The 1,123,192-nt window shown below is 39.3% G+C and overlaps 23 protein-coding genes and 2 long non-coding RNA genes across 62 annotated transcripts; 15 read left to right on the top strand and 10 right to left on the bottom strand.

The window, feature by feature from the left end:
• The first annotated feature begins 64,608 nt into the window (after positions 1-64,608).
• On the top strand, positions 64,609-74,209 carry LOC105198991 (far upstream element-binding protein 1). 3 transcript variants are annotated; one of them, XM_039446130.1, is made up of 14 exons: positions 64,609-64,692; positions 65,166-65,244; positions 65,363-65,542; positions 65,888-66,017; positions 67,101-67,376; positions 67,484-67,679; positions 67,802-68,008; positions 68,149-68,332; positions 68,531-68,688; positions 68,768-68,876; positions 68,957-69,118; positions 69,214-69,422; positions 69,496-69,785; positions 74,107-74,209. In XM_039446130.1, exons 1-13 carry the CDS (start codon positions 64,609-64,611, stop codon positions 69,757-69,759), a joined length of 2,238 nt encoding a protein of 745 aa, XP_039302064.1. In that variant the 3' UTR covers positions 69,760-69,785; positions 74,107-74,209. The 3 variants fall into 3 exon arrangements, with proteins under 3 accessions (XP_039302064.1, XP_025988830.1, XP_011164170.2); XM_026133045.2 differs by lacking the exon at positions 74,107-74,209 and adding an exon at positions 71,282-71,554; XM_011165868.3 differs by lacking the exon at positions 74,107-74,209 and adding an exon at positions 70,461-71,240.
• Positions 74,210-74,465: 256 nt separating this feature from the next.
• Positions 74,466-78,037, bottom strand: LOC105205605 (GMP reductase 1). Its single transcript, XM_026133046.2, has 6 exons — positions 77,572-78,037; positions 76,204-76,323; positions 75,663-75,920; positions 75,330-75,518; positions 75,025-75,227; positions 74,466-74,924 (listed from the first exon to the last, which is right to left on the bottom strand). The coding sequence occupies exons 1-6, from the start codon at positions 77,656-77,658 to the stop codon at positions 74,729-74,731; spliced, it is 1,053 nt and encodes a 350-aa protein (XP_025988831.1). The 5' UTR covers positions 77,659-78,037; the 3' UTR covers positions 74,466-74,728.
• Positions 78,038-80,860: 2,823 nt separating this feature from the next.
• On the bottom strand, positions 80,861-84,376 carry LOC105194070 (FK506-binding protein 59). Of its 2 annotated transcripts, none has more exons than XM_011158798.3 (6): positions 84,117-84,376; positions 83,553-83,891; positions 82,839-82,959; positions 82,522-82,769; positions 81,941-82,450; positions 80,861-81,615 (listed from the first exon to the last, which is right to left on the bottom strand). In XM_011158798.3, exons 2-6 carry the CDS (start codon positions 83,886-83,888, stop codon positions 81,613-81,615), a joined length of 1,218 nt encoding a protein of 405 aa, XP_011157100.1. In that variant the 5' UTR covers positions 83,889-83,891; positions 84,117-84,376; the 3' UTR covers positions 80,861-81,612. The 2 variants fall into 2 exon arrangements, with proteins under 2 accessions (XP_011157100.1, XP_011157101.1); XM_011158799.3 differs by having other exon boundaries at positions 80,861-81,604; positions 84,117-84,375.
• A 1,336-nt stretch (positions 84,377-85,712) lies between these two features.
• On the top strand, positions 85,713-91,234 carry LOC105198992. The gene is made up of 4 exons (XM_011165869.3): positions 85,713-86,403; positions 86,485-86,643; positions 87,078-87,170; positions 87,352-91,234. The coding sequence occupies exons 1-4, from the start codon at positions 86,266-86,268 to the stop codon at positions 90,076-90,078; spliced, it is 3,117 nt and encodes a 1,038-aa protein (XP_011164171.1). The 5' UTR covers positions 85,713-86,265; the 3' UTR covers positions 90,079-91,234.
• A 427-nt stretch (positions 91,235-91,661) lies between these two features.
• Positions 91,662-150,606, bottom strand: LOC105198993 (protein kinase C and casein kinase substrate in neurons protein 2). Of its 6 annotated transcripts, none has more exons than XM_039446131.1 (10): positions 150,274-150,606; positions 101,747-102,138; positions 100,941-101,129; positions 99,197-99,277; positions 97,506-97,732; positions 97,072-97,192; positions 95,752-95,862; positions 93,791-93,951; positions 93,526-93,686; positions 91,662-93,205 (listed from the first exon to the last, which is right to left on the bottom strand). In XM_039446131.1, the coding sequence occupies exons 2-10, from the start codon at positions 102,107-102,109 to the stop codon at positions 93,093-93,095; spliced, it is 1,527 nt and encodes a 508-aa protein (XP_039302065.1). In that variant the 5' UTR covers positions 102,110-102,138; positions 150,274-150,606; the 3' UTR covers positions 91,662-93,092. The 6 variants fall into 6 exon arrangements, with proteins under 6 accessions (XP_039302065.1, XP_011164172.1, XP_039302066.1 ...); XM_011165870.3 differs by lacking the exon at positions 99,197-99,277 and adding an exon at positions 99,870-99,887 and having other exon boundaries at positions 150,274-150,605; XM_039446132.1 differs by lacking the exon at positions 150,274-150,606 and adding an exon at positions 119,833-120,084.
• An 846-nt stretch (positions 150,607-151,452) lies between these two features.
• LOC105198994 (RING finger protein 121) lies at positions 151,453-157,833 on the top strand. Of its 3 annotated transcripts, none has more exons than XM_011165874.3 (8): positions 151,453-151,616; positions 151,876-151,910; positions 152,002-152,143; positions 152,225-152,379; positions 152,451-152,679; positions 152,750-152,985; positions 153,072-153,188; positions 155,688-157,833. In XM_011165874.3, exons 1-8 carry the CDS (start codon positions 151,581-151,583, stop codon positions 155,734-155,736), a joined length of 999 nt encoding a protein of 332 aa, XP_011164176.1. In that variant the 5' UTR covers positions 151,453-151,580; the 3' UTR covers positions 155,737-157,833. The 3 variants fall into 3 exon arrangements, with proteins under 3 accessions (XP_011164176.1, XP_011164177.1, XP_039301922.1); XM_039445988.1 differs by lacking the exon at positions 151,453-151,616 and adding an exon at positions 151,679-151,817; XM_011165875.3 differs by lacking the exon at positions 155,688-157,833 and having other exon boundaries at positions 151,454-151,616; positions 153,072-155,178.
• A 927-nt stretch (positions 157,834-158,760) lies between these two features.
• LOC105198996 (teneurin-m) lies at positions 158,761-694,273 on the bottom strand. 15 transcript variants are annotated; one of them, XM_039445978.1, is made up of 20 exons: positions 693,321-694,273; positions 655,391-655,445; positions 535,757-535,841; positions 441,277-441,585; positions 187,887-188,069; positions 182,767-182,851; positions 180,758-180,921; positions 179,690-179,845; positions 177,194-177,517; positions 176,130-176,419; positions 175,708-175,954; positions 174,588-174,962; positions 173,586-173,921; positions 173,048-173,255; positions 171,385-171,411; positions 169,528-169,744; positions 168,582-169,417; positions 166,166-168,474; positions 165,222-165,975; positions 158,761-164,769 (listed from the first exon to the last, which is right to left on the bottom strand). In XM_039445978.1, the coding sequence occupies exons 3-20, from the start codon at positions 535,770-535,772 to the stop codon at positions 163,281-163,283; spliced, it is 8,325 nt and encodes a 2,774-aa protein (XP_039301912.1). In that variant the 5' UTR covers positions 535,773-535,841; positions 655,391-655,445; positions 693,321-694,273; the 3' UTR covers positions 158,761-163,280. The 15 variants fall into 15 exon arrangements, with proteins under 15 accessions (XP_039301912.1, XP_039301911.1, XP_039301914.1 ...); XM_039445977.1 differs by lacking the exon at positions 655,391-655,445; XM_039445980.1 differs by lacking the exons at positions 655,391-655,445; positions 693,321-694,273 and adding an exon at positions 670,101-670,626.
• On the bottom strand, positions 274,785-279,133 carry LOC120356962. Its single transcript, XM_039445989.1, has 2 exons — positions 276,816-279,133; positions 274,785-276,064 (listed from the first exon to the last, which is right to left on the bottom strand). Exons 1-2 carry the CDS (start codon positions 277,172-277,174, stop codon positions 276,061-276,063), a joined length of 363 nt encoding a protein of 120 aa, XP_039301923.1. The 5' UTR covers positions 277,175-279,133; the 3' UTR covers positions 274,785-276,060.
• Positions 386,294-584,196, top strand: LOC105198997 (sialin). Of its 3 annotated transcripts, XM_011165877.3 has the most exons (8): positions 386,294-386,423; positions 425,347-425,381; positions 579,024-579,294; positions 579,786-580,068; positions 580,714-581,299; positions 581,542-581,674; positions 582,802-583,043; positions 583,465-584,196. In XM_011165877.3, the coding sequence occupies exons 3-8, from the start codon at positions 579,288-579,290 to the stop codon at positions 583,654-583,656; spliced, it is 1,443 nt and encodes a 480-aa protein (XP_011164179.2). In that variant the 5' UTR covers positions 386,294-386,423; positions 425,347-425,381; positions 579,024-579,287; the 3' UTR covers positions 583,657-584,196. The 3 variants fall into 3 exon arrangements, with proteins under 3 accessions (XP_011164179.2, XP_011164180.2, XP_011164181.2); XM_011165878.3 differs by lacking the exons at positions 386,294-386,423; positions 425,347-425,381 and adding an exon at positions 577,382-578,381; XM_011165879.3 differs by lacking the exons at positions 386,294-386,423; positions 425,347-425,381 and adding an exon at positions 577,382-577,541.
• A 56,280-nt stretch (positions 694,274-750,553) lies between the features above and the next one.
• LOC105198998 (hypothetical protein) lies at positions 750,554-751,060 on the bottom strand. Its single transcript, XM_011165881.3, has 2 exons — positions 750,927-751,060; positions 750,554-750,853 (listed from the first exon to the last, which is right to left on the bottom strand). The coding sequence occupies exons 1-2, from the start codon at positions 750,987-750,989 to the stop codon at positions 750,668-750,670; spliced, it is 249 nt and encodes an 82-aa protein (XP_011164183.2). The 5' UTR covers positions 750,990-751,060; the 3' UTR covers positions 750,554-750,667.
• A 12,263-nt stretch (positions 751,061-763,323) lies between these two features.
• LOC120356983 lies at positions 763,324-790,251 on the top strand. Its single transcript, XR_005574189.1, has 3 exons — positions 763,324-763,403; positions 789,793-789,859; positions 790,133-790,251. It is a non-coding gene; the product is annotated as an uncharacterized LOC120356983 (long non-coding RNA).
• A 68,913-nt stretch (positions 790,252-859,164) lies between these two features.
• On the bottom strand, positions 859,165-866,545 carry LOC105198999. Its single transcript, XM_011165882.3, has 13 exons — positions 865,129-866,545; positions 864,565-864,753; positions 864,086-864,321; positions 863,583-863,794; positions 863,434-863,510; positions 863,121-863,317; positions 862,880-863,040; positions 862,613-862,781; positions 862,356-862,549; positions 862,154-862,283; positions 861,907-862,096; positions 861,680-861,822; positions 859,165-861,393 (listed from the first exon to the last, which is right to left on the bottom strand). The coding sequence occupies exons 1-13, from the start codon at positions 866,543-866,545 to the stop codon at positions 859,393-859,395; spliced, it is 5,316 nt and encodes a 1,771-aa protein (XP_011164184.2). The 3' UTR covers positions 859,165-859,392.
• Positions 866,546-871,480: 4,935 nt separating this feature from the next.
• Positions 871,481-876,793, top strand: LOC105199000 (probable cytochrome P450 6a13). Its single transcript, XM_011165883.3, has 6 exons — positions 871,481-871,891; positions 873,525-873,928; positions 874,046-874,622; positions 874,703-874,918; positions 875,063-875,314; positions 876,508-876,793. Exons 1-6 carry the CDS (start codon positions 871,870-871,872, stop codon positions 876,669-876,671), a joined length of 1,635 nt encoding a protein of 544 aa, XP_011164185.1. The 5' UTR covers positions 871,481-871,869; the 3' UTR covers positions 876,672-876,793.
• A 1,491-nt stretch (positions 876,794-878,284) lies between these two features.
• LOC105199002 (phosphatidylinositol 4-phosphate 3-kinase C2 domain-containing subunit beta) lies at positions 878,285-892,019 on the top strand. Of its 4 annotated transcripts, none has more exons than XM_026133063.2 (26): positions 878,285-879,308; positions 879,440-879,681; positions 879,839-880,048; positions 880,320-880,554; positions 880,682-880,726; positions 880,913-881,165; positions 881,309-881,529; positions 881,599-881,704; positions 881,779-881,940; positions 882,025-882,254; positions 882,330-882,429; positions 882,529-882,948; positions 883,035-883,236; positions 883,313-883,486; positions 883,623-883,889; positions 883,960-884,148; positions 884,228-884,459; positions 884,644-884,790; positions 884,863-885,111; positions 885,197-885,633; positions 885,757-885,913; positions 886,971-887,206; positions 887,342-887,542; positions 889,712-889,908; positions 890,392-890,642; positions 890,755-892,019. In XM_026133063.2, exons 2-26 carry the CDS (start codon positions 879,440-879,442, stop codon positions 890,926-890,928), a joined length of 5,337 nt encoding a protein of 1,778 aa, XP_025988848.1. In that variant the 5' UTR covers positions 878,285-879,308; the 3' UTR covers positions 890,929-892,019. The 4 variants fall into 4 exon arrangements, with proteins under 4 accessions (XP_025988848.1, XP_025988849.1, XP_025988850.1 ...); XM_026133064.2 differs by having other exon boundaries at positions 878,286-879,308; positions 884,228-884,453; XM_026133065.2 differs by lacking the exon at positions 880,682-880,726 and having other exon boundaries at positions 878,287-879,308.
• LOC105199001 lies at positions 887,402-889,335 on the bottom strand. 2 transcript variants are annotated; one of them, XM_011165884.3, is made up of 2 exons: positions 889,098-889,335; positions 887,402-888,722 (listed from the first exon to the last, which is right to left on the bottom strand). In XM_011165884.3, exon 2 carries the CDS (start codon positions 888,693-888,695, stop codon positions 888,246-888,248), a length of 450 nt encoding a protein of 149 aa, XP_011164186.1. In that variant the 5' UTR covers positions 888,696-888,722; positions 889,098-889,335; the 3' UTR covers positions 887,402-888,245. The 2 variants fall into 2 exon arrangements, with proteins under 2 accessions (XP_011164186.1, XP_039315230.1); XM_039459296.1 differs by lacking the exon at positions 889,098-889,335 and adding an exon at positions 888,894-888,942.
• Positions 892,020-902,425: 10,406 nt separating the features above from the next.
• Positions 902,426-918,286, top strand: LOC105199003 (homeotic protein antennapedia). Its single transcript, XM_011165888.2, has 3 exons — positions 902,426-904,297; positions 915,159-915,304; positions 915,398-918,286. Exons 1-3 carry the CDS (start codon positions 902,920-902,922, stop codon positions 915,779-915,781), a joined length of 1,908 nt encoding a protein of 635 aa, XP_011164190.1. The 5' UTR covers positions 902,426-902,919; the 3' UTR covers positions 915,782-918,286.
• Positions 918,287-926,921: 8,635 nt separating this feature from the next.
• On the top strand, positions 926,922-935,259 carry LOC105205050 (serine protease gd). 5 transcript variants are annotated; one of them, XM_039459657.1, is made up of 10 exons: positions 926,922-927,673; positions 927,778-927,838; positions 929,211-929,438; positions 929,820-929,985; positions 930,326-930,757; positions 931,471-931,838; positions 932,301-932,571; positions 933,690-934,010; positions 934,124-934,497; positions 934,891-935,259. In XM_039459657.1, the coding sequence occupies exons 1-10, from the start codon at positions 927,618-927,620 to the stop codon at positions 935,158-935,160; spliced, it is 2,547 nt and encodes an 848-aa protein (XP_039315591.1). In that variant the 5' UTR covers positions 926,922-927,617; the 3' UTR covers positions 935,161-935,259. The 5 variants fall into 5 exon arrangements, with proteins under 5 accessions (XP_039315591.1, XP_039315590.1, XP_039315593.1 ...); XM_039459656.1 differs by having other exon boundaries at positions 926,923-927,673; positions 930,314-930,757; XM_039459659.1 differs by having other exon boundaries at positions 926,924-927,626; positions 930,314-930,757.
• Positions 935,260-935,791: 532 nt separating this feature from the next.
• Positions 935,792-937,922, top strand: LOC105205091. Its single transcript, XM_039459664.1, has 2 exons — positions 935,792-936,274; positions 936,831-937,922. Exon 2 carries the CDS (start codon positions 936,846-936,848, stop codon positions 937,668-937,670), a length of 825 nt encoding a protein of 274 aa, XP_039315598.1. The 5' UTR covers positions 935,792-936,274; positions 936,831-936,845; the 3' UTR covers positions 937,671-937,922.
• A 3,695-nt stretch (positions 937,923-941,617) lies between these two features.
• On the top strand, positions 941,618-947,780 carry LOC105206537 (proclotting enzyme). 3 transcript variants are annotated; one of them, XM_039459661.1, is made up of 7 exons: positions 941,618-942,058; positions 942,472-942,532; positions 943,897-944,127; positions 944,513-944,678; positions 944,987-945,682; positions 946,398-946,768; positions 947,239-947,780. In XM_039459661.1, exons 3-7 carry the CDS (start codon positions 943,918-943,920, stop codon positions 947,518-947,520), a joined length of 1,725 nt encoding a protein of 574 aa, XP_039315595.1. In that variant the 5' UTR covers positions 941,618-942,058; positions 942,472-942,532; positions 943,897-943,917; the 3' UTR covers positions 947,521-947,780. The 3 variants fall into 3 exon arrangements, with proteins under 3 accessions (XP_039315595.1, XP_039315597.1, XP_039315596.1); XM_039459662.1 differs by lacking the exon at positions 941,618-942,058 and adding an exon at positions 942,076-942,314; XM_039459663.1 differs by lacking the exon at positions 942,472-942,532.
• A 1,297-nt stretch (positions 947,781-949,077) lies between these two features.
• Positions 949,078-956,067, top strand: LOC105199004 (limulus clotting factor C). 2 transcript variants are annotated; one of them, XM_039459667.1, is made up of 7 exons: positions 949,078-949,286; positions 950,887-950,947; positions 952,320-952,550; positions 952,931-953,096; positions 953,350-954,009; positions 954,727-955,094; positions 955,556-956,067. In XM_039459667.1, exons 3-7 carry the CDS (start codon positions 952,341-952,343, stop codon positions 955,835-955,837), a joined length of 1,686 nt encoding a protein of 561 aa, XP_039315601.1. In that variant the 5' UTR covers positions 949,078-949,286; positions 950,887-950,947; positions 952,320-952,340; the 3' UTR covers positions 955,838-956,067. The 2 variants fall into 2 exon arrangements, with proteins under 2 accessions (XP_039315601.1, XP_039315599.1); XM_039459665.1 differs by lacking the exon at positions 950,887-950,947.
• Positions 956,068-957,249: 1,182 nt separating this feature from the next.
• LOC105201562 (serine protease gd) lies at positions 957,250-962,354 on the top strand. Its single transcript, XM_039459669.1, has 6 exons — positions 957,250-957,925; positions 959,067-959,285; positions 959,803-959,965; positions 960,314-960,634; positions 960,748-961,133; positions 961,527-962,354. Exons 2-6 carry the CDS (start codon positions 959,079-959,081, stop codon positions 961,794-961,796), a joined length of 1,347 nt encoding a protein of 448 aa, XP_039315603.1. The 5' UTR covers positions 957,250-957,925; positions 959,067-959,078; the 3' UTR covers positions 961,797-962,354.
• Positions 962,355-962,442: 88 nt separating this feature from the next.
• Positions 962,443-967,891, top strand: LOC105205081. Its single transcript, XM_039459668.1, has 2 exons — positions 962,443-962,907; positions 963,464-967,891. Exons 1-2 carry the CDS (start codon positions 962,725-962,727, stop codon positions 965,099-965,101), a joined length of 1,821 nt encoding a protein of 606 aa, XP_039315602.1. The 5' UTR covers positions 962,443-962,724; the 3' UTR covers positions 965,102-967,891.
• Positions 967,892-977,317: 9,426 nt separating this feature from the next.
• Positions 977,318-978,284, top strand: LOC105199127 (serine protease gd). Its single transcript, XM_039445766.1, has 2 exons — positions 977,318-977,856; positions 977,894-978,284. The coding sequence occupies exons 1-2, from the start codon at positions 977,611-977,613 to the stop codon at positions 978,191-978,193; spliced, it is 546 nt and encodes a 181-aa protein (XP_039301700.1). The 5' UTR covers positions 977,318-977,610; the 3' UTR covers positions 978,194-978,284.
• Positions 978,285-980,600: 2,316 nt separating this feature from the next.
• On the bottom strand, positions 980,601-1,116,739 carry LOC105199128. The gene is made up of 20 exons (XM_039445767.1): positions 1,110,767-1,116,739; positions 1,040,008-1,040,213; positions 1,030,106-1,030,348; positions 1,023,726-1,024,616; positions 1,020,220-1,020,300; positions 1,005,885-1,006,215; positions 992,740-992,963; positions 991,299-992,418; positions 990,168-990,641; positions 989,008-989,654; positions 986,842-986,909; positions 986,520-986,725; positions 986,161-986,345; positions 983,422-985,874; positions 982,806-983,250; positions 982,472-982,656; positions 982,152-982,393; positions 981,503-981,772; positions 981,140-981,344; positions 980,601-980,959 (listed from the first exon to the last, which is right to left on the bottom strand). Exons 1-20 carry the CDS (start codon positions 1,110,905-1,110,907, stop codon positions 980,892-980,894), a joined length of 8,685 nt encoding a protein of 2,894 aa, XP_039301701.1. The 5' UTR covers positions 1,110,908-1,116,739; the 3' UTR covers positions 980,601-980,891.
• LOC113003497 lies at positions 995,878-1,005,878 on the bottom strand. Its single transcript, XR_003268519.2, has 2 exons — positions 996,466-1,005,878; positions 995,878-996,392 (listed from the first exon to the last, which is right to left on the bottom strand). It is a non-coding gene; the product is annotated as an uncharacterized LOC113003497 (long non-coding RNA).
• Positions 1,116,740-1,123,192: the final 6,453 nt, after the last annotated feature.

Consider the following 1,123,192-nt stretch of genomic DNA (forward strand, 5'->3'; position numbering starts at 1 on the left):
TTGAGTAATATTTTTTTTGCGATTTTCTCCAACATTTCTGTGTTCTGACAGCCCCCAGAAGAGTTCTAACTTTTATAATGATGGATCGAATCGCTAAAGTGAAAAACGAAAGACTTATATCAGTCAAAGTTCGAAATTTTTAAGTAATATTTTTTTTGCGAATTTCTCCAATATTTCTGTGTTTTGATAGACACCAGAAGAGTTCTAACTTTTATCATAATGGATCGAATCGCTAAAGTGAAAATTGAAAGACTTATATCAGTCAAAGTTCGAAATTTTGAGTAAAATTTTTTTTGTGAATTTCTCTTTTCGAAAATCGAAAGACTTATATCAGTCAAAGTTCGAAATTTTTGTGTAAAATTTTTTTTGCCAGTTTCTCCAATATTTCTGTGTTCTGATAGCCCCCAGAAGATTTCTCACTTTTATCATGCTGGATCGAATCGCTAAAGTGAAAAACGAAAGAGTTATATCAGTCAAAGTATGAAATTTTTGAGTAAAATTTTTTTGCGGTTTTCTCTAATATCTCTGTGTTCTGATAGCCCCGAGAAAAGTTCTACCTTTTATCATGATGGATCGAATTGCTAAAGTAAAAAACGAAAGACATATACGAGTCAAAGTTCGAAATCTTTGAGTAAAATTTTTTTTGTGTATTTCTCTTTTCGAAAATCGAAAGACTTATATCAGTCAAAGTTCGAAATTTTTGTGTAAAATTTTTTTTGCCAGTTTCTCCAATATTTCTGTGTTCTGATAGCCCTCAGAGGAATTCTAACTTTTATCATGATGGATCGAATCGCTAAAGTGAAAAACGAAAGACTTATATCAGTCAAAGTTCGAAATTTTTGAGTAAAATTTTTTTGTCAATTTCTCTAATATTTCTGTGTTCTGATGGCCCCCAGAAGAGTTCTAACTTTTATCATGATGGATCGAATCGCTAAAGTGAAAAACGAAAGACTTATATCAGTCAAAGTTCGAAATTTTTGAGTAAAATTTTTTTTGTGTATTTCTTTTTTCGAAAATCGAAAGACTTATATCAGTCAAAGTTCGAAATTTTTGTGCAAAATTTTTTTGCCATATTCTACAATATGTCTGTGTTCTGATAGCCCCCAGAAAAGTTCCAATTTTTTTCAAGATTTATTGAATCGCTAAAGTGAAAAACGAAAGACTTATATCAGTCAAAGTTCGAAATCCTTGAGTAAAATTTTTTTTGCGAATTTCTCCAATATTTCTGTGTTCTAATAGTCCCCAAAAGAGTTCTAACTTTTATCATGATGGATCGAATCTTTAAAGTGAAAAACGAAAGACTTATATAAGTCAAAGTTCGAAATTTTTGAGTAAAATTTTTTTTGCCATCTTCTCTAATATTTCTGTGTTTTGATAGCCCCCAGAAAAGTTCTAACTTTTCTCACGATTGATCGAATCGCTAAAGTGAAACACAAAAGTCTTATATCAGTCAAGGTTCGGAATTATTGAATAAAATTTTTTTTGTGAATTTCTCCAATATCTCTGTGTTCTGACAGCCCCCAGAAGAGTTCTAACTTTTATAATGATGGATCGAATCGCTAAAGTGAAAAACGAAAGGCTTATATCAGTCAAAGTTCGAAATTTTTAAGTAATATTTTTTTGCGAATTTCTCCAATATTTCTGTGTTTTGATAGACCCCTGAAGAGTTCTAACTTTTATCATAATGGATCGAATCGCTAAAGTGAAAATCGAAAGACTTATATCAGTCAAAGTTCGAAAATGTGAGTAAAACTTTTTGTGAATTTCTTTTTTCGAAAATCGAAAGGCTTATATCAGTCAAAGTTCGAAATTCTTGAGTAAAATTTTTTCTGCCAGTTTCTCCAATATTTCTGTGTTCTGATAGCCCCCAGAAGATTTCTAACTTTTATCATGCTGGATCGAATCGCTAAAGTGAAAAACAAAATTCTTATATCAGTCAAAGTTCGAAATTTTTGAATAAAATTTTTATTGCCAATTTCTCCAATATTTCTGTGTTCTGGTAGCCACCAGTAGAGTTCTAACTTTTATCATGATGGATCGAATTGCTAAAGTAAAAAACGAAAGACATATACCAGTCAAAGTTCGAAATCTTTGAGTAAAATTTTTTTTGTGTATTTCTCTTTTCGAAAATCGAAAGACTTATATCAGTCAAAGTTCGAAATTTTTGAGTAAAATTTTGTTTGCCAATTTCTCCAATATTTTTGGGTTCTGATAGCCCGTGGCTGGCTGGCCATCGTCGCCGACCCCTACAGGATCCCCGAGAACAGCCCCAATTGGATTGGGGATCCCACGGGGAGGGTGGCGATGGCCAGCCATAACGTGCCGAGCGCTCCGCCGATGATCCCGATATCGGCTGGAGAGGGCTTCGTCATGGTCGAGTACGGACCTATCGACGTCATGGGATGTTACTTCCCCTCTAGATTGAAGATGGGGGAGTACGAGGCGGCCCTAGATGCCATGGGGAGCGAGATCATAGCTCGCTCTCCTAGGCCGGTCGTCGTGGGGGGAGACCTCAATGCCCACGCTGTGGTTTGGGGCTCCCCTCGCACAGACCTTAGGGGCCGCCTCGCCCTAGAATTTGCGGCGGTGCTCGGCCTGGTCCTCCTAAACAGGGGCCGGGTCAGCACCTACGTGGGGGCCGGGGGGGAGTCCATTGTTGATATAACGTGGGCTTCTCCCAACGCCCTTAATAGGGTTAAAGGATGGCAAGTGGAGACCGGCTCCTTAGGAGAACTGTCGGACCATAGACTTATCTCCATGGAGCTGGTCTCCCCCCTCCCCCCCACGGAGGTGCGTGAGTTACGCCGCCGCAAACGTGATGGACGTCGATGGGTCTTGAAAAAACTCGACCTCGAAGCCCTCGAGGTCAGCCTCCTGGCATCCACTTGGCCAGAAGTAGGAGGAGCTGACCTCGAGGCCGAGGAGGAGGCGGAGCGCTTATGCGAGGTGATGTCGCGAGCTTGCGACGCCTCCATGCCCCGCAGCAGACCGATGGCGCGCCGCGCCGCCTACTGGTGGTCCGCGAAGCTCGCAGAACTCAGGCGAGCTACCGTGGCCGCCAGGCGGGCGCACACGCGCGCCAAGCGGCGAGGCATGGAGGAGGAGCTGACAAATACCACGGCGGTCCTCAGGGATGCCAGAAAGGCCCTGAGGACTGCCATAGCCCGGGCGAAGGCCGTGACCTGGGAGGATATGCTCTCCGAGCTGGATCGCGACCCATGGGGCAGGCCTTACCAAATAGCGCTGAAAAGGCTCCGCCCATGGGCGCCTCCAGTCTCGGAGACGCTGGACCCCCAGTTCCTCGGTAGGGTGGTGAACACATTGTTCCCCACCCGGGGGAGGGACATCCCGGACAAGTCCGGCCCTCCCCCAGGATGGTCCGAGGAACTGGAGGTGTCCAGGCACGAAATGGTCGCGGCCTTCGCCCGCATTCAGGGTTGGAAGGCGAAGGCGCCCGGGCCGGACGGCATTTATGCCAAGGTCTGGGCCCGGGCGTCACCGTACGTCGGGGAGGCGCTTCGTGCTACATACACGAAGTGCCTCCGTGAAGGAACTTTCCCCAGGATGTGGAAGAGGGCCCGGCTTGTCCTCCTTAGAAAGGAGGGCAAACCCGCGGAGAGTCCCTCCGCGTACAGGCCCCTCTGTATGCTGGATGATATCCCTGGATATCGCCAACGCCTTTAATAGTCTACCATGGGGCGAGGTTGTGGCGGCGCTGTGCGAACACTTTCGCCTGCCGCCCTACCTCGCCGCCATCGTTCGGGACTATTTCCGGGACAGGGTGCTGGAGTTCCGCGATAAATCCGGACTCCAGCAGCGGAGGGACCTGTCGTGTGGCGTTCCGCAGGGGTCCGTGTTGGGCCCCCTGCTGTGGAACGCCACATATGACAAAGTGCTCCGCGCGGCTCTCCCCCCGGCTGTCATGTCGTCGGCTATGCCGACGACACGTTCATAGTTGCTGGGGGGACCTCTTGGGAAAGAGCGGTTGCCACGGGCAACTGGGCTGTGGCCTGTGTCATTGGTGCCATTAAAGGCTTGGGCCTGAGGGTGGCCCCGGAGAAGTCGGAAGCCATCTTCTTTCACGATGGCTCCTCCGGGGTACCGCCCCAGGCCTTCGTCCTGGTGGACAACACCCGCGTTCAGGTGGGTGCAACCCTTAAGTACCTAGGGTTGCACCTGGACGGTCGCTGGGCCTTTACTAGTCACTTTGACAAGCTGGCCCAGCGGTTGGACAAGAGGGTTGACGCCCTAAACGGGTTAATGCCCAACCTCCGGGGTCCGAAGGTGGGTGCTAGACGCGCGTACGCCCTCGCGGTCATGTCCGGGGTTCTGTATGGAGCCCCGGTATGGTTCCGCGAGGCGCTGGCCAGCCGCCGCATCAAGAAGGTTCTGCACGATGTGCAGCGGCGGCTGGCGCGTAGGATAACGCGCGCGTTTAGCACCGCTCCCAACGCGGCAATTATGGCCCTGGCGGGGCTCCCCTCGGCGGAGTACACGGCCGACGCCCAGGCATGGAGTTATGCCAGGGCGAAGGCCGTCCGCCTCAAGGGGGGAGTGGTAACCCCCAGGGTCGCCGCGTTGCTGAGCGAGAGGGCCCGTCGGCGGGTGATGAGAGCGTGGAAGAGAAATCTCATCGAAAACCCGCCGGCGGCCGGATCTCGGATCCTGGAGGCCGTCCTACCGCACCTGGACGAATGGGTGGGCCGCCCGTTTGGCGGCCTGTCCTACAGGACGACACAAGTGCTCACCGGGCATGGTTGCTTCGGTGAGTACCTGTGCAGGATTAAGAAGGAACCAACGACACGGTGCCATCACTGTGGTGCCGCCCGGGACTCCGCATAGCACACGCTGGTAGACTGCCCAGCGTGGGAAGAGCTGCGCGGAGTCCTGAGGGCGGAAATAGGTAATGACTAGGGTTGGCGATTATCCGTTTATCCGGATATTCGGATATCCGAGATAGAGATAGATCCGAGATTAAATATCTGATTGAAGCGGATATCCGGATCTTTCGGATCCAAATTTGAAGCCGTTCGGATCCAAACCATTAAATTGTTTGTTATTCAGATGATTCTTATAGAAAAAAGATCTCATTATAAAGATAAATTTTTATTTCTTGACATAGAACGAAAACATAATATATAGAACAAAAACATAATATATAGAAGTTTTATAATAATAACTTCATAACTTAATAATATTGTTTTAATTGGTCAATTAAACAAGTTAATTAAACAGATTCCGATTTTGGAACAGAAAGACAAGAACATCGACATTGGCAGGATCAAGGCAACATCTTTTTATAGTTACAGTGTTTCCACACGTGGAAAACACCCTTTCAGATCCAGCTGATGATGCGGGTATGCTGAGATATTCAAGCTTGTCTGCGGAAGCCGTGCAATATTGCCATACCCAACTTCTCTTCTTTGACATAGTACACTTCTCAAACACTGTTAAGTAGATTTTCGTTTTCTAAATGCCAATAACGCTGCCAGACAATGATAATTCAAAGCCGCGTGTTAGCGAGCTCAACCTTCGAACGGCGAGTGTGAGTGTCAACATAAACAGACACTGGCAATGTCAAGCTGGTACTTTTCGTTCTCTTTGTAACACAATTTTCAAATCCGGATCCGGATTTTTATACCAATTGTAAACTTTTTAGATAAGATGAAAAAAAATAATCCGGATTGATTCGGATATCCGGATCTTCATATTCTATCCGAAATATTCGGATATAGAATCCGGATAATATCACTATCCGGATACTCGGATATCCGGATATCCATAGATTCGGATGAAATCGTCAACCCTAGTAATGACCTCTCCCTGCCGGCCATCATTAGCCAAATGGTCGGCAGGGAGAGTGCCTGGAAAGCGGTCTCCTCCTTCTGCGAAAAAGTAATGCTGCAGAAGGAGGAGGCCGAGAAGGTGAGAGAGAGGCGGCCGGGGGGACGAATGCCACCAGGCAACGCAAATAGTGGCAGGGACGGCAGGGACGAGGACCATGACCCAACTTGGCTCCCGCCCCGGCCGCCCAGACGAAGAAGAACTGCCCCCCGTCCTCCGGGCTCTAGTGGCCCTGCTGTACGGAGGCGGAGGGGCAGAAGAGCCGTCGCGGTTGCCTCCACCCTCCCCACTATCGCGGAGGAGAGGGAGGATGAAAACCGCTGCAGCAATGCAGAGAGGGGGCAACCCTCCTCTCCAGCGGCTGTCGGCCCCGCTTTCGGGACGCGCAGACGCGGGAGGAGGGTTTTCCGCAACAGTGAGCCCGGCGAGGCAGACCCGACCTGATGGTCCGGGGGGAGCGATAAATGCGTGACACAATGCGCCACCGCTTCCCCACAGTGTATCGCCGGGGTGGTGGAAGAAGGAGTAACCCCCTCTCCACCACATAGTAGAAGGTGCCCGCGCCTCCTCAAGAGGAGCGATGGGACCCGGGAAATTCGGCGGGGGCCGAATCACCGGGCTTTGCCCCAGCAACACCATGGGGAAGAGGCGGGGGAGGGCTGGTGTTCCTCTCCCCCAACCTGAGGCCGGCTTGGACTCACGGCCCTGCCGGAGGATCCTCAACAGGGTACCACTGGCGTGCTGAATCGGCCTCGGCCGAATTGGTCCGGGGGCTCCGGAAGTATGCTGCACGCATTCCCGGAGCCCCCCAGTCAAGGACCAAAGTTGGACACCCGGAGGGGTTTTAGTGGGTATGCCCCCACCGTCACGTTGACGGCGGGGGAGAGCCCCACATAACCGCCAGGCTTCCCCCGGGGCCTGGGGTATGCGGTAACGCATTTCCCCTCCGTGAACAAAAAAAAAAAAAAAGGATCTGATAGCCCCCAGAAGAGTTCAAACTTTTATCATGATGGATCGAATCGCTAAAGTAAAAAACGAAAGACATATACCAGTCAAAGTTCGAAATCTTTGAGTAAAATTTTTTTTGTGTAATTCTCTTTTCGAAAACCGAAAGACTTATATCAGACAAAGATCGAAAATTTTTGGTAAAATTTTTTTTGCCAGTTTCTCCAATATTTCTGTGTTCTGATAGCCCCCCAGAAGATTTCTAACTTTTATCATGCTGGATCGAATCGCTAAAGTAAAAAACGAAAGAGTTATATCAGTCAAAGTATGAAATGTTTGAGTAAAATTTTTTTTGCGATTTTCTCCAATATCTCTGTGATCTGATAGCCCCCAGAAAAGTTCTAACTCTTATCATGATTGATCGAATCGCTAAAGTGAAAAACAAAATTCTTATATCAGTCAAAGTTCGAAATTTTTGAGTAAAATTTTTATTGCCAATTTCTCCAATATTTCTGTGTTCTGGTAGCCATCAGAAGAGTTCTAACTTTTATCATGATGGATCGAATTGCTAAAGTAAAAAACGAAAGACATATACCAGTCAAAGTTCGAAATCTTTAAGTAAAATTTTTTTTGTGTATTTCTCTTTTCGAAAATCGAAAGACTTATGTCAGTCAAAGTTCGAAATTTTTGAATAAAATTTTTTTTGACAGTTTCTCCAATATTTCTGTGTTCTAATAGCCCCCAGAGGAATTCTACCTTTTATCATGATGGATCGAATCGATAAAGTGAAAAACGAAAGACTTATATCTGTCAAAGTTTGAAATTTTTGAGTAAAATTTTTTTTGCCAATTTCTCCAATATTTCTGGGTTCTGATTGCCCCCAGAAGAGTTCAAACTTTTATCATGATAGATCGAATCGCTAAAGTAAAAAACGAAAAACATATACCAGTCAAAGTTCGAAATTTTTGAGTGAAATTTTTTTTGGCAATTTCTCTAATATTTCTGTGTTCTGATAGAAACCAGAAGAGTTCTAACTTTTATCATGATGGATCGAATCGCTAAAGTAAATAACGAAAAGCTAATATCAGTCAAAGTTCGAAATTTTTGAGTAAAATTTTTTGCCAATTTCTCCAATATTTCTGTGTTCTGATAGCCCCCAGAAGAGTTCTAACTTTTATCATAATGGATCGTATCGCAAAAGTGAAAACCGAAAGACTTATATCAGTCAAAGTTCGACATTTTGAGTAAAATTTTTTTTGTGAATTTCTCTTATCGAAAATCGAAAGATTTATATCAGTCAAAGTTCCAAATTTTTTCGTAAAACTTTTTGCGAATTATCCAATATCTCTGTGTTCTGATAGCCCCCAGAAGAGTTCTAACTTTTATCATAATGGATAGAATCGCTAAAGAAAAAATCGAAAGACTTATATCAGTCAAAGTTAGAAATTTTTTAATAAAATTTTTTTTGCCAATTTCTCCAATATTTCTGTGTTCTGATAGCCCCCAGAAGAGTTCAAACTTTTATCATAATGGATCGAATCGCTAAAGTAAAAGACGAAAAAATTATATAAATCAAAGTTCGAAATGTTTTAGTAAAATTGGTTTTTTTCCGAATTTCTTCAATATCTCTGTGTCCTGATAGCCCTAAAAAGAGATATGACTTTTATCATGATGTATCGAATCGCTGAACTGAAAAAGGAAAGACTTATATCAGGAAAACTTCGAAATTTTTGAGAAAAATTTTTTTTGCTAATTTCTCCAATACCTCTGCGTTCTGATAGCCCCGAGAAGAGTTCTAACTTTTATCATAATGGATCGAATCGCTAAAGTAAAAGCCGAAAGAGTTATATAAATCAAAGTTCGAAATGTTTTAGTAAAATTGGTTTTTTTGCGAATTTCTCCAATATCTCTGTGTTCTGATAGCCCCGAGAAGAGTTCTAACTTTTATCATAATGGATCGAATCGCTAAAGTGAAAGACGAAAGAGTTATATCAGTCAAAGTTCGAAATTTTTGAGTAAAATTCTTTGTGCGAATTTTTCCAATATCTCTGTTTTCTGATAGCCCCGAGAAGAGTTCTAACTTTTATCATAATGGATCGAATCGCTAAAGTGAAAGACGTAAGTGTTATATCAGTCAAAGTTCGAAATGTTTTAGTAAAATTGGTTTTTTTCCGAATTTCTTCAATATCTCTGTGTCCTGATAGCACTACGAAGAGATATAACTTTTATCATGATGTATCGAATCGTTGAACTGAAAAAGGAAAGGCTTATATCAGGCAAATTTCGAAATTTTTGAGTAAAATTTTTTTTGCGATATTCTCCAATATCTCTGTGTTCTGATAGCCCCGAGATGAGTTCTAACTTATATCATAATCGATAGTATCGCTAAAGTGAAAGACGAAAGAGTTATATAAGTCAAAGTTCGAAAATTTTGAGGAAAACTTTTTTTGCGAATTTCTCCAATATCTCTGTGTCCTGATAGCCCTAAGAAGATATATAACTTTTATCATGATGTATCGAATCGCTGAACTGAAAAAGGAAAGACTTAAATCAGGCAAACTTTGAAATTTTTGAGTAAAATTTTTTTTGTTAATTTCTCCAATATCTGTGTCTTATTATAGCCCCGAGAAGAGTTCTAACTTTATCATAATGGATAGATTCGATAATGTGAAAGACGAAAGAGTTATTTCAGTCAAAATTCGAAAATTTTGAGGAAAATTTTTTTTGCGAATTTCTCCAATATCACTGTGTTCTGACAGCCCCGAGAAAAGTTCTAACTTTTATCATAATGGATCGAATTGCTAAAGTAAAAGACGAAAGAGATATATCAGTCAAAGTTCGAAATTTTTGAGTAAAATTGGTTTTTTTCCGAATTTCTTCAATATCTCTGTGTCCTGATAGCACTAAGAAGATATATAACTTTTATCATGATGTATCGAATCGCTGAACTGAAAAAGGAAAGACTTAAATCAGGCAAACTTTGAAATTTTTGAGTAAAATTTTTTTTGCGAATTTCTCCAATATCTCTGTGTTCTGATAGCCAGGAGAAGAGTCCTAACTTTTATCATAATGGATCGAATCGCTAAAGTGAAAGACGTAAGTATTATATCAGTCAAAGTTCGAAATTTTTGAATAAAATAGGTTTTTTTCCGAATTTCATCAATATCTCTGTGTCCTGATAGCCTTAAGAAGAGATATAACCTTTATCATGATGTATCGAATCACTGATCTGAAAAAGGAAAGCCTTATATCAAGCAAATTTCGAAATTTTTGAGAAAAATTTTTTTTGCGAATTTCTCCAATCTCTCTGTGTTCTGATAACCCCGAGAAGAGTTCTAACTTTTATCATAATGGATCGAATCTCCAAAGTGAGAGACGAAAGAGTTATATCAGTCAAAGTTCGAAAATTTTGAGGAAAACTTTTTTTGCGAATTTCTCCAATATCTCTGTCTTCTGATAGCTCCGAGAAGAGTTCTAACTTTTATCATAATGGATCGAATCGCTAAAGTGAAAGACGAAAGAATTATATCAGTCAAAGTTCGAAATTCTTTAGTAAAATTGTTTTTTTTCCGAATTTCTTCAATATCTCTGTGTTCTGATAGCCCTAAGAAGAGATATAACTTTTACCATGATGTATCGAATCGCTGAACTGAAAAAGGGAAGACTTATATCAGGCAAATTTCGTAATTTTTGAGAAAAATTTTTTTTGCGAATTTCTCCAATATCTCTGTGTTCTGATAGCCAGGAGAAGAGTCCTAACTTTTATCATAATGGATCGAATCGCTAAAGTGAAAGACGTAAGTATTATATCAGTCAAAGTATGAAATTTTTGAATAAAATAGGTTTTTTTCCGAATTTCTTCAATATCTCTGTGTCCTGATAGCCTTAAGAAGAGATATAACTTTTATCATGATGTATCGAATCGCTGAACTGAAAAAGGAAAGACTTATATCAGGCAAATTTCAAAATTTTTGAGAAAGATTTTTTTTGCGAATTTCTCCAATATCTCTGTGTTCTGATAGCCCCGAGAAGAGTTCTAACTTTTATCATAATGGATCGAATCTCTAAAGTGAGAGACGAAAGAGTTATATCAGTCAAAGTTCGAAAATTTTGAGGAAAATTTTTTTTGCGAATTTTTCTAATATCTCTGTCTTCTGATAGTTCCGAGAAGAGTTCTAACTTTTATCATAATGGATCGAATGGCTAAAGTGAAAGACGAAAGAATTATATCAGTCAAAGTTCGAAATTTTTTAGTAAAATTGTTTTTTTTCAGAATTTCTTCAATATCTCTGTGTTCTGATAGCCCTAAGAAGAGATGTAACTTTTATCATGATGTATCGAATCGCTGAACTGAAATATGAAAGACTTATGTCAGGTAAATTTCGAAATCTTTGAGTAAAATTTTTTTTGTTAATTTCTCCAATATCTGTGTGTTATGATAGCCCAGAGAAGTGTTCTAACTTTATCATAATGGATAGATTCGCTAAAGTGAAAGACGTAAGTGTTATATCAGTCAAAGTTCGAAATTTTTGAATAAAATTGGTTTTTTTCCGTATTTCTTCAATATCTCTGTGTCCTGATAGCCCTAAGAAGAGATATAACTTTTATCATGATGTATCGAATCACTGAACTGAAAAAGGAAAGACTTATATCAGGCAAATTTCGAAATTTTTGAGAAAAATTTTTTTTGCGAATTTCTCAAATCTCTCTGTGTTCTGATAGCCCCGAGAAGAGTTCTAACTTTTATCATAATGGATCGAATCTCTAAAGTGAGAGTCGAAAGAGTTATATCAGTCAAAGTTCGAAAATTTTGAGGAAAATTTTTTTTGCGAATTTCTCCAAATCTCTGTCTTCTGATAGCTCCGAGAAGAGTTCTAACATTTATCATAATGGATCGAATCGCTAAAGTGAAAGACGAAAGAATTATATCAGTCAAAGTTCGAAATTTCTTAGTAAAATTGTTTTTTTTCCGAATTTCTTCAATATCTCTGTGTTCTGATAGCCCTAAGAAGAGATATAACTTTTATCATGATGTATCGAATCGCTGAACTGAAAAAGGGAAGACTTATATCCGGGAAACTTCGCATTTTTGAGTAAAATTTTTTTTGCGAATTTCTCCAATATCTCTGTGTTCTGATAGCCAGGAGAAGAGTCCTAAATTTTATCATAATGGATCGAATCGCTAAAGTGAAAGACGTAAGTGTTATATCAGTCAAAGTTCGAAATTTTTGATTAAAATTGGTTTTTTTCCGAATTTCTTCAATATCTCTGTGTCCTGATAGCCCTAAGAAGAGGTATAACTTTTATCATGATGTATCGAATCGCTGAACTGAAAAAGGAAAGACTTATATCAGGCAAATTTCGAAATTTTTGAGAAAAATTTTTTTTGCGAATTTCTCCAATCTCTCTGTGTTCTGATAACCCCGAGAAGAGTTCTAACTTTTATCATAATGGATCGAATCTCCAAAGTGAGAGACGAAAGAGTTATATCAGTCAAAGTTCGAAAATTTTGAGGAAAACTTTTTTTGCGAATTTCTCCAATATCTCTGTCTTCTGATAGCTCCGAGAAGAGTTCTAACTTTTATCATAATGGATCGAATCGCTAAAGTGAAAGACGAAAGAATTATATCAGTCAAAGTTCGAAATTTTTTAGTAAAATTGTTTTTTTTCCAAATTTCTTCAATATCTCTGTGTTCTGATAGCCCTAAGAAGAGATGTAACTTTTACCATGATGTATCGAATCGCTGAACTGAAAAAGGGAAGACTTATATCAGGCAAATTTCGTAATTTTTGAGTAAAATTTTTTTTGCGAATTTCTCCAATATCTCTGTGTTCTGATAGCCAGGAGAAGAGTCCTAAATTTTATCATAATGGTTCGAATCGCTAAAGTGAAAGACGTAAGTGTTATATCAGTCAAAGTTCGAAATTTTTGAATAAAATTGGTTTTTTTCCGAATTTCTTCAATATCTCTGTGTCCTGATAGCCCTAAGAAGAGATATAACTTTTATCATGATGTATCGAATCACTGAACTGAAAAAGGAAAGACTTATATCAGGCAAATTTCGAAATTTTTGAGAAAAATTTTTTTTGCGAATTTCTCCAATATCTCTGTGTTCTGATAGCCAGGAGAAGAGTCCTAACTTTTATCATAATGGATCGAATCGCTAAAGTGAAAGACGTAAGTATTATATCAGTCAAAGTATGAAATTTTTGAATAAAATAGGTTTTTTTCCGAATTTCTTCAATATCTCTGTGTCCTGATAGCCTTAAGAAGAGATATAACTTTTATCATGATGTATCGAATCGCTGAACTGAAAAAGGAAAGACTTATATCAGGCAAATTTCAAAATTTTTGAGAAAGATTTTTTTTGCGAATTTCTCCAATATCTCTGTGTTCTGATAGCCCCGAGAAGAGTTCTAACTTTTATCATAATGGATCGAATCTCTAAAGTGAGAGACGAAAGAGTTATATCAGTCAAAGTTCGAAAATTTTGAGGAAAATTTTTTTTGCGAATTTTTCTAATATCTCTGTCTTCTGATAGGTCCGAGAAGAGTTCTAACTTTTATCATAATGGATCGAATGGCTAAAGTGAAAGACGAAAGAATTATATCAGTCAAAGTTCGAAATTTTTTAGTAAAATTGTTTTTTTTCCGAATTTCTTCAATATCTCTGTGTTCTGATAGCCCTAAGAAGAGATGTAACTTTTATCATGATGTATCGAATCGCTGAACTGAAATATGAAAGACTTATGTCAGGTAAATTTCGAAATTTTTGAGTAAAATTTTTTTTGTTAATTTCTCCAATATCTGTGTGTTATGATAGCCCAGAGAAGTGTTCTAACTTTATCATAATGGATAGATTCGCTAAAGTGAAAGACGTAAGTGTTATATCAGTCAAAGTTCGAAATTTTTGAATAAAATTGGTTTTTTTCCGTATTTCTTCAATATCTCTGTGTCCTGATAGCCCTAAGAAGAGATATAACTTTTATCATGATGTATCGAATCACTGAACTGAAAAAGGAAAGACTTATATCAGGCAAATTTCGAAATTTTTGAGAAAAATTTTTTTTGCGAATTTCTCAAATCTCTCTGTGTTCTGATAGCCCCGAGAAGAGTTCTAACTTTTATCATAATGGATCGAATCTCTAAAGTGAGAGTCGAAAGATTTATATCAGTCAAAGTTCGAAAATTTTGAGGAAAATTTTTTTTGCGAATTTCTCCAAATCTCTGTCTTCTGATAGCTCCGAGAAGAGTTCTAACATTTATCATAATGGATCGAATCGCTAAAGTGAAAGACGAAAGAATTATATCAGTCAAAGTTCGAAATTTCTTAGTAAAATTGTTTTTTTTCCGAATTTCTTCAATATCTCTGTGTTCTGATAGCCCTAAGAAGAGATATAACTTTTATCATGATGTATCGAATCGCTGAACTGAAAAAGGGAAGACTTATATCCGGGAAATTTCGAAATTTTTGAGTAAAATTTTTTTTGCGAATTTCTCCAATATCTCTGTGTTCTGATAACCCCGAGAAGAGTTCTAACTTTTATCATAATGGATCGAATCTCCAAAGTGAGAGACGAAAGAGTTATATCAGTCAAAGTTCGAAAATTTTGAGGAAAACTTTTTTTGCGAATTTCTCCAATATCTCTGTCTTCTGATAGCTCCGAGAAGAGTTCTAACTTTTATCATAATGGATCGAATCGCTAAAGTGAAAGACGAAAGAATTATATCAGTCAAAGTTCGAAATTTTTTAGTAAAATTGTTTTTTTTCCAAATTTCTTCAATATCTCTGTGTTCTGATAGCCCTAAGAAGAGATGTAACTTTTACCATGATGTATCGAATCGCTGAACTGAAAAAGGGAAGACTTATATCAGGCAAATTTCGAAATTTTTAGTAAAATTTTTTTTGCGAATTTCTCCAATATCTCTGTGTTCTGATAGCCAGGAGAAGAGTCCTAACTTTTATCATAATGGATCGAATCGCTAAAGTGAAAGACGAAAGAATTATATCAGTCAAAGTTCGAAATTTTTTTGTAAAATTGTTTTTTTTCCGAATTTCTTCAATATCTCTGTGTTCTGATAGCCCTAAGAAGAGATATAACTTTTATCATGATGTATCGAATCGCTGAACTAAAATATGAAAGACATATATCAGGCAAATTTCGAAATTTTTGAGTAAAATTTTTTTTGTTAATTTCTCCAATATCTGTGTGTTATGATAGCCCCGAGAAGATTTATAACTTTTATCATAATGTATAGATTCGCTAAAGTGAAAGACGGAAGAGTTATTTCAGTCAAAGTTCTAAAATTTTGAGGAAAATTTTTTTTGCGAATTTCTCCAATATCTCTGTCTTCTGATAGCTCCGAGAAGAGTTCTAACTTTTATCATAATGGATCGAATCGCTAAAGTGAAAGACGAAAGAATTATATCAGTCAAAGTTCGAAATTCTTTAGTAAAATTGTTTTTTTTCCGAATTTCTTCAATATCTCTGTGTTCTGATAGCCCTAAGAAGAGATATAACTTTTATCATGATGTATCGAATCGCTGAACTGAAAAAGGGAAGACTTATATCAGGCAAATTTCGAAATTTTTAGTAAAATTTTTTTTGCGAATTTCTCCAATATCTCTGTGTTCTGATAGCCAGGAGAAGAGTCCTAACTTTTATCATAATGGATCGAATCGCTAAAGTGAAAGACGTAAGTGTTATATCAGTCAAATTTCGAAATTTTTGAATAAAATTGGTTTTTTTCCGAATTTCTTCAATATCTCTTTGTCCTGATAGCCCTAAGAAGAGATATAACTTTTATCATGATGTTTCGCATCACTGAACTGAAAAAGGAAAGACTTATATCAGGCAAATTTCGAAATTTTTGAGAAAAATTTTTTTTGCGAATTTCTCCAATATCTCTGTGTTCTGATAGCCAGGAGAAGAGTCCTAACTTTTATCATAATGGATCGAATCGCTAAAGTGAAAGACGTAAGTATTATATCAGTCAAAGTTCGAAATTCTTTAGTAAAATTGTTTTTTTTCCGAATTTCTTCAATATCTCTGTGTTCTGATAGCCCTAAGAAGAGATATAACTTTTATCATGATGTATCGAATCGCTGAACTGAAAAAGGAAGACTTATATCAGGCAAATTTCGAAATTTTTGAGAAAAATTTTTTTTGCGAATTTCTCCAATCTCTCTGTGTTCTGATAACCCCGAGAAGAGTTCTAACTTTTATCATAATGGATCGAATCTCCAAAGTGAGAGACGAAAGAGTTATATCAGTCAAAGTTCGAAAATTTTGAGGAAAACTTTTTTTGCGAATTTCTCCAATATCTCTGTCTTCTGATAGCTCCGAGAAGAGTTCTAACTTTTATCATAATGGATCGTATCGCTAAAGTGAAAGACGAAAGAATTATATCAGTCAAAGTTCGAAATTCTTTAGTAAAATTGTTTTTTTTCCGAATTTCTTCAATATCTCTGTGTTCTGATAGCCTTAAGAAGAGATATAACTTTTATCATGTTGTACCGAATCACTGATCTGAAAAAGGAAAGCCTTATATCAGGCAAATTTCGAAATTTTTGAGAAAAATTTTTTTTGCGAATTTCTCCAATCTCTCTGTGTTCTGATAACCCCGAGAAGAGTTCTAACTTTTATTATAATGGATCGAATCTCCAAAGTGAGAGACGAAAGAGTTATATCAGTCAAAGTTCGATAATTTTGAGGATAACTTTTTTTGCGAATTTCTCCAATATCTCTGTCTTCTGATAGCTCCGAGAAGAGTTCTAACTTTTATCATAATGGATCGAATCGCTAAAGTGAAAGACGAAAGAATTATATCAGTCAAAGTTCGAAATTTTTTAGTAAAATTGTTTTTTTTCCAAATTTCTTCAATATATCTGTGTTCTGATAGCCCTAAGAAGAGATGTAACTTTTACCATGATGTATCGAATCGCTGAACTGAAAAAGGGAAGACTTATATCAGGCAAATTTCGAAATTTTTGAGTAAAATTTTTTTTGCGAATTTCTCCAATATCTCTGTGTTCTGATAGCCAGGAGAAGAGTCCTAAATTTTATCATAATGGTTCGAATCGCTAAAGTGAAAGACGTAAGTGTTATATCAGTCAAAGTTCGAAAGTTTTGAATAAAATTGGTTTTTTTCCGAATTTCTTCAATATCTCTGTGTCCTGATAGCCCTAAGAAGAGATATAACTTTTATCATGATGTATCGAATCACTGAACTGAAAAAGTAAAGACTTATATCAGGCAAATTTCGAAATTTTTGAGAAAAATTTTTTTTGCGAATTTCTCCAAACTCTCTGTGTTCTGATAACCCCGAGAAGAGTTCTAACTTTTATCATAATGGATCGAATCTCTAAAGTGAGAGACGAAAGAGTTATACCAGTCAAAGTTCGAAAATTTTGAGGAAAACTTTTTGCGAATTTCTCCAATATCTCTGTCTTCTGATAGCTCCGAGAAGTGTTCTAACTTTTATCATAATGGATCGAATCGCTAAAGTGAAAGACGTAAGTGTTATATCAGTCAAATTTCGAAATTTTTGAATAAAATTGGTTTTTTTCCGAATTTCTTCAATATCTCTTTGTCCTGATAGCCCTAAGAAGAGATATAACTTTTATCATGATGTTTCGCATCACTGAACTGAAAAAGGAAAGACTTATATCAGGCAAATTTCGAAATTTTTGAGAAAAATTTTTTTTGCGAATTTCTCCAAATCTCTGTGTTCTGATAGCCAGGAGAAGAGTCCTAACTTTTATCATAATGGATCGAATCGCTAAAGTGAAAGACGTAAGTATTATATCAGTCAAAGTTCGAAATTCTTTAGTAAAATTGTTTTTTTTCCGAATTTCTTCAATATCTCTGTGTTCTGATAGCCCTAAGAAGAGATATAACTTTTATCATGATGTATCGAATCGCTGAACTGAAAAAGGGAAGACTTATATCAGGCAAATTTCGAAATTTTTGAGAAAAATTTTTTTTGCGAATTTCTCCAATCTATCTGTGTTCTGATAACCCCGAGAAGAGTTCTAACTTTTATCATAATGGATCGAATCTCCAAAGTGAGAGACGAAAGAGTTATATCAGTCAAAGTTCGAAAATTTTGAGGAAAACTTTTTTTGCGAATTTCTCCAATATCTCTGTCTTCTGATAGCTCCGAGAAGAGTTCTAACTTTTATCATAATGGATCGTATCGCTAAAGTGAAAGACGAAAGAATTATATCAGTCAAAGTTCGAAATTCTTTAGTAAAATTGTTTTTTTTCCGAATTTCTTCAATATCTCTGTGTTCTGATAGCCTTAAGAAGAGATATAACTTTTATCATGTTGTACCGAATCACTGATCTGAAAAAGGAAAGCCTTATATCAGGCAAATTTCGAAATTTTTGAGAAAAATTTTTTTTGCGAATTTCTCCAATCTCTCTGTGTTCTGATAACCCCGAGAAGAGTTCTAACTTTTATTATAATGGATCGAATCTCCAAAGTGAGAGACGAAAGAGTTATATCAGTCAAAGTTCGATAATTTTGAGGATAACTTTTTTTGCGAATTTCTCCAATATCTCTGTCTTCTGATAGCTCCGAGAAGAGTTCTAACTTTTATCATAATGGATCGAATCGCTAAAGTGAAAGACGAAAGAATTATATCAGTCAAAGTTCGAAATTTTTTAGTAAAATTGTTTTTTTTCCAAATTTCTTCAATATATCTGTGTTCTGATAGCCCTAAGAAGAGATGTAACTTTTACCATGATGTATCGAATCGCTGAACTGAAAAAGGGAAGACTTATATCAGGCAAATTTCGAAATTTTTGAGTAAAATTTTTTTTGCGAATTTCTCCAATATCTCTGTGTTCTGATAGCCAGGAGAAGAGTCCTAAATTTTATCATAATGGTTCGAATCGCTAAAGTGAAAGACGTAAGTGTTATATCAGTCAAAGTTCGAAAGTTTTGAATAAAATTGGTTTTTTTCCGAATTTCTTCAATATCTCTGTGTCCTGATAGCCTTAAGAAGAGATATAACTTTTATCATGATGTATCGAATCACTGAACTGAAAAAGTAAAGACTTATATCAGGCAAATTTCGAAATTTTTGAGAAAAATTTTTTTTGCGAATTTCTCCAAACTCTCTGTGTTCTGATAACCCCGAGAAGAGTTCTAACTTTTATCATAATGGATCGAATCTCTAAAGTGAGAGACGAAAGAGTTATATCAAAGTTCGAAAATTTTGAGGAAAACTTTTTGCGAATTTCTCCAATATCTCTGTCTTCTGATAGCTCCGAGAAGTGTTCTAACTTTTATCATAATGGATCGAATCGCTAAAGTGAAAGACGAAAGAATTATATCAGTCAAAGTTCGAAATTTTTTAGTAAAATTGTTTATTTTCCAAATTTCTTCAATATCTCTGTGTTCTGATAGCCCTAAGAAGAGATGTAACTTTTACCATGATGTATCGAATCGCTGAACTGAAAAAGGGAAGACTTATATCAGGCAAATTTCGTAATTTTTGAGTAAAATTTTTTTTGCGAATTTCTCAAATATCTCTGTGTTCTGATAGCCAGGAGAAGAGTCCTAAATTTTATCATAATGGTTCGAATCGTTAAAGTGAAAGACGTAAGTGTTATATCAGTCAAAGTTCGAAATTTTTGAATAAAATTGGTTTTTTTCCGAATTTCTTCAATATCTCTGTGTCCTGATAGCCCTAAGAAGAGATATAACTTTTATCATGATGTATCGAATCACTGAACTGAAAAAGGAAAGACTTATATCAGGCAAATTTCGAAATTTTTGAGAAAAATTTTTTTTGCGAATTTCTCCAAACTCTCTGTGTTCTGATAACCCCGAGAAGAGTTCTAACTTTTATCATAATGGATCGAATCTCTAAAGTGAGAGACGAAAGAGTTATACCAGTCAAAGTTCGAAAATTTTGAGGAAAACTTTTTGCGAATTTCTCCAATATCTCTGTCTTCTGATAGCTCCGAGAAGAGTTCTAACTTTTATCATAATGGATCGAATCGCTAAAGTGAAAGACGAAAGAATTATATCAGTCAAAGTTCGAAATTCTTTAGTAAAATTGTTTTTTTTCCGAATTTCTTCAACATCTCTGTGTTCTGATAGCCCTAAGAAGAGATATAACTTTTATCATGATGTATCGAATCGCTGAACTGAAAAAGGGAAGACTTATATCAGGCCAATTTCGAAATTTTTAGTAAAATTTTTTTTGCGAATTTCTCCAATATCTCTGTGTTCTGATAGCCAGGAGAAGAGTCCTAACTTTTATCATAATGGATCGAATCGCTAAAGTGAAAGACGTAAGTGTTATATCAGTCAAATTTCGAAATTTTTGAATAAAATTGGTTTTTTTCCGAATTTCTTCAATATCTCTGTGTCCTGATAGCCCTAAGAAGAGATATAACTTTTATCATGATGTATCGCATCACTGAACTGAAAAAGGAAAGACTTATATCAGGCAAATTTCGAAATTTTTGAGAAAAATTTTTTTTGCGAATTTCTCCAATATCTCTGTGTTCTGATAGCCAGGAGAAGAGTCCTAACTTTTATCATAATGGATCGAATCGCTAAAGTGAAAGACGTAAGTATTATATCAGTCAAAGTATGAAATTTTTGAATAAAATAGGTTTTTTTCCGAATTTCTTCAATATCTCTGTGTCCTGATAGCCTTAAGAAGAGATATAACTTTTATCATGATGTATCGAATCGCTGAACTGAAAAAGGAAAGACTTATATCAGGCAAATTTCAAAATTTTTGAGAAAGATTTTTTTTGCGAATTTCTCCAATATCTCTGTGTTCTGATAGCCCCGAGAAGAGTTCTAACTTTTATCATAATGGATCGAATCTCTAAAGTGAGAGACGAAAGAGTTATATCAGTCAAAGTTCGAAAATTTTGAGGAAAATTTTTTTTGCGAATTTTTCTAATATCTCTGTCTTCTGATAGCTCCGAGAAGAGTTCTAACTTTTATCAAAATGGATCGAATGGCTAAAGTGAAAGACGAAAGAATTATATCAGTCAAAGTTCGAAATTTTTTAGTAAAATTGTTTTTTTTCCGAATTTCTTCAATATCTCTGTGTTCTGATAGCCCTAAGAAGAGATGTAACTTTTATCATGATGTATCGAATCGCTGAACTGAAATATGAAAGACTTATGTCAGGTAAACTTCGAAATTTTTGAGTAAAATTTTTTTTGTTAATTTCTCCAATATCTGTGTGTTATGATAGCCCAGAGAAGTGTTCTAACTTTATCATAATGGATAGATTCGCTAAAGTGAAAGACGTAAGTGTTATATCAGTCAAAGTTCGAAATTTTTGAATAAAATTGGTTTTTTTCCGTATTTCTTCAATATCTCTGTGTCCTGATAGCCCTAAGAAGAGATATAACTTTTATCATGATGTATCGAATCACTGAACTGAAAAAGGAAAGACTTATATCAGGCAAATTTCGAAATTTTTGAGAAAAATTTTTTTTGCGAATTTCTCAAATCTCTCTGTGTTCTGATAGCCCCGAGAAGAGTTCTAACTTTTATCATAATGGATCGAATCTCTAAAGTGAGAGTCGAAAGAGTTATATCAGTCAAAGTTCGAAAATTTTGAGGAAAATTTTTTTTGCGAATTTCTCCAAATCTCTGTCTTCTGATAGCTCCGAGAAGAGTTCTAACATTTATCATAATGGATCGAATCGCTAAAGTGAAAGACGAAAGAATTATATCAGTCAAAGTTCGAAATTTCTTAGTAAAATTGTTTTTTTTCCGAATTTCTTCAATATCTCTGTGTTCTGATAGCCCTAAGAAGAGATATAACTTTTATCATGATGTATCGAATCGCTGAACTGAAAAAGGGAAGACTTATATCCGGGAAATTTCGAAATTTTTGAGTAAAATTTTTTTTGCGAATTTCTCCAATATCTCTGTGTTCTGATAGCCAGGAGAAGAGTCCTAAATTTTATCATAATGGATCGAATCGCTAAAGTGAAAGACGTAAGTGTTATATCAGTCAAAGTTCGAAATTTTTGATTAAAATTGGTTTTTTTCCGAATTTCTTCAATATCTCTGTTTCCTGATACCCCTAAGAAGAGGTATAACTTTTATCATGATGTATCGAATCGCTGAACTGAAAAAGGAAAGACTTATATCAGGCAAATTTCGAAATTTTTGAGAAAAATTTTTTTTGCGAATTTCTCCAATCTCTCTGTGTTCTGATAACCCCGAGAAGAGTTCTAACTTTTATCATAATGGATCGAATCTCCAAAGTGAGAGACGGAAGAGCTATATCAGTCAAAGTTCGAAAATTTTGAGGAAAACTTTTTTTGCGAATTTCTCCAATATCTCTGTCTTCTGATAGCTCCGAGAAGAGTTCTAACTTTTATCATAATGGATCGAATCGCTAAAGTGAAAGACGAAAGAATTATATCAGTCAAAGTTCGAAATTTTTTAGTAAAATTGTTTTTTTTCCAAATTTCTTCAATATCTCTGTGTTCTGATAGCCCTAAGAAGAGATGTAACTTTTACCATGATGTATCGAATCGCTGAACTGAAAAAGGGAAGACTTATATCAGGCAAATTTCGTAATTTTTGAATAAAATTTTTTTTGCGAATTTCTCCAATATCTCTGTGTTCTGATAGCCAGGAGAAGAGTCCTAAATTTTATCATAATTGTTCGAATCGCTAAAGTGAAAGACGTAAGTGTTATATCAGTAAAAGTTCGAAATTTTTGAATAAAATTGGTTTTTTTCCGAATTTCTTCAATATCTCTGTGTCCTGATAGCCCTAAGAAGAGATATAACTTTTATCATGATGTATCGAATCACTGAACTGAAAAAGGAAAGACTTATATCAGGCAAATTTCGAAATTTTTGAGAAAAATTTTTTTTGCGAATTTCTCCAATATCTCTGTGTTCTGATAGCCCCGAGAAGAGTTCTAACTTTTATCATAATGGATCGAATCTCTAAAGTGAGAGAAGAAAGAGTTATACCAGTCAAAGTTCGAAAATTTTGAGGAAAACTTTTTGCGAATTTCTCCAATATCTCTGTCTTCTGATAGCTCCGAGAAGAGTTCTAACTTTTATCATAATGGATCGAATCGCTAAAGTGAAAGACGAAAGAATTATATCAGTCAAAGTTCGAAATTCTTTAGTAAAATTGTTTTTTTTCCGAATTTCTTCAACATCTCTGTGTTCTGATAGCCCTAAGAAGAGATATAACTTTTATCATGATGTATCGAATCGCTGAACTGAAAAAGGGAAGACTTATATCAGGCCAATTTCGAAATTTTTAGTAAAATTTTTTTTGCGAATTTCTCCAATATCTCTGTGTTCTGATAGCCAGGAGAAGAGTCCTAACTTTTATCATAATGGATCGAATCGCTAAAGTGAAAGACGTAAGTATTATATCAGTCAAAGTATGAAATTTTTGTTTAAAATAGGTTTTTTCCGAATTTCTTCAATATCTCTGTGTCCTGATAGCCTTAAGAAGAGATATAACTTTTATCATGATATATCGAATCGCTGAACTGAAAAAGGAAAGACTTATATCAGGCAAATTTCAAAATTTTTGAGAAAGATTTTTTTTGCAAATTTCTCCAATATCTCTGTGTTCTGATAGCCCCGAGAAGAGTTCTAACTTTTATCATAATGGATCGAATCTCTAAAGTGAGAGTCGAAAGAGTTATATCAGTCAAAGTTCGAAAATTTTGAGGAAAATTTTTTTTGCGAATTTCTCCAAATCTCTGTCTTCTGATAGCTCCGAGAAGAGTTCTAACATTTATCATAATGGATCGAATCGCTAAAGTGAAAGACGAAAGAATTATATCAGTCAAAGTTCGAAATTTCTTAGTAAAATTGTTTTTTTTCCGAATTTCTTCAATATCTCTGTGTTCTGATAGCCCTAAGAAGAGATATAAATTTTATCATGATGTATCGAATCGCTGAACTGAAAAAGGGAAGACTTATATCAGGCAAATTTCGAAATTTTTGAATAAAATTTTTTTTGCGAATTTCTCCAATATCTCTGTGTTTTGATAGCCAGGAGAAGAGTCCTAACTTTTATCATAATGGATCGAATCGCTAAAGTGAAAGACGTAAGTGTTATATCAGTCAAATTTCGAAATTTTTGAATAAAATTGGTTTTTTTCCGAATTTCTTCAATATCTCTGTGTCCTGATAGCCCTAAGAAGAGATATAACTTTTATCATGATGTTTCGCATCACTGAACTGAAAAAGGAAAGACTTATATCAGGCAAATTTCGAAATTTTTGAGAAAAATTTTTTTTGCGAATTTCTCCAATATCTCTGTGTTCTGATAGCCAGGAGAAGAGTCCTAACTTTTATCATAATGGATCGAATCGCTAAAGTGAAAGACGTAAGTATTATATCAGTCAAAGTTCGAAATTTTTGAATAAAATAGGTTTTTTTCCGAATTTCTTCAATATCTCTGTGTTCTGTTAGCCCTAAGAAGAGATATAACTTTTATCATGATGTATCGAATCGCTGAACTGAAAAAGGGAAGACTTATATCAGGCAAATTTCGAAATTTTTGAGTAAAATTTTTTTTGTGAATTTCTCCAATATCTCTGTGTTCTGATAGCCAGGAGAAGAGTCCTAACTTTTATCATAATGGATCGAATCGCTAAAGTGAAAGACGTAAGTGTTATATCAGTCAAAGTCCGAAATTTTTGAATAAAATTGGTTTTTTTCCGAATTCCTTCAATACCTCTGTGTCCTGACAGCCCTAAGAAGAGATATAACTTTTATCATGATGTATCGAATCGCTGAACTGAAATATGAAAGACTTATATCAGGCAAATTTCGAAATTGTTGAGTAAAATTTTTTTTGTTAATTTCTCCAAAATCTGTGTGTTATGATAGCCCCGAGAAGAGTTCTAACTTTTATCATAATGGATAAATTCGCTTAAGTGAAAGACGAAAGAGTTATTTCAGACAAAGTTCGAAAATTTTGAGGAAAATTTTTTTTGCGAATTTCTCCAATATCTCTGTGTTCTGATAGCCCCGACAAAAGTTCTAAATTTATCATAATGGATCGAATTGCTAAAGTAAAATACGAAAGAGATATATCAGTCAAAGTTCGAAATTTTTGAGTAAAATTGGCTTTTTTCCGAACTTCTTTATTATCTCTGTGTCCTGATAGCCCTAAGAAGAGACATAACTTTCATCGTGATGTATCGAATCGCTGAACTGAAAAAGAAAAGACTTATATTTGGCAAATTTCAAAATTTTTGAGTAAAATTTTTTTTGCTAATTTCTCCTATATCTGTGTGTTATGATAGCCCCGAGAAGAGTTCTAACGCTTATCATAATGGATAGATTCGCTAAAGTGGAAGACGAAAGAGTTATATCAGTCAAAGTTCGAAAATTTTGAGGATAATTTTTTTTGCGAATTTCTCCAATATCTCTGTGTTCTGATAGCCCCGAGAAGAATTCTAACTTTTATCATAATGGATCGAATCGCTAAAGTGAAAGACGAAAGTGTTATATCAGTCAAAGTTCGAAATTTTTGAGTAAAATTTTTTGTGTGAATTTTTCCAATATCTCTGTTTTCTGATAGCCCCGAGAAGAGTTCTAACTTTTATCATAATGGATCGAATCGCTAAAGTAAAAGACGAAAGATTTATATCAGTCAAAGTTCGAAATGTTTTAGTAAAATTGGTTTTTTTCCGAATTTCTTCAATATCTCTGTGTCCTGATAGCCCTAAGAAGAGAAATAACTTTTATCATGATGTATCGAATCGCTGAACTGAAAAAGGGAAGACTTATATCAGGCAAATTTCGAAATTTTTAGTAAAATTTTTTTTGCGAATTTCTCCAATATCTCTGTGTTCTGATAGCCAGGAGAAGAGTCCTAACTTTTATCATAATGGATCGAATCGCTAAAGTGAAAGACGAAAGAATTATATCAGTCAAAGTTCGAAATTCTTTAGTAAAATTGTTTTTTTTCCGAATTTCTTCAATATATCTGTGTTCTGATAGCCCTAAGAAGAGATGTAACTTTTACCATGATGTATCGAATCGCTGAACTGAAAAAGGGAAGACTTATATCAGGCAAATTTCGAAATTTTTGAGAAAAATTTTTTTTGCGAATTTCTCCAATCTATCTGTGTTCTGATAACCCCGAGAAGAGTTCTAACTTTTATCATAATGGATCGAATCTCCAAAGTGAGAGACGAAAGAGTTATATCAGTCAAAGTTCGAAAATTTTGAGGAAAACTTTTTTTGCGAATTTCTCCAATATCTCTGTCTTCTGATAGCTCCGAGAAGAGTTCTAACTTTTATCATAATGGATCGTATCGCTAAAGTGAAAGACGAAAGAATTATATCAGTCAAAGTTCGAAATTCTTTAGTAAAATTGTTTTTTTTCCGAATTTCTTCAATATCTCTGTGTTCTGATAGCCTTAAGAAGAGATATAACTTTTATCATGTTGTACCGAATCACTGATCTGAAAAAGGAAAGCCTTATATCAGGCAAATTTCGAAATTTTTGAGAAAAATTTTTTTTGCGAATTTCTCCAATCTCTCTGTGTTCTGATAACCCCGAGAAGAGTTCTAACTTTTATTATAATGGATCGAATCTCCAAAGTGAGAGACGAAAGAGTTATATCAGTCAAAGTTCGATAATTTTGAGGATAACTTTTTTTGCGAATTTCTCCAATATCTCTGTCTTCTGATAGCTCCGAGAAGAGTTCTAACTTTTATCATAATGGATCGAATCGCTAAAGTGAAAGACGAAAGAATTATATCAGTCAAAGTTCGAAATTTTTTAGTAAAATTGTTTTTTTTCCAAATTTCTTCAATATATCTGTGTTCTGATAGCCCTAAGAAGAGATGTAACTTTTACCATGATGTATCGAATCGCTGAACTGAAAAAGGGAAGACTTATATCAGGCAAATTTCGAAATTTTTGAGTAAAATTTTTTTTGCGAATTTCTCCAATATCTCTGTGTTCTGATAGCCAGGAGAAGAGTCCTAAATTTTATCATAATGGTTCGAATCGCTAAAGTGAAAGACGTAAGTGTTATATCAGTCAAAGTTCGAAAGTTTTGAATAAAATTGGTTTTTTTCCGAATTTCTTCAATATCTCTGTGTCCTGATAGCCCTAAGAAGAGATATAACTTTTATCATGATGTATCGAATCACTGAACTGAAAAAGTAAATACTTATATCAGGCAAATTTCGAAATTTTTGAGAAAAATTTTTTTTGCGAATTTCTCCAAACTCTCTGTGTTCTGATAACCCCGAGAAGAGTTCTAACTTTTATCATAATGGATCGAATCTCTAAAGTGAGAGACGAAAGAGTTATACCAGTCAAAGTTCGAAAATTTTGAGGAAAACTTTTTGCGAATTTCTCCAATATCTCTGTCTTCTGATAGCTCCGAGAAGAGTTCTAACTTTTATCATAATGGATCGAATCGCTAAAGTGAAAGACGAAAGTATTATATCAGTCAAAGTTCGAAATTCTTTAGTAAAATTGTTTTTTTTCCGAATTTCTTCAATATCTCTGTGTTCTGATAGCCCTAAGAAGAGATATAACTTTTATCATGATGTATCGAATCGCTGAACTGAAAAAGGGAAGACTTATATCCGGGAAATTTCGAAATTTTTGAGTAAAATTTTTTTTGCGAATTTCTCCAATATCTCTGTGTTCTGATAGCCAGGAGAAGAGTCCTAAATTTTATCATAATGGATCGAATCGCTAAAGTGAAAGACGTAAGTGTTATATCAGTCAAATTTCGAAATTTTTGAATAAAATTGGTTTTTTTCCGAATTTCTTCAATATCTCTTTGTCCTGATAGCCCTAAGAAGAGATATAACTTTTATCATGATGTTTCGCATCACTGAACTGAAAAAGGAAAGACTTATATCAGGCAAATTTCGAAATTTTTGAGAAAAATTTTTTTGCGAATTTCTCCAATATCTCTGTATTCTGATAGCCAGGAGAAGAGTCCTAACTTTTATCATAATGGATCGAATCGCTAAAGTGAAAGACGTAAGTATTATATCAGTCAAAGTTCGAAATTCTTTAGTAAAATTGTTTTTTTTCCGAATTTCTTCAATATCTCTGTGTTCTGATAGCCCTAAGAAGAGATATAACTTTTATCATGATGTATCGAATCGCTGAACTGAAAAAGGGAAGACTTATATCAGGCAAATTTCGAAATTTTTGAGAAAAATTTTTTTTGCGAATTTCTCCAATCTATCTGTGTTCTGATAACCCCGAGAAGAGTTCTAACTTTTATCATAATGGATCGAATCTCCAAAGTGAGAGACGAAAGAGTTATATCAGTCAAAGTTCGAAAATTTTGAGGATAACTTTTTTTGCGAATTTCTCCAATATCTCTGTCTTCTGATAGCTCCGAGAAGAGTTCTAACTTTTATCATAATGGATCGAATCGCTAAAGTGAAAGACGAAAGAGTTATATCAGTCAAAGTTCGAAATTTTTTAGTAAAATTGTTTTTTTTCCAAATTTCTTCAATATATCTGTGTTCTGATAGCCCTAAGAAGAGATGTAACTTTTACCATGATGTATCGAATCGCTGAACTGAAAAAGGAAAGACTTATATCAGGCAAATTTCGAAATTTTTAGAAAAATTTTTTTTGCGAATTTCTCCAATATCTCTGTGTTCTGATAGCCAGGAGAAGAGTCCTAACTTTTATCATAATGGATCGAATCGCTAAAGTGAAAGACGTAAGTATTATATCAGTCAAAGTATGAAATTTTTGAATAAAATAGGTTTTTTTCCGAATTTCTTCAATATCTCTGTGTCCTGATAGCCTTAAGAAGAGATATAACTTTTATCATGATGTATCGAATCGCTGAACTGAAAAAGGGAAGACTTATATCAGGCAAATTTCGAAATTGTTAGTAAAATTTTTTTTGCGAATTTCTCCAATATCTCTGTGTTTTGATAGCCAGGAGAAGAGTCCTAACTTTTATCATAATGGATCGAATCGGTAAAGTGAAAGACGTAAGTGTTATATCAGTCAAATTTCGAAATTTTTGAATAAAATTGGTTTTTTTCCGAATTTCTTCAATATCTCTGTGTCCTGATAGCCCTAAGAAGAGATATAACTTTTATCATGATGTTTCGCATCACTGAACTGAAAAAGGAAAGACTTATATCAGGCAAATTTCGAAATTTTTGAGAAAAATTTTTTTTGCGAATTTCTCCAATATCTCTGTGTTCTGATAGCCAGGAGAAGAGTCCTAACTTTTATCATAATGGATCGAATCGCTAAAGTGAAAGACGTAAGTATTATATCAGTCAAAGTTCGAAATTTTTGAATAAAATAGGTTTTTTTCCGAATTTCTTCAATATCTCTGTGTCCTGATAGCCTTAAGAAGAGATATAACTTTTATCATGTTGTACCGAATCACTGATCTGAAAAAGGAAAGCCTTATATCAGGCAAATTTCGAAATTTTTGAGAAAAATTTTTTTTGCGAATTTCTCCAATCTCTCTGTGTTCTGATAACCCCGAGAAGAGTTCTAACTTTTATTATAATGGATCGAGTCTCCAAAGTGAGAGACGAAAGAGTTATATCAGTCAAAGTTCGAAAATTTTGAGGAAAACTTTTTTTGCGAATTTCTCCAATACCTCTGTCTTCTGATAGCTCCGAGAAGAGTTCTAACTTTTATCATAATGGATCGAATCGCTAAAGTGAAAGACGAAAGAATTATATCAGTCAAAGTTCGAAATTTTTTAGTAAAATTGTTTTTTTTCCAAATTTCATCAATATCTCTGTGTTCTGATAGCCCTAAGAGGAGATGTAACTTTTATCATGATGTATCGAATCGCTGAACTGAAATATGAAAGACTTATATCAGGTAAATTTCGAAATTTTTGAGTAAAATTTTTTTTGTTAATTTCTCCAATATCTGTGTGTTATGATAGCCCAGAGAAGAGTTCTAACTTTATCATAATGGATAGATTCGCTAAAGTGAAAGGCGAAAGAGTTATATAAGTCAAAGTTCGAAAATTTTGAGGAAAACTTTTTTTGCGAATTTCTCCAATATCTCTGTGTTCTGATAGCCCCGAGAAGAGTTCTAACTTTTATCATATTGGATCGAATCGCTAAAGTAAAAGACGAAATATTTATATCAGTCAAAGCTCGAAATGTTTTAGTAAAATTGGTTTCTTTGCGTATTTTTCCAATATCTCTGTGTTCTGATAGCCCATAGAAGAGATCTAACTTTTATCATGATGTATCGAATCGCTGAACTGAAAGAGGGAAGACTTATATCAGGCAAATTTCGAAATTTTTGAATAAAATTTTTTTGCGAATTTCTCCAATATCTCTGTGTTTTGATAGCCAGGAGAAGAGTCCTAACTTTTATCATAAAGGATCGAATCGCTAAAGTGAAAGACGTAAGTATTATATCAGTCAAATTTCGAAATTTTTGAATAAAATTGGTTTTTTTCCGAATTTCTTCAATATCTCTGTGTCCTGATAGCCCTAAGAAGAGATATAACTTTTATCATGATGTTTCGCATCAGTGAACTGAAAAAGGAAAGACTTATATCAGGCAAATTTCGAAATTTTTAGTAAAATTTTTTTTGCGAATTTCTCCAATATCTCTGTGTTCTGATAGCCAGGAGAAGAGTCCTAACTTTTATCATAATGGATCGAATCGCTAAAGTGAAAGACGTAAGTATTATATCAGTCAAAGTTCGAAATTTTTGAATAAAATAGGTTTTTTTCCGAATTTCTTCAATATCTCTGTGTCCTGATAGCCTTAAGAAGAGATATAACTTTTATCATGTACCGAATCACTGATCTGAAAAAGGAAAGCCTTATATCAGGCAAATTTCGAAATTTTTGAGAAAAATTTTTTTTGCGAATTTCTCCAATATGTCTGTGTTCTGATAACCCCGAGAAGAGTTCTAACTTTTATCATAATGGATCGAATCTCCAAAGTGAGAGACGAAAGAGTTATATCACTCAAAGTTCGAAAATTTTGAGGAAAACTTTTTTTGCGAATTTCTCCTATATCTCTGTCTTCTGATAGCTCCGAGAAGAGTTCTAACTTTTATCATAATGGATCGAATCGCTAAAGTGAAAGACGAAAGAATTATATCAGTCAAAGTTCGAAATTCTTTAGTAAAATTGTTTTTTTTCCGAATTTCTTCAATATCTCTGTGTTCTGATAGCCCTAAGAAGAGATATAACTTTTATCATGATGTATCGAATCGCTGAACTGAAAAAGGGAAGACTTATATCAGGCAAATTTCGAAATTTTTGAGTAAAATTTTTTTTGCGAATTTCTCCAATATCTCTGTGTTCTGATAGCCAGGAGAAGAGTCCTAACTTTTATCATAATGGATCGAATCGCTAAAGTGAAAGACGTAAGTGTTATATCAGTCAAATTTCGAAATTTTTGAATAAAATTGGTTTTTTTCCGAATTTCTTCAATATCTCTGTGTCCTGATAGCCCTAAGAAGAGATATAACTTTTATCATGATGTATCGAATCGCTGAACTGAAAAAGGGAAGACTTATATCAGGCAAACTTCGAAATTTTTAGTAAAATTTTTTTTGCGAATTTCTCCAATATCTCTGTGTTCTGATAGCCAGGAGAAGAGTCCTAACTTTTATCATAATGGATCGAATCGCTAAAGTGAAAGACGTAAGTGTTATATCAGTCAAATTTCGAAATTTTTGAATAAAATTGGTTTTTTTCCGAATTTCTTCAATATCTCTTTGTCCTGATAGCCCTAAGAAGAGATATAACTTTTATCATGATGTTTCGCATCACTGAACTGAAAAAGGAAAGACTTATATCAGGCAAATTTCGAAATTTTTGAGAAAAATTTTTTTGCGAATTTCTCCAATATCTCTGTATTCTGATAGCCAGGAGAAGAGTCCTAACTTTTATCATAATGGATCGAATCGCTAAAGTGAAAGACGTAAGTATTATATCAGTCAAAGTTCGAAATTCTTTAGTAAAATTGTTTTTTTTCCGAATTTCTTCAATATCTCTGTGTTCTGATAGCCCTAAGAAGAGATATAACTTTTATCATGATGTATCGAATCGCTGAACTGAAAAAGGGAAGACTTATATCAGGCAAATTTCGAAATTTTTGAGAAAAAGTTTTTTTGCGAATTTCTCCAATCTATCTGTGTTCTGATAACCCCGAGAAGAGTTCTAACTTTTATCATAATGGATCGAATCTCCAAAGTGAGAGACGAAAGAGTTATATCAGTCAAAGTTCGAAAATTTTGAGGAAAACTTTTTTTGCGAATTTCTCCAATATCTCTGTCTTCTGATAGCTCCGAGAAGAGTTCTAACTTTTATCATAATGGATCGTATCGCTAAAGTGAAAGACGAAAGTATTATATCAGTCAAAGTTCGAAATTCTTTAGTAAAATTGTTTTTTTTCCGAATTTCTTCAATATCTCTGTGTTCTGATAGCCTTAAGAAGAGATATAACTTTTATCATGTTGTACCGAATCACTGATCTGAAAAAGGAAAGCCTTATATCAGGCAAATTTCGAAATTTTTGAGAAAAATTTTTTTTGCGAATTTCTCCAATCTCTCTGTGTTCTGATAACCCCGAGAAGAGTTCTAACTTTTATTATAATGGATCGAATCTCCAAAGTGAGAGACGAAAGAGTTATATCAGTCAAAGTTCGAAAATTTTGAGGATAACTTTTTTTGCGAATTTCTCCAATATCTCTGTCTTCTGATAGCTCCGAGAAGAGTTCTAACTTTTATCATAATGGATCGAATCGCTAAAGTGAAAGACGAAAGAGTTATATCAGTCAAAGTTCGAAATTTTTTAGTAAAATTGTTTTTTTTCCAAATTTCTTCAATATATCTGTGTTCTGATAGCCCTAAGAAGAGATGTAACTTTTACCATGATGTATCGAATCGCTGAACTGAAAAAGGAAAGACTTATATCAGGCAAATATCGAAATTTTTAGAAAAATTTTTTTTGCGAATTTCTCCAATATCTCTGTGTTCTGATAGCCAGGAGAAGAGTCCTAACTTTTATCATAATGGATCGAATCGCTAAAGTGAAAGACGTAAGTATTATATCAGTCAAAGTATGAAATTTTTGAATAAAATAGGTTTTTTTCCGAATTTCTTCAATATCTCTGTGTCCTGATAGCCTTAAGAAGAGATATAACTTTTATCATGATGTATCGAATCGCTGAACTGAAAAAGGGAAGACTTATATCAGGCAAATTTCGAAATTGTTAGTAAAATTTTTTTTGCGAATTTCTCCAATATCTCTGTGTTTTGATAGCCAGGAGAAGAGTCCTAACTTTTATCATAATGGATCGAATCGCTAAAGTGAAAGACGTAAGTGTTATATCAGTCAAATTTCGAAATTTTTGAATAAAATTGGTTTTTTTCCGAATTTCTTCAATATCTCTGTGTCCTGATAGCCCTAAGAAGAGATATAACTTTTATCATGATGTATCAAATCACTGAACTGAAAAAGGAAAGACTTATATCAGGCAAATTTCGAAATTTTTGAGAAAAATTTTTTTTGCGAATTTCTCCAATATCTCTGTGTTCTGATAGCCAGGAGAAGAGTCCTAACTTTTATCATAATGGATTGAATCGCTAAAGTGAAAGACGTAAGTATTATATCAGTCAAAGTATGAAATTTTTGAATAAAATAGGTTTTTTTCCGAATTTCTTCAATATCTCTGTGTCCTGATAGCCTTAAGAAGAGATATAACTTTTATCATGATGTATCGAATCGCTGAACTGAAAAAGGAAAGACTTATATCAGGCAAATTTCAAAATTTTTGAGAAAGATTTTTTTTGCGAATTTCTCCAATATCTCTGTGTTCTGATAGCCCCGAGAAGAGTTCTAACTTTTATCATAATGGATCGAATCTCTAAAGTGAGAGTCGAAAGAGTTATATCAGTCAAAGTTCGAAAATTTTGAGGAAAATTTTTTTTGCGAATTTCTCCAAATCTCTGTCTTCTGATAGCTCCGAGAAGAGTTCTAACATTTATCATAAGGGATCGAATCGCTAAAGTGAAAGACGAAAGAATTATATCAGTCAAAGTTCGAAATTTCTTAGTAAAATTGTTTTTTTTCCGAATTTCTTCAATATCTCTGTGTTCTGATAGCCCTAAGAAGAGATATAACTTTTATCATGATGTATCGAATCGCTGAACTGAAAAAGGGAAAGACTTATATCCGGGAAATTTCGAAATTTTTGAGTAAAATTTTTTTTGCGAATTTCTCCAATATCTCTGTGTTCTGATAGCCAGGAGAAGAGTCCTAACTTTTATCATAATGGATCGAATCGCTAAAGTGAAAGACGTAAGTATTATATCAGTCAAAGTTCGAAATTTTTGTATAAAATAGGTTTTTTTCCGAATTTCTTCAATATCTCTGTGTCCTGATAGCCTTAAGAAGAGATATAACTTTTATCATGTTGTACCGAATCACTGATCTGAAAAAGGAAAGCCTTATATCAGGCAAATTTCGAAATTTTTGAGAAAAATTTTTTTTGCGAATTTCTCCAATCTCTCTGTGTTCTGATAACCCCGAGAAGAGTTCTAACTTTTATTATAATGGATCGAGTCTCCAAAGTGAGAGACGAAAGAGTTATATCAGTCAAAGTTCGAAAATTTTGAGGAAAACTTTTTTTGCGAATTTCTCCAATATCTCTGTCTTCTGATAGCTCCGAGAAGAGTTCTAACTTTTATCATAATGGATCGAATCGCTAAAGTGAAAGACGAAAGAATTATATCAGTCAAAGTTCGAAATTTTTTAGTAAAATTGTTTTTTTTCCAAATTTCTTCAATATCTCTGTGTTCTGATAGCCCTAAGAAGAGATGTAACTTTTACCATGATGTATCGAATCGCTGAACTGAAAAAGGAAAGACTTATATCAGGCAAATTTCGAAATTTTTAGAAAAATTTTTTTTGCGAATTTCTCCAATATCTCTGTGTTCTGATAGCCAGGAGAAGAGTCCTAACTTTTATCATAATGGATCGAATCGCTAAAGTGAAAGACGTAAGTATTATATCAGTCAAAGTATGAAATTTTTGAATAAAATAGGTTTTTTTCCGAATTTCTTCAATATCTCTGTGTCCTGATAGCCTTAAGAAGAGATATAACTTTTATCATGATGTATCGAATCGCTGAACTGAAAAAGGGAAGACTTATATCAGGCAAATTTCGAAATTGTTAGTAAAATTTTTTTTGCGAATTTCTCCAATATCTCTGTGTTTTGATAGCCAGGAGAAGAGTCCTAACTTTTATCATAATGGATCGAATCGCTAAAGTGAAAGACGTAAGTGTTATATCAGTCAAATTTCGAAATTTTTGAATAAAATTGGTTTTTTTCCGAATTTCTTCAATATCTCTGTGTCCTGATAGCCCTAAGAAGAGATATAACTTTTATCATGATGTTTCGCATCACTGAACTGAAAAAGGAAAGACTTATATCAGGCAAATTTCGAAATTTTTGAGAAAAATTTTTTTTGCGAATTTCTCCAATATCTCTGTGTTCTGATAGCCAGGAGAAGAGTCCTAACTTTTATCATAATGTATCGAATCGCTAAAGTGAAAGACGTAAGTATTATATCAGTCAAAGTTCGAAATTTTTGAATAAAATAGGTTTTTTTCCGAATTTCTTCAATATCTCTGTGTCCTGATAGCCTTAAGAAGAGATATAACTTTTATCATGTTGTACCGAATCACTGATCTGAAAAAGGAAAGCCTTATATCAGGCAAATTTCGAAATTTTTGAGAAAAATTTTTTTTGCGAATTTCTCCAATCTCTCTGTGTTCTGATAACCCCGAGAAGAGTTCTAACTTTTATTATAATGGATCGAGTCTCCAAAGTGAGAGACGAGAGTTATATCAGTCAAAGTTCGAAAATTTTGAGGAAAATTTTTTTTGCGAATTTCTCCAATATCTCTGTCTTCTGATAGCTCCGAGAAGAGTTCTAACTTTTATCATAATGGATCGAATCGCTAAAGTGAAAGACGAAAGAATTATATCAGTCAAAGTTCGAAATTTTTTAGTAAAATTGTTTTTTTCCAAATTTCTTCAATATCTCTGTGTTCTGATAGCCCTAAGAAGAGATGTAACTTTTACCATGATGTATCGAATCGCTGAACTGAAAAAGGGAAGACTTATATCCGGGAAATTTCGAAATTTTTGAGTAAAATTTTTTTTGCGAATTTCTCCAATATCTCTGTGTTCTGATAGCCAGGAGAAGAGTCCTAACTTTTATCATAATGGATCGAATCGCTAAAGTGAAAGACGTAAGTGTTATATCAGTCAAAGTTCGAAATTTTTGAATAAAATTGGTTTTTTTCCGAATTTCTTCAATATCTCTGTGTCCTGATAGCCCTAAGAAGAGATATAACTTTTATCATGATGTATCGAATCGCTGAACTGAAAAAGGGAAGACTTATATCCGGGAAATTTCGAAATTTTTGAGTAAAATTTTTTTTGTTAATTTCTCCAATATCTGTGTGTTATGATAGCCCAGAGAAGAGGTCTAACTTTATCATAATGGATAGATTCGCTAAAGTGAAAGGCGAAAGAGTTATATAAGTCAAAGTTCAAAAATTTTGAGGAAAACTTTTTTTGCGAATTTCTCCAATATCTCTGTGTTCTGATAGCCCCGAGAAGAGTTCTAACTTTTATCATATTGGATCGAATCGCTAAAGTAAAAGACGAAAGATTTATATCAGTCAAAGTTCGAAATGTTTTAGTAAAATTGGTTTCTTTGCGTATTTTTCCAATATCTCTGTGTTCTGATAGCCCATAGAAGAGATCTAACTTTTATCATGATGTATCGAATCGCTGAACTGAAAAAGGAAAGACTTATATCAGGCAAATTTCGAAATTTTTGAGAAAAATTTTTTTTGCGAATTTCTCCAATATCTCTGTGTTCTGATAGCCAGGAGAAGAGTCCTAAATTTTATCATAATGGTTCGAATCGCTAAAGTGAAAGACGTAAGTATTATATCAGTCAAAGTTCGAAATTTTTGAATAAAATAGGTTTTTTTCCGAATTTCTTCAATATCTCTGTGTTCTGATAGCCCTAAGAAGAGATATAACTTTTATCATGATGTATCGAATTGCTGAACTGAAAAAGGGAAGACTTATATCAGGCAAATTTCGAAATTTTTGAGTATAATTTTTTTTGTGAATTTCTCCAATATCTCTGTGTTCTGATAGCCAGGAGAAGAGTCCTAACTTTTATCATAATGGATCGAATCGCTAAAGTGAAAGACGTAAGTGTTATATCAGTCAAAGTCCGAAATTTTTGAATAAAATTGGTTTTTTTCCGAATTCCTTCAATACCTCTGTGTCCTGACAGCCCTAAGAAGAGATATAACTTTTATCATGATGTATCGAATCGCTGAACTGAAATATGAAAGACTTATATCAGGCAAATTTCGAAATTGTTGAGTAAAATTTTTTTTGTTAATTTCTCCAAAATCTGTGTGTTATGATAGCCCCGAGAAGAGTTCTAACTTTTATCATAATGGATAAATTCGCTAAAGTGAAAGACGAAAGAGTTATTTCAGACAAAGTTCGAAAATTTTGAGGAAAATTTTTTTTGCGAATTTCTCCAATATCTCTGTGTTCTGATAGCCCCGACAAAAGTTCTAAATTTATCATAATGGATCGAATTGCTAAAGTAAAATACGAAAGAGATATATCAGTCAAAGTTCGAAATTTTTGAGTAAAATTGGCTTTTTTCCGAATTTCTTTATTATCTCTGTGTCCTGATAGCCCTAAGAAGAGACATAACTTTCATCATGATGTATCGAATCGCTGAACTGAAAAAGAAAAGACTTATAATTGGCAAATTTCAAAATTTTTGAGTAAAATTTTTTTTGCTAATTTCTCCTATATCTGTGTGTTATGATAGCCCCGAGAAGAGTTCTAACGCTTATCATAATGGATAGATTCGCTAAAGTGGAAGACGAAAGAGTTATATCAGTCAAAGTTCGAAAATTTTGAGGATAATTTTTTTTGCGAATTTCTCCAATATCTCTGTGTTCTGATAGCCCCGAGAAGAGTTCTAACTTTTATCATAATGGATCGAATCGCTAAAGTGAAAGACGAAAGTGTTATATCAGTCAAAGTTCGAAATTTTTGAGTAAAATTTTTTGTGTGAATTTTTCCAATATCTCTGTTTTTTGATAGCCCCGAGAAGAGTTCTAACTTTTATCATAATGGACCGAATCGCTAAAGTAAAAGACGAAAGATTTATATCAGTCAAAGTTCGAAATGTTTTAGTAAAATTGGTTTTTTTCCGAATTTCTTCAATATCTCTGTGTCCTGATAGCCCTAAGAAGAGAAATAACTTTTATCATGATGTATCGAATCGCTGAACTGAAAAAGGGAAGACTTATATCAGGCAAATTTCGAAATTTTTGAGTAAAATTTTTTTTGCGAATTTCTCCAATATCTCTGTGTTCTGATAGCCAGGAGAAGAGTCCTAACTTTTATCATAATGGATCGAATCGCTAAAGTGAAAGACGAAAGAATTATATCAGTCAAAGTTCGAAATTTTTTTGTAAAATTGTTTTTTTTCCGAATTTCTTCAATATCTCTGTGTTCTGATAGCCCTAAGAAGAGATATAACTTTTATCATGATGTATCGAATCGCTGAACTGAAAAAGGGAAGACTTATATCAGGCAAATTTCGAAATTTTTGAGTAAAATTTTTTTTGTGAATTTCTCCAATATCTCTGTGTTCTGATAGCCAGGAGAAGAGTCCTAACTTTTATCATAATGGATCGAATCGCTAAAGTGAAAGACGTAAGTGTTATATCAGTCAAAGTCCGAAATTTTTGAATAAAATTGGTTTTTTTCCGAATTCCTTCAATACCTCTGTGTCCTGACAGCCCTAAGAAGAGATATAACTTTTATCATGATGTATCGAATCGCTGAACTGAAATATGAAAGACTTATATCAGGCAAATTTCGAAATTGTTGAGTAAAATTTTTTTTGTTAATTTCTCCAAAATCTGTGTGTTATGATAGCCCCGAGAAGAGTTCTAACTTTTATCATATTGGATAAATTCGCTAAAGTGAAAGACGAAAGAGTTATTTCAGACAAAGTTCGAAAATTTTGAGGAAAATTTTTTTTGCGAATTTCTCCAATATCTCTGTGTTCTGATAGCCCCGACAAAAGTTCTAAATTTATCATAATGGATCGAATTGCTAAAGTAAAATACGAAAGAGATATATCAGTCAAAGTTCGAAATTTTTGAGTAAAATTGGCTTTTTTCCGAATTTCTTTATTATCTCTGTGTCCTGATAGCCCTAAGAAGAGACATAACTTTCATCATGATGTATCGAATCGCTGAACTGAAAAAGAAAAGACTTATAATTGCCAAATTTCAAAATTTTTGAGTAAAATTTTTTTTGCTAATTTCTCCTATATCTGTGTGTTATGATAGCCCCGAGAAGAGTTCTAACGCTTATCATAATGGATAGATTCGCTAAAGTGGAAGACGAAAGAGTTATATCAGTCAAAGTTCGAAAATTTTGAGGATAATTTTTTTTGCGAATTTCTCCAATATCTCTGTGTTCTGATAGCCCCGAGAAGAGTTCTAACTTTTATCATAATGGATCGAATCGCTAAAGTGAAAGACGAAAGTGTTATATCAGTCAAAGTTCGAAATTTTTGAGTAAAATTTTTTGTGTGAATTTTTCCAATATCTCTGTTTTCTGATAGCCCCGAGAAGAGTTCTAACCTTTATCATAATGGACCGAATCGCTAAAGTAAAAGACGAAAGATTTATATCAGTCAAAGTTCGAAATGTTTTAGTAAAATTGGTTTTTTTCCGAATTTCTTCAATATCTCTGTGTCCTGATAGCCCTAAGAAGAGAAATAACTTTTATCATGATGTATCGAATCGCTGAACTGAAAAAGGGAAGACTTATATCAGGCAAATTTCGAAATTTTTAGTAAAATTTTTTTTGCGAATTTCTCCAATATCTCTGTGTTCTGATAGCCAGGAGAAGAGTCCTAACTTTTATCATAATGGATCGAATCGCTAAAGTGAAAGACGAAAGAATTATATCAGTCAAAGTTCGAAATTTTTTTGTAAAATTGTTTTTTTTCCGAATTTCTTCAATATCTCTGTGTTCTGATAGCCCTAAGAAGAGATATAACTTTTATCATGATGTATCGAATCACTGAACTGAAAAAGGGAAGACTTATATCAGGTAAATTTCGAAATTTTTGAGTAAAATTTTTTTTGTTAATTTCTCCAATATCTGTGTGTTATGATAGCCCCGAGAAGATTTATAACTTTTATCATAATGTATAGATTCGCTAAAGTGAAAGACGAAAGAGTTATTTCAGTCAAAGTTCTAAAATTTTGAGGAAAACTTTTTGCGAATTTCTCCAATATCTCTGTCTTCTGATACCTCCGAGAAGAGTTCTAACTTTTATCATAATGGATCGAATCGCTAAAGTGAAAGACGAAAGAATTATATCAGTCAAAGTTCGAAATTCTTTAGTAAAATTGTTTTTTTTCCGAATTTCTTCAATATCTCTGTGTTCTGATAGCCCTAAGAAGAGATATAACTTTTATCATGATGTATCGAATCGCTGAACTGAAAAAGGGAAGACTTAAATCAGGCAAATTTTGAAATTTTTGAGTAAAATTTTTTTTGCGAATTTCTCCAATATCTCTGTGTTCTGATAGCCAGGAGAAGAGTCCTAACTTTTATCATAATGGATCGAATCGCTAAAGTGAAAGACGTAAGTGTTATATCAGTCAAATTTCGAAATTTTTGAATAAAATTGGTTTTTTTCCGAATTTCTTCAATATCTCTTTGTCCTGATAGCCCTAAGAAGAGATATAACTTTTATCATGATGTTTCGCATCACTGAACTGAAAAAGGAAAGACTTACATCAGGCAAATTTCGAAATTTTTGAGAAAAATTTTTTTTGCGAATTTCTCCAATATCTCTGTATTCTGATAGCCAGGAGAAGAGTCCTAACTTTTATCATAATGGATCGAATCGCTAAAGTGAAAGACGTAAGTATTATATCAGTCAAAGTTCGAAATTCTTTAGTAAAATTGTTTTTTTTCCGAATTTCTTCAATATCTCTGTGTTCTGATAGCCCTAAGAAGAGATATAACTTTTATCATGATGTATCGAATCGCTGAACTGAAAAAGGGAAGACTTATATCAGGCAAATTTCGAAATTTTTGAGAAAAATTTTTTTTGCGAATTTCTCCAATCTATCTGTGTTCTGATAACCCCGAGAAGAGTTCTAACTTTTATCATAATGGATCGAATCTCCAAAGTGAGAGACGAAAGAGTTATATCAGTCAAAGTTCGAAAATTTTGAGGAAAACTTTTTTTGCGAATTTCTCCAATATCTCTGTCTTCTGATAGCTCCGAGAAGAGTTCTAACTTTTATCATAATGGATCGTATCGCTAAAGTGAAAGACGAAAGAATTATATCAGTCAAAGTTCGAAATTCTTTAGTAAAATTGTTTTTTTTCCGAATTTCTTCAATATCTCTGTGTTCTGATAGCCTTAAGAAGAGATATAACTTTTATCATGTTGTACCGAATCACTGATCTGAAAAAGGAAAGCCTTATATCAGGCAAATTTCCAAATTTTTGAGAAAAATTTTTTTTGCGAATTTCTCCAATCTCTCTGTGTTCTGATAACCCCGAGAAGAGTTCTAACTTTTATTATAATGGATCGAATCTCCAAAGTGAGAGACGAAAGAGTTATATCAGTCAAAGTTCGATAATTTTGAGGATAACTTTTTTTGCGAATTTCTCCAATATCTCTGTCTTCTGATAGCTCCGAGAAGAGTTCTAACTTTTATCATAATGGATCGAATCGCTAAAGTGAAAGACGAAAGAATTATATCAGTCAAAGTTCGAAATTTTTTAGTAAAATTGTTTTTTTTCCAAATTTCTTCAATATATCTGTGTTCTGATAGCCCTAAGAAGAGATGTAACTTTTACCATGATGTATCGAATCGCTGAACTGAAAAAGGGAAGACTTATATCAGGCAAATTTCGAAATTTTTGAGTAAAATTTTTTTTGCGAATTTCTCCAATATCTCTGTGTTCTGATAGCCAGGAGAAGAGTCCTAAATTTTATCATAATGGTTCGAATCGCTAAAGTGAAAGACGTAAGTGTTATATCAGTCAAAGTTCGAAAGTTTTGAATAAAATTGGTTTTTTTCCGAATTTCTTCAATATCTCTGTGTCCTGATAGCCCTAAGAAGAGATATAACTTTTATCATGATGTATCGAATCACTGAACTGAAAAAGTAAATACTTATATCAGGCAAATTTCGAAATTTTTGAGAAAAATTTTTTTTGCGAATTTCTCCAAACTCTCTGTGTTCTGATAACCCCGAGAAGAGTTCTAACTTTTATCATAATGGATCGAATCTCTAAAGTGAGAGACGAAAGAGTTATACCAGTCAAAGTTCGAAAATTTTGAGGAAAACTTTTTGCGAATTTCTCCAATATCTCTGTCTTCTGATAGCTCCGAGAAGAGTTCTAACTTTTATCATAATGGATCGAATCGCTAAAGTGAAAGACGAAAGTATTATATCAGTCAAAGTTCGAAATTCTTTAGTAAAATTGTTTTTTTTCCGAATTTCTTCAATATCTCTGTGTTCTGATAGCCCTAAGAAGAGATATAACTTTTATCATGATGTATCGAATCGCTGAACTGAAAAAGGGAAGACTTATATCCGGGAAATTTCGAAATTTTTGAGTAAAATTTTTTTTGCGAATTTCTCCAATATCTCTGTGTTCTGATAGCCAGGAGAAGAGTCCTAAATTTTATCATAATGGATCGAATCGCTAAAGTGAAAGACGTAAGTGTTATATCAGTCAAAGTTCGAAATATTTGATTAAAATTGGTTTTTTTCCGAATTTCTTCAATATCTCTGTGTCCTGATAGCCCTAAGAAGATGTATAACTTTTATCATGATGTATCGAATCGCTGAACTGAAAAAGGAAAGACTTATATCAGGCAAATTTCAAAATTTTTGAGAAAGATTTTTTTTGCGAATTTCTCCAATATCTCTGTGTTCTGATAGCCCCGAGAAGAGTTCTAACTTTTATCATAATGGATCGAATCTCTAAAGTGAGAGACGAAAGAGTTATATCAGTCAAAGTTCGAAAATTTTGAGGAAAATTTTTTTTGCGAATTTTTCTAATATCTCTGTCTTCTGATAGCTCCGAGAAGAGTTCTAACTTTTATCATAATGGATCGAATGGCTAAAGTGAAAGACGAAAGAATTATATCAGTCAAAGTTCGAAATTTTTTAGTAAAATTGTTTTTTTTCCGAATTTCTTCAATATCTCTGTGTTCTGATAGCCCTAAGAAGAGATGTAACTTTTATCATGATGTATCGAATCGCTGAACTGAAATATGAATGACTTATATCAGGTAAATTTCGAAATTTTTGAGTAAAATTTTTTTTGTTAATTTCTCCAATATCTGTGTGTTATGATAGCCCAGAGAAGAGTTCTAACTTTATCATAATGGATAGATTCGCTAAAGTGAAAGGCGAAAGAGTTATATAAGTCAAAGTTCGAAAATTTTGAGGAAAACTTTTTTTGCGAATTTCTCCACTATCTCTGTGTTCTGATAGCCCCGAGAAGAGTTCTAACTTTTATCATATTGGATCGAATCGCTAAAGTAAAAGACGAAAGATTTATATCAGTCAAAGCTCGAAATGTTTTAGTAAAATTGGTTTCTTTGCGTATTTTTCCAATATCTCTGTGTTCTGATAGCCCATAGAAGAGATCTAACTTTTATCATGATGTATCGAATCGCTGAACTGAAAAAGGGAAGACTTATATCAGGCAAATTTCGAAATTTTTGAATAAAATTTTTTTGCGAATTTCTCCAATATCTCTGTGTTTTGATAGCCAGGAGAAGAGTCCTAACTTTTATCATAATGGATCGAATCGCTAAAGTGAAAGACGTAAGTATTATATCAGTCAAATTTCGTAATTTTTGAATAAAATTGGTTTTTTTCCGAATTTCTTCAATATCTCTGTGTCCTGATAGCCCTAAGAAGAGATATAACTTTTATCATGATGTTTCGCATCAGTGAACTGAAAAAGGAAAGACTTATATCAGGCAAATTTCGAAATTTTTGAGAAAAATTTTTTTTGCGAATTTCTCCAATATCTCTGTGTTCTGATAGCCAGGAGAAGAGTCCTAACTTTTATCATAATGGATCGAATCGCTAAAGTGAAAGACGTAAGTGTTATATCAGTCAAAGTTCGAAATTTTTGATTAAAATTGGTTTTTTTCCGAATTTCTTCAATATCTCTGTGTCCTGATAGCCCTAAGAAGAGGTATAACTTTTATCATGATGTATCGAATCGCTGAACTGAAAAAGGAAAGACTTATATCAGGCAAATTTCAAAATTTTTGAGAAAGATTTTTTTTGCGAATTTCTCCAATATCTCTGTGTTCTGATAGCCCCGAGAAGAGTTCTAACTTTTATCATAATGGATCGAATCTCTAAAGTGAGAGACGAAAGAGTTATATCAGTCAAAGTTCGAAAATTTTGAGGAAAATTTTTTTTGCGAATTTTTCTAATATCTCTGTCTTCTGATAGCTCCGAGAAGAGTTCTAACTTTTATCATAATGAATCGAATGTCTAAAGTGAAAGACGAAAGAATTATATCAGTCAAAGTTCGAAATTTTTTAGTAAAATTGTTTTTTTTCCGAATTTCTTCAATATCTCTGTGTTCTGATAGCCCTAAGAAGAGATGTAACTTTTATCATGATGTATCGAATCGCTGAACTGAAATATGAATGACTTATATCAGGTAAATTTCGAAATTTTTGAGTAAAATTTTTTTTGTTAATATCTCCAATATCTGTGTGTTATGATAGCCCAGAGAAGAGTTCTAACTTTATCATAATGGATAGATTCGCTAAAGTGAAAGGCGAAAGAGTTATATAAGTCAAAGTTCGAAAATTTTGAGGAAAACTTTTTTTGCGAATTTCTCCAATATCTCTGTGTTCTGATAGCCCCGAGAAGAGTTCTAACTTTTATCATATTGGATCGAATCGCTAAAGTAAAAGACGAAAGATTTATATCAGTCAAAGCTCGAAATGTTTTAGTAAAATTGGTTTCTTTGCGTATTTTTCCAATATCTCTGTGTTCTGATAGCCCATAGAAGAGATCTAACTTTTATCGTGATGTATCGAATCGCTGAACTGAAAAAGGGAAGACTTATATCAGGCAAATTTCGAAATTTTTGAATAAAATTTTTTTGCGAATTTCTCCAATATCTCTGTGTATTGATAGCCAGGAGAAGAGTCCTAACTTTTATCATAATGGATCGAATCGCTAAAGTGAAAGACGTAAGTATTATATCAGTCAAATTTCGAAATTTTTGAATAAAATTGGTTTTTTTCCGAATTTCTTCAATATCTCTGTGTCCTGATAGCCCTAAGAAGAGATATAACTTTTATCATGATGTTTCGCATCAGTGAACTGAAAAAGGAAAGACTTATATCAGGCAAATTTCGAAATTTTTGAGAAAAATTTTTTTTGCGAATTTCTCCAATATCTCTGTGTTCTGATAGCCAGGAGAAGAGTCCTAACTTTTATCATAATGGATCGAATCGCTAAAGTGAAAGACGTAAGTATTATATCAGTCAAAGTTCGAAATTTTTGAATAAAATAGGTTTTTTTCCGAATTTCTTCAATATCTCTGTGTCCTGATAGCCTTAAGAAGAGATATAACTTTTATCATGTACCGAATCACTGATCTGAAAAAGGAAAGCCTTATATCAGGCAAATTTCGAAATTTTTGAGAAAAATTTTTTTTGCGAATTTCTCCAATATCTCTGTGTTCTGATAACCCCGAGAAGAGTTCTAACTTTTATCATAATGTATCGAATCTCCAAAGTGAGAGACGAAAGAGTTATATCAGTCAAAGTTCGAAAATTTTGAGGAAAACTTTTTTTGCGAATTTCTCCAATATCTCTGTCTTCTGATAGCTCCGAGAAGAGTTCTAACTTTTATCATAATGGATCGAATCGCTAAAGTGAAAGACGTAAGTGTTATATCAGTCAAATTTCGAAATTTTTGAATAAAATTGGTTTTTTTCCGAATTTCTTCAATATCTCTTTGTCCTGATAGCCCTAAGAAGAGATATAACTTTTATCATGATGTTTCGCATCACTGAACTGAAAAAGGAAAGACTTATATCAGGCAAATTTCGAAATTTTTGAGAAAAATTTTTTTGCGAATTTCTCCAATATCTCTGTATTCTGATAGCCAGGAGAAGAGTCCTAACTTTTATCATAATGGATCGAATCGCTAAAGTGAAAGACGTAAGTATTATATCAGTCAAAGTTCGAAATTCTATAGTAAAATTGTTTTTTTTCCGAATTTCTTCAATATCTCTGTGTTCTGATAGCCCTAAGAAGAGATATAACTTTTATCATGATGTATCGAATCGCTGAACTGAAAAAGGGAAGACTTATATCAGGCAAATTTCGAAATTTTTGAGAAAAATTTTTTTTGCGAATTTCTCCAATATATCTGTGTTCTGATAACCCCGAGAAGAGTTCTAACTTTTATCATAATGGATCGAATCTCCAAAGTGAGAGACGAAAGAGTTATATCAGTCAAAGTTCGAAAATTTTGAGGAAAACTTTTTTTGCGAATTTCTCCAATATCTCTGTCTTCTGATAGCTCCGAGAAGAGTTCTAACTTTTATCATAATGGATCGAATCGCTAAAGTGAAAGACGAAAGAATTATATCAGTCAAAGTTCGAAATTCTTTAGTAAAATTGTTTTTTTTCCGAATTTCTTCAATATCTCTGTGTTCTGATAGCCTTAAGAAGAGATATAACTTTTATCATGTTGTACCGAATCACTGATCTGAAAAAGGAAAGCCTTATATCAGGCAAATTTCGAAATTTTTGAGAAAAATTTTTTTTGCGAATTTCTCCAATCTCTCTGTGTTCTGATAACCCCGAGAAGAGTTCTAACTTTTATTATAATGGATCGAATCTCCAAAGTGAGAGACGAAAGAGTTATATCAGTCAAAGTTCGAAAATTTTGAGGAAAACTTTTTTTGCGAATTTCTCCAATATCTCTGTCTTCTGATAGCTCCGAGAAGAGTTCTAACTTTTATCATAATGGATCGAATCGCTAAAGTGAAAGACGAAAGAGTTATATCAGTCAAAGTTCGAAATTTTTTAGTAAAATTGTTTTTTTTCCAAATTTCTTCAATATATCTGTGTTCTGATAGCCCTAAGAAGAGATGTAACTTTTACCATGATGTATCGAATCGCTGAACTGAAAAAGGAAAGACTTATATCAGGCAAATTTCGAAATTTTTAGAAAAATTTTTTTTGCGAATTTCTCCAATATCTCTGTGTTCTGATAGCCAGGAGAAGAGTCCTAACTTTTATCATAATGGATCGAATCGCTAAAGTGAAAGACGTAAGTATTATATCAGTCAAAGTATGAAATTTTTGAATAAAATAGGTTTTTTTCCGAATTTCTTCAATATCTCTGTGTCCTGATAGCCTTAAGAAGAGATATAACTTTTATCATGATGTATCGAATCGCTGAACTGAAAAAGGGAAGACTTATATCAGGCAAATTTCGAAATTGTTAGTAAAATTTTTTTTGCGAATTTCTCCAATATCTCTGTGTTTTGATAGCCAGGAGAAGAGTCCTAACTTTTATCATAATGGATCGAATCGCTAAAGTGAAAGACGTAAGTGTTATATCAGTCAAATTTCGAAATTTTTGAATAAAATTGGTTTTTTTCCGAATTTCTTCAATATCTCTGTGTCCTGATAGCCCTAAGAAGAGATATAACTTTTATCATGATGTTTCGCATCACTGAACTGAAAAAGGAAAGACTTATATCAGGCAAATTTCGAAATATTTGAGAAAATTTTTTTTTGCGAATTTCTCCAATATCTCTGTGTTCTGACAGCCAGGAAAAGAGTCCTAACTTTTATCATAATGGATCGAATCGCTAAAGTGAAAGACGTAAGTATTATATCAGTCAAAGTTCGAAATTTTTGAATAAAATAGGTTTTTTTCCGAATTTCTTCAATATCTCTGTGTCCTGATAGCCTTAAGAAGAGATATAACTTTTATCATGATGTACCGAATCACTGATCTGAAAAAGGAAAGCCTTATATCAGGCAAATTTCGAAATTTTTGAGAAAAATTTTTTTTGCGAATTTCTCCAATCTCTCTGTGTTCTGATAACCCCGAGAAGAGTTCTAACTTTTATTATAATGGATCGAGTCTCCAAAGTGAGAGACGAAAGAGTTATATCAGTCAAAGTTCGAAAATTTTGAGGAAAACTTTTTTTGCGAATTTCTCCAATATCTCTGTCTTCTGATAGCTCCGAGAAGAGTTCTAACTTTTATCATAATGGATCGAATCGCTAAAGTGAAAGACGAAAGAATTATATCAGTCAAAGTTCGAAATTTTTTAGTAAAATTGTTTTTTTTCCAAATTTCTTCAATATCTCTGTGTTCTGATAGCCCTAAGAAGAGATGTAACTTTTACCATGATGTATCGAATCGCTGAACTGAAAAAGGGAAGACTTATATCAGGCAAATTTCGAAATTTTTGAGTAAAATTTTTTTTGCGAATTTCTCCAATATCTCTGTGTTCTGATAGCCAGGAGAAGAGTCCTAACTTTTATCATAATGGATCGAATCGCTAAAGTGAAAGACGTAAGTGTTATATCAGTCAAATTTCGAAATTTTTGAATAAAATTGGTTTTTTTCCGAATTTCTTCAATATCTCTGTGTCCTGATAGCCCTAAGAAGAGATATAACTTTTATCATGATGTATCGCATCACTGAACTGAAAAAGGAAAGACTTATATCAGGCAAATTTCGAAATTTTTGAGAAAAATTTTTTTTGCGAATTTCTCCAATATCTCTGTGTTCTGATAGCCAGGAGAAGAGTCCTAACTTTTATCATAATGGATTGAATCGCTAAAGTGAAAGACGTAAGTATTATATCAGTCAAAGTATGAAATTTTTGAATAAAATAGGTTTTTTTCCGAATTTCTTCAATATCTCTGTGTCCTGATAGCCTTAAGAAGAGATATAACTTTTATCATGATGTATCGAATCGCTGAACTGAAAAAGGAAAGACTTATATCAGGCAAATTTCAAAATTTTTGAGAAAGATTTTTTTTGCAAATTTCTCCAATATCTCTGTGTTCTGATAGCCCCGAGAAGAGTTCTAACTTTTATCATAATGGATCGAATCTCTAAAGTGAGAGACGAAAGAGTTATATCAGTCAAAGTTCGAAAATTTTGAGGAAAATTTTTTTTGCGAATTTCTCCAAATCTCTGTCTTCTGATAGCTCCGAGAAGAGTTCTAACATTTATCATAATGGATCGAATCGCTAAAGTGAAAGACGAAAGAATTATATCAGTCAAAGTTCGAAATTTCTTAGTAAAATTGTTTTTTTTCCGAATTTCTTCAATATCTCTGTGTTCTGATAGCCCTAAGAAGAGATATAACTTTTATCATGATGTATCGAATCGCTGAACTGAAAAAGGGAAGACTTATATCCGGGAAATTTCGAAATTTTTGAGTAAAATTTTTTTTGCGAATTTCTCCAATATCTCTGTGTTCTGATAGCCAGGAGAAGAGTCCTAAATTTTATCATAATGGTTCGAATCGCTAAAGTGAAAGACGTAAGTGTTATATCAGTCAAAGTTCGAAATTTTTGAATAAAATTGGTTTTTTTCCGAATTTCTTCAATATCTCTGTGTCCTGATAGCCCTAAGAAAAGATATAACTTTTATCATGATGTATCGAATCACTGAACTGAAAAAGGAAAGACTTATATCAGGCAAATTTCGAAATTTTTGAGAAAAATTTTTTTTGCGAATTTCTCAAATCTCTCTGAGTTCTGATAGCCCCGAGAAGAGTTCTAACTTTTATCATAATGGATCGAATCTCTAAAGTGAGAGTCGAAAGAGTTATATCAGTCAAAGTTCGAAAATTTTGAGGAAAATTTTTTTTGCGAATTTCTCCAAATCTCTGTCTTCTGATAGCTCCGAGAAGAGTTCTAACATTTATCATAATGGATCGAATCGCTAAAGTGAAAGACGAAAGAATTATATCAGTCAAAGTTCGAAATTTCTTAGTAAAATTGTTTTTTTTCCGAATTTCTTCAATATCTCTGTGTTCTGATAGCCCTAAGAAGAGATATAACTTTTATCATGATGTATCGAATCGCTGAACTGAAAAAGGGAAGACTTATATCCGGGAAATTTCGAAATTTTTGAGTAAAATTTTTTTTGCGAATTTTTCCAATATCTGTGTGTTATGATAGCCCAGAGAAGAGTTCTAACTTTATCATAATGGATAAATTCGCTAAAGTGAAAGTCGAAAGAGTTATATAAGTCAAAGTTCGAAAATTTTGAGGAAAACTTTTTTTGCGAATTTCTCCAATATCTCTGTGTTCTGATAGCCCCGAGAAGAGTTCTAACTTTTATCATATTGGATCGAATCGCTAAAGTAAAAGACGAAAGATTTATATCAGTCAAAGTTCGAAATGTTTTAGTAAAATTGGTTTCTTTGCGTATTTTTCCAATATCTCTGTGTTCTGATAGCCCATAGAAGAGATCTAACTTTTATCATGATGTATCGAATCGCTGAACTGAAAAAGGGAAGACTTATATCAGGCAAATATCGAAATTTTTGAATAAAATTTTTTTTGCGAATTTCTCCAATATCTCTGTGTTTTGATAGCCAGGAGAAGAGTCCTAACTTTTATCATAATGGATCGAATCGCTAAAGTGAAAGACGTAAGTGTTATATCAGTCAAATTTCGAAATTTTTGAATAAAATTGGTTTTTTTCCGAATTTCTTCAATATCTCTGTGTCCTGATAGCCCTAAGAAGAGATATAACTTTTATCATGATGTTTCGCATCACTGAACTGAAAAAGGAAAGACTTATATCAGGCAAATTTCGAAATTTTTGAGAAAAATTTTTTTTGCGAATTTCTCCAATATCTCTGTGTTCTGATAGCCAGGAGAAGAGTCCTAACTTTTATCATAATGGATCGAATCGCTAAAGTGAAAGACGTAAGTATTATATCAGTCAAAGTTCGAAATTTTTGAATAAAATAGGTTTTTTTCCGAATTTCTTCAATATCTCTGTGTTCTGATAGCCCTAAGAAGAGATATAACTTTTATCATGATGTATCGAATCGCTGAACTGAAAAAGGGAAGAATTATATCAGGCAAATTTCGAAATTTTTGATTAAAATTTTTTTTGTGAATTTCTCCAATATCTCTGTGTTCTGATAGCCAGGAGAAGAGTCCTAACTTTTATCATAATGGATCGAATCGCTAAAGTGAAAGACGTAAGTGTTATATCAGTCAAAGTCCGAAATTTTTGAATAAAATAGGTTTTTTTCCGAATTTCTTCAATATCTCTGTGTCCTGATAGCCTTAAGAAGAGATATAACATTTATCATGATGTATCGAATCACTGATCTGAAAAAGGAAAGACTTACATCAGGCAAATTTCGAAATTTTTGAGAAAAATTTTTTTTGCGAATTTCTCCAATCTCTCTGTTTTCTGATAGCACCGAGAAGAGTTCTAACTTTTATCATAATGGATCGAATCGCTAAAGTAAAAGACGTAAGTGTTATATCAGTCAAAGTACGAAATTCTTGAATAAAATTGGTTTTTTTCCGAATTCCTTCAATACCTCTGTGTCCTGACAGCCCTAAGAAGAGATATAACTTTTATCATGATGTATCGAATCGCTGAACTGAAATATGAAAGACTTATATCAGGCAAATTTCGAAATTGTTGAGTAAAATTTTTTTTGTTAATTTCTCCAAAATCTGTGTGTTATGATAGCCCCGAGAAGAGTTCTAACGCTTATCATAATGGATAGATTCGCTAAAGTGGAAGACGAAAGAGTTATATCAGTCAAAGTTCGAAAATTTTGAGGATAATTTTTTTTGCGAATTTCTCCAATATCTCTGTGTTCTGATAGCCCCGAGAAGAGTTCTAACTTTTATCATAATGGATCGAATCGCTAAAGTGAAAGACGAAAGTGTTATATCAGTCAAAGTTCGAAATTTTTGAGTAAAATTTTTTGTGTGAATTTTTCCAATATCTCTGTTTTCTGATAGCCCCGAGAAGAGTTCTAACTTTTATCATAATGGATCGAATCGCTAAAGTAAAATACGAAAGGGTTATATAAATAAAAGTTCGAAATGTTTTAGTAAAATTGGTTTTTTTGCGAATTTCTCCAATATCTCTGTGTTCTGATAGCCCACAGAAGATATATAACTTTTATCATAATGTATCGAATCGCTGAACTGAAAAAGGAAAGACTTATACCAGGCAAATTTCGAAATTTTTGAGAAAAATTTTTTTTGCGAATTTCTCCAGTATCTGTGTGTTCTGATAGCCCCGAGAAGAGTTCTAACTTTTATCATAATGGATCGAATCTCTAAAGTGAGAGACGAAAGGGTTATATCAGGCAAAGTTCGAAAATTTTGAGGAAAATTTTTTTTGCGAATTTCTCCAATATCTCTGTCTTCTGATAGCTCCGAGAAGAGTTCTAACTTTTATCATAATGGATCGAATCGCTAAAGTGAAAGACGAAAGTGTTATATCCGTCAAAGATCGAAATCTTTTAGTAAAATTTTTTGTGTTAATTTTTCCAATATCTCTGATTTCTGATAGCCCCGAGAAGAGTTCTAACTTTTATCATAATGGATCGAATTGCTAAAGTAAAAGACGAAAGATTTATATCAGTCAAAGTTCGAAATGTTTTAGTAAAATTGGTTTTTTTCCAAATTTCTTCAATATCTCTGTGTCCTGATAACCCTAAGAAGAGAAATATCTTTTATCATGATGTATCGAATCGCTGAACTGAAAAAGGAAAGACTTATATTAGGCAAATTTCGAAATTTTTGAGTAAAATTTTTTTTGCGAATTTCTCCAATATCTCTGTGTTCTGATAGCCAGGAGAAGAGTTCTAACTTTTATCATAATGGATCGAATCGCTAAAGTGAAAGACGTAAGTGTTATATCAGTCAAAGTTCGATATTTTTGAATAAAATTGGTTTTTTTCCGAATTTCTTCAATATCGCTGTGTCCTGATAGCCCTAAGAAGAGATATAACTTTTATCATGATGTATCGAATCGCTGAACTGAAAAAGGAAAGACTTATATCAGGCAAATTTCGAAATTTTTGAGAAAAATTTTTTTTGCGAATTTCTCCAATATCTCTGTGTTCTGATAGCCCCGAGAAGAGTTATAACTTTTATCATAATGGATCTAATCGCTGAACTGAAATAGGAAATACTTATATCAGGCAAATTTCGAAATTTTTTAGTAAAATTTTTTTTGCTAATTTCTCCAATATCTCTGTGTTCTGATAGCCTCCAGAAGAGTTCTAACTTTTATCATGATGTATCGAATCGCTAAAGTGATAATCGAAAGACTTATATCAGTCAAAGTTCGAAATTTTGAGTAAAATTTTTTTTGTGCATTTCTTTTTTCGAAAATTCAAAGGCTTATATCAGAAAAAGTTCGAAATTCTTGAGTAAAACTTTTTTTGCCAGTTTCTCCAACATTTCTGTGTTCTGATAGCCCCCAGAAGAGTTCTAACTTTTATCACGACTGATCGAATCGCTAATGTGAAAAACGAAAGTCTTATATCAGTCAAAGTTCGAAATTTTTGAGTAAAATTTTTTTTGCCAGTTTCTCCAATATTTCTGTGTTCTGATAGCCCCCAGAAGAATTCTGACTTTTGTCATGATGGATCGAATCGCTAAAGTGAAAAACGAAACAGTTATATCAGTCAAAGTTCGAAAATTTTGAGGAAAATTGTTTTAGCCAATTTCTCCAATATCTCTGTGTTCTGATAGCCCACAGAAGAGATATAACTTTTATCATGATGTATCGAATCGCTGAACTGAAATAGGAAATACTTATATCAGGCAAATTTCGAAATTTTTGAGTAAAATTTTTTTTGCTCATTTCTCCAATATCTGCGTGTTCTGATAGTCCCGAGAAGTGTTCTAACTTTTATCATAATGGATAGAATCGCTAATGTGAAAGACGAAAGAGTTATATCAGTCAAAGTCCAAAACTTTTTAGTAAAATTGGTTTTTTTGCGAATTTCTCCAATATCTCTGTGTTCTGATAGCCCGGAGAAGAGTTCTAACTTTTATCATAATGGATCGAATCGCTAAAGTGAAAGACAAAAGAGTTATATGAGTCAAAGTTCGAAAATTTTGAGGAAAATTTTTTTTGCGAATTTCTCCAATATCTCTGTCTTCTGATAGCTCCGAGAAGAGTTCTAACTTTTATAATGATGAATCGAATCGCTAAAGTGAAAAACGAAAGACTTATATCAGTTAAAGTTCGAAATTTTTAAGTAATATTTTTTTTGCGATTTTCTCCAATATCTCTGTGTTCTGATAGCCCCCAGAAGAGTTCTAACTTTTATCATGATGGATCGAATAGTTAAAGTGAAAAACGAAAGACTTATATCAGTCAAAGTTCATAATATTTGAGTAAAATTTTTTTGCGAATTTCTCCAATATCTCTGTGTTCTGATAGCCTCCAGAAGAGTTCTAACTTTTATCATGATGTATCGAATCGCTAAAGTGAAAATCGAAAGACTTATATCAGTCAAAGTTCGAAATTTTGAGTAAAATTTTTTTTGTGCATTTCTCTTTTCGAAAATTGAAAGGCTTATATCAGAAAAAGTTCGAAATTCTTGAGTAAAACTTTTTTTGCCAGTTTCTCCAATATTTCTGTGTTCTGATAGCCCCCAGAAGAGTTCTAACTTTTATCACGACTGATCGAATCGCTAAAGTGAAAAACGAAAGTCTTATATCAGTCAAAGTTCGAAATTTTTGAGTAAAATTTTTTTTGCCAGTTTCTCCAATATTTCTGTGTTCTGATAGCCCCCAGAGGAATTCTAACTTTTATCATAATGGATCGAATCGCTAAAGTGAAAAAAGAAAGACTTATATCAGTCAAAGTTCGGATTTTGAGTAAAATTTTTTTTGTGAATTTCTCTTTTCGAAAATCGAAAGACTTATATCAGTCAAAGTTCGAAATTTTGAGTAAAATTTTTTTTACCAGTTTTTCCAATATTTCTGTGTTCTGATAGCCCCCTGAAGAATTCTGACTTTTGTCATGATGGATCGAATCGCTAAAGTGAAAAACGAAACAGTTATATCAGTCAAAATTTGAAATTTTTGAGTAAAATTTTTTTTGCGATTTTCTCCAATATTTCTGTGTTCTGATAGCCCCCAGAAGATTTCTAACTTTTATCATGATGGATCGTATCGCTAAAATGAAAGACGAAAGACATATCAGTCAAAGTTCGAAATTTTTAAGTAAAATTTTTTTGCTAATTTCTCCAATATCTCTGTGTTCTGATAGCCTCCAGAATAGTTCTAACTTTTATCATGATGGATCGAATCGCTAAAGTAAAAAACAAAAGGTTTACATCAGTCTAAGTTCGAAATTTTGAGTAAAATTTTTTTTGTCAATTTCTTCAATATTTTTGGGTTCTGATAGCCCACCGAAAAGTTCTAACTTTTATCATAATGGCTCTGTTTGGTTTAAGTGTTTGTAGATGGCGATGATAAGTAGTTCTTTGTTAGTTCGTGAGACCTTCTAGCGTACTGTTGTATCTCTATGCACTGTGTGTACTGTCGTTCTTCATCTTCTTTGTCTAATTGTAAGCGTGATAAATAAAAATTTTATACGGTCAAGTGCATAGCATGTAATATTCTTTTAATTACTAAGTTGAAATATTTTTACTTTAGTTTGCGAGAAATGTATTACTTGTATTGTTGTTGCAGGCGCTAGGCCATTGAGTGTACATTGAGTATAATTTTAATAAAAGTTCTAGTTGCATTTCTATCTCAATTGGTCCGATTCAACATTCCCTGATTTTTGCATGGTTCCCTGCACATCAATTGTATCTCACAATAACGACATATGGCGATGATTGCGATGATGGTGTGGGATTGTGAGAATTGATATCTGCTCCCAGACGTATCCACGTACGTCGTATGCGTGCGGTAGGTCGTTCGTGGTAATGAGAAACACAGCTTGGATACAAGAGATGATTTATTCAAGTCGAGTACGACTGATCAGTTCGGGCGCCGAGAACGAAGTGAATCGCAACGTGCTGCTCGCAGGCAGCCAACTTCGTATCGTATGCTTGCTTGTCACTGCAGCGCTAGAGGAAAGCAGTGGTGCCAGTCCCCACATACTCCCCCCCGAGTGACAATGAGTACATTGGCATGATATTACAAAGCAAACGTGACCTTTTTACGCGTGTAGGTTTTTAATCCTGGGCGTTCGCAGCTGGGCGTGACGTGCGCTTGACCGCTGTTTAACATGAGATCGTCGCGTATAAAGTATGCTGGTTTTATATTTTCTACAGATATGCTGCGTTTAATGCCGTTGACGTCGATGTCGAAAACACGGTCGGACACTCGTTCGATGACTCGATGGGGACCAGTGTAAGGACGTTTGAGAGATTTTCTGGTGCCCCCTACGCGAAGAAATACGTGAGAACAAGAGTGTAAGTCTTTAAAATAAAATGCGCGTTTTTTGTGCTTGTGTTCTATAGGTGCTGGCTTAATCTTACGCATGACCTCCCTGAATTCCTCGACGAACGCATGAGGATTCGGGGTGAGGTCGTCTGGAATTACAAATTCGCCTGGAATGCGCAGGGTTGTTCCATAGACGAATTCCGCGGGTGATGCGCCGGTATCGAGACGGACGTGGTTGCGTAAACCTAATGGTACTGTTGAGATTACTTGTGTCCATTCTTTGTCGGCGTGACACATTATTGCGGCTTTAAAGCTCCTATGCCAGCGTTCGACCATGCCGTTCGCGGCGGGATGATACGCTGTTGTACGGATGCGCTGGCAGCCGATAAGCTGAAGAAGCGCTGTAAAGAGCTGAGATTCAAATTGACTGCCCTGGTCAATCGTTAATGTTTTGGGTGCACCGTAATTAGCGATTCAGTGATCGTAAAATGCTCGCACAACTGTGGCGGCTTCAATATTTTTAAGCGGAATTGCAACTGGCCAACGCGAAAATCGATCTATTAAAGTTAGACAGTATTTAAAACCGTTCGATTCGGGCAAGGGCCCTATTATGTCTAGATGTACGTGCTCGAATCGGCCATCCGGCGCTACAAATTTTTCCGGAATAGTTTGAACGTGTCTCGAAATTTTTGATTGTTGGCAGTCGATGCAATTTTTGCACCATTTTGCGATGTCGCGATGCATGTTAGGCCACACATAGCGCTGGCGTATAACGCGATCCGTGACTTTAGGACCTGAGTGCGCTGAGTCGTGAAACATGTGGAAAACGCGATTGCGTAATGATGCTGGAATGTAAGGCCGGATGGCTTCTCCGGTCATTTCGCAGTACAACGTAGTGTGTGCGGGACCCCACTGAATTTTTTTTAAGGCGAGTGGATAGTCCGGAGTGTCGCGGATCGATCGCAATTGGTCGTCGCGTTCTTGTTGCTCGGCGAGCTCGTTTAACTCGATTTCTACGGGCAAACGAATCGTTTCGACGCGGGAAAGCGAATCGGCGACCACGTTGTCGTTACCGGAAAGGTATTCGATGCATGTGGTGAACTGCGAAATGTAAGACAGTTGCCTCTGTTGACGCGGTGAAGCTTTTTCGGAACGCTGCAGAAACGCGTAGATAAGAGGTTTATGATCTGTTATGACTTTAAAGTCACGACCTTCTAAGAGGTGCCGAAAATATTTGATCGCTTCGAAAATAGCTGTAAGCTCGCGATCATACGCACTGTATTTGAGTTGCGCTGGAGAGAATTTGCGTGAGAAAAACGAGAGTGGTTTCCAAGCGTTGTCGAGCTGTTGCTCGACAACGGCTCCCATGGCAAAATCGGAAGCGTCGCTGATTAAACGCGTTGGTGCAGCGTCCGCCGGGTGTGAAAGTATCACTGCGTTGGCCAGGCTTGTTTTGCATTTTACGAATGCTTCTTTAGCATCGGTCGTCCACTCAATTTTTCTTTTGTCATTCTTGCGAGAATCGCGGAGATATTCGTTAAGCGGAGCTTGGTCGCTGGCGGCGTTGGGCAGAAGTCGGTGGTAAAAATTAATGAGACCGAGAAAGCGACGCAACTCTACAATCGTCCGCGGTTTGGGAAAGTCGAGAACGACTTGAACTTTAGAGGGAGACGGTTTACATCCCTCGTTGTTTATAATGAAGCCGAGAAATTCGATTTCATGTTTGCCGAACTCGCATTTCTCGACGTTGAGTCGAAGATTGTATTCTTTCAAACGCTGCATAACAATGCGCAGGTGTTTTTCATGCTCTTCGAGGGAGGAGGACGCTATTAGAATGTCGTCAATGAATGCGAAGACGAATTCCAGATTGCCGAGCGCACGGAAGATATGGCGTTGGAACGTCTGACTGGCATTTCTAAGGCCGTAGGTCATGTATTTGAATTCAAAAAGCCCGAACGGCGTGATGACCGCCGTTTTAGGAATATCCTCCGGCGCGACCGGAATCTGGTTGTACGCCTGGTGAAGGTCAAGTTTAGAGAACACGGTTCTACCCTGTAGGTTGGAGGAGCAATCGTGCAAATGCGGCACGGGAAACCTATCTGGCACGGTTACCGCGTTGAGGCGTCTATAGTCCCCGCAGATTCTCCACGTTCCGTCTTTTTTTTTTATCATGTGAATGGGGCTTGCCCACGGGCTGTCAGACGGTCTACAGATTCCGCGTTCTGTTAATTTTTGAAAGTCAGCTTTTGCTGCTTTTAATTTATCCGAGCTTAATCTGCGTGGACGTTCGGCTACCGGCTGGCCTTTTGTTAGGATATGATGTTGCACGTCGCAGTTAATAGCCGTATGCGATTGCTCGAGGCCGGTAACTTCTGGAAAGTCCGCTAAGATGCGCGCGAATTTGGTGCCTGGACAGACTGTACCGATTGCTACTGACGGTGTTACCTTCACGATGCCTGCGGTGAACACGTGATTTTGTGAATCGATGAGTTTACGACCTTTGAGGTCGGGCAGAAGGCCGTAGTGCTTAATCAGGTCGGCCCCTATAATAGGGTACGGTACCGATGCTACACAAAAGTTCCACGTGAGTGGAGCCCGAGATGCAGAGTGCGAAACGACTCTCCGTATGTGTTTATTTGTGTGTTGTTTGCCGCGTACAACTTGAAGTCGTTGGGTATCTTATTAGAGGCGTTAGTCACCGGAAGTAATGAAATTTCTGTCAATTAAAAATAGTTCTCCCGTGACGCGATCACGAATATGGAGGCGTACTGACGAGGGATCTGTTAAGTTTGCCTCCGAAATAACAGACCCGTTTATTCCCCCTTACTGTCTGAATCGGACTTGTTTTTGGGCCATGAACACGGAAGTTTTTCGGTTCCCTTGCACGATCGCGCCTGGTCCCCGAACGTACGATGCGGCCAACAGACCCTGGAATTTCTACTGCTGGATCGTTTGCGATTTTTGTTCGGTCTTTCTTTGCTTCGCGATCTGCTCGATCGTTTAAGTTGCGCGGTGAGGGCTGCGAGATCGGCGGAGAGACGGTCGACCTTGTTTTCCAAGTCCGACGATCGCGGTTCCTTGGTGGACGCGGCCGCGCATTGTACGGACTCGCTTGACGTTTCAGCAATTTTGTCTGCCATTTTCGCTAATTTGTCAAGCTCCGCGCAGTCCGAGATGGCAAGGATTCCCCGTACGTAAGGAGTGAGATGTTCTAAAAAAATTGTTTTAATAACGGTGTCGTCGCAACGTTTGTCCGCGTTGAGATTACGTAACCTTCCTAAAATTTGCGAGGGCTTTCCAGAAGTTAGCACCTGACCCTTAATTAATTGGCGCAGCTGAGTTTCGGCCGATGCCGAGAAACTCTCGATAATGCGCTGTTTGAGCTTAGTGTAGGGCTCGTTTGCGTCTGGTTCTGATATGAGGTCTCTACATGCCACGATCGCTTCGGCGTCTAACGACATTATCACATGATGGGCTTTCGTTTTTTGATCCGTGATACGCGCCGTTTCGAAGGTTGCCTCAACTTGGATAAACCAGATAACCGGATCTTTGATTAGAAACGGTGGGATTTTAGGGATTCTATACGAGTCGATTCGCGAAACGCCCGCACCCGATAGGCCTTGCATCTGCTGAACCGTGTTTTGCATCTGCCGTAATTGCTCCTGCAATTCTTCTACTGTGGGGGGAGGCATTGTTATAAAAACGCGTTACGCTATTTATACTCTGCGGCGCTTGCTGAGACAAAAACGAGTTGAACGCGTTGCGTTGTTTGAACTGCGTGGTGCGCGATGTGTTTCACTGTTGCGATGCGTGCACAAACTCGCGCGATTGTTTCCAAAATGGCGTCCGCTATTATGCGTACTGGCGCGAGAATGCTGGATTACAAATGGCGGTAGATGCGCGACGCGCTTGGCAAAGAACGAAGGGCTTACAAACGGTTGATGCGTGTTACAAATGGTACCTCAAACACAGATTTGATTAAGGTGGTCTCTGCTGTTGCTGACTGCGATGCCTTGGCTGTGCTGCAGGCGAAACTGCGAATCTACGTGATGCCTAGTAGCTGATGTTCCGGCTGAGCTTTAGGCGAAGCTGCGAAGTTGCATGACGTCTCGTAGCTGATGTCCCGGGCTAGCTGGTTGCTGCCTTTGCTGCCGTGCTGCGTTGTATCTCTCGCGCTCTTTACGGCGACGCCCTGAGTGCGTGGGGCCCTTTGGCGACGATGAAGCCGGTCGTATGTGTCCGGTGTGAAGATACCTTGTCGCGCTCGTATTTTGGGCGATGGTGCTTTCTTTGACTTGCACCCTTGACAATGCTAAACTGTCGGCTTTTCCCGATGCGTCTTAGTTCGAAGGCAATGGCTGTTGTGGCTGCGCTTCGCACTACGTGTGTATTCTTTTAGATTACTCACACGTGGTTGTGCGTTGATCGGCCGAGGGCCAAAATTCTGCTGTTTCTCAGATCGAGAGCACGAGGGTCACCAATGTGGGATTGTGAGAGTTGATATCTGCTCCCAGACGTATCCACGTACGTCGTATGCGTGCGGTAGGTCGTTCGTGGTAATGAGAAACACAGCTTGGATACAAGAGATGATTTATTCAAGTCGAGTACGACTGATCAGTTCGGGCGCCGAGAACGAAGTGAATCGCAACGTGCTGCTCGCAGGCAGCCAACTTCGTATCGTATGCTTGCTTGTCACTGCAGCGCTAGAGGAAAGCAGTGGTGCCAGTCCCCACAATGCTGATGATGGCGATGATGGAGATGATGGCGATTATGGCGATGATGGCGATGATGGCGATGATGGCGATGATCTCGATGATGATGGCGATGATAGCAATGATGATGACGATGATGGCGATGATAACGATGATGGCGATGATGGCGATGATGGCGACGATGGCGATGATGGCGATGATGGCGATGATGATGGCGATGATGGCGATGATGGCGATAATGGTGATGATGGCGATGATGATGGCGATGATGGCGATGATGACGATGATAGCGATGATGGCGATAATGGCGACAATGGCGATGATGGCGATGATGGCGATGATGGCGACCCAGAAAACATTTTGCGGGTAAACGTCCAGCAAATCACGCGCAAAAGGAATTCCTACAACGCAAGCAAAACCTTATCCAACTGCGTCGTCATAGCGCTAGCAAAACACTGGCACACTTTGTACGCAATTTCAATAAGCGATATGCACGCAAAATGCTAGCACACTTTGCGCGCAATCTCAATAAACGATATGCACGCAAAACGCTAGCACACTTTGCGCGCGATCTCAATAAGCTATATTCTGCTGAAAATGTGCTATTAAAACCGATTTAAAAAAAGTTAATCTGAATCGATCGGGATTCCTGCACCAAAAATACGGTATTAAGACCGATTGAAAAATAGGATCCAAACCCAGATAGATTTATTAAAACAGAATACATTAATGTAAACGTAATAAATGTTTAGTTTACAAAAAAAAATATTTTTTGAATTCTTTTCGTTAAAAAAAATTTAAAAAAAGATAAAATTTGAATTAAATATTTAATTTATGTACAAGATTAAATAACAATACAAATTGTTATTTACATGTAAAAATATAAAATTTTATGTGGAACAGCGTTTCACATACACGCCATGTTTGAAAAGAATGAGAGCTGATATTCGTCTCAAGGTTACAAAAAGCAGCTCCTAAGAGTGTCATTAAAGTATGAGCTGACAAGTTGGCGACGGTGGCGCCTAGATATAACGCCTGTGGCCGCACTCAACTCACGAGAAAATCTCCTGCGACGTGGCCGCCTAGCGGTGGCGTTAGCACTCACTTGTTAAACTCATTTCAATCTGAAATTACAGAATTTCAACTTGCTGGCAAAACTCACGCAAATCGCGTACACAGTTTACATGCATAAGACGCGCAAACTTTGCGCGCAAAAAATGTTATCTGGGGAGCAAACGACTAGCAATATGTTAGCCATCTGCATGTAATTTGCCAGTACATGGGACAATACATGAGCTAGCCACTTGTAAGCAATATACACGATGTAACACGTTCTACGAACAAAACGCATGCAAATCTGTTACAAAGTTCGCATGCACATCGCGCGCAAAACTTGCCAGCAAAAAATGTTATCTGGGTTGCCATCATTGCCATTTTTTTGATAATATTTCCATCATTGCGTTCATTTCATTATGCGATTCTATTTCCATATTGCCATTCCATTGCCATCATTAACATCGAGAACATTGTCATAATTACCATCATTTCCACCATTGCCGTCATTGCCGTCAGGCTATATATATTGTCATTGTCATCATTTCCATTATTGCCATTCCATTAACATCATTGCATTCATTCCAATATTTCCATCCCATTGCCATCCCATTTCCATCATTTCCACAATTGCTATCGATTAATATCGAGAAGAATTTGATTAAAATCCGTTACTTTACTGATTAACACTTTAATACTTTATATCGTATATTATTATATAATTCTTTATTAATTTTTTTTTGTAAAGTTTTGATTAATCTTTACGTGATATTTCGTAAAAACTGTTGAAAGGTTGTATTAAAATCAGATCAATAATCTTCACGTTTGTAAGTTAGAGAATAAAAATAATACTCAAGTATCCATATATTTCATTGATTTTTATTACATTATTATTATTATTATTATTATTATTATTATTATTATTTATTGTGCCATATTAATCGCGCGTATTGTCATTTGTAAATCATGCGTATGCATGTATATGCCATTGTAACATAATAAAAAAAGAGTGGGCGCTTTCTAGTCTCTCTACGTCCCTGCGCAGAAAACGTCCGAAATCCTCTTTCTGAATTTTACGGCCTAAACGTAGCACGGAAAACGTGATGGGTCGAGAGGGGAGTGAAGAGGAGGGTATCCGTAGAGATAACATCGCCGCTTGCTCCATGTCTATCACCGCGATGCTTTCTCTCTCTAACTGAAGGCCTAAACAATTAAAGGACAATCACGTTAAAAGAGAAAGAGAGAAAGAGTGAGAGAGAGAGAGAGAGTTGCGTCAAGATTTAAAAAAATTAAAAAAGCTAATTTTTTTAAAAGCATAATTTGAAGACATTTAAATAATAAAGAATTATGTAAAAATAAAAAGATGGTATATTTATTTGTGGAAAGACATTTATTTCTTCTTCATCATATGATGCGATGTTAATTACAATTATTTTTTAAGTACTGCGTAAAATGAATGTTTCTTTATTAAAGAACCAAATTCTCTCTGTTACTATTAAACATCTTTTTTAAGTAAAAATATAATTGTGCAAAATATGGGCATAAACGTATTGATATGTATTAATATCAATGTTAATGTAAATAATTCAGACTATAATAAATAAAAAATTACGCGAAAGTAGACGTAATTAATCATTTGTGCACATTCTCGACCCCTGTTCTGGATGCAACATACGCGATACGCGTCAGATTTTATTTGCAGCAAAATGGATGTTAGCACGGACAACAACCTACATCCATTTCTCGAGAGACGGATGTGGGTTGTTGTCCGTGCTAACATCCACACTGTTTTTAACGGCGGGTTGCAAAATGGATGTGACACGTAGTTCCCATTCTGACCAGAATAGATGTGCGTCACTAGTGTACGGGAGTTTCGAAGCGTAAAGGGCCTCGCACATGAAATGCATAACATAACATAAGCACAACATAAAACCGACGGACCAATGAAAATGTTATGTAAATCAATATGGCGACTTTATGCTGAATGCTCATTGGCCCATCGGTCTTATGTTGTGCTTATGTTATGTTATGCATTTCATGTGCGAGGCCCTTTATAGGAAAAAGGCCGCCGTGGCCGCTCTCAGGTTCCTCTCTGCTAGCATCGTATACAGAAGGCCTAATTGACGACGAATTGCAACGAGCAGCAACGAGGGCGTGAGTGCCGCGAGTTTCCGCACTGAAACGATCACACACTCAACGGCGGACGCTTGCGCTGTGCCGTTTCCCTGTGAAAGTACGGTTCTTTCACTCGCCGAGTCTGTCGTGGTCTGCTGCAAACTTTTCCCTTCCTCACGAACGGCGTCGCACGTCTTCGTAAAGAGTGTCGTTCTCACATCTACGAACTGCTTCCGTTCCGTCAGATCATCGTTCGGCGAGGCGAATACCCGGAATACCAGTGATCTAGCCAGCAGCAGTCGCAGCACGCAGCAACGTAATCAAGTTTCTCGACCCGTCTCGACAACTTCATGAACCAATATGAGTGACTACTCAGCGGTCGCTCCGCCTCAGAACTTCAGCCAGAGCACCGCGTTCGCGGCGGCTCTTCAACGCGCCAAGCAGGTAAAATCGCGGCATCACGGTGTACATGACGATGACGACGACGACGATCGGCGCCGAGCGGCGTCTCCCGCGAGCGTTATGTCTTTCGTAGCGCGACTCGCGGTTGTTCCGACGCGGTCGTGAAGTATCTCTCGAATCGTTCCATCTTACGCGGCGCGGTGAACCAATTTGGGAAAATATCTGCGGTATGCAAGCCTCTCGCAAAAGCCAGCCTAATGCGCACTTGTAAATTTTTTAACGCAGCAGGAGCACAGAGATGGTTTATAATTTTGTTCAATTTTCTCACTTTATTCTATAGGAACAATCAGTTTGGCCTACTTCAATATAAATATTTGTACAGTATTTTAAATATTATATAAATATAATATTTGTGTAATACAATATTTTAGTAAAATATTTATAGTAACTTGTATAACAATTCTTTAAAAAGTAAAATATTTTCTTAAGTTTATATTTACGATTAATCCTTCCAGATTGCTGCAAAGATAAATCCAGGTGGTTCACAAAATAATCAAGATGCAAAATTAAAACGTCCTCTTGAAGACAGTTCAGGTATAATGTACATGGTTAAAACACATACATCAGTTTCTTTTCTATTTCATTAACAGGTGACAATTTACTTTTTCAATTACATTTTGTATTAACATTATGTTGCATTTTGTGTTTTTAGAACCAGAAGCAAAGAAAATGGCATCGTTAGTAGCAGATCCTTTGATAGGCATTCGTGGAGGACCCGCTGGCAATTCTCTTGGAGATTCAGGTGGTCAAGGATCTAGACCGCAAGTTTCTTCCAATTTAGGTGGTATATGCAATGAAGATATCAGAGTTCCTGATAAAATGGTTGGGTTAAGTAAGTAAAATTGTAGAAGAAATTGGCATTCTCTATATAAATATTCTGCAATACATTGCATTACAGCCTGCTGTAACAATTTAAGAACTCACTGCATTACAATATCCTCAGTTGATTATTTACTAATGTGTGCAAATAATGTAACCATATAAAATTGATAGTTTAAGTTATTGCCTTAACATTAATCTACAAAATGTATTGTGTTTAAGAATGTAAATATTGTTTTTGTTATATTAATTGGTTCTTATATACTTGTAATTAAGATACAATAGTAGGAGCATTAGATATATATAATTATATTTAAAATGTACAACTACAATTTAAGTAATAATAATATATTTGCAGTAATTGGCAGAGGTGGAGAACAGATAACAAGATTACAAAGCGAAACAGGATGTAAGATTCAAATGGCACCAGAAAGCGGTGGGCTGCCTGAGCGTGTTTGTACGCTAACTGGTTCACGAGAAGCTGTCAAGTAACTTGTTTTCCCTTCTTATTTCGTTAATTTTAACTATTTTGTATGCAATGCAATACTACGATTTTATGTTTTCACAGTGAATGATAAGAATTTATTTTTGTCAACCTTGAATGCAATCACTTTATCTTATTGAAATGGGATATAATTATCGATTCAAGTTCTGCATTTATAGACTGGGTTGCGAAAAATACTTCTCTGTCAAAATCAGTTATATAAATTAGCCAAGCAAATCTGCTATCCTCCTTAAATTTGTATAGGGACGTTTTTCACTTTCTAATTTATTTAAGTGCAAATGTTTTCACCACACTCCCATCTTGTCACTTCCCGATATAATTGAAAAATCATTTCACATCAATTACAATGTTATGATAATGTATAAATATTGCACCTTTATGATCCTATTTATTGGAAAATGTGATTGGGATACGATTGATTCTAATAATAGCTTGTATGTCAGTATATTTTATATATGTTACAATTTTCATCCTAACATGCATTTCACAAATGTAGGATATATGCTTTTGCATATTGAAATTATGAAATGTTTTACAGAATTATTTAGCTCCTGGATGCCAATAGCGGGTTCAAACTTGACTCTTTTTCTATAAGCTTCAGAATTTCTGGCCATTGAAAATTGATTAATGAGTTGACCTTTTGATTTAATAATTTTGTCTTTACTAATAGTTTTTTGCTTTTAATAGGGTATGGAGAGAGAGGGAGAAGGAAGGAAGGAGGATAGGATATGCATGGGGACGTGTTAATCACAACATGAAGAAAATTTTATTTATTTAAAACTCTGCTTATGATTAAACCTATATATGGCATTTTTATATCTATATATGGCATTTTGATACACAAAATCTTTGAAACCTTTTACTATACCTTTGGGAGATATCGATTATTAGAAAAGAGAAATATATTACAAATGTGATATATATATAATTTTGATCCGCAATAGATATTAGTGCATATTTATGTGTTGCAAACAAACTTTGTTGTTGTATATTGATTAAATCTTTTGACACATGTAAAACAGTTTAGTTGAAAAGATATTGTACATTTGTATTTTATGTGTTTCAGTCGAGCAAAGGAGCTTGTGTTATCAATAGTCAATCAAAGAAGCAGAAGTGAAGGAATCGGTGATATGAATATGAGTAGTGGTGGTGGTGGTGGTGGTGGTGGTAGTGGTGGAATGATGGGACATCCCGGATTTGTTGAGATAATGATTCCAGGTCCTAAAGTTGGTCTGATAATCGGCAAAGGAGGAGAAACCATAAAGCAACTGCAAGAGAAGTCTGGAGCTAAAATGGTTGTTATTCAGGAAGGGCCATCTCAAGAACAAGAAAAGCCTTTAAGGTGAGATAAGTAATCTTTTTCTAGATATAAGAATAATTATCCCTCTTAATCTCATCTCTCAAGGCCATATGGCATAATTATTTAAAGTTTATATTTGCCTTCTGTAGAATAACAGGAGATCCTCAAAAAGTTGAATACGCGAAACAATTAGTTTATGAATTAATAGCTGAAAAAGAAATGCAAATGTTTCATAGAGGAGGAAGAGGAGGAGGAGGAGGAGGAGGAGGTACTGATAGAACAGGAGGAAATTATTCCAATGATAGTGGTTTCAATCATGGTCCTGCAAATAGTGATGGAGTAGAGGTTAATTATCTTTATTATACCACAAGCGAATATAACTAAAAATGTTGATTAGTTTAAAATTTAAGTGTACAGAAAAAGAGAGAAATTTTTATCTTTAAAATTTATAAAATTATTTAACTTAGGTACTTGTTCCAAGAGCCGCAGTTGGTGTTGTTATTGGTAAAGGTGGAGATATGATAAAAAAGATACAAGCTGAAAGTGGAGCTAAAGTTCAATTTCAACAAGGAAGAGAAGATGGCCCTGGCGATAGAAAATGTTTACTATCAGGGAAGCATCAAGCTGTTGAACAGGCTCGTCAACGAATTCAGGAACTGATTGATAGTGTCATGGTGCACATTTTAATTTACATTTATGGATTTATTAGAGTGCATATATGTCTACGAGTTATATGTAGACATATATACATAGCAACATATAATCGATATTTGTTTTTTATAATGGAAAATATTGGTTTTTTTTTTATTTTTAGAGGAGAGATGATGGTAGAAATAATATGGGAGGCAGAGGTGGCCCGAGAGGTAATGGTTTTGGCAATAATCGTAATCCAAATGAGTATGGAAGTTGGGATAGACGACAAGGCGGTCCTATGCAAGATAAAATTGAAACGACTTTTACTGTTCCTTCTTCCAAATGCGGCATTATAATTGGCAAAGGTTTTATTCATTATATTTATTATATGCGTTAATTGTACAAAAATCTGTATTTTATTAAAGCCTTCAATCTTATTAATTACAATTTTAATAATTTTTTAAATCTTTTAAAAATCTTAATTTCATTCTGGATTATGCAATGTAATAAGTATGTAATAATTCTTTTCTTTATGTTATTGTGTAGTAACATTTTTATTTTAGGTGGTGAGACTATCAAACAAATCAATCAACAGACAGGTGCTCACTGTGAATTAGATAGAAAGAATCAAAGTAATGAGAATGAAAAGATTTTCATTATTCGAGGAAATCCTGAACAAGTTGAGCATGCAAAAAGAATATTCAGCGAAAAGCTGGGCATGGTATATTTAGTTTTTCTTTTATGTGATCATCTTTGTATAAGACATTTTTTCGATAATATTTTTCATTTATCATTTAAAGGGTCCAGCTGGTTCCTCATATGCTGGAACACAAGGAGCGGTTGGTTACAATCCAAATTGGAATACAGGGTATCAAGCATGGCCAAATCAACCACAATCCAACGACGGAAGTATGTATGGTTTTATGATTCCTTATAGAATGCCAGAAGGTAAGTTTCATGTCCGTTATGCGATACATTTACTCTTGCAGGCAATGCTAATCAAGCTCCTGTACAAGTCAATCCACAGACTGGTCAGCCAGACTATAGCGCTCAATGGGCAGAGTATTATCGTTCACTAGGCATGCACAGAGAAGCAGATATGATTGAACAACAAGCGAAACAAGGAAAGCAAGATCCTAATCAACAAGGAGGTAAAACTTTACAGTTTTCTATGAAAATCTGGAAAGAAAATCTTTCCAATATGTAACATAATTTTCGGATTATTCTATAAAACAAATTATTTCAGGTAATTCACAAAATCAGTCTAATCCAGCAACATCAGGTTCTGCTGGGCCAAATCAACAGCAGCAACAACAGACGCAGCAGCAACAGCAAGCAGGCGCTGCGCAAAATGGTGGTCAAGCCGATTATAGCGTGCAATGGGCAGAATATTACAGAAGCATCGGTAAAATAAAAGAGGCAGAGGCAATAGAAGCTCAAATGAAAGCGGGCAAGGTATTCCTCTTGAAATGAAATGCTTAATATTGTTGTCTTATTATATTTTAACAACGTGTGTAATATTATACAGCTCGGAATGCAAGGGCAAAACCAAATGGCTCAGCAACAAATGCAGACTCTTCAAGGACAATCGGCTGGTCCACCAGGTACCACGCCTAATGCGTTCCCTCAAGCTTATGGAAGCTATCCGACGATGAACGCTGGCTCCGCGCCAGCTGGTTATTATGCAGCAAATGCTGGATCTAATTCTCAACCACAGACGGGACAGCAAAACCCTTCTTTCCCAACAGGGTATCAGAATTACCCTTACTCACAGTCCACCACCGAGAATTAAACTTCCATTTGAGAGAAAGGCAAGCTGTAAGTAAATCTTAATATAATGTATTATGAATTAAGCAGATAGAAAATTGTATGAAGTATTGTACAAAATTTAACCACGTATTAGATCAAATTAATTACTAAAATAAATTTATAAATCTTTTTTTGACAATTCATAGTTATATTCAAAAGCTTTAATTTCAGTAGACAAAAATCCAGTAATTTTTATCTTTTTAATAGTATTAGCAATGAGATGTTAATGATATGAAGTTCATATGATTTTCTTAATGCTACAGTTGTTATATTAAGCTAATATGAATTTGAGTATTATGTATTGATAAAATCTATAAAGTCAACATTAAGAGAAGTAATCGTATACATATATATAATTTTATTTATATATTGTCTATTTAATTTAAAATTTTTGACTATTTAATAATTTATTTGCTTTTGTAAGGTATTTGATGCTCATTTTTATATTGGTTTAATATTTCGACATACTATAAATCAATGGTGTAAGAAGAAGGAAATGTTATCTATTGATAATCATTGAACCTCTTTCAGGTAATTTGAATTAAACTTTGCAAAACGTAAAATTTATGATAATTTCACAGTTCATGTGATTAATTTGAATAACTATATATTTTACACCTTTGAAATAAAATCTGTTTCTTGTATATGGATCATCTTTTTACCATAATTATTTGTTTATTTCAGATAGTTTTCAGATAGCTTTCCATCAGGATGCGGTTAATACCTGCTATATCTCCATATAACTTTTATCATAAATAGTTGACTGCTTCATAATCTTCATATATCTTTGAGAATGTCATGAGAATCGATTATATTCTGTTTATACTATAAAACGTCTTGTGTTTTTTTTTATATATATACACACATATACATATACTATAGGATATATATATATATATATATATATCCATCGTTCTAAGTTTAAGTTAACAAAAAATATCGAGCAAGAGAACGAAATTTGATTGAAATTAATATAACATAGTATCAATATGATGTCTGTGTTCTACTTATACTATTGTATGTATTTTTGTTCCATAACATGTATTATTGTAATATAAGTTGAAGCTGGCAGGTGAAGCAGCGGGTCAGAAAGTGGAACGAGGGATCGACATCTGTACCATTTTATTGCCATCCTCTCTCTTTTTATCTCTCTTTTTCTCTCTCATCAAACTTGTTAAACTATATCCTTATAAATGCATTGTTATGAACGATATACTAGTATATTTATCATATTAGATTATTACATATTACTTGATAAGACACTTATTTACTTGAAACACTCGTGTTTTATTATAACTATAAAACTCTGACTATTACGAAATGCTATAATTGATACAGCTGCCATGTGTTTTCATTATCCATGAAAGTTCTTCTACTATGTATACGAAAGATGCATAATATGATATTTATATATGCATATGCCCTATTGTCCTGACTTGTGTTAAATACAATGTTACTTTGGTTTTTCTTTTGCTTTCTCGTGAAAATACCAATACTATTTTTAGATATTTGGAGCAGCCAATTAGAGGTTTGACCCATCCTACAATATGTCATGGAGCATCTACAGTTTAAAATATTTCATTCAGCATTAATCTACATGTACACAAAGGAATCAGGACCTGCGAACTGGAGATTAGTCGGACGAGATGTTTTATAATTCACAATGTGGAATATATGATTTACTAACGATATTCTAAATATTGCTTACTCAGTATTACATGTGCTTTTATACAATATACATAACAAAGTATATTGGCTTGTTTCCGAATAATTAAGTATCAAAAGACTTAACTAGTTATATGTAAAATATTTCAAATTTTTGTATGTCTTTATTATGTGTTTTCAATTAATTTACATAAATTGATACTAGTATCGAAAGTGTTTTTAATTATAAATTTTTTGGTAAAGTTTTTGACTTCAAAAAGCAAAAATGTATTGGATATAATTCTTTTCGAATAATCTTTATTTTTCATATTATAAATGAGAGATAAACTTTAGATTTTAATAAAATTGATTTGCCATTAATGGCAATGATCAATCTTACACTAATTTTAATTATGAAAACTTTATTTTATTATACAGGGTGTCCCAAAAGTTCGGCAACGGTCAAATATCTTGAAAACTAAGCATTTTAGAAAAAAGTGTTTAGATAAAAGTTGTAGGGTTTTAAAAGATCTATTTACTGATCTTATCAGTTTGACTTTGGATGGCGTCGCCAAGGTCAGATTAAAATCACAATAACTTTTTTAAATTGAAACATCCTATTTTTGATTCCAGAATCTGGTAGCTGGTGTCAAGACCTTTCCAAAACACTATAAAAAAGTTTATTTTCATTGAGTACTTTCCGAGTTGTGAGGCTTGAAAGCTACTGTAACTTTCAAGCGTCACAACTCGGAAAGTACTTAACAAAAATAAACTTTTTTGTAGTGTTTTGGAAAAGTCTCGAAATAAGCTACAAGAATATGTAATAAAAGATACAATATTAGAGTATCGGTAGTTCCCTAATTAAAGGGTATCGGTACTTCCCTAACATTCTATATTTTTTATTGCATTTTCTTGTAGTCGATTTTGAGAGCTTTTCAAAACACTATAAATAAGTTTATTTTCGTTAAGGACTTTCCGAGTTATGACGCTTAAAAGTTACAGTACACCGTAGCTTTCAAGTCTTACAACTTTGAAAGTACTCAACGAAAATAAACTTTCTTATAGTGTTTTGGAAAGGTCTTGACATCAGTTACTAGATTCTGGAATCAAAAATAGGATGTTTCATTTAAAAAAGTTATTGTGATTTCAATCTGACCTTGGCGACGCCATCCAAGGTCAAAGTGATAAGATCAGTGAATAGATCTTTTGAAACCCTAAAACTTTTGTCTGAAACATTTTTTCCTAAAGTCCTTAGTTTTTGAGATATTTAACCGTTGCCGAACTTTTGTAACACCCTGTATATATGTATATCAATGTGCTTCCGTATTGATGCAACTATTACATGTTATGAGGCTACCATTTTTTTAATTTGTTTTTAACATTTCTTGTTTGTAGTATGTAACTTTTAAATCATGCCGTATAAAATAATACTCAACTACTAAATAAGAAAGGATGAAATTTGAAATATACAACTCTTTAATATCAATAATCTTTCAAAATATATATTGTATTTACAAAAAATAAAAGTATCTATAAACTTATGCTCGTTCTTCGATGAAAAAGTTAATAGAAATATTTTGTTACAGTAATTTTATTCTGTTACGATTGAAAACTAGGTAGGAATTACAAATTATTATGTATTACTATATTCTCAAGTCACACTTAATATAAATATTTAAAATTACAAAGCGTTGGAAGCCAATTACATCTTTAATTACAGTTTAATTGTAACATTAGAAAGTTACTCATTTTTTAAAATATCAAATTAATATTATATTTGTACAATTATATTATCAAGAAATTAATTTCTAAAGGATATTTTTAAAAATAATAAGAAAATTGGTTAAAAAGTAATAAAATTTATGTTTCGATCTGTTACTTATATATTTGATGTAACATAGAAAATATGTATTTAGACATGTAATAATTTTTTGTTAGTATTTATATATTATTTTCCACATATGAATATTTATTATTAATAAAACATTCATGTTTTTATTTGGTATATTCTGTGGCGTTATTTCGAATATATTTCTAATTTAATTAAAAGCTATTTTTAATGTTTGAGAGATATCTTGAATAAGATATCGAACAACAAAATATGTAATAATTACATGTTTTTTTATTTACATTTATTTCATTATATATGCATATATTCTTTTAGAATTTTAGACACAAATTTTCATTAATGTCTTGAAATTTTTTCATAATATAGAAATTTTTTGTTATAAGTTAAACATTATTTCATAATATTTTAAATATTACTTCGCATAGTTTAATTATTAAGCAAAATTAAAATGATAAACTATTGAGTAAAATGTAATAAAATATGTATTATAAGTAAAATAGGAATTTTATAGATGCATCATATCATATTTAATTATACGAAGGATTATTTATATAATTTCAAACGTTTCAACAAAATTTATTGTAATTATAATATGAAAATATTCATATGGAGATTTTCGATTTCATGTATTGACACTGATGGCAAGTATCTTAATCAATTATATTGTCAAACTTCTAGCATCGACATTTACAATTACTGTATATTACATTTTTGTTCTATTATAATAACACAATATTTTCTCTTTCTTTTTGTGTATACTCTTCTTTATTATTTAAAATTTTTTGTTATATTTTATACTTTATGCACATAATTAATCAACATTGGCGAATGTTTCAGGGACAGGCGCAACAGAAAACTTTCCAGTTTCTCTGATCAAGAGAAGCAAATATATAAAAAAACGTTTGAATGATTTTCTTATAAATAAAATTGTTGTAAAATACATGCATATTTTTTTATAATAAAAGAAACAACGAAATGTTAGTACTATCTATTCGTTGTTTAAGTACGAAACATAATTAGAGGACAATTAAAACGCCTCGATTTGTTATGGGATAATATAGAAAATATATATATTTAGACATGTAACAATTTTTTTTGTTAATATTTATATATTATTTTCCACGCATTACTTGTTATGGGATAGATTGTTGTTTAACTACTCATAAGAGGGCATCTTTAATGATACAAAACATCGCTTAATGTAACGAAATTTTTTATTTATGTATGAAGAACGTTTGTATAACGTTCTTTCATTTCTGAGCATAAGAATTAATTCACAATACTTAGACGTCATCACATGATATAGTGATAAATATTTTACAAGACGCATTTTCACTTTTCACCCCATATATAAATATTATTTGCCAGCAAATAATACATGATCAACAAATTATTGGCGTTAAAACTTTTTTTAGCCTTATTAAGCCTTTTACTAAGAATCACAATTTAATTGTAAACTTTACATTTCTGGGGGCGGTCCGTACATGGGATTCAATTGTTGCGTACAGCGTATAAAAGTCGCTCGTCGTGGCAGTTCGCGCAAACGTTCGGCTCCTGTGTAAGTACATGCAGATCTTAGGCCGCCCAGGATATCCAGCACAGTGTTTTCGACCAAACCTTTATAAGGCACGTCAATAGTCTTTCCTTCCGAGGATCTACGTATCAAAATAAATGTGAACAATTCTCCATTTAATTATCTTAATTATCTTAACACACACTTGGTGTGTAGCATTACAACATTTATTATAGTCCTACCTGTAGTCTGCAACACCACCAGTATGCTTCTTCATGGCCGTGCTGGAGGACATCCCGTAAAAAAGTTTGAACTTCTTTCCGTTTTTTTCTATAATTTCGCCGCCACATTCATCGTGGCCCGCGAATATTCCACCTGCCATGACAAAATCCGCTCCGGCACCGAATGCTTTTGCTAGATCTCCAGGGCAAGTACACCCGCCATCCTGAACAATGAATATCAATACATAAGCGAAAGAGCAAGATTATATGGCTTCAACTGTTACATTCGTGCCAATGTTGTGATAGAGAGTATAATAAATATTTACGGCGATAATGTGTCCCTTTAAACCGTGCGCTGCATCCGCACATTCAATTACGGCGCTCAATTGTGGATAACCGACTCCGGTTTTCATTCGTGTCGTACATACGGAACCTGGACCAATTCCTACTTTAATTATATCCGCCCCTGAGAGTATCAATTCCTCCACCATTTCTCCTGTCACAACATTTCCTGCCTGTAGTGGCAGCAATTAATCTTTATGTTTAAATACGAGATCATAACACATTATAGCGTTTAAAATGATCTCTCTGATTACAAATCCCCGCTCGAGCATATTTCTGTCTTAAGTACACATAGCAACATGTTCAATTATACTTACAATTATAGTGTGATTCGGATATCGCGCTCTTACTTTTCTCACATATTCCACAAAATGTTGCGAGTATCCGTTCGCAACGTCTAAGCATATAAATGACAATTCCGGCACAACTTCCAAAATGCTTGAGAGTCGCTCGAAATTTTCGTTTCCTGTCCCCGCGCTGGCCGCTACATTCTTTGCGCAGTCGGGATTTAACGCAATAAAGTCTTTCCATTCCTCTGCGGTATAATATTTATGAACCGCAGTAAAAAGACCATGCTAAAAAAAGAATGTGCACAATAAGCAAGATGATGCATTATATCGGAACGATTTTATTTATATAAATCTTGTGAATATGTAAATAATACAGATTTTTAATTTATATTTATGTGTGTGTGTGTGTGTGTGTGTGTGTGTGTGTGTGTGTGTGTGTGTGTGTGTGTGTGTACATACACACACACACATACACAAGAGAAAAGAAAGAAGACTATTACAAAATCTAGCATGAAAGAACAATTTTTTAACTCATTTCAAGAAATAGATTGTTAAATTATATCATTACCTTTGATAAAGCCTTCGCCATTTCAAACGTTCCGATTGTGTCCATGTTAGAAGCCATGACAGGAATTCCTCTGTATGTTTGTTTAGAATTGCGAAATGTAATTTCTCTGAAGAGGTCTACCTGAAATGCGAACCATAGAGGATGTAAATATTATTTCTATAAGAAATATTAATGGGCACATATCACGCATATTTAATACATTTTAATACATACAATTTAATATTATTTAAATACTATTATATTTTATATACAATATATGTATTAAATATATTTTATTATGTATGTGTGTGTATGTATATACATATATATACCCTAATTAAAATTTTCTCAAAATTTTTATAAAAATTGGAACACTTTTCAGAAATATTGAGAAAGTTTGAAATCCTTCCATAGAATTTTTTCATAGAATATATGCAAATTTTGAATTATTCTGAGATTTCTAAATATTTAAGATAATTATAAATATTTGAAATTTTAGAAATGATACAGATTTTCTCAACATTTCTGAAAAGTATTTCTAATCGTATGAAAAATTTAATATATTTGCACATGTTATATTAAATTAAATCTTTTAATTTTAGTTATATAAAATTATAAATAAAATTAGATAGTTATATATAATTTCAATTTAATATTACATTTTATGTAACATTTAAAATCTGTAAAATTTTCTATAAGTTATAAAATTATACAGAACTTCTGAAAAATTGTATGAAAAATTATGAGAAAAATGTTCATCATAGTATATATATAACATCATAATAAATAAAACATAAAATAAAATGTAATAATAAATTAAAATTATATAATTTCATATATATAATTTTAAATAAATAAAATTAAACGCTTTTATAAAGTATAAAAACAATAATTTTCGTTAATTTTTCATTTAACTTATGTTAATTTTCTTATAAAAGTGTGTAGGTAGGATATAGAATTGTTTCTCTCTGATGTAAGTCGGAATCAACCGAAAGGAAGTAGCGTGTTCATGAGAATTAAATCAATAAGGAAAGTTCTGTGCCTGAGGAACCATAAATTCGGGGCTTCAACCAGCAATCGCGCGAACGTTCTGCAGGGTGCGTGCGTTATCGAGCCGGCGACAGATCATAATTTATACACGCATGTACGCACACGCGTGCCACCGTCACGAATTCGAACGATCGAATTTAAAATCAAGCGTATTCGTTCCTGAGTACGCTCGTGAAATACATGTACGACCCGTATTATTGCACGATGAATAAGGTTGCGGTTTTTTTCCTTTTTGTACTCTCTCTCTCTCTTTCTTTCTCTTTCGCCGGAGGTATGCATGCAATTGCTGATGCGGCATTCAGATTTACATATCAATTACATAAAGACAGTGACACTCACGTCTGCTCGGCTGTTCAGTGTGCTCCGCTTCGGACGCAGCAGTACGTCCTTAAAGTCCAGCTTTATGTCATTTATTATGTTCGGCATCACGGACAGCGACAAGTGGATCACCCCCGGTGACTGTACGTGGCTGTACGATCTAGCAAGACGACTATCTCTCTGTCCGACTCCGCTCGTTCCGCTTTATGCACTGAGAACGCTGCGCTGCAGTAGAAAATCCGTGACCGCGGACGTTCTTGTACTGGGCCTGGTACACCCAGGCATGGTACATTTGACACGCCGCTCGAGGGAGGGAGGGAGCAAGAAAGAGAGCTATTTTCGTCCCCCTCGCTCTCTGTCTCCCCTTATCGAACCAGGGCGGTGCAGTCAGGAGGCGCTTCGAGAATCGCGATAACTCGTTGCTTTCTCGAAGCGCGTTCGAAGTACTAAGAAAATAAATATTAATGCGGAGATGCAGACGTGGTCGTCGTCGTCGTCGTCGTCGTTGCGCGAAACAGCCAAAATTTATTGGAAATCACGAGCGATTCTGACAAAATAATTCTCCACGAAGGAATGTCGCTGCGCTCCGAAACGCGCGACAACGCTTCGAACGTTAATCACGCGCAACCGTTCCGAGTCATAAGTCAATTTTTATATTTAAGACCGTCTCAAGTCCAGTCTGAAGATGTCGTAAATCAATCCCAAGAATTATGTCAGCATTTTTTTTACTCTAACACTGCTTGGAAATAAAAAGCGGATTGCGAACACTGAACCATACTCTGACAACACACAATATTTATGACAAATATTTATTACTATTACTTTTTTATACATTATATAAATATTTTATAGATATTTTAGATACACAAATCCTATAAACGCTACAATATTATTTAATATTAAATAATATTCCTGAAATATTAATTAATATTAATAAAAAGTGGTTATATGTCTATTTTCTGATAATATATGAATATTATGAGAAGTAAATATTATTTATTTCAATACTTTAAATTATTGAGAATATTATAACTTTTAAATGTAATTACAAAGTTTATGAATATTTTATGCATAAATCACATTAATTTTTGATCAAAATAATATTCGTAGAATATTTTCATGATATTCGGATATTGAAATAAAATACCACAAATACGATATAAAAATGGATATATGTATAACAATAATACAATATTACCATAATATTAAAAATATTGAATATTTTCGGAATATTATTTTAATTTGTAATATTCTAGGAATATTGTAGCATTTATATAAGAAAAAACAGAAATCATAAAATCTTTATTCAAAATGTTATTAAATATTGACTACGTATTTTCTATAACATTTATGGTAAGTAAAAAAAAGTTAATATTTATAGTAATATTTTCTACATTTTGTATATTTTTACGTGATATTTATGATAAATCTTTATGATATCTGTTTAATCTAAGATCATAAAAATGTTTATGAAATATTTATAAAATGTTCAAATAATTATAAATATTATAAAATTTTTATAAATCGTGTGCTGTCTGGGTACTAATCACCGTTTACGATTACGATTTCTATTAAGTTATTTCTTTGCAAAAATAGCGATATAGCAGCAAAGCCAATGCTGAATCCAGACTTTTATCACTCTGGATGAACGCCAGTCCTGATGGTCGGCGCATTGCGCAAAATCACGACCTCGACGATGGCTCAGAGTATCGTAAAGCCGTCCCTGCGGATGTAAACGTGTGCGTACATGTATTAATGCTGTAGATAACATATCAGACGACATGTCTAGTCAATTGAGGAAGCTGACGTTTTCGAGTCAAATGTTTACTCACACATATTTCGAAGTATGATTGATATAACATTTTTATATTTGCACTGAAAAAAATTTGTCAAAAAATTAAAATATTTAGTCAGATACTAAATATTGAATTGGTACGATTGATTGTCGATTAACAAACTTCAATGGTTGACATGAATAAACTACATATTTTTTGTGCAACTAAATAATCGTTGAATCAATCCAATGTTTAGATGATCATATCGAACTAAATGTTTTAGTTTTTCAACAAATTTTTTTCTCAGTGTACAGCTCCAGCGAATTTTATACACTGTTTAATGATTAAAAAATGTATTGCAAATTTGAATTGTAAATATATTTACTTATATCTAGAATAAGACTGAGATTCCAGATATTAACTAAATTAAAGAAGCAACAAGGGCTTGGGAATTGATGCGGTATTAAAGACGCAAATTATCACAAGAAAAAAACTTCAATGATTACAATATCAATTACACAATGTTATCAAACATTCAAATTTGAATCTTTAACTGTTGAAGGTGACTTAAACTAAACTGATGAAGCTGAAATGTTCGATAATGCTATGTAAAATTGATATTGTAATCAAAAAAGTTTTTTTTTTATAATTTGCGTTTTTTAGTACAGCGTTGATTTTCAACATCCTTGCTGGTTTTTTAATTTTAATAAATATATATTATCTTTTGATGTAATTGAGATATTTTTTTATACCTATAACAAATTATTTAAAATTCTCCATGAATCAACGATATATTTTTGTGATTATCGCACAAAATTCATACCTGACCCGTGCCATTATTATAATATATTTATTTAATAATTAAAATCTATTAAAATATTCATAATCACAGACGATTTCACTTGCAATCACCAGTTAATTTTCTATCAGTCAAAATTGATTTAAACTGAAGCAACTTGCTTATACTTATAAATATAAAAATCTTAAATGTGAACTGTAGCAAAGTACAATATCGTATTTAAAGAATTACATTAATCTTAAAAAAAAAATTTTAGCCGCGTATTTTAATATGGCACATTATATAAAAGAAAAAAAATAGAAATGTTTTATCTTGTCGTATGTAAAGAAATTATGTTGATTTGAAATATGAAAAAATCAATTCGCGTGATAGAAATACTATTACTTATATTCTACATAAGTTTATCACATATAAAATATATGATACACATAACAGATAAATTTATGTATAATCAATTTATTTATTGAGAAAAATTCATTTTCGAAAATGGGCAAGATTAAAGATTGTGATGTGATTATCTATAATTCTAATGGAATGACAATTGAGTTTTCGATCTTCTTACATTTAAATCTGCAATGTTCTCTAACATGTATATAATTCATAAATCAGTGCAGATGACATAAGAAAGAAATGTCGCTGATAAGCTATTTTTATACAATTGTGACCTGTGGATGTAATCAATTTTATCGTATCTTTTATATTGATATACAAGTATTTCTTTTTTAACTTTTATGCGCATTCATTCACGGAAATTGTATATGAACATAGTAAAAATTCCTATCCTTTTTTTAGCTCTACAATGTACATAGTAATAATAGATGTACTAGAGTTACATAATGGCACTATATTATTAATGGAATGGTATAGCTTGAAATGTAACAACTTTGTAATTGTCATGCGTAATTACAGAAGTCGGAAATTGATGTGAGATTGGGACAATCGCTGAAGTATGCGCAACGTAGCAATTGAAATAAAAAGAAGTATTCCATTAATAAAACTGTGGTAAGAACTCAACAAACTGCATTTATCTCTTCAAAATTGAAAAAACAAGTATATAAAGAAATTTTTATAATTAATGTACAATGAGTGCATTAAGTATATAAAACTTTCATTTGTTAACTTATATGAATTCTAGATGCTAAAATTAAACATTTGATGTTTCAATATTTATAACATGCAATTTTAATTTTTGTAAAAGATAGCAATGTAGCATATTTAGAAGGCACTGAAAATAAAGACCGACGAGACCTCAGTTTGTTGGCAGTTACACGTGGCAGTGTAACAAAAGAAAGAGATAGAGAAGGACAACTGTTTACATATTTTTGAATTCACCAGAACCATTAGCGTTGAGCATGAGTATGTTAGGATTTTCCTTTTCAAAGGCAGTCGCGTCTCTACCTCCGGGTCTCTCCTCTTGTCCCCATTCTCCTAGAGTTCCGTGCATCACGTCTGGTTGTTCCTTCAGTTTTTGCTCCTCCTTCTGTGAGATTACTAACGGTTTATGGTCAAACACAAACACATTGATAAGTTTTCAAGATTTATTTAATTTAAATTAAGCAGCCTTTATGTCGTTCATAATATTTAATATAACAAATGCAGAGTCTACAGACGTATCTGCCAATATTAAAATGGATAATAATAAATATCAAAAAATGTATTGATTGGACAGTGTAGAAATAATTTCCTTAGTTTTAAATAGGTAAATATTTATAATGAACTTCACCAACATTAATTGATACGAAAAATCCCGGCACATGAAAAAGATCAATGTAGATCGATTAAAATCGGTTATTCAACATTATTGTTTTTCACAAACCTGTTTATCTTCCTGCGCAAACTTATCGAACATGTTCGCGTAAAGTTTCTTCTCTTTAGCTAATTGCTTTTTAATAAGAGCATTACAGATTAAAATTTGTTTAGACGCGGCCGTATTTTTTGGCCATGCTTTTAGAACCTCTTGGAAATCATTGATGGCGATCTCGGGCGATGAGAGTCCGAGATTCGCCTGCCCTCTTCGGAATAGAGCCTTCTCGTTCTGTGGATCCAGCTCTAAAGCCTTGGTACACTCGTCTCTGGCCAAAAGGTTCTCATTAGTTTTCAAATAACATAGAGCAAGATTTAAGTGAGCTGCTATTACGAGACTATCTTTCTCCTTCTTGAGATCATCCTCGAAACCTGAGTCAGCGTTTAAGTACTTGAAAATTTTCTGATACGCTTTAATGGCTAAATTGAGTTTATCGGTCAAGAAGTACTTCGTTCCTTTATCTTTCTGCATCTTTGCTTGTTCTATCTTTTCCGACGGTTTCATCGACCATACACTTGTCTCCTGTAAGAAATAATATTCAGTAATTAAGAAAGTTACAAAAACATTTTCTCAAATAACCTTCAAGCAATTACCTTCTCAAAGTTCTGTAATTCTACTTCATATTCCACATCCGCATTTGGCGGAATATTGTATTGCGGATTTCCTTGGTCCTTAAATGCATATTTGCTTTTAATTAATAATCTAGACTTTTCGCCCTTTAAAAAGCGTCGCAATGCTATTTCTACACCTTCTACAATTCCTGCAACTTCTCCTTCTCCAAGGACAAATTCCACATCTCTATCCTCAAATACTTGATCATTGTACTTTCCAACCAAGTGTACTAAGAACAGAGTTTGTTAGATAAAGAATATATATTTCATGCTTAAAACAGCCAGATTGTGATACTAACTTTTCACATTGCTATCCTCCTCTGGGTTAACATAACTCTGGCCAGGAACAATTTGGAATCTCTCGATGCTTTTATCATTACCTGGGCTTAGATCTTCTCCACACCAATCAAGTAATTCAATCTAGAAAAAGATATATATGAATATTATTAAATGTTATATATAATATTATAGATTTTTAAATTGTTGTCTGTTCAAGATCTAGAGGCGCGGTCGCAATTCGCGCCTATGCAAAGCCTAAAGCCTAATAAGTTATTACATCTACATGGATTATTTAAGTATTGTTCACATTATGTTTTCACGAATTTTTACATGTAAAATATAAACAATGCTCAATCTTGAATGAAACTGATAAAATATGAAGGAAAATAAAAATCAATTTTCATTTTGTCTTCATATTCTTTTAATTGATTGTTTTGAAAGACTGTTAATATTGTTCATTCATATACAATCATAGTGATGTAAGAATTTGCACGTCTGTTCTCTATGCCAAAGATACAGATTTAAATCTTTTCAAAACATATTAGATTTTTAATTGATCACCTCTCGAAGGCAAACCACTGAGAATATCTTTGTCAAAATAATCATGGAACATGCATCAGTCACGAAAGGCCGAGTTGAGAGAAATACTCTAGTAATAATTAATATTTTATGTAAAGCCTTCAAGACTGAAGAGATCCAGGCGATAATCGAGAACATCAATGAGTTATACTCACTTCAAATTTCAACGTAGCATCAGCTGGGATCAACGGTGCACTGCCGTTGCTGCCATAGGCATATTCGGGGGCGCATGTCAGCATAGCAATTTCACCCTTCTTCATGCTGGCAACGCCAATGTCCCATCCCTTGATGACACTGCCATTTCCAAGATTAAATTTGAATGGCTTATCCCTATCTCTGCTAGAGTCGAACTTTGTGCCATCCAGCAAGGTGCCGGTGTAGTGGACTTTTACCTTGCAACCGTTCGTAGGAGTCGAGTCTCCCGTTCCTTCCTTGATGATCTCTTTCAACACGCCGCGGTCCTGTGCGGGAGATAAATCTATCTCGGCCATTCTCTGTGAGCAAAAGGAAGGATTAATTAAATCGAAGTTTTTCCCGCCGCGATGATACGCGTGACGACGATCCAATCGAGTCTGACGAGCCTTCTACATCGAACCTTCTCGATCAAAAATGTTAATGAGCAAATGCTAATAACTCGGAGGAAATGACTCCGCAAGATGTGCCACTCGTTTGCGATTGAATTATGTGTGAAAGTGTTAAAATTGAACAAGGATACGTACGATTTGCGAAAAGGAGAGACGTTCGGACACACGTTGTAATGGACAGAAGAATTTCGCACCAACTCAGCTGCACGCGTGCCGGCTGATTCGAAATAACTGTGTAAGTATATATTGTGTGGCTGGGTTTCCTCCGTAATCGTGCACCGGCGCAAATCGATTTCATGGAATTTGCTAGAAAATTCGGCGCCGTATTCTCGACGGTCGATATTCTTGAACACATTTCCGGATTGCACGTTTGGATGGCAATCGGCAGAAGCATAGAAGATTTCTACATTACCGATTCTACACAGAGTTTACGTCCGAAAAACGTTCTACACATTTCCTAAAATCTTTAAGGGAATGCTAAAATTTTCTTTTTTTACCTACTGAATGTTAATTTTTTATGCATGCCGTTTCTTCTACAAATTGCGTTTACTCTGCATTTACTTGTAAATAATTTTCCAATTTTTTTTTCGTTTTCCTTATAAAATTGTTACGTCCGTTATACATTACTGACTACACTTTAATTGTGGAGAAGGATTTTTAAATCTATAAATGCAATTTATAGGCTGTGTTCCGTTTTTACTGGCAGTACTGAAAATTTATAGTTCACGTCACATATACTATACATTTTCAGTACTGGCAGTTAATATCGGAACACAGCCATAGAAGAAACGGCATGCGCAAAATTAACTCAGTCGGTAAAAAAAGGACTATTTTAGCATCACCTTAAGTTCTTGATTGTGATTGGCTGATTGGCTTACTGCCTTAAGTTTTATTACTTGACTTTTTTGTGTACACATGGGCTTTAGGTTGCGTTCCGAAATTCACTGCAAGTCCTGAAAACCCACAATTCATGTTACATACACTAGAGAATGGCACTAATGAAGATAGATTTTCGGTACTGCGAATAATAGAATGCACCTTATTTAGTATATTAATAATTATTGATATAATAAATAACGTCGATTACTATATTACCGACATGCCTCGGAGAAAAGTTTAAAATTATCTGTATTACCAACTTCGTTCATTGCTAGCTTGAGCCTCTTTTTCTAACTTCGATTAATTTAATCGGCGAATCAAATTTATGAATTGCCAACTGTACAATGTAAAAACTGATCATCCTTAACTTAATTTTTTAATAATTTAAAATAAAAAATTATTAATTACTAATTCAGTCATATTTTACATAATTATGCAGTTATAATTTATTTAAAATTATAATTTGCAAAAAATGGACAGGGGAAATAAAATAATACAATAAATTTTTTTTAAGTTTTGCAGTTGGCAGTTGTTTTCAATAAGCCGATCAATGTAATAAGAGATAATGAAACTGGCGATATTTGTCTTATTGTTTATTTAAAAGAAATTCTTTTTTTTAGCAATATTTACTTATTTATTGTCGATGAATTTGGTTTCTCCTCATTTATCGATCCACAGTATTTTATGTCAGCAATTAAATCAGATCGATCAGCAACGATAAAAAAACAGAGTTAAATCACGCATTTTAACCAGTTGTATTGTAATTGATATTGATTGATACGTATACTTAATTTTCTATACCGCCGTTATCGCATTCCCCAATTATTTGCGCAATAATCGACGTGGGAGCTATTCCGGTGGCTCGTCCTCGAACGACCTCGCGTCCCTCGCGATATTCGCGAGCGAGTGGATCAGTGGACTCGTCTTGAATGCGGGCTGGGCCAATCAAACCCCTACTTCGTGATGGCGTCTCGTGACATCCGCCAATCACCGTGGAGGTTTTATCCGACGCCAGCGCGAATTCGCGTGATTACGTACTTCGGGTGCGCCATATTTTTGTTCCGCGCGCTTTGCTGTGCTTTTCGGCGGATCAGTTATGGCGGATGTATTTTTCTCCCGCGGCGAATGAGTTTTGTTGGATCGAGATTGACGAAAGTGACGAGCGGAGTTCCATTGAATGGATACAGCGGCGTTGCCAGGAAGTTGCCGGGAATCATCGGAACTAGGATCGTCTGTTCCACTCAACAGTCCATACCCGGGTCGAGTGAAGGATTGAAAGGTTATTGATGGTAAAGCGTAGCGGCTCGCCGCGGGAAAACAGCCAACGCGTCTCGGACTACTGTTAAGCGAGCTCGCTCGTTAACCCCGGGTCGGTCAGTCATCACGACTGTCCACCGTCAACGCGATGTCGGACAAACACGAGTTGCCGAACATGGCCGATCGCTGCCGGATTTGCCTGATCGACCACGGTTGTATGACCAGTCTACGTAGCGAGCGTCTGGAGGGCAAGCTCAAGGACCTGACCAAATGTACATGCATCGACGTAAGTTCTTTCCTCATATCTCTCGGTAGCTGTCCGTCAAATCGCATTGTCGAATGAACACTTCATCTTTGTCTGCTACAGATCAAGTACGAGGAGAATTTACCTGGAGTCGTGTGTCACGTATGCCTTTACAAGCTGGATATGTGGAGCGAATTCAAGAAACGATTTGTACGGTCCAACAAGATTCTCTTGGAACAGTTAGAGATGTCAGAAGTGTCTGACAACACCATAAGCAGTCTCGTAAATACTTTTTTGCTTTGTTTACTTTTATATCACTTCAATGTAACATTTTCTTTTTTTTTTTGAGGGGGGGAGTTTGGTATTAATATTTCTATATCAATTGTTAAATATTTATCAGTTCTATAAACTATATGCTGATACAGATTGTTGGACTTGAAATGGAATTATAAACTGAAGCTAGAAATAAACACATAGTATCATTATTAAATTGATGATCAATTTAATAACAAATATTATTTCTAGTTTCAGTTTACATTTCAAATTCAGCAATCTACAATATATTAGGATGCAGTGTCGAATTGGGAAATATATTCAATAATTGATATAGAATATTATCAAGCACTAAGACCCATTCTGATTGAAAGATGTCACTTTTCATTCCTTATGTTATTCACTTGTCGTTCTGATATTCAACATATTCATTTTTATTTCAGGTTAAGGATTCTTCCAGGAATGAAAATTGTATGACGAAGGAGGTAGAAAAGAAACGTAAAAGTGGTGAAGATAACATTTCTGATATTGAGAAGGTATATCTTTATATAAATATAATCTGATAACTATTTTGTGTTTTATAAAATTTGTTTAATGTTACTCTTGTTCTTTTTTTTGTTATAATTTATATTATTGATAATTTTACAAGGTTTTTAAGTTGGTATATCTAGGAGTCGCATATGATAATCAAAAAATAATTTGACTATTTTATTTCAGAAAAAATCAAGGTTAGAAGGGTCTTCAGAAGTTACGAATACAACAGACCAAATGATGTTAGACGTAATAAGTCTATCGTCGGATAATAATGAATGTACATTAAATACATCTACACCAAAGAAGAATGCAAAAAATATTGAGGAATATGCAAATAATAAAACGTACTCTGTCCCAATGAGGGCTAGATTGTTACCCGCAAGACGCGGTAGAAATATTGAACGGAGGAAAGCTTCTACAAGACGTTGGGTAGAGAGAAAGAAAGCACTTATAGCAGCAACAGGGGAGAACTTATCCGATACGGATTCCATAGCTTCCGACGACGTGCAATTATCGCCCGTGCAGAAGGCTCGTGCAAAGAACAATGCGGACAAGGAGACGGAGAAGCAGAAGAAAATTTCAAGAGTGCTAAAAAATTTAGAAACTAATCTCGCGGAAAAGTATATCGCGTTTCGTGACAAAGACACGGATTCTGAAACGCGTAGAACGAGATCGATCAGCAAGGAATCTTATTCAAGTACTTCGCAATTGAGCAACAAGAATTTGTTATTGAATCAAGTTGGTAAGAAAAATGTTGCTAAAAGAACTGGATTCTCTCTAACCAGTTCGATGAAAAAGGAAAAGTCTTTATTAATGAATGGCGCAGGGAAATCCAAGATACAAGATGAAACTTTTATGCCTCACTCAGTGAAATCCGAGCTAATAGTCGGTGACACCACGTATGCTGTAACGTCAACCTTGATTCTCGTGGACCCATCAAATACTAACGAAGGATTTAATAATTTAACGAAGGAGCCTTTTAAGAACTTTAGCGCTGACGAGAGCAATCAGGAGAAGAACACCGATATCATCGACGCAGTTCAGCTGCGTAGAATAAATCCTGTGACACCTAATGCAAACAATAAGCCTAACGGCAAGTTTGTCGAAAGATGTTTGAATATTGAGGTAGAGGGTAGTGAATTGGATGTTTTGAAACGCGTACAATCTGAATTGGCGAATTTCGTCGAGAGGGAGATGAAGCACAAGTTATTTAAGGGCGATGGCACGAAAATCGACAAAATGGATAGCATCAAATCGAATAGCGTTACCTACCTGCATCAAAAACTCGACCAGAAGTTGAAAGATATAGTAGAAATAGCTATAAAGAAAAATATCGAAGCTTCTGTGGGGAATAACGCAGGCGGTCAGAGATCCATAAGGTTTTCGCCAACGTCAGTGAAATCTGCTATGAAATCACTTAAATATCAACCAAAGGTCTTGATAAAACGTTTGGACATAGCAAAAGAGAGTAAGCATTATAACATTAATAACGCTAGCATATTGACTAGGCCAAAGCGCAAACTCGCCGGACCGTACAGCGTGATCACTCGTCACAAACGTCACAGTGTACCTCCAGCAAGGTTTGGCGATTTCAACACCACCCTATTGGACTCTGATGCTAATTCGTCAGATGAAGATAAGATTCAGAAGACGCCCAAAGTGACCAATTCGAAAGCACCCAATTCAACGACGAGACAGTCAACGAATCTTACTAGCAAACCGTCGGAAAAGAAACAAGACGAACAGAAGGCTAATTGTGAAGAGGCTAACAAAATTGAGGATGCTATAATTGAAAATCACATATGTGGGGTATGCGGACGTACGTTCCATTCTCGCAGGGATGTCGAGGTGCACGTTCGCATTCACAAAGTATCGAACACCGCCCTCACGCAGGTGCAACAAAATGTGCAACAAAATGTGCAACAAAATGAGAACACGATCACGCCGCCGAAGACTCGACAGAGCAAACAGAAGATGATGCGCTGCAAGAGATGTCACGAAATAGTCGAGGCGTGTCTTGTGAAGACACACGTGTGCAAAACACCTCTTCACAAGTGTTACGTTTGCGACTCCATGTTCCGCACGAAAAATCTTCTTGCGAAACACTTGGAGAGCCATGATAATTCCGAATTCAACATAATAAACGCAATCGGGAACAAATTTAATAATGCAGGCGCAAAGGTGAAAGTTCAATCGCAGAAGAATCAAGCCCAGGAGATTGAAACTGTAACAAAAACCCAATTTGTAACAAAAACTGCGACAAAAACTCCAAGCGAGAAGAATGACATCCAGTCCGATAAGATAACTAGTACGGGTGTAAAGCTAGATAACGCTGAAAATACTGTAAAAAAGCCTAAGGAAACATACACTTGTTTTGTGTGTGATAAAATTTTCACTGATGAGGAGATACTGAAGGATCACTTACAAAAGCACTGTGACGATCTGAGCGAAGGGGAACAAAGTAATAATAAGGAACAGTACCAATGTGCCATTTGCGGCAAGACTCTGGAATCGGATCAAGCGTTAGAAGAGCACGTCGGCAAACACCTGTTCGACGATGAGGATGACAATCCTAATCTAATCAGCATAGACCAGAGCAATGAGAACAACAATAAGTCAAAGGAAACTGAGACATATCTATGTGGCCAATGTTCAGAGTCGTTTAAGTCAGAAATGTTGCTAGAAATGCACATGCAAGAACACGAGGAAGAAATTGCAATAGCAGAATGGGAGAAACAAGGGATGAAGAACTATCAGTATCAATGTATGCTTTGCGAAGAATTGTTCAATTCGGAAGAGGAACTGGCGCAACATGTGGAGATACATAACACAAATGCGCATGTATGTCAGCTGTGTGACAAACCATTTTGTACACTAGAGGATCTACAAGAACACGTCGCGACTCATTGATGTTATATTAATATTCAACATTTTATGGACACTAATAGGTATTACGAAATATCTTTGGAATGATTATGACAAGCAAATAATCTATTTTAAGTTTGTTGTCATGATTGCTATGAAATCTGTCCAGTAACAACTGGTTATAGAAATAGAATAAGTAGATATATAAATTATCTATATGAAATGTAGAGGTAATTTATATATCCGCTGCTATACATTTTAAGTAAAATTTGTCAAGTTTAGTTCTTCCTTATTTACGTGCATAAATGATTATATATAGAAATTAATTTATAAAACAATACGCGCGCTGCTTATACGTGCGTTTGTAATTAAATTTAAAAATTTTTTAATAAATAAATTACATTTATTATGACAAATAACGTCAAAAAAATTCCATTTTATTTTAATTCAAAATATCACTAAGATCAGATTATAAGTTCTTTTATTTAAAAGCTTTTTGGACATAAGTTTTCAAGATTATGTTTTAGACTGTGTGTAATCTATATCTGTATAAGTTAGAATACATATGTTATATCTTCTAAACTATATATTCTGAAAATATATATTTTTCATTGTATGTTTTCTTACGAATGTAAGAAAAAAAGAGGAGAGGGAAAACATACGAAGAAAACAATTTTTATGCCTATCACTTATTACTTTATCGATGCTTAATAAATACATGATGTTGAGCTTTTGTTAATGTGAATACATATTGTAAATATATAGCATGGAATGTAAGTTGCCTAAGTTGTCAAATTTATACGAAATTAATATCTCAATGGGAATAAAATTCTCAAATATAAATACGATAATAAATTCTAACTGTATATGCAGAATGAATTTTTTTCATAAACTAGGGCTTTTCTCTTGGAAAATATCGTTCGCGTGAATGAAGAAAATCATTCGGTTTTTTTCTTTAAAAAACTTTTCAAAACACTTTATAAGTATTATGTGGATGAGGAAAAAAAATATTTTTAATAAATATCCATTTAACATATGTTTGTACAACCGTGTAATACTGTATACTTGATATCTTATCGAAACTCTGTTAAATATATGACTTAATGCATAAATAAGGGAATGTTACAATATTTACTATTAAGAAGATACTAGACTTCTCTAATGTCTATGTAGTTAGCAATAAATATGCATAAGAATCCAAGATAAACTTCTATTAAGTATAAATATTTTTATTAAAATATTTTAAAAAAATTATTTAAAGAAATGACCTTTAAATTTTACTCGATACAGTATAAAAATCTATTAATTTTCAATTATTTTGTAATATGTTATACGTTTTAGAATTTTTATGCTATTTAGAATTCAAGCACAAGTAATTTCATTTTCATCTTTAACAATTATTCTGTATTCTCAATTTAGTCTATAACAAAACATTAATATCGTAAATACAATACGATAAATTGATAAAATATGTTATGTAGAAGTCATTTATTAAATACATAATAAATTTTATACACAAGCTACAAAATTTATATATACTTAACAACTTTATGGAGCTGTGAACACACTTTAAGGTAATTTGAAGGATTAATTAAATAAATGATTGTAAAAAAATCAGTCAGACTGAATTTATAATTTTACTATATATTCTATATGATATTTACATAAATACTGTGTACATAGACACAATGTATTCGTAACGAATACTTTGTTTCTTTTCAATATCTATATCAATAATCATAAATCGAACCTCCTTATGACTTTGCAGCTAACATTAGATAACTCAGAGATTTTTTTACGAAAAAAATTCCTTGAAAATAAACATGTTAGCTACATATTAATGTTTTTTTTTTTTACACAATTCATACCAACTCTAAAATTTCATACACTTGGTTTCAGGCAAAATTCATTTCGTTCAATACATGTGTGGTATATTTGGTATTATAAGATATTATACTAATTAAAAAATAACGATTATAATACGAGATATCTTTATTTTTTTCGATTATAATGAATTCCGAAATATATGAGGATCTTTTGAAACAAAAATAAGCAATCAAATAGAAAAATTTTTTTTCAAAAACGATTCTCTTATATCGGATTTATATCAAAACAAGTTTATATATGTATGTATATATATATATATATATATATGTATATACTCGGATGAAAATATACTTTAGATGAAATATACTTTAGATTTTTCTTCTACATTATTCTACAACATATTGATAATTCATATTTTTCATCAAATTATTATCTCGACTATAAGATTTAATTAACAAATGGAACGATTATTGATTTCTGGGTCCCGAATTTCTTTTTATATTAAATTTATGACAATTTAAAGACGTGCTGTTTGACATACTTCAAATATATTGTAATACTTTAAATTTTTGTTAAATGACAATAGTTTCACGTATTTCTAGATTCTTACATCTATTATGTACAATGACACCATTTATATAGACATTAGTTTTTAATAGAGTACTTTTTCTTTCAATAACAATAAATTAAATAGAACTCTCGTCGTGTCTCAACCAAAAGATTCTTTTTTGTTACAACAATGAGTCGTAAAACATACAATATTTCAATATTCTAAACTCGCTATACGCACGGCATGCACGTGTAATCCATGTTTACCTATAGAGACTAACTAGTCAAGGATTTTTAACTAACCTAGCTATCTAAAAACAAATTTTCATTCTGAGTGAGTGGTGTATCTTCGTGTGGAGAAACCGTTCGTTTAAATCCCGCTAGTCGCGGAGGAAAGATCTCAAAATGGAACCGCCACTTCTCATTTATACAATTCAGTAAATGCAGACGATCAGTTTGCGCTTTTCCTAAATGTGTCAGATTTCAGAAACTATGTTTTAACTCGGGCCTTCGTTCAGATTCATTCGTCAACAAGCCACGTTCTCCTACAGAGCGCCGTGAAACTGACGCAGCCGCGAATCTCGCACAAACAAACAGCGAGAAAAACGAAACGCAATTTTGTTTTTTGCGGAGATTACACGTTTAAGTAACTAACTTGTGGATTTGGCTTTGCATTAGTTAATCTATGGCGACACCAAGCCTACATAATTCGCCGGATAGAGGCCTACTTTGCCGTCCTTCCTTCCTTTACACCATCCTTGTTCGTCTTCGTCTTCCAGTTTCTCGAATACGTCTCCTAAAAAATCCAATATTATTTCAAATATATAACCAAATTAATATTATTCGACTATCATCGAAAGTCACTTAATTTATATCAGTTGTATAAGTTATGACTTTGAATAATTATGGCTCCTTTATTAAACATAAGTAATTAGTAAAATCATCCAAGATTGAACCGTAAATTTTGTAAAGACCTAGTAAATGCCAACGGTAACACAACATCAATATTATAATTTCTTACTCAACAATATAAATGTAATATAATACATATTAAGGTGGAAATTATAATATCGGTATTTTGTTAATGTTAGTGTTGATATTTACTGGGTTTCATACCTTGCTTGAAACTGAGCTCGTCCGCTTCGGCTCCCTCGTAATCGTACAAGGCTCGCACGGGAACACCGGGTTCCCCATTGTCGACCAACGGTTCACCACCGTCCTCGTCCCATTCCTCCTCTTCGAACGGGTTTGACTCTTGTTTGGCGTTGGTGCCGTTACTGCAATCGCGCGTTTTATTTTAATAATACATATTTAAAAAATTCGCGTCAGTAAGAATATCAGTTTATCTTTCGCGCGCTACGAGAACCTTGAAACAACTTACGTGATAGTCGGAGTCCTGCTGACGTTGTCGGTCTCGTTTTTCTCCGGGGACTGCTTGTTGGAGCTTATGGTGTCCGTTTTGCTATCTCCGTGATTTCCGTCCACTGATATCACTCGGCCGGCGGATTTAGATTTTGATTTATTATTAACCGGTGGAAGTTCCTGTTTGAATGGGAAGGAAGAAACACATCTTAGTATGTACGTTTCGAGGAAATCTGTGCGAGTGCGTACCGAATGCACCAAATTTCTGATTGATGAAAACGGCATGCGTGCAACCAAATGTATGACGCTGTGAATCGCGCACGCCTGCGAGTATTTTGCGCTTCAAATGAGCATGCCGACGATGCATGTGCGATTTCGTTAAAGCCGGTCTATCTTCTCAATAATCTTGCGTGCGCCAAGAAGATTCATTATATCTCGAGGCTTTACATTAGACCGCGATAAGGCACGACAATGCAGCAAGAAGTCTATGTACTTTTATGGGGAAGATAGCATCCAAATTCCCATTGCGAGATTAAATGTACCAATTAAAACAAAAAATGCATATTTACAAAGCACAATCTGGTTCGAGATTATACGTCTTTAAATAAACAATCGTGACAATGGATGCGTGATCTCATTCGATGAGCAGATTAATTATGAATAGTTACAGCAATGCCATTTTAATTCAGTATCGCCGATATCATTATTGTTATTGTGTTATTGACGAGATACATTCTGAATGGGATGTACTTGTGCGCGATAATAATTTAGCTGTCGGCTATGTACAAATAATTTTATGCTGTAGTACCATGCAAGAAATTAACATACAGAATCACCGGCAACCGTCGCGTTTCCTTCGGAACTTGTTTCTCCCTTGTAAAAATTCTTTCAAACGCTACGTCTAGGTAGATATCTTTAATATGCACATTAAATAATCACCTTGACTACTACACGTTAAAGTAAAAAGTATGTTAAAATATCATTTACGATGCTTAAAAAGTTTCCAACTGGAAGGAAAGTATGACGACTTTGGCGCAATCTGCTGTTATTCTTTCATCCGTGAAATTAATTCCGTATTAGTTTCGTCATTTGGTTTTCCAAAACGAGACTATCGTCGTAATTTTTAAAACGTGAACATGCAGATGTTGCATGTGATTTTTTTAAACACAGTCGGTTGCAGGCATATGTGACTTAAGTTACATTTAACGATTTATACACGTATATCTCTTAATAATAATTATATATAATTATCCATACCGTATACCATGAGCAGGGTAACAAGCGTCTCTTGCAAGAAACCGACCTACAAACTTTTGAGGCTCGGAGAGCTTTTTTAAGCTTGGCTTTAAATCTAGCAAAGAACAATTTGTAAACCGTAACCATTTTCATATCGGAAAACGATATTGTTATTTGTCTCCGTACAATTTTTCTTTCGTGTATGACATCGTTAACTTATTCAACCAAAATATCAGATATATCAGACAAAAAAATAAAACATGATTTTTCTCCGATTGATCTAATTTTGCAATCTTTCATTTTTTGCTACGATACCTCTCGAGCTTTTTTATCGCGTTATCTCTCCAGTTTGTAAATTCGTTTCTGCTGTACCTGCCGCAAGAGGCTGTCCGTGTTCACCTTTAGGCACAGATCCGTGCGATTACGTGCGAGCGCAAGAGCGGAGCGGATTACGGTTAATTCGGTTAAGAGCTAGAAGCTGAGAAAGGAAACCCATTCTGGATGACCTCGCGGTCCAGCTGGGGAGACATCCGTTAAAAGCTGTCGCGTGCCAGCCTAACCGGTGCCGGCGATCTTTCTCTTTCTATCCCATTCTCTCGATCGATCGATCCGATCGATACGGAACCGGCTCATCGGCATGGGCATAGTAGGAGAGCGGGTGGGTCTTGGATGCGCGAATTGTGTTGAAAACAGTTAAGTGAGATTGGCGCGTTGTGTGCGTGTAACGTGTAAACAAAACTTTACATGCAGATCCTCGCCGACTGGGCGTTGATTGATGAGAGTGATGGAGCCTGCCGGGAGCGCTTCCTTCAACTTCGAGCCCTTCGTGATCTCGCGGAACTCCTCTGTGTAGTCCTGCATAATAGCAACGTCCCAAAACAATCACATGCAAGCATTCCGGAAAATTGTCAGGGGTTCTTTCTTTCTCTCTCTCTCTCTCTCTCTCGCTCTCTCTCTCTCTCTCTCTCTTGTTCTACACTTTTTTTCTCAAATATTAAGAGTACGATGTAGCATGATATGGGAGAACTTTCGATATTATCTAACAATAAGTACTCTTGAAAGAAGAGATCAGGTGAGAGAGAGGCGGTGGTGTTGGGGTGCTACTCTCGCAACGAATTTAACCCTTAATAGTGTGTAACAATGTTCCGTGGGAACGTAACATCATTTGGACGAGCGACAACAGTATAATTGCGTAAAGAACAACATTCTTTTTTGCGGAAAATTTTTTATAAATACCTTGTTCGTTAAAGGAGAACTCTCAATAAAGGGGATCGGCAACGCTTGGAACCCGTAATCAGTATAAGGGAACGAACGATGAATTCACGTTATGTACAACGAAATTTATCGCTAATGAATTTTAATGTTGTTCTATTTTGGAAAAAAATTTTTAAAAAGTATCGAAAATATCGCGCTTCCGAACGATATGAGAGATTACGGGTTAAAAAAAAGCTTGAAAAACTAAAGAAGGCAAAACATTGTTGTTAAGCAGGGTATTTTTTTCAAAGGCGAATGTACAGAGGAAAGCGTAATTCTTATTTTAATATAACAACTGCGGAAAAGATTGTCGACAACAGCGACGAGTGTGAGGGTTAAAAACGCTGATTAAGAGTATTCCCGGGGTTTTTTTTCTAAAGCTTTTACTCGTTATTTTAGCGCGACAACAAGGTGTAAAATAATTCCCGATATCATTCTTGTGAGAATCAATATTTTATTACTCGAATTTGGACGTAATTTATTTTTCAATGAAGCTTTATTTCCTCTCCAGGTATCTCTGTATCTTTTATATCTTTTTAATATTCTCGAGAAATCAGTGAATATCATTGTATTCTGTCGAATCAAATGCTGGGAATAAAAAGTGTATTTGAGGCGCACAGAACGTTCAACAAGTAATGGTAAAATTATTGTAAAAAAAAGGGGGGGCAGCTATAGAGAGTAATATTCAGTCCACGCTACAGCTAATTGTTGTCTAACAACAGATCTTCAACCACGAGCAGGGCTTTTACATGCGACAGTAGAGCTTTTTCTAGAGCTTTTCTTTTTTAGCGAGAAGCGTAAGCGACTTACTTCGAACTGCGGCCAATTCATAGCCATATTGACGCCGTGGTTATTAGACCACCATTTGAGGTCTTTTTCGTGGTCGGCGTTATTTATCGTGTGATAGAATTCCTCGTATATTTGTGGAAGCCTGAAAACAGTAACGTCCCAATCTGTAGTAACGGTCAGTAATGACATGTGAAAGTTTCATATTCATCAAACGTGAAATAAGCAGTGACGCGACTTCCATTTCAGTTTTATTTGAATTTTGATTGTCAAGGCAAAATTGAGGGAGAATTATTGAACGATGAAAGCGAAAGACTCTAATCAATGTTGATTATGATGGACAACGGTGTCGCGTCCGTATCGATTTTTGCAGACAATACAGAGAACATCCTCTGAATTTGCGGTTACGCAACATTGCACAATACGGTTAGAGGCGACAATGATAATAGGGGACTTACACTGGGTCCTGCGATACGTTCAGACACTTGTGAATACCGAAGAGAACCTCTTTGAAGAACTGTAGTCGCTGCGCCTCCATCTCCTGGCACTTCTCGAACACCTGCGTCATGTCCTCCATGTACTTTGGATTGTACTGATTGATTTCTTGAAGGGCCGCCTCGTACTTCTCCTTCGCCTTTAGCACCTCCTCCTTCGTTTTTTGCACTCGGTCCTGCATTTTCTTTACCTGTCGAAAGAGACGAGAAAATACTTAGAGACCTCGCAAGAAGCGTTCCTCTTTAATTTCAGATTGAAGGTAAAGGCTTCGGTCGCGGCACTGACGAGATGCAGTCTAAGAGTTTTACATCTTTGAAGAAGAAAAATTGATATACAAATTGGAGTCACTTTATGTAATTCTCTAGATGTATAGTAATTTATCGCTTCGTTAGTTCGCGAAACCTTCAGATCGAAGCAATAATTTAATAGGCCTAATTCTTTATCTTCAACCTCGTCTAGCCCATCGCCAAAAAGCTGAAGACGCTTTTTAGCGATGTTAAGCCATGTGTGGATGCCACATTGAGAAAGGGGACAAGAAGGATATGACAATTTCCGTACGTCAAAATGTGCGAAGAGATATATAATCTGGCAACTCTTGCTCTACGACAAAAACTACGTACTGTTTAATCTACTTAAATGTACCTACTTCGCCATGCAACTACACGTAAATAACATACAGAATAATGGCCATTATATATCTTAATAACGATACAGCTTGCATATCTAAGATATCTTTTCAAATTGAAATTGGAATCTGTTGCTATCTACATGGCTAAATAAAAACATTCGTCTTAAGTGCAGTGTAAAATTTTTGCCGCGAGCATTCGAAATTTTTGCGAAAAGTTAAAGAATTGCTTTAAAATTTCGGATCCTTACTGGAATTTAAAACGACTTAAAATCATGTAATCTCGCTTGCTTTACATAATTCCGTAATTACAGCGCTGGCTGTCCGATCGCACCGCGATGAAGGCAAGGAGGTTGAGGCTGATCGAGCGAAATTTATGTCATTATTTCGATTTTACAGGAAAGAAAAACGTCGTAACGCGTGCTGCACGAGCGTCGTGTGCCGCGAGCGCTCTAAAAATTTTGCGCAAAGAGATTTACGTATACCGGCTCATGAATTATCCATATTCCACGCACGTGCGTCGCATTTCTCGTCCCGGCTCCGTTCTTCGCTAAATTACGGTAATACGCGTCGAAGTGTGGGTTCTTGTAATTACGAGTAAGGCTTAATCAATCAAGCGACGGTACAGAAATTATATACCCGTTGTCAGTCATATTTTCTCTACGTAGCAACCTTTTAAATATATACAGGCATACGCCGAATAATTATTATTAAGCAGCAGTACGTCCGATGTATAAGCCAGGCGCGTTGCGTCTAAGACAAGGGATGGATCGACATCAGGAGTTGACAAGATGTACGTACACGGAGAGAGAAGATCTCAAAAAGACAAAGAGCATTTCGCTGGCTGTGTCTTTTCGCTCCGATTTCGATCCATTCGACTGATCAACTCGAGCAGATACTTCTATTGTGCAAAAAGACTCAAGTTTTGCTTACCAGCAGAGCCTTCTGTGTTAAGAAAGACAACAAAGAAAAAGAGAAAAAAATTACATAAATAGAGAAACATGCGGCATGCAATATTATCATACATACAAACTGAACGTCGCCTATTTTATTATTCCTAAGGTTTTTTGGTATTCTGAGGCTCCATGCACCACATCCACAATCTGTCATCTAGAAACGTCGTTAGCCGTCTTTCAGAGATGTCCGTCTCCGACATTCAGATCATTATTGTGCCGATTATTGAGCCGCGTGCTCGATAAGCTTTGCCAATAGTCGCGATATATACGCTGTCTCAGAATTACCGAGATATATGAATACTTTGTTAGAATTTCCTTCCTATCCTAGACTCTGATCGCAATCTTTCTCTCTCTCTCTCTCTCTAACGGCAATTAGAACAATGTACAGCGAAGGTAGCGAAACTCAGGTGGAAAGCAGTAATACAGTTTTTCTTACGCGTCACAGGCTCACGTTTCCGTCACTCTTGGGTATCATTCGTATAATTACTATCGTACAAGAAGCGGAATAAACGTACGATGTGCACGTTCGGCTTGTATCCGCGATCGTTACAAAGTATCCTTTCCGTTCCGAATAAGAGAGACACGTGGGGAGGGCAAGAAACAACACATACGTGCAGGAGGAAACTTCGCGTCCAGAAGCGTACGAGAGTCGCGTATCGTTAGCTTACCGCGAAACGTCAAGCAAGAAGAGAGTAGCGACGCATGCAAGAATTCTTAAGAATAAAATGTAATAGAATGTAACGTACGTCAGGGCCTCGGGCCGTCTGCAAATAATATTCACTAGAGAATAACTGTATCATGTATAGAACTGCGCTTAAGATCGAAATACATAATTAATGTACATACTCGTACAATATGCGTTAATACGTACGTTGCGCGCGTTTTTAATCCGATCGTTGCTTCGAAAAAGAGTACCGATAGAAAGGATCCGGTCGGGTTCGAGTTACCTAATTCGCGGATTTTAACTGCGTGAAATATATGCGGCGCAGTTAATTAAAGTATTAATGTACAAGGTGCACGTTCGCCAGTTATGAGTTATGAGACATCCGTAGAACAGTAGTTTAACTTGTCACCATCAATTGTGCCATTTTACGAACGTTATGTATGTTCTCGCTTTAAAAAAGAAGTGCTGAATTTTAACAGATTAAAATATTTTAGTTGCCGCTGCAATTGCTTTTTAAACATTTAAAAATATTTTAAGCGGTGTTCGGACTTGAAACATTAGAAGATTAGAATTTTAAAGTTGTTAAAAATTTCAAACTTTAAAGGTTTTAGTGCTTTAAATTTAAATATCATTTAAAACTAAAACATTTTTACTAAAAAAATAGAGACAGAAATAAAATATTTTAATATCTCAATTTATATAATTTTATATTTTATATTTTCATTTGAATCCAATCCGGTGTTATAAATAATGTATAGAAATATATGTATAACGTTACTTAGAAATAATATTTTTTACATGTTTACGTATCACGGAAGTATTATTAGCGCGCATTAAAAATGTATTGAGACAAAAATACGTAGCAGCACTTGTGCGATGAAATAAATCCATATATAAATATTTAAACACTGTCTTTGAATTTCACTTAAAAAAACGCTATTTTGTTCCAATGCAGTATTACTTCGTTAAAAAGAAATCCACGTGATTCACGCAATTCGTGACGCGGCTCAATCGCAATTCGCCAGTCTTTCAAAAGTGCATGTGATGAGTAAGTGATTTCTATGGTAATATACGTGATAGGTTGCGTCGATCGTTTAATAACAAGTGACAAGTGATGTAACGCGCGATACAATGGAAACGTAACGACACTCACCTGATCCGGCGAAAGAGAACTATCCGCCGAGGCGTTCCTCTCCATGTTCGTCGCGGTCCGCTCGGTCTTACAGCTGTTGTGATACTCCGACTTCGCCTTCTCGACCTTCTGCAGAAGTTTCGCCCATGGTTTCTGTGCCTTCTTAAACGAGTCCTCCATTTCCTTGCGCTCCTTCAGGGTCATCATCGACTGCAATCACGGAACCAAACCCGTGCGACATCAGCCACTATTACAGAAACTTATGTAAAGTAAATCATTAACCGACAGAAAGACGACGGAAAACTACTTTAATGTGTATACAGCGACTGATAATATAGAATAAATAAATATTGAAATACGGTTATATCTCGTGCGGAATTTTAACAATAATTTTTATAATGTTTTAACATTCCGCAACTTTATTCGCTTTTGCAACTCCGCGCCGATTACTGTTTAATCCTGAAAGTTTTTGTGCACAGTTTTATGCCAAAGCTGAATATGTAATATTGCATTGTTGAATTAATTTAATATTACTAATGCTGACGAACATTTTATAAACTTATAAGGAATTTTTTGAAAATGAATTATTTGAAAATGAGAAAGCTAAACTTTATTCGGAATTTCAAATTAATCAAAAATAAATTAGAATCGATTGAAATTTATTGCGTCGTTTATTATCTTGTCATTCGAAAGTGCGTCAAGAGAAATGGGGACAGTCTAGCTGATCTTGTCGTCCTCTCTTCCACGAGAAAAATAGAAATTTCGTGATTTCGACTTCCATTTTAAAGGACCCATCGATCTGGCTCGACGTAATATCACCCTTTTACCTTGTGATACGTATCCTTCTGCCACGTCTTGACTTGCTGAACTATGTCGTTGCAGAGGTTCTCTTTGACCCTGAGATGAAGATCGCAGAGCCTGTCGGACTCTACTAGGACGCCCTTCCACGCCGCCTCGGTTGTGCCATACTCGGGTCCCTTCTCGATCTTGTCGTTCCAATTCTTAGACCAGTTTTTGAGCGCCTTGGCGTAGTTCTTCTCTATCTCCGCCCGTTCCTGGACTAGGGCTATCAGACTGTCGCAGAGCTTGTGACCGTCCTCGATCCTTCTCGTCGTTCGCTTGTAGTTACCCGGCTCCCAGAAGGAGTCCGATGTTGCTATCAGCATGTTGTCGTCGCTGTGATGTGACATCTTAGCCTAAGTCGAGAAATCCCTTTCACCTGGAAATAAAAGGCGAGCGGTTAGAGAGATGGCAGTGTTATTCGGTGAATGGAGGAAATTATCGTGCGTCATACAAAGTTTTATACTGACATAAAAGGCACTCGATTTAGATTCTTTTTTATATATCACTGTGTACACCAATAGCTTTCGAATTCACATACAAGATAAAAAACAATCTTGCCTCTCACAAATTACCGTTTTACTGGCCATTATTGTTGCCGAGTGGAACTGTCATTAGGCCAAACACTATTATACAGAGTTCATTTCATGAAGAATATAATAGAGACTTAATAAGAGAAAGACAAAGTCTTTAGAGAGAAAAGTTATTCAAAGATAAATACATAATTAATAAACCATAAAAAAATCCATTTAGGAGACTTTTGTTACGTTATTATTGGTCGCGCATAGTATTACTTAAGATATTTGATACTGAAAAATTTATTATTACAACATTCAAAGATTATTTTAAGATTTTGAGGTTTACAGAAATCTTCGTGATTGTTTAAATTTACATTTTTGCTAAATAATATAATGCTCGCGTGTCTTTCTCAATCTGTTTTATATTCTGAGAAGTTGCAAATTCCCTGGATTATCGCCGAGGAATTCACGAGCTGCAAACGGACGTGTGTAGCCGTCCCTATGCAGGAATGTTGAATATTTGCTGGAGCGAGCATAGTAGTTATTGGATTACGCCTCGATTTGGATCATCGATTGGCCCAATTTACGAAGCCATCACGAATCTACTTCGACGACATTCGTATGCGCTGACACGCCGCAATGTTTACGTTGCCTTGCAAATTTTTGATCTACGCACGTGTAGGAATAACTCTAAGACATCGGCTTCGCACAAGGTTTACTAGCTTTTTCACTCGATAAAACTTTATTCATATCTAATCTCTCACTTTTAATTAAAATAATTCAATTAAATAAGGAACTGAACCAAGAATTAAATGTTTGTCTATTTTCTTTTTGTTTTTCAAAGAAGGGTCCCGTCGAATAAAACTGGCGTTGAGAAGATATTCTCCTGGAATCGCCTCAAGTCTCCTGCGAGGCAAGAGCGCGATTTTATTGCAAGGCGGCACGTAACACAGCCGAGAGAATGAAAATCGCGTCTGTGCGATGCTGCGCGTGCGGCGATTCTCGATTGGGTCAAGCGGACTAACAATTAGGTGCAACGGCTCGGCGAGGCTCGTTCGTATGTAAATGCAGTGCATCTAGCATGCATGCGCCAGGTCTAGTCATCAACGGTTACGGAATTGCTTGATGGAGTTTTACGGCTAACAACATCGGCGTTGCTCGTTGTATTCCAACAGCGTAAATTAAAAGGCATGAAAACTGTTTAATTTCAGAGAAGTCGCATTTTACTCTCTCTGCTCCAATTGCCCAATAGATAACAGAAAGCTTTTTTATACTTTGGAACAAAAAATTTAGATCCTTTTAGTTTTTTATTTCGTGCAAATTTGACTAAATATTGGGACGGGCTCAGATTCAATAACGTGCAAGTGAAACGAGCCGAACAATTTTGTTATCGAATGTTCAACTATTACAGATCTTATAGCCGAGTATTAAAATTCACAAGTGCTCTTTGTTAAAAAAAACATACGAACAATGCGACGTATGGGATCGCGTGGAAATGAATTGCAAAGAAAGCAAGTGGCTGCGTTTAATAAAACGAGACAATGGTCGTTCGTGAATATATGGGAGTGTACTCGTGGACCGTGCGTTAAGAAACGTCCTTGCTTGAAAACCGAAGTCCCCGGTGAAAGTCGACGAGAATGAAATCTAGGGACGCCGAGATCCGCCGTTCCGTAGATTGTGAGATACCTCTTTGTGGAGAGAAAAAAAAATTGTAGATCCGTTGTTTCCTCGGTTGTTGAGCTCGTCTTCCCGTGCTGCGCTCGACGAGAGCGCGAGGGAAACAAACGAGCGTCGATATCGTTGCATAAATCAGTAAAGACGCGTTAAATATGTAATTACTATCTGAATTGGAAGATCGTACGAGTATTGATTTCACGACGAAAGTTAATTGTATAATTATGAGAAAGGGAGAGAGAAATGCAGACAAACTTTCTTACACATTCTTATTCGCACTATCACATTCTTTGATTAATAATCACAAATCTGCATTTGTCACACTGAGCGAAAAATCACTAAAAATTTATTCGAATATTAATAAGATATTTACTAAATGTAAATTTATATTTATTTAATACAAGACCCATTAATTTAATTTAAGCATTATTTTTTTTCTTACAGAGTAAATATTTATGTACCGTAAGTAAATATTTCATTAATATTATTCGAATAAATATTTATTAAAGTTTAGGACTTTTTTTTCTAAATATATAAATACAGAAATCTCTGTCCACTAAAAATCTAGCTTACAATTTATTGTATTTCTTAGCTAACTCTGTAGCTAGTTGCTTGACTAAACGATTTAAATTATTACGCATTAAATATAATAAACCGTCGCTTCTTGAAAATCATCGACTCTGCAGCGATTTGATTTATTAGATGTTCGCGTTGAAATTCGCGGAATTGTACATACTGCGCAAGAGATAGCGAACGAAGGTTTAGCGGTTCTGTCTAATTTGCATAGGTTTTAATGCAAATGCTTATGGGAGTGATATATTCTTGAATAACTCCGCAATATGCATGTAGAATCATACGCTTACCTATATCTTAAAACATACAAGATGTATCAGATAACGTTCATTTCCCCTCAACGAATATTACAGTCTTAAACAAAAGACTGTGTAATCTTCAAATTGATAATTTGCCACGAGATTCATAATTAACAATTAAAAATTAAAAATCTTAACATTGAAAATCCTAAACAACGTTTCTACATATAAAAGATTATTTCTTCTCTTCTCGAAATTGAGATCTTCGATTTCTTTCTGCATTTATTATAGTAAAATTATGCAACGAGGCACTTTTTTTAAATATTTTAGTGCGTAGTATTTTGACATAAAGGTCAATATAGAGCCTACATAATTTGGAAGCTGTAAGGATTAAGTGGACTACCTCGGTAGGGAGGAAGAGGAAGAAATCACGAGAAGGTGACGAAGGAGAATGAGGAGGCGTGGGCTGAGGAATGCCGCCAGGCCAGCCCAGGGAACGACCGATCAGCTCGGTAGATCGAGAAGAAGGTCGCATGAAGGCTCCGAGATGAAGTCCGATTTTCGGCGCCAGTGTCGGGGGACAGGTGGAGCAAGGAATTGTTGTTTGCTTTCCAGCAGCTCGCGCATATGAAACGCGCTGTGCGTTTCCTCGGCGATCGAGCCCTTTCCTTCGCCTCGCACTCGATTGGAATGGGCACGGTCGCTCTGGAATCGTGGAATGTTGCTCCGCTAGCCGGATCGCTCGCGATCTCCAAGGCGCCGTTGAGCGTGAACGATTAATCGATTACGCTCTTCTTCGTGCAAAACCGCAGGATTTGTCGACGAATCGTGGGGGAACTCGAGGAGGGTATCGCGCGTGTGTTAGTACAAGACATGATTGACGAGCCCTGGTTCAGGTAATGAGTTTTTTATTAGCGACTAAAATATGTAAAGATATGCTGAATAATTGGATGTTGGACTTAACGAGATTAGAGACTTCTGAAATAGTATAATCAGAAATTTATAATCCGTGAGGAAAGATGTATACACTGCAAGTTTGTGCTCCTACGTTAGACTGTGGCGTATATTGATTTGTTTGTTGTATTTTATGTATCGAGTATTATTATAAATTAAATTTCTTGAATTTAATTAGATTAAATCGCTTATTTTAGAAATAGTTTAGGGATTAATTAGTTAAATTCTTGCAATTGAGTCGTCGCAATGCGAATAAAGAGCATACTTGTTAAATAAGGTCATCTTCAGGCTTTGAAAAAAAGAAAAAGATAACAACTGGAGCTGAATTACGCGCTTGACATTGAGGCAACGTGTATGCGGTTGACATTTCAAAAGCGTGTCGTAATGTTGGAAAATGCCGCGTATGCAAATACCGTAAAATGTCGCTCATATTTTCGTGGCTAGTAAGGTCGGGTCATCGTAATCCCGATTAACTCTATTAAGAGTTGTTTTTTTTTTATTTTTGTACATCAATAAAAATGGAATCACGCGAAACTATACGGATTATTAATAATTCCAATTCATGCAATCGCATCATTCCGATGTGCAAGTTTGTTATTGAGAGAAAAATGTTTCTCATCAAAAAGTCCGTTTATCTAAATTAAATATTTCCCAAAATATCTCGAACGTTTTTATTTATAAAAATAAATTTGAATTTTTAGCTAAAATATCAAAAAATTTTATTGGATGCAGGATGTTAGGCCATTAAAATAATTATATTGGACTCTCAAATTGAACCGCTAAAATATCCAAACTTTTTGCAGCATTTCTCATCATGATGAACATCCGTCACAATTATTTTGATGATCCAATACAATTATTTTCAGATCGGCATCCAGCTAAATATTTAGATACACTTCAACAAAATTGTTCTTTCGGATAATTCTTCAGCATATAAGATCAGCATCGTGTAATTTTATTTAGAATTCTTCGTATCTATGCTTGTACTGAGTTCGACAATTTTCCGATTTGTTAACGATAATTATGAATTAATAAGAATTGTTGTTGGTTATTAGTGATAGAATGACTTTGCCAATAATCTGACTTCGCGCTGATGACGTGTACAAGAGAAAAGCACGGACAGAGTATCATACGCTGAATCATTATTATCGCGCCTTCGTTTTGTTATGTCACTATTATCGCCTATAAGGGTGTCTGGTGCAACGTACGTTATAATATCTTTCCGAGTATCTCTTCCCGAGCGTGCACACGTGTTGCCCTCGTTGAAAGTTGCGTCGCTTTCACGTACACACCAGCACAAGGCTGCGAAATTCCACGTGTATCATACAATGTTCGGAAAACTCGCAAAGTGCAATTTTTTCCCTCCCGTTACCTTTATCACATTTTAAACTCCACTTTTTGATTTTTTTCAATTAAAGGAAATTGCAGATGGTAAAATGAACGCGAGAGAGAGAGAGAAAATGGTGCGAAAAGCCACCACTTTTTACGTAGCGCAACGTGCATAATTGCACGTGTAATAATTAATAAAATGTATAAAATTATAAAGAAAATACTCGAACAAAATTATTAAAATCAAAAATATTAAAAATTACATTAAGAAATATTTTATTCTCTGCTCCGAAAGCACACGTTATCATCGCTAGAATTGCGTTCGTGTAAATTTTAAATTACATTTCCGTTACATGTTCCTCTTTTTGTTGCAAGCAAAAGTAAAAAAGTACGCGTGAAACGTTGTTAAGTGCTTACACAAAAATTACTGATCGAATGACTTCTATGAAAAAATCGCGTCGCACGTTCCGGCAAACGTATTGTACATATCTCACGCGGCCGTCGCGTTTTTAAAACGCTCCGGTTGCAGATGACAACGCGTATTCATCTCCGTTCTGGATGAAGTGTCAGCGAGTGTCTGGTGACCGAGAGCGCGCGGAAAGAAGCGTCGATAAGATAAAGGGCGTGTCGTAAATAAACGTGACTAACCGCAATCGCTCGCGTGCAGTGACGAGAGGAGACAAGAGTGAAAACGCTCCTCCGCGACGCGGCCTCTAAAATAGCACGCGATGGCGCACGACGTACGCGGTTCCGCATAGAATTATTTATACTCCCTCCGTGATTTATCGCAGATACGTAAATAACAACGGCATCCATATATAGGTAACATCAATGAACGATCACGCCCGCGGCAGCCCGACGGTCGTCGAACGTGATTCGAACACGACCGCCGTGTTATCCGCGGCGAAAGCGTTATTGTAATAATCGCGTTTATCCCGAGGATTCGGATTATTTGCGGATATACGGTTTCATTAATTAAATTTTCAGCCGTGCCAGTTCGGAAGTGGGACGAGATGTAATTTCGTTACGATAGTTTTAATTAATGTTGCATCTTGGGTACAGGCGCGTTCATTATGCAATATTTCGCCGGCCACTTTATAACTGCTATACAAAATGCAATGATGTTACTTTGTGACGGTCGACGATTGTATTAAGCGTGCGCTAAAATAAAGCCGCTTCGATTCAATGTTAATATGTAGGCGCGCAAGAATAATGTACGTGTTACGTAAGAATTTTCAGTTACACGGGTGCATACTCGTATATATATGTTAACACGTGCTCTCGCATTAGTCGCATACCTGCGAAATTGGAGATAACGTTGAACAGTGATTGCTGCCGCTTATCGCAAATCTCCTCGATTTTGATTACTCGAAAACTCTTGAGTTTAGCCAAAACAGTTTCGCATATCTTTTATTTGTGTTCCATTCAATGACGATTTTCCATATCGGTCAAATATTAATAGCGAATAAGAAATTCGTCGCGATTATTGATGCAAAGTTCCCGATTCGGATATTTCCGGATTAAACATTAAAATCTCCATGTGTATAACCAATCGCAATTTATCGATTACTATTGATCCGACGTAATAATAGGATATGTCGGCATGGTTTTATATATAATCGCTACGGTCGCAGTTGTAATGACAATGATATTCTTGCGCCACGTACGAGAGTCAGATCATCGATGCATCCGGACGAATGATACGTTCCCTCGTGTAGTCACGCTTGAGTCATCGCGTTGCGATTGCTGTTTGAGAGTTTCCTTAATGACGGGTGACCACGGGCTTTCGAAATCTCATCGACAACGCAACGCCCGTATGTTGAAAAATGTTACAGAAAATATCTCTCGATACTTAGTTAATTCGCCCACGCGAAATCCGATTTTATTCTACAGAATATTATTTTATTTATAGAAGGTAAAAACGTTTTTAAATTCCTATGAACAATCGAGGGGTAACGTTTAATGTTTCATTTTCTGATTTGTTATTGCTTACATGCTCTTTCTTTTACACTAATTTAAACGATAACGCGAGAGTGATTCCATAAAAAACTCGCTATAATTATCACTTAATAATGATAATTATTAATAATTATTGCATGTAATGTTATATGAGATTAATTTGTAAGTAGATAATTACAAAGAGCATGAATAAAAAGTACGTAAAGGGATATCGACAAAATTGCAACTCTAAAAAATAAATCGGAACAGAATGTGAACTAGGTGGATGCAAATAAAATTTTAATAAGGATATACATATAAACTTTACTCGAATAGACCTTTTTTATCGATTCAATTGTCCATATATTCTTATTTAACTCCTGCTTACGTACGTGTGTATCGTTAGACTGCATGTCGAGAGGACAGAAATCTCAAGATGGAAATTCATGCCACGGCACACTTCGAGGATAATGCCGAAGAAATGGCAGCCAAGGAAATACAGATGGTCTTAAAAGCAACGTCGCACCATGTTAGACAAGAAAAACGTCTTTTACGGTAGGAGAAGAACATGGATAGGGTATTTATACATACACGAAGTTTTTTTTTCTGGAATAAGGTTTTATATCGTTCTTGCTAGGTGAATCTGATCGGCTTATTTTTATCGAACGTGGCGTTTGCCTTTTTATTACAACTGTGTCACCTTATCAAACTCGTAAATAATTATATAAAATTTCTTCGATAGATTTTATTAATTTTTTCGAAAGATGACGTTTGTTATTCATTTCTGCGTCGAGAATAATTTCTACACTAGAAATGTTAAATCACATATTGTTATGAAGAAAATTTACGATCGAGATTGTCACTCGCTCAACATAAAGGTTACTTTCACACGTTTGAAACGAATATTTTTCGCTTTCACATTCGAAGACTCGCATCTTGTTTTGAATAGGAACGTCGGCTCCAACGGCTTGCAAGCTGCTAGAAACGCGGCCTTTTTTTCGCGAGCTCCTGAACTGGTTTTTAGCGCAAAGCCTCCAACTGGTTCTTTGAGATTGGCTGGCTCTGTTTGGTACGCTTTGAAAAGACAGACGAGTGCGTCAAGAAATGAAGCTTCGCGAGGCATTTTCGATACGTGCAGTTGCAAAGTACACACGTCTACGGTCTGCACACGTCTGCGTCTCTTTTTCTATAGCCACCGACGATGTCTTTGGACGTCGTCGGTCAACAGTCGCGAATGAAGTGATGAAGATATTACGCGTTTCTTTAGTCTGTTCCATAAAGTCTCGTTTTTGCGGCATAAAATGAAACGGGCCAGCCTGTCGATTCGTCTGGACATCCTCCAAAGTATTTGGACGCTTGCGTGATCAAATCATAAACTTGCGATTACTGTCTCATAACTAGTCATTTGTCTAGGAATAGCACTACGTGGTGAGTTAGTTACGAACGGACAGGTGCTGTTAGAAAGTCATTATTTTCACGTTGAACGTCGCGAATGAAGATATTTCATGTTTTTTACCTGGTCCGGCAGACTTGTTCGACGCGTCCGCATCGATTAGTTTCCCTCTTAAGCGACAGTCACGAAATGCAACGTTTGCGTAATCAAATCATCATAAAACGGTGGAATATTGGCTCGTTCTTATTTACCGGCTCCACTAAAATTAGAGCTATAGAGTGTGAATACTGTGCTATTACCGTGACGATGAAGTAATCCGTGTTTTTAAGGCACTCGAAAACGTCAAGCGGAACGTTCATTCATATATCCCCGTGGTATATTTCGTTTATTTTTAGTTCTGGCGATCTAGCAAACGTTCACATTTGAATAATTATTACTTCGGCATACTCAATTCCGTTATATTGTAACAGAAGTCAATTAAATAATTCCAATCGGGAGTTTCTTTTTTCTTTTTCAGATTGCACAGTTTTAAAACTTTATTTTTGCTCTAACTGCGAAAGACAAGCTGTTACGTTCGATTAGCCATTATAACCAGACGGCGGATTAAACAGTTTTGTTACAGCGATGCGCGCCCAATATTACGTTTTCCAATAATCGAAACCATCGCGCGACGCACCATGCGGAGATAATGATCCGCCCCGTGACGCGATTTCAGGATGATGGAGGACGCCTGTATCCGACAGAGAATCATGTGTCGACGACAGGCTGCCGTTCGCAACGACGACAGCTTGGCCAGTGATACTTAACTGGCCGACACAGTTACTGTTTACGATTACGTCCGCAAATTTATGTCTAAAATCTGGGTTAGTACAAGCGCTGTTAGCGGCAACCGATTATGTGGCAAGTAATCTTGTGTTGCCAATGTGCACACGAAAATAAATTCATTTTGAAAGACAAGGTAATGCAACACCTTAAGAACATTTCTCAAAACATTAAGAAATTTATGAAAAATTTACAGATTGTTTTATATTGAATTTAAAGATGGTAGAAAAAAATTTAGCAATTTTCTATCTGGATAAAAAGTTGTTTCAGTAAGAAGAAGACATGCGCTCTAATGAAAATATAATAATAAAATAAGAAATGATGAAAGGGATCTGAATTTTTAAATTCAAGTATTTTAAATATTCAAGATGATTTATGTAAAGTTTCGTTGTGATGCAGAGATGAATTTTGTAAGATAAACAAAATTAATTATTTAATTACAAAATAACTAAACAGATAATCACAATAAAACTTTGTATAAATCATCTTGAATATTTAAAGTACATATACAAAAAATTAAGATTTTTCCAATGTTGTAAAAAATAATTGAATTTTTAATAACACAAACAGAGCAGGTAAATCATAAAATATTATTAAATAAAAATAAAATCTTATTCACACAATTTTCACATGTATATATAATAGTTTATTTGAAGCGTTACCATATTTCTAAATTTTATTTACTTTGCAGAAACTGTAAATTCGATACATCCTTAACTGTACATGAGACTTATCACATTTGTCGTACGACAAATTTTTCAAGCGCTGATTCGCTACAGGATGAAAAATCTAGAGACCCGAGAACATTTCTATTGTGCAGCCAATCAACACGCTTGAAAAATTCGTTGTACGATAAATGTGTGTATGTAATAGTACCCTTAAATTGCAATATAGATCTTTATTAAAACGTAACATTCTGTTTTTATTTAATCGATATATTATCGACAGATGTATCGACAACGTCCGTATAGCGATGGACACGAAAGTCCTTAAGTCGCGCACGCTATTTTAATTTTGAACCAGAAAGTCAAGTTTCAAATGTAGGTCATACCTCGTTCCGATATTTTGTCGTTGTGTTAACAGAAATGGCGGGACGTTATTTCGCGCTTCGGCAGAAGTAAATTGGTGCAAGTGTCACAAACAGTTTCTTCCGCGCTACATCATCGTCGATACGATGTTTTCCCACGTTCGCATTAATTTTTCTGCAAAAATCTCCCTTATTTGCATACTGTTCGGACCTTTGCTAATGATTAATTAAAAAACAGCGCATTCGTGTTCTACATCTGTCATGTCCTTATCATATTTTTCATTGTTTTCATTCGTACGAGATACGTACATGCCATAATAAAATAATGCATGACTGACAGACTTCTCTGCTCGTAGATATTTCACGCTTCTTTTCGCGAAGCGTTGTTACGGCGCATTATTCTATTTGGACTATATACCTGCAATCGATCGTCGACACAAGAGAAGATTAAAAATTTTACTGGCGAGTTGCCAATGCTCGGAAAGGCCGAATATTATTCACACGGGGTGTAATGGGGCTCTCTCTCTCCCATGCGTCCGATGATAATTTTTTATAATTGGAATGCGAGCCGTAGCGGCCGACGAAGTTGCGGTCGGCTCGGAAATAAATGGACGGGCTGCGCATTCTCTCGGAGCGTACGTAAAGAGTACGTAAGAGTGGTTGTACGAAGGAAGCGTTGAATAGATACAAACGCGCGCGATGCATTTTCAAGCGCGCACTCTCTCTTATTGTGCACTACACCGCGATTGTGTATGTACGGGTCAAGGCGTCGCCTTGTCTGAAAAATGGTTTCTCGATAGTTTGCTCGAGAGTTTAAATCTCCCCCCGTCCCTTGTTGATAAAATCGGATTTATTCTTCTGATTAATTTGTTTCGCGTACAATACATTTAATAATAATAACAATAACAGCAATAATAATTCTATCCATTTTTCTTAAGACTGTATCGGACATGCGGCCACTGCAAAGTAAATAAAGTTATATTTTTTATAATTTATGTGCTCTATTTGTTATTAAATATTAAATTGTTTTTTACAACAGTGAGAAATATCTCAATTTTTTGTGTGTATATGTTAGGTAAGTACTTTAAGTATTCAAGATGATATGTATAAAGTTTTATTGTGATTGTTTGTTTAGTTATTTTGTAAATAAATAAATTTCATTTTGTAGAACTGATCTCTGCATCGCAATAAAACTTTACATAAATCATCTTGAATATTTAAAGTACTTAAATAAAAAATTGCAAACTTTTTTCATTATTAATATTTTCATGAGAGCACGTGTTTACTTCTTATTAAAACAACTTTTTATCCAGATAAAAAAATCTTAATAAAATATTCAGATTTTGTTCAAAACTTATTTTATTAATTAATCTCGTATAATCGCGGAAGGATCGGTTCGCAGTTGTTCGCGGTAATAAATCTATCAAATTGTCATTTCTAATCGCCAGTCGGATACATAGCGCATCTGTGAGATTTGTACACGGCGATGAGATCTTGATTGATTAATCCCGGACCGTTTACGGCGATATACGTACGCCGTAATGAAAAAGCGTCAACCTCACACTTTGGCCGAATTTTCCGCGTATTTATCAGCATTCTTCGATTATAAATTTTCTCGTAAAGGATTGGGCACCCGCACTTTACTGTTATCAGACCCGGCAACTATTCCGGCCGGTTTAACAAGATGTACCGGTCGTGCAACACCGCAGGATTGCTGTTATACCCGGCAAACAAACGTGGTACGTTACAGCTGTCAAAGAGAATGTAACAACGGATAAATTATGGATAAATTACGGCGCTTATTATGGACAGGTTATGGACAAAGCAGGGCCATGTCAGTAACCTCCACGTCCTCATCGGAGTTCAATTCCGCACGCCTCGATAGGCTTGCACAGCTGAAGGTTACACGAACACGCTACCGCTCATCGACCGTTACGTAAAATATAAATGATCGATTTCCACTGACGCGGACATCGACGACTTACAATGTGCTTTTTGTCGTATTTAACTGCGTTATGTATTGTGTACTTGTGTAATCGTTTCCGTGTAAAGGTAGCCCGTTTTTCAGAATTTTTACGTAATAAAATTTGGACGAATTTAATTAAGGTAGCGATTAGGGTAGCAACTTCATAATTTTTTGATACATGAAAATTAACGATAAGCTTTCTTATTTCGATCAGAACCGATCCGAGTCATAAAGCTAAATTTCTCTGACGTTATTCAAATTTCTCAAGTAAAACTCCAGAAATTTATAGCGGATCGAGAACCGGATTTCGTGTTTATAAGGTATATAATCTCTATATGAATTATTAGAGAATCTTTATCGACGAGAATTATGCATGTAAACAGCCAAATTAGAAGTAGCTCATATTTTAGGCTTACGCAGCCTATATATGTGCCTGCAGCATACCCCAAGGATACCGTGAAGAATCTGGGCAATCCTTATAATCGTTATACCATGCTTCACACTTTAACGAGCGTCAGAAACGGTCGGTCTTCTATTAGATAAGAAGTTGGAGGTGCTCTCCTCGGTTGTTGGAGTACAGAAATTCATGCGGGATGATCCCGAAGGTGCAATTAGACGGAGCTGCTCCCATTTGGCCTTGAAGCAAAGCTTGTTAAATCCACCTGTACGATCCTTTAAAGACTGCTTCGGGCAGATTATTCATCTCGTGAGATGAAAGCCTCGAAATCTGGGATCGACTTTGCAACACCGAGATTCAAACGTTTATTGGAAGTATAGCAAAACAATTTTCAGGCGACAACGCGCTCTTCGTCCCTGGAAACCTGGCAACTTCGATTGAAGATTCGCAAATCAATTGGCATACAAAATCATACAAAATGATAAATAGAAAAAATTTTAGGAATTTTCAAATAATTTTAATTTAATATTATTTTTTGTTTGTTAACAAAGAGCAGTTTTTAAAGAGCTATATAAATATAATTAGATAATAAAAAATATAATTTATTCAGCGCTTTTATAAATTAAAAATGATTTTTGAGATATCCAAATAATTAATGTTATAATACTTATTTAGCAAAGCGTAAATTTTAACAAGATATTTAGATTTATCCATCCTACTAATTTTAATATCAATTATCTCGCTTTGTATACTCACATATCAAAAGAATTATATGGTTAAGATTGTAGGAGTTTACGTTAGATTATATTGTATTTACAGACTATAACCTGGGCTACATAGTTTAGCTTACTCCTACTTCGACAGAGAACATCAAATAAGAGCGGTGGTGCGTGTATTTGCGTAGAAAATGGCAGGAAGATGCGGCACAGTTGCATGACTCCTTTCAGTTTGAGAAATCGATTTTACGGACACAAAAGACACTCTTGCGAAGAAGGAACTTCGTTATCGATTGGATGGAACCACCTACTTTCTCTTGTACCTCGCTCGGCATACTACAATCCCCGCTGCCATATGACACGATCAAGAAGCTATCGCATCAGCATTTTTTCCCAGGATTTAAGCATAATGCACGCCATAGATTCGTGCTTTATCTGACCCTCGTGCGAAAGATTCCGCAAGAGTTATCACGCTACCATCGAGTCACCATGAAGTTCGGTTGGTGGAGTTATACTCGTGACAGCAGAATTTTAAATGCATTCTGCTGCGTCGTAGCTCGATTAACAATTCGATACGATTGCCCATATATGTGACAAGAAGGGGGTACCGTTCGCGATGCGTATCAATCTCAATTGAACCCCTTAATTTACCATTTGAATTATTAGGTATATTTAACAGGGGACAAGTTTTACGCAGCGTGAAATAATCCCACCCTCCACCACTGTCTCCTCCCGTCCGCTGTTAAATGTTTCATATTTTTCTTCACACGGTACTGCGCAGAATGTCGAGAACGAAAGACGGGGAAACGGATGAGAGCGGCAAACGGGGTGACGGAGAAAAGGGTTTTGAAATATGTGGAGCGTAAAGAGGCCGACAAATTTCAACGTCTCTTCCCAATCGTCGTGACAGGCTGATAGTCGGCCGTCGCTACCAAATCATATCACTCGGATAACTCGCCGATTATGAGATACGTTTTTATCTCTGTCAAAGAAAAGGAGGAACCGGGAAGTCAAAAATATTTTCACGGCGTACGCTTGTACTGAATTGCGAGAATCCAAAATCCACGTTCGGTCACGATAATATAATCCTAATACCTAATACTCTCGTCTGGGATAAGAAAATAACGCGGTGCGTTGTGTATTAATTTTATCTAACGTTGAAATTTCTTGCTCGAAATGCTAATGAGCGAGGGTCTCGCCTCGATAAGGAAGAGCGGGGTTACGCCGCGCGAGTTTAATGAGAATTAGTATAATAATTGCGCATAATGAAAGTATATAATTAAATTATTTCGTTGTTACGATTTTCCCGTTGCCGGCAACTAAGGAAAGAGATCCTCGTTAAACGCTCCCGTGCGTGGACGTTGTTGATTATGCTTCCCCATGCGATAAGCGTATTCGGACCCTCGCGCTAATGGAATTCCACGAGCTGTGATCGAATTAGTTTCTGGACGAGGCGAGTCCAAGGTTAATAATGACCAAGTACAGGATGTAATGTGACATCGATTAAGTCGCGCGACCCAATTTACGCTAAAAATACCTGCTCGGCAGGTAAATACTGCGAATGGCGAAACACGTCGTGGGCGAAAATGTATACGTAGAAGAAAATTTTTGTAATTAACAAACACGCAGCGATTATGTAAAAGTCAAGCGATACTGATACGTGACACACATAATGGAAATTTTACTTTCAATATAAAGTTTTACATAACCTTTGTATTAAAATTAGGAGCTTGAGAAGGATTAATTTAAATTTATCTAATTATTTTAATGCGCAGATTTGAGTGAACGCAGGTTTCTTCGATCGACGGTCTTTTAGGAGACGAGATGCGGTTAGGAAAAGTTTCTACCTGCGAGTACAAAGGGCAGAGATTTAGGTTCCGAAGTAGTGCCGATTATACGCGCAAGCATAAGCAGGTTGTGTGGCAGGTATCCGCGAAGGGATTCCGCCCGGGAGAGAGAAAAGGGCGAGGTCTTTCGAGCGTGAGTACGCGTGAACGCGCGCACCGAAGCGCGTCGTTAACACACTCGTTCGCACGAGGAAGAACACGGTCCAGCAACTTTTTGTGTATTACGCTGTGTTTTAAAGATTTTGCTGTAAAACTTCGGGGAAAGGAGAGAAAAAAAGAAACGAAATGAGGTAATTCCCCTCGAGGATTTCACGCTTCTCAAAATACGCTAATTAGGAGATGCTTTCATCGTGCGCATAAAGACGCAAAATGGAAATACGTGCGATTCTGTTCATTATACTGACTTCTGGTTCTGATATCTACAAAGTATTTTGAATGACTCTTAGCTCACATTCGTGTGTGCTGTAAATTTTTTATAATCAATCTTGAGTACACGGGTGGGCAGTATTTGGAATATATGTATTTAAATATTTTGTATTTCATACTTATATACATTTTTTAAGAATGTTTTGTATTTTGAATTTTATTTGTAAATTGAATAAAAAATCTACAAACTGCCAATCAATCTTTCAACGAGGAAAAAGATAGTTTTTTTTTTATCTTGAACAATAGTGTGATTAATCAATATGAATCCTCTGCTATAAACTGCAACTGACATCATTTTTCAATGGCAAAAACAATAGCATAGCAAGTTTAGATAACTATTTCAGATGTAAAAAAAGCAATCACTCGCGCTACAGCACATTTTTGTGTTCGTCCAGTGGAGAAATTATTTTTATTTGCTACGTTTATCGGCTCTCCAGCGCGCAGTTCTCTCGTAAATACATTTTTTTGACACATTAATGTTTTTAAAAAGCAATAATAAATACACTAAATTAAATAACTCCTAATATACATGTTATAATATATAATTTCTAAATTCAATTTTAAAATTAAAATAAAATTTTCCGCAAGAAAAATAAAAAATATATAAAAAGATTAATAATATTAGATAATTAAAAATAAAATTGGAAAATAGTATTTGTCAAGTATTATTATATATTTTGTATTTAAATACTTGTTTTAAAGGTATTTTGCACCTTGTATTTAAATACATATTTCGAAAGCATTTTGTATTTAAATTCAACTTTTAATGTATTTTGCCCATCCCTGCTTATGTATAATAAAAGAATGTCTCGATATAGAATTTCGTTCTAAGTCGAGGACTTTTTTAAACTTTATTTCCACAATTTTTAAATTAAATACCTTTGCTGAAGTATATTAATGTTTGCTTGCAAATTCAATTATGTAAAATATATAATCATTTTTTACACATTTGCATTTTTTACGCGTTAAATTAATTTTATGCGTATAATTTTTGTACGTTGTACATACCAAAGTGCGTACAAAAATTATACGTATACAAATGTGTGAAAAGTAATTACATGATTTTACATACAAAAGTACACACTTTGATTTGCAGTGTTATCTCTAGCGTTTGGATGTCGTCGTAAGAGGTTTATCCACTCTCGCAGAAATCCGATACCTTTATTTGACAATTTTTCTTCGACGCTAAACATTTTGGGTGAGCAATAAAAATTTGATTAACGCGCTTTCGCGAACAAGATCGAAACGTATAAAATCGTCGAGTGCGCGTTATGAAAACAGATCCGCACACATCGCGCGAGAGCGACGCACACAGGTTTACAGGATGTCGCTCGCAGCGAAGCGTGTCCGTGACTGACTCGCACTGATAGATGCGTGCAAGGGAACTCCATGTTTAGAGTTTCTTAAGGTCAGCCGATCTAACGTTCGCGTACATCACTCCGGAATACTTTTATCTACAAGCTAATGCGGTGTATGAGGTGTACGATCTTGGGGAATCAAGCGTGTCGCGTGGACTTGATGATGATGGTAGGTACTTCTGGAACATCAGAACTATCACGTCGAACATAGCGCACGAACGATCAAGAGCGATCAGACGATGTATAGCGAGTTTCCCATCGTTATTCGAGGAGCGGCCTGGATAAGCGACGCGAGTAGCTACCTCGCAGCGACCTTGCGGGAGCGTTCTTCAGCGATGCACTTAGCGCCGGGGCCTCTCGAAGCTACGGCACGCGCTAACGAGCAGCACGTAGCAGCTAGCGCGTCACCTCCTCAACCGACTGCGCCAAGTTATACAGCGTTATATAGCGCCCATAATTTTCTCGTCCGTATCGAGCGTCGGGTGAGCCTCGAATTTCTTAAAACTTCGCGCTGCTTTGGAACTGGTCTTGAACGTAAGCCTCGATCGAGCTACGAGCGAGAGAAGCGCGGTGATCTGTGTAGTTCAGACCAATTACCAATTATCGATAGTTCTGAAGTTTAACGTTTCGGGATCTTCCTCGTCGAGGCCCCGCGGGAGATAAACGCGGCCGAGTCTCGAGATCCCAGTCCCCGAAACGGATGCGGGATTCGAACGCCGTCATTTCCGCCCGGATCGACCGGGCGGATGCCGCGTCGATCCGGGATTAGAATCGGAAGCGCGCACGCGAAAATGGACCTTCCTCCCGGTCTTTCTCTCGGGTTTCACGTATAGTATAACAAGCCGACGGAGAGTGGAACGGAATCCGAGATCGGCGACGCAGAGACTTCCTCCTACCTTGACGACGCATGATTGGACGTCGGATGGAATGCTTATTCCCAATTTTACTGGCACTCGCGACGATCGGTCACAGTCTTACACGCCACAGCGGAGCGACAAGCGGAAAAGCGACTGAGAGGAAAACCCGGCTGTTCGCGCGCGGCGCACGTTCCCGGATACAAGGTTTATAAATAAACGCGGCTCCGCGCTACGACGTCGGACGTCGTTGTTGCGATCCACGCGACACGACGGTCGGACATGGACTGACGTTTCGAAGACTCGCGAGTCGCGCCCTCCGTATAGCTCTCTCTCGTGTAGAGCGATGAATGATCGTGTGAGAAAGAATACCTGTTATTACACGACACGCTGAAGTAACAGGCTGACGAGAGATTCTCCGTTAACCCTCCCGACCGACAGGAAGGGATATAATCGAATTACTTCTTCCACCGTAATTTTATATCTCGGACAGATTCTTCTCACCGTCATCTCGTGTATTTTTACAATTTATTCGAGCATGAAAAGTTTAACTTTGCTCCGTTATTTTATTTTATATATACTATAATTATTACATTCCGTATTACGTGTAATTTTATTCTCAGAAAAATGGAAAATTAAGAATTTTTGACAAATAAATCATTGAAGAATTAGCGAGTGCTATTTAAATAGCGGATGGTACACTGATTAAGTAGCTCGCGTTTGAATTTGAAGGAAAAACAATATTGAAACAATTATAAGCAATGTAATTATGTGAAGTAAATACACCCGAGATGCTAATTATTAAAGGTGTGTAACAAAAATGCATGGACCTATTTAAATAGTTAGCGCAAACGCAATAATTAGCTCGTCATTATTGTATATAGATAAATTAAATTATGTTATGGTAAAATAAACGTTATTATAAACGTATTGCAAGTATACATGTTAAAAATTTAAAATAACGATTTTTATAACATAATAAATCGTAAAGCAATAAAAGTAATATCTCCAGCATAAACTTTGGAAAAAAAAGTTATTTTATTTTTGTCACCCACAAGCTCATCACTAATCGATTCCAATCGAAGTCAGTCTGAAGTCAATCAGCTATTTATATTAATGACTTCGTTTCGTCTCCGTAAACTGATAGGAATGACAAATCAATGCGCCTTCTCGGATACGAAAACGGCTGCTGTCGAAGGCCACAAGTGAAACGAAGATCGGGCTTACGTAAGAATTCACTCGTCGCAAAAGCTTATTTACATATAGTGCTAATTATGCCTCCGTTCAAGTGTGCGATTATTGAAGGTGCATATACGTGTATACACACAAATACATATATACGCATAGAATTGCTGGTCAAGGCTGTTAGTATTGGAAGCTGCTTCATGCTCAAAGATAGCTGATAGAAAATATTCCAAGTCTCGTTTAATTATCCAACCTGTTTTTAAACTTCACCGCAGGCACTAGAAAGCGACGATAGCAAGTTTTTCTTCTGTCTCTTTTAGTTATTCGATTATAAATATTTAAATAGCAACTGTGGCACACTTAGAATATTTCAAATTATATAAACTTTAACACGCTGTAACGTTTAGTGTATTAATTCTCACGTTACGACGTTACTTTCAGAGGCAGAGGGGAGTGGGGAGATGTGACAATAACGTTCCCAGATACATATAAAAAGAAAGAGCGAAAGGGACAGAAGAGGATAATGAACCCGGCCGATTAATGGAGGTAACAAGCACAGCACGGTAATATCGCTTAATTGTACATTCCAATTAATGTTTTTGTGCGAATCTTGTCGTACTTGTTGTAAAACTACTGGCATTCATCAGACTGTAACCAAGGTCAGTACTCACGCGTATTATCTAACGGTAATTTGAATCTGCGACACGCTGAGGAATGCGATGAAAACGAAAGTGAACATTTCTAACGCTTCAAGTTCGAACTTTTCTTCTTGCAATCTCTTTCTTCGTACTTACATTTTACCAAAACTTTTATTTAATCTCGCTGTTTCAAATAGTTTCAGACTTTGTGCAAATCTTTCCATATTTATTCGTTTTTTTTCTAACAAAATAAAACGTAAATTATCATAAACAATAAATATGTCGATTTTTTACGTTTTCCAGAGAAAGAAAAAATTATTTACATCACAGATAAATATTTCCGTTGAACATGTACGTTTTATCCCGCGTATTTTGCTAATTGTTTCGTAAATGCTTTTAATACCCGCATATGTATCTTTAATTCACAAAATATATTTCGTTCGCTAATGAATGTTTTAAACAACGGATTTATTTCACATTTTCTTTTAGATAGAAATCTCATGCATTCTATTTTATCCTTTTAAATAATTTACCCGACTGTGCTACGCATAAAAGAATATCTTTATTGCGTATCTTAATTAAGAATGTCGTAATTACGTGTGCATATATTACTGTATAGTGTATAGCTATATTTTTTGAAACCAAGTATGCTTCCTATTGCAAATAATTAAAAACTTGAATTTTCATTTCAATATGTTTCTTTTTATTCCTTTCACATTTTTTACACAAAAAAAAGTTATATGCTTCTATTCCTACAACAATGATCCCAGAAATAATTATTTCCTCGCACAAAAATTGTCTATAATATTGTAATAAAATTATTATTAACAGCTAAAAAATTGAAATAGATTTTCTCTTGTAATAGTTTGTTATAATATCGTCGTTGAGAATAATTGCTCCTGATTAATTTTGTTCTATTCATAAATAGTTTTCTAACGTTAAGCTGAGAAATTTCTTGTAGTTTATGTTCATGCCCATGCTTAGCTACACAGAAAGAACGGGTTTGCTAAAATATCTAAAAATTTATAGTTCGATACAGATCTAGAAATAATTTTGTTAGATCATCAAAATAATCATGTTAGACTCTCAAATTGCTGAAATGTCAAAATTTTTTGCAGCATTGCTCAAACATCCATCACAATTATTTTGATGATCCAATAAAATTATTTTCAGATTTGTATCCAGTCAAATATAACATTTATATATTTTAACAGAACCGTTCTTTTCGCGTACATAAAATTTCTATTATAGGTTATATATAAATATAAAAGCTACTGTCTAAAATCTTTGGAGTGGAATCTCACTCTAAAAGTGTGAAAATCCTCCCAGTCTTGATAAAGAGTAGCAGAATCAAACTTTTAGAGTGGAATTCCACTCTTTTAGATGAAATTTCACTCCAAAAAATTTAGAGAGTATAGAATTCTCTTAGAGAATATTTGTCATCACATTCTATCCGTGTTTATGGTCTACAGATTCGCGAGAATTGGCAAACAAGCGCGTTTAGAAGGCGTGTTTCTTGTCTCTATTAATTAAACTATCGATCGGACGGGCATAAAAAGATTGGCTTCCTTGTAGAGCAGAGCATGATGGGTCGAGAAGCCATATTTGTGTCCGATCCTATTATAAATCCACCGATGATTGTTGTATGCGGAAATGCGTTAGAACGAATTCATAACGTCAATGAAAATAACACAAAATATGGGCGAAGCTTAATCGAAAGTCTATCGCGATCGATACACCTTCTGACGAATCTCGCGATTATCGCGCTGCCTCTTGAATTTTATACGCAAAGCGTATTATAATACCACGGAATGCAGATAACCTTGATGAAAGTTTAATTGTTCGACGAGAATCACTTTGACGACGTTGAATCAATTTCTTCAAGATCAAATATCATATCTTTTTATGAGGGACCAACCAAATTCGGAATACCAACCGTGAGGTTTTTACAAAAGAGCAACGGCGGTAATTAATATTTGCTCCGCTTGTGACGTTAATGATGTATTATTCATCCTGGGCTTTATTATTTCACGGAAATGCCATAACGCTATACTGATTGGCTATTCAGGAACTTTAGAACGTCGCGCACCACCTCCTCTTAACTCAAGTGTCCCGTAATGCTCATACGGATAATGCATGCAAACTCAGTCTGATCGGCTTAATGAGGATGTACCCCGGTCTGAATGGCAAGTGCAAATTACGGGCGCGTGGTCTCGGGGCAAATACCTATATTAAAAGCTACAACTATGTGTTGCTTCCACTTGGCCACGTGGAAGCAACATTACCGTATTTCCGTACGTAAGACGCGTAAATTTGCACGCTGTAAACTTGCTGATATAATTCGCCTGTCAGCACTATCATATTACCCTTCGCAAATCCACTGTAACATGTTTCTCACCGTATCATATTTTTCCTGTTTATTTTATAAAATATCTTCTCAATATAACTCTCTCTCTCTCTCTTCCGTCTTCTTTGTGTTAAAATAAAAGAAAAAATTTTATTAATCTCTCGAAAAATTCGCTATTAGATACAGGATAAAAAGAAAGCACTACCTATTACCGTGCAATAATCGAGTCTATTGAAAACGCGAAAATCTCTCTCTCAATTTTCTATATCGGCGCAGTGGCAGTTTCTCTGAACCTGACCCGAATAGAATTGTTAACGCGCCATCAGATACGATTGACACATCATCGGAGAATAAGACAAGCTGTAACGTCAACGAGAGCGCAGTCCTCTCCAGCGGTCGCGTACAACCGGGAGTTTCATTTTAGAAATTACGGGCGCTCCGCTCGACGTTCCGGCGTTTTTCCTCTCCTGCTCGCTCGGTTTTCCGTTTCTCGTGTACAGCGCCACGCCGCACGCGCGTTGCACAATTAATTGCAATCAGCGTAGCGTTTCTCGTTACTCTCCCGACGCTCGTCCGGGAAGAACTCGGCGGGTATAATAGTGTTTCTCGCGGTGAGGTGGAACTCGAAGAACTCAAGTCCTCCTCGTTCTCCAAGTCCAGCGTCGTATTTATAGCCTCGCGAAGGCACGAGAAGTTGGAAGAAACTCTTGCTATACAGTAATTCGGGAAGGCTATAAATAAATTCACCGGATCGTTAAATACGTCCTTCGGCGCAAACGTGTCCGAAAATAATAAAGATTAGGATATATTATGTACAAAGATAAAAATGCCGGTATGTGACGACAAACGATACATGTCGGCATTGAAAGCATATGGCGATTCGCTTTGTATTATAATGTCAAGTACAAAGCGAACAGTCAATGAAATTATTAAACGAGCACATGAGATCGAGGTAAAAGATATTAATTGTAAGCGACGTATTTCTCGCATTTGTCACGGAGGAGATTAGCAAACATGCCAATACTATCGCGCGCGAAGAATTGTGCCAAGGGTTCTTAAAACATAAAGATAACTTGGATGTGGCACTGATAAACGCTATCCGTCTCTCCGAGTCTTTCAGGTAAAACCGCTAAATTTTGCGGAAATAACTTGTGAATGAATAAATGCAACGTATTAATTACGCGCGTGTAATTAACCTCTGCGTACGGCGCGTACATTCCGTTAAAAGGAATATAGAATTCTAATCTATTACTTCACTTTTTGAATGCAGTTGAACGCGGACGAATTTGTCTCTTCGGATTTCGTGAATCATGAATTTATTTCGCGGCGGTTGCAGTTGTGTTACACTCTTCATTGCGATTACTGTACTTAGTTACATGCGCGAATCTGTTTCTCTCAGAGTGCTTACTCACGTTGCAACAAAAGCAATTTATGAGAGATCGCATAACACGGACGCTAAATGAGTTGTCCGGTCGGAATTACGTACAAAGTTTCTGTGCGACTCTGAATGAGAACTGCGAAACGCCAAGAATTCAATTCGTCGGACGTTCTCGCAGGTAATTAAATAATCGTTATTACCAGATGAAAGAGAAGATTCTCGCAGAAATTTAAACATCTTTTTGCGTCTATAGATTTACCGGAAATCAAATTTATTTTCGCGACGACGACGATGACGACGATGACGACGACGACGACCGGTTGAAATCATTTTAATTAACGTGAAATTTTCTACACATGCGTGCAAACAGGCTTTGCGTAACTCTGCTGGAGTATCATAAAACGAATCGTTAAATCGCCTTAATAGCGACGAATCACTATCGGCCTTGAAGATATCTATCGTCGTGCAATACAATGTGTCTGATTGTGGAGACATTTGCAGTGAGGTCGTTCGATCGACAACAGTCAGTCAAGACACAATGAAGGTCTTCACGGAGGGCACACAGACGTCTCTCTTTCTCTCTCTCATCGTAACGGGAAGTCGCTCGAATTCGCTTCGTGGGAACTGAAGAAAGAGAGTCATTATTTGTTTCGCGTAAACCGGATAGCATCGGAGTCTAGAAAACGGTGCAATTACATAAGGCGGTTTTAGATTTTTCGTTTGCGAAACCAGGATGCTGGAGATAGCTTTGGATTTTCCATAATGTAGAGCACCGGCTACGTGGCGGACAAGCAAGTTACGGCGGCGAACTGCGCCGATCGTATTTCCGTAAAACACAGAAGATAAAATTATCGCTTTGCGCGCAAAAATTTTCTATCGCTTTCTTGTAGCAAGACGCGTTGTCGATTTTACGAGTTTCTAAAGCAATTAATTTTCTCTATCGTAAACAGGATACTCGAATGTCTTACGATCTGCGGTGTTTTACAAACAGATAATCTTATAATTTATAATGAATCGTGATTGATTACGAAAATTAGGACTTACGGTCTCATATTTTATTCTTTCGTGGAAAGAGGTACTCGACTTCTCTAGTGGCCTGCTGTGCGGTGATAAGAAAACTTTAACGCCAAGTAACTCTACACACACGTAGAATATGTGGTTATGAGTCATCAGCGAATTATGCAAAAGACGTCGTGTCATTCGCCGGCTATCCGCGTATAATAATAATAGTACTCGCGATAAGGCCAATGCTGAGCGTGTAAAGACACAAATATTGATGATTGGGCTGTGCATGGCAAACTGATAAATTATCGTCGTACCCCTCTTACGCAAGTCCACGTACAAATATTGATCTAGTTCTTATGTACAGAAATAAAAGAAGTGCGTAGAATTCTCGATCCGCTGGTATATTTTAAAAAAGCCCTTTCACGCGAAGATCTCAAACAAAAGCGGTCACGTAGGAAATGTAATTCCAGAGGGAAAATAACAGACCGATATACGTATTACGTTATTACACACACGGATTGATGTGGACTTGTACGTACAGGTGGCGTTTGAGACCAGGTCGTTCATCGTCATTGAAGAACTCATCGATTACGAAAACTAGATTTAGATACCTAAATACGTAGAGACGGTGATATCTAGGCCCGACGGTTGCCAAGTGTGATCGCACAATAGACAGTGCTCGACGTAATCGATGGTTAGAGTGTTCCGGTTGTTGGCCACGAATAATTCTTCGGTACAAAGACCACGAGGACGGTTTTGGAGGCTGATGCACCAATGAGTTGGATGCGGGCATAAGAAATTCTTGTTTATCACGAACATGAGTACTTTGGAGTTGAGAATTTGTAGCTGCAGATATTTCAGAAGTAGGAAGTGTGTATCACAATATTTTTTAAGTCTTATCTTACGGTAAAACCGATATGATTATTCTTCACCTACGGGATAAAAATCTGCGATAATCTATTTATGTAGACAGAGATAAGTGTATAACGTGACTCACAGCAGAAATATACTATAAGTTACACTAATACATATACACGGAAAGAACGATTTTGTTGAAGTATCTAAATATTTTGCTGAATACAGATCTAAAAATAATTTTATTCGATCATCAGAATAATTGTGACTGATGTTCAAGCTTGACGATCAATGCTGCAAAAAATTTCGACATTCCAGCAATGCAGTTTGAGAGTCCAACATAATTATTTTGATAACCTAATAAAATTATTTTCAGATCTGTATCCGACTGAATTTTTAAATACTTAAAAAATTCAGAAAACCTTTCCGTGCAAAAATTTTTAATTTTTAAAAATTATTCATTTCCATAAATATATTCTTCCATTTATAAAAGTACAGAACGTAACAACTCTCTCACGGAAATGCAAATAGGGATCTAGATAAATTGCAGTTACACAATGCACCAAGGAACAAAGTCACAGCGGCCCGGTCGCGTAATTTCCCTTTAAACAAAAGCAAATACAAAAGACTTTGATCCCTCTTTTGATGATGCAAAGAAAAGTATTGATTATCAAAGTCCGACTGTGCGTTGTCGGTAAAAGGATCAAGTCGTTGAGAGCGTGACGCCAACGTCGTCTGGCGTCTTAATTGTATTAATAAACGGTTCAGACGAAGCCGTTTGATACCCGTTGGGCCAGAGTCAACTCGCGCATTATCTCCATCACGTCTCGCACGAGATCCCTTTGAAGGAGCAACCGAGTATTGCGAGCTCGCCCGGCTTCACCCACGATTTTTCTCCGACCGACATTCTACCGAGAATAGCAGCGGGCATCGCACGACGACACAACGGCTTTTCTCGGTTCAGTTGATGACGTAAGTAACAACGTACATCACTTCAACGTTTTTATGTCGTTGTGTCTCACGCCGCACGTCTTTTCTCGTAATTTACACTAACAGACGGGTCCAATTAATTTTCTTAATGCATAAATTTTATTGATTTTTAATAAATACAATATTTATTTAATAAATTAATATCGATCAAAAATACTTAATAAAAACTGCATTTCACGATCGAATAATAATCGGCGCGTGTGTGGTTCAAAAATGTGAGGGCGGAATATAAAGAAATTCACAAAAATTATTATAATTTAGACTATTTTATAATTAGGAGAGCTCGCTCGATAATTAAAAATATACAATTTATTTTTGTTACCAGATATTACAATGCCGTCGCGTAATAAATTTATTACATGAAGATAAAAATATAACGTAATCTATACATACAAATTTCGTAAGTTGATCGAAACGTAATTAGGGAATTAAGCTCCATCGAGACTGTCTGCGAGGCACTTTGACCCCATTATGTCACGTTCAGAAGAGAGAAGTGGATCATCGATTTGAGATTGGAATCCCAAAATTGAGGTCGACTTTGGCCGATACCTCTGCAGTTGATAGTTATGCTACCTGCATTGATCACCTGCGCCGCGATGGATATTTCCAACTGCGATATTAATGGCTGGATATTATCTGCGATCGGAGATTATCAACGTGCAGTTAAATATACGATAAGAGATACTAGAAATGCGCGGAATGTTAATCTGTCTCATAAAATAACAGATGTAAAAAATTTTGCCATTTTTGCACGTTATAATTAATTTTGCTCATACAAATTAATCGTACGATTAAGTGGCTAGAGTGTGGTATGTGTGACACGTGTTCCTTTACGGGATATGGATCGTTTGGATTCTAGGGAACGTGGAGAAAGCGGCCGTACGTTGCACCGAGGCAACAGATGCATTATTTTAGCGCTGCACCTAATCGACGACGGGTTTGCGCGAGGTGAGTTAAAACGATGGTCTCGATAAGTAGAATAAACGCGCGTACGGGAGCCGACAGCCTAGCGGGGGGCCCTGTACAGTTAGTAGCAAAGTGTAAGAGCGACGCAATTTTGACTGCGAGGCGCGTCATTCGTCGCGTTATAACTCATTAACTTTAATGATCCGCACGATTTGTTCCCTCTTAGCATCGTTTCACTTCCAAGGTCTGGCATTTGGGGCGCGAAAGCACATACGCGATAGAAACATACGGAGGACATGCTACGCATTGTCAACGCACCACCTGTCGCGACGAACGAGCACCTGATTGATTTACGCTTAATCGATATAAAAGCGAATCTATCTACGTCAGGAGACATGTATAAGATTGCCTAACCTAACGTGTATCAAATCAATTTTTCAGCTCCGTTACGTCGGCAAATCATTCATTTTCTATTCCGTACTGACAACAAAGATAGAAATAAAAGATTGATAATTGTGCGTATTACATAAGTGTACGTCTACCCCTTGAAATGTTTCTATCTTTTTTTTCACACTACGATAGAGTAAAAACAATTGTAGATAAAATTGTAAATAAAACATTTCAAGAAGCTGAGTCTCTTCAATTTATAATCTCAGTTTTATCGCAACTTGTAGTCGTGAGCACGGAGATTCTTTTTGCAGCGATAATACTAATGTTTCTGTTCTGAAATCAACGCAGTATATGTAGATCAAGGTTTCTTGTATTAGCCGTCTTTCAAAGTGTAATCATGAAAGATTCCGATAAACAAAAAAATAAACGTCCGTCAAGTTTTCCGTGACGGGAATGGACTTTATTATTATTCGGACAGAGAATTCCCATATTCCTAACAGAACTCTATTCTCATGGGTGATAAATCGCGAAAGTAGTCGGGGACTTTTAGGTATACAGACATGTCGGGCAAACAGATAAATCTTGTCAGAGTCGTCCTTTCTTTTTCTGTCATCCGAGATTATATTTTCAAGGTGGGAAAAAATATAGCGTCGCTGTGAATAACTGAGCGATTACGATATTCTTAAGCGCAACGAAAATATTTTTTTTTTGTATTTTATTCTACAATTTGTCTTTGTTCTTTATTATATATATATATATATATATATATATATATATATATATATAGATTTTACTTTTTTAATTTCTTCCGACTTATCGGAAATTGTCAATGCCACATAACTCTCGTGATGCAATGTCAAAAATTAAAAATCAATTAATCACGATTTCGAAAAACATTTTATCCAATTTTAAATTTACGGTATGTTTATGCAAAATATATGAATGCTATAATTCATCAATTTCAAGGTTTACATTCAATTAAACCTCGAGTCCAAAATTTTTATTTTGTAAGAATAAAATCAATATTTTATAGTTATTTTAATTCCTTTTCTTTCTTTTAACCCTCTGTACGATCAACTTTTACAAAAAGAGGACAAAATATTCTGATGCCTTCCCATAATTAGCTTTTTATGTCAAATAACACGGTCGCCATTAAAAACCTGTCAGTGTACGTACCGGGTTATGGACAGGACTAACGGTAAGAAAAAGAGAGATGACCCGGCAGAAAAAGAAAGTGCAAGAGCCATTTCTCTTACACGGGGACGTTACCGCGGATACGTGCAGATTTCTCGACGAAAGCAAGAGAGTGCACCTACTCTAAAGTGTAACGCGCGACGTCGATGGAAACTTAATCTGTAATCGAACCGATCATCGTTGATGCTCGCTATGAATACCAGGGAGCTCGGCTGAGGTGATAGCCATTTCAGATCGCTCAATAAAATCTAAATTGATGCACTAAAACCTGCAATTTTGCAAGACAATTTGTAAAAGTCTGAAAGACTTCTTATTACATTATGCTAAATACATATGTTAGAAATCTTTTTTACAAATATTCATAAAGTAAAAAAGATTTAATTATATTCCATTGAACGTATTACTACTGTGTAAATTATATTTTTAAAATTCATATTCAGCAAATTAATTTTGTTCGTTCCAATTCATTAATTTCAAAAAACACTTCTTCATTATGATAAAGATCATTATATTCAAATGCGAATACTTTTCCTGTAGCTCATTCCGATTTATTTTCCAATCTTACTAAACCGTCTTTAAAAATTTAAATATTTTTATTTTTATAAAACAAAACCCCAGTTTAAAAAAAGAGTTTGTCTTAAAATCGATTTCCATCAGCAATAAACGCGCTCATAAAAAAAGATTGACCCGTTAGAGAAAGCCCGCGGTATACTTAATTGCTAATTTCCAGTCGATTTAATCCAAATCGACGACTTAACACACATTCGTGGCTGGCGCGATGATCGCGTTAATTATTCCTCGCAGACCTATTCTGGCTGATTGCACCATTTACATCGATTGAGATAATGCACAATGCAAAATGTATGAGTAAAGTTTCTAATCCTTGGAGAGAAGCGAATATTTTATATTTTAGATCTACGATTATACAAGCTTCTTTTTTTATAGTAACTTTATCGTTTTTCGCTTTTTCAAAACTCTTGAATCTGAGATCAACGCGAATGGACATCTGTTTATACAAGTCAACGAGAGCTCAACGGTATTGGAAAGAACATGAAGGACCACTTACTCTCTCGAAAACACAATTTTGTATTGATCCGGCAAAACGACTAGGAAAAAAAGTCGCGAGAGCGAGAAAGGAAGGAAACAAAACTGTAAATTTGACGAATCTTTTTCTGTGCACCTGCAGAGAAATCATTCACGGACGAAAGTTTCGATTTAAAGCGGGTCGCGCGACGAGTTCGCTTTCGAGAGAGTCCACGGTAAAAATCGTGCGCGAGAAGAGATATATGCACCCGATGCGTGCGTATATCGCATGGCCGCTCGTCATTATGCACGCGACGTTCATCAATATCTTCTGTCAGCGTTAGCAATCATTCAATGACTCAGGCGTGTGCGAGACACGCCGCGCATTCTGACTTCGATGGCGAAACGCACGATTATCGGAGACGCGTGCACCGAGGAATCGTCTCGGTTTTCTCAAACGACTTGAACACAAGCATCTGAAGTGATTTTAATGAAAGAAGTTATCAATATATTTACGCTTTGAAGGCGATACTTTCCCCTATCGAACGTTGTTCTGTTGTTCCTTCATGTAATATCTATATTAGATAACTTGGTGATAAACAGTGAAAACGTGATTCGTGATTTCCACTTTCTTGTCTCGAACATGCTTTCTCTGGATCTTTAGCATGCGAATGATGTGTGATTTTAGAGGAGAGGATTTTGTTTAAACGTACACTATAAATTCAATATTCGTTTTGTAAATATATGTTACAAGTAAATAAATGCTATATAATTTTCAACAAGAGAAAGTAGTGTACGCATGAAAATTCCATGTTTCAGATACTTTGTCTCTTGTCAACGACGGTGTAGATCTCAACTGAATCAGAAAACGAATTCTCAACAAACCGATAAATTTTCTAACTACGTATAACGACGTAGAAAAATGTATGAAACATTTGGATTTTCTTTTTCTTAATAAAAACTAGACGTTTGAGGAAGCAGGAAGTAAGAAGATATCTAGCTGAGGACGTTGCCCGATAGAAAAGCGCATAAGATATCAGAAATAGATCATCTCGTCATGTGTACTCGAACGTCACAGACGTGATCAGAAAATCGATTGACCCGTGCACGGTTGATATTTATAGGAAGTGAGTTCCTCACTCCGCGTTCTACTTGCTGAAACACTTGATCGCCGTCTTCCTGTACTATTGGGAAGACAGAAGTAACAGAAGCAGAATGTTAGTAATGTTTGGAAATGCTTCCGTTGTTTTATTGATTTGCGTGACGCTGTTACTAAGAATAACATTTCATTATAACACTTGATCGCGATCTACTTTCTCAGAAAGTCACCACGTTAAAAATCACGCGAGAATTCTATCGATAACAGGCTTTCAGACGAAATATACCTCATAATTTCCTTAGTTAGAATTTGCTGATTTATAAAGTAAAAAAACTCTCTGACTTAAGGAGAGAAACTTTAATACCGCAATCATTGATAGTCCTCATTAAGATATCATTAATGAAAGGCGGTCGAATATAAAGCGAAATTCGAAAAGTGTCCAACATTGATACTATACACAATCACTTTAAACAGGACTGTAATAAGGTACTTCATTATAACATCAATAATAGTATATGATTTTATCGCTTATCTAATCTCAAACATGAAAAAATTCATGCATAATACGGGAGAAACTGGATTTCTCGTCTGGTTCCGTTTGTACATATAAATGTGAACGCATATAAATGTGAACACCACGCGCGTGTTTCTAATTTTGCCCCCAATTATCGTATACCTTATAACGATTATAAATTTTTAAGAAATTAAATTGGTAATTCAGTTTTTATTAGCGACAATCTTGATAAAACTACTGTTTAATGCTCAACGTTAAACTCTCGAGCAATCTTGTCAAATCAAATTTCCATGTAAAATTAAATTAAATAAAAAATGGAACTTTTTTTAAAATATATTTGCAATTTAATCTACTTTTCAATTAACTCGCAAAAAGACACGACTTTACATTACTCATAAATAAAAATTAGGTTTGCCAAGAAAAATTTTGCAAGATTTATACAGACAGAGTGGAATGGTCGAGGTATCACGTGTATCACCGATCCAAGTTTAGTTGTATGTGTATAAAAAGTTCTACAAAAAGAAATATATTCTCAAACAAGAAAACTAGAATAGGTGGAATTAAATAGAGTGGGCCACTCCGAGGGCGGTTGATTGTTACGTATTCACCTGCTACCTTGTGCCCTATAAAAGTCTAAAGCGGCGCTTGATATCGATTTCTTTCCCAAGGTTGTCCCTTGAAATATCTCCTTGAAAAAGGAGCACTCGCTAACATCTGGATAAGAAAACGCATTTCTCGACCGCGTCGTGTCTAAAAGTATTCAGTTGAGTTGTCTGGCAAGAAATTTGTACTTCACGTAATGTTACTCACGATAAAATTTTCAAAAACTTAGTGCAAAACTGGTCTGAGCACCGAATTGAGATTATTAAGTTACTTTTTTGTGAATCGTATGAACCTTTCGTGCATAGAAAAAAATTAATGTCGAGTAAACAATTCATTGTTTCATACATAAGCAAGAATATGAAACCTTCTTGAAAGAATTTATAATTTTAAACAGACATAAATTTGCTAAATTTCGTTTCTATATGTAAGGGAATTACGTCTGTTTAAAAATTATCAAATTCTTTCAAGATTTTATATTCTTAATTATGAAACACTGAATTATTGATTTAATGGTTATTTTGTTCTGTGTAATTTCAAATTTTGTGACGTCAAGATTAAATAAAGATTCCTCTTTAATTTATTAAATTAATATTAATTAAATATAAATTAATTAAATATAAAAAAATGACAAAAAAAATAATACTGAACATCGTCATTATTCCTACAAAAAATGTTTTACTATAATGTTTTCATTGTATTTCTCCCATTCATCGCAACCGGTTGTTGGATCTTCAGGTAGATCCTCGTATGCGGTAAAAGGTCAGATGATACATTTTGGTACTTGCGATTGTTGCCGAGACGTCTTATTTTCTCAGTGTTTCTCAGTTCCGAAATAGTGAAAGTCATGTTCTCGAGACTTTAGGGCGTGATATTGAGCGTTGAAATTGTAGCGCCGTCAAAGGATACACCTTGTATTGATAATAATGGACGAGTATCTACGTAATAGTTACAATCTAGGTCGTCTGAATCACGATAACATTATGCCGCGCGAAACTGTATGGATGACGCAAAGGTCGACCGCAAGTAGTTGTGCAAGAAAGGACTAAAGCTCATATAAAAAAAAGGATAGAAAAAAGAAAGAAAAGAAAAGAAAAATAAAAAATCAAATTCTCCATGAAAGCTACGTCAGAGAAGCACAGAGAAATTCTTCTACGGTGTACCTTTCGTAATGTATAAATGCCATTGAGAAGAGGATACGGGGTCTTCTTTATTAAAAGACCTGCACGGTACATTGCTCAACGAGAAGAACTGGATGCGGTGAAAAGTAATTGACGAATGTAGGTCGCCGAGAAGAAACGATGATGTGCATATGTATATCCGCAAAATGCGCGGACAATTTAATCTTATATAGGGTGCTTCGGAGACGATTCGAATTACAGGGAGATACGCTGCGCAGGACATTTCCTATCATAAGTCAATTATCGTCACGGGCAAGAAAATGCGGTTAAATGCATTCCTCTAGGTGGGAAAAATGTGAAAAATTGTAATTACCCGTGAAACGGTGTCTTTACAGATAATTACGGAGAAATTACCGCGCGCGCATCGCAATTCTGTCTGTCCGGTACAAAAGGACGTGTGAATGTGCGTGTATATGTGCGTAAAAAAAATTTGCTAATTTTTTGTCAGATTATACGTCTCATGCTTTCCACGTTAAATAAAAGTCGCACGTCAGCAAGGATGTATTTTATAGCGACAACTTTTCTTTTTTTTTTCACGCTTTCAATGTAAATAGAGTCTCATGGCGCGTCAACGTCATTCGATCACGTCCTCCGTGAGTCATTGACTCGGATCAATCCTCCGAGAGGATGAACGAACGTTCGCTCGAGGAAGGTCATGCATGGAAATAGGGCAGCTATTAATTGGGCTTTGCGAAGAGGGCGGCGAGGAAACGTGACTAGCAAGCTCCGGAGAATTGGGGACAAGTTCAATGGGAGCGCCTAAGTGAATTGTAGGAAAAGTGCCGAAGGCGCTCGCGAAGGTCAAAGGTGAGCGCGAGAACCCGTTAAGCTAAGCCCGAAAGCCTTATCCCCGCGAAATCTTCCTAGTTGTTTTGTACGGTGAAGATCGGTCAGGGATAATTTTATCCTCGTACATCGCGCAATTTATTTTTTCTGACTCTGTCAAAAGAACTAGTTGAATCTGTCCAAAAGAAAACCTATGCAAAAGAAACTGCTTCTCCATCGGCAAAATGATGAGAACTGAGCGTCAGACAATAGCGGAAGTGAATTTTCTCTCATCGGTAACGGTATCGCTAATGTAGAATTGAAAAAAATCAACCCTTTCTTGAAAGAGTTGAATGAAAAAAAATTTCTGTCTACTCAGATTAATGCAATAACATTGCTATATAAAAAATTGAGAGAATATCTGACGCGCAAAATAGCACGCTAATTATGTGTACATTAGAAAATTTGTTTTATCGGAAATACTGCGGTATTTACTTATCGCAATCGAATCTTCTTACGAATCTTATCGATTTGTCTGACGTGACTCTCTTTTTCTCTCGCGAGATAGCTGATGAAAATATTATTTACTTGCCATTTAAAGAGATTTATGTAGCTGTAAGTAGACACTCGTATAAAAGACCGCAAATTGAGATCCTTTTACGGAACCAATGCTCACTTCAATCGAGCGTCCTCTTCCTTACGGTACCTTCTCTCCGTCTAACCGCGGGACATGCTCCCATTCATTTCAGACTCCGCGCTTCGTTGCACTCGATGGATCTTCCATCTACTTTTGCATACAGTTACATATTACTTGATTCCCTTGAGGATTTCCGCCTTGAGGTTTGATGAAAATTACGTAATTATCACCGTATTACTATATCATTATTGCCCAGTCAATAAAATGGTCTTTATTGATAAGACTGTGAAAAAGTGCAACAGATAAACGAGTACGTTATTAAGCCACGAAAAAATCAATTGTTATCCATGTTTTACGTTTTCAGGGTCCATCATTTATTAGAGTTACATGTATCAGCATGGTTATCAAAATTTAATTAGGGCGTCCGTCGAGCGAATTTGCAAAGCTAACGAGAAATTCCATTATTGTTAAAGGAAGAACATTCTCTGCAACCAAGAGAGTAAATCTCGAGAGATTGAATTAAAATTGCAGGTAGTGTGTCTGTAAAGCCGGAGACATCGAATACCGCGACCGCTTACAAAGTGCATACACTTAAAAAAAAAATAATCTTGCCAAGTACAGTCAGAATTTTTGACTGTAAAAAATTAAGATAAATAAATGATTAGCAAAAAGTTTGATAATAGCTACCAAATGATGAGTGAAATAATGCCAATTAAATATTTGGTTAATAAAGTTAAAAATAATTAAACTTTTCTAAATATTTAATAATCTTTATTTACAAAATATTAAAAAAATTATTTTTGATTATAACCAAATATTATATTTAATTGGCATTATTTCATTTGATAGATATTACCAAACTGTTTTTTTCAGCGATAAATAAATCTACATCAACAAAAAATATTTTTTTAATGTGTGTGCACGTCTTTACAGACATGGATATATTTTAAAGAGAAAATATCTTTTTTTAAAATTTAAATTCTCACACGGGCAATTATCTAAATTCCGATTGTATGCTTAGAAAATAAATAAAAAATTAAATCGATACGCTTTAAAGCAAAAACAATAACGCAACAGCGTTAGAAGCATTAATCCGTGATTAACGATCGGAAAGCCGCGGGTAAAAAGAAAGGCAATCGAACATTATTGATCTTATCTGGTGGCACGAAGACTGACTTGCCTTAGCCCCGTACTTTCGTGTATCGTGAAGGAGCCCGGCGGCACGCAAAAGCGGAAATGACGAATAACGTTTATGCGTCACGTCCGAAGGTTGCAACGTAAAAGTGTGAGCCAAGGAATCCTTTCACTCGGCCTGCGCGATGTAACTTCTTATGTTCGTTACGACGGTGGTTTCGCGCTAACACGTGCCGCGGTTTCATCCGCGAGAATCTCCTTGCGTGCATTTCTCTCTAACGATTCCGATTCATACCTCAAGTCTCGAACGACTCTGACGTCGCGTTTCGCGCGTATCAATGATCACTGATCGCGAGTTTTCGAGATTAGACGATTCGCAGTTGTTATTGTCACCTCGGATTTATCGCAGCTTATCGAATGCCTCAAAAATGTTATTCCAAATTGGGTATCGGTTCGCGCACGCACCTTAATTAGGTGCAAATGATAAGAGAGCAATCAATGTGATTAAAGTGAAGTGTGTGTGTAGACGTGTGTGAAACGTCTTAAATGATACAGAAACAGAAATTTTTCTGAGTCATAATTGACATTTCGATACATAATCTTATATCCAGTTTTAAATTCAATATTTTACGATCAATTTTCACTTCACGTTGGTTCAGAGTTCAACGCAATAATAGATAATAAGCATTGTGAGAGTTTTCATAGTCCAATTGCAATTTACAGTGCGCAATTTGGAAATTAATTAATGGCTTTGCAAATATATGCTACGCTAGAACAGTCTCCGTGTTATCATGATTATGACAGTTTAATGTACGATTAGCTTGCAATAATGTTTCAGGGACTTTCTATCCGCATGTTGCGGTAGAGCATCTCCGAGACGTGCAATTAGACGAACAATATGATATTTGTAGGAACCTTTATATAATTTGAGTGTGCAACGTTATTGGAGGAAGAAGTATTACGAAATAGTGTTATTGAGCAAAGACGAGCAGGATAATACGATATAAATTCGAAACCGCGAATTGAATATACAACAAATTAAATAAATGGGCCAAGATGGTCATAGCAAGATCTTGGTACTGAAATATATGGTTCAATTCATATCGAACTGCGCACCGAAATAATAGCGTGTTATATACTGCAATACGTATCACAATAAGTATTACACTGATGCGATTTTTACATTCCTGTAACATGAATCGCGTAACGTAATAATTAATTTCAAAGTGTCTTGTCCCCGCGCGCTGAGGCAGCACACGCGCTTTGAAGAGAGAGTGTAATGAATTAGCAGAAGCGACCGGTAGAGAAAATCGAATAGCTATCGCTTGCCGTTCCATTCCATTCGGATAACCCACTTTCGACCACCGTTGCAGACCTCGGGGCATGCACGCGGGCATCTCCTAAACGTTGTGTCATCGTTAAGCCTCTGGCTACCGCGTTTTACACGCGTTCGCGCGATATTTCCCGCATCGGATTAACAGTTGTATAACAGTCACGCAAAATCCTCACTACAAACAATGCAGAATATATTCCGTGCGAGGAAGACAATACTTCGCGCACCGACATACCATAAGAAAGAATCATTTTCCACGCGTTTGAGATTTCTCGAAATTTAGATACTCTAAACGCTTGTATTATACGCGCCTACACGTTGTAGAGTATCGCCCACCCAATGTAAATGAGGATACATTAGCAATATCATTGCATTCCTATTTATCAAAACATCGCGATCGAGTGCCCCGCAAGTTATTGAACGAGGACGTGACCGGGATGATAGGTTGATGATTCGCGCGTGGGTGCGAGGGTATCCCTCCGCTTTGCGCATTGGTGACCGAAGAAGAGAACGATAACGGACGCGGCGAGGAGAGAGAAACGGAATCAGGGAACGGGGTGCCAAGGCATCGGAAAATTGCGGCACCGTTGGAGGCGGCAGTTAACCGGCCACTCACTCACTGGATGCTGCATGTAGCCTCGTCACGGACTACTACACATCGTCTACCACCTGCAAACCCGCCCGGTTTTATTTGCATTCGAGGACAACCCGTTCCGAAAACCGCGTTCGACGAACAATCCAACAAAGGACGTCGAAATCATTGTTCGACTTTTGTAATATTTTACTTCATTATGTAACATTACATTAAAAAAAAAAAAAGACGAGCGCAATGTAAAAATTTTTTTAAGTTTTTAAATCTAGTTGGTGTTGTTGCAATTAATAGCAAAATATAAAAATTTCATAATAGAATATCCTAGTACGTTTTTATTACGTTTTAATATCTGCGTAAAATTTTAAATCAATAATTCACTCATTGATTTCAAAGTTACTTAATTTTTTGTGTATTCTCGGTTCTATATAATATCGCGAAATAGTATTATCAATTAAATCAAAATTTTTACAGGCACTAATAAAACTGTAAGAAATATTCGTGCAAAAAATTCATTTCGATCCACTTACTTTGAAAGTTATTTATTTAAAACTGCAGTAAAATATATAAGTAATTTTCACTGCAAAACTAATTATAAATCAAATTTTTCATCGTTTTTTTCCTCGTAGATGATTTCAGGGCTAAAACTCGGATATCTGCGGCCAAACCTTTTTGTTGTTAATTGAGAAAAAAGAGAATGAACCTAGAGAAGCCACAGTCTTCAAATTTTGACAACTTTTAGCTCGTATTGTATAGCCAAAGCATCCTTAACGACAGAGTCGTTTTTTCGTCGCGTGATCATCTCACGAGAGACTTCAAGGGTCCCGCCGCTCGATATACCCTCAACGATCATTACACAAATTATCTGGGTTATCGGACTCGTTACTGCTACCGCTATCTCTCGGCGTCATTATACGCGGCGTTATCTGATTACAAAGAGACATATACACGTGGCTAATTCGCGCCCGGGGAAAGGCGCGACGCGCCGGCGATAAATCTTCATCGGTTTCGTTGCGCAACACACCTCGGTGGTCTCGCTGTCTTGCTGAAAGGAAAAATGGGTTACCGGTAATTGTGTACAGTACGTGGGAAGGAAGTTGGTGCGGTGTTGCTACGTGGCACGGTTGGGGTACGGTCATTTCGCCAATGTGGCATCTCGGCCAGCTAGAGAAGAAGCGTTCGATCTGCGACACAGCGTGGCATTGGCAGCCAACGGTGGACATCCAGCAGCCTTCGCGAAGCTGTTAATCGGCAAAACGCGTTTCCGCATTCCTGCCGTCGCGATCGCGTCCCATTACGGGTTTCATTAAGCGTGTGCGACGTTTATCGTTCGAGAACGAGACGGGCAATACTCCACTTTTCTCGCAGGCGATACGGTGGCCGGAGGATATTGCCAATCACCCTCGGAATGATTTCTTAATCTCTCGCGTCGCCAGGAAATAATTATTTTGCTTGTGCACGCAAGTTGCGTCACAATTTATCACTGCTTCCTGCTCTCTCGAACGATTGAAATTGCATTCGACTGATCTTTCCTTAATCTTTACCGCTTTAAGACGAGATCTCTAATGATCCCTCTGAGATTGATCGCGGTCAAGTACCTTCATTAGATCGTTGAGCGCGCAGTGAAAATATGAAATACCGTGACGTATGTATTAGCTACGCTGAATTCGTTCGTAATAATTCTATGAATTTGCGAGCCGCGTGTGAACGGAACGACGACGGCGGACAAATGTTATCCGGCGATGACTGCGTGACACGCGGGAAAAATTTACGAGCGAATTTTTCCGCGTGATTTCACTTTACGTATCGCGTTACGTACAGCGATACGATGAACGGCGGCGCGACACGACGAAGTCGCGTTATACGTTGCGAGACTGATTTTTCAGCGCGTCATCGATCATCGAGATGAAAACCGCGCGATCGAGAAACAGGATGGAGGTACAACAAGCGAATTGCAGCTTCGAACACCAAAATTCCATTTGCCCAAGTCTCCAAACAAACACAGCGAGAAATGTTTAAACACGAGTTATAAATGTCAATCGATAGGAAAATTTTGCAAATTTAATCTCTGTCCCGCTTGTTTTCCACAATTTCCCTCTGTAAATTCCAACAGTTCGATATTTTGGTAATTAAATTTCAAATTACATACAAAGTTTTGTTATAACAAGTCAAAACGTGATTGAAGCACAATTTATGCAAGTCAGCGTGTAAAATAAGTCAATAATGAATTATTTAATTCAAGTGTAATAATTATAAATAAATTTAACTATCAATTTACAAAGCAAAATATAATAATGATGGACGTTTTCGGACTCACTGGTCCTTTTTCAATATCTATGCTCAACAAATTCAAATTACATCTGTAAAGTTACAATTAAAGTTTTATATTCATTAATTTACATAGATGACTTACGTCTCCCATAAAGATCTATATATTACAAAAACCTAATTTATTCTAAATATTAGAGGAAATAGAATATCACATCTTTACATTTTAAGAGAGCAATGACTCCTAATTTCCTTTTTTTATAGAATTTATATTTGAATGTGACAGCTCATCGCCGTCAAGAAGATTGTTGACAACTTTGAAACTGTAATTGAGCAAGCGCATCGATCATAATTACAAAGCTTTTGTATACTCGTGACATTTATTATATTATTAATTAAATAAGATAATTTAATTTTAATTTGTTCAACATAAACATTAGCATAAACGTCCATCAATAATCGTATGTATTTTACTTTGTAAATTGAGAGCTAAGTATATTTATAATTATCATACCTAAATTAAGTTGCTCATTGTTGACCCATCTTACATATTGATTTGCATTTGTTAAAACAATTAACGTCTGGATTGGAGTAAATTTCCGTTATCTCTCTCATCCTTCATACTTAATTCGCGAAGTAACTTTTCGCTCGATCACTCGTGAAACCGAAGATTAATGATAACTCCAACATTACGCACTTATAATCGAGCCGACGAGGTCTTTGCTTTGGAAACAAGACAGATGGAAAGAAAGAGGCCTGAGCCGTACCACACGCACGCACGAGTTGTCCAAGCCCGTGGATTACGCGTAAAGAAACGGATTACGTAGTTTACTAGGTGCAACGATGTTGTTTATACCTTGACAGCCGGTCACTCCATTCACTGCCGCGCTCCACATAACGTCCCCACGCAGCAGCGCAGTCCTTTTCGTGATTTAATGCGTGTTACAGCGACGTGGGCAGGTGCAACGCTGATGCAGGGAGAAAAGGGGAGACAGAGAAAAAGACAGAGAAGAGAGAGAGAGAGATGCATGGCCAAGCTGAGAAATACCGCGTCGTCAGTCAACGGAATTTGCAATCGCCTGCGATTTTTCTCTCGTTCGCATGCCTTTGACGCCTCTCGAGCCCGCCACGCCGCTCGCGCGTTACTCTTCATTCCCGTTACGGTATTTACAGGAAGTGCCGTCCGTCGCGGAATGCACGCATCACTGGAAAGCTTTGTGGCGTCCCTCCTCTCGTCCGGCGTTATACGAGCGCATCGCGTAGCGTGCATTCGTAATGGCGAAAGTTATCTCCTCCACAGGTGGATCTCGCCGGACATGAACGATAAAACGAGCTTCTCGCGGTAGCGTTTGAGAGAGGAGGCACGCGGGAGAGGAAACGGCAATATTTAAAAGATTTAAACTTCGTAATGTACATCTCGTTAAACGTGCACTCGAAAAAAATGGTCTTGCAAATACAGCTACAATTTTTTGGCTATAAAAATTTAAGGTAAATAAATGTTATCAATATTGTGATATCGCATATGTTTGATACTCATCCGACCTGAATAACAGTGACCTGTTTGAGAAATTTAGAAAAAAATTTTTCTGTGGGCCAATCTCGCTTGTTATAAAATTTGACTGTATAATTGGCAATGAGACCTAAATTTTCTAAAACCGCTTAAAATGTTGTTGCTATAAATTCTGTATGTGATAAGTAATATTTTAAAAAATAGCGATAAAATTTTGTTGACGCCTAGAAATCTACCTACATTAACAAAATATTTAAAATGATACTACACTGGCTAGGAACAAAGCAGTGTACCTCACTGCACACAATTAATTATTACGCAAGTATTTCTCGTGTGACACATTTATTAATTGATCATTTAGAAAAAAATATTTTAAAGTTAACGCTATTAAAAATTAGAGAAGATTCTTTATTTTTGTAACTTAGAGAAAGCCTTACCAATTTTATTTTCTATCATATTTGTAATAAATGATAGAATTATTTTTCAGCCTCTATTTAAATGTTTAATTATCACATCAAAAAAACATCAACCTTTAAAATTTCATTTTATTTAAAACTCTCATCAGAATTTAAAGTGCAGGGCTTTAAACCGCGGGTTGATTAAATATTTCAAGATCGATACTTTCGCGAGCAATTTTGCAAAAGTTTAGGAATTAATTTTGCTCCAGCAATTCTGTTCCGTCTATTTCAAAGTACGATGTACACGCTTCGATATGTAACACATAATCCTCAGCGTTATGACAACGCAGATTCGTGTTGACAGAACGTTTGCGAGATTTTGCGCCAGTTTTGCAAGAGCTTATCATACTCCACAATTCCGAGTTAGACTCAGAGGGGGATTTAGCCTTCTTTTCGCGGTGATAAACACCGTACCGTTCTTTCCATCGAACAATCGCCATCCTTGGCCTTAGCCTTCCAGTCAATTCGCTGACGATATGTACCTCACGGAACATCATGCAATTACGTGAGGCGTTAGTGATTACAGAGCCCGACGTCGTTCAGCCAATAAAACAACGTCGGAACGTCGCGTCGCCGCGACCTTTTTAATCATGCGTTTATACGGCGCGGTGGTTGTACATTCGGTATGTTAACGCGGGAGTATTTTAGTACGAAACTTCTCTCTCCGATTAGGAAAATCATACGTTCCCAAGTAATAATTCCGCATCGACATTGTAACGGTATAACATCGTCGCTGAGTTACAACTCTGTAACGAAAGTAGCTGGGAATTATTATGCACGTTATCGTGATCGCATGATGTCTGCAATCTGCAGTTTCATTATCAGCTCGCTTGATAATGAACGTAACGAATAAATTATCATATCTTTCGACTGTCATACAAGAAGCGTTTTTATTGTGTCACGATTTCGGCGATGCAAACGTCTTACGGCGTTGTAGGAGTGGTGACTTTCATACGAGTCATTTTTAATCCTCGTGTTCGCGTCAATAAAGCCATTGGATTCCAGTCATATAGTCGCCGAGGTTTTAAATTCCGGAGAATATATCACAAAGCAAACATCATTCCGTTTCAGATTAGATTTCGCTCGACCGTTTACCGTTTGATAAAAAAAAAAGAGAAAAAAATACTCGATGAAAACAACTAACGAGTCTTGATTCGAGTGTAATCGTCCGATAATGTGAAAATCATATGTTCAAACAGAATCTCCTCTGTTTTAAACGCTACGTTTCTCGATGAGCGAATCTCAAATAAAGCATCTATTAAAAGTGAAAAACAACTTTTTTTTTACTATCCGTTCGTATTTATGACTATTCTTTTACTTTCAACATGTAAAGTTTTTACGATCACGTTTTTCTGGAAATTACGCTTCATATTTTATTTTCTTTATTTTTACGTATTTATACGTTAAGAGAAAAGATATGTTTGGTATTTGTGACTAGAATTGCATGGTAAAATAATTATAGTTAAAAGTGCTATTTTTATAGTTAATAATAATAGCCCTGTGTTTACAGTATCACTTACAAAAAAAATTTCCTATAAATTGCGATAATTACAAATATTAATATAGTGAAATGTCAAGATATGGTAAAAGTAAAATAAATATATTTATCAATATTTTTAAGCTCATATCTATAAATAATGAATAATATAAGGCCGAGAACGAGCTATTCTTTGGTTTTTCGAATTACAATTGATTTTAATCTTAACAACCAAGATACAGTTAGCAGGCTAACTGTATCCTGGTTGTTAAGATTAAAATCAATTGTAATTCGAAAAACCAAAGAATAGCTCGGCCTTATATTAAATATATTTATGTAGTAAATGCAATAATAATTATGATAAATATAACTAATTTTTAAACATTTGCTTATTTACCTAGTAACAATAATAGTCATAAATTGCATAGCTAAAAAAACTATAAATATATAATTGGTACTAACGATGACAATGAATTATAGTTAAATTATGATAATCGTAACCATTTTTTTCTTTCCGTACTATATAATTTATCTCTATTCTTTTAACTCATATTTAGTAATTCACATTATTTACTTTTTGCAGTGCTTTTCATTTCAGAACGCAACAATAAAAAAAAGTTTGACAATAATAATCAAATTTTAATGAAATAATTTCAATTAAATGTTTGATTGATATAACCAAATATTTAGTAATTATTTTTAGAGTAAGCTCCAAATATAATAATAATAACCAGTTGGTTGCTGAGAAAAAAGGTCAAAGTATTAGTAAGAAAATTTTTCGTCGATATTTATTAGCTATAAAACATGACATTTTCTTCGATATGTTTATTAGTTATAAAAACATTTGATTGTGATAATGAAATATACATTTCTGTAAAACGTATCTAATTTCTGTTATATCTCACTGTTTTTATTAATTAATTTATTTTCTATAGGAATAAAATTTCATATTCAAATAAACATTCACTTCAATAAATAATTTCACGAAATAATTTTATGTATCACAAATAAATCACAAATAAATTTTGAAATTTCTTCTTCACAGTGAAAACGGTTACCAAACGATTACTAAATATTACATTTAACTTGACTGAATAATTTAATTGAAACTATTTCATCAAAGATTGATTATTATCTAGGTTTAATTATTGCTAAACTCTTATTTCAGTGTACGTTTGATAAACTCCATATTTTTCATAGATGATTTGATGAAAAATTTTTAATAAACATTTTAAGAAAAAAAAACTGCTATTTAATAGTCTATCTTTGGAATCACCTGTATTATCCATCGTTAAAAATTTCGAACGTGCCAGAGCGAGAAATCCTCGGGCGAGGCACGCGCGGCGCTTAGACGCGTCGCCCATGGCGGAAGCGAATCTCTCACACGCGCGCACACACCACGTGTGGAACTCACACGCGGATGCTGACGAAGGAATGCGATATTCGAGCGAAGGGAACGCGAACGCGCCACTGCACGGGTGAGAGTACGGAAAACCTGGAGGTCTGCCAATTTGTGCGACGTCCAAACGTGCCTTTGCTCCTTCAGGGTTCCCTGACTTCACGTTCGTTTCGCGTGCGTGCGCGCGCCACAGCGAAGCAGCGCTATCTAAATCCCCGAGGAATACAAATCGTATTAATCACGATGCGCTGGGAAAGCATGACGGGGCAAATCAGGAATCTTCGGCGCGACAATCGAAAAACTGGCAATTATCTCGGAAAAACTTTGAACGAAATTATTCTTTCGATACCACGCCACCCGCCTCGCAAACCGAGAGAATTCTCGAGCTTAAGATTGTTCATATTCATAACTCGCATTTAGCGCGTGTTTTATCGCATGTGCAGATCGCGCGCGACGTTATCTGCGTCTGAGAATCGAACGGCCGCAATTAACGTTAAATGCACGATGCGATTAAGGGGCCTAAATTTTCTTGCCTCGCGGTACACAAACCGTCGCCGACGATAATTCTCGGCTATTAACGCGAACGAGATCAGCGAGGAGGACAAGAGGCGGAATTGTAATTAATCAGGCGCAATGCCGATAAATTGGCACGATCAATAAATCTCGTGCGACGCATTTTATATATTTATATGTGTGTGTGTGTGTGTGTGTGTGTGTGTGTGCGTGCGTGCGCGTGTGTGCGTGTGTGTGTGTACATATTTATATAAAAAAAAAATATATATAATATATTTGTGTATATTTGTGTGTATATGTATACATGTAAAATATTTATAAATACATAAAAATATATACATTGAGAAAAAATATAAAAAAAAAAGAAAATGCATGGACAATCGTATATAAATATGGTTTATTAAAAATAATTTTAATAAACCATGTATTTGCATGCAACTTGGAACGCATTTTCACTTTTTTTTAGTATATTTTTCTCAATGTATTCTTATGTATTTATATGTATTTTATTTTATACAGGGGATATAAATAAATGTCAATTATTCTACGTATTCGCATCGAAGATATTTAAAAAAGTTTCATGTAAACATGGGTCTAGAAACGCTCACAGCGAATTTGATTGGGTTGCACTAGTGCGCACTGGTGCACATTAAAACCGCTATACATTAATCTTACCCAAGTGTAAAAGTGACATATCACATATCACTTTATGTTGATTTGTGCACGACTTTAATGTTCACCAGTGCGCACTAGGGCATCCAATCGAATTCGCTATTAATTTTTGAGAAAGGAAGGACTTTCATTGTGAAACAGTGGAATATCTTGAAAACGGAGCAATTGATTTTATGTCGAAAAGTATGCCAGAATAAAGTACAAATATCTCGTGAACTATTGACTTTCCGACAGCAGTACTTTATTATTTTCATCCGCAAAACAACTAGAATTATATTGCATATTATGTAACTCCATTAAAATAAAATGAAACCTTAATGTAACTTTGAGAACTCGATTCTTTTAAAAATTGATTTTATCATTATTTATCTCCTTTCAAATTATAAGGTAGTTGAATCGAATAAAGCATGTCTAATTTATTTTATTTTTTATAAACTTTAGGTATGGACATACTGAAATAATCTAAGTAAAAATAAAATGTTTATTTCAATTCAACTCACAAAAATAAAAATATCTTCCATATAGAACATTTGCAAATAAACAACAAATTTTTTAACTTTCACATTGGACCTTATTAAATGCTTGTGTTTTTAATAAGATACGAATCAAAAATAAATTGGAATTAAGAAAGGAACTAAATATTATTTTTAAAATTACTTTTAAAATGATTAATAATCACAAAAATAAAATCTCTTGAGATTTAATTTACTGTTAAATTATCTTTGACTGTGTAATCAATTTTTTAACTTTTAAAAATTTTTTATTTGATTATGAGTGCAATTTTCACTTCTTAAAAATTAGCAGCATTGAAAATCGTTAGCCTCTGTTGTAAGTCACACATAATAAACAAATGACCATAACGATAAACGTATAAGTAGATTTTATTAAACAAGAGAATATTATTTATATAAAAAAGTATACTTGTTAAAAAAAATCGATGTTTATTTCTATAGTTAGGAAGTTGAATATTATAATATAATGTAATAAACCATATATAATAAACTTTGCAATAAATTTTTATAAAAACCGTTCATTTATCCACTTCGTCACAAGTTTTTGTTGTACTAAATAAACGTGCTGCTGCCAGTTTTTATTTCCCAGCCCCTCTTTACCTACTTCCTGCGGCACACCTTTTAATTATATATTCTAGATAAAAGCATGTTTTTAAGTAGTAAATTTAACAGCGAATCTTATTTAGTGCTCGACATTATTTGGCTCCAGTACCTAACAATTTTCGTCTGCAACATTTTTTGTCAACTGTTTTAGTTTTATTGCAATATATGAAACTGTTTCACAATAACATTTCTCCTATCTCAACAGCTAAATGTTTTTAAACGAACGTTTATATGAACTTTCTCTTAACGTTTGGTAGATGGGAATATTTGACACTTGTTCACTCACATCCTCTATAATTATATATATTGCACCGCGTATCCTCTCGGAACGGAGCGCAACGGATCGCAGATAAACGCGATCTCTTCGATTCGATATTGGGTTCAGGGATCGAACGGCTGGCCGCGAAACTATTGACCTTCTCCGCGGCGTTTTCCGCATTCCGCTTCGCATCCTCAGGGTCAGTAATCGCGGCGGGTGTCGCGACAAAATTTTTACCACCGGCTCACGGGAATTTGCTAAACTGTATGTGGGGCGCCGTTAAAGGAAAAAAAAAAAAAAAAACGAGGGAAAGAGGCTTCTCTTCGCGACGAATCTACTCGACGCTTCCGACCGCGACGAAATCCAAGTCCACGGCTCTTATCTCAACACGAAAAAGCAGATAAACTCGATGCATCGCCGTAGACGAGTAGAAAGGCTGACCGGTAACTGACCTCTAATCACTGCTCAAGACGGTCGCGCGAGGTCCTTGAAAGCGAGGCGAAAAGGAGCGAGCGCGGACTGGTTTAAAGCATTACACAGCAGCATAACGTAATCACGATAGCGGCTAATTGCCATTTGTAGAACGCGGTGTCGTGAGAAATGTCCGACTGTTCCAGGCGGCTCCGTGCTCCGAAACACAACGGCCGCTTTTACGGAAATCGACATCACGCCCATTCCGGCAGACGTCACTCGCCTAGCTAGGAAGGAAAATAAGGAGACTCGCGATTCCTTGCAAGCGGGCAAGAGCAAAACCATGTTAACATCTCGGATTCACGTGCGATTCACGCGAGCAGTTGCTCTAGCACACTCTCGATCTGTTTTTGCAACTCGGCGCGGGAACGAACGGTGGTCTTTGCTCCTCCCCTCCCCCACGGACAAAAACAATTTTTTGCCTGTCAAAGGCGTGAGATCTACGACGAAGTGACGGCCCGGTCGGAGGGGGGGAAGGGGGGATAGGTTATCCGGAATTTCGCAAATCCGCGCAACTCCGCGGCGCGTCGCGGTTCGTGGCCCGCGAGAGACAGAAGACAACATTCTGGGTTACTCACCGAAAGCAATTCCTCGGCACGACGGCGACCGATCGGGGAAGAAGGGGAGGGCCGCCGACTGGTTCGCTGGTGGGTATATCCTTCCTTCGTGGAATCCGGCGAAAACTAACCCCGCGGTCGAGGTGCACCGCGTATCCCACGTGTGCGAAACGCAATCAGGCACACCGACACTGTTTTGACACACGCGCGAGGAACACGCGAACGCCGCGCCGACCCGCTGACACGTACGATCGCACGCGATTTCACGGCAATGGAATTTTGTCACGTCGCGCGTTTTCTCAGCGAACGGTACCGCAGACGCTCATGTTGCTGCACCACGGACGGTGAATTACCATTCCAGCTCTTCCCTCTCCGCGGGTCCTCGCGGCGCTGGGCGTGGCTTAAGCGCCGTAAAGATCCGAGCGCCAACGGTCAAACACGAGGCGCGCTCATTGGCCGAAGGCGCTGGCCAATCGCGCGCTTGTACTCGACACCGCAAGCGCGCGCGATTTGAATCCATTGCGCGATCATTGAAACATTGCTTGTTTCCTTTAAATCAAATACGTGCGGTTTATGAAAAAAATAGACATTCTAAGTGTAAAAATTCTTTGCGATAATAAACAATTTAAGAAATAATGGCACATAAATAAAAATAAGATGGGATTAATTTTACCGACTGTCAGTAATTTATCAGCATCGTATGTGTAATTGTAAATAATATTTTTGATATTTCGCAAACCGTAAAAAAAACTTTGAATAACCAAAAATCAAAGTATCAAAAAAATAAAATTAATGAATAGTTAGTACACTTATTAAATTATCAAAAATTTCTAGTAGTAAAAGTTTAAAATTCCGAGTCGCAAATATCTAATAAACTCCTAAATACAAAATGTCAAAATATAATCGGATAAAAAATGACTTGAAATTAATATTCCAAAAACTCTAACTTAGAGAGAATTTTGCAAAAATTTGAATTTACAGAGATAGATAAAATATCAGAAAATTAATATAATAATAAAATATTATGGAACATCTCAACAAGTATGATTTGGAAAAATTTTGAAATTCTATATTCAAGGATTTAAACTGTCAAAAATCGGTGGAGAATAATATCAAAAGTGTATCAGATGATATATGATTAGATAAGAGGCCGTAATAACTGTCATTTTAAAAAAGTCTGCATGATAATGCAGATAACACAAATGCCGGTCCTTCGACGAATGTGCGGCACTGCTAACAGTATTCTGGGATGTGTTTGCAACGCGGTGACCTTATGTCATTTTATTAACACATATTTCTCCGTGCGTTAATGCGATACGACGTTCACGATGGATGTACAGCATATGCATCAAATGCCGAATAAAGTACGTCTCATAACTACGGATTTTTATATCGCTCGACGATATAAAAATAGTACGCGTCATCAAAACATAACCTCTCTATTAATGTCACGTCGCTCATGTATAGTTGTACTGATTTGCAGCAGTTTACGGATAATAGTTTCACTTTAAATATGCTCGTTGTTAACGCTTATACAAATATGTTTCATTGCGACAAATTTTTTGGTATTATTTCACATTGTACACGTGACTTATTCTTTAACTTTATGTTTTTCATTTTTAGAGCGAGGCAGATATGACTCCAGAAGAAAAATGGAGGCAAGTTACAAATCTATTGTTATTCTATAATAAAGAGCTTTTTTCATTGTTTTATTTGTGTTAAACTAATTATTATTGAATTAATTTTTAGAGTGCAGCATATAAAGATGCACGAAAAGCATCGAGGTCACGAATCTATGCACGCAGAGATGCTGATTATATTGTTAGTAACGTTAACAGTAGCACAGATTGTACTAATCGAATGGAAGAAGAGGCACTTTAAGTCGTACCAGGTGAAAGAAAAAATTTGCTTTCTTTTATATTTAATATAAATATTAAAGGAATTATATATTAATAGAATATTTCTTTTGCAGCTTGTAACACTAGTAGCCATGTGGATTATTCCATTTGGAATTAGCTTGAAAAATCACTGGTGGAGATTTATATTTTTATGGCTTTTATGCTCATGTATAACAGGTTTAGTAGTAAGAAAAGCCATTCAGAGACCAATAGAAGGCACTACGCCTAGGTAATGCCTGAATAATTATTGACGATGCATCAGTAGTAATCATAAAATAATGAGAGAATTTATTTTTGCAGATTAGTGTACAAATGGTTTTATTTTATTTATAAACTTAGCTATGCGCTGGGTATAATTGGACATATGCTAGCTATATTTACGTTTCTTGGTATAAATATTATATTAAATATTAAGCCTGAAGTTTGGATTGATTGCGGTTTCTTATTCCTATTTTATGGTCTTTACTTTGGAGTATTAGGAAGAGATGTTGCTGAGATATGTGCCGACAAAATGGCGTCGCATATTGGGGTATGTATTATAATACACATTAAATATTGCATTGTTCATTATGATTTTATAACGTTTAAGTAATTTTCAGTATTATACTCCGGATAGTATTCCGACCAGGGTTTTGGAGCCAAATGTTTGTGCAGTATGCGGAAATAAACTTCTAGTTTCCGAGCACGAGAAAGGCGTGATCGAAAATACGTACAAGCTTACTTGCGAACATGTTTTTCACGAATTTTGCATTAGGGGATGGTGCATTGTGGGAAAAAAACAAACCTGCCCTTATTGCAAAGAAAAAGTTGACTTAACGAAAATGTTCTGCAATCCGTATCCTTTTTATAACGTGACACGAAAGATTACTAATGATGATTTTATACTGATATGTCTATTAAATGCCTTAATGAACAATACAGTTGGCAACGGCCGCACATTTTATTTGGCCAATTGCTGGATTGGTTAAGGTGGCTGGTTGCTTGGCAACCATTAATTTTATTTCTAGCTCAAGGTATCTATTGGACTCTGGGCCTTGAGTAAGTAATAATGTTGGTGAAAACCGACTGCTCTCATACATGCATCATTGTTGTTATTGCAACGCTAAAGAGAATGATTAATTTAGTCATCCGATCAATATTGTGTTTGTATTTTTGTATATGCTGTTATTATTTTTGTTATACATAAAAAAAGGTATTTTATTAGATAGAAAATATAATGCCAGTGAAACTAATAATCCTACTCGTGTCTAAATATTAAGAATTAACATTACACTTTATAATTCTGAAAGATATATATTTGTCTTCATGAATATAAAGTTAGAAGAAACCTCGCAACAAGGTATTCCATATTTTTTCCGTACAAACTTTAATAATATAATAAATTTAATATTACATTGATGCAGAGTTTGTATTGCGGATGATGCTTTAAAATGCTGTTTTTGTCAAAGGCTAATTTAAATGAAAAACTGTGCCTATACATTTTATATTTTTGCTATAACTTTTTAATAAACGTTCTGAGATTCATGTTCATATTTTCTGCTTATTTTAGTTCATAAGATATGTCTGTTAAAGTTTATACGGAAGAACGTAAGGCAACCTGTATATACATTTCTACAATCAAAGAAATGGAATAGAAAAATTCGGTAAATAGGAAATTATATAAAATTAAACATTTTTGTAATAAAAAAAACATTGAGGCTCAATGAATGTATGAACTAAATGTGATATAATAAATATATATTTGAAAAAGTTGACTACGTATTAAACAAATCACTGAGAATGATTTAATCATGTAAAAAGCGATTAGATATGTAACAATATTTTTCCGACTAAAGATTCTTTGTACATATATTAAAAACAACGGTTGTACGAATAATGTTCTGCGAAAGACATGAGGAGGATTAAATCATTGTACCATTATCTTCTATATTATTTTACATTTAAACTAATCCATTATAACATTTTTAACAATTATCAGATATAGTGATATATTAAATTTCTATTCATTTGTTATTTATACTTTTTGTAAATGTGTTCTAACTTCCTACTAATAACGAACATAATACATTCCATCATTCCTAAACCCATGATGGGTGCTGCTTCCAATGTTTGCTTTATTGGAAAATTTCAAAAAAGAAGAATGCATGTATATACATTTCTTATATCTTATGATTGTTGTTCATAAAGTGTTCACATTACAATAATTTATATAAAAAAATAATATTAGACTACGTCAAATTGTTAATATGCGATTGAATATGTTAATATGCGACAATTTGATGTAGTCTAATATATTATATTAGACTACATCAAATTGTATATATTTTAAGTTTTAATAACATTCTCTGATTAATAATCTTTCGCATTTTGTGAGATGCAAAACGGAAAAATATTCTTGACGACATATAAATCATAATAATTAGAGAAATATTCATTTATTACTTGCTATAGAAATACTATTTTTTTGTTGATATAAATAACAATAGTGCCAGTAAATTTAATTGTACAAGCATTCTTAAAAAATTCACGTGTCCATTAATTTGTGTTTTCTATAGTAAAATCTTTACGTGTGATAACATTTGTCTCATAAAAAAAACGTCACAAGTTTCGCATCATTAAAAAGGTAGAAATCAAACTGTTATAATACATGTAAATTAATTGTACTATAGTTGCACTTAACTCTGTTGCTAGTCGCTCTAATTATTGAGATATGTTTCTATAAAATGTAATATTAATTATTGTTTATAATACTTTCTTTAAGATCGGTTTAAAAGAGAAGAGTATTTGATATATGTTACATTCTCAGATCTCGATAACTGTGACTTTTGGTTCTGTTTCTTTTAACTAAACAACTATGAAATTTATTAGCATATTCAACTATGACAAGTGAATGAGAACGTAACATGTATCTCTTCTATCTTGTTTTTCTATACAGAAAATAGTGTGTAACATAACCAATTATTTGTAAAGAATAAAGTCACTGTGAAGAACACGTCTTTTGCAATAAAATTATATACAAAACAATATACTTAGCTGTGGTATTCAATTCCTCTGTATTGCGTTTTTGTTGGTCCAGTAGTTTTCGTGGAAGAAAAACATTCGCTCTTAAAATAAAATAAAAATCTACAATATATGTAACAGTTCAAATTGAAATAATATAGAACGTACATTACTTTTTAGCTTAAATCAATGTTTGACCATTGTTAATTTTCCTCCGGCTAAAAATAGTTTATAAAAAGTTTTTAGAAAATTAGCGATTCTAACAATTACTTGTAATAAATTAAAGATATTTTGAGATTTATCTTTAGATAAGAAGAAAAGATGTTTTTCCACAAATTGAAATATTAATATTGACGAAGTAAGATAAATATTAAAAAGAAGCCACGCTGTTTAGTCATGGCAGAGTTAATGTGTATCTTTGTTTCTTGTAAGCAATGTAGCAATTTTCCCTGAGCACAATCAATATAGCTTATAGCTTACACATAAGAGTTTTAAGTAAAACCTGCGATTATCTTTTACTTTTTATAATTTTTACAGAGTAACAGATACGAAGGAAGATCAGCACGAAAAAACATTGTCAATATAACGGCTGATTAACGACGCACGCTCTATTGTTATAGTTTCTCTGCTAGTACCGACAGATAAGTTCCTATTTGTGTATTCGAAGTCTTTTGCTAAAAGGTAGCAGATCTGAGAAAGAATGATCTCGTTAGACGTGTATGAAGTCCAAGATAGCTGTGTATGTGTATGCGTGTAGGCACAGAGTAACAAAGAGAGAGAGAGAGAGAGAGAGAGAAGAGAGAGAGAGAGAGAGACATAGAGAAATAATGATAACAACTTGCCAGTGATGTTACTAAAAGACTTTAATTAACTTTCTCGTTATTATCGATAGAAAAACAACTTTCATCACATCACGTTATCCATAGGTACTTGTCAGACCACGTCGGACCCGTCGTGAGACTATATATATAATTCGTATTTATATTTATATACATATATATTTGTCTATAAACCTAAAGTCTTTCACGAACATTTTTATGGGATGGGATTACGAAGACGAGGCGCGCAAGAGGATGACGCGGGGAAAGTAAGGTGAGACGAAGTAACAGAGGCCAGGGGATGAGAACACTTAACGACGAATACCCTTCAACGGATCCGATGAACAGAGGAATTAACGTTAACTCGAGACGTAGTCTTTGGCTTGTTGGATGGTTCAGACGCCACGATACGACGGGATCGTCGGGATGGGTTCAGGGGCAGACATTCACAAACACGGGGAAATTTTATAGATATATTTATTGAGTACTTAGCGTGTAAGAGTATAGAATATATGTTACCTTATTGTTAAATATCATTACATGGTAAATATATTTACATATATGTATATATATAAATGCTTGCACATCTATATATATACGTATATATCTCGTGATGTAGATCTTTAAAATAAACCTTGCGCGGGGCACGCGCGCGCGCGCGTTTATACGTGTGTGTGTGTGTGTGTGTGTGTTCAAGATATTTACATAATGATCGCAATTAATATGTACAAGTTCACGAAAAAACGGAAAGTAAATTACAGACGAACGGGCGAGCGTTGCGTATCGACCGTGCCGGTGATCGTCGATTCGCCGGTTCGAGTCCCTTGCGAGGATTCCGGAGTTGTTCTCGGGACCCGAGCCGCGTTCACCGTCACGCCAATATGCCAAGAATAGATGCCAGTAAAATTTCTATCTCCTCAGTGTATAAATTGACCGTCGTCTTTATATGAAAGTATAAAGGTCGCTACGGTGTGATGATTTTTTTTCCTCTTTCCTTTTGCGGGCACGGGTGTACGAAACTACCATCGCTACGGATAATTGTAGGTACCCTAATTAACAACATCAATGTCGCGTACGATTGTGGCTTTTCCCTTTTTTTTACTTAGCAGCTCTCTTTTCTTTATCTCGCCGCCCGCGAGCGATTACGGAAGCCCTGCGCGACGCTTCGAATACGGCAAAGATACGATTAAAAAAAATCGAGCACGAGGTTCGTCGAAGATCCAGAATAAAAATTGCAACGCGTAGTCACTGCACCAGTCACTGTACAACAGCCAGTAAATGACTGTTTAAAAAAAAATATTAAAATAAGATTTTAAAATAATAAATTAATATTTTTTTTATTTAATTTTTATTCAAAGATTAAAATATTTTTTTTAATGTAATTATATTATTTTATTCGTTGACTAGTTTAATTTCTTATTAATTGGTACAGTGACAATATAAGGCTCTCAAGACACTTCTTTGGAAACCCCGAGGAAGCTTATGTCACAATTTGGAATTAATAAAGCGTGGTATCGTGATCTTAAATATAAAAAATCCAAACTAGAAACAAAAGAAGAAAAAGACGAAAAAAATAAGGTTCATCGCGGCAGTCAGTAAACCTTGAACCAGACGCATCACGATATCCGAAATGTCGCGAGGACTCCGTGACGTATCGGTCGCGGGGCCGCGAGAAGCGCTCCGTCGTCAACGGAACGATATATCATTCATTTTCAGTCGTATTATATATGTACAAAACGAAATATCACGCGACCGCCGCAATTTCCCGGTGGCGTATAGAAAGAAGCGCTGACGAGCGCGTTCGATGAACAATGTCTCTCGCGCGACTCGCCTGTATACATTATTTATATATATATATATATATATATATAAAAGAAAAAGCGCACGACTTCCTTCATTTTCCCTCGCAGTAACTACCGTTATAACGCAACTTGCATATATATATATATAAATTTATATATATATATCTTTCTCTCACACGCTCGCACGCTCTCTCTTTTAGCATCTCACGCATCCTTTCTCACGCTCTCCTCACTTTTGACATATTATCGTCGTCCCTCGTTCTACCGCCGGACTTTCAACGGTGTCCAAAGACATACACGATAGCTACGAAGTATTGCTTTTTTTTTCGCGTGTCGATCGCGCTTGCCGATCGCGATCCGGCGTAACAATAATAAATTTTGCACCCTCCTGCGACGAGCCACGCCGGGGAATTCCCGCGCCCCGATTCTTCCTCTCCACGACTCTTCGATTCCGCAATGTCGCTCACGAGGTATTTGGGATTCGCATTTCGGATATAAACATGTATTTCACGGGTATTTCGAGAAAATCTCCCCGCGTAAATTCGGAGATTTTCTTGGATCCGTTTGGAAACATTTGGGGAATCGAAAAGAGCAAACTCGCGCTTTTAGCGGACTCCACGTGTGGGCTTTTATTTGCCCCTTACAAAATTATGTTTTACGTTGGACTTATTGAACTTGAAATCGATGCTTCAATTATTCTCTTTAAAATCGCACCTTTCTTACGGAATACAATAATAGTGCGTCCGATTATTTTATGTGAATTCGGCCGAATAAATTGTTGCCAGGACACACGTCCGCTTCTCGCGCGAATAAAAGCGCCGAGGGAGAGAAAGCGATGAGGGAGCGCGGAGCCTCGCTTACCCGCGGCTCTTGCGTTCGAGGGAAACATGCGCTAAGCGTAAAGTTAACTCGAGTACAGGACTTCCTCTTTTTCCTAAACATATCGTATCGTTTTCTGTTTCTTTTTCTCTCTCCCGTTTTTTTTTTTACGTATCGTTTTTTTGCAAGTAGACGAGCACACATAGAAAATCGCTCGCAGCGTCCACCCAGCCGCCACGGGCCGGGAAATCGCTGCCGCATGCTGAGCGCCTCTACAAACTACAATAATGCGCGCGTGTCGAATAACGATGTGTCAATGTGAACAACTCAGTAACAAGCGCTACGGGATCGCGGTCCCCTCGGTGCTCGTCACAGCCGAGGAGATCGTCGAGAACGCAATATCGAAGGGACACGCCGTTACCCAAGGTGACGCTCGGGAACATCGTCGGAGAGGCGACCTCGTTCAATTACTTTAAAGATACATCCGCTTTAAATCGTCAATCGGCGACGACGCGCAAGAAATTTCGGAATTTTTCAGTTTTCTTCACGGTGAAAATAAATCGCTTCTTTTCTCTCGCGCGGGTTAACATACAGAAAATCCTGGAGATGATATTAAAGACATTAAAACGCGCTCTCGAACAATGTTCTCCGTCGTAGTTCAGCTTGGGTCGCGCGTTTGTGTGTCGGATTGGATGAAACTGAACCCTTTTTAGTTACCGAGATGACCAAAAAAAAGAAAAGATTATGATTTCTATCGCCGTATTCTTACAATCCCGAGCAAGTGACTTTCGTCTCTCGAATGTTAGCTCAACGTCTCGGTGCGTGAGGTGACAATGAAAATCGCTCGCTCGAGATTAGAGTAATGTTAAGGAGAACCGCTCCGAGAAGCAATTTAACTACGGTTGGGAGGACTTAATGTAGGCGAGGCTGTGTATTTAAAGCTGGGTCCCGAGGCTTTGATGGCTGAGCAATTTTCCGCGTCAAAGCTACTGAATTCTCGACCTTACTCTATTTATACGGAGGAAAATAAAATTTTGCCTCTGCGCCGAGACGGTTTGACATATGGAATGAATCACAGATCGATATGCCTCGTCCAGCCTCGGGCTCCCCTCCGAAAAAGGCATAAAACAATCTATCGAATTCAAGATACTTAGACGGTACGTATTTGCGAAATAACAAGAATCCTAGCGGCGTGTCTTTTAGTCATTTTTACAATATATGAAACATATATGATTTCTATATCGATTTCTATCTGTGTTTCTTCATGAAGGTGATGCGAGAGAGATATGACTGACAACCCAGAAATCTCGTAACTTTGATCTGGAAAAATGTTGTGTTGCGGTACTAAAAATATGACGGTCGTGTATGAAAACACCGAGTGTCGTAAATTAACGAGGCCCCGTCGCTAAAATCCCTTGCGATTTCGTGGTAGAAAAATTGTTCGTGATGCGAGGACGTGAAGACTACTTTCGCGGGACAGTGGCGCGTTGTCGGCTATACACAACGGATATGTACAGCGATGTTACTTGTAAAGGTTCACTAGCACACTTCCTTAAATCGTTCGCTAAACCTCACGTTTAACTCGTCAACTAATGCGTACATTTGTAGTTATGATTATGTATTTTTATTATTTTTTTCCCTTTTAATTATATATATCGCCTACTCGGAACACAACGTGGTGGAGCTGCGTGGGCTCGCACGTTGGCTCACCACCGTGTACCCCTATATGTATTTATATATTATGCATTATATCCGTTTTTTTGCATTCTTTACTTTCTATTTAGTCGGTTACTTCATTCGACCCAAACCACAGACTTCTACACTTTTTACTTTTTTTTTCCTTATTTACCCAATATTGATAAACACCGACGAGTTCAGCTATATCAGTTACAGAGAGGAGGGGCTAAGGTTGTGCCCTGTAAAAGATAGATGAATTAAGATGAATCGAAAGAATTTATTTCGATGAAATGCCCGATGTTTGAAGCTACGGAGATTGGTTTTAAAATTGCGTTATAAAAAATCGGATGTTCTTTTTGTGGAAAAAAGAAAAGAAAGTACTGATGCGTGGAATTTAATTCTGTATAAGGGACAATTTCAAGTTTCAACGTTTCACGAAAATTTCTAATATTTTTCTTCCTGATGTGTGTGTGGGAATCGAAATATATATTAAAAGATATAGAAAAGAATTCAATCATCGCAAAACCAATCCCCTATATTTTAAGGATTAGGAATTTATAACTTGAAACGAATCTCTCTGCATACATCGATTCTTCGTTAATCCAACTATTTTTTGACGGGATGCTCTCTTCGACGGAGCACGGGGGAAGGGGGGGTGAGGTTCTTTTTCACAGGGCGATCCCACATGCACACGGTTACATAGGACTTCTTCGACGACACAATTCAAAAAATAATTTTTCATTTTTAGTAGAAAGATAGGCGGGGCATTTTCCGTATAATGGTAATATTATCGTTTTCTCCGTTATTATTACTCTATTTGTTATTCCTATTACTTATCGTATATTATTATTTTTTTATTATATTATTATTTTCTTCTGGACATTATTACTTCGACGCATCCCGTTACGACTGTCGCTCGTCTCGTCACGTCATGTCATGTCACTTTTTACGTGACGATATCACGCCACAGCAGTTCTTACACGTTTACGTGATACCGACACTATTTACACATGTCTACGTTGTCTACGACAAATCGGTAGATTCGCTTATACTTCAGGCAACCACGATCAAAATGTATCAAGTTTGAAATTTATCTAAGCTCAAATGAAACAATTGAATTGATAAATGGTGACAATATAGCAATTCTAACGATAAAATTGATGTCACTTTGTTCGATTACTTTTTCTGATCAAATTGTTTCAATACTTATTACTTTTTAAAACCTTTCATATTTAATTTTGATTTAAATTAAACTATTATTTAAGTTGAACCTTATTTTATTATTGAAAAATCAATGTCATTCCAGTCACCTGATATCTTAAAAAACTCCACAAACTTAAAAGAGATTATATTTTGAAAATAAATTCTGCGTTTTTATGGACTTGATAGATTTCGATTCCAGATGCAGCATTTATACTTGACTCATTCAATTGCGCGTTTGCACGTGCCAGCAGAATCAATGAGATAACGTTGCCTATCATGCTACGCATCCGACAATCCGATTTGAAGCGATAGTGTATTTGTGTGTTTGTGTGTTAATCCTGTGCGTAGGCCTGAATCGAGATTTAACGTGAACCATATGTTTCGTGTCGCATTTTCTCCCGTTATAGAATCTCTCATGTTATTTATTTATTTTTACCAAAAAATCGCGACGCGTCCGATATAACTTTGCGACTCACTTCTTGCGTTCGCGCATATCACGGGGGCACAAGTTCCTGTACCTTCACGCGTGTATATGTGTGTACGTGTCATGCTCCTTCTTTGTATACATATAAAAAAGCGGTATCGACAGTTCCACTTGAGTTTACGATCGTTCTCGCGCGTTACGATATTTTATCTACATTTACCATTAAGATCGAGTAGCTATATTTACAATTGCTTGTTTCGCATCTAGTACACCAATTTGCGCCTTGTTAAAAATATCTGCTGTATATCTGCTCTTCTTTGTCTCTTTCTCTCTCTCTCTCTCTCTCTCAATCTCTCTTTCTCTCTTTCTTTCTCTCTCTCATTCTCTCTCTCTCTTTCTCGCTTTTCCTACGACGTCTCGCGACGCGATCTACGGCGACATCCACGGACAGTTTGTTTAGACGTATCCACCCTTGAGCAGATACGTACCAATCGGAGATGCGAGGTGAGAATATCCCGAATAAAATGTCAAATAACTGAACGTTCAAAAAACGTTAGCTTTTATATTTTTCTTTTTGTATTGAAAATTATCATCTCGTCCTGCATCTTCCGATTTCGACGCGACGACCTCGAGATACCTCGTTCCCGCGTGCGTGCCTATGTGTGTCTTGTAGACCCTGTTGAATGACATCGGCTCGAATATTCAACCGACGATCCGAAAAAGTCCAAGACACATTCCATACTCCCACCTACCCTCCTTTTTGCGAAAACACTACCGGATTTCGTCGCGGACGGCACTTTGAAAGTTCACGCACGCACCTTCATCCCTATCATACCTCCACGCGTCGATTTTCATCATTCCTCTCTCTCTCCTTCCCTCTCCCTCATCTTTCTGTCTTTCTGTCTTCTCTATAAACTAATCACCATGTGTAACAAGCTTTATATTCTTCATTTCGTAAATAATGCGACTAGCTTAATTTTGACACTTCGCGATCCATTTCCACACCCGCCTTCTTTGCACGCACGATTGATCGATCTAGGAATCTAGGACAGATCGCGATCGCGTGGACGCGCTTATGGCACATCGACGGGGTAGATTGCACCGGATACGGAACGCATCCGTGGTCGCTCGTGGTAGATCATCGCGTCTCGACGACGAGCGCGGCGGGAAGGAGAGGCCGAGAGGAGGGTCGAGGAGAGAAAGGGAGCGACATCGCCGACCGCTCGCGTAAATGGCAGTTTAAACGCAAGTTCGCGGCACGCAGCGGCAGGATTTTCCATCAACGCGCTGCTCCATTTCTCTCCCGTTCCATCGTACTCGCTTCTCAGATTCACGCGCGAATCAAGTCCCAAGCGATACTTTGAACTCGCGTCGTGGTGTCCTCGAATCACGAGTCGTGCCTGTGTGTCCTGTTGCGCCTGTTGCCGCTCTTCCGCCTCTTCCTCTTGGTGTCGCGAGTGAACGCGACGTTACCGGGATCGTCGGCGAGCTGGGGATACCTGTGCACGCTATGGATGTCGACGCCCTCGTAACCGTCGACCGTACCGCGACTGATGAGTTCGTCCTTTTCTTCCTTCGACCAGTCGCCTCTACCTTGGAAACCGGCCATCACCAATTGCTTCTCGATCTCCCAGGCTCTCTCGACGGCACGCTTATGCGCGTGCTTTAGAATACGATGCCGCTCTTGCTCGGGATCGGCTCCATATTTGATCACCACGGCTGCGTCTGGATTGTGCAGCCTCAGCTCCTTCCACGTACCCGCGCCGTGCTCCGTTGTCTCGTGTGTAGACACGTTGAACATACTGCCGAGCCGATGGAGCTCCTCCATGTCGTCGCGAATCTTCAGCGCGTTATCCTTGACGAAATAGAAGACATCTTGATCATGAACGCTAAAGTGCAACGGCAAGAAGTACGAGTTGTTAAAGACGGACGTCACCACATCCTGCACCACGCTGTTCACCCCGTCCACTACGCTCACTAGAGCTCGACCACCGACGCGCGACACCAGAATACCCTCGCCAAAGACCGCCCGACGATGTGCCACTCGCGGCAGCAAATTCCGTGTCTTCGGTTCCAACTTTAACAATGGTTTAGGAACGAAACCCAAGTCAGAGAACTTCTCTTGCACGCGATTCACGATGCACTGTAGACCGGACATCACACCAAAGTCCGGAGTCAATTGCGGGGATGTGACAGTTGCGCTCGGCTGGTACACCATTTGCTTCGTGTATTCGGAGCCAAGCATCATCGAGATGTCGTAACCGTAGAGTTTTAGCCAACTTCCCAAATCTGTCATGTACTCGACATTTTGCTTAAAGTTGATCGGATCGTTATTGCGGAAGCGATAAATAAAAATGTCTGTCGGTGTGGTGAGTTCGTTGGCCATCTGCTCCCAAGCTGGCGTCATCCATTGACCGACAGTCGGATCGTAGAGCCTCTTGTTTAGATAGATCAACTTGGTATTGGGATCGAAGAGACCTCCATGGAAATCGATGGGCAGATAAAAGTCCGGATTGGTATCCTTAATGATCTTGCCGAAGGGAGTACGCCGCATCTCTTTGATGAGATTGCCATTGGTATCGAAGAGAGCGAGAGGTGAGCCGTTTTGATCTGTCGCAACGTAGAAGCGTTGTTCTGATGTCTCTACGGTCATCAGGAAATCTCTTGAATCATAGAGGAATCGGAACGTCTTGGATGATTTCGGGAAGTGCACATGCGTTATTAAATCCGGAGTCTTTGGATTCGCATAGAAGAACTGAGTGATGTTCTCTCGATCGTCGTTCATGGACACCAGTCGACCACGGTCGTCATAGAAGTACCAGATTTGGAATTTCTTGTGTTCCGAAGCGTGAATCAGCTGGCCGCGCGAGTTGTATCTGAAGAAAAAAAAAAAAATGTCGTACAGTATATATTTATTAAAACATTTTTCAATATTTTACACAAGTATTTCAGCAAAATATGCTCAAAAACGGATAGATTTTCATATGTAATATTACATCTTAATTTTGTTATTTTAATTTCTAATAAAAAAATTTAAGAGCTGTGTTTTCAAGATCAAAGTAACGACGCGTAGTTTGAAGAATCAGAAAATGTATATAAAATTACAAAAGAAATTATTATTTAAACATTAAGATGCTATGACCATCGACAACTTTTTTCGTTTTTATTTTAATTTATTTTATTTTTTTTTTAGTTGTTATATAACAATCTTATCCCAATCGTTGTTAAAAAAAATTTTATTATATTTTATTTGAAATATTAAAAAAAAAACAAATCTTAATTTTATACTTTTAAATTAATTAAATATAAAAAAATAGAAAACACATACCTGTATTTGTGTTCTCCGCGAATTACGACGAAACCGCGTCCATCGTACGAATTAAACTCAACGTCACCGTACTGAACAACTCGATCTCCGCTGTCGTAGCCCAAAGCAATCTTCTCGTTATGTTCCGTCACGCCGATCACATTACCATTTTCGTCGTATGCGTACTGCCAATTGTTCTCCGTGTCCGCTACCTCGAGCACATGACCATCCGCGTTATACGTGATTTTCTCCATCCTAGACCACTCCTTCTTCTCCATCGATTCCTTTCCAATCGTGAGTTTTCTCATCTTGATGCGATTGCGATTGTCATATTCGAGTTCCATACGGAACACATCAAACGATCTGATATTCATTAGCACTGTTTTGACGCGTCCATGCTCGTCATAGTCAGTAACTGTAAAGAATTGTTTGCTGCTGTCTTGCATGACTGATCTGTTGAAGAGATTTCTATATATCCTGAGATCACCGACGCCTTCCAGTACCCCGAGATTTTGGTTGTACTTAAGACGAAGTTGAGGTAGCTGTTTGCCATTGATGTCGACTTCGATGCCAGATATGCGCGCGTTACCATCGTACTGATAACGGTAATGAGCGTTATCCATGCCACTCTTGCTGCCAAACTTGATCTTCTCGTCCTTCACGATACCGGCGTGATACTTGTATTCAATACGCATCTCGAAGTTCGGTTCGTTAATATCGATGCTGCGTACCAAACTGGTTGTTTCTTGATAAGTGTAATGTATCGAAGAGAGTCCTAAGAAAAGAGATTCGTGATTTACAATTGTGCTTCTAATATTTTTACGATGTTTTACAAATTAAACGTAAACAAAAAATATTTTCTTTTAACTATATACGACACCTAATAAAATTGAATTGAAAAATAAACGGATAAAATAAACATTATTTTAACACAACAAAACTGTATAAGAAAAACTATTACTTACCAGCAAGAGTGGTTTCGAGTTTTCCAGCATGATCGTAGACGTAAGCAACCTTTCCGCTTTGATGAGGATATACCTTAGCGAGAATTTGTCCGTCGTCGTTGTAAAGAATTTCATAAGGATGTCTGTTCATCGGTGAATAATATTGATACTTATAAAATCCAAGAGAAGTTTGAAGAGAGAATGTATGGATGTGTCCCCTTGGTGTGGTCAACGACTGTAATGCTCCCGTTTCGTCATATTGAAGAAGATAATCGCTTCCACGTGGCGTAGTGACTTTCAACGGTAGGATACTGAACATATCCTTGAAAGCGTACACCATCGATGTGCCGTCACTGTATTTGATTTCGTATAACCGACCGGATCTGTCAAAGCCATAGGTTTCGCTAATGTCACCCCATGTCCAGCTTGTCAGTCTGCTGAATCGATCATATTCCAACTCGACGCCGGCGAAGATACCGTTTCTGGGTCCCCACTTGACTGGCCTAGCTGTTCTGTCATACGTGACGTTCAACAGTTCTACTCGATCGTCCATGAACACTGCCACAGTATTCGTTTCTCTATCATATTCAAGAGAAAACAGGATCTCCCCATTGACACGGAGTTTCCTACCGACTTGAGCGATCGCCTTCGTATTGCCACGATTTTTATTGCCTTGGACTTTTCGGAGGAAGTATCGCCATTCGAAGCGATTAGCCAAATCGCCAGCGATCTCCGTTCTCTGTTTAGCTGGTACGGGATAACTCTCGCCCAGCAAAGGTTCGATCTCTGCTAGTATCGAATATGGCATCGAATCGGTGTTTATAGTATGAGCCCATGGTGTCACTCTTCCGACTGAACCATCTGCGAGGACTGTTGTCCTTTGTTCGGCTTCACCAATTTTCGTGACAACGGATGATCCTTTAATTAGCATCGAGATGGGTTTCCTGTTGTTCTGTCCAACTTTCACTACGGCACCTTTCAGACTGAGATCGAACGTTAAGCTGATTACTTTGCCTGTAGGAGTCACCGCGCTAGTCAGTCTACCAAACTCATCATAATTATAGACGTAGCTACGTCCGGTACTGTCAAGCTTCGTCTTCAGTAAACCTGTAGGTCCATGATAGTCGAAGGTGACGTTGTAATCGTCAGGTGTGCTCAACTCATGCAGCATCTTCATCCTAGACATTCTCAGTCTGCATTTTTGTCCCTTCGTGTTCTCAATAGAATTTACCTGACTGCTATAATCTCTGAGCAAGAAGACCTTGTTGCCAGCTGCATCCGTCACTGTGCTGAGCTTACCGTTGCTGGTGTTGACATTGTAAGTAAAAAGATACACGGTCTCGCCGGTCAGAATGTTCTTCGTGGCAATATGTTGACCAAATCGGTTGAACACGTAGATCTCCTGTGTGTCGGGCGCATAGATCTCGTATTCTCGTGCGCCGCTCGCATCGGGAATGCTTGCTGTTACCGAGCGGATTCGGTAATTGGCCTGATCGCCGATGTGTACCACTCCATCGGGGGAAACTGCCACCGCGGATATGGTGTTGAATTTAGAGGTGGACGCCAAATAGTGATCGGCTTCGAAGCAGTCGCAGCCGCGTTCCAGGCAGTTGCACTTGGATTCGGCGCCGGCATAGGGTGATATCTTGCCATCGGTGCCGATTACGCGAACGCGGTTAATCCTCTGCGAATCGCTCTCGGCGATATAGAGATCGCCCGATGGACCGAAAGCGATACTCTGCGGCATCACGAGGGTGGCGTGAGTTGCGAGTTCCGTGTCGAACGAAGCTGATGGGGAAGCGCAGTGAAGTGGACGACCAGCGACGACTTTGACGCGACCGTCCGGCGCCAGCTGAAGAACCATGTGATCATCAATCATGTGCAGCGAGTTGTCCAAAGGATTGATCGCCAATTCGGTTGGCCAACGAAGATGGACTTCCTCGACGTTCAATGTGCCTTCGCAGGGTATCGGCTTCCAATGAGATTTGTGCATATGATTGCCGATCACAGTGGTAATGATGCCATCTCTATCGACCATTCGGATGTTCGTGCCGTCAGCGAAGTACAAGACATTGTCTGCCGAAACGGCGACTCCCTTGGGATAAGCGAGTTTAGCGTCTCGCGCGAGAGCGCCGTCACCGCAGTGAGCTTCGTCGCCAGGAAGACAACGTTCCCCGGAGCCAACTACCGTCTCCCAGTTATGATCGGGATCCGTATAGTCATTGGTATCGCGAACACGGATGATCTGATGGGATTCTGGATCCGATATGTAGAGAATGCCGTCCAGAGGACTCAGAGCGATGTGATAACGATATGATACCCTGGTTGCGCTAAAAGAAAATTAAAATAAAATTTTAAAGTTAAATTTATTTAAAATAAAATTTTAAAAGAAGGAGATCAAAAATGATCACTTAATAAAATAGCATTAGCTACGTACTTTAATCTGACCACAGTTCTAACTGTTCCATCGACGAGGATCTTCCTGACTAGATTAAAATCACCAACAAAAATGGAGCCGTCTGCGGCAGTGGCAAGAGCGACGGGCGCTAAGAGACGTTGTTTCGAAGCTTGTCCGTCGCAGTCGTAACAATCCAGCGGTCTTTGATGACCGTCTCCCATTGTAGTGAGGATGACTCTTGGCTTGTGCTTCAGATAAATGTTCGAGCCATCGCCTTTTTGCAAAATACCTTCGTGGAAGTTATACCTGTGATGAATATCCAGATTCCAACCTCCGACCTCCGAAATGGACATGTCGTGACCGCTCAGTTTTGTCGTCTGCACGTCCCAAATGATGTCCTTGCAGTCGCTGTATTCGTATCCGACCTTTACCATGGCGGTCGTCACCCCATAGACGCGTTGACGATAAACGTTCAGGCGGTTCCAGGCGTAAGTGAACTTGATCACGGGATCGGCCTCGAAGATTTTCTCAAAGAGTATACCCTCGATCGTGATTCTCAAGTGTATCAGATTCAATGTCGGCGGGATGACTTCAGGGGTCAACTGCAGTTGTATGGTGGAAAGATAACCGGCCGCACGGGAACTGTGATACACTAGATTCAAGCCTGTTCCGGGTATTTGTAAGCTCTCCTGTATGACTTGTGACTCTGCTAAAATGGCACTCTTGTCCGGACAGGCACCCTGGAAACCGTGTTTCCAGGTCGCCAAAACGACCGGCTTCATAAGATCATAATCGTGAGCCGCGCATGCATGCGGAACATGTATGGGTGGCTTCTCCTCGGCAGTGCTCATAATGATCTTATCGATGATTACGACCTGAAGTGAAACAAATAATACCTCCATTATCTTGTTTTTAATCGTAAAATAAATATTAGAAGTCTCCTGGGACACGCGATAAATTTATTATATGAGAAATTCAGGCTCACCTCGTTCCAAGGCACGAAGACGATATGACTCTGCGGCTTGAAGGGTGACCTGCCGAATTGCAAAGTTACAGCACCGCCGCCGTTTACCAGAAGATCAAACCAACCGTCGTCTCGCGTGAGGGTAAAGCCTTCCAGTGGCGTACTGGTGCTGACCCGCACTCCCATCAATCCCGTGCCGAGGTGTGTGACAACGCGACCACGTATGACGGCCGATCGGCTGTTAGACAACGACCGTATTAATCGCAAGAAACTCGCGAGCAAGTAGATAGTCTAAGATCATATCTTTGTGTGCTTCGTCGTACACTACCAACAAAGCAATCGCTATTCTCTAGACTAATCTCAATCTACTACGTTTTACTGTCTTTCACACTTCTTGAATATCTCCTGTTTGGAGAAAGTACCGACGAGAAGATACTGCCACTTGATAACACTTAATGAGAGGTCTCAATGCATTTAATTTTTAAGAAAAGCTGACTTCTTTGATAGATAAATTACACGTGTGTCTTTTGCTTTTGCAGTTTCATAAGAATAATAATAGTGATAAACACAAAATCTGTATTGTTAATAAAAAATTAAGAATATCTTCTTTTTAATTATCTATTGTATTATAATGTAAATTTTATCTATTAAAATAAGGGGATAATAAAGTAAAGGGTGTACAAGATCTTGGGTGTCTTGCTTCAGGTCCAAGTGCTTCAAGAATAGATCTTTAAGATTGATCAAGAGTTCGATATCTGTGACGAGGAAAATCGCTATAATTAAACGCTAAGTGCGTTCTTCATGGACGTTTAAAAAGACAGGAGCAATCAAGGGTGAATTTACATTGAAGGGTAATGTGCGTCCATTTACTCGTATATATGTGACAGAATCCTTTCGCCGGTTAATAATTTTCTCGATATCGGGCGTTAATCGCCAATCGTGTATGCAGACACGTTAAATATTCAACGCGATGTACTTTTGTCAATTTTACTTCTCAGTGCTAAAGAGGAACTATTCTTGGACTGTCCGCTGCACAAATAACGGTGATCGATGAATTTCTCTCTTTTATTTTTCATTTTGACGTTTCGAACGATTTTCTCGGATCTCTCTGTCAGATTGCAGTTGCCTGTAGTTTATTGAACAAGCAATACAGTGTACGACAGTCGAACCTTCAACAATCGTGCCTCTTTGGCACTGGAGCATAATGGTCGAGGACAAGTCACTACTTATATAAGTACAGTCAATATATATATATATATATATTATATACATACACGAATAACACAAAGTTGGAAGCTCAACGTAAAAGGCACGAAACACAACGTAGGAATCAAAAGGTAACTGAACCATGCAACACGAGAATGTGTTCAACAATAACGGAGGACGAAGTGCGAGCTCGAACGATCGTGGAATGTGTTCCAACTGTCAAGATAGACATTCTTGGATCGTGTATTACATGAACCGTATGTCTCTTTGATTTTCCGTAGTATCCTGTCGTTTTCAAGTAGAGTGAAAGAACGTAGGTATCATCGGTATTAGTGAAAGTAATGACAGTAATTCTTCGGCGATATCCAAGTTCTTTCATCATCCTGGAAACGATTGGTACCCTGAATGCGAAGTGCAGAAATACATGATCCAAGGAGACCTGCTGAGATTCAATCAAATCGTGAGAGGTCAGACTTCTCAAGCGCAGTCGAACGCACACACGCACGACTCGTCGTGATCGGGATGCAGGATGTATTTATGTACAGATACGTGAAAGATACCAAATGCACGAAAATATTATCAAACAGCAGCAGGTTCTTTCATTACTGCTACGGATCTTATTACGGATCCTCGTTCATTTAGTCGAGCTTTATCGACGTCTGGTTTTCTTACCTTGTGTTGAAGTGATTCCAGAACATACTGACCGGGCAGCACGGATAAAACAGAGCCGAGTTAAAATGATGCGATTAAAGGTGAAAACAGGAAGAGGAGGACGTAGGACCGGGGATGCGGATTGGGTGAGAAAGAGAAAGAGGGAGAGAGAGAAAGAAAAAAAAGTATCAAAGGATTTTCAGAGGCAAGGATAAAAATATAGAAGAGTCTGAGGAAAACTTTCCGCTTTTACGAAGAATTTCGATACGTCGCGTCTCCGGATTACTAGAATTTGCCGGTCCCTTCCAATGGACCTGACGCGTCGGGGAGAAAAAACTGTCCGGTTATTGTATCCCCTACCCACCCCCTTAGCCAGCATGATGAGCGAAAAGCTCGAGGCTTAAACATGGACTCACACATTCACGCAAGCTCCACTCGGACGGACATGAGAAAGAGAGAAAGAGAAAGTATCGAAAGAACGGGGGTTGGATTGATATACCGATAGATAGATGATAGTAAGGGATTGTGATGAAGATCGGGGTATAGACAAAGAAAGAGAATGAAAGAGAGAAAGAGAAAGAGAAATAGATTAATGGAGACGAGGGCCAAAGAGGAAGGGGCCGAAGGTTTTAGTGCAGGGCACACGCTCGCGCACACGTACGTACAAAACATATGTAGAAAACTGTTGGGATGTGATTTCACACGGGTCACAACAACGCAGATATAATATATTGAAATCTATGTATATGCATCCTCGTGTCTGTACTGTCGGTAATACATGTGTACTGAGAGAGAGATGTACAGGGGTATGCGTGTATCTTGTAATATGCGCGCGGAGGCAGCTAAAGATTACCGGGTCCCAGCAAGAGAGAAAGAGAGAGAAAGCTGGGACCCCATTCTCTGTGTGTGCGCGCTTCTTCCCGCTTAGTTAAAAATAGAGATCGATCGGCTTTGCCCGACTAATCTTTCAACCGATTCGGTTCCCGGCTCGAGTCAAAGGGACCGTATATTCGTATTATTAATAACCTTTAGTCGTCCCGTCGAGCATGCAACTTTCTCGACCTTCGCGATCCACGCTTTTACACGGGCCCTCCCCCCTCCCTCCCCATGCACTTCCTTTGCCATACGGATCCTTTGCCTAATTTGAAATAGATGTGACCTTAATAACGATGCCGAGGCACCAATAGTTTCCAAGCAGCAAGCTATTGGAAATCATGGAAATCTCTTTTAGAAGCTTTAAGAAACAAATTAAGCAACGAAATCTTATTTCTTCGCGCGCAAGAATGCTTTTAGTGAATTTTACGTCAATCAGAATTTTTATTTGAGATTTAATCATCATGAAAAAAATTCTTGAAAAATACCGTTCAACAATATTTATGTTGAGAAACAATTTATTTCGTATTATTTAAGAAATCCATATGTAAAAGAAAGCGTCAGCGTATAACATCAGTGATTAATGAGTTTCTATTTAATGCTGCCATTCTCTCGTTATCGCGCATGTATTAAGATTCCTATTTTATTTTTTTTATATTCAGAGACACGCAGACTGTAGACGCAACATCGACATCGGGACGGACAATTTTCGCTAACGATTTTAACGCGTTGACGACGAGGACCATGACGACGACATTGGTCGCAAGGACAAGAGGGGAAAGTCTCGTTCAACGATCGACGGCAAACTTACCTCTCGTTGAAGGTCTCCTGACGAGCGTAGTTCTGCAGACTGCCCTCGTCGATTAGGAACTTCATTCTCTCAAAGAAGGATGCGGTGATGGCAGGCGGTTGTTTCCGTAGTAATATATCGATTGGTTTAGGAGCTGAAACGCACAGCTGGCTGGTACGGCATATGTGATTGGAGCAACACTCCGGATCGGCGCAATCAATGAGACCATCTAAAAGACATATCATCTTCTTGAAGTCGCAAAGAAAACAATATACTTGTTGTTGAGCTTCGAGCAGGCGTTGCTTCATTTTGAACAAAAATAATCTAATAATTAATACTTTGAACAAATACAATTGTATCTCAAATTTCAATTTGCATATCCTTTAGTTTACTTTGTCTATTGTTTAACTTTGAAATTAAACCGATTATATCCACGAGATATTGTGCATAATATGCAAATAATAAAGTTTTCTTTTTCATATTAAATTAACATATTAAATAATATTTCCATATTAAATTAACAAAAAAGATAAAATATTGTTTAAACGCCGTGCTGTACCTTTATCGTTGTCTCGCCCGTCGTTGCAAGTCTGTTCTAGCAGCACGCTGCAATCCTTGCCATCCCAGCCGTTATAACACTGACATTCCCACTGTGCATCGCTCGACACCCTGCACTGTCCATGACCGGAACAGGAATTTGGACAGCCCTCCATCGTACAGTGTTTTCCGTTCCATCCGGTGACGCATAGACACGTGCCATTCTTGCATTGTCCGTGCTCGTTGCAACGGGGATCGCATTGCTTCAGATTGCACAGCTCGCCGGACCAACCTGGCAAGCAGTCGCAGGCGTTGTCCACGCAGTGCCCGTGAGGGCCGCAATCAAGATCGCATAGTTCTGAAACACGAGCGAAGCGAGAGACTTGAAAACGGTTGCTCGGAACGCTTACGAATACGGAAATGTAGTTAGTCTCTAAAAGCGGACACTCCAGAAGCAAAGCGATGATCGTCCGACAAGTAAAATGAAGTTATGAGAAGAGAGGGGATCTAGAAAAGTGGACAGTTAATGGCGCGAGAGAGTCTCGTAAAATTTACTTCGTAAGTTCCACCACCGTCCAGAAACCTGGAAACATAGGAATCGTCAGTTCGTCGAAAGTACGAACGTACGATCGATACTTTTGTTCCGATTTCATATCGCGATTATTTCGCTGATTTTAAATGTCGACATAGACATCCTTGTCAATAACGTAAATATCGGACATACCTGTAATCTTTAAAATGCATTTATAAGCACATGACAAATGTCAAATGCCAAAATAAATCGTTCAAAATATCTTCAAAGATATTTATCATAAAAGGAAAAAAATTAATAAAATTTTTAGAATACTGTAGAACAAAGCTAGCATTAATTCTAAAAAAAAATTTTTTTTATTTTTAATTACTATAAAACTAATTTTCTGTTTTTTATCATTTTTGAAAAAAAAAATGATATATTCACGAGCGAGTTATTTTTTGCTCGATAATTTCTTGAAATATAGTTGTGATTGTTCATCCATCCACTCACCTTTCGAGCAATCATCACCGGACCACATGGGTTCGCAGAGGCAAGTCTGGGTCTCCAGATCGAAGTTTCCATGGCCGCTACAGTCCGGCAAACACTGCAGTGCCTCTTTATCCATTTGACTGCAATCGGCTCCTTTCCAACCCTTTTTACAGATGCACGTACCCTCGGCGCAGAAACCGTGGCCCGAGCAAGTCGGATGCGGACAGTCGACCTCTTCACAATACTTTCCCTTGTAGCCCCGTACACAGTTGCACTTGCCGTTGGTACAATGACCGTGGCCGTTGCAGTCGGGCACTTCGCACTCGTCGTGTCGCAAGGAGCACTCCTTGCCCTTCCAGCCGGGATTGCATTGGCACTCACCGTTTATGTACTCGCCTGAATCGGAACGACGAAATTATTTGTCGATGAAACGCGAAGGAAGAAGTATTTACGCGTGCGAGACTTGTAAAATTGATTTCAGATGGGAACGATTAAAGCTCGACGCGATTATCATTGTAACTAACCGACATTAAAAATATTAATATTTTAATTGCTCCAGAAATTGCGAAAATAAATTGCTGTGCACTCTTAAAAATTAAGTTACTATATTTTATTTACATCAAATAAATATTCATTTCGCAAGTACACTAGGAGGAAAACTGGTGTACCAAGCCCCAGGAAATTAACATGTATCGCGAGTATTTGCAAAAGTGCAATACTGAAACGAGTGAAACGTAATCGGCTTTGATTTCTATTTAAAAGAAATCAATAAACGAAGCCGCGCGGACTTGGTTTTTTTAATCGGTTAAAAAACCTACCAATCGTTATTTCTTTCTATTTCAATAGGATTTTAATCAAACCCGTAACCAATAACCGATTTTTGAAGTTTATTAAAATTCCAATACGGATTTCAATTTAATGTTATTTTAACCAAACGGTTGAATCCTATTATCGCAGATTTCTCAATATTTCTATAGCGATAATTTCATGTAACAATATATATGCATACGTATGTATAATATAACATATACAAAGGTGGTAAATGGGAATTATTGTAAAACCGACATTTGCACAATTAAAACAAATAAGAGCCGATTATCAATTAACTTTTGACCGAAATATTTTTTTATTACAAGCTCACCTCTTTGACTGCAGAGAACGGGGCAAACGCTCTCGCTGCAGTCTTCGCCACCGAAACCAGGATTGCACTGACAATGACCTAGAAGACACTCGCCCTTGCCGCTACAACCGTTCGGACAATTATGCGTCATATCCTCGGCGATCACGGCGATGAATGAAACTTCGTGAGGATCTCCGTCGTCGTTATAAAGCGAAAGGAACCAATGTCCCGGTTCCATGTACTGGGTCACCTCTTTCTTCATCGAAGGCTGTGAAAACAATTGAAAATTGAAATTAAATTAAACCGTTACTGCTTGAATCAATCGCATATTTGTCGTCGCTACATATAGGGGAGAATAAAAAAAAGAAAAAAAATGATCTCCACTCGAGATTATTGACATGTTACGCAAGAAAGAGAAATAAAAATGGGTTAGCGGCACATACAATAACACTAACATGGGACGCCCTGGTGGTCCGAGCCTTGAAACCGCTGAGAACTTCCAGTAGATCGTACTGCGTGTGCGTGGGCAGCGCGTTCCTTCTCGCGTACACGCCGATGCTCGCGCCACGCGGGATGCTATAGTCGAAGCGAACGTAGGCGGCCTCCGATTGATAAAACTGCATGTTCCAGTAGCCGTACGGCGATATTTCCTTGCTGAGCTTCTGCCCTAAACCGACCTGAGCGAAGGTCGTTCCGTCAGGCGGGAAGGAACTCGCAGGAAAGGTTCGCCCACCTATGGACACGAGTCGCGGTTAGTAACGATGCGCGACTTAACAAGTTTCCGAGTTTCCGTTGGATAATGTAAATCGAGATCGTTATTAGTAATTTTAGTATAATTAATTGCGTTATGCATCTACCAAAAAATAACTGTCTATATTGCAACTTGTACCGAACAGCTGATTTTAACAGAAAAACACCAATATTGGCATTAAATTACACAGCATCGAGATTACATTATCCGACAGATTACACGTGAGAATTCACTCTTGGAAGTAAAATGTTCTCGGGTCTAGGCATGGATGCTTATGCACATCGATATCTTGTGAGCGTTATTCTTCTTCATTTTATTTTTAAATCAATGGCTTACTGTTTTATTTTAGTATCAGTTATTTCGCAATTAATGGGACTGTGGTAACTGAATTATTTTTCTATTGAAAAGAATACACACTCTTGCGCCAGTTACAAATGCCAACTAAATAATCAGAACACTCCGTGCAGGAATTGATTAAGAGTAATTCTTAGTAATGACTTAAAACTGTGTCACCGTTATGTTATAATATATGCAAATTACACTACCCACTACCACAAAACACATTACAATGACTACAACAGTACAAGCAAATCAACTCGCGTTTAACTACTGTTCACGAGTGAAACGACAAGCAAAGAAGTTGAGCATCGGCATCAGCAAAGACGGAATGGAAGTGGAAAGTATCGGAAGAGAATAAGAGAAGTGATTCTCAGGAAGAAAAGATCAAACAGAGAAAGAAAGAAAACGGGGCCTCACCTTCGAGAATCAATATAATAGGCTCTGGAGGTAGCGGAGTGCTACCGGAACAAGAGCACATATCAGTGCTTACTTCCGGTTCGTAAGTCGATGCGGAGGTCACGTTGATTGATCCGCCACTCTCCACGGTGTCGTCTGTCGACGAAGAATAATAGTCTTCAGTGGTGGAGGTTGCGTCAGGTTGCCTTATCGAATCTTTCGCGAATAATTCGAATTCTTCGTCCTTTTTATCCGTTTGTTTTTCCTCTGGCTCCTCGGGGAAATTCTCGGCTAATAGAGTGGAGTTAACGTTCTCAAGCTCCTGCTCGAGATCATCGTCGATTTCTGAAAAGTTGTCCCACTCGTCAGAGGATGAGCCCATACAAGGGCAGGAGCACTCGCACTCGCCGCCGGCCCAGATCGGCGCCGGTGGCGAGGCAGGTGGCTGCGGCGGTGGCGGTAATCGCGTATCGACCACGTCAATCGACTCATCGTCGTTAGCAGGGATTCTTTTCATGCTTGCTGCAGACGGCTCCGATAGTCGCTCAGCCGTGCGCACCTGCGCCTGATCGACGTTAATCTCGGATGAATGGCTAATCGCGCCGCTTTCCGTCGGCACCGATACCGACAGGACGTACAGCGGCCTCGAGGAAACGACGGATGAGTCCTCGGTGGCGATCGTTACATTTATGAGCACTCGATGCGATGACGAGAATGAAGAAGATGAAGGCGGCGGCTGCGAATGACTGTCGCGGTAAACGGGCACTTCTACGATTTGCACCCGTTGGGTCATCGGAAGGTCGGATCGAGAAGGGAACTTGGGTGATGTGTCGCCCGATGAATCATGCAACGTTTCATGCAAGGTGTTCTTTGAAGGAGAGTTATAATTGGTATTGATCGATGGGGGATTTTCAGATTCGTCAGCATCGGTAGACGCCTCGTGGAACTGTTCTTTGAACTTGTTAAGAAATTCCTTGTCGTTCTTTTCTTCTCTCACGATAACCCGTAAATTGTCTTTTTTCCGTTCGTTTCGGAAAGCGGCGTCCAACTTTACGTCGTTGTCAAAACTCATGGACTCGGATGACTCAATGGGACGTTCCGCTTTCGCGGTTTCGCTAGGTTGCTCCTTGTGCTGAAGATTGACGATCTCCACCTCGTCCTGCCCGTAACTGTAAATCGACTCAGGATAATCTCGTTGCAGTTCCTCGGACTGTTCGGAAATTTTAGCCAAATTGGACGCGGCCTCAGATTCGAAGGACGCATATTCTCTGGAGAGCTCCTGCGTTTCTTTCACGATGTCAAACGTCTGGGATTGTACCGATTCCGCGGTCACATTTATCGTCTCCCTCGTATTTATCGTAACCTTGACTACATCTTCCACAGGTTTGTCAACGTTGTCATCCATTTTCGGCGGAGTATTCACCATCGTTTCATTAGCTATACTAGACGAAATGCCAGGCAAAACTATACTAGCATCTACTTCTTCCTGCTCCATTTCTACGGGAACGAGCTCTTCTCTTGAATCAGAATTACTTACGTTCGATCGTTGATCCTTCGTTAATTCGTTCGAGCGTATCTCTGTTACAGTCGTCGGTTCTACGGTACTATAGTCTATATTATCGCTGTAATCGACGGGGAAAACGTTACTACCATTTTCCGTAGTTGCGCCGACTGCTTGGCTGTAGTCGGTGCTATCTGCGCCAAGTTTCGTGGACTTTGCGCCGGATGCAGACATCGTAGTCCCGATGCCGTTGCTGCTTTCGGCAATGTCCGAACTTTCGGACGTGCCGGCGTTATCGGTATCGCGGTCGAAATCCGCGGCGTCATCGCGGCTGAGTTTCGCTATCGAAGCTTTCGAGGCAACGTGCGCCTCTCGATGCAACGTCTCGGCGACGACGATGTTGTCCGGAGCCGGGGACTTGGAGGTGAACTTCGCGGAAGTGCTTTGCGGCGATCGCGAGGTCGCGCTGGACGTCTCGTTACGGGGCGATTGGCGAATGGAAACTGACGCGAGAGAATTGCCAGAGCCGACAGAGACAGAGGATGAAGAGGCGAGATGGTCGACAGCGACAGTGGTATGAGTCGAACGATCGTGCGAGTAGTTAGTAGCGGTAGAAGATACATTCACGACAAGCTGTACCGCCTGCGAGGGAGCCGTTGATCCCGGTGACTCCGACTCCGACGGCGGCGGCGGCGGCTGCGGCGCGTCCACGGCGTCCTCGGCAGCTTCGGTCGAGCGGCCGATGATACCTCTCACCGAACTTTGACCGTCCACATGCTCCGGATCATGCACAACCTTACCAGAAGACTCCTCCTCATGCAATGGGACTGACCGCTGCCCGGACCCCGAGGTTTCCGCCTCGGCGACAACGATCGAGGTCAAGGACAGCTCCTCGGGATCACGAGAGAGTGGTGGCGCGACAGTTTGGTGCAACGCATGCTCGTTAAATGTGTCTCTACGCTTGCGACTGTATACGACATCATCTAGCAACATGCTATCCAACATGAAAACATTACCTCCTCCTGTCTGCCGCGTCTTGCCGCTCGTTTGCGACGTCGACGTAGACGGCGTGGAGGTCTTGTTCGTTTCGCTCGACGGCGGCTTGGCGTTCTCACCCACCACGACCGAGCATGCCTTCGTCCCTTGGTACGACCAGTTCACTAAATTCGAAGCTTAATAAGGGATCAATTAAAATTGGACGTGGTGTTAGTTTATTAATCCTGCTATCATGTTCAAATTTGTTATACGATCGTGTCGTTTTAGAAACAATAAAAAAAATTATTAAATTTTATATTTTTAACAGTGTATTAGTAAGAAAATAAAATACATTTACGGTCAAATAGACCTGAACAAAACAGCAGGATTAAAGATTACACTACGTTATTTTTAACGTTATTTTGTATCACTTTAAAAATTTTACAGGCAACATAAAAATCTAAAAATTATCTAATGATAGATCAAAACCCGTTTATAATTTTTTTTTTTTTTAGAAATGTCTTTCAAACATTCATTAAGGATGTATAGAACATTTCTCAAAACATTAAGAAAACTATAAAAAAATTACAGATTGCATTGCATTTGAAAGAAGTAGAAAAAAAATTTGAACTTTTTTATTTAAGTACTTTAAATATTCAAGAAAATTTATGTAAAGTTTCATTGCGATGCAGAGATCAGTTCTGTAAAATAAACAAAATTTATTTATTTATTTACAAAATAACTAAACAATCACAATAAAACTTTGATTAAATCATACGTAAAATACTTATAAAAAAATGGACATTTTCTTATTGTAAAAAATAATTTAATTTTTAATAGAGTTTTTAACAAAGCAAGTAAAAACGTATCGTTAAATAATATAATCTTATTCACACAATTTTCATATGTACGTAGTTTATTCAAAATATTAATATTAAACATACTTCCAAATTTTATCTACTTTGCAGGGAGTATATGTCTAATACATCCTTACGAAGAACGCGTTTAACAAAGATATTAAATTTCTACTTAAAATTAGTAATGTAATGTAAAATATAATTTCTTAGAGCAAAGAAAAATTACTCGGAATGTAATAAGCGAATAATTACCTGCCATGTAGGCTAATGCCGCGGTCAAGCAGAGCGAGAGCATAATTGCTACTATAGCAATTAGTTTCCAGCTGCACCAATCGATTCCCTTGCGGAAATGACAGCGGATGCTTTGTCTCCTCATCGGGATCATCGACGGGGCGTGCCCGTAAGGTAAAGGTACTCTGAAAATCAATGAAGGTCGATTTGTAGCAGCCGCATGTGTATATATTCCTACCTACGCCGGTAGCAGACCCGCCTAACACGTGCATTATCTCTCTTCGCTCATTAGCGGTCAGAGATTAATCTTTATCCCGCCGTTTTATCCGAAAAGTTAGATAGCCGTCCGTACCACTAAATCCCTTCTCCCTCAAACCCCCTCCCTGTGCCGTTACACGCTGTTGCATAATTTCTCGATGCGCCGCCGTTGTAATTAGAGAAACACCGCCGAGGAATTCGGCACCTCGGTACAATTTTCAGGCACGTTCGACCGAACTCTCGGAGTTTCGTGTGTAGTGTGGAGTTTCATCTTTCTCTCTCTCTTTGCTCCCTTCCTTCTCTCGCTCTCCCTCGTGACGTTCGAGAAACTCGTAATGTATTCTCGCTCGTTACATACCCCCGTGGAAAAGCAGCAGCCCTCGAGTGTGTTTGTACTGAACGTTGCCGCCGCCGCCGCCGCCGTTGCCGCCGCCGCGCTTTCCAAGTAACTCACAAATGTCTAACCAAAATATTTAAACGCAACCGTCGGATTCTGAAGCGCGAGCGGGAAAGCGCGTTTGCTTTCGCTGCACCGCGTGATAATGAAAAAAACGAGAACCAAGCGGCGTCTACCAAGCGTCCTCTCTCCCGCTGTTGATTCTACGCGGATTGGACGCGCATTTTTTTTCTATCGCGCAAACCAAATAAAAGCGGACGATTTGGAGTTTCCCCGAGTGAAACTTCCGGTCTCTGAATTCTCCATTTTGCAGCCCGATGTCGAAATGTTTAACCGAATGTTTGACTTATTCGTTACAAAGTTCCAATATTGAAATATTCTACGTTTCTGGACGTTAAACTCTTCAGCTTTATCACATTTACATATTTAGGATATTCCGCGTTGTTTTGATTTTTAATAAAGATAAGTGAAATATTAATTTTGTGCTGATAGAACGGAATACGAAATCGCGTCGTTTCTCGTGTTTCACGCTTCCGTAAGATATCAAAGAATGTACAAATTAATTCACCGAAACAACCAACAAACAAAAAAGAAAGAAAGAAATTTGTATTGCGCGCTCGAACGCAAAGGCGTTCGAGAATTAGCACTGGCTATTATCAAATTAGTTTTCTCATTTCATATTACTTCAATATCGTTCTATTCAATCTCTTAAAAATGACTCGCTCAACTTTGGAGCCGCGCGTTAATGCCATTTAGCAAATTTGCATACCGTAAAAGCGGAGAAACTCGAATCTCCCGTTCGCTCCCAGGGTAGCGCGTTATCAAATCCCGTTCTCCTCTCTCGCTCCCGCGGCCAAAAGAAGTTCGTTTACCGGCTTCGTAAACACGACGTGAATCTCCGTAGTAGCAGCCGTTTTTTGCAAGCTTCGGTGGCGCGTTCCGCGCCGTAGATCTGCGGCGAATGGTTTCTCTCGCAAAGAATCGCCGCCGCAGAACCGACGATTTTCCACGGGCGGGGCGTCACGAGCGCAGAAGCGAGGTGGCAATGCTTCCTTACGGCAATCCACGGTCAAACATTGACTCATTGTGCCGCGCGAGTCGACTTGAATGGATGATTCATGAGGATCTTTCGAGTGGCACGAAGAAAGAAGCGGAGCAGTCAGAAGTCGACCGCGCGCGGCTCCGTGCCTGCGTTTCTCTACCTTCGATCGTGCGTTTTCGGTTTCCGGAACACGAGTTTTCTTGGCGCTCTCTCTCTCTCTCCTCTCTCTCCCTCTCTCGTACTATACTACGGCGGTCCAATTCATCCACCCGGGGACACCTCCGCCGCACGGAGCAGAGGTAGAAAGAAGTATTGTGCGGTAAACGGTCTTACCTGTCCATGTTGTTCTGCAGCTCCACCTTTATTGGACTGTTCCCCGTGGACTGATTCTTGTTGTTGTATTCATTCTTCGGTATCTCTGCAAAAGAGAAGAGAAACGGAGGATGAAGACAGTTTGTTACATTCGCGTCTGACAGATCGGCGAAATTTCTCGTGGGAAACAACGTAGGCGCCCCCCCCTCCCTCCCGCCATCAAGTTTTTCCACCGTCCAAAATGTAAATGCAATTCAGCGCGATGTAGTTTACATTTTACGTAATGCATACGAAATCGTATTATACAGGAAGCGTCATAATATACGTGGAAAATTGGCAGTAAGATAGCTTTTTCGACGAGCCCCCGTTGCGCTTTGCGGTGCAACGAGCATTATTACTCAATTTTTAAAGTTGCGCGTTTCGCAGATTAAGCCGCTCTCTATCAAGTTAACTGATTTACCGATGTAAATGATATCGTTAGAGCCGCTAATAGACAGCACGTATTACGTACTGACGTGGGATCTCTGTCGAGATTTGACGGGGTTAAAAATGCCCGACGTCGATCCGTCGTCGGGATAATCAACGCCCCTCGCTTACGTTTATACCCTCTCACGCCGGGCATTTCCGATTACGCGCGGAACGTATAATTAGGAGCGGCTCGAGCGCGGAGGCTGGCTGGCTGGCTGGCTGGCTGGCTGGCGGGCGAGCCAAGCTACCCGGCCGTTAAATAATTACGACAGTGTCGATTCTTCATTTTCAACGCGCGAGGCGCTTTTCCCGGTGAACGACCAGACGCGATTCTTTGTGATGCCAGACGCGAACGTCTTACCACCTCGCGCGGTTTCCACACGAAGGAGGCGGCACGGCGCGACGCGGCGCGGCGGAGACGGTCGCCGGGCTCCTGTTGAATCGATAAGTATATGATTCATCGCGGTTTCGGCTTGAATTTCAAGCAACCGACGTGCCATGACCCGCGCTAAGGGAAGCCTGCGTGTACGATGTTCTCAAGTATTGTCGGAAAACCACCGAGCACAGGGAGGGGTCTTGTAAAGGCAACGAGAAATCATAAAAAAGGGTCTCTGTTCACAAAAAAAAGGAGAGGAACTAATTTGGTAGTATAATACATCGTGTGGTTTTCCTTTTCGTCATCTTTCAGGAGTCTCTCCGGAAGTTACGATCTCGGAAACGAAAACAGTACATCCTCCTATATACGCGATTCCGCATATTCGATGAACGCGATGACAGTACAGATGATTAGTGGTGGATATTGGTGATCTGAGGGATCACACTCTCGCAACAATATGCACGAGGGGAATTAACGCGTTAATCTTCGACCGAGGAGACCTCAAATACACAAGTTTCGGGGCATGGAATAGCGGAATAACACGAATTCTATTACGTCTCTCGCAATACCCTACTGAAATATTCGGGTCAGTGTTATTAGCTGCGATAAAATAGCACGTCCGCAAAATGCGCAGTTCTACATCAGTTTCCGGCTGCAAAATTAGAAAAATGTGCAACATTCATGGTCGGCGGAAAATATCGTGGAAAAAGAAACCAGAATTGCATATTCAAATCTGGATATAATAACTAATAAAATAGAAATAAGCGCGCTGAAGTGTATTTACATTTGAAACAAGCTGTGAATTAATTTTGGAAGTTTAACTCGAGTTTCTCTCTCTCTCTCTCTCTCTCTCTCTCTCTCTCTCTCTCTGCGCCTCTCCGCATGTCGAAATACGGTCGCGCGTGGTAACGCGGTGCGCATTTAAAACGCAGTGCTCTAGCGTTTTGAATATTAATGAGCCACTTTACACGTTTACGCGCGCAAGCGGCATTCGAGTTCGAGCTTTGTTGTTCTTGACACTTAGCCCGTCTCTCGAGCCCGCTTTACCAAAACCCTTTTTTGGGACACGCTCGAATATGAAGAGCGGGCGAGGCAGAGCTTCGTTGCTTCAACGCCCTTTGTCTTCTTACGGGGAAAGAGGAGCTCGCCCAAACTCTAACATTCCGCGCACCTTTAGGCGTACACCTCTTGGTGAACGGTAAAACGCGGGCGTGGGAAGAGAAGAGGGCCCGGCCGAAGCTGCTGACCCCACCACCGCTAATTGCAGGTGTTGGGGCTCCGGCCCCGAAATCCGGTGATTATGCCATTTAGGCAGATATCGGTGATTACGGTGATTTCGGGGGGGATACTCTCCGCGCTCTGCCCGGAGGGTGTCTTTTTCGTTTTCTTTATTTTCCTCCGGGGTGCTTAGGCACACGAGACGGCGACCCCCGTCGCCCGGAATCGAATTAAAGGGGAATATCTGCTAATCGGCGGTTCGCCGGTGAGAATTCATTCTAATTGGCGACCTGCCAGGTGATTTACCGCTGATGATGCGCTCGCGAGAGGTATCCTCACGCGAAGAACAGCTTTGACGGAGAGTTGAACGTGAGTACGCATCGAATTGGTGCCGCCTTGGTCGTGTCAAATCATTTTGAGGGACCGGAATTTGGTGCCATAATATTGAACTATAAATCTTTGTCAAGAGTAGTAAGTTGAACCTTTCTCCAACAACACGAAAAATATACGAAAAAAGCTTAGCAAAAATAAACAAAAATATCTAATGCTCGAGAGTATTCGTGATAAAAAAATATTCGTGATAAAAAAATTTTGCAAAAAAATTCAATATTTTATTTAATTTTAGTTTTAGTTCAATTTATTTCAAAAATTAAAATGTTTCGTTTTTAAAGTGTTTTTGTTTTTTTTTTACGTACCGCTGCAGTCGTAAATTTTTCAATACAGAAGTGATCGATTTATTAAGTGTGCACAAATATAAGTATTGTCCAGATAATGTAATCCTTTCAGCACATAAAAACGTTTCTCAATTTAAACGTCAATCACGCAACTCATAACTGTAACAGGCACAAATGGAATTAGACTCGAGGTAGGGTATAGACCCGAGCGGAAAAACGAGAGCAAATTCGCCTACTGTGTGAGCAAGGTGATTTCTAGGAAAGAAGGCTCCGACTATGGACTTAACATTATGCAGACGGCCATAAGCGTCAAACGGTGTCATAACCGAGCAGTCAATAAGACGAAGGATAGTAAGAATCATAAATCACTCGTTCGAGCTATCCCATGGATTTTAAGAGAGCCTTTGAAGCGATTCACGTTTGCTTTAGAAAAACATCAGGGTGCACAGAGATGCATCGGAGGAAAAGTCAACCTCGGCGTTCGACCGTGGAATTTGAAAAATCTTTACGACAAGCCGAACAAGAGAAAGGAGCGTGTCACTGGGTGCCCGGGTATTTGTGCCGGACACTTCCCGACTGCCGAGTTGCCGAGTGGACCGGGGGAGACTTTATACGTAGAAAAGCTTAGGTTTCGCCGTTGTTTTCTCTGTAGTCGATACCACGCGTCGGTAGAGTGCCTCGGAAAAATGTCGCCGCAAGGCGCCCTTTTCTTTCCACGAGTGTGCTTCGGTGGTATGGCAAAGGACAAGTGAAACCGTCAAGGTTTCGTCCTTCGTTCACCGCATAGGGCTCGGGTCTCTCCTATTGTTTCTCGTACGGAAATCGCTCATTTATCTTTATACGATTTCTAAAAAAAGTCAAATTTAAACCATAAAATCGTTAACGGATATAATTGAATCCAACGACTCATGACGTTACAATTCCAACCTCTTTCTTCTATGTTTTTTTACTTTTCCTCAAATAATTACTACTGTGTACTACTGCTGGATAGTTTTGTAACATCTCTTTTTTATCCCGTCGAAAAGTTACAATCGCTATACAGTGTTATTTCATGTTACGATCCTTTTAAATTAGATTTGTAATTAATTTGCCTATGCGGGAGTAAGTTTGAAGAACTCGCGAAAGACTAAGTTGGCAAACCGGCTCGTACCAATTCGCTCTCTGCAAGCCAATCCGCGACGACTAAATTTTGAGAATCGTTCGGTTTGTTACAGTCAAGTTAGTCTCGAGGCTACTCCAACAAGTCCCGACTTTTATTTCGAACTTTTATTTCACGAGAGGCCGCGTTTTCTCACGCGAGGCATCACCGACGTTATCAACGTGCCTTGCTTTCCCAAGATAAATCGAAGGGATACCTCCGGAATCCTTCGGCAAACAGACAAAGATACGAAAAGTTCGTAAAAAAAAAGAAAAAATTTCGGATAACGTAACCGTAGTTCTTTCAGCCGGATCTTTAAAAAGTCTGAAGACGATAAGATGAGCCAAGCACGGAAGAGAGTCTGAAAATTATCGACACCTCACCCTTCGGTCGACCCCCTCATTGGTTACCACTGATTACGATGTATACCCTCGTCAAAGATGTCACCCGCCGTCGTCCTTTGCTAAGCCTTCTTTCGGCGGGCGCAAACATCAGCGACATTATCGAGGGGGGACACTCCACCATCGGCGGGATGCCACAACAGGATATACTTGCTCTCACGAAGACGCGCTTCTCTCCCCAACAAATATTTATTCGTATTTGATGTATGTATTTTCGTTTCTTAATCGCGTGACACTATTAAAAGCGTTGGAGTTTCATATTTGTGTCTGTGAGGAGATAAATCGATGCTTTAGAGAGATACGAGAGAATGAGGACGGCTACGGAAATAGTCTCTTTCATTTCGTGACGCGACTACCTGACCAGAGGTGTGTGTGTGTGTGTGTGTGTGTGTGCGTGCGTGAGAAAGAGAGAGAGAACATTTTCTCGGGTCAATATTCTTTAATTAAGGTAATGGCGATTGCAGATCTTTTAAAAGATGGAAGGGAAAATATACGGAGCAATATCAAAACTGTCGTCTATGGATGCTTTGACCAACTTTGTGCAGCTGATAATTTTCTTAACGAGGATACAAAGACCTCGATAATTCGAGATCGATAAGAGCCATTCAGAATAAGAAAAGTTCCAACAATTAATTTTTTAATGATATTACAATTTTATTATCTAAACTTAAAACTTTCAAAATTATAAAAATTCTTTATTGTTATTGAAATTTTCGTTTCGTGCAGAACGAATCGATTTCAGATCGGTCAAGGTACTCGTAGACGGAGAAAAAGGGGAAAATCGTTTCCCACAGTATTTATATGACTGCTCACTCATTCCTTCTCACTACTAAATCAGACTTAACGATCCTCGCCTGCGAACTCACTTGGTATATTGTAGAAGTTACCGGATGGGGTGCGTACGAGACAGGATGGCTCGAGATCAGGATCGCGTTCGTGATCGCTCGCTGCGTGACTTCCTGGCAGTCTTCCGTTGAGCCGGCTCATTGCGGGGTTACGGGGTGGCACATCAGGTGGGCCCCGTGGTGCCGAACTGTCCAACAAACACCCTGCAACAATAAAGAAAAGACATACTTAGTTTCGAGAAATTGGATACCCTTTAACTTATTTCTTAATTGCGTAGTATTCTACAATAGAGTTATAAATTTCCTAAGGGAAAAAAATGTTAAAAAGAAATCCTTTAAAAAAAAACCCCTTTGCCCGTGAAATTTTCTCTTTTGAAAAGGCAGGCTGCTTCTGCATTGTACGTCGTCCTTGGACACTGACGTAATAAAAATAAAGTCAACCCTTGTAACTGTTACAAAAGAGAAGATTGCAGCAGTCGAAAAGAAGTTATTTGCAGTCTAAGCGTCTAGTGGAAATACGACCTCTTTTTCGAGGCAAAAATTGGCCGTCTTGGAATAAAGTTGGTTCTGATGGTTAGTAAGAAAAGCGACGGCGGCGGCGACACGATGGCGTGAGAGGATTCGCCTAGAATCTAGGGCGGCTGGCGGTCCCGCTTATAATGCTCGCACTAAGTAATCCAGGGCAGGTGGTGGCCTCCCGACCCTGGATTTCATCTGGCGAAGGGTTGAGCCGATCTCACGATTAGGCACGGTTCACACGTGACGCGCCATCATCGCGACCATTGGGGGTGGACGGATGCGACATGGAATATCGCTAACCCTATCCGCGAGCGATCTGGGATTTTTTAAAGCCTAGATTTTTTTTTAATTCAAAGCCGGCAAAAGTTCGCTTTCGGGCGTTGACGCAAACGCGAGGCAGCGGCACGGATTTGCGCGAGTGTCCCGGCTTAAGGTGATCGTTGGGAGCTATACTAAAAATGAAAAGCTGCCTGATGCGATTCGTTGATTCGCGCGAAGTGAAAGACCGTCGCATCATTTATTTCGACATGTTCTACGAAAGAACGTTAGCAGATTATTGTTAGACGCTTACTGCAATATTCAGCGAGCTTTATGCACACCGTGGTAAACGCAAGCAGTTGGAAAGTTAAATTTCGGTCAGATAGTTTCTGCAGTGCCGTATGTACTCGTGTTTGCGTTAGAGAAATTTGCTTGTTTACCTCGTTCCAATATATTTGTGCAATATTTCTCTAAAATATCACTCGATGTTATCCTTACTTCTCGTAATATAATTACAAGAACAAATTAAATCATCGTCTAATTTTCAATTTATGTAGATGACGTGTAATTATGCCAGTCGATCGCTGAATCATTTCAAGAAATTCGTATTCGCGCATTATATCGAAAAGTCCAAAGGAATCCGGTACGGGAATATCGGTAAGAAATTCGAGCCGCTTCTTCTGCATCGAGTGCCAGCCAATGAGGCGGATTCATTCGTACTCTTTTTCTGGCGGTCGTAACGAACGTCGTCTGATATCCTATTGGACGATAAAGGGCGCAACAGGAGGCGGCGCGAGCGGAGGAAGACAGGGAGAAGGCAGCGAAGGGAGCCGGGTGAGCGAAAGATGAAGGAAGAGGATGCGAGAGGAGAGTGAAGGAAAAAAAAGAAGGAAAAAGTTTTATCCCGTGCGACGACAAAAGACTTTCTCAATCTCGTCTAATCGCGTGCTCGTCTCCCCTTCATCCTTCCTTCCACCCGTTCACCGTAGCTTCCAACTTCGATTCGTGCTTCGCTTACGCGACCCTCTCCTCTTTTCTCCCTTTCCCTTCCACCATCGCCCGACTTGGTTCAACCAAGAGCACTCGACCCTTTTACGACCAAACTTTCCCAGTTTCGACATTTCGCTCTCGGTTCCCTTCTTCCCTCCCTCTGCCCTCCCTATGAGGAAAGCACCATTTGGCATTACTACCAATGTGCATCGGTCCATCGACGAAGGTAGAGACGCGTAAACTAGTATAACGTCTCAAGGGCACGGTGCGCCTCTTTCAGAAGTCAGAAGCCACCTCGGGTAAAATATCCCTTTTGGATTTCGCTCAGGTTTCGCTGATAGATGATATTAACGAATGACATGTACGAACATTAGCTGCGATTACATTGTATAATTGGCAAACAAATTAATATATCGGCGTAATTAATAATAATCATATATTAATAATATTAATAATCCCAAATGTTAAATTCTTTTATTGTACCCTCCTTCCCCCGGATCCGTATCCGGCGCGATCAAATATGAATCCTTATATTAACATTTCCCAACAGAGGCTATTAAATTTTAATTAATGCAACAGTAGTGCTCAAACCGTAGAATTAGCGTGTACGATATTAAATCTGTATATATATATATATATATATATATATATATATATATATATATGTATACGCATAAATCCACATGTAAAAAATGTTTTCAATCAAAATGATTATCTTGGTCTTGTTGCGGAACGTAAAAAGGGATGAGAGGAGGAGGGGGAGGGGGGGACGTCAAGAGCCACGGTAATTTTTGCTAATAGAAATTTCAGCGAAGCGGAGGCGGTACAATCGACTCAGCGACTTCTCAACCATTTCTATTATACCTGCAACTTGTTAACCTCAGAATCCGTTCGTTACGTACGAAATGTTCGCGCAACTCGAGAGCTCGAGCGCTCGACAGAAGCCGCGCCGGTCTATTCATCCTTGCCGGAGTCATCGAGGCAGAAGAGTCTGTGGCACGTCGTTATTCTTGCTAATAGATCGGCGGGAGTAGGTATTGTCCTGACACAGTTACTTGAAGGATCTCACTCCGTCGTCGTCATCGTCGTCGTCGTCGTCGTCGTCGCTCCTTTTCCCGCCGTTCCAACAGCTCGAGCGCACGAGAAGGAGCGAGGATTTCGTTGTCGTCGCTCGAGGAGAATAAATAAAAACAGATCGAGAAGGACCAGGAGAGAAAGTTCGAGCATCTCGACAAAAGGGCACGGGATCTTGCATGCCGCTATCCGGTATCCAGGATGAGCATCGCGCGACAAAGGATGCGCACGCGGGCAGGACGAAGCGAAGCAGCGAATCGTGAATCGAATTATGCTCGGCTGGTTTGCGCGCGACTGAATCCACATTCGTGAAGGGACCTATGGGCGGAGGGGCACGAAAGGAACACGTCGTCACAGAGGATCCCGGATTGAATGAGTCCTGACCTCGAGGATCCGATGCCGCACACCCGGCCAACGTAATGGATGCGCGCCCATTGAGAGTGCACGTCAAAACGCGTAACATAATATCGGGGCCCTTACGCGCAAGAGCCCATGCCTAATGGAATTTATTAGAGAAGGTACTTCCTTTTTTCGAGATTCTCAGGTACGGAATCCCCAACGGGTCGAACGATCGTCGCGTGGAATCAAGAGGTTCTTCAGATCGTCAGATTGTCTTCGGATCACTGGAGGTGTTCTTTCGACATGGAAAGCTAACTGGGACGACCGTATAAGGAAAGAGAAGTTAAATCTTGAGAGCAATTGATTGTCGTTCACGTTGCGTTATGTGCAATCTGAGAGGTCCCGTCAAATGCCTCCTTACAGCCTCTTCAATCGAAATCACCAAAAATCTTTAAGCAACAAATTTATCAAATTTCGTTAATAATAAAATTATTTCTCCGGGATTTTTTGCGTGCATTAATTTGATAATAGAAACTGTGTATACTTTTGAATATAATTTTGACGGCAAAACATCGTTACTTTAATTAAGCATTAGTCATATGCGAGGATTAATAACAATTTCATAATTATACAAATATAAGATTTAAAGAAAGAATATACTAAATTAAATGACTCGCGGGGCATTGTGGTTTTAAATTATGAAATTCTGTTTCTGATAAAATATACACAAGCCACGCTATTTTTGGTCAAAAAAAGTATGACTCGTGTAAAATCATTCTGGAATAAAATGCCGTATAAAGTAACATCGTAGCAATATCCACGGAGATTTAGGAGGGGAAAGGTGAACAAACGATTCGGGAGGCTGGTCACGTATCAAAGAGCAGAGTGGACGAATTTTTGGGGTGCAGAGCGAAGAAAATGAACAAGGGTTAGTCTCGTGTCTGGATTAGCTTTCGGAGTGGAACGAATTAATACTATATCGCGCGCTGGATAATGCTGCGCATATTTCCACGTGCCAGCGGCAGTCGCGTGAGAAGCTTCGCGTATGGTAGTATCGTTTTATAAATCCACCGCAAGGAACTAAATCAAAAAATTGCCTTCTCTCTCTCTCTCTCTCTCTCTCTCTCTCTCTTGAGATAAAAGCTTCACTGTATTTAAGTTTTACTTCTCTCAATTTTAGTTAAGTTTCTAATTCATTTCTTTATTTCTGTTAAATTTAACTTCTGCCAATTTTAGTTTAGTTTTGTAATTTTAGTTTAGTTTTGGGTTTTTTTTAAATTTCTTTTCTTCACTTTCTCTTATCGTCTCACAATTGTATCATTCATTAATAACTTATCTTGTATTTTTAAACTGTAGATATTTTTAGAGAGCAGTGCCTGAGAATGTAAATAAAAGCACAGTTAGTCAATTAGTCTCTCTTGCATAGTTTATATAGTAACGACTTTTCAATAATTATATTAAATGTATGCGTGGGCATGTGGCAAGGATTTTCAGAAAATGTATCTCGAAGTTATGGGAATAACAAATTTACCTCCTTCGAGATGAAAGTTTACAAAACAACACTTGTGCTTCCTTAAATAAATAAACAGCTTCGCCGCTTTTTAAGATCGTGGAAAGGTACATAGCACGAATAATTAACGGCGGCTATTTTCAAATATCGGTAAACCAGTCAAACACTACGGAGACGCAAATAGCTCTGGTAAGTTCAAAATGAACTGCTGTCCTACTCACCAATTTAACAAACCGAAATGACATTGTTTAAGCCAATAATAAGATAATCAAATTTCTGCGGTATCTAAAAATAATCGGCACGCCCTGTATTTATTCTCGAGCGGGCGGATTCCTGACAGATCGCTTGAATTATGTCGGATCATAACGTACGCTCAGAAGAAGAAAGATGGATAGAGACAGCGCGGAGGGAGGAGGAGGAGCAGGAAGAGAAGGAAAAGGAGAAAATCTTATAAAAATATTATCGAACGAATATACGCTATTTTAGTTCTTCTATCAGCCGCATCACACAGAACGTAGGATATATCGGAAGGATCCTCCAGGCTTCTCGGTTCCTGGCGAATCCTAAAGCGGTTGAGTTATCTCGAGTTTACGTACGTACACCCCGCTGCTGCCGCCGACGCCGACGCCGCCGACGCCGACGCCACCGCCGCCGCCTCTTCGTGCTATCCCCAGAACTTATGGAAGCCATGCCAGAATTTGTGGAACAACCACTTTACTCTGGGAATCACTACGTCGCTGTAGTATCGGGTAGCGTTCGCAATTTATCGCAATATCCGAAAGTTTTCGCAGAAATTTTCCGCTGCGCGTTGCATCTTCCGCTCGCGCCCGCGCCTGCGTCCGTATCAATTTACCATAATTTAATTACGATAAAACGCTTAAATACACGCGCAATTAGTCTCATTAAGGATGTTGGGCGAAATGAAATATCGCGTTTCTGCGTAACCGAAGATCTTCCGCGTGGATCCCTCAGTCCATTGCTTCTCAAGATCCCGAACTATCGCGATTGGTGATATCATCGATCATATCGTATTATATCATTATATCACGTCATTATGTGAACGTATAGCACATGTATTATTCGAAAACATATTTCATCTCTTTTTACCCGTTCCTTACAAATACAAATTTATAAGAGGGAAATTTAATTCCCAGAGTAAAATGTATCCATCTGTATTCCAATTACGAAAGGATACCTCGTACCATCGTTACTTCGATAATCGCGACCGGTTGCTGACGGTGCACCAATAATCGTTACTAATCCTCGCGTTTTCATTCCTCAGAAGCGAATCGAGTCCTCTTGTTTTATCAGTGGGTCGGACGTGGCGCGCGCGACGTCGTCGCATTACGTCTCGTTAGGAGATTTTCGCCGTCGAGTGACCCGAGAGAGCGAAGGGAAAGCCTTCTCGAGAACCCTCTCTCTCCCTCTCACTTCCTTCTGGCATCAGAGGAAAATCTTGAAAAATGAAGGGGCGGGCCGGCCCGTTTCTCTCCGGGAGGGGAACGGAGCGCTGGTAGGGCGAAACAGTTTTAATTGGAAGTCGGAGGAGACGCGGTGCAGAGGGAGAGACACGATGTAGACGGGAGGAGGGTCGGAAGGTGCGGAGGGGAACGGACGGAGGGCCGATAGCGGCGGTTCTTTACCCTCGCGCTCGTTCTACGCCCTATGTGAACCCCGTCCCTCACCCTCGTGTTACATACATTTTCGCGCGTACGTGGGTACATGCACGTCCGGACAGGGCCGGCTGGCGATTCGATGGAGCTTAGGGGAAGATATCAAATATATCACTTTTTAATATCTCTTTTTTTATCAAGCTACGGTATTACATGCTAAAAATCAAATGTAGAGATATACCTTTATCGTCATGTAGTTTTGTGCGTTGTACGCAGTCTTTTTATCATTTATTGTAATCATCTTCGATGTTGTAATCGATCTTTATTGTAATAAATATTTTAATCTTTACATCTCAAACATTTTAGCTGTTTATTGACCTTACCTTCTATCTTTCCGTTTTGCTTGTGCATATCGCGAGCTAGTAAATATTCTTGTTCATTTCTTAAGTTCAATTCCCTTGTTAATTTAATTTACCGTAATTGCGCGTATCCTTTTCTTATTACTGTAACTGATGTAAGACGGAAACTTTCGGAGGTCTATTATTGCGGTGGAACTAACTTTCGCACCGGCCCTGCTTTCGGACGAGCTTGCGCGCGCGCGCGCACGTCCATGTAAGTTTGAATGCACTAACATCTGTACCACGAAGTCGAGCATCGCATCTCTCTCGGTGGCCTTAAACCACGCGGAATGGCGTGGCGGCGGCGGCGGCGGCGGTGCCGCCGCTCGTTTTTCCTATGGACAAAGTGGAAACTCCACGAGGAGGAGCGATCCGCCGAGAGAAGAAGGGGAGGAGGAAAAAAGGAAAGGAAAAAAAAGACTTAATTCGTTTCCCATTAGAATTTACGTGGCTCGAAAATAAAAAGGGAGCGGGCTAGACCGAGCGAAGTCGGAGAGCAGCGAGAATTCGTGGAACGCTCTCTCCGCCGCCCAGCTCGACCATTGGATTTTTCACGGCACGCCGGTGTCCTGGAAAATCGAAATTAGCTTTTCCACGGCGGCCAAGTCCGCGGGAGTTAACAGGGACGGAAGTCGAAATAAATGGTAGCTGATAAAGAGAGAGAGAGAGAGATAGGGAGAAAATGCGCGATCGCGCGGCCTTCTCCCGCGATCTCTCTCTCTCTCTCTCTTTGAAATCTCGTCGGCGCGTTTCCGAAGAAATTCGCGATGAAAACTCGCCTACGGACCACGAGACGCGATTCTACAAAGAGCGTGAACTAATAACGTTCCTGCACTTGCGTCGCGTACGTGTTTACGGCGCACTAAATTAGGAAAACTGAAATCAGGAAAGCTCGTTAGTGGCGCAGCACGGCTGCAAAACTGTGCACCGATAGAATTATATCTATTTTAATCCTGTATGTGAATTCAAAGAGTTAATACGTTTTCTCATCGGAGCGTGATAACTACGTCCGGCATCCGCCAAGTCTGAAACGTATATAATTCACCCTAAATATACCGTCGTATTTAAGCTGAAGCTTTAGATGATACATGGTCCGGAAAATTTCTCTATGTCGGCCTAGAGAGCTATTACGCACGTACGTGCAAGGGCGGCTGCATTAAGCACAATATATATCTGAGAGGATCTCCTTCCGCGAAAGTACGCTGAAAACTTTTCACGTTCGGCGAAAATAAGGGGCTCCGGCCTCGGGTGAGAAAATGGGGCGGCTTAATTCGTTTCCCATTAGAATTTATGTGGCGTGCACGCGCCGCTGGTAGTGGAAAAGCCGCGAGTGTGTGGGCTAGTCTCTCTAGTCTAGTTTCTCTTTCTACTTTTCTTTCTTTTTTTCTCTCTCTCTCTCTCTCTTTCTCTGTCTTTACGACCAGGAAGTCCGGCATGTCTAGTATGTTCGAGTGGACCTCCGGGAAGCATCTCGATACGACACCCTCAGCGATCCTTTCCTTCGAAAGGAGAGACTAAGCCGAGCGTGGAAAGACGAGGCATTTTCCAGACGGGAAACGGCGCGGCGCAGCGGTTCGAAAATCAAAGCGTCTGATCGTGTGAATTCGAGCGGATGCTCGACCCTTAACTCTCTATCTTTCGCTTTCATGTGAAAGCTCGCAGGATATCCCTGACATCATGCATAAAAATTGTTATTAGTCAAATAGCGCAAATCTTATTTCTTTTCGCTTTTTCTTTCAAGTCGGAATGAATAATGCTCAAGTAATAATTTTTTTTCTTTGCATTAGAAATGCATTTTGCACGCAGCGTAGACTTTGCATACGATACAGTCTACAATTCTTCAGGTTTGACGAAAAAACTTTTGATCAAACCTGTTTCCAATTCTTTTAACGACGTTTTGGTTATGCAATACGAGTTAAAAGTTATTGAAATTTAAAAATTGAAGGCTTCCTAGGTTTATTTTTTTCTAATCAATGTCACAAAAATTTTGATTGCAAATGTTCGAGTTTTAAGCCTGAAACCAATTGTCAAAAAAATAAAAACAACCAAAAACTTGATTTATAATGATTTTTGCATTAAAAATGACGATATTTTAATTGCAGCTTTAAAAAATGAGTAAGTAGATATAAATAAATTTTTACACAAATATTTATTAAAAATTTATTAGTATATAATGTAAAAATTTTGATATAATTTCTGATGCTACTTACTCATCAAATTTGCAAATAAATACTACAAAATGCGATTTCATGCAAATCAGGAGTAAATAAAAAGTTAAATAATCTTTAAATCAATAAGAGAATTGTGCTTAAATTTTATATAGATACTCAAATGTAATAGAATAATTTATAAAATTTTTCTACTTTTAACGTTTTGAAATATGACACATACATCCTCAATTATATTGCAAAATATATAACTGTAGCAAAAAAATAAAAATACTATTATTCTGATCACACATTAAATCACGGATATTAACTTGGCTCTGTTTGAACTTATTTCAAGATACGTGCATACGCTCAATAATTTACGCTGCCAATCTTAATAACATCTCTTAATTATATACTAATATTATAAGTTAATAAAGAACGTATATAATAACCTATATTTATTTTTAACGATAATATCTTTTTCTCTTCGATTCGTTACGATTCACACGAAAGTTCTGTCTCGTGGAAAGAATATCGATTGAGAACATCGATCGGGCATAAAGTGCTCGCGAGCAAAGTGCAGGATGTCAGGAATTGCAGCCGATATAATTGGTACCCTGTTTTCGGCGGACTGCATCAGCGAACCGAAACACGCGGAAAACGCGCTGTGTGTGTTCACGCGAGCGGTTCCCGCGTGCAGATCGTGCAACGAACGACCGGTTTTATGCGTCCCCTAACACGCCAATTAAGGAGGCGCACGTGAGTTGGAACTCGGAATTTTTCGCACACATGACTGTTTCCAGTCCAAAGCATTTCTCGTTATAAATACTACGATCAAAATTACAAACGCATCGAACAGCCAACTAAAACAATTTCAAACACACCCTGCTTCTCTCATGTCAGTAATGTCCACGGTTAGAAATCGGCCGCTATTAGTAATTTATACCTAAAGCAATCGAAGTCTCGTTCATACGCACGTCTACGTTTATCGTTGCAGTTAATCACGCTCGAGAATGATAAGTGTTTTCGGCCGAATCGCAACGGTTTGCAATCCCGAAGTCCCGAAGCATCGCGGACGGCAACGGGGTTGCTTGTAAAATTGCTGCAATTTGGCACCGAAGAAACGCATCGGACCGAAACACCGCCAACACCACGAGTAACCCTGTAAGCCGTTCTCATCGGCAAACTTTTGCGGTCGAGAGTCGGCAAGCTTGTAACTCGCCCACGTGTTCGCTTCACCGGCCATTATCGCCGATCGATGATCGTGCCCGCTGACGATATCCCGTGGGCGAGAGCTCTCTTTCTCTCTCTCGAACGTGGATGTCATAATATCCGCGCGCCGAGCATCGTGCGAAACATCGCGGTTTCGATAGCAAGTCTCGTACGATCGCGCTTTACGCGCGCCAGTTACACGCCAGTTACACGGACACGTCGCGAATAAATTGCCCCGCGGGGCCCGCAGAATCTCACTGATCTAGGACGCGTGGGTGGTTACGGGCCCGCAATTGTTGGCGAATAGTCGCGTCGGTGCCCCCTCGATCGCCGAGCGAGTCGCATTATTGTTTCACCAAGTGAGCGGTCGGCTCGGGACGACGGCTAAGTATCATCGATACCGCCGCTCGATCCCCGTCCCAAGAGAATTGCCGCATCAACCGGTAATGCGAGAGCTATGTCGCGGATATACCGATACTCCAGGATTTCTCTGCGCTTTTATTTGCACAGATCAGTACAGTAAGAATAAGTAATATAGATGTTTGTGTCAAATTTATTTTAAATAATAATACGTAACAAAAAAAAAACAAGGGAAATGTGAGTCAGCGCGGAAATTATTGCGCAAACATTATAATCAATAAATAAACTTTATTATAATGTGTCGTAATTCAGAGTTGTAATAAGCAAACTTGGATCGTATCGTTTAATAAATGATGATAATTGCACTGGACGCGTTTCAACTCATTTTCGAGTTATCTTCGACGGTAATAAATCTGTCATACTTGAAATTTACCTATTTCAAATTGTCTAGGCTGATTTGTATCAATGAGATAAAATGTATGTCATCTTATATCTGAACGAATTGCGAACAAGCGCAAACGGAAAAATAATGAGACGTAGAATAGCTGGTGAATGTAACCATTTCTCATTGCTGTTAACAATGTTTCATAGAGCTTAAAGGAATTTGTCAAAGATAACATATGCACGTAACAAATATTAAAATGAGATATATAACGTTAAAGACATAACTTGCTTGTATAAAAAATTTTGTATAATAGTTTCATCAAGAGAAGTATGTTATGCAATAATTTTTATTGTATAACAATATCTTTAAACCAAAAATTAGAATCTTTTAATTATCATTATTATTATCAAAATAACTATATTGCACTCTTCAGATAATTATAATATTAAAATAAAAATATAATATTTTGTTGAAATTTAAGTTGTCAAATTCTTAAAAAAAAGTTAATTATATATAAGCGATAATATAATTTCTTGCTTAAACATGAAACAATAATTGTTAAATAAAATATATTAGTTTTAATTTGATATTTTGTTTTCTTTTTGTAATACCAATGATATTTCTATACTTTATTACTTTTAAGGTACTTAAAATCGTTAAGGTCCATTGCGGAAGTAATAATCTTTTCTCTCGTTCATTAACTTTGTGATAATATCGGGCATTGAGCACTAACTGCGAGCGGAAGACGCGAAATTAATTAGTACGAACAGCCATAGCTATAAACGTATCTCGACAGCACCCCCTTAGGCATTCCACACTATCGTTTAATCAGCGGAATGAATAACGTATAGGTACGATTCCTGATAGTTACGCCGGGTTTTGCGTAATCCGGCGACACTCGCGGATCGGCTCTCGGTGGAAATAAGTCGTTCAGCTGAATGCAGTGCGCGCACGCACTTATATCGTTGCGGTTATTTATGAACCGGTCATTTAATGGAGCCCCGACATATAATATTTTACGTTTACCGCAATAGTGCCGGCCGTAAAGTGCTGCTAACGATTACCCATGTATCTCGCGCAGATCGACGAGCGTAGCCCGTGTTACGTTCCCCGGCTCTTTACGACAGGGGCGACACGGGCAATTGGAGATCTACGATCTGTACACGGGTTAACAGGTCTTACCTGAGAGAGAAACGCAGTGAGGGGAGAAGAAGCGAGGATTAATTAGTAACGAACGCACGGGCGTAAACCGATCGTCGCGCTTTCCCGACGTCGCCTTCCGACGTCGGTATTCGTTAATCGGCGCAATTAACAGTCGATGGAAATCTTACGATGGCAATCGTTCCGGTTCGATCGGTCTTGACCGGCATGCACCTATCGGACCCCTACGATCTACTCTCTACGATCCCATACGATCTACGGCTATCTCGCGCGCGGTTCTCTCTCCGCGGTGATATAGGATCCCGGAGAACGCGGTCCGACTATTAATTACAGGCTGCGGAGGAGGCGAAGTCGTTAGTACACCTACGTAAAGAAAGGAGTGATTTAGGACGCGCCGATTCCTCTCTCTCTCTCTCTCCTCTAACACCACTGCCGCCTCTTCCACCTAAAACCCCTCTTCCTCTCCTGGAAACTTTCGAATCCGGATTTCTCGGTGAACCTAATGAATAGGAGCACGTTCATAGGAGGCGCCGATAGATCGATAGATTTCGCTAGAATAATCCGGGATATCTGCCAACGACATCCGCAACGATATCTGTTATGTCCACAGCACCGAATCTCTAATTCTAGTCCAAATTGCCTTACGGAATTGAAGCCTCTCCCCCTTTGAAATTGAATAAAGAAATCCCCCCCCCCACCGTTCGTTCCTTCTGGCATTCCTAGATAAGCGTACGAAAGTACAAGATAAATTAACAAGTAAAATTCACAAGTGCTGTTATTATCAGATTTGAATGAAATTTTAAGTAAAGGATATAAATTTTGCACGCGACAGTATTAATCATTCGTGTTACGTAAATCTGTTTAGCAATCTTTGGAGCTAACCCATTTTCTCAAAGGAGCAGAAGGCATCGTAAAATGTTTATCGGCTTCCCGGCATTTCATGCGGGAGAGGCTCGAGATCGGCGGCGATAACTGTGCGCATCGTGCATCGTACGGCGAAATTTATTGCTGGCGTACGCACGACGTTTGTACTACCCCCTTATGATTTTCCCGATCCCACGTCGCCATTCCTCTACCGTAATCGCGCGAAAGGAAATGATTTCTTTAGAGAAATACGCCGGCACGGCTCTCTCGGGTCGGTTAAGGCACGGGGCCGAAATAAATCCGCAAAGCCGAGGTTAAAATCGATGCCGTGCGGCCGTTTGGCGAGGATAGAGCGAAGAGAGGCAGAGAGAGAGAGAGAGAGAGAGAGAGAGAGAGAGAGAGGTTGCCGCCAGAGGAGGAAGAGGAAGAAGGGAGGAAGGAAGGAAGAGCAGCGAGGGTAGTAAGGGGGTATAGGAGCGAGGAGGGAACAGGAAGGGTAGGAGATTCGAGACGGGTGGCGGGCGACGTGGGCGAGGAGGAGATCCTGCGTTTGGCAGCTCGTGGATATTGGAAGGAGGCCCGCCGCGACGAGAGGAGGTCGTAGAAGACGATCCTAGGGGTCGTTCGTCCTCCCCCCGAAGCAGCCTTCCGCTCCTTATGCTACTGAGATTCCGCCGCTCCCAAACTTTTGCTCGGGCAATCACATTTTCTGAACCAGCTCGCGAGCGAACGTATAACCGATATATACCCGTGGCAACCGTGCGCTATTAATAAGAGCTACGATTTTGTTAAATTGGCAGAGAGAGAGAGAGAGAGAGAGAGAGAGAGAGAGAGAGAGAGAGAGAGAGGAACGACGATTCTTCGACGTAACATTATATTTGGAAAGTTTCAGCAAGCCACATTTTTTTCACCTTAGTTTTTCAAATAATTTATCTGATAATTTTTTGCACCGGAAAAAACAATTTTGTTGAAGTATCCAAATATTTAACTGCTGGATACAAATCTGAAAATAATTTTATTGGATCATCAAAATAATTGTGACAGATATTCAAGTTGATGAGCAATGCTGCTAAAAAATTTGACATATTCTAACAATTCAGTTTGAAAGTTCAACATAATTATTTTGACGGTCTAACAAAATTTTTAGATACTTTGACAAAACCGTTCTTTCCGTGAATTTGATAATTCATTATGTACGTTTTTAATATATTTTCATAAATATATTAAAAACGTACATAATGAATTATCAATATATCATTCTACAATTAAAACAAGTCCAGTGTAAAAACACAACAAACAATGAAAGCAATTAATTCTAATTAATATAAATTTGTATTCATATTTTTAAACTTTATGATAGAAAGAATTTTTTTACACGGAAAGAACAATTTTACTGCAGCATTAAAAAATTTAGCTAGATACAGACTGGAAAATAATTTTATGTTGGGTCATCAAAATAATTATATAGAACGCTCAAGCATCATAATGTTGCTGCAAACAGCTTTGACATTCCAGGAACCAAGTTAAATACCCTGTACAATCTTGTCTAATGATTCAACATAATTATTTTCAGATCTGTGTTACAGCAAAATTGTTCTTTTCGTAAGATAGAGAATACAAGATTTTCTGTCTCGCGAAATGGCCAGGGCACCTATGGACCAATGGTATACCAATTTCACGACCAAAAGTGTCGAGCTCGTCTCGTACCAAGGAAACCACTAAATTAGTTGCCCAGTGGCCGAGGCACTCTAGGAATACCAAAGTTGCAAGTTTGCGATGCAGGATAGCTTCATGGGGTGCAAGATTGCTCAATTTCGAGTGCGGCATCCGCCGAGGCGTATGTATTAAAGTTTGGCCGGGCACGGTACGATGCGTTTTACGGTTTGGTCGAAATGACTTCCTCGACTACTCGAGGAAAATGGCAGCTTCGTCGATACCGTGGAACAAGATGCGGGATAAGCAAACAAACTCGATACGACACGTTAAGAGAGAGAAAGACAGAGGCACACAAATATAGAAAATACAATATATTGTGTACATTACATAAAATGCTTGTAAAATCTGTTCCTATTCCCTATATTTCAGAAACGGTTCAGAATTATGAAAAATCGCGAAATACACGTTCGATCCCTTCAAGGAACTTTTTTCAACCCCCCAAAAAATCTCTGAAAATAATCAAGCATGTATTTTGCGATTTTTCATACTTTTACACCATTTTCGAAATATATAGAAGACAGAATTTATAAATACTCTGTTCACGGAAAATAAATTGGTATAATCAAATCAACAATTCATTGTTTCATATATAAGCAAGAAATTTTGTTTCTTAATGTAAGTAAATTAAGCCTGTTTAAGAGTTTAATAAATTCTTTCAAGAAGACTTTATATTCTTGCTTATATCTACATGAAACAATTGTTGATTTGATACTAATTGTTTTTTGTGTATGTATGTATATAAATGTAAAATCGCGCATAAATATGATATAACGAACTGCACGTGGGAAATTTAATGTTGTAAATAGTTGCTGTCTATTACTGTGATGTATACTTTGTAAAATAACGCATAACCTGCGGAATGGAATGCTAAATTATATTTTTTCCCGAAATAGATAGGATGGCTCGTATGAATTCCGCGAAGTTTTTCATTTTCATAAATTGAGAAAATAGATATCAGCTCAGCTCGTATAAATTCCATGAAGTTTTCCATTTTCATAAATTGGGATTTTCCAGTGGCGGTTGGCGGCATATTTCTAAGCGTGAAACAGAACAAGTTTCATTGACGATACAATGCCAACGAGGTTTTCCGTAATTGTTGTCATTAGCTCAATAAACGTGCAATTGTGCAATATTAGTGCCGAGCAACAAATCAATTACTATTATTCCATTAAAATGCTAAATGTTCAGTAAAAACTTCGCACCAGTGAGTGCTGTATTTGAAACGTATTCTCAGGCCACGATTGCCATGGATGCGAGAGACGCGAGCACGATTCCATCAATCCGTGGAGCATATTGCCCGATATATCCGATTCTTCCAAGTCCAGTAAAACGGCGTCAACCACGATCATACGATGAAAAGTTCAAGTTCGCGTGTCGCGCGGTGGGACGAAGCCGCAAGATTGCTCAATCTCGCAATCCGCAGCGGGGTCGCATCAAAGTTTGCGGTCGTCTTACTCGATGGAAACGTTGGAGGCGAGACAGAGAAAGAGGAGGGTCTCGCTCTTTTTCGTCCATCGGACCGATAATGATGCAATCCGGGCGGCGAAATCGAACCTATCGATCCGAGAGAACTGTAATTGCTCGTCGGCCATGCTCTCTCGCTTTTCCATTGGGATCCTTAAATCTTACGCGTGTGAGGGGTGAGAGAGAGAGAGAGAGAGAGAGAGAGAGGTACGCCTTTATCCCGCGTGAACTTCGGTATAGCAATTAGATTGCGTGGTTGCGAACTGGACCGTCTCGGAGCGACGTAGTAGACGAGCAACCGATAACCACGCACGTGCCTTTAACGAGGAATCGAAGCCGCCGCCGCTGCTGCCGTTGCCGTTGGCGTTGACGAGAGAGCTCGCCGTGGCGTCGCCTCTTGGATCGTTTCTTCCCTTCGCCTCCGTGGGGGGAACCCCGTGTGCACCACCTTATACCACCGCGCGCGCTTGTTATTACGAGACGTTAATCTCGACGGAGCAGCCTGCCGCGTAATTCAAGAAGGCCGGCCCCGTCATATAGGTATTTTAGCGCTCGAGGCGGTAATAGGCGCGCGCTCGCTCTGGGAAGGTTATTACAAAGGCTCCCTTTCTATCTTCCTCTCCCTTCCCCCCCCCTCTCTCTCTCTCTCTTTTGCTCTCGTACGTCGGTAATTCTGGACATCGTGTTCAACGACTTAATACACGTCGGAAGATCAGCGCGATTATAATATAATATTACGGCTAGATGCGTGAAGAATCCCGCCGTTAACGGAGAGTTTATTACACGTGCGTCCTGCGCGGGCGCACAGAGAGCGCAGAGTGTCCGCATTTTCGAGAGAATTGTTATTAATTTATTTGTTTTGGATGTACACTCCATCTGCATAGCCGTTAAAAGCGCAGATGGATTTGTATTGAAAGCACGCTTACGGGGACTCACTGTTTCTGCGATTTCAAAGCGACAATAACGCACGCGAATGGCGTTCTCTAAATTTTTTAAATTGCTTAAAATTTTCTAAGTTACTCCACCATATCAAACTATTAAACAAATATACACAGATATGTAATTTAATTTTAATTTTTCTCTTTTGTACGTGCGTGTGTGTGTTCTGCAAAAAATCAAAATAAAATTAATAATGTCATCCTGATATATTACGTGGCACTTCGATTAAATTATTTAAATCAATTCTGCTTTAGACCGCGATAATATTCTATATATTTCTTGTAAGAATACCCAAAGAAAAAATATGTTGATAAAATCGTTTCTTTAATTTGATTTTTTAAGTTGAAAAAACCTTTAAGGAAAATAAAAATTTATTTCATTTAAAGAAATGACGTTATTAGCCTTCTTTAAACTAAATTACATGCAATAGAACAAAATGTGCAACTTTACAAGAGTTCTCATAAATATTCTAATAAAATGATTTGCAATTCCCAAAATTGGATTCAAAGACAAAAGCAGAGATATATTTTGACAGTACAATTTCTGTACAAAGTTAATTCAGAAATATAATGACTCCTATAAGAATTTTTTAATTCGCTTCGAACAGACATAATGTCTACTTGAATCTACCAGATTTCTAATTAATGCAGATTTTTTTTAGTGTAGTCTAAATCAAATAAGTAATCAAGTTTGTCTAGCAATCTCAATCAGAATGCAAGTAATCAAATTTGGCTGGTTAATTGAATAAGAATTATCGCGTACCAAAATGTCGGGTTATATAAATATTTCAAATTAATTCAATCACTTTTTTTCTTTCATTGTATAAAAATTCAATTAAACGACCAAAATGTATATACCGACATTTTTTTTAACTACTACAAAATAATCGCGCAAATTACGCACATTCCGCGTGTGCCAGGTACATCATGACGCACACAATACTCTCGCCCTTCGCTCGAAATCACGCGCGCGTTAATCAGCGCCGTGCCTCCCTTCGAACGATCGCTAACTCATCGCGGTTTGTTTTATTTCCGTCGGCGGCGTTACGAAAGTTCGCGACGGTGGTGTACATCGCGGAATCCGCGCGGTGCACCGGAAACCGGAAGCGACGCGAGCCCGTGGGGGTTGTCGGCGCCCCTGCCCTTGTCGGCCGCGTTCCGAGGGATCGTTACGGTGCATTCAGAGGGACGCAGCGCAGACTGGTACACCCGGGAAGGGACCCGGCAGCCGCCTCGAAACTTGAAAATAGTTAAAGTGAATAACTTTAATGTGTGCGCCGCGCGCGCAGGGCGAATCGGTCACGTTCGTAGGGCGCGGAGCAACAGCTATGGGTATATGGCGGACCGCGGCGATTTAACGTGCAAATCGCGTGGCACGGAGGGCCGGTCCGCCCGAAATTAATTAATTCCCCCTGTGACAACGTTACGCTCGTTCTCGTCGAAAATCGTCGCAGTTTTTTTTTTATGTGTCCTCCCTTTCCTCTCTCCGCTCTCGCCCGGTTAAAAACGGTTTGACGAATTTGCGCTTTTATAATGCCGCGGCATACTTTCGCGAGGAGATTAGCATTCAGAACAGAAACGATGTAAGTAAAAGAATTAAGCGCACAAAGTTGAAAAAGATTACGCTTTTTTATCAAGAGCGTCTCGCCCGCTTGAAAATCTGTCAGGTTTTTTCTCTCTCAATAAAATGTGACAATGAACACGACACGTGTTCCACTTCAATCTTCAAATTATTTATGAAATTTAATTCGTTTTCATAACTGAAGGAATTATATGATTTTCGCAAAATTATGCTCTGTTATTTACCGCAATTGTAACAGCGAAGAATTATTTTACATTTTCTTGAGAAGGAGATACCGGAGACTTAAGTTTTATTAATTTTCTGAAACGGTTCGATACGCAAGTTAAACGTGTTTTCGACAAGGCGAGACGTTTTCGACTTGGTGTTTTCGGCGTCGCGCTTGCACCTGGCGGGATCGATCAACTCTCGAGATCGGACGAAATGCAGCGTGGCGGCGCACGACGAAGGTCGTTCAATGCAAGATTTTTGTCACAGCGCGGCGCCTCATCCGATCACTCTGCTCAGGCGTTAACTAAACCCGTTCCACATAATAATTATCGGCGATCGCAGCAGCTGCGCGCCGTGAGTGCCAGCCGCAGCTTCGACGATAGCAAGGACGACGATGACCGCGGTTACGACTACGACTACTGCTACTACCACCACTACCACTGCGACGAGGACAACGATGGTGGCGCATTCGGCCACCATACGACGTCTTATTATGTAAATTTAATGACGCAGCCGATGCGATGTTCGTACTCTCTCACGGATGCGCCGCGCCGGTGGGCGGCGAGTTCGTGCCACGGTACCTTAAGGTTTCCACCGGGGAACACCTGATAAACCGCGCGACATTTGGAAATGTCAGAGTGATAAATACGGTTCCTGCGTGGTGGTAATGCAACCCGTTTCCCTCTCTCTCTCTCTCTCTCTCTCTCGCCAGCCCCTCGTCACGTATGTCTCTCCGCGCACCGCGCGTTGTCGTTCTTCCCGCAGCTTTTCCCTAAGCTCCCTCCCCTCAACCCTCGTGCTCTCTCACAGTGAAAGTGTTGCGCCCGCGGGCGATCGATTCGCGCCGGGGATGGAGTTTTTATCGCGGCTCGAACGCTATCGCGAAGTCGGAACGAGTTCGCGGTGAATCTTCGCGAAATGGCAGCTTTCCATCGCGAAAAATAGAGACGCCACAATCAGAGCCCGACCGATCCGCCACTTTCAGTCAACTAAACTTTCATTCGCGCAAATATGCATGGAAATTAATGACATTCACGTTTTGACCCCGTTACTGACACTGGAAAACGTTTTTATTGTTTTTTAGAGATTCCTGTATTTCTGTATTTCAGAAGACAGAACATTTATCTTGTGCAAGATGAGACGTTTAAAGCGATTTACAAACTATTATCCCTGAAACTACGTACTGCGGCAAAAAAAATCCAAAGTAAAATTGTCTGGTTTGAAAGAGGACAAATAATCTCAAAATCAATTTTTCAAAAATTGATTTTTTAAAATCGTATAAAAGTCATTGTCACATTTTTTTAAATGGAATATTTATATAAATTTTCTACATAATATGATTCCTCTAATTGTATTTGCATATAAATGTATTAAGGTACAGTTATTGAAAAACCAGTAGTTTATATACGAGATATTTTATACTTTGTTTTGATATGTATTCCGACATAAAATATAAAATATTGTATTTCGTAAACTATTATTTTTTTATTAATTCTACCTTAATGCTGTTATGCATGAAATAATAAGATATTAATTGGTGCAAAAAATATATAATTGTTTGAAACGTAGAATTATTGAGTTGGAACAAATGTTCGTACACACGCGTGGCTGAATAAAAATATACAAATATTTAAACACTGTCTTTAAATTTCAAAGAGCTTCTGTTCTAACTTAATAATTTGTAACGGACCTTTAAATGTCCCATCCTGTAATAAATCCTGCATAAATCACTGCTTTTGGGATTACGAAAAGCAGTATAAAAAAAAAGTATTAAGTCGCGCATTGATGAATAATTGTATCGCTTGTCTCGGTAATTTAAAAATAGTCATTTATTATAATTATTATTAACGGTGTCACACCAATCTCAGCCACCCAGGAAATATATCATCTGTCACTTTGAACGGTCTCTGATTCGAAAAGAGAGTCTCGGAAGGAAGATTATTTTGCACGTGGAGAAATTCGAAGTATCGAGTGACGGGACGGCAGCAAGAAGCGATGCCGTAGCGCCCCGTTTTTCAGCAACGATAATTATGTCCGTTTTTCCGTTCGCTTCGTCGGAAAATCTTAATGGAAATGTCGTGCTTGCGTAATAGAGTTTAAAACGGAATTTCACTCGACGGCTGCATCGTGCTTCGGCAAAATGAAACAAGTTCCTGCTCCCGACAACGTATGGTATCTGGAATTTTCCCACGTCCTAAGACGCAACGTTCTATACAATATAATATCAGAAAAATCTGATTAGTTAGGCGAAAATGTTTTAGCACGCGTAAATGCGACGTCAAGGTAAATTTCCTTTCTATATTCGGAAGTATGTATTTGGAACGTGAAATTACGCACAATTTGAAAAACAAGCGCGTTAATAATCAAGAAATAAATAAATAAATAAATATTGAAATTACCATGAACGTTCCCGTGATTCATCGCCGATCGATCCCTTTTCGCATCGTGCCGCGAGCACGTCACGATGACAAGTGAATCCGGTTACACGATACCGCGTAAGATACTGTCCATGTTTTCCTCTTTCCATTAAAACGCGCGGGACTTTCGTCGTCGAATAGTTAAGAGGCGCATAATGGAAAATTTCATTTACATACGCTATAAGCAGTTTAGCACGCGAAAAAATTTCACCGAGTCACGCCTTGGATACGTCGACTTGACAAATAGGACCCGCGTGATAATGCAGTCGCGTGACACCCCCTCCGTTCCATCTCTGCGGGGGGATGTTTTCGTCTTGCTGCTTTTTTTCCATCGTCGCGGGGAAGCGTTGCCTCGGGACAATCGATTCGCGCCGAAAATAGAAGCTCTTTCACGAGAGGCAGGAGCAGCAATTGGATCGCGTGGCTCGAGGATTCTTAATTATTTGCCGGGAACCGAGGCACTATCCAGCGCTTAAAGGGTACGGGCTAGTTTCCCTCGTGAAAAAACGTCGCAAGTTCCCATTCTCATAAGATTCGAGCTATTTGCTTCTGCGTCAAACAATGTAATGCGTAATTTGGAATGGTACGGGACCGTCGTGGCATAAATAAAAATAAACGTCAATTTTAATAAAAATATTAGTCACTGTGTTTTTCCTATGGAGAAACCGAGTTATCGGGAACACCACTCTATCAACGCCACTCCGTTTCGCATTGTTAAATATTTAACTACACTCCGATTCTCTTTGATTGATTGGCTATATTCTCCCGTATATTCATGGAAGAGCTGCCTTTCATTTTTAAATTTCGCACAGAACAGAAGCGATATCGTCGTTACACGCGTCAGGATCACCCGTATTTGATGCTACAGAGTCTAACGGGAAGCAAACCAGTGACTAGACATTTGTATAGCAGCACACACTTCTACAATATCAAAATAGCGCCGATAACACACAATGTTCCATTATTGAATTATCAATAATTTTCATCGTAATCCAAAATAACTTTTGCAGTTTACACGATGCGTAATACACGATCGGTAATGTGACGGGCGTGCGTGTGAGATGCAAAAAGAAAAATTAATGCAATTAACTGCACGATATTACGATGAAAATTAGCATGCGATTAAGCGATGCCTAGGTTCTCGCCAACGCTTCAACCTTCTGGGCGTCTCTGGACGGAGAAGATTCCCCAACGCTTCGCTCAAGCCGGTTTTGAGGGCCGTGGTAAAGAACGCGTCGGATCGCGCGATCGAGACGCGAACGATAGAAAATCACGTTCGTTCCGCGGCGGGCGCGCGCGAGCTGGTTTCCCGGTGGCCGCGCGCACCGTGGAGGAACACCAGGGAAAGAAATGCCACCCACCTCGACCACCGCCGTAGCAGTACGTGTACTCGTTGTAATCCATGGACGGCCTCCTGAGTAATCCCTCGCCCGGCACTAGATCCAGCAACGCGGTGGGGTCGCACATGGAGGAGAACGTTCGCCTCTCTTTGTCATCGACGTGAACGAAACGGAGACGTGGGCGACGATACACGATCTCGTCGCGATTTACGCTGCGCGTCGAGGGCGCCGACTAAACGATCGGCGACGGCGCGATCACATACGTGCACGTCGTCTGGGTCTCGGAGTTAGCTCCGGGAGGAAGAGAGAGAGAGAGAGAGAGAAAGAGAGAGAGGGAGAGGTGTATATATTCGCCTTCGTATAAACGATCCTTCCGGTTTGGACTTCAAAGGGGAGAGACCCGCGACGTCGATGGATGGCGCGCGCCCGCGTGTACGACAAAGCGCGCGAAACCCCACAGTATCCCAAATTAAACCTCGCCGCGGGCGCACGTAGTCGTTGAAATACGACGAGGCGAGAGAGCAAGCGCGAAAACCTTCGGCACCTGTCTCCCCGTTTGCACTGTGCTACGCGCGAGGGTAGTGAGGGTAGTAGTAGGAAAGAAATGTGCTCGCTCTTGGATTCGCACCGAAGAAACCCTGTCGTTTGTCGTTGCGGATCGCGGCGGCCACCTCGGGCATCCTTTCTCTGGGGTTTCCTCTCTTGCAGAACGCACGATCGGCACCGCATTCATTCACTGCACTTAGCGTCGCACGAAATTTGCACACCGGCACTCCCCGTGATCCACTTTTGATCTTTTGTGTAATTCTCAACTGTCACCGACGTAACATCGTTTCGCATTGCGTGCCTCTCTCGAAACGTGCCCTTCGCGCCCGAGAAGACTGGGTGCGCAAGCCAATCAGAGCCGCTCGTCTAATGCGCAATCCATTGAGTATTCACGTTTGTCACTTTGTTATGCGTCACGAGTAACTGCGGGCAGCTATGTGGTTCTCTTTCTTGTCATGACGGAGATTAATAATAATCCGTTTGGTGACTTGCGCGGGACAGACCGTGACCAATTGAAAGCAGAGCACAGCGTGGGACTAGTCGGGCTGCTCCGAAAATTACGGAGCAAGATCCTTCCGCCGTAGGTGACGAGGGTCGGGGCCAATTCGTTTCGCCGCGGGTTTTTTTTTCTCGATCGGTCGATAAACGACCACCGACGATCCTTCTCCCATCGACGATGTCCAGCAGCGTCGGGGAGGCACACTCGCGGAAACCGGAAGTCTCTCGGTCACGTCACTTCGCCGAAAGAGAAACCCGGTCGATCGACGTCCTGTCGTGCAGACGGGTGTCAGCGGAGACGCGGATTACGAAAATGTGTTCCGAGAAAATTTCAGACGACCGCGGTGCGGTTGTCGATGGTTGGTACACGCGACCGGTTCACGCGATCCTCGGCAATTTCCCTTTTATGGCCGCGCGATCTATCATCTGACCGCGCGAGGTCCGATGAGTAATTCAACGTCCGGGTCACCGTTTCGTTTTCACTCGATCGGATCGCGATTGGCACACGTCGACCTTGCCAGAAGACCCACGCGACGCGACGCGCGATCTCCGTGGACCGTTCGAGACCTGTGGCCACACGCTCCTTTGGAAGAACCGCACGCTTGCGCGGTCGGTGACAGACTGAGGCTAGAGGGGCAGCCGATGACTCCCGACACCGTGGAGAACGGCGGATGCCAAGTAGTGGGGAAGGTAAGAGAGTGGGGATTCTTCGGCAGGGAGATCCTTTGGCGGCGGGGAGGTTTGCGTAAGGGGCATTTTGGAGCAAGGGTGGAGGAGGTTTGGGATGAGACGAGGCTGGTGGGGCGAAGGGATCCGTCCGAGGGAAGGGAAGAGCGAGGGGAGAGGGAAAAGGACAACAGCCGGTCTTCGACGATCACAGCACCCACTACTCCACTGATGCTGCAGCGGATCCCGTCTCGGGGAAAGAAGACCCGTTCTCTTTCACGCGCCGCCATCCGCCTGGCGTGGCTCTTCTTCGAGTTCTCGCACCTCATCTTCCTGCTATCTCCGGCGGCCAGGAGCGGACGTCCCACGTAAAAACTAATGAAACTGATGTCCCGCATTTTCGAAAAATCCCGTGAAACGATATCTCGTTGGGAGTTCTTTGGGATAAACATTGACAAAGGCAAGCTGTGTCGACATTTAAATATCTATCGATTCTGTCTATTTCTTTTCTAGCGGAAAACGCTCGTACTTCTTCTTTTGTAATTCTCTAATTGTATAGCAGAAGACATGGAATCAGTTAAGTTCTCCATCACTTTTCGCTTAATATTTCAGTGGCTTTCCTCAGAAAAATAAAATTGCCAGTTTTGTTACAGTTACGTGTATCAAATTATACGTATCGTAAGGGCATATTTTTTTTCAATGCTTGCTCCTGCTGTCCCATTGAATCTCACAGAGTTATCAGTTTCGTGCTCCGAGGCGGCACCATCCGTTCCTGGACCCGTTCGTTTTATTTGAGCGACCGGTTTCGGACGGCTGATGAACGATTAAAGTGTATCGCGAATATTAAACGTAGAAAGGGAAAGGGCGGATGGGCGCGGGATAACGAGGTGTATATGCACCTTTCGTACTCTCGATCTTCGCCCACGATCTTCGATTATTATTGGTTCGGTGTGGGAGCGGACGCGCGGCAGACACTGAAGGAGTCGATTAGCGTGGGCACGATTTTGCAGATTGGAAATCGAAGAATCTCTCCGATGTTATTCGCGCGTGCAAACCATTGAAATGCAACAGGGCAGAAAAGGTGATTACAAGGACGGTAATCACGGCTATTGAGATAATATGTCATCTCTCAAGAATGCGCGTTATGGGCGTAGCTCTCGTATAATGACAGATGTAAGTAGAATGTAAAGACCCACGAATGCAGAGTCACATTCCCGAAGTTGTTGAGTTCTTTCTTTAATAAGAAACCGAGCAAGCTAATGTAGACTATTTTATATCTAACCGTAAAGATTAGCAATTAGGGGAATTATATCGCATTGTTATTCATTAAGAAATTATGTAATAAAAATTATTCGTGATAGTCGCATTTATCATTAAAAAACTTAAAAATATTAAAAATTCGTGTTGTTAGGAAATAACAAATAATTAATATTATTATTGAATAATTTTAGAACAAAATTTCTCTTGCGGGATAACTTTGCGGCGCGATTACGTGTTTGCAATACACGAGAATTTTAATCATTTTTTTTAACTAAACACACACACGCGCGCGCGCACACAGTATTGAAAAACGAGATAAAATAACACATGCCACAAATAATCGTATATTGTTATTGTTCCTACGTTCCTACAATGCAAGATATAAAATATCGTGCATTATTAATCATTGATTTCGCGTGTGGCTTCTGCCATAATTTCGAAAAAGCGCAAAAAATCTTTATTATATTTGTTTTAATAAATCGGTTGCAAAAGCGCTTCATCGTTAACAAACTTTGTGCAATAGAGTCATTCGTTTATACAATTGCCTAAACACTTTTTAATCACTTTTAATTTCTGACCGTTACCTATCCTAAGCACAATGCATGCAAATGACGATCCTATGCGCAACGCGAGACGAATGCAACAGGATGCATTGCGCGCTTTGCGTCTCGCTGTGAATTTATAGAAGAATAAAAAGTTAAATGAAGCTTTTCCTTGAATGTAATCTTGTGTAGCATGTGAGAGAGTAGAAAGTTTTTCTGTTATCCATATAAAACTCGTTTTTCTTTAAATTTCAACAGTTATAACAATTTTACAGATATAATTTATATAAAATATAAACAGATATAAAAGTTTTATATTCAATTTTTTCTGCAAGTAAAAAATTACAACTTGCATACGCGCATATGTGTGTGTGTGTGTGTGTGGGAGAATTTACATAAATCTTAAGATCGTGAGATTCTTGCGCAATGACTAATTTGTCGAGAGACACTATTTATCGGGATAACAGGTTCTCACATAGCAGATAGCGGATTAATTGCAATTGCGTTGGCGTTTGCGATTGCGATTGCCGCAAAAAATGGGCAAGAAATTCGTTTAGTGTCAATAGTGAAATCTTATCAGCATTCGTGCGAGTGTCCCCCTTTCATTTTTCCGAGATCCATGTTTTTCCTTATTAATATCACACGTGCGTTCTCTTCGTCGCGACTAACACCTCATTCGTTCGCGCAATTTTTATTCCGCGGCGAGTTAACGCCCGAGAGTGCGAGTTTAACCAGTCAATGGATGACGTAATGAGACTTAAATGGACCGGAGAACGTGAATGCTCGCGAACGGGAAAGTATTGGCGCGCCGAGAGAAATCGACGGGTGATATTGCGTCGTTCGTGGAAACAGGCAAGAGGTAGATAGAACAGAATAGCATCCCCGTAACGGTGGCGTCGTGCCATCTCGCGTTCAAATGTTTGCCAAGAGGAGGTCCGTGAGATCATCGACGACGTCGCGACGGCGATTGCATAGTCGAAGACCGGCTGCTGCCGGTCGTCCGATTGTCGGCGGCCGGATATCGGATTCGACGATTCGTCTATTATGCGAAGTCCACCGCTTCGGATCTATCATGTGCGTCGGGTTATTTTTATTTTAAATTATTTGCAATACTGCTTCTCCTAGCGACCCGATCGAAAATTTTCTGGATAAGTTTCGTCAGTACCTCTTAGAAGCGCTTTTAACTGACCAATTTTTGAGAAATCAAATGGATGGATAAATGGAGCAATGATAAAACGAAGGCTAGAATTTAAACCGAGGAATTATGCTCGCAATATATAATTCTTTATTTGTTGGTGACTTGTTCAGTAAACGAGCAATTTCTTCGCGCGTAATATATCGTTTAGTTAGTGGAAAACTGCACAACAATAGAAAGTGTGAAAAAAAGGAGAAAAAAAGAAGAAGAAAGTAGACGTATTTTTTTAATATATATATAATGGAAATTTCTATAATATTTATATAATTATACGCGCGCAAAGCATGTTGAAAACTTGAACAATAGCCATAGATTTTAACAGCAGCTTTATGCCAAGAGAAAAAGAGAGAGAGAGAGAAAGAGGAAGAGAGGATAAATTAAACTGCATTATCTAAATTCCCCCGGAGCATCCATTTAAATTCTCACAGCGCGGAATTGTTTTTCGCAGGAGATTTCATACAGCTGGGTTGTTATAAAAAATTCATTTAGCGGTCTACACGTCTAGCGCAGGGAATCCGCTCGCTCCTTTCGCTCCTTCACGTGACTGGTCTGAATAATGCGCGCGCTTTGGAGTTTCCGGGTTTCGGCTATCGTTTTACCAGGTTACCCGGATATTCTCTCGGGTTCGCTCGAAACAGGGCGAGCGTGACCCAATAGGTAGACGCTTACCGCTGTTTTTCTGCCGGTCCAAGAGAACCGGGGCTTTCTCATCGCCGACTGTGCGCTGCACGTTACACCGCCGCGCCGTCGTCTCCATCGCGCTTTATCCGGTCGGACAGTTTCGCGCGCTACGGTCCGACGTGCGATTAAGTTGTACCTATCGTGAAACGAGAGTGGCTGGAACGAGAGAGCGGTAGATAAAAACCTTTCCCCTCTCGTCCGTCGCTTCGCGCTTTAACGGAGCCGAGATAATAAAGAAGCCGAGTCGCGCGCTATAAATTATGATGTTTCGAAGAAGGCTACTTGACTGCGCCACCGTTTTGCTCGTTGAATCATTAAAATGGAGCGCGCTCGACGTCCTCTCTTAATTTGCGTACCACTCGTGTGAAGCTTGCAATTGTTCTATAATTAGATATGAATGATAACAGTATACTGTCTTAATAAACTCGCCTCTCTATCTATTTCATTTTCGTTGAATATTGTATCTGTATATGTGTACAAAATACTTTTTCTACGTAACAAATACAAATGTCTAAAGAAAAAAAATAGTTGGTAATTGTGTTTATTGCAAGCATGAGCCACGCAAATGTATGTGCGTGTGTTTGTACAGAGATTTTTCATTCAAAGGTGAACGATAATCGCAAAAGATCGATTTTTTAACGTGGAAGATCTATAGCTCCATTTCATTCAGACGACCCAATTCTACTCTCTCCTCGTTACTTTACTCCACTGCGATATTGAAATCCTAGAAAAGCTTTCGGCCGTAAATGGCACCCGACATTCGCGGAAGATGGGGCTTTTCGTGATCCGAGTGTCGGGAGTGCTGCAGCGACCTTGTTTGCGGTTGAGAGAAACGAAAATGGTCCATGATACTTTCCGCTACGCGCAATAAAACGATCTGATTCCATATGCATCGAAAGCATTGTTGAAATATCTCTATTGTACTTAAAAAAAAGTACAAATGGTATTAAATATGCAGAGTAACACGAAGAATCACATTATTATCTCTTTGAGATAAAACTGCAATATTTTAAAAAATATGAAATGCAAAAGATTACTAAAATACGTTGAAGATAACTTAATAAAAAAGTTCTAAAATGTGATCTTCCTCTCAGATTACTTATTATAAAATATTTATAAAATATTTAATCCATATTTCAGAACCTTTATTTTTGCAGCATCGAGAGAATAAACGGTGATTAAAAAAAGTGAAATGTGAATCATCCGAATGAAAAAAACCGAGCTTACAGGTCATCGCGTTAAAAGATCGATCTTTCTTCAATCATCGTTCATTTTTGAACGAATAACCTTGAGCGTATACTTGTAATACGCTTGCGTTCCTGTAATAACACCCAATTATATCGCACCGTGAGAAACGGTTGATGCGAATGCAGCGATATCGATACTGATGTTTTCAACAGTCTCATACTTTGACATCGCCTCTTTGTCTCGGTAGAGAGAGAGAGAGAGAGAGAGAGAGAGAGAGAGAGTGTGTGTGTGTGTGTGTGTGTGTGTGTGCACTCCCTCAGGACAGCGACGGCGTACGTTTGAGTAACCCGACACTCTTCGGAAACCCACGTAGCGTCCGTAAACTTTCAAGGTGGACGAGGATGAAAGCGAGAGATCGGTTCGCGCGGATGCGGGCGGTACACGGCGCGGCATCGCCGTCACGATGCGTTCGACGTAAATCGACTTTTTATATTCGCGCGGGGTGCCTGAAATCGCCGCGGTTGCCGCCGCGTCGAAGCGACCGCTCGTTAGAAAAAAGGGTAATCCCCGTATCTTACGGACTTTATGTCTCTATATCTCGATGGCAACCCGCCCTACGGACGACTGCGCTTAATCCTCTTAATCCACTATCGGCTGTAAAATAGCGGGGCAGGCCAATAAAAGTGCGAGCGCGTCGAAGCTGCGCGGGAGGTCCGTGTGCGACGACGAGTGTATGGTTCTCTCCGTGCGAGCGAGCGAGCGAGGGGAGGACAGTCGGCGGGACGCGAAGAAAGGGAGAGATCGGGGGGGCATCCCTCACGGCCGCGGCATCTGCATACAAGGATGATGGCTTCGTAAATTACGGCGCTCATGGCGATGGCTCTTCGCTTCGCGCACGCTGCACTCCGACGCACGTCGCTCTCGGTCACGACCGGAGCTGGCTGCCACGAAAACTTCCTCCTCTTCATCCTTCTCCTCGCGTGTGTAGCTCATCGCGCGCCGGTGTACCGCGGATAAACACGCATACACGCCGGTCTCGAGTTCCGTGTAAGGACAGGTCGCTTTACGGCCGCGCGGCGGAGATAACGAGTATGTAACGCCATAACTCCGTACGGCAGTCTTTACACGTCAGGTGTGCGATGCGCATCGCATTTTTCGGCTCGATAATGCGGCCCTCGCAATCATTTGCATTCAAACGTGGACGCGATTTTCATACGAGACATGTGGCGGTTGAAGAACGGACAAAGCTGAGAGGTAAACTAATGTAGATAACATTAGAGGGATGCGTCAGATCCTTCTGAAGACTCGATCAATTCAAGGATAATGGAACGTTAATCTTTTTTCTCTAAGATTTGAATACAATCGCTTAAGAAGAATCGTGACCAAAATGTACCTTCGGAACAGGCGCAAATTACTGCGATCGCCAAAGTTGCGAAAGTTTCGTGATAACGGCATTTCCAATCATTCATCCGAATACGAAAATATAGGTAGTTTCCATAATCTTTCCAAGTTCCGTGCTCTTTATTTCCTCAAACTTTGCATATCGCGCGGCACCTTGACGCACTCGCGGCAGACTAAGTCATGGGCGAGAACTTCCCCAAACGACCACCGGAACTTCGCTCGCACGTCGCCGCCGTGCTTCATCGTTGTTACTTTTGGTTAAACATGCGTTTGTCGCGTTTCCCGTACGAAGAACGGAATAAGTTGCAGTGCCCGCAGCGCGGAATTTACACGAGGCGGCATAGGAGGGGCAGATTTTATGGATGGCAGAGCGAAGTCCCGTGTTTGGCATAAAATTAGCGTTAGTTAGAAACTTCAAACGATCGCGCTAATGTTTGCAATACAGCGACTGCGTTTGGTCAAGCGACAATCTAACGAGTAGAAATTCCTAATTTAGTAATTAATTCTTATTTCTTTTTCTAACCATTAAATTTATCGAATTAAAATTATAGCTTCAAAGATTTCAATTAAAATGTTTTTAAGTTATATTGTAGATAAAATAGCATATATAGAAAAATGAAATGGAATTTGCTGTAACCGATATCCTTTATTATTTTCGAACTGATAAGGTGGATTGGTGACGCGTAGTGGAAACGTGGTACTACATGAAACGGTTCAGTTTGGACATCTGGCACGACGAGATGAATCTAAAGATTACCTTGTCCATCAGCCTACTGGACCCTCCGCTACTTGCAACTTGCAGAGTCACGTTGGACCTGTTCACTGAAATCTTCCTCCCCCTTCCCCCCTCGCGCGGGATGTATGGTAGCGAGAACGTGTTTGTTCGATGACATGTGTAAAAATTATAAATTGATGCGTGGGAGCTTTCACCGGACGAAAGGCAAGAAGAGAAAATGCGCGAAGCATACGGCAGAGTTAAATAAATGATCCTTCCCGGCGTCGTTAAAATTTCTGCATGATTGAATATTATGAATTAAGCGGGGTCTAAATGGCAAATCGAAAAGGCGCGGAAGGTAGGGTATTTATCGAGCATAAATGGAGTTACATTTAGCCGGCGTTTGCATCCGAGTGTTGGCGAGAATTATTAAATCTCACTCTTGGGATGAATCTTTTAAAAATGCATTAGCTTATTTCCATTACAATTCACTTTTGGAACTGTATTATCAATCGCGGGAGAGAGAAACACGTTTCGAACTCTTTACCATAAAGGACCTCGCGCCGCCGCCGCGCCACCTTCTCTCGCATAATGCGAAAAAAAATGTTGCACGCGAGGGCAGATCTGATTTTTCTTTTTGGAGGAGCATGCGCCGTTCCACGAAACTTTTGGGACCGGCCATTGGCATCGTGCCATTCCGCATGAAACAGGAGGCGCGTATACGTGGCACCGGAGCGAGAGGAAGACGAGAAGAAAATGAGAATGAGAAGAAAGAAAGGAACACCGAAAGGAACTATTGACCGCACCGGGATGAAAGGGTGTCCCACCCTTTTTCGAAATCCGAGTGGCGCGTCGCCCAACGTGTGTTCGTGCTCCTATCGTATCCCATATCTCCTCGAGAGCAACAGTTACTACCACTATTGCGATCGCCGCGGGCCCGATCACCACGAGCACGTACGGTTCACACGGAGACGACGGAGGTGCAGCGCGCAAGGTACTTTCGTGCACAAACGTAGTTGGCTTTGGCGAGAGAGCCCGCCTGCCATCTGCCCGATACGCAATCCGCCTTAGCCTCTCTCTCTCATCCCCCTTTCTTTTCCCTTTTTTATCTTTTTTTTTTTACGTAATCCCGGTCGTTTTCCAATCTTGGACGAGCGACTCACAACGGGCCTTCGTCCCCGCCTTTCTCTGTTGGGGAGTTACACAGCCGTGGTGTATTCATTCAGCAGGTCGTACCGGGCGCGCCGAAAAATCAAATTCGAAATTCCGGGGTTTCGACCTTCACCCCCTTCGCGCGAATCTGCCATGGGATGTGTCAACTCGGACAACTGAGTGTTTCGATTCGACGCGGAGTTTTGTACTTCTGTATTTGCCCCGCGGGCTTTCAATCGCCGGAAAACCCTTTTTTTCTATGTGAATTCATAAAGCTATATGGACCCGATTCAATACCGGCTGCTGAATGTTTGCAAACCTCTTCGTTTGGTCGAAGCACTAAATATAGGCGCACAAAATATTGTCTCTTTACTCTAATAATACTTAAAAATACATAACATTAAAACGAATGTTCGTTCATTAAATTAAAATTGAAATGTATATTAATTTAATAGAAATATAGATTGACACTTACTAAATTATTTCTTTGGTAAATCGATATTCCTCGAATTTCGTTAATTCAGTTATATATTTATAATGGAATAATATTTAAGAGTAAGTCTGGATAATTCAATTATTAATACACGAAAAGAAGAAAAAAGTTTTCAAAAATAATTTTACTTTTCTAAATATTTTTTCAATATTGCTAAATTTGATAATACTTGCTAAATATTCAGAAAAGTAAAATTATATTAACCAAATATTTAATTGACATTATTTCACTCAACATTTAATAGCTGTCACCAAACTTTCTTTTCAACAATTTTTAAAAGTACTTTCCTTTGTAAAATAAGACGAATATTTGTCGATAAACTGAAATCATCGTTTAAATTTGCTCTTTGAAAAGTATGTGCGCTAATTAAAGCTCCTTAATTCCCTGAGACCCCTTTCCCATCTTAGCACAACGCGTTCTCAATTCCAAGATCTCGAAAAACTAAGTTTCTGCGGGAAATTTTCCGTAGATCGTAATCTACTTGCGATATCTGCGACTACTATTTTAACCGAGAGTAATACAGTGTCGAGTTAGCAGTCACAGTGGGAATACCCGCTTCCTTAATGCACTTCCTGTCCTTACGACAGACTAAAGATCTTATCAAATAGGTTCGGGGCCGTATCTCACGCTTGCTTCCCCTCGTGCTTCGTGGCCCTTACTCGCGAGACCTTCGGGCTAGTTCCGGCCATCCCTCCGCGATACTCGTGGGGGGTATCCTTGGGAGGTAGAGAAATGGGGGAGAAGTTCTTGCTAAGGTTTCCTGCGGGCACCTTCGACCGCTCGCAAGCGGGGTGCATATCCGATTGTTGAAGTCGCGGCGCGATCGATGATAACGCGTCCGAGCTAACTTTAACCCTCGTCCAAGTAAAGCAGAAATTGGTCGATGGTCGCCCTAGTGACGTCACACATACATTTCTTACGCGATTTCCCAAGTGATCTAGATAATAAAAATTTGATACCGTTTTATTTTTTCACTTTTTACTCGGTTGCTTCTTGAACGTACGTTATATTTCTTGACAAATATGTGTGCAATGGAGTAATAATAGACTCCTTCGATTTATAAATAAGCCAATCATATGGATGTAACGTGACATTTGGTAACGGTAATCAATAGTACTTTTCCTAACTTTATAAATAAGAATGTAATAAGCACTAAATTGGAAGTTTCATTGGCAAATCATACGTCACCGCACCGTTTTAGAACGTAATAACGCAAACGGTATTTCGTTTTTAATTTATGCATCAGCTGACGTTATGCAAAAAACATAGATTCTCTAAGAGTAAAGATAGTTATAAGAATATCTAGACTGGAATTCACTAAATTTGGCTAATGACGTCTGAATCGAACGTCTTTCGAACAGTAACGTCACACGACCAACGTCATTGTCGAGATCATTTGAACTTTTCGTCGGAAATGGATGTTAGTTGTGCTCACTTTTGAATTATAACGGGAAGAAATTGGGCGGTATCTCTTTTTGCGAATGACGCAAGCGCAATATTAAAATAACGCTGATATTAAAATAATAAATTTAATGTCAAATGTAGCGCGTGAAATACATCGGTGACGTATAATCCCTTTTACACGTATTATAAAATTAAAATTATTATTTTCAAAGAAAGAGAAGTATTCGGTATCGAGAATCGTTATTTTACAACGGGCGGCAAATAGAGGGAGCCTCCCAAAGCGCGGCGGTCCTTGATATTCTCGATCTGACAAGTGCTCCGAGCGTACGCCGTACTAATGATAAGTAACGAGCGCCTCGGAACAAAGGATTGGAATAAATTTTCGGCGGTCGACATTGCGCGGGAGGAGCCGCTTATTTTCTGGCGTTTACGGTTGCCGATGCTAATCTCGGAGGCCCTACGGGAGACCTTCGAGTGCCGGCTTCTTCATAGGCTCGCCATCTGACACCGGTGCCTCTTCAGGAAGGAATCTGGTCTGCGTTTCGGACTGAATTATGCTAATACTCCCCTCCCCCCTCTTGCCTCGACATCCGTGATTCACGTCGCCCTCTTTGCTGCCACGCGAATTCAAAGGGAGGAGAAAGTGGTGTTTCCCGTGACGTTTCGCTAGAAATCTACTTAGCCCCCGCAACTCTTACTTTAAAAGCAAATTTTGCAATAGTGCAAATTAAATATTAATGTAATGTACGCGAATCTAATTTTAAGTCATGTAAGGATCGTCCCAAATTCTTGCGTTCTGTATACCGAAATTCTTTTACATATTTGCTTACCAATAATGCAGCACCGACAATTACTTTAAATGTAAATAACTGAAAACAGCGTTCTCTTCGTTATTAATTCAAAGATTGCAAATGGAAAATTTTTTCCTTGAATAAAATGTCAAGATAATTTTACTAACTTTTCTCTGATCACAATTGTAACAGCTATAACTTTGAAATAACGTAAACATATAAAACGATTCGATCATACAATAGAAATTTTTCGAGCATAAGGAAGACTTCGCGCACCGTATAGTTTAACTTAACAATTTACTTTTACAAAGCGTACAATATTGCCTTTTAGGTGCTTGCGTGGCCATCAAGAAAAGAATGCGGCGAGCAGCAGTGGTCGGCGGGTGTAACTGCAAATAGCGTGTTCCGCGTTTCGTATAATGTATCGGATGCGTAGGCACGCACGAAAAAGCCAAACGTGTGTGACTCCGAGTCGAGACGAATAGTATTGACATTTGGGGCCCACCTTCCTCCTCCTTTTTCTCCCAATTCCGCACGTGAGCCATGTGTCTTTTCTTTACGTTACGTCATCTGCAGGCGAGAAAAGTGAATGCACTCTGCACGCGCTCGCGTTCTCACAGTATACCACAATGGCTCTTATAAACCATATAGAAAAAAGACAGCGTGAATGTAATACAGTTTCTTTGTATCTAGTTTTTATCCCACCGCAATAAATACTTTTATTTTTAATCTCCAAATACGTTCACTGACGTTTCGTGATATTTAAAAAATCATGAAGGCTGACCTTGAAGGACTAGCGTATTATTAGATTGTTAAAAAAAAGCTTTGAGAAAAAATAAATTTACCCATTTATGACATATTTGTACATTATAGTAGAAATTCAGTCGTAATTCAAGAATCGAAATATTATGTATTTAACATTCTCATTAGCGTTGCTTTATCATTTTGAGAAAGAGAAAGAGTGAGAGAGAAAAAGGAGAGTAGGGGAAGAGAATTCGATGTATCACTGTTTCAATGGAGACGCTTTCCATTATTAAAAGTCCACCCTTAAAGCGTTTTAATACATGACTAAATTACTTATTATTCAAAGACGCAATTAAATTGCGGATTTACATATCTATTACGGCGCGGGTCGTCGAGATTGCCCTACTTGCGTCTATACATAAATGCAGGAACATGATGGATGACACGAAATAAAGTGCGGAGTCGCCCTCAAGACAGAAGTAATTCAATTTTGCTCGGTACTGGGCAGTTAATTTCCATATTAACGCGGTTAAACGGGGTTTGACGCGATGGTTTGACGTTAGAAAGATATCGTTAGAACGAAAAAAAATTTGTATCGATTTATCACGATCACACTGCAAATCCAAGTGCGTCAAATGTGTAGTTACTTGTCACGCATTTGCGTATTATTAAATTAAATTTTTGCATTTTTTTATACGCTTTAGACGTATAATATAATATTAATACATATCTAAGCGTGTAAAAAATACAAACTTTACACGTCTAAATTTAATTTAAAAAAAATACAAAAGCGTAAAAAGTGACTACACGTTTCACGTACACATATGGATTTGCAATGCACTCGTCGGACTTCTTACGAGCGAGTGGAAAAGAGCGGAAGTTGCGCGTATATAAAGCAGTAAGCAGCTTCTTCTATCGATTTCCGCTTTCAATCTGCGGACAATGCATCAATAAGGGCCGCGAGCAAAGATAACTTGGCGGAACTTCGCATGCTGGCCCGTTCAATCTTCTCTCCGAACTGTGCGATATCAGCACCGATAATACGCGCACAAATGCAACCACTCAACATGTACTCGTATGTGTACACACACACACACACACACACACACACACACACACACACACACACACACACACACACACACACACACACACACACACACACACACACACACACACACACACACACCACGCACACGCGCGCAAATAAACCTGCCTCGCAATCGAGCTCTTTAAATATACAGACGCAGAATGCACCCAATTTAGCGAATGGAATCCTCGCGTAATAAGAAGTCACCGGTCACAAAAGCCAAAGTACTCTTTCTCCGCGAGACGATATCGCTCCGATTTCGATGGCGGCCACTTATTGAAAGCGAAATTCGTCAACTATCGGAGATTTTCATTAATCACAAAAGGTCGGCGGTCCATGAGTTCCGACCGGAGTAAAGGGCCGCCTTATCCACGATCCAATCTCCATTAGGCCGACTGTTGCCACGATTTTCGCGAACCGTCCGACATTCGGTAGCGGCGGTCGATCGAGCGGCATGAAAGAACTGCAGAAAGAACGCGAGCGGGGGGTACAACATTAATGTGTTCGTTGACATTGTGTTTATCCCGGCGTGTACACTGCCGGGAAGCTGGGGGGGAAGACGAGATGAAGGGCGAGAGAGAGAGAGATGAAGCAGCACCGGCTTCACAGGGATAATTGAAACGGGCAGCCGTTCTGAACGCCAAAAATAAAATAAAACAAAATGTATTTTGTACTAATATAAATAACTTTCCGGTCATTGTTCTTCTGAGTTGATTTCTAACTTACGGTAGCCATTTATATATAATTAATCATAATTGTTAGTAACTTGCATTAATAAACTATAGAGTTCCAAAAAAAGTTTAGAATTAACTATTTATCCTGAATTCAGAAAGATGTTTCTCTCTCTCTCTCTTTTAAATAACGTTGACAAAATGACATGTTTGTGGTGTGATGTAAATTTATGAATTTTCTAAATTTTTTATTCCAAAAAAACAACGTACTGTATCTTCGACGTTATTAGGGAGCCAAAATTTATACCAAAATAAGCATACAAAATGAAATTTTAGGTGCAACTGAACCGAGAACAAACGCTGACACGGGACAGTCGAGGAAGGGGAAACAAACGCAGGTCCTGGTCCGGTGAACGCAAGAAGGGGGACAACGTCCCTCTCCCATGGATGATGGATGTCGGGGCCTTTCAAGTCCGTGGCGTACGGCCCCCTCCCGTCCTGTGATTATCTAATACGACGACGCCGAAAGGGGATCCGGTGGATTCGAAACGATCGTTCTCGTCATGTGCAGACGAGAGGGAGAAAGAGAGAGAGGACAGAGGGGTAAATTCGATGTTACCAAACCATAACGCGACTATATCGAGTCGACTACCGGGGTTTCCTCGGGACTTCCCGAGAGTCGCTGTATTCTGAAAACTCGTTCGCGCCCTGTTCTTCCCCCTTGCCCTTCCCCTCTCTCTTCCCTTGCTCACGAGGTAGGTCTCTGTCGAACGACATACGGCTAACCGGGGACCGCGCCGTTCGCGATGAATGGCGGATCTGCTAAGACTGAAAAAAACGCAACACAGCACACGCACGCACACCGATAGGGTAACCCCTTTAATCTGTCACTGTGCACTGCGACTCGCGCCAACTCGTGCAAGGAGAGAAAGGATACGCCTGGGATCGCCTTTTCCGGTGGGGCTTCTCCGGGCAATGAAATTACCGGGCTGCCACTCAAATTGGCCCGACCGGCGAACAATCGGGCCTATTACGTGGCATTTGTCAGCACGGCGCTGCTGTCACCGTCGGCGCAGCGAAGGCCCGTCTCGCGTTACACGTTTTCCTTTCGGCCTTGGCGAAAGGGGTTGACGATACGAGGGGCCCCGCGGGGACCCGCGGTGTTTAGGCAGACAACAATGTGGCGTTCTTGCACAACGAAAAACAGCCACGATCGCCACCTGTCGCGACGCATGACACTGCAATGTGGAGGCAGCCTTGCAGCAACGTGGAGGAGGTAGATCGAGGATGTTGCGTAAATTAAAGCAGGCACACGTGTTGTAGATTGATTAATGATTGATGTGGGAATGAGGGGGTTGCGAAGAAGGGTGATTGAAAAAAACGAGTGCAACCGGGCAGACGAAGTACGCGAACGTGTGTCAGCCACATTGCAGAGTCTATCGTTGAACCGCTGTGAGGATTTATAAAGAAGAAATTTCAGAACATACACACACACACACACACACACACACACACACACACACCTGAGTACGTTGAAAACGCCAATTTGGAGATTCAACGAAATCTGTCACTTTTAAGTATTTGATGATAAATTATATATTATTATGTATCATATTCGTCTGAAGAACAAGTCGCAGTCGTCTCGTTAGGATTCGTCGAACTTACAATTCGCGGAATACTCCCAAGATAGATTTGAGTTCGCATCGCGGGCTCGTGTCATTTGTCTTTGTCGTCGGCGGTCACGATAAAAATGGTGGTGGACAAACTTGCCCCTGTCGTGACCGATCCGCGCGATCGGATCGTTTTAAACGAGCAGGAGACGCAGGTTGGTATCGACCGTTTGGTTTCGCAGACGGCCAGCTGCGAGGCCCTCGATATTGACGATAAATATGGGCGGTTTAGCTTGGCAGCGACAGGTTTAAGAACCTTTTAAGAACGCTTCGCCGATCGTTCCGCGATCTTTCTCCACCTACTCCTCGCCGCGTTCGCCCTTTTCGTTTCCTCCCTTTCCCCGCGCCCTTCCTCCTTCTCCTCGTCCTTCTCGCAAGATCGCAACGAAGATTCGATGAATGAAGAGTCCCGGCAACCTGCTCCTCCCTGCTCGTACGTATCCCGAGGAATAATGTGTCAAGATCTTCGAAGTATGAAAAGTCGAAACTAAATCGAACGCTCGCTTCGGAGGGAGGATTTCTCATTGCATGCGAAAGCCATTTAGTTAGATCAGATATACGTTTCGATTTAATTGTTCGAATGCAAGCGATCCGTTTGCAAATAACGTGCACCGGAGAAAAAGACTGTAGCTAGAATGGAAGAGAATTCGAAGGCGATCGGGAAATCAGAACTGAAATCACATAGAAGTTACGAGAGCGAGCTAACGATCTCGTTGAATTTCATTAATTTATACTGGGATCACTGTTTCCATACAAAGCCGAAGACATTCTTTGCAATTGTATTTGATTTATAACTCTGTAAAACGTGATTGTACGATACGAAAGTTTTGCCTTTAATAAATGGAACTTGGACGTTTGCGAAGTACGGAATGGTCCAATTATATTCCGCCCCTCTTATGTACGCTTTGTTATAAACTCGGTCCATATTTTTTATCAGTTCTGATAAGCACTTATCGTTAAACGACGCGGAACTTTGGAGGCGTGCCCGATAACTCCGAAGGTATTACTCCGAAGTTTAAGCTCGGGAGAAGCACGGAAGTCAGAATCACTTCGCACTACCGTCGCGCCGTTTTGAGCCGTTTGGGCAACGGCGAATCGTTTCTCCGGGCTCGGGATATTTCATCGAGCGTAAAGAAAAGCCGTTGAAATAACGTTCGCCGAGCTAATCGAAGCGGACAGCCGTCGTGAAAACTTCGCGCGGGCCAAACTTAGATATTAAAAGCTATAGTGGACCCGAACTAATTGACAATTGGAACAAATCGGAGAGAAACGCGCGATCCTGTACTTCAATATTTATATTTTTTGACAAAAAAAAAGATATATCATTATTAAATATATACATATTTTTTTAGGGGAATATACTTTTAATTAATAAAGTTTATTCATTTTTTCATCCATTCTCAATTATTAGAATGAAATACCTAAATCGATATACGTTTTTCTTTTCTCATAGAAAATATGTTAGCGCAACCTACTTCCCGCTCGCTTAATGCATTTTGTTACAAGCGACTTCCTCTAATAATGACATTATATATTACGTATATAGACAGTCAAATGTACATAGTCGATATTAAAAGTTCATATACGATATAGTATTAAAAATGTACGTACGTCATATATCGGCTTGCTCCACATCGTTGAACATCAATAAATCTGATGTTTAAAAAGTCAAGCGGTTCGCGCTAATATCCTCGTGTTTGCCTTATTCGATCTCACCCTCGGATATCCATCTATCCATCTCATCTTTTCTCTCTTTCTCTCTCCCTCTCTCTTTCTTCACTTTTTTTCTTGCTTCTTGTCCAACGTTAACTCGAAGGCAAGAGAGTGACCCACGGCCGTTTATTGGATCCCTCTTTGACCGTAGACTTTACCCTCTCGACGAAATATGCTCGTATCAGCACGCACGGGCTCTCTTATTGACCGTATCTTTCTTTCTTTCCATTTTCTATCATGATGGCCCTTGGTAGAGATAGCTCGTAATACCTTTATATGGCGCGAGTAAGCGTCTGACGACGACGCAATGAGAGGTATCGAGTATTGATACCGTACGTCTAATTCTCTATCAGTTATTGCAGATGACATGTATATAGCATCGTTTTAGACATACGACAATTCTGGGATTAAAAATAAAATAGAGTGTAAAAGAAAATTTAGTTTACTTCCTTTCTTAACAACAACTAAATTAAGAAAATATTCCAAGTTAAAACTCCGATATGTCTAAAAATACGCTTTACACTTATAAAAGAGATTATTTGTCATAAATAAACTTTGAGCTATTTAAATAATTGATTTATTTATAATGGAAATGGCATTTTGGATGCAGCAAAAAGAAAATGACTCTACAAAATAGACACGGATTCGATTATATTGGTGGCGGGAAATAAGATCCACGAAGATGCAATTATTTCATGAAAAAAAAAAACACGCTTGATGGATTACGCTGATGTTCGCGTCTTGAAAAGATTCGATTAAGGGTCTGATTGCTATCCGAAAAACCTCAAAGAGTTTCTTCAGTCGGCGTAATATCGTTCGGCGCGTTCGGAGCGGAGTGTTACTCTCTCGAAAAGGGTTCGTTCATTTCTTTTATCGGGCTTGAGAGCAGTTAGATTGCCAGGACAAGCGATTTCGAGGAGCAATTCCGATTGAAGGGTGCGGGGAGGGTGGGCACGGGCGGTGACTCTTCGGTTAGGAATTTCGAAGGGTGTCTAATTGCTTCAAAACTTGTCACGCGGCTTCGATCTCGCGATGCTCAGTTGGAGTCCTGCATGATTAATGGAACTTTGAAAAAAGGACGCACTTATCTCGATCCCTTCTATGAACCAAAGAAGCCTTGCCTCCGTAATGCGTTTTCCCGGTGATCTGGATCGACCGTCTGTCATACGATGACACGAGCGAGAGACGGCTCGAATCATGTATATGGCCTCCCGAACGAATCCCGAACCTGTCATTAGCTTCTGTCTATCCGTCTCCACGGTTACAGATAATTATGAAACGGATTCGCCTTCTATTGGTTTTGAGCGATAAGTATTTTCGCGTCGATTAGGCCGTTAACGATCAATCACTATTTTCGAAGCTTTTCAAGTTAAGTATAATTGATAGCTTCCCCTGTTAAATACCGCGTGACCTAAATCCATCAAACTTTTTATTAGCTTAATGAATTCAGAATGTATTTTTCTTTAAAGAAAAATCTAATAAATTACTTCTCTCTTTCAAATTTTCATATTGACTAATTTCATAACTTGTCAATTTTTCACACATTTTGATTTCCTGATTGAAGCATTAAAAGTTTTACATACACCTTATCCCGCGCGTTGCGCAGAAATGTTCGAGAGAACGTAATTCAACCCGATGGATTCATCTAATTAAATAAAGCAGCGCATTATTTACCATTCAATTGGCGGAGAAAGAAAAGTTGGATATATGTTTCCTAACTCGCCGTGATGCCGGCTCGACATTATTGCGACGACAAGCAATAAATAACGCGAGGGGGGAAAAAGCGACGTAGTCGACACGTTTTAATAATTCATTTAGGAACTTGGATACTTTCGTGCATCGAGTCCAAGTTAATACTGCGTGATACGATCGATGCGGTTCTGTCGAAAAACACGGCCACCTGACTACTCGCTTCGAGTGACCGGAGATCCCTTTTTCCTCACTTGCTAACAACCGAAATCTTTTCTCTTCTTTTTAATAAAATAGCAAGAAACTTCGATGCACTCCGATAAGGCTGATGCTACTGAATTCCAATCGCCGTTCTTTCGATACGCTACATACACGTTAGACAACGTTTGATTTTCGCGATGATCGTCATGCATTTACAACTTTCTTTCTATTGAAAAACTTTAGCGAACAAGTTCCTATTTCTCGCCTATCAACAAACACAAATTTATATCTGTTTATCCTACCCCTTTCTTTTCCATATCTCCTCGTGATAAAGATTAATGCAAATTAACGTTTTTGCAGATGATGTAAATAATTGAGTGACATTCCGTTTAATCTAATCGTTTAAAGATAGGCGGTAAAAGAACCTATGCCGCTTCAAGGCACGATACGAGCGGACATCTGCCACGTTCGAGCTGGAACGTCGCTCCGCATGAGCGGCGCAAATGTGTTTGTCATATTTCCAGCCACTCGAGCGTCGTCGCGGTGCTCCAAGGAATTAGGGGAGCGCTTATTCAAACACGCGCGGTTAAAAGTGTCCGCGTTCTCCCCTCTCGTGCGTATTATCTCGGCACGTCTATTGGCAGCTTTGTACATGCCGCTGATGAGTTACACCATACCGAGAAGGAGAGCGATGCGCACGTCCCTCCTAGCCGAAGAAAAAAAAAAGAGTACCATGGCGTGCTTATGGGAACGCAGTTGCGCGTGAAAAATCCGTGTATCCTGCGTCGATGTATCGGAGTCAAACTATACGGGGTGCTCCCAATACCACGATTGTTGCGCAAACACGCGTGTGACTTTGTAAGTGGAGAGCTTTGACTGTATACCTTTTCAAACAATTAATTTGTATACATCACCAATTTTATTAAATAGAATTAAATCAAAGTTTCTTTTTCAACAGTCCCTTCTCTCGTTTCCGCTCATTTTTTTTCATTTTTCAATAACTAGATAGCAGTTACTTTGTCAACCAATTTTTCGTAATTCAATATTCAATAAATGTTTAAATTCACAAGTTTTTAAACTGCGTTTTAACTATAGGTAAAATTAGGTCATCGAAAATTAAGATACTTGAGAATAATTGGAGAATAAATTCTCCGGTTTCAATTAAATCGCGCGTCTGTCGTCGATAGATAACAGCGTGAGGATTAAACAGATGTGTCGCGCGAAGTACGAAGTACTCTGAATTGCTATTCCTCTCCCATTCGCCGTCTTCCACCGAGTGCCAAGATAGATGTTGCGTGCCCGCGTGATTTCAACTATCTAAACGGATATTGGGAGTATGCGCGTCTGTTCACGCGCGCGTGCACCCCGACGTGCGTGACGTGCGTGCACCAACCAACGTTATACGTGCACAAAAGGCGATGCATTAACACATACACGCGCAGCCGACTGATATTGAGATGTGCTAAGGGAAGATGAAGGATCAGACGGAATGGTGTTCAACAGGGATAGGACGGGTTGTCAAACATGGAAACTATCGATGCTGAAATCGGAATGTCGGCCGCCGCCTTCTCGAGTAGAAAGCGCAATTTTGGATAGATGTGTGAAATACAAAGTTGTAAAGATCCATCCGCTAAAATCACTATTTTGCGATAGACTGATCGCATTAATTACTAAGCATCGTTGATCGTCAATCGTTTCCACTGTCATGTTGTTACGAAAATCTATATAAAAAAAATATTAATATAATATTTTCGAAAAATATATAATATGGTATTGTAAACGGAAACGCTTCGCTTCGTTCAATAACCGCAGATAAACTATCCCGAGCTAACGCGCGAGAATGGCTGTTTAGGGCGGTAAGAGAAATTCCTGACACGTAGCCGAGAGTATAGCGGATGGCATAAGAGTAACAGCGTAACGGAGTATCGGGGGTCGTGATGTAGGGGATTAGCAATTTCTCCAAGTGCGTCTGTGTAACGTCTCTGGGGTATCGTATTGGCTCGCGATACCAATCGTCCGAGCCATCGATCACCTTTCTGCCGTGGAAACCGAGCGAGAATCTCTTTTTCGATTTCTCGGTGGTTACGGGACGTTTATATCTCTCGATATGTTCGATATATATATATATATTTTTTTTTTCTTTTTATATATAGAATGATCCAATGTGATTCGCATTTCTGTCCCTTCGTTCGATTATAGCTCAGCCAAAGTCAATCAATTACAAACTTACAATTTTGATCTGATTTGCTATTCTCGACTTTAATTTTAGAACGAAATAAATAAAGTACGCGCCATTGACGTAAAATCAAACCGAAGTTGTAACAAAAATAACAATGTCAGCAACGTTAAAAACAGGAAATATGAGAAGACCGGGCTTATTTATATAAAATTACTCTAAATACCGCGTTGTTTGGTCAGATAACTTTCCGGCATAGCTTCACTTAACGCGTGAGATCGCGCATACAACGTTTTCTACCTCGCGTGTGTTCAAAGCCCATCTGGAACTGTTTGTGTTAGGAAGTGTCGTGTTTCGGGTGTTCCATCTGGACGCTGCTGGGTCGAGGATCATGCCCGAACTCCGTGGAACGCGTAACTCATATGCAACTTGTGTACACATTGTGACACGCGGCCATCGCGAGCGTTTTCTGTAATATTACCATCGCCGCCTTTTAACATATTAGTTCCGTCTTCATGAAACCGATATGTAATCCCGCCTGGAAAAAGAAACACGCGTGGACTCGGAGAGATCGCTCGAGCCGTCAGTTTTTCGACGAACCAACGAGCGAGTTTGATTAAAGCAGCGCCATGTTCGTACCACCGTTCCATGTCGAAGAGAGACCGGAGGTACGGAAATGGAATTAACCTAATTAATTTCTAAATGGAGCACCTTAGTACTCCACGTATTTGACGCTCTCGCGGCATTATGGACTCTATTTCATCAAACTTACGCTTCCTACGTTCGGAAACTATGTACGTCGGATGGTCCAGTTACTAAGAAAAGCTCTCGATTTTCGAAAGTAGGACGACTCGCTCTCCGGCAGAATTTTTCCAGCGTTCCCTCAAGAGTTCGCGACGCGGTCCTCTTTCTTTTCCCGGAGTTAGGAACGTGCCGAGTGTCGCTAGATTCTATCCGGATTTGGCATGCGCTATCGATGAATCTGTTTTAAGATGCGATTGTTCCTCGTCACGTAGCACTTTTTATTTCGGCTTCAAAACCTACTTTCCTTTTTTTCCGCTTGGATGTGTCGGGAGCGCATTATATATGCTGCATATTGACCATCGAAATTATTTAGGGCGAACAGATGACAGATTTCGCGGTCTCTCGAGGCGGCTCCTGTCGCGTTTATCCTACGCTACCCAAAAGCGACCGAATCGTTTCGTCCTCGGCGCGCACATTGTCCTCTGTTCGCGAGGGAGATTTGCATTTTGGTCCCAAACAATCGTGACCGAAAGTCCACGACGGGCACAAAGCCCGTTCGCTCGTGGTCTTTTCTGGATGCCAGACACTCAGCATCCACTGGGTGACCGGTTTCTTTTTATCTTTATGGCAGGATCTGGCAGGCGACTGGCTAGTGAAAAGGACATCGGCGTCCCGTCGTTAGTGAGGATGTTTGGATTACGGGTCGACGAGCCTAATTTCTTTTCCTTCCAGGACAATTAGCCCCTTTTAGCCTTTTAACATGATACTGTTGGTACGGAAAATGGGGTCTAAGGGACCATCGCGGGATAGATATTTACCTGGGCTACGAAAAATTGAAAAAACAAACAGGTTAGACGAGGATCTGCAGACCGGACTTATACGAAAAGAATTGAATTGTCAGTGACCGATGGGGGCTGAGCGACCACAGTGATTTCAGGTGCCTGAAATGTCTGAAATAGTGGAATAGTAATTTGTCACGATATTATACTTATTGCCGATTCATCTCTGTTTATTTTTAAAGCTTTTAAAGCAGTTTTTGCTAGTAAAAATCCGATTAACTTTGTTTTTGTATGTTTGGATAGGTTCTTTTTTTGTCACTTACAAATTGATTAATTGATTTCTATTTGAATAGGTTTTCAACAAATTTAACACATTTCGGTACACTTCTGCCATAAGCGCCAAATAAACGCAAATAATAATCTCATATCACGATAATCAAATTAATATAACTATTTTTCACCTGTAAATGAATGTCATCTACTTAATAGAGATACCACTTAAAAAGAAATAATATATTAGTCATTGTTTTAAATTTAACAATTTCTTTTATACTATACTGTACTAAGAATATACTAAGAATATATTAATAGACTTTTAATTATAACGTTAATGTTATGATGAGAAATTTTTAAATTACCTCATAGTAAACTCAACTTTTTTTTATCCGTAAGTTAAATGTGTGGAAAAATTGTAAAAAAATTTTATCTTTACAAGGAAGATTTCTTTAGAATTAAATTTGATTTTACGTAACGTGAAAAGGGGAACGGTCATTAAGAAAGCTATTGTAAATATCGTTCGGGTTCGAGTTGTCAAAAAAAATCTACTTTCCAGGAAACCGACGGTTTAGTACCGTGTGACTTGGTTGAGAACTCGACGGTTGGATCTAGCGGACGCCATTTGTCTCGGAAGCCGGAAAATTGGTTTCATAAACACAGGGTGCCGTCGGTCGAGGGCGTTCTGCATCGGTCGTCTTTCACGGCCGATCTTTCAATAAGAACGCGAACGCGCGGGACGGCTGCATAAACATAAGACTTTTTCCGCTTGACGTGTCGACAAAGTGCGAATAGACGAGCCGTTTAAAAACCAATAGGATGCTAAGCTAGCGCTTTGAGGAAAAAAATTCGTGACCCAAGCCCGCGCGGTCCAATAATGGAGATGCGCTTTTTCAATCCTCCCTAGTCATCGATGCTCGTGCCTCTGAAGAGGTAATCCACCATCCTAAATCTCTCCTCTCGGTCTCGCGAAATAATAAAATTACAAAGATGACCGAGCAATCTCATCCTCGTGTGTATCGAGAAACTACTATCCTACTCGCAATTCAATCGGAGAATTCTAGTCGCGCCGAGATATCTCAGAGTCTCGAGTCGTTTTCTATAGTTCGAAATCGATTTCTGTGATCTACGTGAAAGCCGGCGCGTGCAGGCGTATGAATGCGAATTTTATATAGCGCGCTTTATAACACCAATTTATCCTGCCTGCGAGAAATCTTCTGGCGAATATTTTATTTCATTACTATTCATACGCTGTATTAAATTCATATACGTCGTAAACAAACTATAAATTGTAAATGTTGATCGCTAATTGCCGCATTATCGAATTGAATGTCGGGCAGGATTAATAAATAAATACGTTAATTAATTAACGTTGCCCAGAGCACAATGTTAAAAATTATATCAAGACTCCTGCAGACGCCTGCACTGCCGGGAGACGCATCCGGCTTACATTAACGCGCAATATTAATATAAATGCGCTTTGCCTAAGTAAGAGAGCTTCTAGCGCACAATGCGTGGGATGAATCTCGTGAGAAAGGATACCAGCCGCGTATAGAACCGGTTTCGCAATTATCCCTAGAGCTTTCTAACCGCTAAGTGATTTTTAATTCGTCGGATAGTCTCGTTTCAGCGAATGCGCCGTTTGTACGCGATGATTTTTCATAATGCCGCGACGTCTCTCGAGATTGTTCTCGCGTGCGCATTTTATTCGCCCGCTATAATGATACGTTTTCTCAACGACGGGTCGATTATCCGCATTATTCGCGGTACTTCATGATTGCGTGCTTCGTCCTACCGATGAAGCCGTTCTTGCAAATGCGTTTTACGATCGCGTATTGGAATAAATGATACGTACCATGCTCAATAGTCTCCTCGAGATTGTAATTTACACGCGATTCTTTCGATATTGCGAGATATCTAGTCACAAACTGCAAAGCGATAAAGATCGTTCGAAATCTACAGGCATTAACTCGATAATAACCGTTTAATCCCCGGATTTCATCTTTTCAACAAATGTGTGTGTGTGTGTGTGTGTGTATGTATGTTAATATAATCTCTATTTTTTTAATTGAATATATTATTCTAAATCAATTTAATTATTTTTGATATAGAAATTACAAGTTACCTTCATGCTATAAACTAAATTAAAATATTTAGAACAAGGATCTTTTCTCTCTCTCTTTTTCTTTTTCTCTCTCTCTTTTTCTTTTTCTCGAACAGATGGTTCAGTAAACTTTCCCATCTATTTTCATATTTCATCACTCGTTATGGTTTAATCTAAAACTCGTTAACGAAAATAGAGGACATTCGTATTACGTTTGTTTTCTCAAAGGTCCACGACGGAAGCGCATGCTAAGAAAGGGGTTGAACCGTAACAATTCTTACGGCCCTCGGAAGATCTCAGTGGGTTAACCGTATGCCGTGAATACCAACGGCCGATTCCATTCGCGTGGTAGAAATCACCGTCCCTTATGAAGTCAATTTGTAAACAAGCAGAACGAGCCTGCGAGGGGATCCTGGGCGAGATGGGTCGCCGATGGAATTGGGGACAGATGTCTTGAGACAGGTTGTAGGCCCGATAGGATTTCGTCCTTCGAGGTTGCGCGAGCGCCGTGTTCGTTCGGCGGTTTATCCATCGCCTTCCGTATGTCGCGACAGGTATAGGGTTGAAAAACTGGCATTCTCCCGTCTAGTGTTTACATATTCTCGTATGTTGAGGACCCCTTCGCTCGCAGGCCAGATTTTTTACGGTTGCCTTTTAATTTGGAACATCCGACGATTCTCTTGTTAAACAGATTAGTTATTTTTTTACTGCACTCTACGGGTTTCTCGTTTCCTGTTTTAAACCCTGATGCGCGTAAGATCGATTAAGACTATGGGACCAAGAATATTATAATTTTGATTGTTACGATTTAATCACTTGAGAAATCCGCATTTTTTTTTTTTTTTTTTAATTAATGTTAAAGATAAATTCCAGAGAAAATTAAAATTTATCGCAAAATGAGAGTCAATGCAAGTGATTTGCTTATATCCATTTTGAAATTGTTCTTTCTAATGATCGCCAGTTCACGTTTTAGTATTAATTATTAAGACAAATTAACATTCACATCTAAATAAGTACACTTACGAGATACGCCAATTAATTTGCTTCGTCTTTAAAAGAGTAGTGTACATACCTGAAACAAAGAGAAACGATTGGTTAGAATAACATGTGAATAACATTGACAAAATAAATTCTTAGTATTACAAAGTATCAAAACAATGCTTAATGATTGTTAATGATGCTTTGTATTTTACATCTTACAAGATTGTATCTCATGATCCGTAACTTTACCTACTCTATCACAAGGTATTTAGGTATTTAAATAGTTTTCGTACAATGTCATCTATAAACTAATGCTGATAGATGAGAATCTGTGTTCTCTAAATTTAGTGGAGCACGGCATTCTACACTCAATAATTACGCTATTTTGCCGTAATAAGCCAAACGCAATAAAGCCCAAACAACGATTAATTAAATACGTGGGACTAATTCCCTGCCAACAAACGCATATACGCGTACAATAATATCAAGTTCGCGTTACGGTAGAACAAGCAGAGAAATAGACCTGTTTAAAATAAATTATTGTTAAATGCACATAGTCATACATCGACGTAATAATAATTAATTGTTGTATTTTAGCACGCACACGCTCGCGAGGAATTATGATGAAGAGGCACATCGTGGTTCAGTTTGGTAATAGTCCGAAATGTGACGGTGATTTATATTTTAATCGAGTGCTGTCGATCAAACTGCGCCGACTTCCATTTCGCTTCTTTTAATTCACTTCGTAATTAAGCGCTCGCGCTCTCGCGCGCCATGTTTCCGCACATTTAAAACTTTACGGGGACTGAAATGGCGAAGTTCGGAATGGCGCGCTGCACGCTACCCTTCTATCTTAGGCATCATTAAATTTAAGGGTATTTAAGGGGCGATGCATGTTCAGGCAGGAAACTTTAAACTTTCTTTTTCTTTACGCGGATGACTTACGCCACCCCCGCGGTGTCACCATCAATCTTTGGGGCGGGCGAATGGCGCGCGAGCACGGGGGTGTATAGAGCGCTATAACTCGTCTCGGCTTCACCCTATCGAATAGTTGCCTGAGGTATCCTTGACTCGCGAGGTGACGTGTATAATACGCACACTCTTACGGACGGGCCACCCGATACGCCTCTAGATTAAAACACACCCTCGGTAATATCAAGTCGACTCTCGGCCGTTACCGGTTATTACGTTCTACGAGGGACATTCCGTCGACTAAATAAAAAAAAATATCCAAGCTGATGCACAGCAAGAGCACGGGCGCGGGGCGGTGACATAATCTCGAGATCGGCACAAGGCGACGCGACGGAAGGGAGAAACGTCAATTGATTACTCACGCTGTAACGCGTGTGACGGAAATGGTGAATTAGAAACACAAATTTGTGTCGATATAAAATTTTAGCGAGTTCACATTTTAATGCTATAAATACGAAGAAATGCACACATTACGCTGATTATTGCGTGCATTGTACGTATATGTGAATTCTTGCTGGAGTAGAGTTATATCGCTTTTGAAATCTCTGGTAAAATGTAAAACATTATTTACAGTCGACGTGAGAGAATGCCTCGCGCGGCATTAATTTGTCAGCGAATTCAATTTCAAGTGATGCGCGAAGCGCGTCAAGGGAAACGCGAACGTCTTCTTAATCGATCGCTTCAATCGAGCGTAAATTTCGCACGGTCTACGGTTTTGGCCTGGTAGTCACGTCGATATTAATGATCGGCCCTGGTATTGCAAATACTCGGTCCTTCCACTATCTCCCGAGGCGGCGGCGGGGGTTCCGGAGTTACAACTCCATGTAATTATCTGCAGGCAGGGTGAATGCTAATGGGAAGAAGAGAGACGGGTTGAAGGCGCGCGGGTGAAGGCCAGAGCCGGATCATCCGTCGGCGAAATACCATCTCCTCCTAGCCTGACCTGACCTTAGGAGAGCAGCCAGTCAAGAACCTTCTCCTTGCCTCCATCCTCCATCTCGCGCGCCACAACGCCACCGCCGCCGCCGCCACCGTCGCGTCTCTCCTTCTCGTAAGAGCTGTTCTCTTAGCCTCCCACGCGCGAGCGAACAAGCGAGCGATCCCAACTTCGGCGATTGCCGTGGCACAATGCACCTGCACATGCATCGCATCGAGAACTTCGAGAGCATCTCTGCACGAGCGGCCGTGTAGCAGGTGACTGCCGGCACGTACATAAGTTATTCGCATTGAAATACCTCCTGGAAACGGTCTTGAAAGAATAATGAGCGCCATTGAGGGGGATTAAAGTGACCCGGCTCGGTTATGTATCTGCATATATGGTGGAATTGAATTCACCCGAGATACAAACGATCCCGCGCGAGAAAATTACAAATTTTTCCTCGTACATGTGGGGTGTTAGAATTTCATCATTCCCTTGATGCGATGCGTTACATTGTGCATCCGAATTTTCTATTCACGATATTTCGTATATCATTTACTTTGCTGACTGCCCGGATGTGGAAGTTTGTTACTAACCTTTTGGAGATTGTATTTTTTTTCTATTTTAGTTATATACACAGGAAAAACGGTTTTGCTAAGTATCTACAAATTTAACTGGATACAAATCTGAAAATTATTTTGTTAAACATTCAAGTTGGTAGCTAGAATGTGCAAAAGTGGATATTAAAATTATGTTGTAATTACCAAGAAATAAAGTAACAATCGATTCGATTTCAATAAAACGCATACTTTCTATCGTTTTATTATTCTTTGAAAGAAAAGATAACAAACCTTTCAAACCCTTCCTTTGAAAGGAAAAGTTTACTACAAAACTCAAACAAGTCTTTTAAATCTCAATGTGATGCTAAATCATTTCCTATCAGCGTCACATTGTGAATAATTTTATTCCGACAAAAATCAAATGGAAAATATAAATATATAGTAAATATAAAATTTCCGAAGAACCAAACAAGAGATTTTTTATTATTTGTTTTATTGTTTTTTTTTAATAAATTTCTCAAAACATTAATCTTAAATTTAAAATCAAAGTTGCACCTATTACATGTCCGGAGAAAAATTACCATATTTATCCAACAAAAAAAATACGCGTTGTTAAAAAAAACTTTTAAAATTTTAAATAAAGTGAAAAAAATATTGCTTTATATTTTATACATTATTTCTTCTTATACCTTTTATTATTATTAATGTTATATAAAAGGTAAGTGTAAAATAGTAATAAATATAAAATTCTCGCAAGAAGCAAACAGTTAAGATATTTATTTTTTTTTTAAGTAAATGTTCAAAATATATATTAATTAAAGCCTACACTTTTGTCCTTATATTTCTTATATATCAACAGACAAATTATCATATTTATACATTGAACGGTTTAAAAATGAGAAATTTTTATTTCCTGAAAATTTAACTTTTTAGACTTGTTTGATTTTCGTAGGAAACCCTTCAATTTACTTCATTAATTTACTGTCACATGCTAAAAACGTGTCAAGATGCATTCTGCCATTTAAGACGCCATTCTCTCTCAAGGTCAGATGTCTCAGATGTCTCTTTTAGAATCGTACAAGGATTAATGAATGTTTTCTATTGTGATAAATAGTTTTGAAGAAACAGTCGAAATACGACAAGCTCTATTCGTGGAAACTTAAATGATGGTTCAGAGACGAGACACGTCCATTATGATCCATGATCGGAACTCGCTCAGGTACGTCACGGTCTCCGGTTATTTTATTTTAATTTTTTTTTTCGTAGTCGTGTAGGTTGTTTAACAAAATTGAGCCTCCCACGAATTCCTCGAGCCTCCGGCGGCTGTCATTACCGGCAGGTAGGGTGAACGAGACCGCGGCAAATTATCATGATCGTTTGGCGGCCTGCTAGCAGCACGATCGATTTGCGAAGCACATCCGCGCTTCACATGATGTATCCCCGGACACGGCGCGGCGGGAGGAAAATTGCCAAGAATGCCCCGTGAGTATCGCTCATCACCTACACGATTCTCTAAGCTTCCGACTATGATTCATTGCCACCTAACGATCACGAAATACCGGAGACGTTTCCTCGAGAAGAGATCGTCATCGTGGCACACTGGGAAGGATGCCTTCCACCACGTTCGCCGATCGGCGAGAACATTATTCCGAATGCCGACGACTCGATGTCGGGCGGACGGCTAGCAATCGCGCGTCGTCGTCGCCGTCGTCCCGTAAACACCGTTTCCCCCGCGGAAAGTTCTGCAGAAGACAGCGATCGTCTAGCCGGCCGTTTAAAGTCTGGTTATAACAGGCGGGTGAATTAATGGAAATGCACGTCCGGCAGAACGGTCCGATAGACGTATGAGAAAGACCCCGAGGGCTCGGCCCCGGATTGATAAAGGCTGCTTTTAACCCTTAACTGGTATTCCCAGTACGTCTTAACGATGATATATGACGTGACAGGATCACGCCTGACCTTGATGGCGGAGCAACGAGAATAAATGGAGCCGTACACTATTTGGCCAATGCTCTCTCTCTCTTTTTGAATAATGATCGAAAGGCGAAGTGTCTTTCGATGGCGATCGTTAGACGATAGGTGAGATATATGCGACATTTGCGCGCGCGATCGGGCGGAAGAGAAACAAAAAAAAAGCGGATCCTCTTACCTGAGCGACATAAAAGTTCAAGAGCCATTTGCACAAGATTACAATCTCTCCAGACGTTTCTTACAATGACTCCTAGACGCTCGTCTTTCGGATGGTGGATTTACATACGACAAATAGGATCAAATAATTGTCGATTGTGAAGATAGATAGGCACGTCTGCGTATTCAACAGGTGCCGCCATAAGTACCAGTTGCCCTTTTCTTTTTTTTTATTCACTTTTGCTCGTTCCGTTCACCATTGCCTGTATCACCCTTCGTTGGCACAACACGAAACGCGGTACGCGGAAGACGGACGGGGAAGGAATTACAAGATGTTGTCTGGCAAATATTTGCACGATAAACCGCGAGAAATGTCATCCCCAGGGGATCGCAAGTAATTGCGCCGCGAAGCTCGCCGAGGAGCGACTCGTTCTCCACCGGGAGCGAGCGTGCACGAGACTGGACGACCGATCGGGTGCGAAGAGTCGACTTTGCGGACCAGACCGGACCACACACGAGGGGGTCCATTGTTTCAGTTCAAGCTAGGATCGCTCAGCAGCATACGTCAATAAGGCTCGTTGAGACGTGCCTCCGTACTTGTCGTCGAATTAACGTCGATTAGTATGCTCATTAGGCAAATGCTGAACCGCAACGATTCACGGGACGCTCAGACTGATTAAAATTTGCATTAAGCATCTCCTTTGAGCCTGTCGACAAGTAGGGGATGGTGGCACAAAAAAAGAAGGTTCGTCCTTTACGAAGATTATAAACCTGTCTGTTATAGTTTATGAACGTAATAAAGAGCGAAGCATCTTCGTTATTGAAACGTCTACAGTGTTAAAGATTCTCAAATTGTTATAAATAATTAGAAACGTTACTATTAAAGAAAACTCGAGCGTGCAAAATGCATAGCACAGGATAGGTCGTCGCTCGGCCCAATGAGCATCCAGGAAAAAGTTGCCATGTTGATTTACATAAGATGCTCATTGGTTTAGCCGTCTTATGCTACGCCTATGCTACACTATACTGCATTTTGTGTATTATAGTCCTTCCGGGAGAGAGCGTAATATACGCAACTACGTATATATGAATCTTGGATTCACGATTGCATTTTCTCGAACGAAGTGAACTGCATACTATTGAATGCGAAAGAGGAGAATAAAGCTTACATTTGATACATCATTACGAGAATTCATACATGATGGAGAGGCTTGGACACAATGAGGATAATTTCAGGAGGAGAGAGATCCGTTTAGTTACGGTGGATGAGTGTCCCTTCGGTGAAGAAAGGCACCACGGCGCGAGGAGGGACGTCGCGTTTTATCTACGGGTAGGCATTTTGACGGATTTAACGGCCCCATTTCCATTCTTCGAAGATCTTTTTTACTGCACGGTATATACCGATCTACTCTCTCGTAATCGGTTTTGCGAGGCATTGCGTGGCATCTGCCCGCGAGATTAGTGCACGCGATCGAAGCTTTCAGCCTTCTGAAAAATTTATGAGCTGTGCGGGGTGCAAAGCGAGAGAGAGAAAGCCGTGTGATCAATAAGTATCGGAATGCGCCGATTTATTGTACGTATTCCGTCGCACGTTATCGGGGTGACAGTTTTAAGCGTTTAATTTCAGGATAGGTTGAAAATGTACGCTTTCTTCGTAAAAAAAATTCCGCAATTTGAAAAAAAATGAAAAAAATGTATTTTAACAGTATTTCCAATAAAATGTCATACCATTTAACGTTGCACGTTGCCGTTAACAGCAAATCTCTTACAAAATCAAGTTTTTATGTTGACATCTTTTGCAATGAGAAAAAGATACTTACAAAATTCATTTGTAGATTATAAGTTTATTTTACTGAAATAAATCTTTATTCAAATCAAATTTTATTCCTAATAAGTAACTCAATTAACGAGAAAAAACCCAATATATTTCACAGAAATGTACATTTCATCGCAATTAAATTTTTCTTTACAATCAATAAGTACCGAAGAAAAGACAAGCAGCACCTGCTCGCTAATATTTCGACTTTTTTCCCGGAGTAACGAGGCAAATAATTTTAATAATTTTCTCCTTAGAGAGAATGTTTTTATTGCGTGGAAACACAATGACGAAGCTTATTTTCTTCAGAAAGACGCGCAGTTCTGATGGCGACAGATCGGTTGCGTCAACGTTCGGCAACTGCTGGTTGCCATTGACATCTCGTGAAACGTGGAACGAACGTAAAACGTGGGGACGACGAGGGAAAAGAGTAGAAATCGTTCCGATCTCCCTCGTCATCGACCTTGCACACGATTTTCCACGTAGCGAAGCATGCTCGAACGGTTGCATCGTCCTGCCCGAAATAAAAGAGCGCATTACTCAATCCTTTCGGTGTTACCACCCGCCGTCGTTCCTTTGGGAACAAAAAAAAAATATATCTCGACTTCCTTTTCTCCCTCGGCTGAACGAAAATCGTGAAGCAACTTCGGCTCCACGCCCCATTTGCCGAGTCGTTTCCGTAAATAGCTAATGGTCGGAGTATATGCTGCCTCCAACGTGGTATCGTGTTTCTCGAAAGGCGAGCTTGGACTAACTGACTCTTCCCCTCTCCGCACGTCTCTTTCCTTACACACGTATTTTCCGTTTGTGTTCCTTCGTCTCGCATCGTCGTGCGGCCCGCAACGACTATTAAACGCGTTCGGGAACATTACGCTGTTCCATAACTCAGCGTTTCTCTAAATCCCGCTTTTCACTTTACAACGCGAATTCGGAACTAAGAAACGTGTTAAGCATTAACTGCATTCAGGCGCGTTTGAGTGATTTAGAGGAAACGATCCCCTTTTTATTCTGCGAATAGAAAATTCTTGTGGTAGAATCTATTCGAAGAAAGCCTTTTAAAAATTATTAAACGGTAATTATTTTTATAATTTATGAAGCCTTTTAATATATCATTTAATTTTTCTAATAATTTAAAGATATGATGTATAATAACGAGATATATTACATAAGAAATAAAGACAATGAAAGAGAGAGAGAGAGAGAGAGAGAGAGAGAGAGAGAGAGAGAGAGAGCGCTTCTTCATCACTGTTTTCTCAACGATTGTTGGATGGATCCCCGCCTTTTGCGAATTCGAGCGTCTTATAGGACCCGTATCGTCTTAAGAGGGCGGGGACAAGGGCTCGACGGGGTCATCTGAAACTGCCAGCTGTTCGTGCCCAGAGACAACTATGGAGAGAGAGTGTGAGGGGATGGTTATCGGAGAGCTGGTACAGAATCATAAAAGGAAAGGAAAACAATGCGCGAATCTCGCAATAAGATGCAACCGGAGATAAGTCTCGGCACCCCCGAAGAGGTCGGTCTGGTTCAAAAGCGAGTTATTATTACCAATGGCCGCGGTCCTTCCGTACCAGGTGCTTCACGGAGATCAAAGAGGGAACGATGACGGCGAGTTCCGCAAGCTGGAACGTGTTACTCTTTTAGCGAGCGGCCCATCGACACTAATGGCATCGACATTTCGCGAGCGGACGAGTGTCTGCCGGGACGGTTCGATCGACAAGGATTCTGACAGATCTAACGCGCAATACGTGTGTCCTCCTTTGTGTCCCGAAATTGGAACATCGCGTTCTCGCCAGGACATCAGAATGAGAGACAGACATCTATATCCACTCACGACGGCTGACCCGCGTCCGTTCTCACCTCGGACGCATTTTATCGGAACGCGTTAAAACAATTCCCCGCTACCGATGATGGACGGAATGGGAATCCGGTCGCGTTCGAATTGAAGCGATCGCGGAATTTGATCGATTATCCTACGCACGTTGAAGAGGACGCATTTTTTGCATTATCGATCCAGTTTGACAATTTTTCTTAATGCTATATTATGAAATTTATATGTTTATCAAATTAATATATCTACTGATATATATCTGCGTTTCATCATAATTTATTTCTGTCGTACGTTTCCTCGGAACTGAAAAAAATATGATTAAAATCTCGGAATATTAAAATATTTTCTTTCATATTTTCCATTATATTTTTATCCTCTACTTTTTTTCTTGTTATATATTTTTTGTACGTAAAAAAAAATAACAATTTATCTCAAGGTAAAAAGTAGTTTTGTCTATCTGCCGTTTTCAATGTCAAAATATTTTTGTCATTATACTGGCTTCGTGTAGGATTGCACATTGCAAAATGGAAATTGTTAGATTATTCGCAAAATTACCTAATAAACGAATGACTTTGATAATAGAAATTAATTAAAGACGATCATAACAGATATGACGATTACACGTATTGTTTTGGGTCCAGATCAATTTCGCAGTTCTATTACGCTTTACTGACTGTCCTTGTGCTCTAATTGCGCGATACTCGCGGATCGAATGCGAATTCAATGGAGTCACTCTGCGAGTCTATTACACCGCGGATAGATCAAACGTTCGCGCACACGATCACGGATAGGGTTGCAACTACTGCGTCGAGGCCACAATTTCATCGAAAACTTCGCGACCTACATACATAAAACCACTTTGCGCACTGACGGCACAAAGGACGTGACGCTCATTCATTTTGAGTTCGCGCGGTAGTGTATCGGTGTCCGGTCCTAGCGTTGCTTTGCCCGGTGACAGATTTAAAAGCTCGCGGGAGTTCGCGCCGTAGAATTTTTCGTTGAAACAGAAGGAGCGCGCGTACGCGAGAGAGGAGAGAAAGAGAGAGAGAGAGAGGCAAAAAAAAAAATCTGGAAAGCTTCGAAGGTAATATGTACGTGTGGTGAGTCTCTAAAATGATAATGGATAACTCGAAGGTATGGCCCCATGAGGGCGCAAAAATAGTTCATTCGCGATATTTCACAACGGCAGCTCGTTTGGCAGGAGGGAGAGAACTGGAAAACACCGAAGAGCACACAGGGAGAACAATGTCGTTGAGAGAGAAAGAGAGAGGGGGGAGGGGAGAGGGAGAGGGAGAAAGAAAGAGAGAGGAAGGCAGAATAGCTCTCTACCAGAGTTTAATATTGTATATCGTAGCAGAGAAGACGAGGCGCACGCGAGAGGGAAGCATGTACCCGCACATACAACTGTAGACGTGTTGGCACGCGCAGATGCAGCAATGGCGTGTACTTACGTGTGTAAATACGTATGTACACAGGGAGGACGAAATCTCCTGACTATCCATATAGTAACATGCGCGCGCGGGCGCGCGTGCGTTAACGTAATATTATTAATGACTTTTTAATGAAATAAAGCGCGCGACAGGAAATTAAGCGCTTCTCTTCTGACGCTTCTCTCCGGCTTTTCTCTCCGCTCCTACCTTCCTCGCCAGTTTATCGCCTCTTCGCTTTCCGCTTCCTCTTTTTCTCCTCTTTCCTTTAATTTATGTCTTTTATTTTTAGTATTAGTGCACGTCGTCTTTCCTTTATTTTACGAGTTTATTTTTAATACAAAATACTTGGTTCCGTTAATTTCATGAGCACCACATAACGGTACAAGCACGGATTATATGAATCTCATCACGCATTGAATTGTTAAATTAAAAAAAAATTGTCCAGTACTTAAAAAAAATACTTTAGTATCTTTCAAACATTTATATTTGTGACTGCTATATAAAACAGACAATTCGTTTATTTATGAATTGTCTTTTTATGAATAGATTTTAGTATCTCGATTAATTTAAATCTATAAATTTGAAGAACAGAGAGAGAGAGAGAGAGAGAGAGAGAGAGAGAGAGAGAGAGAGAGAAAGAGAGAGAGAGAAAGGGAGAATTTATAATATAAATCCAAAAATTGACTATTAATAACGTAGAAGCGTACCGTTTTCGATTGACTGGGAACATTATTTCCTCGCTTAATGAGAAAAGGATCAAAATTTTGCGTTACGGTAAGTACGCTGCTGCCTCTGTTGGCCTAAATTAAATTTTAATTATATGGGAGTTAATTAAAATTCTGCGTGTTTAATAGACTCACGCGCAAAATGTGAATTAAAAATTTATTTCAATTGGGTTGTCTATGGATGCGCGCGTGTTTATCGATACGAATATCATGAAATTAGAACTGCAGGTAGTACGTTTTAAATAATTATACAAATGAGACTCAGCAACTAATTAATTATCGCAGCCAAATTACACCAAGAATAAGAAGCCTCTGATTTTACACAGCTATTTTATTTATTTCTCTCTTCATATCCACGTGTGCTCGATATACCTCAAGGACAAAAATTTTAAATAGACGTGTCGAGATATCCGTAATAAGCACGTATCAATTCTTGAAACATTCACTCCTATGAATATGTAAGCTCACTCCAGTTATTTGTTCAGCAAAACGTGGCAAATCGCATGGCGCCCTTTGATTGCCGTAATGAACGTGCCAATTAGAAGGACAGAACTGACATGTGCGAGGAGAATCTGAGATGGCGAGGTATATTTGAGACATTGCACCGTACGAGAAACGAAGGAGAGAAATGGAGTCTCGAGGAGGCCGAGAACTTGAGGCAAAAGGCGCTAGCGATCTCGCGCTATTTAAAGATCTCAAAGAGCAGCGATTCGACGGGCTCGTAAATACGTTCGGTGTAAATCTTTCGACGGACCCCTCACGAAAATCCGGAATCACCCGCATGCGGGGACGCGGTCGTCACCATCACTGTCAACGATGCCGGAAGTCACTGATTTTTCACGCCCTTTATCGCGGTCTACTCGCCGCCATTGGCTACGGTCAACATCTTTTTTTTTCTCGACGCGAGTCCCCATAAGTAAAAAAAAGATCGATATTATTTGTTAATCTAGAGTTAAGACGGAAAAGATTCTAAATTAAAATATAATTATAAAATATAAAAAAAAATATATATATATATATCGCAGGCTTATATGTCATAAAATAATGTTACTTTTTTTTATCAATCGTTCGTGTAATAATTTACGATATACAGAGGTCGGATATTCTTTTATTTAATCAAATTTTGGAATAATCGAAATTGGATTTTTCGGCGTGCGATGTACGATAATTTTCTGGCAGCAATGAATTAATCATGGCGCCGCTGTCGAGCTCCGTCAAGTAGAAGACGCTTCGACCCTCTCGAGAGTTTTTCACGGCTCCAACAGGATCGTTCTCCTCTTTCTGGAGGGTGACTTGGAAACCCAAGATGGTTCGGTGGAGTGCGATGGTAAGAAAAATATTCGTCATCGTGTTCGCGAGAAGTCGGAGGGGGATAAGGGCGTTTCTTGCCGCATCCCGGAGGCGGTTCCGGTCCGATGTGTTTCCGCAAGCGTGGCAAAAAGTTCGCGGGGAATTGTACGGGGGTTCCGTCGTAGTCTTGTCATTTCGGCGGGGGTGACAGACGGACGACATTCTTAATTTCGTCAGATGTCAACGGAAGACAGAGGGAAGAGGATCCGACGGAAGTCACGAAGCTGGATGAGATTATATTCCGACATAGAGAGCATTCTGGGTGTCGCGATGTTTGCGTCTATTGAAAAGCTCTCAAAAATGCAAAAACGGTACTCGATACACACACATTTTCGACGATATCAAATAAAATGAGGAGTATTTTTTTCTAGAAACGTAAACGGTACGCTTCGTGTCGTTAGACTAAATTTCAACAGTCTAATCTGAATATTTACTCAGATGTTGAATCGGACTGTACGGCGATTAAATTAAATGTGCGAAGTAAAGCCCAGTTAATTAGTTGAAAGAGTCCCTTTGATGTCTCGAGTGCTATCAAAATTGTTTAAATATCGTACGATCCACATCTTTCAATTAATCATGATGAAATAGCTTAATATAAATTATAATTACGTGTGTAAGTTGATGTTAATATAAAATGTTTATCGTGCACTCGAAAATGTCAGAAACAAACGGCCGGAGGTTAAATATAGTGTTTGATGGAAAGAAATAATTGATCAAGAATATTATTATATAAATTTTATATTACACAGATGCGGAATAGTCTTTCTTCGGATGCAGAATAACGCGTCGATGACAAACCAGATGACAAATGTAAACGGGAATTCAATATTTAATCATAAAATGACAGTTATCGTCCAATTAAATATTAAACAAACAATAAGTCGCATTATAAGTCGCATTATACGTTGCAACGTGAAAGTCATACACAAACTTTGGATAACGGTTATTTCAATACAATCCCCGAATTCGCTAAATTGCGCTCGTCTGCGTTCGGAAGATTTTTTTCAACGTGTTACAAATACACACATGCACAACGGCTTTCAGACACAATTCATGGATTTCACTGAATGATGAAAGAGACCGACTGTTGCAGTCTTCCGCCACCCCCATCTCGTTCACCATCAATTTACTCTATCGGGTACGCGCGTTGGCCGATGACGATGGTACTAGAGAGATCGGGGTTTGGGCGTGGATTTCCATTGGAGGCAGTCGTTGACAATACCCGGGACAATACGAGCACCGGTGGCGCCGTATGCCGACACAAAGGCCGACAATAGATTGCTAAAAAGGAAACCAAGTAAATACGAGAGCCCTCTCATCTCGTACACGGGAATTACATTAATGAAACTAACTAATGCTGGAACAATGGACCGGGAAACTTTGCCTTGGCTATCCGTCCTGAATCGCCGGCTTCAATCCCCGCGTACCCCTATACGCCCACCCCCGTATCCGTCAACCTGTACCATTCGTCCAGATTCGCGAGCGACGCGACGAGACGAGACGAGACGAAACGCGACGCGGCGCGACGCGACGCTTCGACATCGACGCGAAAGCGGAGACGTGAAGCATGTCGCAGCGCGGATGAAAAAGCTGCGATACGTTCGCATACTTCTTTGACAGATGATTGATCCGATGCAGTGCAAAGTCTCGGATTATTGGCGCGCAAAAACGGAAACGGCACAAGTTGCCAATACGCCATTCCATTTTCTGCATTTTTGCCAGTCAGTTATAATTTATTACAATTTTTATTCCGCTTAACTTGAGTCGTAATAATTGTTTACGATTTAGATAAGAACCTGTATTGCGTATCATAAAAATTAAATAAATATATTAAAAAATCAATTTTGTGATAATAGTGGCTATCGATGAGAAGATAAACTGATTAACTATACGTATGGCATTTCATGGCAGTTTTTTTAATAGATATCAGTGAACGAATTTCGGAATTGATTTGAAATTAATCACGCATAGAATTAATTACGATGAATAAATGTTACGGGTTAAAACAATGATTTCTCGTCAACTCAAATAAGAGATTAACGATAATAGGATTCGTATTCATAGTTATTACAGAGAAATATGACATGGTAAATGTATAGGAAGAAAAACATGAATATCCCCAGAATTCGTTTATTAAGCTATATTTCATTATAACCCGGCGAGAAATTGTCTTTGCGAAATCCGTACGATATCAGTCGAGCGATAATTAAATGCTTTGTTAATTATTCTCGCTGGCCTATTCTACTGAAATTGGCCCGCGAGACACAATAATCGGATAGTTCTCTGTGATTTCCAGATAGCCTTAATAGCGGGCTAGTGGCCGAGAAATTATTGCTGACCGGATTCTTGAAGCAAGGAATCCATTGAATTTCATGAGTTGCATTTTACATGATCATCTGTATTTCGCGCAACAGCATCTCTTCTTCAAAAAGAAACAGAATAGAGCAATTATCGAATTTAACGTCTCACGTCAAAATGTTACGAGAGAACTTTTTAAATTAGTTTATTAAATTTAAATCACCTTTTGTTTCCATTTTTACATCATACAATTTTTATATAGAAATGAGAAAGTGAAATAAATTATTGACGATGTGAGCAGAGATAAATTTATTTATACTATAATAGCGCGCGCTATAGGGTGAATAAATGAATTTTAGATAATATTTTATTTTATTTATTTCATTTATCAATATGTATTGTATATTAAATATAAAGTTTTTTTTGGTAACTTAAAAACAATTTTATATTTGTTTTCTCCATGAGTTCTAAAAATAAAGTTTTCAATGTTACTTCAATATTTTACTCGTTACATTCGTGTCTGTAGTAGTTTGTTATACAAGTATTTTTATACAAATTATATTTGTTGTAACAAAAATATATTCCTCACATTATTTTGTGACCAGCGCGAACGTACAAAACTGATTAAAACCAGCCGAGGTTATTCGCGCCGGTTAGTTGGAAATCCGCTTTATTGCTTTTTATTCTTCAAACCGTTTCGTACCACGGACAGTTTTAGCTATGGATCGCTATCATAAATTGAAAACGCAATACATTGAAATGTTATTTCCGAACCGAGATTTCTGTCTGAGGTAATTGATCGTTCGGGCGTGCTATATAAAGTCAATCGAAAACTCAATCGTACGAGTTTACCAGTTTAATCGAAAACATGAATTCAAATAGACATATGTTTAGATGGACGCAGTCGTGTACCGTGCCCCATCCACTCGAAAAGATGTTTATCTAAAAAGTATGAATATTGTGAAAAATTCAGGCTTGTAATCTCCGTGAACTTCATAAGAAAATCCAATATCTGCAATATGCAGGGCTCGTCATTTTATCGATAAACTGTTACCATATGTTCGAAGGATAATAGAAAGCTTCCACAAAGTGATTACTTTTTGAAATTTGGTGCAAAGAATTTTTATATATTTCTTTCGCTGGAACATCTGTGCAATAAGGAATAAAATAGTAACAAGATAAAAATTTTATAATAAAAAATAATAAGTTGCTTTTATTTCAGAATACTTTTTATGATATTTGAAATCTTAGTGAAAGCAACGAGGTCTCAATTTTTAAAGCAATCACTTTACACATAAATATTTCACGACGATAAAGGATAAAGATCTATCTACATTTTAGTATTAGATTTTCCTACGATTCCAGCATCCATCACTTTTCCAGATTGCGATCTGCTTTGCTTTTCACTTATTCATAAGAACTTTCCGTGGTTCTTCTTACTACCGTACATCCGGCAAATTTCTCCGATGTAGTTCGCGTATCCTCTGTTTGACATTGTCAAGATATTCTCGCCGACAAATTAGTCTTCCACTCTCCTGACGCACGTCATCCCACTGATTATATCACGGTTGGGAGAGTCCGTACCGTATTCAGTTCTTAGAGACGAGCGGCTACAAATGGGAAGCGCGTTATCTTCTTTTACGACGGCATCAACCCCGCTCTCACACAGAACGCATTCAGACATAAACTCTTCGCAGATAATATCCCAATCGCACTCGACATCGCGATCTCCACATACTGCTCTCCCATTCAGACAGTCGACCCAATTCGACGTTCCATCACTTGGACGCCGCCGCGCCGCACCGGCAGCTCTCTCGCGTCGAGTCGTCGTGATCGTGGAATTTCCGTGAATCGCGAAGAGATGGAAAGATAAGGGGTGGTAGAAAATACAGCAACCACACCACCACCACCACCACCATTGCACTACCACCATCACCATCACTATCAGCGCCATCGCGCCGCCCCGAGCATCCCTGGCCTACGCCACATTCTGAGAATGCCAGGGAAGCTCTCACTCCCTGGCGCACCCTTCATTGCCGGTCTGGCGGAAGGAAGAGGGCGGACGTGGGAAGAGGACGGAGGGCAACGTCGGAGGTGGCTGGGGGGCAGGAAATCTGATTGCCAATACATTCCATAGCCCCGCGAATTTCAAACCAATTTCCTCGGTCTATTGCCAATCACAAAGAGCCCGAAATTCTTCGCTGTCGGTTCGGAACGAAATACTTCCCGTGGTTCCTTTCAGACGATCGCCGTGCCCCTTTGACCTCCATTGGCAGCGCCTTAGTAATCTTTGGATACCTCGCTCTCGCGTTACTATACTTAAACGAATGTTCGTTCACCGCCGGCGAGATTTACGACGACGGAAGTGGACTGTACCAATCGTCTCGATACGCCAACGCTGCAACGTTGGCGTCTCGATTTAGGTATTTCGTAGCCAATGGGATCGACTATTGATCGAATTAGATTAACGTTTCGCATACATTCGTGTTTTCAGTTATTAACTCGCTACAAAGCGATAATCAAAATATCATCATTCATCGTTGTACTTTTTACTCGTTATATTAGCGTGGTCTATTTAACAATCGCGATAACCATATTAATAATCCACCGTTGCGTCTACTGACAGCGGCTTTGGTGAATAGATATCGTCGGTGTTCTATGCAATTTGTTGGCCGGTTTTGATTGATGCTCGGATTAATATATTGATGCATTGTAAACGAAATATCATTTATAATCAAATTCGCGGCGAAAATGTCAATTTTCTCACGTTACGAATCTTTCGTATGAGCCTGCGATGCATACAATGCTGCTGGCGTACCAATAAACGTCCGACGTGCGTTCCGGATTTTGAGAAACACCCTCCATTATTCATAGGAACTTGGTATACGCCCGAATTACCCTTCTCTACGAAAAGCGTCAGTTTCACCCTCAAGAACGAAACCTGTCAGCGGGGCTGGTATCGAGAAAATTGATTTTGAAATCGCTCATTTCGGGACAACGTGTAAGTTCCATTTCTCATTCACCCCTGCTGGAAATCCATGAATCCTTGAACCGATCTGCTTCTATACGCACGGAAATATTTTTGCATGTATCGCCGATCTCGTGTGCTCATTTGCGTTTAAATTTTCGCTCGAAAGAAAACCCGTCGTAAATTCTCAACAATTTTAAAAGCTGGAAAACTACAAAGAGAAATGCTATAACTTTAGAGCAGACTTTTCTCTTTTCCAGGGTATACATCTAACAAAATCCGAGCCATACGTTTGACGAATTATTGTAAGACATACGGAATGTACGCTAGCAAAGATACAATTAATAATCGTAACGCTCACAAAACTTTTTTCCTTCGACGAATTTTTTTTCTTCTCAACCGTTCGGGACACGTGTACAGAACAGCAGCATGCAAGTCTTTCCGCGCAAGTCGAAACACGATCGTTTCGTTTCAAGTGTAAAATAACGCTCAATTATTTCCTTCAGATAAACAGGTTGCGAACGCCTAGATCTTCTTAATAATACCTCGATACGGTTGGGTTTCTCCTTCGAAGAAAGAGATCGCGCGACGGGGGTCGCGTAGGGCGAGGCGGCGAGAGACTCGGCAAAAACTACCCCCCGGAGAGCGCCTTGCGAGCGGAGTATATACTGTATAAATCGAGTCGAGGAGGCCAATTTCCCAAGCGCGTACGGTTACGTCGTTTTCGATAATAATTGGCAGCATGAATGGGCGTCACGGCTCGCATAGAAATGCGACCTCGCGGCGTCGTCGGTCGGGGTGCGTGCAGTTGCGGCGCGGCGCCGCGGCGTGTGGCTGCGCACCACCACCCGGGCCCGTCATCTGAATTTGATTCCTGGATGCGTCTGGTCATTAGCGAGTCCAGCTGCGTATATAGCCGCCGCGGCCGTTGCGTCCGCCCGTACACGCGCGTACGTGTGAGTTGGCATATTCGTGCGTGCGGCCGTCAAAGTCCATTCACGCACGCGCTACCACAAACGAGACGACTGACGGCCCTCGTCATTCCCGACGGAGCGTAGGGCGCAGGGGGCGTGCGGGAGAGGGAGCGTGGTTCGGACTTGTCCACTGGCGACATTCTACAGAAGGGTGGCGCGGGTGTACACGCGCACCCTGCACGTGGCACGCGGAAGTCGATTCCGCGACGTGAGGTAGGGTACAGCGGCAAAACCATCAAGGGCTCGCGTGTCTCTCTGTGTTACTCTTTAAATGACGTCGACGTCGTTTTCTAGGTCGCTGGGGATCAAATGTCGCAGACACGTCGCATGCTTATGCACGCATGAAATTTTCATCATCCGATGGTTATTCACCTTCGCCTTGCTTTTGCGCAAATAAGTGTGCGGCGTTATTTCAGCACGAATAAAGAAATGGGAAAGTATGAGTAATGTAAAAACGGGTAAAAAATTAATGATGCGTGTTTGTGTATTTGAGAGATTTTGAAATGTAAATATGTAAAAAAGAGCATCACAGAATTATACCGTATGAGATTTTCATATGAAATATTAATAATCAATGCCGCAAACAACCTAACCGTCATGCTAGAGAAATATCTAATTGCTTCGTTACTCATTACATTAAAAAAAGTTAAAATATCTTTTATAAATATCTCGGTTACCGCGAAGAGATCCCTTATTATGTTCACAGAATTATAAATTCATGTATTTTCCGCGCGCCGTCGTTTTTATATTCCTATTCGGTTGAGAAAACTTTTAAACAGGGCACAAATCAATCTCTTTTCTCTCTTTCCATTTATATTCACGTTGGTACAGTATAAACGACTGCGTCCCGGTAAATCTTTTATTAAAACCGGTACGGTGTAAGCGCTCTCGAAAAAAAGGTGATCTGTCTCCTAAGCATTTCTCTAAGTAGGTATTCCGATCCCGAATACGAATCCGAGCGGATTATCGGCGGGTATCGATCCCTCCCATCTCGCGACCATCTCGTTACGGTCGTCTTTTCCTTGAAGGAAAAAGGACACTCGAGCGCCGTTTGTTCCCAATTTCCCGAACGGCGACGCGGCGGAGACGTTTAATGCGCTTTGTGAACGATTTGCCGGGCATTCTGTCGCCAGGTCCACGCTGTTTTGTATCCTCTCGCCGTAAATCCGAGCTACCATTATTGGCGCGTTTAAAAATGCTCGCAGCACGCGGGTAGAATGACGGGGGTAAGTCTACGGGGCCGCATTACTTTTAGCAGATCCATTGTCGGTGCGAATGTTATTAGGGCATTACGGAGCAGACGGCGGATTAACGGCGTGACGGCGCACTGTTACGTGTTTCAATGGGCGAGCGGGAGGAACTCGTCCGTCAATGGGGCCTTTCGGTCCTTAAGCTTCCCCTTCCGCCCTTACTCGCCGTCTTCCGGTTTAGCGTCTCCTTAGGCCTCGCTTCTTCGTCGTGTTCAGCTAGCTCCATCGTCTGCGTTATCGTTCGTCTCGCACGACGAGCTAACTGACAACGAGCATCTAAACTAATCCTCGAGCGACATATCGTCTAACAGGATCATAAACTCTACTGGTTTATAATAAACCCATGCATACTGTCACGCTATATAACAATTTCTTAAATTGATACATTGCGAGCGCTCTGAAGATTCTGAATCGTTATAAAAGTTTAAAGGTATTAAAAATAAAACGTTATCTCGTTTTGTATGTAAGGATCATACAGTTTTTAAGATTATATATTACAGTTTTTAAGATAACAACTGTATTAAGTTATTGTGGTAACACATTTAATATGACTAGGAAATTATATTGAAATGATTCGATTAATTTATATACGCTATTTATACGCGTAGTGTATTGTTCGAGAGAGCACCGAGCGTCGCGTTCAATAGTTGCTCCAATGAGCCAACTATTAAAATTAATCGCGATCCTAAGAAGTCGTTGACATCTAATTGAGCATGACGGCAGCGGTAGTTGTTAGATCGCGAGGTCGACTCATTATACTCGTGGAGGAAATTGAATCTGCACAGAAGTAGAACTGATATGATCTGTACTGTATGCTAACATTATGCATTGAGAGAAAAAGCCTGATTAAATGTAAAATATAGTCTTGAATTTTCAGTGTGGCTTATTGCTTGTCACTTATTACTCTTTGCAACTCGGTATTACGTATTATTTGTTGAGAGAGAGAGAGAGAGAGAGAGAGAGAGAGAAAGGGAAAGAGAGAGAGAAAAAGAGAGAGAGAGAAATTAAATATAAAATAAAATCTTGAATTTTTAGTTGTCCTATTATAGCTTATTGCTTATCTTCTGTTACTTTTTGCAACTGTATTAAGTATTATTTGTCGATCCAGAAACTCATGCAAATATAATTCGACGAGATATTACTCATTTATGCGTTCAGTGATAATTAATTTTGAGTGTAATGCTTGTGCAGCACAAATATCAGCTATTTGGGACATTAATAGATAATCGTGAAACAAAACGTAGTCATACGTGGTAATTACTGTATCCCAATGTACAATTATACGATCGACTCCCATCATTTTGTCATGAATAGAGTGCGAGAAGGGATATTATCGCATTGGAATGTAGATATATCGCGAAACAATTTTACGGAACTAAATTGATAATATAAAAAAAATTAATGCAAAAAGTTAGCATAAAAATATAAATTGTGTAACGCAACGTTACACAACGTCAAAGTAGCTTCGTTAAATACTATTTGTTTAAGTATTAGTCTATTGCATTTTATGTATTTTGTTTGATTCTTACGGACAGCTGGCTCGGTGCCAATCCGATAACTGATAAAGAACCGACAACTCGTTAGTTCGTTATTGCGGCGTACCTTTGAAACGAGGAGTCGCAGAGTGCCGTCTAAAAAAGCGGCGAATAGTCCCGCCGACTTTTATGACAGGGTACACGTAATTGCGTGCCAGATAATTAGATGCCGACAGCGTCAAAACTCGACTGCACCGACGCATTTTGGTAAACCGGCGTTCACCAACGTATTATCTGAGGTGGCTGACCTTGGTTACGCTGGGCATAATAATTACGTGGAGGCATTTACGACCGCGGGTTAACTGTACCCGACCTCCCCTTCCTCCCCTCGCAATGTTTATTACTTGCACTTCCTCCAACCCCTTCTCATCGCTCGTTTCGTTGTCCTCGATCGACGTTTGCTACCGCCATATTTTCGGACTTATCTCCTCCGCCACAGTGATTCTCAAAGCCTTTCTAGCCCGGCACTGATGACTCGTCGTACATTGCAATAAATTAAAATTTAATCAATAGTATCGAATAAGTTACATTTGAAATTCAAAGCTTTACGTCATCTCAAGCTTTTCTTTTGTCTTTTTATTTTTATTTCATGAGAGGAATTTTCATTTTATTTCTATTTATTTTTGAATTAAATCGTTCAATTAATTTTACTAAATTTACATTAAATCTGCGTTAAATAAAATTCAATACAAATATAATATTCACAATTTCGCAGTGCACGTTCACCGAAACTCCACCGGGACACGCCCTTTGAGAATGACTGCGCAATCATCTCATCCTCTCTTCGGATCTAGTTTCTCTAGACCCCTTCTTCGAAGCTCCTACACGCACGAACGGCCAAGAAACCTCTAACTATAAATATCGCGCAACGCATCCACTTTTACAGTCGGGTTGCGTCTCTATCGATGTAAACTCGACCAGTCCGGCGGCGTTTATTGCTACCGTTTGCGCGAGCCACCCCGATCGGTATCCGAGGCCAGGATGGGTCGGTCAGTGTTAACAGGGCCGTAGAACGGGCGATCTTGTTCAACCCTTGCCCTCTTCCGGACGTGGCTTCATTAATCATTAACCACCACATTGAGGATCGATGGCTTCCGCGCAATTAGCGATGGATGCCATAGTACGACTTGAATTGTTGAAATCACAGAAATTGTCTGCGTGCGTTCTCTTTGTTCTGTGTAACTTTGTTTATGGATATTTTAGTACCTTCAATATTTCTGTTTTTTTGTGATTAAAACTTTTAAAAATAAACATTTTAATCGATTGAATTTTATATAGTTTTAAAGCTTCGCAATATATGTTACTTTAATATTTACAATTTATTATTGTACCGATTTTATTAATCCATTGTTACAATAATTCAATAATAATATTAAAAATTTTGTAAATTTAATCTTCATAGACAAAAAAAACCTTCCCTCTTCTAAATACCTGCGTTAAAATCAAATTTAAAAATAGAATAAAAATCAATATATTCTTTCCCATTATCTTTTAATTTTCCGTTTTAATCTGAATTTTATATGTGATTAGCATTTAAATGAAAAACTAAAAAAAGTGAAACTTTATTATTTGATAAATTCTACATCATATTATCATACTATAAAAAAAAAACAACGTCACTATTTACATGGTTTTGATATTTAAATATAGTTTATTCAAAAAGCATGACAAGATTGACATCTCGACCGTGCAATTTTTCGCAAGTTGCATTCGAAAATCGTCGTAAATTCGCACATATTTAGCCGTGGTATTTTAGAGACCGGCGTGTGTTTAGTGGCATTAAAATTCGTTATCACGTCTCCGCTTTAATGAAAGCGGCACCAAAGACTCGGTTTATGATTATCGAGGATTCCTTCTGCGACTACAAATGCTTCCTTTCGAGTGTGCGCGTCCCCAGCGGCAAACTCTTCCGCTTTTCCTTCCGCGTGGCCTGTTCACCGTTACTTTTACGATCCGGTCTTTATCGTCCATTCCTCGCTCCATTCGCACCGCGTATATATGAGAGCGAGCGAAAAACTTTCCGTCGCGCGGCGCCGCGCCGCGTCGGTTCGCGACCGTTTTAGCCGGCCCTGCACTCCCGTAGGACTGCCGTCGGGACTTCCCCGGCTAATCGGCGATTACGTTTTACGACGGGTTCCTCATATTTTTACGAGCACCATTCCGCGGCAGAAATATTCTCGCTCGTTCCTCCCAAGTCTGGAGATGGAAACGCGTGCCTAAAGATTTTTCCAGGTCCGCGTGCGCAACGCTGCGGCAGCCATCGTCGACGGCACGAATATAACAACCGGTAACGCGAAATAATAAAACAGCCCGGTAGCGTGGGATTCTCCCCGATACGATTATGTATTTTATAGCGATCCGATAATTCGACGGCACCGAACGAAAATTAATTTCCATTTAATCGGACCGATATTTCTTAATCCGCTACGCGTAAATTACGTTGAATTCTCGCGAGTTGCGTATATCGCGCCACGTGCCGCGCGAGTGTGCGAGTAGAAATTGTATTAAAATAATATGCTCGGGAATTCAAAATGTTCTAAAAATTGAGAGCGCTTTTCATAAAAAATAACTTTTCCACTTTGCGACTATATTAAATCTCTTCGCGTTGCAACTTTCGTTTTTCATTTTCATTTTGTGTAAACGCGCAAAAAGTATCCGTCATATTTCGTCGCGCAATACGCTAGTACATCGGGGCAGATTATCGGGGGGTTTCGACGACAAAAGCAGGCGAGCCTTTGCGGTTTTCCCTGGGCCTCTAGAGGGAAGGAAAATCTGAAGGCCGCAGCTCGTCGTCGCTCCATTTCATTGCTGTCAATTTCGCATACGAGATATTTCATTAGGACGCGGTCAGAGAGGAAGGGGGGAGCCCTACATGTCCTCGCATGTCCCTAGACGCTGATCATCGCGTGCAGGGAAGACGCATGAAAAAAGGCCGGGATTACGTTGAGCTACTACTCGCGGGAACAGAGACGGTGACTCAACGAGCCCTCGTCGTCCCCTTTTTCTTTCCCGGGCTATGCATTTTCATATATTGGCATTCATCGGGCTTTTGCGGCCGGCGCGATATATGAATATCATTACGGATATATTTTATGGTATTGCAGGCTGACGCCGTGACGGATCGATCGGCCGCGCGCAGCGAGAGGCACGCGCGCTTCATAAAGTTCCGGCGCAGGAACGGCAATGGGTTTCCTCGCTCTCTTGATTAGTCCTGCGAATTGCTCGCGCACGCCACGCTACGCCACGCCACGTCGTCGATCTCCATGCGCGAACGTGTCCGGTCGCCCGTACTGTTCAAGAGCGACGTGTGAAATTAGATTGTGTATACTGTCGGCTTAGGAATTTAGTAGAGGCGGCGTTACGCTCGAGAATAATAGCGTGAACTTCTCGTGGTCTTATCGTTATTGTTCGCAATGAGTTTCGCAATTGCTACGCTTCAGCTGGTCCGGCTAAGCTTCGTGCTCGCGTCGAGATCTCAATTTTCATTTATGAACCGCGAGAGTACTGACTAACCATGATTTAAGTAATTTCCTAAGAAACAAAAATAGAAAAATAATAATCTAATTCTGTATTTCTTCCTTGAAAATGCGAAACGTTAAAAGACTGAAGTAAGAAAATGTAAACATTCCCCTTTTTCAGACGGTAGGGAAAAAGTGGCAAGTAGATTTCTTTTTAAACAGATTCGGTAAATAATAAGCGTTACCTTCTTAAAATGTTTTGCTTTTAAATTTTCCTCGAGTTTCAAATTTTGTTTCTTTAATACTCAAAATAATTAAATTCAATTACAAGTGTTACATTATTAAGGAAAGCATCTCTATTTACTGCTATAAGCAAATTTTACCCAATAAGCTTCTTTCTATATTTTTATCAAGTTTCAACCTATTGGCAATATGCATACCAATTGTTCAAACGTAAGCCACCCCACGCCAGTATTTTGCACCGGCGAGGGGTCGAAGCGAGAAGATGGTGTTTCCCGGGAGGTGCGACCATCGATAATCGAGAACAAACTCGATTACGGAGGAAATCCGTGCTCGCGGAGGTGTGGATGCCGGGGTATTCTTTTCGCCGGCTCGTCGTTGATCGATGAGCTACAAATGGCATAGGAGGGTCGTTCGATAAAACGAACCACCGACCCCTCTATACCCAGAATGGATGCGTTTCGGGGGTGTGTAGCTCGAGCAATAAGAAGAAGTTAATGACGCTGCAGCGGAGAATTATCTCTCGGCTTCACTCGGGCCGAGGGGTGGCTTCCAGGGGAAGATACTCCGCCTCATCCCTGGACGCGTAACGTGATATCGAGGAAACTGACGGCGGTAAAAAGAAAAAGCGAGAATCCACGAAACCCCTTCGTAGCATCAGTTCCAGCTATATCGACGCCCTGAGCGGGATCTCTCCCTTATTTAACCCAAGAAAAGTTTAGCGGAGAAGATAGAAGCAAAAGATGAGATACAAATAGAAGACGTCAAGGTGTAACTTAAAAGAAAAATATATAATTTTTTGTATTTCACGGAGGTGCAACGATACCAGTTACTTGCGTTTATATTGCGTAATTTATAAAATTAGTTATTTCCACGAATTCGTTTTATATTCGTATCTTATCAAATTTATCATGTAAAGTTGAACAATTAATGTGGGATTAGTTTTATATGAAAATATTTAAGCTAGTAAAATTTCCCGGCGCATTTTACGTTCACCACTTTTTGGCATACCTCAGCGAATATTTTGACTGTCCCTAAATTCATCTTAAAGGCATTAACAAAAGTGCATCGACGCGAGTTTCTCGACAAGACATATAATTAGGAAACAAAATCAGAATCTGTGAAAGAAGTTTTGTAAGCTTGATCAGTTTTGCGAACGGTCGAATAGTTGATTCGGGACTGTAACTTTTCAAGGGTCCGGTCCGAAGGGTCGGTCCCCGGGGTATTCACTGACGCGTACGCAAAGAGACGCCCTTCCTGAGAGGAGAAGGAAACTTCGAATCTCTCTTGTTATGGACAGGAAAGAACAAACGACGTTTCACAACGGAAGCGAAAAAGCATGTCTGAATCAATAAATTGGATCGCTTGCATTTGAAGGGTAGGAATCAAGTATCAGCTATGTCCTTACACACATTTATATTTTTATAAAATATAATATTAAAGGGTACTATGAAAAAAAAACGATGTTGCCATCATTTATAAAAACTTTCAAAATACCAGCACTTACTAAAAATTTGTTAAAAAATTAAATTTTTTTGATACGATTAATTAAACATTGAGTTGATTCAACAATTTATAGAGCTGCACAAAAAAAGGTACGGTCCATTCATGTCAACCATTCAAAATTTTAACCAATAATTAATTAAATCGACTCAATATTTAGTCGCATGAATTAAATATTTTAAAATTTCAACAAATTTTTGTTCCTCAGTGTGCACAGCTAAAAATATAATCCTTGCTACTCAGCTGGGATTGAGATACTTGATTCCTACGAACGGTGCTACTGGGTTACGTCCATTCGGTCACCGTATTGCCTGAGGTTGTAGAAATACGTCGACGATACTGGTATCGACGTCCCGCGAGTACGCCACGCGAGAAGATCGCTCGCTCGCTCGTTCGCTCGCTTACCCGCTCGTTCGTGTGCGGATCGGTGGTGCAGTTACAGGATTGCAAGTACACGCGTGCACACACACACATACGCGAAGGTAGAAACGGGGTTGGCAGCTGGCGTAGCGATAACAATACCCGCGGTGCTCGTATAGCAGTCAGAGCAGCCCAGCACTCGCGCTGCTCCGCCGTGCATATACGCGCGCGTTCTGAAATCTCGAACTGCCCTCCGGCCGTTCGTGCGCTCTCGCGTTGCTCGCATTAATCGCTCCCCCCCGTCCTCTGCCCCCGCCACCCAACGCACACTCCGACCGCGTTTTTGTAACGTTTCAGAAAATGGCAGGGAGGCAGGCAGAGGGTGGTGTATCCTGCTATGGATGAAATTACATCGACGCGATGTACTCGCGCGTTCGGTCGGAGATGATCGCATGTATTTTTTTCAGCACGCGTCGCGTTGCTATTATTTGTCTGTATCATTTTATTGACACTCACCCTCCCCGCCTGAGTGGCGGGGTAAGGGACGCGTATAACCCAGATCCGGGGTTGAAGTTGAAGTTGAGCGAGTTTCGATTATATAGTATCGAAAAAATGGAATCATGCGTGACGCTTTCGAATGCGGCTGACATTATTTTAACTCCGCGGAATTTTGCATACATCGATCTGGGTGGGTTTTTATAGAGCCGTCCCATCATGTATCTAACTCTCTTCGAACAGATCTCTGCAATCTGACGATACGTATTTATTTCTCTGCGAGTCGATTTCCCCGCATTTCGTGGCGGACAAATCAGTTCTGCGGCGAACCACGAACCGTGGTTCAAATATTACCGCACGAAAGCACAACATTTGTTCCTCGTGGAACGATCGCTTTTGATAATAAACATGGAAAACTTGCGCATTTGTTGCATTATGCAACGGATCATCGGAAGATCCTTGTTGTCTTCTTCATTGTTGCCATTTAGTAACACAAATGTTATGCAAGAAGCAACCTTTAGTCTCGTAACTTCTTTTTAATCTTCTCTGTCACAACAATTTCCCCGAGATTCTTATTTGATAATACAAACGCTAAGTTTAAAACTGTTATTTCCGAGCTATTTATGAACGATCAATATTTATAATATTAACAAGATATTGTAAACACATTTAGATGGCAAATAATGATTATATTTGCTGTAATATAGTTTCAGATAAATAAACCTCGCGTTCCGCACTACCTCGCCAATGCGAAAAGCGCGGCATTAATAGCACGAAGTAATACGGTAACCTGCAACATCTATCAAGATGTCAATTTATGAAATGGTACGAATTACTTATAATTGATGAAATTCTACGTGCGTGTGGATACGTGCACGGTCGTTTATTCTTAGTTTAACCGGAATAACCGCTGAACGTTTGTTAAAATTTTTCGAAATAAATCATACAGGCAGCGACGACTTTCTGTTTACCACGTAAATACCACAAATATCGAAACTATATTTTTGGAAAGAAAAAACGCTACCGAGACAAACAAACGTTTCTCATTGTTTATGTGATCTTTGCATGAAGTAATAAAATAAAGGAAGAAACGATATGACAACTTTATCCCAACCATATATCTAATAAATTTCTTTGAAATGTAGAAATTTCGATTACGACTGTTTATATTATTTATTAACAATTACATCTATATGAATTATTTACGTGTTATTCACAGAAATTTTTTCATGACAATATTAGCAATGTAAATTATTATAAATTGGATCTCACAATATAAAAAATAATAATAAAATAAATTGGTTAAGATTGCTAATATATTTGGCTTTAGTGTTTTACGCGTAAACGGCCAAGCTTGATTTTGTGAGAATCATGAAATTCAAGTTCGAACAAATAATTTATACGATGATATAAGTCGTTGACGTAAAACTGTAGGAAACACCCTGGGCAGGGGCGTCTCTCTTCACTTCCTATGTCGCACGTTTATTTATATCGCAAGGTTATTGCGCGTTACGAATAGAAACAATGAGGTCAGTTATTGGCACTTTGATGACGGTGCATTCGCGCGACGTGAATGGAACGAAGCGAATACTTTTTTTCCGCGGATATTACGCTGCAACGCTGCATTCCCGGTAGTCCGCGCTGTTACAACATATACGTTTTCAATTCGGATCAGCACGGTTGTGTGACCGTGCTAGATTTCTATAATCGGTTGCCCATTTAGGCCAACCGATGGATGCCGAAACGATGTCGTCACAAATAAAAGCGCGTCGATGTTACTACCGGGGAAAATTGCTGGACAATCCGTTTATTTGTTAGATGATACCGAAATAGTTGTTTTAGTACACGGGCACGAATATTCGCATTAAGTGCTAGAACGTGCCGATACCGGGGCACGTTGATGCACGTTGATGCACGGGGATGGCATTTGTATCCTCTTTTTTTTTAAACACTATTTGCCGTTTGTTCAAATTTGCAGTGTGCGGGGTTCGGATATGACGTTTACTTTTAATCTACGCGTAGTTGCGCGTATTCGTGCTTTTTTGCGGTAATTGTATTCGCCGACGAATGTATTTTTGATAATTCGTATTCACACAATTTTGGCAGTACGAGCGCGGCTACTGGATTTTCAATACCGCAAAAACAGTTCTATCCCGGGGCTCAAAACGTGTGCATTTAACGCGAGGAAAATCGGCGGTTAAGATTGCTGGGAACGCAATATAACGCGAGCGTATCTTATGTTATCAATATCGACGCGATGTCACTTGGCGAGCGATGATGAAACGGTCGCGATCAGCGAGATCTACGGCGCGGACTTTCCGCCGCGCGAATCCGCACGTGAAATTCATTCGCGCGAGCAGACATCGGGGCGCAGTTTTCAATCGGCTGGCATCTATCAATCATCGAAACTCTTGTTTTCTCCTTTTTCCGTTATCGTCGCCTCTCCCCTTCCCGTTCGTCGGTGCCCTTTCACTGTCTCCCGACCTCCGTCAACCCACACCCGCTTTTTCCCACCCCTAAGCGTGCCCTCGACTCCCCCCGAAAATATGCACCATACAAATAAAACGACGCAGGCTGCGCAGCGCATATCAATGCTGTTTTTATCGTATCGGCGCGCGACAAACGAGCGCACGGTACACCCCTCTTCCGCCCTCTTTTTTTCGAACTATTGTGTTTTATCCGTGGGACAGAGCCCCGCCCGTATCCATGGTTGTCGACGACGATAATTAGTGATTGCTGAGCATTTAGATCGATAACGAGAGCTCAATGAGATCATCTTTGCGAGTAAGCGTTCGCCGAATCCCCCAATCGAACTTTGCCGAAATATTGTGTATAAAGGAGAGATATTATCTGTGTAGATAATATGCCAATAATGTCTATTGACAACGTAAAAACGTAAAAGTTAGAAAGTTTTGTACAAGTTGGAGAGAAACCGGTACTTAAGTTTGCTATTTCGTACAGTCAAGAAATTTACGACTTTTTGGAGACGAATGTTCATATTTTATTTTGTTGACGCTCGGGAAAGCTCTCCACAGTTTATGATACCTGTTACGCATAAATCTGATGGCCCCCCTGTAAAAAAAAAAGGTAGAGCATCCGGCGTTTCCACGTGACTTTATATCGATCGGACATAACTTTCCAGAATACGTAAATATGTACTGCAGCCGGCAGAGAGATCGACATATAAATTCTGTATCAATCCGCTTTCAATTAATTTTACTTCGATCTCTAGTAAACAAAATTTTATGTCTCTTTGTAAATCCTGAAAACACGATAATATCGTTTATGTCGAATTATGAACGTATGTAAATTAAAATGAATGAAGATTATTAAGTAAAAATTAATAATAAGTACTTAACACAAAAGCCCCTTTATCTCTTCGTTCTCAATATTTACCTGTTGACCCACTGTAATATTGAATTGGAATCTCTTGACGGAAACGTTTTTATGACAATTCCCAATTTTTAATGACTCGCCTATGCACGATTGTTACAGATCAACAAGGAACAATATACCGGAGTTACTCATAATATGTGTTCCTACCCGTCATAGATCATCCCGTGCTATATAACGCTTAGTCGCGCACGCAATACGGCGCCACGCATTTCTCCCAGATTTTCTAGCCGCTTCTTTTGTCCCGATTTCAAAAAGCTGAAATTTTTTTCCTCCCCCGGGCGGATTCCGCATTGTAAGCAAATCCCGTGGGAGAGGAGGCGTGGAGGACAGTCGCGTCGAGGTATCGTCGTTGGGATTCGGGGATGCGGAGGATGCTGCGAGGGACGCAGTAGGAGATCGGGTTTGAGGGTGGTGAGACGAGAAGGGAGATCGAGAGAGTGGAATAGAAGGGGGAAGGGGGAGGGAAGAGGGTGGCCGCGGTAAAACGGACGGTACACCACTGGGCACAAGAACGAAAACATTGCACTCTCTCGGCCAACAAGCCGGGGTTCGTTGTAATTAGTTCCTGCGGAGCGAGAGTTGAGCCAGCTCAGCACACAGACGCATACACACGCGCCGTCGGCCATTGCGCGAACGCGAGCGCGCTGGAGCACACACAACGAAGGGAGAGAGAGAGAGAGAGAGAGAGAGCGAGAGAGAGGAGAGCTCCGCGCTATTGCGGCAACGCTGATGGCGGAGAAGCAAATAGGACGCAATAAACACGGCACTACATCATCCGTGGGCAACCCTTTATGCGACGAGACCGGGCGCGGTGCAAAATCCCTACGGACGGACCGGGCTCCGGGCACGCTACATCATGGTGGCGAGCGAGCCCGAGCGGGCTTCCGGCGCACGGACTGACAAAAAGCTGCAAACGAGTCGAGAATCAGGAGTGAAGAGATCGTGACGGACCGAACGCGGACTGCAATGCCAGCGAATACGTATTCGATCCTGCGTACGGCGCGCGTATACCGAGATGACTTTCGGTATTCGGGCATAGGGGTGCCCTCAGGAGGGTGTTGTTAAAGATTAGTAGTATGCGGTTTCTGAAACAGGTAACTCTCACTCACTCCCCCCCCTCTCTCTCTCTCTCTCTCTGGAACTCTGTGGCAGACATAGAGGTACCTCTATCATATCCTTAGATATATCTTGTCAGTACTGTAATATCGTTAGATCCTTTGAATTTCTAGAGATACACTGATTTTGAAGGCTCTATCTACACTGTAAAAAAATTCAGTAAATTTACATATAATAGATGTAAAAATTATATGATTAGTCTCGTAAATATAAAAAAAAATCATGTAATTTTATAGAAATTATGTAATTCCACAAAACACGTAGATTTGCTTTTATTGAGTAAATATATCTTATTTTACATGGAAAATTACGTATATATAACAGAATATTTAAATATTATATGTTTATCTAAATTTTTGTAACGTAATACAACAATATATCGCTGTGAAATGTAATGCAATTAACGTTCACTGTGCATGCGTGAAAACTCTGCTCATCTAGCATCACTAGATGCGGGCACAGTAAGTAGTCATTCTATTGTTTACAACATGTATGATAAAGAGACAATATTTGAATGTATAATACAATTGTAAAACGTATTGACCTTATCGTTTCTATAATTTTCCATACATGTTGTAAATTTACTTTTGCAATTTGTTTAATTATAATAGAGGAGAAGACAATAATATGTGTATATAGATCCAGAGGATAATGTATACCCATTTTAATTTTATTAAATAACTTTGTTTATAATTAATATTTTCTATTGAAACTTAAACAACACTTTGACGATTATATTCGTCAAAGTGTTGTTTCGCAGATTCTAGACTCAAAGTAATGAAATATTTATTATTTAGGATGTGATTTATAAAAATCTAATGCACTGCATAATCGGTGGGAGAAAAAAAGTGGTTGTAATATGGCTATCCATAAAAATAATTTTAAAAAGTTACCCTCTTTTCTTCTACAAATTACAAAATTAATCTTACCTTTGTATATTGCAAATTTACAAATGTATGGAAATTTACAACTACTTTGTAACTTTACACCTATACACCTATTATAATTTTGAGAAAATTTTTTTACAGTGTAACGTGTTACCAAAAATTCAAAATCAAAAGGAGCATTCCATATATCTGATAAATTCTATCTCATAAGTTTATATAAAAAAGCATCTTTCCTTTTTTTTTTAATACTAACATTCCCATCGCGGAACCTCTTTATTGAATCTGCGCATTGTGCCAGACGGTACTCGATCTTCGACCTCACTTCTTCCTCGAATCTTCCTCTATCTCTCGAGATGATGATGACGACAGGCGAGCGACGACGCCAGGACAATGACGGCAGTTGATGTCGGGGCGCGATGGCGCTTATACGCCCAAGTTGTGTGGTTGAAGCACGACGATGAAGCTTTCATGAATGCGGCGATCTCGAGATAAACAATCGGTGCCATTGTGTGTAAAGAGGAGATACGCGTACCGGCCAATGGCAGTGCTTCTCACGAGTTCTCGTGCACATCTTGGGGCTTTTTCCTTCTTTCCACGTTTCGCCCGCGCTCTCTCACGAGAATCACGTCGGGACCAAACACAGTGCCTGGCTTGTGCCGGTCCAGCTGGTCGCGATTGAACGGTCTGCTGATTCTTCGCGTACAGAAAAAAAGAGCGAGAGAGAGAGAGAGAGAGAGAGAGAGAGAGAGAGAGAGAGAGAGACAGACAGAGAGGAGCAGAGAGAAAAAAGAGAAACTCTGGCCACTCTAGCGGAGTGGCCGACGCGGACAAATTGATGGCGACGATGAATTTACGAGATTGACGCAATTGTCGAGAACGCGAATATGCGTTTTGATTCCGAGCTGAACGACAACTAAAATGTTGCCAGCCGGCGAATTGTTGAAAACTAACTCGCGCGTCACGAGACACCGCGCTGCCGCGCTGCCTTCGTGCTGTTGGAAAGTCGAGTTTGGAAACTATTAATGTTCCATTATGATAATGTTATATCGCAGTAATGTAAAGGCGCAGTTATATTGTATATTCGATGCGCTTTATACGATCGAACCGCTTTAATCTTCAATTAAATAGAAGAATTCATGCTACAGAACTTTCCGCGAATACGACAATCACACACAATCGTCTACTTTGTATCATCACTGGATACATCTTGTTAACGTACTCGATTCGTACTTGGAAAGTGCGATTTCTCTTTAGGATTACCATCCCAGTGTAATCTGTCTCGCGATAATCAACTCGCGCGAAACAAAGAAGCGCTTAAATATACCGTCATCATACTTAGCGGAATTGGACATCTTTTAATATTCCCTTTTCAGATTAGACAAACGATACTAAGAAAGAAATATGAAAGAGTGGATTGAATCCGGTTATGAGATCGCGGAACTTAACTCTGCGAGGCAATTCGGCTTAATTAATCCTGCCGCTGGCAGACGTCGCGAGCGACTTCGCGCGTTGAAGTCATCTCTTAATTAGTTAACGACAATACTCTGGCTTGATAGCTTTATGTATTACAATTAACGTAAGATTACCGCGAAGAGATTCCGCAAGTTTTCGCTCGGTTGAAAGCGCGCTTGCGTCAAGTGTCTGAATAAAATTTGCAGATATCATAAAATTTCTAAAAACTTTCAACGACCTTTAATAAAAAAAACTCCATTAGTTATGCTGCAGCGTAAAAAAAATCTCTAGTATAATCCGATAAAATCTGTAACTGATAACTTATATAAATAGATAAAAATGAATTTTCAATATCTCATTAATTTAAAGCAGAATATTATATATTTATTTTTGTGGAATCATACATATTCAGATTACGTAAAGATATAATCGCGTAATATTTTATTTTCTGTATTATTACCATGGTTTTAAATATCAAAGGTCAAAAGTTAAAAAAAACATTTTTTTTTTGTTAAAATTGATTAAAAGGTCACCGCAATATTAAATCGTTCTATCGATTATTGTTAATAATTTAAAGCATTGACCTTTAATTTAAACGCGAAATTATAAAGAAAAATTTTTTCTTTATAATTTCGCGTCTAAATTAACATGTTACTATTATTAATTAATATACGAGTCCGAAATATTGATTTTTGTACAATACATACTATAATCAGTATTACAGTAATTGAATTAATATTATGCGTTAATTTAATGAGATACATTAATGTTCGACACTGAATACCTATTATCAACGTGGTTATAAATAAATTGCCTCTCATCGCATCGTTTCTCTCTCGCGAGAGTCTTCCATTCTCTACTCGCCTGTCTCATCGGATTACTATGATTTGAGCTTAGGAATGATTCATCTTCTAATTGCATGACGGACCACCCTCCGGTTCGCCATAATCAAAACTCCGGTCGCTCATTAATCACCTCGGTCGCCACCATCCTTCGTGCCAAAGGTGCAAATGCCTCGATGAATTGTCGTTCGGAACAAGGAAGAAAGAAGCAGGGATGAGGAGACAATGGCGCGGAATGTTATACACCGTTTTCCACCCCGAGATTAATTTTTTAGTCGTCGAACAATTTATCATCCCGAGAGCTCCTTCGCGTGATCAATACTTAAGTCAAAGTTGAAAGCCGCATTGTCTTGAGGATAAGGCGCCGACGGAATCGATTTATCAATCCCCGCGAAAATCTGATTTCCGCGAATTTATCGTTAATTATTGTGTTAAATCGATATTATAAGTATCGATTTGCTTCGAAATTTAGAAGCGTATGCAATATGCAAATTACGGGACTGTATTTTGGAGTGAATAGATAAGCCGCGACGTGTTTCACCCAATGCGCGTGTCGTTCTCATGGGGCTGATATATTTAGTGAAATACAACCATTAGTCACGCTATAATAAATGCTATCAATCAATCCAATCTGCCTACCCTGTCTGTATTATTTCACTGTCTTTTTATCTATCTGCCCCTATCGCATCGACTTCCTCGCGTGTTCGCAGCTATGTCGATTCCCCGTTCGTCCATCAGGATATAATAACTGTAACAAACTTTCGAGTCAAACAGTTGCTTTCGGTAACAAATCGCGTATCGATTTGCAGATAAATATACAGTATACTTAATGTCACACTTGACATTTTTATTTGTCTCGACAGACGTTACATAAAATTGTTTACTTCAATTGTCATTCTTGTTTTGTATTCAACTTATGACTCGAATTGTATGAGGTTAATTATTTTAATAATTGTGTGCGCTGAACAGGCGTAATAAATCCACTATTTCATATAGTATATCAAAATAATTATACAGTAATTATATTGCGCAACCAATCGTGTTTGCGGCATTTACTTATTTATGAATAACATAAAATTTTTACAATCGGCGTATTCTCTCTATCATTTTAAACTATCATAACGTAATATCGCGCGCAATTAACATGTAATATTTTGTACAATGCAGTTATATAAAGTTTTATTCATTAATTTCTGTAACGCTCCTCGTTTATATTTTTTTTCAATTTCTTTTTGTCGCGAAAATGACGCGACTTTCCGAGTATCTGTTCAGGATTTCCCGAACTTTTCTGCGATGGTTCCAACAACATGCTGGAAAACACGCGTCGACATATTTGCGAAACATGCGCGAGCAGGTGCAACGGCAATGAAAATCGGCGAGCGCAGCTGCGCTTAATGAGTGATGGATGCGCTTTACAACGCCTCCGCATCAGTCGCGCAATTGCTCGAGCTCCCGCCAGATTTCACACCTGTTCGATGCTTTTAGTCAAACGCTTCTTAACCATTTGTCTCGTTTAATATCTTGATAGTCATCCATGATCTCGACAACTTGCCTGACGTTTCAATGGTCCCCTGGTGGTCATTGACAACGTTATCGATGTTGTCAAAATATTTTTAAAACGCTTGTAAAAAATACATCAATAAAGAAAATTTAATATGAAATTTCGAATAATATAAATAACTGAACAACGTCAAACTGAACAACGTCAAGTGAAAAATTCATTATTTAATTATACAATTATATCTGTAATTATATTATTCTTAGAAAAAGTTCGGAAAAGTTTGAAGGATTTCGGAAAAAGTTTAAAATAATTGAATTATACTCCCTTTTTTTAAATCAAAATTTGCACGTAAATGAGAATACAATTCTAACGTCACCGCAATGTTAAACACAAATTTCAATGACCGAAATTGGTAAAACGCACCAAATGGAAAAGTGAATAGATAAAATTTATTAAAAGTTATTTATTTTTACCATTCGCTGCGAGCCATTATCTATAAAGTGTTTATTACATTCGTGATTTCGTTATCAAATTGCAATTTTATTGTCGCGTCACGTCACGAGTCCAAAATAACGTTTCTACCAGCGTGTATGCCCGCCTCCGGGCATACCGGAATTCGTATGGTCGAAAAGTTTCGTTAAAAGTCTCGTAAGCCCTGATGGGATCATCCCTCCGTAATCACAGCTATTACCTTGAACGCGCTTGTGTCGACGTGCGTTGCACATGTACGAAACGATGCCTCGAGGCAATCGATAATCCGAGGTGAGTAAAGGTGAAAAGGGGTAGGTGCGAAACGAGCGGTGAGGGAGAGTGGAAGATTTTCACGGATAATCAGGGGGTGGTAGATTTTGTTCGCGCTAAAGATGAAAGCGGATCGAACACCGAAGGAGCATCGATGTGTCGCTCAAGCTGATCGCGTGCGCTAATATTTCGTATAATATAATAATTATTCACGCCTTCGTTTTGCCTCTATAATGAAAATTGTTTTAGATTTTATTAACGCGGTGATCAAGGATACTTATAAGATTATATTAAAAAAAAATTGTATTTTTTTCCATTCTACGACATTAATGATAATACTGTAAGAATCAAATAATGTTAATGTCAATATGAGATTGATATGTATATAAACACATGTATTTTAACATTATTTAAATATTAAAAAATAAATTACTGCGACAGTATCCAAATAATTTTTTAATGTCGTCAAATATTTTAAATTTGTATTTAATTGTAGTGAAAAATAAAAAAAATACACCTTTTTGCATTAAATACTTGATTAATGTATTCGTACGTGTGTTTGAGCATTCAACGTGTTGTTACTATAGGGCATAGAATTCTGGGGTTGCCGCTTACGCTTATCAGCATATTAGGTTACTTGGTTATTTGGGTGTCGGATTATGCAAATTTGCAGGTATTAGTATCTTCGATCGATTAATTTACACGTATATTGTCATATTACAGCAGGCGTATTTCGCTAGTACATGGTTTCGCACGACAACAAAATGTCACGTAATTCGATAAACTTGAATTTTCAGTAATTTTGAAAGAACTCTTATTATTGCATAAGCTATATATATATATATATATATATATATGCTTTTGTCTGAACAGCTTGCTAAACTACGATACAAGGAAGTTTCCTTTGGAACCGGTTTCTTCTTCAACAATGGAATCAAATCGCCCGAGGAGCCGAGAGAAAAGGGCGCTATGTGGATAATGATATTCAGAGGTAGTGCAAACTTTTCGCATAAATGAAGACTAAAAGATGAATAACCTCAGCGGAATTAATGAGGAATTATCGGGAAAATAAAGAGATAGAGTAGCGGAACACTTTAAATAAAAGACCTCGCAATCGATCGAACGGTATTAAATACATGAAGAAGGAAGTCCATCGAAGACCGGAAAGGTTTGCAATTCCTTTTGCAAATTGATGATCTTTACGGTGTAAAATTAAACTATATAACAAGTAATAGAGATAATTAACGCGATTTATTTAACGCGCTAATCTTTAGTGTCTTTAATCTCTCTTTAAACCTTTTCTCCTCGTGGAAATTTTATCTAAAGATTTTTACGACGCGATAACTGTTCAACAATAGTACGCGATTACGGATATAAGCAAAATGAGAGGCGGTTATCGATGGATTGAAATTAAAGCTACCACGTGCGATAATAATTACAGCACACACGATAATAATTTATCGAGCAATGAATATTACATCAATCGATTGTTTATTGTACTTACGCTAAAGAGAGGGAGGGAGGGAAATTATAGATTTGGTTATAGGACGAATTATAAGCCCTCGGCGTGATAGTTTCGTGACCCAACTCACCTGAAACATAAAAAGGAATATTTCGTTAGAAAAAAATGTACATTTATATAAAACGGGCGCATTTATATAAAACATGCACACCCCAAAAAAATTTCATTTATTGCGAGCAATTCATTGCGAACCGAAGATGTACGATGTAATTGACAGCGAAACTATTGTAATTGTTATAATGTAGCATAGCAAATCACATTTTGGTACATTCAAATAAATTCCAATCACGTATGGCCACTGCAATATTCTGCTGGCAGTCATCGGTATGCAGATACGCAATCACATGCAGACCGCTTTAGAATTCCGCAACATACGTATATTACGCTCAATGCGCAAAAGTATTCACGGCGAAGTTTTAGTCGCGCAACTGCAAATTCGAAATCATACGTCTGAGATTTGCGGCTTCGGGCGAAACTTAATGCTGCGCGTTGTACTTTCGAGTATTATCATTGGACGCCGTGGTGGGTACGGATACGAGGGATAACGTTAATGTCGGCAATAGAGCTTTTAATGAAATCCCGTCGATGGTTTTGCGAGCAACATAACGCGATTTTAATATCCTCCTTTAATTGGGGACGAAACTATTAATTGCCACGAGTAGCAGGCAAATTCATCTTTGCGCTCGAGCGGAATGGGGGAAGCGGGCGACGGAGTCTCGCGGTCGAGAGGGGTTGCATATTCCGGGGGTTGCGTCCCCGTAGCTCTTGGCGTTTCAACCTCCTCCGTCCTCCACCCCCTCCGCCTCCTCTTCGCCACTCACGCTATATCTCCGCCACCGCCGCCGCTTTCCTCGCCCGCTCTTCTCGGCCAATCTCCTATCTCGGTACTCCACCTCGCGGGCGCATATTGAAATATAATTAGGGGTGGTTTAATAAGCGACGGTCTGCGGCTTTCGCTAAGTCTCAACAGCGTAAGCAGCGGCCTGTTAACCGATACGTCGGCCGTGTTCTCGTCTAACGAGCTACGAACTACGAGCTTGCCGAGCTTTGCTGCGGTTGCATCGCGCCCGGGCGCAAGCCGACATGAAATGTGCAGCGCGCGCGCCGGCTGCATTCGACAGGCTTTCGAGACGGACTGCTCGTTCGGATGTGCGCGGGAGTACTGTCGCGGATGCGTCATATGTCTGGGAGGAGGGGAGCGAAATTTTCGCTCGGGTTACCATTCGCGCGCGGGGGTTATCTTTTATTAGTAGAGATTACAGAGTTTCATGAAATTGCGCGAGCGCACGTCGAGCTCGCGGAATTACGACGACCGGATATGTAGCTCATTTTATTAGCGAGATAATGACACGAATAGAACGGTTCTCAGCGATAAGCTAACTCGAAGCACTTTTCATTCCGAGACAGTAGACGCGTTTATAAATAATTATGATTTTTTATTTATCTAACGCAGTCTATACGCGTGATCGATTTATTTCAGTAATTTTGATCTTGCGTTCGCATTGTATTTTGATATATTAATTTCGCGTTAATCCGGTAACAACTGGTAACAACTGTCCAACGATTTTCAGAATTCATACGATTGCACGGCGTGCAGGCGCGGCGCCTTCGCTCGAACGTGAGTTTTACAATCTGTAATGCAACGCGATAGATCGACATTCGAAACGATCGCGACGGGAAATCGTTGCGCGCCTCAGCAAAGTCAGACGCTTCATTCCCGCGACAGAAGTTCCCCTGGCTCCGCGTGCTCGCTCGCGTTCGAGCGAGGAAACTTCGCCGGCATGCTCTCGTCGATCGTAAGAGCCATGAGTGACGCGTAATTACTCGCATCCGAATAGCAGACAACTGGGATTGAAGGGTACACCGAGGCTCGGAGTGACAGAGCGTGTCAAAGTTAAGCACACGGATAGAAAAAGATCGTGACACTAATTGCTCGAAAATATATATGCTACCCTGGCACCGACTCGCGGAAAACTCTCGCGCATTTTAGCGCACGCGTGCTCATATGCATGACGGGGATGGAAAAAAAAAATAAAAAAATAAAATAAAAATGGGGAATGACGCTCGGGCAGAACCGGTTAAACCGATTAAATTACGTCATCGCGTAACGTCGCCGCTGGGCGATATATTAACTTCCATAAAACGATATTTATTCAACAATCGAGTAACGTACTTTATTCCACATATTATAAAAACATTGCATTTTTTTTTTTTTTTTTGTTATTCTGCGGGCAGTCGAACGCGTTCAACGATCGATCGATTTCTTTATGCGCGCAAAGTCATTTACGCTCGAAGCATCATCACATTGCGATAGTTGAGAGGACGATCCACTCGAGCGATCGCGGTGACTGTTTAATAGCTCGCGTCTCGACGACAGCTGATCTCGCGTATAGTATACTGTATACAACCCCTTGCTATCATCAAGATTTCGCGTAGCAGCTCGGCTGCGATCCTTCCTAGAGAACCGGCAGACGTTCTGCCGAGGATTAATCGCCAGAACGGAAATCGTTGGGCGCTACTAGCGCCAGCGACGGTGCAGCTGGAGCCGTCTGGTACGGTCTGCTTACCTCGACACGCCGGAAGGTTACGACCTATGGCAAGGGGTTGGCGCATAAGCGCTGCTGCGCCGTGCGAAGGACAGAGAAAGAGAGAAGTAGAAACAACGAGATGGAGAGAAAGTCCTACCCAGACGTCCGGGGGCCTTGTGTTAAATAGCTACCACTACTGTACACTACCTCAGCTATACCTCGCCGGTGTGCTGCGTTTCCTGCCGGTGTTGCGCCACCCACCAAAAATTCATAACTCGGTATAATAAGGGCTTGGCGAACGCAACAGCTGACGCGACCCGCAACCCATCGAACTATACCAGCTACGCATTACGCGCTTAATTTACTGAACAAGTTTAATTGCCTCCCAAATGAACTTCGCTCAGTCAAAGAGTAGCCGGGTCTCTTTTTGCCCTCTTTTTTCCCCTTTCTCGCTGCACATCCGTTTTATCGGGAGATTTTTTGTTACAGTCAGAAGTTAGAAATATCTTTCGCGTATTTTACGTATTAAATAGAAAAAAAAATTGAATTGAATTACAAATTAAATTTATATAACATATAAGAAATAAGATAAATTTAATTTGTACTTTTAAATATAAATATTAAATGTCTATATTTTTTATACCATATATATCTAATATATATTTCATCTTATAAATGTTTAAAAACGCAGAAGACCACAAAGTACAGATTAATTAAACATATTGCAATAACGAGCAATTTCATGGATAGTTGTGCGTCTAGTAATTCATGGCAGCATCGTGGACATCATGCATATCCATTCCGACTTGCTTTACGTGTTAGTACCCTCGTCCTAAATCAGTTTATTACGCATGTAGTCTGCGCAGGGTCATCAATCGTCGATTAATCAACCGGAAATGGTCGATTTAATGCGTTAACGTTACGACCGTGGATATGCGTTTCGCACGTATCAGTGGCGTTAATTAATGTAATATAGGCGTCCGTATTACCCCGGCTACGAGGATGCCATTTGGTGCCAGTTTTTCGACTAACTAAATCAATTTCGTGGGTAAAACGCTTTATCAGCAACAGCGGATGCTCCCTTCGTTGGAAATGCTGCTATTCGGACATTGTCGTATCTGTTTTACACGAAAAATACCGTCCCTTTAGAAAACCAGAGGTATAATCCTCTCGGATGTAATAAATCTACTGCCATGCCGCAGGTTTATCTTTCCATTACACGCTTCGTCTTTTGCTGCCAGATTTGTTCGGTAAAACACAATTTGTTCACTACTTATATAGCTAACAAGATAAGATAAATTTGTAGAGTACGAAAAAAGCCGGCTAATACCCAAGATTAGAATCATACACACCAATTATTTTAAACAAACAGTGTGATCAAATTTCTGTGGTACATATGTAAGACAGGAGAAATTCGTCGGTTCAATCCGATCGGCAAATTCGGTAAATATTGATCGTCCCAGAAACTGTGACATGTACTACCTACATGTGCAGAATTCTAGAAAATCGTGTCGAGTATACAATGTCTTCGTATCCGTGATCTGTGATATAGAGTTTCGTGCAAATTAACAGCTGAAAAACAACCAGACAAAATGCTGAAGCAATCTGAAATTATGTTACGTGTGATATTGCATCACCGATCGTTCTTGATCGCTCGAATCTCTGCTTACACATACTCACCCACCCACCCACACACACACAATGGCGAAACGCGGAAAAAAAATGGTACGGTTTTATCGTTTCCCAACATGACGACGTCACTCTTCGGACAATCGATTTGCCAGCGTGCTCACGGGCTGCAAATAATCTCGGCGGTCGCGCTATCAACGGTCGCGAGTGGCGTCTCCGATAAGCAAGAAGCACTAGCCGGTGCATTTCATTTGCACGTTAATTAAAAATAAATTTAACCTAGCCGCGGAGTAGAAGAAGAGTATATTGCGGCCCGATATCTCGCGGCCATTATATGTACTCGGTGGGCAAGATCCAAACCGCATCCGTAAGCACAAAATAATGGACATGACATGTTAAAACGCTCGGATTTTTATTGCAAAGCATCGCGTTCTTCTTTCGGTTCTTTTGTTTGCCGTTCTTTATCGCGACACCGCTGTCAATTTACAGACATTTTTCAATACTAAAAAAAATTGTGGGAATGTTTTTTTTTGCGTTTAATCCTGTTTGTATAGTTTGGAGAGAGAATCTGTAACGTTCTCATGCATTTATAAATCGCACTGATGTATTTAAAGATAAAATATCTCCTATTTTTATATTACATAAATCCAGTACAATCGTGAATAATTTGATATTCCATTCAGTTTGATACTTCATATTCTGTGTGTGTCATAGTTCTAAAAAGACGAACTTACGGCAGCCTGTATAAATGACGTATTCTAACAATAACATTTTCTGTTCCATCGAGAAATTTTCTGAACATAACAGCCTTTTATATGAAATCTGACTGAAAAAGTTGTTATCGCAAAAAGATTAATTCGAAAGAGGTAGATTTTTAAATCAAGTTTGCCGCAAAAGCAATTTAATTGCGTTAATAATTTAATCTGCAACGTGAATCAAAACGCTTCGTATAAACGAAGAAGAAGTTTATCGAATATTTGGAGCGGAATATTTAGAAGAGATATGATATTTTTACGCGGAAACGTTCTCGCCGTATGCCGGATAAAAGTTGGCCGACGAAGGAAGAAGGAACCATAAAAGATAACGCAGTGATCGAGTAACTGACTAACTAATTAACCAACCAACTCCCCGGCGAACTATCCGATTAATACGTAGAAACTCGGATAAACTTTGTTACTGCGTGCAAGTTCCATAACAGCTGCGTTTATCAGCGAACTTGCAGACAGGCAGCGGTTTACATTCGTCTATTCCCTCAGCTAAGTATAAAATCCTAATTTATTCCGCTCAACGACGCGCGGAACCAAGTTTAGTTCGTGCTAGAAGAACATATGTTGTTACGTGTCAGTAACGGTAGTATAGTGGTCAGTTCAGATATGTACTCGCGCCATTTCGTCATTAATTATCTACGAGCCATAAGTAAATTGCTTGAGGTTCTTCATTAGCCAATCTCCGAGTCATTTGAGAAGTTATTGCGAAGTAGTGTTATTTATACCATTACAATCGGCTAGAGATACCCAGAATAAAACTTGAGTAATCTTTTTATTTCCAGCAAAAAAAAAATAAACGCGATAAATCGAAAGTGCAGCAGTTACTTTTCAAGACAAAGAGCGTGAAAGGGAAATCGAAATAGCATGAACAAAGAAATGACGATACGGTAATCGAATTCTGTCAATAAATTAACGTGGACGCGATTGTAATATCTTTATGCTACGCTACAAAAATAAGCGGAGCTATAATCGCGACGACGACGAGGAAAACCGTACAAATAGTATTTACTTCGAAAGGACTTTGACTTGAGAAAACGTCTGGCCGTTTCTAGGCGCCGCGTCTCATTGCAGCTCCTTGCATCCGTGAATAGAAGTAAAAGATGCGTGCCGCGGCGCGTCGCTGAACAATTTACGGCATTTTCGAGGCCGCGAGAAGAAACTGGCGGGCGCGTACACAAGGGCATCGTCGTTCGAGATGAAAGGAAGTGCGGGGAGGTAGCCGGAAAAATAAAATGATGACGTATGACGAAGCGCGCACCAGACGCGTGCCTATTAATAGAGGCGCCGCCGGGTTTGCGATCCTCTTCGCGAGGGTCTTTTTCCTTTCATCGCGCTCCCCTTCGCCCGTTCGATATAGAGCATTATAATATCGACGTTGTCGCGTATGTTAATATGAAAAGAGAGTATCTCTTTAATTGCTGTTAAATTATATGGGGAGTTCTCGAGAATTCTCGAGAGTAAAGCTTTAAATAAAAATTCTTTCAGATTTTATGGTAATCAAAAAGTATCCGTCACATTTAAATAAAAAATAATTTCTAAATTCTAACGTATAAAAGGATGAAAATAGAAAGATTATGTGTAAAATATTAGTAGTAATATTTAAATATGCATTTCTCTCCGAAAAACTACATTGCCCTGGCTCGATGCCGCGATAATACATACGTAATCAATATGTATGTCGCGATAATGGCAAGAAACTGTCGATACTTTCAAAGTACCAGGCGGAAAGTGTCGATGTTAAAGTATCGGAGTATCGGGGCGAGACTATTGAGATTGCTTCAACAGTATTGAATATCGTTAGCGATTCTACCTATTGCCGGTCCCTTGATATCGTCATTTTCGTACGAATGGCGCGCTTCTCTCTGTCCAGGATTCGCTTAGCGAGTTGCTGTTATCAGTTAATTATCTCTCACCCGGATGGCGACTAATTATAGGCCGGAAACTAAAGCGCGTTCCAAGCTTGACCGGAAGTGTCGTGCTTATTGTCCGAAATTCGTTGCGACGTGGGCTTTTCGGTACCTTTTGGACCGGGAGCACAGAGGGGAAACACACAGAGAAAGAGAGAGAGAGAGAGAGAGAGAGAGAGAAAGAGAGAGAGAGCGCGGAATGTCCGATACAGCCGCCGGCTGTGAGCAGACGTGTAAACGCACAGAGCACTCTCCCGCTTTGCTGGCTATCGGGTTTGATGCGGTCACGTACACAGAGAAGTGGCGCAGATGTTGCGGAATTGTTCATCGATTGTTTTTACCTAGTTCCGCGTTTTACGGAGCGCCGATATTATTTATCGACCTGACGCGTCCCCCAAATTTCGCGCTATTTCGCGTCCCCGCTTTTTATTACCAATATTTAGCAGTGATTTGCTAAACGCAAAGGGACGAAGAATCCTATTTCAACGACGCGTTATAATTCAAACGTATCTAAAATAATATTCACTGTACAAGTTGAAAAAAAAAAAAGAATAGTCGGTGAAGGGTAACAATGGAAAATAGAATATTTTTCATTCCAACTCAGGGCCTGCAAAATATTAGTTGGCGTATTGTTTCAGCTTCATAGTTAACGTTTATACATTTTTAATTCTAAAAACAGAAAAGGAAGCCGCATAATATAAAAAAAAAGAAATGGAACAATTTTTTTGAATACAAACATAAGAAGACTCTCACGCGTCAGACAATAATTTCACGTTTTATTGTATTGCGTGATGTGAAATATAAAACTCGAATATTTAATGAATTAATTCGATAATATGAGAAATACGTAATTTATAAAATGCTTACTGATTTCGCCGATGAAGTTTGTGATTCTGATGTTTCCTTCCGTTTCTGAATTAAATTAACCCAATTTCAAATTTTTCAACTTATGTCGATTGTACAATGAAAATCGATACATACATTTCCATTCGTGTGCCATACAGAATATCCGCCGCATCAGAAAATTACTATCTGACACATTTTCTAATAAATTATTGGTACGCGCAAGACACACATGTAATTATATGAGTGATCTCATTTTACCACATAATTATTTTATTTCAAAAGAAGAGCTGCCTTAAGTTGAATTAACTGGCATTTCAAGAACAAAGTATAATGAAGTGAGATTAAATTGAATCGTTTCGCTTATTAAATGAAAAAGTATTTTTGCCACTTTATTTACGGATTAAGTAAAGCAGGCTAAAAAGGGCGTCGCCGGAATTTTGTCAAAAGCAATCTGTTTCACGTAATTATGCACTTTGTTCGCAAATTCTAGCTTCAGTCCGAGTTTCCGGTCACGAGCGAACGAGCTGACAAACGTCAACGGCCGTAATTAGTAGTGAAATTACGCGACATAAAGTGACCGTCGTTGTGTTGTTGCTTTTATTAATAACGCAGAGGCTCTAGACGTTAGATAAATGTTTCGTCCGGCGATATTCTAAGTGATTAATGACAGCTGTCGTGATGGCGCTCATGTACGCGATGCAGACCGCCGTTTTATCACATCCTGATTAAAAGACTATCATTTCCTCTCGGTTTCCAACATGTAGATAAGACTTCCGATAGCGTGCAAACTGTAAGAATAATCAAGCAAATTTTTCCGTGATGTAGTTCGTACATGCGCTTACTAAACATCGAATTACTGTGGAAAAATTTCGTCCAAAATTTTACACTTTAGAAATCTATCGATTTATTAATCTTCTGCCAAGAGACACGTCGCAATTTATTATGTGTTTATTTAATAAATCTCTAAAAATAAAATTAACTATATTAATTATTAGACCTGTATAGATTGTTGATACATACGTATTATTTTTATAATTTAATGAATAGAATATTTTCTAAATGTTGTGATACCTTTCTGTGTAAGACACAAAGAATGGCCAATTTAATTTCATTTCTAAATTAATAAGTCGCGACGGCGCGGATACTTGTCGGTACAATAACGCTCGTTCTTTTATCATCATGCTGATAGAAGTTTCACTCGTGACTCGCAAGACGTTTCGAGTGAAGAAAGCGCGGAGGAGGAAGAGAAGGAGGAGGAGGAGGAAAGAGAATGGGAGAAAGAGCGAGCAGAACGGTGTGCTTTTATTGGCGCGGGTCTCCATAATTGAACCGACATAAGTACTCTTTTTATATCATCGTTGCGAAATGATGGAAGAGGATTACGTCGATCCCGCGGGAGGGAAGCCTGACATCGTGGCGGAGACGAAGGACAGCATTACCAGAATATACGAGAGTGACAGTGGTATCTGAGAGAACACGGACGAGACGAGGAAGGATGAGAGAGTGGGCGAGACGAACTTCCAGGTTTCTCTCGTCGACTCGTCTCGAAGCGAGCCGAGTCAGCAGGACGCTCCTGCGTCGTCCTTCTCCTTAACTTCGGCGCCAATATCTTTTCGTCTTCCTTCTCCAGGCTCTGCCTGGCGTCGTAACGCTTCCTGCCACGGACATGCCCGGTTATAGCGAACGACGAATCGTGGAACCGCGGAAAAGTGGTTCTCATGTCGCTACCCCCTGCGAACTCGCTGCTTCTCGCCGACTTAAGTGGTCTTATGGAATCCGAGGTACGATGAGGGGCAGAGAGGGGGAGAGAGTGGAGGGAAAGGAGGGTGGATAAAAGTTTATTCGGCCCGCGAATCATAAAAGCCCAGCAAAAAGTCTTGGAGAATACCGCGCCAGATAGCAGGATCGACGGCCGTGGCCGCTGAATCGAATCGTCGTTTGTGAAAGATGGGGCCGACACTAAAAATTCGCCACGGCACGCACTCGGGTTACCTTCCACCGCGAATTTTTCAGAACAAAAAGTGAAGCACGTTCTTCCCAAGTGTATCGAGAAAAAACTATTCGATTCTTCGCGATATCTTAATTTATTCAATACGAGATATTTCGTATTCGTCCATGTGTACCAGCGTTTTGAATTCTGCATCGGTTTGTTTCCTCGAGCGAATTGAGCTCACTAAAAATTGAATCGTGACGGATCCAACATTAAAAAACATGTAACGGAATCTATAGCTACTAAAATTATGTAAATCTTATGAAAACACGCAGAAAGCTTTAATTAAAGAGTTGGCTTCCGTTGCAATATACAGCATTTTATTTCTATCTCTTAATTTAAAATAATTTCAGTAGTTATATCTGTTATCATGAAATCAATTCACTCATAGAAAAAGTGTATTATTAAAACAAAAAAATTGATTTTCCAGGATATGTTCTTGTGTCTGAACAACTGTAATTGCAAAGATTGTTATGTCGCACGGTAATTTCAAAAGATAAAAAAATGGTGTGAATAACTGGTGGTAGAAGGAGCATGAGAACCCTTTGCTAAATCGAAACAAGGTTGGAAAGTAGAAGGTAAAGTCGCGGTCTGCGCCGTGAAGCGCGTCGAGCTGTAGTAATATTTTGTTTGAGGCCGGCCGGCGCTCTCTCGCGCGCGACCAAGCCGACGGCTCTCGGCTGTCTTTCTCACCGGAAATTAAAACCCTTTTTGTCGCGGAGTCCCGACGAATACGCTGCAGAGATCCGCTTTTTTCGCGTATTTTTAGGTAGACCTCCAGTGCGGCCACCCTCGCTGATGGCCGACAGTCCGAGGCTTGGATTTCACGTCGAATCGCTCGAACGATTGTCAGTGGGACTAATTAGTGACTGACATTTCCTGTCGCGACGCGCCATTGTTAGTTCGTTCTTTGATTTTCGGAACATATATGATCCATGTTCTCGTTACAGTGGTCCAAAGTGACAAAGAAGCCGCGCTCGTAACGAGAATGCTTGGCAAGAGGGAAAACACAAAGTTGTTTCCGCAATATAAAAATGTTACCCAATGTATATAACCGAAATATAAACGGATACACGTGTCGTTTAAAATATTTTCATTTGGACAAGTAACAATTGTAAATTGATCTAGACCAAATATATTTTATTCACTACTAATCGCAAATAACTTTATTTTACTTTCGATAACTTTCTCGAACGATTATTCTTCCGCGCGTTCGCTTCATGTCACAAGCATCTAGAAATGCATGATCCTCCTCTTTTCGATTGATCGGTCGACGGCCATTTTGACGAGTACCAATATATTTTCAAGCGTACGCCTGCGTTGAGAGACACGTACGACAGGACGAGAAAGCAAAAAACAACGGCAACGTTTGCCAACATCGATGTACTCTACCATAACGTGTGTTTGGAAGGAAAAGATAGACTAGATTCCATGACAGCAAGACACACATTTGAAATTCAATTAGCCGAACTAACGTGGAACTTCCACGTTTCAAATTTCGCGTTTATTCGGATTTAATTCCCAATATCTGAACTAATACATCGCAGATTTGAAATTGCAACGTATCGAGGCGATGTAATCGGTAGATTACTTTTAATTATCGATCTTCTCGTTGCTTATTCACCACTTGTTGTCATACTCGATTTCGGATTTCAACCAGCGTGTTTGCGTTTGGTATTATAACTGTTTAAATTACGAGATGTATATCGTACAAAGCAAACGTTTTAAGGCATTTTCAAAATATCGCCCAATGCATGCTGCAATTTCTATTTTCTCGAATGGTCTGTTTGGTTAATTGTTGTTTTCACGTGCGTGTGTCTGACAGTTAGGATAATTAATAATTGGCACTATACGCACAATTGGTAATTGCGTTGGATTCGGTTGCTTGACATTAGTGAAACAGTAACGTACATTTGAACTTGACAGATGTCGATGTAAGACGCGGTGAATCGAGATACTGTGAATACTTGATGTATTGAATTAACATAACATCGTGAACATACGAGGTAAATTAATCTTAGCAGGCTCGTAAAAATATACCAGTTGTATAACTGGGAATATTCTCAAAGTTCGACATTATAAAATTTTATATTTGTTCAGAAAAATACGCTAGACTTGGAACCATAAAATATAAAGCTAAAATTTAAATTGGCCCAATCGATATTCAGCCTCTTTCTGATTTTATCTCTGTTAAATCGGTTTTATCTTAAATTAACATTAAAAGTATCTGAGAGGGGCTTTTAAAGGACTCGATACCCGCGAAATACAGTCGATAAATGTGTACAAAGCAATTGCATTAGGTAAATTCGAACGCGTGTAACTGAGTATAGCATGCGGCTTCCGAGCGACCGTCTTGGATATCGGGCAGGAGGTTATTAAGCCAGCCGGGAGCTATCATCGTACAAAGTAACCGCGATCCAATTATTTACGTGCGAAAGATCGATCTCTATCATCGGTTGCCGTGGCTGATCCCACCTCCTTCCCCCTTCCCTCCACCCTCTCTCTCTCTCTCTCTCTCTCTCTCTCTCTCTCTCTCTCTCTCTCTCTCTCTCTCTCGCATTCTCTTCTTGTTCGATCACATACACAACGTACGTCATTCGCGAACCCTCAAGCATTAACCCGCACCCCGAGCTAATCCCGACCTGCTATCGGTTGCTTAGGAAACTAACGGCAATGGTTTCCATCGACGCAATGGGGCGCTTGATGGATTTCAGCCCTGCCAGCACCGCGCGCGGTGATAAACCGCTGGTTGACCCGTGCGTAGCCAATGCGAAGAGATTAAGGGGTGATTATATTATAATTTGGTTACCTTAACTATAATCGATCGACCAGAGCAGCGGTTCGTGCGCGCGGCCGCGTTGTTAGAGAAATTTGATGCTCATTTGCTCGGAGGAAATGATCTATAAACTATCATCGTCGTTACAATGCTACAACTTCCCGCAATTATTATTTAAACTTGAAGAATAAAAAATTCTGTACCGTGAAAGAGAAATTGTGTTTTTCACTTTGCTTGATATAATTTAAACTTTTTATTTCATTGTTAATAAAATTATTTAGTATCAATTTTTAAAACTTTGAAAAGATATCTACTTGCATTTATCCAGGAGAATATAATATAAAGATACCAAGTTTCATACAATTTTATGTATTTCATAACTTATTTCTCATAAATTTTAAGAAACAGCCTTTTCACTTTAAACTGCTTCATCTTTTTTTTCTTCAGAGATCTTTTAGTTCAATCAATGTAATTGATAAACATATTTACCCCTATTTGCATATGCATGCCTAATTAAAGAAGAAAAAAAAGAGATAGTAATATTGCTTTTTAATATTATCTTACAAAGTATTCGTTTTTTAATGAAAAAAGAACTCCATTATTTTTAAGTATTCTCTTTTATTAATCCGGCCATGTAATCTATCGTGCTTCTCCTCATCCATCTCTCATATTGCCGATAGTAATCAGCATTAAGTCTTCCTCGTCTTTCCCCGAGTAAGGGTATTATTGATTCCCAGTCGCTCTTTCTGCCTCGCGTATCAGGTCGACCACGGTGTCAGTAGTTAATGGTAACAAATCGTAATGCAGAGCCAATGAGGAGTCCCTTTCGCATAGAAAAGGCTCGTGTAATCAGACAACCTGACGGAGGATGGATGCGCGATGTCCATATCGACTACGCGCTCTCCGCTCTCTTAGCGTTATACAAAGCAAATGCAGATCAAAGAGGCCATTCATCGCCCGTCCACAGCCATCCGTGCATGTTGTATCACATGGCCACATAGCAACCCCGGCATCAGCATTATTACTTCATCCCCTAGCGCGAAGTAATTCGTTTTCGCGGGCTAAAACTCTTCTCCATGCTACCATCACGTCACATCACGAGTGCGATACTGTAAAATGGAGTTAGATCACATTGACAAAGGCAACCTCGCAGCGGAATGAGGACAGAGGTCTCGAAGCTATTGTCAGGAAAATCCGATCCTTTAATTGAATCAACGTCAATTTCAAGTAAAAACTGAAGAAATTGTCATACACGTATATCTCAAAGAAGAAAATTTCCAAGCTCTCTTTCAGCGCGAACTACAGCTCACAAATTATTTTCTCGGGTATTAAACGACGTTACAATCTCTATTTACCGTCGCGCAAAGCTACCCCTGCGGGTGCAATCTAATCCCATCTTACGGTAATACATTCGCTCCGCCGTGTGTTGTAACCTTTGGCGATCGGTTACATTCTCGCAAGTTACGTCGGCGTATGCGTAGCCGCGGGCACCATAATGCGATTACACGGGATTAATATCTGGCACGCATAATGCGAATGATCGAACGGCGCGGCGCGGCATTGCCGTTACGTCGAAGGATGCCCCGCGCAGGATGGACGCTGGATGGAAATTGGATATTCGCGGAAACTTTGCTTTTCAAAACTGATATCCTAATGCTTCGTTAGCGAGCGGTGCCGACGATTCGCGGCCGCGCGTTACGTGCGAAGGTAGAGAGAAGCACCTGGCCGCGCGCCGCGCCGCACCGCACCGCACGGCGCGGTGGGCAGAAAATTATTACCTCGATAGATTAACTCGATATCTCTATAAAATGGCGCGAATATTACCGTGCCGCGTTGCCGACGAAGCGCGAGCGCGGGGACACGGATACATCGTTCGGGGCTTAATACAGAGTTTTGAGATTAACGTTATTACACCGGACTGTTTCATCCGCGTAGTGCGAGCTAGTTCGTTCCCGAGAGCGATTTTTGGGAATATCTGCGCGGCCGCGCTTGCAAATGGATCTGAAACGTGTTTGTGAAACGTGCGCAGAATTCTGACTTATGTTTGCCGAAATATTGCTGCGGGTGAGCGCGGTGTAGTACGCGTTTATTAAATATATAGCTGTAGTTAGGCATAATATTACCAAAGTTGAGCGTAACGCTTTCAGACGGGCAAACTGCTTATTTTCTTCGAGTTAAATGCGGGAAGTATATCAAAATTCTCGTATTTTATTTATATCGTGTATCTTGGGTGCGCAGTTTGCATTAATGGTACGCTGCTCTAAGCAGGTATATTACTAACGTGTATATGTATATATATATATATATATATATATATATATATATATATATATGTATAAATGTAACGATTATATCACATCGAAATGTGTGCGCATAAATGTATCTATTACTGTCATGTTTATTAAATTATTTAGGAAGAGTCGGCGAGTAACACAGACATATCTGCGTTCCGCAGCATTTCCTGTTTATCAACCGGAATATTAAAGCGGTGCGCATCCGGCGTATATATAATACAAGTCTTAAATATGAAAATGTGTCCACGAGAGAAGGATTCGATTTAAGCTCGATTTGAATACTCCAGCTTGAAAAAATAAATAAATAAATAGCTACACATAACAATTCTTGCAGTATGATGTGTTATTTCGCACTTTGACCTTTCTTCCAAATTAATCCCGCAAATCGGATCAAATCGTTTAAAATCTAGCGTGATTACCCAGAAACGTAATACCGTGGAAGCACCGTTCGGTAATACAAATCGCTTCTCGACAAGCCGATATCGCATGACTCGCCGCCGAGCGAAGTAGGTCGTCGCGTTTCTAGCAGATAGGATCTTTTTGAGTGATAGACAGGCGCAAGGTGGAATATCGACCGACCGCACACGAGCGTCAGAACGAGGAAGAATAAGGAATTGGCGTTCGGAAGGGTGGAATTCTAGAGGGCGACTAGGAAGCCGGCGCGATGCCCGAAGATCGATCTTTCCTACATGGAATAAACGACCCTGCATGCTCGCCTCGCGTATAGTGGATGCGGTTTCCTAATTCAGTTCCCCAGTAAAAGGGGAATTCCATTTGAAGAGACCGCATTTAAAACCCGTATAAATTTACTATGTAAAATGACGCATAATTAATCATTTCCCCGGCCATGTCCCCATCATCAATTGGTAAAGACGTTCGATTTTCGTTAATCGCGATTTAGCGCAAACGTTTGGCGATGCGGCGACGTACGAATTCTCGTCCCACGTGCTCGAATTCCGATTCGCGCGATTTTCACACACACTCGTGTTTTCATTGCGAAAGCCAAGCCACACGAGAGCGCGTAGATTTCGGAGTTAGCGACTTCGTGGCTTTGCGCCCAACCGCCCGCCCGCTCGTCCATCCGCACCTCTTCGCCAATATAGCTACCCTCGCGCACCTGCCGCGCTATCCGTTTTAATTTGAAGTCATTTAATCAATGCGTCCAGGCAGCGTTGAATCAAAACGTCCGACCGAGCCGGTACTTCGTGTGCGCCAAACAGTTCCATCGCTTCATCCTCCTCCGCCCCTCTGCATCGCTACGCGCTCTGCTCTGCTACGTGTCGCCCATCTCCCCGTGCACCCCTACCCTCTCGAGTACCCTACCGTCGCACATCCCCGCACTTCGCGCAATGAATTAATCAGGCAGAGTGATGAGGGACGCGCCACCACGTGTATGTATACGTATACATACCGATGTCTGACGAAGCGCGGCGTAATTCCGTCGCTTCGATTTACTATAACAAAAGAGACGTAAAACGGGGAGGCTAAACGCTGGAGGCTAGAGATATCACGGAGAATTACGTGAATCGCGCATGCGGATCGCGAATCGAGTAGTATCAGTCCTTGAAAATGGGGATGACTCGTCACGATTCGATTTGCTTGATAAGGGTTAATGGAAAAAATATTAATGGCCAAAAGTAAATGAAAAAAAACGAAGAAAAATAGATCTCCCCCTTCTTAACAAAAGTGTTGTTACACTCTCAAAATTAATGAACATCATGAGTATAACGAAGGAGTTTTATTTTAAGTTCAAAAATATGAGTGTATAAACCGATTAATCTCTTATTAGATATAATTTGAAAGAATTACGTGTTTAAGACATGTTCGACGAGACGAGATGAGATCGCGCTGTACGGTCGAGAGTCAATCCCGTTTCATCGAGCACGGAATCTGAATTGATCGCGAGTTTGGAGTATCGAAAGAGCGAGATTACTATGTAATGTGATTTAACATGCTCTCGTAACGAGAGATTTTCGTGGCTTTCTGATACATTTATCCACGCTGCTCATAATTTAGGCAGAAATAGAGCTCACATTTATTTTAGATAATTGAGAGCTACGTCTTCGATATTGATATTAAAAAAAGAATTGCGCATCGATTTGAGAAAATGTAGCAAGTCTCGTTCTGCATGCGACTGTGTCCATTTTACAGAAATATTCGAAATGTTATTTGCTCTCTTGCGAGATATTTGGATTCAGCGAAATGGTACTTTGTGCAAAACTCGATACCTTTCGACGTTATTATTAAACCGTGACATTAAGTGGATCATTGCATCGGGTCATTATATAATGAAGTATCAAGTGGCGCGCTGTTTACGTGTCGAAATTTCATATTATAATTGACAATCACGATGGAGCGATCGCGTGTAACGCAGATAAAGTGAGAGATAGCGTTGCGATATCGCTGTATGCAGGGCCGGGCAACATCGTAAGTGGAATAACGTGTCGATAATTTAATCGAAAGCTCGTTCGGCTCGTACCCGCTGCGCGTTCCAGGCTGGTCTCTCTCTCTCTCTCTCTCTCATCTCCGCGTTTCGCAACGAGACGCGCTTTTCGTACGCAGGAAACTATGTACTTGGCGAACTATGCCTATTAATATCTTCGGCATGGATCTCATTGACCGCACGGGTCAGAGGAAAGCTAAGGCAGATAGATAGAAGGAGGGTTGGCGATCAAGCGTGAAGCGTCGATAGTCGGAGCCAGAGTTGGCGAAGAGTAAGCTGTAGCCAAGAGATAGGCATGGCATAGCAGGCAGGCAAGCAGCAGCGAGACAAGAGAGGCGGGGGAGGAGTAGAGTAAGAGCAAATAATCGGAGTCGGGAAGAGAGGAGGAAGAGGCAGAGTGAAACGCGGAGAACGCGTGAGAGACGCGGGCAGAGGCGGAAAGAGGCGTAGAGCGCGACACAAGACGAGAGAGTGGAACTCGTCGGATCACGGCCCCCCTAGTCAGTCCTGTAATGAAGCTGGTGCGCGGGTTCGGTCCCGGCCATCCCCGGTGCCGCAGCAACCCCCATAGTCACCAACCGCCTCCTCCTGGGTCACCCCGTAATGCACCCGTTCGATCAATATTGCTTACGCGGCATCGATGCACGCGCTCCGCCGCTCGGTATCGTTCGACCCGCGAGACGGACGGACGGGTAGACGGACGCACGAACGAACGAACGAACGGACGGACGGACGGACGGACGGGCGGTTGATCGGTTGGTTCGAGGTCGAGTTCGTCCAGCGCCTGGAAACCACCCTTTTACCCCCTTCTAGTTACTCCTCGGAGAAATTCCGATACTTCGATACGCGAGCTTGATCGTTCGGTACACACGCGTTTCCGTGTATAAGCATTACTCGCTGCTCGACTTCGAGTTGATACACGCTATTAATAAGTCACGAATCGTTTCTCGAAATAGCGTTCGTCTTGAGTCTCGGTACTTCCTTTCTAAGAAATCGAAAATCGAAACGACCATATTATCAAAATAATTTTATTTAATTTTGTGGCGCGCTATTAACGTAGAATCATCGCTGATCTATATTAATATTGACACCCAGAATACATCAGGAAGATAATGGATAAAAATAAAAAACGCAAACTACATACCTAATATTATATGACAGGACTAGTTGTTATAAATGTTATTTATTATGTGCGCTATAACTCGTGCTGCTTATTATGCGAGTACAGGACTCGAGGAGGCAGACGCGATTCCGAGAGTGCAGCGAAAGTCGAAAGATAAATCGATGGAGGGCACGGGGGAGAGCGTAGGACGGCTCTCTCGATGACTTTTTCTCGTTCGACCTGGAAGGTTACTTAACCCCGTGTCCGGAGTAACTTACCTAACCCGGGGCAACGTAAACTCGCGCGAGGGATCGTGAGCGGCGTGTGCGAACCGGTTATGGTCAAGGAATCTGTTTCTGCTCCCACGCGTCCGCGGTCCCCTCCACACTCCCAGCAATCTCCCGATGCACGATGCATCTCTCCTCATCGTTCGCCATTCTCCTCCTCCGCACACGCCGGCCGATCCGACGTGCCCCGGGATCAGAAATTACTGCCCCGTTCCACGGACGTGCATTGACCGGTCGGCGTGCGAGCGCAAGTAGGATGCGATCGAGCGTGACCCTTAACGCGCGGGCTAGTCGTCCATGACCCCCTCACCGTTAAACGCGATGCTTCGTAGACACGTACGATTTCGTGCACGCGTACGCTCGCGCGCGCTGCGTCTACATTGTACACGCAATGTACGCGTGTGTAGGGAGCTATGTGAATCGGAGCGTAGCGAGCGATGCATTTCGTTTCGGTCATCCGTGTTCTGATTCGCGAACGTCATTACGGGTCGCGGCGCGTAGATACGAGCGATTCCGATCCTGGGAATTTCGGCGAGCGAGCCGCACACCCTCCATGACGTACGGTCGATGTGGTTTTCTGTCTGTGTCGAAAAACTTTTCATCGTCGAGCGAGGCAACGTTAATGGATGAGTTTCGTCGTGTTAAATCGTTGAGAGTCATTATCGCTCGATTATCCCGTAATTACGAATTTTCGTCGTGCCCCCGTGGAATAATCGCCCGCCGCCGCTCCCCTCCCCCCCCCTGGATACATTTCCCATCAAATCTCTCTAAAATTACGATGCTCCCTATTTTAAATAAAATAATTACAAGCTATTTAAAATAACCTCAAAATTCATTTGCAATGCACTTTTTACAATTCTCTACATTCGCGTATATGATATACATAATTTCATCAGGAAACACGTTACAAATTATATGAAACGTACAGAAATATAAAAACAGAAATATATATTTGATGGAATTAAATCTAAACGTTTCCTTAATTAAATTTTAAACTTCATCTCAGGATTACAAAATTATTTAAAATAAAAATACTTTTTCAGGACTTTAACAATTTTGAAGTAAAGTTTTAAATCCATCAAAAACTTTCATATTTCTAATTTACACATTTTGAAATATTTTCTATGGACGTTACAGATACACGTATCTGAGTGCACACGTTAACAACAAAACGTTTCGTGCACCAAAAATGCACGTCGAGCTATCCGTTGCTTTCGCATTTTGAATGGCGTGAGAATTCATTGTCTACAGCGGAGAGAAGAGGGGGGAGGAGAGAGAGAGAGAGAGAAGCAAACAAGGCGAACATTTTTCCCGACGAACGACGGCGCGGTAGATACATCCACGCTTTTATCTATCGGGACTTAATTGCCGTGAGGATTGCGGTACGAAAAGAAATTGATTAGCCGTCCGGCGTACACAGTTCGTCGTTCGAAGCGTAATACGTGACTTGGCAAACGGTTCAAGTAGGGCGCTCGATGCGACCGTTCTGCGGCTTCTCGTTCGACGGCTCAGAAGATTGCGCCATTACGCTTCCCGGACAATCAGTGCAAGACAAATGAGAAGAATACTGATGCGAGAGAGAAAGAGAAAGGAAGCATCGCGGGGTGCCGTCGCGATGAGAACGAACAAATCCCGAAGGGACCGTGCCAGAGAAACGTGGTAGATAGAGGAGAGCTGGGTGTTGGAAAAAGTTCGGAACGATGCGACGCCACCATTTGCATTCGGACAAGGAGGAGAAAGAAATAAATTAGGCGAGAGCCGAAGTGACTTTCAATTGGGGATGTACCAGCTTTTTCCTCTACGCCGCCGCGGCGCTCCGCTGACGCGGCACGGGAAAGAAGAGACATGTACCCGGCCTCAAAAGAGGACTTCTGCTAATTGCATCCTGTCTAACGTCGCTCGTTAGCCGGCATCCGCGGCGGCGGCGGCGGCGGCGACGGCGACGGCGGTGGAACAGACGAGCGGGACGAGCGGGCGCACCAGAAAGTTCGTGGTTTCGCTTCGTGGGTGAGGGAGACGGACGGATAGTCGACGAACGGATAGTTAGCGACAGGGAAGGAAGAGAAGTCGCACGGCCAAGTATAGGCAGCGGGGCCCCGACGAAGGAGGCTGGGGAAAGTTACTTGAAAGTGGTACTTATCGACGTCGGTGGTACTCGCGTAAAGAGACATACCTAATCAAAAACTCAACGGAGAGAACCGTGACGCTTCCTTCGTGGAACGCCGCGGCTCTCCAACTTCTTCCTCTTGAAATAATCACGTACGTAGGACGACGTTATTTACGTTTCTCGTGATCGCGTCGATGACGAGAGTGAGAGAGTTATGAAACATGTACTATTAACCTCGGAACTTGGTGTATATAGGAGGACGCTGACGAGTGTCTTTATTAGTGTATTTACTACTATATTTGCACACGCGAGTCTCCAAATATATTTGATTGAAATTCCATTTCCGCCGTAATATTGCACCCGTGTTTCTTATTTATTAACTATCCCGGTTGGCAAATGTATAAATGTTAAATGGTGAAATGATATATGGAAACCAAGTCCAAAATCTTTCCGCCCGCGTACGCTTCCCCATTAACAGCCTCATAACAGCGGCACATTACCGATGTTGATGTTCCCAAGACTCGAATTTCGCACGTGTGATCGATTGCCGTGTGGGGTGTGGGACGCGAGTTCCCTTGCGTGCGATGTAAGATCGTGAAAGGCTTTCGAAATACCGAGGGGTTGATTCATTAATGGAGTTCTGATTCTCCTTTCAGGAAGCGCCAGCGATGCCGCGCGTCAGAGGGAATCTCCACGTGCAACTTTCCCGTTCACAATTAACACTCTTTTGTGCCGTGCGGCGTCGATGTGAGGATGGAGAACGAGGCGCTCACCTCGGCTTTCACGAGGAAGCGTCCGTCCGCCAGCCAGCCAGCTCGTCGCTTTTCGGTTCGTTCGACTTTGATCGAAGCCAGCCGTGCGCGGCGCACCGAGGCCATCGACGTGCCGCATGTTCTCTCTGGTAAAGTTAGGTTCATATCCGGCGTGGTCTCTACGGGGCTCGAAATCACGCCAACCGACGTCGGCTGACTTCGTCCGTCGGCTCGTTGTGTGCAAGGCATCGCCATCACCATCGCCATCGACCGATCCGAAAAGGAACGCCGTACGTCAACGGAGCGCGCACGCCACGCTCCGCTCCGGCACGCGAGCTTCCCGACGAAAATTCGTCTTCCTCTCTCTTCCTCGACCTCAGCTCCGTCGACTTCGTGTGTGTTCGTCCGCCCACGGAAACCACCACCCATCGGCTGCGTGGCTCGGATTACTTTAGCCGCTTGACAAAATGCCTCGTCCTATCAAGAGAAATCTCGGACTCTACCCTCCGCGCGACGAGGGTCGCTGACCATGCCGCCGCACGTCCCTTCGTTACGTGCCTGGGTGCACCCCTTCCTAGCCCCTTCACCCTTTTCGACGACGGAACTTTTGGCCAAATTGTCAGGCACTGGAGACCCACCCGATCGAAGGGTGACGCGTATTGCATGTTCATCGATGGTTGATTTTGCTAATATGCAGCGACTCGAAAAGCGAGTGTTCGTACTCCGTACCACAGTGTTAATTTATTTTTCACGAATTTCAACATATTCATTCTTACAAGCAAATAAAAAAAAAATGAAAAATACAAACGAGAGAATTGTTTTCATTTTTCTCTTATATTTACCTAACACTTTTAAAAAATTAATGCAAGTTAAGTTCAATATTAGTGAGATCCTTGTTACTAAAATTCTGAAGGTGTAAATTCTAATTTCCCTAAATATATATACAAAGAAAGACTATATCTAATTATCTGATGAAACACGGTTTTTTTAATTATTAGAAACAGATTGTTCGCAGAGTCACTAATTATTTCCGTGTGACTTTATCGCAAGATCCTTCATAATGTTTTCAAGTAACACAGCATATTTCATTACGTCGCACTTATAGGTAACATTAGCAAGCACAAGGAAATTATAAAATAACTAGAAACACTGCTTATGGGGGTAGGGATGACTACTTGAGGAAGTAATTTCTTTTACCGAGGACTTTGCTGCTTACCCTCGAGAGCAGCCCGCAGACTCGAGAGGTCTTAAGAGGTAGTCTAATTCCAAATCAATTTCTACGCGATGAATATTACAGCGGGATCGAGGAAATAAATAAGGCATCAGTCGGTCTACGAGAGGGTGCGCGGCTCCACCTTGTTCACCACGTCCACCCTGTGCCGCCCTGCTCGTGCTCGTATGCCATGGAATGCCGGAACGTACACTCGATAAATCGAAGCCCTTAATCACGGCTGAAGGGTCAACCGGCCCCACCGAGTCGTAACGCCGAGTTTCGTGTGGACTGGAAATACACAGTCGCGCTCCTCTTTTATATTTAGTAGCGTCCAACGTGCTGTTAATTTATCCGACTATTGCGGCCTGTCTGTTCTGTGCTACAAGCTACGATATAAATCCCCGGGACACGTCAATATTTCATCGGAATCGCGCTATCTCTATCGCGTTCGCGGTTCATTTTCGCTGCGATTCGCGGCAAACGATGAGACTGAACGGTTCTGCAGGCGTGAAGAATGTACTTAAAACAAAAATATAGATGTATATCTAAAATTATTCGATTCAATTGTGTTCTGTACATTACGTGAATATCATACAAGACAGTTTATTTTCTACTCGCATTAGTAAGAAAAAAGAATTCTTTTAAATCCGAATTAAACAAACTGTGACCAACTATAACAAAATACGACAATCTAATGAAACAAAATATTAAATATATTTTTATTTCGTATTTTTATTGCATTCAGTGAGGCCATGATATATGGTTCATCCAATAAGACACCATAAAACAGATCGAGATGCCCCGGTAATTAATCGTCAACGAGGTAGATAGATAGAAGAGATATATAGGAAACGAGCGCATAGAGGACGTAGAGAAATAGTTTGCCATTCGGAGCGTGTATGCAAATGAACAGTAGATGCTCCGCTTTGGTACGTAAAAAAAAGAAAAAAAAACGAAAAATAAACGTAGAGTTTCGTGCGCGCTTGTCGCTCTCAGATAGACGTCCGATTCGGCGAATTTGCATCTTTAGTGAATTTACAATTTGATTAGGCCTAAGCCAAAACTCTCACGGACCCTTAGGGGCACTGCCGGTAGCCGTAACACGTTATCTTGGCGCGCGCTTTTGTTGCTCGTGTCGTCTGGGTTCACGAAAGGCCGAGATTTTGGATAAGTTAGGAGATTTTTCTAGCGTGAAACATCTCGGCCGTTGCGTCGAAAGAATAGGACGATAAATGCAGGTAGTTGGAAGCAGCTTTATTTTCGCTTCTTAGACAGCATGATAAATGTCCTGACATTTTAGGTAAGCCTTTCGTGAACAAAGAGATTCACCGACAGATTAGAATTCTTAATTTTAATCTTGAAGATCTTCATTAAATGCAATCTCATTACATACATCTTATCTTTTTGACGGATAATCTTTTTTACCTCTGTGTTTTATTAAGTCAGAGATTCAACGTTACGCGATAAACATTACACTAACCCGTTAAAACATGACAAAAGTATACCTGAAATATAAATTAAACTGAGTAATTGAAAACTCGGTGTGATCGAGAAATATACACAATTTCTTTTCGAGCTTAATCCGATATCAATTTCTGATGGGTTGTTCGATCGTACTCTCAAAGAACTACGGACGATTAAATCTGCTTCAAGATCGGTGAAACGTCAGTCTTAACCAGTCTTAAAAGTGCAAGGAGACTTTCAAAAGTCGCGCTTGGGTTCGCCGTGAATCTCTAGATAAATGTTTCAAGCACTGCTTCGGAACGAACGTCTGATTTCTCTCGACCCTGTACCCTTCCTAGATCCGGACAGGCGTTCAAGACAGAAGTTCCGCGCTCCAGTTTTGCCTTATCTTCCTCCGTCTAGTTTCTTATCCTCCTCCTCCTCTTCCTGCTCCTCTCTGTCCGTTCGCGCGAAAAAGAAACGGCACACAGAGAAGGACACGGTAGTCAGGAGAAGGGCAGGTATCCAGGCGTCGAAACGGGAAGGCAAGCGTTGCTTTGCGTCTTTTTTCTCCCCTACCTACTGACTCGAGGGCGCGGGAAAAGCGCTCCGGCGAGGGAAAACGACGCAACAGACCCGACAAGCGGGTCAAAGAGGATCGCTGAAAAGACCCCGACTTAATCTAGTAATGTGATCCCCCAAGGAAACTTGGAAAAATCGCTACGAAAGACTAACTTTCCATTCTCCGTTCTTCGAGGGGGCACAAACTCGTCACGATCTCTCCGGAAAAACAAAGTCCCGGGAAAGTGGGGTTTGTGCCGTGGCCAGCGAGAAGAAGTTACAAAATTCCACCCTCAGGCTGATACATTTCTTTACCGGCACCGACCATATATCGGACGTGTTGCACTTTCTTCCCATTTTCTTTTTCTAGCACACACGCGAATCCTGATAAATAGCGACCATTACGTACGAAATTTGTACCGTGCGAGATAACGATCCTTCGTGACTGCCTATGTGAAGGGCACTAATTACTTTTTCATTATCCGATAAGCGGCCGAGCGAGTGCCCGGTCGTTTAGATCGCTCTTTAGAACCGCGAGCGCGACGGCGATGTAATCGATGTGTTCGCGTTATAACGCGACAATTGAATACATATTGAATGAACACGGTACGATAGCGACCTACATTAGAATTAGATCTAATTGTCTTTAACGCGGTAAGACTCTCGCGGCTTCGTAAAACCTCCGTTCCTTCTGTCCTATCGATTCATTCCTACATATACGCACAATGTCTTGTAATGTAGATATCAATGTTTTTAATAATATAATAGCTGCTGTGACTACTTACACATTTTACAATCTAATCGATAACATTCAAGTTGATAACTTTTATTCGTTTCGTAAATAATCTCTCATCCTACATAAACACGTCGACTCAGCGGCATCATAAATATCACATCCGCTTAGCAGTTGTGTACGCGATGATTACACGAGTACGACATTTATTTATCATGTCAGGATATTACGAGGCGATATGTTTTTGTCCGAATTCCCGAAGATATCGACACGCGTAGTCGTGTTAGTCCTACTACGTGTAGGCGTTCTTGTCGAGGCAGGGCGTATCATGGCTATTAAGGTGCATCCACTTCAAATCATACACACACATGCTCATGGACGTGTACATGGATGTGTACACACAGCGACGTGCTTTCTGACAATGTGACCGGCAAGCTATCCTCAGAAGTTTTTCTCTAAACTATCTAAACAATAGCTTTATCTTGGAAGGCGCTGTAGCGCTGAAGCCTGCACTACAATTCTCTGAGGGACTTCCTTAGAGACTGATAGGCTAATGCTTCCTAGATAATATTAGTCTAGCTCTATTATCAGAAGCCACCTGAAAGCACTTAAGAATTGTTAACCCACTTTCCCGTCCAACGCTTCCCCCGAGGTCGACGATCATCTTCAGTGAAAAGTTAGCAATAATATTGCGCAAACATGTCCAAGGCTTCTTGAACAATACTTTTTTACGAAGATCACCGTTATTAATACTTAGAAATTTTTTCTTTAATCTTCTTTTTAGCTTCAAATCGATCGGTATTATTAATTGTATAAGAAAGAAAGTAAAATAAATGTCACAATGGCATTTTTGTATATTATTACTTGTTTTATATAACTTTTCAGTTTAATCCAGTAATAATCGATCCTATTATCAATCTATTTACAATTAATTACAATTTTCTATCCTTTTTTTATGAAACTTTAAAGATATGTACAAAATAACATCACTCTTACAATAACATATTTTATATCATAATCTAACATAAAATAGCAAAACAAAAAAAATATGGCATGTCTTGACAAAATTGTCAAATTGTATGGAGTTCCACATTTATGTGCAAATTCTAGGATAACTTGTCACAGTGGTGAAGGAATCGGTGCGGGGATCTCTCGACACAATGGACGCGATTAAAATCGACCGCGGAGAGAAAGCGGAAAGCTTCGGCGGATCTCGTACCCCGAAAGCTCTCTATGTTGGACGGCGGTAGGTTACTTTTTCCCTCGGTATCCATCCGCGATGGATAAAGTCTCTTCTCATTTCGCGAGAAGCCCATTCGCCCATCCCCGAGCCGTCTTCTTTTCGTCTTCTCGGCTCTCCCCTTTACCCTGTCTATCCATCTTCCAATGCTTCGCTCTCGCCTCAGTCACTTTCGCCCCCTCCGACCCCCTTCCCGATCGCGGCCTGTCTCTGCCTCTTCCGTCTGTTCTCCTTTTTCTTTGAATTTCCTTCGGTGTTTTCCGCGCCGCTCGAGAAACTAACTCCGTCTGCCGAAACGAATTCCACGTTTCTACTGATTCCCTTATTGCGGGCGGCCTAGACGACCGAGTAAACAGACGGCAAAGGATGTCCTCTTTTTTTTTTATCCCCGTGTTCTTCGCATCAAAAATCCTGATGTAAAAAAAGCCCGCCTTGTAAAGACATAGTTAAGATGTGCAAAAGAATTCAACAAAATTTATATAAAAATATTTTCTCAAACAAGTAATGTAACTGTTATAAATAAGAATATTTTTCAATTTAATTTAATTTTATATTTTCATGTAATTTTGATCCTTAAAAAAATTTCAAATTTCAAAAAAATACATCGTCAATTTAATATTTGTTTATAATAATTTAAAAATAATATATTATATGTATATAATCTATTATTTTTAAACTATTATATTTTACGTGTTCAATAATATTTTACATGTGAAACAAGATAGATGCATTTACAAGTAAATTACTGGAAGTAACATTATAATTTTGTTATGTAATTAAGAATACAATTATGATACTAGTATACAATATCTTATTAATTAATGAATTCATCAACGTTTGTAATGAAATATTTACAATTATACAGTCAAAATCATAATTTTATAGATACATGATAACTCAGTATGCACGTTTTGCATCTAGAGAATTTTATTTGTTCTACTAAAAATAGTCATTTTTAGTCAAATCTAAATTTCATAAGCATTCGTATTTGTTGAAAAATTCTAATATTTGGTGACATTGCATTTATCATGATATTTTCGAGACTATTTTCGAATTAGCTTATAATTTTTTAGCATTTGTCTTGCTAATCTTCAAAATAATATGAAGGCAAAATTGTTCTTTTTAGTTGTTGCCGGATTTATCTCCTAAACGAGCATGAGAACAACAATATAATTTATATATAGTACCAAATGTGAATTGCGTTGAAAAGACATTCGTGATGTCAAAATGTCGTAAATTCAATATCTAAAAATCGCTTTTACCAGCCTTAATTCAATGTGATTTATCATTTATTTCGGTTAATTAAATTCTTTTCTTAACTATATTATAGCTTGAAAAATATTTAAAAAGGATTAAGCGGACCTGGATTGACTAATTAAGAGCGTCGATGCGAGTGAGCTCTGCCATCACATAGTCGAGTAATGAAAAATCTACCCTTACCAGCTATCATATCGCGGGTGTTATCGCGATTACGTTAGTGTCGCTGCTACCCAGACGCAAGTTTTGGAGATCGTTATCGTCTCTTGGTGTAAAAGGGTGTGCGTTGAAACGAGTTCGCAGTCTTATCGGCAACGTTTGATCATTTCCCGTAAAAAAAATTGCAGGTTGTTACGTGTGTCCGATACGTTTACATTACGAGATAGTGAGGAGAGATGGAGAAGGAGGAGGAGGAGGAGGTGGCGGTAGCTGGAGGAGTCGGTTGTTGATACGCCGGCTTAAAAATCGAGCAAGGTGTATCGCGCCAGGTTTTTCGACACCCCTTTTCACATTAACTATTCGCAGCTTGCAACCCGTTATTTTGCGGTTAGCCCTTCCAACGATAAGTGCGTGTAGATGTTTGCTCGTTATCCTTCTCCCGCTCTCCTTTGCTCTCGATCCCCTTTTCTCCTTCACCTCTTCCCGTCACGCCGCCCTTTCTACGCTTGGTGCGAGAAATTTACGATCGTATGTCGTGGGACAGCGATAGCGACTCTGCACCGTTCTGCGATAAAAAGCTTCCTGGGAATTGCGACAGAAGCAGGGGTTGACGTACAGGAAGTAGAAGTTGCAGCGTTTCTCGACTACCTCGCAATGCAGAGGATGAGCAGAAATTATAACTATCAAAGTTATGAAACATTTTGAGTATTCTATTAGGATTTGAAGATATATCGGAAGAAATTCGTTTATTTTTTAAATATAATGTTTTTTTTCGAATTTATAGATAATAGTACGATTGCTATTTGTATAATTATTGAACTGAGAGTGAAATTATGTAAGTAAATGAAAATGGAGTATTATCTTTTTATCAGTCCTTATTATCAGGGTTAATAAAAGGGTTTCATTTCTATATAATTTCTACCGCGATATTACATTTAAGAAAATAGCATAGCTTCCGGCAAGCACGTTTTAGTATCTAACGAGAATGAGGATCCTGTATTAATTACGCTTGGCAATTAAATTGTCATAGGAACGTCGAATTAGAGATCTGTTTTCTAATTAAAATGCTAATACGTGAGGGTGAATTCACGTGGGCATTATGGAAAACGCTTAAAACGTTGAGAGTGGAGGGGAGATCTACCCCAACGACGCGAATTAAACAATCCCCCCCAATTCCACTTAAAATTCCATGGTGGTCCACCAAAAAGGCCAACCGGGCAACACGTTTACGAGAGCCGAAGAGAGCCGGCACTTAATTACCGTATCCAAAGTTATAATCTGTCGTAAAATCCGAATAACCGTGTCCAATTTTTCAACTTTAACTAAATCCGATGAAGTAGGAGGTTTTTATCTGCACATGTCTATGAGAAAGAGTAAAGAAAGAGAAAGAAAAATAAATAAGGAAAGAAGAGAGAGCTATACATATTTTGTTTAAATATAAATCATATTAAAATATAGATCGTAATAAAAAAACTGCATAATAATAAACTGCAGCGTTTATTCATTATACTTTATCGTTTTGTATTTTTATTAATATTAAATATTAAATATATTAAATATGTTATAAAGAAATGATTCTCGTTCAAGGATCATAGCGTAATAAGTCAATTCATCGACTGTACATGACATGCGATTGTCACGTATACGCGACAATCAAACACCAAGTTCGAATACAGAGTAATGTCCATCTGAATCCAACAGACGTGTATCGCCGTTGTCGACGTTGAGAGGTCAAGGTGGTCGTTTATATCACGAAGAATGAATATTCGGACATGCCAAGTCCGGCGCGCGCGTGTCTAAGCCACATTCGTCAGGGGCGGTGCAAGGCGAATTCTAACAGGCCCCAACCCACCGTCTAATATACTCATTCAACCCTCCCAACCGATCCTGCCGGTCAGGAATCTAGATAGGATCTCGGTACACTAGTTATGCCGCGCTTCAGAAGACACAGTGATAGCTGAGTGATATATTTGCGACATTTCACGGCTACACGAGCCACCCCTTCGTTTCCCTTTCTCGACCCTGTCTCCTACTTCGTCGTGGTGCTAGCCTGCTAGATTTCGCACGAGCGATCATGATTTATGACACTTTTTTTTGTTATCGTGCGAACGGATCCTGCCTGGATCGTATCGTGGATCAAGGGTAGATCGGAGGGGGTCGATGTCATTCCATGAACGCGAGCGCATCAGACGGAGTGGGATAGGGAGGCACGAGCGAGGAACGGTCGCGTGCTTTCGATGCATCCAACGTCGGCATTTACATTGTTCTATGCAGTTAATAGCGGATTTACACGGCTTACGTGAATCCGGCACTAGCTTAATTGTGGGGGAGCTGTTTTGCGCGAGAGCTTTGGAGAATATTTAACAGGAGCCGCAATAATAACGTAACCACGTTAAATTTAATTGATTTATTTCGCTTAGTCAACTCGAGTGGCTCAGCAGTGGCTAATTAGCGTGATTTTGTAGTATGTATCGCTATATCGCAAGATTGTTCTTTTTACATAAAATATTCATCTTAATAATAATATATAATATACATGTATCTCGCAGAAAAAATTTCCAGACTGCTTAGAAGCATTAGCATCATTTCCTTGAGATGAAACAAATAAATAAATTATATCCCTCCTAACGTAACGAGAAACAAAATTTCTCCTAATAAATTGAGAAATACGCGAGGAAATTTTCCAGCATCTCTATTATGAATATCTTTTAAGAACAGTTGAGAAGATCCTGGCAGATTCAGTTCTGCGAGAGCATTCCGGCGCACATGCCAATGTTTGGCAGATCCTTTATGTCGCTAAATATTCCGTAGACACATAGAGACGAAATCATCAGCCTCGCGATGCGTCTGCGAAGGCATAGACTCGGCGTGATCCGTAAGCACGTACCTATATTCAGCTCGCGCGGCACCTCGGGTCCTAGAGTCCTTTCAATCCCGCAGCCCCCTTGGAACAGAGTATAAAGTAGGAGGCGAATCGCGGCGAAGCGATCAATTGTGTTGCGGAACTGCGGAGAACTGCCATTGTCGGCGGAAAGTTCGGAATTATACATTGGAAACTTGGAAAATGGAAGGAAGGAAGGAAGGAAGGAAGGAAGGAAGGAAGGAAGGAAGGAAGCAACGGACGCGAACGAAGAAGCGCGAGGGAGAAGCGGAGTCTGGATTCGGTTAGGTGCCTTAGGTACCCAGTCGGATGCAGCGTAGGTGCCTGCGGATCTTCTTCTCTCCCCCCCCCCGTCTGCCCACCATCCCTCTCTCCCTTCGCAGCCACGTCTTGGCAATTCCCTCAACCACCGCCAAGTCTCCCTATCTTTCCTCTCTCGTTTGAAGTTTTCACGGCGCTGGAAACGGCGTTACGTGGAATAGGAGACGATTCCGGCGAAGCGCGGCATGGCTTCGATTTAATTCGATGTTGATTCTGATTTAATTAACTACCGGCGCCCGCCGATCGGCCATAACGTCAGCGCCGTTGGTTGGTTCCCGAGGCCCGCGCCAATTCTTAATGGGCGTCGGGGAATGGTCGCCAGCCCCTTTCCTCGCTCCGTAACTTTTCGTTATTATTTCTACCGGAAAAACGTGTAATAGGATCGATTCGGGAAGTAGCGATATTTTCTAGTGTAATATACTTGTAAAGTAAAGACGATATGTAGAATAATATGTTTATGTGTTAACATTTTAATTTTTTTTTTAAACTGTTACCTTTATTTTTATATTTTTAAAATAATAAAGTTTTGATGAAACATATAGATGTAATAGTAATATTACATAAATCTAACAAAAGTATTTTTGACGTATCTTTTTCGTAGAGATTAATTTGCGTTATAGCACAGTAATTTTCTTACAATTTTCCTCCGTCATCTGAGTAATATTTCAAGCACAAGAAGGTTCAACGTCACCTCTCTCTTTTTCTCTAAAAACTCTGAGATTTTTAAAACTCGACGATACTAAATTCGGAAAAAATTGCAACACTACCGTCGTCAGTCTAAAGAACAGGTATCTGCCGGAAAAGCCAAGCGAAAGAGCTTGACGCAACGAGGGCGAGCGATGGATCGCGGTTTTGCCTTAGGAGGACATAAAACGAGCAAACGGAGCTCACGCTCGTTAAAGTCTGAGAACGGGAGAATGCATATACCGAGATGCCAGGACGACGACGCTGAGAGACGTTTGGCCCCTACGCGCCTTACACACCTCGCGTATGTACTTTTGACCCAGTATATACGCGCGTACGAGAGAGAGAGAGAGAGAGAGAGAGAGAGAGAGAGAGAGGGGGGGGGATGCGGCGGGCCGCTGTGCTCGAAACGCGTGTATAGATAACGAGGAAACGTAATAGCCACTTTGTCCGCGGCGTTTCATGCTGTATCAACAGCGCCTATATCCCCGGCTTTTACCTCTCCCGCATCCATTTATATATCGCGAATACATCTACGGGCATACGCCCGCATTACAAACCCCCACCAGTAGCAGCGCGCGGCGCGCTCGCCAAATCTACTCGTAGACACACTGTCTAGTCGCCTTAGCGCTCCATTTTGGTTACTCAATCAGCATTGACAGATAACACCGGTAATACCGCACAAACTCCATCAGGGTAATTGCGATACGCGGCGAACGTAATATTCAGATATTTTTCAACATCGATGGAAGACTTCGAAGCATCAATGCAACTTATTAATTGGTGACTTGAGATAAGTTCAAATTATTAATTAGTGACTTTATAAGTCACTTATATGATAAGTTAAAGTTTTTATTGAAAATATAATGAAATTTTTATCTTTCGATCTAGTACACGTTTTGAAAATTAATTAATTAATTACCGAACTACTTAGGATCCAGTGATATTTAATTTGTGTAATTATTAATTTTAAGTCAAGAAACTATATAATTGAAGTAACATTGTTAAATCTTCTTTAGGAATTAAGCTTTAACAAAATATGTATAGGTAGAGGGCAAGAGATGTAAAGAGAAATATATACAATAAATCTGGTAGTCACTTCAAGTAACCATTTAGGAACTCTTTTATTCGTCGAAATGTCACGTATTCGAGAGAGAGAAGATAAGAACGTTGTAGTTTAATTGTTCTCGAGACAAGAGACGACCCTCTATCTAAACAATCACCCGCAGTGCACTTTGCGCTCCAATTCGAATGTCGACTAAAGTACGAATCTGCTTGTGCCAGTGAGTTGAGACAATTAACGAAGGCTCCACGAGAAGATGGAGTTTACAGAATTAGGATTGTTGCATTTTGCAAGGGAGGAAAAAACCCTGCCGAGATTGTTTCTTAAAATTAATATTTCAAATTTCATTAATACGACTGAACGCATTGTCAACATCAATGAGAAGTGAATAAATTTATTGTTGAATCATCAATGAGCTCCTATCGATCTACATTACATGGTTATTATATCAATTCCTTCGTTTTTTAAACAAATCTAACGACGCGACGTTTCACCGGCAAATTCTCAGGGATGTCGATTACTCTAGCAACATGTGGCGCACTGTCGGACAATTTCGCTAAAGTTAACCATTTTCATTTCGTCCTGCGTAGAAGAGTAATTGTCCAATTAGCCCGAAGCGGTTCGAAGAACGAACTAATGCAAAACGCTCGCATAAAACAGACCAGCGCCGCGCAGCAAGTCGATGCCAATTTAGCGGAGCGCGTAAACGCAGTCGGCGTACGGCTGCCTTTTCATTAAAACACTTGACGGCTCACGTAGGTTGAGCGGCACTGGCGCACTGGGGTGGCCGGCCTCCCTGAGCGTTGAGCGAGATAAAGGTCAGCCTCGCGACGACGTCGTCGTCCGACCGGTAGAGCCGGCTAGGAACGAATAAAACTAACGGCCATTAATCAGGCCTTAGTTGTCCCGAGCGGTGCAGAAATAAGGACGTCGCGCGAAATAAAGACCTCTTTTTCAGGCGCTTTAAATCATGAGTTTATTTTCCGGGATGCGATGGGCGAATGTTTCTCTGCGAGTCGCGGGGGCGGCGGTTATTCGGTACCGGATGGTCGGAGACGACAGTGCGAAATGGAACGATGTCTCGATGTTAGCTAGCTAGTTAACGCAACACGATTCACAGAACTCGGGGAGTAAATAGAGGACGAAGGGAAAACGAACGAACGAATGAACGAACGAACGAACGAAGCAAAGAGCACAGAAGATAGCGGTTGGTTGACGGAGTTGGGTCATCATCTCCTTCCACCGTTCGCAACAAAAGGCAGAGGCGAAAATCTATTAAGGGTGAACTCGAAAGAACAGAGAGAGAGAGAGAGAGAGAGAATGTGGGAAGTGTAAGGTCTCCGCAAATCCGTTTCTCCTTTCCGTTTCTCTTATGTCTTGTCTCGACTAAAGTGGCTTTGCGCGCGGCGGCGGCGGCGGTGGTAGCGGGTCTTTCAAGTTTTTCGACAATGAACAATGAAAACTGGGCTAAAGCGGACGAGCCAAGTCGCGCGACAGTTAACGTAATACTAACAAGGTTGAGATTTAATTTGGAGCATCCCGAGCGACGCGCATTGCCTTTCAAGCGCAACTTTAAAGCACTGGTAGACTGCACATGCAACCGCGCTGCTGCAACACGAAGCGTGCTTCCTTCACGGATCGATGCAATTTGTTCGTTAAGCGACGCTTTGCGCCGCGCACGGAAAGTAGTTTCGTCTCTTTATTCGCAGGCTTTTTTAACACAGCGTTGAAATTTTAATTGCTGTAATTGCGTTGCGATGAAAAGAGTTGAGCGGTTTTTGTATTTAATCTTGCGGACTTTATAACTCTCTATAAATTAGTTTTTCCGTTTCTATTTAAAGTTTATAATCATTTATAAAAATAAGTTAACGTTTTACCATAAAATTCTCGTTTATCATCGTGAAAGGTAAATATGAAATATAAATGTATATTTTTTAAATATAATCGTTATGTCTGAGCTTTAAAAGATTTTCTCTTTATGCTTTCAAAATTTTTTTGTTAAATTGTAGCCAATTGTATTTCAATACGACAGGTTCTGTATAAACCTTTGAAAATTAATTGTGAACGGGGACACACATTTTCGCAATATGTCACGCTGTGTATTCTCACATAATCGATAAAACCGAATCTCCTCGTTATCCTGACGTAGGAAACGTTGACCTAATTCAAACTCAAGATCGACACCATCGCGCGAATGGGTCCCAGGTGGTCCCACACCATTTTGCTAAGGCAACTCACGATTGGCCCAAATTTTAGTTTAACCGACTTATTAGCGACCCCTATGCGTCTTGGCGGTCGGCCGTTCTCCAAAACGTGCGGTGACCCTCACCCGGGACACAATTAGTCACAATCTACCTTAGTTATGACTTATTCGCCGTAGCTGCCTGGCGCGCAAATTACTTAACTTGGTCAGCTTATGCGGGAGAGTTGCCACCCCACCTCTTCCTTCCTTCCCGTCTCGCGGTTCCCATCCCAGAACTTTGGGGTTGACTTTATCATCCGTCGTAGATTCTCATTAGCCGGTCGTCGTCGTCGTCACCGTCGTTCTCGATGTCCGTTGTCGTCGTCGTCGTCGTCGTCGTCGTCTTAGCCGAGGTCTTTGTAAGATTGTAGAATCTATAGCGATGCATTAATTTACATGGCTATATAATCATCGCTTCCAAGAGACGAAATACATAGTTGTACTTCTCGAAACACGTCCGCAGTACCGACGATACGAGATTCACGGTCTGTAACTTGCCGCTTAAGTTCGCCTGAGGAATTGAGCTAATGCATTCAAAGTCAGTTATTAATTAACAATTACACGCGCGTCGAAAGGGGACGTTGTTCCGACATGTAACACGGCGACGAGACGTTTGCAAACCGACGCGATCGAAGCGATCTCGCTGCTCGCTAGAACGAGACGAAGAATTCGTTAAGGTCCGAATGGCTGTCTCGTTCGTCACGGAAAAGTGGATTATCGACTCGTCGCGGAAAGCGACCCCTCTCCAGCCTCCCACCTTGGTGGTGCAATGAACCACGGGTGCTCGGACCCTACTCGGCGTTTACTTCCTCCCGCAGTAACCCACATTCGCGGTGGTAGAACCAGTTTCTGACTTTTATCGATCGATCGCCTCGTGAGAAGGAGCGTCGTGAAGCGAAGCGGCGCATCAGCATGTCGGCGAGAGAACGTGTCACCGATGTAAGCCGCGGTAAAGCTCTCGCAAGATAACGGAATCGCCGTTGGCGAGCCGGGCTCGAGATCGTAACACGGCCCGACGCGACGTTAAGTCGGACGTGTTAGAAACGGGCTTAAAACCGGGCGATTCCTGGAAGCGACCGACATTAGAAGTAATTGTTGTCGGCTTTCCGTCATTCCTCCATTCTCCTTCTCCCTCTCTATGTCTATCCATCTATCTTTCTCTTTCTCACCCTGATACGTATGTCGAGGTTTGAGAAGGCTCGCTAACAGTGCAACTCTCGCGCTCTTCGGAGGACGCTTAAACCGAGTTATTATCTTTTCGACACGCTTTCGTAATACCTGCGCGTGGATTTATGCGTACGTTAAATTTATATATTACACGTACAGAGGTGTACGCGCGTGGAGTAATTTCTCCTGCTCCATGTTTGCCGAGTTCGTGATGCCTCCGGGGTAAGGTGTAGATTTATCCTCGCTCTCCCAGCCTTAGCTTTTGTTCTCGAACTTGATGCGTTTTCCTTGAGCGGGCACGTTAACCTTTGATGTTTCTTGCGCCGGATGTAGAAAGTGCACGAGAATGCGCGAAATTGATTCGTTTTTCCGAACCTCCGTCTTTAATTTAATACTGCGCCAAGTTGTTTAATTTTAGAGCACGAGAAAGGAACGCGGTTTCGTTTAAGTATCTAAAAAATAATTATGCAGAATGCTCGAGTTAATTGCTAGAATATCAACATTTTTTAGCAGCATTGCTCATCACACTTTTAAAGTCCAACATAATTATTTTGATAGCTCTACAAAATTATTTTTAGATCTAGGCGAATATTTAGACACTTGAGCAAAACTGTTCTTTCCTTTTAAATAATTTAATTTAAAAATTGGTATTTAAAGATTAGAATCTATATCCATCTATATTCACCATCCTATGTATTTCTGTACTCAATTCCTGCATACGTCAATCAAATATTAATAAGCGAACGAAGATAATCGACCGCGTGAATATTCAACCAAGGATTAAAAATTTCATTTATACTCTCATCATAACGAAGTTGGTTTGCAAAGTGCCATTCAACACGCTTCTATGTGCGCGATATGCATTTATAATGCAAAAGATAACCGCGGTACTTCAGAAGTTCTTGACCTCATATGAAACAAAGACTTCGCCAGCGCGATAGTTAAACCTTACGTAAAGTTTAATGCGTGCTCTTAACTTGCGGACACATGCTGTAGCACGACGGTATGGCGCATCTCGGGGGAAGGATGCACCAGAAACTTCCCTCCCCCCCACGTGTGCGTAAACGCGCAAGCAGGCAACATTTTATGGCACTATTTCCGATTTTTACGATATCATCGAGAAAGGCGCTCTCGCTCGGCCCGTTCGCTTTATCGAAGGTGTAGATGAGGAATGGTTTTTCGCCACGAAAAAATTGCGTGCCGATAGCGAAACAAAGTGCGACAAGTCAGCGATCCGAAGCACATTGAGCGTGTGCACACAAACTGCAAGCGGGCGGCGCGTTGCCACCGTCGCCGCTGCCGCTGCACCACCGCGCCCATTTCCCACCCTTCGATGTCTGTTTTACGAGTCTGCATGCGGGCGACGTTTATTTCTCGCCTCGTTCCAAAGATTCTAACGGTAAATAACGCGAAAATTTCGAAATCGGATATAAGCGAGAACGTGTCGTAAAGCGATCGCGAGACGGCAAGCGTACGAAGAAGAAACGATTGCCGACGTTGAGCTGAGAAACGCTTTTTGCCTCGTGGAGTTACGTTTACTACCGCGCTGATAACGGCGCTGCTAAAGGGATAACGACGAGTTTACAGATCGTACGGCAGCTTGCGAAAAGACCGGTTCGATCACTGAAAAGCAGATTGCCTCTGCGACGCGCTCGCGAGTGCGCCAGAGCACTTGCGTCTTATATCTCGCTGCAGCAAGATAGATAACGTCCAGCAACTTTCTCACCGACCGCCTCCTCGCTGTATCTGTTTGAGTAATGAATCATTCATAAGCTTCAAACTCTTGCGTCGGAAACTTTATTTCGCGATATCCGTGTTGCGCGGCCACGCCGCGCCGCACCGCGCCGCGCGCCGTCGCTTGTTGGTTCTATCGCGATAATAACTTTGCATAACTACACCGCGTTAATTCGCGTTAATCCGAATTTCAAATTTCAGAGGAAATCACGGACTAATCTTTAACTTTTCCTTTCGGCACTTGAAGCTTTCGGAAAAGTTTTGAATACATTTATCTTCGACGCTGAGGAGGACTTATAATGGCATGTTAATAAATTTCCACTGAAATTACATTAAATAGTCGATACTTTGCGAAATACATCTCCCGGAGAGTGTGTAATTTAACTTTGCAACTGATATTGATACATGGTCAACACGAAGATTTTTTATTTTTATTTTGAAAACATTTTATTTATGGATGATGCGCTCTCGAACGTGAGAGGGCGTACTTTATGGTGATACTGCATACTTTATGTTTTGCACATATCGCGTCTTTTATTACAGGTGCGCGTTACGAAAAGCGAGCTGTACGGTGACACGGCTAAATGGCGGGGCTTATACCGTCCTTTCAAACGTGTTTTCATCGACGTACGTTTCCGTAGCGCTGTGAAAAATCGAGTCAGACTGCTGACTTCAGGGTCACCCGGTGCGCCCCATAAAGGCATTATTAATGCAAGCCAATCCCGGTGCGGCGCAGAACGAATTGCCTCTATAAAATGTAATTTCGGAAGAGTTCCGATACTAAATTTTGGATAACAGCGCTGCCCGGATATTCTCTTCCCAATGTGGCGCGGTTCTTACAACATACTTTCAGAGAAGTAAAAGCTGAAATCGAGTCAAAAAGCTGAAATTTTTTGTAAAATTCACCAAATTCGTGGAATATTGCTTAATTACATTTTTTCTTCACCTCTCGTTCTAACGTCTAAAATATCTGTCACTTTATTTGATTGGGTTTTGCGTCATTATACCTTTTTCATTTCAAAGTCGGACGTTCCGCTAAATCAGATTCTCGAGATTTACGAAGCAGAACAATTTCACGCTATTTTTAAACTTGACTTGACGCTTGATTACATTTTCAAGTTTATTAAGTTAACAAATTTTGATAAATGAATGGACAGATACATTTGATACACAATATCCAAATATACAGTTTTAATTGGAGTTTCTGCCTGATAATCTGATTTTATTGAATAGCGAAGTAATTATTGTAACAACTATAATTATAACAATCTTACAATTGCCATTTACTCCGAGTGAAATGTCAGGTAGCATTACGTGAACGTCCTCGTATATTTATTCGTGCGATGCACCGTTAATAAAAATAGAATGTCATTTATGATATAGACGCGATAAATTGAGATTTTCAGCTTTGATAGAGCAACCGGTGGAATTATCAACGATAATCCACCTTATCGCGACTGCTGCACGAATGTTTGCCTTCCATATCTCCCTCTCCCTGACTTCTCGAATTTTTCTTCCATTTCGGAGTTGGCTCGTGTGCGCCTCGAGCGTTTTAGCGGGGGGAAAAAAAAGGAAAAAAAATAGAAAGAATTCTAGTAAAAATGTCTGAAAACGATTCTTATTCCAGTCGGGGCCGGTGCAGCGAGTTATCGAAATGCGGCGGGCCGCACTCGAAATAGTAAGAAAATAAGAAACGATTGCAGCCTGCACTCACGATCGACCGTAGTTTTTTAGAGAGAAACACGGCGCGGCGCGGTGGTAACTTTGCTCTACATAGCACACTTGGAGAGAGAGATATATATCGGCGAAGATATATTTATACCGTTGTAAAATTCTTATAGGCGCGGATAGAAGCCGATTGGATCTCACGATTCATCTGACGTCACGATGTATATACCCTATCGATACTTGTGTAACGTACTTATGTATGTTCGTGCTCTAGCGTATTCACATTTAACTTCCGGCATTTTTAATTTTCTTCTAACGGTCCACGTGCTTCAGTTCGCATGAATCACAAGAGAACCGATCCGTCTCTTTCTGTCCTTCAGACAGAACGTGTATTTTCAGAAAAAAATGTACGTAAAGAGATAGACATTAGCAACCAATGAATATGAGTACTAATAAATATGATCCCGGAAAAGAACAAATTTTGTCTTATCAAACGAAATAAGTTTATTTGATCAAAATCTTATCCCGAAGCGAAACATTTTCCACATCAGCCGCAATCGGTGGCTCGAATTTGTTTTATATTTTTTTCTTATCGAAATAAATAAACCTTACTCTGGCAATGCCTTCTGCTTTCTCGCACCGCTCGTACGCAACATTGCATCACGGTCTTTTGGAACTAGTCGGAAAGGACACGATCGATGAATTTCGTAACGGCAAATTTCCGCGGCTAAAGCCCGGCGTTGCGGGTGTGGGGGCTTTGCTCGGAGGGGGCATCGGGGATGAGAGACCCGATGGGTGGTGGGCATGGGCGAAGGGAGTGGACCGGGGGAGTAGGTGGCTCGTGAGTGAGGACGAAATCAATAGCGCCGTCGGGTTCATAGCGCCGCGCAGGAAGCGCGCCGTAGAAAAGGGACAAATGTAAATAAATTTAAATCAGAGCGGCAGCGGCACACAGCGTAGGATAGGGAAACGGAGGTTGGTACCTCCGCCACCGCCGACGCCGCCGCCGCCGCCGCTGCTAAACCCGCCAAGCGGATTACCCGGTAGCGAGAGCCATAGGAAATTCGCTTTAATCAGCAAAGAGTTGAAAATCTCGCCACCCTCCCTTGCCGTCGTCCGTTCGTACGTCCCTTTCTCTTCCCTTCATTTTCGCATCCCCGCGACGCTCAGTAAAATATCACGACGACGACGGCGACGGCAACGGCAACGACGACGACGACGACGACGACGACAAGAGACAATCGCGAACCTCGGCGAAAATCGGCGCGCCTTCGCCTCGTTAATGCGCGCGATCCGGATCCGGATCCGGTTTCTTTTGATCAATCTTCCTCCCGGCCTCATCCGCACCCGGTGCCTACTACGTCCTCCGAACTCAAAGTCTCGACTTGTCTCCCGATTATCGGAGTTTGCGAGTCAGAGTCGGGGAATTGCTCGTTCACGTCTCTCTATTCGAATCGTTAATCAGATATTTCGTGCTTTCATTAATTCTCGGTAATCCTTCTTCTCTTATATATAATCGTACATTCGATAAAAATACTTAATACTCTCACATGTAAATTTATATCGATAGAAGAATGAGAAATGACATTTAGCAGTACAGCCACACAGAAAAGATTTATGGATCTAATATTAAATAAAATAAAATTAATACAGAGATGATCATAATTATTGTTGGAAAAAGAAAATTTTTATCTTAAATGGAAAAATAAATCTTAAATTGGGAATAAAATGATCTTGATGTGTCCCATTAATTTTCTCTGACAGATTTGGATTAAATGAGAGACAATAAAAATGTGTGACGATCTCATAATATTTTTGATTTAACGGATTGTTTTAAAGAAAAAAATTAAAAAAAAATTTTTTTTACAAAATTATCACAAAGACTCTAGGGAGACAAAGGGAGCTTTTTACTGAATACAAAAAATATCTCGTCCCGCATTGTAAGAACTCTTGTATAGGAAGCCGTTCGACTTTCCGCGATGAATAAATTATAACATAATGCATCGAATTTTTCTTACGAGAGAATGCTTGTTTCTTATTGATTACGTCCCGAACTGTGCGATTAATAATTGTACGTATCGAGTAAACTTTTATTTTAAATATAAGAATACATAAGCTGAAATTTATATGTGTTATTCTTGTTTGAAGACGAGAAGTCAATCTTAATTCGACGGAGGAGAATAGAAATTTATCGATCTTATTTTAATATTACTTTTATTTTTCTACTGCACAAAATTGCAATCAAGATGAAATACATCAACAATAGTTTTAGTTATTATTAGAAATTCTTTCTGAGAAGGCAAATCTCGACAGCATTTTATATATAATAATAATTAATATTCTTTTAATATCAACAATTAAATTTTTTCGCTCTTTAAAGGTTAGAATTTCAGAGAAACACCGCGGCAAAGCATAGTAATCTAAAATTGGGTAAATAAGCGTTCTCTCTGTACTCTGTTCAGAGTTAATTATATTGAATTCCTGTGTTGCGCTATATTATGACGTTCAAATTTACGTGAATCTCGTGTCTCTTATTTCAATCAGGGCCGACGCTGTTGATCCTTGAACGAGTAAATATTACATAGATATGTGTTCGAATAACAGGGGAAGAGAGAGAAAGAGAGTAAAAATGTAGTTCGCGTCAAAGAACTGAGGATCGTACGTGCTAGATGAATTTTGCGTTTTAAACCGGCAAACCAGTTTCACTCGATATTCCATCCTCTCTATACCCGATGTAACTTTATCGCGATATGTACTATTATTGTATTCTGTTGTCACCTCTTGCAGTTTTGTCGGACTGAATTATTGGTCGCTTTCCGAGGCTGTTTTCGGTTTTTGATCCTTGACCCGCGTGATAACCAAACAATGGATGTAATCTGATAATTGATCTTTCGCAACGTGATATCGTAAATGTGCGTACCTATACTCTGCGTGAAAAACAAACATTTGGCATAGATTTGGAATACGGTAAACCTGGGGGTTAGATTGTACTAGGGAGAGTAAGGTAATTTTGCTCCAATATAAACATAAGTAGCGCAAACATTCAAACAATGTCGAACACATTAATCAGCCAACAGCGTAGGAGAATTTCCTGTATATATGAAGGCTCTAACAAATTTCTCGGATACTTGGCAACACAAGAAATGCAGGAATATTTTCGCAGAAAAGACGTCTATTTTTACACACGACACATTTCTCCACTTGTAATATACTTTTAAACAGTGTCGACGCTATACTTATCGTCCGGATACCAAAGCAATAAATTTCTAATGGATTAAGTTTATAGAACATGCTATTCCGCGACGGATAAATTCGCGCAACGCACACACCTGCATAAGCAGCGGCGTTTCATTTAAATTTCCGGCCACGAATTAAGAGTTAAACAGATAAAAGCGGATTGCGATGGAGATTTAGAAATGTTTTAATCCGCCGGAACCGCCTGCGTAGGATACGTGGAATTGAATATTTAAACGACACGACTGTGGCGGCAGCGTGCGTGCGTGAGTGCGCGCACGCACCACACGAGGGTTAATCCGATTTCAAAAATATTTCACGTCAAGTTATTTCGTAGCTTACAGAACACCAGCGAGAGAGAATCCTTACGTTAAGCGTTGCGTAACGCGTTTCACGTTTCTTAAGCGCATTCCTATTCGAATTGGAAGGTTTTCCTCGAGTGTTGCTTTCACTCGCAAATAAAATCGATTCGCCCACATCTCCTTTTACGAATACGGCTGGGTAGAACTCTCACCATGCTCCGAGATCGATCCGATAATAGTTACGTTCAATGTCGTTATAGGGTGAAAGAGGGGAGAACCAGACCTCGCGAAGTATCTTAGCGATGCAAATTCGCGCGCGCGCGCGCGTCGAGGGTGTCGTTCATCGGCGCGATCGCGGAAGATCGCAGGAGCCGAATGAATTTCGGAATGAACGCGTGAAAATATCTGGATCGATGATGCCGGATCGTTGCTTGTCCCTAAATCGAGAGACGTATAAAAGTGGTAGCCGGTCGTTATTCACGAGTCGGTAAGAACGGCACCCTCTCGCAGCGCATTACGAACTAAATCTCTCTCTCTCTTCTTTCCTTTTTCTCCTCTCGGCTTCCCCCCCCCCTCTCTCTCTCGATCTACAGCCTATACCCGTAGCTTCCAGCCCTCCCGTGCCATTTTCCCGGCAACATAACGACTACTTGCTGACGTGATAATAAATTCCGCTCGTTCTTCTCGCGGCCTACCCTCCAACACCCTCTCCACATCCCCTTCACATTTTCCACTCTGCACCCCCGACGATCGCTTACCGCCGCGCTCTTTCACTCTCGCAGGTGTCCTTCCTCCTCTCTATTTGCGCTCTAAAATTTTCCAATTACATAAATTTCCCGTCGGTCACCGCAATGTACCGCTGTAACTTGTCCCGCGTCCGATGGTAATCGCGTTTCTATATCCTCGACTATAAATTACTGCCGCATGCGATTCCCGTAATGCCTGACGGCCCTTGTTCTCGAAACCGTGAGATAGTATGGGTTACTATTATGTCACGATCAAAACTGTTTATTCCACTTAAAGAATTTAAACATCCGCGACCCGGTTATCCGCTATACTGCGTCGATTAATATACATTAGTTGAATTTTATGCTTTTATGGGCTATTCGGACACACGGCAGACTTTCAAGCAATTACTGTAAGACACATTTTACCGTGTTTATAGCTTCGAAAATTGGACTAACCAAAGTTCGAATCTATGTGTAACAAACCATTACGCATGAAATACACGACTCTCCACTTTGTATTTATATACATGGCGTTTATAAATAACCTTCGGTGGAGGAACTTCGGTTTGTGTGCAAAAGTCTCGATGTACCGGCGGGCACGAGCGATCGAGTTTTTCAACGGGGCTCCATTCCGCCGTCGAGGGGCGATTTTTCATCTGGCAAATTGCCGCGCGGAGCGCGGAACCGTAGAATTTACGCGCGTTTCGTATCGGTAGGCGCGCGCACTCCTTTTAAAGGGCGAAGTACCAATATCGGATTTCCATTTTCCCGCGAGAGCCAGACCGCCTGGCGTGCCCTTCGGTTTTTATTCACGAATACACGGCGGCAGTGGTAGATATGAAAAAAAAAGTAAAAAAAAAAGGAAAAAGAAGAACGAGTGAGAGGGTACAGACTGGTTCGTGGAGCCAGCAACCAACAGTGACGGAGGTTACGCCGCGGAAAGGCGATAGGTGGCTGGAGAGGATGGGGTTAAGGGAAAAGGGACGAAAGGGAGTAGGAGGGAGTGAAAGGCGGGCGGACTCCGAGGCATTAGAATACCTTATCCTTCGCCTGGGGTGGTCGAATGCAGAAGAGTGAAAGGAGTCGCTGCGAGATGGTAGGGGAGAGAGTGTAGACGGAGGCAGAGCAGCCCCAGGGATTGCACCACTGTAGGCCCTCCACGGTTTCACAACCCTCTTTTCACTCCGACGTAGCGCCGCGACGTAGAGTCGTAAAAAGAAAAAAGAAAACCAGGAAGAAAGAAGAAGATGAATAATCAAATACCCGTTTTGAACGCACACCGGCGAGGCGAGAGTTTCATTCACCCACGGGGTTAATCAGACGTCTGGAGGAAACACATTATAAATAATTGTTTCCGACTTGACTGGAGCCACGTAAAGGGGCATAAAAGGCGTTGGAAACATCTCGCCAAGTCTCCATGCGGAACTAAGACGAGAAAAAAAAATACAATTACACATAAATGTAATATTGAACACGATGCCAAATCTAGTTTCATGCCTGCGTAAAAACCATTTCGTTTTAAATATCTGCATGTATCTTTTAAACATTTCATGCATTCAAATACTTTTTCAGCAATATTGCTGGTTTTTTTTTCAACAAAATTTCCAGTTTTGTAAAAGTCGCTTACAATATGGGTTTAGCAAAATTTGGTATTACGATCTTTTGTTCAGTTAGCTCGATTAATTTGGATAACTTGCAAAAGAAGTATGATTAATAATAATTGTAATCGACAATGTAATTATATAGTTCGTGACATGATTAGCGCCGGCTCGTTCATGTTAAACGTGCCGAGATGAATACCGAAGCGTACATTTATCTCGATACTCAGAATAATCGAGTTAATCAAATCCCTGCAGGAAATGTCTAACTATTAATACAATCACCGCGTAATGAGGATAACGTATAATTAAAATGTAATTAATTGTCATTCGTTCCATGCTTGATAGTGAAAAAGACGCCACCGCCGAGTGTGACCACTAAATGCGAATTGAATATTCATCTCGGAGCGCCACGGATAATCGAGTGGGATTTAAAAGATAGGGAGATGATTTATTCGAGACTCAGGCTTGAGGGTTCGTCCTTTTCCTCGTACAGTCATAATTTACATGATAAGTTGTAAAAAAAATTTTTTTTACTTTGATATCGTTGGATACACGTGGAATATGAGGAGCGTTTTGAACGTTAAAGCGAAATTTGTTGGCTATCAAGAAGATATGGAAAAAAAATTGAACTAGTACGCCATAAAAATTGCAAACGTTTGAACATAAATGTTGCAGAAACGTTTGATCATTTCCCGGTTGAAATCAATAATTGTCAAGGGTCATAATACAGTGAACTAAAAATTTTAAAGAAATATATAACTCTCGTATTACATGTTGTTTTAAAAAAAAAACCAAAATAATTCTTTTATTTTTGTGAAAAAAGACTAAAATTTAACATTGTGAAAAGCACTAATAAACTTGTAGTACAAATGAATTTTGTGTAGTTATTACCGCGTACTGTGTTATTATTAATTTATAATAAAGTTAACTTTATTTATTCAGAAGTATTTTATTTCAAAAAAATTGAATTTAGTTTTATTAAAAGATAAAAAAATATATATAAACTTTACACATTTAAAGTAACAAACTTTCCTGTTCTCACGAGTTAAAGATCGGCAAATTGCATATATATGTACATATATATATATATATATATATATATATATATATATATATATTTTCCTAATTGCAAGTCCTGAATCTTTCGCGAACGAACGGACAAAAAAGCAACAGAGACGAAAGAGCCTTAGTAAAGATTCAACGGCAGGTTTTGTCGGATGTCTTCGTTGGATGCGAAATGCATGATGCCGCGGAAGAAATAAATAACCACGGCTTCTCTCCCTCGAAACGTAATTTAGATAGCAGAAGACCGGCAGACAACTACGTGGCGTTCATTTCGCTCCAGTATTCGCGAGAACTCATTTCTCGAAGGAAACGGTGGGAAAATAAGGGGCCATTATTTCCGAGATGGTTATTCAATGGCATTCAATTACTGCGTGGATCTTGCGTTTTACGTGGATATCGTGTTTTGATGTTGACCGTGCAGTTAACTGCCCCAACATTTCATATTAGTAAACTTGCGGATATGTACATATATATGGTTTGTAAGACTACAGCTTAAAAATGGCTTTTTGATAAAAATGGCAAAGACTGATAAATGCAAATATGATTATAGAAATCTTTTCTCTAAATATAAATAAAATTAAAAATTGTTGTTTTTCACCTTATATCAATTAACAAGATTGTATTTTTTGTCACCCTGTTTAATTTTAATTTATAAAAGGTTAATTTTTTAAGAACAAAGCAATGGATATTATATTTGGAAAACTACGAGAATTAATATTTGAAATTCAAATATTCAGATATTCAGATATTACATAGTACAAATTCGAGCTATTATCTTTCCGCAAATATCGCAATCCTGCAATACGTTTGCATTACGGTTATTAATGTCGCCGAAGCCCTTGCAAATCGCCATTTCCACAGATACGAAATCGCGACTCCGAATCGCTCGTAGCGTCTCGAAATGCTTTTTTAGTCTGGCCATTACGCGGATAAGCGGCTGTGAATCGTGCAATTGAGAAATATCACCCTTGAAATTATCTGGCACGAGCCAGTCTGCGATATAGGTTTTGTCGGTGCTCGCAGATAATCGGACGCCATCGTGCTTTTGCGTCTCGGCGGCGGTAGTGCCGGTTTTTCTCGTTTTTCGTTCGTCCTCATTCTTTTCCTTCTTCTTTATTATAACGATAACGGCCCGGCGGAGAGATGCGGTTAATATGAAGTATCGGCGATGAAGAGCCGGAAGGGGAAGAAAGAGAGCACGACGGTAAAGAGCGAGATGGGGAAGGGAAAGAGAGGGAATCATCTACCAACATAGAGGGTTTGGAAAATGAAGAGAAGCGGGGTTGAATGAAGAGAAGAGAGAAGGAAGGAAAGAGAGGGAAGAGCAGCTCCCGAGGGAGAGACCCGTTGCGCGTTGCTGCGAGGGTTTCGAAGGCCGAAGTCTCGAGTACCAAAGTCTACCATCCCTTCCCCCTACCTTTAGATATGGCCTGCCGTCCAATCTTTACAATCCCCCGACTACCCACGATCCCCTTCGGATTTTCACTAATTAATTCCTCGAATTCGCGCGCGGGTTGTCTTGAATTTGTTGAGGGTGTCTGAGGGCGAGTCCACCAATCAGTTTGCAAATCGAACCATCGTAAATGAATAAGATATTTGCTAATGACTTACAGTGGTAATTCCTTCCAATCGTTCACTTTTCCAAGCAACCGTCGGTCGATCATTTGTGAACTTACCTGAAACAAAAGAAACAAATCGTCAATTACAAGGGTGAAATGTAATTTGTCATCTTTTCTTGTAATCTACAAATATATCAAACTCTTATTAATTAAATAGCACAAGTTTATTCAATTCATCAGAATAACTTTCTTGTAAAGTGAAGTGAAGCAATATCTCACGGATAGAGAGCGATTCATTTAAATTTATGATCCGACTGTCGTCCTGAATTAAGTTGATCGCATGTGACAACATATTAATATGCCGACTTTTCAGCATGCATTGTCGCACGCGCGACACACGTCGTAAATGCCGGCTGTTAATTCGGCAGATCATGATGATATAACCTGTCCCATTATAGCCGATAAAACAACGGCATTTGGCGTGTTTATGGCGTGCGCCAAATTCCGTTACATCGCCGTGGTACATAAACCACCGGCGAATGCCGGAAATTACACGATGGCGCCGAACAAAGTACGCAATTAAAGTCATGGTCATTCGAGTCGATCGAAAGCCCATTTGCTCTCGGTAGCCGAGCCATCGTCGAAAATCCCATTTTTTCCCCCGCACTTTCGCCATCGTTTTACGGCAATTCTCGCGTTGTGTCTCCCCCGCGGTATACTTCGCAGTTTTCACGTGTTCAAAAAAAAGGGCAAAAAATAAAACAACAAAAAGGGGTGCGTCGGGCTCGTCCAGCCGACCGACCGGGGTGGAAGGGGAAAAGAGCGACCACTGTGTAGAGCTCAAATTACGGAGCGGCGTGGACGGAATAATTGAAAGGCATCCTGTCACGAGAAGAGCAAAGGGCCGAGCCAAGTGCAAATTGAACCAGGAGGATGCTAGAGCCAGAACGCCCAGCGCGCCTATCTGTTTCCGGTGACCGCGTGCTCGGTACGAAGATGAAAGCGAAGTCATTAGATCGTCAAAGTGACATAGCTGACTTCGTATGTTTGCAGAGCAGAGAACGAAATTCGCGGTGGATGCCGCACATCCATGCGTTAAAAATAGGGAATTTGTTGTCCGACGAGAGAGATTTCGATCCAGAATAATTCGGTTTATTTTGGAATATCAGAAAAAAGGATCACAGCTCAGAAATATCGCGTACATGTGTACGTAAATATTTTCTAAATCTCGTAGAGTGAAAATCACTCGAAAAATTGGACAGATTCAATTTTCACTCTTTTATCAATGACGTTTCATTCTACGAGATTCAGAGAGATTTCAGATAAAATGACCCAAAAATATTTATTATTCTTTTTTTTATAATTTTAATAAAATATTGTCACAGTATACATTTTTTTTTAGAATTATACAAGTGTGTTAAAAAATGATATTTTTCGAGAATGTCTGCGTTGTCAGGGGACCGCTATTGCGCTATTACGTTCTCGAAATGAAGGAGATACTAGTGGGGTGCTTACGTTGAAATATACGTGCCACTGATTATTACGTGAGTAACGACGGCACGGACGATGTTTCGTCGCCGTCATAACGAAATCCAGGAAATTTTTTTCATTCAACACCCATGCCCACCGCCCGTTAAGCGGGTATTATTATCTTCACGTTCCTTCTTCTCGCTTCTCTCCCGTCCGCGTTATCGCCCGTTTTTCCTATTGCAACGGAACCCCCGGTACTCTCGCGAGAGTACACGCTTGACGTTGATGCTGTTGCCAACCGAGATTCTAATTAAAAAATTAGCGTTAATTACGACGGACACGCGGGCCGGCGCGCGTGCAACGTGACGCATCGCGCGCGACGACTGTCGGTATGCGAGAAGGGGAGTCCAGGCGAAAAACTCGACAAACGCATTTTAATCAACGCTTCGTCGGCTTTTCCTCACTCCCGTGTTGCGTGCAAGGATGAACGAAGAATGTCCGAACGATAAGAGGATTTCCATTGCTCTCTTGCGCGAACACTGTGGATTTTCATCTTATCTCCATGTTTCCATCTCGTGCAAACGATTACAATTTATTATTTAATACCTAACCGTGTAATGATAAATATTAATATTTTAAAAATTAATGTCTTGTAAACGAAATATGTAAATATATAAAAATTAAAAAAATTTTTTCCATTTATAAATATACTTTATATAAAAAATATTTAACTTAATTTTTGTAAGTGATTGAAATAATGATTCTCATTCTCACTTAGTTAATTTCAATATCTTTATAAATATAAATAAAAGTTTTCAAAAAGTAAAATAAATTAAGTGGAAAGCCCTTATTCGGCTCACGTTTCTTATTTTACTTCGATTCAAGTCAATTCTTCTGAATCAGTCTCTCGCGATCAGTTCAATCAGCCTCTCCCTTAGTTTTTATCTCCAAGAATCTCGGAACTTCGATACTTATGTACGAAGTTACGGTAGCACATCTCTGTAATAAATTTCGTGTCTCACTTGCAGTTCGTGCACCACGGCGATATATCATAGGACTAATATTTTCATTGAGTATCTACGTTTATCCTTCCGAGTCATTAATTACCACAACGAGCTTACGCTAGGTAAGTATCGATCGGCGAAGGAAAGCTCCGATAAGCCCCGGCGTGACCGACTTGGGGCGACGACGTTCCGGCAATCGCTCCGACGCCTAAGGGCAAATCGCGCGAGGGTGAGGAGGCATCAAGGCTGGGCACGAAACAAAAAAGTCCATCTTCTTCACGTAACCCTAATTTAACGTGAGCCATAACGTCGAACGCGGGTTCTCGCGCCTCTTACGTCGTTCCCTTTGTCGCCGCGACCGTGCGATCGATGAAAGAAAAACCGGTTTGCCGTTCGCAATAACGGCCGGTCAGACGAAGACGATCAGCGGATTAATGAAAGCGGCGGCGACGGTGGCGCGGGCGGCGTGAGGTTAGCCGACCGATTTGAAATCGCTCGCCGGCGAATTTTTTCCGCGAGCCGCCGACGCCGGTTATTAGACCGAATTAAAAAGTTCGATCCGCGGCGTCATGGCCGAACAATAATTCACCCTTTCAGTCGCCGTCGACGCAAAATGCACTGCGTGTCGTTCTACTGCTCGTTCGGTCAGGAACGCGGACACGTGCACACATATATGCAATTTGCAGCCGTACTCGGCGTTCATTTCGAAAGCCATCGCATACGACTCGCGCGTCAATCACGGCGTTGGTTGTTTATTGTCGTTTCATGACGCGGTTTAATTTTCTTCGACCACACGCGAGCGACGATCTTTATTGCACGGTTTGTACTTTAGAACTGCGATCGGTGGAAGAAGATAAGAGATAGTGTTTGAATATGCTCTAATATTACACGAAAAAAAGTGGCATACTCTACTTTTGGCACAACGATTTTGCAAAATTGTATTGTTCAATGGATCTAAAATTATCTTCTATTGTAAGAAATATAATCGCAAGTTAATTTTTCTCTAGTATTAACTTTGACTAATTTCCATATTGATTGGTTACTGCCACGTTAACATGCTTTCTTTTTATAAAGAAAACGAAAAAATATTGTTAAATATTCAAGATAGAAGGAATTTTATAAACATTAGTATCAGTCAATAATTATCAATTTAAGAGTTGCGTTTCCCTCTTGTTCTCAAGTTTCAAGATTTAAAGCATAGCGAGCAATTAGAAAATGTAATTAAAATTACATAAAAAATATTATTTGGACATTAAGATCCTCATAATCGTTTCTCCGCCCTTTTTCTCAATTTTAATTGTAAACACTGCATGGTCTTATTCTAATTATTACTGTTAAATATAATTCTTTTGATTTAAAATCAAGAATATCTCTCTTTAAAATAAATAGCTAAAGCACGTTTCATCTCGCTTATCTTATATACATAAAAAGAACAATTTTAAAATACAGATCTGAAAACAATTATGTTAAACCCATTAAAAAAATTGTGTCGGATGTTTAACTTAGTTGCTAAAATGTCCAAACTGTTTGCAACAACGTTCATGCTTGCGTCCTATATAATTATTTTGATGGCCCAACACAAAATTATTTTCTGATCTGTACCTAGCTAAATTTTTAAATGTTGCAGTAAAATTGTTCTTCCCGTGTATAATATCTCTGTGAAGCAAACAAATATATATTAATGATTTAGTATTTGAATAACGTAAGAAACAAACTAGGAATCTGTTTGTTTGTCCAAGAAGATAGTTGTTGGTTACGAAAGATAGGAAACGAGAATTTCTCGACACTAGTGCCATCGGCATTTCAAGGGTACACTCGACATCTTAACCTTCGCCTCTTGAACCTCTGTAACCTGATCTTATAGTGTATCCACGAGAAATCGATCCAACAGGTTAACAATCTTAACTACCCTCGATCGCCACAGACTCGCGCGTTGCTACTCGTCTTTTTCTGCAGTTTTGCTTAATCGAGAAAGGAGAGCTTTCGTCTCGGATTCTATGTCCTCGTCAATTTCAGTGTCCCCTTCCAAACGCCATGATTTAAATACGCAACCGGCACGGCCGGTTATCCAGGATAAATCTCGGAGACCCCAGGAGAGACGAAAAGCCTCGGAGCTTAATTGAGTATTTCTCCATCCTTTTCCCTTATCCGCTTTCCGTCGCGCGCGCCTACTCTTCACTTCCGGCATGATTAATTTGATTTTAGTCCTCAACCGCGTGAATAATTGCCGTTATACGCGACAATCACTGTGGTATTAGTTCGCTCAAAATTGCTTGCGGATAAAAAATTATCTAGCTTTTTTTGACAGTTTATGAAAGTGTTATTATTTTTGCAAAATTTTGATAGACGCGCACGAAAAAGAACGAATAAACATTGGACATTTTTCATACGGGTACTTCAGACAATCGCTAGAATTATCTGAAATATAATTTGAGTATAGTTCAAGAGTCATTTGTAACCACTGAGCGGTATTCAAAATGGATATCAAAGGATGACCAGTTTATGAAACGCTAAATGGAACGCCGGCATGAGGTTCCTACCTTCGCAGTATCAGCTGCGATGCACATCATATTGACGATCAATGGATGCACCATGAGGATCATAACCGCACCCAAAATCATTAGGGGATCGGAAACTGATTAAGGGGAGAGGAGTTAAGCCCGGATCAAGCGTATGAAAGAGTCACGGTGGTCCCTCATTGTCGAGCCGACCTATTCATTTAGCGCATTATCTGCTTGGTTCACGTGCGGTTGATACTCATCTATAATTTCGCGCCCGCCGGCGTCGCTACCCTTGCAAATCCAACGTTTTAGTCTCTAGTATTCCGTTTTTTGTAAGTGGTAAACAAAATTAAAAAAAAATATTAAAAAATATTTTTTACATAGTAAGGTTCATAAAAATTGCATAAATTTTCGGAGCGTTCTACATAATTATTTTAAAGATCTGTATATAATTAAATTTTTACTTCAGCAAAATTGTCTTTTCTGTAATATTTTTAAAATAAAGTAAACACATATACGTAACCAAAGTTGTGTGTAGAAATCTGTCTAAAAAGAAAAACGATAGTCATTAAGCCGTTGCCCTTACGATCACTTGCGATTATGTGTAATGTTATTACGACGGTTTAATTTGACGGGGATCCTAACAATACCGATTACAATTAGGCAGAACGTCGCTCGCATAATCCTTGGGCATATCAGGCGTACCCACGCCACGGCTGCACACAAAAAGCATTGCCGGCTACAGAACAACATAGGGGTGAGATGAGTTCTGAGGCAGCCCCGATTTCCTGGGACATATGCGCTCTAAAAGCAGTGTTGAGTAATTGTTGCGATTTATCAAAACGATATGGCGAGACTGTACTAAGGGCGGTCAGCTGGCGCATAATCTTCGTAGGAACATAGAGGGATGACGAGGCGCTGACAAAAAAGAAATCGCTTTTGCTGGGGGAATATAGGACGACTCCCTCATTTTGATAAATCTTTTACAAGAAGTGGCTTAGCGTAATTTTTCTTTAAGCATTAGACTCAGTAGATATCTCTCTCTGAAAGATGTTACGATGTGCATTTCAATTTAACGTGCGCAGAATCAAATGGATAAAATGTGGACCAATTGCGAGCTTTGGATAAATGAGGCAATATAATTTTCAACGATAAAATTAATCGTTATAATTGTAATTTAATATGTAACTAATTATGACCGATATAATTAACATATTATATTAATAACAATAATATAATATGGTCTTACGATGACTAATAAATAGATGACCGTTAGTTTTCGACGATCTTGTAATAATTATTAATTTTGTCATTAAAAAATAATTACGCACCGTTTCATTTTAATGAATGATTTCTCATAATTCTATTCTTTTATATATAATTATTATAATATACTATTTTATTGTTCATAAAATTTTTCATATTTAGTCATTGTAATATACTATTTTATTGTTCGTAAAATTTTTCATTCAAATTAATACATTTTCAGGTTAACAAATAACTTATTTATATTAAATGGATATCATTTTATATAAAACTTATCGCTGACAAAGGTAATTCTAAAAATTAATAAAACCGCGACAATTAATACATATTTATTACTGCAAATGGAATACACAAATCGCAAGGGAATGTAAAATCATGATTAATATACATAACTTCATTAAAGCATTCACTTCGCAAATGCACATAATCGTCCCTAGGGTAAAAGTAAAATATAAATGTAGATGTGTGTCCACGGACCTATTAAATTCTACGCATGATTCAATGTCGGTAAAATTACAGTGTTGTTTTTAAGGAATCATGATGTATTATGTTCACACACATGTACTTTGTTCTCTTCTCATTCTCATTTAATCCAAATCACGGTGTGCTACACTGCATCAGAATCGACCAAGCCACCATTTAATTCCACTGTGGTTACCTCACGACTCCACACACGGAACCGATTCGTTAGGAAAATTATCCGAGCTCAGGCTCTGAAAGGGTGAATCGTCTCTGGCGTATAGACGAGCAAAGACGGGATGGGCAGTGATGATTCGTGCAGAACGCGTCGGCTACCGAGGGAGGGTTTGTCAAAGTGACCGGTCGTGACTCGGCCGTACTATCAGCTGGCTATCATTCCGGTTTGCATTCAGAAACGAAAGCAGAATGTATTCGAGTGGCTCTATAGCCGCCTTGGGAATAGTCGCTTTCGAGGTTGCATGCACGGGGATGCTGTGTACCCTCTCTGGTATACATGTACGTGTACGTGAAACCCTATGTGGCTTGTGTACGTATCTGTACGTACACACCAAGCTTCGCTACTCGGTCGCTCCCTCCTGATTGCACATACGTGATACGCGTACGTTATGCGAACGACCCGGCTTCCGAAAGCCGCGTTAAGGGCGGGTTTCAAGGGTGCGATATCGCGATATTTCCGGAGTATCGATACCTTTTGATTCACAAATTCACCTTTTCGCGCACCGTATGTCAGGAGTAAGCGCAATACGCGAAAGACGCGGATTATTCGAGCTTGTTACCATATGTTGCTATTATAAAATCTGTGAAAAATGTGTAATAAATTGTTTAATAAAAATTAGTTTAAAACAGATTGTTAATTATTGCTCTTCATCTCCTAAGTTGCAAATTATTAAATTATTAAATTTAATTTAATAAACAAAATTTAAATCCTTTATTTTCGTCTTTTTTATTTTCATCTAAGAAATATAACAACTAAAAAAAATTTATCTATGACTTAATTGAAACTGACATAAATATCAGCGAATCAATCTTGTTAACTTCTTTAATAAGAATTACATAAAGGACAACACAGGTTCAACTATCGCAATGAGAAATTACTTGCGTATGTGATGACGCGTAAATGGACGCATTTAATCGAGCGTGAATACGCCCACGCGATATGCATACATTGTGCAGGAATCTACGATCCATGAAATGTACGTCAAAGGAAGGTTTTCAGGGATACGCTGGACATAGGATGTTATGATTACAAGTCCACATATAATAGTAACGATTTGAATAACGATGCCGTCAAACGATAGCATTCTATGCGCGTATACGACAACGATCGTTCTCAATGCACATGGCGCATCGATCAAATATTACAGCGCTTAAATTGAGCCGCGGTCATTAATGTTTCAAATTATTTATTTAACGAACCGTACACATTGCAAATGGCTAATGTACGGGCTATTGAAAGTGTTATGTTACGAAATGAGCTTTGATAAACCAAACTGTAAACTAGAAATTAAATCTTTTCAGAATGATTTGAGAATCGTATATATCTATAAAGCACATGACTAGTTAAACAAACTGCGCACCCTGCGTTCGTTATGCAACTATATTTGTCGAATTTGCCGTATGTTTAGCGGCGTATGTAATTTTGGCAGAAAAAAAACATCAATCAATATGCGCGCTTTCAAGGAATGCTCTGATTAAAATGATACGCATTTCATGAATGAGCAATACAAAATGAACGCGCCGGATATATCGAGACGCAAGAACCAAACAAGATTTGTGTTATTTCATGCGATTTATTTTTCGCGAGAAATTCAATGGGCGCCGCTAATATCGTGAATTGAAATCATTTTGATTGCGTCGTTACGCATACTGTGCGTTTATACGCATCCATGGAAAGCGCAGCGACGATAACTGGCGGTCACTGGCGTGAATATGCATGGCTAAAAATCTGCACGTGCGAATCGATAATTGGATTCGCCATTCTCCGCGGCACCACCGGCGGAGACGCAAAAAAAAGTGCAGTCGATTTTGCGCACGCAACATCTTCTCCCGAATAATTTTAACAGTTCTACCGATTCGATTGTACTTCATTTCTCTTTAAAGACTGTACCCCATTTTTGTTAAAAATATCGTTTATATAAAATACATGAGTATTCTATAAGAAACTCGAATTAAATATTTTCTCAATGTATGATTTGTAAAACAGCAGATGAACAAATTTTTAATGTAAACGTAACTTGATTAAGCTTAGCGAATAAATTTAGCGATAAATGATTAAGCTTAGCGATAAATTTATTAAGGAAAAATTAAAGTTAAATAAAAGTTAAAGATTCGTCGAGTTTATTTTCATTAGTTATAATTAATCGAAATCTTTCATTCTTCAATATTGAATGCTATATAATTTAGTAACTGTGTCACCTCACTGTGAAAAAAAATAGTTTAAAAATAGTAAAAGATTATCTTGTTTACCATCTGTGTGCACAAATATTCGTAATTATTTATTTTCAATTTTACTGGGCAAGCTAAAATATTAATTCATTGGGGATAGAAAGAGGAATCACTGTCTGCCCGGCTATTTTGTAGTTTATACGCGGCGAAGAGTTTAGGGTCGTTCGAAGGTAAGTTTTTCCTGACGGGACCATTTCTACGAGTTACAGTCGCTCAGTCTTGAAAATCTCGCTTAAGGGATTCGTCCGGGTTAGAATCGTAAACGGAGGATTCCCCGGCCGTAGGGACGGACCCTAGAAACGTTCATAGGTAGACGGGAGATAAGGGACAGAGGGTAGCCTCGAGCTTACCCCCCCCCCCTCCCTTCCCATTTCACCCATCCGCCCCTCCGCCCGGTGATTTATTTAATTTTGTTCCCCAATTTGTAAGAGATTGCGCACATCGATACCGTTCGACGATCGAAGTACACCGATAAGTCGACTGCACAGTGCGCAGAAACCCAATACGTTACAAAATCAATCATACTTCTAAAATTACCATCCGGTATAAAGTCTCACGTTGCAATGTGGAAAAAAAATATTGCTATTCAATTTTTACCGTGGCCGGTGTCATTGAACTATATATGCGCGAAAACGTACATTCTATTAAAAATAGAGAATCGGCCCCATCTCTCCCCAACTTTTACTGTCCGTTAAAAAGTTAAAAAATTCATCGAATGTCTCTTATTAAAGCACACGATGTCTCTTTCCAACTGTTAAAAACTGTCATCAAGTTAAATAAAATAAAAATTATGTCATAAAAAATTAAGAAATAGCGAAATCTCTTTACTGTCGTTATAATCGAATTCTTACATTTCTATTCGCATCCGATATTTGTCATCATATTTTAAATTTTAGGAAAAATGTAAATTTCAATATGACAGTAATTTATAAACTTTTTTGCCGTTGATCATACGTCAATGACACAGGCACAAACTTATGTTTTCAACCAGTCGGAATTTACTAGACGAGAGCTGACAGTTCTCGATTCTTGTCCATAGCCACGCGAAAAACAATGACGTGCTCCAGTATGACATATAATTCAATGACTGGCGCAGCGCATAACAAATGCGATTTTTGATATGGTGCATAATAATATATAGCGTGAGACTTGTCGAATCAAGAGCGACATTTAATTGGCGCAATTAAATTTCACGATCACGTATGACGGCGAAGAGCTCGCTCGCTTACCCGAATATTTATACACGAAATAGTTCAATTACCTTTAATTACATTGGCGCTAACCGGAAGGAATCTCGAATTTCAGCCGGGCTTATTTCACATATTCGTGTCATAAACAATTCATTTGCGTCAGTTGGCGATATATGAGTACGCGAGTACGATCTCGCAATAACGAGATTACCTCGATTGAACTGACAACCCGAAAGGTGCTAAACCAATACGACCCGAAGAGGATGTCCATCTCGTGCAATTTTAACTAGTGATAATATCCGCGCGCGCGAAGCCGGCTAACCGTTCAATTACACACAACCATTCGCGCGGATCGATAGAAACTCTCAAAGTGTTTCTCGCGTTTCGGCCGAACAATGGCCGCACGCGCGCGCGATCTGCTCTGTCTAACCGGTAGTCAGCTTTTAGCCGCAGACGATCTCGACAAGCAGGACGGAGAAAAAAGCTCCGACGACTAGCCGCGAACTAACTCGGACCACGCCGGACGGAGTTTCACTTTTAATTAATTGAATTCCATAATCTAATCTGGCTTCCGCACGGGCGTTCATAGCATAGCGGACCCCGACCGAAACCCGCACGTTCGCAAATGAACTGTACGAAGTACGCGTACACGTGCGCGCGTACGTACACGTTACACATACACGTACGCAGCTGCTGTCGGCAGGGCGCGGTGCATTCAAATGGCATCGTCAATAAGCCAGCCAGTCGATTTTCCGTCTCGATAAGGTCGCGATAAAGGACACCCTTCGCGCGTGTACACACACGACCGGAGATCTCTTTCGTCGATCATCCGTGTTTTATCAGACCGGAATTATGCCACCCTATTCCCAGATAGGTGCGCGTCGTATTCTCGGACGACTTGGTCCAATCGAGAGAGAGAGGGAGAGAGAGAGAGAGAGAGAGAGAGAGAGAGAGAGAGAGAGAGAGAGAGAGAGAGAGAGAGAGAGAGAGAGAGAGAGAGAGAGAGAGAGCGCGGTCGAGGATCCAGGCAAATGCAATGGGAAGAAAATCTATTCCGTAGGAATATCGAGGGCCTCGCCGTCCGCTATCCCTCGCACCCATATGTCCGACTACGACGATTCGTCGTCCCTCCGAAGATCGACGCGATCCCGAAGGGCGCGGGTGGCCACGATAGGATTCCGGGCACGTAAGCTTTTCCTATTTATTGCACCTTTTTCGGCCGGCCGGCTTCGCCTAAATCATTGCGCATCCCTTTATTGAATGGGAGGAACGAGATGCATGGTTTACAGCCGCCGCCATTCCAAGAGCGCCGGCTTGTCCTACGCGCTCGAGCTTCGTCCTTCTTCACTGACAGCCGTGAATAAAGTTTCCAATATCCCATTCGATTGTACCCATCGCGCTCGGGGAAGAAGAAGCCCGAGAGAAAAGTCCGGAAAAACTCTTTCTCGACGGCGACGCGGCAACGACGTTCTCTCGTGGCTCTAACAGTTCTAACCTGTCGCATCGTCTCGCTCCTTTTGCAACAAAAGAGAGGAGAAGATCGGGGAAAAACCAGCGTAATCGTAATCAGCGTAAATCGCGATCGTGTTGGAGATGAAATGGATATATTCTTTCTTAGATTTAGAATAGACAATTTAACAATACGTAACGTCAATCAATAATTAACGATGAAATAACAAACTGCTGCTAAAGATCGGAGATTGTTCTCTCAGTTATCGTACAGGCGCGGTATCGTTTTGCACGACCGAGTTTCTCAATTAGAGATAAGGATAATTACGTCGGCAATTTCCGCGATATGTGCGCGCTTTTGTGCATAGTTAGACGGCGTACAGAAGACAATGGACCACTTCCCGCTACTCCGATGTCACATCGATGCGATTGTATGGGCAACGACGAGAGTACGCTGGAAGTAGCTATTTTGAGAGATAGATTCTCCGCAAGCAGAATTTAGCGCGTTTTAATATTAGATTCGCCCGGTTGGACGCTATCCATACCTTAGACTACGCAAATGAGAATATTTACGCGATTGAATAACAGTCAAATTCGCTCACTGACGCGGTACGAAGATATCGCATTTCGTAGTCTAGCGTCTCATCCGATATTTCTAAGTGATTTCGCGAAAGTAACATTTCGCTAATATCGTGTAATAATTCGTTAATTCGTCAGATCTTTTTTTGTATTCTATTCACCAATATGATTATTCTTATAAACCTTGAAAATTTTCTATTTATTATTTTTTTTTCTTAAATCAAAAAGAGCACAAAAAAATTTTTATTTTGTTTTAGACAAAAAATGTTAAACATTTGTTCGTTAAGAATAATTATAAATTAAAGGATTAGCAAATTGCAATCTTTAAAAACACGAGTAATGTAATAACTAATAACAGCAATATTTGTTTTCATAATCGATTATTAAGATATAATAGTAAATTGCATAATATATATCCTATTTTGTTCCTAAATAATTTAAAAAAAAAAAGTTGATTTAACTCGCAGCAGTTTCTGATTGATCATGGCGCAATGAAATAATTCGACCGAGTTAAACTTCGCTTGGCCAGTGACCTTATGCAGTCAAATATGCGTCTCGCATCGGGAGGTCGGGAACCGTGAGGACTCCGACCCCTCGCAAAAGGTCGAAACTCAGGATTCGTCGGTCAACCGTGCGAAAGAGGGTAAAAGGGATCCTCCTCCGCGTGCTCGGCCGGCAGTCCTTTTTGCCTGACGAGGTACGAAAATCCAAAAGGGTTGCTATTTTTTCTCCCCTCCTCGGTTAAGGAAGCCAGCGGAAAATTCTTTGAAAGCGGCCGGTGCCGCGGATTACTTTACGCCTGCAGTCGCGAAGACCGAAAGGGGATTGATCAAAGGATACGATCGAGGGAGGTTGAGGTAATATCCGGCGATCCAGGTGTTAATGAAGGTAGTTCAAAGAACGCTCTCTCGCTAGTGGGCCGCGACAAGTAAAAAAGGGCCATCGACGCGCCTCTTGAAGGGACTGACACTGACGGGACTGAAGGAGTCACAAGATTTTCTCCCGACCATGTCTGTATCGGATAAAACGTAAACACGATGCAACGGGTATCCCGGAAGACGGTCAAGAGAGATTTCAACTTCCATTCTCTCACGCTGTCCAGTCTCTTTCGCGGTAACACAAATATCTTCACGAATAATTTCTACAATTTCTACGATGTAACGTAACCGCGAGTTTATTTCCGTCCCTTTTGTTATTTCGAGTGTTCTCAACTTGTAGACGTCTCTTCCTTTTCCATCGGTGCTTTCTCTCTTCACTCCTCTGTATCTCTATCGTTCTTCCTCTAGCGGAAACACATGGTAATTCTGGAGAGAGCTTTGCACAATTAAACTTCACGTCATGATTCCGCCCTCGCGTGCTTATCGCAACCGGACAATGCGGAAGGTGGTAAGCGGGACGTGCTTAGAAGGACGGTGGAACAATTAAGACTAATTGCAATGTAGTACAACGATCAGACATTTTAATAGCACGAGTTGGGGCATATTAATTCCATGTAAAAGTTTGAAACTCGAGTCGATTCTCAATTCATCTCTTACGATTCCGAAAATTATTAGGCAACAGTGCCTTACAACAGCTCGTACTTACACTATTATTTTTAACGCCGAAACAAGCCATTTGATTTTAATCTTTTTTTTAATGTAAAGATCGCATATAATTGAAAGACCATTAATTTCTTCGAGATAATACCCCAATTTATAAAAAACTAACTTAAGACATATCCTACGTTTTGCGTTATGATAAAAATAGTGCTGACTTCAGACGCATTTTGTTTTAGATTTGATCGTCCCTTATTTAAGACATCGTACTGCAAAGGATTAAATTGTGCCTCATAAGATTTTCGCATCACTAGAGAGTGTCCTGTAGTGGCATGCTCTACCCATGTGAGTTTATTTTTAATGAAACAATTGGTTCAATTATAGAGGCTCTCTGCACGTTTGGGAGTGCTATATATGATTGTACGTTAGTTCCCAACGAAATGTATAAGCCTTGGATGCATAACGAGATAAATTTGATAAAAAAAATGTAATAAAATACGAAAATTAAATATTATAATACATCGCGACGATGAACATTTTAATTAAACAGGCAGTCTCTTGTATTTACTTAGTTATAAAAAATGTACCTATCTAATGAGAGTGTAAAAAAGAGAGAGAAAGTGCAGTATATTAATTAAAAATTACATTATCCATATTATTCAAAGTACTTAACAGTTTCTAATTTAATATTTAATTCCAAGCAATATAAAATTATTAATTGCAATAGAACATTTAATTATTAGCGAAAGTTCTTGGATCAAGTTATTTGTTTCTGCAATATAACAAGCTTGTATCCTAGGATACGAGTTTCATGGTAGTTTACTTATTAACTATGGCCTTAGGATGATTCACATGTGAACTGGGCTGCGGTATAAGGAACACGTGCAACGCATAACGCATGTCGTTATGCTGGCACTCCTCGTCCGGTCACTGAGAATGTAAAAGCACAAGCGACTTTTAGTATCTAAATCCTGGCATGATTGGTTACGAGTTTACGACCGCGGCGGCTTTGCCGTTAAAACAGTTATAGTCATTAGCTGTCGTGTCATTGACAACGTGCAATCAGAATTGTATGCAATTTCGTCATTGTATAAATAACAAACTGAAGCAACAACAATGTTGCGCATCCGCCTTTGGAATTATAATTAAACGTAAATCGCTTTTCTCGCTCCGCGGAACTTTCATATAACTTTCTTGGTGCGTAAAATGTAATCGGTTTACATGCTGCCATAATTACGATAGAAGTATTAACGATTTGTTAAAGCATTTTCGGAGACATATAACGTGTCTGAATCGTTTCTGGTGTTCTTTATATGAGAACTGCAACATTCTATTATACTATAATTAAATACTTTGATGCATTAATGTAATAAATATTTAAGTATACTGAAAAATATTAATTTAAAAATTCCTCTTATCCATCATTTAATTAACAAAAACGTTAAAATTATAATAATATAAAAAGAATTTATCAGTTAATGTCAATGTATTAATGTAATAACAGACTTAAAAATAGTACTGTTACCAGTACCTGACACTCTTCGTGGAAGTCTCCAAAGAGAACATTTCTATGCAGATGGAGCCTAGCAGGGACGACAGTCGTCGAGACAATTAAGGCATTTTTCGGTAATTAACTGGGCACGTCACGCGCCGGCCGTCGTCCGTGCATCAAATGAAGAGCCTTATTTCTCTCTTACTCGAAGCGATCTCGAAACTCGTATGTGGCCAAGCAGCCAGACGTATGCAATCTCGAGATTCATTGTATTCATCTACGAAATTAATTACAGTAAATTCTATTTTAAATTTTCTAAGACAGTACGTGTATATTTCCCAGATGGTGTTTCTCGGAAGATTAATCTTTCAAATTTTATAAAAAAACTATTGAAAAAAATAAAATTCCTTATACAATGTAAATTACTATTATTTATATCATCACTGTTACTTTTTATTATTATTTTTATTCTTATCTTCATACTTGTATTTATTTAGAAACTATGATTTTTCGGATCTTAAAAAAATATATCGCAACAAAATTAAAATAGAAAGTACTGTTAATATAGTATTATTTTATAGCATCTGTAAAATAACAAGATATATTTGACAATGTTTTATTGCTCCGTTTCATTGGCAGACAATATAGATATAGATAATAGTAATGAACGTTGACAACTCACATTAATAGTGTTTAGTGAGGATCGTCACGTGTCGGAGTGAGGATCACATTGACACTTTGTTAATTCTGTGACATTGCTATTCATCATAATTTTATTTTTTCTATCTTATCGTTCTCAACCTTTCCCATGGAACCCATGGAAAATGGTTCGGAAGCTGTCATGGTTGATTTAAAGACACGTATAGAATGTCTAGCGTGGGCGTGACAGTGGTTTACGATTTCAAACAAGCAGACTGTTTCCAAAAGGGGTCAATGCCTTAGTGTGTCCATAATTTGTAAGATAAAGGGAAACTTGTACACCATTGTACACGATCAATATCGAGCGCCAGCAGAATTACAGGAGCAAAAAACAAATATAAAAATTTCTCCCTCTACAAAAAAAGCAGGATCGCTTTATAATTTTACAGATATTTCCATCAACATGGAAATGAAATTAATTACGACCATTTTGTCACAAATAAGCTATCAAAAATGTTATCATGAATATTCGTGATTCCATTTTGTGTTATTGTTCCGATTAAGCTTTATAGAGTTATGAAGAATTAGCATATCTGAATTGTGTAAAAGTGACAAGTATTGTGAGTTAAAATTTGCTATTGTCACTACATTTTGGCGTAATCTGACTCTTACGTTAATTTTCCTAGGTAACGATGCGTTAACCGATCGCCAATGCGAGAGCGAGAAGTGCGTGCGACCGTGCACGCACTTTTCCCTCGTGCATGCGCATCTGCGCGGCACGTGTCACCATTGATACGGTATCGGTTCAAGAATATCGGTTATTGTAGGGACCAATGAGAGATAGAAGATTAGAAACACACGTGGCCTGCGGAGGTCTGCTGTCTTTGACAGAAGCACGTGGCTTATGTCATCGAATAGAAGGAAATAGAAAAGATTAGGACTAGTGAAGAGAGGTCGTTGCGCTCTTATCGCTAACCGATGGCACAGCAGGGATTGTATGGATTTAACAAGGATCTGGAGATAATTCGATTAAGATTTTTTTGCGATGCCAGTGAGAGAAAGTATCTGACGTCGCAATGCCTGTGTAATTTTTAGAGACGTTTTTTTATAAAGTAATGTAACGCTTTTATAAAGTTTTAAGTAAGACAAATCGAAAATTAATCTCTTAATAAAATCATAAAATAAAAGTATTAAAATCATTGAAACACAAAAAATGAAATTAGAGAATTAATTTTGATCGCCCGTGGCTGATAATACCGAAATTTGCAAGGCAATTACTTCTCCATTTTCTATCTCTTTGTTTCGTTCTGGCAAATGTGATCAAATTAAATATATAATAGAACAGTAAATTTCAATGTAAAACAGCAAAGATAATTCCGAATGATAAAGCCTAAGCACATAACAATATGCTAGCATTTTCCACGTACACGGTAGCTGTTATCCTTATAATTAGCGTGCGAGCGACTTTATCACTACAACGAGAAAGAGACGGTGTTGCGGTTAACGAGCGATCATTTCACGGGGTCACGTGCAACGCGTGGCGGCAAAGAACAGGGAGCGGTAAAAAGACAGGGCGAGTGCGCGCCATCGCACAGATACGAGTGGCTGGTTGGCTTTCCTCTTTTCTCGTCTTTTCCTCCTCCTCCTCCTTCTCCGTCTCCTCGTATCCTCTTCGCGCAGCGCCCCCGTTGAAAAACGAGAGTGTTTATCAGGGCGCGTTTAGCGTAATCTCACCTCCCGAGGCATTCGCGTAATTAGGATCGCCTCCGTGGCCCTCCTCTTACTCTTCCTCAAAGCGCAGTACTTAGTAAACGCGAACACGCATACGTATTAATATACGTATACGCGCACGTACACATACGCAAAATGCCGTGCGTAAACGCGTGCGCACGTTCCACGCATTACCAGCCGGTCTTGCTAATTTCTGTCTTTCGTTGCTCCTCTCTTTTGCATTCTCCCTCACTTCCAGTCTCTTTACTCCGCCTCTTATTCGATCTCAACTCCAATTTAGATTGAAGCAGGAGATGGGACATATAGAATGGTCCAACGAGAAACTCTTCGTCTCGGATTCTATCTCTATCTCCCGCAGAGATTCTCCCTTTTTTCTTTTACTCTTCAGATAGCTAGTTTTTAACCAGCGAGATAGATTAAATGTTATGCTCAACATTTGTTTACTACAGGAAACAATCAAGATATCCTTTTATAATATACTTTTTGTTGATACTGCGATAAGTCATATTCCATTAATTGAAAAGATGACAGTAGAAAGTAAGCAATACATAAATCAATTTTGCATATAATTAAAAAATGTTAACATCAAATTACGGAAAATGATTTAATATGTGTAAAATTGTATCTCTTTCTCTCCTGAGTGATTTCTAGACAATCTTGTTGACTATTAACAGAAAGGAGATGTTTTCGTAATGTAAAAAAAAAAGAGGACCGTCGTTAAGCTAACGAGCACATTTGTTCTGACACACGTTTCGTTCCCCAGAGAATCCCGACGAGAGTTTGAAAATTATCAAACTGATAATGAGCACGGCACGGGTTATCGCGTGATTTACGGCAAAATACCAATTTCCTCTGTATAGAATTACCGGGTGGGTGTACAATTTCAGGGCTCGGCTCAGCGGTGATGTTTGTTACGTTTCCATTGGGAAGCGGGCATTGATCAATACGCGACCTACATTTTTTTGTATCAGTTGCTTTTTAATTGTTCTGACTTCCTCCAATTGCAGCTTGATTAATACTGCTATATCTTTACCTATGGCCGTTTATTTAATCGCCCCGCTTTTTGTTGTCACGCTACGTGCAACGCTGCTGCATTTCCGTTCGTTATTTTTCTCGCATTCTTCCCGATCGGTACCGAGTAATCCAATCAACGGAAAGGTCACCATTATGCAAAATTCTGCTACATGTGTTTGTGCAATTAGTTTGAATCGTTGGGCAAATTGTGATTTCTTGTCCAATCCTGCTCGATACAACAACCAGTAATGGCAACGTAACGTATAATGACAAATATCGCTACAATATCTCAGAAATAAATAAAATTAACTAATTAATGCTATTTGTATAAGAATTGAATAGCAAATTTAAAACGTTCTTTTTCAATAATACAATTCAAAACGGCGACAATAGATTGTTGTTGTGCTAACGTTAATTGAATACGAGTTTTAAATTAAAAATTTCTTATTAAAAATTAAAAAAACCTCCATGTAAGTTTTAGTTTAAATATTTAAACAGATATTATTCAAATTAATGTGAGCTTAATTTAAATTGTTAATGAGATTGATATGTTGATCGTGGAAAATAGAGAAATTAAAAAATTTGGGTCACATATTTGTGAACTTGCAATGACGAACAATTCCAGTGACACTCTTTTCAACTTTCATATGGCCATTAATCCGGAACGCACGAGACTCCGGACGGCGCGCGTCTGCATTAAACATCGGGGATCTCCGAATAGTGCCGTCCGTTCGCTGACGATACATCGAAAATGCGTTTTCCATTATCCGCTCGCGAGCAAATCGCGTCGGTCGGAAGCCCGCGAAGCGACGCTCACCGAATGCGATTGCTCTCGCATCGGGCACTGGGACGGAGGTCAATCTCCCAATCGTCGACATTTTTTTTTTTTTTTTTTTAATGGATAATCCCGAACAAACCAATTCCGCCGTACCCTACTATCGCGACGTATGTAGACGCACGTATCACGATTTTCGAGCTTACGCTTCGCTACATGCCGTAGCAGATGGATTTCCACGGATCGCCGCACCATTTTCGGGCGCTCATTCGTTTATTGCCTAGGTAACTACTGGATGATGGACGGGCACGAATGCAGATGACAGAATTGAAAGTGATCGCCCAATCGAATGTGCCTCGCTACCTCCCCTATCTCAAAAATTCCTATGGTAAGGATGACGTACAATTTTAGCTAATAAGCGTAACTGTTCTCAAGTCTAATTTTCTCATTACAAACGTAATGCATTTCACGATTATAAATACTTTTTCTATTTGATGGGTAAACAAACAAAAAAGATTTCAAAATGCACTCAAAATTCATTCAAAAACAAAGAGCTTAGGTGGATTTCGAGATCTGTTCCAGTTGAACAAAAAATGTTTATCCGTGACATATATTCCTGTTAGAAACGGTAGTCTCAGATAGAAACGATTCGTTAATCCGGTTAACGATAGACTCGTAGCCAGCGAGCCGATCAATAGATATTTAAACTTCATGCGTATCGGGCAACTGACCCGCGGAAACTGACTGGCGCTGAATGGAGCGAATAGCGGCGCGTAATTCTTTATTTATCGACTTCGCAATGGTGTTCTCGATAAAGCTCCAGCGCACGTCCAGACAGCGAAGGGATCGTAAAGCCGGACAACTGCACGCATAAAAGTCCGTCCACGCCCGCGGTTCGTTACCCATCGAACGAGATGCATTTTTATTTACGCGCTGTATCGCGACGGTTTCGGCACGTCCCCCGATTATTCTTTGCGCCGTTCATTTCGTTCGATTTTCGCACATCACGTCCGTCGCCCACACGTACACTTCTAAGCATGGCCGCTCATTTTCCAAAACACCCTCCGGATTAGCCGTTTTGCCGTGCCCCGCACGGCAAAGCTAGGGTTCCCCTTTCTTCCACCGATAAATGCGGGTACGTGACAAGCCAGGTGGCACGTCATCGCGATCGCGACGTTCCCTTAGCTTTTTGTCACGCTAATACGCTATACCTGACAAGCCACAATGCCTCGCTTATTTCATTATTGAACGTACGTTTCCCGTTACGATCACTCAATGGTAACAGTATATCTGTACGAGTGTTACAGCATCAAATTCGAAACTACCCTTATTTTCACTGCACCGTTTGTTCGTATAGAGTGGAGTAGATTGAAAGAAAAGGTCGTAAAAAAAATGCGGCTAGTTTTAAGAGGATTGACTGACAATAATAATAGTGTCGCGTAAACAGTGGTGCTCTCATAAATCATATTTGAGCCCGAGAAGAATAAAATAACGTCGCTCTATCTAGCGCAAAATAATAATTCCGGAAGCAGACCCGTTGCGGAGTGTAATTGTATGAAATGCTCGACTTGGTTCCCATCAGCTGTAACATTCTCGCATTGTGTCGAGGGCGTGGCATAAAATATTGGAATTAAAGATTTCTTTTCACGGGACGTTGTTGCACACCGAGCGGCGATGCGATAAATTGTTTGCTATAAAAATTTAAATCCAATAGAAGGGTCGACCGACGCAATATATTTAACAAAATTGGCGAAAACATATTTGAATATGTTTGACCTGCTTTCGAGAGAGATATGCTGTTTGACCAACAAACCCTTAGGGAGTGGCACACGACTGTCTCGATCGTTTCTCTTCTGCTCACAATTTTTGTAAAGTGTCTATACGACCACGAGCCACGAATGACCACCACCATAGAGCGCTCTAGGGGGGTCATAATGCCTTTCCCGAGGAAGGAATTTCGTGGGTGGGCCGCGCAGGGTTGAATGTAGATAAGGGCGGGCGTGCCACTTAAAAATCCCATTAAAACGATCGACTCGAGTGTATCCCAGCAATCCCGACGAGAATCAAGTCCGTTGATACCGGCCAGACGACCCGACCGTCGCCGCCGTGTATACGCGCGCACGCGCGCGTGCGCGCGCGCGTGTGTGTGTGTGTGAGCGTGCGACCACGCCAAGGATACTTTTCATATATAAAACAGATCCTTCCGCCCAAACCTTTTCTATTACCCACTGTGCCCACCACGGCGCGCCACTTCATCCGTCGAATTTATGAACACCTCCTTTTCTCTGTCCGATTTCCTAAAAAAATAACATTCGCTCGTCCGTAGAACCGGTTGCCTCCGGCCCCTTCTCGTTTTTCATACGTATAACCCGAAGCTACTGTATTCACGGGCGAAATGGAAAATATTTTCTAGGCTATGGGGAAGCAAGCCCTAGAAACGGTCGTTTACACAAATCAGTAGAACCTCGCGAAGACACGAGTTCATTCGAGCTTGTAGCTAGGATGAAGATGAAATGTGGCGCGCGGTGCATGTATATGCGAACGCGCATATGTGCACAAAGATGAGCGTGTACATGCACGGGGATAATATAGAGGGGTTGCAGAATTTCCCCCTGTATTGTCGCAAACCCCTCCTCGAGGCTTGGACATATTTCAAGATTTGTTATCTTCCACGTCGCGCGCGACCTGGAGAACCGATGCTTGAGCTTACATGTAGAATATAGCGACGGTAAGTATAGCCGCAGGTCTCTCTAATATCTCAATCCGTTATCAACGCAGTCGCGTTCCCGTGAGTACCTGTCACTAGGGTTAAAAACAACAACAATTTTTGACAATTTAAAAATAGCAGACATTTTTAAATGATACTTTCTCAGAATATACGTTCCAGAAATTTGGTGTTAAAAAATATTTTATTCGGTAAAATGATTGACGTTCTAACATGGAAATCTCTTCCAGAAAATATGTTATATTATAGATTTGATGGATGGCTAATTCGCAGTTATAATAATATTACTCTCAGGAATAATAATAACGAAAGGTAATTATACTCAATATTCAAGCAGAAAATCAGAGAAAGATCGATAAATTTCAATTCGAGAGTTCTAAAATATTCGCTTGATATGTTTGTCGTCTTTATATGAGAAAGATTATGGAATATATTTATAACTGACGGATAATGCGAGAGCCGTGTCAGAGATTTAGCAACGCGTCATATAATAATATTCTTTTATCATTTTCTTAGAGTATTAATATGCCACCTGGCTCTTCAAAATAACGACACAGGGCACAATTAGGTGTCGCAACGGCGCTTTGCAAAGTTCCATCTCGTCACGGATTTACTGTAATTCCACTAAATACCAGGCTTTCGTCCTCAAAGAATCTTCTATTCTCACAGCGTTAATGTTCAAATTTCGTGATTTTGCATCATTTCAAAACTGACATAAGACTATTTTCTGTTCTCAATTTCTATTTTCGAAATAATGATCTGTAGCAATAACAGTACAGCGCAAAAAATTGAATATAAATTAATAAATAGACAGATTTAAGAGATAAGGAGATAAGTGAAGCGGTAACAATCTCTCAGAAGAAACGTGTGGCTCGCATCTATCTTTAGACGAGCATGTAACTTGCATATATATTGTACATTAGGTAATACATATAGACTTATGTACGTATATAGACGCCTGATTTCACGCGAAACGATGTGCATATTTTCCGTAGCTGGCACGAAGGCGAGTGAGCGAATCATCGGCGCGCCTTCGAGATTCGCGATCTTGATCGAACTGTCACCCCGAGAACGCGTGCAAGTTGTACGCGCAGATTTCCCGAGATGACGATACAGCACGTAGGTACACGTCGCGACGTCGTGTCGCGAATTTTCCTCGTCGGGGATTTAGCATAATTCCGTTGGCTAGGCGCCCCGCGCCACGGCGAGAGACGGTCGCGGGCGGAGATGGGGGTGTAGGTGGCGGCGGCGGTTGTGAGGACGGTGACGATGGTGGTGAACGTGTCCTCTCTCGTTCTCTCTTTCGCTCTTTCTCCCTCGCTCGCTCAAGGCAGGCATGCCGTGACAGCGTGTGGGTCCATTTGGTTCTCAGTGGTCGCTATGGTAACCTCGACCACCCTCTTCTTCCCTCTCGGCATCCGCCACCCGGTTCTCCGCTACCCGGTCCTCTCAAACTCTCGCCCTGCACGTCTCTCTCTCTCTCTCTCTCTCTCTCTCTCTCTCTCTCTCTCTCTCTCTCTCTCTCTCTCTCTTTCTCTCTCTCGGTATCCCTTCTTCCACTCCTTTCATCTCCTTCGAACTCGCGCGCGCTCTCTTTTTCCTGTACCCGTCTCTTCCTGGCCAACTCGTTTCGTACGATTCTCTTTTTCTCTCCCATGTATAGCTGTATAGGTAACCTGCTCTAGCTCCCTTCCTGGTGGCTGCCGTCGATCGGACCGCGCCAGTAGGCTAAAGGGTTAATGGCCCCCTGGACACTCCCGTGACTAAAAATTACAGCTACCGTCGCCATTGGTCAACGTTCCTATAGACAGCGACAGGCCCGAGTCGAGCTCCGGTCCTACCTTTCGTCGCAGGCGTACGATTCGACTCGAGATTTCCCTCTGTTTTATATCACATGTGCCGATGTAGAAGTAAAGTGAATTTATTTATGGCCTTTGCGGTCTAGTACGTTGCGAGGAACTCTGGTTACGGCGCGAAAAAAGGACGAAACGTTCGGAAAACCGTGTATCGTCTCGTCGGCCGCTGGCATCTACGACTCTTGGTGAGAGAACGTTAAATAAATCGTTTTAAACCGAAGAAATATAAATCGCGAGAAGAACGATGGTGCCAGCAAATCTGTACGTTACGCGTGATGCTCGAAGGGAAAAAAATGTGAAAGCTTTAAAAAAAAAAGGTGTTCATAGAATGATCTTTATATTTACACAAAAGCAAAATTTGATCTGCAAAATTTGCCTGATTTATTTTAATTAAATAAAAATATTGTAAAATTTAATTGCATATTAATAGCAATTTAGGGAGAAAATTATCTAAGGAAATTTTTATTAATTAAGCATATTATTTTGTAATCGATTTAAAGCTTTGTTTTAATCTTTGCAGTATTGATTTTGTCAAAAAGTAAAACAGTTTTTGGGACACATGAAAATATGAAATGTCTTCTCATCCTTTAACTCCAACACTTTTGTACCATGTGGCTATGTGTTATGTCAGGATTTAAGAAATTTCTCTCAAACATATGTGGTCTGTCACAGGTTGCCTCTCTTCGTCTCTAGCGATGCATGCGTGCGGTTATCTAAGTGCAGACTCTCCTACATTCGCAGACTAATCAAATTTACGGTCTCATCTCCCCGTTGTGCGCGTTTCTGTCGGTCCATTTAGCGTCTGTTCGTATCTAACTCATGAGAAGTTACTACGGGGATAATGTTCGAAGTTTTCCAGAGAATCGAAAAGATGAGAATGAGGTAACGTGCAAAATTACACAATGCCGTTTAGACTTTGATCGCGAGCAAAATTGAATATTTTATACTCTTTAAAAATTCAACAATTGAAATTACCATAATTAGCGAGAGATTGTTTTATATCTAGATTAATCTGAAATTAATGTTTCAATCCTAAAACGATTAAAACGATATTGAACCACGTACGCGACTAATGTGTAAATGAAAAATACGGTTTTATCAAGATTAATAATATTTAAATGCGCAATTGACAGCACGTTTTGTCGCTCAATAATAAGTTTCTGTAATAAAATAATCATTCATCACTTGGATCGTTGCGCCCAATCATCGTGCAGGAGTTAACCTCTTGGAACTGCTTTCCGTTATGCTAAGAGATTTTAATTCACGGATTAATTCGGGGGCATTTAATCTGAAATGCAAACGCGATCGATACCCGATATTGCGACACTGAGTTTGATTTGGTTCGAGTCACGATCGACAGGGGCACACGTTGGCGGGCACGGCGGAGCAGCAGACTCGTCGTCGTGCCAAGCACGACCGGTGCCACGATCCCGCCCCTTTTCACTTCCGGTACAAGGTGCGCTCCGGAGCACACACGCCGTAAGCTAGACGGTAGGCGGATCGATAAGGAGACGAGTACGAACGAAGGCTGCTCTACCTCGAACGCGCGGAGAAGAAAGAGGGACGGAGAGTCGAGGGGTGAGATCGAGAGAGGGATGATGGAGACGCGGCGGGGAATGGAAACGCGGCCGACGACGGAGGGAGAAGAGAGAGAGAGCAGCAAGAAAGAGAGAGAAAGAGAAGGGGGAGGAGGGAGAGAAGTCCAGGTCGGCGGGAGACGTGCCGCGGAAGAAATGAATTCGAAAAGGGGTTATCCGCGCTATTCCGCTCGTATCTATAGCCGCGGCCTATCGATCTGACGGCATTATTGCTGCAGGAAGCAGCGACCTCAAATTCAGCCATCTGTGCCGCGAGAGCACCGCCGTTCATATTTCATCGCGAGGTGCTTGCACCGCGCCGTTACCGTCGCCGAGCCGCGGCACCCGACGCGCGGTATACGAGTATGCACCGTTCGCTCTATCTCACAAGCGTGCGAGCACTTTTCCTTCGTGTTGCGCGCTTCATAGTCATTACTCCACTCCGAATGGTGCATTCACGTCTTTGCGACGTGTTGCAAGGGCGCTATTTAGAAATCCGAGTGAAAAGATCGCGCGAACTGACGAGATATGTGATTCACATTTGCCTTATCGCTACTTGATATTAAGCATTTTGCAATATCGTATTACGGTAAATATCTGTCTCTGCTATGGACCAATGACGATTTTCACTTAAACTTGCGCCTTTTCATTCACTGCTAACACGATTTTGAAACTTGGTATAACATTACGCGTGCGTTTGTAATCTATTAACGACTGGCAATTAAATAATCAAAGCTTTTGTCTAATCAGAAAGATAACGAATTAATATTGAAGTGAGATCGCGCGAGAAGTATAATAACGGAGGCTATAAGCAGAGGCTTCGTACTGCTGCTCGATATGCAGCTCGGTCGCTTCCGTGAGTTGGTCTAGCATTTTCTCCCCGACCGGAACCATTCACCCTATAATCTTGTCGTTACCTCGTCTTCTTTTGCAGCCCGCGAACGATGACATATCCCCTAGGAATATCGCGTTCTTCAGTAAGCGCGCCTCGTTCTTTAGATTCTTCGCATGAATTCTTTCTGAGACGTTCCGAGTAATATTTGCGACTTTTGAACGTGCGATTTTCACTTCTCTTCCTTTAGGCGTGTTTCCGTGTGCAGTAAAGGAAATGGATGCGAACGACTCCATTCAGATATTTTTCTATTTCAATAAAAGAAAAAAAAAGATAATAAAGGGAGCGTACTTTTTGTATTATAAATAATCGTATTTTATCTTTTTTTTCCCGTAATATAGAAGCTGAATAGTTTAAATGCACATCCTTGTATATTAAAAGATTAATGTCGTATATGTCGGACCAAAATGCAACATCTGGTGTTTGAGAAATTCAATATATTCACTCAGGACCTCGCTGTGCGAGATATAGTTCGCGGAAGCGTTGAATTTACAGTGCGCAGGATAGCGATAGTGAAACAAAATTAATTTTCGATGGTGGAGCTGCAAACCTTGGCGGATTTAGGTTATTTCCAGGATTGATTTATCATCCATTAATTATACTCACAGACAAATCGGATTTACGAATCGTTCTAAAATTGACGTAGGATAAAAACGAACGAATAATAAACTGTGATTGATCGATTTGCGCATGATGCTTTCCATTGCGATGGATATACAGATCGATTTCCGTGGCTTTAATAGCCTTTAATCACGATTCATTGATCAACGGCCTAGGATCCCTGCATCGCTAAACAAAAATCCCGGTGTAAAGGGGTTAATTCGGGGATTAAAGGTTTCGCACGATAGAATGTTACCCATGCTAGCGCCTTTCGAAAGACGCAGATGGAGCTGTTGCTAGCGGGGGTCAGCATCATATAGGGTCTGCATTATTTATGAACTCGCTGCACTGTTGATGAGAACGGCTCCGTCTCGTCTTTCTTTCTCTCTCTTGCTCAAGCGACATGAGTGCGTGCGTCGGATAGGAATCGGTACCGGGCGATTCGTCGTGGAGCGGAACAAATCGCGCGTGAGCAAATCGCCGCTCGCATCTGTCGATCCTAGTAAATAATTAAAACGTGCGTCATCCTCGCGACATACGGGAAGTAACTTGCCGGTATAATTAAGCGGAATACTTTGCACTCGCTTGACACTTTAGGGAGTAGCAAAAGATATATTGGTTCTACCGTAATTATGTAAAAAACGGCTATTATTACATAATAACGCAAAATCCTTAGTTGAAATTTATTGACCAATTTCAATTATCGATTAATATACGATAAAGAATAAATTGTATGATATAATACTGGGAGGGGAGGGGGAGAGAGGCGTGACAAATTTTCTTGTAAATTTGTGTCTATTCCGACTTTTTGGGGAAACATTAAACAGAAATTTGTCCTTCCGATAACGCGAGTTGTCAAATGATACTGTCAGGACGATCGATCTATTACATCGGCTAAAAAGCCACACGAAGATCGCGTAGTTGAAACCCTCTGTAGAACGTACCTAATTCCACGCGGGATTTGCTAATCCGGGGTTGCAGAGTCGGTCATTATTTGGTGTCGCGTGATCTCGGGGGTAAAGCAGCGCACGGGGCGTATCCCGGTACCACGGAACGCGCTGTATTTATCCCCCGATATATCACCCGAACCCCTAAATGCCCCGGAAAAGCTCGTCCGACCGAAACTAGGCGCGTATAGAGCGCCGCAGCAGTATCATGGAGCGGAGCGCGGGATCGCATTTAGCTATAACATGGCAATATCGATTTTTAATTCGCTTAAAAATCGCTTTAAGCTGTGATAACGATTGAAATATCTTTTGCATTAGCAGCCGTTTGTCTAATTACGGAGAAGATTAAATCGAATTGCGCAGCGCTGCGCCGCCCGGCCCGCCGATACATTCAATCTCTTTGATCGCGTCATTATTAATAGCTCTTTTATCGGTACGTTATTTAGTACTCCGTCCTTAGCTCTCTATCCTATTCGGTCACGTATATCTTTTTTTTTATTCATGGTAATTGTCTTTTGTTCGCGCAGTTGAAAATTCGCTATTGAACCTATCGCAAGCGCGGCGAGGTAGATAATCGAATGAACCAATAGAATCTAATAATTTCATGACAACTTGTACGGCATAAATGTTATACATACATATATGTATGTATAAAATATTGGAAAATTATAGTAACGTGCAGTTTATCTTTTTTTTTCTCTCGAAAATATTGAAGGCATTTATTACAGCTTTCTGGATTTCGATATCATATTTTGCAAGCGTCGCTAGATATTTTTTTTAAAGCAAATTTTATCTGGAGAGAGAGAGAAAGAATTGAATAAAAAATAACCTTCAAAGATATGGTAATGAGAATCAAAGTTTATGTCACCGCATTTATCGCAAGGGAGATTATTAATTAACTACTGGGAACGATGTGAATTCCCCGCGCGAGAGAAAACCAAGAGAGAGAGAGAGAGAGAGAGAGAGAGAATGTAGAAGATCGTGTGTCCTCGGAGCGTGTGTCTACGTACAGGCCGATAGGTATCGATCCCGTTGACTCTATTCAGTGTGCACGACTCTCGACGGGGTGAGTTATATACCGCGGGCCGGTGCTACGGTAGAGTAACCTCCCTTGTACACGCTTGGTAGCGTGTGTGCTTGTGAAAACACCGATATCGTTATTTATGCATCGCGCCGATGGTAGGCTGTATATCTCGTCTCCCGAATGTATCTCCCTCACTCTCACTCTCTCATACTCTCCCTCATTCTCTCATTCTCTCTCTCTCTCTCTCTCTCTCTCTCGCTCTTTTTCACCTCCTGCACTTGCAGTTCTTCGAAAACTGCGTCAAGGCCCGCGTCGGTAAAGTTACGGTTAGATTGTGGCTTTCTCGGGAATTCTCTGGATTTTTACGTGCATTCTCCCAATCTGTCGCGTCGCGGGATTCGTTTTCTCGTACTCGATGTGTACCTCCACTCCTCGTGTTTCGCTCCCTCGGCGATACCGTCAAGCACCACCGAGCCGCTCATCTTTTTCCTTCTCTTTCTCTCTTTATCCATTTTCCCGTCTCTTGTCTCCGCTCTCGCAAACGGCGTCGGGATTTAATGCTTTGTGGTTCAGATGTTTTCCGTGCTACCCGCAACACTACGCGAAATTAATCGCGCGTCGATTTGCCGGTATGCATGGTCAACATGTGTGCATACACGGACAACGTTGATATTTCGCAAATAGGCTAAACGCATTGTTGAACAATGCGGACGCGCGGCAAACTCCCGCACCCGACAAATGCAATCATTGCGACGCAATATTATTATATTTCGGGAGCAAATGTTTTGTGATGTTAGGTAGTTAACGCGTCCGCGCGTGTTATAATGTAATCGAACCTATTACGGAATTTCCAGCGTGTAATGTAAGAATGTAAGCTTTTACAAAAACAATGTGTATGTGTGTAATATATCAATCGCTTTTACATCATTAACGCACTTGATTTGAAAGTAATGGCAAAATAATATATTAATATTGAAAACAAAGGAATTACTGTGCATATTCCATGGATATATAATCCAATCATAAATTAAACGCATATAATTATTTATTTTCACACACACACACACATCCACACCCACACACATACACACACACACACACACACACACACACACACACACACACACACACACACACACACACACACACACACACACACACATTGACTGGAGAAATGACTCGGCAAATGGGAAATTTATTCACGGCTGATGAAACCGGGGCGTTCAATAGAAGATCAACGTTAACTATACTTTCTGGCACTATCGTTCGCCATTTCTGGCGCCGTAGGTTATTTTGCCCCATTTCCAATCTATTCATCGAGCATTGTCGCCGATTGTTCACGATCGCACGATTCAATATCACGTTCGGTGTCTCTCCGTTAACGACCGTCAAAGTGCACCGGATGCCGTCAATAGTAGACGCGAAAGTGTTAACGGGCGCGTTGCGCAAAAAAAGTGAGAAAAAAAAAGTGCGAGTATATTGCGATCATCGGTGTAAAATGAAAAAACGTTCCCCCGCGCGAGACGCGACGGCGGGATGGAAAACGTGGCCGAATCGTTTTTATCTCGACGTACGCGGCTTTAATTTCGCAGTCATTACCGTTATTATTTCTCCGCGTTCGACCAAACAATTTACACGATGAATACGCCCGAGTATACAATAACGTACGGAATTAAAAAAAGGGATCGACACATATGGGCAAATATTTCCATACTGACGTTGCTGCACGAGCGCAACATCACCGTCCGACCGAACATTGGCTAATTAAAACTATTTATCCCAAATGTGTATAAAGGTCCATTTTAAAATCATCATGAAATAAACGCCGATTATTTGCTCCTGCGTCATCCCGCTTCGGCTTTTCATATCATAAACGAATAAAATTATTACGCGTACCGCGTAACGACAGAGGAGATATGCTTTTAAAGTCGAAATTTTGTCAAGAAAATCTGATGGCGTCACGATAAGTTTTCTTTACACCAACATAAATGCCGTTTTTCCAGTTTCTATTCTCTTCGGTGCACTGTCGAATAGCGAGACCTTTTCCTCGATGATCGTTGAGTGGATGCTCTCCTCGCGGCTTTGTCCGACCCAACGAAGGCCAGTGATTAGAGGTGATTCCATTTTTCCAGTTCACCCTCCGAACTACCGCCTGAACTCTCATTATTATAAAGTCACTAACGAACCGAGGAAGCGCCCCGCAGACCATTCAATTTCTCTCCTCCTCTTTCTCGCGTTCGTTCTTTTCCTTAAATCTCTTTCCCTGTGTTCCCCCCCTCCCCTCTCTCACTCTCTCCTCGTCTTCATTTTACTCCGATTTTCCCATCGCTCTATATGGCCAACGGACCAAATCGATTCCCCTCGCAACTCGCACTCGCAAACTAAAGATTGAGGCACTTAAGCTGCACAAAGTAGTGACGGCTTCGAAATATCTGCTTAAGTAATCATAACATGTAATATTCTGAACTCTGTTTGTTTATGCACCTGCCGCAAACTTCGCTTGCACACTTATAGCATAACGAACAACTTGTGTTTCGTTGGCACGGAGGCAAGAGCTATAAATAGCGTCAGAAGTTATAGAACGTTTAGAGTTTACCAAGTGAATACTTTTTATAATACTTTGTCAAGTATTACGCAACAAAATTCTTTCTTCTTTCGATCATTACAGATTACGTTTAATCAAAATTTTGTTACTAGAAATCATTATTTTTCCTTCAATAATTATTACATTATTTGCTATAATTATTTTATAGTTACGCGGTAAAACAGGGTAATACTTGTCATTAAAAAGCAATTATGGCGTAAAAGGATTACAACGAAAATATCTTTTCAAGTAAATTGAAGTAAAAATTTCGAAGAGAAGAGCCTGTGTTCCGGTACTTCAAGGAGTTTTCATACAATTGAGCAGATTCGATAAAGTTACCACCGGTTCGCATCCTTCGCTCGCTTTCCGACGAGTTTGAATCATCGGCTTGAAACGCGGTAGTTCGAGCCATTCATTAGCGAAGAAAACTTTTAATACCCACTTTTATCAATAACATCAATTCATCAGTGCGTTACAAAAACGTACTTTGAGATTACGTTTTTAACGTCTTTATACATTACATTTTCAGTTTCAGTTGAACAACGTAATTGGTAGGTGGTATTCATATTAAATGTTAAATAAAAAATTAAGTAGAATAATAAAACGGATATTGTTGAAAAAAAAAAATTATCGTACGTATAATAAATATCACGAAAATTAAAATGCATATTTTTGACAAGTAGCCGGTTGTGTTAACGCGGGAGCAAAAAAATAGCTTTTCAGGAGTTTCAGCTCTATTTGAGCGATAGTAAGAGCCGTGGGCGTGACAAACTTATTCGCATGGAAACAACGAAGTCTTGAATTCGAAGCTTTCGTAACAGCCAGGAATAATAAAGACTACCCAAGGTAAATGTTTTCACGACGGGTAAGTACGTGCGCACCATGAATATGCAAATCCGCAACAAATTTCCCCTCCTCGCCCGTGCACCCACGAAACACCTTTTTCTGGTTGCCTGATTAACACCTCGTGAAAGTAAAATCAGCGAATTAGCGATTCCGACTTCCGCCATTACGCGCCCTTATCTTCAATTCAATACGTTCCATTATAATCGATTAATTTCGTCACTTAAATCCCGTCTGAAGCGACGCTCGTCCTTAATTCGCAAGTAGATGCCTGGCAGCTGTTTTCGCTCTCTATGGTGTTTTCTATAATAACTTCCGCAACGTTCCGAAGCTCTTTAGCCATATCGAAGCAATTTTATCTCTACCGTATCTTCTTAAGACGACGTGTTTACTTTGAAACTTTTGAACCGCGTACTTTCCTGCGAAGACACTTGTTTTTCGCGTAATCATTCCACGATTTTATGTCCATTTTTTTACTTATTGTCTTTCGTATTTTCTCGGGAAATAATAAACTATCCGAGTTCACTGTCATCTCTTTCTCTATCTCTCACTCCCTTTTCTCTCTGGAATGTAAGCTCGCCCCACGAAGTTTCCAACAACGTCCAGAATAACCAGGTTAAAGTATCTGCGATGCGCGAACATTTCGTTTAACCTCGTTATATCAGATTTCAAATGAGCGGGAGATATTCTCGGACAGATCTTCGCTGCAAAAATGCGCGACGCGATATTATCAACGACTGATATTCGCGGTTGGTTCGAAACGTAGAGAGAACCAGCTTCGCCAAGGCACTCCGGATAAGGCTTTGTAAAAACTTTCAACCCCGCACCGACGTTTCAGCGTGTTTTATCGTCGCTCGACGTTAAAATAAAGTGACCGCGACGCGAAGCTCTCGCCTGCCTGCCTGCCTGCCGCTCTTTCAGCCATCCTCCTTTCTCAACCGTCCCCGCGTCGGTCTATCCGCCGCAGTCTCACTCCTGCTCCGCGTACACGGTCTGGGATATTGTTTTAGGGATGGCGTTCGAGCATCAACTGAAAATAGACTTGCCGTCGTGACACGCGTGCGTCTCATCCCTCTCTTTGCACCGTCGCCTTCACACCGGCCACCCTCGGTATATACCGCTCCCGGCCAATGTCCCTTTCCCTCTTTGGCTCTCGACGCGAATGCAACTCCCTACCTTTCGCGGCATTTTATAACAATACTAAATTTCGATGGGTGCGTGAAACGAAACGGTATCAAGCCTGGTTTTCACTAGCCACCGATACCGACTGACTATTGTCGCTGCAGCTATCAGCAAATCACGCGTTTCGCGAACTGAATCCATCTCGTTCTCCAATCCATCCAAGTTTTTCCATTTTACCGTCGAGTGATATTGCACAACCGGGACTAAGCACAAAGGTGCAAGATATACTAAAGTAATTGCTGCGTGTGAGATAAATTTGGTTGGTTCTCGTTTACGGCATGGAGATGTAGCTAAGAGATAGATAATATGACTGTAATAATCGGGAACAACGATATACTGAAGGCTTAAATTAAGCTAGTACAGGTTAATGCATATTTCATTATAGTTACCTTCGTAGTTTAGAATGTTTCAAATGTAAATTCTGCCTACAGCATAATATCGATCGCCCTGGCTACTGATGAAAAAAATATTGTAAAAAATTCCATTTTAATCACCAACCACCTATATCTGTCTTTATATTAAAACATAATTTTTCATTGATATTATATAATGTTGTAACATTTTTTCAATATTAATTATTTAAATTAAGTAATATAAATAAATTGTATTTATATGGTATATCAAACCGAAATTGTGAATAAATCACTTTGAATGTCAGAAGCTATATCCGTATAGCTAATCAAGAATGATGGCAACTATAATTTCGTTTTTCTTTGAATAATAATAATAATGTATTAAATAACAAAGAAAAATTTAGTATTCTATGTTTTTACAAGAAAAGATATCACTAGCACGATTATTGTTCTGACTTCACGAAGTTCCCCCCTTCAGAAAATTTGATCGTGTAGGGACGCCAAGGGTGGCCTCGCCGGAAGTGACGCCTAACAACGAGGAGGAAGGAACCACCTCGTTTTCCCGGTCGCTGCAAAACACGACAGAGATTTATTAAACTCCCCCGAGAGACGGAAAAGAGCTGCGAGCACACAATAAATTTAGGTTTAAGAAAACAGGATACGATGGTTGAAGGGGCATGACCGCGGACCGCTTTAATTCGAAGGTACCGCCCCTTGCAGACTGTGTTCAGCTTAATTTGTGATTTGAGGACAACGATTTTAAATGATTTATTATTTTGCCGTATCGTTTAGCGCATCAGATCACCATGAAAATAAAAAAAAAATTTTATTGGATGTTGTCGCCTTTAAAGTAATTTTAAAGCAAAGTCGTTCGATAAAAAATGAAGAATGTCTATAAAAGACGCACGAAAGGTCTTATTTAACAGAGGGGATCTTATATCAAATCTTCAAGTATTAACAATCCTATAAATAAATACAAACCTTTTTTATCTTTTATAGGAAACGATATTTCTATTTCATTCTTAATTTGAATGTAATTTGTATTTTTTCTTGGTAACTTTTCTTAAATGTTTATAAATGATTTTTTCCAAAGCAATACATTTTTAATTACATTGAATGGTGAATTCGAAAAAATATGTGACAGCACTAACTTATCGACCGCCCATTTTAATAATATGGCATCAATAATTCTACAGATAGTTGGAAAAGACTTGTGGCATAAAATGACATGATTTGTAGTACACGTAAAAATTATATGGACACTTTTGAACGAGCACGCGTTTACACGTTGACTTCCGTAGGAATATCATATTTTGCAACAGGAAATGTGACAGAAAACGTATAACACCGATTGCGAACGGCGCAACTCGATGTAACGCGCCATCGCCTTTCGTTGTTGCCGTACATTTCCATTATTGCGCACTTAAACGTGCCGAAACAGAAAATTCGAAAAATTCAATATTATCGTATTGGTGCATTTCGTGCCTATCGGAAATATGAAAAGCATATATCTGTGCCGACACGAATTTTATTGTACTACCTGCTGCGCGAGTAAAAATAGTTTGTCGCGAATCACTGCAGTGAAATGTACAGTGTATCGAATTCCAATTACTCAACATGCTACAAGCGAGTTTTTATCTCTCTCAATGCAAAACTTTACCTTTCACCATTGAAATTCGTATCATGCTTTAAAATTTAATTGCATCTTTATATTGAAATGAATATTTTATATTAAAGCGAAGCGGAGCGCATTAAATGCAATGCAATTCATTGATTTATGCGTTCAAAATAAAATAACTTGTTAAGCCTAATGGTCTTACAGTTGAAAATTAATCATCCATTTACCATAAACGCTATTCTATTTTGATTTTTTGATTTTTAATAAACTGCATATTTATTATCACGAATCTGTAATAATTCGCGTATATTAAAACATTTTATTTTTATTTGCTTAATTTCCAAATCTCGCATTACATCTTAAATAACTTTAATAAAATAATGAATCTTTAATAAAATGATCGTTCATATAATCACCTAATCTGTTTTTCAAAGAGAAAGCATCAACAACATCGTTAATATTGAAAGCTAACTTGACTTTTTGCAACTTCTTCATTACTCCATTTATTTTCCAATTATCGGTGATTTGAATTTTTTTAAACATTTCTAAATTATAAACCGATGTTATTACACATCGTTACAAGCGTCTTTCACAAATGCTGACACATCGTCGTGCATTATCACGCCATATTCCTCTTTTCGTAAAACGTAGTGCGGCTACCCACTGACAATACCTGCACGTAGAAGGTGCTGCGCGTGCACGGAAATTCAAACACGCTCTCTCTTACTATCGCGACGGGGCACCTTTAAGGCAGCGTCTGCGAGCGAGAAACGTTCCCGGTGCATCGTTCGCGATAAGGATCGCCAGGGGTTACTGGCGATGGTCCGTTCTAATTAATCAGCGATTCGTTAAAACCGTCTCCGCAGGTCGATAACGCTCTACCGGGTTTGCGTTCGCCATCAGAACCCGAAGGACCAGGGACAGGAGGGACGTGGAAGGAGGGCGATAGAGGGTGGGTGGCAAATCAGAGAGGGTGACTCGGGAGACAGTGGAGGGTGCTGGAAGAGAAGAGAGGGTCTGGCCGGAGGGCGTAGCACGGGTTGCGCCGGGCTATACATTACGAGCTTTAGTAGGGTTTAGCCGTCGCTATATACCGTGTCGCGGTCACCATTCCGGACCACCTATACGTACGATAGCGCGCGTGTCGTGCGTACATACATACATGCACACGTGTGAGCGCGAGCGCGCGTGTAATCCCCGCGTGGATTCGACGGTGTATACATGCGTAGGTCAGCGCACGCTGTCTATATCTACTGCTCGCGACCTCTAAGTGCGTATGGAGGTGTGCGTAAGCTGTTCGCACGCATGTCGTCGTGTGCGTGCCACATAGCGAGACACAGTATGCTCGGCCTCGGAATATACGGTGTGTGCGAGAAGGCCCGGTTTCGCTCGAGACCGTGTAGTAGTCGTCTCCGTGACACCCGACCTCAATGCCCCATGCGATAATGTCTATCAGCTCCATCACGCACTTCGACGACCGCCCGAGTTAAGATCTTACTGTCTCATCCAATCGTCTTGCGTTGACGATTACGTGCTATTTCTCTCAAAATTATTTCTCGCTCCTTTAAAATACGCTAAAAATTAATCCGATACCCTGTATAACTGGCGTATTGGATATTTGCATCTCAATAAACTGTCTACACTGAGAAAAGATTTATATCTTCAAGTAAATATATTTAATTTAACATAATTTTCTTCATTTGAATAAATATTTAACTAATGTAAAATAATTTTTAATTATTTTTAAACTTAGGAAATATTATTTTCGATCAAGGAAATAATGTTAAAATATATTTACTTAAACATAAACAACGTTTTTTTTCTGTGTGCACGTTTGGTGATTTTACAAACGGGAATTTATAGAGCACACTCCGTGCACAAGGATGCCTAATTACAATTACGGTATGCCGCCTGTACGCGTTGTAGCTTTTTGTGTACGCGTGCAAAAATAGCCGCGTTGCGAATCACGAATAAGGAGGCGAACAAACGAAAACCGTGGGCGATCCGCTGCAACGCGTATTTAGCGTTGCGTTGGATGGGGATTTAAGTACTGACGCGAATGGTGATGAAAAGTTGCGGCCATGTAGAAAGCAAAGTTAATGCTTCGCGAGTTCGCGGATAAAGAACTTTCCCGCCGGCCTCAGAGTTAACTTCGCGACAATTCGATGAGGCGCGTTCGTATTCGCGGAGATGAGGGGATAATTCAATAATTTCTGCGCGACGTATTTGCATCATATCCTGTTCTCTGCCTTTGCGGTCCTTCGTTCCCCAACTAAGGCGCGATAGCCAAGTCACGCAATACTACATGCGACCAAATACAAATGTGCGTACATGAATTCGCGTGCAGAATGTAGCTTTCCAGTTTTAGATAACGAGACATCTAAATATTTATAAATTTCATGATTAAATTCTTATATTCTCGAATTCAAATTTGCTAACTTGATTCGAGTCGTTCACGCTCGTAGTATAAATAACACATATACGTATACAGTAGTGAGCGAGTCAAATTTCTAGTATCATCTTATTTCTGTAATGACAAAGTATTTAAAAGATGCGCTGCTCTTCCATAGCAAATATAGAAATCTAAATTTGCAAGAACAAATTTACACTTATAAAAAATTAATGTAACAAAAGTTTTATAAATAGAGTAAACTTTTTATTATTCGTCACATTCTATTTGCAAATTTCCACGCTAAATTATTCATAACAAGATATTTTAAAAGTAAAAAACAATCCGTGATAATTAGAGTAATATTAGAACAGTGTGCAATGCTCAAATATACATTCGCCACATTTGATTTGAGTTAGAAACGGATTAAAGGGAGAAAGAGGGAAAAAAAACACATTTTCACGTATTCAAAATAGTATTTTGCAGCGCCTGTACAAACAAATATTATCTGAAAAAAAGTGATGACCACAGCTTGTTATCTCCCGTTTCCATCGCTTTCTGTGTAATTTGGAATACACGCATTCAAGAAGTCACGTTTGAAGCTCGCACATTTCGTCTCACGACAGGTGTTACTATTCGCGCTTTTAACAAATTAAAGTGAACGGACAAAGAGAGACGTTTTTCCGAGACTAAAAGAGCCGTAAGGACGGGAGGGTAAGAGTACGCAAGCAGAAAGAGATGTACGGACGGAGGAGGAGATGCGAGAAGAGGTGGAGGCGAGCGGATTGGCGCTAGGCGAAAAGAAGAGAGAGAAGCAACGCATAAAGAGAAGCGTCGAGACGTCAAGCATTTCTCGCTTGCACGGCTTCGTAGAACCACCTTGCTATTATACTGATTACATTTTCAAATGCGCCTACTCGGGATGCTTTCTCCCAACTCTTCCTCTTTCTTCGCCTCCCGTCTCGTCTCTCGTCTTTCACTGCTCCAGCAACATCTACGATCCGACATGTTCTATCTATTTTTTTGCGTCTCTACGGATTTTATGACACTTTCGTCGCTCTTTCTCCCACGGTGCCATATTTCAAGAAGCTCCCTCCCCTCCGGCCCCCTTTATCTTTCTTAGACGCGGCGTAAGAGCGACTTTTACGGAGAGATGCGGGATAGACGATTCGCGGAGACTCACGACGAAATTCCACGACGAGTTTCCGTCCACTTCCATTTCAGCTTTGTGTGCGTATTGGCACGGAGAGTATCTGAATTTCTAAAAAGGCACGACGATCGCACGCTGCCGCCCGCCGTGGCACTCGCTCACAATGCGCCGGTAAATCACCCCGGACCCCGGCCAGCGCAAGACAAAAGGCGGAATTCAACGGGGGAAAAAAGTCGGTCACTGCAACGACATACTATGGATGCAAAGGCCTTGGGTTCACTAGACTGATCGATTTTGAATGAATATTTACGACGTGCCGTGCACCCACACCTCTTTTTGACGCGCCGATTAGTTCTAAGGAAGAGGTGCGAATAACAATAAGTTCGCGTTGCAAGCAGCGCGATAAACTCGCCATTTGCATGCGCGGACTTTGTCCTCTCGCGCATATGGAGCTTATGGAAATTATGGAAATCATTTGACTGATAATATCACCGCGGTAAATAACCAACGACTAAGAAGAAAGTAACGCGTGTAAAGCCTAATACAATAGAGAGTTCGCGCGGAGTTATCGTGCTCTACGTATACGCCATGCTTCGAGAGATATTCGCGAGCACGCATCCGGTCCGCGTGATAACGTGGCATCAATCATAGCGATAACGAACGCGCGGGAGGAATCGGCCTGTCTACGAAATATTCCGCGCAATGACCGGACGAGAATAAAATTGATGAGCACTGCAAACAAAGAATGTGTAATATATACCGACGTGCGCTGATTATATTTGCATGCCAATGGTGGTATCGACGGCATTAGGTCATCGACCGATGACGAGTTAAGTATTTTTAATAGGCGGCCCAACCAAAGCTCTCTACTCTCGGCATACACTGAACCGACTTCGTCAAGTGCAATTGATTGCCACTGTACCGAGAAGTTAATCGTAGTCATTCGTTGTCGACTGGATGGAGAAATAGGTTTGAATCATCTTAAGATTAATAGATCCGATTAGCTAGCTCGCGTAATATTGAGTGTATTTGCGAAAAAATCTTACGAATACATGCAAAGGTTATTTGCTTCAAAGATCTAATTAAAGCAATTATTAAACATAACGTGATTCATCGATTCTCGAAGTATTTGTTGCAAAATAATGTCTAAACGATTAAACATTTAGTTAAAGAATTATATTATTTATGTGCATATAATTAAATTTACAGTGCCGCAAATTATACCCAATTTGAATTATTTTTAATCATCCCCCTATATATTTAATATTTAACTGAAACAATAAAATTAAATAATTCAACAAAAAGTGCAAAATTTTACTCAATCTTAATTTATTATTTAATAAATGCACGCTGCTCACTTTAAAACTAATAATTCAAAAAAATGAAAATTAGATTTAAAATTATTCTTTTAACTAAATATTTTGTGTTAAAATGACAAATTTTGATACGCATGAAAATTAAAAATAACAAAATAACACTGAACTCAAGGAATTGATTTAAATTTGATTCTTTAATATTTAATAGTGTAAGAGTGCATTATCATTATATACTATTTTAACGTTACAATAATACTAAGAACAGAAAGCATTATAGATATCTCGAAATAAAGGTCTTTGTCTGGAAGGCTTTACTAAGGATCTTTCTAACGAGATGCGGAACGGGGGACAGGATCAACGATGCAATTCTAAACACCCGCTGACTATGTGTATGTATAAGTGTGTGTATGTGCACATGTGATGTGAGTGTGTATGTGTGCAACGTCGTCCACAATTTCCTCAGTGCACTGTCCATTACGACTTTCGAGGGACAATGAGACTTTATGGACGATTCCTCCCTCCCCGAACTTATCCCCTTGTAGTACCCTACGTGACACCAGCCCTAATGGTGTGCCTGGAGGTCGACACACCCTACACCATCAACGTACGCCGCGACGCGACTTTGCCTTTCTACTTTATGCAACGTGCACGTTGAGACATGTGTCATTATTTTCGCGCAACTATCTTCCTAGTTACCAACGGCACGTGCGACGTGCCGCTACTCGAACGTGCCGGCAGGATAATACATGTTGCATTTGTTTTCGTTAAAACGCTGACAAAACGCTGCTTTCCAACATGGCGACCCTTTAATCTTCATTCGCGCCGTCTCGTTTGGGATAACCTCGTTTTCTCGCGACGACGGCCCTCTGCCTTTTATTGCCACGTGTTGCTTTATCGCGAATGCCAAAGCTCTCGGTATTATTGTCTCTATAATATTATTTCTGTTGCGAATTCAAAGATGCACTTGTGTGCGGAGCTTAATAAAACATACAATTACATTCAAGTAAAAATATGAATTATATAGCTCTCGCCTCGAAACGCGACACACGGTAATTTGTCTTAGTGCATATATATTAATAATTAATTAACTAATTAATATTTTAATGGGCTACCGTGGGATTGTTGTATCTACACAAATACGCCTAGAAAACAAATGTGGTAATATTCATTACCGTATGAATGGTAGATTTTTCTCTATTATTTCGACACGTAATAAATATTCATTCGTCTTTATTGTGCCCACGTATTCGATACTGTGTCCGCGATAATATTACCATCGTTAATTATAATTTGATTCAATTTCCTCGTTTATAACAATATCCTCGTTAATCCGCATCATATTTTCACTTTTAATCCCGTATCGAGTACTGTCAACGTTCACGCGTTGCTGATTCTATATTATCGATCGTCGTATAATAATCACGTATAATTGGTAAATTACTTGTTAAGCGACCAGAAAATTATGCCGATCCAATATGAAAATCGAGATCATAAATACTATAACTTGTTACATATTATACGCTTCGGGATTTTCCGGCTTTGGCCGCACGTAAGGGATTAAGTGGCGTTGAAAATTACCATCCATCCCCCCCCCTCCCTCCCCCTCCCTTCTACTCCGCGATCAGATTTGCAACTTAAACGAGTTAAATGACAAACTAAAATGTTAATATATACCATCAAGAATAAACATCAATGGCAATCAAATTTCATGTATCACACCACTTTGACACGTAAATACGTGGCGTTCTTTCACCGATTCATAATTATTGCTGGCCCATCATTATGTATCCAATTTACTGCAAAAGTTAGCAGCATCGTGTTATGTTTAATGATATTACATACTGCCTTCGGTGCAACTTACACAAATTATATTCATAAGGTGAGTCGTTTAAGTGGTATGGCATATAGTATAGTAATCGTACAGTAATTTGATGAAAATAATTATTAATCAAATTTGTCGTCTGTACCTTAGACAAAAATATTGAGAATATATTTGTGATACATTAGTATTCCTGCATCGATGAAAAATATCTTTTGCCGCGGGGTGACTGATATTTTCGAGATACATCTGTTTCGATCTCGTATAAAATATTACTGTATCGTCAGCTCTTTTTATGGATATAAACGTCAAAGTACATAAAATAATTCGTCCAAAAAAGCTCGCTCCAGTTATTTTAGTTAATCAATGATTAAAATTATTAAAAACACATTTTATATTCTATTCAAAAGACTGATTATTCGTTTCATAAAACAGTAATTGTGATTTTTGAAGATAAATGGTATTTCCATCCCGCTATAAAAGTTTTTTTTATCAACTTCAGGAATCCAGCACAACTTCAAAAATCGCAGAATAATTTATAAAAACGTTTGCGTGAGTTTTTATTATAATAATGCGTGTGGCTAACGTACGTAAAAAGTGCCCTAACGGGCTATCGCTGAAAACCTCGAATTGAAGAGAGGAGAGAAAAACGACGCCTTCGTCATCTCTAAGAGACGCTGCAATCAATCTCAATTCCAGGGCGAGATTTCGAGAATTATCGTGTACATCGCGTGTGGAGCTCACGCAAACGACGGAATAATCTCGGGTGAGTAATTCGTAGGAACTTATCTGCTCGACATTTACGAGCAAAGCGGAGATTTTTTTTGGAGCGAGCGGCCAGCTCACCTTAAAATCAACGGCGCTACGTAGAATCAATATTTTTTTCTTTTTCAAGATGTTCTTCGAATTATTAGTTTGTTTTTAAATTATGTTAAATATTATATTCGCATTTTGAAATAATTGAGATCTTAACCGTTCCTCTGACTAAACGAAACAAATTTAAAATTAAACGTACTTCTTGATTCATGCCGTAAAATTAATATAACGTTGCGTAAATAACATTAGATATTAATTATATAATGTTGCAAAATTATCTAAAGTAAACTTGAAAACTAAAAATTGCAATCTGTCAGCGCTAGAACTGGGATGTAATTCCAACATATCAATAGTGGATGGAGAACGATAGGCTTTATTCGTTCTTTCGTTATACGTTATCCTGCACAAAAAGTGAAAATAAAACGATTTTTTTCGCACAGCGTAAGCGCGCGCATGATTCGCATTCATCGCAATTTTTCAAAACAAAAACATTGTCTGCACGTGAAACGAAGAGGGTTAACAGAAATTAATTTCTCCTCCTTATCGAATCGAAGCACCGCCCAGACAAATTTATCTCCCTGCGCGAGTCTCACATTCCGGTATGCAAGTGCATCGAGATTTGATCCCCACCTACGTGCCTATCTCGATGACCGAAACGACATGGGGTCTACCTCTGTGACAGTGGATCGCATTCGGATCCTGACGTGCAGTTCGAAGCACCTTTTGCTCGCTCGGTGCAGCGGCTGTTCACAAACGCTGGGCGTGGTGGGGAGACATGCAACGCGCTCCGAAAGGCACGCGACCGATCGCGGGGGCAGGTATAAGGACTTGGGGAAGAGGAGAAAGAGGCGGGGAAAGGGCGCAGGAAAGAATGGAACAGAATAGAGAACCCGGTAGCACGCGTGGCGATTATTAGGAGCTCTTTTCGTATCCCCCCAAACACCCACCTGGCTGGTACATCTACGGTCCTCTATGCCTATCGGTCGTACGGTTGCCTCTACCATTGCACACGAGCACTGCACGACACTCTTAAATCACCATCATCTTCGCCACTGATCCCCCCCCGCTGGAAAGCAATCTCTCCTCCCAAGCCAGTCAGCTCGATGGACCAATCGGCGAGCGGCGCGATACAGCGATCGGTCGGTCGGTTGGATGGTCCAAGGAAACACCGCAGTACCGGTACCGCATTCGCGAATCCAGGTAGAGAGAGAGCTTGCTCCGAGATGGAGGACACTGCACTATTGTCCGTTAGCACTGCTGCTGCTGGTCCGGCGTCGATACCGGTTCACGTTCCTTCCAGAAGCTCTCGGTGACGACTCGGAACTCAGGGTGGAACGACCTAACACGCGGCTCGAGCAGAGTTCGGGAAGTAGAGGTGATAGAGTCTCTCGACCGAGTCCACCCGACTGCACCCACCTCGGGACGCAAGGGCGCAGACCGTGTTATACGCGACACGGACAAACCTACGGGTGACACTGAGGGCGCGCGAGATCGACGTTCGCGGTTCCGGGGCTGGCAGTGCACTGACTCCGGCCTCCTCGTTCGACCCGACAATCCGCGGCTCTGACTCCCACGCGGCGCATGCGTAGCTCAGCATGGCTACGTTGCGCCGTCGTCGTCGTCATCGTCGTCGTCGTCGTCGTCGTCGTCGCCGCCGCCGTCACCGTCGTCGATGTCGTCGTCGTCGTAGTCGTAGTCGTCGTCGTCGTCTTCCTCGTGCCCGTCACCCCTTCTAGCTCACTCCCCGTCTCTTCCCATTGTGATTCCCTCCGTGCGCGATCGTGCGTGTGGTATTGCGCGCATGTATACGTGTGTGTCGGTACACACGCGAACGCGCCGTCGTGCTTCATCCCCCAAATCGGCACCCCCGAGAGAGGAAGAGGAGGAGGAGGAGAAGAGAGAGAGGGGGGGGGAAGAGAGATAGAGAGAGAAAGAGAAACAGGCTTCTGCCCCGGCAGCAGCATCCCCGTCCCCTCCCGCCCCGCGGAAGGGGTGAGCCGACGCGTCGACGGTTCTCGCGCTCTCTTCGTGTAAGAATAAGACCAGAAACGCTGCAGGTGGTTCACACGGTGGGCGATTGCCGGCATGCGCCCTTCTTTAGCGTACGCGATTATCGGGTGTCGAATGAGTTCACGTGATCGAGCACTTAGTCATGGACTGTTCCCCGTAGCATACGAACGCATGACTTCTACAGGTCATGAATGAGATTAGGGTTAACTGCGGCGATTATGCAACGCATCGATGTAAATTTCCCCTCGGCGCTGCCTTGACCGCTCTACAACTTTGTACTTCTATACAAGCTGTATTAGTTAGAGTACAGTGGCCTGCATCTAATCAGATTGTTTTTTTATTAGCTTGTACCTTTAACTAAATAAATACTTTCGAACAATAAAGAGGATTTTATTTCACGAAATTAATAAAATAAGAGCTCCATTTGTATTGCTTTGCATTATTTGCTTGCAGATTCACGATATCTGATTCAAATTTTAATAAATTTATTAATGTATAACGTAAATACGAGAGAAGCGCATATTAGTATTGAATCAGAAATGCGTTTCATATTTTTTGAAATAAAGATATTTGATACAATTTTCGATTTTAAATGGCTGGCTATACATTAACGATGTCGTGAAAGATTTAAATGACAGTTAAAGATATTTTGTCATACATAGAATAGTCTCGCAACATTTCCAGAAGCATCTGCCCTACTAAAATGGACATTTATAAATTGCATAGAGTGGATCTTATAGCTCTTATATGAATGCGCGCGTATGCGACGAAAAGCAATAGTTCGTGAATGACAACTGAGAATTTTCGCAACGATCGATACGGACATAGCACATATTAGCATGAATAAGATATACGCTTTTAGATGCATCGTTCTCGTTTCTTCTTTCTTTGTCTTAGAAGTTGCTACGGCTACTACGAGGCCGGCACGGCTGAATCCGCGAGTCTCGAAACGAATTTGGCATCGGCTCAAAAATATCTGGGTGGTCGTTTGGACCCCACGAAAGAAGGATTTCTTTGGTAGCGTTCCAACGCCTCGGACAAGCGCAACGAGCACTTTCGACATGTGCGAAATGAGAATTACGCGGTACCTACCGGTTTATTAAGACGCTCGGAAAAAAAATCTCACGTGAAATCTATCGATGTTGCGGACGTGACGTGCCATGATCTCGTTAACGATAGAAGAAAAAGATGGTAACGTAGCTTCGCGTTGTCGGAGATAAATTAGTAGATGGTTCAGAGATACGCACGCTTGCACGGCAGATTGGTTCTAGAACTACGAAGTGAACGTGTATAGCATCCACTAAATTAAAGCACACCGTTAATCTCGATGTCTGTTTTCATCTTATTTAAAACTTTTGCGTAATAAACTTTAAAATGGTAAATGAAGCTTTATGTTGCTTGTACAGCGTAATCCAATAAGTGCTGAAATTTTGGTGAAAACAATAGGAAGCTCAGAAGTTGTAATACCAACGAAGAAAATCGTGCGCAACTTCCAGAGCCATTTCAGCCGCTAATATCTCACGAGTTCTTGGTCCGCTTGGATAAAAAACAAATGATTAATCAGCTCATTCCATTTCGTTTCAAAATATTTCTATTATCTGTCTTACATTGTTACGATAAGGAAGACTCGTGATTAGTTCTGAAGACGAGCAAGATAGAATATTTGATAGAAGATATACGACTTTTCTACGGAAAATAAATTTTCTCCTATGTTCGCAATTTGCTGATTGATACACGTTAACCTACAAAATAAATTGACGAATGTCTTCTCTCGCTTTTTTGTCTGCAATCACGCTAATTTGATTAGAGAGATAATAATAATAATACCATTCAATTCCTTCGTGAAAGTTTAAAAAGCGATCTAAGCGAATAAATTAACGCACGTTCCAAGAATTATGAGTCATTTTATCGCGGCTATTAGAACTAAAGATAAAATAGCATTTTTATCTTTCTTACATTCTAATCTATTTTTCTTTTCGTAAGAAAAAATCCATAAAGAAAAAATTTACTTAGCTAAAAGAGATTAGTGTTTTTAATCGGAATAAGAGGGTTTTACAAATGTTACGTTCTCTCTGGTACTTTGTTTAAAATTGTACTTGTCTCTAATCTGAGAAAATTCTCAACTCGATATAACCCTGAAAAGCGGCGGAATGCACCGCTCGGAAAGTATACTTAAGTTCCAATTAAGTGCAAAGCCAGCGAGGACTAAGCAAGCGTGAAGAAACTCGAGTTGCTCCGCATCTCGGGGATACCTTTGGTTCCTCGCACCTCCGGTATCGACCCCAAAGCGAGACCAAAGTGATGGTGGAGCGTCGCCTACTGTAATCCTTAATTGGTCCGCGTGATTCATTCGGTCCATTCATCGTAACTAAACTGCTCTTCGAAGGAGGGCCGTCTTCGCCTCCGGCGACAGAGCGCCTTGGATATCTCTCCTCTATTCCTCGTTCTTTCGTCCTATGTCCTTTCCTGTCTCTCCTGCCACCTCTATTTCTCTCTTTCGCCTGTTCAATCTTAGTTACACGAGATACCACCACGACGTTCTACGGTAGCCTGTCTGGCTGGCTGCCGTTATAACGTTAAATCAGATAAACAAACGCGGTCTTAACTCCGCCTGACATAATCAGTCGTTCAGGTTTAGGCAAGAGAAAGAGAGAAAAAGAGAAAGAGAGACAGAGAGAGAGAGAAACGGTAAAGTAAACAGAGAAAGTCGAATACAGAATAGTGACGAGAAGTACGATGAAAGAGATGAAAGTAATAGAAGTAGATAGAATAAAAACTACAACTTCCGGTTTCCAAAGTAGTAAATAGTTTTACAAAGATATTTGTTATTCTTTTTTAATTTGTAGAAACTTAATCGGAAAGTTTTAATATTTTGTTACTCAACTAATTTTTTATATTCCTGATATACGCGGTTTCTAGTATGAGATCATTAAAAATTATTAACTCTAAAAAGATCGCTATTCGTAATACTTGGAAAGTGATCACACGAGCATGTTGTAAAGGCGCGAGCAGAGATGGTGAAGCGCGATTGGTCTCGTTGTCGGTTACATGAATCTACGAGGGAAGCCCGGGTTAGGGTCATCCGAGGATGACGTCCCGTAGAGAGGCACGATGATTGTCTGGATCAGAAGAAGCATGAGGAAAAGGGTGCGCCCTGCGGGTCCTGTTCGGGCGGATATTATTACGAGACTCTGCCGCGTGTTCCCTGTTCCGCCACGTACGTGCGACGACATTCGCACGATGACGACGACGAGGACGAAGATTACCCACTTTTCTACGGTCGCACGTCCCCTCGAACCTCGTTATTTCAAGAATGCGAGTTACTTTAGGGTCGAATGGAGAGATCGCTGTCTCGTTACCGATTATTCGACGGGTCGCGTGGAATCCTACGCTTCCCATTTCTGTGAAAAAGAATCACATACGGAGAAAGGCAGAGTGTGCAAAGAGTAAACGAAAAAGTGTGTTTGGAATTCGCGATGCGAACGTAACGTAACATTAAATAATTATCTGCTAGCGAAAATTAATTTATGATTTGCATCAAGCATTGTGCTCGCTGGATTTATCGTGTGTGTGTGTGTGTGTGTGTGTTGATGATATTAAATTTCTGGTAGCAATTATCATAATTACTATCGCTGTACTTTAATCTTACACAGATATATTATTACAGAAAATAATTTACTTTATTAATATTTAGTTCAGTTTAGGTTTTATTGCGCGAACGAAAATGTATGCATTAAAATCATTTAGATATTTCATATTTAATTGAATAGTTAATATTTAATATCAATTTAAATATTTTACGTGCGATTACTTTTATCAAGCCGATTTAGACACACGGGCAATATAATAGATTTAGTCAATGCGGTTTCAAAATATGCATACGTGAAATAATCGAATTTCAGTTTGAATTTCAACGGGCCATTCGTCCGCTACCAAATTCAAATTGTCAAACAGTATCCAAATTTAACTTGACCATTTACAAGGTTACGATCATACTGTGCGATTCAATGCGGCAGCTTATCGTTCCCCGATAGAATCTTGCGCGAATAAAATTTAGCTTTTACCGCATCAAAATACAGTTTTGACCTCTTTTGAAAATACGGAGAAAATTCTTTCCTTACTCTCGTCTATCTTGCATTCTCCATTCTCCCTCGGTCATCGTAATCATTTCATCGTCGTTTCAACTTTTCGTTTCCCTTGCGAGAAGCAGAGACTCAACGCGCGTAGTTTCCCCACGTAACACCGCGAAAATCGAAAGGCAGAAGAAAGAGAAGAATATCCGGACGCGCGCCTAACCGGAAATACTCGACGACGAAGATCTAAGATTCGCGAAGGAGTTTCGCGGAAGGATGAATAATAACGTTTGAAATTCGAGACGCGGAATAAAACGATGTCGCGGACGAAAGGCACGTCGTCAAAAAAAAAGGGCGGGGGGACGTTTCTAGAGGATGGTGCCGGTAGTGGAAAAGGGAAAGGAGGGAGATTGAAGAAAAGAGAGATAGGACAGATAGATTCCCACAGGAAGGGAGGCAAGTATCCTCGCGTGTATAGTCGACAGCAAAGCGAAAGGATGCAAGTGGGAACGCAGACAGAAAGGCTGGCAGGAAGGAAGGAAGGAACGGAAGGAGCCTCCTAGGCTTCGTTCAATAAAATAGAATATCTAATAAGGAACAAAAATGCAGTCAAGAAAAGAATGGAGGGCGCGGGCAAAGAAGGCGGATAGTTCGTTCGGTTGAGCTCGAGAAGAGACGTGAGTTTGAGGCCTCCGCTTTCCGTACCCCTTTTGCTCCTCTCCTCGAGATATCAGGAAAGATCGGAAAGGAGAGCTGATCCATGAAGGAGTCAGAGATGGTCCAATGTATAAAACGACGACCTTTGAATGAGGAGAATGGAAGAAGGCGGGATACGCAAAGTCACAGAGCGTATGGAAATAAAGGCGTGATATCGTCGAGCGCACGGAAAGCGGACAAAGAACGATTTTTGTTGGAAATTTACTTGAAATGTAACTCTTTACACATGAATTTTTATCGTCTTTTTATCATCTTTTATATCGCTGCTCTTTTAATTGTAACAATAAACAATTAAAGATATTTTCGATCGATAGTCATAACATGTAGAGAGTCCACTTAATCATAATCTTATTTCGATCAACGCATTGCATCTTCCATTGAAAAATCACGATTATGCATGTTATACCTATAACAATATAATCTCTCTTCGATCAACGTGCTAAGGCGAGACTGGAGTCTCTCGATGCTTCGTTTCAATTTACATATGCATCAGCGAGTGTCATTATCCTATCATTCTTAAGAATTGGGCTTAGATTTAAACGGCGTGATTTAACAAATATGTAAATACGAAACCTATCATAGCAGCATCTCATATTCGACATTTCCGCCTTTTATATTCATCGTTTTTGTCTGATTTAAAATTACAATAGATAGTTCCTTCGTATATATTTTATACTTTAAAAAGAATCTTAATATCAAAATTCTCTAAAGATTAAAAATGTGAAATAAGTAATTTTATAAAATTATTATTTTATAATAGCTATTATCTTTTTTTTTAATTTTCGGACAATAAATTTCATTATTTAATCCACGCATAGAAAATATGTAAAAGCATTTTCATTCGTTTCAAACGCAGCGCATCAAATTACTTGGCACAAAAACCCCGCGCTTGTAATACATTCTGTGTTCAGGAAATTAACGCAGTTGTCTGGCAGTGATTTTTATTTTACTCGCACAACGTATCTGTCTATTCGGGCATTACGTTTCATGGAAATCTAAATTGCGCGTAAAACAGATACTTGCAATAAAAAATAACAACAAAGTAATCACGGAGGATCAAGCGCGGATAGTAACAAACGCTCCACCGAAAGCGATCGATGAGCATCGAGGTGAACTCGCGAGGAAGGTGTCGAAGATTTAAGTTGTCTCGGATGATCCCGAACGAAACGTAGGAGGAAATTTCGAATAGGGTGCGACATCCCTCGCTCACAATCAGTTGTAAGGTTGGCGTTATCGCGGGAGAAAGACGGGCCAGAGGGTTGGGAACGGCACGGAATAAAACCTCTTCAGAGAGACGCGTGTATAAGATGGATAGCTCCGGCTTCGGAGAGAGTGCATCGGTGTGGGCGCCCGACGGCTCTCGTTCTTCGTCGTGTTTCGTACGTGTTCGCGTTGCCGGATTCGGAGAATGTTATCGATGACGCGAAGCGAGATTCGTCGGGCGCTCGTGGAAACAGCGCGGGTTCACGAAAATTAAGGACCGAAAAAAAATAGGAAAAGTCTTTTTACAAGTTTCAAATTCGATTTATACACTGAAATCGACACTCAATATCTTTAATTTTGAAAAAACTTTAATTTGTGTCAATTAGCGTTACTTGCGAATAAAAGTTGCTGGCAACATTTTTATTCATTTATTTCGCGATTTCCCAATTGATTTGCTATATCTGTTTACATATTACGATAGTCCTTATTTATATAAGAATTTTTTTTTTTAATTTAAATAGGATATTGTAGTTCTCTTCCATTACATAAAGAGATAATTCATATAAATAAAGCTTCAGATTGATCGGATAGCATTAATCTGTACCCCATCAAGTTCAATTAAAAGAATTAATTTTTAAAGTTTTTTTAACTAATCAGTTTCTATATAAAATTATGTAATGATTATAAATATCGTCAAAGTTGTGTCAAATTCAGAACCTGTTTATTTATTTTATAATTGCAAAATCTAATATCGTCTATTAATTTAAGATTTTATAATTACATATATAAATCCTCAAAATTATTAACTAAATAATAAAATATCAAACTCCAAACTATTATAAATTACTATTTTAAAAAACGAGTTGTGGTACAATTATTTTAAATTTTGTATCCCAAAGAAGCACATATTACTATTTACTAATTGGTCTTAAATTTTCAAGAGAATAATTATTTTTATAAAGGAATTAATTAGAGGGTTCTGTATAAAAAAAATGTCAAGTTAAAACACAAGGACTATCCTAATATACAATAGTAAGAGAAAGGTTGTTAGATTAAAGCTAAATCTTTCAATTTGATTAATTTCTTCAATTCAAGTATTTACGTATTTAATTTAAATGCATAAAATACTTGAACTTTAAACATTTATATATTTAACTTAAATATATAAATACTTTTGAATTGAAGAAATTTAATCAAGTTGAAAACTCTAGTCAAGTCAACAACATTTTTTTTCTCAGAGTACGTAATGCTATTGCAATGAAAAAAAAGTTCGAAAAAAATACAAAAACGCTGTCATGAAATACAGTAACATCGCACGTGGCTTTTGTATCTTAACGAGCCCGTTTGACGTATCTCCTTTCCTTCGATCTTATCCCTGCGAAGAAGGATCGCGCTCGTGGTTATCGCGTGATTAGATCGTCAGAATCGGATTCTCAATCGAGAAGAATTTATTTCCCGTGGATCTCGCCCGCTGATAGTGCCCTTTGAAACGAGAAAGGGCACGATTACTTCGGCACGAGTTTTATGTGAAAGGATTTATGCTGATATTCTGCGGAGATTAATTATATTCTGCTTTCGTGCTTATCATACGACGCCAAATACATTTGAATATACTGCTTATTTACAAGATATTCTTTTTCATTTAAATAAACACGCGAACCTTTAATATTAAAGAAAAATCGAAAAATAACAATATATTTTCCAGTAATATATACGTATTATGATGTTTAAAAATAGAATATGAAAGAACTAGTTGAATTAATATCTATATTAATTTAATCATAATATATTCTTGTGAAATATATCATTATTTTTCGACATTTTTTTAATATTAAAAGTCCGCATGTTTATTCAAATGAAAAAGAATCTCTTATAAATAAGCAGCATATTCAAGCTCTCTAAATTCTTTAGAAGAGTGAAACTTTGGAACTGAATTTTCACTCCTAAAATCCTACTCCAAAGAATTTAGACAGTACTACACTTTAAATATTAAAGAATCAAATTTAAATTGATTTTTTGACTTAAATAACATTTCGTTATTTTTAACTTCTGTGTGTCAAAATTTATTATTTTAACACAAAATATATGGCTTGCAGAACTTTATTTAATCAACCTATTTTTACGATTTTTACGGTTGTTTCAAAGTAAGTCCATATTAATATATGCACCTAAATAAGATAATAAATTAGAGTCAAATTTAACATTTTAATAGATACATTTTTTAACAACATTGTTTTAGTTAAATTGCTAACATATTGTATAGAAGCAATAGCGATCTATAGAAATGATTGAAAATAACTCAAATTGGGTGTAATTTGACACTGCGAATTTAACAGTGTGAGCAAAATAAAAAAATATTTTTTTCATTACATTTTCAAATACCATAAATACCATATTTAGAAATGGAAATTTCAATTTGTCGCTTCCGAGTATGTTTACAAGATGGCTAGTGTCATCGTTTTGGCCAAACTCAGTCACGATTTCGCGTAGACCGTCTGCGGAGTTACGGTTGACAAGTCTGGATAAGAAAAAGAGAAAAAAGAGAAACCTAGGTTATTTTATTTGCCGGTCACGATCTTTTCCATGTACTGCTGCGGTCAGTAAATGCGTTGTCGTATGAAGCGGTGACAGTCTAAATCCGAGAAATTAGAGTTCTTCGGAAGAACGGTTGTAGTTACTGAGTTTTCCGAACTTCGGTAAAGGAAGGATGAACCGTTATTATTAATTGCACGCGATGAGTTTTCTCGTTTTGAGTTAGGAACGGACATAATATTGAACCTCAAAAGTTTCTTATTTGTTTATTAATTCGATCGCGAGCGTGTCTCCCGAATTTAGAGGAATAAATGGCGTCGTCAGTTTTACCAATCGCGTCTTACACAAATATGATTTACAATACATTCATAAGGTTTATATTACATCGAGATTGTTAAATATTATATTTTCTTAAATTAAATAAATCTAAATCACTAAACTTGATTTTAACAATTTAATATTATTTATTTATTGATTTCACACCTGCCTTTGTTTCCTGCACAACTTTTCCACAAACATTTTGGTAAATTAATAGCTTTGATCCCAATTTTAAAGTAAAAGTCGATAAATAAAATCTATAATTTATTTTTCCTGTTTTTGATTAAAAATCGGCTACAGTCGTATAAATTAATATGTGTACTTTAATAGTGTAAAAGAAATTATAATTCTATAAAACCAGGGTAAATTAATATTTTTTTAATTAAATTAAATTAATAGCTTACAGAATTAATTAACGTTAAAAGTTACACGAACAAAAGACTAGTTAACAATTACGTTAAGATTAAATTAACTTAAATGAAATTAAAAAAGTAAAAGTAAATTTTAAAAAGCATTTTATTCACATTATAAATTCATAAGTTTCTAAAGTTAGATTACTAAAAATAATTATAAATAGATTACAAATTTAATATTTTATTTTAAGTCCATATGAAATAACAAAAAGATGTTTTTTTATATGAAAATGTATTTTTAATTTTTTCTTTTACATAAATGTTGAATTAGGAAAAAAGTTAATAAATTAAATGTATTTCAAAACGTATTTCAATTAAACTTGTTTACATATTCCCAAAATAACTAATTGAGGTTAAAAATTAAATTATTTAAGATTAAGTTAAAATTAATTATTTTTTTAACTTTATTATTTAACTTTTTAACTACGTTATCCGGTATAAAATCAATATTAAATATAACTTGTTTAACAAAATGGTATTTTTGCTGGTAAAATAAACGACGCCAGAATGGCGTTTTAACGATAACAAATAATTTCTTCGGTGCTAAGACAAAACAATTCAGAGCAAATTACATCAATGCGGAAAATCTTTCTTCTCTTTTAGGCAAATAATCGTTCGCCCCTCTCTATAATCCGTCTCTAACAAGTAACAACCATCCCTTCGTAAAGTCACGTGGCTAAACAAAAGACGTAAATGTTCATTAATTCTCCAACTATAACGCATATGACATAATAAAACTACTTTCTCCTTTGCAGGAGAAAGACTCATTGTCTGACATTCCATGGATTAGCAAACGCGCGTTCGCTTTGTGTATGTGTGGGTGTGTGTGTGTGTGAATTCCGAATAAATTTGAGACGCTTTATCCTCCTCCCTTCCCCACCCCTTCTGTAAGGGCCCGCTAATAATACCTGTATTTCTAAAAGCGCCTATTCTAACAGCTGCTCCCATCAATACCAGCAAATATAATACATTATTGATCACAGTGTATGTATCAGAATTTATTTCCAATGAACAAGCAAATAACTTTTAAAAAAATGTCGTTTGCATTAAAAAAATGCTGCGGCAACGAGATTTGTTGGCGATCAAATGGCATTTGCTAATCGCGTTACAAAGCAAGAACAACATCAGTTAATTCAGTTATTTCAATAAAAGAAATTTTTTTTAATTAAAAAAAAAACGGTTACAGACAAATATAACAGTAATACAATTCGAAACGCTATGCTTCACCGCTATGATGCAGAAATGTTAAATTGGTAATAATAATGGAAAATAATAATTATGCAAATGATTTAGGTGAAGTACCAGCTTATAACTTGGAAATTACATTAGAGAGATGGGGGAAAAAATTCTCTTTTGACATTCTGAGCTCACCAGATGAATGTTATAATGATGAAAAATTGAAAACGTTGCCGGGCTTTCTGCGGTGATGTTTAACCTCACCATACAATTATACACGTATACACATTTTCAATTTTTCGACAATTCGTTTCGCTTCCGAGGCAAAAATACACACGGCTTGTAACATGTTACCATGAAGACCATTGTACGTAATAAATGCGCTCACTCACCCGTCGACGCGCCGCTGTTGCTCGTTGCCGAAGCCTGGCCGTCGCCGCCTCCTCTTCGCCGTTCGTCGGCGCCGACGCTCCGGACATGCACTCACTCGCGCTGATATCGATCAGAAAAACGCGGCTAATTACGATCCCGCGCGTTAATTAACACGATACAATGATCGCCCGTCGTCGTATAGCACTGGCACTCGCGACGCACGTTACACACGAGATGCACTTGGAGCGCATTAAATGCGCGATCGTTCGTTGCACGTCGCCGTCGGGCAGGTTAGACAGGTATTGGCAATGGAGGGAAAACTCAGGGTACGCGAAGCTAACTTCATACCGACGCGACGGCTCCTCGCGCGGCCAACTTCGCGGGACGAGTCAGAGCGTCGTCGTATAACCGCAGCGTCGTTAATCGCCAACTTGTTTATCGTCGCTTAGGATGTATTTCAAACAATGTTAGGTCACACGGTTATTCGGCACTGGCAAAGTACTGTCGCGCGATTTATGCGAAATGACGAATATCCTGATATGTGACTCGTCTCCCGGCGCACGGCTGATCACGAATGTCGAAGGCTTCGGTTTGTCGGAGTCGTCCCCGTCTGTTTTTAACACTCCATGGATGTTCGCCCGTCACTCGATTCGACACCTGAAGATCGTACGCGCACAACGTTCACCCTCGACCCGAAGAACACGTCGAAGACTCGGAGCGGCAAATCTTGCGACGGCCGGCGACCGCGATAACGAAGTTTCAAAAATTTCACGCGACGTGGCGTGCACGCGCGTGCCCTAATTAATCGCTTAATGCGCCTCGCGAGAAATTCGGCATTCTCGAGGTACTATCGCGCGAGTTATGCGGAATGACGAATAGGTGGATCGTACCGTTTCCCGGCGTACAGTTGATCATAATGAAAAACTCCGGTTTGTCGGGTTCGTTCCCGTCGGCTTTTAACACTCCACGGACGTTCGCACGGACCTTCACTCGATTCAACACCCGACGGTCACACAATGTTTACTCTCGACCCGAAAAACACACTGAAGACTCGGAGCGGCGACTCTTGCGACGGCCGGGAGCGCGGTCGCGAACTTCCAGAAATTTCGACGTGGCGTGTGCACGCACGAGACCGAGGCGCATCATTAAGTATCAGCGCGACAATGGATAGAAAAATGCGCGATCGTCCGTTGCACGTCACTGTCGGTCAGGTAATGGCGCTCGCGGCAATGGAGGGAAAACTGAGGGTACGCGAAGCTAACTTCATACCGACGCGCCGGCTCCTTCCACGGCTGACTTCGCGGGGCGAGTCGGAGCCTCGTACCGGAGCATCGTTGATCGTCAATTTAATCACTAGATCACCACACGATCACTCGAATAGTCATCCCGTATCACGCGGTAGTGTAGTAATTGGACTGTTCCGAAGCAACATTTACTGATGACGAAGGATTTCAGTACCGCACCATCATTTGCGTCGTTGATTCAACACTTCGGTCGCCCGTCGTCGCTCGATTACAATTAGCGTTCCCGACTCCCGACTTAACACCGTCGTGGCGTCGTTCCCGCACAACGTTCACTCTCGACCGACGGAAAATATACTGAGGATGCGGATCGAGTCGCGATACGACGGCAAGCACAGTTGCGAGACTCATTTACGCGGGACCGAGACTAATTCCTTGCAAGACGGCGCAAGACTGTCCGGCGGCGGGCCCGCGTCCAGTTCGCGAGGGGGTACGAGGGTGGCAGCCAATCACGCGCGATTGTCCAAACCCGCGGAACCAATCGCGAGTTTTCGGAAATATACCTTCGCTCCCTGTCGTTTTTTTCTAGAAACTTTCCGCTCGCCTCACTCCACTTTCTTTCAACGGTCGAAACGCGAAGGTTCGAGACTCTACAGAAACGATCTTGTAAACAATACGATTTTTATACGCCGCAAACAAATAACGTACGTACACATGCGATACTCGGGGGATGACATTCGTACGCGAAACGTGACGGATAATACGATTTAATAGCGAAGAGTGTTGCGGAGCAATATTACGGAGTTCTTCGCTTCCTGTTTCTTGCTTGTTGCTTTCTAACCTCTCCGCGCATTGCTTTATCAAAATTGGAAATAAAAGTGACGCACTTCGAAAGAAATACGATTGTCGAGAGATAAAAATAATAATAATAATAAAGTACATATATTAATCTTTACCGAAGAATTTCGACTTGTCGCGTTATGCCGTCACTCGATCTGTATATTATTTGTGCGCTCACGCGATAATCGTGTTTGAAGAAACGCAAATAAAAACACGAAGAGAACGAGAGTCGCGAACAATTATAAAATATTTCGGGATGCACGGTAAGACAATTATGCGAATCAAAATAAAACTACCTTCTAATCGTATCTCGCGAAGCGAAACGTACTGAGTACCCAGTGTTGTTGAGCAATCAGCAACTAATATTGAGTTGTAAAAGGATAAACAATAAATTAAACTGAGATCGAAGTTAATCTCTTGGTGGAAATAGGCATTAGACATTCACACGTTTGCGGTAGTCTTCTCCGAAACATATTGAAAACACGGAGCTTACCTCGGTGAGTGCGTGGGGTGGGAGAGGCTTCGAGACTCGCAGTGTAATGTGATCGCCGGAGTCAAAACAAACAACGGCGTCGCGCGACGCTCCGCCGCGTGTCTGATACATACTTGGAAATCAAGGTTTTGTAACGACAAAGAGTACACAGATTACAGCAGAGCGATCTCTCTAAAAAGACTATCGAAATAAGTGAAGCTAAAGAAACGGGTATTTCTGAATTCGGAAACTAGGTTTTTATACAGTAAAAATTTATTTTTGCCAAAATATTACAAAGAGATACAGAATTTATTTCTTCATATTTATTGTTAAAACGTTTGATGTATATTTGATACGCCATTCCGATATTATTTAATATTTCTGTGCATATATAATTTCAAATCCAAGCGAAAATGCCCTTGCGTTGCGCAAATCAAATAAATAACATGAGCTTCGAATTCATTTTTTCTCATTTCTACTAACGATGATCTAGGTATGACCATCGTCATTTAATCTATATTATACTACAATTTGATTGTTCGCATTTATCTTTACACAGAAGATTCTTTTGGATGAATGCAAAACTAAATTTTATAACAATAAAATACGGTGTTAAATGTCGAAAAATATATATTCGGTTTCAATGTCAGAGAAAAACCAATTTTTACTGAATCTTTTTTATTCGAGATTTTTTTTTTAATCATTTTCATCTCTCTGGAAATAAATATCGATAACAGATTTCTATGGATACAGGCGAATAAAAGACGTGGCTGTGTAATATCGTAAAATCATTAAATGGGAAAGATGTAACGTAAACTTTCGATATCTTTAATTGAACGTTATCTTTGGTGCTCTCGTTTCGAATAACGCTCGTTCAATGTAATCGACGATCACGGAATTTTACGCGGTCGATGTTCAATCGTGCGTGATTTAAAATAAAATCGCGAATAGCGATAGAGTTAAAAGGAAAAACCTGCGCGTAAAAGTGCATCGTGAGAAAGGGATCGGGTTATTTAATTAACATTAATTAATGTCCAGAATCGCGGTCAATAGTTCGCCGCGGCACTTACAATCGACGTTTACGACCAGCTCGTTTTTTCAGGCCAACGCAACAGTTGTTCAGGCATTTCATTTATTAAGACGCGTTATTCCGCATTATTTATTCGTCCGCATCGCCTCGCATCGCGCGTACGAATGTGGATCGAGGGTACACAATGGATTTCGTATTAATGACGGTACTCGGCGGTAATTTACCGTGCTCGAATTTGCAGTCGTTACGTCTCAAAACCGCCGCTGTTTTTCGCGTTATCTACTTGTCGTTATCCGGTAACGCGAGTTATTAATACGATCTAATCTGCGCTCTCACGGAGTTAAATTACGCTTGAAAGATCGCGATAATCGGGAATAGCATTGTTAAATGAATGTCCAGCAGTTCTCTCGTCAGCCTCTATTAATAGTCTCTTGCGTATAAAGCTTTAAGATGCCTTTAGAATCCTGGTGAAAAAATTTTTTTATAGAGATCATATAAATGTACACTGAAAGAAAAATATTTTTAACGAAAAAAATACATTTTCTTACAACCATATATTTTGATACAAACATTTGTTTGTTCTGTTTAAATAAAACTATTTACTTTTAAGTGAGTGGATAAATTACTTTAAGTACATAATTTTGTATTATTACATTTTTTGCATTTAAATAATGCTTTTACAAACAAGCGAATAATATATTATTGAACTTAATCAATTGTTTTAATTGTTTTTTTACAGTAAAAAAATCTGATCTTAAATATAAAAATAATTTAATAACAGTAAATATTTTCTAGAACTGCAGAAAAATATTTTATTAAAAAATAATTCTCCGTTTTATACAAATATTTCAATTAAGAAATTTTGAACTTGACTGCAAGTAATTAAGCTTAGAACCCACGGAGTAAATCATTTTTTATGTTAATTACAAATTTTTGTTTTAAAATATTCCTTCTCTCAGTGTATAATTAATTAATTGCATATATATATATATATATATATATATATATATATATATATTCATATATGTTATTAATATATCTATATATGTTATTAATTTCGTTTTTTTGTAAAATTTTTGTTTCATACAAAAAAAATAATAATGAGAAGCCGCAAAAATATAATTACAAAATAATTTTCACATTGTTTCTTTTACAAAAGTTAAGTTTAAAGAAAGTTTAAAAAAAAACTGTAAAACGAGAAAAAAATATTTACAAAAATTTAAGTTTGATGAGAAAAACAGAAACTTTACTAACGAAACAAATATAAACGAATATGGATATTTATTTTGTATAATTACATATATTTATGTATGTTCTTATACGAAAAATTTATACTGGGTACCTACATTTAATTCCATAATCAGCAGTTGCTCGACGATACTTGGTCTCATACATTTCAGATGCGATCAATTTAATGCTATAAATATTTTGGAGCATTTGATTGACCAATGACAAAGCATTTTACGAATCGGTCAATCAAAGAATGCTTCAAGGTATTCGTAGCGTCACTTTGATCGCATCTCTCGTCTCGCGAGATAAAATAGTTTCGTCAGAGATCTCTTTATTTAGAAAAAATATATAACCAACAGAGGGGAGCAAGTTAATTGACTTTCGATAATTTTATGTGCGTGCACACAGCGACATCTTTCTGATTCGTGCAACGGTACGTTCAACATCAGTTCGTTGAATCCCGCGAGCCCTCATCACTCATCGCGCGGCGAGGTTAGATTCGCGCTTCCTCGATCGGGAATAAATTTTGTGCGCGACTCGGAAATATCGAGAAAAGTATCGGACGTTTATTGGACGTTACGATATGTCATGAGGACAACGCGGATGTGCGTTATTCTGATGGAATAAATGCGAGCGTGATGCCGCAGCATTCGGGAAAATGCGTACCGGCGTGAAGTTGCCGCGGCGTCTTCGCAGCGTGACCACCGTCAGACGGAACGCGCCGCGTATGTGACTACAAGTAAGCAAGAACGACCGTTTCTCCGCCCGTTGTTTACTCGTTCTAACAATAAGTGTCATCTCGAGTGTAATGAATGTCGCGGCGACGCGTGCGCGTGTTGTTTTTATCGGACAAATGTGACAGTGATGCTGCGTTACGGAGATTACGTAGATATTGAGGTTACCGTTGCATGTTTTTGTGATTGTTCGCTGAGCCACACGCGTAAAGGTTATTTTATGTGAGGCGCGGTGTGCAGGTCGCAGGTTGTAAATGTGAACACGATAGCTTATAAAAAGCGTCAATGATACTATTAACGCTTTTGTTTGTCGCATCGGCGTTTGCGACCTGCGATTCGTGTTCTGCATCTTATATAAAATAGTCGTAGTCGGGGAGCGTCGAAGGACGATCAAAGTGTTAATTAACGCGCGGGAATCGTGACCAGACACATTTTCTCGATTGTGTTGTGTGAGTGTTTCACTGGTGCGAGTCTCGGAGCAATCGGGCCATCACGGAGAAAGCAACGGCGACGCATCGACTTCGGTGAGTACATTCCAGCGTTATGTTCATAAAGGACGTATGGTCACTGTAGTTATAAATAAATGATCGAAGGTGAAGTTTGTTTTAAATGTTATAGTACTAAATACTGAAGATATCGATTGCGTACGGTTAGTAGGATTGATGGAGTGATGTAAAATATTGACTATGATCCAAACTTCTTGATTATCAAGTACACTGAAAAACAGTTTGATAATAGTTATCAAATGTTGAGTGAAATAATATTGTGTTTTTTTAAATATATTGTAAATGTTAAATATATTTTAAATATATTGCAAATTTGAATACTTGCTAAATATTTAAAAAAGTAAAATTATTTCTAGTTATACTAACGAAATATTTAATTAGCATTATTTCAATCAATATTTGATAGCTTAACACTTTTTTCAGTGTACTAATGTTTTCATCAGCATGTTTTACAATCTTGGGTAGCATAATCTTGGATAAAAATAACCTTAAGTTATAAAAATATTGATACACACTATTATTATGTAACTGTATAAATATTACTAATCAGTATTATTGATCGTACACTTAAAAAAGAGTTTAATAATATCTATCAAATGTTGTGAAATAATAATAATTAAATATTTAATTGATATAACCGAAAATAATTGGACTTTTCTAAATATTTAGTAAGTACAAATAAATTTAATAATATTTATAAAATGTTTAAAAAGGTAAAATTATTTTCGGTTATATTAATCAAATATTTAATTGACATTGTTTCACTCAACATTTGGTAGTTATTAAAACTCTTTTTTCAGTGTACAAGACCTATATTGATCGCGGTTGCTCAGTTGGCGGTGCACATAAAGAAAAAAAACTCAAATATTCCATATTTTAAATGTAATTCAACTTTTTGCGAATACCCTTTTTTTGAAAACGTGATTTACATTTCGAGAGAAACCGTGTTCGCGGAAATGCGAGGAGAGAAAAGTGTCATTCTCTCGCAATTCTTTTCTTTCTGTCAATCCGTCCATCGAATGCCTTTCGGCTTTTAATCCTTGGAGTCCACGCTCGTAACATTATGATTTCGCGTTTCGCGACTTTTTCATTCCCGCCAATCTTTCACGTTACATCGCGAGACGGGACAGCGCGGCGCAGTAATAAAATCGAGAGAAATCGGCAAGAAAGAGAGAGAGAGAGGAATGATGGAGACGCGCGCGAACGTGGAAAGGAACGAAACAGAAACGAAACAGAAACTGTGGAAAGGAAAAGGGAAGAAGGGGATGAGAAACATTGCGGTGCTGAACGCACGACGACGGACGGATAGACGAGACGAGGAGAAGAAGGAGGGTGGAGACGGCGGCTCGTGCGCGGATTTCGTCGGGGTTCTCGACAAGTTTTCTGCAATCGGTTCGTTTGATGCGGATTCGCCGTCCGCGCCTCCACCCACCTGCGTCCAAATCGAAGGCTTTCGCGAAAGTTGTGACATTCTGCCGCGAAGAAGACGCGGAAAAGACAGAGAAAATGCAAGGAACGAGGAGCAGGCAGATTGGAGAGCCGAAAGGGAGACGGAGATTCCGAAGAGACGGGAAAGGCGGAAGGAGGAATGGGAGAGAAAGAGAGAAGGGGTGAGAGGGAAAGGCAGGGATGGAGTGATATGCGAACGTCTCTCTGCACGAGTCGCAGAACGGAGAGATTGCTGCGAGGAAACTTCAACGAACTCGCGATGTTTACCGCGACTCGCTCCGAATCAAGCCGTTTCTTCTCTCAACGTTGACGAACCGACCTGTTTGTTAACTAGTTGAGGAATTAGCCTTGGACTTTCGTGGGGGATGCTAATTAAATAACAGGAGATCGCCACTCGTGTCTGACGACGACTTTCTCGTCGTCACGAGTAAATTCTCTGATTTTTATAAGGTTATTACATAAATTTAAGATTAAAATGTCGTTATTTCCCTTGCGACTTCGATAATTATTATAATACACAAGTTACGCGATTTACGAAGTATTTAGATCACACTAGTTTACAGCCAAAAATTATTTTAAAACAGACAAAATATTTTTTATAGATTTTTGTGTAAATAATTGAGGTTTAATGAGTAAACAGACTTTTGCGATGTGTTACATTTTTTTTGTAAAAATATATGGTTAACGTTATCTTGAAATTATGATCAGATGCCATTAATGTATTGTTTATATTGTCCTTTATAACATGCGTTTTTTAACCTTACTTTTTAACCATGTTATGAAAGGTTTAAGAATTTTACAGAATTTTATCAAAATAATGAGCAAATTTTCCGTCTATGAAAATGAAGTCATATACTTATAATTTGTAATTGGTAGCTATCGACAGACACTCTCAGTGTAATTTATCGTAATAAATTTCGCTAAATGTACGTATATATGTATTTATATATATAAATTGTATAATTATACTGTATAATGCACATATATATAAATTATTTAATGCATATAAATATATTAAATGTACATATATATATATATATATATATATATATATATATATATATATATATATATATATATCCATTTAGCAGAATCAATTGTGATAAATTATAGTAAGCATATATTTATATATATATATCAACTACAAATAATACATATGACTTTACTGTCCAATGCTGGTGAAATTTGGGTTGCATCGTTCTTAGTATTCAAAAATTTATAACACTTTTTCTGATTCAGAATAATTAAACAAAATTTTTTTCGTAAACTAATAATTGTGATTAAGAAATATAATATATATTATTGCATGACATAAAATTCGTTTTACGTTTTATTTACATTTTAATTAACATTTAATTTTTTTTTTTTTTTCGTATGAACGACACCATTTAGAACGGTACCATTTGTAACCTTTTTGATTTATAACGAAAGAGTCTGCGTACTCGCCGCGATATATAAGTCAGACCTGACTCTTCGTTTCAAGAGCGACCGCCAATATTTGCTTGTCTTCGAGACGAAAGCCGTGAAGAGCGACTCTAGCGAGCGGAAGATAGTTGGCATGCGTGCGCGACGAGCGGAAGAGAGTGGAAAGAGCTCGGGGTTACTTCGTCGGAATACCAAATACCCATTTTGCCTCGCCTGACTACCCTCGAATCGGACCACTACTTGCGCGGGACTTCCTAAACTTCTCAGAAAAGTGGAATTTTCTCGAAAAAGCATCATTCTTGATTTTATCCCCTCTACGTAACTGATCGCGCGGGAGCCAACAATTTCTCTCATTTTGTAAACTTAATCAGATATTTGTTGTAAAACGAGGGAAATATCACGTTCCCTCCCTTCGTCTTTACGATCTTTATCATGGGATATTTATCATGGGCGCGGTTGACGACGAGAGAATAAAAAACGTCTACAAAGTCGGTAATAAATAATCACTAGCTAGACCGTCGAAGTAGAAATCAGTGGCTCGTGAACGCGTTAGATCGATGTACGTGTATTCAGCAGGCACGCACGGTGACGTATAGGTGACCGCCGCAGTATATCCTAGAGGTGGATGAAGGAAGACGAGGATGCATCTTGCGTGAGTTAGGGTTGACCGAGCTGAATAATGCATTGAGTTGCCTCCGTCGTAGCCTCTATATTCCCGACATCGTTGCACGCGTTACATGGTGTACAGCCGCTATATAGGCAGTCTTGTCTTTGCTGTTTAGTAATTTGGTATATGCGCGTGTTGTCACGTAGACCCACATTTGCCGTCAAATTTGCAGAATGGCTGTGGCATCGTCATTACGTGACAACGTACTTTTGCATTATTTTTGTGTTTATCGTATAACTCTACTTACATATGTAGGTCCGCATGTAGAAACGTGTATTTTATGTTTGATTGGTACCTTCAACGCGACAAAATAATTATGTCGCAATATTGTGAACTCACCTGAGTATAAATATCCATGAGAGTTAAATGTACTCACCTGAAACAAAAGAAAGATGATTTTCATTAATGCGTGTCAAAGTTAAAATTGTAAATTGCAATGTATTACTATTTATTGGATGCACACTGTCTACGGAAGTAATTAACAATACGCATGGTTATGTAAAAAAGATATCATCGTCGTGTAACATTAATAATACGTAAATTTATTGCTGTCTTGAAAATTTCATTATAATAGAGAATTGCGTTTTTCATCTCCACACAAAGAGCAAAACTTTAAGCGTTTTACAAACAATAAGGACTAGTTCAACAGGTCCGGAAAGAAACAGTTTGCACGTAAACATTTCCGCGTAAAACTTGGTCTCGTTTAAAATATCTCGTCTTCTTATTCACGGAAATTGTATCAGGATACGCGATGCCAGGCTTTCTTTTTCGCTCTTGACAAGCAACGTCTGAAAGACAATTTTATCATTCGCAGTAATAACATCGCGCGTTGCACTTTTACGTTCCGAAAAAGGTGATCTCGAAAAGGCCACACCAACGTGAAGTATTGTAGAGTTACGAGGAAAGCTAAGAGAAACTAATATTGTATATTCCAGGTTTTTCGGGGGAAAGCACGCGTAAGATTATTTCATCAGGCGTTATCGTGTATTACTATCGTAAAGCAGTTTTTACTGCCATATACCGTGAAAAAAACTGTATTTTCATCAGTAAACACGGCGGTCGTTTGAAAAAAGTTACGTGGCTGCCGGAAAGTGGGTATAGGATAATCATATTTTTTTTTACATCTCTGCATCAAGGAAACGACGAACTTCTAAACAATACAGCTGCTATTTCGCCCGCAGTATCTTATCTGATCGTGTGGCGGGAGCACAAATAAATTGCGAAACAAAATTTATATGTTATTTTCTAGTAAAAACTGTTTCATAAAAAACTTGTTATATTTGTAAAATTTACAAGGAAATTAAAAGGACTAGATTTATACGGGAGTTCATCTCAAATAGGATGACATTTAAAATAAATTTTACAATGAATTTACTTCATTGTCGTTTCGAATTTTTTCAATAAATTACAAAAATTTACGTAAAGATCACTTTTTCCATTTTATCTGCAACGTGACTGTGCAATGAAACGAATATTTGGAACAAGAGCAACGATACAGTGGTATCGGTTTAGCCAAGAAATTTCGTTAGATAGCGAAGTAGTTCACGTTGTCTACGGATATCTATGTAACTGACGCACGGTTTCGTGGAATATGCGCTATCCGTCTAACTGCTCTCATTACTTCGCGCTTAAGATTTCCGTTAGAAATGCGTCCGGTCGAGATTAGGACCATTGTAGTTCAATTACATTCAGTAGGAGCTTATCTCGATGAGTGGATTTTGCCTCCCGTAAGCAGCTTGCAGAAAGTTCCGCAGATATGGCGCGACGATGCATCCCGGCGTGCGAAAATTTCGCAAATTCTAAGATTTCTTCCGCCTAAGCGTAATCTTTCAACGTCGCATTAAACGAATTATATCTATTCTCCCTTCTTTTTGTAGAAGCACAGAAACTTGATACGCATTCGACAGCCAGACGGTGGGAGGTAAAATTTCATTATTATGATTGGTTCATCCGAGATCTTTCCTTTCAAGAGAAATATAATTCTGCAATACTAAAGGAGACGACGGTGGCTTGACGGAAGGAACGTCTCGGATTAAAGGCGAGAATGTATTCAGTCTAAGCTTCTCAGGTTCAACTATTAGCCAACAAGAGGGGTAATAAGCTGCTTGGCGAGTAGAAACGCCGATAAATGTATATCGCAAAAGTATTTACCATAATATAAGTTATAAAAATTAAATCTAACAAATTCTCGACTGTCTATAAAAATTCATAACGCACAAGTAATATTCAACTTATTCGTCGCAGGAAAAATGTGAGAGGAATATTTAACGATCGTGTCAATTGCGATTTTTTCACGTTACTGCATGAATAGTACTTTAGCAAGTTGACTTCGTGATACGTTGGCGCTAAACGGATTAGCGTAAAACAGATTTCATTAAAGCTGAAAATTTGACAGTCGCAAATTAGAACATCGAAAGGGGAAATATATCCGGCGCGCAGGGTAGAAAATACAGAACGGGGTGGAAATTTCAGCTTTTGTGGAGAGACGATGTCAATGTCCTTGCGTCCCCGTGCGAGACCATTCCCCTCTTTGCGAGTCAAACCAGGCGAGTAATTATTATTAGCGTGGGTGCTAACGAGGCGCCCGTGTTTTGGCGACCGCCAGACCAACCACCCTCGCCTCATCCATGAGCAAAACCGCGCAGGTAGGGGAAGGGGGAAAGCGGTACAACGACGGGAAAATAAATTTCACCGACTGTAAATAATCGTCGTAAATTGGGCTACCGCGGACAATAGACACTCGGGGTAGGAGGCTCCTTTTCCGGGCTGGCTTTACCCGAAAGGAGCTATCGTTGCTCGCTACGACGGGTGTAGAAACAGTGGGGGAAGAAAGAGGCGCACGGTTATCAAGGAAATCCCATTATTAATTGTCGTAAGCAGCGATAATTGCCGCGACGGTATCTCGTTTATGTTATACGAGGTTACGCAACGCCCGCGGCCAGGCAGGCGTATTTCGTGTTAATTATCGGTAACGACTGCAATTACTCACGGAAAACTCCTCGTAAGGATCCCTCTTGCCGGTCGTTTCCGCGTGTCGTTTTACCCGACTCTCCGATTTCCCGCCAGACGATATAAACTTCCTTATTTTGTGTCAATTTGATGATACCGCTCTCTTCGCAAACCCCCGACGAAACTTTTATGTTATCTACAAAGCATCCTTTTACGACGAAAATTCTCACTCTAACTTAGAGTTATTGTTAGAACCTCATAGAAAGTTGAACGCTACTAAATGTAATGTTTAGATAAACATAATATTTTTGTTACCTTACACGTCTCTAAATTGGCGCTTATTTGCGACAATCGTCGCGCACGTATAATGTCTGTACACGGTCGAAAAAATTAATAAGAATTAATGAAGAAGATTAATAAGAAATAATGAAATTATGATAATAAATTTTATTAATTTTTTTTTGCAATGTATAGATCATACATGAGTTACATGAAATATATACTTTTCGCGATAACAATTTGTAGTATGAAAACAATTGAGTGCACTGCTAACTGCGCAAATCAATATAAATATTTCACATTATATTCTCATAGCTTTAGCTGGATAACTTTTTTTATACACGATGCTCGTTATCTTGAATGAAACGGGGTATTGTAACGTGCACAACTGTGTGCAGAATGATACGATCCTACATCTCCAAATATTTAGCAATTTCGCGAAACAATAATCGCGTACGATCCAAATTTATTCTGCATGCGTACAATTAAATCTATACGTTCGGGCATTTTGGTACGAACGTTTTTCGGTTCCTATACACTGAAATCATGATTGTGTGCTTGCCATTTGGTCGGCTGCGTCTACTTTAATTGCGCGAACGATACACAGGAATGCATACATTCGTCCATATACACGATTTCACGCGGCTATATGAATCCTCCGCTTTGGCACCGTGCATGTGTACATAAACTCCGGGCAGGTCGGGCTCAACCGTGTATATTTTAGCGTCTGTGAATAATCAGCAATCAGCAGTAGCTGCGGCAATGGCGGCGGTAACAAATTGCATGTGTACACACACAAACTAGACATGCAAATTCGAGAAGCGAGTCTCGACCTTACCCGAATCCTAGCCTACCCGGCCATCCCTTTTGATCTAACGAGTCGTGAAATCGCTACGGGGAATCGAGCTATCGCTTTTCGGATGGATTGGATTATCTATCGCGAATTTGAAATGCTTACAGCGCTATTTCCTTCGAATTGAAGACTTGAATTCTCTCTTTATCTACAAAAGTGTATCATTAAAATATAATTTGCGATAGTTTGCGTGTATATGGCATTTTCTTCTTAATAATTTACTTGGCTATTTCTTATTCGCGATATTATATTCTAAAAATTATATAATACGTTAAAACAAATATATTATTGCTCAATTTAAATAATATGATTTGATACAATTTTAATACCTTCGGTATTCACACTGTAATGTATTTTCTGATAATCTATTGTGTACATGATATCATCAGTTAATGATTAAAAATTATCATTCACTTTTAACTTGCAAGTAAATTAGCTTCGCGTTAAAAATTCGCTTTTGTAATTTATCTAATTTGTCGTTAAATATCCCGATTTACACATCTTTACCATCTAATATCTATATCTAACATTTCTTTGATAAAAATGCGAATCGATGTAAACGTCGTAAGCAAATGCACAGCGATGGTAATTCGTAAATTCGCTTCGATAAATCGTCACGACATATTTTCTGTGGTAGAATTTAACAGATATATACATACAGAGCGATACGGAGAGCTAGACGACACGGTTGGAGGATATAACGAGAAACGTAAACGTTTGCCTCAGCAAGCCATTCTCGAACGACAGCTCAAATGACGGTATCTAAATTAGCGTTGGAATACTTTGCCAAGTCTCGCGTAAAGTTTATCAGCTTCATCGAGACGCAAAGGCTTCTTGATATTAATCGTATAATTTTGTACGTGTTCGTTGATTGATTATTATTAATTACACGTAGTAAAAAAAATGCATGTTGAAAAATTTTGTACAGAATTATAATTATATAGAATGAGAAACTTTAAATGGAGCATTATAATCGTCGAAAAAATCAAAGCTCTTATACGTTGGTACTATTTCGATTCATACATACGAAACAATCGAGACTCTTTGATTGCAAGCCCTGCATGTTTTATAGAAAGAAATTAAGATACGTCACCGTAAACAAATATCGAGTACAAGAAGATCGAATCAGAAAATACTTTTTTGATTGTCACGCTATCAGATTAACCACGTAAATGTATCTATCAGTATTGTGTTACAACCACTCGGCAGATCGAGCAAGGATCGTTTCTCATGGTCAGAGGTTCACAGGCCAGGTAGATAATTGACAGGCTCGTGGGCCCATCGTTGAGAATAATTGGTGATCCTATCGGGAGATGTCTTGTATACGAATCGTGAACACAGATGAAACGCGGTCGCCCTTCTTGAAGAATGAGACGCGTAGGTGCTGATCAACCTGATTTTGATCTGATTACGAGGGTGCGGTCAGTCGACGAGCAGCTTTGGGAACAGGTTAACTGTTCCCAAAGCTGCTCGACTTAAAGGTGCTGACCTGTTTTATATTCATACTTTTTACAGATGAGATGATCCGCTTTCCATATCATTTGCATTTGTGATTAGACAGATGTGTCGATGATTCGCACTAGTTTCAATTGGTGAAACAGACTGTTCTCGACTCGTTACATTGTTATAAGTTATATGTAAAGTGATCGAATCTTGCGTTCCAGAAATGTTAGTTAAATTATTAAATCTAAATTGAGATTAAGCTTTTTATAGTTGCATTATTGTATACATTGTTGCTCCGTCGTCGAGTTCGTTCATGTACAGGCATTTCGTTCTAACACGAAATATAAAATATAGCAGGAACGTATTTTATGCACATTTCCGAGACGTAAAATAAGGATTTATAGTTAGCAATTTTCGTATCGAGAGTGGCGTGTGCATAATTGAATAAAAGTAGGATACGGAATGTTGATTCGAAGAAAACGCGATAGCGCATGGTTTCACGAACCGGTCGGAATTTGGGTTATTGTACGCACAGTATTTCTTCTTGGACAATGGCTGTCCGCAAGAGAAGTAGGAAGATATGACTTGTTGTCTCGCGCGGAGTACATTTGATATTGGCATCGATATCCATTCTTATTACACAATAAAAATCGCATTCGATTTTTCCCGCGAGATTGCCGCGTCTCCGTTATAAGAGGCTTCGAGAAAGGATTATTCCGGCAATCGAACGTATCTCCGCGAAAGATGCCTCTTCGGAATTGCTTCTAGATACAGTTCGGACAATCTCCCTCGGGTTTCCACCGCCATCCACCGTTAGGTAGTCAAGTGCGGCCGCAATTCGCACGCAGCGCATTCCTACGGGCGGTTTTATGGTCTCGCGGAAGTAAAGACGCGGATTCCGGGCGTAATACGAACTTTTGATGTACTCGCTACTCGCGGCAGAGCAACTGCAATTGCACAACACACAACAGGGCTCTTTCGTCGTTGTCCGGCCGAGTGTCGGTGCAGCTGAAACGCGGCAGTTTGTTGGCGGATAGATGGCATTACTTCGACAGTTAATCTAAATGCCAGGTAAAATGAGGGTGGAGAATCTCTCTCGAAGATGAGACGGAAGAAAAGAATCGCGTTCGCGGTTCACTGGCTGTTTTATATCTCGCCGTGAATTATGGGACATAAATATTGCGGTGACTGTCGCGCAGCACGATATCGAAAAGTGTTATCGAAACGTGAAGTATTTCCACGCGAAAGAGTTATGATCCAAAATTGTAGTGTATTTAACTCACTATTCAGCATATTATTCAAGCAATTATAATGATAATGCATCTGTCTGCTGTAATTATGTGCCTGTTTTCATAAAAATTTATTTCTAATGTTCACCTTGAGGAATTTTTTTTTTAAGCAAATGAATAACGTGGGTTGTACACGGAATGTACGTGATATAATGAAAATTTATTATTATGTACCACCATCACTTATGTTTAAAATATAGAATCGTTTCTTCTCTTACTGTAACCCTCAATTAATTCGTGCTCCAACAGCTGCGACAGTTTTCTCGTTTCGTGTCGCGTAAATGCAATTGCATGTCCGTGGCCGAGCGCGTGCGCTCGATTGTGTATGCTCCATTATTTCATCGCGGTTGCACGTTCGCGTTAAAACACATGTGTACAGAGTTTTACGATGCAAATCATGCGAGGCATGGCACGAATTCTGTCATACCGTTGTGTCGGTGATCGCGGTTTGCGCGAATAACAAATTTCAAAATTGCATTTTCAATCCTTTCCGAGCTCGTTGTCAGTTTAATTGAGAAGCATTGTCATGATTTAAGCGGATGAAGTTGTACATTTCAGATGTGCCTTATATCCCGCTCGTTAGATTGCCGTTTGTAGCGAGAGCACACGATATAAATTGCGACGTCCCTTGACGCGGTGACGTCCGGTCACTTCAGAAAGTACTTTGACCCTTGTAAGAGAGAATTTCATCGGTCGTATTCGTTTCTTTGACCCGGTCGTTCGCGGATCCCGTCAAGTCCATCGCGATCATCCAAGGGGGGGGGGGGTTAAAAGATTATTTCGCTTATTCTCAAGCCGCGACAGCGCTTCCTCCTCGCTCGCTTTCTTCAGGGATCGCAGCCCTGCTGGCTGGGCTGAAAAGTGGCGACGGAAAGGTCGCTCTTTCGCGAGTGCCTATCGGACCCTCGCGGCTGCAGGCGCAGCTGTAGACGTTCTCAGGATGCGGAAGACGCGAAAGAGCGGAGCGGAAGGGCAGGAGGGGGACAATGAAATTGAAATGGCGAAAGCGGATCACAGAATAGGTTGGCTTAACAGGGGGTGGCGGCGGCGGAGGGCGAAGCAGGTCGCGCAGGACGAGAACGAGGGGGCTAATCCGCACGGCTACAGCACTGTCTGCGAACGCGTTCGTGCACGCGCGCGCGTCTCTAGCTCCACGAAATTAATTTTAAATCGTAATATCTCCGTCGAGTAATCAATATCAGTTCGTGGAAATTTGCCCGTTACACGTACCAGGGTAATTACCCCTATCCGTCGGAGGGAAATTTCGCGGCGGTATTAATAGCATCTGTTATTATTAATTGAGTTTTTTTTGTTCGATAAGCGAATCACGCTATATCAGAATTTCTATATCGACGATAGCTTATAGTTTCGCCGACTACGCGATTTTTCGCTGAAGAGCAAATCTCGGTTCCCATTTGTTTGTCCGCAGGTCACGCAGGTCTGATTGGATTTACTAACATGGAATTAATTACTGTAAATTTGTTTTAATCCGAATTACTCGCGAGTTGAATACGAGGTTTGTGCCTTGTATATCAACTGATCTAGCGCTGCACGGCCTCTCGTGGAGTAATTGGTTGTACTTCAGACGCAGCGAGCAATCATTATAGGCATATTTTTTCGTCTGCGGAAACAAGAAAATAGTTTTAAGCAGCACGTTATGCAACTGGGGAAAAAAGCGGACGATGACGGAAAGAAAAATGCGCGCGGGAGGGAGGAGACGGAAAAAAAGAAACAAGAGTTTGTCTTGGAACTTTTTTCCTCTCTTCGACATCGTTTCCCTTTATCTCGTTCGCCTTTCGTACTTCTATTTCAACCCGTACGGAGAACAGCCGGTTCTCGACATTTTCCTACGAAGAGTTCTCGCAAGGACTTCTTACTTATCGATGTGGAAACACCCGAGAGATGAGAGAGCAGAAGAACATAAAGGAAGGAAGGATAGAGAATGGCACGAAAATGATGAAAAGGGGTGAAGGGGGAGGAGGAGGAAAGGAGGGAGGGCGAAGAAAGAGAGAGCGAGAGGTGCGAGAGCAAGGAAGAATGACGAGTATAGGGAGAAACAGGAGGGCACCAGCTTGCTCGAACGACCAAAACACTTGAGAGTGGGACGAGTAGAGCGTCGGCTGAGGGGGAGACGTCGCGACTCCCCGGCACGAAAACTGGAAAAAAGCATCTGACTTTGGAGAAACGCGACGCGGCAGGTTCTCCATGTTCCTCGTTCCCATCCGCGCTTTGCTCTCTATTTTGCTCCCTTCTGTCTCTATTTCTCTCTTTCCCCCTCCCCTCTTCCTCTTTCTCTCTCGCCTCTCATTAGGAGAAACTTTCATCGGAAGTTCTCTCTGCAGGCGCAGTCTGCAACACCGGAGGCAGCAGCGCGAGACGGAAGCGAGTGCAGTGTAGTATTTATTTCAGCCCCTAATGAGTTTGCAGGGCGCTCTTCGTACACGCACACGCTGATCGCCGCCACCATGCCGCGACGCACCGCGCGCATTCGGCTCGATGGTGCACGGAGTGGAGCGGCGTGGCGCGGCGCGGCGTCGGGACGCCCGTCGAATGGTCGGCTGGCTTCGCGAAGTAGAAAACAGAGCTTAAGTTTTCGCCTCCCACGTGGAAGGAATCGGTATATACGCGCCAACTGGCTTTTTGGCATTTTCGCCGCGCGCCGTTTCTCTTTTTTCCGCGAGTCGTTTACGCCGCGCGAGTTAAAGGGGTAAGCGGCTCACCCCCTTTCGGCGCAACCACCCCGCTTTTACCGAGTGTTCCTCTATACACCTCTCGTCGCTGCCGTTGCCGGTGCCGTTGCCGCCATTCCCTCCGTTCCTCTCTCTCTCTTTCTCTCGTGAATTTCTCCGCGCTCTTTTTGCGCGGTACTTAAACGCAGAAAGAAACGAGGCCGTTAAAATGTTCCGCCATGCACAATTTATCATGGGCTGCGAATGGTAAACGCACGCCCGGGCTCGTCTCAAAGTCCAGAGAAAAGAGACGCGGCTTAATAATGTTCCACGTTGCAGAGAGAGCGTTACCGGAGAGCGAGCCCAAGCCTGGGCGGGCGTGCACCAAGAAAGGACCGCTGCCACTTTTCTCGCGCGCGTTCGTTAGAGACGCGCGGCGAGAACGCCGCCGTCGCCGCGATGAACTCCTTTTCCCCATTCTTTTATAGACAGAGATGCTAGGGATCTCCTAGAGCCGCGTTGCGCCGCGGAAAAGGGGAGAAATGCGGGCGGGCGGAAGTTTCGAAAGCGTCTGGATACGTGTCTTTAAACTTGGAAGGTTTGCGGATAACTCGTAAAACAGATGCGCCGGCATTTCGAAGGGCATAAAGAAAAACAATAACGGGTGAAATACGCGAGCTTCGTACGTAAATACGAATGCGTTACGTTTTTACTACGAACGATACGTGTCGATGGCTCCTTTCCGACATCTACGATACCTACAATTGAAACGGAAAGAGCAAGAGAGAGAAGACGAAAGTTAAACGTATAAATGGCACGTTAATTATGGCATCAAGCATATCGGCAAACATCGTGCGTATTAAATATTATGCATTATGCGTCGCGAATAACACGGACGACGCGACGATTCAGTTGTTTCTAATTGTCGCGAAATACGACGGCATGTGTCCAACACCGACTGTTGCTTCTCACTTATTCACGTTCAATCGACTTTGAAGGTCCGAAGGTCGCGTCGTCGTTTAATCAGCTTACGCTTAAATCCCTTTAAGGACTTAAGTCCTGCTTTCGTCGCACGGAGTTATCACGCAAGCTCAACTACTTGACCAAGGCTAGTAAACGTACTAAAGCGGCAGTAAAGTTCTCGCGGATTAATTGATGCCCTGTGTATACGGTCGCGTCGCTTTTCGTACGAAGTTGAAGCACTCCAACACTTCACCGGCTTCGTGGGCGAGTAGCCGATAAAGTCTCTTCAATTGATGATGTTTAGGTTTAGGTAACTATGCGCAAATAAAAGCGTATAACTATACTAGAGAGTATCCGTTTAGCGATATAATGTAATTCTAAAAATAACTGAACATTCTGAATGTAACGTGCGGAAAAAAATATTTCATTGTCGAGCATATATCCAGATGTGTGCTCTCGCGAAATCTCTTGAAAAATCGTAATATCATATTTATCGATTAATGGCAAGAAATTAACGGCTAACAAGAACGTTGTTTACAAAAACAACTTTATTTTTAAATTATTTATGGTTAAAATGCAGTTTGGTTGTGCACATACTCTGTTACTTTCTATCGCACTGAACACATATGTGGGTATTTGTTTTAATTAATAAATAATTGAAACAAAACAAGCTATACCGCGATTAACGCAAATGAAACTACGGTTGTTTTCACTGTTATCGGCGCGATCAACAAATCGTATGTACTTTCAATACTTTCGGAAATAACTATATCCGAATGCGTCCATCAAACGTGCAAATAATTTAGAAATAGAGATGTTTTCGAAAGTGAGTTATATTTTACAAATATGTATTCAGTCACATCACCAATTATTGAACAATTTACATATAGACTAACAAACGGACAATTACGGATTATCTTTCATTTTTATTTTACTATTTGTATCGAATTTACACACATTTGTCTCTAAAATCTGTTTTTATCTCTATCTGTAAATCTTTTCAGTAACGAAGTGACAATGGGGCAAATCTTTTTTTAGCGAGTTCCTGTATTTAGCAGCACAAACCTACGTGATTTTCCGCCGAGCTTGTCGAGCTTTGCGAGGAAAGCTGAGGCGAGTTTGACCCGATCCCTTCGTTGCCGTGTTTACTTTGGAGTGTTCGTTATCGCTCGCTAATTGAGCCCTTGACGCGGCAACATTTACGCGATGTGCACGTCTGTGCAGCCATGTAGTAGAGCATAGCTCGTGCGTTGCAGGTTGCTCTTTCCGCTATCCCCTCTAACTCGCTCCTCTCTTTCTCGTCATCGTCGTCCGTTTCCTGTATTCCCGTTTGACTGCGTTCACTGCCAATGCCACCAGAAAATCGACGGTAGCGACACCGACAGCGCTAAAGACATCCAGCGCGCGCGCGCGCGCGCGGTACCGACATCGCTCATTTACTTTGGCTCGTTTCGCGGAGTCGGATTTAATTACTGGATTCGTCGCGGCGCGCGCGCGGAAGAGCGTGACAGACGCGGAATGGTTGGAACGGATGGTTTGCATTATGGTTCCGTCGCGAAACGTAAAGGACGAAATTTATTTCGCTCGTGATACTCAGCTGTCTCGGTGCGCGCAGATCGAAATGACGTTCTGCACGCGCAGCGAAAGATTTATTCGGTTGCTTTTGTTTTAAATTTGTTTTGCTTAGGAAAAAGCGACGGACGTGATCTCAGAATGATAGCCGTCAACAATTATAATAATAAGTAATTTGATACAAAAAAATCTACAATATAGAGAATTATGGTAATTTTGTTTGTAGCTTATTGTTGTGTGTATAGAACGGAAGAACAATAGATGCCAACTCATTAACTTTAATAGAATTGGATATGTTATTCTAATAGTTTGTTGCATCACGTTTTGCAGCAACATGTCATATTTCATCTCAGTTATGCAGTTTATGAAAAGGAATACATATATTGCAATATATTACGTATATTTTGTTGTAGAATGCGAAATGCAGTCGAAATGCTGTCGAAATGCGAAACCGGTACATCGTATGCGGAAATATTTAAACATATAGTTTTTTGGGAAAAATATCTTTTTGTTTAGCGTCTCATGTATTAACGATATGCAACGGCGTGAATTAACGGAGCGAACGGTAAAATTTAGGCGTATTAATTGTCAGATACAATAACTACTATTGTCCACATTTTTACACATTACTAGTTATTTATTATTACATTTATTATGAAGTTATCAACGAACGCAGCTGATGTCGATTTTCCGGATGCATTTGCTTTTAGTCTTTATTTTCGCTATACGAACTGGAAACGTTCCAGAGTAGGCAGCGCTATGATGCTGTAGACGACGAGAAACAAAGCCGTGCGAGACAAAATACGGGAGGAAGAGTTAGGTACCGGGGAGACTTTTCTTCGCAGCAGCACAAGTCCACGTATTTTCGAACAGAGTCGGGCGTAGTGACCGGAAGTTCGTCGCAACGGGTTTCTCGAGGGGCCATTCCGATGATGGATCGCGACTCTTGTGAAAGTTCGGCCTCGAGTCGCGCGGAAAAGAGAGACTCCGAGGAAGAAGTACTCTTTAAGGTATTACACGGCGTCGATTCGTCACGATTTTGGGAACTTTGAGTCACCGGCAAAGATAGTCTTTGTTCTAATACATCGAGATCTCTATACGGCACATCTCGAAATAGGAAATAAGAAGTACTTCTCTATTGTCTATTCTCTAGTGTCTTTGTGTAATCGCAACTAGAACAACATACGAACGTAGAAGATAGTAATCTTCCGTAGGCACACTCAGTCTTTTGTGTTGATCCAGATAGAACTTCAATCTCAAATTTCGCCTAACAAATGTCAACTTTTATTAAATAATGTTTTAACATTTGAGTCAAACAACTATTTAGTAACGTAGATATTGAAGTGTAATCTTGAATTTTGTTTAGATCGTTTGAAAGCCTAGAACAATAAAAAAAAGTTGGGCTAGACAAAAAAAGACCCAGCGTGTTTACGAAAAATTAATAATTAATAATTTTTTTACATCTAATATATTATCGTCATACTTAATTGAATTATACACGAGCGATCGATGAGATATTAATTAACCGAGATGCAAATCTCTCAATCCCGGTATATCGCTTATAACATCAGAGGTTGAGTGCGCCTTCTCGTTATCGTGAAAGGAGAATGGCTGCGTTTCCGCGGACGAGTCGCCGGAGGAGGTGTCGGTCGGCGCGATGGGTCGGTATACGCTTCGTATCAGAAAATGATGATGCAGCCACGCCGTGTGATGAAAAATGGCGGGTTCGAGTGAAGTCACCGGAATGAAATGCATGGATTGGTTTAGCCCGGGGCGCCTGCCACGGAACTGGCATAGACAGCAAGTGATGGATTACCGAGCACGGCCGTTTCGCGAGTTCCCTCGGCATGTTCGCGCTCTGAAGACTTTCCTCATCTCCCTCGCCCTTATGCTTCGTACGTCACTCTGACGTATTCTACCAACATGTTCTCTCTCTCTTCCATCTCTCTCTTCCTTCATGTAGTCGTCAAGATTTCTCCTGCTTGCGTGACAAGGTTAAATACATGCGAGTATATATTTGAAAATTTCAACGTGATATTTATCGCCGCAGAGAAATTCACAAATTATGGACAGCAAACATGTTCAACAAAAATTTCAGTCAAAGTGTTTTCAACATTCATTTCTTATGGTAATTATCGGTACCAGTCATAATTATTGAATTAATTTGTTACCGCTCGATTTGCTTTACAGATTACTTCGATAATTAATTTGAGGTCTTCTGTCGTTTTTATTTATAGTCTGTCGGCGAAGATTTCATATTTGGTTGAGTGACGAAATCCATTTACAATCTTCTTTCCCTTCCTTCGTCTCGGCATGATTATATCACGTTTCTTTATGGACCCCCTAGCAAAAATTCCTCCATCCTTTGAAAGCATTCTCGCGTGTCTTATGCACGTACACGCGCTTGGAGCAGATCGATTACGTCGCCCTTCCTTATTTAGTGCCTTCGTGAAACGATTCACGAGTCGCTCGTAAATTTGGCAAAATGCTCTGCTTGCAGATGTTCATTTTGACGCGCTCAACTAAACGTGATGTCGCGTCGACGTCCTATCCTTCCCTTTAGACACAATGAAATTCACGTGCTGCCGAAGTATGAGGAATCGATCCCTCCTGCTCCTTGAAGAAATTTCGGGGATTCGTCGTGGCTCTTTTGCCTCGACATTTCCCTCTCTTGAACTTGACATTCGCCTTTTCATCATGACTGCTCTCGATGCGCCGATTCGTTTTGATCGTTCTTCCATTAAAACAGTTTCCTAGCCGTATTCGTGTATGCACACCCTTCCTTTGAAGTATGCCTACGCTCTTAAACCCTTAAAGTATCGTTGGATAGTTACCATATAAAAATAAATTTTGAATAAGTTTAGCGAACGTTCATATTAATATCATCTTTTAGAATTTATATATTTATCATTAGAATGTACCGTGTTATTTATTATTTATTATTTATTATTTTAACACTTTAATTTATTGAGTAAATTAGTTTTGTATGTTTTTAATATGTTTCATACTTTCATTATTTTGATTTATTGAAAGAAATACTTAATACTTCGCGTACTTAAATATTTAGAAACCGTTGAAAAACTAGAAACTAGAAAACGCATTTCACCAGTACATAGTCTGATCGCAATTTCTCTTGGAGAAAACTTTGTTCATTTCGTAGTGACCGCTTAGCTGTTTGCGAATAAGCTTTACTCGACGACGTGCGAGACGTATGGTCATTTGCGGCGTAGGTCGAATTGCGTCCCCTTTCGTATCACGAAAGTTGGAGCAAATTTCTCGTGTGAACTACAAAGACTCGGTCAATGTTCCTTGCCGTGTCGGTCAGGCCAAGATTGGCGTTTATTTTCTCATTGATCATCGACCTTGTTTCCGATCGTTTTGATCATTCATCCTAAAAGAAATAGTTATACTTTCGCACACACACACACACACACACACACACACACACACACACACACACACAGTAGCTATTTCAATCGGTTCTCTCTCGACCGCGGTATCCCTCGGCGGAAGACCACTTTGACGTTATCTCGCTCGAGCGAGCTAGGGTTATCTCGTGAAAGCGGCTTTGAAGGCTCGCGCGTAAATAGGCACCTCGAATAAATGATGACGCTGGAACAGGACGGAGGAAGATGAGACGGGGAGGAACATCCGCATTACGAAGATATCGCTTCTTCTTCCTTTATACGGCGAAGTAGCGCCGTGGCATCTAGGGGAAAATCCTCGCGCGGTCGACCAAAGGCAGAAAAGGATCGCTTATCGGCCACCCGGCGCAAAGCAGCGCGAATTTCATGTGAGAAGGAGTAATGGAGTGACGAAAATGATTAACTTAAATAACTCGAATGATAGATGTAACATTGTGATTGAAATTCAATGTTCCTTTCCCGTTTTTGAATTATTATCGTCAGTACATCATATAACTGTACGCGGAAAATCGACGAGATTGGTGATTAGGTGTAATTGTCTGGATGAAATTAAATAAAAGCTGAATCAACAGCAAACTGAAACTCTCGTCGCATCATCGATTGCGGCACCAGGGAATTCCATTAATTATTAATTGACAAGTTTGTGCTCCGTCATAGGGCTGAGAGGGGCGGAGGTAGATGAAAACTTTCGTATCGGCTGTAATTGCGATTTATAAGTTGCCGATGATGAGGGGTTTCTCCCCTTCGGTTTTCACGATCTGTCTCCCTCTTTTCGCTTCGTTCTTGGCAAGCGATTCACTCCGTTGACTCGTTTCGTTACTCCTGAATACTTCTCTGATCGGAAAGTCGACCGTGTCATTCGATCACAAGGAAGCGCGTAGAATTTCCTTAAAAAATGTCAAGGACATGCGCGATACTTGGCGAAGTGCAATATGATCTGGTTTTAACCTTGATCACGCGGTAGGTAGGGTGACTCTCGCGGAAAGATCTCCACGTTTACAAGTGTAGGTGCAGGCAGGCTATTATGCACGATCGCGATTGAATTTAAAAGTTACTTGTCGTTATGGGAACGACAGCATGAACATGTGATGAATGATGTCGATACAATGTTCGATGCAACGTTAGCATAAATTTATTAATAATACAGTTACGTATGCAGAAATGCTGTACTAGTATTAAAAGTATTAAAAAAAAACTCATTTGCATTAAAATATCATACTTGGACTTGTCGTTAGAATTGCTTTACAAAATCAGATAAATTTAATTGTTACGCGAATATAATGATATTTTTAATAACGCGATATCTGTTACGATATGGAAATGATATTCCGTAACAGATCGTATATCATTTACTCGTAACATTCCGTAACACAGCGCTTAAAAATATTATGGCTCGATAAAGATCGCTACGAGCATAATTTTGCAGTTACGCTCTTCGATAAACTCTTCCGTCGACTTATCGCCTCGTAAATATTACTCCCGGTGAGCTTCGACCGAATTCAGTTGGCAGTCGACGTGTTAAGCGTACAGGTTTTACTCGTCAGAGTCACTTTAATTCCGTCGCGTAAATTCGCAGAAATTCGTCCGAAATTATCTCCACTTGCGGCACTCGATGAACCGCAAAGTGCTGCGGACGCATAACTTTCGAAAGTGAAGTTTCGCGAATTTCCTGCCGCCATTGGCGCGGCTCTTGTAACCACCGGAAAACGAGGTGGTTGCGAAGGGTGAGGAAGGGATCGAGGAAAGGGTAAGCTCGCGCGCGGAGTTTCCGGAGTGATACATCAAAGTAGATAAGTAGTCTAGCACGCGCGCACACGCGCAATGCACCAGGTGGGTTAGCGTGAGTGCAAGATAACGCAGAGTACACACAACTGCAGCGCTGTAAACGCGTGTGTAAAGTACACGCGGATAATGTAGGTTGTTGCGAGCTCTCGAACTAGCGCGCGCGCGAGAGTCGGACCCGTTACGTTGCTGATGTACTTTGAAACGTTATTAAAAGTTAATAACCGTCGATCGCGCGCTACAAGATTGCAGGAAGCGTTTCGTTGAGGTTTTTACCAGGCGATTTACCGCTGATAAAAAGAATTGGACAACGATGAGGTTGCATGGAGAGATGTTCGAGACTTTTAACAGCTCTTCGTTCCTCTAATGTTAATTTTCATCTCTCCCTTTGAAATTGCAATTTTAGCGTCACATGATACTTCTTAACGCGCAAGTATGTACCTTCGATTACATAGTACGCGAATACGGAGCCCAAATTAGAATACCGTCTGATACATACGGACGGTATGTTTGTAGGTCAAAATGCACCGATGTAATTTGACGATTATAACGATCATTAGGTCACATTCTGCGAATGTCATCGTGCTGCAGTATCTGGGGATTCTGTGGTACTAACGCGACAAATTAGGTCGATCTTCGAAGCGGAAGTGCACGTCCTATCCGAGTCAATAATGCCGGTCGTGTACCGCCGAGATTGCCAAAGGCACGTTCGCCGGTGTCAGACGGTTGGCGTAAATGCCGATAGGTATCGATATTCTCCGCAAATATACTGGGAGATAGTCGGAGGATACGCTAGGATCGCGATCTGGTATGACTGTTACATCGACGAGAAAGGCCGTTCCCTTCATTATAAATGCATACACGTGTGAACATACGTAAGGAATTCCTTGAACAACGAGGCGAAAGAATGAGAAAATGATAGATCGCATAAGAAGAATTTGATAATATTGCATTAAATGCCACCAATTTATTCATTAAATTTGTAACTTTATGAATCATTTCGCAATAGAGTTCCTTCTAGTAAAGCTCGTTTCGTAAAGAAGAAGTTACGAGTCAAGTATTCATTGTCGGATATATTTAAAGCAAAGAATAATGAGAATGCCCTTGGATGCAGCGTGGGAATATCTGCAGATGTAAACGTTAATACGGCGTATATGATTCCGTCCGAGGCAGTCTTTCGAGGATTAACAGACTTATTTAGACATTTGCTGCCAGGTGCAGCTAACATGCGGCAGGTGATGCGATCGCTTCGGGACTTTTCACGGTCTTCAGCCAGCGTATATACGTATGTATGAACGAAATACTCTTGGGCGCAAGGACGGGTCGTCCTTGCGGAGATCAGATTGTAACCATAAATATCCAATGCCAGATTATCTCGAAGATCATGATTCCCATTAAATGCGCTTTGTCATTCCTAAAAGGCTTCTTTTCACATTCTTAACCTAATTTTTAATTAATATACAAAGTTGTGAAGTTTTATTGAAGGTTTTGTGGCCGTTCCTTTTTTCGTATTAATCGACAGTATTACGCAGACGTCGCGTACTTTTTTTTTTGTTAAAAGACTGACACGTTATTACTTTGGACATTCGCGTAATCCACAAGATTATTAAATTGAATGCGATGTAATTTTATGAGAATGATCCGCGCGGAGTATGACATGACAACCTTTCGACGCGCGGTTTCGACCGGGATCCTCGTCCGACATTTCGCAAACGTCATCATGAAACAGACTCTCCAACGCCGACCTTAAATCGTCAGATACACACCTTAACGCCATAATCGCACGCGCAATAATCCTTCATCAGGAGGGAATGTCACTGCCGGAGCTGGAGCCCGCAATAACTTTACTGACGTATATACGGTCGAGGCGTTCATAAACGTAGATAATCGTATCGCTCGTACGACGAAACACACGTATTTCGCGACGATGCACTTCCCGTTCATGTCCATCAAGTCGGGGCGCTCGCTCGACGTTATATCGGTACTTGCCACGGCATGGGCATGCTTCAACGAGCCTGTCAAGCACACACCTTATTCCACTGAGCCTCATAGTTTAGGATAACGAGTTAGACTTACTCGCGACCCGACGCCGCGATTTGACTCTTGTGGAATTCACGTTGATCAATAGTAAAAAAAGTCAAAGAAACTTGTAGATTTACAGAAATAACCGGATTAGTCGCGTGAGATTACGCCCAAACAGAATACCGTATAATAATATCAATGGAGAACAATATATGAAGAGCGAGTATATATACGCGGATGTAAAATGAAATTATGTAAAATGATACTGAACTTTGCGTTAGGCATAAATAATCAGCTCAACATACATTTTATCGGTGTATATATATACTGACTCAGGCATTCGGGCATTCGGTAATCCGGACTTGTTATACGACCGCTTGTGGTCGTAAAACCAGCGGCGAAGTAAACGGCATTGGATTACGTGACGTCTTATGAACCCGGCGCGTCTCGAGGACCGCCGTAAATGTATTATTAAAAGTTTTCCGTTTTACAGAGAGAGAGAGAGAGAGAGAGAGAGAGAGAGAGAGAGAGAGAGAGAGAGAGTCGGCGACCTAAGTTAACCGACGAAGGTCGGAGATCGTGCCATGTTCAACGCTTTTTTCGAATAACGTCGGTTTTAGCGGGGAATCTATAAGTCATGGGATAGCCAGCCGACCGTAGGCAAACGAAACTATAAAACTTAGAAGAAAAAGACTGAAATGTTCGTCGACACTTATCGCTGTCATTTACAAGAACTTATCGTGTGGGAAAGGGTTACCGATATATCTCGATGTTTAAACTTGCATCATCGAAATTTACGACGGACATTCGTCAACAGTAATTCGAAGCACGACTTGAAAAACGAAAAGAGAGATTAGGTGACATCTCTACATTCGGAGCAACTCGATGCAGCGCCGTTATGGTCAGAGAAAGAGAGAGTTTCGTATTACATCGCGTTAAAGAGTTTTCGTGATGGGTGGCACTGATTTAACGAAACCCAAAAGTATTTCTCCCGTCTTGACGTAATTATGGTGGCATGTAATCATGACGAATACGGCCGTGTTTTCCCAAAAAGTTTACGACAAAACTTTGACGGATCATTTTTCAGACCAGCGTGTAGAGCCTCTTTGCTATTTACACAGTCAATGAAAACTTTTGCTTGGCACATCATTATTTCAAGCTCAATAATCGTACGTATGTAACTTTTTAGAGATGTACGTTCGAAATTTGCGTAATACGTCATTTAAAAAAAGTGATTCATTTTATTTATGGACAAAAGTAGAAAATTGATTTAAATAGAAACAGTGCATTATCTGCATTATTCGAAAAGGTTACGAGTCTTTCTGAAATGGCTTCAATTAAACATCCAATATATTTGACTTCATATGCAAATTTTAAATATTACAACATATATATTTTGTACAAGATGTATACAACTTTCTTGTTATCGTTGCACTTCCTCCCTCTTCTTCTTTGTACGTGTTTCAGTCTCCGCGTGATCGATCAAGAATGAACTAGGGCGATCGCAATCGTTTCCCGTTTACGTTTCGTCCTGGCAAGATCTTCACGCCGTTGAAAAATATTCACTACGTGACGAGTAAACCTTAGCCGATTCGTTGTTCGTAGAAAGTCTTGGATTTCGCCGAAGATAAACCCAACTTCAACTGCATACACACGCGATGCGCTCGATTTAAATTGCTAAGATACTTCGATTTATCGCGATACTTCAAAATGCAATCAAAGTTTTTCTTTGGAGTTATTTCTGATAGCTGTTGATTATCATAAACGAACGAGATAAATTATTATCAGTATATCAACGAGATATTGTAGTTTCATAAATCATAAATTTATGAAACTATGATTAGACGTTGAAGAATGATTTTACAGTCTTTAAATGTCACATCCACGTTTAGCTAAGTCGAGAGCTAATCATAGTTAAAATCGGATATAAGAGAATCACTTATCGGAAAAAATAACGGATTCATACATTTTTAATTGGACTCTTGTTAATGATGATCAAAATTGAAAATTTTAACAGAAATTAATTATTGAAAAGATATTAAATTTGAAGCTAGATTCTTCAAGCTATTTATTAGCTTTAATGAATTTAGAACGATGTGAGGTCGGTTTTGTCGCACTGCGGTATCGTTTTTTATCGATGTAAGTAAAAAAAATGTTCGGTGCGTTCGGCTGTAGCTGTACCAAATATGGCAGCGCGAATATAGAATGCAGCCGGAAGAACCTTTAATCGAGATTACTTTACTTTTCATTTACGCCGGAAAATCTTTACCCGGCTTCCCGGAGGACCGATTGACCTCTCGTAGCGGCACGAAAACTGCGGATCTCGCGGGAGATAAACTCCACGTAGTTGGAGCGTATACTATATACACACAAAGTGCCGGGTTTATATCGACTTGGTGTATACGTATCGTCTTACGTGGAACGTTAAAGCCGCGCCGGGTAAACGCGGAATCTCGCTCTCCTTCGTCGAGTATCGCTTACACGCGACCGTATAAACGGGAAATGACGGGGTACTGCGAGGTAAACTGTGCGCTGGCGCTTTTTCCTTTCGCAAATTCCCGTTTCCACGTCCGTCAGGATGTCTTTGTCTTCCTCTTACTTTATCAAAGCGCGACCAAGTTTCACAGCATCGTATTTCCTTGGTTCATACGCGCATCAATCCTGTTAGTAATTTTTTAAGTGTTGTCTTATTATTTTCTTTTGAAATTAAAAATTATTGTATAAATAACAACTCGATATAATTTTCCTATAAATGGTTTGTATTATCATTGCTTACGTGTCTTTGCATCGAACATATATTTTTGTATTAAGATACTCGATGTAATTTTTGCAATCTTATATGATATTTAATGACCAGATTTTATTTGAAATAATTTATCTAAACCTACCAAATGCCAGTTCTCTTAGATCACTTTTTCAGCTTTGTCAAATAATTCTATCCTTTCGTGAGACAATTTTTAGAAAAATTCGTTCTTCACGAGAAATATTTCCAAGAGACAAAAGTCGTTCGGCAAACCAAGACAACTGAAATGCCTGAAAAAGGATGTACGCCGCGACATACGCGAGAAGACAAATTGTAAGAGAGATACGACACAGCACGTATATCACTGTCCGCCAATGTATTTCAGTGGCCACGTGTCAATTTAAAATTTAATACTTACCCCGATATCGTATTACTGATGCGCGACACATACAGTAAAAATTATTTAGACAGTAGTAAAAATTGTAATTCGGTTACCGACTAGCAGTTTTTCAAGTGCGCACATAAAATTTGACATAAAGCTCTTTCGCTCCTATTTATCTGCAACCTCTGGTTGCTGAATTTTACGGTGGTTATAAAAAATGATTTCGATCCATTTACAGACAAGACGATAAATTTTTCGCTCCCGCCGCACTCCCATCGCGAGATTGCCTTCTCGAAATATCGCGAGGTCATGGGCTTGTTTCTTTGGGCGTCATGTAATATTTTCGTTTTTCTCGGAAGAGTAGCTTCGGAATCGTAGCTTGTTCATCGAGCCTCGCTTAAATCGTGCGTTTAAAATGATTCAGCTGGTTGATTTGGCATTGCGCATTCGTGACGTTATCCCGTGACGTTTCTCAAAGAATTGCAAAGAGGGTCTCGATATAGAGGGTGACTTGCACCAGGTGTCGCAACAGTTACTTTTAAAGGGGTTACTTCGAGGGTAACTGCCATGAAGTGCACCCTTTCCTTACGTCTGCACTTTGCTACCCTCTATCGACTTTGTGCAAAATTATTATATGAAGCAATTTTTACGGACACTTTCTTTGCTATCGAATTTACTCTCGAACACTTTTATAATCGTAATATAAAGAAAAATGTTAACGCGGTGAGTTAAAAGATACGATGTCAGCGTAATCTGCTCCCGTGTCGTACACAGAAACAGCAATTTTGCTGAATTATCTAAAAATTTAGCTGAATACAGTTCTGAGAATAATTTTGCTTAAAATTTTTTTAAAATTTAAATATGAAGGCCGTTCAAGCATGATAGTGAAACAAAAAATGTTAATGTTCGTGCAACCAACTTGAGCATCCTACATCATTATTTCAATGGTCTAACAAATTTTTTCTCAGATCTGCATTTAGCTAAATTTTTAGATATTTTAGTAAAATTATTCTTTCCGTGTAATGTTACAAAAACAATGAGAAAAAGTTAGAATTAAACGTTATTAAAACTTATATATTAAATCCATGTTTTCACACTAAAAAAAAAAAAAAAAACTGGGCCATTTATTCCCGTATCCTCGTCGGCGGGGCAACTTAAGATAATGAAGAAAAAGAAGAAAAAAAAACGGAAATATAAAAGTCAAAGATTTAAAAGCGTAGCCCGAGTGTTTCAGTAAACCGAAACTAACACCGTCGCGCCGCACCGTCTTGCCGAAAGCGGAGCGTGTGTAGGACGTATGCATGCACTATGCATGCAAGAGCTTTTTCTTTCAACAACTAGCAATGCTGGCAACAGCTCCGACCACTCCCGGCTATCTGACTTTGGCGTGGCAAGAAGCAGCTGGGGAGATAGAAGGTATCCCCTATTCACTGCAACCACGTTGAAAAATTTAGTTAGACGTAACGGGTACTAGCCAAGTAGATGAGGTCAGGCGTTACTTTTTTTTTTCTCCATGATGAGGCAACGTTCGCTATTCTCTGCTTCTTTATTGAGGCCGCTCGTGTTAATCTCGAGAGCTTTTAAACAACGATCTTAAAGAAATATTTAATTAACACGATATTTATGGTACATTCGTATTCTGCTAATAGCAATAAACTTATTCTATACCGTAAGAGATTATAATAAATAAAACATATGAAAAGAGAGACGAGCAGAAAGTAACAAGTATATATCTCATTAATTTATTAATATTATATATTTATAACTTCAATATTTATCACTAAATGATATTCGAAGAGATGCGTCAAATGTAACATGCCATTGCAAAAATACATGAAATGTCCTAATTAAACATGAACAAAATGAGATCTGAATACTCAGTGTACGCTGCTGAATATGCACAAAAGCAAAACAGTATGAGATAACACGATGCATAAATGCATCAGTCTACTGTATCCTACGAAGTCATCCATATCATTGACATTGTATCATGATACCTTTTTTGGGCGCTACGTTCAACGAAGGAATCAAGTTACTAGAAATAGAAGAACCACTCTGAAGTTCGTAGAAACATCGCCGTAGGAAATTAAGCATATTAAAGTAAATATGTCTGCAGCATCAAAATTCTATGATGAAATCTGAGATAACTCTCTTTTCGTTATTTTTTTTATGCTCTCCGCATTTAAAAATTTTATTCGGATATAAAAATATGTGTGCCTTTTTTAGCGTTTTAGAATATAATCGTTTCTTTTTTTATGTAAACTTAAAATTACCATAAATGTTTGTGTATTTTCTCTTTTTTTAAATTTTTCAAATATGCATAATTCTTTCACTTTATACGCAAAGTTATTAAGACGTTTTCGTTACAACGTTGCAATTTCCATTCTTATGGTTCTTCAACTTAATTTGAACCCAAATAACTTATTAAATAATTTGAATTTTGCATTCGCTCACGTTTAAGTATCAAACCGGCTGTGAGTGGCATGTTGGTAAACGCAGCTTACAATTAATCGGGCATATTTACAATTCAGCGAATTATTGCATGATTATCAAGCATTATGACGTTCTGCGGTCTTCCTATTCAAAATTACCGATAGCTTGAAACGTAAGGGAGGTTGACTGTCACGCGTATGTACCCCGACAGCTACGAAAGCGAAACTGATTGGCCGCTAAATCTCCGGCTTTTCCGTAGGATTTGCCTTTTTTCCTCGACGTGGGTCTGAATTCGTCGGTAATTGGGTATAAATCACGGCTCGCCTTCACAGCGCGGAATTCCGTGATGCCATTGTACGCGTTGCATCATTAGCGAACATTATATCTGGTATGTTGGATGACAGCGCCAGCCTGAGCAGGTTTTGTCCGGTTTACATGACACGCTGGTGTGCGTGAGTGCATGTATGTCCAGGGAGCGCTCGACCAGCTGAACTTGCCTTTTCTAACTTTCTTTGTATGGACATGTATTTATGTACAAACACGTGCGCGTCGTTTGAATTACACAATATAAATGTGATGATCATTTAATATCTATATAGTTAAATCTAGAACATAAAGCTTTGTTATTACATTTTTTAATTAAATTAAAAATTTATACATCTGTTAAGTGCCTCTCAACTTATGAATTATACATGTCAAAAATCAGTAGCATCACAATCGACAATTATAATACAAGGGGGATAAAATATTGTGACGTAGAAGATTCATTGACGAGGATATCGAAAAAGATAATCTTGATTGTGTTTCGAAAGTAATATATAACGTCTGTAAAAACGCCGTGATTCATTGTTCGGTAGATGAGTCGTTCGTTGAGCAGGTGCACTTCCCATACAGGTATGTAAATCTCGCAGGCCCGGAGGCACGTGTCTGGTACTGCTGTACGAGGCACGACTTATCGCTTATATTAATTTTTGTTACAAGACCCGACTGGGAACCGACAGTGGAGGCGGGCCGTCCTCGATCTTCGGCTATTAAGCGGGGCGCACATATTTTTGGCTCTTCTCGCAGCATCCGAGGGGATGACGGGTACGCGTGTTTCTCGGTTTGTTGTCATTCGTGTTGCACGTGGTGCCCCGGCGTGCACCACGGGGGGTCCCCGGACCCCACATAATGCTCAAAGATACCGACCCCAGGCTTACGCCACGTAATAGTAATTCTTTTTCATCCGACTAGATTATTTTTCTCTAATTCTTTCTCGTGCGTCTATCAGGGTATTAAAGAAATTTCTACTTCTTTACGTACGGAGATTAGGTATCGAGGAGTTAAGAATTTTTGTCGGTTCGGACTTTAATCCTGATTGATTGATACTTGAATTTTTTTGCGTCTATTTCTTGCCGGGAACTGATCATTCGACGTTAACCGCATATTAAGTCTGTCGTGAGAATAAAAATCCGTAGCAGATCCGTAGTCAAGAGAATGGAATATACCGTTATTTCTTTATCCGTCTTATGATTCATGTGGTGATACATGAGTGCACCGACCATACGTCTGACCATATCCGGGCGTTTGTCAGACTTACTGTAGTAATACCTAATGTGAGACGTGGAGACTCTCTATAAGTCGAAAAAATGGAACGTAGAAAATTCGTAGAAGAAATTTTGTTTTTTCTTCTGCATAAATTAAAAATGATATGTATCGTTTATAATCGGCGATCGCCGATGATTTCGGTATACGGGTCTTTTCGAAGAAAGAACGAACGAAAATCGAGTCCGTCCGTTGAAGGCAGGACAGTCTTTACCAACTTGATGACTGTAAAACGTTCGCCTCGAAGAGGATAAACAAAGGCTGTGAAAGCAGAGCAAGTCGGTGACCCTCCTTCTCGCAATGTCGTGCCCGTTTCATCTTCCACCTTGCCTTCTCGTCTCGGGGGTTTCCAAGGAGGCGCGCGCGAAGAGAATGAAATTCCAGCGTGTATTTACTCTTCCCCGTATTTTCCTTCGATATTAACACGTCGGCAAACAGTCGTTATTAATTTTATTTCCGATTGTTTGCCGAAAGCTTTGGTGGACGTAACAAGGAACTTGACCGTCGAAATAATTGTTGACACCCATACATGTGTACATGTATATGTGCACACACTGTGTGTAATACACACCATACGTATATATATGCACATACATTCATTTATATGTTTCATTACTGCACTTTTACAAAGAAAAGATTTCATCATCAATGATCAATTCGTTTTGCTTCGAAAACTAAAATTGTTATAACAATATAAAATATCTTTTAATAACCTCATCTTATTATAAATTTAAAAATATATAGTAAAACCTACACTAGGAAAAATGTTTTGTTGCAACAACAAATAATTTGGTTAAAATATATCGAATAAAACTAGTTGGTTAACATAAACAAATATTTTTTTCTATTTACGTGTACTTTATAAAAGCAATCAAACTTTTTGTTGTATAAAACAAAATATTTGGTCATAGTTAAGAAATGCTTCAACTAAACAGCTTTTGTTGAAGGCGCTAAATTTTTTTTCTAGTGTGTACAGAGACAATATTAAAAGTTAAAAGAAGCCTTTACACAAAGGTAAAATTAATTAAAATCATTCATATTTAAAAAGGCTCTACAATAAAGTTTTTATTAAAATGTGTCGTGTCAAGCCAATGAAAACAGTGTGACTTAATATAAACAAATTGTGTTAGTCAAAGCATTAAACTTTATTATTCGACTAAGTAAAATGTAAAATTAATTAGATATCGAACTCTCTCAGGAAAATCAAAGTGAATTGATTGACGCACTGCTAATTAATTTGAACGTTTATAGTCACTCAGGACGATTGCCAGTAAATAGTAATTGCGCGGCTGTCAACGAATTAGTGATCAACAATAATTGATTTGTACGATTTTGTGTCAAGTAAATATAATTAACGATCCTATTTCGCTTAATAAAAGTACAATGATATGTTTAATCATTGCTTCGTATTTGCATCTTACTCGTTTAATTTACACAACGCGATCATTAACAGAGTGAGGAAAATTCTATGGTATGCCATGCTTGCGCTCAACTGGCTCGAATGGCAATTTCATCGATTTAGTAAATCATTCAACGCTCGGCATTTAAACGAAAATGACATTTCCGGTTTGCGCGATTGCGACTTTTTTTATGTCTAGTAAATCACATCTAGTACAAGTGTCGTTCAGTTCCGCGATAATAAATATCGGAGAACCGGATCAGCTATTGGAAGGAAAAAAGTTATTGAAAATAGAGCTCGGGATGGTCGGGCTGCAAAAATTTACCAAACGTGACTCTTTCCAGGGAAACGCATGCCAATCAGGATTTTCGAATTTCATGTTCCACGGTAATTACGAGGTAGCGCGCATTTTTCTTTTTCCGTTCTCGTAACATTCGCCCGCGCTCTTTCTCTCTTCAGACCGGAACGTGTTCGGGCATTGCTCGTGACACAATTCGTTCGTTAACCGCGTGAAATAATAATTATTATCCCGCGGGTAGCCCTGGGCGATCGCACGAGCTATTCGAAAGGGAGGAGCAAACGAGTGGATGATATTTTATACAGCGGAACAGTCGGCCTGAAAATTGATAAATCGCTCGTCTCTTCTACGTTGTTCTCGCGGACAGTCCGCAATCGATGATAAAGTCGGCAAAAGGTCATTGATCGTCAAAATATTTCACATCGAAAACCAAAACTGAATAGTAAAAAAGACAAATAGTGGATCATAGGAACAAGCGGCGACGGTCACGAGGTCGAATCTCAGTTGCTAGCTTGAACTGTAAAACCGATTTTATTGAGCTTGGAGAGTGAAACATTCAATAGGAGATTTATTTGTCCTTTTGTTCAGTTATCTGGCTAAAGCAGAATTTTAGTGTGACAGTCACAATGGTCCAGAAACATACAAAGCGAATTGATGATTATATTACATTAATTTTTTTTTTAAAGATAATAAAAATATTGTTATTATTTATTGATCTAACTTAAAAAAAAAAAAATGTTCAAATATTATTATTTATAGCTTTATTTTTATCTGTTAGAATGATTTTTTTGTTTTATTGAATTATCTTAATATTCCAAATTAATACATTATTTACTAAAATTGCACACACATGACTACATAAAACTTATATTAAACGTCAAGTAACTTATAAAATTTATGCGCATATATTGTATATAAATATGTTCGCATAAGTTTTGCATTTTTTTTATATTTCTAGTTATAAATGTTACGTAGTTATCAGATTGTTCCGCGTAGAGAGTGAAATTTTTTTCGAATGCCTATTGTTTAGCTATCCTATTTCTAGCGAAATAAACGCAGTCTGTCTACGGATTTTACCGATGGCAAAACGATCGCGCTCGACCGCAGCACTCGTAACTTCGTTTCAGAATTTCATCGACGTCGATTAACCCAGATACGCCTCAGGGCCAAGTCGAACCGCAACTGGGGTTTAAACTTTAGTAGTTTATTTAGCAGTTACGTGCACTGAAACGTTCTAAATAGTGGAGTGCTTTCCCGCGTGCAGTACATTATAACAAGCTCGTTTCGTTGGTGATATATCTAAAATATACCTGTACCAGCGACTCCAATAAATTATTTAAATTTCGCGAAAGCTGGCGTCGAAAAAAAAAAAGATAAATTTTGCACTTAGATGTTCTCTCGCCCGTGTATTTTTGAATAATATATGTAGCTAAAGGATATACATAGATGTGTAATTGCACTCTATTTTTATATATGGATGATTTTACATATCAAAAGTTTCTGGAACAATAGCCACATAAAATATATATTCGATAATATTTGATCAGTGTAAATAAAATGGATACAGTTTGGCTTTAGTACATTAATTAAACCGAAGTCACCGTATTATATAATAATGTAACATTTCATGTATCACGCTCATAAAAGAAATTCGCATCTACGCGTAATTTAATTAAAAGTATCACACATATATATATCATGTTATAGTTAATGAAATTTTGCTCGGAATGTTACTGAAATAATTATGACAATACGATGTCGTATAATTATGCACACAGTAAGTGCTACTTGCTTCTTTCCGGAGCAATTTTTTTTTTAATTCGATCAAATTCGACTAAATTTAATAAAGTTGCGATCAAAGCTGTGAAAGTTACGATCGTACGTAGTGTGAGTACGTTTTATCATGGAGACCACTCAAACGCTTTTCCGTCTATGTAATTCCTATGCATCTACTCATAATCGAGCCTCATAATTTTCCCAACTTGCTCGAGAAGGTTCTAATCGGTCGACCCCGTTTTCATCTCAAGTTTCTAGGACTTGCGGAATACGCCGTTTCGTATGCTTCCAGATGAAAACGTAGCGTCGCTCTGACTTTAGTCAACGCCGAAAGGACGGAAGTTGGGTCGATGAAATGCCAGGAATTAATGGAATGCTCTCGCGTGTGTTGCGTCTTATATAAAACTTAGTACGGCGTTTCCGTAGTCATAAACGATTTTCAGAGACACGCCATTCTCGTTAATGCATCGGCATACCTCCAACGAAAGGCGACGTATACCATACTTTGCGAGATCCAACGAGATCTATAAGATATGCAAAACAGTTTACCCATCGTGCAATATATATAATTTGTATCGAATTGAAACCGACGTAATTTCATTGAATAATTTTCGGTAAATTTTCCATTACCATAATTAAAAGAAAAAAAAAGAATACACATTATGCTAATTATTCATGCCGTTCAATCATACCTTTATCACGAACAAATCTAAAAATTGTTATTCATGACACGTATTATCTATGAGATTAGAAGTTATCCAAAATGCACGCCTATTTCAACCTCCGTTATCATACTACACGTGCATTAATTTTTCCTCGCCGTCGTCGTTCCGCAATAAAGAAGCGCTTTTTACGCGGCGTGTGGTTTCGACGATAAAGAAAACCGCTATGGAGACCGGAGGTGCATCCTTTGCCGGTGATTTGTTGCGTTGTACTATCGCCTTTAGGTACCTATATAGTTCGTTTGACCATTTCGTAACACTCGCTCGCCGTTCGCTACCACGGATGTACGTTGCAATCGGAGCATTATGCACCGGCCCGAATTGTCCGGGAGGAAAAGCTTGGCAATCCTCTCGGGTGAAAACTACACTATCCGCTCTATACGGTGTTCCAAACTTACTGCAAATGTGCTTCCAACTATAAATCCTTTACTGAACCTAAAAGTACTTTTTTTTTGTAACAAAAATTTAATCGAATTTTATCTGTCTTAATTTTGCGCTTGTCAATTTATTTTATTTAAATCTCTCGTGAAGATCCGTAAATCCGTTTAAATTTTGCTAAACTACATCCAATTAAATCGAAGTTTTATCTTCTATTATGGTAATTTTAAAGTTTTGAATTTTTGAATCTTGTTAGTATTCAGTCTAAATGGTATAAAAATCTAAAAGAGATCTAAAGTACGTATAAAAATGTATAAAAATTAACTAGTTTTAGATATTTTGCAATATTTTGCATTATCTGTATTAAACAAATAACAATATTGTAACTGCAATAAATTTCCCAGTTTAATTGTTAATATCTAATTGGGAGGGCACTCGACGGTTAATACTGGCAATGTGAAACAGTCTGTACATAAGCGGATGCATCTATGGCTATGAATGGAGATCTTCCGAAGTGCATTCTCGTTGTCGTGAGATGTGCTAGAGTTTCTTGGCAAGACTGCAACTGCCGGTTATCTAGATAAAATATATCTTATATAGATAATTAATTGTTCATAAAAAAACATATATAGTTTATCTTATCTTTAAATTGCACAAATGTGTACACAAGTAAAAACGAAAACCGAATATTATACAGCGAACAAAGTGCCTTGAACGTACAAACTCTATCCGTTCGCTGCGTATAATTATTCATATTTTGTAAATCTTTCTCTTATTTTCACACGCGCGTATAATACTTTTATTTATAACTTAAAATTTTCCAGGAAAAGAGTATACGCGTACACCATCCTGGGATTCGAGTGTAATGCATAATAAATAATAAATATAACGCATGAAAAAAGATAAAATTTTATTTTTATGAATGATTGAATAATTTAATTTTCACTTAGTTTCACTTTAATTCAATATTCTTATATTAATAGAATTTTTAAATGATAAAATTAATTAACTGGACTTTATTCAGCTCAGGTACTTTATATCAAAAGACTAAGGCGTATTATTCATAAAATGCAAAAATATGTGCTCAAAAGAGCATATGTGTCTTATTCCATAAGCAATACAGTTCCAGCCGTAATTTTATGAGGCTTATCTGAATAAATTGCGCTCGCACTTCGAAAGCTCGTAATTTCTTGGCCTACAGTCTCAAGCTTTATAGCTGCTGTCGTTATTGCATTACAAAGCTTTTCGCGTCGCATTAACCCCTGAAGCTCGTGCTCGCGTAAGTCGTCCAGTTCTTAACGCGGTAGCATGTAATGGTATATCGTGACTGCAAAGCCGGCCAATCGATCGTGAAAACCTGAATTTAAAGTGGAAAGGCTCGGCTTACGGCGGGATATCACCCAAGAAGAGTGGCAAGGGTAATACATTTACTTTATCTCCATTGATCGCGATCAATTTTAAGGCACAATTATAAGTTTGCTTTACACATGTCGTGATAAAAAAAATTCTTTTATAGAAAATTTTATAAATTATATGTTTATTTAACGCGTAAATTTATTATAATTTATTTGAAAAACTTTGATGAGCGTTAATGTCGTAAATAACAAAAGCATGTATTTATATAAGTTCTAAGATTTGTAATTAATTGGAAACTTCTTGATTGACAATTGTGATTCGCATTGTACGGTTGCTACAATGTAAATTTCCTGGGCATTGAGCGAGCACGTAACAAAGTCGTGTTGGTACTATACTCGATGTGGCCGTTTCTGCAGATCATTCGGCTACGGAGCGTGTAATAATACACAATTATTGTACGCTACATGTTCAGGAAATTGACGGTTCGCGATTCTGGGAACCCATCTATAAAGCAATCATTGAAGCGTCGATGACTAGCAAACTGACACTGATCGGAATCGTCGAATTCTCGCCATCGGCGATCAGCATTTTTTTGCGAGGCAACCTTCTCTAACGGTAATTTTCCCGAGTTGACTCGGTTAGGTGATGACAGAAAATTCGCTCGCACACACGTGTACGTGCACGTGTTCAAAGTTTGAATGTACCCAGTGCACGCGCCGACCGAAGCGTGTCGCGTGTTAGTGACAACTGTCACTGCCAGGTGTCAACATCCATGATAATATTTCCTTTGCTAGCTGGTGGTGTATTGCATTGTTGCGTTCAGTCCTTTGTGAAAAATTACCCAAATTACATTCAGATATATCGGTAATAATTTTAAATAAAATTATATTTATGGTTTATGTCACATAAAATTTTTAGTAATATTTTTTGTATATTTTTGTTTCTATTGTAAAATTTTTATTTATATGCAAATTTACAAACCGTATTTTAAAGATATTTAAAAAATGTGTTTACGTGTGTATCAGTAATCTGAAAAAAAAATCTAGTTTTTATTGGATAATACATTAAGCTTATATTGGATGATATATCGGTTTTTTTTTTATTATACTGCGAAAATTTTGAATTGTGTATCAGAGAAGTAACGTGCGGTTGAGTTCTAAAAGTGCATGATGGATATATACCGACCTTTATCATCACGGAATCAAATACGTTTACTTCGCGGCAACGTCTTGGCAGGTACATTCGTGTTAATGAAAGAGAATTTCGGTGTTCGGGAGTGCAACACCGAACCTAACACGCGATATTATCAGTTCTCCCTTTGATACAACTTGAATGTCGGAGCCGGTCGGGCTGAGTCACGGTCAAAGTCAGATACGTGCATGATACTTGCAAGGGGTAGGAAAAAACACAGCCGACGACGGAAACATCCGGTTCCGGTATGGCGGGGAGAACTTTCCCCGAGTGAAGCTCCTCCGTTAATTACCGCGCGTGAAAAACATGCGCCACAAAAATATATCGATGACATCGCTATTTTTGTAACGTTTGGGGCTCGATGATTTATGTCGTATGCAGATCTTCACTTATAAAAAATTGTTGTGTCATTTAGAGAGGGAGTGATATTAATATAACAACGCGAGAGCACTGAGGGTGACTGTTCTTGTATCGCTAAAAACTACAGTTCTTCTGCATTGCCAATCATCGTTTTATCAGACATTTGAAATTAGTGAGCATTGATGTTACTCACGTCTGGCAAATTCATTTAATTTGCAAATGTCTTTTTATTTGAAGCTAATTCGATTTCGACGGAAATAGTCGATTGGATCGAATGATGCACACTTAAAGACTCTTGCAATCGTAACGATGATGCGAAGCGACGTTTGAGTGTTACATTCGACATTGTCGGCCAAATGTAGACCATCCAACTTGCTGCGAGATCTTAAACTGCAGAAGAGAGCGGAAACATAACGGTCAGTAACATAGTTATGACCAGTTATGACCACTTCTCGCATCCGATATTATGTTGCCATTCGAAGTCTCGCTGCCAAATGTACTTCGGCGAACCGGATAAACGATCTCTTTATACGATCGACGTAATCAACGTAAAACGGGCAAATAGAATTCGCGCGATTGCAGTGTTACGTTTAACGTAACTGCATCTTGCAACGCGCATCCATATCCATTATGCATCTAAGAATAAATTGCGGTGACCGCAGCTCCGACGAAGTGACGAGATCATTATTGCAACATCGGCAATCGTACGCTGATGGAATCGGCGGTAAAACATTAAGGGCACACCTTTCGATGCTTCAAACGGCTCTTTGAAGGTCGCCGCGCGGCTCAATATATGCCGATTCCTCTCTCTTTCTATCTCTCTCTCCCTCTCGACATCGGGAAGTCAGGAAGTTTCACTTTGATCGAGAGCCTCGGAAATGATGCAAACGAGGGTTCATCGTGCTCGACCTAACGAGGATTCATTTATCTCTCGGCTGATGTATAAACGTAAATTCCGCCGCTCTAACTTATCCTCGGTATTCTACGGCAAGCATCACGAACGTCTCTTGTTGAAACCGCGCGCCTTTAATTGTAAGATGCGAGTATGGAGTAATTGGACCTCCTTATTTATAAATGAAAAATCGATGTCCGCGGGACAGCGTGCGACGCTATATAAACCTCGTCTGCGAAAGATTCCATCCCGTTGTACAATTTCTCACTGCAGCGTTTCTTAATGTCCGCAGATTTGTCACGCTTCATTCATAATCGTGTTATTTATTCTCGTTGTGAAGCAAATCCTTTAGTGAATTGTTCCAGTTACTCTATCGCTATCGTATTGCTACGGTGTCTTCTGACTCGGTTTTTATATCAATATATGTTTTTTTCTTATCTTTGAATCTATAACATATGATTATATTGGATCTTAAAAGACACTATTCTTATAACAAGTCTGTTCGAATATTTAATTAATTGCATGATTTAATATATTTTATACAATTTAAGTTATACGAAAAATGTGCTAGGCAATGTAAATTTATTGCTTTATTTTAGAAAAAAAGATTTTAAATTTGATATTTAATCTTGTGTTACAGGAGCAAGACGGAGAACACAGAGGTTTTGCGGTGTGGTAAGTCAAAAGTACTCTTTTTAAAATCGTATTCACTGCGAGATGGCCATTATAAACGGTAATGTAAATGCAAGATCTGTCCAATTAAGCATATATTGAAAATACAAAATGTTTTATGAAGAATAATCGATGCGTTTAAATAGGAATTAAAATATTGCTCGTATCTGAGCCCCTGGCAATCGCGTCATCGACAAACGTGTTAATGACCGTACTAATGAATCACGCGCGGTAACCTCGGCATCGACGCTCGGTTATATTACATATGATTGACATTAATCAAGTGCGCTGAAATTTGATATAACGATTTAAATTACGTTTTTCATGCGTCGCATATCACCAATAGGGTGATATCTGATATTTTGCCGCTGTTGCATCCCAATATTTCGCGTAAGTTCCGTACGGATAATATCGGTCGAGCAAATATTTAAAATGTTGTTTATTCTGGTGACGTCATTAGTGCATTATTGCGTCCGTACTGTAGGCTATATGCTATTGGTTGCTGCGCGAGACCGCTGGCTATCGCATCGGCCATCAGAATTATAGCAATGGCTTCGTCATATTTCGCGGTTTATTGAACGATCTTCGTTACTAAGCTCCGACGTTATGACACACGTTTATTTAAACAATCACTTACTCTCGTAATATTCTAATTACCAATACATAAATTATTGATTCGGAATTAGAGTAGAAATTTTTTTATAAACTTTTTGTTAACAAACATAAGTTTTGTTGTCCAATCTAATTTTAGATTACACGTATACACATGATGTCTTATGTGTGCTGAAGAAAAAGATATTAAAATAATGCAAGTGTATGGAGAGCGAAAGTTAAAAGAAGTAACGTTATAACGTTTATAAAAATCCAGCATTTAGTAAATTTATATGCGCGTTTTAAAACGCGATTTTTAATTTAATATCTAATATTAAACATCGCGGAGTGAATCTGACATAATTATTTCATCATTTTACACAATTTGTTCCGAGATCATGAGTCTGCTTCGCGCTCGGTCTTATTTCGAGAACAGGTACTATATCGGAAACTCCCGATAGTACTCTAAATTCCTTCAAGTTTACGATTTCGCAGCTACCGTACTGTAAGTACGAAGTGGCGAATAAGAGAGAGTATCTTCGCGACGAGTCCCAGTTGGATTTTCACGCTTTGGAGGAATGCGTGGCGATGCGTACGATTAGGTAGCCGGCGTACGTTCGAAATACACGTGACGGTATTCCCGCGGGTAACGCGACAGGCGTTCCCGATCGTAACGCAATATCTCATGAAATCGACACGGTAATATTTCCATGAGAAGCGTTAACGACGCTGCCGAGATTCCTCTACCTTTGCGACTACGTAACTCCCTGCGCGGCTGTAAATACATTTCTTTCGTCGAGAAACGCCATGCCTGTCCCGTGTCCCCGAGGAAATCGACTCTGAGCGCGGACAGCCAAGTTTGGAATTTTCAACTTTTGCGCGGAAGCAACGGGAAAAAGTAGGATTATGGGGTGCAAAGAGAAAGTTATATCTGTTTCGACGTTCCTTAAATCCAATGCTTTTATTATTCAACGCGCGCGTCGAGTTTTGCTCTACTATTACCAACTACTACTGTTAACTAATTAACAAAATTATAAAATTTTGATAAAAAAAAGGAGTACACTTTTTATTTTACCGTTGCTGTTCGCACGTGTAAATGTAATATACATATTTAAAATTTATAAAATTATAAAGAATTTATTTATTCAACGTTTATCATAAAATGACAGTTTCAAAATCACAAAAATTTAGTTTATATATCATAAAACGAATAAAGTAATCAGTTTCTATTTGATTTCTTCGAGCATATTTGAATTATTTGAAGAGAAATACTAAAAATCGTTGAATTTTTTATTCTGTGTTTGCACAAAGTATCGATTTTTACTTACGTACATATGTTGCTGCAATTCCAAATATAAGTAATCGATGATAACGTTACATTTGCAAGTCGATCAAGTGGAAGATAGGGAAGCGAAGCATCGGAACGTATTCGCGTTATTATGCTGAAAATTCGTTTTGGATCGTGAATATTGAGAATCTCGAATGCACATATTTGAATGGCGATAAGTGTAGACACTTTTACGTTTTCAAATCCTTCTTTATTCAATGCAATTACCTCCTTGTGCGCGGATACCCAATGTTCTACCCACTTTGTATTCAAATCCACGTATGCCATGTCGGAAGCACTCACGTGCGAACAAACCGCTTATTCCTTATTCCACGAACGAATATAAACTATTCACAAACGATACGAGCGGAATACAGAAAGTACCTATTTATTCGATCGACGGGCGTTCAGCCCTTACGCTCATCAAACTGAGAGCATTGAGCGATTCGTACTTCCTCGTTTCAAGATATTTCTGGGATAAGATATCTCTTGAGGAACTTTACCGCTTCTTTAATCACACTATTCGTTAACTCCACGCGTGTCATTTGAAAGATTTCAAGTAGGGTAAGTGTACTCTATATGGCCCAGTACCCAATATGGCCTACTTGCTGTTTCTAAGTAATTACATGGCGAATTGAACAAATAACGTTAATGTATCGTATGGACGTGACTTATTTGCAACAGTTTGCTGCTCAGTTTGTGTATTCTGTTGTTGACAGCGAGGTCAAAAGTAGAAGTTGCACTCACATAAATATTTGAAATTGTCCCATATTTTGAATCAATGTTTAGAAATGTTTCATACTTGGAATCTGGCTATCGGTTTTTAATTTTAGATTTGATAAAAACTTAGAAAAAATTTTAAAGTTTAATGAGACGGTTACCTTATATTGGGAAGATTAAAACAGCCAAAATTTATTTTCAAAAAAATATTCTTCAGATGATAAGGTTAACTCACAAAAATAACGAGATGATTTATAAAAGAGTTCAGTTTATGTTAACGACGATTTTTCACGCATTTTGTGCTATGAATGCTAGCAGCTCGAAGATCATTCTATTTCGCGTAAACGACACGTAGAAAGCTTCGTTTCCCGAGAAACTCGGCGTTGTAAATAACGAAGAAAGGATCAAGGAGATCGGGGTGTCTATCCAGTTACGACGATAAAGCGAGTACACCTGTAACCGGTAGTGCAAGCAGCACGGAGAGAAAGAAAGAGAGAAGATAAGAGAAAGCGGCCGAAAGGGTTGACAAGGTTCCTGGTAATTGTCACCGTTGCTCCGCCATTTTCATCACAGGCCAGGGGCAAAGCTCTCTGAAAGCTCTACAAATTGCGTACCCCTTGCGTTCCATTCACCGTGAAGCCTTGGATGGGGAGCCATAAATTTTCATTATTTTATAGTCAACGCCTCGCTTATATCCGCAACAAGCGAAACAAGAAAAGGCAGAAAGGAGAGACACGAGGAGGAGGAGGAGGAGGAGGAGGAGACAATGAGCGGAGAGAAGACGGGGGGTTAAAGAGGGAAGAACAGGCGAAAACTCTTGGCACGAGATACGAAGTCTTCAGGCTCCATTTTGCTTCGCTTTCGCATGCCACTAATCGCGCTCTTTCTGCTCTCGTTTATAATTTTATGTCTTTAGTTTGTTAGTAATTTTTTATTAACTTGATTATAACATGCTCTTTGTAGCTCATTTCAATTTAATATTCTCAATGCTTTAAATATGAAAGGTATACGCGTGTTATTTCTTGTATATACGATTTCTATTTAATTTTATTATGTTGACAATTTATCAGTTTCGTCATCAAAGTTGTCAAATGAATAAATCGCAGTCTTATTAATAATCATCGAGATGCTATGTAGGTCGAAAAGTCCACCCAACGTAAAAGTCATATTTTTCTCTCTCTCTCTGAACTTTCTTTTTTATTATACACTTTTCTCTATAGTCATTTTCGTGAGTACTGCGAATACGAGCGGGACGATAATCACTAATATTTTCACCGGAGCCTTTTGCTCACCTCGTATACCTCCGCGGCAGTTTCCCTGGCTTTAATTCCACGGCAGCTTCCACCTTAATAAACTTTTGCCTTCATGTCGAGGGAGAGCAAGTTCGGCCTTCGTCAAGACCCCTTTGTCGCGAACCCTGTATCGTGAAAGCGTCACGGCCTCGGCTACTATGTGGAAACAGCCGTAGAAAGAGCTCGGGTTCTCATGGTGATTTACACCCCCGCCCGCAGTGCGACTTGAAGTTTCCAAACCAACGGGACGCCACGGTAGGTGGGTAGGAGTTACGCTTATTAATTGACGATTTATAATTGCCGGGAGCTAGTCCGGTTCGCTGTATGGGGGCGAGACCGAAGTTGCGTGCACCCCCCAAGGTGCTGCTGCTAATAGGGTGGTATCCCGACGTTTAATTAGCCTACCGCGAGATCTATGGAGATCCCCTCACGCTACACTTCACTCTGCCTTTCTCCGACCACTTTCTATATTCCTTCGTCTTCCCACAAATAGAACAAGCCGAGGTATACAATCCCGGCGACGTCAAGATTCTTGTAATCGATCATGTAGAAAACACGAATACATCTGTAAGACAAAGAGGCTGGAGGCGAAGAGATAATACTACACGGAAAATTTATGTTCATCCTGTTTAACCGTTTTGGATTGTGCTAAGAATTTTTTATGTCATGTAAAAAAACTATATACCGCGAGCAATAATTATAGAATAGTACTTTCGTTGTGTAGAGTCTGGGAGATCGTAAGAAAGTCTATTAACATTTTGTTTCTGGATAAGTTAATGGATCGCGAGTGAGAGTTTGAATGCTTGACGCCGCTCCGAGCTAAATAATTTTTACTTACGGTAAAGTTGTCTTTACATCATCAACTCACCTGCGAGATTCACAATAGAGGTGCAAAGGTCGATTACATAAAACATTGTGTGGGAGAGTTGAACATTGCCTGATACCACGAGGCCACCCATGCTCTTTAATTTATTATAGTTGTTTAACACGAGAATCCTCAGGGCTGATCGAAGTTCCTCGACGAGGCACGAAGTTAGACGTTCGTTGTTTTTAACTAGTTACCTCGTAGTATATCTGGATTTTTTTTCAGCTTGCGAGTCTCCGGGCTATGAAAAGTCGGTCATAGCATTATACCGTACCAATGTACGCGCTGTTTCGATTGTTCCCTCATTAAAGCGTTTAGGCGATCGGTTTTTTTTGCGAATTTATGAACGGCGTTCACGTTTCCGAATCGTTCTTCGAAATATGATAGCAATCTCGAAGGGTGGTGCCCGAATGTGTGTGGGCGTCGTACGGATGGATAGGCGGTAAAGATGGGACAGGGAAGGGGTGTCAGCAAAGAACCGGAGAAAGATGATCGTTGGTTACAAATAACCGGCCTAAAGGCGAAATCGCTGCCCTCTACTTCGCAATGAATTATCGCCGTCGCAGGCCCTGAATTAAAGTAATCGGGCGTGTATACTCAGCGGGGTACAGTACGTAAGACGGGATAAATGGACCCTTCTGCCTTGCTTCGCTTAATATATATATTTAATCGTTTTGAGTGTATTTTCCGACGGAGTATATAGGCCGTACCAGGGAGTTTGCATTAATCTTCAGAAACGTCTTCCTTACTTAGGCACGTTATTAAACATAAACAATCTAGGAATTTTGACGGATTGCCCTCTTTAAGAGGGAAAATAACATCTCATTTTGAGATTAGTTTCTCTCTCTTTCCTTCTTAAAACAACTTTGCTTTAACAAAATCTTAATTTTAAACTTGATTAATTTAATATCCAATACTGAAAAAATTTCATTAACTTAATTAAAATATATATATAGATGATTATAATAAATGAGAATGCACAGGCGCGACGTAATATTTATCTTAGTGTTGCAGTACACGAAATTCCAGTCTTATAAAAAATCGTATTTGCATGAGAATTAATTATGAGTGAGGGATGTTTGTCGATCCTGTCTGGTTGCGGCCCTGGCTTCGCCCTAGCTGGGTGAGTCCTTTAAATTACTCTGCGCGCGGGAAACAATAAACTCGCGAAGTTTATAGCAGCGACCCGACCGAAAGAGGAAAACGATGGACTCTCGCTTTAATTTCACGAGAACCATGGAATAGGAATACGTGGGTTGTGTACGTGCTTCCGTATAGGCATAGACACGCGTGTGGCTGCAAGAAAACGGGTACGTTCGACCAAAAAGGGCAAAATAATATTCAGATAATTACGGCACGCAACTTTAGTTTCGCAAATTGATGCGAAATGATTAATCATGCAAACCCAGTAAATTGTTCAGTCTACCTTGTTATTTGTTTCATGTAAAATTTTAATGCTACCAAATAGGATATAGCCGCAAGAAAGTAACAACTACCATTAGCGGGTAGTATTATTCAAATAATTACAAATTGATTTGAATTTTATACATTAATGTGTAATAATTGTATAAATCGATCTATTTTGTTTTATTTATGAGTTTAATACCTTAATCTGGCATGAATAGATTTCGCATATCGAAAGATTTAATTTCAAATATGGACTTGGAGAAATATTTTTTATAACATTATTTAACATTATTAGTTAACATTTTTTTTTTATTAAATATGATTTATTATAAGAAACTGCGCGAGTACACTCGTGTTAAAATATCACGGTAAAGAAAATAACTGTGAATTATATCGTCATCGAGACTATTGAAGTTCATTATTTATATATTTATTGTTGTACACTTTTATCACACTCAATTTCTTATTTTAACAACGCTTTATAGACGCTGCGTGCCTCGAGGCTGTCGCAGGCAATAACGAAATTTGCCTTCCCGACTTTTACTCTTCTGCCACCGCCTTTCTCCCTCTTCCACTTCCTCTATTACCATCGCTCTTCCCTCCCCGACCGGCGTCTTGCAAATCGCATCCGCATCTTTTTTCTCCGCGCCTCCACCCCCCGCCACGTTTTCGCGCGGTATGTAAATGGAACTTTCAGCCGGCGTAATAAACGCGCTTTGCGATCGTGGCGTTTTACCTGGAACGATTTTTGTCGCGTCTCGAGGGGCATTGTAATCGGCCGCATTGATATCCTTTTCCTCCTGGAATCGACCGTTCTGAATCTCCGTTTCCCCTGCGCCCTTGCTCCCTGCTAGTTTTCCCGTCTGCTTTTTTCTTCCGCATTCGTCCTGTTCGTTTCGCGTAGCTTCTTCGACATCGGTTTTTCAGGTTCGACTAGTAACCCGACTGCATATACCGTGCACGTGCCCGGAATTTTACGGCAGAGCGATTAGATTTCGGATTTACCCCACATCGCGTCGCGCGATATCAGGTGTACTTTTCGAGTGCGCACGAGGAAGTACTTTCATTCTCGAAGTATATCCTGATTCCGGATGCCCTGAGCTTTCAAAGAGATAGCAAGAAGTCAAAGTATCTGCTCGAAAACGTGGTCGGAATTTTGTAGCCGCGACATTCGAAAAATTCTTAAACATTGTTCTCATATCTCTAGAAAGTTTCACAACACTGCGGCATTATAGAGGATTACTTTCTATTTTAAATTATTATAAATCATAGGATTAGAACTATAGTATATCTGCCTCAGACAATCTGTAACACAAAAAAATTTAGATTTCAAAATACAAATCGTCACAATTTTACTATTCGTTTTCTACTATTATATTCTAATATAAATTTTATATACGTGTATATTCTGATTTTTCCGTCGATTTTGATTACGACTCATAAAAATTGTAAACAGAATATTTTTCTGAATTTGAACGCGAATTACGAGTCGTTCGAAGTGAGCTTTAGATTCAATCATATTTATTAGAAAATAATTTACAGTGTGATTATTTGTTCAAACATTAGACAAGAGATTGCAGTTCATATATAAAGTGAGAACTCTACGCTCAAGTACAAGACGTCATCGAGTAGGATTATTTGTTCTCAGCAAGAACTAGTAAATAAATATTTGCATGGTCACCAAAGGCAAGGCGAGAGCTCGACGATAGCATTAGGTCGCCGACGACAGAGGGACATCGAACCTCCATTATTTGCTTCAGAACCGAGACACAATCAAATCGAAACTGACGCCCATGCCTCAATTCCTTTCGCTCGCGGATTCTCTGTATTTCCGTGACCCTCAAACAACGCGGAGACGAAAGAGAATGGATTGTACACACGCGCACCCGACTCCGTGCTTAAGATGCCGTAAAAAGGCGAGGCAATGGCAAGAGACGTAGGCAGGGATCGCGAGAGCGGGTAACGGAAAAAGAGTTCGGTTTCCCGAACGAATTGCGACTCCACGGACCAGAGGAATGCGTAGGTATCCTCATAAAACATCAAAGCTACGACGGGAATGATTGAAATTGTTTCCTCGACCGCACCGGAGTCGCGGAGAAAGCCATTCGTACTTCCGCCGGACCCATTTCAACTCGGATTCGTCTAGATCCTAGTCCTCGGACTCGTGCCCTCTTCCGTCTTCCACGACCGATTCCTCGATTGTTTTCCGCGGACAACAAATTACATTCCGACGCTATGTTGTCCGCCCACTGATTTTCTCGGCGCGCACTCCGTCGTTCCGTTTCTTTATAGTTCGCGTCTCTACGTTCAGTCTTTACTTATCTTCAAGTCTCTACGATATATTGTTGACGTTTATACCATAAATTTTTATTTTTACATCTCTGAGTTTGTTCGATTTCGTCTAAAAAAAATATATATATATTTATCTTTTGTAAGTACGATGATGTAAGAGATATCGTTGAAACCTCGATTTGGAAGCAACCTAGCGCAGATTAAGGCTGCCATCTTTATCATATCTTTATTTCTCTCTATTGGAAATCTCGGTCAAACGAGAAATCCTTATCAGAAAAATCGCAGAGAGAACGTGGACTCGGTTCTGGATATTACATTCGCGAAGGCAGAAAGAGACGTACTCGAAAAAAGCTTCCACCATCCGCCACCGCGGCGGCAAATTATACGAATGACGTTATCGCAGAAAAGTAATTTGGTTCAATGCTAATAGGCCCCCTTTTTTCCGCCCCCACCACCAATTTCACGTCCACTCTTTCTCTGAATAATGCATAGGTTGAACTTGGGTTTGATAACGGCACGAAGGAGCTTCTCTCGGACCATTGGAGAGGAGAGGGGAGGAACATCATTTCCCACTTAGTTCGGTATTAAAAGGGATTCGGGTCGTTCTATTCTCGGTTTAAATGTACGCTGTGTGCAACGAAGGACAAGTGCTCGTCCGACTAAAGTCCGCAGCAGTTATCAAGAACGTACCGTAGCATTGTGTAGATCTTGCTGAGCGAATCCTTTTCAATGGGAATATCGCTCACCGAGTAATATTCAAGTTAATAACGCGTCGATCGGTATAATCCGCTGCGGCCAATTATGACATTGCTCTTGTTGACGGATTACGGACAAGTGGTTATCAAAAGTACAATTTCGATACCCAAGAGAGAAAGAGAGATATATATATTGCATCGTTGCGATTATACGTGCACTTTTAATCGTAACAGAATTATATCATTTTTCTTGCTTTTTAATATTTTATGTTTCCATAAATATTCATATTGCTATTCACGGAGTATCTCTATATAGCGTTCATTGTCTGCTTCAAAATATCAACTTGTTGAAATAACGCGGCAATAATCATTTTGAAATGTAGTTAAGAATATATATAAATCTGATAACACATACATATACAGTTTTTTTATTGCCTTCTGGCAATTTATTCACTTCGGAACATATGGAAAAAGTTCGTTTTCTCCCGATAAACGAGGTCCCGAGCGAGCGAACGACGATAGAAGGATGGAAATGAGTCCGGTAATACGTAAACAAGTGAAGAAGGGACTCAAGGGTTCGAAAAGAGAAAAGAAGGAGGGCGAGCGTGTACGACGGTGCGATCGAACATCCGAAGAGGCAAACTTTCGAGAATCGGAATCAGGCGTAGGAGATCCCTTCCGCCCCCGGGTATACGACTTGGCATCGGGGGGATGTTCGCGCGTAGTTGCAAGAGAAAAGATAAGGAGACGGCGAGGGAAAGAAAAGAGGACTGAGACACGAGGGAAGCGCGGGTACTCAAGCGTGACCCTCGTGACTTGGCCGCTGTCGCCGCTGGGTATAAGGAGAAAAACAGCCGCGCGTATCCTCCGCTTTCGGTAATCAGCCGGACATACATAAACATAGACAGCCGGGAAGAAAAACGGAGAAAGGAATGGAAAATGGATGAGAAGCGTTCGCTGCAGACATAATGCTCTCGAAGGGAGCGTCCCGATCGTCTTCGTGCGCGAACTTACGTCTACGTATCAATAACATTCTAGCCTGGAAGGTGCTTCCGGTAATGGACTCACGTAAGGGTACTTTGTCACCGATGTAGAATCTCCTTGCGATCCGCTCAACATGTTAAAAGGTCTAGAAGCTTGAATGTTCGCGTGTTTAAAAACCTGACCGCCGTAAGTTTACAGACACGTTGCGTTAGTATGTACGTTAACATCTGCCTTCTTCTTTACATAAATCCTCGCTTAATTTGCAATGCGGTTCATAAATGCTCACGAGAATATTCATTGTGATGTTAAATAATAATATATATTATTGTGTTAAATGGTAATCATGCAAATCTGCTTTGAATTCTCCGCAAGGAAACATGAGTTGCTTGTCTGTGATATTACTATACTAATGATATAGTGGGTTGCATATGAATATCACGTATTTCCTTTGTAAAACGCAAATCAGAACGACGAGCAAAATGATTCTGGGTAGAAAAAAGAAATGTAGAAGCAAATCGACGACTTCTATCTTGAAGTTATTTTCGTAACTCGATGGGAACTCCTATATAAAATCTCCTCCCACAAGAAATATAATCGATAAAACAAAAGACTCTATTCTCGACTTTACGCCCTACGTGCCGTATTGAACTTGATAAGTTAGGATCGTGTTTATTCTACCTTATCGGTAACCCAGATCTACGACAATCTGCAGACTCAGCGCAACTTCTCGGCGTACTCGGGGAAGCCGGGGCCTTTCTAACCGACTTCGGCTCGATCTCGGTTGAAATCGTATTCGTACGATTGCTGTTTGCCGACCGCAAAGTTTGACGTGTCGCGATCTAAGGAGCAAAGGGATGAAGGGACTGAGGAGGAGAAGCGGGACGCGAATAACGACGACGATCGGATTTGCGAGTCCGTCGAACGCTCACGTTTGTTGAATCCAGCTGGAGCCCTTGAGACGACGCGGCCGAGATTAGTCTTCGGGTAAGCGTGCGCGCGCAGAGTCGGTGAAGGGTTACCCGTATTTAATTAAACTGTTACTTCGCATTGATTGCCAAACTTGGGCCCTGGGCCGCTCGCTGCAGAGAAGATTATCGAAGTTCGCCGCGCTTCTACTCAGGCCATATCGAGAGGCTGCCAGGCAATCTCGCGAACTTTCAGCCACGCGATAGCGCCAACCTTCTTTGTCAGTCTCGCTTTATTACTACCTTCCGAGCGAGAGCCGATGCAGTTATCAGCATCCGCATCGGCGAAAAAGTTAAAAAAAAAATTCCGAAGTTGAAAGAGTGCAAGCACGGAACAAGCGCGGTTACCACTTTCAACAGGTAAACTCTAGACTGTTCCATAAATCTGTCAGTCAAGATAACACTTGGAGCAATTCGAAAATCAAGAAAACGTTTAAAAGATTATTATATGCTAATTATTGCTCTCATCGCGCGGAGCAAAAGAAAAAAACAAGTACGAGTAGAAACTAATCACTAATTTGCACTGCGAACTTTACAAGCGCGAACGAGTCATTTCGAATAGCGTAAAACAAGTTCCGCGGTCGATTCGAATTGCTTATGGCGATGTATGTAATAGATACGTTGAATGGACGACAAACGATAATCGCGATAGCGGCACCGCAAGAAGCTAGTTAGTAGGAGTTCCGGTTTTGCATCGTGATAGTGACAGGGATGTAACAAACTGTTAACTAGCTCCTTCTGGTAAGTATCTATGACCGGGAAAAGAAAAATTCGGAATGCGGCGCTCGTCCCGCGCGATCACCCGCTGCAATGATTTGACGCGAGGTGAAGTAGTTGCAGCTGCAGTTTCCCGCAAGTTTGCGCGATGATCTTGGCAGGGATGTAATATCTAACCGGTAAGCGGTTTAGTGATACTTCGGGACAATGTACTTCACTGAACGCTGGATAATCCACCGTGCATAACGCATTAATACCATCAACTATGTATGTGTTCCTCTATTAGAAATAGCACACAAACATTGCGAGACCATGAAAATAAATGATTAGATATTTAAAAGAGGACTGTTTGAAGAAAAATTTGTAATGTCAACTTGACGATGAATCCATCGAGATTCTTTAAGATTCTTTTATTGCATTATTGATAATTAAATTTAAATTTTATAATCTCGAAGTACTTTCGCCGTATTATACTGTTGTGTTAATTTTACCCAGTATGACAAGTTTACAAGAGATGGTATTTGTAACGTTCGATCAACGTGGATATTTTCGATGTAAAGTAGCAAATTGCATGTAGTTACACATGTATAACCCGCGTAATCTTGTCAGAAGCATTTAGAGTTGCGTGCATACGGTCTCAGAGTGGTCTCTTGATAGTTAAGGGGGTAGTCGTTACACGTTTGTTGCGATAGAGAAGCGCCTTCCAATGCATCCTTCTCCCGCGTTCTGTTCGCGCGTTACCTTACTTGCTGAAACGCAAGACCGGCGTCTCCTGTCGATCGAGGGGTAGGCGAGCGCGAGCAAGAGGGAGTTTCATTTAAGTTAGAAATTGCTTCTTCCGTAGCGATGATGGGCCGCAAATTGGGCGCGAAACAGAACGCGAAGGAGCGGAGTCTCGAACGCGGACGAGATGACGAGAGACGAGAGACGGAGCGAGATGAGAGGGCTCGACGGAACAAGGAGGAACGGCGAGGTGCGTGAACGGACGTATCGATTTTTTATTTATGCGCCTGTCTAGCGAAAATGCAGTCAGTGCGAGCGGCGGGCCCAGCACTGGCTGTAATTCGGAAAACAGCGTTGCGATATCGCTGCGACACGGTATCGTTGCTCGGAGTGAGTCGCGCGAGTTTATCACGCGAAACAACGATGAGACGTCGTCAGTTGTAGGATCAAACGAAGTGTTAACGAGCGTCTAACCCGTTGGAGCAGAACCGATCGTTACGGAGATATTCGCGATGATAGACGCTCGTTAATGCGAAGCGACGCAGATGAAATTCGATATTCTATATGAGCAACAGAGGACATTTTTTTTATGTTTCAAAGTGCCCAGTCATCGCGTTCTTCAATATAACGAGCTGTGATTATCCGTTCGGCGACAAAAGCCCACGTTACTAAAGGGTATTTGATAAATCGTCGCGATGCTATCGACAATGTGTAAATATGTTCATAAAATATGTTGACACGAAGAGTAGTAACACCCAAAAAATGCCAATAAAAAGATAAAATACGATTTAAAAATTATTCATTTATATTTTTTATATTGTTTTACTTGTTTATATTTATACTTAGTACTGTCATTATTTAAGTGTATCTTGTTTCCTAAAAAGTCGTATAGTCAAGAGAGCATTTATTGATGTTCTAAGCTTTTTAAGAACGAATAAATTGAGTGGTTATACAAAGAGTAGTAAAAGAAAAGATAACATGAGAGTTATCTCTAAGAAATGTATAATACGTAAAGGATTTCCGTTCGACCGGGAATTCCTACTTCGTGTGAATATCGAAAATCGGAGGAGACGACGACGACGACGACGACGACGACGACGACGACGTGAATTAAAGTGCACGACTGGAATTTTGTGGCGAAATCCATTTCTGTACCGGAACTATGACCGACCCAGGAGGGCTTTCAACCAGGACGAATGAATACCCCGAAGGGGGGATTACTTCCGTCTCATTAACGTGGCTCGCGATTCCGCGCGCGACAGAATTGAGAAATTCGTCACGCCCGCCGCTCGTACACTGGCGAAAATCCTAATTCATTCGGCACTCAACGATGAAAACGGCGATTGTGCTGATTGTTAATCGTGTGAAATTGAGAATCGTGTAACATGGTGCGCTCCGCTTTTTGCAGTAAATAATAATTTGTGTTTATTATTTCTCATCTGTTTGAACTGAGAATTTTAGAAAAATTGAAGCTATTAACATAATCAAAGACCACTAGTTGGTTTATTTATTATATACGAAGCAACGTAATACGATTGATCAAGGTATCAATACGTGCTTTCACACACAGAAATAACGCGTATTACATTCATGATACACAAAAGAATTGTAATTAATCCTATAATTAACGAAATAATTTAATCAATTAACGAAAAAAAATATTAGCGATATCTATGTGAAAATCTCATGGACAATGTTAAAATTATTTTATTTTTGTCAAACCATTAAGCATAATGTAACTTCGGCTTGTAATGAATTCGTACTCTAGATCTCCACGAAGATCTCCCCCATAAGGGTTTTCTCATCATTCGAAGGCAAATGTCATCTCGGTATGATCGAAGGCATTGCTATTAATCCGGGACGCTTCGTGGCGTACTGTGCAACGATAATGTAATCGTCTAATACGCTCCCCCGGATGACGCGATGATTTCCACTGTCATGCTAATCCGCGTAGCCCGTAATTGCGCGTTTATGCGCGCTCGAGAACCGGATTGACCTCGAGCATTATGCGTCCAGGATGTGTTCCGGGTCTGTCACCGGGGAGGGGGAGGGGGATGGCAGGAATTATTTGCTCGTGGAAGAATAGAAGCGTACGTATGATGGATGGCGCCAGCGTGTTGTCACGTTGAGGGAATAGGTAGAGGCCGTCTCTCATGCTGGAGATTGAAATCCGCAAGTTTCTCCCGCTTTCCTTTTCATCTCGCCGAGGCGCGGAGTCGTCGCAGTCATTATGATTCAGCTGAAATCTTAATGGAGTATCGAGAATTGCGGTAGGATGTATATTACGAGTCTCGCATTACGCTCAATAAAAGGGGAGACTCCTCCAATCGTATCATTTTTTTCCGGAAACGACAGCCGCACCGGAGATTCGATGCTACGTCACGCGTGCTCACTTTACTGCCACGATACTGAATACGTCTCCATTATAACGCTTCTATCCACTCGCGGAAGCTTTTCCTACGGCTTATATGGCGTATACGTTTAAGCATCATCGAGAAATCGTCTTTATTATTTTGCCATCTGCGGATGTGAATCTCCCATTATGCGTGGTATGCATCGTGTTGAGCACATTTTCCCTTTTTTTTTCTTCATTTTTTCGATCGGCTGATACAGTCGGTAGCGGCTGCGCGATGAATTGATTTACTCGTCTTGCGCCGCGATTGCAGTGATAAATACCTATCACGCGCAAGTGTCCGCTACGTTGAGTACGGAGTTAGCCGTAGCTAGCTGGTTTCCAGGTGGTACGCGTTGGATGAAGGTGGTGCAGGATGGGCTAGACGGGCTCCGAGATATGGTGTATACCTTCGGAGCGATACGTCATCCCTGACAAGCCGGCGTGCCGATAACCCCCCGTCTACGACAAACCCCGTGTGTGGCCTCACACCTCATCGCCGCAAGGGCCATCCATCATGTTTGAGTAATGTAGGGGAACGATTTCGCGTTATTGCGAATGACCGACTCTGTCGCACGTGTCCTTTTATCCCGTTTCTGTCTCTTCCCGTGGATTATCTTCAAAAGATTTGTTCCGTTAACGCGATCAACTGATATCGTCGCGCTTTCACGATGATATCACTGCCTCTCGCGATCGAACGTTATAGTTGAACAAACGGAAAGCGGAAGACGCATGATATTCACTCGATGAAATAAATCGCGACATGTAATATTATGACCGTTTGGACAATTTTTTTTTATTTCTGATTAGCGGGACAACGCGGATTAGATTTTTATCGGATTAAAACAATATTTATTGTTGCCAATGTATTTGTTGCAATATGAAATATCACGAGTAGTTGTGTACATAAATAAATAGAATGACTCACCGTTATGGACGAGCAGCGCGGAATCACGAGCAACAGTGATAAGATCACTATCAGTGAGAGTTTCGTCAGATGCGTTACCGGAAGTTGGTGTATCGCTGAGGCCGGCACCACTGCCGGGCATATGATACAGGGGATGTTGTTGTTGCTGTTGATAGGCACGCTGCTTGTGTTGACTTGTATTGTAATGATTATGGTGAGACTGGTTGGCTTGATGATTATTTTGCGGATAGGCGCGACTACGCAAACTGGAGGTATTATCCTCACCCTCGCTGCCACTTAGACTGTAGGCCGGATAAAGCCGTCCCTTCCCTGAAACAAGGAACGAAGCACCTCTTTTTAATGATCAAATAGTTTAACAACTTTATCATGACAATGATAATAAATTACGCTAATTTCTAGAAAGCTACTTTAAAACGTTAATAAGAAATAGTGTTGACAGTAGGCGTAGATATTTATATCCATTTATCGTTCTTATTTTAAATAACATTTTCGTATGACGCATAAAATAGAATAGTCATAAAACATATCGTTGTTTAATTTCGGAGTTTGCTTTATCGTGGTACGAGATCTGACAGAGGTTTGCGTTTGTCACAAAGAGAACAAAATACCGCTGGTATCTCGGTGCAAGCTGTCGCAACATCGGAAAGAGATCGGCGCGACGGCCGTGGACGCAAGAACGTGCAACGCATTAGGAGACTCCGAGAATCTCACGAGGAGGAGCTGAGAAAACAATCCTAGCGTCACGCACACTTGCACAAATAGTGAAGAAACGCGAGACTTCCGCATCCTTCGGCACTGCGCGGAGATCGTTCGAGGGGAAATATCCGGTGCGGAAGTCTTTCTCTTGGATTCCTCGCGATCGGGGGCCTCTATGATTTCATCGCTCTCACCTTACTCGAATCGGTCTCTCGAGACCGACGCGCGGCGTGTTTGCGTGACACCTTAATGTTTTTTTTTTCCCCGGGACAATAATAATGCGTAAACGCGGGATTCCGACTATAAACGGAGGCGGCTAATCGGTCCCAAGAGCGTGCTCCTAGCTGTCATCGTTTCGGAGATGTCTCAGGAATGTGAATCCCCCGTAATGCCAGATACCGAATGCGTGACGACGAATGATAAAGAGAAAACCGGTTTTCGGCGACGAGACGGAAAAGAGAGGGATGTCGTCTCGCGCGGACTGGTACGTTATGGAAAAAGCTGATGGCGCGACGACCCGCCTCGTTATGGCGATGCCTTCGGGATAAATCGCGCGAAAACTTTGATCGATGCCTCCCGCCTTTGACCTCTGACTCCTCGCGCGCGGCTTGTGCGGGGTCTTGCATCAGCGAGCCGTGCTATCGGGACATCGATATCGCCAAGTCGGTTTTCTTCCCTGAATCGGCGTCTTTGACACGCCGCTGGCCGATCGATCGACCTGTCGCCAAGAGTTACGTCGCGCCGGGGAAAAAAGAGGCAAAGGTTCGTTAGCATCTCGTTGAGAAGCGAGGGATGAGAAATCGTGTTTCTCGATAACCTTGCGCTTCCTCCGCGCCGAGACAAAATGGTTTATGGGTGGACGTGTATCAGTGTCCCGACGACGGAATCGATTATCGACAAGTCCGTGGACGTCGGAGAGAGAGAGAGAGAGAGAGAGAGAGAGAGAGAGATCGGATGGAAATTGCAATTCGATTAACCCTTGATTTGATTGCGTGTCCGATATGAAGCGCACAGAGTTGTATCTTTTTAATTATTTTAAATTAAGCAGCACAGTTACACAGTCTCCTTTTCGTTGAAGCATTCCAACGGATTGATAAATATCGTTTCTGTTTATCTTCGACGTTGCAATCATCGGCTCCTTTTCGCTGAGCTTCGGATTTGAATACAATATGGCTTTGCCTGTGGGAGCTAGGCTCTTCTCTCCGCGTGATGGATGAAGTTACAGCGAAATGCAAATGTTATTAGTGGTATCTATCGGTAGCGCGTAATTCGACATTCAATTATGGTTTGCGCCGTATCGGACATAATGCATCGCGCGCTCATCACGATCTATATATATATATATATATGCCACCCTCGTGTGTACAAATAATCTTCTGACGCGGGATGGACGCGCATAAAGGAGATTCTATTCGGCAGCGTTGTTAAAAGCAAAAAAGGTACCGTTACCAATCACAACGCGGCGGTTAGAGGGGTCCATTATAATTAGGTTTGACCGTGCATACCGTTAATGGACACAATATATACGGAGCTGCGTAACAACGCGACTCATCGCTAACCGAATTATTCTCTCGCTCCCTCTGTCTATCTTGCATTCCCTCCTTCCGCCCCCCTCTATTTCCGCCGTCTACTTCCTCCTTTTCCCGTCCTCTCCTGTCCCATTGTTTACTTTTGTCCGTCCATCCTCCAAACGGCCCCAGGCTAAACAAACTTACGGGGGTTTTAACGCTTAACAAGCTTAGTGATTTTGTAATTGGGTTACTGCAGTCTGCCGCGGATGGAAATCGTAAAAATCGTTCTTATCCCTACGTGACAAGTTTCGCAACGCTGCTGCTGCAACGATGGACTCCTTCGCCGCTCGCGATTATGAGGTCTCCGATACGTTTTACTGCATATCGAATAAACCATACGTAAACACGTGCTTTCACCGGCAAACGACGTCCGCATATTACGCGCAACATTAAACCGCGCATCCGAGAGAATAACCCTGATATAAACCTTACACGCGCGTTCGCATCCCATACGTTGCGAGTACGAAAGAATATACCTTTCGGTGCTTTGAATTTTACAGCGCACCAAACATGTCGCAAATAAATTTCTGATGTTATATTATAGCACGTTATAATACGCGAGAGACTGATCGTCACACATCACGCGGATACATTGAGAAAGCACTCATCGATATTGAAAAATAATACCTTGAAGTTTTATTGCAAATTAAAACAAAGAATAATCGTTTTCAATATAAACACGCGAAAAAAGATAAAAAATACATATATAAATTACATCTTTGTTACGCAGAATATTGTCGCGTAATTTTGTTTTTCAGAATATACGTGCGATTTCAAAGTTCCTTTATTGGAGAGGAACGGATTGAGATTGAGTCTGTATCGTGACAAAATAAATGTGAGAAGGAAAACCTAGACGCGGCGTGAAACGATCTCGTATACGCGGATACTCGCTTAAACATTTTCTATTTTCCTGCGGTAAGTGAGATTCTCTTCGAATTTCACGTATCCATAATACATTATCGGGTTACCATGAGGGAGCATTGTGGCCACTATAGAGACTCCGTTCGTATATCGAGTACTCGTATGCGCGCGTGTATATGAAAGCTTGTAAATTTCTTCGTAACCTTCAACGCGGATTAGGTTAACCCCTATAATATCACCATAATTCCCATGTTACCGCAACTAGACGCGCGTGTGTACTATACGTACACGTGATAATCTATACCTCCGGAAATACAATGCGTACTTACGATGCGCGGAATTTATTACGTGTGACAAAGAAACGTAAATGTTTAGTTAAGGATGCACGATTCTGCAATCCTCGTTAATTTACGAATAATGAATTAATTGTAAATGTCACATTTCTCGCTTTTTTTCTGCACATATATCACGAAATTTTGATATGACACATGATGAAATTGACGCGCCTCCGCGATATCTGACTTTGCGGCAGGTTCAATTTCGTGCACAGTGTGTCGCTTGTTTTATATATTCGAGCATGCAGGTGGATAATATTCCGCAACGAAATATCGTGACATAACGTTACGGCGCTCCGACACGCACAGATAATGGACTTATAAAATATCTTCCGGAAACGAGAACAGTGAACTTTTCATTGTCGTGCTAGTTATGAGGTACCTTTCCTATCGCTTACATTGGCTTACAGTACATTAATATTTGTATGGTATGATCATAACTATTTATACCGAAAGTATAAATAGACGAGCAGATAGCATACTTGCAAAACTGGAACAGTAAATATATGTTATGTATATGACCTGTTAGATTATTCACATGCAATTTAACGTAATGATTTAATTATTTCGTTAATTAGTTAGTAGTCATTAATTCGATGTAACAGACAGCAACGTGAATTTATTACTCAATATACCGTTTCTATGTCGATGAATCCAGAACCTGTGCAATCTGCGTTATATCAGTTCATTTGTTACATCTATTACACCATGAATATTTTTTGCTGCGCACGTCTGTTATCTTATTCTTGACCAATTAATAATTTTCATCTCTCAGATAATTTTGGTTTTTACCGCTAATTTTATCTTGCAAAATCATACGTATTATATTTATTATAATAATCAATAATTGCAATAATAATTTTTATCAATAATAAATTTCAATTTTATCCACAAATTGTATAAACATTTTTAAATATAAATGGTTAATTCTTCGAGAGACGTAAAATACTATGTAATTTTAATAAAGCAAGAAGAATGAATTACCACACATTTCGCGAATTCAATACCTCGTTTCACTAAAACCACAAGAAAAATCCTTGATTTATTAAAACCACGATTTCATTTCATTTGAAACCAAAAATCCAACGAAAAGTAATAGCAATAAATTTACTTATATTTATAAATATAAATTTTGAAATGAAAAATAGGATAGAGCTCATTTATTGAATAAACATTCGATTTGAGGCGCAATGGTATTCATCGAATTTACAATAATTTAATGTGCGAGGAATAGAATATTCAGCTTCTGTACTTTACACAGTACATTAAACATTTTGTAAATAACGCTGACATGCGGTCTTGATGCTTGTTTTTGTTTCGTACGTCGCGTTTTTGTATGCGCAAGATGCCGTCCTATGATTCGCGTACACTTAGACAAATGAGACACGTTGCGGGCAGTTTCGTCGCATTACTCCTCGAGATGCGATATCGCGACAAGTACCAAGAGAAAACGCTATCACTTCCTACGAACAATTAGTGATCATACCGCGCATGATTAATTAATTTGCATGATTAACGATCTGTATAACGGCTATTTATCGAAGCAGATATCTCGCGCGGTTTGATTTATTTGAGAAATCAAAACGGTAGAAATTAGAAGATTATAAATTACCATTTCACAATGTTGACGAGTAAATAATTATTTATTTAGCTTGGATATATATATATCTTATATCTTATGTTTCATTTAAAACTTTTCATCGATATAAATGTACTTTATAGACTGTTTTCGAGTCGAGCAATTAAAGCAGTGGAAAACCATATAATTCGGACAATATAATTTTAAACGATTCATTGCTTCGTTAATTTGACTTTATTAATTATATAACATTGTATGATAAACTCGAAAAAATCATCGATACTATTGCCAAATTTTTTGATATTAACGAAATATTACGGGTGCAAAACGGGTTCACTCCGAGTCTCGAGCAGCGTTGCAGTGCGTTTAATTAAAACAAGTATCATCGCAATTAATCCTGTATTTTAATATTTTGTTATCGCATAACATAAATACGATGTTTATCGATGTGAGTTATTTAAATCCTTCGCTGTTCGCGGTTTGTCCATTAAGCTCATTCGCGAGACGTTGCGTGCGTCAAGCGGACTTAGCGATTGGTGCGCTCGTATTTTCTGTACGCGAGTACAACATATAATAGTATGTAATCGCGTGCGATTAATATCGAGAGTGCCGTGTAAAATGACGCGCGATTATCGTATTCCAACGTATTGGTGCAAGTGCGGCTGTAATTAACCGCATTTAAGCGAGTGTTAAAAGAGCTGTAAAGGGGAACGAGAGAGGAAAAGGAGGAGGAAAGGCATCGAGCGACGGCGGAGCAACAATGTTATTCATTATTTATTATTTCATTTATTATTTATAAAATTAATCGCTTTTAATTATATGACGCAAACAGTTATGACGCAATTATTTTTTGACATATCAATTACTTTGAATATTGCGTTATAAACTTAAATATATTTGTTTTTACAATACGCAGTATATTTTGCTGCTGTGCATCGTGCCAATAAACGATATTATATCTTACTTTTATTAACTTAATCTTTAAGAACAGTATTAATAGGAAATTGGAAGTCGGTGCTGTAATTCGTGCGAAAAAAGATTTTTTTCTTTATAAAAAATTAAATTTTCCTTTGTTCCGCACAAATTACAGTGCCGATTGCCATTAATACTGTTCTTAAAGTTTGAATTTTTAAAAGTTTTTGTATTCTAAATTTATGAATTTCATTTTAGCTTAATATGGTAATGGATCTATGGAAATTCTATCAATATATATAAGACATATTTTTACAAAGATAAAAAGTAAGAATAGATAAAATATCTTATAAATTCATTGCTTTGAAATGGATGAACTAAAACAGATTCTGGAACATACACGTTTATTGAATTATCGTGTATAAAATAAGAAGATATTTTACATTAAGTAGAGTAAGTTCAATAAAGAGCAATGATTGAATAATGAACGATTTTCATTTAAAAGAAATTGTTTTTAAATCTAATAAAAATACTATCAGTCCGTATATTTCTTTCCAAACACTTTACATATAAATAAAATTTTCAAGAAACTCAGTATAAATAACTAAATATATTGTTATGAAAGTATGAGTAGAACATTATAAAAATATATTAATTAATAATTGTGGATCAGTTTTTTTCAGTATTAAATATTACATGCAATACCATTGTTTCAAATATTAGGTATACAAGTATAATACTAAAATTATAATACAATTAATTAAACTCTCAAGTTTTTATTTATATAACTGTGATTAATTTATTTAGTGAAAAATACACGCTAACAATATTTCTGCTTATAATGCATCAATTTTATGCTAATCTGTTACAGTTTATCTTCATTCATGCTAATGGTATTTTACTTATAATCACTTTATGTAACATGAGTCGAAATAAAATGCTGCGGGAGAGATAAAACTTGATTTATCATTAATGTGTCAATCGGATAACCATGGGATTACCATGTATGATACTTTCATGTAAAAAATTAGTGAACACAGTCAATTGAGATATAAAGATCAATATTGCCTGGATTATAAAAATCGGTAATAAAATAATAAAATAGATTGATAAACATAGTATAAATACACGCAAGCGCGACGATTGTAGAGCCATTTTGGTCTACATAATAGGTGAAAAATCATTTTACTTTATCATTCCTATATTCGCGCGGGAAAATTTATATTTGCAAGTACCTTTTAGAATATTACAGTGTTTAATTAACACTTTCTATATTAACTTGATTATTGAATGTCATATTTTGCGCGAAGAAGTCGACAATTTTATTCGCGTAAGAGTAGTTGCAGCTCACCAGGTCACTAAATAAAAAGAACTCTACTTTGCCGTTTGTCTCTCTTTCCAGCAAACCCGTTTTTTTATCTTGGATTACATCGCAGATGAAAAGATTGCATCGCGGATAGGACAGTAGTGTCCATTGCGAGATTGGATCGGATGTTTCACGATCTTTCTGGTAATGGCGACCGAGCACACTGTCCGGGACGCCAGAATCGTCTTTGGATTAATCGATTTGCGCCAGTGATAGCATTCCCGAGACGAGACGGAGAGTACGCGTTTCACTTCCTCGATTTCTATTCGCTCGCTAAATGGAAAGAGCTTACGTCGATATCGCTTGAATCGAGGCTTACGGTTTTCTTTCTTCGTGGATCGCGAACGTTCAATAAAAACTAGCACCCACTATTTCGGTGCAGGCTATTTCGTGAAATATAGTACTCTTGATAATACGATTCCGTCATAAAATAATATAGTTTGTAAAATAAAAAAATAGATGTATTATTTCATAGTATTATAAAATATTAATTTGTGTACAATCGAAAACAATTCTATTCAATAATATTATTCATTTCAGTTTTCTTTTAACAGTGACATTATTAATATCAGCTTTTTTTTTAATAATAATGTTATTTAAATGTGACTCTTAAAAAGATATTATCGTAATATTTTTTTTTTAATATTTAACACAAAGCTTCATCAAAAGCAGACTGCAAATTTTACTGCGCAAAATTTTATTCGCTTAACTCGTTTGCAGAAAATGTGCATACCGTAATCTCTCGTCACACGTGCCTCACGTGTGAATGAATTTCGAGGACGAGATGCGAGGCGAAAGAAATAAAACAACGAAATAAAAACCTCGTCGCGCAAGTTGGTATCGCGTCCGTGGATGCCGCTGTACCGTGTGTGTGTGTGTGTGTGTGTGTGTGTGTGTACGGTGATGCACACACAGGGTGCGAACCTCGCGTGCTCGCGCGAAACCTTTCCTCGCTGCATCGCCTACTGATATAGCGACGTAGAGAGTATCGGCCAATCATTTACGCTTAATGTCGTATTTGCACGGAGCTGAGCGGAGAACAAAAGACAACGAAGACGTAACGCGGACGGGTGTGCGAAACAGTTTTCGCGGTAACAGTTCCTAATGAAAAGTGAATGGCTGCCGATAAAAGTCGAGAAATACTACCATTTGCGGTCGCAACGACTATCCGGTTTTTGCGAGCTTTTTTATTAATCCAGCAGAACTGGTACGGATTCCAGCACGATCGCTTGCATTTTGCCTTCGTTCTTTGCGTTTCACTTCGGTCTCAATTACTGATGTATAATTATAATATCTGACGTGACGGTTTGAAAAAAAATTACGACGCGAAGTGAATTCGTGATATATGTTATTTGCGAATTTTATTTAAAAAAAAAGGTATTTTACAAAAAGTTAATTTACCAAGTTATTTTTACATTTGAAATAATTTTTACTGAAGCTGATGAGTGGAAGCGTTGTGATATTATGAAAATCTCGAATTTTAAATTAAGTTTCAATTAAAAATTTGTATTTTAAACAGGGACATGTTTCCCCTTGTTTCTTTTATGATCGCATATTACAGAGCTTTTGCATTTTTTTTTTTATAAAAGCGGTTTCAGATTTTTTATGAAGATTTGGTAACCAATTATTTCTGATAACCCATGTTTCTTCTGAAGGGCAATACATACACGCGCGTGCAAGCACCTATAGGAATATAGTCCCCGATTATAGGAAACTGTTGATTACTTAGTCACGGTATTAATACAACATCGCCAATATTGGCAGATTATCGGTATCAGATGCTCGTATTATTGCAGCGGCTGATTATTCCGATGTCAACAGCTTCAATATGCGTGTTACCCCCCCGGAACTGGTTTTCACTCGGAGGCAGGAAGGAACGAAAAGCGAATAAATACGAGAGGGAGACCCCCCTTCGCGCCCGTGCCCGCTAGAAGACGTAAAACTCGGGATTACGCTACGCGGCTCGTTTCGAGATGTTTGCGCGAAAAAAAGAGGGTGAAGTTGGTGGATCGTAAAGTTCGAGATTACGCCGTTCGGGTTTAACGGGGCAGAGCTCAAGCTCCCCCTCTCCTACGCGCGAAATTTGCATGAAACTGTTGTAAGAGATCTCGCAAGAAAGTGGCAATGAAGGCGCGAGATATATAGGCATCGTTACTGGACTGACTCAGAGAAGAGAGGCGCGCGTGCAAAATAGGAGCCGCGTTCTCGAAGAAGACGATGGCTAGGCGCATACCGTAAAAATGGGTCGTAAAAAGATGTCAAATGTCAAAGACACGGGGGCATTAAGACGTTTCGCGTCGCGCGCGCCATTTCATCGTATCGTACAGGAATCAGCGCGGTCCGATCAACGCCGCGCGAGCGTAACTTTATGTAACCCTAATGAAGAAATAAGAGTTGAATTCATTCCGTCGGCACTTTTCATTTAAATTCGGAATTATTCTCGTGAAGCATCGTTGCCCGTGTGTACTCGTTCGCGTATTAGTTTATGCAAAGCAGGATCGTTGCGAGACCCTTTTTCGGAGCACCATTAGGCGAAAATGCAAATGAGAAACTCGCATCGGTTACCTTTCACCATCGACCGGCACAGGGAAATGCAATTTCGTCGAAGATTTGATCGATTACCGAAGCGAAAAGTGGCAGTCGGATGCGCCGAATGCGCTCGCACTACTAACTAACTTGAAACTGGTTCTCAAGCAGAACCGCATGAACGTAATAACGTTAAAGAGCCGGCTGTTATAAAGTAGCTACCGGCTCGGAACGTTCAACGTGCAAAAAAAAACGCGGGTCATGCTTGCACATCGAGGATTGGCCAAATACGGCGTGACCGTTTGATGTCCGGCCGCCGTTGGGCGTTTAGAGAAAATTATCGAGTTCTTGCGCATCGATCGCTCGCTATTTGCCCGTTCGTGTCTCGTCTGCACAAGGCGTGCTTCGAATATCGATCTAAAGTCAACGGTCCGAGATGTACGTACGTACTTGCGAGCGCCCGACGACAGCAAGACAAGTTAAATTTCACGTCCTCGCTAAGAGTTTTCATCGTTTTCATGAATAATAAATTGAACGAGCAGAGTTAAGAAGAAATAAAGAGAGGAGGAGGAGAAAGACAGAGGGAACTGTGTGTAAAAATTTGGAGTACTCAAAGTCATTATTGTAATATCTGCCGTTGCATTTGCGAACGTGAAAATAGTTGATTATTAAACAAATGTATTATCAAGCGATAAAAGTATATTCAATCTGATATAATCTGAAATGAATAAAATTTCGAGTTTATAGAAGTTGCCGTATATAAGAGAATTACAGAATTTGTATCTTTTAAAATATTATTGACTAAAATGCTTCTCTCATTTTATTTTATCTCTGTGCATATATATATATATATATATAATATCAAAAAATCTGTTTTCAAATAAGCGAAATTCTGTGTTTGTTCCTTATTCGAACACAAATTTTCTAAAGTAAGCATATTTATATTAATAATTGATATTTTTCACTTGAGAATTTTTCACGTTTATAAAAAAATAATTGTACAATTTTCTTTAATGCTTGTTATTAATACAAGAAAGTGAAATACAGTGATTCACTTTTATGAACTTAATTATCCATTTAGTATTTTTATTACGATTATTTATAACAAGATAATGTTGTACAAGCATATCCTTATAGAATATAAAGTGAAAATCTATCGATTATTTCCATTTTTATACATATTTATGCACAACATTTATTTACGAAGAAAAATTTTCATAAAACTGTCTTGGCAACAATATCCACATAAAGATCTGATAATCTGATTAAGTAATAAAATATATATTAAAACGTTATTTTATATTTGATATATTAAATTTATTAATATTTATACACTTTATATATTTATGTATGTATGCATGTATGCATATGCACACATTATTGATTACTTATTGTAATTTTCATTTTTATAAATTTAGGGACCTAGAATTATATATTTGCAATTAATTAACACGCTTTCATAATAATATAATATTTAAAACTGTCTTCAAAATTTAATTAAATTAACAGTCCTAATTTTACTTATTATTGTTGATAAATTAATTAAATTTTAAATATTTAGTTAAAATTGAGATATATCTGAAATATTTAGAATATTTAAAATATAGAGAGCAGAAGATACATAAGATAATATATAATTTTAGCATTTTCGATATTTCCGTAAAATGATATCTTTTGGAGATATTATAAGATACATGTGTGTGTAAAAACGATTCTAATTAACTGAACTTGCTTAATCTATTTTATAATTAATACAGATTAATTATAAAAATTAAAATATTAGTGAGTCTTATATATATCGTTAAGGTCAGTTTTATGATTTCTATACTTCTCTCTGATTGCAATTGTGGTGCTTTTCTGTCATCCCTAGTTAACATTTCTCATATTGATATTAGGTTTCAACGCGTGCTTCGAGCGTAAGGGTTGTCTTGCCGAATATTACTGTGATTATTATCGTTGTATATTATATCACATAATACATATTAATTACGGATAGTAGCAGTAGATTTGTTATCGTAACTTATTATATCGTGATTTTAAAATGACAAGTACAAACATATTTATCGTAAAATTATAAGAGACGTATATATAAAAATTCTACATAATAAAATATCATTAATATAAAAAATATATATTATTTTCTTTCATATTGGAAGGGGTTATATACAAAATAAAAACGCGTTAATGTTTAATTTATAGAAAAGTTAGTTGATTTACATCTTATTATATTGTGTATAATTTTGTTATCTTTATTCATTTTTATTTATTGAGCGAATCTCATCTCTTTATATCGGATGAATGAAAATCATTTTTATTAAATTTGATCGTCGATAGACGCAAATATAGTCGCAATGGCGATGAGATCATCGACGATGATTCTTTACGTACGGCTGACGCATATTTTATGCCCGCATAGCACGTGAAGCAACGAACTGCCGGAAGGCTCGATCGCCTGACAAACTGCCGAACGATTTTCGCGTCGCGCCGTAAAATTTTGGTCGATTGCCGGTATTCCCTACGTACGCGTACTAGTGATCGATGGGTCGCTCGTGGATGCGTGCGAGGCCAGGCGCGTTTGTTTTAGACTATACAGTTTTTTTTAGCACAAGCTTTTCGTTTCTCTCTTTCTCCCTCAACCCCCTGCGGTCGTTCGCCAAGTGCTGGATTAAAAAAAACAAGCTCGATAGCTAAAACCGCGTAAACCGTTTGCATCACGCGAATTGTAAACAATGCTAAAAAATCTAAATGTAAGTAACGCTGCGGCTGCATTTTGCAATCGGGTATGATTTTGGCCGGTCTGCAAAAATCCGCATAGCAAATTTCCGAGATTTTTCCGGTTTTTCTAAGCTCCATATCACAGTTTACATTTTTATCAAATAATTATGTTTTTCAGTCACCAGTCCGTTTGCCTCCACTGGTCGGTTAATGCAAAACGTCAAGTCTTTTTAGACTCTTTGTTTCCGTAATTTTCACGTATCGGATACGTCGCATTATTTTATCAATTCGTTGAAAATGTGCGCTAAGTTTGAGTAACAAGAATGCTAGCGAGGTTTTCTATGCCGTCAATAATGCAATTTACGAAACGCATAATGTTACTTTTATGCGATACCAAATACGCGTATTCGCGTTCATCCAAACAAAAATACACACACGGTGATATCCATCGTACGGCGGGGTATGTATGTGCGCCAGAAGCGTGATAAAGGCGTCTGCGTAGACAGATAAACATTCATTCCGTCCTCCGTTAATTACACGCTGCGTTATTTATCGTGCTCATATATATAATGCAAGGGTCAAAACGAATTTATACGGCCGCATCGAATTGTTCAGTGCATTACTTTCGCGTCGTTCGCATAATTGATGCGATCGGCCCAGCGCCGATTCTCAATTAATATTAACGCGCCGCCGTTATTAGTGTTATGAATCATTCGCGCAAGGTAGTCCGTGCGGGTGGTGCTATTATCTACGAATTACCGAACTAACGTTCCTGCCGAAACGGAAACTGGCGTGTTGTAAGATCTCTGTGCTCGTCCGACTTGTGTGACAAATGTGCGAGTTAGAAGGAACTTCCGCGATCACACGGCTGCAATGCTGAAATAGAATTAATGTTGCACGAAATATGGATGGATAAATCCTTATCGAGTACGCACATAAACCTCGCTAATAATTATACTGCAAAATACTGATAAAGTACTGAAAAGTTGCCGCTTTTAGCAATATTGTTGTTGCACTGTAAATGTCACCATTCTCTTTTGCGTAATATATTAATTAGGTCATTCGTTATTTTTAAACAAGAATTACCGTACATTTAATTATGGAATCTGTTGTAAATAATGTAATTGTCACTTGTACGCGGTCGCTGGTTACGTTTCATAAATATAACGATAAGATAGAAATTTGAGCGTGCTTTTCTCTTTTAAACGAAGGCTCGAAAGATAAGGTTTTTCTTGCGATAGACGACGCGTCGTAATTGAACGAAATCTATAACGAACCAATCCAGACTTAGAAAGTCGAGCGATACGAATGGGTCCCTTGAAATTTCTATTAACCTAGAGAAGTGTGAGGTCATTAAAAAAAAAATTTGGATAAAATAATCTTCTGATAAGAAGGGTCGGAATGCTTCCCAGAACATGGGACGAGGTCTAACTATGTTTACGTGGCTTATCTATCTCGGTACCCTCTGACACGTGTGACTTATCAACCAGATTATCGAGCTTTATTGGGTCTCGTGTTGATTTTCGAATTTACATAAATCTCGATGTATTTAGCAATGCGATAAGCGTGGGATCGAGATCGTGGAATTACAAGAGACGTTATATTGTGTGATAGTTTTAACGTATAACTCAATTTTTTTTCCCAGGCCAGATAATGCGGCAAGCAATATAAAGTACAAGAAGTACGATAATACGTTTCGCAGGAATTTTGTTAAATTTTAAATCTGCAATCCGATCCAAGCAACGCTGGTATTCGTCTATTGTAATCACCGTTCCATTGCGTTTAATTTCGCCCTTCGTCAGGCCTGTCCCTTTCTCACTCGAGCTTTTTATTTGCCCCAGTAATATCACGATACTAAGTGCCTGCCTCGTCACGTGGGTAAATAAGGGACGGCCGACTACCATTCCCCCGTCGTCGATTTAATGCGCCGGGGCCGCGATCTGTGTTTGGACAGCGTTAGAGCGCTTCCATAACAGTTTTTCCTCTTTACCACGCAAACGAGACAAACGATGGAATGGCCATTGGCGAAAAAACGCGGCGTGCCGCGGCTCCTCTCGGATTTCGCGAGATCCCTTTAAATTCCCGTTTAGACCAGTAAATCGAGATGTCGTCTCTCTACTGTCGAATAGCGCAATACTGTGAAGGGATACGCACGATGGTGAATGGTTTACTGTCGGGATTAAGCTGGATATTTTGTACGATGTTGTACATTTCTACACTGCGCAGCTCGTATCTGAGTATTGATTTATTGTAATTTACGTGTACGTGCATACGAATTCAGTTTGACTAATGATGAATTGTCAAAACAGTGGCTGAGCAACGAAATAAATTCAGCAAACTGAATTTTCTACATTTTTAAGATGGTTCCTACATTTTCCAGGCAAAATATATTTCCTAAACGAACGGTCATCTTTTTGGCACGAATGCTTCGAACTAATTAATATTTAATCGAAGCCTGATTCAATTTCGATCCGTGAAAGTAACGGCGCGATCGCGAGTGCAGATGGCTCCGATCATAGGCGCAAACTTTCGCCATTGATGTGACTCGAAATCGGCGCGAGCTTTCCTTCCGATATTCGCGAGAGTTAGCCGAGGAAAGAAGCGAAAGCTGGCTTTCCGCTCCCTCGTCGGTCGCGCGGTATACGCGAAACACGTACCGCTCTACCCATACCCGTGCTGAAATATAAGGTTACGTATGTACGCGGCTGCTCTCGCGGGTTCCGGTTCACAAAGCACGTCCCTCCTGTATCCTATTCGTCGGTTATCTCGTCGGTTATCTGCACGGTCTAAGGCGCATGCTGCGGCAAGCCTTTAGATTTAGTAGATCTCTCCTTCTCTCTCCCACCCTCTCTCGCCATCTGTCCCTCTCTTTTGGAGCTGACCGTCCGTTAGTTACGTGGGCTCTAGGTATCCTCACATAAATTTCTGTATCAGACAATGGGTAATTGTGCGCGATCCACCCCCGTGTGTGCATGCGCCGCGGCGCGCCGGTGTGTCCGACCTACCTGCCCGCACGAGCGAGCGAGTGGCTGTAACACGCGGATCCTAGCGCGTACACGCTTTCGCGCTCACACGTGGCGCGTGTATATGTACGAGGTGAACCACACATGCCGTGGTGCGCCCGCAGCGAAGTGTGAGTGGGCGTTGCTCTTCGAGATGCCAGATCCACCGTGCAGATAGTCCAAGTACAGCCTGAGTTACGTTCTCTCCTTCGCCCTCTATCGTTTCCCACCCCCTTCTCCCCTTCCTCTAACTTGTCCCTTCCGCAGAACCGTTCGTCCTCCTCATTCTCTCCTTCGCCATCGTGTCCGAAACTATGCGCTTCAGCGTGCCATCGAATTATCATGTGGTCCTCGCGCCCTTAAATTGTTACAAGATCCGACGGAAGACCGGAAGGAACACTTAATTTAAATGATCTTTGCACCGCGGTGTATTTAGATCGATCGAATAGCGAGTAATGTAACAAGACTGAATTCCTAAAATGCCTTAAGCTATCTTTATTTTCAATGCGTTACATGTCGCGTTAACAAATTGTATTCGCGAATTGTTCCACAAAATGAAAAAAATTCGCGGAAAATGTCAATTTCCGCGAGGAGAAAAATAAGTAGAAGAAAATTTTTGCACATTATTCACCGTGATCGCGTAATGTCACATGGCGCAAGTATGATGAAAATAATACGTGTCGTGAATGCGGTCAATGTACTTTCGCCATCCAAGACGAGCGCGATACGATTTTAATACTTTGACGGAGTTTCCAACGTTGCCCCATTTTCACAATTCTCCACCACCTCCAGTGGATTTTAGTTAGAAAAAGAGAATGAGAGAGGGAGAGAGAGAGAGAGAGAGACCGAGAGGCAAGCGAATCTCGAAGTCCCGGAAAATCTGAAACTCTCGAGCGAGTCGGGCAAGCCGAGCTTTACGTTGCTGCGAGAAATTCGAAAATCTCGAGAATGGAACTGCCATTAGCGTCGCCGTTTGCGCGAGCCGGCTCTCGTTCCATACGCGGATACCCACCGCACGGTGAAATTGAACGGAATAACGTGCGTGGCTCGACGTTTTCCTTTGTTCGGACGGATTTCACCGGGTCCAGCTGCCCGGTGTCCGGCTACATCGCGTTGGGGTTTCGTTACCCCCCCCCCTCCTCTTCCTCCTTCCTCTCCCCCTCCGACATTACCATATTCCGCGCGTTGCCGCTTTAATATCACGCTGTTTCATGAAGTGCCCTGTCTCGCGAAATTACTTTCGCGAGGCTGTGCAGTATTAATCCGGGCGCCGGTTCCACGCTCCAGGGCGTATCTCGCACGAGGTCTCTCCCCGTATCTCCTTCGCATTTATTCGTCCATCGACAGATCATCGAATTAACTGGCGGTAGCACCACGAGGCACAAGACGTAACTTACGATATCGTTAAGATAGTTCGTGCACTTAAGATAGTTTGACGGTAATTCCATCGATGGTCCTCGCTTGAGGAAAGCGGAAATAATTTTCAGCGATATATAGTTATCGCCGAGGGTGCTGTACACGTTACGTATATTCAAATGTGTACATAAGTGTACATAAATTTTACATTGACATTATAATCGGGAAATATGGTGCATAAAGATTTTCATTGCTCTTTATGATTATACGTGGATCGATATATTAAAATTTTATTGAGGCCATATTCAATTTTCGATGCTTTGTTTACACACGAGTAACGCGTCCTCTTATCGCTGTACATAAATTAAATGTTATCAATATTAATATTTATCAAAGAGCCTCACATATATAATGGCATTTCCCCACTAATTATTTCATTTCAAGCGCGAAAGGATTACACTGTCGTATAAACATCATATTTGTCAAAGGAACGTTTTTATCATTTGCAATTTATCGTGCATTGCGAGTTTTACTAAAAGGAAGGCACATAAGTAATAAAAATAAAAACTGCGAGTTCAAATGAACTGCGTTATTAGAATGTTGAACTGCATTTAGTATGTAATGAAAACGTTACGTTAAGCTCTACGCATATGAATGTACTGATATACAAGTTTTAATAGCAATTTATCAAATCTTGTCATAACAAAATTATCATGCAAATAAACCGTTCTATGAAATTTATTTGCTAAAATAAACTCCCGCTTGTTCATTTTTTAACATTTTATTCTCATTATGAATGCATACGGATAATCATTTATCAATTACGTTTATATCCATTGTTCTCTATTAAAAAAATGTAATTATTGTTAAAATTAATTTTACCTGTATTTGGTTTCAATTTTAAATCAATATATTTAAAATTATTACATTTAAAATAAAAATTTAATTTCAACATATTATGAAATAAATGTTTTAAAAGATCGCAATATTAATGACATCACACAAAATCATTGACAACTGACTGCAGATTTTTTACATTTTAAAGATGAAAAATGATATTCTTGAGGGCGTATTGTGTCATATTAATATGTAAAATATGTTTCTTTTTTATGCGACAACAATTTAGTCTCTGCGTGCACAATGGAGCGGTGGGACCGACCGACCTTCTTAGCAAGTCAAGTTCGCCCTTTACATCCTTAAGACTATTGTCTCGGACTTGTAGAGCAAGAAAATCGTGTTCATTGTGTCGCACGTAGATGACACGCGACATCGACTGTATGTTCCATTTGTACGTATATTACATGTACTGAAAAACCGAAACATTGTTGCTCATCGTGTTAGACAAATTAGTATCATGTTCTTGTTGCACTGCTCTTGTAGCTCGTCGTTTCTCTTCTCTCTTGTCCGCAATTATGTGTTTGCGAGTTGTATTGTAATCCAACCAGAGGAGTGATAAGTTTTGTCATGAATTTTTTTCATCGTATGAAAAATAGTAATAATTAAAACAGTTTTTTTAAATTAATAATTATAATATATTAAACATAGTTTTGTTCTAGTTATTATCTAGTTTATATTTAATCTTTAACTCAATGAATTATAATTTTATCATTGAACTACGATTATTGAAGAGCACATTGCAAAAAAATGTAATTAAAAGTATATATCGTAACTAAATAGAAAGAGAAATTTGATTTTTTTATATTATTTGTCATATTTTTGTAAATAAAATTAAAAAAAAAATTTATAAAAAATCCAGTACATCTATCTCTTTTTATCAATGTCTAATTTAATGAAAATTTGAAAATTTTTAGTGATATAAATTTTTCTCCGTTGTGTGTGTGTGTGTGTTTTCGGAAACTTTTCTCTTGATGAAACGGCGAATATGTTTGAAGAAGAATGCGCGAAACTCAAGCGAACTGTTAAAGGTCAGAGAAACCTTGCACGAGGATAGACGAACCAGCCCAGAATTGAGTGGAATAAGAGAGGGAATGCGGTCGTTACTTGCCACGATGAGTCTGAGAGTTGGTTTCCCATGGGAGCCATCTTCAAGCTAACGGCTCCCCAGGAGTAGATATGTATCCCAGCTAACCGGGGTTGGTGGTAGTCCTCCCGTTCGTCCTGTGGGTCTTGGTACTTTCGTTCGCTTGGAGGGTTTATTTCCTAGGTGAAAGTATTATTGGTATAAAGGCACAACGTTTCGGAGAAATACCACTAGCGCTCTGCATTCCTTTACATCATTTATCTTCATGGCGTAGTAATTGTCGGATCGTGATTGCACGCTTGTCTAATATAATCGACAAGATTTTATTCATCTATTTTATTCATACATTCTCTTTCTCTCTCACTCTTTCTTCCCCCTCCCCCTCCCTCTCTTCTGCAGTTTCATAAGGCGAACACGACTCGGAGGATTTTTCCAAGTGCTATAACGTTCCGCGCTGATCCTTGTTGCAGATTATAAGTAGAAAATCCCCTATGCGGGCGTTTAATCAGACCTACAAATAGGAATTAGTGTTGAGCCGCGTACAAACAATGGCGGGAGCGGTTGATTGACTTTTCGCTTCTTGCAGTAGCTCCTCGCACTCCGTATCGTGTCATACCTATAGTACGCCGCCGCCTTCGTCGGACCCCTCTTATTTACCCCCGGGTACAACAGGACCTACGAATCCCTATCGGTTAGTGCGGTAGGGCGTGATAATCCTGCCCCAGAATGAGATCGCGCGTCGGCCTGTCAGATGAGATTTTCCCGAAAAGCACTAACTTCCATCGGCTTTCCTTATCGGATTACGTGGCCGAATCCAGACGATTGAAACTTGGCGCGCTGTAACCGATCCGGGAGACCGATTCTCTCATCGATAACAGCTGCCCAATGCGCAATGAGTACCGTGCAATTTAGATCAGAAGGTTACGATAAGCTCTGGGCGGATATACGATAATGATTCGACAGCTGGCGCGCTTTGTAGACGGGTATAGGAAGTCCAGGAAAAATAGATTATCTGCCGATCGCCAGAATGTTGCATAACCCTCAATTATTCCACACATTTGCCGATATATAACTTTTGGCTGTGATGTAATATAATAAAATTACAAAATGTTATTTATGGGATGATATAAAGCGAATAATAATATACAATCCATCTGAAGTACCATTAATAAAATAACGTGATATTTCCATAATATTGCGATTTGGTGTCAAAATGCAATATTATTATCGTACGGCAGGTATGTACATTTTTAGCGACTATTTGTGTCTCATATTTCATCTTTGGATTACACACGGCAATAGCTAAAACACATGAATCTTCCGGTTGAAATCATTTCTAGAAAGCAAGTACCTCTTGAATTTCAACGTCGATATATTTGATCATCATTATACCATACTGTGATCGGAAGTTCTACTAATTTCCTCGATATATATACCCTTACGGTCTGATAATTCGTGCTCCGGATCTACGCTCGACATCATCGGGCCGCGTACGATGGCGACGATATATGAATTCACCCTATAGGACATATTTATTCGCGGTTTAATGCACGAAAACGGGCTGAAATGCGTGCGCCGCGACGCGACGCGGCGCGGCGCGCCGCGCCGGCGTGTTCGTTGAAAAGCAATGATATAACCAAGTTGTTTTGTTCGTGTTAGAGCGCGTAGCGCGTTACCATGAGAGTGCGATGGAATTCGCTCACGCACGTCGACACAATCGGACAATGGAGCGATTAACTTGCGTTGGCGGGTCCGTTGTTTATCGTACGGGTATTATTTGCCCGCCGGCAATCACACGCTTAAATTATTCGTCGCGGAACAAGTCCGCGCAGACTTTACATTGCTTTAATCGCTTGCCAATAATTTGACGACTGTCAATGCTGCAAACTACCTACCGCATTTTCCGCATTTCCGTCCGACACAATTTGATCCTTAGACACTCTCTCTCTCTCTCTCTCTCTCACACACACACACACACACACACACACACACACACACACACACACACACACACACACACACACACACACACACACACACACACACACTCTTACATTGATGATAAGTATATTATTTCATTGAGAATCGCCCTGCCATTTTATATACAGTTTAATTCGCAATTTGTTACGTTAACAGGACAGTAATTCTCATTTCCACAGCGGTCTATATGGGCATCTCAATTTTCTGCAACATAATTAATCTTATTTCGAAGCTTACAATTTATAATTGTATCTCCATTAACTCGACAACGCACAGAGGCAACATACGATGCGACGCGACGTACGAAATCGTCATGTCGCCGAGAATTTAATTATCGCTCGAAATTGAATTACTTTGTCAAAACAACAAACTGCCGTGACGCGCTGCAATGTAACGCGGCACAAAAATTTGCCCGTAACCGACCACACACACGCACACATACAGGTGGTTGCAGCCTGAGTCGTTTTACCTGACAGCGCGCTTCGGTGTAATGCAGTGTAGGGCACTCTGATCCTACCGAACAAGAAGCGCGCTTTAATAATTCTTTTTACGGCCTACGCTTAAGGATTACGCCGGTAGCCGGGGCGAGCGTTTAATTATTCATGGCCGAGGCACCGGGCAGCGTGACGATCGGTAGCTTCTCATTAACTCGTGACGGCGAGCTCCTTTTTTTTACGTGCCAATTTTTTACGGCGAGTTATGGCAGTCGGGTGAGCAGAAAATTGACTCGCGCTCGGCATCAGCGGCCGGCCAACAGCAGTGAGTGATTCTCCCGATTGCCTCTTTTCTCTGCGTCGGGTTTTTGACATACAAAAACGCTCGGCTCCTGCCTCCGTCGAAATATCGTTCTATCAAGTTTGTGCAATTATGTTATGCGCGAGACCTGTTTCTTCCACGAGATCGGACATTGAAAGACAATCGAATTAAACGCTTGATCGATTGATACGCACCTATTAAAATAATCGGAAACAATCGAGTGTTATTAGAGTAAAGACGCATTGGCTGGAATTTTGATGTATGTTTTTTATTTAAAAATATATCCCACAACTACGTTTAAAGTTGCCAGTCACAGACGTGAAGTATCTTTATAATCCTTTTAAATTTCATTCCCAACTCGACGCTTTTATTTATTTGGAAACAAGAACAAATGCGCGAATAGCGAAGCATCATTTAGAAAATTGGGAAAGAAATAAAATAGCAGCAGAGTTGTGTGCACAGGGTGGCGCGCAAAGATAGAAAGCAAGAGAGAGGGGGGGGGGAGTTCAGTAATTCGTCGTAACGCCACGCCAATAATAAATTTGTAAAATAAACAGCTCTGCTCGTTGCAACGCCGGCTGCATAATTGGAGTCGTTCGTTTAACTTTCGAACAGTCGGCGTGCAGCTCGCGAAACTTTCCCGATGCTGTCTACACGTCCACGGCAAGTGCAGGAGAGACGCGATGAGCGAGAGAAACGGAAAAGGAGGGTGCTTATGCTGCACCACCGTCAGCGTCATTCGAGGGAGGCAGGTGGTAGGCAAGCCATCGGGGTCGCCGATATTTCCGGAAAATGTAAAACCAGTCTTTTTCGCGGCAATTCTCGACACCCAGCGTCGCGGAACGAAGATACGCAGATGTAATCCGTCTATCAACACCGCTGCCTCCCCAATCTCTGTAATAACAGGCCTATGGAACTTTTTTCTAAAAGTAAAAACGCAACATGCAGCTCGCGCCGCTTAATCGCATTTTCTCCGTTTCGTAATCAGTATTGGTGAAAATTCCGCGCGCTGATTTCAAAGCGCTTTTTTAATAGGAAATGTCACTCAATCAGTCAGCTTAACAATGATCTCTTTAGCGTAATTCTAACGTACTTATACTTTTCTTCCTTTAACATCATTTTCTCATACCTCCGTCCCGTTATATAATCCGTCATTTCATTAAAAATATAACACTTGGTTAATATAACGTGTCATAGTGCAATACTCGGTCTACAAGCATTACGGACGTTATCGGATATCTGCATTTATTTAAGCACTTCCATCGAGGTATTTTTGTCTACGTAGGATGACCGGAATTACCGTCATCGTGCCAGACGGTCGCTCCGACGGACGCAATTAAAGGCAGTAATTTACAAGAACGGATAGAGAGAAGGGGGGTGGCTCGGGTAGCACGGTCTATCCATGGAGTGTGCCCAGACCGTATCCATCACGGCAGCTATCCACGCGCAGAAAGGGTTTGTTAGGGGCGAGATAAGAAAACGCGTACATGGGCTTCGCGGGGTGGCCGGAGGTGGTATGCAAATGCAGAGGTCACCCGGTATATATTGTGCCAGCCCCGACGTGTACGCACGCACACCACGACCAGGACGCCCCGTATCCTCCGCGTGGTCTTTGTTATTGTAATGCCCCGCGAAGATATCGCATTCCCGGTTCGCTTTAGTAAAGTCACCCACGGGCGTCCCACACGGCGGCGGACTCGTTTGCTGCTTTACTAAAGCTCGCACACGCACAGACGCGTACGCGTACGCGTGGATTCAAATTGTGCGGGCGTTCTCGTGCGTGCACCATCACCTGCTCGCGCGTTCACCTGCGCGCGCGTTAACATAAGTTGAAACCGATCGACGCCGGGGGTCCTTATATTAAATCGTCGGTACTCGAGAAATTGCGTCGAGACGGGAACTCTTGGACGTGGGAGGATGATCCGCTCTTGAGAGTTCGAAGAGGATCGCTTACGATTCGCGTGGAACTGAAAATGGCAATAGAATCCGTACGTCACAGAAATGTATGCTTGACCGTGAGATTTGGATGCGCATACAATTGGAATAAATCGCCTTTGGAATTGAAAGGTGTATACATAAAGGAGAAACTGACTAAACGAGCATTCGCTTTAACTGTATCATTGGTTCGTGATAATATTTGTTTGGTAATAGAAATAACATGTTTTTGTTTTGCTTTTATTTCATTCTTTGTTATTTAAGTTGATAGCTTTAAAATGTTTCAGAATAGTGATTCGTCGTTAATAATATGAAAATATATTTGTTGTCAAAACTAATTTATAAAGCATAACAAATGTTTGCGGATCGTTAAAAAGTTTTTTTAAAAAAAAAAGGAGTTGGGTGCTCTCTGAAAACACGAAAATATGAGTTTACGGTAAACTTCGATCGACTTTATGTCAAAAACCATTTATTCCATATAGCCCTTATATAGCCGTCTCTCTTAGAGGACAAATTTGTCCACTGCACTTTCCGTTGAGTGAAAAGCTATGTTCGTAGCCGCTGTATCTTGCATTACCGAAGAATGATTGCCACTAGTTACAAGTATAAAAAAGTTTGTGCGCGAAGAAAACACATAAAAAGAGTTAAATTAAAATATATTAGACAAATGACATTTGTTATTAAATGCAATTATAAATTAATGAAATCGAGTTTCGATTTGAATAAAACTGAACTAATTAAATATTAAACTATAACCAATTGTATAGCGATTTTCCGATATTATTCATCATGAATAATATTACACCACCCATACACCCAGTCAGGTTTACACGGAAGATTCGTATTTACAACTGTACGCTAAAGGTTCATCAATCAAATATCAAATTTGCAAATCAAATTTTTATTTGAAAAAACGAACAACAATAAGTTCGCAAATCTCAAACGTACTACCATAATTATATTACGTATTTATCTTCTTATTATGTATTGATGTATCGATGTGATCGATGCGATAATTCAACGTTCTCGGGACGACGCGTGACGAATGTCGCGGCAGATTAATTTTCGCTGTTTGTTCTTCGTTTTGTTTTTCCGTTTTTTCTCCGTCGACCGTCTCCGGCGAGCGCAAAGCTAAAGGATCTTATCGGCACGGTCAATCGCCGACGGATAAGGCCGGAAATCCGGCGCGTGTCCTCCGATAGCAGTGGCGGCTTCGCCCACGCTTTTCGCGCGTGGATGATGCCCCTGCCTATTTCTCTCTCATCGTCGCTCAGTTTTCCGCGACGTTACTGGATATATACCTTTCGCTCGTGCGGCGACATTCTCTTTGTCGCAACGAACGTGAAGCAGAGTGCCGCTTGTACTCTCCCAAGGGGGAATTTTCCCATCTCTCGTCGGACTCCTCCGCGCGCGTCTCCCTTTCTCGCGGTGTCCGTGATTCTTAAGCAAGTGTCTCCGCGCGACTGTAGCGAGACGGACGAGCGAAGCCATTTCTTTTATCTGCTTATCCTTATCTGCGGCTGCTTAAAACCCATACCCCCGGACCCTTCTTCGACTTGTTCCTCGCGGCTAGTTCTTCCTTACGTTCAGCTCGTTCTCTTACCATACCCTCGTCGTTTCTCCGTCGATTTACCGTTCTCATTAACCGAGCTTCATGCACAATGTAGCCAGTCGGTTCTTTTGTCCCTCGCCCTTTTCAGGACCAGGATTTCTAAGTGCATTTGCGCGCGAGTGCATGTCTGTGTGTTACACGATTCAGTGCGAATATAGCGCTATTAACCTCTTCGAATACCCCGAATCGTTCATCTGTATTTGCGTGCTTTGAAAAGTTGCGTGAAACTGCATTTTGCGTACTGGCAGATAATTTGACGCTTTGTTGTATTTTGTCTCAACGCAACATAACAATCGCTGTTTTCCCTCACTTCTGGAGCACGTATTTCCTCTGCATACCTTTGCTGCATCTCCGATTAATTTTTATATACTATGCGGTGTTTATTACACCGGGAGTTTTCGCTGATTTAATTAAATTCCTGCGCGCGTTGTTGCTGCTGAAGAATGTGGCTCTAATTTACGCTGGACATGTCGTCGCATTAATTAGGGACATCTTTGTTTATTATTAGACGGAATATTCATGTAAGTAAATTAATGCTACGTATATGATTTTAATGCTATACGTGCAAATAATCTCTTCTGAACTAATATATATACGTGCAAATAATCTCTTCTGAACTAATATATATATATATATATAGAGAGAGAGAGAGAGAGTTCTCACAATTGCGGGTCAAACAACCAATAAAATGAAGAGATATTTAATGGCGTAAGCAACGAATCGTTATCGAACAACTTTTGGTATTAACAAGAAGGGATCGAGAGTTAGAGTTCCAGTGTTCTCGGTATTAGCCGTAGTTAATGAAGAAGGGCAGCGGTGCAGCGACAGGAAGCACTCTGATGAATGGAACCAATTTACCGAGTTGGCGTCTAGTCTATTTTACTTCTTCCTAAGCCACGGACCTATTGATCTCCCACTTCTCTCTTATCGTTATCGTGCTATGTTAGCGCACTAGTACTCGCAACGGTCTTTAGTTAATGCCCTGTACCGAACATTTTTTCAACGTTCTCACACGTGTACAACTTTACGACAAAATTAATTTATAATGAATTATTTTGCTCGCTATGCTCCTTACCTTGTCTCTCATTCAGCTTTGACATTTTCAATTGCATTTTAATTGATTAAAATTAAAATTCCTAGCCGACAACAAATGCGTAACCATCTCTTTGATGTGCATCATATAAATTTGTAAACTTCATTTATGTATTTTATCGGAAAAATTATATTTATTAATCGTACTTACGCAATTTGTCAATATATTATATTTTTTCTTGAAAATATTCAAACGATTATTAGGTATTTCGTGCGGTCAAATAAATTTTGAGGTCGCGTGACGTATGAGATGGCCATGTTAAGTAACGATCATTAACCGCAGTCCGTGTGAATCAAGAATTCAAGAGATCGATATATCGAACACATGCTGGGTGATTTAGATTAATAAGGTTGCAGATAGGTGCAGCGCTGATGTTCCCTCAGCACTCCCTCGGGATGATGAGCTCCCGGGGATTCGAGGGGGAGGGCAAGGGGAACACCCAGTGGAACCAGTCGCACGGAGATCTACCTCGCCCGCGGGATAATCCTCGAAACCCAATTATATTTTACTGCGACTCGACTCCGACTTCCATCCCGGCTCTCTCAACCGCAGAGGAACGAAGACGAACGAGCGCCGTTTAGGCGATGAAATACGGATTAGCCGTTATAACTGGAAATTGCCACCCTCTACTTTCTCTCTCTCTCTTTCTCTCTGTCTTTCTCTATTGCGTCCTCTCCATCCAACGCCACCCAGAAAATCCTCTTCGCGAGAATCAGGAAAGCATCGTCGGCAGCAAATCCTTAAAGCATTAGTACTGGCGTGAAATAATTGTCCGTACTCAAAATTTATGTCATAATTACGCTGATAGTTAAATGGAATAAAGTTCGCGGTACGAATAATATATAGAACGTTTAACGAATTGTGAGTGTATATATATATATATGTGTTATTTATGTATTTATATATGTGTCATTGGCACAGCGGATTCTCGCCGTTCTTATCTGAGACCAAGTTTCCTTGACTCCTAATTATAAGGGGTTTATAAGTTCCGTCCGCTAATTTATATTATCTTTGTAACAAGTAACAGTTTTAGAGATGACGCTCCCCATTTACAACGCGCAAGATCATATTTGTGTGCTGGACTTGATAAATTTATTAACTCGAAAATCTGAATAGTCGTGTATTATATTCTCGAACTGTGTATACGATTATCAAGTAAAAGACTAAATCCGTCAAATGAGCATACGTATACTATTCGCCTTCCTGACTCGCGCAAAACCTCATAGCAGGAATATTCATAGCTTTTACAGAAATCTTTTGTGTATTCTAAGGAATTTTCGAGAGAATAGAAAAATATTGGCTCAGAATCGCGAAGTGGGTCAGGGATTCCTTAGGCAGTGTCTTCGCGGCATACCAGTCTCCATTCTGCGATCGCCTCATCCCCGGGTTTTCTGTTATTAAAAAATTCCCTTCCACCTTCCTATGGCTCAATAACATGGAAATTATTTGTTTTTTTTATTGAAGCCCTGCATCTCTCAATATCAAAGACATAATTCTCCCGTAAACCATGCGATCGCACGTATTATATGTGCGTGTTTATCTTTCGGTCCAAGAAATTCATCTCACTATTCTTCGGCAGAGTATGTTAATAAAATTATTTTACGATATTTCCATTAAAATTCGATCTTAGCAATAAATAAAAAGAAACTAAAAAAGTTTAATGTGCACAGGAATCATGTGTGTGTGTGTGTATATATTTTTTTTATTATATTATTACTTATAAGAATCTGTCTTATACATCACACATTATCTATTACAGTATTGTCATTTATTTGAGTGCTACATTGGACTTTGTTATATTACAAGGTACAATTGATCACAAAATTGTTATTATATCTCAAAATGCGATAAAGAAAAAAGAAAAGAGCATAGAGATTATCGTGCTGGGGGAAAGAAGAGAAGTAATCGGCCGAATGGCCCTTGAGCCGTACAATTACCCTGCTATCCTTTCGTTATCAGGACGATGCAAGTTAGCCAAGCAGACATGAAATGGCCACTATGTCTTCCCTATATCTGCGCTAACGAGTAAGTAGCTGTTACGGCGACGTTATCGTTTCTTTTTTCGAACGTAATTACAATTCTTTTCAATCCAATGGGGAAAGGCATATCGCGACGCGATAGACTCCCGTAAGTCTGGGATAACCTGATGGAGATATAGAAAAATTTTCGAGCTCACTTCCAACATTGTCTTGCACAGAGAAATGCGAAAATGCCGGTGCTGATTTAAATTTCTGATTCGCGGCTGACTCGAGAATCGATCGGCCGTGTTACAATACCGTCCGACATTGTCTCTTTTCATATCAAATTTAAATCGATGAGATGTATATCTTGCACATTTTTCCATTGAGTCGAAACAATTGATAATTTAGCCTCATATATGGATATCACAAATGAATTTTCATGAGCGAGGGGGAGAGGGAGGGAAATTCGATTCTAAGAGTGTCGTTGGAAAGTTTTTCGTTCTTAATCGAAACTCTGAGATGAATGAATTAAATTTCTCTTGCTCAATTAAATATATCTCGAAGGTGATTTATGATTTATGTTAATTTCTCTTTCAAGTTAGATCAGCTTTGATAAGGAAACTTTTATCAGTTATTAGAAGCATTATAAGTGAGATTATTGATTCTCCTGTGTGATACGGGAGATGAAATCCTTGAGAATATTCCAGGGGTGGACGAGAAATTCCTAAAGGAAAGTCCGTTAAAAAGTTATACCACCGTTGCTCGCGGCGGGCAACGCGGTATTACAACAGGGGTTGCCGTATTGATCCTGAAGGGGCGCCGCGCGCAACGTTCAGTTCTCGGGCATCTCCGACGATCTTCGTGGAATAACCTCACCCTCGCCCTTAATGTCTGTATCCTCTGCCACCTTGTCGTGGCGGTTTCCTAACCCGGGGCAACTCGAATTGCATATCCGCCTTTCGATATCTGCACCGAAGTGTAATAGCGATCAATAGAGTTATCCAATTGTAAACTTGCGGTAATGATCACGTCCATGTAGGGCGAACCGCGCGTTTATTTTATGCTCAAACTCAAATTGCATAACAAGATCAATCTCGAATAAAGTTTGCGATTTATTTACGGGCGTTTAACGCAGGGAAAAAGAAGTTGAAGAAGCGGCGTTCAATCGAATCTTCACTCGGAGAAAGTCTAAATTGGTCAAAGAATCCGCAGATAAAAGGAGGAGGATGATAGTTCAGAAACGCTGTATATTTCCTTCCTCGTTCTCGGTCTTTGACTTGGACGTGTTGGTAAGTCAATCGCGACGACGACGACGCCGTCGACGACGACGACGAGTCGTTCCTGTTGAGAGTTCTTTGGAAGAAATTTGATACCGATTTCAAGTATCCGATAGGTGGATGTTCGATAAAATCAATTCAAGATAATAATGTCCCAAGGCTCGCGCCGTTTGCGATTTGCGAGGCAACTTTTTCGACCTCATTCCTTCGTTAAATGCAAAGTTGTAAGAAGAACGCACCCTTAATTTCGATAGGTAATGGCTTTTTGTATTTATTGTATTGAGTCTGAGAGATATTATTTAACTAGAAGAGCGAGATAGAGAAGGCAGATGTACGATATAATCCTTACGATTTCATGGACGGATACTTCACGAGTTCGATGAGAACTTAACGAGCTTCGACATCTTCTAAAGGATAACGAGTATCTTCGCTCCACAGAGGAATAGGAGATAGCGCACAAATTGGATTTTAATTTGAATTAATTTTCCTTTATTGATGGCAGTGAGGGAAGGTAGCTTAAAAGCAGGAGTTTATAGCAGTTACATCATGGAGAGATCGATCTCTGTGTTCATCCGTTTTCTTGAATTCATGCTCGATATCCTTTGATCTTTGAGGATATTTCTGGGTTTTATCAGTATCATCACTTTACATTAATTAATAGTAATATCTATTATATCAAAAGTTGACACCTATAAACATAAGCCTCTTAAACGAAAAATAATGATAAACTTTTAATGGCACGATTTAAATTTACTGACGAGTGCATTTGTTTAGAGTAAAAATTTATGACAAGAGCTGAAAATCTTTTGAGAATGTTAAAACCAATAGCGTGCGATAATATATCAATATCGAAACGTAAGAACACAATTTTATCGTTTTACACAGAAATTTTATATTAATATTCATGTAAATTCGGAAATCGCGTAAATCATGGAAATACTCATTATCGGTCAAATTTTGCCGACCTAAATAACGTTAAACGCTATCACTCACGAATAATTATGCAGCGTTGTTAAAACCTGGGTTTCCCGTTGCAATTCAACGTTGCCTCACTAATTGTAAACGAGAATCGGAAAGCTCGAAATCCATAAAGGGCTGGGAATCTGTCGGATAGTCGGCACCTATATATATATATATATATATATATGTATGTTACTCAAATTACGAGAAGGGGGAGGTGAGAGATTATACGTACGTAGTCGACTAAGTCGAAGTCAGCACGCGATTGAAAGGAATTCTGATCAAACGAGAAATTAGACTTTCCGCGCGAACGATCAGACGATTCCGGAAAACAAAGAGAGCCTGGGACTCTTTGGAATACTTTTAACGATGTTCCACCGGGGTCTATCCGGGCCGAAAGAGGGGACATTTTAAACGGAAATAATAATCTCGCTCCGGTGAAAAACTACTTGGTGGCGCGGGCGCGGTCAAAGGTCAAGGATCAAAGGAGGAAGAAAGAGAGGAAGAAAGCTTCTGGCGAAACGCGGTGAGAAAAAAGGATTTTTTTTTTCGCACGCGTGCTAACGACGTGCGACATCGGGGCACGTAGTAACATGAAATTAAACAGGATGACGGCAGATACAGTAATCGCGCTACGCCGCCGGAGAACGAGGTTATTTTTAAAGAGATAACAGACGCCCTCGCTAGAAACGGACGTAGCGCAAATACGGCGCCCCGGTAGCGAGAGTTACATACACACAGCGTAAACATACAAATATTAGATCAGAGCTTCGTGCTATGTACACCGCAGCGGCGTGTGTCAAGGATTCGTCGCGCGGTATCGTGACAAAAATTCTAATGGCTTTACGACACTTCTCGCCGCTTCACGTTATTGCGTTTTAACCCTCAAATTGAGACATACAAACAACGATTTCTTTCATTCTTTTTTCTTTTCTTTTACAAAATACTTTTCAACGCTTCTCTTATAACAATTCAATATTTAATTGCGTGAAACGAATAAGCTGATATCTGTGAGTTTATTTGAGCAATCTTCCCTTTTCTTTCTTAGTTTTCAGTTATTTCGAGAAGCGTTTTTTTTTTTACATGAGCCACGGGATGAAGGAGATTAAAATTCAGATTAATTAAAGTAATTTTATCAGCCGTTTAGTTATACAACGTTGATATTATAGATCTATATTACAAATGTCAAAAGATGTTCGATTCCAGCGTAGTTTTCCGAGCTCCCTCGTTTATTCGTACTGTGGTATGAGGAAGGGTAAAATCGGTGACAAGTGCTGGGGAAAGACAAAAAAGAGGGACGCCAACTGATGTAGCCCTGCAGATGGCTCCATTAACGGATTCGTGGATAATCTACGAAAATATTGCGCACGGCAACGGAAGTACCGCGCTTCCGTCCGGGAAATACGGAAAATTCGGGTCGAGAGGGCCCTTCTGCTGTCGTTCGTTCGCAATTTTTTTCCCTCCATACGGAGGAGGGAGAAAATGCGAGAAAAAAAGAGAAGCGAGTGGAAAAATAGAGAATGGGTCCACTTTCCTCGGCTGGATGAGAGAGAACTCGCGTCTACCTACTCTCTTTTATTCTCTCACCGCGCCACCGTTCCGCTCCTACCATCTCCTTTTACCAAAAGCCTCGCTGTATTGCAATCTCGTTGTATAGCTGTGTCACTCAACTAGATTTTTGAATCTACGCGTCCGACGCATAATTGGAGACTCATGAATTTTCAATTAATTTTTCTGCTATAACTGCAAAAGAGAGAGAAAGTTGCATGTTTACAAAAACAATTAAGGGATTTAGTGAGAATATTTTATATAAAATTGTAACTAATTGTTATTTTTGATAAATATATAATTAACTTCCGTGATTTAAATCTTATGAAAGAGATAATAAATAGGATTGCTATATACGTGTAAAAATTGTGAAATATACGTAAAACGATTAGTACGATTGTAGGATTTAATTGTACTATCGTTTATTCAAGTTTAAAATATGTGGAAACAGTGTATTAATCGATGCAATTCTACCTGTTACTCCTCGAAGCAACAGATCTACGTTAAAGACCTCCATAGAGATTGTTATGTTTGTCCACGTCACACAACGACCGCAATCCATAATGAAAACTCGCGAATCGATAGACCGATACCCCGAAGCGTTAATTGTATCGTGTCTGACGCGGAGCGACCGATGCGACGGCGGGGTCGACGATAAAGGAAGAAGACCTTGACTGGCTTCGCGCGCTCCGGCAAAGACCTTCGGAATACGGAACTAATAACGCCTCGTATCCGGGGTAGCCGGGTTCTCAGCCCTCAGCCCTCAGCCCTCAGCCCGTCGAACCTCGCCACTAACTGTGCTCTCCGTGCCGCCCGCCGCAGTCGGGTGGAACAACCGGGTAGTAAGAGACGATGGGGGCAAGGGTAAGCTACCTTCTCGCCCAACAAACGTTATTACTTTCCTTTAAGCGATCTTCCTTCCAGAGCCATCTCGACTCACACCTACAGAAGACGCCACCGCTGCTTTCAATAAACCACCCGCGACTTAATGGGCGGTTTATGCAAATTCTTATCCTCGGCACAGCGCCCGACCTTCCCCAGATCTCTGGCACCTTCTCTATTTCTTTCCCCGGCTTTCTTACGTCGTTCGCCTTTTCGGCAGGCCCTTTCACCATCCTCTCAGCTCTCTTTTCACCGTAGCCTTGTTACCCGTACCTAAGTGTTACACCGCTACCGAAATTTCCGGTTAATCTCTGTTTGCAAGCATAAAATGTTCTGCCGAGATGCTTACTTAACATTCATAACGTGGAATCATTAGTGAAACTTTTACATATTTTAACTTTGCGTGAGATATTTGAGAAGAGATGCAACGCTGTCGATTCAAAAGTTTGTATTTATCTAATAAATAAAACGCGATAATTGTTTAAAATACGAATACTTTTTTATTTTCCAACAATTAATTTTTAAGTATTCGTCATATTGTTTAATCTATTTTGTATTTATCTAAAAAATATTTCCGTAATGACAAAGTGTAAATTCTACAAAGTTTTTTGTATTTTTCTTTTTATACATTGTCTCGATACATTGTCACGTAATATTATGATTGTGCTGTGTATTACGACTATTATATATTGTTCGATGAAAACCAAGAAGAAATAAACGCTTGCAAAGAAACGGAAAGAAGTATGGCATAAAAGGAGGAGAAAACAATTTACGTTAATTAACGGTAGCTTTTGCTCAACTCTTTAGTTCCGTCAAACAAAAAATAACGTGCTGGTCGCCTTCGTTAAAAAACGCTCGACACCCTTTGTTATAATTTCAGGACTAACATCGCAGTGCGCCTGTTCTTTGATCATTCTACGGCAAAGCGCTCATTATGTATATCTTTTAAAATCGCGCGTCGAAACTGTATAATTTAATAAATATAACTAAAGCAAGAAAGCAAACTGTTTTGCTATGAACAAAGGCGTAAAAAAAATAATTTTATAGAAATTGAATATGAATTAGAGAAATTGTATACGGTCCGCAAGTTAAATTATTAACACATAAAATGTGACAGATTTACTTATATCTATTGCTGTAGTTTGACAAATTAAAGATTTGTAATTTAGAAACAAAGTATTTAGTACAGAGAACATTTTAAATCAGATCAGATGTCACGACGGTCAAGCAAAAAGTAAATCCATCATTAAGAACTGATGGTCAGGTACAAATTTTACTCGTTCAATTCGTGCGATTTATTGATTTCGGAAAAAAATATTCTCTTTTTAAAGGGGTGATCGAAAAGAGCAATTTATTGTGCGCTCGACTTTGTGAAAAATTTAACCATTTTATTCTTTTGAAATTGAACAATTGAAAAGAATAATTAAAGGTGTACCAGAAACAGTCTAAGAATGTGCAAAATCGGTGCAATATTTTATTTTCGTGATACCCGAGCTGGCAAAAAATCATGAATCGAGAGATTTTCATTGCTTGATTCATGAGTCAGCTTTCAGCACGGAGCGCATATTTCATGCAGAATGCATGGAGACACAAGCCGTAACTCCACGGGATATTTGATACCTTACATTACGGTCATATGATTTCATATTTGTTCTGCGCGTGGACCCTGACGAATGTTTGCCAATTTCCTCGTCTGGCCTATCGCGGGTCGTGGTATCGCCAATGGATTGTCCCATCTATCGTAGCGTTCGACCGAGTCCAACTTGGAGCGTGCACGTAGACGGGCGCACTTATCAGGCGCAGCGGGCTTCCGGTTCCGGTGACTTATCTGTACTTGCTTTGGCGGAGATTTCTTTCTTGCTCGCGCTCGTCCCGCTCTTTCGTTTACGTGCGTCGGCTGGCTTTCTCCCCTTTTGCAAGGAGGGCAGCGCCGCTGGTCGCTGGCCCTGCCAGCATGGAAATCCCCTGTCGACCCACCCACTGTCTTATCTCGTCACGCCTGCAACTTCCCCGATGCAAATCTCCTCGGATCGCGCGCGACTGGGACCGTCAGCCCCCCCGCGGCGTGAGGATTTTAAATTGACGGAACCACCTATCGCTATCGCACGTCCGCATCTCCGTTGGGTCGGAAACTGAATTGGTTGATGGATGCTTTCGCGACGAGCGCGCAATTTTTCCCGCGTGTGCCTATATACTCACACTCGAGAATAAATATGACGTGTCGATAGGACGGAAACCTGATCCACATACGAGCAAATATCAGAATAATCAATCTCTCTGTATCCTCTATAATAATTATCAAAAATTTATACAATGATGACACTCTCCCTAGAGACTAGTAAATTCCACGATTAAATTATATAATTATTTCTGTAAACATTTCATTGACTTTAACTAAATTTTTTTTAACCTTGTATGCTCGAAAAAAATTCTTCGACAAAAATGTTTTCTTCAAGTTTTATCGGACATTGCAAGCCTTATGTTACGCGTATTGTATGCTGTTCCTGTGCTGTTAGTTTCATAAATTATATATATTAAACAGATACACAGAGAAAATCGTACGGAGTTCAAAGGTTATTGTTGATGGTGACGTACGATTACGCTAGTGCTTTCCTTGGGATACAAAACGCATACGTCACTTCCGACAGACTAGAAGTGTATTTGCACGAACGTTGCATCGCTGGCAGATTTATCAGTTAACGCGAAATTATATGTTCTGTCGGTGTTCAATATTCATCTATCATCTCAGAGCCTTTTCCATAATTATACGATGTGCGATAAAAATCTTGGCGCCAAGAGCCTACGGATTAAATGAAACATTAATTCCGCGGTAAATGATCTCTCAGCTGCAAAACAACCTTGTCTATCAATCTTTTCTTATCTTACGTTAGTTAATATTTTATGGATCATGCTTCAAGAGAGGTTTAGACTTACACGTATCGAATACATAAATTAAAACAGATTAAAGACTTATCTAAGATTTTTAATATACAACACGATATTTCTTAAACGTACAACAGGCGAGGATTCATAATATTTTCAAGCTGTCCAAAATTTTACGAAAAAACATTTGATCGGGATAGCCTAGCGAGATATTTGCGTTTTCCGAAATCTTTGCACCGATATGCGTGTATGCCCAAATAGGAAGCAGTCATGTGGTAAACCTAAAGAATGCCAGTGGAAATTGCTCTTGCGCGGCGCGGAAAGCACGCGCCGATGCATTTCAGTCGCATTTTCCGACGCGGATAAACGTTGCCTTGAAAACTGTCGGAATTTCTCACCGGAGGGGGTGGCAGGGGTGGGAGGGAGAAGACAAGAGAGGAGAGAAAGTTCTTGTATAAAAAGATGGAAGTCTAGGAGAGGACGTGGTTCACGAAAAGAAGCGAGAGCAACTCGCGAGTTGCCCAGCAGGACGTTGACGCACATAGAAAATATCGAGGGAGACGCGCGCTAAGAAGACGTATGCGAGAAGACGCGGGCGAGAGGATGATCGATCGATCGATCGAGAGGGGGAGAGGTCGTCTGCTGGACCGTCCATATATATTCGGGATCGCGAGGAGGGGAATGCGCGGAAAGGCTCGGCGTGAGAGCATCCGCGCGAAAAGAGGAGCGCTCCTCTATGGAGGAATCGGTAAATTTAGATGCGTGACGAAAGAAGGGAAGAGCAAAAGGGGAGCGGGAGCGGTGGAAGGATATCGACGACAAGCATGAGGAAACGAGACGAAGTGCATCAGGCATGCGGCTCAGGCTTCGTTAGGCCGCCCCTCTGTCTTTCCTTCTCGGCTCTTCACCGTACGCAGTTCTTACTTCTATCGCCTTTGGCAATTTCCCAGAACTCTTTGAGAAAGAAAAAGAGAAGGAACGCCTTCCTACACGCATCGCTGTATATGTATTACGAACGTGTAATGCATAGTCGGCTTGAGTATTATAGTTCCCCGTATATCTGTAAATCATGGCAACGTAAAATTAGCGATTAACAATTACGTACATTAAAATGAAGTATAAATTAGGTATTATACCAGAAATATAAAAAATAAGTAGACATAAGAGCTGTAATGAAACAGTGACGGCATTAGAAGTTACGACGATAGAGAACTTTCATCAAGAAGTAAAGTATTTATAAGGCAGCGGCTGTGCTATGAATTAATTATCCAACGTATTGTATATGTGCTGTTGGGACAAACGAGTTCGAGCCAACTCGTGTTTCGCCGAGCATTTGCCTCGGGGCGCGGATACGGCTAACGCCCGACGAATTCAGTTTCGGGGGAGAATTTATGTTTTCGCCATTGGCGCGAAATGGTTCGCACCGACGCGCTATCCGCGTACAAGTTTCTCGCGAGTGAAGTGCGAAATGTGGTAGGTAGATCGCGGAGCTAGAGAAAAATTGCGGGTTTCACGAAAGCCGGCTCTCGATACAGTTCAGTAGGGGGGCAAGGAATTAACGATAATACTTTTTACGATTATTCTTTTTTTCGTCTAGACATTATTTTATTCAACGCTGTAAAGCAAATATGAATTTTTACTGCAACGCTTCGATACAAGTAGTATAATTTATTTTAAAATTTTGTAACTAAAATCGTGTATGGAAACATTTTGATAATTAAAAAAGTATTATTAGGGAAGACAGCAATTTACATAGAAAAATAAACGTATATAATTATATGTCATAATTATAATTTTAATTATTATTTTTTTGATATTATAATATGATTTCTGGTTTTATCTAAAACTGTTAATAGAAAGTGAAAATAACTGCGTTTAATAATTTTTTTACAGTTTAATGAAAACAAGCGATCATTTATGTGTGCTGTCAGATTCTTTTAACACTGATCACAGTGTAGAATGCGCAGTGTATTCGGTATGCGCAACACGAAATCTTGAAACATGTCGCTTTCGATTGTGGGCGTTGCAGCTTGGTGATTACGACGAAGCTTGCATGTATCTGCACCACGCGGGACGCATACATCTGTACTTGTCTGTGTACGAAGCGGAGAAAGTAGAAGAGAGGGCTAGAGTAATATTTAACGCCGCCGCTGCGGCATTAAATTACGCGATGCCGACCGAAGGGGGTTCGTCGGGAATTCTTCAGACGGCGAGGATTACAATGCCGCCGTCTCCTCTTTAGTATTCATTCGATCTGAATAATGTACCATTAAATTATTGGTCCCGATCCGTGCAGGCGTTAAACGATCGCCGATCGTCAAGCTCCACTTTGTCGAGGGTGTGTTCGTTAGCCCCGAGGATTCCGTTGTCGATCGATCGATCGATCAATTTTTACATGGCTAATACAGGTCCTAGCTCCGTCCAGTTAATGCGTTCGAGGATCAGATTGGCTCCCGGTATTCGCTAAAAGTCAAAAAATTAGAGGCCGACCGGAAGATGAACGATAACGAATATTATAGCACCCCATCTTTTTACACTTCTTTAATTTTCTTAAAACTTGTCTTTCGTAAATTGTACGTTACGAACGGATTTATATTATAAATGGCCATGTTTCGACCGCTTCTCTTTTTTTGCAAACGCGATACGTTTTCAGCGCATAAATGTTAAAATTCCCAGAGATGTTAAATTTTCTTAAATATATGAGAGAAACTATTTAAACTGAATTATTTTATATTACGTTTATTTTATCACGTTTAAATACACGTTTAAAAGCGAATTTTAGCGTTACCAAAAACTGGTCATATTGAACACATCGAATTCCGCGATTGATAAAATAACTGTTAACGGAAAATATATATATAAGAATAAATTCTATTCGTGGTTTCATCGAATAGCCGGAATCTCAAAACTGCTTTGCGCTCCCTCGCGATTCCTTTTTTATTTATAGGAGGGGAGATTCGATGGCTATCGGATTTTTTACGGCAAAACAAATGCGTCGCTCAGGTAATCGTGAACCGTCCTTCTGCCGGCTCGATTTATTTTATAGTTTCGTTTTTTTTGCATTCGATTCCGTGCCTCTTTCCTCGTCGCTCCTTCGTGACCGGCAATCTCTCGTCTCTGTTGGATACAAAAGTACGCGTATTTTCTTGATATGTCGTTGATGCGCATCCATTTATTCTTCGATTTATAGCGATTTTCTGGCGACCATGTATGTGTGTGTGTGCGTTCGCCTTTCTTTTCGTTTGTCCCCTGGCTTTTCCGCTTATTCTCGACAATAATTGTATTATCTACGATATTGGAAAAATTTCTATTCCACATTTTTTAAGAGAAAAAGGAGAAAGAAATTATTAAACGCAATCTACCGATCTGTCACAAGAAAAATATGAAAATAGTGCAATACAGATCAGATATTAAAATTCACTTGTATTCTTGTTAAATCTAATTTCGTCTAACTTTAATAATCATATCGATCGATAAAAATTCCGCTAATGAGTATATAAATTACTCGGTTGGATGTGAATGAGCTTAATTGCTGCCAATGACGACGTAGAACCGTGAATTAACGTAAATTAATGCGGAACGAATTTGCAAGGCAGTGAACGTCGGTTTTAACGAGGTTTTTAAACGTTATCGATCGGCCGTAATAACACGGAGAATAGACTGACTTATGTAATATCCTGTAGTGGATCCCTTTGAGATTCTGCCTTCTGATTCGACGACCTTGCGGGATAGATCGTTCTCTTTCCTCCAGGTACTTCTGATCGCCGTTGTTACGACAGTCGGATGAAAGATTCATCGGCTGTTCAGGACAGAAATGCTCTTCGAAGAGGGCAATCGTACGCGCTACCGAGCCAGGAAATGCAAACACATATGTGTATACGTTGAAGATTATGTGTACACATACGTATATGTGCACGCGCTAGTATCAGGGATATTAAAGACGCCATAAAGGCGCTCGATACTTGAATGAAGGAACCGGATATGAAATATAAATCACGTACATTCTCCGCTGTGTTATCGATTTACTGCATTTTGGGCGTACCAGAAATATAAACCGGAAATATTTCTGAAAAACTATTTTTAATTGCCGTTTCGTTAATTATTTCTCAGAAGAAAAGTATTAATGATGTAAAGAGGTAAAAATATTAAATCTCTTAATATGAGAGATGAAAGCAGAATAAATTATATGCGAAAGAAAATATACATTGCGTGTATCACTAAAGATTAATTGACATTAATTAATTTCATGGAACTTCCTTCTTGTTACGCAGCAAAAACAAAAACCGAGTGAAACTATTGAAATGGCAATTCTCGCTTAACCGTGAAAGAATGATGACGATTGCATTGCATACGAAGTTATCCATTTTACGGATGGTTAGCGTGATTATACGCACAATGCGGCTTTTCATCCCCCTCTTCGTCCACCCACCAATTCCAGTCACTCCCACATTCGCCCACATACGCCGCCGGTCCATCCGGTCGACCCTTTAGCATAGACAGGAACCGACTATCCCGAGGGACAGATGGACGACCCACCATCGGTCGCTGACCAGTCAGCGTTTCCCACCAGCGCTCCATTTTCCACTTGGATATCGCCTAATAATTTCGGGGATTTTCACCCTAATCCTTTAATGTCCTTACTCACGGGCAATGGTCAAATCGAATATCCCGTCGAAGCGGTCGGCGCGGTATCACGCATCCACGTATCGAAGCGCCAACGAACGATCGTGCCGCGATACCGATTATATTCCTCGCTCCGGAGATCTCGAGATCCGTGGTTTCCACGCGCCGCCCGCAATTGAGATCCTAGCAATGTTGCGAATAATCCGTGCATACATCGCTGCGCATAAAATTCGTTGCAGATAAACGCAACGAACGTATAAATTCATATACGTTCGCGTATCCATTTATTATTTGTGAATTTTTTATGTTAAATACAACGCAACATTTTTTTGGGGATAAGCGAGTCACTATCGATTCGCTACGAGTACCGTTCGTATGTTTAATGATGAATAGTGATACTTTTGACACGCGAAAGAGCATGAACAGGAGGAAAGACGTCGAGTACCTCTTAAGCAAGGCATTTGTACCAATCTCTCAATTAATAAACACGGACAGAGATGGTGTCTGTGTGGAGAACGAGACGCGTACCAGCAGACGCAGTTTTTTCAGCCGTCAACGTGATGCAGTGCAGAGGACCGCCGACGGTGTGCTAGAACCTAGAAGATTTACGACCTCGTAATCATCTGCTGATCCACGAGCAGCGATCCCTCCCTCCGGTCGCCCATATTTTCTGTCTCGAGTATCCAATGTTCATTGTTCGTAGTTGGGCGTAAGGGAGAGAGAGAGAGAGAGGGAGAGGGAGAAAGAAGTTGATAGCGAGGGCGTGTGAGTGCACGTAGAGAGGAAACGTGGACAAAGAAGAGAAGGAGGAGAGAAAGATAGAAAGAGAAAATGTCACCGCACGCGTTTAATTCGTTTCGCACCTTCTGGACCAGTGAATCGAGAGACGGATGGTTCGACCGCTGAAATTTGCTCGCGCTCGCCGAATGCGTCGCGTCGCCTGCGCCGTGTTAAATTTCCTAGTCTCGTCTAGATTATCCTATAGTTTCACAATTGTTCCCTCGTACCTCGGTTAATCGAAGTTTTCGATCAAATCGTCTCGAGATCACTCGAGTTCTGTCCCTCGCGAATTCCGTCTTCCGAAATTTAGGATATTTACATCGCAGCGCTGCCTGTTTGATCACAATAACAAAAAAAAAAAAAAAAAAGAATCAAGTTAAATTGAACCAAAAACAATCGATTGTTAACTTGTTGATGGAATGGAAATTCTGTAGAAACAAACGATTAAAAATAAAACATTTTCACGGAGTTTATCTAGTTTATAGTCGAGGGTTTGTTCCGCGGCAACGTTACTATCGTGATTTCTTTGTATGACAACGAAAATTGACCTGACGCCGCGCAACCCCACAAAGCGCTTCGTTTCAACAACGATCCGCGTGAAATTTTTATATCGTATCCAGCAATTTGTGCGCGAGTGCGTCGAATAATTTTGAACGATAAATTTACGAAATCACACGCAGCTCTCAAAGCAAATAAAAAAATTATCGTGTACGTCATCTTTGATAAAGCCGACGAACGATGTTACATTAAAATTCGCGCGGACGTCTACTAATACGTAAATCCGATAAATCGACCGGGATCGTTGAACTCTGCGATGGAGAATCGTCGTTGCAACAAGGATAATCGGGAACATAGCCTTGGGTCGTGGCCATCGTCGCCATCCAGTCGTTATGGCAACAGGATGGACATTCGCGCTATCGACTCTATTACAATTCACTCGTTCGCTTTGGCAACCCTCGTTATCCGAACGCAGTCACGCAAGTACGGAGACACATTGTCCGTCCTGACAATGCACCACGGGTTCAGAAGCCCGCGTTTTCCACCGAATGAAAAGTTGTCCATTATGTACTACCTCGGTGCTTTTTAACCATCCGTAGATAAATTTTCGTACGTTCCGGAAAACGAATTTTTCCGAAGGGGGTTTCAATTCCGTCATTGACACGCGCCTTTTGCGACAAGAGAATCAGAGAAACGTTTGTTTTGACTAATGAAATTGGTTACTATTGTTTTCTTTTGCTTTGCAATTGCACTAGAAACAAAACCAATTAGATTTTAGATAAACTATCTGTATATAATTCTCGAAATTATCACCATGTACAATCGTTTGATGTATACAAAAAAATTTATTTTAGTAGTGTAAATACGTTTAATCAAGAGCTTAGTGGCAAGAGTGTTTAAAGAGCGTAATAAAGACTCGGAAGTTGACGTTGCAAGTGGAAACAACGTGTTGTTTGGAAGGAGTGGCGCGACACGCCGATGGGGAAGATGGGGGAGAAGGAAACAATGGGGGAGGCTTAAGGTAAGAAAGGCGAGCACCTGCAAACCGGAGAAGGAAGGAGTAAAAGTGGACGAGAAATTCGTCGCGCGCGCCGTCATCGGTACGACGGGGGGAACGAGAGAAATCCGTTTTCACTTTCCATGCTGAATCTCAATGCCGCCGGTTGAGGAACGAAGGAACAAAACGCGCGAGTTGTCGGTGCGCACCGCACTCAGACTGCGGCTCGACATGCAAATGTGCACCCCTTTCTCCCCCTTACTCGCTCTTACTCTTTCCCTCGCGATTCTCATAGCTCCTTTCTTTGCTTCGCTGTAAGGCCAAACCCAAAGGCCTTGCGTGGATGGGTATACCTGTACTCCTCAAGCGATGTGGTTTCTTTTCTTCTATTATGGTCTCGGGTTTTTGCGGAAAGAGTCGAGCAAAAGGGGAGCTAAGCTCGTACGTGCGGTTTGTAGATCGCAATTCAGCCGACAATGTTAAAAATGCATCTATCGCTTCTTAATTGAACGTAAAGCAATGATTGCGGTAATGTGCATTTTTTTAGATTAATTAAATATAACTGCATCGATCTACACAAATCTTTTATTTTGTTCATAATATATAAAACAATTTTGTGAATATTGATTTATTATCCTGTATTAATTTAAGTGTTTACTTTAAATATTTATCATAAAATTAGATGTCTGAAACACGATAGTTGTTTCGCACGTAAGAATATATAAAAATTGAGATGTAACATTCAGTTAAATATAGAAAGGAGATTTAAAAAAAAGGCAAAAGGTTTTTTTTGGATAAAGTGGTATAAAAATTCCTTACAGATATAATATGAAGAGATACTTTGTATTAACCCTTCGCCTGAACGTGTGGGTCTGTGGCATCCGACACAAAGTAACATCTGCTCGTAATTGTAAAACCAGCAAACTTGTCTGTCTGGCTACCCTTTCTAAAAAAAAGTAAGTAAGTATAGAAAGGACTCGAGGCCTTAGAGGCAAATTTACGAAGGACCAAGATAGCACAGGATTCTGAGCATGTAAATTTTGCACAGACGTGTCAAACCCACATGTGACTTTTTTTCTATAAGTAACATTTTTACTAATTATTTATAAATAATTGTTTTTGGTCAAAACAACATCTCTGTAAAAAATGTTTACTAATCATCGCTTTCCAATTCAGTTATTGCCAAAAAAATGAAATACCGGATAACAAAAAAAGTTCATTAAAAATGAAATATTCAACAAACAATTATGTTAAACAAAATAACTATAAAATTTTTAACAATGTTGGCAGATATTTCAGATATTGATTTTTTTTCAGATTTTGTTGAATACCTTAAAGTAGGGAAAATAACGTGAGACATAATAGTTCACTCAATCGAAAAAACGTATTCAATCGAAGGGCTAATATTATTATATTATGTATTACACATCAAATATTTTACTCTGCGCACTTTGTGGAATTGGCAAATGATTATAGAAAGATAATTCTTGTTATTATGATTATCGCAAAAATAACATTTTGAGAATAAGGTAGATTATAGGGTGATAGAATTGAGATGTGATGTCGCAGAAAGATATCATTGAGTAAATCTTTACCGCGTACAGAGACAAAAAAAGATAAAACGAGCGAGCAGTAAAACGGAAAGAAAGAATCGGGAGTTTGGGGGGAGGGGGGAAAGTGCGATTCGAGAGGTTGGAGCATCGGGCGGGTTTCAGAGAACTCAGTTATGGCGCATACATCTGAACTCGAGGTGTACAGATATGTGCCATCTGCGCGAACACACGCTCAACTCGGTGCTGAGTTCGAGTTTGCGTTGACTTTATGAGATCCTTTTATCCCTCGGTAATCTTCCTTGTCGGTGCATCGACCAAATAGATGTATCTTTTCATTTCTCGAACGCATAGCATTCCGCATAAATTCAATGATCATTAATTAAATAGAAAAGAATCTCTCGAATTCTATTATCGTTTTAATCAAACGTTTTACTCATGAAATAGAGCAAAAATTTTCTTTTTTTTAATTAAAAGATAGTTTTAGTAATACTTTATTGAAATTTCTCTGTAGAAGAAGCTTTTCTTACAATTGGGAAACTTATGGGTGGATGGAAGAATCATTCTACATTTGTGATAGAAAAAAATGACGAAAAGTATGTTTCTCTATTAAATACGTTGTAATATGAATACTGGGTCATCTTGGAGAATCGATTTTCAATCCTACCAAGTAATTCAAGAGATATTGATACCCTATAGGATGCAACCTATTCTCTTTTGATCCTGTTTTGTAGCGGCGCGCACATTACCGAGAGTATTAGAATTAACGAGCAGCCACAAAGTGGTAATCGGGATAGTAATCATCGTTAACACTGATCGTTATCACAAATCGTACAAACTTGGTTCTTAGGAGCCAGCTAGTGGTTCGTTCCAAATTACTTGCCGTCTAGGAAGATTTGTTTCGAATTAGTTTCTCTCTCTCTCCCTCCCCCCCCTCTCTCTATTTTAACAAAGATTTATACTTTCGAACACAACGTTATTTGCCATGTGTAATAGGTTTACATTGTTCGAATTTAGCTTGACAAACGATGACATTTGTAAAATTAGATCTAAAGCGTCATTGTGGAAATGTGATATAAATTATCTAATGATTGCCCTACGTTTTGTACTAGCTCGCAATAAAGGCATTTCGTACATTGAAATATATATTCAGCTTTTATGTTAATTAAAATGGAATTTATGGTGGATTTTAATTAATATTAGTGGTGAGATGGATCAATTAAATACCGCAATTCGATAACTACCGACAAACATGATAACATACCAGCAAACACGATACTTAGTGTTTTCAATAAATTGCTATCAAATAGATTTCATAATTCAATTTGATATATCATTTAGAAAATGACAACCAGTATATCAGATTTCACACAAAACTTTTGCTATTCCAATTAGCCTTTCATACAATGCACAAACGATTCCACGTACAATCACCTCTCTTGATATCTTTGACACTGATAATTATAATTTATACCGCCATACGCTACTCGAGGGTAGAGAAACGAGTCATTCATTATAAAATGTGTGTGACAGTTATGTTTGATAATATATTAGATGGGTGTGTGTGTGTTTTTAAGTGCACACTTGCACACAAAATCATCACTTGCGTGCCTGAGGGAGGCCTAACGATGGTGCCAAGTTGTCGTAAAGACTCGTCGGTGATCGTTTTAACTCTGACAGTTCGGCGGCGCAAGGAATAGCAGGGGATTTAGAGGATTCGTTCAACGGGTCGCTCTCGAAACATTCGTGATCAGGTCCTCTTCCCGTTTATCAAAGTTCTAGGATCGAAAGTTGCAAGATGAGTTGCAAACGTGTAAATATTATCGACACAAAAGTAAATGCGTCACACCATTGCAAGAGGGTGTAAGCGTGAAAGAGCTCGATCCGATCGATCGACTGTGTTTCGGATCGTCAGATACATCGAAGAAAAGAGGCAGTATGACACGACGCCTGGTATCGATTTTGGCATCATCCCGCTGACTCACTCTCAGCGGGCCGGCGAGGAACAAACGGCCTTTATTTCGCCGAGTTATCGCTCTCCCGCGAACTATCTTAATTTCCCGTCTTCCAATTAAGGTTTCTTCGAAGGCGACCGCCGCTCCGACGACGGAGATCACCGAATTATATGGACCATTGCTGATCTTTATGGCGAGGAAGTAACCGTGGGGTTCGCTTCCCCATGGTATGTGTCTTTATTAGCGGCCAGAATGCTTTATTCGGACGCGATAATGCCAATGTATACCCGGCGTGGTAGCCTCGATATAATTAATACGATTACTCTGGCGCGATATAATTGTTATTCAGTAGAAACGTTGACTGTAAATCTCGAGGTATTCCCAAGAATAACAGACGAACTGTGCAGATTACGCGTTCGGAGCACTCGCCGGTGAATTTTTTCGCGCTGGAGCAACGACGAAAAGATCGACGATGTGGCGCAAGTGTCAGCAACACTTTAAGAGCGTGAATAAGGAATTCGAACGCGTCGGAAACGCTCGACGCGGCTCGGAATAAACGATTCGAAATTCGCTCGAAGGGAGCTCGGGACAATAATTAGCCCCTGCATGCACGTGCGTTAAGTATAAATCAAGACAATGAACCGAGCATCGATTCAACTACTGCTGTTGCCTGGGCTCGCGTGCGCTCGGAATTAACCTGGCGACCACCTTTCCGTGCATGTGCCGCGTGCGTGTGCGGCAAGCGATGCGGTCGCACACCGAGACGGAACGCCATAAATGCGCGCGTGCATCGTGATTCGCACACGGCGATACGTGCGCGAATCTAACGTCGTTTTGCTTAACGCGCCTGCCCGTATGCCCGAACACGCATCTGCATGTGTGTCGCGCGTTTCAGGCTGTGTGTATTTATACCGGTTCGTGCCTCGCAACGACAACAACAAAGTGCAGACGCTGGGCTGCACGGACCCGGGATGGCGGCCTTTGATAATTTAATTTATACGCCGTGAACGGTCTCTTACGGCGCGCCGACGTGCCGAGCTAATTGTATAAATTATTGCCGCCTGACGGTTCGATAACCGTCGAATTCGCGATGCGTTTTGCACTAACGCGGCAACGTAAAAGAATTCTGGTGGAATCTCTGCTCGCGCGCGCAGTGGCGGGATACGTGACCCACGACGATGTGGTTTCTTTTACTACGTTTCGTACAAAGATATTTTATATTTATTATCAATTTAATTTTTAAATTGTTAAAACTGTTAACTATATTAAATATTATTAAAATTTTTATGAATAAAAATTCTATATGCGTTTTAGAAGTTAACAGTAATAGTAATTAACATTTTATCCATATTTCTTTGATTTCTTTTCTTTTCTTTTTTAATTTTTGGCAACATTTTCTAACAATTTTCGTTAGAAATCATCATGTGTCTGGGAACTTAATCCGCGCCATTGACTGCTGAAGATCGTCGATACCGAGAACGAGTCGGTTGCCACACGATTGGCCTCGTACATTTGGCGCGAGACGACGATGCATCGATAAAGTCTGGAATTTTTATTCAGCGGATCGCGCGTCTGTGTTCGTGGAATTCACGAGGCGTGCCATCGATCTTTGGCGCAAGTATTTACACGGTTTGGAGCCAGTGGAAAAAGACGGCCTCGTTCATTCTGGTCAATTGTGTCAAGTGTCGGAAAAGTTTCGCGAAGTCCTTGACACACCCGTCCACCATCACTGTGCGCTCCAGTTTCCTCGTTAGCGCGTTGATTGGACATGATCAAGCTGGCGCAATATGCGGGTTTAATTAATTAGCGTTAACCTGGGAGAGCTGAGTCTGCTCTGAGGAGTGCATAACTCCTCGAAAGTTAGGAATATTCCAATATCCATCTCGCAATATTGCAACAGTAAAATTTTGAACGCATTTTAGCGCGAGGTATTAACGCATTTTATTATATACACGTTAAACGTCTGTTTAAACAGGTTTTTTTAAATAAAATGAGTGCTATCAGTTTATTGTTATAGAAGCGAGTAAATATATTTTTGGAAAAAAAATATTTCGTGGAATTGCTGCTCCGTTAATGTCAATGTAATTATTCATATGTATCGCATTTTAACCGAGAGAAAGAGAGAGCGGGTAAATTGAAATTGGACTCGTATCTAAAATCTATTCATTTCTATGGATCGTTTCATTATTTTTTTTTTTTTATCAATTAAGAAATATCTAGAGTGCATGAACGCCAGAGGTGATAATCATTCTCGTAATAGACAAGGCCATTGGGAGCGTTTTCAAAAACTGACACGTGTCAGACCCCACCTCGTTTCCTATCACTCTAATCTGTCACGATAGATCGTCGTTGACGCGACACGAGTCACGCCTTGTGGGTCACGATAGCTCGCGTTTCATTTGCCGTTCAATCGAACGTCGTTCATCGACGTTCCGTTACCGGTGCGTTTACACGAAGAGCATTTCGCTCGCGAATTGTTCCGTCGCGTAACTTCAAATCGAATATCGTGTCCAAGTCGTGGCAACACGGTCCTGCAGTCAATCGCACGGATCGGTTGGCTCGTAATCCACGTGGAAAAGTAAATCTCAGCTTCGTCACGAAGCGTGACCGATCAAACGAACCGACGGCGCACCACGCAAAAGCAATTAATTCCCCTATTTATTATCCCGAATCAACCCCATAAAAACAGCGAAAGAGGAAAGGGTCTATAACGACGGCGTAAGGTGGGAAAGGAAACGATGCTGGGAAGAAAGAGAATTGAAAAAAGAAAGAGAGTGAGAGCTCTCTCTCTCTCTCTCTCTCGCTGGCAATCGGTTTGTCGCGAGTTCAACGGAGATGAGAAATGCGAATAGAGCGCGAGATGCGACTGCCAAGGGAGACCTCTGTACGTGCGTCGGTTCTAGCTAACTCATGCTGACCAAACGGTGCGCGGGGAAGTGCGTGACGTCACTGATGACTTATGGCCGTCATAAATCAACCCATTGAATTTCACAGTGTCGATATTTCGCTGCGTCCATCCCGTGCAGCTCCTCGCTCAACCTCCCCTACCTCCCGGCCAAACCGTCCTCGAGAGAGTTGGCGGATGATGACAAGCGGCAAGAAAGAAGCCGATTCGCGAATTTTCATGGATGTCGTTGTGCATCGTTACTTTTCTGTCGTTTGTAATTTTGTCGAAAAGAGATATTTGGTCTCTAGCTATATTATTCATATATTTTGTATTGTAAGTCTTGCAAATGTCACAAAACTTAGTTAATCAGACAGCAAAAAAATAAAAAATATTACTATTATATATTTTATTTAAAAAAATTTTATACAAAAATTTTTCATGTTAATTAACAATAGAATTTTATTATCTCATAATATCATAATTTTAATTAAACGGAAGCGTTTATCTTTATAGTCACATACTAGTGTTGGACTTGACGTAAAATATGTGTAATTTAAGCTGTCTCTTTTTCTCTCTCTCTCTTTTTACCTCACTGACATTTCGTGATAACTAAAAATTATTTATAAATGTCACGAATGAGCGTTATCAATATGCATTGCAAAGCTGTTTGTTAAAATTATATATCATAAGTAAAATACTGCGAGTCGATGAATTTGTTTTTCACTTGATGGAGATATCGAGGGCTTCATGAGTGTTTTACTGTGATAAATTGACATTACTGATTAAAAGCATTACATTTTTATCAACCAAATCAAATAAACACTATTTAATTAAAGCGATATTAATTCGTGTGCCGCTAAAGTGATAAAGCGGACATCATTTAGAATTTTAATTTAGAGTATCCGCTACGGAAAGCGTGAAAGATTTACAATACTAAAATTTTTTAAAATATTTTTGTCAATTAATGACGAATAATGTAGAAGAAAAAATTCTTAAGATATCAAGGAGTTGGTTCGAAACTTCTTTGGGCGCAGTTATAGCGTGCACGCCTTCTGCATAAAAAATTATCTTTTTAATTATCTGCGCAAATATCTGCGAAATAAGAGATCGAATTTTGTTACCAAGTTTTTCATCATAACAATGTTAAATTTATTGCACTTGCAAATGAGTGGGCTTTCTCGAATGTACACGGTTCTCCCATGACGGGAGAATCGGATGAACAAAATGGGGTGGCCCGTATTTCGCTGTTATTCCGGAAAGTTTTGGTACTTTCGAAGTCAGACCAAGTAGTAGGGAATCTCGCGCTGAGCGCAGAACGAAGCGCCCTGCTCAACGGGAGCACTGGGCTATCGGGTTTGCGGTGTAACTGGACCTAGTAGCTATGCGAACTACTCTTCTCTCTTTCTTCTTCCGCTCTTTCTTCTCTCTCTCTCTCTCTCTCTCTCTCTCTGACCCTGGTTCCTCTTATTTCGGAAGATTTCCCCCGATACTCATTGCCTTCTCCCTCAACGCCAACTCGTTCCTAAGTTCCGCGAGAGCTCGGCTTATCTCTTCCCCTTCTTTTCGTCAGGTTTCTTTTTTTCTTTTCTTCATTCTATCATGGTCACACTTAAGACAGCGCCATCCTCTCGAAGCATCAAGTTTCTTCCTCCTTCGTTTTCGAGCGAACGCTCTTACCGCTCTTTTACTCCATAACTTGGATTCACAGAAATCATGATGATCGTGGCTAATTCGATGTTCAAACATTAGCTTTTAGGATCAAGATGAGATGCGAAGAAAATGGAAAAAAAATCTGATTTATTAAAAATCATATTCTTCCTAACAGTTTTTTATCTTGAAAAGAAATTTTGTAATTTATCACTAATTTTGCATAGCTTTCTGTAATATAGAATAATACAAAAATTTATTATCGTTGAGTTAGACATTTTTTATTCACTCTGATTTTTTCGGTAAGTATAATAATTTAGGATATTGATTAAAAAAGAAAAAGAAACGTAATATCATGGAGCGTTGTCCATCCCTCTACTTCTTTGTCTTATAAAAATCTTCATTAAAGGGCTTTAGGCTGTGGTGTAAATCCGGATGAGTGTGCCATATCGTGTTACGAAATAAACGGGAGGTCGCACGTGCGTTTACGGGCATTTAGGCGTCATTAGCTCTCAGCTTTGCGCTCATTATCCTGGCATTAATATAAGTACTCGTCGTAATACTTAATGATCCGTAAGTAATTGTATAGTGTCATTATGTCGCTTGCTACGGACGTGACAATGAACATAACGCCTGCCAATTTCGGTAATTCGAAGCTCGGATGGTTGAATTCATTTGAATAACACAAATTACGCAGACCGGATTAACGAAATGTGGCGCGAGTTCTAGCCGCTATCGAGTTTTATATTTCATTGAATATAAAGTGGATAGTTGCGCTAGCTCTTTACTTATAGGCAATTAGAGTTCGCAATTTGTAATTAACCGGATTTTTACGCCTTTTCCGTAATATCTTGTACACATCGCGCTGACTATATATACAATTGCAAATAATAATGATGAGTTATGATCTCTCACTGTTGAGTGAGTATCATTAAAACAGATTATATATAATTGAGTTTGCGTACATTGAGAATAAGCGGTAAACCATAGTGTTGTATTGGATTTGATTTCAAAATATTTGAATAATGAATATTGCTGTTGAGCGTTTTGTCAAATATTATAACTATAATAATACATATTAATAGATGTAGATGAGTAATTTATAAATACACATTACAAAAAATATGTATACTTTGTTTGCGATCGATATAGCATTTCCTGATCTATATCTACGATACTGTGTATCACTGAATTTTTGAGTAAGTTGTTTGGGACAAATCCGGTTTGAGGTGGTCGAGAAAGGAATTCTGTGCGCTTCTTACCGGAAGTGTCGTTAGTCTCAAGTAATTCGCGCGGGTACGACGTTTCCTGAACATCTTCAACGACCCCTCGCGCTCCGATAGTGTCTTGCACGCTGGAATTTTCACACGCTCGAGAAGCCCGAAACAAAGAGGAGCATCCAAGATTTCGGTGGCTTCGGAAGGCGTCTGCGAAGGGATGCAAGGAGGACGACAATGTCTCGCGATCCTCGCGCGCATTGTACTGTCTCTCCTTTCTTCCCTCTCTCTCTCTCTCTCTCTCTCTCTCTCTTTCCTCACACTTCTGTAGACAGTGCGAGAAGAGATCTTGGAGAGATCCTGAAGGGATTCCGTGAGTATAGATGTTGAGGACTCTCTCTATCCTCGCATTTTCCTGTGTGCCGCGTTTCTACCTTCATCTGCGTTTCTCTCTTTCTTTCACTAGTCCTTCGCTCTTTTCCTCTTTTTCTTTCTCTCTCTCTCTCTGTCCCTCTTATTTAACTTAAGATTGGATTGCAGATTACACATCGCACTATCCTTGCTTTTGCCGTCCTATTCTTAATTTCAGTTCAGTGCTTCGGTGCTTCTGTTTTCTTTTTTTTTTCTTCCTCTGTTCTCCATCTGCTGCACCTTGTGCCAGGGTCCGCGCATAGCATCTTCGTCTTCTACTTTTTTAAATCTCGCTTTATATACCTATCCACCGGGAAAGCACGAAGTGAAATAGCGCCGGAAATGAGAATCTACTCCCGACCGGGTTGAGGGTGAAATTATTTTGCGGATATAGGCTAGCGAGAGTGAGTTTCTTTCCCCTCTGGAATGACTCGATTTTTCAAACCATTAAAATATAGTGGCGACGTATTTCTCGTCGGAAGTTGCAATTATTGAAATTATAGAATTATTAAATTAAATTTTTAAATTATTATTTAACCGAATAATACAATTTGATGTCTCTAAAGAAATGTATAATAAAAAAAGATATATATAAATTTGATTTGGGTTAAACGAGCTTTAACCATTTTTATTCATGGGAGCAATAATATTTTAACTAGAAAATAATGTTGAAGCAACTAGCGATAAACTTAGATTCTGTAATAAAGTCAAATTAATTCTTTGTAGAAAATATTAAACTTGTACTATAGTTCTGCGACAGACGATTAAAACTTTTGTTGAAACTTTTATAATTGATCGCAGGCCTCCCCTAGCTAATATCGAGTATACATAACGCATTTTATATCTAATATTGCACACGTTGTCACAAATGCTTTTGACATTCTCATGACTGCTTGGATTAAGGTACTAATTACGATTAAGCGACGTCAGAGCATGCTGACAGGTCCGCTCGGGCGTGTTTGTCCTTCCGTGACATCTGTCGATTCTCGGAGTGGATAGTGCGCGCCACGGGAAGAAAGGAGGGTGGAAAACAGTGGAGAGAGGAGAATCGGGTGCAGGCAGAGAGACAAGTATAAGAAATGAAAGGGGACAATGAGAGGAGAGAGGGGGTAGAGGTGAGGGAGCCGGGTAAATGAAAGGCAGTAAGCCGAGCCGAACGTGTTTAGGGGATGGCCGTATTTGAGGAAGGCACGTGACCGCGATTCGCAGCCCACGGCAGCTGCGAAAAGGCTTCTCTTCTGTCCATATCCCTCTCTCTCCTTCCTCTCTCTCTGGCTTTACTCTCTATTTACCCCCGCAATCATATCGGCAAATACGGCGTACAATTAAAGGCAATACAACGTGACCGCTTTGGACATGTGCATCGGCACGGAAAGCTCGCCAGCCGGAACGGGGCAGGAAGAGGGGTCTCGGCTCCTTCATATTCCCGAATACGAATTTAATCGCCGTTTTGAAACGATTAAATTGTTTGGCGTTTGCAGTCGACGTTCTCCTTTATTATGTTAAATCGTTATCGTTATCGGGAAGCGTCAAGGTTTTCCGCGGCTACCGTAGAATCGTTCATTTAACTGATTCGAGTATCGAGCACCACGCACCATGTGTATCAATGGCAATCGAATCAACACCGTATTGCGCCGAAATAAAATGACGTTCAAGAGGTATTTGATTAGCGCACATATTGTTTTAATGAAAGAGGATATTCACAAATCGTTCATTCGCAAACACGTCAGATAGAGAACGCGGCGATGATTTTTCTTGTTTTCAGCGATATCCTGCCGGCACCTGCTGGTACGCGCGGGAATAGTTATCGGCATTTTGTGTAAATTCTGTTATGGACGCTTGTCGAAATCTTCGCGCGGTATCTAACGGCACGTGTCGAACGTGATTGAAGAAAACGTCAATCTCAGATTACAGTCTATGATTACCTGTCAGTTCAAAATTTCGACAGCGTTGACGATGTAATCAAGTAAAAATAAAATATATTACATTTTTTTTCCTTTTAACGGTCTTTTAAAAATATCTCGAAATGAAAGGAAGCGAAAAGCAACGTCGAGCTTGAAAAAAAAAACTTTTTTTTTTAATCTATCGAGATTTGTTCGACGTTCAATTTATTGGGAGCAGCGATAGTGGCGATAGTGGCGATAGTGGCGATAAGTTCAGGGATTACTTCAGCGCTCGAGCCAGTACATTTGCAATTCCCTCTGACGACGGCAACTTATAATGCCCGTCCTATAAACTCATAGCGCCAAGGAATTGCAAAGTAAAGATTTACATACGCGCGGACGCGTGCGTCAGACGCGAGCCAGGGCAAATTCGTTATTCCGCCTTATACGGGAGATCAACGTGCCAATGACTGCGACTGTCGCGATGCCGGCAGGACGGCACAAAGGGACAGACAAAGAAACAAACGGAAGAAGAGGGATTTACGCGCTCGCTCGTCGGTTTCTCTTTGCATTCGGCGGAGACCATCACAAATAACTCGACGCTATCTGTAAACTACGGGCGCTTTGTGCGTCATTCGCCAGAGTTTACATCGTGACAACTACGTGCCTTCTAATCGTGAAACGAGTTTTTATTTTTCAGCTCTCTCCTACTTTTTCTTTGCGGAACAATATGTCACTATACGATGCAATAAAAAGGAAACCACTGATTTTCCTCGTTTTTTTTTCCATAATTCTTCAAAGCAATGTGCGAAAGATTGAAATGCAAGAGTATAAAAAGTAGAGCAATGTCATCATTATGAGACCATCATTTTATCCAAAAGCAGCTTGTGTTGCGCACAGTTACTTAACAATTACATTTGATAATATAATTACACATTATAGATTATATATCGAAGTACATTTAATATTGCAACAATAAAAAATGGTTCCTTCTTCAATCATCTCACGATACAGATAATTCGCATATAAACGGTAGATGTATTGATAACGAGTGTAACCCTGATATAATTTCAACTAATAATTGAAAATGGGTAATCGTGATTCTGGAAATATGTCAAAGTAGAGATGACTGCGTGGAGAATGAAATAAAATTCATTATGACCAATTTTCCGCGAGACGTTCAGTATGATGAAGAAATGAGTAGCTTCGTAGATCGCGGCACAAGACCTGAGAAATCCGCTTAGCACCGAGGAAACCCGGCGGTGACAACTTATTTTCGCGTGGGGAGACGACGCAAAGCTCACGTCGCCCTCGATACAAAGAAAACTCGGGGAAAATATAGACACACGTGCGCTCGCGCGCGTACCTGCGCGCGTACTCCACCCCGTGCCCTCATTCGACGCATCGTATAGACGCTTTACACGCGGCTTAACAGTCGATGGTTATAAGTCGCGGGTAAATATTGTGCCGGTAAACAGCGCAGAATCCGAAAGGGCCTTAGGGTTCGACAGCAGCGAGTCGGAAGGGGTTGTACCGGCGGTTTGCACGTGCCGCTATTTACGCAAGGGAGATATACGAAAAGAGAAAGGGGAGGAAGGTAGATCGCATATACACGAGTACGTGTGTGTGTGTGTGTGTGTGTGCCTAAGTGTGTGTGTTTCCAAAAGGCTTATGGGTGCTCCGTATCAGTTACCCCGTTCAAGTGTCAGGTCCGCGTTTCTATTTCGATCCGCTTCCTGGCTTCTCTCGAGCTCTACTCGCGGCTTACTCTACGGCGTACCTCCTGAATATTATTGCGAGAGTTAAGGACCCCCCGTTTCACATTTACGTTAGTAACAGCATGTATACGTTCTTGTGGCAGCGATATACGGTTTAATGGCCTCGAAAGGTAGCGGTTGCGTTTAGCAAAGACGCGGTAATTAGCCTAAGACTGAGGATAACTCCAGTGATAATATCGTCTCTTAATTTAGGGCAATAAAATATACTTAAGGCAAGCGTGATGTCTGGAGTTTCCCTCACGTTTTTAATCCCGATTAACAGTGGCTTTAATCGTTTCCTCGAATAATCGTACAATTTAAGTGGCAGATAATATTAGCAAATTGACGAAAAATATTACGCAACTCGAGACAGTACAATATTAAAGCGTTTCCTAGTTTACCTTGCCGTAATCAAAATTAACGAGCAGTCTTGATGATCGCGACGACGTTTCAACGATTTTGACATAGCTATCATAGTCGTCGGCGAGGCGCGTGAGTCGAAATTCCGTCTCGTCAAAATATTACCGCTGCGAATTGAGGTGTTTGAGTATATTCCGACGGTATTCGCGAATCACGCGAAGAACTCGAAGAATTCCTCTCGGCGCGGCGTGGCGCCGCACCGCGCTCAATACCCCGTCGCGTCGACGAATCTCGTGAACACGTAACCAGATACTTTCGCGGCGCAAAATCCTCATAGATATCTATCCGCGTGATATATCGGCATGCAGCGCTGACGGAGGAGTAGTCGGGGAAGTCGGTCTCCCGAGTGTATGTACGCGCGTATAGTTATAACGAGAGGCTCAGACGTCACGCGATACACCCTCGCTCGGCTATTCAAACAGTTTGGTAAGCGTGACACACTTCTCCCGAGATGAAGAGGAGCCGGCAGACGAGCGAGTGCCTCCTCGTGCAACCAAACCGGACTGAATATAACGCGGATCCGCATGGTAAATATGCTCTCCTAGTTAGTGCCGCTGCAAACATTGATATCCGCGTTATACGTGAGGCCGAATCGTAGAATGGCGAGTCGGAGGAACTCGCTACCAGGGGCTTAGAAGTGCTTCGACGATCTTAGAAGTGCTTCAGAAGGAATGATATTTCGTTGATAACTAGGTCAGCTTAGGAAGAGCTCTTTGTTAGCTGCGAGTACAAGTATCGAATCTTAAAATATTCTCTCTTGTGTAACTGTAGTGATCTGTTTTGTTTCGTTTCCTGCGAGTCCACTTTTTTTTTTAGAATTGTGTGACACGAATCAATTATTGCACGGTATGAAAAATATGTATTTATTATTAATTATAATTAAATTGTCTTGCTCATACAATGCAAAAAATTTAATATTATCATTGTGTGAGCATTTTTAAGAATTCTTTTTGACAACTATTTTGAAATATTCTTGAACTCTATGATATTACCTTTTTAGCATTATTGTTATATTAAGAATCAAAAGGCAAAGAATTTATGTTGCAATATATTTGATCTATCTTTGATGACAATAAGTCTGATTAGGGTACTCGATTCTTTTGCATTCGAGAAATGAGTTTACAATTATTCTTTTGTACTAAAATATCAATAATTAGAAATCCAATGTTGCAATTGGTAATAATGAGAACAACCAGAGTAATATCATCTATTTGTTTGACTTTGTATTATACAATAGTATAATATTACACTATTACATTATGTTAGCTTAGTGAATTTGCATTATTCCTCGACATTTGGATTTCAGTCAACTTTTATCTTATAAAATATCTCTCTTTTTAATTCAAAACATTTTTTAATATCATAACGAAAGTAATGGTAGTAAAAATAATAAGGATTTCGAATATCACTCGACGTGCAGTTAAAAGTTCTAAGTTATAAGATTCTTCTGCAACTATTTTCTAGATTTCAAATAGAAACTAGACTGTATAATTACATTATCTTGCGCTATAATGAACTATTAGAATGTTTGCTAAAAGTAACAATCAGAAGTTCTTACCATTTTGAGAACTCTGGTAACAGGAAATTATTACTAAATGTAGGTCAGTACTCGTTGAGTTTCTCTGCATTATAAGATCCTGAGTAAAATATCTCTTCCATTTTGCATATTTGTAATACTTGAAATTAAGGAAGCTCTTTATACATGTCAAAAATAGCTATTTAAGATGAAAAATATATTACAATTATTATGTATTATATCATTATGAATAAATGATTTATATATACTATTTTGCATTAAGAAGAAAATTAATTGTTTGACGTTTGACGTGCTTTTAGCATTACATTCCAAGTATACAATCGAACATAAATAATGACATACATATAACAATTTATTTAAAAGTATAATGTAATCGGCGTAATAGTCTTTCGATAAATCATCCCTTTCTCCATTAGAGGATTAAAAGAGGATTAAAATAGGAACGTAAAGATTGTGAGGGACAAAAACTCGAACTTGTCAACATAACTTGCGACGTGGAAAGGATAAGACATTGAAGAGAAGAAGAAGATGACGGGGTCCCCAGCGACATGCGTATGCGCGAGCAACCCTACTGTACGTGACTGCGGTAGACTAAACAAATACATAAGGAAACCAAGACGCGAGTCGGGCCGAGCATCCCAAACTATCACGTAAAATTCTCAGGCACGCGTATTCTCGCGCATTTCCTAAAACAACAGCGTCTCGCTCGCGGTTATTTTTACCCTCTGTGCCGCGTTCGCGCGTACGTCGCAGGATATCTACGCTTACGACGTAGTCAAAAACAAAGTCTCGAGCCATCGAGCGCACCGATTGTTCGCCAAAGCGATGGGGAAAACACCCGGACCAAACGCGGGGCTCGTGTTTATGGTTCCTTGGTCGATGTGCAGTACCGCCTCAATGGCATACGTTCCGAAACATTTCCTTACGTTCCGCGAGTCAAAGACGCGGGGTATTCACGCCTTCCTTCTGTTCCCGTGTGTGCAGTCAAGGGGAAAGAAAACGACACGTTCCAGGACGGTAGGATCGTCGTATCGAACGCGCTTTTCCCGTCGGAGAATGCAGAATTCTTAACTGGCGAGCGCGCACCGTGCCACTCGCATGCGGTTTTCCGTGCGGCTAACGGCATCGGCGAGGGATTCTTTTTTAAATCGAAACATTCCACGATATAGCAGGACACTTGGATGAACCGCTGAAGAGTGTTAAAGGTTACTTTCCCGGGGGCATGTGCTCAATGGCGCTATTTATTCACGGATGAGACACGCATAGCGAAGACATGGATTTCGCCATTTTAGGTGGCGCGCAGGTATAAATTGCAAGCATGATAGAAAAGTTTAGTGCACCGTGACGGGCAGATATTGCATATCAGAGAAATGCGACGCGTCCCAGTAATTACAGATATAGCTAGGCGCTATAAGCGTGAAATCGGGTTACTTTATTGCCGGGAAAATCTCGATCGGCCGATATGTGTGTGTGTACTCCACGTCAGGCGTAACGGAGGTGGAGAGAGTGAGAGAGATGTGATCGTAGCAGCTTCGCGAGACGTTTCGAAAAATAAATGACGGGGAAAAATATTCCGGGCGATATAGGAACCGATCAAATTCCTCCAGGAAATTGCCTGTGATATTACGATGGTCGCACGCGGGCACGCTGTCTCTCTCTCTCTCTCTCTTTCTTTCTCTCCTTCTCTCCCGCTTTCGTTTTCCAGCTTCCTCTATCTTCCTTCACCTCTTCGGTACTACTACGAGGTGGCCCCGTCGTTGAACGGCGACCTCGTCGTTTCCCGGGAGAGATCTCGAGCGGCCTTAAGCCGAAGCTAGCTCGCCGACTACCTGCGTTATTGTCATCGTTCTCGCCTTCGTTCTCGTAGTCCTCGCAGTCCTCGTTTGCCGTCGAGGAGAGGGGTTTCATCCCGGGGCTATAGGCACGCCCAGAGCTTCGGCTCGTCAACGCTTTGGGTTTGCACTGAAATCACACGCATACACGCGCAAATCTATGCCGCACGCGCGCGCGCGCGCGCACACACACACACACACACACACACACACATACACGCGCGCGCGCGCATGCACGCTCATACACATTCGAACGTGCGTGGGTTCCGATTCTGCGGCAGGCATCGCGTCCGATATACGCTCTGCTGCTGCGTTTGTGCGTGACTCGTGACACCGAGTAAATATCCGTCCAGTTTACCCTCTCGCGACGCCAAGTTGAGAAAGTAGGTACCGTTGACACCGCGTGCGTTTAACTAGGCTCTCCGACTGTGTCGTCGGTATTTGCGTCAGCTATTCGAATCACTTGACACGCATTTCGGAATGCATCGATGCAGCATTACGTCAGCACTGCACTTTGCTAACTTAGCAATGAAACGGCTCGCGAGTAAAATATTGAGCGGTACGAATAATTGCGCGCGGCTGAGATGTGCAAGTAATTTTATTCTCGGACGATCCGTTGGAAATAAAAATTTCACAAGTCACAAGAGAGTATTTTTCCTCGGTAGATACTTGGATTATATTCTGGTCTATCTTATGTATCTCCTCCAACTTTACCGAATATAGTTAATCATATTAAATTATTCATCGGATTAGATTTGGAAATGGAACGCTCGTTGCGCATTCCAGAACCATTGTGTCAGCGTTACACATGCACATTGTTACGGGGAAGGGAGGAGAGGGGAGGGAGGGAGAATTCTCTTTCGAGAAAACGGCTTTGTGTGCTAATGCATTAACTTGGAGGTGAGAGCGCTATTCGTTCGAAACAAAAATAACGCCGAATCTCGACTTTGTCTCGCGCTCGGATCGCATTAAGAAAACAAACCGGGTAGCGCCGTGCATATTCCTCGTTTTCTCACTTTACCTCTTTCTCTCTCTTTCTCAGTATGCGGACGCGGGCGCGGGCGCGAACGCGAGCGAACACTCGAAACCCATAAACCATGGGGAGCCGAGTCACATCCGGTGTATAAATCTCGCGGGGGTTAGCTGCCGGCGGTGCCTCGACTTGCACGTGGAGATGGGGGAGACGTCGAGACGGGTGATGGTGGTGGTGGTGGTGGTGGTGGTGGCGGCAGCGGCGGCGGGAAGGGACGAGCACGACAGCGCGGCACGCACCCAGAATGGCACGACAAACGTGTGCCGCCGGGTAGGTGGAACGGAGGACAACTAGTTAATGGTCATTAGCGAGTCGCGCCAGTTTTAAATCTTCCGCCGGCTGCCCGAAGGGGCGTGCTGCCGGCCGACCCCTGTCAACCACCGAAAAGGCTTCCACCTAGTTGCACGTAGGTTGGCCCAGCAAATTACCCTTACCCCACCCTCTAGTTAGCTCACTGGTTATTACGTAATTCGATGTTGAATGCGATCGCGCGCCCCTCACGAGCCGGCCAATTATTCGGCCACGTCTCTCGCTTTTGCGAATTGCCCGGTTCTCTATGAATGTAACGCAACCCGGTACCCCGCCCACTCCCATAGCGGATTCGCGTGCCATCGATTTATGTGCGCGCGTAAGGAAGGATGCGATTGACGTTGGAAAGGCTGGATTAAAATACCCTTTCAGTTGGTGGTGACCTAATCCTTGTAGTTTAGACTTTGGAGACACATGAGAAGAACGACGTTACTAAATCTGCAGCAAACGTTTATAAGTGTCACCGAGCGAATGTCGCTTCTTAAAATATCAGAGGTTGCCTTTCGATCTCTGACAGTTATTTAGCGATGCTTTTCACGCTTCTCTTTCTCGACCTACGAATCTCGTTTTTAACAAAAACCACGCGGCAAAGCACGTCACAAATTTCATCGGCCTACGTGGCGACGCAATTGAAGATATTTCACTTTTAAATGCAGCACACCGGGCTTCGTGTTACTCGATTACTACCGCCGAGCGCAATAACGTGTGAGGCCGACGAGTGGCTAATAACTAGTCGCTCGTACAACGGTGGAAAGCAGTGTAATGTATCAACTGGCAGTAATTAAAAGCCGCCGCGTAGTGCGGTAATGGTCGAGGCCCGTTACGATCATCGCTGTAGCGCCTATAAATCGTCTGTCGTAGGTAGATGCCGTGCTATTGGTCGTGCTCTCTTTTTTTTTCGCGTCGCTGATGCCGCCGCGCATTCGTTTCCACCGACGATCCGTCTCTCCCTAGCGTCGCGCCCGGCTCATAAATAAAACCGAACATCTGGCGGATCGCTCGGTTAATAATCATTAGCGCCAAGCAGCGCACGAACTTAAATCTCGACGATGCGTCGCCCACCGACCTCGGCAGTCGGCCCCTATATTCGGCCAGTTCTCAAAGTCTCCCTCGCGTCGTTTTTAAGCCAGGGTTACGTTAAATCGCGCGACTGCTTATGAGAGCGTCTCCAGTAACGGGTGTTATGATAATTAATTTTGTCGTCACGCCACTCAAGATCTACCAGGTATTCGTGGTCGGGTAATTTTCCGAGTAGAAAACAGACGTTTCTCCAAGGAGCGACCAAGCGTATAAAATTCCCCAATAAAATTTCGTTTAAACGAACGTTTATCCGAAAAACGATTTTTTTTTGCTCTTTCAAGAAGATATCGCTCGTGATTATTCGCCGCTTATAAATTTCACCGGCTATTTCGGAGTTCGCGATTGTGACTACCGCGTGCGGTTATATTCATTTTTGCTCGCGAGCAATTAGTTTGTTTCACAGAGATGGTAAAAGGATTCCTAAGGGTCGGTTAGCGTATACATTCATGCCCGTACGTGTGCACAGTGGCGAATGCGTTTCTACTAGGTTGTTCTTGTTTCCGGCAGCATGCGGAGATGCCGGTTTTACGAAGTCGGCGTTAATTGCCTCCGGAGATACCCTCGGTCGTACCGTAATTCACGCATAAATACATGAAATTACTTTCCCTTATTTAGGGGCTCGTTAGGCAGATCTACTGTTATTGCCGACAAAGCGAAATAAACCGGTGTACAAACATTCTCAACGCGGCAATACGTACGTAGAAGCGTTATAATTTAGATATAAGCGTTATACTTCGCGCCACTACGGCTTATGTTAGTCGTCTTGACGACTGCAGTTCGATGACGAGACGAAAAGAGCAAAATGAAAACAGGCAGTTTTTGTAGTTAACTAGAAAAGTCCGTCTTAGACTCTCGGGCCGCAAAAAAATTATAAAACGAAATTATTAAAGAATTTTACGACAACCAAATATCACAATTTATTTTAAGAGATAATTTAAATCTGAAACTGGGACGTTCATTAAAAGTTTTCAAATACCTTCCAGATGCTTGTTACATGAATATTATTTCAAGTAGTTCGTAAAAGTAATGCTAAATGGATATTATTTCAGAACAGTTTCTCGAGATTTATGTCTGATTATTCACGGATATTCGTAAACACTTCAAAAATGTTCGTAGTTTAATTTAGCCAGAAATTCCAGGTTCTATTAAAAGATAGCTCTAAGCTCAGAGGATTTGACGGCGCTGGCAAGCCCATAGCCATTCAGCTAAGTAGGCAGTTGTATATTTTTCCATGAGACAACAGTATCAAGAGAGTGACGCAGAACACTTGGGTATACAACTCATAACTGGAACAAAGCGGAAACACGCCATGCACGATGTTACGTTGAACGAACGTGTCAGGTGATTAGCTTCTCCGTTTTCTAATTTTGCAAAACCGGATATTCATATCTCCGTTTCATCGAGATGTTCTGCTGAAGTTATTTATAATCTGTATACGCGTTTAACCCAAAATCAACAGCGACTGAAACATATTACCGAGACAAGTTGATCAAAGAATACGTTTGCAAATTTTAAGTCACTAATTTAGTTATATATCCTGTGCAAGTACCGCCTGCACTCCATATCTAATTTAAGTTGCTACGCAGGGGAAAGCAAATATTAATGAAGTTTCTCTGCTACAATTCAAGAAGTTTTCTTCATTGTAATTTATGGAATGCTAGTATTTCGCCTCAGTCGGATCCAAGTTGTCGGACCGGTAACATCTATTGATCTAAACGAAGTAGAATTAGCGTAGATAGGATAGAAAAATACGACGTTATGAAGTTGTAACTCTCGTTTCGAGCTACCGCCGTAATAAATTTCGATAGTAATTACGCACGTTGTAGCTCTGTAACTGCAGGACCGGCGATGAAGTACAAACTAGATAAACAGATAAACGAGGTTGCTGAGGGTGTTCATAACAAGGGTCGAACTTCGAAAAGCGGATTTGTCGGAGTAGTAATTCGACCCCTGTCCTACCTCTGTGGACACGTTCCACTAATTAATAACGATAAGTACGAATGCGTCTACACCGCAAGGGATAAAACGGCGGTTCGCCAGATTCCCACGAGACAAACACGCTGGCCTAGAGTTGAGCCGATAACGCGGGAATATATGTGTGTGTGTGTGTGTGTGTATGTGTGCAAATTTCTCCTTCTCTCCTCCTGGTCTTTTTTTTTGCAAAATCCATTTCAGTTGTTCGACTTTTCGGTACACCGTGTAACTCGCTGACGAAAGCAACAACGCGAAATCTCATAAATTCGCTACAGCACAATCGTAAAAATTTGCTCGTAAAGTTTCTCGTCAGCTTTGCTGTTAGAAATAAATATGGGTGGAGCCGTGAAAGTGACAACTATGTGGTATCGACAATACAGAGGTCACAGAGACTTGATGCTCGATATCAGAGATTTATTTGCCCCATCGAAAATAAAAAAAGCAAAAGTTTAGCTCTTTACAAAAAAAACACATGTTAATTAATTTCGTAAAATTGAAAATATATTATTTACAAAGGTAACACATGTTCATTTTATTATATTTTAATCTAATTTAGCTTCGTGAATAATTTGATCGTTTCATAGATAAATGAATAATGTGAAAAAAATTATAAAAAATAAAGGCTGTGTAATTCTTATCTGTTTAAAATTATGAACTCTCGTTACTGCAATTAAATTTAGAATTTAAATTTTAAATCGCAAACAAATTTATAATTACAACGATGCAAATTTAAATGATTGCTGTATCTCATTTTGAACAAGAAAATCTAATGTATGATTTTGTTTTTCGACATCAACGAAAGGTATAATTTATGGATTTGTGATTAAACACTTTAACATGCGTGACTAAAAGGATGTATGTGTCTTTTATAACTATCAAATAGTTAAACCAGTTTTTAACGATCTATATGTAAAAAATTGCTGGCCTAGTTGTATTGCGCAGCATGGCAGATCGTTATCACTTTTGGTTTCAAAAAAATTCGAAGCTACCTTTTGATCCTTTTAAAAATTCATAAAATCTATATTGCTAACGACCAAAGCGAAAGGTATATACATGTCCGAAACGTTATAAGTGAAAATAAAATGATTTGAGTTAACTTGTAAAAAAAAGATACAAAAATTGTGAGGGAAATTATTGGTGATAAAAATCAATTTCAAATTTACTTTGGAGCGAAACAGAAAAATACGAGAGCAATCATAAGTTCTAATTACTTTCGAAATGGAAAGAGAAAATTTGTAGCAAAGCAGATTATCCCCGCAGTTAGATTAATATGGCATTTTAAGATAACGATCGCGTAGCCCTAAGGCACAATGGCGACGCTCGAGGCCTCGAATGCGAAGCAATACAACCTGTGAATAGCGATCCGTGGGATGTATGGGTCGGAGTTATAACTAGCTGGGAACAATCCCAGCGACTTTTGATGGTGTTGGATATTAAATTTCGCCTGTGTCTCCTGGTTTTATTGGATTACGGATAACCAGCCGGGGTATGGCGCTGTGCTGGAGTGCTCGCCACCCTTGTTCCTCTCTAAGTACCCTGCAAACCACGTCTGCATTGGCACGTAACACTCGGTTCGTCGAGTGTTGCTGGGACAGGAAGAGAGAAAGAGAGCGAGGACGGAAGGGAAAGAGGAAAAGAGAGAAAGAACGACCAGAACTGTTTGTATGAAAATTAAATTCATAACGATAAAATCCTTTACGACCGGAACGCGCGAGTACGCGTATACACGACATCGCATGCATATCTGCGACCCGAAGTGCGTTCGCCGACGAAATTTGGTTCAATGCAATCAGCCGGACTCGCGGAATTGAAAGGCGGTATGTCGCTTACGCGATGTTGCTTGGGCAAGTCGAGTATCATCTGAGTAGTCAGTCGAGCGCGCTATCGGATCTCGTACACCTATAATATTTCACTGTAGAATTCGCAATAACATTTCTCTTTTTTACGAGTGTCCCCGGAAATAAAAAGGGGAATTTCTGATATAGAGCGAGCAACGTAAATACCATTTGATGCTTTATTTCTTTCTTTTATTGAAATACGCAAGACATGAAAAAAATGTGTTTTGCAATTTTTATAATCCGTTTTTCGATGTACGTCGAATTACGTGTCGAATTTGATCAATCGGCGAATAAATTTGTACTATCGGTAAATCTAATATCTGAGTAATATACGTAATAATTTCTACAAATTTCTATTATAAATATGTGAAGCAATCATTTCAAAATAATAGTTCCTTAAAGCATTATAAACCTCGACGTTATTCGAATGTAAAACACGTGACGTCGTGTCTATTACCTTAATAGGATATTTAAATTTCTGTCGCTTTGAAAAAAAAACGACTCATATGATTGAAGACGCGCTGTAGAAGTCAGTCATAATCAATTTCACGTCGATCTTGGCCGTCATCCCGGTCAATTTCATTAAAATGCTCTCGCCCTGATTTCACCGACGACGACGCGATTAAAAGACGGAAAGAGGCGACGCGCCGTATACCGTGTCACCGCAAAATGAAAATTACGGATAGAAACGACGCTTTGATCAGATCGCGTGGGTAGATTATCAAGCCGCGTTATCTCCCATAACGATAACATCGCGGAAGTTTGTCGGTGGCCGACTAGTTATTCCGGAATCGGATTCATCTCCAGGTTTGATTTTTTCGTTGAATCGTGTAAATCAGTGAATCGGTGAATTGCCGGTATAGACGGAGAAGTCGGGATTCGGATGATGAAGTAACGAGTAAATAGAGGCGGGCTCGTTTATTGACGAGGGAGTCGACTGTGCGCTCGTATACGGATGTAGAGACGGCATGTTAGAGAGAGAAGAAAGAGAGAGAGAGAGAGAGAGAAGCTATATACGATCGAATGATGGAGTGGCAGTGGTTACGGCGACGGGTCAGGTAGCATCGAGTGCAAAGCAAACCTTCCTTATTCAAATGACCGTGCGCGAATAAAAAAAAGCGTGGTTTCGGTATCGACTCATCGATCCGCTCACTCTCATCATTAACGGATTACATTTCGTATGGTGACGAATCGCGGCAGTCGCAACGGCAGCTCGACATGTTGTTTCGCGTACGTGACATTCTACACACGCGCGTTAATGCGGATTCCTCGCAATCACGTCGCGCCGGGGTTTTTGATTAGCGCAAATGACGGTGCGTTAGTTACTGTGAAAGGTGAAGCACGCATATTATCTGGTTGGGTAATGAGTATGAAAAGCGCGCGCGCGCCCGTGGAAAGGCTCTCCCTTCAATTCGATCGTCGAATGGAAACAGGGTCGGGCCTCGATGCGCAGCATCGCGGAAGCGAATGATGTATGTAGTCCCTTTTACGAGTGTAACGCATTCGGCATTCATACCACACCGCCAATATGCTTTCGGGATGATATTATGGCTGGCTGATCAAAAGCAAGATCAACGATTCGACGGGGTATGGCGAGGACTCACCTTGCGGAAATGACCCAGGTGCAGGACTCTTCGTAAATGGAAGAGCCCGACGATTTTCGAAATAACTGCGATGGAGAAAAAGCTGTATGTATACGGCAAATACGCGACGCGCCGCCGTTGGCCGAAAAAAGTGAATTGTAGACATCTCCGGCGAATTAATTGCTAAATCTGTCTAACCAATCCCTGTGACTGTTTCCTGAAGCTATATCGCGGTGGAATTTTTCATCAATGGAAACGTCGTTTCACCGACGAGGCGAACGATCGGCGATGTAGGTAGATATTTTTGTTACGCTGGCCGAACAAAGCCGTCCACTTTCATCGCCCACGCGTTCCGCTCTCTTGTCTCCTTGCGCGTCCTCGAAATTTTATTTCATCGGCTGGCCCATCAAACGATAAACGTTTCATGTGTTTCACGAGAGACCGATCTGATCCGCGTCATTCGTTTGCAACATCATTGTTTTGTGCGTGTGCGGGTGTGTATGTGTGAGGGGGGTGGGGAGCTCTGCTTTCCTTCCCTCCTCTCTCTCTCTCTCTCTCTCTTGTCTCTCGTTCACTCTGTTTCTCGCGGAAATACGGAACAATCCACCATTGCTGTTCTGAGAGGCTCGGGAAACGTTAGCGAGGGTACTTTGCGAAAATTGAATCCCTTCATTTTCTCGTGTTTACCGTAGAGGAATTGCTCTTCAGTCATGGTAATGACAGAACGCCAAATGGCGAGTCAAGAGCAAGAAAGTTAAAAATGCATCGATCTTTACATCAATACTATATCGATTCTGCTGTTAAAATAAATATTAATATACTAACGACAATAAGCGAATCATTTTAATGACAATGAACCATCAGTATTGTTGATAGTTTTTACGAAAATTTCTATTAACATACGTGATTGATCTTAATGAAATTAATTTGAAAATTATATATATATATCATGTGTGATCTCTCATTTTTCTCATTAGATATATACAACGGCATAGATACGTATTAAAAAAAAGAGAATTAAAAATAAAAGCGCGCACATTAGCTCGAGTCACTATGCAGCCTCTTGAGTTCTGATCTCGCGGTATCCCTCTTGCCTCGTTCAATCAATCCTTTCTCTCTATCGTTCTTTGTTGCGCTCACCGGCCATCATAATTGCCGGTAGGTCATTTTTCATTGGTCGTTTCGCGTAGTACGACGGCGCAACGTAGTAACGGGCGAAAGAAGGACGGTGGTGATTGATGACGTTGTTTTTTCGTTGTTTCATAAATCCGGATTCTCGTTATCGATGGATCCGTAACGATGCGCGCTTATATAAATTGCCACGCGGCGCGAACCTCCCTGGTGGACGTTATCAACGCGAGAAGGTCTCGATTAAGAGGAGCTTCTCTCCTTCTAATTACAAACAATAAGACACGAAGACTATCTTCCTGCCTTCCCCTATCCCTCACCGCTCCTTCGCTCTATCGATCAGCCCAAAAGAAGAACGAGCGAGGATCGTTCCGCTCGCGGAGAAATGGTTCCTGAAGTGTAATTTACGAGCCGGGAGTTCTTTATCCCCGTCCCGCGTAACGAGCTCCCAAAGATATCAAAGTACTACATGGTCGTTTGGTCGCTAACTCGACTCGACGAACCGGCCGAATTTATCTACGGGACGCAATTCTTTCCTCTGTCCCGCATCGGTTTGCGGAAAACAACGCCAGCCTGTTCGTAAACGGTTTAGCGACGTGACCACGGATAAAGGGATGCACGTTCGATCATCGCGTTTATCACTCACCAAAATACATCGGGTGGATCGGCTAACGTACCTGAAACAGATAGTAAAATGCATCGTTAGTATCAAAAGCACGGCCTGAGCAAAAAGTTAACAGCTGATGTATTATCACCCGCGATAAACATATATAAGCAACAACTATTCCAGATTAATAAATTAACTATGTTAACTCTCCGTAGAAGCAATCTAGGTCTTTCTCGTCCCAAATTTTTTTTACTCTTCTAGGTCTTAAAAGAGCCTAGTAAAATTCAGGATTACTTTTTAACGTCTCTGTTACGTTATCAAATAATTGTTTAACTCAAAAAGACTTCAATAAAAATTAAAATTTGAGAGAGATGAAATTGCACTTGTTTAAAAAAAAATTCAAATTGCCTACGGAGAGTTAACAATCTGCGATCAAAACTAATGTACAATTGAACTAAGTAATAATAGCAATTTAATTTGAGTGCCTTATTTATTTTTGTTCAGTCTCTTGAAGACAATTGGCGCATGTCGAACAAAACATTTCTTAAAATTGCGACTTTCAATACATTGTATCATCAGTCAAGATTACGAGGAGATAAACTTCGCGACGATTGTCAAACTGACGTCCCTTGCATCCCGCCACGATGCGTAATTATGACATTACCAACACGACGCTGTTCTACCTTTGTAGGAAGGTAGGCTAGGGCCGCGGTGCTTTTGTGGTTTTACGCCGTGTAATATACAAGCGTTGAATTTAATATCGGACAGTCTTGTAGCGTCGGGCTCATTGTCAGGTCGGCTCGACGCGACGTCGGGTTAAACGCGATCGTTTTACCACCCGTCATTCCCGTCGCGACGCTAAGTATTAACCCCCCATGCGCTACCTGGGTCGACCAATTTGCATACTGCCCGTCTATTACATCCTGACCTAGCGCTGACGGACTCCTAGACGGTGGTCGGTTCACACGGCTGCCGGGGTTCACTTGCATAATGGACCTAACTATTCGGTACTCGGGGCTATCCTTCACGTTGCTAATTGATCGGTAATCAGATTGACCTACGGTGCACTTGTGCACTGCATACATTAGGTCTCACCTTACTTTATGAAAATGTATTAAAACGAATGGACTATATATTCCGTGCCTTTACAGTCGCGCGACTATACATTACACCTAATCTATTAATCTGCAGTGTTTTAGCTTTATCTGTATATCGTTAGCGCTTTATAAAAACTGTTCGTAAACAGGGCGTGTCAAATTCATCTTAGCTCATAAGCGGGTCATAAGCGATTTCACACTAAACGTCTAAAACGACACGTTTTTAACATGCTAAAAAGCACATAAGCTGATATGCTTTTTAGCGATCTTTTTAAATCTATATACAAAAGAGAAATGCAAAACACATCAGCAGGCGGTCCGCTGCCACTTTGTTGGCGCGGGTCGCGTGTTCGATAGTTCTCCGTTGATAAGCTTCGCATATAGAACGATAATAGAAGATTGTCAGTTGTGTTAATACAAAATGTGACCTAGGTGCTTTTCTAAAAGAATGATTAATTATATGTAACACCTCAGCATAATTCACATCTAATCTTACGTTCCTCTTTTGCATTTTGATCTTTGTGCTACGTTAAGGATGTTAGTTATCTGTTAATCCTATTGAATCTCAAATTTTTGATTATTTACAAGATAAGTTCCAAATGACACAAGATAAAATATTATCTTTGTAGCTTTTAAAAGACTACTCTACATACCTGCCCGGAATGGGACAAGGCCAATCTTCCTTCTTTATACAAAACATGTAATTTGTATTCCGTTGAAATTGACATTCGCAATCTGATTATGCATAAACATTTTGTTAACTTGTATCTTTTTTATTTATGACTAACAGATTTTTTTCTCGAAAACAGCGCTCTCCAAGTTATTTCTAGACTGTTATTTTTATCTGGAATGATAGTTGAATAAATTGTAAGCATAATCATGATTTATTTAAAAAAAAACTTACGAATTTTAATTTAACATTAATAAGTTTCTATTATTTCCATTTCTAAAACTCACCGCTTTTTTAGCGAGATCCAATATTCCTTTTATATTATTTCGGCGCGCAAGAAATATTTCAGACAACTCAAGATTTTAACGAATTAAGCGGAAACATGATATACGATGCTTTTTTTCGACATTTCAAAAAAAATTATACGGCCTTCTTCATTCATGGCTCGCGTCTGCTTTCGAGGAGCAAAACCAGAGAGAAAATAGAAGCAATCGGCGCGCGAGCGAGGCAGAGCCAGCGACGCGTATAAAAGTTCTACGAAGGCGTACAATGACATCGAGGGTTGCGGGGGTGAAAGTTACGGTGAATCATTGGTGCGGCGGAGAATTGCTCTCCGGGTACACCGCTTTGCCTCGCTCATAAAATAAATCTGATATTACCGAGCTCTTTCTCTCTCTCTTCTCTGTTTCTCTCTCTCTCGCACGCGCGCGCGCACGGTTTTAGCATGCATATATTTTAACCCTTCCAGCTCTCTTCCATCCCTTCCAACGGCGTAGTACGCCGGTACTCCGAAACACAATGGGGTGGTCGTGAGAAGCGTACCCGTAGCTCGATTCAAGCGGCGCCGCGTTTTCGGTATCGGATCGCGCGCGAGAATCGAGTCGCCCGAGGGGCAGTATCGTAAAACGGATAGTTTTTGCAGTGCGGGTCATGAACGTCGCCCCGGGCTATGCGCTTCCCGCGTTGTCGACACGCCAGGTCAGAATGATCGCCGTGTATACTTTCGACCAAAACCTCCTCTTTCTACTTTCGCCGCGTTTTATCCCACTGATCAATTGTCCGCCGCTATCAACACGTTTTGCGGCGTCCAAAAATAGCCCAGTCTTTATCGTGCAAAATACTGCGGACTATTATGAACTGAGAGTAAACAAGCACTTTTTTTTAAATCCCTATTCATACTCGTGTGTATGGAAAGATATCAAAATATCTATTTTTTTCGGTATTTTTCGCACAACTTTGATTAAAATTTTCTAAATATACCATTTATAAAAATATAGAGAAATAATAAATGATTGAATGATTACATGTATCTCTGTCGCTATTTTCAAATTACGACATTCGCAAATACATTTCTCACAATTAGAGAGACTTCCTTCAATTTTGTAGAGAAATATACAATATATTATCGTTTCCTGATCGCCTAGTCTAGTATCTTCATAGTATTGTAGACTCTACGATGTAGTATGGTTAGATGGCGAAACTTGATGCTATCGCGAATAAAATCGTCGCATCTCAAATTGAAAATTATTGTTGGATACTGTTCGAGTATATTCAGCAAGTTTGGCGTGGATTCCACATTGGCTTCACATATACCTCTCACTGTTCCATTTGTTCTCTCATTGGAATTATTTTTTCCAGTACACACAAGGGGCGTCGATAACTTTTATGGACGCTTCGATACGATCGCGAAAAGGGTCGCCCGGTTGTCTTTATTCAGTTCGTAAAGTCGATTCTTGAATTTGAATTGCGTGGTTGCTTCTCGCAGCGCGCAACGAGGTTCGCGCTTTTACGAGGGTATCCCATAGTACTGCCGCACGTGAGTGTGAGCAGCGCCGATCTGCGCGGAAAGACCGGAAGTAAAAAGGACCGTAAAAAAACGTCGCGTTTTAAAATAATCGCCGGATGGTCCCGGAAGGTGATAAAGAGCAGACCATTACGACGCGTGTCCAAAGCGGTTTACATCGTTTCATGGTTATATTAATTCGCGCTTACAATATACAGTAACGCAAGGATACTCAATGTACCGATAAAATTTTCATTTTGCTCCGTAGACGTTAGTAAAATTATTAACAAAGAAACACACAAATTTAAGTCTTAATTATACATCTAAAAAAAAATTCTTTGATATTTAATGTAGTAATTTTGAAATCTATATAAAATATGCTCTTGATGTCACATTTAAGGACTTTAATATCAAATTTTTCTGCTTAAAAATGAGAAATTATAATTATTTAATAATTTCAAAAATTCTCGAATGATTAAATTACAACAAACGTTATATTCCTGTACATTTGGCACAGATACCATCTTTTTATATCGGCTCTGAATATAAAGGTCCTGCTTACCCATCATAAAAAGTTAATGAAGTGGCAGCATGCTAAAATACACTTTGCAGAGTCATGATAACTAAAATCGGGGGGGAGGGGGGCTACTCATGCTGGGTTTACAGTTATGGAAATTTCATATGCCATCCGGTAAGAAATAAGGAGAGAGGAGGAGAGGAGAGAGCGAATGGCAGAGAGAAGAAGAAATAACGTTGCACGGTGATCTGCATCCTGAAATATTGAGAATGTGTTAACTTTTACGGTTGCCAACGTGTTATTATTACCTAGAACACGTCGATCGTAACAGAAATCACGAATAAGGAACGTGAATAAACTTGTCCAATAAGAAAGTTATTATGTTCGCTGTTAAACTTTATAATGCGAAAATTCTTGCTTTGTTTGTTTCATATCGACACTTTTCCTATAAACGACGCTTTCCGCCGTGATAATCTTTCGTATTTACGTAATGCATAATGCACAAACCCGAAAGAGGATTAATTCCCGATATAAAACTATCATTCAATTTAAAAAAATTTCAATATCGATTTGGAAAGACAATTTTAGCACACCAGAATATTCTGAAATTAACTCGAAGCGTCTCTATATTCCCGTTTTATGATATCAATTGAGGACGGAAATGAAAGTGGCTGACGGTAGCGCTATTGAACAAAATTTTTTTTACGTTATTGACCGCGCGCTGTGTTGCAAGTTTCTACCGAATAAATTTTTTAATATCTATACTGCGCATCCTTTTTAGTTTTAATTTTTATTTATTGTGTCATTATTAATGTATATTTGATTTTATTTATACATATTATATAATTCCATTTTTGATGAATAAGTGTGCTTGTGAGAAAATGCCGTTTTTTTTTTAATAATATTAAATCAAAAACCGTCTACGTGACGAACGTGCAACCATGAACTTCTCGCCTACGGAGACTGTTGTTATGCAGTTACACAGCATTCGTGGGGAGAAATTTCAAAATTGGTATTTCAGTGCGTTGAAGTCAGAACGATGGAAAATTCTCCCCTGACGAATTATGGCAGGGAAAGTATGACGTTGTTCTCAAGCGTTCCCAACGGATCACGAATGAATGTTATATGGGCTCGAGCTCCCCTGCTCTTCCTCGTTGCGCGGCCCATTCTCGTGTTCTCTTCTGCGTCACTACTGTCACCATATTGCAGCTCCCCCGTTGCTTTTAGCTCCCGGAGAAAAAAGGCCGGACGACCAGCTTTCGTATAATCGAGCCTATTTTTATCTAGATTCCGTGGGTGCCAATCTCTGGGCTAGAAAGCTCCGCGTAATAGAGACAATTTAAAAAATCTGCATACATCGCTCCCGAGATAGTTGTGCGTAACATTTACAAAAGGGGGATAAGAAATGAACAATCAGGAACCGCCTGATCGTCGGAGATCGTTACACGGTTCCCGCTTCCGGCCAAATAAGCTCTCTCACTTACGTACAACAATGTCAGGGGCCGGTTGACATAATGAACAATTAATATGCAAACAGCGAATACTTAATGCTAAGCTGCGCGTCAGATTCTGATAGGCTATTTATAAGATTCATCGTCTTTACGGGAGTCTTCGCCTCCACTTTGGTTTATGTTTTTACGTTTTATCGCGACGTACGAAATAAAAATATAAAGTTATAGCAAAAGATGCTTAGAAATAAAAAAAAGTCCAATAGATTCTCAGGTTTATGTTAAAAAAAAACATATATATGACACTTAAAGATTAAATATTGCATATTGATGTTGAATGAATCGATTTTAACGTTTCACCAAACTACTTTGATACTATTTTTTTAACTAAATACGATTTATCCCTAATAAGATTGAGAAAGTTCATTTCAAGGCCGACGAAAGTGAGATACTCAAAGAATCGGATACAACTTTCTTGGGTACAATAAATTTAATTATGCTGCTTTTAGAATAAGAGAGGAGGTGCGATTCAGTATTGAATCGCCGTGGAGATGATGGGCCAGGCTAATTGGATTTTCCAGTCAACTTTCTTTTTTTTCAGCTAAAAAGAGTTCTTTGTTCGGCAGTTCATCAGCATCAAATGCCCCATTACCATCCAAATCATATTATCTTCGAATTGTCTCTCTAATCAAATGTAGCGGGATGTTATATGTAAGAATTATTTTCCTATTTTTTAATTCCATTTTCTCTTTTTTAATAGAGTCATATATTATATATAATTACATCACATTTATCAAGTTAATAAATATGTATTGTGTAACTACGTAATATGTATACATATTTAATCTGTCGAAAAATAGAATTTTGCAACCCGGTCAAAAGTCTCGCATATAAACTATTTTATTAAAATCCTATTTCATAAATGAATAGGATATCATTGGCAATGTTATATTGAGTGGTATGGATGTTACTAACGCGCTGTCTGTTGCATATTAAATAATGACGTTACTAATACATGTCGCGATACTGTTTCATGTTATCAATTATCTAATTATTACGAAAATTCTAATAATACATAGAATAATCTATAAATTTGCAATCACATTAAGAAGGGATATTAATATTTAAATAGATGAGATTAAATTTTTTAAACAACCGAATGCTAGTATTTAAATCATTGATATTTATTATCGAAATTTTGTATTTTCACGCGTAAATTATTCAACAATTAAACAGCTTTGAAACTTGACAATCTAATTTGTTACACGGAAAGAATAATTTTGCAGAAATACAAATCTGAAAATAATTATGAACTATTTAAAACAATTACATTGGACGCTTAAGCTGATTGCTACGCAATGTCAAAACTTTTTGCAGCAGCATTGTCATGCTTGAACATTTTACATAATTATTCCAATATATTCCAATATAATTATTTTAATTTATTCCAATATAAAATTATTTTCTGACCTGCACCTAAGTAAATTTTTAGATACTACAGTAAAATTGTTCTTTCCGTGCAGAGATCTCATTCTCTGCAGTCAATAGTCTTCATCAAAACCGTTTCGTGATGGCTCATTGCCTAAGGGATTGGCCTATTACTGTTATTGTATTTGTAAGAACCCTCTTCAAATCGTGCGCGCAATTGACGGTGTCGAGTTCCTCCCATTCCTAATTCCTTCTATCGCAGCAAAAATGTAATTAGTTTGTCGGTGAAGACAGCGCTGATTAAATATGCAAGGGTATTGCGATGAATCGAGCGTGAAATTGGCCGGATTGTTTTGCAATAAGCTTAAGCGAATGCGAGAGGGAAATCTGTAGCGTAGAGAGTGTACAGGATTAATAAGAGAAGACGGAGTTAATTGTCATATTTCACTTTACGCGATGAAGTTGACAATACGCAGAAAACCGAAGAAAAACAAGAATTTAAAACTGTATCATAACGGATGCAAATTATTACATCGTTTTTCTTTTAATCAAAAATGTATTAAATTGAGATAAAATAGACACGTTGATATGTTTGGAAGTATAATCTAATTTTTTCGTAATATACGATAGCCCCGGGACCGGTGTGTCTAATCGAAGAGGAAGGGAGTGAAAATATATTTCCTCGTCCATAGGCATTGCGACTATATCCTGGCGCGTGTAATTTAGGAAAATTGGAAACAACCCTTCATGTCGCCGGCAGTGGTGTTAGAGGGTTTCGCGAAGGCGAGTACGCTCTCGAGGCACCTTGTATGGGTAGGTTTTAATAGCCAATCTGCGAAACGTTGAAACGATCTTTCATAACATGACACATTCAAGGGTGCGAACGTACGATATGTACATTTTAATTCAGGAATACAGGAAAGCTTACATCTGTCCGCGATGTAATAAACGGATTTTCATTTTCATTGTTTTCGAAGATGAGAGTCTCTATTTGAATAGAACTTTGGAATTTAAGAGGAACATTGCAAGTTTAGATATTAAAGCAAAATGAGTTGATTTAATTATTATATTTAAATAAAACTATTAAATTAAAATATAACCATGAATTAAATACAACAATAAAAGAATCAAATCGATACTTAAAAATTCCAAAACGAAGAAAAAGAATTAATTTTCACATAGAGTAACTTGTTTGCGGAATCGATAAAATATTATTATAGAACTTGAACCATAAAACACATCTGGTGAACAAGGAAATGCGACAATCACGGCACGTATAGTTGAAGCAGCTGGGATTTTTTTCGCACACGTAAATTACGACGTAAAAGCACTATCTAGAGAGACGATTCGAAAGCGAAAGTAACAAATGAAATGACGTGACAAACGATTTCATCCCCTCGATTTCATTCAACGTCACTCCCGCCGGCACCGTGCCATTCTTCGCCTCGAGGCGAAATATTTCAGCGTGGCGTAGCGGATACAGCCTACCGCGCGCGCCCGGCTTTCGAAATCGCGTGCTTAGCCACGCGAGAAATGGTTCGTGGGGTGTCTTCAAGCCAGAGAATTTCAAGGGTGGTAATTATTAGCAGTGCCGATTCTCCGTCTCGTGGCACGAGCTCACGCGCCTAAATGTCGCCCGCGAGGCTTAGAGGGATTCTCGAAAGGGTCCTTCCATGAGCAAAATCGAGCTAACTATTTCGCCGGAGCAACTCCGGTGGGAGGGGTACGAATTGAGAGATTGACAATCCGACGTTGAACGGCTGGACGAGATCGGTTCAGCTCGAGAGGAGGTAATCCAACATCCCTCTTACGACCGTGCTTCGATCGAGGAGAGGAACTTTTCCGAGGCTTTCGTTACTATAGACTCTCGTTTTCGCAGCCTTCAGGGGAAAAACCGATGTTGATGAGACTATTTTGGAGGCTTCTTTTTATAAATAATTATTATATATCTGAAATGCAGTAGAGTATATGAAAATATAGTAACTATAAATGTGTGTTAAATGTTTGAAAAAATTTTCAAAGATGAAATTTGAAAGTATTTTATAACTTTTAACTTATTTTATCGCGTTGTGAAATATATTCGTAAAATGTGAAAAATAATAAGCGAAATAATTTTTTATTACATAATTGCATATCGTAAATTAATATATCATTAATTATGCAACCATGCGAAGAACATTTATGATCAAACTGTTTCGGTTTGTTTCTAATCTCTATTTCCAGAAAAAAAGGCTCAGGTGTGTGCAACTTCGTACAACGATACAACGGTCAAACTCTTTTTTTTTCTTACATCATATCGAGTTGGGAAACGTGGACCCTCGTCTCTTCGTGTTCCCCGATCATGATCTAATCCGGGCGACTTAACTGTCCGACTTTGCGTATCTTGTGGAATTAGGGAATAAAGATTATTAAGTGACAGGCCGAAGAAGCCCTTCGAAACGAAGGGACAGCCAGAAAATCCAAGTTGATACGTGCGAGATTTTCTCAGACCATACACAGAAAAAAAAATACTATCAAATTAACAATTCGTTGTTTCATATATAAGCAAGAATGTAAAATTTTCTTGGTAGAATTTATAATCTTAAACAAACATAATTTGCTTACACGAAGAAAAGAATTTTCTTTATGTAAGCAAAATAATGTCTGTTTAAGATTATAAATTCTTCCAAGAAGATTTTATATTCTTGCTTATATATGAAACAATGAATTGTTGATTTAATAATAATTTTTTTCTGTGTACCGACTTGTAAACGTCGTGACGAAAAGAAGACTGTGTCTCTGCGGAAAGTCATTAAATTTGTAGCTAATTAAGCGCGACGCGTCACGTAATATGTACGTATATTTAAAAATAAATTTAAGATGTATAATCCGCAGGAGAAACGTTTTTGCTTCACTTGCCGCAGTTCGTAAATATTGGACTTTAAGTCCCGAGCATTTAAAAACTTCCGAGAAATTTCCTGTACAATTGTATAATCTGAGAGAAATTTTTGCATAGTATGTTCTACGGGTCTACGGAAAGTTACAGTTATAGCTTAGTATTGTGCGCAAGTTTCTCTCGCATGGTAGGTTATCACAAAGCGAAATGGTAATCGGCCAACTCACGAAGTTATTCTTGCTTTAGCGGTCTTTAACGTAATAAATAATCTCGCTTGGATTTTTTCCTTATTAAAATATAAACTGCGAAATTTGCGCATTAACGTATATGTATGTACGCATACTTTTTTTTATTTTTTTTACTTTTGCACGAGACAACTTCCGTCGTTACAAATTGAACTTGCATTTTCTCCAGCGGATTCTTTGAACGCGAATAAGAATGAGGCGATGTGTGAGACTGCGGGGCGAGCTAGCGCTTTCCCGCACAACTTGACTCTTAGCGAGAGGATAGGACGCGCTACGGAGAGGGTTGAGAGTAGCCCGTGAGGGAAAAAGTGAGAAAGGCGGGTGGAAGATAACGCTGAGACGAGTAAAAGGATCCGTCGAGCGAGCGAGGTAGATAGATAGTAGGAAACTGGTAAACTTTCCCAAAGCATAACCGTTACCGTAAGGCAATGACGAAGTGGCACTCTGCGCCTCGCGTACAGGTAGATTCATCTGCTCGCCCAAGGGTTGCTTCTTACTTCTTGCGCGGAGAAAACAGTTTCTCAGGTTATACCGGGCGTCTCTGACGTTAGTCAAACTTCGCGCTTGCGATATTTTCCATATATCCTCGTTTCCCGAATAATATTTCCAACTAAAACTGACATATTATACCACGAACATTACCGTGAGATGCAAAGATTAAAAAAAAAAAAAAAAAAGTCGAAGAGAGAAAGACTCTGCTACGTTAATCTAAGTCGTATGCACATGCTTATCAGTTCTCTCGTCAATCTTTTTATAATAAGGTAACTCAAAAGACATAATTCAATTTTCTCGGATGGATATATCGCGTGTAATATCCTCGTACGAGATGGAAAATCAAAGTCACGTAACTTTCTGTACGTTCTATAACTGTACGCTTCGTGCAATCTCTTCCTTCTTCTAGACTTTTCGTTTGCGTTTCGCGGTCCGATGGAAATTCAAGGAGTTATGCCCCCGAGGACGCTACGGTCCAGAAGGGTAATATCGGTGTGCCGTTTCGATTCGAGGACCATAGCCGCCCGCCTTCTCTCTCTCTCTCTCTCTCTCTCTCTCGTCCTCCGACCATCGACCATCTTTCCCGTCGATCTTCTCGTTAACGCGTCTAAGTAGCCAGGCTTCGTTCAACCGCGCTAATTCAATAATATCGCTGAATCTATTAAGCGGATAGAATCGGCCGGCGGAGTAGGGGCGACAGTAGTAGGGAATGGACCGGCGCTCTAATATCATCTCGTAATGCTCCTTACCTACCCCATACCGACTCTCTCTCCGTGGTAATGGGTTTTCGCTACCCCTGAAATTTTGCCATATCCACCTATCGCTACCGACGTACTACTCCACGGAAGCGCGACGGAGATCAAATTGATTCGATTCGACGCCGAGGAGGAAGGTACCAAACTAATTGGCTATCATGAGTTCTGCATATCTTGAAATTTTGATTAATAGATATCTTCCCTCGATTCGAGACCGTCTACGGGGAATGCTGGCTATGTATCGCCGCGGTCGAATTCATGGAATTATTTCGTCAAACGGCGAAAATCACGTCTTTGACGAAATCGCCGAGTTTCGAATACGCAATTATATATTCTGAATTTTCATTGACAAGCACACGCGTTTGCAACAATGTTCATTGTTTCTAATATTTTTCTGTAAAAAAGAGAAAAACAAAACCGTGTACATTTTACATCGAATAATACGCGAGCGTCTCAGTTGCTCTCGTTGTTCATTCCATTTGGCTGATCTGCGGATTTTAAGGGTCTCGCACGCGTAAATTTAATATTTCAGTGTCTCTCGATCGTCCGTGCCGAATCAAAAAGTCATTTTCCCTCTTGGGCTCAGAGGTCAAGCTCCGTCGACGGCGGCAAAAGCGGAGTAATCTCATTCGCCCGTAACCTCTTTTCCGCAGTCTCTCTCGGCGCGAATGAAATTTCATCTGGATTGTTATCTGGACGAGCGAGAGACAAGTGATTCACGAGGGGGAGAGGAAAAAGCGCTACGAATCCTCCTCGCGCATCGCGCAAGGGTTCCACGTCCGGACGAGGCAGCGCTATTTAACGCTAGCGACCACAGTTCGTGCGAGCAAACCTGTCTAGACGATGACCGACCCTGTCTCTAGACTCACTGATAAATCGTCCCGCGGCTCTCGGAGCATCCGCTCTTCGTCGACGACGCGGACTATTTTTAAAGAGATAACAAATGACGCTTATAATAAGCGCATTCAGGCCGAATAGCGTGTGCCCGCTTAGCGCAAACTTTGCCGCGACCGCTCGCGCTCTTTCATTTACGCGGGGTGGCGTGTGACGCACTCTGCACACCTCTTTACGTTTTTTCGACGAAAACTGAAAAAGCAAATGAATGGCTCTCGCCGCTGAAAAGATCCCGTATCCGAGTAATGCGCGCTTGTTAAAAATATTAATGCGTTTGTAATGATTAAGGCCGGGCCGAGCATCAATCTTTGTGTTGTTGCCGTTGTTATTATTGTTATTGCACTACGCGGTGATGGTGGCGGACGTTTTTTTATCACGAACGTATGTATGAGGGGGGACACGCGTGTGTTCGATACTCGGGGTGTCGTCGTCGACAAGATGGATCGCGCGACATATCTCAGCCGACATCTTTTTCAGACAACGCAAAGAAATCAGCGACGACTTAGCGGAAGCCCATCCACCGCTTCTCTCCCCTCCCCTCTCCCTCTTTTCTAGCTGTACCACGACTTCTTTCTCTCCCTTCTCTTCTTTCCTCTCCAGCTTCCCCGTCAGATTCTTTTTAACTTCCACCATCGAGAGAGGATGGCGTGTCGCAGTCGACTCTCGATTCAAATGGGTTTGGCGTATCGCGATCGCGCGGATCACCCTCTGTTTCCGCGACGTACGACTCCGTTTCCCATGAATAACGCATCTTCCCGGGGAAATCGATATGCAGATTGCCAGAGTGTACCGGCGTATACTCTCCTGTCTCTTCCTTCGCCTTAGTCATGCGGCAGCGATTCAGGATATACGGATTTGGGTCAGTGGCAACTTCATATCATCCCTCGGTCTTCTTTTTTTTCTCGTTTTTTTTTGCGATCTTTCCCTTGAACGTATGGATCATCGTCTAAAGAGCGAAAACCAGCGTCAAATTTAAGAAGGCGATGCGATGCGCGAGCGTGAAATTGAATTGTCTTACTGTCGGTAAACATCCGCCGAACAATCTGGTCGCGATTACGATTGCCCGCGGGAGGATTTCCAGCAACTATCGATTTTTCGGGACGACGACGATACATCGTAGCTTACACATAAGGCACGCCGTGTTTCCAGGTGCGCTTGGCAACGCCATATTACTGCGTATGCACAATGATTGCCGATACATCTCGCAGCATCGCTTTTGTGCTCTTCGTGATTAAAAGCATAAACTGGCGGCGGCTCGTTCATTTCTGGCTGTTCGAAAAGCGATTCTATCAATGCACGCGATAGTCATACGTTATAACCGACCCGCGTATTCATCTAAATATGATAAAAAAAAATACCGTGAAAGGGTCACGTATCAATGAAACTGTTAATAACACGCCATTTTGTATTGTTTTGTGTTCGATTCGTTCGATATTATTATCCGTTTTGCGTCCGACATTATGAATTGCGCGAATAAATTATATAATACCGACAATGAGTGATGCTACGAGAAGTGCTGCGTATAACAATATATGTCTACAAAATCGCGCGTTTATAAGCGTAATCAGAAATTCGGTGTTTTTTAAGTGGATCGTCAGATTCTCGCGTGTATCGAGTGTTTTATATCCGTTGATAATTTCGACCGCTCGATATTGCACATCTGCGAATAGGGTATGAAATCGGACCTCGTAATCCGTCATCTACTGAAAAAAGCGTGCGCTTTCCTATCGTGAAATTTTCTGTCCATGTTCGGTGCAGATAAAACAAGTCGAATCGAACTTTTACCGAGTTCCCTCCTTTCTCTCCCTCTCTTTCCTCATCTTTCATTGACCGTATAATTAAATCGCGCAATTGGATGCCAAACGTGAACCAATATACGACAATTTACCGTGAGTGCGTGCGTGCGTGCGTGCATGCGTCTGCGGCAATAATGACAGCTCGACTAGCACGAATCAATTAATCGTAGTTGACGTAGCGAGACCAAAGTGTCATTATCGATTGCAGAATAAAATAAAATGCTTTTACAGATCGATTTAGATTTGGTTCATTTAGAAAATCACAGAGTAAATAATCGGACGAGAGAGTCGCGAACAGTCTGATTTGTCTTTCGTAATTTGAGCTTGGCAAATAGATGCAATCTGCGCCGATTCACTGTCTTTATTGTATCCAGTTCCGTTGGAAATTTAAATTGCCGAAACGAGAAACGGGGAAACGCGCGCGCCGTGCCAATGGGCTATCGAACTGTTAATCGGCTTTATGGATTCTGTGTGTGCCGGAGTTATCGATCTGAATAAAAAGTTTACAACAAATTTTACATGCTCATCAGCATATTCTCTTTAGAATCAGCACAAACAGATGCTTTCAACGGATAAGCTATTATAAAATATTTGTTCTATTTTATGTAAATACAAACTTCTATCCTTAAGAAAAATGTGTATTGATATTTGCATTATACAAAGTACTGCGAGGATTGTACTGCGAGGATTTTTCCATAAATAATAAATAATAAAATGGAGAAGAATAATAGGAAAATTATCAGAAATTTAATTCCGTCTTGATAATTACTACGATAAATAATATTGATAGTAAGGAAACAAAAGAAATATTGTCTTTCACGGAGTTTTCATTTAGAAAAGATTAATTACAAATTTTGTAATGCCCAGATCGTTTTTCTTATCCTCACAAGATAATCGCGCGATCTAGAACGTCTACAATGAAGAAGGAGATGAATCGGTAATCAATTTTCCCGCGCGCACCTTTATTTTCCCTCAGTTTTCATAATAAGATTTATTTTTCGCATTCGCGGTTAGAGATCCTTGCAGTTTTAATTACACAGCCCGTGATAATGTTCCTTCCTTTTTTATTATCGCGTTAGCGCCGCGATGGAGCTTCTGCCTCGCGGAAATACGGCTACTAAATTCACGAAAGCTGATAACGCTTAAAGGGAGGTCTTTAGATACGCGGAAGGAACGAACGCCAGCAAATTCCTTTGGGTAATTAGCGTGTTCGTAAGTAGAATGCCATGGGGATAGCGCGCGAGTTACAGGACACACATTTTGGTTGCGTTTCCGAGATACGTGTACATATAGTAGAATGGAGTTTCCTCTGTTTCTCCGTTTCTCTCTCTTTCTCTCTCCCCATCGCAACAGATATACGCAGACGTACATTTGCGCACAAAGCATACTCCTCTCGATCGGTAGCGAAACTGGGTCGGACTTCTTGCACGGTGTGTAGCGTGATTGTGCGAGATATACATTTAACATTCCTCATTGACCCCTGCGTTAGTTGGTTCGATCGAATAACCCGTTGCGAGAGAGAGAGAACCCCTTCGATTCAGAGATAGGAGGTGCCCGGCGCCGAAACGGTATCCAGACGCACGTCATGCAAAGGCCGCGGCGCCGTCCCGACACGTTCGATTTTATTGCGATGATTCAGACACGTGGGAAGCATCGCCGAACGCGCTTCGAATAGTTCCATTGGCAGGTTGTAAAAAATGCGAGTTACGAGTCTGTTTTACGTGCTGCTCTTACACGAATAGTTCCGGACTGTGCGGCTGCATGGGGATTTAATGGTCCAGAGACACTCGAATAGAATAACGCCGTCTTTTATATATGCACACATCGCTTGATATCTTCATGTAATACTTCCTTCTGATCTTATTATTGCGCATTTCATTTTATTATCGTTAATTACCAAGAAGTTTTTACGATACTACTTTAATACGTGATTACAGCAGGAAGCATTCAGTTAAATATATAGCAACGGATAGAGAACGAATCATTTTCACTAACTTTTCGTCGTGATCTTATTTGTTCGGCTGCTCGTTTGTTATCCGTAGGCTCTCAATTTTGTGGTTAGGTCCAATTAAAAATCACGAGGTCATTTATTTGCTCAAGGGATACAATCGAGCTTGAGGAAGGAAGGACGAGGGTGGAGTGGGTGTAAATAATGGTCAAGCGGCCAGAAAGGTCGGCTTCCGCGAGAAAGGGTACGTGGCAAAGAGAAATTAAGGCAGCGGTTGCCAGAGTGTAATGAGTGCTAAAGCCTCACTGGCGTAAGAACCAGAGAAATTGCATAGAACCGCAAAATTTAAAACTTAACAAAATCGTAAATAACAGGATAGGAGAAACGGAGAAAACGCAAATGGCGAGAGAAATTCACGTTACTCGGCTTTAAAATATTATGTTATTTTAAATATACATATATAGCATACCTACATACATATATTGTATACATATACTTTTTATTACGTATCATTCATTATTTTTATCGTGTGACACGTGATATTGATACATCGTGATTTTTTTTTCGACGCGATGTATTTAAGCGATCCATTTTATTTTCTTTCAAGCACTTGATGCAGTTTTATAGGTACAGAGTTCTTACAGCTTTCTTTTCTGATCAAACGTCGTATTATGGTATATTATCCGTCTAATTGCGCTCATTAATTATATCCATCCTTGACTCCATTCGATATGGAAGATTAATCTTTGAGTCCGCGGCGTACGTTCCTGCACCAGTGAGCGGGCAGAAAGGATGGATTAGTCACCTGCACTCAGGGCATGCGCTCGATAAGAGCTCTCCTAACGTTAACCTGCCGAGTGGCCGCCGCTACCGCCGCTACCGTTCCAATTGCCGTTGCCCCCGGCGTAGTCGCCATTTAGATTTCATTACCAACCTTAAACGCGCGCTATTTACGAACCCGCAGATAAATATAAGGCCCGTCGCCGTATATGTTTGCTGTCTAGTAAAATACGTACGTTTCAATGCGTCTTCGTTGAGATTTATATAACCGTCGATATCAAAATTACATAGCGACCACTGTATCTGCACAGTAGCGACGTTGCTATCAAGTGCGTCGTTACGTTGTTATGATATCGTTCCAGCGAGGAAGAAAGGACGATGGGGAAGGAAAGATTTGCAACGCTCCAAACGTGACCGTAAGTTTTAGGACAAGAAGCTCTAAATTCGTGGAGAATCGCTGGACGAGGCTTTCGGGTAAATTAAGGATCGTACGTAAGAGACGTTCCTGGACACCCTCAATGACGGTAATAACACTAACTTCTCGTCAACCTTCGTCGAGAAAACCCTCGAAGGATTCTCTGGCCCAACATGGCAGTATTTCGCGAAAACGCCTTCAACAGCACCGTCTCGAAGATGCCATCCGAGAAGCGAAAGGAAGAACAAGGAGGTCATTTGCGAAAGTAGATTGTCCCGGGTTGAAATGTGAACGATGATATCGCTGAATCCGTCATGACTTTAAACAACCAATTAATATTTTGCTAACGATCGAGATGCTACTACTATTGGCGATTGTCGAGAGTCTTTCCGAGCGGCCGGACCGTAATACTCGTCAACAAAAGAAACGAAGGGCCGCTTTGTTCGATCTCACCGGTTACTTCTTTTAACCAATCAGTCGTCCTCCGCTGTGGAAATCCAATATTTCAATACAATTAAATTTTCCAATATTTCGATATTCTTGCCGATAACGAATGGGATGGCGGCTGAACCGAATCTTGAGAATGACGATTTAAAAGATGCGCGGGCGAGGCCGGGCAACGACGCGGAGTCTCCCGGCGCGGCGCGGCGAGGAGAACCGGCTGTGGCTTTGATGAGTCACAAAGAAAGGGGCACGCGTATTACTGCGAAACGGAACGCGAATCTTAGTCGTCAACGACGGCTCCATCCTCGGCGATGCCGTTTGTGACAGAGAGGGATTGTGCGCTATAGAGGTGCAGGAGGTTAGCTCAGGCGTGATCCAGCATAATGCGAGAGCAATTTGGTGAATGGAGTTAATTCAATAGAGGCCCTCGAGCACGCCTCCGGTACTCGGGGGGGGCCTCTTCAGCGTCTGGTGAACGTTAACCTCCACCAGATACAGCTCTCCTACACTGTCTGTCCGTTTCGCTCTGTCCAACGCGCGTCGTACGAATCGCGGTTCTTGCAGGTTCATTTAAGCCTCACGCGGTCTGAATCAGGACGGACTCCAGTGGGAAGAAGAAACACCCGTTTAAGCTACAACAAGTTCTACTTGAAACATACTTTTTCTCCCTCGCCGACCAGTCAGCCGGTCTCTTTTCCTGCGATTGCATTTAAGTAACGAGCGGATTTCAGAATGAATTTAAGATCCGAGCGTATTATACTTCAGGACAAATATTTTCAATTGAATATAACAATTAATATAGATATTAATTTTAAGCAAATTCGTTGCGTGCCTGAATTAAATATTAAATTTCGTTCCGTTTAAGGACGTATCTTATACGTAAATCATTTTTCCTAGATATCCAAGTATTATTTTCAATTATGTTATATATCTTCGATGTCTTATAAATTACTCCGATGCTACGATGATAGGAAATAAAAGATTCAAGCACACATAGATCTTCGAAACGCCTACGAATTAAATGAAGAAAGAAAAATAACGTTTGGAGGGACACTGAACCGTCCAGTCTACAGCTTGCCTTGCGTATATCCGCGAACGAATGGACGATAAATCCACGATGGAAAATAAAACGAAAGTAAGAGAGAGAGGTACTGAGGGAGATGAGAAAGATCTCCTCAGTCGCACAATGCGACTCGTTACAGACTCGGTTCCGTTCATTTTCTCTCTCTCTCGTTCCTTCGTCGCTCTTGCAGACACACACGTGTTCTCGAGCTGTCTGCCAATCGAAAATCGTGTCGGCGATCAAATTGAATTTCCTACATCCACTTCTTTCTACTCGTTGAGAGCGGGGCGGTCGAGAGTGGCTGAGGAAAAAATCTCACGGGATTTTCCGCGTTCGAGATGCGTGCGTTCGAGAAGGCGATCGTGAAGTAACTCCGACATCGCACGTTCATCCGCTCGCATAATTGTTACGTCATCGATAACGGATACTTCTATACGCAATAATGTTATCTCGAGATTAAATATCATAAAAAATTAATAACGTGCAAAATTCCACGCACCAATAACGAGTAACAAAACGCCGCGTTGCTATAACAATTTTTAATTATGTTAAACGTCAGTCTATCGGGGAGACACTTCCCGATGAACAAAAAGCCCCGTTATTTCCCAACGGAATAATAGCTTTCGTTTCCAGTTGAACGGCGGGCGAGTTGACGCGCGGATTGACCCTCGATTGTTCAAAAAAAAAAAAAAGGAAAAAAGAACCGAGTAAAAATACACAAAAATTGGCAATGCTGCGAAATGATCGGTCGCGTGTGTTCGCGTGGACGTCGTGTACCAGCCGCGACAACGTTGCCGGGCGAATCCGTTTTCGCGCCCGGCTGTCCGCGGCAGATTTTTGGTGCGGATACGTTATGGGTCACTCCGGGTGGCGGACAGTTACGTCGACGTAGACAATCGATGTTAGCTATCAGTTGCAGTTTGCGCGGGGCGGTTATGCCCGGGACAATTGTTATTGACAAATCGTAATGTCGGTCATCAGTCATGACTATGACAGGGCACCTGCAGTGTCGCGCAGTGAACGGCGTGTTTATGCTCGCGTTGTGCGTATCTCCTTCACAAAGGCGATTGTCGAGACTCCGGAGGAATCGTCATCGATGAAAATTTCCATTCTCTCCATCAAAATGTTTCTATTCTTTCTGCCACTGATGGAAAGTTTTCGTCGGTGACAGAAAGAAGAAAATACATAAAATTATCTTAATTATAAAATTTGGTATCATACTCGATTGTTTTTTATGTAAAGTGGATAAATGTTATAGTCTAATCTGTCTACTTAATTCCTATTAGGATTTTAAATATGGCTGCATTCTCAAATATGATTGGGTAACATGAACATAGACGAACATAGACGAATATCCTTATCGAGGCGGCCATAGTTGAAATCCCAATATGAATTATAAGCTCATTAATCATTAAAGTTTTACAAATTACATATAATTTAACTGAATATAAGTGGATTATATATAATTTCTGCGTTTTCTATATGCGTTATTATGCACGGAAAGAACAATTTTCCTAAAATACAAATCTGAAAATAATTATGTTGGAACTTTATAAAATTAATTTTTAGATGTTCTACATAATTTTTTTTGATGGCCTAACATAAAATTATTTTCGAATCTGTATCTAGTTAAATTTTTAAGTGCTGCAGTAAAATTGTTCTTTCCGTGCATTATTTTAATTTTGATTTAAACCGCGCTACTTCGTCGCGTTTCTACAACGAAATGAAAAACAGGACGAAACGTATCACGGAATTAGTCGCGCAGGAAATTGTTTGTACGAGGGACACGTACACGCTTGCCATTGTCGTAAAATGGGCGTAAAGGCACCTCGACGTCTAGATCATACCGGTACACGGAGACGCAGCGGAGAAAAAGTGAGTTTTCCACCCCAGGCGTCTGACGAGCATTAATTACGGACAGCGCATACGTCGACGCGTTATCGGCATTGTTATTCATGATCACCGGCAGGATCCTGGAAGGACGGACGCGACAGACCGTATTATCCAGGACGCCATGGGTGATCCTGGTTTCTGAATGCTGCGACGACCTCCTGACACTTACGATTAGCGAATGTCTGCGTCGTGTTTCCCTAGTTAGACACGTTACACACTTTATTATCATCTCGAACTGACAGTCAGCGGCTTCTGATAAATGACAATGAAGTCAACCGTCTAATTTATATATGTGATTATTCAGAGTACATTTAACAGCCGATTTTATCCAATTTGTCGTAACGAAAATGGCGCTTTAGTTTTAATCAGATTAAGTCTATTACTTCTGTCGTTTAAGCAGTTTTTAAAAAAATTCTACTTTTCTGCGCGCGCGAAAATTATTTTCCACAAAAATGGAAAACAATTTTCAGTTTAATATGTCTTGATTAAGCGGTAAAATATTAAAAAGGATATCTCTTTTTCCGATTTATTACTTTTACGCACGTGAGATTTGTGCAGATTTATGCACAATGGAAAATTGCGCTTTGAGCTTGATGTGATAATTCTGATACATTAAAAGTCACATACATAATTTCAATATATTAAAGGCAATATTTATCGCCTGTTGTAACGCATGCATATTTATTGTACGTATTGCGGATTACGGTGGGAATTGACACGGGAGGTGCTTGAATAAAATTACTGCCGCCAGACTTAGGAGGGCACGGCAAGAATGCTCTAGTGTGCCGTAAGTAAATCGGGCAATTCACTGGTGAAACGATCGCTCTTGAAACTTAAAAGACCATTAAGAACTTAATGATCGCTACCTGTCATCCATAAAAATTTATAATGTAATATAACGAACGTTACTGAGAATACTAATGCATTTCCCGAGTAAAAAATTTATATGATAAAGATGTGAAATTAGGTAACGGCAAACGATTCATTTCCATCTAATTCAGTTCGAGAAAATGTAAAAATCATTCTCAATTATTTATCTCACAATCAGTTAAGAAAAATTGATACTCGGAAATTTTTCTCAAATAAGGATACATTGATTGTAAAGTTTATTCGTAAAAAAAAAATATTGCGAATTCAAGCTATTTCGCATATATTCGTGCAAACGTCAAATTACATTATTTATGCAAGCCTGTGCAAGCAGAGCAGGTCCGAACCTTATGTACGCTGCAAGCTGGCTTCGTATTAAATTTATATGGTTCAGAGGGTAACTTTGATAACCCGCACGCGGCGCGGCGACGGCGATTCGAAGCCAAAATTACGCGAAATACAACGTAGTAGAGTTCAGCATTCAGTTTCGAATTATCGACCATTCTCGAGTGCATCGATAGAATCCATTGTTGGTTCATGCACACTCAAAGTGGAAGCGACATTCGCTCGGTAGACGAGCGGAAGATTCTGAGCGACGAACGGATGGACATTCGAAATCGTGTACGGGCTTAGACTAACCTGCTCCTCTGCCGAAATGACCCCCGCTCTCTCGAGTCGAGGTTCGATGTGGCTTTCGGGGGAACGAGATATCGCATTATTCCCGACTGAATGGGGTAAATCAGGGTCTCGTAGAGTTCCAACGTGGAATCGGCGGTTCTCTCGGATCGCTGATGTCGAGAGGATGAGGGTTAGCTGGCGGCAGCGGCTGCCTTGGGAATTCAATTATACCTACGGAACAATGGCACCCGCGCTGGTAATGAAGGGACCGTCGCCGGGAGGTCATCAGATTACGTGGTATTTACAATATATAAGCCGGATGGTTGGCGGATGAAGAGAAGGGCTTCTCTGCCGGCATTTCTTTCTCGCAGCTCGATCCATCGCGCCCTTCCTCCTCCCACGAGACGCGCCGCGCCGCGCCGCGCATAGAGAGTTAATTCGTAAGACGGAGGTGGATCAGCGTCAATTTTTTAGATAGCTATGCGCTGGAAGCGGTTCATATCGTAGAAAGTCTTTTCAACACGATCCGTGCTCTACTTGAGGAGGGCTGGCCCTTTCATCGCGCGATTTCGCGCGCGTGCGCGCGCGCGCATACCGTTAATTAAAGATATTTATTCCGTTCCGTCCCGCCGCGTCGGCATCGAACGGATAGTTTCTGTCCAAGTTATTTATCGCAATGAACAAGTAGATAATCTCGCTTTGGCTCGCGCTCGGAAACAATTCCTCCGTGAATTTACATCGATAAACGCGACGCGCGTTACGACGCAACCCATTCGATGCACTCTGTGCTGTAGCGCTGCAAATTGGATGAAATGGTAGCTGCGCGAACGCGCTACTCGTCGGGACCGTGTTACGCGATAACTCTTGACACTAACGTTGGTTTACGGCGGATACTCGTTCGGCGAACGGTTCGGGCAAACGCCTGAATAAATATCGGCTTTGGCGCGAACGAGGTAGAGAAAATGTTGCTGAGCGGAAATATTTAGTCGTCTTTGACCAGGACGAAGAGAGAAAGAGAGAGCGAGAGGGATTCGCAATTACGTTAAGGGCGAGAGAAAGCACGGGAAGGGGGGTGGTCTAACGCGGTCCTGGGTCTCTCGCTCGATCGACCATGCGTTTAGAACCGGGAATGGATTCCATCAATAACCTCTTTAAAACGGGCTAAATTCATTATCTGCCTCGTATTCGGCGGCCGTGCGCGTCGGCTTTTCTATATTTCCTTTTCGTCCCTCGAAAGGAAGTTGCAATCGCGCTGTCAGTCCCGCACGAGGGGTTGCGACGATACCCCAAGTAAATCGATCCAAGGTATATTAACGATTGCGCGTTAATCTTTGATGTATTTGAAAAAAATTGAAAGAGCACAAAGCTGTAACGACAACATCGCCTTTTAATTCCATGCGGTCGCCTTATTTTAATTTGTCATTCTTTTGTGCGTTTCAATTACGCTAGTAAGCTAATCAGTTCCTTTGTCTGTGCTCGACATCGTCAAGCGGTTGAAACACGCGAATGATTTATCCTCATTTCTCATTCGCAACACTCGTGTATATTTTTCTCTTCTCGCCGTATACACGACGACGAGAAAGAAATATTCTTTCGGTCGGTATTTATGTGCGTTCTGTGTGAAATATGTTTAAAATATTCAGGGTTTGTTTAGTGAAGAGTATTACCGCAACAAAAGAAATACAGAACGCGCTGTCGCTGCGACTACTCCTCTCCTCTTTGTGCGTTGTTGAAGACCTGGGGATTGGAATTAACATGGGATCCGGAGTGCGTTTTCCACTGAGGGAGAATCGGGTGTCTCGTTAATATGGATTTCACTAACGATCCGACTAATTTGTACGCTCTTTTTCATTTGGAAGGATATCCCTCCGTAAAATAGTAAACGAGACGAAAATGCTGAAAAGACGTCGCAAGGACAAAAGATGCAACAGAGGGATCAGTGTCCGCTGTACATCGACGTGGATCCGCTCATCCGTGGAGAGCCTAATGGTCGACTCACCATATATTTGCATGTGAATGACCAGAAAGGTGCTTAAATATTACAGCATGTTCCCTGTGCGGGTCTCGGGCAGGTAGACGAGATAACGTCCGATGTCAAAAATATGAGAACAATTAGACCACGAGTGCAGGAGAAAACATCTTGATGGAACGACAGCACGTGTCATTGCACCCTTGAGATATACTGATTGGCTATCTGATCCGACGACGCATACACGAAGCGCATTCATAATCGGAAAGTCCCGCAGCAATTTTAATAAATTCTATTAATAGAATTAGAATAGCTTTACGCTTGTATATAAATTATTAGAAAATTCAACAAATTGTTATTAATTAAATTAATAATACTCTAAAAATGAGCTCGAAAGAAAAGACATCGAAAATCATAATAAAATTTGATATTAAATTTTTTTTAAAAGAAACCTCGACAATTAGAAATGCTTTGTCTTGTTCGTGCTCTTTAATTTTTGCTTTTACTATTTTGAAAGTAATGCTTGTAACAAACATACATTATATAAATTTTTCACGCTTTTAACGCGTCAGAAGTATCGCAATTATATAATTTATTCTAATTGCAAATTGGAGGCCGCGTCTATCGATCGCTTTGTATCGACCAGACGATGACACGTTGGACACGACAAAGTCAAAACCTGCAATCGCGAAACTTGGACCGTCGATTAGGCGATCCGTACACGTCTGCATCGAGTCGTTTCCTCTCGTTAAGGAATGTAGGTGGATGAGAGGGCGAAGATGGCGTGCGGATTGCGGAAACAGTCGCGAGCGTTTTCGCGCTTCACAGCCGCAGCAGTTCGGAGTTGCCATTCGGAGCACGTAGATTGCTAACCTAACTTGTTTAGCGGTTTTAGCGGTATTTGATTAGTTGAGTGAATTTCCGAACTGTTTCAGACCGCCGCCCGCTCACTTGGTCGGGCTGGAAATCGGACGAGGACAAACCTTCGGTGAATTCGATAGATACACGAAGATATCGGTGACGCGCCTCCCGCCCCCCCCCTCTCTCTCTCTCTCTCTCTCTCGTAAAATAAAATCATTCACCGCCGCGAGGAGTATTCCTACGTTATATTTATGTTAGAGCGTAATAGTGTCGAACGAAATTGGCTTACCTTGCGAGTAGTTCATGTCCTTCTTTCATGTACCTCGATGGTCACTCCTTGTCGGAGTCGCAGTTACACAGGGATAAATCGTCACCTGGAATGAACGATAATTGAATTAGAACGTAAGGCTAAAAATGCTTATTCAATTAGAGTTGGTATTCTTAAAAAGAGACATGATAAATATGATTTCGAACGCGTAAGAGACGCGGTAAAGAATGAGAAGAGATAATTTTCAAACAATTTGTAAAGGAAGTGACAGGGTATATACATATAGAGAGTGCTTCATAGGCGACCACAAAATTAGGATAAACAGGGCACGTAATACGTTGATTCGATTGCAGATAATCATACGTCTGCGCGGCCCAGCATAGCGGAGGAATTCTCGGTATTCTAACTATATATCCAGACGTTACTACGGTTGACGACGTTGGATCAAAGATAATATTGGTTCACAGTCAGGGAATGGATCGGGTGTTATATCCGTGTTCGAAGTTCGCTCTTCGCGACCGCAGCGATTTCGAGGACGATAGCCGGAACGTGAAATAAAGAGGATATTCGGCGGCGATGGCGGCGGCGGCGGCGATGACGCTGACCCTCGCGAGTAAATTAGTTCCGGAAACTATTTCCAAGCCGGTTTAACGTCCGACGTATAACCAGCAATCCCTCGTACGTAAACTCGGAAACTCCCCTCGCCCATAATGTTGCTGAGCGCAGTATAAAATCGTATATAAGGCAACCCTTTTTTTCACGATGACGAACGAAACGTTGCGTGATATGACGAAAATATTAATTATAACTTACTGTCCGAAAACGACTGAATTTAATTAACATTATTTTAGAAGATATAGTTTTACAATATATTCTTTTTCATATGCAAAGAATAATTTTGCCAAAGTATCTGGTTTAGCTAGATGTAAATTTGAAAATAATTTTGTGAGACTAAAAAATAATTATACAAAACGCTCAAGTTAGTTTCTAGAATGCCAAAACTTTTTATAACATTGCTTATCATGTTTGAACGTCTTTCATCATTATTGTGATGGTGTAACAAAATTATTTTTGGATCTGTATCTAGCTAAAAAACGTTTAAATATTTTACAGCAAAACTGTTCTTTTCGTGTAAACAAGAAATAGGCAAAAGCATGGCGGCATGAGCGAAAATACAGATTTCATGCAGTTAGCGATTAAGTAATGTTGGAATATCGCTTCGCTTTTCCCTTTTCAACGATTGGAAATCGAGAACTGCGAGGGTGGTTACGTATAGAACCACCAGCAAAGTCCGTTAGCAGCTTGCAATGTACGAGGACTTATTACATAACTGAGCCAATTTTACCGCAAACGGTTTGTCCATCTGGCGAACTAATTAGCAACTTGTGATACAGAATGGTGCCGGCTCTCTAATAACGGTATCGGCCGCGTTTTATTCGACGTATATGTAAGCCATAACACACTTGTAATTTCCTCCTAACACCCAGCGTTAATTGCGTTACCGATTTATATTACCGATAATAATCCTCTCGCATTACTCTTTAATGCCGATTCGTAGCGCTCCGTGGCAGAAATACGCAAGTAGATCGCACGATTGATATGACCGCTCTTTCCAAATTATCCGTAATTATATTGCGCATCGAACCGTGAATTCGCCCTATTAGCAAACATCCTGGCAATGTGCGCCAACAAAGTACCCGGAATATCTCTTGAGCAGAATTAATTGCAACATTTCGTCAAACTTTACAGACGTTAATAAATCATATTCATTGCCGTCGGATAATAGTTCAGTTTCGGGACACAGATCTGGGAAAATTTTGACAATTAACCGGTAAACGCAAGAGACACGAAATTCACAATAAAACTCGATGTTCGATAATAGATTTAAAAAGTACATGAACAGTTACACGGTTACACGGTTGCTTTTAGATTCTATTATTTCTTTCGAAAACTCGGGCTTACTAGCTCGGTAGAAGATGAGAGTTTAAAAATGTATGTCAACATGGAAGAAAATATCGCGATTCTTCGAAAATGGAGCAGATTCGTCCAGTATGTCTATTTGGGGATATTTATTCACCGTGACGGATTCCGCTGTTCGCGCGACAGCGCGGGGAGGGAGAAACAATTAGAGTGAAGTGGCCAAAGTTTTCTCAGCAAATATCACTTACGAAAATACAATCGAGACTCGTCGCAATCGAAGGATGCATTGTGGAACCGTGGAAAATGGCGGTCGGAAATAATCGGATAATGTCGCTCGCGCTAGGACGTCGAATGAGATGGGGAAGCGCCGGGGAAAACGGGAAAATAAGAGAAGGGAAAGACACTCACGGATACAATTCGATACGCTTAAGATAAATTGATACGAGATGGATTATGAACGAAATATATATACGACTGTGTGAAGCACGACGAATGGGTCAATCGTTTGGAAGTAGCAGTCGATGAAGGAAGTAAGAACTGCTGTTAAGAGATTGTTTTTGTCTTGCGAAAAAAAAGAGATAAATGTACGACGTATATGTAATAAAATATCTCTTCAAAAAGAATTTTCAAGCAAATTTTACAAAAGAAAAAAAACCCTCCTCCAATGATTAATTTAATCTGAGAGATCTTAGCAACAGTTTTTGCAGGAGCATTTGTTCGAAAAGCGTTATTCGTTTAACATCACAGCACAGAAGAGAAAACACGAAAAGCAGAGTAATATAAATTTTAAATATATTAATTTAAACATTACCAGACATCTTACGGTTGCGCGAAAAACGTTGTATTTGAGAATGAACATTTCAAAACTCGACAAGGGAATATCTCGTGCGCAAAATTTTTCCGAAGGTGCGGACCGATTAATTTTCATGAATCTTCGAGAGGCAGCGCGCTTCGCGAGGTACTCGCGAAATGAATTCACGGAAGGTGGGCAGGATTCTTTATTGGGTCGGCTATTCCCAACAGTATGGACGAATAAGGTCTGGCCATTTGCAGAATAAAAGGTCCGGGAAACCGTCATGGATGTAGGGGTACGTATGTATCGGTACAGCCCGTTACGATAGAGCCAATGCACTTCGCGCGGCTGCTGACGTGCGGCCGTGGGATAAATTGAATTATCATAAAGAAATTGCGTCCGAATATTTCGTCCGGTTCGTACGCTGAAGACGGCGAGTAGATGAGAAGGCGTCGATAGCTTTTCCAATATCGCCGCGAGCCGCACCGGGGGGACCTGGGCACCGGGAATTTTAAGAATGGAGACTTTTCCTCCGACCTTTGGCACACGGACGTGTACAAACACCCGCTTTGAATCCTATACGTACGATATTTACACTCCCGCAAAGGAGCCGACGGAAGAATCGCGAAGGAGAAAAAGAGAAATCGGTTTGCACTTTGAATCTTTATCACAATGTCGATTGTCTACGCCGCTTCCCGGAACGAGAATGTACAGGCTGAAAAACTACTTTCTGGACAAGTAGGGTCAATTTAGTCATGAGTATCCTTGAATCTATTCTGAATTCACTTTGACCACTCACGCACGCATTAGCAAGCGTGGAAATTTGGAAACCTAGCGTCTGAATTCATTTTTCCATTAAATTGAATGGCAGATCTTTGCTCGATTCAGTTATAAAACGTAAACAATAATTAATTAACTGTATAGAATAGAAACATGTTTATTTCAGCTTAGATCGTGAAGGATTTAATTTTAATAAATTCAAAGAACGATGTTTTAAATGCAATATGATTGACGCAGATGTATTTCACATGAATTGAATTGATATTATCTTTGTGTATATTCATATGCGGCCGCATATGATATGTACTTGGATACCTCGGCACATATCGATACATCGCTTAATTTTAACTATATGAGCAGCATATATAATGTAAGCCCAATATCCTAGGACCAGCATATAAGCGGACGCCATACGTTGCATTCTGAGCACAGGCATCAAATACCCGACACCACCATTATACGCTCATTTCAGGTTAATACTCGACTGATGCTGCTGCATCAATCTAACGACTGACGGTGTCGGACATTAAAGTTGCCCGCCGTTGAGGCCCTACGTTGCCGAACGCATTGTCGATCGTTACGAGATTACCGCGCAAATAAAAACGAAAAAATATTCTTTATTAAAAAATGCCGAAATTATATTAAAACATTTTTATTCACGTAATTTATAGAAATTTTTTCCTAAGAACATTTTCGATATTATAATAGATTCTACATACGATTTAGATATTATAATAGTATTCTTATTTCGGCGCCACATGCTGAAGAATTAATATTGTAATTGACTTTTATGTCGATATAATTGAACTTTACGTCAATAATCATCATTTCTGTCTTTTTATTTTATTCGCCATATTTCGAAATTGATTTAAAAAATAGCGATATTTTTAAGCAATTAAAATCGATTGTAATATTACACCAATTTCTATATTCTAATTTCGTATTTGCCTTAAAATTTAATTAAAATGATATTATGGAAAATATAAAGTGCGATAATAAAGATAACAAATTAGAAATATTCATATATACATTTTTCTATGACCTATAATAATTGCTAATGAGGGAGTCTGGTACACTACATACACTACATACAGTTTCCATAAGCTTCCTCTTGAATTGCCATTATATTATGACGCTGCAGCGAAAGGACCGGATACACCAACTCGCTCGTAGAAAGAGAAAAAAAATTAGGGTGAGTTTAAAGGTCGTCTCGTAAGCGAGTCATTTCGAAGCCTCTTTCCCCCGTTGTCGGCGTTTCTCTCCGCGCGTTGCCGCGAGTTCGCCATCGAGGAAATAACTGCGAGTCGTAAAGTCTCGTAAACCGCCCCTTCGAAAGTCGCCGCCGTCGTCGTCGCCGCGCCACGCCGAACGCCTCGCGTACACTCGCGCTCGTAATTCGTAATTTAATTTCAGAATCCACCGACTTGGCCGTCGAAGTTAGCGTGTGGCTGCGTGTGGCATATGTGTGCGAGAACGTGAGTCATTGCAAAAACCGGGCGAATCGTTAAGTAGCCGCGCACCCACGAAATCGCGTACGAGCAAATGTCACGTGTGTATGTAGGTGTCGTATGGGGCTGGGGCGCGTACGTCGGGACGCGTCACGAACCCTCCGGGGGAGCGCCAAGGGGATGCGAGTTGCATCCAATTCATCATCGCTCACCCTTTGTGCCGCACTCGCGTCGGCGACGCGGTTGTCCCGTCGGATTGCGCGAATGGGAGAAAGTAAATTCGTCACGGTATATACGATTTGTATCGCCGTCGCTCGCAATTCGCGCAACGACGGGTGATTTCTTAAGGAATCCCGTCCACGATTTGATGCACAGGGATTTTATATATTGCAATAACGACGACACTCTTGTCTGAGTAGTTGGGCTCTCGAGACTTATTTGTCTAAGTCACAAGTTGGCAGTCACAAACAGCAACGTTGGAAAAGAAGAAAGTATAGTGATTGTTTGAAAGAAAAGCATTTGTAAACACTGTGTAAGAAAGTGATTAAAAACTAAGAATGCAGATACTGACCCAATGGTATCTTGTCATTTTTTGCGCTTGAGCATAAATTTAATTCAGAGTTGACAGAAATTTTCATCTTAAAAATTGTAATATTACAAATAATAATTTTTCGTTAAATCTTCGTTAAATCGTATTAAGATAACATTCACTGTAAATACAAAAATCGTCGCCGACAATATTAATTTTCATATTACGAAATATATTTAACAATTAATTCTTTATCGATTGGTGTATAGGAATTTTAATTGATCAATTATTAATAATTATACGTGAATCATCAAACTAGGCTTATATATATTTCATAATAATTGTTAATATGAGAGAATTATGCTATCGAATTTCGATTAGCTGTTTTATCAAACGCACCATATTGTCTTTTTATTATTAATATTAGGCCTGCCGCGTTAACTAGCTGATCCAGATTTCGTAAAGTTATTAGAGGTTTCCTGCGGATGCAGCTTTATTATCTCATTCGGTTTAGGGCGCGCGGGTGTACCGAAAGGCACACCTAATTAAGAATGCACCCTTCTAACGGTGTCCATGACCCGTGGTTAGGGCTGGTGACATTAATAGCAAGCGCCGCCGACGATCCAACCCCGAGGCTTACCGACGTCTTATATTTAATTCAACGCCACCGCTAATTCACTCCAACGAATATTCAATTATTTTAGGATACGCGGAATGTAACGTCTTTATTGTTAGAATTTCGCTTTATCACGGCCAGAACAGTGGCGAGTGAAAGCTCGTTTGTCACGATGTAACGAAGTGTCAACAAGCTGATTAAATTAAATATTAACGTGCTTTACATGTTTATGTAATAGCTTTAACTCTTCACATAAAAAAATGAATTAAAATTGAGGAATCCTTTTAATATTTGTGAAGCAAGCATTTTATTAAGCCATTTATTTAAAAGACAGGATATTAAACAGATATGAAAGAAGCGATGATTTATACTCTTCTATCTTAAGCGACGTGTCACTTTATCATACAAGATTATCGTCCGCGATATCTTATCACGTATCAGCGGTGTCATTAACATTATTTCGTTTACTAGCAGTTTAGACCTCGAAATAAGCGCCAACATATATCGCGGTGAGTATATTGCAACGGTTGAGCAATGGAGTGCCGTGCCGTGTCACCGAGCACGGGAATGATCGTCGATATTTTTCTCGCCGAGATTATCCCTTCAGGGGTGGCTCGTTTTTTACTCGTCGCAACTCGTCGATCTTACTCCCCTTCTCTTCTCTCCTCCCCACCCCCCGAAAATAAGCACGTATTGCACGTGGAAGAAGAACGAGAGCGAAAAGAGAAGACGGTAGCGGAATGGAAAGGCCCAAAAAGAGGATTACGCTCACCATTTCGGTTGCTCCATGAGGTAGCCCCCCGTCCCTTCTTTGCTTGCCTTTTCGACACAAATGCTTTCCCTTTGTATTCGCCCCAACTCGATATCGTTTCGCTGGCGCCTTCCACTTCGCAGCGATTTCCAGACGGCGCGAGGCGTCTGGCGGAATACTAATTCAGGATCGCAAATTTACAGCTTCTTAATTTCGTAGGCAGCTTTATAAAACGAACTGGGCGCGCGCGGCGCGGTGCGGCGGTCCGGTATGCCGAATCGTAACGTAACGGCTTCGGCGCCCGCTTTTTCCTCTCTTCCTGGTTTTCTTCCTCCGCGCTATTACGCTCAATCTTTCGCGCTTTCGTTCCTTTTGCCTCCTCTGTCCTTCTCAACCCCCTTTTTCGCTCCTTTCTCCATCCATTTTTTTCCCCTCTACAGAATACTAATCGTACGACTGTGGAATAATCAAAGTCGTGCTAGGGAAGCGTGACCAGAGAAGCCGAAGCGTTCGCCAAGCGAACGAAGCGTCGCGTCGCGTCGTCTTCCCTGGTCACGACATCCCCCTCTTCACTTATAATTTCGCATCTGTGATTCTCACCGCTGCAACTGAAAACTCTTTCAGAAACAATAATGCCGCTGAAAAGTAATTTGCATACAATGTAATAACTATTATCCCTAACTGCGAATTGATCGTCGTCCGTGAAGAAACGTGAGAATCATATTCTGCCGAAAATACAAGCGTTTATTACGTATGCACTCGCGTTATATAAATTCGTACGCGAGAATAGCACGTTCATACATCACCGTCAGAGAATTATGCACTTTCAAATGCCGCAATAGTTGAGGCGAATAAACGCATTAACATTTTCAAAGTGGAGATATTCGTGGGAGCTTCCATTTTTCCATTCGTCCGCTTTTCCGTGGGCGGTACATGGCCTTACTCGCGCTCACGAAAAACGAACAAAATTTCAGTCGCTAGCGCGTTACCGAGGAGAAACGATTCCGCCGCTCTCGCTCAATTATTTCAGGGCACTCGCGGGTACATGCGTACGTTACGGAGTGATGGATGACGCGCTCAGAAACCCTCCCTTCGCCGTCTCGCGCCCCCTCAGGCCGGTTCACTCACACCCTCCGCCGCCGCCGCTGCCGCCGCCGCCGCCGTACCCTTGCGTGACTCTCCCGCCACGAGGGATGCCGCTTGAATAATTACCCCCACGGCGCACTAAACCCGCGTCTGACTACGTGAAATCCGAGCACTGAATTCGCCAGACCACGGCTGCCGTACTTTAAGGCCGTGCCTTGCTGGTACTTTAAGGGCGAGTCTCTAATTAATACGCGCCGACCGTGCCGGCTGCTGACCAGTTTCGCAAATTTCGCCGCGTTTCGCCAAAATGTAAATTGTTTCTTTGGCCGCCGAGGGCTTCGTTAATCAAAGGCGAATACCTGATCTGGTCCGCCAAGGGCGAACGGTTTCTGCAACGTCACGACGATTCAATGGAGGACGGAAGAGAAATACGGATTTTTAATTCATGGACCTTTCGAAAAGATCGTAGTTTTTGCTGATAACGTAATAATATAACTTATTATGTTTTATTTGTAAATATCAACAGTATTATATTTTTGATTATTAACATTACACGTCAAAGTACATCGTAATTATAATTACTCGATTAAAAGCCCAAATCAGATTCATTTAATAACCATAATTTTTGACAAGTTTTAGGGTGATTGCAAGGGAAGTTTCATAACGGAGAGCTGTATATGACGATCAAAGCAATCGGTATCGCGGTGTCCCCGCTATACCAAGGGTGCTCGTAACTGGAAATTCGATTTTGTGTGGGAGCCTTTTTTTCAATCAGTGTTATCGGCCAGTTCGGCAATTTCATCATCAAAGGGTGAACGACGAGCGGGGAGGGGAAACGTGGAAGCGGGTAAGGGGGGAGAGGAGACAGGTGTAGAGAAGGAGACAGAACCGCGCGGGATAAAACACACGCGGGTTGACGTCGAGCGATTCAGCTCTTGCCTCCTCTTTCGTCGGGGGTTGAAAAAGGACTGGCGATGGTTTAGCGGAGGGCTGCAACCTTCTAGACTCGAAGTCTCGGCACGTCGCCGATGAATGGTCTGACGAGACTCTGCGAGACTTTGCGAGACAATCACTGGGGAAATCTGGGGCCCTGCTGATCTACCCTTCGTCCTCTACTGCCTCTCCGCTTCTCCTTCTCTCTTGTTCAGTCTCTCTCTCTCTCTCTCTCGCTCTCTTTCTCGTTCCCCGTCCCTCATACGACGCGTCCCACTGCTCCGTCTTGCACCCTTTCATTTCCCGGGACACCGTTGTCTCTGTCTCCCCCGTCTCGGTCTCACGTGTATGGCACCGGTGACATTTAATCGTACGAACGAGTCGCGATTAAATTTCTCGCTTGCGCTGGAAGATCTCCCAAGTTACTGGCCCCAAGGTGCGATGCGACCTTTCTGAAGAAAATTGCTGCGAGTGTATACTTTGACGAACGACTTTAAGAACTATTAAGCTAAAAATATCAGTGAGATCTGGTGCGGCGAGAGAGTCACTGCAGATTGAATGTCTCTCTCTTGGAAATACGAATAAAATTTTACGCGAAAAGGTCACCGCGTTCGATTTATCTGTTTTTATCTCGAATTCTGTTTACGTCGACTATAAAATCATAAATAAAATAAATGGGATTCACATGTGTATTTACACATTTATGTGAATGGAAGTATATTATAAACAAAGACGGTGCCCTTTGCATTTCTACTCTCCCGCAATTTATCGTCCTAACAACGTATTCCTTTTCGAGGGTAAGCCAGGGTGCTACCCTACTCTCTAATTCTCATTGATTCTCCGGCTAGCAAGTCGCTGAGGCGGAAAATTAAAACTCTGGTTTCCTTGATCACGCCAACCTCGAAATGAACAGAACACACGACGCGACTCGTAAATAGATACTTTTTCTTTCTTTGCCGATAGAATGTCCCGCGTATTTACTTCCTTCTACTCTCGTGGAATACTTTGGTCGGGATTCGAGACGTTTCTGAGCATCCCGAGTCGCTGAATTTGCTTCTAAATAAGATCGTGAAAGCTTGAGAGTAATACAAGTGTCAAGTAGACCGCGTTTAGAGCTCGGTGTAATATCGAACCTTGAAAGGTGCATTACAAATAATACACATTTCAACAAAACGTTGCCACATTTTAGCAAATAAATTTTGTTTGCACATACGCAGAATCAATTTCATCGAAATTATCGAGAATTTCAAGTTCATTTAAAGGAATATTTCAAGTAAAGTAGAATATTAAACTTTTTCAATACAAAATATTTAATTAATCGATTTGTTGTGCACATTTTGTCCAGCAAACATTTTCACTTCGCACATATCCATCGTACTTTTATGTATGTGTAGTAGCCAACCTATTCGTCGATACAATTGATTTCACTGTTCATTTCCTCTGCTTACAAAAAAAGAAACGCTCGAAAACGTTCCACCACGGAGCAGTCTTCCGTATTCCGGTAACGTCGATAATGAGTGCAATTAGCACGCCTAGGCGATGAGGCAACCGCGTGAACAACCGACTCGATTATCGAGTACGCTCGTTCAACTTGTTTCACGCTTTGCGAGTCGAGGCTACCGGGAAACGAGCCATTCATGCCGCGCGGTTGTAAGAAGAGAAAGGTAGAAAACGGTCCCGCGCTTAACGTCTTCATCGTCATAAAGGTGCGTCCACAATGGAAAAAGACGGATTATTTATTTATCGACTGTGATGACAGAGACGCGGGCACTGTGAAAATTTCAAAGACATCGCATTCGTCCTTAATGCATTCGTCTCGTTATCTTCTCACTTACGAGTACTTTTCTTTCCTCTCTTCGTCCTCGTTCGTCTCTACAAGTACCGTAATCCGACACTGCGGTTTGACCGCCTGCAAACCCGAGTGAGAATCTACAGGCCTCCCGCGAAGGTATCCTCTTCCATGGACCACGTCGTTACGCAAGCATCAAGTATCCCTTCGAGCGAATTTTCGAGGAAAATACCTCGACAGTCAGTTTCGCATACAACGACGCTGGCTGGGACGTCGAAGGAAGAAGATTGGATCGGAACAAACACAAGAAAAGTATATAATTGTGTGTCGAAGGATTTAAATTTTAGGAAACGCGGATGAGTTTGTGAATCAAGTAACATTAGTTGATGAAATCGGCACATTTTATTTTTATATTTTTCTTACGTTGAATTGGGTAAGAAATTAGGTTCGAATAAATTTTAATTAAACTAGTTTATAAAATTTTCGAGTCTCTCATTTTGCGGTTTACACGAGAATCGAACTAGTTGTACTAGTTGCACTAGTTGTTTCGATAATCATAGATTATACACCACGTTTTCGGTAACCACTTGGTGGACGATCGATGCTTGTTTCGACGAAACGATGCAAGCCATTACTGTTAAGCTCCTCCTAGGTGAAATGCACTTTAACGTTGCGACGTAGCGACCCTTTTTGCAGCACTACAGATAGGACAAAAGGGAAAGAAGCGAACGGTGTAGAAAATAAAAGAAGGGCTGGAGAGAGTGCAGGGAAAGTAAGGCGAGGTGTATGTATTTCGCATACACTCTGTACACGCGTCGTGACAACAAGGAAAATTAAGAACTTGCAGCAATAAATCAGTTTATGGAATATGGACGAGAAGGGTGCGCAAAAGTTTAACCGTTGCGCGATGGAAATTTATTACGGTAATTTTATTTATCTTTGAAAGATTAAAGAAAATTATTTACCGTGAGAAAATGATGATGGGGGCTATGCTAAACTTCATGCCTAAACTTCAGTTCATTTTTCATATTTTGGGGTCTGTCGAATGGTTGCACTACTGTTGTCTGTACACTTTTCCCCAATCCTTCTTCTTTGTGCTCTATAACACACTTCCGCGCCTCTCCATCCCTCGGGGCATTTTGCAGCAAAGAAATGTGAGAGCGTTTGTAACATGGCGATCGAGGTAACTCTACAATTTTTATACATAAAATCGTAAACCTTCCTTGTTTGCGGATATCCTGAATATTTATTCTCCTTTGTTCTACGCTTTTGTTTCCGTTTCCACTATGAACTTCCTTTGGCAAGTCTCTGCGCGATGTGGATTTGACTTTTCAAGAATGTCGATAGAGAACTAAAATCAACTGGCAAAGGAATCGACATCTAAGATATTGCATTGTTCTTTGAGTCTACTAGTGATTTATTGCAAGAGATTTCCTCTGTGCCGTGATCTTATTTTAAGTAAAACTCGAAGTGATTAATCGTGCGATGAAGAATCAACAAGCGGCTAAAAGACCCAACTTTATTTACATATTATAAATAATGTTATATACAAATGCATGTGTCGCAACATTCGAAACACAGCATAAAATAATCTGGACGATGTTTCTAATATTAGGGGTTTAAAAGAAATTGGTAGCAGTAAATGCAAATGTAATCTGAAAAGGAATAAAATGTTTTTCAACGGAGTTTACAATCAGTGAATTATTTCTTCCGATACGTCCAGTCGGTACATCTTATTCGGATTGCGAAGAATATTCGGTTCGGGATAACAAATCGGTCGAACCGTAGAAATGTATGTGTGTACGTATTCGAGAAGCTGCTATGGCTCCGATCCTATGCAAATCCGGAAAATACCAAGCTCGTAATACTCGTCGAAACGTCCATTCTTGAAAAGGGTTCTATTTAAAATCGATTCGACTTGCCTACCGACTTTATTTTTACTTCTACGTATTTTAGGACTCTAGACCTCAAGATAAATGTTTAAATTGCACAACGATTGCGTCATAAAATAACTTATCTAATTAACATTGAAATTTAATATCATGATTGATAATTTAATGATTACAAAGAATAAAAAATCGTATTCATGATGCGTCCAAATTCATACACAGTAAAAAATAAAATGTAAAAAAGGTCTACTCTAAATTTTATGTTAAAATAACTTAAAATAAGAGTTATTTTAACTTAACTTTTGAGTTATTTCAACATAAAATTTAGAGTGGACCCTTCTTTTACATTTTATTTTTTTACTGTGTAAATTTATACACATTAGCACAAAAAGGAAATATTTTCTTAGAACATGTGAACCTTTCGATAGTAAAAAGGATTGAATTAGTTTATATTAAGTAGTTTCTTAGATATTATCTAGATTTCGTGATTATCAGGTAGAATCATTTGATTACAAACGAAAACCGATCGAGACAGTTCGCTCGATACCGGTGCAAGAACAATCGTACATTAGTTACCGTTTTGTTAGGAAGTGCATGAATGTGGATGGGGTCAAAGACATCTTGTCACTCCAGCCATGAATTTTGAAACTGTACGCCGCAAGCCGTCTGCAACACTGAATTCGTCAACGAAACTCGACAGAAATTCGTGTTTGGTGCAGACGGGCGCACGCGAAACGGCCAAATTTGCATTCTTGACCGCACAGAGAACAGCGCGTCGCGCGGCCGGCAAAGCGGCGGAGCAAGGAGGTGAAGCTAAACTGGCACAAACGAGCTAATTTGCTCTCATTAGTGTGACTGCGTACATTGTCCTCGTTATGAACGGTGGTGTGTTAATTACACTTACACGTTGTCCGAAGAGCCAGATAATGCATCCGGTCGCCCAAGGTACCGCGTCCAGCGAATGTATCTACAGAGCAGAAACGGAAAGGGCGATCTTTCATGTCACGCGGACCTTTCCTGTCATTTCCGAGTTAGGAGCAACGTCAACTTTCAAATGAACGTTTTCGTAAGCCAACGGTAGCTACATTTCCGTACCGAAGTAGGAAATAAAATTTATTTCTTAATAGTATGCGTTACGTGCATTATTTTTAGTAAAAGAGATGAGCTGCAAATATAATTCAGATTTTGTGAAAAATTAGCAGCGTTTTTAAATAATTCACTATAATATATTGTAATCTTTATATACCTATGCTTTACGAATGTTAATCACGAGCATAACCCAGTAGACTATCGTAATCGAGTAATCGCCTATTAGCACGCTATGAACGAATAGTCAATGACCCGTGATGTCCCTTTGCGCGCGTATTCCCACGAGAGATTTTTCCTCGCTGTTCCATTTGACGGAGGAGAGCATGTCGTGGTAACGCGTGATAGTCGCGGCATTGCGTCGCATCTCGTCTCGACTTATCCTTCGTGGCACGGCCGAGTTCCACGAGTTGGCGTGTAGGCAAGAGAGCGACGGGGGATTTTAGTTGTATTTTATTCAGCCACTTTATTCCAAGACTTGTCGCAGTTTTACATTTCCATCGGCTGCAGGCAGCATGTGGTGTGTTGGCTATTTCTACATACACGCGATACGCAACGCTCTCACGACGACGGCAGTAGTAGCAGCAGCAGTAGCAGCAGCAGCAGCAGCAGTACCAGCGGCATCAACTCCTCTTCCGTTTCCCTTTCCACCCAGTTTTCGCGGGCCACTTACACACCGTCACCCTCGGTCGCTATGGTGCACAACCGTCCTCGACACTCCATCTTCTGCTCCTTCTTTCACCATCGTCCCCGACGGTTCTCCTGCTCCTCCTCCTCCTCCTTCACCTTTTCCTCTTGTCTTCTCTTTCTTTCGTCGCCCGTGACTCCAAGAATTTTACTGGCTCCCTCTCCCTCGACGTCCACCCAGCAGACTTCATTTCGTCTTATATCCTTCACCTACTCCTCACCCCTTCCTACAGTGCGCCTCACAATTTTCCCCCGCCTCTGTCCCCGCGACACGCCTTCCTCGGTATCTTCATTACGCAGCTTTGTCACTACTCAGCGAGCTCACTTAATTCGCATAATTCGCGCAATTTCTGTCTTTCCGACACGCCCCCCTCGTTTTTTCGTTGTCGCGCCTCCACGAGCGAGGGTTCTTTCGAAAGCACAGCAGGCGCCCAGCGCGCGCACCGTCTATAAAATGAGATTTCGGAAGATAATATTTTCTTGAGGACGGTGAATGAGAAATTTAACGACATTTTTTCCGTTTCCAACACGTTCTGTTGTGATAATATTGCGCAAAAATCTTAAGCTTAAATTAAAAATAGCCTTTGGCGTAATACGTTAAATATAATGCATCTTGCTTCTCAAATGTAAATGAAAAACGCGCCGACGCTGACACGTAAAAAGGACTAAATTAAAACATCTGTTATTATTATTCTAGAAATTTAGGATACGGATCAAGCGAAGGGGAGAGAGGAATTGTAATTTTTTTCTCAAATCAATGTAGGCAAGAAAACATTTTCTCTGCAACGTCTTTAGTGCTTTGCCTGCTACGGTATTCTTAGTCATTAATGACGGGAGACGTGCATCTCGAGTACCAAGAGGATTTCTTCCTGGGAACGAGAGATTTTCCTGCTTCTCCTCTCTCTCTCTCTCTCTCTCACTTTCTCCCACAACTGTTCCTTCCCCTGCCTCGTTTTCCTTGTACGCCATGCCTATTTCTCTAGTTCTCTCCTTCGTACCGAGTCTCTTCTGCTTTCTCTCTTGGATGGAGACGTTGCGGTCGCTAAATGGATTCGTGCGCATTACCGCGTCAGTCTGAATGTGGCTCAACCCGTAGACTAGTATACCCTTTTTACCCTCCCATTAGACCAGCCGCGTCTTCGTCGATACACGCGAGCATGTGCAACATACCATACACCGAGCATATTAACAAGTTATATTTTAACCATCGAATCGATGTCTATAGCACTCGAAAGTTTATTTCGTGGTGTGCGACGGACCAGTTGTTCTATGTTACACAGCTTGTCCTAGTTTAATTTGCGCTTTCACTATAATTCGTTATATTCACCAACTCGCGCGTTTTTCCTCCGACGGCCATAAAATTACAGACAATTTTCAACGCCGAACAGTCTCAACCATCTGCGCCGCAAAGTTTTGCGATCACGTCATAGTGGCGAAACTCTCCACCGTATTTATCACACCGAACGTTACTCGCTTTATACGCGATACCCAAAAATATCGTTGAAAATAGGAGAGATGTGCATCACCACGATTGGTGCAATTCGCGGTATTGCTCATGCATCGTTGCTCTTTCATAAACTCGCTGAAAAGTAAATCGATACAAACATGCTGATACTAAAACTTTTTCGTATTTCTTGTTGCGGTAAAAGATGATATAATTGGTTTAAAAAAATTTTGGTATTAAACCTGTAAATATATATATTCAGTCGATAATTGAATTATTTCTCTATTAAAATAATTCTTCGTATTGAATACATGTTTCATTTGTAATTTAGAAATTTGAGATTTTCATCAACAGAGAGAGAGAGAGAGAGAGAGAGAGAGAGAGAGAGAGAGATGTGCGCGTGTATAATTTTCCAAAATGTTTACGAGATATTTTAGGAATAAATTTTTCAGTTACCAAGAGAACATCGGAGTTACAGAATTTCAATTGCGTTGATTGATGTCGTATCATACATTTTGAATATAACCGAAATATATTTAGAAATAACCGTAATCTATTTTTGGCACAAACATAATGAAATAAAACTATTCTCGTGTTATTTTTTTCAGCAACCAATATCATGGAAAAACGGAGCAAACAATAACTATATCGGGTTTAACTGAATTTCAACACTTGCATTTGTATATGTATTTGTTTATATAGCGTACGGTGTATATGTATCACAGAATTATCATAAAATTATATATTTTTTTCTTAAACATTTCTCTCCCCTTTTTCCACTATAAATGCCAACTTTCTTGCAAAAGTGTAACAAAAAGAATGCTTGGAATTCAGGTAAAAATTGTTTGCTTTGGCTACATGTTTTTTAACGATTTTTAACTCAACAACACCATTCAACACAAATGTAAAATTATGAAGAACAAGATTTCCTGTCGGGGGCAGTGTTATTAATCATAATACAGTTTCACTTTTACACAATCAAAGAATTCGTTTCGTGGTAGCTTTACGAAGATGAGGCTCGAGTTTATCTTTCACTTTCTATCCATATGGGTGCCCTACAAGTACGAGCTCGAGCTCTGGTACCACTCTCTTTTAGGATTCTCCGTGCGGTATAATGGAGTGATACGAAACAAAACAGAGAAAACAAAGGAAACCGCAGGCACGAGAGTGGGTTTCTGGCTCGGACTAGCCACGTGCTGGTGCTACCGCAAAGCATACGCCGGCATACGCGACCACGGACGCGGTACACGCGGACAAGTGCACCAAGAAGATATAATGGACAGCTGGCAATTCTCTCTCTCTCTCTCGCGAATGAAAACTGTCTGTTAAAGACCGCCCTTGTCTGTTTAACGTGTTTATTATTATAACTAATTATAAATAAATGTTGAGTTAGATGCTCTTGTTGAACACCCTCGTTCTCGCATATCTCTCTCTCTCTCTCTCTCTCTCTCTGACTAGGATTTCTGACTTAAACAAATGTCTTTTAATTTTAGTACACATACACGTTGTAAGTGTGAAGTCATCATTTATCAAATTATATATATTAAAAGAAAATTACTTGAATAGACTAGCATTAATTTTAATATAAGCCAAGCGCTCTCGTTACGCCGAGAATGTTAAGTGCACTTTTACTATACACGGACGTCGAATAATTGCCAAACTGTTTAACGAAGAACTGCTATTTATCAATTATTAACGTTCGCAGCTCTCAGCCAATATTGACACGTCCGTGCGCTTTGTCGCGCGTACATCGCCTTGCTGGCCAAACGACGCGCGTTGCAGTCGAACTGAATAGTGATAGGCCGATCGTGCCGCGATGTTAATTCCTGAATTATTCCCGGCAAATCGAATCCCCATTTATTAATTAACCCACGGCACGAAGCCCACCCCCTGCCTGCCTGCCCGCCCGCCTGTCTCCCTTGCCTCTGCGTCGGTATACGGCACACGGCACGGGACGCGATGCGACGCGTGCTACTAGCAGCGCAGCGACACGTATTTCCGGGCAAAATTGGGCTGACATGCCGCGCGCGGAATACACATTGGGAGTCGGGAGTCAGTCGATTCGATCGTCGGACGATTGCCTGTAATGCCGGGTACGTGTAATGCAGTGGCGCGCCACCGTCACACGGGAAACTGGGGCTAACAAGGTTCGCTACGGGTATCACGGTATCAAGGGAGCCCGACGTCGTCTGAATGCAAGAGACCGCTATGTAAATGAATTAATGCGTCGTTACAACTCGGACGATTGTAATATTTATTCGTGCGTTGTACACGCGGAGACAGCGGAGACCGTTTTACCAGGCTGCGCAATTCCCACCTGAGGTTAATAAAATCAAATGCGACGCTACGTAACGCCAAGAGCGAAAATGTTTCAAATTTCATTGTAAAGCTAAAATAAAATCGTCACTTACGACAATTGGCATTTGCACTGATTTATTCTGATTGTTCCTGTTCCGTTTTATATATGTATAAATAGCCTTTGAACATCAACCGAGTTATATTTTCGTGTCTAATCTTGCGGTTTGTCCGACTTTACCTTTCGTTACGTATTTACGATGCTATATTGGTCCATTATGAATTTTTAAGGACCAAGTGTCCAATGCTATATCGCATAACTGACACCGTCCGTTACGGCATTGGCATTGTCAGGGGAGTCTATGATGCCGGGCAGCAAGAATTAATGCGTAAACGAATTATATCGCTGCCGCATCGGCTAATTATAATATTTATCAGGACACACACACACAGTGACGTAGCGTCGTCGTCGTCCCGGGCATGCAAGCCGGCTCTAACCAGAACCGGTTAATATGCACGTGCATAGCGGTCCGACAAAATAGCGGATACACGCGTACATATAGGCCGTGCACGACGCGCGCGCGTGTAACGTTGGATGCACACATCCTGCACCCTCCCGTTTAATATTTCAGTTCAGCCACCACCGCCGTCGCACGCGGGTTTCGGGAACGTTCGCCCTCTCCTCCGCGCGTTGTCAATTCCCATGAGTTTGTTGAAATGGCGATGGACTCGCGTTCCGAAATCCCCGAGCTCTGCACTACCGCGGAGTAATGCGTTTCCCTCGAAAAGAGCCTCGTGTCTTCGCCGAAACAACTGGGCTCGAGATGCCGTTGAGCGGCATATACGAAATACGATGCGATTCGCGAGGCGAGCTGTTCGAGACTTTTATCGCCGATCGTAAGCAACGTAATAATTCTGACAGTATACAGCTTGAAGAAATTGCTGTCTGTAAGGTTTAGCGACACCGAGGAATGACAAACGGATCGCGATACGTGAGAATAAATATTTATTCAATAACGTGATTTGCATTATAAATATTTTTTTTTTGTTATCAAACTGCTATATAAATACTGTTGAAAAAAAAGTGCGAGATAAACTTGAGCTAATTCTTCCTGTCGTGTGTAATCATGTACCGGACGCGTGTTGCTCACAATCACGTCGTTATCGAGCGCCGTTCGCCGTGAAGAACATCGTGATATCCCGATGTTAATCGAGCGTTCCTTGGGTCGCAAAACCACCCAAGTAGAGAAGCAGGAATGGGCAACACATGTTCGCTGACGCGGGTAGCGGACTGTTTCGCACGTCACGATTAATCTTACATGCGTTCTGCGAAACGCGTCTCACGCGGCGAACACAAGCGGCGCGAGGAGGATCGTGATGCAGTGACATGTATAGTCATCGGTTTAAGGGAAACGAGACGTAGGGAGATGAAGACCCTTCGTGATCGCCGCGATGAAAGGTGCGCACTGGATGCTGCGAGATCAAGTCATAATGACGTTGTTCCCTTATCGGTTAGATCTTCCGCGCGTAGGCAGGATCTTCCCTTCGATTCTCGCCTTCTTGTTAACTGCTCGCACAGTCCTTTGAATAAGGTTCTCAGCCACGAGAAGATATCCTCTGCGAAATGCTTACTATAATGTTGTGTCACGCGATGAAACGTGAAGCAACAGATATCCGAAGTAGCGTCGGTTTCACTAAAGGTCAAAATTTGCAGCATGGTTCAAGAATAATATTCATACAAAAGCATTGACTGTGTGCAGAGAATGACCGCTTAAATTTTTTTTTTTTTTTGTTCAGATTGGACCAATCTCCAAGTGACGATTAATCAAGAGCGCGGACGTTTAGCTCGCGATTCATTGTGACGTGTTTATACCACTCGTAATTAATTACGAATCACGCGGACTGTCTTCCAGGAACGCTTTTGTTGTTTAATATGCCCGTAGACCGCGTTGTACGCCCGAAAAGGTGGCCATTCAACAAAATAGCGCGTCAGCCGGGACAAAGGCCGTACGTCATTGCCGCGGATACAGAGAGAATGGAGATTGCCGTCGTCCAATGGCGCGAGGTGGAGGCGCACAATTTGTCAAACGTTGACGCTAAGCCGCTAACTTTGCCGTGTAGCGTCATAGCTCATCTTACGAAACCCCGTTGTGAGACTTCCACCTTCCCGTCGTCGCTGTCGTCTGAAGGTTACCGCGTGGTTCAGATCCACCAGTTGTCTCGCCGAGCGAACGTTCCCTCGGTATTCCGAGAGCTCTCGCATTCTCTCAACGCGAACGGGATTCGCGGCTAATTATACCAGCCCACGCAAGGTTGGGCACGAAATTTTCGACGTATATACCAAATGGCACTAAGCGTAGGGGAGACCTTCCTGGGATTTGCTAGGTTTAAATCGTGATTACCGCTTCGAGTTATTTTTATCCTTATTATCGTCGCAACTGCTATTATTTCCAACTATAAATATTTGTTCAATACGGCATATTTAGAGATAGATGAAAATGATGGATAATACTGATAGATAATAATTTGAGAGAAATTTAGAATCACGCTTTTAAGCGCGATTTTTTTTTTTTTTTTTTTATTTGAATTGGCGTCCTGTGTCACATGTATTTAAAGAGTTTGAAAAATTGAGCTGGCCTATATTTCGTTTCGAACGTTTCGAGCCTGCAAAGTAAATTCACGGACGGGAGCATCCTGGAAAACGACATGTGCGCCAGTTGGCAACTGTCCTGCGGTTATTGGAAGCGTATACAGAGTCTAGTCGTTCGCTGGAACTCGTGACGTTTCGACTATCGGGAAGTTATTAGAGGATAGAAAGCAGCGTGGTAGAGTGAATGGCTGGTTAAATGGCAGCTGTATACGTGTTAAGAGTTCGATGCGGCACACCCTAATGAATTTCAGAACTTGAAATCGCTCTCATTCACGTGCCTGGAGCAACGAAATCCTGTAGCTAGCTATCGAGTGGCGGAGCGCGAAAGTTGCATGAGAATTTCTTTAAGCGTGTGCATTTCACAAACGTCCCACGGATGAATATCGCTGCCACTGAACGGCAAATCGATTTCCTTCGTACATGCACGCACTGCGTTTCTCTGCTGTAATAATGCGTTCAATATACTTTGTTCCCTTCTTCGCATTAAGAAGCGAGCGCGTATACGTGAGTGCGGTGATACGTCGATTATTCACGACGCGGCGAGTGTCTAGCGGCGAATCAATAAGCCCGTATTTGCGCGCCTACATCTCCAACAGTCGCGCCTTGCTAATCGCTTTTGCTGACAATATATACCCAGAGGAGTATATATACCTACAAGTCGGATCCTTACATCGGCGTATGTGATTCTAACTGCTCGATGAGTTACGCGAACCGAAAACCATGAAGCCGGGGTATAAACACTATACGTTGAAATGGATTTCGCTCGCGTATAATGCTGCTGTATGGCATAATTGCCGGGTGCTTCGCCTGAATAATTATTTGTCTTTTCTCGATTCGTAACAATTAACAGAGTTTGCTCGTGCCGGCTTGCAATTTTTGAAACAACATGCACGCGCGATACCATTAAATGAAAAAAGACGATTGACATTATCGAGGCGTTTTCGCGTGTGATATGCAATATGCGCGAATGTAATGAATAAAGCAAGATTTATGTTATTGTGATAACGATCAAAATACTCGCGTCTGGGACGTTTATGTCTCAATTATCTAGTATTAGATTGTTACAAAGTGGTAACACCTCGTTTAGCGCATTTAATCGCCGAGTCCGAAGAACGTCTTGAAGAACATCGCGTAACCGATGAGCGGTGCATGCGTTACGGGTAATAACACGTTCGCCAGTGCCAGTGACTTAGGGACGGAGCAATGGGGTTAAGTGGCCGACAAATGTAGCAGCTGGCACGGGTAGAGAACTCGTCTTTCCTACTCGATCACGGGATCGATTCAGCGCTATGCGAGGGAGCGCGCGCGCCACGGACGCCTTTGGCGACACGGACAATCTTGGGATTGGGAGTTCGGGAAAGTCGTTGTGCTCGGTGATTACGGTTAAACCGTCAACGGTACCGGCTGGTTGGCTCTGAAGTCGGTGCCAAATTACCAACATCGGCGAGAACCGGAGGGACCGCTTTCCTGTCCAATCTAAACAAGCGGAGCATAAAGTTACCAACTTTGCCGACGCCGACTCTCCTTGTCACCGGCGCACCGCTAGCAGCCTGGACGGCGGAAAGGTGTCCGCGCGATACAACGAGCGACTAAATAAATTAAACTGGCAATTCGAGAAATCGCTGATTCCACAGTATGTTTTGATTTATTTCAGACCGCGCGAACGAATCGTTTTAACGATCTGTTTTCAAGCAATCAAAGTCCGAGCGACAACGAAAGAAGATTCTGTGGAATGGAAAGACCGTTTTAATGAAGCTAACATAGTCATCAATGTCGCTTTTAAATCTCGGAACGTGAAATAAGAAACTCTCTGTTAATATTTCTTTAATATACTTGCTAAAACTGCTGATGCATGCGATGTATTACACTTTTCTCTCTTTTCCCGAGTTGGATCGCTACGCAAGCTGATACTACTTGCAAGTTCAATGTTAGAAAAATACAAAATAATCGTCCTCTTCGTCCTAATGTAACAGAGCATCAATATATCCCACTGGCCTACTAACGGGGATTCCCTTTATCGGAGAATGGAAATATTATTCGCAGGTAGACCCTGTCCACTTCAATTTCCGGGATTATTTCCTTTCTTCGTCCATTTTCTCTTTTTACGTTCGTTTTTCTCTTTCTCTTTTCTTTTTATTTTTTTACTTTTGTCTTCGCCTCTCGCGCCTCTCGCGCTCTTTACGACCCTCCGAGGAGATCGATGTTTCCGCTCCGAGATACTCGCGTTACCCCATTTTCTAGGACGGCACTCGACCATAAAGGGAGATAAGGAGGACGAAGTTTCGCCCGGGTAAAAACTTCTAATGCCGCCGCCCGTTCGCGGGCATTTAAAATCCGTAAATTTTCATAACGCCCGTCCAAAGTTTTGCGCCACTCGCCATTAGTAAGCAGACGCTCGTCGTTTTCTGCCAGGGATACCGATACGTTCAAACAAGTTCCGCGTCTTTTACAATGTTAACAGTGGGTCACGTTCTACCCGCGCATGATTTCATCCTTAAAGTCGAGTCTACCCGCATGCATAAACACGCTCTATGCGCCGCGCTGTAAATAGAAGTTACACGAGCCGTGATACGGAGTCAATTTTCAAACTTTGCTCTTCGTTAAATTACGGTTGTTATACACAAATACAGATCGGTATAAGTTTCTATAAAACTTAGACCATGGACATTAGGTGAGTTTCACCGGTGTCGGGAGTCGGTGATCTTCGAAAGGGCGCTTCTAATAAATATAATTCCAAGCTCATTCTTCTAGCTCGTGAAAAGTCCACATTGTGCTCCGTTAATTATGATCAACTCGAAATGTCTCGTACTGCGCAGCTTGTTGACTGTCGACGATATTATTAAAGGTTAGATTAGGATTCTCGGATGATGCTGCACGAGCTATTCTCCATGGATATAATGGTAATTAGTCTTATCTGCAACCAGCAAGATTGCACGAGAGGGCTCAAGCAAGTGGGAGGTATGGCGGCAGGGAGAGTTTCCAGACTGAATTCCTGCGCGTTTCTCTTTGCGTCTACAATGCTGCCTAATATCCTATGTCCTGACAAAATCTAACGTCGGATCTCGACGTTCTCGGCCTCGGGGAGAATGCCAATTTCACTCTCCCGGAAACTAGTTCTGAACGAGTTCGATTATCTTTCCGGATATAGAACTCTGCATTTTCCAGAAAAACTTCTCCACGACTGTGTCTAACGAATGCAAAGTGGCTAGAGTTCCTGCTCCTGGTCGATGCTTATAAATTTTGATCTTGGGAAATCACTAAATTATCAATATGTCAATCAGCGACATCCGAATATTATTTATACATAGGTATAACAACCTTTATGAGATAAATCCATTTAAACGTGAACTGTTCTTTAAAGGGATCTAGATCACAGCATGATCAATCAGCTTTGCAGAAATATTTCGGGATATCCCCATTGACTAGAATTTATTATTTAAAAGCTCCGATATCACATCCTGTGTTATATTTTCTCGTTCATTGACACAGCACAAACTCGGTCGCGACGTCATTACGCAAATCGTTCTTGCCGGTGTAAGCAGCCGTCGTCACTGTCTGCTTATTCGTTGACGACTCTCTGGAGAAGCGGTCGCGTACCTATCCAAACATCGCGATGGTTTACCGGTAGGGTTGAATTCGGGAGAGCCAGCGAGCGAGGGAGGTGCAACAAGGGATCGCTCGGTACTCGGTGAAACCACAGAAAAAGCGTACGTGCATTTCGCCGAGGACGGTTTTAGAGACAATCGAGCCGGAGCTTGTTGCGTACAAAAAGTACGACCGTACGTTACATCTGAAACGACGCACCCGGTCGTACATTCTACGTGTGCGTATACGTGTGTGCACACGCAAATGGGAAAATACCTACGTTCCCAGGGTACACGCGCTCTTACTCAGGTACTCTCAGACGAGCAAACCCAGAAGAGAGAGAGCGCGCGGAGGGAAAGGGGGCAGATTCGAGGAAGAAGGACCTCTCGACGATTCGACTGCGCGGCACTCCACTCAAATTATTTACAGACAAGCACACGCGCATCTCTCTACGGTTTTATTTTGTTTTTTAAAACGGAAGAGAGAATGAATTTTTACGTTCTAATGCGGGCAGGAGAGGAAAATGAGCTTTTCACCCTTCTCAAAATCGGTTCGATCGTTCGATGGCTGCATTTTCTGAATTATTATCTTCCCTAGCGTATAGAAACGGAGAGAAGAGATAAAAACGAACTGATTTTTTTCCCCCCGGCTGGGATCATCGGGTCGAAATGCAGGAAAGTCAAATTGGCTATATCGTAAGATACTGAGTCTCGTTTTTTTTACGACTACCACTCCGCTCCGGTTAAGAAGCGCCGCGGGCCAGCACTTCGACATTTCCCCCTCCAAACGAATTATGTGCAGCAAGTCTTCGAAGAGCAGTTCACCTTAAATAATTTCGCGTCGTGCAGCGCGGAATTTTATCGGAAGCATAACCGTAATTCTTTTTCTTCTCTTCCGTCTCTCTCTCTCTCTCTCTCTCCTCTTTATCTCTCTTCATTCGTAAAATGATCATAATTCAGCAATATATATTTATATTTATATATATATATATATATATATATATATATATATATATATATATATATATATATACATACATAGATATATAACAGAGATCGCGACAGAAGTTCCTCTTCTTGTTCCTCGCTGTCCTTGCCCACATAATTACCTAGAAAATATCAAAGTTTTCATGCTACTGACTGACATTACGGATAAACTATCGGCCCACGTTTTTAAACGCGTTGCCTTCTCGCAAGGGCAGAAATAACGTAAAATAATTTTTGCGATTCCACTGTGCGTATTCAGATTGCAGATTGAAAATTACACGTACGAAACAGCACTCGTTTCGAGTAAATCGCCTGGCATTACAACGAAGCGCGTCTGCCCGGCGGCCGCGATTAACTTGACGTCTCCTAAGGACGCTTTTTGCGCGATAGGAAGCGCGTAGCGTCGACGGCGTAAACCGCGCCTTACCGTTAAAAGACGTTACGCGTGCGGCGCGAATGCTCGTTACGTTTAATGGGAACGCGCGGCGAGAGTAACGCGAGTAATAAACTCGTTGTAAACTCGTGTCTACGAGAAGACGTGGTCTAACGAGATGTAGATGTATCAGAGGGGATAGGTGGTAAACGTAGCGCAGCGCGTCGCGCTCCGCGGAACCGGAGCGACGGAGCGACGGAGCGACGGAGCGTCCGCCTGATCCACTCTCTCCTCCGTTTGGGATGACGCGACGCGAGAGATCTTTGTCACGACGCCTGCCGTGATCGCCCCGAAATGTAATAGCATATCATTAGATTCTAATGTGTTTGCAAGCTCTCTCTCTCTCTCTTTCTCCCTCCCTTCCTCTTTCCCTCTCTCTCATATCGTCCATTCGCTGACAACGCAGCTTACGAACCCGATACAACCTAATTACCGCGTGTGCGCGCCGGTCTCTCGGCTGCGTCTAACCTGTTATTTCCACCCGATAGTATGGGCTAATGTAATTATATATCCATCCCGCTTTTGATGCGGCTTTAATCCGGTTCGCTCTCCGCCAGCATAACATCCCTCTGCCGTTTCCTTTCCCTCTTTTCCTCGTTCCCTCTCTCTCAGTCTCTCTCTCTCGCTCTTCTCGCGAAATTATCAAAACGAAACAACGAGTTTCCGGTCGTTGTTTCGCATTTAATCACCGTATCGTGTTTCACTGGTGCTAAGTGTTTTTTTAAACGTGAAGTCTCAAAAATCGTTGAGGCAATCAATTTTCCATGATACGTAATATACATATAGCGTAAAAGGGTAACGTTTGCTCACGTCAAATCGATGACTGAAATTAAATAACGAAATTAATGATTACATGGAGATATTATTTTTCATGTGGAAACCTCACGTATCAAAATATTATTCGATGCAAGGTATACGTGGATCGTTTAAAAATCACGTCACAAATAATAATAATAATAATAATTTACAGCAAGTATTGCATTTAGATAATTTAAATTATCTAAATAAAAATAAGTTACATGTAAACGTATCTCAGATAAGATAAAAATAATTTCATTTTGAATCGATTTACATCGCGCTATTTTTTGATATGTATAGTTTATTATTACCACTTCAAAAAATCCTGTTAGGATAAAGTTGACGCTAAAGACAAAACTTCTTACTCGTTATTCACATTAACTTAGAGAAATACTTAGAAAATGTATTATATATAAAATCTTAATAAGATAAAATAAAACTATTTTTTTATTAAGATAATTTGATATAGGTAACGGTAAAGAAGATATAGCTAGCAATGTTTTATCAAGATGTAGCTAGCAATAATTTATCATTTTCTTTCGCAATAAATTATTTAAGTTTAAACGTATATATTGATAAAAGATTCTCCTTGCATTTTTTATTTCTTCGTCAAATTTTTATCGTCTTCTCCGAACAGTTAAACGTATAATTGTACGAGTTTCGCGTTACATCGAGCAGTTCACCGAACTTTACCTGTCTGTCGTTTGAACGAATCATGACATTTACCGATACTAATAACTCGTCAGTGCGAAAGAACTTTAATAATGGTTAACTCCATTATCGTTAGACTGACACGAGTTTCTGCAAATAGACAGTACATGAGAAACCACAAACGCATTAATACGGGAAACAGCGCGTCGTTCGAACCAACGAGGTAAGAGATATTTTATCGACAGTGAAACGCGATATATCCGCGCTATTCAAGCGGTAATTTGTAGCAACGATTCCCGTTTCTGGATATTGATTACGAGCTGACCCGGTTTAATTCAGTTTCGCCTTTCGAGAGTCGATACTTTATGGCCGCTGCTGTAATCGTAGTTTGAGAAAGCTACATTTTTGGTGTAACCTATGCTTACGGGAGCTCGGTAACGAGGAAGGACCGGCACTTGAGAGCTGATTACGGCGGACACGTTGCTCCGAAGTGCCGGCTGAGATTTCTAATACCGTGGAATTTTACGCCGATTAGACGCGGCCAAAACACAGGTTAGCGTGGGGACAATTGCCGACACCATGTCTTAATGAGACAGAACGGCCACAAATCTTCGGCTAACAAGACATCTGATCGAGCGGAGCACCTGAAGAAATTTTTCGACGAAAGGTGCCGTCGACAGGTGTCGACAGCTTGCAACAGCGTTACCAATTTTTCAGATTATCAGTTACGTGTATAAAATTACAACCGTGCTCTATCTGAAGAAATAAAAAAAAAAGTTTTACCTCGTTTCAGTAGAACATGACAGAAGAATGAATACGTAGCAGCTTAATGTTATTTACAACGTTTTAATTGAAAGGACTAATATTTATCTACATATATCAATTTCAGGATAAATATCTATGTTTATCTATTATGAAATCATTTATCACTCTATATATTATATGCACATAATGGGCGCTATCTATCTTCTTTTCAAAATTTTTGTCTAAACTTACGTCACGTTTGACAGTGAGTAATTGCTAGCGAGAACATTAATAATGCAATCTAAAAACAAAACCGCTTAAGAGAAAGGTGGGAGATGAAATATGTAAAGACAGAAGTGTGCGCTATTAAAAAATCAGTATTGTGGTATTTCATAATTTATAATATCGCAATTCCCGCTTTCCGTGAAAATTAAGATACAGATATCTATGTGCGAGGAATGCCGCACATTATCGTGTTAAGCAGCTGCGTGGAAATTTGTCGTTTCGAAAGGCAGCAATCCGGCATCTTTTTATTCCACGCATAATGCCCCAAGACTATCGCGCATATTATCTCTCGCGTACGATATAAATTTTATCTTACCTCGAGCGCACACGTTAATTTTGTTAATGTCCTGTTACGACGAGGAACAAGGAAGTGAATTATCTGGAATCCGGTTAAACCGAGTGCCTCCAGAAAGGCATAGAGAATGAAGTTTGGCGGCTGGTGGAAGTAGAAAAATTAAGGCAAAATATGGGCGGAGCGCTTTTTTCCCTCTCGAAACAAGCAATAACTTTAAACTAATCTGAATTAACGTTGTCGTTCAACTAATATTCTGATTTTTCATCTCTATTTTTACATGCCATCCAGTTGTCATCCACATTTAAAGGTATAAGTAGTTATTAAATAGAAGTATAAAATAATTCGGCGAAATTGCAGTAATTTTGCAGAAGAATGTATAATTTGAAACTGTGACCTTTGAGAATCTATTATAAGCCATCTGAGAGAAAGAGAGAGAGAGAGAGAGAGAGAGAGAGAGAGAGAGAGAGAATGTGCCTTAGACAAGAAACTATCGCAACAGCCATCTACTTTAGAAAATAAGTCTTCTTTAAGTCCTCTTTACACGAGTATTAGAACATGACAGAAGTTGGGCCCGTTCTATTCTTTATACATAGGTTTCTCTCTTTCTCCTTCTTATCCTCACAAAATTTACATCAAAGGCTTCTGGATTCTCTTCTCGATGTCGAGAAGATCTCGAGATACTTTTTGATTCGTGATCCGTAAAGAGAATTCCGATACTTTAATCTGATCAGTAATTAGATAGAATGTGCAATAACGTTAACGATGTCTGGATAAGTTCCCCGAAATCTAATGACGAGAATACATCACGGGGAATCCAACGTAGCTCGAAGATCTAGGGATGCAATTGCGCCCATCCGATATCTCGCCTTTAATCCACGACGAAATCGTTTCCGTCTAGATACTCGAGCGGGAGGAAGGTCTATTAGATCAGTCCGGGGCATTTTTCTTCACCTCGTATCTGGCATCTCGATGCCCGCGCGGCTGCGCCGTAGAGGATGAAGCGGACGACAGGTCACCGTCGTGCGACAGGAAGACGCGCACGGTGAAAGTGTGCTTCTCTTTGTAAAGTTGAGAAAAAATATTGCGAGCTGCAAAAGAACCGCGGGGTAGCGCCACCTTGAAAAAAAATCTCGGTTTCTCTTAAAAATTATCCTCCGCGGAATTCGCGCGACAACGCACAATAGGTTGGATGGAGCGTATCCATCTCCTCTCGTGGGGACTGTCCAGGAAGGTGCGTCCCCGGGCGGGTCGACGCTTAATAACGATTCCTTTGTTGCGACGGAACTGCCATTACGGACGCGACTACCACTACTAGCTGAACCAACACCATCACTACCACCGGCGCAACCGCCGCCACCGTCGCCGCCGCCACCATCGTCGTCGTCATCACTATCACCACCGCCATACCGCAGCCACCATCACCAACGGATAATGAGAAGGTGGCCCGAGGGAGCCACCACGAGCAAGCGGAGGCGGGAAGTTGCGGCGCGGTCGCTCTTCCAACAACGCGCCAGAAACACACCGACGTTGGGCTGGCTGGCTGGCTGGTTGGTTGTTACTCCTCACACAAAATCGTAGGAGAACCTGCAGTATACAAGGCGCGGACAACGTACACCATAAACACAGTGCATGCGCTGCCGCAGCCGCTGAAGAATCGAGAGAGGGTTAAGCTCGCAAGGCGAGCATCTGCCGACGCAGTATTTTACCCGGCGTAAACGGGCAGCGATCGCCCGACCACGAAACCGCCTCGCATCCCCGATATATATCTGATTGGCGAGATTTAACGAGGAGACCCGCGGCTCGGATAAGATTCATGGAGGAGATCTGAGCGCGCAAGAGAGATGGAGTACCTTCACGCCGTGAATAACGAGCAACGTGAGCAGGGCGTGGCCCTTCCGATCCTCGCGTGGACCCCAAAGACCTTATCGGCTGCACGGGGAATTTAGACGCTATTTCGTACGCGCGCCTCTGAATTCGGTTGAATCATAAGTCGCGTAATTAATGGGAAAATTTATTCTTATTTTTAAGGAATCTTTATATTCCACAATTAATTATTAGAATTGTTGTTATCGATCGAGAACGTTTAGAAAGGTTTAGAAGATTTGAAAAGAATTGAGAGTGGTTTTGTGTAAAATCGCATAGAAAGTCTAGAGAAGTTAAGATTATTATGCACACGTTTTACACATGTTTATTCATACTAGTTTTGCAAATTCTCATAAAGTAAAATTGTTACCTGTCTGGGTCAGGAACACAGCGCCTGAATATTTATGGTAACATCATGACTTGAGAAGGGTAACATAGTACGAGATGCCGTGAAATTTCATATTGCCGATGAGATAGTTCCCTATGAAATTGCTTGAATGGTCCCGTCGAGGCCCGCCTCGTAATTTCAGGGCGCGCAGCATAATAAGTCGTGCCCGAGCGTGTTACGTTTCGCTCGGAATAATGAGAACCAGGGCTGTTAACCAATTGCTAAAAAGCACGCGGTCAAATTATGATACTTCCGATATGAATATTTAAAACGGTGTCGTTGTAAAACTTAAACAGTTACATTACGTAATTTCAATCGAAACGCACAACCGAAAGACATTCCTTTAAAATAAGTGAAACAAAGTCGCAAATGTAGCGGTATGTAAACGGCTGGCAATGAAGTTTATTAAACGAGCTGTCTTAAAAGTAGCAAAAGTAGCGAGAGCACAAAATAAACGCCATTGTAAAAGCCGCGCTACGTAAGTATCGCATATCCATGAATCTGGAGTACGAAACAAATTTGCTGTTTCCTCCAGATTTATTGACCTTCGCTAACCCATTCCACTTTATCTTATAAACCTTATTTAGGATTAATGACGCGGGAACGAGCCGCCGAGAAGATCGATAGCGCCCAACACTTCGTTACAACCTCGTATTTCTTACGGCTGACAAACAGTTATTTTTCTCGGTGAATCATTTTCGATATCTGTACATATATATAATTTATTGCACTTTGTTCCAACTGCCGCTCGATAAAATTCGCGATACGTATAATTGTTTACAATCTCAAAATGGATTGATCGTCTATTAAACGGGCGAGCAGGAAGGCGGAGGATGATGATTATCGATCGAAGAAATCATGAGCCCTTTGGCTTTGGAATTTTATCGCGGGAAACAAAGTCTCTGCAGAAACTTTAATTCATTCCGCTTACGATAGACAGAGCCGTGTCTCTCTGCGGGATGCCAAAGATTTCCGATGGCGCAGATAGGGAATATTAAAAACGTTTGTCTCGTGTGCATTTGCCTCCGATATATAACGACATTGTTCGTGCACGGCTTATAAGATGAAAACTTGAGATTGGACGTCCGAAGTTACATAAGTCAATGCTAAAATTTATCTCAAGATAGTATGTTTAAATCAAAGCTAACAGAGTTAGTAGTCGCAGTTGGAAATTATAGTAATCCTTTTTTCATACAATTATTAGCGATTAAGGAACTACAAAATGACTTTGACATTAAGCCGAAGTCAACGATACTTGTAACCGATACTTTTTTATGGGCTTCAATTGCGGACTGCAAGTACATGATCCCCATAAATATACATATCTTTCCATTGATCACTTGCCAACTTTAATAATCCTTGCTTTTTTTAAAATAAATGTTACGAGATGATATAACATGTTTTTTAAAATCTTTTTTAAACAAAATTAAAACATAAAGTTAGCAGGTCTGTATTTGTCGCAGCAGTTCTTAGTGATGAATAGTAATTTTTACAATATTTGGTTTATTCGAACTGCGCGAAAAGTTTCAAAAAATTGTTATATAAACTTCACAAAAAGGAAATATATATTTTTTATACTATGATTCATACTATGATTTTTAAATATTAAATATCGAGCTTGTAGATTTTCTGCCCAACGCAAAAATATTTTTTGCAATGCTGTAAACATCAACAATCAACGAGAAACACTATCGGCAATTGCGCAACGTGTAATTACTAAATTTTTAGTGCAATAAAATCGATAGAAGTTTGTAAAAGACTGAGAAAATAATTCATAGCTGAATTGTCTTTCACGCGGATCCAAGTTGTTTCAACATTGCAGCGTTTTAAATAAAGATAAGTTGAAAACCAAGTACTCGCCGATCGTGGACGTTAATGAAAATAAAATAAAACATGTGAATAACTTGTTGCGGGGTAATAGTTGTATTACGGTTCGTGAAATTATAACAATTTTTAAAATTAGTAATTGAAGTAATTGAAACTATTATTTTTAGTGAAGAAGAAAAATAACTTTAAAGTGAGTGTTTATTAGATGCCACAAATCTTGATAAATAAAAACAAAACTTTATTCATTCCGCAGGCACGACAGTCGTCAAAATGATGGTGTTGCAAAATCGAAAATCTTCTTAAAAGACGATATAAAAGTATTTTCTGGCGTTTGAACAAACTGCTTATCGTGTCAGAGTGAATAAATAGAATAATATTGCATTGTTGCGTTATATTTAAAATAAACAACCAAAAAATCAATCTGATTAATGAACGCTATGGACTCTATTATTTTAGGAAGTGCCTGAGTTCTTAAAGAGACTGAATGTGTTCGCTCTCTTAGAAACGTAAAGGTCCCCTCGTCCTTAACAAATACCAGACCATCTTAATGAGTTCACAGTTTTCCTCGTATATTCTCCACTTGCTCCTCTCGTTCTTGCGCTTTCATCATTCGAAGAGCGAAGAATCCACTTCGCATCGCGCAGTACCTGCATCGTCATCATCGTCAGTCGCGATAATGAGGACATCGTGTGCCGTTAACAAGACGCCGTCACATCTCGCTGTTCTCCACCCTTCGTACCCTTCCCTTCGCAACGCAGGAATGTCATAACGCGGCAAGCTTACGAATGTGCTTAGCTGACGCCGCATTCTTGCTGGCGCGAGGCGTCAGAATCGTGCGCGTCGTTTTGCGACAGCGAGCTCCTTCTTCGCAGTCGACAGCTTACAACGACCTTAAGAAAACGTACCGGAAAGGCGACGCGAACTGTACGAGACAGCGCGAACTATTTCTCGTCTTGTGACCGCAATTCGTGAGCGCAATTCGTGAGGACAGCTCGTTAAGTTGTCGCGAAAGATCGAGAAAACTCGCATCAAAGCATAGTCGAGAGATTATAAAAACGTTTGTTTTGTTAAAAGCTTTCAACCGCTTTTAATTTAAACATATCGATTCATTCTTTGGAAATATGGGCTATCACCGATCAAGCATCTGCGAACTCAACTTTAGAAGAAAACGACGTCGAGATGAATGAAAAGAGACGTCGAAGTGGCAAGATAATAGCGCAAGATCGGCCCATTAAATCGCGTTTGTTCAGCTCTTTCCGTTACGTCGGTAGCGTCCCATCGTATATTGAAAATACAATGCAATCTCTCACTCTCTTTATTAACCGATCAAATATTTTTACAAATACATATTCCCATTGATATGCCCCGCTGATTACAAAGCGGAAATATTTGACAAAGGTCACACAGAGGCAAACGAATAGCAGCTGTAATATCAAACAGTCTCATAACTGGCGGTATCATATTAACATATTAATACGTATCCGCGTGCAACGCATCAGTATGCATGTAAGCCGATGTTCGCTGGGGCTTCGTCGTCCGGCTTAAACGGAGGGTGATCCCGAGGGCGCCATGGATAGATTGGTGGAGGGGGGAGGGAGGGGGAGAAGAAGAGAGTATCGTAATACTCGTGAGCCTCGGGACACATTAAGAGGATCATATCGTTCGCGTTCAAGATACGCAAGACATTTCGGTTTGATCCGAAACGCGATGAGCCCCGTGACGTATTCGTGAGACCAGACGCGCTTACAGGTCAGATTAGCGAGTATAGTCTCACGCGTACGGCCAGACGGCACTGACGGCAACTCGTCGCTTTTAATGCGATAAAGGTGCCCGTGCCCTCCGGGTATATTACCCCGTTGAACTCTGCCTGAGTGGAGACGGGCGTTACATGTAACTCTTTTTCCTTCGAGTCTCTCGAGACCGCTTTCATTTAACAATAAGTCATGAAGTCGGTTAAAGGATGATATCGCCGCTCGAGAACGTTCACTAACGAATACGATATATTTTCTGACTCTATTGTATTTCCTTTGTCTTATGTCGGCTTCGAAAAAGATTTTAACGCGTTACGTTAATAATATATTTCATTAATCCTTTAAAAGGGGTAAAGATAAAAAAGCAGTTTGTAACGTATAATATTATTAAGAAAAGTATATCAGATTCTCGATAATTACGTTAAGATCAAATTTTATGTTTCTGTTGTCGACGACAGCGAAAGATAAGAGTAATAATCATACAAATGGTTTTGATTAAAGATAAATATTTGCGGAGAAATTTGAGAGAATATTGATTCAATAATCGACGTATCTCACGTTATAAAGAATCCAAATATAAAAATGTTAATTGTAAAAGCTATTTTTTTTATTAATGCATATAAATTGCATCAAATTGAAACCAATATTGCTAAGACTTATTGACATCACTCGTATATATAAATATTCAATGAAGTATTATTCGATCATTAATCTAACTGACGAATCATTTCATGGTCTTACTGAAACTCTCATAAAATATATTTTACATTTTAAAGAATAAGAATAGAAAAATCTGATTGTATTTTATATATTTTTATTTCACCTATACATTTATAGGTCACACATTTTTTCCATCGTTGCATATACGTATTATATTATATCTATTATTATACATACGTATTGCGTTATATAGTATACGTTACATGCGTATTGCATCGTAAACATACTAATATCGGATTATGTCTAACAAATGTTGGTCAAATATTTTTGTAAAATCTTTTACAGAAAGCTTTTGTTAGATCTGCAATCTGATATTAGCATGTTTATATGTATATTGCATTATTCATCGCTACAATATTATGTATTCAAATATATTCATTATAAACTCATGTTTGTCTGTCATTTCGCATTGCATTTTGTTTTGCCATATCTGACTAGTTGTCATAATCATCTGTAATAGCCCTACGTCTTCTTCTTCCGCCCTACATAGTAGAATTGCTTTGGTTCATAGGCCGAGGAGTAGTAGTAGTAGTGGTAGTAGTTGGACAGCAACTATAGTCATCTTCACAGCAACAGTCTTGCGGGAAAAAATGGCTTAATAATGGGCAATGTGCGAAAAGAGACTCAAGAAAACCTGGTGTAGAATGCTGTGAGCAAAAATAAAATATATGCATAACTTACAATGCAATTTGAAGTATAATATTAGATATTTAATTTAATATATATACACCACTGTTCATGAATTCGAAACAATTTACGATTTTTACATCTCACAAAAAGTTAAGTATCGCGGTGAAGAAAAAACGTACGGAAATGTTTTTCAAAAATGTATTTTAGAAAGGAGAAGTGGAGCTGTAAATTTGTTTTTTTTTTTTAATTTCATTTCTACGATATTTTATTCCTAAATTATAATTCTAAAAAGTAGTATTTTTTTCAATATTTTTGTTTTACTTTGAAGCGTTGTAGTTTGATGAAACATCGTCGGATAAAAATAAATAAAAAAATATTAAAAAAAATAGATTTCTAAGCTTTAAAGTGGTTTTTTTTAAAAAATATACAATGATTTTTCGATATGATATTGAATTCCTTATGTAAAAATTCATTTTTACAAAATGTTTTTATTCCTCGAAATTAAAGAGTTTACAGGAAAAAGAAAAGAGAGAAAAAAAATTTGTTGCAATATTCTCGATTCGCATAAATTTTTTCAAAATCTTTTAAAGACTTTTTAAATTTAACGTTTCATGAAATGTGAGAAAATCGCAAGTGTTTCCGAATTTATGTTCATGTGTATAAATACTGTGTAATTAAAAATTAAGTTTAAAATAACTTTATTATTTTGTCTATAAAAGAAATTAATTTAATTTCTATATTGGTACTTACCGCCTCTTTGATCATGGCGCAAGCCATAGCAGCGAATAGATACAGAAATACTGCACGCATGTTTAGATTTGCTTAACTTCGACTCGACTTCTGTCTGCTACGCGGTGCTATGATACAAAGCTATGGTGCTACAACATTTTTATACTAAACTTATGAATATTAACCTATTTTTCACCATAATTAGCCGATAATACGCTTTTGTGTTGCCACTTGCTTTGTGGTAATTAGGTATTGACAATTCTGTGAAAGATCGAGCTATTTTCCACTCTTTCAAGTGTGCGCTGTCGACGACAAAATTGTATCACATTCGTAAAGAGGTTAAAGTAATGCATAAGTGCATGCAAGCATATGTATGAACTATAAGTCAAACAGACAAAACACGCGTCCTTTACCTACAAAATTATAATCGTCTTTATTTCAAACCGTTTTACCGTTACTCATATAGAATATTCAAATGAATAATTAATATATTAGAATAATATTTTAATGTTATTCGATATATCGGAATATTCTCTTTTCTTGACACAGACAATTAATGTTTAAGTTTTTTAATCATTGAGCGAAATATGTCTTTAACGTAGAACAAGAGGTACTGTCGCGTCATTTTGTAAAATCCATTATTAGATTGATTAATGTTACATTTTGTGTTGGATTGTGTATGCGATTAACTATGAATTTTGCGTTTTTATCAATGATACTGGATTATGAAAAAAGACAGGAAAATGATGTAGATGTAGAGAGTTACATAGTTATCGATTACAACATCGCCGTGATTCGTGCAACTTACGTTCATATAAGCGATATTTTGTTGTACGCTCGGATAATAACGTTTCTTTGTGACATAACGGATTTAAATGGCAGAGCTATAATGGAATTACGATATATTTTAGATGTAACGCGAAAACGTGTAACTTTTCGATAACTCGGCTACTGCGTACAAATTACTGATGTCTTTTTTTCCTCACAAATCAAGCGGAAGAAAGAGATCCTCGGTCATCCATCATCGTTAGCATTTCATTCAGCGACAGTCGGTCGACCGACTGTTGCCGTTGACTATGAAAGCTGTGTAAACTTGCCGAACAAACAAACGTTTTACGGTTGTTCAATAGCGCCATCGTCTCCGTAATGTCATGACGCATACGTTTCCCAGCGCATAAGATAAAGTGCATATATTTTACGGAGCAACGGCTGCATTTTTCATTCTCTAAGGAAAAATCGATATTGGCGGTCTTCATCAGGATAGCTCTCCCCGGTGTGCCCTCTCTTCTCTTTCTAATATAATCCAATATTCTTTCGCCAGAGAAAAGTTCCAGAGCAGCTCTAGTTACAGCTTCTACATATATTCACGGGAACGTCTCACTGCGATCCCAAAAATACGGATAATATTATTTAATCATAATGATATATATTGGATCACATCGTTTCGACAAATCAAATTTTCAATCATATCTTAAAAAAAAACCTTGAAATAAATCAAAACAACGTTTCTTTTTACAATCTAAAATCGAAATGTGAAATTAAAGGATTTTAGCAAGCGTCGTTTAAGATACTCTTTTTTTTTTTATATTTAGATTGTTTCTTTCCACACATTCTCTCGTAGAGAAAATTTACTGCGTGACCGTCAATTTCAGCTTCGCGTATCGGCTCGCTTATCAAAGTAGGTAGTGCTCCGTAGCATCGGAAATAGATAGAAAATGGTCGGCCAATATTTACTACGACGCTTTGACTGCCGTTCCAGCCGTGCCAGCGGCATTTCGCGAATCGATTCGTCTCGATCGGGACTCCCGTATTCTACCGAGGAGGAGAATTTCACCGGAAGCGATGTACAATCGTCGCGACGCCGGCGGGTCGTGTGCCGCGGGGGGCGGGCGGCAGGGGAGACGGAGAGGCGTCGCGGAGCGACGGTGGATGGAGAAGCGGTAGACGCTCGCGACGACATGGAAGGTGAATTTGGGCGCGGGAGAGATCACGAGTGGTAGTGAAAAATGAAGGTACGAAACGGGGAATCGCACGGGGGGAAGCTTGACGCATTGCGGCGGGGAAATATGGGTCGTCCCGATTATGTCGGGACGAGCACCGCGCCGGAATCTGACAGTGGCAGAGTGACGCCGCAAAACCTCATACATCTCGTGTATAACTAATGTCCGCATATATCACCTCTTCGTCTCCTGTGTGTATTTCCTTTCTTTTTTTTTATCTCACGGAGCAATGCATGCCGCGCGTGCGCTCGGTGGAGGCTCGTCGGCGCCTCCTCGTGCGTTCGAGCACGATGGAACTTGTCCGTTTTATTTAAATGCAACGCGGAAAACGCGCGCGCCGCGCCGCGCAGTGCGCTCCGGCGCGCTTCGGGCGGTATAGACTTCATGGAAGATAGCGCGCGCGCGAGATGATACATTGCCTTCTGATCCGCTTCGCATTCCCCGATCGCACGCTCCGTGTCATTGTTTGAAAATCATTCCCTCTTATTTGCAGATTAGTCGTACTTCTGAATATTTATAGGCGGCCTTGCTCAAAATGATTTGAAAAGTGAAAACTCATGCTGACACTTGGCAGGTTAGCGTAAGAAATAATTGGTGCATTGGAAACTACTGCAACTTTTCTGCGTTCCTTCGATGCTACTTGTCATTGTTTATCATATTATAATGAGAACAAATAGATATCAAAATATAAGAAAAGTACAAAAAAATTGGCACAGCTTCCTACATTTTTTTAAATACCCGCATATGATGTGCCGAAAAAAGAAAGAGAAAGAGAGATGGAGAATCAACTATGTTGAAACTTTGTGCTTCACACTGCGAGACTTGATTGACAATGATAAATGTCCATTTAATTGTACGCATTATTCTTAGGTTCACTTTCGCAAATTTGAGTTACACTTTAACCCTTAAACAATTTAATATAATAAATCACATGAATCGACTGAAACAAATACAACGCCTTGCTTCGTACCAGCTTGACGTCATTACATAGTAGGTGGTCCAAACAGTGGACGAAAATTAAAGAACGTTAAAAGCATCGTGCTCGTTAGCACGGTCAACCTGTTTCAACCTGCCGGCAGTTAATTGGTGTTCGGCCAGCGAGGAATACCGGTCTTTGACGCGCCTGTCTCGAGTAGCGGCGGTCTGAAGGTTGTGTTTACACTGTGGACAAAGTCAGTAAGGCCCGAAATGTGTCTGGACAGTGTGGACGAAGCAGCGATGGCGACGGCGGTGGCGGTTGGTGTGTCCTGGATCCTTCGCGGTCCAATCTCGTTTTGAGATTTTCAAACGCCGTGGTGCTAATCGACTATTGTTCCATCACGCCCGAGAGCTCTTTCGCGTGCTTTAATCGGTGCTTTAATCGGCGCTTTAATCGGCGCTTTAATCGACGTCGTGCATCCAGACGTTTCGAGCACCTACGATTTTTGTTTTTTCGTCCTTTCGTATCTCTCCGTTTCCCACCTCTCTTCCTCTGTCTCCCTCTCCCGTATGCGACGACGACGTATCCATTTTTACCGCTGCTCGAAGCTTTGCGTTTTCTCGAGTGGATTCCCCGCTTCCCCCATCTCAACCTGCCATATTCCTCTAGCAGGTATGTGCGCGAGCATTCACCCCAGCACGAATGCAGGTGTGCGCTGGGCCGAATAAGCCCTGAAGAGGCGCGAGGATGATGGCAACTCGTGCGTCTCCAAGCTTCGTCGCCGTTGTCGTCGTCGTCGTCGTCGTCATCGTCGTCGTCGTTGTCGTCACGAGACTGTCGCGGCAACCACTTCCGTCTGCGCGCTTCTCGTTTCTACGAACGTTTCGTCACGCTTGTCACATGCTTACCGCACGAAAGAGACCGCGGTCTGGTAAAAATATTGTGATGGTCGGTGGCGTCGTTATTGTCCACCGCTCTGTGCTCGCCACTAGCCATCGGGCCGGCGAACGATGCAGAAACGTATGCGGTTTGCAGCGTTTGCAAGAAAATATGACATACGACGCGGTGTAGCGTTGTCTTAAAAAAAAAATTCCACTGTTGAATAAGGTGCATTATATAAAAGCGTAATGTAAGCTAGAAATTATGAAATACCCGTCACACGCAAGCTCCGACTGTCTCATGATAAGCGCGTTACGCAAATTATCGCGTCATATATTGACCTACATCGCTGATAGAGATGCTCACGCGACTATTTAAATACAGACTACTTTGTAGTTCGAGCTCTATTGAGATTAATAAATCTTTAAATATAAACGACTAGATAGATCAGTTGAATGTGTTTTTAACCTTTTAATCGAGAATTATATGCGAGAATACACAAGTACGTAGGCAACAGTGTAACGAATAGATGTATATTTTCTACGCGTGTTATCTATGCTAAGTGCATAAATAATTTATTACTTGTATCTGCGATGGTCATATGTTAATGCATGCATTAGATATACATGCACTAATGTCTCGATAATATACAAATTATATAATAATTGTGCGATAAATAACTTGAAAGCTGATGGTCATTTTATATCTTTAATCTGCGTCTAATCTCTTTTTCTCTCTCAAAATCTCTCTCTCTCTCTTTCTGTCATTCTCTCAGTCATTCACTCATATTTCATTATATAAGAATATTTACTTTCTGCACGATAAGTATCGGTTCACCTGGCAGACTATCTTACACAAATACGTGATAACTCAATAAGCCACAATAAATGCATTATTCTTGATATTCTCGATAAAAAGTCGCTTACATCATATTTTCGTAATTTAAGTATGGATTTTCGCATCAATTTTATATTTGCCATATAAAACGTTGTGAAAATAAATGATAAAGTACTCTGTATCAAGAAGCGTTTATTTAGCCTTAACGACGCGCAAAAATTAAGTATCAGAGCAATATTATTACGTGTATAATCTACCTAGCTATCACGATGAAAAAAAGAATACGCGTGCTGAATATAATTCGGTGGGCGTTATTGTACGTTGAATGCATAGATATCCAAGAATGCGGTCGTGATCGGCGGGGAGTCCCGGGCTACGCTGCGGAACGTTTCTCATCCGTTTGGACATGGGCTCACCAGGGAGACCCTATTATCCTCAGCCCATAAACATTAAGCGTCTCGCCGACGAATATCCGTTAAGCATTGTGTTCACGATGCTAAAAATCGATCCAAAATCTCGGACAGAGAGAGAGAGAGAGAGAGAGAGAGAGAGAATTGGCCAATCGCATTCATACAATTTTGCCAACCGACTAATACGATTGGTCCATTCTCTCTCTTTCTCTCCATTCGAGATTTCGTACCGATTTCTCGTCGCGTTCACCATCGTGAACACAAGGCTTTGAGAAGTGTACTCGCGCGCCATCGTATCGCGGCGAGAGGAGAGGCGTGAGTTTCGATGTTGGCAGCCTACCGAGATAATAGTTGGGACATTCACATCGGATATCGCACAAGTGAGACCTTGCCGTCGAGCCGTTAACGGAGACGAAACTGTCGTCTGTGCTCGTGTAATCAATGCAGGCGCGCTTGGTTTTAATTACCGCCGGAGAAACACGACATGAATAACGCGTATTGCCGCGAAGAACCGGTTTAGAGAATAATCTCGTCGGCTACACGACTGCTGCCTCGCCCGCTTTCAAGGAATCGTTTGTAAAAAAGGAATGCGACCTTGAGAATAAAAACGATTAATGTATACAACGAAGTTAAATTATTAAGTGCAAGTGGTTATTTCGAATTATTTTTTGTTTTACCACGTTACTCCACTAATTATACACACAGTTGCTGCATTTAGTAGTAAACAAGACTCGTCTATTTTTTGTGTAATTGAACGTGTAATTGCATTAAGCAGTTCTGTGTATGTTATATCGCTACAGAACATACAGAGTACTATAAGAAATATAAAAAAAAATCAAAGTGAACCTATGGTGACTCGGCAAATATAAACCGATGTTGTTTTACATTATGGAATCATCACTTAGGTGCAAATTACTGAAAGTTAAAACCCAAGCCGCTTCCATAGTTTAGTTTAGTGCGTGTGTGACCGCCGGGCAATTCATGTCGCACTATCTTTCGTAACGCCACTCACATATCAAGTTATCTAGTTCCGGTGAATACACACATCATTCAAACATATTTTCTTAATACGTTGGCACATACGTTTATTATCGTCTTTCTTTTGTTGATGTAAAAATTATCGGGCGTGCAAGTGGAATGAAACTAAAGTGTTTTGAAACTATCTCACGCTATATTCACGGAATTTTCCATTAGTTTAAAAAGAAAGAAATAATTTTAACGTAAGTATCGAACCAGCAGATTTTGATGTATGCATTTTCATCAAAAATATATATATTTTTTAATTATAGAATCTTGTTGAATGAAAAGTAATTTTGTGTAGATATTAAATGAATAGACATATTCCAATATTATCAATTTCATAAATTATGTATTAAATATTTTTAAAAATTATATATCTGTAATAATGTTTTTTAAAATTTTATTTTATTTAGAATATTACCAGCCGATTCAAAATTTATTTGCCGAAATAACGTTCTTGCTGAACAAATAAATATATTTAACAAAGATCTAAAGTTAAAATTGGAATCAAAATTGATATCGGAGATTGGACGTTACATAAGCATTTAAATGAGACATTGAAAACAAATTAATCCTGCGTCTGTTACATAACACATACAAAAGGAATAATTGTGAAAATATTCGTTCTTTATACGCATTGTAGCATTTGCAAGCATGTTTCGAAATCGTCTTGCGTGGCAAGACAAAATGATTGTGTATAATACGCGCGACTGTTATCATTCGGCATAAGAAACAACATATTTATTAGCGGAATTGAGTAAGGCAGTGAAGCCTCGAACTGTATTGACTTTTCAAGTGACAATGTGTTTCGCACTCTACGACCTATAATCTTGTGTCGATAGGAATGCACGGCGTCGAGACGCAAATCTAGAAAGATATTCGTGGAGGAGGAATCTCAGTATCGTGCATGGGTGCCGTCTCATCGTCGACGATATAATTCGATAGTCTTCATCGAGCAGTTGAATGTGCGGGCGAGCGAAACCGAATTGGTGATTATATCGATACGGAAACAAACGACGAAAACGGCGACGCTGGCGCAACGATTTGAAACGTAATGGTCATCAATGTCATCGATTCATTAACCGAGGTCACATTGAATATTCAAAATGATGGGTAAGGAAAGACTTCTTATTAACTTCTTATTAACATTTATGGCTAGCAGTCGAAGAGCAATTTCGAGTTATCTTCTAATTTTCGTAAAGTACATTTACAGATGTTTAATATATCTAATACAATTTACTTTCTTTATCTGAAAGATAAATTTTAGTGCTTTGTCATCGTTCTGTCTTGTTATTCTCTTTGAATGCTATCATTGATGTAACAGATTTGACTTAAACCGAGAAAGAATTCGATTAGTTATTAATTTACATATAAAAATAGATTTTTAGCATTATCGGTAACATGATTATAGTATAAAAATAATTTACATATTCATTATTTTGTTTACTTTTTCTTTTCTTACTTTCTCTCACTTTCTCTCACGTCTCGGCACGTCGACGATCATTATAATATGGCAAAGCGTAGTGTACTAAATTTCATTGTAGGTTAAACAGAAACTCGTTTTTCTAATATACATATCTTACGTGTTTTAATTTTAACTTTAGAGATACGCGTGAGATACTTGTTTGCTATAATGCTATGCATTGCAAACATGATTATTTACGGACTGAAAGTGAATATAGCAACGGCTATCATTGGTATGGTGAAGAAAAAGCCAGGTGTAATAGACTGGTCGGATGAGTGCCCGGAATTTGATGTTCCTGGAAATACCGCCACCGATATTAATGGTCCATTCGATTGGACGCCAAGCCAGCAGGGTTTGGTCATTAGTATATACTTTGCTGGATACCTTGTCGGTATGTTTCCATCGGGGTATTTGGCGGATCGGTAAGTGACTGTGCTTTAACAATAATATATACGGGAACAAGCTTGCTTTTATTACAAACGTAATGAAAGGAAGGTTAACGACCAATGACGAGCAAAATAATATAAGTTATTTAAATTATTATCTTTATTTATTCATAGTTGTTTATATTTCCGTGTAACATTTGCAAGAAGTGCGTCATGATAGTTTAACGATATGATAATAGCGAGTACGTATCATGATGACATAATAAATATTAATGTCAATATGATAAAAAATAATAAGAAAGTACCAATTAAAATTTTTACAATCTATGCTGAAGAAGGCTGTGTAATCAAGATTTGATTTCGATATCGTTTGATCTATATGATTATGAATAAATCAAAATGATAATTTAAGTAATTTATATCATTTTGCTCGTTATCTTCTCTTCATGGCTGGATTTTGATATTTCAAACTTTTTCTTACATATATATAAAAGCATTTTCTTGTATAATTATTATACACTGTCCACTTACATTATGTCAATAGCGCAGTGACAAATAATTTTCTTTAAGAATTAGAAAATATAGGATGAATCTCGTTCAATGTCATTTAATAATTCACGACATTTTATTTATTCCCACACATCTCTTAATAAATTGCGATAACGAAATCTATTGATTTAGGTTTGACACGAAACTCGTACTGTTAGTCTGCGTGCTGGTAAATGGAATCCTAACATTATTGGTGCCGATCGCGGCGAGCGAGATAACCGTGCTATACATTGTGAGATTTTTTACCGGACTTGTGAGCTCGGCCAATCTTCCTATAGTAAACGTTCTTCTCGGAACATGGGTCGTGTACGAGGAGAAAAGCACGTGGGTCGGTATCATATACGCTGGAACGTCGCTCGGCACTGTGATATCCATTCTTACCTCGGGATTGATATTAAATTACGTGGGCTGGGAGGCTATCTTTTACATCCATGGATCGCTACCGTTGATCTGGTGTGTGATTTTTTATATATTTTTCGCCGGTTCTCCGGAAAAACAAAAGTACATATCGGAGCAGGAAAGATCGTTCATCGTGAGCTCGTACGGCCATCGTACGCCCGGCTCTTCAAAGATGAAGATTCCATGGAAAAATATATTCACATCGACACCATTTTTGGCTCTGGTCGTTACGAACACCTTAGGCAACTTTTGTTGGTACTTTTTGCTCACTCAACTGCCGCTTTACATGAACAAGATATTGCGATACGATATCCGATCGGTGAGTGCGTAATAGGAATAATATCATGTATAATTTCTTCTTGTATTATGTCATAGACGCGTATTATATGTATTTTAAATTTTATTAAATTCAAGAGAGAGAGAGATATTACGGGCAGAATAATATTACGAATAAAATAATATTTTGCATCTCATATATAATATTATTTTACCCTGACGTATGCAATTACGTAAAACAGATCTCAATTCTTTGCGTAATTTTTTTCCTGAAATACTTTACAGAATGCTGCTATCGTTTGCACACCGTATCTCGTGAATGCCTTCACTAATCCGCTAATCGGAAGAGTTTTAGATTGGGGAAGAAGAAAGGGATATTGGTCGCAGACTGTTGCTCGTAAAATTGCTGTGTTCATAAGTACGTATTTGAAATGGAATTTATAATAGTACAGTTCTAGAAGTATAGGTACCTTTTTCATTAGACAAAGTGCCTCGAGATCGCAAATTAAAATACCACGGCAAAAAAGTTGGTGAAAAAAAAAAAAACAAATTATAAAAGTATTTGCTATTTTTCATTTTGAACAGAACTTTAAGAGACGTATAGATTTAAAATTAGCCACTTACAGATTGCGCGGTTAAATAACTGCGTATTCATGAGTCGCGCATCGATAACGTTAACTTTATGTGCCCACAGGCATTAGACAATGGCTTTATGCATATTATATTCTTGTAACAAACCGCATGTGATATTTCTTAAAACTACTGCTCGAAACGAAAAATATGTTTATTTTTTCGACGGGTCACATTTATAACGGATTAAAAAATAATGTCATAAACAAATGTTTCAGTTGGTATTATTTTTAATAATGACTGTATTTTTAATATCCATATTATACGGCGCGCATATTACTGTCTCTTTTAATTAATTAATAAAATAAGACAGCATTTCTCTCTTTCTCTCTGTTATTTTAGCTTCAGTAATCCGTCGTGTTAGTAGATGTAATAGCACAATTTAAAGAACTATAAGTTTAAATTATATGTTAATGTAATTTATATGTTAATGAAAAATAGATCAAATGTTTGCAAATGTTCTACATGATTTTAACAACTGGTCGTGATTTCGAATAATACGTATGACATTTTGTTACGCTATTTCTGTATTCGTAATTTGTGCTACTATTTCTAGTAACAATGTGTAAATCCATTTGTGTAATATACTGAATCTTTTTACGCTCATATCAATCAATGAATAATTCAAGACCGAGAACGAGTTATTCTTTGGTTTTTCGAATTACAATTTATTTTAATCTTAACAACTAGAGATACAGTCCGCCAACTGTATCTTGGTTGTTAAGATTAAAATAAATTGCAATTCGAAAAACTAAAGAATAGCTCGTTCTCGACCTTGTATTATTCATTGTATTATTCATTATATACTGAATTATAATTAATATATCTGTAAAAATTTATATGTTGTATTACATTAGGTATATTTAATTACACAATAGATATTTTTGATATTTAATGGATTTCTTTTTCTTCTAGGTACTGTACCACCTAGTGTTTTCCTTATTGTAATCGCGTACGTTGGTTGCGATCGTTTGACATCAACCGTGCTACTAACTCTTAGTATAGTAGTTTGCGGTGCTATATTCGTTGGTCATCTTTGTAATCAGAATGACCTGGCCCCGAATTACGCAGGAATCCTCATGGGTATTACAAATACTCCGGGCACCATTTCCGCCTTTATTCTGCCACCGATAGTCGGTGCTCTCGTAGCAGAGGGAGTAAGTTGAACACTTAACGCGTGATCAGACAAAAAAAAAAAAGAAAGAAAGGAAGAAGTGTCCGTTAAGAGCAACGTGACGTGATCGCTAATTTCTTGAATTTTTAATAAGTTATGCACAAAGATTCCACTTTTTCTTGAAGTTTTACGAAAGATGAAACGACTTTAATCCGATATAAGAAAGTTAAGCCGATATTCGTTCTAAGAGACACTGAATCCTAATTGCGTAATCAACTGCGAAGTCAACTTTATTGTGACACGGGATCTTTAAAATGAGAATTTTAATATTATATTTGCTTGTCATAATGTCCGAAGTAATTTTTAAACTTTATAGCCTGTTTTAAAGTGCAGTCGTAAAAGTAAGGCTTTTATATTGATGTTTGGTTCGATATAATATATTAATTTATGTTCTTTTCTGACAGCATACCATGGCGCGTTGGAGGATCGCATTCTGGATTACCATCGTCTGCCAGATTTTCGCTTTCATAGTATTTGCGGCCTTCGGCTCAGCCAAAATTCAACCGTGGAATTATCCGGAACCGGAGGTTGAAAACTGGGACGAAGATATACAACCGCAACAACAAGAACAGCAGCAACAAGAAACGAAGACTTGAATATATATCTTTGTATAGGTCTTATTAAAAGGTCAAGAGAAGTGTTTTTTTACAAGAATCTATCGTCTAGTGCGATGACGAGAAATGTTGTTTAGATAAATTGAATAAGTACGATGAAATAATTTAAAATGCAATCGAGAACTTTGTGAATTTTATATAACATTCCACATATTTACACTTAAACTTTTTTTTTTTATATTTTGATACCTCTCACTATTAACCATTTTTTAAGAATTTATTGAGATTGATTAGCGGATGTAATACTTAATTGTTACTTCATATGTTATATATATATATATATATATATATATATATATATATATATATATATATATATATCTGTTTAATATCCATGTACATTGATAATCTTCTAAAGTGTATATTTAAGAAGAAATTCTTGATAATATGTTTTGCGATATTGTCAATTGCTAAAGTTTTAACTGCCTTATACGGGCGACAGTTTTTTTAAAATTTAGATTGTACAGTATATGTATACATGTATGCAAAAAGTGTCAAATATATAATCGTATATATTCATTACTTTTACGATTATTTCCATTTATTTAACATCTAATTCGCATCGCTGCATAACGACCTTCTCAATGATATGGCGAAGTTCGCGGAAATCTCAAGAATGTCGCTACTCGATGTATCAAGTTCTACGCCGAGATAATTAGGATCGCGCGACCACTCTTAATGACGGGTAACTAATTAGGTGCCACCTCGGTACAAAAATTCTTTTTATCCCAATTGGATCGCCACGTCGAAAGACTGCCAGTCAGCGCGAGACGGACGCGAAGAAAACAAAATGACAGCGTGAAAGGACCATGCCGACACCAAGTAACGAATAGCGGAATATTTACGACGGCTAAATATATCACATTTGTAATTTATTTCCAGTCTACAGTCGCACGCTTCGACATGATGAGACGCGAGCGGTAACTGCTTTTCTCGCTAGGTCATTTCCTTCTTCCTTTAAATATTACCGACAATCGCGATAGAAACAGTACGGTTACGAATGAGAGAATATTGAGACCCTTCTACTTTTTTCGGAATTCTTTGAAAATTTCATTAGGTAAGACGGAAGGGAACGAGATGGATATTATACGCACGGTCGACGTTCTCTACCAGATTTTATTCTCAATCTAGAAAATATATTGGTAGCTAGCTCGGGAGATTTTAAAATTCACCTATTCTCCTTCATTGAAAAATACCCTCTCATGTAAGTTCAATATTCTAGTTTACTTTTTTCTTACTGATAAAAATAATAAATAAACACGTCTGAAAAGTATCAAGAAAGATGATATGTAACGTACTTCCAAGACAATTATCACCCTTTTCAATGTAGCGATTCTTTCGAATTTATAAATTTCAAAATTGGTATTATCTTCCGATGACGAGGCGAGCATGAGTGCAACAGAATCGTTTGGACCTAATATTCTGGTAAACTTCGTTGTAGGGATGGACCGATACGCGCGAGAGCTTCTCTTCATCGTGTTTACTAATTCATGAGATGAATAACTTAAGGATAAGCGCTCACGGTATGAATAATGCTTATTCGTCTTCTTAACCCTTTGAGCAGGTGACCTGTTCCCTCTATCGACGTTTAGGTACGGTGCAAGCCCGCTCGATCGATTCATATTTTCGATCATTACTGATGTAAAACACCTACCACCGTCTATCACACTGTACATACGTCTAATGCTGTTGGTCGATCTAGATTTTTTTTCAGAATGACGTTGATACGTTTTTGAAACTTACAATTAATATTTGTCAATAATTACGTGATCATATGTTATGATGAATAAAATCATCTGCGTTGACTAAAAACGTTGAAAAAAGTTTCTTAATTGATTGCGTATTTTTAAATTTATTTTTATCAACTTTATTTCAAGTTCATTACACGTTTTAGTTTGGTATTTTACAAAGATCAACGTGAGAAAACTTGTTGAGTTAATCTAAATGTCTTCGTATTTATTGCAAAACGATGCAAATTGTCAAGATTGAAATACGATTCATATATTTTTATTACGACAAACGCTTTCTATTTTCACGGTTTTTAATTGTGACTAGCAGCTACCGATTCGGCCGGAACCGGTTGTCCGAAGAGTCGGCAGACGCGGCAGCTAATTTACATAGTCCAATATTTTAGGAAGATTAATCGATGCATACGGTAGACGATCCGAGCATAACTGCGACGAGTCAGTGAAAAATTTCCTCCGTTTCCGAGTTATCTGTCAAAATGGCGATTAATCAAGCGGTAATTATAAGTTCCGAGGATCTTTCGTCGGGCCGTCGTCTCGTTTGCTTAGAGAAGCACGTAGTCCGTAGTTGCGGGTCGCTCGACAGAGGCGGTTAATCAATCCTGGAGCTCGTTACAGTCGGGCACTCCGGTACTTGAAGTGGCGTTAACGCATCCGGAGCGCCACTAAAATGTCAGGAATTGTTAATCTACCCCGTCGCGCGCGCGCGCGCGCGCTTGCCCGCGCACATACACATACACGCTTAACGCACGCTTGATAACACACTGCCGACGACGAGGACGGAGGAGGAAAGAGGTGCATCACCCACCCCTCGCGCGCGGACGGGGTTGCCGCGAATAAACCCTTACTTTCCAGTTTCTGCCCTCTGACCTCTTCCTCTTCGCGCCACGAGCTCGCACTTGCTCTTCCCGGAGAACCTTGGCAGGGAGACATTCGCCGCCAAGCAGCACCAGACCGCACCGTTATTACTAGCGATAAATCGCCACCTTTAATAAGAGCTCGCGCGACGTACGCCAGACGGAAGTCAGAAACGACGACGACGACGACGGCGATGGGAGTTGCGCGGGAACGGCAACGACGACGACGACGACGACGACGACGACGACGACGACTATGACGACGGGCAACGACGACGAAAGGATGGTGAATTTAAAGGGAGAATAGGACCGAGTACACACTCTATTCAAACGATATCCGTTCGATTTTATCGAATCCTCGTGGCGATGGCCGCGTGCCGTTCCTTTATTGTGCAACCAACCTCTGATGGCTCGGACGATTTAATTTTGGACATCTCGCCGCGCGATAAATATTTCGCATATAAAATACGCCGCTGGCGTTACGAAAATTTATTACATTTACTGCAAGATAATATCATAACGCCTATATATTTGTTATATGCATATACGCCCTATCAACGTGGCATGAAGTTTTCGGTGCTTGATCCGAGGGATATGGTACGCTGATGATTTATTGCTGTGCGTTTTGATTGACGTTGTAACAAGATAGTAAACGTATTTCACATGGCGCCGCGTTTTAATCCTTTCCATCCCGATATCGACGTTACGCCATTATGCTGCGTCAAGCTTTTATCTTATAATATCAACAAGCAATTATCAACATGTTCAAATATTTTTCGAGATCTCGGGGCATTATACAACCAAAATTCGTTTAGCTGCTTCAGCGTTTTTCCAAATATTTTTTGTCCGACTAAAAAGCTCAATGATAATATGTAACATCCATCTTTATTACACACTCCAATTATTCTCGTAGATTATACCCGAATAAGCAATATTGAATGGCCCCATTTGATCTATAATAATTAGTAAATAAAAGCAAATAAAATTTTTTTTAATTAAAAATATTTAAAATTTTTTCATATTAATTGCATAAAAATGTGTACAGAACGTATGAGATTAAAGAAGCTAAAAATATAACCGATTTTAGCTTTTCTAGCTTTTCAATTGCGAGATAGCATGCTATTGAAGATCCGAAATGCCATGTACTTTGGCTTAGTTTGCACTCAGGTGCGCTTCTGCGTGTTCATTATAGGACTGCATAATTGTTATTCGAATTTTGTTTCAAGAGCATATCAGGCGAGATGAACAGAATGGGAATTCATATTTTGAAACACGGACAGTTCGATAGTCGCGCTTTGATTACGAAACTATTAAGACAACTCGGCTGAGGTGGAAGTGGTGGAACAATAGTTCGCGCGACATATTCGACTTGAGATTCAAGATACTGATTAAAGCAACGACACAAGGATATATATTTGATGAGTAAAGAGAGCTAAATAAATCATTGAATCTATCGATAGGACGACAAGCGAGCAAAATATTCTCGCCTCAATCGTGTCAATTGAAAGACTTTATTGTGACGTTTCTTAGCCCAGCTGACGGTTACGTTTAGTATATCGAAATTCTTTTACGTGAACGGAAAGCGGCATTAGCGAAGAAACGATCGCACGTCTGTGAACGTGAGCTGGGTCACTCACCGATAGCAGGCGGTTGGTCGACACAACCACGGTTTTCGCGGAGAATCAAGATTCTTTTTTTCCTTACGGTGCATCACAGCAACGATCTGGCAGTTCACCCGCGAAGAGAAAGGAAAGGGAATGATTCCGCTAAGAAATTCAATACACCATAGGTTGCCAAAGGATGCACAGGGATAACGCGAACGTGGCGCGGGGTGGCAGTTCAGGAGGCAGGAGGGGGGTCCGTAACTCGGTCACCCCGTTTCCAATTGACCGGCTTTCTCTCTCGCGGCATAGCCCGCAGTCCGACTGCATTGTACGAACTTCCTGCAGATTTTAGCTGTCACCAGGTTTCATATTTTAAATGGACTGCTAACCAGTCAGAGAGAGAGAGAGAGAGATGGAGGGGTGGAAGGGAATGGGAGGACCAGGTTCGTGTCGCTCCGGGACGATCGACGTGGACGCGGAAAGCGGACCGCGAGCGCGCAAACCCTGCGTATAAATATGTATATTCGAAGTATACACATAGGGCATAGGGCCGGCGCGCGGACCTATGTCAAACCAGCCAACCAACCGCGCTGCAGCTTCGCGGATTCGTGACGGGGGGCTTCAGAGGAGAGACCGCTTAATCGGCGGTCGTTGCTGCCGCATCGGATTTTGATTAGCGCGACCACGTCACGTTCGTCCGTTCGTTTGTCGACGGATAAAAAAATGCATCGCATACGCCACGGCGCATTAACTCACACACGGCTATACACACGCGCATACGTACGTATGTACATGCGCCCTCTTGTCGGTCTGAGTCCATTTAACATTTTCCGCGTCCGCGTACGTGCGGGCGTCCTCCGCTTTTGCCTTTGGTGATTTTTTAATCTCCGCTAATATTTATATGTATATTCTATTCAAATAAATCATGCGCCCGTGTGTTCCCGAATAGATATCCCGTGTAACGTACGTCACACACGAATTTATTATAGGAGTGCTGTTGCTTGATCAATTGCTATTTTCTGTACCCTGGCTACTCCTCTTGCTTCGGCCACTGGATTATCTTTTTGTCGACGAATTCTGAGCATCAAAGTATCCATGTGCTCTTTGTGCATAGATTAGTTTTGTGAATTTTAAAACGGTATTATACATGCACGCCCGCACACACAGCTGAAAAAACTCCTGACGCATAATTATATCCTCGCACGAAACATCGCTGTCGCTTCTCAATCCAAGATAGAGGCCTGTATTAAGTTTGAAACTGACATCTGTGTACCTAAAGAGTATTCTCTACATAAATCCGCAGAAAAATATTGAATTAAATAAAATATTGAAATAATAAAATTCGTAACATCGAAGCACATTAATTATAATTGAAGTCAGCAGGTCAATCGAGTAAGACGGTTGAGCGAGGACGTAAACTTGGTGGACGCGGGGCGAATAGCCTGTATCACGTAATTTAATCATATCTTCACACCCCTCGAACGGTAGAATCGAGGTGGGATCCCTTCGTTTTCAGGCCGAGGTCGAGGTTTAGAGCCGGCAAAGAGCTCGAGGTTATTAGGCGCGTTCATTGTTGTGCGTTCGTACTTTATTGTTGTTTCAATTACGTTTGAGAGAAAAGCTGCACCCCTTTCGACTCGCACGCTCTCCTCCTCTCTGTGTGGCACTGTTATTCCCCCTTTTCCTCTCTCTCTCTCTCTCACTCTCTCTCTCTCTCTCTCCCGCTCTCTCTTTGTCACTCCCTCATCCGTCCTTTCGACTACCCCCACGAATCGTGCCCTTCTCTGCGCCCAAACTCGCGTCCTCCTCCGTCTCCCGCCCCCCGAAACGCCGTCGAAAGCCGTCAGCATATTGCGCATGCATAATTTAACGTGTTCAAACAAATAACAAAGTTTTCGCATGCTGATGAGAACGCCACCGCGTCCGGATTTCGACTGCCACCGACTGGCAGTGACATATTTTCATTTGACACGCGGAGAACGGGGGCGGGTTTGACTAGCGGCCGAGGAATTCCGCAAATCTGCGCGGCACGATCGATCCTTTTTTTTTCACGTTCAAACGCGCCGGGCCATGAATACTCGGAAATAACCCGTGAAAAATAACAGAGTGAACAACGAGTGACAGGCCGATGCAAGGCATTTTGCATCGAATCGCGTCTCAATCAATAATAATTTGCATACGTTCGCCTAAATTCCACGAAGAACAGACAGACTATCGAGATTCGAGGCGCTGAAAGAGCTGTGAATAGTACGTAAGCGTAATTAGAGAGGCCATCGAGTCCGGCCGTCAGGAATGCACTTCCGGTCGCAGTGACGCGATAACCGTTTACAGGCCTCGCGTGATCGTCCACGAGGCCCCTCTCTTCCTTTTTTCGAACCATCAACCGCAGAAAGACGTACAACGGGGTGTGTCGTAAAAAGATGGCGCGACTTTGGCGTAGTATCTTGGCTTCGCGTGCTGTGCGCGAAAGACAAAACACAGCCGATAAAGTGCATACGCTCCCTCGGCGGGATACGGCCGCGTACCTCACTCGCGTATAATACCGGAAAAAATATCGATGGAGAAAAAAAAATGTAGATGGGCGCAGATTTTACGTCCGCTTGGAATCACCCGGCGAAACGAAGGATAATTATGCCTTTGAACAGGAACAAATGACGGCTATGGCTACTAATCTTTCTTTTACTACCTTTATAATCGTCGGGGTAGCGCCGCGGTTAAAGTGTTCAATTCCCGTACCGCCCGCACGTAACCCGCAATTCGCTTTTATCGCGAGATGTTTTAAAGATAAACACGTAATGCTGTTTTAAAGACCAATGTAAAAGCCCGACGATATAATTGGCGTGGCTCGCAAAGCGGCCACGCCGCTGAGCTCTCTCCCTCTCGCGAAATATCTAATTCACTTTGCGAATGATGACACAAAAAAAGAAAATCTCGCCGATCGTTTGGCGCCTTTATAACGGAGGATTCAGAGGTTTCCCACGTTTCCCTCGCAGGAAGGTAAAGTTTACGGTAAACAGGCCTCGTGCCTGTAATTATTTACGTTATTCTCGCGATACGATCTCGAGCGCGGCTTATGAACTCATCGCTCGTGACTTCGCTCTATCCCCTTTAATGGGAAAGCGTGTCTCATGTTGCACGTTCAGTTGACTAAAGCGTTATTAACTTCCAAAGTAAACTCACTCTTTTCCTCGTGGCACACTTTTGTACATAGTAGTCGAATCGTTACGTAATGCTCGATGAAAAGCTAAGCTCCTACGTACGTATGCAAGTACTACGCGGTGTTCGCCGGTCCGGCTGGCAATTTGCCTTTGCATACCGTGGTCTCACTCGAAGTATGAATAATAATGACCCTGGATATGTGAATTACGAGGCGATTATCTACGACGGGCGAGCGCGGGGTGCGGGCGAAGGCCTCGTTGGTTATTGCACCCTAGCGTACAGCAACGTCGGGAATCGATTCTATGACTCGGCATAATAACAGCGGTATAGCAGATATATTTTCCTAATTTCGACACTGTCGTTTATTTATATCTATAGTTGATATCCACGTTTTGCTAAATAATAGGATTAACACTGGCTTTCCATTAAATGACAGCTCGATGTGTAAGTATGTGTGTATATATAAAATTTTGCAATTAAAATATATATTATAAACTTTTACTACTTGACAATAAAATTTAACATATTGAATAATTAAATGAACGTAGAATATTTATGAAAATAATTTGACATGAATAATTAAAAGTTGTAATAGTTTAAATTACCAAGATGCAATTAATTTATATCGATTTTAATTGTCAAGAATAAGATGACATTAAAATTAAATATATAATTTAATTTATGTACAGAATGTTCTCCTTTTCTTCCAAACATTTTATCAAGATATTCGGGGAAAGGGAGGCAAAGCTTAGTACAAAGCTCCACCACAAACGGCGCCACCTGACGGAGCAACCCCTTCAGGGAAAATAGTAAAATTTTTAAGGGGTACATGTGTACGTAATTTTTTTTTAAATTAAACTAAATGAATTAGCAGATATGTAATGTATATATCGACTTGCGTAATTGTTTAAATTAAAACATAATAGTATTCATTTACAATCTTTTCATAAACAATAGCGAAAACAATTTTAAAAAATTTTGTTTTTTCATTCAAAAATATCTCATCTGCCAATAGATTCGTTTTATTGATTTATTCCTTTTCAATTTCTATGTAATATTTTCATATTTCATAAAACACGATTCTGCATTGACAACCTAGATCCCTTGTTGTTGTTTCGGCGAATTTCGCATGCAGATTGACGTAAAGCGTATATGCGCGTGTGAAATAACTCGCATGCGGTGTACGCGGATAAAGAACAATCCATTTTATTTTAAAGATGGGAATATTCCACGATAATCGGAGACTAAGCTTATCCTGAAGCTATTAGCACATGATGTACCAAAAAAAAATCAAGTTTGTTCTATCTAACGATAACCTATGTGTCGCAGTTTTAACCATGTAATTTCATCTTTTTTTTCGCGCATGTGTTCAAAATACATATTTAAACAAAAATATGTTGTATCTTGTTATACTATGTATCTGTCATCCGTTCGTTTTCAATTGTTTAAGTTTCGTGTTCGCGTGTTGAACTCGAGAGGGTAGAAAGTCCAGACAAAGGATCCGCGAGTAGATAGTCTCCCTATGATTTGTCAGAAACATTCCTCGACCACGAATTTGTATCATTTTAATTGCCTTTATGAGTGTATGTATGTACGATGCCGTATGCCTCTCGCTTCATTCAAACGATGGATACCAGAGGATGAATACCAGCATGTGGATTAGAAAGAAGAGCTTGAAAAATAATGAGAGCTTGGCTCATACAATTTTATAATCTGGAATAATAAAGATTTTACAAAATTTTACGCAAGTTGTGTGATGTACTTTACAAACAGTATTTCATTAATGATGTAATTAGTTAATTAATTAGTATATAACTTATAATATTATATACATCGTGCGGTTTTGTATACAAAAGTTTGAAAGCACATTTTATCATTCATGTTTGACAAGCAATTGCGTGAATAAAAAATGGTGAATTGATATTTATGAATTTCGATGTAGATAAGTGCAAGTTTTACACGTTTACGGTTATGTAACAATTTTCTATACTAGACCATAAAGAATTAAACAAGCACTTTCATCAACTCTAATATTGCCTAAATATTTGTGGATAAACATGAATAAATGTATTACTGGAAAAATGTAGTACATGCTATTATTTTAAATCTTTTATTATTTGTTTTCTATTAGACAGACTGTAACGCTATGATGAAAATATTCTGTGTCAAACTCGTAAAATTGTCCTCTTTTAATGACTGGCACCGAATCTGGTCTCCGGATCTCCAGCCATTTTCTGTTTCTAACATAGTTACAGTTGTTGAGAATACAAAGTTCTCATCCATTCGACAACAGTCTATGTAGGTCGAGCTTGAGAGAATCGTCTTTTAATTAACTACTTTTGAAATTAACGCGACAAGGTTGGAAAAACAAAGTCAGGGAAGACTCAAGTAGAAGCCGTAAATAAGAGCGAAATGAGAAATGAGAATACGTAGAAAACTATTTGTTACTCTCACACACATCTCAACTAATGAAAAGATATACACCATACTTTCCCCGTGCTAATCTTGCAAGGAGAAAGAAGAGTTTCGCAATTAAAAAGAAACGCTGCTGTTAAGAGACAAGAATTATTTCTAAATCATTACAAAAGATTTATCAATTAAATCTTTTTCATAAAAAAAGTTATGTTTTCAAAAAATCTATGTATTTATGTAAGTACTATGATCATATAGAGTTATATATTAATTGTGTGTGTGTATAATTCAATTACTTTTTTGTTATTTTTATCGTTTCTATATCATAAGATCTAGCAAGCAATGCATGTCGAGCGCATTGTACCGTATTGCATCGAAGTGAAGACTATCATTTACGCTAGATTTAAAAATCAAGTTAATGGTCAGCGCGTTATTTCCACGAGATGAGCTACGCCCCGTTGCGCCTTCTTGCCGCGGAGGGATGGAACGGGAGGGCTCTCCACCCGTTTCGCCATGATTGTAGCAGAATCCTCGGCAAGAAGTAATCTCTTTCTCCCGAGATACGGTATCTCACGCCGAGGCGGGATATTTATTTATGGTGATTAATCACGCAAAGCCGGAGACGCGGATCCAAGAGAAGTGCCCAGAACTGAAGGAGGCACGAAAACGAGCAAACATTAGAAGCGAGACGATAAGACTGGCTCGCATAATGCCGTGGCGAATGAGCGAAACGCGCACTCTCTTTCTCTCTCTCTCTTGAAACGTCACCGCCGCGCCGTAGTATTTTCTCAGTCGAACAAATTGCGCTCGCTATACTTCCTGACGATTCATTCCCGGGAACATCGTTGCATTCGTTGATCTTCCAACCTACCTGCGCCTCGCTTCTGACAACCGCGAAACGCGTCCTTTCGTCTACGCTCTTCTGCATTGTTCTTTAAGCGGAGCTATTCGTCACTATGATATTACACCTGATCGCTAACACCAATTCTCAAGACATCTATTAATCATACACGTGCAAACTATTTTTCTAAAATGCGCAGAGTATCCGTAACACATCTACCCAGCGAGTTTTGTATGTTTTATGTCGGTATTAAATTTCTATTACAAGCAAATAATGAGAAAATATTGTGCAATATCATCATATTTTATCAAATAAAACTTATCTTCAGAGATAAACTGTACTGTTTTGCGCGCTTTTTACTTTACATTGTTATCTGGTTATTTACGTTATTCAAAGTTTTATATTGTGTTAAATTACTTCTATATTTTACAAGCGTTTAAAAAATTTTTACATCATCGATTACCAGCGAGATTACAAGAACGCCATTGAAAATTCAAACACCAATCAATGGATAACAATGTAAATTAATCGATAAATCTTTCAATTAATTGCATAGATTTATTCCATATAAAATTAATAATTTGTTCTACACAGCATGTAAATATAGGTTAACGTGGACGATTTTCTAAAAATTGATGAATAGTAATTTCTGTATATCAGGTGAAAGAAGTTTAGTCGAAAGGTTCGCTTTGAGTTTCAGAGTTTCACTCGATTTTCGCGGAGATCCGATCGGACAGTTAATTAATCGGAACATGAATCGACGAATAAATCGTTATCCGCCTAGAAATAAACGCCGACTACGCACAGATAGGAATGTCTGCGACCCGAACTAATGAGCAATTAGTAACAGAGCCGCTTACTATGTACGGGAACGAACGTGGCCGCCACATGCTTCACGCTAAACACAGCCGTCCTCCCAGCTGCCTACCGTTAAAGATTTATCGTTCGACTGTATGTGTGTGCTCATTGGAAGAATATATTTTCGCCAATAAGTGTTTTCATAAACTGATGAGATCATCAGTTATATGATACATTTTTTAACGTTAAGATACATTAAAGCGTTGAACTTGAATGAAACTTATCGTAACATAAAATTTTAATAATTATTGAGTTAAAATAAATTAGTAGTTTACAAACGTTACTTTGTGACTGACAATTTAACGCTTGATTGAAGATTTCTATTTATTTTTATTACAAGTAATGTAACATCTATTTTATCTTTTTTATATTTTTCCAATTTCATATTAGTTGTTTTCTTTTTTCTTATTAAAGGAATACGTATGTGAGAGGTTTATTAAATTGCCTGCACTTGATCACAATTCAATGCAAAATTATCGAAGAAAATTAATTTGTTTTAATCGATACATTCTGTTCTTATCACGTAATATAGACGCTTTTATGTCTTCGGCGCGAATATGTAATTACAATCATTTACTGTAATTGCAACTGGTATTTCATATTTAATGTTGCGAAGCATTTGTCGTCATAGACTAGACTTTTTGATAAAAATAATGAAGCAACTCGTTACCGATTATTTTTCCCAAGGGGTAAAATAATTGACTAAAAATCCATTCCGTATTTTACCTTGCGCGGCGCTTTCGATTCCTTTAACCTTTTCAGGAACATATTTGGCATCGGGAAATATATTTCGACAAATTTGGATACGCATAGCTACGAGTCAATGACGTTAGTAAAATATCAGACTATTCGACATTGGATTACAACGGGCAAGAATATTCCAAGAGAAATTCGAGCTTGGGTGTTACGGGCTTGGGGATCAGGGAATACGATCACCCGCGCGAAATAATCGTAGATCTCTCGCGCTCGATTTATCGTGAAATTCACAATTTATTTAACCTCGGCCGGCAGATAGAAAGAAAGACAGAGAGAGAGAGAGAGAGAGAGAGAGAGAGAGAGAGAGGCAGAGAAGAACGGAAGAGGAAGCGAGTCTCGGAGCTGGGGAAAATCAGAGATTGTGTAGCAAGGGTTAAGAAAATCGATCGTTCGGCAAACACGCGGACGCGCTGCCGTAGCTGCAGGGTTATCGTGCGGAAGGAATGACGGTAATTGCCGGTTTTGTCTTCCGACGAGGCGACGCTAGACGCCCTTTAGACGTTATGAAGCGGCGGCGGCGACGGCGGCCGCCGCTGTTGCGCCGCCTTTCACATCGGGATTTGACTTCGTCGTCGTCATCGCCGTCGTCGTCTTCGACGGCATTCGGTTCCGTAATATTAAGGCACAGTCTGGAGACGATGACAAGGACGTGCCACCTCGTGTTCACTGGCGCATGGCACAATTTTACTTGAAGAGCGTCAAGTAATTCTTCATTAAGTACGAACGAATAATTCACGCCGCGAGGCGAGCCGAGGTAGATACGCGTAAAGAGCCAAATGAAAATTGCATCCCTCTGAACAAATGAGTACGCTCTTAGCCAGTACTAAAATGTTTGAAATAATTTTCCGTCGTATTTTTGATAAATTTTAAACGTCACCTGTTATGCTTTATATTAAAGACTTTAATAATAATGTAAACAGAAGAAAAAAGAAAATTGAAATTAAACATTCTTTACAGTCAAGTATCGTATTAATGTTTTAACATTAATTGTTGATATTACTAGAGTATACGGATTAGCCATGGATCAAAGATGCTAATGAAAATTACGGTATGATGCGCGCATGTCGCGCGAACTCGGGCGGAATGACGTTTAGATTTCGTTGATTAAACGTACAAAGGGATGGAGTCTTCTTGCTCTTCAGGCCATTTACAGGGCGAGGCGGACGGTGTCCTGCACCTGACGTCGTGAGGGTGGACGAAAGGGGTGGACTAGAGGTGGTACAAGCGTCAGGAAAGAGCCGAACAAGGAGAGGAAGGTCGGGCTAATTGGATGTCGGAGGCGCAATCTTGTGGTCTCCATTTGTCATTCGGTAGCGCGAGAAACGCGTCCCCGTTGCCTTGGTCCACCCTCGTGCTTCTCTATCTTTCGCTCTATCTCCATTTTTCCTCGCCCTTTCCACGCCCGGCGCCGCAAGCACCTCTCTTTCTCGACGCGCTTTGACTCACGTGGAATCTATCTTTGAATTCGGCGGTCGCGCCGCTTCGCATGGACGTTGGCTGGATATTACGAGAATTCTGGAGCACCTTCGAACCTTCCTGGAATTCGATCCACGTATCCCGGAGGTCGCGCCAAAAATCTCACGACTGCCGCCGATCCCCTTCTTGTCGGCCCTAATACGAACCACCCCGATTGGGATTCGAGATATACGATCGATTAACAATCGAGAATCTGACAAGAAATTCAATGTAGAACCAATTAAATTATCTTACGCCAAATATAACGGCTAAATCATTTCAAATACCTATGTATATTCAAGTTTAAACTATTTTACATTATTTATATCAAATTAAGTTATACCAATTTAAGTTATAACCAGCATATTTTGCTTTTAAGAAAATTATTAAATTTTAAATACCATCTACAATTTAAATTGGAATTTGATCGGAATAATATAAAATAATTTGAACTTGGACGCAAATAGACGTATTTATTGGCGGGCCCATATGCGTGGAATTCTTTTTCGTGCATCGCGTGGCGACGGTTTGCTCGAATGGTCGCCGGATATTACAAGAATCTAGACATTGCCTTTGACTTCTCTGGCATTTAATACACACATAACTCATCTCCCGGCAAAGTCCTATGACTCTCGCCGTTATATGTTCAGCGAACTAATTACCGTTGAAATTTACATGAACGTGGAACGAAGCATTAAGGTTGACACAAAGGCCGCGTTGTTGCCTCAACCTTCTCGATTATAGATAAATGAATGATAATGCGCTCCGGACACAATGAAAGTGTCTTGTAAAACGTTGACGTTTCTATAAAATTTCTATAAATGCTATAAAATAAAATTAATGAGCAACTATAAGCGAATTGATTATAATTGGGCATTTTAATTTGAAAAAAAAAAAGTAACGGCGTAATACTGTTCACATCTATCGTGAGGATAGCAGATAGAAAAGCAGACTAATGATAATAAGTCCGATAAGAACTAGCCTGGAAACATTGTTCCTCTATAAAGTCCTTTTAACTAACTTTTCCCTCGGCATTAATTGTGGCTAGTGTCGTAGGAAATACGCGAAATACGCGCGCGACCGCTTCGAGCAACAATCAACGATAATAGTTCCCTTCTCCCTCGTAAAGTTGTTCTTAGTGTCATTAAAATTACTTCATAATATGAAACAAAATAGACGTTTACTCACACTATAGCTGGCCTTGTAATTGAGTCGCACATTAATCGAGAAAAGTTATCCTGAACTTACCTGAAACAAAAAAATGCGTTTTGTTAAACATTTTTGAGTTATATAATATGTATACGTGTGTAATAGATCTCTATGCAAAAAAATATTAGATTTCAAAATCGATACATAAAACCATTTGAAATCATTCGAATTACATCGAGACAACTGATTTCGAAACCGGTGGCGTTATTCGGTTTGCGATACCGGAAAAATCAATACCGAAGTGCATATATTCGGTATTGCATATTAACTACATTGGAGTAAGCGGTTGCGCGAAATCAATACGCGCATTCCGCGTTTAATAAAACAATTTAAAACAATTTAAGTTACTGAAGAAATAATGCGTAAAATATCACGATAATTTTTATATTTTTAACAAAGCGTTGTATATTTTTATACGTATTTTGATAATCTCTGGCGAGATGTAACGTGATGTGGATACGAATGTAAACATTTTCTAAAATTTCCATGGGTTACAAATTTTTGTAAAAATTCTGGTTACTGTCGCATTCGTTTATCAATGCTACATTTTAATAAATACTAACACACTTGCAGTTTTTTCTTGTTTTAATTTACATTATAATTGTATACACAGTGGTTAATTTATAGTTCACTTAATAATTTTTCAAACTATTTTATGAAATAAAATGATGCTCACAGAAGTTTAATAAAAGAAAAAGAGAAGTTTTAGTTATACATTATATTGAACGATGATAGCTATATAATTTCTCTGCGATTTGATTACTATTATATTTAAGAGAGGTAAAGGTAATTCGAACGCATAACAATTGTACAAAGAAATAGCGTATTTAAGGGAGGTAGAATGTCGGAAGCAGAATTCTTGGTGAGCAATGGCAAGTGCTGATAGCACGGACAGCGTGATCAGTCTTCCATTATGCTCGCGTGAACGAGCCTTTATTATCTAAGGCTTTGCTATGAAAGGCGCGAATAGGGTCATTCTTCGATTGCTACTACTTCCAATATTTCCATGGTGGTCCCTAAAGAAAAGTGATCTCCAAGACCATCCTTACAAATCAAACCTCTTTGTTCGGAAGACGACTTATCAACGACGATAGACAAGGTAGCGAGAAACTATTTTTTTTCTCTTCAATCGAAGACCCGAAACGAGAAGCGTACGCAGACGTGAAAGCACTTTGTAACAAATTACGTGATTTGTCTGTACGCAATTTGTCAACGAGAAGAGACGAAAAATTGCCCAATTTCTTAACCTTTTTCCTCGGAATTGTATTTCTGTTTCTAGTAAAACATTTCTTTCTTTTTTTTTTTTAAGAAAAACAATATGATTAATAAAATTGATCGTTAAGGAAAATCCTGAAGGCGTCCTGTTTTACTGATTAAATAATTTTGTGGCAACTTTTCACATTCACTTAGTAATATACAGTGACGTATTAATAATGCATAAATCGTACGTGTGTAAGTTCGCTGTTCAGTCGGTAAATCTGACGACTTTAACATCCCCTTAAAGTTCTCCAGTGAGATAATCAACATCCTGAAATAATATATTGCACATCTATCGTCGATCTTGGCGAGAGATTTTTGTAAAGTTTACAATGATAGAAGATGTCTGAAGTTCGCCAGAGTTATACAATTTGCTCGCAGATCGTGATGTTCCGTATTAGGTTCGGTGGAATTATCGGCAGTGGATCAGCAACTAACCGTAAGAATTAAGAACCGTCGTTGAATCGAATTCGTTCTCAAGTTTCCGAGGAGGTACGATAAGACGAGATGGTTTACACGAAGAAGAAAGTCGTCCGCATCTTCGTGGCTGTGCAAAGCGTGGCCGCGCGCGTGCTAGCACGGTTGTCTATCTTAACAGAAGTCGTGCGAGAGATTAAGCTACCTCTGATAAGAGGGACCAGGTGGTGGGACCGGAAGGACTGGCGGCGGCCAAAGAAAGAGAAGTAGGAAGAAGAACTAGAAGAAAGGGGGCGAGAGTCTTGCCTACGGGTCTGAAATCCGGAATAAGAAGTTCCGGACTGTTCGAGGCTGCGGGCTGTTGGTAGGCGATAGCGAGAGGGAAGACGAAGAAGATCGGAGGAGGAAAAGGGAGGGAAAAAAGAGTCGAGGGAGAATGAGAGAGGAGACCGAGAGATAAATCGAGGACCCGGGGCGACCAGATAAAAGTCACTAACAAGTAACAAAGGTTTCGTCGTAGGGTTGAGAAGCAAAGGAAGAGAAAGAGAGAAAGGAATAGAAAGGAAAAAGGTATGCTACATATTGGTTCCATCGCCTTCCTTCGTCCGTTAGTCCTCGGAGGTTTTTGTTCTCTTCTCTCGGACTCGCGGAAAAGTCCTCCCTCTCAGTCTCGCAGGGACCAGCATCTGCCAATTTTGAAGTACGGGTCTTCAGACTGCAATTGTTTCTCGCCAACCACCCATCAACTCCATATGCTACTCGAAAATTTTCGAGCCATTATTTGATTGATCATTGGTTATTTTTAATCTTTGACATTGATAAAAAAATATTGGTCCGTATTTTTATTTATCTACAATTTGTGGAAACATAAACTTGGAAAATAAAACTGCAGCCATCATACGTTATATTGATAATTTTAACAAAATTGATTGATTTGCTCCATTAAAACTCTTCCATCTCTATTAAGAAAAGGATATTTGATAAACATAAATATAACTAGAGTATCGTGAAAAAATACATAACAATTAGAAAAACCATTATTCTTTTCAAATATTTTGTGGAAGTATTACTTGTCAATAATTTGCTCCATGTCATGTGTTTGCAGCTAATAAACGAATGAAAATAAAAAAAAATAGGAAGACAGGGAAGAGAATAAAAACGAGAGAGAGAAAGAGATATGGGAGAGTGAGAGAGAATCATTTGTTATGCGTGACTAGCGACCAACTGAACTAAAATTGTGGTAGAAACAAGGGCTGCCCAGCTGGCGGTGCGGAAGGTGGAGAAAGTAAGTATAAACTTCAGAAGAAACTCCCGCTTGCGAAGAATAAAAAAGACGGAGTTTTACTTATCGCGCCTCCGACGAAATCGCGAAACTTGTACCCGCGAACTCAGTGACAAAACGCCGCGCAGTTCTCTCCCGTATAATATCTTCCGCTTCCTTTTCTTGTTAGAGATACGCCCGCGTGTCGCCTCAAATATATAATTTACTTTAGTTTGAAACATTTCGCACGCGGAAGGCCGCACGTGCTGTAACAGAGTTTACGAATCTGCTACATCCTTTGCACGATTCCAATTTCACATTTGCACGAAAAACACTTCGTCATAACGGAAGTTTCGATTGGCTTCCTGCAAATATTGTCAAATTTTTGAGCGTCACATTACGCTTGCAACGAAAGTTGATAAGTTGCGCGTGGAAGAATTTCGATATTATAGATTTATGGAACATCTTTCTTTTTTACAAGTAATTTATTCTTTTACAAGTAAAAGGAGAGAACTAACAATAAGAACATATAAAAATTATAGTCATAATATTTTTGTCGTAAAATATTTACGTATAAAATAATTAAAAAGCTTTATTATCTAAGCTAGTAAAAATGTATAAAAAAAAGGGGGGGAAATTCTGTTCTGTCGCGGTCAATGACATAACTCTTCTCCTTTTGGTCCGAAGGTTAAAAACGAGCTCTGAAAGTGCAAGGTCGATGGAGCGACGGTGCTATAAGGGTGATATCAACTTATCTATAACCTGAAGGTAAGGTGGCTGCCGACCTCCATCGGCTTCGTAGCCAAGCTCACCTACCTCTCATCTCGCCCACGCCGATACCCGACCTTGATTGAAAAGCAGATGACGCGGAATAAGGAGTTTTCCGGAGGTCCAAGGAAAATGTCTTCTATCCCCCCTCCCCGAGGCTCTCCAATTTCTCAGAAACGCGGAATTTATTTCATTCCCCAAGGTCTGATGTAGGACGAGGTGAAAAGGAAAAGGGAGATGGAACGGAAGAGGAAAGAGTTAGAAGCCTAGGCGATAACCCTCCGCGAGAGACATCTTCCAGCCGACGTATTTTATATATTTTATATATATAAAAATGTATATATATTTTTTTTTCTCGGATATAACATAAAATGGATACGACGTGAATTTCGCCGTCATTTTTGATAAACATATATCGAGATTGCGGATTGCGCGCAAAGCCTATGCTCTTTGCACGGCAAACTTCCAATATTTTATACCCAGTCGATACATTATATAACGAAGTAGCGTGAAAAGAAATATTGATATAATTAAGAAACATCCCTTCGATAAAATTAATTAAAGCGAAATTAATTAATATCAGCTGTACCTACTTTACTTTTATAGAGCGTTATATACATGCCGTTTACATCGCCGATGGTACGTAGAGATGGTATGTCGAGCTATTCAGGATACTGTACATAAAACTTAAGGTGTGTAAAGGGAGCTATCAATTCCGATAAATTTAACGATTTTCGCAGGAAGTACACGGCTCGTACGCTCGCGGAAGAATGAGAAGGCAGAAGTAGAACGTAACGAAAGGTCTCCGGGGATTAAATCGATGCTTTACGGTTGCACTGGAGAACGACGGAGGTGGTTAGTTGCAAATCAAGATTAACGCGTGGTTCGTGTTATGCGTATGTGAAGAAACTCGGGCCATGTTTCCCGGAAAAAAGGACTGCTCCAGTCACGTAGATTCTTTACGCGAGGAGCTACTCACTACTTCTTTTTCGAATTACCGCCCAGACCGGGAGAGGAAGTCTTCAACTTGCACGAAGTAAAAAAAAAAGCACGAATGCGGAATAATAACATTTCTCCCGATCGAGACGTGATCGATATAGAGAATCGTATCGCGAATTACGGTACATTATTATAGGATCCATAAATACTATAGATGACGTATGATAATTTTGTCCTCGATGTCCCAATCTAATTTCAGATTTAGGTTCGAAAACATATATAGCAAACAGTAATTAATTATAATCCGTACAGTCAATCGATCCAATTATTTCAATCCATTGGTACACGTACATTCCGATTTCTTTATTGAAAAATAAAGAGCAGATATTTATAAACAGAAAGATCTAAAAAGATATAAAGGTATGAAAATAGAGAGAATATTGTTGCAAAATAATATCTATTCAAAGTATGCGTCGCGGTGGTAAAACCTAAAGAAAGTAGAATGGCTGTGCGCGCGCTTTCGGTCCCGCTAGAAACGTGTGGCACGAAGTAGGTCAGCGATGGCTGAAGACAACCCAGGACTACGTCCACGGAATTACAGTGGTGGTTCGCGTTCACCTAAAGGACTACCCTTTCACGGGAATAAACTGGGTGTTGTAAAACCTCAGGGAGCGCCGTGAGGAGGTTAAGAATCCACAACGGAAGGCGAGCACGGGTTACGACTGGCTCAACGTGAGACGTTAGAGGAACGACGCGAGGTAGGGCGTAATGTGGCCCATGTTGGAAGTCGAGACACGCGGTGAACAATCCAGTGTTGATAACCGCACATCGGCGGCGGCATGTTAATGCCTCGCCACACAATCTCGTCCCGCTGCTCCCACCTTTCGCTTTCGGATCACTAGCAATCATTATCCATATTGATCGACATCTCTCTCGAATATCAACCTATCGGAAACATGCGGCTGATCGAGAATCATTCCGTCCCTTCAGCTTCTTCCATTCTACGCTATTTTTTTTTTATGTTTTACACATGCATCTCCAAAATTTCTCAATACGTTTTATGCAATTGATAATTGCCAATTATACATAAAATGGCGAGTATTATATGCATATAGTATTATTTCGCCATGTAGAATATTAAATTATAATAGTGCAAAATATTTATATCTGGTTACTCGTAAAATTAATTTAATTAATAATCTTCATCGAAATAAGAATTATTATTCTCGCAAAATTGTATATAAACATTCGTAAGCGGAGTGTACGAAAGGTTCGAATTCTTTAAATTGTGCGTAACAGAATTTAGTTTTATGGCTGACTACATGGACCCGCTGACCGGAAAACTTGCTGTCGAGGACGTAACGTCGGCGAGCTTTACGAGCCGCGCTGCTACCCCTCGAGATTCTTCACGGAGGAACATCGTTCGAGGACGAGGTTCATCGTTGCGCGCTCGTGCGAAGGACGCGTCGTTACTCTTCATCTGCGAAATGACCTTTAATAGCGATGATGGTGAAATATCGCCGTGGAATTTCTTCAGCGCGAGGGTACACGAAGGGGTGGAATGGCCCGGGCGCTATTATTTCGTCGGGCGCTTGACAAACGATTACGCGGGCGCCACTTTCACGAGAACTAAGAAAACACTCTCGCTAAATCATAAGGAGCCATTACCGGAGGCGCGGACGCCGCATATAATACACGGGCATTTGGACGAAGGGCTCGTTCAATCTTTCGTTTTTCGCGGCCCCCTCCCGCCGCGATTTGTCAAGTTCCAAGGAAGATACCCTCCTCGTGTTTGTCTTCCTCTTAATGTCTGCCTCCCCCCTTTTTTCCGCACGCTGAACACTTTCGCTCGATGAATTTTGCAGGAGAAAACAGTCTTGGCGCGATGCGATAGTCCTCTTTCAGATCCACCATAAAAATTCATGAAACCGGACACACCAACCTAATGATCCTCGCCGCCGAAGTAGATTGCTCCGTATAACTTTTTCTTTTCCACCGAGATTTCTAATATCTAGCAAAAGAAAGCTTTTACTACGTTGCGAAATAATCCGTTCATTGACGGGCGCATAAAAATAAACAGTGAAACGTCAGAAAGCCGAGATTTCGCTGCAGAGGGATTTCCCGTCGCGTTACCGCCGGCGAGTTTTCGGGGTGCCCAAGGGTTATACGGGTTTAACACGATCTACCGATAATAACGGGGTCGTGGCCTCGTATCTACTCGGTTAGCTCGATGCTCGCGCCGAGTCACGCAACGATGTGTCACGCAAATGCCAAGTATAGCGTGCCCCCGCGACACGACACGGCCCACGACGCCAATTGTCACGGCACAGGGATCCTTAATTATTGTCTTCGGGGCCGGCCCTCCTCGTTAACGGCATGTATCCCTCTCGATGTCGTGCGTGGATGTCGGAGGGGAAAAAAAAATCCAGGCCATCGTGCATTTCGATACTGATCGCTCGCGCAGATAATCGTCCGCCCACCATTTCACTTGGCCATGACCATCCCTCATGCCACATGAGATGCTATTACCACGGCACGCTTGAAGCTTTCGCGGTAGTTTCCTCGATCTCCTTGATAACCTTCCACGCGTGTACGGCTTACGTTATATGCGTTATACGTAATTCCCTATTCGTGAGTGCATTAGAAGCTGTTCGACCGCCAATGGAAATGCACGCAATTGCAGGATGGTTGGAGGCCGGTAATCGTGCGGGGCGTAGCGTGAGCGAATTAAACCTCCAGTTAGTTTTAGCTAATGGAGACGACGCTTAGGAATGTTTTATCTCGAAATTAGATGTTTTAACTTGTCAGCCGGAAACGATTAAGAGCACGGCGGCTGAAACGCTTTAATGAAGTTGGGTCTTTAACTCGGTCACGACGCTTATTCTTCGGATAATTAACAACATGTCGTGCATAATGTTTGCCTTGCCTGCTCGCCTGAAACCGGATGACTGCATCGGATCTGACACTGACACTGACTGCTCCCATCGGGAGCAAGCCCTCCGCAGGCCTTCTACAGTCGGCTAGAATTGCTTTCCACTTACCTCGGTGTATTGGCGAACCGAACACAGGCAAGACGTTTAACGCTCGAATTAATCTGCCGACGTGTGATCTAACCTTCCGGTGAACCGGAGTGTGCACGAGATAGCGACATTTGCAACGTGGGAAACACTATTTGAACGTCTTGTGCGCATTTAGAAGGTATACTAAAATTACATTGTTCAAAATTACATCAAAACGACTCTGTATTGTTTTGTATACTTTGTAACAAATCAATCTTTTTCCAGATCATCTTATATCGCGATTGTTGGAAACCGAATACCAAAAATAATCAAGTTGAAGAACAAATATTTGTATATTCTTGATACACATTTTCTCTTTCTGCCGAAGAAAAGCGAAAGTTTAGTTCTAGAGAAACGAGAGCGAAACATCGACAGCAACCACTACGACAGTGCAGCAGTCGCCCGAATGTAAAACAAAGATCACCTTGCGATAGCGGACATATGCCTCGCACGAAATGAGCTATAAAAACGCCGTAAAAGAGCAACCGTGAAGTTACGCTTTCGTCGGAGACCGCGAGCTTCGCTTTGCCAATGCCGACTGCTTATTCCTTGCAAAATTTCATATTTTTCTTTTGCCTGCTTGCAAATAACGCGCACGATGCGTGTAAATCTGTCGGAGCACTGCTCCTTTAAACCAAATAGTATATTAGATATAAATAAATTAAAGAATAATGGATGTAAAACATTTTGATATTATCATCTTAATTAAGAAATAGCACACTTAATGTTCAATTGAAAAATTTAACCATTTTATTATCTACTTATATATATCTCTTTAAAACCTACTTTACTAAGAATATTTAAATGTTGAATAATTGTCTGAAATAATTATTCAAATGTGTGTCGGAGAATCTACAAGCTTTCAAAATATCACTCTTATCAATAATTTATTCAATAATCTTATTTGCATCGCGAGATACAGTTTTATCTGATGTTACATAGGGTGCAAGGTGTTACAAACTTAAATCGTAATAACGTGAGGGATAAAAGAGATAAAAGTTTGAGGAGCACGGAGTATCGCGAAATTTATGAGCCGTCGCTCCACAGGTCACTGCAGGCGATATTTCGTATTCTCGGCATGCTTTTAACGAACTTCCTTCTCCTTATAAGCGCGTCGTTAATAGACCCAGCAGCTACTAAAAGCGGTCCATGAATACGAATCTTTAGATAAAGACAGAGACCCGGATAGGACAACACGGTTTACGAGCTAAAATATATTACACAGGGGATGATAGACGTAAAAGAGGCACTAGAGAAAACCAAAAATATATGTTGAAATATATTTCATCTTGACTAAATTCAGAAGAGAGAAAGAGAGAAGAAAGAGGGAGAGGGAGGAAGAAAGAGAGAGAGAGAAAATGACATATTTCATTGCACAAAGATGTAAAAAAAGATTCTTCGTCCCGTGCTAAAGTGCCGTGCTCGTAAACCGCGAGGAAAAGTACTATTACATATGACAAGTGCAAACACATTTCCGTTTACACTGCAACTTTCGCATTTTCGGGGCAATAAAACGTGACGTAACTAAATTCAATGTCGGAAAGCGGGAACTTTATTTTTATTATAATATCTACAGAAAAGAAAATTTCGTTAAATAATTATGTCAGTTTTCTTATTTAGTCTACTTTAGATTTTAGCAATTTTAGAAATATTGCAGAGAAAGGAAATAAACGAAAGTGAAATTACATAATAATAATAATTTTAAAACAAGCCTACACAAATGTGTATAAAATCTAATTACACATAAATAAAAAAAATTGACATATAAACGATTCCTGTGACCGCAACTGTTAGACGCAAATTTTAATTTGGATCCTTGTATTATTTCTACTAATTTAACGAGATGGATATCTGTCATGTAAAGCACGCGTAAATTTTTTTGAGAACTTTTTATAAAAATAATAGATAAAATTATATATTATCAGTAATTTTCTTATTATGCTGCATGGTTCTACTAGTGCAGCAATGAATAGATCAACTAGCTGTGAAAAGATAATGAATATTAACGATAATATCACTGCTATTATGAATCACGCGTTACTCGTGACAATGTCGTGGCAACTAGAATTGTCGAAGCGTGACTCGTCTGCGATTCTGGTTAGCTTACGGAATCGTCGCGTAAGACAGGATGTCACGAGCCAATTCAATGGCTCGTCACGTACCACTGCGGTTGCAAAGGGACGACTCAGCGACCCAGACACATCACGTTCTGTATTTATAAACCAATATCGTGCGCATATGTATATTCCAGAAAACGCTATACGAAATCGATCATCAACTCATCTTGACCTGCAGCTATCACCTTGGCATAGTAATTGAAGATCACGATGGCACGTTTTACCGTTAAAATTGACAAATCAACGAGTCACGTTTTACCCTTCGCCCTTGTCGAAGCCCGTACTCTATGATTAGCGAGGATTGTTTCGCGTGTTACTTATATTTTCAATCTTCTAGTTGACGCAGAATTGTATTCCTGTACAAAGCCTTTATGTGAAAATAATCGTAAAACTTGGTATAGTCGACTGAAACGTTTGTTACGATAAATCTCAAAGGATTTGTGAGACTGTATTGCGAAGTCACTTGAAAAAGTTGGTCACGTATAATCAAATGCTTCACTCGTTTCTTCTTGCTTGTGTCAAAGATATAGGAAAGCATTGAATCCATAGACGAACAAACACTAAGAGCAGCACTGAGAGAACGAGTCGATATGTATGACCGCTCGCACAGGAGAATCGTTAGATTTTGTTTTGCTGAGAAAGTTTTGGCTTAATGGCGTCATCTTAACTCTCGTACGACAAATTCTCGTGAAAGGTGCTCGAGATGAGAATATGAAACAGAAATATGTAGGGAGTCAAGTCCAAAGGCGTACGATAGACCGAGGTCGGATAAAGGAAGAGCGAAGGAAAGAGAGAGAGAGAGAGAGAGAGAGAGAGAGAGAGAGAGAGAGAGAGAGAGAGAGAGAGAGATGGAAAAGGTCAAGAGCTACTTTAGACGTGCATGTTCAGTATAATGGGGTTCTTTTGACAAAAAACAGTCGATGGAACAGAGGCTGCGTGTGTAAGGCACTCGAGAAGTGTCGATCTATACGTATGCTTTCTCGCGAGATGCCCTGCAGCGACGATAAAGCTTTATTATTAGTCGTTATCTCACAGAGAGAGGGTGCATAAGGAGGGGCGAAGAGAGTGAGATCATGATACATCGTTAGTACACGGTCTATGATCTACATATTCTCTATTTACGCGTTATCACGATCTTAATGAGTTAATTACGGCGAATATTTCATCTTATTTTATTGAAATATATATGCTGAAATTCTTCACTATAATTAAATGTTAAATAAAATTATAAATTATAAATATTCTGTCTTTTTTAGCAGATAATTATTGATTTTGATTAAATATTAAAAAAGTTAGATTTAGCTAATCGTCAAACAGTAAATAACAATCAATAATCGACAAATAATTATATTTTATACAACGTCATTTGTCGTCGCTGCATAGAGATAAATTTGTAGATCTCTTTTAACGATCTTCATTCGATAGGAAGTACAGTGTAACTTATAAATCTGAAAAATCACGTAACTTCTCATCATGAATGTACGCTGCCATCCTCTGATCAAATTTTGCAACGCGAGTGCACTCTCGACTCTCGCAAAACGATACATGAATGTATAGGTACATAATGTAGCACTCGAGCTATAGCAGGTAATCGACCGGCGAAACTTCGTGTGTGACGCGGCTTTCTTTTCCCTCTTCTCCATTTTATACGCGACACAAGTCTCTTCGACGTAGTCGATCCAATCTGCGTATAAATATACATACATTCATCCGCGGATTAATGAATATTGATGCACCGGGCGCGCGCGTAGATAACGCGAAAACCAAAAATAACCGGCGGAATGCGCGAGAGTCAAAGAGAACAGCCACGTGCGACGCGTGGAGCGCGCGCAAAAATGCGTTTCGCGAGGGTTTGCGTTGTACGTAGACTTTTATCTCTCGGGACGACGCGGCGCTCCGCGGCGCTTCACGCTCTTTACGTCGCCGTTGCAACCTTTAAAATTGCACGTTGCACGACACGGAGAGCGCAGATTTATTCTCCACTGCCGCCGTGCCGCACACATCGTCCCGACGATTCCTTCGTGTCGGTTGTATCGCCGTGCTCCGGTCGCTGCATTCTCCCCGCGACCATGCAAACACCGCAGTTTTCCTGGCTCGGCTAAAACTATTCTTTCTTTTTTTTTCTTTCTCTCTCTCTCCCTCTCTCTCTCTCTTCGATAAAAACTCGGCGATGCTGGAAACAGATAATATCTCCCGGGCGTGCTGGTTAAAGCGCGCGAATATTGTTTTCTCGACCGAGATTTACCGCTGTTACAATGTCAGTATCGTAGAAAATGCTCTTGTACTCTCGGTCGAACGCGATGCATTCGAATGCTTAATGCCGCGGTATTAATATATGCATAGCAGAATGTACGAGAAATAACGTGTACGAGCGTTTTGAATTCGCAGTGCGAACAAAGGATTTTAATTCCACATTCTTCCAATGTTTCGAGTTTTCAAATCTTTCGGTATAAAACGAAACTTTCAAGTTTCAGTTAGAATTACATCCGATCGTCGCGTACCCGGCGACTCTTCTCTTTCAATTTCATCCCGTTATTTTTTGCGTTATCGAGCTACGCACGACGCGACGCGACGCGACGCCGGAAAGGATTATGCAACGTCCGCGTACGACGCAAACTTTTTCTCTCGCGCCGGCTATCTCATCGTCATTGTGTCGCGTCGTAGGAAATGTCGATGCGTGCGGTCACTTTGCACGAAACGTGTCGCCTGACGCACCGCGTGACATCCGGCGACAGAAACGCGGGACCTCGCCCACCTCCATTATCATGTGCGTAACGTGCGAGGGAGAGGAAACATCTTTCTACGTACAATCACTATCCGGCGTGTCCTGTTCTCCACGGGCCTTACCTGCCTATCCGCTGAATAAAGAGCCATTACGTCGCGCGGCCGAAGGGGTTTGCCTTCCCTCTCGCTATTTCCTCCACTTTATGGTCCTCGTTGAGTGGTGTGACTTTCTCGCGGAAGTGGTTTTCGAGTGAATGGTTGCGTTTCTTTTACGAAAGCGACGAGCATACGTGATGGTGCCCACACGCGCTGTCGTCGCCTTCGTCGTACATTATTACGGCGGCCACCTCGGGCGCAGCGTCTATCACAGCATATTAATTTGACTTGGTTCGGGAGGGTCGGACGGCGGATGATTCACGAAAGAAGGCGTCGCACAAACCGCTCCTCGAGTCACGGAATAGATATGCTTGAATTGCAGGTGTTCGTAGAAAAGCTCAGTAAATGAGCTCTAAGATATGAAGTGTCACGCATATGATGTTTTCAGAATATTAAGGATATATTACTTCTTTTTTAAAATTACGAAAAAGTTACAGATTGTTCTAGATTGCACTCGAAAGTAATGCAAAAAGTTTGACAGTGATTTTCTATCTGGATTAAGAATTATTTTGACAAGAAGTAAAAATGGAAATGTATTAATAAATAATGAAAAAAATCTGAATTTTTTAAATATAAGTACTTCAAGTATTCGAGGTGATTTATGTAAAGCTTCATTATGATGCAGAAAACAGTTGTTTAGTTAATAAACAAAATTTATTTATTTATTTGTTGAACAATCCCGCTTAGAATTGCAATAAAATTATTTTTTTTAGTAATATAACAATAACAAATAACAACAAATAAAGCAAATAAACTGTAAAAATGTATTGTTTAGTAAAAATAGAACGTTATAACCGCAATTTGCACATGTATATTTGAATATTAAATTTTAAAAATGGGTGTAATACATCCTTAAATGCAAACCGCTTCAAATGGATTGCTCTAGATTATTTTAGAGAACGCTGAATATTTTTCGATCCGCTTAAAATATAGTCACGTGCTCTACCTACATTTTCCCAATTTACTTTCAGTCAAATAGGTTGACGAATTAGCAGCTTGACACAGTAGATCGCAATGACACGGCATAAAATCCGCGCTTTCTCTAGTTCAATATATATTAAAATGTGTATCAGAAACAGGCGCTACTCGTCACGGCAACATTTCGCTCACTTCCTGTGTGTCAACCCTATCCATGGCGCATGTGAGTATTTTCATAAAAGCACTGTCAGTCATCATTAGAAGCGTGGCAGCCAATATCGCGACGCTATTGTAGTCCTGTTTAAGCAATTGTTTATTAACTTATTCCAACCATCACGCTGTAATCCGGGTTGCCCCTCTTTTCTACACATTCAAACGCGCTTCTTCCCTGGAAGACAAGATTTAATGAAAGAAGAGCGTTAAACCGGATCAACGTCAATTATTAGCACTTAGGGCATTATATTTTCCACGAACTTATTATGAGAAAAATTTTTTAAATCAAGTTGTTGAGAAAGGGTGTAATTTAGTCATCAACGGCTCTGTATACTCGTGTGAAATTAAAAATAAATTTTAATAGAATGCTGTTTGTTGTCATTAAAGTGATATTAAAACGTCACTCAAATTTGCGCTGGCATAAATATTTGCGCCATCTCGTATTGATAAATATTCGCATAATTTGTGTCACGTACTTCAATTAATCGTTAAAGATGTTTTATTCACGTACAACGAATTTACGATTAAATACGACACTATTTATCAAGGAGACGTTTGTAAGCGAGTTTTATGAAAATAAGGGAATTTCCATTAAAGCAATATGAAATAATAAATACCCAATGAATTTTGACAATACGCAATATAAAAGATCGGCGGTGACTCTCCATACTTTCGGATTACACTGTCCACGCGTGCGTTGTCGTGCACTTCATCCACCAGCGACGACAGCGTCGTTTTCCGCGTAATCGAAAAGTGATTAACGGCCAATTGTTTTTCTGACAAGTCGACGAGCGTGTCATCCACCATTGCCGCTCTGTCAATCTGATTACAATGTAACTGTCGATCAACCGATTTCCCTCATTAACCATATCCTAACGGTTCGTGCACACGCGCGATGCGGGAGGCATGATAATCGAAGGACTGACCTGCTCGGAATGGCATCGAACCGTAAGCATTTACTCGGAGTTTGGCCAGGTACTATTCAAGCGTGTTCCCCGAGCTATTCAAATTATCGAATAGCAGATAATTGCTTGAAGAACAATTGCTAAACAATCGTCGAATTACGGCAATAATTACTCTTTCTAGTTTGCATTTTAACGTGTAATGGAAACGTGAATCGGTGAATCAGTTTTATAGAGAAAACTTTAATAAATTGTACGCAAAATAAACTCTATATCTATAGTTTTATTTATATATATATATATATATATATATATATATATATATATGTATGTATGTATGTATGTATGTATGTATAATTGTATAATTGTTTATAATACATATATACATGTACGTCAATTGTTTGTATACATAACTCTTTCAGATTTATTTTATTCATGGTTTTCCTATAGATCGAATAACTTTTATCTTTATCAACGAGTAAACTGAAAATGTATTGAAAGTTATATACATACAGCTGTACAATATCAAATAATCAATGCAAACGTATCCGAAAAAATAATAGAATACCTGCGCTGCATATTGAACTTATTTCAACAGTTTATTGATTCGTTGACGAGTAATCGAGCACGCTGTCTGCTCTCGATACGCGACAATAACGATAGGATGCATATAAATAATGGTAACATTGTATGGGAGAATATTGTCTCTCACACAAAACGGATGGTAAAAAAAAAGGTTTATCAGTTTGTTGGTTTCAATCACATATTAAAGTATCGTGCTTAGAATTATTTTGCTTTTTTTTCCCAGATTTAAGAGATTATCACAATAATATCTATAAATCTGTCAATGTGCCTAGCTATGCTTTTAAATAGTACGTAAAAACTATTCTTCCGTTTCAAAGTACGCTCTAACGAACATTATAAATATTTCATTAAATATTGATACGCCTATTCTTTTTAAGCATTGAACATTCCGCGTGTAACCTATACACCTATCGCTCAGAATCTGTTAAACCACTATAACGGCCGTTCCGAGTTCTAATTCCGCAATGCACGGGCAGGAGGCGAGAGGAGGAGGAAGTCAATCAACTGCTAATTAGTAGCTGGTGGACAGGCATAACCTTATCGGCCGCCGAAATGCTCGCGATGCGCTCGGTCCTTCATCCGGGACGCAGACAGAAGCCACGTGGCGCACGTGCCAGCAATTAATAATCGATTCAAACAGGAAGTTCCGTCGATTGGGCACGTCCGACCGTGACAGCTTCCTTCGCTCTTTATCGGATAATCTACGCGAACTACTTTGCGCGAACTTCTCGCTCCCGATGATCTTTATGTAAATTGAATCTATGATAAGCTTGTATTAAGGTCATTCGCAACTATATCGCGACTAATTTTTTTGTAACATTTCAATAATATAATAGAGATATGTCATAGAAGAAACGATAATACATCGAAAAAAGATGCTCCGCTTTTGTGACACAAAATCTCGATAATTGCAATTATTCAACGGAAATTTATACAACGCTATATCCGAATTCATAAATTTCATTAAAGCGTATTCAGTTAAATATAAATTTTTGCTTTTATCTTATAATGTAACAGTTTAAAAGTAAATGTCACTAAACGGATATTGAGGCAGAGAAAATGGAGGATCTATTAAATAGGAGTTTGCGCGTCAATATACGTCGTTTACGTAAATTTGCAATTCACGTTGAATAATTTTCAAGAACTCGGAGGTTTTTTTAAAAAAAAAACCTCGTCTTGCAGTTTGTATCCGTCAGAGCGCTGACGATTTTTGCGCGATGGGCAACAGCGATGGAAGGCGCGCTTTTGACGTTTACGTTTCGGAACGCATTCCTGCAGGGTAACGATGATTTACGTTTCGCCGGGAAGACGGATCTCCCATCCGTAGAAAATGAGCGCCCAACAGAAATGTCCCGTAATAAACGTTCCGCGTTAAACGCGGCGACGGTCACTTATGCCGTCAGCATGAATTATCCGTGGATCACGTTACAGGGCGCAAGTCAGCTACCAAGCGTGTGCGTCGACCATTACCGCGCTGCCATTAAAGCGTTGTTTACGAGCGACGATCAAGTTCTGTTAACATCCGCCGTAATTGATCGTACGTAAAAACGGCGAGGGAATACAACGGCTCTTTCTCTCGTGGGTGCTTTCGCCGTCCGAATAGTTTACTGACCGGGTAAGACGTACATTAAACAGGCGCTCGCCCGAGAGAGGGCTTGCGCGAGAGGATTGAAGCTTCGGTTGAAGGACAAAATTTCCGATCGGTCGCCGAGATAATTTCCAGCGACCTTTGCAATCGCCCGATCGAGTCATGTCTCAATAAAAATCGTGCTCTCGCTCGTCATGTCACGGGGTTTATTAGCGGGATTGCAAAGTCCTCGGAAATTGCGGCGCATCGTTAGTGGCATGCTCCCGCTGCCTCCAATCTGGCGGTAAATGACGACATCGTAGTCCAGCATACTGATCAAGGTCAAAGATCTTGAGAGAGATACGAGAGGTTACAACAGGGACAAAATAATAATGGGCACACGCGCGCGCCGACTGAAATATGCCGCGCGGAAAAACGCTGATGAGACGTAATCGAGGTTATGGAATTTAACGAATTCTTTCGTAAGCGCGGCGCAACGTTCTCCGTAAATCCAGACTAAGTCCGTAACAATAGTCGAGAGATGCAATAAACCGATATTGAAGCTCCCACCGGATACAATCTCCACTTTGGAATGCATGCATCGACGATTTGTCGTCGATATTTCTTTTCTCAATGGCAACAAAGCCGCCGTTGTTGCTGCTGCTTCTCATTGTTCGACATGCTTATAGCTTTTCGAACTAATTAAAAATTACGTTACGCAGCAATGTGAATGTGCAATCTCTATCGTTAAGTTTTCAATGAGTTTATAAGATAAATTAAGAGAAGGAATGTCAAACAGCGCGCGCGTGGCGCGTTTACGAGATTAAAATTCAATACGCCGCTGAAATCGTTCTCAACAGGTTTTTAACGATCCTTTCGAGAAGCGAGAAGCGGACGTGGAACGTGTAATGTCCCTTGGTTCGCACCCGAGCATGACGCGACGTCCCTGATTTATCGTTTTGGCACCTCGGGCATCTACGTCTCGAGCGATTATGGTAATTACGGTTGTTACCAGGTAATTCGATGATCGAAAGACCTAAAGCCGAACGTGCTGCTATCTGATGCACGGCTCCGCGGAAAGTCTCTCTTTCGCGCATCGAGCGTTCACGAACGAGCTCGTGCGAGATAGCTCGCTCGCTCGCTCGGAGAAGCGGAGAGGCGAGCGAACGGACGCGAAAAAACGAGCACAGCGAGCCTGTGCGCACCGGCGCACCGAAGAGAGAAGAGGAGAGAGATTTATCGCCCGGTTCTTAAGATATGGAAGGCGGAGGAACTTATTTATGGAGTGTATATGAGAACGGAATCAATATCGGGGGAAATATAACCGGCGCGTGAGATAGCTCGTATATGTAGCGCTTCAAATTTTTCATCAGCGGTCCGGGAAAACGTCGAACGGCCGATAAAGCACCGCGGATGTTGTGATTAAAATGATGTACGCAACGATGCTGGCCGGCTATTCGTATAACTCAATAGATACGTCTGATGACGCAGACTTTTAGAAAAATGACGTCAAAGTTGATAGAACACGATGATGAAATTTAATATTCAGAACAGTTTAAGTGGAACGTCATATGCCGCTCGGCTACTTTTCTTGCGATACAATTATGATTGAGATAAAAAAATTTTATGATAAATTCCTAGACAAGTAGACTAAAACTATTGAACATTGTTTTAATCTGTTTCCCTACAGCAAATGAACGACAAAATGAAATAAAAAATATATATCCATCTTTAATAAAAATTTCATCCTCCAAAACGTTAGCATTGTTATTGTATAGAAAGAATTATTGAAAGCAACTCACATTTATATCCGTTCCCGATGAAAATGTTACGCTTCAAAAAATAATCACCGTTGTTGCATAAAAAAGGATAAAAGTGACTCTCGTTTGTATTATGAGACTCTGTATGGAATTTAAATAAAGTTTATTGCGAGATTGATTTTTAAAATTTCACGTATCTTGATCGCACAAAATACAGTCTGAATTATTCTCGTCTTTCATTTCGCGTCTTTATTTATGTACGCTCTATCTATGCGTGTATTAAAGCATAGAAATGCGTGTGCACGTCTGGTCGTACGCATACACGATTTATTTTAAAAATTGTAATGATGAAAGAAAATTAAAAATTCTCTATGACGTAGCATCCGTATTAATACGGGTGGGGTAGGCGTCCCTCTTTTTTTTTGTATCCTTTCACTCGCAACCCTATTCCATTAGCGATTCAGGAGGCCGCTGTAACGACGTAACGGCAACATCTCTGCCGTAGCGGCACGATAATTTTTTGCCTCGAATATCCGTTCACTCCCTCTTTCAAATCTACGTCCAGGCAAGTTTGCCGCTTTGACCTTTCAAAGATTCTTACAACCTTCTCTAAGCTCTTCAGCGCGAAAGGGTGAACTTTAGGGACGGAACTTCTGGAAGTCGAACTGGTCGAGTACACTGCCAGCTTCCAGCGAATTCTCGACGGCTTTATCGGAAATCCTAGATATTCGAAGAGGACGGGACATAGGAAGATTCGATCCGCCATTCTCGAGTGATCCAGCAGTTGCAAATTTTACTTTGTGTCATTCTTGAACACAAAATTCCTCTCAGACGATAGTTTCGATTGATTTTTCTTTACATAGCACTTGACTATCAAGTTATGTCGCATCAAAAATTCAAAGCTATCTATATTCGGATCTTATCCAATTATATCATGTTTTTAATTGATCAAACCCTATCATACACTATCATCTATCATTTAATGCTGATATGTAATATGCAGCAGTAATGTATTATTTATCTTATTTGAATTTAATGATTGAATAAAGTTCCCTGGATAGAACAAAAATATCTTCGTGAAGAAATATTTATACAACAAATGTCTTACTTTAACGTCATATGATTGACATAATTTAATCGATGTCATCATTAAACAAATAATAATAAAATTAATGGACAGTTTAGCGATAATCCGGTTAACCGTAATCACTATTACAATGATGTGACAAGCAGCATATAATTTTCATTACTCCGGTCACGGAAAACATTTGTTGTGTGCAACGGGGATGAAGAGAGCGAGAGAAAGTTAGGCAACTAACTCTGTCCGATTGAAAGGTTGGACAGCCACACAATGAAACGGTCGGTTATCGAGATGGCTCACCATAAACTAGAGCGCGTGTTACCGAGCACGAGCCAAAACCCGACGGTAAAATAACCGTACGAAGACTCACGTCCCTCTCTTTTTAACTTTTCGCCGCAACATTACCCGTCTGGCTTTCCTGCTCCGTTCGGTTGCTCTCTGGATGCTGCGCGATCGACCAGTGACCAATATCGGTCGGTTAGGATGTAATAAACCCTCGGGCGTCACAGATCATCCCTCCTGCCGCCCGTTATTGAGGCAATATTATGTGACACGGCGTACTCTGGCATATGCGTCCCGTAAAATAGCGCGCAAACGCGAGATGTGCGAGTCTGTATACGAAAACGAGCGACGTAATTCACCAGGACCAAAGAGTAGAAGCCGACGTCATGGCCAGACTGCATAACGTTTCACGTTCAGCGGCTGATTTAATCGCGTGAGTCCGCAGCAAAGCAAATTCCTGTTACCACTGGCACGACACGGCCATTGAGACCGATGTAAAGTCCCTTTAGCTTATACCGTATAGTCTATACATTGACATCTTCGTGAAACTAAAGCATATGTTGCGAAAGATAATGAGATATCTCATTATGTTATAATCCACTTAATTTTCCACATAGGAGAATGTGTATTTTTTAATTCACAATAATCGCAATTTATTTTTAAAACATTGGTTAAAGTTCTTAAAATTACGTTATCAGCTATTTTCATTTCTTCTTTAATAATAAAAATATTTTGAAAATTATATATATACACACATGTAGATTATATTTTAAATTAAGCAGACATTGTTATAAATGTATAATAGTACATATAATAATAAAAAAACAATGAGAACTGAAATATTGCCCTTTACGTGAGTAATATTAAATATTAAACAAATCTGATACCAAAATAAGTAATAATAATAATAATTTTTACAAATTTAAAGCAAAATGAAAATCTAACTATTATAAGTATTATTATATTACAGAACTGATAGAACATGGTAATATTGAAAAACTAAACTGATTTGGACATGACGTTGGATTCGGAATAATTATGTATTATCGGTCGTTTTTAGTAAGTCTTACCTTGAAATTTTCGTGTAGTTCTCAACCCTTGCACGAAATCATCGTTTAAGTTAATAAACGTTATAAATTTATCGTACGAAGAAATATAATTGGTTTAAAGTCAGATCGGAATATATAATATTCAAGTGGTCTCTTCGAGAAATGTTCAAGAGAGCAAGTTGATCTGAAAGAAAATTGACACTGCCACTTGTTCACGAAACCAAGCGAATCAACGTCATTGTTATTTATTTCGCGATCCGAATTAAATTAAGGGCACGCGTGTCACAGACCATTTCCCTTCGTACGACTCACATTTGACGTGTATGTGTCTGTCCAATTCTCAACAACACTCGTAGAGTTTCGCACAACTTTTATACTTTAGCCGGAACTTCAAGTTCTACGTCGCGCAATTCTTCAAGGCCACAGCTCGAATCATGTGCCAACAGTCTGAGTACCAAGTTTTATCTTAGTTGCAGGCCGCTTACAACGATTACTCGACGACTATTTGTTGAACAGAACTTGCCAACGAATTAACTGTAACTCCGATAATTAAAAAAATATAGTCTGGCACGTTTGAAATTGCAGAACGTTTGAAATCTCCAAGTAAAAGGAAATTTACGGGTGCAGTTAAATTTAATTGGCATTTCTGAACATGAGAGAGATACGCAGATTGCGGATTCGCCGTATATCTGTCGTCTGCGGCGGATAACTGTGGGATGGGATTTTATCAGACGTATTCCTTAAAGTTGATCTTGCTACGGCTAAATGCGTACAGTTCAGGTTTGACGTCGCGCTAGGTTATTCTGGTTTGCTTATGCGAAACCTGCAGCCAAAGTGCTCCGATGGCACCCTCCGAAGTGCCTTGCGATGGAGATGGGGAAGTGGAAGAGATCTCACGTGCTCGCCTGTCAATATGGCGTTGGAACGGTGCACTTTACGCGTACGCTGTTTACTCAATATCAGATTACCTTAAGAGATGCAGCCCCGCAAGAAGCTTCTTTCTGTCTTTGTGTAAATCGTTTAAGTATGTGCGATACGTTAAGATTGTCGGGTATTAATAACTCGGATGTTCGTGGTATATCTTCACACTCATCGGATTGTACGTTGACAAAAATGTCTGCGCATTTTTTTTTTTTTTTTAACAACTTGTCAACATCACCGTTCGTATTATTCAATAAATTTGCCACAAACAACAATAGCAAAGTTATAACTAATGTAACTTTTTATGACGCGTCAATCGTTGTTCTTGCGTTACGAATCATATTCTCTGAAAAATGTGATCGCAGATTTTTCTAAAAGCAAAAGGACAACAATCGAAAGATCGCGTAAGAATCGATGACGTTTCGTTGGTAAGGAAAACTCGTCAAGGTCGAAGTGCGAATCGCGGAGTCCTCTGGACTCGACTGACGGCACGAGCGGGCCATGGTAGGGCCGTTGGGTGCAAAATGGGTGTCGGTAGAGAAGGGGGGACGCAATGCCACCCCAAGATAGAGGGAGAGAAAGAGGGTGGCTGTGAGAACGAGAGCAAGAGCGCGAGGCGAGGGAGGGTGTCGGACGCGCCGCCGCCTTGACGCTGTTTCCGTGGATATCTACCTTCTACAGAGCACAAGAAAGTCGTGAGGAAACGAAGGTGGTATGCAAAAGAAAAAGAAGTCACCGCGGCGAAGGACAATCGGTACAGACGGAAGATGATAGGATGCCAACTCTATCCTCTATTCCAAGTTCCCGTGGAAGTAAGTGGAAATCGTTGTAGGTTGCCGTTCGCCAAACACGGACGTTTCGCCGTGTGGTATCTCGATATTCGAAATTCCCCTTTTTGTCGAGACCTGTCTGCGCGTTTTCGCCTTAAATCGCGTATTCCGCTACATGAAAGTTCGATCCGTCAGTGGAACACTATCGCCCAGACATTGCCCGATGAATGCATTACATTTATCGACGTTACCGTTCGCAATAAATGCGGAGCCGTGAAGAGATTGAAAATGTAATACGCGAATAAGCCTGTTGTTTGACAATAACCGTATACGGTAATGGAAAAAAAATGTAAGCTACTATATTATGAAGATTAAACGGCCACGTAACCGTCCGTCTTCAAGTTTCCGCAACTAGAGATAAGAATTTATGTTACGTAGCTAAGTGCGCCGCGACGAAGGAGAACGGCGAAACGAAATGGAGGCGGACAAGATAATTAATTTTATCGGCATCGAAAGAAGAATTGCAGTTTCGCCGAGGGATTGAGTTCAGGGTCCGGAGGAAAGGGAAAGGTACGGCCAACGGCACTGGCGATTCCATCCACTTGGTGTGTGTGTCCCTTTCCCCCATCCTCCGCGAGCTGGTGTCCTCCTCCCTCCTCCATTAGCAAGCGTCGCGACGAAAAGGGAGAAATTAAAGCGAAAATAAAGCGGAAGGCAAATAAAAATAAAAGTCCTTTCCGCACTGTTGGGTCAGGTTGGACTGGTACCGACGTAGCGGCGCAGCGGCAGCTGCATGCACGAGACTCTGGAATAGTTTCATTTACCTACCCGTAATTTCATAGCCTTTCCAACCTCCCTGCCTCCTCCCGCCCTACTGCACTACCTCCGTTGCCCTTGCACACCAGAACGCGTCCCCGTGTGGTACCGACGAGGAGACCGCGATCCTACCGTTCGTGCTCTTCGCCCCTATCTCTCGCTCCGGTCCGTCAAATATCTTTGTTTTATTGTACCTCTCCGCGCGTCCGGAAGTGAAATTCGCATCCATGGAGAGCGCCGACTGCCGCAGTCCCTCATAATTCGATTCCGCGAGGCACCGGGTCGCCGGTGAACGCGAATTCTCGCGATTTTGCGTTAGAAATTTAGTTAAACGTCCCGCGCATTACGATGGATAGGAAACAACGATATTTAACAGCTCTCAAAGAGCAACGCGATTTTCTTGTTTACGTAGAAGAAAAGAGATTGAATGGTAGTGTATTGTGTGGCAACGTTGATGATCTTTAACTTAATAAATTGTGAACCGTATATTTCTGCACTTTTAAATTCACTCATTTATATCTATTAATAAAAGGCAAAATGTATCTTAAATGTATCTCACTTTCTCGCGCTTGTCACGCAAACGCAATGTTTCACTAATAAAGTGGTAAACGTGTCAAATCTTGATGAAATTAATATCCTGTCGCGCGCAATTCTGACACGTGCAATTTTCATTTATGTGTGCATAATCGAGTAACTTCCATCAAGATTCTTTCCACATACACACACACACACACACACACACATACACATGCGCTTACACGCGCACGTATAGAATAATAGATTGTAACAAACAAAATGAACAGTCAATCTCTCGATTAATAACGGACTGCGGCATTGTACCGATTCTAACTGCGGGAGAAGGCGGAGAAGGAGTCCGAGACTCGAGAAAACATTTTGATTTGCTTTGCTGAACGCGTGCGCAACTGTGCAGAGAGAAACATAAATAAAGGCTGTGCGGTAACAGCACGAGAGTGCACGGTGTGCACACATCGGCTCGAATGCATCCAAGAGTCGTATTTCTCGGAAGCCCTCATAGGTAGGTAGGCTGTCCGCCTTGCCTCCTTCGGAGTCGCGGGGCGAAACCGGGCGAAGTGGCGTGCTCCTGACAGCTGGAAAATAAATATTTGCGCGTATTTCAACGATTAGTATGTTATAAGCGACGCGGGATAACTGCCAATATGCTGCTCTGACGATTACTCAACGCCGTCCACCTTCCTCTTCGATTTCTTTACTTATTGTTCCGTGTTTCACTTTTTGTAATAATCTTCCCAACGACATGTTCAATGATGCGTGGCATTGGAAATCTTTACTAGTTTTTAAAGAGACGGAGAAGTTCTTTTCATATAGTTAATTTATCTCGTGTATTTTCAGCTTAACATAGCTTTACTCTAGATAAACTTAGAACACGATTAGTAAAACATCGCGCGCTAAAAATAGTTGATATTGGTAAATTATCATTTTCAACGTAACATATAAACTTAAAATTGATGAAACGAAGGATGTGATTTATTTGTTGGGAATGAAAATGGGTCAAGCAATTCAAGTAATCGATACGGTAATTCCATTACCATTCCATTAAAGAGATATGATATTATGAAAAGGTACGCTGCATCTTCGTTATGCAGTTCTAATCACGTCTGGTAAATGGCAGTGGGACACAATACCAACGTTCCTCGTTCTACTAGATAGTGCTCTCGTCCGGCGTAAATCGTCACGAACGCGGGCCGTGCCAGTGTACAGGACCGAATTGAATCTCCACGAAATCCCGGTAGGCGTTCCGCGTCGTCGTTGCAGCAGCGTTGCTCTAGTTGACGTTTCAGATTTCCAGCATTAGCATGCGCCGCGCATCGCGCTTCGTCGATGCGTGTCACGTCGTCAGCCCGGCGTCGCATTCCTGTGGAAGCGCCCTTAAAGGGCGGCACGTTATGCCGTTTAACCAGTCCCTCTGTAGATCCCTTCCGAAACGATCTCCGACCCGCCCTGCTTCGGAAAGGTCACTGATCGCCATTGCGAACCAACCGTCCACGTTACTACAGAGGGCTGCTGGTACTTTGGCGTCAGCTAAAAGGACGACTGACGTTCGGCCAGTGAAAAATTATGTCAAAGTCGATCGCAGATATATATTTTTCTGTCCTAGCGCGACATTCCCTACATACTTTCAAGCGAAACTCTTTCTTTCTTTTTTAATAGTTCTCCTAGCTCGCAATCTATCTTGCTAAACGTAAGTCACGTGTATCTAAGGAAATAGAATCAAACGGCAGATAGTCCTCCTTCCGTCGAATGTACCGAGCCATGCGCAGCAAATCCTTAACTGACGAACTTTCTAACCGAGTATTCTAAAAGTCGCCCTTTTAGTTCTACCGCTTTCCGAAGCGACGGTAGCGGCGGCGGCGGCAGCAGCAGCAGCAGCAACGGCGGCTCGTACGTCTTGCTTACTCCTTCTTCCCATGAACGAGTTCTCGTGCGGCAAACTTGTTCCGCGTAGATCGTCAGGACAGGAAGAAATGACGTTATCTACGATAAGGCATAAGATCAGCGGAACGACGGTGGAAAGTAGAGAGCCGAGGGATGGTCGCGAAAGATTTAAATCTATTGGAATTGATACCCACTTCTGAGGAGATTATAGACGGCACTCTATACGTAGTTACGTTGTAAACGTAAAGTATGGGCAAGACGTGGAACGGGGTAGAAAGCCAGAAGCTAACGGCGAGGGTGAGCATCATCGTCTAGCGTTTCTTCAGAATGGCGTGGCTGTTCATCGGTTATAGGAGCGCGGCATGGAGGGTGCTAATGTGCCCCCCGTGAAAGACTAACGATCACGTCATTTTGCACGAAGAAATACGATGAAAGACGACGATATTATGAGATAAACATTATAAACCGCTTTGGCGCCGCGCTCACCTTTCACGATGTCGCATTGCACGTGTGTAATGTTTCGTGTTACTACCGGTGGCTGAACCAAAACTCTCTCTCTCTTTCTCTTTCGAAGGAATGGCAATCGGTTCGCTCGAGTTACATATCAAACATAGAGACTTTAAGTAGTTAGGTGAGATGCCACAGCACCCCAGGCAACGAAGAAAGGATTGTGCGAAGGGTTGTGAAGGGTTCAAAACTTTGTTTTGAAAAAGTAAAATTAAGTATTATCTACAAGTCTTAAAGTTCATTTTTTTGCATTTTTCTATCTTCTAACGGTTTAACTAAAATGAATTTAAATACAACATGATATACTAATAAAAAATATAACAATAATAATAACACTTTTGTAGATTGTTGTCAGCACCCCGTCTATCTACTCATGTAACTTTTGACCATCTACCTACTTAAGGGTTAAATATTAAAGACGTCTCACATTTATAAAACGACAATGGCATTTTTAATACGTGCTCAACGATCTATTTGTAACCAGGAGTTATTGCGCGGGAGACTGTCGGGAGAATGAAAGAACTGCGGATCCGTGCGGTTAAACACGGGTGTATGAAGCATCGGTAACGCGAAAGCGCTATATATAGAAACGTCTTGTGCAGTTTCACGGCAGTTGGAAAGCAGTCTATAAGCAGCGCGCGTTGTATATCGCCATGAAATAACCTCCCGCATTATTTATTTACGTATCTTCCTTTCTTTCCGAGTTGACCATGCGGTCGACCATTGTCCAGGCACAGACATACGTATATATCGTCGGACGTAACCATCCGCCAATTTTTCTCATAACCAGCCGTGTCATACACGGCCGTTTTATTAGCGTCTGCGTAGAAAATGGCACATGTGGAGACGGAGAATTAAAAAACAAGAAGAAAAAGTAGGAGAGAACGTGCGGGAATTTCTCTGTCAAGGTAAAATAATCTCTTGAAATTGCAACGCCTTAAAAATTTGGCATGGCCAAAACTAATTATGTTATACTCACGACAATTATGATGAAAAGATCTAATCTGTCTGCTAATTCGTATTTGTGAAATAGTAAAAGAAAGCTCGTTGGGGGATCGCGTTATGGTGTCGTTACTTAACTTTTTTTGTTTGCACTTACCCGCTGCGAATTATCAGTGACAGATCGCAATAACTCGGCTCGAATGTTTAATTACATCGCTAATATAAACGCCCAACAAGTTAATAATGCTCGCAGCAAGGGAAGTGGCAGTCTCATTGGTAATATGTCATGTACAACGCGCGTCATTAATATCACTGACGTGATTATTCCGTGTCGCTGTGCCATATTTAGAAACAAGTTTCTTCTGTTACGCATGTGTATATATATATATAATACGTCAGCTGTAACGATGAATAATTGAATCTGAATGAAAATTATTTAAATGACAACATAAATTCTACATAAATTTTTTAATACGCTTTGAAAAGATGACGTTAACTCGAGTTAGATAAATCACATCTTTTTTTTAGTTATGAAAACGCTACGTGAATTACGCTTAAAATTTTTATGAGCACCGAAAGAAATCTTAAAAAGATTAAAAAGATTAAAAAAAGATAAAATATAGATTCAAATAAAATATTGTTCAAAAGTAAGCAAATGGGGAATATTCTATTCAAGTAACTCTGCACCTGCAGGATCATGTTCGAGTCGCAATAAAAGAGTAAGTGCATCGTAGAAGTTTCTATATGTGGCTGTACATCGCGATAAATTGCATTAAAGAAATTTACGGAGCATCTACAGAGAGATCTAAATCCAGGAGAACTAGTAGCTGCTAAATTCCGTTGATGTACATTATTGATATTTTGCTTTTATTTTGCTGTTGCGCAAAGTCCGCTGTCTGACATTCATACCTGAAATTATAAAAGCACACGTATATACACAGATAAGGATATCTAGCGATATATACGTATAATCCTAAAAATTGAAGTAAAGTTTTGTCATTCGTAGATTTATTGTGTGTTTAGAGTCTTAAACCGTGTAAATCTCTGAGCCACATCCGCAACCGTCGAGAAATGCTAAATAAATGCGATAAAGAAGCATCGCTGCGTTAGGTGTGAAGGGCTCTGGAAAATTTGTAAACGAAGTAGCGTCCGATAATCTCTCGGCGGCGGCAGCGACGATTTTCGCGTGCTCGAGGACGTTCTTCCGTCTCACGGCGAGAGACTAACGACGTTCTCGCCTTCTTATCTGTTCGGTCACGTAGAGGCAGAGGAGGACGTCGCCCGCTCCTTCGCTCGCTTAACCGGCGCCCGACGTCGCGGGCGGTACTCTAGAACGACGCAAAATGCGAGGACGTCGGGGGATAAAGATCGCTGGCATTCCCGGTTAATTTAGCTCGCTAGGAAGTGCCGTAAATAGGAAACGTCGCGGCGGCGACTCACTCTTCTTTCTCGAGTTCCTGCCCTGTGGACACGACGAGCGCGAACCGTGTCGCCTCCCGCGCGGCAACCTGCCTTTGGAGGAGGCTGACCTGGTCAAAGCGGACAGTGACGAACGGAGTGGTTTCACCATTCGAAGTGAATAGCGGTGACCGCATTGCGCAAGCGTTCACGTTTGCAATATTCATGTACTCTGCAGTGTCACCATTCCCGTGTCTTTCGTTTCATCTTCCGAATTTTGAAGCGGTGCTAGTCCGCCCGTGCAACGTTAATAAAATCACTGTGATTTTAACAGGAATATTTATTCTCATTGAACACGCGCAACGTGTTTGTGAAGATGCGAACGATGATATGCTACTATCGTATCTGTACGTAAGTGAAAATAATGCGTTATTTTTATAACATAGAGAGTTAAACATAGACCACGTTTGCGTGTATAACGCAACAGTTCTTTTTGCATTGTCCTGAAATGTAACATATGTCTCTCGATGTGTCAATATTCCTTGGTAAAATGCAGCATGCTCTTTGCACTCTCCTCTATCATTTTACCAACGAACAAACTTTCCGCTCGTAACGGAGCACGTAATGCGCGGTAATCGGTTCCCATTTATTAACTGCACTCCCATCATGCTCGTAACTTCTGCCTTCGACTATACTGAGCCTAAAGCATTGTCGAAGTATCCGGGCCGCGCGTACACCGAGGAGATACTGTACACAAATCACAACAAAGCCGGTGCATTAGCGCGACATCATCCTGAACCTTGTATAACATGTCCAGTACTCGGAGCGACGTAAACTACCATGGTAAAGCCGCTCGGCCTGTACGACCACGAGAGCGTATCGATCGTGGAGCGAAATTTACAAACGCCGTTCAATTCCCTTATAATGGCGCGGACGAAGATAACCAGACCGATTCGATCTGCGCGAAGGGTGGGAGGGAGAGGGGATACTGCAAAAAGCTGCGACGAGCTTGCGGCTGGTGATTTAATCGTTATACCGCGTAACGAATCACAGTTGCATCGTCATCAATGCGGAAATGGCGAAGCGTATCGTCATTCTCGGTTATATCAACAGAACGAAATTCTACCATCCAGTCCATTGGGAGAGAATACAAACAGCGCAGTGTAGGAAACTTGGATTTTCATTTACATACTGGCTAGGAGACGACGGAGTGCATACTACGAGAGTGTATTATACATGCTTTCGAATTAGCATACGCCCGGCATTTGCCGTGATACAATTAACTCGGCCGGCGTAAGGCAGGTGCGATCTCTTGAATTTCTTCGAGTATCCGAACACTTGCCAAAGTTCGCCGTTTTTATACGCCATTTGCGTAGTTCGAAGCTGCAGACGTGCCGAACGCGCAAAACGTTACGCAGAACATTTTCGGAATTTAATATCATAAAAGTTTTATGCCTCGTGTAATAAGTGTACGTATTGAACGTCCGCGTCTCGCCCGTGTGCCTCGAAACGTCCGGAAAAAACCGTTAATATCGTCGAAAAGCGATATTAATGAAAGGCTGCCTGTGAACGACATCGTTTCGTACTCGGCTCTTCTTTTTTTTTCCACCTCCTCCCCGGTCGCAGGACGCTAACTAAAGCTTTCAGATCGAGCTGAAAACTTTAGACATCCGATCGAACTCCGCGCATGAAGATGAATGGGCCGCGAATTGCGGACTAAGTAGGATGTCACGCGGCAGCCCTCCTGCCATTTTCCACTCCCGCCTGGCCTGCACGCCACACTGCAAATCTATCTTTCTCTCCCCCGTGACTCTTCTCACCCTTTCTCACTCTCTCTTTCCTCATCCACCTTCTTCCCCTCCGTTTGTATCCCGCGCGTACTCTCGTTCTCTCACTCCACCATCCTCAACGGTCGCCCCCGCGCCGCCGTGGTATAACTCCTCTCGTTCCCTCTCGGTCGCTCGCTTATATCGGCGCTCTCGCTTCGGCCGATGGTGTAACAAACGCAAGCGCACGGCCGCATCCATCATGCGAGCCACTTTGTCACAGCGGGATCAACAGCGCTTAAATTGTATTCGCGATTCGAGAACAGCCCATAAATTCTCATCGCTGCGACGGGGCTTCCTCCTTAACACGCGCCCGAGCGCCGTGATTCGACGGGTTTTCTCCTTTCATCCCATCTTTCTCGCGTCGTTGTATCCGTCCCATGATTTTACGGGGTATTTTCGAAACGCTACCGTCGTGCACGTTTTATCATTTATTAAAGCAGTCGTTCGCGAATAAAATTGATATTGCGCACAACTCGCGACGTCGTAATATCATTTCTTTTTTAAGATTTATCATTGCTTCTGTCCGATTTCAATTAAGCTATTATTTCGACTTACCGTTATGAAACACAACAGTTCTTTAAATTTAATTAATAATTATTATAGTGTTATTATAATTTTTATACGTCTAATATTACACTATGTAGATATTTTTATTCGAGAAAGGAGGACGCAGCTATAAAATTATCGAAAATATTTGTTTGAGAAATAATTAAGTATGGAATAACTTAGGAAAAAAAAACGATCGAACACAAAATGCAATTTTCAACGTTCACCGCCACAGAGCATCATACGTAACACGCGAATAGGGAATTCGACGGCGCGCTAATACAACGCAGTACGGGCAATTTCTCTTGAAACATTTCTAATGGCACCGAGTCAGTCGGATAGTTAGCGCTCAAATACCTGTCGTTAACTAGAGCAATCTAGCCCGAAGCGTACGGCGAACGTATTCATGAGGGAGCCGAATATATCATGTTCGCGCATCCCCCTCTTGACTACGTGTGAATGTTCGGCGAACAATAGTTAACGATGACATTTTCGAATCGTGTGCGGAGTACGGCGACCAGTTACACGAGTGCTTGTACAAGGGGAATGTACATAGTAATCTATTTGATTTGATCAACGGCTTGTGTGCTTAATACTCGACAAAAAGTTATTTTAACCCTGGGATATATGACTTGTACCGCGTATATACGGCGGCATAACGTGGATCAATTTTATCCGCTCGCAAAATTAATTATTCGTGCTTATATGCGATGCATCGCTCTTCCTCATTATCTATCGCTCGCGTGCATTAAAATTAAAGCAGTAAAAAGAATAAGAGAAAAAAAAGAGTGGAATGAGAAAATAACTGGAATATTTAAAAATTCAATTTTATCGTGAGAGCTGAGACGAAAAGTGCAATAAACAATGTAAATATTATTTTTTATAAAGCAAAGCTATTTTGCTACTGCGTTTCGTACAATAATATTGTATGTAACAAAAGTTGTAATAAGTAAAAAAAAATATTGTATATTTTTCTTACACGAGATAAAATAAACATCCGAGATAAGATTTATTTAAAACGATATTATTATCGAGGTTGGTACGGTTACATGAACTTCTGTGTGAGAAAGGTTAATTGGAAAGCAATGATCATCTCAAACTAATGCAATCAAGATCGTAATTAGGACGATTAATTGTATTAATTCTGCTCCCATTGTCAGGATATTTCAGCAGACCGACGAAAGAACTTCCATCGCCGATACCCGTGAAACAGGTCACCAGCAGGTTTTGGCATGTACGTGTGGATGTACAGGTATTACGAAGATACGACCGAGCTTGAACCACGTGCGACTGCGGTTCGGTACTTATGCAATTACTGGAATAGCCTTTGCAAATTGAATCTCAACCGCGGGCGGAGAGGATATCGCGGGAAAAAAAGTTAACGTCCACACTATTACTACACCGGGGTGGCCCGAAAGGGGTGGACGAGGCACACGGTGACCACCCGTATTCCCAGGACTCCTAACTGTTTCTGGATATTGGATATTACTGCTATCCGCAGACACGATAGGTGAGTTAGGTACGTACGTATCATCGAATATGATAGGCTGTGATGGATAGCGCATGGATTTTCATTTCGTTTGCCGCTCACGTTATATCTATAAAATTCTAGGAAACGTATAATTGATATTTTACTTTAGGCGGATGAAACGATAAGCTTCGACAAAAAGTGGAATTATTGTACAAAAAGTTGTGATTGTTTCAGGAGAAAATTTCATCTTCTTATTTTCAAAGAGAAAATAAAAAGAAGTGTATCGTGAGATGTGCGCGTGTGTATATACATATAAAGTAAATTATTATTGTATAATATTGCATTACTATTTGCATTATATTTAATGTTTCTAACGGAATTGTTTTTTCTTCGTTTTGTCAGAAAAACTTATTTCGGGACTAATTTCGGGACTAACAGCACTTAGTATTGCAATCTGCATTTCAATTATGAAAGAGAGGAGGCTTCTAATTAACCATTTAGTAAGCTATCGTCGTACAGAGCAATCCATGTTGCGCTATCTTTTCGCTTTCACTTGCAAATTACAATTCGCAATTCTAGAACTGTTGCGGCTTCAGCACGAAATCCCGTCTGTCCCGTCCGCTCGCGAATCAAACGCGAGCCATACCGATGCAATAGCACACATTATTCTAAACACGAGATGCGCATCCTATTTGTATTATTAATGAGAACAACGGACATGTAACGCGCAACATCGCAATACCGTATTCTCGCTGTTTTCGCGCATCGTCTCGCGGAAATACGTCGCGCCGTTGCGCGCGAAACGGGCCGAATCTCGCGCGAATCGCACGATTTCCAGACGGCGATACGAGATAGAGAGCCATTAATTACGAAAAGAGCATTGGAGTTCGACGCGCGAAATGCGAACTTTCTGTTCCCCGGTAGATCCACAAGCGGTCGTCTCGCGAGCGCGGAAGTAAGTAGGGCGCGAACTCGTAACGGCATTAATATCGAATCACTCGTTCGCGTTCAAGTTAGCTGAATTGCACCGAGCACCTCCCATGCGGAAGAACGGAAAGCTCGGTTCAACTAAAAGCTCCACGGAGTAAATCCGAACCAGTAATTCCGGAAGGAGTTTTGTGCTTAATCGGGGATTTGTTTTGAAGATTCTTCACGTTACCCCTTATCCAATGCGCCGTTTCGCCCACAAGAATGACATAATAACTATAATTCTACTCAATATTAATATCGATACTTTCTTTACACTCGTGCCACGTACTGCTAATATACGCAGTAGAAACAATTTTCTCAAATTAGAGATTTATTTCGTTTTAAATTCCCTAATATATTATTGTAAATAATATTCACGCCAAATTTATACATGCCCTAATTAAAAAATGAATGAAATTTTTAATAAGTCAAGCACCCCAAATTTTAATAAAAAGATTTGAGAAAGAATCTTTGCAACGGGATAAAATTATACAATTTTAGGAGTTAAAATTTTTTTGGAGATATGCGAGCAAAAATGAGATGAAAATGAGCAAAAAGAGAGAGAGAGAGAGAGAGAGAGAGAGAGGGGGAGAGAGAGAGAGAGAGGGGTCAAAAGAAAGAGTTGAAAAAATAGTCTCTCTCTCTCTCTCTCTCTCGTAGAATTTTTAGGTTTTATATTTTACGGCGAGCAACGATTCTGAAAAACTCGTTCGCTAAAATCTTCTCCGACCTCTTCGCTCGCGAATACGAATGTCGAATGTTAACGCGCTTAATGTTAGCTTATCTCCTGCGTTCCTCTATCCGCGGATGATTGTGTGTGCGCAAGCACGAAAGTCAACGACAGTACGTGTACCCCATCGCGGAGCCGTCTCTTTTCTGTTCTCGTAATTACTTAATACATTATTAATAGACGGCTGACTTTACATAAGCTCCAGGGGAAAGTCGGAAAATTTCAAGACGGGAAGTTAAGCAGATTGCCAAGACTGGACATTTGCATACTGGCACCGTACCCTCTGTGCCGCACTGACAAAATCCCACCTTCGTTTCATCGCACGTAGTCGTAGTAACACTTTCGTAAGTCAAGTGCTCTGTTAAATGGATTTCCGGTCTCTCAAAAAGAAAAAAATTTCGATAATAAACCAGCTAATATAACGTGAAAGACGAGTGTGTATAACAAAGAATAAAAATATAACAATGACGAGAAGAACGATAAAATTCTACATTTTCAATAATTAATCGAGTTTCCGCCTATTAATTTTTCACATGCGTTCGCTCATATGTTGTTTCGTATTTTTTCTTTTCTTAAACCTTATGTTATATACATTCCGTGGATATGTCCTCTCGCAAACGAAACATCTTCCGTTTGTAAAGCCGGAACATAAAAATGTCCTTTTACGACACACGCACGACTAAATAAATTTAAACAGTCGTATTTCTTTGAGATAGCGACAGAATGGCTTTAGGGCACGGATTTACACCCTTCAACTATTAGTCGAGGAATCGTTCGCAAAATACGACACCATCAACGGTAGATACCCAATCCTTGAAAGGAGGACAGTGGAGCTGCAGTGTAACTTTAGTGGTAAATTGGAGGTAATTTGCGAGAGAGGCGGTCACCCGGGCAGTTAGCGAACCAACAACCGCCGCCAGAACAACAGACTTGCTCGTCCAGTGTAGTGCTGTTACCTGAGCGCTGGCTTTACGAAGAAGAAGCGCACGCACACAAATATTCTGCTCTTCCGTCCGCATCGAAATTTTTTTTTTCTCTATTATCAGTTCAACTTGGCGAAGAAAGACGTGCAGAAATGTTACGAAGAGAGGAAAGCTGTGCGACAATTAAAAATGGCGTGATCATTGTTTCTTTTTCTAAAAGAAAAAAAAACTTGAGAAAATGAATCTTACGAAGTCGCGCAAATTAAATGTGCATGAACGTTGTCAAAATCTCAGAAACGTATGAAATCACCGCTGCGCTGAATTTTTTCTATTGTATTTGCTATCGTAAAAAAGTAATATGAATATATTCAACGGGAATATAAAGTTTGCGCGAGAATAATCCCGCACCCAAGCTAAATAGCGCGGTATCTCACAACACATATTAAACTTTTATAAAAATTTACAAAGCATCATAATGTAAATGTATTCGTCATTGCTCTCTGTGAAGAAAGAATACAAAAGGCTCGATAATGAAAAGAAGAAAGAAACGCGATGCAATTTAAATTTCACAACATTATTTTTATTCATCCCGTTACAGTTGGCCGGTTAATCACCTCTTTCTCCAGGAACTGCAATCAATACCGCCGTTTGTACGATTAGAGAATAAGTAAAGCAAAATGCGGCACTCTTTCTCTCCCTTTCTCTCTCTCTCTCTCTCTCTTTCTCTCATATTGGAGCTCGAAACACGTACATTGGAACGATAAAGCGCTCAATATAGAGTACAATGAAAAGCAGCGCTCTTGCAAGAGGATGAAAAGAGCTTATGTTTCACCATCGCGTACCGTTTGTAAATCATCGTCACCATTTTCAGACCGCGGGAATTTTACTTCGTTCGATCCCATCCGCTCGCTTCTATTTTTACACATACGGTGACCAGGCAGCGCGGCGCGTAAAAAGGCAATGTTTCCGTGAATGAAGCGTTTCGCTTCCTCACTTCCGCGGAATATGTGGCGACCGCGGCCTCGACAGAAACTTTTTTTTTTTCTTTTTCTTTCAATCTCATGGATATTTTCTATGCCGAAGCGTATTTGCATTTTAACGAGGGGGCTGTGAAAGAAAGTTATAAATAAGAAACACTTGGGCACGAACACTAGATTAAAAGCGAGGTCAATGAAGGCGGCGAACGGGGCAAGCGACGAAGTTATATTCACGACGAAGATGGGAGACATTGCCTTTTTTTTGCTGTTTCTTCAGGACCGCAGGTGCGTGCATAATATAAATAGCGACCTAAATAATAAAAAGAAAACCTTAATTTCTTAATATTTATTCCGTAATATACGACCGTTGCTAATCTCAAAATGCTACGTGGTTTGAATTCTTTAAGGATGTAACTTAATAATTTTCTAAACAGATTTTTCCTATGCAGTTAGCAATTTGACGCATTTTGACGACCCACATTACCATCTCCGCTTTACGTTTATTCGCTGTGACCCATCACTATTATATTGGCACAGAAAATTTGAAAGAAGCAAGATGCATTATCACCGTATATAGCTTAAACCTGCCTTAGAGAGTCCGGCGAAATAATAGTGCATAGTTGGAACGAGATGTACAAGACTTCCCAATTATCTCGAGGAACGTAGTGAAAAATCACGTGAGCGTCGAAGACGCCAGGCTCGAGCAAGCCAAGGCCGTAATACGAGCTTAGTTGAAAAGCTGAATCGCACTCTTGGGGCAACGCCTCGCTCGTTGGCTCGGAACCCTCCTGACTTACGAGCAGATTAAGAAACTCCCCGGGTCTCGATAACCAGCCTCCAAAGTGCCTCGGGTCACTGCTCGGCCGTGAAACGATATCCCAACGGAGCCCCTCGGAATTCGGCAAGATATTATTTTCCGACTTTCTCCGTTCGTGTTAATTACAGGGCAGCTTTATGTTATTAACCCGGGTACCTCGTGAATTCAACGTTCTCAAGTTTTACGATTCCGGCGAATCGACGATGCCGAAGTGCCAGCATTGCGTAATGATCATGAATATATATCTTTGCTTCTCGAAATCTGAGATATCCGCAGCAATAAGGGAATCGAGAAAGTTTTATGGCACGAAAAAATCGTAACTTCTCCCGACAATTAAATTAATTAGTATATTAAGAAAACGAATTTCTCTTCTTTAAAATCACAGATTCGATACATTGTCAAAATAGAGGTTCATAAATCACACGATTTGTAATATTAATTATGCGTTTTAATTGTTTAATCTCATGTGAAATTTTGCGCCTCTAACATAATTGAGTTTATGCATATACCAGGAGCATCTCGAATAGATCTCATTAGACACTTTACCGCATTCATGAAATTCTTTCACGACGGATGGAGGCTCACCGGAAGGGATGAGCCGTGTATGCTAAGTCTCGAGAAAGCACTCGGTCGCACCGGTTGAGGAATTTTCCGCGGTATGATGACGTTATGAAGTTTGTCCCATTTTTGCACGGGGAAGATTAAGATTTTAATTGTGCAGTACGCGGTAATTACAGAGCAAACTTCCTCTCCACGGGCTTTCTCGCACTTCTCCCGCTTCTAGAGAGGACCTACGATGCAATTCTCTCTTATTCTCTCTTTCTCAGTCACGCATCTTTTCCGTCCTTCTTTCTTTTCTCGGTGCTCCTTTCACACGAATTGTCGAGATGGTGGAAGTTTGCACGGCCAACTCGGAGCTCCACGATTGGACGAGTTTTCAGGATAGCGCAGGCAGTTTTGCCTGCTGGAACAGGAGAGAAAGATCTTTTTCCTGGATGGAGCTGGAATAATATTTGTAGATTACGAACCGCGGAACTTATTCGCCGCTTGACAGAAGAGAGAGAGAACGAAGAGAGAGAGAGAGAGAGAAAGAGAGAAAGAGAGAGGGACATCGAACCAAGTCGAATGGAGTAAGTGAAGTGAAGAACGGTAGAACAAAAAGAGTATCCAGATACCTATACTGTGCACTCGATAGATCAACATTGGCAAATTTCTCACCTCGCTTTATTCATGCGTAAAGGATCATGGAACGATTACATCATGCTTGAATATGCGTATAAAATATCTTGGAAATTGTAAGCTACACGTAATATCATTTTTGTAAAGTCGATACAATGCGAGAAAATCAATGTTTATGAAATAAATAATTGATTTCTGGCTTTTTCGTCATTTTTTTTGGTATGCCTAAAAAATATTTAATAATAGTATATACATATTATAAATATTAGTAATGCGAATGGCTACACTTTTTTTCATAAGCGTTTTCCAAATGAATAAATACGAGTGATTAGTTATATACCGCAAACTGGTAAACAGTACAATATATTATGGTGCGCAGCGAATCGAAGAGGGTAATAGGTCGTATGGTTAATCCGATGGATTAATTAACGTGTCGCACAGCGCATCCTCCATTGCGTTAAGGAGCAATAGGACCAGGCAACGAGTTGGCTCTACGGGTTTCTAGTACTTTCGGTGTGGCAAACTTGGTAAGCTCGGGGAGTTATGCGTTCTTCGGCAAACTTGCTCACCGACCCAGCCAGCACGCACCGCGCACCGGCAGCCGTGTTAGGTGGCTATACCACGTACACGGGCTAACTTGAATAATAGACATTGTTGTACGAATTAGGCGGGTAAGGGTAAAGTCCGTGGTAGCCACGAAGAGCTGTGGTACCGGCCGACCCTGCGAACGCGCACCTCCGACTTTAATTAACGATGTCTGAACATCCAGTCCGCACCGGACGTATTATTAACTCGTCCATAGTCGGGATGGCGTCCCATCGAGGGAGTTCCGAGAATTCGTGGTCGTCGATGGTTTCCCGATGATGATCCGTTCGGAACGTGTCGTTCGTGTCGAAAGAATGCCGGAATGTCTTGACTAGCCTACTATGAAATCTATCGTCGTTTCAGGTTCAAACTCGCGATACGGACCCACCTCACGGGGCAACTTTGTTAACTCTTTCAAAGTTTTCAGCTAGAATAAGATGATAAGAGAAGTACACGGGCGGATCGCAGCACGCACACAGTTCGGCGATCGAGAGGAGGTCGGAATCTAGAAACGGATACGCGAACAGATGCGCAGAAGAAGTTTTCGTCCGGTATTACGATTCAGTCCGACCATAAATAAGAAACCGGCGGTTCGATATAACTCACTGGATTTCCATACGATGATAAAACGGACGCTTGGATCCCGGCGCGATGATTTATATGATCCCGACGCTGCCCGTCGCGAAACCCTTTTCGTCGTCCGACGATTCGGCTTGGCCTGTCCACGGATGTTTGCACGCAATAACGGAATGTTTTTTTTCGTGTACTTTATTCTCCTCTCTCTTCTTTACCCTCCTAATTGTGCTGGGCGGACAAGCGAATAATGCGAAAGATTTTTTATTAACGATCCGCTCCGCCCCTCTACATCTACATCTAAAGACCTAACTGCGTCTCTCGCGTTTTCTCATTTTCGATATATCGATATGGGTTACGATATGAGAGTTATATCCACACATACAAACGGCTTTCTATCAATATGTTTGATGAAATATGGATTATTCCCAGTAGACCAGTTGGTCGGTTCAAGAATACCAAGAAATCACCTAAGATATCCGTATTCACATCTTGATGTACGATCTACGGATAGCGTCGGTTTTCACCTCACGTTCCTTTATTGCTGCAAATTTTAGTTACGATAGAAATAAGAGAATTAAGCTACGCTTAAGCACATCTCTTCTCCACTCCATAAATTTATTTTCGGAAATCTTTTGGAATTTTTTCATCGAAGATTAACAATCCTTTAAAAAGATATTATTAAATTGTTTTTTTAAATTTACTCGACAATGACAATAAATACTATATCTTGATTCTAACAGAAAGTTATTAACAAACACAAATATTTTCAATCATCGGTGTTCACAAGGTTGCTCAAGATTGCGGTCAACTTGACAGCGCAATAATAGGGTATCGAATTTAATATCATTGGATACCTGTCCTGATGATCAATTAATGGGCGTCAGATTGTTTCGCGGAGTTTCTTCTTCGAGTCCGGGAAAAAAATGGGTCGGCCATTGGTAAAGGGTGAGGCCGTTGGTTCAAAATTAAATTATCTTCTCGTTTCTATCACGCGCTTCATTCTTTATCACGTCATTCGGACCGTGATATATCGTGTGATGCGCCGGCGCTGGTCATTTGTCAAGTAGTTCGAAAATATCTATGAGAAACTAGAAACTCCCGCGTGTTCACTCGTATGGATTTGTTGACAAAAAGTTCCGCCATAAGTCAGACAACAAAAAACTGTTTTTTTTTAACGTGGTAAATTTCGAAGTATTTTTCTCTTTGGTTATTTTATAAATAAAAATAAATCCATTTATCAACATTGTGTTAGATTAATTGGTGATCATATAAAAATAGTAATAATTTTGTGTTTATCTACATCTTAAAATAGATGTAAAATAAAAGAATATAATAAATGTATAATAAAAGAATATATAGATATGTAGTTTCATTTGACGATACAAATATTTTTATGTAGATTGATATAATAGTGAGTATGCTTCTTAATACATCGACTATATTTATCAAAATTTCATAAAGATATCATAAGATATTCGAAATTACGTTATGATAAGAAATATTTTGCTTAGATAATGACTATTTCCCATTTCCTAAATTGCGTTTCGGCTCATCCAATTTTAATCAATCGTACTGTGTCATGATGGAGATAAAATCAACGATTTGATGAAAACTGTTTGATTATCGGTAAATTCGATGTCAATGCTATTAGAGACTCAAAGGTGAGAGAACGTATCGAGACAATCGAAGCAATTAGCGTCAGTAAATAGATTTCGAGCGAAAGGGAGGTCGGATTAGTCGGAATCCTCCGCATGGCTTCAACGATCAAAAGACCGAATGTACAATATTGGATACAATAAAAAAAATCCAACAAAAGAAACGTAGCTGTGTGTAGTTAACATATTAAAATATATGTAGTTGAGCAGTTTGTTTAATAAATTGAAAAGTTTTATTTCATTTCAATATAATTATAATAAAATTGCATAATGCATGTTTTACATAATTGATCAAAATTGTATATGATTAATACATACGACAAAATTAAATATGCTAATTGTAGTTTATTATAATTTATATTGCGAACATAATGCTGAAAGTAAAGCAAGATTGCCTGTGTTCAAAGAGAAAATAAAGTTTTAAAAAAAAGTGTTTATTCTTGGTTAACTTTTATCCCTTCTACGAAGCGAACTACGCCGATCAACAATCTCATTTTCCGTACAAAAGTCCTGAAGTTGTTCCTTGATGAGTTTATAAGTTCTAGGTGCCGGACTAACAACGTGTCCGTGAAAATTAAAGAAGTCATTGATAATAATTTTAAAGAGGATGCTTTAATTATTCCGCTGGCTTGCAAATCGGAGGCCCGTCAAAGTTTTGGTAATAGAACGGGAGAATGACGAAAGAGAGAGAGAGAATAAGAGAAGAAATATTCTCTACCGGCGGTGACGAGCATTCTCGTCAATTTTTAGTAGAAAAGGATAATGACGCAAACGACAAGGGAGGGAAAGAGATAAAAAGAGTTTCGTTAATTAATACGCGGCATAATTGGAAAAAGCTTTAGCTAAGCCCGTCTGCGAAACTTCTATACTTTTTTTTTCATTTTTCAATCTTCCGATTTATTGACTAATATTGCAAAATCGAATACCGGAAAAATATTCCCTTATTTCAGTGTATGTCAAAAAATAAATATTATAAATAATTATATATTAGTATTTAGAAAAATAATTAAAAAATGTGATAAATTATTTTTTCTTTAAATACTATTTCATTTGTGTTGCCCTAATGATTATTTACTATCCATCGATGCTTTATTATTCTTAAGTTTATTATCAAATAGTACCAAAGTTTCGAATATTGATTATAGCAATTGCCCAACATACGCTTGTAAATTACAAATTTGCATACGTAAATCGGTTATAAATGTTTAAACTTTAATTCATTTAGTTGATGATTTTTACATACGTTCTTTCTTGTTATTTTTGCATTAGAAAATCACGCGTTTCTCATTAACGTGGTAAAACGATCAAATAAATCTATATCTGCTAAACGTAAATAAATTTATATAACGCAAATAAATATAAACGAGTAAAAAAAGGCATCTGATTTTAATTAATATCGGGAGTGGAAAGGGGAAATGGATCCATCAAAAACTTTTCGTATTTTCTCGGTTTATAGAATCGTTGGCGAGTTCGCTAATCTTTTCGGTGCGGTTTACGAATTAACACGGTTTCGTGATTACTTCGGAGTTCGTCGCATGATTATTAACTCGTAGGAGTATAGACAAGGAGAACTACGAAGATCTCAATTAACATTTTGATGAACATAACAACCGAATAGAAGCACCGGATTTAAGAGCAAATTGCGGTCGCCAAGAATAGTTTCAATTATATCGGCTATATATATTGCAACTTTAATTTTTAATCATCGACATTAATATGCATGTAATTTATCTTAATTTTTAGATAAAAAAATTTCCATAATCATTGTCCATTAAAATAATAATTTATCAAGTTTGAGACGCAATGAACTGTAAATTGCAATTTAGTATTTATAATACATATTTACGAGATTGCCTAGAGAAATATATTAATATTATAAACAATTTATTGTTTTTGCTTTGTCCATAATTAATAGTATATAATAATATACTATACAATCGACATAGATACGCTTTACACCAATGTATGGTAACGTTTCCATTCATAGAACTTTTTTGCATTAGAAATTAAGCCTCGATTATTTGCGTGAATTTTTTTCTATTTTCTTTTCGCGTCTTTGCGTATGGATGTGAAAAATGAGAACTTCGTGCTAAGTCACTTTCGTATAATGGATACGAATTTACACGAAGTGCTTATAAACGATATCCTCTCACTCTACATATAGTTCACAAAGAGAGAAAGAGACACAGTGTTATCCATTACTTTGTTTTAATAAGATATTCTCACGATGGGTGGTCAGTACGGGAACACACGCTAACCCGTGTCCGAGGATTTTACGTGCCCGACCACAGTTTCCAGTTAATCCACGAAGATAAGGCTGGCGCAACTATATATTTCTATGTTTATTATACTCCGGTAACAAGGTGGGAGCGGATCTAGATACGACTGTCTGAGAAGCGACCCGGTAACGAAGCATCGAGAATTTCACTTCGGAATACACGTATGTAAACGGCGATGTTGGTGAAGGTACCATGTATGTATGCCGCATATACGTTGCCAACTAGTTTACCTACATGCTCGCCGAGATCTGTTCTGGAAACAATGCGACGTGTTATGCGCTTCATAATTATGCATGGAGCAATACAACGCTCGGTCTTCCCGAATCGTTTCTTTTAGGTAAGAAAGGTTGACGTTCATGCTGGAATTCAAAGAAGGGACATTAGGACGTGTCCCCCCCCCCCCTCTTCCACAATCGTTAACGTATCTCCCATTACGGACTTTAATTATTCTGAACGCGCGCTGATGCACGACTGAGCTATGTCGCTCTTGACAGAGCGATAGTTGACGAGTCAATCGGCCGCGAGTTTCGTACGGGGCCGCACGCGATCGCGCGCTCATTTACATTTCTACGAGCCGTCTTAAAAGGCGCGCAATTTTTAACCGCGAGGAGCGGCGAACTCCGCGCTCGGCCGCTCGATACAGATCCGACCACCCAGCATACAGCATGCTATGCCGGCGCGATATTGGATTACACATTCCTATAGATCGTCACGTAGGTGTGTGCAGGCGTTCGCTTGCATAGCGTACACATATGCCGTACATAATATACAAAGCTAGATAATGTACAAGGTGGATGGAACAGGTACGACATAACGTACGCGGGACCCCCGACGCGAAACGAGGCTTTATATCAAATGCATAACAACGCTATTACTACACTCAATTGCTATAAGCCGTAGATTGCGGATTATCTGGTCGCTCTTCGTTGCCCGGCAGCTTCCTGGCGCAAGCGTACACGCGCGTGCGCGTGTGCTAATGTTAATATAATATTAATCGCCTAATGATTATGAATGCCAATTGATATTAGCAGTCGGCGATAGCGAGCGCGCGATTCGCAGCTGGAATCGCGCTTAATGCCATCGCGAATGGTGACTCATTATACCATACGGCGATGGCATGATAACGCGTTGTCGTTTTCACGGTGCTCCACGTTCGATAACAACACGTTAAATTTTCTCGCGAGTCAATAATCGTAACTTCGATTCGAGAAGATTAACGTTTCTCAAACAATAATTATACGTGCTGTTAATTATCGGGAATAACAAAATAGAGATGAAAGACTCCATGTAAAACATGTTTGCACAATTTTAGTGACTTTGTTAGTTCATACAGGGTAGAAGCGTGGAGAAGGAAGGGGCACGCTTAACCCAGAAAAGTATAAGGACAGAGAGAAGGAAATCCTTCTTTTCTCGTCCGGCGTATTATAGGCACGAGAAGACCGGGATGTGTCGATGTTGATGTTTCAGGAAGCGTTTAATGGACGTACGTGTCTCGGCTCTTGGGAACCGCGGAAGTGCACGGCACGCACCTGTCGAAACGAACGAATGTCTTTCATTCGCCACGAAACCGTGACAAGAGGGACATCGCCTGTTATTTATATCGGAGTAATTTTTCTCCCCCCCCCCCCCTTTGCCGTCACACGGTGCAGCCCCGGGAAATGAAGCTAACTGTCAAGATTATCTTTGTGGGACGGCATACAAGAGAAACGCGGTATCTCCATCTCTTCGTCAGACGCTTACGTAACTAACGTCTTAAATAGTTAATAAGTGTGCATTTACAACGTAAGCATCACCTCGTTAGTTCCACAGAGTTTAATACGGATGTGTGTGTATGTTGCATTTAACTTTTGAAGTTGGATTAAATGGATGAAGAAACAATTAGATGATTAGAGAAAGAAAGGTTAATATATTTAACATGTCACTTGAGATGTTAAGACTATAATTTTATCGTTATCAAAATACATATCTTTTATATTTCAAAATTACACTCGAAATGAATATTTTATTTTGTAATTTCTCTCTTTCTTTCTGTTAGTAATTTCGCAATAATGAGCAGATTAATTGAATATTAATGCTATCAAATTTTATGTATATTAGTTGCAGATGTTGAAACAAACCATTTGCCAAACATTACTCGGGCACCCAAAATGTTTAGATGAAACATCGCCTTACTAATACGCGCAGGTCGTAAAACCTCTCGGGTGCACATCTGGAAGCTCGCAACGAGTGACGAAGGACCGGAAGTGGATGCAAGAGGGGACCGGAGGGGAAAGATCTTAAGAAGATAATTCCCTTCAACCAGTTGATTTATCAGTTCCATGAATTGGAACACAAAGTCAATTATCTATGTTAATCGAAGTAAATTTATCGAACAGACAAATTGAACGTCAAAATATTCCAGCGTTAACATTATATTTATAACGGTAATCACTCGTGCTTTGATAATCTAGTAACTTTAATATTTTTATAGCGTCGTTAATGTCATCTTATATTCATATTAAAACAAAATGTACATGGCACGAGCTGTATATATAAATTAAATTTCTTGTATGTCTTGTATTTCGTTTGCATCAAAACACACGTTTCGACTTAAGGTAACGAGTAGCAAAGCTTCCGTCATTTAATTCATATGAAGGGACGTAAATCTTGCCCGAAGGTCCGTCAACGTTTCTGTCTCTTTGCTCGTGGTCGAAATGCTTCCGTAGCGAAATGTGGCACTCGGCCGGAATTGTCTCCGTGCCAAAACAATAGCTCGAAAAATATTCAGCACCTCGTGTTTTTCTCTATTTAACGCGCGAGAGGCCTTTTTTCCATTCTGACGGAACTCTGCCGGAGAAATAGAGTGTGCGCGCGAAGGCCTTGAAAAAAAAAAGAAAAAGAAAAAAGTCGGATTCCCGAGGGGATGCGCCTCGGAACTAGTGCGGAAAAAAAATTCGTCGAGCGCCTCGCGTGCGTTTTCCACGGCGTTTCCCGCCACGTTGTCGTCGTCCGCCACCTCGTTGTCGACGGAAAATAATGAAAATATTGACCCACGCGAGAACGACGGCGCATTATCCGGACGTTTCCCGGGACTCGGGGATCTATACCGGTTACATCATCGTCGTCGTCGTCGTCTTCGTCGACGTCGACGTCGACAACGGTTGTGAGTGTTTCGGAGAGAGTCGCGCGGCTTTTAACGCCCGGTTTTTCGGGCGCCTCCTAAGCAAACAGACCTTCCGGCTATGCGGAGCTGCTCCACGTTCCTTTTTCCACTGTGTGGAAGCACATGTCCGCTTTATCCGCCCCCGCGTGACCATATTACGAGCGATCGAGCGAAGAGTAGTCGTCCACGTTTTTCAAGCTTGCGGCCATGGACAAATATTCCACTTGTGCTAGGGACGTGCGTAAACAAGTCGCGCGATAACCCGAGTCATCTTGCGTTCTTCTCAAGGCTGAAGGCACACGCGCTTCGAAAACATTCGTGATCAAACGACGATTTGGAAGCGAAAGTGTGATTGCGGAGCAATCATGAGGTATTGAAGAATTTCGACAATAAGTTATATGAAAAGAATTTGTGACAAGCGAAAGACTAAAATTATAATATATTTTTATATTTTCTTTTGCAATTTTTTTGCATAATTTTCAAGAGAGAAAATTTCTGTCAAAAGCTAAACAAACGGTAAACAGACAGTCTTATTGATTTGTGAATATAATTTTGGTCGACAGAGTCACATGACGATATTAGAGAGCTTTAAAATTTGGAAATGAGATATGAATGCACGCTCGTTGAACTATCAGCCTGTCCGCATAAATGCGGATGCTAGGGAAGTGCATTCGAATAAAGTGCATGCAACGCGATGAATTGGCCGCGATAGAAACTCACATGGCGCAAAATCGCGAAAGCTATTGAATAGCGGGCCACACAATGTTACATTTGCAAACTGTAAATACATGAAATGTTGAACACTTATATAAACGAATTAATACAATATTACATCTATATATCAAACTAACATATATATGTATATAAATGCTGCGAAATATTGAAATTCGCATTTAATCTGCCTCCCGCAAATTACGATTCTTGTACAGAGTTCCACGTGTCTTTAATTTGACTTTCATTAAATACGCAAATCAGAAAGGCGAAAGATATTCTCTTAAATATTTCTAAATACAACATTACATCGAAATTAAAAAGAAAGGGTTAAATTAGAACGTTACTTTTAATTAAAAATTAAAAAAATGCAATAATATACCGCTTTTGAATATTTGTGAAGTAGTGAGATTATTCACAGTCAGTATATTTTATTAAATCCTATTACGCTCTCTTGAACTAAATCTGTATGTAAATAGTTGTTGGCTAGAGATACGTTTATTATCACAGCATTCATAAAAGTAAACTCATAATTAATAAAGATAACGCATGGACTTGTTGATGTTTGTTATTATTAATAACGGTAGAAACACCTCTACTCGCGATAATATCAACAAAAATAAAAATAAATTTTCCATCGCGGCATCATCTGTATTACCCTTTAAACTTCGCGACATAAAATCACTGAGATCCACCGCGCTTTCCTTTTCCCATTTCTATGCTCGGAACGTGCTTCTGAAGGCTTGTAAAAATGGCACGAACAGCGTGATTCTGTCGGCACCATTCTACTGTATTTTCCGTCCTAATTATATCTCACCCCCAATGCAAAACTCGTTACGGTCATCTCTCCACTATCGCGTCGTCTTGCATTAACCTGCAGAATGTTTTGCTCGCTTAATTACAATGGCAATTTCGTTAATTAGGTCAGGCACGTATGCTGCTGTATAGCCGTGCCATATAATCATATATTTGAAGCAGAATTCGATTTATATTTGACTATCTATTTCTTTCCTTTTAAATGAAATTAATATTTAATCACATATTATACATATATCTCTTTAAATCTAGAGAAGTGAAAAGTTATTTTAAAAGAGTAAAAATTTAGCCTCTGCAATTTTTTGAGTGATTTTTCTACAAGGTTTAGTACAATTGAAAGATTTAAAAAATTGATATTAAAAATATCTTTGATTTTAGTAAAAAATATTTTGAGTTAATAAAAATAAAGGTTACAACATCATTTAAAATGAATTCAAGATTAATTTTAATTCAAATCGGAAAATATGTTACATGAATCGCACTTTATTACCTTTCTATTGCTTCTGTCATATAATCGGTTTCATATGTCCTTTTTTTTATTGAAAAAGAGTATTTAAAGAGAACTAATTTTTTTACGGGAACAAGATTGCAAATTTAAGATGGATCGAACATTAATAGAAATGGAGAGTGACGTGACCGGGTCGATAGCGTTACGACGTTAATTTTAATCTCAATCAAGAATAAAAAAGTTACTGTTCTTTATTCAGCAAAAATTTTCGTCAACTTTATTTATGTCAAGAAAGTTTTATCAATTCCATTCAAAATGCAAAGGTACACTAATTATTAATAATTAAATAATATTTTTGTACACATGTACGTATATATTGCAGCATTTAGAAAAATGCAAAAGTAGCTTACTAAAGCATGGAAAATAAATCAATTCTACTATTATACACCTAACAAAGAATATTAAAATTTTAAGATCGGTGTTATTGATAGCCAAATTAAAGTCACGAAAAATATATTGAAGCTTTTATAATACTTGTGACCGATACATGTGCACGGTAGCGAGTCGTTTTCTCCCTATCAATCCCTATGCAATGCGAATAAAATTTAACGTCAATATTCTCTGTAATTCGAACCTTTGGAACATCATGCGATCCGCGAGCTTAATTATTGTAGCTCGCACAACTTGCAAATGCTTAGACATGCACCGATGCGGCTTGGCGCGGAACGTAGCGTCACGCAGCCTACATTACAAATTGGATATTATGCAATTACCTAGCGATTAAATTAGGCGTTGCTGACGCCGCAATGGTTGCGCTTGTACGCAACACGTACCGCTGTTCCTACGTGTAGCCGTGAACGTACCCTGTAAGCAACCGCACTCACAAAGTGCCCTCAACAATACGAGCGTTTACTAAGCTCGCGAAATACTTTGTTCCACAACGAGCTGTGACTAATTACGAAACGTCGTTAAGAACATTCTCCGCGATTCTAAGCGCCCGTCGTTGCAGAAAGATAAATTGCATTTTACACCATCTATTTTACATTGTACGAACACAAAACAGAAACGCTTTAATATGCTGCTAATATGTCAAAGAGGCTAAACTTTAAAATCCAGTTTCTGTAAAACGATCCAAATACTCAGTGATATTTTTGCACCATAAAGATTTAGACGGTGAAAATTATATTTTCATTTAATATATAATTTTATAACTTCTTACGCATCCATCTCAATTCGTATGAGGCAACAGATTAAAATGCGTTTGCTCGCCTTTTCGGCATTTTTTTCGAACTCGGATGTGCTCTGCGCCACGGTGTCTTTCACGGCAGTTGAAAGATCGACGAGAGCTCAAAGGATTGTCGTTCTTGCGTTTTTATTTTCTCGCTTGCGTTCACTCGTTGAGACCATTAAGACCAGCCAGCTGGGTGGCCGATTTTCACCGTCCGTCGGTGTCGTCGTTCGCGCGTATGTCTTTAGCTCTAAAAATAGCTGCACTCGCAATGCACATAACCCGATATTTCTGAAGCCGGCGGTTCCTATACTTGGAAATTCTCGCAGTTAATGATATTTCTGTCGAACGTGTGCGGGTGGTCCTGCCTCCGGATATTCGTTATCGACATCGCGAGGATGATTGAAGTCGGTGATTCAAAATTAACACGAAAGTCTATGGATTATAAATACTGCCGCAACAATATTTCAGAGTAACCAGAAAGATTTAGACAATGTATCATATTATTAACATTAATTATTTTATTCCAATGTTGTAGTTACGCGTGCAACGACGCGTCCACGTCTCGATAAGTTATTCAATGATGCGTTAGTTCAATGGAATTAAATGTTGGTTTCCACCGTATATTGAGCGAAAGAAAGGAATGGAAGTGCAATCACACAAATCCGGGAAAATAAAAATGCCATTACGAGACGTTTGGAATAAAAACAGCGGGGACTACGCGAGGAGAGACGTAAGCGCGAAATCGATTTAAAATACTACATGCCGTCGTGGTGCGAACGCATATAGGGAAAAATCGACGCATCCGTCTTGGCGGCTGCTGACGGATCGTTTGATTGCTTCTCATACATATCGCGGAGAAAAGCATTTGCGAGGAAGATTACCCCTTGCTGAGATGCTCCGGGGTGGTTCGTAGGGGAATACGCGATAACGTCCCGAAACGAGCTTCGAGGGGCTGGCGGAGCCTGTTTTGTTATTTATGGTTGCATTACCGAAAGCGGCGTAAGGACAGTAAGTGCGTGGGAGATGCCGCGTGCGAGACTAAAGTATGTATAAAGTGGAGAAGCACATTTTTACGATGCCACGCTGAGCTTAATCCGCCTCTACGATCGATTTCACCCGCGCACTTCTATCCGCTTTCTCACGCGGGGGTCGCGCCATTTTACGCGCCTCGTATGTTAGCGGCGGATCGCAGCTGTAACAGTGAACGAATATTTTTCGTAAACGCTAACGCTACGTCGGGAGAATATATTGCCATGATAACGTAATTTCATAAGTCATATTGTAGTAAAGTTGTAGCAAAAGTGCACAGATCAATGAAGTAGCAAAACCATCTTCGCTCAAGAAATGAAGATATATTTCATTATCGTTGACGTAACGGCGTTTCATAGTACAACCTTTTAGTGAAATATTACAGGTTCTTCTCGCAGAATGTATATTGAGAAATCATGAACATATTGGATTATAAACCATCTAATAAATATTGTTCGATAATAAAAATGAAACATTACATATCAAATATCGCAAGAAAAGCAATTTTTGACTTTGTTAAGTTATTATTTAGCTCATTTGCGGCGAAAATTATTTACCATCATTATTTTAGTGTTTTACTGTATAATATAATTTTCCTTCTGTTATAAACTACCACTTTATCGTCTACGAAGTATGCTGTAACCTACAGCTGAAAGCACCGTAAAAGATAAGTAGGCAGCGGTTGACACGACCGAAGAGAGCAGAGATACGCGATGGGACCTTAATTAAAAGAATCTTCGTTTACCCAGTCTGGAGTGCCAATCACCGCGTTTAATTACTTGCCACTTTTTTATCATTTAAACTTTTCATTGGGAGTTAAGGAAATTTACGTGCGGCCCTCATTAACGTTTATCAACGTCAGCCAAGAGTCGAAAGTACCAGCTACTCAACGATTAGAAGCGAGCGAGTTTGTTTCGTCCACGATATGCTAATGAGGCTTTCCTTCGCTATGTAACGTTCACTTTTGTAACGAGCGATAGAAAGGCGACGTCATCACGAACGCAATCTCGTCTCCGTCACGATATCATTGCATCGCGGTAATTTGTCAAGTTCGTCAAGATTTCTGGCCACGATTCGAAGTAGGCTTTTCGGCTTGTTAATCAAATATTTCATTTATTTGCGTATAAACAAAAAAAGGAGCAACTTTTAAAATTAAATTGAATAATAGAATTTGTATATGAGAAAGAAATGGTCCTGCTGAAGTATCCAAAAAATTAACTGTGAATACAAATCTGAAAATAATTTTGTTAGATGTTAAACCATTGAAATAATATTGACTATTTCAAACATGATGGATATGCTGCCAAAAATTTTGATCTAGAAATCAATTTAAACAATAAAAATATTTTCACATCTAAAGTAACCAGTTAAATTTTTATATATTTTAATAAATCTTTATAAATATCTGCAGGTTATAAAAATCAAGTGTTCCATTTCTATTTAGAAAAAAAGCAACAGTAGGGCGAATATATAAAATTTACTTGTACAATAAACAAAGATAAATGATAGAGCTTAAAATTGTTAAATTTAGTTTCATTTTTTTTATCGAATATTTATTAAATAGTTTAAAATCTAATGTGTTTATAATTTTTCTCAATATATATTCTGCGAAAATAAACCTATAATACTTAAAAACAATTAAAAACATAATTTATGGAGACAGTGATTTACAAGAATATAATCGCGAAAAGACACGTTGAAATGCGGAAAATTGATTTAAAATAAAAGAGTATTACCACACATCGGCTTGGAGTGTTTTTGCACTTCGTCGCGTCTTGAAAACGGAGCGTAAGCTATTGTCAGGGTTGCTAGAATAACAAACTCGATCGACTCTACCTTTTGTGGGGATAGTCCAACCATCGTGGCTGTCGGAGAGCATTTTGAAACGACAAGCTCTCTTTTCGATCATAACCTAGTCACGTTTGCGAAAGAAAGCTTCTGACAAACACTGCTTGGTTTCGGAGATGGATATACTTCAAATGTCAACGACGTGACGAACGTATCCTCGCAGATCCCTGCTGGCGCGAGCTTGCTCGAGGTGTATTTGCAGAAGCTCAAGATTGAAACTTATAGAATAATTTTCTCGCGCAGTATATACTATATCATTTAGAGAATATACTATGCTAGAAATTCCGTTCTTTGTTCCGCGCAATTATCAAAGACACATAAGAATTTCGATTACATTCTTATCGAATAAGTTTAAGTCTTCGTGATCTGAAGACGGAAGAAGAAACGTTTAATTGGAGAATCATTATTACATCGAACGGAATCTATAAGTCATTGAGGTCAAGTGGCAAGGTCTTTGCGAATAATTTAATAGGAAAGAAGCGAGGACAGATAAAACGAACTAAAGACGAGCGACGAACTCAAAGATACTATTCATTAATTTACGAAGGACGTGGTCGTTAAAGACGGACTCCTTCGCAGACGACACGAAACGATATACGTTAAAATGCGCATTGTCGACGTTGCGAAGTAATGTTACTAGCCAGAGAACAAACGACAATGTTATCGTCGTGGGACGGTAGGCCTGCATATAAATACTGATACGGCAATGTGGTACTAATTTATTGCCAAGCCCCACGGAGATCCGATTTCACTTCTCTACCGTTTCTTCTCTTCTGTTTCTTTCTTGCGTGCTAGCCGTGAATGCCACTATTATGCATTATGACGCGTAATTCCGGCCGCAATCATGACCAGATCGTCTTGCAATTTCGGTGCCGTGAGTTTGCCGGATCGAAGGAAGAACGGCACAATGAATTCTTTTCGTTAAAAGAAAAAAAAAACGTAACGTAAGATATCCGTCGTTAGATTGTACTTAACTGATAATTTGCGAAATAACATTTCCGCGATCCAAGTATAAGAAACTACGTTAATTAATAGCAATGCACAAACCAATGATTTACAAACTCTTATTGACCTTATATTGAAACAATTAATAATAAAATGTAAATATTATCAGAATCAACAATGTAATTTGAAATAATGGACCACATTGTGTAAAATATTACAACTTGTGAATTTTAACAAGATTAAGGCATCAATAAAAATATTTATAACTTGGAAATTTGAAGTATTATATAATGAGAAAGATAACACACCACGCGAATATTATACCAAGCGAGCGTATAAACTATTTAACGACGTTAGGCGATCAAAAATGATAATACATTTCGGTAACATTACATCGTAACTTGGGCTATGTATTGCTGAACTCACATTATTCACGTTCAATCGCTGTTGATCGACAAAACGATTGCCGATTTATGGAACTCTAAGCAATAAGTAATAGTCGCAGACACAAAACTAGTAGCGCGCGACATAATGTGTAATAGTGTCGCTAGTCTGCGAGATGCGATAACATCAAAGTACCGCGAGAATTTTCTCCGCTCCGAGGATATCGCTGAATTCGTTTCAGCGAGAGAAAAAGTATCGATGCACGAATAACGAAGCACTTTGAAAATCGTAGAAGCTGCAGCGTTCTGGGACGCGCATCTAGAGGTGACTCGATAAAAGGAATATCGCGGTTGTAAACACCGAGCTACCGGTTTACACCTGTGCATGCTCGCGCATACAAAAGCGACTGCATTCACGATAAGCTTGGCGTTTTCTAGCGTTCGGAGTGCTCGTTGATGCTATTGGCAAGTAAAGAAAATTGATCGTTACCGGAGTAGCTCTCCATCTTTCTCCACAAGATATTTCTATTCGAAAATTATTGGACGTTGCTTAAGACTTTTTTTTTCAAAACAGAATGATGGAGTTTTTATGAATAAAATGACAATTATCCGTCTGCGACACTTTCACATTCCCTGTGTACCGCTATTTGACGTCGTTGCTTACATATTGATGCCCACCACTGGTTCGTATCTCTCAGCATAGTCAGCCGAATCTTTAACGATTCCCAGAGGTTCTTGCCGCACAACGCTAATGGAGTTGAATATCTCAATACCTATCTTAATATCGTTCTCCCCCCTGTATCCCACCGTATTTCAACCGGCTTTGCTTCCTTCTTGGCCGCCTCCCTCCTACGTCTTTAGATTGGAACAACCGAGTGAGTCATTCCGCGAAATCGTTTGGCATAAACATGTCTCGCAGATACCTGGTAGTCAGCATGAATTACCAATATCAAAGATAGCACGAGAGTTTTAAGATGTTTACTTTGGACGGACATTAAGATAAAACGCGTGCAAGAAAGCGTATCGCGTTTCACGCGATAACATTCATCCTTGCAACCGAACGTGCAAAGTGTTCTATAACAATGCAAAAATTGCAATGAGCTTTTAAAAATCATCTAAAAATGCGTGTTCCTTACAAACCAAATTGCTGAAATACGCTTTCAAAATGGAAACGTTTTACGATCGTTGTCAACGAATTAGACGAACGAAATAATGAATCGTGTTGGCGTTCGTGAATTTTCAGAGAGACGGAGGCAAACGCGAAAATCTAGTTTACGGGATGATTGCCACCACGTGATCCGCCATCATCGGCATTGTCATGGTATGATCAACGCCAGTGTACGTTGTCTCTTTTCATTGATTGAGGAGGGATTCGTCGAGGGTGGCTGCGGCATAGGGGGAACGATTGCAAGAGCAGGGGAATGTATTTACATGTACACAGAGACAGCAAACAAGCATAGCGCTGATTTAAATAATGTGTCGCCAAACGGAATTCTACAGAGGTGCGATGTAGTCGCTCTTTTATTAGCGGTCCGAAATCTCGTTCGTTCGAAATATTGATTTACACGACATTCGTGTAGACAAGAAAAAATTTTAACACATTGTAAAAATAACATCGTACGCGGATCCGACGTATCGCGGATAATAATAGACGGAATGTACTCGAGTCGCTCACTCGATCGTTATCGTCTCGAAGCTATTATTTTACATCCGTGTTCTATTTGGAGATTAAAGCAGGTGTGACGTGATTATATCGCGCGTAATAATTTCGCTTCGTGCCAGCCCATATCGTAACCCGTTCTCCCTCAGATCGCGGTCGCGCTCGCCGCGATGTATCTATCAAAGTATCCTGCATATACCACATTAAATCGTTCCGCGATACTGGATTCTACGTCATTCCGATGCCGCGCCGAAGGTGAATGCGTACCAGTAGACGGAACAAGATTGGGCGAGAGAAACGGAAGATGAAAACAAGAGCAATTTCAACAATGAGGACTTTACGAATGCCCAACGACGAGGGGAATGGGGTGTGCTGCAGTCATGGTGGATGTTCCGCTGGGCGAAAGGAACAAGAGGGGACCCCGTCGCACGAAGAGGGAAATTAATACGAAGTAGTATCATTGTCTCTCATTTCGCATCGTCCCCGATGCCAGGAACTCCGAGGAATTGTGGTCGGACCCGGTAACGGGAAAGTTGTAGGAGTCGGAGGCAACCGTGGATAATGACTTTTTGATTACAAGACTCGTCGTCAACGGGCATCGTCTACGACGACGACGAAGACGACTACGACGACGACGACGACGATGACAACGGAGGCGCCGACTCCGACAACAGACACGAGAACGATGAGGAAAGAATGGAGAGTCGAGGATAGCGGATCGGGCAGCCGGATCATCTCTGCTACTGAACGATAAAAGTTCCATCTGTGCGCGCCTTTCGTATCTTTTTTGGCGTCCTTTTTAGTCGACCGTCCATTAAAAGTCATGTCATCTGCGCAACGGGCTTTAGACATACGACGACCTACATTTCGCGATCTCCAATCGCTCGATCGGAGAGTATTAGAAAAGAATTACGTCTTCGAGTCACGAACTACTTCGTGCCACAGGTTGACCCATTCGCGAAGTATTTATCTGGCAAGTGCATCGGTAACTTTTCACATTTCTTTTCGTTCTGATAGTCAAGGAAAGTTTGCAATTTTGTGATTGTTCCAAATATCAATATTTCCTTGATACATCGTCCTATTTTAGAACGAGCGTATCATATTTTTAAAAAATTCTATATGAAAGTTAAAATTAAATGCACTTGTCACGATTCGGTCCTATTACCGTTTTTAAAATTTTATGCACTATTAATATTCACATTACTTTTAGTTTCTGACGCGCGGCGTTGTGAAACTAAAATACGTACTTGATAGTTGCTGATATAAGTTGGTACTGGCCTCTGTATGTGTTTATGTACATACCTGTAACACATATAAATAAAAGTGGCATTAGTAAAAATGTATAATTTAAATACAAAATAAATTGAAATAAATAAACATACGGTTCGTATTCAAAACGCGGTTAGATTATAAAAATGTAGCATGCTTTTTTTGTCATTTTACCTTTCTCGTTCATTAGAACGAGAATGTATGTAGAACAAGGATACAATGGCAAACAAAAAAGCAAACTAAGCATCTTTATAAGCGCGTTCTGAATACGGACCATAATTTTTCTCAATGTACGAGAAATATAAATTATTCTGTAAAATAAACATGTTTAGAGACGTCCGAGCGCAATAATCGTCTGAAATATACTATGCAGATAAATTTGCAGAATATCGGGCAAGGCTATAACTCTCCTCTCCTCTCTTCCTCACCCTCTCTCTCTCTTTCTCTCGATGTCTATAGCAGCGATTCGAGGATCATGCAGGATTTCATATCGATGTAACGCGCTATCTGGCTAGCTACGAGTGGAAAGGACACAGGGGGGATCTGAATCATTGGGAGATTCTACGTATCTCGCACTCGTATCCGTAGTATCGGAGACCCTCGGAATTGTATCGCATTCGCGACGATAAATAAACGAGGACAATACAGGACGCACACCATACAATATCGTTCCCCGCTCCATGGTGGACACGTACGGAACCCATAAAGCGAGATGATCTTCCTCTCTTCATGGGAGCATGCCTCATCTGACGTATGGGATCAGCATCGAAAACCATAGATAATCGGATGCGAATCTGTCGCACGGAAGGTATGCGCGTGGATGGAATGTCGCAGTTTCGAGATTATTTCGTAAAAAATTCACTACACAAATTTGTAGGTATTTATGACGCGCGGAGGTATCGAAGTCTTTTCATAGATCGTGAAAAAGTATAATTAAAAGAATGAATTAAAAATTACATTTAAGATGCAGGAATGTAAAATCAAAATTAATTTCTTAAGCAGTTAATATTTTACTAATTTATTAATACTGAACATCTTTGATTCCTACAATACGGGAAAAAAAAATTCCAACTTCCTTTTCGTTTAAACAGATCGCTGTTGTTAACTGTTAAAATCAATTTGCTGAAAAGATAACAAAATTTGCTAAATGTGCAAATGTTAAAATCGCTCTTGTGAAAAAAATTAATTTTCGTACTCGCGAGTCTGTGTCATGCGGGCACTAAATTGAAAACAATTTTTGATAAAAACTCGATATCGGCGAACGAAAAGGTGGGTGAATGAGCAAATGAATAAAATAACTGGATCCAAATGCGAAAGCTGCACGCATCGGGACTACACCATGCAGAAAAATGTTAAATAATCAGAAATAATGTTTCACTTTTGACAAAGTAGACCAAGTAGAGCGTTAAAAGTAGAGAAACTCTTCAGGGATGCATTGTGCCGTGTAAGTACAAGCGATTTTACAATTGTTGTAATAATGTGTATATGCGGATAACTGGTGTAACTTAAATACGAAAAGTTAAGTCACGGCACCTCGTTGATCCAGGTTCATTTAGCGAAAAAGTTTTACGACTGAAAACGAGCGCGAGAAAACCGAGAAAACGCGCGAAAGGCACATACACACATTACACACACAAGGTCTCGTAAAAAAAGTAATTGCACGCAGCAGATCATATGGCCGGTTTCAACGTGGCAGTGCGCGACATTTGGTCACGGTGAATGTAATAAAGTCGCGTTTACAGTCTCCGACGTGAAAATTTAATATAAAACAACGATAAATGAAGATGTGCTCTTATACGTGACGCGTTAAATCGAAGTTACATTACCAGAGGTATAAAAAAAAAAAACTGTATTTTTATACATTTATATTAATCGTGTAGCAAATAGAACTTTCTTACATTTTGTACATTTCAAAAACAGTAATTTTATCTGTACGTGAAACGTAAAACTTTTTTATTTATATACTTCAAATATATAACATAGAAGTTATATTCGATTACGTTACAGAAAACTTTATTCAGTTTCAAATTCTCATGCGATATTTTGGTCAGAAATAATATTTCACTGCCCATCTCGCGTATTACGAGAAAAATCAACCCAAGATTTTCAACTGTTGGGAACAACGATAGCGTTGAAATCAAGACAATGGGATAGAAGTACGATATCTCCGCGAGCTTTCACCTGCAAGTTTTCGCGCACAATGGCGCGAAAGCAGTAGGACCCCCGTCTTTCACCGTTTGTTTGCGTACAATCGCGTGACGGGACACTCAATCTGCCTTCGACGAATCGCTCGCATCTATGCAAAGATCGTATAGTAAAGATAATCGCGGTACAAACTACACGCCTTACATATCTCCGGTCAGAAATTACGTCTTCCAGGTAGCGCGATCAAGTTTACGAGCGGGGCGACGCGAGGCACGTAATCGTCTCGTAAAAGCCATAATCGCGAGGCCTACATAAAACCCCTTGCGCGCACGAGATCTTGAAACACCTTGCCACTAATCCTACCCCCGTGTCTAAGATTCCGCCGTTACTTCCTACTGCTATATTGCGCGGGCTAATCCCAGAGAAAACCGTATCGTCATCGAGAGCGCTTCCATTGGATCGCTCGACTCTTGGAAGCTCCTACTTCCTTGTACAACCATTAAACGTACGATCAAGTGCAATCTCTCTATTCCACATTACGATTTTTCATATTTTTGGTAAAATTAATATTTTGACTTTAATATTGCAAAAACAAAAAAAAATCATTTCTGAATTTAAATAAGAATACACGATGTACGATGTCTGAAAGAAAATGTTATTTTTAATCCTACTAGAGAAAGTGCAATTATTTGAGGTCAATGAAATTGTCGCATAAATGTATTATATTTTACTCATCATCGACAAACATTCAATATAAACTGCATAATTAAATCACTGACTAATTAATACTTGCAAATGATGTCACAAACACGCATGCAACCTACGATATACGTATTTATAGTTCTTGCAAATGCTGCTGCGCCAGTTTAATTTCTCTCAACTCCAACAAATTATTGCTTTTGCATATTATGCCGCGCGCCATTCGCCATACTGTGCTTCTTCGTATCCACCCACGGCACGTAAACGCAAAACATAAATGCACGCCGACGTGAGCTGTACCGCGATCGCATATAATAAGCTCAGATGTTATATCCGAACCTGGGTGCAGCTGCAGACGCGTTGGCGCATTTATAGAAGTACAATGCCCAACGTATCCGGCCGATCGTCAGCTATAAATATCGAGATTTATCTCGATTAAAGTGCGACCACGTATCCGCATGTGCACGGAAATGACCCTCCAAGATTTTATTCTTTCCTCTTTTCGTGCGCGCTTTGCAGACTGGCAATTGTGGCAATAAATATCCCTTAAATCTATCGTAGAATTATAAATATCTATCGTGAAGATTACTTATCATATTGTTTATTTATTACACGATGCTCGCAATAAACGATTAGTAAAATCCTTTTATGGAGCGTTTATCAAAATAAAAATATTGTAAAATAATCTAGTCCGTAAGAATAGGTATCGGAACAGAATGATATTTGTTTCGAGAGCTTTATTATCTCTCGTGAAAGGTACGTGTTCATTTTTGAGTTTCGGTGATGGTAGCCTGATAGAATAATTCATACAGGTTGCGAACATTTATTTTGTTCATCGCGCGCTATACGCATATTGGAGGATGCAGTCCGGGTAATCCAATAAAGTCAATTATTCTATGGGGAATATTCCATTGTAGGAATATCGACGAATCATCGACGGCAGCGGGTGACTCGCTTTGTGGAAGGGATTGCGAAAGAACGAAAAAATCAAATTCCGTTGAAATTTCGGTGCAGATCGACGGTGGTGCGACGTGCTCAGACTTTTAACATAGCTAGAAACCGACACGTATGCGTACTTCCCAGTGCGGGTATGTCTAATATCGTTACAGACGTAGGAACTATCGCACTAAACATCTTTCTGATCAAAGTTTATCTCAAACGAAAATACGAACGTATCGGAAAAATATTTAGTTGAATCGTGTCAAAAAATACAAAGTCAGAAAGAAAAGTAAGTTGCGAGAAAAATTTCTATAAATTTCTATAAAGATACAACTTTGTATTGATACAATTGGAAATCGATATTTTTGTAATTATTGTATATTTGTGATTTTTCATGTTATTTTTAGAGTAAATAATAATAGATTAAATATATTTTTTAACCTTTTATCACAATATGAATGACTTAACTTCTATCGCTAATTAAAAGGCCGATTGAACACAAAGTGCACTGAATATTCTAACGCGTAACATGAGTTAATTGACGTTTGATGCAAATGGCCTTTAATGAGATTCCGCAAATCGTTTTCAAATAATCATTCACATAGTACTCGACATCAAATTTCGAAAGGGGGTGATTCCAACGATGTCTGCACTGCAAAATACATGTGTGCAGTTTGTTATTAAGTTACATCATGAAAGACTATAAATAATTTTTTTTACTCAATAATATTATTCGTTATTCTAAAAAGTGTGTACATTTAATTCTGATATTCTATTTGAGGTATTTTATTATTTATTCGTTTTTAAACAGAATGATAAGTTCATCTATAAACATTACACAATAATTATAACGTACGATTTATAGATCTTGTATTAGCAATTTTATAAGACTTATCCGATTATATAAAATAAATTTTCAGACTATATTAGATTATTTAATTTTCGTAAAAAAGTATTGTATCAGAATAAACGTTAAAAATTTATTTTTAACAGAAATATTCGTTTATCGTTAGAAAACAATATTTTATAATAGCAATAATGAGATAAATAAATATCCACAAACTTTAAAAACCTGTTAAAAATAAAAGTCTATTTCTAGATATTTTTTAATGGAATAAAAATTGATTTTTGTTTTCAATTGATGCCCTTTTATATGCAGAGAGTATAACTTTTTATATATCTTAATAATTACAGTTAATGTATATATTGGCTTTCATTAATAAAATTTAAAATAAATTAATTTTACTACTTTGATTTTACAACTTTAATACAACATTTAATTTTATTCAGTAGAACTTTTTACACTATTTTTTTTATACTGCTTCAATAACTCTTTATACTGCCTTTATAAAATATTCATATCTCTCTACTTCTACTTTTACATTTATTTAAATTATTATATAATTTGTGTTAATTGTATTTGATCGAATTTATTGTAAATAAGAATAATACACAATACGCAATAGTCAAACAACCTGTGCAACCTCATGGTAATTATTGATTTTATTTGACGTCATCAACAACGTATATCTTGCATTTATAATTACAACCATTCAAACGTTCAACATTCGTGAAAATTGCAACAAGGCAACATTATTATTTATATAACTTGTATAATTTGACGCTCTGTAATATTTTATAAAAGGTCGATACATAATATTATATATTGTATAATTATCAACCACAACATATATACACACTTAAAACGATTTGTGACACAATAATAAATGCTAAAATAAACTATTAAATTTAATTTTGATAAAAAAAATTTATAACTATTTCTGATTTCTAAAAATCAAGAAGTCTTCAAACAGCTAACAAGTTACACACAATCGCCATTCTTCAGCTGAACAAAGAGAAAAGCATGTGTGCGCATAAAGATTCGAGTGGTTTCTCTTCATCAAGATCGAGTCAACGGACAAATATGCTAACGACTCTCTGTGAGGTTAATGAGTCTTTTGAGTGAGGCTACTCTCTTGTCGTATGGCTCTTCAGTAGACTAGCCAATTGCGGAACTACGTCAGGAACTCGTGACTTGAAGAATCTACGGAAGACCTATATATAAACCTTCGATAAACGTGAGGAGGAGAGATGCCTGCCTTGCATGACACTGCTGATAACAAAACTGATTTGAGTTTTAATCACAGCTTCATATAAGATAACTGTCTTTTCTTGCTTTTCTTTCTTAAAGGAATGAAAGAACGAAAAGTTTACAAATATTTTAACAAGATGATCAAAATAGAATATATATATTGTACTTTTCATTATTATTATATTGCTAAAATTCTTAGGAAATTTTGAAATGAAAAGGATATTCCTGGTAATTAGAACGTCTGGGATAAAATAGATAATGTGTGAAACTAAATTATTCACAATAAATCATCCATAATAAAATTTGTAGAGTTCATAGAGACATTAGATACGAATCCATTTAAAGTAAATTTTATGAGTAAAAATATATTTAATTCATTTTAATTCTGGTTCTTTCTTATATATAAATAGTTTTTTCCCCAAGAAATGTAATATGCTTGCGTAAGATATTCTATATGTATTTAACGGGGAAAACCGAAAAGCATAATATGAAGGATTAACCCAGCGCCAGTTATAGTAGCAAACTCTCGCAGAATGTGCTCTGATACAATGTTCAAGAGTAATATTGTATTACGTTAAATAAAATTCATGACCCGAGCTTCTTTACAGCTATTAAAAAAGGAAAGAAAAAAAAGATATCAACGGCACCAAAAAAAAAAAAAAAAATGGGTTAACTCGGAAAACTTCGCGCCACTACTAATTTCCCTATCTCGATGAAAAAAAAATACAATTTATATCTCGCTTGACAAAGTGGGTGTTCTTTTTGACTGGTTATCGCGTGCCCATCTGGCTCCGTCCATTGCCTCGGAGCAGACGAAGCCGCAGGAAGCCACGCGAATGCAAATTAATGTTCGAACGTTATACGCGCGATAGGGGAGCGTTATGCGGCGTAGCGCGGCGCGTTTACGTCGGCCTGGCCGGTTCGTCGTTTCTTTATCTTTATCGCTACGGGAACGGCCGAGGAACCAGACTGTCGAGAACTGACTCCGAGAGTTCGTTTTCGTGGTGGCTGCACCGGCGCGCTCCACTCTCTGAAACCGCGCCCCTTTCCGCATAATGAGCTCGTTTGTATCGCCTTTATTGGAGAAAGAGACTATATTCCTGCTCCGAAGAGAGAATTTTCTTCCTCTTCCTTTCTTTCTTAGTTCCTCTGTCGTGTGCCGACATACTCCTACCTTTTTCGAGCACCATACCATTAACTGTTCGAGATCCTCGCAAACGATATTTAAATGTATCATAACCAGAGATGCGAGTTAGTTAAATAGTTTAGGAATATTTGCATATTTTATGTTACGTATAGTATTGACGAGTAATATTTATGAACAGGCCATCAATTAAAATTGCACGGATATGTTCCATGAAATGAATAGCTTTTGCAATTACACGGACAGTACTCTATCTCTCGCTTTGTATATTTAATCACTTAACTTCTGCAGATGAAATCTCTGGTTAAAAATACATAGTTACTCTTACAAAAAAAAATCTTTGCCATTATTAAAGTTTATTTGTTCTTTTACAGCGCGAGTTTCTTCCTCTACTTTTCATTAAAAAAAAAATAAAATAAATAAAGTTTAAATTCTCGAGTGGCGCGCGTAGAGCGAGAGTTCGATGAACTCGTGAGATAACACGGAAGTCAGGCCACTGAATGCGAGGCATCTGATCTCATATTAATGCAACGAAGCATCTCGAGGAGCAACCCAATTTCTACTGGGTCAGATATTTTCCCGTGCTGTACCAGGCGCTAATGCTGCAGTGCAACGCGGAGTCAACTCGCTGAATATCGCACGTGCTCGCGACGATATCTCGTGGAGCGCACGATAATTCACGCGGGAGCGGGCTATTAATAATCTTTCTTGACTTTCGAGCAAAAGCCGCGCGCGAGGCAAGAATGGATGAAGAAGCGCCATGTGAGTGGAAGACTGAACAAGAGAAAGGGAAAGAGAGAGAGAGAGACAAGAGACGCGAGCACGGGCGCTCATTACGTCGCCGTTCTCGTGGCGCGAGATGAATAATTAATAACGCGAAGGGCATGCGAGCCGCGCTTTTGTACTACAAAATAGTTTCGTGTAAGTCAGGCAGGTAGCAGGACATACCTGATGAGAATCGATAAGCGAACTTATTAAGCCATATGCATACGTGAACGTTTTTCTCAAGTAGGCCAGATCGTCAAATACTGACGTTTAAAATTCGTGGGTTTTTTTTCGTAAATGTAAAAAAAAAAATAGTTTCGCGAAAAAGGCCATTCTCGTGAATTAAACAGTTGCGACAATTTGTTACAATTGTGCCTTGTCAATTAGTCAAGTTAAATTTTTTTAATTAAATAAGTGAATAGCCGGAATTATTTAATTGAAGAATAAAATTGAATCCAAGCGATTTAAAAGGTTTACTCTTTCACTGTTAAAAATGCTTCTAAATTACCAGATTTTTCGTAACGTTTACAGAAAAAATCAGAGTGCATCAAGGAATGTACGATTGTGGAAAAAGTGAGAGATGATTTTTCTATACATTTTGCATTTTGTAAAAATAATCAACAAGTCCATGTGCCTTACGTATTCGAGTTTACATCACGGAATAACTTGGTTTTGGTAGAAACGTAAAATGCGGGCGCATATGTTATAAGTAGATGGATCGCTGAAGTAGTGATAATATAAAAGTATATGTCGTAACTCTCTCTCGCAGGATGGGCTATTGCAACGAGCTACTGACGTCATAAACAACTCAGAAAACTTCGATTGTGAAACTTTTCTATGGATAAGGTGGCAAGACGACAGAGCGCAGAGATTCCCAATATGCGTTATACGTCGCGTTCGCCCCAGTCCGGAAACAAATGTCACTGAGCTATTAAAACTTCTAAACTCGCCGTCAGATCGAACGTAAATAATGCTCTCTCTCCGCTAGCACTAACCTGATTTATCGACGTTTCTAACTTGGCTCTACTATCGGCGGGATTGCTGCGAAGGAAGCACGACGGTTGATATTTGTCTCGGCAAACACGGGACGACGAGGGAGAGAACTTGGAGATAATTAAATCTCGTAGCGTCGCGTATGCCGTAATTACGCACAATAAAACATGGATCCTTATCAAGGTGAAATTATTTCTTGCTGGTGTGTCGTGTCGAACGTTTTGTTACCGCGCTCTCAACAGAACTTTGAAGTTGTGCTATTCTTTCAAATTGATAATAATTGGTAATCAGTGAGTAGTCCGTACATTTTTCTACATTAAACAAAAAAGATCCGAGCCTAACGCGCGCGTGCCTAAAATTAATAAAAAAGTTTTTACCTACATTTTAAAGTTACATCAAATGTTTGCATCTTCCTCGAAACAAACTTTATGTGGGTTAGACGTTTCTTGCATAGCTATGGCCAATTGATGACAGAAATTTAAGTTTATTTAAGTCGTACGCGAACTTAAATAATCTAGATCGAAACTTGGAAAATAATAGCAAAGAGAAAATTTTAGAAAACTTTCGTCTTCGCGAAATACCGAATTTCCCTCTTTCCTAACGCGCGCAATATATTGTTTACGATATGCGCTGGATCCTGTTCGTTTTCACAATTCATACCTAAGACAACGGCACGTGCCGGAAAAAGCGATGCGTCACAACGCTTTCCGCCGTGCGGGCGAGTCCCGCGGAGCTGCAGACAGCGCGCACGGGAGTAATCGTAAAATACGGATATACCGCCGACGGGCGTGTTGGCGCATGCATCTCGAATGCAGCCGAGAACGCAGATTGCAGGTGTCAGCGGCTCGGCGGTCCTACGGCGAACTTTCGCCAAGCAGTATTTCATAAAAGTCGACGCTCCGCGCACCGCAACGCGGGTAAAGCAACTATACCGCCGCCTTTTTTCCCCCATCATCCCTCGTTCGCCCTTGCAACCGCAGACTCCACCGGTTCTTACGGCGACGCGGTTGCTCGCGCAACAGCTAGTTTATTCAAATTTGACGTAATGTTTTCGTACAGAATCTCGCACATCCGTCCGCACTCGGAAGACGTTCTCCTCGCTCCTTTGATAGCGCATATTGAATTCCGTGGTGATTTCTGGATTCGGGATTCTTGAAAATATCACGCGCGTCAAAGGTAGATAAATAAACAAATCGTAAAATCAATTTAAATATAAATAAATTTACGTTTTTCAGTCTTAAATAAAGTTAAAATAATTTAAATAAAACAATATATATACATCGAGAAAAAATTCATTAAAAAGCTAAAATATTTAGTCCGATAGGATCATCTAAACATTAGGTTCGTTCAATAATTATTTAGTTGCACAACAAATATAATTTATTCATATCAGCCATTTGAATTTTTTATAAATAAAATTTTCTATAATAAAACTAAATATTGAGTTGGTTTAATAAAAAAATTTATTAAACCAATTCAATATTTAGTTAATCCTATCGGATTAAATATTTTACTTTTTCAACAAGCTTTTTTTCAATGCAGTGATATAATCGGGGATAATTAGTTTTAAAAAGCTCAGTAACATTACAAAGTGGCCAATGTTTCACTTCATTAGAGTGTTAATATTAACGGACAGATCTCAACCTTTTTTGAGCGATGTATCTCAAACAAGCAGCGGCCTACGTAAAACGAAGGCAACAAGTAATCTCGTGATGATACGTCGAATCCGATTCAACGTTAAAACACGCCATCGAATATATCCGGATACGCTTTGCGTTACGAAATGGCTCGAAACAAAGCCGCTCCTGTGCAAAGTTTACAGCGATGCGTTATCCCGGCTACGCTTTCCCGGAGCATGCGAGTGTGTGAGTGTGTGTGTGTGCGTGTGCGTGTGTGTACGTGCGGTCGCGGGAAACAACCGACGTTTTCTGGATTCGCGATGACATCCTTCTTTATGGCGACCGTCTGTGCGGATCGGCCGTGTGTCCACCGTTCTCGGCAAATAGCCCACGTCTTGGCTGGGGAAATCCTTCCTCACCGAAGACGAAGAAATACGAGCGAGAAACACGAGAGATGTCCCTTTCACTTTTGTTTCAGTTCGTAAAGACGATTCGCAAACGCGTGCAATTTTCTTTTTTCCCGAAATACACACACACACACACACACACACACAACACGCACGCATGCATACACGTAATGCTCTTGCGCGCGAACGAGTTAATAAGCATACTTGACACTTCCGTTAAGTCTTCTTGAAACTTTTCGACGGTTGGGCAAATATTAATTTTCGCTGCGCTAACCGCGCCGCTCAGCTCGGTTCCGGCGATGACAATAAAGGAGATGTAAGGACGGAGTTTGTAAAATTAATTTCAGCTCACCGAAACGATACAGACGCCAAGTATGCCAGTCATTATCACCGATAATAGTCATCGGCTGCAATTTCTCACGGCGGTTAAATATCCAATATACCAGAATATTTTACATCCGCGCGCGAGTGCAGACTGAAAGAACATAGATAAATGTTGAAAGTACCGGGCGCGCGATAATAATTAATCATTTTCGTTCAATTATTAAAGACACACATAATCCCGCGCGATTATTGTCGCCTTTGTAGTGCGCCCCGTTCGCTCATTTATGCATGACACTAATTAACGCAGATAATGCGAGTCGCCTCGCCCGTCTGTCGGTCCGACTGAAAATGCGCGCGCATTTTTCTCGTGGATTTTTATTCGGGAGAGGCAAAACGGCGGAGCGCACGTCGTAAATTATCGGCACGAGCTTCCTTTACGATCAAATCCACGACAGCGATGACATTGCGAGTCGAATTTAATAGCGTGTGTACAGAGAAACGGAAAGCCGCTAGACAATCAATTTTTCCTTCGTCAAATGTAAAATATTCCAACGAGCCGGGATGGTAAGGACTGTCAACTGTTCGTCTTAGGGGAAACGTCCGTGCGTAACGTCAGTCGGAGAGATAGCTGAGGTAGACAGAAAAATGAAAAGCGGAAGAACGCAAGGCTCGGGATCTCGTAGCAGTCTCTACAGTAAGAATTTGCATAGACAAACGTCATCGTCCACTGCGTTTCGAATCTTCGCGGCGACCGGCATTGACGTTATTTATCCTCTGTCTCTCTCTCTCTCTTTTCCTTGCTCTGGATCTCTCTTCTTTGAACTAAACGGCATCCGAGAATTTCAACCGAGCAAGAGACGTCAGTGTCGTTTAACTGACGCAGTCGTTTTCTCTTTTTTCCCGTACATTTCCTTTTTCTGTACGCGGACATACTTGGAAAAATTCGCTTGATCGTCGTTCATCTAACCCCGAGAGAACATTTCGACAGTAAAAGAAGGTCGAAAGGTCCTCCATTATTACACCAGTTGTTACATCATCTCTTTTGAATAGTTCTATAAAGCCGAATGATCGAATTTATTTCAAAATTATTCATCACGTCGAAAATATTGAATTGTCTATAAAATGCATTTTATACCTCGACTAATTCAGATTGTTCGACAAAATAACTGTATAACAGTTTGTAAATGATGAATTTAATAGCCTTGAGGAAAAAAAAACAGCGAGGAAATTACATTTAATGCTATTTGTGCGAATAGGTATTGGAACGTTTCCTTTTTTTTTTATAAGCAGTGGTATAATTTAATAGCATCAATTCTAATTAGCTAAAGTTTAAAAAAGGAAGATGTAACTCGTGGAAAGAAAACTCGAATAAAAGAAACGGTGGGCGGTAGTCGTGAATGGACTTCACCGGTCTTATCGTTGTAATAGAAAGAATAACGTCGAACTCGATAGAAGCAGCCGGGCTGCAATAAACGAATTTCAATCTAGCGGCCTTTGTTTCGCGAATCAAGGAAGTGCCGAGACTTTTCGTACTTCTCAAAGATAAGAACCGCGATTCAATGGTAGATGAGAAAAAGCGATAGGAGAGGGATGGCCGGAATGTGGGAGGGAAACAGAGAGAACGGCAAAAGTCAGAAGAAACAGCTCTCTCAATCCGCTTTTCATTGAGCACGCCGATTCTACCACGCTTCTAATTACATTACAAATACAAAGCCGGTCGGCTTTATTGAGTGAAAAAGTAAAATAAGTGGATATCCTGTATTCCCCTCTGACGAGGAGTAACTTAAAACAAAAGCTTGAAAAAAAATATGTATATAGAAAATTCAATACAAAAATACACAATATACAATGTTAGAACACTTTAAAGATTGATCGTCAAAGAATGCAAACGATTAATTCGGAATATTAGATTTGGCGATCAAATAACTTTCTCGATTAAGGATTTGTGGCTGCATTAAAACAGCGATTACTTACCAAAGCAAATATTAAAGAGAATTCTCGTCTAGTCTAGATAGAACGAGAGTTTGCCCATTTTTTTGAGAATTTTTTTAAAAAAACTGCTGCACATATTTTTCTACGCTTTTTTTTCTGTTTACAATTTTGATACGGCTATATTTATTAGTTTTTATGTCATGTAAATTTAAAAACAAACGCATTTTTCAAGCCGGCTGACACGATTTCTCAGAAACTACTGAAGTTATCGACTTCGTTTGCATATGTAATATATTTTTTTCGTAATGTTAAATTCGATGAATTTTATTAAAAACGGATACTTTCTTTTTTAAACGGTGTCATTTTAATAATTTAAAATATTTTTTATTTATTCTGTTTCATGCAATAAACTAATATTTATTTTATATGTATACAAAAGTTTAAACGAAGAGTTTCAATAGTTTTTGAGAAAACATCAGTCGGCTTGAAAAATAATTTGGTTATTAAATTTACGTGTACTGTAAACACTAATAAATATGTAGTCATACCAAAAATTGTAGATCTTTGCTAAATATGCACAAAAGTAGAGAAGAATATGTACAGCGATCTTGTTTTAAAAAATGCCTAAAAATAAATTATTTTTCGGCGATCGTAAAATTAATTGCCAACTTTTTTTTAGAAAATATTTTTAAATTGACTTTACAGAATTTCAAATTTTTTTTACAAAATTAAAGTATTTACAAAAACAAAGAGAACGATTTCATGTTAACAACGAAAAATTTTTTAACATGTTTTTCGTTATTATTATAGCAAGAAATTGACCTGTCTTCTCTTTATTTCATGTGTATTTTAACTGTGTAAAAGAACTTGGAAATATATAAATTCAAAAATATTTTCTAATAAAAAAATTTATTTTAAGATTTTTTCAATATAATTTAGCGTGTGTATAAATATTGAATATAAATTTCATATTTAATTTTAATATTTTATTAACCTTTTCTTTGACAATTTTTCTATTGAACGTATTTTACTGAATTTTAGTAGATGAAGATTTTTAAAGTCGCTGATTACATATCTGAAATCAAAATTAATTAAATCAACATATCTTAACAGTTATTTTGCCCGCTATTTTAAATTTGCCATTAAAAATTTGTCAATTATGAACACAGATCTAAAATCAGTGACTTCAAAAAATTTATATAGAGATTTTAAAGGTTTTTTTATTAACATTTTTATCGCAGCATACATTTTTTATAAAGTACGTGCTAATTTTAACTGATTCTTTGTTTCAAACTTATAGTTAATAGAAAATAATTATATATTTGTGTTATTCAAATACACATAAATCTTAAAAACATAACAATATCAAAATACGTAATAATATAAATCAATTATCAAAGACGTAAAAAGATAAAAAATTGTAGTAAAAAAGGTGACAAAAATCTTTTGTAGGTTTTTATGAACAACGAATCAAATAGTGTTTCAGTATCTTAATATGATCAAAATTATTTTCTACGCATTGTATTAAACAATGCTCCGAAACGTATACATGGAATAGTGCCAGGCTCAATCGTCATAGTATTAAACAATTAATTATGCAACTGACAAATAAATAAATAAGTTGCTTACCAATATAGTTGCTTTGCTATCGCACGATACTATCCCGGCCTGCTCCTCCTCCTCCCTTGTCTCACGTTTGTCGTTTCCTCACGTACAAAGTTAATTCACACTATTCACTCGCGAAGAAAAGGTTAGACACAATCATCATATCGCTAATTACCGAAATACGATGCTCGTGCATCGACAGTACGCCCGTCACTCCGACGATAATAGCACGCGACGCACGTTTTATTACGAAAGATGTATGTTACATAGAAAGAGCGGCATGAAAAGACTGCGATCGTAATACCACTAAACTACCGATCCGTTCGTTACGTTACGTGTCCCGTTACACAACGCAAATTGGCGCGAATGAGTCTCTAATGGCGGACGGATATCAGCGCGGGCAACTTCACACACCACCGCGGCGACGCTCTGAACGTAAGGGCACATCACGCACCGCCCGCGTCTTGAGTAACGAGCCATAAATGCGTCTCCGAAACAACTACGACGCTCCAGCGGTTGCGCGACGCCTCGTGTGTTTACATGTAACGTACGCTTACGCTTGACCTAGCCCGGGCCGGCTACGCGGAAACGCTGGGCGCGCGCGTCGTCACTTGTACCGCGACCGCGGCAGGAAGCAGACAGCGGCGGACGACGCGATTCTAACTACGCATGATAATTATCAGTCTGCCGAATGCGACGTCCGATGATATAGCTGCCCCTTCATCGATTATTCGTTTCGGTAGATTGAAGCGAATTAAATCTCACGCACGTTTCGACACACCTCCGGATACACGACTTGCCGCTTGCCGTCGACAAACAATATGACCAACTATGAAGATATTAAGACGAGACCCAACCTCTTTAACATATTTTTGTTTGTCACCTTGCGCCTAGCGCCGCCACTAGCGCGATTGACTCCATTCGCGGCGGGTCGTGCGGCATCGAGCGAGGTGAGACTGCGATCATTTTGTCGAGCTTTTCGCTCTTTTCACTCGTCGACGGAGAATCGCGGAGAATCGCGGGTACGTAACACGATTTCGAGTCGAAGGGCGTGCTCATTTAATAAGTACAGCCGACATTCGTCAGCAGAAAGAACGACAAGAATTCGGAGTTTGTTTATCGGAGGGATTCGCCGCGAGGGGCGGGGGCGGGAGGGGGAGGGATGCGAGATTTGTTCAACGATCTATCACGCGAATTATCACAAAAGGCGACCGTGCTTCGTAGACATCGCGTTCCGCGGACACTCGGCTAGTCGTAGTTTACATTCGTGTTAGCCGTGACAGTAATCTCGCGAGAAGCAGTCTCACAATTAAACTCGCGTCTACTGCGTTTTCGCTAACGACGCTGGCGACGCTACCCCAAGCGCGGAAAGTGTAGGAGGTGTAGTGATATTTCCGCGTTCGCGGAGTTGGTACCATTCTTGAGTTGGTAGCGGAGGAGTTGGCAGTGGAGGGGTTGGTAGCGTCGGTAGCGAATTGGCGCGCTTTTAGTGGCGCTTGGGTAATTAGTGATTTGTTTGTCGACAGCGGTTTTTCTCCGGTTTTTCTCGCCGAGACGGCCACGCGAGAGACGAAGATGCGTACACTAAAGAACAACGCCGAGCTCATACGTGTGTGCACATTCGTGCCTGTGCGTACGTCCCCTCCGTTTGATCCTCGCTTAACATTTGGAGACGCAGATAACCCGCGAGACAGCCGCAGTTCTGGCGGATCGTACGTAAATCGTAACTTGCAATCGGTGTGATCTAACGATGCCTACGCATTGTCTCGTTGCGGCGTAACAGTATGTAACACGCGTAATTAACGCAAGCACCATGTACAGTGCCGTGAGATCGTCATATTTTCGGTGATCGGTGCGTACGCGATCGTAACCTAGCCCTCGCGAATGATCCGCCTTCGTGTGCGTGCGTGCGTGAGACAACGACCTAGCGTAACGAGTAAGAAGAAACGGTGGCGCAATCGTCATATTTTCGGTGATTAATGCGGGTGCGATCGTAACCTTGTCTTCGTGTTCGTGCCGTTCGTCGTTCGCGAATATTCCGTCTTCGTGTGTGTGTGTATGTTTGTGTGAGACTCAGCGGGACAGATGAGAAGCAGCGGAGCCCCGGGGAGGCATCGTGTGACGGCGGAGCAACCTCCAGGTGAGCGATTTTTCTATTTATCTATAATTACTTAAGTCATACATGCAATTAGTTGCCTATTCTCATTGCGGCCGCAATTCGCAAATCACACAGAAAAAAATTATCAAATCTATAATCATATTCTCATATACATAAACAAGAGTATAAAATCTTGAAAAATTTGGTAATTTTAAACAGACATTTGCTTAGACGAAAAAATTTGTTTTTTTACATAGAAAATGTTATTTGAGTGAGTTAAGCATTTTAAACAAGTTACGTATATATGTAAAATTATTAAATTCTTTCAAGATTTTGTACTCTTGCTTACATATGGAAATATGATTGTTGTTTTAATACTAATTTTTTCCTACATTTTGTTGTGTAATGTAATGGACATACAATATATTTTTTAAAGGGTTATACACTTTCTCAAAGTTGACAAATTACTAATTTTTAGGAATATTTTTGGAAAGAATAATAAATAAATTTAATATCTATAACAAGGACAGGTTTTATTGATTATTAATGTGTAAAAAAATAATTTTTTTAAATTATGTTGACTTATTATTTAAATTGAATTTTATTGGATTTGTTCTTGGACCCACCACTCCAATCTAAACGTTTTAGAATTCTGTAAAAACAAACAACAATTAAAAAAATAATTACGAGCCTTTAGAATGATTGTGTTATTAAAGTCTGACGCACTAAATTTCAAAATTTTCTAAAAATCGAAAGCATTTTAAAATAAAATTCGATTTTATCGATAAATCGACTTTTAAATATTCATAAAATTGTCACAAGAACAAAATTTAAAAAATGGCTCGACAAAGAAAATTGCATTTTAGGTTTCACACAAGTGAAAACTTGTTTTATCAAAAAAGAAAATTAAAAATTTTTAACGTTATCGTGCTAAGACTTAAAAACAACATAGTTACGAGAAAAATGTACTTAAAGTTTGACAAAGAAAATTCATGTAAATAATTGTGTTTTTGAACAATTTTTGCACATTTTTTCCATATTCTACACACTATCAAAAATGATTCAAGAAAAAACATTTACTTTTTTGAAAATTGTGGAAATATGTATCCCCTTAAGACAAGATGTGTACCAGAATTGAATGTTTACGTGTAAAATATAAATAATCTACATTACGTGCATGGAATGTAAATTATGTCAACTATGTTTTATGCGAGGGGAAATTCACAGCCGGCATTGGTGTACAAAATTTCGGCAGTGGACTGCCGAAAAAAGTAAGCAGTGACCTATAATATTGACGGCATTGTCGTCAGTGGTTGGGGAGTGGTGAGCTCACTTCAGAGTCGATCATGGGGTTGAGCACAAAAATTTTTGAATACTTCGGGAAAGCTTTAGAATTCTTGTGCAGGCATTGGCGTATGATAATGGGCACGCGGTAGTGTTCATAATTGCATGGCATTGCCTTAATTTTAATATAGGATTGACGGCATTGTAGGCATTGACTAACAATAAGCATTGTCGGCAGTGTACAAAAATGTCGGCAGTGTTTTACAGCAATGCCAAAAATCGGCATTGGTGTACAAAATTTTGGGTTGTGAATTCCCCCTCGGTTTTATGTACCATCTCTGCAAACAATAATCCAAAGATGATAGAAGATTCAGATTGTATTTTAAAAAGTAAAAACTACATTCCGTTTTTTTAAATATTATGAGTTTTTGTTTTTTTTTTTTTTTTTAATTATGTATGTTTTATCAATACTGAAGTCAAATATTAACAATCGATTAACAATCTTATAACTTAATTACTTTTTTCTGTGTTGTGTTATCTAATTTAACTTATAGTAAGTTACATAACTTGTATTATTGTTTACGTGAAAAAAACTACATGCAAACATAATGTAAATGATATATAAATAATCTCTGTAGACATAATCTTGAAATTTATAGTACGTACTCGGGTACGTACCTGATATACAGACTGAGAAAAAAATACTTAATTTATTTGTGAAATATAAATTTATTTCATTGAAATAAATATTTAAATATGACGAAATAAAATTTTATTTCTAACACATAAATCAATTAATAAGAAGAATGAAATGTGCTTTACAGAAATAAGATATATTTCACAGAAATATATGTTTTGTCATCACAATCAAATTTGTTTAAAACTAATAAATGTTACAAGTAACATTTGCTTCTAAATGTTCTGACTTTTTTTTCTCAGTACACTGAGAAAAAAACTACTTAAAAATTTATGTGTGGGATATAAATTTATTTCACTGAAATAAACATATGTTCTGCCATCACAATTTTCTTTTTATAACCAATATATATCGAAGAAAATTTCACAACTAATATTTGCTTCTGAATATTTTAACTTTTTTTTAATGTAATTTCGCTGAATTCACATACTGAAAATTGAATTCGACGAAATTGCAATGTTTCAATTTTTGTTTAAAAATGCTTTGAATATTTGATCTCTTTCAAACTTTGATCAATTTTTATAAATTTTATGTTTTATGAATGTTTAAATTTTAAAATATTGTTTAAAATATAATTAATTTATAATTTTATTAATATTATATTTTTGAGATATTTTAGGCGCTGCTACAATAAATATCTATTTATTTTACAGATCAACATTTATACTGCAACTCCGCTGCTGCGCTTCATGTTCGGTGAGTGTTAAATTACTTTTTATTTTAATTTGAAATTTTTCGTACATTAATATTTTAAATACAGAATATTAAAATCAGACTTAACATAGATGTTTGAATTATCAATGGAAGAGAAAGGAATATAAGGGGGGGAGGGCAAAAAAATGTTGAGTGTCATTGGTAAATATGACAGTGGGAAAAAAAACAGCCCCAGACAATGTACGAGATCTGTGGTTGAGCTACTCGCCGAATTTTAAGTACCCTCGTGCCGGACTTGTCGCGTCGAGCTTTAAATGCGGTTGAACATTCCATAAAACATGGCACTCGTCATGGTTAGAGCATGCTCTAAAATCTCTATGCAGTCGGAATATTCTACTGTCAGAGTCACAGGATTATTTATGCGAAACCTCTTCGCCCGATGGTCGTTTTCTCGCTATTTATTGGTGCTCGAGAATGTTGGTGCACCAAGTTCAGAATTGATTCCGACTGCATCGAATAGCTTCTTAACTCGGTATATAGTTAAGTAAAGAAAACGTTAGTAACGCGTAATAATCTCCTATTTGTTAAATAATGCATATTGAAATTTATAATAAGAACATAGTAAAAAGTTAATTGACACGAATTCGATTATCATTAACATGAGAAAGATAAATAGTCAGACAGCAAAAGTAGTCGAGTGAAATATTTTTTCATTTAAAAAAATTGTGCACGTGAAATCTACATAAAAGTCACAAGGCTGACTTTTTAAATCAGCGCAGCGTCAAAGTAGTTTCAAAGTAATTTTGAGCTTTTTATCACTGTTAGAGAATGCAAAATTGCTTTCAGTATATTACGAAAAGATTGCCGCGTGTCAGCTGCCTGCAGTTCATGCGATAAAAGTTTCGTTTCGAAATTCCCTCTGTGTGTTTTTGGGGAAGCTGGTATTGCGCGCATCAATATTTCAGATAGAGGTGCTACTCGTTGCGCTCGGAATTCTCACGTCCGACACGTCGGTGAAACGAAACCGGCGACGCTAATTAATTCAACCGCCAAATGAATTCAAATCGAAATGATGGGCACTCCTGTTTGCGCTGACGATCCGTCCGGTGACAAGAATGTTTTAATTACGCGCGCTGCACCACGGCTGGCACACAGGCCGAGTCCAGGTTAATGCGGTAATTCACATGCACTTTGACTGTATTCGGCAAACATCGAGCCAAACTCGACAAGCTGGCTTCGATGTCACAGACCACCCATCCTTCCGTACGTTGGCTTGTATATATCGCGCGTTTCCCCAACCTGAAATATTCGATACTCCGCTGCACGTTTACAAGCTCGATTTCGGCGGAAAAATACACTTTGCTCCGCGCGTTCTCAGAGGGCGAAATATTGATGAAATCTCAATGCCGTATTTCGACAATGAAAAATGATAAGCATACGGGGGAAAAATTTTTGCAATAGTTTCGGTTCGAAATCTTTAGATTAGGATTCATTCATCAATCATCGAATTTACGGCGAAACTTGGCCATCGCACGAAATTAATTATCGATGTGTCAGTCGAAAACTTGAATAGATTTTACGAGTTATTTTTGCATCATGTGATATTTATCAAATTAATCACGCGGTAGATTTTTTTATTTACCCTTTAAGATATCATTAATCCATATCCGATTGAGAAAAAAATTTGTTAAATAAATATTTAATCGAACGTTTTTAATTAAATAACGAATTGGTTTAGTTAATTCTTGATTAAAAATCAATGCTTGGTATGAATAAAATATCTTTTTTTGTGCAATTAAATAATTGTTGATTCAAGCGAATATTTGAATATATCATATTAAATTTAATTTTGGTTTTTTGGATTAAATTTGGTTTTGTAACAAATGTTTTTCTCCATGTATTCAGAAGTTTCTTGTAAAGATAATTAAATTATATTACGTTCTATTTTTTTCAAAATAAAGTACAAGCGTTTGTTTTAAAAACTTGAAAGTATGCTCAAGAATTTTCAGAGACTCTTTTCATCGCTTTAAATAATCAAAATTGAGAGATCTATGATGTGGTGCCAAGAAGATATCTTTTTTCACATGGTACTTTAAGAGTTGTTAAAAGATTTGTTTTACATATGATGAGACATTTTCCTCAAAACATAATATTCGATCAAATATCAGTGATACGACGATGAAATCATTTTTCTCGATAGATTCGGATGCAGCGATGCATTCTCTAGTAAAGTAACCGGTCGTCACATACTTTCAGTTTCCGCGTCTGCCGCGTCCAACAGCCCTGCTGCTCTTTTCGGTTTAGTCGTGTTTCATTACTCCTCATTAGTCTTCCCGCGGTACTTCGTTCTCTTTCGTGTTGCACGCGGTCGCGCGGAAAAGCTCGCCTTGGCTTTGCAAGGGCAAAACATGGCGGGCACTTCAGCGGCACTTTAGTGGTGCGACTGAAGGCCCGGTCTTTCACACTTCCGAAATCAGTCGGTAGACCAGGCGTCGGCAAATAAACGCCTGTGAGTGGCGGGGACAAATTATGTTTGTCCAGCATTTAACGTTTTGCTAACACACGCGCGGCGCCGAGTCAACCGGTACCGTTCGATTTTGTCGACGGGTGACATTGTGTAACGAGCCTTTGTCCGCTAAATGCACGTGATGATTGTCGCTTGACAGTTCATTATTTTGATATTGTGCAGTTTTTTGCTTGTCACGGAGAAAGAGAGAGAGTAACGGTTAACATATTTAGATAATATCGAAGGTTGTACCGATGCAAAATTGTAGACTGCAGGCAGCATAACGTAACAATGAAATATATTATTTTTTCATAAATACACATTCTTTCAAATTAAATTTTATCTCATTGCAGCTGATATTACGCTAAAAAAATATATTGAGTTTATCTTTCAACCGATTAATATTAATAATTAGTTTTGGCTTTCACGGAGAATATTATAATACTAAAGATAAGCATACCTATATTTAGATTTGAAACACAAATGTAACTATAGATTTGGATGTCGGGAAAAACAAAACGAAAAGGCGCGTGTAACAAGTCACCCTGGGGAAAAATATATGTTTGCTCCCATCGCAAACTGTTGCTGCCGCTTTTGCTTGTACAAATGCAAATGTCACGTTCAGACCACGGCTCATCTCAAACAGTATAACTGAGAGGACACTCCATTATGTTGGCAGGATTTTGCAAAGAGAATACAAAGCGTACCACTGCTTTTATTGCTTCAAGGAAAGCACTTGAAAGAGGGTTGTGGATAATCATTTCAATGCTTTTAAATGTATTCACATGCGTTTTGATATTCAAACTATTACAGAAATCTTATACGCTACTTTACTCGAAAATTAATTTTTGATATTTTTGATACTTGTTATATTATTGATAATTAAAAAAGATTGCTAGAAAATATTAACAATATTGTAATTCAATTGAGCATATTTGCACATAAATAAATCATCGTAATTACATGGAAATTTGTGAAATTAATCGAATGACTTTGATTCGATTTGTAAACTATTATAACTACTTTTGACCGAATGTATCTAAGCAAATGCATCAGCAGAAAATGCAATAGCACGTGACGTAAGAAGTATACAATGCGACATTGTCAGATGCAAGGAACTTCCGGTTGTCTTGTTTACTAAAGAATCTAACGCGTTTGTGCATATATCCTTGTCATATACTGGCTTAGAAGAACAAGAAAGCATATATAAATCTACGTTAACTTATTTAACATGTGTGAGAGAGTGTTTTGATATTTTGCATTATGACGTTTGTGTGTATGTAGATCAAATATATCGCTTCTTGATTTAAATATATATGTGTTGGACAATTTAGTTTACAGAACAGGAAATATTAGAAACATTTTATAGAGGAGAAAAAAACAAAAAGATATGTTTCAAACTAATACTATAATAAATTACAGTTTAATTTTGTATAAAAATAATTTAATATCTCTTCTAATACATTTTTAAAATTTTATTTGCAGTTTTTTACAGCCAAACAATATTTGATACATTTTTTATTTTATTGTGATGTTTATCTCTTTTTTTATTTTTATTGATATTTTTAATATGATTTATACGTACATAATTTACATGTATTTTATGATTTACGTTAGTATTTTGATTTATTTTATTGTTAAATATTAATTAAATAGTAATACATTGCAATATTAAATTTGATCATGATATTTGTTTTTATTTCTTTGTACATTTGTCAGTTTTAATATCGTTAACATTTCAGACAATATCAAACTCAGAGAATTATTGACAGCTTGATTCTTAAATTTCTAATTTAATTATCGATATATAATTATTGTTTTAAGAGCATATTGTAAAAAGTGTACGAAAGATACACCTAATTATAGATATACGTCAAGGAAAGCGTGCAGTTGATAAAAACGTTACTTTAACTTTTGATGCCGTCGCGGAGTCAGCGTGTTAAAGGTATTGTCATATAAACAGGCCACGCGTAAAAACCGCTTGTATTCAGCAGACTCAACATTTCCTCCCTTCTTTCTCTCCATCTTTTTCTCTCCACATCTCTGTCTATCGTTCGCTTAGCTTTTCTTCTTCTCCGTTATAGAGAGATCCGCGGTCTTTATAGACAGCTGCACTCACCTCGAGGCAGGGCAGGGGTTAAGTAAACACTCTTTACAATCTCACCCCCACAGCGCACTTCAGTCCCGTCCCTTTTTCTATGCCGGCACCATCTCTATCCGCGTCCCTCTCGATCCTTTAGCCGCTTCTCTTTCGTTCACTCTCGCGGTCGTTACGGAACGCTGAAAGTTGACGCGACCCTCTCATTAACCACCATATTGGCTTTCGTTGTCAACGCTTTCTTGCGCTTTCTCGCCCGCGTTCGTTCCTTCCGTCGCGGCCTTCGAACTTCAGCTTCGCGTTCGCTCGATAAATGGAAGAACCCGGGGCCCGGTAGCCGCACACACCGCGCTTGTTCTTCGCCGACGCGGTATCGTCGAAGTGCTTCTCAATGAGTTTCTCCCGAGTTCCCCCTGTATCGACGGGATTGATCGCACGTTTCCTTCTTGTTCGCGTAACTACAAGATGCATGCGGATCCGTCGGCGTGTGAGCACTTGAACTTGGTATCTCGTCTGCAAACCCTTTGCCGATCGTCGCCAAAGCGTAGCTGAAATCCAAACCCTCTAACAATGAACGAGCGTAAAGATCATAGATCACACGAGAGAATATTTTGAAAATTGTTGCTGGATCGTACCAAGAGTCATTACTAAAGATACTCGAATCGTCTTTTGACAATTCTTTTTTGTATATTTTAAATGAGTTTTATTAATATAATTGTATGAATAAAAAATATTAAATCTTAAGCGATATACTCGAGATAGTCTCGTTGAATTATAAAGTGTATTAAAATATTTGATATACGGTGATAAGAAGAATAATAGAAAGGAATTGAAGTAATATGGATTATCAAACGAGTCACTAATAAAATACGCGATATAAAGATTTGCAGAAATATGATGGAAAAATATACGAGTATATTGTAAAAGAAGATGTAAATTTGCATAAGCAATGAGCGTAAAAATAAAACGATTTATTACAGAAATAAATGTGTACAAATATACACATTTATGTTACAAATTCATATGCTATTAATTCAAAGATATTGATTTATTTTCTTGTTTTAATGAAAAGCCATTTGCAACATGATACTCACGCGATACTTAATTTTTCATAACATTTTGATGTTCGAAAATTAAGTAGCAATGCAAGATTCGATAACGTCAAAAGCTAGATTGAAGGTATCCGTAACACGATTTTTGCGAACGCGAGAATTTTGGAGTCGATCAACGGAATGGAAAGAAATTTCGTAGAAAAGGGGAGAATTTTCCCCGCCTATCGAATGGCTCGTAAAGTTTTAACACCCTTGAGCCATGTGAGTCTACGGGTGAAATAATATGACTGCGTTTCTCAAAAGTGGCTTTTCCGTCTCCAATCGCCTCTCGCCAGTTCGAATTCGCTCAATTTTAACGAACAACGGAGGAACTTTGAATCGTAAAACTTCTTCGCTGTATGAGATCGAGAAGAAATCCTATCCTGGTAAGACTGCAACGTTCCAATTTCGCGTATATCTATGAAATAAATTGATCGTGTCGATTAAATTGACACGATGCGAAAAAGTTTGACGTAAGAAATCACACGCGTGTCAAACGATCGAACGTGTAACTTTTTCTTTGCGTCTTACCGCTTGAAATACATTTTCCGTCCTTGCTTTATTTATATAGATATTTGCAGGACAAAGCGTTGCAGAGGAGAATCTGCAATATAAATACTGGCTGTGCTAGTTATCTTGATAGAGACGGTCGGACAATAAAACACCTCGATACGAGTTAAAAATAGACAGCGCGGTTTCTGCAGAACGAATGTCGGAATGCAAATCGAGCGGGCGAGGCTAGCTCACGGAGATTGACAAAGCGACGCAATCACGAGCCTCGGCGGGTAATTAGTTAGCAACGCGCAGCGAGGCTTGATCGCTTTCGATTTTTCTCGCGCGCGCCGCTCGTTAATTACTAACCACGATCGATACGCCACCGCGAGAGCGGTGAGATCACGGCAACGCGATACAACTAATTTTGCCGGTGCGCACCGCGCGCGGCTTATTTCCGCGGTGGTAATAAAAGGGCCGGTAATAAATTTAAAGGACTGCGTTAATCGTCCTAACCTCGCGTTTCGCAAAATTCGCGAATCGCGTCCCCGCCGTGCGTTACGTTTATCAATTTACTGGTAATTGCACCGCGGATACCTGAACTGTAGAAATTTTATGCCCTTCATTATTACACAGTGATATTATATTACATATATTAGGTAATCTAATGCAGATTACATTCGACGAAACCCACTATTATCACTGTTGCTAATTTAGTTTCAGCTAATTTGATTAGAACAATATAACTTTATTAATATAACTGTAATTTATCGTGCGTTGATGGGTAAATTGTGCTAAAGAATGAATTGGATTTTACATTAGAAACTCGTTCAGAAACTTCTTTGTAGCGACTTCAACTTACTCCGTTAATTCTTTTTGTCGCTACGAGAGAAATAGTTGCTCTTACGTCCAATTACCGTTTGCGAACGCGCTTTTAACTTTAATCCGACTCATCCTTCACTCTTATTCATTCGCCGTTACGATACTTTTTCATCGTAGATTGGGCTTCGCTCAGTCGCGGGAATATGGGCGATTGGGGAACATCGATAAAGTTTCACGGCGTCAATTTCAAGCTGCCGCATGAACTTTATTTTAGATAGTGAACAGATCGTCGGAACAGTTTACTGCAATATTTTCTATTGACGTATGCGCGGACGCGAACATTCGGAAGCGAGATCCTGCGAGACTTTTCCTTCAGAATTCTATCGCAATTTTCACAGTGCACAGTTACATGCAAACATGCGGGCACGTGGTAATATATATTCGCGATTTTCCGCGATAGAAATTTTACTCTCTCCTACAAAAATCCTCACCGGGCTTCGCTTCAATAGATAGCTCGCTAACCCGAGATTAAAAATACGAGTTTAATTAATGCATTCCACATCGCGCGGTTTGAGATAACGCCCGCTTCTCGATAGTTAACCATTCCAGCACACCAGAAATGTAAACGTCAGTTTTAATGCAATAACGAAAAACGTGTCGATAGTATTCCATCGAATGTAATTGCGATCACGGGTCAATTTATCTGTAAATACGATTCCCATGTCGGTCCATTCACGAAAATTGTATTATATAATTAAATATCATAAAGTAAATATTTTAAATATAATTTTTCTTTCACGCATGCACTTCCGTGAATAACGATTTGTCATTATCGATAAACGTATTAAACGTATACATATGTGTATATATATATATATATATATATATATATATATATATATATATATATATATATGCGTATAAGTTTATCTTATAATCTCGCACGCGCCGTTGTATCTTCATAATCGAATAGAATGCGCGCGTTTAAAATGATTCGTTCACGGTTGCTCTTCTCTTTCCTTTACGTCACTTTCATTGTCGTGAAACCAGTACGATTTTAATGAGCAACGAATGCTAACTAGTTTCCAACGTATCGACATGCGAGGATCGAACGACGCTCGGCAGTTTCGTCATTCAATTAAATTTCCATCTATCGTATTATTAATCTGCCAACTCACCTGCACGGTTTCTCGATCGAGCACGACGTCTTGTTCAAACAAGCCAATCAAATATCTTGCCTAGCTATCCCGTGGGACTCCACGACTCTTCGCTTCGATAAAACGTCATAAATCACACTGACGTGCATAAGATCAGGAGTATTTATTAATTTAACCGAGACGGCTCCGAAATCCATTATGGCTGGTTACGAGGCAGAATACGATTAGCCACAATACGCGTCCTTCAGCGGGGTGATGTCGGCCGTCATAAACTACTATCCACGCAGAAGATACTCGAACGAGAGTTTCGTTGTTGAAGACGCGGGCAAGTCATGGACCCCCGCGTGTGCTCGATATATGGATTACCAGCTGTGCTTGATGCACGATTAATAATCACCTGTCCCACTTTCCATCCCACAATACCAATCTTACCACTGAATACTACTGATAAATCTCTCTTATTTGTAAATGAAAGTTATAAAAGATGACGCACACTTTTACGGGGAAAAGTAGATAAACATTAATCTACCGTTAATACATCCACTTTTGCGAATGTATATTTATGAGATATTTTCCGAGAAATTGTGGGTGATCACTGATGCGTAGATGAAATTAATTAAGATCCAAGGATGGGGAGGGAGTTGATCAACCGCGGTGCGTGGGCTAGTCGGTGCTGAATGAGAAACGAGAGGGATGGAAAAAGGTAGGCGAGGGTGTGACAAAGGGGTAATGGAGAGGGAATATATTTTTTACCGTTCCTGCGCCAGTACCGATGCGGATTAACGGCGAAAGTGGATAAACCGAGCGTCAAGGGCTGCGTACCAACGCAGGGGGGTACGTACTGCCAATAAAACCAAGGGGCGGGAGGAGGGGCGAGGGTGTCAGTATATCACGTGGCTCTGGCTGGTCGTGTCCAACGATACAGTCCAATATATTATCCAGATAGCCATGCTAATTCAGCTATAGTCCCCACCGGTTTGCGCCTGACCGAGCGGCCTCCGTGTCACACGGTTGCTGTGCGTGTCGTCGTCTCTCTACATATATACATATACGAACGCGACGCATGCATGTATGCGTTTACGCGCGCGCACGCACACACACATACGTGCACTCACATGGCTGCGCCACGCATAGATACGTTTCGTCATCCCGACGGATCCAACGGTCTCTCCGCATAGTCGTCCTGCGTGGCAGGGATTTCAGGGAGCATTGCATCCTCGTTACACGGTATTATACGATCGGGCGCGACAGGAGAAGATTACGTTGCATCGCGCCGAGCCGTGTTTGACCGGAACGAAGATCCGCGCGCATTCTGGGCGGGAGGGAGGTCCATTAATAGGTTTATTCTTGAACGATTACCAATAGCGCGTTTGTTATCGGTTCCGATACCGGAGAATGCTGCGCGCTGATAACGTAATAAGCTGATCGTGTGACCGGTAGTCGCATGGCATATCGGAGAACATAACGAATTCATCTCAAAGTGATTTTAAGGATGTGTTGGCTGCACAATAGAGGTTAAATGTTATCGAAATTTAAAAACAGAAGTTTTCTCTAGATTTAATCTTCATTTTTTTTTAATCAACAACAATTTTATCGCAAATGTCCAAATTTTGGCCCTGCAACAAACTGCAAAGAAGAAAACAAGGAAGAATTTGATTTAAGGTCACTGCAGTCAATGAACAAATAAAGAATAACTTAATACAATTATATTTTAATAAAATTTTCATGAAAATTAGATTTTAACAATATCAATTAATTTTGCAATTTATTATTTTAAAGTTTTATTATCTTAATAGTTTTGTAAACGGTTTTTTATTAGCGACTGTTCACTATAATGGTTTTTGCAGCGAAAATTACTATATTTTACTGCAATTTAAATAACTTTTAAACGAGTAAGTGGATCTAAATAAATTTTTACACGAATATTTATTAGAGTTTTATTAGTATATGTAAAAATTTTGTTTTAATTGGCAATACTATCCCAAATTTACAAATAAATACTGCAAAATACGCAATTTTACATAAGAATCAAAAATAAACAAAAAATTAAATAACTTTTAAACCAATAAGTGAATTGTGCTCAAATTTTATACAGATACTCAAACGTAATACTCTAATTAAATTTCGCATGGCTTCAAAATTTCTTAATTAACATATCTATATGGTATATCTTTTTGTGTCATACGTTGATAGTATAAAAAAAATATTTTTCAATACTATATAAATATTTCTTTTATGAACTATTATTCGTACGGTTTTTTATAAAAAAATATTTTATTCGCTTTTAATTTTCAATTAGAATTATATTAACTGATAATTTTCGCATCGGCACACATGAATTATCGTTGCACTTACGCCGGGGCTGCACTGTTACGCCGCGTCGGAAAACTGTCGTTTCGTTCGCTTTGAACTCCTAATTGAAGGTGCTCGCACGTAACAAAGTCCGGAATACAATTTTGCCGATTTTGGTGTGTTGCGCACGAGAATGGACGTTATCCAATTTCGTTACTTCAACGTTCGTATCGCCTCGTATCGAGAGAGGGAACTCTTCTAGAAAATAATATTACGCTACGTTTCGTATAACCGCGAGAAATGTTTTGAAAATTTTCGACGGGAGCTATACTAAAACAGAGAGTACTCGAGGTGTGCGGTAATAATTTATAAATTATTGGCCTGCCGAATTCTCACTCGCAAAACATATAACGTGTCGAATTTTTCACAGTTAACGGGGCGCGAGAAAGAAATGACTTATTAAAAAGCGTTTCTCTTAAAAAACTTTGAATTATTAATTTGACGTTATATTAGGAGCGATAACTTTGGAAGCACCGATAGATTTATGAATTATTTTTTTCCTCTCTCACTTTCTTTCTCCCCTTGGCCTCCCTTTCTCTCGCATAATATTTCCTCAACCTCCGGCTTAAAGGAATTAGCGCTCGTAAAGCGACGAAACATCCTCGTGTTACACCTGTCGTCGTGCAGTAAACTGGTTCCGACGGAGATACAGGCGCGTTTGCAACGGTCTCAATTAGCCTGGCTTCGCAGTTCGTTAGACCCTTTAAAACCGGTTTGCAGCGCTAAATGTTTTCAGTGACGGGAGCGCGCGAATGCACACACGCACACGCACATACATGCACACGGGCGCGCATGTATACACACACACATACACACACCGACACGCTTGAAAATGCGTGTAGAAAGGATGAAAAGCAAGCGGAATGAAGGAAGTGAACCAAGGTCGTTTCCAAGTGAACGAAATTGCGTAACGCGAGACATCGAGGGGTGGTAACTAGTTTAACCTGTGAAATTTAGTACGGTTTACTCCGGCGGTGTGAAAACTTATATTCTCTTACCTGGCATTAAGATCGTGTTTTGTCGTATAAGCTCCGATAATAGAAGCGAGGCATACGAAAGACTTACGATACTTGTGCATACAGTGACATTATTTGCCACTCATTTAACTCTGCTCGCGTACTTGAATTTTGATTTATTTTATAATATAGTACACAGAAATTATACAGTGAGAAAAAGCAGGAAAAAATGTTCTTTTTAGTCATATAGATAGTACCGTGTATATACAGAGACAGAATGAATCCTTTACTGTATAAAAAAAAAATGTGTACGTGCTCATTATTTGTACAATAGAAAATAAAAGACATTTATCTTTGTAAAAAAAAAAAAAAAAAACTAATGGCCATCGCTGCACGGGTATAAAAAAAAAAAAAAAACGAAAAATTTTGGTACGGTAGAATCAGAGAATTGACACACCAAATGACCCATTAAACGGAGTGGAAATATCGTCTGTGGAAAGTTCGTCCGTTAGTGGCGGTCGAAGTAATTAAACTGAAAACGTGTCAAACGGACATTTGTAATGTCAGCATTAACGAACACGTTTTTCACCGCGAGCAATAAAACTTCATAACTATTTCATAAACACAGATAGCTGGATTGTGCGAGAGAGATATCGATATAATTTATTTTTCCCGCTTATTTCCCCGGGGACCTTCCTCCTCTTGCCCAGATATTGAGACTTCTCCGATAGTCGCTTTTTTCGTTGTTTTTTGCACGCGCGTACCCCTTTCCAACTGAAATAAATTTATTTTTAAAAGGGATTGCATACATGGTGAAAGCTCGTGTATCTGCAACTCGACTTCGATTTATGGATAAGTGATTTGTGTATGAAATGTATATACATTTGCGAACACTTGTCAGCTCTCGCATTCATCATTCTTTTTTTTTATGTCACATTTTGTAAATGCAAAAAATGTGTTAAATCAAGACAGTGCCAAAAGTGTTTTGTGATGCACACAAATTTGGTATTCGCATTTAATGGTAGATGCATAATTAATTGAATGCTGATAAAAGCACGTAACGCATAATTCACGGAACCGTCGAAACACCAAAAATTCCACGCGAAAGCGCTTCTTCGGCGCGTCTACTCCCTCCCCCCATTCAAGTCGACGATATTACGCTCCCCCAGCACGCAGAATTCTTAATTAAGCACGCTACGATTTGCGAGGGCCTTTGATTTCAACGATCGGCCCTCCCTCGGCAATAAAGCCGCGACTTAGCTCGAAGTTGAGAGAACGCAGGGAGATCCCATCTCTATCTTTCTCACTTTCTCTTCTCTCGCTCTTGCTCTCTCTCTCTCTTTCTCTCCCCCTCTCTCGGTGCGCGAGCATTTTCGCGCAAAAGTTAAATCCGCGCGCGCCGCGTACTCGAGGGCTACCTCGAGCGTACATTATTTCATTAACCGTGCTTTCCTCATCGACCTGCGCCGTCCTCTACCTCCAACCTCATCGTTACCACCACTTTCGCAGGCGGCGCGGACGCCCTGTTCCCAGCACCGAGAGAACGGAGCCACGGACATGGCCGACGTCGGTGGGTAATAGCGTCGCAAGAATGAAACCAAGGAGGGCGGCGAGGATAAGGCAGGGCGACCGCTTCGCGCGCTGCCCCATTCTAACCGGCTCTCTCTTCATCCCTTCATCCCTTCCTCCCTCCCCCCTCTCTCTCTCTCTCTCTCTTTCATATTAATTAATTTGCTCGAGAGTTTTAACGACTTATTGCACTTCAATTAACTCATTTTAAATTGCATAATCCCCACACCTCGGGGGCTGGAAACCGGTACCCGCGATAAACTGCGGCGTACTCTTGCTTCTACGCCACGAGAGACCGAGTCCGAGCATGTTATGCACGTATAAAGGCAGGACATGGTCCTACGTAATTTTGTGTATTCCCCCTACGGCCTACTGATTTCAACCAAAATAACTAATGACTTATTCCATTAACTCGTACAATTTAAATTTTAACTTGTACAGCAGTTCAATTTATTCTTTCTCGAGCTATGAGTCAGCTAAGACATATTCAGTTGGCTAGTAGAAAGTAAAAAATTTAAATAAATCATAAAATATTAAAATAAATCAAACTTTTTAAATTACGCGGCGTGTTTCTCGAATGCGATATAAATATGTTGTCTCCTAAGATTCTTTTGTAATTATTAATACTGCTATCGATTATTTAATGATACATCTCGCGAAAGAAATAGCGCTCTTGATTATTACTTCCAGATATACGAGGCAATTACAATACAAATCAATAACATAAAGTTTACGCGAGGAGCAGAGAACAGAGTGTTATTTAGAAGACCACGCGCACAATCCCCGGAAACGTTTCAAAAAGTTCGGGATCGAGACGGGCGGGGGCTCGCATAGAAAGTCAGAGCTCGCTGCCGCGGGGGTGGCAGACCGCGACCGATCTGAAAGGAACGAGCCGAAGTTTGCGGAGGGGCCCCGGGATCGCCTGGAACTCATTCGTAAGCGAAGACCGATCCTGCCCGTAATTACAATTCGAACAAAGTTATGCCGGTTCGGAGCGGCGGAGGATGTGTCAAGTATTTAATCAGCGCCGGGCCGAGTCTCTGCGTGAGACAATGGATGGCGGCCAACTCTCTTATACGAAGCTTGTCCTCACCCCGTCGCGACATCCCTTGCCCTAGCATTCGTCTATTTCCAGTACGACTGCGGCTGCAATTATGTCGACCTCATTTCAGAGCAGCTTTACTCCTCTTTACGCGCATTGTACTGTTCATCTATATCTTCCTCCTTCATCGAATCTCGCATGCTCTTCGTGTCCATTTCGTGCTTTTCCCTTTTTTTTTTGCGCACAGTTTCGTGTCTTTCAGTCTCTTTCTCATACTCAACGTTCGGCCAGCTTTACGTTTTTTTTTATATCACTTTACATTCAATTATAGATATATATATACGTGAGAAAGAGTTTGTGTAAACTTAAAAATTCCGTGCGTTTTGAAGATTATAATCTGTTTATCTAAAACAATTTATAGCGATACACGAACAATTTACGTCTACTTAGGTGGCGTTTTTACGACGGAATTCCGAAAATAAAAGTAGCTCAGTGGTATTTCGTTTGTAATCTTTGGTATCTGATCGCGTGGGAGGCATGCTACCCCTGCAAGCTAGTACATCTACCCCTTGGTATTCGCCATCTCGATATACGCGGCAGCGACGTCTGTTCCTCGAATCACGCGCGGTCCGTACAAATTCCCGAGTTACACGCAAGCTGCACGTCAGTGGCTTTCGCAAAGAAATCCGTTAACTGGCTAAATAATTACATCGTTTTCTCGGCATAAAGGCCAACCTTTTCAAAGTCGGCCATTATCTTACACTTTGTCTCTTATCATTTTTTATTTTGCAGTTTTAAATCGACCTTAATAAATGCAATTGGTTACAAACTTTGGTTGGTACATCGAGAAAAAAAAAGTTAAATTTATTAATGGCTATATTTTTCAACTTGATTAAATTTCTTCGCTTCAAATATTTAACTCGGATACATAAAATACGTTAACTTTAATTTAAGCATCTATATATTTAATTTAAAAATGCAGAAATACATAAATTTGAAGAAATTTAATCAAATCGAAAAATTTAGTCAAGTCAACAACATTCTTTTCTCAGCGTATTTTAAATAATTTTATATTCGGGATTTACTTCTTGTCAAAATTGATTTATGGACATATATTGCAAACAATTATACTAAAATTATGCAAATAATTATGCTAGAATTTTTATAGTAGAAAAAAAATTAGATAAAATTTTGATTAGAAAAACGTTAACGTGATAATTATTGGGTCTTTAGGTTATTAGAAGTTTTTAATATGCTTGAATTGTTAGCAAAAAGTATCATATATATTTTATAATATTTGACGTACTCTCGTTGAAGCGTTACAAACAAATCCGCTGGAAACAAGCACATTAATAATATTACAAAATATATTAATGCATGCCTGTACGCGTGAAACGTTTTACAACTAAACGTATTCCTGATGAGAATGACGTGCATGGAATATAGAGCATAACGGCATTGGTTTCCCCTGTGTATTGCTCGCGTGCGGTTACACAAATATGGACGAACGCACTCCAAATTAAGGTTTAGAGTTTGTACAAATCAGTATCGAAGTTATGGACGTGCCGAGCTGGTAAATCTAAATCCCTCGCGATTGTCTGTCAATTATTTATGATTGGCGGCAATTTGTCCAATCGAGAATAAGCCCTTTCCTACTGGATGGGGGTTTACCGACTGCCATTCAATGTTTTGGACTGTATTATCCGTTTCTCTCTCTACCGTGTTTTTCTCGTCTGCGTAGTCGCGCAGACACGTGTTTATAAAAAATCCAAAGGAAAACAATTTAACTTATATTTCTCAAAACATCTATATTGCACCGAGCAGAAATGTTATCACGAACAAACTACGCGTTGGTGTGAAGCATAGTTTTGATAACAAACGTTACGTTATACTGAAAATTCAATCGGGGTCACGGAATTTCCATTTAAATTGTATTTTTGCACGGGATATAAATGTGCACTGCCAACCCAATTAATTAATTCTGACAATCAGTCCGATCCTCTTCATTGCGAAACAACATATCAGGTTCGGCGCCATTTCAATAGACATTACGTTATTGCGAAAGATACAAAGGCAACAACCCACCAAGAATGATATTGACGCTATTTCCGGCCAACCAATTTAGAAACTTGAAACAAAACCGCTAAGCTTCTGGTGCTTAAACTCTGAAAAAGAACCAGACTTTCCAGCTTCATTCCACCCAACGATAAGCAGCCGCATAAAAAGTCTACTCGCGTGACACACACAGCACTTTTTATTCCTAGGTTTGAACTTTTTTAAAGCAACGCAACTCCGATACTACATTTTCATTTATTCATTCTTTCATATATTTCAATAAGTTGATAATTAATGAAATGGCAGCTGAGTTAACAAAACGTTTCCGATATCTCGTCGGTGAAATCGCAAGTTCATACACCGCTGTTGATTGAAATAACGCGCGGCAATCTCTCGTATATCGAGTCTTGAATGAAAGCGTCGCAACACGACGTTAATTAAGCGCAACGAGAAAATTAATGACGACTAACTTTCGGCGCGCTGAATTACGCGCGCCCTCCCGACTTTGCCCGCGACATGTAATCATCGTGACGATCGAGCCGCGTTTTTTTTTGTATCCGTCGAAATTTATTTGCATGATGTTTCCCTAACAAGCCGTTGCGTGACGTACGGTTTTACAAGGTTCAATGGAAGGCCGGTCGAGTTTTTTGTTCCTGCGTAACGTTCATTTATGTGCGCCTCTCTTTTTCTGGTTACTTACTTAACTAAGTTTATGCAAAAAACTAACGTCGCGTGCGGCTGCGGCGAGTTTTCTGGCGCAAACACACATATACGTCTGTGTGACGCTGAGAAAAAGTTTGCGCACCGTAAGTAAATTAATTGCTCGTGCCGCAAAAGATCTAATTAATTTTGTTGCAAATTATTTTGGTTTCTTCATTTATATCAAACTGCGGTAATACGATTAGTCATGTCTCTAAGAGGTGAAATTTTGCAGAATGTAAATTTCGTTAAAAATAAAAAAATTTTTAATGTATTAATAAAAAAGGTTCGTATACGCAACACGAAGAAATTAATATGCACACGTATCTTTTTTTTTTTAAATATGTATCATTTATTTTTTACGTAACAAGATTATGTCATTAAAATAGTATAAATTATAATCAATTTACAAATTACTTAACGTAATATCGGTCTTTAAGCTACATTAATTCTTAATATGATTGTGATAAATGTGATGTTACATTTCTCATAAAATATTTACGCGTTGGTAAAAAGTTGTACGAGCTGTGTACGAGCCGTGCACGAGAGTTATAAAAGCACATAAACTTTGGCAATTGATGACTTTATCACCGCATGCATAAATCAATCGAGTAGTTCATGGTTGAATAATCAACATCTAAATTCATGATTCGGCAAGATAACTTATTTCAGTGAACATGCTCTCTGAATCTTTGATCCTTGACTTATAATATCGTGTATATTAATTGAACGAGATTGCAGCTGCTCCGTCCTGTCAATCAACAAATTTTCTTTTTATTTATTTTTTTCCCCGATTATCTGGCCGCGACACTTTGCCACGCTCTTCCATCCTTCTGCCATTCTTCTGCTTTGTCAACTATTTTCTTTATCTTTTTCTCGTTTATGGACCACCCACGACTTTGGCCAGCCCTTCCACTCACGTCAGCTTAACGTCACTCGTGCTCGTACGGCAGGTCCTTTTTGTCACACTCCGCTCTTCTTGCGTCTCTCCTCATTTCTCTTTGCTTTTCTTTATTTTACTGTGTACTATTTTAAAGCGCGCGTTCGAACTAACAGCTCTTCAGAGCGTTAAATATTCGCTAAACATCTGCCGTACGTTTAAACCCGCTATTATCAGCTGTCATCTAACTAGCTACTTTCGCAAGTGTGACCGATTGCTTGTCAAATTGGATAATCAAGTTAAATCATCATTTTTCGTAAAACAGATATAAAGATCTCTGTTATACACGTATCCACATTATTATTTTATTGGAAAAAAAAGTGAAAGCCAATTTATGAGAAGAGTTATCCAAAACGTGAATTGTGCTTTTGATTTTACGATTGTTCAGACGAATGCATTTTGGTGCAGCATTAGCCGCATAAATTAATATTGTAAACATTGGAAGCTTCCATTCTCTCGGCGTTAGTATAAAAATACGAGATATTCGACGAAAAGTCATTTGTAATCCAATATCAGAAATAGATTGTCCGACACAATACCAGTCACACTTGTTGCTCATTTGAAGATGATCATAAACAATAGAGTTGCGTTACTTCATCGAGATTTTTCTCGTTTCTCTAATCAAACGTCAAATAATCGTTTTATTTGAAATTTGCTCTATAAAATATTTCTTACGTAACATAGTTATACTCAAACTACAGAGTTAGATAGACATCGCAGATAAAAACTCACCAGTCTCACGTTGACGCAGCAATTTCCACTTCGGAAGTCTAACCAAAGTCTGTCTCCCACAGCTTTTTTCGTCCGTACTCTTCGGTCTCTATAACTCTCTCGTCATGTCACGTTCTAACTGTCTTCCCGCGGTCCCCGGAGTCTACTTTACACAGATTGCACTGCACGTCACAGCCGTCCTCTCTCTTCGTCTTCTCCGTCCCGTACAAACTCTTTAACAGTCGGAAAATATATCAAAGGGTCCGCACAGTGGAGTGAAGTCAACGAGATATTAATGCTTTTCTTTCCGTTTTGCACAATTAGTGTCCGTAATTTTGAAGTTGAGAGGCAGACGTTCGAGAAGCGCTTGGAGAACCCTCCGGGAAGACTATATAGGAGACTTTCGCTCTAACCTCGTAATCGAACACGCCGTTGTCACGTGCCAAGAGGAAGAGGAAACTGTCTGTCATAAGAGGTTTCAACTGCTTCTTCAAAGAGATTTTCAATTTCTAAGTATAAACGTGTAGGAGACTCTCTCAGGAAGAGCGCGTCAAAAAACGAGATGTGCCTCGTGAATCCGCTCGTCTGAAAAATAACGTCGAAGACTATTGGCGGTTACGACAGTTCAGACAATTTTCTCGAGACAAGTGATTCATCTAAACGCCCTGAAACGAGATTCCTCGAGCGTTTCTCGGGTTATAAGCCGCGGCACGTTCGCGAGATCGACGGACGCGTGTCGCGCGCGGCCTCCGATTTTTCGTCCGCGCTGTCGTCCGGTCACGTGGCGGCGAGCGCCACATTCATTGATCGCGGACGACCTTGGTGGTGGGTGTCGCGATGTGAGTTCTCGACGACGAGGTCAATGCATGCATGGGCCACCGCTGCGTGCCAGCCTGGACGAGTCCGCTGGAGGATATTCGCGCCGAAAAATCGACACACGAGGAAGAAGTAGGCTACTGCGAGGACGAGAAGTGATTCGTCCCGCGTGCGGATCGTAAGGTCGTTGCATTCGCGTGTGGTGCGGTCTGCCTGGTCGGCGGCACGGGTCGAGCCGAGACCACCCACGTCTCTTTGGTGCCAACACTCGTGTTTATGCTCGGGTACGAGTACGTTCTCCAGAGCTCACGAGGAGGAATACGTCCGTTCGCGAACTGTTCGCCAAACGTACTGAGGAACCCGGCGGCTGGTTCGTCGGTGACGTTGTGCCTCCGCGGGTTCGATTCCCGGATGGGCATGCGCCACGTTCTGCGCTTTCGGGGGGAGGTTGCCGTCGCTGCTGCTGCTGCTGCTGCTGCTGCTGCTGCTGCCGGTGGTGCTAGTGGTGTTACTGCTGCTCCTGCTGTTCGTGGAGGTGCATCCACCACTGAGAGATAGTTGCTATCGGTGGGGTTGCTGAGGGCTATCTTCTTTTCGTTCTCTATCTCGCTCTCATGCCGCTCTCCTACACTCTCGCTTATCTCACGCTGTTTTTGCCCTCGTCGTGTCGGTTAAACCTCACTCTTCCTCGACATCTTCGTCAATTTAATTTGGCCATCGTAGTAATTATCTGTGTTCGAATACATGCTGAGTTAATTATACTCTAATTATATTCTAATTATATTCTAAAGATGAACAATTTTTTTAAAATATATATAATGATCAAATTTTATATACTATCTTTTGCTAATTTTGAATTTTATTAACTGTAGCATTATAATAAGAGAACTGGATTGTTTATCATGCTTGTCTTACTTTGATAATTGTTCATTAATTTTTATGTTTCCATTAATGGCTGAATGCATTCACAACTTACATTTCACATAAATGTTTAGCTTTTGTTCCTTGTATAATTATGTTTTGCAAGAGAATTTTTTTGTATGAGGTACTAATTTATTTATAACAATAAAAAAAACCCTCGCGATATCGACGTGACATGCATATCTGACTATTCGTGATGAGACGAACAATTTAAAGAATTCACGCGTCTTTTTGAAGCAGATGTTATAAATTTGATAATCTATTTGGCCGTTTCCATGAAATGTCTATTTGTTGCGAGGTAACAGTTCGTGAAGCGAAATGGAGGGTAATTACGACTGGCGCACTTGTTGCTCTTGCTGTTGTTGCCTTTCTGCTACTGTTGCTGACGAGCACATCATACGTTCAAGTATTACGCACTTTTATTATTTTAAAGAATTTTTAGAAAAATTTTATTATTATATCATATATAACGTATGCTTATCATTTAAATGCTACACGTCACAATATAAATAATGCACATGTTAATAAAAAAAATCTATTGCTTTTTTTTTTTAAATAAAAATTGATTAACGAAATTTTATTTTGTAAGAGGAGACGAAGTTTCCAATAATTTAATTATCTATAAACTTGTCGATGGCCGTATTGCTAGTAAAACCTTTCTTCGATGTGTGTCTGGTGGTTCGCGAAAATATGCACCGTGTTATTTATTTAAATATTGTTTATGTTTAAATAAATCGTCTCTAGCAGAGCACGCAGCACACATGTAGAGTACGCGTTTATATTACGTTTCTGTGCTTGTTGGCATCGCGTAATTAACGTTACACGTTCTGTAATGCATGTTTCATTATGCGGGCGTTGTATCGCTGTATCGTAATTAGTAAGCTTAAAGGCAGATATTATTCACGACACGTGATAGTTATACGCGCGATAGGATATAGGCTTCAAAGGATAAAGCAGAGCGCACATAGCATGCGTGAAGAAAGTCGCGCGCGTATTCACTTCAATAGACATCCCTTGTTCCTTTTACATTAGCGTATCACGCCTTATTCAATTTGTCTCCCTTTTTATTCTTTGCGTTTTTCTGGTTTTACTTACGTACCTTTCTATTTTACGATCGATGACAAAGAAAACACCGCGGGTCCCTAATTATAATCACAAGACTGTCCAACAAATATAAATGATAAAATTCTTAACCACTTCTATTGAAACGAGTATTTATAACTAAAAGTTATCTGCACGATTGAAACGTCTGAAAAGAAAACGACTGATTTTTACTAGTTTTTACGTCAAAGGACAATTTTCAAGAATTATAAATTGATGAAAAATGTCTCAATAATGAGGCTCATTGTCAGTAATAGTATATTTTATTGCAACAAATACATTGATTATTATTTAATTCTTTTTGGCCATTTTTATGAGAAAATTAATTTTTCTATTGTATATACAATATATTATAAAATTTTATCATCTTTTTTGTCAGATATATTTGATCAGATATCAACATTAATTGCATATCAAAATTATATTTTTCTCAAGTCCATGTCGCACACATAAATAATTCTATCGCATCATTATGAGTTTTTAAAGTAACTTTTTAAACATTAATTACATTGGAAAAAGCTTCAATTATTCTACCGATTTTTATGTACAATAATTTAATAGCTTTCATAAGTATACATGAATACATATTAATACGCATTGTTCTTGCTACATTTTCACGTCGCAATTAATTAACCTGGTCATTTGATTTCGGTAACGGCGTTATACAGCATGCAACGGAAGATTTTATACGGCTTGTAACTTTCTAATGTCCCCCGCTGAAATCTCAATTACCGAGCATAACTTGAGAAGTAGCGTCAGCTTCCACGGTGGCAATCGCGCCAACTTCCGCCATACGTAGAGGTACATACGTCGGCGTTTCCATTGGTCGATCGGGCATGAATTTAGACGGTGTGCCCTGGATAACCCCGGAGATTGAGACAATATACGTCGGCTGTGCCGCTGCGGTTTGCCGTTGCAGGAGGTATGGCGCGCAGCCCGGCGACGGCTCGGTTTGCCGGCACGGCCGAGAGAACGAGAAACCCAGTTAACTCGGCAGGTTGATTACGGTGCGGCAGGTGTCACGCGCTCAACTCTACCAAGTTTCGTCTAATCGCGCGAAATATCTTGCGAATTACGAGCACGGGGGGGTTTCCGCGCGCCGCGACACGCTGCACGTAATCGTCCGTTCGCTCGTTCGCTCATCCGCCGATGCCGCAGTTAATTGCACTTGCGACAGGCGTGCACTTTCTCTATCCCCGTAACGTCAACACGGGGTCGAAAGGGTTCGCCGCAAGTGCACTTCGCACGCGCCGCAGAGCGCGCTGGCCCTTTTTGCCGATTGCACCGCGTTTCTCTTTGGTAGATCCGAACAACGCAGCACAATAACGCAGCCCCGACAAAGCACAAGCGCGAAAATTTATATACGAGATCGATATGTATCGATGTGTATGTAAATAACGTTAGCGGTAGTAAATTAAATCTCTTTTCTTTTGGATTGGCGTTGTTGCGCGATAAAAATTAATTAAAATTGGAAATGGTAGATTACAGGAGAGTTCGCGCATCGAACACAGATATATAATGCCACCCGCGGTTTTTCGGGTTATTAGGTCAACTCATTATCTCTCTCAAGCCAAGGATTGAGCCGTAATAAAATGCCTCCGTGTTCCGCAAAATCGACCCCCGGGGGGAATTAATCTATTCCGGTGCGATCATTCAATCTTCTCGGATTGCAGTTTTTTACATACTCCCTCCCTCTCTCTCTCTCTCTCTCTCTCTCTCTTTCTCTCTCTTTCTCTCTCTATGCGGCACAGTCGCACACGAATATGCTCGGGATAAAACGAATCTGGTGAGTTCGACATTTGATTTCATCGAATGACCTACGCCGCGAATGGCTTTTCATGAAATCTACGTTCCCACATAGCGATCAATTGATTCAAAAATAGGGTAGGTCGTCAATTCGTCGCGGCTTTCCAAATCGAAGTGCGCAACGATCAGCGGTCGATTGTAATCGCGATGAATTGCCGAGGAGTTACGATGCTACGTACTCCGTTACATTCGTAACTAGTGAGTCTTGTATTTAGAAGCAGATTTTTTTCGTAGCAGAAAAAATGGACGTCGTTTGATATTGAAGAGTTTGTTATTGAAAGATTCGATTATCTCCTTAATGTGATAATATTACAATTTAAAGAAAACGTTATTTGAAATACAATTTAAAAATCTATAAAAAAATTATTGAAAAAAATCTAATAATAAATTCTGATATGCAATAAAGTACATTAATGTTAATACTGAGCAAAGAAAGATGTCTCACAGCATGAAACCAATATAGGGTTACTGCATCAGTCGCTGAACAATCATCAGTAAATGACTATGTTTAGAAAAGTATTAAAATAATAAGACTTTGAAATAATAAATTGCAAATCAATTGTATTTCTTATGATCTAATTTTTATAAACATTTTATTAAAATATTATTTTTTTATTTAAAAATGTAATTATATTAAAATTTTATTTATGTGTTCATTGACTAATTCAATTTTTTATTTGTTTATTGACTGGTGCAGTAACCTTACAATATTTTTGATCGCAAAATATTTTTAAAAATATGTAGTTAAATCGTAATTCTATGAATACTTTCGTTACGATACAATAGAACAGAATTTTATGTAGAATATTTTTCTAGAAAAAAGCGGCTAACTAAAAAAAAACTAAGTTATCAACTTGTTTTTATACTGCAAAGCTACGTCTAATTAAGAAACTCATATTTTTCACATCTCATACGTATAAGAGAACCGATAAAAAATAAAGTATAGATTATAATATTAAAAAAATACAGATGGCATGAAAAACGTTTGATCGAGGGGCAGAGCTTAGAAAGAAATTCCGAAAAATGTCCTATTCATTTTATTCTCACGTCTCGGTATTAATTTCGCAATTATTAATTGCGAGGACATTATTAATTCGCGCCTCGAGACACGACGAGGTGACGGGAATCGCTTTAAAATGCGCAAGGAATGCGCGCGAGAAAGGAGGAAGAGGACTACGACGAAGGTCAGAGAAGCGGCGATAATGAAAGGAGAGTTAATCACTCCGACCAGACAGTACTGACAATACGCGCACCATTGAGAGAAGGAGACTTTGTATTTAGGAACATGAGCTATTCGGGCGCTAGTTGGCTATGCAAATGCACTTTGGGAATTCGCGAGCTTGAATACTCGGTACTGCAAAAAAAGAATAAAGAAATAAAAAAAAGGAAAAAAAAATGTAACGTGATCCGTTGAGATATTTTATCGAAGGAGCTTTTCTCGGCTGTGTTTCCATCTCCGGTTATTTTTCGACAAACGATACTCCTCTCAGTTTTGTACCCATGCGTGTTATATTTCACGTTTAAGAATATTTACAGACGACGGTATTAGAAGCTGGAATGATTTGTCATTGGAAAAGGTAGGAGGCACATAATGGCATTAAACGCGGCTATGCATCAAGCGTCGCTTGCCCCCTCCCCCCCCCCTCCGCAAAAAGTGCAAAAAAATGTGGAAAGACTTTTTCCTTCCTCTCCATACAATTCGTCGTAAACGTTAGGACAGATCAAGAGAGAACAAGAGAGAAAAAGGAAGTATCGCCAGCTGTAGCGTCCCTCGAGGACCTTCGTAACGTTGAACCAAAGGAATAACTTATGCCCCCGCCTCTTCGTGGCGTCGAAAGAAAAATGCGTTTGCACCAAGCCAACGATCGGAGGGAACAAAATGGATGATGGAGATACAATTCTAGAGCTACCGACAGAATCTTAAATCACGATTTTTATGGTGAATTGTACGAAGCTCCGCTAAACTTACACAGCTTCTTAAAAACATCGTAAAATTTCATTTGCCTTGCGAAGAAGGCCACTCCAATTATCCGAGAAACCGCAAAATTCTAACTCACAAATGATGGTATTAATATTAAAATTAGTTTGCTATGTTAGCCATTCATATTGTATTGTTGTATTAACATGAAAAAATATTTGGAATATATATTAAAGAATAAGAGAAGAGAGAGAAAGGGGGAAGGAGTACATGACTTTTCAGAATGATTTAAAAATAAATTATATATACATTTATAACATACATACGCACAAAGTTGTTACACATCTTTTTTTGAACAATGTTCTCTTTTCTTCCGCCTTTTTTTCTCTTCTGAAATTTTTCACTTTTTTTTTTACATTATAAGGGATAAAAGAATCACCATATTTTTAGTATCAGTAGGATCATCTCTTTCATAAATAATCCGATATGTATCTGCGGCCTTAAACTTTTTTCATGCCAATCGAGGCGGGATTCGAGTGCTCGTTCTATCGCCCTCGCGGAATCCCAACCCCTCGGTCGGCGTCGCGAGAGAATCTAATGAATTTGAGCCGTCAATAATACGCGCGGCTCGCGTTCGAGGGGAAGTCTTCCCCAAACATGCGGCCGAAGCGAACGATAGAGAGCAGTCTCCCGGTTTGTCTCGTCCGCTCGCGTGCACTCGCGCGCATTTATATGCACGCGCGCGCAGACAAAAGAACCTGCTCGCTGCTCGGCTTGTACGAGAAACGACCGCGCGCGCGCCCGCGCGGATGCAGTCACTGTGAAATTAACGAATTTTTCACGATGGACACATTAACTGTTGCCGGCCGGGTCAGCAAAAGCGTCCCCGATGCTTTATGACAACAATGCGAGCGATACTGCGGAAGGATGAGTGCGACGATAAACTGGATTTACTGTCGCGCGGTGGCAGGGGTGAATTTATGGCGGGTGCAAGTTGCACTGCAAGAGTACCGAATTTTCGTGTCAATCTCAAGGGAGATAAATAAAATAGTACATCACATTTTTAAGATTTTCGTTGCTATGTGCAATGAAAACGATTTCGTATTATAGTATTTATAAAAATCATTTGCAGTTCATAAACATGCTATTCCATGTCCAACCCACAAAATTTTTGAATTATTGGAGGTAGTCAATGGAGGTAGTCCATTTTTCTACACTAAACAAAAAAGATCCAAGCCTATATGTGCTTTAAATTAATAAAAAAATATAATTTTTATCCACAATACATTTTTAAATCACATGAAATATCTGCATTTTTCTCGAAACGGGTTCATATGGGTTGGACGTTTCTTGCATAACTATGGCCACATAAAAATTTAATTCTCTTTTTTCTTACTTCTTGTAACATCGTAGCTCTTTTTTTTATTACATTTTTTGGAAATTGATCCTTATACGATTTCTGTTCTCTGCATACGTTCTCCAAGGTTCTCCGAATTTATGATGAACAGTAAATTCGGTAAAACGGTGCGATATGTATGCATCAGAGGTAATTACAGATTCCGCTAGGAAGTCGTTCTTCGACTATTCGACGACGCAGTCGGCGAGCGTGCGTCCTTCCGGGTAGAGCGATCCAATTAACTTTCGAAGATGTATGCATATATACGCGTCGTGCTCCTCGAAATTAACCTCCGGTTGCGTTCCGAAGAGTCGGGACTCTCAAAAAAAATCCGGTACTGCGAAGTGCCTCCTCTGTTAAATTCCCGCCTTCCCGCACCTACGACCGTTGTGCAGGGCTAATAGGATTCGCGAAATTAATTACCCGCATTTACATAAGCCCCCGTAAACGTTTTTCTTTTCTTTCCTAGCCGGAGCCTCCGGCCTTGCCTACCTTCCGCCGAGCGGCATGCAGAGGCGGACGAATAATTCTCGTAGAGAAATTCGTGATTACGTTAACGATATCCCCGTCCCGTTTTCTCTCCCTCGTGCTTTAGCTCGCATCGTCCCGTTTCATTCCGACTGCAGTGCCGAGTCACTGCGTTACGCCTTTGCGTTTAGGTCGTCACGGCATTGTCCCCGTCGCCGTGCCGCGTCGTCGGCAACAGCCGCGACACGGGTAACGAGATTTGTCGTCCAAGATAATTAGATTATCCGCACTCTGGACGACCGGCATAGCCGGTGTTAGCATGGGGCGAGCAGGTAAACGTGCGACGACCATGCCGCAGAGGCGACAACGTCGTCCAAGTAAACGTCTGTTTGCTAATTTTTGAGAATAAAAGGAAAATACTCCGCTGTTAGATCGACTCTCACGAGAAACGATCGTTGTCGTCACGGTTTGAAACTAAAGTTGAATGTAGGAAGAATGAGATGTACCTTACAGTTAAATTCTATCATTTAGGTTGCGCGCGCGTGTGTGTGTGTGTGATTTCCTCGAGTTTCCTATATATGCATTTTTTACTAATCTATGCAAAGATTATATTATTTTCTTAATCTTAAATGTATAATTTATTCCTTTTGATTTCCAATATTAAATAATCTGTGAGCTTGGTCATAAGTTTTTTAATCTTCAAGAAACATTTAATTATTGACGAAAACTTATGCTTACAAATTTCTCTATTTATCTGTAAGAGATTTTTACTTTTACGATATTACATTTGGTACTGTCATAAAATTCAATATATATTTTTAAGTCACACAAACACATTGAACTTAATGTATCTATAACTAAAAAGTATATGTATGAAATTTGTTTTCATTACATTACACTAAATTTTTAACATAGTGTAATAAAATTGCAATCTTATTCGAGTATATACCGCTAACATATAAATGGGAATGCCGTAGAGTATTCGCATTTTCAGTAACACAATTGCGTGTGGATATCGTGGATACCGTCTTCGTGAAACGAAGGAAAGGATAGAGGAGGCGCAAAGTAATTACTTGCGATCTGTTTCTCCGTGTTCGCCGTTTGCGCTCGCCAAGTATAGGTATATATCGCGCTCAGTAACAAGAGGCAGCCTTATCAACCACCGGTACATGTCCAATCAATTTTCAACGTGACGGCGCACGCCGCTTTTGTGGTAATATCTATTATTCGGTATCCCGGGACCCCGGCTGCATTCTACCCTCACGCATCACACACGTGATCTCCTCGTGACAATGGCGTACGGAATACCACGGAATTCCCAGCGCGTTCCCGACCCCAGCTTTCCAGATCAAAAAGCGCTGAATGCTCGCAACTTCTGATGTCTGATGACGAACCGAATCTCCAAGAGAGAGAGAGAGACGCTTTGACCATCGTAACGTGTCGCGGTTTTTTGAGCATTTAATCTACCTGAACGATGTCTGGATTATGCGCATGAAAGGTTCAAAGTTGCAAGGACTGACAAAAAATGTTTAATTGCTCGTATAATCTAATATTAGCTTAACTTACGTTTGTATAATATAATCTTTTTTTGCTATATCTAAAGTTTAGATATGATAGTTATTTACATTGTAGAGATTTAGTATTTTAGATTTTAATAGATATAAATTAATTGAATATATAATTTTAATTTTATTCTGGCTATCCTTGATACACTTTTTTGATATTGATTACACTTTTTGCTACGAGATTCATGTTACAAATATAAACGCAGGGCCTTACTTATTGATTCGTTATACTTTACGTTAACTGAACGTTGTATCATCATATCGTACTAAATTATAACTGTTACGTGCACGCAATAACTCCTGGTTTGAGATTTAATTGAGACAGGTGGAAGGAAAAGTGTATCGCACACATATCGGGGTCATATAAACGGTCAATTACAACAAACCGTATTTCGCGAACCGAACATAATTACATGTTCTTGTAATAGTAGCTTAGCGAATTAATTTATTAGCGACGATTGTTGCTACACTTTTTTGCATTCAAATAACAGATCATCGGTTGGAATACTAATGCTCTCTATACAGTCTACACACTAATTCGCGTTCATGTAAATTAAGTCGATTTTTTACAACCGCTCATTTTCAATAGCATTATATGCAAATGCGGCTGTTTCTAAAGAAAGAAATTATAGTATAATGCATGTTATCGTTTCTAAGTGTCTCTTTCTTTTCTCGTCAAAAGACAAAAGAATATATTACGTGAGGAGACTTACAGAATAACAGAAAAATTGGGGGAGCAGATAATAAGGCGTCCACATAGAGATAAAGAATATTGGAAAATAAATTTGCAAAATTGGTCTATTACTTGCAGTGAATATGAACATTGAATACAAATGCGTTCTGTTGCATTCTCTGAACGTATGCATTTTGTGTTATTAAAGAGGAGTGCTGTTTTTCATCCACAACAGAGGATAGGCAGTAAGTTACGAACGTAATTAATGAATGTCAAAGATTAGACCAGAGAATTAGAGTCGAACAACAACAAAAAAAAAAACAAGTACAAATTAATTAATATCAGATGGGAATGACGATTAAAAGGTTGTACAAGGAGAGGAAACCGACAAAGGAGAACGGGGCAAAAATTGCCGCCGCAGATCCGAGCCGAATCGACAGATACAATACGTCTAATGTATCCCTGGAAACAGCGGGGGGAAGGCGCAGATACTAACCGGACCTGGAGAGCAGTCGTTGCCCGGGCTCGCGTACACGAACGCAACACCATCCAGAAATTGAAAGTCGATTGAATAGCGCCGCTCGACGGTCGGGAATGGATACATGCCGATTGTGTCGGTGAACTTGAATCCCGGGCACAATGGGCTCAATGAAACGCATCATTATTGTCCAATTCCTCTCTCCTCTGTTTCGGCTTCTTCATCTGTGTCTCTTCCTTCGTCTTCTCCCACCTTTCCTCCGCTCCATCTCTACTCGCGCAGAGCACTCCGGCACACGTTCCCTCTTCTGCGTCGAGATTTCGTTGATATGTCTCTCTCTCTCTCTCTCTCTCTCTCTCTCTCTCTCTCTCTCTCTCTCTCTCTCTCTCTCTATATATATATATATATATATATATGCGTGTATGTGTGTGTACGTACACTGCGCGATCTAGTAAAACATACGAGTGCGATTCATCATTCGATTCGTGAGCCGTTCTGTCGAGATAAACGATTTTACGTCCCCGAAGAGCTTACGTCCGCTGGAAAATGTAATGTCAAATATAGTTGTAACAGCCGATAAAACGGCTTATAATAGAACGGCACGGAACGATAGAAAATTGCTTAAAATTGCATATTGAGCATCGAAAAAGAATTTGTAAAATTTCGTGCTTTGGTACCATATATCAACAGATTAACACATTAAACATTTATAATGATACATATTCGACGAATTGTACACTATGTAAATTGACATTATTTAATTGTAATAATGAGTAAATAAATAATTAGATATATAAGGTGACAATACGAAAATAACGTGCGTATTTGCAGAAAGAGCAATTAGCTATTAAATGCAAGTTTCCATAGGACTGCGCTCTCTTTATTTCGTTTCTCTGTCAAATGCTTAATCTACTGTCCATACGGTGAAAGCATTAATTTTCTATCTTACGTCAGTAACATCGTAAATCCATTATTGGCCCGTTAAAACTGATATGCATCGTGCAGAGCCGTATTACTCGATATAAAAAGGAAGACGAAATCGGATTGGTACGTGTCGGTCGATTCCTTTCATCGCGGCGCATTGCGGGAGTTGATCAGGATGATTAATAACGCGAGGAGTTAAATCATTAAGTGGCTCATGTGTGGACGTGTAGTCGCAGGGGGAGGGAGGGGGAGTACGGAAGGGTTTGGGAGAGTAAAAGAAACGAGCGTGTAGAGACAGAGGGGGTAAAGCGGAACGAGAATAAGGGCCAGGCCGAGGTACTTTCGATGAGGGATCCTGCTGTGGTGCACAAAGAGAAAGAGGGAGTAGCGAGGAGAGGGAGGTGGGACTGCGCGCGGTGGGTATTGAATGCTGCACCAGGCCTTCATAGCTTGGCTCCGCGGCGGCAGAGAGCAATTCGCTTTAGTTTATTTTTCCATGGGTAATGAACCCCCGTCCCTATGATGCGTTGCATCGACAAGGTCGGCCGACCGAGCGACTGACCGACCGACCGACCGACCGACCGACCAGCCAGCCGACCAAACCAGCCAACCGACCATGCGCTTTCGTCGGCCGCTAACAAAACGTTATTTCGCGATTCTATAATACTTGACTTTTGACCGCACGTTCTTGCTTTTTTTTTACCCGCATCGGCTCATTTTATTATCGGCCCGTTTTATACTCGCGCTCCGCGAATACGTTGCAACTGAATGTAACCACGGCCAAGGAAGCGAATTTCGCGAATAAACTTTATTAATGATCATTTAATTTCAATCTCTCCTTTATTGACATATTACAAGGAATTTCTTATTACTAAATAAGGAAAAAAAGATTTGTTAAAACAACCAAAAACTTCTTTGATTCAGCGCATCTCGTAATATACGGGCAGTAAAGTTTTTTATGTATCGAAGTTTTGTAGCTGAATAAAGTTAGTAATTATAACGCATTATATTTGTTAAAATAGCACAGTAAATTAAACGAAACAATTTTTTGCGAAAATCAATTGAATATGTAGATTAAAATTTTCAACAAAACTGCTAGCCAAGACGACGCATACTTCTGCTGCTGCAATGAAGAAAACTTGTTATACACGTTAGCAATTTTCATTGCAGCAAAGAACTAATTGCTCTAGCAATTCATTCATTGTTTTTAGACATAATTTCTTTGTTAAACTATCATCTCCTTGTTGAACTTGCGCAGCAAGCTGTAGCTTTGCTGAATCACCCAGTCTACTTTTTGCCGTGATCGAACATTCCGAAACTTGCGTTCGTAAGGATGTTATCGCACGTACGAAGTACGAATTGGCAAGCGTTTTTTACGTATTTCATATATAGAATTTTTGCTACGCGCAAGACTTGATATCTGGTATTTTAGAGATAAATCCTTTTCCAACAGTAATTCCTGAACGTGCAGTATAGTCCAGCGATATAAACTGTTTTTCTTCTGTGAGAGGCAATGCAATGTCTCGCGCATTTACACGATGTCACGGCCGAATGTCCAGAAAAACGGTCCTTTTTCTCCGACCACGTATTCGTATGCTCGCGAAAGGAGTCTGACCGCGAATTCCTGAGGGTATTCTCTGTACCGTGGCCGAGGAGCTCGCTTTATCGCGCGCAACGAACATCACTGGATTAAGCCACGTTGCAACGGTAAGCGATGGCGCCCGGGGCTATTGGATAATCTACAATTTTATACGCTGTATCCCATGTGGCAAAGTAGAAAAGAAAGTAGAGATTTGGTAGTTCTCGTAATTGCTTCGTGAATATGGACCAATAAGAGTGCGCGTTAATGCGGCCGCCCCTCGGAGGCTCTGAATAGTTTTACTTTCAACCTAATTCTCAGCTTACGACGTGTAAAAGTGCTTAATTTAATGCGTTATGATGTAAAATTCTAATACGTACATTCAGTTTTTCACCATAGGCTATGACTGGTACTTTATTCGTTCCACGCGTCTTGCGATAGCCATCAGAAAAATTACTACGCGCTCGTTAGTCTAAACTGACCACACAATTATAGGTATAAAGTAATTTGGTAAAGTAATTTTTCTTTAAATTTGTATAGAAATAAATACAGATATTTTCAGTTATATTGTTTTGGAAGATTCAAAAGGTACAATATAAAATTTACTAAAAGTTATCGCTTGGTATAAGATTCCGCCCAATGACTGAAAATGTCCAAATCAGAGAGAAGCGATGCTGGGAATAGAGGAGCGTGGGATGTTGTTGTACCACCTATACGAAATCATACCCCGTGATGCAGTAAGTGTGTCGATCGACAAGTTGAAACGGATCTCGAAATGGGTACGCTCGCCATTGAACTCGGTATTATCGATAAACATAGCCAGCATAGAGGACCGCGCTGAATTGTCGGGGATAGTCGGTGTTATTCGTACCCTCGCTGTACAACGGTATAGTACGTAGGTGCAGCGTGCATGCCCAACAGGCAAGCATGGTCCAACGCAGATTGCAGGCAGAGGGTGAAAGAGGGAACGAGGGGTGGGGAAGAGGAACAAGATACCAGTCGTCCGTATAATCTGTAGATCTGACCGCGCGTGTTCTGCCCACGAATCCCGTGGGTGGTAACCGCCTCGGGGACCTGATTTACAGGTGTAACCTGCAATAACGGCTCGCGCGACCTATCGAATCCGAGAACTTGGGATCGTAGAATTTCGCTGTACCGATATCCCAAGAAGCTGCGAGGCGTTTCGCGCGCCGCGGTAACCGTGGAAGACGATTCTCATGGCTCGTACAAAAATCAAATCTACTATACAACTTAACGGCAAGAGCCGTTAAAATTGCGCCTCCGGGAGAATGATTTTCCGTATTACAATGCGTGTGAAATGCACGGGAACTTTTTACGTGAACTTGTCTGGCAGCTTTCATGTATCATATTATTTGAATATCCCGAGTAGTAACACGGTATATGTTTGTTGCGAGTTTTACGCGGAATTTAAGGGGGTCTGTGTTCCGAAATTTACTAACAATATGGGAATCTACAATTTACGTTACATAGATTTCCAGTACTATCACTGCATTTTGAAATGCATTCTAGAAATGTAATTCGAATATGCAATTGTTTACTTAGATATTCATAAAACTTATATATAAACGTATATACATATAATATACATTTATGAATTTATAGATAAATTAATGTATTGATACAAGATTTTCTGGTTGAAACCAAAATTACTAAATATCTAGAAATCGTAATAATTATTCTCTAAATTTTACATTTCTATATTACGTAACTTATTAGTAACAGTATTTATTTAGGTTTGATTAATAAATAATCATTGGTGATTTTGCATAAATTTGCGATATTGCAACACAAAATGTTTCACATGCATTTCTAGATTTACAAAACGTGTACGTTTCGCGTGTTGAAACCACGCATTATACATTTGGACGTGTAATTAAGAGGAATAATTGGCAACTATGGGCGCAAGACAAGTATGTGTTATACCTGGAAGAGTCAATCTATATAACTTTTGACACTAATTCTAACAAAGTGGAAATCCTGGAAATTCTGATGCTTAACGGCGGGACATTGTAATTACTAGTATGACGCGAGACCTGAGAAATCCGATTGACATGCACATCTCTCGAGACATGCCCGATTGGTACTACGTGATTTCACGTAATATGGCCATGTTATCAACCCAAATCGAAGATGCACTCGATGGATAACCTTGTCACATCTATAGTTGAAAAGCTACAGTGATTAGAAGCGTTTACAATCCATTTATATTATTTCGATTGACTTACGGTAATTTGTGACAATTTACGGATTTTTTCTGCATTGTAGGAGAGAAACTATTGCAAATGTTATTTATAAATAATTGAAATTTGATTAAATACCGAAGAGTTTAGCGAAAAATATAACTTACCGTTACTATTGAATTTGAAATGCTATTTTCCTTAAAAAGGAAAAATGACATCGCGCTTTTGATGTTATTGTAATATTTACTCGCTTTCTACTGCGTTTTGCAGTTTGTAAAAGTATTTCTAGAAAAAAAATTTCCGCACATAAATTGATACCGCTATAGAACGTACCATCGCGGTATCGGACGCGAGTATCGTTTGCGACGTCATTAAATACCATTGAAATTATATGGTAAAAAGGAGGTATCTGATTACAAAGGGACGACTCCTCTTCATCTCTGCGATCGGGAACTTGCGCCAATAGGGTCATCGTGGATGCCTCGGTCACAGCAGAGTGTAACCCAGTTTCTATGCGCCGCCAATTACAAGCAGGCGAAGTGCTTGGTTCGCAAAGCCTCAAAAGAACGCGACGTTGACCCATTTTGCATTGATTTCACTTGCACAGCTTTGAAAGAAAAGAAATACTTCTCGCCTTGGCTGCAATTACAAACGATGCGGATTGTAACCCGAACTGAAGCGCTTTTTTTAACGGCATTGACTTGTTTTCTACATCAACGTTGCTCGCTTTCAACGAGTATTATCATTACGCTGTTATGCACGGGTGCGCGCAGAGATTTGAATAACTAACAACTCGGTGCTCTTTTCATAATTCCATGATTAATGAGCGCCTTTTGCCGAATACACTGGTATAGGTACAAGTTTTTGTTTTTTGAACAGAGAAGTTCTTTCAATATAAAGTTTTACGAGTTTGCAAGCAAATAAATAAAAGTAGATTGAACTATTTCACAAACTATTTGAGAACGTAAGTCACGAGAAACCGATATAATTAGTTTTGTAAAATTATAAAAATGAGCAGAGTGTATAACTGGGTAAAGCAATGGAATTAAAGGTATCCTACAATATTTCCAACAAATGCGACAATTTAATCTTTACAAAAACAAAGTACTGCAAACTCTGTTACATCCGCAGTAAAAACGGCGGTATTTTACCGCGATTTGTTCAAACAGGTAGACATTATTTTTAATAAACGTATCATTATTTTTGTTACACGCGTTTATAATTATGTAACTCGCACATTAGAAATGCGCGAAGGTATTAGCCTGGGAAAAAATTACGCGCGCTCGTTCTCTCTTTCTTTTCACGATAAACATTTTTTCGTGGGGGGGCTTTCGCCTTGATGCAACATATGTCTTGCGAGTGCGATGATCAGGCCTTAACCCACCTCTTTCGTAATCGTCGCTGAACGTTAGATTATCTCCTTCTGTCGAGATCGCCGACACCTGGCGAACCACCTGGTCATCGATAGCTCGCTCAAGGATGAGGAGGGGACGGTGCAGAACGGTTTCGCGGGCCACACCGGCTCCGCTCGCGTTTTCGCATTCGAACGGCCGATTCAGGTGGGACGATCCCTGGAGCGCAGATACGAAACACAGGTAGCGTGCCCCGCAGCGATAGGATCTCCCAGGACGATCCGTACCGCGATCGGAGAAACGCGAAATACGGCGGAGCAGGTGCGCGCACGGCACTTGAGAAATCACTGCATCTCCTCTCGCTCTCCTCTGCCCCTCGGGCCCTGCCTCCTCGTCCACACTCTTCGTATCGCATACACGGAAAAAAAAGGTGAAATTCGAAAGGCATACGTTTCACCTCGGCGCGGTCGCTCGCTCGTTGAACCAGCCCAGATTCCCTCTGCCTTGATGTAAGATCCAGATTTTCGCTACGTGTAATTTCTTAATTGTACACCTGACGGATTCAAGGGTTTAATCACGATCGAAGCTGCGAAAGCTGGGTTTGCCGTGAGTGATTTCGCAAGCTAATTGTTTCTCTTCGGAATTTGGAGAAACGTTTTCTGGAAAGATGTGAAAGTATATACACGCGCGTTCAGCTGTGCAGATTTTATTCTTAACGCAATGTGTTTGCTCGCGTAATGCTAATTTGCCACTGCTAATTCTAGTCTCGTGAAATTTATCGTTAATGTCATGAAGATAATCGCGATTAATTAAACCGTTCGTTTATTTGCAATAAACGATTAAAATTATTATTAATTGCAGTTATTAAATTCAGTGCACCATTAGATCAGCGTAAACGTCGTCGGCGCTTGCGGCTCTCTAATTAAAATCGCAGCGCGGCGCGATATTTAAACAGAGACAGAGGCAAAGTGTGCGACCATGATTTTTTTCATAAGTAGGACATCGCATTTTTTTCATCGCCCAGATGTAGTTGTTGTGCGCGCAAGTGCCCTGGCAGGTGACATCCGCCGGGCTGTGATATTATTTTTACTGTCATGCGTACACGTACGCACGTGCGTTCATAAATAGCTAGAGCTAGAGGCGAAATATTTGTCTTCCCCACTCCATTGCGCTCCGATGTCACATTATCTGCATAGATCTTCATTTCTAATCTACGTTTTACAAAGAAACCTCTTAAAGTCAACCAAGCGGCAAATTTTCGTTCACAAGATCTATGTTTAAGTCATCCTAAACACACGCAACAAACGAAGAATAATGAGCTCCCGCGGAGCTCTCCAGCGTTTGCAGTTGAAACGACGCTTGCAAAAATATACTTCCCTTTTTTTTGCGAGACACGAAGTACCGAATTTTTTTTTCAAAATGAACGTACGCGCGCATATTTCCAGTCCGCGAATTCTCATACATGTTTTCTCATTTAGATTAAGACTATATCGAGTTTGCGCGCGAAATTAGGGGGTTATTCGCGAAAGCAGAACTCTCATTTTTACGAACAAGATCACGGTCCGGCGTTCTACCTCGGGCAAATATAGTTTTGGCAGGACCTTTGCAAACATCGCGGTCGTGCGCAACGCTATGCGGCGATGCGTTCGAACCGGTTCCGGGTGCATTGTTTGCGTCACTCGTATGAACACAGCCGTAACGACGGACCGGGCCACTTACTACGAAATTGCCGGCCAACCGCGCTTTCGGTCTCGCCGCTCGGCAACGATATGCACGATGCTACTGATCCTGGTCGCTTGGAATAACGGAAAAAAAAAAAAGAAAAAATGACGAACTGGCACTTCAAATTTCGCACGTTCCGTCGCGCTGCTGCCAGAACGCTCGACATATGGGATGCGTCAAAGCGCGCAATTATTTGCTTCTGGCGAAGGAATCGATCGGCGAAACTTACCGCTGTTCCTCCTTTCCGAGTCGGGGGACAAACCTCAGAAAATCGTCCCTTGCTCCGAGAACAACACGCGATGTCCGCGTAAATCGGTTTCGTCAAAAAGAATAATGAGCGCTATTAATCGTTTAAGCAGAAAATATCCTAAATGGCGATTGTTCCCTCTATTCTTTCCTTTCGTGGATACGCGTTTACCGACACAATAAGTTAAACAAAAGAAAATTTCTCAAGCAGCTGACCGACTAACGTGCGCCGACGGTAAGAGATGTCATATGGTGTTTGACAAGAATAGATTAAAAATTTTTAATGAAAACCAAGTTATATGTAGCGCGCATTAATTTAATAATTTCAATTATATTATACATATCGAGATACTAAAAGGATTAAAATTAATAAATTATTAATATAAGGATTAAGAGGATTTCGATCAGGCTAATTAAAAGATCAATTAAAGGACTAATTAAGGGGATTTGGATCACATGTTTCACTAATATCGCCGGCGGTATTTTAGCTAATTAGATTTTTTCGTTTCTGATTATTACTATTATTGATGTGTAAACAATGTAATTTTCTTACCATCGAGAAAAAATATTCGTGATGGCTGATTAGAAATTTCAGACGTAAAGTCATGTAAATCTAAACGCCGGTCTCTGCGTAATGCAATCGTGCATTCTCGACAGTTACGTCGAGCGTCAATAATCGAGTTGGCTGGGACGCGAGCGAAAGCGTTAACGAAGATATTATGCAACCGATCGTCGCTAATCGGCAAATGGTCCGAGACACCAGATGTTACTACACATGCGTGACTGCCTTTGATTTCGATATTCACGTGCGTGCGACAACAGATTTGTAGTTCTTTTCGTTGGACGACCCAACAAAGCGGTTTATTGTTACTGACCCTAGATTGGCCATTTGACTCCGCGAATCTGTCATCTTCCAATTGCCATTTTATATATTACGCAATTGCACATTACTTTCTTTATTATACATACGGAAATAAAAACTCTTGAAAGAACAGACATTAAACTTTCCTTTCGCATAAATCTTGTAACGAGCGAAACGTTTCTGTTACGTTCAATTTATATCTATATTTATTATTCAAAGTAACAGCTCACTAAATACTTGAAAAGATCAGTATGCAAAATTGGAATCAAATCCAGGAAGTTTATATATTCCTAAATGTTTTATGGACGATGCTACCTTTCCGATCAGCATTTCATATGATGGATCATAAAATATAGTAGGTCAAAAGTCATAAAATATATTTTATTATACATTACGGTAGATTAGCACTCGTAATGTATGAAAAGCGCGAATGTAAAACAGGTAAATCATATATCAAATGCCATTATCAGCCGAAAAAATATGAATAAATGCGCTCGTCGTGATACGTGAATTATATCGAAGGCAGGCTAACGCGGAAAACTGCAAAATGTGCCGTGGCGCAGTGCAGTATCGAAAATTGCAGCGCCTCCCCCTTTTTGGTATAGGTAATTATGAGGCTAATGATATACATACGCAGTAACGATATTGGTAGATTGCAGTTGGTACAACGAATTATTAGAGCGATAATCAGTATCACGAACCAGAGAAGAGCCGATATCCCATATCCACAATTTGTAATTAAGAATTTTATTAGCGAAGATATTATGCGGCTAATCGTCGGTAATTGGTAAATGGCCCGAAAGCCATGTGCAGTAACCATCTCCCCGAATCGATTTTAGTGCCGTCCAGCCAGGGCTCGTACCAACTGCGATATTTATTTGCATTTTTACAATGTTAATCCGACGGTGATATATATTTCGATGAAATGCTGACTCACTGTGGAGCGATTGTAAAATCGGAAACTTCGACAACGATAAATTAACAATGCGAATTATTTCGGATTGAAGAATGTCACTGCATCCTATTTTCATTACATTAATTCGCTAATCAAATCAGACGCTAATTATAAATTGCTTCTTTGCGAAAGAAATTCTACAACAGCGGGGGATGTTTATAGATGTACGACTAACAATAGGTTTATGTAAATTATTAATTTTTAACACACCCCTCGGAAATATGAAATACCAAGTATCATATTTGGGGAACTCGAATCCCGCTACCCGATGACTATTAAAATCTCATAACGAGAGAAGGAGAGAAGGGACGTATTGCATGAACGATTTATTCAAATCCTAACAAAGACGGAGCCCAATGGGCAACATTGCGCTTGGCGTCGCGATACGATGGGGTGCGCTAAACAAAAGTCATTAGGGATAGGAAATCACTGTGCGTAACCAGTCTCCCCATACCGAAATCACAACCCCCGGAAACGTGCGAGACTCATGTATCTAACATAAAGATATACCCCCAACATGCGTACGATACACGCGTGCGTCATTTACTGAACAAATTGAGACGTATAAAGGCGGAGTCGCGTTTCTTGATTGTTACAGGTCTCCTCGATCTCTCCTCGAGGGGAGACAAGGCGAGAGAGAGAGAGAGAGAGAGAAGAGGAGGGGCCGCGTTATAGCGAACTCAATCTAATTACGGCGTCGCGAGACAAGGCTCTCTCGTCAGAAGTAATTTTGTCGTAAATAAGTTTTTAAAACGATCATTAATATCGTAGTCGGTTCGCCCGGTCCGCGCCCCCTTTGCTGTTCTTCCCGTTCCTCTCCTTTCTTTCGCAGTTTCCTTACATTCCAAGCGTGAAATTGGCCAACGGAAAAAAAGAGGCCACCCACACTTCGCCGAGTTTGAACGTTCCCGAGGCCCTTTTGCGAGAGGCCACCTCGAATGCGCGCGGTTCCGTCGTTGCACCATGCATATGGATCGTCGGTGCATTCACCGTGTACACACGTCGCGGATAAATATGTATGAGAACGAGCGGCATCGAGATTATCCACTACTACCTCGTTTTCTTCTACAGATACGGATACGAGAATGCCTGCGCGATTTTCCCTTCGTTTGCCGTTTCCCATGCTAAATTCTACGCATTTCAATAGTCCGCATGCCGTCGAGGTATCAATAATGCGTATTTACGTGTTGCGACGTGCATCGCTGCTTTTCCATATTAACGAAATTCTATATCCGGCGGAGGATGTGGAAAATAATTAAACAGACATGAACATAATATGAAACAATTTTCAATAAGCACATTATTATATTTTTCTTATATCTAAATACATCGTTGTAATCCCGTCATTTTTATGGTGTCATGATATTATCAGCAATTGTTTTTTAGTTATTTATTTTTTAGTTACTTTTTTTTTAGTTATTTATTATCCACCATTATTTTTAATATTTTTGCTGTCATTTTGGAAAATGATACATCGCTCATATTTTTATTTTGTTTGGATTAAAAGATAAATTTGTGAAATCAGTCTATTTATATTGATCTTTTGTTTTGGTTACAAATTCGTTATTTATTTAATTACATTCATAGATATACGTTTTACGTTTTAAAATGTATATCAATGAATGTCATTAAATAAATAAAATGTGTAATAAAATAAATAACAAAATGAATATTTTTGTAGTAATTACATATGAAATAAAGTATTGGCTTTTCTGGCAATTTTTATAAATATTTTATACATTTATTATCAATAATTATTACACTTTTTTTTATAAGTAGCAATTTTTTTTTGTTTTGTATCTTCTTTAGCATCCCGTTTGTTTGCGTCAAAGATAGCCAATGTCGAATGAGGTTCGGCGGAGCGAGTTGAGGGAGACAAAATGTTGGTTCTGGGAGGATTAATGAGACCGTACCGGTAATTAACATGTCGAACGCAAATGGCATTGCGTAAAACAGTGCGGTGCCAGTTTACCGTGCTTGTTTTATTTTTATTGATCCTTGTCGCGGGATTTCCACTATTTCCTACTCCTCGCGCACTCTTCAGTCACTACTGATGGAATCGTTAATCAACAATTTATTACCAAGTCGAATCACTATGGACTGATATCGATGAGTATCTGCAGTGACACGTCGATTGTTACTCTGACTTCCAATGAAGCTTGTATGACTCACGTATTTTCATTTTGGCTGGTATACATGTAGCCATCGCTCGGGCACATGTACCTATCAAAACTATAACAGGATATTAATGAATCAAATTTTTTTAGATAGATACTAAACTTCTCTCGTGTACATTATAATCGTTTCACAGCGAATTTATGAAACTTTTATGTACACCGTGCGATTTGCCGAGTATTTGCAGATATTCTTATATTCCCATAATTTATGCAGAAAATATTCGCGAAGTATCAGCGAGTATATAAAAGCTTCAAGATGTAATGTATTTGTATTTTGCTCACATCGCGTGATTCATTCTAACACTAGCAACGAGAAAAGGAGTTGGTAAAGGAATTCTGACGCCGAGTATAAGAAGATATCAAGAGAGATATTCTTTCAATCTAATCGGCTCTTATTTCACACGACGCAGACTCATATTTCAGTCTCGGGATATAAAGCCAATTCAATCTCGGTAAAATTACCTACGCGGCGTTCCGCAGCGAAGAAGAGGCTTTGTAAACGAATTTTCAAGGCGATAATCCCGAGTGATTCATTCCCGAACAATATTTACGATACATCGTGGCTTTCATTCATGCAGCTTACATTATTATACGATAAAGCCGGATTCATCAATGTCGTGATTGAATATCTCGGAAAAGGATACCAGAGATATCCTGTTCACAAACCGGAATATCGAATAATTCGCAGTACATTCATTGAGATGTGGCTTACTGAAATAAAAATTTCATCGTACAGTGACCTCTTAACATAATTAAATCTTGTATGCTTAATTGATAAATTTTACGAACGCGCCGCTCTTGAAATAAAATTAATCTTCTACATATTGAGATGAGTTTAGAAATTTTTCCACTTTTCTAGTTTTCTAAAATATAGAAATTTAAAAATAAAAACACATGTCATATGTACGTTTGCTCGAAAACGTCTAACGATTGGGCAAATACGCGAAAATTTTTTTAAATAGTTTAAAAGCGCGAAATAATAAAATAGGCAGTATTCAATTACGTGAAAAGTAAGAACTTTCGATTCCCATACACAAGAGTTTAAAGGTCATCCGCCCGATGTAACTACGACAAAAGCGCGATTTCCAGCTATGTGTTTCTCCTTTTTTTTTTATTTTCTCGCGCACTTTGCTACCGGGGATTATAGAACGAACGAACAAATTCCCATCATAATTTATGATCCTATCCGGCCATGGTTCTTCGGATAATCCACCGTATCGGTCGCTTGTCGGCATAACCCCTCGATTCCCCTTCTAAAAATTTATATATGAATCGGGCATGCGCCCATTGTCGAAAGCCGCACGCGAGTTTGCACTTTATGAGAGTTACAAACAGTTAATAAAAATATTCCATTCTCTTTGCATAAAGCATTCCGTATTAATTTCCTGGAATGTCTACTTCGATTTCCTTTACTTTATATGTGAGGATTTCAACAGCTTTCCTGTGTCCACACAAAGAGTATATCGGTTTAACAGTAGAAATTTCTACACAAAGAATTTATGTTTTAATATTTCATATATTATCAAATTATGTTTTATATCACATTTTTCGTATCCTGAGTACATATTATATTTAACTGAAAAAAAATCATATTGAATCAAGTATTTAAATTTTCATTGCTAATAATATTAACATTATATAATAGATATTCTCTCAAAAATATCGATGTAGTTTTTTAATACGCAAGTTCTATATGGAAAATTTTTAAGTGATTACTCGCGAGCGATTACAAATCGTGCTTATTACACGAAACTACGCGAGTTGAGTATAAAACGTGTTTATACATTTTGAAATTAACAGCATTTATATCGCTTCATGTCGAATCAGCAGATGAGAGGAAAAACTCGTTTGTCTCTTTTTTTTTTTATAAGACTCGCTGAGAGGTCGATTGTAAAATTCGTCAGGAAATTTCGGGCAACGCTCCGTACGAGCCGCTCAAGCCACGATAATATTCCATGAGGAAGCGCGTACCGACTTTTCTTTTGACGATTACACATTTCACAACGTCGGCACACACGACCGCGTGCTTATGTATTTATCTTAATGCGATATCCCGCCGCGCTGGGCTGAACCTTCTCACTTGTGGCGCCTTCAGGCGCGCCTCGTGCTCGGGCGAGGAATCGCGAATTCCTTGACGGTACGTCGCATGAATCGCTTTAGCCGCAGCCTCGGCTCCGAACTTTTCGCCGTACCGTAACTCGCGTTAGCTTTTGCCCTCGGAACGAGCGAGCTCACCAGCAATTTCTTTCTCTCTGTCTCTCTCTTGCGCTACCTCACTTTTGCTCCCTTTCACCCCTTTCATCCCTCTTGCGGCCTCTTCCACATCTCTGGCTACCTGACTCCATCTCTTTCGCCCTCGCCAAACCGAGCTTCGAAGCGAATGAATTTATTCGCGCGAACGGTAGCGACCGGTGAATTATTTACGCGAGTATCGGACACCTGTGTTGGATATTATACTCGTTTCGTCGCTTTCTTTTTTCTCCTCTTCGTTCCGCTGGCTGTTGATGTTTGATTTCTCGCGCCCGAGAGGATAGATTTGGCTCAAATTTGTAATTCTATTTGAATAGGGGTGCAAAAGACGCTTGATTTCACATAATTTTATAAGAAGATTCAGATTCTGTCACCTAAAAATATCTATCGAAGGATATTCTCTTTTAAATGATTTGATATATTTTATATGATTTAACGTCTCTCTTTTTAGATATAAAATGTTCTCATTCGAGATTGAAATAATATTATATAGCTATATTTGTGAGTTCAAGAGATCAAATAAATGACTGATATAAGAGTAATGAGATTAAGACGTATGAAAATAATGTTTATAAGATAAATTTTTTAATCGGCGTTAAATTGATCACTTGATAACTTTCAACGCGTCCGTATCACACTTACACGTTACAAAGAGCCTGCAATTATCTCTTAGATAAATGTGCATGAAACTAATCCGTAAGTAGATAAATAAATGGGAGAAGTAATCCAAACATAATGTAACGCGAGTATAACGGTGAACGTTAATAAAAAACGTTGCAACAATATACGGCCGCGAGTCCAGGATTCATATTATCATATCGGCGATCCCGTGGCGACACTCTGGTAAATCTGATAAACTTGCCTAATTTGAATATCTGGCCGCATTATCAAAATGCGATATCGGCTGCGGCCACGGTGAGCGAGTACGCGTATCGGTACACGCTTTTAATGCATATAGATTAGATCAATTTATAATAAGCCGGTTTTACAGTGTCCTCTTACTCTCCACCGGCGGCCGCCGATGCCCAAACCACGCCATTGGCCCGCGCTAAATTTCTATTTATATTTTGCGTTTATTGCCATAATGCCGCGGTATTATCGATATTTATTGGCCGCGCAGGTCGAACACACGTGCTTACAGTATTCGCGCGAGGATATCAATAATTTCTGCGAAAATATACGTGGCGAACGCGCACGTGGCCCAGTAATCATTGTTAAAATGCTGAAAGCTTTTTTCCTCGTTATTATAAAATACAGGGCATGCTGAACTTATTTGAGAATATCGATATCCTCAAGAAATGGAATTTTCTTGATGAAATTCTCTAAGAAAGAAAAAAGATTTTAATTTTGGCGAGAATTTTATTCTAAAGCTCAATTAATTGTTTTAGATATTTTAATTAATTAAAATTTATAATATACATATGTCTTCGAACTCAAAGATATATATGTCTTTTGATTTTGGACACTTTGACATCATAAAAATGTCATTGACAATATAATTCCGTTACAAGTATCAAGTGCAAACATTTTTGCAAGGTTATTTTTCTCATTCCCTTTTTTATTGCTTATTTTTTTGTATAACCTTATCGGATCACGCGACAACCTCATCTCTTCTACGCGCGAGTTTATCTCTCTGTCTCTTTATCTTTCCTGCAGTATAGAATCAGCGCGATGTTCCCGGAGTTCGTGGTATTCCAATTTTCAGGGATAATGTATCTTCTCAGTTGGCTTCAGTCTCTCACGAGCAAGAACGCGAGGTTGCCAACTAGGAGTTCATTAACGAACTAAATTACCATATCCGTTACTTTTATCGCGTGACACCGCGAACGTATAATACGCTCTCCGACCTATGAAATCGTTCTCGATGTTTGGCTCCGTACACAGTTTCCGCGATAACAAACAAAATTTGGGAATATACTTTTACTTTAATGAATCGAGCAGAATGCTGGAGAAAAGAAAGTGTAAATGTAATTGCGATAAAAATATTCCATTTAGATAAAAATATTTTAGGATATCCAGGTATCATTGTACACATTAATCTTTAGTGTTAATAGTTCAGCATTTTATCCTTGAAGAACAGATAAATTTTACTTTATGCTACCTTAGTCTTTGCATAAAAAAAAAACACAATTATTTAAAAGATAATGGAAAAGTATAGCAGAAGATTAAAATGAATATCATAATCAGGATTGATTTTGCTATTTGCATAATCCATTGTATAATAAATTTATCAGCGATAGAATAATTTATATAATATATAGGGAAATGTTGAAAAACAAAGTTTTTTTTATTTTCTTTTAATCGTAAAAGAATATCGATTACATGTGAATGTAACTAACGTTATAATAACGAGGATCATTAATGCTTTTTACCATTGACAGCATGATTTGCCACTCATTGTGAGAATTTATGTTAATGCTTTTGCGTGGTTTAAATCCGTATGTGTAATTGTGATAATAGAGCCGCCGGCCATACGTTACATCCACTCACGTCACATATGGCTGGCACAACTAAACTGTTATTTTTTAATTTATGCCTTCAATTTACTAGTTCAACGAAGCTCGGCGCAGGTACCAGAATAATTAATGCTAACCCGCCGGTCGCATGGAATTATCTGCCCGATAATTTTTGTTAAAACCCACCATTAAACTATGCATATGTTGGTAATCGCCGTTGCTCACGCACGTGCGCTCGCTCATTTTCCCTATCGCGCGTAATGATGCCTATTTTCACACATCTTGTCTATTAGCCTACGCTACCATTTCCCCCCCTTCATCGATGTATAAATTCCCCTATAACGTCGTTAGAATTATTTCGTTCACGGTTAGTTTACTCCCATGCTTTTAACGTATTTCTGTGACGATAGGCGCGTGTCGTCGATCTCACGTTATTCCGCACGATAACTCGCACGTCTCTTTTCGCCAGATTTTTTTTTTCTCTTCAAGATCATACGAAACTCGCTCATAAGACCTTTAAGCCAATGGTAACGCGGTAATTGATGGTATTATTTATAACAACCCGTCAGACTGCGCGCGTTCGTGAAGAAGATCTCTCGGGCCTTAGAATATATTTTACGTACCGCGCAAGGATTTCGGCTGACCGTGGGCGGACGTCTATATAGCGGGCGATAAATTACGGCGAAGCTCATTGTTCTCGTAAACCGCATCTCTTGGCGCTGCGCTTCGGATCGCGACCGGCACGAGAGCAGGTGTTCCTCTTCTTCAAGATCGACATGCGGAAAAAAGGAGAAGCATCATCCCCGGGTACGCCGGGTAACTATCCTGAGATACTGCGTATGCAAGTTCTCGTACCCTCTCTCGTTCCTCGAGGGTACTCGCTGCCACCCGAAACAATGGGCCTATATATCGTGCGGCACATGCGTGCGAAATCGTATTAATTTATCGCGGAGCAATTACAAGGAGCCATATATTAGGCAGCCGTGTACGAACGCAGGGCTGGCAGAGTCGCGAACTACGGAAGGGCGAAGATAGACAAAGATAGCGAGAGAGGGAGAGGGAGGAAGAAGGGAGAGAGAGAGAGAGAGAGAGAGAGTTAGCGGAAAGAAGAGGAGACGAACAGAATAAAAGAGATGGAAACAGAGCAACATGCGTTGGAAAGAGGAAACAGAATACAGCGACGAAAGGATCAAGAAAGAGCGAAACAGACGAGCAACCCCAAGTTCATTTTGATTCGCGGGGGTGCCTGCAGCGACAGCGCATCTGTCGCCCCCTCTCCCTTTTCTCATTCCCAAAATCCTGGACTCAGCGTGCAACCGAAATGCACACTGCAAATCTCATCGTTTCACCTTGTAAATCTCTTCCGTCGTCGATACCTTTGTTTTATGAAGCCGATAGGAGCCTTTTCTCTCTCTCTCTCTCTCTCTCTCTCAATTCGATCGCTCAATTTAATCATTTATCGCTTTCCATAGCATACGTAATTCTACGGAAGCTTTTGTTTGATCGCGGAAGTGAAAAATGATCGAGAAATTATGACCGGCGATCCCCGAGCGTGTGGCAGGATACTGGTAAGCCGGCGATTTTTTTTCTCGTTTGCGTTTTACGACCCATCGATGTCTGCCGAAATCTTTTTTTTGTTTTTTCCTTTTTAGTCAGAGAGAGAGAGAGAGAGACAAACAGACAGAGAGCGCCTGACTGTTTGGATTAAAAACCGACGGCGAGACTATTCGTTAAAGTCCATTTGAATGATAGAGATGCCCGCCCCTCGACTTCACTTTTTAATAAAAGCAAACTCGTAGGCATATGTGCATACCCATGACGTGCCGTATATGACTGCGAAAAACTCTGCTCCTCACCGCCTCCTATAAAACGAAATTCACGCCCTGCAAGCAAAATATTTGCTCTCTATTCCACTGCTATTTTCGGCTTCGTCCTGCATAGCCGCCCGCAAGCTGGAAATTGCCAAATATGTATTCATTTTTTTCTGGGTATCGTGCCATATGGACGATAGTACGATGATGAAGCGCGAGAGAATTTACATTGCTTGTCCATGTTACCTGTTACAGGCTATACATGTACCGGCACACAACACAACACCGAACCGTCGCGATCTATGTGCACACGCGCTTGCGTGTATGTGTGCCTGTCTCGCTATTAAAAAAGATTGCGTGGAAACGCAACATTGTTACGGTAAATATGACCCAATTCTTTATAAAATGAACTTGGCAAAATCGCGTGACACAAATCCACGGAATCAAAAAGTGTTTCTCCACTTTCTTTCAGCGCGGAGATGCGAACGGACCTATTTATGAGGCGCTTTAGAAAAGTAATTTTCTCAAGAAATTTATTTTAATGTTTGCGTAAGAACATTGTTATCGTGGAAGAGAGATGAGAAGACGAAAGTTACCGTATTTACGGGGAAGTAAATAAGAATTTGCGACTGAATATAAGCAGCTTTCCAACTTTGAGACGTGTACCAACAGATTGAAAGTCTTTATTGCGATATACGATATTACGTGCGATTTTCCGTACGGCACAAAACGATGCGGTTCGCGTCGTTTGGGAAATTCCGAAATGATATAAGACGACCGGCCAAGCGCGGAGGCTCCTAAGACCCGGGGCACGTGAATACGTCGAGATATAGTTCTATCTCCCGAGAGATTGTAACGGGATGGAATTGGACTTCTCGAGATGCGATGTGTTCGCGAAAAAGGGAAATACGGTGAGCAGTGCGCGCGTTACCATCACCAAGAAATGCAAAGCCGTTTGCGGTGCTGTAAAATCGCTTCGCAATTGTTGTTAAAATTGAAAGTTTCAAGAGTGACCACGTTGTGGCCGAGGACGATGCGGGAATTTGCCTCGAGTACCTTCGTAAGCGGATTTTCTTGAATGTCATTCACTCGTTTTTTTTTTTACTTTGACCGTTTTATTGATTTAATAATTAATAATAATCGCTAAAATAACACATGATCGATTCTGTAAATTTTTTTCATTGTTAAGGAAAAGAAACTACAAGTAGTAATGAAATCAAACTCATATCATCAAGTTCAACAACGTTAACAAGTTTTAGAACGTGTATTACATTTTTTTTTAAATTTATGATTCTAATGACTGCTGGTGAAATACAAAGGATAAAAATCTTTGTATTTAATGAAGATGTTGCCTTTTATGTCTAAACTACCTTCGCCTTGTAACTCTTCTCCCGCGGTACTCGTAACGCCATCTCTTAGAATATGTCTATACCATTATCGCCGTTTCTTTATCTCTTACGTATACTTTATTTGTTACTGTTTTTCTTTCTTTTTTTATTGTTATTATCATCGCTGTACAAGCGAAACGCTTGAAAACCGTATTATATTTGTTCATTACACGCTCGACGTGTTGTAACCAAAAAACGTATTCTCCCTTCGACACACATACGCATTGATCTATTTGGAGGTTGATTTATCTGGGGGTCTGTCATCGCGCGCGCGGCACAGAGAGTGCCAAAGAATGAAAATCAGAAAGGGAAATCGTTAAATTTGTTTCGTGATTTGATTGATGCGAATGTTCAATCAGCGTTGCCGCGCGTTTCGCTAATTGCTTTGATCACTCAATGTGATTCAATACGATGAAACATGTGTAACCTATAGACCTCGGCAACAGAGCCGAGAACGTGCAGGTGGAACTGTAACGTACATACAATAGGATATTATCTGGAAAATCATATAGAGCATTATACTCTAAATCGATACGTTAATACATCATCGACGCGATAAGCCATAAACCGAAAATATTATCGCAAAAGTCACTTGGGCTCAACAAATTTGTGATATAAATATATTATTACTTATTTGTGGATGCAAAAGTATTATTAAAAGTATTATTAAATTTTTCTTACTTAATAAATGAGTATTGAAACACAGTTGGATTTCGAGATACGCTCGAAGAGACGTACGAAAAACGTTCATCCTAACGTATGGCGAAGCGTTTGCTTATTTATTCGAGTAAAGTATCGGGTTTTGCGAGTGTATCGAAAGACGAACGTACCGAAAGCGGCTTTACGCGCTCTAGTCCGGAGCAGACCCGGGAAAAGAACTGGAAACGATTGAAAGTACCAAGTTCATTTATATCTATCGCGACGAGGCGAGGCAACTTTGGCTAAAGTACGTGTTCATGAGGGGTCGGGGAATAAGGGATGGCGAGGAGAGAGAATGGTCGAAGGGGGGATGGGGGGGCACATGCAGTTACAACTTTGATTCTCTCTTCCAGACCTCTCTCTTCCTCGTACTGGGAGAAAGAGCGACGCTTACGAGGAACGAGTGAGAGACAAAAGCGATCACGTTAGAGAGAGATAGAGCGCGAGCGGAAGAACAAAAAGCAGAGAAAGTGCACCGAAGAAGAAGAAGAAGAAGAAGAGAGGAAAGAGATCTAGCTGAGCGGATGTGAACTGGCGTAAGTGTGGGCGAGGGCATGCCTTCTCCTACATCCATTTGTCTCGTTATAGTTTACCGATACAACGGATGAAATGAGCCGAGTGGACTTGCGTCGTCCACTCTCGAGAGTGTGCGATGACACTTTAAAACCACTTTAAAACTTCGGACCGGATTCGCACGTGCACGTGAAACGGAGGAAAGGAGTGGGTAGCCGCTTGCGCCGGAAAGGCGAGAGCGAGAGACGTTCCTCGCGTTGGAAATTTATTGGGAAATAATGGAACGCGTTCGCTCCCTTTCTTTCTCTCTCTACATACGCTGGTCATAGGCATCGCTCACTCCCTCTTGCTCTTTTTCTCTCTCTCCGAGATGGAATTCGCTCTTGGAGATGTAAGAGGCCATACCCTCTCTTATATATCCTTTATATCGGACAACCCTTTGAAGTCTAAATTGACCGTCGGTCGGCAACCATTACCAAGATCTTTTCCCATCCTTCCCCTCCGCCACTCTTATTTTTCTTTCTGCCAGAACTTCTTCTTGTCTTTCCGATTGTCTCCTACGCGCCTCGCGTTGCTTGGTTTTACTCCTCTTGACGACTTTCAAAGAATTGCCGTTGAGAATTGACGATGCTACTTTACAGCCTATGTAACGATAAACTGCACAACAAGTTTAGGTTTGTCGAGACGTGCAGTGTAGTTATAAAGTTGAACAACTAACATTCGCGCTTCTAACTTGTTATACATTACACGTTTGACGTAATCAAGTAAAGCACTATAGGTACTTTTTTTTTATAAAACATATCGCGATAAAAAAATATTGTCAAAATTAAAATACACGCTGTTATTGTTACAAGATGATACAATTTATTCTTTTCAAGAGTGTTTTTTTCAAATCAACGGATTTTTCTTTTATTTTGAAGACATAAATTCTTTTCCAATAAAACGTTAATTTAACTATTATTGATCGTATCAGAAGCCAATTACCGTGCGTTTCAGCTACATATACGATTATAGAGCAAAGTTCAGTGCGGTTGCAAAGTCGCAGCGCCGTAATTGTGCCGGAAACGGCAGTCGATGATACAACCGCGATTAATTAGACAAATACAGACGTACTTTATCTCTGACTTTCGATGATGCAGACACAACACAACAATCTCGAAGTGATTATGAATCGCATTAACCTACCACAATGAACGCTTTAATAGTATTATGACCAGTGTTTCCTCGCTGTTTTGCTTTGTTAGAAAGCACGATGAATAGGTTTGGTTGTGTTAGAGCTAATAATAATTACTGTCCAATTAATGCTGTCTGGTTCATTTATTATCTTAATATATCTACATTTACGCGATACATTTTATTTAGAAAGAGAGACAAAAGTCTATACAAACTCGTCGGCAGACACCTTTTATTAGCCACACACACACAATTCAACTTACAGTTGAACTTCACTTACTTCATAACTTCATAAGTCTTGATTACCAAAGTCGACAAGCGCAATTTTTTCCCATATGAACATTAATATCACATTCGTGGCGGAAGCCGAGATTCGCAGTCGATTCATTTCGAGGGTCTGCGCAGATCCCAATTTGCCAAGGTGCTCAAGACACGTACACTCGCTCAGGGGCCGTTATTTCTAATAGGAGATTTTCAAAAGTTGCATTCGCGCAACCCTCCTCGTTAGAGGGTCAGTAATTGCACGGTAACAACGTGCTAAGATGCTGTCCGCTGGAATCGACCGGACGACCCCGAGATGATGTTGGCACGAGAGAGGAGCGCGTGCGATAGGGTGGCGGTAAGTTAGCGGAGAGGAGAGGATAGGTCGAGAGAGAGAGCGGAGCAGAACGTTATCACTAGAGATCACGCTAATCTAACGCCTTCATCCCCTGCACGATCGTGCAACCCTCGGCCTGATCCGACTTGACTTTTTGTAACGACTTCTTCTACCTCCCGCACCGGTCCCTTTCCACCCCGCACCGCTGCTGCCCTCATCCTCGTCCCGAAGCCTCGTTCCGACAGTAACCCAGCTTTCATTCCAATCCACAGCTAGAAGAACCCATCCTCGTAATTATCCGATAAGCGAAAGGGAACGCCCGGTTATCCGGCGGGCTGTTGATACATTGGACGATCTTCGGGTCTGTTTCCAATTACGTTGTGGGACAAGAGAAAATGACTGAATTCGTTCGCCTTGGCTTTATTTTCACGTGGTTTACACGTACCTTTGCGTTCTTTCTTTCTTTCTTTTTTTCTGTCTCTCTTTAGTTCAGTTAGTGCCCGTGTATGTGGTTGGTATGTCGACAAATGAGATCCTTTGACAATCTATTTCAAAAGCTTTTTTATTAAGTATGTCTCCATGTGTCCTTTCCATTTTGCTATTTTTTAAGCAAATTTTTTTTATATTTTTCTTGCAATTTTTTCCGTATTTAATTTATTTTTAATGAATTTTAATCTGTCATTTATTAATTATTTATGATAATATGTAGCACGTTCTATAACATAGAATTGGACTCAACTCATTCGCCTATATTCTTTTTTTACTGCAAGAAATTATTAAGTTAATACTCAGCACTTTTACTAAAATTAACGCGATATAAATACATAGGCTCATATTCTGAACTCATTTTTATCGATAAATGCAAATCAAGCATCTATTTTAAAGTTTCATACGCTACATGAGAACCTCAAAAATAAATGAATGCATTTATTGATAAAAATGAGTTGAGGATTTAGGTCGTAATATTTTTAATTGAAATTGATCACATCAAATTGATCTTAAAATAATTTAGTAAAGCGTGTGTTATTTAAAATAAGGAATTATTCAAACGTACATTTTGAAGATCGAAAGGTGTGATTCTTGATAACCAGAATTTATACTATGCTATCTATTTATTCTCCGACGAGACGAGTCAATTGTATAACCAAATCATTGAACTCGATTGGCGCTACGGTAACAAATCGTTCGCTCGAAGGATCGTCGGCCAATAAATAATGTTTACGTAACAAATAGTCGTATTACGCGGTTCACGTGGGACCTTTCGCTCCCAATGAACAGAATCCACACTCGATACCCGGCCGTTACCGTACGATGTTATCGTGATAATCGACGTTCGATAATATCCTCCACTAAATTTGTCCTGATAACAAAGAGGATTTATATTATTGGAATATCGCGGACTATAAACGCCCGTTTCGACGAGCTCTATAGGGCCAATTCATTTTCCTTTGACGTTCATCTAAATTCATCTGACAAGACAAAATTTACGATAACATTTCGCGGAATTCCTTTTATCTCATTTTTTATCATATTTTTTATCACAACAATGTTACGTCCATTTCGAACAAATGACGTGTGCTTGCTTATTTGAAAAAAAAATATCAGATAGCGTATTGCGAGATAGAGTAGAAGTATGTCAAATACAAGGTGCCAGCTGGCTATCATTTCTTTCGGACACAGGAATAATATATGTAACGTATAATAAAAGATGTAATGCCAGTTTACACGGTCCGCCGGCGCTGGTGGTAAAACGCGGCAGGATAATAGTTTTTCCTGTTGTAAAAACGCCGATACGTCGCGGTCTCTTTGCGGACATTCTGGTCACACCGTGTTGCGGGGAGCGTCTACGTACGATAGTTTAGCGACTACATCTGCGCGCATAAACTTTATGAACTGTCTTTATGATCGCATAAATGTTTCATGAACACCCGGGGTCTTTACAGCCTGCTCGTTCCGTGTTTACCATCACCGATTTTCCGCGAGTTGAGTTTGAAAATTCGAATTAAGGAAATACGTCTATGATGAGGAAACTGGTAATTACGTGATAAACAGAGAAATATAAAATCTATTTAATATAAAATTACTTGACGCAGAAGCGCGATAACGTGCTTCGCAACGTTTTAGTGGTATTTTCCACTAATCGATCAATACGTCGACTGCGGAAGCTGCGTTTGACAAACTCTTTAGTGCCTCTTAAAATATTGTCATCATCGAGCTTAATCGCGTAATAAAATGTTTTTGTCCCCTTGTTTGTCTAGGCCCTTACCCCAGCTTTCTCAGGGTTTGCACAGGGAGAAATAAATAAATCGCTATGGCGCATCGCCAGTTCTTGCTTCTTGCTTTTTCTAGCATTTTTCTCCACCCTTTTCCGACTACAATTTAGCGACGAGAGGCCAAGGATGACGCCTGGTAACTTTCCATTTCCTTTTCAGACGCAGCGATCTTCGCAGACTAATATTCGATCTCATTGATAAGTTTTACGTTGGGGTGAAAAACAGTGTGCTCTCTTTCACACAGAAAATTTTTCGAAATTTATGAATAAATGTGTAATTACATCGCACGGAGGTAATTCATTGAAATTTTTCCGGAAATTTCCGACGAAAGCTAAAGAGCTGACATTAAGAATGCTAAACGGCCGCAAGTTCGCAAGACGCATAGAATATTGGGGAAAACTTAAGGTAAGAGGAAAGCGGGAGTGGAAACAGGATATAAAATACGGTGATGTGTGCCGTTTGAAACCACGGTGGAAAAGCGCTTTTAAGAGGCACTTACTGTTTTAACTTTTACGCGATCGTTAAACCAATGGCCGAGCCCAAACCGGGCCGACACGGCGGCGGTGTTGTAAGACGCCTTCGCCTTACGCATTTAGTTACAGCTTGTTACGACGGGGAATATCTTCGTTTACATGACGGCGCTGCGAGAGGCGAAATGACCGCGCCTTACGGAAACATCTACAAAGTAAGCTCTGGCTCGAGGAAATAAAATCGCGGCCTTTGCCGCGCGCGAAAACATCAGCGCGCCGCGCCAAGTGATTTTTGCCGGGATTTTGACGTTATCGAGGCGAGGAGAGTTTCTCATTTGCGTTTCAAATTCTAACGACGCTATCGACCTAACTTGAGAACACTTCGCGCGAGGAACGTTATCGTTACTCCCGACAGGATTAATAAAGAGAGGCGTCCCATTTTGTACTGCGATTTAAAAATCTCACCGCGTGCAGGTCCCTTATTAACTCGCGTAATTAGCATTTGACGCGCTTAGAATATCAACGGAAGAGTAATTAAATCTTCGTTTAATGTTCTTTCGAAAGAATTTGATTTTATGTATTTACGAATAAAATATAATAATTTCTTGGTGTGCGTTTTTTTAAGATAATTTTTCATTTTATCGAGTAAATTAAATATTAATATTAATATTTAATTCCCGTCCTATATAAAACGCTTTAATTAATTCTTTGAATTTAATCGGAAGTTCTAATGATTGAAAGAGAAATTCGGTCATGTATAAGCGAAATTAAGTCAATAGCAGCAGCCGATCCAAGTATTTTCAGCCAGAGATGAGCTAAAAAAATCAATTGTAATCGGTCTTTCGGGCAATAGCCGAGCTATCGCAGTGCGGGAACAGAGAACTCGAATCGATGCGTAAACGCGGGCTTCAAAGTCGAATCAGTTTAGGTTGCCAGTCCCATCGAATGAATCGAAATCGATATTGCGCAGCCAGATCCCGTCGAGTACTGCCGATCGGTTAGCTGAAAAGAGTCACGGACGCGGAAAAACAGTTGCAATTTATTCAATGCCAAATCGCGGTGAGGCCGTGTTGACCCGCTCCGCCCGCTTTTAGAATTGGACTCTATCGGGCCATAACAATTATTAGCATTGCGACGCGGCGTGGAAGTGGCACAATAATATGCATAGAACATAGAGGGCTTACAGCATTTCCATTACATTAGCCCTCGCACGAATGCGCGGGCGCGCCAAACGATCCGGAAATAAAGCGGAATTGCATATTGGAAACTTGGTTGCCTGGCCCGTCGCCAGCCGAGTGCCTCCTAATTCTGTCTTTTGGAAAAATCGACACTTTTGTGCGGCAATTTCGTAAGTTTGTCAGCGCGGCTGATCAACGACCAATCTGGAGAACAAGGGCTAAAAAGTAGCACTTTGAAAAGAAGCACAGTTAGCGTCCGTGACGGAGACTAAAAATTATGAAGAAATAGAATATCACAAAATTTTTCTATATGTAAATTCAATTCGATAAATACGTCGCGTATGGAAATACTTTTAAGCTACAAATAATTTTTAATCGCGCGAGATCCGACGGCTGCCGAGCGTCGCTGTCCACCGTTCGCGCCAGCAGCAAGAAGTCGTATTGTTTTGAAGTGTTGGCGCTTAATCAATCGCAGTTCTGCCTGCACCCAGCGGAATCGCAAGCCGCGACAACAAAACGTTGATGCGTGCAATTAGAAGGGAACCGACAAATCGCCTGCTGTACCATTGGTTCGTCGTAAACTGGTAATTAGCCGCGTCCATTCAGTGAAAGCACTAACACGTTCCGTCACCGATTTAATTAGTCTATAACTCTTGCGCCAGGATCGGGATTCGGGCGTGCGGCCGTTTCCCTGCGATAACATAAATTATTGTCGAACCGGCACACGTTATTCATCTGACGTCGGAATGACACGTTTTACGTTCTGTCAAACGACCTGTGTCAATTTGAGTTAACGCGGATTTAATTGAGCCCACGAATCGACATGTCGCCCGTTAACGAGCATTAAAACAATTCAGGATTGCTCCATTGAGAGGAGATTCCAATCTCTTGCAAGAAATTTTTGCGAATTTCTGCAAAATCCCGGGGAATTACGCGCGCGGTCAATTCACTCGATGAAAGAAAATCGCGCGATTTCAGCGAAGTTTTAGCAGACACGGATATTTCTTTTGATTCGGCGTGAAGAGAAATAAATGAAATTGTATAAAGTAACGAGTAATAGACTATTTCATGAGATGGGACATCAAAAATCTCTCGCAAGAACTTGAAAATAATTTGTCTCGAAATCGTTCTGCCAGGTACTTGCAATTACTGATCGCGTGCTAAACAATTATTTTTCGGTCTTGGATCGACGTTATTCTCATGTTTTTGAATGAATCTGACAGTTAATCGGATCGTTCCGATACCGTCGATTCCAAAACCGATTCGACTGAAATTATGAAAATGCTCTTCAAGTATTGGCGATTTCGTGCAGATTCTCGATTACCTACGATGCTTTTCAATGAAAATCCATTTGCCGCAGGATCAGGCTCCCTGGGCTATGTCCAGAATATTCTAATAGCGTTCGCGGCTATCAGCGCAATTGCCATAGCTGCTATTGGCAGAATCCGATTATATCATTAACATATATCGCTGCAAGAAGGCAGAGACAATAGGCGGCGATACACTCTTAAATCGTTTATTCATTAGTTGTGTGCACATAACTGCGCATATAAATCGACAAGACCTAATGAACGCCGCCGATCCAACAGTACGTTGATAATCGGATTGATATTGCCTATATGTGTCTCTCCTAAATGGCTTAATCTTTAAACGTATTTAACGAGGTGAAACGCCATTCGATCAATCTGTTACATTTTTTTTTTTTTTTTTTAATAAATTTACTACATGCGTCCGCGCTTTAAAACTCAAGATAGAGCACTGTAGTTGCAAAGAGCCAGAAAGATTGGATTATCAAATTAAACAACTTTTCTCGACATTTCTGAGCGTATATAGCATTAAAAATGAAATTTTGTAACAGCGATGAATATTTCCAAGCGGACAGCTTTTAAAAACCTTCAGACATGCAGATGAAAAGGAGTACTTACGCTTTATTTAGCGCAGTTTTCAAACGCGGTGTATTTCAAAGCAGGCACCGCGCGCAATCCCGATGACTCTCATCGAGAGTTCGTCGGACGAACTCGTACAAAGTATCTATACTCTCTGGCGCTGTACAATCGGATCGGGAAGCGTAATCAAACGCGGTATACTGACTTTGCCCGGCGTTTCTCTCCTCTCACGAGTCTCTCCATCAGAAACTAAAGGCGCAACAGAGCAATAGAGATAGAAATAGACAGATAGATAGAAAGACAGAGAGAGGAAGAGAAGGAAAAGAGACAGAATCTGCCATTCTGCAACGTGACGATGTTTCCTGAAGGAAAGCAACGTGAAGCAGCCCAATAGGACAGCAATGTGCGCGCTCTCGAGCCACAATTCCGTGCGAATAGTTCGACTAATCCCTTTCTCGTCCTGCCGCACAGGACGCACTTACGTGCTAGTCTGCGTTTCCTCTGCGTCCCCTCTCTATTTTCCTCTCGTCTCTTTCTCTCTCTCTCTCTCTCTCTCTCGGCGCCTAAGTCTCTAATAGAATATCCGCGTATTCTCAAGCGGGGGCGGTTTCACATGCGCGAATCTAAACGCGCATAGATGTGGACCACGCCAGATGCACACAGGCACACGCACGCGAGCGAGCGAGCTTCGGCTTTAACAAACTTTGCCCGTAGTAGAATCCGTACGAATGCGCATCGCTCGGCCGTTGTCCTTTGTCATCGCGCGTGGGAGGACCGTGGAACTTCCTGCCTTCGACACACGGTAAATTTCGCCTCGACCAAGCGAGCCCGGCCGATTTTAGAGAACGTATGAGCCATATATGACGGTACGTTTCTCGTCACTAATACCACCGCGCGAATTAGACTTTTGTTCAGACGAGCGAGTTCTACTGTCGAGGTAGTAATACTATAGTTCTCATGTTTTTGTGTCATTCCGAACGTTTGGTCGCAGAACGGTGTTGTTAGTATCCCCTTAATTTCATTCTCCACGTGATTCTTTTTAATGTTTCGCTTTCTATGTGCGGTATTTCTCTTATTGATTTTCTTTTATCATAAACATTTGTTGACAGAAAATTGATCAATGAGTCGAAAAAGCGTTTTGATGAATGCATCAACGTTAGATGTTTTAAGTTATTGCCTATTATTCTTCAACAGCGGAGGGATATTTTATGAGCAATTTAATAACAGAAAGTTAATTACGTAATTATCTGTAATGAAGTTAATCTGTCTTTTTAATTACGTTAAATTCGTTGCCTTAAAGATAAATGAAGATAGGACTTTCAAACGACAGGAGGGAAAAAACTAGGGGAACGGAAAGGAGGAAAGGGATGAAATGGAGAGTTAGGAAGCCAAACATGCGGGCGACTGATTGTTCAGACAATTCCGAATCCTTCTGATCTCATTGCGGCGCGCGATAAATCCTTCATCAAGGAAGACATTTCTTTGTACAATCTATCATTCGACTTAATGATATCATAATTTTTTTACGATTGATACTTATTAAGTGCATTATACGATCACGTGCAAATTAATCTAATTGTCGCGATTAAAATATTAACAATACGAAAACTTTTCACGTCATTATTTTTTATTTTATTTTTTTAGTAGAAAGTATTTAATGATTAAGAAATTTCTGAAATCATTGTCTTCAAATTTCACGCAATACCTCTGTTGTACAAGCGAGATAGATCTTCATCAATACCTACCATCGTTCCTCGAGGCATTGCAATCAACTCATTGGAATGTGTGACCGCAAAGCGCCTCGCGATCTTTCCGAACGACTACACGTGAGATTAGAGTGGATCCAACAATAGAAAAACCAGAAAGACGATCTTGTGAATGGGAGAATGTCGCAGAGTAGCTAGAAAATCGAACGAAGGTGTCGATTCACGAATAAAATTTCGATTTTTATTTTTTCCGATCTATCTTTTTCTTTCCGAGTTCAGGATGAAGGGAAGAAAGATTTTTTTTTTTTATGAAAGAATCGTTAAAGATTCATCGTTGATATTCTACGCATTGTAAAACATATACACATACACAATAGTATCACGAAAAGAAATGATTGAAAAGATTTGCGTTTGTTAAAATATACTAACAAATATACACAGATAATAAAAATTTATTATTTGATTCTAAATATTTTATATTCCTACAAAATTTGAACCTTACATGTTAGTTTAATGTTAAAACAAGGCTGTCAACTTGTACAAAGAGCGGATTGATGCCAAATTAATTTTATTTACTCAAAAGATTCGAAAAATTTTTGAAACTTCCAGCTCAACAATCTTAATTAAATCATAATCGTTTTGATGGGTTTCACGCAACAATATCAGCGTTGCGGACCAAAACCAAATACGAAAAGTAAATATCCGGTGCCATCCGTCAATGGCCAATGCGTAATATGACGAAAGCTCGATATCAACCAATTTTTTTTGTCCCCACCCCATACGAAAATAGAAGGAAGCGTGAGAGATTACGGGGTGACGGCTGCAGCGCGGTCTGTCGAAAAGAGGATGGAGGTTTCCACGTCGGCGCTCACGGTGCATCGTCCGATCAACCAGAAAACGTCCAAACTCACAATCGGCCCCCGTATGAAATATTTCATTCAGTAGGAACTTTTCCCCTCGGATTTCTCTGGTATACTTTCTTCATTCTTTTGGCGTCTTCGTGCTATATCGCGTTTCGAGAGAAATTGTAGGCCGGCTTCTGCATGCAAATTAAGATAGACGACGATGAAAAAGAAGAAAGTGAGAGGCGTGCATGTATAAAGGGAAGATAATAGGAGAAAAGACCAGGAGGGAATCATTAACCTGCGCTCCCTTTGGATCGACGCGGTCAACTGGAAAATTCGAAAGCCAGTCCTTTGCCCTCGTTATCGCGCCCATGCGACCGTTTCCGTATGTACATTTTGCGCCGATAAACACACGGAAATTAAATGCCTCTCTGTCGATTTTGCCTAAATTTCCTTTACTCCGGCAAGAGCAGCGGTAAAATTAGCCAAACGAGTTGGACGAAGACGTGATTGGCATTAGTAGTCATTAGTTCTTTACTCGTTCCTGTTTTACATTCAATCAGCATGTACAGCATCATTTTTGTTTTACATTTTCCGTTTAAATAATCAAATGCTAAGCTGTATTTTTTTAAATTATTCTAAATCATCGACAATTTATACGATTATAATTTTTAAAACATTGATTATATATATATATATGCAAGCTGTTATTTCTTAGACTAAATTTGATGCAACAATTAATGCATATACCTTTATATTTTTTTTAGATAATTATAATTAAATGTAAAACACAATTAATAGGAGATTATTAACCGACGTGTAAGTTAATTAGAGATGAATCTTATTCGGTCAGAGCTCGATCTTGGTGCTTAATATTTCTTGTATGATAAATAACATCCTTTCTTATGCCATTTTATATCGAAATTATTAATAATTGAAATAACTAACAACAAGACTGATAATATTTATTAAATAATAGTAATATTATCTATCAATATCTCTTTTATGTTTTATTCACGTGGAACAAGCCGATCCTTCGTATTTATTAAGATACGAGAGGAGCGGAAATCAATTGGGGTGGAAATTCTGTCGCGGGTAACGTCGATCCTTCTGAAGCGTAAAATCCGAAAGAATCACAGCGCGGGAAAGATCTATTTTTTTCCTTCGGTGCCGCGGGACTTTCCTGACTTTATCGTCATATTAGGCGAAAAAAGGGGGATAAAGGAGGACGGTCCGAGCAGCGCTCGGACGGGGGCTTATCTTCACCGTTCACAAAGCCTCGCTTCATCCAGCGTATGTAAACTACATAAACTACGCTCGAAGGGTGCGTCTCGAAAGGCCGGTCCAATCACCGTCGATCAACCGTCCGGCGTGGGACTTTCTCAGTAAAATTGTTGAGCCCCGTAATTCGAATATTTGCTACGTTCGACCGGATCACTTCTGCCTCGGTGATCTTGACCGTGCCCCGATGTTTGTATTGTTTATTTAAATAAACGACTGTCCGACATATGTGGTCCTTTCGCGCGACACGCGTCCAGTTGGTCTCTCGCGATAGTAAGTCCGCCGTGTAATTCCGTTCCCCCGATATTGTCTAATGAGCAAACGCTAGGAAATCTCGCTAATATTTTGTTACATCGCACAAAGCAGTAGGTTTTCTCCACATGCCGCGTTACACACAGCATATTGTTGATAATTTTAATATAATATTTTTTCATATGTAATATAATAATCTGATAGATTATAAAGTTTTTGCCGATAATGCATCAACGGTGCACGTAGAACGGAATATACATATCTTGCGTGGCTTGAAGGGGCGCAAATAATGCTTCTCGCATAATTCCAATCGTTCTTCGGCAACGGTACGAAGGATAAGCGCGTAGTGTAGCGCGGAAAAGAGGTCACGTCGAGTTACTTTCGCAATCGTCATCTCGGATCAATCACGGAATACGGGTAACGTAATCGGAAAGTCCTTTATATCTCCGACGAAACTAAGTTTCAAGGCAATTTGTGTCTCTCTTTGTAAGGAGTAGGTGGAGACGACGAGAGAGAAGCGGAGGAATTGGGCCTGGCGGGGGGTCGGACTACAGTTACGACAGAAGTAGCGACTTTGCATTGCTCGAAGCTCAGTTCAGACTATTTCGCCCTAACGCGAGGACGAAGTCTCTTCCTTTTTCCTTCCTCGTGGTCCTCATCTTGGCCCTCTTTTCTAACACGTGGCTCATCCATCCTTTTTTCCATCCTTTGCCTTACCTGCCTGCCTGCCTGCCAAGCCTTACCCGCTCTCGTCCGCAATTCTCTCCAATTCTCTTCTCGAAACAAGTTTGTAAAACGCAATTTTCTTGTAGGTTGACAAGTCATCTAATCGCACGTTGGAGTATGCTATCTCTCTTTTCGTCTTTGCTTCTTCATCTTATGTTCTATCCACAATCGTGGTTCTTATTTCTCTCTCTCTCTCTCTCTCTCTCTCTCAATCAAGCACGTGTCACTTTTTTTCTCTCGAGCACTAACGTTTCTTCTTTTCCGCTACATTTATACCGACGATCATAGACGATCAGAACGACAGATGATTTAACAAGAGCTGCGTTTTTTTAGCTCCTCAAAAATATTGCAATTTTTCTGAGTACTTGCAATGTATAAACATGCACATAAAAGTATATAATGTTATGTAAGATAATTATATGTGCGGCACATTATTGCAGAGGATGCACGTGCTGATAATAGTCCAATCAAGATGTAATCTATATAAATGGTTTAAGTCGCCCTCAGTAATTCGTGTCGATCTCGTATATTGCCGATATGAATGATTAATCGACGTTCCTTGAGGTATTTGCGATCAAAGTTCCATGTTCCTTACTATCCGTTTCTACCTGAGCTGCGGGGCGATCACATCGATGGAAATCGATTCTCCCGAATCCGACTATAATGCCATTTTGGCCCGCATTTACGCTATCGACGGCGTCTGCACGTCACTCGACGTTGAATTATACGATTAATCTCTTACTGAAAATTAGGTTAGCAGAGTGAGATCACAGCGGATTCTTGGATAGTTTCACAGTTAGGAAGAAGGGAAGCGCAGTTTAATAGGAGCGAATTAGGAAATTTGGAAAAGCTCAAGTTTCCTATAATTTTTTCTTAATTAACTACGCTATAAATTTATTTATCTTGATTTGGTATAAACTTTATAAAATTTATTCATTTATAAATTTTGTTTTTTTGCGGTTATCAGATGTGTACACAAAGTTTGTTTTATATATAATTTTTATACATCCCTTCACGCAATTTTAACAAAACGATATAATCCTATATATAAACACAAATTTTTGATAACCGACGAGGAAAAATCCCACGATGGTAATCGAGCTTTCAAGCACAGTGAGTTGCCATTTTCAACGAGAAAGCAAATTTAAAATAGTTAAAAATAAATCTCAATAAACATAAAGAAGTTATTCCGAAAAGTTTTGATAAGGACGAATTCTGTGGCGGTGCTTGATATTGCGCGCGCAATTATAATTTCATCTAACACAAAATTATTCTATAATCTCGTATACAAGAGGTATATTTTTTCGTTTACCGCTCTGACCTATATAAAAGTGCAGTGCAATCTATTTTATAATTTCTCGTTCCTTAAATTTTTCTCGCAATCGACAAATTACGGTATTGAATACGTTTCAGTGTGAATATCGTAAATTGGATTCTATTCGCTCCCGTTCGTCGTTAAATAATGTCGTTAAAACCTTATCAAGCACCGTGACCGATCCCTTTGGAATCGAGCTGAGCCAATTGCAAACAGGTGTAGGAAACAATGAGAGTCTCGTGTCGGTTAAAGAAGAAGAGTAAGCAGCGCGTGGCGTATAAGAAGAAGAGTAGGGAACGACGAGAGACGAAAGAGGGGCGGGAGAGGGAGGGAGGGGGCATTTCACCGATTACAGGGCGAATCTACAGCAGGATCCCTTTCATGCTCTCGTTCCGCGAACGAAGTCAAGTAACAATTCCGGGATTACGGCGCTCCCGAAATGAAATTTCATTCGCGAGTCCCCGAGGAGCCGCGCGTTTCAGGGAGAGAGCGGATCTTCTCCGCCTGTACGGCCGCCTCTTCTAGCCACCGGTTGGAACCAGTCGCCTCCAGTCTCTTCCAATTTTCTCTTCGTTTCGAGAAAAGCAGCGGGAGGTGCGCCACCAGGGAGTTTACCGGAAGGATCTCGTCGTGGGACGATATTATTCCTTATCTCCCCGTTCTCTCTCGCCCTCCTTCCCTCTCTCTCTCGTTCTCTCGCTTCTCGGACTCGCTCCCTCTCGCAGGCGGTAAACCTCTTGTAAAGGACTTTTTCGCGACACTGTCTTTAGGCTCCGCTCGCGCAACTTCATTTCTTTCCGCCGCCTTTCTCCTTCTTAAATGATTGACGCGTAATCAGCGCGAGGCGCAAACAAATTGCAAAGATTTTGCTTGATGACACGGCACGCCTAAACTCACGATTTACCGGCCTGTCCCGCTCTAATCTCAACTGAAAATCGCAAAACGGATTTACGAACTGTTGAGCAACAGTTTGCATCTATTGAAGCGAATGTCTCACGTAAATCTATCGGAACTGCGGAATGCAAGATGGTCTCGCGATTGCGCATGTATGAAATTGAAATGCTGACGCTCGTGAATCAATTATATCGCTCAGTAAGGACGAGCCGATCAATTACTAGAATTATTTCGATGGAGTCGGTGATCCATTTTAAGAGTAAATTCATACGTGCCAGTTTTGCGCTATCGGTACCGCTGTAGCGCGTTAACTGGAGGAAACAGAAACGAATGGGCGCCGCGCCGACAGGCGTACACTGCATGAAATAGAAACGAAGCGGAAGTTAATAGCTGCCATGGCGATTTGTTTCGGGATTATTTGGACAAATCGAGATAACTGCCGCTTGTCCTATATACAAGCGTAGTAGGCGTAGTAGCTCGTTGATTAGCATGCCACAGCACCGAGATAAGCGGCCTAGTCGTGACGATATAGTCAGCCGATCCCAGTTCTCCTATAGAACGTTTCACACGCGATAATCTACGTTATTACCGGCAACCGTCTACGATCTTGCATAATAGTTTGAGCGCACCGTGTATCGTGTCCAACTATATCGCAACTATTCTCAAAATCAAAGACTGACAAGTTAAGTAAAAATAATGAAACAGTACTTACAGTTTATTAATACAGAATTTGTACTTTATATAAAAAATAACGATTAAAAAATGAACAACAATAGTCAAAAATAGCTAATTACTATCAAATTGAAATTATGGCAAGATTAATCTTAATTTTAATCGCGTAAATTGTGCAGCTCGTTAATATCGAAATTATTCGTCGATTAAAGGAAGAGACAACTCTCTTGAGTTATATCTAATTTTAAAAAGCTTAACGTTACGAAGCTTCATCGATTAATATCTATTCTTTGGATCCGAAGAGATGACTCGCTTGCGGAAAATATACGCATGAAGTTTAGAATGTGCCTGTTGTAGGTCGGCCGATGCTTTAGCCCGGCGTGACGTAGATAGGAAGCGAACAATAATTGATCGAACCCCTTAAGCTCCAGCTATAAGCTCATGATCCTGTTATTCCGGATACGCATGGGCGCTGATAGCAATAAACTCACCTACGTTCCACGAAATACGTATATTCTAATCAAAGATTTGGGCGCTGAAGAAGAACTGGCTGGAAAAGGATTTTATGTATTCATATCGAAGGAAACGAAAAATTTTGTACATTTTTCGGTATTGTCCTGAAATTGAGTTTATCGTTAAAACTTAATGCAGTGGTATCACTTTTAATACGTTACATAAAATCGCATCTTTCGTTATGATAGTTAAAAAAAAAAAATATTTCAAAATGTATCTTTTAAAGTAACATAAAATATTTATGGATTTGGAAACAACTGTGCAATTACACGGCTGTCGATTCGTCGCTCAACTAATTCGTCTCAGCGTGCATTTATGATAAAACAAATGCATATGCGCGCAGATGCGATTGTTAGATTTTTAAAATATCGCGCAGTATGTTATTGTTATTTTTTGTTATGACTCCGTCGCAATTTGAGTCGCATTATTGTTCATGACAAGTCGGAAACTGTCGATGACCGCGTGCACGTGCGACGATAACTCGTCGCCATTTTTTCCTCTTTCCTAAAACAAGTGCAGGTGGAAAAATGGTTGCGCGAGGCGCAGGGAAAACTGAGTCTCGCGATAAATCAACGATAAAGCGCCGAGCCAAATATAAATTTTATCTGACTGCGGTGGCGTTGTGCACATATTTGTATCCGTGCCTATGCGTGTGTGCTAGGGAAAAAAAGATTATAAACGCGTTACTATCGTCTACTTTGAGCATCGGCCATGGTCACCACATGGTCCGGCGTTTTAGGTGGCTGGTGGGTTTTGTCGATCCGCGCGCGCAGGGAATAGATGAAAAAAGAGCGAATCGATGCGCGGCGCGATACAAAAGCATCGAATCGTCGACAGTCGCTCGACCGTGAACCGAAATAGCCATTGTTATTCATTTAATCGCAGTAATTCGTTTCACCCGGCGATGCAGTTGCGTCCACAATAGTAATAATCGCAGGGTAACGCTATATTTGTTGATAGCGAGAAACTCGATTCGGTTGAATGAGATAAAAATAAAATTGTATTCTTTTTTTATCTTGCCGGACGATCTGTTCCCAAGATTTATGTCAGTGATGCGAAAATGTACGAGGTGCGCGCGGCATTGTAACGTAACGTTAACGTGAACGTTCGGTTGTCGGTTCGAAGACGCGCTAAGTTTCTAGGATTCACAAATCATCGATTTATAGTTACCAAACAGGATGATGAGCGAATGCCTACGGGCGTAATGGGCCCGCAGCCATAAGCGCCGGGGTGCTGACAAGATTTGCATGACAGTATCCCGTCATTACGCGGGCTCGCCCAATCAAATGTCGAGCGCACACCGTTTGCTCATCGAGTGTTTATTGCCCAAGCCCTATGTATATACGCACATAGATTTGCTTCTGCGGGGACGTACACATTGCTTGGTTGCATTAATAATCCGTCACTCCGTGGAGCGACATGTGGACCAAGAACACGAATTAGCATTACTTAGGATGTATCAAACATCAAAAGCGGTTTCCTCGCGCGGTTCCTTGGACCTTAGCAATAGAGTTAAAAAAACAGATGCGATTATAATGTGCAATAATTTTATTATAATGTTCTATGTGTCGCAAAGAGATAAACTTTTCTTTGTACAACAATAGTTTCTCGCGTGCGACGTTAACAAGATGTATCGAGTCTTACTTATGCGTTCATGTCTCTTGAATTTAAGAATATGTTCGAGATAACGGTTCAATAGAGAGATTATTTATCAAAGGGAACATAATACACAGGTCGAGATGGTGAGATGCTATCTCGAGAAACTCGGTACGACAAGTTGCTTTCCAGATGAAAAGAATATTAAGTGAAAAGGTTAAAGGGTTGTCTTAGACTGATTCCACAAGTGTTCAAAATTTATTTTACAATACAATACGCGATAGATAAAAATATAACATTTTCTTCGCGTCAGACTTTTGACACCTTCCTATTTCATAACCCGCTTCAGTAAAAATCACGTCATAAATCAAATTGCTGTAGTTAGACACGATGCAATGCTTTTTAAGCCGATTATTTCTATGAAATGTACATTAAAAACGAACATTCTTTATGTTCAAGTAAATATATTTATTTTCATATAATTTCCTTAATTTGAATAAACATTAGCTTGTATAAAATAATTTATTTTTGAACTTAATAAATATTCTTTGAATTCAAGGAAATGATGTTAAAATAAATATATTTACTTAAACATAAATTTTTTTTTAATGTAGTTCCACATACATAACATTCTTCAGATTTTTCCAGAATTGGTTAATGCAAAACTTTAAAATGCACCTAAGATTTAATGTATTCAAGTTAAAATGCGAATTATCAGGAAAAAAGTAACTCTGAGCGTCCACGATTATTGAACGCATAACACCGCTGTCGAGTGAGCCTGCGAAATATCTACAGCTGATTTTGAATATTTGACTGAAACATTTGATTGCACGTCGAGAAAATTATAAGACCGAGAGAGATCGTTTGCCGATGCACAGAATTGTTAGTCTCTTTAATCCTTCCTATCCAGCGAGCCGCCGTCTACCACCGCGTCGATGCCATTGAGGAACAATAAATGATTATTGTCGGGGCTATTACCGCCGGAGTGGTGACCAAGCCCCATTGAAACTGTTCGGCGGTCAGTTTCTCTCGGCGAATGTGGCCTCGTGTGTACAAGCGGCGTGCGTATACGTGCTGCCATTATTTCTCGTATCTCGCGAGCCCATGCACAGTGCACCCCTACCGTCCACTACCCGGCCGCTGTCGGCCGGCCTTTCAACTGCTCTCTTCCCCCTCCTCCCTTCCCGCTTCGTACCTTGCACCATCCCTGAAATACCGGCGACACGAGCAAACAAACTGCATCCACTTAATTCGACGCGAGAGCCCGTACCGGGGAAGATAAAGCGATATTTGTGACAGAGACGGCGAGATTTATTGCCGGGCAGTAGAGAGTACTAAGAGAGTTTCTTACATCCCGATTTATTAGGCATAATCAGTAAACGATATATGGATTTCGCCTGTTTACGAAGACGTCGACAATTAACTTGTTTTTTTATGTATTTCAAACATAGTTCGCAGTCTGTGTTTAAAGTGATTAAATATTAATCTTAGAATAAAACAAATGGCGTGATTTAACCTGAAAATATTTCAAATTAAAAAGAGACAATAATTTTTTCAAATATTTCTCCCGAAACCACGCGAATAAAATAAGCAAACGAATAAACAGCCATTTTCAGTCACTGACTCGTGAGAGAAGCAGGCTTGATCGTCTATGTAAAGCGGGAAATGAAGCAAGTTACGATAGTAGAGGCACGTTGCACATTATGCATTCGGGTGTTTCTTCTGTCACGCGGACGCCACAAAGCGACGAATAATCATGCCACATTCAAGATCGTTATCGGCTAAACAAAGTGACCCGCTTCACGCACAGCGGAAGCCGTTGATCTCGAACGGCGCGCATCACTTTTCTCTCTTTGTAAGCAGCAGAATGGAGAATCGCGCATTTCTCTATTGCCATTGTTGTCTTTCTCCCGTGTATGTACGCACTCGAGAAGTAACGCCTTTCGTCTATGCTTAACGCAAAACCAACGCAACGCGGTGGTCTAATGGGATATTACAAAGGTAAACACGCGATCCCGTATCATTTACATTTCCATGGTACGCTGTCGTGCAACAAAGATATCTCGTGTATGAGAGGCGTGAATTAATTAGAATATTGAAATTCTGATCTCTAACACGGGATTACCGGGCGCGACTTTGTTGATTAACGAATCGATGAATGATAATTTTGTTCACACTTTTTCGTCTTTTGCTATATAAAATTTCTCGTTAGGAATATAACACGTAATAAAATTGATCAGAGCCATTAAAATATTTTTACTTGAAACATTAATAAAAATATGTTAATATGCCAAAGATTAATAGGTGAGATAATAATTTTTTTTTTTTAATTTTATACAAACATATTGAAACAAAATGAGGAAAATTTATTACCTCACATTTTACAGCAAGCTTAGAAAAAATACAGAAAAATAATAATTAGTTTGAGTGTTAACAATAAAAAAAGTTAACAACAAAAAGTTGGTATAATTGGCGTGCTGCATTTTAAATAGAATTGTTATGCGTTAGCATAAACGTGAGCAAACGTGGCACTAGTGAATCCGTTTAAATCAAATCCATTTAAATCAAAAGAACATCACGTATCTGGGTAAAAAGGAAAGACTCAATTTATTTAAACGATATTTGAAAAAAGACATCCAAGACAAACCGCCTCAGAAACGTTACGCATGAATTCATCTTTTCCATGCCATTGAATAACGTAACGCAGATGTTATACATCGCATACAAATTTTACAAAAAAAAAGTTGCAAAAAAGGTTACATTTGATATACGATTTTGCACAGATTGCATAGGGACGAATTTGAACGTTTTAATATGCCTCTGCTTTCCGAGTCTATTAGAGAAATAACATAACTTTTAGATTAGCTCTTTGATTAACTCTCGAAACAAGTCATATAAATTAGTAGCGCAACTTCTGCTCGCTTTAAAAGGAGATACGTGTAATTAGATTTTTTTTACATCATTATTTACTTCTGCAAGAAATAGCAAAGATCCTCATTGACCAAAGACTCCTTTCACATTATAGGCCCATTGAGGATAGGAAATAAAATACACATTGGACTGAGCTATTATCTCGTATTTTCTACTTCTAGTATCTCGTTAAGAAGAGCCCGCGTACAGGCCAAAAACGAAGGAGGCACGAAAGAAACGAAAGAGGATATAAACGCCACGTACGCGAGCGAGGCGGGCACAATAATTACATACACATCGCACGCGTAGATTCTTTCTATTACGATTTATAGTTCTCGCCGTAGCTCGTTCGGGGAGCTAATCGTCGACCGGATCCTTCCGGTCGATATAGTCGTCTCTCCGGCTCCCCCGTCGTGTTTCCTGCCGATGCAGGTAGCTGTAGCACGGCCTCCTCGGCAGGTGATTACTTTTCACCGTTACCACGCCGTTTCTCTCGTAACCGGCGATGCATTTCCCCCCGCGCGACGCGTGCAATTACTTATCCCACCGTTAGCGCCGTTAGGTACCGTCGTTGATGCGCGTTAGAGTCGCTCGGAGAGAGACGGCCGAATTCGAGGCCCGACGACGACGGTCGGCGAAGGCGAAGGCGAAGGATCGACGGAAGGAAAGAGGGATGAAAGCTCGTAAACGCAGAGACGGGAGAAGAGGGCGGGCGGAGGAGTCGAAGAGCCGAGAGAGCTGCTGGTCTGAGGGACGAAAGGATGGGGCCCTGTCGGAAGAAATGGAGAAAGAACGCTAGAGGCGAGGAGAGGCGAGCCGAAGGGACAGAGGTAGGGGTAAACGAGGTATGGAGCGGCGGCTTCAAGGCTCGATTATGTGATATAAAGTTGCCAGAGTGAGGGGTGACGAAGGAGGTCGGAGAGGGATGCACCCTCGTTGATTGAGCCGCCACCTCCAACGTGCCGTGAACACATGTGCTGGTGGCAACGCTCTGATTGGAAGCCAGATGGGCTCTTCAGCCTCTTACTTCCAAGCACAAACTCTCACCTCCTCCTCTTCCTCCTCCTCTTTCTCCTTAGCTTCCATCTTCAGTGTCTCCTTCTTCGATATCCGAAACTCACAGTCACCTAGCGCGCAAAGTACCGCAGTAGATGACTACCCTACGTCGGTTACCAGTGTTTCATCTGGATAGATGTCTGCGATTGCCACGACTAGGCTTAGAACGAACCGAATTTATCCGTGGGAAGAGAGCACTGTGCAGGGGAGTTTGCTTACTGCGGCGAATGTCGATATCCGTCTAGATTTATTTTGATTAGGTATATTAGCGTTTGACTTTGTATTATTGGTTTCAAAATAACGGGATACTCCTCGAACACAGATACGAACTATACGATTGTTGAAAATTTTCTAATGTTTCCCCATCAAAAGTTTGCGACGGCTTTCGCGAAATAGCGCTATGCTTTATTCAGGCTTTCACTTCCTTTTCTATTGCGTACCGGAGTTGCGGCTATAACCTCCGTTCTAACGTGCCAAGAGCTATTCAAAAAATCATTGAGAGAAGCTACTCCTTTGCGTTTAACGGTGTCGTTTAAAGTTCGCAATACTACTTGGCTATTCTCACCTGATATGTTGCGATAGAATACATATTAACGAATTGAAAATTCGCGGAAAACTTTCTGAAAGCTACAAAAGTGCGAAGCTCACATTCTCGAATGCTCAAATATATTTATGAGCTGATAAACATATTTGGGCGGGTTTCTAAATATTTTAAAAAAATATTCTACAAGCATTTAATACTTTACTACACAAATGATAATAGTATGAAAGAAAAAAGTAATCGATAGCGAGAATTCATGAAGTAGATAAGAAAATAAGAAATTTTTCCAACGAGATCAACAAAGACTTATTCGAGGTGCAATTAACTGTTTTCGTGTGACAATTGCTCGAGTTTATTTAACTTCATAGCTTGAAGATATCATTTGTGCTTGACGTGCAGAGCCTATTATGTGACGAATGTCTATTCCATTCTGTAAGAAATCTTAGTTAGAGCAAGTCGAGCTGGCTGTATTCTTCAAATCAGCGGGTGGTGTCGCGTTCTGTCTAATGCAGTGACATCATTACGGGGCACAGTTGTATCCTCGTAATAAAGACTTTCCGATTATATCGCCGTAACAGCCATGGCTATAATTACAGTCTCAACAGCAGTCTATTAATATTATATATATTTGTAATTCAGATGCGAGACTTTTTTTCAACTTGGAGCTCGTTATCCATCATTGATTTTCAATCCGGGGATTGGCACTAGACGTCGCGATGGAAAACGCGACGTTTCTTGCGTGCATCGTGGCGGTTTACGAGTGGACATAAGCGGGCTTGTTAGGACGAGTGGGCGGATGGCACGAAGATTTTCAGCGACGGGGGTTTGTAGTCAGGACACAAGGGACAGTTCACCGGCTGTAGCCACCGGCGGTCCCCAGAGGTGGCGACCCTGTTGCAGGCTGAACCTAGCCTGTGGTCGCTGGCTTGTTAGATCCAGTTTGGGGTCGCGGGGCATCGGGGCTGAAGAGGAACAGGGGAAACCGGGATGGCTGGGGTGGAGGGCGCTACTCTTCAGTAGACCGCAATCGGGTATGCAATTTACGTGGTGTCCGACCTCTGCGATCCGAGCCACCATCCCTCCCTCGTCTTCTCGATTCGGTGCTTTCCAACCCGTTTCCACTCCTCCCTGCCCCGACCCCCCTATCCTTTCTGTCCCACGCATTTCGAGGATTCGCACTCGTGAGCCAAAGGGGTTGGGTGCGATGCTGCCGGCTCTCTGCATTCGATACGCAACAGTGAAAACGTCGCACACGGATGGTAAATTCTAACTATAGCGTTGGCTGCCAAGAGAGAGAAAGCGAGAGAGAAAGAGAAAAAGAGAGGGGTGGAGGAGGAAGAGGAGAAGCAGAGGGAGTGAAAGAGAGAAAGAAACTGGGGAACACGTGGTGAATGAAGCAGAAGAACGAAAAGCTGTCGCGAGCAGAAGTTTCTATGTTGCTTAGGTGGGAGTTGGTTTCTTTTCTCGTTGCTGAAGGTAGCCATGATTTTACCTGGCCGGGGGTCTCTATAGCCGATAACGCGCAGGAAATTGGTAACAGAACGACTGCTTGAACACGTGAACTAACAATCTGTCGACGTCAAAAAATGTTTTCGCCGCTACTTCCATCGTTTCTTCAAAGATTCTGCGCGCGTAACGTCAGACGGGTGGAAACCACTTCTACCGCGGAACGTTTGCAATAAATAAATATTTGATTTCTCTTCAAAATGATCCTTTGACGATGTCGTTTATTTTCGTACGGGAAAGTACAAATAGACAGTACGTTGAAGATAAAGAGATTGTCTTATCCATTTTGCATTAGGGGTCAATGTAATCATTGCTAGCGTCGAGCAGTTTACATGCTTCACATGATTCTATCTGTTCAAGCAGGCCCACGTGCTAAAATCTCAGGCTGTTCGACGCGTACCAATGCAAATGTCAGGTCGAACGGCATTATCCGGCGTAACGTGCATGTTAATCAGACGAGGCTACGTCGGGCACCAGCACCGGTGGCATAATTCGCTCAATTTACAAGCATTATCGCGCTCGTTGCATTTAATCGCTGAAAATTAGGTTATGCCACCGAGCTGACGTGACCAGCGCTGCCGGCTTTTGCCGTATTAAAACTTTTTTTTCACGCTTTTAAGCACCGAGCTTGTAAAAAAAAAAATGGGAAAAGTGAAATCGCGCTGATTTAAAAAGCGTTATAAAAGCGTTTTCAGTTTGCGAGATCATCGCGATACTCGTGTAACATTGCGATGCTTCTGTTTTAATACGATGATGAAAGTGGAGATCCTGTATCCAACGCATCTATATTCGCGTGAAATATTATTACTTAAATAAAATAATGCACCGCGTGAAATACATAGGTAATCCGCGTAGTCTTCTGTTAACATTTCCAAGCGTCGTTATGTTCGTCGGCAACACTCAACCAGACAGGCATCTACTTTCACCTCTATGAAATTTATGTATGGAAATATTCGTATGTGCATAACGCGACGTGGAATATCGCATCCAGCAGCTGGAGGCGCAGTCAGCCCCCTGTGACGACATTTCGTGGGAAAATAAATTTCTAGCCTAGCGAAACCGCCAACGGAGTAGAGATGCGCGCTCGAACGACTTTTTTTCCTTGCCGCTTTCCTGGCATATCTTGTACTGATTCTACATTTCGAGGACATCATCGTTGCAAATCCAACATTTTTTACGAAAACCCCCAGGCACGATAAAGAAAAGCGACCAAGTTCTTTTTACCTCTGCATACGCGCCGTACATATCAGTCGCAATAATGCTTTTTTAAATTAACAATATATACGAATCACAATGATACGTGCGATTTTTAATAATTGATAATAAAGAAAAAGCTTTAAAAGAAATATTCGAAAAACCGATTGTTTTTTATTGGTTTTTGTACATATGTATTAAGAATGTATAATATGCATTTCAATATCACATACAAATTATGAGACAGTTTTATAAATATATCTCTATCAAAACTTTCTCATTTTCTTGATTATCAAATATTTGCAACTACATATTTTTCGAAAAGAATTATATTTATTCTCGTTTAAGCGTGATACTTTTTTTTATTGCTATTCAAAGATTACAAGCGATAGTTCATTTCACTAAGGAGTGCAACAATACAGTTATATTATTTTTTCTCTCTCTCATTGTCTAATGAAATTTCATTGAAATTTCATTATTGTTTCTGTCCACAATAGTTTTTGCATTTATACTTCTATTGCCGATGGCAACACAAGTGGAGTGTCTTCGATCTCACGCCTTCTTCTTGTTTGAACGGTAGAAGAAGCTCCCGTCGTTGTTGAACTCGTCGTAGTTGGACTCGTCGTAGTTCTACGGCGGCATCCACGGCGCCAGCCCCGGTAACGGCGGCCACCCCATCCCCAAAATTGTTCCTTCGCACAGAATAGCATGTCGTTATTTTTTGGAAATTCATCGATAAGGAATTATTTTTGAATTAAGACTTACAGATTCTTGGAACATGGCGCACATTACGATCGTCACGATCAAGAACACCAACGTTAGCCTCATGTTGAAGTCTTGCTTTGGTAATGCTCGGACTGTAAATGTTTATGTTGCATCGCAATGGCGATATTTATACCATGCCGCTGAATAACGATCTATTGGTTAATCATAGACAATGAATAATAGTACGTGTCTGTATTGTCACTTTCGCAGCCACTATCTTTTGTAATGAGGCTAATTAATAATTTCACAAAGCATTGGACATGTTCCGCATGTTTTTGGACGTGTGTTGTTAATATAAAATTGTCACGTACGCGTGCAAGCGGAAACGATTCAGACCGGCATATTCAAATGAATTCCGGCGTTACAGGAAAAACAAGTAATGTTCCAAGGAAAAAAAGAACAACACTGTCATTTGTGTTGGGTATTTTAAGCTTTTGTTTTTCTTTATATGTAAAAAAATATTGTTAAATTGTTATCGGCACTGCTGAAGTTTGTGCATAAATTAAACACTGAATATACCGTAAGCATTATATATATAAAAAAAATTATTGTGTATATAAAAGGAAATACGATCTAGTAGTATTCATATTTAATTTGCTGTGACTTGTGAACAGAAATTAAGATACTTTCTCTCTGCGTTCATACAACTGCAAAAAAAAAATTGAAATTACTTTAACCGTTATTAGATCGGGGTATTAACGAGTCGCGTTCTTTTTTCGCCTGTAATCGGATAATACGTTGACAATGACTATCACGGGACGTATTACGGAAGGGAATACAAGGCGGATCCGAGCCCTACATGCTTCCAGGGAGGTTATACGGTAATACAACCTCCCTTCCTTCACTTTCTCTCTCTCTGTCTTTCTCTCTGGCACCCTCGTCAACTCATACCACTCACGCCATACCCCAACAATCGAAGCCCGTCGCTCGTTTGGTATTTAATCCCCTCTTCCTCCCTGTTGTCAGCCGATTTGATAACGCCTGGCAGCACCTTACACGAAAGAGGACGACAGGGCAGGGAAAAGGACTAAATGGAAAGAAAAGAGTTTGTGCCTCGTAAGAGCGTCTTTTGATTTATATCGTTGAGTCTACCGAATGACAGCAAACATCAATCATATGAATGGAGGTATCGACGAAAGGCATATGAGCCACCGTCAGCCGTGTATGCGAATCTCGCGTTCCAATTCGATAGGTCAGATGGAAGGCAAACATTTTTATGTTTCTCAGTTACTGGCCTTTTTCCCTTAATTTCACGACTCTGCCTTGTCATCTTAAATGAAACGTCTCGTAAAAACTGAGGAGCATCGTTATACAAAAATAAAAGAGCTCAATTACTAAGATACGAATTTATTTCTGTGTGTAATGAGCTCTCTTATTTGGGTATCACGTTTATTTGTTCATAAATTCATTAGAATTAAATTGTCCGGCTTGATTAAATGTAATATTTTTACGTAAGAAAAAGATCTATATATAAATTTAATGCGTTAAATTTTTTTACCTTTTAATTTTTCGTATCACGCTAAATATAATTCTCAATACACATAAATATTTTAATTTTTGCACAATTAACGAAAAAAAAGAATACATTATTAAAATTATGTTATTAAATCTAATACTTTGTATACAGTGTATACACACATACCATAAAATATGTATGTCATAGAACACAAAACGAATATTATGACGAGTACGAAATATCTTTTTTGATTTTCCAAATAAATTTAATCTTTATCATGGATCAATATTTAATTTTACATCTATATTTAAAGCTTTATAGAAAAATTAAATTTTCAGTTACGAGAGCGCAATTCTATTTCGTAATTATTTAAAAAAACAATTAATCCAATAAATAATGAATGTATCACAATCGTTAAACCTAACGAAAACATATTTAAAAATTGTGCTAGATTAATTATAACAATTATATGATAATTTTTCGCTGTTTTATAACTATTATAATATTTTATAAGAATATTAATATAATCAATACAATTTTAACAATAATTTCAACAAAAACACAATAAGAATGTAAAAAAAATGCTCAAAAAATGCATCAATAAATAACAATAATTTTGTTTCAGTAACGTAGTTTTTTTTCTTTTATGCATATATATTTTTGTATGTGTACGCGTATACATATATATATGTGTTTTTTCATAGCTTTATAGGCTTCGTTAGGTGGCGCATGCATTTTTTTCGGAAATACGCTTCGCAGCGTAGGATCATCTTCCGTGCGCGGCTGGCGCACGTGCGTGATTGGCAGAAATTCATTTCGCACGATTTACATGCCGCGCGGAAATTGCGTGTCTGGTGCGCGTATGCCACGAGACCCTTTGTTTAGATGGCAACGTTTGTCATCGGTTCTCTTGGCGTAGGTGAGTTGTCGTACGGTAGACAGTATGAGGGTAGGAGGATGACTCCAAGATAGACGCCGGAATATTGGGCACAGATGCAGGCAGACTGTGTCAAGATTACTTATGATCTTGATAATACTCAAAAGTTACATCGTAGATTACATGGCTTTCGTCCCACCCGAGCAGTGAATTTCAATATCACAACGACTTTCTTCTTTGGCAATAACACTCATTTGTTCTATGTCAATTTAAATTAACTATTCATCCAAATTGCAAATAACTGTTTTCAATTTCTCTTTATGTTTTTTTTATCTATTATTCTTCTTTGTTGTCACAAGCATTTGTAACTACAGATTGCTAATTAGTTATTAAACATTTTAAAAATAATTCGCAGTACAAACATAACAAACATAATAAAAAAAAACTATGATAGAAATCGGGTAAGAAGGTTTTTAATTGAATTAAACGGAGCGTTACATCCAGTTAAAAGTATTACAAAAATATTTTTAAGAGACGAATATTTCTCACATAAGCGCAACAATTGCACATGTGTGTGTATGCGCGCCGGTTGCACTATTCAGGCCACATGCATGAGGTCCGCGATGTTTGCCGATCAAACAGACTTTATAACGAGATGAACGCGTGCAGCCTGTTGACGGAAAATATTGAACGAACGTAAGCTCCCAGCATTGTCCTCGACAAAAGAGCGGCCAGTTTGTACGCGTCCAATGAAGGAACGCACCCCTCGCCGGCAGGTCGACCCCTCGTGATTCTTGGATCCAACATGAAACAGGTCTGTTCAAGCAGTATCGAGTGCGTCTGACATCGATTCGGGGAATATCAATTTAATAACCGGGACATTCGCTCGTGATTATTCGAGCGAAATTTTTCCGTGAAAATAGCTTACGAAAACATCGCATATATAAAAAAAAATATAGTTTTTCGATCATTTTTGTGCCTAAAAATTGTGTCTGCATCTTTTGAAATATTTACTGCATTTTGAATACAGTAAATAAATACAGCAAATATATATTTACTCTCAATAAGTCGTAGAAAAAGAGAGAAATTTGTTACAATAAAAAAAGCAATAAACATAGTAGGAATTTATTGCGCAAATATATCGACATAATAACTATGTTATTAACAGTTTTAATTAAATATCAACATGTGTGTAACTGAAAGACAATTACTAACTAGTCGAATCTAATAAACATCTGATACAATGACGACTATTAGGAGCGTGTGATGAACACTTGAGATAGAAATGCAAATTAATCGACGCAGTAATCGCAAGTGATCCATTCACCTGTGTCCATCCTTCTCCCACCAGCACTCAAACAGTGGCCTGGTAATGGGATAGCCCCGACCACAATACACCCTTCAGTGAGGCGGAAGAGAAACAAGGAAACAGCATTACCCGGGAAACGCGTCGGTAATCCCGACCGATCCAAGAACCATCGGTATCAATAGATGTATCAGCTTCAGTGTTACTATCATCGAAGTCAAGCTCTATCAGTGTTCGAGACGCCAATCGATAGTATAGACATTCGAATAGTGAATCGTGTGAAAAAGCAACGCGAAATCTCCGTTTGAATCGTCAATAAGCTTAAAACGTCAATCTTAGGCTGATATTTTGCAATATAATCAATTTACAATTAGGATAACAATCATAGCGCGAAACATGAAATTGTGCGTATTATCCCAATAGAGTAATTACATAGTCCATCGACATGCATACGACGAGATTATCATAGATTAATGAAGTGATCAGAACAAATTGGCCTGCGCGAACGATGCTGTTTCGGCCGGATAATTGGCACGCCGTATTATCCCAATTTCGCGGAAGTACATCGACACGAAAGATCGATTGTTCGCTCCTCGCTAATCAGGGAGCGTTAAGCTCAGGATCGCGTGAATTTCCACGAGGCTTCGGTCAGTTGCAGAGAAGGATGGTCACTTGAGATCCAAGGATTTAGGCGTGTGATGCTTGATGAAGAGGCTATTGCACTAAGTCTAACCATTGCACGTAGAAACGGCCGTTAGGAACGTCACTGGTGCTCCGTTAGGCGGCTTACGAGGCAGTTACCAGGCCGTTACCGTGTCGATGGTGCCACTTGTCTCGAGAGAGACTGCTACCTGCTTCAGCTTCACCCAGATGAATGACGCGATTTCGGCGGGGTATCCGGTTGCACTTAACCCATCAATCGTCTGATTGGCCTCGGGACAATGACTACGGACACTGATAGTATTCTCCTGTATTTCACTGTGTCTCGCCAGGTTATTCCTATCTTTATCTTTTTCGATAAGTACATAAAATTACATTTAAAAGTAATATATTTTCTTAGCCCCAAACGACACTACGGAATGCAGTACCTCATAATACTTGTCCAATTCTTTTTGAGCCAAATTTTGACGAAAATTTAGTAAGAATATTTATTGCCGATTATAGTCTTTATTATACCAATTTAATTTATTGCACATTGATTTTTTTACGGTATTGTTGGATATCTTGTTGAAAAATTTCTGACCTGCACCGAGCGTATTGTGCATTGAGACATGCGGAGATGCAAGGAGGTAAATGAAAAAGAACGAGGAAATAAACGGCGCCTTAGGCGCGTCGTCGACTGCTGTTCTTCGTAGATAAAATAGACCAGGCCATCCAAGAGTAAGATAGATGTAGCTGGTCGAGCAATGCGAGGGATCGGCGCCAAAGAGCTCCTTAAATCACGAGTAATCATTTCTGACCAATCGGCGTACAAGCTTCAAAGATCGTAGTGCGGTAATTTACTGGTGAGCGGATTTCTTCGCCCTCTTCACGGACCGCCAAAAACAATTTAAAGCGATCTTTCGTACGCCACACTTTTTGTGTTTTATCATGTGTATTTAGACAAGCAGAAAGTTGTAGAGATTTTTTAAAATTTTGATATATTATGAGAAATATATATTGTATATAAATTTATTGTATCTAAAAAGGCCAAACACGTTTCGACTAGTTTCATCTTCAGTGAAGAAAATTAAATTACGTTAGTCTTTAATAATTAATAATTGAAAATTTTGTTGTGACGCCAAGTGATAGTCTTCTGCGAGCACTATGAGGAATCAATCATAGATATATAAAAATATTTATTTATCCGTCGTAAATATGTGTATTCGTAACGTGTTGTTAACAGATTAGCTAGAGATGAATAAAAATAGATATATCGTATTCAACCACGGTGCTCGTTATACGATCGACATTATTTGCTTAGGGAATTGCGGTCTTCCGTCACATTGAATAACCTACTTCGTTACACGCGACAACGTTAGCTGCGTCATCGATACCGCAGTGCGTCTCGTGTGCCCCCTTTTATCCCGGCTAGGTTACTATCGTTTAATCCATTTTGCCCCCCCCCCCGTATTCTTTTTTTCGAGATCACGAAACAATCTCTGTCGCGATAAAACGATGGATCTCTGCAGGTCGCGGCGCGTATGGTATCGGCTCCATCTCCCTCCCCTTTTGCCTTCGTCTACTTTTATCCGCGTCTCCGTCTCGGTTCTCCTCTTTACCGCGAATAGTATCTCTCAACCAGAGACGATTTTTCGCCGGAAGGAACGAATCTAGCACCGACCGTGCGCTACCGCCTTGAATTTCCACAGCGCACAGTCGATCCGGCTCCCGGCGAAAATGGAAAGACGAAACTTTATTTGCGTCTATATCTAGAGACGTCGCCAAGATTCGAAATCCTGAAGTTGAATTTCGCATACCTATGATCGACGCGCCCATACGGTGCGCCTAATTAATCTTTGATACTTTTGCATTTAACTAATTGACGATATCGTTGCATTAGAAATAATCAAATTTAAAATAATCAAATAATAATCAAATTGAAGTCGTAAAATTATTCATTTATTTTGGCAGAATAATGAATAATGAATAAATCTAAAAGTATTTTAGATTTAAAGTATTATAAATTATTAATTAATAATTATAATTAACGCGATATTGACATATTTATAACGTGTTATTAATTACAGTGGATAACATTTCAAATAGAAGCCGTCAAGGCAAAACATACTTTTCAGCAATTTACATATACATCGGTGATTTTGACGTTTTACATTCGTCCCAATGACTTGACTTTTTGGTTACATCAAGGTAATGAACTCGGCCGAGCTATCATGGACGATATTATGACGGCGGCTTAAAATAAGCAGAAAGTTGGACCGACTAAAGCGGAAGTATTGTAATTATGCTAATAGCCTTGGCGTTCAAACGGCTTGTGATGTGGTCTAGTGCCGGATTCGTTCAGGTCGGTCGATCAAACCAACTTTTCCTTCTACTTATTAATATTACCTGGCCCGCAATCATCTCTCTTATTCCCTTGCTTTGCTTCTCTTACTAACCGATCTCTGTGGTCCGTCTTTATCTACTTCGTTTTCAATTTTTTTTATCCTCTTCAATATATCCCATTGCGCAATTCCCGAAGTAAAAATCTTTAGCATTTCTTCATTACTTATGGCTCGGCCGTAAAGTTACCGCTGACAGAAAGTATAAGGAGTTCGTCAAGAGAACTGATAGAGGAAAGAGATACACGTGGGACGTTAAATCTCTTATCGAAATGAAAAATCTACTGTGCGCGTTTAACCTAATGTAGAGAATAAAAATTTCTTTGAACGATAATATACACTCAGAGAAAAGTTTCTTTAAAAGAAATTTGTTTGAATCAAAGAAATTTGTGTTATATGATTACAGAAAAGTTTCTTTGATTTGAAGAAATTTTTTGGTTGTTCCTTTTATTAGAATTAAAGAATCAGTTTGGTTGTGCAACTCAAAATCTTCTTTTAAATGAAAGAAATATATTTTTGAAAAGCAGAACAACTAATTTTTTTCTCACATTTCTATCATTGCTTTCTTTGAATTAAAAAAAAAATATTTGTTTAAAAAGCAAATTATTTAAACAATTAATTTATTTACTAAAAAGTCTAATAACGTTATTTCTCGAAATCAAAAAATCAAATAAATTTTTATTATCCTTAAAGATAACTTTTCATTTAAACTTAAAAAATCAAGAAACGATTTCAATGTAAACATAATTTTTCTCTTGTGTAAAACAAATGCTCTCAAATTTTATTGAATCTAGATATTCAAGTGCGCGTATTAAGAGACAGAGACAATGAAAAATTGTTATCGAGAGAAAATCGATTTTAATCTTTGTCCATATCCTTGATTGAAAGAAACCTGTATAGTGCGCCGCGGTGTCAGGAATATCATATGTATAACAAACTTGATCATTTGCGGTATTCGTGATTGAAAGTAAACTGCGTAATGTAGTGTCAGGAATATCTCGTATTCAACAAATGCACGTACGGATTAAGTCTTTGAGAGCGATATATCATTAGGGACTGTTTACGAGAATGCTGCAATATTAACGAACACACATCGTAGCGAATGTAACTACGAACGCAACGGCAAAGCCGCAGTTGGCATAGTAAACAACCGACGTAACGCCGTATTTATTTACTGTATTACTTACATTGCATTGCGTACTCCCGCCTTCTCGTTATTCCTGTTACCCTGCTATATGCTGTGGCTCGCTCATTAATAGTACCGCAGAGTTACTTTTGCACGTAGATCTCAAATTTCGTGCGTAAACTTGGATCCAAGCTTAAGCTTTCGAATATACGAATATTATTTTATAAATAACGATAAATGTTAATGTTCTCTTATTAGTTCTCTTATGCAGTGAGAGAAGTGCAATTATTATAACTTTACAAAAATTTTTGAATCAGCAGTAGTATATCATATCCTAATAGTTTTTGTTCTCGACGCAGGTAAAATTATATAAGATCTACATGACGAGAAAGCAATTTGGAAAGTGAAATGCAATTACCATTAATTTTTGTAATTTCAAATAAGAGAGATAAGGTAGATTTTATAATTTTGCAATTTTGATTAGTGATTTTCCGACAAATATGCGCAAAGGCAATTTATGGAAAGAAGCGCCAACAGAAGCATAATTGTGACCTCCGATTTAATAAACGGTTTTATCGACGAGATAATACCGCGTTGCAACTTTCACTTTGTTTGTCTGCTGCAATTTTAACGATGGCATAAATAAACGATCATTTTCAACGCGCGGCACATTACAAACAATAGGCGGTGCCTATCTACGCCCCCCGCGATGAATCTCTATATATAAATATATTCAAGAACTTGCGAAGAGCGAAATATCGTTGCAGTCTTGTGTCTCTCCGCCGAAGCTCCGAGGGAGGATATTATCTAAAGCCAGTCTGCAACCGTCTATCGAGCTGTACGTCTCGCTCGGTGCTCCATCGAATCTCGCGGATCTCCAGACGGCGCGGGGTGGAACGGGCGGTAAGGTCGGATCGGATGGGGGTGATCGGTGCGGAGTAAGTAGAGGAAAGAAGTCTGGATCCAAAGGAATATTTATCGAGTGGATATTGAAATTGATGGTCGCTACCTCAGACATGCTAATCCGACGAGCGAACGGATTTCTGATAACGCCCGGCGACGGGCAAGAAATAACAGAAGGGTAATTCAAATCGAAGACGCGCCGCCGGCGAGATTACTTATGAGGTTTACTTATGAGGCACCGTGGAAAAACGCCGTTCCCCCGCCCCTCCCACCCCCCCCGTCTTTCCCTTGCGTAATCTCTGAGGGAAAGACATTCTGCCGAAATCAGGAATCCGCCGCGAGCGAACGAATGTCGCAAGACGAGAGTTTGTCAAAGGGATATATAGTAAAATATGAATTTTAGCCGCAGACACAATTGGAAGCCAGGATAAAATGCAACGGTAGTTTCCGTTCCCGATTTCTTATTTCTTAATTGATTCGAATGTATATCGCAATTATTTTCAGATGCGACACAATATGGAATTTTCACGTGGAAAACTGCGTTTGATACTATTGTATTAATTACGTATATTAATTACGATCTACTGACAGAAACGGTGTCCAGAAATTGCCTCCTAGCGATAACGATAATGCGCGATTTCCAGTAGGCTCGCGGGGTTGCCTCATTAAAAGTACATAATAATCGTTCATTCGGCCACGGGCGGGTTGCGCGTAAATGCTCGGAATGGTTTTTATCGCGAAAACGGAGAAACGCGGCGGCGCGAGTCCGGTTTTCTCTCTTCACAAAAGAATAATATTTCCGTACGGCCATTACACTTACCGGAATAGAGAGAAGGGTGCGTTGTGATAACCAGCAGCCACCCGGTTAACGCGGCCGATGCAAAGACGGTGGGCAACGAGAGGCGGCAAAAAGGTTATAAAAATTCAATTAACTTGGCAATTTTAATTAATTCCGTATTTATATGACGCGATAAACAGAAACTGCCCCCCGCGCGGCAGTTTCGTTTAATCCCCCCTATTGTGCGACGGCACCGGCGGCCGCGGTAGATGCGCAAACCCGATTTTCACGCGGCACGCTTCATTCTGCCCTTTCCGCTTCCGCCGCTGATTCCAATTGCCGTTTGCTCGTTTGCAAAGGGCAAAAACGAGAGATAAAGATACCAGGCTCACATCTTTCATTGCCATTTGTAATTGTTTCTGTCTCGTTTCGGAAAGTTCATGTGCCATTGTCGGAAAAATCGGAAGTAGTCACTGAAATTAGATACAGCGCATGCAAACGCGCGCGTTTGAGAAACGCATTGTCCGGTACGCGAAAATTGTGTAGTTATTTTATTAATAGTGTGAGAAAAATCTATAAAAGTCGTGCATATAATGACCAGCAGAGATAGCGTTTTCAAATATTTACAAGATTTCAAATATTTAAATGCGGAAAAAGTGTGAGACAGAGACGAGAGAGAGAAAGAGAGAGAGAGAATCTTGTTAGCCCGTTCTTTTACGTGGGACGTGAAATTTCAGCGTAAACTTGAAAGTCTCGTCGACCGTAAGTACCGCGTGCACGCGGGTACGGATTTAAATTCGGGCACCGCAAAAATTTCAGATCGCACGGGAAGGCTTGATGGCTCGGGTCGCGGCCCGTCGATGCGAGTGGAGTTTTGCGGCTGGTTGCAGGATTGGCTGGTTAATTTCACACTCCCATGATTATATAGGCGAGATAGAGAACATTTATATTCGCGCGCGCGGAGAGTCGAGGGTGTCTGATTGGGTCCGATATTCCGGGAATAAAAAAGTTTGAAGCACCACGGAGCAACGCCGCGCTCACTCGTCGTTCGCCTCTCCTCACACACACACACACACACATACACATACACACACACACACACATTCTCTCTTTTTCTCTCTTCATCGTTTCTCTTCTCGCCAGCTGGTTGTCCCTGTTCCACGTCGTTCGCCCCCGAACTCCCTCACGAAAGCGTATGGATATCCAGGAACGTAAATGTATAGACGTAATGCCGCTGTTCGCCGAATCGAAATGTTCGATCATACGCGAGATTGGCTCATTCTTTACCTTCTTGCGGCGTTCTATTTTTCGTTGGGTCAATGAGAATAGGTGTGTACTAGTGGTACTTTGATCGCCGAAGAAAAAATGGATCGAACGCATCGAAAGAAATCTTGCGAAAGTTAATTTGTGACCTTTCACAAGTTTCCGAGCAGATGCTTCCAAGTGGATGATTGTCGCCATTTAACTCCTGAAAGAGACTGTCTTTTAGATAAAATATATGACAAGCATAGAGTTGACAGATATAAGATTATAAATAATTGATGTTGTTATAATTAATAATTATTATTTTTAATAATTTCGTAATTTTGCTTTTCTTTTGAAACAATTGCTGTTTTTAATAATTTCATGATAAAATTGTTTAATTTATTATGAAACGAGAGATTTTAGGTATTAAATACTTAACGGAAGTTTAACAAGCATATACTAAATTATTACATTCTAACATTATATTTGTTTTTGCATTTTGATTAAGCAATTGGCGATATTATACGTAAAAATCCATATCGTGAAACACGCCTTAATCAAGTGAGATCTAAGATAATGCCCATATTATCTGTTTTATAGCTCATAGACTCATAATCTGCAGCGATATAATTACCTTTAATGGCATTTTAAGTACTACTGCTACGTAATGAAAGCATTGTTAAAAGGTTTTGTAGCGATTAACGTTATGTAACAATGCATCAAATATTTTTGAATGATAATATTAAAAAAATTTTTTTAATGACTTAAAGATAATTGTATATTTTGTTAATAAGAGGCATGAAACAAAATTGGAAGTTACAAATACAAAAAACAAATGTACAAATCTTTACATCTTTTTGATGTACATATTATACTATTTTTTCTTTTTTTAGACACTTGATAAAACTTTTTCTTTATCTCCGAACATTCGCGCTGATGCATCCTCGCTCGCGGCCGAACGCGATAGCCTGTAATCGCGAAAATTTGGAAAAGAGATTCAGTGGACCATTGTAAAACGAACAGTGGTTGGGGATGGGGAGGAAGAGGGGAAAAGGTGAGAGCGAATGGGTGGTAATCTGTAGCAAAAATGCGACTCGCGCGGGACTCGTTTCGAACGGTCGGACTACGCTGGCCGCTTTTAGTGTGAAATGAATGCTTGTAATTACGAAGGGGTCGCAAGGCGGGAGAGACGGGGAAGGGGTCAGCAACCAGGGGTGGTAGGTGGAGGCGTTGGTGGAACTGGTCGGGATAGAGGATGGGGGTAACGGAACGGTTCGCTAAAGCCGCACACGCCGGTCCACAATGATAGACTGTACCGGCCACTTGATCGGTCAGTTCATCGGTGTTGGTTCGGCGCAGCACGCTACCCATCCTATCATAATGTCCACTAATTGTAATAGCCACCCTCTGTCCGTCGGCCGTCCGCCCTGTCGAAGATAAAGGGACAGGCGAAGCGAAATGTACGTAGCCTTGCGAGAGCAATGCGCGGGCAGCGCGATTGCCGTTGTATCTCGGATGAAGGAACCGATAAATAACAAGGGGAGTTAGGGAAAAAAAAGGTTAGATCGATTAGAGTCGTTTCCCGGAATTTCTTCTGGTCGAGCTTTAGTCCCTCGTAACAATATAAATGCAACCGTGCGTTCTACTTAGTCTCTTTAAATTACAGGTGAGCCGCACTGCAGTTCGTACCATCCATATCCGCTGCGCGACGCGTCCGTCGGACGCGTGTGGTACGAGTAATAAAAGTAAGTACAGCACCTTTTTAATTCGGCTTGAAGCAATAATGCATAGGTATAGATTCCATTGAGCTACATCTCGCATTTAAATATTCACGCGTAATGTATATTTCAAAATCGTAAATGTAAAGAATATATAATATCTGGATTATAAAAATAATTATTATTTGATTACTTAAATCCAATGACTTGAATTATCCGGATAACTCAAGTCATGTAGCCTAAATTCTTTTTTACACATAAGTTTAAAGTTATATATCCGTAAAAGGTATCTTTTGACAATTTTTTTGTCAATTAATGACATTTTTGATAAGAAGTATCGTTACATATGTAAAATTGCCGAGCACTGTAAAAATGTTACCATCGCCAAGTAAATACACGGAAGTCTCTTGTTATTTAAACGAGGCGCAAGTTCTGTTTCGCGTATGCGAAGATATTCATTCACGATCCGTGAATAAATATTCCGACTTCGAGTGACGGCAGCCGGCAGCGGCTGGTGTCGATCGTACGATGAATTGATACCTTCATAAAAGATCAATAGCTAGCGCAGAGCTTACACGCGTATCTATCGTCTCTCGCGTATTGTGAATTGCCGTGAAGTGAAGAAGTGGGGGGGGGAGGGAGCGAGGGAAGGGGGAGCAACATCTATCATCATATTGCAACATCATCCGCCACATAAAGCCTCTCGTCATGTTCTTTTCAAAGTCGACGCAAAATCTGCGCTGTTACACGGATGCCCGACGTGTACAGATTTTATTAAAGGCGCAATCATGCTCGCACGACAGCGAGTCGATCGTGTCGCAATATCTTCTCAATATGACAGTATTCTATCGTAATTGCAGACATCGCAAACGTGCAATGAACACGAGTGATACTGATATATTTACGCGAAATAAATTTATCCGAACAACGCGACCAAAAAAAAATTGTTATTGCTGAAGAAATGTAATTTTATAATATTTTCATCTCGCTTGTTGCAACAATACTTTTCTTTACCATTGTTTTTACCACGAACGTGATATGAGAAATATCACAGCGAGAGATGATTGGATCTTTCGTTCGGTTAAGTTCATGTTTTACTTTGTTTCCCGACGCTGCAGCATCGCTTTCCCGGGCGAAGCGTCTCCCCGCAATCGACTCGCGGCTACATTAATTTAGTGATTCGGGGTAATATATTTCGGAGTTTGCCAGCTGAAACAGCTTTATACGCCAGATTTAATTAATAATCTAGATTAGATATATGACTCGTGTTATATACGCGGCGAAGCGTTCTTAGTTGGCAGATTCGGCCTCGACTGTAATTTCGCCAGTAATTGGACCGATACGGAAAACTTGCTTCTGCACCTAATCGGTTGCCGATTGCGAAACTTGCGCCAAATTAACTCTGTATATACCAGATACATGTTACAACATAGTTACTATTTATAAGGTATGTTACTTTCGAACAATGAAGCACTTTATAAGAGACCAAATTTTTGCTAATATATTATCATGGTTTTCAATTTATTTCTAATAATTTTTTAATCTTATTTTGATTTAAAAGTTAAGAAAAAAGCATTGAGAGATAAAGAAAATAAAAATAGTAAATAAATATTCTAAGAGGAAACAGATCTTTTTCTCGTATTATTCTTTTATACGAGTAACGATTATATAAATATTTATTTTTAATGAAAAATACAAATCTGTAATCTGTTTATGAAGAGAAGGCAAAATCTTGTAAAAGGTAATTAAAAAATGTTACAACAGTTTCTACCTTGTGCCTTTAAGCATAAATAAAACGACGTTGTTCATGGGAATTCATTAACTACGCCGAGAATAATTACGATTGTCAAGTCGAGATGTAACGAGATCTCAGACGAGCATAATTATGGCTATCAGATTCGGAGCTAATAGCTCTGCATCACCCCAAACGCGGAGTATTGTTGCCATCTCCCTCATTGCCTCGGGGCTCTCTGCGTAATTACCATTACCCACAAACCGATAGCTACCGTGCTTATCATATTCTGTGGCAATAACAGCATTGATACAGCTACCACGCCGTGATTGCATTCGATTCGAGACGGTGTTCCGCGCAATCGGAAATTCAGTTAAGAAAAGTCAAGTGAGAAACCAAGATGGTGAAGATGGATTGGCTCCGTACATCTAATAGAAAGTACCAAGTTAATGCGGTCAATTGGTATAAAGGAAAGATAACTCTAAATTGGACTCGTCAAATTTTGATAGAGGCCAAAATGGCATTAATAAATTTTCCGCTTACTTTCGTAGCGTCATCTCTTTATTACCCGCGTCTAACCGTGCCGCGTATTTACTTCTCGCTTAATATTCTATGCTTTCATGAGACGAGAGACCGCTTTACGACCGCCGCGAAGTACCGTATAATGCAGTTTTAAGCCGCGACTTGTGAGCCCCGGGGACCAATGATAAACTGCCAACAATAATAACGCTTTATACACGATGCGGTTGAATACACGCTGGAAAATGCATTATTATCCTATGCATGATTCCTAGATCAAAGTAAAAGTGCATTGCATCTAATTGCAAGTTGCGAATACGCGGGACTGCATTGTTGTTTTAAATTTTGTTATAATAATGATCCTCGCGATTTCCATGAACAATCTTTACGTTGTACATACTGTTAGTCGTTGCATTCTTTTACAATTACCAAGATTATGAATCTCTTGTACTTTAATTGACGTAGCATTATTACTACATAATATTATCAGAGACAACGGTATAAAAAAATTCTAGAGAAATATATCATTTTCTCTTCAGCGTCTCTCAAGGCGCAAATTGCAATTCTCCGAAAAAACATTAGCCGTAAGTACGAAGGAGATTGGTTTTTTAAAGAAATTTACAATCCAGCGGGATGGCGCGTCCAAGACGTACCATTCTCTTGGCGCTGCCTCAACGCTGATACGCCGAAAGAAGAGTTTCTCGGAGAGGAATAGGGAAAAATGCGATAAACAAAGGAATAGCGAGAGGGAAGAAGGGGGAAAATGAAAGGACGTTTGTCGCGAACGAAAAGCTGAACGAAAGCAGGAAGAAAAAAAATTAATTTCGAATAGTCGTCGTCGCTGCGTCAGACAAGATTCTGATTCGATCTACTCTGCGAAGGGACGGTAGAGGCGAACGAATATACTCGAAAATCCCATGGTGATATGCAGAGAATGAAATGAAGTCGGAAACCTCGTAAGCCCCTTACGCTGACGCAATGCGTATCGGTTACGAATCAATATTTAATCAACGCGTAACGCGCTTCTCCGTATGCCATATTTCTCTTTAAGCCTGTCTCATCCTCGTGATTTTTTATTTCGAATGTTAATTTAGCTGAGAGAGATAGGGGAAAATGGATGACAAATCAGGCGACGATATCCATTCGAAGGCAAGGAATATTTCAAGGAAACGAAGAGTATCGGAATAGAGGAAAGAATTTTACAGTAAATACGCGAGACGCGGAACGGACATGATTTAATTAAAACGCGGTTTCGTGGCGAAAGAATAATGAATCTTATCGCGCAACGAATGTATGCGTTTCTTTGTCTATCGCGGATTCATCTCGTATTTTCGTTTGCGCAGTATTCGTTCCTCTTCGATTTCTCGTTTTTTCCATTCGTTTAATCTTCGCCAATTTCTTCGAGAACACGGTTTTACTCGCGTCCTTGCTCTCGTTCTCTCTCTCTTTCTTTCTCCCTCCGCAGCATTCTCCGTCGCGTGGGAACCAAACGTGAACTCTTGTCACGAACACGTGCGCGCGCCACAACACGGCCCGCCGGAAATGACGTAATAATTAATGGACTCGTATCAATTAGCGGGCGCCTACGCGCGCTCGCCGGTCGCTAGTTTTAAATCGGTTCATGCCACGCCGCAAATCTCTGGATCTCACCTCTCCCACCCTCTTCTCGCGTACGCGAGCTGCACCTATTAATTACGAGGGGGTCCATCAATTTGGCACATTAACGTATCGCCGGTGCAGATGTCGCGCTCACGCTAAACCGCGTCGCCATATGCGGCGAAAAATGTCGTTTTGTACTACGCGGCCCGTGCGGCCGTTTTTAAAATTTCTCTTTGGAGCAAAAGCGATTATTATCGACATTTAATATCGCGGGACGTCACGCGCTCACCGTCAATGATCCCGTATCCTCCAATGCGAACTTTGAACGGTCATTTAGCTTAACGCCATTGGCAATATATTCTGAGGGGTGTGTTTCCCAGGCTTTTTGAAATTTCCTTCTAGCAGTATAACGTGCGCGCATATGTCACGATTATAATTCACGCGCTGTACGGATAGGATCGAGTGACAAAACAACGTGCCAAAAACGAAGGTGGAAGAGCGAAACCAAAACGCCACAGCTGGCACGTGAGCGGGTACCGTCGCACCATTATTTATAGGGTTTACGGGATTTGGTCCACCGCAAAGGCAACGGCGCCAGGCGCTGCGTCCTTGAGGGCCCCAGCTCGCAAATCGAGGGTGTTGCCAAGTGGAAACTGAGAAGACGTTACTGTTTACTATCTCACCGCGAAGACCCAGTCGGTCCTCTGGAGCATACGTTTGCTTATATTGTTGGCCCGTGGTCGCATTCTCTGGTCGCATCATCCTACCCCTTAAACAATGAGTTCCATATACCGAATGCTCCTCCCGGGAAGTTAACGACTGTCTGCTTAAGATAATGCAAGCATCTGGAAGCACTGTAGCTCGTAATGAAGGTACACGGACATTGGTCGCGCAATAATGTCGTGGAAATGCCGGGGAAAGTGTTCATAATTTCATTTATTCACCAAAACAATCTTTACTTTCCAATTGAAAAATGTCAGCTTGTAATTAAAAATTAGTTACTAATTTCTTCTCGGTAGAAGTGTATACTTTTTTTTTAGTGGGCAAATTTAATTGCTGCGCGTATAACGTCCAATTTTTTTTTATCTAAATAAAATAAAATTTTTAATCAATTATTAAACTTGTTTAACTTAGGCTATTTAAACGTAACGTATCGAGAGAAAAGAATGATAAAAGAAATACAAAATTCAACGAGATATTCAGCACTGGACAATGAAAGGAGAATAGATAAACGTTTGTCTCAGACGCGATATTCGACGTAAATTCCCAGACGACGACCAATTTGCAGAAATAAAGTTCGGGCGGCCATTGTTTGCCGGATCTCGCGCACACGCGGAGCCAGCAAGACCCTCACGCTTTTTCCGCTCCATACATCTTACGGGAGTGCGTCTGGTGTCGTACCGTTACCTTTCCTTTGGACCCTTCGAGACGGAAACCCTTCTCCGTTTGACGTATCTCGTTTAAGCTCGAAATCCGCTTGTTTATACAAACTAAGGTATACCGACGGTGAGAGAAATGGAAATAGCAACAGGGAGAAACAGAGGAGAAGACAAACGCTAGGGAAAAATTTTTCTATAGACGCTTCATACAATTTCATCCCTAACCGACAAACTTTTCTTTTTAGCTTGACAAGCTTCTTATTGCGAGAGACAATTCCAACAACTGACGTTCTTTCCCAACCTGCGTGCTCGTCTACTCTTATTTTCTTCTTTCCCCTTGTAGCTTGCACTTTATCTAGCTCCTGCCTTCTTAGTTTTCTTTTTCACACTCTCTTCTCGTGTGCGCGTGTGTGTGATCTACGAGCGACCCTCTTAGACTTTTGCGTCTCACTCTCACTCTTTTCGAGGTGGTCTCAACATCGAGATCCTCGTAAATCATAGATATTTGGCGAATATTTCTTTCTCTCGAATACGTCGCGTTTGTTCTAGCAATATACACTTTATATCTTTACATTCTTATATAACTGTGTAATAATATCCTTTTATATACTAATATCGGATAAAGGAGCGATCCTAAACATATATATTTGCAAATTACATGTAAAAGAAACGACGCTGTGCTTAAAGTTTTGCTTTGTTACTCTCACGTTGCTACTCTCGGATTGCCACGAGTGCTTTTCGATGAGTCCGTGATCGTTTCAGTCTGTCGCATTCAGCATGCACTGACCTGTATGCCAAGTTTGTTTTACGAGACATTCAGAAGTACGTAGCAGTCGATTTGCATTTATATTAGTGCTCGCCGAAGCGTAAGTCTTAGACCATTGTTCGTTCCAACCCCGTCAATTTGAGCGGTACCCGTGACCCCCCTCGGGACCAGAGCACCCCCCTCAAAACTTTAAACTCTCCCGAGACTCCGTGTGTTTAATCGCATGGAATGAGCGCTCGTAGGTATGAGAATACAATGTTGCATCGAAGCGCAGCGTCCGATCCGCGGGGATTAAAAGTCGATCGTCCAGCACGCGAGTTGCGATAGGGTACGTGTTAATACGCCAGCTGACGTTAATACGCACGCCCGTGACGCCTTCTGCGTCTCATATATAATTCGATCTGGTAGCAATAAATGAGACGGACAAACCATCCATGAAATAGGCTCGGTCATATCTGGCGACTGGTGGCTCTTGGCGCGAAGCGAGCTTAATTCTCTAAAGGGAAATTGACACCAGATTTATGAGACATTCTGTCATTCCCGCGAGCGCGCTATCATATTTTCAAATAAAATTTTCAAAATTTATTTCACATTTGCGCCTTAGGCTCGTATTCTTAATTTAAAGTTATTGCTTTTATTTCTTACATTAACAGGAATGTATATTGCTTGCAACAATATTTATTTATTTTGCGTATAGTTATTTATATATGTACTTTATGAAACATTTGATATTTCTGTTTAATTATTTCATTTATACGACATAACAAAATTAAATTTTTCAAACACATCCCTGATCGTAATTATTTACATTATAATGTAACGTATACTAAGAAAAAAATATTGTTGATTTGACTACATTTTTCAACTTGATTAAATTTCTTCAGTTCAAGTATTTATGTAGTTAAGTTAAATATATAAATGTTTAAACTGAAATTCAAGTATTTTATGCATTTTGAGTCAAAGTCATAAATAAAATTGAACTAAAAAGAATTAATTTAATTGAAAAATTTAGTCAAATTAACACCTTTTTTTTCAGAGTACACGTACAATCTTGATCAAAAATAATTAGTTGTTTAAAGTTTGGCGCAACTCGAATACGCAGTCAATGGCGAAAACATTTGCCGAAACGAACGAAATAGATGGTGCTGATTTAATGAACTTCAACGCCAGATTCCATAGACGGCTGTGCAGCAATGTCCGCGATAATCAGGCTTAAGTTCATTGACACGAACGCGAAACTATTTGATGGCCGGACAGACTGATTGGTCGATCTAATTATCGAGACCGATTATAGGCCCAAAATGCGAGCGCGTTCGTCGTTTCTCATCAGTGAAACACGATAAATGCCAAACGTGATCGCAACTATTTTCGCCCAAAACTTTCGCGAGAAGTTCCCAGAGAGCGCAGAAGGAATTTCCTTCGTTTTTCGCAAAATACTTCTACAACTAAGCAGCCTTCAAGAATCAAATGAATTACTTTAAAACGGAATCGTAATATATACAGGACGCATTTAAATGAAATCTAAATGTTACAACTTTATTCAAGTTTTTAATTACTCGTAGAATGTCGCAAAGTTTTCGTCTCGAAATACACAGAAAAAGAAGAATTAGTATTAAATCAACAATTGATAACATAAAGAAAATTTTTCTTTTTGTGTAAGCAAATTATTTCTAAGATTATAAATTTTTTCAAGAAGCTTTTATATTCTTGCTTGAAACAATGAACTGTTGATTTGATACTAATATTTTTTCTGTGTACCCACGAAATATTTTACCCTACGCAAACTGCCATACGTACTCCTGCGATTGCGCTTACTACCTAATTAAGGGCGCGTGAAAATGATACTTTTTTCGCGCTTATCAGATCGCAGATATACGAGACAGCTCATTAATTACCGTCGCAACGGCACGGCCGCGGCCGCGCTGGGTACGTCGGCCTCGAGGTGGAAATGGGATAGCATTTTTCCCCAGGGCTTATCCGGCATCACAAAATTCGTCACGAATGAAGCCGGACGATTTAATTCCGCGGTCTGGTTTCTGCGATCAGCGTACGCGGGCGGCGGCTGCGCGATTGCACATATCGCCGAGAAACATTCACCGGTGTCCGGCGTGCACGCTCTACTAAAGTTTTTCTTCCCGTCGCGCGCCGCGCCGCACAGATGCGAAGGAAAAATCCTATCCGCCCGTATGAATATTCAGAGAGTTGCGATAAATAAAATTATGCAGCCCGTGCTTGCCTAGCCCGTGGTTCGCTGCCCGGGCGATCGCGTCTCGCGCGTGTACCGGGGCTCTTTGTATGCAAGCTGTAGAGTCTACGGAGGTAAGCGCGATAAAATTAGCGTGTCCTAGATTACGGGTAAATGCGAAAAACTTCGGGTAACTATGGCCCGAATCTATGGGGACGCGCGCGCGCGCGCGTTCATTAAATACCGTTTCGCGTTAAAACCGTAGGGTATTGGTGAATAAAAAAAATAAGCGCGTTACCGACGGTGCCGGTTGTTTATCTTTCGACGACTGCAAGTTGTCGAAACGTCTGTAGACAAATATTTATCTTGAACGACAGTGTAATGATTATTTACATAGATAAATGACAATAGAGCAATTACCGTTGTGAATGAGCGAGTAGTTGCATAGATAAATTATTAGGCGAGCGCATAAAGAGACTGCATCTGCATAGATAAATGTGGAATAATTATTTGCGCCAATAAATTCGCAACTTCTACGTTATGCACTACTTACGATTGCAAATGAAAGTAATCTAAGAACTGCTTCTCGCAAGAATAACCAAACGGCCGTAGATATCTTTTTCAAAGAGACATAAAAGGTATTTTAAAAAATACTTTTGCGCTAAGTTAATTTTAATAAAAGGCGGAAAGGAGGAAAGAGAGGAGTGGTACGAAAGAAGGTGAAATAAGAAAAGTAGTTAAAATAAGTATCTTTTTATAGCACAACAAGTAATAAATGATTATGCTCAAAGAAAGTCTGCCGCGCAGACAATCGCGCGCACAGCGATTTATCCCTTTGTCGTTTTCCCAGGGGTTTTACCACAATTGAATATCTATTCTCGAGCCATTATACGCTATGATCGTTCGCCTGGCGTGCAACATAATTTAATGCCGGGCGTGTTGAAAGCATATTCAAGAAGTCGACGTAGTCATCTGGCGACGCGAACAGATATTAATTTAGGTAGCATAAGTGAGGTACATACCGCGAGCTAGGTGCTACGTAATATTTAAGCTGAGTGCTCGAGGCCGCGTTTCGCTTTTATGTACGGGGGAGAGATGTGCGGCGTGCTAAGCTTGTCCACGACCAACCCCTCGCCCTCGCCGCAACCAGCTGAATTAATCGCGGCGCCCTGCGAAAATAATTATTGCTCGTCCCTTGCGTCGCGTGTACGGCGCGATAATTAACGTTTACACGTCGCATCGCTCTTTTAAGCGTTCAAGGCGCACGTTTCTCCCGGAGAAAGAGAGAGAGAGAGTTAACAATAACGTCGCCGCGAACAAAGTCAAGGAGGCCATGTTATTTATTCTTTTTTCTTTCTTTCCTTCTTTCAGCGAAGTGTAATCCATTTTTTTTCTTGGAGAAAATAATTATTTATTTTATTTATCACTTATTTTCATAGAAGATACTTATTTCTACCCTCTTTCGTACTGCCGTGTTTATTAAAGTTTAACTTCAAGGTAGAAGTATTTTTTATACCTTTTATGTCTTTTGTGAAAGATCTATTCTTTTACGGCTGTTTGGTTATTCTCGCGAGAGGTGCAGCGTTCTTAAACTCTCATTTGCAATTAAAACTGCGAAACTTCATTTAACGCGTAGCAAACGTATGTTTTGGCCGGTCGCAGTTTACTTGGATTGCCGTAACGAAGCACCAAGTAAGTGCAATTCACTTCAGGTGACGGAGCGTGCTTAGAATTCGACCACACTCGACCAACTCCTCCAATCCGGCTTGCTAAACTCCGAGATTTTTGACCTCCCGGGTCAACGACACCCGCCGTCCGTCGAACGATTCGATCTCGTGATTTAGTTCGAATCCCACCACACCCCCTCCACGCCTTTGCCCTCACCTACCATGACTAATCTAGGTTTCCGTAACGCTCGGCGAAAGACGGCTGGAGACTGTCGCAGCCTCTTTCGGCTGCGGATCACGTCTTGACCGCACCTCGTCCCATCGAATCGAAACCTGGTGGGGCCAACCCGGTCGGACCCGATGACCAGCGTAGCGTAAAGAAGCCTGATTGTCCGTATTGTCCGACGGTGTTAAGTTATGGAGATCCCTAATGCTAACCGGGCCGTCCTTAGTCTTAGCTCTGCGAGAAACGCCGAACACAAAATCCGTTGCCTTCCGGTGATACATTTCGTCCGAAGACAACGAGATGGTTTCGCGAGGCACGTCACGTAATAAAAGCGAGAATACCGGCGTCTGCTCCCAGTAAAGAGGGAGACAATTTTTTCGCCGGCCTTCAGTACGTTAGTGATGCTCGACGCGCCAAAGATTGACTTTTTTCTCTTTCGGCAATTGTCGCGCCAAAATTTGCCCGTGCTCAAAGACAGACTTTACATCTCGCGTTTAACGAACAAATTAGCAGTTACGAAAATTTTACAGACTTCTTCACTTGAAAAAATAAAAATATTTTTTACTATACGATATCAGAAAATACAGCAATATTTCTGTCGCGGAAGAAAACGTCCTCGCTCGAATTTTATTCTTATCGTATTTTTATCTATTGTATTTTTATCTCTTGACTTTGTTAGTAATACCATCCCGTGCGTAGCGTCGAATATTCAAAGGTCATTGCCGCGGGCACGTGAGTCGCAGTGTTAAGTCGCGCGCAGGATTATCCGCAGCGGTACGAGAAAATAAAGCGACGAGTTATAGATTTGCAGAAGAGTTCGTCGCATTAAATGATGTTAGTCCAGGACTGTGAGTAACGCTGAGCTGGCGACTGACTCGAGCCGACCGGATAGAGGACAGGACGTTCCAGGACCTCGTTAGCACCCTCCTACGCCTGGTTTGCGCTCTCTTCCGCTTCCAGGCACATCCACTTCACTCGGCGGAGGCGCCGTGTCGAACAATCGTCTCGTAATTCTTCCCAATCAACCGATTGTCGAAGCTAAAACTATTGTGTCTCTCTACGGGCGCGCCGGAGAGGCTGAGGACTCGAAAGCATCCCCTTAACCAGCATATAACCCCGCCGTTACACCCCTCGAGTCGCCCGTCCGCCCGTTGACGACACTGTCGTCGTCACCTCGATGGCGACAGTCGGTAAAACGTTCCGGTCCTCGCTGAGTGCGGTCAATCGACCGGCAACGACGGCCATTGTGTCTCTTCGAGAGACGTTAAAAGACGCGTTTACGTTTCGTCATTGTGGCCCTGACATTGCCGCTCGCGATTTAGTGCGTTTAAGGGAATTCAACGATCGAGATCTCAGGCCGTTGTAAAGCTGATGGTCGATTAAAGGAACGATGGAATGAACTCTCATCGCGATTACGACTTAATGATGTAATTATTAATAAGAATTCGTTAGGAGTATATACGTTCTCGGCTTTCTTTCTGACAGATTTTTTTCTCCCCTCCCACGAAGTTTCTTTACGCAAATTACGATCTACGTGACTTTTTGCATGTAACCAAACTTATCCTCTTGAATTAACTATCGTGACGTTAAGAGTTGTAATTTAAAAGTTTATTTATGAAGCAATAAAAGCGACGTTATCATTACGAAAATAATGGCGCGGCCATACTTACCCGCGGTGTCTTCTTAACGGCGACGCATTTCCCACGACGTTACTTAGTAGTCATAGATCCTTGCTACTCCGACGTAGCGGTGCACGCGATGAAAATAATGCCCGCCTAATTCTTTCGCTCGAGAAGCGGCGTAAATTCTCGTAACAGTTTCCTCAAAACGGGTCATAGACGTGTCCGCAATATCCCCGCGTATATAAAGTCAACTCGAGGAGCGAGATAACGCAGATCCATTGCAGGAAGGAAGGAAGGAAGGAAGGAAGGAAGGAAGAACGGTGGCGGCAGCGGCGCGGGTGAACTAATGATATCCATCGATATTAAAGTCGAGTGACGCCGCGCCACTTACGCGGGGTCATCTGCATTTAAATGAAATCTCACGGGGGTTACGGTACCTCCGCTGGCTGGCCCGACCATTTTCCGCGTTTACAGAAACTTTTGGCGGCCGCGTTATCGATCGTATTCGCGCTCACAAACGCTTCCAAATGTGCGATCCGTCCCCCCCTCGTTGCGACAAAAGCCGATTCCGATTCGACGTTATCCAATGCTATAAACGGCACATAGAAATGGTCTAAAACTTGCGTTTCTTCCCTCTAATTTACTTTATTGAAAAATCCAAGAACATATCAAATATTATTATTTACATTAAAGGGAACCCCCGAAATATTGCCAGAGTGTAAAAATAGATTTTAATTGTTAGGTACATTAATCCGTTTATATGCAAAATTGCACGAAATACAAATTTTTCGAGAGATCTTTTTTATTCGATTACGTGACAGAATTTAATGGAATAGATGAGATTCGAGCTGTGGTCGCTAAGCATTAATTTAATAAACTTCGTCTGAGAGACTAGACCAGAGATTGTCGGCATCGCGAAATCCAAGCCGATGCATCGGAAATAACCGGTAACGAGAAACTGCCATTACCATCGAAGAGAGACGCAGCGTGGAATGGCGGACAAGTCGCATAATGGAATACTTTTATCCGCGCGGGCACGATCGTTAATTATTCAGGAACGAATTCTCGTGCGTTAACCGAATCCCGATGACTGTGCGGTGTCGGCCGTACGTTCTCGCACGCTAAAATTCAATGTAGTTTCTGCGGTTAGGACGTCTGCTTGCCTGAGATAGAAAAAGGATCAATTTTCGTGGAAACCAAAATGGTGTTTTAAAATTTATTATTGGCAGTTGCAAAATGCATATAAACGTATAATTTATATAGAAATCATTTATCGTATTGTCCGACGGTGTTAAATAATGGCTTATCATCAAGATGAATATATCAAGTAAATATAAAAAAAAATTGGGAAGATTGATATGCTTGTTTACTACACAGCGTCTTTTGTATAAGATGGGGTTTTTTTGAATAGTATTTTATAAAATTACTTCCTGTATTAGAAATTAAAATGTTGGAGCTCTATGTTTCAAAGATGTATCGGTATAACGTCACCATAGTTGGCGAGTCTCTGACTTCTCTATTAAGAGTCTACTAAGAGGGTGGTTAATGACCTGTGACTACCCTTGAGAGTGACATCTGAACTGATACTCGTTTCTACGTCGTGTCGTAATCGATCAAATTTCTTTTGTCCGCCTAGTATCGTATCTGATATTGTACAAGTGGCTGCAGGAACGTTACTGCATTCAATCATTTACGCTTACTGAAACGTCCATCAGCATAAAAGAAATCGTCACGGAATATATATCATCTAAAAGACTGTCTCGTTATTTATACGTAACTCTTTCCGATGATTATAATAACGTAACGTTGAAAATTATTAAAAGAGAAAGCACGAGAAAATTATTTGTTGCAAAGAAGGATTGCAAATTAATCGCAAGTAAGGGTAACAAATTAAGTTCTTGCGGAAACAAGGGTCGGAGCTCGTGTATCGTCAAAACGGAAGTGCATCCAGCCGTGACGCATCGTCGAAACGAAAATGCAATGCATGATACATACAGGAAGAGTGAACCTGGCCGTCGCGTCGAGCGCGACCAGCCGAGTTTAGGGGGTGAGTTTTTAGGCTTAACCCAATTGCAGCGAGACGACAACGATATAGTGCCTTCCGTTTCAAAGTCGAGTTCGTAAATAACCACCCTTGCATGATCCTTCAGGCGTTCGCTGATGTGTCGTGCCACCCTTACGTTCGAGAAATTTATCGTTTTCTAGTTGAATGAGGAATATTCCAGCCATCTCACGCGAACACGGCGATCCGCGTAAGTTTCCCGGCGGGGGTAGACGCCGAATTTGTAATGAAATCACCCTCTTGCCGGAGAATGAATATATTTCCAAGAATACTACGATTCCCGACCGCAAATCAGCGCGGCGCGGCGACTTGTCATCGCTCGCGCGTTATAAACTGATCTACGCGCCTTAGTGTGATTCTCTTTATGGAATTTTACTTTGACTTCGCGTCGCTATGTTTTTGTATGAACAAAAGAATTGAGATTAACAAGCGATGCGTTTCGAGGGGTCCTTAAAAATTTATAGCCTTTGCCGATAAAATCTGACGCAGCCTGTTACTCCGAAGGGCATCAACGCCAACAATCGCGAGCCTAGCCTCAACTTTCCAGCAAGTGGTACTCGATAATTCATGGTAAGGAGGCTTAAGTCGTGCATCCACGCGAGACTACCACAGGGGAATGGCGTCGGGGCACGCTCAGACGCTGTCGTCTAACAGGTGCCGATGGATATATCATCGGAACGGCGGCAGGGTAGTTTGCATGAAGACCCCTCTGTCGACCCTGTCTTATATGCGAGGGTGACGTCACCTCGGCGGTGATAGATCGCCTGAATTATAGGCATCGCTAGTCTTGCGAGTCCTATAGTGCTCTCTGATGCAGAAGCGGTTTTCACGGGGAGTTTCCCTTACACTCCGCAGCAACGAGGTGACGCTTACTAAACTTTTGAAAATCCTTCGCGGTTAACATCGACGTCCATTCCTAAATTAATCCGATTCAGCGGACTTGATAAGCTATTTGTTGAACATTGAACGTTGTTACTATCATTTACGTCTCTATTTTAGATTTAGCAAAAATACTAAAATGCTGGGAATCATTTATTTTTAGATTATTTTTAAAATTTGATTATGAATTGTTTAAATCAGACACTTAAACGTTCATGAATCGAGCCAGATTCGCAGATATACGTTTGTAAAATCGTGGCGTGGATGACAAAGAGTGCGAATCGAAGGAAAATCCTATGTGAAGATTCTAAACGAAGATGTATACGGGATCATATGAATTTCCAATGGGTGCCTTTTCAATAATCTATGCACACGTGCGCGGGTAGGGAGGCGACTCGTGCGAGAAAGAAGGCGGAGACGGACGATGGGCGCAAACGCGGGATGAGTTTTCGTATGGCGGATGTGAAGTTGGGATAGGAATCGCTCCTCGAGATTTTCAGACAGACCGAATCAATGCAAACAACTGAATATTGCCGGCAATATCAGTTTCCTTAGAGCGGCGCGCCGCTCGACTGCGAAACGCGCCCAGACGACTACAGCGTCGAAGATGGTCGGGCTGCAAGAAGCTCCGAAGGCAGGAGGAAGATCGTTCTAGAAAGGGGGGAGGGGACAAGAAGAAGCGGAAGCGCATACCCGTCGTAAGCGAAAGTTTGCCTTGCCACTCCGTCCCCTCGCCACTTCCCACAAGCCCGTTCGCATCCACCAACTCACCGACTACGTGATTTATTCAGCCTATTTTATGCGAGAGCCCGCCATATGAGATTTCCACGGACACCTTATTTCCTATCCGGGCTAGTCGGGTAAGCGCGGCTTCTCGCGGGATCGAAGGGGTCCCGAAGAAACGGACTCACGGTTCCGCGGAGGAATTTTTTTCCGCAGTTCTCTGGAAAGTCATTTAAAATAATACAGTTCTCGTCTCACACTCGGTTCGCTTCACAAATAGTATTTTATGCGTCGCGATTTATCTTACCTTTGCCGTCCGCGCGACTGACAAACATCGATGAAATTACGGCCATTACCGTGTGAAAGCTCGCAAATTGGGATGCGAAAGGTACGGGGACGCAAGGCGCGAAATTGCGATAAATGTTTAAAAAACGCTGGCCGCGGAAGAGCGAATCTGAGAATTGAGGGAAAATTTTATTTTCCCTTCTCTCTTTACCCACTCGAGAGGAGGTCGGCGGGGAACGTCTCTGTCGACGGGCACAATAACTTACTCGCAAGCTTGACAAACGGTCCGACGCGCGTACTTCGCGTCTTGCGCTTTAGCACGGAGCACCCCGCGCTAATGCATCGCCTACCGTCACGGGGTTAGTATAATGCACTTAACAGTCCCAGACTCACACTTCGGTCACCCAAATAAAGTCTATACAAGAGTCAGCACTTAATCCTTCTGGAATGTAGCTTTCTCCAGTCGCCAATCGCACCTTCTAAGAACGAATTCTTTTCTCGAACATTTGTCGACTTTGCTCGCAAGTAAATGCAATAGCTAAATTGATATTCATTGAATAGATTTAAAAATTAGAAAAATACAACATATATCGCTTCAAAATGATAAATCGTTTCAGATAAAATGTACCGCACGCGTATATTTGATTAATTTTTGGCTTATTCTCTATCTTTATTTTCTCTATCTTTATTTAATTTTTAATTTTATGTTTTATTAAATGTTTAACTACTGAGACATTTCTTTGTGGAATATTATGCATAAGAAAATAGTTGCATGAACACGTTTTGTGCATGAAATTTAATGTCTTAGAGTAAAATGTTCTTTCGAACCTTTAAAATGTTTTCTACTGCTGTACTGTAATAATCTCAAACGAGAATTTAATCGATTCAATGTACAGCTTTACAGGTTTCTGAAGAACGTTTTCTCTCTCTCTCTCTCTCTCTCTCTCTCTCTAGCGCATAATTCGCAATTAACTTACGCAGAGACTGTTCAACGCTAATTAATGAGTACGTCAGAAACTCTCTCTCTCTCTTTCTTCTTATCGTGAAGTACCGTACTTCGATTAAGTCTACCAAAGAGTTTTATAGCTGTCATGTTAAACGCTATGAAATTTAATTTTCGATACATCGTTGGAATTAGCAATTAATTAAGAAATCTCACAATTCTTTCTGCATTGCACTATATAATGTAAAAAGTTTTCTACTCTTTATTAATTGTTCGAACACAAACTACAAAAATTATTTTAGTTTTCATCTTTTACCTTTCATACAAATTATTGAATCACATTTTGATAATTAGTGACAGTATCATTTGACAGGAAGGCCGAAAAACTATTCGGTTAGTTATATTTTATAACATAATATTGTCATTTTAATATTTTAAATTTCCTCTTTCTCTATTTTCACGAGAAATTTTTCAATTGATTTATATCCGAGTATTACGTGATTTTCGTTACTCGTGCATCAAAGGCTTTCGCAAAGATAGGCACAAAACGTCCGGGCGTCGACGCTGAAAATTGCCGACGTCATCTGAGGACGAAACGCAATTACCGGCAAAATCGTGCGCCCCTCGTATATACGCGGGTACCAAGATCTGCGATTCCCATTTTTATCCGGCGCTAATGGGACGATGTCAAAGTAGACCCCTATTTGCCATCTTCGCGATCTTCCGGTTCATCGATCTCGAGGCTAACCCAATAAGTTAGGCGCCATTCGTCTTGAACGCACCCGCAGATTCGCGTAATCGAGAGCTAGGGAATATTACTGATCTTCCAGAACACACGTATCGGTCTTCCACCTTGGCTATTACTCAAACTCAATTAGGATTACGAGCTCGTTATAACTTTCATTTGCAATGTCATCCTCGCAAGGCTACAGTCTCAATCTGAATATTAAATGTTTTGAAATTTTTAAATATCACTTTAATATAATACGATTAAGTATCATATTAAGTATTATATTAAGCTGGTTCAAAATTAAATTTATATAATAAAAAATTTAGTATTACCTTTCATAATGTCATTTTAATTCTATTCGCAATGAGTTAAAGATATCGAATATCAAAAAAAATCAACGTTACAAGGATATGGTTTATATTTTTAAATACATTTGACCGATATAAAAATTCCTAAAACATTGATTTTTATATCACGCGCTTAAACGCAAGAGATCCTTCGAGCAGGAAATTCAAGCGATATTGCGATTTGTTGTTGAATTGACTGTACATCGTACATTCGAGCGAGCTGTGAGTGAAGATTCGAGACAATAATTGGCTCGTCCACTCAGCATCGTTGGAGTGGTCGATGGATGTATTCGTTGAGATTACGCGAAATGGTTGTAAATGCCTGGAGAGTACCGGCCGGTCGGAGTTACTCTCACCCTCCACCCATCAAAGAGTGAGCCACTATCTCGCAACTGCAGTTACAACTGCACAAAGGTTAATGCATGCTATTGTTGCTGCCAGCCGGCCAGAACTGCCGTGCTTTCGTCGAATCGCAGACAAATGCATCCATACGGGTGTGGACGAACACACCCTTACGTTTCGACGATAATCACGATAGACACATCTAATGGCGCTGTTTTCGCGCGATACTCGATACTAATCTGAGCTGCCTATCTAGAGACCAATTTCATTAATCAAATTATCTGATTGTATCTGTAGTATAAGGTATTACATTCCAATTTTATTTTCGAGATTTAATTCATCATTTCTAAGATTTTCAATAACGCAAAAAACTTGTTAGCTTTTTATCTAGTATTTATAAATCAGAGCAATACTAATTTTAAAACTCTCTGTATCTTTAACAACCGGGAGCAAATGAAAACACCATTGGGGTTGAGACTTTTCCAGTCTAACAGCTTTGCTGATGCGCTTGTACGTTCCCTCTCTGAAATCACATCAAACAAGCCAAGCAACCTACGCTGTTAAAAGTGTACGCCGATAATAAAGGGGCCGCCGCGAGTTCTTGCTCGAAGTGGATGAAGGGTGATAAAGTGAAATGAGACCCATCACGTGAATGGAAGCGACGCGGCATGGCTCGACTCGGGTACCACCTGATAGGGAAGAATCGGAATCAGGGCAGATCAAAGCGGACGGAGCGATACGTAGCGCGTCGAAATTGATGGAGAACGCTTTACGTTAGCGAATTGCGAGTCTCGTAGAGTCGAAGCGGCGCGGCGCGACGCGACGCGGCGCACTGATGGCGATAGTGAAAGAGGCGAAGAAGAACAGCGGGGGCGGACAGAAAAGACTAAGTCGATTTTAATTTAACCGGAGGACAAATTAAAAGGCATCAATCCGGAGGGCAAAGTGCTGCGGAGGATTAACAGTCGGCTCTCAAGGCTCTCTAGAGGAGCGGCGGGGATAACGACAGGCCCTTCGAGTGAAACGACGAGCGGATACCTAATTCGGCCCTTGGTCTACCAAATGGGCGGTAGTCTCCCAGCTCTCCGTACTCAAAGACGCACGTGCTGTTCCTACAAATGGCACGTACATTTAAAAATTTTTCTATAAATTCGCAAGGTCCTTAGATTAAAGTTAAATTACAAATTACGTTTCATTAATAATCGAGGGCACATTGCGTTTAAAATCTTTTAATTAAACGAAAGCTTAATAATAATAATAATAATAATAATAATAATAATCTTTTAAATTCACTACACGTATATTTCTAAAGACGTAGTCTTTAATAAAACATCATATCAAATTACATGTGTAAAATTAATAGAATATATAGGGAATAGCAACATATATAAATCTTGCGCTGTAATATCATTCACTTTTTTCGAATAAAGAATTACATGATAAAACAATTAACGCGGGAGATTTGTGCTCGAATTTGTAACGTGCTGATTGCTGCGTAGTATACTGCATTATCCTGTTATCATAATGCGATGCCCATAGTCGAGATAGGCCAGCTAAATGGAGCAATTTCGTTGTAGTGATATTAAGGTCTAGTACCGACTTTAACAGAGGATAAAACGATCGAACGGATCTCGTTGTTCGATAACGGCAACACGAAAGCTGCGCATTACAGAGACTCGTAAAATCAAGAATATGTTGCGCCTATGACCATCGGCATTGTCGAACAATCCGTAGGAAAGGCGTATTTGTCCCAATAATCCAATTTGTCCTTTCGACAACGATATTGCTTCTGTTGATTCGTTCTTTAAGCTTAACCGACAGACAATATCTATTACTAAAGGCGAGTGTAATAGACAATTAATAATAATGGGTGAATTAAGTATTATTTTTAGCAACAGAAGTAACCATGTATCAAATTGTTTCTTCTTTTTTTAAAAAAAGGGAATTTTTTAAAAATAGAGAGCACTAGATTTTTGTTTCATTTTGTAAAAATGTTAAAAATATATAAAAACGATTATATCACAGACATTCTGGGATGCAATAAAAAAAAAAGTATATAACGTGAAACGCTATTTATAAATCTCACAATCGTAATTTCATAGATAGAAATGCAAAAGGGCCGTAAAGCCCCGAAACTCCTAGGTCGGCATTTTACGCCGTTTCGCACGATTAGCGGCACGGACGCAACATCGTTAGCGATTTATAAGGGCGGTGAGCACGTATAAAAGTTATCCGCGCGCGTTTCCGTTGAACCTCATTCTACAAAGGAGAAGTAAGCGTCTTGGCGCGAGCGCTGCGGAGAATTTAAGTGAAGCTAATTTCAGGAAAGCGGTTACGCTTCCAAGCTATTTCGAGTCATGTTATTAGCCGAAATACGATGCTGCTCGCTTTTAAGGTGTGAGACAAACGCGTTCTTCTTCATTCTAATCTCGTACCAACGTTCCTTTTATCGCTAATGATCCTACTAATTTTACATTATAAATGAATAAGAAGATAGAAGGTTCTGATAAATTAATAAGCTTTAAAAGAGTAGACAAGAAAATATTAGAGCCTCTTAAATAAACTCAGTTTTACTTTATTTTTCCTCGTTTATTAAAATACTCAATGTGAAAATTGAGAATTTTTTCAAACAGGGTAAACTACGAAGCAAGTTAAGAAAACTGACTAGCACATTATTTGTAACTAAACAAGATTTAAAATATAATCTAGAAGCACGTGAGATAACTGTATAAAGTTCTATAAAATACGAAGATTAGAGATAATAAGATAATACACGCGGTATGTCGTGTTATTTTAACCATTAATTCGTTGTAGATTAATTAAAACAGTTCACAAAGGGCGCGTAGAACCCTCGTGCCCGTTGTTAATATTGCTTTGAGACAGACAATAACGAAAGTAATATATTTCGTCAACGACAACCACTAAACTGCCCATCCGTACGTATACATGCGCACCTAAACGAGCGTTAAGCTGCTTGCCAGACGTTACAAGGGCTACTTTACCCTCCGTCTGATGAAATTCTCTGCTGAAATTATTTTCAAGCTTGGCGACGGGTTAACGAAGCAGCTCATCGTCGAAAGGAGCGAGAAGATGAAGAAAGAGCCCGTTCCAAATTTCCACGTCGATAATGTGAATCATTTAATCGACGGACGGATCGACGAAGTCGATAAAAATAAATCAGGACGAACGCGCAATGTTGTATTTTCTATAGTTTTTATTCCGTTAAAGCTTTCCATTTTCTCAAGCACGGCAGATCAGCAATTAAGACAGTAATAACATTAAATTCGCGATTTTGCTGCTCGAGCACGTAGCTGCTTAAGAACATAATTATTTAAATGACTATCGGATTACATTGTTAATTCTTTTCATCGCTTTTTACAACTTTTAAATAATTTCAAATAATTTTAAATCAGTCCGGTTTCTTTGCCCAGGCCGGTAATAACATTAGGTGGTAACGCGATACCCACTCATCGAAACTTGAAAAGGAATTTTTCTCGTCGTCGACGTTAGACTTGGTATCGAGCAATCAGGAAAACGCTCGAGTTGCTTCGCGGCATACCGCTTTACGGAAGCGCGACTACTGCCGATTGCATTCTCTCCCGACGCACAAACGTAAATTAAAAATGCTCCGACGCGGTTAACGAGCAAACGACAAAGGGGCTGCGCTGAAGCGCAGCGGCGCGGCGCAAAGAGAACGGGAGACGCAGTGGCACAGCGGCGAAAATTAATATCACCCACTGCCTTCAACCCTTGTTACACGAAAGCGCGCGCGCACGCGAGAGCCTCGTTCAAGCGCGCGTGTAACGCGTCAAAAGTGTAAACGCACAACGTTGAAATTCTCTTGCTACTTACGATCCGGCGAAAGTTTTATCGAGCCCATTCAGAGTTTTTCACATCTATTTAAAAAAAAAAGAGCAATTTAATGAAACCGACACTTTAACGTGAGTTTTAGAGTTCTAACTCTCATGATATTTCACCGAATAATTATTTTTGGCATATTTTGTTAGCTTCCTTGTTGAATAGAGTGAAGTGGTTATGCTTCTATGTTTGCGTAAATCCCGCAAAAAAAAAACACAAGTTTCTGGCCCTGGGGGAAATTTACTATTTGGCTCTCGATCGACTAGCGAACGCGTTTGAAATTAATCGGCTCGATATGAGATCGGGATGCGGCTTCAAAGCAGCAGCAAATTTTTTTTTATTTTACGCGAATCAACAGAAAAAATGGAACTCGCGCGAGTGAAATGCGTTTTACGATATGTACTCTGCTCTTCAATCGGTTGCCTCGCGCTCGTGAAAATTACAACCGTGCTAAAGTTCAAAGCGTGCCCCCAAGGTTGTGGCTCACCGAAAATAGCTAAATTGCTGACTCCTCGAACTAAACGTTAACTTACCGTCAACGTTGGCGACCGCGTTCTATTGCTTTGTCGCCGAGCGTGCCTGGCGCAAGAATAATGTGCGTTGCATTTATAAACTCTCGCGCATGCATCGCGAACGATATCAACGAAATATATTAGAGTAATTCAAATTAAATTGTTGAGTTAAATGAAACAATAAGAGAATATATTTCAACATGTATGAGACTCGAGCTTTCTTATAAGCTATTGCGTATTACGTTTGAGGAGACGAAGTAAGCAAGTTGCTCGTTATAATTTTCTCATTTCCATGATAAGTAGTTCTTTGGAGTCGCGAGTCTTAACCATGCGTTTCAACTGGCACGGAAAGATGGGAAGGCGTATGAAAAGTTGTAAATGTCAGAAATGAGACTGACCCACTGCTCGTTGCGCGAGAACGGAGGCGCAACTTTAAAAACGCAGGGAGGCCCGCTTTTAATAATATGCACGCAAGCGTATTGTCTGCGCCCGGAAATCTGAAGAGTGCCGGGATCAAAGGGATTCTTCAAACTAGTCCAAGCGGACGCATTGTACACCGCGGATCAATGTCGCTGGTATGGCTTTACGAGAAACTCGGCTTTTTCGAAGATCCTTTTAGTCGAGAGTCGAGAGCGAGGAGCACCGAGAGTCGTATAATTCGCGATGATAACGCTTTCAAGCATAAATATAATGTGACAATACACACACACACACACACGCGCGCGCACGCACGCACACACAGATTTAAAAAAAAAAAATATATATATTTTTTTCATTATATATATTTTATAAAAATATATTTTAGTAAACATATTTAATTATTCAGTGAACGACTTGCAACTTTAATTTATTCGAACTTTAAAGCACAAATTGTTCACCGAATATATAACTACTATAAAATTCACACTTGCCGTGAAACTAAAACATAGCACACTTTAGCTGCTGCGCTCTAAAGTCTCGAGTAAAAGCATAAAAAAAAATTTGCCTCGGTCATTAAAGAGGAATAAATGATTGTCGACTATCGTCACGAACGTTAAATTCGTTCAACTCGATGCATTCTAGCGTTTTGCACCACCTCGATGATGTATACTTGAAGAGGCATTAACATCGAGGCGCTATGATCGTCAAGCGCAACCTTAATTACGACGTTTAAGCGAACGGTCAAACGATCTGACGACGCGAAAGAATTTAATTATACGTCGGCCCGAAAAAGGCCGCAAAGCCGAAAGCAGAGAACCGCGAATACCACACCCTCAATCTGCAGCTAGAAAAGAGATTGAAAATGAGAGAACGATGACCCCGGAACGAAGACTACTCGAGTTAACTCGAATGCAAGGTTATGCAACCAGAATGCGATGCATTGACGTCATTTCATCAGAGAAACCATTTTTTTTTTTTTTTTTTAAGAGAAAAAGAATGCAAAAAAGAAGCCATAAGAATAACGCTGAAAAAAACCGCTTGATATGAAAGTTTCAAGTAACTTTTTATTATTTAACAAGAGAAAGTAAATTAAAAATTTGTAATAATAATTTTACTTATAATTTTATTAAAAAATTGTTTAACAAGAATGAACTTGTGCGAATAATTTATTATTACGAATTTATTTTAATAAAATGATTTTTATAATATTTTGAAGTGAGTTCACTTGAAATACAGTATTTTTAATATTATTCAACCATAAAAATATTTATTCTTTTATAAAATTACTTTGTAAAAATAATGTGCTATTTTCCTCTGACAAGAAAAAAAATCCATCTTGTTATCGCTTTATCGGTCGAAAGTGATAGAATTTCGTCGACAGTTCGCGAACACGGCCGCCTCGTGTAACGATACTCAATATGTTGCCGAAAGCGGCAAAGAGGGATCGACGGGGAAAAAAGGTCATGCGATCTAGGAGCAATCAAGCGAAAATAGTTGAACGTCACGGGAAGGGACGGCGTCGAAGGATGGATAGTTCAGTCCTGCTGGCGGCGCGACGACTCGTACAATGTCGATGAAGTAAAACGCAGTCGGGGTAATTGGCGCACCTTTCAGATGTAAATGTGGTTCGTTAGGGAGGTTTCCAACCGGCGATGCATCGCTGACGGTGCACCGGGAGAGAATCAGACTCGGCCAGTTGGTAATGCCGTTCTATACCAGGGTGGTGGACCACCAATGTGACCGACTCTCTCTGTCTCTCTCTCTCTCTCTCTCTCTCTCTCTCTCTCTCTCTCTCTCTCTCTGTCTCTTTCCCTGTCGCTCCGTTGCCTGCATTTCCTGTTCCGTAACAGAACAAGTCAGTTCATAGAAGTGTGAACCGAGCTGCGAAGCTAAGTGCCATGTATTTTGTCATGGTAATACGTCGTTAGAATTTTTTCACCCATCACACAATTCCGATCGCCGATCATAGACGGGAGCAATGAACGATACGCTGGCGTGGACGAAAATTCGCGAACGAACTGTCGCGCAGAGTACCGATTTCGCGCTTCGTTGCGCGATGTTACGCATGCAATATGTTACCACCGTAGAAATAACAACGCGTAATATACGAACCGACTAGTTTCGATCGCATGCTGTATTGGTGATTTTTATTACCATTAATTCTACTCGTGATTGAAATTGAATATTAATGTCTGCAAATTGACTTTCCACATTAAATCAAGATTGATACGCGGTAATACATTGATATTACGAAATTAGGACAAATTCGTACACTTGACGGAATATATTAAAAGGACAAAAACATTAAATTGACAATAAAATAAGTTAGATAATAAATATGTAACATTCATGCACCGTAATAATAATATTTTTTTTTACTCGGTTCTCTGATAACTCGCTTTAATCGCGAGAAAGATTGACACTCATTACACAGATATATACTCTTAAGTAAGCTAGATATATTATCATCATTATATAATTTATATGAAGAGTTAATAGTATATTTTCATCTTAATTTCAATTTTGCTAATCTTGCGCATAGTTTGCAACACGCATTTTTTTACATCCACCGGATTACCACGTACATAATGCAGAAAATTTTCGCTTGAAACGCCGTTAGAGGCGATCGTATCTTCCCCGACGAAACTCTCGAAGGTCGAATATACCGAGAACCGGCCTCGTTACGAAGTTTCTCGTTACGAAGCACCTTCTAGTTCCGCCTTCGTACGAGGTAAACTGTCGGATGGGATAGGAGCGAGTGAGCCCACGGATGAGCTTGGGACCCGAGATTGAATTCAGTGAAAATTAACGGATATTGTTTATAAGTGGAATCCCCCGCTGCGCGAGCGTCAGCGCGCGCGCGCGCGCGCGTACTTTACGGATTGACATTACTTGCAATGGTGATTATCGGTCGAGAGGCTGATCCCGTCTCGTCGGATCGCGCGGCGTCGACACTGCATTCCTATCCGAATTTGCGTTCAAACCCTGCAATCCTCGAACGCGTATAGAAGGCAAATGATGGCGATGCTTTGAGCATTCGCATCCAATCATTACGTGGTGACGAGGTAAGAGCTAGTGAATTTCTGGAAAAGGTACACGTCTTCCGAAAACTAAATCCGCGACACACTTATATGTGTATCAATAGAAAACTTGAGACGTGTCACTGATGAGTCTCATAAGATAAGAATACAGAAAGAGAGAAAGAGAGACGGATATTATTTCAGAGATAATATTTTTAAATTTCTATTTTTTATACTACTAAACAAAACAGGCGCGATTTAATATATTACATTATTAACTCCTCAATACACATAGTCAAAATATGCGATCTTTGCGATGACAGCCGCTCATAAAATTGGCGCCGCGAGAGAACCAATCAACATCGCAGGAAAGCGACAATAACTCGATATATTTGATATATTCTTTACATGCCTTTTTTTTAAAGATTTAATTGTCCATTCAAATTAAAATAAAGAATTTTATAAAGCGATTTAAAAAAATTATATTTTATTAATATTTATTTAAAATATGAATAAAATTCCACGAGCTACATAATTATTCTTTTAAATATCAATTGTTTTGATCGCTGCTATAATTTTTGTTATACTTGTATGTTACAGATTTACAGGATCTGAGAGGAGGAGGAGGCTTGGGAAAGGCATCTGGCCTCAGCGGAGCAACCTTGGGGTAAATATTTCTTATTTCTATAAAAGTAATAATAATATTTTTTTATTCGATTTTGTCTCGATAAAAAAATATAAAAAGATACTTAAAGAAAAAAGAATTATACACAATTGTATAGAAATTTAATTTTGTGAAGATATTTTTTAGATATGATTAAATTACTAAATATTTAATTAAAAGTTAAATTTTAAAAGTTTGATGTGCTTGTCAGAATTAACTTTTGATATAATGATTATTTTGAGCGTAGTTTGAATTTTTTCTCTTTCTGTATTACAGTATCACCGCAGCTTCGTGGCTGATCAACTCCGCTCGTTGCGCATCGGGTCGGTGAGTCACAAATTAATTTTTTTATTATATTTATATTTCAATGTCTTGCAAATTACTTGTGTATGTGTATTGTAGGGGTTAATAGTGTAATTTTCTTTTAATCCTGCGCAAGATTAAAAGAAAATTACATTATTAACCCCTCAATACACGTACACAAGTAATTTAAAAAAATGCGCTTAAGATGTGGCCAACGTTTGTGTGAGATAAGATTTTCATTATTAATTTAGAAAATTATTTTTCTTTAGATAATTGTTAAACGATTGTTACCAATCTATAATCATAGACAGAACTGTATCAATAGAGCGAGGAAACGCCACTGCCATAAGGCTTGGTGCGCGCTATTGATAAATCTTCGATGACAGCTCGATTGAACGAAAATCACGTCAGCGTCACATACAGCCGCGGTAGGAGGGTATTACCGTTCTGTAACGTTATTCATTTATCAACTATTCATATCCAGAGCTTGAGAAACGTTCATACGCAAACGTCACCTCATACGTATTTCATTTCGCATGTGTAAAAATCACATTACATGCGTCAAGTCTCGTTTTTTTTTTTTTTTTGTTAATACAAATTTAAATACGCGTTATTCGAGTGAAGTGAGAAGCTGCAACGGGACAAGTTTTCGTGAAAAATACACAAGACAAATGACATATTGTTTTTATTTAGATTATTTTGTTATAGCAAGTATAATGTACTTCAATACTTTAGCAATTTGTACGTTCGAGAGTCTCTGGTTAACTCCTATATTGTAGATCAGAATCTATGAAACTCCGGTTCGCCGAGGTGCGGCAAACCTCTGATTAGCAGAAGTCAAGCTGCGGATTAATAGCATTTACCGATCCGCATTAGTTACGGTTAGTACATTTCAACGCGGTGCCTTGAAATTAGGCACGTACGATAATTAGACGGCGAGCTCTACAACACTATTCCGCTGACCATCGCACAGACCATACGCGCTGTGGAGGATAATTCGTATGGTCAATAGTTACCGTGCACTAAGCAATACCGGTCAAGATTTAATCGATCATTAGCTACATAAATGACGAAGCTCTCTTGAAAATGTGATCTAATATTTCTAGCGGGATTTCGACTTACGTAACCATCCGTCGGCATGTTTGAGAACTTTTACAAAATATACATATAATACATACACGGAAAGAACAATTTTACTGAAATACAGATCTGAAAATAATTATGTTGAATTATTAAAAAAATTTATATTGGACGTTTAAGCTGATTGCTAGGATATTAAAACTTTTTGCAGCAGTGGCATCATCTTTTAATGCCTTACATAATTTTGATAGTTCAACATATAATTATTTTCTGATCTGTATCTAGTTAAATTTTTAGATACTAAAATAGTTTTTTCCGTGTATGATTTAATTTTATAGCGTCTCTCAATTGATCTGAGGAAGGAAGATTATATTTATACTTTTAGTAATGTACTTTTTAAGCCAGAAACTCTTACAAACTTTAGAAAATAGGAAACATTAGGCATATATGAAACGTGAACGATTTTGCTAAAATATCTAGAAATTTAATTAGATAAAGATGTGAAAATAATTTTATTAGGCCATCAAAATAAATATGTAGGACGCACACAAAATGGTTGCTAGAATGTCAAAATTTTTTGCAACATTGTTTATCATGCGTGAACGTTCTTCATAATTATTTTAATAGGCAATATAAAAAAAATTATTTTTAAATCTCTAAAGTTTTAGATATTTTAGCGAAACCGTTCATTTCATGTATTTTTATATATCTCTACCTAAGGTAGATTGAGGTGAATCGGATCACAAGACGAATTATTTCTTTTAGATTTTATTTCTTTTAAGCTGATGATCCGCTTCTCTCCTAATGTTGAGGCGAATCGAACAATTTTCTGTACTTGATTTTTTTTTTTTTGTTGTGCAATAAGAAATACCATGTTTAGCCATTATGTTATTGCATAAAACTCATGTCAAAATTGATAAGAATAAAAATTTGTAGTAAAACTTAATAATAAAATTAGCTTTTTATTATTTTTTTTACGTTATACAAAGAATAATCTGATTCGCCTCGGTCTGTCCTAAATATATTTCACAATTTTAAAAGTATATAATTCCATGTCTAGAAAGTTTAACCGTATCTTCGAATATCTCATTGTTCGTATGTAAATTATTTCATTCAAATAGCAGAGGATCAATCGATCGCGAGCAATTTGTCCCAGAGAACGTCTCAACATCCGGGGTGTTCGCGAAAAGCGTAGAGGGATCTTGATTCTTCGCTGAGGGTTCGCGGCACGGAAGTGGATAACGACCGCGGTGGAAAAAACTTTTAAAGTAAATATCGTAAAAATTCATTTCCTACCGGCAATACGTTTCTATTCGTTCCCGCTCGTTCCCACCGTCTCCTTCTCCACCCCCTGCTTCTCTTCCGTCGCTCGTTTTTGCTTCTTTTGCCCGCGTTCCCGCCTTTGCACGCTCGAATACAATAATCCCGGTATGGGAGTTCTCGTATTTGCGAGCATTAGGGAGGTTCAAGGCAGGGGATGGGATAGCGTTGGATGGCTAGCCGGGAAAAAGGCAGATACAGGTGTTAGCATACATCGTTTAAAGCGAGCCGGTTCTTTATAGTGAAATTAAAACAAGCGACACCATACGCGAATAGAGAACGGTTAACGGATATTCGTCGACAACAAATCAGTTCCGTGGCATCAGAAATGTTGCTGTTAACTCTCATCGTTAAATACAGCGCGATATACGTCCAATTTCACATCCGGCAGCCAATTGAAAATGTTGTCCGCAAATATCTTTCGAAATAAATGAATGCACGCCGCACCCGGTCGCCCAAGGAATTTTCACAATTTCCTGGGAACCTGTACAATACTTCTCGTCAACACATTTTTCAAGAAACGGCGACAAACGCTTCGGCTCGAAAAATGTCTCCTGTCTGATATTGGCGGAACTTTTCCGATTCGCCATTGGCAATGTAAACTCGCCTCTACGTGCATTATGCATGCCAGGAAATAGAACGAGTAGAGCGACCTGCACACATACGCGTATCGAACCCACGAATGTGTCGGGGTGGCTCAGCCGGAGCCCGGAATTCGGATAATCATGTTACAGTGAACGAGTTGTAAAATTCATGCCTCGTAAATACGAAATCTCCATTGACAATGGAGGAATGGTCTGATCTCGATAACCGTTGGCCTTTTTTCTCGCCGGTATACGACTGGTTTTTGAAAATGATACATCCACATTTTTCCTGCTTGTTTGCAACGAAAGAAAGAAATATAATTTACACGTTTTATTTAAAATAAATTATACTTTTAGTAAAATAAAATTAATTTAACGCAAATAAAGTTACAATCGATTTCTGTGCTACCGTACGGAATTTTATTCCCTACGATTAATAGCACTTACATAATTTTGTTATTACTTCAGACCTTTGTTACATGTTGATTTGAAATGTCTGCTTCCAAAATGGTTTCGGCGAATCGTTATTGGAAGCAAAATTACATATGATAATAGCGCGTTCGTGATTTTACAATTAATTCGTCTCCGCTGACTATAATTCAAGATTTGCCATGCTCGTCACGCATGTCTTGTCATTATGACATCGATGACAACATATAGTAATCGCCAATACCACGTTTGTACGATCTGGTTAATGTTGATTGACGCTCTATGTACGCATACGGAGGATGCTCCTCATCGTATGCACACACAGGAAGTATCGGAGCCGAGAGGATATGCATCGAGCCATCAGGCCATAATTAAACCAACACGTGCCATGACTGTTTGCCTCCGCATAGTCGGACAGCCTATGTGTAGTGCTATAAATGCAACTAATCAAATCTATGGCGGGACCCAAAGCAAAATTGATTTCGAAATACGCGCAGAACATTTCTTGACTACAAAGCGATCGATTATTTGCAAGAGTGCATCTTCCAATGCTGTATTAATTTAACGCGACCCATAACGTGTTCTCTCTAACGAAATGACGTTTTCTGATACTTTACTCTGCGATCACTATCACAGTCTAAGAATTTTTTTTTTTTTTTTACTGAACTAATTATTGCAATTATTACACAAGTCTTTAAAACACAATAATACTTTCTTTATTATGAGTGAACACGTCTACAGAATTTCGTATCTGCTTGTATGTATATACTTACTATCAGCGACTAAGCCGTCGGCAATATTCCGTTTCTGAGAAAACAAAAGATCGAGAAGGTCGTCTCGACTCGCGTCGAGGAGGACATACCACTTGCCCGACAGGGCAAACGACAAAGAACCATCTTTCCTCCCCTCTTCAAACGTCCCTAGTAGCGTCGACGTTTACTACTCAGGAGAGAAGAGTAGTATAACCCCCGGTACGCGCGGACCCGGTCCAAACGAGGAATCTGAAATTCTCCGTCTTATCCCTTCTTCTCTTCATCTCCGGTTTGTCTTGCGAGGGGACGCAAAAGGGGGGAGGGAGATGGGATGGGTCGAAAGTCAATAATCTTCAAGTAATCCGTCTTTCCGGTGAAAGCTATTTTCATTGTACTCCAGATTCGCGGCGAGTCACGGTTTAGGGGGGAAAAGCAGGGGGAGGGTTGGGGACGGTGCGTTAATCAACTAAAAGCCGGTAGTCTGGGTTTACACACCGCGTCTCAATAGACGCTATCGTCTCTACCTCGCATACCGATAACTCCGCTCGACGGGGATGCATACGTAAACGCGCTCGCGCGCCTGCATGCAGTTGACTCGCACTTGATTCAGTAATCAGCCCGCGCGTTGAGTGATAGCCCATATTTACTTATTGCGTGCCATCGATCATCCGAGATTCTAGACGATAAGGCTCTTGCGTGCCGCCCGGCGCGACAAGCCGGGGAGCTCGTATCGTTATCGGGGCGGCGCGGTTTCGGCGGCCGTAATTGCGATTTGTCGTCGAGTCGTGAGAGATACGAGGTCCCGTCGAACTGATATAGCACCTACGACGAAACAGAACACGTAACGGAAAACTGATCTTTTTTTCTTTCTTTCTTCGTATTCTGAACTGACATTCAATTATTGCGAAACTCCCCGCGAAAAAAATTGCACGTGGTGTACAGTTGCGATTAACACGCGTGCAAATTGCAAGTTCGCCGTGTAACGTCAGTCGCTGGCAATTCACAAATGGGTAAAAAATCGCTGAACGAGCGTTAAGGGATAATCGACTTCCGGCGGACAGTTACGGCCTGTCGCATTCACAAAGGAGCGTGTAAATGCGCTGGACGGGGAATAGTTACGATTGCGATAGCGTGCAGCGGCACAGAAGATACGATTCCGCGCGGATATCTATGTAGAAAGAGGAGCGACGTATCGAGGTGGAAACACGACGGCGAGAGCGAGGAGCGAGGGAAAACATTGTGCACGCTGCCGTAACTTCGCGTCACGGCCGGTGAGCTTCATCGATCACCGGCCAACTCAATTTGTCTCCATTGATACCAATCTGCTGAGCAAGCTCGGCCACTCTGTATACCTCTTCCTCCTCCTCCCCCTTCCTCTCTCTCTCTTTCTCCCCCGTTTGCTCTCGCTTTCCGTCTCTCTTTCCATCGGCTAAAATCTCACTATCGCAGGAGAACGCGATACTAAACACCCCTGAATGTTGGGAACCGCGTCTCCGTATAATGCACGCGCGAAAGAAAATTCACGTGTAAACCTTGCGTTTACCTGCTTATTTGTACGTGTCGTCGTATTTTATATTTAGCAGGTTCGCTCATTTACTTCCACGTACAAAGCGTGAAATTATAGACTTCATTCACAGTAGGACAAAGGAATTAACGATTTCCATACGACTGTCGCGCAATTCTAAACCGCATATATAACGCATGACAAAAGTTACGTGTGTAATAATCGCACGCACGCGAATGACGATAAACGGTTAAGTTGCGCGAACGTTACGGAGGTAGTCAACCGGTTAATTACGCGAGGCTCGAGCGTGTTGCAAACATCACGCGCGACGTTAATCAACATAATTAAACCGTCCCCCACCGATGGTGGCGAATCGGATGGTTCCTAGCGGCTGAGCCAGTCCCGCCCGAAAAGTCGCACCGTCACCGCGAGTCGTAGTCACCTTGGACCGATAAGCATTTGGTTTCATCGTGAGATGAAGTGGATGTGGATACGTGCAGAGACACGTGTGTTGTAGAATCGAGCAACACGAGCGACCGTGTCGAACGAGCCGTAGCGCGGGAAAGGAGGGTGGGAAGCGGAAAGTGAGGCGGGGACCGGTACAGACACGGTACGAAACGGGTTTCTATCAAATTATAAGTTGTCACACGGATGACGACGCAGCGCAGCCGAGCTGACTCCGGGCTTAGCTTTCCCAGTTAACGCCGCCGCCAATCAGACCCGCCTCCAATCTCCTCCCTTTTCATCCTTTCGTCCTGCAACCCTAACTCGCGCTGCACGTCTCTCTGTTCGTTCTCTTCCTTCCTTCCTCTCTCCCTCTCTGTCTATCTCTCTGCTGTTTCTCTTTATCTTTCTCCGCCCCCGTCATTCGTCTCTGTGTCCATCCTTCTTTGTTACCACCCGTCACCCTCCTCCTCCTCCTCTTTCTCCATCCTCCATTCAACCCTCTTCCCCTTTTTCCGTCGTTCTCTCGTTTACCTCGACGCTTCGTACCGTGGTCTTTCCGCTTCTTGAGCGCTCGCATGGAAGGAAGCAAGAACTCCACTCGTAGGCGCATCGCAGCTGGCGGGCTCGGCATTTGCATGCGAGGAATTTATAATTGGGCAATGTTTATCTTATGCCGGTGGAACTACCATCGCTGTAACTACGGCGAGCCGAGGAAAAGATAGCCTCAACCCGGTTGGCTCGTTAGTCTGTCGGATAAATCGGCACGCAAACGAGTCGAGGCAGTGAACGCGACTTTTTCAAACGAAGAAAGTCTACGAACTGTACAGTTCCTTGTATCATTATATTATACAAAAGTAAATTACATAATTCGATCTTAGTTATTTCCATTTAAAATTTTTGAAGGAAAATACGGTTTTAAATTATATTAAATAGTTCTGTGGTTGCTTCCGATTTAAAAGATATGTCGACTTAAAATGTTTTAGTTATTACATCTTTATGAAATTTTTTTTTAATGTTGCAATTTAATTATTTCTATTTTTAAAATATGAAAAAATTGAGTAAGTCTTGTTTTAAAAAGACTGATTCACACGTTTTGGACTGATGACTTTAAATGCATCGTGCAATATTAGATGGAAAGAAGCGTGAAAGTGGAGCTTGAAGTAGATCTATAGAAACTATTGCTCTCCGAGTTGCCAAAAGTATTTTAGGCTGTATTCCAAGGTGAGGTTACGAACGAAGACCGTCGCGATTTGGCAGTCCTTCCGTTCTGCGTGAGCCTTCGTGTTGAGGGTGAAAAGATATCGCGATATTATACGATGATAATGGGCACCGCTCAATAACATCGTGAAGAGTAATAGCAGCGGCATTGTGCTTAATGGCTAGGGCATTCTACGGAGGGAATCGAAGCTCCGGTTTATCGTAGCTGGTAGGCGTTAGGGTTTCTCGGTGACGAATAGTCATGTCAAGTCGGCCCTGTAGGTTGCTCTTCCGCTTCGCGAAGTCTCGGTGTTACACGGCTCCGCGAGAGTTATAATGAGACAAATTGACGACGGAGAAAATTCTTTGTGTTTTTGTGTAAAATAAAAAGGTATCGCTTTGAAACATCGTCGCAATAATTATAAGACGATTAGCGTGGCACGATCTTTAATCGTGACTATTCGCGAGATGACTATCGTGTAAAATTCATTTTAGCCCATATTTCTGAAATGCATACGAAACAGAGACATTATTGAGGCAAACAGAGTTATAAGTAGACGTTGGAGAATATCACACGTACTATTAATGAGCAATATGTTTTGTGATTTTTTTAAATGCTCTATTTCTTACGTTTTACACATAATTTGGAATATTACACATAAAGTAATTTTATAATGCATGATATGCAGAAATACTCATTTTTTATCTTTTGTTTTTAATATATGATGACGAACAGCGGTAAAGTACCGTGAAAAAATTAACAGAAGTAGAGGGGGAGGGGGCATGCCATTATAGCGATGTCTTATTAAAAAAGAAACACGAAACATCAAGGACCGAGGGTGGGTGACAAGTCTATCTGAGGGCTGTGGTTCAGTGCCTTTGATGCCTCAGCATTTCAAAACAAATATCCTCACATCTGCTTCACAAACGTTTATCGGTATACACTTCTCCTTCGTCTCGCGCACCATCGCAAATTCTCAACTTGAATAATTTCCAACGGATTTCCATAAGAGCTTACCCGCGATTTATTATAAACGCATTATGCTGCCTGGTGATGCTCCCTTTTTTACCCTAACTCCCAAGCATCAGCGGGGAAGGAGCCACGCAAGATTCGTGTTCCCATCATTTCAAAGAGGATTTCTTTTCGAACTTACGCCCCCTGGACGGGTTCGAGCCCCGACAACAACGGGGCTTGAGTTCTTTCTTACGCGACAGATTTGTGAACGTATTTATGCTGGATAATCACTCAAGAGAGGATTTTCCTTATCGTCGTGGGAATTAATGACGTTATACGGAAACACCCTAAGGGCTGCCTTTGAAAACGCAATACATTATTATATTCGACATGCTTTGTAATCTTCATAATAATATCAATAGAACATGATAAATACACAACGATACGATCAATAAAAGAAATACCGATGGTTTGTCAACGCGTTTTTTTTTTTTTTAAGAACATTATTTTTACCATATATTTACGCAACTCGACACACATGTGAGCAAAATCAAATAAAATTATCGAGCGAAGAAAATAAACTCCACATATTCAGGAACTCGAAGCTTTTGACGAATAATATTGAACGGATCGAAACATTCATTACGTTTAACAAGAGGCGCTTGTAATTTATCCCGTTCTCATACATCGTTGATCCAACGATGATCGATCGATCATGGCATGAATCACGTACGCTCGTTGACGTCAAATATTACGACATTCGATCGCGGGATACAGCGCACGAGTTGCTGCCGCGCCGCAACGCGTCGAAGAGTTACAAGTTGCCAGCTAATGTTTGCAATTTGCCCAAGCGTGGTGAATCTCACCGGCGAGCAAACTGGGTGGCCGATGTGGAAGGATTCCTAAAGCATCCCCGGAAAGCACGGTGAGCGCGCTCTCCAGCCGCCGCTACGGTCACCGCCGCCGCCGCCGTCGCCATTCTGATAGTAGCAGCAACGGCAGCGATAACGGATAGCGCAGCAGCAGCAGTAACAGCAGCAGCAGCAGCAGCAGCAGCAGCAGCAGCAGTAGTACCCTGCATCAACCAGCACGCCGCATCAAGTATCACTCTATTTACCCGTCAAATATTTGTGCTTTTACCGTGGAGCGCCGTATCCGAAGACCCTCTCTTCTCCTCTCGTCTCCCTCACCGCCCTCCTCTTAGCTATCCACTCTATCCTCTAGTGCCACTTTGTATACAGCGAGCACTGTCGGTGCTGAATTTCCCTAACGAAAACTTGCCGAAAATTTGCAATTCGTAAAGCGCACGAAGGGGGGGAGAGAGAGAGAGAGAGAGAGAGTAACGGGCCCTTACTTGCCGCTCGGGCGAAGAGATAACAAAAACTTCGAAATGACGACTTCATTTCAACATTGAATTTGGAACCGAGAGCTTCGTTAGACATTAGAATATATAAAAAGAGGAGAAAAACGCTAAAGTGCATTTTTTTATCTATGTGGGTCAATTCTTTACAAGTTTAAAATGTATAGGTACATTTAAATACTCACATTTTTTTAGGCACTGTTAAAGATATTAAACAAATTAAGTATTTTACAGAAATATAAATACGACAAGCAATATATACGTAACGTTTATACGTGTAAAGAATCTTTATTATATCAACTACTTTAACTTTTTATAAATTGAACTTATAATTACTCTATTTGCCTCAGTGGTGTGTCTTCTATTAGACTTCATAGAAGATATCTTCAAGTAAGCTTAAATCAATCGATCACAGAATATGAGAACATTGCGGACGACCGTTTCTGTATCTGGAATAGACGGTGGAAATAGAACAAAGGACTCGTAACATGTGCCAAAAAATAAAGGTTCCTCCAAGAAGAAACGGAGAAATGACGGCAAGCATCAAGGTGCCCGTAGGCTGGTCACGAATGTGACGCACGAGCAGGTATCGCATGGCCGTCCTTCTTTCTTTCTCTTCTTTCTCTATCTCCTCCTCTTCCTCGTTTCTTCTCTTTTGGCCCCTTCGGCCGGCCACTCCCGGGAATCCTAATATCTACGTTTGACGTCATGCCAAATACTTACCCTTACTCGTCTGGAATAAGGTAACGGGCGACGGGCGCCGCAATAGGCGACGGTAGCAAACGGACGAGATCGGAAAGGAAGAAAAATAATGGCCGGCAGCACGGACATCCAGAATCACTCTGACGACGTATTGTACCTTACGTGCGCATCCGTTCTGCCGGATCGGAACAGTCAGTCGTCATTAAACATCCGGCGTAATAACCATAATTCCGCTTTCGGCTCTCGGCCCCATATTTGACGAACGTCAGTCGTGCGCGTACCTTGCCAATTCCACACGATGAATTTAAAATTCGAAGGGACAAGTCAAGGTGGAGACGCCTAACGTGTCTGTTAGTAACAACCGTTGAATAGCAAGCAATAGAATCAGTAAGGAGCCTATTAGTCACCATTGTAAATCCGCCTAATCTTGGGCCTGCGGTATATTACTATATTCGTCATCGTAACGCATTTTGTAACATTGTTCAATTGTCGAAGAAAATCAAGTCGATCCGCGAACTCTCAATGGCTGCGCGACACTGTCGATTCGAGCGCGTTACTTTTCACAGCACGAAACACATCCCTCTGCAAAATCGACGGAGTTTGCACCTTCCGAATTCAGTCCGGTCGGATGATCGCGATGGAAATCAGAATTATCGGGAGCATGGCAGCTGTGTTATGATGGCTAGGTACGTACGGACAGGAGGCTCGAACGCAGACCGTCCGATTTGAATACGTAACTGGCCGGATATAAACGAGCCTATGAATAAAATTTAAATTCCAATCACAGTGACCGAACAATGCAACAATATGCGCGGTCGTACAGTAGCAATTGCGCCGAATATAGCGCGGAGCTGCGACTAACGTTGTACGGCGCCAAGGCGCGGAGGAATTTACTTGCGAACGTCGACGTAAGGCGAGGTTCAAGTACGACGATCTTCCAACGATTGCGATCTCGATTAAAAAATGCCAGCACAATACATATACATCGACACGAGAGAGGGAGGGGGGGGGCAGTTGTCAAATATTTGTATTTTATCATATTTCGCAGACGACGCAGACGTATCTTTACTTCATCCGTATATACACAACGCATATTTTTTTTCCTTTCCCTACTCAATTATCGAGAGAGGGCTATTGATAAATTCGATACCGACAGATTTTATCAGCCGACGAATGCGCCGGGAATCTCGTGACGAAAGGCAAACGTTATAATTGCCACGTAATTATGCGCATTTTAATTTGCAAGCGCGCGCGTTTACCGTCGGCCATCCTCGTTCTCCTCGCCCTTCTCCGCCCCCGCCCCCTTGGCCTCTTATACATACATGCACAAGTGAAATCCCAGCAAATTACAATCGCGCCTGTTTGACGTGCACGACGGTTTGATTTATTAATCATCGACTCGCCGCGGGACCGTCCCGCATATTTTCACACCGTCTCGCCGTCGGAGTGTGCGTCGTAATTTTCTCTGTTGGCATACACGTTGTAATATTTATGTCCAAGTGTGCGCCGCGCGGCATCGCATTATCCCCTCGATCCTCTCGCCAACCCTCGCCGCCGATCAAACCCTTTCGTGTATGTATTCCGAATGCGAATAGGAGATGGACGAGCCGTTTGATGCGGAATGCAAACGGGTCGATGGAAGCGATCGATTAGCCGCCGACGGACAATGACTGTTATCTTTATCAGCGAATTTATGCAAATTAACGGTGCCGAAAACGCGCTCGTCCGTTTTCGGCGTCCGCGTCCGTTTGTACGTGTCGGCAGCGGGGGCCGACCGAACGGTGGAACGGAAGAGAGAAATCGGAAACCCGTTGGCCCGCGTGCGTAATTTTCGCGCCGACGATTTTAATCGTGATTCCGCGTTTTTACTCCGCCGCGCGCCTCTATGTCGCCGTCGCGTTGATTGGTGCGAACGCGAAAACGATTGGGATTGACGGTGAAGCGCGAACGTCGCGTCGCTGCGCGGCGGTCCCTCGTTAACGTCGGCGCATCCGTATAGACGCGGCCTGCAACCTGCATGTAAATCGCGATAATGTCGGACACATGTAACAGAACGTAACATTGAATGACGCTAATGAGTAAATAATATGCGCACAATATTAACGTTCACAAACAACTCGGTTCGTTATGCTTTGTTTCCGCCGGCGGAACGTTTAATTATTGATATTTGCCGCGAATCTGGTAAAATGAACGATGGCGTTACCCGCCCGTTTAACGAATGACTTATGCGCGTTGTACCGCGCATTCTGTTTGCACAAAACGTTGAAGAGTGGTAGGATGATTACTGAAACTCTATGAATTTGTAACTGCCAGGTGACCGGGGGTGCTTTTATTATTCGTTATTACCGTTTTACGGCAAATTTATTCCAATTTATATCTTGTTGAGCTTTTTCTAACAACGTGTGCTATGTCACATATTTTTCCAAGTCTTTTTTTGCGCATTCTTGAACCATTTAGACTGAATAATTGAAGTTTTAAACATCTGGATTATCCTTTTATTAATAAAACATAATTCACATCAGATGTATATTTTGTATAATTTTCCGAAGAATATAATTGTCATTTTTATATTTATTATTGTTATAATTATTGTACTTAAATAATTATAAACAATTATAAATGTTGTACGATATCATCTGATTAGTTCGTACAAATGCGTTATTTAATTTGTTTGAATGAGGGTACACGCTAACGGAATTACACCCTAGCAGTCTGATTATATCACGGCATTCTGATTAACGGACTTTGCTTCGATTCAAGGGGTGCGATGTAGTGCGATATATCAGCGTCCTGCAAAGTTTCACGGATCGACAGACGTGTTGGCGATAGTACGCTTTCGTAGGTCAGGATGGGATATATGTGACAATATCTCACGAATTAATCGCTTTTGAAACGTCCATGCATCGTTAGTTCCTTTTAATCTTTCGGAAATGTCGGTCAATATATTATTTCCTAACGACTCTCGTCATTTCTTTTACGTAACAATAGTGGTAACTGCTTTTCAAATTTTAAGATTTTTATACACAATATAGTCTATAGCAATATTTTATGTTTATCATTTGCGACATTAAAAATCAAAAAGACGTTTGATTATTTTTAATGTAATACGCGATTAAAATGAAACAACGAATCGATAATTAGACCTCGAAACTCTTATTTTTTGACTTTATAGACATTTTTAAGTGAACAAAAGTTGAAATATCTGCACGTGTAGCGGAGTGTCATGAAAAATTCCATGACGTATGGGAGATCCCAGATTTTGGTAAAATCCTAGAATGGGGGATCTCTGGCAGGGGAAAGCTGGACGGCTCGTGGGAGAGAAGTGAGGATATAAACAACCGGCAGAGTAAAAGTCGCATACGAAACTTGGAGTAACTTATCACTTTCCCTTAATCGGGATCAGCCGTACGACGGTACCGGCGACGTTCGAGTCTCGTCGCGTTAAATATTCAGAAGAAGTCTGCCACCGGTGTAAATCAGAGAGCCAACCGCCCTCTGCCAACCCTTATCCGAGACTCGACGCATTGCTCCCACGTGGATGATGCCGACTACGAAGTCAACAGTCGTCGCTCGCCCCTTTCACGCACGCTTCCCATGGTTGAACGGCCAATGAGATCCGACTCGAGAGAAATAAGTAGAAGCAAATGAGTTTAAGCGATCCCGGGAAAGTTGCAGAGTGCAAATCAATAATTGAGATCGCGTTAAATCCATATGAAAGAACTTGTAGTTTTTCAAACTTATAAATCATGGAAAATGTAATGTCGAAACTTATTAAATAAATAATATGAGAGCGAATTAGATGATTGCATGTAAATGCGACATGTTTTAAACTCATTTTGTCGAATTAATTCTACATATATAAACACATATATATGTAACAAGGAACATTACTGCACGTGTGTCGGTAATACTTATAGAGTAACTTTGGTCACTGCTCGGCCTTTGCTCGTGACGCTCGCGTCGTGAATACAAATAAGCCCCATAATTCGGATTAAGGGAATACTTCCGCCCGCTTTTGATTCCAGCGGATAATAACGCAAACGGCGGTAAATCAAGATGATCAATGTCATGCGGTGCATGCGAGGATTCCGGGGAAATAGGACCGAGGGTGGTGAATCCTCCAAGGAACGTAGGGGAAAAGAGACGAGCGGGTGGGTGGCGGGCTGCAGAGGGGGCTGAGACAGAGGAGACCAGCTATTACTATCAATTTGCATGCCTCCGGTCATTCGACCTGCCTTTATCGTCCTTTCATCTTGGCGATACCGGGGGCTTATTTCCGCCCATATATTTCTCAGCCCCAATAAGAGATCCGCAGCAATCCCTTCTTCTGCTTGCCTCTATTTCCTCTTGAGGACACTCTTAAGGAAGTGTGCCAAGAAGTATGCCAGGAAGTCATGTCAGACGCGAAAACTCTTTTGTTGTACCTTGCCATATGTTAACGTCAATGATTTTAACAAAATCAATTCAATCGATTAACAGATTTTAATGCACAAAGCAAAATATGAATATACATGAGAATATAAAAAGGTTTTTAAATAATAATAGAATTTGATGTTAACAAAGTTTATTTTAATAATAAAATATTAACAAGATTTTAATCTTGAACAAGACAAGATTTCAATAGTTTGACGAATATAATTTTAATGTAAATTGATCAATCAATCAGTAAATTATTTATAATTTAAAATATTTTGAAAAAAATGTTACTCAGTTTTTATTAATTATTAATAATGTCGTGATAGTTGATAGGTACACGAATATATTTTAACTGGTCTTTCATTCATTCAATAAATTTAACTTTACCATATAATTTTACAAAATATATATAATGCCGTCGTAATTTGTTCAACAAACCCTTAGTTTGTTAATATAATAATATTTGGCATGACATGTTTTTTTTTCTATTTGCGTTCGAGAATATTTCCTCGAGTCTTCCTCCTTAAGTTTCCCTCTCTTGGAAATTGCAAAATCATTACTTGATGGGACAGTAGGAAGCAAAGTCGAATCGTTAGAAAACTTGTGCATCTTTTCTTTCGAGTGCGGCGAGAGAGAGCATGAAAAGCATCCTCAACGAGAGACTGTGGCTACGCTTTCCGTACAGTCAAAGGCTTCGGCGCACGAAGAAACTTGGTCGGTTGAAAAACAGCCAGGTAAGAGGAACCTACTCGACCCATAAAATACTCAACGAGGCCGTCGACGAAATATAATCGCGTCCAGCGCGAATGCGAAATTGAATGTATGCGGTTCGACTACGAGAGCGAACTTCGTTCACTTCTTCCCGATTCGCGAGAGTACTGTGCTATTTGCTCGAAACTTGCGAAACGTAATCTGTTGAAAACCGCGCCGCGAACAATTTTTTGCGAGTATAAATCATACTTTTCAGTCGAAACCCAGATTTCCGAACTCGACGAATACTTGATCGATATTATATACGTTAGCGAGATCACCTAGTTTCAAATACTAAACTCGACTAACTCCGGAAGTTGGAGGAAATGGACGCTATCTCGAGCCACTCTCTATATGGCATAGTTATGCGATTTATTCCGCATATCGACACAATTTCGTTCGATGATTCAAAGAAAACTTTGATTGCAGTCGGAACTTTTAGGAGTTCCATTTGCTCCGCATCGTGCGTGTGTATATTAATATATTATCAAATATCGGTCAGTCGTGACGTTAATCGTCAACATACGTTTTTTTTAGCGAGAAATGCAAGAATCGTCGCGTTAATAGATCAAAACTTTTTTTATTAAATTTCTGTCATTGTACCCAGTGTCTAACCATCATTATACTCGTCTACTCGTCCGTGACAGAAATGTTCGGACCGGATAGCGGGAATCATTCAAATTGTATTTATGAATTCTAAAGTTTTTCCGGCAAACCACAGCACGGTCGGATGTAGGAAACTTTAAATAAAATTCATTTGGGAGATTCGTGATCCGATATTACCATAAATTTGCAAGCTACCGGGTGCGCGGACTTGGAATTTATTTCAACTTCAACTACCGGGACATTTCCCAGAAAGAGAAAGAGAGAATCTCAGAATTCTATGCTGAATACACTTCTCGAGTTCTTTGCTATTATAATGGTACCTGTAAATTGCGACGATCGTAATGAGAACATTGGTAGGACCTTAAACATTATAGTATTTTTTACCAACTTTCAAAAGTATTATTCATACCTCAGGTAAAGTCTACGGGAAATTCTGCATAAAGATTTTCTTTGATTTGTTTCTTTTACGCATAAATTTTAATTCTTAAAGGGCGCGCAAAGATATATTCAATATTATAAATTTATAAAATATAATAGTACACATATTAACTGAATGATATAACGAATACATTTTTGCTGCTTTTATTATAAATACACATTTATATAAAAAAATATATGTGAAATATTAAATATAAATAATATGTACAAATTAAATTGATTTTAGCATTAAATTAATTTAACCTAAATTGATTTTAAATTATTAGAAATTAATTATTCGGAAAGTAACGCATTAGAGTACCAAATGCGCAATTATTTCCTTTGTAATAGCGTTGCTGCAACTACAGCATTTTTTATGACATTTAATTTACAAAACAATAAAAGGTATCGTCCATTAGGTTTACATTCTCTATATTCTTTACTGGACGCCAAAAAGTACAGCCTCTCTCTCGGCGCGATAATGCACGCTCGCAATTATCCTTAAGAGTCGCCTGATATACACGCAGTCCCGGCGATGTCCTAGCGGTGCTTTAACCCCCGACGACAGTGTCCCCGGACCAATTGTCTCCCTCATAAATTACCGAGGATCGTCGCCGAATTCCAGCCCGGAATTCGCAGTCGTCGCACTTAGGCGCACGTGTGCGTGTGCTTGAGCGCGAAAATACGAGGCGGCGCACGTGCATGAATTTACAAGGGAACTCGGGGCACGTAGACGGGTACGGCAAACACGTGGTACGCGCGCGCGTCGCCGGTCCTCTGCGTTGCGGGACAGTGCGTGCCGTCCGGATGCGTTCCGGCGCCGGGCGTCGTTAGAGGAAATGTCAGAGCGCGCACGGGAACGTCGCCGGTCTTCTCGCGAAGCGGCGAGCGAGGTGTCTCTCGTTCTCGTGAACGCCATGGGAAAGACGAGGGGTGGGGAGGGGAGGGAGGAAGGGAAGTCGAGGGTGGAGAAGACCGCGGAAGACCGCGGAACGGAGCTTAGGTATAATATCCTCGCACCGGCAAAACGGTCGTCCCGCGATATTACAACCGCAATGCGTACCGCTCTTCCTGCGGCACATGCGCGCGATGGTATCGCCTCTCGTATCCGGCCTACTGCCGGTGGAAACGGCGTAAAGCGGTAGCGGTAAAAGCGGACAGACGGAGAAAGAAGCGTATAGGATGAGAAAATCGAGTAGAAGAAACGAGGAGAGAGAAAGAGAGATAGAGAGAAAGGCAAAACGAGGGATCAAACGGGGCGCTAGACGGGCAAATTCTGTGCCATTGCCAACGTATCGCTGGAACGCGGAGTTAAATGGCGAGCTGGACCGAGAAAGAAAGTGCTTGAGAGCAAGATCGAAATCGACTAAATATATGGACACTGCGGGAAGTATTCAGATCTATTTCAGGTCTGAATTTATTGTACAGTCCGCTTAGATATGCTATCATCAGTTTATGATCACCGAATATACATCGGGAACTCGCTCGCTCTCGCGTTGCACGCTTAGAAGCAATATATATGAAGTCGTAGAAATTTTGGAGATAATTACGTTGTACGGAGGAAGGTATTCGATAGTATTTAGTAGACTAGCACGTCCCTTCTGTGCCGCTATTAAACGACGTTTTGTTGCAGTCAGTTTGCCTAGTTAAGACACGCTTATTTCTATTTGCCATCTCAACGACATCCTCCCCTAACCCTTTTCATTCTTTCCCCGTGCGAATAAACATCGCCTCGGTGCGTTACGGGCACGAATATTTGAATATCGTCGCTCGCAGGGTATTAAGATACTAGTCAAGTATTAGGCCTGCCAGTGTACACGCTCTTACACGCCCACCAAGGCGAGAAAACGAAGTTACAGGGACGGTGGAGCAGCGATAGCAACCAATGGGTGGCTTCGGAGTGCAACGGTCCGGACGGATCGTAGGGTTGGCGGGTAACTATACGCGGGAGCTTCCAATTAACCCCCGCATTTAGACAGTTTGAGCACAATAACGTAGCCCAAGGGATTCCTTGCACCGGCGAACGAGCGACTAGCGGAGAATAAGTTGGAACGGTAGAAGGAGGCATGCTCTCCGCATGGCGCGCACCCTTTCCTTCTTAATGTAGCTGCATTAATTAACCGTCGAAGTAGTAAGGCACTCCGGAATATTTCCCTGCTGCTTGGACTCGGAAAGAGGAGAGAACCCTCGAGAAGATCCTGGGATATTTGGTAGTGAATTTCCCGCGCACCCTTGCGGCAAAAAACTCACGCGATTCCGTCGCCACGAATTTCAGTCTTGCGTCATGGATTGCGTTATTAAATCTTAGCGATATAACTCGATATATGCCACCTGCCAAATCACACGAATTGCAAAATTTGATTAACGTTTGAAACAAATTTCATTTTTGTGTCCGTGAATTTATAGCGCAAAATCGATTTTCCGTCACGAAAAAAATTAGCTATTAGAAAGGAAATTGAAATCTTCTTCTACAATTGATATACTTTATATTTCGAATCTGAGGCAACGATAAATGAGTATTTAAATTATGAAGGAACTTTCTCAAGAGATCCTTTAAATTTCGTAGGTACGCGTTTCGTTCGTAAAGTAAAAAAAAAACTTGGATTGATCGGATCTGCACTAACACACTTTAATCTCTCGGTCGTCGCTCGCGTCGGTGGCACGTCGCCACGACGTTTTAAGGGGCTTCGTGTCTCTCATTTTCGCTATCCGGCGTCGCTCCAGCTGACTCTTTCTCGATTTCTTCCGGAGCACATCTTTGCTCTCGAAAGCCCCGCCGGCGGCGGTTCGTCGTAACGTTCCCCCGGGTAAAGACAGCCGCGACCCTTGCCTCCTACGGGTCTTCCAGCCGCCATAAATGGTTTCATTCTCGACTCTACATCCCGATATAAAAATCTCTCCCTTAGATTCTCGCCGGCGCATCCCGTGTCGGAGAGGAACGGAGAAAGTGGAGCAACAGCGTGCGACGAACGAAACGACGAATGGAATCAGAAAAATGCAGGCATCTCCGGGGAAATTAACGTAATGAGGCAGTTCGATTCTTCGCTCAGCAGTGAAAAGAGAGCTAGAGCGGGGTGGCCGGAGAGGGAGAGGGAAAGGCGAGGGAGGAAGTCGAGAATACTATCGTCCTCCACAGTCGTTCGCCATCGCGAAGTTATTGGTTTCTTCGAGATGCTTACTTCCGTAATTCGTTGGGATCGTCCGATGAGAGGCCGAGCGTCTCATTAAAATTAGAGTGGATCTTCAACGATAATGCTGCGCATTGATTACGACGCTAGAGTGCCCGGTATCGTTCCCTTCTCCTGGCGACCGGCTTTTTTCAGCGGCGACAAATGTGTCGGGCTTGTCCTCGGGAGATGATCGATTTTGATTAATAAGTAAGACCTCAATTTCGCGATGACTTTCTGAATAATTAGTCGCAAGAGCGGTCGCAAAGATAACTGTCTGATTATTCTCGAAATATTAATTCATGTAATCGAGTCGTAAAGCTTGTATTTAATTTTGCAGTTGTTTATTCCTGGATTATCTGACATGTATTATTTGTTGCCGAAACCAACGCAAACAAATTCATCATTCTTTTTGTCGGATGTCGAAAATTAATTTTCTTTATGAAATTTCAAATTATATAAAATATTTCTACGTAAAATTAATAACACTGTCCCATATTTGTCCGGAATAAACGCGTCTATAATTGCAGCAAAGCCAATATAAAAGACGGCTGCATTTGTAATTACGGTATTACGGAGGTATTCGCAGAAAATGAATTAAATAAGTTGAATAAATATTTAATATAATTAACAAAATAGACTTGGGTCATTGTGCGAGTTGCCGACCGAAGTTGCTTCAACTCCGACGCGGAAACTTTTATTCGACGATTGGGCGTTCTCGAAAGTTGAGCGGGAGATCGCGCATTCAATGAGAAAACTTATTTGCGAGCTAACGAAAGGTATCGGTCTTTCCTCGGCGGCCCTTCCCTCGTCAAGATCGGACAATTACGCTAAAGAGACTGTTACCAAAATCACGATGCCCAATGACGACGTCGTTATTCGATTTTGCTCCGATCCCCCGGACAATGCTCGGGAGTAGTTCAAGTACCACAATGCGAGGCTTGTCCACGATCGATTCAATTACATGACTCGAGAGGCACGCGGACCCTCATTTTTCATCGTTACCCATTATGAATCCTTTCGAAATGTTCTTTTACCCTCGACAAACAATGCCCATTTTTTTTTTGCGAGTAATAACAATCGGAAGTTCGAGCCTTTGTCTCCCGCTCTCGCGCGCTCGATCAGTCGACGCGCGGAGAGGGAACAAATGCGAATTAATAAAATGTCTCAACTGCATTAGATACATATTTTCCGGTTTCTCCGGCATCGCCCTCTTCCCTTTTGTCCCTGTCTCCCGTCTCTGTCTCTCTCGCGCCCCTTTGTCCCTCTCCTCCGGAGCGCATGGCCCTTTGCCTTTGAGCCGCCATAGCAGTTCAATTGTCCGCGAGAGGCGGGAGAAAGATTCTATTAAAAGTTGACGACGACGACGACGACGACGACGACGGATCCGGACTTGCGAGTTTTAATGCACTCGTTATAATCGGCCCTCTTACCGCGAAATGCCTAGCGAGCGCGCGCCTTCGTTCGTTACCCTTCAGCGTTTCTACCCTCTGCCAATCTTCCCCCCTGCATTCATCCCCCTCGGTAACTTTCGTCCTACACTTGCCGCGCCTTCTCGCGCGCGTCCTCGTAAATTGGGAAAATAATTTGCTGTTTTAAGAAGGCGGCTCGGTTCCTCCCGGGCCCGGCCGTCCTCACCCTTCTCTATCTTACGCCGCCACCCCCGCCCACGGCTAAACGCGAATCCTCCTTTTTAAGTACAGCAGTCTCACGACGCGGGCCGGACATTCGCCTCGTTTTCGTCGCGATGCATTTGACGCCGCTGCTGTCGTCGACGTCGTTCCCGTCGCTCCGCTTTTAGCGTAAGGCGCCGTTTTCATCGCTCGTCTCGTCGGATAACTAATTTTCATAATCTTCGGCCGCGCGAGAAAGTCGCCTGGGAGAGAGGGACCTGCGCGACGGATGGCTCGTCTTTTTATCCGAGTTCTTAAAGTTTAATTAAATTTTAATTTATCAATATCCGTCCACGACCTCCAGCAAGAATGATGGATTTATTCTTAATACTAATGGGATTTCCTCTTAGCTTTTGCTATAAAGATGTATTAATGCTGTATTTTATCTATCTGGTATACGCGTAAGAGAATCAAATAATCAGTTGTGTCTATCTCCAAGAAAAATTGCAACTACTTTTCCCAGGTACTTCTACCTACCAACTCTGTTGCACGAGCTATAGTAATGAAAGTATGTGTAAAGTCTTGGTAAAACCGTTGATTTAAAGTTTGTAATTTATTTCATCAATAAGCACTTGTTTTTTAATTCAAAATACTTAATTTTATGATTCCAAATAACACAGATCTCTTGACGTTCGGCACAAAGCGGCAAAATTCGCTAATTGAAAAGCTTATCCGTATCTGATTGCGCATCTGCTGAATTATGATTCTGTGGGAAAAAAGTAGCGAATGAATTTTCAACTTGTGCGAAAACAACAGAATCTCGCGAATCAAACGGGGGCGAGGGAGGGGGAGAGGAGTGCACCGACAACGGGGCAGGAGGACGAGGAACGGCGGTGAGCCAGCTTAATAATACAATCTGAGCATCATTAGCCACGGTAATGGTGTGAACTTTTAATTAGTTGTGCAGTTTCATTCGGAAACACTTGCCCGAGCAGCAAATCCATTGTGTTTTTATTCATGACCCGAGAGATAGGCAACGCAGTCCTATCTTCTCTCCCGAATCGTACTCCGAACTGCTTTCACCCCGCGCTAACCAGAGAAACCCTCGGGCCCGGGGAGAGCAGGAAAACTTTAACTTTCTTTCGCCTTCTCGGGGAGAATCTCGGGGAGAACGAGATGTTATGTATTTGTCCATTAACACCCATGAACCCTCCGACAATCGACTCGATATCTTGACAACTTAATCAAGGAGCGAAAGATTCTTATTTGGAATACAGAGCAGTTTAAAAGAGTCGATAGACGAGAATCGCGTAAGCTTGAGTAATACGCGTTGCGCAATGCTATTAGAGCACGGTTGCATTAATATTTGCAAAAGAAAATTCTTTATATTAACATTAAAGGATGTTGAAAATATTATATATAAAATCTTTTGTATTATGTACAGGAAAATATCATTCTATTGCAAAGAGAAGCAATTACTTAATTTACTTTTCTTTTTTTAAGTAAAACTTATCATTAATGAAGAATATTTTCCTGATAATAGTTTGAAAATATAGTATATTCATTGCAAATTTTAAGAAAACTTATAATATATAATGCGTATTAAAAAAAAAGAATTTTGCAGAGTATTATAAAATTTTATTGAAGAAAAGTTGAAATAATAAGCAAGTCAAATTTTTGTTTTAATTTAATATTTTTAATTAAAATATTAAATTAATATATTGATCAAAAGATTCTACAAAATATTAAACTTAAAACTTAAACTATATTTTGAATAATTGATATACTCATGATAAATTTGTGGATGTATGAAGTTATGAAATACTTGAAGTAATATTTACTTAAATACAGAGTGTATATTTTTTTATGAGTAGTATATACGATTATTGTAACTCGCATATTGCATAATAGAGAGAGATTAGAAAGTTTATTATTAACTAGCGATAATTAAGTATGATTTTTATGTTACGAAAGAAGACACGCTAGAAATCGACAAGACAGAAGAAAGGAAGTTGAACGGAACAACTTCTATTTTATTTGCCATTAATTTTATCAGAAAAGGCACCTTAAAAGCTGCAATTCTTTTTGGCAGACATTAAGGCGCTTCACCCACGATCGTTCGGCTAGCCGAATACTCATAAATATTCTCGCATTTGCGATGAAAGGAGTCGACACTTTAACGTGCTCGTCGTAGCGATCGGTCAGAACAGGCAGGCTTTCCCTCCCTAGATAATGGCGGAGGTCCTTAAAAGGATTCGGTTTACTAATCCCTTCACGATCCGCCTATAAACTCAAACACTCTTCGCCTCAAACCACTGTGGGTCATTCAATAGAACCGACGGCATAAAACGGATTTGGATGGCTTTAATTACTCAGCTCTCGACCGGCGATGTAAATGACGGCCATTAAATCGCTTAGCTCGATGTTTACCTCGAAACCGCTAAAATGCGGGCGATGGAGCCGGAGAAACGACTGCGACCGTATGTTGAACGAGCGTTTTTATGCCGCGGGCATTTCGCGTCGATAATCGCCCATATTTCAATCGAGTTGCAACTCGCGCAATGTACATACACGATAGGAATCAGCATTTCGAGTAGTCTTGCTTAGCTCGGCAAATTAGATTCAATGCTACTGAAAATAGTAGATAATTGAAACGATAGCTACGGGATTATCCGTATTGCGGAGAGTACTTGATTACTTTAGGTATCGCGAAGCGTCGTGTGTAATTGCATTTTAATAAACTCGCTTTATTTGTTCGTATAAGAGCTGTGCGGGACTCCGCACGAGTGTTTGACAGTGCAATCCTAGAAATAACAGCAAACGACTCGAGTGCCAATTCCGGTTGATTAAAGCGTTGCGGGATATTCCGGCGTGCAAAATTGGTTATTCGCGAGACGGCGCGCGGCAGCGTATTTTGCAAAAAATACGCAGAAAAAAAATGGCTCGCCGTTTGCTTATAAACATGCAAATCGTGGGCGGCAGAGCGAAATTTTCATTACGCATCCCCCTCGTACGCCACCGCGTTCTCTCGGTTTCGCTTCGCGGCTCGTCGCCGGTTTTTGTCTCTCACGCGCTAAATTCATCGATGGTTATCACCGTTCATCCGTTTTCCTTTCCATTCCGTGTATAGGACTCTCTCTCTCCGCATCGAGTCGCATTCGCTATCAAATTCCGATCGTGCCTTTCTAATCCGTATTTTCGGGGAAAGTGTAAATGAATTTTACTTCCGTTAGTTTTTTTATCGACAAAGTTGCAAAAAGAGTTTTCGGAACTTTATATAAATGCACGTGACTTTAGATAAATGCATAACCGCGTTTTTGATTTTTTTTTTCTCCTCGCCCTTCCACTTCATCCGATGCGATTCGCGAATGAAGAAAATTCGAATTGCCGAGCCGCACGATATATTTCTTCGGGGTTCATGTCGATCTGGCGGGTCGCGTGATTGAATTCCCAAGTCCCAGAAAATGACGGCGGCCCTTTATCCGAGGGTCTCGCCGGATGAACCTCCAAATGGTGGCAGATTATAGTGTCACGTGGTCCACAGGTTCCTCGGTATGGTCGAGGGGAGCCAGATATATTGTCTGTCGCACGCATCGCGTACGCGCGTATACGGACCTGGGGCCGACGAGCGTAACGCCGACGCGACAGATTGGCCGGGATAAATTAATTTCATTTACCGGTGATTTAGACGATCCGCGATGTTGAAGGGTGCGCCATTTGACATCCTCCACGCTTGCAACGTCGCGCCGAGACTCGACTACGAATGGATGCCTTCAGCGTGTCTCGGGCATCGTTATGCAGTAAGTTAGACGAACGTTAATCGCAATCTCTCGGTGGCGTTAATTCCGAAATATTAAGTAGAGCAGTATCGTTAAAATATATTGGAAATATACGCATCGTTAATTCTTTCGTATGTTTCAACTTCTAATAATTGTTACGCTATTAAAATTATACATTGCGATGAAGATACACCTTTGTCACTCTGGCAACAGTTTTAACAGTTCTTTAACGATATTTTTCCCGTTGTGATTGAGAAAATCTTTTTTTTTTATTTTTTCAAAGATTTAAAGAAATTTTCTATTTTTTTTATATTTGAAACTTTATTATTTTGATGCCCGTTTTAAGAAAATATACTTTTAAGTATTTAGACTCGCGTGCAACGAATAGCACTACGTTCATCTCTTATCTATGGATTAACAAGTGTTTACAGGCGATTAAGTTCCAGCAATGTAAGTACTTGCAAGAAACTTTAGGAACAACGACCTTGACCGTAAGCACGCTCGGCCGAACATTACATTCATCATCCGATGGCAGCGGAAATGTGTTGGCTAGCGGTACCCCGCAACTTTCCGGCTCCTCTGTTCCGGTTTTAATACAATTACGGCAGAATCTAATATCCCACGAGAACAGGGCGTTTAATACAAAGGATGCAAGAGCATCGTCGTAAGCGAAACGAGGATTTACGCGTCAGGAATAGTAAGCGGCGAGTGTGTTTCACAATGGATGGGTGAAGAAGCGACGAGAAAACAAAGCTGGATTATAAATTACGGCTTAAATTGCGCGCACTTTTAACACGCGATTCTGTATCAACGAGCGATCGATGATCCGCTTGGTGATCCGCAGACGCGGTGTGATTCGCATTTAACGCGAATCTCTCTGCTCTAATTTCAATAAGTAAATCCAATCATATAGTTTTAATAATCAGAAACCAAAATATTAAATTGTACAAGATTATATTAACGACAAATATATTGCAAAAGCGATTATTACATAACGTTATGTCCAAAATATCGGCGTACTCGACCAATATAATTGCGTTCCACTCCACATCCTGTAAAGCTCAATCAACTGGAAAGCAATTTCAATTTTGAGGTCAGCATTATAACAATTATCATCGTAACGATATACGTCATATTTTTTTCCTCATACAAATGCACCCTTTGTCACAAAAAAAAAACACTAAGGAAAAATCCACCAACTGTTCCCTCGTGATACTACAACCGCGTCCGGTGAGAGACAAGAATTTTTCTTGAAAAAAATCTTATGACGCAAAGTCGGGAGATTGTGCCGCTTTGCCGGAGCTTCTGAGAAACACCGTGTAGCCACGATATTTTCCGCGTGGAACCAAAATTATATATCTGTATATATATAATACGACGGCGTGGTGCGCAAGGAGCGGGCGCAATTATGCTTGAAAAACTTTTTTTTAGAGGAGACGGGGAAAGAGGTGGAAAACACGGCGAGTTTAAGAAGTGACATTCGTCTCCCGAAATTAACCTCGGCCCGCACGTGCTCGCGATACGAAAAACGCCCCGTAGTTTTTCCCGTGCCTCCAGTCCACCCCTCCGAAGACAACGAACGAATGCGACGCGCGGAGAATGAAATACGCCGGCACAGGCCGGGAGGGCCGGGCGAACGTAACAACGCGAACGCGAGATTCGCCAAAAGTTCCGAAAAATTATGTCGCGTTGGTGGAGATGCATCTCTAGGCGGCTGGCTTATGCAGCAAGTTAAAAGGCTTCCGCGAGAAAGTTGCGCTACACGTAGATTTTACGAGTTGCGCCACTTGGCGTGTATACCCGACCATTTATAGTAGCCAGTCCTAAATATTCAACTTTAATCTCTTATAAGAGCGGAAGTCTCGTGTAACACGCAATCATAATTGATTATAGCACTAAGATATCGATAAATAAAAGAACTAGATAATATTCTTTACACGGTTTTGCTTCAAAAGTCTTGACAAATTTTACTGAATCTGAAAATAATTTTTGTCAAGCTGTCCAAATAGTTATATAAGGCATTTAAATTGATTGCTAGACTGAATGCTGTCAAACTTTTGTAGCATTGCTCATTATACTTGAACATCCCTCATAATTATTTTGATGGTCCACCAAAATTATTTTCAGACCTGTATTCATCTAAATTTTTGGATACTTTAGCAAAATCGTTCTTTTCGTGCAGTAAAAGCGGATCTATGCGAAATGTACAATATATCTTTGCTTTGTGCTTTTATTTAGAAACTCCAAATGGGTTTTTTTTTATTACTAAAAGTAAAAGACATTATTTATCTAAAATGTAGAATACGGCTTTGTTTTTATCTGATACTTTCTCATTTTGCATTATTTCCTTGAAACATATATTTTTACTTTTAGTTTCTGCTGAGTATGCACTTTATTTTTAGTTTAATTCTTCGTCGTGTTTCACAAAGCCCGAAAATCGATCTCTTCATTTTTATCCGCAAATTAGATCAAATAGCTTGCCGTTTTATCGCCTCTCGCATCATTCGGGGCTGCCTGGTCTGGTAAACGCCAAATCAGCCACGAATTATAATTAAACTGGATCGCGCGGATCTAGCACGGTAGCTCATTTTGTTCCAATTTAGGATTTTCCGCGAGGCGAGCGGGCACTCTTGAACAGCCAGCCAGCCCGCGCGCCCAGGTAGGCTAGAACAGTGTAACGTGAAATTGGTACTTTGAAATTTCATTAGTGAAGTCAGGTGGCGTCACAGATTCAATTAGCTTTTTATTGGATTTCGAACTGTGCGAACTGTCAAAGCGGTAACCGCGCTAGCCGGCTGGCTCCCTGGCTGGCTGGCTGGCTGGCTGGCTGTGCTGCTGGATACAGCAACGAATCCCGCTGCAGCAACGCACGTACGTTGCGCGTGTACGCCGCCGCCGCCGCGCCGCACCGCGCCAGAACGGACGATCGCTTTGCCACCGAATCGATATTTTTACACCAACTCGGATAATCGCTTGCACAACTTTGCCGTGCCTTCGAATACCGTCGAAATAACTGATGGCTTTTCGAATGCCTGTGCAGTTGGTTTTACGCTTTTGCGGAAAACGCGCGGCTCGTATGCGCGTCCGTTTATCTTCTTCGTAAAACCCCCACGTTCGGCTCTCCGATAATTTATTTTGCAGTGCGTTCAGTAAGGTTTAAATAACGAGCCGCTAATCGGACAGTTACTTTGCTCTTGCAGACGTAATTCCGCACGACGGCAAAAAGACTGCTAGAATCATTTAAACACAAAATATGTATATTTTATCCAGAATTATATGTATACTATTTTTTTTGCGTTTTTAAATATTTTAAATATTTTTTATTAATTAATACATTTATTGATAGACTGAAAAAATTTAACAGTCAATAATTTACAAAAATAGAGCTTATAGGTGTAAATTTGTTATTTAATCGACAAGGTTCTCTTTTTCTTTGCATTAGTAAAAAAAAAAAAGATGACTTTGGTGATCTTTCTACTTCGATCGTTGCCGTCGTTAACGGAGTTTATGAAATATGAGAGAGAAGAGCGAGCAGACTTTGAAAGTCGGCAGAATTCGACCCCATGGTGGTTGGTACCACTCGTGCATCATAGGTTTATGGTTCCACGACGGCATTTATAAGGTTTGCTCGACTTGGCAAGTAACTTCCACCGCCGAACTCATCCCGGGCGTTTGGGGCGGCGATGCCGTGGAGCGCGTCATTACCGCCATGATATATGTACGGGGAATATCCGTTAATGCGTTTTTGGGGTTCCTTATTGAAAAATATTGCGTTGATCCCGCATTAAAGTGGCAGTTCATTGTTTTCTTCCTTTTTTCCCCGTAGTCGCTCGATAGCCATATCTTCGGAGTTTGTTCAACGCGGCGACGGTGTGATATCACAGAGTGTCGCTCTTTAATAACAATTTGTTGCACTCGATGTAATTGTCGGTTTAATCGAGACAATTATACCGCGCTGCGGAGCGAGACATTTAATTTGAGCGAGTTAATTTAAATATCTTATCTCTATCTTGCTGTTGCAATCGTTTTGCATGGCAACGGCAAAACAGCCAAAACGTCTGAACCGCATCGTTTATACAGTTGACTGATTACATCCCGCGTCCCTCCGTCCTTTCCTTCTTTCCTCCCATCGGTGATCCCATAAATTAGGGTAGCCACCCTACCGCGTTTACCCCTCCCCGCGGGGAAGCGGGACGATTTCGGACGCATGTCGCGGCGGCGTTACGCTGCCCTGACGTCGGTGGGCTCGTCCGTTCGACGGGCCCCGGACGTCTCATCCCGCGATAAATCAGACCGGACGCGTTACACGCGGATGCAATGCGTTTTCTCTACGTGCAGGTGAAACCAGATCGGCCGGTAGTTTTATCAAGCCGATCGCGGAGCGTGAGCGATACAGTTACGCGAGTCCCAACGCGACACTAAATTCACCGGGTAAAAAAAGAAGAGAGAGAATAGACGTCTTTTTATTTCTCACGAGATCTCGTTAAGTTTAATTCCACGTCCGCAGAAAGGGAGTTACTTCCAATCGAAGTGCGCTAACAGCCGAAAGCTAAAACGCGCCTTTGACTAAAGAAATCTGGTTTAACAGCGGTTTAACCCAGTTTATGCAAAAACTCAATTATTCGTAGAAAAAAAAAACAGATTTAGCAAAGAAAATACTTCTGAACCTCGTTCTATCATAAACTTCAATTACCAGCGCTAAAAAGTAGCGTTTTCTTTTCAGAACAACTGAGATTTATTTGCGTATCAATACGTCGTAACATTTGCGAAGAAATATGAATACTTCAGGCTTCTCGGAACGAGCTGACAAGCGAAATATGCGAAACTGTCATATCCCATCGTGATAAAAAAAAAAATTCTTCGCCCATATAGGAACATATTCTAAATCCTGGCGAAAATTCGATATATATATTCGCAAATTTCAGCCACGCAGTTTATTTCTCACTTTCCACCGTCAAAACTACTCTTACGATAACATCGCCAGGCAGCGTAGCCTGTAATCGACTTTTCCTCTAAATACGTTCCGCTTTTTTTCAAAAATTCAATTACGCCGCGTCACTCCACGAACGCATACACACATAAACGCGGCTTCTGGATATATATATATATATATATATATGTATGTAGGTATGTATATCCATATCGAAAATGTTCACGCGTGAAGTAGCGCGGTTGATGTAAAAGGAAGGGAAAAAAGGGAGAAAAGTGGATCATATGTCGTGGCAGCTTAATTATGGATAATCGCGGAGATGTCGCGTGATCCTTCAGCCAAACAATTTTCGCGGCGCCGACCAATATAGCGAGACAGTTTAGTCGGAAGCCTTAATCAGGCGGTCGATCTGCCGACGCGGTTCTCTGCAGAACCGGGAATGGCAAACGCGGGACGTGTTTGCAGAGGATTTTACCTACAGGCAATTAGACGGAGTTATAATTAACCCGGGCGGAGCAGTGATTATGGCATACGGACACCTACCACGCGCACGGTGCAGCCGAAGAGCCGACCAGACGTGGGATCACGTCGTCGTGTACTCTGGGATGTTTACCGGACATTCATTGGACATCGCGGAGGATTTGTTTGCATTACGGATTACAACGGTACGCAAGCTCGAACTGGCGGGCGTTTCTCAGTACACTGACGGTTGACACTGCGTCCTCTTACGTAGACTTAATCTCGTGGCACGGCGACAAATTGGCGCTGATTGGGTTGGATGATCCCGTGATTACTGTCTCCTTCTTCGACGAGATTCCTCTAAATCCTGACAAATGCCAGAGCAATAACGAGTGTATCGCGTACGAAACATTTATTCCAATTACTCGACATTCTTTTACACAGAAAAAACATTTAGTACCTTCAGTAAAATCTGGTTAATTGGGGCGTTTTTTATTTTTAATAGCAATCGAATATTTTATTGCGATAAATATTACCACATGCTCCAGTCAAATTGACATCCGTCACGAAATGAAGGAGTTCCAGGTTTGAACTTTAGCTGAGGTGGTTTCTCAATAAGTTGTTTATAGCATCGTTATTAAATTTGATGATTAAATTAATTTAAGATATTATTTTTAGCTTCTTTTTATGATTGCATTTTAAGTCCGACAATTGTATCGTCACGCAGTTTATACAAGTGAAAAATATATTTAATAATTGACATGAAAATATTATTAAACACCGAGATTCTCTTTTACCGAGAAATGTGGCATTCTTCCTTTTATTCGCATTGTTCAATTTAAATATTATTGCAAATATTTTATTTTATATAACAAAAATTGTAGTTGTTTTTGTGAAATGTAACTAAGAAAAATTCATTTATTCCGTGTCTTGTACGAATGGTAGGATGAGTCTATAAATCATTATATCAATAAGGCAGGCAATTTGCGAAAAAGACGCATGATAGAAACGTGTAATCAGGTTGCACACGGTGAAATTGCGACTCATATATTTCTGATTAAAGCAGATCTCATACAAAAAAGAAGCTCGTCCAATATCGATTTCTGTGTAATACTTTTACAACTTTTCTATTCGGCGACGACATTTTGTATATTCCATTTCTACATTCAATAATCTTACCTTGCTTCAACTCGCAAGACGTTGATTACGAATTGACTTCTTATCAATACCAATGGGACTTTTTGAAAAAAAAGGTCACCTCCATTTTTCGTGCTTGAAATGATACTGATATCAAGAAGCGTTTCGCAAGAGATGAAGCAATAATTTGTTGCCGAAGAAAGTTACCGATATTGCCTCTGAGATAGTTATCTAGATACGAAACCTCTATAAATCCCTATATATATATACCTAAAGACTATTATCCTATATATATACCTAAGACTATTATCCGTATTCATGCGTAGAAGATAAAGAAGGAAATCCGTTACACTTTATCGATACTTTACCGTCCTTCCTTTCTCCTTTAATAAAAGACCTGATTACGTTATTACTTCGTAAAGTTACAACGTGCCATTTTTGCGTATACATGCGCAGAGATAAGTTCTTTCGATGTCTCAATTTTAATTTATTGGAAACATAATTCCAAGAGTTCAATTAAGGTAATCATAACATCAACGTGTTATCTCGATCGACTTCACAACAATATAACTAATGGGTAGACACCATAATTATACATATTTTAATGATAGTTAAATCTAATATATCTTATAGGAAAAGCAATCTTCTTTTTTATGGATATAACAACATGTAGTTTCTTCTTATTAGCCTTAATCACTTTTGCGACCCTGAGCGATAGGCATTAGCAGCTCGTGATTTTGATTCCATAAATTTTGATCGAGTTCTCCTTGTTTGGAAACACGCGCGGATACGCGAGTGTATGCGTGCACGAGAATGGGAGAAGAGAAAACGCGCGTGTGCTCTTTTCAGGCGAGAGACCAGCAGCGTCGCCCTCCCACCTCTGTATAACTGACGTTTCATGAATTGGAAATGTAATTTTACCACCCAGCCGTGGCTCGCGGCGTCGTAACTGTTTGCATGATACCCAGGGCGCGAAGTAAACGAGCGCATAATTTCAGCCGCGAACACGTCCGCGGGGCCCGGCAACCCGGGAGGTGCCAAAGAGTATATTTCGCCGTGTGCCGGGTGACAGCGCGCGTAATCGCGATCACCGTGCTTTCTACCTCAACGCGCATTTCCCCTGAAAGATTGCTCTCGACTCTCGACGCTCCGTCTCGTCCTCTCTCTCTCTCTCACACACACACACACACACACACAATTATTAATCTTTTGCAAGACGATAATGCGAGATGAGGCAATAAAAATCGGAACGTTTGTCCAGCGGGACCAAAAGTATTAAATGTAACGTAAATCTAAATAATAAATGATCAATTTACTTAGATTATTTGCGGTAAATAGATTCTTCCTATCTTACATATTCAGGAATAATTTTTACATAATTTACATATAAAGATAAGAGTACATAATGAACTCGCTTCTTTCATCTTTGTGCGGTTGAAGCGCAATTACGCTCGTGCAAACACCTGCGATCGGGGTTCGTCGTTCTACGCGGCTGCTTAAGAGTTGAGAAGCGCTTGCAATTACGAGAGCATCAGCCGCAAATTAAGGCGACGGTCGCTCGCTCGCTGGCACAACCGAGGACAGGACCACGACGAAGAGATGAAAACGAAAGAAACGAAGGTCTCCCTGGGGCAGCGTATACCAAGCGCGCGGCGACGCTCCCGGACCAATAAGAGTCGTGTCTTAATTCTTTTCGCGCCTCTTTCTTGCGCCGGCATTATCATAACCGACCGGAGGGATAATCTTTTATTTGGTTCTCCCCCTCGTCGGTTATCCTCATCCGGTTCACGGCGCGCGGTATACGGCCGGCTCGTTCTCCAAACCAATTCTGCTTCCACGCCGCTTTTCCCGTTCCATTCCGCGGGCTTTCAGCCTCTCACGCCACTTAAATAAATCATATAAATACGACCGCTCGCGTTTGCCATCTTTCGCGACCAAGGGAGGGGGAGGGAAACGACGGAGGGACAGCAAAGCACGCGGGGGGGATTATACATTCACCGTTTTAATCTAATCTGCAGGCGCATGTAAGAATATATTAAAGAAAAACTTCGGGCGCCGTGCTCAAGACACACTCGCGAAAATTATACCGTCTCGAGCAGCGGCGCGGTACTGTCAGAGACGCGTCTAAAGACGAGAGAGACGGAAGGATGGAGAGAATATCGAAGAGAAAGGAAGAGGGAGAAAGGTGCCGAGGAAGAAAGAAGAGAAGACTCGAGAGGGAAGGCAAAGGAGCGGAAGTAGTTTCCATAGGCCGCTGGTTCTACGCCTATCCCGCATGTTCGGTTCTGTGCAAACTCCTGCCGCGGCACCAACTATCTAGACCCATACATTTATTTACATGTAATTACGTTACACCCTCTCGTCTCGCCTCGAGTTCTCGAAATCTAATAAACATGTAAGATGGGGCACCAACTCCCGTAGACAACGCCCTGCGCCGTTGCCGTAATTTATTTATGACAACGTGCAGCTTCACTCGGCGATGTCCAATAAAGTATAAAGTATAAAGAAGCATCTCCACATAATCATATCCGAGTGCTCCGGTTCGACTTGAACGAGTTTCGTTCGGTCGAGTTTCGTTCGGTAATTTACGGATAGCGCGCTTTCTTCGTCTCACGGGGATATGAGTGTACCGACGATTCTTCAAATATACGCATGTATTATCTTGACTGCGGGATTGTACTATGTATGTACTCGCAATCCTTCTCGCGCGAGTCGCTACGCGCGTGACGAGGGATTACGAACGCTGCCGCCTAATTTGAGATGCACCTGTTACTCAAGTCTACGCGCGGCTTAAGTGGAATCGGAAACCAGATGCGCGCCAGATAGATCGATGAAGGAGGAAGGAAAGGGATAATCCGTATGGGAAAAGGAGAAAATAACTCGCGTAACTCGTCGGACTTCCAGGCAAGCTGCATACGGCGAGGTGAGGCGAAGCGTATTGACACACACCCGCATGAGAAGTCTCCTGATGCAGACGTGTGTGTGTGAGAGAGAGAGAGAAAGAAAGAGAAAGAGAGAAAGCGCCATAAGACGCCTCCATAGAGACGAGGTCGCCGTTCACGGAGTCAGGCTTACTGCAGAGGGATGGGAATCGTCCGTGAGAGAGCGGCGCTACGTGCCGCGGGAGGGTGAGGGAACGTTGGTGGCTGGATGTCGGGGGATGGAAACCGGCTGCTGCCTTATCTCCGCGCACCGAGATTGACTTCCTTTCTATCCATTCAACCGCTCAAATGAGTTCCTTTGATAACTGTTGTGTGATCGAGTGCACTGAATACTGAAGGGTCCGTAGCCTCGCAGCCCAGCGGCGAATATTTCGCTGTCTGACGACGGCGCCGTCGTCGCGGAAAGAAAATTTCAGCTCGTACTGCGGGATTCGCAACGCTTCAGTATTCTTGACATTTTCAAAAGTTAAAGTACAAATATATGACGGTCGATTGATCACGCGAATGTAAACTTTGAGATCTCGATGTCAGTAATTAGATAATATATGCGTTTTTAAATAATATTGTTGAGGTATTTTTCGATTGATCAAAGTGTTTATTACTTTTTTTTTACTGCTGTTGAAATCGATTCACTTGGCAATCGAGCATTCTTGAACGAGTGTTCGATAAATTCATATATACGACCGTATGTTGACGGGATTAGATTTTTTCGTCGACCCTACCCAAACGCTTCGTGGCGTCTCCGTACGGAAGATTGCACCCTTTCCAGTTCTCAGAAGCTCTTAATTAATGGCACCGGCACGCCGACGTGGGGCCCTCCAACGCGCAGGCAGGGTAAGGAGAGTTTATGCTGCAGACCTGTAATCTCATGATGCCGTAAGTTATTCTAAATGCACTAGTGGGACCTACGAGATATCCTCTCGGTGTTCTCTGGGAGGTAAGTTTCGACCTTCTCCTCGCTGTTTCACGCGCCACTATGCCACCCCTTTGGTGGTCGGTAGTTAAGCACACCTGACATTCCCGTAGTACAAACAGATAATATCGGGTAGAGAACGTTATGGAGCTCATTTAGAAGAGGAAGATGACAAAAAGTAGGAAAACACACACCTTATAAGCGAATAACAGCGTTTTGCGCATAAAAAAAAAGCTTTCGCCTCCTTTCGCATGCAAAACGAATTTTTTGAAATATCATGGCATATTGCAAAAATGATAATAACATGTATTCAAATAACAAAATTATAACGAGAGAGGAAAAAAGAATAATCATGTACAAATAACCTTTCGTTATATTACTACCAAACTTAGCAATACTTGTTACAACGGAAATACATAACATTATGTTAAATTTTCATAGTATGATAATTACGATATGCGAATAAATTTTCAAGTTTATTCTTGTAATTCAAATATTTGAACGCGAGCAATGCTGCATTAGCTGCTGTTGCCGGGTATCGGTACTGTTAGTTACGCGAACGTGTCACGACAACATGGCATCGCAAAAATTCCAGAGAGGTTGCTTTGCAGCCTAAGGGTAGTGACCGACGTAAGTAGTAACGAAGGAAAGACGAGGGTTGATAATTGTCAGGATACTCCGAATTTACCCCTGGTCCCCATTGCACGAGGGGCTTACAAACTTTTCCGTCTTGTTCTCTCTGCGAGAGCCCATTTCCGTTCTCGTTGATGGTACGTATACCTAAAATACGCGAGTGTGATACCAGTCGCCCTTCTTCTCTGCAACCCTTCCGCCACCGCTTGATTTATCACACGCGACAACGACGTTATTAACCCCGTGGCTAGATAAAGCATTAACACCGCCCGTCTCATCTCGTCTCGTCTCGTCTCGTCTCGAATATTAGCCATCGGCCTCTCGAGAGGCTACAGAGTACGGCCTAAGAAATGCCAAGGATAATTAACGCGCTGCTGTATGACTCACGCGACTGTAATCCATGTAAATTTCAAGCAAGAGTTAAGCGCGAGAATGCCCTTTTTCGAGCGATAACTTTCGCCACACGCCATTCTCCTCCCGAGCCCGTTACTGTTATAACATTCTTGCATAAAGAGGCTGAAAGGGATGATAAGGGAGAATTATTAACACGAAGGAATGTTGATAATAAATGTTTGATTTATTTCGTTCGTACAGGCTAATTGAAAAACGTACAAACTTTTTTTTAAACGAATGTGCAAGTCAGGTATAATATATTATATCATCATAACTGCAATAATAAATTATTCTTTATAACTGAAATTAAAAATAGCATCTTTGGATTAGCGAAGTAAAGTTGCACATTAATTTACATTTTAACATAATGTATAATTTTCATGTTGCACGGTATATTTTCCATTTATTTTAACAATTTAAAAAAAACGCGTAACTATAAGCTATATTCAATATTCTTCAGAGAGCAGAATAAAAGCAGAGAATACAAATAGACTGAAATAAACCGTGTTCATACTTTTCATACGCGCACAATTTGATTTTTTTTCTTATCAGCTTTAGTAGAAATCTGTTGAAATTGTGCTTTGTTCATTTTTGATTGCTTTCTTTGCCTCCAGCGATTCCGATTCTTCTTTCGCGTTACACAACACGTTACGTAGGTTCGAAGCTAATAAAAAAACTTACCGAGACACTCCCGTCTCTTCCTGCATCTCCTTGCATCTCGCGCGAGCACGCCGGGAGCTTTCTCGAGTGCCTGAGACTCTCATCCCAGACCCGATAATATCTCGCGTACGAATCACAAACGACTTTGCTGTCGTATACCAGAGACGCGAGAATGCTGAACCTGCGCGTAAACAATTGGAGCAAGAGGGAAAGAGAGAAAGAAAAAAAGTCTTTATCCTTCGCATCACGGCGGATCGAACGTCGGCCTGTTGCGTTGCTCCTTCGCACGCACCGCGGATATGCGTGCGCGATCACGCGTCGCGACGCGACACGGAAGGAAGCGGGCACGATCGGTCGGGATGGCATCAGAAATTCCGAGAGAGGCGTATTTACACTTCAATAAACGTTATTACTGGATGTCGCGCTGCGGCACGACGTGCTCCGTCGTCTTCTTCCCCTCTTCCCTCCCCCCCCCTCTCTTTCTCTCTCTTCTGATATACATTCGTTTTATATTGTACATGAGGAAGGAGAGAGAGCGAATGTAGACGCGACGCTGACGCGAGTTAGACATCTTTGGCTTTTACTCGCTTACCTTCCTCCCCCCCCCTTCTCTCTCTCTCTCTCTCTCTCTCTCTCTCTCTCTCTCTCTCTCTCTCTAATATCAACAGCAAAGGATATCGGCATTGACGGGTTTCCTCCGTTTGCCTCATTGAATACAAAATACATTACCTGCCGCGTTGACGGCCGAGCGACGAAGAAATTCAACGGCGTCAAGCAACCGTGCGAATTCCCGTCGGTCGGCCACGTGCCACGACCACCTACCTTGCCGGATATTCTAAATCGTTGCGAAGACCTCGGGGACGGCTCTCTCGAGCCGTCGAAAGTTATTTCTGCGGCTCGAATGCCGGATGTTAACGTTCACCGTCGCAACCAGACGCGGAAATCAAACCTGTCGATCAAAGAGGGACCCCACTCTTCGAGAGAGTGGTCGTCGACAAATGTTCTGCTTCCGAACTGAACGCTTTCTTGATCATTCTTGCGCTTAACGTTTCTCGCACGACCTGCAAAATTTATATTCCGGGACGAGTGACGTCGTGACTTATTTAATTAATATTACGTACAATCTATTTTAACTTTCTGTCCGCAACGTTTTTACTCTTTCCATCTGCACTCTTGGATCTTTTCTGTTTCTTTTACTGTTATGGGCTTTCAAAAGATCTAAAAAAATATTCAGAGTGCTTTTCAACATTTCTATTAATAGTTTTTTAATTCAATGTTAAAATCTTTATTTAATAAACCCTGCCTTTTTTCAGAGAAATTTGAGTGAAATTTTGTTTTTGTCAAAAAGACCCAGATTGCAGACGAGAGGGTTAACCTTGCAGTTGTTTTTTTTTCTTTTTTTTTTTAGTTACAATGCCCGAATAGCCGGAGCGAGGAAAGCCAACGTCGGCGGACGTCGCGGGTTCCGTCATCAAGGATATTCGCCCCCGCTCTACACATTTTGCCGTCCGTCTTTCCCGCGCGGCCATCGGGTAGTGGCGTACGGGTGGAACCGGATGATATAGCGCGTGAAATTTGTCGCCATTGTGCAGCGACAGAACTACGCGGGGGTAATACGGCGCTACCGCTAACTAGCCCTTGTTATAACGCCATTCGTTCGTCGTTGTTCGTTCCCGTCGCACCCCCTTCGCGTCGACCCTCCACGCCACCCCGCGCCGTCCCCCGACCACCGCCGGCGTTTCATTTTGACGGACCGACCAGCCAGTTTCGCCCTGCCGAGACGTCGAAACTATAACAGCCTCTAAATGTCCCACGCTCCATGGATTTCGCCGAAATCTGGTAATTACCTCTATTCTGAACGAGAAGAGGAAGACGAAGGAAGGAGACAGACAGGGAGAGAAAGAGAGTGTGGGTAGGGGGAAGGGGGAGAAAGAGGAGCCAGACGAGTGAATTACTTGAGATCGACGATTTCGTGCCACTCTGCCGTCGTCGACGAATGAGCTATTTTTTTTCTTTCCTGTTTTCTTCTTTGGCTAGTCACACGTCGTATGGGATCTTCACTCGCATCCCTCATCTCGCAAACGTCTCGACTGTAAAATGCGCCGTAAACCTCCGAGTAAAAGCTCATTTCTTCAAGTACTGTTTAAGTTACGTTGCAAGTCTTACCGCAAGCGCCGCTTAGATTTTTCCTTGAGTAGAAAGGCTTGTAAAAGTTCCGGCGGATCCGTCGGGGGCTCGGAGTGGGCTAAAGTGCGACGACTGATTTCGCATCGGTAAATACATACGCCCGGTTTGCCGTAAAACTACATAAAACATTTGGCAAGCACGCGTCGTTGCCCGGCGCGCGATATAAGGGGAACCGCCGGGCAGCGCGGGGCGAAGATGGTGGGTATTAAATTTCATTTTAAATGGCTGAGACCTGTCAGTCCCTGTGTTTCCGCAGATGTTGCCAAGGAAGCGCTTCTATATTCGATATTTCGCGTCGCGCGTTTCCCACACTTGGCACTATATTTCGGCGTCACTGCATGGAAATGGTGATCTTAAAAAATCGCCACGCAAAAGTCAGTAGTCAAGAGAATAACGTGTCGACTTATAAAGAAAGTTAACATGAGAGAGAGAGAGAGAGAAAGAAAGAGGGAAAGAAAAAAAAATGGCAACGTTTTGATATCGTGATAAAGTCAGTTAATTAAAGATAAAAATTTCTATTAAATCTTATTGCACGAGTAATAGATAAAACGTAAATAACAGATGGGGAAATTGCAGATAAAATCTCTCTCTTCAGATCCTTTATATAATAAAATTAATTCACATTATTTACGATTCGCCGACCTTTGCCGCGGAGTGAAAAGCGTTCGAAAATAACATGTTTTCTTTGAGCAATAAAGATTTATCGTCGTCGCGCGCGTTCGTTCTTCTTTTCAACGGGGGAGGAATTCGAAGAACAAGGAACAAGAGGTTTTCAAGGAGAAACTCTACCTGCGTGTCCTTTGTAAAACTTTAACTCACTTGAGACAAAGTCTTTGAATGAATCAAAAGCAGGTGCTTCGGGAGAAAACCGAATAACGCCGTCCTTAGTGGCAACCGCAGAGCCGACAAGAAACTTGTCAAAGAAAAGAAAGAGATTCAGGTAGACGCCATTAACGATTCATGATTACCATCTGCATTCCACGACCGGCTTGCAGAAGACCGAAGAACCGAACGCACGCGAAGCGAAATGAATTTATCGCGAAGCGTTATGTCCTACGCTCGCGCAGATTTCGTATGGACTACACGACGCGCCCTATCTCGAAGGAGTGCGATTTAATGCACCGGATATTGGAGAAGGCGGGAGCGTGTCCAATAATGTGTCGGCGAAAGAACAACGGACACTCCGAGCCCGAGAAGAGAGGAGCAGCAGCTTCCGGAGCAGCGGCACAGTGACAGAACAATTTGTGCACATAAATCACCGACTCGTTTCTTTATATCGTTTAATATGAATCGTCCCGCCTGTTTCGCTCGTAGGGCACGGTGCGTAAGGTACGGTGCGTCGGGACCAACGGTTGTGTCGAGATTGATTGCGAACTATGATTCTGTTACGAACCGGAGTAATGCGGCTCGAGAATAAGAAAAATTCAAGTCAAATTTTCGCGTGATTTTCAATGCTCGTGCAAAAATCATCGGTTTATACGTGCTATATATGCATGCGCGAATTGCCCGGGCTTGCTGCGTGTAACAATAACATTGCTTTCTGTTCTTGAAAAATTTTTGATAGGACGAAAGCGTTTATCGCGATGTCACGGCGTGCACATCCAATATTTTCCATGCCGCAAACGATGCACGTTGCTTTTTTCGCGGATAAAGGCAACGAGAGGCGAGAGAGAGAAAGAGAAAAGGAGCAAGAGAGGAAGAGAGAGAGAGAGAGAGAGCGCCGCTGAATTCGACTCACGTACGCATTTATCCTTTTTGCGGAATGAGTGATAATTCGACGAAATCGAATTACCGAGCCGGTCCGGCGTGAAAAGCGCCCAAGTTAGCCGCGGTGGACGGTAACCCGGCGGTGCGCTGCGCAGCGCGTTTTCAAAATTTAATTATGACGTGCTGCACGTGCGCGAGTATCCGCGCTCCGTGCCGCACATATATGATACGAGCCAAAGGAGCACGTATTGAAATGTAACTAGCTCGCTCACACCGCTGCCAAAGGCAGATCGCGGCCCGGTCCAGAGGCTCTCCTCTTCCTCCCTTTCCTCTTCCTTCCCCTCCCCGTGTCCCGAAGCAGTCTTTGTTATTGACGGCAAAAGTTATCAAATAATATTAATGTAATTTAGACTGGACTTTTGTGCAGCTTTTTACGATAAAAAGTAATATAAGTTAGTTTGAAACACGTATGTACTTTATATTGCAACGTATTATTTTTAAGTTTAAAATGTTATATTATTTTTGCTTTTTTTTGTAAATGTGTACACACCAACTTTGGGGAATTTCAATTCAGCATGTTACGTTTTATGAAATTCTTGCGACGTACAGACCGTTTTTAATTTGCTAAGAGGCGGGATTCAGAAATCTAAAAACTCTTTTTTTTTTGCTTTTTCGACATTAATTATACTAATCCCATGTGTTTTGCCTCTTTCCCTCGGTTTAGAAGCGAGCAAACTTCACTCGGTTAAAATTCTAAAGTTAAATGCACCTGACCGACGCATTGTTCAAGACGCTATGAGATGTACCATTCCCGGAAATTCATCTGTCGTACGACTTCCTGTCTATAAGAGATACAGTTGTTAGTCAGACGGACAAAACTAAACGCCGATATATCTTAATGAAATCTTTTAGAATTCGGACGCTTGAAAGAGTGCTATATATACAATTCAAGTGGATTCTGTATGTTGCATCATCAGGAGAATTCCTTCCGTTGAATTTTCTCATTTATCGTTTCGTTACATTAGATTTGCCGTCTTTTTGATAAAGTAATAGAATTTTTTCTTAAAAGATTTCTGTGTGATACCTGTCAAAAACAAAAAATATATCGCAATGAACAAATTCACGCGTATCCTTCTCGGGCATAAATAACGTGAAGAGGTCTATCCAGATATTTACTTTATAAGATTGACCGTCCAACTGTGCGTCCAAGAAGAAACACGTGTTTCGCCAAGAGATGCATAAACACATGCGTTAGGGATGCTTTCGCGAAAAGCGAGCGAGAGATGTGTATCCCGCGAATCGCCGGTTACGGTCCTCGAGAATTTATATCGTCGACTTACATTCCGATGATACCGAACGAAAGACAAAGACCCGGGCCGAGTATCCGAGACGTCGGTTTGATCCCCTTAACTCCACGAGCTCGATTTATTACAAAACCCAGACCATTTCCAGAGACGACGCATTATCGATAAGACGAGAGAGGGAGAAAGAGTGGCTTAAGGTCCTCGAAAACGTGCGTATAATTCCGCTGGAATGTATCGCTCGATCGCTCTATATTCTTTAGTTTCCTTCCCTCTCGCTTATCGCTCCACGATAGCCTGTTTCAGTTTCAGTAGAAAACCCCGTTGTTGATCAGACCTATCGTTCCAGAGAATCAAAGAATATATCATGCATTTATTTGTACGTATATAAATAACTACATACAGTTAGACAAATTTCTTGCATGATATTATGGCGTATCGCATAATATTATGGCGTATTCCATAAAACTGATAATACGAATAAAATTTCTCATTTTGAAGTCAGTCCAATTACATAAGTTATTTCAAGAGATAATTTAATAGCCGTTAGGAAATCATGATTTACTTTTCTGCTCGCTTTCCGTATCAAATTTCCGCACCAATCGTATCCGTGTACTGTTAAATACTAAAAATACTAAAATTAGACGATAAAAGGTTATGTTAATACAGAGATAAATAAAGAGAGAGCGGTATATCTGCCAGTTCAATTAAACTCTGACCGACCCCAGCCGCAGAGTCTGTTCGTACGTCGTAAGATTATTTGAACAGCTGAGATCGAAGAGAGAGAGAGAGAGATAACCGGCGAATAAGCATCAGACTTTGCGATCTCGCCAGGTAGGTGAGAAAGATTTGATTCCTGAAAACGACGAAGAGAGAAATGAATTAATCGACCGTGAAAACGCAAGCGGAAGGACAAGAGAGAGAGAGAGAAGAGGATATCCCGCGATGCGCCGCGGTGGCCGATAAATTTGCCGGAAGTTTAATTTCATTTTATAGGCGCGATACTTTAGCGAAAGCACCTGCACTTTACACTAACGGCGCCGCGCTGTCGTGAGAGCCGCGAAAGCGGGTGGATCGCCCTCGTCCTCCGCGCCGTCGAGGTCTAGGAATTATACATTATACCGCTCTAAATCATGGCTCGAGCGTGCAACCTCATGTAATTATATCGTCGTTTTTAGAGAGCCCACCCTTAATACGCCGTTATGCGGCCCGTGAGTCTTACTAACGTTTCACGCCTCCCTCTCTTCTCGCCGTCACACACGCGAGCGCGCAACACGACTCGTCGCTTCCCCGAGTGCGATTAACGTTACTTACAACACCACCAAATGGAAGACATGCACTTCGGATTTTATAATTTATAAAGTAACTGAACGACTGGTTAACTCTGAAAAATACACAATTGCGTTCTTACATTATTATTTTTTAAGTATGTATCGCTGATTGTAATATTGTCTGTATAATTGTAATTAATGACTTATTCTGTCACCGGCAAGAATCTACAGTACAAACATTGTTAATTTTCCATAGATTCTAAACGCAAACGTTCCCTTAAATCAACAAAGACTCCGTTGTTTACTGTTACGATGCATCGAGCGACGGCAAGACGTGGAAAGGTAAAGTTTACTAGCGCGCAAACAGATAGCGGCGTAATATAATATTAATCGGTTGTATTGTGAGGCGAGACTCGTGGAAGTCAAAGGGTGCCTCCGCTGCTGCCAGATTGCCAACCAAACGAAGACAATGAGGGAAAGGGAGGTGCTGATCAAACACTTGATTAAAGAAAGTTTCCGATAGCTACTCCGCGCGAGAAAACCAACGTTCCGACCGCGGTGATTGGATAAGGTAGGGTACCAGGAATTTCCACGTCCCCCGCGCCCCTCTCGTCACTACCTATCGGTCCATCGTCGATGCCATCCCGACCTTCCTTCGTTCTAAACTCGAAAGTTCCTCGAAGCGAAGCCGAAAGTCTAACCGGCTTGTTCGCTACCAAACGTTCGTTTTTTCACCATAATTCGCCACAATCTTCACGGCGGTTTAATGACATTAATAATGTACAGCCTCGATCATTTTGTTTACCACTTCTTACATATTTTAAAGATGTACGTATTACATTGCAAAGTATTAACAAAAATTTTTTAATTTCATTGTTCTATTATTACGTTTGAGAATCTGTGTAAAAGTTGAACATAATTATCTTACTGGTTTAAAAATTGTTTCATTTTTTTATGTTTGCTTTTGTGTCTTAAAATAGCATTAGAAGCATTAGGAATTACATCAAATTTTTTATATATACTAATAAAACTTTAATAAATTTTTATGCAAAGTTTATTTGGACCCACTCATTTGTTTAAAAGTTATTAACCTAAAATGCAGCAAAATGGATCATTTTCTCTGCACGAATCATTATAAATCAAATTTTTTATTAATTTTTTCTTTGCGCAGTTAATTTCAACATAAAATTCTGGTACTCACAACTATAATTTTTTGTCGTTAATTAAGAGAAAGAAGAATATATTTAAGAAGCCTGTTTGAAGTTTTTACACTTCAATAATTTTAGCTGGTAGAGCCCAAAAAACACCCTTAAATTTAAAAAAATATTTATAAATCCTACAATTGCGATCATTTTTTATTGGATAATTTACAACTTCCTGAACTCAACTAAAATATGTTTATTATATTTCTATACTTGATTATATTTTTTATATAGTAATTGTATTTATAATTTAGACAATTAATACGATTAATAATATAAATAGAATTTTATATGTACAATAGTGTGTTTATAATACGTACATTTTTATTTTGCCTTTCTCAATCGTTAAGACTCTTCCATCGAAAAACAAAGACCAATTAGAATTATATTACCTCTACCGTTGCGCTGGACGATTTATGCGGTCTGCATAAATCTCGTGGAAGACGGTTATTAAAATATTAAATATTCCAATGAAAGGCGAGCGCGCCTAACGTTAAACGAATAATCCGATTACATATATATTTAATATCGACGCGTTTGACGATATTTCGATCGGACGAGACGGAAACAGTCTAGAGGAGAAGTTAACGACATGCAGATACAAAAGGCCGCAGTTTTTAAATGACTCAAAAAAAGAAAGAGATAGACGCTAAACCATAGGAGGGAAAGGGGGGATGGAGGGACGAGACAATTCCGAATGAATGAAATGTAAATTGAGGAATGAAGGTAACGTTGCGGAAAATTAAATACCATTTGAATAACGCAAATGCTAATAGAATTATCGGGCTGATCGATTAAAGCAATAATACTGCCTGTCTTTCTGCCACTCGTGTCGGTTCTCGCCTTTATCCCCTTATCTATCGAGGGCCCCATTCTCTCCCTCTCTCCCTTCCCTCTTCCATTCCTTTTATCCTAACTTCCTTTCGTATCTCTTCCGTACCGCTGTCTTAACGAAGAAAAACCGTCCTCCATTCAAAATCCTTCCGTTTCCGAAAAGCTCTTTCCTCTTTCCCCTTTTCTTTTTATCCAAGTCGTTATTCGTGTGGTAACGATCTTTCTCTCTCTCTCTCTCTCTCACTCTTTTAAAAACGATGACCTTTTTATTTCTACGAATACGAGACGTTGAAGAAGCGACATTGCAGAAGTCGAAGTGGAAGGCACGACTGAATCTTTAGGCAGCATCGGTCGGATGGGAAATCTCTTCCTACCTCGGCTTTCGTTAACGAATGCTACGCAGGTACGATTGTTTAACGCAGCAAGCGTGAGGAACGAAGCTTTTAGCCAAGACGAATGAGACGACTGACTCAGTCTCGGCACCAACAGCAGGAAATTGCGTTTCATTGTAGCGAGACGGTGTTTGCTTCTAGGGTACGATACCTACCGTTCCCTCACCCATTCCACCAACCCCCTTTCTCGTTCTCCACGAGCCTTGGCTGTTTGCAATGAGATACGAATGACAATTACACCAGGTATGTAATAGTCGTCCTTCGCCGCGAGCGACGGTTATTTAAGATATGTCTAGGTCTATTCTGCGGAGGATTTGAATCGTCAAAGAACGTTTATCGTCTTGAAGATAGGGAAGGAAAATGTTCAGTCGCGATATACGAGTTTTGAAAATAATTTACAGGGTCTTATATTTCAAAAGGACTGACATCGATACATCCATTACATAAGAACTTGAGTAAAAACTTTCACAGCTCGTGAAATGCGTCGCGATAGCCTCATCGCCACGGTGACATCGCTATAATCGTCTTATAGAAATGTGAGGAGTTGAATGTAGGAGATACAACTCATATATAAGGGTGGCAAGCAAAGAGGACTGCCAAGCAGATTGAGTACGATGGCGGGCCTGTCCCCGCGTGGCCGAGCCTCGGTTATTTATATTCATATCGATGCATAGGAAAAGTTGGTGGCCTTTCTTGCCTCCGCAACCGCCGTCGGCCCCCCGCCCTTTTCCGCCGTCCCTTCGCAGGCCTCCAGCGCGCCAGTTGCATCTCGGCACAACGGCCATAAATACGAAAAACTCGTGCAGTCAGCCGCTCCTGGGCGATTTATTGCATATGAGCTCTTGGATTTGTCAATCGTGTGCCGGTCCCCTCTTTCTCCTCCTCGTGTCGTCTCCCTCGGTCGATTTCTCTCGCCGGGGTTCGATACTGCGAACGCTTGTTCCAAGGAACAAACCCTATAAATCATCCCTCCGACTGCGATATCGTGGATGCCAGAAATCGCGGCGAGTAGCCACTATCGCCTATGTCAGACGATAATGCGTATCGCGTGATTTAGTTAGCGATAGGAAACGCGATCAGGAAAGAAGCTTTAATGCGTTCTCGACAGTCGCCATCCTGGAAAAGCTTTTTTTCCTATGAACGTTATTATTCCTTTTTTTTAAACGAAAAGATTATGATCGATTGATATATAGCTATATATTGATATATGTTAAATTAAGAGAAATTAATTGAAATTTATTTACATATTTTATTCTATGATACACTAAAAAAAGAATTTGATAATAATAATCAAACTTTATTGCAATAATTTCAATTAAATGTTTGGTTAAACATGTATAAACAAATATTTAGTAATTATATTAATAGTAATCCAACGTAATAATAATAACCAAGTGGTTAATAAACATCACTAAATATTTAATTATATCAACTGAACATTTAATTGAAATTACTTTACTAATGCTTAGTAACTAGACTTGATTATTACTAATTTGTTTTTAGTGTAATTTTTGAGTAATATTTGTGTAGATTTAACTTTGATTTTTTAACATATTGATAAAAGTTTATTTAAAAGAGTTTACATAATATATCACATTAAAAATTTTTATTGTTACTGTTACGTTATCTATAAGGATTGTTGAAGCGGATTTTATTTGCAAAGATATTCGGCCAATTTCAGCTGCATGCGTGACGTCTTTTACCATGAGCCCTTGGTTCTCGCTCGAAGATTTTAACGGGAAAGAGTGCTGCTCGTATTACGTACACGTACGGGATGCCCCGTTAGCCGATCGATTTATCAAGCGAGACAATTTACGAAGGAACCACCGTAAAGCTCATCTCAAAGCACGGAGGTGGCAGATCGAACCTGCGGCCACCCAGAAAATAGAGTGTCCTGAAGCAGGCCGAGCGTGTCTACCAATTTATGACACGTAATTAAAAAGTCGAGCCCGTCTATAATAGAGACTCTCAAAGAAACATATTTTATTGGTTGAAAATCAGGCACGAGGTACGACGACGATTCTTTAGAGTCCCAGTTAACATTAACGAATGCATTATTTACAGCGCATAAAATGTTGGACGAATCTATGAGACGCTCAAGAAATGCTTCTAAATTTATTATTGCTGAATAACTTTATTTCACGATCTTCCATCAATTTCTAAACAATTTATATACACCCCATAGATATGTAGTAAATTTAATTTAACGAAGAGGATCCTAATTACATGTTATAATATCATTGTCGGCATATGCTCAATAAAATAGCTGATACGCTTTCGGATAACATTTGCCCAGGGTGAAATCAATACTTGTTTTCTAAAATAATTGTCACGCCTGCAAATCCTTCCATATAATTTCAACGACTTATCCGTATTATTCTCCACGCGCATCCATAATAATTATCTGTAAATAATATCAATTAGCTCGTAACGTCAACATTAAATACTTCAAATGCTGCGCGCGAGCCGCGTTCGATCTCGACTCGCCCGACACGAGAGCGTTTAAATTAATCGAGATTTAATTAAATTTCATGTAAATTAATATCCGCACCTCGAATTACATTTTATTCGTTTTGCGTATGCGAACAATATTTTCAATGAAAGCGTGTACATTGGGAGTGTGCTGTGCCTATTCAGTCTAGAAACTGTTTCCTTTGTTCCTTCCGGCTTGCAGACAAGATATTTACACACACTCTTGCTTCTTTTGCGCTATGTTATGTAAGTTAGAATAAGGAGCAAATATTCAAAACAACGTGTAAACGGACGTTTTGTGTTTCAATTTTTTTTTAAGTATTAATTGCGTGCAAAATTTTTGTGCAAAAAAATTTTACGCTCATCGCTGTGAAATGCATTTTCTGCAAAAATTACGCATGGAATTTGCATGGAATTAACTGAAACATCGATACGGTATCAGTATATCAAATTGATTAACACCGTTGAAAATACGTTCGACGTTTTATCCGTAAAAAAAAATTTGTGCTAGACTCAAGTCGCGTTTTATACATACAGTCTTGTTAATTTTGTCTTGCCAATGGATAAAATAAGGTGCAAAAAAAATGGAAGAAGAGTACTATCCCACCTCGTGAAGAAACGGCAAAGAAACAGGAAAAGAAAGAGACAAGCCGAGAGGGAACGACGCGATTGTCGCTCTCTTCTCATTATACATAGAACCCGGACGAATGCAAGAGCTTGCTTCCAACGGCAAACTTCCTTGAAAATTCAGGGCTGCAGGGAGGAAAGTTCTTTTAATTTCATTTACTCTAATTTGTAAGGTAACTTTCCAATAGTGATTCTCTCTCGCAGTCACGGCACCGGGAATATGGGTTGAATTGGCGAGGGTGTATCGGCAAACTTGAGCAGTTTCGCTGTCCTATCAGCTCCCGCTATTTTGATTCACTTTATAACTTTTACGTTCGGATTGTCCGTCCACGAAGGTGCGCGTGTTTATCTGCATTCTACAGCGGCATGAATAAATAAAGGTTGCGAAGGTGATTACATACGTAATGTCGAAATTGTAATTAGTTTGCGCGAAATTAAAGTTAACAGATAAACAAATAATATGTGTTTTCAATTGAGTGTCGTTACGGCGCAACGCCGTGATATTACAATTTTGTTGAGTGTTGGAATTAATTAATTTGTCAGATATCCTTTCATAAGATTGAGAATAGCTTCAAAGAGTGGCGCTCTCTCTCTCTCTCTCTCTCTCTCTCTCGGCCGTTGGTATTTATTAATTGAGAATAATCCGAATTTGTGCTTCAGCCAGATTCTCTGTCTTGGGGCAGCTCTCTGCGCTATAATCTTTTCCAATTCATTTTCCAGCTTTGTCTTCTACCATCTCGACTATTGTTCTCCTCGGACTCTTGCGAAGCATAAAAAGTTACGGAATATGTCATAAATACTCCAGATTTAGTTCCAGAAGAATAATGGTACATTTTATGCATTAATTATAAAGATATAATGAGAGTGAAACTCTCCATCAATTGATCAAATATCTTATTATTAGCGATTAATGCAGCGTAAAAAATAAATAAATTCAATATCTACGAATTTAGCGACTCTTCGTGCTTAACGATACATAGTCAGGGAAAATGAAATATTGAAGATTTCTTGATCAATCTTTAATAAAATCGTTAGCGAAATGGTTGAGACATTTTTCGTGCTGCAATGGATTGACTTTTATTACAGCTGAAAATGCTGATATTTCTACGAAACTCTGGTTTGAAATTCACGAACCAAACCGGTGCTGCTGTTATTTCAAGTAATGGGGTATGTTTATGCACGCGAAGTAACTAAACTTACCTACTCCTCAAACGAAGGAACGTAGCTTTCTTCAGCAACGGGCTCTCCTCCGTCTCTCGACGCATCTCTTCTTCCGCCCGCCTCGCTCCATTCTGAATGATAATAAGATTTGACTCGTTAGAAGTTTCATTAGAGCTTTGTTTACCGCGTCTATGGGCGAGAACGGGCGAGAAACGGAACGGAGACGCAGAGACAGGATGAAGCTACTCCGCGAAGGTGCTGTTCGTGTCTCGTTGAAGAATGCCTGACATTCGAGTAGCATCTCGAGTGTTAAATATCTAAAAAGCATGCAGAGAGTGTCAACCAGTCTCATACAAGCCGTTAACAGATTATCCCGCAGCGAAATTGTCCGCTTTTCAATTCGTGTACGCAGCAATATGCGTAATCAACTGTATATAATGCTTACGTAACATAACTATAAATTAACTAATATAGATTATGTTAACATGTATAGAGTCCTTAAGCTTATTACTGAATTAATTCCTTCGCTTCATAGATATGTGCATTTTCAGCTTTTCTTTCTTTCTGGGAAAAATTTTACGCTTTCCAAGCTGAAATGCGCACGTTGTGGCTTTTCATTTTTATTTTCGCAATTCGAGTCTTCCATTTCCTACCCATTTCCGCGTAAGCTAAATTTATAAAAAGTATCATCCTACATTTCGAATAGCACTTTCTAAAAGTCGAACAGTATCTTTAATTAACTCCACTCCTTCTACTAATTTCATTAAAGTTTCTCTCATTAAGGTTCTGCAACATTTTTTCTCTTTTTTTTTTTCTTTAAATCGTCTGAGACCTAACAAAGATATGACTGACAGTGCAAATACGTACATTTCCGTCCTTCGACGTTGGCGCTTGAAGCAGCCATAAGTGCTCACTCACGCCGACATTTCAATTTCAGGCGGAAGCCGGTTCCATTTTTACGTGGGGGGACTGCAGAGAGAAAGGGAGAAAAAAAAGAGCGCTCTCGCTTTAACTTCGCGGACTAATTGCGTCCTACGTTAATCACAGTGATTTCTTTTTTATTTTATTTTATTTTACTTTATTCTCCGCGCCACGCTCCCGCTCTCACGTCACGCTTTTGTTCAGCCGTCACAAAACAGGCCATTTATAATCGCGATAGAGACGGCTGAACTAAGAGATAATCAAGAGAGACGTGGCATTACGTCTGCACAATATAAAATAGAGATGCCACGATAGCTGTACACTACAGATTCATCGGACTCGCGTAAGCGTAAGCTCACCTTGAAATGGCTCGTCGCGCGTTATCTCATTTCACTTTTGTCACGCATTTTTGTAATAGTCATAAATTTATCACGCTATAAATATTCATTCGTACTTAAAATCTTTTTTTTTTCCACGCGAGTTTTGGTAGACGGAATTATTACCGTTTCAAGTCGACATTTCCATCGAATCTGAAACTAATCGCGCAAAACTACGAGATAAACTAGAGTTTATCTTACATCTGGTCGAAAAGAATTGCGAGGAAGCACGAGGGACAATCGCGCCGACGAATCAATTACGTAAATGCGAATACGCGCGCGACGAGTCCTTGACGGCTGGAACAGATAGCGAGGGAAACGCAGGCTGACTTATTACCGCGAGGAGCGGGTAGATTGACCCGCAGTATGAATGATAAATCCCGACTAGGCAAATACAGTGATTTAACATTCGCTAACGAGTCATCTATATGGTAAACAGAGGGCTGACTACCGGTCGGAGCCCACGGTTCTCGCCTATAACGCGGCCGCGCTCCCTTCACCCTGTGCACTGCCACAATATCAAATACCTCCCTCTCTTCCCTCTGTCGCCCTCTCGTTGCATGGATTTAACCGATGAGCTAACATTTGGACGAGTTTCCAAATTCGCTTTTACCACGACACCGACGCGACGCCATGCCACGTCGAGTGCCAGAGGTGCTATTTCGCGCGATACAGCGTTCCCTCGCAGTTGCGGGGCGAACGATAACGTTGACGTCGGGACCCGATATAATCGCGATCGTGAAACGCGATTTAATTGTTCACCCCTCCCGGACTGGCGTACTTTTGTGGCGGGAACGAAAGATGCAACTCCCGTAATATCTCCTGTCTAGGTTCCGCGAAGCCAGCGCGTCTGCCTCGTTTTATTTGATCTACATATTATCCTTTCGCGAACCGCGTAAAAAGAATTGTGCTTGTAGCGCACCCGATATATACATATAATACGTTTGCACATACGTAATAGCTATATAATACGTGTCTGTACAACTGAGAAGCAAACGAAAAAGTTGCGAGCGTATAATGAATTTATTCCGTGAATTTAAACGTCTAATTTTATAGGCCAAAAGTATATTGCGTCACATCCATAAAGGTAGAGCAAATACTTTTAGCTGAAGATGGAAGTAAAAGCGTTTCCTTTAAAGTAAAAGCATGAAACGGCATATCTTATATTTCGCGTGTATAACCTTTTCCTTTTACTACAACGCGTTCGCTTTGTATTTTGAAGTATTTACGTATGAACGTCGTCACTTTCAAAAAATTCTAATATTCTTACTCGCGCACTTCTCCATATATTTTTTCTGATTTGATAAACAAAAGCACAAGCGCGTCTGTGTCCGTTTTGTTTGAAAATAGGTTTGATTATTACTAGTAAAAATAATGTAGAAATGAAAATTACTGGCGTCGCATTTCGATTCTTCTACCGGTAAAACCAGTAGACGATCCCAAATAGTTCAAAACGTTATAAAAATTCTCAAGTTTAAAATTGCGGACATTTCAACGTTACCGCAACATTACAGAAATCTTTTGTAACTTCCATACAATATTATTTACAATGTTTCAACGTAAGGTTTATGCAGTGTTTCTTGAATCTTTCAATGCTGCCTTATGATTTTAACCTTTACTTTTTATAACAAATATTAATGATAAAGTCGTTGCGGTAGTCTCGCGCGGCGAGAGAGACTTCTCTTGTCCAAGGCGCGCGTACATGCCGTCTCTGTTAAAGCCCCACTCGGGTCGTTGACCGTAGACGGTCCCGCGTCAGACAGGCGCACGTGCTTGCCGTCTGGGCCGCCTCCCCACTCTCCGTCGGCCGAGGAGAGTGGGGAGGCGGCCCAGACGACAAGCACGTGCGCCTGTCTGACGCGGCCTTGTGCGGTCAACGACCCGACTAGGGGCTTTAATCGGCATGCCCGCGCGCTTTGAGAAGCGGAATCTCTCTCGCTGCGCGAGACTAGCGCAACGACTTTCAGGAAGATCTTCTGGCATCGCACTGTGTTACAAGTTCTCGAAACTCATTTGCAAAGTTGGGTAATTAAAAAATTAAAAGTTAAATAATAAGGTTAATAACTTTTAACTTATGTTAGTTAATTTTAAATGATTTAATTTTAATTTTAACTAGTTATTTTTGAAACACTTGAATTTTAATTTATTAACTTTTTACTAAACTTAAAAATTTATTTGTATAAAAAAAGGTTTATAAAAGAAAAAGTATTAAAAGAAGAAAAACAAAAGGACAAAAAGAAAATTTTTTAAATGAAAAATGAAAGAAAAAGAAAATAGGAGAGCGAATAATAATAAACATTTTTAATAACCGTTGGATTGGGTTTAATATTTTGAAATTTTGACATAGAAATAAAAATTTATTTAATAAAATATTATTTTTTTTACTATTTTTCAGGAAAAATTACATGTAATAGACGGATAGATATTACAAAAAATTAGAAAAAAAACAAAAATAATGAAGTAACGAATAATGAAAGGTGAAAAAAAAAGAAAGAAAAGAGGAAGAATTTAAAATTAAAAATTCCATATTTTAATAACATTAATCATTAATATAATATTTGTTATAAAAAATGAAGGTTAGAATTATAACCCAGCATTGAAAAATTAAAGAATCACTGCATAAACCTTACATTGAAACGTTGTAACATTGTATGGAAGTTACAAAAAATTTTTGCAATGTTATTAGTTAGCAAGTTTGCGGCAACGTTGAAATGCTTGTAATTTTAAAACCAAAAATCTTTGTAACATTTCGGACTATTTGAGATCTTGTACTGGTTTTAATGATAAAAAAAACGAAACGCAACGCCAGTGATTTTTATTTCTGTCAACTGTATTATTTTTACTTATAATAACCAAACTTATTTTTAAACAAAGGGTTTTCATATACGATCTATTATCGTTTTGCAAACCGCGAGAAGAATTGTACCTGTCGTGCTTCCGACACACACACACACACACACACACACACACACACACACACACACATTCAGAAGAGCGGATTTTCTTCGCAGTGGGGTAAACTCGCGAAAATATCCAGCGGAAAAAGAAACTCTGTCATCTGAAAATTTAGAAGACAGTATCAATTTCAAGAATCGTGTCCCAGGTCGATTTCCCGACGTCGCAGGGAACGTCCGAGGAAGTCCCTTATTGAACGGAGAAAGTCAGTCTGGTACGCCAAAGCCATTTTTCCATAGCTTGATCTATGGTATCAATTTGGCCGCGGCGAATTCCTGGTTGACGTTTGAAATCGTTATTTATTACTCGTAAGTCCGCGCGGGAGGTGGAGCGTCCGTGAACCAAATTGGATCGAGATCGAACGAAAGTAACTCTTGGTGCAACGCTCGTCCCTTTTATATTCAATAGCTCTCTTTCTCTCTCTCTCTCCTTGGCGCGCGCGTTTAATTTCACGAAAGTAAGTCTGTATTAATTTTTTGCAAGCGCGCAAACCTGGAGAACATCATTCATGCGGATGCGCACATCGCGTCTTTCCGCGCGAAGATAATTGCAATTAAAATGAGTGTGCCCAATGCGTTATTCTAACTTTCACCACCGCAACCTCATCCGTATATATTTCGCGTCTACGGGAGGCAAAGATGCAGCCCAAATGTGTATTACAAACACTGCATAATTGGCAGAGAATTCAACAGGCAGCAAGCAAAGCGAAATCGCCGGCCCGTGAAGCGACACCGCGCTTCCGGTTCGCGTATTCGACTCTGAAGTCTGAAACGATATCTCGGCTACACCGAGAGCCTGTCTCGAAATATTTTCAAGAGCGAACGCCAGAGATCCCGGAGATATCGCATGGTTGCTTTTTCCATTTGGCCCCCTGCCAAATTCTCTCCGAAAGGATAAAAGAATTATTTTCTCTTTGAAAGACTGATATAATTGCATAATTCCGCATATAATTTTGTTATATATCAATTTTTTCAACCGTATTTCCACCATGCAGAATGTTCAAAGAAAGATCTTACGGAGAAATCATGTATCGCATAAATACGTATTTTGGACAAAAAGAGATTATTATTGTAAGACGAATGTTCAGAAATATCTTGAAAAATTTAATAGTGTATGTACGAGTGAAAATGAATCAAATATAATTTTGTGCACACTTCAGTTCACACGAGCTTTCGTTTGCACACGCGAGTATCCATTTTAAATTACTCTACTCACTAAATCGCGATAATCGAAAAAAAAAAAAAAAAAATTGTGAAACGTGTTGGTACGAACGCGAAATGCATACGATTCGCATCGCGAACGTCTAAGTATTAGCAGAAGGGACGAATCCACCGTGCCGCGGATACTTTCATCGGATGGCGAACCCTGAAGGATTTCGTAGGTTGGGGTAAGAGCGAACTGCTGTACCGTGCAATGGATCGGATTAAATATTATTATGAGGAAGAACGAGACGTGTCGCACGGTACAGTCTCCGTTCTCTATCCCCCTGTCGGTCGCCGCCAGCCCTCTCTGCCCGTCCCGCTGACTCTTTCCTATGTCGGCAGCCTCCCCTCGGCAACCGCCAGCGTCGCCCTCGTTCCACGGGAGTGCTGTGCTCGCGCTCTGAAACCGAAGTCTCGAAAGTTTGGCCCCTTCCCAGCAGCGGTGCCGCCATCGACTACACCGCAAGGAATGCATTTTTCATATCCTCACGATATTACCGCCTCCCGTTCCGTCCGTTCTATTAATCGGTCTGGAAAAGGGACGGAGGACTACGACGAGTAAAAAAAGAAAAAGTCGCGCGACGACGCAACGCGAATTCGGGGTGGATCTCGCGCCGCGAGATAAGTAAAAAAGGAACGCCAAAGTGTCAGACGAATGTCTGATATATTGTTGGCTTTAATCATCTCTCCTCAGCAGACGCGCGTGCTCGCGTACGCATTTTTTTTTTCTCTATCTTCTGACGATTTTCTTATAAAGTCCGACGGATTTGAGCGATAAAGCTGGGGGAATTGCGCGTTACAATCAAAATGTAATTAGCACCCTATCGACTTACCGCTAGTCGCGCTAGCCGCGCACTGGCGCCGAAGATACGCTCGATGGAGAGAGAGGCGAACGGGCAAAGAGTATCATGGACCAGGTAATTAAAGCCGGTTGTAGAACGGAATACGGCGAAAACGCAGACCGCTTTCTTCGACGACGATTTTCCTATCTCCTCTCGCCGATATCGGCCAACGACCGAGATATTTCCCGGGACCACCTCGTATCGGACATTGGAGAATCGCTTCTCGGCGATTCTCGACAAGCTCTGCTTTTGTTCCACAAACGGCAGCCGCAGACGATAATCTTGCCGGGAGAGCACCAATAATTTTGATATGTAAATACAAGGTGGAACCCTTGCCTCGCGGTATCGACCTGATTAAAATATCCCAGCTACTTGGATTAACACGGTCTCGTCGCGGAAGCTGTCCCAGCCAGACATCTTATCCCTACTCAGGGATACCTCTTTCGATTGGAATGGCCTACGTAGACTTCGTTATCGAATTGTCCGATAATATTTATACAACGAGAGTTCTTCTTTTCACGTTCAATCCAGAAGCACGTCCGTATCAGGCACTCTTGGAATTGTTTACAGAAAAATCAAAGATCTGTCGATTATAACGAAAATGGAGTCTTTATTTCACAAAAATTAATACATTATTGATTATCGATCGATTACTATCCGTATTGGTCAATTCATTCTCTCGAATGCCGTGTAACTGGCAATAATCGCCGTTGTAATTTGCGCTTCTTATAATACGCAATGTGACTTGAATATCTCTGAGGACAAATGCGCTCTTCTTTGAGAATTGAAAGCGGCGTCGAGGCGCTGTCGCCTATTGTTTCCGCTGAATAATAATTAGCGTCAGGCACCGACGATTCGTCGAATATTCGGGCGAGAATCCAAGATTTTCATCTCGCGATTCTTCGCGATATCGAAGATTTACCCTCCTTCAGTTTCGCGCGAACGCGCGGCGACGACAGAATTAAGAACAAAAAAAAAAGGGAGCGCGCTGACTTCGACGAGGGTGAATGGACAATTAATAGCGTGAGCGAGAAGGGGTGACTCGATGCCGCTGTATGGTGGATCGGTGGGGACGGAGGGAAAGGGTGGTAGGGGGAGGATCTGGAGTGGCGAAACGCGAGGCGGTCGGGGTTATAATGACGAGGCACTAAATAACAGCGGCGACCGTTAAGGAATGACGAGATAAAAACCTTCGTGGATCGTTAGCGAGCGTCCCGGCCATTTCTTATTCTCTCTCCGCTCGATCTACCTCCGCCTCTCTTTCTTCTCCGTCGACCTCTCTATGCGAAATGGACTGCTCCTTCGCTCCACGTCGAATATTCCTCTCCTCTCTCTTTCACGGCCGGTCGTCGTCCTCCACGCCCGCCACGCTCCCCCCATTTTCTCTCTTTGCCCTCGTCTTCCTACTCAATTCTCGCGCCCCTTACAGAAACTTTTAATGTAATTGCCGCGGGACGTGAAAACCGCTGATACCGTTACCCCCGGTCCGGAGAAATCCGATCCGTGAAAATAAGTCGAGATAGCGACCAACCCCTCCTGAAATCCCACCCACTCGCTTTCTCGCTCCTCTCGGTCCGTCCTTTCTCACCCTCTGCACTCAGTCTTCCCTCTCTCGCACCAAGCACCCGCTCGTCGAAAAATTGTTTCATCTGCTCTTGCTGAGAGTCCCGTTTAATTTCCACTCTCGAGACCGTCCTCGATAACGTCGCGAACGGTCCCTTCTTGAGAATCTATCTCCCTTCGCACTCTTTTATCGTAGTAAGCTCTTCGCGCTCAACCTCCCTCTCCGGCCATGTTTTCCTTATATATTGTATATTTTATGCCCGCATTTATCATTCGCTATAGTTATGATTTGAACGTCGTAAAAGAAAATGCGATGTACAATCAGGCACCGGGATCTTTGATGTTCCTGTCACAAAATTATTGCACATAACTAGAATCCTCGCGAAACAAAGCTCGCCCGATAATATAGAACGGAAAGCGATCGTTCTACCGCATTCCCAGAATTTTGTCGACATTGCTTAAACGTTATATGCAGCGCCGGCGATGCCTCGAATATTGCAGGCGCGGCCCAAATTGCACGCGCGATTACAAGCCGGAGGTGCATCGAGCTCGGGCCCCAGGCCGTGATGTCCCGAAGGCCACGAAGAAGCCCCGGACGCCGGCGATACCGAAACGCCTCTAACAATATTATTACGCGGTTCATTTAAGTTAGATAACAATGACTCTATAGCTACCCTACCGGGGCATCGCGCAAGTAGGGAAACAGCTACCACGGTACAATATCCGCCACATCTCTCGCTTCCAGCCTAATTACTTTCCGGCCTCCGGCGGTGGTGGTGGTGGTGGTGATGGTGGTGGTGGCGGCGGCGTCAGCAACCAAGCGGTGGAGAGTAAGGGGTGGCGCGGTAAGGCCACCTCCATCGACCCACCCCCCAACGAGCCAACCTCCGACCTAACACAGGGTAAGATAAGTAGATAGGCACGACGTATCCAAGTTGAGCACCTGGCCAGCTCGGAGGGTGGTCTACTCGCGAAAGGGACGAGAGAATTTCCTCCTTGCCGTGCGCGCGCGCGCGCTCTCTCCTTTTGTTTTATTTCTTATACTCCAGTTTAATTAGTTCCTCGATAATGCCCGCGCTATCTCTCCTCCGCAGAGCGGGGCGAGGAACCTCTCTCCCTCCGTTCGGAGTCGGAGTGCCCGACCGAACATACCGACCCGTCGCCGTCGTCCAGTGTCCCTCGCGGCGCTTCACAAATCGACCAATCGGCCAGTCACCTCCATCATCGGATCTAATTTCGACGATTGTCCCGCGGGCATATTCTGCACGCTTATATGTACCTACAGGTTGTCGCCAGTGTTTACGGCACGCGCGCGTACCTCCAGGTATTTGTAATATTATTCAATTGTTTCACTCGAGTACGAAGAACTTGTTCTTTATTGCTTGTAAAATTTTTGCCACCTTTATTTTCAACTATAATTTTCGTTCGGTAAAACTTTAACTATCGCCGGGATTACCAAATCCCAAAATGTTACGGGTAACTTCCGCGGTAGCTCTGCAATCGTATAAACGCGCGAGACGAAATTCACGAGGTACCAGTCGATCGACACCAGTCGACTGAAACGCCAACAATAACTCGCGCCTTCCGCGTACGAACCACGCAGCCGATTTCCAGGCAAGCTCCCAACCAGGAAACGATTCGACCTGTCCAAGTCGTATGTTTGTTTTGGAATAGCCGCAGTGTGCCCGACCGCCCCCTCCTACCATCGCGCGTACCATCGTGCCGGGCTCACCCCTCTGGCCGTGGTGGTGGCGGCGGCGGCGTCGCTATCTCCCGCCGCCCACCCATCGTCCATCCGATATGGTGACCTCAGCCCAGCTGGCGGCGGTAGCCCGGTGAAAGAGCACCCTTTCGGGGTTTGTGATGCGTGCAGACGGTCGTGCACAGGGAAATCACGCGTGGCCGCGCGCAACTGCGCGGCTATACCGAATGCAAAACGTTCGGCCGACCGACGCCAATTAGGCCAATGACGCTTCGTGCTACCTATGATAATGGTAACGCTCGCCTGCCGATGCAACCTGTATGCGCACAGCAATGAGATGCCAAAGAGACTACCGGAAGCGCGGTCGTTGCCGTGGTAGCGTGAAACGCTGCATCCTGGAAGGATGTGCCAAAATTTATTTCGAAAAGTGTGTGTGGCGTGCTTGATTTATTTCAAATTCAATTCGTGTTTCGAATTGCGGACAGTTACATTCAAATCAAATTGGAATTGTGGAGAGTTGTAATTATTTCGATTAAAATCAGAATTTTGCTGACTTCTTTACATTATATTACGTTAAAATAAATCGTAAAGAAATACATAAAAATTGTTCACGTTTACTGTATACAGATATTTAATTTAGCTCTTAATGTCCAATTTAGTTTAATTTTTTCTTTTTTTCAATTTAATTTGCGGGCATCTCTTTTTAAAAGCTGCTTTAAGTACAGTTGGTTTAACCAGAGAGTAACTTTGAAAGCTTCTTTTAACTTTCTTTTATAACGGTTACTTTTTGAAGAGATTTATTAAATTTATTTATGTGCGTGGAAAAGTTAATTTCATAAAATGAACCCATGAAAGGCTTAGCGGAAAATATAAAAAACTCTCGAGACATGTGTAATATGTTTGACGTAGACAAAGGGTTAAGCGTTATATGAAAATACTTTATATGAAAATCCTAAAGCGCGGGGCTCTTTATTAGGACATGTATCTCGGGCCATGTTTAAAATTCATTTATCTACACAGCCTTTATCCGCTTCACATCATAGAAAATTTGTGTGAAGGCGTGCTTACATTATGCAAGATATTAAATTCCTTACTTACGTTAGTTACGATGGATAAAGAAAGCTAGAGATGAAATGTAAACGAAAATCTTGCTCCATCACTATACTATGTAATATATCGCAAAAATATTATCTATTTTTGAGAGCTGAAATTTTCCTTCTGTTTTTTTTTCTTTCGCAAGTTTTCTTGGACTCTCCTCAAGATCTTTCCACGTTTCACGATCTGTATTAAATAAATATAATGCAATCGTTTCATCTATTATATAAAACAGAATATTAAATAGCATTTTGTTCGTTTATATAATCGATATATACGCGATATATCAACCTGTTGCACACTACTGAGTTTTCACACTACGTTAATCTACTGCATATTTTATTTAGCATAACAGAAATATCGTAATTTATTAAATTTATGTTTTAAAAACAATGTTTTGCTCTTTTCTAGAGATTCAATCGTCAGATATAAGGGCAATTGTACTTGAGACAACTATTTTATTACATGAGACCAAATATTTAAAATTAACAAGAAACTTTTACACTGGAAATAGAAACGAGAATAACGCGAGTGAGCGACATTAACGATAACACGTAGTTGCGTAACGCGTAGATAAAATAGCACCTCTGCAAAGTGTGATAAAAAAAAGAAGAAGTTTCCTGTCTTTGTACGTGCCGTTGTACTTGAGATTGCGTCTTGAGCACGCGTATTCTCGCAACCATTTTCACGCGATAAGATGGTTACATTTTTATAATGAAATAGAAAGAATTCTCGCTAACGCAATCAACGTTGAATAAACTAAATAAATCAATATATTTAAATCAACACACAAAATTGCACAGAAAAGTCCATACGATTCGCAAACTTCGTTGTTTTTTTTTTTTCGTTTTACAGTAAAACCGCTGATTTTTTGTAATTTAACATAATGGTTCAAATGTTAAAATGTTAACAAAAACGTATTGAAAGGTACTATTTTTATACATGTAACAATGAACCAAGAGAGACTGTAGCTATAAACGTGATTTTATAAATTGTGACATTGTAAGGAATTCCTGTAACAAATTAGCGGATATTTATTGATGAGTGTACACTGTGGTTGCGAGGCATCGAAGTAATTCGCTGATTCCGGCGCAAATTTAAATTTAATTTCACGATGAAACGCCGCGAATAATCCTCCTCTCCGCGAATGCTCCCATTTTACGATTTTTCCGGCTGCGATATTCAAAATATTCGTCGAAAAAGTTGTTCGCTCCTGCTGGCACGTCCGTTTCAACGGCCGCGGCGCGGAAGGGGGAGGAAAAGCGCGAGATAGGCGTACGTTTCAATAGCAATGAGCCGCGAAATTGCTTTACGCAATCGGCCATTATTTGCTTGAAAAATTTGCCGCGCATCCGCGAACGGCTCGCCGTTTGATACGATACGAATATTATTCAATGTGCATCGCCGAGCGCGTTTGATTGCGCGCCGATCGCGCAATTATTGATAGTAGCCGACGCGGCCCTTTTGCCTATATGTAATAAAACGCGACCGCATGTTCACGCGCGTACGCACGCACTCGCACCGCGTGCGTACTTACGCGCGAACGCGCGGTTATCGGCGCCCACCGCGCTTCTGCGTAAACGCATATCGAAGAAGCGAGTGATAACGGTGACGATCGAAATTTCATCGATATTCGAGGTAGATGAGAACGTGAAAGAAAAAAAAAAAATGCGACGAAAACTAGGGGACACGGGAGGAGAGAGTACATTTTGCGTGTTAGGAAAATACAGAACGAGCATAAATTTGTGCGGTAACGCAAGATCATCCGGCAGCGATTATGCAAATAACGCGATGTTGAAAAAAGCTGTGAGGTAACGACCCTTCTTCTTACGGAACGCATCGCGAATGATTAAATATTGATTTGACGAGCTCTCAACTGAGACATTTGAAAGTCATCGCTCTTAGATTTATTTCAGGCGCGTCATCAGAACACTTTAGTCCCCGCTTTTGTCAAAGACAATTTATCATTGTACGCGTTTCCATCGTTACCTCGATAGCGCTCGGGGAAAAAAAATTTTTCTACGCACACACGGCGAAAAGAGGTCAGTGAATTTGCAAAATGCATACTTAAAATGTGCATTTAAATAGTAGAGCTCGCGACAGGTTGTAGATTGTACTCTATCCATGAAATTTAAATTAGAAAGCTTATGTTCCACGTAATTCGACGCGTTCGAGAGACGCGGCTCTTTTTTTTCCTAGCGTCAGAAACGCACCGTGTGCTACGAGTCACGCCGAGATATGATTCGAAGAACTTCGGTTTTTCCGCGGGAGGCGTCTTATCTCTCCGGCGCGGCGCCTTCTCCCTCGATAACACACCAAGTTCGAGGTCGGCGCTGAGAGAAAGAGAGAGAGAGAGGAAGAGAGAGAAAGTATAGAGCGCGGCGCAGTCTATAAGGGAGCAACGACGGGAGTGGCGGGTCGGGCTGAAAGGGGCGAATACCTTTTAGGAGCTTAGAGATTACGCTCGGGGACGAGCTAGTAGTAATGCAAAGGTGAGTCTCGCGGGCGCAAGCCGCTCATTCCCACGAAGGATTCGACTGAACTTATAATACCTACGATGCGGTATCGGTTGCGGCACGCTTCGTGCGAGCGCGGGCCCGTTCCACCCCCCGGGGGGGAGGGATGGGAGATCCCACCCCCCGCCGTACCATTGACATCGCCGACGACTCATCACGTCGCTACCCCATCACGCGCTTGACGCATTCATAATTCAATATCAAGTGCCTCTCATTGGGCCCGGGCAGAGCCTGCGAAATTACACACGGATCCGATTTATTGCCGTTGAACGAGGAGCGCTTCCTTATCCTTATTGATTATGGAATAGGGAGGCAATTGGAATCGGATAGCGCTCGGGAGACGTAATAAGGATAAACGTAAATAAATTAACCGTGCACTTCTTGCACGACAGTGCCGTCAGGCTGTACAATTAAATGTTTCGCGGATAATGAAGTGGTCTGCAAGGGAACTTAAGCAAGAAAAATTATCCCGTTAAAATACTCGCATATATGTCACATGTCTTTTTTTACAAAATTTTCTTGTTTATTGTGCTTGTTAAGCGTCACGTTTTGTGTGGCATATCCAAACTTGCTTTATTTATATTTTTTTTATTTGAGACAATTCACGACGAGTTCTTCTCGCTGTCGTTCAATTAAATTGAAAGAATCGAAATTGGCTAAATCCTTTTTCTACGTGCAGCATGACCGCGTTACACTGCGAGATCCCTCTTGCCGCTGGCAAAGTCGCGATGAGACTTGTCATTTAATGCGAGAGATACTCTGAATAGCAATATCCATTATCGCGGAATTACACTTGAACGGACACCTCGTTTCATCGTGATCGGATTAGGCTTTATAGGAAGGCGTGCGACGAAGGGAGGTACGGGCCGCGCGTGAAAAAGGAAGAGGAGGATTTCTCAAACGAGGGGAGGGAAGGAAGTATCGCGCGTCTCATGGGGAAACGGGAGTGGTATCGCTTTAATCTGCCACGAGGAAATCTTGTAAATAATCGAAGCAATTATCCGGCTCGGTGGCACGAAGACGAAGACGACGACGACGATCCTGCAAAGAGACCGGCGGAACTTTTCTATCTTCGCGACGCAAAGATAGAAGAAAAAGAGGACGTCTTTGTCGAATCGGTTAGTAATACGTTCGAGAACGACTTTTCGCGAGCCTCGTGGAAGGGTTAACGGAGGCCAGAATTAAGATATCGAGGGAAATGGTCGCTGGCGACAATTAAGGACGACGTCAATTTAATTTGAATCTCGCGCTCGGAACGTTTTGCATTCCAGGCGCTGAAAAATATTCAGCGTACGAGAAACCGTTCAACTCCGTGAAACGTTAAAGTTCCGATTACGTTGTGCGCGCGCGCGCCAGACGCATATCTCACAATTTACTTACATCAAATACCCGCGATCGCGAGTCGCAAATACCCCGGCCGCGCGCACCTACTCGCATTAACAATGTCTCTCCCGCCGGCTCTTTGCTGTTCTCGCAGCCGCTTCCTCAGACAGTGTCGCGTATTCACGTGCAACAATCCCGGATCCTGTAATGTGCCGACGAAAGCTTCCCCTGCATGAATACCCAAGTATGCAAATGTCTCCGTGGCGTTAGACGTTTCTCCTCGCCTTCGAGCGCCACTCGAGAGTTCTTGTTGTTCGGGATTCGCTCCCTCCCAAGCGCAGCATCGCGTCGCACGAATCTGTTTACGATACTGCGCTAACCGCAATTGACGAGGAGGAAAAAGCAGCGCGGTGCCCGCAATCGCGCGAATTACCTTGTTTGAACGGAGGTTCGATAAACAGCTAAGTAATCTCAGCAGATGCAACTAGATTCTTTCAATTTTTGTAGAAATAATGGCGATCCGGTTCTAGCGGAACGTAGTTTGGATCGTCACTGACTCTCAAGTATATAAGACACGATTAAAGGTAAAGAATTGTCTTCCCACCTTTACTAACAAAGTTTAACGAGTCGTACACTTGGTACATCCACTTCTTTGATTATTCAATACGTATTTGTCACGCGGCAAAAAATTTGATTTGCGACAGCGGACTTGGATGAACTGCAAACTTACCGCGAAAGGTGGGGCTGCAGCCACTGCAGCAATGGGAATACTGGGGGTTGCGCTTTGATTTTGCGGTATTTACGTTAGCGAGGTGTTCTTCGGTCGTTCGGCGCCACAAGAGAGGTGCATACCTCGGGAGGCGCCGTTACGCAACGGCATCCCGGATGGTGCACACCAGGGCGGAACCGGGTCTCGAAAGTCGAGAGAACGAGAGAGGGAGGAGGAGGAAGAGGGAGAAAGAGAGAGAGAGGAGAGAAAGCGCTCTGAACAGTAGTCGGGGCACGTCTCGTAGGATAGAGGGACTTCGTCGCGGCGTGTACGGGGTGTGCGCTCGTGTGGACACGCGTCGCCGTCGTGTGCAACGCGTGTGCACGCGCCGCACGTGGACCGGGCCGAAATCAACGACAATAGAGGAGAAACGCGCGGCATTCACGTTGCGCTCTCGGGGAACGGGAAAAGCGGATAAGCAGCCATACTAACGAGACGATGCGCGCGGAGAGATCACGTCCGGCGCGCGCATTTCCGAAGAGACGAAGAAGGGCCGCGCTACGGTCGGCGGAGGGGGATGACGACGGGGGTGGAAAGGGACGCGGAGGAAAAAGGGTTGGCGCACGGTCGGGGAGCCTGGGGAACGACCGGGGAGAAGAACGTGGAAATCGTAACACACCGGAGGCGCCGCCCGCGCGACTCGCCTTCTCTCGATAAAGTAAATAAGAACGTACCGACACGTACGTCGCGTGGTACGTGCGAAGCAATAACAGGCGGGCCCGGGCGAATATTTTCTATTGTATTCCCTCTTCTGTTACCTCTTCAACTTCCAACGTCGCCTCTGTGTCACCTCCGCCTTCATCAGTGCCGAATCGCGATATCGCCACGTAGATCAGTCTCTCTATTGCGAGAAAAGCTACAAAAAATTTCACGTCCTCGTTCCTCTAGGAAATTGGACGTTGAGAAATTTTCTTGCACGTGAAAATTATTTTTATCACGTTATCGCGAGGATATGACTGGAATTAAGAATCGTTAAATTTTTCGGATCTATTTCGTTAGATACCACTCTATAAGGAAGCGGAGAAAAGTACACTTTAATGTACATTTTACGTGTAAAATATATTTTATCCGCGGCTGAATCTTTATTGCGATTTACAATTAATTTTATTTCATTTTTCTTCTTTTAATATCTCTTTTTATAGAATTTTCTATCTCTTACATTTTATTCTGCTCTTATTTTGGATTTAAAAAATTTCGAAATAAAGACATACAGGCGTAAGCTCGTAAGAGGATCGTAATTTGAGAAAGGGCTTACCTGGAAAAATCCGTCTCTATAGCGTTCAACGGAGACGTCAAGGATGCGGAACAGCCCGCGATTCGGAACCGCTATCGAATTCCTGGCTTATGAAGACCCATGCTGATCCCGAGATCTTGAAGCCTAGAATTTCAAGGGTCCCGTTCCAAGGCTTTCACTCACGGCCACGATCTCGCAGGGCATCGTAGTCCAAATTGGTACGAAGTGATCCGTGGCAGGTCGTACCGTTCGCGCTTCAACCGTTTCGGATTCCTCGGACGTCCGGGATCACGTTGACTATGCAATTTTGCGGCTTCATACCCGAGAAAGCGCGGAAACCAGAAGCACTCGTCGAAGTCTCCGGATATTCGTATGTATTTTGCGTAAAGATTCCGCCGCATAATAACGCCAGCCTCTCATTCTATAGCGCGAAAAATATTTTTAAATCAATAAAGTATCGTTGCGTTCTCCGCGTGATAAAATTGTGGCAATCCCAACGCAATTATTTTACATAAAATTTGATAGAGATAAATAAATGTAATTCTAAATTCTGCATCTAAATGAATTCTTCAAATTACTCCGTAAACGTTAAAGAGACGTGAAAACTTTCTGGTTATACAATCCGTTTACTGACAACGTTCACGGACACTCGCAAAACCGGATGTGTCACGGGAAAAGCCGTATCAACACTTTAATAACGCGCTAAACGAAGGGTTAAGTAATTGTCTGTGCGAGATGTCACGGCCAAGCGTGTCGCACAGGCTGCACTCTCTCCGCGGTGTAGGGAAACGGACGGTATAGGGAAACCGGTAATTAGTCTCAATGTAGCCGCGACATAAATAAAGCGGTCGGATCGTAAGCATGAAATATGACGGGCATCGCGCCGATCTTTTCGTCACAGTTTATGCGGTGCGTGTGTACAGGGGCTACGGGGGATATGTTTACGCGAGGGGATATAAAGCCTTCGTTTACCTGCGTGTCCTGTGTGACAGGCATAAACGAGGCAAACCACCACCGCTGCCGCCGCCGCCGCCGCCGCGGTCGGGCGAAAGCAATGAAAACCGCCACCTCCGTGAGCGGCGGCGACCGCCACCCGCAGATCCGTAGGTATGGTGAACGGAAGTAATCCCCGTGGCGCCATAAACGCGAGCGTAGATCACCCCCGCGTGGATAACGCGTCCGGCCTAGGGATCGCCTACCAGCAGCCCGGTGAGCGAGCGGCGAACATTATGCGCTCGCGCACGAGCTCTTTACGAGATTTTGTCTCGTAAAGTACATCAGCCGCAAGACCGTTTCTCCTCTTTAACCCGTTAATGCGTCCCTTCGCGCTCCACGCGAGAAAAAAAACGTAAAAGGTTTACGAAGTCTTACGTCTAAATCAAATTAATTACAAGTATGGCGCCTGGATCTCAGATTTCTGAGCGGTCTCGGAAATGGCAGCGGAGATAAGCGAAATCGATAGAATTTTAAAAATGTTTACGCAGCGCGTACAAAATACTAAGGATATAATTGTATAATGTATATAGAATTTGACACACTTTTCTCCTTTTTTTTTAATATAATATTTTTAAAGTAAAATTATGTGAAAAGATTATATCAGAATCTGAATTTTTGACTTAATTTAATATGTATAATTATTGTTAATATTCATAATTAATATGAAAAATAAAACTATATAAAGAAGATATGTTTTTCACTAAAATTGTGTCTTTAATTAATTCATAAAGTGCTCAAATTTTCTATTGACTTGAGAAAGATTAAATATTAGAAAATTATAGATTTGATTAAAGATTAAAATTAAACGAATAACTTTTTATAGATTTTTCTCAACAAAATTTTATAATTAGCTTAATGAAAACATTTAACCATAAAATTGAGAATTTTATAAAAAAGCACAATGTTACCGACTACATTTTAATAATGTACTCTAGATTCTGTTTGTATGCCATTCTGTTAATCTTTTGAATGAACTTTTCGCGGACAAAGTAATAAATTGTTTTCGCTCTTTTAATGTTATTAAGGATAAAGATTTTGTATAATTTAATAATAATTATAATTAATTCTAAGGAATTTACATTCTTAGAATGAAAAATTAAAAGAGAAGATTTATTCAAAATAATCCAAAAATCAGTATCGCTAACACAACGCAAACTTATCAAAATGACACAGGAAATACGATGAAAAAAATAGGCGATAGAAAAACGGCGTACGTAGAATATTTTCTTCATAATTTATTAACTTATATAGTATAATCATTAAGTATGTAAATTTTGATCGTTTTTCCATGTATCATCGCCAACGTATCTTTCTTCTCGTAAATCGCACAACCCCGTTTGAGCTATGCGATCCAGTCATCGTTTCTCCTCGTCTTTGCCTTCAACCAAATTTGAAGGTAAGATGTAGTCACTCTGTACAATCGTCTAAAGTCATTTTCGTCAAGTTTCCTCGCGCTCCCAGTCCCAGTCCGCTTCCTCCGACTCTCCCCTCCGGCCAGCCCCGTAGATCTCATCTTCCGTCGCCTCCTCCTCCTCTTCCTCCTCCTCCTCCTCCTCACCGGGCCAATTAAATTTCGCGGAATCTTCGTCGGTCTCAGATTTCGAGCTCCGCCTGTGGTCTCCCTCGCGCGTAGCTCTACTGTATTCCGTCGAGACCGAATCTGTTTCGTCCGTGCCAGATCTCGTTGAACTCGTTCTTGTATCCTCTGTATCTGTGCTCGTACCTCGTAGCACCACAGTAGCTTCGACCGATTCGTTTTCGAATGACTCTATATCATCGGACTGCTCGCCGCTGCGCTCGCGTTTGATCGGCGATTCCTTCGTCTTAGTCTCGGTTTGCTGCTCCTTGGAATCCTTTATGATGTACGCCGCGGAGCCCTCCTCCTCCGATCTAGATTTCTGCATCTGCCAGGCTTTCTTGAAGGGATGTTCTCGCTCCTGTTGCACGAGCTTGGGCCTTTCCGGCAGGAGGTACTCGGGATCCTCCTCGCTCGCCTGACTCTTCACTATAGACTCCCGTTTGAATAATCCGGTCGACGTCGGTCTGACCGAAAGATCACCTTCTTTCTTCACAACGTTCCATCCGGCACTCACCAATTCTTCCTGCGATAATTGCGATAAATCTTGTAAAGATTCTCTTTTGCTTTCCTTGGTCAGGATGAAGTAATTGTTAGCTTCGTCTTCCTCCTCTAGGGACGTTTTCTGACTACCGCTAGTGTAGGATTGTCTCCTCGAGGTGTCTTGACTGCTCTCTTCCTCGCTTAGACTCTCATCTCTCGATGGTGGACCCTGTTCGCGGTATTCCCTACGTCGCATGTAAGTACTGTCTTCTTCGGGCTCGCTTCGTTCTTGGGAAGATCCGAGGAGCGTGATTCGCGGACCAACGCTAACGGTCCACGAGTCCATGTTATCCTCACCCGAGATATCGTCCTTTAGCAAGGCTATCCTGCCCTCCGCCGAGGATCTACGTTTCGAAGATTCCGCACCAGCCTCGCTGTCTTTCTCAATTAATGACTCGCGCTGCTGAGCAATCAACTTCTCCATAAACTGTTTCCTCCGTATCCTCAATTCGCGCTCCCATTCCTCCTCGTCGCTCGTTCTTGTTTCGGAACTCGGAACGCGCACCGGTTTCGCTCTTCCTTGAGCCGACGGTTCCTCCTCGCTCTCGGAAGAGAACGTTCTTCTTGCGAGATCCGCCGACCTCACGACGAACGGTTTCAACTCGTGTTGTTCTCTGGCGGACGAATCTTCCTTTCCGACGAATTCCCAAGAACGATAATCGTCCATTTCCTTGGCCGACGTTCTTCCTCTGGACTCGGATCTCTTGAACTGCCTCAAATCATCCTCAATCTTCTTTCTGCGTTGCCATTCTTCTTCACTTTCGTTATCTTTTGACAGTCTCTTGTTATCTTTGGTTCTGGATGACGAACGTCTGTTACGCTGAGCTACAGCCTCGTCATGCTCTCGCTGACTTCTCAGAAATTCAATAGCTTCTTCTTCAGAGTCATCCGTTACGTATCTCTGGCTGTTCATGCCTATCTTACGGTCCGTGTCTCTGGGTGATCTTCTAATCGTTAACTTGGTTCGGTCTTTGTTCGATATCTCTTCGAAATCATGATCGCTGTATGACATTCGTTTTCCATTTACCTTCTTCAAGGTTGGTACGTTTACTGTTTCCTCTTCCGCTTCATGCCGATCCCATTCGGTGGACGCGATTACATCCTCAAAAACATTCGCTTGCTCGACTGCTACTTTTGTAGTTTCGATGGACTCGGCGTTTTTACCTTCCCTCGCGGGTGTCTTTTTTTCCTTGGAAGCTTCGAGCGCCGAAGCGTCCGTGCTTTCCATTATGACGTTCTTTACCTCCTGCATCGGAAGATCAAAAAGTAACGTCAAACCGACTGACGCGGCTATCACTATTGCTACTTCCAGAGGATCAATCTGCAAACGTAAGAATAATGTACTCATGTTTGTATTTCTTATTGCACATCAAGTATCCCTAAATGCAGCTATCTGATTCTGAGATTCGCGTTTCTAGTTTTTTGTAAAAGAGAGATTCTTCTTTCGAAAAATATTTCATACAAAAATTAATAGCGTACTATATCATGAAAGACGACGATCAAATAGATACATTGAGCATTGAATGTGCGATGAGAATATAAATTTAATAAATTTGCGATTTCAAGACGCTGCGTGGCTTAAACCTCGGCTCGTCCGCACGACTTACTGCTCTATGAGGCTGAAATTCCCTAGAGAATCTCGTGGTCCCAACGTTGTGGAAAAATACTGCGAATTGCGTTAGATACATGGCGTACGATATCTTGCTGAAGATCACCAGCCAGTAACTGGAGAGGAATCTGTTAATACCGCCTACGGAGCGAGTGATTATTGCGTCAGTGTTCCTGTCTATTTACATGCCTAACCGGTTGTTGTTACCGTAGCGTTACAACGGACCTCCGTGCCCCGTGAAGCAGGCAAATATTGACCAGCATAGAGCCGTGGCCCACAGCACCGGTCCGATTACTGCATAGTGAGTAGCCTCTTCAACATCGTACACGTAGTCTCGCCTGGCCTGACGCCAGGGTGAAAATAACGACCATGAGCCCAATGCCGCCGCGATCAACCATCCCAAGATCACTAACACCTGAAATTAGAATGCTGCCACGATCACGCACAATTATGATTACGCTGGGGAAAATACCTTATGAATCCTGACGTTCTTCCCGGTATAATGTAACAGCACACCGAGGCCGACGCCGAAGACGTACGGCGTCGCTCTGTGCAGCGGCAACCCGTAAGTTAAATTGGCAGTCTTGTAAAGGCGCTTTAATCTACAATCAAGAATATACCGTCAAAATCTGTGACTCGGTGCACACGTAAGATATCTGAGATATTGCACTTACGATATCCCATGATAAATGACGAGAGACAGATAATTGTTCATCGTCGCTATGTAACGAACAGTGGCGGATAACAAAAGAAGGAAGGCCATCAGAAGAATACCGATGAGGAGTTTGTATTGCAAGAAGAAGACCAAGATAGGCGTCAAGAGCGACAGTTGCATGTCCAAGGCCAACTGATATGTGTGCGTGGCGCACTGTAAAAAAATCCATGCAAATCATAAATCAATTCTTCGATCGGTCACTCGCCGTCTACTCACCATCTCTTCGAACGGGATAAAGTTCTGCACGTACAACAGATTCGTCCACGCGTTGTACTTACAGAGCTCCGCGTTCGCTGTGACGACGCTGTTCCATTGCGGACCCGAGCCGATATGCTCCATCACGAACGCGTACCAGAAGACCACCGCGAGTAACGCCGGTGTGAGTCTAAGGAGTATAGAGCGATCATGGAACAATCAGTGAAACTCTTTTTTTTTTTAACTGAACGATTACAAGAACTCTCTTTCCCACCGAATCCAAAGTACCTGATAAATCTGGCAATAAAACGGCAAAACCAGCGAATTTCACCGCGAGTCTTCAGTTCTCTCGCCATATTGTAAGCAGTGAGAACGCCACTTAGCAGTAGAAACGCGTCCGTGTAAACTAACGACACTCGCAGAATAGAGCTGACCGGGCTGTTGGCGATCTGTTTGAGCAACGTTTGATCAACGGAACGATATATCGAGGCGTTCCAACACAAAGGCGGACTCTGTTCAGCGATCTTACCTCGGTAAGAGAAGTGCGGTTGCTAAACGGTATTCGGGAAATTGTTATAAGCTGGTGAGCAACGTAAAGAGCGATCGTAGCCAGCGCTCTTATTCCGTAAATACACGTAATATCCGCACCGTCCGTCGCTTCCTTTAATAAGGCTTTAATCGTCCTTCGTAAGGAAAATGACATGATTATCCTCTCAGAATAATTTCCTGCGAAGGAGACGCGTGCATTAAGCCATAATCGCCGTATTGAAATATTCCGGCAAACCTAATTTCAGTTCCGTGGGAGATTAATCTATCGAGCCTCTCCCCCCCCCCCCACGTACCTTTTCCTCGTGGCTCCACAAAGTAATCCCTCACAGTCGCTACAATAACGAGACAAACAATCATAGCGTAAAAATACCTACAAAATAAATTAGCAACATGGATTTATCAATTTTCGTTTTTTTTTGTGGTATAATAAAAAGATACGCACAAGACACCGATCGTCTCTTTCGAGTAGGTCTGAGACTTTTGCTTGACGTAACACATACTAGGATCGACGTCCACCGTAAATTTAATTCCGACAGTTTCATTGTAATCCTTTAAGGCACTTCCTAAAGCACGCTCAGCGTCCTGAGCGGAACATGCCGCGGGTAGACACAGCGCCCAGTTAAACGTAGTGAATTTTGGAATGAAATGACCTGGCTGAAACATTCAACGGATCGCTGGAAAGTTTCTAATTTAAAAGAACGAGTTATTTTTAAATTTAAAAAGTCAAAGATTATTTCAAGATTTCCTATTATAAAAAGAGCATGAAAAGAATTTTGAAATGGACTTTTAATTTTTTTTTTTTTTAAGAGATATATGTGAGTTCGTTAAATAAACTTCTATTATCTATCTCCTTTAATTCTCTCCTCCATTTTGCGCGAGATACAAATGATATAAGTTTTTAATTTATTTTCGTTTAACACACAACTTTAGTAAAACTTCTCTTACGTCGTGCATATTTCCTCGTATAAAAGCGCGGGCTTGCATTAGATTGACCGGCAATCTCATATCTGAATGGGAAGCGTGCAGGTCCACAGTAGCCAGGCAATATTTCCCTTGAATTCTTATCGTTTTCTCGTCCACTTTAACATGCGCCAACACACCCAAACATTGATCGTAATCCCCGAGCTGATTCACGTTTCCTCGTAACAAGCCCGACGGAATTTTTGCGCTCGAATCTAACACTGAAAACAAGACCGACCTTTGATTCGATGAAACTGATGTAATTTTTCGAGATAAGAAATATTGCTCTTTGATTAAAGAACTTTGATTATTTAGTAATGCGTGCCTCCCCTCCCCCGTATTTTTTTCAGAAGCATAATTATTAGGTAAAACACTGAACACTTTCTAGTTGAAGCAATCACAATAACTTTGGCTTCTCTGAATGAAAATAGAAAATGAATAGTTATTTCGGTCAATCGACTCACTTTGCAGCGCCCACAACTTGTAACCTCTCAATTGTCGCAGAAATATCTTGCCATGTTGCTGACATTCCGGATTTTCAACGTTCGTAAAATTTGGCACGAAGGTCGGTATACGCAGAATTGCATCATTCACTTCGGACAATGTAACAGACGCATCTGTATGTTTCTTCGTTTTCGGTTTCGTTTCTTGTTCTAAAAAAAAAATTGCCTGATTAATTACATATAATAAATTGACATTTTTTCTATTTTAATTTTAAATCTTTGCTCGCGTTTTCATCAAACGAGATGAAAATAAAGAATATACAATACATTTTCCAAAAAAGGTTATTTAAAAAGAAAAATTTTGTTTAATTTTTCCTTAAAATTATAAAAAAAGAATAATATAAAATTTCTGCGCACGAAAAGAGATTATAACGAATAAAAGATTACGAGGCCATTGAATATTACTTGAGATTATTACTTAAGATACTACCACCAGCGCAATATTTATTTATTAATGCGGACTAACACTAAACATCTTCGGATAAACTCGCTTTTCAGATTGGTCCGTTTTCATGTAATACTCACTCTCCGCTTGCGAAACTTCCTTCGACGGTTTCGAAGTTGGTTTCGTTGTTACTTTTTTGACATCCGCCTTCTCCGGTTGTTTCGCTTGTTCCTTAATCTTTGGTGCAGGTGTTGAAGTTTCCGATTTCACTCGCGTCTTCGATTTTTCGTCTACCTTCGTTGAAGTTTGAGGCACCTCAGCCTTAGGCTTAGGAGTAGTCTTAACCGATTCAACTTTTTTCGTGCCTTCAGTTAATTTCTTGGGACTTTCGACTGATTTCTTCGTGCTTTCGATCGATTCGATTTTCTTTGTACTTTCGATCGTCTTTTTCACGCTCTCAACCGTCGGCTTCGCGACATCAGCTGTTCTTTTATCTTCTTGCTTTGGTTTTTCCACCTCGCTTTTGCTAGGTAAAATTTTAGCTGTCCTCGGTTTATCTTTATCGGCGAACCTCACTTTCTCTAATTTTTTGGGTGCTGAAGCGGTTTTTTCATCAGACTCCTTAACTTTATCGTCATTTTCTTCATCTTTATCTTTTTCTGGTTTTTCACGTGGTACATCAAGTTGTTTTTTAAATGATTCGATTGCTTTTCGTTCTTCTATTCTAGCTTTCTCTTCTTCTTTTTTCTTATTATCTTTCTTTTCTTTCTTGCCGTCATCACTATCAGCTTTACTTTTACCGTATTTCACTGATTTGATAATTTTTACGGTCTTAATTTCTTGTTTCTTTGAATCTCTTTTAACAGCTTTTCTATCATCTTCATCTTCGTCCTCATCTTCATCAACTTCATCTTCATCATCTTCGTCTTCGTCTTCATCTTTATCATCTTCATCATCTTCATCTTTATCATTATTTTCATCATCATCAAGAGAAAACTTTTTTTTCACTTTCTTTTCCTTATCCTCAGTATCTTCAGCCGATAGCTCAGCGTCGGACACTGTTCTTTCTTCTTCAATTATCTTTCCATCTGCCTGATCTCTCTCGGAATCCTCCACCGATTCTTCATCCTCCTCCTCCTCGCCTTCCACTTCCACAGTTATCTCTTCCTCCTCTTCATCATCATCTACCCCGTCACTATCTATCCTGGAGCTTCTCGGCGTAGATCCAGTTGTACCTCTGTTTCTCGAATGCTCGGTAATCTTCTCGATTCGAATTCTCTCTGTTCCGACGTCTGATGTCGACTCGGCAGGTGGTTTCCGGGCACCAGCGATGGTCCGCGGCACTGTGCCTTCGTGCCATTTCCTGGCCGAGTACATCGGTCCCTCGGTTGTCACCGTTCTTTCCGCTGGGCATGCTCTGCCATGCGCCGGGACGCAAACGGTCGGATGGTGCGTCTGCGGCACGATGTCGCGTATCCGGAAGCCATAGCAGGTGGCGTAGAGCAGCACGACAAGACCCAGCAGCGCGATGCACTTGCCCAAAAGGGCGACAGCCATGACAGGGCAACCTTCACATGGAAGAGGCGAGGCCCGGACGTTTTATTCGTGAGGCTCGACCCACCGTCTGCCGATGATGCCTACCGCTTGACGCGTGAGAGCGATTTCCCGTTCAAGAGACCGTCCAAGACGAACGGCTCCGCGTCTTTTTGCCCGCGGCTTCTCCGATTCCTCCGGAATCCTTCACTTCCCGTTTTGCGATCGCGAAGAATTTCTAAGATCTATCGATGATATGTCGCACCGATCGGCCTCCGACGTGGCAGACCCCGGGCCACCACATCCACAGCCGGCCGTGCCTTCGCGGAAATTAGAGCGCATGGCATCGGCCCAAACAGCTAGGAGTTTTATTTAGCATCAACATTTCGAGGCGGTCGACCGCCAGCAGCGGCAGCGGCCTCTTCTAACCGCGGCTACGACTGCAACGCTGTCGGATCCTCTGCGGTCTGGTCGACGCGGATTTATTACGCAAGATACCGGAGGATCATGGGCACTGGTCCGCGCAATTTCAGTGATGCTCGCAGCTCAATTTTCCGTATTGTATCCACGCGAGAGCAAGCTTCGCTGCTTTATTACCACCGCAAAATAATTTGGATTCAGGAAGCGGTGCACAGTTGTAAAAATTCAATTTGTTGCAATGTAATAATAAATACTACTGCGAGAAACGTTTTTAATTAACAATTTTATATTTGATGTGTTTTCAGAAGTATAGATTTATTATTATTATTTTTATATAAATTAAATTCTTCTAATTAAAAATATTTAAAAAATATAAGGTATCTAATATTTTAGGCCAAGGTTATATTATATTAGAAATTGAATATATATATAAGTAAATGTTTCGACTTTAATCTGATCGACTTCAGTGCGCTAATAAAAACATTGGTATACGATGTAAACGAAATAAATGGTCAATCATAGTCAAGTAAATAAAATCAATTTGTAATTTATTGTACAAATTAAAACAGTTAAAAATAATTTTGTCATATTTTGTCAAATGCAAAACTGCAAATACGTTGGAATTATTTGTCAAACCTGATAATGATAATAATGATAATAAGTCAATCTACTTTCTGGAAATTCATCAAAATGCATAGCAGGATTTATCCGGAAATGCATAGAACAATTTTAATAACATATAAAAGAGAATTTCCTTTTAATCAAAATATTACATTTAGTTTTGATTTAAATAAAGTAAAAATTTACATTCTATACAGTCACAATTTTTTATGAAAAAAAAAAAATTTTTTTTTTCAAACTTGCAGGATAATAATTAAGACTCTTTGTAGTACGTTATGGCAAACTATTTTCAGAATGCGGATCTGGATCTCTTTAGCTTCGCGCAACCTATAAATGTTCGTAAGCTAAATCATGCACTCTACGGTCGCGAAGAACCCGTAAAACTATTTATGTATCAGTCATAAAAAAGATTAGGTATACACTGGAAACTTGACATGTTAAATCTGCAGAAAATTATTTCTGAATATTTCAAGCTTTATAATCATTTGTATAACGTTTGCGAGAGATTGTGACAAAGACGCGTGGTCAAACTTATAATTGAGATGTCACTTTTAACAATGTGGATATAATTATGCTGCAGTTTAACTGCTTTACGTTTCTGCATTAATAGGACATGAATTTCTATGAAATAAACAGCTTAATTTGAGAGTTTATTAAATTTATTAAAATATCTTTTGTCACGTTGGCATTAAAAATCTCAAATGGATAAAATGTATTTAAGTACAATACGCGCGTCGAAATAATCAATATTAATTTTAACAAAAGTTAATTTACATTTGTTTTTATTCTTTTTTCTGGTTTTTTTTTAATTATAACTAAAATATGAATAATCTTAATTTTCCTCGGACAACAAATAATAAAATATTAATGTGACTTTCGTGGCAGTGATTGCATTCAAATGAATACGATTGCTGATTATTTATTCATAGTCCTATTTAGGTTGTGGGACAGCAGCGAACGAACACGATGATCCGCTTACTGCGAATTTAGTCAATCTCGGCGGACAACGGTGGCGAAATTTGCGCACAAAGCTCACACCGGCTTCCGTAACCAGTAAAATCCGACACGTATTCGGATTAATCGCAATTGTGTCTGAAAATTTCGAAACACTACATACTATGTTTTTTCAATATAATATATTACATTTATTATATTGAAATAAATACGAATTGTCGAATACGAATTGTCGACTACGAATAGTCTCGTAACGTTCGAAGTGTTCAGACATAAAAATATAATTTGTGAAGATAAAATTAAAATGATCTACATATATATAGAGATAATTTAACTAAATTTTTTCATACACCAATTTTCCAAAGCTCGTTTTTAGATCGTAAACTTGTGCTAAACTGATAGGAGCCTCTAGTTTAACAGTTTGCAGAACAATGCGCGGACACAATGAAGAGCCGTTCGAATTCTGAGATTTTGCTGCCAAGTTTAGCCAACGAAACTGTCTGCTTCTTCGGGCTCGAAACTAACACACCACAAAAAGATGATTCCAAATTTCGGAGAATGTGCAAACAAACCGACAGTAATTAAAAAGAAGAAGTGCAGTCTCTGATTGCACATACTCGAAATCTTCAAGCGAATTTTAATTTATATTATATAAGTACGAATTAATTTTTTTAAGTACGCGTAATAGTTTACATTATATTATTATATTTATATTTGTTTAATAATTTATTCAGAAATAGATATAAAGAAGAGTCTATTAATTTCAGTATACATATATGTTATTTAAAAAATTGTACGATGGAATATTCGTGTGAGTTGTCTACACGAGAAGCACGCTTACTTTTTTTACAGTTTCCAAATATGTCAATTGCTGGCTCATCATTTTAGAAACACGAATTTTTTGATTTAACAAAAATAAGAAAATTTTTGGAAAATCCGCACCGCGCATCGTACGATTCATGAAACATTTCTTGCAACGAAACCAGTCGCTTCTATAGCAAGCAGCAAGATCAATAGTCGGCCAATTATCAACAGATGGTCATTGATTTGATATCTTCTTCCTTTTATAGTTTATTATAATTTTATAATTCTATTTTTTTTATAAACATGTCAAAATCTACGTTTGTCAGTAATTTATTATTTATTCTTGTTACGTTTGGATAATTTTTTACTTTGAAGGATGTAGAAGATGTGAGTACAAAACCAAATAAATAAAACATGAACAAGATTTGTGGACCAATTATGAACCGAAGAGTTCTATTATAATAATTTTACGTTATCGAAAATTTCGACAACAGACCGCACAGATTAATTATTCGTCGAGAGCTTTGCGTTTTCAACATCGACTGAGACGTTCACTTCTAAGTAGATTGACTTATTATCATTGGATAATTACAGAAAAATTAGTATTACAGAAATATTGGTAGTAACACAAGTGTAGGCGACGGAAAAATTGAATCAATTGAGATTCAAACTCGGAATCTTTTGTTTTTATTTTTAGCACTTAGGCTGGTTATACCACGATTGCTTCACTGCTCTCATAATTATTCCAGTCATATATGAATACTTAACCATTTTTACGGCCCTACATACATATTTATATATACCTGCACAAAATAGTCTCAACGAAAAATATATTAATGCAAAAGTTTGTTGTAGTAAATGATTAATTAATTATTATTACAAATAATAAGCCTATGACGCAAATAATAATCAATGTTCTATTGTGAAAGAAGAAAATGTTTACACTTGTTTTTCTCAGCTGCGCACCATTTTCAACTTTGCATACTTGTTTGACTAAACAAATATCCGATCTTGCTCAAAAGCCGAAAAAGGAAGAAGAGTAAAACGTTATATTTTTTTTAGTGCAAAAATATGACTGGAAGTATCCTGCATTGTTTTATTTATACAGAAAGGAAAAATATATCAGAGTATCTCTACGTTTATCTAGGCGCGTGACATATTGATAGTATTTTAAAGATAGAGATCAATCACGTTCCGCAGAGCCTCAGAATCAAATAAATGGTTTCGTAAAGATTAGATTAACCAATTACCAATTAGACTGTTTAGCAGAATTTGTACCAAGTTTCGGAATAATTTTTAAATGTAGTAGGTTAAGGCTGTCCAAAGTACGCACTTCTTGTTTCATAACTTTTGTATGAATCTGAGCATAAAAATAGTTTTAAACGATCTCTTGTAGTGATAAAAATAAAAAAATAATAACTTTGAATGCAATGGTTTACAAAGTTATTATAGTGATACATATACATTTGTTCTTAAGAGTCTTTTGAACTAGACGTAATTATCGTTGATGCCTTCGATCGAGAAATTGCATCAATTACAAACTCTTAAAAGTATCCTAAGAATTGAAGTTTTCAAGTGCGTACTCAGGCCATCGCATCACTTTTCACTTTTAGCACAACCGTATAAAAACTATTATAAATATTCAGTAAATATGTTTCACTAAATACAAAGCAGAGACATGGATGTACAAAATGTGACGGATACAGTTTTATAAAGCAACAATTATATTTACAAATTAATCGAGTTATTCGTGAAAAATATAATTATCAAAATTATCAAAATCACAAAATTTGATGTACTTTCTCTGTAGCTGATGCAATCTTAATTGATTTTTGTGATTGAATTTGGCTAATCTAAAAGACGCATAATCTATCAGTGGCAGCTGCTACAATCCAATGATTGAAGCATAGAGCTCAATGAGTGATCAAATGATGCGTTTTAATTGGTTTATTATATTTAAATCCTTCTTTTTTTTGTTATCTTTCCTCATTCATTCGTGCGAGCAGCGAATGTTTATAACGAAGATAATCGGCCTCGCGGAAAAAAATACGCAGGTTTATTCTGCATCAGCCGCGACGGAGAGGGATGCAGAAACCTCTTGAAGATAACCCGAGGCGATCCGCGGAGGTATCAGATCGACCATACGGGCTCGGCCTGAAAGTTGGCTCGAGTGCGAGGTCTCTATAAATGCGTGACGTTCGTTCGTGCCTCCAGTCGGTGGGAGGTCAGCCTTTCCGCGGGAACGTACGGCACGATACAACGCCACACACTTGGAACACACGCATCGTTTTTCCCCTTTGTCGTTGCCCGGATCTTTTCCTCCCGCTGTCTCCTCACGAGTCGCCGCGGTCGGAAACGACCGCGGCTCGATCACCGATTTCGCCGCGTGACGAGAAACCGCGGCCGGCGAAATTAAGTATGCAGCGGAATGTCTTTTAGTGCAACCGATTTCTCTTCACGCTAAATCGGACGAACCGTGCGTATTTGTTATTCCTCGGAATGCCAGTGAGTGTGCGCGCATTCTCTCGGCGAAGAAACGGAGCACGCCGATGATCGACTGCATGACGCATCGTAAGCGCTTATACAAAAAAAAATTAAAAAATTGTCGCTTATCTAAACGTGCGAAACTTGAAATAATCGCGTTAGCATAAAAGGGAAAACTGGGACAAATCTAGCTCGTAGTGTTACCAGAATTTACACTCAGTCATGTATCGCTCAAAATTGGAGATACCAAACGTTTTGATTTCAATGTGCTTTATTTCAAACTTCTAATTTTGGCGATACGTGATTAAGAGTGTACGATGTCGAAAATTTTGATAGATTAATAAGAGATTTTTTTTCGTGCTTTTTTTCGTCTTCTGTCCTTCTTTGAAAAAATTCCAGGCACCTGAGTCAGACGCATTAAGCGAACACGATAAAAGCGAATACCGATGAAAAGATAAATTAAGAATGACTTGACTTATTACTTTATATTATCGTTATCACACAGAGAGTATAAAGCGCTTCGCGAAAAGAATATTCGAATCACAAATCGCGATGAAGTTCACACAAAAAATTCTTATAAAAGATAAGAATAATATCCAGAATATTTATCCTTTATATTGTTTGTTCTCAAGCTTTTAAAAGTATTTAAAGTATATGGCTGAGACGTTCGCGCGATATTTGCACGAGAGACATTGAACTGTGACTGACAAAAAGTGGCTTAATGCTCGACTGGTGTCTCGATGACGTTGAAAGCAGCAGGTGGTTAAGAAGTGAACTCGTATGGGACTCCGCTAAACATCTGCGCGCGCGTTTTGTATAGGTATGACCGGAGCTCGCTTGTAATCGGATCTGTCGCAAACAGCGCGAGTATAAGCATCGTAATCTCTCCTCGTGGTACTCCTTTGCGCGGTCGAGTGTTTACGTTCGTAAAACGACTTTAAAAATAGACTTTGATAGCCAAACAACCGGCTACGTTGCACGAAGGGGATTTAACAACGTGGTGAATCGATATACCGGACGCGAACGACGCTATCAAGTATCCACTCATCTCGGAGAATTATCGATGTGATATTAATTAAGGATTACAAGACACATTAAAGATGTATCGGATATTACAGTAAATATTTGAAAATGTGTTTAATGTTGACACTTCAAATAAACTATGTCCATATGAAAGTTGTATGAATAAGATTATATTTTTATTTAATAACATTTTTATAGTCTATTCACTTTATCTGTTATTCAAAATTAAATTATTTTTTACAATATTAAGAAAAATCTCAATTTTTTGTGTATTTACTTTAAATATTTCAGATGATTTAGACAAAGTTTTATTTTGATTGTCTGTTTGATTATTTTGTAAATAGATAAGTAAATTTTGTTTATTTTACAGAATTAATCTCTGCATCGCAATGAAACTTTACATAAATTATCTTGAATATTTAAAGCACTTAAATAAAAAAGTTTTTTCACTATTTCTTATTAATTATATTTTCATTAAAACACATTTCTACTCTTCATTGAAATAATTTTTTATTCAGATAGAAAAAATCATCACCAAATTTTTTTCTGTTTTTAAATACAAATATAAAACTATCTGTAATTTTTTCATAATATTCTTAATGCTGTGAGAAATGTCCTATACATCCTAATCATATGTATATATCAACGTTAAAATTCTGAAAAAAAAAAAAATTTTTTTTTCTATCTCAAATTAGAGATTACACTTTTGGAGGCTGCTCTTTGAACTTGGGCGTCGAGCAGAGATTGAAAATGCTTGGCATCGTAGCGATATTACTGGACCCTTTTGTGCTTATCGGATTCATCCTCGGTAGCCTATACTTCTATCTCACGGCCACCTTTGACTTTTGGAAATGCCGCGGCGTACCATTCAAAAAGCCGACCGTGCTGCTCGGGAATTTCGGTCCTCTGCTTCTATTCCGGAGGTCGCAGCCAGAAGGCGTGAAAGAGATGTATCAGTGGTTCAAGGATGAAAGGTTCTTTGGCGCGTTCCGGGTAAGATCGCCCGTGCTGATCCTACGCGATCCCGATTTAGTGAGGAGCGTGTGCGTCAAGGATTTCGCTTGCTTCTCGAATCGGGGGATTCCGGTCAATAACGATCAGGTACACTTATCAATTAGTCTTCTTTTTCGTTTCGAGATTGCTAGATATTTGCCAAAACACACGAGAGTTCTAGCAACGAATTTTCAATCTTATTTTAATCGTGCATGTATTTATTAGGATCCGCTCTCTGGACACCTGTTCAATCTCGAAGGGCGCAAGTGGAAGGGCCTCAGATCGAAACTGACGCCCGCGTTCTCGTCGGGCAAGCTAAAGCGGATGTTCTACCTGCTAGTGGAATGTTGCGAGGAGTTGCAGAGGCTCATCGATGAGGCGAGCAGTAACGGTGACCAAACGGTCGAGGTACGGGAGCTGGCCGCGAAATTCATCATCGACGTCATCGGCAGCTGCGCCTTCGGCATACAGATAAACGCGCTCACCGACGAGGAGTCCGAATTTCACAGGGCGGTGAAGAGGCTCTCGAAGCCGAGTTACAAGGCCACTCTCTGGAGGATGTTACGAACGGCCATGCCGAGGCTGTACAGGCTGCTGGGCGTGCAGCTCGTCGATCCGAGCGTTACCAAATTTTTTATGCACGTCGTGTCGCAAATGATCAGCCAGAGGGAGAGCAACGGCACGACCAGACACGACTTCATGGACTTGCTGATTGAGTTGAGGAACAAGGGTACTCTAGAGAACGAAGCCGGCAGCCCGACCATCTGCAGCGACGAGGACGCCCAAGCGGCGAAGGAAATCGGTAAACCAAATTGCGATACACAGTGGAATACACAGCGTTGTTTTACTCGCGTAGACTAAAAGGAAATCAATTATTTGTAGAATTGGACGAGAACGCTATCGCGGCACAAGCGTTCGCTTTCTTCATTGCCGGCTACGAAACGTCTTCGAACACAATTGCTTTCTGTCTTTACGAGCTAGCCTTGAATCAGGAAGTCCAAGATAAAACCAGACGAGAAGTGCGAGACGCTATGCGAGGTGGAAAATTAACTTATGAAGCTGTGCAGGAAATGAAGTATCTCGACATGGTAATACTAGGTACGGCTGCACTTGATTGTATCATGAAAATTTCAAAGATAAAAAGAAATTCACGTTTATTTGAATCATCACGCGGCAGTAAAAATAAAATCGTTGGAGATAATCTGGGAATGCTTATATGATAGAAATACAAAATGTGTGTAGAGACTCTGAGGAAGTATCCGCCCGCCCCGCTATTCTCACGAAGATGCGAGTACAAGTACCAAATACCGAACACCAATGTGGAGCTGCCAGCGGGCATGCGGGTCATCATACCAATTTATGGCCTCCATCACGACCCGAATCACTATCCCGATCCGACAAGATTTAATCCTGAGAGATTCACGGATGAGAACAAACGCACCAGGCATCCCTACACGTATCTTCCATTCGGAGAAGGCCCACGAAATTGCATAGGTACTAACATTTTTACATTTTAGGGTAAGAAATATTGTGCTAGCAACTAGAAAATTCAAGGGATAACCCTCAAATGTCATAAAAAAAAAAATGAATAATTTATGCGAACTAAGGAAAAACGGAGTAATATTATCAATTTATAAATGGATAACTTTATTATAATAATTATCCCAGCAAACACCACGTTACATGTAACGTAAATGTTAGTTGTAATTTCCCACTCAACAATGTAACTGTTATATAACACACTCGTTATATAACAGTTACATTGTTGAGTGGGAAATTACAACTAACATTTACGTTACATGTAACGTTGTGTTTGGTGGGATTAATTATATATTATAGTAGTTATTATAGTAATTAATAATAGGTACTATAATTAATAGTAAATTTGACGAAGGTCAGATCTGAGGAAAATTGCTGATCACCGTTTACCTTTCAAATACATTTTAGACAATTAATTCTCAGACTTTCGTGCTGTTCTATTAACGTAGAATCCATTAACACAGTCTATTAAAGTTTAAATTTTTTAATTGCTTACTTCTTCCGATAGCTATAAATGATAGCGCAATATAATTGCGAATAGTAAAGTAAGCAAAGTCAATCCGGAATTCACTGACTTAACACGCAATATTACATCACGTGCTACGTCGCTCGTTTGAACCAAAACATGCTTACTGATTCCGGTTAGCACTTGAGAACCCTGACAGTATTATTCGTGCGCGATAAGAAATAACATCTATAGAATTCGCAAACACGCCGTGTAGACCCGCGGCTTGATTGTCTTATCGATTCATGCATTTTTCTCTTATCTCCTCGTACTTCATACAAAAGTATGCCAACGCAGTTGAATTACATTCCGCTAATATTCCACTCTCATCGTCGTTATCTGACAGATCGTTAATTCAACTAATAATCGACGGGCCAGAGATTGAATATTTGCGTCGCGAAATTCGTCGTTCAAATGACTCGTTTAGCAATTATTAGCTCAAGAGGCGAGACGCATCGTTCGCTTGAGTGCGCAAATTTATGCGGCTCGGAGGACGACGACCTTGGTATTGTATACCGTATGCGCGCATTTTAAGCAAAAGCCACGCCACCGTCCCGAATTGATAAGTTTGCATCCAACTCGTTAAGTCAGCAATTAAGTAACGTTGTTAGCAACGCATAATGACAATTTCGCAACTTTCCAGGCATGCGGTTCGCGTTGCTGCAAATCAAGATGGGGATAATAGCGTTTCTCAAGGATCATCGGGTCGAGATATGCGACAAATCGACGGTACCAATCAAGTTCAGCAGACGAAGTCTCGTAACAACAAGCGAGACGGGATTTTGGCTTACCATTACTCCTTCTTAGATAAGGATTGTATTTAAGAATATTTTATTTTCCTTCAGGAAACCAGTGATTATATACGCGAATATAAATTCGTTACGTTAATGTACTTAATCTGCTGTAAAAGAATAGAGTGCCAGCTGTTACTCGTTTGTTTCTTATAAGTTAATTGAAAAATGTTGGAGAAAGCTTTACTCGTAAAATGAATTAAGTTCATATATTATTACATTATTTTTTTATTTAAATTTCTAGAGATTGAAAGAAATAACTTCGCAATTTTTAAAAATTTTAATCTTAAAAGATTTTTTTTCTTGCTCTACCGAAAAATTGAAGTGTCTTAAAGTTTCTTCACTAAGAGAAAAAATTATTAAATTTTAATAAATATTTGTTTAAATCGTTGCAATAAAATATTTATTTACGGTACACAAATATTTACTCAATAAAAAAATAATAATTAAATTAAATAGTAGTTCTTGTACTAAATAAGTATTTATTTATATTTAATAAATATTTTATTGCAACTATTCAAAAAAATATTTATTAAAATTTAGTTAATTTTTTTCTCTCAGTTTTTTAGTTCAGAGATTTTTAATTGAAATACGATATCTAGAGTCGCCAAAAGCTAATTAATACTTGTTGATTAAAGAAAAGAGCAAAACAAAATCATCGAAATGTTATCGATGATTTATGTTACATCGAGCCATTGCGTAATTATTTTTGCAATTGCGTATTAAGGATTTATACCACGTGTATAAATAGCCACCCTTAATATAATATTTGTAAAAATTTATCCCGTTCAATCAAAAGAATAACGAGTGAGCTGGTATACTCCTGAATTTCTCAGAAGTCATCGGTTCCATTTTTTGTAAATTTTTTTCATTTTAATATCACAGTATACGGATTAGTTTATAACTTCATCAATTTTTTCTATTTTTTTTTTTTAATTTGGATTTTGAAAGAAGCTCGTGTATTGAATGATTCTAAGTAACGGTATTATTTTAGGCGCTTTAAGAAGAAAAGAATAAATTTGTCTGCTTATTGTATTATAGTGTAAACAAAGAATATAAAATTTAGCTGTAAGATGAAAGAAAAAGTTGTAGATAAATAGGGCGAATCAACTTAAATTTACTCTCTTAAGTTCCTTTATTTTACTGATCAAATCGAGAAGAAAAACTATATAGGATGACCTAATATTCTAAAATATTTAAGTAAATAAAAACAATTAACATATACCTGCTATAATTAGGAAACATTTAATCACTTATATATCAACTTTTATTTTTGTGTACTTATAGTTTTCGACTATTTATCTCATTACATTAAAAGTGACTCGCTTTTAACTTTATACATAGAACAGTATACACTTTATTTTCATATTTGCAAAATATATTTATATAAACGTGACGTTTCGAAATAAAGTATCAAACTTGAGACAAATTTTACGTGTAACTCGCGGTATGCTTACTCCACGTATTTCTAAATATTTTTTTTTAATATCTTATCTGTATGTTTCATCATTCTTTTACGATCGGGTCACGCGAGAGCGTCGGTATAAACGCGAGAGAGTCACCCGGTATAAACAAAGTGTCGCGTAAGCAACAGCAGCAGGCAACGGCGATGTAGCTACGCGCTTCCATATACGAGAGCAGCTGTCGGGAGACGCAGGCGACACAGTTCGTCGCGGCGCGGATACGCGAATACGGCAAGCGGAACTCCTAACTGGTCGTGTGCCTACGCGCTCCATAAATTGAATCGGATAAGGCCCTGTGCGATCAGAGCGCGAGTAGTGCGCGGGTCCGCGCGTTGTCGGTGAAGCCACTTCCTCGTGACGCCCGACCGCCGCCGCCGCCGACGACCGTAATAGCGGTGAGTCGTCCACCGCAGTGCCGTCGCGCGCGAGTCGAGTCAGTGCGCTCGCGGCCGCCCGTCTTAACGCCGTTAAAAAGTTTCGGCGAGCTCTCCGAACGGAACACGAGATCCCGGCCTCTCGGCGAAAATCGCGCCGAAACCGGGACGGCAGCGGAGCGCGCCGGGCGAGGGCGTTACTTTCCTGAAGGCGCGCGTCACGTCACGGCGCTGCGTCGGCGAATCGCTCCGTTAATCGCGCGGCGAGAAAACGCAAAACCGTGAGAGCAAAAGAGAGAGAGAGAGAGAGACAACGGTGTTTTGCGAGAACACTTGTCAGCGAGAACCGAGAGACGAGCCTGTTCGGGAAATCATGCCACGGTGAGCCGCCGGCGGAGTCGCTTCGTGGCTACCACGCGGCCGATAAGGCGGCCCTTTAAACGCCGCGTAGCTCTGAATTTCTCCTATTATCATTATTATTATTATCATCCTTTTCTCTCTTTCCCTCGTTATTTATCGATACGCGCGCGTCGTACTGACATTACTTGCTGGCGACCAGTAGCGCACGCGTCACTACGTGCCACCGTTCGCTGGAGAGATCCGAAAGAGAGAGAGAGAGAGAGATTCGTACGACGCGGTGACGTTTACAGGGTGACACGAAGCGACGCGACCGTCGAGATGCACGACAGCCGATAAGCACGTCCCCTGCGAGGGAGACCACTGTCCTTGAGGTCAACAGCAATTTTACTCGCTACGTCCCGTGCGAGCGGAAGCCTCCGCTCCTGCTGTCTCGTCGCTGACTCCGGTTCTGTATAGGTTAGAATTGTGCAATTTGCCAAGTGCTCCGAATTCGGCTTGTTGCACGCGCAATGCGACGGATCGTGTCGCGTTGCGAATGCATCACCGGTGTAACGGTGAGCGTGATTTTCTGAAGAATCTGATTCCAGATGTCACACTACAGTAAAAACACCTGTGATCAAAAGACTGCGGTGGTTGACCATGAAAAGAAGTATCAGGAGGACTTGGAGCAGGCCAAGGCTCTCAGTCTGGAAAGCTTGGCTCTGGAGAAGTACAGATTGGAGAAGTTGCGATTGGAGCTTAGTAATGTGCAGCAGGCCTGCGTCGCGCAAAACAATGTGTGCAATACGAACAACGTGTCAGAGACGGACAGCAGCTCGCAAGGAGAAAGGTGCATATTATATATTTCCACACTTGGCGTTACTTGTTTTCAATCAGCTGCTCTTAACTTTGCGAAACTGATCTCTTATAACACGTATTAATTTGATACTCTTAACAAGCCGCAATTGTTTATAGTAATTAACTAATTTATTTCATAATACATACAGGTTTCAATGTAGAAGTCGACCAAGACCAGGCTCGATTAACACAAATCAAAAGAGTACAGTAATATTAGCACCACCTCCAATACCAAGTAGAAGAAATTCGACCACTACTGCATCAAATCAAGATTCTTCTACTGATCTAATAAATTTCACAAGCCCAGTGAAGCAAGATAATCTCACTGAATATTGTTCAGCTCCACCTCCGCCACCACCGTAAGCATACTCTTCTACAATAATTCTAAATATATTTGCTTGAGAGACGATGCAATGTTTTAATAAATTTATCTACATCTATGCAACTTTCTTTTATAATTACTTTTTTTGACATAAATATGTGATGATTATATTATTTCTATTTCAATTTTTTTTTTAATAAATCACAAAGCTTTAAAATTGTGACACCTAATAATTTTTTTTATTAAAACGTTCAAAAATTGTTGTCTTTAAATGAAAAGTTGCGCCTATTAAAAACTTTTTGTTGCAGAAAAGCAATAGAACCTAAATGGGATACCCATCCGTCCTTATTGAAGAAACAATCAAGAGTGTCTCGAAGCAATAGCTCAGTCAGCGCCTATCAGTCTAGGGACTTCAGGTATCATTCCCTTTCTCCAGGCCCACGATCTTCCACAGCACCATGTACGCCAGGAACACCGGGAATTAGCCCCATCATGTCGAGAGCTAGTAGCGTTAGCAATAATGTATCTGATATTGCGCCACAGGTAATCAAGATTTCTATAAAATTTTTTGTACTGAAAAATGTATATTGTGAACTCGTACGAAATTTTTTTTTATTTATTTATGGGGAAATTAATTCAGCAGTTTGTTAAAACACACTTTTCTTTGCAGCCTGCATGGGAATCCATTATCGTTAAACATTTTTTTTTCTCGCAGGTATATTATATCTGAAATTATGGAAGATGTTCATTTTTTTTTTCTTTCAATAGTATTATTAAGTTTTGTATTTTATCTTTAATATATTATATATATTACCTACTGCATGGATATCCATTCTTAAAATTTTCATTAATCAATTATAAAAATATAAAACATATTGTCTTGAATATATTTCTTTTTCAGATTCCTCCATTGCCCATGAATTATAGACCAACTGTTACACCTGCCATATGTGCTCCATTTTGTATGGAGGATGAACAATTAAACGTATTAAAAGTGATAGAGAAAAAACCAAATAGCAATCTTATAGATCTAAATAGTTTTGAACAAACAGAGGACAGATCCAATGTACGAGTTAGCGTATTGGAGGCATTCGATCCGTTACTTATTAAGACTGACAATGGAAATAATTCTGTGCAGGAACATAAAGCAGATGGTAAATTAACAAATCTTTTTTTTTTAAATTACTAATATTATAATTATAGCATAAAATAATATAGTATCAAATTTAAAACTTATATGATTGAAAGTACGAAATTACTTCTGCTATTCTGTTATATCATTTAATATTTTTTGCAGATTCACAATCGCAAGTTAGTGGCAGTGTATATGATCCGTTCGATCCATTCGATTACATGTACAGCACAAATGAAAGCGTCAACTCAGATCCGGTTTATGCCGCTGTGGAGAAATCTGCAAAATCGCCAGCTGTATCGCCAGCTGCGCCACCTCCACTACCGCCTCGAAATTCGTCTGCATGGAATACCATAGAAAGACGAAGAACTTCATTAGATCGTCGAGTAAGTTTCGACAAAATTTTTTATAACTTTTGATAAAATAATTGTTATACTGTAATACTCTTTTCACAGAAGCGTCAAACACGATTGTCTGAAAATCTAATGGTCATTAAAGCTAGATCATCTTTGCATGATTGTGATCTAAAGGCATTTCACAACATAATAAAGTCTATACGAAGTTAGTAGAGAAAACACTATTTTATTACAATATATTGATATATCTTTGTTGCTCATAATTTGATTCAATTTTAGGCGAGTTTCCATTTAATAATCCTAGTACAAATATTGGATACGTTGTTAGCCCAATGATGGAGAATCTGTATCCAGATGGTACGAGTATAAAATTAGTAGTTCATCCACAATTACCCAATAACGATAAAGATCCTGCACCATCTATTACTTTCACTTGTAATGGTAAGTTAAAAAAATGGTTTTTCTTTAAAGTGAGATTACTTTCTATCTTTCTCCATTAAAATTGTTTTGAACATTATGTTTCAGTGAATTGTAGTGTCGAGCATGTTATTTTGAACGTCGCTTGTTCCTTGGAGGATGAGGATACAGTAAATGTAGAAAAGTACTGTTTGAGAGTTTGGGGATTAGCTGAATATCTTGCACCTAACACAACTTTAGCACAATACGAATACATACATTTATGTATTAAATTAGAAAAAGATATTGAGTTAGCTATAATGACCAGAACACAAATTAAACAATCCATTGCTAGAACGGTCAGTATTATATATACAATAAACATTATTACAACTTATTGCAAAAGATTATTTGAACTATTCTCTTTTTTTCAGCTGCAAGATGATAATTGTGATCAATCTCTAAAATTAGAAGACATTCTACCAAATGAACCATCGCAGCCTATTTCATATGATACATTAATTATTTTACTAGGTTTGTCTATAGATACAAATATATATATAAAAAATAATTTTTTGTCTGTGATATATTTAAGTTGCACATTGCATTTTATTATTATATTATCTATTACAGAGACAGTAGAAAAAGAAATGGAACGCGTGGAGACTGCAGCATTACAACTGGCAACCACGAATCAAGGTTCTACTTTATTACCTCAACTTCAACCGCACGGCGTAGTGCAGGCAGTGAAAGCAGTGTGTGCCTTAATGGGAAATATTGAAACATTCGAGATTACGGAGGCTGTTGACAATTTTGTGAATGCTTGCTGCCAATTTCTGCCGCAAGTTCATACAGCTAATATAGAGTGTAAAAAACCTGAAATTATACATGAAGATGGCGATTACGCTGTAGTTACTTTGAGGAAAAAGTTTCCCGATGTGATTTCCTCTCATTGTCATAAAATTCGCGATGCTATTCAGGAACTTGTTGAGACATACTGTCATGCGTTTAAAGTCGATTTTCAATTAAATAGCAAAGCAGATTTTCCGACAAGTAAGAAAGCGCTTTATCCTGTTATGCAATACACTGTATATTATAATATTAAATCATGACATAATTATGATATATTTTCTCTTTAGATACACTAATTGCAACCGAAGTGATTGATACTATTTTGGTGCGCGTTGGAGCTCTACACAGGCTACCAACCACATGGAAACATGATGATTACATAGTGGCAGCTCAAATCTTTCATGGAACTAGACCAGTCGGAACTCCAGTTTTATCTGAACCAATGACGGTCAGCACGAATCTTTACCCAAGGATTTTATTTAACTCATGGTAAATATGAGAACGTACTAACGATGATCAAGAGAATAACAGTTGGGTTTAATAAAAATTATATAATTTATATAAGGTTGGAATTTCGCGGAATAAGTGTGTGTCAAGTACCACGAGAAGCTAGACTTGTGTTAGTTCTTTATGGACGCACGCTACAACCTGCAGAACATGAATCCAATTCGTCTGCGGAGAATGCAATGGAGAAAGAAGAACTTGGATGGGGTGCTATACAGTTCTTCGATTATGATGGGTAAATAATGTGTCTGCTACATTTCATAAATGTTAATTTTTCTTTGCACTCAGTTTTTTATCTTTGAAGTTTTTATCATCTTATATTTTCCATTGCTTTATACACACACTTTTATGTGTCTTTATTTTAATTCTAGCGTTATGAGCCAAGGGAGTTTTTTTCTATCTCTCTGGCCAGCCATTGCAGATAAACGATTAGGTCCGGCGCCAGCGCCTGGAATTCATCCTCGTGGTGACACCCACCCTATTATAGGAGTAGAATTACCCGATTATGGGGGGAAGGTGTTAGTCCCCAATTCCTCGGAATTGCGAGATTATGACGTGGACTCATTAGATTTCAATTCCTTAGATCAAAATACCCAGGAATTATTAATAGATATTACACAGCAAGATACATTCTCGAGGTATGATGTAATTAAAAATACATTTAAACTTTCAAAATGGCATTCGATAAAAGCCGATTCTTATTTCCAGACCGCCTATTGATGAAAGGGAAATTCTTTGGGAGAAAAGACATTATTTGCATGACAGACCTGAAGCTTTACCAAAAGTATTACTAGCTGCACACAGTTGGGATTGGGCATGCCTACCGGATTTACACGCGTCACTCAGAATTTGGAGTCCACTGCCACCAGTACAAGCGTTACAATTACTTTTACCATGGTATGTATTCTATAGATCATTTTTCTTAAGGCTACTGAAGAACCATTTTGTAGACGCGTAATTTTTCTATTTCTTATAGCTTCCCAGACATGAAAGTTAGAGAGATGGCGGTTAATTGGATTCGCGAATTAAGTAATGACGAATTGGTTGATTATTTGCCACAACTACTTCAAGCAATGAAACACGAGACGTATGAAGCGTCACCATTGACTCGATTCTTATTAGAACGTGCCTTACTATCACCGAGAGTGGCTCATTATATTTACTGGTTGCTAAATCAAGCGCTGCCGGGACAAAGTCCCCAGGTACAGGTTGGGTGATCAATATTAATGACATTACATGCTTGTGCATTTGTGTTTAATACTTATAATATGTAGATAAAAAAATCTTGTTATATAACTGTAATTAAACCAGTAGAAAATTGCTTTATGCGATATGTATTAATATGGATATAAATTTTTTTATATTATTTAATAAAAGGCATTTATTTTATAGAATTCTGCTGAAATTGCCGTGGAAGATGATAAGGCTATTAGTTGTGCTCGTTATCAACGAAAATTGCAGCTAATGTTGAGAGCGCTGTTAGCAGTTATTGGAGACTCATTGAGAAAAAGTTTTCTTACCCAACAATTGCTAGTTAAAGTACGTTTTAATTATATTATTCTGTCAAGTGATTTGTTTACAAACATGCTTTAAATCTAATAATCTATACAGAACCTGCACGAAGTAGCTGAGAATATCAAAGTTACAAAGGAATCGTTACGAATAGATACACTTAAAACCGGTTTGCAAAATATACACTGCCAATTAATGGAAGACAATGGAACATGTTTACCACTGTCTCCTAGTAAACTAGTATTTGGTATCAATGTACAGACATGTGCCTATTTCCCGTCGTTTACCCTCCCGTTAAAAATTAACTTCATCAGCTGTGACAATGTTATAAGCCCGGCAATCTTCAAGGTATGTTTACAGTAATTTACAATCCTGCAAATTTACTTAAGAATATATTTGATATTAACACGTACATTGTACTTCTTATTTCCAGGTTGGCGATGATTTGCAACAGGATATGTTGACTCTCCAAATGGTACGCATTATGGACAAATTGTGGTTGAAGGAAGGTCTCGATCTGAAAATGGTTACTTTTGCTTGTGTGCCCACCGGCCACAAACGCGGAATGATAGAAATGGTAACAGATGCAGAAACATTACGGAAAATCCAAGTCGAGTTCGGGCTAACTGGGTCGTTTAAGGATCGACCGATCGCGGAATGGTTGGCGAAGCATAATCCTTCGGAACTGGAATATGAGAGAGCGGTGGAAAATTTCACCGCTTCTTGTGCTGGCTATAGCGTTGCCACTTATATTTTAGGAATCTGTGATAGGCATAATGATAATATCATGTTAAAAACGTCTGGTCACTTGTTTCATATTGATTTTGGAAAGTTTCTTGGTGATGCGCAAATGTTTGGAAACTTTAAGAGGTAAGCATATATCCTATAATATATTTTATTAATTCCTGAACTTATACAACGGACTGTATCTTTATTTTTAATCAAAAAGATGAGAAAGATATGTAATCTTATATATTTTACATTTTTAATCAGAGATAGAACGCCGTTTGTGTTGACGTCTGATATGGCATATGTTATAAATGGTGGAGATAAACCTTCAGCGAAATTTCACCATTTTGTAGACTTGTGTTGCCAGGCTTTTAATATAGTGCGGAAACATGGAAATCTTATTCTTCATCTTTTTGGATTGGTATGTTATTAAAATATTTTTATACTTTGAAAAAAATAATTGATTATTACGTAGCACAATAAATAATTTTAACAATTTTCAATACGATATTTAAAAGCAAATACGTGCACATATTTTTATGAACACAAAATAATTTTCAAATTCTCTGTTTACAAAATATTTACAAGAAATTATATATATATATATATATATATATATATATATAAAGAAATATATGCATAAAAATATATATGTTTTGATAATTAAATTTAATCTTTTTTAAAAATTATATATTTTTTTTTTAGTTTTTACAATATACATACTCTGACACGCACATATTTAAATAACGAATCATTATTTGCTAATTTCTTTTTTGATTTTTAATAAATTTATTACACTAGCTGCATACTAGAATCTTCGTTAAATTTTATTAATATTTTTAAATTATTGTATGTAGTTAAGATAAATGAACTTTAAATAGCTCAAATTTAATGATTTCGGAAGAATGTATATTTTTAGTATAATCCATTGATATGTTTTGAGTTAATTATTATAAATGCAAACGCATTTCAATGGGAATCTTTCGAACAATTAGGTCAAATATATTTGAAATAAAGAATTTATGAATTATGCGGTCTAACCACATTGCTATGAAAACAATAAAACCACAACGGAAGAACATATCCGTGTGCTTTATCAGAAAGCGGACTGCTATCTCATTAAACTATATGCGATGTAGTTAATTAGTATTTATCGTTCACGCTCCCATAATATCGCTGCAGCAGTCTGAGTCAATCGTGTTAAGAGTAAAGTACCAGTGGGAGTAAAAAAACGTTGAAGAATTGTTGTAAAATCCAACGACATTTACACAAAGATCGCACAGTATAAAAAAAATTCATTTATTCATTATTTTAATATTTTAATGTTTGACGAATAAATTGCAATGGATAATTTAATATCGCGAAAGAATCTTCTCAGCGATCTGCACAAGCAAAGCATCATAGCGCGAAAGTTGCACGATATCGAAATAAAAGATCATTTAAACAACGCGAGAATGAACGAGTACACGACTTCGCAGATGACTTCGTCTGGTATCCCTGGAGTAACCGTGGATGCAGTTAGTTACGTGCAGAAAGCTCTACTCCCCGGACAAACAAATCCCGAAGCGGCGGCGACTTTTGCTCGCATGATAGAAAGTTCGCTGAAAAGTTGGTTTACACAGTTTAATTTTTTTCTGCATAATCTGGCACAAATGAGATTCTCCGGGGATCATAGTGAGGGGGAACTATTATCCTTCATTCCGCGCACGTACACGTGAGTTTTTCACTTCTACTAAACGTTGTAAGGAAGCATAAAGCTAACAAGAAGTTTAAAAGTATAACTTTTTAATTTTTCCATGGATAGTAGTCAATATATGTACTATAATACATATATTCCTAATTATTGTAGAATGCAACAGGAAGGTGAATTAACGAGCGTCCAAGTTCATGGATATCAAAAACGCTACGATCCGGAGAAATATTACATGTATATTTTACGAATACAACGAAAGGGCCAACCGGACCCGACATATCTATTCCGATCATACAAAGAGTTCTGCGAATTTTATCAGAAGTTGTGCATACATTTTCCACTTGCTAAAGTAACCAGGTAAATATCATATGTCTACTAGTCGTATAGTTTTTACTTTTACCTCTTTTTTACTTAACCATTTTTATTTTTATCTTCTTACAATACTTAATAGATATTGTAAGATTATCACAATCTTATACATCACATATTTATTTTAATACAAGAATATACAGTTAACATTTCATCTCATATATTAAAATATTTTATATAAACACATATTAGTAATATATGTTTAACACGTTAAGCGCCACGCCGGTTCCTAGGGACCGGCGCTAGACTTTTCGTTCAGGCCTCGCTGGTCCATACGGACCGGAAAAGTCCGCCCTGATAAAAAAAAATACCGATAAAAATGATAAAAAGTTCAAGAAACCTGATTTAAAACGGTAGAATTCTATCGTTTTGAATCAGGTTTCTTAAACTTTCCATCGTTTTATATCGGTTTTTTTTATCAGGGCGCTTGACGGCTAACTGTGGCCTGAACGGAACGGCACGTAAAACTGGCGTGGCGCTTAACGTGTAATTCTACATAGTTAAATTATATCTCACAATCAGTGTTGAATATAACATATAAATAATAAATGTAAATTAAGTCAATGTTAGATAGATAGAGAGAAATGTAAGATTGTAAATAGTGCAGACATATCTCTGAATCGAGACAAAAATATTCAATTTTTTTGCAAAATATCTTTATGTACATACATTATCTAACATGTTCTCTTTATTAAATCACGAGCTCGTTATCTGAACAGATAGGACTTTTTGCATCATTCTGATCTTTAGTTGTCTTATTTGATTTCTTGCCATGTGTCGATTGCTGTTCTATGTTTGGATCTTTGATAGAAGTAGAAGGTTCCTCATTATTAACTGTATAATTACTTATTTGCAATTTCTTAACATCATCTTTTACTGTGATTTCCTCTAAATCAATAATTGATGATGATGTTTGGCTCACAAGATCCGCTTTAGAACGATTATATTCCATTGTTTCGTTATCGTCACTTGCCATTGAATAACTTGCGACTGAGGGAGGTTTAGCGACTGAAACTTCCGCATTTTTCCAATTTGTCGACTCAGAATAGTCAGAAAATCTCCGATATAGACCCGTCATTGGCTGAACTTTAGACGCTTCTTCCTCCATCGATAGACGCGCTCGAAACCATTTTAAACCCATTTTCTTCCACTATTTAATACTAGACTTCTAAAAATCAATTATGTAATTTGTATTGCAGACTTTCAAGTCATAAATGAATTCTTAAATTATTTGTAGATAATATTTTTGTACTTTTGCTCATAACCTTAAAAGAATTTTATAAGCTTTCCGTAAATATTAAGATAGTAGAAGATAGTAATATTATATAAAGTTACTTACTTTAATGAAGAAAAATCTTTAATATATTATTATTTCTCTTTTGAGACTCAAGTATTTTTATTGAATGCAATTTGTATTCTAAAAAATTATATTTTTTATTTTGCTATCTTGCGATATTAATTTTTCTCATACAGTAAAATGCTATGCAATAAAATGGCATAATTTTATTTTCTTACAGTTTTTAAAAATATTGTATGTACTTACAGTAGAAAACTATCAAAGCAATTGTATCATCGCCTGTGTGTTTGCTTTAGAAGAAAAGATAGTGTCAGTTTGATTTAATAAACAGAATTAATCACAACTTTAAAGTGAAAACTGTTTTGTCACAAATAAAAAACTCTTCGCGATATATTTTTAAAACACGATGCAGAGCGAAGACAATATGTCGTGTGAGGTGCAAGAGAATATCTTAAACGCAAATATCTTCGCGCACAATGTCGTACCTTTTGATATGCCTTATCTACAGATCATCTGATATTAGAGTCAGACATTTATATTTAACAATCTTAGTCATGCAATGATTATAACTGGCAAAAGGGGCACAATTCGTTAAATGTTAAAGGAATAATTTGCACTTTATTTTGATTAAAACATTCGAGTTTAAATTCTTTGCTACAGAGAGAAAAGTACAAGAGATCTCACAACGTAACTGTTTAATGTGACCATTTTCTCTGCTATGTTGTTTATTTACAAAACGATATCTACTGATACCTGTGTTAATTCTTCGAGTGAGGCGCGAATAACGAGGTTTACGAATATGGAAACATCCTATTCATGCGTGTTGCGAGAACAAGTTTGATTCTTTTGGTTTGTTTCAGCTTACCAAGTGGAATGAGCGTGGGACGGTCTAATATCAAACAGGTAGCTGATAAACGACGAGCGGATATAGAAAAGTTTCTTGTTAGTCTGTTTAAAATGGCACCAGAAATATCTCAAAGTGATCTGGTGTACACTTTCTTCCACCCGCTACTACGAGATCAAAAAAATCCTGACATTCGTTTACGTAAAGTCAAAGGTATTTTTTAAATTCTACAAATATAGTATTGTTATTTACAATTGCTATTACGCGTTTTGGAATAAACTTCCTTATATGCAACAATATTTATACAGGATGTTTACGAACGGAAAAAACCGGGAAAACCTCTAAAGTTTTTAGAGAATTTATTTTTTATCCTTGACTTATAAAAATCATAGATTTTTATAATTTTTTTGTACTTAGAAAAATTTTGAGGAAATTTTACTTTTAAAAAAAATGTTTAATTCAATCATTCTTTTACTGATAAAATTGCTTCTTCCATCATTTTTTTTTTTAAATAAAAATAAATATATTATATTTAAGTAAATTAATATTTGAAAAAATCATGTTCTGCTAAAAATAATTTATTTGTAATATTATACAGTAAATATTATAAATATTATATTATTTGTAAATATTTTATAACAGTTTTAATTGTGAACATTTAAAACTTACACAAATTGTGGTAACTTTTATAAACAGTTGGAAATAATTGGTGGGCCGAAAAGAGAGTCAGAGACAATCTACAGAGTGGTCAGATCAAGTTGGCTCTTCACTACGTTCGCGGCACTTTATCTGTTATGGTTTGTCATGCCCGAGGACTTCCGAAAGTAGCAAATGCTCAAGAGCCAAATACATATGTGAAAGTATACCTCAAACCTGATCCTACAAAAGCGACGAAACGGAAAACAAAAGTAGTAAAGAAAAATTGTCACCCATCATTTATGGAGATGGTAAGTAGAAAGTCAGATTTTTATAATAAAACATAAACTCTTAGAAAATGGATAAAGATGTATTAATCATTTAATTAGACCAGTTTTGTAATAGTCTAATTTTTTGTACTAGTTGGAATATAGAATGCCTCTAGAAGTAATTAGAGAGAGAACGCTTGAAGCAACGATATGGAATCACGATACTTTACAGGAGAATGAATTTCTCGGTGGCATAAGTTTGCCGCTTGGACGTCTCGACTTGACGAACGAAACTATTGAATGGTTTCCATTAGGTAATGTACGATAAAGCGAGTATAAAGACTGCCCTGGAGTATATATTTATGGTATATAGAAGTCCCTTAATGCTCACATAGATATTCTTGGTAAAATACAGATGACATAAGGTTAGCGCACATTATTAAAACTTCTTTATTATGCACATTCAAGTGCAATAATCACCGTACTTTATAAAAATGATATGATGATGACCGTACTTTATAAAAGTAACTTTTATTTATATAATTTCGCGTATCTCTTTACAAGGCTTCGTATCTCTTTTACGAAGAAAAGATCCGAAATGATATATATGAAAAACTATGTGATATTCGAAAGAAGGTAATTGCAGAAGAATGATCAACTTCTACAATAATATTAAGGCTGTTTTCCGAAATTCACTGTAAGTACTGAAAATCTATAGTTTACGTTACATATACTATAGCTTTTCAGTACTGGCAGTAAATTTCGGAATGCCGGCCTAAAATAGATAGTACATACATAATGGTAATAGTTCAAAGTCTAAAGCACATCTTCATCAATCTTGCAATAACAAATAGTTCATGAAAAGAAGAAAATGTTACAAAAGTTTAGAATTATATCTCGCACTTGTGCATATTCTTTAACTGTATTTTTTACATAAAATATGACAAATTCAGCATGAATTTAATAGATTTATATTGGAGGTTTACTCTTTTATACAAAATTTTATACATTTATTTATTTATATCACTTTTTACTCAAACTAATGAGCACTAATTGTAAATAGAATGTACTTTAATATAAATATTATAATGAAATCATTTGTAATAAATTGTTGGATTAAGCTTTTACACCAAAATAATTCTATGGTCCGAGCGAAAAAGTTTGCAGTTTTCTATTACAGACATATATCTAATCATATGGAAATAGATATAAAAATGGTATGAAAGTTGAATTTGATATACAACATGTAGCAGAATTATGTTTCACGGACTTTTACGGTGTTATTTTATTATTAGGAAAGAAATCTACATAATTGCCTGTTTAGTAATGGCCTCATTTATAATAAACAAATGTACTATTAATGAAATTATGTAAATATGCTATTAAATCTGTGTAATAAATAATTTTTAAATTATCCTACATTGTCTGTGTGTTGAGAGAATGTGTTTAAAACTATTTCAATAATTCTGGGATATTTTGTCGAAGACAAAGCACTTAAACACCTATCCATTTTACATACCTTGAAAAATCCTTAAAAAAAGAAAATTTTTTAAAAAATATTTATAATTTTCCATCAAATTATTATTTTTTTATTATCAATGACAGAGAGTGCATATAAATAATAAATAATTATGTAAATAATTATCGATGGAACTCTAATGAAATTTAGTTAGTAATTGCTCCTAGCTGAGGCGCCACTAATACTATTCATAATATGATCTCGGAATTTTCTGTATGGTTAACAGATCTACCCAGTATGTAGGATCCGAATTCATAGACGTTTCTCAGATCTCAAATTTGTCTTTGTCTCACATATGGTAACGTAGCAAGACAAAGACAGATCTCAGATTTGAAATCTGAGATTTGAAAAACGTCTATAAATTCAGACCTAGATCTGTACCACGGATCTAAATTCGATACATTGAAGACACATTATATATACCCACATACGCATATTTACTTACACAATAATGCAATAAATATTTAAGAAAAAGTAGAACCAAGAAAAGTAGAAACAAGATAAAATCTTTAATTTGATATGTGGGATTTTAATACGTTTATATTTTAGTCAGCGATGAGTATATCTAGTTACAGCAATAAAAACTTTAAAAAAATTATTGTAACGTTTTATAAACTTTTGAGAACTGTTATAAAGGATAACTTAACATATTCACAGAATATAAATACTTAATTAATCTATGTTATTTATATAAAGCGTAGTTTCACGTATCTTCTTGACGAAACGTTAAGTATATTTGATATTGCTATAATTGGACGCTTCACGAAATATCCGACACATTATCTGCCGCAAACATAATGCGTCATTTCGCGAGACGTCGTTTTATCGGTGAGAAACGCATTAACGAATTATTCCACAAAAATGGCTCCTACTCGAAAAACATTGCAGAGAGAGGTGAATGGTGAGATTGTCTTTTGCGTGGAAAGTTACAAAATTAATTTCAAAACCCATTCGAAATCATGTAGTTAAATTCAATGCAGAAATCTGTTATAAAACTATTAGTACAGTTGTTTTTTCGTCGAGTGCTTCTTTCACAAGAATTATGAATTGCTTATTACGAATTTTCAAAGCTTTTAATTATTCTGATCACATTAAATCGATTTCTCATCTTCTACGCTGAGAGGAAAAAAAAATATTTGCATTCAATTTATTATGAATAATTTATCATAATTTAATAACTATCTATAATTTATAATCATTTTCGATGACAATTGATTTTTATAGTTGTTTCAAACATGCAAATTACAGCTGTTGGTTATTATTACGTAAATGATAAGCGAACGTTCGACAAATAGTTATATTCATTATAATCGTGATTTACTGTCTGTATAAAAATATTTATTTTCTTTTTACCGTTCATATCGATATGTTACTATATTAGTATTTGAAACTATCGTAATTTACAGCAAAATTTTTTCATAGTTGGTAGAACTATAAACACAAGTTTATTATTATTAAAATTATAGCAGTAATAACAACGTAGCTTCTAACTATAATTATTTTACTCTGCAGTTACAGTTACAAATGCCAAATATGTACTTTTCTCTCAGTGTTATAAGAAACAAAATGTTGAGAAACCATCGTTTTGATTAAGGCAACGAGAAACAGATACCGTTAGCTAATATTAAAGCTGACAACCTTTTTGTCCCAGAGTTTCTTTCTTATTTTTTATATGGTTTCCTTTCCTTTTGTACATGAATTTCACGCTTAAGCTAGCAAAAAATAAAGAAAAAAAATGCAACCGTTTACCTGTATGTATCTTGAACACCAAGAAAACGTTAAAGGAAAATTATTTGTCTGAACTGAAATGTCTAAATTTAAATTGCGAAAAATATGCCGGATATTGCATCCAGTTTTTTTCAATAATAAGGATCAACCCTTTATCGCAATAAATAAGTTTAAGTACGAAGCCTGAATTTTATGTGTCATTTTGCAAATGCACGCACTAAAGGAATTTAACAGCCGGAACGCACGTAGAAAAGACAGAATAGTTTGTTCGATGCGTAATTGTAATATTTTCGCGCACGATATACTCACGCAACGTCATTAAACATGTTAACTACCTAACGGTTTTGTCATATAAAATGTATAATATAAAATATTACTTTAACATAAAATTTGTATTACGCAAATATATGTTTTAAATATAATTATTAAATGTTAAAATATATACTTTCCACATATTTTTAATATTAATATTTTTCTATTTGTTTTGTATCTGCTTTGTATTATTTGCGATCTCTCTGTCAGATGAAGAAAGGCAGAGAGAAGGAAAGCAGAAGAAAAAATCGTTTTTATTGAGGCCGTTTCTGGCGAGCCCTAATGAGTAATTTTCTGGCAAGTATCCCGCAACGCACACGGAACTTCACAGAAACGAGAGCCGCTATTCGAGACGCCGTCGTAAATATTATGCAATCGCAATTAATAGCTCTCGTGTGTGCTTACAGAGATATCGTACGTGCGCGATCGTGCGACAACTGTGACACATATGACATAGCGCATACCATTAGGCATTCAATCGTGCGTATAAAATTACGGTATTTTCTTAATCTGTCTCTTCGACAGCATCGAGTTTATTATACGCAATCTCACAAATGTCAAAAATATAATGTAAGACTAAATTTATCGAATTCTCACAATTTATTTTTCTTACTTAATTCAAAAAGAGGCCCGTCATTTGACTTTTAATGTTTCGTCAGACATGCGACGGTATATTAAATTTTTAAATTATTTCAAAACGCGAAAGAGAACTTTCGAAGCTTCTTTTTTTCCTTTTTATAATTTAGCCATTTATTTTGAATGACATTTAAGGTAAAATCTGGCAATTTCCCGATTATGTTATTACGCGCTTCTAATGTTATGCTCGTCGATTAAACGTTTGAACTTCCGACCGGCCATAACGTCAGTGCGAAAGCTTCCCGCGGCCCTCGAGGCCGTAGGGCTTTTAGGTACTAATTTTATGTAAAGTTATGAGACGTTGCGGCGCGCTCCGATGTGCCATCATGTTTCCCGCAGGTGCTATAATCGAGAGGTTGCGCTTCACACAGTCGCCGCGCTGCAGTATAACTAAATATTCTGACTTTAGAAATTTCATCTCTTTTGGAGATGATAGAGCATTCGACCGAAAATAAACCATCACGCTTTCAAGCTCCGTGAAAAGTTAACACGTAGATGAAAAGTGAAAAGTATATAAAATCGAAAGCGGCGAGATTTTAAGAACGAATTCGAGCAAAATTTCTCCCCTAAGGAAAAAATATTTAAAAAATTAACTATCGCAGCGACATTGTTGCATATTACACTATTACTTGGTATATTTATACTTCAGAGCAAACGAGTTTTATTGTGCTAACCAAGTGAGATCCGTTTTGCTGACAAAATGGAAAAATTTTGCAGAGCGAGTTTGTTCATGTGAATTAATTTTGCTGTGTTAAAAAAATTCTCTGTGTTAATAATAATTCTTGAAACTTGAATTAATTACAAATCCTATACGAAAAGATATCGCCGTATAAATAAGCTGCAATAGGCACTACGCGCGCCTTCAGCGGCAAAGTGTTTATGGCATCATAAAAAAAATAAAAATAGGAAACATTTTTACGGGCTGATCATTAAAGCCGACTCGACGAAGCAACGAAGATGTCCGCCAATTAATGTCCGTAGCCTCACGTAACTATAACTCTCCGGTGTGCACGACGCGATGGGTGTATATCGAGTTATCCTCGTCTGTTCAAGTTTTCCTTTCTTTTCGCGCGTTTATCGTTGTAAGAAAAAGAAATTATTTATTCTCCCATATTCAATGGCACGAAGTTACGAGTCATAAAATTATGGCTAGAAGATACAAGATACAAGTTATAAATTAATGAAAAAAGGCTAAAAGTCATGGCAAAATGTCGCAGAAGTGAAATATTTTTTAAAGTCACCGAAGTTAAAAATTTTACATTAAAAATGGTGTAAACTGCATACATGCATAGTTAATTACGATAAAGTCTTCGTTGATCGCGATTTTAAAACATACTAAAATATTATGTATTCATTATTTGAATCATCATTATTCGATACCATGTTCTACTGACTCTTCTATTATGGTTATTCGCTTTTCTAATTAAGAGGAATTATAATTCTTTATGGAATCCTATTACAAGTGATGTGTGTAAAGAAGTGAATAAATCCATTTACTGACAGGTAAGATTATCACGGGGCACTTCGTGTGTGTGTTATTACAAGGGACGACTTTCAAACGCTTATGGTTAATGTTTAATATTTTCGAGCATGTATCGAGGATATTATAGAGCCAAAGCTTTACAACTAAAAATAAATCACTAAATCTAGAAATTAGACTCACAAATCTGTAATAAAGGAACACGTAATTATTACACAAGACAAGTGTAGTAATTATGTGTTTTATTGTCTGACATATGGTATAAGCTCAATAAATTGATGTTTTTACCCTACAGTCTGTCAATCCTTATTGTAAATATTACTGCTATAATATAAAGTTTAGTATCCGTTTGAAAGCTATTGAGAAGAAAGACTAATTACAACTGACTGAATGACTGAAATATTTATTACTGACCTTTAAGTAAAGGATTAACCCCTTCAAGACAAATGTAGAGAAGACATGAATACAATGTCGATAAAAAAATAGAACAATGATGCACGTGAATATAAAGAAAACAGAAAAATTACTGGAAATATTTAAATATTACATTTATTATTTTTATTTTAAGAAGTAGCAATAGAAATCTGACCTCTTGCAAGTTAGCACCCCCACCACAGAAACCTGGTATGTAAAAAAAAATGAATTGAAACTACAAAAGTAAGAGGCATAAAAAAATGGATGGATTCTAGTAGGACAATAGACAAACGGATTTTTGTAAAAAGTGGTCCGAGAAAGATAAATGTCATCTTTTTATTAAGCGGATAATTGAAAGTCAAATGTACATACAGCTAGGTAGGACAGCGGAAAGAATTACAAAAGCAGAAAGTAGAGCTTCCGAAAGGTAAATATTATTATGAATGGTGGCATTCGGAGAAAGAGAAAGAAAAGTGGCGAAATAAAGGAAAAAAATAGTACGTTTTCAAGTGGCGCGTTGTGTATGTGGTTCACTAATAATAATGCATCAAAAATAATGCATTGACAGGCAGAGGTTGCTCGTATGTAACGTAATTCTTCTCAAGTTCATGGGATTTTATTTCACTTCGTGGAAAATTGTTCTTTTATTCTTTTAACCCTTTCTCAAACAAACGGATATATAAATCATCTTTGAAAAAGGTGATTTAAATAAGAAAGAAAAGAGCAAACTGTATCTCACATTTTAGGGAATACAATTCTTCTCTATGCACATCGATCGTACTCGTGACTCGAAGAACTAATCTGGTCAAAATATACAAGATGAGTTTATCTCTCGTACATATATCGCAAACTTCCTAGAACTTACTTTCTTTTAGTACATAATGAAATAGTTTTTAACTGGTTAAAGCAATAGGATTTTGTCAACTTTAAGACAAAACCCGTTTAATATTAACTTTAAAAAGTTTTTATTTTTATTCCTTTTACTTTTAATTTAAATCGGAACCATTTTCGAAAATCGCATTTACAGCTAAAAATACCATAGAAGATTATGAAAGTTACCTTCTTACTGAAATTTCAGTAATTAAAAGCATGTGTCACGTAAAAACGATAGTCATTAACCTTCTGACTCAAATTTTTTTCTTCTGTTTTTACTCCAGATGACGTCAGAGGCAAAAAATACTACAGAAGCAAAAAAACAAAACATTTTGCATTAAAAAGAAATGTTTTTTAATGAAATACCGTTGATAATCAATTATAGATCAGACTGGTAATAAAATATACCGAAAACTTTTCTCTTGTTTGGATGACCAATAAATAATCCATATACATATGAAATGAATTGACTTGCCGAATCAAGAACAAAGATAATTTAAAACATTTAACAATTGCCGAATTGAAATGAATATTTGTTTTCACACACAAATTTTAACAAAATAGATCTATATTTTAGCACTGTAATTATTTTAAGTATAAAAACATTGCACTAAAATAAAAAAATAACGTTAAACATTACAAGAATAATTTAGTCTTTTGATTTATTATTTTTTACTCATATATATGTACGTGTATATTTTGTCGATATATGGAATGATTTTTTTTCCACCGCTTTGAATTAAATCAACGCAGACAATTTAGCTAGCAACGTGAAGGCAGGCAAGGTGCTAACAAGCTAACAATTATTCTTTTCAAATGTCTATGACGGTGAAGTCGTTTAAGCGAAACATTAGAATAGAACTAAACGTATCTAAAAACGTTGAACGAAAAAAAATGCAATCCTTCAAAGAAAAAGTTTTTTTTTTGAGTCCTTGAAAAATTCCTACATAAAGAAAGAAACGGTTTTTTTTAGGTCTCTTTATTGAAAAAAACTATAACAAGACTTTAAGAGTTTTAATAGAAAATAAAGGTATTTTTTTTTTAAGTCAGTGCTGCATGGTCAACATGTTTCACACGGATAGCAATTTCTAATTTTTTTTCAATTAAACTTTAAATAGCTTCTTGACATTGCGAGGTTATTGTGTTGCTTAATTCTTCTTGATGCTTGAATTTTATCTTCTAATTGCTACATGCGAGAAATAAATAATTATGTTTTATTAAACCAAAGCTTAAATGTGATATTGGTCTGAAAGCTTGATATTAATATTTTATGTTTTTTTACTATTAAAGTACAAAAAATATGAGAGATTTATATTAATTTCTGTTAATTCACACACACACGCATACACATCGGAATAATTCATTGTTTAATCATCAGTCTGAAAATTTTCCAATCATGCTAACAGTTTTTTATATTTCATGATTGTGCTAATTACAAAATTGTTTTATTACAATTTAAACAATTCTTTTTAAAATAACCTTTATTTAGCCTTAATAACTCAATATTTACCAAAAACGATTTTTTACATATACCCGGATGTCTTACAGACGTGAAGAATTAAATGTATTTTAAATTTAGTTTGGAAGCGATAATGAGTTTTAGCACTTGAAAATCATTTTTTGACAAAAAGTAGCTTTTAGGACTTATATCGTTATTATGAATTAGCGGTTTATTACCCTGAAGAATAGTCTTTTATTATCGTAAAAAATTTAACGTAAAAAATGTATTCAATCAAAGATGCTTTACTTTTGAGAAAAATGCAGAAGCAAGAAATATCAGCAAGAAATAGAGAATGATGTTTGTGTAACAGCGTGACAAACCATTTCACTAATGTCCTATTATTAGCGAAAACGTCAATTGCTTTTCGTTATTGATTATAGCCAACAAATAGATTGGGTATATTGCTCTACGTAAATTGCCGTAATAAAAAAATAAATACTAGTAATCAAATGCTTGACACCGCACAATGGTTGAAAGATGAGCTTCTGTTATTGCAATAAAAATTTAACTTTTATCCGATGTCATGTAATTACTTGTGCAAAATACGTGTTTATTTATATTATACTAATTTGCCAATATATGATATTATTAATGCCTAATTATAGTTTCGAGTATAATGAGAATACATGTAATGAGTGTACATATTTCAGGAAATTTTTAAGAAGTCCTGTAAAAATTACAAATTTAAAAAATAAGAAAAATTATTATAAAAATATTACGACAAAAAATTTTGATTGCAAATGGCCGAATCTTGGCCCTGAAACCAGTGTACAATCACATGTAACAAAATTGAGAAGAAATGAAGCGAGATTCAAAAGCACAGAAAAATTGAGAAGTCATTGTAACTATCTAAAAATGTCTTCAACCATAACATTAACCAATTAATGTAGAATAATGTTCTGAAAAAGCGTTAGGAAACTCAACTACTTATGTTCGAAACACTGTATGAGATCTTTAAAAGGTCTTGCGTCGTGTTGGAAAGATTTACCATCTTTTTTCCAGATATGCTTCGTTAGTCAATTCTTCCCAAAAAGGGTAAAAATAAAACGAAGGAAACACAATAGAAATGTGGTCGTAATTTTCACCTCGATTTTCATGTCTATCATATAAATAGATCAAACTTCAAACTAACAAAGAGAAAGAAATTTATCCGTAACAAATTTCTACAATATTCTCAATGGAAGCATATGACAATGTCTAAAATATTGTTTATTGAAACTAGATCATTGAAATGCAAATATGATGCAAATAGAAACATGTAACATTTCCAACATTGTTGAATGAGTAGAAAAATTTTTTTAGAAATGCGGGAGAAGAGAAATAAACGTAATACGCGAATGTACAGGACGAAATTTAACTGCGAACGAGTTTTCAATAATAAAAAAAAAAAAATATATATATATATATATATATATAGTTATAATGATATATAGATATATATGCGATCAACATTAAATTGTACGATGCACAAGTAACTTGAATGCGTCATGCAATTATAGCAAAGCTTTCGAATGACTCTGTTGAAAAAGATTCTTATGCAATTCTAAAATTACATAGATAGTTCATTAATAGAAAATATATGTAAGATTATCTTATGAAAGCAGAAATTCTCAAGATTATCGCGCGCTACGCACAATATAGTAAAGTAAGAAAGTCATTGACTTATCAGCATCATTCAGTCTGAGTAGTTTGTTACACACTCGCCTCTTATTAAACACATTCCCACTTCAACTTAAGTAAACGTAATAAACAATGATTATCGATCTTAATCGCAGCCGCGATAAACTTGAGTTTTCGGTTCTAAATCATCTAAGCGGCAAAATGATTTATGAACTTCTTGTACGGTTTATAAGTGTTGCACGTTCCGGAATCGCATACGATTTTGTTACGACCACGCAATAAAATAATATATTACACGAATGCACTGATTAATACTGTAGATACTGTAGATATACGACGCGTGTACCGTGTCATGATTTATGTGTCACTCTGTGATATCAATTATTATTTCTTGTCAATACAAGAGTCTAAATAATTATAAAAATACAATGTAGAAATATTATATGTTTTATTAATAATATGACGTATTGAAATTAAAAATAATTTAACTACCAACAATATCTTTCTTTAGAAACAATTATATTTTACTATATGTATATAAGATTATTTTATATATGCTGTATCATGAAATAAACTATATTATACTATATATTATATTATAAAATAAAAGCTGATACGAGCCGAACGTACGATACGGATGCGAATAGGAAAATTTTCATTATATGCCAATCGAATATTTAAGAATTATAATTTTTATCTCGTCACTTTATTTTCAACTAGAAGACTAAAATTAAAAAATAAATGTAAAGATGTAACCTTTGTACATATTCTTGTATATATAATAAATATATATCATAAAATTGTCCTATAAAAATTAAGGAAAAACGGAATTCGCGTACCTTTTTGGAGCGACCTCCGCGTGCAATATGGCGAAGGTCCCCAAAAGGAGGGGCGTAAAAGAATCTCGATTTAAGAGATGCCCATACTGGGCACAACCCACAAACTGGAATCAAAACCGTTGTGTGCGTTAAATAGATGCCAAAATCCCAAGGAATTTATCGAATACAAATTTCGAAATGATCAATGCTCATTTCTATAATCATCAGAGAAAAATTGATTCCTCTGATCAATACCATCATTATCGTTATAGCATCTCTCAGAGATCACGCGCTTCAATATCCTAAAATTCCAAGTTAGTAAATTTAATTGCAATTTTTTAAATTTAAACCATAAAAAATTATTTATTTATCCAATTTTTGTAATTCAATCCAATAAATAAATTTAAATGTAATTCGTCGTTTTCACCAATATACGTACTGTTAAATAAATTGTTAATTGCTGGAAATGAAAGATACTTATGATAAAGATATGCATTTCATAATGTCAGACGGAGGACAGCGAGGACAATCTAGGAAGAAAACGTACAAAAGATTACATTAAATATTATTCAAAGATTACTGATGAAAAGATAGAAATATCAATTATTTTATGATATTAACTCTCAGCTGACACACTATATTAGGATTTGATATTTTCTCACACGTGGGTATACGTCACTCGACCATTTTTAATTGCATATATCTGGGTACGTAATGCGTAGAATTTGAACAATTTTTTTTTAATTGATACACCAGAAGAAGACTAAATAGGTGCAAAAATCGAAAAGTTGAATATATTCGAAATATTTAAAAGAGAAAGAACGAACGATTTATGAATATTAAGCAATAGGAATTAATTTTCATCCATCATTAGAAGATTAAAAAATTTATTTTCACAATGGAATTGACGAGCAGAACAATTGATCAACTTCTTAAAAAAATATATAAAGACCAGCAATAGTGTGCCTTATCGAGAAGGTGGAGCTACAAGAGCCGGCTTCCCTCTCTTTCTCTCGGTTCTCTTTTTGTAGGCGGGCGACATTCCTACTGTTCGGCAACGTTCTCGTTGGACACCATTACGTTGGGTGCCGGATGTAGATTGGTCGTTCGATGCCGCTCGGTAGGGGCGGAGCCTACTAGCAGATCCCCACCAAACCGAGACTGTTGGTTTTGCTCCTCAGCTAGTAAACGCCAGAGTTACGTTGCCAGTTCAGTATCGATATCGGACAAAACGCATTCGTCGGAAATTAGCAATAACATTCGTACGTTTCATTCAGTGCCGTTTTCGTTATTTGTGTCGCCAAGTGTCGTGAATATATAACAATTCACGTTAATCTACAATTTATTGGTGACTTTATCTGTGTTTAAAGAAACAGACGTTTGTTTATTGTGTAAGCTTCCAATTTGCAAGAACCGACATGCCATCATTTCGTGACGACGTCATCTCTGGAGAATCCTCGAATGTTATCTCGAACCTCAGCAACATCTCAAACATGATACCACATTACAATCAAACGAGCCTTGCATATCGCCAACAGCAGCAACAGGTCGCTGATAACCAACAGCAACATCAACTGTTAATGCAGCAAACGCATCAGCAAACACCGGCGCAACAGGTCCAGCCACATACCGCGGTTGCGGTTGCGGCTCCCGCCACCATTGAAGGAACCCAATACTGGTATGGATATTCATCCAGAGCCATACCCGCGACGCCGGCGTTGCATCCTCAACATCAACCAAGTCCAATTCCTCCGCAATTTTTTAATCATCCAGAAATGCTACCCGGATGGCACTACACGACACAATACTCGCCATATCTACAGTATCAACCGCAACATCTGCATTTTCAAACACAATCACAATCGCAGCATCATCAAACGCAAGAACTGGAGCAACATTCACCGTCAGAACAACGCATTCAGCAACATTTGTCACAGTCACATCTGCAGCACAGTTCACCGCCTGAACAACTCTATCAACATCCGTCTCCACAGCAGCATCTTCAACACAATTCGCCGCCCCAACAGGTCTGTCAGCAGCATCCATCACCCCATCAGTTGCAACAAAATTCGCCGCCTCAACAAATTTGTCAGCAACTGACCACTTCGTCGCCACAGCAGCTGCAGCAAAATTCTCCACCAAATTCACAACAGCGCATTCAGCAACGGTTGCCAAAACACCAGTTGCAGGAAAATTCATCGCCGCAGTTCTTCCAACAAAATTCACCGCCACAATATCTCCAGTCACAAGCACCATCGAGGGACCAGGAATATGAAAATATCTACAGACGACGGATGTTGAAATGGAGCATCAAAAACATGAATATCGATGTGACGATCCGCAATCAATACCCATCAGCGACCACAAGAATGAACGGCAATGTAGATGACAATATGAACGGCAGTTTAAATGGTAGTCTGAATGGTAGCATGAGCGGCAGTAATCACAGTAACAATAGTACTTCTCCTACAACACCACCGAATTTCCATATCGCATCGTACGATGACTTGTCCTGTACGCCTCGCAACATGAATCTATCATCGACGTCTGGTAATATAAACCTGCTGCCTACAGGCATGAATCTGCCGTCCACGTCCAGAGAAATGCTGTCTACGTCAAGACATATACCGGCTACATCTAGAGATGTGCCGTCTACGAGAGATATGCCATCCACGTCTAATAGAGAAATACCATCCACCTCAAGACGTCACCCATTATACACACAAAGAATCCAGGGAAGAAGAAGTCCATATGAATGGATGAAAAGACCATCATATCAAAGTCAGCCTAAACCAGGTTAATAAAATTTCTAATATCATATATCTGGCATCACTGAATTTTCTTTAAACTCGCTTTTAAAAAATTAAAAACATTGTGTACTCAAAGATATTTAAAATTTAATTGGAAAAATTCGTAATTGCATGAATAATAAATATTGATAATCTCAAACGTTTAAAGAATATATTCACAATATTTTCTGCTGCTTACTATTTTCTTGAAAATTCTACAACAATTGTTGATAGTATAAACTCTTGGAGTGAACAAACTACCGAAACTTTATAGAAAGACTTAAGGTAAAAAAATTGTACGCTTTGTTTCTTTGTAATTATCTTTTTGTCAAAAATTCGATATAGTATATAAAACTGAAAGATATAAAATTCTTATCTACGTTAAAAGAAAGAAATTCATTTATTGTATAAAAAGTTTTATATTATAACAAAATTTATAATGCATGAAATAAATGTGAAGAGTACTTTTTATCTTTTTTCAAGTATTGCAAAAAATTGCCAAAATTTAATAAAATTAATATTAAATTTGGCGAATATCAATTTAGTTCATATTTCACAGCATAATTAATAAATCTCGAAAACATTTATCACCTATCGAAACTCGACAGATTATATATTGCAAATTATACACTGTGTGTGTATTAGAGGCTATTCTTTTTCTCTTTATTTCATCAAAATTTATTTTAATTTAAAAATGAATTTAATAACGTAAATGTCGTAAATAATAAACACAGCGTGTACCGTCGGAAACATTTTATACCGATTTATTGTTCTTTTTTTGCGGTTACATCTTATTTTTAGCTTATCTTGCAACAGAGTAAACGTAAAATATTAACGCAATTTAGAAATTGTATATCACAATTAAACAATTTAAATTTTAATTAAACAAAAATAATTATTCTACGATTTACAGGATATTCCTAAAATGTTTGATTAAGCTTTATCAGTGCTTGTATTTTGCTCTATAAAGCGATAAAAAATCGCAAATCTTTTATAAGTTCTTTTAGAATTATAATTTAAGATGTAATCGATATTTAGAATCTAATTATTTTGCCATAATAACGACTGAGTCGCATAGATCAATTATCGTGGAAATAACATAAAAATTCAAAATACGTCCAGAAAAATATTATTTAAATTATAAAATTCTAAACGATGGAAAATTCAAAGTATATAATTTTATAACAAAATACTTTTGGCTTTTAAATAAAATTAATTTTTTAAATTTATGGGATGGCCTTATCATCCTGTTTTCTCTTCCATTATGCAGTGTCGTCACATTTTTATAAATCACGTTCTAAGTAATAAATATTTCATAACTATGAGTCTAGAATCTATTAAACGGCACTTTGACGAATATAATCGTTCAAATTTCAATATAAATTATTCTTTATTAGCAAAGTTATAATCTGAATAAAATGGGTGCCATTAGTGCTTTTTCCTTTAATAAATCATTTGTTAAAATATCAACGAAATTTGAAATGAAGACTCGTTGCGAATGATTGCGAATTTCGAGCAAACTCGCGTGACCGATCTTTGTCCACGAACAGTTCACCTTAATCTTTCAAAAGTTCGATTAAGAAATTGGACGATTTAAAAGCCACGTGATGAAGTTACGCACTTAACGAGAACTTCTTTCGTGCATATCGTACGTGCGATCATAAACACGTCTCCAGCGGTCTAGATACGGCAAACCATGTAAACACGGTAACGGACGAGCAAACATCTAATTGCTCTCAAATATTTGTGAGATAATCCCCTTCTCACCCTATCTCCCTCCCTCGTTCCACCTCGTCGCCCATCACGATTTTTCACCGGACTCGAACGAAAGTTCCATCCGTTCGCACGGAACGCGTCCTGAATCAACACACGCGACGAAGAAGAGTTAACTCTCACCGTTTCGCGGCACCATAATTCGGTATACACAAGCCGTTCGAGAATTCGGTCAATTTCCTCATTTGATATAAACCCACGTGAGGAGATAATTTTTTTTTTTCTGAAAGGGATGTTCTTTCCATTGTTGCAGCATGCAACGCTGAAACTGTCGGCGGCGCGGATTCGACGTCGCCGATTAATGAGCTCTGTTGCCGGCTTGAAATTCTCGGTACGAATCACACAATAAATTGATTGTCATGTACAATATTACTTTTGATGTTTGCATGCGTTATTGTACTGTGCATGCAGTTCCTGATGTTCTTTGGTAGAAATGTCTCATATGTTTTCTGACTAAATATACTTCAGCTCATAAATGTCCAAGGAAAATGGCACTAGCGACAATGAAGAGTAAGATGTTTTAGAGAACCTGCAGATTTAAGTCTATATGTTTAATACGAAATATCATATACGTTAAAAGATTATACGAGATACGTACTTTATAACAATTGGCATGCTATAATTGTAAATTTAATTGTCTAACTATCAAATATTTAACTATTAAACGTTTGGTAGAGGACATCTTCGATCAGCCGATACTGACACACTGAATCAAAACAAAGCAGTTGCTCGTAATTGTGAGTGACAATGTGCTGTACTCATTGTCAGTTTTACGTGCAATACGTGTCCATGAATTTTCTGTTACACGGATATTTCTCTCTCTCCAATCCTTAACTCTTGTCAGAGCATGGTGACCCTTCAGCATATTCGTAATGTACGAATACGCTGAAGGGTCACCACGCTCTGACAAGAGTTAAGGATTGGAGAGAGAGAGAATCTTTTTTACAATTTACATAGAATAGATATACAGAATCTACAGTTTAAATGCCTAATTTAGAGGGATTCTCATGGCAAGATACTCTCGGTGGTTTGCCATTGACTTCCGAGCGATAGCGATCGAAGAAAATCAAATCAGTTGGATTTGGATCCAGATCTTTAGCATGAAGAGCAAATGCACAACTCTCTGCGTCACAATCACTATACTACGCGGATGTACAACCCTTGAAATTAACGTGAGATTATCCAAGCAAAGAAAACAAAATAAAAAGATATAATCATCCCATACCGTTCTGAATAAATAATGTACTAAAGAAAAACGGCAGAGCCATGGTGGGCCATCTCATACTTGATCAATCGTCAGCCGCTATCGAATTAACGTGTTAATACATTGCTTTCGGGCTCCAAATGCCATTATTCATCGCCTGATACGCTCTTCACCACCAGGTGCTTCGCAGAATTCGTCCTAATTCGTCGTCGCCGTTTTTTCTTCTGTTCTCTTATTTGCATTTTACTTCACGCGCGTGCAGAAAGTACGCACCTTAAGTATCTTGAAACGAGCGTCCTGTACCATCCAGCGGCAATTATCTGCGTTTTATGGTTATATTGCGGGCAGAAGCCGGCAGAGCCTCTCTCTTACCACGACAATACAAAAACGCGAGGCGTGCATTACAATTTCGTGAGGGACGGCCTCGTGCATGCGCTTTCTCGTTCGCGCATCGCGAATCGCCGCCGTTCGGTTCCGTTCCGTGAGAGCGAGCCTACGATGGCAGCACGCGATTTCTACCGCTTTTATGGCACCTTCGTCTGGCCACGATCCCCTTATCGGCGCGATTAAACGTAAACAACGAAGAGGAAATATTTAATATCATCCTTTTGCAGGTAAAGACATCGGTCGCTATTATTCTGGCCGATAATTATGGAAAGTGATTGTTTGAGAGTGGAATAATCAGTTTTTTCTCACAATTTTTCTTATTCCAGTGGGACTCAAGATCTTTTTTTTCGACACCTTCGTGGCGCCAACTTCGTCCTTTATTCTGTGAATTTTAGCTTCCTTAAAAGAAGGTCAAACTCTCTTGTTGCGAATCCGGAAAATGGATTCCGTCCACCGTATCCGTGATACCTACTCTCAGGCCTTCATTACGGTCGAGTGTTTTGACAGTAGTAAGATCAACGGCGGAATCGATGCATTGTCGAGTCTCCGACTAAATAAACTTGTCGTCAGGCAATCCACCCAAGCCTCCAAGGCCGTCGCGTTTCGGTGTTGCGCGATTCGATTCGCAGCATGTCATCAGACATCCGGTATTTTTTCGTCGTTCTTATAAAAAAAAGTTAAACGATTCATCATTGGCGTCGCGAGCTGAATCTCCAATCGGACGGACGCGTATTGCATGACTGAAGTAAAATATGAATGGCACACGAGGAGATCTAATCGCGCGTTTACAACTCGGCTGGATATTCAGACTAGAGAATACAGTTTAGGTAATAGAAAGAAATCCATGCGACCAGGCGTTGAGAGATTTGAGGTCCAATAGAAATCTTTCAGCGAATACCTTCGACACTTTTAAACTTCATTCTTTTCTCTTTTTTTTTTGGTACTTTTCTACAACCAAGCTACGACCGACGGCCATATGTCCAAGGTTAAGTCACAAAAAATATTTTAAGTATCTTACAGTAATATTCCTGTTGTCGCCTGACGCAGGGTTTGAGACTGTCGAGACAAGATACTAAATCAATTATAGTATCGAAACTGTGTTGAGATTTGTTTGGTCACGCGCCCTGTAGGCATTACGATGAAATTTTCTACAGTTTTAGTCAAGGGTGTTTTTTTGAATGGTTTGCGATTTGCCTGATTGCGACTGCCTGGCGTCTCCGATCATAGGGTAAAAAAATAGGCGGATCAGGTATTAGTTTGTTTAACGCATATGTTTGTTGCTTTTTCCTATATCAATTGACACTTGCACCGTTAAATTTTTTTAATTTTCGACAATTTCCATGTATTTTCTCTTTGTTCTGTGCATTGCATATTTTATTCAAATTTATAAACAATCAAATGTGAAATATGAATTAAAATAGAATTCTCTTCAAAAATTCATTAAATGTGATTATAATTAAATTAAATTTACTGAGTATGATTTTAATTAAGATTATAGTTCTTAAGTTGTTTATGATACATTCATATAAAAGGTAATTGTACCCTATATGGCCTACTTAAGTTTTGCGATTTTTCTAATTATTTGCTGAGTTCAAAATTGAAAACTGATGATCAGATTCAAAATAGGAAACATTATTTTAAATTATTAGATAATTTTAAACGTTTATGTGGGTGCAGTGAAGACTTTTAGGAAAAGTATTATTTAAATTATGTTGGGTGCATATATACTTAATATGGCCTAATTATATGTATATTTTTTTTCACAAAAAGTATTAGAAAAATGAATAATAAAATGATTCAATGTTACATTTATAAATTTATAAGTTTATTAATATATTGACTTATATATAAAAGAAACTATGTTCGGCAATAATTCATTAAGTAAATAATTAACTTATCTTAACTTTTCTCGCTTAAGCCATGGCTTACGAATCACAGTTTAGTAGGTGGATTAAAATTTATGATTTGAAGTAATAAAAGTACTGAAGAATACGTTACAATCGATGTGTGTGTATTCATTATTTATCTAGGCCACGTTTCTTCTACAAAAAATTTTTTTTCTTTGAACCAAAACGTTATGACAAAAATATAAATTAAATACAGTGTAAAATATAAATATAGAGCTACAATAATATGAGAAAATTAATGCAAAAATTAATGATCATCTCAGGATGGTCATTAATCTCTTAACTGTTGCAAATAAGTCATGTATAACATATTAACGTTATTTCTTCAATTCACCATGTAACTACTTAAAAACAGCAAGTAGACCATATTGAGTACAGTTATGTACCTTAATTTAATGTTATAATACATTTATAATGTTTAATGCTGTATACCTACATCATTAAATGTACATCAGTCATGTCAAGGTAATGTTACAAAAATTTTAACGACTTATATTATAAATTTATATTATTATAAATTATTAGGAAAGAAAAAAAGAAAAGAATATTTAAGCGTTGAAGAGGAACAGATAGTCGCAGTTACATCACGATTAGATCCGCTACTAAAAAAATATCTATTTCTCTTCCTCTTTCTCTCTTTCTCTCTTTCTCTCTTCGTTCGCGGACACTTGATATGCGATATACAAATGCGAGGTGGCACAATAGAGGTAATTGTGACGCCGCTGACGAATGGCACCCGCGCGAGTCGGCGCGCGGCTCCGGCTAGGCCGACACGAGATATCGTCGGGGGTTGTCAAACGCCCGCAGGAAAAGCGGGGCACGCGCTTTTGCCATTCCGCGGCGTGAAATGGAAGAGCAAATGCTGTAATGGGGTGGCAACGAGTCCCAGGAGCACCGTTTCTTCGCCCCCTCGCTCGCGTCTTTCTCACCACGTCTCTCTGTCCTCCCGCATCTCGTGATGTTCGTAAAATCCGTCGCGCTTCCTCCCGCACTCCCTCTTTCTCCGTCGTGCTCGTTCGCATTTCGCGCACGGATACTCGGGAGAAATAGCTCCGGTGGATTCGTTCGTTCGTTCGAAAGTATAGACAATGATGGGTCCGACGAGCTAGATACATTTTAAGAAATCGTTCCCTCCGCACCGCTCGCGAATATAAACTTCAGCGAATGATAAACTTTAGCGAATAACAATCGATATATGTGTTAAATTAGAAAATGACTAGAAGTGTTTCCGATTAATTACTAATTCTAGAATATGAGGTCGATTAGAGCATCGTTAAAATATTGTTATTTTCTTTTATCGAATTAAAAAGTAGTACAATCGTATTGAGAGCATACGGTACATCATAGTCGCGATCGGTGCGTCACTGGGGTCGGATAATCGTAGGTGCGATATCAGTAAGATGAAAAACGCCGACGGTAATCCTTTCTAACTCATACGCTTACGTGCAAGGCCCGTGCGTGAAACGAAAAAAAGAACCGATTTGTCCTCTCGAGCTACAGCCCGTATACCGCGCAAACCATTCGAGACTTGCCGACGGACTCCTCCGAATGTAAAAAGTTCAACTCGGAGTTGCGAAAAGTTGCTCCGTTAACCGTGAAAAAGTTCCAGAAGCTAGAAACGTCGATTTCTTAAGTCTCCCCCTCGTGTGGGATGCTGCTACAGCGAATCGAAAGTGAGCGAATCATTCACCTTCGATATTATCGCATTTTAATTCGACTTTAACTGTATTTAATGTTTAACTCGTGTAGAAATTTATTAAGGGTTAAACTTGTAAGAATCAGAAAAGGATTTATGAATAATACTATATATAAGAAAAATAAATATATTTGATTACTTAAAGTAGAGAGCAACGGTAATCTGATTTTTTTAATTTTCTTTTTTTTCCATATAAGAGTCTTGTGAACAATTTGTTATGTGCCATGCAAGGCCTAGATTTATATTCAGGCCAACTAATCGGACACTTACTAGAATCTTACCAACATTTTTGCACGGGAATTTTTTCCTTTTCACGGTTAATTATTATGTTTGTATAGCTTTGATTATAAAATTACTCAATTCATATAGTGATAATCTAGATTATCACTATATGAATTGCATAATGATGAAATTTAATTTGCTACTTCTTCCGGCAGTTTGCTGATAATAAGTATTTGTGCCTTTAAACAACTGATTTTCAATTCTCATTATATCGCATAGGTGAATGGTGCAACTTCATTCGCCTCGCGATAAAAATTGATTCCGGATCACAAAATTATCTTTGCGAGGCGAGGGCAGCTGTCGCGCACGCACGAGAAATCTATCGCAATTAAGGCCAGTACCGCATACAGTTTGGAATTTTTTTTGATTCGATTACAATCTTCAGAGATAAAGAGTCTGCCTTTTGATAAGGTTTAAGGATGTTTCATGTGTTTGTTTACGTGCATCAGGCTGCGCGACATTTGCTCTTAACGCGTCAAATATTTGCACATCTAACAATGTGCGCAGCGTAACAGAAAAAAAAAGAGTGAGAGAAAGGGAAAAATCCAAGCTACATTACGTGATATCATATTGACAAAAACCATGGCGAACGCTGTCTAATATTTATTCCTCGTTTATCTCGTGTAACACTTTATTGATATAACAAAGATTTAAACTAGGCATTACGCAATCGCAAAGTAATTGATCATATCGCGAAAAAAATTTGTTCTATGTGGCAGACTTTTTTTAGAAAGAAAAAAAGCTATTGCATGATTAATCATTTTCAGACCATTACGAATTAAATATAATTTGTAAAAGTACTTGGCTAGTATCTTCAAATTGCACAATACCTTGTTTTTATAGAAAAACAAGTCCTGCTTCATTATTATGTAAAAAAATTAATTGCTTTGAAAAAAAATTAATTTTTGCCTTTTTACACTTATCAATTTAATTATGTTTTCAATGCTATGTAATGATTGAACTTCGTATATTTGGAAATTGAAAAACCCGGCAGCAAACAAGATATATAGCGGTTGGTAGTGAACACGTCGATTTATTGTACGAGCCCGCATGGGGTATGAACCGAAAGATGTGATTCAAGTATTATCATAGATACCAGAGAGCTGGAAGTGCCCGCGATAACAATCTCTCAATCTCAATCTGAGCAGATGAAAACTCGAAACCAGACAGTCCGTAATATATTGCTGCGTCATTTGAAAAGATTACACGGATTTAACCGTGAACGCGCACGGCATGCGTCGACATATATATCGTCTAAACGTCAACATTTCGTCTAATTCTTCAGATCCTTATTGTTCACATGGTCTCACATGAATTTTCTACACAATCGTGTGTAAGAAAGACGTCTTACAAATAAGATAAATCTTTCGTAAGTGGCTTAAAACAGACGTAAAATTTGTTTCCAAAAATACACATGAGTACCAATTTAAAATCCATGCTTTTCTTTACGTGTGTTTATATAAATCTTCTGTTTCAGATATAAAAATAAAATTATATTAAATTATCTATATAAAATTGAATTATATACTTTATGTAATATTACTTTACTTTTTACATAGAAAATGTAAGAAAAATTTTGTAGAAAGCTCTTTTTTGCTTCGCAATCTCTGACCGACGTGATATCTTCATGAAAATTCGCATTACATGCAATTTTCAATCAAAAAAAGTAATCCGACGAAAATGAATTAAAATTGTATTTTGTAAATTGGAAGTTTATCTTTTGGCAATCAAGATTTAATTTCGCAATCATTGATTTACAAAAAAAAATATGTACCAAAAACATCCAAAAAGAAACGTTCAAAATAATCTCAGATCTCAAAGATTTAATCAGATTACCTGATTAAAATGGATGTCAATTCGATTCTATAAATTCCTTCCACGGATTCCTTTGACACTATTATTTATCCTCGCGCATCCTTGTCGCGAGGATATCCTGCTGACCCGATATCAGCCATGCTGCCATCAGCCATGCTGCCTCAAACTGTAGCCATTCTGTGTACCGACGAAAAAGTCTAAGGTTGCTCGCTTATTCGTAACGCCACGAAGGCCTCGGAGTTTCCTTATCGAGGAGTGGTGGATTAACGTGCACGCCTTTGATCTCGCCGGCGGAGCCTTATCTAATCGTGTCCCTCTCTCTTTTTCTCTCTCTCTTTCTCTCTTTCTCTCTCTGGAGCCATCTCTTGCCGTTCCCACACACACACATATTCACATCCCTGTTTCCCGTTCCTCTCTTTCTCTCTCTCTCTCTTTCTCTTTCTCTCTCTCTCTCTCCATTCTGTATTTTGTGCGCGTGTTACCACCAGAAACGCCAACGTCGTAAGAAACGCATTCACACCGTGCGATTGCCAACGCACCTCTTCTTCTTTTTGCCACTTTCTGGCACGTCGTTTCTTCTCATAAGAAATAATCGCACTTCGCGTTATTCATGCGAATATCGTAGATGTATCTCTCATACTCTGCAAAAACCGTTGCTCATCGCAACTTTGTGTATATATGTGTATATATGTGTGTGCGAGTGCGTGTATGTGATCATTGCTTTTTGTTTTACTTATAATAATTACAGTTACTATGAAATATATGTTAATCCGCATTAGAAGTAAATAACTGTCTTCCTTCTTCTTCATTAATTTTTATGTGCTTAGAGCATGATTATAATTATTTTAATGCAAGTTATAAATGTGACAGTATATTTGATATATGTATAGTCATTGATGTTCTATTAAATCTGTAAAATTTCAAATTAAAACCAACTGTAAAATGTATCACAAAAGGCAGTATATAAAATTAATAATGTATAGTTATCTTCTTCAGTTACCATATTGATACTTTGTTTTGTATCCTAATAATTTTTCTGCACTTTTGCAACTCTAAGATAATTAATTCTACTGAGAGGAATTACTATAAATTGTAAATGTGATTATTCTCACACAATATTTCAAACGCTTTTAATAAGATTAATATAATTAATATTTATATATTGAATTGAATTTATGTTGAAAGTAATTGAAATGAGACGAACATTGGTATAAGTAATGTTAATTATTTGTAATCTACGCAGAAAAAGAATTTTCTTAGAATTTACCCTCAAAATTATGGAATAGCATAATATTTCAAAGAATTTTATTACAAATTTAATAAAAGTTAACTGAACTCTCTATTTTATTGTGATAAATATAATAAATCAGAGAAAAATCACATTCGCAGAGAAATTTTTCTCCGTGTAAAATTTTCTTGATTATAACACGTTCGAGCAAAATCTGAACGAAACAATTTGCTCACAGAGCATTTTTGACCAAATTCATTGGCTATTTCTATTGATTTTTTTTCTATTACACTGAATATGACGCATATTTATGTGTTATTCGCAATTAGAAAATTAGCAAGCAGTTATTTATTTCATGTAAAGATTTCTTGCGAAATGGTTGAAGTAACTTGCGGCTGCCTCTCACATTAATTCAACGTGAAATTAATTACAAAACATCCTTTACTTCGTTAATGTCGCCACGCGGTATACGCATTCGCTGAAAACGTTATCTCTTTAACGCATTATTGACAAGAGAATCAGTACGATAGATATTAACCGCGTAATAACACCGGCTGTTATCTACCTCTTTTTCAGGAAAGACTCGCACAAAAGACAAATACCGAGTGGTCTACACGGACTATCAAAGACTAGAGCTGGAGAAAGAATTTCATATGAATCACTATACCACTATCAAACGCAAGGCGGACCTCGCTCTTCAACTCGGTCTCACGGAACGTCAGGTAAGTGTGTCCGTCGCGTCCGTTTATCACTTAAAAATATCTTAAAATTATTACGCGGGAACGATCGTTCAACGTACAGCCATCTCTTTGCAGATAAAGATCTGGTTTCAAAACCGACGGGCGAAGCAGCGGAAGCTGGCGAAAAAGCAGCTAGAGCAAATAAGAGAGCGGCAGATGAGATCGCAAGACGTTGTGGCGGCAGCAGCCAACTCATCGGTGGAGGTGGTGGAGGTGGCTGGTGGAATGATGGGTTATGCTGCCAGCGGAACGGAGATGGGTGGGATGCTGGGCGGACCCCACGTTGGTCTGATGCAGGCCAACGAGAGCACCACCTCCGCGCCGCTTTCAGCGACGCCGACCACGTCGACGTCTCTACCCACGTCCACACCTTTACCCACGTCTCTGCCCACGTCGCAGCTTACGTCGCAGTCCACGACGCTGCCTATGCAATACCCGGGTCATTCTAATCCAATGTAAAGGTATACCCGCTGTGCCGAGGATTCCGAACTCCCCCGGAAGTTCGAACGAGGTGGGACGATGGAAGCGGGATGATGAGGTATCCACCGTCTATCACAATTTCGAACGCAACGTACAAAGAGTTCGCAAGCAGGCATGCAAATGGACGCCGCGGCGTAGGATAATTAAGACGCGTAAAGTAAATGTAGCTCTCACACAATACACAACGGCCTGTGATAAACGACCGTTGTTATAAACAACGGATCGTTCGTGGCGTACAGCTCGTGGAAAACTGATCTCACTAATCTCTCGTCGGGTACACGTCCACGGCGATCCCCGTTAATATGACGGTCGTGCTTTCGATATTTTACGTTCTACATGCTCGGCACCGTTAATTCCGCAAGAGCCTAAGCCGAAAGTGAATGTCGAATATAGACTGCATGGATGCCTTCGCACTTGGCATTTCGTTCGAATAGAATCTAGACGTAAACACCTGCGTCGTGTATTTAGATATTCATGCAGCCTACTATATGATAGCGTTTCGTAATTGTACCTGGATATTAGGGGTGATTTGAGGGAAAAGGTTAAAAATAGAGAGTTTGTTTGTTCTCGTTAATGGGGAGATCCGACCGTCTGCGCGAATCAAGAATTGCCCGCATAGTCTGAACGTTAGTTTTAAGATAGAGACAGTAGTATCCGAAAATGATCGAGTTATCCGAACAAATATATGAACTATTTGGTACGGCATACAAAGAGCTTCTTTGTAAGTAATTTACAGAGAAAAATGCGCCACAATTATGACATTGCATGGATTTGTTCTCCATCGGCACGAAACGACACGTCGTAAATTTTATTTGCCCCTCATTGTCTGAGTTTCTGCTACGAGTTTCTCTACATGCACGCATATTATTCTATATATAAATAAATATATTTAAAATGTGTTATTTTGTATATAAATAATACAGTGCGTGTGGCACCCTAACAGCTGAAGAGTTAATTGGGCTCGGATCGGATTCAACTCAATTGAATTTAAATTCAATTTATTTTAAAGAGATCGAAACCGAACGCTGGATGCTCGAAAATTTTGGATATCACTCGTGAATCACTAGTCACAACGTAATTTACGGCGCGCGTAAATGCGAGGTGCGCACTAACGTGCACGTGGCGACGGAACGTATACATGCTGGACATAAAAAAAAGGTGAAAAGTGTGCGCATGACATCACACAAATTTCACACCTCTTTTTTCTAATTATTTCGATTGTTAGCTTTCTTTTTGTATCGACATTATCCGCGCGTGCGAAAGCATATATTTTCTTGCGTATACTGTCGTTGCGCGCGCGCGTTTTTTTTCTTTTCCTTTTTTTATTTTTTTTTTTCTGGACAAATCGGTAATCTTAGTCATGCCTGTAACTCCATGAGAACTATTATACCGAGTACCAACGTTTTTTTTTTATCGCCGTAGCGTGAAAGCTATTGAGTGCTTTCAGCTTCGATTATAATGAACGAAGACGGAGGAAATAATGGTACATAAATTGCCATTTGCGTACGACGATCGGGTTGCCACGGCTTCAGCTAAGCATACCCGTGAACCGTTTTCGTTATTTGTAAATATATTTGTTGTAAATACAGTTGTATATAAATTAAGTTAAGAAAGATACGTGCCTTAAGGTAAGGTATAAGTCGAATGAATGGATAATGTCGATATGAAGATAATTATTTCTAATTCGATACCTTAACGTAATAGCATAATATAATAGTGTTACATTTGTTAATAGTGAAGCAAGTATATTGCTTGGATATTACGATAACATCCGCGAAGTCTATATTTTCCCTAGACTCTTCGTATATTTCTTATAGCGAATATATTTACACAAACGTAAAGTGGCGATCACTTCGACAGTACGCTGTCCTCGCAATTTTAAAATTAGCAAATAACATTGTTCATTGTTTTGTAACATGAGAAAAATAGCGATGTATATATTTAAATCTTCGATATAACAATTAAGAATAAATCTTGTCCGTTATAAACCTTTTTTTATCTATATTCTATAAGAGCGCTTTTTATGCTGCAATTCAGAAATTGTCCAGTTTTGTTTTGGACTATAATTGTTGTAACAATCCTCTTTTTTTTATGGACAAAAAATCCTGCATTTTTAACTCAGTCTTTTTTTAATACAAAGTAATATTGTTAAAAATAATATTTATTAAAATGTGATTCTGTCCAGTATTTTCTAATAATAACGTATTGTAATAATATAGTGTTTCTTTTGTAAATAGCCACGTATATTCCCGCAATGAAACTAACAATAAGCGGAATTTTCAATTGTCCGAGCCATCTCTTCGTCAATTCGTAATAAATTATATATCTTTTACTCGCCTCTTGATAAATCGTATTTAAACATTTACAACTTTATACAAATTGATATTTTGCTCTGTAATAAAAAAAAATTGACTCACCATTCGATCGCCGTGCTGCTCCTCGCTATCACGCGCAATTCATCTGATCGATTAATCCGAAGCATGATAATCCTTTTTTGTTTTCCCACATTTATGACCAAGTTTGGATTGTGACTAAAAAATAGTTAAAAAGTTAACAACTTTCAATTTAACTTAGTTAATTTAAATTAATTTTTAATTTAGTCAGTAAAAATAATATGAACAAAAAAGAATAAATTAAGATTAACTTAAAAGTTAATTTCATGAAGCATTATTTATATTAAATTTAATTTAATTTAACTAGTTGTTTTTAAACTTATAAGCTTTATTTTATTAACATTTTTCTCAAGTTAAAATTTATCTATATAAAGAAAGGAAGCAATTATAAAAAAATACATTTTCACGTTAAGAACATATTTCTTTGATGTTTCATAAATTTAATTTACAAATAAAATATTAATATAATATAATTTATTTGATGATCCATATTATAATTGTTTTGAACAATCTAACTTTAAAAAATTAGGACATTTTAATTTAATATAAATAATGCTTCACAAAATTAACTTTTAATTTAATTTAAGTTAATCTTAATTAAATCTTTTTGTTCATATAACTTTCAACACAACTAAATTAATTTTATATGTCATTAATTTAATTTAGTTAAAAAAAGCAACTTACCCAATCTTGTTTGTGACGGATTGGAATTCGTAGAAATTGCATCAAATTCAGTGTCGTTGCTTTTAACACTACCGTGTGCGCGCGATGAATTTTCGGTTGAGAAATTTGAGAGTAAATTGGCGCGACGTTAACCATCATGGCGGACGAATGCAGACCGTTACCCAAATATCGTTAGCGCCCAATTGTTTCAATCGATTCGCTCCGACAATTTCCCGATATTCCAATTCTGCCGACGCTACTGGCGCTCGACACTCGCCCAGTCTCGTGTATTTCCATCTCGCGTGTGTAAATGAAAAGATAGACGTACGTAGAGAAATGACATGAGAGGATGGGCATCGACACTCGCCCCGCGATAGACGATTTACCGTTTAAGGGCGTCGATGGTCGCGTCGCGTGAAACGATCAACGCATCTCGACGCGCATCCTATTTCGCACGTAGGACACAAAGACGTACGCGAAAGTATCCCATAGCTCGCTTGTGTAAAGGAACGCCGAAGCATCCTGTCGCGGCACGAGAACTCGGAGCGGCGATTGACTGCAACGTGAACTGAGCGGCGATTTCGATATCGAGTCGCGTGACGTCACGCGCGCGCTTTACCTTTTCCTTCGCGCGCGCCAAATTCCTACGCGTTTAAAAGAGGCTGTGCCCTCGCGTAGAAACTAATTGAACGTGCCCTTCCGTGAGCGATGCAATTTGACGTTTTTCCGAGTTTCCGGATGCGAGGACGACTCGTGAGGCAAAGAACAATGCGGGGACGAGTTTGATGATACCTTTGCGTTTATTACTTCGCGATAGATACAGTACTGACTGTTTGGTCGAATTTTAAAGCGTCTGGAACGTATAAGAAACTGAGGAAAAATATTCGTTGTAAACATTTTGTAGGCAACAAAGATCCAGTCTCGACTGTACTTGTGACGCTTTCTTACTAATTCTAAAATTTAATTCTCATTCTTGTAGGAATTAGGACAAATTAACAAGGCTGACTGCGAGATTTGAACTCGAGATCTCTGATTCTCGGTCCTAGCGCTTAGAATGCTATAATACGACTGCTTCACTGGTCTCATAATTTCGGTTGTTTATAATTTGTTCTATGGTTCTTTTCATTTTCTTACATTCTAATATTTAATATTTCTCAATTGTGCGCAGGACCTTAAACTTTTTTTCCACCTTATACTAATCTATGTTGTTCTGAATTTTTTCTTTTGATACAGCAATTATTTAAATTAGTTTTAGAACAATCTAGATCAGTATTAGGTGAAGAAAAAAGTTTAATATATTATTCAAAGCTAACGTTTGCATACCCAATAATAAAAATTGGGAAGAAGAAGATTTTTGCTATGCTTGTTTACAATTTCTTAACAAATTATAAGATTAAACTGTTTTGCTTATTTCTCATTTCTTAATATCGCTAATTTAGTTGGAGACTGATCGATCGCGATTCTGAACGACCGATTATCATAGAGATAGCTTCACACGTTTGATATCGAATACGATTGCTTCATGAGCGAATAAATTATAGATTCGAATATTACATGTATTACGCGCGTATTCGAAGCAAGAAGATAGCGTGTTAATTTTCTAATCTTTTTTTTTCAGACAATTGCTAAAATCATAATTTATACAACATTTTATGCAGCGTCTTCTACCTCAATAATAATCAGAATAATGTTAACAATATAAAATGATACATTAATGCTAAAATAGTCGTCATAAAAGTCGGATGCAACTGTGTGTAAGCGGTCAGTCCGAGATTAAGCAATTTACACTGTCGGTCTAATTCCGATTTAGGGATTTACGGGGTGCGGAGTGTCCCTTTAGCGAATTGCTCGTCGCTTCGCGGGCGACGAAGCCGTTTGCCGCCGCCGCCGCCGCCGTGGGTACGAACGAGTCTCGTTAGCGATCGCGCGTAAACACAAACGTAAAAACGCGTAATGCACTTTATGCGAGCACGCGAATCATCAACCCTCCCCTTCCTCTCTTCCTCCCTCGTCCCGAATCGTATCCCCATCCACGCATACCGCGGGCGCAGACGAAGGTGGCAACGAGTCCCGCGGGGGCACTGAAGTTAACTACCAGATCGATGTCCGACCCCAGTCCACCCTCTGTCCCCTCCCTGAAATCAACCCCCGACACTTCAACGCAATTCGAGCTGGTCTGTCGTGGCGAACCGAGAACTTTGCGCGGTTTATGCGACACAATTCGAGCCCTGTGATTTCTTCCCGACGGCGAGACGTCTCTCGGAAGCTCACTCTGTAAACACGGCTGCCGCAACTGTGGGATAATGGCTTTAAAAAATTACTCGATGGTTATTTCGTGAGGGGTAGCGATAAAAGCTGCACACGAAACGAAAAAACTAAGAGAAATGCAATTTTTGTTTACGGACGCACGTTTCAGTGCGTGATTTTATTTGGGCACAATAAGAATCTATATCACGCACTGTTTAAAATATAAAAAAAATTAAGTTTACGCTAAAGCAAAAGGTAGATTTTACATCAAATAATTTTTTAAATAGCGATTAAGTTTACGTAAATAAAAAAAATTTTTTAATTTAAAAAAATTATTGTGTGTCAATGGAAAATTTTGAATTTATAAGAAATATTCTACTTTTAATCGCAGATAATATTGCCTATGAGAGAATAAACATAATTTTTTTTTCATAGAGATTTGTCATATAAATTTTTTATGTAATATAACAATATATATCAAACATGTATATCTCAGAAGTAAAAATATTTAAGATAAATAAAAAATATATACAGCGTATATAAAATAAATAAATAAATATTTAATATATATTTTGTAAAACTATTTTGCTCTATCTGTGCCTGAATAATTCCGCTAACAAACAATGCAATGCAAGGTCTCGGATGAATCTGACGATTGCGCCCGACGGAATGAGAAATGAGCGCTGCGCAGAATTAATGGATGTACTGTGCATAACCGTATCTATGCTCCAATTTCTGCTAGTGCCGATTATACGAGGGTTCGATACAACACTTCGCCATCGGCGATGTATCACTGTTTTAGCGGAAGAGGTATGTGAGGGAACGCCACCGCGAACGTCACTGAAAATGAGGACGTTTCATAATTTTTGCTTTATCGTGTTTTTATCGCCGTTCGCTTCGAGCTTACTTGTCAAGGATTGCAATGAAGAAATCATCGATGGATATTTATTCACGCGTCTAGACAGAAAAGAATAAAAAAAAAAGACGAATACATTAAAATTTTTATAACGGCACGATATTGCGTCTCATAAAATTTCGTAATCTAGATTTTGAAGAAAACGTTATTTTTTTAATTCATTTATTTTGTTTATATATTTTGTAGAATATTCTAAGAAATATTAATAACGATTTGATGTTAAATGTTTTATGTTTTACTTACGGTGTATCGAAGGTAGCGAGTATTAGGTAGAACCGAAAAGGAAATATTCAGATTAAATTTATTCAGCGACGTCGTGCCGACAAAGGCCGCTTGCTGCTCGTTCTAAAACCGCGACACGATAAACAAAAATGAACATAAATTCTGAAATGAGTAGTCATGTTTATTCATTATGATGATAAAAGTATTAATACGACATTTAGTAAAATCACGATAAGACAAAGAAAATTAATACGTTGCATATCCCAAAGTATTCGCATATATTCTGAATTTTATAGGAATACATATTTGGTAATTAAATTTTTGTTACACATTTTTGAGTTGAAATTGTTACGTTTTGAAATAAAAAGATACAAAAGCCGTATTTTGTGGCACATCTGTCCACCATTATGCCGCATCGATGAAAGGTAGAACCCCATATTTTTCCGCCATATTTTTCGAAACGCTAGGAGACTACAAAAGATCGTAGGGGCTGTCGTGATATTCGCATGTGAAAACACGGCGTTAAAGATAACGGGAAGGAAAAAAATGGGCCGGATAGAGACAGGACGTGTGTGCATCGGCGTCATCCTTTGGTATCTATAAGGATTAAATTTTGAAAAGGAGGGACACCCGGCAACCTGCGCGTAATTGGAGACCCGAAGACACGTAACGTAGGCTTTACGTACCGTGTATACATGGAAATTCCTCGGGTCCACGCCAACGTAAAGGTGCCTTTTTGTTCGATTCTTGCCTGAGTCCAAGTCGGCCCAAGTCGGAAACACCAAATAGATTTTATGAGGGGGCTATAAACTGCCGGAATCTCGATTCTCGAGTATCGATGGTTCCAAAGGGGCTAATCTGCGGATGAAAACTGTAATAAAACGTTCGCCCTGTGTACGTACTTCGGAATCCTTTTGCGCATCCTTATTTAACGTGAGGTAGAACCAGGTATCTTCTATACTTATTGTTAGTACGGTTCCCGAAAAACTTGATGGCATTCCTTGTTTGTGCATTTTTTTACGCAAATCTGTTTCTTTATACTCACTTATCGGCGACTAATATTTAATTTATTTTTTGCTGTCTTTTTCTATTTAAAGATTTTATAAAATTTTAAGTTGCTGAAAGAATTTTACGATACATGTTATTTAAATAATATAAAAATATATATATATATATATGTGAAGTAGTCCAAACGAATAAAATGTTCATAATATGTTGGCAGCTTAGATAGCCAAGTTTGTTGAAAACAGATTTTATTTACTATAGAAAGTCTTTCGGCAGAAAGGCAGAAATATTGACATAGGATGTATTATTGATAAGATTATTAAGATTTCAAAAGATACTAGTAAAAATAAAAATCTACTGTTATTAGATTGTCGACAGAAACTGAGCTAACTTGCCAACGAGTCTAAAGATAAAAAGTGAACAAATCTGTCAAACACAATCTATTGACGTATTGGCGGCAAGAATCGAACAGATTTATTAAATGTCATAATTATTTAAATAGAACTTATTTTTTGTTACAAAAGAATAGTGTTCAAAGATGAAAAAAATCCCTTTTATGATGATATAGAAGATTCGGAGTGTATATCACTAATTTATTATTATTCTCATTCTAATTATAAGCAAAATTTTCAATTGTTTTTACTAGTAAATTTTGAAATAATCAATGATATCTCGGGAACGACTAAATCGACTATCCCACGGTTTTGCATGTATATTTATAATAATATCGAAAAAAGTTACTCTTCAAATTAATATCTCTAAAGTTTTTATATTTTTTTGCATTTAATATAAGAAAATTAAAAATTTTTTTGATTTTAATAATGTTTCACAAACTGAAGATCTGCAATTGTCGATATTTACTAGATAGTTACAGAAGCAAAAATATACTAAATAGCTTGCAATTAAGATTTAAATAATAAAGAAGAAATAAAGAAAAAAATTATAAATATTATCTAAATATCATTAACTATACCAAACTTTATATTTATAATTCTAATAGTTTAAATAAAAAAATCAAAACTTATTTAAAAGCCATCTCAACACGAATCTCTTAAACTTCCTGTATACTACCGCCAACTGAGAAAGTGAAGATGAACTACGTAGCCACATCTACTTCTCAAGCATGTTGGTAAATCACTTATGATCTGTTATATGTATATGATGTTTAAATATATTTTGTGCATTTATAATTGTATGTAATTATATACACGTTGATTATTGAATCTTTAAAAAACTATTAATAAAAATAAAATTTTATTTTTAGAATAAACTTTACTTTGATTGTAATTTAATATTTAGTAACAAAGATATTTTTAACTTTGATTGAAATATATGTATTATAAACTGAAGGTTATGAGAGTAATAAGAAATAGTAAATTTCAATTAAGAAAAGAATTTACTGGGAATTGCTTAAAAAAGAAATTTGATTGATTTTAGGCACATTGTATAACTCTGTTATAATAAAAACAATAATATGAATAATAGCGCACATACACATGTAAACAGTAATAATCTTCTTCTATTGACTATTCCCGGGATATTTGTCTGTACTATTAAATCATTTCTATTCTCGTATCTTCATAATTGCAAAGATGTACATCGTAATGAGAAGTTGTATAAATTTTGTAAAATGATTGAATACTCGACGCGAAATATCCAAAGATTGTTTACGACTGTCTCTTCCGCATGATGTTCTTAGAACCAGTATTGACCACGTAGAAGAAAATTAATCAAATTATTTAAGACGTATTCTACCTGATTGTAAACCTGACACAAAAATTATATTAAAAGAATTAAAGCGAATATGCTTTAAAATAAAAATGTATATACTTATAAAAATTACTTGTTAAAAATAAACATGACTTTATGTTTTATTTTAAACGCAAGATATGTTTCAATAAATATAATAGATATCTCATTTATGTGTCAATGTTTCTGTGATTACGTTTTACTATTACTATGTAAAATTACAATGAACAACTTTCAGGATTTATGAAAACTTTTTGATCTTTACATCAATGCGAAGTATTATACCGGCCTGCTATGAATTCTTTGACTATGTTATTAAAATTTATTTATTATATATAAAAAAAATCCCGATCAGTCTATTATGCAAGGAAAATTACAATTATTTTATTAACTTAGCACTAATCTATACTAACTACATAATAAAATTCAATGAGGAAATTATATACTTTGAGATATTTTTAGGAACGTCACACTGGCAAATGAGTCTATGAGATTTTTAAGAAAGTTTCCAAGAATATTTAACAGACGTCATAGTGATGCGTACAGTAATATTGCGATGCAAAACGTGTGAACGGTGACGTCAATAAAGAAAAATCAAATAACATTTAAAGAATAAAAATTTCTTAGAGGCTTTGAATTAAATAAACTTTAAAATCGTGAAACATTTTGCTATAATTATTACTGTAATAAAACGTTGTGTGTAATTATTAATATTAATAATATTATTGTAATATATAGATTAATTTTTGAGTTACAATTTTCCTGAACAGTAGATATATCTTTTACACCGAAACTCGTAAAAAAATGATTTAGAGTTACAAGGCACTAACTTCTTTCTTGATAATGTAAAATTTTTAAATAATAATATTTGCGTTAATCTATACTTCTTTTTACAAACAAAAATAGAAAAATTCACACAAGATTAATATTTTATACATTCTCATTTTACTTTCTGTAATATTATATTTAAAATAAAGGTATCAATCTTAAAAACTAACTTTTAAGATTGATACCTCTTTAATAATAAAAACATTAAAATTTTATGTAGAAATTAAAAAAATAATCTGTTTTGACATACATATATATATATATACACTAAAAATTTATTTTATAAAATTTTTATTTTTTAAAAGTATTCTATCAAAAGTGGATCCAGTGTAATTGAGGTATTTTGATAATTTATTTTTTCTAGTTTGCTATTTTTACACGGTGAAAGCTATTTTTGTGATGGTTGCATCTCTTCGTTTTCTAATTTTTTGTAACGTGCAGCACGTTTTATTGACATGTCTCGGAATTTCTCGAATTTTTCTCGATAACCCATCGAATCACTTGGGACGGACATTCATATTGTTGTGTTTATTTTTTTCGTCCTTCTTTTCTTCATCAATGTTTGCTGCAAACCAGTTTGAGCAATGGGCAATTCCAAAAAATGTACTAACGTGTTCTCTGCTTTGCATAAGAAACGCTCTCAAAATTTTTCATTTTTTTTTCAAGAGCAGAATCCAATATTCTCTCGTTTCTTTTTAACAAAATAAACACATACATTTTATACAAAAAAAAAGAAAGCAAACTATCGTTTGAAACAAGATTTGAAATCGAAAATAATTGGAAAATCTTTTCAAACAAGATACTAAAAAAATTGTACTTTTGTAGATTCTGGCACACACCCAGTTTAAAAGGTATGACTAACTAAAGAATTTAATTCTTTGATTAATCACAGATGACGAATTAGCATTATAGACCAATAAAATGCAGATATTAAAGAAGAGGAAGTAAAAGATGAAGTAGCGAGAAAAATAAAAACAAGAAAAAAGAAAAATAAAGAAAAATTATTGTGCGATAATGATTTTTCAAACGTGCGCTTGCGTAACATAGTTGAATACGCGCGTCATTGAAAAAGTACACTAATAAGTCTTCGGTTTCGCTTTAATCACAGCCGCGATGATGGCGAAGTGACAGACGTAGCCTGAACGTGATTCATCGAACGTACGTTTACGGATTCCCCGATCTTCTTCCTTTTCGCGCGATATCATCCAGAAGGAGAGGATGCTCCGAGTACACTTAACTTCTATTTTCCTTGTTGCATTCTTCAAGGTATTCTGCGAATCGTCTCGTACAAGTTGAATGATACGACTCGACTCATGATTGTTTCGACTCGCGGTGTCCCTACTACCGCATCCGACCACGTCTTTGACGTGGAAATTGTGTTCCGTTTCGAGTCGGTAGAAAACGGCTCAGTCTCGTGAAGGTTTGACAAGATCGTGGGCATAACTCCGAGGACTTGCACATCTGAATCCGGGGACTTTGAACCATTAGAAAGCGCTCCAGAGTGATTCGCCAAAAAGTGCCTCAAAAAAAGTGCCTCGGAAATATGTAAGAATAAATAATAAATAAGAATATGTAAACGAGAAGTTATTGAAGAAGAATTCAACACGTAAATATATATTCTAGTGGTTCATAAGAAAATGTAATACAATATTCCAATAAAAACGCGATAAACAGTACTAACGTATTGATAGCAAAACAATGTAATAAAGCGGAATAATAAAATAAAAATAAAATTCGCTTAATGAAACGGTGATTTTGTGTGATCCACCACTACCGGTTCAACGACTACTAAATGATCAAGGTGCAAGATAAATATGTACTCGTAGAATGTTCAAAATATTTTGATTTGTGCGTAGGTGTTGATGTTTGCCTTATGAAATTGTTCTCTTTCTAATTGTAATTAAAACGTAACTGAAAACGTGATTTTAAATAAATATTTGGTTGCTCTTCAGAGTGGATATCTTTTTGACGAAGAGAGTGTTCTTCAATACGAAACGGCAAATTTTTAAAAAAGTGAGTTGTGCCATTAAAATAATTGTTTTTTTTTTTATCCGATTGATTGGATACGCATATATATTTGTTATCAAATGTACATGTTTGTTATTAACATCCTAAACTTTCTGTTTTTTAACATAATGATTTAAATGTCTGTCGTTCTCAGCATGAATCTGTAGAATAATTTCTCTTTCCTAAATAGTTTCACATTAAAGATTCTTTTCATCTGAACTGGTTGTTTGGCCAGATTGTTAAACTTGAATTGTATAATTCTTTTGACAGTTTGCAATTGAACAATTAAGCTACAAATATGATTCATTGATTTGAAATACTGTAGTCGTTAAAACAGAAATGTATAATTGGAAAGTAATTGAAGTTATACAAGCAAAATTATTATTTTTGTTGACTTATTCACATGTGACATACACATAGGTAAATCATTGATCCTTCGAGAATTATGAGCATAGTGTTTACTAATAAACGTACAAATCGACCGATCCGATCTTGATAGCGTTCTATTGTTTGTTAAATTATTTAGAAACAATTATTATCTACTGAATTATTTATCGCATATTATAAATGTCTTAAAATAACACTCTTTGTTTCTTGAAAACTTGGGTGTTAAACATTGCATTTTATTAACACAAAAACATGATCTGCTTAAATAATTAATTAAAAACATGAAAAACCATAATTCACATATTTGTGACTTTTTTCTGTATAAAATAAAAATCTTGAAATACAAAAATAATATTCTTTTAATTTTGTTTTGTAAATTACGCAGTTTAAATAATAATGGGTACATTATTAATAATATGATATAATTTTATATGCTCCAAAACCCAGGATGAAAGTGGTATATCAGTATTAACGAATCTTCTTCAAATGTTAAACAACTGCAATAAAATATAATAAAAAGAAAAATTAGTAATTTATTGTCAAGAAACTGTGATTCTAATTCTTTATTAATGAACATACAGTATTATATTATGTTTACAAATAACAGTTTATCATATAATATAACAATTCATGACATTCTACTCAAAATGTATTCGAGCTATCTGCGTGTTTTATCAGTTTTCCTAGTCACTTATGGTAAATAGTAATAAATCATATTACACTGCGAATCCAAATCCTGTTCTCTAATCCTATTATGTAAATGTCAATCTTATAATCGTATTTACATAATAAACTTGTATTTCTAAATTTTCCTTGAAATAAGTTACCTATTTTTTTTGAAATCTTTTTAAGACGCTCAAAAAATTTGTTTCTAAATAAAAAGAATCCAGTAATCACTTTGATTGAAATAGTTATATCAAAAATTATTAATTAAACTATTAAAAACGCGATTTATAAAAATAACTATTTCTAAATTATGTATTTTCTAAAGTCTGTGACAGATCCTCACGAAATGGCTAAGCTGTGCATCTTGATTGCGTTGCTGCAGTTACTTTGCACACTAGTACAAGAACAGAAATCTCCGTGTCCTCAATACTTCACTTTTATATCAAAACCTGGAACAGACGAAGTAATGGGACAGATCGAAATTCCATCCCCATCAAAAACTGGTGATCTCCAATTGAAAATAGCTTTTCAAATGAATGTAAAGTTGCCTTCAGTAAGTATTTTTTCTTTTATATTAATGATGCAAAAGAGAAGTATGTACACACAAGTTTATAGTTTATGCAAAATTTCTAATAATTTGCAGCACATGTAGTAATGACCAGAAGTTTCTTTGCTGAAGCATTTCTGAAACAAAATGATATAAAGTCATGCTGTTTGTAAAAAAATATTTTAAAGAAGTAAAGCATTCTTTTGCCTTATACATGTGAGGATATACTTGAAAATGACCGATCTAAAACTAATTATTTTTAAGAAAGTGTAGTTTAATTATATATTAAGTGTATATAAAAAATAATTTTTTACTAACACATTTTATGATAATCTTTAAGCACCTTCTTATATAAATAAACAAAATTCGATCATCGATACGTTTCAGGAATATGTTGGTCACTTGGAATTGGCACGATCACTAGAGGAATCTGCTCAAGCTGTTTATGAGGACAAGAATTTGTTGTATTATGTTCATTTTCCCTTACGCCATGTAATTCCGACAGTGACCGGGATATGGTTCAATGACCAACAATATTGTTCAGATCATAAAGGTGAATATTATATTTGATTGAAGGATTTGCTTGATATAAATGTTATGTTCGAGGGAACAGGAGCAAAAGTTACAGACATTCATTCTTTCAAGTTACAAATTCTTATCTTGCGTCCGATTATCCATAATTTACTGAGATTGCAAAGATACATTGAAAGATAAAGCTTACTCAACGCGCATACACGCCTACGCACGCGCGCGCGCGCGCGCGCGCACACACACACACACACACACACACACACACACACACACACGCACGCACACACGCACGCACACTCACACACACAAAACCTAAAATATTCTCACAAAAGCGTTGTGATATTTGTCAGATTTTGTTTCAGCAACTGAAGATATCGTAAATACTATCAAGTTGGAACATACTCTCACATTGCCAGACACGATCCCACGACGATATACTCTCTCGCCTCAAATCCCGAGTCCGACTGTCTGGTCTCAAACTTCGAGACCGACTCCCTCGCCTCAAACTCCGAGACCGACATCAATAAGTCAGCCAACTACTCGGAAGATAACTACTAACGTCACCCTCTCTCCGAGAATTAACCAGAATCCATTCTTGACGAAACGGATTCCGGCGCCGAACTCAAATTACGAATGTGGTAGATCTGAACATCCAAAGTATCTGGTTGTTAACGGAGATAAGATATCGCCAGGTCAATGGCCGTGGCTAGTGGCACTCTTCGTTGCTAACAAACGGATTGAATTCGACTATCGTTGTGGTGGTAGTATCTTGACGAACCAACATATTTTAACAGGTATGTTAATATAAGAAAAATCCTATATTATTAATATTCTGTGTGTCAAACAATGTGAGCTTTTTATGTTATGTTGACTTCCTTCCTTAGATCGCAACAGATTTATTTCTACCTACTTATAGCTTAGAATGGCCTAGATCAATAATGAGTATACTCACATCAATTATAATGTTTTTTCAGTACTTTAGTACTTTAAATCATAAATTTGAATCGACATAATAAACTCCAATTCATGAGACATAGTTTTAAGCGAGAAAAGTTAGGACAGGTCAATTATTTGCTTAATGGATTATTGACGAAAATAGTTTCTTTGTGTACTCTTACATATTAATATGTTAATAAACTTATGAATGTAACACTTTGTTATTTATTTTTTGAATACTTCTTGTGAAAAAAAACAAATAATACAATTAAACCATATTATGTAACATATATATCCAATATATAGTTAATTCTTTTTTTAAAAATCTTTACTGCAACACTTAAATATTTGAAATTGTCTCATACTTTAAATTAATGTTTAGAAATGTACCTTACCTTAAATCTGACCATTAGTTTTTAATTTTAGACTCAATAAAAAATTAGCAAAAATCAGGTAGGATATATAAGGTACGGTTACCTTATTGACTGTTTTGTTCTTTTCTTGTACTGTTTCCCAACAAAGAGTGGGGATTATAAAAAATGTATTTCATGCATACATTTTCTTTTTACAGCGGCGCATTGCCTGAAGTTGGACTTGAATAGCAACGACACTTTTCCCCCTAATGTGTTAATAGTGGCCTTAGGTCGATTTAATTTGACCCATTGGCGTGAAAAGGAATCCACGACTCGCGAGGTCGCAAACTATACGATCCATCCCGACTATGCGTATTATTACAACAGCGACTCTGATTTGGCGATTTTAAAACTCAGGGATACCGACTATAACGACTACATCAAACCTATTTGCCTGTGGTCCGGTGCAACCAATCTTGAACATATCATCGATCAAATGGGATATGTTGTGGGTTGGGGTTTTGATGAAGACAATTATCGTTTCACTGATGTTCTACGGTTGGCGAAGCTGAAGATAGTCAGCAGGGTAAGAACCGTTAAAAAATCTGTTTTTCTTATTTTTCGTGAATTTGATTGACGTACACGTTGAATTTCAATTAATAAGCGAAATTCTCTAAAAATAAAACGTTGGAAATGTGAGAATACATGATGACAACGAAATCGGATTTATATTGTGAAAGAACAATGTTTAGAAATTTTTACAACGAAGACGCTCAATACTCTATTTAATTTTGCTATGTTTGCACAGTTATGTACTCGTATGTTTAGATAATTAACTACTGTTATGAAATTATTATTCAATGCGTATATTGCAATTCTTTATAAATCATTGCGTGCAATCGCACGATAAAAACAAGTTTTTATTAAGTTCTTAAAGTAACGCAAAATGTCAACGATAGGGAGATATGTCGAATCAGATTTACCATTATCATTTATAAAATCAACTACTGCAAATGATGAAAATTAGACGTAATTTCACAAATTATAGATGGATTGCCTTAAGAATGACAGGAGTTTCTACTATTTCACATCTGATCGCACCTTTTGCGCCGGCTTGTCAGGAAGCACTCTTAGTTATGGTGACAGCGGAAGCGGACTGATGATTTTTAACTATGCTTTGCAACGTTATCACTTACGCGGCGTCGCTTCACAAAGGATAAGCAGTGGACCCATAGGAACATACGAATCTACCAAGTTCACCATTTTTGCTGACGTCGCCATGTATCTACCTTGGATTCAACAGCAGATTTACCCGTACAGTAAGTAGTAATCTCTTGCCTCAGAACTTGCCAAGATGTACTAGTTGGCAATCTTATTATGTAAAATTTATTAAAAACCATGGCACTTAATTATGCAAATGATTTAAAAATTGAAGTTACAAAATTATTTTTGATTTTTTACGGTAATTTCTCGTATCGTAATGCATTTATCACAATAGTAAAATGAAACGTATAAAGTGATATAATGTAATTATCACATTATTATTGTAGCTTTATAAATAATTAAGAATAAATCTTATCGTAACACGTGTTATAATACACTCTCTCTTTCTCTCTCTTTCTCTTATTCAATGTTCCACATATATTAATTTAACTTATTAAACGCCTAATCAATGCATTTTATACTATAATTACATTAATTATAAAAGTACAAAAAATATTCGTATTTATGTTAATGAAAGGAATCTGTTAAATGTAAATCTGTAACGTTTAAGCTTTGTCTGTTTAATATATATATATATATACATATATATATATTTTTTTTTCTAAATCCATATAAAATTGAAAGGGTTATAAGGAAAGGCTATGAGATTTACATGCATACTTTTTTACATCATTATACTATTTTATAAGTCTTAAAAAATATTTAAGTGTGTCAATAAAATTATTTCTTTTCTTTTAATGCAATATTAATAATCATTCGAGCTGTTCAACAAAATAGAACCTTGTTGTATCATGTTTATTTTGGGTGGGTCAACCGATTCCAACACTGACTAAAATAATATTTAATTATAAAGTACTTTGCAATGAAGGTGAGTTACACATTTACTTGAAGGGCTACACAAATGTCATATATTTCCAGAAAACAGAAGTAAAAGTTACAATACATTCTTTCGAATACATCAAATTAGTTCATATTTTGTATTTGATTGTGCATAATTTTTAAAAGCAGCAAAGATAAATACAAAGGTAATGATTACTGAAATATTTGAAATTTGTTTTATTATTACACACGTTTCTATATTTATGTAAAAAAGGAATTCACGATTATTCGTGTTCTCTGAGATTTTTTTTCCTAAAAGAGAATAAAATTCTTTTTCCTTATTTTAAAATAACATGAGATTAAAGTATTACTACAACGGTTTATTTTGTTTCAGAAACAACAGATGTCCAAACTACTAAAGAGATAGAGAGAATCGTATATTCATCAGGCGAAAACTCGATCACTCAAGAATCGTCACCTAATTTCCCTATCTTTGAGAGCAACATCTCATTATTGAATCCAGTGTCATTCAATGATACTGATTGCGGTAAACCGTTTCAGTTAAATATCGTAAATCCGTTAACTTATCATGGATTTCTGACACAGCCAGGCGAGTGGCCGTGGTTGGCAGCAATCTTTGTTACGAATACTTTAGAAGAAAACTTTCAGTTTCAATGTGGTGGTTCCGTTTTAACAACCAAACATGTTATAACAGGTACTCTAAAAAATTAAAGAAAAGCAATCCGACATTGCTAAATATACTTTCTGCGTCTCGAATGTCTACATAATAAAATATATTTTATGCATATTTACTTTTTCTTTTTAAAGCGGCGCATTGTTTGAAAATAAACATGGATAGCAACGAAACCTGGCCTCCCTATGCATTACTGGTGGCTTTGGGACGATTTAATTTGACCCATCGGCGTGAAAGGGGTAGCCTGTATCAAGAGGTCGCGAACTATGTGATTCATCCTGACTATACGCATTCTTTAAGTGGCGACTCTGATTTGGCGATTTTGATCTTCAGGAGGCCCATCAAATATGGCAATTCCATTAGACCTATTTGTCTATGGCCCAATAATTTAACTGATATTCAGCACGTTGTCAATAGGTTGGGATACGTTGTAGGATGGGGCGAAGACGAGACAGGTCGTCGAAACACTGACGATCCACGGATGGTGAGAGTGCCAATAGTGAAGCAGGTAAGACTAAATTAATAGTGAGCTAATTTTCTATCGCTGTTCGATCGGCATATAAGTTAAATTTCAACAAATAAAAGTTTTTGAAAACCAAATACCCGAAATGTGGGATGACACCTTGATGACAAGTCCGTAATATTTATATTGCGGAAGGAAAATGCTTGGAGATTTTTGCATTATTAATGACGTGAGGTCTTTATTTGATTTCGTTAAGTTAAGTAGTTATGTAGATTATTGTTAATGTGGCATTGTCAATAACAATATTTACTGCATGTGCCCATAACAAATAGATTTGTCAAAGTCTTTACACCCCTCAGGTGGAATTGACGAATGCGCCCGAACCGATAAGCTCGATCATCGATCACGCAACATAGGTGAATTTTTATCAAATTACAGGAGACATGTCTTCGTAGCGACACTACATTCGCGAGTTTAACTTCGGAGCGCACCTTTTGTGCTGGTTGGCTAAACGAGACAGGTCCTTGCAACGGTGACAGCGGGAGCGGATTAGCGATTTACGACGATACCAGTCGCCGTTTTCTGTTACGTGGTATCGTTTCACGTTCGATGCTTAACACAGCACGTTTGTGCGATTTTACGAAATACTTCGTGTCCGTCGACGTGGCCAAATATATATCCTGGATTTTGGTACAGATCTCCAATTAACGCTGATCTCGCATCGCGGAACGCGAAATGTCGTCGACAACCTTCTTATGGAGATTTACCAACAAAGTCACACCACTTGTATATCTGTGAAGATGAAAATTACAAGTTTTAGTTTCAATGACGATTCCTATAGCTATAATGAACTTATTACAATGTTAATATTAAAATTTATTAAAATATGTGAATATAAACGCATGAAATGTAGTTGTCTGTTTTTATGAATTTTTAACAATTAAGAATAAATCATATTATAACATGTAACAACGCAATTATAACGTGTTATAATATGTTTATCGATGTACTTATGAAATTTTCTACACTATATTGTATTATGTAATCTATCGTTTTGTTAATTTTTTACATTAAAAAATTACAAAAGGTACAAAAATATATTGCTGGCAATTTTAATTCATAATTACATTATATGCAACTACATTAAATGTATGCTATTCTAACGGTATAAATTTTAGTTGTCTAACATGTAAGTATAAAAGTTTTTTATAAAATAAAATTACACGGTTAAACTATACGCATACATACGTTTTCGTACTATACACTATTTTGTAAATTAAAAAAAAATATTTAAAAATACACACACAGATTAATTAAAATTAATCTTTTTTTTTATAAATACGTGTGTTTTATTTATTACGCTTTTTTGATATATTAAAAATAATAATTAGGTGAGAATAATAGAAAGAAAAAAATTACATTTCACCAGATAGTTTCATGACATGATCACGGTTTAACGCTGCCCACATCTGCAATCACGAATCTTTATATCGCTCCCGATAGCAGAGATTCAATTCGCGCTATCGCACCCGTACGCTTTAACAAAAGTAATTTACGATTGTTCACACAAGTTCAAACAATACTTTATATATATTTTTTCAATTTGACACCGTCGACAGTATGATTGAATCAGCTCTCGATGCAGAAAATGTGGCTCCATTGCGGTATACTGATCCACCTATTCGGATTTATCCTCACAAAATCGTCTAAATTAGACGATGCCGGAGGATATTCTTTGTCTCTATAAAGAAAACTGACGCTGAAGTTAAAAACGGCGGCAAGTCTGAAGCATAATCTTGGAAAAGTTCTTCACGAGTTGCCAGTAAGTTTCGCTTTTAGGATAAGTAAAACGTAAGTTTAAGAAATCGTCTATACGAAAAAAGGTCCAGGAGTGTGATATTGGAGATGTATCATCGAAATAAGTTAATTGAACGAATACGTACAAGTTTCTTCTAATTTTAACGGTTGATAATCATATGTTGTCCATCTTAATAATTTTATAGCAAATTCGATTGGAGACACTAGTGCACATGAAAGCTGTCGTATACAAAACGACGTAAAGATATATGTTTATTATAAATAAACGAGTTAAAGTGTAAAATTCTCAATATACTTTATTCTAGAATTCAGTATGTATTTTATTAATCGAGATATTTGAATTCTATTTTTATACTTAAATTATATCAGTGTACGACGTGCATTAATAGTACACTCCAGCCGAATTCGTTATTAAATCCAGTAGTAAGTAATACTTTTTGTGGTGCTTTTATTGTTTTTAAATAATAATTGTTTTTGAGAGATGTGTAAAGTAGTATTTCATTTTGGCGCAACGTCAAAATCTGTGCGATATGTTCTCCACTTACTTTCGATTCTTACAGATACAGAGTTATGAGATGCACCACTCCGTAAAGGTAATCGAGGATTATTTGAAAAATGGAGGTTCAATGCTCGAGTTTCTCGACGTTTTACCTTCCATAACGTACGCGCCTATCGCGAAGCAGTTGTACAATATCTTCGGATCCATGGAGGACCATTTGCCTGAGTATCTTCTTCCGGCAATATCCTTGATACGACGATCCCTGTCGGAAGGTCTTCTGGATGCCGACGAGATCTACAGACCTACTTTCGGACCGCTGAAGGCCGATCCATTGGAGAAGATCCCCTTGAGAGAATTGAAGGAAGCAGCTTCTTTGCTGACCTACCACACGCCGATCAAAGACGTCAAAGGACCTTGGCCGAAGATTATCGGCGAGACGGTGACGTTGATTTACGATAAAGTCATCTCTCCGCGTTCTGAACTGATCGCATACATGTTGGCGAATCTGCGGATACCCGAAGCGACGGCGGAGGTGAGAGAATCGGTCGTGCTTCTCGTCGAACATCTACGATCGCAAGGCAAGCACGTATTGACCGGTTTCAACTTGGCATCCGATCCGTACGCGCTGATCGCCAACGTAATCTTCAGTCTGCCCCTGCAAAACGAGACGCTGATAGCCGCCAACGTGTTGTTGCCGTTCCTACGAAGGCCCTCGGAGTGTCGAGGATCCGCTGAATTTGCCGACTTCTTTCAGAACAACATTTTGAACTACACCCTGCTGATATCTCGGGATAGAATGATCTCTAGATCAAAAGATGGTATCGCGTTTCTGTCTATGATCCAGCAGAATAATACGGATCTATCGGATGTCATGAAGCAATTCTTCCCCTTCGAGTACTAATCTGCGGATGAAAACTGTAATAAAACGTTCGCCCTGTGTACGTACTTCGGAATCCTTTTGCGCATCCTTATTTAACGTGAGGTAGAACCAGGTATCTACTTATTGTTAGTACGGTTCCCGAAAAACTTGATGGCATTCATTGTTTGTGCATTTTTTTACGCAAATCTGTTTCTTTATACTCACTTATCGGCAACTAATATTTAATTTATTTTTTGCTGTCTTTTTCTATTTAACGATTTTATAAAATTTTAAGTTGCTGAAAGAATTTTATGATACATGTTATTTAAATAATATAAAAAAATATATATATATATATATATATATATATATATATATATATATATGTGTGAAGTAGTCCAAACGAATAAAATGTTCATAATATGTTGGCAGCTTAGATAGCCAAGTTTGTTGAAAACAGATTTTATTTACTATAGAAAATCTTTCGGCAGAAAGGCAGAAATATTGACATAGGATGTATTATTGATAAGATTATTAAGATTTCAAAAGATACTAGTAAAAATAAAAATCTACTGTTATTAGATTGTCGACAGAAACTGAGCTAACTTGCCAACGAGTCTAAAGATAAAAAGTGAACAAATCTGTCAAACACAATCTATTGACGTATTGGCGGCAAGAATCAAGCAGATTTATTAAATGCCATAATTATTTAAATAGAACTTATTTTTTGTTACAAAAGAATAGTGTTCAAAGATGAAAAAAAATCCTTTTTATGATGATATAGAAGATTCGGAGTGTATATCACTAATTTATTATTATTCTCATTCTAATTATAAGCAAAATTTTCAATTGTTTTTACTAGTAAATTTTGAAATAATCAATGATATCTCGGGAACGACTAAATCGACTATCCCACGGTTTTGCATGTATATTTATAATAATATCGAAAAAAGTTACTCTTCAAATTAATATCTCTAAAGTTTTTATATTTTTTTGCATTTAATATAAGAAAATTAAAAATTTTTTTGATTTTAATAATGTTTCACAAACTGAAGATCTGCAATTGTCGATATTTACTAGATAGTTACAGAAGCAAAAATATACCAAATAGCTTGCAATTAACATTTAAATAATAAAGAAGAAATAAAGAAAAAAGTTATAAATATTATCTAAATATCATTAACTATACCAAACTTTATATTTATAATTCTAATAGTTTAAATAAAAAAATCAAAACTTATTTAAAAGCCATCTCAACACGAATCTCTTAAACTTCCTGTATACTACCGCCAACTGAGAAAGTGAAGATGAACTACGTAGCCACATCTACTTCTCAAGCATGTTGGTAAATCACTTATGATCTGTTATATGTATATGATGTTTAAATATATTTTGTGCATTTATAATTGTATGTAAATATATACACGTTGATTATTGAATCTTTAAAAAACTATTAATAAAAATAAAATTTTATTTTTAGAATAAACTTTACTTTGATTGTAATTTAATATTTAGTAACAAAGATATTTTTAACTTTGATTGAAATATATGTATTATAAACTGAAGGTTATGAGAGTAATAAGAAATAATAAATTTCAATTAAGAAAAGAATTTACTGGGAATTGCTTAAAAAAGATATTTGATTGATTTTAGGCACATTGTATAACTCTGTTATAATAAAAACAATAATATGAATAATAGCGCACATACACATGTAAACAGTAATAATCTTCTTCTATTGACTATTCCCGGGATATTTGTCTGTACTATTAAATCATTTCTATTCTCGTATCTTCATAATTGCAAAGATGTACATCGTAATGAGAAGTTGTATAAATTTTGTAAAATGATTGAATATTCGACGCGAAATATCCAAAGATTGTTTACGACTGTCTCTTCCGCATGATGTTCTTAGAATCAGTATTGACCACGTAGAAGAAAATTAATCAAATTATTTAAGACGTATTCCACCTGATTGTAAACCTGACACAAAAATTATATTAAAAGAATTAAAGCGAATATGCTTTAAAATAAAAATGTATATACTTATAAAAATTACTTGTTAAAAATAAACATGACTTTATGTTTTATTTTAAACGCAAGATATGTTTCAATAAATATAATAGATATCTCATTTATGTGTCAATGTTTCTGTGATTACGTTTTACTATTACTATGTAAAATTACAATGAACAGCTTTCAGGATTTATTAAAACTTTTTGATCTTTGCATCAATGCGAAGTATTATACCTGCCTGCTATGAATTCTTTGACTATGTTATTACAATTTATTTATTATATATAAAAAAAATCCCGATCAGTCTATTATGCAAGGAAAATTACAATTATTTTATTAACTTAGCACTAATCTATACTAACTACATAATACAATTCAATGAGAAAATTATATACTTTAAGATATTTTTAGGAACGTCACACTGGCAAATGAAGTCTATGAGATTTTTAAGAAAGTTTCCAAGAATATTTAACAGACGTCATAGTGACGCGTACAGTAATATTGCGATGCAAAACGTGTGAACGGTGACGTCAATAAAGAAAAATCAAATTACATTTAAAGAATAAAAATTTCTTAGAGGCTTTGAATTAAATAAACTTTAAAATCGTGAAACATTTTGCTATAATTATCACTGTAATAAAACGTTGTGTGTAATTATTAATATTAATAATATTATTGTAATATATAGATTAATTTTTGAGTTACAATTTTCCTGAACAGTAGATATATCTTTTACACCGAAACTCGTAAAAAAAATGATTTAGAGTTACAAGGCACTAACTTCTTTCTTGATAATGTAAAATTTTTAAATAATAATATTCGCGTTAATCTATACCTATTTTTACAAACAAAAATAGAAAAATTCACACAAGATTAATATTTTATACATTCTGATTTTACTTTCTGTAATATTATATTTAAATAATATTATATTTAAATAATATTATATAATGTAATATTATATTTATATTATATTTAAAATAAAGGTATCAATCTTAAAAACTAACTTTTAAGATTGATACCTCTTTAATAATAAAAACATTAAAATTTTATGTAGAAATTAAAAAAATAATCTGTTTTGACATACATATATATATATATAATAAAAATATATAAAATTTTTATTAATATACACTAAAAATTTATTTTATCAAATTTTTATTTTTTAAAAGTATTCCATCAAAAGTGGATCCAGTGTAATTGAGGTATTTTGATAATTTATTTTTTCTAGTTTGCTATTTTTACACGGTGAAAGCTATTTTTGTGATGGTTGCATCTCTTCGTTTTCTAATTTTTTGTAACGTGAAGCGCGTTTTATTGACGTGTCTCGGAATTTCTCGAATTTTTCTCGATAACCCATCGAACCACTTGGGACGGACATTCATATTGTTGTGTTTATTTTTTTCGTCCTTCTTTTCTTCATCAATGTTTGCTGCAAACCAGTTTGAGCAATGGGCAATTCCAAAAAATGTACTAACGTGTTCTCTGCTTTGCATAAGAAACGCTCTCAAAATTTTTCATTTTTTTTTTCAAGAGCAGAATGCAATATTCTTTCGTTTTTTTTTAACAAAATAAACACATACATTTTATACAAAAAAAAGAAAGCAAACTATCGTTTGAAACAAGATTTGAAATCGAAAATAATTGGAAAATCTTTTCAAACAAGATACTAAAAAAATTGTACTTTTGTAGATTCTGGCACACACCCAGTTTAAAAGGCATATGACTAACTAAAGAATTTAATTCTTTGATTAATCACAGATGACGAATTAGCATTATAGACCAATAAAATGCAGATATTAAAGAAGAGGAAGTAAAAGATGAAGTAGCGAGAAAAATAAAAACAAGAAAAAAGAAAAATAAAGAAAAATTATTGTGCGATAATGATTTTTCAAACGTGCGCTTGCGTAACATAGTTGAATACGCGCGTCATTGAAAAAGTACACTAATAAGTCTTCGGTTTCGCTTTAATCACAGCCGCGATGATGGCGAAGTGACAGACGTAGCCTGAACGTGATTCATCGAACGTACGTTTACGGATTCCCCGATCTTCTTCCTTTTCGCGCGATATCATCCAGAAGGAGAGGATGCTCCGAGTACACTTAACTTCTATTTTCCTTGTTGCATTCGTCAAGGTATTCTGCGAATCGTCTCGTACAAGTTGAATGATACGACTCGACTCATGATTGTCTCGACTCGCGGTGTCCCTACTACCGCATCCGACCACGTCTTTGACGTGGAAATTGTGTTCCGTTTCGAGTCGGTAGAAAACGGCTCAGTCTCGTGAAGGTTTGACAAGATCGTGGGCATAACTCCGAGGACTTGCACATCTGAATCCGGGGACTTTGAACCATCAGAAAGCGCTCCAGAGTGATTCGCCGAAAAGTGCCTCAAAAAAAGTGCCTCGGAAATATGTAAGAATAAATAATAAATAAGAATATGTAAACGAGAAGTTATTGAAGAAGAATTCAACACGTAAATATATATTCTAGTGGTTCATAAGAAAATGTAATACAATATTCCAATAAAAACGCGATAAACAGTATTAACGTTTTGATAGCAAAACAATGTAATAAAGCGGAATAATAAAATAAAAATAAAATTCGCTTAATGAAACGGTGATTTTGTGTGATCCACCACTACCGGTTCAACGACTACTAAATGATCAAGGTGCAAGATAAATATGTACTCGTAGAATGTTCAAAATATTTTGATTTGTGCGTAGTATTGTGCGTTGATGTTTGCCTTATGAAATTGTTCTCTTTCTAATTGTAATTAAAACGTAACTGAAAACGTGATTTTAAATAAATATTTGTTTGCTATTCAGAGTGGATATCTTTTTGACGAAGAGAGTGTTCTTCAACACGAAACGGCAAATTTTTGAAAAAGTGAGTTGTGCCATTAAAATAATTGTTTTTTTTTATCCGATTGATTGGATACGCATATATATTTGTTATCAAATGTACATGTTTGTTATTAACATCCTAAACTTTCTGTTTATTAACATAATGATTTAAATGTCTGTCGTTCTCAGCGTGAATCTGTAGAATAATTTCTCTTTCCTAAATAGTTTCACATTAAAGATTCTTTTCGTCTGAACTGGTTGTTTGGCCAGATTGTTAAACTTGAATTGTATAATTCTTGTGACAGTTTGCAATTGAACAATTAAGCTACAAATATGATTCATTGATTTGAAATACTGTAGTCGTTAAAACAGAAATGTATAATTGGAAAGTAATTGAAGTTATACAAGCAAAATTATTATTTTTGTTGACTTATTCACATGTGACATACACATAGATAAATCATTGATCCTTCGAGAATTATGAGCATAGTGTTTACTAATAAACGTACAAATCGACCGATCCGATCTTGATAGCGTTCTATTGTTTGTTAAATTATTTAGAAACAAGTATTATCTACTGAATTATTTATCGCATATTATAAATGTCTTAAAATAACACTCTTTGTTTCTTGAAAACTTGCGTGTTAAACATTGCATTTTATTAACACAAAAACATGATCTGCTTAAATAATTAATTAAAAACATGAAAAACCATATTTCACATATTTGTGACTTTTTTCTGTATAAAATAAAAATCTTGAAATACAAAAATAATATTCTTTTAATTTTGTTTTGTAAATTACGCAATTTAAATAATAATGAGTACATTATTAATAATATGATATAATTTTATATGTCCCAAAATCCAGGATGAAAGTGGTATATCAGTATTGACGATCTTCTTCAAATGTTGAACAACTGCAAAAAAATATAATAAAAAGAAAAATTAGTAATTTATTGTCAAGAAACTGTGATTCTAATTCTTTATTAATGAACATACAGTATTATATTATGTTTACAAATAACAGTTTATCATATAATATAGCAATTCATGACATTTTACTCAAAATTCGAGCTATCTGCGTGTTTTATCAGTTTTCCTAGTCATTTATGGTAAATAGTAATAAATCATATTACACTGCGAATCCGAATCCTGTTCTCTAATCTTATTATGTAAATGTCAATCTTATAATCGTATTTACATAATAAACTTGTATTTCTAAGTTTTCCTTGAAAAAAGTTACCTATTTTTTTTAAATCTTTTTAAGACGCTCAAAAAATTTGTTTCTAAATAAAAAGAATCCAGTAATCACTTTGATTGAAATAGTTATATCAAAAATTATTAATTAAACTATTAAAAATGCGATTTATAAAAATAACTATTTCTAAATTATGTATTTTCTAAAGTCTGTGACAGATCCTCACGAAATGGCTAAGCTGTGCATCTTGATTGCGTTGCTGCCGCAGTTACTTTGCACACTAGTACAAGGACAGAAATCTCCGTGTCCTCAATACTTCACTTTTATATCAAAACCTGGAACAGACGAAGTAATGGGACAGATCGAAATTCAATCCCCACCAAAAACTGGTGATCTCCAATTGAAAATAGCTTTTCAAATAAATGCAGAGTTGCCTTCAGTAAGTATTTTTTCTTTTTTATTAATGGTGTGTAAAAGAGAAGAATGCACACACAAGTTTGTAGTTAACGGAGATAATTTCTAATAATTTTTAGCACATGTAATAATGACCAAAAGTTTCTTTGCTGAAGCATTTCTGAAACAAAATGATATAAAGTCATGCTGTTTGTAAAAAAATATTTTAAAGAAGTAAAGCATTCTTTTGCCTTATACATGTGAGGATATACTTGAAAATGACCGATCTAAAACTAATTATTTTTAAGAAAGTGTAGTTTAATTAGATATTAAGTGTATATAAAAAATAATTTTTTACTAACACATTTTATGATAATCTTTAAGCACCTTCTTATATAAATAAACAAAATTCGATCATCGATACGTTTCAGGAATATGTTGGTCACTTGGAATTGGCACGATCACTAGAGGAATCTGCTCAAGCTGTTTATGAGGACAAGAATTTGTTGTATTATGTTCATTTTCCCTTACGCCATGTAATTCCGACAGTGACCGGGATATGGTTCAATGACCAACAATATTGTTCAGATCATAAAGGTGAATATTATATTTGATTGAAGGATTTGCTTGATATAAATGTTATGTTCGAGGGAACAGGAGCAAAAGTTACAGATATTCATTCTTTCAAGTTACAAATTCTTATCTTGCGTCCGATTATCCATAATTTACTGAGATTGCAAAGATACATTGAAAGATAAAGCTTACTCAACGCGCGTACACGCCCACGTACACGCGCGCGCGCGCGCACACACACACACACACACACACACACACACACACACACACACACACACACACACACAAAATCTAAAATATTCTCACAAAAGCGTTGTGATATTTGTCAGATTTTGTTTCAGCAACTGAAGATATCATAATTACTATCACGTTGGAACATACTCTCACATTGCCAGACAAGATCCCACGACGATATACTCCCTCGCCTCAAACTCCGAGACCGACTCTCTGGCCTCAACCTCCGAGACCGACTCTCTCGCCTCAAACTTCGAGACCGACTCCCTCGCCGCAAACTCCGAGACCGACTCTGTGGCCTCAACCTCCGAGACCGACTCTCTGGCTTCAAACTCCGAGACCGACTCTCTGGCCTCAAACTCCGAGACCGACTCCCTCGCCTCAAACTTCGAGACCAACTCCCTCGCCTCAAACTCCGAGACCGACTACCTCGCCGCAAACTCCGAGACAGACTCTCTGGCCTCAACCTCCGAGACCAACTTTCTGGCCTCAAACTCCGAAACCGACACCAATAAGTCAGCCAACTACTCAGAAGATAATTACTAATGTCACCCTCTCTCCGGGAATTAACCAGAATCCATTCTTGATGAAATGGATCCCGGCGCCGAACTCAAATTACAAATGTGGTGTCAGCAGTAGATCTGGACATCCAAAGTATCTGGTTGTTAACGGAGATAAGATATCGCCAGGTCAATGGCCGTGGCTAGTGGCACTCTTCGTTGCTAACAAACGGATTGAATTCGACTTTCGTTGTGGTGGTAGTATCTTGACGAACCAACATATTTTAACAGGTATGTTAATATAAGAAAAATCCTATATTATTAATATTCTGTGTGTCAAACAATGTGAGCTTTTTATGTTATGTTGACTTCCTTCCTTAGATCGCAACAGATTTATTTCTACCTACGTATAGCTTAGAATGGCCTAGATCAATAATGAGTATACTCACATCAATTATAATGTTTTTTCAGTACTTTTAGTACTTTAAATCATAAATTTGAATCGACATAATAAATTCCAATTCATGAGACATAGTTTTAAGCGAGAAAAGTTAGGACAGGTCAATTATTTACTTAATGGATTATTGACGAAAATAGTTTCTTTGTGTACTCTTATATATTAATATGTTAACAAACTTATGAATGTAACACTTTGTTATTTATTTTTTGAATACTTCTTGTGAAAAAAAAACAAATAATACAATTAAACCATATTATGTAACATATATATCCAATATATAGTTAATTCTTTTTTTAAAAATCTTTACTGCAACACTTAAATATTTGAAATTGTCTCATACTTTAAATTAATGTTTAGAAATGTACCTTACCTTAAATCTGACCATTAGTTTTTAATTTTAGACTCAATAAAAAATTAGCAAAAATCAGGTAGGATATATAAGGTACGGTTACCTTATTGACTGTTTTGTTCTTTTCTTGTACTGTTTCCCAACAAAGAGTGGGGATTATAAAAAATGTATTTCATGCATACATTTTCTTTTTACAGCGGCGCATTGCCTGAAGTTGGACTTGAATAGCAACGACACTTTTCCCCCTAATGTGTTAATAGTGGCCTTAGGTCGATTTAATTTGACCCATTGGCGTGAAAAGGAATCCACGAATCGCGAGGTCGCAAACTATACGATCCATCCCCACTACGCGCATTCTTTCACCGGCGATTCTGATTTGGCGATTTTAAAACTCAGGGAAACCGTCGACTATAACGTCTACATCAAACCTATTTGCCTGTGGTCCGGTGCAACCAATATTGAACGTACCATCGGTCAAATGGGATATGTTGTGGGTTGGGGTCTTGATGAAGACAATAATCGTTTCACTGAGGATCCACGGTTGGCGAAGCTGAAGATAGTCAGCCGGGTAAGAACCATCAAGAAAACTGATTTTTCATTTTTCGTGAATTTGATCGACGTACACGTTGAATTTCAATTAATAAGCGAGATTCTCTAAAAATGAAACATTTGACATGTGAGAATACATGATGACAACAAAATCGGATTTATATCGTGAAAGAAAAATGCTTAGAAATTTTTACAACGACGACGCTCAATACTCTATTTAATTTTGCTATGTTTGTACAGTTATGTACTCGTACGTTTACATAATTAATTACTGTTATGAAATTATTATTTAATGCGTATATTGCGCGACGATTCTTTATAAATCATTGAGTGCAATCGCACGGTAAAAACGAATTTTCATTAAGTTCTTAAAGTAACGCAAGATGTTAACGATATGTCGGGAGATATGTCGAATCAGATTTACCATTATCATTTATAAAATCAACTACTGCAAATGATGAAAATTAGACGTAATTTCACAAATTATAGATGGATTGCCTTAATAATGACAAGAGTTACTACGATTCCACATCTGATCGCACCTTTTGCGCCGGTTTGTCAGGAAGCACTCCTTGCAGTGGTGACAGCGGAAGCGGACTGATGATTTTTGACTATACTTTGCAACGTTTTCACTTACGCGGCGTCGTTTCACTAACGATAAGCAATGGACCCATAGGAACATGCGATCCTACCAAATTCGTCATTTTTGCTGACGTCGCCAAGTATCTACCTTGGATTCAACAGCTGATCTACCCTTACAGTAATCAGTAATCGCTTGCCTCAGAACGCAAGATGTATTAGTCGGCAATCTTATTATGTAAGATTTATTAAAAACCATGGCATTTAATTACGCAAATGATGTAAAAATTAAATTTACAAGATTTTATTTTTGACTTTTTACGGTAATTTCTCGTATCGTAATGCATTTATCACAATAGTAAAATGAAACGTATAAAGTAATATAATGTAATTATCGTATTATTATTGTAGGTTTATAAATAATTAAGAATAAATCTTATCGTAACACGTGCTATAATACACTTTTTCTTTTTCTCTCTTTCTCTTATTCAATGTTTCGCATATATTAATTTAACTTATTAAACGCCTCATCAATGCATTTTATACTATAATTAAATTAATTATAAATTAATTATAAAAGTACAAAAAATATTCGTAATTATGTTAATGAAAAGAATCTGTTAAATGTAAATCTGTAACGTTTAAGCTTTGTCCGTTTAATATATATATATATATATATATATATATATATATTTTTTTTTTTAATTTATTTAAAATTGAAAGAGTTATAAGGAAAGGCTATGGGATTTACATGCATACTTTTTTTACACCATTATACTATTTTATAAGTCTTAAAAAATATTTAAGTGTGTCAATAAAATTATTTCTTTTCTTTTAATGCAATATTATATGTAACCTTGTTATCTTTTTATGATGTGTTATAATAATTAAATAAGAAATGCGCAAAAAGAAAGAAAGTGTTGAAACCCACATCACTTTAATTACATTGTTAAAAATGTCATAAAACTTAATGTATTTTTAAATTATATTTATAATATATTATATTTAAAGCGCACGCGTTAGGGCGCGTTGCGTGCTAGTCCTATTTGAAAAAGTGCAGTGCATCCATACTTGAATTTTCGAACTTTATTGTTGTCATTTTTCCGATTTTCTGATTGGTTTTTATTCAGCACTTACTTCCTGAACAGTTGTCATCGCAAAGATTGCGTATTTTAACTATGTTTATTGAGGAGTTAACAGTGCAATGTACATTTGTAATTTGTATTATCGCATAAGAGATTTTTTAAATTTTAATTAAAAATATCTGTTATGCGATGTTTATTTTGAAATGGTATTTATGTTAAAAAAAAATATTTAAAATATAGAATAGAATGAGAAAATTTAAAGATATAGGATATATGAATTACATTACACTAACATTCAATATTATTAAAAACGTTATGTATACAGATTTATTTTTAAAGTAAGTGAATCAATATCTGGTTATTTATGAAAAAAATGTGTACATGTATTAACACCTTATTACATTTTTTCAAACAAACTGTAACTACATTTCGTTATTTCAAAATCTGTATCTCTTACAATACTAATTATCTTGACGTAAAGGTAAACATGTGGATTTCCCAATATTATTTTCTTGTTTAATATTATCAGGACAAGTGGGTATTTCAAATATACGTATTCTCTGGACTTTTGTCATTGCGACTTGTATCATCCAAGATGTTTTGCGTTCCGCCTTTATCAAGTTTGATACGAAGCGAGTTATTAATGCTCGCCTCGACTCGCGATGCTTCAATATCGCATCCGACCACGTCTTCGATATAGAAATTGTTTTCCGTTTCGTGTCTGTGGAAAAGTGCTCAGTCTCGTGAAGGTTCGACAAGATCGTGGACATAACTCCGAGGACTTGCACATCTGAAACCGGGGACTTTGAACCATCAGAAAGCGCTCCAGAGTGATTCGCCGAAAATTGCCTCAAAAAAGTGCCTCGGAAATAAGTAAGAATAAATAATAAATAAGAATATGTAAACGAGAAGTTATTGAAGAAGAATTCAATACGTAAATATATATTCTAGTGGTTCATAAGAAAATGTAATACAATCCCTAGTAGCACAAAATATTGATTCAATATTGGGAAATAATGTAAACCCAATATTCTATATTGAGTGAGAATTAATTTTCAGTATTGGTCCAATATTGCAGAGTATGATATCGACCCTTATTTAACCAATATTGAAAAAAAAACAAATACAATATTATATATTGGTTGTGCATTGGATTTTCAACATTGGTTCAATATTAGAAGGTTGACACTTTAACCAATATTAGTCCAATTTTTTTTTTAACCCAAGCAATCACCCATCCAAAGTCGCGATTCCGGTGAACGTTGTTTGACTTGTGTGATCGCTGCGAACTGATCCCTCGTGATGACCTGTGAACGCTTTGTGCTGATACTTGTATATAACTGGTAGATCAGGTCAATATACGTTATCAAAAAAATGAAATATGTATAATTAAAGCACATTATTTACATAAACAAATATAAAATTATAGTTTTTTTACTAATTTCACAAATGCGAAATAGTATCTGGAATAATTTTTCTGTTATTTGTTTGAGTAAGAATGCAATTAGAAAATATATGTCAATATAATACAAATTAAATATAAAAAATTTTTATAAAAAATTTTTATAAAAAAAAAATTTTTTAAACAATTGAAAAATATTGTTTGCTCATTGGAATGTAGATTGAGGTTTCTTCATTTATGGACCTATTTCGTTTATTGATAATATTTGCAATACAATTATTGACTCGTAACATTGGTAGCACATTAATATTTTTTTTATAACCAATATTCGCTTTAGATTTGGAAATCTTGACCAATAATGCGCTTCCAATATAAGTGCAATATTGTACCATTGTTAACTCGTAACATTGGCAGCATATTACTGTTTTTTTAAAAAACAATATTCGCTTTTGATTGGCAAATATTGGCCAATGCACCTCCAATGTAAGAGCAATATTATAAAATTGTTGACTTGTAATATTGGCAGTACATTACTATTTCTGTAATAAACAATATTCGCTTTACATTGGCAAATCTTGGCCAATGCACCTCCAATGTAAATGCAATATTGTTTATTAATTGGCGAGCAATATTATAAGTACATGTGCAATTGATTCTATGACCAATATTGGTTCTTTATTGGGAAATATTGGCCAATGTACTCCCAACATAACCAATGTTTCGCCAATGTTAATCAATGTAAAGCCAATGTACTGTGCTATTAAGGATATTCCAATAAAAATGCGATAAACATTACTAACGTATTGATAGTAAAGCAATATAATAAAGTGGAATAATAAAATATAAAAAAAATCCGCTTAATGAAGCGATGATTTTGTGTGATCCACCACTACCGGTTCAACGACTGCTAAATGATCAAGGTGCAAGATGAATATGTGCTCGTAGAACGTTCCAAATATTTTAATTCGTGCGCAGGTGTCGATGTTCGCCTTATGAAATTGTTTTCTTTTTAATTGTAATTAAAACGTGACTGAAAAAGTGGTTTTAAATAAATATTTGTTTGCTATTCAGAGTGGATATCTTTTTGACGAAGAGAGTGTTCTTCAATACGAAACGTCAAATTTTTGAAAAAGTGAGTTGTGCCATTAAAATAATTGTTTTTTTTATCCGATTAATTGGATACGCATATATATTTGTTATTGAATGTACATGTTTGTTATTAACATCCCAAACTTTCTGTTTATTAACATAATGATATAAATGTCTGTCGTTCACAGCGTGAATCTATAGAATAATTTCTCTTTCCTAAGCAATTTAACATTAAAGATTTTTTTCATGTGAACTGATTGTTTAGCCAGATTGTTAAACTTGAATTGTTTAATTTCTTTGACATTTTATAATTAAACAATTAAGATACAAATATGATTGGTTAATTTGAAATACTATAATAGTCGTTAAAACAGAACTGTATAGCTGGAAAGTAATTGAAGTTATGCAAGCAGAATTATTATTTTTGTTGACTTATTCACATGTGACATACACATAAGTAAAGCATTGATCTTTCGAGGATTATGAGCACAGTGTTTATTAATAAATGCACAAATCGACCGACTCATCTTGATAGAGTTCTACCGTTTGTTAAATTATTTAGAAGCAAGTAACATCTACTGAATTATTTATTGCATATCATAAATGTTTTAAAATAACACTCCTTGTTTCGTGAAAACTTGCGTGTTAAACATTGCATTTTATTAACACTGACAAAAACATGATCTGTTTAAATAATTAATTAAAGAAATGAAAAACCATAACTCACATATTTGTGGCTTTCTTCTGTATAAAATAAAAATTTTGAAATACAAAAATAATATTCTTATAATTTTGTTTTGTAAATTACGCAGTTTAAATAATAATGACTATATTATTAATAATATGATATAATTTTATATGCCCCAAAATCCAGGATGCAAGTGGTATATCGATATTGACGATCTTCTTCAAATGTTGAAAAACTGCAAAAAAATATAATAAAACAAAAAATTAGTAATTTATTGTCAAGAAACTGTGATTTGAATTTTTTATTAATGACCATACAGTATTACATTGTGTTTGCAAATAACAGTTTATCATATAATATAACAATTCATGACATTCTACTTAAAATGTATTTGAGCTATCTGCGTTTATCAGTTTTCCTAGTCACTTATGGTAAACAGTAATAAATCATATTGCACTACGAATCCAAATCCTGTTCTCTAATCTTATTATGTAAATGTCAATCTTATAATCGTATTTACATAATAAACTTGTATTTCTAAATTTTCCTAGAAAAAAGTTACGTATTTTATTTTTTAAATCTTTTTAAGACGCTAAAAAAATTGTTTCTATATTAAAAGAATCCAATAATCACTTTGATTAAAATAGCTATATCAAAAATTATTAATTAAAATATTAAAAACGCGATTCATGAATTTAACTATTTTTAAATTATATATTTTCTAAAGTTTGTGACAGAGCCTCACGAGATGGCTAAGGCGTGCATATTGATTGCGTTGCTGCCGCAGTTGCTTTGTACGCTAGTACAAGGACAGAAATCTCCGTGTCCTCAATACTTCACTTTTATATCAAAACCTGGAACAGACGAAGTAATGGGACAGATCAAAATTCCATCCCCATCAAAAACTGGTGATCTCCAATTGAAAATAGCTTTTCAAATGAATGTAAAGTTGCCTTCAGTAAGTATTTTTTCTTTTATATTAATGATGCAAAAGAGAAGTATGTACACACAAGTTTATAGTTTATGCAAAATTTCTAATAATTTTCAGCATATGTAGTAATGACCAGAAGTTTCTTTGCTGAAGCATTTCTGAAACAAAATGATATAAAGTCATACTGTTTGTACAAAAATATTTTAAAAAAAGCATTTTTTTGCCTTATACATGTGAGGATATACTTGGAAATAAATGAATTAAAACAAATTTTTTTTAAGAAAGAGTAATTTATTTGTATAATTGAGTGTATATAAAAAATAATTTTTTACTAACACATTTTATGATAACCTTTAATAGCACCTTCTTATATAAATAAACATAATTTGATCATTAATACGTTTCAGAAATATGTTGGTCTTTTGGAATTGGCACGATCACTAGAGGAAACTGCTCAAGCTGTTTATCAGGATAAGAATGTGTTGTATTATGTTCATTTTCCCTTACGCCATGTAATTCCAACAGTGACCGGGATATGGTTCAATGGTCAACAATATTGTTCAGGTCACAAAGGTGAATATTATATTTGCTTGATATAAATATGTCATGTTCGAGGGAACAGTTACAGATATTCATTTTTTAAGTCACAAATTCGTATCTTGTGTTCGATTATCCATAATTTATTGAGATTGCAAAAATACATTAAAAAATAAAGCTTACTCTACACACTCCCAAACACACACATGCACGCACGCACGCACGCACACACAAGCACACGCACACAAAATCTAAAATATTCTCACAAAAGCGTTGTGATATTTGTCAGATTTTGTTTCAGCAACTGAAGATATCATAATTACTAACACGTTGGAACATACTCTGACATTGCCAGACACGATCCCACTACAGTATACGATACCAAATACGTCGCCTCAAACTCCAAGATCAACTCTCTCGCCTCAAACCCTAAGACCGACTTTCTGGCCTCAAATTCTGAGACTGACTCGCTCACTTCAAACATCGAGACTGACACCAATAAGTCAGCCAACTACTCGGAAGATAACTCGACAGAAAAGGCAGAAAAAAACTACCGTCACCCTCTCTCCGAGAATTAACCAGAACCCATTCTTGACGGATTCCGATACGTCGCCTCAAACTCCAAGATCAACTCTCCCACGTCGAACACCGAGACCAGCACCAATAAGTCAGCCAACTACTCGGAGGATAACTACTAACGTCACCCTCTCTCCGGGAATTAACCAGAATCCATTCTTGATGAATATTAGCCGGATCCCGGCGCCGAACTCAAATTACAATTGTGGTGTCAACAGTAGATCTGGACATCCAAATTATCTGGTTGTTAATGGAGCCAAGACATCACCAGGTCAATGGCCGTGGCTAGTGGCACTCTTCGTTGCTAACGAACGGACTGAATTCGCCTTTCAATGTGGTGGTAGTATTTTGACGAAAAAACATATTTTAACAGGTATGTTAATATAAGAAAAATCGTATATTACTAATATTCTCTGTATGTCAAACTATGTGAGCTTTTTATGTTATGTTGATTTCCTTTCTTAGATCGCAACAGATTTATTTCTACCTACCTATAGCCTAGAATGGCCTAGATCAATAATGAGTATACTCACATCGATTATAATGTTTTTTCAGTACTTTTATTACTTTAAATCATAAATTTTAATTCACATAATAAACTCCAATTCATGAGACATAGTTTTAAGCGAGAAAAGTTAAGATAGGTCAATTATTTACTTAATGGATTATTGACGAAAGTAGTTTCTTTGTGTACCCTTATATATTAATATATTAATAAACTTATGAATGTAACACTTTGTTATTTATTTTTTGAATACTTCTTGTGAAAAAAGAACAAATAATACAATTAAACCATATTATGTAACATATATATCCAATATCTAAATAATTTCTTTTTTTTTAATTTTCACTCCAACACTTAAATATTTGAAATTGTCTCATACTTTAAATTAGTGTTTAGAAATTTTCCTTACTTTAAATCTGACCATTAGTTTTTAATTTTAGACTCAATAAAAAATTAGCAACAATCAGGTAGGATATATAAGGTACGGTTACCTTATTTACTGTTTTGTTCTTTTCTTGTACTGTTTCCCAACAAAGAGTGGGGATTATAAAAAATGTATTTCATGCATACATTTTCTTTTTACAGCGGCGCATTGCCTGAAGTTGGACAATAGCAACGACACTTTTCCCCCTAATGTGTTAAAAGTGGCCTTGGGTCAATTTAATTTGACCCATTGGCGTGAAAAGGAATCCACAACTCGCGACGTCGCAAACTATATGATCCATCCCAACTATGCGCATTCTTTCAACGGCGACTCTGATTTGGCGATTTTAATACTCAGGAAAACCATCGACTATAACGACTACATCAAACCTATTTGCCTGTGGTCCGGTGCAACCACTCTTCAACATACCATTGGACAAATGGGATATGTTGTGGGTTGGGGTTTTGATGAAGACAATAATCGTTTCACTGAGGATCCACGGTTGGCGAAGCTCAGGATAGTCAGCCAGGTAAAAACCGTTAAAAAATCTGTTTTTTATTTTTCGTGAATTTGATTGACGTACACGTTGAATTTCAATTAATAAGCGAGATTCTCTAAAAATGAAACATTCGACATGTGAGAATACATGATGACAACAAAATCGGATTTATATCGTGAAAGAAAAATGCTTAGAAATTTTTACAACGACGACGTTCAATACTCTATTTAATTTTCCTATGTTTGTACGGTTATGTACTCGTATGTTTAGATAATTAACTGTTATAAAATTATTATTCAATGCGTATATTGCGATGCTTTATAAATCATTGCGTGCAATCGCACGATAAAAACAATTTTTCATTAAATTCTTAAAGTAACGCAAGATGTTAACGATATGTCGGGAGATATGTCGAATCAGATTTACCATTATCATTTATAAAATCAACTACTACAAATGATGAAAATTAGACGTAATTTCACAAATTATAGATGGATTGCCTTAAGAATGACAGGAGTTTCTACGATTTGACATCTGATCGCACCTTTTGCGCCGGCTTGTCAGGAAGTACTCCTTGTAATGGTGACAGCGGAAGCGGACTGATGATTTTTGACTATGCTTTGCAACGTTATCATTTACGCGGCGTCGTTTCACTAACGATAAGCAATGGACCCTTAGAAATATGTGATCCTACCAAGTTCGTTGTTTTTGCTGACGTCGCCAAGTATCTACCTTGGATTCAACAGCAGATCTACCCGTACAGTAATGAGTAATCTCTTACCTCTATTATGTAAAATTTATTAAAAACCATGGCACTTAATTATGCAAATGATTTAAGAATTGAAGTTACAAGATTTTATTTTTGACTTTTTACAGTAATTTCTCGTATCGTAATGCAGTTATCACAATAGTAAAATGAAACGTATAAAGTGATATAATGTAATTATTATATTATTATTGTAGGTTTATAAATAATTAAGAATAAATCTTATCGTAACACGTATTATAATACACTCTCTCTTTCTCTCTCTTTCTCTTATTCAATGTTCCGGATATATTAATTTAACTTATTAAACGCCTCATCAATGCATTTTATACTATAATTAAATTAATTATAAAAGTACAAAAAATATTCGTAATTATGTTAATGAAAGGAATCTGTTAAATGTAAATCTGTAACGTTTAAGCTTTGTCTGTTTAATATATATATATATATATATATATATATATATATATATATATATATAATAAAATATATATATATATTATTTTTTTTTTAAATTCATTTAAAATTGAAAGAGTTACAAGGAAAGGCTATGGGATTTACATGCATACTCTTTTTACACCATTATACTATTTTATAAGTCTTAAAAAATATTTAAGTGTGTCAATAAAATTATTTCTTTTCTTTTAATGCAATATTATATGTAACCTTGTTACTTTTTTATGATGTGTTATAATAATTAAGTAAGAAATGCGCAAAAAGAAGAAAGTGTTGAAATCCACATTATTTTAATTACACTGTTAAAAATGTCATGAAATTTAATGTATTTTTAAATTAAATTTATAATACATTATATTTAAAGCGCGTGCGTTAGGGCGCGTTACGTGCTAGTCTTATTTGAAAAAGTGCAATGCATCCATACTTGAATTTTCAAAGTTTATTGTTGTTATTTTTCCAATTTGCTGATTGGTTTTCATTCAGCACTTACCTCTTGAACAGTTGACATCGCGAAGATCGCGTATTTTAACTATGTTTATTGAGGAGTTAACAGTGCAATGTACATTTGTAATTTGTATTATTGCATAACAGATTTTTTAAATTTTAATTAAAAATATTTGTTATGCAATATTTATTTTGAAATGTTATTTATGTTAAAAAAAAATTTTTTTTAATATAGTATAGAATGAGAAAATTTAAAAGATATAAGATATATATTACATTACAATAACATCCAATATTATTAAATACATTATGTATATAGATTTATTTTTAAAGAAAGTGAATCTATATCTGATTATTTATAAAAAAAATGTGTATATGTATTAACACCTTATTATATTTTTTTCAAATAAACTGTAACTACATTTTGTTATTTTAAAATCTGTATCTCTTACAATACTAATTATCTTGACGTAACGGTAGACTTGTGGACTTCCCAATATTTTCTTTTTGTTCAATATCATCAGGACAAGTGGGTATTTTAAATATACGTATTCTCTGGATTTTTGTCATTGCGAGTTGTATCGTCAGCTAAGATGTTTTGCGTTCCGCCTTTATCAAGTTTGATACGAAGCGAGTCATCAATGCTCGCCTCGACTCGCGATGCCCCACTACCTCCCTATCTAAATGCATCTTCTACGCGAAAGTTGTATGTGTTTCGAGGCGTTTCGGTAAAGAAACTGGTTAGTCTCGTGTAGATTCAACAAGGCCGTGGAGTGTAGCTCCGACGATTGGCATGCTGAACATCCGAAGCCGGTTATCGTGATATTGAATTCCATTAGGAATTTTAGATCATTGAAAAGTGCTTCAAAGTGAAGTTCGCTAAGAGTGCCTCAAAGGAGTGCCTTGGAAGTGAATAGGAATAAATAATAAATAAACAAAAATAGACAAATAAAACTATACCGGAGAAGTATAATTCGAAATGCTTGAAACGTACTTATGCGATCAGCAAGAAGATAGTGTGAAATTTCAATAAAAACGCAAGAGGTAAACGTTACCGTTTACCGTTGGAAGTATCAGTGGAATAATAAAATAAAGATGAGCAGTCATACTCGGAAATCGCATTAAATCTTACTCAAACTCCATTTAATAAAGCAGTGATTATATGTGGACGATTGCTGAATAATCAAGGTGTAAGGTGTGTGCTCGTAGAATGCACAAAATACTCTAATTCGCACGTAGATATTACAGTTCACTATATGTAGTAGTTTTCCTTATATAAACATAATTATCTAGAAAAGTAATTAACGATTAGAGCAAAACCTGTTTTCCGATAGTATTATGCATGACTGGAATTTCCACATATTTGAATAATCTGTTTATCATGTATTATGCGAATACCTTTCAAACAAGGCTTGATATGTTTTTGCAGAATTAATATCGAATTTATGAGAGAGTTGTTTCATCCACCATGCTCCATTGTTATTATCTATTAATATCTTAATTGATTACACATATTGCATTCATTTGTTTATTAACTTGTTTAATATTTAAACTCTTTCTTTATTCTAATATGAACAATTTAAATATTGATCGTTTTGTGCAAATCTCAACACGGATTTAATAATTTCTTTTTTTCAAAACAGTTTCATATTAAAATATTTTTCTTTGTTCAAAGCTGTTATCACAGTTATTAAACTTGAATCATTCAAACCTTTTAAAAAATTGAATGCAATTAGACTGATCAATCTTTCGAATTGATAAAATATTGTAATTGTCGTTAAAAAGAGAATGTTCGAAAAACTACTAATGAAAGAACAAGTAAAGTACAATTTAAAAGCGAAATTACAATATTATCTTTGCTGACCTTGTAACATATCAGCATAAATAAAGTATCTGATTTATTAAATAACAAGGTTATCGAACAGAACGAATATACTACATAGTATTAAGTACTATATGCATTTAGTATACATGGCAGATTTCTATTTCAATTTAATCTATTTTGCCAAGAAAATAATTTTACATTAATAAAAATTGCTGCAGTACGAAGAAAATATTGTCGATATGAATAGCTATGAAAGTTGCAATCAATAAAAAAAGAATATACAAGTTAGAAAGTATGAAAATGCAAACATCTGCCAACCTGATATATTGATAAAGTTTTAACAACTATTAAATGATTTAAAGTTTTTTTTTAGAATGAAAAAATTTGTAATGCTAATGATGTTTTCTTTGCTTAATAAGTTATTTCAGAATTGTATTAAACAGAAATCTATCTGTAAAAATTATATATTTTATATTTAAATTTATAACAATATTGTGGTTGCTTGTAACAGAACTTTTCTGAGATGGCTAAGATTTCTGTCTTGATCGCGTTGCTGCTGCAGCTTGGCACGATGACAAAAGGATTTCCGTGCTCTGACTTTTACATACTTATGAACAAACCCGGTTCAATTGGTGAAATAATGGGACAAATCACAATCCCATCCCCGTCAAAAAATAATAGCCTATACCATTTAAAAGTGGGTTTTAATACGAACCCTTTGCTGCAAAGGGTAAATATTTTTTTTTTACTATTGTTAGAAATGTAGGAAAGAAGTTACGCATATAAGCTTGTGACTGTTAATATATTTTACAGACTATGTCTAGCACGTTGAATTCAGACGTTATCAGAAGTTTTTTCTTTTTAAATTCTTAAAAATATAATTTGATTATAATTATAATTATTTTTACAAATAGTAATTTAAATAAATAAAGTATTTTCTACCTCAAAAGAAAGAGAAGTTAAACTTCAAAATAATCATAAATAGTGTAATAAAATTGTTTTGGAAAAAATAGATCGTTTGTTGCATGTTTTGTGCCATGTGAAAGAATTTTTGGAATTGTCTAAAAGTTTATTCAATTGCCTTTTTCAAATGTCTAAAAAAAATGGAAATAGTCGTCTCGCGATTTTAGTTACTAGAAACGGTTGATCAAGAAATAATTAATAGAAGTTGTTTAGAATTTTTATTCGATTTGTCACATCCTTTATTCATATAATAAATAGAAATAATTTAATCATATGCATTCTAGAAAGAACCAGTTGCTCAATTAGATATCGCAGAATTGGAACAAGAAATCATTCGAGCTGTTCAACAAAACAGAACCTTGTTGTATCATGTTTATTTTCCCGTGGGTCAACCGATTCCAACACTGACTAAAATAATATTTAATTATAAAGTACTTTGCAATGAAGGTGAGTTACGCATTTACTTGAAGGGCTACACAAATGTCATACATTTCCAGAAAACAAAAGTAAAAGTTACAATACATTCTTTCGAACACATCAAATTAGTTCATATTTTGTATTTGATTGTGCATAATTTTTAACAAAAACAGCAAAGATAAATACAAAGGTAATGATTACTGAAATATTTGAAATTTGTTTTATTATTACACGCGTTTCTATATTTATGTAAAAAAGGAATTCACGATTATTCGTGTTCTCTGAGATTTTTTTTCCTAAAAGAGAATAAAATTCTTTTTCCTTATTTTAAAATAACATGAGATTAAAGTATTATTACAACGCTTTATTTTGTTTCAGAAACAACAGATGTCCAAACTACTAAAGAGATAGAGAGAATCGTATATTCATCAGGCGAAAACTCGATCACTCAAGAATCGTCACCTAATTTCCCTATCTTTGAGAGCAACATCTCATTATTGAATCCAGTGTCATTCAATGATACTGATTGCGGTAAACCGTTTCCGTTAAATATCGTAAATCCGTTAACTTATCATGGATTTCTGACACAGCCAGGCGAGTGGCCGTGGTTGGCAGCAATCTTTGTTACGAATACTTTAGAAGAAAACTTTCAGTTTCAATGTGGTGGTTCCGTTTTAACAACCAAACATGTTATAACAGGTACTCTAAAAAATTAAAGAAAAGCAATCCGACATTGCTAAATATACTTTCTGCGTCTCGAATGTCTACATAATAAAATATATTTTATGCATATTTACTTTTTCTTTTTAAAGCGGCGCATTGTTTGAAAAGAAACAATCGTGGCAACGAAACCTGGCCTCCCTACGCATTACTGGTGGCTTTGGGACGATTTAATTTGACCCATTGGCGTGAAAGGGGTAGCTTGAATCAAGAGGTCGCGAACTATGTGATTCATCCCGACTATACGCATTCTTCAAGTGGCGACTCTGATTTGGCGATTTTGATCTTCAGGAGGCCCATCAAATATGGCAATTCCATTAGACCTATTTGTCTATGGCCCAATAATTTAACTGATATTCAGCACGTTGTCAATAGGTTGGGATACGTTGTAGGATGGGGCGACAAGACAGGGAAAGACAAGACAGGTCGTCGAAACACTGACGATCCACGGATGGTGAGAGTGCCAATAGTGAAGCAGGTAAGACTAAATTAATAGTGAGCTAATTTTCTATCGCTGTTCGATCGGCATATAAGTTAAATTTCAATGAATAAAAGTTTTTGAAAACCAAATACCCGAAATGTGGGATGACACCTCGATGACAAGTCCGTAATATTTATATTGCGGAAGGAAAATGCTTGGAGATTTTTGCATTATTAATGACGTGAGGTCTTTATTTGATTTCGTTAAGTTAAGTAGTTATGTAGATTATTGTTAATGTGGCATTGTCAATAACAATATTTACTGCATGTGCCCATAACAAATAGATTTGTCAAAGTCTTTACACCCCTCAGGTGGAATTGACGAATGCGCTCGAACCGATAAGCTCGATCATCGATCACACAACATAGGTGAATTTTTATCAAATTACAGGAGACATGTCTTCGTAGCGACACTACATTCGCGAGTTTAACTTCGGAGCGCACCTTTTGTGCCGGTTGGCTAAACGAGACAGGTCCTTGTAACGGTGACAGCGGGAGCGGATTAGTGATTTACGACTATACCAATCGCCGTTTTCTGTTACGTGGTATCGTTTCACGATCGATGTTTAACGAAGCATATTTGTGCGATCCTACGAGATACATCGTGTACGTCGACGTGGCCAAATATATATCCTGGATTTTGGTACAGATCTCCAATTAACGCTGATCTCGCATCGCGGAACACGAAATGTCGTCGACAACCTTCTTATGGAGATTTACCAACAAAGTCACACCACTTGTATATCTGTGAAGATGAAAATTACAAGTTTTAGTTTCAATGACGATTCCTATAGCTATAATGAACTTATTACAATGTTAATATTAAAATTTATTAAAATATGTGAATATAAACGCATGAAATGTAGTTGTCTGTTTTTATGAATTTTTAACAATTAAGAATAAATCATATTATAACATGTAACAACGCAATTATAACGTGTTATAATATGTTTATCGATGTACTTATGAAATTTTCTACTCTATATTGTATTATGTAATCTATCGTTTTGTTAATTTTTTACATTAAAAAATTACAAAAAGTACAAAAAAATATTGCTGGCAATTTTAATTCATAATTACATTATATGCAACTACATTAAATGTATGCTATTCTAACGGTATAAGTTTTAGTTGTCTAACATGTAAGTATAAAAGTTTTTTATAAAATAAAATTACACGGTTAAACTATACGCATACATACGTTTTCGTACTATACACTATTTTGTAAATTAAAAAAATATTTAAAAATACACACACAGATTAATTAAAATTAATCTTTTTTTTATAAATACGTGTGTTTTATTTATTACGCTTTTTTGATATATTAAAAATAATAATTAGGTGAGAATAATAGAAAGAAAAAAATTACATTTCACCAGATAGTTTCATGACATCATCACGGTTTAACGCTGCCCACATCTGCAATCACGAATCTTTATATCGCTCCCGATAGCAGAGATTCAATTCGCGCTATCGCACCCGTACGCTTTAACAAAAGTAATTTACGATTGCTCACACAAGTTCAAACAATACTTTATATATATATTTTCAATTTGACACCGTCGACAGTATGATTGAATCAGCTCTCGATGCAGAAAATGTGGCTCCATTGCGGTATACTGATCCACCTATTCGGATTTATCCTCACAAAATCGTCTAAATTAGACGATGCCGGAGGATATTCTTTGTCCCTGGAAAGAAAACTGACGCTGAAGTTAAAAACGGCGGCACGTCTGAAGCATAATCTTGGAAAAATTCTTCACGAGTTGCCAGTAAGTTTCGCTTTTAGGATAAGTAAAACGTAAGTTTAAGAAATCGTCTATACGAAAAAAGGTCCAGGAGTGTGATATTGGAGATGTATCATCGAAATAAGTTAATTGAACGAATACGTACAAGTTTCTTCTAATTTTAACGCTTGATAATCATATGTTGTCCATCTTAATAATTTTATAGCAAATTCGATTGGACACACTAGTGCGCATGAAAGCTGTCGTATACAAATCGACGTAAAGATATATGTTTATTATAAATAAACGAGTTAAAGTGTAAAATTCTCAATATACTTTATTCTAGAATTCAGTAAAGTATGTATTTTATTAATCGAGATATTTGTATTCTATTTTTATACTTAAATTAGATCAGTGTACAACGTGCATTAATAGTGCACTCCAGCCGAATTCGTTATTAAATCCAAAGTAATACTTTTTGTGGTGCTTTTATTGTTTTTAAATAATAATTGTTTTTGAGAGATGTGTAAAGTAGTATTTCATTTTGGCGCAACGTCAAAATCTGTGCGATATGTTCTCCACTTACTTCCGATTCTTACAGATACAGAGTTATGAGATGCACCACTCCGTAAAGGTAATCGAGGATTATTTGAAAAATGGAGGTTCAATGCTCGAGTGTCTCGACGTTTTATCTTCCATAACGTACGCGCCTATCGCGGAGCAGTTGGACAATATCTTTGGATCCATGGAGGACCATTTGCCTGAGTATCTTCTTCCGGCAATATCCTTGATACGACGATCCCTGTCGGAAGGTCTTCTGGATGCCGACGAGATCTACAGACCTACTTTCGGACCGCTGAAGGCCGATCCATTGGAGAAGATCCCCTTGAGAGAATTGAAGGAAGCAGCTTCTTTGCTGACCTACCACACGCCGGTCAAAGGCATCAAAGGACTTTGGCCGAAGATTATCGGCGAGACGGTGACGTTGATTTACGATAAAGTCATCTCTCCGCGTTCTGAACTGATCGCATACATGTTGGCGAATCTGCGGATACCCGACGCGACGGCGGAGGTGAGAGAATCGGTCGTGCTTCTCGTCGAACATCTACGATCGCAAGGCAAGCACGTATTGACCGGTTTCAACTTGGCATCCGATCCGTACGCGCTGATCGCCAACGTAATCTTCAGTCTGCCCCTGCAAAACGAGACGCTGATAGCCACCAACGTGTTGTTGCCGTTCCTACGAAGGCCCTCGGAGTGTCGAGGATCCGCTGAATTCGCCGACTTCTTTCAGAACAACATTTTGAACTACACCCTGCTGATATCTCGGGATAGAATGATCTCTAGATCAAAAGATGGTATCGCGTTTCTGTCTATGATCCAGCAGAATAATACGGATCTATCGGATGTCATGAAGCAATTTTCCCCCTTCGAGTACGCATCCTGGAAGGATCTGTTGCTAGCTTTCGTCAGCCAACTCAGACGTCAGCAGGCTCATCAGGGTAAAATAACGAACATCGTAGACAGTGTCTACGGTGAGCTGATTCTGAGAAACAGACAGAAACGTTGGAAACTTCTGAGGAGCTCTATTGCTGCCGCACCGATCTTCTTCGCGCTAGCAAGAAAGGAGGACTCCATCAGAATTCGAAGACTCCTCTTGGATGTGGCTACGGACAGAACGGTCAAGTCGGATGTCTGGCAGAAGGCACTTGTTTTTACTTCTTCGGAGGACATCGGCGGACCGATAAACGCCGCATGGAAAACATTGAGAGCATTGGTAACTTCGGATTTTCTTCCGCATAGCGTTCTGTCGAAGAACATCGCCGAACTGTTGAACACGTTTGATAACAGAATTGATCAAGGCCAGGCCGAGTGCGTCAGTAAATTGGAAACGTACTTAGCTAATTTTACTCAAGTAGAAATCGAAACTGGTAGAAAGAAAGCGATCGGGGAAGTCGATATCAATGATCTTCTTCAGGCTTTGCCTTACTTGGACATTTATACGGATGAATATAGAAGCTTGGAGAACTTCTTGTCACAGGATGATTTGGAGACAAAAATAGGACAAATTGATTTGAATGCCCATCCAACTAGGGGTAGATTACTAGCTCACTTGCTACAGATGATAGAACGTGCAAACGGCATCGACAATAAGCTACGTCATTTGGCCGAACAATTTGTTGATAATGTTGCTTACGAGGGCTACGGCGCTGGCGCTTTGTCATATCGTTCTAGTTAGTTTGAGCGCGTTTCTGTGCTCTTTTAATCGAATTAATCACGCATTTCACAATACCATCTATGTTACTTATAGAATAGAAATGAATATTCATTTATTTAGCTGAATATATAAGAAATTGTGAAACTGCAGCCGTTACCACTGTTAATGCGTACTCCTGTCTTATAAATTCTCGAAGAATCAGCAGTCGGTAAATATTTTCTATAACAACAAGAGAATTACTTGATTAAACATTATATCTTCAATACAATAAAAATTATGTCTCTTTTATTTACACAAATATTTCAATTAAGAAATTTTTAAATTGCAAGTAAATAAGCTACTAGAACCTATACCAAACAATCTTTCTGTGTTAAGTAAAAACTCTTTTAATTTAAGATTTTTTAATATTTTTTCTCTCAGTATGACATCTTTGGAATTACTTAAAGCTACAGCTTGAAAAATTGCGGAAGAAAAATTTGTACACACTTTGTAAAAAAAAAGTTAACTACAATTTCAATAACAGAATGTAGTATCGTATTGTCAAATACGTCTGTTAGTGGACACATCGCGTATAGATACTAAGGTTATCGTATTCACGACATTCTACTCAAAACCTTCGAACTTATCTGTTTCATGATTTAATTCTCCTAATAAGTTTCCCTAATTTGATTATAGTAATAAATCCTTTTGCAATATGTATCAAAATCCTGTTCTGTCATCTAATGGACTATAAGATTTGTTGATGTACGAAGAACAGATATACGAAAATTTCCCAGGCCTCCTTCTTCTCGTACGTCATTCAGGATTTTTAGGAGGTGAGGAGCATGGTTATTTCTCATTTTTCTTGTTGCATTCAGCCTAATAATTCTTATTCACTAGATGCGGCGCCAAGATGCGATGCGTTAACCAATCAAATTGTATCGAATTTAACTTTTTCCGCGCGGTATAAGTTTTGATTGGCTATTGCGTCAACTTCTGCCGCGCAGCAAGTATCATCGCATCTAATAGGCAGAAGCCTGATGTCCTATGTGCCACCTCAAACAAGTAGACAGTAGAATGATGTCATCCAAGTCATAATAATTTTAACTCTCAGTAATTTACTATCGCACCATTCGAACGCATCAAAACGGAAACCTTGAACGTATTTCAAGAACGTTAAAGTACTGATCAGTCTTGTGAAGATACGGTAAAGTTGTGATTACGTAATTTCGAAGATTAACACACAAATATCAAGAGATTGTGCGGTGTTGAATTCTGTTTTAGGTCATAAAGAAAAAATTTCAGAATGCTTAGCCAAAAGTGTTACAAAAAGAGATAAATAACAAATAAATAACAAATAAATGAATAAGGATACGTAAATAAAAATTCACATATAATTCAAAAAGCTTAAGCGTATTTCAATAATCGATAAAAGAATGCTTTTGGTACTCCGACAAAAACGCCAAAGCTAAGCAATATTAATTTCGACAGTAAAAGAATATAATAAAGTAAAGGTGGAAAATTATACATGACAGTCACAATGATTCTCGTCATTCAGAGTTTCGATTTCAAATTTAATTTGAAATGTGTTAAATTAAACGATGAAAACTGTATAAAATGAAGGTTTAATTCTAGCCATTTACTTATATAAACTATGTTGTTTAATACATAAGAACGTATTTTATTACATAGTTTATCAATTTATTTGATAGTTAACTGTTTCCCTACAGGGCCGTGTCTGAATTCTGCTTCTTATTGCCTGTTGTCAGTTTTGGGGCAGTATTATAAAAATTGCTATATTTGAAAATACTCTTTCTAATTTGTATTCATATTTTTAGTTTTTATTTTTTTTAAAATGATATGCCAGTATTAGTGACTTTGCTATATGTATTTAATGTACATGGTACATATTTTTATTCAAACTTAATTTGCTTCATCAAGAAAATAATTTTACATTAAGAAAAATTATGGTACGAGAAACTTATTGTTAACACAAACATCTTGTTACATATGTAATCGATAAGAAAGATACATTATGTAATCAGTATGTAAAAGTGCAAACATCTGCTAATGGTCTGATGTATCGATACATCTTTTCACAAGTACTAAATTATTCAAAATAACTATTGTTATTCAAAAAGCTTCTTTCAGGACAAAAAAATCCAGCATGAAGCCAATAATAATCACTTTAATTAATATTTCAAAATTGTGTTAAATATAGAGATCTATTCGTAAAAATTGAGTTTTTATATTTAAAATAATCATGTGTTGACTTGTAACAGAACTTCTCAAAATGGCTAACAATATGATCTCTATTTTGATCGCGCTGCTGCTGCAGCCTGGTACGATGATAAAAGGATTTCCGTGCTCTGATTCTTACATACTTAGGAACAAATCCGGTTCAACTGAAATAATAGGACAAATCGAAATCCCATCTCCGTCCAATAATAGTAGATATCATTTAAAAGTGGGCTTTAATATGAACCGTTCGTTGCATAAAGTAAGTCTTCTTTTTTACTATGATTACAAATTTAAAAGAAGTTTACGCATATAAATTTGTGATCGTTTAATACATTTTACAGACTTTCTAATATAGTATTAGGTGTTGGAATTAATTCGTAGCGTTTTTTTAGAGAGAAACAACGATTTATTCTAAGTTTAAATATAAAAATACATTACTAAAAATATTTTCCATCGCTTGTCACAACTTTTTCCCATCTTTCGGGTAAAAGACGGATACCCCGTCGAAAAGACGCTTCGTTCTTAGAGGCGATCCATGAATCAATCCAAGTTTTGCATTCTTCATAAGAAGTAAATTTCTCCGCGGACAAACCATGGGCCATCGACCGGAACAAGTGATAATCCGAAGGAGCAATATCTGGCGAATATGGCGGGTGGGTTAGGACTTCCCATTTCAGTGTTTGCAGGTACGTTTGCACTGGCTTTGCGACGTGCCGTCTAGCATTGTCGTGCAGCAAAATAATTTTGTCGTGCCTTTCGCTCCATTCCGGCCGTTTCTCCTCCAATGTCCGACTCAAGCGCATCAATTGCAGTCGGTAACGATCCCCAGTGATGGTTTCATTCGGATTCAGCAGTTCGTAGTAAACCACACCCCGTTGATCCCACCAAATGCAAAGAAGAAGCTTAGATCCATGAATATTACGTTTTGGTACTGATGATGATGGTTGTCCAGGCTTAACCCATGATTTTTTGCGCTTGGGGTTATCGTAATATATCCACTTTTCATCACCCGTAACAATCCGATGTAAAAAACTTTTTCTTTTGTACCGTTGAAGCAGTAACTCGCAAGTCAAAAAACGCCTTTCAACGTCCCTCGGCTTTAATTCGTATGGGATCCAATGTCCTTCCTTTTGGATCATCCTTAACGCTTTAAGTCGTTTTCCCACTGTTGAAAAGTCAACCCCCAACGATGTGGACAACTCTTCGAGCGTTTGAGTTGAGTCTTCCTCAAGTAATGTCTCCAATTCTTCAAACTTTTTTGGCTGTCCAGGTCGTTCCTTGTCTTCTAAGTCGAAATCACCGCTGTTGAATCGCGCAGACCACTTCCGACACGTTTGTTCAGCTAAAGCTTGCTCACCGTAAACTTCTTCTAAAATCCTATGGCTTTTCGCAGCAGTTTTATTCATATGAAAGTAATGTAATAAAACTTCCCGCAAAAACACTTTATTTGGTATAAATTTAGACATATTTAAATAATTATAACTTGAGGTTATTAACAAGTGAAAGTAAGATGTCGTAAAAATAACACCTAACCTAACAACTGATTTAAGATAAATTTGCTTCTGACGGTAAAAACAGAAAACTGTAGTATCCCAGCCATCTCTCGTAAAACGCTACGAATTAATTCCAACACCTAATATGTTAAACTCAGACGTGACTAGAAGTTTCTTTATTTAGATGTTCTAAAATATAATTTGACTAATTGGAATCATACCATTTTTGCAAATAGTAATTTAAAGAAATAAAATCTTTTCGGCTTTAAAAGAAAGAGAAATTAAAGTAATCATAAACAATGTAATAAAATTGTCTTAGACAATTTACTACATGTTTTTTTTTTATACATAAGATGATTTTTTTCAGTATATTAATGTCTATCGCGCGTCACAATGCGCCATCGCTCCCCCTCTAGCACCTCGCCGGGGTGCTGGTGGGGGGTGGGGAAGGAACTCCTTCCTACCTCCTCACCCCCCAACACGGAGAAGAGTATGCCGCCGCGCCGGACTAGTCCGGCGCGTAGGGGCCCGGGACATCCGGCCGGGGGGCCGGACTCCCGGGCTTTACCCCCGTAAACATCAAAAGGGGAAGAGGTGGGGGAGGGCTGGTGTCCCTCTCCCCCGACCTGAGGCCGGCTTGGCCTCACGGCCCTGCCGGGGGACCCGCACCAGGTGCCCCCGGCGTGCTGAGTCGGCCTCGGCCGACCGGTCCGGGGGGCTCCGGAAGCATGCTGCACGCGTTCCCGGAGTCCCCCAGCCAAGGACCAGAGCCGGACACCCGGAGGGGTTTTAGTGGGTATGCCCCCGTCGTCACGTCGACGGCGGGGGAGAGCCCCACATAACCGCCAGGCCTCCCCCGAGGCCTGGGGTATGCGGTAACGCATTTCCCCTTCGTCAAAAAAAAAAAAAAAAAAAAAGGCTATCAGAACACAGAGATATTGGAGAAAGTCGCAAAAAAAATTTTACTCAAACATTACCAATTTTGACTGATATTACTCTTTCGTTTTTCACTTTAGCGATTCGATCCATCATGATAAAAGTTAGAATACTTCTGGGGGCTATCAGAACACAGAAATATTGGAGAAATTCACAAAAAAAATTTCACTCAATAATTTCGATCTCTGACTGATATAAGTCTTTTGTGTTTCACTTTAGCGATTCGATCCATCATCATAAAAGTTAGAATTCTTCTGGGGGCTATCAGAACACAGAAATATTGGAGAAAATGGCAAGAAAAATTTTTCTCAAAAATTTTGGTCTGATATAAGTCTTTCGTTTTTCACTTTAGCGATTCGATCCATCATCATAAAAGTTAGAATTCTTCTGGGGGTTAACAGAACACAGAAATATTGGAGAAAGTCGCAAAAAAAATTTTACTCAAACATTACCAATTTTGACTGATATAACTCTTTCGTTTTTCACTTTAGCGATTCGATCCATCATGATAAAAGTTAGAACTTTTCTGGGGGCTATCAGAACACAGAAATATTGGAGAAATTCGCAAAAAAAATTTTTCTCAAAAACTTCTATCTTATATAAGTCTTTCGTTTATCACTTTAGCGATTCGATCCATCATGAAAAATGTTAATACACTTCTGGGAGCTATCAGAACACAGAAATATTGGAGAAATTCGCAAAAAAAATTTTTCTCAAAAACTTTGATCTGATATAAGTCTTTTGTTTTTCACTTTAGCGATTCGATCCATCATGATAAAAGAATACTTCTGGGGGCTATCAGAACACAGAAATATTGGAGAAATTCGCAAAAAAAGTTTTTCTCAAAAATTTTGGTCTGATATAAGTCTTTCGTTTTTCACTTTAGCGATTCGATGCATCATCATAAAAGTTAGAATACTTCTGGGAGCTATCAGAACACAGGGCCCGGCTTGTCCTCCTTAAAAAGGAGGGCAAGCCCGCGGAGAGTCCCTCCGCGTACAGGCCCCTCTGTATGCTGGATGATGCGGGTAAGATCTTCGAGCGAATAATCGCTAACCGCATCATCCGGCATATGGCCCGGAATGGTCCTGAACTGTCCCCCAAACAATACGGGTTCCGAGAGGCGCGATCGACAATTGACGCGATACGTCAGGTTCGGTCCCTCTCGGAATCCCTAACGGGGGACGGGATGGTGGCGTTGGCGATATCCCTGGATATCGCCAACGCCTTTAATAGTCTCCCCTGGGGCGAGGTGGTGGCGGCACTGAGCGAGTACTTTCGCCTGCCGCCCTACCTCGTCGCCATCGTTCAGGACTATTTCCGGGATAGGGAGCTGGAGTTCCGCGACAAAGACGGACTCCAGCAGCGGAGGGACGTGTCATGTGGCGTTCCACAGGGGTCCGTGTTGGGCCCCCTGCTATGGAACGCCGCATACGACAAAGTGCTCCGCACGGCCCTCCCCCCCGCTGCTACGTCGTCGGCTACGCTGACGACACGTTCATAGTGGCGGGGGGACCTCCTGGGGAGGAGCAGTCGCCAACGGCGACTGGGCAGTGGCCTGTGTCGTCGGTGCCATAAAAGGCCTGGGCCTGAGGGTGGCCCCGGAGAAGACAGAAGCCATATTCTTTCACGATGGCTCCTCCGGGGTACCGCCCCAGGCCTTCGTCCTGGTGCACAACACCCGTGTTCAGGTGGGTGCAACCCTGAAGTACCTTGGGTTGCACCTGGACGGTCGCTGGGCCTTCACTGATCACTTTGACCAGCTGGCCCAGCGGTTGGGCAGGAGATTGAACGCCCTCAATGGGTTGATGCCCAACCTCCGGGGTCCGAGGGTGGGTGCTAGACGCGCGTACGCCCTCGCGATCATGTCCGGGGCTCTGTACGGAGCCCCGGTGTGGTTCCGCGAGGCGCTGGCCAGCCGCCGCATCAAGAAGGTGTTGCACGATGTGCAGCGGCGGCTGGCGCGAAGGATAACGCGCGCGTTTCGCACCGCTCCCAACGCGGCAATCATGGCCCTGGCGGGGCTCCCCCCGGCGGAGTACACGGCCGATGCCCTGGCGTGGACCTACGCCAGGGCAAAAGCCATCCGCCTTGAGGGGGGGGGTAGTCACCCCCAGGGCCGCCGCGTTGCTACGGGAGAGGGCCCGTCGGCGGGTGATGAGGTCATGGAAGAGGAACCTCATCGACAACCCGCCGGCGGCCGGATCTCAGATCTTGGAGGCCGTCCTACCACACCTGGACGAGTGGGTGGGCCGCCCGTTTGGCGGCTTGTCCTACAGGATGACACAGGTGCTCACCGGGCATGGTTGTTTCGGTGAGTACCTGTGCAGGATAAGGAGGGAGCCGACGACACAGTGCCACCACTGTGGCGCCGCCCGGGACTCCGCGCGGCACACGCTGGAAGAGTGTCCAGCGTGGGAAGAGCTGCGCGGAGTCTTGAGGGCCGAAGTGGGAGATGACCTCTCCCTGCCGGCCATCATCAGTCAGATGGTCGGCAGGGAGAGCGCCTGGAAGGCGGTCTCCTCCTTCTGCGAGCGCGTCATGCTGCAGAAGGAGGAGGCCGAAAAGGTGCGGGAGCGTCAGCCTGGGGGTCGTATGCCCCCAGGCGACGCGAGGAACAGAAGGGGCGGCGGAGACGGGGGTCACGCTTCGTCTCGGCCCCCGCCCCGTCCGCCCCGACCGAGAAGAAGCGGCCCCCGCCCCCGGAGTTCCACCGGGCGGCGGCGGGGCAGAAGAGCCGTGGTGGTCGCCCCCTCGCTCCCCACTATTGCGGTGGAGAGGGACGACGGCGACCGCCACAGGAATGATGAAATGGAGCGACCCTCCTCCCCTGCGGCTGCAGGCCCAGCTTTCGGGACGCGCAGCCGTGGGAGGAGGGCAGCTCCCCATGTAAGTGAGCCCGGCGAGGCAAACCTGACTTAACGGTCCGGGGGAGCAATCGCGCGTCACAATGCGCCATCGCTCCCCCTTTAGCGCCTCGCCGGGGTGCTGGTGGGGGGAGGGGAAGAAACTCCTTCCTACCTCTTCCCCCCCCAACACGGAGAAGAGTATGCCGCCGCGCCGGGCTAGTCCGGCGCGTAGGGGCCCGGGACATCCGGCCGGGGGGCCGGACTCCCGGGCTTTACCCCCGTAAACATCACAAGGGGAAGAGGCGGGGGAGGGCTGGTGTCCCTCTCCCCCGACCTTAGGCCGGCTTGGCCTCACGGCCCCACCGGGGGACCCGCACCAGGGTGCTCCCCGGCGTGCTGAGTCGGCCTCGGCCGACCTGGTCCGGGGGGCTCCGGAAGCATGCTGTACGCGTTCCCGGAGTCCCCCCCAGTCAAGGACCTGAGCTGGACACCCGGAGAGGTTTTAGTGGGTATGTCCTCGCCGACACGTTGTCGGCGGGGAAGAGCCCCACATAACCGCCAGGCCTCCCCCGGGGCCTGGGGTATGCGGTAACGCATTTCCTCTCCGTTAACAAAAAAAAAAAAAAAGGCTATCAGAACACAGAAATATTGGAGAAACTCACAAAAAAAATTTCACTCAATAATTTCAAAGTTTGACTGATATAAGTCTTTCGTTTTTCACTTTAGCGATTCGATCCATCATGATAAAAGTTAGAATACTTCTGGGGGCTATCACAACACAGAAATATTGGAGAAATTCGCAAAAAAAATTTTTCTCAAAAATTTTGGTCTGATATAAGTCTTTCGTTTTTCACTTTAGCAATTCGATCCATCATCATAAAAGTTAGAATTCTTCTGGGGGTTAACAGAACACAGAAATATTGGAGAAAGTCGCAAAAAGAATTTTACTCAAACATTACCAATTTTGACTGATATTACTCTTTCGTTTTTCACTTTAGCGATTCGATCCATCATGATAAAAGTTAGAACTTTTCTGGGGGCTATCAGAACACAGAAATATTGGAGAAATTCGCAAAAAAAATTTTTCTCAAAAATTTCGATCTTATATAAGTCTTTCGTTTATCACTTTAGCGATTCGGTCCATCATGAAAAATGTTAATACTCTTCTGGGGGCTATCAGAACACAGAAATATTGGAGAAATTCGGAAAAAAAATTTTTCTCAAAAATTTTGGTCTGATATAAGTCTTTCGTTTTTCACTTTAACGATTCGATCCATCATGATAAAAGTTAGAACTCTTCTGGGGGCTATCAGAACACAGAAATATTGGAGAAATTCACAAAAAAAATTTCACTCAATAATTTCGATCTCTGATATAAGTCTTTCGTATTTCACTTTAGCGATTCGATCCATCATCATAAAAGTTAGAATTCTTCTGGGGGCTATCAGAACACAGAAATATTGGAGAAAGTCGCAAAAAGAATTTTACTCAAACATTACCAATTTTGACTGATATTACTCTTTCGTTTTTCACTTTAGCGATTCGATCCATCATGATAAAAGTTAGAACTTTTCTGGGGGCTATCAGAACACAGAAATATTGGAGAAATTTGGAAAAAAAATTTTTCTCAAAAATTTTGGTCTGATATAAGTCTTTCGTTTTTCACTTTAACGATTCGATCCATCATGATAAAAGTTAGAACTCTTCTGGGGGCTATCAGAACACAGAAATATTGGAGAAATTCACAAAAAAAATTTCACTCAATAATTTCGATTTCTGATATAAGTCTTTCGTATTTCACTTTAGCGATTCGATCCATCATCATAAAAGTTAGAATTCTTCTGGGGGCTATCAGAACACAGAAATATTGGAGAAACTCACAAAAAAAATTTCACTCAATAATTTCAAAGTTTGACTGATATAAGTCTTTCGTTTTTCACTTTAGCGATTCGATCCATCATGATAAAAGTTAGAACTTTTCTGGGGGCTATCAGAACACAGAAATATTAAAGAAATTCGCAAAAAAAATTTTTCTCAAAAATTTCGATCTTATATAAGTCTTTCGTTTATCACTTTAGCGATTCGGTCCATCATGAAAAATGTTAATACTCTTCTGGGGGCTATCAGAACACAGAAATATTGGAGAAATTCGGAAAAAAAATTTTTCTCAAAAATTTTGGTCTGATATAAGTCTTTCGTTTTTCACTTTAGCGATTCGATCCATCATCATAAAAGTTAGAATACTTCTGGGGGCTATCAGAACACAGAAATATTGGAGAAATTCACAAAAAAAATTTCACTCAATAATTTCGATCTCTGACTGATATAAGTCTTTCGTGTTTCACTTTAGCGATTCGATCCATCATCATAAAAGTTAGAATACTTTTGGGGGCTATCAGAACACAGAAATATTGGAGAAATTCACAAAAAAAATTTCACTCAATAATTTCGATCTCTGACTGATATAAGTCTTTTGTGTTTCACTTTAGCGATTCGATCCATTATCATAAAAGTTAGAATTCTTCTGGGGGCTATCAGAACACAGAAATATTGGAGAAATTCGCAAAAAAAATTTTTCTCAAAAATTTTGGTCTGATATAAGTCTTTCGTTTTTCACTTTAGCGATTCGATTCATCATGATAAAAGTTATTAGGTGTTGGAATTAATTCGTAGCGTTTTTTTAGAGAGAAACAACGATTTATTCTAAGTTTAAATATAAAAATACATTACTAAAAATATTTTCCATCGCTTGCCACAACTTTTTCCCATCTTTCGGGTAAGAGACGGATACCCCGTCGAAAAGACGCTTCGTTCTTAGGGGCGATCCATGAATCAATCCAAGTTTTGCATTCTTCATAAGAAGTAAATTTCTCCGCGGACAAACCATGGGCCATCGACCGGAACAATTGATAATCCGAAGGAGCAATATCTGGCGAAATGGCGGGTGGGTTAGGACTTCCCATTTCAGTGTTTGCAGGTACGTTTGCACTGGCTTTGCGACGTGCCGTCTAGCATTGTCGTGCAGCAAAATAATTTTGTCGTGCCTTTCGCTCCATTCCGGCCGTTTCTCCTCCAATGCCCGACTCAAGCGCATCAATTGCAGTCGGTAACGATCCCCAGTGATGGTTTCATTCGGATTCAGCAGTTCGTAGTAAACCACACCCCGTTGATCCCACCAAATGCAAAGAAGAAGCTTAGATCCATGAATATTACGTTTTGGTACTGATGATGATGGTTGTCCAGGCTTAACCCATGATTTTTTGCGCTTGGGGTTATCGTAATATATCCACTTTTCATCACCCGTAACAATCCGATGTAAAAAACTTTTTCTTTTGTACCGTTGAAGCAGTAACTCGCAAGTCAAAAAACGCCTTTCAACGTCCCTCGGCTTTAATTCGTATGGGATCCAATGTCCTTCCTTTTGGATCATCCTTAACGCTTTAAGTCGTTTTCCCACTGTTGAAAAGTCAACCCCCAACGATGTGGACAACTCTTCGAGCGTTTGAGTTGAGTTCTCCTCAAGTAATGTCTCCAATTCTTCAAACTTTTTTGGCTCTCCAGGTCGTTCCTTGTCTTCTAAGTCGAAATCTCCGCTGTTGAATCGCGCAAACCACTTCCGACACGTTTGTTCAGCTAAAGCTTGCTCACCGTAAACTTCTTCTAAAATCCTATGGCTTTTTGCAGCAGTTTTATTCATATGAAAGTAATGTAATAAAACTCCCCGCAAAAACACTTTATTTGGTATAAATTTAGACATATTTAAATAATTATAACTTGATGTTATTAACAAGTGAAAGTAAGATGTCGTAAAAATAACACCTAACCTAACAACTGATTTAAGATAAATTTGCTTCTGACGGTAAAAACAGAAAACTGTAGTATCCCAGCCATCTCTCGTAAAACGCTACGAATTAATTCCAACACCTAATATGTTAAACTCAGACGTGACTAGAAGTTTCTTTATTTAGATGTTCTAAAATATAATTTGACTAATTGGAATCATACCATTTTTGCAAATAGTAATTTAAAGAAATAAAATCTTTTCGGCTTTAAAAGAAAGAGAAATTAAAGTAATCATAAACAATGTAATAAAATTGTCTTAGACAATTTACTACATGTTTTTTTTTTATACATAAGATGATTTTTTCAGTATATTAATGTCTAAAAAAACCAAGCATTTAGGCCTCTCGAGACTTTAAAATTATATATAATAGTTATTGAAATCGGATGATCAAAAGTAATTTGACGGAATTGCTTAAAATTTCTATTTGATTTTTATCGAATTATTTCGAATATTTGTTGTAGCATCCTTAGTAGTATTCTTTATTCATATATTAAACACGAAAATAATTTAAACATGTACATTCCAGGAAAAACCTCGCCTAGATGTGGCAGAGTCGGAACAAGAAATCTTGCAATCTGTTGAACAAGATAGACCTTTATTGTATCATATTTATTTTTCCATGGACCAATCAATTCCAATACTGACCAAAATATCGTTTAATGATAAAGTACTTTACAGTCAAGGTGAGTTTCACTTTATAAGCTGCATAATGTCACATACATTCAAGAAAAACAAGACAAAAATTAATTCATATTTTCTGTGTATAATTTTTAACTAGGACAGTAAAAATAGGAAAATAACGTTTACTAAAACATCTGAAACTTATTCGTCATTGCATATATTATTTTCATTTATGTAAAGAATTCATCATCATCCTCATGTTCTTCTCATTATCAGAATTTTTTTTTCCCCGAAAGAGAATAAATTCTTTCCTTATTGTAAAAGAACAAGGAATTGAAGCGACAATATTATTTTATTTTAGAAACAAGTAGTAACCAAACTTCTAATGAGGTAGAGAGAATTGTGTATTCACCAGGTGCAGAATCATTTTCGATTACTGATCTACAGCCCGATAACTCAAGCCTATCTACCATTCAAGATTCATCACCTGTTCCCTCTTTCTCTCAATGGAATAATAGCACACCGATCTTAAATCCGTTTCAACCACAAGATCCCTTACTCGCTGCAATGTCAATTAATAGCACCGAATGCGGTATATCGAACGTGATACACAATAATCGTGTCCGCAGGATTGTAAATGGTACGCTAATTTTTCATAAGGAGAGAGTACGGCGGGGTGAATGGCCATGGTTGGCGGCAATTTTCGTTGCAAACAGAATCGGTAGTATTCAGTTTCAATGTGGTGGATCCGTTTTAACAACCAAACATGTTATAACAGGTACTCTAAAAAATCGAAGAAAAACAATTCGATATTACTAAAATACGTTCTGTGTATCGAATTTCCACGTAAGAAAAGGTATTTTATGCATATTTACTTTTCCTTTTTAAAGCGGCGCATTGTTTGAAAATAAACAGTTTTGACAACGATACCTTTCCTCCCACCGTGATACTTGTCAGCGTGGGACGATTTAATTTGAATCGGTTGCGTGAAAGGGATAGCTTGAATCGAGAAGTCGCGAGCTACACGATTCATCCTGACTTTGCGCATTATCTTAGTGCTGACTCCGATCTGGCGATTTTGACTCTCAGGACTCCCATTCAGTATGGCCCTTTCATTAGACCTATTTGCCTATGGCCCGAATTCAACTGATGTTCAACACATTGTCAGTAAGACTGGGTACGTTGTGGGTTGGGGTCCTGATGACGAGACAGGTCAGACATACACTGAGAATCCATAGATGGTGAGAATGCCGATAGTGAGTCAGGTAAGACTGAACCATTAGTGAGCTAGTTTTCTATTGCTGTTTGATCGACATATGAGTTATATTTCAATGACAAATAAAGTTTTTTTGAAAACCAAATACCCGAAATGTGGGATGATACCTCAATGACAACAAATTTGTAATATTTATATTGCGGAAGAGAAATGCTTGGAGATTTTTGCATTATTAATTATGACGTGAGATATATTATTTGATTTCACTAAATTAAGTAGTTAGATATTTAATTGTTAACGTGGCATTGTCAATAATATTTACTGCATGTATCCATAACAAATGGATTTGTCAAAGTCTTTACGCGTCTCGAGTGGGACTGATGAACGCGCAAATTGATAAGTGTGACCGTCGATCAAGCAGTATAATTAACGGTATACAGAAACATTGACAAATTACGCTCTATCATTGTAAATTGACGTAGTTGCACAAATTATAGGAGACTTGTCTTCGGAGTGACCAGAGTTACTTTGATTTAACATCTACTCGCACCTTCTGCGCCGGTGCAGGCAAAGATGTCCCTTGCATCGGTCCCTACGACGGAAACGGGCTGGTCATTTTCGATAATACTACACGCCGTTATCATTTACGTGGAATCGTTTCGCGAACGAAACCTAATGTTAATTTTTGGTGCAATGGCAATTACGTCGTTTATGTTGACGTAGCTAAATACATACGCTGGATTCAACAGCAGATCTCCACATAACGCTGATCTTTCACAACTGAACGCAAAATATATTAACAGATAAGTTTTAGTATAATATTTAGTCACAGTACTTATACGTGAGAAGATTAACAGTTACGAGTTTACCTTTAATTGTTTATGCCGACACCTCTTTCGATAGAGTCGGTTAGTCTTGTAAAAATTCGGTAGGGATATAATTATGTAATTTCAAATTAACATAATCGATATAATAAACAAAATCGATTATTACAGCGAATTATTAAATTCCACTTTGGGCCAAAAAAATTTCAGATTGTTTCGCCAAAGTGTTTCAAAGAAGTGTAGAAATAAATGCTGATGAGCAACAAATAAATAAATAAGAATACATGAATGAAAATTAACAAGCAACTCAAAATCTTTAAAATATATTCTAATAATCGAGAAGAGAATGCATGGTACTGGATAAAAATAACAAATATAAACAATAATAATTTTAACATTAAAAGAATGTAATAAAGTGAAATACTAAAGTGAAAAAGAGACAATTGTATATGAGAAACGCATTGATTCTCAGAGTTTGAAATCTGTTAAGTAAAGAAGTAATTATGTATCTGTTACAACCGGTTTCACTGGTTAGTGAATAATGAAGATGTAAGATAAAAATGTACTTTTATAACATTCGAGATATTCTGATTCGTGTGTAGATATTCATTTGTCTTATGGAATTTTTACGACACTGTTTGAAAACATAATTAGCAATTAGAGTGATTCTGCTGAAAAGCGAAAGTTCCATCATACTATTCGTGACTGACATTTCAACAAATTATTTGTTTACTGATTTGTTTACAGACTTCATGTCTCTTTAACGAAACACAGTTGGTCCTCTAGCAGAAATAAATATGTGTGAAAACTTAGATCAGTCATTAAAATTCTTATTTGCTTTATTGAATACATATATTCACTACTAACTCTACATGTTACATTACTAATATTGCAAATTCATTGTCTTTGTTAAAATAAATTAAAGAATCCGCCATTTTATTCAAGGATTAAAGTGACTCTATGTCATATTTTTTTCTTCAATAGATTTGGAGATAAAAAGATTTTCTTCTCATTTTTTTCTCACAGTTTAATGAGATTATTAAACTAAAACTCAGTTATTTTAAAAGATGTAGTTTATCTGATTTATTTTAGCACAAATTGATACGAAATAATGTGATACATACTCGTACTTAGTTATTGAAATTTAAATATTCAAATCAATTAAAAATATATGAAATGCAATAAATTAAAAAAAATTATCACTACTAATTCCTCTCTCTTTCTCGTGACGAATTACATTATATTTAATCTTTCAATTAACAAATATTACCGCACCAAAGAATAAATGCAAAGTTTCAGTAATAAACGCATTTAGGATATATAGCACTGCACTAATTTAATTTAATTATGTCAATATTTGATACTTGTGAAGTAAATAGCTAAGACAGCTTCTAGCAATCATAAATGCGTATATACGCTGAGCTGTTTCTTATCGCTGAATTACGCGTATACTAATTCATTCAGATTTTTATTAATTTCTCACATATTAATATACATATATTATTAAAAAACTCGCAAAACGGTAAAGAACTTTTTATTTAATTTTACTCCTTCTATTACACTCATCCATGACAAATGATAAAGTTATTACAGGACAGTATGCCGAATATAGTATCTCCAGATGATACAACGTGCAATTGAAAGGAAATATATGAAAAATGTATAAAAATAATTACCTTTTGCATTATAAAGTTTTTTATTGTCCCATTGCAGAAGGTAAGCAAAAATTTCCGTGTCGAAAATAATCACTGAAGAATCGATAGGCCCATAACAGGGATAAAAATATAGCAAAGAGTAACTTTTTAGACTTAACTTGTGTCAGGTTGGAAATATTGTCGTGCAACTGCGCCTAATACGATTTCTGCACTGTACACATCTGTAAAATTTTAAACAAAAAAAAAAAAATTACATGTCGTAAGATGTAATTTCTATTACACTTAATAATATATATTCTGCATTACTTTCAATTGTAATCAACTTTCTTTGCACAAAAACAAAACAAGTTAATAAAACATTAAATTTAATAAATAGTAAAAATAAATTTGTGATTACTTACTGATATTTGCACGTAAAACATCAGAGAGGAGATGAAGGTCATTGTCATGAGTAACGATAATATAATTTAATTTCCCAGCATTCATCTCTTGTATTTGAGCGATTGATCTACGTGTCTTTTCCATTGTACCTCCTGCACTCTCTATTATTTCCGCAATTGCCGAAGGGCATGGTATTACACTCGGTGTAACATAAAATATTTTACCCTATTTAAGTAAAAAAATGAGAACTTTAAAAATAAAATCATATTTTTATCCGCATTTAAAATATAATATCTGCTACATTGTACAAGAATTAAATTGTATATTGTTAAAGAAATTGAGAATTGAATTGTATATTAAGAAAGGAAAATATAATTCATTACCTTAAGTACTGTTCCTCGATTAGGACTCGCTAAACTTTTTTCGATATTGCAATTGAAGTTTTTCTCGAATTCTGGATCACCGAGTATATATGCGCTCTCGTCCACAAAAGTGTTTTTTGCGGAGCATTCGTGAAGCCATTGAAGACTGACGATAAATTTACATCGTGATAAACAACACAATAATTTTACTGTTCGCAATGGTGCTGACATTACGAGATGAGTAGCATCTCGCCAGCTAGCAGCTAAAGCACCTCCCAATTCTCGAATTCTCTAAAATTCACATAAACTGTATTTAAAAAATTGTAGCACGTAAAACACAATAGTAATATAATATTGCAATTAATAGGATTCTGTAACTATACATAAATATAAGGTTAGTATTTTTTAGCATGTGTTTGTAATGTGCTAAGAAATACTAACCTTAATATTTGTGTATAATTACAGAACCATATTAGTGAGAAAATAAGAATTAATAAAATAACATGTAAGGTTTTTAGACAGTAGAGAAGAATAAGGAGCGATAAAATAATACAAGTAGAACATAATATACAAAATTGAATAGGAAATAGAATATTAATCGAAAAAGAATAAGTGCCTTCTTTTACAATTTTGAATATTCTGAAAGAATACCAAATGTGGTATTTATTACCTTGGCATGATTTTTAGGGTTTATACCAGAAAATAGTATTTTTGGTTGTTTATCAGGTGGCGGAGGATCAGGATTGCTAATAGTAATCGGTTCATCTAGACCTAGAAGATGCGGGTCTTTATTCAATAATGGGCCATCCAGGCGTGGCTTTTTGTATTTTCTGATCGAATTTGGACCCTGGCCAACCTGTTTTACTTTGTCATATGATTCTTGCGTAATATTTATTGGCATTTTCCAAGCAGCTAGAATCAGAAAGAGCTCCGTATATAACATTTAAATTAGAATGTGCTTTATAATAATCTAACAAGTAAATGTTATACCCATGAGATGAGGCACTAGTGAATAATCTAGTCTGAAAGGATTACTCAGACTGAACTGTTGATACTTTGGACCCTCAAGTTGATGCAAAGCATTCATCTGTCCGCACAGTAAATCCGTCAACCATTGTGCATTTACAACACTGGTTTGCCACTCGCGTGCCTTTTTATATTTCTGTCCATCTGGCCTAAAGTTCATTTCAGCATATAATTATTGCATAAAAATTGAAAGGTTATACTATTAATTCTTTCAAATATTACGCGATATAAAGAATTGAGACTTATTGAAACAGTACACTTAAAATATAATTAGAACAGCCGAATTTACGATCCGTACCTTCTACAAACAAGAAGAGTATTGTGTCTGGAAAAGTAATTAGTGTACTTTGCACCCAAAGCCTCTAACATGAATTTGATTTTTGCTCGTTCCTCTCCCTCAAATCCAGAAAAAGATATGATTTGTTTGCCACACGGAAGCTCAGTTAAGCTGAACGGCGTTGGAAAGTGAAGAACATGCCAAGGTGGGACTACTTGCTGCTTACTGACAACATCAGAAAGCCAATGTGCACTAACACAACGTTTTCCCTCACGCAACGCTTGCACCACAGTTGGATGTTTCTGCGTGATAGCTAGTACATGCGTTGCACGAGTACAATATTGCGACTCAACTTCACCGCCATGTCTTTCAATAACTTGTTTCCAGACTGAAACTTCATTAGGACGCTGTACGTCATATTCGACAATGACGAAGATGCATCCTAACAAAAATAAATCCGGCGGCACTGAAAATACGCACAATATATAATTAATGACAATATAACATAATGCCAGATATGTATACAAATATAAAAATCAAAAACTTTTTAAAGAACTTTTCAAGTATATTACTAACGTTGTATAAAATATTATATGATCTATAGTAATGTTCATAAAACAACGAAAAAAGGACATACATTTCAGATTTGGATTGTGGCCGTAAAACTGAGCCTTAGGTTGTGGCATAACTGGAGCATATTGCATTTTTATAGGTGCTCCCGATGGTGCGCCATTTGTTATATTCCCCAAAGTTCTTCTCTGATAAGCAGCTAAGAGTTGCGGATCTTGTGAAGGTGGGGGTGGAGGTCGGTGTTGTGCAGTCATCAATCTCAATTGGCCAGCTGCGCTACCCTCAGCAGCACCACTTTGCAATCTGTTAGTCAGCATATTTGCCAGCGCAGTTTTAGTTTTAGCATTAACGACAAGCTGTTGATCCGGTGGAATTTGCGCATTATTCGGCAGAGGTGCTAATTGCGGTTCTTGCTGTGCGCCTGGTTGCTGCTGCTGTTGTTGTTGTTGTTGCTGTTGTTGTTGCTGCTGTTGTTGTTGCAGATGTAACTGCTGCAGTCTAACCATCTGTTGTTGCTTCTGTAACTGCAATTGCGCCAATTGCTGAGGTGTCAGTTGTGCCTGTTGGAATGGTGGTTGGCCTGTTTGTGATGTCTGCGGACCTTGAACGGCTTGGCCGGCTGATACAATTACTTGATTGGAAGAGTTTATTGGAGTTAATGCTGGCGGCTGTACTCCAGGATGTACCGGCTTCTGTCCTGGAGTTTGCGGAAGTTGTGGTCCCATCTGTGGTCGAGCTTGTTGAACCCATTGTAAACTGCCTGGTTGTACTGGTTTACCAGGGCTTCTTATAACAGCGATATGTGAGCCTTGCTGAGCCTGGCGATTTTGCATCTGCCTCTGCAATAATATGTTTCGCTGCTTTTGAATCTTCTGGATAAACTGAGCCCTCTGTTGCGGATCCATTTGCTGCAGCTGCTGATGTGTTTGTGCGTCCAAATGAATCAACTGTCGAGGAGGTTGAGGTGGTTGTTGATTCCATTGTCCTCCAGAGGCCCTTTGAGGACCAATCTGTTGCTGTTGCTGTTGTCTTTGAAGCTGTAAGTGATATTGCTGTTGCTGCCACTGTGAGTCTCGTTGAACGATAAATCCTTGTTGATTTGGTCCAATTATCTGCTGATTCTGTGACTGTTGTTGTAACTGACCATCTCTTATGACAAATTGTTGAGAGTTCTGCGGAGCAGATTGTTGCAGTTGTTGTGAGATTTGTTGTATCTTCTGCTGTTGTTGCTGTTGTTGCAATAAGATAAGTTGCCTTTGCTCGGGAGTGAGTTGCTGCGGTGGAGTCGGTTGTTGAGTCAACTGATGCTGACCTGCTATTTGTTGCTGTTGAGAAGTTCCTGCTAATTGTTGCTGCTGCTGCATAACTATTTGCTGCTGTTGTTGCTGAGCTGCCAATTGCACTTGTTGCTGTTGTGTCAAATGAGGCTGCTGAGTCTGTAATTGTTGTTGCTGAATAATTTGATGTTGATTTAATTGTTTTTGTTGCGATGTCAATAGTTGTTGCTGCTGTGTGTTTAGTTGATGCTGAGGTAATTGCGAATTTATTGATTGTTGCTGTTGTTGGGGTATCATGGATTGCTGTTGTCCTACTAATTGTTGTTGCTGCACTTGAGGTGACTGCTGCTGATTTAAAAGTTGTTGCTGGTTGTACGATGACTGTTGCAACTGTTGTTGATGCTGTGTGAGTTGTTGCTGTGTCAATTGCTGTTGTGATGTTAACTGTTGCTGCTGTATCAATTGATGTTGCATATTCATTTGCTGTTGCTGTTGTTGCGGAGACAGCTCTTGCTGTTGCATTTGTGATGGTACAGCTTTTACTTGCGGAGAAACGTTTTGCTGAGATGTCTGTGGAAGCCAGTTTGTTTGATTAATAACATCCTGTTCAGAAACTGATGGGACGACTGATGGGGTGGAAGTGTTCAGATTGGTCGAGGAAACTGATGGTCGTGGAAGATGCTGCTGCTGCTGCTGCGGTTGTTGTTGCTGCGGCTGCATGTTTGTAGTATTTTGTCCATTTGTCGAATAAGGAACAGTTGTTGTACTAGTCGCACCCAGACTATGCGATGCACTTGAGGATACCGGCGGACTCGGCTGATTCCATGGCATACGTTGTTTGAGTTGCTCCAACATAGCCTTATTTCCTTGCCCTTCTTGAGCAATCTTATTATCTGTATCTTCATCCATGAATCCAGTGATCAAGGCTGTCGAACTGTTTGGAGATACTAACAGTCTAGGATGATACTCTACTTCGCTGACAAGAGTGCCTTTCTTACAACATTCCGTTATCCAGTCGGGCGTTACAATAGATATATGATGTCTCAGGGCAGCATCATACTTTGCACCACCCGCTTTGCACGTAATCAGATGAGTACAATATCTGTCTAAACGTAGTTGACATTTGCCACCTTGCAGCGTTATCATTGCCCATAAGGACTTGCTGTCTGCTCGACTTACCTGAGATAAGCAGACATTTATATTGAAGAATAACTGATTCTCTTCTGGAGAAAAATATTGCGTCCTGTCATAATTTTTTATTAAGAAAATATACATTCTATTATAAATTGTTTTAATGGTATGTTTAATGATAAATCTCAGTGTTTTTTAAATATAAACTGTCTGTTAATTTTGTTATTTCTTGTCTTGAAAACTTATCAAAAATTATTTAAATTGTTTACACAGAATATAAAAATGTTTTAATAAAAATAATAGTTAATATAATTTTGTAATCATAATTATTAGTATGTATGTTATTGTAAGCATGTAAAATATTAAAATATAAATATAAGTCCTTTGTAAAAGGATACGGCAGTAGCTTGTTGCACTTGACGGAATATAAAATCCAATTTTGTGTAACTGCTGGTATCTCATACAGATCCTTCGCTTCAGAAATATCATTTTCTAATGCCTCATTGCCTGCTATCAGATGTGTAACAAAATCACTAAAATAATTGGATCTCTCAGCCCCACCTTCTTGCAATAAATTCAAGATCTGTAAAGGTATATACATCTATAATTAATAAGCAATAACATTTTCGAGCATCAGGTATATAAATCTGAAATAGTTCCATAGTCAGTTCAAATATTAAAAAATAGTTTTCACAGAAAAGGGAAGCAGTTCGAGGATAGAATGACATTTGTGTAAAATGGTTCTTCAAATTATAACCTTTCTCGATACTCGAGACACATCGTTTCTCGGCGGAAAAAAGGAGCATCGAGCTCTTGCAAATATCGGGCGGTCAGCTGTGACAGCAGCGAATCGCACGGCTATTCTATTCGTCAGGTGTCGAATTATCGGCGGCACAAAAACGCGGGAAACCAGCAGGAAAACCGTAAACGTACCTTCGGATCGGCCTCGCCGCTGACGTAGTACTTAACGTTGGCAAACAGAGCACTGTCGAGCTTCAGGTCCTCGAGGCCAGCCCGTATGTCGCCCATCCTGCCGAAACTGTTTACAATTCGGCTCACGTTCTCGGCATCACACTAACGGTCGCGGACCGTGCGTAAACTGTTTTCAGACGAGATAAACTTCGGAGTATTTGTTAACAAAAGTCCACTGCGACGCTTTTGTTATTATTATGATTGAAGGTTATGTCGCGAACTCTGCGTGGCGCTACGCTTGCTCCGCACGCCCCACAGTTTGCGGATGTCGTTGTCAACGGCGCGCGATTCGAACTTCAAAGAATATCACTTCACGACAAAGTTGTAAGTATTAACGCAATAATTTACTGTCAATTTACTATTAATGTAAAAGAAGCAGAAATAAAAATCGGAATTTAACATTAAAATTACGATAAAAGATGTAAATTTGAGACAAAATATTTTAACATTAGAAGTACATGATTATATTTTATCATTTCTATTTTTTTAAATTACTATCCTGTTTTCCATATGAATAAAATAAAATTTGGAAACTTTCTGTCAATTATTTAGAAAAAGTAATTTTAAATTTTAAATTAATTTAATTTTTTTTTGTTTAAATTTTTCATGATTGATTTAATAAGGAAAATAATAAATAAAAAATCAATAAACTTCGAAGTTCTTTCTTTTACACACGAGAAAAGGATATTAATCTAAAAAATAAAAACGATAAAAATGATCTAGTTTTAATTAACGTCAATATAGTACATATTTCAAATCTGAACAAAAGATATTAATCATTTTTTCATATAAAAAAGCATAGTTGATAAATTTACTAAATTAGAGTATATTATTTTTGTCTAATTTTAAAATATATATATTTTGCATTATTTACTATAATAATAAATAACAATATATTTATAGAAAAATTTATAATAAACCAATTATGAAACAGAGTTATGCCAAAAATATAATCTGGGATTAGGGTATAACAATTGCGACATTTGAAAACATTTGCTTTATTACGTTCCTTTCGTCCGCATATTAGGTACATATCAGCATCTAAAATGCTTCTCTCCTTGTAATCCAATAAAATTCGTTCTTGAACTAACTTTTATATTTGTATCTCCTACTCCCTCTCTTCACATAATCTTACTCTCTTGCATTCATTCTTTCTCTTTCGCTCATAAATAAATAAATTATCGACTAATATGTACAAGATCGTAATAGTTCTCTTTTCTTTATTTTAATAATAATTTGTCGCTTAATAGACGTATCTTGTAAAGACTCTAGAAATATTGAGCTTGGTCTGGTCGGTATACGTAATATATTCTCATTAAGATTCTGTCGCTTCAAATTATATTTATATCTCTCTGTTTATATCTTTCTCTCTTTCTTTCTTTCTTCTTTTTCTCTGTTTTTCTTCTAAAATTATTTATTCCTTCCTCTCTTGCTTCGTACAACCGATTAATATCTCCGTTCGTTCGTGGTGCAGCTTTTCAGGAATATATTTGAATAGATAACCGGGAGAGCAGAGAAAAACGCTCGGACATTGCCAACAAAATGGCAAAAAGATATACATATGTATTTCTGAGACTTAATGGTGTTTGAATACTGTTGCACGGCATTCTAGTCCAAGTTTCGATTTTTGCCCTAGAAAATTTTCAAACTCACGTTTAAGAAACTCCCTGTAGGTCGCAAATCTTACTATTGGTACACAGCTACTCTGAGATATCTTGTACGTTCAAATAGGATGTCTATATAATAAGAGAAGAGTCCTGAAATATCTCATGTATAATATTTTCTCAGGCACACCTGTGAATATTTACAATCCAATGTATGTTTAACAGAAATTAAATTATTTGAATTATTATATCTGCAATAAAATCATTTGTAACAGTAAAGAAAAAAAAAGATAAAAAAGTTTATAAAAAGAGGCAAGAGAACTTGACTTGTTACGCGAGATAACATCGGCGCGATGAAAAAGAGAAAATTATACAGGGTCGCCGATCCACCGCGAGCTGGAGACCTATCACAGATACTGGAAATTAAATTAGATGAGAAATGGATTAAAAATAAGAGGGAAGAAATATCAACAACGCCCTGCAAGATCGGACTACATCATAGTCTCGCTGCAGCTAGTCATACTATCGAAGTCTAACTGTAAGTATGGGCGATGATCGTGTTCGCAAAAAGCTGCACTACCGCCGGACCCAGCCAGCGGATTGCACCATCTGTCGGAATGTATCGTGTTCGTGAGGTAACACAGTATTTCTAGAATCTCGTTAATGCGCTAGGAACCCGGGCTGGCGTTATCGCCACTTCTTCTCCTTGCCTCGAGCTGCTTTGCCAGCAGGGCGACCTCCCAATTATTGTAACCGTCTTGCCGCATGATCTTGTCGTCGTCATCCTCGTCATCTTCCTCTTCCTCCTCCTCTTCCTCTTCGTCCTCCTCGTCGCCCTCATCGCTGTCGCCTTTGCGATGGCTGCAGATATCAAATTCCTCGTCTGATCTGCTATCGCTATTCGATTCAAGGTCGATTGCCACGTCCTCCCGCGACAGTCTTTGTGGTACTATCGAGTTCGGCAGCTCCTGCAGTTCCAGGGTTTCTCTTTCCGAGTGTTCCTCCCACGATCGTCTGCTGCGCGAGCTCGAGCCGACCGACGAGGACGAGTGCCGGTCGCGGGATCGCGTGGATCCGAGAACGGTATCCACGGAGCTGTCACGCATGAAAGGATGATCCTCGCGATCGTCGTCGAGATCTTCCTCCATGGAGGCATCGTGCTCGGTACTGTCTCCGCCAGAGTCGTCCGCGTGCCGCAGTTTTCTTCGCTCTAGCTGCTGAATCCGCGATTGTAGCTGCGAAATTATCTCGTCACGCTTGCGGACCTCCAGCTCGAGCGACGTAAACTGTCGCACGAATTTGCTCTGCATGTCCTCCTGCAACGTCAAAAGCGGCGGTATGATTAATCGGAACAGCCGCCGTGTGTCACACGGTAATGGGGAACTTCTGCGAACAGAGTTGGATAATTGATGGGCTTGATGGATGTACATCTGGCGACGATGAGTACTAGAGTACCCAAGTTCGAGACTTTGGGAAACTACACTTGGAACGGTTACGGGTTTAAATACCCGAAATTGCCGAAATACAAATACGGTCGCTCTTTGATCTATAACGGAAGAAAAGATAATCATAGATTTAAAACAGTTTAAAGTAAAAAATAAATTACCGGTAACAGAAAGAGAGAGAGAGAAAGATCGCGTGAACTTATTCCCACCGATTATTTGTACTGTCAATAAATATCGATATTGAGAGTGTTGTCGAGGCATCTCTAACGAGAGCCCTTTGACAAAGGCACTCTCGCGTGATGACAAGGAGCGGTACACAAAGCTCGTGCATTGAAAGCGAGGACAAAGGAGGCAGTCGCGCGCGCGCGCGCACTCCTCACTCACCAGGCCTGCCTTGATGACCTCGCCAACCCCGGAGAGCAAATCGCCCAGGCATTCCTCCTCCCGCGGACGGGACACCGTTTGCAGGACACCACCGGCACTGCTCACAGGACGGAAACTAAATTTATTGGGCGGCGGCAGTGACGGCTGATCCTGGGTGCCAGACAGCGGGTAATTTGACAACGGCTGCAGAGGCTGCTCGGACGGTGGGCTCTGCAGCGTGTACTTGTTGAAGGTCACGCTTTTTGATAGCTTTGAATGCCGCGCGGCGTAACCCTCTATCGTCGGCGCTCTCATCAGCCTCCTCAGCTCGGCGGCGGCCTCGCGATCTGGCGTGCTCGTGGCCGAGGTCTCTGAACTGCCAGCCCGACTGCTGGCCGACAGTTTCTTCAAGATGCTCTTCAAGTTCCGCCTCTCGAGTGTCTCATTCTCCGGCGACAGCTGTTCCACCGCCGACGACGCCGCCGCTTGTCGGTCCTGTTACAAAACGAAAGTTCTAATTAGAGAAATTCAATATTAAAAAATTATATAATTGCATCATTGTTTAAATTACATTCCTTCTGTTATGTTTATTATATTAATGACTGTTATCAAGAAATTAATTATTAACCATACGTCCATATTTGTTATTGATGATTGTTGTTTATTAATTATTAATTGTTATTATTCATTATCCAAACTTTGCAGAAATATTTTCTCCGTATTCTGCAACAAATTTATTAGCACTTGTAAATGAGACATTTTATATTCAATTTTAAACAATACTGTATTAAGCAAATTCCTTTAAGCTTGTATATGTATTTTTACTACACCTTATATAACCCCGGAAACCACCTAGCTGGTGGTTCTTCATTTTTCTCAAAAAACAAAATTAAAATCAATTTTATTATATACTATTAAATTTAATTTTTCATTATTCTATTTTTAAAAAATACCGTCTGTTTAAAAAAAGACTATATAGGAGTCATAAAAAGCAATGCCAAATAATATTTTATTGTTGCCACTTCTTGAGCATTTTTAAGAACTAGAAAATAGACAACAAAATTTAATATTAATCTTCTTTTTTTTAAATAACTGATATGAAGAAATAAAAATAATGAATAAAAATTTCATTACGTAATGAAAACTACGTACTTGATTGTATTTAGCCAGTTTCCTGGCGTACTCGATGGCACAGGCCTCCGAGTGGCTCCTCGTGAGATTGCTATCGTACTCCGGTTCGGCGTTCTCGCCGCAATCGAGAGACGAGCTCCTAACCGCTTTCTCCAACTCGGCCAGTTTCTGCCTTTCGTTGAGAATTTTGAGCTTCTTGACAAATGGTAGACCACAGTACTCCGGCGAAAGGTCGTCGACGGAGGCATACATCTTGGTCTGCTGCAGCTTTCTGGTTGGCGGGCTTTTCTGAGGCGAATTGTCTTTGGCGGTCAATGACGCGTTTTTCAGTGTGGTCCAGGGCTTCTTGATCGTTTTGACTATGCGCGTCTCAATCTGCGAGGTCACAGTGCTTATTGCGACGCTCTGACCACCCGAGGATGACTGCTCGTCCGATTGCGTGCTCGGCTCTTCGGGAATGGTGTTCCTTGCAGTGGGGAGCAGAGAGTCCTTGATGGGCGTCTCCTTTTCTACTTGAGTAGGATCTTGAGTCTGCTCGTTCTTCGCCTTCAGCAGAAGTATCCTCTGCAAGAACGGCAGGTTCGGATTGGTGGGGTTCAGTGTCTCCGAGACTGGCGGCGCGTGCGGCTCTGTCGCGTGACTCGGCGTGTCCATCAGATTGCGCCGTTCCTCCCTCTCTTCCTTCTCTTTCAACAGCCTGAGCCTGGACAGCAGCGGAAGACCGGCGCCCAGCGGTGACACTGGCTGCTCCGGAACATTGGGCAGAGACAGGTCCTGGCCGTCGTCGATCTTCTGCTGCCGTTTGAGAACTGCCACTTTCGGTGCCAGTGGCTGAAGCTCCAGAGTCTCTTCCAGCCGAGTATTGCGCCTGCTTTTCCGTAAGACGTTCTTTAGACCCTTCACGTCGCTCTTCAGCTTATCGACGATCCTCTTGCCAGTGCTGTTGTCGGACGAATCATGGCCGGGAGACGTAGGTCGGCGCGCTGCGCGCGCTACCCTCTGCGCTTCCATCAGCCGCTTTCGGCCGAGATTCTGCAGGATCTCCTGCGCCTCCGGGTAGTCCTTCATCGCCGCCAGCACGTCCTCCCGCGAGAGGCTAAACAGTTCGGAGTAACCCACCGAACGAACGTCAGCTGTGCGTCTGAAAGTTTTTCCGAGTTTTCGGCTTTAAGAATTTAACTCTCACAAAGCGTGCAAAATTAAAGAGTCTACATAAACTTTTATGGCTATAATTTAGACAGTTTGTGAAAAGTTAATTTTTAATAAACATTTTTCGTCGCGTCTCCCAGACATTATTCTTTTTTTAGAATTTACGATTGTATATGGAGGAGCAAATATTTTTTACTGCTTCGTGTAATTGTCGCGTTTAACTCCGCATTACGCGAAATGAGAAGTGTATCCATCATGGATTCTAACGCGATTACGCTCTAAGCGGAGAAAGAGCCGGAAAGATTTTACTCACTTATTCAATCCGTCTAGATTGAGTATACCAATCTCGCCGAAAAAGTCCCCGGCCTTCATTGTCGTGAGGACTCTACCAGTTTCGCTGATCACCTCCAGAATACCGTCGGCTATTATGAACATCTCACGAGCGACCTCGCCCTTCCGACATATCGAATCGCCGGGGGTGAAGATGTAGGCCTTCATCTTCAGAACGAGATCGTGCAGAAATTCCGGTTGACATTCCTGCAAGATACCGACGACTCGTTAAAGAGAACGAAATCGTATGCGATGTCTCAATTAAGTTACAAGGAACTCCTTACACAGAGCATCAATTATAACTTTTCGAGCTCCCTTGTGAGATTAGTACATGAAAGAGCAGAATTTAGCAATGACTGGCACTGGTACAAGTGGCTCAATAGTGATATTATTTTTTGCGACATAAATTTGTTCTTACAATCAATATTATACGCGTATACAACGCGACAAGAAAATTCATATTTATTTTTACAAGCTCTTTAATCATTTCCCAACGTCACAACATTTCCTCTGAGCTATAAAAGAGAGATTTCATTTCTAATAGAGACAGCCGTTCAGATTTTATTGCATTAGCGTTAGCGTTAGCGTTCGAGAGTGAAAATTTCGCTCCGCATTTCTAACTTCGTAATCACCTTAAAATTTAAAGCTTCTACACAGTCTCTGTAAAAAAAAGAGAGACAATTTATGAAGACTTAACGCGCATTAAACATTAGCCTCGAGTCTTTATCGCATTTTCTACTTCGCTTGAATATATCCGTATAATTGTTACCTTTACTCTCATAAATCTTCCGTTAATTGTGAAAAAAGCTTATTAATTTTTCCCGATGTAATTAGTGATAAGTGACTCTTCTAAGAAATAAGTACATAGTTTTAATTTATGTTCCTTTTTCTCTCTCTCCTCTCATTTCAATACATAATTTATCTGATTTTTAAAGATTTGAAATAAAAAAAATGTTAGTTTTAATAATAAAGCATTCTTCTAATAAAAACTTGAAGCAGATCAAATTGATACAATCTATTACAGTATTTAAAAAAAAATTATTTCTAATAACTGATTATTTTATATCTCGTTATATATCAACAAAGATATATCTGCTACATTAATTTATGACGCGATTAATGGCAATTAACAGCTTGTCGACCAGATAATTTAACGGATGAGTCGAATCATCTACCACGCCTATTCCATGTCCGAAATCTATGTCGTATCATTCGTCTTATTCTTTAAGCCAAGTTGCAGATTAACGGATCTACGGTTACACGAATCCGTAGTATATATATTTCTACTTTAATCCATTGACATAAATTTTTATAAACGTGTACGACTTCTTTATAGTATGCCATTTCTTTATAATACTCTTACATGATGTATATGTACAATTTAAAATAAAAAAAAAATATATATATATAAATATAAATCTGGAGACAAAGAGAAGAATGAAAAGGGAAAGATGGGTCGACATTTGCGAGATTACGACGAGACCTTTAGTCACATTTTGCTCTTTTGCGGCTCTTGACGGTCGCGAGACGACAGTCGTAATTCTTCGTGGGATACGATTCCTTTCCCCGGCTACCTTGTCGGTTCCCGGAGACCTCCGCTAATAGAGTCGATCCGGCTCGATCTTTCACCGCAATATTTCATTCAATCGACAGCGCACACCATCGACCGGTGACGCGTTTTACACATCCTCGCGCCGTCCGCTTTGATTTGTGACGAGAACACGATCGGAGATCTCGAGGCTGTTATCCTCGATCATCGAAGCCGTCTGACTTCATTCAACCGATCTACAATAGGCCTCGTTAAAATGAAGCCGGAGCGAATGCGTGTATTGGCGCAAGTACAACGACCATGTGGAAAAAATACAGGATGTCTGAATTGGCGGCGCAGATTGGCGTATTCTTCGGCCAGTTTAAAGTCGATTCTCCCACAGTGAGAATATTTACAATTTTTGAGCTACAAACGATCAGACGTGAAAGACTTTTTTTTAGTTGATCTGTGAGTTGAACAGGGAAAATAAATCAAATTTACTTTATTAATCGCTTAATTGTAAGTCTTATTCTTTAGTAGAAACGTGACTTGTTTTAAGTACAAAAAAATATTTAACATCGATAACAAAATGTAAAAATTTTAATTTCAAGTCAAGATATTTACTGTCGGAAATTAAAAATTTACAGGGAGAAGTATACGACCAATTTTCAATTTTCTATTTGCGAAACTTGTGATACCATAATCTAATTAGTGCCTAAGATTTTTAATACCTTGCAATATTTATTCTTTAATAATACTAGTTCGATCAAATAAATTCGATTTTTTTTCCTACATAATCTTTAAAGAAATTTTAATAATAGCTTTCGACAATATAATAATATCTCCAGTTATCAAAATCTTCTATGGGGCCTTTGTAAAATTTATTGGGAAATTGTGCACGTCCTAAACATATATAAACCTCGACGTAATATTCGATGGCCATCGTATGAAAACCGGGGTTGCATGTCGCAACGGGTTGGTTATCATAACTTTAATAACTCGACCGTTACGTGCGCTGTGAGTGAGCGAAGTCACTCTTGCGCGAAAAGCATTTTCAGTAAGTTGTGTATGCAGTCACGGTCGCTCGTGACGGTCTTGTGAAAATGCGCCCGCTGCATTTCGTGTCTCTCTTGCTTGAAAGAAAAATATATTTCTGCATGTGATATTACATACGATTTACCTATATACTGTATATTTTTCATATATTATTGCACACACTGTTACATAACGTACTTTTTCGCGTGGATAGTTTCACTGACATCAAGTGTCACAGCCAGTAAAACACGTACTAAAAAAAAAGTATTTGATATTTGTGACGACTCTTTTTCTTTGCCGCTTCCCCGGCGTATCTTTGTACTGATTTTGGTTACATCGTCGTTGCAAATTCAACATTTTTTACGAAGATCCGCAGGCACGATAAAGAAAAGCGACCAAATTCTTTTTACAACCACATATGCGCCGTATATCATATATCAATCGCAATACTGCCTTTTTAAATTAATAATGTATATGAATCACGGTGATACGTGCGATTTTTAATGTTAAAAATAAAGAAAAGGCTCTAAAAAATTATTCGAAAAGCCGAATTTTCTATTGGTTAAATTTGAACACATGTATTAAGAATGTATACATTATAAAATATATTACAATATATAATATGCATTTCAATATTACATATAAATTATGAGACGGTTCTTAAATATATCTCTATCAAAACTTTCTCATATATTCGCAACTTCGTTATTTTTCGAAAAGCTTAAACAATTATTATATATTTATCCATGTTTAAGCGTGATATATTTTTATTGCTATTCAACTACTACAAGCGATAGTTTATTTTACTAAGGAGTTTAATACTACAACTACATTATTTTCCTTTTCTTTCACTCTTTAATGAAATTTTTATAAAATTTCATTATTGTTTCTGTCCGCATTTGTTCTTCCATTGCCGATGGCATTACAAATGGAACGTCTATGATCTCGCGCTTTCTTCTTCCACCATTAGGAGGTGGCGTCGTTGTCGTTGTAGTGGTCGTCGTAGTGGTTGTACGGCAGCATCGACGGCGGCATCCACGGCGGCAGCATCTACTGTATTTGAAAAATTGTTCCTTCGCACAGAATAGCATGTCGTTATTATTCGGAAATTCATCGATAAACAATTATTTTTGAATTAAGACTTACAGATTCCTGGAACATGGTGCACACCAAGATCGCCAAGATAAAAAACACCACCGTTATTCTCATGTTGAGATCTTGCGCTGCTAATGCTTGGACTGCTAATGCGACTGTGAATGTTTGTATCGCACCGTGGTGGCGACATTTATACCGTGCCACTGGGTAACGATTTATTTGTTAACCATAGACAATGTATTCATCAATAATAGTACGCACCTGTTTTGCCACTTGCGTAGCTACTGTCTTTTGTAATGAGAATTAATAATTCTTACAAGGCATCGGATATGTTCCGCATTCTTTTGGGCACGCGTTGCTAATATAAAATTGTCACGTGCCTTGCATTTTTCTTGGAACACCTTTTTTCCTGTTACGCCGGAATTCATTTGAATATGCTTGTCTGCGCAATGATCAGTTTGTTAACCATAGACAATGAATAATAGTACGCGTCTGCTTTGCCACTTGCGCAGCTCTTGTCTTTTGTAATGAGAATAATTAATAATTTCACAAAGTATCAGATATGTTCCGCAGTCTTTCGAGCACGTGCTGTTAATATAAAATTGTGCGTGTGCGTAACTGTAACCATTTTTTCTCTCGGTGCAGGATCGATTAAATTGCCGTTGACTTTTTTTTGCGGTAAGAACGTATAATCGTGAAAGAGCTTGAAAGCGGATCACCCCTTTTACGTCCAACGTGTCTACGGAGTGATTAATCAGCAGCGATTTTTGACGCGCCCTGTAGATTTGGGACGCAATGGGAAACCGAATCAATGAGCGATGATTACGAGGCACCGCGGAGGGTGGTCCAGAGACGTTCCCTGTTGAAACGGGCGCGACTGCAATTAAAAGTGGCACACAGACTCGCCAATTACAGACGATGATAATAGCACCTCGCAAAAATTTCTCTCTCTTTCTCCCTCTCTGTGGCGCCGTCAGTACGCCCTTATAATTTCTTTCCCGAGAAGGAAAAGAGAAGGGTAAAATAAAAAGAGTCCGGTGGATCAGACGGAGAGGATCACCTGGCTACTTTAAGCTTGCGACTCGAGATCTCTCAGATCCAGATCCGCTGCACCGTAAACTTCATTATCTCCGCAGTGCGATATATATCGTGCACGCGCACCCAACTGGAATATATATGAGCCAGCGTGTAGTTAGCATCGGAAGGCGACGACCGAAATACCCGACGAGGACGTAAATGAAAAAAGTTGGCGGAAAAAGCTACGCGAAAGTTTTTATTCTGTTGAAAACGTATTATTAACTTTTATGTGATTGTGCTGTGTCATGTTCACAATTATTTTTTCCGCCTCCTGTTACATTATTAAGCAATGGTGCAAACGTTTGAGTCGAATATTGGTAATTAATTGGGCGTATAAAAGGAATTTTTCATGGATCGCCAGTGGTATTTTTAGTAATGCGTCCCCGGCGCGCGCGTTACGTCGTTTGTTTCCAAAAATATATATATCACAGGTGTGTAATCTAATCGGCAGAGAAAAAGCTGAAGTAGATTACATCCAGTTTCAAGCTCGGAATTCCAGCTTTTTCAATCTAGATTCGGGCGGCACCGAGTGAACTTCATTATCTCCGCCATGCGGGCTTTTTCAAACGCACACATCCGATTTGACGGTAATTCTAACTGTGGTGATTTTGGCCCTATATGAGGGCGACTATTTCAATCCTGACCAATCGATTCGATATCTAAATTTTTTATTTGGAGAAGGGAGTGATATTCAATTAATAATTAACGTCAAATATTGATCCGAGCTTTTATACCTGACTTTTTGTCAATGGTCGAGACGCTGATCTAATTTTTGGCAAAAGTTTACAAATTCTTTACGAGAAGCCATCGCGTTCCCATCTCCAATTTTCCACATTCCTGAATTCCAAATTGAATTACACGACATTTCTCTCGTAAGTCTCTCGTAAGCCCTGTCGCTCCTTTCCCTTCCTTCGCATTTTGCTGCTCACTATCCTTTCATTTTTTTTTTAAACTGTAGGTTAGAAGCTAAATGGTCCATGGCGCATTTGATCAAATTTATCGCAAGCTTGGCGCACATAATCGTAAATTAGAAAACTGTTTGCAAGTAGCGTTTGAGGGAAGTTTGACGAATAGTTTCGTTTACCGTCAGTCGAATCGATATCTTCATAAGCTGTAAAATACCATAGTTTCAGAAGCTAATCAATTAGCTGGTCTCTCAATTTAGCCTCAGCTATTCCATCGCGATGTAATAATAAACTTGCCACTTATGGTACACATATCGCACATCTATTCACATTTATTGTTTAGCTATATTCTTCTTAATAAACGAAATTCTGTACCTTAACACTTGATAAAATCAAATCCCATCTATGATTCTGTAAGTCCGAATCAAATTTTACAATTTTGCTTTTCAAAGATAATTTTATTTTTCATCCGTGACTTTTTTCAAGGTGCGATACTATCGTTTATATTGTCTACGGAAAGTCACGAAAAAGATCTGCTCTGATAGAACATGGGCAAGCGTGCTATTGTGAAGCAAGTTAGTTTCTCCAGGTGAATGAAGGGATCGAGAAAATAAATTGGAGAACCGGATGTAGCTGGAAATGAAACCATTTTTGTTCTGCCAGGGACCAACTGAATTTTCGATTAAAGCGCTTTTCGACGCCTTTCCGCCGCCGTTTTTCTTTTTTTTTTCGCGCCTCTGCCTCATCCATTTCGCGTTGCGCCGGTCGCTCCACTCGAAAACATCCCCGAGGATAGAAACATTCTCCGGTTGACTCGAGAAACCGCAACCGTAATTTAGATCCCATCCCGTAAAAGAGGCGCGATAAGTAGCTCTCCCGGTTTACCTTGGAATCGAGGAAGTAAAATAAATTTTGCCGCTAGAAACGAAATCCCCCCTGAAAATCGGATGAAATCGCAGCAGCGGCTGCTTCCCGCGGTACGATCGCAATTTCGAGAGCTTCGACTAAATCGCAAATAATAACGTTCCTAACAAAGAGGTGGCAGTAAGATTCCTGGAAGTGTATCACGTGCGACTGATATATTTTGAAACGCCTCGAGAAGAGGCGCACTTTCATATTTATTCGAGAATTTCGCAGTCGAATTTGAATATCCGTTTCAGCGTGACTTCCAGATACAAAAATATAATAAAATAACGCGCGTTCGGAGCGTTCTGAGAAAAATATTGTTTATATAATAAAGTTTATATACCGGTAGTATCGCGAGACATTTGGAAAGAAACTCGCTCGGTATGTGACACAGTCGTGCGTAACTCTACCTCCGCGCCATTTATTATTGTCTCTCTCCCATTTCTTCTACCTTTTCCCTTCATCGGTTTTCCTGCCATTCGAAGAAAAGGAGGAGAGAAAAAGAAAAACAAGAAGGCGAGCGAAAAGGGGTGTGTCTCTGAGGTAATAGAAATTCTTCGGACGCGCACGGAGATGATGGTCGAGGTTCCTCTTTCACCGATTTCAACTCCGATTTCTATCTGCTTACATTTCTCTCCCGAACAATATCTGCTGCGGTTATCGAATGCGGTAGTCTCGAGGTATAAGCGTCCACAAGATGTGTATCTTGACAGCCACGTAGCGCGAGCGAGCGAGCGAGCGAATGATGAGAGCGAGAACGTAAAATTTTTATAAATGCAATCTAATAAATGTAATAATCGATAACGTCATTTTAAAAAAATATGTGGCTCCATTTATTAAACTAAAAAAATAGATTATTATAGATTCTTAATTTTTCTAGATGGATGTTGCAAACGCAGACTTAGGGGGATAAATAAAACTGAATAAAATCGGGGTACATCGGATGCTGATAGCGCATGACGAAATCGGTATTTCTACTTTGTTAATTAGCGTCGAATATTTTTTAGGAGACAAGCGTGAACGAAAACTGCAAATTGGCAACTTTAAATTGTCGTTATGATTTTCGAGGGGCTGTGCATTACGTAATTCACTCGAGCGCAAAATTGTCTACCATAGTTACGGCACTACGCTTTGGCTGCGGCTTCTGAAATTCAATTTGTCGACGTATCGCTTTAATACGTTACCTGCTGGTGGTTGGCACAACGTGAGCGACACAACACTGCGTTAGCCATCGGTCGTCGACATGGCGGTTAGCGTGTTAACACTTTGGCAGACATTATACGACGTCCGTAGCATACGGGGTAACAAGCGTGTCATTATATACGCGCTCGGTATTCCGAATCATCACAATTGGCACGTGCGATTGGATCCTTATATCGCGAAGTCCGTAAAAAGAATTAAGTCAACAGTTCTCATATTCACTTTACTGGATCGCCGATTTTTAATGAGATTGAAAGATTTAACATAGAAGTGATATTCGCTTCCCTTCTCTCTCTCTCTCTTTTCTCTCTCTCTCTCGACAGAACTCCACTCGACAAAATGATCCCGAAGCGCGCGTAAAGTTCGAGAGAAAATTAAATTTAGATCAGTCCTTTCCGAACTTTTAGGAAAGTGGGTTAACTGCGATTATGATCTCCGGTGGCCCGGTGGTCCCCGAAACCTGTCGCCGCGAAAACGCATCTCTACGAACGTTAGGATTTATAAGATGGGATTTTTGCGCGCATATAAAAGATATATTACATCTGTCGGCCTCGTCGGACTCGCCGCGTATGTACGTATGTGCGAAAGAGTTGAGGTCGGATTTACTGCAGCGTGATTTATACCATTTTCACGTCTCTCTTGTTACCGTCCGATTTTCCGCGTCGCGAGATAACTTCACGTTTCGCGAAGTAAGTCACGACGAGGACGGACGATATTTCACCCATCGAGATATTTCTAATCTGAATCGATAGCAAGTATATTCCCCCGTACTGTAATAATAATAGGTTTTCGTTTGGACGTTTAATTCTTGGCTCGTGTTTTTCTGAGATATACGAGAGCCAGAATACTTTAACGGTGGCGTTTCACAGGTGGTTTGGCATCGGTGCAGCTCCACTTCTCCCTTTCTCGGCGATTAACAGGCGTCCAAACGGCTTATTTTGTATGATGCGACGCGATTAATGAAATTTCACGGGCAATTGTGATTTGGCATCGACCGACTGCTTTGATAGATGTCCGAAACGCGCTGATCTCGTTATCTCGACCCGCTCAATAGTTGAATGCTTGTTATCTTAAGGAGAAAAACTGTATCCTGACAGCTTCTGTCTCAAAAGAAGGTTAAGATTTATTTTCGCTCGAATGTAAAGAACCATGAAAGTCATCCCGTTTCATAATTCAATTTTCTTGCGAGATGCGACAGAAAATCTGACGCACACAATTTCCGGATAGAGCAATGTAAACATGATACATTGGACGACAACATTCCTCATTCTCATCGAGAAAAAGTCGACTTTGAGCAGAATGTCTGATAAACGTCGAAAACGCGCTTTTACGAGTATTATAAGTAAAAAAATGCAGCTGGCAGAAACGGGAGAGAAAGATTTTAATTAAAATATGTTCGATACGTTTAATATGCTTAATTTCCGCGGTGAGGTTTGCTATGATCTCCTCGTTAGCAGCGTAGAATCAAATTTAATCACGTCTGCAGCGGCGGCGGCGTATACGAAGATGCTTACGTTTCGCGCAAGTAACGCTGTAATAAATCGTTTAGAGACCCATGTTCATCTATTACTTATATTACAAAATATGTTAGCAAATTTGTCTGAGTCTGAACGCATATAAATTGCGCGAGATGATGTGCGACGTGCCTTCGCAATAAATCATTTGCTATCCTATTATTAATCCTAATATTAATCATCGCTCAAGCAAAAATAAATACAGCATTTTACTTCAAGTTCAAACATTTCATTTCGATTTCAATGGAGAGCAAGAGTCAAACGCAAATAAATTTGGTCGGCTTAATTTTCTCGTAAATCCCGTGTTATAATTCGCGACGAGAATGTAGAACAGAATTTTACCGATAATTAAACGCGTCCGATCGTGAACTATATAATTCGCCGCGAGAATTGCATTTGAAACGTATGAGAAATAAAATTATGAATGTGTACGCGTATATGATTTCTTACACGTCATTTTTCCAAGGTGCGAAGTTATCGAATATTCCGAGTAGCATCGTCGAATGAATAATGTTGCGCGCCACGAATTTACTATTGTGAAATATCGCGAGAGTTGAGGCGAGATCCGCGAAGTTTCGGCTTTGTTCCCCCACGGGTGAATCCATCATGAAGAGATACGGATGCTGACGCGCGTTCGACAACTTCAATTACTTCTCTTGTTTGATTGTATATTGTGGAGAAGAGAGAGAGAGAGAGAGAGAGAGAGAAAGAGAGAAAGAGAGAAGTTGCGTTGTCCTAATTAACTTTATATCGCGGAATTTTCGCACGCGGAGTGCAGTTGAAATTTTTCGAGTGGAGGTACGCGCTTCAACGATTACAATTTGCTGCAATTTTTCTCGATTTCTTCCTCACCGAGAGCGCTCGAGAAGCCTCGCGAGCTTGCAATAGCACTGCACTTTATATCAGTTTATCACGTGCGCTCCATTTACCTTTCGGGGACTTAACTTTTTAGGTCTACCTTCTGTATCGCGCTTTTTTCTCCGTTCTTTTTCCCACCATCGCGTCGCGTGAGTTTTTCCATGAAAAAAAAAAAAATAAATAAATAAATACCTGGCACACACACAGTTTTACAAAGAGAGTAAAAAACGCAACTTCTGCAAACAAATTTACTCCTACGATCAAAAAAAAAAAAAAAAAAAATCCCCATATTGAACAACTGTATTTTTAGCGTGCAAGACGATGGCGCGAGAGAAATTCTGCGAGACGACCCAGAGAAATCCACCCAGCGGCGGAGCTTCCGTGTCGTATCTCCGTAATGATTCCGCGCACAACTCTTCCGCCGCAGAACTTTCCAAATACTTTCCCGGCGCGCACTTCTCTGCACCTGCATTCTTTTTCTTCTTCTTCTTCCTGCTCTCGTTTTTATCGGACGATAAGCTTCCGGCCGCGGCGAAGAATAAGTGTTTACGTTTACAAGAGGTACGCCGAGGTTCGCCGATTACCGGTAGGAGCCGCCGCCGCTCGTTCCGATAGCGGAACTTAAGTAGTTACGCGAGTAAATCTCCTTTACATTAAAGTTCCTGAATCACCCAAGTTGCCACGATCGGCTGGTAGCAACGTGCAAACTGATCGTTTGTGAAAACACTCCTCTCCTTAACCCGTGCCCCTTAAGTGGCCGTGCGCCGCGCGCCGCAGAGAAACGGCTTGACCCTCTCACGATCACCCTCGAACTTGACGGCGACCTCTCGCCACGCGCTCGAAGAGGAAAAGAATTTAGTTCGGCATCCTTCTGTCCCGTTTCCACCGAGTTTGTCGAAGGAGCTGGGGCATCCACTCGAAAGGAAGCGAGAAATAATACGCATAAATGGAAAAAGAGGAAAAAGGCGAGAAAAAGGCCACTAATTGAGTTGTGTAATAAACGTGGCCGTTTCGTCTTTAAAATCTCACTCGTGTGCACTCTTAAAAGTTTTCCTCTGGACGCAGGGTACACAAACCAATGTTTTCGCTCAAATATTTGCCCGGCTTTAACGTCGTTCCCTTAACAGAGATTCATATATATATATCCCGGAGTCCGCTGAAATCTTCCTCGAGATCGTATTTCTCTATGAAAAACCGCGCGGTATTTTACCACCGCAAATTGCACTTACTTATTAACACATTGGCTCGCATGACACAATAAGACGGAAAAGAAATGATTTTCAATTTTATTTTTCGTCGAAACAGACGCAAGAAACACAAATTAAGGTATCAGAGAGATTTCTCTACTATTCGCCTGCGAAGTTAAAAAATTTCTATTTTAAAATTTATACTTTCTTTCCAAGTGTCTTTAGACATCAAAAACACTTGCTGCACTGCTGTTTACGAGTATGTCATTCATTACGAATTACAAGAACACTTACTGCGGCGTGTTTAACTGAATTATGTTGTTTGTGCGATGCTATTAACGAAAACAACGAGAGAAATGTAAAATGCATTACCCCATTATTTTTAACTAATCACCTCACGAATAATTTTACTTTCAAGCTGACAAAGTAATTAGAGTTGCTAACGAGACGCAGCTGTGTACTGGAGATCGGTGTGAATATGCTGACGTGTGTCTGCTAGAAAAACGGATATGTTTTAAAATAAGAACACCTAATGTCTCATTTAAATATGTTGAAAAAACACGTGCATTGTTTTTATTTTAATTCAAATTCTATTTTAAAGGCTAATTCTATTTTAATTCAAATTTTTTATTCCAAAGCTTCCCTCGTGTTATTGCGACGCATGTAAATTGTATTCATAAAACTTCATTAAATGAGTTTGTTTTGCAACGCGAATATTTTCGTTCCGTTTTATAAATACATCGAAACTATAGTGTATTCGCAATATTTTTAAATTTCGTTCTTTCGGCTCTCTTCTCTAGCATAAAAATACAACAAATTCGATAGTCGTTTATTGGAAAAATGGTAGCTAACGAGGCGTGTAATTCACATTTTCGAACAGCGAGATTGCGAAGGTCGCGTGTCATTTCATGACCCCGGGCGTACAAGAACCGATCCCCCTTCAAATAAAATACCGGAGCGCACTCCTTTTCGCAAACCGTTTGTACCTTTTTCCCCATCCCATTCATTTCTCTGCTTACCGCCGACGATAAAACTTTGAACATGATCGAGAAAATATTTTTCGTCCTCGCCGATCGTGCTTCTATGCACTGATTGAGCCAATTTTCTCTCTCTCTCTCTCTCTCTTTTTTTTGCAATACCGATGCGCACCTTTCCTCTCTCATTTCTTTCCCTTCTTTCCCCCCGGCTTTGGATGACGAGAAAAATCTCCAGTCGATGTAAATTTCTTACAGAGGGGAAGGAAAAGCGTTGATAGAAATCCAATCATTAGGTAAAACAAGTTCGTAACTAAATAACAAAAGTAGGGAAGTAAAAGCACTCATTTTAAATTAAAAGTATGAAACGAAAGTGTACCTTGAAAATAAGCTTCGCATGAATAATCTCTCTTGTGTTTACGACAAAGTACTGTCTCGCGTTTTAAGGAACTTTATTTTCTTGCGAACGTTATCGTTTTCGCTGCAAACATCAATAATCCAGCTGCGCGCGTTCGATGGAATTTTAATGTACGATTCATAGTCATAATCCATCGCAATTTTTTCACGGCACAACATCTTATTTGTAAAAGTAAGCGTTCTAAATTCAAGTGTAAACGAATACTCCTACATATTTGTTCCGTGATATTCGATATTAGTCGAAGCGTTCGCTTCGACAAACAACTGCGAAAAACATTCGTTCCGTTTTCCTCAGAGCCAACTAACTTCTATTGTGAACGAGCAAGGGAATCCTCGCTCATACATCGCGGCGCGTGTCGTTGAATTTATTCATCATCGGGTATACGCGGGAGAGAGATAGCTGCTCGCGCGTGCGTGAGCGGGAAGGCTCACCTGGAAAATGGTGACCTTCTTCAGCACCGAGAGGTTCACGTGCAACGCCAGCTCGGTTTTGAGCTTGTCCGGAAGTAGACCAAGGGCGGTGTTGATGTCACCCCCGCCCTGTATCCTGCCGCGCGACCAGCTGTAGTCATACCACCTGAGCACCCGTCGTTTCATACCGCCCGGCACCTTGTGATGCCTCATGTAGGTCTTGGCGCCGTCCAGGAGCCTCTCGAACTCGAGACGGTTCGCGTTCCTGTTCGTGATGACGTTGCCGACCTGGCCGACGATGGTCGCGAATATGAAGACGCCAATCAAGTAGCTGACTATCGTGAAGACGTACCTGCGAATCAGGAAGGGAGAAAGAGAGCCGATCAGTCCGAGGGGGATGTGATCAGTGTCCTCCGTTTATGGACGAGCGGCCCCCGCCGGAGCCTTCCTCATCTTTCTCTCTTTTATTTTCTCCCTTCTTTCTTACTTGCCTTCTTTGCGTTCATTCCTCAATCGCTCTTTCGAACTATCTCATACACATCCTTCCTCTCTCTCTCTCTCTCTCTCTCTCTCTCTCTCTGTCTGTCTCTCTCTCCCTCGTGCAATCCCTGTCTCGTTCCCTATTATCCATCCTCTCTATCACACCCTGATGTGCACACACGTACACACATATGCACACATATATATACACACACATTCGCACATACATACACAACGACTGCAGACAACCTGCTCTCGTACCGTCTGTTTGATCTCTTCGCCGATTCGTACAACGGAAAGAGCAACGATGAAATGCGTACTTTGCATTCGGCAGCAGAGCCGTTCGTTGGTATTCTGACCGAACGTGATTGCTGAATCGATGAATAGTCGAGTGTCATTACTGATCGTTAAAATTCTCCGATTCCCAAGCGAGAGAGCCTTAACGAACTCAGAACTTAGAATTCGTTCCTGACACAACTTTGATATTGCCTAACCGAACGTTTAGACACTTTAACGCATATCCAACACCTTCGATAATTTCTTAAAACATTTCTCAATCGATTAATTCAGTACTTAAAAACTCCGAAGTCTTAAAAATTTTACAATCAGTTTGCAAAGTTCAAGAGAAATATTCGTTCTCATATTCACTGGTACATAAATTGTATATAAATTTCTTTTTTCAATGGATTTTAACATAGCCAAGTTTCCTCGATAATTCACAATTGAAAGTAATAGACTTTTAGCAGCTGCGAGGTAGGAAAAGAAAACACTCGACGGAATCATATTCTTCAAATAATCTTAAATTTCATTTAGATGGGAGCTTACGAGATTTAAACCTGGTTAAAATAACGTTCGGTGATTTCGGAACACTCTCTATTCTCTACCGTAATAGTACCGATCCTATCCTTCTGACCGACATACTCGCAACCGACAGTTCCACCACTTTACTCCGTTCGTCTACATTTCACGATTCACCGTTCCTCTAAAGATATTCTTTCTGTTTTTCGTGTATCGGCACACAACTGGCATACATGTACACACATACAGATACACGAGAGCAGACGTACGTACGCAAACACGCTTCTTCCGTTTTCTATCGACAGCCTCAAACCGGTCTTCTAAAGAAAACACCCTTTTACGCTTCTTCCTTTCCCCCTTCCGGTACGGAATTCTCGCGCTTCCGTCGGCCTTCCCTTTCAGTGTTTCTCTCATACGTTCATCCCCTGTGACGGCCTCACCCCGCCTCTCGACCCATCAGCTCCAAGAATGGGCAATGTTCTATCGATTAATCGGTACTCGAGCAATTTTCTTTTCATTCAAATTAAATATTGATTATTTCTTTGATATCTTAAGATAAAAATAATTGATAGATATGGAAGTATTGGTAGATATTGGCGTATCTATTTATACATACAATTACGTAAATATTTTTTCAGAATAACTATGTAAAATTAATAGCAATTATCTCGTTTATAAAAAAACAAAACTATAGAACATCAAGTCAAGGCTAGTATTAAATATTTTATTTTTAAATATTTTTGTGATTAATTAGTCTTTTTTTTAACATCGCTCATTCCTAGATTGTTTCACCTTTTTTGCTTTGAGTAAATTTTATCTCTGCCATTTCGAACAACGCGATTTCCTGTTCAATACATGTTGAAATGTACGCACAAATGTCCCTTCTTTCATCGCCTTGTTAATCCAACTGCCGCGTATTTTTTTATACACGTGTGCTTTCGCACACTATTTTTCTTTCTCATTAATCGAGTTCATATCACGAATCATTTATTTCTCTGATCACGTTTGGTAATCTTTGTTTCATTAATACGAATGTCTTTGAATTTTAAAACAAATTGCAAATAAATTGTGTTAGTGCGTGAATTCATACTCTTATTGCGTATTATAAGCATGTCCTTAACACTCAAATAAAGCACTCAAATTATAAGTAACAATTTTGAAAATAAGATAAACCGAATGATACATTAATTTAAAAAAAAACTAAAAAAAATATCAAATTATAAAATAAATATAAATTACAAATTAAAATCACAACTATTTATTTAATAATATTCAATCAAAAAATGCGCCAACATAAAATAATTAAGAAAAATAACCGAGAATACTATCATATTAAAAAACTCTAAAAAATTGGATCATTAGCGTTAGAGAATAATTTTATCATACATTAATTATTTATCACAGAAAAATATGATATCAATTTTTTTAGTTGCAATTTTTCAAATTTGGTTTAATCTACACCTAGGTTTTATTTACACGGCATGATGATATGTTTTAGTTGTAATAACATAAAAATAAATATTTATTTTCTGTCGCATTTTTTGTAAAATATTTATAAAATTGTGAAGTAAAAATTCCAATAAAAATTCCAAACATTTATATATAAAACCAAAACACTACTGTGTAAATATTCACGTTTGCACAGATGTGTGCAATACAAAATTTAATTTCTTAAATTCAATGATTAATAAGTTCAAAATATGAAATTGAATTTTCATACAACCTAAAAGTTTATAATTTTTTTTTTTAATACATCGCCAAGCATGTTAATATATTTTTAAAATAAATTAATTTTTGTAGAAGTTTAACGCGCATAATTTAAAAAAATTTAATTAATTAAAAGTAAAATTTTATATAAAAAAAAACTTTTGTGCTGTCTAAAAGATTAAATTTATAAAAAGTTTATAAAAGGGCAAGTTTTTGTGTTATGAATTCGTGTAATGGATTGAAAATCGCAGTTTGCTTGTCATGCGACGCTCTTTCTCGTAAGCAAATAAATTGCTCATTTCTTAAGAGTTTGTAACTGGAGAAAATTGTTTATTTCTTGAAACTTCGTAACTAGAGAGATTCGCATCTACTTGAGCGTAATCAATTCCGTTATCTCGGTGTAAGTACACACTTCAGCTAGAAGTCGCCAGTGAAGTCCAACTAACAAACACTTCTTAGATGAATGATACATAGTCGATGTCAGAGTGATTCAATTGTTTACACGGAAAGAACAGCTTATTGCCAAAGTATTTAAAAACTTAACACGATACAAATCTGGAAATTAATTTCGTTACATTATCAAAATATTGAAATATAAATTATGTTGAACGCTCAAACTGATTATTAGAATGTTAAAACTTTTTTGTAACATTGCTTATCATGTTTGTACCTTCATAATTATTTATTCCAGCAAAAGTATTTTCAAATCTGCATCTAGTTAAATTTTTAGACACTTCAGCAAAATTCTTTCCCTGTACGACTGACAAATCATCATTGACTCGACATTTTCCTAAAGCTCGACTTGAACAGAATCCTCAATAGGAAGCACAATTAATTCAGAATACCTCTGTTAATCTTAAACGTGATATCTAGTTCCATCACATAGTCGAACTTAGAGACTCGGAATAGCGCACGTAAACAAGCGTATGAATCAAGGAGATACACTCCATGATCCGTGACAATTTACAAAAGCATGGCGAACTCGGTGAACTATCGAGGATCGAGAGCGGAAGTCGTGACCCTCAGGGAAATCCCCGGGGTCCACTGTCAAATCGTGGGAATTCAGTTTGCGATTCGCTCAAGCTAACTCGAGCTAAAGCGAGATCAAATTTGACCCCAACTAAAATGAGATTCCGACCGATCGTTCTCTCGCCGTCGAGAGAGTCCTGTAGACAAATCGTGATCTTCCTACAGGTGCGGGACACTCGTCTGGTCACTAAGCGAGCTTGTGTCCCCCGGGCTACGAGCCAAAAACCAGGCAGCCGAAAACGCGCAAAGTCAGCCGAAAAGTTCGCAAATCTCACGAAGCAATATTGTTTCTCGCGCGCGTACGGAATGATGTCGAAATGCCGTTTGTTTCGCGAAAGATTTTTAGAGATTTACATAGTCTTTTAGTGATCCAGTTTACATACGGTGAAACGTTATTTATACTATTTTATGTAAGACAGATCAATCAATAAAATAAAAATAAAAAAAAGTACAAAGAATAATCTTTTATAAAAATATAAATATGAATTTTCGTGTAGATAATCTCGGTCTCTCAAAATATTCACTTTCACGTGCATTCGATATTCGTCTTTTTCTAAAGGCACATTTTTTTTTTATCTTGTTAGAAAATATTTAACTCTGGTAAAATGTTTCATAAATGGCATTTCTGTTGAAGCGACAAAGGGGTGCGCGTATTGTATTGTACAAGCACCGTATAAACTCGTCCCATTGTGACGGCACGGAGTTTCGCGGAAAGCCCTTAGAATGTCCCGGCCGTACCGCTTGGGTAGCGTGCCAACGGCTTATGAGCTTTATCGTTCATCGCCATTCTAATTGGCAAGGACTCGCTGCCAACTTTAAAGTCAAAGAAAGAGAGAGAAAGAGAGGTCTCTACTTCGGCGAGCTCTGCCTCCGCAAAGTCCCTTCTAGTGTTCCGCGCGAACGCCCTGGTAATCCCCGATATTTTAATCAAGTAGGCAAAGCAATCTCGCCGGTCTCATTCCGTTAAATCGTCTCGTAAAGCGCATTTGAAGGGTCCGAGGATGGGCGATCCTTCGGTTCACCCCTTGAAGATGTTCCTCGCGATATTCGCATCCTCTGGGGGAGAATTTTAATTCTCGGGAAATTAGCTTCCCTTCGGCCGATGACGCGAATCTCATCCGCGCCTTTACAATTTATCTCTCACTTCGAGATCACCAACTATTGTTTTGCAAGAGGATAAAATGCGAATGGCTCGACAATGTGATGCCGTTGATATAGAAAATATATTAGTAATGTTGATAATGCGAATAATAGAAAAATATCGTAATTACGTTTTTTAAAAGTTAAGTATTATAGTATTATTAGTCGGTAGGACGATATGATCAAGTAGGTGCACGAAATCGAATAAACTTCGAGTTAAACGGCGCCGTTGAGACTTTTAAACCGAGTTTCTCACAATGCCAATGTGCTCAAGTGTCAGGATAATTAATCTACTGCTAAGAGGAGCGGCATTGTCTCGCCGAGTTCGTTTCTCATTATTCCTTTCGAAGTCGTTGATAATACTGTGCTCGATACTTCGTTATTACTTTCGACACGACGTAAAGAAAGCGCGTAGAGAATATATTAAAACTACTGAAAGAGCAGAGACGGTTGGAAAAGAATGAATATGTCCTTTTGTTCTCGCAACTTTGCTGCGTCATTTAAATGTTAAGCAATATTAAAATCACTATACTTTAATAAAATTATTTACCGAAGAAAAGTTGAATCATTGAAATTATAATAATTTAACTGGTTGTTTGGTGTAAGAGAAAGATTAATGTATTTTTTTTTCACAAATCTTTGTGATATTCGTTATAATTTGCTCACTTACTGTTCATTCTCATTACAAAGTGTCATTGCAATAATTATATTTCTCAATTTTAATATCGCTTTATAATTTTATATAAATATTTATAAAGAATATCCTCTCTCTCTCTCTCTCTCTCTCTCTCTCTCTCTCTATTGAAACGCTCATTTTTTTATCATCAGAATATTTTTAGAATCCGTAATTTCGTTCAACAAGGAGAAAGAATAAAAAAATCGACAGTGACTGTTACGAGTAATATCGAAATTTTCGCGCTTTATATAAATTTACGTGTCGAAAGTATTTCATAAATGTTCACGACATCATCATATCAAAAGCTTTCCACGTATTAATTTGTGAAGTGGAAAATTTGCGAATGGCATTCAGTCGTATTATTGCCGACTCGATAAATCGATCCGCGATCGTCAATGCGCGTCGCGCGATCGTCGAGTTGCTATTACATGACGGATACACGATAATTCCGCTAAGTCAAGGTTTGCTACTCCGCTTCGGCGAGCACGTCCGAAAACGGATATTGTATATCGGGTTTCCATTTGCCGTGGCATTAAACGTCGTACGCGCGTTTATTTAAAGTCACACTAATCATAGTTACACGGAGGGCGATCAATATTGCGGCGTCGATCTTGTGTATACCGATCGCATTATCGATTACATTGCGTCGCGCGTTAGAATTGCATTTCCACAATGCAGCTCGATTATTGCACCATTGTCTATTTGTCCATTGGCTACAACGGGCGGGGGATCTGTTATGTATATTACAATAAGCAGTGGACTTCGTCGCGGCCAAGAAGAATCGGGATTATCGTTCTCGTGCAATAAATTTTGTTGCCAGCTACACAACGCTAACGCCGGCAATATCTTCGCCAAGTTTATCCGTTTGAAGAGCAAATTGCTATCGCGCGAAAGCATCGATATGTAACGATATCCCTTACATGAATTGGGAGTCGAGAGAGAGAGAAATAACACGTTAACGTTATCGAAGATCGATGCCGACGTAAAACCAAGGAAGATTACCTTCGCAGATCGTCGCTGATATTGAAAAACCACGGTCCGTCTCGGCCAATAGGCAAAATTAATTCGGATTAACCTCGTATTAATGGCGCATTAACGTCGCTCGCAGATCTCAGGGCGATCTCATTTCCGTCCCCTTTCGCATTTCCATCACGGGGGTTATCTGTGACGGGTAATGAGGCAAAAAGAATCAGACGGGGAAGAGGAGAGAGAGAGAGAGAGAGAAAAAGTTCCAGCTTTATGTATTACAAATTTAGATTTATTCCATACTCTCTCTACCGTGTCTCTTACCGTACTTTATTTCGATTTGCTTTGAATTATTCATAGGTTGACAGAACGCTCACGTACGTGCGTGTTTTAACGTAACGTAATATCAGATATACCTAGCTGTGTAACCGCGCTTCAAGTTTACGTGATCAAATCGCGCATAATCTCGAAAGGCAAGTGGATGAGAGGAGAGTGCGGTGCACGGCGGCGGCGTTTCAAATTTATTAGCGTTAAAGTTGAATTGGCAGTCGGTGTTACACGATCTAATATAGTGCGCAGAATGGGAACCCGTTAAGCGGTCACGAGCTAATCCCCTATTAATCATAATCGGGACAAGTAATTTCATCATGTCGCGATCATCGTGTATAATGTTCATTTTCTCTCGGCTTATTAATAACTGAGAAATTTGGAAATAATAAGTTTAGAATTTTTCTTCGACCGCGGATGAAATTGCGTTTAGCAACGCGGGAATATATCTGCTTCGCAATTTACTGCTTGCGTTATTAAATTATCGCTCTACATCCGATGTTAATTTACGCGAGCCTATTAATTCCGCAATAACTCTTTATTATTTCTCGCTGCTATTAATCGTTTTGCTCCGTGAACATTTTAATTCCGCATGATGTAACAATGGAGAGTAACAATATCATTATTACTGTTATTCGAGTATTTTATTTTCTCTCTTTCTCTCTATAAAACGAATACCGTTAAAGTTACGGGAGGGAAAGAATATAATTCTCGCGTCAGTCGCAAATATCATAGCCGGTTGTGGCTCTGATGGATGATGTAGGTCAATGGAACTCTTGGTGCTGTATATCGGATGCCTTGGGGCGAGCAAGTGGCAAGCGCCGTAATGGAAGTTTTAAAAAAATCATAAAAACAAAGTTCGCGAAATCCTATGAATCATGCTTATTGCTATTTTTGGATTTTTCAGAAGCATCCACAGCTTGCCACTTAAAGTCAGACAAATGCCCGTGGTTAGAAAACTGAGGAAACGCTCGTAAACTATCATCAACCGCCAAAGCGGTACAGATTGCCACCCCCATTGTATTACGTTGATAACGTACGCAAATTGCGTCCCGCTAAGTTTGATCCATATGCGCAATATGCTAAATCTTTGAAAAATGGAAAGAATCGCGAACGAATGGAATCGTGAATTTAAAATTTTTTTAATTATAAAAATGATATTTTCTTCGATTTATAAAAATATTTTTACAAACGTTTATAGTTGTAAACAATAACGGAAATTTTGAAACAAATAATATTATATTTAGATAAAGAATTTCTCTCGCTTTATATACGGCTTGCTAGCTGCGTACATATTGCGCGCACGTTACACGTATATTAGATTCATAAATCGTATTAACGTCAGGCGTCGCTACGTTTCAATTGCGAATCTTCTTAGCGCGCGCGAGACTCCGACTCTTAATGTAAAACGACGCGAAGAGGGAATAAAACTTCGACGAGAAGAGGCGAGAAGAGGCGCGAAGAGGCGCGAAGAGGCGCGGCGCGGCGGTCCAGGAGCGCGGCGCGGGGAAACGAAATGGAATATTCCCGTAGGTATTATTCAAATTAGCCTCGGGTGTGGCTGAATACTGTCGCCGGCCGCGACAGATACGATTTGTAATGCCGGACTGCTGGAACCCCTAATACCGCTCGGCTGCAAGAAGAGTTTTAACCGGGTCGTTGCCGTTCTCCCCAAAATGCCGAGTGCCTCGTCGCCGATATATACGAGGCCGAGGCTACTCGCGAGACCTCCGATGACCTCGTGCCCTCCCTTTTCGGCAATTCTCTTAAGAGCTTTCAGGAATATTAAGTTTGAGGCTGAAAATTAAGACGTCGCAAAGTACTCGCCGTAAGATGAGACCACCCACCCACCCAGCATCGATGCACTTTGCGAGGTCAAAGCGACCCTTCGGGAGGGAGCCTCGTGTCTGCCGTCGTGTAACGATACCCTGATCGATTAATTGAAATCGTTCGCGACAGGCGCAGCGTCGACGCACGAGGCGACACGGTTGCGACTTACTCGATTTTTCCGATATTCAACGGCACCCCGGGATTCAACCGCCTCGTACAAACGTCAAAAAAAAAAAAAAAAATCAATTTCAGAATTGTAAAGTTCGACGCGTTCCGTACGGTTGTCGCCAGCACCTGTTCCACGACGGGACAGCAAGGCGATTGTGTACTTCGTTCTCTCAGCTGCGCTTCGCGTTTAATGCATTTAAGTCGATCGTCGCATAAATTGGGTTTCGCGTGTACGCTGTACACGCCGCGAATTCATCGATGCAGAGCTGCGGCGGCGGCGGCGGCTTGATTCTGCATATATCGTGAGGATTACCGGCGAATGTATTCGTGATCCGGGCATGTACGCTTATGTGGAGGATAAGCGGGGATGCGCTCCCGCATGTTCTAATAATCTAACCAGGAATATCGAAAGGGACTGTATAAAGGAAGCAGTATTAAAAAAAATTGGATCCCTTTATGGCAGGCAACCCAGATTTGTTCAAATATTCGTAGCTGCGCTTTTTCTTCTTCCGTCTATTAAAAGAATCGTGATATCGGACAGCCGAAAGCAGCATTAGAAATATTTAGTCTCTCTCGGAGAAAAATACTATTTGCAGACGTAACTTTTTCATCGAAACGAAAATAACTCGATGATATAAGTCATATTAGAATAAAATATTAAAGAAATTGAAGTACCTTCGTAAAAGAAATACTATTTTGGACGTTTATTATTTAATAAGAAGCAATATAATTGTTTAAAGAGGCATTATTAAAAAGGACAGGTTAAAATAAATAACAAATCAATAAAATAAGTGTATTAATCAAAAATCAATTGACCATTCCTGAAATTGTTTGATTTGTCACAAAATACATTTTATTGAAATATAATAAAACAACATGAAAAAAAACTTTATATTAAATTCCAAAGCGCGGCGTTTCTGTAATTTCATGATCGTAAAATATTTGTTTGGAATATTTGCGATTGAAAAAACCGATTTTTGAGAATTCTGGATTCATATTGCAAGACTACGTGCGAGCGTACGATAATTCCAACGGAGCCTGAAACGTATTGTAAAAATAAAAATAACCATCGGATTGTCTTGCTACGAAATAAGTCACGTTCTACAGCTCCGACACGACACCCTAAATGTAATCGATGAATATTAGCGGTCTCTTACACTAGCTGGAGCAGCGGTTACGCGAATGCACTCGTAAGAGTATAATCAAATAAAGAGTCCGCACATTCCCATTATACATTGTGCATTTCGGGGATGAAAATAGCCCGAGAATGACTTAGCAACATTCGTAAAAAAAGTAAAAAAACAATTGTGTGGGCACTCACAGAAAAATCGCAAACTCACGTCTGACGACGTGATACGCCTACGCTCAACACTTTGATGTAAAAAAATATCTCGTCCCGTGACGGATCGCGCGATGTCCGTTTCAATCGACTGGTCGAAAACGCGCATCATTGACGGCGCGTCCTTCCGCGTGATACTCACGTTTCGACAAACGTACAGTTACAGTGTAGTTTTTTTGAACAACAAATCTGGTTTGTTAAATCTGCCTGGGATTTTCAAGCTTCAATTTTGTGTACGATAAAACGGTAAATGGCACGGTGATTTCGGAACTCTCGATCGCGCGAATCGCAAATATGTAAACTAAGAACAATTCGAGAATTCCGGATTTACTGCAAGACTACGTGCGATATTTCCGATAACTAAGCGCGAAGCGTAAAAAAATAAACGATCGGATTGTCTCGCTACGAAAGAAGTTACGTTCGACAGCTTATAGACACGACATCGCAAACGTAACAGATGAATATTAGTAGTCTCACTTGGGGAGCAGAAAAATCCGCGGCGTCGCTTACGACGTCGCTTACGAGGAGGCACTTGAAGAAGATGGACGCATCCTTGAAAATCAAGTACCTACGGATCGAAAGGAGTTTATACGCCAATCATACGCTATTGCCACTTAACAATTCCGCCGCCCTTAGTCAACGCAGCCATTGTTACATCGGTATCTAGAGTATTCACTGGCAAACAAAGCGTAATTAGCTGCAATATGGCTATCTATTTAGGCCGAGCTAGTGACTAGCCGTATTCATGAGGATGAGTAATAGCTAGTCGCGTTGATTTGTCGCCCGGTCGACAAATTCCCACTACAAAGATCTTCGCTCGTTTCAATCTTTCTTCACGAATATCATTGATAACGAATTATTCGTCAGACAGAATAGACGATGAAAAATTAATAAAGCAAAAGATTTAAGCTTACTTTTTAACTTTTATATTTTTCTTTACGTCTCATCTGTTTTATTTCACTTTACGAGCAATCGCTTATTCCAATTTCACGTAAATTGCATTCACGCTACTCGAAATTTTACGTGAAAGAAATAATTAAAATCAATTAAATAGATAAAAGATTATACTTTTTTTTTTATCTTTTACTTTACATCTCGTCTATCTTATTTCACTTGAACTGCTTGCTCCAGTTACGTCATTACCTTCACCGTTAAAACTTTCTCGATTTTGATGAAATGAATATAACCAATTAAATGGACGATAATTGGCTCTAAGGATAGATTAAAAATGCAAATCGTGTCTAAAAGCGTAGATTTCCATACGATAGTACAATTACGTGCTCTCGTAATTTTCTCGTTTTACTTGTACTTTTAGTCTCGATCGCCACTTGAAAGTTTTTATCGTTTTCTTTAATAGACAGACAATTTAAAGCAGATGTAAATCCACCAGAATCTCTAGCGCGTCTAAAACTACCGGTGATGTCGCTTCATTGTTGAATTTCGGCACGAAGCCATCATTTGTCATCTTATGGCTGCTCATTACCCGTCGCGCGATCTTCTACAAACGATTTTGCGACAAGCGTTATTAGCCTCGTCTCATCGTCTTTCTTCCCTCTTTTCTTCGTCCGCAGCTCGATAAAGCGTCTCGACGGTGACTCATCGATCACTTTGAGTCCGTCGCGAGTTTAAGAGAGACCTTTCCGACCACGTGTCGTCTCAACCGTGGCGACACTTATTCCCTGACATTGATGTAAAGCACTTATGCCGATGCCGCCTTTGCCAAAGTGCATCTTCGAATAACCGTGCCTCGCACTCGCAACGAATTTGAGATAGGTCACGATTTTTATGTCTCCAAGCCGTCAACGGCGAACGCATTACGTAGTGTCTTGCGCATTTACGACTATATTTTAATCCCTATTATTTATAATTTGTACTAAATGGCACAGTATCATCGGCCTGACAGCGTACCATCTTAAAACCGATCCTTCAATTAGATATATTTTGTCCTCGAGCGCCTGAAACTGGATATCGCGTATAAAGGCGGCCTTTACGTCAAACGCGAGAGTAACATGGAGACGTTTTGAAGCCGTGTCTGGAGTCGTGTCATCGCGGTAATGTCTGTTTACCGTTCGGCTATTCGAACAAAGACTAATTGCCGGGCTCCGCGCCGTCTCTCTCCTCTCTAGTCGTCAGAGAGAGTTCAGAGATCGCGAGTGGCCCCGTCGCTCGGCTTCAACCCTGCTCCGACACGTACTTTCGTACACGTGCGATATAGAACACGCTACGTATAAATTAACTTTCCCGCGCACGAAACGAACGTTTTTTTTCCCTTCGCCCCCTTTTTTATAGATATCCCTCCAGCACGCACCGCCCCTGATTGCCTACGGGATATTTCACGAAGGTCCATGAATTTTTGCGCTCGTAAAAACACTTCTGCGAGTAGAAATGTGTGTTCTTTCTTCAGCCAGTTCGTATCTATGTGGTTTAACTGCGATCTAACTAAAGACATAAATAACGTCGTTTACCACGGCGAATTTGTAACAATGCTCGGATACCAATGTATCCAATGGCGAACGATAAAAACGATGAAGAAAGAACCTTATTGAAATACTTAACAATTTGATAATAATTTATATTTTATTTCAGATAGTTCTGTGAACATTAAATCCTTACATCCGTAGAAAATTTAAAGACATTCTGTTCTAGCTGGGATTTTTATTTATTTTCGCCATTTAAGCGAAGTGAATTATGAGAGTAATTTATATTAAACGAAATATATATTGATTCATTTACAATCACGTATATATAATTATCCCTTTCGTATTTGCGCGTCCCATACGTGATTGTATAAATTAATCGACGTGAATTTATCGTCACTTTTTTGTCATCTGGCTATTTGCAGAATTGTTTGTCCATGTCTCCGCGGAGGGCGAAATCAGAGAGTACCAAAACATAATACTGTTTGGAGGATAAACACTGATCCGAATGGCCATTACCGCGCAATATCCGATGAGCTTGAAACTCCGTGCTCCCGAGGGAAAAATTTCATCTACCGCGTCGCCATCGCAGAAAGATTCGTCCTTGCGAAAAATGCAATCCCGAATAAAGCTCACTGTTTGTCCCCTCTAATTTGCGCGACGTGGATTTCGCGGTGCGGTATCCTCCGTGCCGTGTGTAATAAAACAACGCGCGCTCGTGCGCGCGGGGAATACGTTACGGTTGAAAAATAACGTCTCGACAGAACAGTGGGCGGAGAGACGCGCCACTTTAACGTTATTGCACCAGTGAATTAAATCGCGGTCGATTCACCAGCTGCTCTGCTCGGTAACGAGCAGCCCCGACGTTACAATCATTTTTCAAACTAGTAACCTACACTCCTCTGCCCGCCACCCCCTCGCAACATAATGTCGTAAATGAGAAGTACTTGACCTCCTCTCTTCTCCTCGTTCCCCATTACGGTCTAGGTTTCGTTCACCTCGCTTTTTTCACGTAAAATTCGACCGTGCTAAATGATTTTCCATCTTTCTTTTCTCGTTCCTACCCCTAACGTCGAGTTCATTGCCGCCGACTCGATTAGTCAGAGAACGCAACTATTTCGAAGAAACGTATCAACAAAAGAGTCATTCAACGTACAAAATTCCCTGTTTTCAATTCTGTGGATACAAACATGCTTTTTCAGAAACAACAGAATTAATCACTTTCACCTTTTTCATCTCACTCCCCCCCCTCTCTCTCTCTCTCTCTTTCTCTCAAATGCATTTTCTCTCGTTGCATTCTCATTCATTCCCTCCTGTATACAATTGCTGTCATTCTGACTCGTTTCCTTCCTCGCACACTCTTTCGCCTCTCGCACTCCCGTTCTCTCTCCCGCTTTTCTCTCTCACTCGCATTCGCCCTCTCTTTCTCTTTCCATTCCTTATTTCTTTTTTTTTTTATTCTGGAAACGATACAGATACCCTCCATTATGCTTGAACTGCAGAAGCCGTGAAGCTCGGCCGCGACGAGCGAGGCTCCGGGGATTGCCGAACGTAACGGAGCTGCCAACACAACAACAACAAGGCCGCTTCACGAGTCTAATTCCTAGGCATCTAAGTTCACTAAGGGACTAACTTAGGAGAGACAATGGAATCGCCAGCGTTCCCGCACCGCGCGCTGAATCGACGTGCAACGGAACGCAAAGCGGAAAGGATCGAGTCCCAGCTCGAGCTGGATTGTCAAGATGCACGTAAATTGACGTACCGTTCAAGTAATGCAAATCAAAAGAGTTTACAGCTACGTCAGGTGTTTTCCAAGGTGGACATGAAACATTTTTATGAACCCTGTACATGTTTAAAAGACGATCTAACGATGCGACCGTGAGAGATCTTCGCGTTGGTCTGTCATTGCTGAATTGTACTAAAATTTTTCACCTCACTTTCGTCAAACTCCAAATATATATATTCTTTTTATTTAATTTCACATATATGCGTCATTATCGTAGGAAAAGATCTACTTGATCAAAATGATGTAAGCACCAGATTCGATAATTAGAGATTATATAAGCCACTATTTCAAATGTTAATGACCAACTGAGCCCTTTCCTCTGATGACACATATACTTGTACTTGAAATTAAATAAAAAAATATATGTATAGATATTTCATTTTAAGTACAAACGTTATACTAGTTTAGCTACAAAATACAGACCTAATGGCAAACGCGGCGTGGCAGAAAATCAACGATACATGAACGATTGCTGCTTTGTGACTATTCAGAGTCAGAGACGGAGAGAAATTCACGTCGGCGGTGATGACAACGGTGTGTGAGACGCGACGATCGATCGCCGATCAATCGGCTTTGCCGATCTCGTTTCAACGCGATCACATTCGATCCGATCGAGCGTGTAACGCGCACGGTAATGCGATAAAACATTGAGCGCTGCAACACCATTTAAGCCCGATCCTATGTGGCGCGTTGCATATCCCGCGTAGCGTAATGGGCGCTTTGTCAATCGATTTAGCACCGATTAGTCGACGATTAATTTGTATAAGTTAATCCGAAGCACCGATTATGTTACGGACGACGTTAAATTACACGATATTATTATTGAAACGTGTCCCGCATAATAGCGACCGCGTACCAACTTGTGACGCATCGAAATGCGTAAATTACATTCCGAATTCTAAACCCGGGAGTTTTCATCCACCGTTTTGTACATTCTCCACTCGTTCGCAAGATAAAAGTCTTTTTGAAATTCAGTACACCCGCGAAACTGTAACTCACTTTACGCAATCTTGCGTCAGAATTCAAGATGGAGTAGCTGATAAAATACCTAATTTAAGGATATATTTTATATATATGTACGTGTGTTTTAATAATTCAATTTGTTTTTCGAATTACGACGCACGAAATTTCTAAACGAAATTCCATTCTGAATTCGGAACTTGTAGATCGTTTGAATCAGGCTTGCGGAGAATATACTTCATATCCATCGTAATCTCCGTGAATCTATCTCTGAGCCAAGATAATCCGCAATAAAACGAAAATCTTTGATTTATATGTAACGCCACGACGTTTCGTAAAGCCGATCGCGCTCAGACTCGATAGAGGGCACGTTAAACTCCGGGATTCGTCACGTTAGTAGCGTCCCTTCTCGAATTCAACGTCCACGAAATCCAGGATGCTCCCAAAGGAGATACCGTTGCATAACGAACGACTACCAACAATGACAGCCGAGTGTTCACGTAACACCCCGTTTGCATCCAAATGGTATACGAGAATGCGGATCCGACTTACGCGAAATGGAGAGCGCTCGACACGCCGGGTCTAGTGGGATCTCGCGCTACTCGGGAAACGCGCGATACATATATGCGGCCGCCCGGCCGTACTGCCGTTACAGGACACGTCCCAATAACATGTATTGTATTTCCCGATGAATGTGACGCGCTTCCGAAAATACGTGGCTCGACCGGAAAACCCGGAAACGTTGGGAGGGGGAGAAGTGAAACGTAATTATTGAACCAACGGCGCGGCGTTCTCTCGCTAATTTCTCGTCGACATTGAAGTATTCGCGCGCATCGGTTTATGACATTTATTGAAATCAGAGGGAAACGTAACGCGTCGCGACACTCGTCTCTGTGCAAAATGATTTGCCCGTACTACACGAAATCTCGAAGGTAAACACCGACGTAAATAATTTCTACCGTTGTGTAACATTTTAATAAAAAAAAAAAAAAAAAAAGATTTTTCTTTATCTCTTTAATATTTCTTTTCTATCTACAATTGAAACGTTCATTGAAAATGCTCTGTCAATTCAACGATTGTCCACTTCGGAATGTATCTATCCGTTTCTTCTTGAAATTTCTCTGGTTTTAACATCATTGCATACGCGGCCTTTTTTACAGCGCATTTTATCGCGCGGACAGCTTGATGGATCGCGAATCGCACGGCCCAAGGACGAATGTCGTAAAGTAAATATAAGATTATGCACCGGCTACCTGTTGATCCGCGTCACAGCCTGAAGGAGTCATCAGTTTTTAAAATGTCATAACACCTGGTGCGAATACAAGCTGAACTCGAGCTCCATGACGTACCACTTTGGAACTTCGAGATTGATCGAGGAGCCCACGATATGTACCAGTATCAATGTACAAATTCATGAAGGATTTCCGCGAAGGGTTTACCTATATTTGGAGGAATTTAAAACAAAAAATTAAATCTTAGAGACAGAAAGGCTTCGATTCATCCTCCCCGAGCTTCTCGAAAGATAAAACTATTTTTACGTTGAACCGTTCGATACGAAAGTAGTCAGAAAGTTGAGGAAATCGATATATCGTTTTAAGAGACATATAAAGGGTTCAATGATCCCATCCACTTTTAGAAAAAAAAATTGCAGTGACTCGGAAAAATCGGACTTTGATTCATTATTTCGTACTTCCCGAGCAGCGTAATTGTTCAGGGGATAACAGGTCCGATCGTACCGTATGGTACAAGAAATAACGCGACACTCGGGAAATATGGTTCCCGCGTTGCTGAGCTTGTTAACGGTAACTTCGTAAGGAAGAATTTCCGTGATATGTTTACTAGAACTTCATAACTTGAAAATTGCACAAAACGGTTCTTTGCGTAGCAATTTTCGAGATAATTAGTTACGTAGCTTCCCAGTTCCATACTGTACATTATTTGTTTAAAAGAATATTACGAGTTACTTATTTAGATTGCACGTCGAGCGATACTTTAAAGCCTCGTTGCGTCAATGGTTATATACATGTACATATGTGTCGATACTCTCGCCGATAATTTTCGGTCCGAGAGGCGAGCGCGACATGCCGACGTTCCATTCTCTCTTAAGTTTCGCCATGACGAGTTCGGGCGCGCGATGCGATAAAAAGGAAAGGAAAAGAAAAGAAGAAGAAAACGAAAGAGTGCAGCGGGGAGCGTAAATAGTGTTTTAGTGTGTTTCGGTAGAGATTATGTCACTCACTCGGCGTTGGTCTCCGGCGTGGGCAGATCACCGATGGTCGTCAGCGTCAGGGTGGACCAGTAGAGGGAGCCGAGATACTTCCTGGTGAGGGTGGCGTACTCGCCGGGCCGGTACGGATACACCCAGTCGCCCTGGAAGCGCTCGGCTTCGCTCAGCAGGAAGTAAAAGCAGCCGAACCAGTGGGCCAGGATGAGCAGTATGTGAATGAGATTCAGCACGCGCCAGAGATTCGGATAGACCGTGCGCGACTCCACCATGTAGTAATAATTGTAGACTCGGTAGATCTTTAAGAACCTGGGAAACCTCAGCATGGGGTTGCTGCCGAGGTTCACCTGAAGCAGATCGAGCGGTAACAGCGCGAGTAGATCCAGGATGAAGGATTTGGACTTGAGGTAGTGGCCGGCGAGCATCCGACTGTTGTAGACCATTAGACCTTGCTCCAGATAGCCAGTGCGAAACTGCACTATCACGTCCAGGAAGAACACAACGTCGGTGAAGCAATCGCAGGTGAGCCAGGTGGAGGGTGCCAGCGCTTGCAGCTCCGGCATACTCTGACGGACAATCAGCGTCCAGAGATTGTAGAGGACGCAGGCTGACAGTAGCATAAGCCAGTAATAGTAGAAGTTCTCGTCGGGATTGACCACGGTCTTGGGTGGTCTCTGAGGCCTGCGGGGTCGCCTGCGGCGTCGAATACCCGTATTCTTGTCGTCGGTCGCGTCCCCCTCGCCTTCGGCGGTGTCGAGGGTCTCCTGACTCTCTGGTATCTGGCGGGTGGAGAATCTCTTCAGGAACGAATCCTCGCGCTTAAGCGGCGGCTTCGATTTCGTGGAAATCGCCGAGGACAGCTGCACGGTCGTGCGCAGTTTCATCCACCGTTGATTACTCTTCGTTCTGCGGGCAGAAAGATAAATAGGTCGCCAGTCAAGGAAGAAAGGGGAAACGGAGCGTGGATCCCGCGGATCCGCTCGCTCGAACCAGCTCCTGTCAATTTAGTTTTATCCATAACGCTAAGGCCGTAAGCTTGAAAAATGTTCAAGCCTACGGTAAATAAATGCACTTCGATTATGTGACTCGTCGCTTCTTTAATCAGGTTGTCACGTTGCCCTTTATTCCCAACATAAATAATGAAAAAAATAAAAATCATCATTGTTCGCAGATTGATTACGCAGATAAAAAATATACCCCGTAAACCGTGTATCTACAAAGGCAGTCATCAAGTAACATGAACTGTCAACTAAGATCATCTTAACATCTCGCGGATGTAAGAGGAATATCTGCAATAATAAAAACACTGATTCCGCCGCGTACCTTCGTCGAGTTAAATGCATAAATTGCAATCTAAATAAACGCCCTCGCGAACACGTGTACGTACTCGATATTGGCATATCCGTTCAGAATATTTTTGATATACTTACTTGAACGAGAGAGATACGCGGAGAACAATATATATTTTTCCTTGCCGGAGAAGAGAATTTAATAAAATTTTACAATTTAAAAAAGAAACTTGTAGCGTTTAAATATTGACGTTATGCATTTTTCACATGCGGCGGCAAATTTACATCACGCGCTACTCTATCGGATTTAATCGTATGCATTGACCTATGAATTATCGGACGGCGCGGCGCCTGCACGCGAAAAGATAAAGTTCGAACGTGATAAAGGGCTTTTCAATGCGCGATACAAAATGCTGTTGGAGATATCTTTTTCACCATCGATCGAAATCCTGTTCGGCGACAAATCCTATTTTTCCGCTGTTCCTTCCGTCGCGCGGGAGAGGAACCCGATAAGCGCGGATTGTCCGCGCGCAATAAATAATCATGCGTCTCTCGCGTGTATCTACGGGTATTAAGTGAACCGCGTGATATACGAGTATTCTCCCGTAGGAAGCTAGTATGTACTTTAAAGACTGATTTACCCGAAAGGAAACAATCTGTTCCGATGAGGCGCGTCAAATTTATGAAGGTACTAAACGGATCAAATCGTATATCATCCGAATAAAGAGAGTGTAGATCAATGAGGAGGGCAATATTTTCTGCTTTTCACGTCCTCGAATGCCGTATTTTCTCTTCAAATGTGTGTATGACATCAAAAACTAACAAAATTATATCGCAACTTGTGCGCAAATCATTATTTAGAAAAATGTCACGAACAGAGCTGCAAAAAAATATAATCCCTGCAACTTCGCTTTCGACACTATTTTAAACGGCGAAAATTCGAATGTAAATTAATCTCCCGTTAACTGTGCTGCTTTTTAATGTACCCATCTGCAACCGACTTTTACTTCCCAACAAACATTACATATTCATTTTCAGCAGTGTTTTACAATTAAATAAAAGTCGAAAGCACATATCATTTGACAATATAATATAAAATTTCTTCAAATTAAAAAATGTGATAGCATCTATCCAGTTGCAGATGAATTTGGAGCAAACATAACAAACTACGTGCTCGATCAATTTATCCAATTTTCAAGTTTATGAAGAGAATATTTTACATCTCGCGCATGAAAACCAATTAATTACGAAATATCGTGATTCTCTGAATCGGGTCACTCTTAAAGAAGAAATACGGTATCGCCGACGAGTATGATCGTGACGCTTTCACCAGAATTCGAGTCAACCGCATCTGTCGTCGCAAAACTGTTGTGACTGACAGATACGATTAATCCGCTTATGTTGAGGGACGACAACAAATCCGCGTTTTCGGCGAAATTCGGCGAGACATGCCAGCTTCGCTCGCCGCAGTCGTCGTCACGTGTGTCGTCGCGCGAGCGTATATCGTCCTGAAGGAAATACGATCGCACGACGCACAAACGTGATTTTTAATCGGGATTCCGCGTGACTGCGAATGCCGAGAGTTCATCTCGAATCCCATGCATGCATGAGCTTCGTCGCGCAGGAATCGCGCGGAAAACACATCACAAGACGCCTCGTTCCGCAAGTCCTCGCTATGATCTATTCATCTAACAAACATACACGAAGTTGTATGGGTATACACGCCTACTACTTCGTTCCATTCTTCAAACCTAGTGAAACGGAAGAAACACATCATTCTCTTTTTTTTTTATTCTTTTCGGGAAGATCAAATACACTCGTCGTATTCTCTAAGTTCTATGTAAGATAGGTAGTTCTTGCTTGAAATAAGAAACGAGCGAGAATCGAGATCAGATCAATTAGCTAGAGTGTCAGATGGATAGGAGGCAGACAGACAGACAGACAGACAGACACACATACAGACAAACAGACAGACAGACAGACAGACAGACAGACAGACAGATAGGTAGGTAGACAGACAAACAGAGACAGAGACAGACACTGAAAAATCGCATACGTTAGACAGAGACAGTAACGGAACTAAAGGTCATTATTATGCCACTACGCATTCTTGAATCGTTAATGTAACATTCATGTACAGTGTTGGTGGAAGTAAGTGTAGTGTAGTGTTGTTCGCGCATGTATCATATAATCCTTAAACTAGAACACTCTCCGATGCTTCGGATTTTGCTTCCTCTCTACTACGTATAATCTATTTTTTTTCTATTAAGGGATACTTTAAATACCATGTCAAACAATGCGTCGGTGAACGTGTTTATCGGAAATGTCAGTTAAATCTATTTTAAAGCGATTACCGTCGAGTTAGAATAATCTTTTTGCTTATGGAAATTTAACTGTCATCTATGTGGACAAATATCCCAAAAGGAAATTTCAAAGTATCATTTGCAAATAAATAACTTTCAACAACTTCGATATTTACTAGTGGCTTTCTGTAAAAAAAAAAGAAAGAAAATGAAATTTAAAGCATTCGGGATTTCGAGGACAACGATTAAAAATTGGCGGATATCAGTGCTGATACAACACGAAATATGTATTCACTACGCGAGATGGTCCGTTCCAAATCGTATACACCAATGCCAATAGAGAAGAAATATTTCATTCGTGGCGTGAAATCGGTCGTTCGGTGGCTATTAATTCAAGCGTATTTCCCGGGTTACATCAATACAAAGCAAATGAAGAAAATGAGCCATGTTATCGATACATCAATCAGAGCGCTAAATGCACGAATGACAGGAATAGAGTGCACGAACTCCGCTCTTCTAACGACATGAACCGTTTTCTCTCGCCACCAGACACGCTCCTTGCGCTGGCCGTTTATTTGAATTTAATATTAATGATTTATTACCCAGAGAAACTTGCACGGTAATCGAGATACCCCGTTGTCCACGAGCAAGAGTATCCGGTAAAAGTTGGCTAATTTTACTTGCAGATTACAAGCAAACGGCTCGTTGATCAATGAATAAAGTCATCAGACGAGCTATCAACGCATAAGTTCACGAGTTCATTATAAACGTTTGAAATTTCAAAGTGTCCTTGGATATCAAAGAACAGATGCAGCGGTCACCTGTCAACTAATCTAATACAGAGTGGAACACGAGTCGTACAGTAACCTGAGGTAATAGAGTAGGAAAGAGCGGAGAATGGCGAAAGAGAGAGAGAGAGAGAGAGAGAGAGAGAGAGAGAGAGAGAGAGAGAGAGATAGGATAGAGTTGCAGTGAGCGAGTAGCCAGTACTTTCGTGCGGTTTCATGTCGAATGCAGGGTGACGTTCACGAGGTAAAACGATCGGACTGACATTCGAGCCCTTCGCACAAGACTTACCCGAGACTCCGGCACTTTATAACATCAACACTGACATACTCTAAGACAATATTAAATTGTAAGTTTAACATAGTACCATCGATCATCTAGAATTACGTATGAAAAATGTATGTATCGTTATAGATTGATATTTTTACTCGATTGCATTTTATTTAATTGATGCAAATATAAATGTGACACATGACATTTTGCTACGTTTCGATGTGTAACAAACGCGTAATTCATTCTCATTTTTAGAGAAATATTTTTGGACTTTATACTTTTTCATGTGTCGCTTTGCAAAAATGTCACCTTGCTAAATTTATCTATCCAAATCGACATTTTCGTGAATGTTTTAGAGCCAAAGTCGATAGTTACAAAGTCGATAATCTCGTATGCGAGCCCACGTGGTCGCTCGCAAATTTTATATAGCAACGTTTCTCTTCCATACAAACCTTATTGCAGTTCGTATATTTATTTAGCGAAAGTTCCGTACTCTCGTAAATTTTTTACGTTCCTTCGTTTTACGTCGGTGATCGGCCGTGGTATGAGTAGTGATGGGAACAATATCAGATCAGAGTTGCTACGTGCGCGCGTCGAAAGATATTCTTGAATAATTCACTCGTTGTTGAAAATCCGCGAAATACTTTTAAAATTCGTTTCGAGGGCCGAAAAATCAGAATTCCTCGGTAGGAGTACTCCAACAGATTCGAAAATCTATCATGTTCACGGAATGAATAATTGACAAGATGCAAACGCCGGCGCGCGACTAGATCTCAAACACTTTCGAACAAAGTCGCTTCCGAGGATACCGAGATTTTTCTTTCTCTCTAAATCTTGTGTAAACTAGCAACTAGGAACTTTTTCTAAACAACTAAGAAATTCCGTAGCCAGAAATTTTAAATAAATAAATAATCCCGTAATTGCCAGAATTTGAAATGGTAAAATAATAATTGTATAATCTTAAATATAAAGACAACATAGTAACGCCATTTGCCATAAAAATTAATCTATGAAATTATAAAAATAATAAAATGTACAATTATAAAATGTCCTCGAGCCATATTGTTTACTAATTAATAACTTAATTAGTTAATTTTATATTAAAATCTCATTAAAAAAAATTGTTTCTTCCAACTAGTTGTTATGTTGGATGATGAAAAACACTGTACGAGACGCGTAACGCCTTCAAAAATAAAGTTCCAAAAGCATACATACATGGGGGTTGACTACAAGTAGTGAATGCTTCAAGACACCGTGCCGAGTTCCCAACACAATTCGTGACAGTTTTGCGCGTGTGTGTATGTGTATATATGTTTGTGTCAGTGTGTCACTATAGTGATGCATTTTGAGAGTCTTGAAATCTCGTTTTAAAATTTCTCGTCTCGTTAAAAATATTTTCGAGATTATTATCGTTTATTTTTTTCTCCCATTTCGTTTCTCTCATCTCGTTATTTCTCTCTTCATATGCATGTTAGTCATGAATAATGTGCTACCTCTTTATAAAAGTACAAATGAGATGGTCAATAGTCTCGAACAACTCGATATAAAATTCAAGAATCTCGAGAAGCGAGAATCTCAGCCCGTCGAAACGAGAAAATGTTTTTAATTTTGTTTTAGTCGAGAATAAATCTCGATATTTTCTCGTCTCGCCTCGCTCGAGCGCATCACTATACGTGCTAGATTGTCTTGTGTGCGGATGGCGGTGCCAGAGGTTACCGTCCATATCGACTAATGGCGGGAGTACCTCTTGATTTTGCGTAGAGAGGAATATAACGCCATGACCGCGCGTACGTTACTCCATTTTTGCGAACCCCTCGTGCTACGAGGCCTCCTGGCTGCGGCGGGTATCTCTGTATCGAGGGCGTAGCTCTCCTGCGATTCCGAAGTGGTCGAAGTGGCGGCGGCGGACCCAGCACCAGCCGATCTCCTCGCGAAGGTTTGTCGATGGTCCGAGATAGCGTGTCGTCGACGGTAGATCTCCGATGACCTGCGAAGAAAAGACACAGAACCCACACGGGTTGCCTCTCCCTCCCGCACACTGCCTCTTTCACCACGCCTCTATCCCTCGCGCACGCAAACATACACACCCTCGTGATCTCGTTCGTGCCTCTTCTGTGCCTCTCACACGTCGCTCTGGCGTGTCCCTTTTTTCTTTTTGTTCACACTTTTCCAACCTGACACGGGATACACTCGTCCTGGGATGCGTTATGTATGAGTGAGTGATACGATATTCGCTCCGGACGAGATGGTTTCCTTTAATATTGGCATGATTTCTTCATGCGAATCTGTATTACGCGTCTATTAGTTTTTCCCCGGATCTCGAAGCTAGGGGTATTTTGTTCGAATAGTGTGTCTTGTGGATAAATATTAATTTCAAAAACTAAAAGGTCAATTCGACGCACTTATCGCTCCCAATGCGAGGAACGAGAAAAGAGAAAAAAAAGAAAAGAATATTAAGCTTCAAACATAAATTTCTTTCAAAGTTTGTTTAAAGTCAGAACGAAGCTTCTCGGAAAAATCAACCTTCTTCCGGGGATTTTCATTCCAGGCTCAAATAGGAAATGGGCTTTTAACGCTTTCGTACTTAAGCCGCGGGTCGTGTATATAGTATTTCTCTTAACAATGACTAATTCCCGATGCAACGTGACTTGTAGTTCTCACGCTGCACTTTAGTCTCGAACCATGATCGATAGCACGGGATAGCTGCAGCTAGTAGTAACGGTCTCGCAAAAAAAGCTTTGTTCATCACGAGGAACTATCTCGCACGAAAGCGACGTAATGCAGTTATGGTCTGTAACGTATATCACTGAGCACGTGAACAGGTTTCATCATTCATATCTTCTCTCTCTCTCTCTCTCTCTCTCTCTCTACACATACACACACGCATACACGCTCTACCTCCAAGTCAATCTCACGTTCTCTCTCACACAGCAATCACAGGCAATCTTTTCTTTCCGTGTCCGTCTGCCATCTCCATATCACATCATGAAAAACGAGACGTCCGCTGAAAACTCGCCGGCCGATACGACGTGACGCTAAACTCATTTGTCCTCTCTCTCTTTTCCAGCCATGAAAAAAAAAAAAAAGATTTTGCCATTTTGAACGACAAAGGTTCGGCGCCACGACGTATCGCGGCTTTAATTGCTGTGACGCGTGAACTCGATAACGCCGGCAGTTTGCCGAGTGCGATTTACTGCTATATTGGGATTGCATGGACGCGACTACAGCAGAATCGCTCGAGGGACGGCGAGGGAATGCGAGCGGTCTGGGAAAACGGAAATCTGGACCCACGAAGTTCGGAAAATGGATCCCGAATCCGCGCGCTGAATAAATAAAGACGAAACTCACTGATTGTGCGCGCGCAAAATGCCACGCGTGTTGAAAAGTCACAGAGGGAGAAAGGGACGAGGAAAGGAAAGAGGAACTGGACACGCAGGGTAGACGGCGAGCAGCAGCGAGGCGCGAGTCCCTGTCGGGCGCACAACTTCGACTTGGAAATTAGTTCCGTCGTCTTTTCCAATTATTCTGAGCGCAGAAATTTTAATTCCACTTTAATATTACAACAGAAACCACGGGCTTCTCTCTCTCTCTCTCTCTTTCTCTCTTGGTAAATTCGGTGTACATGGCGAAGCAAGATATTTACTCTGCCTATATGTATAGTTATTATATTATTTTTACTATTGATAACTATGATCTAAAGATTGCTTAAGTGCAATCTGATTTTTTTTCTTCGTAAGAAAATTCAAAGAGAAAGAAGAGAGAGGGAGAGAGAGATTAATTTTAATTTATCGCGCAAAGATGAAGGAATATGATAGGATGATTCGCGCGGTTTCCACTGTGCAAAAAATACTCTCGCACGCTTTATATTCGCCCTTTCTTCCATAATGATTAGGAGTCTCACGATCAAGTAATACACTCGGAAGGGATCACACGAGTAATTCGCACAAAGCAGGAAAAAAGTCACTGAAAAGTCGTACTCGACTTCTTTCGAGCATTCCACTACCATCACGTTAATTTTGGAGCGTTCTTTAATTAGTGACGTTAGTCCACAGTTAGAGGCCGTTCTAAAACGTTTGATCAAAGTTTCAACCGCGCGTACAGGGACACTCGAGTCAAGAACTTTCGATTAGATAGCCCTATCAAAGATATACTCGTATATATCGGATACCTTCGGCAAAATCTGAGACGCCACTGAAGGGGGAGACGGCTACTTATTCCACGACCGTTCACCCACTTTACAATAACTGACCTACTTAACTTGATTCCCAAGTTCTTCCTTCCCCTTACAAAACTCGCGATATTACTTCGGCTCTCTACCAAGAGAGGGACTGTTTTACCTTTACGTACTCGTACGTTCCATTAGCGCGTCGCTGCCAAGATGTTATTTTATTGACTTTATTAACGACTTTAACTTTCCCTCCAGCATCGCGGAGGAGAAGTCTCGACAAGTATAATAAACGAATAATCCAATCAAAAGTTTTTCTGCTCGATTTCCTGTACGTAGTCGCTGCCAACGCTGCGGTACGAAATCTCCTTTCGAAGTACGCCACGTATATATACATACGATCGTTCCAAGTCGCTTGTAGATATACAGGCCGATTTTCAACTTACGTTCTCAGCCAAATTGCTCCTTTGTGGGAGAGTGCTTACTGTATCGCGACCGGGCACGCGAGATTTCTTTGTCCATTCGAATTAAATGTACAAACGGGTGAAGCTAAATCTGCTTTTCGCTACCGTAGCCATTAAACCTAAAGCTAACGCGAGTTCTACATGCACGGTCGCGTTTGACCACGGTGTTCGTCATTCCTAGAGCGAAGCTGGAAAAAAAATATAATCGAATTAATGAGATACGATAATCTCGTGTTTTCCTCAATCGTCCGAGAGAGCCGGTCGATGTTTTCTGAAAAGAAAATACTCGGTCCCCATTGTGCTGGCCTCGTAATTTTTCGAGATAAGAAAAAGTTCTTCGAAATAAAACTGACTCATTTATTTCTTCATTATTTAAAGTGGCACGATGAAATATTAGATTAGAGATTTTATTCGGAAACATCCTTCGGATCATTTCGTATGCGAAACAGATCAATAAAAAAGAAAAAAAAATGTGACAGATTTTTCTCCTTGTCTCCTTGCAGAAATATCTTGTGTAATATTAGCAATCAATTTTTACTATATCTGAGCGTCAAGAGGTCAAGAGCCTATCATAAATTTAACGGTTATCTAGTTTCGAGGCTCTGAAGACTGGGACTTCCATTTTATTTATGTCCTCTCGAAGAGGGTGGGCGTATCGAATTTCAAGATGAAAAATGTCTCTGTTTATCCACATATAATGAATTTAAAAAAAAAAATACCAGAGCGAAACTCTGTCTCATATCGTCGCACGTGGTTGCCGTCTTGATTGTCGAGTGTTTGTCTTTCGCTACTTTCTGGGGAAGTCACGGAACGAAGATACCTGCGACGGAATACGGAAAGCGAGAAACGCGAGACACGTTGAATTCTCGCTCGTCCGCTTCTGCGACCGTGTAGCATCTCTACAACGTCGTAGTGACGCTGATAATAAATAACATTCCGTTATTTATTTACGCTTCGATATTTTCCGCCCTTTAGTCATTATATACTACATGATATCGATATTGAAACGCTCTTTTAAAGAATTTGTTGGAAAAAATATTGCAAAATGGTCTAAGAGAAAATTGAAAATGTCTTATTTGAGTTGCGCAGTCGTTTAATTACCGAGACCCGAGATACCATAAATTTCTATGATATGAGAAATAAACGAGATATTACCGGATAACTCGGGAGAAAATTGAAAACGTTTCGTTCGAGCCGCGGTTATTCAATTACGATTGCTGAAAATAGAGAGATTAGAGCGGCAGAGGCGAGACGTCTTTAAAAACCAGAAATAATAGTCCGGCTCGTAATATTTTCCAACAGAAATAACGCTGGCAATGACCTCCGTTACATCCGTTCTTAACATGTCGGGAAATGAGAAATTTTCTATGCAAATAGGACGCACACTTGCCAAATGCTCGTAAAAGGCAGCTTTGTCGAGAGCGATTGTACGACTTCAAAATATAACGCTCATTTTCATTTTAGAATAAAGTTACGCTCAGTATCGTTTTAGAGGGCGTAGTACAAAGCACAATTTTCAAAATAAATTTTACAAAATTTAACTGAAAGAATTTGTTTCGCCAGAAAATAAAATTAAGGCAAAGATAGATTGTAACGAGAAAGACAGCGATAAATAAGAAAAGAAATTAATTTTTCTTTTATCTCTCATTAATGATACTTTTATCCGCTCCTGATGATTGCGCGTGAAAGAAGCACTAAGATAATTTAATAGGTGAAACAAACAACGCGATGCATTCACAATTATTTCACATCATTTTGAAATAAAACGCGATGTCAGACGGTTAAAAACGGCAGCGCATTTACCGGTCTGAAAATTCTGCTTTCACGGATAAGCAAAGATTTACGTGGAACACGTGATGAAGCATTTACGTTGTCGGTTGACGGTGAAAAATATTTAGCGATGCGCTCATCAGAGATCTAGGATATCGCGGATATCCGTACACGCTTCTCCCGACAAACTTCTCGCGATTACGGTAGAGTACGAGTGATCACGTAATCTAAGGACTACTTGGATTTTGATTAAAAATCTCCGCTGGAATGCTCCTCACGTTCTTTCGGAAGGAAAGTGCACGAACGTGGCATTCGGAGCGGGATGGTTACATAGTTTACTTGAAGATGCACGAGCGCTCACAATTTACTCCGCGCTTCAATTAGAAAGTAAATAACCTGGGTCGCGAGTATCGTGCGACAATTGGGACAGTCGCGATGTAATGCGAATTTAACGAATCCAATTTCTTTTTTGTTCCAGAGTTGCACGAGCGATTCGATAAATATGCATCGTTCTGTGCATTGTAATATTTGGAAAATATGCTAGCGAAGAAAATGTAGGAAGTACTTCGTCGCTTGAAGGAGGATAAGAAAGTTGAACGTTTCTAAGTTAAGATCTGTCATTATCGCGCGAATACTGGTTGAACCTCTTTTCCGTAAGCTTTTCCTCATCGAAAGCAGATTTGCTCGTTCACGTCGTTTTCCCTCGAGGGGAAAAAATCCAGCCTCGCGATAAAGACGACTGTTTCACTCAATATCTTCACGAGAAGCGATATTACGATCCGCGATCGCGCGATAAGAAGGTACTGCCTCAAGACATAATCCCGAGCCGGAAGAAAATCTCTCACGTTTTGCATCGAAGCGAGAAACGGGGTCGCGTCTACGTCCCCCGTCGAACGCGAGAGCTGTAATTGGCCCGAGAATAATAATCCACGCTGGGGAGAACGCCGGATCGTTATTAGAGCCGCACTAACCTCATTAGAGCAGACTCATCGTATCGATACACGAAAAACGTTATCGTGTTGTGAGATTCTCCAATAAACAGCGCATAAATCGTCGCGTATCTCAGGTTCGCCCTCCATTTGTAGTTAATTATGCAATCAGGGCCGACAGTGCAACGCGAAAAGCTGAACTTGTTCGAATTTGATCTAGCCGTCTTTCAACATTTTTATTTAGAATTTCGCAAGCATATGATTCGAAGTTCCGAAGATAAAAAAATTTGAATATACAGCGATCGTATCAGTGCAACACTCCGGAATATTTAATATTAAATCGAAATTTTCAAACTAAAATTATTCTACTGTGTTTAACTTTCGATTCGATATTAAATATTTTCAAATATCTGTGAATAAGACTGATCTTGTGATATCAGATTTTTTTTCTGTCTAATTTATTGAGCGCGGCATCCAGCTTCACGACGTTCTTTGGCATGATTGATGGGACGAGCTGAGAAGCTTTTCCGCAAAATTTCGCCCTACCCAAATTTACCGGATTATATTTTTTCGCGCTTACTTACACGAAAAATTTCACAGAGTTATCATTTCCATTATCGCCGTGAAACGAGCGTGAAACGAGAGGCGGCCACGATCCTTGGATCGTACCTCGAAAAAGCTGCGATCCGATCAACCGAGTGTATAAGAAGGGGGATTAAGTCTTATTCCTTTCGAACTTCGAGAGCAAAATTTAATGGGGGCCGGAGCAATCGAGAGCTTAAACATTTCGCAAGAAGCACGGTGAATTGAGAGGTTTTAAGTTCGCGAAGAGCCTTAAACTTCTCTTTCATTCTGCTTTGATGCGTGTCGACATTTCTCATCTGACTGGCGTGAAATCCCTCTGCGAACTGAATTTCTCATTAGACCCGGTATCCGTGAAATTTTTTTAGAAAAACATTGAAAAGAAAAAAATTAAAGACGTTTTTTTAAAACAAAAATGAGGAAAAGAGAGTTCTCTGGCAGACAGCGTAAAAATTAAAAAATAAATTGAATCGTATTAATAAACATTTAATAAAAATAAGAATGCAAAAAATATAACGTAAAATTAGTTATAATTTATCAACTCATTGCAAAAATATTATGCTTATTCTGTATAAATTCAGTCTGCCGTTAATTCAGCCGCATTTCGAGTGCACATATTTCTTTAATTTATACCACTATAATCAGATAAAGCGCGCGTGTATTTTATACGAATACTAATATCTAGATTTTCCATTATACGGAAAATACGGATGATTTAAATAAATGTATGACTCATTTATGAAACACGTCATCTAATATGCACCACTGCAAAAGTTTGAAGTTTTCATATGCATTAAAATCAGCCTGACAAAATCATTTATGCTGATAGCATAAAAAAAAAGTTTATGTTATCTAATAATTTACAACGTGAAAAATTGTTTTTTTTTTTATAAGTCTTCGTTTCCAATTTTCTTCGCGAGAGGAACTCTGAGCTACAGAAAGACAAGTCTTTACAGATGCACAAGTTTCGAGAAATGGAAAATATTCCACGTTTCTGGCCAAATCATGGTCCCATTAACTTCCACGTTTTAACCACGTACATTCAGATGTCAGATAATTGTGTTACGTGCCGCTTGCACGATCGGGGGGTAAAAAAGTCATTATTTGTGACAAACACTCGGCAGAAGCAAAGTGTATATGCACAGTAAATATTTCACATTGGGAATTAGCGTATTCGATGGATGCGCGTGTGATTACGAGGGGTGGGGAGAGAGAGAGCACGCTACGTATGTTTAAATGTTGAAGCGAAACACGAGAGGGTGATTCACTCGCAAATTCATCATCGCCCGATTAAAGTCCCATCCATTACGATCGCGAAATGTTCCGCCTGAAATTTACCGCGCCGTATTGAAAGCAATGCATTTTCGACGCATGCGACGCGCGCGTGTTAGCCCGAAACGCGTTGCAACGCGAAAATCGAATAATGAGAACGCTACGCTATTAGCTTAAAGCGATTTAAGTTACTGCAATTTGCGTCGTAAAGAGTATTTTGTGAATCGATAGTTCCAGGATGTTTCTCGACGAACATAACTTACCGCAATTACCGAGGGAAAGATCGGTAATTAATAAACGCTCCGTTTTGCGCAATTAACCGAGAACGCGGGATTTCATTTCGCTAATATCATTGCATCGACAGCTAATTGGAAGCTGCTGCTGCGCGTCTACGATGCACTGATGTTTTACGCTTCGCCGTCTCGATATAACGATAATGTAGGACAAAATAATGCGGTGAGATTCGTTAAACGTTCGATCAAGTACTGCGCGTGCAAACGCAGAGTACTTGACGCATTTTCACTGTTTAATATGCAACATTTACATTTTGATTCCGATTGATGCGTAAAACGAGATATCAATCCTGAATATTTGTAAATTTTTCACAGATACGAACTTGATCGGAAGCTCTTTTGGCGCGTGTTTATATTCATATTTACATTACGCAAAAAAAAACAACTTATTTAAAAATATTTAAAAAATTTATAAAGATTTTAATCATCGCGTATCGTTTTCAATGGGAGACCTTATTTTTTAATCGTGTTATACGCTTCACGGTCTTACTACGCGTATTCGTTATTGTCTTACTTTTTCATTAAAGACTAAAGTAACTAAAGTTCATTAAAGTAACAAATTTATGTCGCGGTGTCTAAAAGGAATATATCCCGGCGGAATATCCTGTACTGTATATTGCTACGCAGGTTGCCGTGTGTATCGTTAAATATTGGATATTAATGCGCGCTGAAAGCAAAGTCGTTAGCGGCACTTAGAGCACTCTTGCCACGAGCGGGTTCAGAAGCAAGCCAAGTATCGAATAAAATTTGCAAAGTACTGCAGCTCGCGCGAAGCATAGAAATGCACCGTGGTCACAGAGGCACAATTAACTATCGTCGCGACCACACAACGGAGGGACGCTCGAAGTACGACGAAATTTTTAGCGACTTTCTCGGTTTCGTGCGAATTAACTCGCGCAAAGTCGAGCTGGCGCGACACGCGTACCGAGAGGAGACACGGCCCACCGCCATTTCCGAGATTATACATGGCGTGCTTTGCCCGTTAACTGAAACAACTAGTCGCTCTTTTCCCAGTAAAGAGAGGAAAATGTCGAGGAAAACGGGTAAAAGAGGATCTTGTATATGATTCAACGTTATCTAATTTCCTGCGAACCTATCTTCAGAGATGCAATATTTTTCTTTGTCGTTACTTTCCTGGAAGAAAAAGTTCACGTGAAAAGCAGCAGAGGCGGCGGCAGCAGCAGCAGCAGTTCGTCTCAATTTCCAAAACCTCCCTGTATACGCGCGAGCACACATCAAAATTATAGAAATTGATTGGATCTCTTTGATTAGACACCTAAATCAGTGCGGCTGATTGATGCGCTTAAATTAGTACGCAATTAATCAATTGCACAAAGAGACGAGAAGTATAGAGTAGTTATCCCCTGCGTAAATGGGAAATATAAAGTAGTTATCTCTGAGCGCGTGTACAGGCAAATTTCCGTGTTTCTCTCAATCGCGTGTCTTAAATGCAACGATTGATGACTCTCGGTACGCTCAAATGCAACGTGTGCGCGTTATGCATTTTTCAATTATGTAACTGTTTTAGCTTCGATGCGGCCCCATACGAAAGAAGATGAAGATATTATTGGGAGAGAACGAGGCACATGGGTATCTGTATTTTCCATTTAAACTTTGACCTCATGCCGGATTGCATGATAGTGCAGAATATAATTACAGATTTAATCGCACGTAACAGGACACACACGTTAAACGAGTTCATGTTAATGAAATTAACGTTAAATTATTAACCGATATATATCCGACGCAAAACAATATTCATAACAAATTCTAGGAAAGGACAATCACTAGTTGCCGCGCTAGCAATCTTTTAATTACGGCGTATTTACATTTCGTAATCAAATACGTGGGTACACAAATTTCATATTAATAATAATAATTTAATAATATGAATAATTTGTTCCACGTAATATAACAACAAAATACGAGATTAAATGTATCAATATACGTAGATTTAAAACGTTACTTTTCAATCTGAAAAATATTCGAAAGCGTAACATGGAAATCTGCCCGTAACACTATAAAAAGAAAAGATCGAAAAATGAGTTAGTTATGCAAAATCGTTTTTCGATCTATGTACCACCACACATGACAAAATGCTAAGAACTAAAAAAAAAAATCAAAACAATCGCGAATGATCAAGATGCAAGGATGCGACAAGAATCACTAACCTCGATCCTCTGTGGTGATTCCGCCTACTGCTGCTCTCATCGTCCTCGTCGTCCTCGTCATCCCTCGACGTAGCCAGCGACTGGGGAACCGAAGAGGGAGCGCTGCTGCCGGAATCGGGCCCGGGGCCCATCCTCGAACCGGAAGCACTGCTGCAAGACGGCACCAGACCACCCTCTCCCTGTCCTTCCTCCTCCGCCCGATCCACCTGTAATTGCATAACCATTTAAACTTTTGTAAAAATATCACCACGCGCGCTGAAATTAAATCGACGCTCTGATTTGCAGACAGACAGTCGATTTAATTTCTTTCTTTTCATTTGAACGAGCTATTTAAATTTATACTTTGTATAAATTTAATTGTAAGAGAAATTTGTTAAATTCATTATTAAATAATACTAAATTCTGTTTAATCAGCTCGTTAAACATTATAAGCTTTCCAATTGAGCCGCTCAAATTATTGATATACAGTCGTGTGACATTTCATGCGTCGAGAACGCGGCGGCTTTTCTATCATGTCGCCTACACAGATATCGAGATCATTGGCTGAGTAACACAAAAGGTCATAGATATCACAAACGACAGCGTTCAATAACACGCGATATTTGATCGTAAAGCTAGAAAGCATTACCATTTAAAAGGGAATTTTTTTTTGCGCCTTCGGCGTCATTTTACGATACAAAAATGGTTAAAATGGCAAGAAGCTACATATCGTAATGGCAAGACCGTAATCCTCCCTCGATACACAAAAGACACTTTAATATATTTTTATTTGAAGTATGTACCTCGATATACCGCGCGCTTAAATCAATATTCTATTCCGTTGCGTTGAAGGACCGATCACGCGCCCAGGAGCTCATCAAGGCGTACAGACCAAGCAAACAAGCACGAATAAACAACTTGGTTCAATGAGTGCAAGCGGCGCGACGCGGCGCAAGCTCGCGGCGGCGGCGGCGGCGGCGGCGTCGTCGTCGCGAGTACTCGTATTTGTTCGTGCTCGCTTGTTCAGTTTGAATTCGACTTCAAATCATTGATCGGAAGAGTATAGGAATGCTCTCATTTTTCATCTTGTGACCAATCACGCGTGCATGACAAGCTGCTCCAACAAACTCTTAGTATTTCGGGAGTAAAACGGAACGTCGTATCTGTGATCAGAACGAGACTCGAAATCCTAAAACATTGCGATTTCCGGTTGTACTTCATCTATCTCTCGCGCATCGAAGATCGATACGGGGAATCATAGCTAATCGAGATCTGGAATTTCCAATCGAAAGTCGTAAAAGTTACATGATGGGTTGCCTGATCGGGAGAGCGGAAAACAGAGTAGCGGATACGTAGCGTAATCTACTTACTGTACCGGATACTTTTAATTAGCTCTGACAGAGAATAGTAACAGGAAAACAGAAAGCAAAACAAAATAAATTACATTACGTACGGGCTGCCTCTACCATAAATCTAAACTCGCACTTGCATTCTCTGGCAAATTCAAAGTCAATTTTTGTTTAGTAACAGCTACAGGAATATAAAGATGCTATCATTTTTCATAATTGTGTAATTTTTTATATTAAATATTATACTATATTGGCAAATTAAAACTTCAAATTAAAATTCTGTCAAATAACGTCTATTTTTATATTTAAAAGGCGTCTATCTATTAGTACGTTGTTAAATTAAATAAAAAAATAAGTTTCTTTATATTTTCAGTTACGACAGTTTTAAGATTACTACATGCTTTAATATTTTCATCAAAAAGAATTTTCAATTTTACTAAACAATCTCTTTGTTATAATTAAGATCGCGAGTTACGGGATATTTTCTATATATTTCGCATGAGAGTGAGAGAAAATGCGTAATTGCATGACAAAGAGGACAAAAGTTGTTTACATCCAAAGCTAGAAGCGATGCAAAATGCAATCGGTAACTCACCGGAGATTATAAACTTTAATTAACTAGATGTTATGTTGCTCAAGCTTTAATAAACGATGCTCCCTTGTTAACCAGTAATCCCACAACGACTTTCCTCAATTTCGACTTTCACGAAAAAAAAAAATATATATATATGTACGTACTTTATTTAAAATGTCCGTAATATTTCTTTAATTCAGATTTTCTATTTGTAAAACTTTCGTATTTTACATCCTGACATTTCGCTATTTTAAGAAACATAAATAAATTGCTTCCACAAATAAAATAAATTCTCCGACCCTCGTAAATTTTCCAACAACGCACATAATCGAATCTACGTACGTACACATAGCTCGGAAAATAGATTTATCACTCAATACCATTGCGGTTGGTTAGAAACTGTGTTTCGTTTTAGGATCCTCCTCGCGGTTTAGATTCCTGTTCCGTTACGGGTCCTCAGTTCAAAGCTTTAGCAGCTTAACTAACTGACCGAGAGAGAAAATACAACGAACGTCTCTCCGAGAAAATATCTTATTTGCTGCAATTCGGTGGAGCACTTACTGAAATATATGACAGATAAGATCTGTATTTAGAAGAAATAAAAAATATTGTTTTTTTTTCTTTTTTTTACGATTATTCAATTTGGCTGTACTTTATACGGGTCCCTTTCCAAAGTGCACGTTGCTACTCGCGAAAGCGCCTGATTACATTGCTATTTTTTTTTCCTCTCTTTTATCCGGTAATGCGCGGAGAGGTTTTTATTTCTCACAAACGCGGGCGTGTCGGGCGCGTTAAAACACAAATTATCCATTTGTACATTCGAAAGAGTTACGCGCACGAGAAGTGTTTAATGTGTCGAAAGAAAAGCGATACGCGGATGAATTCCTCCGGTATTTAAACGATATATCCGTGCATGAATCTGACAAACAAGTGCAGTAGATGTATAGTTAAACGTATATATGTAAATATATAGGACATGAATATATATGTACGCATAAGACAAACATATATAATAGATATATAGTTTACACATATATATAGGACACACATTTATATGGATTAGAGTTTGCGTAAAAATATATATACATGTATATAAAATCTGTGCGGCAGTGCTGCAGCTGTCAGTGATGCTGCAGCCATTCTGATCTACATATTCGCTTGAGTTTTACCGGAGCGCGCGCACACAAAGACGCGCACACCCGTATATTTCATTTTATTTCAAATTCAGATACAACGGACGTGTCGAGCGCATTAAATAAAATTGCTAAATAGCTCGTTCCCGCTTCGTTTCTTTCGGGCATACAGAAATGGCCGACGTCGAATAATATTTCGCTGGGAGAGCAAATAAAAGTTAAATGGAACTCTCGCACGCGCGCGCGCGGACGGGGGTTGCTTTTATCGGCAACGAAATATCTCGCGCTCGTGGTATTTACGTTATCGCGTTACGGGTAGTTTCGAAACCGAAGTTACGGCCGCAGAACGGTGGTCGCTGCGTCCTAACGTGGCGGTAAAGATCGGTCCGGCGATTCGATGAGCGTGTGCTAAAATGTACAATATAACAACAACGTACAATGTGACGCGTACAATATGACGCGACGCGGAGCGTAATGTAATCGTGAAACTTTCATACGCGACGTAGCGTCACAATCGAGGCTCACGGTTTTCTTGAAAATGCCATATCATTTGTCGAGAATTAGACAAATCCAATTTGAGGTACGAATATTTTTCAATTATTTTAGAAACGTTGAATTTTTATTTCAAATTTTGCAACGTGAACGTGTAATATTTCATGTTGCAAAACGTTATCATAAAATTTCATTTTGCAAACGGGCATGAGAAATTTATATTCCAGTAGTAGTCGCCTATGCAGTTGCGTTTGCTTCTAGCAAATTAATATATTTTTTGCACGTTCCTTCTTGTGCTTTAGCATCAATAACGAGAACGATGAATGGTGTGAATGTAACCCTTCTACTGCGAGGCTTGCGAGTATATCATCTTCGAGTTCATGAATGCTGACAAATGAAATATCCTCGAGTATTGTATCGGTTGAGTCTAAAAAAAGTGCGTTCGCAGAAGAGACTTCGAGTATTTAAGTGAGCTCTGGGGAAATTAACGTTAGTTCACGTAGTGCGGAAAGAGCAGTGGTTCCTTGACAAAGCTTTGGTAAAGCTAATATCAAGTTAGCTTCCAATTTCATTCGTAAATAGCCGAATTTCGCAAGTCTAATTACAAATTGTCATCTGAACCAATAATTAAAAATAGACCAATGCTCGACAGTAATGACGTGTGCTCGCAAATTAAATTAGAATTAAGAGCTGCCCTGCCCTATCCACTATAAATATTGATTTCATAAATGACAAATGGGAAGGAAAACGCTACAACTTGACAACGGTTGCAAAACACGAAGCGTACAAGTGTAAATCTAGCTGGTCAAATTAACTCTTTCCTAAATAAATTGGACAGATAAAACAATCGTGGCTAATAATAGAACAAATATGCTGTCTAAATCCTGAAACAAAGAGTAGAATATCTTATACTCATATTCGATAGCTTGGTATAAAAAAAGATAAATGTTCCCGTAATAAATAAGATTTGTTCTACTACTAAGAAAAGCATATTTCTGTTCCATTACTCATATAAGGCAAGCAACGAATTAATGTTACAATAATCATTTGAATAGCACAATATGATTGTTTTAATAATAATAATAATAATATAAAAAATTTTAATTGGTTTGAAGTTGTTATCAGCTATTCGATATTTTTTCCTTTCAATTAATGAAATATATTAATAATATTGAATAATGAGAATATACTTTTCCAGATGATATTAAATAAAATTTCTTCATATAAACAATTTATATAATTTTGTTTCAATATTTATATTTTGAAAATAAAAATGTTTTCTTTCTGTTTGTGATGCGAAAAATTTTCTTCCAATTACTTTATTTCTATCGTTGTGTACACAATGCGGTCGAGTGCGGAAAACGATAAACGAAGATGATGTCTGCAACGTGATTCTATAACTCGATAAGACAGTATCTGTATTATACTGTTACTGCACAGATATTATGATGAAAAGCTGCGCAACGACAATGTAATGATACCGATACTTCTTATCGAGTTATAGTATCGTACTATTGACAAGTTGTCGACACTGAAACGCGTAACACTTCTTAGATTCGGATGCAAATTCAAATCTGGATCCAAATAACTCCATGAGATATTTGGATTATCCAAATAAGTGCGGTTCTAAGTTCTTGAAGCAGAGCTGATTTCGAATATCCGAACATCTGGAAACTTAGAAACCCTATTGCAGGGTTTCCCCATTCGGCGCGCACACACGCGGTGGTTGATACAATAGTGAACACGCTATAGTAGTATAGATACGCGACATGCGTCCCGAATTGAACATGGTGCCATTGTTCTCCTCTCTTGTTCCAAGTGCGGAGCTTAACGGTGCCCGGATAATAATAATACCTTTGTACTAAAACACAACCCTCTCAAATGTAATACTTCCTCATGTCACCTACATCATTATAGTTGTCCACTCTATAAGGTGCCACACCACTGTGTAAATCCCGTTAACAACGCTCACGAGTATAAACTGCGTTACTCTCTCCAGCCCTTAGATCCCGTAGTTTGTTATGTTTGGCACGCTCTCGGTATATAGGCTGCCCCATGACGCGCGACTTTAATTTTGATGAGACTTTACGACTCGATATTTTCACGGGAAGACGCTCGTTTTTTTTTCTCCCTAAAAGAAATTGTCTACAGCAAAAGTTTTTTTTTTTCAAGCTTCTCAAATAAGTACAAAAGTTTTCATTCTTTTTTACATCCTTTTTGTGAACAATTTTATTGCGTCTTTCTTGCTTTTCTTCGACTTTCTTTTTGTCATATTAAAATAATCATGTTTCCAAAATCACCTAATTAATGTACTAAGTAGTAATAAATTTGTTATAGCTTTCACATTTCATCTTTCATTGATTGTAAAAAAATCTCAAAAGTCGATATTGCTAATAAAATAATTATTTACTAAAAATTTTCAATATTATGTTCGTAAATATATGCATTTATATAATATATACATTTCTGTAGCGTATTTTATCGTTTTCACCGTAGACACTGTAGTTTCATTCAATTATAATATTACGGTCATTGCGCTAAACACACTTTTATCAGGAAACTGGCGCCATGCTAGCAATTATCCCTAAATGGAACGCGAAATGTGTTTCGCAATTTTGCGTTCGCGAATGCCTCATTCGTCCCGTCCATCGAAACGGTATAATACGTTGTCCCGGTCTAAATCACATATGCGCATTTATATAACTGGATTTCTAGAGAGACGTAGGCGTCACCGACTATCAGCTGCCGAGGCTTTCTCGTCTGCGCGCGGAAAAAAAAATACGCGAGAGAAGAGGAGGTGTAACCGATCTTCTATTGCTCGTTCTGATCCTTTTGCTTCTTCTTTTTGTCGCATGTGGTGAAAATTTTGCGGTGGGGGAGGGGGGGGGGCAATTTGCAACAGAGTCGCGGTCATAAATTGGGGGAGCTAAGAGAACGCCGGTAATGTCGAAGGGTCAATTGATTCACTCGACTGCGGGGACTGCTTGTTGGAACCCAGTTCCAACTGAAAGCTTTCTGTTCCTACAGAAACTTCAAGAAAAACTGACATTTTCGAGAGTTCTCTCCGTTCACACAGAACTCCTTCCTGTCGAACTTGTCTCAATTTCCTCGATCGTTATACGCGATCAATCACAGATAGTTGAAGATTTAAAAAAAAAAAAGTTTAATGATCAATTACAACCTTTAAACTCGGCTTTTGCACGCAAAAAGATATTCTTTTTGAACGAATGTATGAGACAATTCATTAAACTGTGCGATGAAAATACTCGCACAGTGAAGACAGTTGTACGTGATAAAACTATACTCTTCGTTAAAACAGATATCTGCATGTAATTTAAAGCGAAAATCCACAACTTGCACAATATGTAAAATTTAAATATCGTAAATTTACAGTTATATTTAAATTTACCGAAATGCGCGACCAAATGGAACCTTATTAATTATGGACTCCTAGATTTGTGCACTCTTTTCGCACGTATCGTCGAGTTACCTCTGGTCGACTCGGTTCCCGCGAGACTTCTATCGATTACAAAGCGCTCTCTCTCTCTCTCTCACGCGCGCGCTCTCTCCTCTTTAAAATACTGCGTCAAATTTTCATACCATAGACATCGCGAAAAAAAAACCTGATCTGTATATGACGGCAAAACAACAGGCTTCTACCGCTTCTATGAGCGCTTCTGTTGTGTAATTTCTGTGAAATTGCTTGTTCGTGGCGGAACCATTGATCTTCAAAAGAGACGACGTGGAATAATAGATGGAAACAGCTGAATCGTATGTGTCTTTTTACGCGACTATGCAGCGTGGCTTTGATTGAACGTTACAGACTAGATTTAGTAAAAAAAAAAAAAATATCGTAGAAACATAAGAATCTTCTACGTTGCTCGCATTAAGAAATATGAAATAATCATTTAGTTGTACAGAAAGAAAAAGTATCTAAAAATTTAGCTAGATAACAGATCAGAAAATAATTTTATGTTGGACTATCAAAATAATTATTTAGTACGCTCAAACATGATACTATTGCTGCAAAAACATTTTTCAAGCAATTAAACATCCAATATAAATATTTTAATAAATCCAACATAATTATTTTTAAATTTTAGATTTTAACAAAATCGTTTTTTCCGTATAAACATTCGCGAACGGTCATAGACGATCGTCTCAAGGAAATACCACGAGTTCAAACGTTAAATTTTAATTATAATATTAACTAAAAATGTTAAATTTTAATTAATAATACAATAAAATTATAAAAATAATTATCGTATAAGAGGCTATACACAAGAAACAGAACACATATACACACAAAAAGATCGCATTTATAAAATATTTTATACGAGAGAACGATCAAATCCCATAATTGTCGTGATAATTTATTTCCGTTTAAGCTAACTTAAATGCAAAGCAATTCTGTCAACTTCGATCGGCATCATTAACGTCAGTCTCCGTTGCATCGTACTTTCCCCTTGAATCTCGCGGACATTAATCGAGTTTGACGTAACATCCTATTTTCCTCTACCTCAAGATCCGGAAACAGGTTAACTAGATACCGCCAACTTTGCCACCGCGTCGTATCTCAGGGGGATGAAGTATGCCGCACGAGTACTACAATGTAGATCGCGATTCGTCACCTTTGGGGAATTATTTAGTAACAACTTGTAACATTAATACAATGTAAATTATTACGATGAAACGGATGTCTCGAAAAAGTAAATTGAACATTTATCAACTGAGCTAGTACTCAAATTTTCAACATTTTCATTTAATCTTTTTCACAGGTAGTGTTAAGTATCTGAATTCTTCTTTCGAGAGAACAATAATTCAATTATCTAACGATCCGAATTGCTTTTAATATTATCAAAACTAGAAATTCTCGAAAGTCTTAAAAGTTTCTTAGCTTGAAACTCGTAAAGACTCTTGAAAATATCCTTGAAATCCTTTGTTAAGAATATTTAAATGTACAAAATATACTTTTAGAATTCATAAAAATATAAAATTATATATATCATCTAAATCTGCATATAAAAATATATGATAAATTTCTATAAATAATAAAATATAAAATGTTATAGAAGAGAAACAATGTTTTTTTTTTAACATTTAAAAGTACTTTATCGCTTTAAAAAACTTGAATCATTCTTGCGTAGTGATAAATGCTTTGGGAATATTCCTGAACAGAGTTTAATGAACGTGTTAACACACCTATTTAGTTCCATACAACGCCATAACGTATCTCAATCTATATTTTATGCAATATCAGCGAAATGTCTGTGAATTTTACACATTTCGCACTATGGCAGATTCAGCACTCCCGAATAATAGCCTCCCGCATTGCTTCCCTTTCAATTTTTATTTACTGCGTGTTATTGTTAACTGACAAACAGATTTCGACCATAGACGTAATTCGCGCGAACAAATTTTGTTTGTTATTTTAAAAATTGGATTGTCAAAATAAGTGTTATAAAGAGAGAGAAAAAGAGAGAGACAATATATTATATAGTCCACTGCAGTTTTATTCGCACATTTTATTTTGTAAATAGTAATAATACATTCGAGAAATAAAGGTTTTGAATTTTTTAAGGCAACTTGAAGGAAAAATATTCGAGTGGAAATGCAAAAATTCAAGATCAAGGTCTGCTCGTTGGTCAAAATCTCCTTGCCGAATTGTGAAGTAGCGTCACGTGTCACTTTATGATATCTACATACCTCACGCGAAGGAGACAAGTAGAAGATTTTTAAATTTATCGGACTGACATAGCAGCGTCTACGTCTAAATCTCCATATTCGCCGTAGATCGAACATGTCGGTCGGCATTTCGCGCGAGGAGGAGCGTTCGACGGAGATACTACTCGTCCTTCACGATAAGCTCAAATGCTCCGTTTAAGCAAGCAAGCCCCAACCGATCGAGTTTACGCGAGCACGAAGACTCGGGGGTAAATAACAATGAACGTTATTTGCTCTCACTGTCTCGGGGCTCGCACGATCCGAGCTCGGAATCATTATCGCAGAAAGGTGAAAGACGGCTACGGCTACATAAAGTCGATGTATATCTGAGGTAAACATCAGCATATTGCAACGCTATCGATATTATTTATGAATCAATATTTTACACGTAATATTCGTAACGAGGTAACTGTTTTGTCATTTAATAACGCCGGCAATAACCATCCGTTTTGACCATTGTTCAAGTAAATTTAATTTTATGCGATTATCAGTTTAGAATTATAAATAATAATTTTATTTGCTGTCGATGTTTGCCTCATACAAACCAAATTCGAAATAATTATTATATGCAAATCGAGCAACATCAAATATGAAGTTGATTTATATTTAAAGTATGTATCAGCATTTCCTAATGCTATTGTTATCATCCGTAAATCAGTATTTTATAAATTACGTGTAATATTCGCAGCGCACTATTTTGTCCCTTAATAGCGTGATCTGTTTCGGCTCATGAATTCAAATAAATTTCATTTATTCCACCGCGCAGTTGCAGAAGGAAATAACAACGTAATTTGCTTTCGCATTACCAACGCTTGTCTCACACAGTCCGAATTCGAATTTATTATTGAATAACAGTTTTAGCTACGAAGTTTAATTTGCACCAAAATTTGTACTATGTCATCACTTTTTGGCGCAATCGGATCAAGTACCAAATTAATGTACAAACACCAATGCTAAGAGGTAAATATAAAATGATTTACTAAATGAAATTAAGTATGAAGTAAAATGCGGGATTAATTACGACAGTATCTAATTAAACGCGACACTGCTCGACTTCGTTTCGTACCTACGATGGCTACTACGATGTTCCGTTAATGAGCGATAAATTTGAAAATAATGTCGGCGACTTTTCATCCTGCGGCACGGCGCAATTAATAAAGTTGAACTAATGAACTAATTAAGACGCGATGAACCGTCCACAAGTACATAATCGAAATTCAGTGTCGCACACGCGCAATACATCCCGGGAATGTATAAATCTCGCGAAATGCATGTATTATTAATTATTATTCATGGCCCGATATGTTGCTTTCGTTACTTGAATTACGCGATCCCTCGATTTACGTACTACTCGCTCGATTCGAGAATGATGAACAAATTACAATACAAATCGAGAAAAATATTCAAAGTATGAGACGCGATATATTCGGATATAGAGAGCGTAGCTGAGCAAACAACCGCTTCGGTAAACAAACGTCATAGAACAATAATTTACAATTTTTACTGTTCGCGCTTCGAATTTGTACGTCAGGTAAATAAATCGCGTGAAATATCTGCTCCGATAAACAGTTGTGTCATCGCCTCAATAGTCGGAATCACGCAGGAAAATAATCACCAATTGTTCTTGGAGAACGGAGTCGCAAGGAAGAACTCTGGACGATTCCTAATTTTTGTCACATTTCAAGATAGAATTCTGTTTGCACTTTGTATGTTGCACATTTTGACAGATGTATCACAGATGTATTTTAATATGCCTCGTGTATGCAGCTGTAATGATTCTTCAAGCGTGATTGCACGGCATGCGAAATTATGAATGGAATTCTATTTTGAATTTTGCAACACGGATCGTTCAAAGTGGTGGGCAAAAGCGACTCGCGTTACCTGCAACTTGCGCAACTGCAGCCAAATGGCAGCACGACGATCTTGTGCATACAAGCATCGGCACTCGGTATCAGTATACTGCGATGCGCCCGAAGGCCGCAATATCAACAAAGCGCCTTGGTCTGCTTTGTTATTACGAAATATGTAATGTACCATTGAAACGGGATATCTGAATATTCTACTCTGTATAATAGAACGGAATAAAATCGAATACTCTGCTTTTCACGTCTCAAATTAATTTCGACGAATCGTGAAGCAAGTTCAACATTTGTCTAAAGAGTAAAATAAACTTTATGGTCGGATGGAAATAGTACTTGCATAAATTAATTCATTTTATAATATTAGAGAAATAAAACTGTAATTTTAATGTTATACAATTGAATTTTTATTTTGAATTTTTATAATTAAAATAAATGGTAATTTTTGTTTTTGTTTCAAGAAAATGGCAAAACTAAAATAAATTTTTTATAAAAAACATGATTAATTTTTTTATTAAGTAATAAAATCACAATTTCCACACTCTTCTTGGTGCGTGCAAAGTTTTTTATGTGTTAATAAATTATTACAATAATATATGTATAATATATAAATATATTTAGTGCTTCTTCTGTGTGTGATCACAAAATGAAGATAAACTTTACTCTCCAAATTTAGGTACAACATCAAATTCAATCATTTTGTTAAATGAAGTAATTAATAATTAAATTTAAATGTTTATTAAAACAAGAATTAAATTAGCGGATCATTTACATATGTGTTAAAATTTGCTATTAATAATTAATTATTAATATAAGATTATTAATATATAATAAAAAATTAATGAAAAATTAAAGGACAAAATTTCTATTTCGAAAATTATTGTGAATTCAACAGTTCAGAATATATGTACTTTTAATTATAAGAAACGAAAAGATACTTATTATTTTAATATTGTTTGGGTTACGTGTTTAAATATTAAATTTCTTACAGAATATTTAACGTCTCTTCCATTGTTACTGACAGGATCAGATTTATGTAATGTTGCTTATGTAACTGCATGATAAAAAAGTAGGCTACATCCGAGAGCTAAATGTATAGAATGGGGTAATGCAAGCGTTATCGACATCTGAAACTGCTTCAGCCGTTTTACACATGACAAAAAGTAACGCGGGCAGTCGAAGGAAAGCTCGATATGAAAATCGGATGATTATTCAAATAAAAGCTGTTTCTGTATTCCAAATTTTGTATTAAGTTAAAAATTTCAATTTTATGAGCTGTTGCTATTTCGAACTAGGTCATCGATTTAATTTTAGTTTATAAAGCTAGCGCAAAAGAGCCATTCGATAGAAAGGACACTTTTCCATCAGATCATATTTTATAGCCGCAGACTACCGTGAAGAAATTTTTTTAACCATATTCCGCTCGGAAAATCTTCGTTTAAATTTCTCATGTATTCCGAACAATTTCACTGAATAGATAATATTTAAAATATTCTGCCACAATCTGATACTGTTACATTATTTGATCCGTATTATTTCGGCTTATACAAATGTCTCGATTACGAATGTCTTGTCAAAAAACATAAACGTAAAATGAAGATGGTAATTTCTATACAAAGATAGCATATAAAAACTACCAGTCGTAAGTGATGGATGCGCGAGATACCTAAGGATTAAGGTGTCAAGTTGAAGACCGATTAGGTTTGTAAAGGTCTTAAAATGTTCCTTATCGTTATTGATCTCGAGAGATCAATCCGTATCTCGTTATGAAATAGAAAGCTTGACGGGCGCGGTTGGCAAGTCGAATGAAAACTAGGGAAGAAACCTCTTCCTCGGTAAACAAAAAAAAAAGACTAGGGAAGAAGCCATTTCTCACGGGCGTTGCCGGGCACGTCGTAAAAATGCAGATACTATACAACGAGGCTATCAACTTTTCAATACGGTATCATCTTATCGCGTGTAAAAAGATACGTCGTACAAAAGGATAAGTGCGATACATCACGGCGTCGGTCGGATTTCTGGTAAAATTTTGTATAGAATGTTGCGCGAAAGGAAAGCGCACGATGGGATTCCAAATGAGCCCTCTCTCACGGGATATACAAATAGACCACGCACTGTTGTGCAAAAATATATGATAAAATTCAACCGTAACAGCCCTTGGGATACACGTATAAACGTCCGTTCAAAGATCGCAGCTCGCTCAATTTAGATTCGGAGTTTCTTCCGGTTCGAGTATCTAGATCACGGTATTGTAAATCACAATTGACAGATTTAAACTACAAAATTCGGAAATTTTGATTAAATCAAAAACCCAGAGCTCCCATTTAAATATTTTACAAATCTTCGTGAGGTGAGATCACCTCAATAATTACTCAATTTATAATCGAAATTTTCAGTCGAGAGTAGCAAAACAAATAATTCTGTAGTTATTAATTTTAATGCCAGTAACGTGAACGTTACTGGCATTTCTTTTTTTTTATCGGGCACAGCAGCAAGCAGCGAGTTACAGAAAAGCGCATGAAAAATTTTCAGAGTGCATATTAATATTTCACAATGTTGTAAATTCATGTTACAGCGATGCAACAAGGAACACGAAAATTTTAAATAACAACCTTGGCTGCAGTACACATTTAGTGCATGCGACTTGAATTATTGTCTTGTACGTAAAGTACATTTTTCAGGAACGTAACTGGCGTACGTGGAAGTTCAAAGTGATGCACCGTCCTCTTAACAAACTTACACCGGATGTGCTTAGGTTAAATTACGTCGTTTACTTAGACTAAAGAGAAGAATTGCCATGAAGAAGTTTTACACTTGTCTTGAACAGAATTCAACTTAAAAATCAATGTATTTCATTTTTAAATTTAACGAGCCGTCTTCGCGTATGAATCTATCATTTTTCTCATTTTGTGCATTATTTCATTTTTACGTAACACCATCCAATTTTACGTTACTTCGTAATATCATCGATTAGATTATATGTCGTGAACTTACACATCCATCTGTCATTTTACCATCTTTAACGTTTTACCATCTTTGTGCCTGCAGCATCAAGCCCGCTACTTTCATCCAATGCGCATTAAAGGCGATATTCTAAAAGGTAAATGTCGGGTGATAACGACAACGAGCGGCATGCAACGTGGAAGACAAAGAGAGAAAAAGACAAAGATAGAGAGAGAGAGAGAGAGAGAGAGAGAGAGAGAGAGAGAGAGAGAGAGGTGGAAAAGGGCAGAGAATTGCGCCCCGGCAATTCTCGTAAAGTCCGATAGATCGTTCAATGGCAAACCGAGCGGAAAGGCGAAATCAACGTCAACCCAATGTATTCAGTCGACAGGCACGTAGTCGCGTCAGTGCACCGATATCCATAAGCATAAACGGCTTCGATGTCGTCCTGCACACGTGCGGACTAGAGCTCTATATTATAAGAGTAGCGTAATCCTTTTATTTCAACGATGCCGACTACCGCGTATTCTTCGCTGCTTTCTCTTTTCAAACGTCATTACGGACCCAATTGATCCCTCGTCCAATGAACGTTCAGGGGTTTCCACAATTATCAACATTAGAAAAGTCATCAACATTAGGGGGTTCAAAATGGCTATTTTTATAACACAGAGATCTAGTGCGGGTACGTTCCGCGGCTGAGAAGCAGAGGAATGCGAGTCCGGAGAGTCAATTTTTGCGAAAGGAGGTGAAGATTCATGGAAACGTTTCCAAGGAGATAAAAAGAAATTCAGCCAGCTCGCGTGTAAAAGTAAAGCAGACCGCTCGTTTAAAGATGTTTTAAAGAGCCTTTCCGCGGAACTATATTACAACTATGCTTTATCGTATATACTGCAGCGTTCGTTCAAGTCAGTCCAAGCAGTCAGACAATGAGCTTCAAGAAGCCACACTCCCTCGAGCTCCAATTGAATTTGACTTGTTTTTTTCCGACTTCTGAGGCTCATTCCTCTCTCGGCGAGAAAGGCGAGAGCATCTCTTAAAGGCGAGAATTTCAGATATAATTTCTTCTGCCTCTCCTGTGCCGCGCAATTTAGGTCGCCTACACTTCGCCGCGTACTTCTCGCGGCGGAGTAAAACCAAGGAATTCTCCATTCCGTCGATCGTATCTTCCGCGCGAATGGAACGCGTTCCTCCACGCGCTGCGGTGGCGCAACACGTCCCCCCCGTGCGCGTGTCGTTTCGAGGCTGCACACTTGCAGCTCGAATGCATTCGCATGTCGCATTCGGAATACGAGGGACCGTTGCAGCCGGCGTTCAAGATGTAAGAAGCGATCCCACTATTGTTACAGGTAGCGCCTGACGGAACTTACGCATCTGTTTAATGTCGCGCCATTGTGGTCCTAAGAGGTGGCTGCGACATCGTACGCGCGACACTTTACCGCCTTATTGCAGTTGCAAGACACTGATTGCGAGATATGGCTTGTTTAAAGTAGTCGCGAGAGAGCGCCCTTGAAAGGAGAGCACCTTCGAATATATACAGGGTGATAAAAAGCGTCGAGATTCCTAAACGTACTAAAAATGATACATTTCCAGAAAAGTGCTTCCAACAAAAATTCCACGGTTTTGAGGAGGAGATACGAAGTGTGTAACAGTTTCTTTATAGCGTGAGCTTTTCATGGAGATATTAAAGTCATCGACATCAAGTTTAAATGTATTAAATGGACGTTTACGAGATGTTTCGTGTTTTGCCAAAATATTAAATACGACATCGGAATAAAATATGAAATGTTTCGTAAATTATTGATTTTTTTTTACGATTTTACTTTGATACTTTTCACATGCAAAATAACGACAAAAGTATAATTGTATTAAAAAAAACATGTTAAATGGTCCCATTAAAAAATATATTAATGACATTTGCGACACAAACACACACATCTACTACATATTTTCTTACAGAAAATACATTACATGTCGTAAAAAATCTATTTCGCAAATTATACTTTCTTCTTAAAGCTGTAAAATTTTTATTTGAAATATCCCTTTTAATTTTTTGATTTCGATATATTTAACGACTTTTTTCTGACCCCGTATATATATGCGACACGCTAGAGCGCGGTGTATCCCGCGGGATTAAACATCCGGGAATCCGAGAATTAACCAAGAGATCTTGTAATCCTAGAAACGAGTGAGAAAATCTTAAAGTGAAGATATATTAAATATCAAATCTCTCGCGCGGAAATGGCGCATCCGTTACGGAGCGCAAAATTAAATAGGTACGTGATGGAAGAGTGTCGTTTATATTTCATGATGAAAATGGAGTTGAACAACATTGAATATCGACAGTCCGACTGCGCACTGGAACATTTGATAAGTCAAATATCTTCGCGCGGAGAAAAAAAGATTCGTATTGACAAACGTCGTTACCGTCTTGTTTCCTCCGCTGACAGTTTTTTAAGTATAATAACGCTGCTAACGGCGCTGTTAAATTGAATTCGCGCTATACGCTTGTGTTTCCGAATGCGGGAAAGCTCGCAACCGCGGCAATCTGTATGCAAAAAGAGTCCATAATGAACACCGGTTTGAATAAATCGATCGAAATATCGAAGCAGCGGAGTCGAGACCTAATCGTATGGCACGTAATTATCCTTGAAACGTGCTGACGGAAAACAAGCTCGATTTTAAGGATCCTCTCTCTCTGCTCTAATCATTGGAAACCAATTCGACGTAATGTGGGTCATTCCGCAAATTATTAATTATCATGGAATTCCCGTTTAACGAGCAATAGTGCAGCAGTATTGAAGCAACGTTAATACGAATAATAGTAATTCTCTCGTTTGGTTTATCGGCCGACGAACGTTCTATAAATCCATCAATGATGGAATTTGTCGCGTGATAAATGACACAGTAACCCTCAGAAGTCTGAGGTCTTCGTCCGGAGAGACGGCTCATGATGAATGACATCTTTTTATACGCTCCGAACCGGAGTTTAAAGAAAATTTATCTGTCGAGAGACTCTTAAACCTCCGCTTTTTAGACAACCTGTATATCTCGCGATACAATTCTACACGTAATTGTGAGCGACACGTTCCGCAGAAATAATCTCGTTTTCCATTCAATCAAGACGTGATTGTAAATACTGCTTCGAGTGAAAATTATGTAAAGCGCGTCGTCGCACGACGAGTGGTCGCCCGATGTACGCGCATAGTTAATTTCGCGATCATTAATTTTGATCGCTAGGTATCATCTAAATTTATCAAACCCGAACATTTAACGACCGAAGGAATATTAAGCGAGATAAGAGCGCATCATTTGTCGTCCGATCCCAGTTACCTACCTCGAAGAGACGGCAATAGATTAAATTACTAGCGCGACAGGTCGCCACGAGCGGTACGCTCGGGATTAAAAGTGATGTTGCCGCTGGTTTCGCGCTGAAGGCAGCGGCCCGTGAAGGATTAAGTGAGTCTCCGGGAGGACGGAGAGGAAGGGCGCGGGGAGGGGGTAAAATTGCGGCGATTATGAGACGTAATTCGTCTCATAATAAGACGCCATTGTTGAAGCAACCCCTGGGGTAGCCGCGTTACGTATGCATTAGCCGGGGCGAGTAGTTTGCATACGCAGGGCGGAGCAGCGCACCGACACGTGTGCGCGATCCATCGTTTTCCGTGACGTAAAGTGACCACACGCACATCCGTGCATATACACACACGCGCGCACACGCACGCAGGCACATAAAAAGACACACACGTTCCTTTACGATCCCGTCGTCGGGTACAACGTACTTTGCACTTCGATTTCCCCGTCCTCCTCCCCGCGTACACGCACATATCGTTACACCTGGCGCGAAACAATGCGAGCTGAAAATGGAGACGAGTGGTTTTATAAAAAGGGTGCGCCTCACGGTCGTCGCGGGGACGCTGATATGCGGCGACAGGCAAGGGAGGAGGATACCTCCCGCCGCCGTAGTAATTATCATGTCGCACGTGGCAACGAAACCACTCGTGGCAATATCGACTGCTCCGACGAGGAAGACTAAAGCGGTAACGTCCGAATTATTGACTAAGTACTTAAAAATTACCAAGTTAATTAACGATAATTATTAAGAGATCGCGAAAGGGAACCGTCAATATGTACGCTATTAAAAGCAACATTCGTCGAACGGCACGCGGAAGATAAAGCTCCCAACTCGACTCGCGACGTGGGTAATATACCGATGTCATTTATTGTTGTACGGTGTTATCGGTGGAAACGGCAACGGTCGTAACGGCGAAACGCACGGAGACAGTTCAAGACCGCGTTTGATATGATTTACTTTTCATTGCGCACCGCGAAATTGATATAAACTGTTCAGCGCAGCGAAAGGGCGCCGGATAAAAGTAAATAATTCATAGTACAACCTCTCCGATGACATGTGGGCTCAAACGTGATGTCGAGCGGTGTGGCCTCTAGCATAAGGGTGGTGATTTGTTCCGGCGCGTGATGCACTTTCGGTACGCTTCACACCCCAATAACTCGCTCGCCTGTAAATTTTTCCTCCTCAACGCGCGCGTACGCGACGCAACGCGGAATTTTATCCGATATAAGCAATTTATGAGAACGGCGCTCCTCGTCTCCTGCATGGAAATTTGTCACCGACAAGCGGATTTTCAGGATGAAAAAAAGGGACTGCTCGTCGTCGCGAGAGTTCCGCAGCGAGGAGCTCTGAAATTATAAATTGGGAGACGTTTAAAACTGTGAGAGATATCGCGTCTCTCCGCCTCCTCGGAAGACGAGTCTTGAAAAATGCGTCTTCGCGCTCTATTTCGGTAAAAGCGAGCATCCATTGTACATTTCATATCCAAGAGTATCGCGCGACACAATTGCGATAGATGGTCGATGGATTCAATTTTGTCGCGTTCGCATCCGATATGCGTCTCCGCAAGTCGAATTTTCGCGTAATCTCTCGAGCTGTCAGTCTCGTATGTCTACGCGGATAATTCTCTTCATCTGTCCGACCAAACTTTGTCCAACAACGGGGCTAACGCGATTTTAGTTCGCCGCGAGGCGTCGGGAGAAGGAAACCTTGAATAAATTTATACACCACGAGAAGAAAAGGATCTTTCTCAGGTTTCTCTGCATAACGTATAATTTTCTCTGACCGAGTGTGTTGTTTGCGGGTTGAAGCAAATAAGAACATCGACTCCCCATACGCTCGTCATTAAGGTCTCTTCGCGAGACATTCTTGTCGCGGTACATGCTTGTCCGTGTCTAATTACATTTGTGTAACAGTCCTTTGCGTCCGCAGACGCTGACTAATGTGGAAAATGTTTCAAGCATTTGTATATGCGGAGCATACTCGTAACTTGCTTTCATTTTTTTACAACAGATTTAAATTACATTTTTATAAATTCAATATTCTAGAATAATAATGCAAATTGGACAAATCGAAAAATTTCAAACTGTTTAATTTATCATTCTAATTGCCTTTTAGCAAGAAATAATTTAACAGTGACGCTATGTGCTTTGAAAAATTTTAGAAAGCTATAAGTTTGTGATAGAGTCCCGAGCGCAATTCCATTCGATAATCACGCAATGATGGTGATAAGATTCCGGTGATGGTGAAAGGGCGGTAATCGCTACGATATGGGACGAAAGGGACAGTTGCTGCTAAGCGGTCTCAAAAAGCTGTCTCACCGTCAGTATTAATCGCGAAATCGTGATTGATGGGTCGAGAAAAGATGGCCAACAGATTTCGTGAGAAAAATCACAGCCTCGCTGTCAATGTGTCGACCATGTTCGAAATCAGTGATTGATGGGATTTCAAAATACGAATTTAGAAAATTGTCCGTGACGCACTATATAAGTAGATTTGATTGCATTCTATTGCCACTTAGTTAACAACGTCGATAATATCTAAATAAGATGTTCATCCGCAAGTGTTCTTACCTTCACAGACATCAGTTTCAAAATTGAAACAATAAACGTTAAAAAAGAGAGAAAGAGATTGTAATTTTAGTAACATGAATTCCTTTCGTAATAAAGGGAGAAATAAGCACTGATTTTACAAATTGATTCTTAATGTATTACGAAAATACAGTTACGTACATTAAAACCAAAAATTTAGAAGAATTGCAACGGAAACGTGATACAAAAGACCTAATTTTCTTTAAAGTTTACAGTTGCGAGTTTGCTCTCAATACGAGGTAACTGTATCTGTAGCTTACGTTCTTCCTCTCCTCTTCCATGTTGGCTATCTCTTACGCGCAAGTAACTCTAAACAGTAAAGTCAATAGCTCGAAATTTACCGCCAGTCCTCTCTCTCTACACTCGGAGCGAACATGAACACGTTCAAAAGTTCTCGAGACGCTCGCAAGGCGTACCGCAAAGTTCACCCTCGGGCAAAAACATTTTGAATTTCGCTGCCCGTTCCTTCCGTGTCGTCACGTCCCCTTTTTTTCAAGATCTACTGTCTTCTGCACGGTTTAGAGGCGATAAAACGCACGACTTTCCTCGCGATGAAGCGTTTCACCCCGTTACGTGATGTCGAGCAAGAAGTCTGGCTGACATGACCATACAGCATGTCTTCAAAGAAGTAATAATTGCGGGCCACTGGTTCACAAACTTATCCACCTTCTCTCCCACGCGCTCATCGTATTAACGTATGCTCATACTTTGCGAATGACCTCACGCGAAATATATTTCAATTCTGCTGCTGCGTCGATATTTCTAACATATTTCTACACCGAAGATCTACTCCATTCTTGTGAAATTGTTTATTGTCACGCCCAAGATTTTATTCAATTTCACAACGCGCGAAACTCTACTTGCAAATAATTGAATAGAAAAAACTGTGTTCGACGTCAAAAGAAAAATACGGAGAAATGGACAGTAACGTTGTTTAGAATAAAATCTGTGTTTCGCTACGTTCGTATCGAACGTACACATATAATCGTATATATGATAAAAATAACACGACGCTTTATTGAAACAATTTCGATTTCAGCCGTGCGTCGCACGAAAAGAAAAATAGTTTTTCACGTATGAAATGCGCGCTCATATTATCGCTAACAATAATTTATATAGGAAAAGAAATATTGTTCCCTTATTTTACGTTAGCTACAACGTCGTTGTAAATCACGTAATTTTATCATTTACATTGTTTTTAATTTTCCTATTTATTTTTTAATTATTACTTATTTTATTCAGAAAGAATAAAACACATTCGAATCACATTAAAAATATGATTGAAATATTATGACGTTCTTTTGAAAATGAAACTGTCTGAATAACTGTTCACTTCATCAATATTCAATATTACTTTACTTTGTTCCCTAATGGACCGATTTCGTAACGAACAGATTGTTAACTATCGATTGGAAACATTCGACAGTAACAAACCGTCATTCGTGCGGATTGCAAGTTCTAACGTATTTTATATGATACGATTTGAACGACGGCCACCTGCCCAGGGATCACGAAATTGGCATAATTACATCTGCATTCAAGAGAGAAGAAGCTTTATAGATTCTTTGTAGGGAGGCGAGAACATCTATCTCATCTTCCTTTGTAATTTTTTGCTTCCGAACGAAAGGAGCGAAACAAAGCTGCGTCCGCGCTCTGAAAAGCCTCTCGCGGTTTTTCCCACCCGCTTTTCTTTTACGACGTCAGAACGGTCGATGAGGACCTTTCAGATAGAATGAGATTTCTTCGACGTGGAAAAAAGCGGCGAATTTAGGCGACAATATATATCGGTAATATATTACATCTTCTCTCGCTTGACCTCAGCAATCGACTCGCTGACTTCCCTCTTATGCTTATTACGATCGAGAATAATTGCATCATTTATATCGGTCGCAAAAATTACGGAACGTTTCTGCAAACGGCTGCAAAAACTAAAAATTTTGAGTTGGAATATATCTTTCTTCGTATAAATGTATCATTGAAAATTCCCTCTCTGGATTTTCACGTGCCATTCTGTTTATAAAAAAAAGAAGAAAGAAAAAAAAGAAAAATCTTACAAAAACGATTTTGACTCTAATCCTTATCTGAAAGAATTACCACATCTGTTTAAAACGAGCGGGATACGGACGTAATCCGGAGAGGGCCGGTTTTACATCGAGTAAATTACGTAAATTAATTCTCCCTCAGTTTGTGTCAGCGATACAGATTTGGTACGTGCAAATAATTAGCGCGAAAAACTTTAGGGACAAGTGGTCCCGGAAAACCCAGATATATTTAAAGCAGCCCCGCCGGGGCTTCGTTACAAGGTTCGTATAATATCGTACGATTCGTCTCCATTATACGTGTACGTGGTCGAGCGACGGCGACGGATGAAAAAAGATTACCTGTGTTATATCGCGTACGTCCGCAGCTACAGATAAAGTCGGCGCGTGCAAATGGTCATACACGTGATACGCGCGTCCGCACGCGCTGCGTGAAACAAAGCTACAATTTACCAACCGCATTTCCACCTCGTTCCTCGTATATCACATTGCCGCGATGCACACGCGAATTTCTACGTACGAATGTGAAAGTCACGCGTGGAAGATTATTAGCGTGTCTCAGTTTCTCGCCGAATTAAATGTCGGATCTATGCATAATGCACAACGCGATTATTTTTGATGCAACATTTCTGCCTTACCGAACGCCAACGAAAATTCCCCCGTCATCGATCGTACGCCGTTCGATATTCGTACACACCCGAAATAGAAGTGAACCTTGACACAAGAAACCGAATTTTGAAACAATAGTTGGAAGAGAACCAAATGAGGCTGGCCAATGCTTTCGATATGTAGTGTCTTCTCCATTATATTTCCTAAAAGGATGGGAGAAATTACAAGAGAGAAACTTACGTAGAAGCCAAGAGGTGTATCAAAGCACCGTATGAAACCTAAACATAGTATGACGATATCAGATACGATAAAAGGGATTCGAGAGAAGAAGGATACGAAAAATGTTTAAGCATCGTTATGATGGTCGGAAAAAGTCGATACTCGTTCTAGGAGCGGAGATTTGGGCTTTGCGCGAATTTCCGATTGCAGCACCGCACGTAGAGCTCTCGTACGTCATCCGAATCACCTGGGAACCCCCAATCTCTGACTAGAGTTGACAGGCGCACCGTCTCGTACGAGATTGGAAACACGAGGTGTCGTAACACACGTCCACGTCAGTCGGTGGAGCTCTCGTCGTTAAGGGACTCAACTTCGCGCACGTTTTCCCCGAGTACTCTTAAGCCATTATGTCTGACAAGTTCCTTTTGTCACGAGCCAGCGGCCGACTTGAGGCCAAATCGAAAGATACAGAGCGTATCGCCGACGTTCATGCACCGACGCGTGTGATAACTCGCCTCCCGACGAGAGAGCGGTTGCATAAACAACGTTTCGTACATTTCTCTTGATTTCGAAATAGAAGATATTGATGCAGCTTGCATAATGGTAAACAGAAAATCCCTCCTCTGTACGTTACACGCAATCCTTTTGGCGTAAAACCCTAAAGCCCATAATAAAATTGTCTAAATAGTCTCGAGGGTTTAACAAAGAAAAACATTGATTTTAACATACCGAAAGAGAAGCAAACATTTTTAAGTCTGTAGAATATCTAAAAATATCATCCGAGAATTATGACGTTCGCAAATACAATTCACACAATAGGCTTGTGGAACAATAAATCCCACGGATAGGATCTAAATCCGCGCCTCTTGGTGAATTAAATCGGGGTGTCTAAATCGGTCGGCCGACCGCAGAGAAAATACACGGTGCTGCAAGGATCACTGAATAATTTTACGTCAGACATTCTGGAAATGAGCGACCTTTCTCGAAAATTATGGCAGAATTGTGAAACTTTGTTGTACATCGATACGCGGTAGCCGTATCTTTCACTCGCCGATGAGCGATACTTCGAATGTGCAATCAAAACGAGATGTTATTCTTATTTGAAGTGCGCTATTATCGTCACGATCGCTGTGTGACAAGTTTATAATCATCGGTCACGAGTTACGTAAATGTTCGATGCGAGGTCGGCTCATCTGATTCGAGGAGATATGATACCTCAAACAAGGAAGAAACACAAACCTTCGAAGTATCGCGCTTGCATTAAAACTGCAGCCTAGCAAATGTTTACCGATCGGATACGCAAATCACCCCTATATGCAAAGTATAAAATTCCAAAGTAACGAGAGAAATAAATATTTCCTCCGACCTCGGACTGTCGTGAGAACTAGGTAAAACGGTGGTGATCAAAGACGTTGTTTACCAAGACGCGAACTGACACCGCGAAATAAGATAAAGTGCCAAAGTTCGCGTTCCATTTCCTTTTCTCTAACAAAAGGAAACTTTCTCTCTCTTGCATTGGTTGGCGCAAGACGCGCAACCCTCCCGGTGTCGATGCGTTTCTTCGGTGGCAGTACGGAAAGTCGAGCAAATCGGCTAACGTTAAAGTGATTATTGCGAGCATTTGTTAAACCACTTAAAACATTAACATTGCTATGGAAGGGAAACTTTTGACGTAACAATTGCCGTTTAAAGAGATAATATTGGCCCATAGTGCGAGAGATAGGGGAGGTTTACCTAATGTTTGTGTAGTTAACTTGATTGTTGCAGTTAAGGATTATTTCCGAAACATCTTAAGGCATTATCTGACACATTTCATTTAAAGTAAATAGAATGTCACGTATGGCAAAACTTTCCGCAGCTAGGCAGAGATTTACGTTGTCTTTCTTGCGGTGTAATTTTATAATTATATTAGCACAAGCGCACACGATAATCATAACATATTTGCCGTATTATCGAACGCTGCAACAACTCTCTGGAATTATAACGATATTGTCGAGTTAGATACACAGCGAATTCATGAGAGAATCCCTCTCCCGGTGCAAGTTAACGATGTTGCGGGAGTTCTGACAGCGACGTGATCCGCGAACTATAAACTGCTGCAAGCTATGAGGAGTGGTTACACTTTTCCAGCAAGGAATAAACATCATTAAAGTTAATCTAGAGCATGATCATCAGAAAATTCGATAGCGCGCTCTCCCATAATTTTCACTTTACGCACACATGTCGTCGCGTCTCTGCCGCTAGACTTCTAACAATACACGCCTCAAACTAAAATATTTACGAAATAGATGTTATCCCAAAATAGGTCGCCAGATTCTGCAATTAGATATCGGTCCGCATTCGATTGGAGAAAATATTAAGTTTTTCTTATTTCAACTGTGTATATGAGATTCTTTTTTTTTGTGTCTGCTATAAAAGAGCACTCGGCTTTTTCCGTTTCCGAGATACCAAGACCTTTTTCCTTTACTTTGTATAAAAGGACATTCAGTGTTCTTCAGATAAGACCCGTCCCATAGTATTTTATGCAAGAAACTGCTTAGTGTTTTTCGGTCCAGTTATCAAACGTTTCATTTTCGTGTTCCGTGCGACAGCGTGCTATCTATTTCTTAGGTCAGTTGTTCAATTATTTTCCCTTTCCGGTGTAGTCTATTTTAGAAAATACTTGATATTTCTGTAGCAGCTATCTATTCTATTCTTATATTTCAATAAACGATACTTTTTCATTAAAATGTAATTTTGCGATCCACACGCCCGCATATAATTTCATTAATTTTTTTTTCAATAACTGTATCGGGATAAAAAGTTACATGATACAGAGAAAATGATTTTTCATATTTAAAAGTTTAGTTAAAAATACAAAATTGAAGAGAATTTTGTTGGACCATCAAAATAATTATAAAGTTTGAACATAATAAGCAATATTGCAAAAAGTTTTGACATTCTAGCAACCCGTTTAAGTCCTACATAATTATTTTGATGGTCTAATAAAATTACTTTTAGACCTGTATCCAGCTAAATTCTTAGATATTTTAGCAAAATCGTCCGTTCCGTGTAATAAAAACGTGGAAAATATTCTATATTTAACAAACCCAAGATAACATAATGAAATATTCATGTAGTATGTATATCATTCTCGGACTTCATTTAGGATATTTCAGGATCAATCTCCTTTAAAAGATTTGTCATTTGACCTTTGATATTTGAACACAAACTACAGCAGAAGTTAAGAATTGCGTTATCTTTTTACACTGTAAAAAATTTAGTAAATTTACATATAATAGATGTGAAAATTACACGATTAGTTCCGTAAATATAAAAAAAATCATGTAATTTTTTAGAAATTGTGTAATTCCACAAAAAATATAGATTTGCTTTTATTGAGTAAATATATCTTATTTTATACAGGAAATTACGTATACAACAGAATATTTAAATATTATATGTAATTATCTAAATTTTTGTAAGATTACGTAATGCAACAATGTTTCATATATCGCTGTGAAATTGTGTAATGCGATTAACGTTCACTATGCACCTGCATGAAAACCCTGCTTACTTAGTATCACTAGGTGCAGGTACAGTAAGTAGTTATTCAATTGTTTACAACATGTATGATAGACAATATTTGAATATATAATATGTAATACAATTGCAAAATGTATTGATCTCATCATTTCTATAACCTTCCACACGTGTTGTAAATTTACTTCTGCAATCTATTTAATTACAAATTACAAAATTAATGTTACCCTTATATATTACAAATTTATAAATGCGTGGAAATTTACAAATATTTAGTAACTTTACACCCATTATAGTGTATAATTTTGAGAAAAAAATTTTACAGTGTACTATAAAGTTAATTAGACGTATAACAAATCAATGAAAATTGAGCAAATATACATTTACATAAATACAAATTTTTAGAAATACAAATTCTCTGTTAAAAATTTAATATCGATTTCTTCCTCTAAACGCGGTCACTTTCTCTTTCCTCTCTCTCTCTCTCTTCGTTTAAGTAAATCCAATACTCAAAGCTATTAAGTTAATGTTGCGAACATATCATTACACGGTACGTTTGCAAGTTAACTGAAGAGGTGCCTAACTGCTGTACTGTGACTCACATCTTACATTTCCACGACGTATACGGATTTCTGCTTTTCTGTCTTGCACGATAATATAACTACTATTACGTGCTATAATCCATCAAGCCGAATCCCAGCCTAGGTCCAAGCAAAACGAGACCTTCCACAAAGCCTACATCCCTCGAAAACCCCTGTCGGGAATTTCACGTGTGTTAGATACGATCCCGAGGGATCCGAGGGAGAGAGAGACAAAGTTGCCAATCGCGGTTCACACGTATCAATCAAAGGTTTCCTGCAAACCGATATCTCTCGCCGTTATCGGACAGCTGAAAGTCAGCATTATATCTCTCTTCTAGTCCTCTCGTTCTTGTAAATAAATTTTACAATAATTTAACAAATAATGAATCCATTAAATGTGAAATACACAATTTCTAAAAAAACGAGATTTTAACAAATTTTAATTTGACTCTGAGAAAAGGTAAATCAAACTGAATTAGTAATTGTTTGCGGAGGAAAAAATTTGCGATGTCAAAAATTTCCAGATACATGTGTTGTAAATTTTCTTGTTTATTGCAAAGAAAAAAAAAGAGTGTCTAATAAAATCGAAGAAATTTCAAGGAATTCGTTGGAGGATTCTTTCTAAATATTCTTAAGTTCCAGGTGGAACAAGAGCTTGTCCTCATTCGAAAGGACAAAGCGAAGGACTATGGAAATCGTCTTTTCGCGGTGAAGAGACCTTCAGGCCTTACGCACAGCTGTACCCCATTTTCCTAGAATATTGGATTTCCTAGATTCACAGCGCACGAAAGGCAGGCCATGGTCACACTCAGACATTCCGCAATTATCTAGATCGTGCCAGAACGCGGGTAGACGGGACAAAACCAGCAACCTGCAACCGCAATCGCGCCCTAATTCTCCCGGTACGGCTTGATTAATCCAATACCTGTCGGTGCTTATTTCTAGCAACTTCGCAATTAGCGTCGAATTGTTCTTACAGAGATTTTCGCTCACCGAGAAGTCGCCACTTTGTTACCGCGTCCCCTTTCTTTCTGTTACCTAGAATCTATGAAGCGTGTCCCCTAAGAAGGATTTAAGACCTTGTTATTTTAAAGGTCGTTTTATTTAACTCAATGCGACAATTGCCACACAACTACGGCTCTAGTTGAAACAAATGCGTGAACATCTGACCAACTAGTAAGAGCTGAATTCACAGAAGGCTTCATTGCGCTAATATAATTCTTCTTTAAAAATGTTGAATTTTTTTAATATTTTATAGAAACAATCAAACACTGTAAATGTTTCTTGGCATGGTATTTTAGTATCAGAATGAAATGATGATACTAATTTAATCTTTCGCAATTTATCAACAAATTTTACCTAGCCGGCCTATTCATTTTTTCTTTTTTTTTTTGTAGCTGGAAAAAAGGAAAAGTCGCGGAACTTCCAATAGTAATAATTAAGAGGACAGCATCACATGTCGAAGCCACAGATATTTCATTAACGTTATTAAATGATCCGTCGCAAAGTTCTCGACGTTGTCTCTCAGCAGAAGAGCACTTTGAGGGGACTAGCAGAATTTCATTAATCAACCGCGCCGATAATGGCGGTGACGTGTCAAACAATGGTCAGCTTGACATTGGCCACGCCCCGATCAGAATCTAGTAATTACTCCTGGCTCTCCTAATTAACCTAGATTAAAAGTACATTAATATGATCGATTAACAAGCGAATAAGCAATAAAGGTACCAAAATTGCATACAGCTTTAAAGAAATTATTTGCCTCGAATCCATTTCTAATAAAATACCAACGCGCACCACTCTGCATTTTTTCAATTGCTGCATCCACGATTCTACATAATTAATTCTACAACTTGACTTTAAAAATCAATCTAGTTTCTGCGAAATTTATAAGACATTCAGTAGATAACAAAAGTATAATTAAAGACTCTAGTGTATTTTATATTATATTTCATCATATTATATTTATTTATCAAAAGGATGTCTTCAAGCTCTATAAATATAAAAATTTTACGATGTCGTAACGACTGAATATTTATTTGAGATGCTTTGCATAATCTAACTTGCCCAAAATATTAAACGAGCCTACTTGGGACTCAGCCACAAAGTTATTCCTTCCGTGTGGCAAAGAAAAAGTTCAAATTCACATTAAATGTGAATTAAGTAGGATGATTAATAGCAACGTTACGGCGCGGTACCATAAAGAAACGTGCTAAATCAGTTAAGAAGAGCGATGTTCGGATTCGAGCTGGCGCTGCACGTTCGCGTTTCTGGACCAGATCCAAAAATAAATTCGCGTGGACAGCTACGGACGGAAATTTTTATAACGTTTTAATCATTTATTTACCAAACGTCGAAAGCCAAACGGAATCGTCGATAAATCCGAATGCATCGCGGTCGCCGTACCGTGCCATTACGCTTGCGTGATTTTCAGTAAACAAAATACTCATTTTCGTTACGTAAGACACGCGCGGTGTTGTTCTCGTGATTTCACGATATCGTCAACCCCGAGACACGAACGAGGCGCGACGTAATCGCAAATTGACCGGGTAGTCAATGACCTCACGACCTGGCCGTTATTAATACGTCTGGACATCAACCTTGAGCCGATTTGTCACCCCGCATTATCACCCTGACTCATTCACGGTCTGCTTTGTATGCCGAATTCAATTCGCGTATCTGTCGAGTGATTAACCCTTTAACCGATTGTGAATGCTAAGTCCATCGCCGCGTTTACGAGAGATTCGGCAAGAATACTCGATTATCCCAGACAAAGAGTGGTCATTGAAAATTCATCTCCTGCTCGTTACAGAACGACACAAAACGGACGCTTCAAAAGATAGAACGACAGCACCTTGATTTTCCTACTTTTCGAGAGAATGGTAAATTGTTTCGCTCAAGATTTCAGCAAACGTTATTATAGAGCAACATTTTATTATAGAATGAAACGTTAACGCTCAAAGAGCTTACAAAAAGTACAATAAGAGCTTGGAAACGGCAGCGTGACAAACGACAGGAACGAGTGTCACCAGCAACGAGTGATATACGTACGCGTGTATCATAAAAGCGTGCCGCCATTTGTCCATTGTAAAGGCGTTGCAAATTGCTTCTCCCTCTACAACTGAGCAAGCGTGTCTCTCTCTCTTTCTCTCTGTCCCTCTATCTCTCTCCCTTTTTGCATTCACATTGCACTTACGAGCATCTACCGTATTAACGTGTCTCTCAAACGCAACGAATTAGCTTGCTCTAAGAGGATTTGCCGCCTCGTGCTCACGCATTTAGACTAACTCGGTACGTGTAAGCTAAAGTAGAAATCGCTGGATGACAAGAGTGAAAGAGCGGCGAAAGGGAGGGGGATGTGAAAATGATTCCACACACAATTCTGATATTAGTAATAAGGTAAGAATTTATTAAATTAAATTGTTAACTTAAACTCAGCGTGTAATCTATCATTACGTAATATGTAAACTAACCTTTATTTGTCGAATGTCACTGACAAAGTAGTCAACTAAATTTCATTCATAATACATTTCTTTTTAATTAAGCAACTTTTATAAAAAAAAATAATATCCGATAATAAGCAATTACGGCAGCTTTTTCTCTAACTTCTAGAAAGCTTAGTTCCTGTAATTCGTGTTATCGCTGATATTAGGGAGTGTCAACAACGTAATGCACTTTCGAGGGGCAAAATGAAATCTATGAGCGCGTTAAAACTGATGTCGGATTCACGGGGACATTAAACGTCCGTAATGATATCGCAGTTACTGGCCTACCTGTTGAAGCAGCCAAGTGGAAACTATCGAACGGCAGGTTGTGCCCTGCGGGGCACAATTTACGACGGCTCGTTGCGAGCTATAGGCAAAAATTTCCAAGACTGTTAAAACATTAGTTCTATTCTTCCCATTAAATAAGAGCAAAAACTTCTGCTTAAAATTCTTCATAACATTAATTCCAACCGTAATTAAAAACTTAATTTATATTTTTTTTTATCAATTAGCATTAACACTAATAAAATGTCAGTATTTTTATAAATAATAAATACATGCAATAAAAGTCGAATTAAAGAACTGTCATTGGAGTCATAATGAAACGGAAGTTTTAAAAATTTTTACGCTATGAAACACGCCGTACTTTTCGCGGGTGACGACCTTCGTATAGATCTCCTTTACAGAATATGCTATTCGTGTTGGGATAAAAGCACGATCCACCTCCCATCCCCTTGCTCGTCATCTTGGATGTACACCCAAACATTTTTCTCATAGCAATCGCATTGACGTACCACACCTGGCCGCTCTCGCGCATTTGTTCGCTCGCTGTATTATTTTCGTGACATTTCCAGGTCCGCCATCAGTTTTTCCGGAGCGTCAAATATAACCGAAAATTGATAGGTGCGAAACACACGATAATACTTACGAACCTAGTAACCATTTTTTCGACATTTTATTGAACATAATTTCGTAATCTAGATTTGTAGGTAAATATCAGTTAAAAATGAAAGAAATATCCGACAAAATATCAATTTGTAATTTCAATTCAATCACTAAATTATCAAATTTATTTATTCTGATTGAAATTTAAAAAGAAATAAAATAAAACATGCAAGCAATTTCAGCTGGAACTGAAAGCACGTATGTGAAAGACTTCCTCAACTTTCCTAAGTAAATTGGAAAGTGGAGCACGAGCTTTGCTTCTATACCGTCTCGATTGCTCTCTCGGTAGGTTGCTTTTCCTACGCAAACAGACTATCTGAAACCGGCCGTGCGACAACGCCCGTCTGCGCCCATCACGTCGTCGCATCGCTAATACGAGACGCCAAATTATCAGCAGGGTGTCACGATCGATAATGATTCGACGTGTCGTCGCGACGTCCTTCGACCGAACTCGACCGAATTTCAATGACCGAAATTCAATGGCCACGTCGGATAAATTAAAGAAGCGAGATCGGTTATGTGTCGCGTGTGCCGTGTGACGGACGGGTCGAAAACTCGTGGTATAGTCCGACGATCTCTCGATTCCTGACACACGCGGCGGACTTTAGTCGCCGCGGATTCTCACGCGCTCGACCGCGAGCACTCGACCCATTGATTTTGAGACGAGGAGGAGACGCGTCACGAAGGAGAAGAGAGAGAAGGAGGCCGAGGAGAGCGACGAGGAGATCAGGGGGTGAACGGGGACGAAGACGGAGGACGCGGGGGAGACGAAGAACGGCGGGACAGACGACGCCAGCACTTTTGGAACACGCAGACACGGTGGCGAAGGCCAGACTGCACCACCCTACTGGAATCGATACGTCAATCGTCCCTGCGGACGGGACGGGAAAGGCGGTAGAGCGAATACGGAGTGAAAGATGAGGGAGAAAAGAGAGAGAGAAAGAGAGGGGGAGGAGAAAGACAGAGATGGAGAGAAAGGGTGGGCAGAGAGATAGAAAAGCGGTGAAGCGCGAGGTCGAGGCGAAAGGGACCTCTCTCTGTGCGAGAGACTCGTACATATGCAGGAAAAATTTCAAATAGTTTTAGCGAAAATACCATCTTGACATGTCCAAGTCTTCGAGGAAGTAGAGGAGTAGAAATAGCATTAAAGAAAAAAAGAAACATGAGAAAGACAGAGTAGATACAGTGGAGTAAATATTTCCCGAGAGAAAAGAACCGGAGGAAAAGGAGCTTCGTAAAACCTTTCACAAATTTTAAGATTTTAAAACTGACGCTTATATGAAAATCTTTCTTGCAGTAATTTTTGAGGCAAACAATATAAATATGTGAGAGGATGAAAACAAATGAGTTTCGTTGCTGCGGGCCGAGAACTCTCTACAAGCCGAAAAATTTATACAAGCCTTTACGAAGTTTGCTTACGAAATAAATCTCAAAACTAAATGAATATGTCTGAAGTATTAACGCCCAAAGGCAATTCAAATATTGAAGCAAAAATATAGCGTTAATTTTTAAATGGAGTATGTAGATAACTGTCTCCGACTTAGAGATAATCCTAAAAGCCATCTCAAGTGCAACAACATTTTTAGATCTAAAACTGCTCTCTAAATTTATAAATACGTTTCGCGGAAACGTGAAAAGAGGGTTTATCAAGTTTCTTTCCGAGAATTCACTGTCCTTTTTCCCTTTTTTTCTATTTCAAATACGTAATTTTTCTTTCAAGACGGCAATGGACTGCAGCGTGCGCGTCGAAGAAGAACAATTTTAACTGATCTGTCTCGACTCGTTTGTGGAGAAATTGTGGGAATGGAGTAAAAATTGGCAGGATACAAATATGTTCGGTCGGTGAAAATGCAACGTGCCGGTTACTCGAACAAGCTGACCGAGATAACGCGAGACAGATGATAAATTTCAAAAATGTGTCAGTCGCAAAACAAAACTAACGCCTTTCGATATGATATCTATATATACTATATATAAAAAGGGATATGTAGGGCACGCCAAATACACATTCTCTTTCACAGTTCAGAGACTCTCTATCGAAGGTCATGTCGTTTTTCAAGAAAATTTGATCGGAGGCTATCACGCTTCTCGAGATCTCGTCGTTCTAGATATTAGCTCTCGTACAATCCTCGCAACCGTCGGAAGAATCGCACGTCCTCATTACGATTGAATTCGCCTGGAAGTTCAGCTATTTCCTTTTCACTAAAGTCTAAACTTTCTTCGCTACGTCTGCTTTACGAGATAAAATTAAGTCTCACGGTAAAATACCATTCTGCGTATATACTTTTAAAATTTTCACGGCGGAACGGAACTTCCGCAAACATCCTGTTCCGGACAACGTGAATTAAAATTCAAGATTCCCGATCTGTATAATTCTGATTTGCGTTATGGAGGAGAAAACTCCGAGCGTGGGAAGGAAGAGCAAAAGGCACGTATCAGCTTGTCACAACGGATATTAAACTCCGGAGTCTCCTGTATCGGAGCGACGTACACGAGGACTGTGTACAAACGATTATTCGATTAAAGGTCAAAATGGAAAGAAGATGAATGAGGAAACAGGACGAGCGTCCTACGACAAAGAGTGCGACAAGGCAAAGACAAAGTAAGGGTACGTTAATAGAAAAGTTATATAGAACTTCCATTATCCAAACTAATAGGGAGACGCAATATTCGAATAAACAAATATTTCGATAACAGCAACGATAATGGCTCTCCCGTCAACGAGCAGCGTCCATTTTCTTAAAGAGATAACAGAGTTTTAAAATCGTTTGCTTATACGAGATACAATTACGGAGATACTTGTCATGTCAAACAAATTCATGCATAAGCCAGCATTTACATATAAATATCGTTAGAAACAAAGACATCGCCCACGGCGGTATTACTTTGATCAAGATAAATGTAAAGATAGCAAGATAGCTGTAAAAACGACTTCTTTACGAGCAGTGCTTTGCATAAAGTTAAAGTTCTCCTAGTTTAATTTACGAATATCAGTAACGACTTTCGATACTCGCGTACATCTTTGGAATCAAACGTTTTATAGTGTCATGTATCTACGAATTCGATTCACGTGTCCGCGTCTCCGCGTCTTCGCGTTAGACGACGAATTGATTATTGAAGAACAGGTTTGGTACCATTATCTGAAATTCTTTTACGGTGCGGAACACGCGTCCATAAATTACAACGAGCAATTTACCGCTGTCTCGTAAATAACGCTTGCATTTATGCTCGTAGCAATGCCATTTGAGATCATGAAACTTTTCGTTCCGCGAACTAGAGGCAAACCTTTTATTCTGGGCTGCGATGCGCGTAATTCAAGTAGGGATTGAAAATACGTCCCATCCCTGCAAGAAAACCTGTCACAATAGGAAAGAGTTTCAGAAGATTTTAATGAAAAATATATAAAAATTATAAAAAAAAATATTTTCCATTACATATTTTTCGATAACTTCAAGATTAGGAAAAATAATTCTATGCATATATAAAATTGATACAACGTGATTCTCATTCTATTGCACATATTCACACAGAATTCTTTTTACTTCCTTTGCAGATTAAATTTATGTAATCAAAAATTAAAATGCTGAATTATAACATTCCAACAACTTTGCTTGCGTCATTTTCCCAGAGTACAGACTGAATGAAAGCTATTTATATTCGAAATCGATTTTTTATAATCCCAAGAGTCTTGCAGAAATACGGTATATATAGAACAAGGACAAATAAATTTGCAATATTACGATAAATTTATATATTGGTAGAGATAAACAAAAAAAAAAAAACAAGAAAATTTTCTTTTGTGTAGATAATTACGTTGTCAGCAAATTATTTTAATAAATTTCGTTCTCCGTTCCTCTAAAATCTATGCACTTCTTTCCGTATTTTCCACAAGATTTAACAATTCATAATCATCTTGGTTACACCATGATATTAATCGTAATCTCTTTGGAACAAATTTAAATAAATTAAAAAGTATTCTATATCCATTTATATTTCTTTTTCAACCGCTCAAAAAAAAAAAAACACTCAAATGATAAGAATAAACTTTCTGATTACTTTATAAAATGATTGACAAACAAGAGAATAAACAATGAAACAAAATAGTCAAATTTGGTTTGATGCGAATTCAACGAAATAAATAAAGTTATGCAATAACACTAATTACACGACGCATATGTTGACAAATTACATAATAAATATGATTGACGTATTATTATTACTGTATTAATATTATTTCATCTTACTTTCGTAATGTGTACCCTATAAGCGTAATTGTTCAGTATCAAATATTGACATTGACAAGCTTTAATTTTGATAAAAGAGCAACTTAACTTTTTCAATTATCAGTCAATTTTTTCTGAGAAAATTAAAAAAGAATTTAAAAAAAACCGTTATTGAATCCAAAATATTGTTAATAAAAAATAAATTGTAAATAAATTGATTATAAAAAATAAATTGCTAAAAAATAAATCGTATGAACACGCGATTCCAGGACCAAATATCGCTTCGGCATTATTTCGACGTGTGTAAGCTCTGTCTCCGTTGTACATCCGCGATGATTATCGTTTCCCAGCAGACGTACGAGCTAACGTATACATTATTAGCATCGCGAATTTGCATCTGCGCGTTGCCATCGAACGTATATATGCGAAACACTCGCGTCACGTCTCGCGCAAGCCTTCGTTTCGTGTCGGAAATACGGCAAGCTGCTACGCGGAGATTTTAAACAAAAGGAACGAGGAACAAAGCCAGCTTCTACCTTCCGTTCTTTTCCTATGTCGCAAACTAACGGTAGCATCGCTTTTGCGAGTTTACCTTCTGCACGAAACGGATATGCGTTACGAAAAGCAGCCGTGTTCCCTTCTCTCGAGAAACGGATAAACGCCTCGGTCTTAGTGCTTTCCCTTGGCGCGAATAAAAGACCGGAGAAGCATTTTCGGATTGTACAATCACGGTACAAAGCGTAACGTGCAACACAAAGTATCGTGTAAAACCGCTCGATATTCTTTTCAGAAATCCTGCAGCTAATTTAGCTTTGATCCTTTTCCTAATGGAAATCTACTGTAGGTATCTACAGTAATTAACAATTACCGATTAATTAAGCTTCTAAAGAGAAAATAAATGTCGAGATCACGTCTCCAGACATTTTCTCAATCAGGCTTAGCTTTAATAAAAATTTTTATTTGTCTCGTTTCGCTATATTATACCTTCATTAAGATTTAAAACTGGAAAGATTTAAAACCGTCTAGTACTTTAATTTGTCTTCAATATTCAATAAATCGCAATATATTGTCAAACCATGACAGAAATAGATCGTAAAAATCACGAAACGCACTTGTGTAATAAAATAAAGATTTACGTCATCCACTTTTCAGAGGTACCAGAGCTTTCAGAAATTTATAGTTCCCCTAAGCATTAAAATCTCTTTTCCTTGAAACCTAGCTCATGCAACATGGACTGTTACTCGCACCTTATCGCTGGAACCGGAAACGCAACCGATCGTGTCACGAATCCACTTCCGCGTCGTTGGTCGCGGTGAGCACATTAAATGCTGTTACCATAGTAACGGAAATTTTATTACTAGAAAAGTCATAATGTCAATCATCATTGGGAAAGTCCCTTCCGCGTGATGACGTAAAAAAGTCTAAACTATGCTAATACGTAGACAGATAGATAGATAGATCCCCTAATAATCATATAATGTATGTTCCACGTGATTGATTGCAAGCATTAATTTAACGGTTAATGTCGTTTTTGATTACCGCTTTATCGATATGCAAAGTGGAAACTATTAGCTCTGTAATTAATATGCTCGCGATTAATACACTTACGTTTAAATTCCGTCGAAATAAATTCAGCGTGTTCATGAATAATATAGTATCTCACATTGTAAAATGCTACGAAAGAAATGTAAAAATATGCAGGAAAGAAACCGCAAAAAATTCCAGATTATTTGCGTCATAGATCTAATCAATCAATTCGATGTTCTAATTTATCAATTCATCTTTAACTGTCCGGATTTTCAAACGTCGGATAATAATTATGATTCTTCTGCTTTCTTTTTAATATTCACATATTTTATTATTCGGGATTAACAACTAAAAAGTAGAAGCTTAAGTACTTCTAATGTTCTGAGTACGATTTCTCGAGAAGCTATCATAATAGAATTCAATCATCATGAAAAAATCAAAAGATTTCGTTTAAGTTATTTCAGGCTCTATTTCTTCCAATGCGATCAAAATTTATCACATTTTTTTGAAAATCTGGAAGCTGCCCAATTGCCCAAATTTGAAACTGGTTCATTCCTCGACGCGACGTGAGTCAGCTTGCTATTAGTGAAGCACCAAGTAGTATAGCACCATCGTATGTCAGACGGTAATGTTCGCGCGCGAGATGGAATGTCGGATCCCTCACTAACGAAAGTAATTTCGTCCCTTGATTAATTTCCGGACGAGTTGCCTAAAAACGTCTCCTTTGTACAATTTTCCCTGTTCCCTCCCGCAAAAAGAGTACTGCATAGACACATCTGTTACATGTATATATATAAGAACTAGAATAAGTAAAACCGTAACATTATTTTAAAATCAAAATGTCGCAAATATGATAAATTAAAAGTACTATCAGAAATAAATTTTTGATAAACATTTTGATAAAAACGTGTAATCTTACACGCAAATTCTGTATTTTCTGGAATAAATAAATTAAACTTTAGTACTAGTTACTTCGACGAATTTGAAATGGATTTTACCTCATCAGTAAAATTTTTTAAGCTTTTCCACATTGCAACACGCAATATTCGTTTCAGAGATAACAGGTTTAATAATTTTCGGGATAAACTCGTCAAATGTCACATTAATTCGCATCATTTTTCATTTATTAACGTTAATGCCTCTGATAAAGAAATATTAAATTAAACTTTGCAAATTAAAATTTTATTAACGTAAAATTTAACTATTTAACGTTTTATAACGTAAAATTTAGCTTTAGATTAATCAATTATGTCAAAGTAACAGAATTATTTGTTTGCTCTGGGACGTTCCGTTCGTACAAAGTTTTCCTTTTTATTTTCGCCATGAACGATTGGCGCTTCGATGTTCTCCTTGAGAATAGATCGAAATGGCAAGATAATCCAAAAATTTATCTCGGCGCGCAGTTCGATTTGGGACGTTTCTTACGAGATATTTTACCGTCGCACGTTTACCGTATCGAATATTTCCACGTGACTATGAAATACATCCGTATGCGGTGACGTAGAATGCAATTTGTAAACGGAATGACAAGCTCAGTCACAATGTTTGTGGATTCCGAGTGTTCTCGTGAATACGGGTAAGCACTTCCTCAACTGACGCAGACGCGATAATGGCATTCCACATCGCGAATCTCTAATTAAATGGCATCAGTTCGGTTAAGTCTTGGCAAATTGTGATAAGCTAAGTTTCTATCATTTCTGCCGAAAGTAATTACAGAGATCACCCTTAGCTCATCTCACCGATTACTCATCGAGATCGGACTCTCGCGAGTGGTAAAGATATTTGACGTTTTTAAGATATCTTAATTTATCTAAGACAATAACGAGATTACAGAGGTGCAGTATCGAGAGACAGCACAATGAATAATGGCTTTGCCAAATTGTTTTATCAAGGAGCTCTGAAGCCTCTACTTGGACGGCCGTCTAATGAAAAGATAATACGATAAAAGCAGGACAGTTTTGTACACAATGCCTGTGCACCGAATCGTATTTCGACAGCAAGCAGACGCCAATGTGTTTGTGCGTTTCACACAGATTCGTTTCCTTTTCTCATCTCTGCCCGAGAGGAGAGACTTACTTTATAATTATGTGCTATACAGATATATAATTGTATATACAGTTTGATTGCGTGCCGTGCTCTCAGCGCTTCACTCGCACACGATATGTACTTACAGGAATGAAACATTTGAAGAACAGCATGGCGAGTTGCACCCCTGAAATTCGTGAATTCAGAACTGAGTATAATAGTTCGATAAACACCGCACGCATCGCACACACAACGAATCGAAAATATTTAGTAAATTACACCGATGAAAATCGCTTCTGATGAATGTCATTAAATGAGTTACGGATTATCCGTTCAAAGAAATAAATGTTTTCCTGTTATATATTCGACAATGATAAATATAACGCACTTAGCGATAACGCAGTTGCGCAATTGATGATCTCGCTCATTAATAATAGGGAAGTAGACACGGCCGATCGATAATTAAATATCGCAATACAGAATCTTTGTATACTTGTTATCCGTCACAGGATTATTAAATGGTAATTATGGACACTAAAAAGCGACTGTCAGAGTTGATTTTCTCCGCAAATATACACAATCCGTAACGATGAGTTCTTTAAACGGATTTAAACGTTTAAAAAAAATAAAAAGAATAATTTTATGCAAAATAGGTATGAATGAATAATAGTCAAATAAGTTTTTAGTTGAAAGAAGCAATATTCACTTAAATTGTTAAATATACAATTGAACGTTTATACCAAAGATATTAGCAACTAATAAAAGATACTTTCGCCTTTTGTCGCGAAAAATATTGCTCATTTGTATCTACGTATTAATCTAGATACAGAGAGACAATGATTCATTGCAGAAAGGGATAATTGATAAAATTCTTTACTCGCGATAAAAGTCTCTATTCAATATAGGCGATAATAATATTTTATAATCAAGACGAAATTTTACATTAATTTACTAGATCGATATTCACAGTCGATTATTATTTTATGAGTAATCATAGCTTCATGAATCTTCGATTATTCGTCTATTTATCAGTCATTTAATTTTTATAAAATCCTTAGATTTCACAAATTTATAGACGTCAAATAATTTTTAATTTAAATGCTAATTTTCTCTCTTACACCGCTACTATCATTGTTGAAACTTTTTTCTAATGTGTATTTTCTTATTAAAGAATTAATCAAAAAAATCAACCGATCATATGTCAATAGAAAACATTAAAGAGGCTAATAATTTGCAAATACTCCCACAATTCTCACTCTTCTCTATCCGTCTATGTGTTAGCTGCAAACAATGTAACAAATTACATTTACCTCGCTTTTCTCGACACATTGTGTGGGTCAAGGAGACCCTCGGGTGTAAAGGTCACATAGCCGTAACGCTTATCTGTTTATTCCGTCTCAGTTGAGCCTGTGGGTAGGACTCTCGCGTCGCTAAGGTATGCTGTGAACGCGCATTCGGTTCGTGTTAAACACTTTATACGTGACACGAAGTAAATACAAATAACAATAATGCGCAACAAAACTTGTACCGAGGCAATGAAACATGTAAAATGATTTTCCAGCACATTAAGCATCGAGTTGACTTTTAACTTTTACTATCAAGATATTAAATAAAATTGAAATTTTTAATACCAAGATATTACTTTTTACATTTCATACCATCAATCACCGATAACCGATACGGCCAGGACGAAAAGAGGGATGGACGGATTTTAGCTTCAAAAGCGGCAAGTAAAAACGATATAATTTTTTTGTTGTAGTTTTTAAGCTGCTAAATCTGATTTTGATCTTTAAAGTTTACAATTTTTTAAATCCGCAAGATTTTACTCATTCTTCTCCATTATAGTTATTACATAACGTGTTACTACAATATTACGATTTGATAACTATAATATTACGATTTGATAATTCTATTTCTCAAGATATCTCGTTGAAATGATATATTACGTTGTGTATTAAGACAACATTAGGATTCAACTACGAGTATAACTACGTGCCCCAACGTACAATGTACAATTATGTTTCATAAGCACACTGTTCTCGAGATATGTAGATATTTTAATATAGATATTTTGTGTGTCTTCTCAGTAGGAGAAAAGAAATTATTTTCTGAGCCATGATTAATTGCTTGTCACTTCTTTGAAGCAATGTAAAGAATCAATTTTAATGTATTAAAATTACAATTAATAAATCAACACTATTTCATAATAATTTAATTAATGTGATTAAATACAACATAACAGCTTTTTATCGATAGTTTTTCGAACCTCTTCATAAAAATAATATTTAATAATTTTTGTAAACGATATATTAGAATCTTTAGAATTCAATTTTATTTTTTGACAAATCTAAATATTTTAAAATTTAATATTTTATAATGTAGAAGTTTAGATTTTATATAGATTATTGGTATGTACATATTCTCTATTAAATAGGATGGATAATTATTATTGCATCACAAAACATTATACAAAATATTAATACACAAATATTGGTAATATGTTAGCAACATTATTAGAGATCAATTAATTACACTATCTATATATTAATATTAATTTGCTACAAACATATTTTGTAAATTAAACGATGGATGATATTTCTATGTCATAAAAAGATAAATATCGCTATATTGCACGAAATACTGATAAAATTCTACATAAATATTTTCAAATCAAATAAACCTTTATTAAAGAAAAAGAAAATTATTTGGAGTTAATATCATTTGTTTAAAAATTGCAAAAAGATATTTCACGCATTAGTAAAAAAAAAAACTAAAAGGAGAAACAGTGAAATGTGCCTTGTGAAATTGAATAAATGTAAATACAACTCCGGAGAATTCGATTCAAACTCTATAAAATGCGCTAAAAAGCAAGTTTTTACCTGGTACACTTTTATTGAATATTTTACAATCAAAGCTTAATAAATTTTCCAATCAATATTTTATTTCCACATAAAAGATTAAATATTTATTTTAAAGCTTGAACTTTTCTTGTAAAGATTATCAAAAGCTTTAAGTTTTCTATAATCTTGTAATAACTTTTATTATATAAAGATAGAAATTTAAAGCCATTTAGAAACAAACTCATTGATTAAATAATAAGTTTGAAGTAAAACAATCTTCTTTCTTATTTTTTTAAAAGAAATATCAAATTATTTGACTGGCAATAATTTCTGTCAAACAATATTCGCAAAGGAATTAGCGAAATTGAACTCCACGGAAATATTACGGAAATAAATAAATAGTCTTTACATAAAGAGTAAAGTAAAGTAACCATCGCAAAAATATTACACAGTAATGCAAATATAAATTAAATCTATATTATATTAAAATTCACATATGTTTTTCACGACATAAATATGTTTTTAAACTGAATTTATAAATATTCAATAGATTACATTATTAAAAAAAATTTGCAAATTTTATATCTCTCTCGCTGTAAATATTTGTTATATAAGTTCGTAAATTAAATCGTATATTTGCCTCATGAGTGCAATTTTTTAATAAAAAGTAATATAAAGTAAAACAAAATAAACATGCAGAAATTACCGATTGTAAATTTACAAATTTTTATCTTATTAATATATTATAATTGGTTTTTAATTTGATTAATTCATTAATTATTAAATTTGTTAAAATTTTAATACATCTTTTGGTTTGTGGATGCACATAAAGTGAACTGAATTGCAATCAATTTACGGTGAGAAAGACTTCCTTGTTTGTTAAATTTAATTTAATATTTTTAATATTATTATTTTCGTTTTCACTTTATAAAATTTTAGATGCTTATTTTTTGTAATATATATATATAGGTATATATATATAATAGAATCATATCTATATATAAATTTATATAATTATTATCTATTCATAAAGTTTTTTAGACTCATCTTCATAGATTTTATATCTTTAACATTTTTACATATATTTATATGTAAAATTACCTCCTGCATATTTATATCCACAAATTTGCTTTTTGTCATGCAATCTTTATATCCTTTATTACAAGTTCTTTTCACAATTCTGTTATCCTATCTAATCCAAACAATGTTTCAACAGAAATAAAAATCCTCGGTAACCAAAATAAAAGAAATGCCGCGATAATTTTTAACATAAGCATTATTTATAATGTGCAACAAACAAAAATAAATTGAAAGTAAATTTAAAGGTAAATCTTTATAAAACTAATAAGTCAGTTTGAAACGCGTCAGTGTAAATCGAAACTCGGTGATTTTTTTTTTACCGATATCGTGTCCGACAAAATTTGTCTCGGCAAACAAAATAATCCCGTACAAAAACTTTTCCTCATATTTCTCTGACGTGCGCACTCTCGAACAAAGATTAAAAATTATTCACAGCTATGAATATCGGTCTTGAAGTTTTCATACCGACGTTTTCTATAGAAATTTAAAGCAATCGTAAATTAACTAAAGTTCCTTGCATCAGATGATTACGACCTTTAATAAGTTAAGCGCTGCCAGTTTCTGCTGTATTTTTAAAGTATGTAAAATCCAATAATCTCACTCGTGTCTGCTCCCGAGGAGTCTCGTGTCCTTTCCCGTTCGTCAGAATGACGTCGCGCAAATATTTTCCGACGGCAAGAAGAGACGTTCTTCCAAACCGTCGCAATATCCCAAGGATCGAGATATTTCCCAAAGAGCCGACGGGCAATGCCCTAATTTACGACAGGGTGTTTACGTCGAATCGCCCTGTATACGTACAGCCGCATAACTCCCGCTACTTGGAAACGCTTGACGATGACATTAAGGGTCTTCCTAATATCGCATGGGTTCTACTACTAGCCGTGAAGATCTGACCATAACTGCCGCGTAAACACGAGTTCAAGTAATAACGTTGACGTTGTGTTACGACTGTGCAAACGCGCCATGAAGATGCTCGGGCAACATTTCGCACTGCATTACGCTCGTAATGCAGTGTTATCCGATATCGAGATCGCAGTCGCATTTTAGGTACGAAGACGTCGATGCTTCTGTGTTTATTCAACACATCCCACGAAAAGTTACATGGAGTGCAAGAAAATGCAAGAAAATAGATTTTTTAACAAAGACAAATAAAACGAATGTTACTTCAATCTATGCACATCTATTGCATTAAATATTTATTTTATACGTTTCTCTTTCGACAATTAATTCGATACAGTGCCACATAGTGCTCTTTTTTTGCCTTTTTTGTATTTTTAATGGTTTTGGTGACACGTTAGTATTAATGTCATATACTTTACTTTGAATGGCTCTTCTGGGTAATTCTTTTAGTCTGACTTTAAACAATTGAAGAAAAGTGGGCTCTATGCAAAGCGAGGTGCCTCGAGAGACTTGACTTTACCGCAACATTTTCACGCCAGTCTTCATTCTGGCGTGGTTGAATAGAGTATGGAAATACGAAGGGGTCCTCGTAGGTGCGCCTGTATATTAAACATCTTCACTTATAGCACCGAGTGACCGTACCCTACATAGTAATGAGACGAAAACTACTTTAATCCATGTACACGCATGCCTAAATCTTCACGACTCTGTCGAGACTCTCGTAGATTATAAATCAGTAATAAGACATAAAGCTTCCATCCTCTGATAGTGAAAATGCTTTGAAACGACAGAGATAATAAAATCAATTTCGTAGCTCGTCTGAGGCATCTAACAAAATATTCACAAGGCAACTTCGCAAATTGATAAATTTTGATTTTAATAAAATTTTGTTTGCGTATAGATTACGTAAATGGATGAATTTAGAAAATATTAGTTGCAGTAAAAAAATGGTTTTAAGAAAGACGAAGCCACTCCTTATAAGCGAAACGGGTTTTAGTTCCTTCTGTTGTATCTCAAAAACTACTGAGAATGTAAAAAAAAAGTTTTATAATAAAATTCTTTTTATATCTCGAATTTAAAAGTGCGAGATTTCCTCGTCAGTAAAATTTTTATTACTGTAAAGTCAACACTTTCGATCGAGTAGTAAATTTCTCCCTCCTTCCTTTCAAAATAAAAAACCAATTTCAACACGCGTCTTTTACCTCCGGTGTGTTCAATGAGAAATGTAAGTAACGTACTTTAACGGCCACTTCATCAAGTCAGCGTAAAAAACATCATCGAGCAGTGTTCGAAGCGTGGAGCAAAACTTAATATCATCATAGCGTGAGATTGCGTTCGCGGGGAATCATTATGTTATTTATTTTGTGAAGATATCTCGTGAATAATTCAACCTTTGAGTTTGAGGGTAAGCTGACGACGATTCTCGGCACGGAGCAGGTCAAAATCCTGCAACGATAGCTTCGCCGTGAGTCAGCAGGGTCAGCGCGATTCTGAAGTGCGCAAAGTCTCTCTCTCTCTCTCCCTCTCTCTCTCTCTCTTTCTCCCGCAACGGAAACCGCAATTGCCGCGTTCTAAAATTCCAATCATGCCTGCATTCACACGACCCGATAAATTACGGTTGGGTCACGTCCCGCCCGACATTGGCAGCATTCAGGGCTGCTGACAACCTAACCGGAGATATTCTTAATCCTTCGGAGCGATGGGGTGCTTCCCTTCACGAAACTTTCCCAAAATTTAGATAGTGTCGTTACGAGAGATACATCGAAGACATTTAACGTGATAGCTTTAAAGGAAAACAAATACTATTTTTTACGCAGATTTTGATATTTTACATTATAATTTTACTCCCTGCATTAATATCGTAAAAATATATGTGATACTTACGAAGCATCGCTGAGAAAAAAGATTTTATCAATTCAACAAATATTAGTACCTGTAACAAATATTTGTTGAATTATCAAAATCCTTTCTCTCCGTGATTAAAAACATATGAAAGAAAACTTTAGATTCTTTCCCAGACATAATCCTCTGTTCTGTTTTGTCATTTTTTGTAATTTTTTCGCTTTCAATTACGAGCTCTATTTATTTATCGAGATAAAGTAATAAAGTCATCCGTGAGACAACAATTGCTCCAATTTATTTCTTCCTGAATTCTGATACTAAACCGCACAGATATATATAGAGATAAGGCTTGCTAAGATAAAGTTAATCAGCGCAAAGAAACAGTTATAATGAATAGTTATATCCATCTAATTAATAATACGGCTCGTGCGCTTCTCTTTGAACGTTGGTAGGTTTCAGAGAGAGATTTTCAGCCAGATACATCAAAGGTACGACATGTGTGGCACGTAGCGAAAGTAATTAAATTAAACGTGCGGGGGACAATAGATTGATGACAAACAAGTTACTCTTTCATCATTACGGGATACAACACAGTGCAGGAAAAATATCCCATTACATTTGACGCAGGCAGAGTCACGGGCGAACTTCTGTTGGGGCGAATGATTAAAATCGTTGGAGTTTATGTCTCCGCAAAACGTGTACCGTCACGTGTTCGCGTATACTGCGAACCATGGCAGTGCAGTCAGAGGACGAGAGCGAACTTTTACCATAATGGATTTAAACAGTTAACGCAGTTAGCTCTCACACTCTCGGAGTGGACGTTTCGCGCAGCGGTATTACGCGCGCGTATGCTGACTAGGTAAGGGCATCGGTCCCGACGACTAATCGTATTCATTAAGGAATCACGGTAATTGTCACAGTAAGCCCTAATAGCTCTATCGCGCTTCTCGCTCCCTTCAATGTTGAAAATCTTACGGATCATTCTACATCCCCGAGTGGATGTCCCCGAGTAAATCTCGTCGATTCGAGCGAGCAATCACGACTTCGGCAAATACACGTGGAAAGTTTCACTTTTCGCCCTTTTATTTTTATCGGAGACGTTATGAGGTCAAAGGTCAAAACCAAATCGCGTACGGAATATTCCACTTCCGCCGCTTTATAATAACACGTTAGTCAATACGGAATCACTTTTTCCTTTAAACTTCGGAAAAATGTTTCGAATCACTACTACTCGCAAAAAGTACGAGAAAACACGTCAATTTTCATGTAGCGCACTTTGTTTCTGATGAATTCGCGAAAGTGCATTTTTTTTCACGACTGAACTTAATTGAAGATGCAAATGCGATTAAAATAACGCGCGCTCGCAAAAGCGTTATTTAATGTCGAGAGAATTAAGATAAGATATTTATCGTAACATTATATAAGGAAAATTCATTTAATACGTACGAGCGAATCGTTTGTATCCCGCTGTTCTATTTGCTCTGGCATAATCATTCGATCTCTAACACGGGGTCGGTATGAATAGCCGACGAAATTGGACAGGTGAGAAATGAATGTATCGGTTATGTCTCTGGTTTTGCTTTGGTAATCACCTCTGTTGCAATTTTCAACAAACCCGAACTTTAGTCAGCCAAGTCTATACAGCTATGCTAAGTTTTCAGTAAAAACGAAAAGCAGACTTTTAATTTTTCGTTTAATTAAATATCAAACACGAAGCGTTTTAAGAGTAATTGAGAATCTTTTTTTGGAATACTCGACATCTGCGAAATTCCGCGGATTCAAGAAACTTGTTTATATAGTTTGTTTTTAAAATTTATCCTTATAAATATGCATCAGCGAGGAAGAGAAGAACGCTGCACTGTTACGAGTAATTAATAACGGCATAATAGAAAAGTAATAGTAAAATTAATATAATAATTCTCGCGCAAAATTCAATTTTAGTTTTAATTGAAGTTTAATAATTTTATAATTGTTTAAAAGTAGAACTGGTTCTCGATTGTTAAAATTAATATCTATTCACTTAGATGCAATGAAAGCTATAAATTCTACGAATAAGTTGTTGAGCTAATTTTCCGAAACTGCTTTCCGATAGCGACGGGTTAATCGAAGTTATACACATGATTTCACAGTCAATTTAACAAAACATAATGTATTAGCTTAAATCATCAACTAACATTATATTTGGAATAATTATCGAAGTCGCGACGCCAATTCATTAGCTCTAATAATGTGCATGTTCACAATGAGGTCATTTTAATCATATTAACAGCGGCCAATATTGTACACTCTCGCTCGTACAATCCATTAAGTAATAATTGCAATGTACCATACGTAAATATGAAACACCACCATTGCACCTAATCTTCGCGTGTCATCGAACCGTTTGCTTAAATAACGATTTAAAGGATGGAGAAGATACAACGTCGCGATGCTTTGCTTGTTACACACCGTAACGAGCAATTGTCGAACCATAAAAAAGCAATTTAAGTGATTTCGCAATGTTACCATCATTCAATTACACGATTGCAGCCCATCGCTATGGCACGAGCCATGCAAATTTAAATTACGCCCACGTTGCATTCGACACTTGGGAACTACTCCGGTACATCGTATACGGAGCTGCAATTAAAATGTCCCTAGTGATTAATGAGACGATTACGTGCGCGACCAAGTGCTTCTCCTCTTTTTCTCTTTCTCATCATCACCCTTCCATTTTCTTGACTCTTCCACCTCTACTTTGAAGTCTCTGGTTCAAAGAAAAGTTCTAAAGATTAATGAAGCATGAATTTTTTCTCAAAATATCTATTTGAGCAGCCGCACAACATGCCCATAATTGTTTACAAGTAACTTATTCCTTTCATTAATTAATTAATCGCCAAGTTAAATACTCACATAGGAGCAAAAATATTTTTTTCAACTATATAATGTTATTTTGTTATCAAAAAAATGAAATGCCGCATAAAGTCACTTTTATGATATACACATGTTATGTAAAAAATATGTTTATTAACTCACAAATGATATGTCGCTCTTGATGAAAGCATTTTTATCTCTTTTTATGCAGGAGGATATGTTTTAAAAAGAATGTTTTAATTTAAAATTTGCTTTGATCAATATACAAGCGTGTGTGAATTGATACGACAAATGAGATTGGTGTTTATGCGCTAAATAAAAAAAAATTAAAAATTTAACAGACTCGTAAGTTAATAATAATAAGGTAATAAAATCGCTCTCTGTCATTAATCTCTATTCATTAATTATCCCTCTATCCTATTCTCCTTTTTTATCCCCTTCCTTTGGTCCCTCCATCACTTTCATGTATTCATCAGCTGCAGATCTTTCCTTCATCTTCTTTGAATTGATTCTATTCGTAATTTATTTTTTACAATGCCCTCAATAGAATCTACATATCAATAACGCGATACATTACACGTGATTAAATAGTACATTACGGATTTAAATATTATAATATCAAATCAAATCTCTTTCAATGATTCAAATTTGCGTGAGCTCGACAAGAATTTGTAGAGATACTGTTCCTACCAGCATGTTCGCATGCGAATATTAAATCTAAAATCGATGCACCCTACCTCGCGAAAGTTCGCAAGTAGACGAAATTCGGTTTAGTCATCAATTATTAGAATTTCATCGTGACCCTCTTCCACGGCAGTTCCCAAAGGGAGAATAAAATGGGCAAAATCTGTTCTTCTATCGATGCATCAATCTTGACCTCTTTAGGAATTATATTCTCGATACGACTCTATCAGCGGAGGCAACATTATCCGGAACCCAAAGGAAATGCCTTTCCCGCAGCGAAATATCGTTGATAAGGCTGCGGGATTATCGAGCAGATTTCGATCGGGATATATACCATAACTAAAGGTATATAAGTATATATCATTTGCACAATCCGCTCACTCTTTGGGGATTCGATAACGAGCTTCCACACAAACCGATGTGGAGAATCAATTTAAGGACATTGCGCTCGCGACAAAATGTGTAACAGCTAACTTTGATTATTAATCAAGCTTTCTGCGCGGCAGAAAATATCACATGACTTGTACCGTGAGTGCATCAATCTCGAACTAGTGCACGGGAACAACAATTTGGCCGTAGTATCCAAAAATTTAGCTAGACAGAAATCAGAAAATAATTTTATCAATTTTAAACTGTCAAAATAATTATATGACATTCAAGCATATATGACAATCTTGCTGCGAAAAATTTTGACATTTTAGCAACTAGTTTAAACGTCTAATATAAATTTTTTAATGGTAAGCAATACAATTATTTTCTGATTTGTATTTCAGCAAAATTGTTCAGCTCCAAAAACACAAAACATCGATCCCGGCAAAAATTTTATGATGTGCAATCCGTAAATTAAGTGATATCTTTTTTTTTATATTGTAGATTTCTAAGAAAACATTCCGAGAAAAGTGAATGTCGGTTTGATGATTACATAAATCAAAAGGACGAAACTGTGACAAACGCGACAGCTTTCGACGGCACCACGTCAGTACAGTTCACGAGGCAAACAAATAAAGGATTTGGCTTCGAAAATCTGTCGTCTCCGGTAAGGCTCTGGCGGTTGATAAATCCGATGACGTGAACCAATCATGTCACACGCGCTGATATGAGATTCGTCAAATGTTGAACGGGCGCAGCCATAAAATGGAAATTGTCGCTGGCACCCGTCACCGCGGGATACGCAATTAGGAAGAATGTTACGGGCGTTCGCCAAGCGCCCCCGATAGGTCTTTTTTCATCAATCGATTACTCGTTCAAACTATAAGATCCCTGCTAAAGAATCAAAGTCCGAAAACCGACCTCAACTAATTAAATGTTCTAACCGCTATTAATTCTTTCCAGCGAAAGGTCAAGATTTGTTGAGAAAAATGAAGTTGGCTAATAACGTCCTGACTTAATTTGCAGCTTCATTTTTAATCTGCAATTATGATGATGTTTTTCTTTTTGAGGCGTCGCTGGAAGTCTATAAAGACAATACTTAATAAGTCTTAGCTTCGATTCCCATTTTATTATTATACCTTTTTAAATCATGTTTAAAATATTTTGTACGAGCACATCGCCTAACGAGGAGTCTTCATATGATTTCGCTATAGATTACGTATATTTAAAAATGTATATGATATCACGTATACGACGTGCGCGCAAATTTTCACCGCAAAATCTTGGAAATAGTATTTTGTTTTAAGAAACGTTGAAAAGTTGTTCTATTATCGTGCTTTTAATGTCGCGAAGTTGCAGCGCTGTAATCCCCGACCGCATTTTATGGCGCCTCAACTTCAGAAATAAAGCCCGCAGCACAGCAGACCTATATAACCACCTTACGCGCTCACGTCTAAAAGCGAGGGAGTGGAGAAGCGTTTGTTCTTATCTGGCCGGCTGAGTAATTAGCTGCTGTAGCTTCGGTCTGGGAAACGGTTCATTATTCCCGCAGAACGAAACTTCCGCGTCACGTAAGAAATCGCATTTAGACACACGGGGCGCGGATTACACTCGTTTTCCATTTAGCCGACACGTACTTATGACAGACGCCCACTTTGTCTCTCGTGCGGTGTCAAGCTAAATAAACAGAATATGTAAATACATGTATCTCTGCGTCTACACCACCGTGTTTGCGTTCGTGATTGTACCTCGTTAAACGTTCGCAGCAGCGCAAGCTAGAGAATGCTGTGTTGTAATTCACTGTTAAAATTCACCATCGGTCTTCCCTCGGTACGGTCTGAAAATTTTCCTTATTTCATCTTCACAGAATGTATTGTTTCCCTTTTATTTTTTATTAAAGAGGAGCGTCCGCTAGGCGCAGTGCGGACACTTCTCGCCGATATTGTCGTCAGAATTTATCATTATTGGAATTTTGTCACGTAAAAGAGAATCCTGCTTTATATTTATAATATTTTGATGCCATTATCGCGAGCAACGGGATGGCAATAAGTGCAATAACGTGACAATAAATAGCGATTCCTTTGGCACGATGTTCTGGTATCTCCGGAGTATCCGACAAAACATAGGTGAAAAGCATCCTCTCTCGTTATATAACGGAAAATAGCGCAGTGCGCTGTGATGCAATAATTAATTTTCTGGTATCGCGCGCGCGCGTCGCTTTGCCGAGAATAGTGCCCCATTTCATTTTAAGCTGTCCTCGACGCGACATGCGTACTTATCTCTGCAAAATGTCTCAGGACAAACAAGTGAATCGCGATGAAAAGTATCTTTGTTTTTCTTTCTCTTTTCCTTTCCAACGTGAAAATATTGATACGTCAATTATCTTTTAGTAATGAGCGCGATTAAAAACAAAAACTCTCTCTGAATAAATTATGTTTTTATGGAATAAGTAACGATTCCAATTATGGGTGAAAATTCTAAATTATGGATCAAATTTAAATCAAATAATTCTAATTATAAATCAAATTTGCAAAATTAAATATTTTATAGATATCTAATAATAAAAATTTCTTTTTAATTTCATTTTTTAATTTCTTGTACTTATTGTAAAATGAAATTATTTTTCCCAATTACTGATATTTAGCAATAAAAAAGCGGGAAGTTACCGTTGATCTCTCTAATAATCTCTCCAAATACCTCTTTAATAATTCTTTGAAATTATGATAAATAAATTATATTTAATATATTACACTAAACACGTAACATACATTAAAAACGTAGATTAATGTATATTAACATATATTAACGTACATTAAACCAATCCATAATTGGGACTTACATAAATATTTTTAAATATTTTTCTACAATTCAAAATCAATTTATTAAATGTCTTTTTAATTATAATATTTACTACTTGATATTAAAAATTTTGTAAATATTTGATCGTTAAATTTACACAAATTAACAAAAATTTAAGACCGTCATCTTACACAGAAAAAAATTTAGTATTAAATCAACATCTTTGTTTCATATATAAGCAAGAATATAAAGTCTTCTTGGAAGAATTTATAATCTTAAACAGACATAATTTGCTTACATCAAGAAAATTTTTCTCTTCATGTAAGCAAATCATGTCTGTTTAAAATTATAAATTTTTCAAAATTTTTTTATATTCTTGCTTATATATGAAACAAAGACTGTTAATTTGATATTAATTTTTTTTCTATGTAATATTCTTAGTATTAATGTTAATCTCGAGCAAATTTTAATAAAATTTTATCTTTTACGTTATACTGTTATTATATGCTTTTTGCGATAGTTTTTAATAAAAAGAACATAAATATCTGTGTAAAAAAAAATATGTGAATAGAAGCTGTTATTCGCGATCATATTATTGTGCGTTTGGCTGATCGGATATTGTAACATTTTTTTCTCATTTATGAACTATTTCGCACATGTAAGCAGAAAATATATTCAAGCATTTCCATTTACGTGTTCCTCTACATCCTATGGAAAGTCGTCGCCAGAGATGTAAATGCGTTGCGAGCTAGTTCCGTTATGAAACGAGAGAGTAATTTTGAAACAAATCATACTCATGTTGGCTTCCGCGGCGTGTACGACGACACAACGCCACGATCGATACGTTGGAGTGGATAAACCGAAGAAGATGCGAATGCACATCGACGAGAAAGACAATGTTTTACACTTGCCAGCCGCGTGCCACCGAACGTTAACGACGCAGAGTTAAAATTTGTCTGATCGAATGAGAAAAAAACTGCTCTATTCATTTGTAAAAATATTTTTGGACAACATTCCCCTTATATTTTGAAAGTATTTTGTTCGAATAAAATCAAATCTAAAAGCCAGATTTAAAAGGCTTAAAAAAAAATACGCGTATGTTTGTATTTACGGAGGTTACAGGACTCTAGCAAATTGAGAAATAGAGTATTTTTCAACATGTACAATTTTTATTAAAGAGATGGATACATAGATAACATGTTTCTGCTTTAAAAAGATACATATATTTTCATTTAAAAAAAGATGCAAAATTAAAATACATATACGAAAAAATTAATTAATGATAATAACGTTCTCTATATACATAAATGCGCAGTAAATTACCTAAAATTAAAAAATGGGGAATTATTTTACATTTGCATCTGATCACAGAAGGAACTTTTCATTTTTCACAAAACTGTATACGCATGAATTTAAAAATTGCGTTTTTTCCGAAAAATTTCTTTTTATTGTAACTTCAAGAAAAAATTGAAAATCAGGAAAAATCTCCATAATCTGAATGTTATTAAAAATATTACTTTAAAATTTCAAATTGATTGAATAGAACATGTTTAAGTTATCATGGCTACCGCTTTGAAAAATAATGTTTTGAAAGAAATGTTCAAAGTTTAATATTTTCAAATGTGATTTTGAACTTTACTTTTTTAGCAAATATATATATATATATATATATATATATATATATTTATTTATTTATTTATTTAAATAAAAATACGTTATATATCTCTTTAGTAAAAAGTTTACGTAATATTGAAAAATATTTTACTTTTCGATTCGCTAAAGTCCTATAATTCCTTAAAAGCCGTGAAAAGAAAGAGCAAAGACAAGTTAAAATACGGCAAAATGAGAAATCTGCTCTTCCAATTTCTATTATCTTTACTTTCTGTTGTCACTTGCAAATGTTTAAAAATTATTACACGTTACCGCTAATAAAATTTAACGATGGCCTATGTTGACTTCGTGACATGCATAATTGATGTTAACTTTTCAGCAGAATTATTGGCGGAGGAATCCCCAAATTAAAATTCTGTAAAATTGATTTTCCGATTCTTAAAGTACTCGAAAAAGGTAATACACGGTCTTTTACATTGCTAAGCTGTAATGAACACGACGCGAGTCATATAGCAGCCTTTTAATTCGGCAAATTGCTACATACCACGCGACAATCTGGGACCAAAATTTACGCGAGGTAATTGTCCGTGTTAATTCGCCAAGTTCGCGCGACCCAATTCAACGAGTGCATTTTCTACGAAACGCTTCGCCGTTCTCCATCAGAAGAGATCGTCGACATATGAAAGTGGCTTCGAGAGCGTTGTCGGCTCTCCTGTATCACGGATTTTTACGACTAACTATCGACGTCGGCGCAATTTTACGCGCAATCGGCGGTTAATCGAAAGCGAAAATATTTTATCCCGGTAATTGCATTTATCGCCATGAGCAATGTGTTGCAGCTCCGTCCAATTTTTTCGGAAATGTTGAAAAATGATGTAATACTCTAATGCATGTTGTATGCACCCGGAATGCGCAACTACGATAAATGTGTCACATATCAAGGTACACGATGCGAAAAACCACAATTGTAGCTTAAATATAATACATCCCGTACATATATTCTGTACACATATATGTACTTTACAACTACTTTTTTAATAGTGTCAGTAATTTTTTCTACAACGATTTATATTTAATTAATATAAAATGAAAACAATGCATGTAACGTTATAAATATACATTCAGAAAAAGTTTGTTATATTTTAGAAAATAAATCAATTAATATCTAATGACTATTTGCGCTGCGATACACGGATAACTATTAAAAAAAAAAAGTAAAAACTGAAAATAAAAACTGAAAAATAAGAGTACGAATAAAACTAAATAGCTATTAATAAGGTAGCTTAAAAGAACATGTACGTTTTACAATTGTGTATGAGTGGTACATAAACGATTCCAATAAACGGAAATGGACTCGACTAGAGTAGTGTGACAGTATTTGAGACAGTTCTAAAGATCACTTCAGTCCGCCCTCTCAATTTTCTATTTTTTTCCAATCGTCAAGTATTCCCCCGTTATTCCGGACGCGACGCGACATTGCAGAATCGCCCGTGATGCTTTTAAGTCACGATAAATACGCCCGAGACTTACAATTAGTGGACACACGAAAAACAACAGCAAAAGCGCCATCGTCGTTGCTAGGAAGAGGAGGGGAAAAGGGGAGACGCGCGATGTATCGGGGAATTTGCATCCAACTAAAGATACGACCGCCGCGTTTGCACATACGAAGTATGTAAATGCCTGTCGGCACCCTACAAGAAGATGCAAATAATAGCGGCGCGCTCCGGCCTGTTACGAACCCACCCCGTAACGAGGAAAGGGGAATACCGTGATGAGGTTTGCGACATCACTCCCTGCGAACAATTTATTATTTTCTAGATAGCACAATCCTCTCCTCTCGCTCAGCACTTGCCGGATATGCCAGGATTTTTCAGCGTGAAAGAACCTAATTTCGTAGCTGTCACGCGTGCGTTCAGTAAATTACTTTTCCCCCGTTAATTCATGTCTAACTGCTTGATCGAAGACGGGATTCGGGTGGCAGATTATGTCGGAAGAGCAGTCGAATAGAAAAATAAAGAAAATAATCAATCACAGGCAATAATATTCGTTATTTATAGCCGAATATTTCTTGAGACAAAAATAATCAATCCTTAATTTCTTTTTTAATGTTTAAATTCATCAATGTTACACAGATCTCATGTAAATTAATTTAAATTTTCTCTTGCCCAGACGTTGTTTGTGACTAAAATTTATATTTTTCTCTAATATTAAACCAAAAGATCCTTTTTTTTCTAATAATCGATGAACGCTAACTCCCTCTGACAGATTATTTCAATCGCGAAATAATTCTTACCCCGTAATTTCGCAAGCTGCCCAGTAATGTTCTTGAGAAAGTACATTCATGTATAAGAATAATCTCACCTAATTCTTTGCGATTACTTGCGCAACGACGGTATAAAGTTCATTTTAATTAATAAAGTTCGCGATCCCGTGCACATACAGCTGTGTCCGAAGTTACTTGTTTTACTAGAAAAAGAAAAAAAAACGACGCACCTATTTAGCTGCTCGGGCAACGAATTAAATGCGCGACATCGGAGAGAATGGTAATCAAGTCGATAAAAAATTTTTTTAGTTAGCTAACGCAATCTGTCGTATTAAATCTGAGAAACGAGAGCTTGCGCAGCGCCCACGGAAATAAATTTGTGAAAATAATAATAATTTTAACGATTCGTGAAAAGACACGATATTAAAACGGAAAGAACGACGGAGAGATACGCGGATTTAGAAAATTATCGCAAAAAAGCTGACTTAAGAACGTTCATTAATTTCGCAACATCATAAATCACGGTTGCGTAATGCGATATTAACGCAAGTTCTTTTTCGTACAATAAAGCCTCGTTCGATCGCGCGTCTCCTTTTTCACTCGACCATTAAACGCGCCGGTTGGTACGGAGATGTCGACGTGGCATGCACAGTTGCCGAAACAAAGCCCCGGTCCGCGTTTAGTCTAGATCCCGATCCGGAATAAAACATACAAGATTTATGGTCTGCGAGCACACAGCGCGCGGCGCGTTATCGCGTCGATGTTCTCGCATGACGTATCGCGAGCGCATCCTGAGACTATTATATCGCGGATTTATAACCGGAATCCCCAATTTTACAATTCTACTTTATCGATTACCGCAAATTGACTGTTTAATATCCATGAGAAACAAGAGTTTATGTCAAAACGCAATTGTTCTCCCTTACCCCTTTCGTGCCTGCTGACACATATATGTGCCGAACCTTCAAAAATTTATATCTTCCATAAAAATAAAAACAGCAAGTCCTTCCTACACATTTAAAAAATAAAAAACTCGCAAAAAATTAACACCCTCGGGACTTTCCCCTCTTGATCTATATACCTCATAAAAAATTCGTAAAATAAAGTAAAAATAAAAAATGCATGTATCTTCCATAAAAATTTAGATAGTGAGTTCTTTCTGGGATCACTTTAAAAATCAACGTAAAAAATATTTATAAAAAAACAGATCGCTATTTAATTTTAAAGTAGCGGACTAAAATGTAAAATTTTCTTGAATTTCAATGAAACTCGTACTACAAGGATTTTTTGGAGTCACCAATTATGAACCAAACTTTCAAAATTCAACAAGGCAAATCTAATACGGTGGATAAAAATACTGAATTTTATTAGATTTCAGTATTATTTTGATTCGCCATATTAAATTTCGAGTACAAATTCATAATCAGCGATTCTAAAAACTTGTAGTAAGAGGTGAATAAGATGATAATTGTTCCTAAAAAAGTCAGACACAAGAGTTAATAACCGCTTTTTTTTATGAAAAATATCATTTTCAAAAAAAAGTGAGTTTTTTCAATTAAATGTGACTGGTAAGATCTAATCGTATAGCACAGAATGTGATATGTCAAAGAAGCATGCATATGTAATGTCACCTTGTGTATTTCCTTCATATGTTAAGATCTTTATTGAAGGTGCTTTTCGCACATCCTTTTTGGTACCGTGCGAGAGACGAGTAAATGAAAAGTGCTTGGACTCGGAAGGAGTTGGACTTTTCAGTGTTAGTAAATTGAAATAAGAACAACCGACGAACAATTCTCGACGGAATAGAAGCGCGAAGTCGATAGAACGGAAACACGAGACGCGTTTGCGAGAAACTTTAGAAATGGACGGACGGAGATCAAACAGACAACCGAATGCTATCTCGTTGCGAGGCTAACTGTAATTTGCGTGCAGTCTTCTACTCGTTTCGATTCTACCGTGCTATTTATTCGAACTTCTCCAAGCGAACCCATTTCGGTACGTAAATTTACCAGCCGTTTCGAGCCAAAATTATCCAGAAGCAGGCAAAGCGTTGATAATGCATACATTTTATTCAATCTACGTAAATTTACCCAGAGATTGTGTCGTTCAATAGCAAGCTTCTATTTTAAGCTATTTCTCAAATTATAAGCAATTGCGAGAAATATTTCTCCAATTCTGTACAGCTCTTAATCTGAATATTAGCAGAGGAAGAAAGATGAAAACGTCGGGTTTTTCAAGGCCGTTTTCTAACAAATGATCCTGGAGAGAGAAATCCCTCCGTGCCATTTTAAAAACAAATGTAGATGCATATTTTAGGAATGTCAGCGCGACTTTTTCCGTAGAGAAAGAACAAATAGCGAGCATCTCTATTCGGAAAGATCGAGCTCCTTCCATCGTCCACAAAAGGACGAAGACAAGTTGAGAGAAGTAGAGACTGTCCGGACGAGGATACCACGTTTCTCAACGAGTTCTGAATGAGTGAAACAAGAAAAGAGGTCTTCTTCTTTCTGTGTTACGAGAGTCTGGACACACGTGCGAAATTAAGGAAAAAACGAGGGATTGATGGTTCTTCTTTTCGTGCCAAAATTTTATAACCCTAAGTATTTATCGACTTCGTGATACGCATACGCGATCAAAGTTCCGCTGTTCGCATTCGAATAGTTTGAAACTAGTTTGGAATCCAATCCTTTTATATATTTGTTTTTAACTGCAATAATAACACCGAGACTGGAGTTGAATCAACGTACGGAGCTCTATATTATGATAGCGTAGCAATTATATATTTCATTTAGATTGTTTATAATCTTTTATAAAAATAAGAAATAACAATTCTTTATTTTTTTGTGTGGAATATGTCACGATCAATAATTGTTGTTTATTTACAAAGTTTTTATTAATTTCAGGTCAATTTTTCTCGAGTAAGACTTTCGAAGAGTTTTTTTTTTAGTTATGAGCTGTCGACAAAAATAAAAGTTATTGAAAACTAAGTTTGCAAATAATATATTATTTAAATTTAAATAAATTAATATTACTTCAGGAATCTTGTCAAAATATTAAAAAAATACAAAAAACAATATAAGTTTCTCTAATATTTTTTGTTAAGGGAAAATTGATTACCAATTAAATTCATTGTCAGATATAATTATTATAAAATTTAATTTTATTAAAAATGTAGAAATAAAGAATTATATCAAAATTAATTATACATTAAAATGTGCAGATTACCAATTTTTTCAAAATAATATTTAAGTGATCGAAAAACATTAACCCGGTACTTGATACTGCTCACGAACAGTGCTATCTATCAATTAAAAATTAAATGTTTTGTCGTCGCAAAATCCACGCTTGTGCAGCTGACATGCATGCGCGCGACTGCAAGAACGTAGAATTCGCATTTAACCACGTGTTCCACCTAAACGATTTAACTCAATACACCTGTCCGAACACTCAGTTTCGTAACTGCAAACGGCATTTCTCTTTGACACTTTTCACCAACGTGTGTTATTTACATTGACTAGTTTTTGACTTTGAAACGCGATGTATTCAATCTTACTAACAGAAACGCCATTTCAATAACGCAAATAAAAGTTCAATGAAATAGGACATGCCAAAGTCTAGAATGAAGTAAAAATAGTAACGACTTGAAAGAATCATGTGATACATCGTATCTTCCTTAAGCGTTTTTATTCGAATATCGTATTCGCATATTGGCTCGAAAAGAGATACTGGCGGATCAATCGCGATCCAGCATCCCTTTCGGCACATATTTGAGGAAAACAGACACGTAAGTAAGAGAGATCCGTGAAGGAGCCGACAGCCCGCGCGTCTCTTCGAGTTAGGGTGAATGCGAGCAAGGGGATGGTTAGGGAAAAACGGTGGACGAGAGTGGCGAGGAAAGGAAAGTCGGCTATATCGCGCGGCCACAGAGAGACAGTATGCCGTAGTCAAGAGAGAAATACGATTGGTGGGGATATTGATCTTCCTTGGGAGTTGCCATGTGCAACGTCGGTCCTACGCTCGAGCGACTTCGCGATTCTTCTTTCGAGACAGCAACGCGTCGCGACGCCACCGCCGCTGCCGCCGTCGACGCCGCCACCGCCGCCGCCGCCGCCGCCTAGCTGTTTTTCCCCCTTCATTCTCTGTCGTTTCCCATCACCGGCCGACTTCGAGAGGGTTCCGCCTTTCTTTATATCTCCCAGGAAGTTCCTCAACTCGCTCGGTCACTTCTGATACGCGAGCCATTGCTTTCGCTTCATCTCTTTTCCCGATCCACCCTCCAGCACCGCCGCAGGTGTCATTTGACACGCACTTGAGAAAGAGAGAGAAAAAAAGATAAAGGCTCCCGTCCCCGGAGACTGATAATCTACGCGCTCGATATTTCCTCCGCGTAAAAGAGCGTCGCAGCCAAGAATATATAATTCTTTCGTACACAGAAAGAGAGAGAGAGAGAGAGAGAAAGAAAGAGAGAAAGAGAGAGAGAGAGAGTGTGTGTGTGTGTGTGTGGATCGTTATTAATGGTACGACCGAGAAAAAGAGATGACTCCACGTGAAAAAAGTAACGCTGAAAAATTAAAATAAGTAAAAGTAGAATATAATCTTTTTCGCCCAATTCGATTTCCATGATAGTTTTTTTTTATCCTCGCGGGGGCTCGTTGCTACATGATACAGAATTTTAATAACGAATCGTTAGCCGACACGATAATGTTACATGAAATAACGAATAAATGATAGAACAGTAGAATCAAATTGTACAAGAATCGGTATGCTGCTTCTACATAAACACTTGGCTTAATCGCTGATATAGAAAGTCCTCTGTCATGCTTCATATAAGGTAAATACATGTAGTGACTATCATCCTGCTCCAACGAGCCAGTAGAGATAATCCAGGTAGCTATCTCACAGCTTATCCTTCAATCATGTAGCTAGTGAAGCAGTGGGATCAAGATTCAGTTAGATAATTACTGACTAAATAATTACCAAGCGAGAATGTCCACCAATCCCTTGGACGTTAATGCGAAATTTATATATGTGCATAGTCCAATAACGATCCTTTTTAATTCCGCAAGTAAGATAAGGTATATGTTAACAATGGGCGATAATCTGGATGGAGAAAGTTTGTGTTTCATGCATGTCATAAACATGCCTTTACACGTGTTAAGGATAAAAATATAAAACACATGAAAGTGTTCGCGCAAACAACTTTACGACACGCAAAAACCTGAGTTCTCTGTCAGAGACACAAATTTCTTATTTCGTCCTCATACTGCATCTAATTCTCTTATATCGTTGCCCTCTTAGCATGGGCGTATCCAGTGGGAGGGTTCAAGTTTGGAGGGTTCAAGCGCCTCTTTTGAATTTTTCATTCATTTTTTTTTTATTTTTAATGATAAAAAAATATAACTTTCCTTTTGACACCAAGTACATTTTTTTTATTGCCATATAAACTTTATATTTTTTTTTTCACAATTCTGTTATTTTCAAGAGACCTTGCCATATTTTAAATTTCTTTTCCCAGGAAAATAGTCATGAATATTTTATATGTATAATAAAAATGCAATAGTAAAAAATTACGCACTTTATTTTTAATAACTGCATTTCGCCTGTACTTTCTTCAATAAAAAAATAAAAGTAACAATTATAATTTACAAAATCTAATATTTTTTATTCAAAATCAGGAATGAACAGGCATTCTAGGCTCTAAAATATTCAAACAAGCAATTTATTAACGCAAAAACTGATGTTTATATAATAATAGAATTGATAAAAACCCCTCTGAAAAGAAATCTTAGATACGCCCATGCCCCTTACGTACAAAATAAACGTCTAGGGGCAAGTCACGCATGCCTGGAATCAGACCAAACTACCGTATTTGTTCTGCATAAGCTAGCAGTTTTCGCATAACTATTCGTTCCGATGTTTTATCGCGTTCAATATCAGGCTACTCGAGCGTGAATCCACTAGCATCACCCGTGAAGGATCCCGAGGCATAGAGCGCCCAAAATGGGAACCCTACTCCGCGCGAGTTCTGACAGAGTGTTTGGCATAGCAAACTAATCGGAGTGCCCCTTTCCCGCATCCCGAATCATGTCACTTCCAGTTGTTGGCCAACCGAGATCCCCTCTTTGTGCGGAAGTCGGTCTCACTGGCGCACAGATCGCTCTATTAACCGTAGAAATATCATATCTAGGCGAAAAGGACTTTTTTGTGTGGCTGGGTTGACGTTCGATTTATTAGAGTAGACGACTGTCATGTGGCTGTCATGCGACCGACTAACTCTTCTACAACTTTTCACATCTAGAACTTATTATACACATATTTTTTTCGCAGCACTCTCTGATCTATGTTCTCACTTGCAACACGTGCAAAGGAAAAATACCTTTTCCATGCGGCGCGTGACAAAATAGCACGTCTACTAAAAGTGTCCACTATTTTATCAGGATGATATTGTATTCTCTTGGATTGGAGCAAGGTGTAAGCGTACACATTGTGCAACGAGCAAACCACGCGTGTTCGTGCAAACAAACACGCCTCCTGTCGCATTACACATCGACATAGCTGTTACGCTTGTTTGTTGATTTCTGTGGAACAACATTACCCCGCTTTCTCTCCTCCGGGCAGTTTTACGCGACGACTGGTTTCCAGGAGATAAGTAAAACGTCCGAATAACAATTTTTGCGCAAAATATGTCTCATTGGTTAAGATTGCTCGTTACAAAATCGCATAGTATTGCACCGTTTGCTGCAATCCCGGCAAAAAGTTTGTTTTCTTCGAACATATCTCGCAACGCGCGCGATCGAAATTTCTTATTTTAGCTCTGCGGACGGTCTAAATAATTTATAATGATATTAGCGGCAACAGAAACAGCTCAATTTCGTTCACGGATTTTTTTCGTACAATATATTATATCTCTACGTGAAACAAATTTCTCGATCTTGTCCAAATATTTCGGTAAAAATTTCCCTGCAAGATAAAATCCTAAATTTTCGAACTCACGTGTATTTCGAATTCGTTGGCATGATTGTGCACTTGAATTGTCAATAGAGGAGAATCTCGAACGATTTTTATTATAAACTGGCCTTTTACCCCCGAAGAAGGCGCCTGTTGTCGCGAATAACGTATCTCTCACACACACGCGCACACACGCGCACACACAAGCGTGCACGCGCGCTTGCGCACACAGTATGTCGAGAGGTTGAAATAGGAAAAGCAACGTGTATCAGCCGGGTAAGAATTCCGAGGACCGAGATCCCCGGAGACGTGTTATCGTGTGCTCGGGAACGACACTTGGATACAAGTCCCAACGGCACGCGACCCAATAAATGCGTCGTCGCGGCGCGGCGCACACCGCGGTATTAAGAAATTTCGCGATAACTCGCTCCGTATGTACACAGACGCCACGCTTATTCCCGACTTGCTGGAAGGTGGAACTCAAACAAGCGTTATGCCGTGCCGTAAAGCGCGATATTGCACCCAAAGGACGACCGACAACTTTCGTCGATTCCAACGGCATTTGACGGTGTTTGCCGTCCGCAATAAATAATATTGGTCAGCGAAGCAAAATTTTGCTCTCGAACAAAGGGCTGAGGGAGAGTACCGACGCACTGTTTACAAAGGATACAATGGATACATCCGTGTATCTATCGCGTCGATGCGACGTCGAGAAATATACAGAGATATTCGAGAATAAAAATATTTCGCGGCAATGTTTTCGTTATTTCAAAAGTCTATACATATAGAGTTAAATTGGGTGAAAATGGGTGACGTATTGTTGATGGTGAAAATGCTGTTATTTCGCATAATATATGTGACATTTATGTTAACATTCACGAAAGAGTAAAATCTTTTTCGGTTGTCGCGGAAGAGTGCAAGATCGTGTTTCGAATTTTCGTATCGTAATAACGTGGAGAAAATTTTGCGTAAATGTAATGATCTCGCAATTACGCGTCTCGGAATCTTGAAATTTCAAAATTTCAGTGACGAGAGAATTCCTCGTAGCATTGATATTCGGCTTGCAACACGATGCTACTTCGTTCTCGAAGGCGCAAAACCCCCTCGCGGCAACGCTCGATTTAGCAAAAAAAGAAAAATGCGACACAAAAAGATGACCTCACGACCTGACAATTAGACGTCGCGCCGATGTAAAATAAGAAATCAAGGAAATAACGTGCAATTGACCATCCCCGACCATCGATTGGCCGAGGTTTGTTCGATATCTGGCAAAATTGGTCTCGCGCGACACACGGGATCGTGCTAAAACGCGAGAAGCTCTTTAATTAAAACGCCCATGTGAAACGATACATATTATACATATTGGCACACGAGTGAAATGTTGCTCTGGGATGGGAAGTATCTAAATTATTTAAATTAATCCCCCGACCGTGACACGCATTTTCAAGAAAAAGTATACACTGCATATTTCCCATCGTTGATTTTCACGTCGATTTGTTTGTTATCCAGCTTGAAAAAGCCAATCCCGTAACTCGATGAGTTTATTCTATCAATGATGCAAGCTGATTTGCCACACATGATCGTCTCGATTACCATCGGTTTCCCAAAAGGTGCAGAAAATATCGCGCATTCCTAGTAACGCGTCCGTTAGGTGGTGTATATTTTTCGCACTTTTGTAAACTTCACGGAAGATGAAAGGTGCATTTTGCACGATGTATAACCTCGAGGCGAGCTAATACGTTCTCCTCATGTTCTACATGCACTCACGTATATACCATCTTTTATATACGTATAATTTGTCAAAATCAAAATCTGCACGTACGTGCTGTTGTAAGTGATAAATTGTAGAGTGATAAAGAATAATAATTGCAAAATCAACAGGATTTAAAGTCAGCTTACATAACTTCGAGGATACGATAGATTTCTAAGTGAAAGAAATTCATTAAAAAAGCATTATTTTCCGGAAATTCCATATCTTTACATTATCGCGCGAAAGTTTAACTCAAAATCGTGCTGATTGATTTCAATCCTTTGAGTTTAGTTACGCATCGACGGTGCGATTGTGTCGATAATTGGCTCTCGAGATAGGTAATCTAACTCTAAAGTAAACTAAACCCTGAATTAGCGCGATCGCGTCATTCGGATTACGACTCTACTCGTAAAATGTAGATAGCGAAAGAAATGTAACTAATCACCGCTGGTGCTTCACCCTAAGAAGGTAAGCCGCATCAACAGTCTTAACGAACTTTGAGCTGAGCTGAATCGCGAGTACGACTCACTATCTCCTTTAAGATAGCAGCCTCGTTTGCGATGTAGGACGCTAAAGTACGCTGCCGGACTTTTGCAGCGACCTAGAAAAAAAAAATTTCACAAAAGAACGCAAGAAGACGCCTGGCGTCGCGTACAAATGTCGCTTTGCGACAGGGAGTTCTAAAAAAATTATTGCGCGTTACGATTCAAAAGAGTAACGTATCTTCTGCTCAATTTTTCTGCCCAATTGTTTCCGGATACAGCGAATTTCACATCGCGCGATAGAGTCGCGGAGCTTTTTCCGGGCGAGCGAGCATACCGTATCGGATGTAATGCTGCGAGTTGCGCGCTTGTTCGGGACTGGTATATATACGCGTAATTAAAGTGGCAACGTTCGTGTCACGCGACGTATAACGGCGAACCACCGCTTGTCCCGATTCTCCCGAAGCGCTCGTCCCGCAGGGGCACTTTGTGTGCGAACGTTCGAAGGGCAATCAGTGGTAATTGGGGGTGCGCTGCGCGCGAACCGCGCGTGACATCTTTATTTCTGGAGAGCGGTACATTAACGAGAAGGTTAAAGAGTGAGCAGCACGAAAGAGGGAGAGAGAGAGAGAGAGGAGAGAAAGAGAGAACATACGGCACGGGAAGCGGATGTACATTGTGCGGTTTGCAGCATTAATTTATCCAGGATTCGCTTCTCGCCGAGCGAGACGTGTCCCGTGTTCGGGTACACTCTCCGATACACCCGTTTCCAATTCAATCAGCTGCACACCCATCGTAACGCGTTATCGATTATCAGCGTCTATTCAGGCGCAATGTCCAGATTTCTTTATCGGGTTACTGCCACGTGTACTTCTGATTATACGACCAAATCACGGACTCTATTTAGACAAATGTATGTTTCCGATTGGAAAGAGATAGAGAAACAAGATAAAAAAAAATATTAAAAAATAATTTATATTACGTAAATTAAAGTTGCAACATTTTTTTCAAGTACATCCAGAGAAAAATTGTGTTTAAATTGGTGAAATCGTTATTTCACCTTGTTTCATTAAGATAAAGCGAAAATATCTTTGTGAAAAATTTATTTGATTTCAAGAAATGATGTCATTCGTCTTTATAAAAGTAAATTATTTGTTTACTTTAAATTATTTAATTCAAAAACTGTACCGACAGAAATGTAAGAAATAATTTAGTAGTTCTGCTCTTAAAAAATATATATTCCTTTCAATTAAAAAAAGTTTTGTGTCGCACAATTAAATTATTTCTTTAATTTGAATAAAAAAAAAACAACCAAAAAATTTCTTCAAATCAAAGAAACTTTTTTTTTTAATAGCAATACCTAAATTTTTTTTATTCAAAGAAATCTTTCTCTGGATGTGTAAATACGCCTGTCGTTTTAGATTAACATTATTACATGTTGCAGAGAACTGCGATAAACACTCATTCGCCAATTCGATTTCTAGAGACTAACGCGCGTTTTACCCTCCCCCCTCTCTCTCTCTCTCTCTTTCGCACACTTTTCTGTACCTGATTGTATCTGACATGTTTGGACGACATCAGCAAGTAGCAGATGCTGTTCATTAAGACATTAAAACGTTAGCGCAATACGTCAAGGTGTCACTTTTCTTCTTAAGAGCACGATGGATCTTACCCGCTGACCTTTATTACTGCGGAGATTCAAGCTCACTAAAGCTTTTTCTTCCAGCATATAATTGATCTTCAATTACGCAAACTGTGTGTGCATTAATTGCGAAGTGTAATTAACTTTCATTCTTTTAACAAGATAAGCACATGATACTTTATTAGAGGATTCTCTTCGTTATCGTAGAAAACACTATTCTTACTCTCTTGATGATTTTCTTAACAGAAAATATAATATTGGAAGAACTAAACTAAGTTGCGCGCGCCAATTAAAATTTTGTGTTCTGCAATTAACATCTCTCTCTCTCTCTCTCTCTCTCTCTCTCTCTCTCTCTCTCCCTCTCCCCCTCTCTCTCTCTTTACGTAAAGTGTAAGATTTTTTAAATTATAAGTTTCTCAGCACAATCGTACAAACAGTAAAACAAAGTCAATGTATCGGAGTTCTTGTTATTTCCGGAGTAAATCGAAAAATGTATTTTTGACATACTTCTTACAGTGGAAGGGAAACATCGAAGTTTCGATGGTACTGCAGCTCGAAAGATAGTATCTAGAAAGTTACGTGCATCATCATTGTTGTTTTAAGTTTCGACTGTTTCGAAATGTTTGAGTCGAGGGTAACGCGGTAAAAAGAGGATAGACAATAAGGCACACTCTGACAGGGCTTATTTTGGTGCTTTTTGCAGTCCGCTTGTGTATCTCCAGTCAATAATTGGAATTATCGAAACATTTCAGGCGTACAAGCGAACTGTACTTTACACGATTCAACGTGAAATTAAGGGTTAATGTATACGTGTGTACTTGTGCTCGCGGAAATGTTAATCAGCCTAGGTTTGTACGCCTAACATAACAGCTTCCTATTCGAAATAATATCGCACCACCGAGGCATACCGAGACATGTTCCTCTACACGCGTCAAACCGCACGGCAGCAAACATTCCAGCGCTACAAATTAGTTGCAGACATACTGACGGTGCAATTAATTATAGCAATCTTGTGTATACATGTATATGGTGTTAAGAGAGCTGGCCCGAGATATCGAGAATACAAGAGCAATTTAATTTTCAATAAAAGTATTCCGGTAAAAAAATATTCGACAAAATATTTCTTTAAAAATGAAAGTGTGCGCTGTAAATTTAAATCAATAAAACGTACAGTACTCAACGAGTGGACGACTCTGTGTGTACTTACCGAGACACAGTATATATTTTCATTGCGCTACTTCTAAATATCAAGACGGGAATTGAAACAGAGGATCTCTACGTCAGACAGTACCATACAGAATAGGCAAATCAAGCAAGGGGAGCGACGAAAATGAACAAATCTCCATCAATCAAGTATCGTACAAAATGTTTAAAACGACGACACACTCTTGGGGCGACATACTCGGGAATTTCTACGCAATTTCTACGCAAGTTTCAGGCTCACATTTAACGCGATCTGTAATTGTCGAAACAAAAAAAATTTGTCGTCGCGAAATTACAGACCGTTTAAAATGAGTCTCGCAGATAGTGACAGAAGAAAATGAAACGGTTGCTGATAGATAGAGTAGAACTGCTGGAAATACTGGACACGTTCGTGCGATAGTCAGACAGTAGAATAAAAGCAATCGGATAGATATGTACTTTCCAAGCACAATACAATTTTCCTTCAATGAGTACTGATGATGACACTTACGGGGAGCGAGATACGAACCACCGGCTGTCTTTTCGACATTTTCTACTGCGCCGTTTTTTCGACCGCGCGTTCTCACCCCTACGTTGCGACATTCAGAGCTGCATTCACACAGAAGAAACAACATGAATTTATACCACGCAATTAGACAACGTCGTAAAGTGGACGGTATTATATGCAGAGATGAGTTAAACTCAAGGGAAAATTTAGAAGAGGATCGATTATGCAAACACCCGAGCTGATGACTTTCTACGTTTTGAAAAGATGACTGAAACAACATTCGGCATTGCACATCAAATAGAAATGAAAATAAGATATTTAATGCTGGAATGTATTACGCAAAAAGTAATCATACATTGTTCATCTTCTTTTGTGTTATTTCAATTCGTTATTATTTTATTTCTGTTGACGGTACACTTTGTACTTAAAACATTTTATACATATTATCTCTTCTTTTTATCATTTTTTACCAGATAAATATTTTTTAGTGTTGCAATATATATATCACAAAAAAGTTATGGCAATAAAGTAAAAAAATTATTTCCTTTTTTTATTTATAAATAAATTAAATTTTGTTAATTATTATCGTTTTATGAAAACAACAAAGATATCATATAATTTTTTTTCAATTTTAAAAGGATGCACACATTTCAATTGTTAATTACATTTCGATTATTCTTCACGGCTTGTTAAACTTTAAATTTAATCTATGGAAAACTAAACTTGGTTTTTAGTGTTAACTCATTTTTACATAACACTGTCCAAATTAAATACATCCGTTAAATAAAATCGATAGTTATCGGTTAATTTTTGATTAGCAATAAAATCAAATCTAATCATCCGTTGAATTAAAATATTACTCCAACAACAATTAGTACTAATTGAAACTGAACTGCTGGTTAAATTAGCTTCACGAAATTTCAGCAATTAAGTAGAGATTAAATCTACCATAATGTAATATATCTAACGTTTCACTATAGTTCCAACGAGTACAGCAAACTCAGTCTGCAAATTGTAAGTGAAAGTACGCAAGAATGTTATATAGGGTGTCATACATTAACAAAAATTATGTCTATTAGTATAAAATGTTACACTAATGCAACAAATATCTCAAAATCATTAGACTTGTCTTTCAGATTTTTTAATGGCAAATTTAAAATCTTTAGAATCTTGAAGATTTTTCTTGAACAAAAGTATGTTCGAGTAATTAACGTTTGAAAATAATTGACAAATTATTATTAACAAACTAAATTATACAAGAAAGTGACAAAATCGCACGTTTAATTCAAGCAGAATTAATCCTGTTTTCGTAAAAACTCAAAATTTAATTATAAAAATATGTACTGGAAAAAAATGAAATAAATCTAAGTGATGATTTCTCTCGACATTTTCGTTAAGGAAAAATCGTTCTTATAAACTAGAAACTATCCGATATGGTTTCTGGACACCCCGTATATCTAGCTTCCAGTTATTCTCATACAACGTACCACGGCCCACATTAACAGAAAAATAAGAGTAGCGAAGTGTAACATATAATCGTAGTAAGGCTTCGTCACCACCTATTTTACTCTTCACTCAATTACTGCATATCGCGTTAGAAAAGAAAAAACCGACTCCACACAAATTGATCAAAGAATCCGTAGATAAAAGATGAAATATCATACCTCAGGGGGCAAGGAAAGAATACATTTCGCATTAAATTTTTGAACGATCGTAAACAAGGTAGAAAATTTTCTATACAACGGCCAAAGGGGAAATCACACACGAGTATTGATGTCTTGTGATGCACCGAGAAAAAAAATTCCGAATACTAAAATATTACCAAGCTGTTTACGAACCTTGAGGGGAGGAAGGACCGTCGCGAGGTCTGAGGGGGTCCGGGCCTGGTTCGTGGCCCCGTAGCTCCGCTGATGCTGATAGCTGCAGAGATTCTTGTGAGCACTGGCCTGAGCTGTGTAAGCCGACACTGATAACTTCATTTCTCTCTGTTCCCGATAAAGGGTCTGATACTCCTGACAATCTCGCGGGAGGGGCCGAGGCACATCCTGGATCCCTCGTGATATCCTTAAGCCACCGTGAAGGGCGGCACGCGGATAGATTGCCGCGCCGAGAGTTACCGAGAAATGAAAGAGGGAAGCGAAGAGGGAAGAACTTTCGTTGAGTTATATCTCTTCTCGTGGCAACATTCGCGTTGCCGTTACCTTCGATCACCGTTTCTCGATTAGTTTCGAAATTTACTTTCTTCGGCGGTCACCTCGTCTCTCCAATTTTTCGGACTGCCTCACGCCGTGGGCCGTGACTTTTTATCGCGAAAACCGCGACGTCTTTACGTTTCTATTTTCAGAAGCGATCTCCGCCGTTATCTTCGCTGCGCGTTCGTACGACGACCGAGATGTTCTTTTGATCAGTGATGAGCGGCGCAGGAAGACACGCTGATAGATCTGCCATGAAGCTCGAAGATAATTTCCCGGCGTTGTAACGCGAGTGTCAGTGAATGCCGAAAGAAAGAGCCTCACGATTTTCGCGAATCGTTTGGGGGAACGCGCTCGTAAGACGCGCCTCTTCTTGCGTAGGGCGTAACGATCGACTCGTTATCAATTTGCCGGCTACCGTGATAAAGAACGACAACGTTGCCCCGCTATATCCTTTGTACTCCCGACAGCTCCGCTATATTCCTCCGTCGCTGATTTCCCGCGAGGGCAAAAATACAGGCGTACGTGACCTCTCGCCTCCGCGCGTCTTTTCTCGCTGATGGTCCTTCCGGGTGGCTGTCGTTCGCTCGCAGTGCTCCTCGACACGTCGCGCTCAGCTCGTTCCGTGCGCGTGGCGTTTTAAAGCTCGATCGATCACGACGAGTGACCGCCGTGATCCCGGAATTCCCTTTGCCGTTTGGCCGAATCTCACACGATCCCGACCGATCGTATCGATCCTTACTGCCACTCTCTATCGATCTCCTTTGACTCCGAACTCGGCTCTCAGCCTTCCGACACAGTCACTTCTCCATCGTGACACTCTCTTCCCCGTGGGATTTCCGTACAATGCCCGGATTACGCGATCGGACACTCGATTAAAAAGTGTTAGATGTACGATTGAATGAAAGCCGACGGGCTAAACTCTTCATCCCTTTTCGACTTTCGACACGCATTAGGTAGGTGTCGGTTCCGTCAGGTTTTCCGATGGTATTTTTCTGACGACTTGGGAATCCGTCCGCGCGAGAAATGCGTTCGCACGTTCTCCCTCGCGCGCGCACGTTGATTGGCAAACTTATATTACGCACACTCCCTCATCGCTCGACAAACATCACCCGGCGACACCCTGTTTGCTGATGCGTGATCGGTCGGCAGCGCGCTCGTGTTTAACGCGCGGATAAGCGCTCGGAGGCACGTCGCGGAGCCTCTCAAGAGGAAACGCACGGATACGCAAATCCTGTCCTTCCACGCTTGTGCGATCTCGCGTTCCTCCGATTCCTCTCCATCTCCTTCGATACCGCGACGCTTCACCCCGTGATCACTCGCGTAAACGATTCGGACCGAGAACACCTCGGGCGCGATCTAACGAACCACTTTAAACGCCCCTTGTCCTTCTCCGGCGATCAGATCATCGAGTTGTAGGAACGATCGTTTACTGCTTCTTGCCAGTTAAACATTACGATTCTGCGAATTTCCGTAAGTGAAGCCCTACGTAATCCGTACGTGTGTAATGCGTGTGTGTACGGATATATCAATCGTTCGAGAGAATTCGAAGGGGAAACTGCGGAACGTTCCACCAGCTTAGCCAGTCGATCGAAACAATATTTGAATTCCTTTATGCACGTCTGTCTCTTCTCCCTTTACCTTCGAGATCGCTCGTCTTTCCCCGTAGTTCGCGGTCTTTTCTTTCACCCTCCGGAATTCACTCCTACGTTTTATCATCAAAACGGGGGGAGGACAGCATCGTGTTTCCAACTATCGTAGATTCGCCGATCGAAACTGAAGAACGATCCCTTTGATTTCCCGATCGAAGCGAAATGCAAAATTCCTGTCGCGAGTCACCTCGATGCAGGTCTCCGTGGAAAGAAGATTGAGAGACTCGTCGTGAAGCGGCACTTCCCGAATTCTGCAATATCACCGTGACTGTCCGAGAATTAGAATGACGGCTGCGCTCGCGATTAGTTAAGTTTTAATGTACCCGTTAACTGTAGATATCACACACACACGCGCGCGCGCGCGCACGCACGTACACACACTGCGGGGTTCACGATGGATCGTGGCGCTTGTGGCTCGTGGCACTTAATGTTTCATCGTACACGCGTACCTCTGATTATACCACGAGGAAGGAGAGCGATAATGAAGCAACTTTATGCAAGGAGAGATAACTTAACGCAGCAGCTTTAATATATATTTCGACCCACGCTCTTTGGAGATCTACCACAACATGCGCAGAATCGCGCATATCTCTAAATGACTAAATATAAACATAATATAAACGTATGCAATATATACGAAACTGTCTTATACTTTGGCAACGTTCAACCTTGTGGTACATATCATATGGCGAAGATACCGCGAGAAACGAATGTGATGCCAACGAGTGCAAACTGATGAAAAATGCAGCTTTAATATCCAGACAAACATACGAATCTCTTCAGATCTCTAATGCATAACCATGCGTGCAACCTATGGTCTTTAAATGTCTGTGTAACACAAGTGTACAGTATAATACACTCGGAACGCTCTCGAAATGCTCCATCCGTAATTTAGTTTCGTAACCACAGAGGAAAACGGTCAACTGGCTACAAGGGAACGATATGCTATACTACATATGCGAAAACTCCGACATTTCAGTATGATCGGAACTTTGCGATGTGGGATACAATCGCGACACTTGGACGAGTGCGTTCGAGCTGATTACACGATCAGATTGCGGGAATAAAAGTTCAATTTCTTCCGGTGTTCACAGGATACACAACACGCGATCACCAGGAACGACCGACCGATACGACGGCGTAGTAAACGGCGCAGGAAACTGTCGATGAATGACATCGGCACGCGATGTGGATGAATGGCTGGCATATCGGTCGACGAGCGTGGCAATCGTGCTAAAACGCGGATGAGCGACGGGTTAAAATCCGCGCGACAAAATCAACCCGCGGAGGATTGATCGCGCGCCAGCTCGACCGCGTATTCCACGATCAAGTGCGAACTCGTAAAAAAAAAAAATACTCGGGGCCAAAATAGGCTGTGCGCGAGCTGACGTAGCGTTGGTTAGCTCGGGCTGTAACTGGATTATGCTGTCAACGACGACACAGTCGGAACGGAATCATCGACTGGCCGAGCCGACCGCACCGCCGTCCGAGAACTCGCGCGCCCGAGCTAGCTACTTTACTACTGCGCTCGCTCCACGTACATACACCCTCGCCTCGCTCTAACCGGATTAAATATTATCATAAACTACATCGCGCACGAACCGACGACGACGTGCAGCAACCTGGCATTCTCCTCGACGCTCACGCGATAGCGCTAGCTAACCCCTACAATATGCTCTTGAACGGGAGTTTTCAGCTCAGCAAAGCCGACAAATGAAGAAACCCACATGCTCTTTCGTATATACAACTCTTGTCAATTCATAGAAAATGAACGAATTAGCATTCAACGTGATTCTAACTCTACTCGAAAGTATTCATGTATATGTATGAATTGCATGTAAATGATAATTGTTTAAAGACTAATTTAACTTCTTGCTAATAAATGCACTTATTATCGCTATACGTAATCTACTTTTGGATATATCTTTTATATGCTCATAATTTAATTTATTCCTGTTGAGCATGCCATTGGTGCGTAAATAAAACTTTATAATTCAATTAGTCGAATTGTTATTCCCACATTGTAATCTAGTTTATATATATGCGCATACAAACACACACACACACACACACACATATGTATAAATTTTTGCATTTGACAGTTCTCATTTGAAAATTGTTTTTTATATATTAAATTTTTTTATTTTTACTTTCTTGCAAACGCATTTGCTTCCACTCGAAAAAAAATTAAAGTCGCAATCGCCAGTTCTTCTCGAAGTCGAAAAACGTATCTTCGAAATGAATGCGAGCACGCGTTGAATGGCGTTATCGATTACACGGATTCGCGATTACAAAGAATCTGGGATGAAGCATATCGGCAGCTATGAGAAATCTCTTGCGAGAATTTTAAAAGGAAAGATACCTGGTCGAAGAAAAAAAAGATATAAGACCTCTTCAAGCATCGCTTTGAACTCTGAGCTATGCATGAGACCTCGTATCAAAGGAAGAAAATTAAAATATTGCATATAGGTGAAATTGCGTCAACGAAAATCAAATAAAAATAATAGTTTTCCCCGGCGCGCACGGCGGTATTCATAAAAATTTCGATTCCTGAATGTCTAACTTTTGATTTAGATATAAATTATTTTGAACGCAAAACAAATTCAAGTTAATTTAAAAGACAAGAAGAGAGAACTTTTATTAATAACAGTTAAAGGCAAAGAGTTCCGTTACGTTTAATTGACTCGACAATATTAACAAAGATGTGGAATCCGCAGTGAATAAAGTTAAAGAATAAACAGCGATCAAGAAACGAGTTCTCATTCTGAATGAGAACAATTCTGAAGATTTTTTATTCCCCGCTAACTTCGTCAAATTAAAACAAAAAAAACATAGCATTGTAAAGGGAATTTACAGCCCGGCTAATCTCTTACGAACTCCCTTTTTTCCTCTATCTTTCTCTTGTCGCGATCACATTCCCACAAAGAAGATCCAATTGCACGACTGTCCCCTTAAAATGTTGGTTTACGCGATTATACCATCTTCCCCTTTTCACGAGCCTTTCAACGTCGTATCGTTTAAAATGGAGAAACTGTTGGACCAGATCCAATTATAACATCGCTTCGCTTCCTAGATCTAAAGCTTTTTATATCTCACCCGGCCGCGGATGCCTTATTTTAGAAAAATCACTTTGAATTAATGATGCGGCACCGCAAAGTTGATTTCGAGATATCTTCATTCGTGCGTCATGCATCTTTGCGTGTACCAGAGAGGGAGTTTAATTGTAATTGTTTTACGTCCGTTTCTCAATCCGATAGTCAAGTGTCAGTAACGAACATGATAGACGGATCCATATATCCAATCAAATACATCGGGATGAAATGAAAGACGACGATAATGTGAAATGTCAGACAACATTCGCCTCGGTGAACGTTGTAACGATAAAAACTGTAATGACACAATACGAGAAAAACGACTTCCGATTATGGGATTGTCATAACTTTCCGCGAAACGCTCGTAAAGATTGAAAAAGAGAACGAATATCACTTGCAAGATCGTTTTAAATATCAGGCAGAGGCGAAAGCCCGATTACGTGACAAAAGAGCGAATTTTAATGACGAAACTGAACAGAGGCGATATAAATCGATCAGATATCGTCACGTTCGCCGTGGATCGTTCCTCCGATCGCTGCGATTGCACTTCCGACGAGTATCAGGGTCGACACTGCATTAAGATTCTCCGCGGAGCGAAGAGCTCGAAACCTCGATAACTACTTGAGGATACCCGATCTTTAACAAATGCCACAAGACACCGGATCCGCCGTTTCCCCGGACGGAAACCATTTCAAGCGAGACGCGCGCACCAATCTTCAAGCCCACCTCGAGAAAGTCCACCGACTGCTGTTGGCACAATCGCGACGATCGCTTGGTGCTGCGCTGTTCAATGACAATGGATCGCGATCTCCGATCTCTCGTGGTCTCTTACCTAACGGTTAACTTGCGAGTTCGGATCACACCAAGTGTCACGTGTCACCCGACGCGAGTTCGTCGATTCCTCGCGGACCTGCCGCGAGATCGTCTCGCGACGTGACGGTGGATCGCCAACTGTGTCACCGATAGCGATCGTCGATCTCTCGCCGATCTCAACGCGGTTGCGATGCCGACGCGAGACCGTCACACTTGTGATCGTCGTATCGGTCGAGATCGGGACTGACAAACCGGGAGCCGGACCGGTATTTTCTCACGCACGTGTCACGCGACCCCCGACGACGAAAGTCACTAGGAGACCGGTAGCAACCCCCGCCTGGCGAGTAGCACGGAGGGTGTTAGAGAGAGGACGTCGGGACGCGACAGACGACGTGGCGGGAGAATCGACGACGTGGTGGTGGGGTTCTGGGCCGACGGGGGAAGAAGAAGACTCGACGGGGCCGACGGGGTGGAAGGCAACTGGGAGAGAAAGGATGGAAGAGAACGGCGGTATCCGGGGAGTGGAGTCGTATCAGCGGAAAGGAGAGGGCCGCGGGGACGCTGTCCCCACCGCACCGCTACATCCACGGATTAAAAACCGAAGTGCCTCCCCTATTCGCGCCCTCTTCACCCCCCGCAGCTGCGTGGTATCCGCTGATCCGCGCGGGATGCTGCGCAGTCTCCGGAACACTGACATACTGCACTACAGACACAGAAACGCGCACTCGGCCCTGATACAGACCGATAACACTCCTCGGCAGACCGCACATCGCGATCCGAGAGGACGCGAGGAGATAAATAAAAAATCGAGACACAATGACCCAGAAAAATAGACGCGACAATCAGTTATTAACATAGTATGTAATTTTATCGATTTACATAAACAGAATCTCAAAACATTTTCTAAAATAGTTAACTTTTTTCTTATCAGAAGATTAAATCTCTAAAAAATATTTTGACTCACGTCAACCTTGTAAATTTCCAGAAATTTTCGAGCTCTAACGCAAAACACAGTTTTTCTTCAGAAAAACATTGATACAAACACGTAATTATTTTCAACGTGTGCAAAAAGAGTGAGAATTAAATCGATTAATATTAATCTTTAAATCAACGTTTCATTTCCGGGAATAAAAAACTTCTCAAATAAATTGATATGTGTGTATGTGTGTGTGTGTGTGTAAACTTCTCTGGAACTTTTATTTAATTCACGTGAAGCTTAAATTATTATCTATTTAATTACTCCAGTGCTCTTTAATCTGAGCGCTTTAGCAGGCGAAAACAATTTCCGGTTTAACTACAATTGCATGGTATTTATACCGTAATTACGAGCTCTCGTCGATGCATGAGAAGCGTCATATTTACCAATCGCTCTAGGGTAACTGTCGCAATTATTAAGCAGTTATTAACCGCCTTAAGCAGTTGATGTACTTATTTTGTAGTTTTTTATGTAAATAATAAACATTTTTTTCAACGTTATTCAAATAAAAACTTCAATATGAACAAAATAATAGCAAGCTTGAAAGCAAATTATTTAATGTAATAAAAGAAGTAAAAATATAAGATAATAAGTTGGATATTAAATCGTGTGAATAACACAAAAAATAAGGGAACTTTATATTTCTCGAAGTGGATTGGTATTTTCATATTGATTATTAAATATATTAAATATAATAAATATATTAAATATAATAAATATATTAAATATATTTCAGTTCTTTGCGTGACAATATGTCGAATTTAAAATCAATCCGTAAGCTGAAGTTAGAAATAATATCTAAATTTCATCTTTAATAACGATGCTATAAACTTATTAATAAAAAAAAACTGTAAAGAACTTATTACGAAAAATATCGCCCCAGTTAAAGTTCGAACAATAAATTAAATATCTAATTATATCAATTTACGTAAATAAAATTATTCTTATCTCAAATTAATTTCTATAACAATTATAATAATTTAACAAAATATATATTTAAAAAATGTATTTAACAATTGATATAAAAATATTAAATCCCAAAATTCGCTGCAACCGAGAAAATGGCGCTTCCTCTTATTTCTTATCATTTCTTCTTTTACATAAATTTTTAAACTTGGACTTTTAGATAAATTTTTAACTTAGGAAAAAAATTAATAAATTAAAATTCATATATTTCAAAACTAATTTAATTATTTAAAGTTAAAAATTAACTTTATTATTTAACTTTTTAACTAGTTACCCAACCCTGCAATTGAGTATGCTCATTATCAGGTATGTAAAAATAAAAATTAGGACCTTACTCTAGTCCTACCAACTTATCGGTCAATATCCTGAATTTGCCTTCCTTTCTCCCCTTTTCCCCTTTTATTTATATTTACATGATAGGCTTTGTTTAATATGTATTAAAACATTTTTTAATACATAATGCTGTCAAAATCTTTATTCTAATATACTATAACTAACAAAAGCGATAATAATTTAGACATTTATTCTAATAATTTTGTGTTTTTATGCGATACACAATAAAAATATAAATAGAAAAAAAAAACGTGCACATACCTGACGATAATCGTGCGTTCATCACTCGTGACGTACCTCGGCGATAAAATGGCAGACACGAACGAACAAGCTCCCGGTCGATTCGACGCACACGCAGGATGATCACTGCAATCACGAAATTGGCGTGTAAGTAACGGCAACTGCACGTGACGTTTAATAACGGATCGACATTTTACGAGGCGCTCGCGCAATAATTCTTCGCCTGCCTACGAGCGATAAGTAACAATTGCGAAAAGTGTGGGACAATTTGAAGACAGCCCCGGTAAACCATCGCGACTTAAATCATTCGTGACTAACGCGAAATCTATGAGACGGCGATATTACGTTTCTCAGAGTACGCACACGAGATCAATACGAACGGAGCTGCCGTTTAACGTAAAATTTGAAATATTTTCCACGGATATTAAAGTGCAGTCAGATATGAACGCTTATCTGATAATGATATGAGCTATTAACTTTAACTTGATTAAATTAAAAAAAGATATATTAATTTACCCAACACTGCTCAATTGCATTTTCGATGCATTTCAGACGAACAGAGAGTCTCGATCGGTTTCGGGTGTCCAAACACGAGATCGTCGACACCAAAATCGTGACGATAGCGATTGTGTGCCATGCTCGACGCGCTTTACGACAAACGCCCGATGCTTTGTGAAATACCGGCGGAAACTTTCGCACGAGAGATTTACTTTTAGGAGATAACACTCGCAAAAATTACGCGACGGTTTGAACGCGATCACGCAATTCGTGGTGACACTGTGTACGAGTTACGACTGGTGACGACGCGAGAAATTTATCGAAGCGCGATATTGCGATTCTCGAAGTATCGAAACTCTCGAGGCAGCGGACCAATCGCCGTGATTATTCGACGCGGCCGGAATAAACGGAATATTTCGGAGAATATAATGGATATGAAACGTGATGTGATTTTTTTTAGATCTTCTTAACGTCTAAACACGTGAAAAAAGTTGAATCAAACCCCCCTCTCCCCTCCAAAAAAAGACCCAAATGTGTCTACAAAGTAAAAATATGTATGCTTAAGTATTAATTACCTAATTAATTCACTGATTGTTGCAGCTGCTGAATTCCCTTTCCGATTCAATTTGAAAATATAAGAGCAATCAAAACAGCGAAAAATAATTGTAGCAATTTGTTTAAAGTAAAATTTTCAACAATTCAGAAATATTAAAATGTCAAAACGAAATATATACAGTAAACTCGGAAATTTAAAATTTATTCAATTAGGGCAATTGCAATTAATTTAATCAACGATTAATTCAATAGACAAAATTGTCAAACAAAATTTTTAATTAAACAAATAGTCCTTGATTTTTTATCATTAAAAAAATAAAATAAGTTTATATATGTTAACAAAACAGTATGTTACTTTATAAAGTAATATTGGATAAACTAAGCCGTAAATAAATTAATGAGAATTCCATTAAAGTCTTATTTAACCAGCCTCAACATTTGCCGAGAGGGAGCTATCTCTCGGTGATTAACTGTTTTCATCAACACAACCCGTTGTCTTGCAGCTGCAGAGAGAAGCCTAAATTGCGGTCATGGCCGCTATTTAGCTGTGACTTTACTTTTGAGCGCTTTTATGTCCATAAAATGTGGACATTAAATTACGTAACCAAAGTGTATAAAACCCGGTAATATCCACAATTTCGTGGTTCTCTTCCGTGCTTAACCAGAAGCCAGGACTGTCGTAATTTCAAGATTACGTTTACACGGATTATTACGTATCATTTACGTTATATTCACACAAATAATTTTAATTTAAACAACATAAGCAATGCAAATTGTTATACCTCAATATAGAAAAAGTAATTAAATTAATTATAAGACTGTTGATATATATCTGACTTTGACATGATACGATAAAAATATATATTAAAAATAATAAAAAATAAAATATAATTTTCACCAATGTTAATAAAATCTGAATCTTTTATGATCCATTAATTAATGTTTACACATATGAGACGTAAAACATAGTTTACATATTTTACGTAAGTTACATACACATAATTTACATTGTATATACATAGATTATTTATATTTTATATACATGAACTCTCAAGACATCTTGCCAAGGAGACAGGATAGATGAAAAAAGTTAGATAGACAAAGGCGAGCAATCAATCAGATATCTTTGTCTATTTTTTAATTACCTTATTCTTGGACAACTTATGGAAATTACCTACTAGATTCATAGACGTAGTCAGAGAATTTATAGCCATAAAGTTATGTAGAAGAAATGAATAACTTCTACTTTAACTAGCCATTTAATCGTAAACAAACTGATTCACTTTGTGTAAGCATTGAGTCCTTTTAAACCCAGACAAAATTTTACTTTCAAATTTATTCAAACAAATTTAAATTCTTATTAAATAATAGTTACATTCAAATTAAATAAATATTTATCTAATAAACAGATATTGAAAAGTAACCTTAAATTTTTAAAAATTTTTCTAAAGCTTAGAACAGTATAAAAAGTTGGACTAAAGCTTTGACTAAACCCAAAAAAGATCCTGATGTGCCTGTGAAATAAGTAAAAATATGTGTACTGCCTACAAAAGGTTAATTGTTTAATTAATCCTTTGTAGACACTGCAAATATTTTTATTTACTTCATAGACACGTTAGAATCTTTTTGGGTTCAGTCAAAGCTTTAGTCCAACCTTTTCCACTGTTCTAAGCTTTAGAAAATTTTAAAAAAATTCAAAGTTACTTTTCAATATCTGTCCATTACTAAATATTGCATATTCACTCACCAAGCATTGTTGCAGCTGCATTCCCTTTCCGATCAATCCTAAAAATATTATAAATCTAATTATTCATTAATGTAAACACAAAATATTGTTTGTTAAGCTGTTGTTTTATTTAAAATTGCGAAAATAAACGCAAAAGAACATAGAGATCAATTAATAAAATAATATACTCATTAAGTTACTCCAGGGATGTTGTGCAAGTCTGTTGACTCGGTCCACTGTTCTCTTCAAACCGCATATTATTAACACTCGACCATTACTTTATTCGACACTACCGGATATTACACGGATAATATATTACATATGCATGCGAATTCAACTTGTCGCGACGCAACAGGTGTACAAACGTATGAAGCATGTTACGAACACGCAATTAATTCTACGTAGTATCACGTTGTGACTTATTAATACGCCCGCCACTAAATTCGCCCCTTTCGACGTCATATCTGTGCACAATTTATACTTCAAGAATGCAAAAAATACAGAAGACCAGACTCTAATAACAGCAAAGTCGGAGCAAGAAAAACCGACGGTGACGACTGACAACACGCGTAATGTGATGTTGTCTACTTGAATAAACACATGCGTAGACACATTAGAGACTAAACATCCAGCTGCCGTTAGAAAATTACGTATCCAACATGAGTTAATACCGCACGACAATTAGTATCATTCGACATTCGCAACATTACACAGGTAAGCGTCTTATTCGAGCGGATACGCGCGCGCGAGAACTTTCGAGAACTTCAAGCGACACGACGAGCACGTAAAACCGACCAATACGGAACGAATGCGATCACTCCTGTATACGACACTGTGACTACGTACCGAAACGATTGTCCGCTACAACATTTGCCACTTTCACCTTCGTATTTACACGCAATTCGTACTCAAAACACACTGAAACGCACGAAAAACATGTCGCATCCGACTGTTCAAACGCTGTTTTGTAACCAGTGTAGCCACACGATGTTAACCCTGTCAGCAAGGCGAGGAGCAGCACTCGTCATAAATTGCTACGTGGCGAGTGCCGCTTTTCAAGCTGGTGGTGTAGCACCGTATAGGTATGTATGTACAAAACAGCGCTTCAATAGTAACACTGATGACCGCTGGCGCGAAAACAAACATGGGTGGTGGCAAAAGTGGGCGGCAGCAACAACTCAACGCCCTCATGCGGTCGTTGTCGAGGGCAGCGAAGAATGC

This window comes from Solenopsis invicta, chromosome 2 (assembly GCF_016802725.1).
Source record: "Solenopsis invicta isolate M01_SB chromosome 2, UNIL_Sinv_3.0, whole genome shotgun sequence".
NCBI classification, from domain to species: domain Eukaryota; kingdom Metazoa; phylum Arthropoda; class Insecta; order Hymenoptera; family Formicidae; genus Solenopsis; species Solenopsis invicta.

Excerpts from the sequence above, each read along its gene's own strand:
- LOC105199002 (XM_026133063.2), top strand. The coding sequence starts at position 879,440 with ATGTCACACTACAGTAAAAACACCTGTGATCAAAAGACTGCGGTGGTT. Across the intron at positions 884,791-884,862 it reads CCCAACAATTGCTAGTTAAA|AACCTGCACGAAGTAGCTGA; the intron begins GTACGTTTTAAT and ends TAATCTATACAG. Across the intron at positions 885,112-885,196 it reads TAAGCCCGGCAATCTTCAAG|GTTGGCGATGATTTGCAACA; the intron begins GTATGTTTACAG and ends TCTTATTTCCAG.
- LOC105198994 (XM_011165874.3), top strand. The coding sequence starts at position 151,581 with ATGGATGTACAGCATATGCATCAAATGCCGAATAAA. Across the intron at positions 152,380-152,450 it reads ATAGAAGGCACTACGCCTAG|ATTAGTGTACAAATGGTTTT; the intron begins GTAATGCCTGAA and ends TTATTTTTGCAG. Across the intron at positions 152,680-152,749 it reads AAATGGCGTCGCATATTGGG|TATTATACTCCGGATAGTAT; the intron begins GTATGTATTATA and ends AGTAATTTTCAG.
- LOC105198991 (XM_039446130.1), top strand. The coding sequence starts at position 64,609 with ATGAGTGACTACTCAGCGGTCGCTCCGCCTCAGAACTTCAGCCAGAGC. Across the intron at positions 67,377-67,483 it reads GAACAAGAAAAGCCTTTAAG|AATAACAGGAGATCCTCAAA; the intron begins GTGAGATAAGTA and ends TGCCTTCTGTAG. Across the intron at positions 68,333-68,530 it reads CGGCATTATAATTGGCAAAG|GTGGTGAGACTATCAAACAA; the intron begins GTTTTATTCATT and ends TTTTTATTTTAG.
- LOC105199000 (XM_011165883.3), top strand. The coding sequence starts at position 871,870 with ATGATCGACTGCATGACGCATC. Across the intron at positions 874,623-874,702 it reads CCAAGCGGCGAAGGAAATCG|AATTGGACGAGAACGCTATC; the intron begins GTAAACCAAATT and ends AATTATTTGTAG. Across the intron at positions 875,315-876,507 it reads AGGCCCACGAAATTGCATAG|GCATGCGGTTCGCGTTGCTG; the intron begins GTACTAACATTT and ends GCAACTTTCCAG.
- LOC105194070 (XM_011158799.3), bottom strand. The coding sequence starts at position 83,888 with ATGGCCGAGATAGATTTATCTCCCGCACAGGACCGCGGCGTGTTGAAA. Across the intron at positions 82,960-83,552 it reads ATGCTACGTTGAAATTTGAA|ATTGAATTACTTGATTGGTG; the intron begins GTGAGTATAACT and ends ATCTTTTTCTAG. Across the intron at positions 81,605-81,940 it reads TTGCGCAGGAAGATAAACAG|AAGGAGGAGCAAAAACTGAA; the intron begins GTTTGTGAAAAA and ends GTAATCTCACAG.
- LOC105206537 (XM_039459661.1), top strand. The coding sequence starts at position 943,918 with ATGGCTAAGCTGTGCATCTTGATTGCGTTGCTGCCGCAGTTACTTTGC. Across the intron at positions 944,128-944,512 it reads TAAATGCAGAGTTGCCTTCA|GAATATGTTGGTCACTTGGA; the intron begins GTAAGTATTTTT and ends GATACGTTTCAG. Across the intron at positions 945,683-946,397 it reads GAACCAACATATTTTAACAG|CGGCGCATTGCCTGAAGTTG; the intron begins GTATGTTAATAT and ends TTCTTTTTACAG.
- LOC105205050 (XM_039459656.1), top strand. The coding sequence starts at position 927,618 with ATGATCAAGGTGCAAGATAAATATGTACTCGTAGAATGTTCAAAATAT. Across the intron at positions 929,986-930,313 it reads ATATTGTTCAGATCATAAAG|ATTTTGTTTCAGCAACTGAA; the intron begins GTGAATATTATA and ends GATATTTGTCAG. Across the intron at positions 930,758-931,470 it reads GAACCAACATATTTTAACAG|CGGCGCATTGCCTGAAGTTG; the intron begins GTATGTTAATAT and ends TTCTTTTTACAG.
- LOC105199128 (XM_039445767.1), bottom strand. The coding sequence starts at position 1,110,907 with ATGAAGTTATCAGTGTCGGCTTACACAGCTCAGGCCAGTGCTCACAAG. Across the intron at positions 982,657-982,805 it reads ACTCTTCTTGTTTGTAGAAG|GCCAGATGGACAGAAATATA; the intron begins GTACGGATCGTA and ends AATGAACTTTAG. Across the intron at positions 981,773-982,151 it reads ACCCTAAAAATCATGCCAAG|AGAATTCGAGAATTGGGAGG; the intron begins GTAATAAATACC and ends TGTGAATTTTAG.
- LOC105198999 (XM_011165882.3), bottom strand. The coding sequence starts at position 866,545 with ATGGCTGTCGCCCTTTTGGGCAAGTGCATCGCGCTGCTGGGTCTTGTC. Across the intron at positions 862,097-862,153 it reads AGAACGTCAGGATTCATAAG|GTGTTAGTGATCTTGGGATG; the intron begins GTATTTTCCCCA and ends TTCTAATTTCAG. Across the intron at positions 861,394-861,679 it reads AATTTCAGCCTCATAGAGCA|ATTGATCCTCTGGAAGTAGC; the intron begins GTAAGTCGTGCG and ends TTACGTTTGCAG.
- LOC105199003 (XM_011165888.2), top strand. The coding sequence starts at position 902,920 with ATGCCATCATTTCGTGACGACGTCATCTCTGGAGAATCCTCGAATGTT. Across the intron at positions 904,298-915,158 it reads TCAAAGTCAGCCTAAACCAG|GAAAGACTCGCACAAAAGAC; the intron begins GTTAATAAAATT and ends CCTCTTTTTCAG. Across the intron at positions 915,305-915,397 it reads TCGGTCTCACGGAACGTCAG|ATAAAGATCTGGTTTCAAAA; the intron begins GTAAGTGTGTCC and ends ATCTCTTTGCAG.
- LOC105198993 (XM_039446131.1), bottom strand. The coding sequence starts at position 102,109 with ATGTCACATCACAGCGACGACAACATGCTGATAGCAACATCGGACTCC. Across the intron at positions 101,130-101,746 it reads AGAAGGATACGTATCACAAG|TCGATGATGACCCTGAAGGA; the intron begins GTAAAAGGGTGA and ends CCGTGATTGCAG. Across the intron at positions 93,952-95,751 it reads CAGTCGGCGAGGATCTGCAT|GAACTTCCACCGGTTAATAA; the intron begins GTAAAGTTTTGT and ends CCATTCAAACAG.
- LOC120356962 (XM_039445989.1), bottom strand. The coding sequence starts at position 277,174 with ATGACGCATCCGCGACAGTACTCCCGCGCACATCCGAACGAGCAGTCC.
- LOC105198997 (XM_011165877.3), top strand. Across the intron at positions 580,069-580,713 it reads TCGGGGTATTTGGCGGATCG|GTTTGACACGAAACTCGTAC; the intron begins GTAAGTGACTGT and ends CTATTGATTTAG. Across the intron at positions 581,300-581,541 it reads TGCGATACGATATCCGATCG|AATGCTGCTATCGTTTGCAC; the intron begins GTGAGTGCGTAA and ends AATACTTTACAG.
- LOC105205081 (XM_039459668.1), top strand. The coding sequence starts at position 962,725 with ATGCAGAAAATGTGGCTCCATTGCGGTATACTGATCCACCTATTCGGA. Across the intron at positions 962,908-963,463 it reads AAATTCTTCACGAGTTGCCA|ATACAGAGTTATGAGATGCA; the intron begins GTAAGTTTCGCT and ends CGATTCTTACAG.
- LOC105199127 (XM_039445766.1), top strand. The coding sequence starts at position 977,611 with ATGTCAATTAATAGCACCGAATGCGGTATATCGAACGTGATACACAAT. Across the intron at positions 977,857-977,893 it reads GAAGAAAAACAATTCGATAT|GAAAAGGTATTTTATGCATA; the intron begins TACTAAAATACG and ends ATTTCCACGTAA.
- LOC105199004 (XM_039459667.1), top strand. The coding sequence starts at position 952,341 with ATGGCTAAGGCGTGCATATTGATTGCGTTGCTGCCGCAGTTGCTTTGT. Across the intron at positions 953,097-953,349 it reads ATATTGTTCAGGTCACAAAG|ATTTTGTTTCAGCAACTGAA; the intron begins GTGAATATTATA and ends GATATTTGTCAG. Across the intron at positions 955,095-955,555 it reads AGCTCAGGATAGTCAGCCAG|ATGGATTGCCTTAAGAATGA; the intron begins GTAAAAACCGTT and ends CACAAATTATAG.
- LOC105198992 (XM_011165869.3), top strand. The coding sequence starts at position 86,266 with ATGTCGGACAAACACGAGTTGCCGAACATGGCCGATCGCTGCCGGATT. Across the intron at positions 86,644-87,077 it reads ACAACACCATAAGCAGTCTC|GTTAAGGATTCTTCCAGGAA; the intron begins GTAAATACTTTT and ends TTTTTATTTCAG. Across the intron at positions 87,171-87,351 it reads ACATTTCTGATATTGAGAAG|AAAAAATCAAGGTTAGAAGG; the intron begins GTATATCTTTAT and ends ATTTTATTTCAG.
- LOC105198998 (XM_011165881.3), bottom strand. The coding sequence starts at position 750,989 with ATGAGGCTAACGTTGGTGTTCTTGATCGTGACGATCGTAATGTGCGCC. Across the intron at positions 750,854-750,926 it reads GCGCCATGTTCCAAGAATCT|GAACAATTTTGGGGATGGGG; the intron begins GTAAGTCTTAAT and ends TTCTGTGCGAAG.
- LOC105205605 (XM_026133046.2), bottom strand. The coding sequence starts at position 77,658 with ATGCCGAACATAATAAATGACATAAAGCTGGACTTTAAGGACGTACTG. Across the intron at positions 75,921-76,203 it reads TGGCGAAGGCTTTATCAAAG|CATGGTCTTTTTACTGCGGT; the intron begins GTAATGATATAA and ends TTCTTTTTTTAG. Across the intron at positions 74,925-75,024 it reads GGTGGTGTTGCAGACTACAG|ATCCTCGGAAGGAAAGACTA; the intron begins GTAGGACTATAA and ends TTTGATACGTAG.
- LOC105201562 (XM_039459669.1), top strand. The coding sequence starts at position 959,079 with ATGGCTAAGATTTCTGTCTTGATCGCGTTGCTGCTGCAGCTTGGCACG. Across the intron at positions 959,286-959,802 it reads CGAACCCTTTGCTGCAAAGG|AAAGAACCAGTTGCTCAATT; the intron begins GTAAATATTTTT and ends TATGCATTCTAG. Across the intron at positions 959,966-960,313 it reads TAAAGTACTTTGCAATGAAG|AAACAACAGATGTCCAAACT; the intron begins GTGAGTTACGCA and ends ATTTTGTTTCAG.
- LOC105205091 (XM_039459664.1), top strand. The coding sequence starts at position 936,846 with ATGCACCACTCCGTAAAGGTAATCGAGGATTATTTGAAAAATGGAGGT.
- LOC105198996 (XM_039445986.1), bottom strand. Across the intron at positions 175,955-176,129 it reads CGTCCCATGTTAGTGTTATT|CCTTCGATGAAGAAAGAGGT; the intron begins GTATGTGCCGCT and ends TTGTTTTCACAG. Across the intron at positions 169,418-169,527 it reads TCTTCGTGCCTTGGAACGAG|GTCGTAATCATCGATAAGAT; the intron begins GTGAGCCTGAAT and ends GTTTCACTTCAG.
- LOC105199001 (XM_011165884.3), bottom strand. The coding sequence starts at position 888,695 with ATGGGTTTAAAATGGTTTCGAGCGCGTCTATCGATGGAGGAAGAAGCG.